The 1,153,433-nt window shown below is 37.8% G+C and overlaps 2 protein-coding genes, 1 non-coding gene and 1 pseudogene across 4 annotated transcripts; 3 read left to right on the top strand and 1 right to left on the bottom strand.

Annotated features, from left to right (window-relative positions):
• Nucleotides 1-114,317: 114,317 nt before the first annotated feature.
• On the bottom strand, nucleotides 114,318-366,579 carry SUCLG2 (succinate-CoA ligase GDP-forming subunit beta). Its single transcript, XM_072720499.1, has 11 exons — nucleotides 366,444-366,579; nucleotides 313,333-313,474; nucleotides 239,697-239,796; nucleotides 238,753-238,843; nucleotides 234,011-234,163; nucleotides 232,177-232,266; nucleotides 224,227-224,323; nucleotides 212,067-212,228; nucleotides 209,695-209,837; nucleotides 134,105-134,225; nucleotides 114,318-115,388 (listed from the first exon to the last, which is right to left on the bottom strand). The coding sequence occupies exons 1-11, from the start codon at nucleotides 366,525-366,527 to the stop codon at nucleotides 115,273-115,275; spliced, it is 1,299 nt and encodes a 432-aa protein (XP_072576600.1). The 5' UTR covers nucleotides 366,528-366,579; the 3' UTR covers nucleotides 114,318-115,272.
• Nucleotides 366,580-490,655: 124,076 nt separating this feature from the next.
• Nucleotides 490,656-491,612, top strand: LOC112913233 (heterogeneous nuclear ribonucleoprotein A1-like 2; annotated as a pseudogene).
• A 162,093-nt stretch (nucleotides 491,613-653,705) lies between these two features.
• On the top strand, nucleotides 653,706-1,138,331 carry TAFA1 (TAFA chemokine like family member 1). Of its 2 annotated transcripts, none has more exons than XM_072720498.1 (5): nucleotides 653,706-654,257; nucleotides 656,230-656,350; nucleotides 1,026,698-1,026,838; nucleotides 1,129,717-1,129,841; nucleotides 1,135,389-1,138,331. In XM_072720498.1, exons 2-5 carry the CDS (start codon nucleotides 656,233-656,235, stop codon nucleotides 1,135,404-1,135,406), a joined length of 402 nt encoding a protein of 133 aa, XP_072576599.1. In that variant the 5' UTR covers nucleotides 653,706-654,257; nucleotides 656,230-656,232; the 3' UTR covers nucleotides 1,135,407-1,138,331. The 2 variants fall into 2 exon arrangements, with proteins under 2 accessions (XP_072576599.1, XP_072576598.1); XM_072720497.1 differs by having other exon boundaries at nucleotides 653,761-654,257; nucleotides 1,026,701-1,026,838.
• Nucleotides 806,879-806,980, top strand: LOC112913337 (U6 spliceosomal RNA). Its single transcript, XR_003233666.2, has one exon. It is a non-coding gene; the product is annotated as a U6 spliceosomal RNA (small nuclear RNA).
• Nucleotides 1,138,332-1,153,433: the final 15,102 nt, after the last annotated feature.

Below are 1,153,433 nucleotides of genomic sequence, written 5' to 3'. Positions count from 1 at the left end.
CAGAAAGATGCAAGTCTGCAAACTGAGATCCGAGCTAAAACAACAAAACAATAGTACCACGACACCACAGGCATTAGGAGATGCCTGAAGATGTACTGGGAGCGACTGTGTCAGCCCTTCCTGGGGAATAGACTGTCAGCTCTAAGCTGTTCATTTTCTCTTCTTACCTTTTTTCTGTTGCTAACAGTCTCCTTGCCACCAAATCTTGGAGTTGTTGGACAGGTGGGTTTTCAAGGGTCCTCAGACAAAGAATGAGGCCAGACTTGCTTCCATTCCAAATGGCGGTGGAAATGGATTCTCTTTCTCCTGTGAAATATCCCAGGGATTTCCTTTCTGATGCCCTAGAGAAAATAGAAACATTTTTAAAGGACCTGGAAATGCAAAGATCTTACCATCAGGTAAAATGTCAAAAAACTTTAACTAGGTGTATAGCCCTTGCATAAGCCTGTGTTCCCCCAAAATCACTTCTTTGTCTTTTTGGCTGCTCTCATATGGGATGGATTTAAGAGGCTTTCTCTACTTTGCAAAATGTTTTATCTTAATATTGACAACCATTTCCTTTGAACCTTTAATAAAAGTCACAGGTATTGATTGAGTCTTTTTTTTTTTAATACAGTTATTTATTTTTAGAGAGAGAGAGAGAGCAGGGGGACGGACAGAGGCTGAGGGAGAGAGAATCTCAAGCAGACTTCATACTGACTGCAGAGCCTGACATCAGGGCCTGATCCTATGATCCTGAGATCACGACCTGAGCCAAAACCAAGAGTCGGATGCCCATCTGACTGGACCACCCAGGCGCACTGATTGGGTTCAGTCTTTCTACCTTCCCTTTTCTATCACTCTCTTCATACCTCATCTGAACATATTTTTCAGTTTTCTCATAGCACTTATTTTTAAGTATAATTATAACACTAATAGCATTGTTAAGTAAAATGCCTTGGTTGGGGGAACTCTGGTTAATGGAATGCTAATGAAGAAAAAATTTTTAATTTTCCAGAGCTCATTGTTGAAAATCTTTCTCTTAACTGTTTTCCTTCTTTCCCACCTTCATTTCACTCTTATTTTTAAAGACATGCAAAAAAGGATGTAAATATCATGAATACCAAAATTCATATAGAAAGAAATTAGTATTAGCAATCATGGCTACAAAGGATATGAGACTGCATACATCAAGTTTCAGATACATGAAATCATGAACTACTATTTAGCACTAAGTTTACCTCTGAGCTCCCTGGTAGGCGAAGCGAAATGAGAAATAGATCCCATTTTCTAATTAAAAGGAGAAAAGTAGTTTATAAGGCAAGATAAACTTTTGGGGGAAATATGAGGAACTTAAATCTAGTGATAGTGATCTAAAGGAAAGGTTTATGTGACTTTTCATTTGTCAAGTTGGACCGACATGGTCATATCACTGGACCATTGTGATTTGGGCAGAATGAAATGTTTTCCCCTCTTCCTATCTACTCCTCCATGCAGGTATTTTACTTGATTTTGTTAACTTTTCTGACCAGAAATTGAACTTCTGATGAGACCGTCTTTGTTTATAAAGGTGATCAATGGCAAATTAGTGGGATTATGGTCGTATCCCCACCCTCTGTTATTTCCACCTTTTGTTTTGTTTTGTTTTGTTTTGTTTTGTTTTGTTTTGTTTTGTTTTAAAGAAAACATAAGTTTGGGCAGCCCCGGTGGCGCATCGGTTTAGCGCCGCCTGCAGCCAGGGTGTGATCCTGGAGACCCAGGATCGAGTCCCACATCGGGCTTCCTGCATGGAGCCTGCTTCTCCCTCTGCCTGTGTCTCTGCCTCTCTCTTCGCTCTCCCTGAATGAATAAATAAATAAATCTTAAAAAGAAAAAACATAAGTTTGTCATAGAGCACAACATTAGTTGTGCAAGAAAAAGTTCTTCAAAGATCACCTAATTATTTCAACATTAGTCAGAGACCCAAAGATGTCAAGAATGATAGCACCATGATGGCCTAAGGAGCCACAGGGCTAATGTACCAACTGCATTTTGTAGTAAATGTTAAGTGGTGAAGCATGATTTTTCTCAATTTCAGATTATGCATGGTTGAAAGATATCATAAATTATTCTAAAATAAGGCCAATTTTCTTCAGCTCAAATCCAGATTTCAAATACTGAGTTTGATTTTTTTCATACCTCTTAAACTGTCATAGAAATTTAGTATTTTAACATCTAGAATTTCCTCTTGCATGTGACAAAAAAAAAAACATATAATGATCCTTGGTCAGATTATATGTACTGATTTTTAGTTTGTAACCTGGAGAATGTACTTATATCCCATGTACATGTTCTTTACTCTTCTACAATACTATTCTGGGCACTTTCACTCAAAAGGCCCTATCTTGCTTGCTTTGCTTAAATTTCATTTATTGTAATGCCTTCTAATTTCTATTTTTAATCTTTGGGGTTTAAGCTATATGTCTTTTGAAAGGCAAACCTTCTTAGCTACTAGAAGTAGACAGTTTTCATATTTTAATTGGAACTATAAGAAAACCAAATATATTAAGTGGAAAAGGCACAAGATCTGATGTCACAAGACCCATATTTGATTCTGGCTCTCCCCTTTACTGCCCAATCATGAAATCACTCACATTTCTTAGCCTTCCTTTCCTAATCAGTAAAATGGATATAACCACAATAATGCCAATCTATTAAGATTAATTTGAAGATAAAATATGCATGTATGGGAAAGTTTGTCAACCATAAGGTTATATTCACTTCATGTTTATTGTTATCACTAGATCAAAGTTTTTTTCTAAAGATAAAGAAAGAAAAGTCACAATAATAACAGGAAACATCAAGAAATGCTTACTATGGGTCATGGATTCTACTAGCACCTGAAATACATGAACTTATTTGAACCTCACAGCAACCTAATGCAGTATTATCACTATTCTCATTTTTTGGATGAGGAACATGTGGTACAAAGAGCATAATATCCTTGTCCAAGGTCACACAGTCAGTAAATGTCATTGCTGGGATTCAAATCCAACCATTAAGTGCACAGGCTCTTAATCATTTGACTGTATGTCCTCAGCACATTGCTATGGGATGTTAACAAACGTTACAAAAAGGATTCCATCATCAAAACACTTAAGGAAATATAAGTTTAAACAAAAAGTTGAATGGGTTTCTTGAATGTATGACTCCTCATATCCCTTACTATGCACGGTGAGTCTCGGAGATTGAGATATGGGGGGCAGTACTTACTAAGACCAATTAAACCAAATCTGTTTCTTCATGAGCATTTCAAAGGACCAGTGTTCCATGAAACACATTTTGACAAATGCTAATGTCTGAGTGTGATAAATAAGTAGCAACGACATACTACTTGAGGGCTTGTAAAACAATCCTCTGAGGTAGGGGACACAAGTATACATCAACCTCACTTATACACAATCTCCATTTTTACGTACTACCTCATACATTAAGTGTGTTGCCCAAATTAAAAAAACACAGTAAGCATTGCAATCCTCTTTTTAAAATGCACATGTAAAGGATGCTTTTGTTTTAAAGGATCTGCAGGAGATTTTTTTTTTTTCTCCTCCTCAGGATAATTCTCTGAGGCTGACATTTAGAGAAGAAAGATGCTGAAGGAGGACCTGAGCTTTCACATATCTTGTTGCCAGGAGACACTGTGGATCACACCAGGGCAGGGCTCAGGGAGCCCTAGGAAACAGTCTGCAAATGATTAATGACAGCAAGATGACCCATTCACCCCTCCCAGGCACTTCTCTACCTGGGCATCTGGAATTACCTTTAGGACATATGGAGAGAGATGGGAATGAGACTGCTTTCAAATCACTTGAAGTGTATGATCACCTTCTTAGAGACTTCTCCATTTCCCTGAGGTAAATGAATTTTTGCCTATGGAATTCTTCAATTTCTGTAACAAGTATCAACTTATCATCACCCCTTCCCCCCATCCCCAGTGAGTAAGGAAGCACAGCATAGCTGTTACTAGCTTAACAGAGAGACTAAAATAAAAGAGCTTAAAGATGTACGGATCTGGTCAATCTCACTGAGTTGTAAAGCAAAGCAAACAGTTGTCATGAACAAACATTTGACTCACTTTTTAGAACCCCATGCGGCCTTGTAAACCACATCAGATGTGGCACTCTAGGCCATTGGCACTCGGCTCTATACCCTCACTCGACTCCATCCTATTGTATGTTCTAGACTGTACATTCATGGTAAATGCACAGCTATGTTAGCACACTACTACTGGGGTGAATCTAAAATTTCAGTCAGAAGTTCGCATGAAATGGATGATGAGAACATCCTTATCTGAATTTTGGCCATATGATGCCACTCCTCTGGATGATTCAAGTAATTAAAAGACAGAGGTTACTGTTATTAACCTCATTTCTTCCTCCAGTCTTCTTAGCAATGCATGTATCTCTTGCTTGGAGTTCATTTCCCTTTACCCTTTGATCCCCTCCCTGCCCAAGCATGGTTTACTAAATTCCTTCTCATAATCAAAGTTTTTTTTTTTTTTTTTTTTAGAACAGGAAAGGTATAGATGAAGGACCAAACTCTCAAAGCAAACATTTCCCATTTAGAATTAAAACTGCCTAAAGCACCACACCACAGCTCCCTGCATGGTCTCTCCTCACATGGATGCAGACTGGCATCACCAGATGGAATCAATGTGTCAGTTCCTTGCAGTACCTTGTAGAGGATCAATGGCATCTACAAAACAACATTTGTGCCTCAATGTTATTGAGTTTGTTCAGGCAAAATACTTTAAGACCGAGAAAGAGTTGTAAGAGTACTATGAACTAATGGTTTCCTGAATCTATTGATGGATCTGTTGTGTACATTACTTCACTGGTTGAAATAAAAACTGATTCCACCATTGAAATAAAATCTATAATCTTTCTAGAAGGATTATAAAAGCAGCATGGAGAGAAAAATAAGAGAACTGGATTGGAATACACATTTCTAGTTGGGTCCTCTGGGAAGTTGATGCTAAGAATGAATTAGGAGTGCATGAAATTTATTGAAAAGTAGTATTTGTTAAAGGAAAAGAGAGGAAGCTGAGTCAGGCAGGGAGGGTCTATAAATCTGGCAACACAGCGAGACTCTACAGAGCACAGATTGCCCTTTGGAGGAGACTTTCATTGGAAAAGGTTAATCCCTATACCACTGTGCTGCTCAGTCATGAGCTGGGGCTTACCTGGAAATACGGTGACCTTGGCTCAAAAGCTAGAGTCCACCAAAGGAGGAAAAGCTCAAGGCTATCAGCTAACCACACATCTTGCAGTTGAGCAAGGAGTTCTTTCTTGAAGAGGGATCTGACTTACATATGTCTGCTGTGACTTCCAACATCATTTCATCTCTTCCCCATCGAGGAGCAGATATATGATTTAAGTTGATACAGAAGAACCCCTAATTATGTACTCTCAACATTAGGACTCTCATTGATGCAAGGTGCTATAAATATGAGCAAAGAAACACACTAGATCAAAAAGCCCATTAAATATGGCCACAAAAGGCATTAGTGGTCTCTTTGACTTACGAGTAGAATCCTTCAGAACTGAACCTATTTGTAAGTAAAGGGGCTTTCTAGATAATAGACTATGGATTCAAACAACATATTAATTTACTACCAATCAATAATGATTTAGAGTAAGCTAACTGAAAGGTAACTGTCACCTTGGACAACCGAGATCAGGAAATGGTATCATGATAGATAAGTTATAGTGATGAAGAAGAGAGGTTCTAGGCAGAAATTGACAAACACAATCATGATGAGAAATTTTATCACATCTCTTTCAGTCATTAGTGAATCAAACATACAGAAGCATTAAATATATAACATATTGAGCATTAAAAGTTAATGATCATTAATTAAAAGTCTAATCTCTGTTGATGTCCCTTATTAGAATTAGCCTTATAGAAACAGCTTCAAAAACAAAAACTAAGAGAAAAATGCAGAAATATATGCACTGCTCACCTTTCTGCTTTCTCTGTGGTTTCTTTTAACACATCTGTCTTGTCCTCACAGACTTCATGTAGCCATAGCACACATGTGCCTTGCACTCCACACACCAGACAGTATCTTCATCTCTATGCCCCATACATGTGCATTCATACCAGGGCTCTCTGTCCTTGGGCAGCTCAGACCGTGCCTGTATCTTAGCTGATGGGTGACTTGGCCAGGACACAGGCAACTGGATTTGTTGGACACAGGTCATTTGGTATTCATGGATTCAGCACTTGCAGGTCTCATTACACGAGTGCTCCAAAGTCTTTGGAATAGAGCTACGTGTGATTTTCCTAAAGCCTGAAGTCCCAGGTAAACAGAGCTTGTAGGTTAACTCAGCAGGCAGTCCAGCCCTCACTTGTCCACTGGCCTCATTTTCTACTCATGATAGCTTGTAATCAATCTCTGTCTCTTTACAGATGTGGGGAGTTGACTTACATTTTTCAATCATGTGTTACTGCATCTCATGGGAAAAAATTCATGTGTAAAGTTCTCTCTTGAGACTGTTGATGAGTTTGATTTTTAAAAGTTTAGTATAAAGAATCTATGTAGAACCTTGTCTTCCACATAAGGAATGTGACTTTTAAAAAAATTCATGGATCATTTATAAAAATGAACCACATTCTAGCTCACAAATCACTTACACAAAAATAAAGATAACCATGAAGAACTAAAATTTGTATTCCACAGATCACATACTGTTAACAACTAAAATCTCAATTTATTTTAAAACATTTTAATTTAACAATTAAAAACACCTCTCCCTCCAGCATTAGTAAGAATCTCAGTAATCACTCCAACAGAAAAGAGATGGTTCACTCAAATTAGGACAATCCAAGGAGGGTTTAATGAAAGGGATATTTGAAAGATGTAGACAGATGTAGAAACCACAAGCAATAGTGCAGTACCCCAGGGTTAATAAGAGTGAAATGGTCACTTTCCCTACGTATGAAGAGGCAAGATTCAGGAATGGTAATCAGAACTTAGAAGAAAAAAATTCCAGTGAGAGGGCAACCTTGAAATGAGAAGTGACCTTAGGTTGAGGGTATAGTCAACCCAAAGCCCTAACGAGTTAGCAACATTGATTCTATTCCTAGTGCATTTGCAGCCACTTCAACTAAGCCATAACACACCATTGACAATGCTAGCTCCTCAGTAGGCTGGAAGGCAGTATGCCTCTTTATCATTTCTTAGGAGGGCCAAACAGATAATATGGAAGTGACCTCAAGTATTTTATCTCTTTCTTTTCAGTAGAAAATGAGGCCTCTTCAGTGTCAGCCTTCTGGTGAGGCAGATAAGGACAGTCCAAGAGAACAGTGCCTATATCAAATGGCCACCATGTCTGTTGGCCAGCTGCCTTTGGGGCAGGCAGTTAGCCTCAGGTTTTAGGAAAAATAGGATAATTAGGATAAATTAGGATAATTAGGATACATTTAGGATAGTTTTTCATTGAGATTGGACATTCAAACTGTGATCAGAAAGCTTTCCACTTTTACCCTAGAAAAATCTCTTCCAGGACTTTCCTATGGTATCACTAAATTCAAACTATACCATCAAACTATCACCTCCAGTTACAAGTTTGTAACTTGTTACGGGTTTGACTGAATGCTGACTTTGAGGGCAGTAGTTCTTTAGAAAGGCCACTCTGATGCCCATATTCATCTTCTCCAGGAACACAGAACTTGCTTTAAAAATCACAATAAACCTTTGTAACAAGTCATTTCCAAACATTCTTATGATGGCACTGCTTCCTCTCCATGCAGTCATCAATTACATCTGGCAACTACAGAGGCAGCCCCCCATAATTCCTGGAATGTGGCAGCTTGGAACTTTGAGTACTAATTCATTCTGCATTAGTGCTTAGCAGCAAAAAATCTTGACTCCCTGCACTGAGCAGTAAATTATTCTTAGAATACTATTCTTAGATGCTTTGAGTTTAATTACCTTGTAATTTCCAGGTCATGTTATTACCATGAAGTTACATGATTTTGCAAATTTATTTACAGCCTATAAAATGAAAATGACTTTGGAAATGAATGTTGCTAAATTGGCTCCTTGTAAATAGCTTTTCTGTTGTTTAAAAAGAAACAAAAATCTTTCCTATGGGAAAATGTGACTGGCTCACATGCCTAATCTTTTAAAAATCAAGGATCAGAATCTTGAGTAAAAGATGTAAGGTCACTCAAACAGGAGTTAGGGAATCTCTGAATGGTCAGGCAGGTAGACAGGCAGCATGCAGAGGATAACCAGTAAGATAAAGGGGGTCATATATGGAAAAAATGGTCATATCAGGACTAGGAATTTGGTCAAAGTCTGAAAGATTGGTACTGTTTAGGATCTAAGGCCCAGAGGTTTACAAGCAATTGACAAGTTTTGTTCAATGGAAATTGACATAGATCAAGGATGACTTGAATATTGCACTTGGTAGACAGTATTCTATTCTGTCTATAGTATGTTTGTATGACCAAAAAAGTGAGGCATGATTGGTCTCTAGAGGGAAAGTGAAGACTGTTTGCTTCCTTTCTCATCCCTATCTAATCTGATTCCTACCTTTCTAGGATCAGTAGCACGACACTTGGTCTCCCAAGAAGGGAAAAGTTGCTGAAATGTAAGGATGTTAACTGGCCTACTTTCAGAGAAGTCATGTCATATGTGGGTCCAGCGGCTCTTCTCTTTCTTCCTTGCTCCCCAGAGGGATGGTACAAGTCTAGAGCTGTCCCTATAGGGCCTGGGATTTCTCAGTCCCTCATTAGATGATCTCTTTCCTTCCTGTTTGGTGGCTTTGGAAGGGAATGTAAGCCAGCTTGATCCAGCAACATTCCCTTTGTTGGTAGTCATCAGACATCACTTATCTCATGGTGATTGAACCAGAGTCTTTGTTCGAGCATTTTGGGATATGGTGCAGAGAGTCAGAGCCATCCTCACAACCCACTTTATCTGAGGCTGATTGGGCCTAACCAGCTCCGGGGAAAGGAGACTTCCATTTGGTCAAGCTGTGTTACTAAAACTCTGCCTTGGCATTAGGTTCAAATACAACAATACCTAGTTACCTGGTCACTGGTATGTTCTTAGGCATGTATCTCTTGGGAGGACCTCATGGGAAAAATGGATGGCTGGCCCAAGGCAGAATTTGTATGTTTCTTAGGCTCCTGGATGTAGGAACAATATGTAGCACATTGGACCATCTCAAAGTCCAATAGCCACTAGCTGAGGGTCAGTATATGGGTTGATGGTCAATTTCTGTTTTTCTCATTCTGTTTTCTTTCTCGAGGGACCTTTGTCCCCCTCCTGTGCCTTTCTCTTCTCCCTATTTATTCCCTCAGCAACTTCTGTACTACTGTCCTACCAAATACCTACTGGCTACTCCACATTATTTCTTCTTTGTTACCCCTTGATTTCCACCCTGTACACCATTGCTAACCATCCCACAAGTTTCTTTCTTCCTAAGCAATGTCAGGGTTTACTTAAACAGCATTTTACCGCCTATTTGAGAGCAAAGAAAAAGGACATGCTAATCTGTAAGTAAAATTAGTTCACCATCAGCCGACAATTCATTATCCTCTGACTGATATTGACCATTTTGGCTGAAATGCCTGAAAGGGGTTCCCCAGGTCATAAACTTTGGCATTTTCAAATTTTCAATTACTTTTTAAGAAGACAACTCTTACTTTTAATGGCATTACATGTTTTTTTTTTTTTTAAGTTCCTAAATGTTTAAAAGCTGACATTAGGGGATCCATATGTTGCCAAATAATAACTTAAAATGAATAAATATTTCACACATATTGTTCTATTTACTTTTGGCCTGCATTCCAGAAACACAGTAAGCACTCAGTATACATATTATCTGCTGAAACCAGAAAGCATGACATATTTAGCAGCTTGATGTTTTATTAATGTTAAGCCAGCTGGTAGCAGATTGGTAACTGGAAGTAATATCCCAACTCCCTAAAAAGACCGGTATGTTGCACTGCACTGGAGGCAAAAAAAAAAGAAAAGAAAAGAAAAGAAAAAAAAAGAAAAAAACCCCAAAAAACAAAAACAAAAAACCTAAACCAAACAAAACCATCATGTGGATTTAGGTTACAGACAATGTTAGCTAATTCTTTAAACCTCAGGCTAGAATTTTATTTGGGGGCTAAATTTTACACAACACTGCCTATAGATTTCACAATTTCTACACTTCTAAAAATGAATTTTTAATAAACATAAGATTATTTTCTACTAAGGAAAAGTGTAAATTCATTGACTCTCTATTTTGTAGTAGTTATTGTTACCAAGGACTTCAGATAAGGTTGCTAAAGACAAATCTAAATATGGAATGATAGAAATTATGATTGGACAGTGTCTCTCAAGGACTAAGGAGGTAGCATCTTCTCAGCAAAATAAAAGCCATCATGGTAGTGAATAAACTATGCTTTCTTCCATTAAGTCAAGCCCCTCCCTTTCTAAAAAGATTTATTTATTTGAGAAAGAAAGAGAGAGAGTGCCTGTGTGAGCAGCGGGGAGGGGCAGAGGGAAAGGGAGAGAAATCCTCAAGCAGACTCCCTGCTGAGCATGCAGCCTGACTCAGAGTTCCATCCCAAGACCCTGAGATCATGACCGGAGCCGAAACCAAGAGTAGGATGCTCAACCAACTGAGCCACTCAGGCACTCCAATCGAGCCACTTTTAATTTAATGAATACCTGTAGTCATTACATTATCTTGATTTGATATGTTTACACAAGTACTATAGGATTACAGAGGAGAAGCAAATCACTTTGCCTAGTGAGTTGAATGGCAGACATGACACGATGTTAATGAAAGACCTTACAGAGGAGGTGATACTTAGGCTGAGTCATGAGAAAGGGTTGAAGATTGCCAGGTGAAGAACAGGGAAAAGAAACCTGTACCACCTATACCAAACAGGGGCATAGGAAAGAGTCTGTACAAATGTTAGAGTACTCGATTAGAAACATCTACAAACATCGCTGTTCATGGTCTCTTCTAGAGAGCCTGTCCCCACCTTAGCTCCTGGAAAAAGGTGATTCTGTATGCCTACAACTTGCTCAGCTCATGCTGACTGGTTCGAAGATGGATGCCTCACCCAACACATGGTTGCTAACCAGTCAGAGTCTTCAGAGAACTTGAGCTAACAGATCAGAGATACGCTGAAAAGTTGTGACAGGGGCAGCCATATTGAGCCATCTGTAGTGACTATGTGAGGCCATGTGCACAGCAAGAAAGGAGAGGAAGCTGGTCCAGAGATAAGCAAGAACTGAACAGACTCATGGAAAAAGGCAGTGATGGAAGAACCACATGTATTTTGTTTTCTGTCTTTTCTATTCATCAAAACACACCAGGTTCCATTATGGAAGGGGATGGAAAACTACAGCCCTAGGGACAATCTCACCTAGGGTCTGTTTTTGGATAGCCTGAACTGTGAATTGTTTTTACAATTTTTAGGATCATAAAGAAGGAAAAGGAGGAGAATCAACTACTTATGTGTTCTGCAAAGCTTTTATAGAAAAAGGATGTCAACCCTGCCCTATGGGTGATAACTGTCACCAAAACTTAGAAGCTTATAACAAGGAGGGTTTATTTTTCCCTCATGTTTCCCATCACCTTGGAGCTTAGCTCCATGCCCCCTTACTCAGGGAAGGAGGCTGACAGAGCAGTCGCCATGCTGAGCACTGTCAAACCCTGTGGCAGGAAGAAAGAGCTCCATAAAGTCTTGCACAGGTGATGAAATGTTCCAGTCTGGAAGTGGCTCACATCACAACCATGCAGAGCACATTGGCCAGAATTAGTTGTACAGACCCATTCAGACACAGGGGGAAATATCGCCCACAAAAGTAGAGGACTGGAAATATTTGAGAAAGAGCGCTAAAGACTGAAACAGATGTTGAAAATTGTTGTATCCACACCTGAACTATTTCCAGTAAGTTTCTATTTCTTGGAATGACAATATCCTTGAATATAGAGAAATTGCAAGAGAGGAGCTCTAAAGTCAGATAGGAGTCAGTTCAGTAGAGGCCTTGCACGTCATGCTAAAAAGTCAATAGTTTTGTTTTTTTTCTGTGTTCAGTGGCAAGTCTTAATGGATTTTAGTTAATAGGAAAGAGACAACTGTTAGTTTTAACCTAACCAGGATTTTAGAAATATCAGTCTAGCTATCACATGGAAATAAAAATGGGAAGATTTATTAAATAAATTAATGAGTCAAAATAGGGGTCCAGTTAGGAAGCTATTGCAGGGAACAAGTCAGGAGTACATGTGGACCTGAAATAAAGTTGCATGCATGTGAATGAGCAAGACACCTAGAATGAAACAAAGGCATAAGAAGGATTTATAGGACTTTTTGCTGGGGCACCTGGGTGGCTCAGTCGGTTAAGTGTCTGCCTTCAGCTCAGGTCATGATCTTAGAGTCCTGCTCAGTGGGGAGTCTGCTTCTCCCTCTTCCTCTACCTCTTCCCCAGCTTGTGCGCACGCACACGCACGCGCATGCATACTCTCTTTCTCTTAAATAAATAAAATATTTTTTTAAAAAAAGACTTGTTGCCAAGAAAAGTAGGAAGCAGTATGGAGTGGGGAAACCTGAGGTTTACACCTTGGACAAATAAGTGAGTGTTAAGACTAATAATTTAGATAGGAAGGTGGAAGAGAAAATAGTTCATAGGCCTGTCCATCATGCATGGTCTCTGAAGATTCTAAGATTAACTTCTGATCTAATAACCTCACTACATTCCTCTCTCCTTGAATTTTCATTTGTAGGTCCGTAAGGAATAGGCTTCAAAACCTTTCTTACTGTTCAAATTGTGATCATCTAGGGGTGCTTCTCATGTTTCTTGATTTCTTAAGTGCTGGGGATAGCATTTCTAGACTTCTACGCTGTAATCCACCACTTTGAAACGAATTGTGGCACACAGCCACGTATTTGTTGGTTTATTTCTTCAGAGCATCCTGACCACTAGGGCTTCAGTTGCTTGTCCGGAAATTGGACATGTGAGAATGGAAAAAGTTTTTAGTTTGTGTCAGCTTAGCTCATACTTCTGTCTGGAATAAACTGGAGATGAACTTTAATGTTTAACGGTAGCTAATTAAACAAGTTAATGTATAGGAGGCAGATGGAAATATAGACAATTAAAGAAAAACAGATTGAACACATTTCTTTTGGGATATGCTAATGATGCAGGCTTACACAATGAAAACCAGAGGCACCATTCATAGGAAGCAACAGATCTCAGATGCCTGTGCAGGAATTGACAGAAATGCATTATTAACATACCATTATTGTGACAATTTCCATAGTTCACTGAACTATGTACTACTATTGAGAGTCAAAACATTAAACATGTTGTTTAATATCACTGAACACATGTATTATAATGTAATATGATTAAACCATGCATTGCATATATTCCTTTGTGTTTCCAGACATTGCGGCCCTCTGTTTGCAAGCTATATTGGTGATGTCACTCAGATGTCATTTCCCTTTGATGCCTGTGCTGATCATTTGCCTGGTTGCTCTGAGATCCATTCCTATACTTTCTCTGTTCTGCTTCTACCACAGGAAGTGGGTGACTGAAAACTACAATTCCCAGGCTCCTTTGCTAACTGGTTTTGGGTTCAACCAATGGAAGGCAATGTTGACAGATAGGAGAGCAGGAAGAAAGGGGCAGCCAGGATATTTCTATCCCTTTCTCTCTGCAGCATCTTATCAGTGATTGTATGTCTGGCATGTTCCAGATTCCCACTAGATAACGCATCCCCTCTGTGCCCCTCACTCCCTTTGGGAAAACTTTGCGTTAGCCCCAGCTCACAGTGAGTAGCTCCTTCTCCAGACTCCACCTTTCACCTGACAGTCCAGTCATGTGGTCCCCTAGGTCAGCTCCTCCTCCAGCTTCCAGCTCCACCTGGGCAAACCTAATCACGGACTATTGAGTTCTCACACCATCCCCTCTCTTTCTCTCTCTCAGTCTGGCCACAGCAGCACCTCCCTGCAATTGTTAAATTCTGGGCTGACCCACCTTTCCCAGTTCACTCTCAGTTCTTTCAACACCTTCACAACGAGATCCCAATATGTTTTTTTTTTTCAATTATATTGAGATATGACTAACAAATGAAATTGTCATATATTCAAATTGTAATACATGTAAATATATTAACTGTATGGTATGTAATATATTTAAAGTGCACAGTGTAGTGATGGGGAAAGACTTCCACATCAGGGTTCATTAACCCTGGGTCCTTATATTCAACCCCTTCTATTGAATACCTGGCAAGGGTTCTCTATGTGGTCCATGAACATGGACCACAGCATGCATGAGAGCTTCCAGGGGGCATCAAGAGTTATGAGACTAAGTCACTGATATAGGCATAAAGGGATGTGATTCTGAGTCAGGCTGTGCTAAAGGAAAGACTGAACTTCAGAGCATCTCTTGCTGAATGGATACTTCAGAAAAAAGATGAGAAAAAGCCCTAGATGTGCTTTTTCCACTTCCAGCCCCAGAACCTCCTCCAGCTTTTGATATTCTCAGGGTGCAAAATCTCAAGCAATAATGGAAAACCCATTAACAATCCTATACTCCACATCCTCAAACTAAAACATACCCTAAGAGAAAACTTGGCTGCTTCCTCTGAGAATAAAATTGAAAAAAAGGAGAGATATTAATAGATTAATAAATTATTGAGAGCTAAATCAGTGTGTAAACAGCATCCCTTAAAAGCAATCTTCTGATGACTTTTGTAGGACTAAAAAATGAGCTTATCTAACCTCAGTTAAGTTGCCTGACTCTGGATATGTTTGACTTCTTTTCCCCCCTCAGACAGGAGAGAGCAACATGTTTTGCTAGAATCAAAGGACTTATAACATCTGTGCAATGTGAAAGTGGAACATGAATTGAGAGGCAGTGGGGCCTAAAAAAAAGTTAAACTTACAGGCTCATGTGTTTGGATGAATCCTAGCTCTTCTACCTAGTAATGGCATGACTCTGGGCAAGTTAGTTAAATGTTTGTGATTCTGTGTTATTACCTGTGAAATGGGGATTATAGCACCTATATTGCTGAATAATTGTGCAAATTTTTTTTTATAAATTTTTATTTATGATAGTCACAGAGAGAGAGAGAGAGAGAGAGAGGCAGAGGGAGAAGCAGGCTCCATGCACCGGGAGCCCGACGTGGGACTTGATCCTGGGTCTCCAGGATCGCGCCCTGGGCCAAAGGCAGGCGCCAAACCGCTGTGCCACCCAGAGACCCTAATTGTGCAAATTAAATGAGATAAATGTCAACATTTGTATCTATGGGGTAAATACATCTTAGTGCAATTGCTGGGTCATAGAATAGCTCTATTATTAATTTCTTAAGGAACCTCCATACTGTTTTCCAGAGTCACTATACCAGCCTGCATTCTCACCAAATGTATGAGAGGGTTCCCCTTTCTCCACATCATTGCCAACATTTGTGGATTCCTAACTTGTTATTTTAGCCATTCTGACTGGTGTGAGGTGGTATCTCATTGTGGTTTTGATTTGTAATTCCCTGATGCCAAATGATTTGGAGCACTTTTTCATGTGTTTGTTGGCCGACTGTATGTCTTCTTGGAGAAATACCTGTTCATGTCTTCTGCCCATTTCTTGACTGGATTATTTGTTTTTTGGGGGTGTTGAGTTTGTTAAGTTCTTAATAGATCTTGGGTACTAGCCCTTTATCTGATATGACATTTTAAAATATATTCTCCCATTCTGTAGGTTGCCTTTTAGTTCTGTTAACTGTTTGCTGTGCAGAAAGAAGCTTTTTATATTGATGAAGTCCCAATAGTTCATTTTTGCTTTTGTTTCCCTTGCCTGTGGTGATGTGTCTAGTAAGAAGTTGCTGTGGCTGAGTTCAAAGAGGGTGTTGCTTGTGTTCTCCTCTAGGAATTTGATGGATTCCTATATCACATTTAGGTCTTCCATGCATTTTGAGTTTATCTTTGTGTATGGTGTAAGAAAATGGCCCAGTTTCATTCTTCTGCATGTGGCTATCCAATTTTCCCAACATCATTTGTTGAAGAGACTGTCTTTTTTCCATCGGATGTTCTTTCCAGTTTTGTCAAAGGTCAATTGACCATAGAGTTGAGAGTCCATTTCTGGATTCTCTATTCTGTTCCACTGATCTATGTGTCTGTTTTTGTTCCAGTGCCATAATATCCACAATAGCCAAATAATGGAAAGAGCTGAGATGGCCATCAACAGATGAATGGATAAAGAAGATGTGGTATAAGCATACAATGGAATATTACTCATCCATCAGAAAGGATGAAATCTTACCATTTATGGTGATATGGATGGAACTGAAATGTATTATGCTGAGCAAAATGAGTCAATCAGAGAAAGACAATTATCATATGGTTTCACTCATATGAGGAATATAAGAAACAGCACAGAGGATCATAGGAGAAGGGAGGGAAAGTGAGTACAAAGAAATCAGAGAGGGAGACAAACCATGGGAGATCTTAACTATGGGAAAGAAACTAGGGATTGCTATAGGGGAAGTGGGGGGGGGATAGGGTAACTGGGTGACTAAGGAAGCATGTGATGTGATGAGCACTAGGTGTTATATGCAACTGGTGAATCACTGAACTCTACATCTGAAACTAATGATGTACTATATGCTGGCTAATTGAATTTAAATTAAAAAAGAAACTAATAAGGACAAAACAGAGTCAACTACTTCATAATAAATATTTTCACTATGTTGTTTCTAAGGAAAAAGAGAGATAAATGCCCTAAAGTATTATCAAAATACTGTGTTTGATTATCAGCAAGTTCTAAAGAAGAAGAGCTGAAGAACACAAAGATGTAACGTCAGAGATTCTTAATCCTTGGAATGAGTAAGAATCATTGAGAGAGCTTGTTAAAAAGGTAGAGTGTTGGGCCCTAGGCCCCAAAATTCTGATCCAAAAGGTCTGAAGGTGAACCCTAAAAATGTGAAGTTTTAGTATTCATACTGAGGAGACTTAAATGCCTATGTACCAAAGATCTCACCATGATAAACATTCTCATTTTCCTTCATCTTCTATCTATATGCAACATTTCCTTTGGATACACCATTTTCTTTTATGTTAGTGATTTACCTGAATTCTAAAATAATTTTCTTAACACATCATGTTAGTCAGGAGAACAGAATGGAAGTCAGATAGCCTGGACACTAATAATGGGTAAGCTACTTAACAACCATGTAGCTTTGGTCAAGTCACTTCCTCACTTGAAACCTTAGTTTCCTTATCTAAGAAATCAGGAATAATACTCGTCCTATTTACTTCTCAGTGTTGCTGGAAGGAGCAACGGGAAAAGATTTGAGAGGATTTTTTAAACTAGATGGCGCTATACCAATGTGAGTTATTATATGGAGCCAGTTTGAAGACAGTCTCAATGTCCTGAGTTATAAACATGAAAGAGTTTCATTTTTTCTTTATTTGTTACTGTGTTTTGTCAAATCTCATCTTTCTCATGATAGAGAAGTTCTTTTAAGATCTCTCATTTGAATTCCATGACTCTTCAGTCATTTTTAATTTTTCAACCAATCTCAAGTAAGTGGAGATTTAATTTTTCTTCTCTTTATCTAATATTCTATTCAGCTGAAAGGGTTTTCCTCTCCCCCAGCACAGGCTGAGACTTGGGGACCAGAAATTTGGAGTGAAGCATGGATGTGCTCCCACACCTTGCATCCCATCCCAAACTCTGCCTTTGCTCATCCGCTCTGAGGCAGTGTAGGTGATCAACCCATGTTTGCATATGTCCTTCTATCACAGCACCATGATGAACTGGCTCTTCTCTTTGTGGGCAGTAATGACTGCTTCTGAATGAGTGTTCCTTTGCCACTTTGACTAGATTACTCTTTCCTTTCTCAGTCTCATGAAAGATGAGATGCATGATCTTAAGAGTCAATGTATGCTGTATAGGCTCCAAAAGGCCAGCCAGGTGAGACACCAAATCCTAATACCACTACCACCCCCCACACCCTGGTATTGATTATCTCTCATGGGATTTGCCCACATTTACTTGCTGGTGTCATGAAGATATGTCCCTTTGGCACAGCCTGTCAGCCCTATATGTAGGTAGTCTCCAATTCACCTGAACACCTCATTCTCATCTTTTCTCTAAATCTCAGTTCCGGTGGCCTGTGGGCATAGATCAGCTCCATCTGACAGATAGACTACCTCCACTAACTCTCCAGATTTATTCTATAGTAATGCTCTTTCTCCCACGTTGAGAGCACAAGCAGAGGCAGTGAGTCTGATTGCTTGGGATATAATCAAGTGCTGAATAGGATGCCTGTCTTCTTTCTTACAAAACTTAGAAACTTCCTAATGTGATGTGCTGAGTGGAAAGAAACTAGTCTGCAAAGGCTACATACTCTTTGATTCCAGTTACATGACATTGTGAAAAAGGCAAAACTACAGAGACAATGAAAATATGAAAATATTGCTGAGGGCTCAGGGACTGGGGGACAGGAATAAATAAATGGACTAAGGAGATGTTTAGACCAGTGAAACTATTCTTCATGGTACTGTAATGGCAGATACATGACATAATGTATTTATCAGAATGCATAGAACTGCAGAACACAACTCTAACATAAACTATGGTTTCTAATTAATAATAGTGTGTCAAATTTGGTTCATCAATTGGAACAAATGTAGCACAATGATGCAGGGTGTTGATAATATGAAAACTGGGCAGTAAAGGTATATGAGAATTCTCTATACATTCTGACCAATTTTCTGTAAATTTAAGACTTTCCTAAAGAATAAAATCTATTTTCTTTAAAACAATAAGGCAATGATGATCAACTAGTCATTATTTTATACAGGAGTTTTTGAAAAGTGTTACTTGGTGTGTTCTGGGAAGACAAAAGTCAATGAACAGTGCTAGTGGTGGAGCTGAAAAATAAATGAAGTATTTTGCATATTAGGAGAAAAATATTTTGGCATGAGGAAGTCCTAGCTCTGCCATCTTGCTGGCTGTGGGACCTTGCACAGGTTAATTAATCGTGCTGGGTTTATATTTCCTACCTCTAAGTTGGATCTAGTAATTGGAGACTCAGACAGTTGCCATGAAAATCAGAACAGAGAATATATGAAAAGTTCTAAGTATTGTGACTGGCTCACAAAGTGGCAGAGATGATGTTCATGAAGATGATGTTTAAAGAAGGATAGGAAGAACAGAAAGAAGAAATAATTGATTTGAGGGTTAAGGAGGGCTTTGGAATATTGCAGATTTTTCTTATTTAATTACGATCATTATGACCATCAGCAACATAAGATTATCAATTCAAGTATAACCTTATGGGTTAGGAAAATGATAGGCAAAATGTAGAAACCTTAAAAATAATTTCAAATTGTACGTGAGTCATATTGAAATTCTTCTCTTGTATAGCAGAGAGAGGGAAAAATCCACTTAACTAAGCCATAAGTAAAAAGAAAAATAAATCTGAGTATTCCCAAACAAAATAAGTTTTAGGGAAAAGCTGATATTTTGCCTCAGTTTCTACCTTTACATTCACTTTAAATATTCCTGAAGAAGGCTTAAAATCTAATGAAAACATATCATAGTTTACATGTTTTTTTGCTTGTTTTTTGTTTTTTAAGAATTCTACTTGATTCTTCCACAAGTTATTTTCCTCCCTGATCCGAATGATATGCCAAAGAGAAGCCGAGGAGCCAGGTGGAATGCCCCAGTTTCCACAGCAAGGGCTGAAAGCTTTAATTGTCTTAAATGAAGAGTCCTGTGCCCTGGATTTGCCGGAGAACCTCTATTTTAAGCGACTCCTCTTATTATTCTGTTTCAGGGACTCTATTTTTCAAAGCCCTGATTTTGCCTGGATGCCAAACTGTAGGAAGTCATATGATTCGGGGCTGCATCAGGTCTAGTATTAAAATGCCAGAAAAGACTTGGCATTTTAATAGAGAAGACTTAGAAACGCATAACATCATTTGACTGGGGATAAAATTGAGACTACATAGTTCACTCTAAGCCCCACAGTTAGTTATTTGATAAGCAAAGACCTATACCCAGGTCTGTGTGACTTCAGAGATCACACCTTTCACCACACAGTTTAATGTCTGGGTTCTTGCACCCCAACACCCAGTGGTTCAGTCTTTGTCATGAATCCCATTCCAAAAGCACAATTCACTGGGCAAAATTAATTTAAAGAGAATCCCATTCTTTGCTTAAATCTATCAAGAATGTTAAGACTAGCAAATGCACAGTCCAAACACAGTCCCAAATCCTCCTTCCTCTCCTACACTCACAGCTAACAATTGTCCAAACTATACTCCCAACTACTCCTTCATCCCAGACCAACGTGCTTCCTTTTCTTCTCCTCACTCACTTTGGTTAAGTAGATAAGCTCACTCCTGCAAGGCTAAACCTTTATCTATTCCTTCCTTTTTCCCATTTCCCTCTCCACTCCAACCCCGCACCCCCTCCAGTCCTGTTCTTCTTACTCTGCATCCTTAAAGTTCAAGGAGCCTATCTGTGAAGCCAGAGCTTCCCCAAGCAAAACCCACCTCAAAACCCTTTAACTTAAGCAAATGTGGGGAGGAAAAAAAGTGGAACATTCTCAAACTGTAAATGCTAATATTTTTTCTTTCTTCCCGCTTCACACTTTGTCTTTCTTCATACTTCACACACTTCACACTTTCTTCACGTGCACACTTGTGACCTCCTAAGTCCTAAGTCCCACTCATTTCTAAACCTCTCTGGCAGTTTCTGGTTGCTGTCCTAGGTTACAATGCAAGGGACAACCCTCCTTCTAACACTATGTATTCAGGCTCTTGTGGTAAGACTTTTGTTTCCGTCAACTACAACCCTGGGACATGCATTAATTTTTTAAAAATTATTATTTATTTTCATTTTTTAAAGATTTTATTTATTTATTCATGAGAGAACAGAGAGACAGAGAGAGGCAGAGACACAGGCAGAGGGAGAAGCAGGCTCTATGCAGGAAGCCCAATGTGGGACTCGATCCTGGGATTCCAGGATCACGCCCTGGGCTGAAGGCAGGCACTTTAACTGCTGAGTCACCCAGGTGTCCCTATTTATTTTTATTTTTAATCAGCCATTATGGCAGATTATATTCCCAAAACTAGCCACAATGATATATATCCCATCCCACATTTTTCTCTTACAATGGACTTTAACAGTCTTCCAACAGGACGTAGGGTTGATGCTCTCTCCCTTAGAACCTGCTCAGAATTTTTAAAATGCCTCAACCAGCAGACTATGATAAAAGTGGCAGTGATGTCTAAGCCTAGAACATAAAAGGCATTGCAATTTCCATCTTTCTCTTGGATCTCCCACACTGGGAAAGCTAGATGCCATGCATTGAGAATATTAAAGCAGCTCTGCAAAGAGAAACCAGAGCCCCCAGGCATATCCCAGGACCAAATTGCCATGAATGTGGATGAGGCCACTTGAAAGTGAGTCCTTGGGGATCCGTGGGTGGCTCAGCAGTTTAGTGCACGCCTTCGGCCCAGGGCATGATCCTGGAGCCCCACCTGGGATTGAGTCCCACATCAGGCTCCCTGCATGGAGCCTGCTTCTCCCTCTGCCTGTGTCCCTGCCTCTCTCTCTCTCTCTCTCTGTCTCATGAATGAATAGATAAAAATATTTTTTAAAAAAGTAAATTGATGGAAAAAGATATACCATGGAAGTAGTCAGCATAAGAAGTCTAGAGTAGCTATATAATATAAGACAAACTAAATTTTAAGATAAAAAGTTTCTCTTTTTATCTCTCTGTGTCTCTCATGAATAAATAAATAAAATCTTTAAAAAAAAAAAAAAAGTGAGTCCTTCAGCCCCAGTCAAGCCTTCAGATGACGGTAGCCCCAGACAATGTAAGATTGCAACTACATGAGAGACTCAATTGAGAACTATCTGATCCCTTTCCAAATATCTGACCAACAGAAATTGTGAGCGCTATTACATCAATATTGTTGATTAAGTTACTAGATTCTAGGTTGATGTTATGCAGCAATAAGTAAATAACACAACCGTTAATGCCTCATGTTAAATTTGTCCCAGCCTTGAATAAGTCAATCCAGGCTAATTTTAATGTAGCTCTCAGGGAAGGAATAATTTTTAAAAAAAATTAAGGCCAGAATGGTGGGGGGAGTGCTTCTTTTATTTCTCCAAGGAAATAGCATGTAGTGGGATCAGAGAAAAATGTCCCAAGAAGATGAATGCATTTAGAAAATAGACTGCTTCTCAGCTTGTCTAAGAGACTGCCTGAATTGAAATAATTGGTGTGGCCAAATCCTAATTCTCTGGATGAAGACAGGTGTTTGATGATGGGGGTAAGAATTGAAATTTTTCTCATTGGAGCATGAAATAAACTCCATATCACCCAGGGATCATAATATTCTCCCTCCGTGACTTCCTTCCTATGTTGAAAGAAAATCCATCTACCAGGTATGGACAAAAAAAAAAAAAAAGTGGCTTCTAAAAGTCTACTGTTAAAGAATTCTGGGAACCTAGAAATAACCTGGTGGTGACTTCAAAGTCATTGATATTTCTTTGGGGAAACATAGACTATGTTGATAACCATCGAGAAATGTATCACTGAAATAGGCATATAATGTTGTGTCCAGAAGACTCAGACAGGCTAGGGAAAATGCATGATTTTCCAAATCAACTATTTAGTTCTTTCCTTTGATCCAAAACAGCAAATAGCTGTTTGGGAAAGATTCATTTTGAAATATGTTTCTGAGTCAGCTTGGCTCTTTTTATCTGCAAGGAATAAAGGGTCAGTCAACTTTCCTTAAGACATGGGAATTATTATAAGAATAAATATGGAAATAAGCATGACAGCTTAATATATAAGACCTTGCTTCTTGACACAAAGATACATGAAACATCACATTCCTTATTTTTTCTAAATCAGAACAAACCTAGTACCACCTTCTCCATGCTCCACCAGCACATGAGTGGATAATCTTAATCCTTTTGAAGAAATGGATGAATAAGAACTCTGGAATCTATTGAAGTCCAATAAGCTTGGGAAAGAGCCTCTAATACTCATAGTCCTTTATGGATAGCAGCTAGGATTTCCATTGACAAAGTTCTTGTAATTCACTCAGAGTTGCTCCTGCATCCACTCCCTTTAATATTTTAGCTCCCAGGTTCACAGCATATAGTGTCCACTCTCCAGACATGCAAATGGCACCATATCACAGGTCTGCTTTTCCCGGGGGCTATGTGGGAGGGGATTCTCCCTCCCCTATCAACCCAAAGAAGAGGAGCGCAGTTCTTGTTCACTGACTTCAGCCCTTAACCTCTGGAAGCCTGTTCTTTTGACATGGCATACCAAGGGTAGCTCATGAATACACTCAGTCCCAGGACAGGTAATAAGATGCCTTGTCTATAAAAAATGTTAAAACAATAAAACACAAAAATTTACTTTTTTATTTTCTCCCAGCAGGCAATCTAACGAAAACATTCATCTCTGCCAAGAGGCAGACCACTCCCACTTCCCATCCTTGGAATGCCACTATCTTTTGAACAATCAAGTGTTATAGGAAAACAAGCCCTCTTAAAGGTCTCCTATCACAACAGACATTTCAAACATTTGAAAAGAAGGGCCTTATAAACTGGTGTAAGGGAAGTATGTGAATTACAATATATGTAGGCTCATGGGAATAAGAATCTGAGTAATCCAGTTAATCCTCATTATTCTTGTTGCCTGGAGCTTTCCTACTGGGTTGCCTTTGAGTCAGGTGCCCACATCCGGCCTAATCAGTGGTGGGGTAGGGTTATAAGATGCCCCAACATTGAATTATGTGGAAGAAACCTCATTCAATTGGGATGTAGGATGGTAGGTATTATGAGATTTATACAAAAAAATCTCAGTAAGTTGGGTGCCTTTCAAGGTAGGGAATTCAGGGAAAAGTAATAGGGGCATGTTACAATGATATACTACATAAGGTCTCTGAATTATCTTCATGTGTAGTCCAAGCAGTTGAATAAAATCACACGAGGTCAGCATCCAGGGCTAAATCCCTGCCTTAGGAGAAACCTTTTCCTTTCCCTTAATTTCCCTACCTAGAAAGGAAAATTAATACTATCAAGATAAGTCCCCAGAGGATGTCTGGACAGATAATAAAAAGGATTAAGTGACTTCAGGAGTATTTACCTATTTCATAGCTTAAGGTACATAGTTCATGTCATAGCTATTACTAGCTTAAGTACCATAGAACAAGGAGGAAAGTATGAATTTAAGGCAGTGCTACTCAAAGTGTGATCCATGAACCAGCATCATCAGCATCAACTGGGAACTTGTTAGAAACAACCTTCATTGTTTTAATGAAATGAGAATCTGGAGCTGTTTATTACTGAAGCATATTTAGGCTATTCTGACTTATAAAACTATAAATCAAGACTTGTGGCATGGATCAAAACCAGTACTTAAAGAAAATGTGTAGTTCTAGATGCTTACAAAGGAACAGAAAAAGGGCTGAAAATTAGTGGACTAAGCAACACATTAAAGGAATTAGAAAAAGAATGACCACATAGACTCAAGGAAAGTGGAAGAAAAAGAATGTTTTAAGTGAAATAATAACAATGCTAAATTAAATATAATTCATTAAGACAAAGTCACTTATTTGAAGACACTGGTAAAGTCAACAAATCTCTATTGAAGCTAATCAAGAGAAGGCCCAAATCTGGGGAAAAAAAGTCATTTGGAATGGAAAGGAGCTAAAACGCTAAAAAACAACTCAAATATCAGTGACCTAAAAACATTCTTGTCACAGCAGTGCAGTCCATTTGGCTCCCCTCCAAATGGTGACAAAGATTGCATAACTGACCCCACTGATAATCAGCAGGAGCAGGCAAATGCCACCAGGAGCAGTCAGGACTAGGATGGATGTGAACTGTACATCTGGATTTCCAGAATTCCAGCTAACTAGCTTTTTGGGCTTGCTCTCATTAATCTGGAAGTGATGTGATCTCACATTTCATGTGCTTGAATTTTTTGGACCACATGTACTGGTTATGAGGGAGTTGTGCTCTATTAGTGGAAAAAAGTAAGTCACAAAATTACTTGCAGTATGTTACCATTTTACAGGGCTTAAAAATAACCAAAATGAAATAGTAAATTGTTTAGAAATGTAAATAAATGTAGTAATACTATTTTATAAAAAGCGGAGGAATAAGCATCACAAAATTTAGGATAGTAGTTAGCTCTGGGGCTATATACATGTGGATTTCATGATATTAGTACTATTCTGATTCTTGAGTTGGACAGCGCATTCTTAATATCATTTTGTTATTGTATTTTATGTCTTACTGTATTGCATATACATTATTTTGTTTGCATTAAATATTCTCTCTAATTATCCTCAGTTTCCACTTGAATTTTTTAGATCTTAGCATCTCATTCCTCAGCTTTCCCATTTATGAAATGGGAATTAGAAAACTAGCTTCTACTTCCTTCACTGAAGAGAATAAGAATAAATGAATATTTTGAGAACTTAGCACAAAAGTTTCTCTCTATTCCAATTTCCTTGTCTTCTCCCCAAACAGTCAGGCTTAGGACAGTTGAAAAAGGTCAAAAAACCCTGAGAGATGGTGTGTTCCTGTTTTAATGTGCTTTCATGCTTAATGATCTTAGGATCCTCACACAGAATAGGATTTCCACTCTCTGGTGGAAATCTTCATTTTGTGAAGGTGGGCAAACCCTGGGCTTAGTCACATATGAATATTCATTAAATAATTTTCTAGTATTCACAGAGGAAGGGATCTGTGAGGCAAGAGAAAATGAAGGAATGAAATGGGGAGAAGATAGAAGGGCAGTCCAGGACCAGGAAGAGAAGAGCAAGACTAAATGGCTTTAATGACTCTGTTTTCCTCCTGTGGGCTTCAGGATGTCTGTGAGAAGCTGAAACACAAATTTGCCTTCCAATTCTACTTGCCCAAACAAGAACTGGTGACGCCTTCAAGTAACAGGTGGGTCCACTATAGTGATCACCTGGAGTCACTAACAGATCCAGAGATCTGTCTCTCCACTGTCAAGAATGAACTTCAGAGATCCCAAAGAATAAAATGGATTTTTAAAAAATATTAACACAAAAAAACAGGAAACAACACCAGTGCGTATTTTCCAGCTAATTCTAGCACAGAGAGTTAATGAGCAATAATAGTTTTATTAAGCTAGAGCAGTTGGGGCAATATTTATTCATCTGAAACAGCCTAAGAAATGTAAATGATGAAACAAAAGACATTGCAGATTGGGGACAATAAACAAGCAGCCAGTGAGGCTGAGTGGAGCTTTTCAAAGAAACCATAAAATGTACCCAAATGCATAGGAGGAAAATGAAAGATCAAAAGGAAATTATCATATTCAAGCAGTTCTGCTGTACAGACTCGACTCTCCTGGACTTTGAGAGGAGAGCAGTCAGTGGTAATAATTAAGAAAGCCTGCACTTGTTTTTTTAATAAATATTTCATGATATGTCATCTGCTTCCAAGAGGAGCCATAACACGCCACAGCCATTGCATACTTAGCAGTTGTGGAATGACAAAAACTGGGCTAATTATGCTAAGATCATACAAATTTAGAACCGAAGGCAGTGGAAGCTGACAGGCCATGTCAAGGGCTATGAATTTGGGTTATACACAGAACCCCAGGAGTTAGCAGTGTCAGCTTATTATGTGCCAGGCACCCCGGCAGGTCTTACTCACTGGGGCACCCTTGCAGAGAGTTCGAAAAAACACTTTTTGGCAAGAACAGCACTTCCGCAGTTTTCAGAAACACATGGACCAAAGCCAGAAGGGCCTGCATCCGGTTCGTCCCCATCTCAGAGAGATCTAAAGTCTTGGACTGCAAATACTACTGCCTGTTTCAACCTTTTAGACCACAAGCAATTTCTTAATTTCTATGAGGTTGGGTTTCCTTATTTGTTGATTCCAGAAATATGTATTGAGCACTTACTAAGTGTCAGGCACTGCTCTGGACACTAGGGACACAGTGAACAAAAAGGACATGTTTGCCCTGGTGGCATTCTCCTTATAGAGGGAAAGACAGACTATAAACAAAGGAAATATGTAATGTTTTAGGCTAAGGAGGGGGATAAACCAGGGAAGGGACTGGAAGTGCTAGAGTACCGTGTTCTAGAGTTGGTTCTCTAGAAAGAGGAGACAGGAGAGGCCTCACTGAGAATGTCTAGAGGAGCCTGAAGAAAGCAAGGGAAGGAGCCATGTGGATATGTGAGAGCAGAAAATCCCAGCCAGGGACAGCAACAAGCACAGGGGTTCTGAGCAGCAAATGTGCTAGGATGGTGGAGAATCGGCCAGGCTATTAAGAGGCTGGAGAAGAATCAAGGAAAGCAATGTCGGTAGGAGATGAGGTCAGAGGGGCCATAAGGAGGCATCAGATCATGTCAGACCTCACATGGTTTGTGAAAAGATGGGCGACCATCAACAAGGGTAGAGCAGAGGGGACACATCATCTACCCTAACCTTCCAATGGGCATTTCCCCGTTTGTTGTGTTGAGAAGAGGCTATCATAGGACAAGGTCATAAGTAGGGAGACAGGTCAGGAGGCTCTTGCAACAACCCAGGTGAGAGATGATGCCTTAGACTAGTTGGTAACAGTAGAAGCCTACAAGAGAGAGGCCATAGGAAGAGCTGAAATTATTTTTTTGTGGATTGAATGTGGGAGGTCAGACTAAGGAGTCATTTGAGGATGACTCCAAGGTTTTCTGCCCTTGGCGGTTGAAAGAATAGTATTAATAATTACCAAGGAGTAACTAGAAAAGGAGCACAGCGAGCAAGTGATCGGGAGGAGGAGCAGGGGGGCAGGGTCAAGCAGACTCTGCGCTGAGCACAGAGCCCAACACAGAGCTCAATCACATGACACTGAGATATGGCCTGAACCAAAAACAAGAGTTGGTGGCTTAACCGACAGCTACCCACACAGCTACACCCCTCAGCTTGATATACTAAGTTGGAAGTGGAAGTCTTTGGCATCTAGGAAGTATGTAAAGACATGAGGAGAGATGACATTGCCCACAGAATAAGTCAAAATAGAAAAGAGTAGAGAATTAACAACTGAATCTCCAAGGCATTTTAATGTTTCTGTTTAATGGCAAATAATTATCTCTGCAACACGGACACAACAATATTATATGTCCCTGAGTTGTGCAACTTTATGAATAAACACAAAGCACCAAGCATATATATCCTAGAACATGGTATTAATACTAAGTAGATTTAAACAAAACCAACCTGTTGGAGACTACAGCTCCCATTATACAAAGGCAAGGAATAAGGCTCCTTTGAGGAGTTTATGAGATTCCTGCCATATCTCATATAACTAATGAATTTTGGAGATGAGATTTGAACTTGGGTTTTCTAGCTCCAAATCAGAGATTTTATCCTCATTTTCCACATGCTTTCTTGCTAAAGAATAAATCATGTGCCTGTCTTCAAGGAGCTTACAGTTTAGCAGAGGGAGAGAGAAGGCAAGAGTGTATACATTAAAAAGATTTAAGTGACAACACAACATGAGGGGATTCCTAAAACCAGTGTCCTGGGAGCCTTGGTTTTGGGAACTCTTGGTTTCATCTTCATGAAGGCTGTGGGGTCTGGCGTAGTCAGTACTGTCTTCGTGGTAAGGACCTCACGGTTATCCAATGAAGAGAGTTATGAGGAAGATTCCCTCTCCCTAGCCCTGAGGCCAATTGGAAAACTGGATCTGCCATTATTCACAGAACCATTTTGGAATTCAAGAGCTGGGTGATATAACTACAACAACTACTTGAAAAAATATATATATATCAAGGTCTTAAAGCTTCCTCAATTGGAACTAGAACCACATAGCAACACCAGCTTGGAGTCTGTGCCAGCATCTCATATTGTAGTTAATATTATCTACATGAGGATGTTACATTTTCCTCATTTCATTCTTATGACAATATGGTAGAAGTTGTAAGGCTTGTATTTATTATCATCATCCTCATTTTATAGAAGAAGAGACAGAAGTTCAGAAAGCTTCTCTGGCTGGCTTGGGGTTACATAGCTAAGAAGTGATGAGCAAGGATCTGGATCCAAACTTTCTGACCCCACATCACCAGCATTTACCAAGAGTGACATACAGTTGCCTACAATTCTGTATTTTGCTGTCGTTGCATAGCAAGGTAGTAACAAAGCAGGGATTTGAACCCAAACCTCTGATTCCTCCTTCCCAGTGCATGTCCTAGTGACATCCAATCTCTCCCATTGTTGAAACAACTTTTAAGAAAGGCCTTAAAGTATTTCTCTAGCCTTCATGGGATGGCAGTTAAGATAGATTCATATGATCTGAAACTTCCTCTGCAGCAAGAAAACCTTCATAATTTTGAAGTCCCAGTCTTTGTGAAAGGTTGGTTTTCATTGGTCATATACACTCCTTAATAACCAGAAATACCAACATGATCCTTCAGTGCCTTTCTAAAAACAATTAATCAATGCATGGATTTTTTGTCCCACCAAATTGAATCAGATTTGATTTAAAGGAATTAAATGCCTACATGTTGAATTCCTACATTTGTAATCCACCCCAGATAAAAGTTCTCAAATGGCAGCAGTCACCCACATGCTATTCAAACCCCCAAAACCCCACTGGTCCCACATTTTCGTGACTGCCTCCATCACTCCTCATGTAAACACTCATTGTCTTCTAAATGTCTTCATTATGCCAGCCAAAAATAAGTCTCCACGCACAACAACCCACTCTGATAAAGTTTCCCTTCGACTTTACTTTCAAATGTCCAAAAGAGGAATGGATACCACAGAATCTGGTACCCAGCAACTGGCTTTTATAAAGCCTATCTGATTTCTTTTTCTGCTTCCAGATAATTGGTTAAGGAAGAGATATAAGCATTGCCCTAACCAAAAATGTGAGCAAGGTGCCTCAGTATATCTCAAGTACAGTTTGTTCTATAGAGAAGGAAACTGCTTGGGCACTATGAAACTAGATCTTAGACATGGTGGTGGGGTAGTTAGGAAATTGATGGAGGACTGCAACGTAGGATCAATTCTCAGATCATGCTGGGTACTGTGTGATTTTTATACACTGAGCACAAGAGGGCAAACCAGTATCCTTTCAATTGGTTTTTTTCCCAGAAACACTCCACCAATGCATAAATGGGCCAGAAAGTGACTTTGAGCTGAAAAGACTGGGGCTCTACAAAGACACAACAGAGCTATTCAACGTCTCTTAAATAACTTCTGAGGCTTGGAAGATCTATCTAATGAGATGAAGAAATAATATGACACTAAAGATGCTGCTCAACTTGCTGGTGAATGTCCTTCCTTCTCCTTTGCAGTGGAAAAGGAAAAATGTTGAAATTATCTTTCTACGCTCTTTTGTCTACAGAAAAGTGGATTTAGAGGAGCAAGGAGGACTAGTTTTCCTCTGCCTGCCAAATTCCCACCACACCAGCTGCCCAACCACTCCTGACACTCAATGCCAGAACCACTTGTCATCGCCTACAACTGCTCCTATTTTTCCCTATCTTTTATTTGCTTCTTTCCTTCCTTCCCTATGTTCTTGAGCAAACTTAGCAACTCAACATTATCAAGCTATTAAAATGTCCATTTTATGCTTTATGATGATTATTTATGGGATGGGAAACAGTGCATAATATAATAGACCATAAGTAAAAATCATTCTCAAAATAATAGGTAGTGTATGATCCCAATTTTATAGTGGAAAATAGAAAACTTCTAGAAGAATACCAAAACGCTAACAGTGATCTTTTGAGACATCATGAGTGCCTTTAATACACTTCTGTTTTTTTTTTTTTTTTGCTTTAACTAAATCCTTCTCAATTTTATAAAGAAAAATATGTTACTTAAAAATTACACAGCATTAGGCCACTGTAATAAATTTACAAATATAATTGCCTACCTATTGTGTGTGGGAGTTTCTAGTACATAACAAGACACCATAAAAGGAAAGAGTTAGTTCATCTGCAAAGAACTTATAGTCTAGTTAGTTGGCTCAAAGACAAAGAATATGGAGATAACCAAAATACTATGAAAATGACTTTTAAAAAATTTATTTTACTTATTTGAGAGAGGGAGAGGAACAAGCAGACTCCCCGCTGAACTTTATTAAGATGTCCTTATTTTTATTTATTTTTTAATTTTTATTTTTAAAAGATTTTATCTATTTATTGAGAGAGTGTGCAAGTGGGGGGAGGCACAGAAGGAGATGGAGAGAGAGAATCTCATGCAGATTCTGAGCTGAGCATGAAGCAAGCCTCCATCCCAAGACCCTGCTGAGATCATGACCTGAGCTGAAATTAAGAGTTGGTTGTTTGGGCAGCCCGGGTTGCTCAGTGGTTTAGGGCCGCCTTTGGCCCAGGGCATGATTCTGGAGACCCTGGATCGAGGCCCACGTCGGGCTCCCTGCATGGAGCCTGCTTCTCCCTCTGCCAATGTCTCTGCCTATCTCTGCGTGTGTCTCTCATGAATAAATAAATAAAATCTTTAAAGAAAAAAAAGAGTTGGATGTTTAAGCAATTTGAGCCTACCAGATGCCCTCAGGCCTCCTTATTTTTAAACTATCAACATTTTTCTGTTCCAGGATCCCACCAGGGAGACAACATTACATTTGACCGTCGTGTCTCCTTTGGCTCCTTGAATGGTGAAAGTTGCTCAGACTTTCCTTCTTTTTTATAACTATGGAGTCATAGTTATGTATGGAGTCAAGGAGCACTGTTGAGGTATTTTGTACAATTGCCCTCAGTTGGGATTTGTCTAACATTTTCCTCATGAATGGTCTGGAGCTGCAGTTTTTTTAAGGAGGAAGATCACAGAGGTAAAGTGCTATTTGCATTACATCATGTCAGGTGTATATGCCATCAACAAGATGTATTGTTAATGTTAACTTTGATCACCTGGCCAGTTAGGACACTGTCAGGTTTCTTTATAGCAGAGCTACTCTTCTCCCTCCTGTCCATGCTGCAAGCATTCTTTGGAAAGAAGTCCCTATGTACAGCCCTCAGTTAAGGAGTGGTGAGTTACGCTCCACCTCCTTGAGGGCCTAGTACATACATGAATTATTTATAACCCTTCTGCATGGGAGAGTTCTCTCATTTCTCTCCTTGCCCCATTATAATTTGTTTATTCAGTCATCTCTGCATGCCAGTAGGGACTCATGGATATTTATTTCACACTTTGTGTTATCATACTATACTGCTTTGTTTTTCTTCTTGCTCGCATATTCTTAGCTTTGGCCCCTGGGAACTCCATCAGCACCACTTTGCCATACCGCTGTTACTGGGGAGGGTTTTTGTGTGTTTCATTTTTCATGAACTTCCTTACTTTCTGGCTCTATGAGATGTTCCAGGCTCATTTTGTATATTTCCTGCCCCACCTCTTAAAATCCTTTCTGTAAGGATTTCTGGTTTCTTTTATTGGAGAATGGTTTTAGAAACCAAGATCTGGGTTCTGGTATGCTCCTTGCTCCTGGCATATCATTGGTTCTAGGTTCTCTCAGCTGACTGAGCAAGATGATATATGTGAATGTACCAATCATATTTATATACATACATATATATTACTCTAAATATTTCTATGTGTAATGGTTTGTAGCTAGCTATACTAAGTCAAACATGAGTTCATAGTGATGCTTCAGAGTCTGATCAATTATTACATGGATCATTCTAGTTTCCTCCTCTGGTTTATTTGTAACCTCTCACTCCAGTAGTGAAAAACTAATAAAATCAGAAACTCTAGGAAGTGATCCAAGACACTGGCACATTTTAAAGTTCCTACTTCTGCTGCCCCCAACCCCTCCAGTGATCTAACATGCTGCTAGGGTTGGGGACCACTGCTCTGGTCAGATTACGGTTGACTTCATCCCTAAACCCTCAGGTCCTGGAACCTAGTACACATTAGGTATTCAAAAAAAGTACTTGTTGCTTACATGAAGCCAAGATTGAAGTTTGAAGTGACACAGACATGATGTGGGTATGGAAAGAAGGAAGGAGTAAATCTGAGGGTTTAGAGCAGAAGACACTGCCTGGAAAATAAGAGACAATCAAAAGAGTTGGGAGCGAAGTGGAAGCAGCTATCCTCACACACGTGAACAAAATGCACACAGAGGTTTCCTTCTGCTCTCTGCTTTCCCATCTATGCAGAGGCAAGGGAAGAGAGAAAGCAGGCCAAAATTCCAGCAAGTATGCTTCACTATAAGGAATAGTTTTTTCACTGTAAAGATGTAAAAATAGAGAGCAGTCTGTGAAACACTAGCCCCTGTGAATCTATTAAAAACTCCTATAGACATCACTACTGAATTAGGTCAGCCGAGAAATGCAGTTTGGAAAAGGAGGAAAAACTGTTAAGAAAAAGTCTTCCAGCCTTGCTTCTGCTGGGAAGCAATTAATTCCTTACTGGACCGAGAACCCCCACCCTGTGCCAGCAGTGCAGTCCCTCACAATAGGTTACATGTTCAGGTAAGATGGGTGGGTCACACCAAATCCCCATCAAGCCTTAGCCCCTTCTCTTCCACACAATGGACACGTGTGTTTGTGCCCCACAGTCTTACACAATTCTCCCAGGAGAACTCAGGATGGTGTCCTGCATGGGGACAGGCCCACTCTAAATCTGAATGCTGCCTACCTGTGTGCGCCTTACACCACTCCAATTTTCTCTTGCTTCCATATCTTCAAATACCTCATGTTCTTGCACGCCAGGAGCTTCTGCACATCTGTGTCTTATCTCTCATTTACTAAGTTAACTTCTTTCAATCTCAGCACAAGTTTCTCTCCTTCAGGGAAGTCCTCCCCGGTTGCATAAACCAAAAATGAGGCTCCTTGTTCAATGGTCTCATAGAACCATGTTCTTGCTGTGCAGAGCAGCGAATACAGTATATATAGATATACTGTGGCCAGGGTTAGTCTTTGATCTGTGTCAATATCCTCTTCCAGAAAGTTATTACCGCATAACAAAATTTAGTAGCTTACAACAACTGCCATGGCTTTGTGCATGCATCTGCATATTGGACAGGAGTTGATGAGGGCAGCTCCTCTCCATTGCACATGGCATCAGCTCTACTGGCACTGGACGATGCATTTCTGAGATGGCTCACTCACATGGCTGGCAGGTGATGCTGGCTATCATTCCATCTGCACCGGGCTTCTTCATGGTGGCATGGTGACTGGGTTCCAAGAGTTAACCCCCCAAGAGACAGGGAGTGGAGGTTGCAAATTTCTTAAGAGAGTGGTACAGCACCATTTCTGCTACATTCTGTTAGTGAACAGTCACAGAACCCAGATTCAAGGAGAGGAGACGTAAAATTCCCCCTCTTCTCAATGGGAAGAGCAAATAATTTGGGGGGGCCATACATTAAAATTTCTATAGGCATGATTTTTGTCTAAGTTTCTTTTCCTTTGTCCCCTGAACATCTAGCACAAATCCTGGCACAAAAGAGTCATGGGGTTGAATGAGGAAATGTCATTCTTTCCATTCTTTGTGCGCCAAGGAGCCTATGCTTGGTCATAGTATTTCTGAGTTGATTCCTAGTTCTATGATTATCTGAACTTTGCCAGGCCAATGTATTGCACCAAACTAACATCTAGGTATCACACACAGGAGGAAGCCAATACATTCAGGCCCACTACTCGATTCCTAACTCACATTCTTGTAGTTGTAAGGGAAGATGGCAAACAAGTCATTCTCACCATTAGCAAAAATGGCAATCACAGACACTTGCCTGAATACACTGTGTACTCTAAATTAGTTACACATGACTAAGGCAAGTAATACCCACCTACAGCTGACATTCAATACCACCCACACCAGAGCTTGCAGCTGCTGATCTAAAACCACTGGGGAAATCAGTCCCCCACCAAGCCTGGTTGGGAAGAGTCTACCCAGTAATGAATTCTGAGTGTAGACTCATTCATTTATTCCATTCTGGCCTCCTCCTCCACTCACAGGCCTGATCATAAATGGAGTGCCCTTACTGAGCAATTACTATACGCTAGGCGCTATTCCAAAAGCTTTATATATGATAACCCATTTAATCTTGTCAACAACCTGTGAGGTCATTACTGTGATATAGCATATATGATACTATAGTATCATCCCCTTTGTGGAGGGCAGGCACTAAGATGGCCCCCGAAATTCATGCCTTATGATCCCTTCCCCTCTAGTGTGGGTGGGATCATCCTTGCTTCTAACCAATGTTACACAGTGAAGGGATTGGATGTATTGATCACACCACAGGGCCATCTTGCTGGAGTTTCTCTACTGTTGGCTGTGAAGAAGTGAGCTGCCCTGAGTCCCACAGCCACAGGAAATGAACTCTGCCAACAACCTGAGGGAGCTTGGGAGTGAACTCTCCCCAGTTGAGCCTCCAGATGAGAACCCAGAATGGCTGACTTCTTGATTGCAACCCAGCTAAGCTGTCCCCAGACTCCGGACCCCTGGAAACTGTGAGATCATAAATGTGTGTTGTTTGAAGCTGCTAAATTTGGGGTCTCTTTTATTCAACAATAGATTATGAGCATATCAATTTGACAGGTGAGGACAGTAGGAACGTTAAACACACTGCACAGGGGCTCCCTAAGTTTAAGCTGGCCCCTCCTTTCTATTCTGAAACAAACCACTTTTTAGAACTTACAGCATGCCAGGCATTATGCTAGGTAGTTCATGTGTATCATTCCCTTTAATTCTAAAAAAAAAAAAAAAAAAAAAAAAATTGAAAAAAATTGAAAAAAAAAAACAAAAAACATGTGCAATAGATACTACTATTACTCTATTACTTTGTAGTTAAGTGAACTGAGGTCACAAAGGTTAATTTGCCCAAACTTACAGCTACTTAGTGTTGGAACCAGGATATGAACCCAGACTGCTTGACTCCAGAGCTCATATTTAATCTTAAATGTGTATCATATCACTTCCTGGAGTGATGCATAGTAACTGCAGATGGGTCCTGATAAGAGGGAAAGGCTCAGGCCTCTGACCTGGGCTGGAGTTCCCAGAGCTGAAGCTCGGCCAAGAGACTAAACATGAGGGTGAAAACTGACTCTTAGCTTGCAGAGCATAGAGCTAAGACAGTACACAGTGAAGGAGCCACTGAGTCTGAGAAGACTATCATCCTGAGGGCTCCAGGAAGAACCTGGTGGTAGCATCCTCATCAGCAATGTGCACATTTGCAGTTGCCAGATCTGAGGAAAAAAGAGTTAGACTTTTTGTAAGCTCAGCCACTTCCTCCAACCTGGCAGGCTAAGCCTTAGGGGTGCAAGTTTAGAGAAATTCTGCAGATAACGAGACATGCCTGTGGAAGCCTGTCTCTCACCCAGGAGCACTCCGTCAGTCGTAGTATTATAAACAGACAGACTAACACTGGAGCACATTACAGCACACTTGGACTTGCTAGGCCTCAGACCAGCTCTCAGGGGGACCCTGCCAGCATTATATGGCCTGGACATTTCAGAAACATTGAGGAAACGAGAAGGGAGAGAGTCAGGTAGAAATCGGATCCAGAGACCACATATCTCAATTCACATTGACCTAGATCGTGTTTGTTCTGATAATATAACAGGCCATGTGCCCAAGGGTGAACAAAACACAGTAGCCTGCATTTAGAAACTCATATTCAAGCAAGAAGAACTCACAGAAATCAGCAAACAACCAGAACAGGTGAAAGTTGATGTCAGCTTGAAAAGAGGTCTACAACAAATGCAACAGGAACACGAAAGCCAGGAAAATAATTCTAGAAAAATAGTTAAGTCTAAAGTAAGTAGAAGTAGGGAGAGAGGTTGTTTCAGAAAGAGGAAGCATTATGTTCAAGGATATAGAGATGAGAGATACAAAGAGTATACACAGAGCAGCAAGAAATCAATTAAACTACAGTTTGAAGGGCAAGGCAAGCTAAGTAATAGGTCATAATGGGGGAAATTAAGCTGCAGCCAGATCAACTAGGAGTTTGAATGACAAAAAATAAAATAAAATAAAAATAAAGTAAAATATGCTTGAGCATTATTCAATAGAATGGAGAGTTCTAAAAATTTTTTTTGAAAAAGTATTTAAATCTGTCAGACATTTAAAGAAACATCCTTTCTCCTTATAAAACAGAGTCCTAGATAAACAAGGGCATTGTTTATCTTAGAGTATTCTAAGGAACACTGACCACATGCAGGTTTCCATAAAATAAAGAGTCCTGTGGTGAAACACATTTCAGAAATGCATATATTCCTCTCATGGAGATCTGAAGTGCCTGGGAGGGCATGAGAGGCACTGGGATGTCCTGTAGTAGGAAAACCTATTTAACTGTTTCATCCAGTGTTTTCCCAAGTATTTCACTACTGACTTTTTTCTTTGAACAAATACATATGAATATTTCTTGTAACTATCAAATGTATCATCGCAAGGGATGCGTGGTCTGTAGTCTCCCATTTTTATGCTATAGAAGAGCTTTCTTAAGGGAATATCCACATCTTTATAACCCCTTATGGAAGGGTTGAGAGGACCACTTCTCTCCTATGTTTCATGAGCCAGTTTGGCTTAAAGGGATGAAATCGAGGATGACTCTACTGTGTGGGCTGTCATCTAAGAAAATACTTTATTGGTCAGTCTTTTCTGCTTCAAGGAACAGAAAATTGGCAGTATTTGTTTTTGTCTCAGCTATTTGAAGGCCCCAAATGGACTTGTCTCCATACGAGCATTAGAGCATTCCACATTAATTATAAGGGTCCATTAGAAGGCCCAGGATTGGTTTTGTCTGTAAATAAATGGGGCCAGGACAGATCCGTAAAAGCACAGTGCCTAGTACAAATCAGACCCAAACTTCTGGGTGGTGGCGGTAGGTCGGGGGGTGAGGGGGGGTGTCTTCATTGGGATCAGGAGCATGATTCAGCCATAAAGTGATTCATGGCTGCTGCTTCTCTCTTCTTCCATATAAACATTCCAGGCCTCGTGGAAGGATTCTTTACCATCTATTCCGGGCAACAGACCCAAAGATACAGCACAGAAAGGGAGCATAATTTGGCTATAAAAATGTTGTAATAAGTGATTTTATATAACTGAAATGCCAGTTCCTTTACTACATCCTCCCACTCATTTTACAACCAGTTAATATTTTTCTGAACTTTTGTGTTATATTCCACTCAGCCGCCTCTGCAATCTTTTTTGCCTATTTTTCTGCCAAAGCCACAAGAATAAAGCTGTCAGATGGCCCGCGAAGCCATTTTTCTTGTCTGGCAAATTGTCTAGAGGCAACCATAACCTCCTACCTGCTCCACTATATAACAGAAGTAGCCTGTCTTAGCAAAACAGAATTTAAATATTCCTTCGATCTGTGTTATCTACAGACATCTAGGATAAAATTAGTGAAGATATATTTCTCTGACATTTTTTGACCTTGTTCTAATGGGAATGGGGCAGGTAGGTACTCCTATTAAGCATACCCTAGTACTGACAGGCTTAGAGAGATGGCATATAGCTCTCCAACAGGGATATCTCAAGGTATTTGAACTGTAATAATAAATGTGGCTGCTCCTAGGGGAAGAAGGATACAGCAAGAAAGTACCCAGAAGAAGACTAAGAACTGAAGTGAGCTAATGGTATACAGTGGTTAGGCTTTGAATGTGATGAGGATTTATGGTTTCAATTAGTGCTGGAGAGCAGTTTTAGAAAGTTATTAGCAGGCGACTGGCATTCTCAAAGATGGCTCATTTGTGTATTGCTCAAGATTAGCTGGGTCTTTTAGTTGTTTACAAACACACATGGTAGCTTGCACCAAAGGTACGGAAGTGACTGCAATATTCCAGATTCAGAGCTCTTTAGCAGAGATGAAGCCTGGTGCTTTGGTTTCTGAGTACTCCTGTGTGAGCAAAGCAAAACTCAATTTTGCCACATTTTCGTCCATTAAAAAAAAGTTGAGTTTCCCCACCTGTTCTAATCTCTGATACACTATTTCAAATGAATCGCCTCCCTCTTCTGCACACTCCTTCATATTTAAAATTTTTAAATGCCTCAAATACTCCATGTTGTGCTGCCTCGAATACAAATTAATTTTTAAATCTCCCCACTGAAATGTTTTGCACTGAAACCCATAAATCTTTATGTCGGAGTGTGCATATTTTCCTCTTTTAAAGCCTTTGGGGCATTATTCATATGGTGCGAAAATTCTCAAATAGATTAGAATCCTGGTTGAGGCATTTGCAAGCACAACAAAAAGTGCTCAATCCAAGGGCATAGAAAGCTGTGCCTGGCTCCCCCTCATATCAAACACTTAGGAAAAATACCATACTGCCTTGAGCCAGCAGACCTTGACCTGAGCATTTTGTAGAGCATTGAACAGTTTCCCTACCCTGTTCATAGGGAAAATATAAGGTAACACTTGCCACATATGGTTGCTATAGGATTCCTCATAAGATGACAAGCCCTTGGTCCAGGACCCATGTTCTCACTACGAGAGAACAGCTTTTGTTTCTTATATGCCTGTTCTATATGGCTATTGAAAGTATAGTCCTTTGATCACAAAATTCAAGTGGATAAGAAATATCCATTTCCTACTTTTCCTTATTTATTTATATCGCAACTAAGGATATCTCCTTATTTGAAAGAGATGCACTTTAAGTAAAAATATACATTTCCCTAAGTCAGGTTAATGTACCCCAAACTTCCTTCCTCCAGCTGAAAGAAACTAGTGTGTAATGTGGAATGTGAGAGCTTTATCTGATAGAAAATAGGGCCAGGGCTTGCTGACATCAACTGTCCTATTCCACTGTAGGCTTGTGTAGTTAAGCATCTTCTACTTCCCTGCCAAGATACACTCTGCTGTGCACACATTCCCTTCTGAGATCTATTTCCTTGTTCCTTGACCCTTCTGAGCATAAACAGATTCAATAAATTCAGGTATTTACGAAAGGTAATAGGAGCGGAGATCCCAAAAAGGTTTTGTTTTGAGTCATACAAAAATGCAAGGGTCTGGCTCTCTGGAATGGAGGAAAAGACAAGAGAACCCAAACATGCAAATATCTCTAAACACTTATCCTGCCTTCAGTGTGTTATAGATAGAAGGAATTGAGAATCCCATTCTTCACCTTTCCTTTCCTAGGTGTCTTCTTCTCAATTTTGATTATCTTGGGTTTTGGCTTGGGAATTCAGGAATGTTCTATGAGCTTGCATATCTAAATTCTGAGCCATGAGAGATGAGGACATGGTTTTGATGGTGAGAGTGAACAGACAGCCATGATATTGATTCTAGATTTAACAAATTATGGCATGAACACTGACCAATCAGATTGGACACCCATGAAATAAGAGCTAGCCATAGAAATGATATGGCTGTACTGGTAAATATGGCTGAATATTAGCTCTGAAACTGAAGAAATATTGAGTGATTTTACTGAACTACTTAGAACAGTGTTCTATGATTGAGCCAAGAAACGTACTTAAAAAAATACTACCTCTACGTAAGTCAAAGATATATAACAATATAAAACAATATAAAAATTATGAATAATATATAAATAATATGAATAGTACATCTGTATGAATATTTATGTATATATTAACACATGTACATATATGTATAGTCATAAAACATATAAATACATGTATTCATATGTGTAAACACATATATATCCATCCAAAGGTAAATAAAAAATAATAGCTTGACATTGAAAATTCAAGTCCACACTTCAGAGATTTGTCAACTAAGGGGAGAGGGAACTGGGGTTTTGATCCATGGACTCCCACCAGTCACTGGTAGAAACTGCTCTGAGAGCTTGAATTCTCTGGCACTTCCAGCCTGTCCTATGAAAATGCCAGCTGAATGAGCTGGCTGCTATGGCCAAGGAAAGCTCTTAGGCAAAGAGACATAGTAGTTTACAATTGGGAGCTGTTGGGTCTGCTAACCCAACAGCTGGGAATGGTGAGAGCTTAGGGCCTATGGGTAGGCCAACAATGTTTGCTTCAGGAACCGGCTGCTCCAGGCTGATATAAGCCTAGCTTTAAGTCTAATGGATGAAAGAAGACCCCCCCTTTTTAATACATCTAATAATTCCAACATAAGTTCTGAAACAAAACATTTGTAGCCTCCAATAGGTTCAAGGGCCATGCTATCGTTGGTCAAACTTGGGCTATGTGACACAAGACTAATAAAATGTAGAAATAAGAAAAGTAATAGGCCTTTATATTTTGCAATATAAAGGCCAAAGCAATTACAGACTTTCTCTCTCTAAGGAAACAAAAATAAGGAGAGAGACGTAGAACTCATGACTGTTATCACTGGAACATCTTAACCAACATATTTTACCCGTTTCATGTCTGATCAATTACAGAATGGGATCTTTCATTTAAAGTTCTTTGTAACAATTGTATAATTACAAATTAAGAAGAATGCAAATTGTGTGCTTGCATACTAAAGAAAAATTATATTCTCATCATACCAAGAAAGCACCTCCCTTCCCAACAGTACTGATCCTCAGAAGCTCTGTTTGGGATAAATGTCTATTTCTGAACCAACCAGAGTGGTCAGGGGCTAAGTGCCCCTTTTGCAGGTGGAGACCTTTAAGTTCCAGGCCACTTAGAGAAACTTCAATCAAGTCAGAAACAATATCAGTGTGACCTTGTACTGGCATTCCCAGGCTTGCTCTGAGATATGCCTGCCTGCCTGCCTGTTCCTCACCCCCTATTTTTTGTATAATGCTCATATTTGGGGGAAAGGTGGAGGTAAAAATGCTGCTTAACCTGAAAAAATGTGCCTTTGTCCTTATTCTATTTATCACTGTTTGATCAATGATGTCTCTTAATGGAGAGAGCATCTCTAATTTGTGAGATCTTGTGTTGCTCTGTGACACATGTAAGGAAATATATCTCACAAGTGAATGCTAAGGATTTTTCATATGACTACACTGCATTTGAGGGTACTTTAATATCATGTGGGATCTGCAAAGAAGCTAAACAAAGCTGAAATCTACTTTGTGTATTCTGAATTTTAATATGCCAGAACAGCAGGCTGTCTACCCATACAAATTGGCTTTAAAAACCAAGCAGTTAATCTCAAGGCAAATAATCTGTTATTTTAATAATTAATTCAACTTCTTAAAAACGATGGGTAAGAAACCAAGAGGTTTAAAAAATAGTTATTTTATTGGATTCAACTTTAAATGAAAGTTTAATGTTTAGATGCAGACAAGTGAGGATATAAATGTTTTAATAATAGGTTTAGATTATTTTAGTAATGAATTCAAAAGATCATTAATAATAAATTTGCAGCAACTGGTAAAATAATGAAGGTCAAGGGAAGATTCCGAATAGTAGATGCAGGGAGTGCTGAGAGAAAATGGGAAGAGAATAATGTGGGAAGGAAATGGTCAAGATACAACATTTATTTCCCTTGGTTTTGTGTCCAAGTTTTATTCTATATTTATTATGATTAGACTGTCATGAAGCATGTAAGAAGAATTTAACAAAACAAATTTCTTAGTGAATTTTAGAGAGAACTTTTAAAACACAAATGTTTAAAATAGACTAGTTAGAGAATGCCAGTACCAGACAGAAGGAATTACATAGAGATTCATGAGATCCAGGTTCCAGACTCAGTGATGACACTAACTACACAGCTCTGGACAAGTCTTCACCTTGTTCTATCCCAGTTTCTTCTGTGAATAAAGGCAACAAATTAGATAATTCCAAATATCCCTTTGAGCCCGCAATTGTGTGATTCTGTACATGATTTTTTTTAAAGTCAATGAGTCAGAATTCCAACAGAAATTCTAAATCAGAGATCAGCAGCAATTGTGGAGATTGAAATACATTCATATGAGAGCTACAGTTAAGTTGCAAACAATATTGAATATTTTCCCAAGCTAGTTTCAAATTCTCCAACAGCCTACATGGTATTATTTGAGTGATGCTATTGAATAGAAATTAAAAGGCAACAACAAACATTCTTACAAGACATATTATTTCCTTTGATAAATGCAATGTGTGTTTGGAGGCAAAAAAAATGGCATTTCAACTGCTTTCTTCCTTTTTTCTTCTTCTAAAGCCTATTGAGTTTCTGTTGCCTTTTTAGAGCTAAAATGAACAAAATCATGTTTAATCCACACACAGCATCCCCTTCTCACAGGACTCTCTGCCTATGTACTGGATCTGTCCTGGAAGGTTAGCAGTTCAGGGAAAAGTACTTATTTGTTAACTTCACATGCTTAACAGGTTCAATACAAAGTACTTTATTAAAGAATCTGTATTCCATAAAAATAATGTTTTTCTTCTACATTCCTGTCTTCATAGACATGAGGAAACCTGGGACTACATTCAGGATGCTTTAACTCTATACTAAGAAAAACAACATTATGAAAGATTGGAAAATTGACATTTAGGTTTCTGGGTTTGTTTGTTTTCAGATACATGGTGATGCCATTCATGAGTTGGAGAATATTAGGAAAGGACCAGATTTGGGAGGAAAGATGATGAGTTCAGCAGATTTGAGTGTATTTAAGATGCCCTGTAGAAGGACAAATGGAAATATTCTAAGAATACAGAAATATGAGTTGAAAGCTTACTAAAAAAGTCTGTAAAGAGACATCAAGGTAGAAGCCACTGACAGGTCCTTCTGGTTACTTAAAACAATGCATCCATGGAAATGAGTTTCTGTGGAGAAAGTACCATGATAAAGATCTCTCCCAGGTCCCATGTATTTATACCCTGCCCAAACCCCATGTGTGAATATTACTAACCCTATTTACAAATAAGGAAACTGAGGCTCAAAACCAAGCAGCCAAGAGCCTCTCTCTTGATGAAACATTCTTTATTTCCTTTATCCTCTACTTTTTCTTAGGTCAAAATGATCAAATGTGCCTGTTCCTTCCCCAGCCTACACTCTAATCAGAATAAGTCTGGATAAAATAGTAGTCACTGCTGAAAATCAAGGAGATTTTGCCTGTGATTCCTCAATGCAGACCTGGGGGATTTCTATTTTGGAGGATAGGTGCTATCAGATAATGATGCGAGATTAAAATTAAAGGAAGAAAAGCTACAAGTTACCCTACTTGAACAATTAGCTATACAGTGGGAAAAGTTTGATATTTGTATTCTTATTTCTTATTTTTATTTGAGTCTTGCTAGCCCAAGAGTTTAATTTTCTTGCAGTCCTTTTTCTATTACTATCTTTGCATTTTTATTAGGTGTCTGTCATGGGGCTTCTCTGTGGTGGGAATTTCAACGCCTCATGTAATTTTCAACGCCAGCTTGCAATTACTCCACTATCATGGTTGTTTTGTTTTGTTTTGTTTTGTTTTCTTCTTATTGACTTGTCTAGCTCTTTTTGTCCTGTCATGTCAACCTTGACACTGGAAGGCTGGAAGCCACACACATACACACAAGTATTTACTACTGGAAACATAGGAAGGGATGTTAGAGTCAGCTGAGGTTGAGGAAGAAGGAGCTATGTAAGTCCTAGCAAATACCATAACTGGAAGTTTGGTATTTCTGAGACCAAGATAGTCCCCATGGAAACAGGGCTTTGCTGTTGCAGTTATGTCAAAATTCTCTTCAGTAGATAACCAGTGATAACACATATTTTCTTTTCCTCACTGTCCTTGTAACAATGCTGAATCGACAACTGGAAAGAGAGAACAAAGGGAGAGAGATGCTATTGATTCCTGAATGATAGGGGAAATGCTTTCTAGAGGACCCCACCAAAAAGGAAGAGAGGAAGCAATGGGTGTTTAAGGCTGAAGGGTTTTTTAAAAAAAAAAAAAAAAAAAAAAAAAACAGACAATGATGGAAAAGTACATTTATCTCCAGACTGGCTGGTGACTTGCTGAAGAGGCTATGGTCCTGTGTAGCTTATTGCTGCTGGTAAATAGGAAGGCTTTTTACTAGGTCCTGACCAGGAGTGGGTCCAAGTTCTGTAGTGTCTGGAGCTTATAAAATGGGAATAGGAAGCAGAGTTGAGGGAGTTTTTAAGATGATAATGTAAAATCTTTCATATAGAATAAAGCATAGGGCATTGAAAGAAACTCAGGCAGAAAATAGGAACCCTGAAGTTTAAGCTTCACTATTTTTTTTGGCAAATCCACCTCTGACCCTAGAAGTAGAGTAATAAATAACAACAACAACAATATACAATAACAGAACAGCAGCAACTATTTTGTATACTGAGTACCTAGCACTGTGCTAAGCACTTCATGTGCACTGTCTTATTTAATACTCACCATAATACCATGAATTAGCTACTGATTTTGTAGATGAGCGAACTGAGGCTCTGTAATTTACCAAAGAACACACAGTAGTAGAACTGAATTTGAAATCAGAAATTCTGACTCTAAACTCCAAGCTTTTAATCAACAAAATATAAGGTTCTTAAGAAGTTGCAATAATATAAAGGCAACATTACGTGAGGTAGCTAAGATAGTCTTGGTAAGTTAGCAAAAGTTTTTTCTAAAGGAGACAATATCTAAAGCAGTATATCTCAAACTTGACACTATTTACATTTTGGACTGGATAATTCTTTGTTGTGGGGGACTGTTCTGTGAACTACAGGATGCTTAGCAACATCTGGGACTTCTACCCACTAGATGCAATAGCATCGTTTCTTCAATTAGGATTATTGTAAATGATTCCAGATATTTCCTAATGCCCCCTGCTGAGGATGAAGGGGATCACCTCAGGTGAGAAAATGAATTAGAAAGGACCTACATGAGAAACTGGGGGAGGGCACTCCTGAAAGGTCACAGCCAGAACAAAGGCAGAGTAGGGGAAAACATAGCAATGGGTACAAAGAAAGGCAAGCAATTTTATGCTACTTGAGGCTGAAAGTCAAGGTTTAGGACTAGTTAGTGATGGAGTAGGAAGAGGTCAAATTACAAAGGTCATTAAATGCCATGGTAAAGAGTTAGAGTTTTATCCATCTCTGAGAGAGAGAAATCTCAATACAACTCTACCAGATGGTAGATGGGCAATGCTATTTTCCAGTGAGATGTGTGGGAAAGCCTTTCAGGATAAACAATTGCATCAGTTTTATGAGGGAAACAGAACAGAGAACAGATGAAGGCAGCCATGGAAACCTTTATGAAATGTCCATTCTTTTTTATTTTGCTTAAAATAGAGAAGGAAAAGTAAAGAACCACAAAGATGTGCCCATGAGCTACAACCTGGTTTTGTTCCATACTGAACCATTTAAATGATAAGAGTTGTATTTTTATAGTGTGGCAGACATTGTTCATTGACTATCCAATATCCACTCTCTATTTTGTCTTTACTGACGATATCCTGATTCTGTGCAGGTAACAATGTTTTGTTCTAAGCTAAAATTACTTATATCCCCTGACTCCTGTGCAACTAGAGGTAGCCAAGTGACCCACACAAAGATATATGCAGGTGATGTTGGGTGTGGTTCCCCCCAAAACTCACTCAAATTCAGAATACTCTACTATTGTAATGGGGGTGGTAAATCATTTATAATTCTAGTATAAATGTTAAAAGGAAAAGGTATTAAAATAGCTACAACTACAGTAATTTGTTAATAAATATACAAAGTAAAAAAGATGTGAATTATGATATCAAAAACATAAAATGTGAGTATGGGGTATAAAATGTAGAAATTTTGTATGCATTTAAATTTAAGTTGTTATTAGCTAAAATAGACTGTTAGAACTATAAAATATTTTGTGTAAGCTTCATAGTAATCACAAAGCAAAAATCTATAGTAGATATACAAAAGATAGAGAGAAAAGAACCAAAGCATACCATTACAAAAAAATCATCAGATCACAAATGAAGAGGGCAATGGAGGACAAAAGGAACAAAGAAATACAAACTGTCAGAAAACAATTAGCAAAATGGCAGTAGTAAGTCCATATTTATCAATAATTACTTTAAATGTAAATGGATTAAAACCTCCAAATCAAAAAACAGAGTGGCCAAAAGGATTTAAAAAAAAAAAAAAAAAACAGAATATGCTGACTACAAGAAACTCATTTCAGCTTTAAAGATACACATAGACTCAATGAGAAGGAATGGATATAGATAGTCCATGTAAATGGAAACCAAGAGAGAGCAGGGGTACCTATACTTGTATCAGACAAAAGAGATTTTACTTGTATAAGACAAAAGCAATAATAAGACACAAAGTTCATTATATTACATAAAGGGAGAAATTCACCAGGAGGATATAGCAACTATAATTATTTATGCACCCAATATTGGAGTACCTAAATATACAAAACAAATATGAATAGATCTGAAGGGAGACCTAGACACCAATAAAATAATAGACCTCAGTATCCCACTTTCATTAATGCATAGATCATCCAGACAGAAAATCAATAAGGAAACAATGGACTTAAACTCCACATTAGGCCAGATGGACCCAAAAAACACAAATAGAACATTACACCCAACATTACACCCATTATGCACAAATAGAGCATACACATTCTCTAGGACAGATCATATATTAGACCATAACAAAAGTCTTAATAACTTTAAGAGTATTGAAATCATATTAAGCATCTTTTCTAACCACAATGCTATGAAACCAGAAATTAACTACAAGAAGAGTGGAAAACTCAAATTTTGTGGAGATTAAATAACATGTTCCTGAGCAACCAATAGGTCAAACAAAAAAGTCAAAAGGGAAATAAAAAAAATATCTTGAGACAAATGAAAATGGAAACACATCACACCAAAACTATGAGATGCAGCAAAAGCTGTTCTGAGAGAAAGTTTATGGTGATAACTGTCTACATTTCAAAAAGAAAGATTTCAAATAAGCAGTCTAACTTTACAATTCAAAGAGCTAGAAATAAGAAAAACTGATCCCAAAGTCAGTAGAAAGAAGGAAATAAGGATCATAGCAAAAATTAATGATATAGAGACTGAAAACATAATAAAAAAGATCAGTGAAAATAAGAGCTGATTTTTAAAAAAATGATAAAATTGACAAGCTTTTAGCCAGACTAAGAAGAAAAGTGAGAAGACCCTTTATAACCAATGAACAGAAATATGGATCATAGGAAACTACTACAAATAATTTTATACCAATGAATTAAATAACCTAGAAGAAATGGATAAATTCTTAGAAATCCAACCAAAGAAGTTGAATCATGAAGAAATAGAAAATCCAAATAGGTCAATTACTAATAAAGAGGTTGACTCAGTAACCAAAAATCTCACAACAAAGAAAATGCCAGGACCAGATGGCCTGCCTTATTGATGAGTTTTACTGAACATTCAGAGAATTAATACTTAACCCTTCTCAAGCTCTCACAAAAAATAGAAGAGGAAGGAATGCTTGCAAACTAATTTTACCAAAACCAGACAAGAACATTATGAGAAAAGAATATTATAGGCCAATATCCCTGATGAAAATATATGTAAAAATCTTCCACAAAATATAAGCAAGCTGAATTTAACAATACATCAAAAGGATCATATGCCATGATCAAGTGGGATTTATTCCAAGGATGTAAGGATGGTTCAGCCCCCATGAATCAATCAATGTGATACAGCATACTAACAAATGAAGGACAAAAATCATATGACCATTTTAATAGATCTAAAAAACATTTGACAAAATTCAACACCCATTTATGATAAAATTATCAACAAAGTGGATGTAGAAGGAATGTACCTCAACATAATAAAAGCCATATATGACAAGCTCACAGCTGACATCATACTCAAAGGTGAAAAGCTAAAAGATTTTCCTCTAAGGTCAGGAATAACACAAGGATGCCTGTGCTCATTACTTTTATTCAGTACAGAATTGGGAGTCCTAGCCAGAGTAATAGGCAAGAAAAATAAATAAAAGGCATTTCAGAATAGAAAGGAAAATGTAAAACTGCCTCTATTTGCAAATGACAGATAGTTGATATATAGAAAATCCTAAAGACTCCACCAAAAAACTGTTTGAACTAAAAACAAATTCAGTAACATTGCAGTATACAAACTCAATATACAATAATCACTTGCATTTTTATACACTAATAATAAACTAACAGAAAGAGAAATCAAAAAAACAATCCCATGTACAACTGCATCAAAAAGAACAAGATATCTAGTAATAAATTTAACCAAGAAGGTGGAAGGCCTGTACCTGAAAAACTATAAGGCATTGATGAAAGAAACTGAAGATACTAATAAATGGGAAAATATTCCATACTCACGGCCTGGAAGAATTAATATTGTTAAAATTACCATACAACTCAAAGCAATCTACAATCCCTTTGAAAATTCCAATTGCATTTTTCACAGAGATGAAACAATCCTAAAATTTGTATTGGAAACACAGAAGACCCTAAATAGCCAAAGCAGTTTTGAGAAAGAACAAAGCTGGAGGCGTCATATTTTCTGATATCAAACTATATTGCAAAGCTATAGTAATCAAAACATACAGTATTGGCACAAAAACAGATGCATACATGAATGGAGCACAATAAAGAACCCAGAAATAAACCTATGCACATATGCCCAATTAATTTACAACACAAAAGCCAAGAATATGCAATGGGGAAAGTGCAGTAAATGGTGTTGAAAAAGCTGGAGAGTCACATGAAGAAGAATGAAACTGGACTGCTATCAGCTCCAAATGGGTTAAAGACTTGAAAATAAGGCTGTTGCTCCTAAAAGAAAACACAGGGCATAAGATTCTAGACATTGGTCTTGGTGATGATTTTTTAAAAATTTGATACCAAAAGGAAAGACAATAAAAACAAAAGTAAACGAGCAGGACTATATCAAACCAAAAAGCTTATGCACTGCATGGGAAACCATCAACAAAATAAAAAGGCAACCTGTGTTATAGAATGGGAGAAAGTGTTTGCAAATGATGTATCTGGTGAGGGGTTAATATTCAAAATATAGAAAAAACTCATACGACTCAGTAGCAAAAGAACCAAATAGTCCAATTTAAAAATGAGCAGATCTGAATAGACAAACATGTTTCCAAAGAAGACATAAAGATGGCCAAAAGATACTTGAAAAAGTGCTCAATATTACTAATATCATTAGGGAAATGCAAGCCAAAAACCACAATGAGATATCACCCCACATCTGTTAGATTGGGTATTAGCAAAAAGGCAAGAAATAACATGAGTTGGTGAGAATGTGGAGAAGAGTTGGTGAGAACAATACTTGTGCATTGTTGGTGGGAATGTAAATTAGTGCAGCCATGATGGAAAATGGTATGAAAGGTCTTCTGAAGATTAAAAATGGAATTACCATATGATCTAGCAATTTCACTTCCAGGTATTTATCAGAGGGAAACAAAACCACTAACTTGAAAAGATATCTGCACCTTCGTGTTTATTGCAGCATTAGTTACAAGAGCCAAGACATGCAAGCAACTGAACTTTCTGTTAATGGATAAATGTATAAAGAAAATGTAGTGTATTATATGCACTTGAATATTATTCAGTCATAAAAAGAACGAAATCTTGCCATTGGTGACAACATAGGTAGATCTTAAGGGCACTGTGCTAAGTGAAATAAATAGAGAAAGACAATTATCCTATGATCTCACTTACATATGGAATTAAAAAAAAAAAAAAGAACTCCTGGATACAGAGAACAGATTGGTGGTTGCCAGAAGTGGGAGTAGGAGGAATGGGTAAAAGGGGGTCAAAATGTACAAACTTCTAGTTATACATAAAACCCAGGGACTGGTGACTATAGTTAATAATGCTGTATTGTAACTTGAAAGTTGGTAAGAGAGTAGATCTTAAAACTTCCCATGATATGAAAAAATATTGTGACTATGCATGGTGGAGTCATTGTGGAGATCATTTTGCACCATGTACATGTATTAATCAAATCAATATGTTGTACATCTGAAACTAATACAATGTTATATATCAATTCATCTCAATTTTCAAAATGTAATACCAACATACATTCCCTCCAACAGTTTGAAAGCAAATACTCTTCACATTTTTACCTGAATTAAACAATAACAAATCTTCAATTCCTATTAATCTAATAGGCAGAAGGGAAAAAGGTAATGTCGTATGTTAGGTTTTAATTATGAGTTGGGTTGGATCTTTTTTTATATTGTTTATTAATTCCTGCATTTTGCATTTCTTTCATTCATGTTAGGTGGGTGATTTATCATATGCTTTTTGGCCATTTGTGCTGGGATTAGCTGTGTTTTTAATTTCCTTGTAAGAGACAAGGAATTAATATTAAACATGTCTCATTGAAGGGTTATTTTCATGGTACTAAATAGTTGTGAAGCAGTTTGTAATTTATCAGTTTTATGTAACCCAAGGTTACTGAGAATGCCAGCATGTGTTTAGATTATTTGCCCTTTATATAAGACACTGCCACCAGCCTTGTTGAGGCCTTTATTCTCTGATAGAGTCTATATCAGTGGTGGTGGGATGATTTATATATTAGGGTTGACAGTCTTTGAATATGAAACACAATAAACTTCCTTTTACTTTTTTAAGCTTTTTTTTTTTTTTTTTTTAACTTGGAGGCAACAGGAGTAAAGTGCTGGGTTAGAGAGCAATCAGATTACAGCATAAATTGGATAAGATCAGCTAATGAAGGAGATCCCTCTATTTCTATCCTCCCCCCCCACACACACACTCTTTTTCTGCTCCACCCCAAATCCAAAGGGTCTGTTCATCCTACTCTCCTCACTCACTAAGCTGCAAGCTCACAAGCCTTCTAAGTATACCTGTAACAGCCACACTGTGTCCTGCCTCAGGAACTTTGTTCTTGCTGTTCCTTCTTCTAGGGCTCTCCGCAAGGCTGGCTTCTTATCTCCCTTCAAGTCTCTATTGGAAGGTCAGTTCCTCTGAGAGGCCTAATCTGATGCCTACCATAGGTGGCCAGTTATCTTTTATTGTGGGACTTTGTTGGTTTCCTTCTTGGTATTTAACACAATTATTTAATTATGTGATTAAAAACTGTAAATTGTAAAGAATTAATTATTTAGCTTATTTGTTTATTTTATATTTTCTCCTGCTTGAAAATAAGCTCCATGAGAAGTAGTTTGGTTATTTAGTTTGCATGGAATTTGCAAAATATTTCCTTCTCTCGTGCTTGAGCTATTACTCCCAGATCTCCTGGAGAATCAAGGGATGGAAATATGCTTCCTTGGCCTTGAGTGGGATAGATTACAAAGACAAGGCTTCTCTCCATGATGTTATTGAAGAGAAGAATATTTGCAATAATTCGTATGCCCCTCCCTGACCCCCTCCCTCCAGGCCCTCCCCCTTGCAATTATAAACACTATTGAGACTAGGTTTCAGGTTAGAAGTATACTCACTATCAATTTAGCATGTGTTTAAGCAGAGCTATACTTAGGCTCATGGTATGAAGAGTTACATCAGTTTACACAGACACTTGATTGCTCAGTTCATCATTACCAAATGTCTATAAAAAAGAACTAGAAGCTGGAGCTTATCTTTGACTCACTCTCCTGCTTAATTACATTTATGGAAAGAGGTAATTGGCCACATACATTATTCACGGTCTAGAAACTGCCATTTAACAATATTTGCTAAAAGAATAGCACCCACAAAAGGCAAGAAAAAAACAGCAATATGGTTTCATTAAGTAAGCATGTACATAAATATAAGTGTGTATTCATATACAAAAGATATTAACATTATTTATATTGACATATAGATGTATATATTTATCCAAAATAATATGTGTTTGTATAATTTATATTTATATAAAACATATCTATATACACACAAAAAACAATTTGCCCGATGAAGTGCAAAATGCCCAACATAGCAACTGTTCCTGTATAACGAGACATCATTTTTCATAAATTCCACAGTCACTACATTACAAATATTCCTCTTTGTTATCTAGAAGATAGTTGCCAAGCTTAAATTGAATGGACTTCTTATAACTCATAAGGAAAGAAAAGTCTTCATCCTTTACGGAACAATTCAAATTGGAATCTTAATCTATTCTCATATTCCCTTTATTGTGTGTTTGGGTTCTTAATGTCCTCAGACACTTTCACGCTTTATAAGACAAATCATCCCTCTCCTGTAAGGTTGAATGGGAGCTCGCTCTTTGGGAAAGGTCAAGAAATATTCTTTCCTGAAAAGTATTCTTACTATCAGATAATGATTCCATTGCAACTTATTTGCTTTATGCCTTAAATCTGATGACTACATATAACAGAGCATTTCAGTGTTCATAATGGCCCTACAGCAACTGCTGCCTAACATCACAGTCGGAGAGTAGAGAAGACAATGGTTTTTGATTAACTAGCACATTTCTTCCCAGAGCAAGTCTTTGGTATTCAAGCAAAGGCTTCCAACAAGTTGGGCTTTGAGCTCATTACACACAACAGTAATAGTGCAACAAAACTTAAGGACACTTTCCCAAAGTGTCTCTATCAGAATGGACTGGACTTACCCCCAATAGAGTAAAGAAAAGCTGATGAGACAGGATCCTTAAGAACCTCTTAGAAAACCTCTGGGTTTCACTGCTTGGCTAGACCCATAGAATTGTGTGCAGATTTAGCTTATCAAAATAGGAAACAAAAAAGATCTAAAAAATCACTCCTGAGACATGCAGTGTCAGCCAGAAGCTCAGTTAGATCACCTCCACTGATAAGAGCTAGTGGTCTTATTGCCTACTACCATCCATTCTTCAGGATTACCTGGGCAGCGAGAATAGGACAACCAATCCTTCCATTGTCTGATACTGTATCCTCAGTATTTGTCTCTAAGCCTTTTGGGTGAAGAGGTCTGTCTGAGATGCCAGGGAAAGCTTCCCAGCACCTCATGCTTTCCAAAGTGACTGCTGTGATGTTGATAAAAACATGGAAGCGACAATGTCCACACTTATCTAGGGGGAGACAAGAGGAGAGGGAAACCCCTATCAGACAACAGAGAAGCTGTCTGCTGCTCCTTTCAAAGTACAGAGGACACGCTCCCAAATATTCAAAAGCATTCTTCAAAACTCTCATTTCTATTTAAACCCACTCTCCTCATCATTTTTATTGAGATACAAGACATGTCCTCATTTGCACAGTTTGCAGGCACTTGTTGCAAAATCAGCTCAGTCACAACACCCATGACATGGTTCAGAGATTAAACTCGAAATTTCCCAGGACTACAAAGCATCAAAGTGTTCCCCCCTTTCTGAGGCCCCACTTTCCAGCTATTCCAAGGTGTAATGTTTCGGTGCATTCCAACAGGATGTGCTGAATCTCATTCATGGAAGTCATGGAAGTTTGGCCCTCAATATGAATATAAATATGGGTGAAAGATGTAAGTATATTGAATGAGAGGGGAAAACCACATTAACTCTCCAACATTCTTTCCAATTCTCATGGATCTTTTCCTGCACCTGGCACTGTAGACAAGAAAGTCCTTTTGTTTGTTTACTGAAACATAAATCTGCCAGGAAAGCCGAACTTTAAATTATTGTTGCATTTCTGATGGAAAGCTGCCACATAATTTAAATTTCAACAGCTCTACAGGTTTCCATATTTCTTATTTGTGGCCTGCCGCCTCACCAACGAAGTGCATTGTACTATCATTTTAATAAATAGTTTCTGAGTGAAGGTCGTTTTTCTTTGTGTTCGAATTCCATCTGTTTATTTATTTTTCTTTCTTTTTACTGACACATCCTGAGATCCAATAAAGGGCTTTGAAAAGTCATTTCATTTCAATGGTAGCCATCGTGTTTCAACAGCCAATAAAACAAATGACCAAACAGAATGATGCCTTCAAACTGCCTAAGAGGGAAGAGGCAATGAGTGAGTGACAATTCTGGTTTGTCACTTCGTCTAAAGGGAAAGGATAGCATTGCTTCCTCTTGCTCAGCCAAGAAGTTGTGAGTAAACATTATTTTTTAGAAAATCAGTTTTCTTGGATTTTCTCATCAACGAGGTATTTTCCCCATAACGGTAGATAATTACCTAGTATAGTAGGGAAAATGGAATCCGTCTTCATGATAGAGACGGTACTTAGATACGGATTGAGTCCAATTGGATTCACGGTCCAAGCTACGAAGAGATGGGTATCAAGCGACTTTTAATCTTGTATGAAACAAAAAGATTAAACTGTCAATATTACGATGAACTGCCGTGACGAGCCCTGTGATAGAACCACACACTCTTAGAGCTGCTTCTAATGATATGTATGCAAGGAGTAGATTTTTCCTGATAACGCATGTAATTAGAGTACAGAACAAAATGTTCTGTTCAAATTCATGACATGCCCAACTAATAAAGGAAGAGACGATAAGGCCCTTGTTATTTATTTGCATGAAAAAGCTTCAATATAGGATATATTTTAGAGAAATTAGTTTTTAATCTAGGTGACCAGATGAGATTTTGACCCTGAACTGTTTTTTGAGTTGACCTGTGAGAATTTATGCAGAAATGAGACTGTGATGCTTACAAGTCAGACAGGCATCGCTTTTTTCATTAATTCCTGAATGTCTCATATAGCCAAGAGAAGCAGAAAATTGGTCCTTTTAAAAGCCCACCATATGAGAATTTGCTTTTATGAAACATAATCAGCAAGAGTTGATAGGAATCTTAGCAGGAATGTATTCTTTTTAAATTTAGACATTCAAGAAGTTAGATACATTGATTCAGCAGTGATGGTTCTCCACTGACCTGTATAAAACAGAAATCTGTGGTTGTATATTGTTATGAATATATTTGAGAGGTCTCCTGCTATCATACCACCGGCCTTTTCAGGGTGAATTATGGATCACACAATAGGTACTTGAAAGAAAGCTTTACATCAACTCTTGTGCTTATTTTTCCATGATAAGGGTCAGTGTCACATCTACAGGATATATGCAAGAAATTGCTTTTAAGGGTATAAGTCTCTTCCTTGTTTTTAAAAATAGCTAATATCAACATTATCCATGCAATATATTATGTAACTGTAGAAATCTACACTTAGGATGCAATGAAAAATAGCTAAGCACAAGAGAAAAAGCAAATGTATCATGTTGTGTGGTTAACACCACTTGAAACACTAACAAGTAAGAATAATTGTTATACTCCTCAAGTGCATACGAAATATGAAAGTACTCTGGCCTCCCTCCATTAGTAAGAGACGCCAAGTTGCTCTACCATAACATAAATGTTCAATTCTACCTAATTTTCACAAGTTCCAGTCAAATGCTCAAGCCAAAAACAGAGGAGTCATCTTCGCTTCCTCCTCTTACTTCTACTTCCAAGCCATCAGCAAGTTCTGTCAATTCTCCATTCCAACCTGTATCACGAAGTGATCAATCCTTTCTGGCTCCATCTGGGCCCAGACCATCATCCCTGGTTACACCGTCTCCTAAAAAAAGTCTTTGTTCTGTTTTATTTTGTTTTATTTATTTATTTTTTGGCCAGAGTTATCTCTCTGTGGCCCCCTTTTATCCATCTTCCACAAAGGAGAGAGAAGAATCAGATTAAGCTGACCTAGCTTAAAATCTTTAATGTCTTTCCTTTGCATTTAGAATAAATCCAATGTACTAAAATCAGAACCACTGCTCCTCAGCCTACCCTTGTTTCCCATGGAGCCAATAATAATGTACCCTCTCGGCCATCCTCCAGTTCTTTCCTATTCCAAGGCCTGCTGTTCTATCTGCTGGGACTGCACTTCATTCTTCTCATTTCCTCATTCTTCAGCTAAAATAGCCTCTCCTTAGAAAGATCTTTCTTTATTGCTATATCTGGAGTACCCCGTTTCATGATTGTTTTTGTTGTGTTTTTACCCCGTTTCATGATTGTTTTTGTTGTATTTTTCAAAATTTGCGGTGATTTTGTTTGTTGACTTTTTTCTTTGTCTATCTCCCCATGAAAATGTCAGTTGTGAAGGCAGGGACAATGTCTCTCTCAGTCACTGTTGTATTTACATACTAAGCCCTCCCTCAGCATTTGCTGAATGAATGTATGAACTTATTACAAATCTGCTTTTGTACATAGAGGCTGCAAAAATGCAGAGATGCAGATAAATTCCAGGGGGAAAAACCTGTCCTTGATTTGGTTCATGTTCAGGAGGCACAGATTTTCCTCTTTCCCTACTGTAACATAAATGTTCAATTCTACCTAATTTTCACAAGGGGAAAGTAAAAGTAGTAGATATTCTCACATATCACAATCATAAAGCTCACTCAAAGTGCCTATATATTTTTTATTCGTGAGTGGGTGAGCCAGATTTTTCTCTGGAAGTGAGATAAACCCTTTTGGAAGTTTTCTGTCTCTTTTGGGCCACTTAAGTAACAGGAAGATACTAGAGTCGTTAATGGTCCCAAAGTGCCACATTTATTGCCAAAGAATATGTAAGCTGATTATACCCACTTGTGTCTATTCACCGTACAAAACAACTCTAACAGCCTTGTGAAAAAGTTCTTGCTTGACATTATTGAAATCTCTTACATACCCAGCTACAATAAGAGAGCTGAAGAAAGCATTTTAGAACAATGAATAAGGTAAAAGAATTTTGTGGGGGCACCTGAGTGGCTCAGTGATTGAGCATCAGCCTTCAGCTCAGGTCGTGATCCTCAGGTCCTGGGATCAAGTCCCATATCGGGCTCCCCACAAGGAGCCTGCTTCTCCCTCTGCCTGTGTCTCTGCCTCTCTCTCTCTCTCTCTCTCTCTGTGTGTCTCTAATGATTATTTAAATAAAGTCTTTAAAAAATAAAAGAAAAAGGATCTTATGGACAAATATTTAAAGGGAACAAAATATTTTACATGCTCTTCTAACTTAAGTCCTATTTTCTTATTATTCATTGCTTAAAGGAAAACTGGAAAACAAGTAAAAAAATAGTTAATGAATGAACTACCACTATACTTATTAACCTAGAAGAATTGCCAAAGGTATAAATTTTATTTCATGTAATTCAGAACTTCAAAACTTTGCAAGCATGGACATATTAAGGGACATAATTGAAACTTCATAGAAATTTTCAATACAAAATGGCTGATTTGGGGAAATATGTCTAACACCAATTGTGATAAGTATGTTCTTTTCTTCAATTAAGGATAATTTAATAGCAATTTTTGTAAGCATGGCTAAAATATAAGTGAGGGGAATGTGCTTTCATGTAACCCAGGGGCAGATACTGTCAAATATAATTTATCCAGTCTATTCATATAATAGTCTATCCAGTCAAGATTAAGGCACTAGGGAGAATCCACTCTCATCAGATAGATCTCCAAAACACTGGTCGCCCCACATGGAGGGATTCTGACCAGTCAGATGCAGTCTAGCACTGGTGGACACAGAAGCATCAAGAGGGCGTCTACGTTCACCCACTGGTGCTTCCCTGGCTCTGACGTGGTTCTGCAGGCGCACCATGAACCTGTGAATGTGTGGGTCCATACATCCATGTGCACACATTTTGCTTTAATCAAGGTGTCAGAGGGAGTACCGGGAGTAATATTGCGAAATTCTGGGCTTTGATGGCACATAGAGGTAGAGAGTCACCACATCTCTTTCTAGACTCAAGATCTTGGACTTAACCAGCTTGTCTTCCACCAAGGAAAGGGGTTTGAAAGTCATCCTGGGTCTGCAGCTCAGGAACAACAGATGAAAAGATCTATGGGGACAGACAGATCTAGAGGACAATGCAGTCAGAAAGAGAAGTCCTCTTGCAGAGTCACAGAGGCACCTTCCTTATCATGATGGGGAAAAATCCTCCTACTTAAAAGCTAATCTGCACCTGAAACTAGACCTCCTCCTTCTTCTCCTCCTCTTCCTTCTCCTCCTCCTTCTTCTTCCTCCTTTTTTTTTAAAGATTTGTTTATTTATTTGAGACAGAGAGAGAGAGAGAGAACATGCCTAAGTAGGGGGAGGAGTTAACACACTCCCTGCTGAGCACAGAGCCCAATGTGGGTCTCAGTCCCAAGACCCAGAGGCCATGACCTGAGCCAAAAACAAGAGTCAGACACGTAAGCAACAGCCGCCCAGGCGCCCCTGGAGCTCTTCTTGTGAAGCCAACAAGATTACTCTTAGGAGGAATTGGCTACCCCCGAACATCCCAGAGTGGGACAAGAATGAAAGACACTTAAAGAAGATTAGAGCTAGTGACCAAAGATCTTCAGCAGCTGCTCAGAGAGGAAAAATGAAATACTAGAGCCTCATTGTAAGCACATATGCACATGGACAAAACACACATGCACATGCACTTGCACAAACACATGTCCTCACCCCTGCACACACCCACAAATATGCATACACATACACAAACATGCATGCGCACATGGAGATACTTCACACATTCACCATGCACACACGTACACATCCGTGGATGTGTGAACTCAAGCACACATGCAGCATAGTTTGTTGCCTTTATAAAATTTTGCATTCAAGAACCTCTGCAGGAATTGTTTTGGATCAGTGCTAACAAAATAGATGGTCCATAAATTGAGTCCATTCCATAGACTGGTTTTATTTGGCTCACAAAGTATTTAAGACACACTGAGTTGGTTGCCAACATTTGTAAATCAAGAAATTTTATATAAAAATCAGATTCTCATATTCTTTTGAAGATGTAAGAGGTCTGGTAGGACTGGGCCCACAGTCCTGCAATGATAAGTGGCCACAGCCATCCCTTCAGCCTGAACCTGTGCTCTCAAGATGTGCAGTGTCCACCTCCTTCAGTCTGTTGCTTTTCAAATGTTAATGTATGTGTGCATCACCGGGAGAATCTTGTGGAAATGCAGATCCTGATTCAGAAGGTCCAACATGAGGCCTGATATTCTGCATTTCTAAGAAACTTTCAAACACTGCTGCTGCTGCTTCTCTAAGGACCACATGTTGAGGTTCTATTCATCCACACTCCCATCCCATATAGGGTTGCCAGGTGCAGCAAAGAAACACAGGACACCCAGTTAAATTTGAATTTCAGGAATATGAAGTAGTTTTTAAAGTATAAGTATGTCCTATGCAATAATTGGGATATACTTCTATCAAAAAAAAACAATTAGTCTGGAATTCTGATTTAATTGGGCATTCTGTATTTTCTCTGGCATTTCTACCTCCATTTCTATCTATTTTTCAATTCTAGTCCACTTTGCTGGCTACTATAGAAATTTAAATTCACCAGATCTTGAGACAAGGATTCAGGGGCACATGATTGATTGAGAAGGCTCACAGAAAGGGAGCCAGGGAGAGGGGAGACCAGGGCAGAGGAGAGAGCTAAGCAAGGCCATGTTCTCAGCAGGACCCTAGCTTTAGCCTCACCCCAAGAAAAGCTATGAAGCCCAAACTGGACCAAGTAGTCGGTCCCACTCTGAAGCAAGGAGGTGTGGCCTTTTGTAACCCGTGTTAGACATTTCCTGTCATAGTTCGCAGAGGTGGGAATAACCTTCCAGGTGAGACCAACCTGCTTCACTTAGAATTGTCTGGTGAGGAAGAGAAACGTCAGCCATCAGCAACAACAGCCATCAGAGCAGGTGGGAGATGAGGGAATTCCTGATAAGAGGATCTTGGCATCAACGTCAACTATAGATATCCTAGTTATAGGTAGCCTGTTGGACTACATATGGACCATCCTTCCATATTCAAAATTCACTCACGATTTTGAAGTTCTAAAATGGCAGCATCATTTGTTGAACTCTGCCTGTGTAGGACTTATTCTGTTTGGATGCACTACACATCACAAACACGGCAACAATAATACCTCATGTTATACATTTCTTTAAAATATATGCACAACCTTTTTCTGTGATCCAGTCGCATTAAATCCAGCAGCAGTTACTGAGCACATACTATGTGCAAATCGTGACAATGTAACACTCCGTCTTCCTCTCATGCACATCGTGGCATAAGCAGTCCAGGGCTCCTTAGCTTCATGCATAACACAAAGACTACCAAATACTCCATTACATATCATTGTGAGCCTTCAGAGAGGTTAATTTGCTTTCCCAAAGTCACAAAGTTGAAAGGTGGATAAGTTAGAAGTTGAAAACTGGTCTTCTGATACTTCCTAAGTTTTGGGGTAAGTATTCAAAGTGTTCCTAAGGGGGCATTTGCAAATAATAAACATGCATGGTCCTAGAAATGTAAAAAGAAATTCATCTAGTAAATTTTCTTTGAGACTATAAATTTGGAAATAACATTGGATTCACAGGAAGTTGTAAGGACAGTACAGAGAGACCCTCTCCATCTTGCTTCCCCAATGGTTATATTTTACATAATTACAATATCAAAATAAGGAAACTGGTAAAATGTGTATGTTCTATCTCATCTCATCACACGTATAGATTAATGTAACCACTGCCACAATTAGGAAACAACTCTTCTATCATCACAAAGTACTCCCTTATGCTACTCCCTTATAATTACACTTAGCTACCTTTCCACCAACCCGAACACCTGGCAAATACTAATCTTTTTTTCTATCACTAAAATTGTCATTTTAATCTTACATAAATGGAATCATACAATATGTATACTGAGATGGTCTTTTCTCACTTAGCATAATGTCCTTGAGTTCCATCTGAGGTGATACATTAACAGTAGTTTATTCCTTTTTATTCCTGAATGGTATTCCTTGACATGGGTACACAACATTTTGTTTAACCATTCACCTGCTAAAGGATATTTTAGTTGTTTCATTTTTATCTATTGTTTTGTTTTCAGTTTTATTAATTTCTGTGCTTATATTTGTCATCTCTTTGCTTGTGTTCCCTTTGGGTTTAACTCACTCTTATTTTTCTAATTTCCTACAGTGTAAGACTATTGGTTTGAGTCTTTTCATCTTTTCTAATACCACGGGTTATTTAGAAGTATGTTGTTTAGTTTCCAAATGTTTGGAGATTTCCCTGTTATCTTTCTGTTTTTTCATTTCTAGCATGAAAGACATAGTCTGAGTGGTTTTAATTCTTTTAAATTTTTGAAGTTTGTTTTATGGCCCAGATGATGGTCTATATCAGTGCTATCCTGTGAAAGCTTGAACAGAATGTGTATTCTGCTGTAGCTGGGAGGAGTGTTTTATGTGTATTAACTACATCCTGTTGGTTGATGGTGTTGATGATATATCTTTGTTGTTTTTTCATTCAGCTGTTTTATCAATTGTTGAGAAACAGATATTGAAGTCTCCAGCTATAATGGTGAGTCTGCCAATTTTTCCTTTCATTTCGTTCCATGAGTTTTGGCTTCACATATCTTACAACTGTAGCATTTGGTGCATACATGTTTAGGGTAACTGTATTCTTGGTGGGCTGATTTTTTTTTTACATATACCATCCTTCTTTGTCCCTGGTAATTTTATTTGATCCAAACTCTATTTTATCTACTATTAATATAACCAGGCTTGCTTTGTTTTCTTTTCTTTTTTCCTGAAGCTATCATAAAATTCACACTTTTTAAGTGTACAATTCAGTGCTTTGCATTATAATCACAGAATTGTACAACCATTACCACTATATAATTTTAGTACATTTTTACCATCAGAAAGAAGCCCCATAACCATTCCTTCCTCCTTCCACCCCCTGGCCACATTAACTTTCTGTCTCTATGGATTTGTCTATTTTGGACATTTCATATAAGTGGAATCATATAACATAAGCCTTTTGTAGCTGACTTTTTTCACTTAGTATGATGTGTTCAAAGTTCCTCTATGTTATAGCATGCATCATTACTTCATTCCTTTTTATGGCTGAATAATAATACTCTGCTATATGGGTATATCACATTTTATTTTCCATTTATCAGTTGTTGGACATTTGGATTATTTGCCCCTTTGGATATTATGAATAATACTACTATGACCATTAATGTATAAGTTTTGTGTAGACATATGTTTTCATTTCTCTTGGGACTATACCTAGCTTTATAAATGGTGGATTGTACAGTAACTATATATTTAACATTTTGAAAAACTGTCCAACTATTTTCCAAAGAGACCTTACCATTTTACAATCTCAAAAGTTATGTGTGAGGATTGCCATTTTTCACAGTATTACTAATGCTAGTTACTGTCTGTCTTTTTGATTCTGTTATCCTAGTGAGTGTGAAATGGTATCTCACTGTGAACATGACTTGCAGTTTTCTGATAACTAACAATTTATGTTTAGTATTTTTTCATGTATTTATTGGCCAATGGCATGTCTGTTTGTAGAAACATTTACTCAAATCCTTTGCCCATTTTTAAATTGGGTTATTTGTTGAATTGTAAAAGTCTTTTGTATCTTCTGGATAAAAGTTCCTTATATACATGATTTGCAAATATTTCTCCCATTCTGTGAACTGTCTTCTTATTTTGTTGATGGTATTCTTGAGAGAAAAGTTTTTAATTTTGATGAAACTCAATTTATCTATTTTTTTCTTTTGTTGCTTTTGTTTTTGGGTTATACTTAAGAAACCATTACCTAGGTCACAGAAATTTACTCCTATGTGTCTTCTAAGAGTTTTGTACTTTTGTCTCTTGCATTTAGAGCTAAGATCCATTTTGAGGCTATTTTTATATGGTATGACTGTTTGCATGGTAAATATTCATCCTTTTGCTTCCAATCTACCTATATTACACTAATTGAATTGAGTTTCTTGTAGAAAGAATATAGTTGGGTCATGGTCCTGCAATCCACTCTACCAATCTCTCTTTCAATTGGTGCACTTTAGACCATTTGTATTTAATATAATTATTGATATATTACAGATTAAGCCTGTCATTTCTTGTTTTGGTTCCTGGGTTTTTTCTTTCTTTTGTTTTTCTTTGTCCTTATATTTCAATGGGCTACTTGAACATTTTTTAAGAATTCCACTCTGATTTATCTACCTTGTTTTTTAGTGTACCTCTTTATCTGTATAGCTCTTTTAGTGGTTGTTCTAGGAATTATATATAAGTTATTGCATAACTTGTCACAGTCTACTGGTGCCAGTATTTTATCAATGTGATTGAAGAGTAGAAATCTTACCTCCCTTTACATTGTATCACTCTCTCCCATTTAGAATATAATTGTCTTAAATATATCTGAACTCTTCATACACTGAGTTCCACATGAGATTTTGTTATAATTTTTGCTTCAATTGTCAAGTGTAATTTTAAAAAGGGAAGGGAAGATGGGAAGGAAAGTCTATTATGTTTTGCCCTTTCCATTGTTCTCACTTCCTTTCTGGTATTTCAAGATTCCTTCTTTTATCCTTCCCTATATTTTTATAAAATTTCCTTTGGAAAAGTCTGCCAGCAACAAATTCCCTTGGTGTCTCTTTATTTTAGAATGCTTTTATTTTCTCTTCGTTGTTGAAGGATATTTTCATGGGATATAGGATCCTGGATTGATAAACATTTCAGCACCTTCAAAATGTGTACCACTTTCTTTTGGCTTCCATGATTTCTGATGAAAAATCTGCTGTTACTTGAATTCTTTTTCACAGTTAATACATCATTTTTTTCCTCACTACTTTCAAGATTTTTTCTTTGTTTTTATTTTTCTGAAGTTTGATGATGATGTCTTTTGGCTTGAATATCTTTGGGTTTATCATGTTTGAGATTTTTTTCAGCTTCTGGAATCTGTAGATATATACCTTTTGTCAAATTTTGGAAAATTTCAGGTATTTTTTTCTTTGAATACCTGTACTCCCCCTCGCCCCAATCCCCACCATCATTCTCTTTCCTTTTATCTGAATTCCATAGACATGATATTAGATCTTTCATTATAGTTCCTCGGGTCCCTGAGTTTCATATCTATATCTCTAGCTATATCTAAGTTTATATATCTGTGTTGTTCAAATTGGGTATTTCTATTATTTTCTTTTCAAGTTCACTGATTCCTTCCACTGTCCTCTCCATTCTTTTGTTGAGCCTATTCATTTTTTTATTTCTGTTCTAGAATCTATATTTTGTTCTATTTCTTTGCTAAGACTTTTTATTTTTTTCGTGTATTTCAAGTGAATTTATATGTGCTCAGTAAAGCATTTTTATGATGGCTGCTAGATCTTTGTCATAATTTTCAAATCTTTGTCATCTTTGTATCAACTTCTATTATCTTTTCTTTTTCAAGTTATAATCTTACCGCTTCTTGGTCTGATACGATCTTCTTTTAACTGAAACCTTGACATTTTAAAATATTATGTTGTAAGATCTGCATCTAACTTAAATGCTCTGTTTTGGTAGGCTTCCTGTGACATTGTTCTGGGAGGGGAATGAGATACCACCTCATTGTTACCAGATAAAGGTAGAAGTTCAGGCTCTTGAAAAACATTCTGGCACATTCCTCACCATCTCAGTGGGGAAAGGGAGAATCATTTCCTTATGATAAGATAATGGTAAGGATGAAGTTTTTTCATGGTGTGTGGCTAAAGTAGCTTTTTTGTCTTGTATGGCTTCCCTTTTCCTGATCCTTCAGGTAAAGAAACCAGGCTTTTGTTGGGGATTGTTTTGTTTTACTGCTGACATATCTGGGTTGCTGGCTTCTTCATCTTCAAAATAAAGCCAAAAAGAAAACTCTGGGAAATCATCCCCACATCATTCCTAAATTTCAATGTCCGATTTTCCTTCTTTTCTCCAACTTTCAGAGTCTTCTTATATTTGTTTAGCCTATTGTGTCCAGATATTTTAGCTTACTGGTTATATATATATATATATATATATATATATATATATATAATCTCTCTAAAAGCCAAAGTTCTCATGCAGAAAAGTTTTTAAAGCTCTGTTATTCAAATCTACACTGGCCATATTTGAGTGGGACTTTGGATTTTTCTATGATGTCATTATATTTCCTTGCTCTAAATTCCTCTTCTACCATGGTTATAGTCATTTCACTGTAGTGTCTCATAGTAAGAAACACTCATCTCTTTCGTGGAAATCCAACCAGCCTTTGCCTAATGATTTTTTTTTTTGCCAAAATTAGGAGCCAATCACAAACTTTTTTAAAGCCTCTCTCTCTCTCTCTCTCTCTCTCTCTCTCTCTCTGGTTCTCAAATTGCTTCAAGTTTTTGTTTATCTCTTAGTTAAGTTTAACCTTGAATATTTTATTCTTGGTCTGTTATTTAATGATTTTCAGAGTAGCAAAACTATGCTAGTCTTACATAAAATCTACATTTCTAAAATAACCTTATTTGATAATATTAAGTATAAGTCATATACAACAACCCATAATAAGTGTAAGTCTATGATAGGTGAGTTGGTGTATCCATAGGTTACCAGAGGAAGGAGAAAGCATACTCAAATTAAGATAATTAGAGTATAATTATAGAAACTATTTATGAAAAAAGCTATTTGCAGAAAACTACTTTAAAAAATGATATTGCAAGAAGAAAGTGTTAATGGAGGCACAACTGACACCATACACAGGCTGCGAGGACAGAGAGAGTAGTTACCACTACCTGGTAGTGGAGACTCATGTGGAGAAATCTGCTTTGAGAGCAGCTTAGGGAAAAATGCAGGCAAGGCGACCTCAGAAGGAAGAAGAATAATTATCCAGATCTCTCTTTTCCTTCCAAGATCCTCTCAGGGTTCCTAATGGTTGAACTCCAAAGGAAGCCAGAGGACAAGGAAGCTGATGTCAGTCTGTTCGGACAGAAAGCCAGGTTAAAAAAAGGTACATGAGGAATCTAGAAGGGTAAAGGAAGGTATTCAGCCTAGGTAGCTTGTTTATTGGTATCCAGGCAGGAATCAGAGCAGACTGGTTAGAATGCTGTCAGAATGTTGAAAGAATACCAGAGAATCAATTCTTGAATCCTATAAAATACTCAGGCCAGTATTACCAATTTAAATACTTAGAAAATCATAATTTGTATAAAATTCATGCATATGAAATACTGATGATAGCTTTTATCTTGTGTCCCTAAAATCCAAATATATGAGGTAACTGAGGCTCAGGTTTTCAGAATCCCCTTGGATACATTTACTTGAGAAGGTGATGATAATTGTCAGATAGAAACCACTGAATAGCTTTTAGTCTTCCAGTTTCTCATTCTCTGCTTCTGCCATGATTTCTGGCACCTAATACCTATCTCATACTCACTCATAATATAGAAGAGGCTGGAAAAAAAGAAAAGGTGAAGAAGGTAGTATGTGACTGCTTTTATAGTCACACTTTCTCAGCAATTTCCGGTGAGTAACTGAGTATATGCATTCTCCAGTATTAACATTATAATGTTTTTAATCCCCTAATATAGTGCACAATTGGGAAACCCTTTTTATTTTCAGCTTCCTTGAGCTTGCAGAACTTTGGGATCTCCTTTAAAAGCAGAATGACTAGGGACACCTGGGTGGCTCAGTCATTTAAAGCAGCTGACTCTTGATTTCAGCTCAGGTCATGATCTCAAGGTCATGAGATGGAGCCCTGTGCTGGGCTCTGTGCTGGGTGTGGAGCCTGCTTAAGATACTCTCTCTCCCTCTCCCTGTGCCCCACCCCCACTTATGTGCATGCCCCCCCCAAAAGGATAAATGTAAATAAATAAATAAAAGCAGCATGACTGCATTTTCAGTATTCAGTATGATTTTTCAGATTCCACACAATTACCATAAACTTTGAGATACAGGAAGCATCTCAAACCCCCAGATCCATGACTGATATTAATGCCAATATCTTCCCATGGAATAGAAGGACACTGAAAAAAATAGGAAATGGGAAAAGAAGATGGATTGGTGATTACAAAGAAAGGCAACAGACTATAGAATCTCTGTTTTCTTAGGGGATGCGCCAAAGTCAACATACTTGATGAGATAAAGTGTTCCAGAGGGGAAAGGCGGGAGGACGATAGGGAGAAACAACAGCCTGGAGCACGGACTTTACAAGAAAACAGAACTTACAGAGAATAAAGTGTCAGGAGGATGCCATTCAGTACCAGCTGTCAGCATGGTGACAACAGAGAGGAAGCAGAGAAACGGGGTGATTTTTCAGAAGAGTATTGAGCAACCAATTGAGAAAATGTAGTTAGCTACCAAAAAGTACTGATCATGAGACAATGTTTGTACTTCACTGAGGAGGCTAAAGAAACTATTGACATTTTTAGTAGATATGAGACCATACTGCATACTATTAGCATATCAAATCAACTTTGTCAGGTAATTAACTCTGGTGGAAGTATTTCATTTCTAATGTTAGACTCTTCTCATTCAAAATATTGTCTTAAGTAAGAAAAGATAGGTGTTACTTCACTCTAGGTTCAATTATTCTAATTTCCGGTCTTGTCTAATTTGTCTCTTTATTGGTGGATAAAGCACATTACTATATGTTTTTATAGTGAAAAATACATATTTTTAATGGGACATAGCAGAGGAAATTCTTGAAGGTTTTATAGTTTCCCATGAGTCTTTTAATATAGCAGGTTATGTTTGGTGGGCTAACAGAAAAGATGATTATTGGAAATAAACTAAAAATATTAAAACATTTTTGTCATTGCACTCTGCTATGTGAAATTGACGTATAAATACAATGTTAATAGAGGTAAGTGGTTCTATTTAGAATTTCCCAACTAGTGTGCCCTGGATGCATTAAAAGTATGCAGGGATATTAATCCTTACAAACTTCAGGGCTGCAGGTTAGGAGGCCTCCGACCATAAACAGCCTCTGGTATCTTGTACACACAGTCTACATATGTCTTGACATGAAAATATTTAGAGATCACTAGTCCCTGTTACTATAGATTATTACATCCATAAAGATACACAAATTGTGATGTATATGAAGCTTGGCCAGGACACCAAGAAATCAGGTCTGTTTATAAAAGTCTTCTTCACAATCACATATTCCATTTGAAGGGGAAAATACATTTTCCCCTCAAAATTTGCATCCAAGTTTGGAAAGACAGAGTCCACTTGCAGCTTCAGGGTGAAACTTCCCATCTGGTAGAATGCAGTGAGGGTTTGTAAATGATTCCTTAATGTGACCAGCAGAGTCAGAATGGCATTAATTTCATGATGATCTAATTCCTATGCAGCTTCGCGTCTGGAGCCTGGCAAAGATGTTTAGATCCTTGTGAAGATGACTGAAAAAGATGCCTTGTGATATATGATCTTGATACGTTGCATTCCTCTTCACCTGGAAAGCATCACTTGGGACAAGCTAAGCTACACAGGCTTTCCAAGGGAAGGAGCATGAAAGGCACCAGAAAATCTAACCCTGGATGAAAGACATTTGATGTTAATGATAGTTGGCATCAGTAGTATAGATATATACGTTTTCATTCTAAGCAATGGGAAGAATGGGATGTGGTGGTGGGGGGAAGAATATATAGCTTTTGAAAATATAAGGCCAAAAGAGGCCTAAAATCTACACCTCTCTCAAAACTGTGGTTTGGAATGGTCTGGATATTTTCCTTCCCATGAAAACACTCACTGGATTAAGCAAAGAAATAAAATCTATCCCTTTTCATGAGGGTATTCAAAAACCTATGCAATGTTTCTGAAAGTATGCTACCTACTGCTCAGAGAGCTTCAATGGTAGCCTTATTTGTTTCCTGACACAATCACCTCAGTTCCCTGTCATTCATTGTCTTCAGCACTTGTGCTATCTGGCTCTTTAGTAACTGCACACAGCACAGTCATAATAGGAAGAGCTGAAATGACTGATGAATTCCACAGAAACAGAAACACGTTTTCTCCTGGTGCAACTTGTCTTCAAGCAAAGTTCTATGTCCATGAAAAAAAATGTCATTAAGAAAACAACACTACTCATTTTAATTGATGCATTTTCTCTAAGTAATCATTAAAAAGGCCAGATGATTCAGTGTTTATAAATTCATATTTTTTAGTAAGGGTGTTTGACTACTCCATAGATCTTGTTTGCTGCCTAATTGGACCTTTACAATATTTTGATTTAGTATGATTAAGTGAAAGCTAGGGTGGAACCATTAATTGATTACAAATAAATCTAAACAAACCCAGATATTAATAACATTAGAAAAAAATGTCTTGGGTCTATATTCAAAACAGAGAACCTCTGATATGAAGTTTTACCTTTTTTAAGATTTATTTATTTATTTATTTGACAGAGAAAGAAGGAGACAGCATGCAGAGAGCACAAATGGAGAGAGCAGCAGGCAGAGGGAGAAGGAGAGGCAGACTCCTTGCTGAGCAGGGAGCCTGATGCAGGGACTCAATCCCAGGACCTAAGCCAAAGGCAGACTCTTAACCAATGGAGCCACCCAAGAGTCCCAAAGTTTTACCTCCTTGAAGCCAAGTACATCAGGAATTAAATTAAAAGAAGTAGCTCCGGGTTGAATTCAACATGTCTAAGTGTTTTCTTTGGATTGTATAGCATTTTTAAACAAATTGGAATTAGTGCCTAACATTTGTAAAGCAAGAGATTTTATATTAGATCAAGGTCATCACTGGTTTACAGTAAAACATGGAAGTTTCCTGCAACATTAGACTCACATCACCTCTGGCAACAGCGAGGTTGTCATCTGCAGGGACTCGTCATCACTGACCCTTTAAGCATATGTGAGCTATCTACTTTGTAAAGTTTCCTACCCAGCTGAATTCACTCATTCATTCAAATAATAATTCAGGGGCAGCCTGGGTGGCTCAGCGGTTTAGTGCCACCTTTGGCCCAGGGCGTGATCCAGGAGTCCCGGGATGGAGTCCCACATCGGGCTCCCTGCATGGAACCTGCTTCTCCCTCTGCCTGTGTCTCTGCCTCTCTCTCTCTCTCTCTCTCTCTCATAAGTAAATAAATAAAATCTTAAAAAAAACAAATAATAATTCATATGCATTCAATAAATATTTCTGGAGGATCTACCATGTGCTAGAAGACACTTTGCTAGATTCTGTGCTCCTAGAATATACAGTCTAAGGAGAAATGGATAGATAACAGTTTCATAACATTATGCATTTAAAAGAATGCTATGAATTAAAATGTAGAAGGGGCTATAACCATTTGCCAGAGGGTCCTGAAGGGTGCTGGGGGTAGAGGAAAAAGTTTCAGAGGTTTCCTGAAGAAGCAAATCTCTAAGCTGAGATGTGAAAGACCAGAGGGGTTAACTAGGACCGGTGTGTTCTAGGGAGAGGGAACAGGAGGAGGGGAGATGAAGAGAGGGCAGATTGTTCAAGTACTTTATGAGGGAATGGCTGGTATAGGACAGCTGAGGCAAGGGTACACAGGATCAGACCAAGAATCTTGTGGGTCATGTTAAAATCATTGGCCTTTGTCTTTAAGAGCAGTGGGTGAACACCGAAGGCTTTTTCACAAGTACATAGCAGGACTGTTTTAAAAATAACATTTAATGACTGGGAAAAGGGTTCGTAGGGAGCAAATATGGAAGCAAATGCGAATGATATGCACTAGAGTTGACCTTATAGAAAAAGCTTCACAAATTGACCTGGATGTTAAAAACCTGAATGACACTGGAAATGGCACAGGATCATAAGGAGAGACCTTTGATTTGCTGCTCCAGATCTACTTTACCCTGCTGTGTACTCAGGAGGCTGACCCACATGGACTTCATCCGCAGGCTCCCTCACCTGCTACACTCTGATTATATTCAGAATATGGGTACCAGCAGCAGCAGGAGATCAGAGAGTAGCATGAGAGAGGTCAGGGCACTTACTTACCCAGCTCCCTCTCTGCTGGATTGTTAGTGATTGTGTTCTTCTCCCAAAGGGCCTGGCTCTTGTTGGACTATATACTCTTTCTGCTTTCCTTAATATCTCCCTTTCTTTGCTCTTCAAGCTTAGGAGCAGTGATTGCTTTCCACTGTTGCCCAAACAAGGATTCCATCATTCATTGTTAGTTTCCCTTAACTTCTGCCCACACATTTCTAACCATTCCTTTCATTTAAAGATTTACTTTATTTATCTGAAAGAGAGAGAGAGAGATGGGGAGGGGCAGAGGGAGAGAAATCCCAAACAGACTCCCACTGATTTGGGGCTCCGTGTCACCACCCAGAGATCACGATCTGAATGGAAACCAAGAATCCGACACTTAATGGACCGAGCCACCCAGGCACCCCAACAGTCTTTTCATTTAAACTCTCCTTGTTTACCCCTATTTGAATATGCAATTTGTTCCCTGCCAGAATCTTTGGCCTTAACCCAAATTATGAGTGTTAGTTGGAAACCAGTCCAGCTAGGTGCTTATTAAAAACTCCCAATCCTAGGGACCCCTGGGTGGCTCAGCGGTTAAACGTCTGCCTTCTGCTCAGCGTGTGATCCTAGGATCCAGGGTCGAGTCCCGCATCCGGCTCCCTGTGAGGAACCTACTTCTCCTTCTGCCCATGTCTCTGCCTCTTTCTCTCTGTATCCCTCATGAATAAACAAATAAATCTTAAAAAAAAAAAAAACCCTCCCAATCCTAGTATCTTTAAAAGTAAGGAGACAAAAGAAATGATAATAAAATCACAATGACAAATCCCCCCCAAAAAAAGCATTTATGGGAAGGGGGATTGTAGCGGATGCTGTGGGGTGTTGCATAGATACCCTCTTCAGGCCTGCCTCCTTGGTTGCTGGCAGTGTTCAGGGCTGAAGGGTCTCTGCTGCATTGCACTCCAGACCACTCCTTTCCTTAAAGAAAGCCTGCATACAATGATTGATGGGCACCATTGATTGGCACCTTCCAAGGAAGTCAACTCCAAATGGGCGGCCCAGCTTCAGGCTAGCATTCCATTGCAGCTCCAAAACCCGCTCTCTGTGCAGTCCTGCTTTCCCAGCCCCTCGCAGATGTTGATCCCAGGGGCACTCTTCATACGTTTTCTACATGCTCATCTCTATTTCACAGACTGCTTTCAGGGTAACCTGACTTAAGACAGGTATTATGAACCATTTTCTTACATGGATGTAAAAACTTCAAATGTCAGAATTGTAAGTTGAGGTATCACAATAAAAAAATTGAGTTTTATAAACATTCGTACAATCTTGATACTTTTAATATGGATTTCTAAGCTAGTAAGTAGAGGTGGCCACTTGTCTTTTTATGGAGGTTAGTGACACACAAATCCTGTATTAGAAGAATAACATGCATATGGTTTCAGAAAGTAGTAGTATTTTAAGGCTGATTAAGATAAATGCCTTTTTGGGATCCCTGGGTGGCGCAGCGGTTTGGCGCCTGCCTTTGGCCCAGGGCGCGATCCTGGAGACCCGGGATCGAATCCCACGTCAGGCTCCCGGTGCATGGAGCCTGCTTCTCCCTCTGCCTGTGTCTCTGCCTCTCTCTCTCTCTCTCTCTCTCTGTATGACTATCATAAATAAATAATAAAAAAAAAAAGATAAATGCCTTTTTGAGAACTGTGCTCCATGGAGCTCTATCTATCTCAGTAAGTATGGAAAGGGGCAGACAAGGGTATCTGGCATGGTATGTAATTCCCCAGGATATCTGTAAGTTTAGCTACTGTTTTATCAGCTCTTACTCCATACCAGGCTTTGTGCTAAATGTCCCATGTGCATTGTCATATGTAATACTTAAAATAACCACTTCAAGTAGATGATTTTATTATCCCTACAAGTATAGTAGAGGAGCACCAAGCCAAAAGTATGTCATTGTGGGTTCAAGTCACTGACCCACCCTGGGCAGCAGCTTCCACAGCTGAAAATGGGCATGATAACTGCCTATAAATGTGTGGTGAGTTCTAAATGAGATACAACAGTTGTAGAGAAATGTATCCAAGGTAAGTTGTTATGCAAAGATTACAAGTGATGATCAGTGTACTTTATGTAGGTGTGAGCGAGTGTATATTCAAGAAAGGGAGAGAGAAAGAATTGGTATTCAAGAGATTAGCAAACTGGCACAGGGAGCAACAGGGACACAGGAATCACATTTTCTATTTCAAATAATTCATTTGGCGTGAACAAGATGATCATATGCCATTAGGAAGAAAAAAAGTGAGGCATCAAAAAGAAAAGTTGAAACACATTTTAGAGAACATTATGCTAAGCGAAACAGGTCAGTCAGAGAAAGACAAATACCATATGATTTCACTCCTTGGTGGAATTTAAGAAACCAAACAAATGAAAGAGAGAAAAGAGAGAGAGAAAGAGAGAGAGAGAGAGAGAGAGAGAGACCAAGCAACAGACTCTTAAATATAGAGAACACAGTTACTGAGGGGACATGAGTTGGGGAGTGGGGGAAATATGTGATGGGGATGAAGGAATAGACTTGTGGTGAGCTCTGGGTATTGCATGGAATTGCTGAATTGCTAAATTGTGTGCCTGAAATTAATATTGTTCTTTATGTTAACTGCAATTTAAATAAAAACATTTAAAAATAAAATAAAATACAGAACATGCTCTCTGCTGCCCCTTTTCCTTTTAAAAACCAATAGTGGTAATTATCATTATTATTCAAGGAAAAATGTCATCATTTCTACATTCTATTGAGTAAACCGGTCCCTATGCTCCCTGCCAGTCAAGAGTATGTTCACTTGACAATATTCCACCCATTCTCTTAAGAAAATTTACCTGATCAGAGGAATTTCAAGCCCTTCCAGTTCACTGTAGAGTGATAAAACACTAGTCACAAAGTCAAGTACATTTCTCAGCCGTGTGCCCTGGTGATTGGTGGGATTCATGTTAGTTTTGTAAGAAATATAATGCATTTCATTTCTGTCATTTGGAGTGCTGGTTCACTGGGAAACATTTATAACTAAAGCCAGTGTTCCTATGTAGACTATGGAAGAAGAAGGCAGCTCCAAAGGGGAAATATGCTGAAAACCTGCCCGCATAAATTTAAGTTAATGTTACTAACTTGGGTGGATAGATCATTGTTCACAGGCCTGGGTGAGAAAAATCAGTGTCTTAGAGCCTGAATTATAGGGAGAGGAACACTGGTTTCTAAGAAGACTTCAAATGCAAAAACAACACAGAAATTTCTACAGATTCTGTTCTGTGATAAAAGAGATGGTTTTTGAGAGCCTTAGAAAAGGCAATGTATGAAGCTATAGGTCTGCATTTCATATTATACCAAGAATGAGAAAATCTCAAAGATGATTTTTCAGGAGCCCCGGGGGAGTTTTTAAGATTTTTGAGAATATGTTAACTCCATAGTTTTGTCTATATCTAGACTGAACAACCCGCCCCCCCCCCCCCCCCCGCAAAAAACACACACACACACAAAAAAAAACAAAAAAGAGAAAAACTTTCTGATCTGGGGATGGCCCAAATCCTTAATCATTCACTGATTCGTTGAAATACAATCTCAAGGGCACCTGGGTGGCTCAGTTGATTAAGCATCTGCATTGGGCTCAGGTCATGATCCCAGGCTCCTGCTCAGAAGTGAGTCTGCTTCTCCACTTGTGCTCTTCCTCTCTCTTTCTCTCTCAAAAATAAATAAATAAAATCTTCAAAAAAAAAAAAAGAAATACAATCTCTAAGCATCTACTACATTCTGGGTTCTGTGCATAGGCTGAATACTTAATTAATCAGTTAATTAATAGAATAAGGCATAATTTTTTTATTCTCAAAGTGTTCACAGACTTGAAAATCATGATATTAAGAGAAGTGAGTCTTCTTTCTCTTTCCTGGACAATAGATATTTCTTGACACATGATTGTGCATTTCTCATGACAGTTACAGTGGGAGAACGGAAAGGAATTTAGGAAGGATGGAGGGAGGAGAGAAGAAGACAGAGAAGAAAAGCAAATCAATATCATTGTGGCTGCTTAAATGAAGCTAAATCTTGATCCAGAACTGGGCTATGTTTGTTCCAGAAGTGATGAGCTCAATAACATTGTTGGATCTATGTTTTATCTTCTCCCACCTATAATCCTCTCCCTTGGGATAATTTCCAAAAATAAATGGCTATATGCAAGCCCTTCTCAAACAGTGGTTTTTTTTTGGGAGGGAAAGCTAACTTAAGTATCATTTAAACAAACTTTAGCAGAGACTGGGTTCATATCTATTGATCCCTGGCTAAAATTAAACTCACAAATATGTAGCAGGTACCATAGCCTCAAAAACCTACATCTATGGGACCGGCTCCAGCCTTCTCAGAAAGTAGTTCTAATTTTTTAAAATGTATGATTCAGTGTGGTCCTGTGCACCACTCCTGAGTTGGCAAATAGGCAGATAAAAACACGTTCAACATTATAAGTCATTAGAAAAATTCAAATTTATTGAATTTCACTAGACATCTAGTAGAATGGCTAAAATAATAATATAAAAATTCTGAGAATATCAAGTGTTAGTGAAGATGCACAGCAATTGCAGTATTACTGCTGAGAATGCAAAATGGTTCAGGGGCTTTGAAAAGCAGCATGGCAGTTTCTTTCTTCTTTCTTTCTTTCTTTCTTTCTTTCTTTCTTTCTTTCTTCTTTTTCTTTCTTTTTTTTTTGAAAATTTTATTTATTTATTCATGAGAGACACAGAGAGAGGCAGGCAGAGAAATAGACAGAGGGAGAAGCAGGCTCCATGCAGGGAGCCTGATGTGTGACTCGATCTTGGGACCGTGGGATCACACCCCGAGCCAAAGGCAGACGCTCAACCACTGAGCTACCCAGGCGTCCCAGCCTGGCAGTTTCTTATAAAGTGTAACATACATTTTTACCCTGTAATCCAACAATCCACTTGGCCCAAATATTTTTCAGTTGATGATTAAATTAAAAATCATGGCATATCCATACAAACATCATTCAGCAGTAAAAAGAATGAAATGCTGATACATACAACATGATGACTATCAGATGAATTATACCAAGTGAAGTAAGTCAGACTCAAGACTATGTACTATATGATTCCATTTATATAACATTACAAAGGCAAACAACAGAGAGAGAAAACAGATTAATGATATTCTGTGGCTGAGGATGGGGGAGGTATCAATGACAAGGGGAAAGGCGAATTGGGAAATGCTATAACTGTTCTGTCTTGATTAGAAATGAAGGTAACAGAACTATATTTATTTGCAAAACCCACTGAAATTTACAATAAAAATGATTCTGTTTTATTCTATATAAATTACACTTTAACAAACCAGACGTAAGTAAAGGGTTAGACAGCAAGTACCAAAAACATTCTTGAGAGTTTCTTCTATTTCCACTTTTATCTGAGCTCCAAAGATATAGTTAGTTCTTTTCAGGTAAATATAGTTCAGAAGTTTATTTTCTTCTAGTATTATTAATATAGAGTTCACAGTTACACCAATGAATATACCCAATGGAGAGCAAAACATAATTTTCATTGAACAGGAAGAAAAAAGAAATGAATGTGAAGTATGAAGCCACGAAGTTGACCAAGTTAATAGCAAAATGCCTTGATTTTGTTACTGACTAGGTATGTTGAGAAGAAGTGAATGATACAAATGGGAATAAGATACAGATCTGAGGAAGAAAGGGAAAATAGCATAAGTTAGAATCAATAAAAGTCTAAAAGAAGGTCGAGCATGAAGAATCTAGATAAATTAGCACTAATTATAGGCATAAAAAATATATACAAGCTACATATACTCTTTTAATTCCAGTTCTTCTGATTATCTGGTTAGACAAAACCACTGTATGCCATGTATCCCTCCCTCTCTACTGTAGCTTCTAAAGACTAAGAACAACCGGCAAACTGTGTTCACCAGCAGTTGTACCAGTTTTCATTCTTACCAAAGTATCATTCACTTTTTTTCCACATCCTTACCAAAAGGTACCTCTTGAATTTTGGTGATAGTCATTCTAACAGGTGTGAGCTGACATATTACATACATAAGTGTACAGTACAACACACTGTACACCTTAAACATGCATAATGTTATATTAACTATATCTCCATAAACCTGGGGGGGACCTATGAAAAATCTAGAATAGTCTTAACATCAATGCGCTTATGGGTTAGCATCCTATGGATGTACCTGCTATGACTTCAGCTTCATAGTTCTCAGAGAGGTTGCTTTGGTCAAGGTCTCTAAGCCACAACGGCCAGGTTTCCAGTTTCCAGGAAACAAATATTTGCTTGAGATAGATATACAGGAATATAAACATAAATGTGTGTGTGTTTATTTTCATTCTGCTGAAGACACCATTCCGTTATCAGTTTGTTCTTTAGGGACAGCAGAACTAAAAGACTCTTTATAGAGTAGAAAAGGCATAATGATAAGCCCAGGATTTATTCCGGAGAGAAAAAAAATAAATGTGATTGATATAACAATCCTCAAGATAACACATACAAGTATTTAGTAGGACTCAAAATACAAATTGAAAGAGGCCTTCAACCATACAACTCTGTTCCAATTAAACTAAACACATTTCCTAAATTAGCTGAATAGAAAATTAAACTATATTACAAGTAAATGGAAACTAGAACTCACATTTCAGTAATAGGTAATCCACACAGTTATATGAACAATTACTCATATACAAGAGTGATTTAAAATAGCATTCCTAGAAGAAAATATGAATCTTTATATTTGTAGAGTATAAAAGGTATAGAGAAAAAGTAATGTCCTGTAACCTACTGATATTCAAATGCAGCTTTTAAGCCTTAATTTAGAAATAAAACAAGCATTTTTAAGAAGCGTATCTACATTTATTTTTCAGTATTATAAAAGCAGTAATTTTATTTTAAATTTCAAAACGAAAAAAATTACTTTGAATTTGTAGTTAAAAACCTTCCCACAAAGAAAACTACAGTCTTCACTACTGAATTCTACTACACATTTAAAGAAAATAATAATACTAAACCAGATAAGCTCAGGCAGGAAACAGAAAAGAAGGAAACACATTTGAATTCATTTCAAAAGGGCATCATACCTGATATTAAAAGCAAAGACATTATAAGAAAAGATAAATCCAGGTGAACATTCCTTATAAGCACAGATACAAAAATATTTAACAAAACATTAGTGAATTGAATCTACCTATTTATAAAAATAATACCCTGTGGCCTAGTGAAATTTATCTTAGGCAAGAAGATATTTATTATTTATTTATTTATTTATTTATTTATTTATTTATTTATTTTTTAAGATTTTACTTATTTATTTATGAGAGACATACAGAGAGAAAGAGGCAGACACAGGCAGAGGGAGAAGCAGGCTCCATGCAGGGAGCCTGACATGGGACTCGATCCTGGGACTCCAGGATCACACCCAGGGCCGAAGGCAGGTGCCCAACCACTGAGCCATCCAAGAATCCCAAGAATGGTTTAACTTTAAAAAATCAGTGTAATTTATAGTACTTATAGACTAAAAAAAGAAGAAAAGTCATGTGGTCATCTCGATAGATGCAGAGAAAGCACTCAACAAAATTCACCATCCAATCAGGATAAAAATATTCTATAAATCAGGAAGAATAAAGAAGGATCTTCCTCAACTTGATAAAGGGCATCTGCAAAATAGTCTTCAGCTAATATCCATATATATTTTGTTTCCCCTAAAACAGAACAATTCAGGAATTTCCTCTCAACATTTTTGTCTAACATTATATCATTTTATTGTAGCTAGCACTATAAGGTAAAAAAAAGAAAATAAAACATACAGATTAGAAAAGGAAAACTGAACTCTCTTTATTTGCAGATGACGTGACTGTCTCATAGAAAATCCTGAAGGGCCTACAAAAATGTTATAAGAACAAATAAATGAGAAACTTTTAGAAAAAAATATAAGAGAAAAATCTTTGTAAATTTGGGTTAGGTCAAGTTCCTAGGACACAAAAACCATAAACCATAAGTGAGAACTTTGATTAACGAGATAACATCAAAATTAAAATATTAAAAGACAGTTTATGAAGTTGAAAAGGAAATCACAGACTGGAAAAAAATACTTCCAAAAAGTGTATCTGGTAAAAAATAATTTTATCTAGTATACACAAAATAATAACAGTAATAACATTATGAAAAATATAATTTAAAAAATGGAAGATTTTTAACACTTAACCAAAGAAGAAACACTAAGGCAAATAAGTACATGAAACAATAATCAACATCATTATTCATTTGACAAATGCAAATTAAAACCACAATTAGATACCATTACATCTCCTAGAAAGTTAAATTAAAATGATTAACAACACCAAGTGTTGGCAAGGATGTTGAGCAGATGGAATCCCATTGATTTACTAGTGGGAATGCAAATGATACAGACACTTCGGAAAAAGTTTGACAGTATCTCACAAATTTAATTATACACTTATCCTATGATCTAGGAGTCCCTTTTTTGGGTATTTTCCCAAGAGAAATAAAAATGTATTTCCTCACAAAGTTTTGTATGCAAATGTTCATATCACATCTATTCCTAATATTCAATAACTAGATATAAACCAAATCTCCATCAACTAGATAACAAGTAAACAAATTGTGGCATGCCTATGCAATGGAGTATTATTTAGTGTTAAAAATGGATTTACTGATAAATGCAACACGTGAATGAATCCCAAAGCATTGTGCTAAAAAAGCCAGAAAGTAAAATTATTTACTTCCAATAAGGACCGTACACTAGGTCCTATAACAAACCTCAACAAACACAAAAGGATAGAAATAATATACAATATGTTCTCTGACCATAATAAAGCAAAATTAGAATAAAGGAAAATTTTCTAAATATGTGGAAATTAAACAACACACTCCTAAATAACCAGTGGATCAAAGAAGAAATCAAAAGTGAAACAGAAAATATTTTGAGATGAATGAAAATAAAGGCACAACTTACTGAAACTTACATAATGCTGCTAAAGCAATGCTTAGAGAAAAAAATTATTAGCTGCAAATTCCTATATTAAGAAAAAAGAATGATCTCACACCAATAACCTAAATCTACTACCTTAAAACACTTGAAAAAAAGACGAAACTATGTCTAAAGCAAGCAGAGGCAAGGAAACAATAAAGAGTAGAGCAGAAATTGATAAAATAGAGAATAGTAAAATAATAGAGAAAACTAATAAAACTGAAATCCAGTTCATTGAAAAGATGAACAAAATTTACAAACTTTTAGCTAGATTAACCAAGAGAAAAAGGAAAAGTCTCAAATTACTAGTCAGAAAATAAAGGGATATTACTCCTGACCTTACAGAGGTAAAAAGGACTATAAGAGAATGCTACAAATAATTACATGTCAAAAAATTAGACAGTTTAGGTAAAGTGGATACATTCCTAGAAAGATAGAACTGAAACTGACTCAAAGTGAAATAATCATATTTCACTCAAAGTGAAATAACCATGGACCTATATATAACAAGTGAGAAGACTGAATTAGTAACCAAAGACTACCACAAAGAAGTAGACCTGGATGATTTCACTGGTGAATTCTACCAAACATTTAATGAGGATCATTTTTTCACAAACTCTTCAAAAAACTGAAGAGAAGGGAATATACCTCAAGTAACTGTATGAGGCCACTGTTATCCTGATATCAAAATCAGATAAAGACATCAGAGGAAAACTATAGTCCAGTATCTTTTATGTATATGAATGTAAAAATCTTTAACAAAATATTAACAGATTGAATCCAGCAACATCTAAAAGAATACACCACAACCAAATCTAGTACCCATAAAGAACACTTGGTGTTCAATAATAAAAAGACAACACAATTTAAAGATGGGCCAAGGATCTAAATAGAGATTTCTCCAAGGTAGAGAAACAAATAACCAATAAGCACACAAACAATTGGTTAATATCATTAGTTATCAGAGAAATGCAAAAACAAAACCACAAGGAGATACTACTTCACATCCACTTGAACAGCTAAAATTAAAAAGTCAGATAGTAGCAGGTGTTGGAAAGAATGTGAAGAAATTAGAATCCTCATATACTGCAGGCTGGAATGTAAAATGGTATAGATGCACTGGAAACCAGTCTGTTTTCTTCTCCAATGGTTAAACATAGTTACTATATGACCCAGAAATTCCACTCCACCCAGAAGAAATGAAAACATGGGTTCAAACAAAAACTTGTAAATGAATGTTTCTAGGAGTATATTCATAATAGCCAAAAGGAGAGCATAACCTAAATGTCCATCAACTAACTGGTGAATGGATAAACAAAATGTGGCATATCAATACAATGGAACATTGTAGAATGCTGTGGAGTGGAAACATGATATCCATATATTCATGTAGCTGATACATGCTATGACATGTATGATCCCTGAAAACATGCTAAGTGAAAGAAGCCAGCCACAAAAGAGTGCATCTTACAGGATTCCATTCCCGTGACATGTCCAGAACAGGACAATCTGTGTAGGCAAAAAGTAGATTAGCAGCTGGTTGGCTCACAGGAAATAGAGAGATAGAAGAGTGATATCTAAAGGATACAAGCTTTCTTCTTGAGGTGATGAAAAGTTGCTAAAATTGACTATGGTGATTGTTGCCAGTACTGAACACACTAAAAAAACCCCACACAACAACATTGTATGCTTTATATGAGTGAATTCTATGGCATGTAAATTACAGCTCAATGAAGCTGTTAAAATATTTTAAAGTGTATATTTTCATTTGTATGAAATTCTGGAAAAGGCAAAATTATAATGACAATAAGATCAGTTACCATCAGCCACCTGAAGTGGGAAGAGAGGTAGTGAAGGGGCCCAAGGCAAATGTTTGAGGTGATGGAAATGTTCCATATCATGGTTGCCTGGTGGCTACGTTATTGCATACATTTGTTAAAACTCATCATTTGTTCTTTTAAAAATGGAAGACTTTTAACGTATGTAAATTATACTGCAAAGCTGACTTTCAAAAGATATGTTAAAAAAAGAAACACCAAGCAATGTAAGTTTTTTCTAGGCTCTAATTCTCCTACATAAAATATCAATGCAAAGTAATGGCGCAAACATTTTGGTAGCCTTGCTAAACACTAAATACTTTATCTGTTTCTTTTAAAAAGCAGATTAAAAAAAAAGATTTTATTTATTTCTTTATTTGAGAGAGTGAGAGAGATCACAGAGGAAGAAGGAGAAGCAAACTCACCACTGAGCAGAGAGCCCTTGGATACAAAGGAATTCATTCCCTAGAATAATTCTTCAGAAACAGGGAGTTTCTGGAATGGTAACCAGGCAAAATTGGTTCTTTAAAAAAAAAAGAAAAAGAAATTTCACACAGATTTAATTTTGTTTGTTTGTTTTTCCTGGAGAACTGACCTCATTGTAGCAAGCCTGAATGTCACTATAAACAAATTTCTCATAAAACAATCTAGAAAAGTGTGCAGCCCAGGTGGCTCAGTGGTTTAGGGCCGTCTTCAGCCAAGGGCCTGATCCTGGAGATGGAGATCCCTGCATGGAGCCTGCTTCTCCCTCTGCCTGTGTCTCTGCCTCTCTCTCTCTGTCTCTCATGAATAAATAAATGAAATCTTAAAAAACAAACAAACAATCTAGAAAGTGATTACATTGTGGAGATCAGGACTATAAACCCATGGGACAAATGACAACCCTCATTTACTTGTTTGCTCTAGCAAAATTAATATACTAAAGCTGAATGGGGTGGAATTTTAACATTTAACATTTGGGGTCCATGTGTAGTCACCATAGTTATCGCTACCAGGCAAATGTACAGTCATGCTCTCTGAGTCTAACTTCCTAGTTCTTGCTCTGCCTCAGGAGACACTCAACAGACCAACAGATATGCCAGAACTAAATAGGAAGCTGCATATCTGGCTTCAAGTCTCTGACTTGGGACCAAGACATCTGCTCATCAGAATGGCTGCCAATTTCACTGTTACATGTGCAGTCTTCACCATGGACACTTTGAAAAGTCAAAAACTGACCATTCGTTTCCCAGAGAATGAACAACAAAATTAATACAGCACAATTTTAAAGGTGGTAGTTTCACATCGTGAAAATGTTATTTTCTATGATAGAGGCCAACTAGCATAATGGTTGTGAAGCCAGACCACATGGGTTTGCATTCAGGATATACCATTCACCTCTCTGTGCCTCAGTTTCTTTTTCTCTAAAATAAAAATGTTAGTAGTATTTATCTAGAGGGTTGTTGTGTGGGTTAAATGAGTTAGTAAATGTAAAATGGTTAAAACAGCACCAGGCATGAAATAAGTGTCATTTACTTAAGGTAGGCCAGGCAGGTGTCATTATTCCCATTGCATAGTTGGGAAAATGTGGCTTAGAAAGACTAAATGGGTCACAGAGCCAGCCAGTGGCTGAACTAGAACTAAACTCTCCAACTCCTTATTCTAACTTTCTACCTTTTCTACAATATATCCTTAAATTTAGAATCAACAAAGATGGGCTTGACTCATTCAACACTAAGGAAAGCAATTACCAAACACGTGTTCACTTTCTATGACATTCTGCAAAATGCAAGAAATTGTTTAGGCTATTAGAATAGTGCTTTCAAAATGCTAGTAGTAACCCACCAGTGGGCCAAAACTCAATTTAGTGAGATTCAAACAGAATTTTAGAAAATAGAATAGAATAGGAATATCAGCATATATCAAACACAGGGCAGTCATTAATTTGTAAAATTCTGGTTCACTTATATTGGTACTCATATGTGTACACATGTAGTGGGCTTATTTCCCGCTCCCACCTCCATTCCCTTATTGAAGGACTATTCATCCTTGCCCCTTACCTGTTGATATGCAGGGCTCCTAATAGAGGGGAATGCTTCCACACTGCATTGATATTTGGGCAGGGCTATGGGACCTACTAGTTGATGGAATGTGATATATGCCAAACTAGACCAATAGCTTTCAGAACAATTATGCAATTTGGCTCAAAGGTTTTACTCTTTCTCTCTGCCATTAGCTATCACAATGAGGCTGTTCCTTTAGCCTGAACCTCGGAATAACAAATTACCTGGAGCAGAGTCACAGCCTCCCTATAGCCTGGAAGAGAGAGCCACAACCCAGAGCAGAGCCACTGAGAATGCACAGCCCTCATGTAACATAATGACAAAGGAAAAAAAAAAACAAAACCTTTGTTTTGAAGTCACAGAGATTGAGTGGTTTCTTACCATAGCATAATTTAACCAGCGATGACCAATAAAGATGCACATATCTATGGGATTGATGAGATAAATGTATTTCATATATATATATATATATTTAAAGATTTTATTTATTTATTTATTCATGAGAAACACACAGAGAGAGAGGCAGAGACACAGGCAGAGGGAGAAGCAGGTTCCCTGAGGGGACTCTGATGCAAGACTAAGTCCCGAGACACCAAGATCACACCCTGAGCCAAAGGCAGATGCTCAACTACTGAGCGACCCAGGTGCCCCCTAAAATATTTCTTACTGAGGTTGATGGTCAAAAATTTAAAAGTCACTTCACAGAATGACCATTTGGGAACCTGAGTCTTTAAAATATTAGTTCAGCTCCCCTGATCCATTAGGTGTTTCCCTGGATTTCCCATAGATTTATGCTTCACTTTTATTTTTGTCTGCTTCACTGGACAGACAGACTCAATCTATCCCTTAAGATTTAAACAAGTGTTCCCCAAATTATGGCATTCATAGATGAAGGGACTTTGAGACAAGAACATCACTTCATTTAGTAAATTAAAATATGTAAGAATGCAATAGAATTTACTATTTAATGAAAATAAAACATAAACATCAATGAGAGACACGGTTCAGTAATAATAATAATAAATAATAATAATAATAATAATAATTTAAGATATACATACTCACTTCTATAATAAGCAACGTTTACCTGTAGGAGAGGTGCCTCATGCAATCCATCTATTTTTAAATCTTTTATTTCTAAAAAATGATATGTGATCCTTTCTAGAAATGGTATATGGACCAACTGTAGACCCATTACAGAGAGATTTTTCATTGGAGACCGTAACATCTCAGCCTGATACTGGAGATAATAACCACATCACATATCCTACTAAATGCTCAATATTTAACTTCAAGGATCACAGCAAATGGAATCGTAATCCACTCTAGAAAGTATTTGTTCTTTCTTGTTGTAGTTTTTGGATGGCTTTTTAAGCATGCCCAGTAATATATATGTCCCTGACTTCTTTCACTGATAAGTGGGGAGGGAGGCACACCAATCATTTGAAAATAATTAAATTTGCAGACTGAGATGTTTGCTCAATAATTTGTTGTTCTGGGATCCCTGGGTGGCGCAGCGGTTTAGCGCCTGCCTTTGGCCCAGGGCGTGATCCTGGAGACCCGGGATCGAATCCCATGTCGGGCTCCCGGTGCATGGAGCCTGCTTCTTCCTCTGCGGGTGTCTCTGCCTCTCTCTCTCTCTCTCTCTCTCTCTCTACCATAAATAAATTAAAAAATTAAAAAATAAAATAGCAATAATTTGTTGTTCTTAAGAAATTCTGATGTCATATCTTCAACAATAAAAAATAATGATAATGTTTCCTTGAAGTGATGGATGCATGGATTCAAGATCCTGAATAAATCAGTAAGATCTGTCATTTGAGCAACCATCTGAAGTCATAGCCAGTTTTGACTGGCACCATGAGTATAATAAAAAATGCATTTTAAAAATCTCATCTCTCATTTTAAAGTTCATGTAAGCCTCTTCCTCCTCAACAGCAGTGCGGAAAAGTAACATTTTGAAATTGCCACATAATCTACAGTACTCAGTGAAAACTTAAAATCAATTGCTATGATTTAATAGTATTCCTTTTTTTAAACTGTTTTTTCAGTTATAAATCAAGATGCAGTGACATATGATTGACTACCAGCTATTTTCTGTATATAAAGTCATGCTGGGTTGATAATCAAGCACAATAATTTTCATTCAAAGACCTTCACTGCTTCCTATGTAGTTGGTGCTCTAATGGTTCTGATTAGAACATACATTTTCTATTCTACCTCATAGCTTCTGAATGACCATCAACCAAATAAAGTATCTCTTCTCTGGAATGAATGCTCATTGGTAAACAGAACAGAAAATCATCAAGCACTTCTCTCTTAGATATACTATGCATATACTGAGAAATCTTAGCCTGTTACTTAATTGTGATCAAAGCACCTGCCAGCTCACAGAAACAGGGCTTTACATTCCCCAATGTACAGCACCTGCATTATATAATGGAAGTCCCTTGGTGAAGGAATTGTGCCGGACGTTCACTCCACTCTCCAAGTACGCATGTCACTAACTCAGGTGTTTTTTGCCATGAGGATGCAATTCCGCATGATGCTTCTGCAGTTTCATTCCCCTCTCCACCCTTATCCACACAACTGATCAATTTCTGGAATGGTAACTTCATGTTCCATTTATTTTTCTGACAAAATAGTACTAGTTTACCAGCACAGTATTTGAAGAGATAAAAAGCCTAAAATACCTTATTGCATCATTATAAAAAATTGAAAACACAGTGAGCACTGGGTTCTCTATTGCTCCAATAAAGTCCAAGTTTCAACTGTTTGCTATTGTACTTCTTTTTTTTCCTTTTTCTTCATTTGCTTTTATTGAAGTTCGACTTGCCAACATACAGTATAACACTCAGCGCTCATCCCATCAAGTGTCCTCCTCAGTGCTCATCACCCAGTTACCCCAATCCCTCATGCACTTCCCCTTCTGCAACCCTTTGTTTGTTTCCCAGAGTTAGGAGTCTCTCATGGTTTGTCTCGCCTCTCTAATTTTTTCCACTCAGTTCCCCTCCTTTCCCTTAAAATCCCTTTCACTATTTTCTTATATTCTGCGTATGAGTGAAACCATAAGATGATTGTCCTTCTCCAATTGACTTATTTCACTCAGCATAATACCCTCCAGTTCCATCCACATCAAAGCAAATGATGGGTATTCATCCTTTCTGATTGCTGAGTAATATTCCATTGTATACATAGACCACATCTTCCTTATCCATTCATTGAAGGACATCGTGGCTCCTTCCACAGTTTGGCTCTTGTGGACATTGCTGCTATGAACATTGGGGTGCAGGTGTCACGGCATTTCACTACTCAGTATCTTTGGGGTAAATACCCAGTAGTGCAATTGCTGGGTCATAGGGTAGTTCTATTTTTAACTCTTTGAGGAACTTCCACACAGTTTTCCAAAGTGGCTGTACCAATTCACATTCCCAACAACAGTGCAAGAGGGTTCCCCTTTCTCCACATCCTCTCCAACATTTGTTGTTTCCTGTCTTGTTAATTTTAGCCATTCTGACTGGTGTGAGGTGGTATTCCATTGTGGTTTTGATTTGTATTTCCCTGATGGCAAGTGATGCAGAGCATTTTCTCATGTGCTTCTTGGCCATATCTATGTCTTCTTTGGTGAAATTTCTGTTCATGCCTTCTGCCCATTTCATGATTAGATTTTTTTGTTTTTTGGTGTTGAGTTTAATAAGTTCTTTATAGATCTTGGATACTAACCCTTTATCTGATATGTCATTTGCAAATATTTTCTCCCATTCTGTAGGCTGTCTTTTAGTTTTTTTGACTGTTTCTTTTGCTGTGCAGAAGCTTTTTATCCTGATTAAGTCCCAATAGTTCATTTTTACCTTTGCTTTTGTTTCCTTTGCCTTCATAGATATATCTCGTAAGAAGTTACTATGGCCAAGTTCAAAAAGCGTGTTGCCTGTGTTCTCCTCTAGGATTTTGATGGATTCTTGTCTCACATTTAGATCTTTCATCCATTTTGAGTTTATCTTTGGGTATGGTGTAAGAGAATGGTCTAGTTTCATTCTTCTGCACGTGGCTGTACAATTTTCCCAGCACCATTTATTGAAGTCACTGTCCTTTTTCCAGTGGATAGTCTTTACTGCTTTGTCAAATATTAGTTGACCATAGGGTTGAGGGCCCATTTCTGGGTTCTCTATTCTGTTCCATTGATCTATGTGTCTGTTTTTATGCCAGTACCACACTGTCTTGATGATCACAGCTTTGTAGTACAACCTAAAATCTGGCATTGTGATGCCCCTGGCTCTGGTTTTCTTTTTCAATATTCCCCTGGATATTTGGGGTCTTTTCTGATTCCACACAAGTCTTAAGATTATTTGTTTCAAAGCTGTGAAGAAAGTCCATGGTATTTTGATAGGGATTGCATTGAACATGTAAATTGCCCTGGAGAGCATAGACATTTTCACAATATTTATTCTTCCCAATCCATGAGCATGGAATGTTTTTCCATCTCTTTATGTCTTCCTCAATATCTTTCAGAAGTGTTCTGTAGTTTTTAGGGTATAGATCCTTTACCTCTTTGGTTAGGTTTATTCCTAGGTATCTTATGCTTTTGGGTGCAATTGTAAATGGGATTGACTCCTTAATTTTATTCAATCTCATTGTTAGTGTATAGAAATGCCACTGATTTCTGTGCATTGATTTCGTGTCCTGACCTATTACTGAATTGCTGTATGAGTTCTAGAAATCTTGGGGTGGAGACTTTTGGGTTTTCTATGTACAGTATCATGTCATCTGCGAAAAGGGAGATTTTGACTTCTTTGCCAAGTTGAATGCCTTTTATATCTTTTGTTATCTGATTGCTGAGGCTAGGACTTCTAGTACTATGTAGAATAACAGTGGTGAGAGTGCACATCCCTGTCCTGTTCCTGATCTTAGGGGAAAGGCTCTCAGTTTTTCCCCACTGAGAATTATAGTCGCTGTGTGCTTTTTATAAATCGCTTTTAAGATATTGAGGAATATTCCTTCTATCCCTACACTTTGAAGAATTTTAATCAGGAATGGATGCTGTATTTTGTCAGATGCTTTTTCTGCATCTATTGAGAGGATCATATGGTTCTTGTTTTTTCTCTTGTTGATGTGATCTACCATATTGATTGTTTTATAAGTGTTGAACCACGCTTGTAATCTGGGGATAAATCCCACTTGGTCATGGTGAATAATCTTCTTAGTGTACTGTTGGATCCTATTGGCTAGTATCTTGTTGAGAATTTTTGCATCCATGTTCACCAGGGATATAATTCTATAATTATATAGACCAATTCTATAATTGGTCTATAATTCTCCTTTTTGGTGGGATCTTTGGTTTTAGAATCAAGGTAATGCTGGCCTCATAAAACTAGTTTGGAAGTATTCTGTCCCTTTCTATCCTTCAAAACAGCTTTAGTAGAATTGGTATTATTTCTTCTTTAAACATTTGATAGAATTCCCCTGGAAGGCCATCCGGCCCTGGACTTTTGTGTCTTGGGAGATTTTTGATGACTGCTTCAATTTCCTCACTGGTTATTGGCCTGTTAAGGTTTTCTATTTCTTCCTGTTCCAGTTTTGGTGATTTGTGGTTTTCCAGAAATGCATCCATTTCTTCTAGATTGCCTAATTTTTTGCTCATAATACGTTTTTAAAATCATTAGTATTTCCTTGGTATTGGTTATGATCTCTCCTCTTTCATTTGTGATTTTATTAATTTGAGTCTTTTCTCTTTTCTTTTTAGTAAGGCTCACTAGGGGTTTAGTGAGCCTGGTTTTTGTTGATCTGTTTTATAGCTCTTCTAGTCTTTATTTCATTGAGTTTTGCTCAAATCTTTATTATCTCTCTTCTGCTTGGTGTAGGTTTTACTTGCTGTTCTTTCTGCAATCCTTTAGGTGTGAGGTTAGCTTGTGTATTTGAGTTTTTTCCAATTTTTTGAGGGAGGCTTGTATTGTGAAGTATTTCCCTCTTGGGACCCAAAGATTTTGAATGGTTGTATCTTCATTTTCATTAGTTTCCATGAATCTTTTTAATTCTTCTCTAATTTCCTGGTTGATCCATTCATCTTTTAGTAGGATGCTCTTTAACCCCCATGTGTTTGAGTTTCTTCCAAATTTCTTCTTGTGCTTGAGTTCTAGTTTCAAAGCATTGTGGTTTGGAAATATGCAGGGGATAATCCCAATCTTTTGGTATCAGTTGAGACCTGATCTGTGACCCAGTATGTGGTCTATTCTGGAGAAAGCTCCATGTGCACTTGAGAAGATTGTGTATTCAGGTGTGTTCAGATGGAAACTTCTGTATATATCTGTGAAACCTATTTGGTCTAGTGTTTCATTCAAGGCCCTTGTTTCTTTGGTGATGTTCTGCTTAGAAAATCTGTCATCTGCTGAAAGTGCCGTGTTGAAGTCTCATACTTTTAGTGTATTATTATCTAAGTATGCCTTTATTTGGTTATTAATTGATATACTTGGCAGCTCCCACATTAGGGGCATGAATATTCATGATTGTTAGGTGGTCTTCTTGTTGGACAGACCTTTTAAGTACGATATAGTGTCCCCCTTCATCTCTTATTACAGTCTTTGGGATGAACTTTATCTGATATGAGGATTGCTACCCCCCTCTTTTGAATGGTAAATGGTTTTCCACCCCTTCATTTTTAGGCTGAGGGGTTCTTAGGTCTAAAATGAGTCTTTTGTAGACAGCATATAGATGGTTCTTGCTTTTTTAACCCGTCTGATACCCTGCATTTTTGATGGGATCATTAATCCCTTCACGTTCAGAGTAACTATTGAAAGATATGAATTTAGTGCCATCATATTACCTACTCAGTCCTTGTTTTTGTGGATTCTTTCTTTGGGCTCCCTCTTTCTTTTACAGGGTCTCCCTTAATATTTCTTGCAGAGCTGGTTTGGTGGTCACATATTCTTTCAGTTTTTGCCTGTCCTGGAAGCTCTTTATTTCTCCTTCTATTCTGAATGACAGCCTTGCTGGATAAAATATTCTTGGCTGCAGGTTCTTCTCATTTTTTCTTCTAGATTCCTGAATATATCCTGCCAGCCCTTTCCAGCCTGCCAGGTCTCTGTGGAGAGGTCTGCTATTAATCTGATATTTCTCCCCATATATGTTAAGAATCTCTTGTCTTGCATTGCTTTAAGAATTTTTCTCTTTATCTTTGAAATTTGCAAGTTTCACTATTAAATGTCAAGGTGTTGAATGGTTTTTATTGATTTTCTGGGGGCTTCTCTCTATCTCTTGATCTGAATGCCTGTTCCCTTCCCCAGATTTGGGAAGTTACCAGCTATGATTTGTTCAAATATACTCTGTGGTCCTCTCTCTTTCTCAGCCTCTTCTGGAATTCCAATTATATGTACATTATTCCTCCTCAAGCTATCATTTATTTCCCTCAGCCTTTCCTCATGGGCTCTTAGTTGCTTTTCTCTTTTTCCCTCAGCTTCATTCCTAAGCACACCTTGTCTTCCATGTCACTCACTCTCTCTTCCACCTCATTAAACCTAGCAGTTAGAACATCCAGTTTGGATTGCATCTCATTTAATCTATTTTTAATTTTGATGTGATTAGATCTCAATTCTGCAGTAATGAAGTCTCTAGATTCCTTTATGCCTTTTTCCAGAGCCACCAGTAGCTTTATAATTGTACTTCTGAATTGAATTTCTGACATCACATTGAAATCCAAATTCTGTATCTCTGTGGTAGAGAGTTGTTTTATTTTGTTCTGTATTCTTCTTCAACAACAGAGTTGTTGTTTCCTTCCTACCTTATTAGAAGCAAAAAAAAAAAAAAAAAAAAAAAAAAAAAACAAAGAAGAAAATAGAAAAAGAAAAAAAGTAAAGAGGAAAAAAAGGGGGTGGTGGTGGTGAGGAAGTGGTAGTGGAGAGAGAATGTAGTCTATCTGAGGGGTCCTAGAGGGTGATCATCTTGGATCTTAGTGTATTTTATTCTGTATGTTAGAAAATGCTCAATCCCAAATCTATATAAACCAGCAATACTTATATAAAGCCCCAACACTGACCACCAAAGCATAAACAAGATAAAAGAGGGGGGCAGAATGGGAAGGAAGAGAGGATATAATCTCACAGAATGAACCAACACAGTATTCCAATTGGTTCTGGGTGTATGTTAGTCATGTTTTAGAGGGTACTAACTTCCACCATTGTAAAACAAAACGAAGCAGAGAAAACAAAAAGCAAAAAAGAAAAACCCATATCTCATATATCTACCAAAATTAAATTGAATCATTGAAGGGAATCCAGAAGTGAAAACTATATCTGAGACATGTAATTGTAGAAATATGAAAGTCAAAAAGGAAAAAACTTAAAAATGAAGAGCTGGTAAATTATTGCAGTTAAGGTGGGAAAAGAGAAAAAATATTGGAAATTTTTAGTCTGATATAAAAACGAGTCATAATAGAAAGAGAGAGAGAGAGAAAAAAGGACCCTCTAGTTCTATATACCATTTTCCCTCAGTCCTGGAGCTTTCCAGTACTGCTTGGTCAATAAACTTGCTCTTCCCTTGTTATTCCAGCTGGTCTTCTGGGGAAGGGGTCTGCTGTGCTGATTCTCAGGTGTGTGTACCTGGGTGGAGATGCCCCGCCCCTTGTCAGGTGCTGGGCTCCATGTGAGCTGTTTACCCTGTGAGGTTTCTGTTCCCTGGCGCCCTGCCCCTCCCAGACACAAGGTGACACAAGGAGGAAAAACAACAATGGCGGTGGCCAGGTCTCCAGCTCTGGAGTCACTCCCCGGGAGTAACTAACCGCAGTCTCCCAGTCCACATTGGCCTAGACGCTCCTGGGGGCAGGTGCAGGTGCGCTGATCTGCACAGCTTGGGGGTGCCCAGTGGCAGGAGAGTCCTTGCTGTCCTGTTCCCTCCCAGCCTCCACCTGTCCCGGGGGCAGGAGACGCAGGATTACTGGCTTTGTCTGCTTGGTGCCCTGAGATCTGGGGCCCTGTGCCACTAGGGTGCTCCTGGGGGCTACCTCTCCTGAAGGGAACGGGGTACGGCCACCTCTCTGCATGGAGCTGGCCCGCCTAACCAACTGGCTTCTTCCAAATGCCCTGGTGGGCTGTGGGCTCTAGCCCTTTATGGAAATCGGACCGTGGTTTGTGGTGCACTTTCCCCTGGGCGCACTTCTTCTTATAGTGACTCCGGGAATCTGGATGCTTCACTGCCCCTCCTGCGATTCTGCATGATTTCCCTGTTAAGCACTTTTCTGTCAGGGAAAACTCCTGCACGAATTTTTAAAGTTCCTGCTTCTCCAGGGCTGGGCTTTCCTGTCCCGGAGGGTTTTGCCAGGCTTTAGTCAGCTACTGTGGTTCCCTTCCCCCACTTTTTTTTTTTTTTTTCCTTCCTACCTTATTAGAAGCAAAAACTTTTCTCTTTTTAGCATTCCAGCTATTCTCTCTTTAAATCTCTGGTTGAATTTGTAGGTGTTCAGAATGTTTTGAAAGTTATCTAGGTAAGTTTGTGGGGCCAGGTGAGTTGAGGACCCCTACTCTCCCGCCGTGTTTCCCCCTCCCCCTCGCTGTTGTACTTCTTAGACATATTTTGCTGTTTTGGCTGTGTGAGCAATCTCGCACCTGCAAGTCTCCTTGTGCCAGCAAACACAGTCAGATTCTGTGTTCGGTCCTTAAGCTTAGAACTTCATCTGAAGCTGCGGTAAATAATAAACATGTACATAGTTTTACTTTTCCTATCACTATTTTTAAGCTTGAACTGTTTCTAGCCATTTACTCATTTTAGCCAATTGGTGGAATGATGTAACAAAATAACAGGAAAAATGCACACTTCGCAATCACAAACAATAGCACCCAAGCCATAAAATTACTTTAGCTGAAATGAAATGAACCCTATTATCCACTTGCAAAAGCATTTTTAAAAATGCTTTCACGAGGGCATTTTTTTTTAAGTTTCTTTTTTTTTTATTTATGATAGGCACACAGTGAGAGAGAGAGAGGCAGAGACATAGGCAGAGGGAGAAGCAGGCTCCATGCACCAGGAGCCTGACGTGGGATTCGATCCCGGGTCTCCAGGATCGCGCCCTGGGCCAAAGGCAGGCGCTAAACCGCTGCACCACCCAGGGATCCCTCACGAGGGCATTAAATGAAAAATCACTGCTGGCTGATCCCTGTTGACTAGTGTTCTCATCTACTTTCTCACTTTCCTAATTCATAGCCTTTCCTTAGAAAATCACATCAGGCTCTTTCATACAGCCTGATACTAATACTAACACTTTGTTTATCATTCTTCTTGTTTGAAAAACTGGCAGGTACCAAAATATCAATTAATTTTTCTCTATCATAAGGACCAGATTTTACTTTTGCTAATGGTTTATCTGTCCAATGTCTTACAATCAATATTCTTAAAAATTTATTGGTGGATATTCTGAATGCTGTCACTTTCCTTGTTTATAAAGAGGTAGTTTTGTAAAGTGAAAGACTCATAAAGGAGTACCTTTGTATATCTTATGCTATAGAAAACCAGATGTGCCTGTTTTTAGAGGGGAAAAAAAAAACAATGCTGACAAAAATCCCAACAAAGATCTCCAATGCCTGTGGCAGGTGGCCATCAAACCTTCTGCATTCTTTCTAATGGAGACCATTGTGATTTAATGCTTCTCAATGTTTAATAGAATGATGATTAGGCCAAGTGGCAATTTATATTAAAATAAAAATTTACCATCAGGTATTTTAACCTTAAAATACTGTTATGTGAGAGATTTTCCTCTATGACTTAAATTTGACACATGGATAGTTTTAGTATTTATATAGCTACCTAGTTCAATCAATAATGTGTCATTTAAAATATTTATCATTACTGGGGCATCTGGGTAGCTCAGATAAGCAATCAGCTCTTAATTTCCACTCAAGTCATGATCACAGGGTCTTGAGATTGAGCCCCGCATCAGGGTCTGCACTGGACACATACACACACACACACACACATACACACGCCAATCTACTCATGTGTGTGCCTTCTCTCTCAAAAAAAATTATCATTACTAAAAATACAATATGTAGTGGTAAAATTTAGGCTTTGATGTAGGATTGACATGGATTAAAATCCTGGGATTTTGCAAATCTTGATCAAGTAACTCAATTTTTAAAAATCTCAATTCAAACTGCATAATATGGGTAAGGATCTCATCTGCAGACATCATAATTTTATCTCCAGCATTTAATACATTCTCTGGTACATGGTTGGCATTTAATAAATATTCAACTACTGAAATAATAAATTTAATAATGGGGATAACCCTGTATTTTATCTCATAGGGAGGATGTTGAGAGTGACACAGGATTAAGCAGGTAAATATTGAACACAGATCTAGAATATAAACATTAATAATTATTATTAGGGTAAACAGAATTCATCATACTCCTCTGTACCCCTCTGGAGGCTTTTGAAAGTCATAGGGGTGTGAGCAATAATTACATAGGGACAAAACATGTAAACTAAAACTTTACAAGTCAAACCAAGGTAGGTAGTCACCCTACCTCTTGGTGCTTTTAGGTAGTATAGGAGATCCAGAGTAGGGGTGAAGAGGTAATGAGAGATCTTTGAAAATATTTGCCTTGAGTACATACATCCTTCCTTTAGGGCATCACCCAACCTTCCCATGGGCAATTCATCTCATAGGCTCTATGGTGTTCTTCCACAATTACTCACTTCCATCTTACTTACACTTTCAATAGTTCCATCTTGTTAAGATTCAGAAGTTCAGATCTCATGCTCCAGAATAAAAAATTCAGGTTCATTTTTTTGGCTTTGCAGTGTACTATTTGTGTCATCTTGAGTAAACTGCTTAACATCACAGAGTCTCAACTACTTCATAGGTAAAGTGGTCATAATAATACTTCCCATAAAGCATAGCAGTGAGGATTATATGAGATAATGCATAGAAAATGTTCAAGGGCCCTCTGGGCAAGACAGTGCCTTAGATTGAAGCACTGGTACACTCATTCTCCTTAATTGCTCTAAGCAATTAACAACGACAGGTGGAATACAAAGAGAGAAAAGCAATAAAATATGCTGTGGCTTGAAAATAAGATAAGCATGTCTTGAACCAAAGAGAGAACAAAAATACAAAGTACTAAATGGAGTTGAAACTGCAGGAATGTTGGACTCTGTATCTGAAGGTGGGTAGTGGCTGCCAAGAGCTAGGGGACTAAATGATATGAACAAAAGAGAGGCAGTTAGAGTCAGGTTCATTGCTAGAAGCTAGGGATAGGGCAGCAGGGCATGCTGTATCATTGGTTTTGATGAGTACATGAACCTTGTATTAGATGATGCTGAAGAGATTGATTCTAAAACAAAGTCAAGAAAACAACTGGGTCGGATCATGCTAAAAGGAGATAATATTACCCTGCTCCAAAGTGTCTCTAGAATGATCAGTGAAGTGAGAAATTCTTGAGAAGGCCACGTAGTTTGTTTTTTTAGATGTCCTTTGTTGGGAATATAGTTCTAAAACCCTTGTTTGTATTGTTTTGATTACCTTTATGTTATTACCAGAGGACAATAAATGCTGTGGGATTGTTTTTATTTAAAAAAAAAAAAACAAAAAACTGCATACCACTATGTGGGATTAAAGCTTTTAACAAGCTGGGAACCTCAAGAAGCAGCAGGACAAAGACAGGGCTGTGTGAATGGAGACCAAATCAATATTCCCAGTATCAATGGAGAAGAAGGAGCCTCAAAGTGACATCATGAAGACTGCAGGTCCAGTTGTCTAATGTCAGCCATTGAAGGAGGGAGGGAGAGGGGGAAACAGAGGGAGATAGAGAGGAAGAAATAAAAAAACAAAATGGAACCTAAATCCAAAGCATTATTGGAGATAAAAATAAATGATTACACAAGGAATGATTTCCCCAAAGATATAATAATAACCATTAATTTATATACATCTAACAACATAACCTAAAAATATATAAAAACAAATTTAAACTGAAAACTTTTAACACAGCTCTATTAAAAATGGATAGATCAAGCTAATGGATAGATCAAGAAAAACTTAAGGATAGAGAAGGCTTGCAAACAAAATTATGTTTTATTTAACAGCAATATATTGACTCTGTACCAATGTATTCTTTTTAAGTACAAATGTCCCATTTATAATAACTGGTCATAAAGAAATATCAACAAACCGCAGAGTTTCACTCTCACACAGACTATGTTCTCTGATGGTAATTAAACTAGAAATCAAGAAGTAAAAGGCAGCTAAGAAGACCACATATTTATAACATTGAAAAATCACTCTTATGTAAATCATGAGCCAAAATGAAAATTACAGTGAGAGAATTATAAAATATTTAGGGCAGAAAACCAGTGAAAAGGCAACATAAACTAATGGGATATAGATCTTAAAAATACTTAACTATAGAGAACAAACTGATGGTTATCAGAGAGGAGGTGGGTAGGAGGATGGTTGAAACAGGTGATGGAGATTAGGTGGGCACTTATGATGAGCACCAGGTGTTTAGCTTTAACTGTTAACAGTATACCTATATAGTATAACTTATATTACACTGTATGTTAGCTAACTGGAATTTAAATGAAAACTTACAAAAAACCTCAAAGTTTAAATGTATATGCTTAATATCAAAAAAGGCTAAATATAAATGAATTCAGTATTTACACTGAAAACCCAGAAATATATTTTAGAAAAAACTCCCCACAAAATCAGAAGCAAAAGAATAACAAATGTTATCAAGAAATGAGTAAAATAGAAAACAAAAATACAATAGGAAGGGTTAAAAAGCCAAATATTGGTTCTCTGAAAAACTGAAAAATCTCTAGGAAGGCTAATAAAAAAATAAAAGAATGCATAAATAAAGAATAACAAAAAGGAGACACCACAAGTATTAAAAATTTAATCTGAGTATTAAGATAATTCTATTACCTTGGCTAGTAACTGAGGTAGGCTTAGACATATGATGACTCTTGATGGAATGGAAAGGAAAAGGTGAAATTTTGCTCTAATTCTTTTAGGAGAGTTCTCCCCAACCTCTGTCCACTGCCCACCAGGACCTGTCCGCAAACAAGAAACTTCCCCTTCCTGCCTTTGGATGTTGTAGTCTGAAGAAGTGATGCTAGGTGCTGTGGCAGCCCCAGTGGCACGAGGACAAAATTAAGGGAATCAGAGGAGCTAACAAGAATATTGCTGAGCCCCCAGAGTGACCACCCCCAGAACTAACTTTGGATTCTCATCATGTGAGATAAATACATTCCTTACTGTTTAAATTAGCTCTTCTAAGAGTATTGTACGAGTTGGAGCCAAAAACATCCTGATGGACACAGCATTCTGAAAGTAGTTTCTTAATTTTATTTTTGAAATGGGAATTTGGTGCAAAATCCACAATTTTTCTTCCCGAACAGAATGAAATAATCTGAAGGGGCTTCTTTCTTCAATAGCAAATGTGCTCTGGGAGCCAGGAATGGAGAGAAGCTGCTCCAAGATGACAGCTGTAGAATCTTCTTAACCCTCTGCCTCCTTCTCATCAAAGTACTGAACAATGAGCAGGATTTACAAGTGATGTCACACAAGATGTCTAAAGAGAAAAGATCAATGGCCCATTTTCCATCTTATTAAGAAGCCAGGACTCTTGGAAAATCCAATCACAGTCCTTGATTACACATTCCCTTATTTTCCATGGTTCTTTGAATTCCTAAATCAAAGAAGTACATTTCTTCCACAAATTTCCTATTTAGACACATCCTAAAATATTCTTGGGAAACTGAAGAGGTGTAATTCATGCTCTTAAATTTTTCAGTTGCTTTACCAGGTAGCTGAACTTAAGCGTTAAAAAAAATTTCCGACAACAGTCATTACTTGATGAAAAGCACTTTTAGCAGAGGTTTCCAAGCAAAATTAACTTTTAACATAAAAAGGTGCCAATGGCATGCTTATTCAGATTTTGGTGAGTGACATGTTCTTGGAAAGTAGTTATATTCTCATTTGAGTTTTCTGTTTCTTGCTTTAAGTACATACAACTTCCTTGTTTTTCGTAACAGTACTTGAAATTGTAGTCATAGATTCTTAGGATTTTTATCCTGCAATGTGTTTAGACACACAGAATATGGGATCTATAATGCCCTGTTATTCCCACTCACTGGTGAAATATAATGTATTGCTGGTTCTTCTCTTAGTGGAGCATGGTGTGGAAGACTGTACTTTTTTTTCCCTCTTGTCTCTCCCTCATTTGCTAGGAAAACAACCCCATGGTCCCCTCAGATTGCTGACATTTGGTTAAGGCAGCGTGAAACAGATGAATTTTCCTATCTTCTGACAGAAATAGAAACTACATACAAGATTTTCTTTAAAAAACAGAACAGAGTGACTATAATAGAGCCTAGACTAGAAGTCAAGACTCTGGAGTCCAATTGTTCAGTCGTAGACTTCTGAGATACTGGAGGAAAAAGAATCACTCAAGAACCTCCTGGCACCTCTCTGGGCTGCACCTATAAATGGTAATTATGCTTTTCTATTATAGAACTCTCTAACATCTATTGTGATACATAACTATCTCAAAGGAGTAGTTGACAGCTTAGTTAATGCATGGAGTATAAATCACTTTGAGCTTCCGACAGGAATGTAAAATGTACATTAAATTACAAATCTAGTGGTACAGGAAGGGAAAAAGAAACCATGAATCATGAACAAGGCATGAACAGATGCCTTAAGATAGGGGTTTTATGGAATAAATGCAATTGCAACCTATAGTTGGAAAAGGAAAGTGATGCAACTGATGTAATGGGTTAATTCTAAGGCAGAACTGAGGAGACAGAGATGTCAGATTTCTGCCACAGATTTGCAGAAGGGCAGTGGTGTGGGCCCCAGAAACTCTGACACAGACCATAAGGTACGAAATGGTCTAGCCACTGCCCATTTATCTGTTACTAGATTCATTCCATTAATGATCCAATTCTTCATGCTTTCCTCTATCTATGTCCTTTGCCCATGGGGTTTTAAGCAACTCCCATCAAGAATTGGAAGTTTATTTATGGTATCTAGAGTCTGAGATGGGTCATGTGACTTGCTTTGGCTAATGGGGTATCAGCAGTTGTGATGCAAACAGATGCCTTAAAAATGCTTGCTTGCTTTTAGTTTTGTTCTTGCTTTTCTGTGACTGTGAGGACATGCCCCAGCAAGGATGCTGAAGGATGAGACATGTGCGAGGTGTCCCAGCCAAAGTTAAACTAGAATAACTAGCAAGAGTACAATGTAAATCACTGATTCGGCTCAGGAGCAAAATAAATGCCTCTTATTTTATACCACTGAGTTTTGAGATGATTTGTTATGCAGTATTCTTGTGGCAGCTGATTGGGTAAAATCAGCAACACTCTTCCTTTCTCTCTGTACTTCAGCAACATTAGACATATCCATTTAAGAGAATGTCCCAGCATGGGATCTTTGCATCACAGTTCCCTCTCTACCTGGATTGGCCTCCTGTGCTCTCTCTAGTCCTTTACCTTAGTCAGTTGCTTAGTTGAGTATATTTATTCATCATTTCTAAGCTCAAAAGCCTTTCCTTCTATCCTGGGGTAAGTAAAGTTTCTTTACAGTATATTCACGTTACTTTATACTGCATATGTCTCCTGCTAATCATTACATTCTAATTTTTGTGATATTGATAAGTCTGTCACCTACACAAGATTGCAAAGTCCATGAGTTTACCTGGTTCTCCAATGTACACTAACGCAGTGGACAATACCAAATATAGTGACTTGCACTAGTTTTTATTGAATAAAGACAGAAGTGTAGCAGATGAATCTATCCTCACCTTCTGTGGGTGGTGACAGTTAACAACTTACATCTATATCCTTCCCTAGAGGCATGGCCTTATGTGACAGTTGGTTCACTCAGACAAACCTTAGAGATTACCCAAACTAGACTTCTCCCCCAAGGGAAGCCAGTAACCAATGACTGGCTAATGCAGGTATTGAATAGTCCAGCCTGTTCCCTTCTGGGTAAGACAACCTCTGTGGTATAATTCATGCTCTAGAGCTCCCATGGAACCATGCTGAGCTAAACCTCTCCTGAAATCATCTTGTCTAGTCCATTCCTTTGTACTACGCCATTCTTCTCAGCCCCTTATGCTTCTCTGGAAAACCTGACCTCAATAAATCACTTGCAAAAGAATCTTTGTGTCGAGTTCTGTTGCCAGTGAAACTCAATCAAAGACATGAGTTCAAATTGAACATTTCTTGCTCAGCCAAGAAGGAAAACTAAGTTAGAACTCTGAAATATCATCCACTGGGATAAATCTTTGGATTGAACCAAGTAAGAGCTCATTTTTCTCAAAGGGTCTAGAAATTCACCGATATCTAATTAATGTTAGGGTACACTAGAGTCTCCATTGTCATTAATACTCATTCCTTCAAATACAAGATTTTATTGAGTAATTAAATGTGGGAGCATATATAAAGCTTTCTCCTTCCTGGAAATGTGTATTCCTATTACTGTGCCATTATATAATAATACATTTCTCAACAGACCAGGTAGAGAGCATGCTGCATATCTGACTAATAGTATTTTTGGTTTCACTTCTATTATGTGGGTTGCTAGTTTCAAAAGATAATTAAAAGAGAGATGCTGGTGGCTACAAAAATGCCCGTGGTACAATGTTAAAAGAAAAATGGGGGCACCTGGGTGGCTCAGTGGTTGAGTGTCTGCCTTTGGCTCAGGCTGTGATCCTGGGGCACTGGAATGGAGTCCCACATCAGACTCCTTGCAGGGAGCCTGCTTCTTCTTCTGCCTATGTTTCTGCCTTTCTCTCTCTGTGTCTCTCATGAATAAATAAAATCTTAAAAAAAAGTAAAAATGATACAAAACTATGCATAGTAAAATCCTAAACAGTACAACAAATCTGTCTCTCTCTGTAGGCATTGAAAAATGAAGGAAAGGAAGCATACCAAGATTTGAATATTAGCAGTAATGAAAGACTTCAATTTTTTAAAAAGATTTGTTTATTTATTTTGGGGGCAGGGAAGGGACAGAGAGAATCTTCAGGGACACTCACTGTTGAACATGGAGTCCCAACACAGGGCTCCATCTCACAAGCCCTGAGATCATGATCTGTGCTGAAACCAAGAGTCAGACGCTTAACTGACTAAGCCACCCAGGAGTCCCTAAAATATTTAAAATTTTATTTTTTTTTTACATTTTCTTAAATGTCTATTTTTAAAAAAGATTTTATTTATTTATTCATGAGAGACACACAGAGAGATAGAGGTAGAGACACAAGCAGAGGGAGAAGCAGAGGGAGCCCGACATGGGACTCTACCCCGGGATTCCAGGATCACGCCCTGGGCCGAAGGCAGGCACTAAAGCACTGAGCCATCCAGGGATCTCCTTAAATGTCTAATTTTTAACACAAAGCACGACTGAAATTTATTTTAGTGGTTAAAAATAATAAGTAACTTAGCAAAAAATTAGAGAACTAGGGCATTTTTTCTTCCCCTAAATGAACTCAGTTGAAATGGTTAAGAAATGGTTTCCCATCTTCCACTGATGGGAAAATGGAGTAGATAGATGCACTTTTCTCTTTTTCTCCCAGTAATTACAACTATAAATCTTGCACATTATGTATTAAACAAACATAAGATGACTCTTACAGGTGAAGAAGAAAAGAAACAAAGAAGAAAAAGCAATGAGTTTGCTGTTTGTTTGTTTTTTTTTGTTTATTTGTTTTTTTTGTTTTTTTTTTTTTACCCCACATATTCCAGACTTGGAGCTGGCAAAGCCAGCAATGTGGAAAAGCCTCAACAGAAGCCTGTTCTTTCTAGACAAAGGACAAGAACAAGAATAGCCTATTAAGTCAGAAAACACTCAGACTGCCACTTCTCTACTTTGGCCAAACACTGCAGAAATAACCTGTGGCCCACCCCTAGCCAAGCCAGCAAATGATGAGCAGGGAGTCTAAAATGAATTCCACCTTCACCAGGCTGTAAGGAAGCATCTCACCCTCCTGTGTCCAGGCCAAAGTGCCTAGCTGTTATTATAGCTGCAGCTAACCCAGGAAGACTCAGAGTTATGCAGAGAAACGTTTAAGACACTCAAATGTTCAATACATTTGTGTGAAATATGGCGTTTTGTGCACTATTATGTGTAAGAAATGTTAAGGTGAACAGGTTAGCATCATGTTTCCAATCTAACACGTGTGAGTCAACGCTTGATAAAGACAAGATTTTAAATTGAAATCTTACTAAGTACACAAACCATATCAGTATGTTTAAGATAATTTAAGAATGACTATTTTTAACTTTATTCAATTTATGGAAATTACTTAAGTGCTTGGGATGGCCTGTCATAAAATGGAGAATGCTCAAAACTAAAATAGAATTTATTAAATTTGTACAGTTTGAATGTTTAAAAGAATCTCACTAAGTTTAAAAACAGATTGAAGCATGAATCAAAGGCCCATTAAAAGTGATTTGTTAAACTGGATGGATTTATAAATAGAATAAGAAGATCTATAACTTTAGGAAGTAGGCTTTAAAATTTATAACTCAATCAATTATTAACTTTCATATCAATTTAAATCTTTAAAAAATCTTTTGAATCCATGAAATCTTCCCCTAAAGACATAAAATCCCTCACATTGACATAAACATTACAAGAACACGTGGTATGCTTATCATCTACGGGAAATTCTTGCCAGGTTTTTCTAGTGTTTCATTTTCCAGCACGTTCTAAAAATCCTGTCAAGTTCCAGGGAGTAGTTCTAAGGACATCTGGATTATCCACTCCTTCAGTAGAGGGTCCCTCTTTATTAATTCTGTCTTCTCCCAGCAGCTGCCATCTTGCCAGGGAAGAACAGATGTTAGATAAACATTTGTCTGAATTAAATTTAATTAGCTACATTTTTCAAGCTCTATTTTAAAATGGCGTATGCTGGGACAGTGATCCTGAAGAGGTTTTGTGTTCATGGCACACTTTCAAGTACTAGAATTTTAGATTCAGGATGAAAAGCCTCAGAAGAACCTGAAACCCACCAGCCATATTTACAACGTGAACACCAGGGATGACAACACTGAGCAGCATTTGGCCCCATCCAGCACTCTGTTGCAGTTTGGGAAGAATTGTGATGGCCTTGAACATGCTTTTTTATACACACAGGAGGCAAAGGTCTACCCTGTTTTTTAACGAGTCATATTTCTGAGGTCCTGGCTGGTCCTTATATTACTTTTGTTGACGGTCATAAATTACATCTTAACAGAGGCAAGTACGGTTGACCCCGAACAACACAGGCATTAGGGACAGTGCTTTATTAATAAAAAATCCAAGAGGGATGAAAAGGGAACCCAAGCAGTTCAAACCCATGTTGTTCAAGGGTCAATTATCCAGTTCTACGTATCAAAATATAATCACTCATTTCTCCACAAATGAACACAAATGCTGAATGACTTCTTACAATCAAGTCAATATGTTTTAAAAGATGCAATTTAGGCCTTAGTGGATTGATTAGGAGCTGGTCATTTTTAAAGACTGAAGAAATCTGCTTTACACCAGATAACCTCTCATTTAATGAAGGTGACTAGGTATTTTATAATAGAATAAGCTCTTTCTCCTGAGTTCTCATTTTAACTTGGGAAGAATGCTGAATTATTTTCCCCATACCATCTCTCTCAACATTTTTATCCTGAGAGCCCATGTTAAAAATCATCTTTGTGAAGGAATCTTCACACAAGGTGCTTGCAGGTCATGAAGACTCTAAGAAACAGATTAAAATCTCATTCAGGCTTGTCACATTTAGGTTCTGCTTCTTCCTAAACAGCAAGGTTTAGCCCAACTAAATGCCTTGACATAGGTCCATATACTGCTTGGCATTCATTGACAGAACACTATGTGGCATAATTTCAAATATTAGAATTTTAGACACCACATTTCAAAGATTTAAGGGGCTTCAAACAACATGCAATACATACCGTTAATACATCATGACTCATACTGTAGCAAAAAACAATTTGTGTATTGAACAAAGTTGGGGGGCATATCCATGAAACATGTACTCGTTGAGAATCACTAATTATTCCAATCCCTATTGGAATATTCTAATCCAAGCCTATAACTAAAATCAGCATTTATTCTGAAAAACTACAACATAAAGTTAATGAAGAGACTTTTAAATGTTATTTAAATAGACCATTTTCGAAACCAATTTTTACTTACAGTCTGTATTGACCATATTTTCTTTTCTTTCATAATGTAATATATATGCTCCCTGAAGAGAAAATTATTTAAAAGAACAGTATAACTTACATAAGTTTGCACTCTTATAGAAGATTTGCATTGCAAATTAATCCAAGATCCCTAACTAGAGACTGAATAAATTAATTTATATCCTTTCAGTTGAATACATTCATCTACTAAGCAAACTCTTCTCCATTTGCACTTTAGGTAGTAATTTTCTCTTGGCAACTTCATTTTTATTACACCAGTAACCCATATTTACTACAATAAATTCATAAATACAATTAAATCAGCATTTCTCAATCTTAGCATTATTGATTTTGGGCTGAATACGTTTTTTGTTGTGGAGGGCTGTCCTGTGAGGCTGTTTTGCTGCATTCTTCATGCTATTGGAAGTGACTGGCATTCTCCCAGTGTAACAGACAAAAATGTCTTCAGATATTGCCAGATGTCTTGAGGGGGAGGAGGAGCAAAACTGCCCCCGGCTGAGAACCATTAAGTTAAATTAAAAAAAAAAAACCCACAAAAAAACAAGACACCTATTTTTCTAGCAAACGTAGTTTATATCCTTATGATCAGCTTTATATATAAATATATATATTTATATTAACTTTATATATATGTATACACACACACACACACAGAGAGAGAGAGAGAGAGAGAGAGAGATACATGGATAATGGATAAATTGTTAAAAAATGATCATATATAATGTTTTGTTACTGTTCCTCTGCAGCATAAACTATGAACACTTTTCCACAAACAAGCCTGTCTACTTCATCATTCTTAATGGCTACATAGCATTCCATTGTTTAGATAGAATATAATTTATTTGTTCAATTCACTACTTTCAGATACTGAAGTTATACCCCAGTCTTTCTCTCAGACAATAATATGATGAAAGTGCTTATTTCGCTGGTTAAGATATTCTTGGGTAACACTTTCTTTCCCTAAGAATTTTAAAGGTTTTTGTGTTTCACTATCTTTTGATACTAAAAGAAGCTGGAGAGAAATATAAGTCCAATATGTTTTCCTTTTGTATTTTCTTCTTTGTGCGATCAGATGGGAAGGATTCTCCTTTTATCCTCAAATTGGGAATTTCTGTCTTTAAAATATCAAGTTTTGTTATTGATGCTTGCTGAAAAACAGTGGTCTTTTTCAGTATTTAGGCACAATTCCACACTCTTTCCAATAAGATTTTCTCCTATTGTATTTTTAACATGACTCATTTTCAGTTGTGGGTTTTCAGTTGTAGGGCTATCCAAGAGACCTGGATCATCCTTATGTTGGATTATCCCTAACAGTATCTCATAGTAGCTTTTATTTCTTCATTCCTCCCTGCATTCATTGTGAATCATACAATCTTTCATTTTACGTGTTTCAGTTTGTTTTTCAATTTGGTACCTTCTTTTTTATTGTTTTGATATTTTTATTTTTGTTACACCAATAATCCATTCTTACTATGGTATATTAACAAATGCAGTTAAATCAGGTTTTTCAGCCTTGACAGTATTGACATTTGGGGCTGGAAAATTCTTCCCTATAGGGGTAGGGGTCTCCTGTGCATTGCAAGATATTTAAAATTCATTGACCCTTGTGATTTATTAGTTCTTGAATATTGTGCTGGTCCTCAATTGGTTTTTCTCAGCTGTCTTTTCTTCCTCTAAGTCAGTCTGACCATATTTGTGTTTATTAACTGAATTAATATTCTTCTCACATTCTTCTACACCATGAAGTTCTTCCAGGGATTTTTTTTTCTATTTCTTGAATATACACTTTTCCAAAAAAAAAAAAAAAAAAAAGATTATTTGTATGTGTGGTGCTCTTGTCCCTCTATCCCTGTTCCTTTACCATGTGGCAAAGACATCCTGCTTTCTTTTAATCTTGCTCATGATTAACAAAAATCACTACATCTCTCTACTCTTTGTTCTGAAGTTGCAGGTGCAAATTCTCTTTGATTCTCAGCCCACCTTATCAGAGAGCAGTTGTCTACCATTCTGAGGGCTGGGAAGTGATGTTCCAACTCCTTTCCTAAGTCTATGTGCCAGTGGTAGGAACGCTGGGGATGGGTGGTGAATGTGTGTACCATAACCAGGCCTATCTGCAGTCTTGGTTAGAAGAATTATGGCATGCTCTCTCCTCTGTGATTTTGTTACGTATCCCAGGACACGGTTACCTTGAGCTACTTGGGAGTGTATGCTGTCATCACAATGGTGGTTAGGAGAGAGACCCTTTCGAGTAAGATCATTTCTGCTTTCAACACAGAGCTTCTAGCTTGTGCTTTAGTCAGACAGATCAGTGCAGGTGTTCTCTCTTCCTATTTCACCTGATGCCATCCAGCAGAAGTGCAACTATGAACATTTTTAAGTCTGTTAATCTGTACCAAAGCTTTGCCCTCCAGAAAAGTTTTACCAATTCCTTAGCGATTGCCAAACTAAAGAGAAATATCTATTCCCCTATGTTCTTGCCAATCTTGCTTATTAGAATGCTTATTGATTGGAGGGGAATGGGTGACGGGCACTGAGGTGGACACTTGACGGGATGAGCACTGGGTGTTTTTCTGTATGTTGGTAAATTGAACACCAATAAAAATTAATTAAAAAAAAAAAGAATGCTTATTGATAACACAACTGGGTTTTTTTGTAAAAATTAAAAAATAAAACTATGGAAAGATATAGTTTAATGCATTTCAATGCATTCAACTATCTTTAAAAATGTTTTTTTTGAAATCCACATGAAATATTCTGAAAGTTTATAAATATCAATGTGTTCACACAAACTGTGTAACACTGTAAACCACAGAAAGCTAGAGTTCTTTCTTAATGTGTATGCCTATGAAAGGCATCTTTCAAAGGCAATCTTTAAAGCAAATATATAAAGCTAGGGGTTATTTAAAAAAGAACAATTAAATTAAATATTCCAAGACTTAGTTTCTTAGTGGGAAATAATGACTTTTTTATAGACAGAGGTTCAGATAATTTTCAAAAGTAATAGATTTTTCATTGAAATCCCAGAAAGGAAGGTTACTACTAGTCTTTCCATGAGCACATATTAAAAAAAAAAAATGAGCACCAACTGGTAGAGTCATCTAACTATAATCATGAGATAATAGATACTAAGAGCTGGAAACAAAACCGAACCTATGCTTTTAACACATGAAATCCTAATACAAAGTCTTCCATCTATCCATCCATCATCTATCTAAAATGATTAGAGACATAGTTCATATACTGTAAAATTCACCCTTTAAAAGTATATAGTTCAGTGGTATTTAGGATGGATATTCAAAAAGTTTTGCAACCATCACCACCATCTAATTTCACCCCAAAAGAGAACCCTAAACCCCTCAGCAGTCACTCCTTACTCTCCTCTCCCCTCCAGTCCTGGAAACTACAATCTATACACTGTCTCTATAGATTGATTTATTACCAGCATTTCCTGCAATGAAATCATACGGTATGTAGCCTTTGTGACAGGATTCCTTCATTTAGGAATGCTTTCAAATTTCACTCACACTGTACCATTTCTGCACCTCATTCCTTTTAATGGGTGAATAGTATTCCCTTATATGGATATACCCCATTTTATTTATCCACTTATCAGTTGGTAGACATCTGGATTATTTCCACTTTCTGGAAGAGTTTTCTGCAATTTAAAAAAATTTCAATGAAGTACAATTTAGTCTTTGTTGTAATATGTGCTTTTTAATACAAGGTCTTTAAAAAACTCATCCCCCCCCCCCCCCCACTCTTTTTTCTTGCTCAGGGAAAATAATTATAAGGGTTTGGAGCACACAAATATCCAGCACTAAAAGAAAATGGAAAACAAACTCCAAGTAAGAATCTTCAAAACTTTCTATTCGTCCTGAGCTCAGAATAGATCTGATTGCTACATTAATGACTTGACTTCATTTCTTTCTCCCTGAGCTATAAGAAGAGTTAGATAAAGGAGCTCCCAGTTAAAACATCATGTCTCCATGTACTCCCTCTGCATATATAAGGGAGGAACAAGAAAAAAAAAAAGACTATTTTTTCCATAGTTGGCATATGAAATCTAATTAATTTTGGACTTATTAAGTTTGACATAAGGTGCCTAAGAATTGCAACTGGCCTATTTCAAATGTCAAAATATGAGACAAGATTTCTGGGCCTAATGTTCTCCAGAAGAAAGGTGATATCGCTAACTAAATTTCCTATTGCTGTGATAATACTGTCTCCAGCCTTCATCTCTCCTGCCTTTTGTCTTATTGGGCGATCATGGTTTTGTATATTGGGGGAGGCAATGAATTAATGAAAAGGGACTTGGAACTAGTTCCCTAGAAAATAGCTCTTGCCTTATGTACTGTGTGAAACCTGGAAGGTGCCATTCCCATTGTAGTCCATACAACTTGTCCAATTGCATAAGATATTTTTGAGTTTTTAAATTTTGTTTTTCAAAATATGGGGTACACTAAGAAGAAAACTGATTCAAGAACCTAGTTTGCTCAATGTCTTTGCCTCAAACATTCTTTCAAATTATCTGTGATTATAAGCAGCACAACTATTCTGAACTGGGGTCCTTATGGGTTTAAAACCAAGAGCAGTGGCTTTGGATTCAGATCAGAATTTCAATCCTGATCAGTCACATACCACTTGTATGGTCTCAGTCATGTTCTTACCTTCCCTGGGTGACAATGTTCTCATCTGTAAAACAAGAATGCTAGACTCACAGTGTTGCTAAGGGGATTAATGAAGGCAGCACAGGTAAAGTTCCTGGCAGACAGTCAGCACTGAATCAGCGTGAGGTTCTCTGATGTGAAAGTGATGTGTTCTATAACTCATTAGATTTAGATTGTAAAGCTGTGCTGTCCAATATAGTAGCTACCGACAACATGTGGCCATGAATTAACTGAAATTAAGACTTCAGCAAAATTCAGTGTTCAAAAGTATCATGTGGCTACAGCTACATATTGGCCAGCATCAATACTTATCAATGCCATCACTGAAGAAAGTTCTATTGGGCAGTAATGCCAGAGAAGTGATAGGATCACCAGAATTCCAGAAGCCTGAATTTTTGCCACTATGTAACTTTAGCAGAACAACTTTTATCTGATTATGTTACTATTTCCTCAATGGTGAAATGGAATTAATGCCTCTGCAGCAGCTGTGGGCATCAGGTGCACCAAAATCACTTCTCTCGCTTTCTTATCATCCCAGAACCTCAAGATTAAATTATGCACAATAGTCTCCAGCAAGGATCACTTTGAGGATGACTCAAGAGGTAAACTCTTTGGGAGTTCAATATTCATAGCCATGATTTGATATTATTCCAACACACCTGTAAGTAATTAAGAATAGCATATGTTCAATAGCACACCAAGCTACCTGCAGGCAATTTTGGTGGCGATGAAAAGGCACAAATTAACATAATGGAGTAAGTTTTCATTGGTAAATGGCCTTTTGTACACTGCTAAGTTCTTCCAAGGTTTAAAATGGAAAGATTGGAGATCCTATTTCCTAATTACTCACTGGTTTCACTTTAATGTCTAAATCTGTCTTTCCCTGGCTTGGAAGTAGTAATGTGTTGCTGTCATTTTTGGAGTAATACTGTATTTTAAAAATTTATCTAGATAGATAGAATTTATCTGTATTTTTCTATAAAAAAACAAGTAATAAGTATTTTAGGGTCATAAAGTCTCTATCACAACCAGTTAACCTCTGCTGTTGCAGCATGAAAGCAGCCATTGACAACAGGAGCATAAATAGGCATGGTTGTGCTCCCAATAAAACTTTATTTACTAAAATAGCCCCTCAGGTCTTAACTTGCCAACTCCAGATCTAGAAGAATATGTAAGAACATATTCTTCCTTGCTCTTCCCCACACTTTTTTTTTTTAAACAACTACTACATGTTTTTCATTTATTTTAATTTTTTGAACATAGATTGCATCCTACAAATGATTACAGGCTTTTACATGTTTAATTTAGAAATGCTAAAACATAATTTTTCTTCTCAGTTTTATTAAGACCTTGAATAAAAAACCAATATAATTCTTTAGGATAATATCCTCCCCTCAGACAGCAAATTGAGAGAGATGTATATAGTATATAAATCACAAAAGAACTAATTAAAAATGATTCATAGATCTAGTCAGATCCTTTAAAGTTTCCTGGTTATTTTACTAATGTATGGATTGAATTAAAACTTAAATACAAAACCAAAATTGAGCTAAGTGCCATAATGTTGTTATTTCTTAGATGGACATTACCGTTCAACTTAGATTAAATATTTAGATGACTCAAGTAACATCTATACAAAAAAACCTAGAAACTTGTATGCCTAGGTAAAAACGTACTTCAAAGAACCGGTAAGAACTTAATAAAATAGAACCATGAAATTCTAGAGTTGGAAGCATCTTTATGGAGCAATTTTTTCAGCCTCATTGCTTCATGGTTGATGAATGTGGTTGTCATGTCTTATTTTTCCTTCCCTGAAAACATTGTACTTATACATCTCCAGTTCTCCTTATGGAACTACTCCTCTTTCCCTCACACTCAGCTCTGGTAGTTTGGGTCAGGGTGGTCTCAAGTCCCAGGCCAAATCTCTGAACACAACCTCATCAGAGCTCTATGAACTCCTGGCCAGAAAGACTGATTCAGGGACTGTTTCCTGGCCAAAAATAGTTGGTCATCTTAATCCTGCTATGTTCCTTACAATTACCAGGAGAGAGTAGCTTCCCTCTTTCGTTCCTCTTCCCTCCCTTTTTTTTTTCTTTTCTTTCTCTTTCTTTTTTTTCTTTCTTTCTTCTTTCTTTCTTTCTTTCTTTCTTTCTTTCTTTCTTTCTTTCTTTCTTTTTTCTTTCTCCTTCCTTCCTTCCTCTTTCTTTTTTCTTTTCTTTTCTTTCTTTTCTTTTTTTTCCTTCCCCCTCCCTTCCTTCCTTTTCATTTTCTTTCTCATCCCCTCTCTTTTTCTTTCAGGGATGCTAAACTTGAAAAATATATACCAGGGCGTGAACAGCTGCCATTTTGTCAGCTTGTGGAAATGGGCTGAGAATGAAGCCAACATCAGACAAGCTGCTCTGAAATGCTAAGTCCAAGTTCTGAGGTTTTGAGTCTCTGGATCCAGCCTTAACTGTAACCAGAACCTCCGTCTTTTATAATCACAAGAGCAAAACAGTTCTCCCCCATTTTTCTTAAGCCTGAGTTAGGTTTTTGTCATTATAAGAGTCTAGACGAATATCATAGGTTAATCAATTCAAAAGAAGTGAATGTTGGTTAAGTGGGAGGGTCAGGACTTTCATCACTAAATCTGATGCTTGTTTCAGGAGAATGATGCATAGACTAGCAAATCATTAAAATCTCATGTGCAAAGCAGTCCAAGTCAAAAGTGTATACTACTCTGTAAGCTTCTTGCATACTAAGTACTATGTTTAGACTGTCACCTCCTTTCATGGATATTCTTGCTTAGAACAGGGCCAAGTTTAAAAAATACTGATCTGATTTAAAGGAAATTACTGTTCATACTTATATACAGTACAGGAAACAGACTTAAAGGGGATCTGGGAGGTCAGAAATATAGGGAATGCTGGTACAGGTACCGTACCTTCAGTTACCTTCTGGTACCTTCAGATCCACCAACTCCAACTGTCCCCAATTCTACCCCATGTCATCAGTCATAATTTTTGGGTCAACACACATATACCAGTGATTCATTCTACAAATACTTATGGAAACTATGCTGTTGCTCAGCACCAAGATACCATGTGAGCAACATAAACTCAGACACTTGGATCTTCCAAGAGATGAAAAAAAAAAAAAAAAACCACCTCAATTCTGACAAATAACCATGCATTTGGAAATAAAGGGTTGTTTGCTTGTTATTAACCCTTTATTTTATTTTCTTAAGATTTTACTTATTTATTCATGAGAGACACAGAGAGAGGCAGAGACATAGGCAAGGAGAGAAGCAGGTTCCCTTTGGGGAGCCCAATGTGGGACTCGATCTCAGGACTCCACTGTCTCGACTGGAGCCAAAAGCAGATGCTCAACCAATGAGCCACCCAGGTGCTTATATTAACCCTTTTAGAAAATAATCACATGGGTGACTTGATTCCTTTACCTACTCCTCCTAAGTGGATTCATTAGGCAACAGTATAAATAGCTATGTGAACATAGGCTTTTACAAAGGGCCTGATTTTTGTCTAATTGACAATGTATGTGTTATTTCTTTTACCATACTAATTGGTTATCAAGTGATCAAGAACCAAAAAACATCTAAAAAGGCACTGTTAATATTTTTCATTCATTGCATAACGATTAAAAAAGGACATAAGACTGATCTATTAAATGTTTTTTTTTTCTCCACAGCAAATACGAAGCTAGAAAAAATGACTTCTTAACTGTTGTCCATATGTGAAATTTATGAGAACAGTGTAAACTGATAACAAAAAAAAAAAAAAACCAACAAATAGAAAAGTCTGGTCTGCTAAACATTTGTACACTAGGAGAAAAACCTTTAATGCTGGCAGATGAGCCTCCCTAAATAGGATGAGTTTACGCATATGCATTTCCTTTAGCATTGCACAGACTGAAGTCACATTTTAACCTGTTAGACATCTGTGACACTTACCTGGATTTCTGGTTTACATAAAAATTTTATTCTTTCATTGCATAATATGCTAACAGAAATGGCTGTTGACAAAGTTAAGTGGAACTAAAATAATCCCAGAATAACTCAAAATCTCTAATTTTGGAGTCACGCCTAAGAGTAAAAGAGAAATTGTCTGAGGAATGAAATTGACCAAAATGAGAAATACACAAACCTTAGAGCTTACAAAACATAGGATTTTATTTAAATTTGTGTGCAGATAAAAATTTACCCAAATTTAAACACAGACATAATTCAAATTCTTTCCCACCACAAAAATGGATATTATGAGAAAAAGACACATTTTTCCCAGCTGGTAGATTCTGGAGGCAACAGGGAGGGGAAGAAAAGATACTGATACAACATAATTTGATCTTCAGCACTGTTTCATCTTGAAATGACTTAATTATGGAGATTTCCATAAGAATCAGCATTCTTTGGTTTTGACTTTGAAATAGAATCTTCTCTGACAAAATCACAAATAAGGCTTCTGGCTTTATTTTTAGTGTGAGGTAAACAGTATATTCAATATTAAGGCAAATGGTAGAATGCATGTGTGGGATATTAATGTGCGTTTTCCACTATAAAATAATATGTTTTGGAACATTCATGGATTTTCTAAGTGTGCTGGAATTAGAACTTGTAAAAGCTGTTGCAGTGTGCAACAGTTTTGAATGTCTTAGCTGTGCCTTTTTGATAATCTGCTAAACGTAATCTTTTTTGAGTTTTTTACAGTATATGATTCTTTTAAGATTAAAAATTGTTGTAAAATCGTTGTAAATGAACCAGGGTCTGATCTCAAATTCCATATATACACACTCTGTTTGGCCAAAGAGACTGCTCCCCTAAAGTTGGCAAAACAATGCCTAAGAGCAGGCTTACCATGATGGAAAAGTATGAGAACAGACATTAATAAAGACTCTAATATGTGAAATCAGATTATTTAGGCTGTCTAGCTGTCTTATTCAAGAAAATGCAGATTTAAGATCTTTCATACAGTGATTCATCCCCTGGCTCATCCCCTCTCCCTTTTTTCCCAATGGGATAACCATTTCCTTCACAGTGATGAGAGAAACATTCCTTTTTTATGGCAAAATGGACTTCTTCCTCTAAGGTGTCAGGACAAAGCTGTCATTTCTTAGCCACGCTGGCCACAGACTTCTTGGCTGCGTCCTCCAGGTCGACGGCCGAAGTAATGGGGAGTCTGCTGTTACTGAGAATGTTCCGGGCCTCGTGGACATTGGTTCCTAGAGGGTGGGGATGGGGTGAGGATGGACAGTCACTGAAAATGAAACTGGAGGTGGTGCCCTGGGTGGAAAGTTTCATATGATCTGCAATGTCCAGGTCTCATAAACACAATTTAATTACAACTCAGTTTCAGCTTCTTATCTGGATTTGGATAATTACATATATTTAGATGACAAATTCACTTTCTTTTTCTTTTTTCCACCTCGAATGTCTGGCATTATAAAGATGCTACCTATATTTTTTCTGGCACTTCAAAAATGCAAACAACAGTGTTCTTATAAGACTCTGAACAAAGAAAGATTAGCAACTACTTGGCCAACTGGTTTGAAAGAGGAAAATCCTCTGAAATGCTTAAATAATCTGAATACAGAATCTAAAGAAAAAACTATGTATAAAACATGTGCCAGAGAATGACAAATTGTTGTGATGTGATTGTATAGAATACTGACAGTAACACATGGAGATGCACAGACTAATCTCTAGCTTTTCACCAGGAAATGAATTAAATATAAGTTTTAATCAATGTCATTGACAGGGAAGATTATGTGGCAAGATTTCTATCAAGTGGTGGTCTGACTAGAAACCAAGATGAAAGATAGGAATTGGCTGAGACTAAAAGACATTTTATTTTTTAACTGATAAAAGCTGAAATTTCTCCTGACAATCCACAGTCAAGTAGATTTCATGTGGTTCTGGCCCATGCCAGAAGTCATTCATCTTAAAGACTTCTTGAAACTAAGGGTCTCAGTTGTGTCCTAAAGTTCTGTGAACCTGCCTGCCTATGGCCACAAACCCACTGCTTTGGAAACACTGATAGTATTCTACACGTCTGTTTTTGCTTCCTCCTCACTCTGTATGACAGAAAGGGCAGAGGACCTGAAAAGAGCACTGCAGCTTCTGAGGGTACGTCTTGGTGTCCTACTCCTGCTGGATTTACAGCGTTTGATGGCCAAGCTACCCCACCCAAAGGTGTGCTTCTGCAACTGACTGCTTAGCATGCAAACTGCTTTTCTGTTCTTTCAGAGCGAACAAGCCTGTAGGAGAAATGTGATAAAATTTAAGAGTCTAATGAAATATCTCATCTTACATCATTTCCTGTGCTTCTATCTAGTTAGCAAGACAGAGCCTATTTATAAACAAAGACCTTGAAATATAGGCCTTGGAGGACCTACGAGTACAAATATAAAGGAGGCACTCAATCAGCAGGTTTCATACAAAAAGGCAAAGGTGGAATTAAAGAGGAACAGCTGTGCTAACAAGGTGACGCAGCGTTGATTCTCCTGGGACCCTGGAGCCATCACACTGGTGGGGAAGGGGACATTTGGCACGGTGTCTTTAGTTCAGGGTTTACTCACTGCTGTTTTCCATAGCAATCTGCAGAATGGCCTCTGTAAAGCAACTTAAAAGGGAGGGAAGTTGTTACCTAAAATCCCCAGCTTCCTCATCCTGGCTCTCATGTATTAGTTGGATAGTTTGGGGTAAATCATTTAACATCTTTTAGCCTCAACTTCTTTATCTTCAGACATGACATGATGATTATCTGCCTCATACCTAATACTCTGTAAGCACTTACATATGCCAGATGTAATGCTAAGTGACTTACAAGCAGCATATGATATCTTTATGACGACAATGCCTAGATCTTACTGTCCCCATCTCACAGATGAGACAACAGAGGCATGGAGAGCTTAAATCACTTTTCCATAGTCACAGATTGTAAGCGGCAGACAGGAACTTGAACTATGTTCTAATTATACAACCCTAAGTGTTCCCAAGATACGCCAATCTGTTACCCTGTCTATAAAATGAGAATAAGGGGGTGCCTGGGTGGCTCAGCTGTCTAAGGGTTCAACTCTTGATTTCAGCTCAGGTCATGATATCAGGGTTGTGAAATCAAGTCCTGCGTCAGGCTTTGTGCTGGGCATGGAGCCTACTTAAGATCTTAAGATTCTCTCTTTCCCGTTCCCTCTGCCCCCTTGCCTTGCCTCTCCTCCTCTTTAATATGAGAATAATAATGCTGATAGCATAAGCTATGATGAAAAGTAAATGAAATAATGCATGTGAAAGGATTTCATAAATGTCTGCACATCTGTGGCAGACCTGGCTGGCTGTCCACCAAGGATTCATGCTTCTTTTCTATAGGGGACAGCTGTTGTCGGGAGGTAGCTGCCCAACCAGGAACTACATTTCCCAAGGCCCCTTGCATCTATGTGGTGTCATGTGACAGAATTCTGTCCAAAGGCATGTGCATGGACATGAAACACAGGCCCATAAAAATTGCCAATGTGAGTCTCCAGTCACTTAGATTTCCCTGTCTGCCTTCTGGAACATTGCCAGCCAAGACAACTCTGTAAGTTATCTTTGTGCAGATGGCAATGACTCCTTCAGCATGGATACTAGCATAATTCTGTAGAATAGAGCAGCCCACTCACTCACCCTTTATATGAATGAGGAAGGACCATCTATTACATTAAGGCTCACATTTTAGGATTTATCTGTTGTCACAGGAGCTAGCATTACTTTAACTAACATGTTACTTCCTAAGTGTGGTGGGCTGCTTCCAAAATGGCTCTTAGATGATCAATCCCCACTTCTGGGGTTCATGCCCCTGTGCAATCCCTTTGGCTGTGGGTAGAGCCATCTACCTGCTTCTAATGAATAATAGGGCAAACATGATGGAATGTCATTCTAAGACTAAGTTGCAAAAGCCAACGACTTCTTTCTTGCTTCTTCTGACTCTCTGTTCACTCATGAAGCAAACTGCCACACTGCCCTACAGAGAAGCCCACAAGGCAAGGAACTCGGGGCTGCCTCCAGTCAAAAGCCAAGGAGTAACTGAGGCCTTCAGTCTGACAACCCATGAGGAGGAACTGCATCCTGCCAACAACAATGTGAGTGTGTACGGAAATACCACTTCCTCAGTAGAATCTTGACATGACCTTAGCCCTGGCTGACACTCTGAGTGCAGCTTTGAGACCATAAGCCAAAGGACCCGGCTAAGCCACACCCAGATTCCCTACCAGAGAAACTGAGATCAACAATGTTCCTGGTGTTAAGTTGTTAAATTTTAGGGCAATTTGTTACACGTTGGCTACTTAACCAATGTAGATATAAAGATTTATTATTTCATTAATACAACCTCAGTGTTCATTTTGATTTATTTGGTAAAGTTTCAGACAAAGTCCCAGAGGTTGAAAAGTAGGACAGAGGATCAGACTGTGGCAGGTATTAAATACTGGGCTAAGGAATTCTGACACTAATCTGTACGTAGAACCTTCATAGAATCATGACACAATGTGAAGCAAAGTCCTGATGGACACAGAATGGAATTGGTCTTTGGACCAGAAGGTCAATGGAAGTTAAATATGTAAATTTCTATCTCCTTCAACAGAGACATGGACTAGAGTTCTTTGCCAGGGAAGAAATCTAAGTTAGGATAAAAAAGGTTCTTCTCTCTCTTTCCTTTCACTTCAGAGCACCTCCAATCTCAACAGACAGCCCCCAAGAACCCCATGTAGCAAGAAGAAGCAGATTCATCTGCCTGAACATTCCTCATCTCTGACTCTGCCTTTCTTTGGTGAGAGTCCTTCCTCCTATGGACACAGATCTTACCCAAGCCTGTCAAGCTCTGTGTAACTGGACTGATGCAAGAATTAGCAGTGTCAGTAGGAGTGATAACAGTAACAAAAGCAATAATAGCAGCTATCACTTAGCAGGTGTCATACATTGTTCCAGGGTCGTAAGCATATTAGTTCATTTGCTCCTCAATGGCAACCCTGAGATAACTACTATTACTATCTTCCTTTTACAGAAGGGATGACTGAAGCACAAGTTAAACATAAAAGTCTAGCTGACATGGCTAGTAATAGCTAGGAAATAGTGGAATAAACACTGAACTTGATCTTTCACTGCCTTGAATGATTGGCTGAACCATGGATGATCCCTTAACAGGTTTTATAAATACATGATATCATTATCATCATAATCATACTGACAATAATAAAAAAAAATCTCTGTTTTTCAGACATCCCACAATACTTTGAGCCTATGAACTTGTGAGTTTGGTGTTTCTAAAAGACCTTGTGAGTTGAGTTTTTGTAAATAAGTTCTTTTTATTCATTTATTTATTTTTTTGGCCAAGAGCACTGAGGCTTAATGATTGGCAGGATTTAGCCTCAAAATCCTTTGTTCTTCCCACTCGGTTGTGATTTCCCAGTGACTCTTGTATGACATTTAAAATCTGTAGCACTTTCCCACGCATGAGATCATTGAAACTTCAACGATGCTATAAATTATTTAAGAGTGAGGATCAGGTACAATTAGGGTGTCTGCTTTTTCCAACCTCCCTGTCTAGCTATACCTATTCTACCCAGTGTCTTCTGCTGGAGGAGGGACCACATTGTGATCTTTGCTCAGAGGCAGATATGGACTGTTTACAAGGCATGACTACACCTGGTCCAAGAGTGGTCCAAATACAGACGATGGTCATCAGCTCTTAGCTTCTCTCCTGAGAATCTGAATGGGTAGTATATATGATACAGAACAGAGTAGCATGAATAGGATTTAAATAGCCCTAGGTAAGCAGACAAAGGCAGCACACACATGCAGCGAGGAGTGCTGTCAAGTGCACTGGCTGCTGGAGTCATGTGCTGGAGGATGGCCTCCACGCTCCATCTTCCTCTTCCTGAGGGCCAGCTTCATTCTGGCTTCTGTTCATCTGAGCACTGCTTTTGTTTTTAAAAATTGTATTTATTTATTAATGAGAAACACACAGAGAGAGGGAGAGACATAGGCAAAAGGAGAAGTAGGTACCCTGTGGGGAGCCTGATGCAGGACTCTATCCCAGTACCCCAGGATCATGAGCTGAGCCAAAGGCAGATGCTCAACCACTGAGCCACCCAGGTGTCCCTGATTCTGAGAACTGTTAATGCAGTTTAACTGCATTCCTTTCCATGGGTATAGATGAAATAAGCTCTTAACCATTTTAGGTCCTAGAGACTACTTGTACGAGTCACTCTTCTTTGCAACTAAGAAGCTTAAGTAAATCAGTTCCTTCTTCAGGAACTGACACCTTCTTCAGGACTCAACTTAGCACCAAGTATTCTCCAATGGGGAAAAATGACTGATTTAGATATCTATGAACCTGCAGAAATGCTGGGCCTTTGGCACTGAGTCCTCCCCCAAGAACTCTTGCCTTTTCTCTGCTAGATTGACACGCAAACATTCCGAGATAACTGTTTAAATGGCATTTCTTCAGGGATGCCTTCCTTGTCACCACTCCCCCAACCCCCAAGCTGGAGCAGTGGCTTCTAAGTGAGCTTCTAGAGTACCCTGTACTTCCAGAATCATAGCACTACTGGGATTGCTCACTGACATTTCTCTTGTCCCCACCAAACATAAGCTTCCTGAGGGGTGAAATTGTCAGGCCGGCCCACCAGGATCTCTCCAGACTTAGTGTAGTATCTATTATGTAGTATGTACTTGTTTGTGGACTAAATGACGATGGATGCACTCATACATAGCAAGTGTGCTTGAGGAGGTGAGATGTGGGAGGGTGCTTTTCTGATCACTTTGCTGGCCCCACATCCCCAAATAACCCATTTTTTTTTTTATATAGCATTAAAAGAGAAGCCCCAAACAACCTGAACATAAGGAGTTCCTGAGTTTACTTGGAGTCTTCAGGGGCTTTTCTAGTGGCCTCTTTCTCTAAGAAGGGCCGAACAGCAGCTGGCTGTGTGCAGTGCCCCAAGGACTCCAAGCTGCTGCCACTCCTTTGGCCCAGCAGCTCTGCTTGCCACCCTGCCCCAATGCCTTGCTCAAGGTTAACAACTAGGGGGGCGGGGCTGGGAGGGAGAGGGTGGAACAGCCCTCAAGAAAACCGGCCCTTTTCTCCTTCCAGCTGTTCCTGCAGGGCCATATCAAAATGCCTAATTGCTTCACAATTCCAGGATCCATTAAAGTGAATTTTAATTATGCTTGCAGTTACAGTTTAATTACAGCCTTAATTATTAAGCACAGGCTAGGCATACTCAGAACCCCAGGATGAGGGAGGGAGGGAGAGGGAAAGGAAGAGAAGGAGAAAAAGGAGAGAGTGGAGGGGGAGGATGAAAGAGGGTAGAATAAAAAGGAGTTGGTGGGGGGGGGGGGAGAAGAGAGAGAGACAGACAGACATGAGGAATAACCCAGAGGGACAGGCACATGAAAAGAAAGAGGTATAGACAAGAGTCAAATACAGAGAGTGAGGGCAAAAAGTGAGCCTGTCAATTCCCACTCCATCAGCCTCTGCCCTGATCCTGCCAGCACTCTGCGCTGGCATCCAAGGCATCCAAACTGGTTTCTCCCTGGACTGTTCTTCTGTGGACAGACCCTACTTCCTCGTTCCTGTGGAGAGAGAAGCTCCAAGGGAAATGGGAACACTCAGGGAAGAGGGTCAGAAAGAAAACCAGTAGCCCTGAAAGGAGGTCACTGGAAAAGAAAAGAGAGACAGGGTAAGCCTTGGGCAAATGCTTGCTGGTGTGTGGGTTCCTTTCATTAACCCTACTCTTCGAATATTCAAGGTTGGTTTCTTCTTGATTCAGCAGGTGGCTGAGACCTGCTCCCATCCCCTTCCTTGCTTTTATTTCTAAATAGAAACCATCATAGCTGCTTTAAACTCTGACATGGAATTAAGAGTTCCAAAGACAGTGTTCATGCCTGCGTACCCAATTACAAAGGAAATTGATCTCTTCCCCACATTTAAATAGTGTTGCTGACATGTTATAATATTTATTAAATGCTGCATTGCTGTTTAATGAGGCTGCAGGACAACAGTTTTAATAACCACCTGTACAGATAACTGATTGACTCACGCTGGTTCAACTTCGAGCACTTCTTAATGTCGGCTTGCTGAAAAGCTGCTAAGCTAAATGCTTATCTACCCCGATGCATGCCACAAAAATGGCAATGCATAGAGAATCAAAGGGGAATGGTTTGATAATGAAATCTTGCTCTACTGGTAGAGAATATTATAGAAAGAGTAATTACCAAATTTTTAAAGGTCTCCTAAGGTGCATGTTTTACCAACTGACTTCCTGCCACCAGGTGGAGTGAGAGAGCTGTAAACAGAGATGCAAAGCTAATTTATCAAAATCTGTTTGCTTTCAATACCTGCTAAAGAAGGCAACCATAGTGGACAGAAATTACTGGGTTTTGTTCAGAAAGTGTGGCCCCTTCCCCCCACCCACTCAGGCCAGCCTTGTTATCACAGGGCTGTGAAGAAAATTACTCTCCAGTCTGTGGGAGTATATGGGAGCTGGGCTTTTTTTTTTTTTTTTTTAAAGGATTATTTTAATAGGAATTCAGGGTTTTTTTTTTTTTTTTAAATGAATGCAATAAATTGGCACTTACTGAATATATACTAGCTGCAATTAATGTCTGTTGGGTACATGAGTTAAGGGGTTCACAATTACAGTATCACTTCAACCTTCATAGCAACCCTAAAGAATACATAATTTTTATCCCCATTTTACAGATGAGATAATTGAGGAACTGGGGAAGCTTAGGAACTTGCCCAATGTCCCCCAACAAGTCAAAGGCTAAGCCAGGATTAAGAATCTAGGTTTGTTTGACCGCAAAGCCATATGACAACCACACAGCCTGGTCTTTTAGTACTAGAAGGAATCCTAGCAATCTTTTAGGATATGTCTGTTTTTACTAGAGGAAACTGAGGCTCAAAAGTGTTAGATGATTTGCTCAGATCAAATAACCAGTGAACCATAACAGGTCTGATTCTCAGTCTGGTGTTCTAAGTCAGAGCTGTTCCAAATCAGCTAAGAATAGTTCTTACATTTTTAAATAGTTGGAGAAAAAAAATCAAACGGATAATATTTTGTGATACATGAAAATTACATGAAATTCAAATTTCCGTGTCCATAAATAAAGTTTCACTGGAATACAGCCAACGTGATTCATTTACAGGTTGTCAAAGGCTGCTTTTGTGCCACAAAGGCAGAGCTATTGTGACAGAGTCAGTATGGCCCATAAATTCTCAAATACCTTGACCCCTGCTCTAAGAAATGGAATCTCTCCCCCCTCCCCCTGAGGAGAAAAGGAGGTCAGTGGAAACAAACTAAATTCTACAAAGCAGCAGATTCCTCCTAAAATGTTCACTGTCCTTTTGCCCTTGATCCTCTTTCATTATTCTCCTTTCAAGTGACAACCAGATAGAAGAGGTCCATTTTCTTGGTGACATGTAAATTTAGATAACTTATCACATCTCTTTTGTCTTGTTATCGTACTGTTAAAATGGAATAATTTATTGAGAATCGGAGGTAAAAGTCCTGCTGCATCAGCAGTCCTCACTTGTTTGAGGCGATATGCATCCAAAACCTCACACGTTGCTCGGCACATTGTTGCCAGCCCCCAGAGGCCCCACGTCAGTGGAGTTAGGAATGAGAGCTCAGGTAATAATGGTAGCTAACATTTACTGAGCCAGGGACCATCTAGGTTATTCTAAAACTCATCTGCTCTTACAACAAACCCATGAGACTGTCATATTTTTATTCCCATTTCACAGATGAGAAAACTGAGCCTTTTCAATAACTGAAGTTATTGTAGTTGGAGGAGTATCTTACAGAAATGCCTTGTACCTCACAGTTTAGAAAAATTAAAAATGACATAAAATATCCTACAGGGTTATATCCTGTGCACACCTATTTTCCTCCATAATTTCTTCTCCCATGGTAAGAAGAAACCACTGCTGAGGATGTGAGCATGACAGGTATTTATAAGATGCCAGCTGGAGCCACCACCTGAAGCTGATGGCTGGGATGTCGTGCATGGACTTAGGATCATGCCAGCAAGGCTGAGGACCAAGTCTAACACATATCCATTGAGGGATTATGTGAGTTGCTTACCCTTTTGCTTTTAACCCTCAAAAAAAGCATCATACATATTATGTTAAACTGGGATGGAATGAATCCTCTGGCAAGCAAGAATGTCCTACAATTCTGCACCCACTAGGAATAGGACTAGTCTTGTAAAGAAAGGATGCTTTATACGCCTAAACATCTGCATAGACTTCATTTTCATGCCTTCCTTCAGTCTATCTCACGGCTTTCAATGTGTGTGTTTTCTAACACATGGGTGATTTCAGGAATTTTTTCAAAGGTAATTTTGGTGATGTGAGACTTTTGTCTGGAATCCTGACTCTGGAACTCTACTGCTGCCTGAAAAGGGACATCACTGCATCGCTGCTCATGATTCTATACTTCTGTGGGGGATGACTGAGAGATCTCACTGCTAATCTGTTCCTTGAGAAGTTAGACTCTCAGAGCTTAATGTCACCCAAATCTTTTTTGACTTTTATAAAACCTTTTAGAGCTGAGGATTTAGACTCAAATTCCATGGGGAGTTTCCAGAATTCTAGGTCTCTTGCTGCTAGCCCCTTCTCTACTCACACTAGGCTGCAAATTATGCCCCACTGTCTCTCTTTGGAACGAAGATGTATCATGGCACGGCCATGCCCATTCCTTTCTCTATTGTCTATACTGCTTCTGTGCCACAGTGGCAGAGGTGAGTGATTACAACAGGATATACATAGCCCACAAAGCCTAAAATTTGGCCATTTATAGAAAAAGTCTGCAGACCTTTGCTCTATACAATTCACAATTTTGGCCCTGTGGCTATGGGAGGGTAAGAACTCAACTTCATCTAATGCTTTTTCGGCTTGCAGCCTCCACTTCCTGCTTCTTATACAGCAGGCAGCTGTATTTCCAGGATGACAGTGGCCAGTACTTGGCTCAAGTGCCCCCACTCTCCTTTCCCACATCTGTGGAACACAATGACCACAGAGCTCTTTTCCACTGAGCAGGGATATAGTCTCAACATCTTTCTTAGCACAGCACTGCAGGCAGCCACTGCCAATAAATAGAAGGTGGCAGGAGATGAAAGCTATTTGTCCTGCCCATTCTTGTGGGATCTTTCCTCCTAGTTAGCTCTGTCTTTGGACAGCCTCAAGATGGCACTCTTTGGGAAAGTCTTTTTTTTTTTTTTTTTTTTTTTAAGATTTTATTTATTTATTTATTCACTCATTCACTTCCCACAGGGAGCCTGATGTGGTAACTCCATCCCAGGACCCCGGGGATCACAACCTGAGCCAAAGGCAGATGCTCAACTGCTGAACCACCCAGGTGTCCCTGGGAGAGTCTTATTAACAGGACACAATGGCCACATATAAAGCAGGACAGAGAATCTACCAGTGTGTCCCTTTCCTGATAGCAATGTGTTCTCTTTCTCTTTGGTGGCTGACCAGATAGGACTTCCAAGTGTTATATAAGGAAACTGAGGCATGAATAAATGAACTAACTGACCATTCAGAAAACACTCACAAAGCAGACAGTAGTGATGTGATATACCGAACTTATGATGTACCAGCCCCAGACTGGCCATGCCCTAAAATGCCTTCCTTATTACAAGTGCCCCAAGGAAACAACTTCAGGCTCCCAGTTTTGAAGAAAGACCACTGCCTAGACTGAGGTGACCACCTGACCAAAAGGTGGCCCATGCCCAGGGCAGACTCATTACAGGGATATGCATCAAGGGGTATTTCCTTCGACACAGAGCAAAACACTCCCAGTCTCACCTTTGACTACCATTGGCTCTATGTTGACAGTGGAGACACTTCACTGACTGGGATGTTTGAAAGAGAAAGATGGCAGGTGTAGCACTGCCCCTTCGGCTGCCTTCCCTTTGGACTGTGCTCTCACAGGGAGCCCGTACTGGCCCTCTGGGTCTCTGGGGCCTGTGACTGGGTGTGTCTGGGGTTCAGAGTAAGAAAGATCACTGCCAGTATATGATCAGGTGTATCCTTCATCTTCTTCATCAGTAGTGCAAGTGATCTTTTGGTCTCTTAGACCTTTGTGCTATTTCTCACCAGATTCCCTGCATGGGGAAGGATCTGCTGGGTTCCCTGAAAGACCTCAGCAACATGGACTGGTTAAATGAGTACTTCCCTAAGGTGTGCTGAGTAGCTTTTTCTTTTTCTTCTCTGAGTAGCAGTGGATGTCCATAATGGGAAAAATTTCAGTTACTCACATGAACCAGCTAGGAGTAAAATGAAAATTCAAAGTGCCAAATATAGTGGATTATTTGTCTGGAAACTTAAATATTCAACCTAAAAAAGCTTTCATTACCCTAACACTTTAGGTTAGGTCCTGTGAGACATGGGGTAAAGCTTAAGTGCAGCAAAGTTTAAGCATTCAGAAGTGTGTCTATCAATTTAGGCAATGAGAAGATTTAAGGGTTGATGACAGAGCAGGATTGTCTCCAGCATGTCCTCTGGTTTAATGTGGGGAGGATGAATTAAACACTAAGGAGGGTCCTCAAGGAGAAGATGCCAGTGATGGAAAGGAGGAGAGGTGACAGACATCACAGGGTGGAGAAATCAGTCCCAGGAAAGGAGCATCCATGGGCGACAGTGAAGGAAGAAGGAGTAGAAGAGAGGCGGGGGGGCATTCATGAGGCAGAAAGCAAGGGGAGTAGAGGGGTGTGCAGACAGTGTGGGCCAGTAGAATGGGGACAGAAAGGATGATGAGGACCAGGTACCAAGAGGAAAAGAGACTTGCACCGGCACAGAATGTGTGACTCCTCCTCCTGGAGCCACATTTCCAGTAACTGCAAAACAAACTGAGAAGTGGAGAGCGGGGAGAGGAGTGCTCTGAGAGCCCAGGGGTGGAGGTGGCAAATAGGTCCACCTTGCCTTAAAAGGCAACAGGGACTGAGCAAGGAAGAGCTGATGAAAAACTCGGTACAGAGCAAACATTGGGAAATGTGCAAAGAGACCAGGGGATGTTAAAGGACACAGAGCCAATCCCCCCGGTGCCACTGCGCATCCACCTTCACTCCGCCCAGGATCACGCCTGCACTCAGCCAGGGGGTCCCTCATTCTCTGTTGACTCCGGGGGTTATCAGTAAACCTGGGGTTCAAATATCCTGAACAAAAGCTTTTTCCAGCCAATCAACCACAGTCTGCCAAGGCTGCCTTTTTGACGGGAGTCAGAGGAGTAACTGCTGCCTTCCTCTTAGTTTCACACCCTCACACAATGGAGGACTCATGGGGCCACCAAATGTGTGGAGACACAGCTGAAAACTCTGTGGCTGCCTCTGAACACTTTAATCCTCCAGGTTTCTTTTCCCCTTGAGCAGACCAAAGCATCACGTAGCAACTTACTGTGTCTGTGCTAAGAAGGATACTTGATGTGCACTTCTCTGGCTGTGGCTCCGATTCCTCAGTATTGCTGAGAGCAAGAATAAGAGAGAGAAGAGGCACTAGTGCCTTGGTCAAGACAGTGAGAGAGACAGGATACAATGTTTCTGACTTAGAGACATTTATGTTCTCATCAACTGAAATGAGACTTAAGGGCACATGTTGAGGGATTGACAAGGATAAGGAAGGGAATCACAGGGATTCTTGTTTTGAAAGATATTTGTCAAAAGAGAAGCAAAATGTTTATGTTCCTGAAACAAACCTTTGGTACAGAAAAATCAAACTGAAAAGATTTGGCTAAGAGAGAAAGGATCAAATCTACCAATCACATAGGCTCAGTGTTATTTATAGCTTAACTTGGAATCACAATGAACACCTGAGAGAAAAGCAAATTCTTTTTTAGACTTGAGATACAGAAGTTTGTGCAGATTTAAATGGGACAATAAAGAAAAATGAATTCATTTTTAAAAAGCTCTTTCAAGATATTGGCAGGCCCTGATCCAGAGCAGTAAAACTGACCATACAAAACTTGAAGCTTTAGATAAAACATCTTTGCACACTGAATACACAAAGGTGTTAATAATTATCTGTACATTTCTCAACCAATTCATGGGTCGAACTTAATTAACCACCTAGGGGACTTTTGTGCCAGGTATGTATACATGTCAAAGAGGAAAAAAAAATAAACATCTCAGATAATTTGTTCTTTATTCACACTAGAAACAACTATGTACAAAAACTAAACTCCCTCACCAAAATGCAATTTCCTTGATTTACCTAGGAGTCTTCTAAATAAAAACAATCCTGTGTCTCAGCTAGTGAGTTCTGTTGTGATAAGGCAAATTAAATACATTTAATACATTAAATACGTTAAAGTTAACCATTTTCAAAGAGGAGAGTAATCCTTTTCTTACCCACTGGTAAAACAGCTAGTACTTACTGTACAGCTGACAACAAAGATTTGTCCACAAATCCTACTAGATCAAGCCTGATTTGATTAAAACTTTCCTCATCAAAATATTTCTAATACACTGTCTATGGCAATGGAGGATTGAAAATGTGGGTCGCAAATTAGTGAGAATTATGGCATGGATCTTGGATCTTCCAAATGGCCACTTAACAAGCAAGAGAGACTAACTTCTTTATTTATAGGAAGTAGATACTACTAACAAAACCTGTTATTGGCTTTTGAAATGCCTGTTATCTTGGTCATTAAAATCTGACATTTGTTTAGACTATACAGCCCTGTGTCAGAGATCTGAAACTTAGCAAGTTAACAAATGTTAGCAATAATAATTATTTATTATTATAATTCAGACTCCAGTAAAATTTTTCTACCACACTTTGTTTTTACATGTCACTAAGCTTTATCACAGATGCTGGGATGATGGACACCTTTTCCCATCTTCCTTTCACTAGCTGGAAGATGGGGCACATTCTGGGAACATAAATCAGTTTTAATATGAATATGAATAAATATAATTTTAAAATTCATCAATTAAAACAGACAGTATATGTTGAATCAAGTTAAATAGTAACTACCACTCAAATTATCCAAAATGTTCCTGCCTCTTCATTCCAATTTGTCTTTCTTTGTCAGCACAGATGAAGAGTTGCTAGCTTAGAAAAAAAAAAAGGAGCATTTTTAGAAAAAAAGAAGCATTTTGTTCATGCTCTCTGGTTGGATAAAATATGACTGGATGCACAGAGATTTGTGGGAGGAGCAGATTTTGTGTTCTAAACCAGAGAAAGCTAATGAAAGTTAATATTGAGTACAAGAGAAATTCCATAAAAGGTCCTGGTAGTTAGCAACTGTTCCCCATCCGAAGCACTGAGAACCAGACTTTCTGTGACAGGAGATTTTTAGTTTTCGTTGGTTTCTCCTTTTAACTGAGCTGTACTGCAAGCAAACAATTTCAAAGGCAGCAAGACCTGAGTGTGGTTTACTAGGGGACTACAAAATGGGCTGACCTACCCATTTTTCTATCACATTACTCCTCGGATCATTTCCTATATTCCTTCATCTCTACCTCCACATGTGTTCTGATGTTAGAGGTTCGTCTCAACCAAGGATGACTGTTCTCCAATGTAATACTCTCCCATTCTCTCTAGCTAGTTCCCACTGCTGACTTTTTGAAGTCTGCCAACCATGCCATCATTCATTCTTCTGGTCTGGATTTAAAACCCAGTTTCCTTCTTTTTTCTCTCATTCCTTTCCTATTTCTGCTGTTGTCTACTCTACTTTTACCTCTATGTGGTAATCCTGCCTAGGTTTCTAAATTCTACCTAATGTTGTAGACTCTGCATACTGACATGATTTTCCCACTTAGTTTTTTAGCCATAATATGTTGTTGCAAAGCCATTACTCTTTCCATGACAGCCTTCTGATCTACCACAGTCCTAGATTTCAGGTTTTACCATTATTACGGTGCCAGTTCCAACTGCCAAGTATGGAACAGATCTGATGACTTGTTTCTGATCCTTTACCAAATTCCCTCCCCCTTCCTTTCCAATGATTCAAATCTTACATATTTCCATGCTCAACTTGGAAACTCTCCTTTTATAATATTCCTCTGCTAACTCACATCTCTAAATGTACTATAATTATAGTAGTCAATGTTGAGTAAGCTTAAAAAGCAGACTATGCCAAAGAAAGTGGGCTGAGCTACACGGAATTCTGCTTAAGGGACAAATACTTTATAGGAGTCTGCATTCCCTTAGCATAAAGAGCCCTGGCTTTGTTTTTATGTAGTTCCTTTTACAGGGCCTTTATGGGTAATACCATCACGGATTTTTTTTTTTCATTTTGTTATATAGGATTAGTGCCAAGAACAGAGTTAAAGCAAAATTCTTCACCCTTCTCTTGTTTATTATGTAGTACCAACACAACACGGGACAGCCCTGATTTGGTGTGGGGCTGCTGCTTCAGAAATCACATATGGCTATTAGTATCCTTGGTACAAAACATGTGAGGGTAAGACACATTTTTCACACAAGAGACTAATTTCCTACAAGAGGAAGAAAACACTAGCTAGGATCCCAGAAATGTCAAAAAGCTTTCCTGCTTTTTCCTCTCGATAAAAGGCCCTCGATGCTTATTATAGGATAGGAACTATTCCAGTGAAGGTTAGGAGTGGCAAAGAGGTCATCATGGATATTTTTGGTCTACATAAATTTGGGGGACATATCCTTTTTGAGTTCATCTTGAGTCATCACATTCAATTCTCTATGGTACAGTGGACATTGCGAGGTATCCATATTTGGAAAGACATAAGCCATGCTGATGCCTCAATGCCTACTGCTACTAAGACAGAAGCAGAGTCTATCAGGGCAAACACTTGTTAACATTTTGTATATATTATTTTGTATTGTTAATTTTCATTTTTCTTTTTGTTGTATTTCCCCATTTATCTAGTTACTGACATAGCTTTTTATTTTTCTATACATCCTACTTAATATCTAAAGCTCAAGGACCTGCACATAGTATTTATTATTTTAACTAGTGAATTAAAAAAACCCACAACATCTATTTTGGAAGTGCATTAACTTAAAAGATGCAAATCTGATGATCTAACAAACTGAGAAATTCCAAATCTTCTTCCTTGTAGCTCAGGTAGACCTCTGATGCAGCCAACAGAAATTATTATGGGAGAAGACATCAGACATGGTATTTCACATAGTTTAGCATGTGTATTATCCAGATACACATGATAAGGATAAATGAGAGGGATCATTTAACACTTCTGGAATACTAAGTGCAGTGTGAAAACAAGAGAAGTGCTACTTTAAAAAAAAGTGAAGTAAAGAAGTAAAGTGGGTAACTCTCTTTTCCTATGCACATACTCACAACTAATAATTATGGGCCTCTGCTGACCACTCGGGCACACTGGGAATCACTAGAAACAATGAGCCCTCCATGGAAGACACTCATTTCTAGTCATTTTTAAGGAACAGACATGAGTCTAATCTGCTTATAGAGACTCGCTCCTGTTTAAGAACACAAGCAGAGCTGACTTAAAACCTGAGGGCCACTGGTCATTTGGACTCTGAAAATACTGTGACATCCACATTTTAATCAGAATTATACGTATACTGATGAACCCACTAACTTCCTGATCAGTTTTCTTTTCATTGCAGACCTGCCAGTAATTTTCCTTTTATTGAAATTATTTTACAGGGATCAATTATGTCTCATTTGCATTTTTAAGAAGATTTATTCATTCATAGGTTTTAATGTCCACTTTAACTTTGCCAAGTGCTGCTCCAGCTATTTCCATTTTTCTTTGTGATTATATTTCTTTCAATACGATTTCTTTCAATTTCTGTCCATATGGTGCAGATCTACATTTGTGAGGCAGAGAGTCTCAGGAAGAAAAGACAGTGTCAGAGAGTGAAAGAAAAAAGAAATAGAAAGAAGCAAAGAGAAGAAAAACAAACAAACAAACAAAAAAAACCAGGCTGCAGCTATTCTGGAATCTTGACCTCAAAGGACAAGGATATCCTTGGACTTTATCTTGAGGAGAAGGTAATTATGGCACCAGCATAGAAGTTGGGGACCAGCATCGAGCTGTCCCAAGAATAGTATGCAGAAATCTAATCATGGGGCTGCTTGGTCACTGTAATCTGAATTTGTGGATCATATGGATGGGCCTTTTGCACAGGTTCTCACACTGAAGTGCCTGTTTTTGCTTCTCTACTAGAGTGGTTTTCAAAGTGTGGTTCACCAAACTCCGGGGGAAGTCCCTGATGTAAAAACTATTTTTATAATAATAACAACAACAACAAAAACAATAATACTCTGTTGGCATTTGCACTGATGAAGCAAAAATAAGAGTGGATAAAATGACTGGCTTGTTACCATGGAATCAAAGCCCTGGTCCCAAGCAGTACTAATGGCCACTGTATTTTCACCACCACACACTTATAATAAAAAGTTGTCACTTGTAGGTAAGAATGTCCTTGATGAACAGTAAAAGAATATTAATTTTATTAAATGTCAACCCTTGAGCATATGTTTTTTTAATCCTCTGTGTGACCAAGCAGCAAGTATACATAAAACAAGTATGCTGCATCCTGAACTGTGATGGTTGTTCTAAAAAAAGTGCTTGTGCAATTGTTTGAGGAGTGAGTTAAACCACCCACTTTTTCATGAAACATTGTATTTTCTTGGAAGAATGATGGACACACTATGGTTATCCTGACTTAGTAACGTGGTACACATTTTCTCTAAAATGAGTGAAGTGAGGATGTCCTGCCAGCCACTTCACGGAAAACATCTGATCATTGTGTGGCTGATGATAAAATTTATACTTTAAAGTGAAAATTAGATTTCTGGAAAAGTTGCATCTACTACCTTGACAGCATCCCAGTATTTAAACGTTTTTCTGATGAGAATGCTGTGATTTGAACAAATGTGAACTTTTTAGTATTGTGTGTTGAAATGTGCCAATCTTTTGAAGATCTGCATAATCCAGTATTTTCCATATGGATCAATGCATGGCACTGCGAACCATACATGTATAAAATCCATTTAATGTGCAAGACAGATCAATGGATTTTAATATAACAGTATGAAAAGCCCATTGAAATAGTTTCAGATTTCACATGATACTAATCTTTAAAAAGAAACTACTACTCATTAACTTTAGTGTAGTACAAAGAAAATTTGCAATTATATGAAATGGTTATTAAAAACCCCTCCCTTTTTCAAATAGAGATGTCTATGTGGCCATATTTTCTTCACACATTTCAACCAAAACAGCATATTGCAACACATATAATACAGAAGCAAATATTAAGCTCGATAGTAAAGGGATTTGCAAAAATGTAAAACAGTGCTGTTATTCTTATTAAAATTTTTAAAAGACAGTTCATTTTCATAAAATATACAGCATGTGTATTTATTTGTAAAATATACAATATAAAAATTATTGTTGAAAAAGTATGTTAAAAGTCCCAAGTAGTTATACCTCTTATCAAATTTCATTAATTAATTATGTTATCAATTAATATAGTGATAACTCAAAATAAACCCAAGCTCTTTAGGGTACTCAATTTTATTTATTTTTTTATTTTTTATGTTTTTGGTGGGTACTCAATTTTAACAAGTAAAGGAGTCCTAAGACCAAAAGGTTGGACAAGCATTGCTCCCCCCATGATGAATAAATCTTGGAGTAACATTTCTCAGTGTTTCAATAAACTCATCTCACAAAGTGATTCATAATCAAAAGGATCCACTCTGGAATGAGTGTGAAAAATATGGAGAATCATAACAAAGGCCATTCTTAGAGAGTGGTAGTACTTATCAGCCTGTTAGGGACTCAGAGAGGTATTGCTATAGAGCATCTGTTTCATCTTATTTAAAGCCAGTGTTTCTTTAGGTTGTCTTAGGAAGTTTGTACGTGCAAAACATGTCGGGCACGTGATCTTAGAGGAGGGGTACTGGCACCGTGGAAATCTATCATAACTCACCTTCCAGCCGGACCACCAGGGGCACCTTGAGTTCCAGCTCCTGACAGGCTTTGGTGATCCCATTGGCAATAATGGCACAGTTGACAATTCCAGCAAAAATATTGACAAGGATGGCTTCCACCTGAAATAAAAAATAGGAAGGTGCCCATCAAAACACTGTTAGCCAACATTCTCAAAAATAACTGCCTAAGTAATAGAAATGATTAGAATAAGACTCCTTGTTGTTACTGTTTTTAACACAGCATATGAATTACAAGACAAAAGGCCCACAAAATGTCAAAAAAGTTAAAATTTAGTGCTGAATTACTAAATAGCAATGCAAAACCTTACCATATTAACTCATATTCTCCCATCACTCACTTCTGGGAACTCAAAATGAAATCAATCACCACTCATTTATTACATATTCTATTCTGGCTTTCCATATATAATTGTCTAGAATTGTTCCTCTATGAGTAGTGTCATTTAAAATTTTATGCACTTATTTCTTTCCCTCCCTCATGCTTTACACTGAAATTTTTATCTGTCATAAGTGCCTTATGGAATGTTTCAAAAGTAGGAACTTAGTGAAGTGATTCTTTGTTGTTTTACATTAGTAGTAAAGATTCAAGCTTTTCCATCCTTCCTTAATACCTCTTTGATATGCTAGAGGTAGATTTTCAAAATCCAGAAATAGTTTAATTATCTTAGATAACAACCTTTTTTGATTAAAAAAAATGAGCCCCAAAAGAATGATATACATGATATACAAGCTCATACCACAAGTAAGGATCTGAGGAAAGTCAAGTCAGTGACTGGAATTTTTCAGAAATGTAAATTCAAACCCATCATCTGAACCTGTTTATATGCATTCCATATTCAAAGGCACGTGGACAAAAAAAAAAAAGATTCATCCTGACTTGATAAATGGGTATAAGAAAATCCTGTATAATTAACATGAAGAACAAGATAATGAAGAGAATTCATTACCTAGATTAATTGATAACACCCCCAGAAAATGGCTATTCATCAAGCTAGAGTTATCAAAATTCTAACGATGGCATCACAATTATATTAGGGTACACTAAAGCATGTATGTGTGTGCTGCATGCCATTTTAAAATCCTGTTATTTCATGATGCTAAATGAAATACACAAAACATATGAGGAGGGACACCTGGGTGGATCAGCCAGTTAAGTATCCAACTTTTTGGTTGTTTCAGCTCAGGTTGTGATCTCATGGGTCGTGAGATTGAGCCTTGCCTTGGCCTCCATACTCAGTGTGGAGTCTGCTTAGAGAGTCTCTCCCTCTGCTTCTTCCTCTACTCTCTCTCTCTCAATTAATCTTTTAAAAAATATGAGAAAAGAATGCCTTATGTTGTGCACTTCACTGTTTCAGAAAGTACCCATTGTATGAACCCTTATTTTAAATTTTGATTTTTGCCTGAACTCCATCGAGGAAGCACAGTAAAGATTAGCTTTCTGTAGCTGAAACACCTACACAGAGAATTCACATAATGTGCTCTGAGGTTACATAGCTAACATGTTTCAGTGAGGTTCAAAGTCAAAGTCTGTCTGCTGATTCTTCATTCATGCCAGATACTAGCATGGCAAATTATATACCCTGTTCCAAACATGGTTTCCTCATCTAAAAAACAGAGTAACAGGATCTAGTCCATAAAGGTTGCTGAAAGGCCTAAATGAGATATTACACGTGAAATGCTTGTAAAATACTTAACGGTAATTTTATATATGTGTTTATTTCAACAAGCAATGATGAAAGAGGAAAGGTTACCTAGACAGCATGTTAGAAATAAGAAAACCTCTTTACTACAGCTATATTGAATTAGAACAGAATAGAGGCACAAACTTAGTGAAGCTCAATAGAAAGGTAATGTCTTAAGAATAAAATAAATGAGCAATATTTTTCAAGCCAATTAAAGATTGGGGCCACTCCCCAAACAGAAACCTCCCATTACCATTCACAGCAGGCTGACTGGTAAGCAGAAGCTTGCTTTCTAATGACAGCTATTAAATGCTGTTAGCACTGAGGCTTCATACAGCAGCAGTTTCCAAATAGCTGTGGGATGGAGAGGAATTTGCCAAAACAATGGAATAAAAAACACTCAAGAGCAATAATGACTCCACTGTGTCCAAGAGAAAAACTCAGGAACTGCTGAGGCTCACTTGGGTTTGTGCAGAGAGACTAAGCTTTTCTAGTAAAGTACACACTGGCACCTGTACACCTTGCCACATTTCAAACTGCACATTCTTTAAGGAAGAATTCAGATGTCAACAATTTCTTGCCTCATCAAGTTAGGGTGAATTGCTTGGTTTCATCTATCGTAAGGTAGTTATATCACACACACAAACTTATGTGAATTCACCCAAAAAGGCAGGAGTAAGGGAGCAAGATGAAGGGAAGATCCCCACGACCCCATGACTCAATCCTGTTTACTGGGTGCCTGCCCTGCAGTGAGTGTCAAATGTGAGCTCTGGATCTGGCAGTACTCAGTTCCCATGAGGCTCTCATATGTCAGTATCTCATACTGTTGAATGAACATCTGGCATTAAAAATACTCTTCTTTTAACAACTTGTACCTAAAAGTAAGCCAACCACATGCACGGGTGCGGAACCCAAGGAAAAGCCTTTTTATCCAACAGTGGAGGAATGATTAGTTAGTTGCCCTTGTTAGACTCACTGAGAAATGGACTACTGTTCTTCTATGGAGTTTATTCACCTCTCATCCTGTATCCCCAGCTCTAGTATACAACTCCCCTGTGGGGATCGCTTCTGTGCTCCTCCACAATAGGGCCATGTAGTTTTTCCATATCCAGCTAGCACAATCCATGACATGGCATAATCATCTAATAAATAGTGGTTTCAAGAGTAAATGAATCAAATTAATTTCAATAGATGCTTAATGACCAGCAGGTATAGACTTAAGAGCTTAGGATATGGAGAAGATATCACCACTATCCTCAAGGAATTCAAAGACCAGTTTGAGAGCCAGACCAGTAAACTGGTGGTGACAATTCAAAGTGTACAGATGCCTCACAGAACTAACACCAGGGTAGGACCATCGATGTAGACTGCTATCATGCGAGAGGCTTTTTGGAAGAGGTGATGTTTTAGGTCAACAAAGAAAGGGAAAGAGCAGAAAGTCAGGTAGTAGAGAGCAGCCAGGATGCAGGTAGAGCAGTCACCCAACTTAGTTCATTTGGGACCTACAAGCTAAATGTGAAGTAACCCAAGATGGTACGGGTTACAGAGTTGCAGGTGCCAGAAGCCAGGGATGAGACCTTGGCTCTTTTTGCTTATTCCTCCCCTTTCCAGAGCTGGGTAAAGGCAAGTGTTGAAAGCAGCCTCCCTTGGCGTGGGCTAGAGGAGCAGTAATGGAAGATGCCAGGAGGGACAGAGAAGATGAAGAGGGAGCACTTGAGCAAATGTGAGCTGAGAAATACAGTCCATATGAGAGCACAGAGAGGGAGGGAGGGAGAGAGAAAGTGGGGGAGAATGCAAAAGGGAGAGAAAGAGAAGAAAGAGAGTTTAACCAATACTAACAATACAGTTAGGACTTTTATAAGAACAAGGCACACAGGTACTCACAGGCTGCTTAGCTCAGGGAAAGGGGACTGTTTAGAAGCCATGCTGTGCCACAGCGCACTGAGAGGAAAATTACCACCGGGCTGGAAGGCAGACCCCACTCCATCAGAGATGATGCCACACTCTTCCACTATAAAGTAATTTGCTGCAGTCATGCACTTTAGTGGAAATCTGATTTAAGGTTTCACTCTGGGCCAATTTCTATAATTAACAACTGTAATCTGCAATCTCAAACTGAGAATGAAATTAAGATGGTCTGAAAATGAAAGCCTCGTGACATCATTATTATTATTTGGCATTTATAAAGCATGTCCAATTTTCAATGTGTGCCTCACGTGTCCATTTGTTATTACAATCACTAATTGTTGTTTCATGACAATGCCAATAGCAACTTTAAGTAGCCTTCTTGTTTTGTTTTGTTTTCCTGGCAAAAAGAATGTTTTAAAAAAAAAAAAAAAGTTAGTGGTTAGGTCTATTTAAGTACCAAGAGACTTTCCCGGAAGATTCCTAAGTGCTTTTACGAACAGGCTTTTCCAAATTCTCAGGTGAGAATTGCAAGGGTTGCTATTTACAGTTTCAGAAAAGTTAAAGATCATCTAGTGAGGCAGATCCGGTGCCTGACTGCACAGGTCCCCAGGCCCCAGACGGCGACTCCCACGGCGAGGTCTGTGGCAGCTCTTGGCAGCCATACAGGTCGTCGGGCAGGCCAAATGCAGGTTTCTCAAGTGTCTGTGTGTATTTTGCTTTGCAAAATATACTCTGGCTGCAGATTTTAGCCCACAATTAAAAGTAAAGAGTGAAATTCAAAAGAAGAAAGGCTATATAGCCTTTGATATTTATCAAGCTCCTTTCGACCCCAAATAAACAAATCAACCAACAGAATCAGTACTAAAACCCTTTTTGGCAAAATAATCTTTTTGAGTGTCTGAAGAACATTAGGGAAGCCCAGACAGATAAACTCACACACACAATTATATTTTTGAATAATTTTAGGTAAGTCCTACAACCAAACTCTTCTTTGGGATTTGGTCCCAAAGGCAGCTAATGGTAAAGGATAACATATAGCCTATGTCTGTACAGTGAAGAGTAGGAGTTTCAGGGGAATTGTGAGTTCTTTGCAACTATTTACAATATACTGTTTGAAAGTGTATTGAATGTGTACTTTTCTGGGAAAAGTATCCATAAGAAATTGAGAGTAATAATTACAAACAATAGCTAATATTTACCAGGTATTCAGTAGATAGGAGATGGGATTCTAATTATTTTACATATTTCAACATGTTTAACAAATGACTAGTATATGAGGTGGGCATAATTATTTTTCCCAGATAAGGACACTGAAGGTACTAAAGATTTGGAGAATCACTGGAGCTATGACTTTATCTACTATCAAGTGTCTTTCAGAGCTAGCAAACCTATAGAGGGGCTACAATATACCATGTTTACTATTTCACTCATTCATTGCCACAGCTGACTTCACCACAAGCATGGGAAGTAAGGACTACCTACCCCGTTTACAGATAAGAAAAGGCAGGTTCAGAGAGATAAAACAACTTGTATCAATGATGCAGCCAGCATGTCATCAGGATCAAAAGCTCAGTGTTCTTCAACATTATCCTGACTTCTAACAAAATACAAATATTGCCAGACTGCTCAATGAAAAGTGAGGCATTTATTCAAAATATATTTTTGAGGGTCTACTCTTAGCTGGGCACTCATTCTAATCATTCAGTGGAGCCACTAACTAAGCTGGCAAAAGAGATTAAAAAAACATGAAAATGTTCTATATTTATATCTAAAATTGCAAACTGTAGTAACAGTTATCAAGGGGAGGGAAATAGGGGGTACTCTGAGATCACAGAACAGCATCCATGTTACACTGAGTAGTTAGGTAAGCCTTTCACAGGCAGTGACATTTAACTTCAAATCTGAAGAACAGTCAGGAGGAGACTATGGAAATTGAGAGGGACAAAGAATAAGTATCTCCAGACAAGAGGTTATCATAGGCAAAGATAGATGGGTGGAAAAGAACTTGATGGATTTGAAGAACTGAATAGAACCCACAGTATCATGTGCTTGTAGCTTGAGAAGTGGAGTGGTGGGAAATGAGACAGACTGCTCTGGCTGGGGCCAAATGATGCAGAGTGTTCACTTTGTGAGAAGAAGTTTGAAAAGCCTTTTGGTTTAAAAACACCTGCACAGCCTTCGGGGATACTGGAAGGGAATGATCATTCATTCATATTTATATTAAGTTTATAAGACAGGTTTAATGAACTTCATTTTATGAATTAATTGACGGAGGCTCACATATATTTAGGGTCTCCTAGCTGTTAAGAAGTCACAGTTCAAACCAAGGTCTGTAATAGTAGGTGGGCAATCTTAGGGGTGCCACTGTCATATACCACACATACAAGGGCTGGCAAACATTCTCTTAAGGAAACATCAGTAAGTATTTTAGGTTTTGTGGACCAGTCTGTGTCCCAAATACTCAACTGTGCCATTGTGGCATGAAAGTTGTAAATGAATAGGTGTGGCTGTGTTCCAATAAAACTTTTTTTTTTTTTTTTTTTACAAAAACAACAAATGGGCCAGATTTGGTCCTTAAGCCATAGTTTGCCACCTCCTGATATAGGCATGATTTGATTCATGGCTAGCATCTAGTTCACTGCCACCACCACCCCTCCTTCTTTGCATCATTTGACATCTCTTTCATATAACTTTTCATATTTTAAGTTCTCTTCCTTTGTTGTACCATGTTCTTGCCCATCACTGTAGTAGTGGCTGATTAAATGAATATGTCTATGACAACTTTAATATCATCTCTCTGAATCAAAGTCTGTACCTTTAACAAGTTCATAAGATGTCTTAAATGCATTTTCTTTATTTTCTTTCTCTCCTTAATGTTGGCTGGAAGCAAACAAATAAGACTTCAACAACAAGCAAGACATTTTGTAATGGTTATTGCAAATAGTTAAGGACTGTACTGAGTTTAAAACATAGTGTAGTATATATACATTAAGCACAGTCAGTACAACTACTGGTTTTTTGCCTCTGCTTATTCTAATTCAGCATGCTAACTTGTCCCATTCCAGTAGGCAATGCTCATAAAAATCAAGCAAGCATGTTTATATTAGGCAAGATAGGACATTTTTTTTAATCACAAGTTATTTTAATTCTGGATGTTGTTGTTCTTGGTTAAGCATCTGTTTTTGTTAAACTGCTTTTCTCTTTTTTGTTGTTTTTATTTTCCTGTTGAATTCTAATCATGTCTTCTAATCCATTGGCAGCCGACGAAGGAAAATAAATGGTGAAGGAAATTAGATGCAGCTTGGATAATTGATGTTTGTATGCCTGGTTTTAATAAAAATACTCTGCTAAATGAGAGGGGAGTCTAAATGGATTCAGTCAATAAGGAAGTGACTCAGGTGAGGAATTCAATCTTGGGTTTTGTTGTAAACTTACAAATAAGCCAACAGCTCAGTTCAACTGGGATGAGCTGTTCTGGCTTGCTTTTTCTACTTGTGGTTTGTTTTTGAAATTTGAAATTATTTTCTTTTGTGTGAATTCAAGCTCTAGGATTCGCTAGGTTAAAGCAAATGACACATCCTCCAAATTGCTAGGAATGACATGAGAACAAGAATATTTCTTGATAAACCTCACCCTCTCACTCTGCCCTCTTAATTCCTTAGTGAGTTCACAGAATTCAGTCTGAATAATCTCAGAATCAAAATAAGTATCTTAAGCATCACCCTTCATATCAAACAATATTTTGGCATTTTAAATTACTCAATCAAAATAAACCCAATCATTTTATTCCAGCTCTGCAATCAGTTATTACAAAACTGATAGCATGGAAATAGCATGTGTGGATGAACAATATTTGGATGGATGGAGAGCCAAGTTTCCATGAGGCATGACCTTTGAAAAGAGCCAAAATGAACTGAGGGAAATGTGTCTAATTTTTTCATTATCTACTTTCTTTTTTCTGAATTCCTTCTCTAGTTATATCCTGCAATCTTTTCCTCACTAAAATAAGTAAAATGGTATTGAGAATCAACATGTAGTGCACGCTAATTTTCCTAGGTGCTAGTAATTATGTACTACAACTTCTAGTAAGTAACCTGATGCTCAAACAACTTCAGATAACTTATTCTAGAAGAAATGTGTAGGAAATATCAGGAAGGGAGACAGAACATAAAGACTCCTAACTTTGAGAAACGAACTAGGGGTGGTGGAAGGGGAGGAGGGCCGGGGGTGGGGGGGAATGGGCGACGGGCACTGAGGGGGACACTTGACGGGATGAGCACTGGGAGTTATTCTGTATGTTGGTAAATTGAACACCAATAAAAATTAATTTATTAAAAAAAAAAAGATAACTTATTCTAGGGCACAGAGCTCAGAAGCCAATGGAGCCATGATTTGGACCAAGCTAGTCTGACTTCAAAGGCCATGGTTTTTCTCCTCCATTGACTTTCATGATTAGTCAAAAGCCCCAGCTCTACTTTGTTTCTATTCTAAGTTTCAAGGGCACATTTCTGAGTCCTATATTTTGGTGCCCACATATTTCTTGCTTTCAAATCTCAGTGCCTCATTAAATGGATCTGAGGTAACATACCTTTTATGGTTTTGTGGACCAATGGGTTTCGGGTCTGTAGAACCCCATGTTTCCTGTTTACTGATAAAAGAGTTGTCCAGAGCTTGTGGTATGCAATCCCTACTTAGATGGGGTTGTAGAATAGTGATGATGATGGTGTATGAGTGGATCATGACCCTCAAAACCTAGAGCCTGTCCTGAAATAGATGTCTCTGTAAGACTCCTCTCTGCAGACTGATAAGCCCTTTTGCTCATTTCTGACATGTTGAAACTTATCCCTTTGCCACTATTATTATAATAAATATTAATTATTTTTAATCATGATCAGTAAAATTCTAAAGGAGAATTATGTCATTTGAGACATCGTTGTTAATACAGATTTTAAGTATTAGGTGATGGAATGGTCATTGGCAGGAATAGTAACTCTGTGGGGCTATTTGGAGTATGGTGTTGAGAATAAGGTTAGGGCCATGAGGGAGGGATTCAGTGGGAGGGATCTGCCACCTATAAGCAACGCCTGCCTTGGTAGTGGAGGAGAGAGTTAAATCAAAGAGTTATAGGTTTGTCTAACTTTGGAGTCATATAATACAAATTTTGATAATTGGAATTGAAAGATTTAGTCTATCAACATTATCATTCCTTTACAGAGAAAATATTAGACAGTAATGAAATCTAATTCACACCCAGCATAATCCTAGAATTTCATTAATTATGTATGTTTAAATGTATGAAAACCAAAAAAAAAAAAAAAATGAGCATCAGCTCTCAGCACTAGATAGGACAAAGGTAACTTTCATTACAAAATCTGGTTAATTTAATTTAATTTAATTTAATTTAATTTAATATTTATTTGAGGCACAGAGAGAATCTTAAGCAGGCTCCATGCCCAGCACAGAGCCTGATGTGGGACTCCATCTCACAACCCTGAAATCATGACCTGAGCCGAAATTAAGAGTCAGACAATTAACTGACTGAGCCACCCAGGTGCCCTGGTTATTTTAACAGGCTAAAAAAATACTATAAATACTGCACCATGGAAATTATAAAAGCTATACTTTCTCCCCAGATGAGTGGCTATTAGAAGGTGAAAGCTTTCCAATGTATGTCCTGAGAAGCTCCAGGCTTACGTAATTTTATGAAAAAACTCATATGATCAGACAGTATGGGTTGTAGCCCATGAGAGCTTTAGCAAACAACCTGTGTTCTAACTTGTAACGTTCTATTTTAGTCGTTTTCTGAAAAAGAAAAAGGGATGGAAATTTGATCGCCAGTGAGTTCAGGAGCTGGTGTATTGAGTGTTTGGATGGCATGGGGACCTAGGGTCCTTATCCCCAAAGATACCAATCATGTCAGTATTTGGATCATTTTTATAAGTAAGTATCTGCAAAACTTGAAGGCTTTTGTAATCAAGAACACCAACCATGAATGCCAAGGCCAGTCCAAGGATGAGATACAAATGTTTCCCTACAAACACTGGCTGGAGTGAAGTGAGCTATTGACAGGGAGCAAGAAAAAGAAAAAAAATATCTAAAGATGGAAATACTGGTTGTCATTATAAGCAGGCACAGGAGACAAGAAGTTAAAAGAACTGAAGAACACAGATATTTGAGGGAACAGTCTAGACATGTTTTTTATTCTTTGCAGAGACATTTCCCACATCCTTTTGAACTGAGAAACAGAACCATTGTTAAGATTACAAAAACCACTTGGACACCTAGAATGGCAAATGTAAGGTTCTTTTTGAGTGTCATGTGTTCAAAATAGCTCTTGCAAAAACTTCTATGATGTGTAATTTGGCCACAGAATTATCTGAAACTAAGAGAAAAAAAATAAAAATTAATGAGGAGATTTTGGTTTTACCTGTTCACCAGGAAGCATCAAAAATCTTAAAAAGAAAAAAAAAGAAGAGGCATAAAATTCTCACTTAAAAGATCAGCTATTAGAATTGACTGTTAAGAAATATTTTGGTTACAAAACTGCTTTCCAAGCTTAACAGATAATTGCTTTCAAGGTAGGATACTTATTGCTCATAATGTAATATCTATATATTATTTGTAATGGAAGTTACATTGGTGCAGATTAAGAATATTTATTGGCACATTCTTTCTTAGTAGTATTTTGTCCAGTCATCTCAGACTAATGTAATGTTGATGAATGTGAATATGTATACTCCATCATCATTCATTAGAGAGTTAATATAGAGAATACCCAAAAAATTGGCAATTTGGTGAAAGACTCATTTATTAAACTATAAACAGGATGTCTATCTATCTATCTATTGTTGCCACAAAAAGTCTTCACAGGGTAGCTCTTCCTACAGGAAAGGGGGAAAATGTTTCCATGGGTGATTTCTTTGCCTGTATTCATGACTGACATCAATTAAAAAAAATTAGCTAAGCAGACAAAGCCCAAACTTAGGACCACAAAGATTCACACTTCACACCATAGAGAAATGAAGATAAATTTAGTTAATAGCAAAACCCACTGTTTCTGTAAATAACAAGTCTAGTGTAAGATGAAGGTGGCATATAATGATTCTGTGACACTTCATACATCTGTTCAGATAAACCTATTTGATTATTTAGTTTTCTGGAGAAACAAAGGATTGACAAAAATTTATATCAAAACCCCTAATGGATAAAAATGTAACTGGGAAGTCAAAATATAAGCTTCTAACTAAGATCTTAATAAGTTACAAGCTATTTACTATGTACTAAAATTTACATCAAAATTTTTTATAAAAATTGTTAACATTTTTAAGTAAAATAAAACACATTTTAAAAACACATACATATGTTTCTTCTTATAACAGATCTTTCCAATATATTTGTGAAAATAAGTTTACTGCCAAAAATTTTGTCTGCAAGTACATGCTTCCAGTTCATGCTAAATTCTTACCTTTTGTTCAGCCCAGTTAAATGACCTCAACCCCAAACTTCACACCCAGAATCTTAAACACAAAAAAGTCATTGAAGATAATATCTCTTTGCATCAAAAGTTTAAATTCAGGTAAATTAAGCAAAACAAAATGAAACAAAAAAACCTCCAAGAAAGTTACCCATTAAAACACCTGTAATTAAAAAATCAGCATCCCTTTTGAATTAGGGTTCCTCTAAATTGCCTGGGCAGACCTCGTGCCTTGTAATATTTAATATCAGGAGGAGGGGAATCTACAGAAATCATTTTCCATTTCCTAACAGCATCCGATATCATCGTCACCAAAAAACATCCTGAGCTATAGACAATATTCTAAGATTACTGATATCACTGTCTGACCTTGCTATAATCTGTTGTGTGGAAGTCTGATTCATTTATTTAGCAGTTCAGCAAATGTCAGAATACCATGTCTGGAGCAGATTATTGCCCACAGCCTGCTAGAAATTAAATTTAACAAAACTCTTTCAACTCAAAGTGGTCTAAATCATTGGTTGGCCACACCCTCTCCCACCTACAGTTAACCTTTTGTGGACTTCAAGGAGTTCTCCAGTTGTTAGACTTTCTTTTCTAAAGGAGTCCCAAATATTCTATTCCTTGAGGGGCATGTTTAACCAACTATCAAAAAGATGTTATTTGGGACCTGTGTTATAGATTCCTGTGTCTCTCCTGACCCACCCCACCCTTTTCCACCTTGCTCCACTAGGTCCTAGAAGCCTGATTCTAGGGACCACAGGAATGGGCTCCTTTTTCTGTCTGGCATCTGGGAAGCCTCTTCAGGTGCAGGAGGACCTACAGACAGCATATTTACATTCCTCCAGGTCACTCCCAGTGAGGTTGTCTTGAGTGGGTGTATCCTTCCAAAAAAGTCTGTGATCATCATGAGAAAGCCTTCATTACAGACTTTTTATTCTACTTAAGTAAGTAACCACTCCCTTCTCTCTTCTTTTTGTTGTAGGGATCTAAAAGGTCCCAGGCTGCTAGCCCCCAGTCTCTGTACTTTCTCTTATGGTTCCTGTACTCTCTTTCCATACCTTCACTATCTATCCCTTTGCAAATAAATTCTCCTTCATATACCATGAGTTGAGTGAATCATCATTTCCTAGTGAAATTGCTAACAACATCCTATTTTGACCAATCCAGCTTGAATTTGAGAAAGGTTCATCTGAACCTTCTAGAACTGGAAGGTTGTTTGTCTAGTTTTCCTTTCTCTATAACGTATCCATGGTCTTTAGTTAAATAATGAAATAAAAGTAAAAACCAAAATTGTGAACACTCTCAGCTCAAGCCATTTTAAGGAGTATTATCAAATACTTCTTTCTCTGGTTCTTTTTGGGAGATGGCTAACACCTAAGAATCTGAAATTATTGCTCATTAACTGTCTGGATCTACACCCAAGGTAAAGGGATAAAAAGGAAAACAAGCCAAATGCTTTATTATCTTGGGTCCTGTCCATTATAAATGACAAATGATAGCTTGTTAGGTGAAAACGACCTTCTCAGCACTGAAATGGCTTCATTTGGTTTATTAGCTACAAACGAAAACTAAGGAAGGACCATCTAGAAAATGACTTGCAAACCTTATTTTCAGCATAATGAAAGATAGGCTCAATAAGCCTGAATCCCCATGTGGCCTCCCAGTCTGTCTAAAAGAAGAACACAAGTAACATGAAGACAAACCTGAAAAGATGGTTAGTAAGTAAAAATGTAGGTCTGCAGCCTTGGAAAAAGATGATGTTTAACTTGCATGAAACTACACTGACCCAGTTGTAAGCAGTGGCCTCACATTTATCTCAAAAGTCACATTATTCTGCTTTATCATGTAAATAAAATGTGTCATTGAACTATTAATAGTCAACAATAAAATGTACCCCAAGGGAAGGGTTGCTTAACAACCAAGAAAAAATGTAGGCAAGGAAAGAGAAACTCTCAAACTATGTAAGATCTATATAGCTTTGCTGGGAAGTGAGCATCACCTAGTAGGGCCAGACATGCATATCTACTACTGGAATCCAAGTGCTTATTTTCTTGGCAGATTACAGCTTCCTTTTCTCTTCCCTATACATGTACCTGCCCTTTATACCCTGAAGCATCTGGACAAAAATAAAAATCCCTTTGTTTGCAGAAGCCCATCCTTCCCCCTATATCCCTCAGCATGGACTTATTTCATGAATGTATATTTTCTTATGTGTTAAATCTAAAAGGTAGTCTTGTATCTATTTAAAGTCTGTTCACGTCCTACTAAAGTAGAAACTCCTTGGATTCACAGATGCATTTTTGTAAATGCCTTTAAGTGACTTCTTTTTGCTTCTTTTTAAGAACATCCTGAACATCATGCCAAAGTTTTCACTCTAGAAACCTTGCAATAGTCTTCTAAGTTGCTCAAGACTAGCTCAGGTCAACTCCCATTTCCTGTTAGCCTTGACTAGGTGACAGCTCCCATAATGTCCACTCCTGCCACACATGTGACCTGTCAAGTTTCCTTTCACACCATGCCATCTAGCTACCCTCCAAAGTTCTCATCAGCTAGTTGGTAAGACAATCTTTGCCCAGTCAGGTCTATCAACAGGAATTCCTGCTTGGTTTCATGCTGTAGTTCTCAATGACCATCTTTATAGTTGGACTGGGTATCATGAAGGTGGAGGTCCCTCTTAAGAAGATTATACTGTGTGAATAAACTGGAGAATGCCAGACTTTACCTGGAGAGAGGGGTTGCAAATTCAATGCCCTCCAGGGCCATGGAGGTGAAGAAATGAGTCAGGAGGGCCTGGGTTAAGACAAGAGATTTTGACTTATTGGAGAAGACAAGCTTTTTCTAAAGGGGCTGTTGCGACATAATCCATTTGATGCTGCCATGGGAATGTAGACCTGGTATGCTCAGATCTTTGCAGTTTCAAATGACAGGGATTTGGATTTTTGAAAGACATTGAGCTTACTAGACAAAATGTATGTGAGATTTGCATCTGGCCCCAGCACTTCACCACTGGAGCTGCCTCAGTAGCCAGTCAGTCCAATGTTCTGGAAAGTCCTCCCCACACCATCATGCTTTCTTCCTGCTGTCACAGCCACCCTCTTTGAAGCTTTCTGAGTCTTCTTCTCTCCCAAATGATTTTCACATCTCTGCATGCTAGGAAATATTCTGGGGGACAACTGCTGCTTGTGTGAATGGAGGGATGTAAAATACAGCTATAAAGGGAGAAAAAAATTAAGCAAGTTTGAAGATGAGATCCCAGCAGGATTTCTTTTCTTTTTAAAAAATATTTTATTTATTTACTCATGAGACACACACACACACACACACACACACACACAGAGAGAGAGAGAGAGAGAGAGAGAGAGAGAGAGAGGCAGAGACATAGGCAGAGACAGAAGCAGGCTCCATGCAGGGAGCCCAATGTGAGACTTGATCCCAGGACTCCAGGAGCATGCCCTAAACTGAAGGTAAATCCTCAACTGCTGAGCCACCCAAGTGTCCCCCCACTGCAGGATTTCTTAGACTAACAAAGAGCAGAATAAAGAGTTACAGTGTGAATCCACATATAGTAACAATACTACTAATGCCAGAAGCAGTGGCCAATAATTATTGATCACTTTTTAAGATGCCACATGGTTTTCTAAGTGTTTTAATGGGCTAACTTCTATCTTCCTATGATCCTATGAGGGAAGTGATGGTTTTTCCTCTTTTACAGATGCTACCTCAGCACAGAGATGTTAGGATCCTCCCCAAAAATCATATATCTGAAGAGTGGCAGGCAGCAGCATGGCTCCAAAGCTACTATGCCATATTCCCTGCCTTACACTCTTTCCCCACAGCACCTCTGTCACCCCACTGCAAAGTCTTGGCTCAAGTCTTTGAGCCAAGTGTTTCAAAGCCTGAAACACCTTTTCTACATATACCAATCCAACCCAAAGGGCTAAATCCTCCCATGAAGATTATCTTCTGTGGTGGCTTTAAAATGTGTCCCTAAATTCCTTAATATCCTCCCTTCAACATGTAGAGCTTTACCTCCTCCTGACTGAGAGCTAGCCTAAGTGATTCACTTCAAATAAGAGAATATGGTGGAAAAAGCAGCTTCTGAGATCAGGTTATAAAAAGCACTGGGGTTTCTTTCTCTTTGCTCTCTCTCTTTCCCTCCCTCTTTTTTCTTTTCTTCCTTCCTCTCTCTTTCTTTCCCCCTCCAGTCCTCCCCCCCTCCCTTTTTCTTTCTTTGTTTCTTTCCTTCTTTTTTCTTTCATTCTCCTTGGTTGCTCACTCTGGGGAAAGCCAATGGCCATGTCATAAGGACACTCAAGCAGTCCAATGGAGGGTTCTATATAGCAAGACTCAGGACTCCCTCCTGTCAATGGCCACGGGAGAGTCACAGTGGATCCCTCTGCCTAAATTAATCAAGCCTTCAGATGACAGTAAACTCAGCTTACTTTTTTATTACAATCTCATGAGAGATCCTGAGGCAGAACCACTCTATAAATAAAATTATTTATCAAATAATCACAGGTTTGATTGTTAGCTCATAGGCAATCAAGGGTAGACTTCAGTAATGGTTTAAGCAGCTTTAAAAAAATATTATGAAACTGATTTGTTTCAACAGAAAATATTTAACATTTTAATTTACAGCAGATCCCCAAATAAATATGGATGTAATTTTACCACTTACTAACTGTATATTAGAGTGAAGACAGTCATCCTGTCATATTGAGATATACTTGCTGATATGCAAGTCTGAGGAAATGACATGGGTTTATATTCAGTAAGAGGATGATTTTCTTAAATTTTATTTGAGGAAAAACTCCACTGTGATGATATTGTTTTAGAATGTGCCAGCTATTTTTTTGTTTTATGAATATAAGATAATTTGATATGCCATTAATAACTTATTTATCTGAAAAGAGTATTTGGGTTGTTTTCTAAAAAGCTGTTACAGATGTCTTAAGTACAATGTGTGTTAAATGAGAAGTACTATGGAATTAATATCACAATTCCATCTTAACAAAATTCCAGTAAATCATCTGGATTTGTTAAGAACATTGACAAGTATAGGACTATCCACATAAAGTTTAATCAATTGCATGATGAAATCTACTTTAAAACACTGATAATTTTGATTGTGCTTAGTATAGATTCTCAAAAATGATTAAAATATGCAGTATAGTGTTACATAAGTGAAGTAAGGCAAGATCAATATGAAACATAATTATGACAGGTATCCACTAGAGGCCAGTATAATTCAGCACAGAGAAGGAATTTATAATCAATCCCTATGGAAAAACTAACATTATTTCTTCCACTTTAAAGTGGAGCTCTTGTGGATTGGAGGAAAAAAATGATGAAGAAAGCTTTTCTGATTCTCTGAAGAGGAAGTTTCAAAGGATAAGAAAGATGAGTAGAGAAAGGATGAGTCATGAAAAATTGGGGAAAAGAGAATTCTTGTCTTCAAAAAAAAAAAAAAAAAAAAAAACCAAACCAAACCAAAACAGTACTACCATAAAATTTTGATGTTTCACCAATGTAAGCATAAATTTTCAACATACCTGGTTTAACTGTAAGCCTTTCCATAAGTGTTTCATTTGGCAATGATTTTAGAAATAATTAAAGACCTAAAATATCTATAAAGTGCCACAGTCATCTTATTTTCAGAGCAACAATCCTTGCTAGCCCCAGACAACGTCAAGAGTTTTGAAGAGGGGTGGAAAAACTGTACATTTGCAATTCCTTTCCCTTAAACAATTTTATTCAGAACAAGTACCTCCTCAAACATGGAATAATTCACATAAATTCATCTAGCACTACATTCATACTATGTAATACTTAATAATGGTACTACATCATGCTTATAATACTTTTTAACAAGAAACTGAACCAGCTTCTCAAAACTAAGAATGGGAGTAGAAATGAAAATGTGCTTCTTTAGTAAAGCTTAGACAATAATAGTAGTAGGGTCTCACGTAGGAGATTTAACTTTAAGACTGAACCATTTAAAAAAAAAAAAAAAGACTGAACCATTTAACATATAACCCACAGACATGTTCTCTTCCCCCTCTCCTCCAGCAGAGGAAGGCGTCTTATATATTGTGGACATGCTGAGGAGATTAATGAACCATAAATGAGCCACTAGAGCTGGACTGGACCTGAGAGGTCAGCCAGCGACAGCCTGAACACTTTCAAAGACAAGGAGTTTCTTTCTTTGCATGGTAGTCCATTATACTGTCAAGGCTATAATTGATTCAAAAATTATTCTTTGATCCTCATATTGGGGGACCTCATTCAATTTACAAAATGATGTTTTGGTTCCTGAGGTTTAAAAGAGGGAGAAGACACAAAGATACATAACACATAATCCTGACTTTGAGGAGATATAAAATTATACTCATGAGAATGTGATTTGGACCTCTAAACCCTTAAGCACTGGTCCTACCAGTTATTAGCTGTGTGAATTAGTTAACTTCTGTGGGCCTCACTTTCTTCATCTGTAAATGGGGATTACAATAGTACCTATCTCATATGGTTGGTGGCAGGATTAAATGTGGTAACTCAAGTAAAACATTAAGCTTAGTACCTGGTAAGGTAAGTACTCAGTAATTGTTAAAAGCTATTATTGCTAGACACTATTAATAAATAAATAATTTGATCTTTACCAGACTCCTATGATGTATTTGTTACACTATTTTTAGAGACAGGAGAGTTGATTCGTGAAGTGCCCTGCAAGGATCAGCAGCTAGTCAATGGTCACACTAGGGTTTCAACACAGGTCTGTCCCACTAAAAAAGCTTTATTCTGCTACAAAAGCTTTTAAACTGAGTTGCTTCAATGAAAAGTGAGGTGAGCTCCTATTCCATATGACAGTCCATATTACCCCTTTCTGATCTAAATACAGTTAGTGCCAACAGCTAACCACAAGACCCCTACATTCCTATCCACAGTATAGCAAGGGGTCCTGGAATTGGAGATAGTGGCAGACTTTGAAATGTGAAGCCCCCAAGTGGAAACCCTCATCTATCAGTGGACTATCTCTTCTGCTCTCAGACCTCTCTTCCTGGAGTCCCAATTCCCAGTTAATTGCCACCTCTGTAGAGGCAGGGCATCCCTGTGCCTTCAACTGTACCATAGGGGAAGCCTCAAAGGTCTGCTACAGTGTTACAACATGACCTAGATACACGCAAAGGGTTCTTTTTATATTTCCCAAAACAACCCTCCTTTAGGCAGGATGATGTAGTAAAATCCAAACAACCACAGAAATAGCCACACATACACACACACAGGCCTGTTGTGTGTTCCAACTGGAGATTAATAAGAATCAAGGCTATTACTGCTTCCTGTTCCACTGCAGTAAGCCATTTTTTATCTTCAGACACCTATGGGTTTGTCAATAACCATAACTGAGATAAACATGTAAGTCAACTTTCTGTTAAAGGCATGATGCTGTGCCGGGTATTACACTGAGCACATCATAGGTATCAGGTCCTTTCATTCTCAGTACAGTTCAGCTGTTGACATTAGAGGGCCTAGAGGTCACTACCTTGCCCAAAGTCCTATGGCTGCTTGACATCTGAGAGTTTCAACCCAGGCCTATTTGACCATAAAGCCCCAACTCTTACTCAACATGGCACACGGCCTATATCCAGAGCCCCACTATTCTTCCACCTTGAGGGTACGTGAGACTTCACTACTATAGTACAATGTGACCCCAAACCCATGCTAAAAAAAAAGGCTTTTTATATTTCCCAAAATAATCCACCTGCAGTAAAAACAAAAAAAAAACAAGCAAAGAAATAAGCACATAAAACATTTCACTGGTAGTCAGGAGGCAGACTTGGGTCTTGACTCTGCCCCAAATTAGATATGGGACCTTGAAAATGTCTCTTCGTCTGTCATGGCCTCAACTGTGTCATCTGTTTTGGAAACCCCAGAGAAACGTTCCTGCATAGATGCATTAAATGTATACTTGGGTAATACATGCTAGTCATGGTGGACACCACCAGCTCCAGGCTTTTGTTCCACTGCGACCTGTTCCTGTAAACTTTGTAGTGTTGCAACAAGGAGAGATGATAGAGCTACATGGAAAAGAATGGGGATTAGAAAGCCAATATTTGGTCATCCACCTCTATGTCAAATTTGGCTTGCATGGATAAATGAAGACTGAGAAAAAGAGTTGCACACTGAAAGAATTTCACTAGGGTAGAGAGACACTGTCAGAACAGAATTGCAACTTTTGGCACAAATAGGACTGAAAAATAATTAAAATTGGCTTTTAAAAAAAGCCTCTTTGGGTTATGTTTAGGGGCTGAATATTTCAGTAAGAAACATTTCCAATTCCTAGAATTAAAGCAGTGAAGATATGCACATTAATCAGCTTAAATGTATGTACATTTCTCCAAGGTAAGAAGAAAAGTTTACTCAAATGAGGCAAGTATGTGCAAAACAGGAGGGTCTATCAGCTCCACTTGACTCTCAGACTAATCTTCAAAACTTTTTTTTTTTTTAATTTTAAATAGTCTTGAGAATAAAGTATGCCAGGGATATCTGAAGAAAGAACATGCGACAGAAATTCACAAAGATCCTACAATGTGTCTAGCACTGGGTTGAGATGTGGGGATAGAGCAGGTTGGTAGCCAGAAAGTCACACTCTGCTGTTACTCATTTTGTAACCAGTGGCGAACTTGATCTAGAGAATGAGAAAAAAACTTCAAAGGTATAGCTCAACTAAGAATATCTCCTTATAAATGCTAAAAATCCCCATTTAACAGCTACTTCCCCACCAATTTAGAATGATATCTACAGGATGACCATGTACTTTTTATTGTCTGTGCACCTTATTAAAAGGGAGGGTAGCTAACACATAAAGCATCTGCAGTGTTTACAATGAAGAAGCTTCTTCATCTATACTAAGAGGGATGGTCAAAAGTCAGAAGTTCATGAGGACACCCGGACATCAAGCAGAAGCCTCTAGAACTGAGAACAGGAGATAGGGCAATGTGGCCATTACCTTTGGAGACAGACTGATTAGGCTGAAGGTAGGTTTCCTTGCACTGGGCTGCCAAGGCTCACTGGGTCTTATTTAAGGATGGTTAACAGGTGTACCCTGAAGAAAGATTTCATATAGTCTCCTTTAAAGGTTAGGCTGAACTGGTAAGGATACCCAAGTCCACACACTAGAATTCTACTAACTTCATCTGGGCCCTTTCTATGCCTGTCCTTTGACTATCTCTCCTTCACCTCTTGAAGTCCAAATACCCACAAAATAAACTGCCTTTGTCAATATGTCCCTTTACAAGATTTTGTAAAGACTGAGGTGGAACTTCCTTCTTATTTCCTCCACTGTAAGATAGACTCCTTTAGATATTTTAACATCTCTGACATTGGAATCCATCTTGGAGAGGACATCCTCATGTAGTAAAGGTGTTTTGTTCCTGAAACACTGCTATTAAAACAGTACTAACATCTTGCAATAGTTGAGATTCTACAACAGATGAAATGCTGCATTTCTGTCATTTAGGTCTTGACCAATAGCAGGACTAATACTAATACTAACCATATACTAGCACTTCTTTCTCTTCTCCAAATTCTTAAAGACTCTCAAGGATCACTTGTGTTTGGCTCACAATTGATAGATATCATTATTTTTTTTCTCTGTATGCAATCTTCAAGGAATGCTTGAGTGGAATATAAAAGCAAATATTGTCTCATTAAAAAAAGACCATTGAATCTCTCTTAGGAACTCTTTTGCCACTGGTAAACACAGTCCCACCCATTTGGGATAATCATGTAACTTGCCAAAACATTTCTACACAATTCCCCAATCTTTATAATATATAATGGTGAGGGAACTCAGACCACTGGGACCAAAGAAGAAGCAAACAAAGTCGGGTGGAAGGCCAAATTTATCACTTTTTCTCAAAACTTGATTATCTTCTTGATTTCTCTTTTCTCTTCACAGGGAATTCAGGGATTCATCCCAATTACCCTTCTTTGGATGGACTTACTAAAATGTAGGATGCTGTCTCTGAGTTGCCACTATACAGATATTTATTGGTCAGTGGGATATAGGGAAATATTTAAAAGTATGGCCAATGTGTAAAATTGCCTGGGTTCAAATTCTGGCTTTATAACACACTAGCTCTGTGGTCTTGGGTAAATTATGAACCTCCTCTAAGCCTCCTTTCCTTGGTTGCGAAATGGATTATAAGAACAATGCCTACAGGTAAAATAGCCCACAAGAAATGCAAGGGGCTGGCATATAATAAAAGCTCAAATAACTGTTGGGCATTGTTAATATCACCATCCCACCACCTCAGCTCTATCATTGTTCTTGCTGCTTAGTAAAAAAATTCCAAATAAACCTCACTTCAGTGCAAGAGCAGGTATGAAGGTGATTGGAGTTTTCCTTAGCTTCTTCTTAACTAGATGATCTTAGTTATCACTCTCCTTTTTTCCAATCTGAACAATTTCTTTACCCTCTTTTTGCTGGATCATTCAGGCTAAAAGGCCTTTATTCTCTTTCTTCTACCTTGCCCACAATTTCCCTGCCTCCAAGAATATGCTCATTATGCCTATCCAGTCACCTCTCTTTCCTCCTCACTTTTCGTCAGATAATCATTTCACATCTGATTAAGTGCTCTGTTAGTTTTAAATTCAATGCCATATAAGATTACTATGATCTATGGCTTCCTAATTGACTCATGAATTTAACTTGTCTTTCTAATTACCCAGTAAAGAGTTTCCTAGTCTTATTTGGTATTGCCTTCTTGCACTGAGCAACATTGTGGGAATCCAGAATAAGTGACTGTCACTGGACTGACTCACACTTATTGCTTAACTGTATTAATTATCCCTAGAATTACTATCAGGAATCTTGAAATGAAGTAAGTCTCCACCATACAGCAGGGCACTACTTGACATTAGGGCTACCATGGGGTTTCATACAGCCTAAAAAAGAACTTTAGTCTCAAAATGAAACCTGTAAAATGGAAATATGTAAGCTCAAATGGAGTTGGATGTATCATCAGAGAGGAATTCTAGTTCAGGAAGACCCTGCCTTCCTGTAATCTAGAACACATCACCTTTACTAACTGACTTACTTAAAATAAGTGACATACAGCTGCTATGTGAAAAATTCTCAACTATAGGATAGTAGAGAATGTTAAGGAGGTAGACTCCAGAGGGATGGACAAGAATGTAAGACTGCCAGATTAGTATTTAAGCATACATTTTCCCAAGCTAATAAACAAATAACCAAAACAAGCAAGGAAACAAACATTAAAACCCCATCACCACTGATTTCACATGTAAAACCTAGTACCATGTTAGGTACTGATCATCACCTATGATCATTAAGGTTGGTATATATATATATATATATAAAAGGTTGAATGGGGCGCCAGGGTGGCTGAGTCTAAGTGTCCAACTTTTGGTTTCAGCTCAGGTCATGATCTCAGGATCCCAGATGGGCCTGACAACCAGCCTCCTCACTCAGGAGGGAGTCTTCTTCCCTTCCCTCTCCTTTTTCCTCGCCCTTGCCCCTCCCCCTGCTCTCTCTCTCTCTTTCCCTAAAATAAAATCTTTAAAAAAATGTTGACAGCAAATAGACACATAAGAAAGGACGTGTTGGCTGACAGACTGCTGTTGTTATTATTCACAATGCCTAATAAAATCTCTGCACACAAACAGCTAAAAGTCATGTCAAACACCATTTGTTCAAAATGTAGATGTGGACTTATCTGAAATTTACTTTTGCATAACTAAGAAAAAGAATTTGCTAAGTAAAGAAATATTGAAGTAAGATTACAAAGAACATAGTTCATATACTTAGGGAAACAAATTTTTCTCTAGCATCAAAATATCTCATTTATAAATACTTGACTCCTTAATAATAGGACATTCCTTAATGTTAATTTTATTGATTGATTGGTTGACTGCTGTTTGGGATGCTTTATTTCACTGCAAAAGATAAACAAAATAGGCTATTAAAGGGAGCATTAGAGATCATTTGTAATAAAAAGGGTTATTAAATCTGACATTATTGAGAAACACTGTTATAGACAATAAATGCTTTATAATTAGAACTTATTATAGTATAATCAACATATAACATTGCATTAGTTTCAGGTGTACATATAATTCAGTATTTTTATATATTACAAAATAATCACCAAAATAAGGTTAGTTAACATTGTCACCATACAGAGTCCCCCAATTTTTTTTCTTGTGATGAGAACTTTTAAGATCTATTCTCTTAGCAACTTTCCAATATACAATACAGTGTTATTATCTATAGTCACCATGCTGTACATTACATCCCCATGATTTATTTTAACCAGAAATTTGTACGTTGTGACCCAATTTAACCACCCCACCTAGCCAGTTCCAACCTCTGGCAATTACCAATCTGTTCTCTGTATCTACATGCTTAGAATTTTGGTTTTTGTATTTGTTTTCATTTTTAGATTCTACATATAAGCAAGGTTATGTGGTATTTGTCTTTCTATGTCTGATTTATTGCATTTAGCATAATACTCTCAAGATCCATCCATGTTGTCACAAATGGCAGGATTTCATTCATTTTTTGGCTGAGTTATATTCCATTGCATATATACACCACAGTTTCTTTACCCATTCATCCACTGATGGACACTTAGGTTGTTTCCATATTTTGGTGAATGTAAAAATGTTACAAAGAACACACAAATGCATTTATTTTTTTGAATTGGTGTTTTTGTCTTCAGATAAATACCCAGAAGTGGAATTATAAATCTTACGATAGTTTTATTTTTAATTTTGGAGGGACTCCTCATACTACTTTTCCCCAGTGACTGCACCAATTTACAGTGCCACCAACAGCACAAAGGTTCCCTTTTCTCCACATCCTTGCCAGTATTTGTTATTTCTTGTCTTCTTATAAGACCCATTGTAATAGGTGTGAGGTGATATCTCACAATGTTTTTCATCTGCATTTCCCTCATGACTAGTAATGTTGAGCATCTTTTCATGTACCTGTTGGGCATCTGTATATTTTCTTTGGAAAATATCTATTTTGATCCTCTGCCAATTTTCTAATTGGATTGTTTGGGAGTGTTTCTGCAAATGAGTTGTATGAGTACTTTAAATAATCTCAATATTAACCCCTTATCAAATATATGATTTGCAAACATTTTCTCCCATTAAGTAGGTTGCCTTTTCATTTTGTTTTTTAAGGTTTCCTTTGTTTTACAGAAGCTTTTTATTTTGGCATAGACCTACTTGTTTATTTTTGTTTTTGGTGTCGGATTACAAAAAAATCATCACCAAGTCCTGCATTAAGGAGCTTATGACCTATGGTTTCTTCTAGGAGTTTGTAGTTTCATGTCTTATGTTCAATCTTTAATCCATTTGAGTTCACTGGGTGGAGGGAGGGTGGACATATGTGTGAAGTGGTTCAAAGGTAAAAATATATATGTAAATAAATAAAATAAATTTTCCTCTCTATAGTAAGTCAAGACCCAGGATTCTCAGATTACTGCAATCACTCATTTGAACAACAGAAATTGAATATACACTAAATGCTGGTGCTGGTATATATACCAGGATCCCTGTTTACCAGTAGAGATCAGACATTGAGTAAATATAAATACAAGTATTGTGTTACTAAGAAAAAGGGTAGGGCACTAAAAGTGTTCATGGGATGGTAATTTATAATTTAGATTGGGCTGGTCAGAGAAGGCAGTGGCAGTGTTTGAGCTCAGTAACAAGTGGGGGAAATTAGATAAAAATGCATGAATAAATAAATAATAAAATAAAATAAATAAAATAAAATAAAATAAAATAAAATAAAATCAGTAGCAGAAGAGGTCTACTTGACCAAAGATCATCTGCCTACCCTAAATAATAAAAAATAATAGAATGACATGTGGTATGTAATTCACAATAGGATCTTTTCCTGCTTACTGACTTTATTTTATTATTTTGTATTATTTTATTTTTAATTTTTTTAAAGATTTTTATTTATTCATGAGAGACACAGAGAAAGAGGCAGAGACACAGGCAGAGGGAGAAGCAGGTTCCATGCAGGGAACCCGACGTGGGACTCGATCCGGGTCCCCAGGATCATGCCCTGGGCTGAAGGCGGCGCTAAACCATTAAGCCACTGGGGCTGCCCGCTTACTGATTTTATTATAGTAAGATTGAACAAAAAAGTTTTGTCTTTTATCAGAGAATACAGGATTATTTTTCTCTAAATAATACTTTGATGACTAGTAATAGTTGCAGTCACCTAATTCATAGATATGTATTTTATGTTTTTAGTACTCTTCTCTTTCTAGCAAAAATTATTTTCCCTTGGAAGGAGCCTACCAATTCACATGTGAAACTAAATCTATTGCTGTGAGATCAGATTTTAAAATAACTTCAAGGAGGAGAAGCCCTTAACAGGAGAGTTAACAATAGAAACGAGGTCACCAACTTAAGACCTAGACTTTTCTTTATTGTTCATGGACACAAATGCTTGGTTTCCGAAGTGCATTGTTATCAAGGAAGCAAGTGGACAGAACTATTTCTTTGGGAAAATTATATCCCTGACACTAATGCAGTCAGTTCAACTTTCAAACTGAAATTACTATAAACAAGTAATAATCACTTAGGGGTCAGCAACTGGCGGCTCGGTTGGGCAGTGGAGACCAAGTCTGCTCTCCCTGGGCGGTATGTTGAGGGCAAGTGACTTTAAGAATAGCAGAAAGGGATGATGGATGGTCAGCTCAGACTCCCTTTGTCCCAATAGCATTTTTCAGCTGTCAAAAAGCGATCTAGCAGGGCCCAGAGTTAACAATGGGAGACCACCTGGGGGGCTAACTACCTATTCAACTATATCCTTTGCAGATGACAGCAGCATCTTTATTTTTATATCTGGCATATTGCTAGTCATTGTTCTGTTAGTTTATTAAACTTTTTAAAATAAACAAGCAGCAAGTAATTGGCTACATGGTAGAGGAGGCTGAGAATTCCTTATGGACAACAAATGATCTTAATAAATGCTAAATCCCAGGTGCTTGGGTCAGTGCTATAGGTGATAACGCTCATTTTATGATCACCAAAACCTACCCTTAGAGAAAAACTTCTACACTGTGGTAAAACTATGGGCAAACAGTTGTGAAGGGAACTTTCTGTGGTCAGTTGTGAATGTTTAGCTACACAAATGATTTATCTATTCCAAATCCATCTAAGGGCAGAAATAGAACCGTGGTTATTTCTGTAACCCTTCCACCTTGAAGCCCCTTCCCATAATACCAAAGTCAGAGTTTGAAAAGGAATGGTATCTTGATATGCATTTATTGAACTGAATTAACTTACAAGGGATGTCAAATATCTCCTGAGTTTGCTTCATAAATTTTCAAATGGGTAAGAAATAAAATTGAAGTGGTACCTTGTCAAGTTGGGCAGTTGTGCTCTGAAGAAGAGGACAGTCGTGTGTACTGTCTGTCCATTTCACTGTATTTCTAGGGGGAAATTGCTGGTAGCCATTTCCTCAAATAAAGGTTCAAAATAGCATTTCCATAAAAGCCAACCACTTTATAAAATATTGCTCTATAATCATATTAAAAATCCTAAAGTTGACCTCCAAGAAAAGCCACTTCATACCGCTTCCCCAAACCCTTGCTTAATGAGTTCATAAAAATATTTAGCTGAAATGTTACTTGAAGTTTATTTTCTTATTCCACTGACCAGGATGAAAATAACAAATTTCATTCAGTTAAAAGGAATTTTGGATGGAAGGTATGATGCTCAACGATGAAAGGTTGAGGAAGTAGAGGACAGGTGCCAATGGTGAAAATATTTTCCAGGTATAGAAGAGAGGAGAGAATGACCTGAGATGAAGTTATCGAGTGACTTTCTATGTTTAGCCACCGTGTGGGGAAGAAAGGCTATTTCTTCCCGAAGAACTTGTAAGTGAGATAGAAACTGAGTAGTGAGGTGAACTGAACTTAACATGTAAGCTGATTAAGCAAACTGCATGAACACCCAGAAGAACAGACAGTTCTTCAGGGAATTAATAATAAATGCAGAGATTGGATAAATTAAATTTAAGGTCTAAAGACTAAAGTAGGGTCTTATTAGCCAGGGATTGTAAGGTACAGGATTTATCGAAAAGGGAACTAATTTGCAGTGAGATGCTGTTAAGTCCAGCTCTATAAAAAACATCTATAACACACACCTTTTTAACTATATACTTGCTGGTTTCATAATTAGTTTGACTTCTATTCATAAAAAAAAAAAAAATTGTCATTAAGAAAGCTTTCTAGAGGCACCTGACTGGCTCAGTCAGTAAAGCATCCGACTCTTGGTTTCAACTCAAGTCATGATTCAGGGTCATGGGACTGAGCCCCAAGGTGGGCTCCCCGCTCAGTGGGGAGCCTGCTTGAGACTCTCTTCTCTTTCTCTCTGTCCCTGTCCACATGCATGCATTCTCTCTGTCTCTAAAATACATAAGTAAACAAATCTTTAAAAAAAAAAAGAGAAAAAAGCTTTCTATACCTATGGGAAGTCTGTCTAATTGAGCAATAAGAACAAATCCACAAATGCCATTACAGACCCAGAGACTGACAATGTACATGGGAAGACACAGGTCTCAGGAGTGCTGATTTCACATCCTCAAATCATTAAAGAACAAATAACTGCTACATATGCAAATTGGTTACATGAAACAATCAGTTTAAAAATGTCTTTGAAAGGTGACAAAGTACACACACATATACACGTGTGAAAGACGATGATCATAACTGTTGAATTACAGAATCATGAAACTAAAATAAGTTCAATACTGAATACAGGGTACCAAATAAGGAGATATCCAAATTATTTTTGAACACTTGGGTAGGCAGGAGAAAACCAGCAGTGAAATTTTATAATGGTTGGGGAGATGGGTGATGGTGGTGAAATGTGAATACAAAGCAAATACTTCAATTTAAAAAATGCATTTCCTTCTTTACTTATTATTTTTTGCATATATGGGCATTTATGCCATGTGTCAAGATGAATGAAATGCAGAGGTTTCCTTTCTTTCCTCTTTCCATTCCAAATAAATGGGTAAGAGAACTATATTCAGGAAGGGCTGGGTCAAGTCCAAGGTCATACATTATATTGTTCTCAAACATGCATTCTTCATGTGTCCCATCCATTGTGGGTCCATCATAACTAACTGATAATAGTTAAATATATAAATGTGTGAATAATTCACTTGTGTTTCTAAATGAAGTACAAAAGATTCAAGGTCAACCCTATAATGGCTATCTTTTCTGTCACTTACCTATAAATTTGCTTGAATGGGGAACTACAATAACCTCTCTCCTCCACTGGGTGGTGTACCTACAGCTGATGCAGGTTGGAGGACCAGCTTCCCTGTGATTCTTAGCAAATCACAAGTGTACTTGAATTAGCACAGTTTGCTACCTTGTAATATTGACGTCGACCAAAACAACGTACTTTCAGGATCTTTTAACAATTATTTTCCTTTTGTACAAAACATTGAGAGAATAAGCTTAAAAGACTATATATACATATATCCTTCAATCCTTTGCTTCAAATGCAGGTTGCACTGGGATGAAGCAGAAAATATGTATTATTAACATCAGCAGTTGTTAATGGTAGTAATGATAATACGTTATCTCTATCACACAGCGATAATGGGTTTTTTATTATTAAAGTAAGTTTCAGCCTTTATTTATAGACATCAGTTAAGTGAGAGAAAATGAAAATGCAAAATTACTACACAGCTCAAATTGAAGCAGCTCTTAAGACTCAGTGGGGAAAATGTATATGCATCATCATACAGATTAAAAAGAATACACAGTATTTTAGCCCATTATAATGTCCACACATATGGGCTCTAAGGGTATAGGAATAGAAAGCCTAGTCAAAATAAAGGAAACAGTATTTTATGAGGTGACTTTTTAAAAAGGAAAATGGATTCTAAAAGCAATTGGTTTTTTTAAACTAAGTACAGACAAGAGAATACTATATGCTATTTTCAATTAAATAAAGTCACTTCGAAACAAATATGCACATGGCCAAATAGGATTTACACTGACCATTTAATATAGTTTAATATTCTCTTCCTCTTGAATCCTAGAAGCAAAGCTCTACTAATATTGTCTGAAACACGAGTGTATGAAAAATGGTACCCCCCAAAAGTGGCATCTGAAATTGTATTTGCTGTCAGAAAGATGCATATGCTCTACTGCAGATGTATTTTTGAAAACTTGGAGTTCTAGTAAATTTGGTACTCTGAAGACTATTCCACTTGGTTTGACCAATTTGGAAAATATGCAAAGAGTGAAGGTTAGTTTTAAGCATCACAGAAACACATGTAAGTAAACTCCTATCTTAGCAAAGCGTTTCAGCTAATTTTAAGAACAAAAGGCTCAAAGGTGGGGATTAATCCCTATTTTTCCAAACACAATGCCACTGCTAATAACAAATGAACATGAGAAAAACAAAACAAAATTAAACCCCAAATCTTGCTTTGTTGTAGTTCTTATAGGAGAAAATGTGTACAGTTCTAACTAGCCTGAAGCAATTTAATGTCTCTGCTCAACAGCCCTTGTCTAGACACCCACACTACAGTGACCAGGAGCAGAGGCCAAAAGAGAGCCTCATAGGAGATAGTATCGACCAGCATGGAAGGCATCAACATACTACAGAAACGACCAGAAGAGAGAAGGTAAACTGACAGTGAGAAGACAAGACAGCAAAGCAACACTGACTGCGTTTATAAAAATCTTATCACCAAATAAGACCAACAACTCAAGTCTTCACTAGTTGAAGTTTAGATCTGGGGGAAATGAACTAGCAGATATATCCTAGTAAAGTCTGTTGCCTAAGTTACAGGACCCATATTAAATTGTTACTAAATTGTCATCAATAATATTACTATGGATTAACATGGTACTTTGCCCCTGCAAGTACCAGGTAAAAATTTATCAGTTTTTATTTTGTTATAATGATATACAATCACTATACAAATTCTAAATATGACATAATTTTAAATCAAATTATTATTTTCCTTGGAAGTTTTTAATTACACACACACTCACAAGTTTTTCTCCTTAAATAAACACTTCTCAAATGCTACATGTATTTAAACACCTACATATACTTTGTCCTTTTCCTTTGTTTTTTATTTCTCTTGCTCTTTCTACTGGTTTCTCCATTATAAAAAAATACAGAATATCAGCAGGAAATAGAAAAACACATAAAAGTAGACCAAATCATACATACTCCTAACACTCAAAGACAGTGTCATTATTTTGAATATTTCAAAGAGAAGACTGATGTCAGGTGTAGTTAAAATCATACTTACTGTGTGTTTAAAAAAAAAAAAAAGAAAGAGAGGGAAAGAATGAGAGTCACCAAGACAGAAGCCATAGCCTTTTCATAACCGAATCTTTCATTTCTCTTTGGTAGAAATGAATCACTGGGTTCAAGGAGGGTATTGCACAAGAGCATGAATATCAGAAGATCATTCATTAGAAGCCATCTTGGAGGCTGTCAAAAGCAACACTACCTTGTGCTAAACATCTTTTTTAAAAAATTAACTTATTTGTTTTAGAGAGAGAGAGAGTGCATGAGTGAATGTGAGTAGGGGGAGGGGCAGAGGGAGAAAATCTTCAAACAGATTCCCTGCTGACCCAACGTGGGGCTTGATCTCAGGACCATGAGTTCACAACCTTAGCTGAAACCAAGCTGGACACTCAATTGACTGAGCGACCCAGGTACCCCAACATATTTTTGCATCAAAAATTGGGCACTATTTCTTAAGACCAAATTGTAGAGATGGGTTATGGGGCCAAAAGGCATAATAATTTTTAAGGTACTTAACGGAGTCACCATCCTTCTGTGTTAGAGGGATACACTCTACCTGGTAATACAACTTATTCTTTTAACCGTTGTTGAATACTATTCAATAATAAGTTATCATAGATGTTCTTATCCATAATAATAATGGTATCAGTCTACAACTTCTTTGTATTAAGTCTGGTTTTATATCAGGTGTAGATCCTTCATTCAAAAAAGGAGGGGGATTTTACAAAACGTGACAGTTTGTAAAATACAGATTTGAGCAAGGAAAATTTTACACATCTGATACTTTGGTTGGGTATAAAGTTCTTAAGGAAGGATGATGATGAAATTCAATTATGATTATCATAACTTAATCACTACCATTATTGAGCTCCCAATGAATCCTACTTTTCCATTTTATGGATGAAGAAATGATGCTAATATAGTATGATGATTTTAAGGATATGTCCCAAACTTCTCTGATATTCCCTTGGGGAGATGAAACTTACTTAAGATTGGGCTGGACTTTGTGACTCACTTCCAGTAAGCATAAATGTCCCTTCTGAGATTAGATTATTAAAAAAAAAAACAAACTGTGGCCTCTATCCTCTGTGTGCTCTCTTGCCATGTTACAAGCAGCCCTATGGAGAGGGCTGGGAAGGCAAGGAATTAAAGCATCCCACAAATATCCAGATGAGCTTGAAAGTATATGTTCCAAATACTTCAGGGCCTATAATCTCATAAGAGACCCTGAGTTAGAACCATTCGGCTAATTTACTCCCATTTTCCAGCCTGTAGAAAATATAAGTCATAATAAGTGTTATTTTAAGCTGCTAAATTTGTATTGTCACAAAGCAATAAAAAGTAACACATAATGGGATATGCCTAAGGTGACACAGCTGAAAGTGGTAGAGTTCAAGCTCTCTACCACTTTGATACACTTGCTGTTAGGGAAGCTGGACAGAGCATTAAAGGAGTTAAGAGAAGCTTTTAGAAGTCTTCCCCTTGCTCTGAATGAAAAGAAGAGAAATAGAGTGGCAGCCACTGGCATTTTATTACTTAATTGTATCTTGGTCTGAAATATCTGAAATATTTGTCAAACGGAAGTGTCTTTAAAGGTTTGGTTACCAAAAAACCAAAAACCATTAGAGAAGATCAATCAAGTTTTTTTTGTTTTGTTTTTTTTTCAGTTGTCTTCTTTCAAATCCCAACAGAATCTCCTGGTCCAGTGGTTCCCAAAGCATGGTCCTTGGACCAGTAGCCTGAGTATAGGCCTGGTTCTGCTTTGAAAGGCCCCAGAGCAGGCCACTGAACTGGAATTTCCTGAAGGTGGGCTCAAGAATCTGAGTTTTAAACAGGCTTTCCAGGATATTTTTATGCACCCAGCAGTTTGAGGAGCACCACTCTAGATTTAAGATTTGTGAAAATGGCAATGGCTCCCCTACAGCTTTATGCCTGTTATGGCTCAAAGCATTTTCAAGATGAGAGCAAAGGCTTTGGGTGGCCTTCAGCCTAATTAAAATGTTTAAAGAGATTTAATTACTAAATGCCAACCCATACAAATGTAAAGAACTTTCCTACGGAGACTGTATGATGAATTGAATACATTTTTTAATCAAGTGCTTGGCAAGCAGTATGGGTTTTCTTGTTTGTAAACAGCTATACTAATGCTAAACATATTTATTCACAACTTGACAAGAAATATTGCCCTGTAATTAATCATTTCCCAGTCCTAATTCAGACTAAATAAAAATACAAATCCAAAATGTGTATCCCCTTCTCAATAGAAGAATCACATACATAAATAATAATTAGATATATCTGGTATATACATATGTGCAGGTCTTTTTAGGCAAAACAATGTCAGATACTGAAAGCACATTGGTCATGAAAAGGACATTTTGCTTTTTTATAAAAATATATGTAGCTAAGAAAATTACTATTCATTTTAACTATTTTTAATTGTAAGTTCTTTTTTTAAAGATATTATTTAAGAGAGAGAGAGGGAGGGAGGGAGAGAAAGAGTGCTCACAAGCTGGGGGGAGGGATAGAGGAAGAAGGAGAAACAAACACCCTAAGCAGGGAGCCCTACAGGGTAGTGCGGGGATCTGAAGGCAGAATCTAACCAACTGAGCCATCTGGGTACCCCTTCAATTATAAGTTTTTAAAACCCAGATTATCTATTAATTACAGACTTCCATTAGTGGTTTTTTAGTAAGAGGTAAAATTTTAAAGAATCACCTATGTTTGATTAAAGCTAAAGATTAACATTAGTTCTTCAAACAAGTTTTAAAAATCATCATTAGCAATTAGCTACTGAAAATACATTGTACTTTGGTTCATTAGTTTTATTTAATGTATATTCTCTAGATGCACATGTTCACAGGAATCGCTCTCAACTGGATAGCATGCTAAAATTCAAGGTCTATAAAACTGAGTTAATTCTTAAAAAATTGTTTTACTTACTCCCTTGTAAGGATTTCTACCTCATTTCCCAAGTACAATAATACTAGAAGTACCATAATACACTGCAATTAAATATAAGATACACCAGAAAACTGAACACCAGCAATGAGGAGAAATGTTATCAAGAAAAACAACTGTTTGTTTGAATATAAAAAATAGTATGATTTGGGGGCATCTGGATAGCTCAGTCAGTTAAACGTCTGACTCTTGATTTTGACTCAGGTAATGATCTCAGGGTCCTGGGATCCAGGCCAACATCTGGCTCCTCATTCAGCAGGGAGTCTGCTTGAGATTCTCTCTCTCCCTCTCTCTCCCTGCTTACACAGGCTCTCTCTCTCTGTCAGGTAAATAAATAAGTCCTTAAAAAAAAATTGTATGATTTTGTAAGTATGTATGACTGGGGCTTTCCCCACAATCTTTTCAATAATCACTGAGCAGCAAGTATTAGTGGCAGGCACTAGGACAGATAGAGTTCACTACCAAAGTAAATAAACTTCTGTTTTGAATGTAGGGGTGGGAGGGTAGTGTGAAGGAATGTTTGTGGGCTGGGAAGGAATACAGACAAAGACAAGCAAAAATAAGCAAGATAGTTGAAGAGGAAATCTGAACTCCCACCACTGGAATATTAGGCCACTAATGAACTATATTACAAATTAACATATTTGCCAATACAGAAGAAAATTCATAAAAACTTGAGACTGTTTTAAAAAGTAGCTAAAGTTAAAATATTCATATATTCTTTTAGTAATTTTACTTCTAACAACTTGTCAAAAATATATAAATTCATAAAGATGTAAAGTTAGTGATGTTCGCTGGAAAAAGAAACTATGGAAAACTTAATATCCATCAAGATAGGGCTTTGTAATAAATTATCAGATATTCATTTTACGGAATGAAAAAATGCAGGCATAGAAAAGAATGAAGTTGTTTCACATATGTTAACATAAAAATATCTCTATTATTAGGTAAAAATGTAAGTCACAGAAGAATATATTTAGGATGGGCCACTTATTTAAAGAACAGTTAAGATAGACACACAATATATTGACACACAAGTAAACACAGCAGTATGTAGACTTGAGAAGATGTACAACTAAATTCTGCCTATAACTGGTTCAGGGAAACAACATACTTTTAAATTGTTTAAATGGCACATGAGAATACCACATTCCTGCATATGTGTAAAAAAAGTTTCCTCTTTTAGTGGGTAAGCTACAGTCATTCTTATTGCTTGTCTTCGTTCCTGTAGATTCTGGTGGTGAAAAAAACCTCAAATTCCATTGAGCTAGTAATGAACATAAAATCCTCCAATAGATGGAAGTAATATAAAAACACTGCCTAACTTGTTAAATATTTCTTGCTTTTTGTTTTCACAGAAACACATTATTGTATATTTACTTTATAGAAGTGATGTACTTTATAATATATTCCAAATTCTATTAAGAAAATAAAATTCAATGAAGAAAAAGTGACTGTGACAAAAATTAAAATCTAATCCACAGCTAGGCCTAGGTTGGTGTTATCACTCTATTATGTAGCCCCCTCTTATTTCAGGAAAATATATACATAAGTAGACATAAACATATACATACATATACTTTTCTCCCCCAAGAACTATGTCAGTGTTTTCTGAAAGCAAGTAAAGAGTGCCATATCTTAAGCACTAGATGACCAAAAAGCTCTACCTGAGAAGTTAGCTTTCATAGGCTTTTGAAGAAAATCTGAATGTGGGAGAGGCATATGTGGAAGTTCAATAGTGGCCACAGGAAGCCACAAACTATGTTCATTCTGTGGCCACAGAGCAGAAGATGAATAATATAATTTCTAGAAAATTAGTTCGGACGCTTAAAATTCTTCACTAACCAACCTTTTCCTAGAGCAGCTCCGTGTATAGTACCCCTACAATTTTTTTTTCTAACATCAGTGCACCATCTGTCTACTCTTTACTCTTTATTGAATATTTTATTTTTATTTTTTTAAAAAATTTGTATTTATTTATGATAGTCACAGAGAGAGAGCGCGAGGCAGAGACACAGGCAGAGGGAGAAGCAGGCTCCATGCACCGGGAGCCCAATGTGGGATTCGATCCAGGGTCTCCTGGATTGCGCCCTGGGCCAAAGGCAGGTGCCAAACCGCTGCGCCACCCAGGGATCTCTATTGAATATTTTAAAATCTAAATACATTACTCAAAAAGCGAATGGTATCACTATCAATAATAAAAAAGTTGTATGAATTACCATGAATTAAAATAATAAAAGAAATGGAAAAAATACAGTATTTTTGTTAAATTCTAGCCAGATATAACCTGCCACTGGCTCTGAGCCAAAGCAAAGTGTTAGAACCATAGTAGCACAGGAGACCTTCTTGAAATTTTCAGGAATTGAAAGGGAAATAAAGAGTGAATAAACTTTCTCATTTGTTCCAATACAGTACTATGAACATTTTCAAGCATTTAGAGATGTTGAAAAAGTTGAAAAGAGAACACGCATGTCCCTATCACACCAGAGACCACCAATTGGCATTTGCTCCATTTCCTTTATCATCTGTCTTCTACCCAGGACTTGTGATTATTTAACACTGTTATTTAACACTGTTATTTAACCACCCAGATTTTCTCAAGAATCACCACAGGTCACCACCTACAATTATGGAAATTCTGGACCATTCCTTAACTCCTTTGCCTACCCAGACAGGCTTGTATCATATATCCAGATGCTTCTTCAGCTTCTTCCCAGTCTCTAACTACTCCCGAACACACAAGTGCACAACTGAACTGAACAAAGGACTGCAGTTGCCAATGTTTATAGGCCTTTGCTAACCATCATGATAAAAGGTCAATGGTGTCCTGGCTCTAATGCACCCATTTGGCCTCACGGTAACTCCAGAAGCTGGATTTTTTTTTTTTTAAAGATTTTATTTATTTATTCATGATAGTCACAGAGAGAGAGAGAGAGAGAGAGAGAGAGAGAGAGAGGAAGAGACACAGGCAGAGGGAGAAGCAGGCTCCATGCAGGGAGCCTGACGTGGGATTCGATCCCGGGTCTCCAGGATCGCTCCCTGGGCCAAAGGCAGGCGCCAAACTGCTGTGCCACCCAGGGATCCCCTAGAAGCTGGATTTTTGAGTACTAATTATATGCTAGGTGTTGTCCCAAGGAACTTCCCTTGCCTATCTCCCTATTTCCCCAAAACAGCTCCAGGAGGAAGGACTTCATATTACTCTCAGTTTATGAGCAAGCAAATGGTAGCAGAGAGAAATTTCTCACGTTCTTTCACTGAACCATTCTACTCTCTGTCTCAGTAATGCCAGCAGCCTTGATGAAGCACATGTATGTTTCTTCCAACACCTTTCATGATTGCATGCTTTGCAATCTGTGGTTTCTGCTGCTTTAATACATTCCCTATACCTCTTTTATCCAATCCTTACTCATTTGTTGAAATACAACTCAATGTCACCTCCTCAGCGACAAGTGCTCAAATATTTTAATAAGTGAGTTAAATAAATGAGTCAATACTTACAAGGTCAAGATTTCTATTTGATAAACTAAGTAAAATGCTAAATCTTTTGGCAAGCATGTCTTTAAACTGCCAAGATGAAAATATTTCTAACATCCAATTTTAGAAAGGAATGATAAAACAAAAATTCAGCAGATTCTAAATAATCTATAAGGGAGTACCTTCAAAAACGTTAAGCTAGGTACTAGCACCTTCATATTATGTTTTCCTCATGGGCAACCCCTTGCTGGTATCCTTGAATTCTGTAGGTTCTTGACACAACAACACAAAGATACTCTATTAAAATGACTCCTCTAATAGATACAAAGTTTTATTCTTTTCCTTATAGTTTTTATTTCTGGGGACAATTATATCATGGAATTAATTTAAAATGGTGGTGAAACCTCTCAGAATGTCTATGAAATAAGACTACTTTTTAAGTAATGGATCATAGATTCATAGAGTGTCTGAAAAGACTTTAAAGATAGTATAGTTTGTGGTGTGCTAGTAAACTGGCTCTCTGGAGGGGTGGCAGTAGTAAGCCCTGATATGTAGTGCCTGCCAATTTCCATGGTATAAATAAGCCCACCAGGGGCAATTTCAGGTTACTAATAGTTTAACAATCTGTTCACAAAACTCCTAAATACTTAACACTACTCTTATACTCCAACTCTGTTACTGAAAGGGTGAGGAATCTAAGGAATAAAGAGGAGGATAACTAAATGAATTGTTCAAGGTCATGGGAAAAAAATGTCAGTTGTCTAGTTTAGAAGCCAGATTAACTGACTCTTGGTCTAGTCTAGTTATTCTCAACTCATTAGAATTATCTTGGAACTTTGGAAAGATACTTTGTTCTCTCTTACTCCAGAATAATAAAAAGAATCTCTAGAGGCCCCTTCTCCTCAATAAAACCCAAAACCTCTCCAGGTGCTTCTGATATAAACAAGTTCAAGAACCCCTATAGTTCATTCCCCTACTTTATGTTGCCTAGGAGGAGATCTCCATTCCTTCCTATGAACTTGGGGAATGATCAAAGTATACATCAATAAATAGCACAAATTATTGTAATACTTTTATTTTTTATATATTTTAATATAATATTTTTAAGCACTGTAAGTTTCAAACATACACCATATATGACCATGAATTATACCTGCTTGGACATTTTCGAAACTTTTAGGCCTGCTTTCACAAAGTTGAGACTGATATGTAACTAATGCATTGATTTTTTTAATTTTTTTTTATTTTAAAGATTTTATTTACTTATTTATTCATGAGAGACATAGAGAGAGAGAGAGAGAAAGAGAGAGGCAGAGACACAGGCAGAGGGAGAAGCAGGCTCCAGGCAGGGAGCCTGACATGGGACTTGATCCCGGGTCTCCAGGATCACACCCTGGGCTGAAGGCAGCGCTAAACCGCTGAGCTACTTGGGCTGCCCCTAATGCATTCTATGCCCCTAATGCCCCCAATGCTTCTATGTTGATTAACGGGTAGGCAAGAATTAATTCTCTTAACAGATAAAAAATACTTTTTCTTTTGTCAGTTCATGAAACCCTTTCTTACAGGTAGAAAAGAGGTAACCTTCAGTTAGTCATCTAAATTAATTATCACAAGTTCCTTATCAAGCTTCCTAAATAATTCCATATCCAACTGAGTTCCCCCTCCTTCCTTTTTTTCATCCCTTCCCACTATATTCAAATACTTATAGTCTACCAAGTAGAGACTACTACATCCCACCCAAGACATTCCTGTGTATCAGACATAACATCTAATGAATTCATCTAATTGTCATTCAGCAGCTGAAATTCTATTCCAGTCTGTGTTTTTAAATTATAGTTCAATTAGTAGCTTTGTTTACAAGTCATGAACACCATTTTAATTTTGCAGATCTCATGGATATGCTTAAGAGTCTCCTAGCCAAATCTGTGGCAGTTTACAACTGTGTGATCTCATGTTTTAAAGGAAGCATCTGGTATCATTTCCTTTTCAAATGCAAGCAGAGATCAAGGTGTATAGTAGCCCTCCTTTTCCCTTTCCTTTAAGTTCCTTAAACCTATGACAACCTAGAAATCCATCATTTTCTTTCTTCCGCATTGCCCTTCATCCTCACTATGTTTCTTTAGTTACTTCTCAGCTTATCAGCAAGGACTGCAACACTGGATTTCAAATGTTACAATGTTTGAGTTATGTGAGCATTTTCTTCTTCAAAGGAATAATGGGAAGAAAATGTTGAATGTGACAATGTTTTTTCTTTTTTTTTTTCCTTTCTGGTCAGCTGGCTACAAATTAGAAAGCAAGGGAAAAAGAAAAAAAAAAAAAACAATCTTTCAACACTGTTATCCTGAGGTAGTGGGAAACTCCTAATATTCTTTGATAGAGGATGTGTATCAACCACTTGCCTCCTCAAAAGGCTCTGCCTATCAAAAATTTGTGTTTGCTGGTCACATGTACATTGGTTACAAATGGTACTTCCCAGTTCAAACACAATTTGTGCTGTGAATGTGAGAAATATGTCTAGACACACCCAGAATGCTGTAATGTACTTAGGCAAACTCACAGGGTTGTCATGGTTACACTTTTATGTTCAAACATGGTAAGCATGTCCATAACTGCCTATTGTTCTTACACAAAACTTATTAAAAAAATAAGATCTTACAGGGCTGACAGCAGCCTTAGAATCAATACACATGGCTTAAGCAGATGTAAATTTTTATTTTCATTTGCAAGATTTTATAAGAATTGGCTGAGAACTGAATAAAAATAGCAAAAGAAACATACCATATTATGAGCTCGTGAAGTAAGGAGATAATATCTTACTCACTTACATATCTTTAGCGCTTGGAATGGTACCTGGCACATGTAGCAGATAACTTGAAGCTGAGTTTTGTGGATTAAGAGAAAAAAAGGACACTGCAGAAATCTCTGGCTCATCCTTTGAGTAGCCAGAGATCATTTGGTCCACCATTTCCCTGCCAGTCAGGCACTACTGTGCTTTTGATGTATACTTAGGATTTGGGGTATAAATCATTATAAGCATCTTGCATGTCTGCCTAATCAACCTAATTTAAACCCACTGACTAAAAAGGCAGCTTACTTTCCAGAATCAGATTGGAGGAAAAGAGAACATTTTTTATTTCTTCCTGCTCCTAAAAATGGAAAAATACTCTAAGGTGATGTATACCAATAATGTGAAATACTTTGGTGGGGAGAGTTCGAAGAAATTAACTTTCCAACGTGAACAATTTCAATGTTATGATTCTCAATGTCAGGATAAGCACTGTAATCAAAATACACTATAATGAGCTCCAGGTATAGGGTGAAGAAAACCACAGATAGGGGAGAGGTCTTGTTATGGAATGTGGCAGGAAAAGCATAGAAAATGAGGATTAAAGATTTCAAATACGGGTACCTGAAAGGGTGGCCCTTTCCATTTTTGTTCCAATCCGACTGGAACTTCACAACATTCTAGGACTTCACCATACATCCTTCCCTCTGCCCTGGGCATATATGGGCTACACAGCACAGTTTTGTCCAGTGCTCTTCAAATTTAAGGGGCCATTACCACTGTTAACAGTTTTAGCTATACTTCTATCATTGAAAGTGATAAGACCTCAATCAGGGATGATGATTCACTACCAAGACATCAGTTGGTACGTGGTAGAGCTACTGCAATACCAAGTAGTAATTCCTTGTTTCTTCTTTTGTAGCAGAATCTCAATAGGATCTCAATTTTATGATGTTTTCCACCCTACTTTTCAAGTTGGATTCATGTGACTGCTTTCTGGCCAGTGAGATGTGGGCAATTGTATACTAAGTATGGTGAGGGGCTTCTGGTATCCCTTTGCCCACAGTGTCACTCTTCCCCAATATCTGAGCATAAAACTCATGCTGTGTTACCAATCAAGCAACAATTCAATGGGTCCAAAAATGTATGGTCCATTATATGCAAATGCCATAATACGGGCAGATTTTAAAGAGGGAATAACAGAACCACAGGAAAACAGGTTCATCTATAGATGAAATCAATGCTCCTCAAATATTACTGAACAAGTATGTGCCTACTCAGTCCCAGCATAAACTCTCATTCAAATGTCTTTTCTAGAACACTGGATTGTATATGGATAGTAGGGCAAGATAGAGCTGGTAACAGGAACAGGGCTGCGGTGCTGTCCATGGTATGTGAGGGCACAGGAAAAACACACTCAACTCAAACAAGAGTATGGTAATTTCAGGCTTCATTAGAAGCACAGGGAGGTGAAATCAATGCAAGCCAGACAGGAAAGAATCAAAATCGGTATGGAAAGAAAATTTAATTTCAAGCTTCTAAGGAGAGACTATAAATAATGCAAAGTTTAAAACATATTAGCAAAAATAGATCATGGTATCTTTCTCTCTCAAGCAAAACAGCTAAACTTAAAAGTTGCTTGAAGACTTTAAGTTGTGAATATTTAAAAGCAAATGCACATATTTGCCAGGGAGGAAAAAGTGTCTGGAGAGAAAATATTAAAAGGAAAAGTCTGCGATGATAGACACCAATATATTAATGCTGACATGAATGGCTACAGGTGATTTTTTTCTTACTTCTTTATACCTCTATGTATTCCTTGAAAATTTAAAATCATGAATATCGAACTTTTAGAATTAGAAAGACAAAGACCCTTTACAAAAAGAAAAATATTCAACCAGTGATCAATAATACTATATAAACACTGGACATGGAAGGCTCATCAAATTCAAACATTTCCCAAATATCCTCCACAAAACCATCTAATAATTTGCTCTTAATGAAGGATGGTGCCTCCCAGTGAAAACTATTTTTGGATATTGCTATTGAGACCAGGGCCTCTGAGTTGTAGACTCCAGCCTGGCTTCTCAGAGTGTAGCTCTCTAGATCAGCAGCATGAAGATCACTTGAATACAGGTGAGGACTCACAAAGGAAGAAAAGAGATTTTTAATTTCTTGCTGGTCTTAAAAATTTAATGTTCTAAAGTGATATACAGGGGAACTGTAAAGTACTTTTAGTGGAGAGAATATGCAGAAATAACCTTTTAACTTGAACAATTTCAATTTCATAATTCTCAATGTCATAATGATTAGAAATACAGACTCTCTAGCTCCAACCCAGTCCTTCCTAAATGAGAGGATTGAGGAATTTCCTGGAGAAATACTGAATTAGGGGCATTTCTTCTATGCCCTACTGAAAAAAAAATGTTTCCAGCTGTTAGCAGATATCCCAGAAGTTGTATGTAGTGAGGTCTTTAAACTAAGATATCTAGAAATAAAATTATTTAAACGTTCATAACTTCTATATGAAATATTTTCCATCCATGCCTACTTAGTACAATAACAACAGAACAATAAAAATTCTTAGAACTACTACTATAACAAAAGAGAGCAGATAACGTTCATTGAGTTTTTATGGTGCACTAGGCACAATGGGAGATGTGTGTCTCACCCTGCTATACTGATGTCCCACATTGAACCACATCACCACTTCCTAATGGCCTACTATAGTCCCTCGAGTTCTGGTTGAGTTTGTAACCTGCACGAGAATGTGGTAGAAGAGATGCTACACCAAAGTCCTGGCACTCTCTGATTTTTCCTTCTTGGATGCCTTGAGGTGTCATGTAATAAGTCAGGGTTTCTCTGTTGGAAAGGCCATAAGAGGAGACCAGTGGAGAGACCACGTGAAGAGGTAGTGGCCCTTAGACAACATGATATAAGCAAGAGTACAGGGGCCCCAGCAATCACAGCTGAATCGAGCCACCAATCAACCTGCTAGCTAAACTACAGTCACAGAGTAAACATCGAGACTAGAAAAAAAATGTTCACCTGATCACAGCTCAAATTGCTGAATTATGAGGAAACAAAAATAGTTACAGTTTTAAGACATTAAGTATTAGGGTGGTTTGTTACACAGCCATAATAACTGAAACAGTGGTTTATAGATACTCATTTCATTTCGATCTCAAAACAACCCTACAAATGAGCTATTAACAATATCCTCCTGTTTATCCTCTAAACAGAAGGGTTTATCTAATGTGAACAAAGCAATTCATCAGTAATTGCAGAAACAGAGGTAGGGCTTCCATGTATAAGAACAATTCTATATATTATGCAACACCCAGCAGCACAGTTTCTGATCTGAGGACAGATTATGATCAGACTCTGACTAGCAGTGTGTCTTCTCACCTGGAAAGTAAGCAAACTCAGTGGATGTCTAAGGTCCTTTTCAGATCTGAAATTTCATGGCTCCACTTTAAGTAGTAGTTCTGTACTTGTAGTTCTGTATTTGCTTACATATAGCATGGACTTCATCATAGCCTATCTCACACATGCATGTGTGTCCTTAGTTGAACAAAGGTCAGAGTGCAGAAAGCATCCTGAGACCATCACATCCCAACTGCCCAGGCAACCAGAATTATAGAAGCAACCCCAGTGAAGGCTAGAAGGTAAGGGTCAATGCATATTAAAACATTCAAAGCACACAGTCTCTCTAGAATGTCTTTAAACCATCCAATCTGTCATACAGTTCAAGTCCTTTATTTTAAAAAGAGATTGCACATGTAAATATTACCTACTCCTTTTTAGTCTAATTTGTGTTTAAGAAAGTCTTCCAACATGAAAAACATATGGTTAATCACCTTTGAGACCCAACACAACAAAACAGCCTAGAAAGAGGAAAAGGCTTTTTTTTTTTATGATTTAAATTGTTATGTGGTCAATCAAATCTAATCTATTCTAATTTATTCATATGGAAGGTCAATTATCCCAAAACTCTTAATACAGCCTGCACCTGATCTTGGTGGTCAGTGAACCATTCAAAGGGCAGCTGGTGTGTGTGTGTGTGTGTGTGTGTGTGTGTGTGTGTGTGTGTGTGTCAGGGGAGGGAGTATTAATATGAACTAGTTAGCACATTTTTACCTTTTTCTCTATTTCTACTATTTAAGCTAACATGGTCTGCTTGACAAAGTACATTTAAGTAGAGGGGAAAGACACTAAGCATTATTTGAAAACATATTCACCATGGCATTTCTCTAGTTAATACATATGAAACCCCCACCAGATTCACTGTATAACCACCTGTTTGAAGGAAAACATCACATCACAATGGCTGTAAGGTAATACTGGTACCACCTTTAGAAAAACCCAATACTGAACAGTAGAGTTCACACCACATACTTCTACTGGCACTGAAGTAGCATCAACCACAAGATAAGCAACTGGACCAGAAGTGCATCTGCTGATAGAATGCAGGCAGCAGATCTACTTCACATGCCAATCATTCTTTCCTTTGAAACAATTTCATCTTCAAAATAAGCCTAAAATGCATGTTGAGGAACAAAATACATTTGTTTCTTTGCACTTATTATGAAGGCTTTTGTTTGTGGATTTGCTCAAGGATCCAGTTTAAATTTGAGACAACTTATTTATGTTATACTAGAAGAGGAATTTACCAGAAAAGAACACAAATATTGGAAGTATTCCATGGTAAGTGAGAAGAAGTATGCCAAAGCCCTCAGTGGTAAGACTGGATCAGTCAGGAACAAAGAAATAGAGGAACATGAACATACGAGTATTTATTCTCTCATATAAAAGACAGGTGGTGGGACCCCTGGGTGGCGCAGCGGTTTGGCGCCTGCCTTTGGCCCAGGGCGCGATCCTGGAGACCCGGGATCGAATCCCACGTCGGGCTCCCGGTGCATGGAGCCTGCTTCTCCCTCTGCCTGTGTCTCTGCCTCTCTCTCTCTCTCTCTCTCTGTGACTATCATAAATAAATAAAAAAAAGAAAAAAAAAAAAGACAGGTGGTATGTAGGCTAGAACTATATGTCACATTCAGACACTTGGACCTTTCTCCTCTACCATGCAAAGCTACCAGCTAAGGTTGTCTCTTCACGGAAGAGGTCTGGTGGAGCTCCTGCCATTACAAAGGCATTCCGAGCAGCAAGAAGGAACAGGGAAAAAGTAAAAGGCTCCCTCCTCAGCTGCTTTAAGCTTTAAAAACAGCCAGAACAGAAGTCCCTGTCTTACTTTGAGGTACTCCTTAATGGCCAGAAGGCAATCACAAGACCCCACCTAGAGGAAAGGGATGGTGAAAAATATCACAGAATTGACATTCTGTTGAGATTCTGCTACTAAAGGAGAAATACGGATTTTATAATGGACATCCCAGTATCAATTAATGTGTCAGTTAACATCTTGGGAGGAAGTCATCCCTAATCGAGGTCTAGTAATTTCCAGTGTTAGAAATACAGCTAAAAACAATGACAGTGGTAATAATATCTTAAATCTGAAGAACTTCCTTATATAAGTTATTATATCTGGTTCACACAATAATCACATGATAGTAACAATAAAAGTGACCATAATAATTAATACCGATATCAGAAATTAGTAGCAGTATTTGTCGTGCAATGAACACAAGATTTTTTATCACACGCTCTAATAGGTTATTTTAACCAATCTTTATATCGACTTTGTGAGGATTCAATGAACTCCATTTCACAGAAAAGTCACTGACTTCATAGACAGGAAGTGACTTTTCTAAGGTTCTACTTCACTGGAAAGAGGGAGAAGTGCGATAGCACAAAAGCCCTCTTGATCATACTGGTAATAATCATGATCCTGGTGGGGTCATTAATAATCCCATTTTACAGTTGAGAAAATAAAGGTTGAAATACTGGAGTCCTTCAGTTTACTATAATTGTACTATAATTTTGAACCAATGGTAGGATTCTGTTTGTAAAAATGATTTTTTTTTTTTTTAAACCCACAGGCTCTTACGAGGCCCAGAGAAGAAGAGAGAAAATCTAGCTTCTCATCCTAGCTCTGTAAGTTAACAGTGATTCTGGTTTGATTGCAAAAATAATACATGTCCACTGAAAAGGAAAAATTCAAGCCATATAAAAAAGAAAGAAAGGAAAATCACCCCTGATATAACACCAATCTGAGAAAATGCAACCAATGTGAACATTTTGGTGAGCATTCTCTAGGGTTTTTACTCATCCAGATTCATGGGTGCGGGTGGGAGGGAAGGACTGAGTCATTTGTCTAAAGTCTCTGAGCTAAGAACCTGGGGTCAGATTCATTCTGCCCAAGTCCCCAGGACGTCCTCCAACCTAGGACTGTCATGAGTCTTACCTATCCCGCTGAAAGGTGTTCCTTACACATGCATTCCTAAAAATTCGATGACAAACAGACGGTCCTGTTTCAATGGGCTTTTAAGAAAACTCTATTTTATGTTTCTCTTCTAAGGACCAAGTTGAAGACAAGTAAAATGTAATCATTAACAAACTGCCCATGGTGTACATGAGTCTGACACAAAACAAGAAAACAAGACTCAGGGTTTCTGAACACTAACAATGCATGGAAGCGACCTCATTTCTCATTTTCTTTTGCCAGCTCCATAAATCTGCTTGAAATCTGAAGTGGAGAGATTATATATGTAAGTGTCTCTGATATTTTGGCCAGTAAAAACATAAAATGCAATTAGGTTTCCACACAACTATGACAGAAGAAGCACAAAGAAAGATGGCAGTCTGGGAGGAAGGGGTTCATTTCAAAATGTTTTTCATCATATACTATGTATCTGGCACAGAGAAATCAGAGAATAAAAAAGCAAAGACCTTCCTGTAAAACATTTCTCAGTCTTAGCACTGTCATCATTTTGGGGCCGGATAACCCATTATGGGGCCTGTCCTGTGCACTGAAGGGTGTTCAGCAACATTCCTGGCCTCTACTCACTAAATGCCAGTAGCACACCAAACTGATAACCAACAATTTTTTGTCCAAATATTGCCAAATGTCCTTTGGGGGCCAACATGATCTTCAGTTGAAAACCACTGATTTAGCAGATACCCTCCAGTTCACCCATCTAGGAAGATTTCCAAGCAGGTTAGCAAAATTGGGAAGGGGGAGCACTTCTGGGACAAGCCCACTCCTTGGTACAGATGGTAACATCATTGTCAGCAGCAGTAAGTAAGGTTTTTTGGGGCCAGATGATATGCACTTTTAAGTCTCTGACTCAAGAGTTCAGAATGTAGTCTGCAGCAAATGGGGATCAGCTCCAGTTTATAAGCAAGAACTGAGCTAAGATGCACAAAAAGCAAGTCCTAAGAGGTGAGCTTGAAGGTGTGCTGCTGTGGCTTCTGCCCTTTTATTGCTTTAATTAAACAAAAGTGGGGGGTGATATAATCACAGTCCCTCTCAAACTGTCTATTTAACAAAGTGGCCAAGCAGCACTGAAAAACTTCTGATTTTTAAGACAAATATTTTAACTAAATGAAGTATTTTTGTACATTGCCTCACACATGCAGCACTCTGTCAATGTTAATTCCTCATTGCAATCGCCACTGTTGCTATGTTTATTAGAAGAAGGCAGGATCATGATAGCCAAAGTCAGCATTTTTCACACGTGTCCCAAGAGACGCTGGTATCCAGAAGTATTAAAAATATCTGTATAGGTATACAGATGTGCACACAGAATTATTTTCTTTCCAAAATTTATTTTTTTTAAGAAACCATGTAAGAAAAAGGATGTAAAATAGGAGAGATTCTTATCTCCACATATTTTGTTAGAAATGCTTACTTTCCCTAGCTTGTATTTTCCTATAAAATAAACACATAAATGAATTTTTAAAAAAGAGTTTTAATTTACTTATTTGAGAGATAGAGAGAGAGCACAAGCAGGGGGAGGAACAGAGAGAAGGAGAAGCCATCACCCCACTGAGCAGGGAACCCAACACAGGGCTCCATCCCAGGACCCTGAGATCATGACCTGAGTCAAAGGCAGATGCTTAACTCACTGAGCCACCCAGATGCCCCCATAAGTGAATTTTTTAATCTTTTCTTGAAGCAATTCATTTGTCTATGAGGCCATTTTTTTCCATCCTTTCTTCATGAGCTCATGTCAGCATTCCACTATACTTGAAGAATTATATAAGTCTGGATGGGGACTGTTTGGAAAAGACTTTGGCTGTGGGAGCCTGCAGTTAGGTGATGAGTGGGGACCATCTTGAAATGAGGAGAAAGAAAAGTATCATCCCTATGAAAAGGTCAAGGAGAAAGCTGCCTTGCCAGCTGTCTGCACACATCACTCCAAAGCAAACAATAGACACAGGGAAATAATCTCAAGCAGATATTAAAATAGCCATCAGTGTTGGCAGGTGGCCAGGAAAACACATCTGCAAATGCCCAAACAATTGGGTGTCATTGGTTAGGAGTTGGAGAGCCATCCGTTCCTGTGCATTTGAGGCAATTTTCTCCCATGACACACTATGTTTTGTCTTCCCGAACATTTAACCTCGAATTTGGACAGCAGAGACCTGGCCTAGGCCCATTCCTTTAGAGTGTGCTTGAATGGTTACTGAAAGTGACACTTTTCTAATTATTCTGTCAAGCATCCATCTCAGAAGTTCCCAGTTCCTCAGAGCTCTGACTGACAGGGCAATCAGTGCTTTACTTAAAGCATAAGCACTGACTTCCCCTGATCAGCAAGAGCTCCCTACCTGCCGAAAGAAAAGAAAAATCCACAACTGGAAGAAGGGGAGATGTTGTCATAGGAGTGAGATTTTACAAGTGTGGGAATAGCACTTTTCTACCTGGCATCTCTTTGAAGTGGGGACATTCCCAGTTCCAGGGGCATATTTCCACATCTCAACCATAAGGGCTAGGATCTATTTTGCATTCACTGTGGCTGCTGCAAATGCAATCAAAAGGCTCAGGAAAAGAACCCCAAAACCAAAAACCAAAAACAGTATTCTAAGGACATCTCCAGCTCCAGGCGGACCAGAATGCTCAGGGGTGGAACAGGAGTCTACACTACCATCCTTCCAACTTCCAGTCAAAACTTGTTTTTCTACCTTTCTTACACACTGGGCTTTCTGAGGTGGAGGGTGGTACAAGAACTGTCACTACAGGAGAAGTTATTCTTAATTAAATTTAGCCAAATACCACTCATTTATTCTTCTCTAAAAGTTGCCTCCATATATTAACTAGTGTTCTGCTTTGGTTTTGCCCTTGGGAATGTAACTTCTGACACAATATGTAGAATGAGAAGTGAGATTTGTGGATCAGTGTATTTCAGCTGGTTTAAACGTGATGGTTAAGGTCTGTGGGAGCTGCCTTAAAACATGAGGTTGCAGGCACAGCCTGGTGCTCAAAACCAAGGGGACACAAAGTAGGTAAACACCTTATGTGACAAGTGAGGGCCACCAGGACAAATCAGAAGATGGACTTTGCGAAAGGACTGCCTGAAATATATTGGTGGGGGCAGGGGCGGGGAATTACCTGTAGTTAATTCCCCTAAATATAAGAAGACTACCCAAGATATTCTCAGGATCCCAAAGGCTTGGAGAAAAAGGAGGTAATTCAAAAAGCAGACGTTGTGTGTTGCCTAGAGTAATACTAACTAGAGTCCTAACTCATCTGTTTTCTTTCTTCCTTTCTCCACAATGTGTACTCCCAGCTTTATCACCAATTCCATCATCCTGGTGCTTAAAGTCATGCAGAGGCTTCCCATTTCATTGGAATGAAATTCAAATCTCCTAATTTGTCCTACAAGTCCTTCCGTAGCCAGCCCCAGCCTACCTTTTACCTCTCACTCAGTTCTCCTCACTGCTCTACTCCTCAAACACTCACTTGTTTCCCACCCTTATCTTATGTGCTTGCTTTCCCTGCTCTTGCCATTTAGCTTCAGATTGCCATAGGTTAATTCCTTCAAATCATTCGGGTCTCAGTTTGAACATCACTTCCTCTGAAAGGCCTTCCGTGGTCATCTCATTTAAAGTAATTACTTCCTCGTTGGTGAGATCTACAAATACAGGGAGCCCGACTGGCTGCATCAGCCATACCACTCCTGGTCTGCTCCCAGCCTGTGACTAGGTGAACACTAAGGCAGGCCCATTCTCGGAGGACCTGAGACATCTATCACTGACTGCAGTTCAAGGACCTGACAGGCTTGCCAAACCTTCATTATTTGGCACATCAGCATGGGACATGTCTCCACCCAACCTTCCTTCCTTCTCTCCCTCATGCAGGGTCAGACCTTGATCCAGCTCAATGGCTCTCCAGCCTCTCCTGGTCCTTTGTCCATTCTTTCTCAAAGGCACCTCCCCTGAGAAAAGCCTTGCATGGTTATCCTCCCCTGGTGTTTCCTAAGGCCCTGACCAACATACTCACTATAAACTTATTCTGTTTTATTGTCTTCTTAGTACTGGCCATTAATGGAAATGGCCTAGAAGGACACCCAACAGTGTGAATCTACCAAGCCCTCCAGGTGGTCCTGGGTGTTCAAGTTGAGAAATGACCTGATATTATATGGCTAATGATAATCAGTGTATGAAGCACAACTCAGCCTTATGAATTACCAATTTCCCAGCAACCAGTAGCCTACATAACACAATCCTGAGATCATAGCTTTGCAGAAGTACTCTGCTTTACCAAATGAATTCAAATCCTTGTCGGCTTCTTACATCTCGTTCTTTAAAAATGTAGACTTAACAAATGGATATTAACTTACTATGTAAGCTGAAGAAATATCCAGGCCACTGTTCTGACCATGGCTGAATGCCTCCATGTATCCAACTAGCTTTGTAGCTTTTAGGCAGTAAAAATAAACTTCTCAATTTGTACTGCACTCCTGCGAGGAAAGCTTAATCTGATGTTCTGCCATTACTAACATGTGCAAACGGCGGCATTATTAAGATGGCATCTGGCAAGATGAAATGGTCCTGAAGTTTGTCGTTATTGATTTCTATGTGGTAAAACCCGTGTCTTGCTCATTTTTCTCCTTTTAGATCAAATGCTATGATCTCCAGGAAGAAATGCTAACGTTTTGGTGCACAGTGATGGCAATGGCCCAGGCACCATGCAAGCGAGTGTGATAATGAGGGAATGGATTGATTACAGTCAGGGAACTCATGGACGGCAAGGTATAAAATATTATCTGGCTGAACACCCAAGATAGAAGGATGTCGCGTGCTTTACTGCTGAGGAAGGGGAGGCAGCAAAAAGTTTCCTCTCTAGCATAAATCCGTAAGTATCTCTTTCCCAGGGGAAAAAGTATATTAAATCAAGTCCATTATAACTTTAGGTGCAAGTCAGAATTCTGAAAAAGACGAATACTTAATGTGTTTTTAAGAACTGATAAAAGGAACTTCCACAATAAAATGAATTCAGAGACAAGGACCTTCCTTCCTAATTAATGACCTCTGGCCTGCAAGGCCACATGTAGAATTTCAAAATGTTCTCCACCACTTTGTTTTTTCCTTACCCTCCTGAGGCAGATGGTGTAAATACACTTAACTGTATAATTACCTCTGAAATCTAAGTATTACTATGTTAGCCAGAATTTCTCAAACTCTGCCAATCAAAATAAGAGCTCTGATGTACTTTTCTAATCTAAAAAATGGAGAAATATGAAGTTCTTCAGTTTCTCACACTTTTCTTAACAGGTGCAAGGGGTTTGGTCAAAGCACTATCATACCTGGTTAAGCTCTAGAGAGAACAACTTTGACAGGTGAAGTGAAGAAAAAAACAGCTCCATTGCCTTCCTATGAACACAGGAAAAAAAAAAAAAGAGGAAATGGAAAAGCCCAGGATGATAGATTTTTCAAATGGAGTTTTAGTAAAAGGATTATGTCTTTGGGACTTACACTATTATTTTACTTTGACCAAATATAAGGTAGAATATCTTGGAGAGGGAGTATTTGAAAATTACAGAATGTTTATCCACTCAACAACTGTCTACTGAGTGTTGATTTTGTCAGCAGAGCATAAAGCCAAGAGTTGTCAGAAGTAAAGAATAACTAACAGTGTGTGGTAAAAGTTTGATGCCTTATCACACCATTCAATACTCTTAACAACCACGTGGAACTGTTTCTATTAATATACACATTTTACTGGCAGGAAAAAAAAAAAAAAGAATCTTCGATGAGTTAGGTCACTTGCCAAGGTCACATAGCCAAGAGGGAAAGAACTGGAATTCCATTTGAGGTTGACTAGTAAGGGCCCCCAGGGTTAAGTATCACACTCTATTGTTTAACATTGAGCTAAATATCCTGAAGAATAGGATACATGTTCCTGAGAAACGTTATTAGGGAAAACAGACAGGAGGAGAAATAAGTACACTACCCTTGTTCCGCCGAGTACTACACGAGGGGCAACTGTTTGAGATAAAACCATTTTGGTTGGTAACAAATTCCAGAAGATAGAGGGTAGAGAAGGTAGGAAATGAGAGTTTAGCCTAAGAAAAAGCAGGAGATCACACTCACTTATATTTGTTTCCTGGCCTGATCTTTGTCCAAGACTTTTCCCTGGAGTTATTAATTTATTTGCGTAAAAATATTTTGTCAGTACCTACCACACGCTGATACAGTAGAAAATACGGACCCTGACTTTGCGAGGGTCAAAGGCAAACAGGGAAGGTTAAGCATTTTCAGAGATGGTCACACAGTGTCTCCCATCCCACATACTCTTCTGCACTGTGATTCTGCTACTCCCACGTTAAGAGATGGGGTCTGTTTCTCCATCTCCTTCCCCCCCCGAATCTGGGTAGGGCCTGGATTGCTCTAATTGAATCAGTGCTGGTCCTGATCCAGAAGCTTCCATTCCCAGACTTCTGGAAGCCAGTCACTATACAGGGTCATTCTGAGACCACCATGCTGTGGAAAGGCCAAACCCTGTAGAAACAGGAGAAAAGATATGGGGAGAAAGAGGCAGAGACAGGCCCAGGAGGAATAAGGCACCACACATGTAAGGAAGTTCCCTTGGATGTCCAGCGACCGATGGCTACAGCTGCATGGCAAACTCCATGCAAGAACCATGAAGTAGAATCCAGGGAACCTGCAGAATATGAGAGAGAAGAATGAATTGCTATTTTAACCCACTATGTAGGTTTGAGGGTGGTCTGTTGGGAAGCCAATGAATAACAGGAACAGAACTGAATACAAAATTACCTATAGGACTACATGATTAAATGAGAAGAAGAGTATATTTTGAGAAGTCCAAACAATGAACATACTTCAGCTTCAGAGACCAGGTCTGAGGGGTTGTGGAAAGCTCTCTGCATAACTGTAATCAGAGTGAGTCCTAAAGAATTGAGGACAAGAAGGAAAGACATGAGAGGGAAAGAATCTGGGGCAGAAAGAAGAGGATGGGGGATGTGTTCATACATTCCAGGAAGGGAGAGAAGATCAGTGACCAACTGAGCCAAATGGATTAAAAAAAAAAAAAAAAGACATGAGGTGGACTGTAGAGTTGGCAGGTACTGGCTCATGTGGAGCCTAGTAAATCATGGTGGCTGGTGGCTACTCTGTGCCAAAAGCAATGGGAGCCAAGCAAGAAGAGTGACAAAGATCTGTGATCACTGTGGTTAGCACTGCAGGGTCTCAGGGGAAATCAACACGGGAAATGACTGGACATGAGGCCTTCAAGCTTCAAGAGAAGGGTGAAACTCAATCTTTAGCCTAGGCATCATGTTGCTGTTAGGTTCTTAGCTAAATAGAATAAAAAAATAAATTTTTAAAAATGAGTACAGTGTCCCGGAAATTTAGGGAATTCACTTTCTCAATTCAAACTTTACAATTCACAAAATGAGTTTAAGTGTATAGTCCATACATAAATCTGACCTAATTCAAGGAGCGAAATGCGGCTAAATTTAATAAACTAAAGAAAATAAAAGAAAAAGAATGGCATGGTTTGAAGAAGAAACTTAAATGAATTTTTCACATTTCATGTGGTTTCTTCAGGTCCAAGTTAGCCAAAAATGAGCACATAATGAGCTTCTTATACTTGAACTTCTCTAGCTTTCTGTTTCTTCCGTCTATAATTATATTTTCTTATTTCATTTACATGCTTTTCTCAAAACTGCCCATGTTTTCAATGACCACCATTAGAAAGACAGACATGCACTGCCATCATTGCTCTACACACCATCCTCATCTTACACACATAAGACAGGAGAGCTGCTTTCCATGCACAGCTGCTGCCCATCTGAAAAACTCCCTTCCTCTGCCATGAAGAAGCCTGCTGACAGGTGACAGGCTGTGTAAAAAGGAGACCAGCAAGCACTTTGCTACCTGAGGCCAGAAACCACAGGAACTTAAAATACTGTGACAAAAAAACAAAAACAAAACAAAACTTGGAAAACATTTATGTTGCTTACAGTGTTGAGATGTGACTGGTCTTCATCTGCTTTGTTTGCTTGCTTTTGTGTATTTTCTAAAATAAAAAACTGTTCAAGAAATAATGATTAAGAATCACAGTACCGGGGGGCCTGGTGGCTTAGTCAGGTAAATGTCTGCCTCTGGCTCAGGTCATAATCTTGGGGTCCTGGGATCCAGCTCCACATCAGGCTCCCTGCTCAGTGGGGAGTCTGCTTCTTCCTCACTCTCTTCTCCGCCCCCCCCCCCAAGTTCATGCTCTCTCTCTCAAATAAATAAAATAAAATCTTAAAAAAATCATAGTACTAGTGTGCTATTATAATGATATTAAAATGATACCTGGCCAGAGCAACCAGGGAAGTCTGAAGTTTCTCAGCTTGGATGCTGAGATGGTCACACAAAGCCAGTAAGGGAAATGATGTGCCATCCAAGCAAGGCAAACCAATGTGACCCCTATAATGAGGTGAGGTCAGAGACCTCAAATCTTATTCAGGCTGAATGACAGGGTTGAGGGCTTCTTTAGCCACATTAAATTCAAGACACTGGCACATCATAATTGCTCCTCCTTCTCCCAGGCTTCCACTCCAGTCCTCTCAATCCAAGTTGCTTAATGTAATACTCCACTGAAACCAGAAAACTTCATTCTTCTGAAGTCACAGGAAGAATAGTCAGACGGAAAGACAGAGAACATATAGTATTTATTCCACAAATGGCTCCAACTGGTCTGGTATATACTGGTCCCTCCTTTTCTGGAGTAGGATACAGATGACAGAATGGTGAAGAAATGAAGAGGAGGAGGCAGAGGAAAAGAAGGAAATTGATGTTACCAGCTTTAGGGGAGAGCCTTGTTATATGTCACACCGAGGGAGAGCCTCTTTAGAGGAACCACACCACGTCTGGGCTCCCTATCTTCTAATGAACAATATGACTCCACCCACCAGGCACTGGCCAACAAAATGTGCTTTAATGAAACAAACCAGATCTGTGAATTTCTTCCTCCTGATAGCACTGTGAAAAAAAAAGTAGATGCACAGAACTTGTTCTCCCAGAGGCCACAATGTGATTTAGAAAACATCACACACACATATATAGACACACGCAATCATCCCAATTACTTCCAAAAAATATTTCAAAAAACTTCTATGTGTTTAGAATGCCTGATGGTCTTGTTTTAAGACATATAAAATGAGTAAACATAACTTAATGTCATATTATATACTGATACTATCACTGAAAAAAATCAAGTCTAGTTTTATCTCAACTACCTTTATCCATGAAAATTCATAAAGTGACTCCTTTAATAACATAGCAAATAGGGATCCCTGGGTGGCGCAGCGGTTTGGCGCCTGCCTTTGGCCCAGGGCGCAATCCTGGAGATCCGGGATCGAATCCCACGTCAGGCTCCCGGTGCATGGAGCCTGCTTCTCCCTCTGCCTGTGTCTCTGCCTCTCTCTCTCACTGTGTTCCTATCATAAATAAATAAAAATTAAAAAAAAAAAGACTTAAAAAAAAATAACATAGCAAATAAGTTCTTTCTTGGCCTCTAATCTGAGGCAATTTTAATACAGTAATATTTATCTCTTCAATAACCGGAAAAAGTAAAATCTAGAAAATTCACATATTGATCCTTTACTATTGACATATAAAAGATCATATTTCCTTAATTGCTGCATACAAAGTTTATAGCAACCACAAAGTGTCATGTATTTAGTACCAGATCTAAAATGTGATAACCACGCATTTATTACAAAATATTCTAGTTTGTTATGTGACTTTTATACTTTATCACAGACTCTGTTTACTGGGTTGTTTTATAATGAAACATCCTTGATGATAATAATTTGTTTTTGCCCAACTGTCATTATTACAGTAAGATTTATTTAGTTTAATTATATACAGACCCTCTGAAGACATCTGTTAATGTCTGAGCATCTATTTGTTAATTGGTTTTATTTAACATTTGGGATCATTTAGCAAAATGCTTTGTTCAGGGAATGATGGGAGCCAACCAAGCTCAATTAACTAAATGGTCACCAGAGACCATTTTAGGGAAGGACAGCAAAAATATAAAGTGCTTCCATGCATAGGTATAGGGTGAAAAAATTAATATAATCTCACGTCTCCAAGGGGGAAGAAGCCACCAAAGTTCCAATTCCACTTATAAACATATACCACAAAAATATAAAAAACGATCACATTATGGTGGTAACAACAAAAAAGGAAGCCAGCTAAATGTCTTAACAATAAGAGAATAACTAAAAATACAAGGTTGTATTCACAACATGGCTATTAAAAATCTTGTTGTAGAAAAATATTTTTTTTAATTTTTTTTTTTAATTTTTATTTATTTATGATAGTCACAGAGAGAGAGAGAGAGAGGCAGAGACACAGGCAGAGGGAGAAGCAGGCTCCATGCACCGGGAGCCCGACGTGGGATTTGATCCCGGGTCTCCAGGATCGCACCCCGGGCCAAAGGCAGGCGCCAACCCGCTGCGCCACCCAGGGATTCCCTGTAGAAAAATATTTAATGATATGGTAAAATGATTTCAGGATATTGCTAAGTGGAAAAAATAGTATGAACCCAATTTTAATTTTAAACATATATGTTCTTATAGAGAAAGAAAAAGAAAACACTGAAAGCACACAGTCCAAATTTTAATAGTTATCTCTGAGTTAAAAAATTATAGGTGACTTCATTTTATTCTCTATGCTTTTTTTCTATATTCCAAATCTTCCATAACAAACATGTATTAAATTATGGAACTGAATTATTTAGGAAATGAAATAAATCTCATAAGCAATTAATTCTAAAATTAAAAAAAATAGTAATGTAGAAATTATAATTTCAAAAAGAATAAGCATTAAAGAATACATTTTAGACATTGTTAAAAAAAAAAAAGGCCTTTTGCACAAAGTTCCCAGGTAATCATTAAGATTCTTTTTTTTTTTATTATTAAGATTTCATTTATTTATTCATGAGAGACACAGAGAGAAGCAGAGACATAGGCAGAAGGAGGAGAAGCAGGCTCCATGCAGGAGCCTGATGAGGGACTCGATCCTGGGTCTCCAGGATCATGACCTGGGCCAAAGGTAGACATTCAACCGCTTGAGTCCCAATCATTAAGATTCTTCACTACAAAGTGCAAAGCATGTAAGGATAGACATTGCACATTTTATTTATTTATTGGGGTAAGTTTTGTTTTGATCCAATTTCATTTTACAAAGACATTCTGTTTGGGGGTGGAGCCTGGAGAGCTCAGTCAGTTAAGTGTCTGTCTGACTCTTGACCTCAGGATCATGTGTTCAAGTCCCACGTTGGGCTCTATGCTGGGCATGGAGGCTATTTTGTTTTTAATTAAAAATAAAATAAAATAAAGTAAAGTAAAATTAAATAACAATACATTTTATTTGCGAAGGACATGAGGTGGTTTTCTTCAGATAATTCTGAGTATAAGCACTACCAGCTCTGAACTCCTCAAGGCTTGCTAAGCACAGCAATAAAGATGTGAACATTGTTTAATTAAAACCATTTCCTTAAAGTAAACAAAAAAAACAAGAGTTCATACTGACAAGTGTCGCCAGACTTATGAAGCCTATTCTGCTCTTTAAGGGGGCTACTGGTCGTGTCCTTACTGATGGGAAAGGGTAGAGTGTCATCTTGCTGTGTCCGTTATGTTTTAAGAACCCACTTCCCAGTAGAAATTATGACAAACTTAAGGAAAGTACTAATATACTAAAATTTTCTAGAATTTGTATGCTGTACACATTGAAGAGAAGAATACTGCTGTGTTCAAATGCCTCAAAATAACACCCACGAATGAAGCTCATTTGCTGTGTTCTTGCTGGTCTCACTCTATGGATTTCCATGGATATATCAAGGAGCTGACAGAGAGGAGACAAGACTTGATTTACTTGGTGACTATAAAGGGTTTGGCCCCCTTTCAGAAGAACATGCCAAATCTTGCTACATTTGCTCAGACTTATCTCATCTTATGATATAGCTTTCTTTCATATTTAGAAGGTCTCACTCAATTCTAAGATACTGTTGCATATGAAGTTTTAAAACTGTTTTTTAAAGAAGCTTCACTTAAAATCAGATTTAAACACATATTTCACTGGCTTAATATAGCTTTCCTTTAATTTATTTTTACTGTTTTTGTTTTTCTGGTTTTGGGTTTTTTTTTTTTTAGTGCCTCACACAAGCATCCAGGTCACTCACATCCTTATAGGCTTATATCAGTTCCTTTTCCACCACAGACATCTCAATCTCAACCTCAGGAAAGCCCCACGCCAGGCCTAGGAAGGGGAAAAGATGCAAGGATGTGGAATGGGAGTTCATCACTTTCTAGCTACTGACAGAGTGGTCCCCACAACCCCACATGACCAGCCTCCACCTTCCCTATCCTCAGAAACTGCTCTCTAATGACAAAATCTAGTTGCAATGGCCAATTTCCTTTCCCAGTATAAAAAGATAAGAGGAGGAAAGGGAGGAAAGGAAATTCATCATACTTATGAATGAATGAATGATAACAACAATAATAATAAAGCCTTAAGACTTAATAGTCATGCCTCTTGCATCAATGCTAAGTAAATGTAATTGACAAAATGTCACCGAGCACATTACTTGAAGCTCCCACGTCACGGCTGGGAATCTCTGACATGGCATGAGCATTTAGCTCCCATGTCACAGCCGGCAATCCCTAACATGGCAAGGACATCTAGTTAAGACCACTTCACATTAGCAAAATAGGAAAGAAACATGATATAAACCCCAACTTAATCAAGACAGGGAGACTTCAACAATGAGCATGTTCTTTCACTTGTAAAAAAAAACAAAACAAAACACTTGATTTCTTCTGCATCATTGTAACAATGGCAAGAGAAACTTCCAGTTTCCCTTCCATGTAACAAAAGCTGTGTGGTTTGGAAACTGATTAAAGGTGGAGACATAATTCAGAAAGTACAGCCCCAAAAAAGGAGTGGAAGAGGAAAGCTTCCAGAGAGCAGTGGGAACGAAACAATTTGGAGGAGATCCTAGAACATGCAGGGTCCCTACAATCTGTCCTATGATATGTCCTCAGTAAAAAGACAGGCCTTGTAGTCCTTTTTCATTAAGTGACTTGTTTAGCATGAAGCATTCAAGTCCTCCCACCACTCAGGCACATGCATTTCCTCCACGTATCCCCTGAAAACTTTTTCTTTTGAAGGTCCATACAATTATAAGCATTAGATAATGGCCCAGAAGGATAACTTCATTGGGGCATGATACACAAAAATCTCTTAGAATCACAGAATTTGAACCGGCATTCTTTGTATCTTTCTCTCAACCACCAACCATACAATGGCCCTTCTGGTTGTAAAGTTGTGCAATATGCAAGACAAAAATTCAATTCCTAAGCCCCTGGTTTTCACTGCTTTCTTTATAATTTCACTAGAGTTTTATTTAGTCTCATACATCAAAGTCACATCATACACACATTTAATTTATACAAATCCAAATGTACAGGCATAGGAATAGAATAAGCAAGTAAGTGAGAAAGAGCCAAAATTAATGAGTAAAATATAATGGGTGATCCCAATGCTGATCCATTCAAAGAACACAAGTTCCTAACGGGGATGATAAGGAATGAGTTCCTTTTGCACTTAGGACACTGTATAATCTAGTTGCCAAGAAGAGGGACTAGAGCCAGGCTGCCTGGATATGAATCCTTGCTCTACCATCCAAGTGTGGCCTGTGGCAACTTGTGCCTCAGTTTCCTCATCTGTAAAATGGGCATGATTTAGTACCTATTTTAGGTTGTGGTGAGGAATCAATGAGTTTGCATTTGTAAAGCCCTTAAACCAGTTCCTGGTATATAGTTAATACCTATTTAAGTGTTATCCGCTGTTATTAATATTTACTTTATTCTTCAACTTTGGTACAGTTCATTTTTTTTAATTCAACAAAATTATTCATTGTGCACCATATTTCTGCCATTCTGGAGGAGTGGAGCTATAGCGGGCCCAACAGAAACCATCCTCCTTGTAAGAAGCTTTACAGTGTCATGGGCCAGACAGACTACAACAAAACGTTCCACCAATTGTCTAACCATAGACCGTGGTGGTGAGGAATTACCATGGAGGAGGCTTAGCATCTCACCACACTACTGGGACTTTGGCTTAAAGATACTACCAAAATGTGCTGGTGACTTGAAAGGATTGCCAAAGTTAATTTTGATTATAAATATTTTTTGCCTTCGGAACTTTTTCGAGCCTCACCCACATGTGTGATATGATTCCACTGTGCAGTGGCTGCAGCAAGTAAGAGAAGCATTTACAAAGGGGGGGGGGGGGTGAGATAGGCTTGCGTCCTGTACCTCCTCTGGCCCACTGTCCAAGGAAGATGTGAACACCCAAGAACATGATACAATCCCCAAAGTGGAAGAGACAGCAATGAGGTCTCAGTTTGATACTGAAAATATGAAAGAAAGGCATGCAAACCTCAATTTTTCAGTGGTGGCTGACATAAAGTTGATCCAATAGTTGGAGAAAGATATATGCTGATTCTCTGACCACAGAGCAGTCTGTAAAGAGAGCTTGTACAAAGGGCTATCAAGAGAAAGAAACATCAAATTTTATTTTTTTAAAAGAAGTGATTTTTCATTCCTCATGTATACCAAAGAAAAATTCAGTGAAGACCTTATGTCACATATCATTATGAATCAATTTTCTTGACCAAACATAAAAGTTGATTCAACATCTCCACCTTGAAACACTCTATTATCATGACATTTGTCAAATACTGAAAGATCTGACCACTTCCCTTTTCCCCAAATAGCACAAGGAACCCAGATAACAAATGAAGGTTGTATTTTGTAACAAGAATAGACAGGAGATTGAATCACAGCAAAACACTTACAAATCAAGAGAGGGGAAGAAAAGTACCAAGAGAGATTAAATGCACAGAGAACAATAATAGGAAGGAAATCTCTTGTGAAAAGAAGCAGCTGATGGTAACTTAATCGAGACAAAAATGAATTAGATCTACTTCAGTGACTGAGCTCAAGATGAGGTAATTTCATAAAGTTTATAGAAAGTCGTTTGAAAATTACACAACTTGTTTTTTGTTCTCTACTTTTAGAGAGAAGGGAAATAAAAGTTCTCCATGAGGGAACTGATCTTCAGAAAAAACGAATTTACAAACCCAGTTGATGAATGTTACCTATTAACTAGAAGATTACCCTTAATTCTCATTTGGGTAAAAAATGTCATTTTAGAACTGAAAAAGTCCCTTGCAGTTTCAGGGTGAGATTTTAACATGGAAATAAGGGAATACAAATCTTAAGACACATGGGGGATGGCAAGTGTGTGGAGAAAGAAATTAAAAGCAGAGTTAACAGAACTGAGCTCTGTGCTCCTACTACGTGGCACAACAAAGGCAAGCTGGGGCAGATTTTCCGTTTTGCGACAGTAATACACATGGCATATAACACAGGACCTGCTGGGTTGTCAGCGACAGAAAATAAATTCTAACTTAAAGGGTAAAAAAGAATGAAATAGCTCTTAGCTGGGATGGGAGCTGAAGAGGCTACAGAGAGACATTCTTGCAGACATTATCAAACATGAGAATCACCTGAAGGGCTTGGTAACCTGTAGATTGCTGGGCCCCACCCCAGAGTTTCTGAGTCAGCAGTCTCAGGTGGATGAAGAATTTGCATTTCTGAAAAGGTTCCAGGTGATGCCACTCCTCCTAGCTCAAGCACACCTGAGGAGGACTTTGCTAGGGAAAGCTAGACTCTAGGAAGCCCTATGACTAGGGGAGTCTCTATCACACAGCTTTGCTCCTGGATCTTACTCCACTGTCATCAGAGAGGAAGGAATACTTTTATAAGCCTCTTAGGCCACTTTAGTTTAGCTCATGATCCCACAGGCAGGTGGCCTTTTTTTATGTAAGGAGGAGAGCGGCAGCGAGGCCTCTGACTGGATTGAGGGGCTTCTGTGGAGAAAACATCCCTGAAAGCAGCCTTATGCTAGGGATACAGCAGAGCAAGGGGCCTGGACCAGGTATAAGGGTTCTCTGCGGGCAGAAGCAGGGCAGAGAGGATCCAAGTGGGGATACAAAGAGCAAAAGAAGGAATCACCAGGATCACAGGGGATCACATGGAGAAGTATCACCAAAGAAATCAGAGTCATGGGAAAGCTCAATGAGTAAAGAACAATATGACAAAATAGTTATCGCAGACCATAAAAAAATCCATTTCAGCATCAAGATGGACCACGTACAATCAAATTCTCTTATGATACTGCTTCTTACACACATACCACCCATCTAAACTCACAGAGCAGTGCTTCTCACATAATCTGTGGTGAAGCACAATTTTTTTTTAAATGCCCTGACACTCTCTGACTGATGTTTCTGTAAAATACAATCATATGAATTGCTAGAAAATTGATCTTCCACTTACATGTCAGGGCAATGGCAATTTGCAATAAAAGTTTCTACATGCTGATTCTGTTTCTGTACTTATTACAGACCTAAAAGAGCCCACGGACTGGTGTTTCTACACAAGCTGGCACTCCTCCAATACCATACTCTGAGCATTCCTACTCTAGACCACAGGGGACCAGGTCTCTGGGACAATTACCCGGCTAATTAAGGAAATGAATGAGCAAAGCTGTGTTCCTATAAAACTTTATTTATAAAAACAGGCATGAGGCAGAAAAACTGTAGAATGCCTACTCCTGCTATATAGACCAGTGCTTCTCAAACCCTAATGTACATAGAATCATCTGGGGATCCTGTGAAAACACAAATTCTGACCTCATGGATCCAAGGTAGGGCAGAGATCATGCATTTCAAATAGACTCCAAGTTGATATCAACATTTGATAGTCCATGGACCACATTTTGAGGAGTAAGGCTGCACAGACTCTTCTCTGTGAACCCAGAGACTAGGATGTGACATCAATATTAACAGGTTTTTTACACTAGGTCTTCTTTGAGCTTTAAAGGGATGATCATAATCAAAAGAACTTGATAAGGACAGCCTCATTGGAACCAATGACATCAAACACTGGATGCTTTCCCATTCTCTCAATTGGCTCAGGACCTGACACATAGTAGGTGATCAAGGAACAGTCAATGATTGCTCACTGAATGGAGGAATAAGAAGCTGTGTCCACTAAGGCAAAGAAACAAGGATGATGGTGAGGCTCTAATTTCTGTCCTCTTGTCTTGCCTAAGATGTTTTGCACTGTTTAATGCATTGGCGCAACTTACAGTAGGTGGTGATTTTAAGGTTGTATTTGTATAGGGGCACCTGGGTGGCTCAGTGACTGAGGGTCTGCCTTCAGCTCAAGGCATGATCCCAGGGTCCTGGGATTGAGTCCTGCATCAGGCTCCCCGCAGGGAGTCTGCTTCTTCCTCTGCTTATATCTCTGCCTCTCTCTCTCTCTCTCTCTGTGTGTGTGTCTCTCATTAATAAATAAAAGTAAAATCTTTAAACAAAAAAAAGGTTTTATTTGTATAGAAAAATAGAATCATTAGAATTTATTCTTTCAGTAAAGGTTCTCTTTGCATATTTCTCTTTTATTCACTTTTGTGGCTTTCACTCTTCTTGTTTGATGATCAAACACATCTGTTTGTGAATTTGGTCAGCAGAGTCCACATATGGATTAACTATTTGGTAGTTCAATTTAACGGACAAGAAGATCCATTCATAAAAAGTAACCACCAATCACAGGTCATAAAACACAGAAAGATATCAGAAATATCTAAATTTGGGCATTTCCCCTCATACCTGCTACCTAAATTCCACATTCTTGGATTACAATGACACACTAAAGGTTCTTCATCACTTATATCTCTAACTCAGAGTAATGTACTACTTGGGATTAACAAGCAAGTGAAATCTAGAAGGTCAAGGGTTAAAGCTCCAAATGGATTTTCTGTTCACTATTTATGATCTGAAGGCCTCTGAGAATTAAAGCAGACACCTAAATGTTTGCTCAAAAATATTCTACTGGAGTTCTAATTGAGAAAAAGGGATGTGTCCAGAATGCTTACAGATAACGATTAATGAAAGAACTCACAGATAAGCTGGAAGAAAAATAATTAACTTGGATTTGAGCCAGCTGCCCCTTGGGAATGCTAACTAATATGTATGTTCAAAGTGCTCCATTTCATAAGACCTCAAAGGTGAAAACAGAGCATCCCCAGGAGAGGGTCCTGGATACAGAGATAAAATATCCATTGATACTCACAAAGGACCTCTAATTGTAAGACAGTTGTCACCCAAATTAAAGTTAAGCCATAAACTATTCAAGTGGGCAAAATTTGTTTTTGTTTTTTTTAAGTCTATAATAAAACAAATGACATGGCTTAGAGCACTTTGGTAAAGAAGTAATGAGTAGTAAACACAAAGGAGAGAAGGGCAGCTCCAGTGGGTACAGATGTTGGACTAATCCCCTCCCTGGGAGCATTCATGTCATTGCCTACAAACCCAGACTCCACATCCAAAATTCCTGACATGACTTTCTCCAGGGTAAACATTTCAGAGAGGTCTTCTTGGACAAACCTATCAAAAATAACAAATTTCTGGCATTCTCAGGTCCCCTTTTCAATTTTATTTTTTAACCTCGTAAGTATCGCTACCCAGTATATTAGTTACTTGTTTGATATTATATATTTATTTACTCACTGATTTAACTGTCTATCTTCTCTTCCTCTGAAATGGAAGCTCCAACAGAACAAGACTTGATTTCACTCACTTGCTCTATGACTCAGCATCTAGATGAATGCCTGGCATGTAGAACATGATATATTATCATTTGGCAGATGTCACTGAATGGGTTTCTGGCCAGTTTAGTCATTCTGTGGTCTGGAGAACTAGTCCTGATCTTGTAAAGGGGTTTGAGGAGTTGACCTTAAGAAGCTGGGGGGAACCCCCTTCCTCCATAAAGTCAATTCTTACTGTGGGATGAGCTTTGTCAAACTTATGGCTGACACACTGACTTATAGTATGGCTGAGTTCCTGCTTTAATTTCCTGACTCCAGTCTCCCTAGAACCAAGCTTCTGCTATAGGATGTTTTGCATGAGTGCAGCCTGGCCTCTGCACTACAGCCTGGAGACTATGGTACTGGCTACCTATAAAATTCCCTAAAGGCTATTAAGAATTGCTTCCCTGTGTTTGTACTCTTGCTATCTTCTGTTAGCAAGCTACTTTTGGGTAAGAGCCCCTGCCCACTCACACTTCTCCCTGTAGAGATATTACCTGTTGCTGCCTGTGTCTGGCTGCTGGACAGGACCTCACTCCAGCATCTGCAGAGAGGACCTTTCATCCATTGCTTCTCTGACCCTAGGGGATAAGTCCAGTTCTAGACAATGGTCCCTACCAGGCTGCCCCATGCCATTGAAGTCTTGCCAGACACATGGCACTGGCATCTAGCTTGGGAAATTGTTTCACAAGGACAAATCATTAACTTGTTATGCTTTTCTTCGTGGCTGAGAATATTTAGCTATATGATTTACATGGAAATAAAGAGATGTCAATATGAATTTGCTCTAATAAGACATTTTTGGAGAACCCACTAAGTCCCTTGAACGATTAGAGTGGCTAGAAAGAATGAAGTGTATAATAATAACTGAACAAAACAAAACCAGGGACTGGAAAAAAAAACTCAAGGAAAAGCTATACTTTAAGCTATTTTTAAAGAATATGGAACAAATGAAAAGTTTAATGAAAAAGCAGTAATAAGTGAGGGGGGAAGAAATAACATTTCTAGGCAGTTTTATAGGATTTAAAAAGAGAAATGCACAATGATTAAGTGGCGAGGACTATCAATTGTAAATACCCTATAGAAAGGAAGAGGGAGATAGGGACAAATTATCACCGAGGTGGCATCTGATGGCTAGAGATTAACAAGACACCTATTTTACAATTTTGCCTGGAGTGTCTTGCTCTTTACAAAGATAGAAGATGCATAGAGAAATCAATGGATTCTTAGGAAGAATGTTAGCAAGAAAGAGCAAGGAAAAATAAAGGTGAGTTTATTCTCCTACTTCTGGCAAGTCTTGTTCTGGATTTGGTGTCCTCTAATTGAACCGCATATATTAGGAGCATATCAAGAAGACCTTGAACTGAGCTGTCAGGAAGGGACATCAGGCCACATTTGGAATTCTTAGGTATTTCAGAATCTGGGCAATTCAGAATGACTGTGTCAAATATTAAAGAATGACCCATTAATCCTGAGATAATTAAAACAAAGATCAGTAGCCCATTGAGGTAGTAAATGCATAAGACACAAAGGGGTGTCTAGCTTGGCCTTGGAATATGATGATTTTCTTTTTCTATTGCTGTGAAAGTCTGTTTTGTGCTACAAAGTTTTTCATACTTGTTACTATTACATTTATTTGTTGACTATATTGTACTCTGCTTCAGTAAACCAGACTTACAAAGTTCACACATTTTTCTGAAAGAGATGTTTAAATGCCGAGTTTCTTTAAATAACCCTCTAAATAACAAGATGCCTTTAAAACTCTGCCCATTATTAACATGCTGGTAGAACTGATGGTCAGGGAGATCAGCTAACAACACTGGAAGATATGTATCATGTAACACCAGATTTTTATAAAAAGGCCATGGAAAGGAAGGACATTCTAATTATAACTTCCTAAAGAAGATAAGTATAGATAATTTTTGGAAGGAAATTTAACAAAATTATAGTAGTGGTTGTGTTATGGTAACAAAGTTAGGGATAATTTTTTAAAATCTCATACTTTAGTAGGAAATGCAAATTTCTAGAAGTGGAAAAACTAATCATTTAAAAGTAAAGAAAACTTTCAAAAAGCACACAGTGAAGAACATAAATGTGAACATAAATGTGTAAGGAGATCAAGTTCTTATCTGAAAAGTGGAAAATTAAGTTAAAATTTTCTCAAGGTTTATTCATTTAATCCTTATATATAAAGGCAGTATGTCTAAAAAGCCATTACTGACACATTTTGAAGGTTCTCAGAGTCAAAATCCTTCCCCTTAGGAAGCATATAAAAGGAAATTATGAATAGAAAGATTTTTTTCACTTTACATTCAAGCTAACGGGCTGCTGACTGTCCTTTCTTAGAAAGATAAAATGGAGTAGGTCTTTCATATAATCTCTGAAGAGCTATCCATAATTATCCAAAACATTATTCAGGCAATTCTCGTCATCCACAGTAGTCATGGTCTATAACCTTACAGTGAACATGGAGTTATTAGCAAATACTGAACCACTGCTCCCAAGGAAATGCAGGGTTAGGTTCCTGCAAGCCTCTGGTCATAACATTTTCTCAAAAGATCAATACATAACCTTGTTTTCTGTGTGTTTCTGCTTAAGGATACCGAATTTAATATATACTGTTAATTCATTAGTATTGAATTTACGGCCAATAGCACTCAAACTCACACGTGAACAAAGATGATCTCATATATATTTTCTCTGTGAGGTGTATCACACCAGGCATGACCTAGGAAAATCAAACAGCACTGTAGCACTACATATGGGGCCATTTTAAACAGCAAAACAGGCACTCTTCTTATTGATGATAGTCTTCTACATTCCTTCTACCTAGTGTTGTGATAAATTGGCAAAAGAGTGAAAATCTTAAAATCTGCATACATATTCACCCTCATACATCTAGGAATTCATTGTATATAAATAATCTGAATAGTATGTAAAGTTAAGAACACAGTGAGGTGCATAGCAGCATTATTTTAAGTTAGAAGCACCCTGAATACCAAATAACAAAGGACTGGTTAAGTAAATTTATATATTCATACAAGTGAATACTATTCAGTTCCTGAAGATACTGTAGAGGAGTGTACAAGGACAGGAAAAAAGGTATATAAAAGCAGGGGAAAGTAGACTATCTAATTGTGTCAATCATATTGATACTAGTCAAAAATACTACACTATGTGTTTATTTAAAACAGTATATGTAAATGTAACTTGACTTATTTTGGTACTTTTCTATATTTTCTGTTTTCCCTAATTTAATAATTAGGAAGAAAGGGGATGCTATTTAATAAAACACCCTAAAAGAAGACAAAACACTATTTATTTTGCAAGCCACGATGAGTCAAGCCGATTTCTTCAGCAAGCCCATATGGACATGTTGTTCATTTACAAAAAACAAGACAATCATTCCTAACTCCCTAATTCTCTTGCAGTGGGTGGAGGGTAGTGTAGAAGAAGGAAGAAAGAGAATTCACGATGTCTTCATCTCCTGAATGCAGTGGGGCTGAGCTCATCAGCTCTACAGCTCACCCCTGTAGACTAGAAGAATCAGAACCCTTCTCTGTTCAAAGGTCTTCATCTTGTTCTCCTGATTATTTTCCTAAGCTTACTCCCCACATCTAGTGATTCCCCTACCAGGCATTCAAAACAATACCTCAAAAATAATACTAGTAAAACTTCTAGATGCTTTATCACTCTACCATTATAAGATAATTCCTAAGACTCAGAGATACATGACATTAATCCTGGCCATTATCTGGTCACCCTTTAGAAAATGCACTATTTTCTAATTGTTGAATTGAACCACATCTTTTCTCAGTGCAATAACACTGAGAGAGAGAGAGAAAAAAAATCCTAACTCTTCTAATCACTATTATTTCCAATTTATATGACATTATACTTTTATCAGTGGTTCATTTCTCTTTAACGTCTACAAAGGCTTCTCCATGCAGGATTCATAATCAATTACTGAGCATGTTAGGACTAATGATAAAATTTACTAAAATATCCCCAAGTCTGTTAAAATTCTTCAAATTACTTACTATGAAACAAAACAAAGTACATTCAAATCTAAATTTTGAGAAGCAGAGAAATGAGTAAAAACCTTTTTTTTTTTTTAATTTCTGAGAATGTGTCAGCAAGGAGTGTGAAAATAGATTAAGAGTGTTTCATTAAGGATGCATGAAAAATGCAGTCGCTATCAGAACCAACTGCCTTTTCGGGACCCAGCTCTTATTGGGAAGTGCTGGCAGGTAAAATGGAATGAGCGTGTGTTGGACAAGGACAGCCAGATATGTATGGAAATTTGGATCATCTGGACATCGGAGAAAAAGTGCAAGACAAGAGGAAAAGCAGTTTGAGGAGAGGAAGAGCAATGAGTGGGGGCAGCTGGCTTTCCCTTCTCCAGCTTACATACATTGTTACTCTACGTGAAACCAGGCCATAGGTTACCAATCCATAAGCACAAAATCATTTTTATTTTTCTCAAATAGACTGTTAGGTAGCCTGTCACCACAAAGAACGGCTGCCTGGACTTTTACTTCTTCCAACTCCATGCAAACATAAAATTTGTTTTCAAAGAGGCATGTAAGAACAGGGATGGGATAGTTATTTCAAAAATAATGTTCATGTTGTTTAAAGGATTGGGCATTATATTTGAAAATCAATCCCTACAAGTACTCCCCAAAATAAATATTCCCTCACAGATAAGGTATTTCAGCAAATATATGTGGTCTGTAATAAAATGAGTTTTGGTTCAAGCCTCTGATATAAACATGTAAATAAGTGAGAAAGAACATACTGTGTTTTTAAAAATATATTCTAAATGTATGATGATCAACAATATGTGTGTGAGGCATTGAGCACATATTAATCCCAAAGCATATTTATTAAAACTGAAGGCATTTGCATGCTGAAAGGCATTTGCTACTGAAAATGTGGCATCCAGTTTTACTATTGCAGACTCAAATTCGAAAGACTTTTCAAGCTCACACCACAGAACCAAAATAGTTGGACTCTTCTCAAACTTATACCAAAGGATATTCTGCAGTTCTTGCACACATGAATTTAATCCTTCCTCGATTAAGTTGTGTTTTCTTGGTTGTCTGAACAGAGAATTACTGTAAGCTACTGAATTGCTGGCTTACACACTTTATCCACTTGAAAAGAAGACATGCAGTAACACTGATGTCAATGAACCTCCCATCCTATAGATGACCATTTCCTCCCTCCTGTTTCAGTAATTATAAATTTAAGCCTTAGAATGATAATGAAATTGAACATTCAAAAAACAACAATACAAATTAAAGTTTTCACTGTACTTTAGAAACACCTGCCAAGTATTGACACATATATGATCTCTTTGATATTTAAAGCAATGCTTTGGGGTATCATTTTCATGTCTACTTTACAGACAGAAGTTTAAAGAGTATATCCTAACACCTAATAAATATATAAAAAGGTGTTCAACCTCATCAGCCATGAGAGAAAGGCGCTAAGCCACAATGAATACACCATGTATCTATCAGAATGATTAAAACTGGAAAGGCTTGACTGCACCGAGTGTTGGTAAGGATGTGGAGAGACTGGAATGCCCAACAACTCTGGTGTACACCAGACTGTAAACTGGCACACCTAGAGAGCTGCTTGGTAGTATCCATTCAAGCTGAATACGTGTGTACATTATGACCCAGAAATCCTAGGTCCAAGAATATAACCCACAAAAATGTGCTCCAAAGGTCATGTATGAGAACACGTTCATAGCAATGTAATAGCCAAAACTGAGTAACACAAATGTCTATCAACAGAAAAGGATAAAGTTCTGGCAGAGATAGAATACCATATAGCAACAAGAAAGTGGAAACCACTGCTACATAAAACATGGGTGAATCTTACAAATAAAGGTTAAGTGAAAGACAGCAAACACAAAAGAGTGCACACTGTATGATCCTATTTATATTATGGTGAATCAAATCTAAGACATTAGAAGTTGGGATAGCTGTGTTACCCTTGGGGAGTAAGCAGAGAAGGAGAAGCATGGGGCAGGGGTGAACTACTGGTCTCTAAGATGCTGGTTGCCTTAGTCTGTTCAGGCTGCTATAACAAATTACCATAGACTGAGTGGTACAACAGCAAACATTTACTTTTCACAATTCTAGAGGCGAGAAGTCCAAGATGAAGGCACTGGCAAATTCAGTGTCTCATGAGAGCCCACTTCCTGGTACAGAAATGGCCATCATCTAGATCTATCCTCACATGGAGGAAGGGGTGAGGGAGCTCTTTGGGTTTTAATCCCATTCTCGAGGCTCCACCCTTATGACGTAATTATTTCCCAAAGGCTCTACCTCCTATACCATCACATTGGAGGTTAGGATCTCAACGTATCAATTTTGGGGTAACACAAACATTTAATCCATGTTCTATTTTGTGACCTGGCTGCCACGTACAGGACTATGTTCACTTTGTGGTAACTCATCAAGCTATATACTTTTTATTTACATACTATTCTATATTTTCATACTTCAATAAAAATTTATTAAGAATTTTAAATGATACTATCATATAAAATTATTCCTCCTTTAAATGGGAAATGGGGCAGCCCGGGTGGCTTAGCAGTTTAGCGCCTGCCTTCAGCCCAGGGCATGATCCTGGAGACCCAGGATCAAGTCCCACGTCAGGCTCCCTGCATGGAGCCTGCTTCTCCCTCTGCCGGTCTCTCTGACTGTCTCTTTCTCTCTCTCTCTGTGTGTCTCTCATGAATAAATAAGATCTTTAAAAAAAAAGGGAAATGTATATTTGTATCTCAATTAATATAATAAGCAACTCTCTGATTAAATTGTCTTACCACAAAAAAAGAAATTATAATTACAGAACACAGTGGAAGCTAACGCTATACTTGTCATCATACTGCAACATATAGATATATCAAACACATTATATATCTTAAACTTATATGATGTTATATGTCAATGAAATCTCAATGAAAAAATTTAAAGAAAGTGAAACTCCAAATACTAAAAACAACAAATGAAGCAACCCTTTGCGTTAATAAGTACTATTATTATTTCATTTTATAAAAGAGGAACCTGAGATATATAGAAGTTAAATAACATACTCAAGCTCCCACAACCAGCAAGTGGTAAAAATGTGACTGGAATCTGGGCAGTCTGGTACCAAAGCCCCACTGAGAACCCCTTCCTTTTTTTAAACTAATACTTGGTTCTTATGTAGCACATTTCTTCCTGGATATTTAAAGAGCTTTGAAAAAGCTGTATGTTAATTAGACTGAGATCAAAGAATGATAATATTTAAAGGAATACAAATTTAAAAATGAAGCGCTTTCAAAATATGACTCTAAGTTGGATCCAAACCAGGAAGCACAGACACATCAGGTGCAGTGACTTCACAAATGATATTCCCACACAACTGATTTTCGAAATCAGGCCTCCAGAAGCAACAGATTTGTTTAACTTTGGCCAACAAAGTTGGTGTGACTGTTGCGATTGCTGTCAATGGTCTTGTCCTTTTATTCATTTATGTAGGATATTTTACATACTCCAGATGTCGTTTGTACTCATTTTCTACACCTTTAGAATTCTAAGTTTAGAATAAGAAATAAAAGCCAAAGCATGATTCAGGAAAACAAAAACTTAAGGATCATATTCTTTGGAGGGCTACTCCTTTAAGTGTGTCTAAATTCTTTAGAGATTACCACAAAAACCCTACATCTACTTCCTATTTTTGTGATTTTTTACTCCTTATGACTTAAAGAATACTAGTGCTTAGAATTCTGTATGTAAAAAATGATAAAGATCAGATCTATTACACCAGAACAAATTCCATTGCCTTTCTCTTGTCTCCAGCCCAACCAGAAAATAAGAGAAGTACAAAATATTTAATGTGAATTCAGTTTTCTAAGTGAGCTATCTTGAAAAGATTCTTGTTCTAGGCAGTTTGGTGGAGGAGCTCTGTTTCACATATATTATAAACAAATAAGGAACACATCAGTTATAAAGACATTTGTGTTAGGTACCAGTGAATACCAGCATTTGGGCTAATAGTCAAAGAAAATAAATTTAAGTTTCAGCTCCCTGGCTGACAGTATGTGTAGAAATATAGGTTAACCAATAATATTGTTCTTGAATGATGACATTTATAACATTTATTACTTCATCAATAGAATTAGCTCACACATATGACAAACAAATGGTTGTTACTATCAATTAATTCAAGTTAAACAACAACAGGAGTTTTGCAATTTTGAGTTTCAGTGTATTCAACTCACTAATCCTTACATCTAACAAGAAAATCAATACCTTTGTAATAATTAGCTTTGGGTTTTTGGGATTCTCTGCTTCTGGGCAGCTGAATGGGGTTCTACTTGAAATAATTACTGCCAGAACTACAATCAGTTTTCTTGCAAAATCAAATCAACTCATCTATACTATTTTTAAGGCTCTGTTCTCTGAAACCTGTTAAACAATGCCAGGATTGAAAATACCCATTACATTTCTATGCTTTTTATCCGTCTTTGAAATTTCAAGATTTGGAAAATTTACAGTGAGATGAGCTATGCATTCATTTTCCTGATATAGCATAAGAAAAATAAAATAACTCCCACATATCTTTCTCTACCCAAGATGACAGGCAATCTCAAAAAAAGTTTAAATACTCCAAGCATTTGAAAATATTCCATAGGGTAAAGTCAAAAATTTTTAAGAGGCTGTTAAAAAAAAAAAAAAAAAAACGGCTCTGCAAGTGATTTTTCCTTCCCTTCCTGCATTTTTACAAAATTAAAATTCCAGATCAGCCACTAAGAAAAGATATTCCAAAGAAAATGCAATGATTGTCCTGGTAGATTTACTCCCTCGATAGCTCTCTATTATTCTTAGCACTGAATTTCAGGAGACACTAAAAGTTAGTTTTTTATCACAGTCGCGCTGTTCTCTGAATACTTTGTGGTTCAAGCAGTTTAAAGAGCTGTGTGTTAGTTACGTCCATGGTACTTAGAGATTTTTAACTGATAGGAAACTCTCTGGGAGGAAAATGATGCTTCCTTCAGAAAATAAGAAGGGGCACCTGGGTGGCTCAAGCCTGTTAATAATAAGCAGCCCATGGACCAGGTCATGACCCAAAAGTCATGGGATCAAGCCCACATTGGGCTCCCTTGCTCATCATAGAGTCTGCATCTCCTTCTCCCTCTGCCCCTTCCCCCACTCTTGCATGCATTGTCTCAAAAATAGATAAAATTTTTTAAAAAAAGAAAATAAGGGATAACTAAGTTAATAGCTAGAAAGCCATTGATAATATTCCTACTTAAGTAGTGAAAATGAGGTACTTATATAAACAGAAAAACCAACTGCAAACACTTTCTTCATGGCTGGGTGACTTTCGATTTTGATGACTTCCTAGACAGCACTGGAGAACTAAAAATAAGCAGCTGACAATACCTCACCATTTATTTTGTGAGTCAGATGGACAAGAGTTAACAAAAGTTTGCAACCATCTGAGTCACAATGAAAATAGACAAACATACAACTATTACAAAACAAAATTTTATATATGTGAACCAAAAGACTATTGATGGTCCACTTATTAATGAGAAGCTTCCATATTAAGTTCAGATCACATTTCTTTAAAAAAAGAATCTGGTGTCATTTTCGTTTATGATTTTCTTAGTGATGGTTCACATTTCCTATGTCTTCAGATATATTAAGAACCAAGGAGAAAAAAAAGAGAGAATGTCTCATATACTCTAACAGTATAATGATTCTAACAGATTCTAACAGATAATGATTCTTAAAGGTTTTCTTTTTAAGATTTTATTTATTTATTCATTAGAGACACACAGAAAAAGAGAGGCAGAGACACAGGCAGAAGGAGAAGCAGGCTCCATGCAGGGAGCCTGATGTGGGACTCGATCCCGGGTCTCCAGGATCAGGCCCTGGGCTGAAGGTGGTGCTAAACTGCTGAGCCACCCAGGCTGCCCATGATTCTCAAAATTTAAAGTCAAAATGTTGTAGACAGACACCACCTTACAGAATTGTTATGAGACTTAAATGATATATGTCAGATGTCCAGAACATGTTAGTCTTTTCCATGTAATAAATGTTCACCTAAACCTGTTGTCACAGACAACTGGGTACCCTACAGCTGAAACAAAGCATATGGGTATTTAACTTGAAAAATGTTTACTGAATCTCTGCTACGCACTAGCATGGGTATGATAGCTATACCCTTCTTGTCTTCTTCTTAGACAAGAAGAAAAGAGGTTCGTGAAACAACATTCTATGCTGCCTACCACACGTTATGAACTATGGCACAGATGAAAATTAAAAACATACAGAAGAATATGGGGTCATTTCTTTCTAGTGATACATAGTTTTATAATCCTACAATTTTCTTCTGTCTCCAACTATATGATAATACTTGTAGCATGTATATGGAAGGAATCAGAGACTGAGTCCTCTAAGTCAAGTAAGCTAATCGCTTCAATGTAGGTTACTCAAATCATGTTTCAAGCCAACCAGTGTTTCACCGTCTGGTGCACTCCCTTCTTTTTATTTCCTCAGATCTCCCAGGACTTCGGAAGCACAGCATCTGAAATAAAATCCTGGGGGCACTTATCAGCCTTTCAGCTGAAATGAGTAAATCAATGTATACTCCAAGCAGATATAAAGCAGGATTTGCATCTGTGGCTGCAAAATAAATGTGTTGGCTTATTTCCCCTTAACAGAAGGAAAAAGGCAATTCTTAATGGTGAAAAATTAGAACATTATGCAATCTCCCTGCAAAGACAGAGGTTACCTTAGGATCAGCTGTGAGCAGTTTGAAAGCTTGATAGACTTGAGCTTCCTTTACACCACCACCAAGATCCAAGAAGTTGGCTGGCTTCCCACCTTTCAGGAGGATGATGTCACAAGTAGCCATGGCAAGTCCAGCACCATTCACTGGGAAATGTAAATGGCACACAAGACAGGATAAATTTAGCAACATGAAAGGGTGCCTGAACTATTTCCCTCCCCCATAATGGCAAAGAGAACCCTGTCACTACAAGGTCAATCTGTCCTGCCTGGAACTATGTTCAACCAGGTAAATTCATAGACTTTTAGGGTAAATCAGGAAATATGCATACAAAGAACACCCAACACAACAACAACAAACAACAACAACAACAACCCCCTGGGAATACGAAGACAGGTTTGTTGAGAAATTAAAATCAGTCTGGGAAACAGATAAAAGGGGAGAGTTTACATAATTCATTAATTTGGGCTAGTAGGAGATGAGGGAACTTTGGGTTCTGGAAAAATACAGAACTCAAAAGAACCCAGAAAGAGAGAAGAAGGCTACAAGAATTTGCTTGAGTCTGTGAATTACATTCTTTTTAATATCTTTTAAGAGACCTGGGTAAAAAATGGAATTCGTTTAATTTTTCGCTTGCTGAGAATATGCTCCTTTGAATGTAGCATCCCTCTGGGGTAGAACCACAGGGGTCCCTACTTCAATAGGGCTCCATACTTTTTTTACACTCGGTGCAACCAAGCATGTTTATAGGTTATGTGGATAAACTCAGAAAACAAATGAATAAATGAGAGCACCAAAATAATATTCTTATCCCTCTGTTCATTCTTCAATGTAATATAAGAAATGTTCACTAGCAACCTGATCATTAAAAAACTAGAACCAAAATGTGCTAACATCTTAGGAGCTTTTTTTCTTTTTGGAAGAAGACAGAGTTTTAACACTGCAATTCTTGTTTTTCAGAGCTGAGTTTTATTGACTAATTGTACTTCTTTTGCTTTTATGCTTAATTACATGAAATTACTTTCCTTAGGTTAGAAAGAAAAAAAAAAGCAGACCTCCTGAACACAGCAGAAATTCTCAAGGTAAAATATACTTCACTTTTTCTGACCTTTGATTTCCCCAGGCAAGCCTCTGAACTGTGACTAATTTAATTGAGTCTGGGGCAACTACAATAAAAATGGTTTATATACGATCTTAAAACAATTTGAAATGTGTTAATCGTCGCTTTTGAGGCTGCTAACTTGGTCAAATCATGCATACTCCCACAGAGGCTACAAAGAATCTGTATTTAATTTGTTCTAAACACACCATTATATCATTCTCCTTTCTAAATGCCTACAAATATTGAGAGAGCATTAGCTTATCAAGATCAGAACAATGTGAGTGATTTGGTACATTACAGTTATTACTCCAATACAAAGCAAGAGCTCTTGGTATCACTTGTAATTAGATGTCATTTTCTATTGTATTGCTCAGCAGACTACCAGATGAGGTCTGTTCAGTTCTGAATATAATAATCCTGTTGCTTTAATGAGCTACAAATCTTTTTTATTTTAATTCCATTAAGATTAAGACCTCAGTTTCCAGTGCAATGAATTGGTTCCACCAGAAACACAGATGGGTATAAATCTCAGCTCTATAAGCTGTGGACAATAACAGAAATTGTATTGCTTCTATAGACCCATTCTTATCTCAGCTGAATAAGCCATTTCCACAAATTTAGATGAGTATGATAAAATCAATTGTTTTATTAATAAACTGGATAATGGATTAAACATTTTATCATTTGGTTATCATAAAAGCTGAAACTGGAGTATAATGATTCAAGTGTATGTTCTCTTCTACTTCCTCTGAGAAATGTTATCTTAAAACCAACTTTCAGAATAGTTCCTAGCATATTAACAATGACTGGGGCAGCAAAGATTTTGATTTTTATTAAGCAAAATCTAGCTGAGATGCTTTAAAATAGTATTTCTCAGCTGAGGTTATTATACATACCAGACGATACTTGCTAGTGTTTGGCGACATATTTGATTGTCACAATGTGGCAGGGCAGGGGGGGAGGGAGGTGACCCCTAAAGACCAGGGACACTTCTAAATATCTGACAATGCATAGGGCAGCCTCTTCCCCAGCAAAGAATTATCCCACCCAAAATGTCAATAGTGCCAGACTTGAGAAACCCTGCTTTAAACCAATGATCACTGAGCAAATGAACTTTGGGAGGAAACTGAATTGTTTCCCAAGACTTTTGGGCTACAAAAACTCCTAGTTTTACTGGCTACAGGGAAATAACCATTTCAGAAAGGTTCAGAAATAAATTCCTAAATTCTGCAAAAATTCACAAATTATACTTTTGATAGAACTACTTTCTTACCAAAGCAGGCAATGTTCCCATCCAGTCCTATATATTTTAGATCATATTTGGCAGCTTCATTTTCAATGGGCTCATTCTCCGATTTGTCGTCCATAGCAAATATGTCCTTTTGTCGGAATTCTGCATTATCATCAAAGTTTATCTTTGCATCAAAACAGACAACTAAATAAAGGAAAAAAGGCACCAAATGAATATCTCTTAAGGATCTATAAATTAGTTCCCCAGGCTGGCAGGCACAGGAGAAAGAAAAATAAGATACTGTCATCTTTTTCATGATATGAGTGGGAGAAGCTATTACAGCTTCCTTGATCTTAAACTTTAGGGCTACACAAATAGAGCGGCATAGTCCCTGTCCTCAAAGGACTTACATTCTAATAAAGAGCACAGTAACTTATGCCTGTTGGTCTCTGTTTAATAAAACAATAATATAAACTGTGGTCATCCATTAAAAGTTATAGGCTGCCATATGTACATACAGCTTTGATTTGCCATTTTTATTACATTTTGTATTTTTAGTATATAACCACTAATCATCGCCTTTACCTTCTATGCAAAGAAAAACTAGATTATGACACTTAATCCCACTATCCTCCTTTGTCTTTCTTCTGATGCTGCAAAGTGAAATTTCTATTTAATCAGTATCCTCGCTAATAATTCTGAAAGAGTTAGTGGGAAGAACACCAGGTTACAATCAACAGTTTTTTACTTGATCCTTAACTAACTCTGTAACTTGATTAAAAAAAAAATTAGCCTACTTCCTTTTTGGGCCTGTTTTCTTATTTGGAAAATGGATATAACAATCCCCAATCTGCTGATAAATTTAATTTGGGGTCTGCTCAAACTGGACCATCATCCTGATGTGTGCAGGATATGATTCTTTTGATTCAGGTTATAAAACACTAAGAGACCAAGACTGATCAGATATAATGGAAGGTGGCCAGGCATTATCATTTCTACTGTCTCTATTCTCTGGTGCAGGTAGAAATCTCTAACTCTCTCAACAGCCAAGAGCCCTGGACACAGTTGAAACTCACTGGGTGATATGAATGGACCATAGGAAGAGAACTTTCCTTGATTTACAGGATATCTTCTATATGAACTGTCAGGGAGAGACTGCAGTGGGGAAGAGGGGCATGCAGGTTTCTGGAATCTTACCCCTTTTACTATATCACTAGGTAGAAGGGTTTTATAGAAGAAGGGCATGCAGGTTTCTTGAATCTTACCCCTTTTACTATATCACTAAGGGTAGAAGTCAGTTGTGTATGATGACATTCCATCCTAACCTCTTGCTTTACTTCAGAATTTGATAGGCAGGGATCTTTGACCTACACTTTGGAGAAATTACCCATTCTCCTCCAGCATTGCTACAAGGTACCTAGTTCTTCAAAGGGAAACAACCTGTAATAATTATCTCAAAAGCAATGACCATGATCTGTTAATCCCATTTGCTTACATACTGTTAACATTACAACGTCCTAGAGCTACAGATCCTACGTAGAGGCTTTATACCAGGGTCTCTCTGCCACAAAAAGCAAACACTTTGATACAAATCTATGCAGAACTGGCATATTAATATCTAAGAATGCTTGGCATACATGAAAGCCCAAACCACAAGTTATTTAAAGTAACACTGACTGACAAGAGAGAGCCTTATACAGAAGTTAATGTCTGCCAGAGTCCTTGGTCTTGCCACAAAATGTCCAACCACTTTACCCACACACCGTGAATACATGGGACAAATGAGTAATTACTGTCCAGAATGCTGTAATCTTAATGATGGAATCCTACAATTACCAAAGGAATTGGCCAACGTTCTCTTCTTGCTATAAGAGCATTTTGTCAGCAGCTAATGACTGGTATAATAATCAATAGGAAAGCAACTTCATTGTTGGCTTTCCATTAGGCTTACAAATAAATTTTAATTAATTTATTAGTAATTTCAGCTCTTCCATTACTCATTGGCAAGACTGTTTGTAACCGATACCTTCAAAATGAATGGGCGAAGGCTATCAAATTGACTTCCTAACTGAAGAGTTTCAAAAAAAAAGAATTCTTGGTCAAGATCAATAAACTAGTAAATCAAAATAGGTCCTGGCTGATCTTTGCCACTTACAAAGATTATAGTTCCAAGCTCCTTGAAAGAACATAATTAAGGCATATGTATGCAATGTTCAGAAGGCAGCCCACCCCCCCACCCTCTGCAAAGCCAGATTTTCAAAAGATGCTTTTTCCTGAGGTACACTGTATACGCCAAGAATAGAAATGAGTTCACTATTTGGAGACCACCCTGAGAGAACTTCAGAGTTAAACCAGAGCTTGAAGATGGTGACTGTGGAATAAAAGGGATACCAACAAGTAGAAATAAAGGTGTACCTACAGGTATTAGATTTGTGGGATAAATGGCCTCTCTGCAATGGCCCCTTGCCAGTTCCCTCTCTGGAGAGAAAACTAAATGACATAACTAGGCCAATGTACATTATATCTTAGTGCTTTGGGAAGTTACAGGACTATGTAAATAGGAAGTGAGGGGCTCAGGAATTAAGAAGCATGACCTGACCCAAAAATGAAGAATCACCCTCAAAGCCTTAATCTTTTCTGTGGGTGGAGAGGGCAGGAAGAATAAAGCACTTTAAGAAGGTACATGGACTTTTTTAGATACATATTTGTTATGCCTGCTTAATATTTTAAAAGGAGTCCCAAACATACAAAGTGTTCTCCTGCCTCATTATCTCGGTTTATAATGCTGTATTGTCTGTATGTTCTTCCTTGAACTTCACCACTTAGGGTACTCTGGCATCAAACACACCTGGGTATGAATTACAACTCAGACACTTTATAGAGTCAGGTAGCCATAATCACCTCTTTTAAGCCCAGTGGCCTTGTCTATAAAATGAAAACCAGAGTATCTTCTACTGCATGGTGTTAGTGCAAGTAGGGACTGTGTGCAAAGCACTCAGGAGCACAGACAGCTGGTACTCACTGGCCATTATACCACCACCATACTCCACCTGCACAGTTCTTTTTTACACTCAGCTTCCCAATGCCGCACCCCAGGCTATAGGACTCTCCTATACTAAAAATTTCCTGTACGTGGTCCTATTCCCTTATCCTAGACTTCTGTTTACCATGAATCTAAACTAATGCTTACTGGTTTATAGATGCACAAGTTACCTATGATATTCAGAATACATAAGAATTTCCCACAGGAAACATTTTAATAGTTGGCATTTCAGGCTGTGTACCTGATGGAGCAGGAGATTTTAACCTAATGGTTGAAGGTGGAAAAGATGACTTTGATGACTTTCAAATCACACCATAATTTTCCATAAGGCTGGGGTGGCTAACGATTGGTATAAAATAGCCCCAAATGAGAATCTCAGTCAGGGACTGGCAAAGTATAGTCCGTGGGACAGCTTGCTGCCTGTTTTCATAAATATGGTTGGACTGGAATACAACCACATTCATTCATTAACATATTTCTATGGCTACTGTCATAGACATATGCAGAGACGACTTGTTATAATAGAGACTATACAGTCCTTTAAAGAAAAAGGCTGCCAATTCCTACTAAGTCATACATCCCATGTTGCAATAGCCACAGGTATCATACTTATTACAATGAAAGAGAAACTTTGGAAAGTCCATCTAATGGCATGAAAACAAAAAAAGCATAAGAGACAAAATAAGCAAAAACTTGCAGCTTGCACAAAAGGAGTGGATTAATCCTTGAATACTGATTGACTCTTATACGCTTATTTCCCCCTGTAAGAACCGTCCAAGTACACTTTCAGAATGCGTGTGTTAAAAATGGATTGATGGTATGTCAACAGCAGGGCAATAAAATAAACTTGCTTGCTCAAACCTTAGCTTTTTCCTTTATTAAAACAACAAACTACTCTAAAATGTATTTTTTTGAGGTACTGAACTTGGTTCAGACGTAAGATATTCAATGTCACATTAATGAAACCTCAATTCTATAGAAAATTCATCTTGAACAAAGGCCATTCTGTGTACAAAGTGGGTGAAAAAACATACCTATTAATATTTATAAAACAATTTTCACCATCAAAAGCACATTGTTACATGCTTGATAGATTATACAAATGAATTTTCCTTCTGAACAAATATCAAAGAAAGCTGCAGTACTTATATTCATAGGGTGTTTTGTTTTTTTGTTTGGTGGTGTGAGATTCTGTGAGCTGCTAATTCACCAACCTAGATGAAGAACCTGACTGGCAGTTAACAGCCTCTGACCCTAGAGTTTTAATGGAAGAATGTGCTACAGAATTAAACAAAAGAAAAATACATTTTAGAGGGGAGACTCACACATAAAAGAAACATAAAAACAGCAGGAAATAAGATTGTCATAATTAGTTTGAAGAATAATCTGTCTTCAAGCAATGTACTGCATTTGATTTGTGATAAATAACCATAATATGCTATTGAAATGCGCCCTGCCAAGATGGCCTTAAAATGCTGATACTTTCAAATTAGTTCCACTTTCCATTAAATATTGATGTTCCACGAGTTGTATACTTTTTAGAACTTTTCTTGAGTTGCTATGAAAGAGAAAATAGATACAAGGCGGGAGGGGGATTTGGGTGAAGGTAGAGAACTGAAAATGTTCTTGAAAATAGAGTCTTGTGTATAAAGAGAGAAACAGAGAGAAACACCCACCAACAACATGGGCACTTGCTAACACTAAGCAACAGGGTGGCTATTTAGGGAAATTAATCTGAAGCAAGAAAGGGATCTGATGTGTGAGTTAACTTTGGATCAGTCAGCATTAGTTCTCATGGAATCTTGGCCAGGTAGTCACTGTTTTAAATTGGGTTTCATTCCGTTAGCCTGGTGAATGGATCTGGGCTCCAACTGTCAAAATGGCTTAGAGCAGGAATTTTTAATCTTGGGCCTACTGGTAGGTTAAGTAAGATCATTATCTATCAGGGGTGGGAGGTGGAGAGGCTGTAGGACAGTAACATCCCTGGCCTCCACCCACGAGAGGCAAGTATTATCGTACAATTCCAGTTGTGATAAACAGAAATGGATGTTAACTAGGCTCAATGTGGTGATTACATGGAATCATCATGTTTTATATCTGAAACTAATATAATGTTATATGTCAATTACATCTTAATAAAAAAAAAATGTCTCTAGACATTGCCAAACATCCCCTGAGGGGACAATATGCCTGCCCTCCTCACTGAAAAATCTTATTATAGAGATACCAAAGAAAGGAGTCTGTTTGCAGGTAGATCTGGCTGAAAGTGGAAAGAAATAAAATAGAACATAAAATCTCACAGTGGCTTGTGAAAGAGATGAATGAATAGATAGGGAGATAGGTAAATAATGATAAATAAAACCTTGCTTTTTTTTTTTTTAAGTTTTTAAAATTTTTTTAAGTAATCTCTGCACCTGATGTGGGACTCACACTCACGACCTTGAGATCAACAGTCACATGTTCTTCTGACTGAGTCAGTCAGCCACAGGCCCCAAGGAAACCTTGCTTCTAACTTGGGTCGCATGTTTAATAAATCAATTCTGGCAATGCAACTGGACAAGCAAGGAAAAGAGTTCATTTCCCTTTGACTAATTCATTAACAGTTTAATTTCTGTAAAATTTGGTCATTCTGGGGGACACGGGATTCTATCCCTTTTTCTATTGAGAAGATGCCTTTCTCCCATACATGTGATTCCAGCTCAGTGACTGGTCTAGATATGGATATGGTACCCAAGTAGGGCCAATCAGAATCACTTGAAAAGATTGCTGGGGCTGCTGGAGAAGAATGATGAAAAATGGGAACCATCTTGGCTGCCCCTCCACAGAGTCTGGCCGACAAAGAAGCCAATTCAGAGGTAACTGGGCTGGAAGATCAGAAAATCCCTTATTCCCTTCATGCCCTAAATTAGATCGCTCCTTAGACTTCCCTGTTATATGAGGAAAAGAACCTATCCTTCCCTGACCTAGAAGCTTCTTAACAAAAACTAGACTGATGAAGGTTTCTGTCACTAACAGACCATTATGATTCTGAGTCACTAAATTACATTACAGTCAATAGTGCCAAATTACATTCTTTAAATCAAATTATTAATCACATTGGAAAAAATAATTCTTGGACTGCAGTTCTTTCACCACAGTAAAAACTTCCCATAGGTGACCTAGCAGCATAGATGTTATCAAGATCATTGCTCTTCATTCAACCAGGTATCATCTGTTTTGCAAATATACAGCCAATTACCCAAACTTTTAAAACATGTCCATTAACCAGTGGAAGATGCAAGAAATTATCTTACAAAGAAGCTTTGCAATGGATAAATTTAAAGTAAAATGTTTGGTGTGATGCCAGGCTCCTTAAACTTCTAAATTAAGAGTCATTATTAAATCACAATTTTAATGTGAAACATTATATGCTCTGCTATTACTGATCTAAATGGAAAAAATTAAATATTCACATTATAAATATAAAGATTATTAATATTTCTAGGATATAAAGGGTTTTTTTTTTTTACATCTCCTAAATAGAGAATTGCTTTAGGGGATTGTGACAATGATGAAGATCAATTTATACATTTGGTCATTAATCACCGTTTCCTAATTGGGTTTAATTTGACTACTGCTCATTAGAGTTATAAACCAACACACTCATTTAATTGTGATTATAATTCAATAGCTGAACTTTTATGGTACAATGAACAAATTAATAGCTAAAGATAATTTTGCTCTTAAAAATATCACATAAGACTTATGCTTTAATGAACTATATACACGGAACGTGTTTTATGATGATTTCTTCAAGAAAGCTCAAGAATTTTCCTTTCTCTTGATAATTAAAAAGAAAACTTCTGATTTCATGAGGTGTTACAAATACACCCTAGGAAAAGTTTCTTGCACCCTTATTCCCTGCATCAGACTGCAATCTGTAACTGACAACTTACCAAAGGTTTAAATGAAAGTAGTATTATAGCCCGATTTTTATCCAGTTCCTTGGCCAAATACTCTTTAAAAAAAAAAAAATGAAACAATCAGGTTGCTTATGTATACTAGTTTGAAAAGCAAACCATGACCTTGAAGAACTTGTACTCAACCTCTCTGTCTTTTGTTTCTCAGATTTAATTAACAGCCATTCAATGCAGCATGAATTTTTACTAATATTCTACTAAACTGAAGACTACATCTGAATCACTCTGATAAAAGTAAATTAATAGTTTAAGAGAAAAAAGGTAAAAAAGAAGGCAGTCTGGCATATCAAAATCAACACACACACTAGACTGAGAGAGACATGCATTCAAATCCCAGATGCAGGAACAAGCTGCCTATGGAGGAGTCACATTAATTTTTAATCCTCTATAAAATGGGCATAATAACTCCTTACTTTTCAGATTCCTGTAAGTAATAAAAAAGAATGTATGTAAGAGCTTATCACAGTACGTGTCATATGAGTTCAAAAGGAGTTTTCTTCCACTTTGCTTCCTCTGTCTATAAAATACTAATGATATTATAGTCAAACACAATTTTTGAAATATTTATGAATAAAAGGTAGTTTGATTTTAAATAACCTATCACAGATTTTAATCTAGTGGTCACTCTGTAAACTATGAAATATGTTATTTTCTTTTTTTTTTAAGATTTTATTTATTTATTCATGATAGACTCAGAGAGAGAGAGAGAGAGAGAGAGAGAGAGAGGAAGAGAGAGAGAGAGGCAGAGACACAGGCAGAGGGAGAAGCAGGCTCCATGCAAGGGAGCCTGATGTGGGACTCGATCCTGGGTCAGGATCACACCCAGGTTGAAGATGAAGGCGGCGCTAAACCGGTGGGCCACCGGGGCTGCCCTAAATTTTTTTAAAATTTATTCATTTGAGAAAGAGAACATGCAAGCAAAAGCACAAGGGCAGAAGGAGAGGGAGAAGCAGATTCCCCGTTGAGCAGGGAGCCAGACTACTCAGAACTTGATCCCAGGACCGTGAGATCAGGACCTGAGCTGAAGGCAGACACTTAACTGACTGAGCCACCCAGGTACCCCTAACTTTTTTTTTTTTTAATGAAAATGGAGAATTTATTAGAAAACTACAAGGGCCTCCACCAGAAATGCCTAAAGACTCATAGAGGGAGATCAGGACTGCCTTTTATTAGTTCAAGTACAATTGGTACAATTAGAATTTTAAACAAGGCCTTAATTTTTGTATGACATTTTACTTTATTTTTTTATGTTTTACTTTAAATATCCATTACCTTATTTGATTTTCAGAAGAATATGAAATAATACAATAGTAACAGCTAATGCTTTTGTACCTCTTACCATATGCCAAGTGTTGTTTTAAGACATTAATTATCCTCACAACAATCTTGTAAGGTAGGTACTACTACTATTGTCCCCATTTTGTACTTTTGAAAAATTCCAATATGTGTTACTTTTAGGTGTACAATACAGTGACTCAAAAATTCTATATGTTACTCAGTGCTCATCATAATGAGTGTACTCTCGATCCCCTTCACCTATTTCACATTACTTCCCTCCTCTACACACACACTTATCTCCCCTCTGGCAACTACCAGTTTGTTCTCTGTATTTAAGAGTCTGTTTTGTTTGTGTCTTTTCTGTTGTTGTTCATTTGTTTTCTTAAGTTCCACATGAGTGAAATCATATGGTATTTGTCTTTTTCAATCTGACTTACTTCACTTAGCATTATTCCCTCTAGATCCATCCATACTATTGCTAATGGCAAGATTTCATTCATTTTCATGACTGAGTAAATAGTTCACTCTATGTGTGTGTGTCTCTGTGTATCACTTCTTTATCCATTCATCTATGGATGGGTACTTGAGTTGCTTCCATATATCTTAATTACTGTCAATAATATTGCAATAAACATAAGGGTGCATATATATTTTTGAATTAGTGTTTTTATTTCCTTTGGGTAAATAAATATCCAATAGTGGAATATCTGGGTCATAGAGTAATTCTATTTTTAATTTTTTAAATAACCTCTATACCATTTTCCATGGTGGCAACTGCACTTTGCATTCCCACCAACAGTATACAAGTGCTCCTTTTTTTCCATATCCTTACAAACACTTGTTTCTTACATTTTCTATTTTAGCCATTCTGATAAGTGTGAAGTGAAATTTCATTGTAGTTTTGATTTGTTTCCCCGATGATGAGTGGTGTTGAACGCTTTTTTCATATGTCTGTTGGCCACATGTATGCCTTCTCTGGAAAAATGTTGTTAATGTCTTCTGCCCATTTTTAATTGGTGTTGAGCTGTAGAAGTTTTTTTACATATTTTGGATATTAACTCTCCCATCAGATATATCATTTACAAATATCTTTCCCATTCAGTAGGTTGTCTTTTTGTTTTGTTGATGGTTTTCCTGTGTAAAAGCTTTTCATTCTGATGTAGTCTCAAGAGTTTATTTTGGCTTTTGTTTCCCTTGTCTCAGGAGACATATCTAGAAGAATGCTGCTATGGCCAATGTCAGAGAAATTACCACATGAGCTCTTTTCTAGGATTTTTTTATTTCAGGTGTCACATTCAGATTTTTAATCGATTTCAAGCTTATTTTGATGTATGATGTAAGAATGTGGTCCAGTTTCATTTTTTTGCATGTAGTTGTCTGGTTTTCCAACACCATTTGTTAAAGAAACTATCTCTTTCCATTGTATACTCTTGCTTTCTTTGCCATTAATCAACTGACTATATAATCATGGATTTAGTTCTGTAATATAGATCTGTGTGTCTATTTTGTGCCAGTACCATACTATTTTGTTTACTATTTTGTGGTATATCTTGAAATCTGGGACTGGGATACCTCCAGGTTTGTTCTTTTTCAAGATTGCTTTGGTTATTCAAGGTCTTTTGTGGTTCCATATAAATTTTAGGAATATTTTTTCTAGTTCTGTGAAAAATGCTGTTGATATTTTAATAGGGATTCCATTAAATCTGTAGATTGCTTTGGGTATATGGACATTTTAACAATATTTGTTGTCTCAATCCATGAGCATGGGATGAATATCTTTCCATTTGTGTCATCCTCAATTTTCCACAATGTTTCATAGTTTTCTGAGTACAAGACTTTCACCTTGTTTAAATTCATTCCTAGGTATATTACTATTTTTGCTGCACTTATAAATGAGATTGTTTCTTATTTTCTATTTCTGCCACTTCATTATTAGTGTATAGAAATGCAATGGATTTCTATATATTGATCTCATATCCTGCAACTTTACTGAATTCTTTTATCAGTTTTAGTAGTTTTTTGGTGGAGCCTTTTTTGGGTTTTCTATATATAGTATCATGTCATCATACAGTGAAAGTTTTACTTCTTCTTTTCCAATTGGGTTCCTTTTATTTATTTATGTCTGATTGCTGTGGCTAGGATTTCCAGTACTATGTTGAATAATACTGGTGAGAGTGGACCTCTTGTCTTGTTCCTATGTTAGAAGTAAAGCTTTCAATCTTTCACCACTGAGTATGCTATTAGCTATGAGTTTTTCAGAGATGACCTACCTGTATTTTGTTGAGATATTTCCTTCTAAACCTTGTTTGTTGAGGGCTTTTATTATGAACGGATGTTGTACTTTGTCAAATGCTTCTTCTGCATCTATTGTAATGATCATAGAGTTTTTTATCCTTTCTCTTGTTGATGTGATATATCATATTAATTGACTTGTAAATATTGAACCACTCTTGCATCCCAAGAATAAATCCTACTTAATCATGGTGAATGATTTTTTTAATATAGTGTTGAATTTGGTTTTCCAGTATTTATTGAGGATTTTTGCATTTGTGTTCATCAGAGAAATTGGCCTGTAATTTGATTTTTTTTTTTTTTTTTTGGTGGTGTCTTCATATGGTTTTTGTATCAAGGTATTGCTGGCCTCATAGAATAAATTTGGAAGCTTTCCTTCCTTTTCTACCTTTTGGAATAGTTTAAGAAAAATAGGTATTAACTCTTATTTAAATGTTGGGTAGAATTCACCTGTGAAGCCATCTGGCCCTAGACTTTTGCTTGCTGGGTGTTTTTCCTGGACTACCTGAGATGAGGACCTACATTTTAGGAATGTCAGGGACTAGTCTATTTTGTGTCTGACAGTGGATATTCACTGTCACGTTCACCAGTCATGTCACTCTACAAGACAGTTATCATTTTTATGATTCTTTTGGATTAAAAAACAAAACAAAAAACCACAAACCAAACTCCAAGGCTTAGCCCAGGTCTGTGGCCAGAACATGGCAGATCCAGAATTTGAACCCAGTCCCCTTTGTAAAACACTATACTATGTTCACCTTGGTCTACAACTTAGTATTTACACATAACAGATCATCTAATTTACTCAATGCAAATCCCTATTTAGACTGCCCACATCCTGCTAGACAGCATACAGGACAGTGGGAGGTGAAATGCACTAAAAAAAGGACAAGGTTCATAGGACTTACATTTCTGTATCTCTGTCCTGTCCACCTCATATCCCACTCTCTACCTCCAAATACACGCACACTCATAAGCTTTTGCTATCAAATTAGTAGGAACTTACAGAATCCCAGCTGTATGTAAGGCACAGTGCAAAATGGGTAGGTACTGAGATAGAAAATATTCCTTTACACTTCATAAGTACCTGGTGGATAGAAAACTCTTCTCTACAAAAATGCCTCCTTCTTCCACCTGAATCAGAAGCTGGTAACTAAGTAAGGTGAAAGAGTTGGACAGGATGGCGCTAGGGCTTCACTGTAAGGATATAAATTCATCAGGGGGGCACAAAGTGAATTTGTACAAATTTATGCAAACCAAAAATTTTCAAGCACTTCTAGCTCCATAAAAGCATGTGCATTCATTACATCCCAATGCAGAGGCTCCAGTTCCTACCCAAGTTTTTACCACAGCATAAGCAAGAATGGTCCTGGAAAAACAAGGGGGTACTGATGGATGGATGTTTCTAAATAAAACAAGAAGGAGCTTCCCTTGAGGCCTGGCATTTGGCTGCAAACAAACTCCAGTGCTGAAGTTCAACGTATCACGGGAGCATTTGAAACCATGGCAGAAATTAAATTACTGAATGAAATGAATGCAAAGCTGCTGCTACAGTCTTTTGTACAATTTAATTTATAGTTTGCATAAATAATTATATTCATTTGTTGTTGTTTTTTTAATTTTTTGTTACCTTGTCCTTCTGGAGTTTCACCAAAGGGATTCACTTCCACCTGAGTAGCATCAATTTTCAGGAAGAGATTGTACAGCTTCTTAATTTGATCTGCAGCCTAAATGGGATTAAGTACAATGAAATTATACCAAAGCAGTAAAAAACCATTTATTTTGCTGGATTAATGAAACCTTAAAGATAATAAGTTATGTCTTTACATTCAGTTAGGTTTTCTGAAGGGAAAAAGAGAAAAGCATAATTACTTAAATTTCCACTGCTACTCATTAGAAGGAATTGCTCAACCTTCCTCCAGACACCAGGAAAAGACTATTATCAGGGAAACAAAATATTTTCAGTATAGCCTAAAAATGTTGTTAATCTTTTTGTACATTATCATGTCCCTATTAGCCGAGTTACACTGCAGTATGAGCCACAATCATTAATATAAACAAGCTCCATTTAAGTAAAAGGTAAACATGATTTTGAGAGTTTATAATGATTACGTTTTCCTTACTATGCTAGAATAAAACAGTTATTACATTCATCAGTCCAAACCTATAATCTGGGAAATAATTACTGAGTATATAATGGAAACTATGGCCAAAACAGGGAAATGAAAGTCCTACATAGTAAGAGTTAGGGACCAGCACAGTTCAAAATAAACAGTTTGTCCCCAAGGCATAAACCACAAAGAGCAACAATGTCCAGAGTTTCCCTGATGTTATGCCCTGATTTCATTCTTCTCATGCTGCTTGAAATTCACTCACTCATTCACTCTTTTCAACCAACTTTTATGAGTGGCCTATGTCACAGCATGCTGGCATTTTGTGAAGTGGGCAAGGGAGAGACATCATGAATGGGGCCTTGACACAACCCTGGTAAGCTCACACCTATAGTGAGTACAGCCTGTGATGCCACACAGCACAACTGTGCAGTCATGGCTGAATGCTGGGTATCAGTCTCATTCTTGGCTCCACCCAAAGCCTAGCTATCATTTTCCCTTGGCAACATTCTCGCTCATTGTTCCAGCCATGCACTTTTGCCCCTCAGATCCAGTCCCAGCTTTTCCCCATCCCGACTCTGAGTATCAGGGGAGCTGACCCTTGTAGGCTGAGTTTCCAAGGCTTCTGCCCTGGATGGCTCTCAGCTCACTTCAGCCAAGGGGAAGCAGTGGTAGGAGACAGGAAGTAGTGGAAAGGAGGGGGACTTCTACCTCTGCTCTTTTTGCCTTGCAAAAGCATCTCCTCCTACGGCTTCAGCAACCACCAAAGAGCCACCAGGGTTCTACTTTCTGTCTCCCAAGGTGCAGTAATTCCACTGGCTCACTTAGGTCCTCCAGTGGCAGGGAGCAACAATTTCCTGTTATGCTTTAACTCTACCTTTCCTCTCTCTCTACCCTGAAATTCCTCAACTCTTGAAGCACCATGTAACCAATCCCCTAGAATAAAGTCCCACTCTGGTGAACACTGAGAGTGTTCTCTTTGTTCTAGTATTGTCTAAAGAACTCCTGGAAATGAAATTCACGTTGTCTTAATTTATTTTATGTATATTTATAAACTTTCTTAAATCCTAATTTGAAACCCAGTAGCTACGAATAAACATACATAATGAGTAAGACTGAATATTTCTTAATACTGATTTTTTTCTGGCTAGATAATATATGTATATGATACAAAATTCCTAAGGTACACAGAGTCTCCCTCTAAACTTTCACTCAACTCCCCAGCCACAGAGCTTCTCATGTCTCATCCTGCAGCAGCCACCTTACTTTCTGGCAGGTGCTTCAATGAGAGATAGTCTATGTATGTGAAAGCATGCATATTCTCCATTCATCTTTTTCAAAAAAATGATCTTGGTTCTATACCTTGTCTCTCTACTTAATAGATTCTATAAAGTCTATATCGGCAACACAAGTAGAGTGATCTTATTCTTATAAGTGGCCACATAATATCTTACATGAATGTATCATAACTCATTTAACCTATCTCTTAAACAATAGCCATTGAGTTTCCAAAAGTTTGACATTGTCTAAAATGCTGCCTTATCTATCTCTCTACGTATATCATGCATGTGACTAAACATCTATAGGATAGATTCCCCAGAATGGGTCAAAAAAAGGAGTATGGAGATTTTAAATAGTAAAATTTTATTTTAAATTATCCCTGGTAGAAACTGTGACTAGTTTCTCAGCCCACAAACCAGTATCATAGAATTTGTTTCTCTATGCACAATCCTCTCCGCCAATCTTTGCCAGTATACCAGGTAAAAATGGGTATTTCATATAGACATTTAATTGGAACTGCTCTTACCACTTTACTTATTTATTTTTATTATTATTTTTAAAAGATTTTATCTATTCATGAGAGACACAGAGAGAGAGAGAGAAAGAGAGGCAGAAACACAGGCAGAGGGAGAAGCAGGTTCCAGGCAGGGAGCCCGAGCAGGACTCGATCCTGGATCTCTAGGATCAGACCCTGGGTTAAAGATGGCGCTAAACCACTCAGCCACTCAGGCTGCCTGGAACTGCTCTTACTATTAATGAATTTGAGAATTATTCTATGAGCTTAAGAGACATCTGTATTTCCTTTTCTCTGAATTTTTCTGTTGAGATTTTAATCTTTTTTCTGAGTTATAAAAAGAGGTTTTTTTTTTTTTTTTTTTACATGTAGGAAATTAGCTCTTCATCTCATATAAATTGCAAATATTTTTCTCCTTTAACATTTGACTTTCACCCATGTGTTATTTCTGCTACATGGAATCTGGTAGTAGTAATAATAATGTCACTCTCTTCTTTCATGGCTTCTAGCTTCAGGTCAGATTTTAAGAAGGCTGGTCCCACTCTGAGAGTGTTAAAACAATTCTCCAATTATTTTTTTCAAATACTCTAAGATTTCTTTTATTTCATGTTTACTTTTTCTTTTTCTTTTTTTTTTATTTTTTTTTTAATTTTTATTTATTTATGATAGTCACAGAGAGAGAGAGAGAGAGGCAGAGACACAGGCAGAGGGAGAAGCAGGCTCCATGCACCGGGAGCCTGACGTGGGATTCGATCCCGGGTCTCCAGGATCGCGCCCTGGGCCAAAGGCAGGCGCCAAACCGCTGCGCCACCCAGGGATCCCCTCATGTTTACTTTTTCTTCTTTTAATCCAAATGGATTTTATTTGAGCTACAGTGCAAAGCTGATAAAAAAAAACTCACTGCCAAATAGATTTGTACTTTTAGGGGTTTTCTAGGCCATCAATATGAGCTTGAAATGTAAGCTGTATGAAACAGGCATGCTATCTAACCTGGACGCTATGGCATCCACTGTACTCGTACTACAGCCTCTGCACAGAGTCAACACTCAATAAGCACTGGTTCAGTTAATGATTAACTTAATAATGAGAGACTACATAATAGAAAATAATGCTGGGTACCTGCAGATGTAAGATTTTATCTCAGCTACTTTAAAACTGTCTTCTTTTTTAAAATATACATTCTATAAAATGCATGATTTCAATCATTTTTTAAGTGTACAGTTTGGCAGTGTCCAGATATTCACAGTGTCATGCAACCAAGCTCCAGAACGTTTTCATCCTGCAAAGTGGAACTCTGTACCCATTAAATCACAACTCTCCATCCCCCACTCCCCTCATCTGACAACCACCATTCTACTTTCCATCACTATGAATCTGATGACTCTAGGTACCTCATATAAACAGAATCATACCCATATTTATCTTTCTGAGACTGGCCAATTTCACTTAGCATAGTGCCCCCAAGGCTCATACATGCCTTGTCACAACCTCCCTGTTTTTCAAAGCTGAACAACTTTCCATTGCATGTATATACCACATTTTGTTTATTCACTCATTTGTCAGTAGATACCTGGGTTGCTTCAAAACTTCTTCAGTTTATATCAACCTAGCTTACCATGAAGCCTGAATTTTCTACACATTTATGCCACTTTCACTACACATTAACACAGCATTTGGTTTGTATTCACTGTTATAACTATTTATTACTGTACAAAGACAGACCATAAACACTTTTTTGAGTGGGACTAAAGCATGATTAGATTTGTGTTGTAAGATCTCTAAGGGATATGTGTTATAAAATATGTGCTGTAAGATCTAAAAGGGAGAACCAGCCCAGCTTGGAGATAGAACGTGCCTTATTCCACAGGCCATCCAGTAAATGACTAGAAAGGCTCGGCAGGGAAAATGTGTCAGTCTGAGCAGGTGTAATAATACGAAATGGCAGGCCCTGGGGCAAGTTGAGGTTAGCTCCCCAGCTTTCTAAAACATGTTCAAATTTAAAAAATAAATTAAACACAAGTCAAAGAAAACATTCTGCTGTTTACCTTACAGTCAGCCAGTTTCCTACTGCCACCTACTTCCTCAGCTCAAAACCACACTATACAGAAAATTTGTTTTCTCTTTCTTTTGCCACCAATTAATGCTATTTTAAGGTTGTTTGTTAAGCAATTTTTAAAAATTAAGATCCTAAAATCAAATATCCTTTGAGCCATATGCATAAGACCCTGACAAATTCACAAGTACCTTCAAAAATGTTTTAGCAGGTTGAAAATTTTATTATTTTTATTTATTTTTAATTTTTATTTGAAAATTTTAGAAATATTTTCATTTTATTCCAGGAACTAATATCATCAACATTCACATACGGTTCTTGAAGCCAGCCAGAGGGGCAAACCATTCTCAGAGGCATTAATGATCATTTATTAACTGCACCCATCAAATCTTTTCATTAGCTAAAATACTAAATAAAGATGCATGTTGACAATTCACGGTGCTTGTTTTCAGAAATGAACAGTATAGAGGGCAACTAAGACACACCTGAAAGATCTGTGAATTTTTTTAGTCATTTTCAGCTGTTCTGTGGCTTTAGTCTTTTCAACCAATTCTTAATTAAATGAATTTTGTCAGGAACACACACTTAGTAGTTTCTGTGCAAGGTGATAGCTTTTCATTAAGTCTAACATGAAAACCTCACCTTCAGAGACAACAGGCATGAGTTATAGGAAAGATAGTAATAACTTTACAAGGTAATCATTTTATAAGTTGTTCATTCATAAGAGCACTGGCTCCAGATACCTAAACCATGTCCTAGATGAGAAATAAGTGATTTTTAAGGTCATATTGAATCTGAGGGGCCTCAAAGATACTATTTCTTGACCAAAGAATCACTGATTGATACACGTTTAAATATTTTCTCTTAAAAAAAGAAAAAATGTTTTCTCTTCTAGGGGAGCCTCTCTGCTTATCGGACACTGGCTTTCTGGAATGTTTCACTGACCTCTGTGGCTTGACAAAGCATCCTAAAGCAGAGGTTCCCAAATTTACCACTCCAGCACACATATAGGCTCCTTCTTACTATGCAAATATAATCAGGTGTCCCTAGATGAACAAATTTGAACACATCTCCAACAGATCACCCTCGCTCTCCTTCAGATCACACTCCCTCTCCCTGTAATCACTGCTAGCAGCTGACCACTGTTATGTGAGCCCCTGGAGAACAATGGCTATTTCTCTTCATCTCCATTTCCCAGGGTCCAACAGAGTGAGCAGCACCCAGGCAGTGCTCACTTCAACTTTGCCTGCCAAGCAAATGAAGACTGAAAGCCTTTCATTTTTAGTGGATGACAAAGAAACAAGAAAAAAAAAAAAGAAATAAAAAACTTTTCCTTTCTTCAATACATTCTGTTAAAAATATTATAGCTACTGATAAAAAAAAATACTATAGCTACTGATGATCTCTGAGAACTCACATGTTCATCTGCCTTCCATAGGTAATTCATTTAAAACCTAGAGTGTTTGGGGTACTGAAAAAAAATGTGATTTAACCATTTAAGAGCTATGACTCTTAAAGTTCTCTTATAACATGGAAGAAGGAGGAGGAAATTATCTTCTGGTGTTCACAATGGTATTACTGCCTTCTCTAGAACTCTCTTTTATGTTTACCTCCTGAGCTATCAAGTCAAGGTATCAGCAGATTCACCCACTCTAGATTTATTCTCCTGCCTTTACAGCTGCCTATCACCAACTCTCTAGGAATCTTTTCCAAGTGGACATCCTGGCTGTGCTGTTGCACTTACTCACAAGTATGACAAATGTTTCTAGGGCACCTAATATATTAGCCAAGCACTTTGCTGGCAACAAAGCAGTAAGCAAGGCTGTGCCCTCTGTGGTGTAGATTAGGATCTGGAAAGGTGAATGAAATAAGTAAAACAAAAAGAGGTATGCAGAGGCATATAGATGAGGTGAATAGGGTTATGGTGCACATTCTGAAGCTGACTGCAGGGAAGTGTGGCTAGAACATAGTGACCACATGAAACAGTGGTCTCAGTGACCACCACCCCTACATAAGACACCCCACAATAAATGTCAAATGCATGGCTAAGCCAGTTAGTGACCTCATTCTCAGGGGGAGAATCCAACCACTGAAGCCTTCACTCAAGAATCCACCATAACTTCTTTTTAGCAGGTCATTAACTTGGCAACTCTTTGACAGTCTTGGAAATAACAATTCCTCTACCTGTCCACTGAGTCTTGGCTCTTTCTTCTGCTAATGTTTAGTCCCAGATGTTCCTGCCCCTTCAACCATCTTGAATATTCTGCTATCCGAGGGAGTCGTTCCTCCCATGTTCAAGTAAGTGCTGTCTTCTCTTAACTTAAACACATTTGTTCAAGTTTACTCAGCTTTACCCTTCTATGACTGGCCTTATTGCCATCCTTAAATTTCTAGAGACAGAATCAATCAAAAGAAAAAGTAAAGGCAGAAAGAGTGTGAATTCTGTTTTCTTAGAGGAATGTTGCCCAAATAAATGAAAGAAAATGCTCTGTAACAATTGGGAGCCCCAGGTGAACACATACATACTCCCACATACACACTCACACACATATATACATACACATAGGACATAGTGTTATTTTTTTTAATATATTTTTTTAATTTTTCATTTATTTATGATAGTCACACAGAGAGAGAGAGGCAGAGACACAGGCAGAGGGAGAAACAGGCTCCATGCACCAGGAGCCCGACGTGGGATTCGATCCCGGGTCTCCAGGATCGCGCCCTGGGCCAAAGGCAGGCGCCAAACCTCTGCGCCACCCAGGGATCCCCGGACATAGGGTTATTAAGTTGGTTTCTCTTAGTAGTGGAAGAGTTAAAATAGTTTTGATTTAACTGTGGGACAAAGAAGCTTGCCCATGTAAACGTGCAATCAGGGTCTGTGGGCTGGACCAAGGTCAAAGCAGGACTGTGATGCCCAAGACAGATTCTCTCCCTCAACAGCACAGAGGACAATTTCTCTGTCTTTGAAGCCAAAGCATATAATTACTAAATTGGCATAATTTAAGCTGTTTTCAGTGAAATATCACTTTCAGGTCATTAATATTCATCTCAAATCCCATTAGCTATGAAAGAATAGCAATTAGTTAAGTAATGTATATTATTAATAAAAATAACAGCTGACCTTTCTGGAATTCTGAATGAGCACTTCCTCACATCAGCATACTCGATCCTGACAACATGCCCTGTTTCACAGACGATGATCCTGACATTCAGACAGGTGGAATCACACATGCTGGTGGCACCACAGGATTCAAACTCAGGTCTGCCTGACTGGACAGCCTGTGCTTCTAACCACTATGCTGCCTAGGATAATTCATGGGCTGGCACTGCAGTGCTACAGAAGAACATTGAGGCTGACATACACAGCAAAATGCACGTGTCTGCATGCAACACTCACACCCCCACATACCTACACATATATGAACACATCTCATCAACATCCTGTTCTGGAATACAAGGGAAATATTTTTCTTTGTCATAAACAACAGGGGAGCAAAACTGTGACACAATAAATAATCCTGTATCCTGGTATCCTCACAAATATTAGAGGAAAGTAAGCAAGGTAGTAAACATTTTCTGAAACAAGTCATTCACAGTGGCCTCCAAATGCTCAAGTACCTGGTTTTTCAGAGGCCCAAGGAAGCCTAGATTTTCTGCCATCCGCTGAGCTTGGCTGTCCTTTATCCCCTCCATAATGTCGATTTGCTCCTAGTAAAAATGAATTAAATAAGGATAATTCAGACAGGCAAATGAAAAGATTCCCAACCTCGAAAGAAAATGCTTAGTATTTATTTGCAAATGAGTAATTAAAGTGTGGCGCCTTTCCAAAGATCTCTGAGCAGGGCTACTGCAGCTGCCTATAGGGTACATTTTAATTAGCAGACCATCTAAAAAACAGCCTTTCCAAAAACTATATAATTCTTCAGGGTGGCATGCTGACAAGACAATCGGATGCCAGTTTTCACTTTTAATTACTATACAGATGGCACTGACGAATATTTAGTCAGTTAATTTTTATGACATCTTTTGGAAAGCTTCCAAAGTAAGGTTTTCCTGTCTAATATTGCTGTTAAGTTTAGAGCCTGTCATACGTAGGTTAAATATTACCATATGATTTAAATAGTCTACTGATGATGATAATCATTAATAATACCTTAGCTCTACAAAGTGCCTTTCTCTCCAAGATACTAAGTGCTGTTCATATACCTTATTTCATATATTCTCTTTCCAAATGAAGTGACTTGTTCCAATCACATTAATTTTGAAAATGGCTAGATATTACTGGTAAGGCAGCATGTAGTCTTGACTGAACTTCCAAGGTAGTTAACCTAAATAGGTGATATTGGTGAAAACATTCTGAAACCAATCACCAAAGTACTAGTACCTGATTGGAACAAAGAGGTTCAAGAAATAAAATTCTCACTTTCTGAAGGGAAACAAAACCACCTTCTAAAAGAAATAATGAATCCTCCTGCTAAAATTTTTTTCCTTTTTTTTTTTTTCAAAGATTTTATTTATTTATTCATGAGAGTCACAAAGAGAGAGGCAGAGACACAGGCAGAAGGAGAAGCAGGCTCCATGTAGGGAGCCCGACGTGGGACTCGATCCCGGGACTCCAGGATCACGTCCTGAGCCGAAGGCAGGCACTAAACTGCTGAGCCACCCAGGGATCTCTCTGATAAAAATTTCTAACTTGATTTTTTTTTTTTTATACTAGGAACCCAGAATTAAAGAACTAGAATTACAGTCCCAAAGACTGCAGATTTTTCTTCTTACAGCTGAGGCAGGTTGAGAAGCACTTTATACACGTCACCTCATTCTTTCTCACAATTCTGTGGGGTGGAAATTACACCCACTTCTACTTTAGTGATTGAAAAAATGAGGCTTAGAAACACTGAGAGACCCTTGCTGGCTGGTTAGGATTTGACCTCAGCCAGATCTATGGCTAGAAACTAAGGATGAGGTTTAAAGGACTGAAACAAACGGATAGACTCTGGATGTTTGAAGGATTCTGTTTTATATTAGCAGTACTGAGAGACATGGAGGCAGTCTCCAGCTTATATCCAGTCTCCCAGGACAGAATTCCTGGATTCTACATACTGTGACATGGGGTACAGTTAGTTAATCCAGAGGAAATGGAAGACTCACAGTCCTCCCCCACTGGTTAATTCTTGGGCTAGGCTGGGTAGAAGAAATGAGAAAGGAAGGAAAAACAGGAAGGAGGAATAAAGGAAGGGAGAGAAAAAAGCAAAGAAAAAGACCTTGGATAGGGAATACCTTGGTTCTAGCCAAGTTTAACTGAGTGCTCAGAAAAGAGAAGGGACTCAACATCTTTGTGCCATAAATCCCAGAAACGAATGTACTGCTACCAGCCTCAGACTGCACATTAAATCTTTAACAGCTTGTGCAACAATAATCAATGAACACAGCATAGCCAGGAATATAAACATACCTTAAAAATAAGTTCTGGATTCGAAGCTGCCACTTCTTCAATGTCAACACCCCCCTGAGGGCTGCCCACCAGTACAGGGCCATTGCAGGATTGGTCCATCAGAATGGCCAGGTAGGTTTCTCTGGAAATGTCCAAGGCTTCAGCAACCATCACCTACCACATTAGCGAGAAAGTCAAATTAATCCAGCATTGAGCTGAGTCCCACTTGGAAATCTATATAAACTTGCCACACAAAGCAAACAGCTTCATTTTCAGGCTCTTTAAACCCAGTGAGCTAGCTACCAGAGATTTGAGAGTTCTGCTCTCATGATACAGAATGCCCATTTTCACCTCCTTAATTGATCCTGCTAACTTGCTCAAGTGACAGGTATTTGGTTTGCCTCAAGGAACCTTCCTACTTTAATCTTCTTTTTTTCTTCCTTGAGAAACCCTGACACTTAAGAAAAACTCCAGGGAAGCAGTTGTTATTTTAATTTGAAACATTAACAGTACATACATCTTACTACACAAGATTCTTCTCAGATTTTGCACTGGTGGAAAACCAGGTTTGTTGCCAAAGAAAGGATTCTTTTTACAGTATGTCTGATGCTTCCCAGGTTTGTATACCTCTATCTCCTGGATCACTGTATTTTTAATTCAATTTCTACTTTATTTTTAAATTATAAGTATACTACTTGCTTGTTCAAAAACAATGCAAAAGGTATCAAAAGTACATAAACGAGACAATGATAGCAGCCCCCTCCTCTGCATATTCCACCTCAGGAATCAGGGTGATCAGAAGCCCAGGTGGAACCTTTGTGATCATCAAAAAAAAGCAGCACTTTCCTCTGCGTATGCCAGGACAGTGCCTAGGTAAGAGGCAAGTGGGATGGAAGGATTTTATTCTGTGCTCACTGCCTCAGCCAGCTGTCCTTTTGCTCAGCACAACCTCAACAATTGTGTGTGACAGGCCTACCAGGAAAAACCACTACCAACTTCTTATCTCTTTCCTATGAATCTACAAGTATTATAGTAGTAGAGACATCCTGCATATGGAAGCATATTATATCTACTTGAATGCCTCTTTTTCTTCCTGTTCTTAATATTACAACTTGGAGATCTCTCTAAGGTCTTCTACTTTGTGACTAGATGACACTTATATGTCAATATTCATTTAATCATGTCCCTACTGACATTTTTTTTAAAGATTTTACTTATCATGAGAGATACACACAAAGAGAGAGAGAGACAGAGACAGAGAGAGGCAGAGACACAGGCAGAGGGAGAAGCAGGCTCCATGCAGGGAGCCTGATGTGGGACTTGATCCTGGGTCTCCAGGATCACACCTTGGGCCAAAGGCGGCGTTAAACTGCTGAGCCACTGGGGCTGCCCTACTGACAGACATTTATGTGGACTCCAATTTTTTTTTTAAATGCTACTTCAGTGTTTATTTTTGTACATATACCTTTGCTCATGTGTTTTAGTATCCCTGTAGATAAGGTACTTAAAAGTAAAATGGCTACGCTTTAGGCTCTTCATATTTAAAAATTCAGTGAGTACCACCCAATTGCCCTAGAGAGAGATAGGCTATACCAACTGACATTCCCAATAAAAATAGTTAAAAGGTGTCTTGGATGATTTTTTTTTAAAGAAAAGAATATTCATAACTAATTAGTACTAAAAGTGAAATAAAACACACTGCCTTTTCTAAAAGCAGTTCAGTAAAAGATTTGACAAAAAAAGTCAGATTAAACAGCATTACATGTTAACTACCCAGATGCCATAAAACCACTAATTTTAAGTCACATGAAATGGGATAAATATATGATGATCTAAAAAGCCATGAAGTAATGAATACAGAACTTCTTTTCAAACACATCACCAGTTAAAAATAAAATATAAGAGCCTTCATATTGATTCTCTTATCATAAATGGTAACTCATGACTATGTAAGAAATACTTCTTGGCACACAGTGTTAGGATTTTCATAGAAGCATGCTGTTTTCTAGTTCACTTTCTAATAAGAGCTAGTCTAGAAAAGGAGATTTAATGATTTTCAGTAGTTATTCTGAGAAGCAACACAACATGTCATTTGTGGTTTTTTCGGATGTCATTCAAGAGTCCTATTCTTAATCTTCTAAAATGTTGACAGATGTGCTCCGCATTCTATCAAATTTCTATTTGTAAAGACCAGCTGCTATCTCAAATGGCTTCTGTTTGGTAGAAATAACGTATCACTCTTTAAGAAAACATTCCCAGGAAAATGATGATTATCAATGGATAATTCAAGATATTTTATTTCAAGATCAGTTTTTTTGACATTACCATGCCCTCCATATAGCCCAGGATGTCAGAATATTTTAAGCATTGTTGTAGAGAGAGTCTAAATGGATTCCAAGAACATTCATCCCATGAGGACCTCAGCTGATATATTTCAAAACTGTGACTTCATCTGTGACTGACACAAACAATATCATCAATACTATCTTTTTGTGGAGTCTTTCAGGGTGGAAAGCTTTTGGGAACTACTGGACCACTGAACCTGGTTGGTTGGTTTGTTTTTGTCTTTAATATCATGCCACTGAAACTGTAATCTGTAGATGAGTACCAGTGTACAAACTATTTGTAACAGGACCATGATTAGATAAAATTAAAAGTATACTTGATTTCTGAATTTCTCTCGTTGTAGGGCAGTAACCTTGGCTGGTATTGATTCGTGAAGAACATGATGAGTAGCATAGTAGCATAGTCTCATCTACCCTATTATTATTCTAGGGAATACACCAGAAATGCATTGGCACAGACTTAGAAAAAAATATCCAATGTGTACAAATGTATGTATGAGTTTAAGCCACTTCTCAAAAGAACTTAGAAAACTAAAGTTTCTATTCTATAAAGGGAGGAGTTCTGACTGCTGTCCAAGATTTCGTAAGTTAAAAAAAGCATGTTCCTTAAAGTCACATAAAATGGTATTGTTATAGGAATGTGGTGACATAAATTTTACACAGAAAAAGGACTGAAACAATATATGGCATTCTTTCAGGGGGGTGAGAAGCCAAGGAACTTTTACTTTCTAATTTTTATATTTCTCTCAGATTGGAATTTTTTACAAGTGTGAATCACTTTTACAATCAGAAAAAAAAAAAAAAAAAAACAACAACACATTACTTAAATCATTCTAGTCGTTTCCTGGCAATGACTCAATGTACAAGCATGCACTTATCTCCAGCTTTTCAGAAACCTATCTACAAACTAATTTTATGCATTACCATACAGCGTGAATCTGCTGTAGGTATTTTTATATGCTTTAAAAAAGTATCACAAACTCTAATCTAAAAACTCATGGAGCCATATAAAACAACAAATTCCTACAAACAAAAGTACTAATCATGTCCTCTGCAGACAAATTTTGAAGAAGTTAACACAGGTAAAGGCTCATAACCAGATTTAAAAGGCAAATAAAAGCACTGTGTTGGGCCAAACAAAAGTCAAAACAAAATACTTTTGCGTTTTAAACAGTTCTTACATCACAGAAGCCCTGGGAAAGACAAACCAGCATAACCAGTTTTGTCAGTGTGCTATCTTGACATCTATAAAAGCTTTATAGATGTCCCTCAGAAGGAGGGAACTAATGACCACCAGTATTTCCAATCTCCTTCTTCCAGATCAAGATAGACCCAAGACAGCCCCTGTCATGGTATACTAAGAACCAACTGGCAATTCTTTTTTTTTTTTTTTTTTTTTTGGTCATGTCAAAAATTTTCCACACAACCCACTGTGAAAAATAAAAAACACAGAATACTACCTCAGGTCTCCCCCGCGCCAAGCACGGCACATGGGTGAGGACCATGATCTAGAATGCTGTGTCAACCAAGCAGACAGACGCTCCCCAAAATGCTGGGCCTCCATTCACCGTTATGACGGAGCCTTCTAACCATCTATGCCTGACAGGGCCAGAGTGTGTGACCTTGTAATCACATAGGGGCCAACACTCACAAAGGTCCCTGTCTTGGTCTCTTGGTGTAATGTTTCGCTATAGCTGACTCGAAATTTGAACAAGGGCTCCTGCGTTTGTTTTTGTACTGGGTCCTGCAAATCAGGTAGCCAGTTGTGGTGCTTCTGTGCATGAAAAGGGCACAGCAAAGATGGACAGACTGATGGGAGCAGTTAGGTCTGGCCTCGGCTCCACCACATAAAATTTTATGACTAAGGCAGGCCACTTTACTTGGGGGTTTGGGTTCTGTGTGTGTGTGTATGTGCATAATGTACACCCTTTGGACACGAGAACCCCAAAAAGATTGCTAAGACACAATACTTGCAGTGATAATAATGGTATTAATCTCAAAGTAGGGGAAAGGGACACTTAGAAAAACAATCATAGCAGGTAATTCTGATACACAGGATGAAGATGTGGTTGTGGAGGAGCAGAGACTGTCCCACCCTGAGTAATAAGAGCTATTGTACAAAGCCCTTTCCAGCTTTAAACAGCACATGCCAGTGTTCTGAAAGGGAAAGCTGTTGATTCCATCACTCACCTGTACCCATTTTTTCTAGACACTAATGATAATAAACACTAGTACTATTAAAGACCCCTTTTTACTTCTCCTTAAAGAATACCACAACCTAAACAGATTATATGAGGTTTAAAAAACAAAATAGCATATCACCAAAGTGTATTACTTCATCAGATTGTCAAAACTGCAATATGATTTTCTCTTCTTTCTAACACATACACAGAAAATGACCCAAAGCATTTGTATTACCTTGTTAACTTTCACACCTTCTTTTGGAGTTTGTTTTGTTGTTAGATTATATCCAATCATCTGTTTAGCCAGCTGTCCTACAACTTGAGGGCTGAGAGAGAAGAAAAAAAAATCAATGTCTATGCTGAAAATTATTTTAAAGCAGAGTGCATACTATGTCCTCATGTCCACACTGCACAGGGTCCAGCTCCACCCTCACAGAGCCCACAGGCCTTTCTGTTCACACATTAGGTGCCTAGCACTGTACCAGAGGCTCACCAAGGAAAGGAAGGAGGGGAGGGAGGGAGGGAGGGAGGGGAGAGGAGAGGAGAGGAGGGGGCAGAGGGAAAGGGAGGTGAGCCGAGGGAAGGGGAGGAAATTTTTGCTTCCCTCTGCTATCCTCTCACCAAAATAAGTTATAGTCACACTGCTGAAATTCATAACAGATTTAGATAAGAAATAAATAACAAAGACCTGACTTGGGCAGTGTGAGAAGTATTGGCCACTAAGAGCATAGGAGGGTAAGATTCAAAGTTAATAATGAAGGTTTGTAACAGGAAAGGAGAGGAAAGTGGGCAGTGCTGGGCCCCTATACAGGAAGGCTCAGATTATTAGACAGGAGGGACAACTGAAACCATTGGTGTTGGGGAGCCACTGCAGGGTCTAGAATAGGGAAGTGACAATATGGAGGCAACATTTGTGTTATCATTCTCAACATTTGCGATGAATCACTGATTGTGACAGAAGAAGTGTTGGGTTTTCACCAATTAAGGAAGAAAAATCCACTTATGAGAGAAAGAACACTAGGGCACTGTAGTGTCCTCTACTTGTAATTCACTTTCTTTATTTGCTACCTCCTGTTCCCACCACATTCCTACCATCTTTCTCGTGCTCCCTTCAATCATGAGCAAGATCTGCCATAACTGCTTAGCCCAAAGACACAGAATTAAAATCTCCAGACTTACTCTTTTGTTAAATGAACGCCTCCTTTCAAACCGCTACTGAAGACACCTTTTCCTCTTCCTCCAGCTAAGATCTGGGCTTTTAAAACAAATTCTTTTGCATCTGAAAAAGAAAACCCAGAGCTGGTAGTGGAGTTTAATTTTTTTTTTTTTAAGCAACAAGCAATGTGGAAATACACATGCTTTCCAAAAGTGGTAAAAGCTCTCTTAAACTAACTTTGAAAATAAAGGCATAAAGAACTTCAAAAAAACATCAGTGCACCTAAAAACGAAGTCTTTATCGAGGATATTAAAATATCTCTTGCCAGTTTAATCTAATACTCAACCATTCCAAGAGAAAGCAAGGCATGTGCTCTCTTGCTCTTTTGAGTGTCCAAAGATGCTAAATAAACCTGGGCTGGAGGTATTAATTTTACTGTGCAATAATACTCTCATGTGGCAGAGGCACCAATCCACTAGTCAGAGGAGCTTACTACCTATCAGCCACCAGAGATGTCAAAGGGAAGGCTGGAGTACATGGGGGAAAGGTTTAGGACAAGATGCAAAGGGAGTGGTTAATAACTGTATTCTTAGAAACCAACATATTTCTGAGTGGTTGCTCTAGATATTGATGGGACTGGATAAGGAGGAGGAAATGGATTAAAACTGAAAGCAAGCAATATTTCTGAAATGTTGGCAGGGTAACAAAATGTCCTAGGGGAAAGTGGTGGTGGAATTTTCATTTCTTGACACACTCAAGGAAATGGGAGAAGTGTCTGCTTTTGACCTTTGAGACCTGAGTCATAAACTCAAATATCTTATTGGGCCTGGCTCAAAAGTTGCATGTGTGAAGAAGCCCAGTGATGGAAATGAGGCCTTCAGCAAACAGGAGAGCTGCTGTCCCCCTCTGTCCCTCCGCCATGCAACCACCAAAAGAATAATAGGAGAAAAACAAAAAACAAAAATCCTCAAATAAAACAGATTTCATACACCAAATAGTACACTTCTTCAGGCCACAACTGGCATCCTCTGTTGGTCCTTCATCTTTGTCTAAATTCAGAAAACTAAGTCAATCTTCTATGAGGCTTTAACAGTTTTCTGATTTAACACACCAGGTTTAGAATCTGCAGAGTGGGTTTCAATCAGGCCTTCATCCCTTACCCCGCTGTTGACACCGGTCAAGTTACTTAATGTCTCTGATACTCAGTTTACTCAATTGAGAAAATATGATGAGGACTTTTTTGAGAATTAAGTCATACATGTGCATAATTTACCCCAAGAGCCTGAAAACTCCTATGATTGATGAAAAATGACTGTCACAATCAGTTAGTTCAGCTTTCTGAACTTGTAAAGCAGCTTTCTGTATTGTAAAGAATCCAAAGGATTATTTCCACTTGGGCAGATATGAGTAAACAATAATGTTAATAATAATAACTTTGCTGGTGTCTGCCAACATTCATGTAAGGTGAGGGCTCTGTAAGTGTTGGCTATTTCAGCTATTTCTATCACTGTTCTTGTGACTCAAGGCAAGCAGGCAAAAGTTTGAAGAGAAGGAGCCACAGATGGTTTTATCATGGGAGCTACAGAAAGATTTGACATTATGACAGCATTGGGTAAGACAGTCACTCTAGCTGATATAGTCAGATTATTAGGGCTCATTTTCTTATTGGTTGGTCCTTCTTTCTCCTATATTTGCGTACACTCAGGAAACCAGGTTTCACCTTCTCTCAGCAGCAAACAGCTCCTTTGCTGCCTTGGACGACCTCCGACACTTGTTGCTGCCAGAGATATGAACCATCATAACATCAGTCAAACGCATGTCTTTTGATAAACTGGCTCACATAGAACTGGGTAAAAAAACAAGATATGATGACAATTTATTATCAGAATCACACCAGTAAAGAAGTCATGCAGAACAAATTTATTTCATCATTAGGCTATTGTATGTGATGATAGCAGTAAGAGCAAGGACTCTGTAGTCAAACAGACCTAAAATCTCCAACTCTGCCTATCACTTTCTTTGTAGAGAGGAAAAGAAAGAGGCTCAGAAAGCTAAGAGTGATATGCCTGTCTGTAAAATGGTTATATTGAAGTAATCTACAGTGTTAGGATGATGTGAAGAATAAATGAGACATGGTAGGTAAAATGCCTATCCCTATGCCAGGCACATTACAAAGAAATCAAAGTATGATAGCTATCATCAGTAATTATTTTCAGCAGTTAACCCAAAAAATGGCATATAGGAAAAAATTTCCTATTTCTTTTCTGAAGACATAAGTGGAAAAATACTTCTTGCTGTCTACTCAGATTTTTAATTGTGATCACTTCAAATTCCTTAAAAAGGATAACCAGCATTCCATTGCTATTATCAATTTTAATATGCTTGTCATCCAGAAGAAAGAGATGCTTTTCTCTACGAGCTTTCCAGCAGCTAAACTTGAAAGCCAAACAGAATACCTAATTGGGCATTGTTAATTGGCACTGCATAGGCTAAATTAAATCAGCCTTAGGCATGAACCATCAAGATAGAGAAGCAGCTGTAGCCTCAATGAAGTGCTATCAATTACATGTGTCACCATTTGACCACTTGTCAAAAGACTCCATGCCACCAAACTGGTAGACCAAACAACCGCTTGGGTTCTATGCAGCCAAATTGAGACAAGTAGCAAAAGACAAAGGAAAAGACTGTCCAGCGTAGCCCAGGTGGCTCAGCGGTTTAGGGCTGCCTTCAGCACAGGGCCTGATCCTGGAGACCTGGGATTGAGTCTCATGTCAGGATCCCTGCATGAGCCTGCTTCTCCCTCTGCCTGCGTCTCTGCCTCTCTTTCTCTCTGTGTCTCTCATGAATAAAAAATAATAATAAAAAAAAGACTGTCCAATCTACGTACATCTCCTGCCACTTAACCTCAGGCCAAAAATAAGTTCACTAAAATCATCTCTTCTTGTTAAATCATAAGCGCTAAATCAGTGTAGTATGTCAATACACCAAAGAAAATCAAGTTTTTCTCATCGTCACTGAAACTCACATGAAGTAATTTAATTCAGTTATTTACTCAAAGAGCTAAAAATTAAGTGGGCAAGTCCTATTGAACAGTATCTAGTCTTTTCATTCAATATTAATCAAGTTGATTTCACACAATGTCACTGTTTCCATTTTATTTAAAAATCTGACTTCTCCAAATACAAAAGTTTCTGGGTTTTTCTGTTTGTTTTTCACATCACCTCCCTATCCCCAAACAAAATTATAAAAGAATATCCCAGACACGAAATCCAATTTTTATCTAATATAAGATGATTTAACCATACTTTAGGATAACAAGCTAAAAAAAGAGATAGAGGAAAAAAAAAACATGTATTGCATGGAAATATATTACCACTTACATATTTTTTAAAGATTTTATTCATTTATTCATGAGAGACAGAGAGAGAGAGAGAGAGAGAGAGAGAGAAGCAGGCACAGGCACAGGCAGAGGGAGAAGTAGGCTCCATGCAGGGAGTCTGACGTGGGACTTGATCCCGGGACTCCAGGATCATACTCTAGGCCGAAGGCAGATGCCAAACCACTGAGCCACCCAGGGATTCCCCATATTGCCACTTATATACTGATAACCATATTACTGGACTTCTAGTTGTTAAAAACCCAGGTAAGTATTAACTCCAACTTCTTTGCCCTTAACAACTATTCTCATATGCAGCAGCCTAAACATACAATACATTCACTTCAGTTTTTTTCCTTTCTGGTGAATTTCTGTTAATCCATAGTGATCATGGCTAGGATTCCACTTGGTTAGATGGGAATCAGTTTCTATAATGTGTAAATATTTTACGATAAGAAGGACTGTGACATATTTGATAAGCTTATAAATATGTAAGATTCTCTACCATATCACTTTTGAGAATAACATCTGTAGCCATATAGGAAGCCTAAAAAAAACCCATGCCATGGTCTTGTTCTCTATTAGCCACATTAAAATAATGCTTTCTCAAATGTTTTCCTCTCATTCCTTACCACAAGTGTCATTCTAATTACAATAACAGTTTTTTTTAATATTTTATTTATTTATTCATGATAGTCACAGAGAGAGAAAGAGAGAGGCAGAGACACAGGCAGAGGGAGAAGCAGGCTCCATGCAGGGACCCCGACGTGGGATTTGATCCCGCGTCTCCAGGATCGCGCCCTGGGCCAAAGGCAGGCGCCAAACCGCTACGCCACCCAGGGATCTCCAATAACAGTTTTATATAAATTTTTATAGTTCCCCAATAGTCCCAGGCTGGATAATAAACATTCTTGGAAGCGTTATCAAATCTAAAAGAAAAAAATTAAATTCACTAAGGAAAGCATAACCTAAAGAGAATAAATAAGAAACGTTTTTAATCAGGCAAGCTTTGTAAAACTGGTTCCCTGTGCTTTTCAGGGACAGCATTCTGAAAATCTATTTATGCAAAATAATGCTTACAAGAAACAGCTCAGAATTGTAATGCAAAAGGACCTAGTAAATGTCTGAAATGTTTTTCAGGAGTATCAATAAGAATGTTATTTTCAACTATCTTTTTAAAACAGTTTAGTGATTCAACATTGCTCTCTTTAAAAATATAACAGTTTTCTAAATACAAATGTATCATTGTATACATCAAGATTATGAAGGTGATCATCTATTTTGAGTCAATAACATTGGAGTTGTTGGGGGGAACTATGAATTCCATGGTTCACCAACCAGAGCAAAACTGGAATATCCAGTTTTCAGCACAATTGCATGGCATAATTTCCAGCATGGAGATCACCTTTCATGAGGTTTGAGAGGATTCTTAATTGAGAAAGTTACAATGTATTTCAGGTTGATCTATCACTAGAAGGTAAGAAGGAGGAGGAGCGTGAGGCAGGAGAAAAGTCTAAGATATTACAGAAAGAGGAACCTTTATAAAGGACATACAATTACAGGGTGACAAATTAGAGGCCTAAGTGCCAATTTCCCAAAGAAAATGAGTTCATTTCTGTGATTTCATGATGATCCCAGAACCCAAACTTAAAATTGGAGAATTACCTATCTTCAAATATCTCCTGTTGATGGAGTCCTATTTCCTCAAGTTGTAATGAGGTCACTGGGAATTAGATAATATTCCAATAACTCTTCCTATATGCTCTGGGGCATCCCTGAGGCTACAACAATTACTTCAACTTTATACATGTCTGACATGGGCTTGCCCAACACTAAAAAAGAGAATTTCAAATACGTAAGACATCAGAATAAACTATTTCATCACTGGTAACATCCCTTGATTGAATTAGGATTAGAGATAATTTAGCTCCCCATCAGATTGTTACTCATCAAAGATTTAAACTGCATATGCCTGAAACAGTCATTTTTAAAGTAAAAGATGGAACTAGGGCCATCCCAAGGACAAGAGTTTTGTGATACAGAACGTAAGTTGTTCAGGGAGAGATTATTTTAGTGTTTTTTTTTTTGTTTTTGTTTTTGTTTTTGAGAGAGAGAGAGAGAGAGAGAGAGCACGAGCATGCACAGGGCGGGGTGCTGAGGGAGAGACAGAATATTAAGCAGGCTCACACCCATCACACCCAGGCTCACCCAAATTGAGCCATGGGGGGCTCAATCTGATGACCCTGAGATTATGACCTGAGATGAAGTCAAGAGTCAGGTGCATAATCAACTGAGCCACCCAGGTGCCCCAGGAGACATTATTTTACATTAAGAACTCCGTTACTGATAAAGCTTTTATATAAGTTTTAAATCCTAAAGTTCCTATCAAATATACTAGTCAATTAATTCCACATTTTATAAGGTAATTACTTCATCTGAAGAATGTAGGGGCATGATAATACCACTTGGAGTAGTTTATGGATTATAAAGTACGTAATAACATCATCATAAGAAAACATGCTTTTGCTTTCAAGGGAACACTTTTAATTTTAGTTCCTATAAAAATTCCTAAATTAAAGTTTGGTAAATCATTGTTTTTCCATATTGCCATACATAAGAAATACTGTATATGTATTACTACATTATAGCTCCCATTAAAATCTATAATGAAAAACTAGCCTACTCTTCTGATCGTGTCACTAATGTTATTAATTGCTTTCATAACCATTAATACAGAATTCATTGGTGAAAAAATTTTTAAAGCTAGACAAAAATTACCTCAGAAAGGCTCAATTCAGTTGTAATATCTTACTCTTTCTATAGTTTAAGACTGATAAAACAATCTTACAATTTGCCTATTAAAAGATATATTTCTTTTTTTAAGGTTTTATTTATTTATTTTAGAGAGAGAAAGTGTGGGGAGGGGCAGAGGGAGAAGGAGAGAAAGAATCCTCAAGGAGACTGCACTGTGTGCAGAGCTGACACGGGGCTCCATCCCAGAACCCAGAAATCATGACCTGAACCAAAATCAAGAGTCAAATGTTCAACTGACTCAGCCACCCAGGCACCGCTAGAAAAAATATTTCTATAAAAAAGCTTAAGGACAGAACCTCCTAACACTGATGGCAAAAACACCCATATGATCTTACTTAAAGCAGCTGTATCTTATCAAAGGACTTCTAATACTGTAAGATTGCAACCATAGGACATGAAACAGATCTTCTACAAATGAAGCCACTTGAAAAAAATGAGAATTTTTTAGAAAAAAAGAAAGTTTCTTCAGAAAAAGAATTTCCAGAAGAAATCTCTACTGTGTTCTATACAGATTATAGGACAGATTTATGATATACATTGATTAAAAAGTATCTGTGTAACATCTGTGACTCCCAACAGATCCTGGAAATAGTCATGGAAGATGAAAAGCATTTATGAACACCATAGCATTTCCACAGTATTTTGTAGCATATTTAAAGGGAAAGGATAAAGGGAAACTAGCTATAAAAAATAATTTTCTTTCATATTTTCAAAGCAAAGATGTCTTCAATCAGAATTCAATTAGGGAAGCAAAACCACTATGAGTTATTGATAAGGGATTTATCATAGGAACTAAAGCTGACACAACTAGTGGAGATGCTTAGAAATGGAAGGTCAGAAAAAGGGGGTGAGAGGATCACAGAAGTCACCAATCAAGAGAAAGCAGGACATCCAGGATAGGTGAATATGGGACTCATGATAGGTCTGGGTCCATGTTAATCAGTAGGGTTAGCAGATGGGAGACCAGCTAGCTGGACACAGGGCAGAGAAGAACAAGCACAAGTGGGACCCCCTTGCCAGCATCTCTGTATTTGTCCATCTGTACATCACAGAGAAATGGCTGCATTCCAAATTCTGTGCAAACTCCTCATTTAGCCAACTCTAACTCAAATTTACACATGGAAGGGGATTCTGGGAAATGTAGTTCCAGCTTAACCAAGTCTACACCGTAGAAATTACCACACATGGTAGTAACAAGCCATCTTGAAGGCAGAGTCCACAAGTGTTGCAGGGGCAGAATTAACATCTCTAAACTTCTTGGGTGTGGCTTAAGAATCCATCCTGGGCTAAGAATCCCCTCCTGTGGCAGCAAGCAGACAACCAGAAGCTATCTTTGAATAGAGACAAAAACAGACCTCTTATGGATCTTAACCAGTGATGAACAAGAGAAGGGGAAAGATGGCAACATCCAGAACTGATACAAATATAAATTGATATAACAAAATGAAGGTTTTATTTTCTATAGCAACAGGAATGACTATGAAATTTAAAATGTTATATACACATTGCTTGGCTATACCCATATTTAAAGATGTTTCTTTCTCTTTCACAGAAATATTACTAGTATTGTGAGATCTCCCACTTTCTTGATTGGAAGGAAACCTTGTCTTTTCCCTATTTTGTCTTGGTACCTCAATTTCTCTATGTGGCCCTCCATTTGGTGAGAGGTGCCATATGCTACTGTCTGGACTCCACTCAGCTATTTGCTATCATTCTGCCAGCCATGGTCACACTACCACCAGGTTCCTCTAGGCTTCTCCCTTGTCACAACCAAGGAAGATCCTTCAGTTTCTCATGAGTGCTCAAGTAGAGTAGTTGAGTCCCTAGTGACACAGCTTTTCCCTTTACAGGACAATCTCTATTCCAAATGCACACACGCTCCAGGGGACGATGGCACAGTTAGTCACTGCCACACTCTAACCCTAGGACCTCTGTGCCCTCAAAGCTACCAGGTCACCTCCTTTTCTCATTCACAGAGATCGTCTCACAGAGCCCCTCACTCTCTATCCAACTCTGCTCTCTAGAGATCCTTTCTCCAGACAGGCCCATCTGTCTGATTTCCAAGCCACGGAATGCACTCAAAATCCTTCTCACAGACCTCTGAGCGAATTGCAAATCAAGAAATAGGACTGAATACCTACCTGACCCATGCTGCTGGGAAAGTCACAACAGTTAAGAAGCACCTAGAATGTCTTCAGACAATTAGGAGGTCCACCTACCCAGTCCTCACAGAAAACCTGTTGGTAGAGCAGTCCCACTTCTATGAACATCAACAACAAAATAAGGATTTTTCACTGAAATATAATTAAAATAGTGAAACATTTGATAACAACCAAAATATCCATCAGCACTGGACATATGGGGTTTGAGAAAAAAATTTTATACAACCATATAAGGAATTAATACAATACTGTATGTCCATTAATGATGACTAATATATCTTTATGTGTGAATATGGGGATATATCTACATACCTATATGCTCTGAATAAATCTTAATGATCAATATTTAAAAAAACAAATACATCTGTGACTAGTTATGCAGTCATAATGAAGTCTAAATGAACACTAACTAAACTATTATAAAGTTACCTTAAGGGGCTAAGGAGTGGTATTATGGGTGGTACATTATATCCTTTCAGTATTGATTTACATTTTTTGGTCCCAATTATCACATGTTGTCCTAAAATCAAATAAAAAATAAGAGTTTAAAATGTGACACAAACATAGGCAGTTATTCATAGTGGTTAGTCTTGAATATTCCAATGTTCCCTTCTGTATCAGCCTTTATAACTTTATCATGTGGGTCAGAGATTGCCTATATTTGCAGAGGCCTCCAAAAGACATCTTCAGGAAACAAGGCTCAACATCTAACAACAGGACCTCCGAAAGCGTCATGCAAGAAAACAGAGTGGCAGGAAAATGTGCTGCCCTTTTCAAATATGTACTAAGCACAAACTCTGTGGAAATACAAAGATTAAAAAAATCAGGGTCCCTGCTTTCAAAAACTTAAAACCTCTTGAAGAAAAGAGAGAGAAACAAATAATTCCTGAAAAATATTAGGATAGTAATAATTGTTAAGAACACAGCTCAGAGAAAAGGGGGACATGGTTAAGCTAGGCAGGGCCAAGCTAAGCTAGCCATAAAGGAGGGTTGAGTGACATTGCAAGGAAGAGATGGGTTTTCCAATTAGACAGGGCTGGGGAGTAAAGACATGAATGGGTCAGCAATTGAGAAGGGCTACTTTGCTTTTCCATATGTATTTGCTTGGCTCCTTAGTTATCTATTTAAATTAGAAATCATGAGAGCATCACCTGGAATAAACCAGTAAAGCATGTCAAGATTCAGCACTGCAAATCACTCACATTTGTTATTTCAGATCCTCAGAAAACCTCTCCACATTAAAGTTCATTTACCTATATTTAAGAATAGAAAATAAATAGGAAAACACACTTATGGCCTTTGTTAAATTTAGTTACTTTTGCTCTAAGCGCTTTTAAGATCTCCCATAATTTTATCAGGATGGTCTTAAAAAAATAAAAAATAAAAACATAGCAGGTAAGCTAATTCTCAAACAGAGCCCCTGTGAAAGCCCCCAAGGGGTCAGTGAGATTCAAACTGCCACGGTTTTAACAGCAGCAATAATAAAGGATATTTCCACCCCTCCCAACCTGCAAATAAACACAACTTTCAGATTTGAAATCTCCTACAATTCCAAATGCCAGAGACACAGAATTCCAAACAACGGCTTGGTGATGTTGCCATAAAAAGAAACCCAGGTTTTTATTTTCCATATTAAGTGGTGTATGACACACTAGAGTTCAACAGAGGCTAGGAATGACTTACCTTAAGAGAGATGAAAGATCTCAGAACCCCTTGTCCATGTAACCTACAGAGGTCCAGCATCATTTGTTATGTTACTTTCAAATTGTATTGAGTTTTAAATTGCAGTGTCCTGCTCTTTCATTGCCTGTCCTGATCCATTCATTGTGTCTGAAATCTCTATTGCTTGAATGTTAAACACAAAGAAGACTTTAGATTGCATCCTGGAGGGTGAAACTTTGCAGCTTCCATAAGCTGGGAAGAGTTTATATTTGGCTGACTTTCAAGGGTTATGAAGACCTGAGAAATACTTACTGTTTCCTTTTCTAAGACCACTCTCTTTGGTTCCCTTCCCTCCTCCTTTTGTCCCTCTAATCCTTGTAAATACATCCAAGTCACTCAAGTGCACATTCGACTATATCTGAGATCACTGACTTTATTTTCAACAGGTCCATTCAAGAGCCAAACAGATCAGCATGGACTTCAAATTCCACCTCCTATCACCTCCACCTTAGAGCTACTCTCAAGGGGTGCCTAGGTGGCTCAGATGGTTAAGGATCTGCCTTCAGCTCAGGTCATGATCTCTCAGGGTCCTGGGATCAAGTGCTGCATCAGGCTCTTGGTTCAGTGGAGAGCCTGCTTCTCCCTCTGCCCATACCCCCTGCTTTTGTGCTCTCTTTCTCGCTCTCAAATAAGTAAAATCTTAAAAAAAAAAAAAAAGGAAAAACTACTCTTAAATAAGGACTTATGCACTTATGCATAAGTGCACTTATGCACCTGGGAATTGCAGTGCTTGATATATCAACCTTTTCTCTAGACCTGACCTCCTCACAAACCACAAACCTAGATCTACTTTCTTGGGCTGTCTTCACAACAATTTTTCTGATTATCTCTGAAGCATTCAAGCTAGAATAGTCTTCTTTGCTAGGACTTCCTGCATCTTAAAAGAAAAAAAATGCCTGGTTTGAGCAAGAATTCATACTAGAGGGAACCAGGCCAAGTGTTACAAATAGGAAATTAAGGAATTCATGAGCTGCTATGCATTTGACTTCCTGGGAAAAATAATAGAATTTTTTTGAGTTGACTTTGGAATCGCAACACTCACAACAACACAGAAAAAAATGCCCAAGGTCTAGCATCCACATCTGGTAAAATTCAAAGAAAATTCTGGCAGCTTTAAAGTAGTTCTCCAATGGTATTGGTGTGGGCAGAGAAAAATTGAGTCCTGTTTCACACTTGACCAATCAAGCAGTCCAATATGAGGATACCCTCTGAAATCTCAATCATTATAAGACATTTACTCTGAAAATTCACATTTCATTGTTGCAGCTGGAAAACTAACATCTAAGTCTACTCCTCCTACCTACTGACAGCTCATTCTCCTTTCAAAATGTAGCCAATATTTGTTCTATATCCCACACTTACCCTCAACACCATAGTTTTTTACTCTGTTTTCCACCTCAGTTTCCAGAAACATGGTATCAGACATCCAGAAGTAAACAGCATACCCACAGAATTACCTGAAATATCCTCCTTCCGGCCCCCACTGCTGATGTCTTTAAACCAAGCTGCAGCTTTTTCCAGGTTCCTGACCCTTTCTCCTGGCCTCCCAGCATGAGGATGGTACAGGTATCATAATACATAAACATGGTTTGACTGCAGGGAGGGAGGGAGAGCCTGAGAGGAATCTCCCAGGACACAGGTCCATAAACCAAAAACAGGAAAAGCCCCAAATAGGAAAGAGCCTAGCCTTACACCAAGGGAGTAAGTTTTATGATGAACAAAATTAACATTGACTTAGGAATGCTACAAAGTCTAACAAAGCAGATGCCACTTCTTCTCTGAAGGGCCTTCTAGTTCAAAGGAGATGCTAGGCCAAGGACGATCAATGGTGCCAGGGAGTGGTTCTGTCAAACTTAATGAAGCCACTCTCAGTTTTGCTAATCATACTCCTCACACCTTCTCTTGTATGGAAGTCTCTGCTGAAGAGCACACACAGCACGATGCAGAATGAGATCACCTCATTCCCCTAAAAATGACCAAATGACAGTGCCAAGCACACAGTGGGTCCTCAGCATATATATGGTCATTCATTTATCCTCTTCATTCCCTTTGCTCTGTGAACTCACAACCATAGTGTTCGTTAGGACTTTTCTATGGAATGAGGTTTGTGCTAAGTGTATATTCATTATCTACATTTAACAAATAACCCAGCTGAGGTTGAGTTATATGGAGTCACACAGCTAGCAAGAAGCAGAGTCAGAATTTTTAAGCCAGAAAGATAATTCTAGAGACAGTGCCTTAACCCCCTCACCCAGAGCCTCATTACTGGGTTTGTCTCCCAACATTTTATTATAATGATTTCCAAACACATAAAGAAGTTTAACACCAACAAGTAAACATCCACATACTCAACACTTGGATTCGACAACTGTTCACATCTCACTACATTTGCTTTCTCACTTACCTCTCCATTAGATCTGTGACTTGCCAAAGGTGTGGAAAAAAGGAATCACCTCCCCCTACCACCATCTCCAAATCAGAACCTCGCCCAAAATGTTCCTAAGTCAGAGTCAGTGATATGCAAAGTAATGATTTCAAAGGGGATTTTTAAAAAATGATGGGCATATATAACTTTTTGAAAATAACTAATTATTACATGAATTTTTACAGCAGCAATGCTTTGTAAGCTCAGAGAAAACTATCCATAATAGCTGGCACTGAGCTATTTCCCTGCACTAGCCTGTACTGTTATCTTGATGTGGCTATTCCATTTTGAAAGGAGAAATGAATTCTCCTGGGGATACTTGCACCCTCCTGAAAAGCCAGGGTGATGCTTAGAGCCTTGGTTCGTACTGAAGTGACAGAGCAATGAAGACGATGATCTCTAACCCAAAGCTTTTCTGTACTGCCAATGTCACTGTCATTTGCCTAAAGTTTAATGTCGTGGGACTCTAGACTTTTGATAAGCCTGAAGGGTTTTTGAAAGAAAACCACCAGAAAGTATTTAGAGGATAAAATCCAAAACATATCTGTGTCACGAACTAGAGTACATTATCCTTTCCCAAACTTGAGAAAATGCAGATATAAATGCCTAAAGTCTAAATGATATAAGGCCCAAATAAACAGCAGTTATCTGGTTATCTATACGGCATACAGGTTCAAATGGTTTTTACTTCTTTCTTTATACCTGCCCTTCTTATAATGACTACTTATAACACTTATAATCAGAGAAAAACTACTAGCAGATTTAAATAAAATATATGTTTATTTGACCTGGTAAGAACAGTACCAATATTACTGCTAGGTTGGACCAGGGCTGAGGAGGAAGCTTGTTCTAACCCAAAATATGTAAGTTTAAATATATGTTCATGTGTACACACATAATCTATACAGAGGATAAATGAGGAATGAAATAAAGTATTAACTCTGTTAGATGGGGGTAGGATTAATGTTAATTTTTCCTTCTTTTGGATTATAAATCTGGTAGAGGGAACATGCATTATTTCTAGAAGTAAGAGAAAGTAACAGCTATTTTGAAAATGCACTTATTATGCACCAGATTGTATCGGTGCCAGAGTTACACACAGAACACTGCCATTCTGCTGTACTGGCCTTGCCACCATTTCATTTCATGGGAGGAGTGACTCACAATGGAGGGCAGGGCAAAATACTGCTGCTTCTCATTCTGCAGCTACTGCTCTGGTCAAAGCCAATGTCAGTATCCCTTGGGCCTTGGGGCCACATATAATCTCTGCCTGCCAGAATTAGCTGCATCTGGTCCACACAAGTGACAGGAAGATTCATTTCTCTGAGACCCAGGAAAACTCACTGGGCCTCAAGTCCCCTGGTTCCAGAGGGACATAAGGTGGTGCGGTGCCTTCTGGAGGTGCCCTCCAGCACCTACATTCTAAGACATACATGCAGAATTGTTAAATCATCTCCTTCCGCGTCCATAAATGTACTATCCCCCTTAAGTCCCACTTAAAGAAGGCAACACACTGGAGATTATTAGACTGCAGTGGATAAGTTCATGAGCCATGGATCAGAAAGTTTTGGATCAGAACTCAGACTTTGCCCCTTACTTGCCAGCTGAGTGACCTGGACCAGAGAAGAGAGCCTCAATTTTCTCATCTTTGAATTAAAGCTGGTAAAATTAGCACTTACCTCACAGAGTTGCTGTATGAGTATTAAACGAAGAAAAACAACTGCAAGTTATGTAAAGTATTTAATACAGTGCCTGGCTTAAACTTACTCATAGTATCCTTCCTTATCCTGGCTCATAATTACACTTACCTCTAAACATCAAGTTCATAGCGTGTGATGATCATAATGATGAATATGCTATCCACTGAGCAAAATAATTTTCATGATAATAAATCTACTCGACTTTTACAAGTGTTAAGAACACATTAAGATACCTATGTCTTGTATGTTTTCCAATCATTCAGACACAATTAATAAAACGTGCTCATGGTTGGTAAGAACTGAAGAGATCATATCAAATAAAAGGGATCAGAGGCCTTCAAGAGCAGCCCAAACTCAACAGACATTTAGCACTGCCCTGTTTACATCCCAGATGCACTATTGCTTTTGTAAGTAAAACGACTATCTTTGGATCCCAGAAAGCATTCACCTGCCACAAACAGGCACCATGTTTTTATTTATGTTTGTATAGTTTGTTTAGTTCCTAGGTCTCCATGGTTTCTTACTTTTTGCCTGTCTCCCCTTTGATATATCCATGGCTGCTGGCTGGCACAAATGGCCCTGGCTACCCACCATGTTTCCTGGCAGAGAAGGCAGCACTTGACTCCATCTGGAGCTGCTCAACTTCAGGTCTCACTGGCAGGCTGAGGCTTGTATCAGCACATGCCTCCTTCCCTCAACACAGATGCTAGGCCCGCTCCAGCCCTGTGGCAGCCTGCAGGGGAGGGAAACCGAGCTGGGAAGGAAGCTAGATGCCAAGCATGGATGTCGTTTTGTACATCAGCATTGGGCTATGTGGCTATCTAACTCTAGTGTCCTTCTGGCTATTAAGACTGTAACCATGGTGGTTGGGGTTGTTGTTACGTGTTTTAAAGACATTACAACATTCAACACTACAACAACTGATTTTGTCCCCAAAACTGTTGAAAGGACTTTATACACCACATTTCATAGTCTTTCCATTAGCCCTCTGCACAAGATACTATTCCAAGAGATCAGGACACTGAAACTCGAAATCAATCCCTTGTCTCAGGTGACACCATGTAAACTCCAGAGCCAGATCCAGCCAGGGCTGAAGCTCTACCCCTGCCAGCTGAGCATAACCGTCCATCACTTTCAGCCACTCAAGTTTGGGGGAGTCAAAGAGCTTAGGAGTCGAGAGAGATGACAGTGGTGAGACAGAAGGCAAACGACCCACTTCCACGTTGGACCTGAGGATGACCTCTACGGCAACCAGCTGCCAATTAAAATGGAAAAAAGGGATCCCTGGGTGGCACAGCGGTTTGGCGCCTGCCTTTGGCCCAGGGCGCGATCCTGGAGACCCAGGATCGAATCCCACGTCAGGCTCCCGGTGCATGGAGCCTGCTTCTTCCTCTGCCTATGTCTCTGCCCCCCCCCCCCTCTCTGTGTGTGACTATCATAAATAAATAAAAATAATAATAAAAATTTAAAAAAATAATCTGACTAAAAAAATAAATAAAATAAAATAAAATAAAATAAAATAAAATAAAATAAAATAAAATAAAATACAATGGAAAAAAGATAATGGCCCAATAGCAGCATTAACAAGAGAAATCTCCTGTTTTGAGCAATGCCCATCTGGTAGCTCACAAGAATTAACAGCTTTGAGGACAATTTCCTTTACTGTCTACACAACCAAATGTTTCTGTGACTTACTATACCTGATCATCTTGTAATAAAACATAGCCCCCTCCATTAGAGTATACCCTCAAGACTTTTATTATGCATGTTAAAAAAAGACAACAATCTGATGGACTGCAAACATCAGGGGGTAATTCTGTAAAGTCAAAGGCAAAACCGGCCCTGCCTTCTCTGTGGCATGGTTACAGCATATAGGAATGTTGACGACATAAGAACACAGAAGTGTCTGGACTCCACTGAAGAGCATCAGGGCTCCTGGATCTAAATTCAACTATTTTACATAGCTATGCAGAAGTTTAAAAACCAACCTCTCTAAACCTCTATTTTTTCACCTGTAAAATGAAGAGTGGGGGTGAAGGGCAGAGAGAGAGAATCTCAAGCCAACTCCCTGCTGAGCATGGAGCCCAAGGAGGGGCTTGAACTCAAGACGAAGGAGTTCAGGACCTAAGTCGAAACCAAGAGTTGGGCCCTTAACCAGCTGAACTACCCAAGCCCTCCGTGCATTTCTTTTAACAAACTACCAGTAGCCTGGCCATGAGAAAAAAATATGAAGGAGAGTCACAGAGGTGACAGATACGCTGACAATGGAAAATGAAGAGACTGACAGATAATAAAGAAATTGAAGGACAGAAGAAAAGAGAGGTAGAGGAGGGGGAGAGACAGAGGAGGAAGCAGTCAAGCTGTTTTACACAGATGACATTTTATCTTGGAATGCTGAACTTTTTGTGAATTAAGGATTCTTCGTATAAGTTCCCCATGATGCAAACAGCAATTAACTCAGTTACCCTCCAAACCCTACATAAATATTTCACAGGTTACTGGGAGAACCCAAGGATGTGATTGACATACAGACTTTGCCCAATGCCTGGCAACAAAGCAGATGACTAATGAATGTAAACTACTACGGGCTTTTTGTCTTACATCCTTTGATTTGGCTCCAAACACTTTTCCAACAACCCACGAGCCTTCACATCTTCCTCCAATAAATGCCACTGTTGTTTGAGCCCCTGTTAAGGGACAATGTACTGGGTACTTTCTGTCTATATCTCTAAGCCTCCCAATAAACCCACAATTTCGAAATTATTGCCCCCAGTTCATAGTTGAAAACACGAGTTCAAAAGGCAACAAGTGACTTGTTGAGGGGTATGATTTCCAGCCAATGCTTTTTCTATTACACCTTCCAACCTGACCATGAGGGGGATGTAAATGTTATATTGCTGCCCAGGGCAGTAGCTCATCTGCTAAAGGTGTCACCAGAAATCAGCTTTGGCCACCAGCCTGGCTTTCAGTCTGTGCCAGCACTGCAATCTTGTCCACTGTAGATCTTTGGTTATAGGCACTGCAACAGAAGAATGTTACCTGTGTTAATGTGTTTGGGAGAGTTTAGGGATTCTTTGCTGCAAAGAAGAGCCCACTTATGGTTTTAAATTAAATATTTAGTTTAATAAAGTGGCACATTTTAAAAAATACGATTTTTTCCATAAGCCTTGGAGTTCAACTTGAAATTCATACCATTCTACTTATAAATTCAGAATTTTAACATTCACTTTCAAGGGAGGGTGGTTATTGATTAAAGTCCAAACAACTCAAGTTAGATACACTAAAATCCCCCTCAGCAATTGGTGTCATTTATGAATTTAAGTTTTTCTGAACATTTGAAACTGAATTTATAAATCAAATGTATCCATCGTCTTTTCTTTAGCATGTCCATGGTTTGACCTAACAAGCAAAACCTTCCCTAGTACTAAATTGCACTAGTAATTCCCTGCAAGTTAAAATAAAAAGTAAAAGATACAGCATTACAACACTGTTAATAATCTTTGTCAAAAACCTTATCTTTCCAGGTGGGACATACAACAGTTATGTCCATCACACAATTAAATACCGGAATTAAACTGGAATCAATGTCGGTTACTTTGTCAAATTCCATTACACATTACAAACATGTCAACTAAGAAAATGTATGTAGATAATTATAAATTGATTAGGATTCACCATATGGGTTTTAGAAATTTTATCTTCTGTTCACTAATTCCAGAACCTTCACAGTCCCTCAACATACCACTTCCACTTCATGGTCAAACTGATTACCAGTGGCCATAACCAAATCACAAGTCTTTAACTTGTGAGGGAGACTGGGAAGGGAGTCTTTCCTCCATGCAGGCATGTACTTCGTGAAAAACTAAGGAGGCCATAGCACCTGAGAACATAGTGTGCTCATGGGATGAAGGGGAAGGTGCATGAAGGTCCTCACAACATGCCTGTCAGAGACCAATACATGGTTACCAAGGTTGGTAGGGAGGTGCCTCACATCAGTGTCTTCTCTGACAGCACCTCAAAACTGAAGATGTTGGGATGTGTGTGGTATGCAGACAGTATAATTGGGAAATCAGTCACACTATAGGTTATAGTACACTGATTCAGGAAATAAGTATATAAAATCTAAGTGTGAATATATAAGAGGACAATGAGAGTCAGGTTTCTCAATGGGGGAGAAGAGTACTTCTGAACATGGAAAGGTGGGTTGCTAGAAAGAACTCTGAGAGATTCAAGAGCAGCCCTGGTGGCTCAGCGGTTTGGCACCGCCTTCAGTCCAGGGCCTGATCCTGGAGACCTGGGATCGAGTCCCATGTCGGGCTCCCTGCATGGGGCCTGCTTCTCCCTCTGCCTGTGTCTCTGCCTCTCTCTCTCTCTCTCTGTGTGTCTCTCATGAATAAATAAATAAAATCTTTAAAAAAAGAAAGAACTCTGAGATTCAGGATTAAAAGTATTGATATAAACACAATGGTTTTTGTAGACATTCTGTTTATACGCATGCAGACAAAGAAATGTTAAGCAAATGTGTACATGTAAAGTAGAATGCATGGACATTTATGCATTTATATATCTGTAGGTGTGTGAACATGTATAAACATATCTATGTATATATACACAACCGTTTCTTCAGATGGCCTAAAAATATAATACCTTAACAATAATGAACACAACCACATGGATGTGTGGTTGGCAAATATCAGAGAGGCACCTGATTGAGGCAACATCCATGAAGGTCAAGGTTGATGATTTGATGTTAGATGAACATGATATATTGGAGGAACATGATATTGGTATAATCTCAGAATACTTCTCCACAAAATTCTAATTAATTACTAGAGGAAAATGTCAAACCTAAGGTGGAGAAACCTGGCAAACACCAGCCTGACCAGTGGAGGGACAGGTCACGCACCTCCTAATGTGACCAACTATGAATAGCTGGCTATCTTTGCTATAGCATTTTGACCAAGAATGTAGGACCTGAATTTAGTCATGAAGAGACACTGGACAGACCCAGGCTCAGAGTCAATCTATAGAAGGAAAGGACTGGATGCTTCAAGCAAGGACTTGAAAGGCAGGGAAAGACGAAGGAAATGTTCTGGAGTAGAGGAAATTGGATAGATATGACAACTACATGCAACATATATCCCTAACTTAGATTCTGGTTCAGGACAGAAAAACAGACACTTGTTCAGACAGCTGGTAAAATCTGAATGGGCTTTGTAGATTGGATGGTAAAAGTGCATCAATTCCTGAGTTGGAGGACTAACTGGTGACGATGTAAAAGAGTTTCCATGTTTTTTTGTTTTGTTTTGTTTTGTTTTGTTTTGTTTTTGTGAAATGCACACACCACAATGTTTAGGGTGATGAGGCACAAGGTCTATAGATTTGCTCTCAAATATTAACAGTTGGGGAACCTGGATAAAAGTGATCTAGGAGTTGTTTTCATGGTAATTGGAATTCTCTATAATATGAAATTATTTCAAAATAAAGTATCAAATAAAAAAAAATTCAGTGTTATATCATTAAGGAAGAAAAGGAGCTCTGATAATTGAGAGAGAGAGAGAAAGAGAGAAAGCTCTTGCTCTCTACTGCTCAGGCCACAAATCATACTACCATATCTGCATGTCATTCTTGGCTTTGTTCAACTGTACAGTCATAACCCTTCTTTCTCACTGTCTCTGCCCTAGCTGTTCGCCTTAACAACTTCATTTCCTTTCCTCTGGTCCATCCATGAGATTTCCAACCTGCCTTGTGTCCAAACCAGTCTGAGTTACCACAGGAAACACATTTGAGAATAGATAACAAAGTGTTTCTAACACCACAGTATTCACACAGCACTTAAGGGTTTCTCTACATAATCCTACACTGAGGCAGAAATTGAGAAGAAGGAGAATAATGGAAGTAATACACCCAAGAAACCTGGAGAACAAACATAATACCCAGGCAATGTAGGGAGCATGAGACAGCACAAATTGTAGAAGATGAAAGAGAAATGAGAGCAGGTTTCTGAAATATACCCTTACGGCACCTTTATAGGATGCACAAAGACCATCCACCATTACCTCAAAGACCTATCTGGACTGGTATTTATCCAAAAAGTTTGGTCAATGAGTCTCTCAACTACAATTCTAGACACGGCCCTTACAAGTATCAGTTAGGTTTGCAGACCTATCACATCTAGAAAAAAGAATAAAGACCTGGAAAAAATTTCCTTCCTAGTTTCATATCCATGGATTCTGTCCTGAATGACCTAGTAGCCATTCTAACTCTGCTTTAACATCAAGTCATGCCAAAGAGCGATTGTGCCTGATGCCTATAATGAAGAGAGTATGATTATTAATTTTAAAAATCAGCAGTTTTGTCTTTTTTACATCAAACTTAAAGTCCATGAACATTTATTGAAATCCTATCACTCTGTGCCTTGACAACCAAGATGTTCACTCAGGAACATCTCACTGAGTAAGGAGACAGACAGGTAAACTAACACATTTCATTCAAAAAGCACAGATGACATCAAATTGTTCACCATTTCTAGGTTTACCAAATGAAGTATCAGACCTAAAGTTAGATATTTGCTTTAACTTATTCTGTTTTATTTTTTTAAAGATTTATCTTAGAAAGAACATAAGCAAGAGAGGCAGAGGAGAGGGAGAGAATCCTAAACAGACTCCATGCTGAGCCCGGAGCTCAATGTGAGGCTTGATCTTATAACCCTGAGATCACAATCTGAGCCAAAACCAAGAGTTGGACACTTAAACTAACTGTCCCAGCCAGGCACCCCAACTTATTCTGTGTTAAAACTGGGAATGAGGGATGCCTGGGTGGCTCAGTGTTGAGCATCTACCTCTGGCTCAGGACATGTTCCCAGAGTTCTCGGATCGAGTCCCACATCAGGCTCTCTGCAGGGAGCCTGCTTTTCCCTCTGCCTGTGTCTTTGTCTCTCTCTCTGTGTCTCTCATGAATAAATAAATAAAACATTTAAAAAAATAAAATAGTGAACAAAATCAAGGAAACTGCACATAAGCTAGCTGCGGACTGCATCATTTAAATACACTGAGCTGTGTGTGATATGTTACTTAAGTTAGTGGTTCCATGGTTCATGGCTGAGCTTTGTCAGGATCACTTGTAGTGCTTCTTCATAATCTGGAAATCCACAACTGATGATTCAAAATCCCAGGAATTAGATTCAGAAGTAACTGTTTATAAGAGTTCCTCAGCGTATTTTGATGGTGTAGCCAAGGTTGCGAACTTTTTTTTTTTTTTTTTTTTAAGGTTGAGAACTTCTGATTTAAATTAACTGTCACTGGGATGCCTGGGTAGCTCAGTGGTTGATCATACCCGAGTGGTATGATCCTAGGGGTCCTGGGATCGAATCCCACATCGGGCTCCCCATGGGGAGCCTGCTCCTCCCTTTGCCTATGTCTCTGCCTCTCTCTCATGAATAAATTAAATATTTAAAATAAAATAAAATAAATTAACTGTCACTAATTCTACCATGAGTGACCTTCGCATACTACAACATTAGTTGGCAAAATAAAAATCAGTCTCATGGCTGTGAAATTCTAAGACTTCTGATTAATTCATCTGAATATGATTAAACTGCTTCCCTCTACCATGGGTTTGTGGACGGTGAGCAACTGAAATGTTTGCCACCGTATTCATTATTAATGCTATTCCTTTCACAAGCCTGTCTCTTTGACCTCTCTTTATCCCTCCTGGTCTCCTATACAAGTTTATGGTTACTTGTTATGTGCAATTACATCACGCTGTGTATGAGGACACCCCACAAGCTGCTAGCTATATTAACTTAATAATAGATTTCAGGGTGTGATTTCCAATTAATTTCATTTTCCATATGCACATACAGCTCCATGGGAAGCCAGAATTATAGAGTAGCCATATGGTGCCTCATAAGTAACAATTAAAACTAATTTTCTATTCTTTGACACTAAAAAAAAAAAAAAAATCACATGGTTTAAATGCCACAGAGAAAATTGAAACTTCAACAGCATCTGATGCTCTCTAGAAAGAAGATGTCCCACTTTTCTTCACATTTTGGTCCTGATACTCCAGCTTCTAGCTTGGCAGTGGTTGGGTGAGGGCTGAGATCCCACCTGGCTTTTAGCATACTCATTTTCCTCGTGGCTGTTAAACTGGTGAAATGTCTTTGAGCAGGTATGAGAAAATGCTGGGCTTTCTCCTTCATAGTGGTGAGCAGGGCTGAAAGAAGAGCTTCCTTTTGCAACAGATGATTTCTGGTAATAGAACTTTTCTACTGACCCATTTCCAAAAGGCAGTGTCTGAAACAACACTACAAGCTGCCCAAGTGAAGAGAGAAAATAAGCAGTCTCATTGAAAGCATGTCATGTTTTTCAAGGACTGAACATAATTGTTTGAGGCTGGGGAGGGCTGTGGGGAAAACCGCTCCCCCTGGATTGTCTGACTAGTGGGTTAACTGGACGGATGGTCCTTTTACACTCATCATAGGGTATGAATCTTTCAATTTCCAAGGGTCCAGTTTTGGTAGATTCATCACTTGAAATGTTAAAAAAAAAAAAAAAAAAGCAAAACATATCGATACTCAATTCAGGATAAACAATGTGATGGGAAAAAAAGCTCCATTTTATTAGATTTTCACAATTTTCAACTCTAAACTTGTCAAGTTTTTATGTGACAGCAAATATCATAGTGTAGATCTACTCTAAAAAACACCTTAACTGTTTTGCTGAAAACATGACTAAATCTCATTATATTTTATGAACCCCCTCTATGGCTAATATATGCAGGCAAGAGTCTCAGACACACATGGGGGGTTAAGCAAGAGGTCAGAAATCTCTTCAGATTCTTATATGAGTGAGTGAAAAATAAAAACCTGTATGTTTTTTTTTTTTTTTTTTGCCAGGAAAAAGAAAGTGTCAGAGGTAACACTTGGTGAAATCATTATCAAACATTTCACCAATAAAAACTGTAATGTTGTAATGTCTATTGACAGATGAATGGATAAAGATGTGAGATATATATATGTGTGTGTGTGTGTGTATGTATATATATACATACATACACACAGAGGAATATTACTTAGCCATCAAAAAACGAAATCTTGCCATTTGCAATGACATGGAAGGAACTAGAGGGTATTATGCTAAGCAAAATAAGTCAATCAGAGAAAGACAGTTATTGTACGATTTCACTCATATGTGGAATTTAAAAAACAAACCAGAGGAACATAGGGGAAGAGAGCAAAAAATAAAACCAGATGAAATCAGAGAGGGAGACAAACTGTAAAAGACTCTGACAGTCTCTGTTTAATTGTAGGAAACAAACTGAGGGTTACTGGAGGGAAGAGGGGTAGGGGATGGGGTAGCTGGTGACAAGCACTGAGGAAGGCACCTGATTAATGAGCACTGGGTGTTATATGCAACTGATGAATCACTGAACTCTATCTCTGAAACTAATAATATACTCTTTGTTAATTAATTGAATTTAAATAAAATAAAATTTTAAAAACTATAATGGCCATAAAAAAGAAAAATTATGAGTCTGTGGGTTGAATTGTGTCCCCTAAAAACTCATATATTGAAGTTCTGATCTCCCAGTAACTCAGAAAGTGATCATGGCAGATGTAAATCATTAAAATAAGCCCTAATGCAATATGAATGGGTATTCTTATAAAAAGGGAACGTCTAGAGACAGACACAAACACAGAGGAATGCCAGGTCAAGAGGAAGGCAGGGACTGGGGTGATGGTTGCACAAGCCAAGGAATGCCAGCAAACCACCAGAAGCTAGGAGAGAGGCAGTGTGCAAGGTCTCCTACACAGCCTCAGAGGGAATCAATCCTGCCCATACCAGACTTCTAACCTCTGGGACTGGGACACCACAGATTTCTGTTTTTAAGTCATTTGATCTGTAGTACTATTACAGCAGCCCTAGAAAACTAACACAGTCTACGCAGGGAAGGTAAATAAACAAGACAGCTAAGTGAGTTCAGGCCCTAACTCTCCGATCCCTCAGCTTTGTGACCTTGGGCAAGAGATTTCTCTAAGCTAGATTTCCTCTCCCAGACGACAATGTGATAACAATAACCTCCTCACAGCAATGTGGCAAGGACAATACAAAGTCTCAGCATACAGGTTAACTGCTCTGTACCCCCATACCACCAAACCTTGCCCCCAGAGGAAGCTCAGCCTCTAAAAGTATGCAGAGATCTCAGGTCATTTTTCTAGCACATCCTTCTTAGCAGCTTAATATTAACACAGCTGTATTATTTTGCTCATCTAGAATGTCAGGCTTCTAACCCTGCCAGATGCTTGGAGAATATTTAAAAAAAAAATTCTCTTTGATAGCTAACTTCATTTTCTATAGGGAGCAACACAACCCTCCCAGACATTTAGCATTATATTCACTCTTTTATTCCCAGAGCTACTTGCATCTTGTTTTAATGACTCCTACAAACTTACTGAGCAAAAGTACTGTAATAAGCATTTTGTCTGTTATTTTTCTGTAGTGAAGAGTTAATAACCACTAAACATATCAGTAATTTACACTTATGTTTGTGGACACTGATGAACACAAAGAAAATGAAGAAGGTTGTTTTGATATCTTTAGCTCTGTTGCACTAATTTTTAATTAAATATTGCCAACACTGAGTATTACGTGCAGTATTCCACGCTAAGCAAATATTAATGCTCTCAACAACTACCAAAAAAAATCCTTTCTTGGGATGCCTGGGTGGTTCAGTCAGCTAAGCATCTGCCTTCAGCTCGGGTCGTGATCTTGGGTTCCTGGGATTGAGTCCCACGTTGTGCTTCCTGCTTAGCAGGGCATCTGCTTCTCCCTCTCCCTCTGTGCCTACTCCCTGCTCCTGCTCTCTCTCTCAAATAAATAAAAAATCTTTAACAACAACAACAAAAATTTCCTCTTATCTGAGAAAAGAATAGCAAAAAACTTGGCAGCTGCAACATGCTATCTACACACTAAACAAAAATGAGCTAGAAGATTCTATGCATATTCAAGATTCCAGTGAAAATAAATATTTGGAAAAACAAACATTTGATCACATACTTCTCCCCTCAACATTCAATCATCATCCAATCATTCCCTCTCAGTTTCTCTTTCCCCCTCACACTATTCCCATGCCCTCCATGAAAGTGATGAAAAAACAAAAATTCTTAAGAGTTTCACTTTTCAATGGTGCATATTCAAAACTGAGATGAAATGAAACAGCTGTGAGTATGATGTGCATCCTAGATTTCTGTGCTCCTGTCACTATTAGTTTAAAATGCAGACAAATACACATATGATACACATTGTGTAAACAAATCTAATGGTAGTCTGCTACCACATTACATTAGGAGTTTCCAAAACCCAGCCTTTCACTTTTGAAGTTATCAGTCAACCATGAAGCTTACAGATCACAAAGTTAGACCCAAAGACTAGACCAGACCAACATTTGGTTTCCTCCAAACTTTTGGCTCCCTTCCCCCTGCTTCCATTCCTTAAAAAAAAAATTATCAGAGAAATGAGAGATGAAGAGCTATTGCTCATTTACAGCCACCAACCGCCCCTGCAAAATGCCTCCTGCAGGGCAGATGACTGGAACACATTTTCATTGTGAACTCTTCCTTATGTAATCTGCCCTCGAAGTGGTCTCCCTGCATGCTTGCCCTATAAAACACACTCTGAGAGCTCCAAGTTCCCCAATTTACATATTCTTTAGCAAAACAGTACCCTAATTTTATGTACACACAATAAAGAAGTAGTATAATGTTAATGATCAAGAACATGGCAAATTACATATATTTTCTCACTATCAATTTCCTAGTACATAAGACAGAGAAACATCTCTCATCTCATATGGTTGTAGAAGAATCAAAATGTGCCTATATAAACTGCCCTAACAAAACATCTGGCACAAAGTAAGTGCTCAGTAGGTAGTGGTTCTTACTATTCCTATTAACAGTATTCTTATTAAGGTTAAAAAGTTTGATTCATGCAAACATTAGTAGGCTGTATATGTATATACACCTATGAAAAATATATATTTAAATACTATGATTTCTAAAATGTATAAATATATAACTTATACTTTATTATTCTTAAAAAGATTTATTTTTTTTTACAGATTTTATTTATTTGAGAGAGACGGTGAGCAAGAGAGAGAGCACAAGCCTGGGGAGAAGCAGTGGGAGATGGAGGCGCAGATGCCTCGATGTGGGACTCAATCCTAGGACCCTGGGATCATGATGTGGGACTCAATCCTAGGACTCTGGGATTATGACCTGAGCTGAAGGCAGATGCTTAAATGACTAAGCCATCCAGTGCCTTATTTATTTGTTTGAGAAAAAGAGAGCCAGAGGGGGAATAAAGTTATTTTTTTAAGATTCATTTATCTGAGGGACAGAGAGAGAACATGAAATGGGTGGGGAACAGAGGGAGACAAAGAGAATATCAAACATACTCCCTGCTGAGCATGGAGCCCCACATGGGGCTCTCAACAACTACCAAAAAAAATCCTTTCTTGGGATGCCTGGGTGGTTCAGTCAGCTAAGCATCTGCCTTGCTCAGCATCCCTACCACATGGGGCTTGGTTCCACAATCGTGAGATCATGACCTGAGCAGAAATCAAGAGTGGAACACCTAACTGACTGAGTCACCCAGGCACCTCCTATACTTGATTAATTATTAACTGAATTCAAGCAACCTTCACATTCAATATAATTTATAATATATATAATTTATACTCCATTATCTTAAACTTATTTTTATTAGTTTATTATTTATAATCATCATTATACTTCATAATATGTAAAATAAATTTCATCACATGCATTCTCTGATAAATCACTCAATACCACAAAAACAGACTGGAAACGTGTTGGGTATCCCCAGAGCCTAGGTCAGAAATGACTGTATCAGGGAACAGTTTTTGGAATTCTGTTGTGAACAGTGAAGAAGACTGCGGTGTTGCAGGGAGAACCGAGCCTCTTCTACTTTGAGTGAATTGGGTCATCTGTAAAATGCTCTCTTGTTCCTGACTCCTTGAATTTCAAGTCCTCAGATACCTTAGGACAGTATTTTTGCACCATTAACAAGAATAGCTGAGGAGACGGGTTCTGCAGAGATGCTTAAGTTAGTATGGTATATCCACAAACTGGGATGAATGAAGTTCCCTATATAATGACCTCTAAGATACTGTTCAGTGGAAAACCACAAGGTATGGAACAGAATGTACAATACATTACTTGCTAAGCTGACCAAGCCTCACCAAAGTTCTTAAGGGACCTATATTTGAACTATTAGCGATTGCTAGAAAAGAAGAAAGGTACTAGATATCCCTGAAGTCCTCTTCTGCCAATTAATTAATGTATATGTGAAAGAATAAAGGGGGAAAAATAAAGTTTAAAAACTTCAAGATGTTTTTCACTCTAGAAAAATTAACCATATTTGCAATAGCAATGTAATCTGAGCAATCTAACATACTCTTTCTTTTTGTAAATAGAGCAGGCTCCCCACATGGGAAGTACGCAGTCTCCATTCTGTTGGATAGTTTTCTTTCCCTTGGAAGGTTACATCTGAAGAGTTAGATCCTAGCATATACACTTATTTGAGCTGATTTACGGAGCTCACTGAATGATGAGTGGTTTCTTTTTCTCTACAATGTTTATTTCATATGTGAATTTGATTTAGATTTCCAGGAACCTATAAAGCAGTCTACTGAAATAGGGGAGGAAGTAAGCCAGGGCAGCATACTACAATGGTTAAACTGGATGGAAACCGAATGCCACAATTATAATCTCTATGTTCACTATAATGGACAAGAGTTCCTAAAGGAAATACTTTTTCCTGGGTGCTTCACATGCCTGTGTTATTACGTGGTTTAGAATCTATACAAAACACTTGGAGCTTGAAATCCTACTACTCTATTCTGAGAAAAAAATCTCATAATTTTGTAAAAAAGTCAGTGACATAAACATACAATGTTATTTGTAATCTTAGAACTGCACTTCTCCTCCGCAGTGAAAATAAAATGTACCTTGTGTTGTGACAGCATTTTTTTTTTAATTTTTTTTTGTGTGTGTGACAGCATTTTTATTCTTCCACTGGATTTTTTAAAGTAATGAAGCAGATATGAGATTTTCAATCTGTGGCATACGAAAATCAAACTAGTAGGCAATTCTTGGTCACCTAACAAAATCAATGAATACTTATCTTAAGGATAATTTTGAGAGGAATGCATTATTAAATACATGTGCTATGTGTCAGGCACTGTACTAGGTGCTGGGGATACAGAAGTAAATTAACAGGGTCCTTGCCTTCACTGGGCTTATGTCTAGGAAGGGAAAAAGTCATCTACAGATTATTTCATAAACTACTTCATGCAGTCATACATATACTCTAAATAAAATCTTCCTGATTTATGAAGAATAGTAATAAAAACTCTACTGAATATAGCATAGTTTTCTTTTTAATAAATGTATAGTGGCATTACAGGGTGGCCTGGAGGTTTCTGTGTAAAATCCAGTTACTTTATGGATTTTAGTCTTATCCCAACTCTGCAATCCAGTATTAGCTATTAAAATACAAATGTGCCATGTGTTTAAAAATTTAATACCTTTCAACCAGTCACTGTTTTGAATCCAAACCACATAATATTGGCTACAAATAAATTGCTTCCATAATCCATCAGTGTGAGAAATGCCACTGTCCCTGAAAAGCCTTCCTAACTCCCCAGGTAAGGTTTGTAAGCTGCCTGTCCCCATAACTTACCTATATTTCTACTACTGTGTTTATCAGACTGTACTAGAGTTATTGGTCACCTTCAGTAATCTGTGAACTCTCTGTGTGCATGAACTATGTTTCATTCATGATGTATCATAAACACTCTCCCCAGTGCCTGGCACACTGCAACTGCTCCATACAGCTGAATGCATCTGTGAAATGGGGTGAGCTCAGCACTACAAGGCAGCTGTCTCCCAAAGTCACAGAGTATATTCACTGTTTAAATTGGAAATGCCCAAAAACTCTTGTCCATCTCAGAAGCCTGCCATATCTGAATATCATTCTTTCCTCTTTGATTTACTGTGGTGTACTCTATTCCAGTTACTGTGGTGGCAACCCAGCCTAATCAGAGAGAGCACAGGACAGTGGAAAGGATTGGACCCACATGTCCAATTAAGACAAGATTTAAAAAAAAAAAAAAAAAAAGACAAGATTTTTTACTCAAAGACAAGCATTTGCAGAAGGATGCTTAAGCATCAGGCAGCTGATAAGCCTTTTCTGTGAACTCTTGATTCTTTGAAGATGGTGAAAATTCCAGTGTATCTTTGGCCTTATAAAGTTATACCTTTAACTTCTCAGGTTGTAAATTTAGAATAAATATAGAAAAATGGTTAAGTCATTCTTATTCATCAAATAAATTTTTTTAATACAATTATTGCAATTTTATTTGGGGGAATATTTACATGAGAAAATTTTCATCTACTATATTAATGTAAAACAGCAGACTACAACTATATAAAGTATGATCTCAATTTATAAAGAATGATCTCAATTTTGTGAAATAAAGCTATGTGAAAATAGTTAATATATATATTTTCACATAGGAAAAATCAAATAGATGAGTTTTACTTTCTTCTTTATAATTCCCTCTCATTCCAACTTTTCTACTATGACCACACATTACTTATAGAAGTTCTGAAAACAATGCACTAATTTTCTAAAATTAAAAAGCATATTTTCTTCCCAGATTTAATAGTGGATTTTGCAAAGCAACAATTCCTCCACTATCTTCCACTAATAATACAGTTTCTATTTTTTAATTGAATTGTGTTCATTAAAAACACATATACCAGAAGTAAAGAGAAACCATTGTTTTTCTCCAAGCAAATAAAATTAACTTCTAAGAAATTTAAAAGATCTAATTATCTAAGATTTTAAAGATTAATGATTACCTTTATAATTATGGATGTGTTCCATTCTCCATTTTTAATGCTTCATAACTGCAGTATGTTTAACCTACTTTGGAAGGGAGAGGGGAAATCACTGGAAATTAACACAATATTTTTAGAGGTACGATATGCTGCATTTTAGTATGGTGGAACTTCTTATATGAAAAATTTCAAGACTAAAACAGGAATTTGAAAACATTTTGACAATCTTTTTATTCTGTTCACTCTTCTTTCCAATGTCACAGAGGAAAACTCAAGTCTCTGCCAATTTATTCCATTTGGAAAGAGGCTGCTTAAAGTCCACCAGAGAAACAGAGCCTAAATCAGAAGTCCCACCTTGCCCTCTGTTGAGACTGTCAGCTTTTCCTTTTGATCTTTCTTCACACCTGAAGAACATAAAATTGATTTTTTCCCCCCTAGAAGAACCAAAGTAGAGGAGGGGCAATGTTTTATTAAAAGGTTCTTCATTCATTCAGCATAAACCGTCTTCTTTATTTATATACAAAGAGAATCTGTCTCTTTGTTCTTCAGAAAATGTTTTCAGGCACTATCACTCTAGAAAGTTAGTTCAATTGTATGTAACCCCAAAAAGATATAGAGAGGAAAGAAAAGGTGGAGATGACAACCCTATTAACTGTCTCAGCAAAGAATAAAGATGGGAGTTGATTAGCTCTCTCAAGAAGCACTGGTAGAAATCAAACACTGCCAAAATGTAAAACACAGGCACTATGGAGGACAGTCTTACATGACTTTTGTTGCTCCTAAGTGGTAGGCCACGATGGCGAAAGAACTGTGGTATTACAGTCACTGAACATTTTTCAATTTAAGAAAAATTCACTGTTGAGCTTAAATGTGCCAAAGAAAAGGGGATTCACCTTTACACAAAAGGCAACAGAATAAGGAAAATCTGATATCCTGCAAATGAGGAAAGAGTGATGGGTGTGGTTTTCAACCAAATGGTGAGACCCAGCTGGCTCTAACTCTGAAGGAACAGCATTAAATCAATTTTAAAGTAGAAAGTAAGGAAAGGATGAAAAATAAGTAGAAGACTAAAAAGCAATATGATTCTTTGATCCCATATAAGCCTGAGATTCCACAGCAACATAGAACAAGACAAATGAGAGAAAATGTGAGAAAGCAAAGGCTTTCCATCCTGGTCTTAAAGAAAACTTAAGAGACTTCTTTAAAAAAAAAAAAAACATTTTATTTTTTGAGACCAGTTTTAGGTGCAGAGCAAAACTGAGCAGAAGGTACATTTCCCATATATCCCAACTCCCATGCACAGCCAGCCTCCCCTATTTTCAACATCCCCCACCAGAGGGTACCATTGGTATAACTGAGGAACCTACAATGACAAAATAATCCCCTAAAGTCCACACTTTACATTACAATTCACTCTTGGTGGTACAGCCTATGGGTTTGGTCATGTATCCATCATTATAGAATCACAGAATAGTTTCACTGCCCTAAAAATCCTCTGTCCTCTGCCTACTTATCCCTCCCCTCCCACAAACTCCCAGCAACCAATGATCTTCCTACTGTCTCCACAATTTTGCCTTTTCTGTAAGGAAAGTTACATAGTTGGAATCAAACAGATTGTAGCCTTTTCAGACTGGTTTCTTTCACTTGCTAATATGGATTTGTTTCTTCCATGTCTTTTCATGGCTTGATATCTCCTTTCTTTTTAGTGCTAAAAAATATCCCATTGTCTGGATGCTGCAGTTTATTTATCCATTCACCTACTGAAGGATGTCTTGGTTGCTTCCAAGTTTTGTCAAGTATGAGTAAACCTGCTATAAACATGTGTGTGCAAGTTTTTGTGTGGACAAGTGAATTGTTTTTTAAAGAAAACTCACAAATATTTTCTGAACACCAAAACTATCAATCCTTCAAATTATCTTGCCTCATTCTTCCAGGGGTAGGAAGCTTTTAAAAGTAAATATTAAAAGCTCTCAGAACAAATTTAGAGCTATTTGGAGAAAACATTCCGAAATCTAAGCCAAGATTATTTATGGAGGTTAAAACTACATTAGAAATATATTTTGGGACGATGACTACACTGACGAACTTTTCAATTATGACCCCCATTCTATCTGGAACCCTGAAATTCTCAAGCTTACAGAAGCAAATGCATGAATTCTTTCCTTTTAAAATTCATTAATTCAATAATTTCTTACAAGATATGAGGCAACAAAAATTACAAAAAAATCCCCCAGAATATTCCAGATCAAATTTCTAAAATCTTGGAACATAATCTCTCTAGCAATTACAGAATTTACTGTTTATTACAACTATTTGATGATTATACTAGTTTGATGTAACTATTTGCACAGATCTGTTTCCCCAACTTGACTGTAAACTGTAAGAATATGAGGATCAAGCAGGACTTACTATTTCTCTTTCTGGATATACAGATTCAAATCATATTTACTTTGGAAGAGGTGAGGCTCCAACCAGAGCTGAGGGGGCAACACTGTTGCCCTCTTTGGGCAAAGAAGGAAAGGCTGTCATCCCAGTGGTCTCAGAGGACAGAGTATCATCAAAACAAACAAAACCCATTATTCTTCAGCTTTAAAATCTAACAGAGGGATCCCTGGGTGGCGCAGCGGTTTGGCGCCTGCCTTTGGCCCAGGGCGCAATCCTGGAGACCTGGGATCGAATCCCACATCGGGCTCCCAGTGCATGGAGCCTGCTTCTCCCTCTGCCTGTGTCTCTGCCTCTCTCTCTATCTCTCTGTGACTATCATAAATAAATAAAAATTAAAAAAAAAAATCTAACAGAATTTGTTTTAAACTTGCTTGGAACATGTGACCTCTTTCCTCATTCCGATTTCTCCCTTTTGGAATAGAAATTTCTATCCTATGCCTGTCCCCACATTGTACTGTGGTAACAGGTCACTTGTCTGGTTTTACAGGTTCACAGGTGGAGAGGAATTCTTCTTCAAGATGAATCACACTCAGTCTTACCCATGGCTGATTTAGATATTTAGATAAGATTTTACAATTGGTGGTGGAATGGTTCAATACATTTGGGGCTGTTTGGATGGGATGAGAATACATGCAAGAAGGACATAAATTGAAGCAAGGGGAGACTAGAAGATGGAATATCATTGGCTAAATTGTGTTCCTCCCCTCAATACATATGTTGAAGTCCCAATGAGGTAAATGAAGTAACTGGGGTGGAGCCCTATCCATTGTAATTGGTGTCCTGATAAGAAGAGGGAGACACGAGGGATGGGTGGGCACAGAAAAAAGACAATGGGAGGACACAGAGAAAAGACCCTCATCTGTAAGCCAAGGAGAGAGGCCTCAGACTGAAATGAACCCTGATGACACCTTGATCTTGGAATTCCAGCCTCTAGAACTGTAAGAAATATATTTCTTTTAAGCCACCATGACTGTTTATATATTTAATTATATATAGCAAACTGAGATGCCTCCCATATACATTATCCCTGAATTGTTACTAGCTGAGGATACATGCCATGTTCCATCAACTACAAGTGAGCACCTGTTCTTTTCTCAGGAATTGTATAATAAAGAACGTGGCCATGCCCAAAGAGTAGTCTGGACTTTGCCCTCAACTTCTAAAGTAATTATGTCATTACTGATAGAGAGCATCTTTGTTTAGGGCAGAGAGAAAATACCTCTAATACTTCTTCTACCTACTTGAAACATTTAACCATGATTTTCTTCTCAGTGCACGGGGGCACACAGTCCTAATTTGCCTGGTAATTGCAATGGTTATAAGGTCAGGGCAATATTGTCCCTCACAGAATATTTGGCAACGTATGGACACATTTTTTGTGGTCTCAACTAAGCACTGCTCCCAGCATATGGTGAGTAGAGGCCAAGGATGCTGCTGAGCATTGCATGATGCAAAGGACAGCCCTATAACAAAAAAATGGCTGACCCAAAGTATAAATAGTGTAAAGTTTAAGAAACCCTGCATTACTTGACCATCGCTGGGTGAGCATCTGGATCTGACATGACGTCTCTAGAAATAGTGAGGAGATAGGACCCTGAATTCTCAGGGGGCAATGTTCAAATGCCACATCCACAAAAAAACACATTTATTTGACACTGAGCAAAAACGGCATCCAAACCTCTGCCCTCAATTTTCCCATTTGTAAAATGAAATGAATAATAGAATTTATTCCACAGGACTGTTTACAGGAAAAATAAAATCACACAATAAAATCAGCCAGCAAAACATCTGGACCAAAGTGAGCACTAGCTGAATATTCACTCCATGCCACTTAATTTTCCTTGCATAATGAAAACCATTTTTAAAAAAAGTTTTTTGCACTGACTGGAACACTGGTAAAAACAGGTTCACAAATCAGCTTTTCTTGATTTGTTGCAGAACAGATAGATGACTCCTTGATGTCATAAATCTGAGCTGCCAACGAATTAGATATTTCTTTCTATGAATAATTTGTCTTCTGTACAAATAGGCATTTTCTTTTTCCTTATCATCACCACACATGGTTGTTTTTGTGCATGTCCATTTTCTACAAAGAAACAAAGTTTATGTCACACATGAGAGTTATGATAAAGCAATGACAAAAGACAATAAACCAAGCAATCCAGAGCTGGCACTAATGGGCAGTCCACAGAACAACAAATTCCTCCAGTATGACCCATCTCCCAAAAGATTACAAAGCCCCAGTATTTGAAATTATTCAGGTCATAGAGCCATCTATGCATGTTATACCTGTGAACAGAAAAGCTTTAATATTTTTCTTTTATATCTGTGTCTTCTACCACTTTCTATCCATATGAATTCCTCATGCAAAGGACATAACTTTCCCTCTCACACCCCAAAATCTATCATATGGCATGCTGTATGTGTTAATTCACATCTCTTAGATGGATGGGAGAACAGATGGACAGATGGCCAAATGGATGAAAAAGTATAACAGCAACTGGAGGAACAAATAAAAGAATGAATAAATGAATAATTAAAATGGTTCTTTCTTTAGCTTATAAATAGCAGTACTACCAATTTTTGCTTGAACTTACACAAAATTAAAATATGAGTGTTCTTACAATATATACACAGGACATAACTGTTCGACAACAGAACTTGGTTTACAGCCATACTCTGAACAAGGAATAAATGTACTCTCCCACTTCCTGTGAATGATACAACCCAGAGCAGTAAAACAGACTTGACTCTTGCTTAAGAATAAGCTACTTTCCATTTTGCAGCACAGGAGTACATACTCTAGATCAAAACATCTAGGAATATAGCAATATTCATACTTAATGGAAATATCCTACTTAATCTCACTGGGCTAAAATCAAAGTGCTAGCACGGCTGTGTGCCTTTCTGAAGGCTGTATATGAGATTCAATGTCCTTTCCCACGTAGGTTATTAACAGAATTCAGTTCCTGGAGTTGTCGTAAATACCTATTTATTTACTGACTATCAGCTGAAAGTTGTTTCCAGGTTCTAGAGACCACATACCTTCCTTGCTGGTGACTGCCTTCCTTCATCTTCAAAGCCAGGAACCGTGGGTCAAAGTCCCTATCATACTCAAGTGCGTATTTCCTCCTTTCTTCATCTCATATCTCTGACCTACTTCACTTTCAAGTACTTCTATGATTAAACTGAGCCCACCCAAAAGCCCAGAATACTCCCCATCTCAGCATTCATATGTAACCATATCTGCAAAATTCCCTTTGCCATAGAAAGCAAGACAGTCATAGATTCTGGGGCTTAAAACATAGACATCTTTGGGAGTTAATTTTCTGTCTACGGCATGATATAAATATAGATATATAAATGAATGGAACAGAATTGAGAATCCAGAAGTAAATCCTTATAATCAATTGATTTCTAACAAAAGTGACAAGCCAATTCACTGGGGGAAGCATAGCTTGCTTAAAAATGATTCAAAAACAAACACAAAAAGATTTAACTTAGACCCTCAAATTATACCATATATTAAAACAGACTCAAAGAGGATCATAGACTTAAATGTAAATGCTAAAAGTAATAAAGTCTTTAGAAGAAAATATAAGAGAAAATCTTTGAGGCCTGATTAGGGTGAAAAACTTCTTAGATATGACATCCAAAACACACAGTTCAAAAAAAGAAAAAAAATTGTTAAGTTGAACCTCATTAAAATTCTAAACCTCTGCACTTCAAACAGCAACATTAGAAAAATGAAATGGCCATCAATAGTCTGGGAGAAAAAAAAATTGCAAAACACATATCCAGCAAAGGACTTGGCTCCATAATTTATAAATAACACTGACAACTCAATAATAAGACAAAATTCAATAAAAAAAACTGGGCCAAAGATATGACCACTTTACCAAAGAATTTAGATGAATGGCTAATAAGCGCCTAAAAAGATGTACAACATCATGTCAGTAGTAAAATACAAATGAAAACCACAATGAACTACCATTCCATACTTCCTAGAATAACTATACTATAAAAGACAGAAAATAACAAATACTGGTGTGGATATAAAGAAAATGGAAACCTCCTGCATTGCTGACAGAAATGTAAAATAGTACACACTACTCTGGGAAACAGTCTGGTAGTTTCTCAAAAAGTTAAACACAGTTACCCCTATGATTCAACAGTCCCAATACTAAGTATCTACCCAAGAGTAATGGAAAAATGTCAACACAAAGACCTTAATGTGAATATTCCTAGCAGCGTTATTAACAATGGCCACAAATTGGAAACAATCTATATGTCCACCAACTGGTGAATGGACAGACAAAATGCAGTTACTATGCACTCAATGGAACAAAATTCAGTGGTATAGAGGACACAACTACTGATAGATGCTGTCAGGGATGAACCTCAAAAACATGCTAACCAAAAGAAGCTAGACATGAAAGGCCACACATCATATGACTCTATGTATATGAAATGTCCAGAAGAGGCAAACTTAGAGGCAAAAAATAGATTAGGGGTCGCCTATGGCTGGGAGTGGGAATAAGAATTAACCATAAATGGCAGTGGGGATCTTATTGGGGTAGGAAGGATGAAAACTTACGACGATGGTTGCACAACTCAACAAAGTTACTAAAAATCATCAAACTGTACACCTGAAATGAGTAAACAATGTTTTGCAAAACATTTCTCCATAAAGTTGCTTTAATAACAATCTATAAAAACAAAATACAGCCATGAAATCCATGAGAAATATCCCAGTATGAAGCATCTGATCTTGGAAAATTATCAAAATTATACCACTAACAACAAATTTAAGGATTAAAAAAACAATTTCATCCAGACACATATGAAGAAAATGAATGACATAAAGTCAGCTGTCTAGTGGATTCTGGGTACCTGTTCTCTGTTCTACAATGAACTCAACTACAAAAATAGAGCTTTCCCATCATGGCACTCTACACATGAAATACAGGAATATCCATGAAGAGGGCTTAACTGGGTCTCCACTTCCATGGACATCTGAGCCCTTTTTACTTACCCTGGCTTTCTAGATAACCACACTGATTGGATATACTGGAAAGACATGTTTCCTTGCTATTCTGACACCAATTTGTATGAATATGTTATAACTATGTAAACATAATTATTCCCCAATCAACAGAGTGGTGAACAGAGGACAGAACTCAACATAGGCTCCCCAAGAAATCTTAACCAAGTCTTATCTGTGGGATAAGTGGCATTGAGTTTTCAGAGAAGTTGTTCATTCATAACCCAGAGACCCTCTTTAAAGGCAAAGACAAACTACACTATGATATGATTTGCATAAAGTAAAATACAGTAACATTTCACATGGGCCAGTAAACAATCTGTACAATTTTTACATAAAAAGGTAGACTTAGGAAAGTGTCCTGATTCAGAACCGAACAGTTTTAAAGTATTTCCCATTCACAAATGTGTTGAAACATTCTTCTCTTTAAATAGCAAATAGATAGATGAATTTAGATAAACATATTTAAATTCCCAGAGCAATCTTGAGGAGCTGCAACCATTTGGGAAAATGTCAAGAACACCCTCTGCTTGAGAAAACTGCTCTGCTATGCAAGATGGAGATTATTTCAAGGAAAATAGAAACCTTCTCAGAGAACCTTATTGAGTATCACATTTTCCCCAACTGTTGATTTTAGAGAATTTCACTTGAGAGTTATTTCCACTCTGCCAACTAAATATAAATATCTCAGGCCAAATGGATTAGGGAGAAAAAGGAAGTAAGTGGAGAAGACAGAAAATACTATAGGTTCACTTGACTCATAGCTTGAACACTTCAATTCTCACTGAGAATTGGTAACAAAATTGTTCAAATGAACTTTTACTATCGATACCAAAACAGTGATTTAAAAAAAAAAATCTCAAAATGGATTAGCGACCAGAGTGTAAACAACTCTACAGGTTGACCTGACCACACTGGACAGGATAAGTAGAGAATCAAGTTCAACTACAGCAGTTAAAAATAAAGTTCATTTTGCAATAAAAATAAGCCGTTGAGAAGAGAATCACAAATTCTATGAGAAAATTAAAGAAGAGTCATAAAAAAAACCCATGCTAAGCTTAAAATAAACAAGCAATTCTTCTCGGAGATATCTAAAATCATGTCAGAGTCATAAATAAAAGGATTTTTAAGAATACAATCCATTCTCTTTAAAAAGTTAAGATTGAGAGAACACAGCTGGGTTAAGTCTTAAGTAGAATTATGAGCTGTTAAAAAAAGGGGGGGATCAGAGAAAGTGAAAAAAGATACAGAAAAGCAATGACATATGAGAAGAAAATATGCTTTAAATATTACCGTTTCACAGCTACTAAATTCTAAATGAAAGACATCTGGTTACTATAATGCAGAGACTTAAAATGTGGTGGCATATTAACCAGTAGAGATCTATCTTACAGAATCATTTTTTATAATGCTCTGAACAAAAATCTGACAGCCTCAGAAGCAATCTCAACTGGATCTTCCTCTTCCAGTAATGGAGGACTCTTCAATGTCTAATTAAGTATTATACAACCAGGACAGCCAGGTACAGCTCTGTTCCAAAAGCCACCTTACAGTCTAGCCAGCCATTATACTAGATATTTTATATGTACTCATTCTTTCAATTTTATCTTACTAGATAATAGAATCAATCTCCATTTGTCCAAAGATCTAAAGGCTAAGAAGAGGGAAGGAGACTCACCTTAGTTTTTAATCTTAAGAACTTTAGGAGGAAGTGGAAGGAGTATCATACACTTTCAACCAATTGAAGAGAGCTTGGTGAAAGTGGCTGGGGTGGGGGAAGGGTAGGGGGTTGTTTTTTATCTTCCTTTTTCTGTATGATTCTCTCTCTGATTTGGTCACAAAATAACATCTTAAAGTCTACCGCTTAAAAAACATCACATGCCTACTTTTCATTGAAATGACTGATTATAGGGTACCTAAGTGGCCCAGTCAGCTAAGCATCTGCCTTCAGCTCAGGTCATGATCTCAGGGTCCTGAGACTGAGCCCTGTGTTGGGCTCCCTGCTCAGCAGGGAGTCTGCTTCTTCCTCTCTATCTCTCTGCTCATTTGTTCGCTCTCTCTCTCTCTCTCTCTCTCTAATAAAATCTTTAAACAAAAAAAGATGATTAATTATACATTGCATAATAAATAGTATAAGTTGATTAATATAGTCAACACAGTAATACAGATTTCATATATTTCATATGTATATAAATAATTTAAAAGTCTAACTTAAATATATGCAATTTATATATATCTATAAAATATAAAAGGCTATTTTGTACCTAAGAGGTAAAGAAATTGATAAAATTTATTTACGAGGAATCAAGGTTTATGTCTGCTGAATTTGTCTGGTTACCTAATAAATATTTAGAGAAAATAATGATAAAAATATATGTTTTCAAAATGCCTTAGATTGACTTATTTGAAAAATAGCAGCAGGTTTTTAAAGAAGTATATGCCAAGTATATTCTGTATTTTAGGGTAGAATCTCTAGTAAGCTAGGATGAGAGGGACAGGGCAGAGAGGCAGGCAGGAAGAAAAGGAATACAAAGTAGTATGTTGTTGCCAATGTGGCCAGGGCTTTCGCAGAGAGCACAGCTGGTTTGTTGGTCCTGGAAGATGGGATGTCACCAGAGAGGCCATAGGAACCACTGTGTCTAGGAACAACTGATGAGGTAGGAGACAGGATGAAGATGGGAAGGAAAGGCATACAAGGAATTTATAGCTTCAGGCCTTCTGTGTTTTGTCTTTTTTCACAGGTCAAAATTTCACAAAAATTGATGAAAGAAACCCGACCCTCAGAAAGTCTGATGTGGTTCAGCTTCGGCCTCAGAGGGGACAGAAGATACCCCCCATGCTTGCAAGGGAGGGGAGCCACAGAGGAGACCATGGCTCTACAAGAGGGTCCAGAAGCCCCTGGCTAAACTGTGGTTCATTCCAAAGGCTAAAATTTTACATCATGAAATCAAAAATTTTCTCAAAAAAGTAGTAATCATAAATTTCAGTATGTTATAGGTAATATCAGAATTTATATTAAAATAAAGATGACAATAAAATAGTTTCACTTCCTCATTAACAAATCTTTTTACAATTCCATTTTCAGGAGGATAAGGGGTCCAAGTTCACAATTTATAAATCACAGCAAAATGAAGCAATTACAAGATTAAGAGTAAAAGAATTTAGAATGTCAAGTGGCATTAATTTAAGTGGGAATAAGTTCTCTACACCTAATTTAATTAATGCCAAGTGTTCATAGAACTTTGTTTTTCTGCAGTGAAACTTGAAATTAGATGAGACTAATATAGTAATCATAGTCTAATACTCTGCCCTTCAGAACTACAGGTTTATTTCTCACCATTAAAAAAAAAAATCTTATCGCTTACATTGAGTGTAATATAAAATCAGATGGGGGGGAGGCTCCAAATAGATCTTAATAAGCATACTGCAGCTAAATCACAAACCAAGAAACCTCCAAAAGGTTTGGTTTGGAAACCTCCAAAAACCTCCAAAAAACCCTGGCCTGGCTTCATTCTCACCTGCTGGGAAAGACTATTCTGGGAGCACAATGCTATTTTGTGCTGCTACTATCTTGATAGAGCACTCCAAGGCTTTCAAACAAACCAGGATGTTGTTAGAAAAATAAAATTTGAACACAGTATGGCAAATGGAGTCTACACCGAGTGTCTACCAGATTTCAAAGCCACCCCCTAAAAACCATGTTAGCACTTTTAAAAAAAATTGTAGAACACATGACATTGAGTATCAAGTAAAATTGTGCCTAGTATTCTGAGAAAAGCAGATGTATTACAAATATTTACATCATAGGTATCAGCCAATATAACACAAGATTTTGAAAAACCAGGGCAGTAAAAGAGAAAGCATAATGAGGGAGGAAGGCAGGCAGGCAGACAGGCAGGCAGATGGACAATGAGACATTGAGAAAGATATGAAAAACAGAAGGAAGGAAAGAGAAGGAAAGGAGGAAGGGAGGAGGGAAAAAGGAAGGGAGGAAGAAGAGAGGGAGGAAGGAAAGAAGGAGGGAAAACCCATCAAACTAGACTATGCTCTGGCAAATCTCAATATATTGAATGTTCTATAATTATGTACAACCTTACTTTATTTAATCCTTATTTAATTCCACTAATGCCATATGCCAGTTGACCTGTGAACAACATGGAGATTAGGGATACCAAACCTCTACATAGTCAAAAATTTACACATAACTTTGACTCCCCACAAAACTTAATTACTGAAATCCTACTGTTGACTGGAAGCCTTTTGATCACATACACAATTAATTAATAAATATTTTGTATGGTGTACCTATTAGGTACTGTATCCTTACAATAAAGTAAGTTAGAGAAAGAAAATATACTTAAGAAAATCATAAGAGAGAGAAAATACATTTACAGGACTGTACCGTATTTATTGATAAAAACCATGTATAAGCGGACCCACTCAGTTCAAACTCAGGCAGTTCAGGGGTCAATTGTCTTCAAGAGTTTAAAAAACCAAACATCTAGAATAAAGCATATTGAGGTTGAGAAGCAGCCCAGAGAGAGCATCTTTCCCCCTGTCCATGGTAATTTATTCATATCACAGGCAGGCTCTGTAAACTTAAATATGAACCAAATACCAGACTTTTCTAGTAGGATCACTGTGCTCTTATTCTATAGAGCACACTGGCTAAGACCACAGGCTCTGCAGCCAAACAGAACTTTGTTTTTTTTTTATTTCTTTGTTTGTTTTTGTTTATTTGAGTATGGTTGGTTGACACATAATGTTACATTAGTTTCAGATGTACGAATTTCATTTTCAATTATTTGATGTTTGGTGTAGAGCCAAGGTATTTATTTCCTCATCTGTAAGATGGATGCTGTCGAAATCTGCAGAAAATCACACCTTACAGGGCTCTGTTAAGGGTTAAATGAAATAAGGAATGTAAAAGTATATAGTATCTGATAAGTAGAAAGTATTATGGCTCCTGACTAGGATGTGGTCTAAGATTTCCCCCCAGGGTAAATAAGAAAATACCATTATTTTTATAATCTAAAGAACAAAATTTTTGTTAAAGATTTTATTTATTTATTCATGAGAGACACAGAGAGAAATAGGCAGAGAGAGAAGCAGGCTCCTTGCAGGGAGCCGGATACAGAACTCAATCCCAGGACCCCAGGATCACACCCTGAGCCAAAGGCAGATGTTCAAACACTGAGCCACCCAGGTGTGCCCCTAAAGACCAAGATTTAAATGTCAAATCTGTACATAATCAGAAATTTTTCTTTTATTTACAGTCATTGTCTATAGTGGGTTGAGTGGTGGTAGCTCCCCAAAAGAAGAAATTGGTAAATGCCAGGTTATTTGGAAAAAGAGTCTTTGCATCACGTTGAAGATCTCCAAATGAGATCATCCTGGATTATGCAAGTGAGCCCCAAATCCAATGACAAATATCCTTATAAGAGAAAGGCAGAGAGAGATTGAGGCACAGAGAAACAGAGGTGAGAGCAGTGTGAAGAAAGAGAGACTGAAGTGATGTATTTACAAACCAAGGAATACCCTGATTGCTGGCAGACACCACAAGCTAGAAAAGTAGCACGGAAAAGACAAAATTTCCCTCAGAAAACCTCCAGAAGAAACCAACCCTGTCAACACCCTCACTTCAGGCTTCTAGCCTCCAAAATTGTGGAAGCACAAATTTCAGTTATTTTAAACTACCCATATTGGCCGTCATGGCCCTAGGAAATCAACAAAGCGTCCAGGTATACTTAAATCCAAAATGAGTTCTCATCTGACCATATGAACTCAAAGGTAGCAATGTTCCAGAAGGTATCTAATATGATGTCTGGCATGGGAAAGACCCTCAATCAAAGTGAGCTTTCCTTCTATTACCATCTCCTTTTACTAGCCATGTACTTCAACTTCAACTTAGGGTACCCAAACCATGTACTGCAGAGAAAACCAACCATTCCTCAAGAGGCAACTATGCAGACTATCCCTGGCCAGGGCAATACAGATCCAGCCCTTCACCTGACCAAAAGACCACTCTGCCTTGTTCCCCCACCCCCACCCCGCCCCCCCACACACTCACTTTTAGCCTCTTACTGCTTGCAGCACTTCTTCATTAACCACTGCCTGAAACTCAGCCCCCACTGACCCACCCACTGTATCTTCAGCCTTCTGGTTGGCTGCACTCCTGGAATTGGCCCCCTCGGAAGGCAATAAAGCCTTTAACTTTTTCTTTACTTCATAGTTCTTTTCAGGTTTTTATACTCATAAAACTTCATTTAATCTTCACCACACCCTGTGAAGTAGACAGATTATTTTACTAATATTGCATAATGATACAGCTTTGAGCAGTAATGTCACTTTCCCAAGTCACAAAGGCACCAGAATTAGCAGGAATGGAAGAAAAATTGTGATTATCACTCCTAAATCCATGTTTTATTTTGTTTTTAACTATGTTATACAGATGCATCATTTGCTGAAATAAGATTCAATAAATGTCCAATGCAAATAAATTACATCTGGACCCTTAGAGATGGAAAAAAATTTTAAAGAATCAATTCTCCAAAATAGCAAAAAATATACTGGAAAAAACAAGAGATTACTAGACTCCAACATATAAAAGGAATTTGGGTAAAAAGTCTAGAACAGCATGAGGAAGCAAGCAGAATCACACAGAGGAGTGCTAATTCCTAATTTTTGAATACACATTGGAAAAATGCCCTTAAATGAGGGTCAAGGGCATTCTCAAGGAGACCAAATTGTGAAATTTCTTTCACTAAAGAAGAAGCCACTGGAGACTGATCTGTGTACAACTTTGCACATATTATCTGTGTGCTGGCTACAATATAAAGTAGGCTATTCATATCTTCAAGGAGCCTCTAATCCAAACTCATATGTACAAAGACCTACAATATGCAGCATACAGCTGGGTCTTAAATAATATGATATAAATTCTGCAATATGATACTTCTTGCTAGGTCTCTATCAGTACTAATTAGTACTAATCTCCAAAAGACAGTAGACATGCTAGTGAAAACAATTTGAATGACAATACACATCCTCAGAGAAGATGTGGGTAAACAGGTACATGCACACATTCACTAAAAGTGATTCAATTATCACTTTGATTAAGAGTGGACACTGATCCAGGATGCCTGAGTGGCTTAGTCCGTTGAGCAACTGACTCTTGGTTTTGGCTCAGGTCATGATCTCAGGGTTATGAGATCAAGCCCTTTGTCAGGCTCCAAGCTGAGTAGAGAATCTGCTTGAGATTTTCTCCCTCTCCCTCTGCCCCTCCCCCTTGTTCTCCCTCTCTCCCTCTTTCTCTTAAATAAATAAATCGTAAGGAAAAAACAAAACAAAACAAAAGTGTAGATTGATCCAACCTCTCTTAGGCAGTAAGTCTCAAAAGACTCAAAAGTCATATCCTCAGCAACCAGCAATTCTACTCCTATAAGAATAATCACATCAGTGAAGAAGATACATGGACTAAGGATGTTCATTGCAGGGTGGTTCTATTCTATTCTATTATAATAGAACGAAAAATGCAGTCACCTTTAATGTTTAAGAAAACAGGACTGGTTAATAACTAAGAGTGTAGCAAATAACAATTTTGTATATATTTGTGGTATAGGGAAGGAAAAAATGATCAGTAAAATGGGTAGGTAAGCCACACTTTGTGCTTGTTTGTGTGCACTTACACATCTGGAAGACCATACACCAGACTGACAACAGTGGAAATCTCTGGGTGAGATCATTCTAATTGCTCTTTTGTTAAAAAAAAGGGGGGGGGGGAGTACTAAATAAGTTAATTAAAATATGAGAGATATGGGGTACCTGGTAGCTTAGTCAGTTAAGTATCTGCCTTTGGTTCAGGTCATGATCTCAGGGTGCTGGAATTGTGCTCTGTGTCTGGCTCCCTGCTCAGTGGGGAGCCTGCTTGTCCCTCTCCCTCTGCCCCTCCTCCCTGCTTGTGATCACTCTCTCTCTCTCACTCAAATAAATAAATCTTAAAACAAAGCACAATAAACATAAATGAGCCACTCTCAAAGTGGCTTTATCTATTCTTTCAGCCACTATATGCTGAGTGCATCCTCAGAGCACTGTAGGAGACATACACAAGCTGGCCAAAGCTCTGAGTCTGAATGAATCCTGAGGCCACCAGTGGAGACATTCCCTTGATTAATTAATATTATCTCAACTTCCAGGATGAGAATGTTATCCTTGGGTCACAGAATTTGGAACTGGGTCATCTTCTAAAACCTACCATTGGTCAGTTTTGAACACAATCCAGTTGAACATTATAGAGTGTCAATCAGAATTTCACAACTGAGTTGTCAGAAAGAAAAAAATATCCATTGCACTTGGAAATGTCAAGTGTAACCCAATAAATGTCAAATAAAATTGAATTGTTTGCAGGAACTTATGGGTGTGTGAATGGGAAGCCCCAGCAAGACCCTCTGAAAATAAGATCCCATGTATTTGATTGAGTTTGTGTTCCTGAAATCCAGGGATTTTTCTCCCTCGTGTTACCCTGCATAGTCAACTGTGCTACCTTCCTCTGAAGAGAACTTTATCCTTTAAATATTTGGCTGTCCAGCCACTCTTCTGATAAAACACATTTCTCACACACATATCTCAGTGCAGCAATTCAGGGAAGCAATCCATGCAAGCAATGCTGGTTAACACATTCTTAAGACTTTCCTATGGCAGTCTTTTCTCAAAAGCAGACTCCAAAGATGGAGCCCAATTAATAGGGCAGAGGGCCAAAAGTGCTTACTTAGTACATGGCTGTTTTCTTTAAGCTGAAAAGGATCTTGATGACCAGATGTGGCACACACATGTCTTAACATAATGTACTCTCTCTTCTGCCACATTTGTTTGTCAGAAGGACTGGGAAGTCTATCGATCACAAACTTACTTTCCCAGGACTCTTATTTTTTCTCTAAAAGATTAAATATTCAATATTTCTTTTAAAAGAGAAGAGTATGCAATATAGTGATTTTTTGCATTAATGCAGCCAATATTTACTGAGCACTTCCCTGTGTCAAGTTCTTTGCACCAGGGATGCAATGGCGAATACTGAGCCCTAAACTTTTGGAGCTCAAAATCAAGTGAAAGAGACAGATGAGAAAGAGACAAAAGACAAAACAGCATACAATAGCTAAAGTGTCTGGAGCGGCAGCATCTCAAAAGGGACACCTAATTTGAATGCGGAAAGCCCAAGAAGTTTCTGGTAGTATAGCCTAAGAAGTGAAGTGAGCACGGATATACCAAAGGAAGAGAAGAATAACATGTATGCAAAGACCCAAAGGTATTTAAGAGGCTTATGGGTTCAGTCAGGTAAAGATGACTTGTACCAATATGGTTAACCATCACACATGCATTTAAGATGTCAAAATGGTGAATGAATGAGTCATCAGTTCACTTAAAGAAAACTTAGAAAGTTAAACATTAACTTACAACACCCAGATTAGGAAACCAATTTAGGAAACCTGCTTATCTCTCAAGGTCAATAAAGCTAAGTATGTCCTTTGAAAGTTATGCAAGTAACACCTGATAGTAAGTACTAGAGATATTTTGCAACATGCATGACATATAAAGAGCACACATACGTTTTGTGGAATGGCATTCCACACCCTCAAAACCACCTTTTACATGACACATTATGATTCTCCTGTAAGACAGTTCTCTACATCCATTCATTTTGATGTTCATTCTCCTCTGTCAAACTTCCATCACCTTCACTAGCAACTAGACTATCTCAGAGTGATGAATGGGGGATGTTTATTTATATGCAATGATGAAAGGGAAAATATCTTACAACATCCTTCTTTTACCTCTGAGTCCACTGTATACCTCCCTCCTTCTCTGAGAACTCAGACTCCATCTGAGACTGACTAGTGGTCCTAGGATATTCAATCGCCAAGGGCTCGTGGATGCTACCATCACTTCCTGCCATGCCACTTCTCACCATGCCACCCCCAGAAGGTCAAACTGGCTCCAGATACCTGTCACCCATATCTCTGCCCTAATTCCAACTCAGGCACAGTGTCTCTGGTCAGAGCTGCCATCATAGCTTGTCTTGTCTCCTGACTACTCTCCCTACTTCTGCCCTTGGCTTCCCAACAGGCTTGTTTCAGAAAAAACAGGGGATCCTTTTGAAATATCAGCATATTCCTCTGCCCAAAACCACTGCAAAGTTTCTTCAAGTGGAAATTTACCATATAACTCAGTAACTCTACCTTAGGGATCCTATTAGTTTTCTTTTGCTGTAACAGATTATGACAAACTTGCTGGTTTAAACAATACTCATTTATAATCTCACAGTGTTACAGGCCTGAGGTCTGGTACAGTGACTGGATTCTCTGCTCAGAGGCTTGCTGCACTAAAATCAAGGTATTAGCCAGTTCTGTAACAACTATTTGGGGCTCAGGGTCATATTCTCAGCTCATTGGTTACTGGTAGAATTCAGTTCCTTACCTAAGGTTTCCATTTCCTCCACAAATGGCTCTCATCCTCAAGTCAAAAGGGTGCATCAAATCCCTTCTATGGTTTAAATCTCTCTGACTTCTGCTATACCTCTCTGAATTCCTCTTCTTTCTTCCCCTTCTGCTTATAAGGGCTCATGTAATCCCATGAGTCTACCACATTAATCCAGAATATTCTCCCTATCTTAGGGTCAACTGATTAGTAATGTTACTTACATTTGCAAAGTCCCTTGTGCCATGTAATGTCACAAAATCACAGGTGCAACACTAGGAATGAAAGTCATTGGGCCAAAATTCTGCCTACAATACTACCCAAGAGCATTAAAGATATATCCCATGCAAAGATTTGCACATACATGTTCCTAGCAGCTCTCATCACAACAGGTAAAAAATTATGAACAACCTGTATGTCCACTGGCTGGTGAGTGAACAAGACAAAATGTGATACATCTATAAAATTGAACACTATTTAGCAACACAAAAAACAAACCACTAATACATTCAATGACATGACTGAACTCAAAAACATTATACTAAGTGAAAGAAGCAAGAACCAAGAGACTGAATATGTTGTATGATTTAATTTACAGAAAAGGCAAATCTACAAGGATAAAAGGAAATTAATGGACACCTATGGCTGGGAATGGGAACAGGATTAAGAGTAAATAGATCTGAAGGATCTGATTGGAGGATGAAAACATTCTAAAACCAGACTGTGGTGAAAGCTGTATAACTTCATAAATTTATTACTCACTGAACTATATACACTTGAAATGGGTGAATTTTATGATATGTAAAATAGGACTCAATAAACTTATTAAAAATATATAAATAAATAAAACCACTGCAAAGCAGTGCATGCAAATTGAAAGTTAGCATCCCTCCAATTGCTTACAAGGTCCTACTTGATCTGTATTTCCAGTACCTCGTTGTGACTTCATCTTCTACTGTGCTCTCTTTCGAGTTAGTCACTTCCTCCTATACTGACCTTACTGATTACTCTACACACATTCCTGCCTCAAGGCCTTTCAATTTATCCTATCCACTCAACCTCTGAATTAGCCTGTCAAGGAGGCTTTGGATCCAGCTCTCTCTTGAATCGGTTCTAAATCAACACAGTCTTGACCATGGAAGGAACATGAGGACACTCACTGCTTCCCTCTGCTTCTCTTTGCTCTCCTACAGGGCAAAGAAATGTATAATGAAAAATGACCAAACTGTGAAAACCAGTGCAAGTTGAGCATTGTGATACTTAGCAAGCAAAGGACATTCTTCAGAAGAGGGCTACTCCATTATCTGTCTCCAGCTGCCACTGGATGCCAATAAGCTGCTGGAATATAATAGCTGACCACATCAAGAATGTACAAATTACTGCCATACTGAAACACTTTCTTCCTACTGCCACTCTTGCTCTCTTGTCCAATGAGTCCTGGTTTATTTCAATTACTTTCATGATACATTATCCTCAACATTTGCAAAATAATGCCAACATCAACCAACCTATATCCTAAACTAACAAAAGGTCATCCCCACTTTATCAGAACCACTTGTGCAATGAAATAAATTGCAATGTAATCCCAAAAGAAAACATTATTTCCACTTTTTAAGTCAGGCTTTCTTTTATTTCCTCTCTCTCTTTTTGTAACAAGGATAGAGAGTCCTACTTGTACCATTCAAGATTTCCTCAGAGGCTATGACTACTGACCATTAGGAGAAGCTCTTTCCTTCTTACTCTGGCCAAACTCTCAACAGATTCAAAAGACAGAAATAGTACCAGTTAACTTCAGAAAGCTGTTGTACAATTTTTCAACAAGTTACATGGAACAAAATTTCCTTTATGCAAGTGCTTAATTTGCTTTTTTTAAAGTGATCTATTAATAATGAAATTTACTGATTTCTGAGAAATCAGCAAGCTTTGTATCAGAGTCCAATATACCAACCTCAATCCCTAGGCAATTAATCTACCTTCCTCAACTGGTCTGATTTCCATGATCCCAGTGGGGTATTTAAAGAAGATAAGGATGGGGCCGCCTGGGCGGCTCAGTAAGTTAGGCACCCGTCTTTGGCTCAGGTCATGATTCCAGGATTCTGGGATCAAGTCCTGCATTAGGCTTCCTGCTCAGCAGGAAGTCTGCTTCTCCCTATGCCCCTGCTTGTGCTCCCTCTCCTTGCTGTGAAATGAGTAAATAAAATCTTAAAAAAAAAAAGATAAAAATGTCTCTGGACTCTCCTATTTTTTATTTGCTCTTTAGATGACCTTTTCAGATGCTCTAGAACATTTTCTGGGGCTTTTTTGTTTTTGTTATGATGGCAACACAGTATGATGATTAGGAACACACGCTGAGACAGGCATAGGTTCAGATCCCATATCTGACATAATGATGCTCAGAGATTTAAGTAACTTGCCCAAGGTCACACAACTAGTAAATGAGCAGGAGAGTGGTTTGAATTAACAAAATCTGGCTCCAGGATCTACGGGCTTAGTCACAACTCTAAGCTGTTCTCACTTACTACTATGACTACTGCCCTTCTACCAGCACCACCAACATCATCCTCACGGTCACTATAAGAGAGTCACATGATGGACAGTAATTAATACCATTTTTAAATTAATCAAGTCAAATTCCAAAAAGCCATACTCAGCAAATGCCATCTAATAAAGAGTCACTACATGCATTCATTTTTCTAATGCCATTCTGGTGAAGTAAAGAAGAAAATGTCATAAACCTCGTTTTGCCGACTGGGGAACTGAGCTAAAAATGATTAAGTCTTCTAGCATCAGCTGATGACTGAGAGGCAGAGGGAGACTAATGAAGCTCAACTCTATTCACCTAGTATTATCACTCATCTTAAAAATATTTAAGCTTCCCAAATGAAAATAGGGAGGCCTGTTTCCAGCTGTCTGATCTACCTGGAGAAAAACAAGGCCAGGCTGGCTTGCTAAGCACATTGGAATAAATAAAATATGAAGATATGAGTAAAGGCCTATCATAAAGAATTCCCACATTGTGTCTGCAGTCAGCATAATAACTGTGGCGTTTCTTATCGCTTTGCATTCAGCCTGGGTAATTCAGTGACACTTTAAAAGTGACAGATGAACATGAAAAAGAGCTGACATCTCTTGCAAGATTTGAGGAGATGCCAGAAGGACCCTAGCAAAGTACAGTGACAGATGCAAGGGAGGATGACAGAGCTTAAAAAGCAACTAACCATTTATTATTATTTTTTTAGGTTTAATTTTTGCACACACACAAAAAAAAAACAACAGAAGCAACATGAGATGGCACTGAAAGAAAAAAAATTAATACACTCTTTTTTTCTTTAGAGAAGGAGAAGAACAGGAAAAGGGAGAGAGAAAGACAGAATCTTAAGCAGGCTCCACACCCAGTGGGGAGCCCGATGTGGAGCTCGATCTCACCACCCTGAGATCATTACCTGAGCCGAAATCAAGAGTCCAATGCTTAACTGACTGAGCCACCAAGGTGCTCTAAAGCCCTTCTTAATCAAACAGTTAACATGTCTAAATCTAGCCTAACCAAAATGAATGACAGTCAAATGTGCCAGTGATGTCAGCAGTCTCCATTCTGTGTTCTTTGGCAAATACCTTTAACTATTCAAAACATGTAAAAGAAAAAGATTCTTTAAAGATTCCACTAGACTTTTATTTAGGAAGGCCCTAAAAAGTTCCAGAGCTTTATAGTACTTACCTAAAAGTCTGCTACAAGCTTATTTGCCAACATTTCACTAAAACAAACCTCTTAAAATTAATAAATTACCTGTCAACTCCCATAAAAACAGATGGTCACTTGGAGACAGGAGAAGATGTTATCATTCTGTTTTACACAGCTGTTCAGACTAGGAAAAGATCATTTCATTTTCTATAACACAGAAGAACCCTGCCTAAGATTTCCAATATTATGCATAAAAATGAAAATTTCATGCAGCTGCTTCTATGTTACACATCTGGTTATTGCTGAGGAAACATCTTTAAGAGTAAAATAATGTCATTATAATAAATAAAAACTAAAATTGGTCTGTCTGTTTTCTCTTAACAAACATCAAGTTATTTCTCAATGCTTTGCTATCAAAAGATTTTAAATTACTGGGTATTCCTAAACTGGGACATCCTAATATGCTTGATAACACAATTAAGAACCTATTAGCCATCTATTATCGGTGACAAAGTGTACTAAGACGAATATCTGATACCACAACTGGTTCTTCCTGTTACTCCTTTCAAGAAGGTGCTTTAGAAATTTTATCAGAAATCTAACACATGAAACAATAAGTCAACACAACATTAATGTCACACATCTGAAATGAGATTTTGATTTGTTAGTCTCCAACACATTACTTACATTACTATAAATCGCATGAAGATGAAGACATTTGGCACCTAAGAATAGTTATGAAATAACCAACACCACGAGCATGTCTGTATTTATGCTCCAAGCTCTCTTGGTTCTATATTTTTAGCAAAAGACATGAAATTTGATAGCTAAATATATAGCCACTTTTTCACAATGCTTGCCAGGAGCACCAATGCTTAAGTCTTTGAAATGTCCACAAAATATGTCTGTGACACTCACTTATTGTTAGAGAAGGGGGATCTGTATGGCATGGGGATTCATTAAGATTGGCAAAATAATTAAAATGGTGACAGTCCACTTTAAGTGAACTGTTAGGTAGTGAACTCCATCAGGGAATTTTATTATTATTCCCCGTTTAATATATTTCAAAGGATCCTACTGGAACAAATTCAAACCCCTTACAAGGCCAACAATACCCCAGTAGCCTCCTAGACCCTTCTTTTTCCCCAATCTCAACTAACTTTATCCAAGCCTCCATGGTCATCTTTCTGTGCTTTGAAGCCACCACACTCATGGACATACCTATATGTCCCACCTGCTTGAGACACCCCCCATAAGATCTTCTTTGTAGCTATACAGCCTTCATATCACAAGTGTCAACTTCTGGGACACCTGGGTGGCTCAGGGGTTGAGCATCTGCCTTTGGCTTAGGGCATGATTCTGAAGTCCTGGGATCAACCACACCAGGCTCCCCCCAAGGAACCTACTTCTTCGACTCTGCCTGTGTCTGCCTCTCATGAATAAATAAAATCTTTTTTAAAAATGTCAACTTCTACTGAGAAGCAAGCCTTCCTTGTCCATCAACCTTGATCTCATCCTTCAATCTCTAGCCTGCTACCTTCTTCTATTTTCTTCACAGCACTGATAACCTTCCAACATTATTTTGTAATTATTTACACATTTATTTTCTATTTCCTCCCACCAGCTCTTAAAGTTCTTCCCAAGAGAGGTCTTATTCACAGCTCTATCTCTGGCACCAAGTACCTACACATAACAAATACATGCTGAATGAAGGAACTAACTTTGTTTTTCACCAAACTGACTAATAATGTGATCAACATGGCTAAACAACCCACTTAAATCCAACTTGTGTCTTGGCCTCATAATTAGATTTAATCATAGGATGGGGTGAGGAATCACTAAACCAAAAGGACATGTCCAGAACCTACTCTATTGCAATTCTGCCCAAATGTTCCCCAGTGTGAGCCTTTTCTCAAGATCTGGTCTTCCAGGAGAACACACTACCCTCTATGGCGAAGGGATGGCTATTTGCAGGATGGATCTGTACATGAATGCGTATAAGGCACAATACTGAATGGCACTGCAGTGACAAGAAGTACAGGCTAGGGGCACTGGGCTGGCTAGTCAGTTAAGTGTCTGACTTCAGCTCAGGTCATGCTCTCAAGAGTCCTGGGATCACACCCCACATAAGGCTCCCCACTTATCCCTCTGCCCCTCCATCTGCTCATGTGCTTTCTCTCAAATAAACAGAATCATAAAAGAAGAAGAAGAAGAAGAAGAAGCAACAGCACAAGCCTGGGTTTAGTAACTCCTATACTGCAAATTTTTGCATGGAACTCCATAAAGTCCAGTCATGGGAAATTCAGATTAGGCCTTCCAGGTCATTATGAAGGTATTCTTGTGAAGGTTAAGACATTTTATTCTCTTGTGGACATATTTTAGTCCATTTCATAGACTGTTAGACTGATTCATAACTTTGTATTTGAAACATATGGAATGCAGGCCTCTATGTGTACTACTGTCCTATCTGTGCTATTGATTCATCCTACAAATGTTGGGGGTGGAGCTATAGGTCCTTGATCCTGTCTCTTGAGTTATCTGAGTCTGTTTCCTCACTAGAAAAAGAGAAGTAATTCCTATCCTGCCAACACCTCCTATTATGTAAAGAACATATGAGATCATACATAAAAACCTATAGAAAGCATAATTTAAAAATATTTGTATTGTGTTTTTTCCCACATGCCTCACTATATATTCCAGCAAATGAGGACAATGATAACTTCCACTGCCAATCTCAGAGCTACTGTGGCTTTTGAGAAACTTTGGAGCTAGCAAGAGCTTTACTTTTCATTTCTTTTTTTTTTTTTTTTTTCAGAGTATTAGGTATTCACAAAATTATTTCTCTAACCTGCAAAGTTTCACATCCTTCCAGAAGGAAAAAGATACCAGACTGCCTAAGAGTTTAGACATTAAAAGAGAGAAAGAACTTTCTATATAAAAAAACAACTTCTCAAATTATTCATAGCTATTTATAGCTATAGAGGCATGCCAGCTGAAAAATGTCTCTTCTACTATTCAACCCTCTGAATACAGACCTGTTTTCCAGGAAAAACACATAATATACATGAGTGGTGTGTACTTATTGATCTCTAATCAGTTGCTAAAATGAACTGAACATGAAGTATACCCCCCTGGAGCTATTTGATTTCTACCAGGCTGTCCAGAAGCCTCTCCTCCCATCCCAAAGAAAGGATGATCTCAGAGATTTAATAAATCAAGAGCACAAACAGAACATATAAAGAAGCTAGGATAAATAAAGAGAAACTCAAAAACTTAAAGCACAAAAATAAGCTGGCCAGAGTGCAGTAAAAGTTAAAACAAATTCTAGCCAACACAGGACAAGGAAAAATGGAAAAAGATTTCAGTGGACTAAGGTCCAAAAAGGCTGCATTTCAGATGATCAAAACCATTTTACCAAATGCATTAAACTCATCAAATGGAGTATACTAATCACTATCAGAAAAATCACAAATTGCCCAAAAGTAAATAAAGAAAATCTGTATCAAAGTGCCCTTTAGAAGTTTACCACAACATAAATTTTTCAATTCTTTAAATAACCAGGTATTTTTAGCTCATCAGTCAGGACTAAAAATCAAGTAAATTCAGCAGAAAATTTGCCTATAAATAATAACAGCAATATTAATTAAGAAAGTTCAAATTCACTGAGGTTACAATTTCCATGCACTGATCCAACTGTGTTAACACAATGAGTTATCACAATTAACATAATGAGGATACTCATAGCAAACCTATGATGCAAGTAATAGTATTTAGTACCTTTTTAGAAGAGGAAACTATGACACAGAGTGGTTAGATAACATGCCCAAGATCTCCTGCCAGCAAATTAGAAGAAAAACCCAGGAGGTCTGGCTTTATAAGACAATCAAGAGTCCAGAGAGGTAAGTGGTAGAATCAAGAACAATCATTAGAAAACTGACACTTTTTCTGCCACAACTTCCACAAATATGCATTTATCACCACCACATACAAGAGTGCAAGGCACGGTAGATGAAAAAAATGAAGCCAACAGAATCCAGGCCTGGAAACTCACTGTCCTGGTGGAGGAGGAAGAGAACCTCATTGACAGGATCTCCCAGAACACCATCATGTACATTCTCTCATGTGATGCTTATAACATCCCAGTTATTCCCCATTCATAGAGAAAGAAACTGAGCCCAAATATGCCAAGCAAGTTATTCAATCACAGAAGTATTTAGTGGCACTGTCCACATGTAATTCAATGTTAATTCACCCAGCACCTCCAAATGGTCTGGGGGAACAGGTCCTCCTTGTCATTCAAGATATTAAAATACACAGGTGGGGAAAGGGAGTTGGCGATATATAACGACAAGCATACATAGTGCTCGCTCCCTTACAGGGAGGGGAGGGTTGCATATCAAAGCCACTGCTGAAGTTCAGGCTTTCTGAATCTTCAGCTATTCTGCCCACCACACCATGTACAATCATCCGAGACACTATATAGGAAACTTACAACATAAATGGAAAATGTAAGCCATGATGGGTGCAGCCCTTGGCAAATCAAAATGAAGAGAATCAGACCCATTTTCCAATACTAATGATTTTCACTGTAGAAACCAAGTGCTATGGTGAGCTGAGGTAGCCAATGCTGACTGTTAGGAAGGTTGACTTTGTTAGTGGCAATCATTTTTCTGATAGAACCTGTTTACATTTTTATTTTTTTAAGATTTTATTTATTTATTTATAGAGATGCAGAGAGAGAGAGAGAGAGGCAGAGACACAGGCAGAGGGAGAAGCAGGCTCCACACAGAGAGCCCAATGTGGGACTCGATCCAGGGTCTCCAGATCACTCCCTGGGCTGCAGGCGGCGCTAAACCGCTGCGCCACCGGGGCTGCCCACATTTTTATAGGATTAGGTCTGTATAGAGTAAACTCCACATTTATCCCACTCACTTCTTTGGCAGGATTTCAAAGAGAAATACCATCTTGGGTGATTATAGTCAGGATGTATTTGCACCTACCGATGTATTAGAATATTCTTGCAATAATTATTAGAATTTATTATTCTACTTTATAGGATATTCAGATCATCATGCTCCAGCAAATAGCATATTCAACTGGCCTAACACATCCTCAACTCCTTTGTCTACCACATCCCAAACAAGAGCAAATCCCATGAGCTCTACCCACAAAATATATCTCAAAGACATCGTCTTCTCTCTACTTCCTCTGTCACCCTTATCATCCAAACTGCCATCTTTTCTCATGTGCATTATCACAAGAACAGCCTACCTTTCCCAGAAGCCCTGTTAATCCATTCACCCTGGAACAATCCAAAATAGGAAATAGCTCCATTTCCTTGGAAAATCCGGTTTGCCTTGGATTCTCTTGATTTTAGCAATGAAAGTCCCGTATCACAGGAACCCTCTCATTCCCAGGCAATCCAGTATAGCTGGTCACTCTGGTCTATGGTGAACTTTTTATAAAATAAGTAAGAGCAGGGAATTGTTGTGGTTGAATAAATCATGACCCCCATCTTCACCTTTCCCTGGAGCTGCACCCATAGCCATGTGCCCTTACAACTCCTTCCATTAGAGAGGCCCTTGATCATTTGACTTTGGGCTCAGGCAGTGGAATGTTAGCAGATGTGATGCAAGCGGAGGCTTAAAACCTGCTTGGTTAGGCTTGCTCTCATGCACACTGGCCAATTCCTGTGGATAGGCCCCACTTAGTCCCTTGGTCCAAGGAAGATAAGAGATACCTAGAGTGGACCTAGACCCCATCAGTAACTCGCAGCCATACCAAGTGAGGTCCTGGATGAGCCACTATGAAGACGTTTAAGCAAAAACAAATGACTCACTGAGTTTTGTGGTGGCTTGGCATCTAGCATTGCTTAGATGCTTAACTGACAAGGATTTTATAAAATTCTTTCAGCAGCTCTCCATTTCACTTAGAATGAAACCCAAACTACTTAATCTAGGCTTACAAAAACCTGCCCCGCAGATCTCACCCCACTGCCCTTCTCTAAACATCAATCACACAGGTCTGCTTTCTGTTTTTCAAACTGACAAAGCTGTCCAATTCTGGAACTCAGCCCCATCTGTCACCTCTGCTGTAAAACCTTACTCTCCATTCTTCTCATTACTGGTTGTTTCCGTTCTTACATATCAATTTTAAATCACCTCCTCAAAGATTTCCTTGACCATCCTTAGTCCTCCATGACTTTATCACTCATTGGTTTCTATCACAAAACTCCTCACAATCTACCAATTATTTGCTCATTTGTTTATTCTCTGTATTCCCACTCACTTCATGTATGCAAAATATGTTCTCAGTAAGTAACTGAATATCAATTGAGTGGTGCCCAATGGTCCAGAAAAATCTATTAATTTGATACTCTCCTGGTCTTAAGTATAAAAGATTTTTATTATTGAAAACAGAAAGTGAAAATCGATAAGACAGTAGAGCTGCAGATGATGTTTATCAATCATTGATACAGTTTTAAATTAAAAGTTGAAAAGGGATTTAACAGGGGGAAAAAGTTAGCTGAATATAAGTTTATAAAAACTGGAAAGAATTACACCAGGCTTTCAGTTGTACCACTCTTTCCAAATGAATAGCACTTAATATCAAACTCCTATAACATCGTCCTCCACTACCACACCACCAAAACTAATTTGCTTTAATCAAAGGAAGTTGAAAAAATAAAAAGTTGCTTGGTTTGGTATGAAACTACAAGCCTTTTAGCCACAGAAGTTAGAACAGAAACAACGAAAATATCATTCTCTATCACTAGAGATCCATACTATTAGCCAAGTGGAAATTTTTAGCAATCTACCTTCTTCAGGGACATCAGTGTTCACAAAAGACCCCTTTAAATTCTAACCACTGTGAAGTTCAAAGGCACTGAATCACGACAGTTAATGTTTCTATACTGAGAACATCTTTGTAATGTGAAACACAACAGACCTAGATCCTTGTTCAGCTAATGGGTGCTGCTTACAGTATTCATGGTAGGGTAGGGGAAGACACCAGGACTCTTGAAAGTTTGAACTAACAAAATCAAGATATCTAAGAGACAGGATATCAGATAGGTTTCAAGCATGTCTCACCACCCTTGACTGGTGGGAGCCTACCCAGTCTAGGGTGTTTTGGACTAAGCTTTAGGAAGCAAGAAGATGTGCAGACATGAATCAGAGTCCCTGGGAGAAGGCAAGCAGTTTCTTGAGTAGGGCTACAGATGCTAGAGGTCCTGATTCCTTGGCTTTGGGTTCAGACGTAAAGGCATCGACTTTGATTTTTTGTCACTCAGAAGGACTCTATTTTTTTTTTCTGGAATTTGTAAAGCACACTAATATAGCTACTAAAGGTCCAACTCAGAGTCCAGTTTGCCTGGCCCTCTTAGAGGACTCCTTTATAAACAGGCAATGACTTACTCTGAAATGTCTTAAACAGACAATGACTTACTCTGAAATGTCTATACGGGGAAAAAACAGTCAAAGCACTTAACAGCATTTATTAAACATGCATAAAATTCTCAAAACAACGTCAGCCAATATATTTCCCACCACCTAACACATGCATCCAATAAATATTTGCTGAGTGTGTGAGTAAATGAGAGCCTCAGCTTCTGCTTAAGTGTGCTTTTCTCCTTGAAATGGGGGGAAAAACCCTCTATGTATAGGTAAAACAAACCCGTCTTCTAAGACATCAATTAGGATGGTAGATGTGAACAATCCAGTTACAAGAAAAATATTTCATTTTGTAAGTGGGCCCAATGATATTCTGGTTTACACATCATTCTCATGAGTATGGTTGTTAAGTATCTAAATTCTGCAGCCTGATGAATTCTGATTGGGTACCCAAACGTTTCCCAACCTGCAAAGGCAAATAGTGGTTTGGGGTTTATTCCAAGTAGTATTGCTTTGAGGAGTTGTCCATAGAATCCCATCATGGAAGGTGGCCATGTACACTTCCCATAGGCAGCACGCTTCTCTTTCCCACCAGTAGGTATTTTGCTGATGCCTCTGTTCATGACTTCCCACCTTCCTGCCATGGCCATGGAGCTGCTACTCCCTTAAGTTTTGCCTTCTTCCTAAACCGAGCTTAAGGACATGGCCCAACAGCAGTAGAGAAAACCTAGTGGGTGTGTGCATCCGAAAAGTCTTTCTTGGCCATTATTAAAACTAGATGGAAGGTTCCTAGGGTCATCTATTCTCTTAATAATTTTTCCAATCTATAACTATTTATGGAATATATGTTTGACGTACTAGGAATGCAAAGATGAATGGGAAACAGCCTTGGGCCTGGAACAGAGATGCAAGCTTTGTTCCACCCAAGTGTTTTATACCCTACTCCCTGTAGTTTAATAGTGTCAGGAAGGCCTGTTCATCATCTGTTCATCCTTCATTTAACAGCTGCAAGAATTAATTATGGGATAATACTCAAAGCTATCATATTCTGTCCTCCTTAACAGGCTTCATATTAAAGACAATTGTTATCAAAAAGTCTTCCTTAGGGGTGCCTGGGTAGCTCAGTCAATTAAACATCTAACTCTTGATTTTCGCTCAGATGCATGATCTCAGGTCATGAGATCCAGCTCCGTATCGGGCTCTATGCTGAGCATGGAGCCTGCTTAAGATTCTACCTCTCCTTCTACATCCCTCCCCTGCCACTGCTTGTACGTGTTCCCTCTCTAAAAGAAAAAAAAAAAGAAAAAAAGTCATCTTTAAAGTTGTTCTTTGAGTAAGGTGACCACATACTTTACTGTTTAAAAGGAGATATTTTTGAGAGTGGGATTGCTATTAACAACAGTTCTGGAATAATAGATGTATCTATGTCTGTCCAAGGCAAACCAATAGGGATGGTCCTCTATACTTGGTGACATGTAAGAAAATTTTAAAAAGATGATTCTTGAAACCTCCTATCCTGATTTAAATACATATAATCTATTTCTAATATGAAAAGTATTTTGTGAGAGATCAGACCACAACTATCTCATAAGTAATTTGCTGCTTCTGGGCTATAGACCCCACAGGTCAAATTACAGCTGTTCCCCCTACCCTATGCACACTGATATGTGGAGCATACTACTTAACATATCAGAAAAAACAGGAATATGACAACATCTGCACTGGTGGAAGGGACATAAATTTGGTGCAGCCATGACAGAGAACAGTACTGAGGTTCCACAAAAAATTAAAAGTAGAATTATCATATGATCCAACAATTCTACTTCTGGATAATTATATGAAGGAAATGAAAAGGTATCTGTGCTGCCACATTTACTGCAGCATTACTTACAACAGCCAAGATATGAAAACAACCTAAGTGCCCACCAGTGGATGAATGGATAACGAAGATGTGTACACACACACACACACACACACACACACACACACACACAGAGGAACACTATTCAGTCGTTAACAAGAAGGAAATCCTGCCATTTGCAATAAAATGGATGGACTTTAAAGGCATTACGCTAAGTGAAAAAAGACAGAGAAAGACAAATACTGTACAATCTCACTTATGCGTAGAATCTAAAAAACAAAACAAAACAAAGAACTCATAGGACCAGAAAATAGATTAGTGGTTGCCGGAAACAAGAGGTGCTGGGTAAGAGATATAAGTGAAGAAGGTAAAAGGGTACAAATTTCCAGTTATAAAATAATTAAGTCATGCAGATATACTGCACAGCATGGTGACTACAGCTAATTTGAAAGTTGGCAAGAAAGTCAACTTAGAAAGGTCTTAGAGGAGTCTCCTCACAAGAAAATTTTTTAAATTTCTCATTATGTATTGGTAATAGATGTTAACCAGATTTAATGTGATCATTTCCCAATATATATACATATTAAATCATTATGTGAAACTAACATAATATCGTATGGTCAGTATATCTCAATTCTAATATATAAATGTATATGACAACAATGTCTACCCATGTTTATCATGAGCCAGACACTGTAATAAGATCTAGGTCATTCCATCTACCAAACCCTACTGACATCTCGTTTTACAAATGAAGAAATGGAGCTCTACAGAACTTAAAACCCATCTAGTAAGGAGTTAAAGCAAGCTTGAAACCAAGGCTGTCTCCTACAGAGCCCACCTACTTAAACACCACCACCACATGTCTCCTAGAAGATATCACTGAGAGGTAACACTTAAACTGAACCAAGATGGATAGGTGATAATTATAATGATCCCAGGTACCCATTATTGAGACTCTGCTAATCCTTATACATACATGACTTCATTTCACTTTCTTTCTTTTTTTATAGATTTTATTTATTATTTATTTGAGAGAGAGAGAGCATGCACACATGAGTGAGAGGAGGGGCAGAAGGAGAGAATCTCAAGCAGATTCCACACTAAATATAGAGCCTGACACAGGGTTCTATCTCACGACCCTGAGATCATTACCTGAGTCGAAATCAAGAGTTGGACACTCAACCAAATGAGCCACCTAGGCTTCCCTTCATTTCACTTTCCTAGCTACCCTAGGAAGCAAGAATTACTATACCCACTTCACAGAGAAACTGAGGATTCTAGAGTTTAGGCTACTTGCCTTAGCCCACACAGCAAGCATGGAGCAGGCTCATGACGTGAATTTAACACCGAATCCACAGTGATCTCCCCTGGGTTAGAAGGTATTCTGTGAAGGAAAGAACATGGACGAAGGCAGGAGAGAGAGTGGACATGTAACAGAAAACAAGCAGAAAGTGGGGTATGGTATGGGAAAGACAGGTAGGTCAAGCACAAGGGCCATGTGAGTTTCACCTGAATCCACTGAACAGGGAAGAGCAGTAAGGAATTCTGAGCAAGAGGAAAGTCATCAAGGGATCTAGATTTTCTCATGTTTATGATGCTAGTGTGTAGGTTATTTATAAAGAAAATATATATTTATGTGAAGTTGTTTTTCAGTGCTACATCTAGCACCTGAAGACTGGGAACAGTTTGAGTTTTGCATATCAAATACTTTCAGCACTGTTATTTTTCCCCTGTTATCCACATCCCATCTGCTTCTTTCTCCCCATACTGAAGTGACTGGTATATTCACTCAAAAGCCTGAAGACCAAAAAATATTCTAATACTTGGCCCACATTTAATTTGAGAGAACATACTCAACAAATCCCTTAGCTTGTTCCATGTCGAATGAAAGTCAAAAAATATATATAATTGAGGTAGCTTGTTTACTCATCTGGTTTTCATCCTAAGGTAGATCAAGCAATATATTTTTTTAAACTTTCTCAATTCATTTCCTGACTTTTTTTGTAAGTAACCTAGAAAACTCAAGTGGAGCCTTAGTACTATTTATGAACATCTGTTAAACACTGCCAACTCCTGTAACAACTACCTTGGGGAATAGCGTAGCATCTTAAAAGCATAATTCCTTAGGAAATATTTATTCTGTTGCAATATAAAAAAAGAACGGTTTTCATTTTCTTTCAAAATTATACAACTTTTGATTTCACATATACCACCAACTCCCTAGAAAATATCAATCAACAGCATAGAAGTAATATATTCATTATCACATCATCTGATGAGCTGTAAACTACATATAGTTTAACACTCAGATGTTATTGCAAAATCACTGAGCATTTTTATTTTTTATCTGCTATTGATGTTTTTAATAACTGTTATTATACTCCTTTTATTATATATCAGAACAGGTGCTTAGTTTGGACCCAAAAAGAAAGAAGGAAGGGAGGAAGGGAGGGGAGGGGAGGGGAGAGGAAGGGAAGGAGGGAGGGAGGGAGGGAGGGAGGGAGATTGTTGAGTGCTTCATTTGTATAAAGCATGTGCTGCATTTGCATGCTTTTTATCTGAGTCATTCCTTGAAGTATGTGTTCTTATCCTCAAGTTTATAGTCAAGTCAGTTATGGCTGAAGTAATCAAAACAGAGCTGGGGGAAGAGGTCTGTCTGTTCTGAGTGTACAGTCCATGCTCAGTCTAAGCCAGAAAGCAAAGGGACAATTTTCCTCCAAATTTTAAATGCTACAGAGAATGCTACATAATCACCAAATCCACTTTGTCCTCCTCCTAAGTGTGCCTTGAGACTCTACCTCCCAGTCTCTCTTGCCATTCACTGTGATCACCTAAGAAGCTTCAGCCAACAGAATATGAACTGATGCAGTGTGGTCCATCCAAAATCCCTACCTGTGATCCATCATGCTCTTTCTACCAGTATGATGCACAACTGTCAGCTCGTGTTTGGAAACCACGTGTTGAAGAGAGCAGAGTGAAATGACAGAAGTTAAGCACTTAGAGGCAGACCAAGAACACCACGTTGAACTTCTACATAATTAAGAAATACCTCTCTATTGTATTAAGCTACTGGGAATTTGGCAGTTTATTGGTTATAGGAGCTAGCATTATCTAACATGCCAAAACAGAAAAAAAAAAAACAATCAAAATAAGTCACAATAAGAAATAACACAGCCAATCTGGGAATTACCATACAACCATTAAAACATGTTTTTTGAAAAAAAAAAAAAAACACAAAACTTAAATTTGGGTAATGTTCATGTTATAAAATCTTTAAAGGAGAATTACAAAACTAAAAACTATATGCACTGTTATTTTCCCAAATTTAAAAACACTGTCTCTCAATTATGTTTATGTACATATGTACATAGGGATTAATGTTGCTGGCTGAATGAATGAATCCATAAGAAAAATGTTAACATTAAGGCAGGTTCCCTCAGATAATAGGTTTTGAGGTGGTTTTTACTTCTTTGTACTTTTTTTTATCAAAGTAATTGAGCACGTTATTTTCATAATCAGAAGAGATTTGTCTGTTTACATATAAGATCTCATTTAAAAAAGCGACTATATCCAGACATACAGATAATACAGAGCTAGTTCCTATGCCCATTTAGCCCATGCAAAATTGTTCTACATTTACAACTCTATAAGCCACCCTCTGGACATTCAGAACTACCAAGCTACATACTGGGTGAGTCAAAGACCCCAGTGAACAATAATTCACAGGAAAATCCTGGAAAAAGAGACCACGTAGCAACATAACTTCTTTGTTCATTCACAATGAAGTAGCTCTAAAAGACAGTTATTAAATGACTCCATTAATGACAGACTGGGAAAAGAGAAAGTGAAATTATGTCAGTTACCGTGGATACACAATCATGGGCATGTGGAGATCTGATGCTATTCAGAACTAGTCCCTAAAGGAAAACGTTTCCCTCTGGTTTAAATGAAGATTACATGAGATCATACTTACTGAATCCTTAACATGATGCCAGGCACATGGCAAGGGGCCAAAGGTTAAATGTTATCACTATTATTTTTATTGGTTAAAATGTGAGAATAATTAATCCTTGTTTTACTATACTGCTAAAACTCAAGTTGAGGCATTGACTTTCAAAGTACTGTTCTCATTTATTTCTAAGGAAAATGACATATGCACTTCCATAAAGCCTGCCTGTCCACAACCTGTCTTCTCTTGCCTTGCAATCTATTGGTCTCCTGCTGTTTCTACCCAGTGAACACCACAGGACAATTAGGGAAAAGATGTTCTAGCACAGAGAAATTCTTAGGAAATGACCAGAGAAGCCCATTTATATTTGCTCAGAAAAAAGGGAAAGGACCATTTTTTAAAATGGGGGATTTCTTTGGGAAAATATGTACAATAGGAAATAATACTAAAAGCTACAAACTGTTGAATGGTTTCCTTTTCATAAAGACAGGTAAGGAAAGCCTTTAATGTCAATTAAGGTGTTTCTTTAAGGATCATTTATAAGTAAACATGATCACGAGCAGGTGAAAATTTTCTGAGTAACAATAATATTTATTGAGCATTTACTAGGTCTCAGGACCTATGCTAAGCACTTTTTTGTCTGGATGAGTTAGAGTTTTTAGCAGAAATCAACAAAAAATAACTCTAGCTGAAATAAGCATGAAGTAAATTGCAGAAAAGATATTGGGGAGGTATAGCAAGGAGGTGGGAGAATCAGTCTCAGAAAATAGGAAGGCATCAAAGGAGTCTAGCAGGAGGCAGGAACACAGTCAAATCTCACCACAGGAAATCATCTATCTTGTGAGGACACCATCATTATTCCTAGGAAGCAGACACTGCTTCAACCTCTGAAGGACCACACTTGCCAAGATTCTTTCTTCTTTGCATTCCTGATTCCACACTTAAAATAATGAACAGCTGATATGAAGGTAAAATAAAGATTTACTATGCAGAAATCAATGTTATTTTCATCTGCCCTTAAAAGACAATCATGACCATCATCTCAACAAAAAGGACGTGAGATCTTTTTGCAAGATCCTAACCACATAATGTGATATGACAAAACCACAAATCAAGGTTTGCCATAACATTTAATTGCCTGTAGGATTAATAGTACATGTCAATCAGTAGTCAATGGATAGTCAGTTTCCTGTTTACGTAAAATACAATTCCTTAATGCTGTAAGTAATTCACCAGGCTTTAGGATGTGATTATATAAAACTCAGAGAATAAGTTATCATATTGACAAATGGAAACATGTTGTAGCTGAAAGCAATTCAAAGCTAGCCAAGTTCAATAAAAGCTCCTTATCTCCATTTTAGGATGCATGTCATTAGCTCAGAGAAGATTAATTTTTTCATTCATATTTCAATTTCTTTCCTGGCAAAAAAATAAAACTATGAGTTTTTGAATTACAATCTTCTTGCTTAATCAAATGTTGAGAGTCTCATATCAACATGATTGGAATAATTAATAAATTATACATATTCCCAAAACTAAAAAGTAATGGTGCTGGATAAGTTTCAACTATACTTACACACAATTACACCATTAAGACAGGCCTTTGAGTTACATGAGAGATATATTCTTTCATTCATCTTTAAAGAGAAGTGAAAGGCAATGTAGAAATTTGTTATGCATACAGTAGGTATTCTGTAATTATCTATTGATTGTATACATTAAATTGAATCCATTGAGGAGGAAAGCATAATTAATAAACCTTCTAAGAAAATTGTATGCAAGGGACACAATGCCCTCCTTAAAGCATATTACAAAAGGTAGTTCATACAAACTGCTGCAGAAAGAAATATAATAATCCACGTATTAAAAACTTAATTCATCAAACCAGATTTACTGTCTCAATCAGACATTAAGTCTATTTTCTATGCAAGAAAATGAGGTCCTCACTCAGTATCTTATCGTTATGAACTGTGTTTCACCAAAAGGTTTGCATTACCCTTTTCAAACAAATATTCAAATGAACAAGTTTTCCATAACTATATGGCAAAACGTTCTATTGCCCAAAGAGATACAACAAAATGAATCATTAAGAAAATATCTGCAGATTACACAGTTTCTATAAATTGTGCCTTAGAACCTGCCACATCTAGTTTTAATTCAATCTTCTAATTTTATTAATACGCATTTTCCATCTTCAACATGCTGACTCACACATAAAAATCTCCTAAGAATATCATCATTAAGTTAGCAAAGAGGAAAAATGCCTGGGGAGGAGAGTAAATCTAATCTGGCCAAGCAGAAATCCTATCTTTGTCGTTTATTAGCTATACAACTTTAGCAAGTTTTTAACTTTACCCCTACCTGCCTCCTTGCTTAGCAAAATAACAATACTACACTAACAATGGCAACATTTAGGGAAGGAAGGGAAGATGATGTCTTAGGAGGAGGTTCCCAGGCTTAGGCTGTCCCATGAATACAACTAGATAATTATCTTATCAACCTAACTATGCCAAGAATCTATCTGAAGACTGGCAAAACAAACTCCACAACTGAGGGTAAAAGGGAAGCCACGTTGAGGAGGGTGGGAAGTGCAGAGAGACACTACCTGGGAGAGAAACAGACTGTGACTGCTGTGGTGGAGGGGAAGCCACAGTTGTAGAGACGAGAAACAGACTAGCACACAGGAAAACACACGGGGAAGGCGAATCCCTAGGGCAATTACCTTGGAGGGTGAGAGAGCCCAAATTTCATGGATGTTTGCAGCCAGTGGGACTTAAAGCCTAGAATTTTAAAGGTCAACGTGCTTGGCTCTCAGAGAGCTCAGAGGACACTGAGACTGCTCTTGGAGAAAAGGCAGAGCAATAGCCGACAGATATATAGCATGGAAACAGCAATCTGAAGAGCACCTAGAATACACTGTAGAGGGATTAATTTCTCATCTTGGAGCATGGCCCAGAGGAGCAGTATTTGTGGAGGGACCCCTCCAGGGACAGGTGAGCTGGCGGGCACCATCTCCCTAACCTCACCCTCAGCAAATGCACAGGGCCATCTGTGGGAACGAGCACAGTGCAGATACTCACTACCAAACTTGCTTGCACCAAGCCCTGACTGCCCCCACTCCCTCCCCACCAGCCCTGCATCCTGGCAGAACTGCTCTTCCGAGTGCAGAGGGCCCCCGTGCAGAGGGCCCTGTTCCTAAGAAGACTGGCCCGTACCCCTGCCACAATACATCTCCCACCCCAGGAAGTTTGCAGAGCCTTGGTTCTGGTGGCAGCAGCAACAGGTATCATTTCACAAACAAACCACAGTACACCTACTTAAAAGTCACCACATTCAGACCAAGGACCAAACACAACCTTCAACAGGCAAAAAGAGCCTCTGCAGACAAGGGGACTGGAAGATAAAGCAGCCAGAGCAAAACAGAAGAGCACATACTGGAGACACTCTCAGAAGCTCCAGACCCTCAGGAACAGGGTATACCACTGTTCCTAAGCCAGAGATCTAAGCAAAACAGAGATAAGTAACAGACCTAACCAGAAAAGTGAAAGATCTATGCTCTGAAAACTATAAAACACTGATGAAAGAAACTGAAGACAACACAAAGAAACGGAAAGATATTCTATACTCATAGATTAGAAGAATATTGTTAAAGTATCTATACTCCCCAAAGCAAACTACACAGATAATGCAATCGCTATCAAAATACCAACAACATTCTTCACAGAACTAGAACAAACAATTCTAAGATCTGTATGGAACCACAAAAGACCCCAAATAGCCAAAGTAATCTTAAAAAAAAGAAAACAAAATTGGAGGCATCACAATTCCAGACTTCAAGTTATATTACAAAACTGTAGTGATCAAAATAGTATAGAACTAGCACAAAAACAGATACATAGGTCAATAGAACTGAAAACTCAGAAATTAACCCATGGTTAATCTTTGACAAAAAAGGAAAGAACATCCAATAGAAAAAATAGTCTCTTCAATGAATGGTGTTGGGAAAACTGGACAGAAAGATGCGAAAGAATGAAACTGGACTACTTTCTTACACCTTAGATGAAAATAAATCTAAAATGGGTTAAAAATGTAAATGTGAGACGATGTGAGATAAAAATCCTAGGAGAGAACATAGGCAGTAACTTCTTTGACACTGTCCATAGCAAGTTCTAGATAGGTCTTCTGAGGCAAGGGAAACAAAAGCAAAAATAAACCATTGGAACTACATCAAAATATAAAGCTTCTGCACAATGAAGAAAACAATCAAAAAACTAAAACACAACCTATGGAATGGGAGAAGATATTTGCGAATGACATATCTGATAAAGGGTTAGTATACAAAATATATAAAGAACCTAACTCAATACCAGAACACAAATAATCCAATTAAAAAATGGGCAAAGGGATCTCTGAGTGGCTCAGCAGTTTGGCGCCTGCCTTCCGCCCAGGGTGTGATCCTGGAGTCCTGGGATCGAGTCCCACGTCAGGCTTCCTGAATGAAGCCTGCTTCTCCCTCAGCCTATGTCTCTGCCTCTCTCTCTCTCTCTCTCTCTCTGTGTGTCTCTCATGAATAAATAAATAAAATCTTAAAAAAAAAATGGGCAGATACGGATACACATTTTTCCAAAGAAGACATGCAGATCACCAAAGGATAGTCAAGAGACACATGACAAGATGTTCATCATCGCTTAATATCAAGGAAATGCAAATCAAAACCACAATGAGATACCACCTCACACCTGTCAAAATGGCTAAAATCGGGCAGCCCAGGTGGCTCAGCGGTTTAGCACCAGCTTCGGCCCAAGGCGTGATCCTGGAGACCTGGGATCAAGTCCCACGTCGGGCTTCCTGCATGGAGCCTGCTTCTCCCTCTGCCTGTGTCTCTGCCTCTCTCTCTGTTTCTCTCATGGATAAATAAATAAGATCTTTAAAAAAAAATGGCTAAAATCAACACAAGAAACAACAGGTGTTGGTGAGGATATGGAGAAAAAGGATCCATTGTGCACAGAGGGTGGGAATGCAAACTGGAATAGCTACTCTGGAAAACAGTATGGAGGTTCCTCAAAAAGTTAAAAATAAAACTACCATCTGGTCCAGCAGTCACAACACTGGGTATTTACCCAAAGAATACAAAAACACTAATTCAAAGGGATATGTGGACTCCTACGTTTATTGCAGCAGTATTTACAATACCTAAGATATGGAAGCAGCCCAAGTATCCATCAACTGACGAATGGATAAGAAGATGCGGGGGGTGTGTGTTATTCAGCCATAAAAAAGAATGAAATCTTGCGATTTATAGTGACATGAATGGAGCCAGAGGGTATCACGCCAAGTGAAATAAGTTTAGAGAAAGACAAATACCATATAATCTCACTTATACATGGAATTTAAGAAATAAAACAAATGAGCAAAGGGTGAAAAAAAGAGAGACAAATCAAGAAACAGAGGGGGAAAAAAAAGATGATTGAGAGGAATCTCAGATGGTTAAGTAGGGGGAGATAAAAAGAGAAGGTGGTACAACTTTGGTACAACTGAGAGTTGACAAATTCCATTTGGACCAGGAGAAATGGAGACATTCATAAACAGATGGCCAACAGGCAACCAGAAAGGTGGGTTCAGACACAAAGAAAGACCTTTGTGAGAAAATCCATACAGATATTCCTGGAAATCATAGGTATCACTAATATCAACATTTTCAAAATATTTTATACATATCACTATATTTTAAACACATCCAAATATGAATAAAGTAGAAAGGTAAATACATTTCAATCATTTACAAACTTCTCAAATTAAAAAATGAACTCTCTTAACACATGATCCAGAAAATGCTGATTATCAAGTGTCCCTGATTTGTCTATGAATTTGAATCATGACAGCAGTGAGTCCCTTGGAATCACATGCTGATAATGATGATGATGATAGCAATAAACTCTTACATAACACCTTAAGCATATTATCCTTCTCTGTAACTTTTCTCCTTTAAAATGTAATTGTAGGGCAGATTTTCAGGGCAATCACAAAGATACATGTGTGATCCAGCTTTAACCTTAACCTCAAATCTATTTAGTAAAGCTTTTGCTATTGGTTCTTGTCTACCTTGTAGCAATAAGCAAATCAATGCTATGAAGTTTTGCCAAATTCTTCTTGTTTTGCTCTCTAGCCAATCTCACTGACTTTTTTATGTTTTCTATCTACTCGTTTCATTTTTAACCAGCTAGACTTGGTACCATCTCTTCTTCCAATACTTTAAATATTCCCTCTGATCAAAACTGTCTATTATACAACAAAAGCCAGAGGAGACCTTCCTTCCTCCAAAACTCCTCGCTGAGTAAGAGATGCATTACTCATTCATTCAGGAAATGAGATGCTTGGATTAGTTGTCTATAATCCCTAAACAGGATCAGAGAGGCACTCCCATGGCCACACTGCCTAAATGAGTATCACAGGTATGCACAGACCAAGGTACAGGCACAGCTGGGTCAATCTTATCCTTTTATCCACTTTGATTTTCTTAAAACCACTCAAGAACCAAAATGGCTTTCTGAAAAGTTTACTTTAATGTTTTAATTTTACTTTTATTTAAACTTGCTTTATAGTCTGTCTCCCTGCCTCTACTCTGGCCGCAGCATACAAACGCAACCTTGTTAATTTCTGCAGAGCAAAAATTATGTCTTACAAACATAGTATGTAATGTCCCAACTACAAAGCGGTGGCTAAATAAATGCTTATAAAACAAACCATCAACTAAGAAGCCAATTAGTTCAGTAAGTCCAAATTTCCACTGAAAATCAGAACAATAAGCCCTCTTTGCTGTGCTGTGCCTAAGTGGGGAGGGGCTAGTAATCAGCTGGCTTCCAGAATTCCCTTAAGGATCCTTGGACCTGGAATGTTAGTATGTCAGCACATACTGGAAATAATGGGGAAAATGAAGACCAAAGACCGACTTGAACTTTACATTTCTTTGTTCTCATTACCCATTCCCTAAACCACAGGAGTATAAAACAAAAATGATCTTTTCATGTATTGGAATACTAACCTTTACTGACTCTATTCCCACACTGCAAAGAAGAGCTCCCATTCAGGTCAAGGTTGAATTTTACCATTTTTTTTCCACCATAAAAACCAATCTTGATAGTTTTTGAAAATGAAACCAATTTCCATTTCTTAAACTATAAGTCACTCAATTTCTACACTTAGCATCTAAAAATTACAAATTAACTACCTTCTAGAATGTAAATTCTAAAAAGAAAGAGGGCTTGCTTATCTTCCACAGCTGTATCCACAGTGCCTAACACATGTGGCTGACAATCAATAAATATTTGTTGAAGGGAAGAATAAACATATTTTTCAACTGACATAGAAAGGATCTGGCATATAAGCATCTGGGGGAACTCTGTAAAGGAGATAAAAGAACAATAACTAGCTGAAGTACCTCATTGCTTACTCTTAAAAGAGCATAGAAAATTGGGAAATTGAAATATGGAGCCTGCCTCTATCTTGTACTCTCAAACTTTTGCTATAGTCGCTGGTAAGGGCAGTTAGCAGATGCTCCATTCTTTACTTCTAGTGGGAAGCAGCTGTCCTCCAAGGCTGCAAGCAAAGAATACATAGGTATATCCTTCTAGTGTCTGTATCTATGCTGCGCAATATGGAAGCCACTAGCTCCACATGTCTATCAAGCACCTGAAGTGTGGCTAGTGTGAAATGAGATGGGCTGGAAATTTAAAATACAAATCTGACTCCTGAAGAGTAGGACAAAATCTGGATGCACACTATGCCATTGATAATTGTTTTTACATTAATTACATATTGAAATAATAGTTTAGATATACTGGGGTAAACAAAATATATTACTAAAATGAATTTCACCCATTTCTTTTTAGTTCTCTTAAAGTGACCTAGAAAATTGTTAAATACTTACGTGGCTCACATTCTATTTCTATTGGACAGTGATAAACCAGACTGACAGTAAAGTAAGAGAGCCTGTAAACCACTAGAAGGAATATTGGTGGAAACAAAGTAAGATCTGATTCCTATTTTTTCTATATATAATTGGAAAATGAGTTAGATTTTTTACCACATACCAATGTATAGTCTCCCTTAAAGGCTCACAACAGCACTGGGAGATAACACACTAGCCTTGATTTCTAGATAAGGAAACTGAGGCACAAAAAGGAGAAGACACTTTTACAAAGTTTTATAGAGCTGGTAAATGGAAGGGCAAAACCCTGACCCAAAGTCAGCCTGGCTTCCAAATGCATGCCCTTCCCCTTCCTCTCCTCCAGTTACTCAGAAAGAACTTTCTACGTGTTCTAGAAGCTTCAACGAGGATGCCAACCATCTTTCCCACCTTACCTAGCTGTGAACTTCTGTTTGACACTCTATACCCTTTACCCTTATTTCCCCCAGCCACTAAACCCACAGATCAAGAGAACTATGTGAAATGATGGTGGAAAAATTTGGAAAAATTACCAGAGTGACATCCATCCCATACACTGCTATCTCATGAAAAAGAATCACATTTTCCTAATTGGGCTTTTTTGCCTTTGCAATTCAAAAGCTCTCCATTGTACCTGTCGCCATTAGTATAACCTGCTACAAAGAAATTTACCTATGAGTTCACTGCTACCTGTGAGGTCACTAATTTGGGCATGTGTTATTTCACCTGTTGTGAATTAGCTTACTTAGTTTCTTAGCAGCCTCCAGAGCTTCATTTGCAGTATCTGCTACAAAGAATCTTTGAACTTTGACTCCATTGTCAGACATCAGTTTCTTGCTCTGGTATTCCTGCAGGTTCAGCCATCTTCGGGGGGTTAACTGAACTGCCTAGAGAAATTGAGAGAGACAGGTAAGAATACTTAAAAATAACAAGAAAAATAACAGTCAATATATGTAGCCAGTCTTACACCCTCAAATAATGATTAGCAACACAGGTATTTTTAAAAGGAGTAAAAGACTATATAAGTTCTTCAAGCTTAATTCTACACACCCAACAAATGAATGCAGGTTTAAAGAAATGGTAAGAACTGAACAGGGTATATTATCTAGTTAACAGGAATGCACCAATGTCAACTTCTTAGTTTTGACACTGAACTGAAACTATATAAGGTGTCAACATGAGGGCAAGAGGAGGAAGGGCACATGAGACTGTTGCACTTCTTTTGCAGTTCTCTATGAATCTAAGTATTTAAGAATAAAAAGTTATTTTTAAAGATGTTAAGAACTTTATTATATAGGATATGTCTCCCCCTATTCCCACCCCAAATAAAGTTCATAGCACTATTTTAGTGTGTGCACATCACTAATCATCATTGGGTATCTCAGAACAATTTTTTTAACCTTTTGAAGTTCAATGGGCCACAGATTAGCTCACTTCTTTACCATAGTTTTTAAGGGAATCTAGGCACAGTCATTATGTACTTAATGATATTCTCTTTCAGTCACAAATTTGAGGATTGTAACCTGAAACAATCATCATTAATTAAACTATTTCCTAAAAACTATACGTTCTGTATTAAAGTAACTTTCCTTAAGCATTATGTAGAAGTGGTTTTCCAATATGTACTATCAGTTTTTAATCTGTGCTGAAAAAAGTAATCAAAGAGCAGAACATGAACAAATAAACTGTTCTCATTTTATCCAGTAAGACCAACAGCATTCCCAATCAAATCTCTACACCCCATTTTTAAAAGGAAAAAAAAAGAAAAAAAATGAATATACCAAGTTTAAGCTCATTTCCAATCATGAGTCATGATGCAAAAAAAACACTACTTACAGTAGGTAAGATAACAATGCCCTTAATGCACAAACCAAAAAGTCAATCATGCAACTGATCACAAGATTGGTAGAGGAAAATCACCTGACACACTTCCTAGTGGCTTCTGTCTATTGGCCTTGATGGATGGCCAAGACAATATCACACAGATCATTAACAAGGTCCACAGGACTTTACAACATAGAACCATTAGGTTTCAGGACAACTGTGTCCTTAAAATGACCTTTTCTTCTGGAATCTCCAAGCTACAATGCATTCATGGACTTTTTCTGGACGAGAGACATTCTAAGAAGATTCCAGAACCTTACAATTAAACTTGATTTTACTCAAGGGCAGAGCGTATCTTCAACTTCTTTGTATCTTTAAGAAGAATGTAATGGTGTTTGGCATATGGCAGATACTCAAGAAATACAAGTTAGATGGTCAAATGAATAAACCCTGCCTTTTGTCCTTTTGTTCCTAACTACAGGTTAATTTTCATTTCCAGAAAGTGACTTTCTTTAAAAACAGAAAAGTAAAAGTACTTCAGACCTTAAAAAAAAATTTACACACACTAGTAAAAAAATTCAAATGTCGACATAATCAAGCTTAAAGAAATCTCTTTGTTCCAGCCTTCCAAATACTGGTAATGATATTTTAAATGTTGAAGTTGTCTACACTTCTTCTTCAGAAATGAATAATATTGAGACAAAATAAATTACCAGACAAGGTACGTTCACATCATACACTGTATGATTTATTAATTGTATACGATTTGTTAACCTTATTTCTGATTTTTTCTTACTTCTGAATTTTTAAGTCTTGATGAAACATTTGTAAATGGAAAAAAACACAAAATTTCACACATGACCATACTCATTGACTTAACAGTCTTAACACATCACACAACGGACCAAGAAAATTCAAATTTAAGGCATTTAGTAAAAGCTCCCTAATGAAAGAAAAGATTAAACGTTAGATATATACTATATTCTGGGAACACTTTTAAAAGATAGATGGGGAAGGATCAATAAATTAAGTCTATGTTGACACATCAACTTAAAGCCATTAAAGGAAGAAGAAAAAAAGAAATACAGTTTGAAAAGAGCATGTGAGAGACTAAAAACAGTGTGGTCTGGTCAATTCCTTTTCATTAGAACACTCACCGTATTAATTTTGGATATGTTAATGCAATCTGCTGCAAACTAATTGCAATTGATCCACAGGCCAGTTTCATAGACATATAATACATATTGACTGTTTCTGCATTGACTCAGATGAAAGCCTGCTTAAAGTCTGTTGCTCTTAAACTGAAAACCAACACAGTGAACATAGTTCCAAGCCACTGCAAATACCCAAGCTATCACTTCACAAAGTGATCATCTTACAGAACGATTGCCTACCTTTGTCAAACCTAAACTCAGAAGAGCAGGGTCCTTGACGGGTATAAAGCTCCAACTCAACTGCATTTACTAAGAATCTGTGGAACATCCACAGAGGAAAAAAGTGAAGTCTACCTCTGCGTTTTCAGGGGGAAGGAAAAAAAAGAAGAAAAATGTACTAAGTAAGTGGATGGTGTAATGTATGCTGGAAATATTATCAACTGCTGAATAATAAAAACAATAATAAGAATAGTTTTTCCTCCTATCATGGCACATTGGCCATGTGCTAGGCATGATAATACGCATTTATACTAATTGTGAAAAGTGAAGTATTCTTTTTCTCCACAGCTGTCACTAATGCAAACCAACATATACTGCTGATCCTCCTCCTTCCAGGTACTTCCTTGCCTTAGATGAAGTTACGGGTGGCTGTGTAACTAGTTCTGATCAATAACTCATGAATATATATGATGTGTAACTCATCTGGACCAACATTTGATTGTCAACCATTTTCCCCCTAAGTTCTCTCTCTCTTGACATGGGGAATGGAATATTTACCTTGGTACTTATCTACCAGCCAGGAGTCAGTGAAGACAGACACATGAATGTGTAATGAATGTGTAATGAAAAACACTCACAATGAATGTGTAATGAAAAACAAACCTTTGTGGATTTCCTGCCACTGAAATTCTGGAGAATACTTGTTACTGTGGCAGAACCTAGCCTATCTGTAGAATCCTAAGAAAACCATCTTACAAATCAGGAAATTCAGGCTGACAGTTAAGTCAATGGCCAAAGATTACAGACAGCTGTCAAGCAGCAAAACTTCTCTAATCCACAATATGGAGCCACTGAGTAATACTGTTGGTTCCCTGTGTTTATATTCTGGTCCCACATTCCCAGGGGCCCCTTGATGATAAAAACTGAGACTGGGATAAGTGAGATTGTGTTCTTCTCTTCAAAAGGCCAAGTCTGCCAGGAATGGAATTCTCACAAAACACTGTCATAGTGCTTGTTAGGAAAAATGTAACTGCTTCAGGCTTTGGGAGGGAGGTTGGGAGAACTATGAGTAGAGGCACACACTAGAATGACAGAAGTATTTGAATTCGTATGCAGAGCTACCTGTTAAAATCTTAGACTAATATCTTCCTGTGGAATCCATGTACTCCAGAATATAAACAATGGAAAGGAGTTTAAGGACCACTTGACCCAGTACCTTTCAATTGTTTCTACCAATTATTTGCCTGTTTGCCTTCCAGTCAGTCCCCAAGCTCTTTGCCAACTAGCTTCTTCCTAAATCTGAGACCCCGCTCAGAGACTATAGAGTGAGAAGAAGACATCAGGCTTTGTCTTCATCTTTCTGAGTCGGTCATCAACTCCAGCAGTACTGCCACTCTTCTGACATTTCAGATCCCCCAAGAAAGCCCTTCCTAATTTCAGCTCCCACCATCTGTCCCACCATGACTCCTGCACCCATTGGCTGGCCCCAGACACTGATAACACCATCTCCTTCCACCCCTCAGGCTCATAGAGGATTCCACTATTGCCAATCTCTAGGTTGCCTTCCCAGCCCCTCTTTCCCTGCCAAGGGTTCTAGAAACTTTGTCAGTAATTGTCTCCCCCTGTTAAATCTACTAAACTACCCAGTGCTCCACATGGCCCCTTCAAGGTAGGGGAGTAAAAAGGCAATGGCAGTGGCCCACTCACGAAGGTGACTCTGGGACCCTACTCAGGCAATCATGTTTCATATACTGGGGTTCCAAAGTATGGAAGGGTTAGCGGAATCCAACCTCTTCATTTTACAGTCAGGAAACTTGAGACCTAAAGACAGGAAGCAACCTGCCTAGGGATCCTCTAGTGAGCCAAAGGCAGGAAGATGACTAGACTAACCCCAATTATCTGTCCTCCTTTCATACAGATTTTGGCAAAGGGACCATATTAGGAATAGCATCATGTTTTCAAAACAGCTGGGGTGGGTGGGCACCTGGGGTTAGTTCCATCTGGACTTTCCTGTTAACCTTCCCATGGCTCCCTTCTCTTCCATGTTTCATTGCCAGAGCAAGCTTGGAAGGGAAGTGGAAAACACAACTTAAAAGAAGAGCACAGCATAAAGATTTAAGGGCCTGTGGGAACAAGGGAGCAGAGGCAGAAGAAAAAGAATGAAAAATGAGGGGAAAGACAAAGAGAACCAAGAGATAAAAAGACAATGACTAATCAGGCAAAAATTCACAAGAAAACTCAAAGCACAAAATTAGACAGCTATATGGAAAAAAAATGACACGACCGAAAAATCTTCCTTCGCCCCATGGTTTTAAAATTAGAGGTGTAGAGACTACTGAAATAGCAACACAGGAGAAAAAAAATCAATAAAGGGAGTAGAGAAAATGTCTTTGAGCTGGGTACCCCCCAAAGGGAGACTCGGCGAGTCGCATCTGCCCACTGGCTCTTCGCACTCCCTCTGTCTTTCTGCATGCAGCCTGATGTTCCACAGCAACACTTCACTCAGGAAGGCAGCAGAGTTGAGCCTTAGGAAGAGCTGAAAACCCACTAGTAATCAGGAAAATAGAAATTAAAACAAAAATGAAGGTTTGACGATGTCACTGGTGAAAGCATGGTGAAATGTGCTTCCCCATATTCTACTCACACAAAGACAACACCAGTACAATAACCTTCAAAACCAATTTGATGGCATTTATGAAAAGTACAACAGCTACCTCCTCTGAACTGGAAAGTTTCCTTTGGGTGCCTACCCTAGTGAAACATATACTAGGGATATATATCAGGATCTTCTGTAAAATGTTGTATATAATAAAGGATAAAGTGGAAGGTAATCTAAATGCCTACTAAATAGGATATGGGCTGAATAAATCACAATATATCCAAACAACATGGAGCACTCAAAATATCTGTGGTAACACAATAGCACCCAGTACCCTTGTGATCCCCTACATCCTCAGTTTTTTTGCAGCTAGGGTACCAAAACTTTTAAGCGACCACAGACAATTCTCCAGGACTCTCTTCCTTGGGTGCAAGGTGCTGAAGCCATGTGTGGAGACAGTGCAGTCACAAGGTTGGAGCAGCGTGGATTACTGACTTACTGTACAGACTGCTGCCTTGGCCCTGGAACCATAAGACCCACATTTGCATGAATGAGAAATAAACCTTTGATGTGTTTACCAATGATCTTGGGAATAACTTGTAATCGCCTCATTGACTAGCCTAGACTGATAAGTATGAACATCCTAACATTGATTATTCTCCAAGGCACATAACAACCAGTTTCTTTCAATATTTAAAGTAGAATAACATTTGTATTTCTGACACATGTATCTATACACAAAGCAACATTCTCTTTCTGTTAAGAACAGATGTAGGTAGAAGTAATGTATAGGGAAAAGTCCAGATGAAGTTCACCAACTTAACGCCAGTAAACTGGAGGAGAGCAGACCAGAAAGATGGTAATCAAAGGGAGGTTTACCCTAATCTATAATTTTTTAAACACTTCTTATAGAAAAAATTCATTTATTATTTGTGTAATAAATGAAAATCAATCTACTTAGAGACAACACTGAGAGGAAGTAGTCAAACCTAGGCTTTAACCCAATTGCACAGCCTTGAGCATCTATTAACTTGTCTGGGAAATGAAGGGCTTGTACCCTTACTTCAGTGTAGCGGAATTCTCCAAATGCGGTGTGAAATCCGGGGGGTGGGGGGGGGACAAAGACTTGCATTCTCTGTTACACAGAACGACCACCCCTAACATAAACTCCTGCTGTGAGATAGGAAGAGGCTCTTAAACCTCATTTCAGGCTCTCAACAGCAATGACGACAGTGGAATACAAACAAGGAATTAGCTGTAAACTCAGAGGAAAATATATTCCCCTTTCGTTGCAAGCATGGCGAGGAAGGCAGATGCTCAGTGGGCTGTGGCAGGCCAAAAGTTGGTATGTGTTTGTTATATTTTAGATTTTGCCAATGTTGTTCTGTATGTAAATTAGCACCCATAAATCTACCTTAGTCACGTTACCTAGGAAATAGTAGGCTTCAAATAAACGTGTTGGTGCACATGAAAAGACAGATATAACTCAATGTGTCTCAATATGGGTGTCGCAAAATAAAAGACCTGCTTGCTTAAAACAGGCTCTAATGAAGAAGCCACTTCACTGTCACCCTATATAAGAGGTTCAGTGGAATCCTGTTTATAAGAGGAAAATTATAATAATGGCAGCAATAATACTAATAAAAATAATAGTACTGTTTAACCCTTGATGTGATTATATCCACTCCTCCTTCAGAAAGGCAACATGCTAAAAAAAAAAACAAGGAAAAGCAACATTGTAATAGAAGCCTAAGCCTATGGAAAAGAAGAAAATAATGTCACAAGTGGAAGAAAGCACAGGAAACCAGGTACCAACACTTTGTTACATTTTACTACATGTTCAGGCTAAAGTGTGGGGCCTTCATTTGGAAGGAGTCACCTTTGGAAATAGAGCATTCCCTTCTTTCCAGAACTGGAATGATTCTGACCCTTCTCCATTTAGGTTACCCCTACTTTACATAGTGTAAGGAAATGAATTAACTAATTATTTAGTGCCCTGTGGCTGAGTTCTTATGCTCTAGCAGGTGTACAGAGAGACTATGATCACTTACAAAATGGAGGAAATTAACAGGCTCATCCTCATAGGTTGTTCTGAGGATTAAATGAATTATTATGTGCAAATCAACTAGAATAGTGCCTAATATAAGTACTCAAAAGAATGCTCTGCTATTGTTATTTAATGCAGAAACACAAAGGAGGAGAGAAAGTATAACTTGGAGACACTGAACGCAGAAACACAAAGGAAGACAGAAAGCATAACTTGGAGACACTGAACAATCCCTAAAATAAAAATAGTAGGTGATCCCATAAATGATAAAGAAGTGCCCACAGCATCCTGCGGTTCCTTTTAAATGCATCTGGGGAAGTATTTTTAAGCTCTAATAATGGAATCTCTACACATAAATCACTCAACAGTCAAAGAAAGAGAAAGGACGGTAATTTACAAAAGGAAGTACCAGACAAAGCTCACATTTGTTAAGCAAATTAAAATGTGCATTTTTGCTAAATACATTTACTTTCCATCTCATTTGAGCCAGTGTACTCCCACCTCACAGATGAGCAAATGTGAGGGTCAGAGAGATTAAGTAACTTGTCTAAGGCTACTCAGCAGGGCAAGTAAGTCAGTATTTGAATCCAAGTCTAAAAAAACCCATGAGGTTTCTATCATTTCAAATGATTATTTATTTGTCAGTCTGTGAATACAAATCAATAAAAAGGACCTGGAATGACCACAGACAAAAACCATACTGCCATTCCTGACCTAAAAATAGTTTTCCATGTGAAAAGAGGAAAGACAAAGCAGCAGGCAAACTGAGAACACTAAGAGGTGGGGTGGTACCTGAACAAATGCTGTAGATAGGGATGTGCGGCTTCCCGAGAGCAGGGGGCTAGAGAAGCAAAGTCAAGTTTACTGATGAAGAGGAATAAAGGCTAGGGTCTTTGTAACAGATCAGACAAGGATCAGATGAGGAGCCTAAGGCCACTTTTGTTCTTCTGGCATGGTCTCTTGCAGCACTACCCCTCTCTGACTAAGGACCCCACAGTGAAGAGGGGGGATCATCTGTAAAGGAAAAGAAAAAACACCTAACAACCTATCCTACCAGGAAAGAAAAGGAAGTTCAACTTTCAGAATATCCAGAAATTGGACCATAGCATTTATTTTTAAGATTAATGCTTTGCAGGGTACGCTGACAAAATCTTTATTTTTAAACCAAACTGAATCCTAGCTAATACATAGCAGTGCCATGAAGTTATAGAAACTCTACTATACACTTAACAAGCACTACTTCATTTAATTCTCACAACAACCCTACAAGGAAGAAACTAACAGAAGTCCATTTTACAGATGGGCAAAAGTAAGGCTCAGAGAAGATAAGTGTTGCTAAGACTAACAGAGATGGTTAATTGAGGGCCATTCTTCAAATGCTGGTGTGCCTGACTCCACAGTCTACTCTTTAGTGAGACAATGATGGTGAATTCCTCCATTGCCCCCAGTCCACAAGTGGGTCCTGAGCAATGACTGGGGTAGGAGGAGAAAGAGAAGGTGGTGTACAGATTTTGCTGCAGGAAGGTACAGAGCTGTCCTGAATATGAGGCCGGAGGGATAAATGGGAAGCTCTGAATGAGAGAAAGGTTCCTGGATGGGTCTCACTAAGTCAAAAGAATTAAGATTCTCAAAGATACCGCCTTGTTCTTTTTATCCTAGGTTCAGCAGAAAAGCAGCATGTTTTTTTTTTAAGGAGCAAAGAATGTAAAACTCTTTGTAGTAAGGACAAATGCCCAAAGGAGACCTCATTCCATAACTCTGTACTGCTGCCCTGCCAGCAGCAAGAAAGAAGGGGAGGGAAAAAAAATACAACCTTGATAAACATTAGCATATTAACACAACAGCAGAAACAAATGTATAAAAGGCACTAAAGAAACTTAATAGCATCGTTTCAAAAAATGCCTGCCTGTCCCCTAGTGGAGAGTGTGCCAGCATGACTATGTTGCCGAGGAAAAGCACCTTCGTTTTATATGGTGAATAGAAGTGGGCAAGGTTTATTTATAGGAAGAAAGAAAACAAATTAAGGTAGAGTAAATATATACTTGCATTTAACTTCTACTAAGGAAACTGGGAGAATCTGTATTTTGTTCGTTCATTCGAACAGTTTTCCACTGGGCACTAATAATGTGGCAGCCACTGTGCTTGGCATCTAAGGTATACTGGTCAACAGCACAGACAAGGTCTTTGCTGTCAGAGAGCTCAGGTCCTGGGCAGGGGGCAGGGATGAAGGACTTGAACACAGAGGTGGAGAATGTACTGACAGAATGGGAAGTGCTCTGGAGGAAATAACATACACATGGCAAATTATGTAGGCAAAAGGCACACTGTATGACCTCAGAGGAAATGTCATCTGTGCAAAGACCTGAAGACAGAAAGGCAACAAGCATGTAAAGAGCCAAGGAGAAACCTAGCAGACATGGTCCGAGGCCCTGAGGCAGGAAAGGGTTAGTAGGGGCAGGAGCTAGGGGGAAATAGGTCAGAGATGAAGGGAGGTAAGGGAGCAGGGACCAGACCATGAAAGTGTTTGGAATCTGTAGTCCCGAGTTTAGATTTCATTCACTCAGAGTTTTAAGCAGGAGGAGTGAGATCAAGTTCACATTTTGGAAAAGTCACTCTGTTTTCTGTTTAGGCGAGAGAACCAGTTACGAGAGCTGTGTTACACCAGACCAGAGTTAGCCACCTTTTTCTATAAATAGCCAAATAGAAATAGTAAAGAGTAAATAGCCAAACAGTAAATCTGCCTTTGAGCCAGACAGTCTCTGCTGCAACCCCACCTTTGTCACATAAAGCAGGCACAGATAATATTTAAAAGAATGGGCATGGCTGTGTTCCAGCATAGCTTTATTTGCAAAAACAGCTTTAGCTGGGAGGCCACAGTATGCAGACCCTCAGCCAAATAACAGAGAAGGGCAGTGGAGGTAGAAACAGAGAGAAATGAAGGAATTCTGGATATAGTTTGCTAATGAAGCAAAGCTTACTCATGAATTAGACTTGAGCTTTAAGATAACAGAGGAATCTAGTATTAGATACAAACACATGTACACACACTTGACACAGTTCATATGAATCTAGTAAATGCTATGTACCTGCTAGCTATAAAAAAGCATTTCTTTAGAAACAATCTTAGCCTTGAATTTTTTACCCAAACTGGCCTTTACATCATGCTTAATTTTTGAGAGTCCCATACATCATTCCACCACACCAGAGCTTCTGGGTCTTTGATCTTATAACAATCTTCCATTATTTACTATTAATCCCAGTGGGCAAAATGCATCCCATTCTGCAGCTTCTTCCCAAGATAAAACACAGGGCCTCTCTTGATTAAAGAAACACCATGTAGGAGGAAAGGAAAGGAATATGGAAAAAGGAAAGGAAAAAGAAAAGGAAAGAAGAGGAAAGGAAAGGAAAGGAAAGGAAAGGAAAGGAAAGGAAAGGAAAGGAAAGGAAAGGAAAGGAAAGGAAAAAACGGAAGGGGAGGGAAAGGAAAGGAAAGGAAAGGAAAGGAAAGGAAAGGAAAGGAAAGGAAAGGAAAGGAAAGGAAAGGAAAAAACGGAAGGGGAGGGAAAGGAAAGGAAAGGAAAGGAAAGGAAAGGAAAGGAAAGGAAAGGAAAGGAAAGGAAAGGAAAGGAAAGGAAGAAAGAAAAGAAAAAAGAAAGAAAGAAAAGAAAAGAAAGAAAAGAAAAGAAAAGAAAAGAAAAGAAAAGAAAAGAAAAGAAAAGAAAAGAAAAGAAAAGAAAAGAAAAGAAAAAGGAAAGGGAAGGGAAGGGAAAGGAAAGGAAAGGAAGGGAAAGGAAAGGAAAGGAAAGGAAAGGAAAGGAAAGGAAAGGAAAGGAAAGGGAGGGAAGGGAAGTAAGTGGAGGGAGGGGAGGAGGGAAGGTATGGGAGGAGAGGGGAGAAAAGGAAGAAGGAAAGGAGGGAAAGAGGGAGGGAAGCATGGAAGGCGAGCAGGCAAAGAAAGAGGAAGTCATGATATATTCAAAGGAATACTGTAAAATGGCTCAAATCAGGGAGCCCTGGTGACTCAGTTGGTTAAGCATCCAACTCTTGATTTCAGCTCATGTCATGATCTCAGGGTTCTGAGTCTGCACTGGGCAGGGAAACTGCTTAAGTTTCTCTCTCTCCCCCTCTGCCCCCCCACCACACACACACACACACACACACACTGGCATGCATGCTCTCAAAAAAAAAAAAAAAAAGGTTCAAATCAATGAGCCAGTTCTTGAAATATCTCTATGGAGATGTACTTCCAAAGTAAAACACAGGGAAAAAACAAACAAGTGATAGATAAGAGGAATACATAAGAGTATGCTTACTTAAAACAGGAAAAAAAAAAATTAAGCAGTCTTATAGAGACAAGTGAAGGAGTTCAGGGTATGATACCCCAACATATGCCACTCTGGCAGCATAAGGTTATTTTGAGCTGAAGGTAACTGAAAAGCAGACACAAGAAAAATTCTCTGCTCCCCTTCTCTCTCCACCAGAAAGGGCAGGATGATTCTTAATCATGGGACATAAATCTACAGTCTTAGTCCAGAGACAGCACGATAGGAGTCAACATACCAACTTTACTAATCCTTATCTTCCATGAGTGTCCCTATAGACTTACCTTCCTACAAAGTTCAAAGTTCCTTTCCTCTGCAAATTTACTGTTATTTTGTTAAGATGCAACATAAACCCAAGTTTTTTTTTAATTAATTTTTATTGGTGTTCAATTTACCAACATACAGAAAAACACCCAGTGCTCATCCCGTCAAGTGTCCACCTCAGTGCCTGTCACCCATTCCCCTCCAACACCCGCCCTCCTCCCTCCTTCCACCACCCCTAGTTCATTTCCCCGAATTAGGAGTCTTTATGTTCTGTCTCCCTTCCTGATATTTCCCAACATTTCTTCTCCCTTCCTTTATATTCCCTTTCACTATTATTTATATTCCCCAAATGAATGAGAACATACACTGTTTATCCTTCTCCGATTGACTTATTTCACTCAGCATAATACCCTCCAGTTCCACCCACGTTGAAGCAAATGGTGGGTATTTGTCGTTTCTAATGGCTGAGGAATATTCCATTGTATACATAAACCACATCTTCTTTATCCATTCATCTTTCGATGGACACCGAGGCTCCTTCCACAGTTTGGCTATTGTGGCCATTGCTGATAGAAACATCGGGGTGCAGGTGTCCCGGCGTTTCATTGCATCTGAATCTTTGGGGTAAATCCCCAACAGTGCAATTGCTGGGTCGTAGGGCAGGTCTATTTTTAATTCTTTGAGGAACCTCCACACAGTTTTCCAGAGTGGCTGCACCAGTTCACATTCCCACCAACAGTGTAAGAGGGTTCCCTTTTCTCCGCATTCTCTCCAACATTTATAAACCCAAGTTCTGATCACTGTTTTGAGTCATGGATCAGTGAGTGTTCCTGGGGTATGTATACCTGTTAATAAATTTGTTTTCCTCTAATCTGTCCGTTAGTAGACTAATTTGCAGAACCCCAGCCAATGAATCTGATATGAATTAAAAAAAAAAAAGTGTTTTCTTCATCTACATAATAGAAGTTGTCATATCCAAAGTTTGGAAGGTGACATGTCAAGTTTAGGATAGCAATTCTGTTAGAGAGTCACAGAGCCATGGGTTTGAGGAAGGGGTACCAAGGAATTTCAACTTTATGAGTTAAACTTTGTGTCTTTTACTTAAAAATGACCTGAGCAAATATGAGAAAATAGCATTATTTAAAAATTCTTCATACTGGACACACAGATGACTGTGATGTTAATCTCAATGTTTTGCATTTTTTCTAAATAAAAATCATTACACACTTAGTGTAATAAATTTAGTAACTACACAACTCCATAATGATGGATTTATTAATAAATAAAATGAAAGAAAGTAAAGTATAAGACACAATTTTAATCAGAAAAAATAAAAAATAAGATCTGGAAAAAAACTGAGATCATTGTGGGCCAGCAGCTCATGAGGCCTCAAGGCATTACTATACCTGCTACCAAGTTGGCACTGCCTCAACAAACCAGCAAACCAGTGTGAAGTGCCTATCCATGTGTTTAGGTACTGCCCTTGCAGCACAACAATGCTACATCTTTGTAGAACAGGTGAGCTCAGGGAAGGAGAGTAGACACTAGTTTTCATCTATGGACTGCCTAAGGTTTCTGACAAGTGTCTTGGTCTTATGACAGTTTTATGTTCACACAAAAATCTGGCTTTTGCTCACTTATGGCAAAAGTGAGAACTCTGGAAGTTACATCTTGAAAATTAGGTCACTGTTTCATCCTATAAAAAGGTCGCACGCACACACACACACAAGTATGTGATGTCTTCAACTCTCTCAAATGAGTCTTGCTACCAAAGAGTCTCTCCAGTAGCAAAAGAGGGCTTAAGATTCTAAGAATAGTCTGAAGTAAAGTGCTAACTTGCAATCAAATTCAAAAGAATACAATAATAGAACAGCCATGGCCTTGATCAAACTGAGGCCATTAATTGCTCAACTAACCCCAGCCATCCATTTTACACATTTACACATGTATCACAGCAGACTATTATTCTTACTACTTATGAGAGTCAGAAGGAGGAATACTACATATTTTTCCCCAACTACATTAAACAAAAACATCATCACAGTATGAAAAAATCTACAGAGGTGTTTTTCCTGTTCTCCACCTGGAATGAGCTTGTGATACTCAGCAAGTAAACCATAGCTATCAGTAAAACAAAATGCCCAACCTTCTAGGGTTGCTGGGAGGAAACATACATATAAGGTATGTGACAGGGCTTTGTCATATGTGTGTTCAGCATAGCCATGACAAGGGGTCAAATATGACATCTCAGTGCATCAGATACAGCACCTTGAAAGAGCCCTGCCCCCTTCCTTCCTTCACCCCCTTCAGTTCCCAGTTTGTTAGCCCTTCTTAAATTACTCCCAAAAGTCCCATCCAATAAATTCAGGGAAAGCTTGTATGGGGCAGACTTTATTTCAATCAACCCACTCATGTTCTTTCTAACAATCTAATAGTGCTTAATAGTTCAGGATACATTTGAGTTTAATGGGATTTACCTGATAGAAATAGACTTCTCATTGCTTCTTTATAGTGGCAGTTTTGAGCGACCTAGCTAACTCAATCTCACAGGTTTGCCTGTCACCCTGGCATGCTGAAGAAATGACTCAGAGAGTAGTAAATGAGCGACCTTTGCTGAAGAAATTCCTGAGACTGTCTCTTTGACATTTTGAAGGTTTGCTGTACAGAATGATAATTGGTGTCTGCAAGGTTCCAAGTCCACTATTTGTGTTTAAAAACTGATTCCATTCTTGTTGATGAATAAAATACTGCCACTATGAAAAGCTAGATCTTAGAATTTTCTATTAAGAAAGATGACAACATTATAGAGAATACCCCTTTTCTCACATTTCCATTGTCAATCCCCATTTACAGAAGAAATCACAATCTCTTGTATTAAATCCCACTGCCCTCCCCAACACTCAACATACAATGTCCTAGTTATGAAAGAAAAGTGAATACCAAATATTTCAATTCACCTTAGTCATCTCTTCTCTGGCAATAATTTGAGTTTCTTTAGCCACAGTGTGGGGCGGGGAGGGCGGATCTTACTTATATCTGTGCTAATAAATCACAGAAGTTAAATTCAAGGAAAGCTTTCAGAAAACTTGATAACATGAAAATGAAACTTCAAAATAATCCCTGAAAAAGAATTTGTACTATAGTATAGGATATGTGGCATTAACTTTCCTCCAGAAAACTTTTGAAAGAATTACTGTCACTCATTTGAAAAGTCCACTGTAATGACAGAAAAATCTGAAAGGCACACACAGACAAGAGGACAATCTGGTCCTTGCAAAAGAGACAATCTGACACTTTATATCCAAGTAGAAAAAAAAAAATTCTAACCACAGCATATCCTCTTAAAATTGGGAGATTCAATAAAAGCAATGAAATTTCCAAAATGTTTAATCCTCATGATTTTTCTTTTAGGAACCTATAACGAAATGCAGTATGACATTACTACAATTTAACAACTGGTCCAAACCAGAAGTTAACAGAGAAAGTGAGACACAAAAGAGCAAATATGGCATTTGCTCAGTAATGTCCTGATGACAGGTTCAGGAGCCAATAGTGAGTAATGAACCTAAGAGGGAGAGGTAAAGACTTGGGTCATCTTTGCCCTAGCACTTCAGGCACGTGACCTTTTAACCTTGTTTACTTAACAGTAAATGAAAGTATCAACCACCAAAATGTTTTAAGGTTGCTGGAAAGTGAAATAAAAGATTTCAGTGAAACTCTTTTTCAATGGGGTCTGAGATTATGATGCAAACCCAAGGCAAGAAATGCTACCACAGTGGAAATATGGCTTTCCATTACTTTCCATGTACCCAGATTCAGCTAGCATCCAAATGGCTACCCAAGGATGAACAGCCTAAATATCTCTTAAGGAATTCCTTCTTTGTTTCTATGAAAGTAGACAGTCATCTAAAAATTGATCTCTAAAGATCCTGCTATCTTTCAGGCACTAGACCTCCCCAGGACAGAGAACACACCCCAAGGAAGGCTGGATGATGTAACTTGAGACCTTGTAACCAATGCCCAAAGCAATCCACTGGACAGAAAAAAATCACCTACTCTACAGGGCCAGGCATAACGCTAAGCAAAGAGGGGATACAGAAAGCAAGAACAAGAGATTGGAACAATATGTCTAAAGAAAATATTCATGGCAGCACTGGGGAAAATAATAAAGAAGATGGTGGGTTCCATGGCAAATCAGAAATTGAGAGGAATCCCTGAAGAATGGCAAGCAAATAAGAAATAAATTGAAGTAGAATCCCACAGCATAGAGTGCAGGACAGGACTGTACCAAAAGTGAAAACAGCTCTGGTTATAATTTAAACCTGAAAGATAGAGACACCAAGGAACCAAAGAGGCACCAAGGAAACCACTAGGATGACAGATGTAGCACAGGGTATGCTCCTAGACAAAAACAGTAACTGTGGGGTAGGGCCCAAGAGATGACACTGTGCCACAGGCGACCTCTGATACATGGGGTAAAGCTTAGCTACTGGCACCTACCATGTGGCCGCACCCCTGTACCTCTCCCATGGTTTCTGATGTTAGGCTGCTATAAGCATAGTATCATGAATAATCAAACAATGGAGGCCCACCAACATCATTGAAGAGAAGCAAACAGAAGAACTAAGACCTGAGGAAAAAAAGATCATGGAGGACACAGCACAAAACCACTTTATAAAGTATAATAAATCAGAGATAAGAGAAGTTAATATATCCACCAAAAAAATTAACCACAAACCTTAAAAATTTTAAATTAATCACTGAAAGAAAGGGAGAGGCAATATTGAAAGCTTGGGAAATATAATTAGAAAACAGATTAGTGAGCTAAAAATTGAAGAAGGAAGGTTCATGGTCACATATTTGGGAAATATATAATTTTGCTCTCCTTACTTAGAGATTCTCAATACACATCTTATTAAAGGTTCTGAGAAGTCTAACCATTAAAAAAAATCAATATAACTGTATTTTATACAGTTTTCCCACACTTGGGCCCTATTAGTGATGTGCCAGTTATTAAGCTATCAAGTTACTTTTTAATCAGCTTCAAAGCCTTTCTTCTAGGTGCTTACTCCTTGGTGGGCTGAAACTCTGCAAATTACTTTCACCTTTGCCAGCTGGCTTCCCCCTAGGTTCCACTAATACAGGGCACCACTGGGAGACTAACAGGCTAGAGGACAGAGAAAGCTGCTCCTTTTGGTTTGCCTGGTGTTCTATCATCACAGCCCCAGCCACAGCTCTACACCCTAGTGAGTAGCAATTGCTTCCAAGAGCAGTTAGGTGCAGTTTATAGGTTCTGCCAAGACTCTCAGACCAGCCTCAGAGTCATGGAAACCAGTGCCTCTTCCTTTCTTAATGCTCTAGGTCACCACTCTGCTCTAGGTCACCACTCTTTCTGTTTCCAAGCTCTACAAGAGCCCCATTCGCTTCCATTTTTTCCAGACATGGTAGCTGCTTCCTGCAGTTACAATCTCTGCTTGAGTCAGAGCTCTTTTTGCCCTTCCAATATTTCCTTAATCAAGTCTCTAGGTTAAATTATCCCTGTTAAAATATCTAGTATCGTTTCCATATTTCTGAATAAACCCAAAATGATAAAAGCAGGAACAGAAAGTATGAATACAGAGCAATTTAGTCAATGCTTCTCCTGGTCTCGCACATTCTAACCTGTAACTAATATTATATACTTACAGAGCTAGGACACCACCTCCATCAAGTAAACACCTGTCTTATTCAAGGATGAATGCTCAATACCTAAAGCACTGCAAGACACACAGTAAGCACCCAATTCAGTTTTTTATTGAATAAATGCATGCATGAATGTACAAGATGGACAAAAGTAGATCTACACCCAAATTCTCTCAGGATGACAGCTGGAATATTGTGGTAAGTTATTTAGGATGAATGGATGAGATGCCCAGAAGGGCACGTTTAAGCAGTCACAGAGGATCTCTAAACTTTAATCTAAGAGAAGGAAGTCTAGTTGACTACAGGGCTTTTTGATGAGTGGAAAAACAGAGTTTGGGACAGAGTTAACTGTTGCATGCAATACAGGAGAAGCTTCTCAGTGTGAGGGGAGAAGGCTGAAAAAGAAAAAGAGAAAAGAAGAAACATGAGACATACCTCACAAGAAGTGTGAGGTAGGCTGTCATGAGTTTGCCAAGCCTCAACATTTCCCTTCAGCATAATCTCAATCACTGACACTTTGGCTTAAGAATGTTCTTCCTGCCAAATATAAAGAGATACTGAGTTCTACAGCGATTTACACATTAGCACGAGCAGATATTATGGTGTTTCCTAACATCAAATACATGTTCTTTCACATCAATTCTCCAATTCTCTTACACCAACTAGATGTCTAGCAATTCAACTCTATCACTAACTCCCAGAGGTAGCGCAGACCAGACAGGTTAAGAGCTCAGCCCCACAAGATGATCCGATCCCCATTTCAGACACCAGATGCAAATGGGGTTCTTAGGCTACCCACACTTCTGCCCAGACAGCTACAAATGCAGGGGTTCCCATGAACCCCTCCTCAAGTTCAGTAACTCATTAGGATAACTCACAAAACTCAGGAAAGCATTTCACATATAATTAACAAAGAAACAATTCAGCAACAGCCAAATGTAAGAAATATTTAGGGAAAATTATGGCGTATGGCATAGAGCTTCTCTGCCCTCTCTGGATACACTACCCTCCCAGGCAGCACTGGGATGTGTTCACCAACCTGAAAACTTCCCTAATCTCTTTGTTTCAGAGTCTAAATCAAAGTTTCATTACATAGGAATGACAAATTAAATGACTGTCCACTGCTGAATGAACTCCACCATCTCCAGGCCCCTGCCCATACCCAGAGGCACAGTGAAAGAGGGGATGGAAAGTTCCAACCCTGTAAATCCCCTCAGCTAATCCCCAAAAACCATCTAAGGTGTTTAGAGAGCCCCGGTGTGGCTGAAGGGGCTAGTTACAAATAGCAAAAGACACTACTACCACTCAGGAAATGCCAAAGGTTTTAGGAGCTCTGTACCAAAGACCAAATATATATTTTTCTATTATGCCATGCAGCATGTGATAGAAAAGTCAACCTCAGGGGAATTACAGCATTCCCTTATCCTGTAATCCTGAAGACACAAAACATAAGTGCTATGATACAGCCATGAAATGTGTATTGTGCTTCTTAAAAAAGGATTAAGAATACTCTAAGTATATAAGGCACAATGTTCTATTTACTATAAAGAAGTGAAACCAATTTTATGAAGCACACATAAAAAAATCACTCCTAATCACCCATTGTACATATTTCAAAAGAAAGTTAATACAAATTCTAATTGCACTGTATTGCTTATTTTACTTGTAAGAAACATAAAGGCCTTAGTTACAAATGCATTAAGAACAGAACTAGAGGAGCGCCTGGGTGGCTCAGTTGGTTAAGTATCTGCCTTTGAGCCATCATCCTGGGGTCCTGGGCTCCCTGCTCAGGGGGGAGTCTTCTTGTCCCTTTCCTTCTACCCCATCCCCCCAGCTTGTACACTCTCTCTCTCCTGCCCTCTCTGTCTCTCAAATAAATAAAATCTTTAAAAAAAATAAAAGAATTAGAGAAAATCATGTTGTCAAAAAGAAAGCCAAAGGTCCAAAACGCCATTACTTGGGCTAGCCCAATTCACCAAATCTAGGGCTTAATAACCTAACTATAGTTTCAACCTACCCCACAATAAGTCTTAACCCGTCAATCAGGCATTTTCTGAAAAGCACCAAATATGTAATCTGGACCTTCTTCATCCTCCAAAGGACCATGAGGCATTTTGTATAAACATATCTCCCATCCTTCCCCACTAACGGAAGGTGATCTTGCCTGAAACAATCCTTTCTTTTCTTTTGCTTATAACTTTCTTGCCCCACCCTCCCATATAAAGCTTCAATTTCGGAGCACCCCTCTACTTGCTAGAGGAGAGGCTGCTCACTCATGGATCGTTTAATACAGGCAGTTGGATCTTCAAATTTACGGACTTTAGTTTTTTAACAATGTAAAAATGTAGATGTTGGTGATTCTGTTACTTAAAAAGATAAAATACTGATAGTCAAAAATAACAAACATAGAATACAATGAATTTCTTTTCTTTGGAAAACCATTAGAGTAAAAAAATATTTACATGAATGCTACAAGTATTTATTGACAATGACTGTGCAGGATAAACAGTTTAAACATGGTTTTGTAGGAAGATGTCAGGCTAAATTGTCCATTCATTTGATAAGCCTTTCTTGACTTTTACATATTTTACTGTAAGTATCTGATACGTAAAGATAAATGGCAGTCTTCATTCCCAAGGCATTCCTAGGGACAAGGATGAAAGATGCACAGCACTTGGATCAGTCTTCCTCGAATCTGAACTTATGACAGATATCACTAATCAATTGCCTTCACTGACCCAAAGAATAGTCTTGACCTCAAAATCCTCATCAAACAGTGCTCTACTGGATACCATCAATAAGAGCTGAAATGCCAGGTAAAACCTACTTGCTTAGTGCCTTCATCATCTCCTGCTGTTATAACATACCACCACAGATTGGGAGACTTAAATAAGAAATATTTTTTTCTCATAGTTCTGGAGGCTAGAAGTCTGAGGTCAGGCTGCCAGCATGATCAGGCTCTGGCAGGAACTCTCTTCCCAGCTTATAGACAACTGCCTTCTTGCTGAGAAAGGGATCCTCTCTCTACTTATAAGGGCACTAATCCCATTCATGATGGCTTTATCCTCATGACTTAATTTCCTCCCAGACGCCTCACCTCCAAATACCATCATATTGGGGATTAGGGCTTCAACATAAGAATTTGAGGGGAACATAAACAGTCCACAGCACCTAGAACACCAAATCTTAACTCCTTGGAAAATACAATATAAATGCTTTAATATTCTGTCTCCCCACTTAAGCATTGTCTGTAGCTGCTTTGTTACTAACAACTGCAGAGCAGAGTAGTCACAACAGAGACCACACGGCTGCAAAACCTAAAATATCTACTATCTGGTCTTATAAGAAAAAGTTTGCTGACCCCTGTCCTATATGTGAGAGATAGGGAAAAACTCCTTGGGAGTCCCGAGGGGGAACCTGCATCCTTATGCCTCCTACATCAGCACTGAGAGCTCCATACAGGAGACATTTCCACCTTAGTAGCTAAGTGAAAGCATCCAAGTGTAGATACATTAAGACATTGCTTTAAGTCAAAACAACCTATGGATTTTGATGAGCTTCTTTAACTGTCACCAGCCCACTAGCCCAAATGCCTTTGCTCATCAGTCCACATCATGGGAGAAGAGGATGAAGAACTTGTCTACTTCAAGAGGCACAGGACAAAAGGGAAGAGAGGGGAAGATTCTGGTTATGCTATTTTATTTCCCTACTGAGAAGATGCAAAATAGCCCATGGATTAAATCAGTCGGTGATTCCATGACAGGAAATAAAGATGGAAAATTTCATCCAGAGACTGTCCAACCCAAGTTTTCAGCACATGTTCAACAGACTGCCACACACACTTGGCTTATGTGAGAACAGTTCCTTCTCTAAATTACAAAAGTGAAAGCAGCATAAGAAGCTCCAGATTATAAATTTCATTTGTCTAAGCCATTCCATGGCAACTCCAGAAGTGCTCTTTCTCCTCACATTAATATTATTGTTATTATCAAAATATCTCAACAGTAGACACCAATTTTCACAAATCCTCATCTATTTTAAGTACCAAAAGACTGTCCCATCTATTGATGGAGAAAGAAAACCAACTATGAGTAGACTTCCCTAGTCTCATCCCATTAATGAACAGTAACAGACCCAGAAGCAGCAGCAGCAGCAGCAGCAGTTTTTTTCCCATACAACACTTGCCTAACTCAGCTTACCAGATAAAGGGCATTTAAAAAGTCTATTCACATTTATATGACTTATAAAATAAACTATGCACATACACACTCCACTCAAAACTGGTAGAAGTGTTTCCTTCGAGGAAGGGCATGAGGGTGTGAGAGATGTCATTTTTACTATAATACCCCATGTATCTTTTATAATTCCATACCAAGGACATAAATTACATTTTCTAATAAATAGTTTTCTCTGGAAAACCTGTCCAGATTCCCTAAATCAAGGGTCAGGAAACTATAGTCAATTGGACATATCTGCCCACCTGCCTATTTTTGTATAGAAAGTTTTTACTGGAACACAGCCATACCTATTCATTTACATTTTGTCCAGGGCTGCTTTCACACTGCAATGACAGAGTGGCTACAACAAAGAATGTAAGGCCTGGAAACCTAAAATATTTTCTGTATGGTCCTTTATACAGTTTGCTGACTCCCACCAAAACCCATACCAGCACTTTCCTCCTAAGCTAAACTTACAGTCCATCATATGCCCTCATAGCATCTCTCAAAGTGCAATTATATATTTATGCAATTCATTAATCTAGCACATCCCATGAGATTATAATGGTCTCCAAGGCAAAAACCGTGCCCGATATCTTCACAAAGCATCCCCATGCCTTTACAATCCTGGCACATAAGAGGTGTTTCATAAGTATTCGCTGAATGATAGTATACTAATTAGATGTAAGGACCACTGATAAAATGACCCTCAATCTAAAACTGGGGCCACTGACTTGCTTTTACAGTAGACGAAAAATAGTGGTTCTCATGACAGTAAAATATGTCAAGGCCAGACACTAACAGTTCACTAGTCATGTGAACTTATACGGATATCAGCCCATCTGCCCATCATTTATCTCTAAAACTCCAAAGCTGAGAAGTTTCTCTCTGCATTCTGCCACGTTATCTACAAATGGGCCAACAAACAAGTTCAAAAGCAGACTCTAGAGAAGAGTACCTCAAAGCATAAATATTAAGCATCTACTACGTCAGGCAGCATATTGTATGGTAGTTACAGTCATGGACTCTGGAGATACAGACCTGCTTTTAAGCCCTGGCCCCAATATGATAATGACCGTGGCCATTCTAAAGAAGGGACAGCTCCATCCCAGTGCATTCATTTGGAAATTGCAAGGTAGGAAAAGGATTATCCTCAATTATAAATGGCAAACTGAAGTAAAGTACAAGGAGACTCAGACATTTTTCCAAGAGCTCAAGGATTCAAACAAACCTTGTGGGCCCTCTGACCTTAATTACTATACTGTCAGGTTATCACCTGTCATCAGTGAGATCCATCCTTTGTGGCATATATCACAAAACTACTCACTAAAAGCTTTCATCATTATAACTATTATATCACCATAATCATCTAGACAGTCAAGCAAAGAACCCAACTGGTTCTTCCCAGATTTAAGGAATGGGTACAAAAAATATTTCATGATCCTTCATATTGAAATATAAATCTGTGCTTGTACAATTTTGCTTTTCTACCACCCTCCTCACTAGAACATACAAGTATAGAAGGATGAATGTACAGATACTTCATTTTTAAATTAATGTGCTTAAGCCCAAAACCAAAAGCAGGAACGAATTAATAATGAAAAGTAAGATGTTTTTAAGGTTATTCAAAGGGACACAATGATGTTTTTCTGGCTATTTCACAAGCTGATTCAGGTAAAACTTCTCTAATTCCTTGCTAGATGAAGTACTTACTAGCAGAATGTATCTATTAAATATTTATTATATCAATATTCAAAAACATTATAATACACTGCAATCAGTTTCAGTAGTAAAGTCATTTTCACAGAGGTCAAACCTTTAAAACATGGAAAAAGCAAATGAATTTTATACATTTTCAAAAACCAGTTTCTAAATCAAAACCCTAATGGTTATATACCCTGATTCTTTCATTCTGTTATTTGATTTCCTCATGTCCCATAATGTATCACATAATGTAAGTGCCCAAGTCTACTTGAAATTAAATAAATATCCCATAATGAAATGTCAAGAAAATATCCAGTTTTGATAAGTATCAATGAAAGAACAATACTTCCTATCAGTGTCGATAAGTGTTCCTGGCAATGCTAAGACTTAAACCTCATTAGGCAAATAAGGACAAATAACATTTCAATGGAGAGTTGTTTGATGCACTGTGTGAGTTGGGAAGGGCTCTCAGAGAAAAAGCTGTATAAATGTGGATCTCATTCAGTACAGTTCCTTTCCTTCAAGGACAGACTCCTCTACAATTTCTATATAATTTTTGGTTACTCTCTAATACCTTCAAATATGTCAATATTTTAGAGGTTTGTTATATTTTGCATAATTTGTCCAGAGGTTATAATTGTGCTTTGTGTTATCTGTTAGTCCAATTTAAGTTACTCCACCGCTGGAATAAAGTGTCCATTTTATAACGTGTTCAGGAGAGGACAAATTCCCACGTGTGGTCTGAAGAATATGGAACAGAGCAGAAAGACCACATCTCCATCCTTGGACACTCTCTATACATTACTGAAGCCTAACACTGTAAGAGCTTCCTTTTGTACCCACACAGATCCTGTAGCGTCTATCCAGTATACTACAGTGCTCAGTGTATCATTAAAAGTATGCCGGTGCAACAACAGGAAGCAATTTCTTTTTTCTTTGCAAGTTCTTGACTAGGACCACCACCCTCATCAAGGTTCTAGTCAAGAGCATGTAGGACTCTGAGTAGATTTAAGAATTCCAGTCCAAATAAAGTAAACTATTAGTTCTCTAATAAGCAAAGTTTATTTTTACCTTTCAATCTCATTGACTAAACTCAGTAATTTGCTCCTCAACATGAATAAAAATTTCAGGAGTATTTTAGCTACAAGAGTCAATAAACAATTGCCTAGACAGAAACATATTCAGCTGGAATAAGCTAACTACTCACTCATACTTTATCCCTTTAACTAAATTAGGATTCGATCTTTAGGCCTACACTAGTACTTCCTAACCTTTTCCCTATAAAGTGTATGCCAGTAAACTTGATAGGACACAGTAGCATAAAATGGTATGTTTCACATCTACCTTGCTCAGAAGTCTACTGGAACTCAGTGTGGACAACAGCTATTGAGAATGTGCACAGGAGTATATACCATACTAAACTACCCTCCTCTTCCTCTTGGCTCCTGGCTTTACCACTTTATAGCTAGCTGTGCATTCAACCTCTTTGAGCTTTTATTTCCTCAACTGTAAATCAGAAATAATAGAAAAGTTACCATGAGAATAAAATGAGTTAGTACATGCAAAATGCTTACAACAGTGCCTGTCACGTAATAGGAGCCCAGAAAATATTAGCTATAATGTTTATTATTACTGTGATTATTACAATATTCAATACTGCTTGCAGTACCACTCTGAAAAGCAAACAAAGCACATGAGGTAAGTGTGACGTTAGGATACATGAGGAGAATCTTCACAACACACCAGTGATTGTTCTGTTCAAACAGGATCTGTTTTCAGAACCATCCTCCTTAAAATCTCCTACTCTTAAAATCTCAAACTCTTTCTTAGATGAGGCTTTGCATTAGTTCTAAATATTTTAGATCTCTTGCTGGCTTTCTAGACCCAGTAACTGTGAACAAAGCATATGAAATACAAACAGGCAACTGAACAGTGGGAAGGCATGTATTTACATTGCACATATCAGACATAAGTGAAAAGAGTTCTCAATGAGGTATGATTCATGGGTAACACATATTCAGACTCAGTCTCATGGGAAGCACCTCCAGGCTTACTGCTGTTCTTTTTTACTTTGGCTAGGCTGCTTGCAAGTCAGCCTCTTACACATACCCTTCCAAGGATACCTTCTGATTTGGGCCGACTTGACACACCAAGTCCAAACACACTCTCTCTGCCTCCCTCCTTTCCCGAGTACCCCCTCACTTTCCAGCTGCCATGGTTACCCAAAGCTCTGTCCTCTGGTGCTTGAGAGCTAGGTGGTTCAGAAACACTAGGTTTTTTCTCTTGGAATTTTAGACATCACCATGGCCTGCTCTCAGAAAACAAAATAAAACTGGAAACCTGCCCTTTCTAATTCTGACTGCCCTCCAGGATCTTATGCTTTTCTTCACTCTCCAAAACCTTCAAATAGTTGGGTTTTGTGTTCCTGTCCTGAGCATATGATCACTATGGAAAGTTAAACCTGGTACAAGCTAACATGGTCATACTGAAAATACAGCCTGATGCTAATTCAGGAGGGATTCAAGCAGAGATGTCTTTTCTATTCCAAACAGCCAGGAAACACTCATTCTAGAGACAGTACTGTGAGCATTCATATTGTTAAATGAAAAAAAAAAAAGAGTTCTTACCTTAAGATAGAAAGTCACTTCCAAAAACAAATTCCAGAGGAATGAATAAAGACTGGTCAAAGAATAAGTCTAGTTGTTCACTGTGTACACACACTATATTCACAGCTTGAAGAGATCTGAGTACCCATTGGAAGTGAGGTACTATACAGAGGCCCCATAAAGGGAAAGATTTTCATTCAAATAGGAAGGAAAATGGGAATCTGAGGCAGAGATTTAGGAAAAACAACTAGCTGATAATGTAACTTACTCAAGAGGTCAAAAGGAGAAATATGCAAGTCTAGACTTATGACAGACAACATCGGGATCAGGGATGGCAAAGAGCCTATTAACTCTGACCACCTGGGAATGGTTGCTTGAAGGCTACATGAAGAAAGTCCCAGAGGCCTTGTTTGGGCTCACCAGAAGAGTGTCATGACTGATTATTGATTTCTGCCACAGAAAGAGAGAGGAGAGGGGCTGCATGATCCCACACAGAATCCAGAATCAAGAACAAGGTAATGGAATTTGAGAAGAATAAGATGGGACAGATTCCTTAACATCATCATTATTAATAACATTGAGTATCTTCAGTATGCCCAGATGATGTTTAGAGTAATTCAAATTTAAGTGAAATTAAAAAGGGATATCAGACAGACTAAAATAAAAAAGTGCCTTGAATCTTAATAAGCCCACAGTACATAAACTGCCTCTAATTAGATTCAGGAATATGACTCCTTTTGAAACCAAGCAAGAGAAAACACTTATTCAGAAGATTTCAATGAAAAATTAATAACCACTTGGTTCCACTTTATCATGCACAGACCTCAACAGTGGATTTTAAAAAACGAAAGTACAGTCTGTCTCAGAGAAATTATACTTGTGAGTCCTTCAAGAGCTAGGACATTTTAATCAATAAGGTGTAAGGGCAATTTACTGACTTACATAATGAACAAAACACTTGGTGTTCAAAATGAATGAAGCCTGTCACTGGAATCATTAAGTTTCTATAACCATACTACCAAATTAACAAAAAAGCAAGCAAAACCTGCCCTCCACTCTGATTTTCATTCTCCAGTTAACCACCTCCTTCTCTGGATAATGGTAGTTGAGGTTTTTAAAAGTTATTTAGTGTTATGTCAGTTTTTTTCAAAGAAATGTGACTTGCCCAAGATAAATACAATGACAGAAGGGGAGTATCTATGCCTCTGATTTCTGGTTCGTATAGGTTTCCCCCTGCACCATATCATGAGGATAATTAAACAGGGTATTTAAGAATATAAATTTCACAACTGAATGAGTACCACAAAAATTAACCTAACAGTAGAGAAATTAAAAATTAACAGTAGAGAAATTTTCTAGGGTACCGATAACTTTCTCTTTGGGTTCCGGGGAGTAATGTTCATTTTATGATTACATATTAAACTACACATATGTTGTAGGGATTTCTTTTTAGTATTTTAGGCTATTTCACAATTTTAAAAAGTTTGAAATGAAAATGTTTGCTTTGAAGTCTCATGGTCTCTCATTTACAAATTGGGTGAATTTAGGCAAACTACGTAGCCTCTCTAAGCTTCAGTTTCTTCTTTGGTAAAATGAGAATGATGCCAAATAATAATAATTTTATTATAGATCTCACAGGGTTAATGTGGGTATCAACAAGAAAACATGGAAAAAAAAAAAAACAGAAAACATGGCACTTAGTGGGCTCTGTTTGGGCAAGGCTGTCCCTGCAACAGTTCAAAAACTGGCCCCTGCATCGCATCGTTTACAAGTTGACATACATCAACACATTTTCAGGTTGCAGTTACACTTGACATTGCACCTCTTAGCTGACAGTGTGCCATTGTTCAAACTGCCACAGGGCAGCACACTGCTGAATGCAAATGTAGTCCTTTCATTGTGGCTAGGAGCTCAGGCTTGGTCCATAAAGAAAGCTAGCAAGTAGACACTTAAACATAATTTGGGGTCACTAGCCATCAAGAAACCAATGAGGAGAAGTACAAGTGGAAGCCTTTATAGCAAACAGAAAGATATTTAGGGAGGCATATGTATAGGAGAAATCATGAAGACTCTAGGGTCTACAGAGACAGGGTTCAAATCCTAGCTCTGCCTACTCACAAGCAATATTGTAGTAGACACTAAGTGATTGCTCAGTATCTTTTCTAAATCATTCAGCAGTCTCAGCCAAATATGAGAACTCTACCTCTTTGACAAGGACTGTTGCAGCATGAGCATATGATCTAATCTTCCCCAAGTACCAAGTGACAAGAATCCTGATAGGAGGTTTATGGAAAGAACTTTCTCCCTCTAGAAGAACCAAAAAAAAAAAAAAAAAAAATCTTCTTTCTCTAGATGTTTTCTCTCTCCCAGAAATGCTAGCCATCTTGCTTCCAGAGTGAAGGTAGAACCAATACCAAAGCCTTTATAGCAGAGAGAAGCAAAAAATCCTGGAATTTCAATCACATACATGAAGTACTGAATCACCTAACCTGGGGCATACCCTACTTCTGGAGTCCCTGATATATGCAATGATTAAGGCTTCATTACTTAGGCCAGTTTGAGTCAGAGTTTTTACTCATAGCCAAAAGCATCTTAACTGAAAATAACCAGATTCTATGGATTTCAGTTGCCTCACCTAGAAATTAGGTTATTAATGCTGAGCTTTTCCAGTTGTGGAAATTTTAAGAAAAAAAAAAAAAAACTATCTTAAGAAACAAAACAGGGCAGCCTGGGTGGCTCAGCGGTTTAGCACTGACTTCAGCCCCGGGTGTGATCCTGGAGACCCAGTCTCACGTCAGGCTCCCTGCATGAAGCCTGCTTCTCCCTCTGCCTGTGTCTCTGTCTCTCTCTCTCTCTGTTTCTGTCTCTCTCATGAATAAATAAATAAAATCTTAAAAAAGAAAAGAGAAACAAAACATATGAACATAGGGGAAGGGAAGGAAAAATAAAGTAAAATGAAAATGGAGAGGGAGGCAAACCATCAGAGAACCTAAACTCTAGGAAACAGAGTTGCTAGAGGGGAGGAGAGTGGGGCAATAGGTAACTGGGTGATGGGCATTAAGGAGGGCACTTGATGTAATGAACACTGGGTGTTAAATGCAACTGATGAATCACTAAATTTTATCTCTGAAACTAATGAAAAAATTATCAAAAGCAATTAGGATAATGCCTGGTACATATTAAGCATACAATAAACATTCCCTATTTTTTCAAAACATACTCTCAAATGAGTTCTCATGAGAAGGCATTGAAATATTTTTCCCTTAGTCAAAAATTCATAGACCTGAATGTTTCTTTTTCCTATGCCAGAACCAATCACTAGATCCATGATTCTTAAGAATTAACATGGAAAATTTTGTCAAGATGCAGACTCCTGGGTTTCACGCACAGATTATATACAAGGGGCCCCAGGAATCTGTATTTAACAAGTATTCCCATTACCCTGATGAATAAGTCTAAGAAGCATCTTGGATCTTTCCAAAGAAACTTCAAACAGTCTCCTAACTCTGGCCTCACTGCCTTCACTTCTGTGGCTATATTCTACTCAGTCCAGTAACCAAAGTCATCTTCTGGAAACTGAAATCTAATCACATGACCTCTTTGCTACAAACCTTCCACTGGTGAAGCTCAATTAAAAGGCTTACCTGAGCAACACAGCACAAAATAAGCTTCGGTCCTCCTCCCCAATCCCAATTATTTGTTAAGACACTAAGACCCTGAGATACACATCCATCAGGTTACAAAAAAATCAACTTAATGAGGAGTTTCATTTAATAAACCTACTTTGATGTACATGGTATTATCTGCATTTACAAGGCTTTTTGGATACCTCATGCCTTGTGTGCAGCTGACAACTAAGAAACAAAACACATCATGCAAGCAGCCTTATATGTGTACATTTGTTCTGTGTGTGCTCATGACTTGACAGTTCCTAATACTGATGATCTCATATATACTTTGCATTGATTTTTTTCTGTATCCTTTATGGTTTTCTTGAGCAGGATTTGTATTAAACTTTCCATTACATAAAATGAGTATCATTTTATGAGTATCAATGAATATGTGGTAAGTCCACTATTAAGTATACTCTATGTAAAGCTAAAAAAAAGCTAAAGGAACATGGTACTAAAAACATGTTACAGAGTAAATAATGAAAGGACATTGTCTTGTTATGTATGCCATGTTATGATGGTTGATTCTAACTCTTGAAGAAAATGTCCATTTTAACAGGATTTAGTGTTGTTTAGCATAAACTGGTGTTAATTTTGGAGTTCAGCCATGCACTCGAAAATTTCCTATTGAAATTAACAGTAATTAAATATTTTTTCTTTCTCCAAACTTTTATTTAAATTCCACTTAGTTAAGAGTGTAATATTAGTTTTAAGTATAGAATTTAGTGACACATCACTTACATACAACACTCAGTGCCCTATTTAAAGACTTCTATTTGTTTATTTATTTAGAAGGTGAGTGCATAAGTGGGGGGAGGGACAGAGGGAGAGAGACTGAGAGAGAGAGAGAGAGAGAGAGAGAATCTCAAGCCGACTCTGCACTGAGTGCAGAGCCCAAGGCAGGGCTCAGTCTCACAACCCTGATATCATGACCTGAGCCAAAATCAAGAGTTGGACAATCAAGTAACTGAGTCATCCATGCACCCCAACAAATGCCCTCATTAATACTTATCACCTATTTAACCCATCCCCCTGCCCACCTTCCCTAACAGTAACTATATTTTTGACTTATGAGGATTAGAATTTGTCTTAGGAGATTTTCAGGATCAAATTTCTTCCTAAGAGAAAGATAATGCTAGTATCAGAGCAATGCAATATGAAATAATGAGAAGTTATTTCCCATCTAATAAACAGGAAACTCTTTTAAAATCATATTTGATGCAGATCAGGGTACTACACAACATATATTTTCATATACTGCATGCCAATTTCTTTTATCTCTAAAAGAAGACTAGGTTTTTTGAGGAATAAGAGTAAATCCACACAAAGTGCTTAGACTAGGATGTAGCATATAATATATAATAAATTATCAATTAATAAGAGCCACTACTGTTGCTGTTATTGTTAATCACCACAGGGAGTATAAATTTGTACAGCCTTTCTGGAAGGCAATCCAAAAAAACAACTCAAAAATTTATTTGGTTAGTAAACAAAAACTTATGTTCAAGAATATTCAACACAACATTAAAACAGTGCAACATGAGAAATAACATAAATGCCCACTAGTTAGCAAATGACAAAATAAATTAGGACATCTATGTGAGTGCAGCCTCCTTTTTCTCCAAAGTATCTGGCATCAGAAATAAGACCTGCAAAACATTTTAATGCATAGGTTAGTATTCCTGATTTGATGTCAAGTGGGAGGGAAATAACAAACAAAATTATCTAATTAGTATGATTCTAATTTTGTTTAAAAGAAAACACATACATATACCTGATGCACACGTGTGCCAAAAAATGAAAAGGTCCACACTGTTATTTACAATGATGTTCTCTAGGGCGCAGGTGATTGCAGGTAATCTTTATGGCATTTTAATATGTTTCTGTAGTTTCAAAGTTTTTTATAATAAGTGCAAGATAAATTTTCTTATTCAGATATAAATTTAGAAATGGCATATTACCTGCTTAGACCAGACATCCAAAATATTAATACACATAGGCTTTATCCAAGACTATGCTTTTCTATCAGTCATTGTATGTTAGCAATTTCATGTCTTCAAAATATTACTTTAGTCGTAAAAATAGTTTTTAAAAAATGTTCTCAAACTTTCAACAGAACTGAAGTTTCGGTGTAAAGCCAATTGCTACCTGTCAAGCTAGAAGACATCCTATTTTGAGAGTTAATAAAAACTTAGCTTAGTGACAGGAAAAGCCAGATTTGGTAGGCAAAGAGACATAAAATATCCAGATGATAACAAAATACAAAGCATTTTTTTAAATCAAGAGAGTTTCTCCCTAAAATAGTTTTCACACCCAAACAAATGAAATATTTTTTTAAAAGACTAAGTTTTGGTTCTGCTACCCCCTCAAACAGTTTATCTCACTGAGTCATTCGTTCTTTCATTTTATACCACAAAATAAATGCAAACACAGGAGCCACCAAGTAAACTGAAAACTAAACGAAGTTAGAATTAGGACAATGACATGAACCAAAAGAGGATTCAAATAACTCTGTTCTCTATGAAGCCAATCTCACATTAGAACCAAAGCCTTTTCCAACTATGCTCATGTTTATCTGCAAGGTTGCCATTCAGCATACTAAATTCTAACTCAAAAGCATGCTATAGGCTATGAATAATATACAAAAGATGTGTCAACTAAAGGTATAGGACAAAGTTTCCCAGCCCTAAAAATTAAGAACAGATATTAAATATCAACACTTAAGTTCTCCCTTACAATCTATTCCAAATCACACTTACTAAAGGGCTTCTCGGGTAAAAGGATGAAGTAATTGGTTTTTCACATGATGGAGGCAGGGAGAGGCTGGAGGAAAATGTCTGGAAGCAATATGTGATTATTTTTTCTCAAATTTTTATCTGATATTCATGAGCATTTTTTAATTAAATGAGACAGAGAATTATTCTCTCAACTTTTCAAGTTCTGATGATACCATCAAGGTACCCTAACTTCCTCCTGAATATTTTTTTTAAAAGATTGATTGATTAATTGACTGAAGAAAGAGAGAGAGGATGAGTGAGAGCGGCAGAAGAAGAGGAAGAGAGAGTTTCAAGGAGACTCTCTGATGAGCACGGAGCCCAACACAGGGCTTGATCCCACGACCCTGAGATCACGACCTCAGCCAAAATGAAGAGTGGGATGCATAACCTACTGTGCCACCCAGGTGCTCCCCTGTTGGATAATTTAAAGATAATAATTATCCATCAAAAGCAGCAAAGTCCTTATCTTCAATTAACTATAAACCTCTGTTAACCAGCAACTGGACATATTCATTCTATAGAACTTCCATGTACTAGATGCTAGAGATACAAAGATGAAAGACACTCAGCTGCTGAAGGGGGTAGGGGAGCAATAATAGTAGTAAATACAGAAGCATTATAAGAAGCACCATCTGGGTTAAATCTCAAAGATAGTAAAGAGAGATGTCAGGAAATGCCCATTTCCAGCTGAAGAAACATAATGTGCAAAAGCATGCAAGCCCAAGGTTTGAGGGGACCTCATAGTCCAGTGCAATATAAATACAGGAGTTTGTGTTTGCATGCTGAGGCCACATACAGGAGGAAAAAAAAAGAGAATGAGGCCATAGTGGGGCGAAGAGGAAACATGAAGGTTGTTAATATACAATATAGTACCTAGTTCACTCTCTTAAGACACACTTTTGATGATCCAGAGACAATACAATCAGAATGATTCTTCCTTGCCAAATTTGTATGTATATGTTATTTATTGTAAGTTATTTAACTTGCTTTTTGAGGAAAGCAACTTCACAGCATGCCCATTTGTAAAATAAGAAAATGTCCAACTTATTAAACAAAAAGACAAAATGCATTATTATCATTCCTAACAAAACTAGTACTCCTAACACCATCAATATCACCACCATTTACTGAATGCTTACTATATGCCCAGCAGTCTTTACCTCTGTAAGTCTTCACACCACTCCAGCCCCCCACCTGTTGTGTGGTTCCTTTATCAATTCAGGTAGAAAATAAAATTTTAAGAGTTTAAGTTCACTGCCTTAGAACACACAACTAGTAGGGTCAGTGTCAGGATTAGAACCCAGGTGCCTGAGCTTGTATTTTTTATTTTATTTTGTTTTGCCTTTTTATTGCTTAATTCTTAATTTTTCCCTAGCTTTACCAAGATCTGACAAAAGTGTAAGATATTTAGAGTATACAGTGTAATAATCTGATATATATATATATATATATATATATATACATACACATGTGGAAGGATTCCCCCCATCAAGTGAATTATCACATCCATTTCCACCTCCTCTCATATAAACCATTTTTTTTTTTTTGGTGATAATATTTAAATTCTACCCTCCTAGCAAATTTCAATTATAAAATACATTGGTTATCAACTATAGTCACCATGTTATAATTAGACCCTCAGACCTTATTCACGTTTATTTTTTTTTCTTATTCATGTTTAAAACTTAAAAAGTTTATACTCTTATATCAACATCTCCCTAGGTCCCTCATCCCACAACCTATGGCCTGTGTTCTTCACTCACCAAATTATACATAGAGCTTTGCAGTCTTAGTTAGGGTATTTGTTACTAAAGGCAAATGCAAAGTATTTAAAACACTAATTTGATTCCATGTAACAGCCATAATCTAGCATAAAAGAAAACGCACAGATTTCTGTTCCAGTGACCATAAACAAGTTTTCACTGCCCATATAAAATGGCTCTGCCTTCTGCATTAGGACTGAATCCTTTTCAAAGTTCCTCCAAGATTCTAAAAACCACTTATGTGAGATCCTTTAAACAGTCACGAGAAACTTCACCTATTTTTTTTTTCCTAAGAGAACCACAGAAAAGAAGCTAAGAGAAACAAATCTGTTACCATCAACCACCTGAACCCATTTCAGCAACTTTTATTTGATCAACATGCTATAAATGTTACGGAGACTATGACCGATTGGTATGCCTCCAGGTTCCCGTGGTCCATTACACTTCAAAACTGTAAGAAGAAAGCCTCTGAACAAAAAACATATAAACTCATTTCACCAAAATACCAAGTTTTGAGAGAAATATCTTCTTAATGAAGATAGACAGAAAAGCTCAGCCAGGATTTATTAGGCCAAAGACCATGGGAATGTTAAACCAAATGTTCAATATCTCTTTGCAGAATCTCAAATGGCCCTTAATTCAGAAAAGCTTAAAAACCAAGCAAGGCCATGTAGAAACACAAACCACTGAGTTCACATCAAAAACAAAATATATCCAAAGACTCAAGTACCTTTACCTCGCCTGAAATACAAGCTCTAAGTGCCCTAGAATAGGAGGCAGAAGACAAGGGTTCAAGTTCCTGCTATGACCAATGCAGCACAAATGGTCTTCCATATTTAACTTCTCTGCAATGCAGTTGCCTTATTGTGTAAGAGATAATGTCAAAGATGCCTAACCATTTTAACATCAGAAAAATTAAATTTTCATACTGTTATTCTAAACCAGACGAGGAAACCAAGACATGAAGGATTAAACTAAATGTCTAATGCACAAAGCTAACAAGTGGCTTACATGTCACTTGGAACAGACTCAGTGCAGATTCTATCAGGGCTCCACCCACATGACCTCAGATCCCTCTGCACTGTCCCTGTGTGTTCCTATCCCCAGAAGCCAGCCCCTGTGGCCCTTTGTCATGGAGTGTTGATGCCAACTTCCCCTTGAGAATCAGAAGTACCGGAATTTACATCCTGATGGGAGGGATGATGATGTATAAATAGCTCAACTTCCTTGCCCCTACTGGGGACAACTCCAGTGTGTAATGTACATACACTATATCCCAATCTGCCCTTGTGGAAAAAAAGCAAAATTGCCTTCGTTGAGTCTCAGCTGAAAAATACATCCTCCTTATCATTCTTCTCCGACTGGTTCAACTTCTTGATCCCCTTCCAGATATTTCTGGAAATACTTACCCCACCCAAAAAAAATCACTTTTACATGAATCCTTTTCTCACTATCTGCTACCAGGGAACACAAACAGAGAAATTTACAGGTTACCCTGGTTCAAAGTTTTTCAAATGACAATTGCTTATAAACAATTCCTGCTATGTCCACAAAACACTAATATGATTACTAATCTCTTTATGTGGTTGGTTTTAACTTATTAAGGAACTTTATTTTAAACCTATATTGTTTGCCTAAGTAGATGGTAAAATATCAACACAATCTAAAAATAAAAGGGGTTCAGCTCAGGCTAGTCCAGGTAAAAAGTCCTGGCACAGAACCAAAAACTCTCCTTGACGAAATCTTAAGGTTTCAAAGATATTTCAAAGAGACTAACTTCCTCACTATGTGATTCGCAGGCATCTGATGCTACCTCTTTGTATCACCTAATCTTGCATAAGGACCAATGGTATGCTCTCTGCACTTTGGGATGCACTGCTTTAGTAGCCACATTTTATATGCACCTTGCACATGGCATAATTCCTGACACACAACCAACGCACAATAAATGTTAAACCATTTAATGAGGAAACTGAGTCTCAGAGAAGTTGAATATCTTACCTGAAGCCACACAGTTGATCAGTGGGCTACAATCAGATACAACCGAACCCTTTCTCTCCATGCCACCTTCCAGCATCAAGAACAAGATGTGATTCATTCCTAAAACTCACAATGACTTTTCCTAGATGTCTTCATCTATGGCAGTAAGTTTAAACAAGTATATACATTTTTATTCTTATAATCTTTGTTGCTCCGATTTTCCCCCAAACTCTTGGAGAATTCCATGGAACATTGCCACTGACTGATTTTCATCCACTATTTGCCTATTAGCATAACCTCTTTTTATTACTTTCCTTTTTCAACTACTGCTATTTCTCTTTTTTTTTCTTTCATTATAACCCTCAGAATTGATTTTACTTTTATGTTCATTATTGTTCACTTATAATCAGCTTTTGATTGCATGCTGATTATTCTTAAATTTCAACTTTATAGTACTGAAGAAAAACAGTGCTTGTGTTATGCTTTCGACTGTAAAATCAGCTGGATTAAGTTATGTAACTGTTTTTAAAAGGCCTGTACATGAGTTTTAAAATGTAGTTTTTTGTTTAACCTTGGATGAGCTGTCTGAATAAAGAGAATGGTTAAGAGCTGGGTGAGAACAAAAAAATAATGAGATTTGTTTTCCACTTAGGCTAAATGAAAAATACCAGAATTGACATATCTGAATAAGTAAAGCTCTGTATTTATTTCAATTTTTTGCTGCAGTTCAAAATATTTCTAGAGTTCCTATTTAGGAAGTGGTATCAGCAGTACCCACTTCTCTCGAATGCAACTTTTTGCTTTAAATTGATTTCACTTTCAGAAATCGTCAGAGCTTCTCAAACCAACAGTGGTGAATAACATAGTGGCAAACAATGTTTGGTGCAAAAACAAGTATATGAAGCATAAAGCAAGACAACTTGTATTCATGGTCAATGAGCTGGCTTTCTAAGCCGCTATAAAAGATGTGCATCTTTAGGAAAGCTCAGAGATGCCTAAAGAGTCCAGGTGGAAAAGCTCAAGGCGAATCAAGAAACTTGCATACCACAAAACACCAGAAGGCATTATTACATTCTTTTCCTAAGGCTGCCTGAACAAAGTACCAGTGGAGCTCCAAAAAAAATGTATTGTCTCAAAGTTCTGAGAGGAAGGTGTCATCAGGATTGGTTCCCTCTGAGGCTGTCAGGAAGAATCTGTTCCATGCTTCTCCCCTAGCTTCTGGTAGTTTGCTGGCCTTCTTTGGTACTCCACGGCTCATTAAAGCATCACCATTATCTCTTTCTCCATGTTCAGATGTTCTCCCTACCAGCATTTCTGAGTCTAAATTCTCCTTTTTATAAGGACACCAGTCTTACTGGTTTAGGGCCCACTGTAACCTCATTTAACTTGATAATCTCTGTAAAGATCCAATCTCAAAATAAGATCACATTTTGAGGTACTACGGGTTAGGCCATGAAGGCATATATTTGTTTTTGGAGGAGATACCACTCAATTCACGAAAGACACAAATGACTAGACCAATGTGAGTGCAACCCAAGAAGTTGCGTGGGACAAGAGCTGTGACAACAGCTCTGTGTAAAGTCTCTGAACCAGTTTGCTTCTTTTTAAAATGGGCTTGGTGATGGCAATAAGAATACCTACCTCCCAGGGTCACTATAAGAACTCAAGGAGACAATCTTCTTCAAGTGCACAGCACCAGGCTTGGCCCATGAAATGTCCTGAAAAAACGTCAGGAGCCTCTTCCTACTTGTGCTCAACTTCAGGTTATCCAAACAGACACTATGAACAGCCACAGTGTGGGTGAGTTCCAGAGAAACGCTACAGCTGCATTCCAAAGTCCTGGCAAAGCCCTTGGGAACACCAAACACTTCTCCCTATAATTGCCCATTTCTCAGCAGTCTCCACCAGACTAGACTGTATACATTCCTTAAAGGCAACAACTGCCACATAAGCCCAAGCTTCCTGCTAACCCATCATCTCCAGGGCCTAATAAGCATGCCTATTATGCATTTAACAAATACTCACTGGAAGAATAAAAGAATATGAATATTTAATAGAATATTAACAGTAAAGGTATTTCTTAAACATTTTAACCAGGCATGGGAAAACAGGAAATGTAGCTCAAACCACACACCAGACATTTCTACTTAGGAGAACGTTAACACAAAATATATATTCATTGTATGCTCATGCTCATAGCAGCATAATTCACAATAGCCAGAAGGTGACAGCAGCCTAAGTGTCCATTGATGAATGAATGGATCAATAAAACATTACACATTCATATAAACATTGCATTTTTATACATAAGATTGAATATAATCCAGCCTTAAAAAGGAAGGAAATTCTGGCACTTGCTATAGCATAGATGTGAGTTAAGGGCATTTTGCTAAGTAGAATAAGCCAGTCACAAAAGACAAATATTGTATGATTTCTCTTACAGGAGGTTCCTAGAGTGGTGAAATTCATAGACACAGAAAGTAGAATGGTAGTTTGCAGGGTCTGGTGGAGAAGGAAATTAGTAGTTAGTGTGTAATGGGTACAAAATTTCAGTTAGGGAAGATGAAAAAGTTCTGGAGATGGATGGTGGTGATGGCTATACAACACTGTACTTAATGTGAATGTACTTAATGCCATAAAAATGTACACTTAAAAATGGTTAAAATGACAATTTTGTTACATTTTACCACAATAAAAAATTAAATAATAAAAATTCTTAAATAAAAAGTAAAAACTGTATACATTCTTATTTTTAGGACCTTTAGAGACTTGGAAAGCAAAAACAAAGTTTCCAGAGACATAAAAGGCATTTGCAGGGTCGAATTTTGAATCAAAAATGCAGTTCCTTTGCTACTTCCCTAATATCCCAAATTCAATCACAAAAACACTGCTTTGCATTCATAATTAATTTTACTTAAATTATAACAATGTGGCTTATTTAAAACTTCAAAGTTCCCGTAAAGGGATTCTTTTCTGACCTATTAAAAAAAAGACTTTGAAGTATATTGGGGGGAAACAGATTCATCCTGTAGCAAAGAACAAAATATCTTCAAGAAAGAAATACTGTAACTCATGGATTACTGTAGACATAACATTATTGATTTACTGCCAATATTAAGATAAATGAAATGTCATACTCAACTTGCAGCCCTTTAATGAAAAAGGAACTTAATAATTCTCTCATCTGTATCTGAAGTTTAACTCTATAAGTTTTCCCCCACATTAAAATTATTTTTATATAAAATACAGTTATAAAATCAATTTTATACCACTCATAAAAGCCTCACCATAAACCTTTATTGGATAAAAAAGAAAGCATCCATTACATGCACAATATGCCCTGCTAGGAACTTTGGATCTGGTGCTCCAATCCTAAAAGTACCTTTGATATTGTGATTTGTAATAAGAAACACGTATTTGGTCTTTATCCATGGTCCTAGTATGGAGCTCCTAAAACTCCTGGAAATTCCTAAGTGATGAGAGTGATAAAGGGATCTTCTTGTTATGTGTACAAGGTGACTTTTGGACCCTATCTAGAGAGGAGGGCTGGTTGCCAGGGGAACCAAGCAAGTGATCAGAGGGTTGGAGCTTTCAGGCACATCCCTCTTAGGGTAGGTGTGAGGGGCTGGAGATTGAGTCCAATCACCAAGGGCCAAAGATTTAATCAATCATGCCTATGTCATGAGGCCTCATAAAAAATCCCTGACCTATGGGATTCTGAGATCTTTGGAGTTGGTGAACTCACTCAGAGAGCATGGAAGCTATACAACTTTACTCACATACCTTGCCCTAGGCATCTCTTCTGCCTGGCTATTCTTGAGTTATATCCTTTATTATAACAAACCAGCAGTAATCTAGTAAGTGAAATGTTTCTGTAAGTTCTATGAGCTGCTCTAGCAAACTGACTGAATCTGAGGAGGAGGAGATCAGGGGAACCTCCAATCTATGGTTGGTCAGAAGCACACCTGACAATCTGGACTTGAGATGGGCAGGGGGAGGCAGGAGCCACAGGTTTTTAGGATTTAGTCCTTAACATGTAGGATCTGATGCTATCTCTAGTAAATAGCATCAGAATGGAGTTGAATTATAGGACACCCAATTGGTGTTGGAGAATTGCTTGGTGGTGTTAGAAAGCCTACATCTGATTTGGTATCAGAATCTAAACCCTTAGACTCAGCCTCCCCAAAGGACCAATCATAAGATTTCTGCCTCCATTCCAAAGGAGCCTATTCAACACTTAGTCATTGAACCCTTCTTCATCATTTTTAAATTAGTGAGGATAATTGGTCTGTAGCTTCGCTATCACAAAATTTATCTAATTTTTCTAATTAGCCAAATAGCACATTTATTTTTTCATGCTAATTATAAAAAAGTTAACTGAAAAATTCATTCTTCTTTTCTTTGTATTGTTGGTTTCAAGTTTAATGATATATCACTTTTAAAAGAGTTCTGAACTGTATCAAAGAAACACTCGCCATTAATAGTTTATCCCCTTAATCAAAAATAATTAAGAACGTTCAGCTTTCTTTGTATTACTTATTTAAAGCCTATGTAAGCCCTAAGAGCGGAATGAGAGTACATATTAAACGTAGTTTTCCTCCCCTTTCAAAGGTAAGGTAGCCCAAATAAGTCCTTCAAAGTCCAGGTAGTTGTAACTATAGCATCTTGACAGCAATTAGAGGAGGATCAGAAGATGGTGGCAACAAGCAAAAGATACCAGTTTCCTTATACAAATGTGAAGATATTTCCATTGATCAGGTGAAAACTAGTATTTTCTGATAAGGCTAAAAATCTGGTCTCCATTCCTACTCAGTATTCAGGGCAGGAAAGTCCTTTTCCCAAGAGATTTCATTTCATTCCTCTACTCCTGAGCACACACAAGGAACCACAAGGAGACTCTCACTCTCCTTTCATGTTATTGCCTACCTTGATTCTTCTGACTCTCTACTCTGTTTCCATGGCTCAACTTCCTTGTAAAGTGAGGCACCAAAGATTTAGAGGGAAGGTAGAGAAAAGATCTAAGTGGGCTTTTTATGAAAATAAAGCCTCTCTGACTATACTTAGTGATAATAATACCAAAACCAATCACTGATATTTATTGATAATTTAAGGCACAGTGCTAAGATGGTGTGCATGAGCTCAGTGAATGCTCAGTGCAACTCTGACAGGTCAGTATTACTTTCCCATTTTGCAGATGATGAAACTCAGGCATAGGGTAATTTTATCAAATTTAACAACCAACAACTTTTTTTGTACCACTTTTATGTACCACTGGAAAAAAACTGCCAATCAATATACGACACAAGTGTAAAACATATCTGGAATTCAGAGATGTTGAAATGTGGGGGGAGAAAAGTGTCTTACAAGTAAAATACATAAATAATTTTCACAAGACCATGGGTTTGAATGAAATGAATCCTGCCCCCTGAATCCCAGCTGACTATACTAGGGACTGATGTGGGACCCAGCAGCCTCTGCAGGTGGCTTAAAAGATCTGCCCAATAAGGCAGCTCATTATTGAGTGGTGGCAAAAAGACGCAAACAAATTCTCTTTGGGAAGCATAAAATGGGAGATTAACCAGGAGAAATTGAGTTATTTCAACTCAGAATATTGTTTCAAACAAAGCTGAAGAAGTGTTCTGGGCCTGTATGAAGCCTATTGTTCTATGTGTCTTAAAAATACTCATTTGGCTATTTGGATAAATGAGCTGACTTCTCACATCCCATTTTCCCATTTAATTATTCCTTCCTGAGAAATACTTTTCACTTTAATCATAAGAAAACAGCCTAAAAACAAAGCCCACTGCCATCACCTGCAAGTCTGGTAAATCAGTCCAACACAGATCAAAAAGGTGAATAGTAAGAAAATCTTTAGAAAGTTGGAAATGTGAAAAAGAAAGCAACCATAAACATGTGATCTTAAAGAGAAGATAGGTTAGCAGCAGTTCATGAATGATGGAAAATATCATGATGCTCTAAATGGATCAGGCCACCCCACTAACACTGCGCCCTGAGCTCTGCTACTTGGGGAAGCCATGGTGCTGTTCCTAAGAGCTCCCCACATCGGCCATGTGCTGTAGGATGGAGGAAGATACCTTATGCAAAACAGCTGATCTTTCAGCTGGCCAGTGATCCAAACCTGAATACAAAAGGATGCATTAGACAAATGAGATTCTCTTAATAGAAGTATAACATTATGGGAGACAGAAACTGGATAATGTTTTGGGGACAGGAGGCTATAGTGGACAAGGAAATGGATAATCAAAATCATGTGCAAGTACATCAATGTTTATAGCAGCAATGTCCACAATAGCCAAATATGAAAAGAGCCAGATGTTCATTGGTAGATGAATGGGTAAAGATGTGGTATATATACATACACAATGGAATATTACCCACCAACAACAACAAAAATCAATCTTACCATTTTCAATGACCTGGATGGAACTAGAGGGTTTCATGCTAAGTGAACTAAGTCAACCGGAGATAGACAATTATATGATTTCATTCATATGTGGAATTTTTTTTAAAGATTTTATCTATTTATTCATGAGAGACAGAGCGAGGCAGAGACACAGGCAGGGGGAGAAGCAGGATCCTCACAGGGAGCCCAATGGGGGACTCAATCCCAGGACCTGGGGATCACGCCTTGAGCTGAAGGCAGATGCTCATTCACTGAGCCACCCAGGCACCCGCTCATATGTGGAATTTAAGAAACATAATAGAGGAGCATAGCAGAAGGGAGGGAAAAATAAGATGAAATCAGAGAGGGAGACAAACCTTAAGAAACTCTTAACTATAGGAAACTGAGGGTTGCTCAGTTGGAAGGATGGAGTAACTAGGTGATAGGCATTAAGGAGTGCACATGATGTGATGGGCACTGGGTGTTACATGCAACTGATGAAGCACTAAACTCTACCTCTGAAACTAAGAATATACTATATGTTAATTAATTGAATTTAAATAAAAATTTTTAAAAATCATGTGCAGGTAGAAGTTATAAAGAGATGTAACCATGATAAGTGACCAGTTACACTACAGAAAAATCACAAAAGAGCCAACACCAAGGAAGATTAGTATTGAGTTCTAGCACACATCCCCTTTCAATAAACTTTTATTTTCCTTGAGATATGTCCAAGCAGGTCTCTTTCAACCAAAGAAGACTTAAGAAGCAACAGCACCCACACAAGACTACTAGCACAGAAGGGAAATAACTAAGCCAGACTGCATCCTTTCAATAGGGGCTGGGATGTCCTTAATATCAGAAAAGGCCTGGGACTTGGAAAAGCCTGTCACTGTCACTGTGTTCAGGTTTAGAAACCTGTGCCCAGTAAAGTGGGCAGATTTATGAGGTTTTCTATTTCTGTTTTATTTGCATGTTCCTTTTCTGAGACCATAACAAGGTGTCCAGGGAACACTTGGGCATAAGGACAAAGTACATGGTTCTAGAAGCAGAGATAAGCGAGATATTTTTTAACTAGAGTGGGTCCTCACACCCTCTCCACTCTGGGATGGTAAACAGCCTCTTATCACCTTTTTTGCTTTCAGCACAGGATAAGAAGCCAGCAATGGGGACCCAGCTTGGAAACCGTGGCTCCTGCCCAGTCTATTGCCCTAATAATGCCAATCTTTCTGTCCTATCCCCATTACCGACATTTAGTCCAATTCACTTGAGGTTTTCCAGAAACAGTCTTCGTTTCCGTTACACCTGCTGCCCTAGTGAATTACTCACAAGGCTCACATTCACTCTCAAGTATCTCAATTTGGCAATAAACAATAAATTATGCAGTCAAGCTAATTTTGATTCAAGTGCTCATCTTCTCCTATTTTATGTACCACTGGAAGAAAAAAAAGAAATCTGTCAATCACAAGTGTGCAAAAAAGTTCAATTTTCAGAAATACTGAAACATGAAAAAGTTAATCTTATAATAAAATATGTAATTGTCGGGGCACCTGGGTGGTGGAGTCGGGCAAGCATCCATCTCTTGATTTCAGCTCAGGTCATGATCTCAGAGTTGTGAAATATTGGGTTCCACACTCAGAGCTGAATCTGCTTGAGATTCTTTCTCTCCCTCTTCCTCTTCCCCTCCCTCTCTCAAATGAATAAATAAAATCTTTAAAAAATGTGTAATTGTTACAGGTCACAAAAATAATCAATGTTGAAGGCAAGACTTAGACTCAGGCAGTCTGATCCCAGTCCTGATTTATGTATTGTCTCCTGACATAATTACTAATGGCACTGAATCAGTGCAACAGTCCCCCAATGATCTCCATGCTTGGATTTCTCAAACCCTCTTCATCTTATTTGCAGAAAGGGTACTCTAAAGCATAAAACTGACCCTGTCGCTTCACTATCTAACTCTTCAATGATTCCCCATTGCCCTCAAGAACAAACCTTAACTCTACTACCAGACTCACCAGAATCAGCAGAATGGTGCCTGAGGCTTAGGTTTCCAGCCTCATCTCTGACTTCTCTCCCACCTCAAAATCCACAAGACAGCTCAAAATCCCTCCTGAAACTCCTCAGTGCCCATGAGTCACAACCCTGGGCACAACCCACACTCCCAAATGGAAATGGATCAAGCACATGGAGAAGTAGAGAAAAGAAACGACAGATCCACATCCCACCCACACTCACAGGTCCCACACTTACACAGACCTACTCCTAATGCTTTACGATGTCTCCAGGATTGATTTATACATTACACCAAACCACTCCAATCTTTTAAAATAAAAATAAATTCTAAAGCTAAACATTAGAAACTTATGCCTTCATGACTGGTGCTTAAAGTGCTTTACTTTTGGAACTATCTCTAGAAAGAGGCAAAAGCTGGCCATGACATCAGCAGACTGACCAAAGTCTGAACCTAAAATACCAGGAAACTCCATCCTCCATTAGCATTCCCCAAAGCCCAGCCTGCAAAGGCAACGCAATTTCACAACTTCTCCAGCATTCCTGAAACCTTACAGCAGTGCTCTGCACTTGGGCAGACAGCGAAGGACATGTGCTAGTTGTTCTTTGGTATATGTTTTGCCTACGGTCTATTCTTTAAGTGTCCTCCCACATCAAATCTTTGACGCACATCAGGTCCGGAAGCCATCACTACTAAGTCAGCACCAAGATGTGCAAACATTTCAGGAATAAGCCACATCCAGGATGGTGCAACTGAGCTCCCCATGTGACCTTCCCCACCTTGGGCCTCTACAGACCTTCACTTCATGCCATCGTGCAATAATGAACAACCTGGGGCGCAGGAAGCTGGCTTTGGATTCTCTGAGCTTCAAGTTCCCCAGATAATCATCTCTATCTCACGTGATTGTTGCATGGATTAAGTGAAATAAAACATATGGAAACACCAAGCCAGTGCCTAACCCTGAGGTGGCAGCAAACAATACAAGTTTACCAGATCCGAAAATGGAAAATGTCTCTAGCTTAATAAAGGTTAAAAAAAAAAAAAATGAAGGTAAATTTAGCTTCAAATTCACTGTAAGAGAAATAATCATTGTGAGCCAACAACTATATCACTACAATGTCAAACATACTCTTTGTAACTATCTATGAGAATTATCCCTTTGCAGAGAACAACAGAGTTTCAGCCAAGTTCAATAATTTGCAAAGCGAGAACCTGGCAGACCCAGGATTTCTAGGTCTATCTATTCAGTTCTATCTGAACACAGAACTCATACCCTTTGCTCCTCTGTTACTGTTTCCCAGACTCTGAAGCCAGGGGAGGAGAGGTAAGAGCCTGGAGAAGACGACAGTGCAGCACTGTTTGGTACACCTGAGTCAGCACAAGCCCAAACGACCAAAGGTGCCTGCCACTCGGGGCAAAGAGATGGGGAAATAAATGTAAGCAATCAGCATAACTGGATGGTTCTGCCCAAACAGGATCCTTTAGCAATACAGTTTAATGTTTTAACAGCCTATGTGGTTTGTCAGCATGAGGCAGGTGACTCTCTGGCACTGTGGTTTAAGTGACTCTGTGACTCCTTTATGACTGTTCCCTTATATGTATCACGAAGACAGTACAATCTACTCTGCAGTAATTTTGCAAGGGTTAAAGAAATAATGTGTAGAGATCCCTCCGCACAGGTCTCTCACACATGCAGAATGAAGAGTCCTATTATGAAAACCCTTTCACAAATAGACTTTCCACAGCCCCTTCCTTCCTCTCTTGCCTCAATTATCACTGCTCAACCTGTTACTTTCCCTGCCTCTGGCTATTCTGTCCCCACCCTCTCACTGAGACCACAAAAGCTTACTAACTTACACCTAGTCAGGCCAGCTGGGGAAACAGTGGTGTGTAAGAAAATCTCGGGCCTCACAGAGCTTACAATCTTTTATTTGTAGCCGAGAGAGGAAGACAGACCATAAATAAATACACAAACAACACGGAGTAAATCATCAGGTAAAGTGTTATAAACTACTAAATAAAGCAAGGAAGGAGCAGAGAATAATCCCCGGGGAGAGGGAGAATCAGATAAAATAAAATAAAAAGCCCTGTCTGGAGATTTAACATTGAGTTGGAGAGGTGAATGAAGGAAGGGAACACAGTCTGAGATCAGAGAAAACAGTGTTTCAGGGGGAGGGCACAGCAGGTACCCCAAAGCATGAACAAGCAGTGTCTTAGAAGACCAACAACACAGCTCTACTGCAGCACTCACAATGTCCTGGTATAATCATTGGTTTAAATGCCAATTTTGCCACCAAATGATGAGGCCCCGAGGAGAACCCCCTGAATCGTCTTTTTGCATTCACTCAGCCATACAGCATTCATTAATGAAGTGCATCTCTATGCCCAGCACTCTCTTAAGTAGTGGATTTACACTGAAGAGCTGAATCAATATAGTTTCCACCTTCAGGGAGCTTACACCAAATAACACTGGGCACAGACTAATGCTCAGAAAATGAACTAAATGAACAATATTTGCTTTGTTTTTAGTTACAGAGTTCTATGTGTGCTGAGTTCCAGGCCTTGTACCACTCATCCTCCTTCCTCCTTTTCCTAAAAGATTACCCTCCCCTTCGTTTACTCACCTGCCTCTCTCTTCTCTACACCAAACCGGTGGCAATGAGTCCTCTAATCTTCCCGCATTCTCTCTGCCCTCTGCCTTTGCTTGCAGCCCACTACACCTGAAATGCCTCCCCACTTCCATCTTCTTCACCAGACTAACTTGAGTATTATTTCCCAAAATTTCATTAGTATATTGATTTTACCATTTGCTCAAATGTGTACAAATCTCTCCAGTTCTTCAGGCAAAACATTTCCATCGAGTAACAGAAAGCGATAAATCAAGTGACAATTCCACGTTGAGTAGTAAAGAGAAGTGAAGGACAAGTGATCTCAGGCTAGTTATATAATTTCTCTTTCTCCCCAAATTATGAGATACTATTTCAGTGACTTTCTGGGCATTGTGCCTGCAGAACTGGGCTAGGATACAGGGGCAGCAAAATTTTCACGACTCTGGGTCTGTGCACTCCATCACTTGCCGGTAAAAAGATAAGTTTCATTTACAGTAAACAAAACCAATTTGGAACACTTAAAGGGCTTTCCCTACACTGAAGGTCAATAGTTTAGCATCTAAATTATCTGAGATAGATTTCCTTTCCTAACGGTAGAAATTGCAACTGTACTTCATCTTGAAAAAAAAATTTTTTTAATTAATTTTTATTGGTGTTCAATTGAAAAAATTTTTTAAATGTAATTTTTTAAATCCTTATTCTTTTAGGCAAGAAGGCACATATATGTAAGTCACAACTTCCAATACAGACTCATTTAGCTGATAAGGACTTGCACAGAACCTGTAGTCCTCCACTTCTAAAAGCCATGCATCCATCTTTCTCCAACTACATCCTGAAAGAGGAGAAAATCAACTGGAGCCACCCATTTTGAAGTATACAACAACAGGGGCACAGGTTCAAGCAGATTCCTCCAACAGTAATGTGTTCCTCTCTCAGTTCCTAGACAGAAGCTCTGAGCTTCACAGAGAACCACACAACAATTCTATAGCTGGGGATCGGACAGGCAGTGTTTCTCACAGTGTCTCTGCTTCTCTTAAAACAGAGCAACTCCATGAACTTCGCCCTGCTGTTAGGAGAGGGAATATACACAAAAAGGCAACAATACCATGTTTAGAACTATCATTAACTATTTAAACTCTGTCCCCTCAACCAAGATTTCCCCTAAGACGTGACCAATGGAATGGGCTCAAATCTGTGCCTACTGTGGCCATGCCTTGCTACATTACACTGCCATGTTAACGCAGCACCCTCTTCCCCTGGCTATTTGGACATGGCAACATGGCCTTTATCTGTGAAAAGATCCCTAACAATGGTTAGATCTTCAGGAGTTACGAGGGCTCACTATGCAATAATAGGACAGACACCTTCTTTATCCTCCTGGAACTTGCTGTGTCCAGGGGAGGTGCAGACAGGGAACAAGGAAATGGATCAGAAGAGAGTGGGAGCTTGATAAATGCTATAAAAAAAAAAAAGAAAAAAGGCAAAATTAAGACAATGACCGAATCTCTGGGGGTGGGGCAGGCAAGGTGTAAAGATGTAAAGAAGAGATGTAAAGAAGGTCACACTTACTGGAGTGTGAATTCATGGAAGATTCCTTCTAAAAGTTTCAAGGCCAGCCTAGGTCTATAATAAGGAGTATACCATCTTAAATACCTTGTCTTTCTTTAGCAGCCAGGATTGAGGTTCAGATCCAACCATTTCTTACAAACTAGGTAACTTTGGGCAAGTCACTTAACCAGTCTAGGCTCTTAAAAGCTCCTATTAGAGGGGGAAAAAAAAAAGCTATTAGATACTGCAAATCCCCAGATGATCTGGCCCCTGCCTACCTCAGACTATTAGTACTATCACTTTCCCTCTTTAACTACTTGAACACACTGAGCTCACTCCCACCTCAAGGCCCTTGCACTTGCTCTTTTCTCTGCCTAACATACTCTTCCTCAGAGTTTCACCTGGCTGGGTACTTGTCAATACTCAGGTCACTTAGCTGTCAAAAAGTCAAAAAGTTACCTCCGGGATCTCATAATATTCAGAATGCAGGTACACATTGTATAATTCCACTTTTTACATAAAGTACAAAAAGGAACAAAACCATGGAATGGTAGTGTAAGTCTGGAGACTGTTTACCCTTTCCAGGGTGGAGGTAGCAATAGGTAGGAACACCAGGGGCCCCTCTGAGTATACTGCAAAATAGTTTTGATCTGAATCTGGTGAGCTGGGCATGCTCAGTTTGTGAGAATTCATCAAGCTGTTCATTTAGAATATGTACATTTTTAGTACATGTGTTATACTGCAATAAAAAAAATTAGGCCAAAACAAAACCAAAAAACAAAAAACAAAAAAAAACCAAAACCCACTTTGTCAAATTGGGTTTGCCTTGACCATCTAATCTACACTCCCCTTCTTGGCTAAGCTATTCATTCTCCATCCCATGATCCTGTTTTATTCTCTTTATAGCCTTTGTCCTTGGCTGAACCCATCTTATTATTTATGTATGTACAGTCTAGCCTTTTCCCACCCCCGTGAAAATAAAGTATGATGTGGTCATATACTCTGCCTGCTTTGTTCATGAACCCCAGAGCAGTGGGTTCTAGAGCACTTAGAGCAGCCCTGTCCTAGGTACAGGCTGAATAAAAAATATATGTAAAACAAGAAATGGCTAAAGGGGGCCCTCTAAAAATATAACATCAATCCTAAGTCAAAACACTAAAGCTAAGAGCAGAGTAAATAAAAAATTTCAATGACATTATACCTCAGGAATAGGTGTCAAATGTTAAATTTAACTACTTAACTATGGGGGGGGGGGTAAAGTATCATTTTAGGGGTACCTTTGTGAGTGATTAGAGTTACTTCTTTAAGCAGAAACTGGACCTTTCACCTCCATACACCAAACAGATTTGCACAAGGTCCAGGACAAAGTAGGTCTGAGTCAAGAATGACAGGAAATTCCTGAGACACTAAGGATTCTTAAGTTTTGTGGGGAAAAGGGAGGGTCATGTTCAATTGTAATGTTTGGCACTGCCAGGGGAATATGTAGGCACAATATCAAGAGACTCAGATGGAGCAAATACTAAGAAGTATCCAAGAATTGAAAAGTTCCTTACAAGTCATGAGCAATGCTCACCTACTATTGTCAATTCTAAGATGTTTATAAAGAAATAATAAAAGTGTGTCAGTATTTCGAGGACTTGGATGTGATATAGTTGCTACTTGGCATGCAGACTAACCTCTAAATAGTGACATAACACATTTTCATGAGGAAGTCTACACTCACCAAACAGCCTCGTGTAATAGAAGCAAACTACTCTGGAATCGGCTCTGCCACAAACTCTCTTTATAACCTTGAACAAGTATTGAACTTCTTAAGGCCTCGAGGTCTCCACCTGTGAAATGAGCTAGTTGGACTAGATGCTTGCTAGTGCCAAGCTTGCAAGAGTGTCCTGGACACTATCTACTTATCTCTAACAAAAAACTTCTCATCTTTGAAATCTTGTGTTTCCAGGATAACAGGTCAACCACAAGTAACGTAAATCAGGGCTCCTAGATGGAGTGACGTAACTGATCCTTTCACCTAGTTTTCTTGCCAAACCAAGGCTATCTGTCCCCAACCAGATTCTCTAGAGTGTGGCGTCCAGGCTCTCATCTCTTGGTTAGGCAGAAAGCCCAGCCACACCTCAGCTAAATGCTTGGGTTTCTCTGCACAACTACTTGCTTTGCTTGAGTTTTCACTGCCCCGGGCCCCGTGTTTCTCATCAATTCAAGTCTACACTCATAGTTAGCACCACAGTTCTTGTTTTTTGTAACACTTAAATAATGAATAGGACTTGATCACCTGGAGGTATTCTCCTTACTCGATTACAATAGTTATTAGTGATTTTAATTAGACAAAACTGCCATTCCTTTTCGCTATCCCACCATACTGTCAAGTGCCTATTAGGGATATTACAGTAATACGTATTAGCACCTTTTAAATTTACATTAACAAAAACAGAGAAATGAGAAGTCAGGAAATGAAAAGAGAAGGGGGGGGGTGGGAAACCTTACATATGTTATAATTAGCCAAAGCTTAGAGTAACTCAAAAAATCATTAGTAGCTATCTTTTCATTTTTTTCTAAAAACTACACTATACATATCCTGGTCAAATTTGCATGAGTGGGGAGCTTGGGTGGTTCAGCAGTTGAGTATCCGCCTTTGGCTCAGGGTGTGATCCTGGAGTCCCGGAATCGAGTCCCACGTGGGGCTCCCTACAGGGAGCCTGCTTCTCCCTCTGCCTGTGTCTCTGCCTCTCTCTCTCTGTGCCTCTCATGAATAAATAAATAAAATCTTTAACAAAATAAAATAAAATCTGTTACTAGCATCAATCTCCAGTTTATACAAAACTACAGAATAGCGCCTGCCTTCAGCCCAGGGCGTCATTCTGGTGTCCCGGGATCGAGTCCCACGTGAGGCTCCCTGCAGGGAGCCTGCTTCTCCCTCTGCCTGTGTCTCTGCCTCTCTCCCTCTATGTGTCTCTCATGAATAAATAAATAAAATCTTTAACAAAATAAAATAAAATCTGTTACTAGCATCAATCTTCAGTTTATACAAAACTACAGAATAGCACCTGCCTTCAGCCCAGGGCGTCATTCTGGTGTCCCGGGATCGAGTCCCATGTCGGGCTCCCTGCATGGAGCCTGCTTCTCCTTCTGTGTCTCTGCCTCTCTCTCTCTCTCTCTGGGTCTCTCATGAATAAATAAGTAACATCTTATAAGTAAAACAAATAAATAAATTGCATGAGTGATAATTTGCCTCTCATAAATCAAAAATGGGAAAACGAACAAGGACGCTGCTGTGTGTGGCTGAGCCCCACACTGCCCTTTCTTTAACAGGGGAAAGAGAGGGATCCCTGGGTGGCTCAGCGGTTTAGCACCTGCTTTTGGCCCAGGGCGTGATCCTGATCCTAGAGTCCTGGGATGGAGTCCCACATGGGACTCGCTGCATGAAGCCTGCTTCTCCCTCTGCCTGTGTCTCTACCTCTCTGTGTGTGTGTCTCTCATGAATAAATAAAATCTTTAAAAAAATAAATAAATAAAATAAAATCTGTTACTAGCATCAATCTCCAGTTCCTACAAAAAAATACAGAATAGCGCCTGCCTTCGCCCCAAGGCATGATCCTGGAGTCCCGGGATGGAGTCCCGCATCGGGCTCCCTGCATGGAGCCTGCTCCTCCCTCTGCCTGTGTCTCTGCCTCTCTCTAGGTCTATCATGAATAAATAAATAAAAATCTTAAAAATAAAAGGGGAAAGAGATTATTTACGGAGAACCAGAAACTGGGCAATTGAGTGACTTCTCCAAGAGTCAACGCCAACTCAAAACTCCCCAAAAGCCTTCTGAATACTCTTGCCATCCCGCAGAAGGTGAGATCCAGCGGAAGGCAAGTTCCAACAGGTACTGAGCATCCATCCAGCCGAGGCCTGCAATCGGGGAGGAAGTGGGGGGGAGGGGATGTGCAGGGCTCTGCTCAGCCGCCTCTGAGAGGGGAAGCCCAGCTCCCTGCTACAGGGCGGCGCGTTTCCCACTTTCCTCCCTCAGCCCGTCCGACCCACTGAAGCGCCCTCAAGTCTGAAAAAGCGGCCACCCTGGGGAGAGCTGCCGGGGGAGGCGAGCTACTGAGCCCAGCCGGGCTGGGGCGGGCCTGCTCGTCACGTGGTCTAACCCGCGCGCCCCGGGGGCGAGGCGTCTCCCGGGCAGAGCCGGCCACGCGGATGCTAGACCCTCGAGGCTCCAACGCGCCCGAGGCCCCAGGACTTCTCGACGCGCCGCGCCCCGCCAGCTGCCGTGCCAGCGCCCTGGGCAGAGCCGGGGCACCGGGGCACCGGCCTCGGCGGGGGGCCGGGCGGCGCTGGGGCAGTCGGCAGAGCGCCCGGGCGCAGCCAGGTGCTGCAGCGCCCGCGCCGCCGGGACGCAGGCGGAGGCAGAGGCGGCGGGGAGGACGGCTGCGGGGCGCCTGCCGCGGGGCGCGCTCACCTGCCACCGGGCCGCCAGCAGCGGGGGCCGCAGCACCAGCTCCCTCAGAAGTGTCCGTGCTCGCGCTGCTACGGGGGACGCCATCTTAGACAGGAAGCCCCGCGCCCCCGCGGCCCCGCCCCCGCGCCCCTACGCCACGCCCCCCAGCGCCCGCGACCACGCCCCCGCCCGCGGCCACGCCCCCTTTGTGATCCGAGGATAAAGACCCGCGCACGTGACTTCCCTGCCTCTACCTTCCTGCGCGGGGGAGGGGGGGGCGGATCTCTCCAGGATGTTGAGAATTTATTTTTTTTAAACTTTTTTTTTTTTTTTTTTTTTTTTATGATAGTCACACACAGAGAGAGAGAGAGGCAGAGACACAGGCAGAGGGAGAAGCAGGCTCCATGCACCGGGAGCCCGACGTGGGATTCGATCCTGGGTCTCCAGGATCGCGCCCTGGGCCAAAGGCAGGCGCTAAACCGCTGCGCCACCCAGGGATCCCCGATGTTGAGAATTTAGTAAAAAAGCACGTCGGGGGTGCGCCTTCCCTGTGGCAGGCGCTACTGATGACACAGTGAAGGAGGTTGACGGGTTGGTGGGATTGTTTTGCTTTTTGTTTTTTGGTTGTTTTTTTTTTTTTTTTTTTGCTCTCCGAGAGGTCAGAGTCTAGTAGGAGAGGTTAACTAGTAGCAATGAGGCAAATAAGGATTTTTTTTTCTTTTAAGATTTTATTTGTTTATTCCTGAGGGACATACAGGGAAGGGCAGAGACACAGGCAGAGGGAGAAGCAGCGCCCCCCTCCCCGCCCTGCAGGGAACCTGATGCAGGACTCGATCCCAGGACCCATGAGTGGAAGGCAAGGTGCTCAACCGCTGAGCCGACCCAGCTGCCCCGCAAATGAGGACCTAAGCTGCCTATCATGAATAGGCAAAGCAAAGAGGACTTTTAGGGCAGTGAAAGTGCACTTTATGATATGATGATGGTGGATGCATGTCAGCACGTGTTCATCCAAACCCATAGAATATAACGACACCTGGAGGGAATTCGTAATATGAACTAAAGGCTTTCAGTGATAAGGATGTGTCCGTGTACAACTACGACACACAATGTATTCATGTGTCCGTTGTAACAAATATACCACCGCTCTGGGGGAGGCTACTGACCAGCACGGAGGCTCGGTATTTGAGTTGCAGGGAAGGGAAAGTGAGAAGGGAAATCTCTGTACCTTCTGCTGAATTCTGCTGTGAACCTAAAGCTGTTCTTAAAAATATAAAGTCATAAAAATAGTTTTAAAAGTACCGTCATGGACAATTGCTTACTTGGGAGTATAGCAGTTAAAAGGGAGGAATGTGGGGCTCCTGGGTAGCTCTGACAGTTGAGGCTCAGCCTTCCACTCAGGCCCCATCCCACCCCCTGTTTGGCAGGGAGCCACTTCTCCCTCTGCCCTTCTGTTTACTTTACGCTAGCTCTCTCTGCCTCTCTCTCTATCAAGTAAATAAATAAAATCACTAAAAATAAAAAGGGGGAATGTGGGGTGCTGGGTGGTTCAGTGGGTTAAGCATTTGCCTTCAGCTTAGAACATGTGCTCAAGGTCCTGGGATCAAGCCCCAAATCCTGCTCCCTGCACAGCAGGGAGTCTGCTTTGCCCTCTCCCTCTGTGCAACCCCCCTGCTTTTGCTCCCTCTCACACACTCTTTCTGTCAAATAAATAAAAATTTTAAAAAGGAGGGGAGGATTCCTGGGTGGCTCAGCGGTTCAGCACCTGCCTTTGGCCCAGGGCACGATCCTGGAGTCCCAGGATCAGGTCCCGCATCGGGCTCCTGGCATGGAGCCTGCTTCTCCCTCTGCCTGTGTCTCTGTCTCTCTCTTTCTATGTCTATCATGAATAAAAATAAATAAATCTTTAAAAATAAAAATAAATAAATAAAAATAAAAAGGAGGGGAGAGGGGATGAAATATTTACCTTTAGTGTTTCCTGCATGAGTTCCATTTTCAAATAAGAAAAGAACCCAAGATGATAATGAGAAGTCCATCTTTATAAAGAACTCTTAATAAAGAGCAAAAGAGAGAGGAGTCCAGAAATCACCATTCTATTATCCTTAAATAATAATTAATGCAGGCCACATTCATGAGTGAGCAGAACTATTCAAAGGAGAGTTTGTGTGAGACTTGGCAATGAGGAGATCAGGCTGTTAAATCCCTACATCCCTAAGACTTAGCATTTTAGTATTCTTGAGGCTAGAAGTCTGAAACCCAGCAAAGCTGCACTCCATTCTAGGGACTCTAGGAGACAATCCATTCCATGCCTCTTTCAGCTTCTGGATGCTGGCCTCAGGTTCCCGGGCCACATCACTCCAATCTCTGCTCCAACTTCACTAGATTCTGTGAGGCTGTCCCCAAACCCCCTCTGCCTCTCTAAATATACATATTTGCAAGTATGCTTGCATTTAGAGTCCACCCAGGTAATCTAGGGTAAGTTCTTCCTCAGGTCCTTAAATTCACCACATCTTTTGCCACTTTGTACAAACTAATATTCACAAGTTCTGACATTTTGATATAGACATATCTGTTGGAGACCCACCATTGATTCTACTGCTTGAGTCTTCAGATGGAATGCACTTTGAAGCACATGGCATCGCCTACAATGTTTTCTTGCCATTAAAGTTATTTGAGTTTAATAAACACTGTGGAATTTATGATCATTTACAGGAATACTGGGGATAGAGATATAACATGATCTGACTCTCTAATGAGGGAAAACCAAAATGTGGAACTGTCTTAGGACACCAGCTATGGGATTTTTGGGTGTAAATCAATCATATTTGAAAAGGTGAAGGAGGATTGTTCTAGAGTAAAAGAGATTTAAGAACATAACCTTAACTAAGGACACAATTTGTGATGATTGTTTGGATTCTAATGAGATCAAAGCAACTCTAAAAAGAGCTCTTTGGGTCAATTGGGAGGATCAGATTTTCGACTGAGTAGTAGATGATCTCAAGGCATTCGAATGAATCTGATTAGCTGTGGCAATGGCATTATAGTTGTGTCAGGCATGTTTTCCTTAGGTCCTGGCTGTGCCCCCTGCCCCGCACCCCGCCCACCCCAGCTCCATGTTCACTCTAGCTGTTGCTGTGGTGCCCAGGGTCCTGCAGGTGAAACCTGATGGCACCTTCCCTAGGCTGCACCACAGATCTCTCACTTTCTGCTCTGGGCTGTTTGGGGCTTCTCTGTTGCCTCCTGCAGGACCCCGGTGGGATACTTTCCACCTATTCTGTCTGCTTCTGAAGCATTCCATTGCAAACCTGGCAGTGTAAAAGTGTTAACACCCCCCCCCCCCATGGGGCATCCCAGACCATGACATGGGAACCAGTGGACAAACACTCCCCATTTCAGTCACTTAATACACAATTTGAATGAAATCCTGTAGTTCCTCAGAGGTTCACAATCCAGCCCAAGTGCCCACAGGTGCATCCTTGCATTGACTTTGCCTCCTCCTTGCTTCCACTCTTCTCAGTTCCACATTGTTCCTTGGGCTCACTTCCCAAAATAACAATTTGCATGCAAGCCCTTGTTTTAGGCTCTTCTTCCGGGAGGGAACTTAGACTGGGAATGTGGTTATGACAGAGTGATCATTTAAAAGGCATGCATATTGAAGTATTTAGAAGTGACATTTCATGATGCCCAAGCTTTATTTCAACAACATAAAAGCAGGAAGAGAAAGAAAGGGGGAGATGAAGCAAATGTGGTGAAATATTAGATTGTTGAAAGTGTCAGGTCAATAGGAGAATATTCTTGTGACATTTCCTCCGTTAGAACATATCCGTCCTCTTTACTCAACAGACAAAGGAGGATTTCAGTGCTGTGTCTCTGAGTTAGGAGAGTGCATTCAATCTATAATTTCAATAAATAACAGGCCATATCATTTTTAAAAATTTACTTTGCTTTATACTACGTTATTTACAGTAGATTCTTCCATTGATATTGACATTTAATTCCCAAGGATTACTGATATATACCAATACCATGATATGATAGTACCAGGCACATTGAACTTGCTTTATGTTTCTCAATTACACTTCATCACAACCCTGTGACATTATCTGTCTTTCTTCATTTACACCTCTTACATTTACTTTTTTCTACAATCTTCCCTCCTCTCATACTACCTCCTGGTTGCCCCTTTGCTCCCCCTCCTTTCTCTTTGCATTTATCCTTTAATTTTAAAAATGAAACTGCTAGTTGGTTTACAAGCAAAATGGGTTTATTCAGAAATAGCAGAGAGTGGCGATACAAGGCAAGAAAACTACAGCAAAAATCATAAGTCAGTCCCCCAGACAAAAGAGAGGAACGTTCTTTTATAGAGGAAAGGAGAAGGGAGCTAGGAGACTGATTAAAATAAAACAAAACAAAACAAAACATTGGAGTAAACTGGGAGCTGGAATTAGTGTGGCTTCTCATTGGCTGACTTGTGACTATCTCTCATTGGCTGGGCTATTGCCAGGAGCAGAGGAAAACCTTTCTTCCCCCTGATGGGTAGGAAAGTAGTACCTAAAGTAGTATCCTGAGCAAGGTCCATCTCTTCTGATTTGATTTGCAATTGACCAGGAGTGGTGGGCATGACATGTCCCTTGACAGCCTCCCAACTATACTTTAGTGACCTTTCCTTTTATTAATCCTGTTTCTCTCTTTCTTCCCTTCACTTCCCCCCCTCTTCCTACCTTTCTTAATTGCAAAATTTTTTTTTTCTGCAGATTAGCTTGCAAATTTGATGGCTCAAAATCGAATCCCCATTCAACCACATCCTATCTGAGTGACGTCAGGTAAGTTACTTGAGCTCTAAGCCTAAATTTGCTCATTCATAAAATGAACAAAGCACTTTAATAACAGTGCATTGTAGCAGTGAGGTAAGTGCTTGTTTGTTTACTGGGTTCAGTCTCTGGCAGATGGAAAGTAATCAAAATTGTTTTCTATTATTATTATCACTGTTACTTATTACTCTATTTTTTTAAAGATTTTATTTATTTATTCATGACAGACACACAGAGAGGGAGAGAGGCAGAGACACAGGCAGAGGGAGAAGCAGGCTCCATGAAGGGAGCCTGACGTGGGACTGGACCCAGGGTCTCCAGGATCCAGCCCTGGGCTGAAGGCAGTGCTAAACGGCTGAGCCACCCGGCTGCCCTTATTACTCACTTTAAATGTAGCAGTGACTATGACCAATGTGATTGCCACATCCATGGTGTTTATAATGGAGCTATTGAGAAAAATGAAACATGAAGCTAGTAAATGGCAGAACCAGGGTTTAAATTGAGACCTGAGGGATCCTTGGGTGGCTCAGCGGTTTAGCACCTGCCTTTGGCCCAGGGCGTGATCCTGGAGTCCCGGGATCGAGTCCCACATTGGGCTCCCTGCATGGAGCCTGCTTTTCCCTCTGCCTGTGTCTCTGCCTCTCTCTCTCTGTGCCTCATGAATGAATAAATAAAATCTTTAAAAATAAATAAATAAATAGAGACCTGATTATTTCCAGTTTTTTAAGATTTATTTCTTTTTATTTGACAGGGAGTGAGGGAGAGAGTGGGGTTTGGGGTGGGGTCAGAGGGAGAGAGAGAAAGGGAATCTTGAGCAGACTCTCTGCTCAATGAGGAGCCCAACTTGGGGCTTGATCTAACAACCTCAAGATCACAAACCTGCACTGAAATCAAGAGTCAGACACTTAACTGAGTCACCAGATTCCCTTAGACCTGACTGTTTTTAAGTGTCAAATGACAAAACTAAAACTTAGCAATGAGTTTGATGTCTTTTATTCAAGGGGAAATAATCCATGGATTGGGGGAAAACAGTGCTTCACAAGCAGTGGCCCAAATTTCTCGAAGGGTTTAGGGCAAAAGGGAGTAAGATGTGCTGGGACAAATCCATAATTTCACATGGTTTCTACTCCCCATGGATAGGTGAATTCTTCATGCCTTTGACAGGAAAAGTGAATGATATCATTAAGAATTGCATAATGTCTTGATGATTTTTTGAATAATGGCAACTATTTAGCATGATTTTAGCCAAAATTTCTTTTAGCTCAATGACAGGTATTTCCACCTGTAGCATCTCTTCCTGATCTATGGGTTGTGGTAGGGTATGGTGAATGGGTCGGTGAAACAATAGAAAAAATATATCATTCTCTCCTTTGATTTCTGACACAGAGCTACAAGAACCCATAGGAGAATCTTTTATTCCCACGAGGCAACTCTCGGTAGGCTCTTGGATAGCCCCAGGATGAGGGCAGATCACCAGAGAGATTAAACCATGATTGGAAGCTTGGAGATTTCAGCCCATCTCCCATTTTTTGTGAAGGGGAGAGCAGCTGGATATTGAGTGAACAATTGATTGAGTCTACTGATAAATCCCTCCATAGAAATCCATATAGTACTAGGTGCAAAGAGTGTCCAGGTTGGTGAACATAACCACATGCTGTAGGGAGACACCCCCAACTCCATGGGGGCAGAAGCTCCTTTGCTCAGGACCCTTCTGGACCTCACCCTATGATTCTCTCCATCTGGCTGTTCGTCTGGATTCTTTATCACATCCTTTACTGCATTATATACCAATAAAAGTAGGTAAATATTTCCTTGAGTTCTATGAGCTGTTCTAGCAAATAATCAAACCCACGAAAGGGTTTATGGGAACCTCTGATTTATAGCTGGCTGGTCAGAAGTACAGGTGATAACCTGGGATTTATGATTGTCATCTGAGGTGGGGAGCAGGGTCAGTGTTGTGGGACTGAGCCCTTAACCTATGGGGTCTGCACTCTGTTTAGTGTCAGAATTGAATTAAATTGAATTCTAGGACACACCCAGCTGGTTTCAGAAAGAATTACTTGGCATGTGGAAAACCTCAGTCCATTCAAAGGGAGAGTTTGCCATTCTAAGGAAAATCAGATGAAATTACTAAAGACAACTGACATGGAAGTATGATTTATTATTAAAGTATTTGATTATAACTCAAAATACAAATTATATTTCTACACCAGGAAAAAAAAGGGAAATCTATTTGAGTTCCGTTTCTGAAAGGCAAAACTTTGTGAGTTCAACCTGGGATATTTCCTGTGGCCTAATTGGATAAAAGCAATTCACTTGTTTGATCCAATTCCTTGTAACTTGTCCATCTCACTAATTTCAAATGGCAAGGGCAGAAAGGCCTAGTTTGATTGTATACCAGGGTTTTTAGTCAGGAATCCTTTTGTTGTCAGAGGCAGAAACTGAAGCCAAACCCATGGTATTTACTGGCCGACAGAAAACACCCCAGAAGAAGGGGCATCTGGGTGGCTCAGTGGTTTAGTACCTGCCTTTGGCCTAGGGCATGTTCCTGGAGTCCCAGGATTAAGTTCCACATCGGGCTCCCTGCATGGAGCCTGCTTCTCCCTCTGCCCATGTCTCTGCCTCTCTCTCTCTCTCTCTCTCTCTCTCTCTCTCTCTCCCTTTCATGAATAAATAAATAAAATCTTTTTTAAAAATCCCAGAAGCAAAGAGTGCCCATTCTTAAAGATAACTGGTATCATGGATGCAAACATCATGAGAAGTCTGTCTCTCTCTTGGTCTCTGGTCTGAGTTTCTCTCAGCTTGGCTTCTTTCAACCCCTCCCCCCCTTTTTTCACATGGTGAGGAACTTAGGTACTTGGGGTTCTAGTATCACATCCGTAACTTTTCTTGATTAGATGAAAGAGAGCCCTCATGTCCCAGCTCAAATTCTAAAAATAGCCAAGATTCTGAGGCAGACCATTGGGGTCTCAGTTCCATTCCTGAATAAATCTCTGGGGCCAAAGAGACTTGCCATGCTGCTTTGGGTTAGATTCAAGTACAAGTGGTTTGATTAAGGAAGTTCTCCCAGTGGGAAATGTTAAGGGAATGGGAGAAAGAAGAAAACAGTCAATCAAAACTAATTTCAGATGAAGTGTTGGCCAACCCCTGATCTCACAGGGAGCTCTGGAGCATATTCACATATCAGAGTTTGTCCCCATCTTGAAAGAAGGGAGCTGGGGTTTTGCCACTGTACACTAGTCGTTGACCATAGGTTGCCCTGAGGAAATATAATCTAGATATTTTTAGCTCTGGCGCTCTAGAGGTGAGACAGCTCCAGTAACCCAAGGGCAAACCTCTGAAGAAGGTTGCAGGTATTAGCAATTTGTAGCATAGGTCAGGGAAGTTGGAGACTGGGCACACAACATGGACTAGTATTGTCCGTATATCCCCATCCCTGAGTGGCCAAAGTGTTGATCTTTGTGATTGGCAGCTCCAAGGAGAACCATGTTTTTGAGTGAAGAAACAACAGTTTACTGAAAGAGGGATGATCCTATTAACTAAATAAGAAAGAGGTGACAGGCAGGCAGAATAATGAATGTCAATTCTGTGTAGCCTCAACTCATTTGGACTCACCAAATTTAATCCCAAGCAAGTTGAGTCAAGGTCATATAAACACACATTTGGAGAAGGAATTATTACATTCACTGAGCATGTCACTAACACTATTTTTGTTAACAGCTTCATCAAGGTATAATCAGATACAATAAATGGCACATATTTAAAGTGTAAGTTTGATAAAATCTGACATATGTGTACACCCATGAAACCGTCACAACCATCAAGATAATGAGCATCCCCATTGCCCCAGAAGCTTCCCTTCTTGTCCATCAATGCCACCTCTCCTGATTTCCCCATCCTCAAGCAATCACACATGTGCTTTCTGTCATGATAGATTATTTTGTATTTTCTAGAGTTTTACAAAAATGGAACCCTACAGTATGTGCTGTTTGTTCTTGGTCCAACATAATTGAGATTAATCATGTTGTTTTGTACATCATTCCTTTTATTGCTGAGAAGCATTCTGTTGTAAAAATACAATTTGTTCATCTATTCAACTATTGATGGAATCTAACACTTTTGTATATCATATACATTACATTTATATGTATATATATATACACACATATATATATATCCATTATATTCTTTCATCAGTGCTGTAAGTTAGATTTAATGCCCATGTTACAAAAGAGGCATTTATGCTCAGAGAGATGAACTAAGTTACCTGATAAATCAGCTCCTAAGTAGTGGAGCTTAGATCTCAGGTTTTGGGGGGTTCTTTTTGTTCTTTTGCAAAGCCTATGCTTTTTTCCACTCTTTCCATTCATCTGAGAACATAGACACCACTTGACTGTTATTCACTTTAATTGGTAAAATGTATATTTCAGAAGTTTTCCAAGTTTATACTCTTGCATAAGAGCCTTACCTTTAGCTTTGATGTTTCTTTATGCCATAACTAGGAAATAACTCTCTTCTCTCTTTCCTCTTAAAATTAATAAAATAAAGTAATTCAGTAGGATGCTCCCTAGAGATTGGCAATGATTGGTCATTTTTACTCTACTATACCAAGTCATTTGTCCATTTCATTATTGAGCTAAACATCTGATGGTTTAAGAAGTCAGCACTAAGTGCATGCCCCATACAGGTGCCTTGAGATTTCAGAGTAAAATGGGAAATAATACTAGACAAAAGCAATGGGAATTTCAGCAGACTTCTCCATGACAAAATCTCACATCTCACTTCTTAGAAAACACCACTGCACCACAACTAGCACCTTAAATTTATAAATTTACATTTTGGACTTATGAATGTCAAATCCCCCAGTACAGTTGTAAACTCTTTGAAAGCATCCACCAAACCAACTCTATAAAATCTGGATATCCCAACTCCAAGTTTTAAATTCACTCAACCCAGAGGGTGTACACTCTAACTTGCCAGACCTAAAGTCTTTCGACAAGGAGATGCCTAAGAATACAGTTTGAGAGATTTTACCTATGTTATAATAACCTCATAAAGCAGTGGGAATTGAAGAGCTTGGCAGACAATGAGCCAGAGGGAAGATGAGTAGAGTCTGGGTTATTAAGAATGCAGCAGATTTTGTTAGAGTTCTTCCCACATCCCCTATGTCCTCACCCCTATATTCAGAAGGCTACTTACTGAAATCCCTTCAATTCTCCCTGGCTGAGGTCATTTGTCTGCCTTTAAGAACAGGCTTGGCCAGCATGCAGGATAAGCCAAAAGTGTAGAAAGGTTAATTCCCCTAGAAGCAATCCTCAACAAATAACAGATTATTGATGGATAAATACTCCAGTTCCCTTGTGCTTGGGTGGGATAATTCTAAAGGTATCCTACTTTGTCTCATAGAGTTTCCCACCTGCTTGATAAATCACCATTATTGTCTTCCTTCCCTTCTCTTTCTTACTTCCAACACCTTTATCTGTGCTTCCTGGAATCACTTCCCAAGTAAACTTCTTGCACCAAAATCCTTGTCTAAGAGGCTGCTATTGGGGAAAGCCAAACAAAGGCAGACATTAACTAGACTAGTAACAGCAACCACTGTAACAAGTCCACAGCATATTGGGTTCAAGGCTTCATATATATTAACCCATCCAATACCCATTGAAAATGTAAAAAAAGGTAGGTGTTTTTTATTACCCTTTGACTGATGAGGAAATCAAGTCTTTGAAAAGTCAAGAACCTTACTCAATTTCATGCATTAAATAGCTGAGTCAGGTCTTCCCCAGGTCTGAGTGACTCCCAACTCTGTTTTATACACTATCAAAACTCACAGGCCAGCCCCCTTGGAGTCGTGGAGTGCACCATAATACAAGCTTACCTTGTGGCTCTCGGAAATGCCAACATCTTTTTCTTATATGGTTGATAGCACCCAGGAAAGGACTAAGTATATTGTAGCTCCCAGCAGAAACTAGTAAAATCAGAAAGATTTTTTTCTTTATTTGTTGTGCCTCTTTTGAAGCCTTGACATGCATTTTAAAATGAGCATTAGCTCTCCTAGCTGTGTTTGCAGAAGTAATATCAAAATGATACCCTATTCACGTTTCTGTCTACCATTTATTTTGGCCTCACTGGTGTGCTGATGAAATTACTATAAGTGAACATTCTCATTCTGTGCTTCTCATTATTGAGGAAGGAAACTCAAGGAGTTCCCAATATATTTTATTTTTTTAATATGATAACACACACACTGTTTTCCTTGTTCTTGTATATATGCAATTTATCTATCAGAGCAGCTTCTATTTCTTATTCATTCTTATTCTTATTTTTCATGCATATGCCAGAGAGAAGGAATTTTAATCACTGAAGTAGCATTTGTATAATAAAAGTGATCTCCGCAATTCCTTCAGTGAAGAGCAGGAATAAATGATCTATAGATTCTTAATGCATTGCTCCAAATATGAGTTTCAATTTGCGCAGAAGTTTCAATAAATTGTTCTGTGTCCCTAAAGACCTGCAGATGCCTCACGGGATATATTGTAAAGGATTCCATTTAGAAAGAATTTTATGAGTAATATATTCTCTGCACTTGTCTCTCCTCTGTTAATGACTAACGACATTGAATAATATAAGCATGCTGTTTTTCTTTTCCTTTTAAAAAGAGGTCTAGCATAAATGTCACTCTATAGTTTTTTTTAATTTTTCAGAATTCAGCACAAATTTTTCCCTTTTTTTTGTATTTAAATTCAATTTGCCAACATACAGTATAACACTCAGTGCTCATCCCATCAAGTGCCCACCTCAGTGCCTGTCACCCAGTCACCCCATCCCCCCATCCTCCTTCCTTCTTCCCTTTTGTTCGTTTCCCAGAGTTAGGAGTCTCTCATGGTTTGTGTCCCTCTCTAATTTTTCTGACTCAGTTCCCTTCCTTTCCCTTATAATCCCTCTCATTATTTCTTATATTCCACGTATGAGTGAAACCATATGATGATTGTCCTTCTCCGATTGAGTTATTTCATTCAGCATAATTCTCTCCAGTTCCATCCACGTCGAAGCAAATGGTGGGTATATGTCCTTTCTAATGGCTGAGTAATATTCCAGTGTGTGTGTATACATGTATGTATATATATATGTACATATATACCTATATATGAATACACACACACACACACACATATACCACATCTTCCTTATCCTTTCATCTGTCGAAGGACATCGTGGCTCCTTCCACAGTTTGGCTCTTGTGGACATTGCTGCTATGAACATCAGGGTGCAGGTGTCCCGGCGTTTCACTACTCAGTATCTTCAGGATAAATCCCCAGCAGTGCAATTGCTGGGCCATAGGGCAGTTCTATTTTTAACTCTTTGAGGAACCTCCACACTGTTTTCCAGAGTGGCTGCACCAGTTCATGTTCCCACCAACAGTGCAAGAGGGTTCCCCTTTCTCCACATCCTCTCCAACATTTGTTGTGTCCTGTCTTGTTAATTTTAGCCATTCTGACTGGTGTGAGGTGGTACCTCATTGTGGTTTTGATTTGTATTTCCCTGATGGCAAGTGATACGGAGCGTTTTTTTCATGTAGCACAGGATTTCAATGCACAGCACAACAGGAGTTGAGACCAAATGAGAGCTTACACTTGTTCAACAATTAACTTTATATTTAAGAAGTAGCATCACTACACTTAGTTTTTATCTGTGGTACCTTTACAATATGCCTATGGCACAGTATTATTATTATACCCATTTCTTAGGCCATAACCGAGGCTTAGAAAGGGTAAGTAATTTATTGAAGGTCACACAGTTATTACAATGTTTTAATGTTACCCACAAGTTTTATCATTTTGTACCTTTATAACCCATTCTACTTAGACTTATCATATAGTCACTGCCCTACAGGTTAGTCTAAACATCAAATATTTTGTCTCTAAAACTTGGCACTTGTTCCAAAGGCATTAAGTAGTTTATTCTTTACTTTAGTGGCTGAAGACTTTTTATGTTACGTTGTTGGATATAAGAAGTGGTAACCCGTATTTTTGAGACATCTCAATCAATTTTAACTTATTAAATGATAACATCAAATTTTTCATGTTTTTTGTTGTTTGGGTAGTTAAAAAGATCACAGAATTTACCTACATATGCTCATGATTCATTTCTGGCTTTACTGTGGTCTGATAGTATTGATGGAGGACTGTTTAAAACATAAATTAATTATCATGCATAGAATAAAGAACTGTTTTTCCTCTTAAATTTTAATTTTAGATTTTTTAGCCTAAGGAGGTTATGAAGCTTCATGTCTGATATCCAAAACCTTCATGCAGCTCTAACATCAGTAGAGTATCCTTTTTGAAATTGTTTTTAAAATTTCATATGAAAAAAGAGAGAGAGAAATTTATCACCCATTTTTACCTTGTTCGGTTTCTAACCTGTGCCACACATGCCCTGGTATTACTTACTTTCATTGTATTGGTGTAACAGCCATGAGAAGCAGATTCTAATGAACCCTAGATTTTTCACCAAGGCTCTACAAGGTCAGGGAAGTTGCCTAAGCTGATGCCAGTGGGAAGAGGCAGGATGGTGACTGGAATCCTGAACTGCCAAGCTTGATGGCCCAGGGATTTTTCCATTCCAGTGTATCGCAAAGCATGGATGGCCCAGAAAACTAATTTTAAGAATGATGATAAGTATTACATGAAAATAAGGTTTTCATATAGGCCAAATTAATTTGGGAAACAACAAAGTTAGCCAGAGTTCTTCACTCCAGGAGTTTTTCAAAGCCCATTATATGCTAATTCATAAACTCAGTCTGGATGGTGACAAGCAAAATTCTAAGATAGCCCCCCAACATTACAACCCCTGGGTCCTACATAACCTCCTCCCCTTGAGAAAGTGTGGGATTTGTGAAACTGATGGGACATTACTCCTATAATTAGACTATGGTATATGGCAAATATGAAGAATCCCAAATCAGTTGACTCAGAATTAATTTAAAAAGCTATTTTCCTGGGTGGGCCTGACTTAATCAGGCGAAAGCCTTTTAAAGAGAAACTGGGATCATCCTGCTGACCATGAAAAACAAGTAGGCATGTGTAATTACCTACAGAGAGGGCTCTCTCTAGTTGCTGAGGACCTGAATCCAAACTCCAAAAGGAACTGAATTCTGGCAGTTAGCACATGAGCTTGGAAGAGGCCTGAGTTCCAGAAAAGAACACAGCTCAACCAATGCTGTGATATTGCTCGTGTGAAAATCTGTGCAGAAAATCCAGCTAAGCCAAGCCTGGACTTCTGAGCCATGGAAGTTGTGGGCCTTCTTTTATGCTGCTAAGTTTGTGGCAATGTATTATGCAGCGTTGAAAACTACTGTGGAGAAATAACACTTAATTGTCAAGAAATCTTTTCTTTCTAACATTTTTCCTCCCGTGTATCTCGTAAGACTGGTGTTTTTTAGGGCTTCTAGGTGATTCAGTCTGTTAAGCATCGGACTCTGGATTTCAGCTCAGGTCATGATCTCAAGGTCATGAGATCAAGCCCCAAGCTGGGCTCTGCACTGAGTGGGGAATCTGTTGAGATTCTCTCTCTCCCTCTGCCCTCCCCAAATAAAAATGATAAAAATTTAAAAGACTGGTGTTTTGTAAAATTAACTTTTAGGAAATGCTGCATTTTAAATGACTTTCATCTCTCCATTGGAGAAAGAGTAGTAGTCAGCATACAACATTTGCTTCCAGGAACAGACAGACTTTGTTTCAATTAAGAGAAGGGACACGTGCTCCTTTAGGGGACCAGACTCAGTGCAGGATGAGCACTGAAGCTGATAAAATAACAAGTACAAAGGAAAATGGCAGGGTTTAAGTTTTGCAATGGTTAGTTTTCTACATCAACTTGACTGGGGCACAGGGATTTGAATTTGGTTAGGCTTTATTTCTGGGTGTGTCTGCAGGGGTGTTTCTAGATGACATTAACTGAGTCAGTAGACTGAGTAGAGCAGATTGTCCTCCCCAGCATGGGTGGGCCTCGTTTAATCCACTGAAGGACTGAGTAGAACAAAAGCCTGAGTAAGAAAGAATTGTCTGTCTCTATTCGACTGTCTTCAAGCTGAGATATCAGTCTTCTGCCTTTGGCCTCAAACTTACACTGGAACTTACACCATTGGCTCTCCTGGTTCTCAGGCCCTTGAACTTGGACTATAATTTTGTCATCAGTTCTCCCACATGCCCAACTGGCCAACTGCAGATCTTTGCCTTCTCAGTCTCTGTAATCTTATGAACCAATACATATACACATACGTATATATTTATATTTGTAAATATAATGTATAAATATAACTATTCTGTTGGTTCTGTTTCTCTGGAAAACTATACGGATGTGGCTGGGTTCATAGTGATGGAGAGTGGTGGGAACCTAGAGCAATGAGTGGCCATTAGGACAGTTCTTCATATGGTGATGTTTATCCTGGGAAATCATTGCAGTTTGAGGCACTCCCCTTTTCAGCCTGACCAGTTCTGAAATCTAAACCATCATTGCCCTAGATTTGATGAGTGATACTTTCCAAAAACACTGTAGGAATCCAAAATGCCAATAATGTACAATAAAAAGCATAAAAGTCAAAAAGATCATTTTGAGTGGGCCTGATTAGGATATATCCCTCCTGTAAAAAAGCCTCATTTGTGATGGTTTGCATATGAAATTAAAGAGAGAGGAATGCCTCGGTGACTCAGTGGTTGAGCATCTGCCTTTGGCTCAGGGCATAATCATGGGGTCCTGGGATTGAGTCCCACATCAGGCTCTTCATAGGGAGCCTACTTCTCTCTCTCTCTCTCTCTCTCTGTGTCTCTCATGAATAAATAAATAAAATCTTTAAAAAAGAAAGAAATTAAAGAGAAAGGGCATATCCTAGATGATTCCTAGGTTTCTGCTGGCAAACTAGATGGCTGGTTCGTGGTAGTCAAGACTGAAAAGGGGACAAAGGTTTAGTAGAGAAGGGTCATTGGTTAAGTCATATTGACTTTTAAAAAATATATATTTATTTATTCATGAGAGACACAGAGAGAGAGGCGAAGACATAGGCAGAGCGAGAGGCAGGCTCCCTGCAGGGAGCCCAATGCGGGACTCAATCTCAGAACCCCAGGATCATGACCTGAGCCAAAGGCAGATGCTCAACCGCTGAGCCACCCAGGTGCCCCTAAGCCATACTGATGTCAAGATACCTTTGAGATATTAAAAAAAGAGATGTCAAAAAAGGCAATTAAATATGTGGTCACTTCTAGGCTAGAAGTATACATATTGTGGACCACCTGCATAAATATCATCACTGAAGCTATGACCATGGAGGAGATTGTCCAGGGATGGGGGAAAAAAGAAATTCTAAAATTCCAGAGGAATTCCTATAGTTAGTGGGCTGATGGAGGAGGATAAACCTGAAAGGGTGATAAGAATCTTCTGTAAAAGCATAAGATGATGAAGTTTGAGCTCCTACTCGAAGGATAATTAAGCTTCTGACTAGAAATAGTAGGACAGACATTCAGGGATGGAGGGAACATAATGAACTGAATCACTCAGGACAACGTGAGCAGGGCAGATATACGGAAGAGCAAGTTACACAGTTTGATTGTTGAGCCTGAGAGGGAGACAGAATGACAAAGGAAATGGTTGCCATATGATGAAGAATCTCCAAAGTCGCTGTTAAAGTTTGTATTCACTCAGCAGACATATAGTTTTTAAACTTTGGAGGCTGAGTGTCATGGCTCTGGACATCCTGTCTAAACCTTAACTGTAGCACCTTGGCTTTTTCTTTTCATATATGGCTAAGACAGTACTTTCAGATATAAATCTGTGGGTTTTTTTCCTCTGTATATCGTTCCATTCAAATAGAGATTTGCTTTGTGCTCATTGCCTGTTTTGTTTTTCCATTCATAGAGGCCAGGGGTTGGAAACATAAATTGCCTAGAATCACCAGCCGGGTAATGTAAACAGATGAAGTGGATTGGATGCAGGAAAATCAAGAAACGATGAGGTCTGCGGTCAACTGGAGACCACTTTTCTCCTTTAAAGGATACGGATTTGAGCTTAAACAGAAATACTGTGCAAGCCACACAAAGCTTGTCTGGGCTGTAGTTACCCCAAGTATTATGTGTTTATGACCTCAGAATTAAACTTTGGAAGAAACAGGTAAAGAAGGTAGCAAAAAATTAAAGGTACAAAATTTACAGGTTTACTAGAATATGCTAAAGAAGCAAACAAGAGATTGCAGCTGCAACACTCCACACCCTAAGATGGGCGAAATTCCTCCAGACTTTTGGGGGACACCAAAAGGAGAGTTTAGAGGGTTCCTGAATTCCTCCTGTCTGGGCTGCCAAGGACGTAACAAGACCTCAAGGCAGTGGCTGTATATGGGCAGACATGATGTCTGCAGACGAGCAAGCAGAAGAGAGCAGAGAGCCTTTACCCTGGAAGGGTCTAGGTGCACAGGGACAGTGAAGCACTCAACAGCAACTCCTTGGGACCCACACATGAATGCAGACCAGAGAACACCCTCTATCCTTAACTTGTTGGCTCTGTGCTCAACCCTGGAAATATAGAGATGGTCACAGTTTAGGCTGAAGTGGTTTTCTTGCTTCTAGAAAAGTTGAGGGACTATGGTGCCTGGGTGGCTCAGTCAGTTAAGCATCTGCCTTTGGCTCAGGTCATGATCTCAGGGTCCTGGGATTGAGCCCCATGTTAGGCTCCCTGCTCAACAAGGAGTCTACTTCTCTCTCTGCTCCCAGCTCCATGCACTCTCTCTCTCTCTTTCTCTAATCAATAAATAAAATCTTAAAAAGAAAAATGAAGAACAGTCAGAAATTAAGCTAAATTGTTTTTCTATTATAAGAATAGTTATGACAAATTTCACCCACCTGAGCCTGAGCCCAAGATCCATATCTGTTTTGTACATCCCAGAGTTTCAGAAGCATTGTGCCAGCGTGCTTAGATAGCCTTCCACCACAAAGAATTATCCAGCCTAAATGTCAATTGTGCAGAGGTTGAGAAAACCTGGGCTTTGTGGAACAGCCTGAGAAAAATACTCCCATTACCATATGAAACATATATCCTAAGTCTTTGTAATGATACAGACTCTTCTATAAAATATTTGTAAGATTGGACAGTGAATTTTTTCAAGTCAACTGTTTTATAGCTCTGAATTTCTAGAACTCAGCCCATCAAAGATGCTCAATAATTACCCAATGAACAAAAGATGAAACTATAGCTAGCATTTACTGAGCTCTTACCATGTGTCAGGCACTTCTTTAATATCTGACTTCATAACAACTTGAAATTAGATACTATTTTTATCACTTCATTTTACAGATGAAAATAAGAAGCTTGGAGAGGAAAGTCACAAAGGAGCCAGTACTGGAAACCTTATGTATCTGACTCTAATTTTTGTTTTATTTTCCATCACACGGCACCATATCTCTTTTAACATGGACCCAAATTGTGTTGGCCATAATCAAATTTCCAATTACCCAAATGCTGGAATAAATGCCTTTATAAGCTTCATAAACTACCCTACCCCCCTTTTTTGTTTTGTTTATTGCCACTCTCTAAACTTGCTATTGCTATATGCACATTGAATTTATAAAGTACCATATTAGTCAGGAACATTCTATTTTTTATAGCACAAACATTTCCAGATGCATTCCTGGGATTTATGCATTAATATCACCAGTTGGATGGTGTGTTTCATATTATTTCAGTAGATAAGAAATCCTTAAAGGGAGGCTTGATGATAACAGTGAACAAAGATTGCCACTCCTCTCCCCATTTAAAAAAATCCATTCTATTATTTGGGGGTGAAATGTAAACCAGCACATTTTCATTTCATTCCCTGCTTATATTGTTCTCTCAGTAACTTTTTTCAGGAGGGAAAAAAAAGTTAACTGAGATGGGGAAAATTCAATAGCAATGTACAGTAGACTCTGAAGAATGTATACTGTCACTTACCACCATTTGGCTGTCTGATGGTTGATTGCTTTCTGAAAGCTTTAAGAACAGGAGATCAATATGCTGCAAAAGTCCATTTTAGCATTGTGAGAACTTTTACCACACTCTAGTGCTATCAGCAGGTGGCTGGAATAGACTAATCCTGCAAATAATTTGTTAAAACAAAACAAAACAACCCTTCCACATTTGCTACCACCTGGCCCCAATTTACCTTTCCCAACTTATCTTTGTCCCCACCTACATGCTGACCTCATCATACCAAATACTATTGAATGAATGTGCCCTAAATATTCACCTTCTAGGATGTTCAGATCTATTGGTCTTGAGTATTCTACTCTCCTAGGTGAAGACCAATTAGTTCTTCAAAACCAAATTTGAATGCCATGTCATCCATGAGGCTTCTCCTCAGCTGATTCTCTCTGACCAGCCATCATTCATTCATTCAGTCATTCACTCACTCAACAAAGATTTCCTTAGCTCTGTATCAGGTACTGGTGAGAAAGTAGCAAATAACAGAGTTGGTTCCAGCCCTACATGGAGCTTGTATCTTAAGCAAATCCAGGAAAAATTAATTACTGCCTTCCTTGGATTCCCACACTGTTGCTTTTTGTTCTCTACTTGTATTCTATTATGTCATTGTTTTTCACTATGGGCACACCCCTAAACATCATGGCAATTCAATATCTTATTTGTATTTTTTGTTCCCACAGTCACATACAGTCCCTCCTACACATGTTATACTCAATCAACTTGCGTGTGGGAGAATCAGATTTTTCTATGTGATACCTCAGAAAAACCTAGTAGAGGAATAAAAGACTCCTATGGTTTTAAACAATTTCCTAATGCCAATCTCTCCCTTCTCTTCAACCATTGTTCCAGATTTGTAGTAGAAAAATAAGGAAACAGAATTGTCCATATAAGAGGACTTACAGTTTTAACCATGGTTCCTTCTGGTTTTAACCACCCCAGGATTTAACCTCATTTCATTCTAGACTGGTGCTATCCAATACATCTGGCTGTTGAGCATCCAAAGTATGGCTAGTCTGAGTTGAGATATGCTGCTGGTGAAATCTGTGGATATCTGATAAATACTTTTGTATTTAATACATATCAATATGTAATATTTTAATCATATTGGATTAAATCAACTATATTATTAAAATTAATTTTACTTGTTTCTTTTTACTTTTTAAAATGTAAAAGGTTTGCTATTGGAAAATTTTAACTGCCTTTGTGGCTGGCAGTATACTTCTATTGCTATATATTTCTACTGGACAAGATGTTCTAGATTCTTGCCCCCTACTGAGAGGCAATTCTGACCTAGAACAATTCCTTTTGGGAAGCTCCTATATCCTTCTGGTGTTTGGGGTTAAAGTCCTTCATGCTGGCATACCTTGTTTTGCCTGGTACCTTGGTGTCCTAAAGTAGTATCTACTACACAAAATACAAGGGCCTGATTCTTCCCTTTGTTTTCCCCAAGACTCCTCCTGTCAGCTCTGCAAGGGCTTCCTAGTTTTCCTCTTAGAAATATCTGGTTTTACATGATATCTGTGTCTTTCCCTGGGGTAGTCTGTCTGTTTTTTCACTTAACCTTAATGGTAGAAGAGCTGCAAATGGGGGAGACCAACTCCCTCCCAGAAAGTAAAATACAGTTTGGTATTTGAAATAGGTATTTCCTCCACATTTATTGATTGATTAAATGAAAAATTTTAAGACCCTGAGCCATATTGTAGTTCATATCATGGGAAATGAAACTTGATTTTATTATCCTTCTCATGGCCCAAAAGCATGGGAGGAAACCATGTTTTGTTACTGTACAGCTCCTACTCTTGCAATGCTACAGGATTTTTCAGAGATAGAATGTTGCGGTAAGCCTCACAAGGATACAGCTTTTTTGAAAAATAAGGAAACACAATTGTCCATACAAGTCCACTCAGTGGGTAAATATTAGTTTTGTGGACCCAGAATGACTTGCCCAGTACCCAGTTATTCATAATTTTCCTAGGATTTAAAATCTCAAGCCATGAAAATTCTCCTGCAAAAAGACAAAATGAAGGGCTCTCCTATAGGATTACTTGTTGCACATATTTCTTGCCTCTCAGGGGGTTTCAACTCAATACAGTGACACAGGAAGATCCTGATGATTTCCTCAGAAGAAAACCTAAACCTGGCTGAGTGATGAATATACACTGGGTCAATGAGAAGAAAACCACACTGAAGCAAGTAGGAGAAGCTGGGACACACTTTCTCTATTATAGATCTTCTGGGTATCACAACCCAAGACAAGGAGAAAACTCAAAACCTGGATTTCCTTTCCAAGGACCAAAGGGTTTGACTTCCACATGAAGAACCTCAGCTTTTAGGACCTGTGCTTGAGACATGACCCCTAAAACATCTAACTTTGGAAATGAATAAAATTTGTGTCTTAAGACCTATAGGATTGTAGTGATCTGAGAGAGGTCCCAAAGGGTCTAGGCTCTTGGACTTGCCCTCCCAAGGACTCATCTCAGTACCTCAGATTGCACCCAGACTTAAAGTGAAAAAAGCTCATCTACTTATATTGAAGTCTCAGCCAGAAGAGCAGGCATCTAATTTAGCACACACATCTAAGAGCCTTATGCAACACTCTGCAGGAGTGGAGACTGGCATTGTCCAACTTGGCACTCTCCCTCTGCTTTACGCCAGTGTCTCCCAAAAAAGAGAGTATATACTTGTCTGGTGTCCCAGTTTTTGCAACTGCTGCCCAAGGGACACTGCCAGATCACCTGACCAATGGAACTTATGCTAGTGGTCCTACAGGAGTACATATATTTGCATACTTTTAAAAGTTGCTACCTGAGGATCCTGCTTCCAAACAGCCTGAATCTAAGGGCTGAGATAGTTTCCCTGAGGGACACTAACAGATCTCGACACATCCACTTAATTAAAAGCTATTAACAATATAATAGGCCACTTGGACAAGCACAAAGATTTGAGAGATGATGAGTGGGGCAGGGTTAAATGATAAGGATCACCTCATATGCAAGGTCATTCCTTCAAGACTGGGAGAGGTGGTGATTTTATTTACTGTATAGAGACCTACAGAGAGTCAAGCAAAATTAAGAAATGGAGAACTATGTTCCAAATGAAAGAACAAGAAAAAATTTCAAGAAAAAACCTTAATGGAATGGAGACAAGTAATTTATCTGATAAGGAATTCAAAATAATAGTCATAAAGATGATCACTGAACTAGGGAGAAGAATGGGTGAATACAGTAAGAACTCCACAAAGAGATGGAAAATATAAGAAAGTACCAGGTAGAAGCCACAGAGCTAAAGAATACAATAACTCAACTTAAAAATATACTAGACGGGTTCAACATCAGACTAGATGAAGCAGAAGAAGGAATTAATTGACCTGAAGACAAGGCACTGGAACTCACTCAAAGTAGCAACAAGAAAAAATAATTTTGCAAAGGTAAAGATAGCTTAAGGGTCTTATGCAACAGCTCAAACAGATTAATCGTCACCTCATGAAAATCCCAGAAAGAGAGAGGGGGCAGGGATCAGAAATCTTATTTGAAGAAATAATGGATGAAAACTTGTCTGATCTGGGGAAGGAAGCAGACATCCAGATCCAGGAATCTCAGAGAGTTCCAAATAAGATGAAACTAAAAAGACTCACACAAAAAGACATTATAATTTTTTGAGAAGATAAACTGCTAATTAAAAAAAAAAAGATAAACTGCTAATTTTTATTTAATGTTGACTCTAAAATTTAAAGGATGATAAAGAGTTGGAGACTAAAAAGTAAGGAAAGGTTATATATAATTTTATATACTATATCTTTCTATGTATCTTTACATTACAATAAAACAAATAAAGAAGAATAGCCTTCCTATTCTACTCTGATAGTGAAATGGGTGGTCAAAAGGTACAAACTTTAATTTATAAAATAAATAAGTCCTGGGGCTATAATGTACAACACAGTTTCTATAATTAATAACACTATATTATATATTTGAAAATTGCTAAGACAGTAGATGTTAAAAATTCTTATCATAAGAAAAACTTGTAACTATGTGACATGTGATCATTTTACTATATATATATACTATATATATACACAGACATATATATGTGACATGTGATCATTTTACTATATATATACTATATATATATACAGACATATATATGACATATAATAATTAAAATGTCAAAAAGTTAAAGGCAAGGAGAGAAAACTAAAACAAGCAAAAGGCAAACCACTTCTTATGTACAAGGGAACCCCTCAGATTATCAGCAAATTTTTTGGCAGAAACTTTACAAGCCAGAAGAAAGTAGCATGATATAGTCAAGGTGTTTAAAGGAAAAGTCCAAACCAAAAATACCTAGAAAAGTTATCATTGAAAATTGAAGGAGAGATAGTTTCCCAGACAAGCAAGAGCTAAAGGAATTCATCACCACTAAATCAGCCTTACAAGAAATGTTAAAGGGTCTTCCTTAAGCAGAAAAGAAGAATCAAAACCAATTACTAATTGGTAATGAGAAAATATATGAAAGAATAAATGTTATTGGAAAGGTAAATATTAGTAAAGGTAGTAGATTAATCTCTTATAAAGCTAGAATGAAGGTTAAAAGGCAAAAGTGGCACAAAGAATTATAAATACAATAACTACTTAATGGATATACAAGCAAAATGTGACATCAAAAACACAAAGCATGGGAAGGGAAGTAAAAATGTTGAGCTTTACAATGGGATCAAATATAAGTTACAAATTAAAATAGACTATTAGAGATATAAATTGTTATGGATAAGTTTCATGGTAACCACGAAACAAAAACCTATAGCAATATACAAACAACAAATAAAAAGAAATATCAGCATACTACTAAAGAATGTCATCAAACCACAAAGAGATCAAGAGAAAAAGGAATATAAAAGAACTATGGTAACAGCTAGCAAACAATTAACAAAATGGCAATATGTACATACTTATCAATAGTTATGTTAAATATAAATGGATGAAACTATCCAATCAAAAGGCATAGAGTGGCTAAGTAGGGTTTTTTGGTTGGTTTTTGTTTTTTTGTTTTCTTAAGGCCCATCTATATGTTGCCTATAGGAGACTAACCTCAGAAGTAAGGATACAGACAGAGAGTGAAGGGATAAAAAAAATATTCCTTGCAAATGGAAATCAAAAGAAATCTGGAGTCACTTTACTTTGACAAAATAGGAATCTCAGAGAGTATTCCTATTACTCCTATTACTCCTATTTAATATTCCTATTTAAAACAAATACTGTCATAAGAAATAAAGATAGGCATTACATAACAATAAAAAGATAATCCAAGAAGATATAACATTTGTCAATATTGATGCACCCAATACAGAAGCACCAAAATATATAAAGCATTTAAAGGAAATATTAATAGACTTAAAGGGAGAAATAAACAGCAATAGAATAATTGTAGGATATTTTAATACCCAGCTTACATCAAAGGATAGATTATTCAGACAGGAAATCAATAAGGAAACACTAGCCTTAAATAACACATTTGGCCAGAAGGAATTAACAGATGTATATATAATGTTTCATCTAACAGCAATAGAATGCACATTCTTCTTAAGTGCACATGGAACATTTTTCAAGATAAATCGTGTGTTAGGCCACAGAAGTGTTAATAAACTTAAGAAGATTTCAGTCATATCAAGAATCTTTTCTGACCACAATGGTATGAAATAGTCAATCATAAGAAAAAAACCCTGAAAAAATCATAAATATATGGATATCAAGCAACGTGCTGTCAAACAACAAATGGGTCAATGAAGAAATTAAAGGAGAAACAAAATACCTCAACACAAACAAAATGGAAATACAACTTACTCAAATATATAAGATGCAGCAAAAGCAGTTCTAAGAGGGAAGTTCATAGCAACAGGACCACCTCAAAAAACAAGAACATTTTCAAATAAACAATCTAACTGTATATGTCAGGGAACTAGAGAAAGAAAAAACAAAGCCCAAAGTTAGTAGAAGGAAAGAAACAATGAAGATTAGAGCAGAAATAAATAAAACAGAAACTAAAAAGACAAGAGAAGATTGATGAGACTAAGAACACATTCTTTAAAAAGATAAATAAAATTGACAAGGTTTTATCTAGACTCGCCAAGAAAAGAGAGGACTCGATAAATAAAAATCAGAAATGAAAGAGGAGATGTTACAACTGATACTAAAGAAATACAAAGGATTATAACAGACTACTATGAACAATTATACAATTAAACAAATTGGGCAAGCCAGAAAAAGTAGATAAATTCCTAGAAACATACAATCTATCAAGACAGAATCATGATGAAATTAAACAAACTGATTAGTACTAAGAAGTAATCAAAAACCTACCAGCAAACCGACATTCAAGACCAGACAGCTTCATTGATGAATTATACCAAATATTCAAAGGAGAATTAACACCAATCTTTCTCAAACTCTTCCAAAAAATGAAAAAGGAGGAAACTTCTCCAAATTTATTTTATGAGGCCAGCCTAACCCTGATACTAAAAGCAGACAAGGATGCAACAAGAAAACTACAGACCAATATATCTGATAAACATAAATGTAAATCTCCCCAGCAAAGTATTAGCAAGCCAAATTCTACAACACAATAAAATGATCATACGCTATGATAAAGTGGTCTTTTTTTAAATTTATTTTTTATTGGTGTTCAATTTGCCAACATATAGAATAACACCCAATGCTCATCCCATCAAGTGCCCCCCTCAGTGCCCGTCACCCAGTCACACCCCCCCCGCCCCGCCCACCTCCCTTTCTACCACCCCTTGTTCCTTTCCCATAGTTAGGAGTCTGTCATGTTCTGTCTCCCTTTCTGATATTTCCCACTCGTTTTTTCTCCTTTCCCCTTTATTCCCTTTCACTATTTTTTATATTCTCCAAATAAATGGGACCATATGTTCGCCCTTCTCCGATTGACTTATTATGCTGAGTAAAATACGATAAAGTCTTTATTCAAGGGATAGAAGTGTGGTTCAACACCTGCAAATCAGTGTCAAACACCACATTAACAAAACAAAGGACAGCAATTATGATCATCTCAATCGATTCAGAAAAAGCATTTAACAAAATCCAACATTTATTTATGGTAAAAACTATCGACAAAGCGGATATCGAGGGAACATATCTCAGCATAACGAAGACCATATATAACAAGATAACATCACACTCAATGGCAAAAAGGTGAAAGCCTTTCATGTAAGATCAGGAAAAAAACAAGGATGCTCACTCTTGCCACTTCTATTCAACATAGCACTGGAAGTCCTAGCCAGGACAATAAGGCAAGAAAAAGAAATAAAAGTTTCCACATTGAAAAGGAAGAAGTAAAACTGTCTCTATTCACACATGATGTGACGTTATATACAGAAAACCCTAAAGACTCCATGAAAAAACTAAGAGTGATAAATGGAGTCAGCAAATTTTCAGGATACAAAATAATATATAAAAATCCATTGTGTTTTCATGCACTAATAGTGAAGTATCAGAAAGAGAAAGCAAGCAAGCAATCCCATTTGCAAGTGCATTAGAAATGAGAAGAAGATACTAAGGAATAAATTTAACCAAGGAAGTAAAAGACCTATATATTGAACACTACAAGAAATTAATGAAAGAATTTCAACACACAAATAAATAGAAAGATATTTTATGCTCATGGATTAGAAGAACCAATAACATTAAAATGACCACACTATACAAAGCAATCTACAAATTCAGTGAAACCCCTATCAAAATCCCAACTGCATTTTGCAAAGAAATGGAACAAAAGATCCTAAAATTTATATGGAACCACAGAAAAACCCCAAATAGCCAAAGAAATTTTGAGAAAAAAGGGGAAAGATGGAAGCATCATGCTCTCTGATTTCAAACTATACAAAACAATAGTAATTAAAACATTACCGTATTGACATAAAAAACAAAAATATAGAAAAATGGAACAGAATAAGAGGGCCTAAAAATATATTTCAATTAATTTACAACACAAAGGCCAAGAATATGCAATGTTCCCCATTCTCTTCAATAAATTGTACCGGGAAAACTGCACAGCCACATGCAAAAGAAAGACCTGGACCACTGTCTTACATTATATACAAATACTAACTAAAAATAGATTGAGAGCTTACATGTAAGACCTGAAATTCTAAAACTCCCAGAAGAAAACACAGGTGGTAATCTCCTTGATTTAGGTCTTGAAATATTTTTTGAATCTGACAAAAGCAGAAGCAACAAAAGCAAAAATAAATAAGTGAAACTCCACATTATTGAAAAGCTTCTGCACACTGAAGGAAACCATCAACAAAATGAAAAGGCAACTTACTTAATGGAAGATGATATTTGCTAATTATATATCTTGTAAGGGGTTAATATCCAAAAACTACAAAGAACTTATATAACACAATAGCAAAAAACAAAAAATCTGACCAAAAAATGGGCAAATTTGAACAGATATTTTCTCAAAGACATACAGATGGCTAACAGACACATGAAAAGATCCTCAACACCATTAATCATCAGGGAAATGCAAATCACAACCACAATGAGATATTACTAGTCAGAATGACTAGTATGAAAAAAAAAAAAAGAAAGAAGTGTTGGCCAGGATGTGGAAAAAAGGGAACCCTTGCACACTGTGGGTGGGAATGTAAGTTGATGCAGCCACTATGGAAAACAGTATGGAGGTTCCTCAAAAAGTTAAAAATAGAACTGCCATGTGATCCAGCTCTTCCAACTTCAGGATATTTATCTGAAAAAAATTAAAACAACTCAAAAAGATATATGCACCCCTCTGTACATTGTAGCTGTATTTCCAATAGCAAGATATGGAAATAACCTAAGTGTTCATAAATGGATGAATGGATAAAGAAAATATTGTATATATAAACAATGGAATATGGTTCTGCCATAAAAAAGAATGAAATCTTGCCATTTCCAACAACATAGAACTTGAAGACATTTTGCTAAATGAAATAAGCCAGACAAAGAGAAATATGTGATCTCTCTTGTATGTCGAATCTGAAAAAAGAGAACAAAACAAACAAAACAAAAACAGAAATTAAACTTATAGAGAGCAGAGAACAGATTGGTAGATGCCAGGGGAAGGGAATGAGGGATGGGAGGAATACATAAAGAGGGTACAAATATATTTTTAAACATTTTAAAAGGAAAAACAAAACACAATTCAATATGAAATATTTCCTTTATTCAATACTCCACTCATCATGAGGTTATACTGCACACAGGCTGTCATTATTAAAGCTTCCTGGATGAATCCTTTTGAAAATATTGCTAAGAAAAATCTTTATTGTATTCCATAAAATGTCAAATGATTGTCCGTAGATGATTGCCTTGCCCTTTTAATTCCTAATGCATAGTACTATCAACAAGCTGGATCCCCCCCACCTCCCCGCCCCTGCATTGTTGTTTATTCCATTTGCCTCCTTGGCAAACATGACTGCTGTTATTTTCCTCAAATGAGTTTAAATTGTGAATTACATCAGTTCATCACAGCCAAACCTCTTCTTGATTGCAGAACTCAAATGTCCCCCCTCTAAATTAAAATGAAATTCATAAAATGCTGCCAACTGTTTTTCCAACTCTTCCAGAATGGAATATATCCAAAATGCTATGGAGCATTCTGATAGATTACACCACATTAAGATACATAAACATTTAAAATCACTTACATCTTATTTGCTGTTTGGGGGAAACTTTTATATTGAGTCATGGAGGTGGTGGGTGAGGATGAATGTCTATCTGTTGATTGCTGTTTGTGTTCCTTGGAAGGTACGGATGACTTTTGTGAATTTTCAAAGTACACCACTGAGATTTCTGTTAATTGTGATTAGGTACCAGAAGCTGCGTTGCCTATGAGAGAGGACAGAGGTGTTAGGGATGGCCATTTAAAAATATTAACAGTTTATTTTTTTAGAGCAGTTTTATTCAGAGCAAAATTGAGAGAAAGACACTGAGATTTCCCATATACTCCTTATCCCCACTCTGGAAAACAGTATGGAGGTTCCTCAAAGAGGTAAAAATAGAGCTACCTTAAGACCCAACAATTGCACTACTAGGTATTTACTCAAAAGACATAAAAACACAGATTTAAAGGGGTACATGCATCCTGATGTTTATAGCAGCATTACCAGCAATAGCCAAACTATGGAAAGAGCCCAAATGTTCATCAACTGATGAATGGATAAAGAGGTGTGTATATGTATATCTATATATACATATATATAGATATATAGAGATATATAATGAGTAATATTAGAATATTACTCATCCATCCAAAAAAGTGAAATCTTGCCATTTGCAATGACATGTATTATCTAGATTGTATTATGCTAAGTGAAATAAATCAGTCAGAGAAAGATGAATACTATACGATTTCATTCAAATGTGGAATTTGAGAAACAAAATAGATGAACATAGAGGAAGAGAAAAGAGAGAAGGAAGCAAATCATAAACGACTCAAGTATAGAGAGCAAAGTGAGGGTTGATGAAGGAAAGTGGGGTGAGGGATGGGCAAAAGGCAGGATGGGTATTAAGGAGGGCACTTATGATGAGCACTGGGTGTTGTATGTAAGTGATGAATTACTAAATCCTACTCCTGAAATAAAAAAAAATAAGTAAATAAATAAAATAAATTTTTAAAAATGACAGTACATGTCTTGCTAGATTTGGAGGGCAGCCTAACAAATGTAAAGCATTTCAACCAGTCTCTCAACAATGAAACTTGTGAGGATCCACAAAACAACAGTATCCAAGCATCACATAAACAAGGTCCATGGTCTTGGATTTCATGAACTAAAAGAAATTTCAAATTTTGTTTTGATGGAGCTGAAAGCAAGCTGACAAACTTTTATCTTGTTAAGTGAAGATAGTGAGGAAGAATGCCAAGCCAATGATCACTAACTCTTATCATTTCATTTAGAAGAAATAAATTTTGTGACAATAAAAAAGGAAGAGCATAATCTAAGAAACAACACTACCCTTTAAATTAAATGAATCCAGCTTCGTGAAAAAAAGTCCTCACTTTTTTCATTTCACTTTGAATGGTAAACAAATTCATCTGAAGCAGGCCCTGCTTGAACTGATGAATCTTTAGGGAAGCCTGGAACCCCTTTCCTTGTTGATTATCGTAAGCCATGTTTCTCTCCTGTGGCTGGGCTCCTCTTGTTTTCTGAATGATCGACCTGTCAGTCTTATTAGGGAAATATGATGACAGTGAGGCTTTTTCTTCCTCTATAGAGGTTGAGTTTAAATTCCCCTCTTTCAAATGTGTGCCTGTCAGGCTTTGGTGCTTTTGGATCTATTTTCAGTGGCTTTCCATCTGACCTGAAAACACACATATGGTTGCTTGTTCACTGATGTTCCCATCTGTACAGCTCGGCTTATATTCTCAGATTCAACACACTTTATTTTCTCTCCTCATTTTCAGAATATTGCACATGAACTCCCTGAAAATGTTATCATTTTTGGCTTGTTTATGATTTTTTTTTTTTTTTAGAAATGATGGTGGCTGCAGGCATTAATTTCTGCTCCACATTTTGCAATGATTCTCTCCTTTAATTTTTTAGGTGATAAATCCTACAAAGTTGCACCATTGGTTTAGCATATGTATCAACAGAATAGTTCATTCTGTAACCATGGAAAAACACATGGGATTGTCACCTTAATAGTGGAATACTTGCAGGAAGACTATCATATTGTTATAGAATTAGAATTCTGTACTAAAAAATAGCCTTCTTGATAATATATAGACTAAGATCCTTAGTGTCAGGTAAGAAAATTAATATCCAAAGATGGGAAAAATTTACCATAGGTCACATAGAGAGTTAGACATTGGAAAAATGACTCAAAATCATGTTGCAAATGATATTGTTATTGACTGAGCCATTAGAAAATGTTTGTTATTCTAGAATTATTTAACTAGTATCATACTTACGGTTTTGGGTTATGGCCCATCTACAATATAAGTGTGATTGTCCTGAGACTTAAGGATATTGATTGACATGAATCTGGGTTGAGAGTCATAGAACAGAGTTAAGAAGAGAAATAGCCAATGAAACATATAAATGTTATATTTGTACCCTGAACCCAGGTCGTGGTTAAACATTAAACACATACTGGCTGTTCACTGCATAAGGGAGGCAGTATCTGGTAATGGCTAACGTTCTGAACTTTAGTGCTAGAAAAGAACAGAGTTTGAGCCTTAGCTCCAAAACTTATTTGTATGAATTTCAAAAATTTGTTTAATCTCTCTAAGTCTTAGTTTCTAATCTCTGAAATAATAATATTAACTTCAAGGTGTCACAGCAGTTAATACTATGATAGTAAACAAGTAGAATGTGAATTCTTATTGGAGTAAGGTTATATCTAGAAGGCTACTGCTCTGAGAAATTTTTGTACAAGCAGGATTCTAACAGAACTTTGTAAAGTGAAAATTAGGTGATCAGATATGACAAAATTGTAGGGAGAATTGTGTAAGAAGTGTGAACAGGACAAAATGTATCATGGAACCATACAGGTTGATTTATGACATCATACATTACAGTATATGGTATTTGAGGATACATGACACGGCATGGCAAACTATAACCCATGAGTCTGCTGCCTGTTTTGTGAATAAAGTTATTTTTTTTAAGATTCATTTGTTTATTTGAGAAAGAAAGAGAGGGAGAATATGAAGGCAGAGGCAGGGAGAAGAGGGAGAAGAAGAGAGAGAATCTCAAACAGACTCCTTGCTGAGCACAGAGCCCCAAATGAAGCTCTATCTCATGACACGGAGATCATGACCTAAGCCAAAATCAAGAGTCAGACACTTAACTGACTGAGCCATCTAGGCACCCCTTTGTAAATAAAGGGGTTATGTTATTGGAACATAACTATGTCCATTTATTTAATATCATCTATTGTTACACTGCTTTTGTGCTACCAAGGCAGAGTTGAATAGTCATGATAGAGACAATATGACCCACAAAACCTAAAACATTTACTATTTGGGCACTTACAGAAAATGTTTGCCAATTCCTGGTATAAAATGATGCTGATGCTACAGGTTCACTTTCCTTTTTACTGGGAAGGCAGCAAAGCAACCAGCATTTGGTCCTCAGTGTTCTGCATATACTAAGCAACCTATACATTCTGAGTGTGTTCATACTTTCAATTTCCTTTAACTTTAGTAAAAATAAATACAGAGAATAGTAAGGTACCCAAAGTACCATCTAACATGGGTTATGTAAAGAGCCAATTGCATTCCTAAAAACTGATTTGTGAAATTTCTTTTCCAGCACAAATCTTATCGACTTAGCTCAGTGGTTCTCATCCTTGAGATGGCTGGGCCCCAGCACCCCCAGACTTCCGATTCAATACATCTAGTGTGGGGCCTGAGAATTTGCATTTCTACCAAGTCCCCGGGTGATGTTGATGCTGCTTTTGCAAAGCACCATTTAAGGAATACACATGTGTGGACTGTGCACAGGTTGATTGGATTGCGATCTCTACAAGGCCCTGGATGTATGCATTTTATTTACTGAAGTGTGTTCATCCTCTGTCACAGTGCCTGGCTCATCTTTACCCAGCACTCAATACATGTTTGTCAAATGGATGAATACAAAGGTACTATCTGTTCTACAACCATTAGGAACTGATGAATCCTTAGAAAGGACATCTAGTAGGAACCTGCTCAGGAGGAAGAGCCTTGTTGAGGTATCAGCACAAGACAAAATTTCACCTGGATTACATGTGGACACTCATCTGGTGTGTATCTTCAAGTCCTTCACAGATATATGAACAAATCTATTGCAGAGAAAATGGGCACCCACTTGCAATTTTCCTCTCCATGAATGCTGCTTTGTGAGCTAGACCAGGGGTCAACAAACTTTTTCTTAAAGGACCAGATCATAAGTATTTCAGGCTTTGCAGGCGAAGAGGCAAAATTGAGGCCATTATATAGATACTTATACAAGCATTTAAAGTGCAATCCTTTAAAACTATTCTTAGTTTGAGGACCATTGAAAGATGGGCAGCTGGCTGGATTTGACCTCAGGGGCTGTACTTTGCCAGTCCTTGAGTTAGAAAAGAAGATGGGAGGGAGATTAGGATGGAGAAAAGGTCTGAGGGGTAGGAAAAAAAAAGTTAGAAAGGCAAAACCTAAATAGAAATTCATTTTATTCTTCTCCTTGGGCCTGCTGTAGACACTGGCATCTAGTGCTGCAATAAACATAACATTATGTAGCCAATTTCGAGTTTAACTCAGCTGAGCTCATTATCTCAGTTACTGGTCTAAGTAATCTGATACAGCCAACAGCTCTGCTTCAAAGCATGGATGAAGAAAATGCATGCTCTACTTCATTATCACAGATATATCCGGTCTTTTGCATCTGTTTGCAGGCTGCCACGGCTGAGAAAGCGGCCTGGTGCACCTCAGAATCCGTTGCTCATGGTGCATCATCCCACCTCAGAGCCTGTCCGTGCCTGGGTGTGTATGCTCACTACTGTTCACACATCCATATTCGCCCTTTCCCCACTCACATCTTTAGTGTCCTGGAAGCACCTGGTGGAGTCCAGCAAAAACACAGGTGGCTGCCACTCATGGTGAATCGTGTCCAATAGGTGAGAAACTTGGCTCCAAGGCTCTATCACTGGCTATGTCAGTTTCTGCAAAGATTATTGAAAAACAAATCCTGCTTGGAACCCCTTGTGGTATGCTCTGAAAGACAGACTCTATTACTTTCACTTTGTTTTTATTATTGACATCATTGCCAACCCAGGTTGGTTTCCTGGGTAAGTAGATTCTAAGACAGAGATTGGGACACAGGAAGTTTATTGGGTGCTACCCTTCGGATCAATACCTGTTAGGTAGTGAAAGAAGTAGGATTGGTAAGAGAATAACTTCTAGAGGGGCTTGAGGAGTGAACAGTCAGTAGCCAACCTTCTCAGCATCTTAAGGAACGAATATTTCAGTTTTATGTCTAGGAAGCACATCACAACCTCCACTAAATATTTTTCTAATTAATTTTTCCCCCAAAATTAAAGTAATATATTTCCACACATATTTCTAGATATATATATATATATATATAGATAGATAGATATATCTAAGATATATCTTAGATATATATATCTAAGCAATAAGGACATATTTTTAAAAATATACACATAATACCAAGATCATACTCAAGTTTAATTATTAATAATTCAGGTTTCAATTGTCTTGTATATATCATAACTATATAACTATACACCACTATATATGGCTATATATCATACAAGTATATATAATTGTATAACATATCAGATAACTACATATAGTTACACATAATTAGTTAATTTGCAATTTGTTTGATTTGGGACTTAAGTAAGGTCCATAAATTATAATCAATTGATATCTCCTAAATCTCTTTTATTTTTTTAAAAATATTTTATTATTTATTCGTGAGAGACACAGAGAGAGAGGCAGAGATGTAGGCAGAGGGAGAAGCAGGCTCTCTATGGGGAGCTCGATGTGGAACTCCATCCCAGGACTCTGGGATCATGCCCTAAGCCCAAGGCAGATGCTCAACCACTGAGCCACCCAGGCATCCTTCTTAAATCTCTTTTAATCTGTAGGTTTTCTTTCATTTTTTTCTTAAAATTTATTCATGGAATAAACTTGGCAAACCTCTGTCTTACAGAGTTTCCCACAATAAATCTTCATTTAAAATAAGACTTCATGATTATGAAAGTAACAAATGTACATTACAGTAATTTAGAAGATACAGAAAAGTATAAAGAAGAAAAAAAATAACCTTCTTGAAACCTTTCCGATGGATTAGCACTGAAAATATATGGGCACATTTCTTTACAACAGTGTTTCCTGAAGTCCGTTCTATTCCCATGATATGCCCCTCCAAAACAGGATCAGCTGCTGTACTGGTTTTCTATTGCTGCTATAACAAATTTCCACAAACGTAATAGTTTGAGATACCATCTATTTATCCCATAGCTCTTTCAAAACTGCTTCTGGTCAGAAGTTTCATGAGCTGAGCTGGGTCCTCTGCTTAGAGACTCACAAGGTTGAAATCAAGGTGCTAGCTGGTTGGGCTCATAGCTGAAGTCTCTGAGGGTATGGAGTGGTGGGTAGAGGGGGTAGGAAATCTCCTTTCTGACTCACTCAGATTGTTGGGAGAATTCAGTTCCATGTGGTTATAGGATGGAGGATCCTATTTCTTTGCTGGCTTTCAGCCAGGGATCATTCTTAGCTTTTGGGAGAAGGAGATAGAAGAGCTATCTTGAAACATCCATTGGAGTGTACCATGGAAGAAGGCTTATGCTCGTTTTGAAGAATCCTTAAACAGCAATCCTTAAACTCTAGCTTTCATTAGCACTACTTGGGAAGATTCTTAATGTAGATAGATCCCTAGGCTCCATCTGCAGGAGATTCCAATTCAGTAGGTGGGAAGTAGGGACATGAAGTTGAATTTTTTTTTTTGAAGATTTTATTTATTTATTCATGAGAGACACAGAGAGAGAGAGGGACAGAGACAGAGACAGAGATAGAGAGAGAGAGAGAGAGAGGCAGAGGGAAAAGCAGGCTCCATGCAGGGAGCCCAATGCAGGACTCGATCCTGGGACTCCAGGATCATGCCCTGAGCCAAAGGCAGGCACTTAATCGCTGAACCACCCTGGAGTCCCATGAAGTTGAATTTTAAACAAACTGCACAGCTGATTCTGATACATGAATTTCAAGGAACTTATTCATATGTTTGTTTATACATTTATTCATTAAAGATTCATTGAATATCCACAATACACCAGGCACTATAATAAGTTTGGAGATACAGCAGTGAATAAAATGGACCAGTTTCCTGACCTCAAGGGGCTTATATTCTAAAGAGGAAATGTAGACTCTGAATAAGTATGTTAGGAAAATGTGTAGTATGTCAGGTAGTGAAATAGAGAAAATAAAAAGCAGGAAGAGTGTTGCAGAGAGGGAGATGAAGCCAGTTTCCAAATGGGTGATGTTAAAAGAAACAGCTACATGAAGGGAGAAGGAGAGCACGCCATGTGGCTTCTGCGGGAAGCAAGCTCCACTCAGATCAGCAAGTGCAAAAAACTTAGGGAAGTGTATGCCTGGAAAGCTTAAGAAATAATAAGACACCAGGATGACCTTGGAGACTGAGCTGGCAGGAGAAGAGCTGATGCTTTTGGGTGAGTTGAGATACCCGGTTAATACAACAAGACCAGGAGGGAGGACAGAGTCCTTTGGAAAAGCAATGGGTATGCATATTCCAAGAAGAAAGCTTTTTGAGTCAATTTGGGGAGGTTATGTTCAAGTATGTTGATATGTCTGTTACAGGGAGAGTTAAAATACCTAACTGGGGATTGAACCAAGCCATTGGGTCTTGAACCTGGCTGTTGAACCTTGGGGAGGTAGAAGTGGACATCTGCTCTCCACCTGTATCCTTGCCCTATTCTCTATTCTTCGTACATGGATTCTTGTCTTTGATAAATTATCACTCTACTATTTGCATTTTTGATGGGATTGATAATTGAATGGTCTGTCCTTCCCTGACCAAGAAGTACGAACATGACTCGGGTTAGGTCAGTCACACTCTTTCCCAGTGGAGTTTAATCTCAAATAGAGTGGCACATGCATGAATGACAGTAAGGCCTAATTTGTTCTGTTTCTCAGTGGAGAAACCACCCTTGAGTTGTTGCTACCCAGGCCCTTGGAACTGTCCCCGTTCTTACGGGTTTAAAGGCCTATGTTTTCAGCTTTTCCTTTGATTCTGTAAGCCACATCATAATATTCCAAAATATTTATTTTTCCTTAAGTAAGGTAGAGTTGGTTTTTGTTGCTTGCACCAAAAGAGATTCACGAAAATTCTTATGCCCAGGCTTCACTCTCATCCCACTGAAGAGGAATATACAAGGAGCAAAATTCTAGGATTCAGTAATTTGAAAAGCCTCTTTAGGTAACACAGCTTCAGTATGCAAATGCTGGACTAAGTGGAATTCCAGAGAGGCCTCGCCCCTGAAACTCTGTGCCTTCCCCAGCTTGATCCTGAAGATGTGGATTTAGTTAGCCTAGGGATTTGTATGATGTATTTAGTTTTATTACCATTATTATTATTATTACTATACTTATAATAATAATTATTATTATTATAGTGATGGCTGTTTTGAATTGGACTGCAATTTTGAATTGAATTTTGAATTTGAATTTTGAATTGGGGAGACTAGGTGCCTCGGTTGTTGAGAATCCCACTCCTGAGTCTGCTCAGGTCATGATTTCAGGGACTTGAAATCCAGCCCTGAGTGGGGCTCTGTGCTGGGCGTGGAGCCTACTTAAGATCTTCTCTCTCCTTCTCCCATTGCCCCTCCCTCCACTTTCCCTCTCTTAAAAAAAAATAAATAAAAGCACTTGATGAGATGATTGCTAAAGTACCCTCCCTCCCTGTCTCCTACATCCTAGCTGACAGTTCTGGTTAAAAAAAAAAAAAAAAAAAAAATCATGCCACAATTCCAGCTGAGCAGCCCTGAGACCTGTTCCTGTCAATGTCTGGTGCTTTTCCCAAGTTCCTGCTGAAATTGCCTAAAATGATTTTGCTTTCTTTCCTTAGGATTGGCAACTCCCCCCTCCCAAAAGTCACCCCAAAACACAAAAAAACTCCACCAGAAACCCTGAAGTTATTTCACTGCTTTGTGATTGAAGAGAAAGATAGGCAGAAGTGTGTGGGGTGGTTCTACATTCCTCTTGGGACTGTGGGATTTCTTAGGGATAGTAAGAATTTATTACAACTGCTTGGGGGTGCTCCTTCCCTGTGGCAGGCACTAGGGATTAAGCAGAAGAAGGTTGACAGATTTTCTGTTCTCACAGAGCTTGCAGTCTAATGGGGGAGATAGATATTAATGATGCAAATAAGGATTTAAATTACTATCATGAATAGGCAAAACAGGATTTTTAGGGCAGTGAAACTACTCTTTATTATACTATAATGGTGGATACATGTCACTATATATTTGTCCAAACCTATGCAATATACAATACCTTGAGTGAATCTTAATACAAGTTATGGGATTTCAACTTTCATGTGTCAATGTACAAATATGATATACAATTTATAAATGTGTCAATTGTAACAAATAAACCACTCTGCTGAAGAATATTTTTTTTTTAAATTTTTTTTTTTTTTTTTTTTTATTTATGATAGTCACAGAGAGAGAGAGAGAGAGGCAGAGACACAGGCAGAGGGAGAAGCAGGCTCCATGCACCGGGAGCCCGACGTGGGATTCGATCCCGGGTCTCCAGGATCGCGCCCTGGGCCAAAGGCAGGCGCCGAACCGCTGCGCCACCCAGGGATCCCTCTGCTGAAGAATATTAATCGGTGGGCAGGCTAGGCATGTGTTGCATAGGGAGGGTAATAGGGAAATTTTTGTACCTTCTGCTCAATTCTGCCTTGAACCTAAAGCTGTTCTTAGAAAAAAATCTTAAGCTTAAAAATAAAAATACTACCATGGCCAATTCTTTACTTGGGAGTATAGCAATTAAAAGGGAGAAATGAAATATTTATCCTTAGTGTTTCCTGCATGAGTTGCATTTTAGAGTAAGCAAGAACCCAAGATAATAATGAAAAGTCTATGTTTATAAAGAACTCTTAATAAAGTGGGAAGGAGTAAGAGTCCAGAAATCACGATTCTGTTACCCTGAAATAGTAATTAATGCAGGCCGCACTCATCAATGAGTGGAACTATTTAAAGGAAAGTCTGTGAGGAACTTGACAATGAGGCGATCATACCTAAAATTTCCCATCTCAGAATTCTTAAGACCAGAAGTCTGAAACCCAGCAATGCTGCACTCCATTCCAGGGACTCTAGGAGATAATCTATTCCATGACTCTTCCAGCTTCTGGATGCTGGCCTGGGGTTCCTGAGTGAGTGGCCACATCACTCCAATCTGCTTCATCTTCACTAGATTCTGTGAGGCTGTCCCCAAACCCCCTCTGCCTCTCTAAATATACATATTTGCAAGTATGCTTGCATTTAGAGTCCACCCAGGTAATCTAGGGTAAGTTCTTCCTCAGATCCTTAAATTCACCACATCTTTTGCCACTTTGTACAAACTAATATTCACAGGTTCTGACATTTTGATGTGGACATATCTGTTGGAGACCCACCATTGATTCTACTGCTTGAGTCTTCAGATGGAATGCACTTTGAAGCACATGACATTGCTTACAATGTTTTCTTGCCATTAAAGTTATTTGAGTTTAATAAACACTGTGGAATTTATGATCATTTACAGGAATACTGGGGATAGAGATATAACATGATCTGACTCTCTAATGAGGGAAAACCAAAATATGGAACAGTCTTAGGACACCAGCTATGGGATTTTTGGGTGTAAATCAATCGTATTTGAAAAGGTGAGGGAGGGTTGTTCTATAGTAAAAGAGATTTAAGAACATAACCTTAACTAAGGACACAATTTGTGATGATTGTTTGGATTCTAATGAGATCAAAGCAACTCTAAAAAGAGCTCTTTGGGTCAATTGGGAGAATCAGATTTTCGACTGAGTAGTAGATGATCTCAAGGCATTCGAATGAATCTGATTAGCTGTGGCAATGGCATTATAGTTGTGTCAGGCATGTTTTCCTTAGGTCCTGGCTGTGCCCCCTGCCCCGCACCCCGCCCACCCCAGCTCCATGTTCACTCTAGCTGTTGCTGTGGTGCCCAGGGTCCTGCAGGTGAAACCTGATGGCACCTTCCCTAGGCTGCACCACAGATCTCTCACTTTCTGCTCTGGGCTGTTTGGGGCTTCTCTGTTGCCTCCTGCAGGACCCCGGTGGGAAACTTTCCACCTATTCTGTCTGCTTCTGAAGCATTCCATTGCAAACCTGGCAGTGTAAAAGTGTTAACACCTCCCCCCCCCATGGGGCATCCCAGACCATGACATGGGAACCAGTGGACAAACACTCCCATTTCAGTCACTTAATACACAATTTGAATGAAATCTTATAGTTCTTCAGAGGTTCCCAGGAATACATAGGAACTCATAGGTTCTCTATGTATTTTTAAATGTTAGAACAAAAAGTAAAAAATTAACATTTTTGCAAGAGTTCTGAGACAGAAGAATGGAATGTTCTGAGAGCCTATGCAGAGAACTTGGCCTAGGCAGAGGATCAAAAAGACTTTTCTAATGAAGTGGCTTTTAAGCTGTGACTTAAAGGACAAAATGGATTTTTCAGACTCTTTGTCTCAAGGCACTTAACGTACCTGAGTGTACCTTCCCACAGTTTCAGGATGGCTTCTGGAATCTTACTTAGCACTTTGGATACAAAGCCTGCCACCCATGTCCTTCTAGGGCTGCATTCCTTTTTAGCACTTACTGCTTCCAAATGGCCCATTTTCCCCAGTGTTGAATCTCTCCTGTAGGTGGTAAATCATTTTGTGTGAAATATACTTTCACCTGTGGCCACCTACTGCATCTGTAAGTGACTCTTTGAGACATGATTGTTTCTTTTCTTTCTTGTGAATGGTGGAGAGGAAATGGGAGGGCTATTTCAGGGTGGTCCAAGGTGGAATGAAGTGCCTGGTAAACCTGACTGAATAAACTGACTTCCTTGGCTATTTTTGTCATTGAAATGCTCAGATCTGTTTGATGCCCACAAATCAAGCCAGGTCCTCAGTGCTGTCATTTTGTACTTGTGAATGAAGCTGCGGGGAGAAACACTTCCCCTGTTAGAGCACATCCATCCCCTTTGCTCAACAGACAAAGGAGGATTTCAGTGCTGTGTGTCTGGGTTAGGAGAATGCATTTTGCCTATAATTTCAATAAATAACAGACTAAGTCATTCTTTTTAAAATTTGCTTTGTGTTATACTGCCTTATTTACAGTAGGTTCTTCCATTGATACCTACATTTAATTCCCAAGGATTACTGATATGTAGCAATCCTATGACATAATAGTATCAGGCACATTGAACTTGCTTTATGTGTCTCAATTATACCTTACCACAACCCTGTGATGTTTTCTCTATTCTTTTCCATTTTCATTCACTTTTTCCTTCAATTTTCCTTCCCTCGCATCCTTCCTCCTGGTTGCCCCTTTCCTCCCTCTCCCTTTTCTTTGTGTCCATCCTTTAATTTTAAAAATAAAACTGCTAGTTAGTTTACAAGAAAAAAAAAATGAGTTCTGGGAAAGCAGAGAGTGGCAATCCAGGACAAGGAAGCTAGAGCAAAAATCATAAGCCAGCCCACAAAACAAAGAGAGGAACATTTTTTTTTTAATAGGGTAAAGGAGAGGGGAACTGGGAGACTTGAACAACAACAAAAACAACATTGGAGTAAACTGGGAGCTGGAAGTAGAGTGGCTTCTCATTGGCTGACCTGTGACTATCTCTCATTGGCTGGGCTGTTGCCAAGAACAGAGGAAAATCTTTCCCTTGCTGGGTAGTAAAATAGTACCTAAAGTAGTATCCTGAGCAAGGTCCATCTCTTCTGGTTTGATTTGCAATTGACCAGGAGTGGTGGGCATGAGAGCTCCCTTGCCAGCCTCCCTACTATATTTTAGTGAGGTTTTCCTTAATCCTCTGTCTCTTCCCTTCACTTCCCCCTCCTTGCTACCTTTTTTAATTGCAACAATTTTTTTTTCAGATTAGCTTACAAATTTGATGACTTGAATTCAAATCCCCATTCAACCACATCCTATCTGAGTTACTTGAGCTCTAAACCTAAATTTGCTCATTTCATAAAATGAGCTTAGTAACAGTGCATTGTAGTAGTGAAGTAAGTGCTTGTTTGTTTACTGGGCTCAGTCGCTGGCAGATGTAAAGTAATCAAAATTGTTTTCTATTATTGTTATCACTGTTACTTATTACTCTCTTTAAATGTCGCAGTGACCATGGCCAATGTGATTGCCACATCCATGGTGTTTATAATGGAGCTATTGAGAAAAATGAAACATGAAGCTAGTAAATGGCAGAACCAGGGTTTTAACTGAGACTTGATTTTTTAAAAGATTTATTTATTTTTATTTGACAGAGAGTGAGTGGGGTGAGAGTGGGGTATGGGGTGGGAGTCAGAGGGAAAGGGAGAAAGAAAATCTCAGGCAGACTGTCTGCTCAGTGAGGAGCCCAACTTGAGACTTGATCTCACAACGCTAAGAAGATGACTTGAGTCACAATCAAGAGTTGGACACCAACCATTGAGCCACCCAGACGCCCCTAGACCTGATTGTTTTTAAGTGCCAAATGACAAAACTAAACTTAGCAATGAGTTTGATGTCTTTTATTCAAGGGAAAATAATCTGTGGATCAGGGAAATACACTGCTTCACAAGCAGTGGCACATTTTTCTGGAAGGGTTTAGGGCAAGAATGAGTTTGACACAGCAACATGGAAATAGGGCTTGGTTGGCTAGGAGATTGGAGATCTCCTGATAAAGCTAGCAGGTCTTACTTTTCCTTATAAAGCTAGTGGGTCCTGTTTTCTTGGGTAAGGTAAGCTAGCTAAAGCTAAGTTGGAGGTTTGTGTTTGGTGTGTTTTGAGCTTCCCTGACTGGAAGATATTTCTCCCAGGAGCTGGCTGCCTTTGGTTTGGATTTATGACATGGGCTGGACCACAGGGGTGGCCTCTGTTTTGTGGGTCCCAATATACAAATGAACTTGATCACAAGGTAAGAGCCTTTTTCATTACTTTGTTTAATGTTTTAGACCCAACTATCAAGATTTCTTTTGAAAGTAGTTTCAGAATTCCCAATAATTGTGTGTTGTCATAGCTATATTCCTAATTTATGACATAAGTAATGTTCCTGCCCTCCAAGAGTCTGATTCCAATCAGTTATACTTTGATCATTGAATACAATTCTCTTAGCTACATGTCTCTTTTCTGGAAAGTCTAACTCAAAATAATGTTTTTCCCAGACCTTGAATATTTAATACAAAAATGTGCTGAGACAAATCCATAATTTCACATGGTTTCTACTCACCTGAGTGGATAGGTGAATTCCTCATGCCTTTTACAGGAAAAGTGAATGAGACAATTAAGAATTGCAGAATGTCCCAATGATTTCATGAGTAATGGCAACTCATTACTCATGGATGAGTAAGGATGATTCTGACCCAAATCTCTTTTGGCTCAATAACAGGTAGCATCTCTCCCTGTAGCATCTCTTCCTGATCTATGGATTGTGGGGATGTATGACGTATGGGTCTGTGAAACAATATAATATATATATCAGTTTCTGCCTCGATTCCTGGCACAGTGCTCCTAAAACCCTTGGAATTTCTTGCTTCCATGTGGTAACTCTTGGTGGGCTCCTCGATAGTCTCAGAATAAGGGCAGGTATCAGAAAGAGTAAGCAAAGGTTGGAAGCCTAGAAATTTCAGCCCACCTCCCATCTTTTGGGAAGGGAAGAGTGACTGGAGATTGAGTGAACATTTGATCAGGTCTACATGATAAATCCATCCATAAAAATCCCTATAGTACTGTGTTCGAAGAGTGTCCAGGTTGATGAAAATAACCACAGGCTGGAGTTGAAAAATATGCAACTCCATGGGGACAGAAGTTCCTATGTTAAAGACCCTTCTGGACCTCACTTTATGATTCTCTTCATCTGACTATTCATCTATATCCTTTATCATATCCTTTATTGCATAATAAGTTGATGAAAGTAAGTAAATATTTCCTTCAGTTCTATGAGCTGTTTTAGCAAATAATCAAACCCAGGAAGGGGTTCATGGGAATCTCTGATTTATAGCTGGCTGGTCAGAAGTACAGGTGATAACCTGGGATTTATGATTGGCATCTGAGGTGGGGGGCAGGGCCAGTGTTGTAGGTCTAAGGCCTTAACCAGTGGGGTCTGTACTCTGCTTATTGTCAGAATTGAATTGAATTGAGTTGTAGGACATACCGAGCTGGTGTCACAAATAATTGCTTGGTGTTGGGAAAACCTCCACACATCTGATGTCAGACGTATAGTGAGTGTGAGTAGAAGAAAAGCACCCAGACTGTTTTCCTACACAGGCTCCCATGGCCACGTCTACACTGTGTTCACACTGCACAAATAAAGATTCACACACATGAGTCACTACTCGCTTATACTTTTTATGCATTCATCTAATATAACACAGCAGTTAAGAATGAGGAGCTTAGAGCTACCAAGACCCATTCTTTATCTTTTACTAGCTGCGTGACCTTTCAAAGCTCATGTTTATCATCTGTAAAATTAACAATGGTAATGCCTTCACGGTGTGATTGTAAAGAATTAATGAGAAAATTCCCATAAAGTATTTTGTGCAGAGTTCGGTATATAGGAAAAAGTTGTCATTATTCATTTATTTGTTTAATATTTTTTTGAAAACCTAGTATGTACTGGATATAGTCCCAGTAGAGATGCAAAGGCAAGCTCTGTTTAATTTACCCTCAAGGAGTTCACAGAAGATTATAAAAATATTTTTACATAGCAAAGCAGAATTATGGTAAAAATGATTATTGCTCAAAATCTCCCTATCTATTGAGTTGTACTGATACATGTCAATTGTGTAGTTTGACAAGGCATTTAATTTGGTCTTCTGTAGAACTGTAACTGGTTGCAAATCTGACAGTTTCCTTTTACATTCCATTCCTGATGTTTCCATTCATCCTGAAGGATTATCTTTCAAGCAACACTGTGCAAATTGTATGTTAGAACATTATCAAATAACCTAATGCAATTAGAGCCAATCGTTGCTGATGTGATCAATTTCAAAACCTCTAGCCTTTGAATATAACACAGAATAATTTATGGTTAAACTCCACTGGATTTTTCAAATTAGATTCTGTGTTACTTTAGCTGAGTAGGAACTTACAGAGCCCCAAGGCGCTAGGAAAATGTAAGCAACTGAAAAAGAGAAAGAATGTAGACTGACAGCTTCACTAAAAAGTGATCTAATATGAAATTTCACGGAAACTGGGCAATCACAAAGTGTTATGATACCACATAATTTCAAATCAATACTGACCATAAACTGGGTTTGTTAATTACTACAATCTCTTTCTGCTGTGCAGAGATCAAACAGGGAAGAGAAAGATGGTCATAAACTGAAGACTCAGAGGGGTGTATGCCAACTTTACTAAAAAATATTTGCTGGCTTCAGGGCAAAGCAGTCCATACCCCAGGATTAACAGCATCTTTACTCATCAGCAATGTTAATATGAGAAGCCACACGGCTTTCATGTCTTTATTTGCACAAGAAAGAATATTGGAAAATTATTCTGTACCTTGGATTTAAATATCAAAACCAAAATGGCTTGGCTAATCTGGGTTGGTGCCTCAGTTTCCTTTTAGTGAACACATAAATTTAAATGAAATACTTCATGAGACATTTGGAAATCCATTCATCTGGAAAGCCAAGTAATTCATAAATATGACCTGTGAAGGTGTGGTTTAAAGAGCAGAAACCAAATGATGCTGGAAATTTGCTATTTTCAGGGATAAACACTATGTGCATCTTTCCTGAGTGCTGGTTTGTTAAGCCTTCTTCCTTCCTTCCTTCCTTCCTTCCTTCCTTCCTTCCTTCCTTCCTTCCATTATCTGGGTTACTCAAATCTCCACACCCCACCCCACCATTTTAAAAGAATTGATCCATCTTTATCTAATCTGAGTAGTCTAGCACCAACATACACCAACCAACATTCCAGACTAATTTTGCAGCTATTCCTATTGAACTCATTCTTCTCTCTGGCTCTTTAGGACTGCTTGCTTTCCCCTGATTACATCTTACTGTGATCACGATTTGGCATTCTCTGTTTACTTTCTGTTTTTGTTTTGTTTTGATATGTGATAAAGTCCTACTCACCCTCTAAGACCCATTTCTAGTATTTCCTCCTCTCTAAGGCCCTGGCTATATTCCACAGTTACGTTTCCTGTTTATGTTATCCTACAGTTATTCGTTTGGTTCTGTTCTGCCCATAAGGACTGTGGACTTCACAAGGGACAGGACTGTATCTCATTCATTTTCATATCTCCAGAGCCCAGCACAGTCCTGGAACATAGTAGATACCTCATCAATGTTTGCTGTATGCAAGGCTTCTTTATATGGTGATTAGCACCCTACATGGAGATGTCTAGCTAAGAGGCAGTGCACTAAAATCCAGCTTGAAATGGTGTGTACCCTGACATAAGCTTGTAACAGCCCTAAGGAGGAACATCTATTTTGTAATTTATTTACCAAGGAGGTCCCATTTTTGCAAGTTCCATAGGGGCGTACTATGTGCTAATAGCAGACCTGGTTGGATAGATGGATAAACAAACAAGTAAATGAAATTTCCCATAATCTTGTAGAGCTATTTAAAAAGAAACAGCAGAAGCAGAAAAAGAAGCCACCAAAGAAGCTTTTTCACTGGACTAAAACTATCTAGTCTGCTTATGAAAACTGATTAGATTGAATAGGTGATTGCTTATTTCTTTATTCTAGTCAATCTCTAACTAATTCTGTGAAAGATTAATCCTGATGTCTGTGTCTTAGGCTGATTACTCCACTGCCAATGGCATGTGAATTGATGTTATTTTGAACACGAGTATTGTTTACAATGATTTTGCGTGCACTGTCCATCTCTCCCCTACAGATTGGTGGCAACTCTTGGACATTCTGCAAGAATGCTAAAACATGTCAACCAAGAGTCCATTAGGTGTCATCTAAGTATCTCCACTCTCAGTAAGAGAGGATGGCCCTTAGGTCTAGTTATGTAAGAGCTATTACAAAAAAAAAAAAAAATTCTAGGCAAATTATTGGCTGTTTAGTTGATTTAAAATAAGTACTTTAGAGTGGATTTGTTTCAGCATACTACTCATTTGTATATTGTAATACACCATTATATATTCTAAGTAGACCAGCAGGGAATGTTAGATATGAGTTCATTCTTTCATTCATTCATTCATTTACTAAAAAAATTTACATTTCTGCAATACTTTGTGTATAGTAGGTATTCAGTGAATATGACTTGAACTGAATTTATTCATGTATTCATTCTTGCATTGATATTCATGGGACAGTCACCTCAGGCCAGATGCTCTTAAGTCCTAGGGATATATTGGTGACCAATATATCTGGATAGAGACCAAATAGAGCAAAGACCAGATAGTCTTTGCTCTCATAGTGCTTAAAATAATTGATCTATTTATAAATTCCCTTCTGAATGATAGTTACCCCTGTTCTTAAATGTTCTAGTGAATGAGGCATTTTATGAATAGTTTTCAATCCTTGCTGCACTTTAGAACCACCTGAGATGCTTTTTTAAGATGCTAATGCCTGGTCCCTAACCCAGGCCAATTGAATCAAAATCAGTGAAGGTGGGGTCCAAGCATAGCTACTCTTCAAAGCATTCCAGGAGATTATGTCACACAGCCAAAATTGAGAATGCTTAAGTGTCTCTCTTACCTTTTGGCGTTATCACTGTTATGGATTAAACTGTGTCCCTTCTCCCTCAAAATTCATGTGTTTTAGTCCTAACCCCTAATTCCTTAGAATGTGATCTCACTGGGAAAGAGGATCTTTAAAGACGTAATCAGGTTAAAATGAGATAATTAGGATGGGCTCTAATTCAGTAAGTCCACTGTCCTTATAAAAAGGAGATATTTACAGACAGATACCCATATAGAGGAATACCAAGTGAAGGGAAGGCAGAGATTGGGGGTGATACTTTTTAAGCCACAGAATGCTAAGGATGTCCAGCATTTTAGAGGCTAGAGGAGAGATATAACTGATTCTCCCTCGAAGCCTCAGAGGGAACTAATCCTGATGATCCCTTGACTTGGGCTTTTAGCCTCCAGAACTGTGAAATAATACATTTCTGTTGTTTAAGCCCCCCAATCTATGGTATGTTGTGACAGTAGCCCTCACAAACAAATACAGTCATTTTGATAACTGCAATGTTTTCACAGAGCTAACTTAAAATTTTACAGTTGCCTTTTCCTTCCTATCCCTTCCTGAAAATGGGCCAGCTCCAGCCTCTGATCCCAGGCAAGATACATGTGTTGTATCTTCTCTTTCTATGGTAGGTAGGTAGGTTATCTTCCTTAAGAATCAAAGTGTTGAAATGTAAATGACTGACCTGCCTGGAGCCAGAACCCTGTAGCCTGACTCCATGATGAATAATCAATGTGCAATGATTCCACTTGCCAAGAAAAGCTCAGTGGATGGGAGCTGCTTCTGGCAGATCGATAAAGCACTTGAAGACACTTGTTTCAGCGGCTCTTTACATTCCGCATCATCATTTGATTTGCTCCGGCAACATTCAAGTCTTGCCTCTTTAAGTTATTGTTTTAGCAAATTCAATTTACAATTACTTTCAATATAAAAAGCTTAAGAGATCCAGTTTAATGCCTTATTAGCTGTAAAATCAACCACTACTTCAACTGCATGGTATGAGGAGCAGTGAAAAGTCCTCTGTTGCCTAGCTAAGTTTCCTTCTGAATTTGTAACCATGACGGCATCTTCAATTGCAGAGCTGTCCTGTTAATGCCTGCTTTCAAAGCTCCAAATCACTGGACCCATATTCGAATTACACTTCCCTCCAGTATCAGGGATTCCTGGGGTAAAAACAAGTTAATTTGAAGATATTACTCCCAGCAGAGAATTTTTGCTCCTCCAGTGTGGATCCATGCAACAGAAACCTTCCAGAGCTCATAATGATGCAGATTTTATTTTTAAATCAAGGGATGAAATGGCCATTGCAGCCTGCTGGCTTTACGGGAGCAGGGCAGAGAGAAGAGTTTATTGCCGCACCACTTGAATTATTTACAACAATGTGTTTTTGTGTTTAGGGATAACTAAATGTTAAAAGTGGAGTAAATCTTCTCTAATGGAAATATAACTGACCTTCTTACTATGATGCACAAGGTCCTTTTCAGGCACCTGCCCCTTGGCCCTCTTCTTCAGGAACCTATGCCTCGTTCATTGCCCTCCTGTCCCTGAGCTTGCATGGCAAGCTTACTTTGTCTGCCTGGCTTCTTTTCTTTTAACATTCAGCTTTCTGATGAAATGTCACCAAACCAAACAAATCTTCTCTACCCATCTTCTCCCAATTCTGCCCACTTAAGTCCCCCTTCATCCCTTTATCTTGCTCTGCTTTTATCACTGCCCTCACCTCTCTGCATGTGAAATTATTATTTTTGACACTGTTTTTAATCTTCGGTCCTTCCCTTCTCTATCTTCAAACAGTAGAATGTAAATTCCATGGAAAAGGGGACCATTTGATGCTTATCTCTGTTTTTCCAATGCCAGTGACACACAGTTGGCACTCAGTAGACCGTTCTTGATGAATAAATAGCTAATGCTGTACTTTACTTATTGCTACGTAACAAACTACCCCTAAACTAAGCAGCTGAAACCAAAACCTATGGATCCCCTGGGAGGTCAGGCAGTTCTGCTTTCTGGTTTGGGTGGATTTGGCAAGCACACCTGATGGGGCTTCTTGCCACATATTCTTTTATTTCATATTCTTTCATTTCTTCAGGCAGGGTGGTCTCAGGGTTTTAAAGATTTTTGCTTATTTATTTATTCATGAGAGACAGACAGAGAGGGGCAGAGACATAGGCAGAGGGAGAAGCAGGCTCCCTGCAGGGAGCCGGATGTGGGATTCAATCAATCCCAGGACCCTGGGATCATGCACTGAGCCTAGGGCAGACAGTCAACCACTGAGCCACCCAGGCGTCCCAGTGGTCTCAGCATTTTATTTTATTTTTTTAAAAGATTTATTTATTTATCTATTCATGAGAGAGAGAGAGAGAGAGAGAGAGAGAGAGAGAGAGAGAGAGGCAGAGACACAGGAGGAGGAAGAAGCAGGCTCCACGCCGGGAGCCCAATGCGGGACTCAATCTCAGGACTCCAAGACTGCGCCCCGGGCCAAAGGCAGGTGCCAAACCGCTGAGCCACCCAGGGATGCCCTGTCTCAGCATTTTAAAAGGATGAGAACAGAAGCTTCTAAGTCTGTTAAGCTTTGACTATGGAATATGTACAAAGGGTGCAGAACACAACACACTTTTGCCAGATTCTGTTGGTTAAAGAAAGTTACAAGGCCAGACAAAATTTAAGTGAGTGTAGAGATAGGCTTGATAAGAAGAGTGACAATGGAGTGTGGGCATAGGGAACATCATTCATTATGGGGTCATCATGACAATGAACTGCCCCACACACCAAAGGATATTTTTGTGCAAATCCTCCATCTGACCTCTATGTGAGTACAAGTTTTAGGGACATAGAATTCATGTCAAAGGCATTCTTACCTTAAACATTTTCATTTGACAGCCTCTCATAATACCCCACAAGCCACAGACACTGAATAAAAGCTTCGCTGTTTTCGCTGCCACAGCTGTACTTACGTTGCTGTATTTAGGATAAGTTTTACTTTTTACACTTGTGTCAGTCATTCTTCAAAGACCTCAGGTACATCATTTCAAGAAAATGAGAGTAAATTCTGGAATAAATTATATTGATTTTAATTTGGACATTTTTTAATTGCTTTGGCAATTGAAGAATTGATCTCAACAAGACAGAGCAAAAGTAGATTAGTTGTACTGAATTTATAGTGACCTTATTAAAAGACATAGCTGTTATGAGAAAAATAATTTTACTTCCTATTTCACTACAGTTTATTTTTTCTTTCAAAGGTTTTGTGGCTTAATATAGTAAGCAAAAGAGATAGTGAATTTTATTTAGCATTGTGCCGAATGGCTTGAGGGCATTTAAAAAACACATTTCTTAGAATATTTCTCATTCAGATGACTGTGAAGCTTATTCTGATCAAGCAAGTTTGTGACATTATGTGATGATTTTTATGTTGACTAAGCAACAATCCAGTGGCCAGACAACTAATATTGAAATTGACTTAGATCTTTATTTTCTGAAAGAAATGTTGAAATATAAGTCACTGCTCAAATTCTTAAAACAAAACATAACAAAACACTCAAGTGTGATTTAGAAAATTTCTTTAATACGTGGCAGGGGGGCGGGGTAGGTAAAAAAAAGAAAAAGAAAGTTTCTATAATGCAGAAGGAAATAGAGAAGAAAGTAAAAATCACCTGATCTCCTGAAATCTCATCTTGACTGTTTAAGATATAATATCCAATGTTTAATTAAATTTAGAATTTTCCATTTTTAATTCAAGAAAGAAATAGATTTTGATACATATTCTGAGAATTCCTTCACTATCCAACTACAGCCATCAAATAGACTTGGGTAATACAGAATCCCTTGTCATCTGAATTTGCTGTGTAAGCTCGCAGTAATCAAGAACAGATTTGAATAGTAAGCGTACTTATATATAGGTTATTTTTCTCTGAAGAAATTGGTATCCGTGTTGCTTCCAAGTTACTTTTTTTCACTGAAGAATATATTGGGAAAGGAGGATTCCAACTGGGAGCATGATTTACCAATCTAAATTCCCCCCCAAACACAGAACAATTATATAGCAAAACCAAAGCCCTTGGAGAATACTTAGCACAAAGCCATGCTACATGGTCTCTTTACAAACTTCACGTACAGTCCATAGAAGGAAATGTGCATATGCCAACAAGAACTATGTCATCAGAAGTATTCTGTTCTGAGCATTATTAGGTGAGGTTGGGATTCAGGGAGTTCCTATAAATACTTCACAGAGCAGCAAAGAATATATTTAAAAATATCATATCACCTATTTAGGGGCAGCCTTTAGCCATAGCGTTGTCATTCTATATTGCCCACATTCTTTTTAGGTTTAGTTTACTAAACTAAAAAACAAAGAACCCCCGCCCCCCGCAAGATTTAGTAATTGTTGAGTAATCTGTCTTTTAACAAGAAAAGATTTATTTATTTATTTTAGTGTGTGTGTGGGGGGGTGCAAAGAGAGAGGGAAAAAATGTCAAGCAGACTCCCCACTGAGTACAGAGTAGGACATGGGGCTCCATCCCACCACCCCAAGATCATGAGCTGAGCTGAAACCAAGTGTCTGACATTCAACTAACTGAGCCACTCAGATGCCCTCCCTTGTGTTATTTCTTTATAATACAAATGATACATGCTAATTTCAGAAAAATTTAAATACTTACTAGTAAAGGGATTAAGATTACCCATGCTTCCAGTTTTTGGCAAAAATTGTTATTTAATGTTTTGTTGTATATTCCAGATCTTTTCTATGCAATTAGATTGTTTTTCCAAGCCATATAATGATTTATATATTGTTGGTAATCTGACTTTGTCTTTTAACAATTTTTTAAAAAGTAATTCTCTACAGTTTTATTTTAAATGGTTTTGTAGTATTTTATTATGTGGATGTGCCATAGGAAATTAACAGAATTAGATATTCTGATTATCTTCATTTTTCTTTACTTTCACAAAAATACTGTAATGGACATCTGCACATTTTTTTTCACTAACTTGCCTAATTGCTTAAGTGAAAGTAATTCATAGACATGGGATTAATGGAGAAAAATATATGCATTTTAATGTTTCTCAATCAAATTACTAGTTGCCTTTCAAATTGTCCCATTTTATACTTTATTTGAAACATATAACAATGCCCTATTATCCACAAGTAATGGATTTTTGGTAAGTAATGGATTTTTCCCATTGTTATTTTAACATTCACTTATTATTAATAAATATTTTATATTTATTGTCTACTAATAGACCAAAGGAAGAGTTAATAGTAAATTAAGAGTAGAGCGCTTATTAAATTAGGATATGAAGCACTTATTGACTGGCCCTCAATTGATGATTTACTATATTAACAGAGGAATTTAAAAATAAACTTTAGCTTATCTACTTTGGAATAATGTGCAGCTTTGAAAAGAATACAATTGTCTCCTATGTATTAAACAGAAAAAAAATTGTAAGAGACATTGTTAAGTGATAAAAAGCATGTTGTAGAATAATCCATTCAGTAAAATTCCCTTGATGTAAAAAAAATAAGGCAGAACTTAGGTTTTTTATAATTAAAATTTGTTTATTTAATGATTTAAAATAGAATATATTGTACATTTTATTTACTTATTTAAACTAAAAATGTCCAAAAGATTATCTGTGCTGAAACTCCCTTCTTCCTCTGTCTCAGCCCCTTGATTCCTCTCCCTGGGGATTGTCAAGTTTGTTTTTCCTTTTTAATCTTCTTAGATATGTTTCCCTACATTTAAAAAAATAAAAATGAAAAAAAATGAATCCATGCAATACACAATGTTCTGTACTTACTTTATAACTTTGATAGTGTATTTGAGACCTGTGATGTTTATATATGAAGAGTCCCTGTCTTGGCCTCAGAGATTTCTATTATATGAATGAATCATTTAGTAGTCTCCTAGTAATAGATACTAAGTTTTTTCCTAATCTTTTGCTAGTACTAAAAATGCTGTACGTATATTGTATGTGTGTATATATATTTATATTTATATATATTATATACAATATATAAAATAAATAATAAAGTAGTATACACCATATCATATAATATCATATATATTTTATATATTTATTTATAGAATTAAAAATGGATTGAAATATCTGGAAGCTTTAAAAAAAACAAGGACTATTGCTGTGGAGAGAGTATAGGGAAGGGAGTATGCCAGGGAGGATTTTACTGCTCATTTCATGCACTTTTCTGATTGCCTCATTTTTTTTCTATTTTACTTCTTTGAATTTTAAGATAAATTTAAAAATCATTAGATTAAAGATGGTGATTTAGACTCAGGATCATGATTTGGATTTTTAAAAATTTTTATTTTGTTTTGTTGAGAGGGAGGGAGGAGGCAGAGAATCTTTTATTTATTTATTTTTTAAAGATTTTGTTTATTTGAGAGAGAGAGGGAATGAGCTGTTGTGGTGGGGGGAGGACAGAGGGAGAAGGAGATTCCCCTCTGAGTAGAGAGCCTGAGACAGGGCTCAGTCCCAGGACCCTGATATCATGACCTGAGCCAAAGGCAGATGGTCAATCCACTGAGTTGTGCAGGTGTCCCAAGCACAGCACAGAGCCAACACAGGGATAGATATCACCCTGAGATGATGACCTGAGCTGAAATTAAGAGTCAGTTGCTTAGTCAACTGAACCATCCAGGTGCCCCCTGGACAAACTTTTTTGGGAAGTTGGCACTGAAAGGAAAATTGTAATGGAAAGTCCTTCATTTCCTTTTTTTTTTCTTCTAAAGATTTTATTTATTTATTCATGAGACAGAGAGAGAGAGAGAGGCAGAGACATAGGCAGAGGGAGAAGCAGGCTCCATGCAGGGAGCCCGATGTGGGACATGATCCTGGGTCTCCAGGATCATACCCTGGGCTGAAGGCAGTGCTAAACCACTGAGCTACCCAGCCATCCTGAAAGTCCTTCATTTCTAAACCAGTTCCTCCTCCTTCTGGGACTATTGGTTAGGCAGATACATAATTATTAGCACATAGAGTTAAGAAAATAAGTTTTTGCCTTTAGATCCTCAGTTTTGGAAAGAAATCAGGTTTAAAACTTATTTCTTTTCTTTTGACTGTCAAATTCCTCAGCTGGAGGCCAGGATGAGTAAAGGCTAGTGGGCCAGAATTTCTGTAGTTGAGGGAATTACACACATGTAGGCATTTAATATCTATGTAACACAGGATCTAGAGACACATTTGTAAATCAACAAGTGAGTCCCCATGAACATAAAGATAAATACTTTTAAAATGATTAATCTTCTTACATGTTGACATCTAGACTTTTTACTGGATCTTAATATTTCATATTGTAATGCTTGATCAGATTGGATATTGAACATTAGAAAGAGTATGAGCATTTATGAAAAATGACATAATTTATTTTGTGAAGCCAATTGCAAATACATGAAAACATAGAGCTTGAATCAATTCATCAAGAATATCAATAAGCTGATAAAGCAGGAGCATTTTCATTTCAATCATAATTTTTAAGCCGTATTCACAGAAAAATTACTTATTAAAGCAGCCATATGTGTGATTAATGGGTTGGAGTGGTACTAATTACTCATTAGAATGCTAAGACTAAAATATCCTAGGACTTGAAAAAATATAGTGATTTTCATTAAAAGTGTTGGCTAGGTCCCAAAGTCTCAATGGCCTCCTATTTTGAGCTGTAAGGACTTGATCTAAAATGAAAGACAAATTATCTTAGGAAGATTTAAATTGACACTAACATAATGAAATCCTTCTATTGTGTATTTTTATATGAGAGATGTATCTCAATATAGTTTGAGATAAATAATAAGTTCGCACTGTTTACATACATTTTAAAAGTTAAATCTTTGGAACGTGTATTTTTTTTAACCCACTGAATGCTTGATCATCTATAGATAAATGTTTCTTCATTCTCTGTTTTACAATGGTGGCCTATTTGGCTATTTAAGCAATAACCAAACTTTAAAATTCATAAATTCAATTGAGCATCAAATTAATAGCATTAATCATCATTAGAAGACAAATAGTGCATGTAAGAATGACTTTCTTACATACTAAAAATATTTTTTCTGTCATTACAACTTAACACTGCAGCTCAAAGTGAGTATACAGGTACAGGGAAACCTGCTAAGTAAAGGTAAATGTTCTGAAACAAATTTTACAAATACGATGCAATCCAAAAGAAGCACCTTATTTTATGTTTTGGATGCCATGATCATGTTAAAATTCTAAGTATTAGCTATAATCTTCACACAAGTAACATCATTAATTTTCATGAGTGAACAAAACATCCACCGTACAAACTTTCATTTTAATTAAGCACCATAGTGTTTAATAGTGTGCTGTGAATCACAGTGGTGTTTGCTTTTGACAACGGATACAGAGAAGAAAACTTGGTTCTTGAATTTTCATAAAAAATTTTAAGAAAGATTCAAAATATATTAAAGAATAACTTAAAAAGATTGAAACGCCAAGTTAATGTTTTGAGATGTGAGAGAATTTGATCTTGTGAGTAATGGGTCTGGTGAAATTTTTGCCTGTGTAGGAAAAAAGAGAACTTAGCAATTCTAGCACTTCCCTATTCATAAGATATTAGGGAAAGACATCAAAAGCTCCCACCCACCAATAAAGAATAAGAAATAACAGAATGGGGTGCCCCTGGGTGGCTCAGTGGGTTAAGCAACTTGATTCTTGATTTTTGGCTCAGGCCATGATCTCCTGAGCCCCACATCAGGGAGTCTGCTTGAGGATCCTCCCTCTTCCTTTGTCCCTTTCTTTGCACATACGCTCTCTCTTTCTCTCTCTCTCTCTCTCTCTGGAATAAATAAGTAAATCTTAAAAAAAAAACAGAATGATGTGAAGAAAATGTGGACATTAATTTAGATCTTTTGCTATAGATAAATCTAATTCAATGTATACTTTAAAGTAAAATGATTTAGTATAAATAGTGAATAACATACACATTTAGTTGAATGTATAACAATGCCCAGTATCTTTTCTTGTGAAGCTTAATTATCATTTTATTTCCTTTATATTTTAGGGAGCATTTGACTAAAATAATTTGCCATTCTATAGTGACAGTAGGTCAAGATTTCATTGGTAATAGAAAATGGCAATAATTATACTTGAGATCATCAACATTTGACCTCTGAAAGACCCACAGAAGAATCTGTTCATCATGCAAGGCTATTATTAAAACTATTGCAGTAAGAGAGAATAGCACCTTTGCTGCCTGAATATGTGAAGTGGCAGGGAGGACATGTATGGTTTTTAGCATATGGGTCAGGTGATTTTAAGGTGAATTGTGGTTGTGATAGCGAAGAACCTATGATGTAATAGCTTTGGATGAGTGGGCATAGTGAACTGAGGCTTTACTATGCCCACTGAGCCTTAATGAGCAAGATGTTAGTCTCTCTAAATAATGTATCTTAGTTTTTACACTCTTATATTCCAGGGGTAGGTGTTTCCTGGAGCTAGCCTCTAAATAATATTTGTTCTTAGTATTTTTGGATGTAGGGAAAGTATGGCCATTCCACAATTGTTTAACATGGGGTCAGGAAAGAACATAGGGTCAGTACTGCCTGGGAAGAAGGAATATGTTGTGTGACAGGCAGCCTCTAAGATGACCCCAATGATTTCTGCCTGTTAACTGTCCATGCTCAAAAATAATCTTCCCCCTTTGAGTGTGGTCTGGACTTAGTGGCTTCCAATGAACAGAATAGAAGAAAAATGACAGGTTGTTACTTCTGAGATTAGGTTCTAAAACCCCATGATTTCCGTATCCCTACTCATTCTCTCATTCCCTCTTGCAGTGCTTGCTCTGGGGGAAACACACTGATGTGCTACAAATAACCCCAAGGACAGGCCCATGTAGCAAGGAAGGGATGTTTCCAGCCAACAGGTCTAAAGGACAGGAGTCCTGCCAGCAGTGTGCATGAGCTTGGCCATGGATCCTTCAATAAGGTGTGAGATTACCACAGCCTGTGAGAGAGGTGTCTGTGCCCAGATTCCTGACCTTCAGAAGCCATGAGATAATGAATATTTGCTAGTCTAGTTTACTATGTTCAGGGGAGATGTATTATGTAGCAATGGATAACTAATGCATGTTGGTTTCACTTTTCAGGATGCAGGAATATACTTTCACCTGAAATTTCCACTTATTTCAAAATAAGCATATTTATTAGCTCAAATGTTAGTTTTGTTCACTAATTATATTCTAAAGCAAGAGACTTAAGAGAGGTGCATCACATATTATGTTCATTACAAAGTTTTCTTCATTCTGCTCTGTAGTAACAGGCCATATTTGAAGTGGATAGTAACTATCCTATGGAGGGACAGTTGCAAGAATTAATGCTTTCTTGATGAGCGCTGGGTTAGTGCTTTGTAGAGTCTTGAAGTTTCTGCTTCATCTTTGTCTCTGGCACTTGGTGGGCCTCAAGTCTACTTAAAAAGGCATGTCTGTATGCCCAGGACCTGCTTCAGATGCAGCGTTTCCCAGCCTTCACTTGAAAGCAGCATTGTGGTGAGTCCTGACCCCTCCCACTGTCTGTGGTTGCCCTGCACACCACCACACAGACTAGCTGCTTGTAGGGAACAGTTTTCTCCTATGCCCAGGGAAATTCAGATCTTGGGAGGCAGACATTTTTTTCAGAACTTTATCATTGGTTAAATTTAAAAGAAAAACAGGTAAAGAGTGTTCTGAGAAATTTACAAAGGGACATATGATCACAAGCTGGGACAAGGAAAACTGGAGTCGAAACCCAGACAAGATAAGACTTCCGGGGCACTTTGAAAAGGGACAGTTGCCAATACTATGCTGAAAAGTTTCAAGACCTCAAGTTTCTCCTCACCACTTTTAATAAGCTAATGAATCCTACCATTTCTGGCGGGGAAGAGAGGCAGGCAAGAGTAGTCAGAAGACGTTTTGCATGTTTCTCGGTTGACTTTGTCTTAAATTTGGATTTAGACAGAGCAGTACCTAAATTCCATTTCTTCCAAATATTCAACTTATTTTGGGCCATACATACTTATTTTGATTCTTTGCTTTTGGGTTTGTGGGGTTTATAAGCTCTTTTCCATCTTTATTTTTCATGACTCTACCAACATTTGTGCCCATCAATTACCCATCTGTCTCCCTGATTTTGCGATGTCTGTAAACATGTTAAACAAGGAAAAAGAAACTAATAGCCCAAATGACATTGGGCGACTGTCCAAGGATAAATATGTATACAGCAGGTACTATGCAATTAGCTTTGCCATGCACTAGCCCAATTGTCCACATAAGAGCTAAAGGACAGGACAATACTGTCACCCCTACTAGCTAGGTAACCTTGCTTTTTCTACTTTCTGGGCCTTGTTTTCCTTATGTGCAGTGTCTTCTGCCAACATGGGGAGCTTAACTGATATATAATTGACACTGAGAGCCTTTGCAAGTCATTTCTAAGGTCTTTATTTATGAAAGCCAATAGTTCATATGGTGGGGACCCTTTTGATGTTTTCTAATTTGTTATATTCATTTTTCATGAATGGGCTGTTGCTAAGTCTGTTATAAAATTACCTTCAGAAAAGCTTCGAACCCCCAGATGTCTGTATTCCCATATTGCCCTGGGGCTGAGGCCTCAAAGCCTCAGTGTGAATCATTCTATCAAAAGGGAAATAAATGTGTTGAGTCTTCATTATCTTAAATTCTAGTGTTTTAAGAGTCTCCCGAGTAATTCAGAAATTTAACCAATTTTTTTTAGGGGCCAAATTCAGGATAAGGGCATTCCCTGGGGGCAGGATGTATTTAGAAACTCAGCCTTAGAATAGACAGAGTTTTGTGAATGAAGGTTGGTAACCGTAGGCACCTGGGCAGCCAGAGTTTTAATTAAAAGACCAGATCATAGTGCAGTGACTCCCAAATTAGCTGCACATTGGAATTACCTGAAGATCTTTTTAAAAAGACTGAAGCTGGCTTCTACCCCAGACATTCTGATTCCACTGTGTGGCGTGTAATCTGGCATCAAGATTTTTTTTTTTTTAAAGTCACCATCACTACTAGTATATAGCAAAATTTGAGAACCACCAGAGTAATGGCTTAAGGCTTAAGTTTTGAATTCAAACAGATCTTAGTTCAAATTCCCATTTTACTACTAGACTACATGACTTTGGGAAAGTTATGTGACTCTTTTGGTTTTCTTTCTTTTTCTTTTCTTCCCTTTCTCTTCTTTTGTAAATTAGAGATCATAAGAGCACTGGGCACAAACAGCTATTATTAACATTAAACATATACTTAGCACAGTGTCTAGCACATAGTAAGTACTCAGAAGGTATTAGCTAGTATAACTACTTACAGAGTTTCAGTGTTAGAAGTAGGCTTGCTAGTGGTCAGAGGGGAAGCACACTTAGGAACCAAGCAAGACAGAATGAGGTGGGGGGAAATGTCACTTCTCTACTAACCTGGCTTCTCCTTACCCCGGTTTCCAGGAATCAAGCAGTGGGAATATTTGAGAAAGCTGTCTGTCATTCTCCAGGGGTTCCGACTTGCAAGGGCTCAACAATCAACTCATTTGACTTATTACCAGGATGTATGATTTCGAGGTTTGTGTCAAAGGAACAGCCTTGTTATGGTTGTTCTAATTAAAAGAAAATTATATGATATATATTTATGCATATATTTTTATGGCAGGTCATTTAGAAAACAGGCTTAGCTTCTAATAACTAAACAAAGGAAGAGAAGGGTAGTCTAATGACTGATTAAATCATTTTAGGTGCATGTTTGACTGAAAACTTATGGCTCCAAATTTTTTTTTAAGATTTTTAACTTATTTATTAGACACACAAACACACAGAGAAACAGGCAGAAGGAGAAGCAGGCTCCATGCAGGGAGCCTGACGTGGGACTCGATCTCGGGTTTCCAGGATCATGCCCTGGGTGGAAGACGGTGCTAAACCTCTAAGCCACCAGGGCTGCCTGGCTCCAAATATTTTAAATCTGTGCTTAAAACAGCTGAAAATATACCCAGGACCATCAGTATTTAATTTGCAGATAGATATGTATATTTTAGATTTATTTCATTTTTAACTAGAACCAAGCATTTTGTAGATACTTTCACACTAATGAAGTGTCTTTTTAAATTAAACTTTTTATTTTGAGACAATTGTGATAATCTCAAAATGTAGGTAGATTCACAGGCAGTTGTAAGAAATATCATATACCCTTTACCCAGTTTCTCTCAATGGCAAAATATTGCAAAGGTATAGTACAATATCATAGTCAAGATATTGATATTGATACAATCAAAACCAAAACATTTGCATGACCACAAATTTATTCATGTCACCCTTGCATAGACATACCAACCTTCCTCCTGCTCCCACTCCCTCCTGAATGCCTGGCAAACATTAACTGCTCTCCATTTCTATAATTTTGTCATTTCTAGCATGTTATATGGATAACATTATATAGCATGTGATGTTTTGGAATTTACTTTTTCACTTAGCATAGCTTGGTATCCTGGTAATACTAGTTTCACAAAATGAGTTGAGAAATATTTTCTTCTCTTCTATTATCTGGAAGAGACTGTATATAGTTAGTGTTACTTCCTTAAACATTTGATAGAATTCTCCAGTGAAATAATCTGGGCCTGGAGATTTCTTTTCTGGGAGTTTTAAAATTATAAATTCTATTTCCTCAATAGCTATAGGGCTATTCAAATGGTCTACTTCATATTGGGTATGCTGTGGCAGCTTGAACTTTTTTTTTTTTTTTTAAGGATTGATCCATTTCATACAAATTGTGAAATTTATGTGTGCAGAGTTGTTCATAGCATTCCCTTATTTTGCTTTTGCTGTCTGCAGGATCTGTAGGCTATCCCCTGTTTTGTTCCTGCTATTCGGAATTTGTGCCTTCTGTCTTACTCTTTGTCAGCATTATCAGATATGTGATTTTCAGATATAGTCTTCCATTCTGTGGGTTGTCTTTTCATTTTCTTGTTAATGTCCTTTGAAGCACAAAAGTTTTCAATTTTGGTGAATTCCAACTCATCTATTTTTTTGTTTGACTGTATGTGCTTTAAGTGATGTACCTAAGAAACCTCTGCATAATCTTAAGTGGTGAAGATTTACACTTATGTTTTTTCTAATACTTTTATAGTGTCAGCTCTTGCATTTACATCTTAGTCCATTTGAGTAGTTTCTTATGAGTGGTGTGAGTTATAGGGTTCAATTTTATTTTTTGCATGTGAATACCTTTCTTTTGATAAATATTTCTAGGACATACATTTTTCCATAATTTTAATTTCATTTGTCTGCACTGTTATATATATATATATATATACATATATATATATATATTTATAAAGATTTTGTTTAACTTATTCATGAGACAGGGAGAGGGGGAGAAACACAGGCTGAGGGAGAAGCAGGCTTCACACAGGGACCTGATGTGGGACTCGATCCCGTGACCCCAGGATCACGTCCTGGGGCGAAGGCAGGCACTAAACCTCTGAGCCACCCAGGGATCCCAGTAATGTTATATTTAAAGTGAGCTTCTTGTTCAGCCATTATTTTCTCATGTGTTTTGTTAGTCCTGCATCTTTTTTCCTATCCTTCTGGGATTCCAATGACATGATCCAATGACTAGATCTTTTGTTGTAGCCCCATGGATTCCCGAGGCTTAATTGATTAATTAATTAATTTATTTATTTAATAGATTTTATTTGTTTATTCATAAGAGACACACAGAGAGAGAGGTAGAGGCACAGTCAGAGGGAGAAGCAGGCTCCCTGCAGGAAACCTGATGTGGGACTTGATCCCAGGACCCCAGGATCATGACCTGAGCTGAAGGCAGTGCTCAACCATTGAACCACCCCTCTATTTATTTTTTAGGTCTATTTTCTTCCTATTAAGGTTGGGTAATTTATGTTGCTTTATTTTCATGTTTAATATTCTTTCATCTATCTTCTCCAAGATCCATCTATTTCACCATCTATTTTCATCCCATCCGCAGAGGTTTTAAATTTTGATTATTATGTTTTAGGTTTAGATTCCATTTGTTGTTATTGTATTCAGGTTTAAATTTTCCATTCTGTTTTTCTTATATCTTCTATTTCTTCATTAAGATATTTTATTCCTTTGCTGAGACTTTATGTTTTTTTAAATTTTTAAAAAATATCTTCTTACTTGATCACCAAAACATTTTTATGGTGGCTGCTTTAAATGTTTTCTCATGTGATTCTAACATCTATGTCAGCATTGTGTTGGCATTTATTGATTTTTTAATTAAATTCAGGATATTCTTGGCTCTTAGTATGATGCATGGCATTTTTTATTAAAGCCTGGACATTTGGGGTTTTATAAATATTTGAATATTTCCAAATCTTATTTAAGCCTTCTGTTTTAGCTGACTTTTCCTGACATTATTAGACAAGGTGGGAGTTCCTGCTGTCCACTAGTGTTTTAGTGTGGATCAGGGATGCTTGTTACTAGTCTTGTGGGGATGAAATCTTGGCTACATACTCTACCTTTTGTTACTGCTTTAACAGAGTGTTTGGGGTGTTTTGTTCAACCTGGCAGAGGTGATATCTAGGTTCCCACATCCGCTTTTGCTGTTGCAGGCTGGGAAGGATCCATGGTGGGTTTTTTTTTCTGATGTGTGGCTGGAGTAGAGTAGTTATTTTCTGAAAGCTTTCTGTCTTGCAAGGCTGCCCTTTTGCTGGCCTTTGTCTGGAGAGAGCAGAATTTAGTTGGAATTTCTTTTGTCTGTGCCTCTTAGAATTTCTGGATTGCTGATTTCTTCAGTCTAGAATATATATAGCAAGACAACCTCCCCTCCAAACACACACACATACACACACACATACCAAACTTGAAAATACCCAAACAGAACAAATCCAGAAAACTTATCACTGTGTGTTCCTTGGGTCCGAGAGCCCCCACCCAGCTCATCTGTATTCTCTTTACCTTTCTGAATTTCCTTATGTTTCCTCCTTATGTAATGCACAGGATTTTTAGTTGTACTTAGCAAGAGGAAATAAGAAAATGTATTTCTACTCCATCTATCCTGTGATGGAAGTCCCTTGAGCTCTGTCATTTTAACAGCTAATCATTTTTTATTCATTATAATGTGCATTTGGTTTTTTAGAATAGACACGAGACAAACACAAATTTTCTTCTCATGTGTTCATTGCCTAGTCAGGAAAGCCCTCTAGAACATGTATCAAGCAACCTTTGGCAATAAAGTTAGCATCACATTCTTCCAAAAGGAATAGGTTGACAGATATGTAACACATACAATTCAAGGCTGGCCTTATACTGCTGCATTTAAATCTGTGCGTATTATGCAGTTTTTATATCTTAAATAGCTTGTTAACATACTACCAGCAATCCAATCCATTTGGAATTAAAACTTTTCTGTAGACATTAAGTAGCTATAGAAAAGCAGAAATCAGCACTTTAAAATTGGTTTATTTTATAACCAAATGTCAACTAATTACTCCAGTAAGTTGAAAATTCTTGCTTATATTAAGCAGGGTTATGTTCATTTTCAGAGAAAAAAAAATCCTGTGTCATAAAATCTCTCTCTTTCCCTCCCACCTCCTTGTTATAAAAAGTTAAGTGTTTCCTCATCTGGGTTTTACTATAGGAGTCACATAAATGACCAGATTTATTAAGCATAGACTTCTTGAGAGCATTCAGGAAAGTGAAGATTACAGCCTTCAATCAATGAACAACTCCTTATGGATCTGCAAAGCCTGATCTATTAGCCCCTGTCTGGGGCCACTGCCAGAAGCCTGCTTCAGGGAATTGTTTGGCTCTGTCTCTTCTCAACCAGTCTTTCCTTTGACTGGGGTTATATCCAAGGCATGCCTAGATTTCCTGTCTTCTGCTCTCGCCTCAATTTATTACATCACAGGAAATCCTTTTCTTACCTGCCCAAGCTTTTGTTTAGCACTGGTCCACCATTCTTTTCTCTTCCACCTCTAGTTACTTCAGAACTCCTAGAATCAGTTACTTCTTCACAAATATGGGAGCAAAGATTTTGAGAGACTAAAGTGGTTTTGTTAAGACATACATATTAATAGTGAAACAGAGGATAAGAACTCCCATTCTATAACAAAAATATTTCTATCTTTGTTACATTTCTATAATTTCCTCTCTCTCTCTCTAAGAGTTTATTTATGTATTCATGGGAGACACACAGAGAGAGAGGCAGGGACACAGGCAGAGGGAGAAGCAGGCTCCATGCAGGGAGCTTGATGTGGGACTTGATCCTGGAAATCTAGGATCATGCTCTGGGCCAAAGGCAGGTGCCAAATGGCTGAGCCACCCAGGGATCCCCCCTCTTTCTCTTTTTATTAAATTCTATAATCTCCCTAGGGGCAGGGAAGGGGGGAATAAAGTATCACTAACAATGGGTGATCAATGGTAAGAATTAACCCATATCAAGAAAAAGAAAGCTGTACATAGATAAACAAAATATGGCAAAATAGCTAGAGCCTTGTAATTCAAATTCCCTTGGAATTATCTCGAAGCCAATTCACCTGGTGTTGGAATCTGGAGAGAGATTGGATAGGTTCCCCTTGGTATTTCCAAAGAAGTAGTAAAGCATAAGCTACTAGTTGACATTTGTTGTAAAATAAAGCAACTCTTTTGCTTCAAAGTGACAGAAAGCCAACTGAAAAATGCTTGAAATAAAGGAAAATCACTGGCTCACGTATTCAAGAAATAGGTTTCAGACACAGGTTTTTAAAAGTTGTGGTCAGGAATATATCTTTGTATAGACCTTGGCTTTGCCTTGCTGTGTTGGCTAATTTCCAAGTAAGCTCGACTTTTAACATTTATATTATTTATTTATTTATTTATTTATATTTTTAATAAGCAGCACCAGGCTTGCGTCTTACAAGCTCAGACACTCTCGCGGAATGAAGGTCTTTTTTTCCCAATAGTCCTGGTAAAAATCATGCACATTTTCTGACTAGAACTGCTAAGATCAGATGCTCAACTCTGGACCAGTCAATCAGCAGAGGACTGGGATGCTCAGACTAGCTTAAATTCCTAGTGCATTTCTTAACCCCAGAGAGGGAGTCCGTTCTATTTAAACTACATAAATTCAGAGAAAGGTAGGAATATTTGCTCCAAAAGTATATTGAGATCCATCAACAACAAAGGAAGGAAGGGATACTGTGAAGGTAGATCAACATTTATCTATTGCCCCTAGAGGAGATCATAATATAGCTAGAGAATGAGGTCAGGGAAAATGAATCCCATGAACACCAAAACGTTCCTTGCCATCCCTTGTTTAAGTATCCCTTCTGAGTTGGGGATAGGATACTTAAGATTCAGATTTCTCCCAAAATCTGCTTTAGAATCTTCTTAAACTTTTCATCTATCACATCCGTTTTGTTTTAGGATTTTGTGTGTCACCTTTGCCCAGAGGCCATGCTAATTGTCTCAATTCAATTTTAGTATCTGCACTGTTTTGTTTTGTTTTTTAATTTTTTTTTTTAGTATATGCACTGTTGAAGCAAGCACACACACCCTTTTTGTTTTAAACCTATCCTTTTTCAAAGCATGAGCCTTCAAGACACATTTTTTTAAAAAAGAAATTATTATCCAATTTTATTTCTTCCACTTTGGTTAGTCATGTACATCAAAGCAATATAGACCCTTTGTGAATATACTTTATTTTAGCAAAGTTATTGTCTAGGTAAGTTTGAGAGGATAGGCTAGAAATGTAACCATCTCTCACAAGTATTTTTTTAATGGAAAAATGAATTTCATGTTCCACACAACTAATTTACAAATGAACCATTGGAATACAATCCATTTGCAAGCACATACTGCTAAGAAATCTAGCAGATGCATCAATGAACTTTAATTACATAGGATCACTTGATTAACTTAGTCTTCTTCCTCTATTCCAATAACCAGGTATCTTCCTGGAGCAAAGTTAAAGCAGATATGATATTATATATGAGTTGGGGATGGATGACCTAGATATAACCATGCCTTAAACAGAACTCACTTCCCTTCCTGGTGAGTATAGGGAGAGGTTAGAAAGGTAATCTCATGTTAGTGAATTTATCAGAAAATCTTGTTTCCAAACAGATTAAAAGGTTTTAATGACTCTTAACATAAGCATAATTTTTGAGCTGATGGTTTTGGAGGAGCTCTTTAAAGAATATAATTCTCAGAAGAGAACTTCTCAGGGGTTCAGAAAAGCAGTGTTTGTTATTAGTCACCCTCGTGTGCTACCTTTGGCTTCCAGACTTGCAAGACTGATGGCACTAATGTTAACTGCATTTCAACCTTTTGGAGAGACTCCATCCATCCATCTATCCACTGAGTATACACAGGTATAGGATTCTGAAAGATGGGGCCAGGCAGGCCATTGGGCCCCAACCCTTAAGCTTAAAGTAAACTTGAATTTTGACAGATGTGAAAAGCTATACATATTCATGGGAGTAGCATGAGGCCTCATCAAAAAAGTTGAGCCAAGCTAAAATCTGAGGGGTCCTAGAATAGCTAAGTAGAAGGTTGAAAGAACACCCTCAACCTGAATCTAAAAGTTGCTTGAGGGATCCCTGGGTGGCGCAGCGGTTTGGCGCCGGCCTTTGGCCCAGGGCGCGATCCTGGAGACCCCGGATCGAATCCCACATCAGGCTCCCGGTGCATGGAGCCTGCCTTCTCCCTCTGCCTGTGTCTCTGCCCCTCTCTCTCTCTCTCTGTGACTATCATAAATAAATAAAAATTAAAAAAAAAAAATAAAAGTTGCTTGATTTCAAGGGAAATTCTCAGGAAGTGGTATAGATGTTTTTGTGGGAGAAAATGGAAACAAGTAAGAATGAGTCTCAGGACTCTATAGTCTGATGGGGGAGATTGATGTGGAAAAGTTCATTATAATACCAGACAGAGAGAAACAGTTGCTATGCCAAAAGTACAAGCTTTGGGCCAAGGGAGGATTCATGAGAGCTATGCCCTGCATTCTTGACCTTGTCTGTAAGCTTGACGGCCTTTGGCTCCTACCACCTTGGTGAATATCTTATTCTGTATGATTCTAAACAAGGAGAACCCCCTTAGCCCAGAGATTCACAAACTGGTTAATGGTTAATGGTACCTCTAGGCCAAAAAAATGCTCAAGAGTTTTATTAAGTAGTTAGGTCCAAACAATTTAAAATGTATAACATACTTATGACCTAAGAATTTAGTAGCTGTTTAAAAAAATACACATACACTGAACAAAAAAAAATGCCTATTTCATTTTTTTTAATTTATTTATGATAGGCACATAGTGAGAGAGAGAGAGGCAGAGACATAGGCAGAGGGAGAAGCAGGCTCCATACACCGGGAGCCCGACGTGGGATTCGATCCCGGGTCTCCAGGATTGCGCCCTGGGCCAAAGGCAGGCGCTAAACCACTGTGCCACCCAGGGATCCCCCTATTTCATTTTTAAATAGTCACAACTATTTACTAATAGATGGGTGTGCCTGTTGGGTACTGTAGCACTTCTCAAACCTTGGTGCTAAATAGAACACTGCCACCCTTATTTCCTGTTGGTGATTTTTTTCCCCTGGCATTGGCTTTTTATCAGAGAAGCTGCTGAAAACTCAGCTTTGCAAAGGTAGGCAGTCATCAAAAAGAGATGGAACTAATGTTGAAGCTGTGAAATACCACAGCTATAAATTCATGCAATGGTGACAGATCTTGAGGATCTCTGTTTCTTTTACAAATATGAAACACCAGTGCTCTTGTGTTTGCTCTAGTGGCCTGTGCACAATCTGAGAACTCAGACCTTGCCTATCCTTTCTCTGTTTCTCCTAGTGATATCCTTGTCCTCCAATCCCCAAGTCTTATATTCGTGTTTGAGCAAGGAGCATTCTGCTGAGTCAAAAATATGGACTCAGAGAGTTGCCAGTAAACTAAATCAACATCAGTTATGTTAAATTGAACTATACCCATGGTGATGAAATATCAAATCTGAGGAGGATAACAGAATACACTTATTACTTAAATTTAGAGTCAGCGTAACTTGATGTGTTTGTAGTTTTCATGATTCAGAGGCACCTCCAATTCTTGAGATCCTCACCAAGATTATTCATTAACATGGTTTTAGTGAGTTCAGTGGGGCCCAGTTTATAGATTTATGTTATCAGAATGCCAGTTTTATATTAGCTGTACTATGTGCAATATATTATTTCTCTAATTCCAGTAACGTCAAATTGGTCTAGAGCTGCAGATGACTTTAGAATAACTGTGTTTCCTGGCAGCAGTGAAAGAGAGTGAGACATAGGTTTGTGGGAACAAAAAATTTTCATGAAAATGGAGACCCAGTAGATTTACCAAAGTTTGTTTGTTTGTTTGTTTTCAGGACAGGATGCATGAAAAGGGATTAATGTTTCTGAAACATAATGTAGTTTTTTTTTTTCTCATTTAAGTAAATCTTGCCCGATGATCCCCATGAAATCCCTAGCATCTGTTGGGTTAGTGGAAGGACAGGTACCAATCAGAGCAAAGACATCATTGCTGGGCTCTGTACCTCAGAGAGAATATTTTGGAGTTCAAACAGTAGTTGGAAACTTTAGTAAGCATAAGAAGCAATTGAAGGATTGCTAAGAGATACTGAGTCCTTTTACAGAAACCCATTCAGAGTTTCTGGTTCAGTGGATGTTGGGTGGGGCCGGAGAATTTGCATTTCTTTTTTTTTTTAATTTATTTTTTATTTTTTATTTTTATTTATGATAGTCACAGAGAGAGAGAGAGAGAGAGAGAGAGAGAGGCAGAGACACAGGCAGAGGGAGAAGCAGGCTCCATGCGCCGGGAGCCCGATGTGGGATTCGATCCCGGGTCAAAGGCAGGCGCCAAACCGCTGCGCCACCCAGGGATCCAGAGAATTTGCATTTCTAATAAGCTCCCAGGTGATATTATCGTTGATTTTCAGACCACAATTTTGAGAACCACTGGCCTCAAGTGACCATAGTTCTTGAAAGTCCAAAGTACTGAGAAAGGGGTTTTGTAAATTTCAGAGCCTTCATTTCCATATCAAAAGCAAAGCCTAGAGCTCCAAACCTGGAGTTTTATCACAAATAGATATTAGTAGAAACCCCCAGCCATGGTGGTGCTGATGCAGAAAAGTGATAAAGGATTGGGATAGGAGACAAAATGATAATAAAGAGATGGAATATTCTCACCCCCCCCCCTTTCCCAACACCACCTTAGAGTCTAATTTAAATGGCATGAAACAACAATCATTACCTAATATGAGGAAATTGAGTATTATCCAAAGATGGTGTCCACTTTCTTGCCTTGACAGGTGTCAGACTGCTCATAAAAACTCTGCTAGGGTGTTTCAGAGTTCCATTCTATTACTATTAGATTTTTTCCTCTGCATAAAAATATTCTAACTGCAGTATCCCAGGGATAGCCTCATGAACAGTTTTGCATACATGGCAGTGAATTTACTGGAGACTTTGAATAAGATATTCTACTGCTGAATGAATTAATGTTTTCCAAAGCATCAGGCATCTCCCCATTCCTTTTTTTTTTTTTTTTTTTTTGTGAGCACAAGGTTTGGCAGGGCTTTTAATTGTTGACAATCTTCCTTTTGTTTACTACTGAGGACAAAAGCTATATCCTTTTTGCAATGGGCACAGCCCTGTAATGGCATTCTCTCCTATTTGGATATGACAGATACCCTCGCAGGAGCTAAACTCATTTCTGCACAATGTACTTGAGACTTGGAGAAGTAAACCACAATTTATCTCCTCTAAATAGCACTCCCCATTTCAGAGCATAAGGCAGATAACCTCAACGTGAACTTTGCCTATGGATGTTTATCTGCAGCCTCCAAGTAATATGGATTTATTCTGGTAATATACAGACCATTTTGCAGATAATGTCGAGAGCAAACATTTTATTACTGATTTCTTGTAAATTACACATGGCTGTGTTTTAATGGATTTTCCTTCCAAGCCTCAGTCTCATAACATGAGTAGTTATACAGATTTTTATTATGATCTTGAATATTGACTTTTAATTATGCACTGGTTAACAAAACAAATAAGGCTGTCATTTCCATCAAGGGAGCACTAAGGATAGAGGGTATCTTTTGACATCCCTCCTGCCTTCTCATCCCAGTACTACTCATTTTAACATCACCCACACCAGGCATAAAAATGTAAAAATCTCACATTACTTTAAGAAGACCCTGGAGCAGTTTTTAATTACGTTTATCGTGGAGGATACATGGCTTACAGTAATGATAGTTGAAGGGCACCCTAACAACCATATTCAAGGGTAAAAAAGGCTGTTCCAAGGGGTATATGAGATGTTTCCATCTCAGTGGAAGATTGAGTGGAAAAGAACACATTTAAATTGAAGCCAAGAAAGGTAGACAATGGAATGAACTTCCTGACCACAAGAATATCTGGGGAAACAAGTCATTAAAAAATCCAAGAACTAAACTCCACTCTTTCTGATACATTTCAGTTTTTAAGATGGCCTTATAGAAGATGCAGCATCTGACAGCAATGGCCCAAGAGTCTTGCAAATCTGAAGTCAGCATCTAGAAATGGTGACCCCTCTAACACTGCTACCATTCTAAGACTCAGTGAGCTCATCCTTGGAGATAAGAAGAGGTGATGAGGAACTTCTATCAGATGTGGTATTTTTAGATTCTGTTTCTAAGTATGAAGAGGGTTAAAGGCTTTTGAATTTCTTTCCTGGCTATTCAGGCAAGAAAATAGGTCAAGAGCTCAGTAAGACCAAGGAGATCAGTGGTTTATTTCTGTATGGCAGTTAGCACTCTCCTTAACCCTTTCTCCCAAAAATATCCTGAAATATATCCTGTGAGGAAATATTAGTAGTGAAGATAAAGTCAGGGTATTGAGGTCTAAATGAGTGTTGGTTGTTTAGTAAATTGTGGTGAGAGATATGAATGAGAGAATGAAAATGAAATTTTGATAATGGTATAGTTGGGATCAAATCAGGGTAATGTATTTTATTGAGAACTATAGAAAATCAGAGTAAGGAAGGACCTCAGAAATGAAATTTAATCCATTTTTAAAAAGTAACGGGACAACTGAATAATGGGTTTTTTTTTTGTTTGTTTGTTTTTTGTTTTTGTTTTTGTTTTTTTTTGACCATCTGAATAATAGTATCAGAGCTGGGAAGTAAAGCCAGTACAAAAGTGTTTAAATTACATTATACTCTTTTGGGAAGCCAATTCTCTCTGCAATTTGTCTTATGGAAAAATCTAGAGGTTTTCTGTTTGTTTGCTTTTCATTTGTATACACAACAATAGCCCAAACCCTAAGCCAGATATTTGGCTTAATCTGGGAAAAATAGAAACTACTCCATTGTTTTACGTTGTATTAAAAATTCTTCCATTACTTCTGTCAACTTGGTAAGTGAAGTAATTAAGATTGTGTTAATTACTTTAAAATTTTTTCACTACAGAAAAAATAGTTTTATCACTGTTATAAGGTAACACTTTCTCAGACCATAGCTAACAAGAAAAGTTGTTGCTGAAATACATATCAACTACTCCGTGAGTCACTGGGGTTCTTCAATTTTATCAGTGACTGTTTCCTGACTTAGTTGAAATGGAATGAAATCTTCACCATATTGAGAAAGATTGGGAGTCCATGGTCACTCTGGATGGAAAGTACATATATTTTCAGAGCAAAGAGGAGAGTGGGCCATTTTTCTCAGCATTAAGGTTGTCTTAACACTTTTGGAGAAAGAAGCAACTGCCCCATAAAATTTCATCCACTCTGGCCAATTATCAGAAATTCTTTCTATCCTGATAATAGAATCAACTCTCCCTGAATAAAAGAACACAAACAGACTGCAACCTGAGGAAGCTCTGTTTATTTCAGAGTCTCGAGGATCCATGTGTTGTTAAACAAAATATAAAATGTGCAATAAACTTTAGGTATAAAGGACTTTGTTGGCTATAAAATTTTATTTTACTGCTGTCCTCCTATGGCTAAACACGTTCAAATCAGTAAAATATTAAAATATTCAAGATGACAGAACATGAAGCTGAATTCCAGAAATGCAGCAGTGAGAAAGGATGGCGAGGGGCAGATCCATATCTGTGGCTACACTGTCATCTGTATAAAGTCCATCACTTCAGCATGTACTTAGTTAAAAAGGACACAGAGCATAGAGGGAGCATCCTTAATTGATCATCTCCATTACTCTTCACACAGACACCAGTGGAAACTGAGAGTGACAACGTTAAGCCGGAATCTTGTTACAGTGAGTAGAATGCAAGCACTTCCATCTTAAACAGTCAGAATGTTGAAGAATTTTCCTGAGGCCCAAATTGTTGTTTGCATAAGTCTGTGGTAGCTCAGAAAAATGCATACTGTTTTGAATTTCCCTAAATGCTCAGGGAGGCAAGGGTTTTTATTTTTAAATAGAAAACCCCTTACATATTGTCTAAAGAAAGCCTTTGTTACTGAAATAAGTCTCTCTGTGGAAAATTATAGTTTTCACGGGGAGCTATCCCTACTAATCAGACTCACGGCTGGTTTGGACATTGCAAAATTGCATTATATTCCCTGAGGATAGGAATTACTAAGTAAGGGAAGCCAAAGCTTAAAAACAAGATGACGGTGTTTTCCACTGAACCACTTGCAAAATAGGAAAATTAGAAAATTCTTTTGGATCTTTTGTCAGACTTGCGAACATGATTAAGATGGCATTGCCAAAAGCCACCATTTTCATTTCTGTTGGAGTATCACTGTTATATTTGAATTTGGTTTTTCAAGTTCTAACTTTCTGGTAGGTACATTTGGTTTATTGAGGTTTCCACTGTTCCTTGCGTATATAAGTATAGTGTGTGTGTGTGTGTGTGTGTGTGTGTAGTTCTCATTATTATATCCTCAGCTTCTAGCACAATGCCTGCCCACAGTAGCCTTTTAATCAATGTATCTTAAGGGAAGACATTTAGACTTCTTACTTTTGTGTCCTATTTATAAAAGTTATAGTTATTCATTATAGAAAAAAAGTAAGCGATAATGGAAAAATAGAAAAAACTCACTCATAATCTTACCATCTAATTTGGATTAATTGGTGTTAATATTTTGGTGTGATTCCAATTACCTAATTAGTATTTGTATATATGCATACACACAAATAGACCCAGAAACACAGAATAACATACATATATCCATACATATATACCAGGCACTCAAATTGGTATCAAACCAAATATTTAGTTACATATTCTCTCTCCCATGTAAGTTTTTTTTTAAAAGATTTTATTTACTTATTTATTTGTTTGAGAAAGGGCACATGAGAGAGTGAAAGAGAGAGAGAGAGTACAAGCAGAGAGAGGGGCAGAGGGAGAAGCAGACTCCTTGCTAAACTGGGAGTCCGATGTGGGACTCCATCCCAGGACCCCGGGATCATGACCTGAGCTGAAGACAGATGCTTAACCAACTAAACCACCCAGGAGCCCTCAATTTAATGAGCTGGGAAAATATTTCATCTAATATAAAATTGTTTATAGAGTTCACAAGATCCACTCACTAAACTCTCAAACCATGAACTTCTCAAACTGGAGTTGAAGAGGCTTCCCTGTTTCTCCTACCGGCTAGTAATAACATTTACTGAGTACCAAGAGCCAGAAAGTCTGCTAAGCCCTTGATTCACAGTATCCTGTTTTAATCTTTACAACAACTTTCTTTTTTTTAAGATTCTATTCATTTATTCATGAGAGACACACAGAGAGAGGCAGAGACATAGGCAGAGGGAGAAGCAGGCTCAGGACCCTGGGATCATGCCCTGAGCAGAACGCAGATGCTCGACTACTGAGCCACCCAGGCATCCCTCACCACAACTTTTTGAAGTAAATCCTATTTGGATATACTATCTATTATCTATCTATCTATCTATCATCTATCTATTATTTGTCTATGATTTGTATTTTTTGAGATAAAATTAATATATAACATTATATAAGTTTCAGATATACAATAATTCTATATTCATTCCATCTTCATTCATTACACAGTGATCACCTTTAAAAGTTGAGTTACCATCTATCACCTATTGCACCATCCCCACTGCCTTCCCTTTTGGTATCTACCAATTTGTTCTCAATGTCTATAAATGTGCTTTTATTGTTTTGCTTGTTTGCTTGCTTTGTTTAGATTCCACATACGAGTGAAGTCATACTACTTGTATTTTTCTCCTGATTTATTCCACTTAACATAATAGCCTTGGGGCCATCCATGTTGTCACAAATGACAAAATTTCATTCTTTTTATGGTTGAGGAATATTCTATTGTATTTCTGTACTATTTCTGCTTTATCGATTTTTCCATAGATGGCATTTAGGTTGTTTCCATATCTTGGCTAATGTAAATAATACTATGTATATAGAGGTGCATATATTTTTCCAAATTAGTGTTTACATACTCTTGAGATAAATACCCAGATATAGAATAGCTGGACTGTATGATTGTTCTATTTTTAACTTTTTGATAAATCTTCATATTCTTTTCCATTGTGTCTGCACCAATTTATATTCTTACGAACAGCATACATTTTCTCCACATCCTTACCAATATTTGTTATTTCTTGTTTTTTTGATGGTAGCCAGTCTAGCCAGTGAGAGGTGCTACCTCATTGTGGTTTTGATTTGCATTTTCCTGATAATTTAGTGATGTTGAACATCTTTTCATGTGCCTGTTGGCTATTGGTATGAGTCTTCTTTGGGAAAATGTTTATTCATATTCTCTGTGCATTTTTAAATTGGGTTGTTGGGTTACTTTGTTGTAAGTTTTATGAATTATTTATATATTTTGAGTATTAACTCTCTGTCAGATATGTAATTTGCTTAGGATCTTCTTTTTAAAACTGTAGAGTATAAGTAATTTGCCCAAGTTCACCCAGGGGTACGTGGCACAGCTGGGTTTCAAACCCAAGACTGTGAAATCCAGACCCTGAGCTCTGAAATCCTGAGCCTAGTATTGATTTGACTATTACATGACTGTGTTACACATATGAACACATGTTTAAGCCTCTCTCCCTTTTGATTACTTGGTCTAGTTGATCATATTTCTGAAATATCCCATTTTCCATTTTCCCATCAATGTCTTAACTTAATTGTTCTCAATAAGGGACAGTTTGCCCTCCATGAGACATCTGGCATGTCTTTTTTTGTTGTTGGAGTTTGAAGGGGGATACTACTGGCATCTATTGAGTAGATGCCAGGGATATTGTTAAATATCCTAAAATATACCCACAGCAAAGAATTCTCCTGCCCAAGATGTTAATAGTAGCAAGGTTGAGGAGTCTGCCTTAGCTCATTTCCACACCTCTTTTGTCTAATGATAAACAGCTTCCTAATTAGTTTCTCTATCTTAAGTTTTGCTCTCACACTGTTGCCACCGTTATCTCTTTGAACACAGATAAGCCCATGCCACACCCTTACTCTCTTTGGCTCCCTAGCTCTTGAGGACTGCCTATGCTCAAATATAGATTCAAACAGTTCTAGATTTTATGGCTTCAGGAAACTGATTTAACCTCTCTAAATTTCAAATCCATTACCTAAAATAAAGGAAAAATAGCTACTCCTAACTTTGATAGGGTTCTTGTGAGGTTATCAATATTTCATGGCTGGCACTAGCTAAGTCCTCAATAACTCTTATCCATCATTAAGAAAAAACTGTTGAAGGTCCCCCCCCCCATTCATTCACCTATTCATTGGTTGTAATACATAGTAGTTAAGATAACGAGCTCTGGAATCAAATTTCCTTAGTTTAGAATCAGTAGCTACCATGTTGCTGGCTATGTATAGGCCCTATGTAGGTGTTACTCTCACCTGGCTTGTATTTTCAGAGCATCTACTCTGTGATCGGTCCTCCTCACATCGTGTCTGCCTTCTAATGAGTGGTGCATGTGCCTGAATCTCTCATTAAAGAGCTTGTTTTAGGGCAGCCTAAAGCCTTGTTTTAGGGCTCAGCAGTTTAGTGCCACCTTTGGCCCAGGGCATGATCCTGGAGTCCCAGGATTGGGTCCCATGTCGGACTCCCTACGTGGAACCTGCTTCTCCCTCTGCCTGTGTCTCTGCCTCTCTGTCTCTCATGAATAAATAAATAAAATCTTTTTTTTTAAGAGCTTGTTTTAAAAAGGTACTTTTTAAAAAAATCTCCACACCAACACTCCAAATATAGATGATAACAATACCATTTCTGTCAACATCTGCCTGTCTTTCATGAAGTTCTGCTGGCCAGTATTTCTTTCAGAAGATACCATGTATGCATCCGCTGATGTGGGGATGTATGGTCAGTCAAAAGGATTCTGATGTTCTCTTGCAGTGGAAGACTCTCCTCCATTTCAAACCCACCTTTCAAGCTGACTTTCTGGGAATAATACAATAAAAAGAAATCTCTTCAAGATTATGATAATGGCTCTCAACTTTCTCCATTACCCTAGAGCTGAAGAGATGATAGTGACATATTTCTGTTACAGGAGGAACTCAATGGCTGCTTAATTTTACATGTGAATTTTGAATGCTTTGTATTTGTTAAAATCCAGATTACATTCTTCTCACTAAGCAAGTGATCCAATGTGATTAGTATAATACATTCTCCTCTGTTGCCCAACATTGCCAGAGGCAAGGTATTACTTAGGGAACCAGCCCCTCCCCCCCAACATATACACCCTTAATGCAAAATAAATAGATCTGTAAAATCATTATGGAGCTAAAATAGCACTTAGAAATGTCTTTTTATTGTGAAAAATGGCCAAATAAGAGTTGTTGACTATTTGTAGCCCTGTAATGTAAGTCAGATAAATTGGTGCCCAGAACTCTGACATTTCAAAAGCCTGAGAATATGTTGCATTTTTTCTGATATGTCATTTTTGTAATTCCCCCCACTATTTTCCTGTAGCAAGAAGCAATTCTTCTGTGCCCAGGCAGTTCAATTAGAGCATTGTAAAAGTTGTCAGAATGACTTCAACATAAGTGCCCCTGAGCAATAGGTATAATTTTGGAGAGGAACAAGTTCTCTTACCACACTGATGTGGGCACTTGTGTTAACTAATTTGGAAAAAGAATGCACCATCTGAATTTTCTCAATTCAGTTAACCTGCCCAGAGACTTAGAAACATACTGTCTCACCTAGAGTGGGTTCTGTGCTTGGGTCAGCTTAGCATCTTTGTGGGCTTCTTTAGCCAATAGCACCTTCACTGTGTTCTCAATGTGTATATATTAGGTGGCTCCACCTCTGGGTGGTTGAGAAGATACCCACAAAGATATCCTGCCCAAGCATGGGCAGGCCTTAGAGATTGACCTCTAGTGGATAGAAATGACACAGTGTAACATTTGAGACCAGGTCAGAAGTCAGTGAACTTTTTCTGTAAAGGGCCAGATAGTAAATATTTTTTAATTTTTCAGGCCATATCCATATTGTCTCTGTCACTACTAGACAGCTCTGCCTCTGTAACATGGAATACAAATGTTTCCATACCCTGCTCATATTGCTTTGTATAGGGATGGATGTGCATCTCACTTTGATTCAATTAGACTCAATTTCTTGATCCTTACAATGAGAAAGGGTGGAGGAGCTGTCTTTTTGCTTTGTTTCTTAAATGGATGACATGTAAGCCTGGGGATATTATATTAGTGTACATTCTGATACCGTACAGGAAGAGTCTCTCCATGACAATAACCAATGAAAAAGACAGCAGGGGAGGGCAGGGAGAGAGTGAATCACAAGTGGCATAATTTGAGTACCTGTATGGAACTATTATTGAGGGTTAACCCTGGGAATTTCAGTTATAAGAACCGACTGTTGGTGGTTGTCAGAGAGGGGAATGGAGAGTAAGTGAAATGGGTGAAGGGAGTCAAAAGGCACAAACTTCCAGTTATAAAATATGTAAGTTGTGGGAATGTAATATACAGCATGGCAACTATAGCTAACGATATTATGTTGCATATTGAAAAGTTGTTAAAAGAGTAGATCCCAAAAGCTCTCATCACAAGAAAAAAATTCTGTAACTCCATAGGGTAATGGATATGATAATCATTTCTCAATACATATTATATATATAATATATTTATATATATTCACATACCGAATCATTATGTTATACACCTGAAAATAATATAATGGTACATATCAATTATACCTCAATAAAAAGAGCCAATTGTATTATATATATTCATATATCATAAATGTATAGATTGATGAATTTTTAAAGAAATAGATGCAACCATAGGAGCAAGATCAAGAAACGAAAGTTCACAGCTCTCCCAACCCTGACTCTTGCCTACCTTCAACTAGTCCCCAGTCCCCAGGGGTAATCGCTATCTTGAATTTTGACAGCATAGATAGTTTTTCCTTTTTTAGTGCTTTGTACAAATGTAATCAGATGCTATATACTCTTTTTCATCTGACTTTTTAAAAAAAGATTTATTTATTTATTTATTTATTTATTTATTTATTTATTTATGAGAGAGAGAGAGAGAGAGAGAGAGAGAGAGAGAGAGAGAGAGAGAGGCAGAGACACAGGAGGAGGGAGAAGCAGGTTCCATGCCGGGAGCCCAACGCGGGACTGGATCCCGGGACTCCAGGATCGCACCCTGGGCCAAAGGCAGGCGCTAAACTGCTAAGCCACCCAGGGATCCCCTCATCTGACTTCTTTTATTCAATATTCTGTCTATGAGATTTCTCCATGCTGTGGTGTATAGATTTAAATTGTTCATTTGCATTGCTGTGTAATTTTCAATTGTGTGAATATTAACACAGCTTATTTATTCAGGCTGTGTTTGGTGGGCATTTCCAGTATTTTGTCTATCACGAATAGTGATGCCATGAATATATTTGAACATGATTTTCAGTGAAAATTTGCACACATTTCTACTATGAATGTACCTCATAATGAAACTGCTTATAGGAAATGCGTATGTTAGGCTTTATTATAAATGCCAAATGGTTGTGCAAAATAGATATTCTTCCAGCAATGTCGGAGAGTTCTGATTATTCCACTTTCTTGTCAGCATTGAGCATTTTCCATCTTACTCATTTTTATTATTCTGAGGGGGTGGTGTAATATTACATTATGGTTTTTAACCTACATTTCCCAGATGTTAAGTTTATAGACCATTTTGATATCTTCTTGATGAAGAGTTCAAATCTTTTGCCCATATTTCTATTGTGATTTCTCTTTTTCTTATTGATTTATAAGAGCTTTTTATATATTCCAAATTGTGTATTCTTTTTGAGGAAATATAGATATGCCAGTACATTTTAAAATGTAAGTTTGAATTGAGACTTAAAACTGACTTGTCATGAATATGATGTGGCTGAAACATTGTTCGGATACAAGAACAATAGTCTCTTTTCTGTTCCATGAAAGGAAAAGACCAGACATGATTGCTTGGTTGAATGATAGTTAAGAATTATTCTGGCTTTCCTAGGTAGATTTTTATTATTAACTACAACTTCATCATGCATGAACATAGAGTGGGAGCCCATGTCTCTTTCTCTGCTAAAATGGGAGAGTCAGAGAGGAAGGGATATTTAATTTAAGATAGACTGCATGGATAAATTCCCTGCAGTTCCTATCTTCTCTATTTGTCTTTTAAAATAATTTGCACAAAAAAATAAAAAAAAATAATTTGCACTAGAATGCACTGCACTGTTGCTCTTTGCTCCTGTGTCCATCAGAATCTCTGATGACCTTCATGTTGGTTCTTAATGGTCCTTCAGAAGCCCACACGAAAAAAACTGCATTTCTGATGGAGCAGGCAATGGAGCTTCTAGGGTATAAGATTCTTCAGGGAGTTCCTAATCTTGTCAGAGACTCTCAAATTCTTCCTTTCTTTCATGATATTAGCAGCAAGATGTAAATCAAGCACAATACTTCTAATCAGTGGGAAAAAAAAAATCTTTTCTATTCTCTTCAAAAATCTACCTTCATCTCCAGATAGCACATGTATATGTTGGATTTTTGAGGCTTTCTCTCTCTACACAGCCTTATTATTAATTCACCCTTTAAGTTCATGCTGGTAGGGGAGGGAGTCCATTAACAACTAAAAAAAAAAAAAGTAGCTAGGATACTGGGAAGAAATGGAAATTGACAAATCAGTTAAAATGGCAAATCTAAAATAAACATTTCTTGATAAATAAGACCACATCCATCACAGGATTATTAATATATTAATAATATATTTGGCTTTTTAGAATTCAGATATACTGAAGGTCTAAGAGATTAGATGATGCACAGGAAATATTTTATTAACCACTTTACTGATTTGCAAGTAGATTTTATACCAATCATAAAAACATTAATCAGTGCCTCCAAAGAGTTAAATTTGAATTTTCTGTTTATAAAAGTAAATAATGAGATAACAATTACTTTCAATACATCAAGCATGGGAACCTAGTTTAATTTGCCTTCTCAACATGTTGTCATTAAGTCTTAAGATCTGTTAAAAGTGGGTTTTTGCGTGGGGTATGGTTAGTATCTTACAGGAAGTGAGGCACAAAGGATTTAGAGATAAATATCAACTCTTCCTTACTCATACTCCCCAGCAGACAGTCTAGTAAAAAATTACAGTCTTTTAGGGTTGATGCATCATTCTGAGGAGATCAACTTCATTCATGTAGTTATGCTGATACTGCCTATAGTTTATCAGGCGTGGTGAGGTGCCTTGCCTTTACCCTGGTAAAGAAAAACAAGATGATCAGATTGTGAAACCTGTCAACTTTGATATCTGATCATGTCTAGAGGGTTGATGGCCTTGCTTCTTAGGATCATAGTCTACTGCTTTGCATCAATAATTTAATATGGGAGCATTTTTGAGATGTTACACTTTCCTGTCATGCCTTGCTGTGCCAAATATCTATCTTTCCATATTCATTATGACCTAGTAACTCAGTGGGCTTAGTTACACTTGTTTTAATTAAAGTTTCTCAGGAAGGAACTAAGAGGGCTCATCAGCTTAAAATACTATCTGTGGGCAAATTAGAGAAATGTTAATTAAAATTTAAGCATCTAAAATAGTTACCTAATTTGGATTCATTGTAATAAAATTTGAAAGGAATTTCCACACCTGAATTTAGGTACTAGTTTTTAAAAATCTGGTATCATTCAAATTTATATTAAGGGAAAGATTCAAGATGGCATCATTAATACTTATTTGGAGGAATGGGAAAGAAGTAAAGAGACAAAGAGCAACAAAAGAAACAGAGGTTAGTAATACTGACCAAAAGGATAATAATCCTGCCACCTATACATTTGCATAAATGTTGATTTACCTACAGACTAATTCTTTGGCATTAGATTGAGCAAACAGTGTAATACCCATTATAGAAAAAGGGATATTAGATGATTTGGCTAAATTCTTTTTAATAATAGGGCTAGGCCTAGAATTGAAGTCTCTAAATTGTCTATTTGAATAGGTATTGAAAATACATCAAAACAAAAGCAAAACCTCTAGAAAATTAAAATAAACTTTGAGAAGCAAAATAATATTATTTGCTTTATTTTTAGTCAATTGATAGTAATATCATGTAAAACTAAAGTTTGTTTTGTTTTTATACCATGCACTGTGCTAATGACTCTCTATGAAGCAGGAATCATTCCCACTTTCCAGGTAATTTGTCAAAAGTTACATATGGTGACCACCAGAGGAAATATTATCAATATTCTATGAATATTCTATGAACAAATACATAAACTAATAACAATAAAAGCTCTTGTAAAACCTAGTGCCAAGATCTTGGTTTCTAATACTATTCTCCACACAAAAGAACAAGCAGTTTTTAGAAAATGGCTGATTCAGGCACGGGGGTAGGAAATAAACAAGATAAGCCTGGAGCATTTTGTGGAGTCAGGTTAAGTAAGTGCCCTGAAAAAAGAAAAAACCCACAATGATAGAGGTATGTCAAAGAGATATAGAAATTAATTAAAAGAGTTCCCAATGGCCCACAATGTACAGTTTGAACAACAAAATAAAGTAATATTGGGTTATAGTCTAAAGTAGAAGACAAATGTCTATGAGTCTATACTGATATAAATTAATGATTGAATAAATAAATAAATTGGAGGAAATAGATAAATGTCCTGTGCAGAAGATTCTAAATATTTTACACAGATACTTTGCTCTCAGTGAGGTAGGTCATAACTCACCAATCTTTAATTGTGGGCCATGCACAGTGATTTCCTTCCAAAGAGGACAGTGTGGAAAGAGGGAAAGTAACTCTACAGTGGAGAAACCTGACAGGCACTACCTTACGCTAAGTGATCAAGTTTGACATTATCAATAATAAGTCATGTTGCTGGCATGTACCCTTGGTATAATATGATGGGAATGGTTTTTTACCTCTGTGGTCTTTATTCTAAAAACTCATAGCCCCAGTTTAATCATGAGAAAAACATCAGACAAAACCCAATGGAGGGACAGTCTACAAAACAACTGACCAGAGCTCCTTGAAATACTCAAGGTCACTACAAATTTGGCTAAGAAATTGTCCCACTCACAAGGAGCCTAAAGAGATACAACAATTTCAGGGAATGTGACATCTGAGATGGAATCCCAGCATATAAAAAGGATACTAAGTAAAAACTTAGGAAATCTGAATTAAGTGTAGTATTTAGTTAATAATAATACATCAGTTTTGGTTCATTAATTATGAAAAAAATACCATCCTTATGTAAGATATTAACAATAGAGGAATGATATGAAATACATAGAAATGGCTGTACTATCTTTGTATTTTTTCTTTATATCTAAATCTATTCTATAAAAAGTTTTAAAAGTTTATTTCAAAAATCCTATAGCCTTGGAATAAAAAAAAAATGAGAAAAGCAAACCAGTCAGAAGAAAATTCACTTATTCACTAGTTAATTCATCCATTTACTGGTTTTCTCATTTACCAATATCTTTCATTATTCAACAAATATTCTTTTAGGTATACTTTTTGGCAGGATAGCCCTAGGTTGTAAAGACTCCTCAGTTCTACAGTGGTCATCTCCTTTTTCCACTTACTGGCACTACTCTAGGAATAAATTTTTTTTTAAATTTTATTTATTTATTTATGATAGTCACACACACACACACAGAGAGAGAGAGAGAGAGAGAGAGGCAGAGACATAGGCAGAGGGAGAAGCAGGCTCCATGCACCGGGAGCCCGACGTGGGATTCGATCCCGAGTCTCCAGGATCGCGCCCTGGGCCAAAGGCAGGCGCTAAACCGCTGCGCCACCCAGGGATCCCAACTCTAGGAATAAATTTATTCCATGGTAAGTAGTAGCTGTGTAGTACACTGATGCCATTTGGTAGAATTCATGAAAGAGATAAGAGAAGTATTGGAAGTAGGTGGCTACTTGAAGATTACTATGGTTGGAGAATTTCCTATGATTGAGTTCTGAATAAGATTAAATTGCATAGATCAATCCATTGAAAAATGGCTTTAATTATTACCATTATTTTTTGACTACATGTCTTCCATTGCGCTGTAATATTACTCAAAGCTTACAATGATTACCTGTTACTGGATAACTACGCTATTATCACATTCTGATAGTGGCAAATAATTAAACCACTTTAGAAAGCTCATGTTTTTGGCCTTCAAAATAACTCAACAGAAGTCGATCTCGTTTCTTAAGTCCCATACTTTAAAAGAAATGATTGAATTATTCTCATGGTCACTTTCCACCAAGAGTATATGCTGATCATCAAACTCATTTTACCACCAAAAAACATATTGAAAACAAAAATGAAGTTCTTGAAGCACTTAGACACCCATTCATTTTATAGTGACCACTGCAATGTTGATGAAGGAAAACTAGAAATACGTCCTCAACTTGGTGATCTAATGGCTATTCTCCAAGTGTGCAGAAAAACCATGTAGCACAAATCTGTGTTTTTTGAAAATATGACATTGTGTTCTTGAGGACTTAACATGGAAATGATCTCCAGTGTAAAATCTGTCTGAGATGTAGGGAACTCTCTACAAGGAATATTGGATTATTGCACCCTGTAGCTTTGAAAACCATCCTTCTTGGATGGCAGCAGAAAGCTTCAATATACTTGCATGAATTATAGATGATACCCAGTACTCTTGTTAAAGTAGCTACAGGATGCTTTTCTAAGAAAGACCCTTCAGCCTGTGGATATTGTTATGCATCTGTCACACTAAAGATTTTCCTTTGGAAATACCTTAGTATTCTAGACATTTTGTAATAAATTGAGAATAGTACTCAAAAACTGATTTTCTTTTCTAACTGTTTAGGCTTTTTCTTTTAATTCTCAGAGAGGTACAGACATGTATTTAACCTGAAAATGAAGTCATGGCTTTTAAACAATTAGCCCCAAAGAGGAATTGATTTCAAAGAAAGGCTGTCTATGAAGGAGTGGGAGACAAAACCAACATTGATTCTGGAGTACAGCTTTTTAACAGTTCAGACTTTTAGGTGCCTTAAAATGAACATCTTTATAGTCAGTAGAGAAATGGGGTAACACACAGATGAGAGGCTCAAAATCAACAGGCTCCTTTTTAAAGACATACTGCTAGCTTAATTCACACTCTTTTCCATAAGTTTTTTTTTTTTTTATTTTTTTTTAAAGATTTTACTTATTTATTCATGAGAGACAGAGAGAGGCAGAGATACAGGAGGAGGGAGAAGCCGGCTCTCTGCAGGGAGCCTGATGTGGGACTTGATCCCAGGATCCCTGAATCATGCCCTGAGCCAAAGGCAGACGCTCAACTACTGAGCCACCCAGGTTGTCCCTCAATAGTTTTTTTTGATGTTCTGTCTAAATACTACCCACACACATATCCAGCATGGACACTTATACCATGAACTTTTATCATGTTACCTATTTTATTTAGTGACAGACTAAACAAATAAACAGTCAATGGGATTTTAGGAAGTACCTATTATTTAAAATCCAATGAAATAAAATCAGACTCCCTGAGTATTTTTAAAGAGAAAATCATTTAATGGAAAAATGGGATTTTATACTGTTAATCATACTCATTTTTACTGTAGCAAAGTTTTACTTTTTAAGGCCTTAAAATGATTTTCCCATTAATTCAAAGTTGATAGCATCTCCAAGGAAGGGGATCAAGTAAATGTGTATGACATTAGATCATGTAGATTTACAATGATGGCTTTTTTTTTTTAAACAAAATAAAGTATAAATAAAAACTACACTAGATTTATAGTCTTATTAAATTATATTATTTTGAAAGGATATTATGGAGCAAAGTTACACATTGGAAGTATGCTGATACAATTAGTTCAGAGGACACTAGAGATTCTAGATTTTTCTTGGGTTAACAAGTTGTGTGACCAAAGGTAAATAACTTAGCTTCTTTAGCCTCAGCATTCTCATTTGTAGTAAGTTTTTCATAGACTTGTGAATGATAATGGAGTTAAAAGAAACCTGAGTTTAATTCCATGGCATTCTCATGAAGCCTTACTATAAATATCAAGAGCTATGTGAATTGGGACCAGAAATATACAAAAAAAGATTCCAAAAAGAATTAAAAAATGAATGCTTTAAGTAGGTAATGTATGGAGTTCTAGTTTCAGCTCTAAATATACCAGGTGCTTGACAGTCACTTGCCAATCCTCCCATCTCTATAAAAACAAAAAGATGAACAAAATGAAAATCAATAACTTTTCTTAGACTCATCAGAGTATTGAATTTTAGGCAAATCATCGTCTCAAAGTCTGTAGAGATAAAGGAATACAGAGAATCAGAACCAAGATCGACTTACCTGGAACAGAAGACACTGGAGCCATAAACTGGTAGGAATGAATTGCTGAAGGCTGAGTGGGGATTAAATTGAAACTTTAGGAGGCCCAATCTTTTCTTTTTTTATATATATAAATTTATTTTTTATTGGTGTTCAATTTGTCAACATATAGAATAACACCCAGTGCTCATCCCATCAAGTGCCCACCTCAGTGCCCGTCACCCAGTCACCCCCACCTCCCACCTCCCCTTCCACCACCCCTAGTTCGATTCCCAGAGTTAGGAGTCTTTCATGTTCTGTCTCCCTTTCTAATATTCCCCACTTATTTTTTCTCCTTTTCCTTTTATTCCCTTTCACTATTTTTATATTCCCCAAATGAATGAGACCATATAATGTTTGTTCTTCTCCAATTGACTTATTTCACTCAGCATAATACCCTCCAGTTCCATCCACCTGGAAGCAAATGGTGGGTATTTGTCGTTTCTAATGGCTGAATAATATTCCATTGTATACATAAACCACATCTTCTTTATCCATTCATCTTTAGGAGGCCCAATCTTAAGGGAGTTCTCAAACTCTCATGGATTTCACCTTGAGGAAGCTCACCAGATTTTCATGGTGAGGGTCCTAGGAAAAAAACCCTCAGGTTTTGCTCAGGTGGAAGGGGAAAAGTCTTCTTTTTGAAATACTCCCAGGGCATTCTCCATAACAAAGGTTTAATCTTCAAGAGAAAACAACTTTACCAGAACCTTATTTGACCTGGGAGAAGTGGGATTAGACCACAAAGGTATGAATTAGAAATCAGTAAAAGAAAGCTGGAAAATCCCAAAATACTTCGAACCTAAACCACCTACTTTTAAATAACACATAGGTCAAAGAAGTTTCAAGAAAAATTTATGAATATTTTGAACTAAATGAAATGGAATATATGATTTATCAAATTTGCAGGATACTGTGAAAGCAGTGCTTAGAGCAAAAATTATAGCATCAAAATTATAGCCTATGTTAGAAAGTTAGAAATTATCTACACTTATACCTTAGGAAAGTAGAGAAAGAAGAGCAATTAAGCATAAAATAAACAGATAAAAAGGCATAAGCAATCAATATAGTTAAAAACAGGAAATAAGTAGAGAAAATAAATGAGACAAAAATCTTATCTTTAGAAAGATCAATAACATTGATAAACCTATAGCTGGACTAACCAAGAAAAAAAAAAAGAGGGAAGACACAAGTTGCTAATATCATAAAGGAAAGATGGGTCATCACTATCGATACCATGGGCATTAAAAGGATAATAAAGGAATATTGCAAACAAATCTATACTGACAAATTTGGTAATTTAGATAAAACAAACTAATTTCTTGGAAGACACAAACCATCAACACTCATGGAAAGAATAAGATTATCTAAATCTGTATCTATTAAAGAAATGTATAAATAATTAGTATCTTTCAAAAAAGAAAGCACCAGGCTCAAGTGGCTTCCTAGTGAATTCTGCCAAACAATTAAGGAAGAAATGGTACCAGTTCTCTATAATCTCTTCCAAAAAACAGAACCACAGAGTATACTTCCTAACTTATTTCATGAGGCAAGCCTATCCTAAACATATCCTTGGTATCCTAATACCAAGAGCAGAGAAAGGTGTTACATGTAATGAAAACTATAACCAACTATACATTATGAACATAGATGCAAAAAGTTCTCAACAATATATTAGCAAATTATATCCAACAATGTATAAAAATAATTATACATCATGATAAATGGCATTTATTTCAGGTATGCAAGACTGGTCCATCATTCAAAATTCAAAATCAACTAATGTGATTCATCACCTTAACTACTGAAAAACCATAATTATATTGACTCATGCAGAAAGAGCATTTGACAAAATTCAGCATCCATTTATGATAAAATCTCTTAGGAAACTAGGAATAGAGAGGAGCATCTTCTATTTGATGTAGAACATATTAAAAAATATAGCTATCATCAAACTTAATTGTGAGAAACTGGATGCTTTCCTTCTATGATCAGCAGCAATGCAAAAATGTGCCCTCCTGCCACTCATATTCAACAGCCTACTGGAAATCCTATAGCACAAGAAAAGGAAAAGGAAATAAAAGGTATAATGATTGGGAAGAAAAAAAATAACTTTGTCTTTGCGAAATAACATATAAACATGTCTATTTACAAAAGTCCCAAGAGTCACCAACAACAAACCTCACCCTCCAAAACTAATAAGTGATATGGCAAAGGTGTAGGATATAAGGTTAATATACAGAAGTCAATTACTATTGTATACACCAGCAATTAACAGTTGAAAATTGAAAACATTATGAAATTTAAAAACTATTTATCAAAATTGAAAAATTATATATCATATAATTCATATTTACACCAAAATAAAGAAGAAATACTAGATAGAAACCTAACAAAATATGTATGAGGTCTATGCTATATATGGAAAACTATAAAATTCTTAATACAAGAAATTAAGAAAGACCTAAAAAAATGGAAAGATAGTTTATGTTCCTAGATAGGAAGACTCAATATTATTGAGAAGTCAATTCTTCCAAAGTTGTTTGTAGATGCAAGGTAATACCAATCAATGCCCAGCAAGCTATTTTGTGGGTATCGGCAAACTGATTCTATAGTTTATATGGAAATATAAAAGACAGAATAGCCAACACAATACTGAAACAGAAAAGAGCATAGTTTGGGGACTGACACTATCTAAGTTCAAGTGGTACTATAAAGCTACCATAGTAAAGACAGTGTGATATTGGTAAAAGAGTAGACAAGTAGATCAATGGGACAGAAGAGACCAGACATAGACCCAAACAAATATAATTAACTAGTCCTGTACCATATGCAAAATTCAATTGAGACATGATAATCTTTTTAATAAATATTCACTGAAAAATTGGACAACTATAAAAATTGGACAACTAAAGAAATAGTAAAAAGAATTTAGACCTTATACTTCTCACAAAAATTAGCTCAAAATGGATCATAAGCCTAAATATAAAACTAAAACTATAAAACTTTTAGAAAATAATATAGGAGAAGATCTGGTTGACCATGGGTTTCACAATGAAGTTTTAGATGTAACATCAAAATCATGATCTAGGAAAGAAAAGTTTGTTAGCTTGTATCTTACCAATTTAAAAACTACTTCTTTGTAAAATACTTTTTTTTTTAAGTTAATGAAAAGCCACAGATTGGGGTAAGATATTTTTAGAACATATATTTATTAAAACGTATATCCAAAATATAGAAAGAACTCTATGTAATAGGCAAAAGATCTGAACAGGCAGCTTACCAAATAAAATATACGAATGGCAAATAAGCATATGAAAAAATGCTAATGTCATTAGGGAATAGTAAACTAAGACGATAATGAGATACTCCTTCAATATATGTATTATAATGGTTAAATTCCAAAAGAATGGCAATACCAAATACTATTAAGAATTCAGACCAATAGGAGCTCTCATGCTTTACTGATAATAAGGTAAAAGGATACAGCCACTTTCTAAGATAAGTTTGTCAGTTTCTTATACAGCTAAACATAGTCTTACCATATAATCTGCAATTGTGCTCTTAATTAAGTTGAAATCTAGTTAAGTTGAAAATATATGTACACACAAAAACCAGCATACAAATGTTTATAGCATTCTCCCCAAAACTTGTAACCTCGGAATAATTGTGAAAAAATATCTGACAAAACCCAAAAGAGGAAAATTGTGCAAAATAACTTCACTAGTACACTTCAAAACTATCAAGATCATCAAAACAGAGTGTCTGAGAAACTCTCCCCGCCAAGAGGAGCCCACAGAGATAAGAGAACTAACTGTAATGTAGTAGTCTAGATGGGATCCTCAAACTGAAAAGGACATTTGGTAAAATTAAGGAAATCTGAAAAAAAAGTATGAGATTTAGTTAATAATGACACATCAGTATTAGTTTTTTAATTATGACAAATGTACCATATTAATGTAAGATATGAATAGTAGGGGTAACTGTGTATAGGACTTGTTGGGGAGAATATAGGAAATTATCTGTACCATCTGCTCAATGTTTCTGTAAATCTGAAGCTGGTTGAAAAATCTATTAGTAAAAAGCCCTTTATTATCATTGAGGAAATTTGATACGTAATAATATTAATTTATGGTACAGCTTAGAAGAGTAATTTACATTTTGGTTGTTATTTTATAAAATTCTTAATTTAAGTACTGCTTCAAAGATGAACTGGTGGACCCAGCTCAATCATAATGTTATTTGATTTACAAATATTTTACTTGCAAATATATAATTCTACGGTATTATAGCTGTTGGGCAGATTGAGGTATTCCTGAATGGAAATGATTGATGTAAACAGAATTTTTCAAGAGAATCCAGCTAAGTACTTTTTGTGTGTGATGCTTTAGAGGACACAATTTATTAAAAATTTAAGCATCGCCTCCCAAAATTCTGTACTTGTAGGTTATTGTAATCAGTGATGAGTACATATACATTGAATTCTACATGGTGGTATAATCAAGACATCTTAGATGACTTCTGTTATAAAATAAGTTATTTTTAAGTAGTGTTATAAGTTTAAATCCTGATAGGCTAATGTACTAAAAATGAATTATACAAATTGCTTAATTTCCATATATTTTCTTACCTATAAAGTGGGTTATTAAGAATACTAACCTCTTTTTTTCTGTATAAATTAGGACAATCAGTGTAAAGCTCTTAGCACCGAGCTTAGCATTTTTTAATATTAGCTGTTGATACTATTATTACCTTGTAGTGCCTAAAACATGTAAGGGATTAAAAACAGCATAGGAGATTTATAATACTTTACATTTGCAGAGACCCCTTGGGCTTTAAATGCTTGATGCATGGGAAAACACTTTAAAAACCTCTAATGTTCTTTGCAAACGTAAGAAATTAATATTTTCTTAGGCTTTCTGCAGCTCACATCAACTTCACAATGGTTCTGTAAGGTCTTGATCTTGTAGATGAAGCATTGACATTCACAGGATTTGCCAGTGTGGCCCCTCGCCTTGACTCTGCCATCTTGGACAAGTCACTTAGCCTCTCTGTGCATCAGCTTCTTCAATTATAAAATAGAGGCATTGCCATTTACATTTGGGATGGTTATTGAGTGAGCTAATGCATAGTAATTATATATAACAAATATTACCTATATATTATGTAATAATTATATAATGATTAATAATTATTTTTATTATAGTAATCTTAGAAAGCAAGGCATGAAACTAAGTGCTTAATGTGCATTAGCTCACTCAATATTAATATTTATTATATATAATTCATTTTTTTATATATAATTTATATTATACAATATGTATTATTTTTTTGTTGTCTATTTTTCTACAACCACGTTCAGATTCTCAAGGGCGGGCATGAGTGAATGGATAATAGAGACAGGATTACCATCTAATTTTCATCATTCCAGACTGATTTTGAGCAGAAGATTGTGGCTTCTAGATCTCAGATTTTATTTATTTGCTTTTGCATTTATTGAACACCTTCCATAGCAAGACTCTGGATGAGGTAACAGTGACCTACAGAAAGATGAATACAACCAAAACTTTGCCCTCAATGAGATAACACAACTCTAAGAAATAACTTAAAGGACACGTAGGGAGAAGATGTAAAAATGTTGTAGGAGCAGATGGGTTCACTTTATACCTGTAACAGGTAAGAAAGCAGGCTGGAATAGGTGGCCTTTGAATGAAGCTTGGAACAAAGAACAGAAAATAGTGTGGCATGAAATTGTGATTTCAACTGGGTGACAGACCGTATTTCATTCTTCCAATAATTATCAAAGAAATCGTTATTTTAATAATAAGGACAAATGAGCTATAGAGTCTATCCTGCTACTACATGTGTTTCCACAATGCTAATTAGTTCAAATGCAGTTGTAAACAGGGAATGAGGTCAGTTTAAACACGAAAGCAGCGCTGGAGTCATATGTGCTTTTTCTTTCGTAAGAGGAACTAGAACAATGGGAGGGACAGTCTTTTTCAGCAGCAGGAAAAATCTTCAGTTCTATGCTCTGCATGCAAGAGACCTCAATTTCATTTTATTTTGCCTCACTTATTTTTCTTTTTCTCTTTATTTTTTTTTCAATTCCATTTTAAAGAAAACAAAAAATAAATGCCTACATCCAATGTCCTCCCGTTCGATCTTGCTGAGCTCTTGTCTTGTAACAGGTTGCCGTCCTTCTGTGCCCACCTTAGCAGCAGCCCTACTCTCTGTGGGTACTGATTCTGCCCACGAGCCAGCATCGGTCTCATTGAGCTGCCTTATTAAGTTGTTCAAATTCTCTACAAGGTACCAATTGTTGTGGTTGTTGTTTTATTAATTTGGTTATGAAGTTGAATAGATTTGAAGCACCTTTAACTACTTTTTTCCCACAAGCACATTGCTTTTCATTTCTATTTTATAGAAGACAGAAGTTTTGTTCAGAACTCATATATCATGTTCCACCTAGTACCACCCTTAGGTCCTGGTAAGAGGAAACCTCTGGGCCCCAGGCTTTAAAGGCCTACCTCTGGCTCTCCACAAGGGGAGAGTTCTTGTGGCTAGGGGGATGTGTCTCCATGGAGTCATGCACCCTTCATCTAGAACAAGCTGTTGGTACCTCACCTAGAACTCCCAGATGGTCCTTATTCTATTTACAGAGCCTGCATGAGCTCCTAACTGAATCTCTCTTCCCCGGGATAGACCATACTGCCAGCAGAGCAGACCTAAACCTGCACAGTATTTGAGGGCAATTACTTGCAGGCAGTGCTGATGGGGCGGGGTGTGAAAGGGAACTTCGTGGGTGAGAGAAGGGTGAGTATACTGATTAGGGCTTGAGAGCTGGAGGATGGCCTTCCTCATGCTACCACTTTCTGCTTCAGAACACGAAAGGACTTTGAGAATTCTAAAGTCAAATCTGATCTTCTGGGTCTTTACAAGAATATATTTGTCGATGTAAGAAGCAAGAATGCATTTGTTTTACATTTAGTGTGCTAAGTGAGATTTAAATATTTAGCTATATGATCTATGGGCCTTGATTTGTAATCTTACTCTGGACCCTGTCAGTGCTAGGGATGGGCCTTGTTAAAAGCAAAATTACTCTTGCTAGGGAATTGGACACCAGAGACATGAACTTTCCATCTGTTTTGAATGAGCCTCCAACCTGGCTAGTAAAATATAATGGATTTAAAGGAAATAGTAGTGTAAATTAGAATAGTTATTTCCAGTGATTTTCACAGCACTGTTGATGGCGTTTTATTATCATTCCTGTTATTACGCTGCTGATCAATATCCCTCACCTCCCATTCTGGTGAAAACAGGGCTGCCATTCCCTTACCATAGGTTACCTGCAATACTCACTCTGGACCAATCACTATCCAGGACTTTCTTGACTGGATGTGGCAGGATCACTCTTCCTTTCCCATGGACATGGAGTTATAAAGCAGTGACTCCAGCTCTGTGGGGTTGTGTGCACTCCCAGGTGAATGGCCTGAGAAAATAAGGCCAGCCAGAGAGAAACAAGAAAAGGAGTAAGAGGGAGATCCTAGTTGTCATCTAGTGCCATCCAGCCTAGTACCTGCCTTTTGTGCTTTGTTCTTGTATTATCACATTGTTTAAATTAGTTTCAGATGAAGGTCTCACCAGCCAGAATCTTGACCAGCATGAATACCTATTGGCCATGGAATCTTAGATCATTGCATTGGAAGTAGAAACCTCTCAGTGATTCTCACTCATTGATCATATTCAATAGTGGTTTGACCAATCATTAGTAGGGAAGGTATTTTGCCTCCAGGAAAGGTTTGGCAACTCTGGGACATTTTTAGTTGTCACAACTAGGGAGGAGGACATGATTGGAAAGAGACTGAAGATGTTGCTACATGTCTTAAAATGCTCAGGAGAGGTCCATATGACAACGAATTATCTGACCCCAAATATTAGTAGTGTCAAGGCTGAGAAGCCCTATGTTAAAGAAAATAAACTGGGAGAGAGATAAGGGAGCTGTATTCTAATAACATTTCTGTCCTTAGCCACTGTGCAACCTTGAGCGACTTATTTCACTATTTTGGGCAGACTTCCTTGCCTACATTACTTGAGGAAGGTGAAATGAATGGTTTTTAGGGTTCCCGCATCCCCAGCACTTATTGTGACTTATTATCTTTTACAAAAATGTGCTTTGTTTCTCCTCCCTTGCCCCGTTTTCTATTAGTATAGTCTCCTGTATAAATTTTCATTCCCTACAGTGCTTACTGCATTCATCCTTTTCTTCAAACTCATTGCTGTACAAACCCAATCTGCAATCTGCAATATACAGAGTTATCTCGAAGGACTCTACATAAAACAATATTCAAGAGCTTTAAACTCAGAGTGACATTTAAGGATAGGAACAGTCAGATAAAAAGCTAAATTTCCGTTATGCTCTAAAATGAATTCTCTGAATCTGCATTTCTAAAGTCTAGTGGAAATGGTTGCTTCAGTCATTATGCATGCCAAGGTAAATCTCCACAGCCAGGAGGATTTCATCGAAACCTTTTCTTGTTTCTGTAAGCTACAAAATATTTTCCCCTTCTTTGATGATGAACTTCCCCTTGAAATCTCTTTTTATTTTGTGACAAATATTCTTGGCAACATGCTTTACCTTCCAAGTCAACTAATGACAAGGGCGAGGTGATAGAGTCTTCTGCTGGGGAATGTGAATGGGGTGTGTGTACAAGGTTATATGGTTAATCACATCAGTGGAAAATCTTGAGCCAGCAAGATGGCTATTGGCACTCAATTACATTTGAAAAAAGACATAATCATTCTAGGATTAAAATGCATTATAAAATAGATATTAAAGTGAGAACAGTACAGGAGGGATCATGAAATCCAGGGATGGAAATGAGTGGAGAAGTATTTATCTCTGGAATACCTTCAGCGTGCTTTGTTCTCTGCCAGTAATGGGGGAGGATTGAAAAACTAGAACACAGCTCTTACTCTTGAGCTTCTAATTTACTTGAGAACACAAACCATATATGGAGCAATTAGAACAAAAATAATGCAGTGGGTGTTGTGGAGGAGTTTATGAATTTGGTGAGGGAGTTGTACATTATGAAAAGGAACAGGCAGGATGGAGGGGGGGGATGTGGTTTAGACCTGAAAGAAGAGAATTTTATCAAAATTTTAACCAATATTTCCTGTTATGAAAATGCTGTATTCATTCACTGCAGATTTTTAGTTAGTTTATTCAATAAATACAGGCTGCCTTCTATATCATAGGCAATATTCCTATTATGTCGTGAACAAAATTCACACTTAATGAAGGAGACTGACAAATGAAATAACATAAATAATTTACAGATGACATAAGTTCTGTTGAAAACATAAGTAGGGAAAGGAACAAGGAATTTCTGGTAAGATGATATTTAAGCAAACCCCTAAGTAGTGTGGGAGTTAGTCATGTGGATATCTTAGGGAACAGCATCCCTAAGATAGAAGAAAAGCCAGTGCAGAGGCCCCATGGCATGGGTTTGACTGGCATATTTGAACAGTAGCAAAGAGACCAGCAAGGTTGGAGCTTATGGATGGAGGGAAGGGAAAGTAGCAGACACAAGATCAGAGACGTACAAGGGGAGTCAGATCATCCAGGACATGGAAAGTGTTGTCAAGAGTTTTGACTTCTTCCGTGGTTGAGCTCCTTTGTGTTTGGAAGCTGTTGAGAGGTTTTTAAGGAGAGAGATATCATAATCTGACTTATGTCTTAAAGGATCACTCTAGGTGCTGTGTTAAAATAGGCTGTAGAGGAACAGGGAGGCTGTAGAAGCCATTTATGAGGCTATAAGGCTCATACTCCATGTGAGAGATGATGGTAGCAGTAGAGTTGATGGAAGAGTGGTCATGTTATGGAGATATTTTTGAAGGCAAAGGCAACAGAATTTATTGATAGATTGAGCATGAGATGTAAAAGAAAAATTAATCAAGGAGAATGCCAAGATTTTTGGCATGTAAATTTTGGAAAGCCAAAGCATGAGAACAATGCTATATTTCTCCAAATGCACACTATAAATATCTGTACTTCTCCAATTATTCAGATACCAGAGGTCATATATTAATTGTTTTCTGGTATACAGTATGGGGCCAAGCATAAATCACATCTTATTATTAACATCTTATTGTGACCCACCCAGAGTTGGTTGGAATCTGGTTATTTTTGACTTGCTTCATTTCATTTTTATGAGAATTCAGCCTTTTATGAGCACTTAGAAGTTGAGGTAGGTCTGTCCACCCACCTTCTTGTTTTAGATGAACTTTTTATTTTTAGATAACCTTAAATTTACATATAGTTTTAAGAAACAATAGAGAGAGATCTTGTATATCCTTTGCTCTGTTTCTCCAAATAGTAAACTCTTGCAAAACTGTCCAGTATCACAACCGAGATATTAACTTCGATGCAGTCAAGCTACTGCATCCAGCACCATGAAGATCCCTAGTTTTGGTGCCCTTTTAAAACTACACCTATTTCCCTTCTTCTGCTTTCTATCCTCAACCTTGGCATTCATAGTCTCTCTACTGTATGCTGTTTATACCACACTTAGAATACTACAATCACCGTAAGAAAAATCCCATGACATTGGAATGTGCTTAGAGAAGACCTAAATAAAATGGGAAGATCCACAGAAGCATGATATATGAGAAAAAAAAATGACTGAGAATATTTATCATAAAGAAAATCAAATGCAAACCCTCTCTTTTATAAATTTTGAGGGGTTACCCCATGTTTTGGGGGGGGTTAGAATTTTTCTGTTGGACCAAAGGATACAGCTTCTTTAAAAGAGATTCCATTTTCAATTTTAGGAAGAATTTTTCAAATTGAGGAACACTACTACTGATTACCTCAAAAGGTGGCCAGTTCTCTCTTGGCTCAAGTAAAGAGAAGGAAAACAATCACTAGCTAATAATTCAAGATTTTTCTAGGGGTTTGAAATGTATAATTTCCTTTCAACACTGATATTATGTCAAGTTTTTATTTTTTTTCTTAGAGGCTACATTTAATTTCGTTTTTTTTCACTCTTTTTTTCTTTTTTTTAAATTTTTTTAAAATTTTTATTTATTTATGATAGTCACACAGAGAGAGAGAGGCAGAGACACAGGCAGAGGGAGAAGCAGGCTCCATGCACCGGGAGCCCAATGTGGGATTCAATCCCGGGTCTCCAGGATCGTGCCCTGGGCCAAAGGCAGGCGCTACACCGCTGCGCCACCCAGAGATCCCTCACTCTTTTTTTCTAATTAAAAATTAAAAAAAATATTTTACGTGTTATTATAGACTAAGACTCAATTGTAAGAAATAATACAGGAAGATTTCATACACATGCCATGCACCAATTGTAACAGTTTGCAAAATTATAGTATGGTATGATGACTAAGATTTTGGCACTGATACAATTCCGTAGCATTGTTCAGATTTCCCATTTTATTTATGTTCCTTTGTGTGTTCTATGCAATTTTGTCCTGGGTTTAGGTTCTTGTATTCACCATCACAGTCACCATACTGAAGGTCTCAACACCACAAGGTTCTCTTAGGTTACCCTCTTCTAGTCATTTCTGCTCCCTTTTGTTATCCTACCACTCCACTCTCCCCACCGCTACCTCCTACCCCTATTGCTGCTCCCAACCCTAGACACCACAAATCTGTCCTCCATTTTAAAAATCTGTCATTTTAAGAATGTTACAAAAATGGAGTAACCTGTATGTATCCTTGTTTTACTCAACATAATTCCCTGAGAGTCAGTTGGATTGTTGCTTATATCAGTGGTTTGTCTCTTTTATTGCTGAGTCGTATTCCATGGCATGGATGTGCCACAGTTTGTTTAACCATTCACCTGCTGAGGGCCATCTGGGCTGATTCCAGTACTTAGCTATTACAAATAAAACTACTGTGAATGTTCATGTACAGGTTTCTGTGGGTAAACACAAATTCTCATTTCCCTAGGAAAATTCCACAGGAGTATGGCTGCTGGATGTATGGTAGTTGCATGGATAGCTTTTTAAAGAAACTGCCGAGCTCTTTTCCAGAGTGGCTGTACCATTTTACATTCCTGGTTTCTCTCTCTTTTTCTCTTTTAAATTGTGGTTTACCTTTTGTTTATGGAATTCTAATTGGGCTAAATGAACCACAATGTGGGAAGGATTTTAGAAACCTTGCTGGGACATAAAAAATGTAAAGTATGTTCTGTGCTAATTTGGAGAAAAGAAAATCCTGTTTAACTAAACCCCTCATATAATAAGGTCATAAAAGAGGCTACATAATAACACAGAGTATAGTTCTTTTGGATTTTCAGAAGGCTTTGTTAAAATTCCACGTGACCCAGCTCTGCTTAAAACCAAAGCCATGGGGATTAAGGGGGAAATATAAAGAATCAGAGGTCTAATGACTATGAGTTGAACAACCCACTTTATGCCTGGATTCTTGTGTACTTATAGCTGCTTATAGCATACTCCACCTAGAGTTACTGAATGCTCTCCTTGAGGTTGTTAGCTTTCCCGGACCTGCCTTGATGTCCTAGGACAGCTAGTGTGAACAGAATGAGATGGGCTGCAAAGGGAGGTGAGGATATTGAGAAAGAAAGTATCACACTTCATTCATCACATCCTATCAGAGGGACTTTGGGGAATAAAAATAGATTTTAATCATTGTTTTCATCCTGGAAACAGTGAGCATTTATTATTAATTATAATACTTCCAATTACAGCCACTATTGTTGAGTGTCTACTATGTGCCAGAAGCTGTGCTAGATAAATTATATACATTATGTGCAAAGTTAAACCTGCAAAGGAGTTATTTTATTTCTAATTTATAAATGAGGGAGCTTAGGTCATCATCGGGAGTTAATCATATGCATTTATTAGACTACTCCATGAAACTGATCCAAGAAATAATAATTTCCACATTGCCATTACTCTAAGGACCCTCAACTGCCATTTTCACTTACTCTTAATGACCTTTCTATCCATGGTGACTCATTACTGACTGTAGGGGGCAGGAGAAGAGTTGGGGAATAGGTGGTAGAGGTACAGTGGCTAGGTACACAAAGATAATAATCGTAGTTATAATAATAATATTCTTATGCTATCATTTATTGAAGTTCTGCTATATGTCCTTTTTGTTATAGTATTAACATTTTGCAAGTGCAACCATGAAATCATTTAACATTTACTCTTAATTTACATAAAATAATGGCATTGGCTAGAGAGTGCCAATGGTGCTTAATAAACTTTTTTTTTTTTAACCTGGCTTTCTGTTATCCTTCCTTTATAATAGGAAACAATGTAATTTTGTGAGGTGTCTGTGGAAATAACCATAGCTTGCACTTATAGCTTAACAATGTCCTTCTATGGAACAGCAAAGGCACTCAATAATTATACCTCAAATGAAAAAATAAAACGCAGAGTCACATGGCAGGGGCAATAAGAATGAGACTTAAAATGGGGAAAAATGAAGATAAAATTCTTGAGTTGAATTTATCGGGCACACATGAAATATGGGATGGCAAATGGTGCTCCACTGTTTTATTACCACTTCTTGGGGAAGGCCTGTGTAATTCATTTGATGCTTCCCTTCCTGTGACTTATGCTGTCATTCTGGAACCATGGTAATGGAGGTTTACAGCACTTTGAATCGACATATATTCTTTCTCCACTATTTGTAATTCTTTCTACCTTTGCTGCTTTTCCAGGGGAGAGGGTTAATCCCCAAAAGGCACCACATAGGGAAATGTTATAAGCGACATCATTCCAGATAAACAATGTTAGAAATACAGTCAACCCAATGTGCATTGCACAGTGAATTTGAGCGTGCCATTTAGCAGCTGGCCTCCAGGAAAGTATGGTATGCCCGGGACTGGAACTGCATAGACCCAAGCTTTGCAAAATGAACTGTATTTGTTTTCATCAGAGTACCCTCCTTCTACTCTCTTCTAATCAGAAAAACATTTAGTGAGTACTCACTTTGTGGTCAGATACATGTAACCTCTTTGTCTTCATGATACATTTAATTCCTCCTAGATCCTATTAAGGAACAACTATTATTGTCTCCAGTTTTCATTTGGGGAAAACTGTGTCTTAAGAAACATAAAGAGTTTAAGATTGCATAGCTAGTAAGTGTCAAGGCCTCATTTACACCAAAGACTGTCTGATACCAGCAATTGTACCCTTGTAACCATATAACATGGTCTCCTACATGAAACTGTGCTCAAGACCTTCTTACTTACCTGGCAGATTTAATAGTCATTCCTAGTAGCAGCCAGGCACCTAGGGAGTAGTGTTGATCCTATAGAGAAAACGTGGATAATGTAGTTTATAACTTGAACAGGATCTCTACATGTCGGAGCGAGTGCCAGGGAAATAAGACACTGGTTTATTTCTCTGCTTTTCTTCCAGTCTTTTATTCTGGTCTTAAAACAGCTTGGTTGTAACTAATAAATGTTATTGGGTGAATAAATGTTCATCCAATATACCATTTTTGACATAAATAATGTAATGTTCCAACAATGCAGGAAGTGCCTTAAATAAAACATGTGAATGCTGGGTCTTTCTTGTAATAATTTGAAAAATATCAATAATGTTGTCAGTTTAAAAACAGAACATGCTATCTGGACTTTTTATCTCCTGGCTATGTTAGAAAAGGAAAAAAGTCCCCCTTCATCATATGAAAAAGTGTACTTCCCACCACCATTGTCTCAAGAGTTGCTTTAGGAGCACTATATTTGATTTAATTAATTTATTTTTGGCCTATATTTAATTTTAGAAATGAGCATATGAATATCTGCGTCATGTTTCTAAAATCTTAAGGAAGGTGATATGATTTAGCCAGTAAGAACACTGGCTGTAGAATCAGTAAGGTTACTTGAATTTTAATCTCGGCTGACAGACATGGGACCACACACTTATCTCCCTCCTATGAACCCCTGTTTTCTCATCTGTAAAGTGGAGATAATTCCACTTACCTCAGAAAGTTGCTATGAGGATTACATAATACATGGGTATTGATTTATTAAACAACTTATATTTCACGGAGGTACAAGCAGGAAAGAGCTTTATTCTTTTTTCCCCCCAACTACACTTTTTAATTCCTTGCTACTTAAAGGCTACTGAGTTGGAGCTCATGACCTTAAGTAACAGTTAGCGATAAGAATAATTTCACCTTGGTAATTATCTGAGTTCGAGTTTCCCTCATGAAATGACCTTGACACAAGAATTTCGGTGCTGTTAGTCTATCTGGGAAGTGGCTCCAGGTAGTATAAGTGAAAAAATTGGGAAAGAGAGAAGAAAGAAGAGAAAAGAAAAGAAAAAAGAAAAGGAAAAAAAAAAAGAAAAAAAAGGTATATTATGAGCAGGTGGCTCTAATGAGTAACTGGAGTTCAAAGTCTCTGAAATATCTCCTGGAACATACTGAGAACATTCTCTTTGGAGGAAGAGGAGAGTGTAGTGGATACTGCTGCCTCCCTACCTGGATCCCTTTACTGGGGCAGTGAACACACCCTCTAGTTACTTTGAGCACTGAATGGCCCAGAGCTGCTGCCAAAACCTCATCTCTGTTTCTCCTGAGAATGTCCTTGGTTAAGCCTGCCTTCTCATTCCATTTGCCAATAGTCATTGACTAATTGATGTAGGGATAAAAGAAGGGTAGCCCTCTGCCTCAGGAGAGAACAATTCTGCTGGGTAGTTTATGCTACAGAGCTCACCTCCATTGATGGTTTACGCCAAGGTTAGACTTACCTGTCTTGCCTAGCTTGACTCTTTTCCTGTCCCTATTCTCGATTGTTTCCTCCTTTATAGGTTTCTCTTGGGACCTCTTCATCCCTGTATTTGAATCTTTGTCTCAATATCTGCTTTTAGGGAACTGACTTTAAAACAGGGGCATTCAGGGCAATTAGTCAAAATGCTCAGTTCCCATTGGTGGAAGATTTGGTGATACTGATGAGCTACGGCCTCTGTGACCCACATACAGCCTTTTTTTTTGATGGCTTTCCCTGTTCCACTCATAGAGCGATCTTTGGTGTGGCCCCATCAGGATGGTTTGAGCCAGGTCACCAAGTTATTTGATGCGTGGAAACCTTGCCATGCTAAATGAGCAGGCTATTCCCACTGCTACTCTTCCCTCTCCCTATTGTGTGGTTGGGTCCAGCCAGCCTCCTCTCCCATCTTCAGAAAACTTCAAATAGGAATTGAATATCAGCTTCTTGTTTCACATATGCTACCAAATTTAGGGGTCATATGTGAAACCCCTTTAAAAATCTTGTCAGTGAGCCCTATACTGGGAGGTAGAGGCAGGAAAAGATAGGGTGGTAGGGGAGTGGGTGTCAGAGAACCAGTTCAGCTACCCTTTTTGTTTTAAATAAGGGGTTACCTAATGCCTCTTGGGACTTTGACACTTAGTTGATTTCAGGAAGCCACAGAAAGCATTCTGTGTAATATTCTTTTACATATTTAAATTAATACTTAAATGCTAAATGGTAGCTGTTATTTTAATTATAAAATTAGTTTTTTTAGCATCTTTGAAAAGCCATCACATCTTAGCATTTATTTTAATGATGTGACTTAAAATGTTTGATAAAAAGACCGCAAATCTAAGAATCAGGAGACATGGGTCATTCTGCTCTCAGCCTTGTGACCTTTCCCAAATCATTTCACTTTCCAAGATTTTTTTTAAGATTCTATTTTATTTATTTTTTTTTAGATTTTATTTATTTATTCATGACAGATACAGAGAGGGAGAGAGAGAGGGAGAGAGAGAGAGGCAGAGACACAGCCAGAGGGAGAAGCAGGCTCCATGCAGGGAGCCTGACATGGGACTTGATCGATCCCGGGTCTGGAGGATCAGGTCCCGGGCTGAAAGCGATGCTAAACCGCTGAGCTACCCGGGCTGCCCCAAGATTTTATTTTTTTATCATGAGACACACAGAGAGACAGAGACATAGGCAGAGGGAGAAATAGGCTCCCTCTGGGGAGCCTAATGTGGGACTCCATCCCAGGACCCTGGGATCACAACCTGAGAGCCACCCAGGTGCCCCACTTTCCAAGGTTTTGATTTCACAGTCACCACATTAACCGATTAGGATAATAAAAGATGATTTCCAGGGTTGTCATAAGTCTGAAATGAGGAAATGAGGAGAAACATGCAAAAACATATTTGAGACTGTGAAATAATGAAATATAAGGTAATAATTAATAAAACAACCCACTTTTAAGGGAACCCACCAAAAAGGCAGTTCTGTCTTCCTTTTATATACCCCACTCTGACAAGCTGCTGTGGCTGAGACCTGACTCATTTTTGGCAAACAGATGCCATGCTAAATGATGACAAAGTGATAAACATATGTAAATATTTCATATGGAATTGAAGTCAATATGGACAAATGCAAAAGATGTAGCTCCAAGACTGGCAAAGCTGGGCTATGCATAGTTACAGCAGAAAAAGACATGGTTGTCAGAGTGGACCATAACCCAAAATAAGCCTTAGTGTTATTTAAAAGCTTACCAGAATTATTAATAGTCATGGACCATAAATAATTTTGCCATTTGTCTCAGACTCCATGATATAGCTTACTTGAGCCAGTGTATAGTATAGAGGAAAAGAGGCTGGTTTCTAATTTCTTCTCCTGGTGACATTGGACTTACCATCCACCTCTTCAGGTTCTCTGTTAGTTAAATTGACATGTTTATATATCTAATATCTAATATCTAATATCTATCTATATATATATATATCAGATGGTTACAAATGATGTGAAATTCTGTATGTTTTGAGAAGCATAGTTATGCTGTAGCAGTGTAAGGTAATAGTTAACAAGTGATTAAAAAAGATGGAAAATCCTAGAAAAAAACTGAGAAAACAACATGGAAAAGAGAAAATCGTAAGATATCTTAATTTATGACATCACCATGCACTGTGAAGAAGAACAAATATCTTTAAATTTCAGAGAGAGACAGACAGGAAGGCAGGGAGGGAGGGAGGGAGAGAAAGTTTGAATGGGCTCTATGAGACAAAAACAAAAAGAAGAGTCCCAGTGTTGGATTAGATGAGCACAGGAGACTGTGCACAGTGCAGTTTTGAAAGCATGTTGGGTGTGGTATGGGCACTTATTTGTCTTGTATAAAGATGTCACTTTTATGACATCTCACAAGTATTACCCTTCTAAATAGCCCATGGGCAACACATGAAATCAGCCACTTAAACAAAAATCAGCAACAAGTCACACCATTCCTGAAAAATGAAAAATCTCTTTATTATGAAAAATTTCAAACACAGACAAAGTAAACAGAATGGAATATTGAACCTTTAATACAGCCATCACCCAGCTTAAATATTATCACCATTCTAAAAAGACAATTCCTTAAAGAAATATATTCCTTTTAATCTTAAGAATTTTACTTGGCAATGATTTAAAATAAGAACAGTACAGATAGACTAATATAGAACAGATAACATAAATAGAATATTTTCAAATAAGAATAATATAAAGAATACCCAGAGACCCTTATCCAGATTCACCTGTTCATATTTTATTTATTTTCCTTTATCATTTACACATGTGCTCTCTCTTGCTTCTTTCCTTTTTTAAAAAAAGTTATTTATTTATTTATTTATTTTTATTTATTTATTTATTTATTTGAGAGAGAGAGAGAACATGAGAGGGGCAGGGAAAGAGGAAGAGGGAGAGGGACTAGCAGACTGAGCATGGAGCCTGATGTGGAGGAATGAGGGCTTCCCCCCAACCCTGAGATCATGACCTCAGCAGAAATCAAGAGTCAGACACTTAACCAACTGAACCAGATTCCTCTCTTTCTTCCTTTTTCTTTAACATTTTCTTTTTCTTTTTCTCAATCATTTTAGCATAATTTATACTTGTCATGGACATTTACTTAAAAAACATTTCACCATGTATTTCCTAAAATAGAAATATCCTCTTACATAACTTTACATAACCTCTTATATAAGTTATCAATTTCATAAATTTATATTGATATAATTTTATTATATTCCAAGCATATTAGATTACCTTATATATCACATTTTTCCTTTTTCACACAGGACCCAATCTAGAGTCAAGTATTGCATTTCATTCTCATGTCTCTTTGCCTCCTTTATTTTTTTAAAAAATATTTCATTTATTTATTTGAGAGAAAAAGAGTGTGAGCATGAGTTGGGGGAAAGGGCAGAGGAAACAGCAGACTCCCCTCTGAGCAGGGATCCTGATGGGGGCCTGGATCCCAGCACCCTGAGATCATGACCTGAGCCGAAGTCAGCTATTCAACCAACTGAGCCACCCAGATGCCTTCTTTCCCTTCTTTAATATGGAACCTTTCCACAGCCTTTCTTTGTTCTTTTATAATGTTCATAGTATAAGAAAAATCTATAGTCCTTTGATTTTCAATATACAGGACTTTCACCTCCTGGGTTCAAGTTATTACTATATATTTTATTCTTTTTCATTGAAACTATAAATGGAATTTTAAAAATTTTTTGATAATTATTATAATGTATATAAACACAACAGATTTTTATGTGTTGATTTTCTATGCTGCATCTTTACTAAATTCACTTATTAGTCTTAACTTTTTTGGTGGAATCTTTAGGGTTTTCTATATATATACTGACAGTTTTACTTCTTCCTTCCCATATGGACGGTTTTTATTTATTTTACTTACCTAATTGTTCTGCCTAAGACTTCTGATACTATGTTGAATAGAAATGGTGAAAGTGGGCATCCTTGCCTTGTTCTTCATCTTAGAAGAAAGGCTTTCAAATTTTCACCACTGAGTGTGCTGTTAACCTGCAGGCTTGTCATGTATGGCCTTTATTATGCTGAGATGCATTCCCTCTATATCCACTTTGTTGAGTTTTTGTCATGAATAAATGACCAAATGTTTTTCCTACATCTATTGAGATTATCATACGATTTTTATTCTTCATCTTGTTAATGTGGCATATTATACTGACTGATTTACAAGTGTCGAACCATCCTTGCATCCCTGCAATGAATCCTACTTGATTAAGACTTTGATGAAAGAGATTGAAGACGATATAAATAAATGGAAAGATATTACATGTTCATGTGTTGGAAGATTCAGTATTATTAAAATGTCCATACTAGCCAAAGCAATTTACAGATTCACTGCAATTCCTATAAAAATTCCAATGACATTTTTCAGAGAAATAGAACAGGTAATCCTAAAATTTTCATGGAACCACATACACACACACACACACACACACACACACACACATACATGCAAAACTCAAATAGTTAAAGTAACATTGAGAAAGAAGAATGAAGAAAGAGGCACCAGGCTTCCTGACTCAAACCATACCACAAACCTATGGTAATTTAAACAGAATGGTATTGACACAAAAAGACACATGGATTAGGGAACAAAATAGCCAGAAATGAAACCATGTATATATGATCAATTAATTTACAACAAAGGAGTCAAGAATATACAATGGGGAAAGCACAGTCTCTCTTCAAGAAATGGTGCTGGTAAAACTGTACAGCCACATGCAAAAGAATGAAGCTCTTCTCATGCCATACATAAAAATTAACTCAATATGAGTTAAAGATTTGAATGTAAGACCTGAAAACTTAAAACTCCTAGAAGAAAACATAGGCACTAACCCTCTTGACATAGGTCATAGCAATGAGTTTTGGAATTTGACACCAAAAGGAAAAGCAACAAGAGTAAAAATAAACAAATGGGATAATCTATATTAAAAAGCTTCATCACAACAGAGGAAACCATCAACAATATAAAAAGACAAGCTACTGAATGAGATAAAGTATTTGCAAGAGGTATATCTGCTAAGACATTAATATGCAAAACATATAATAGAGAATTATACAACTCAATAGCAAAAACAAAAACAAAAACCCAAAAACAATTTGAGTAACATGCATAGAAGATCTGAATAGACATTTTCCCAAAGGAGGCATACAGATGGCCAACAGGTACATGAAAAGATGCTTAACATCATAATCATGAGGGAAATGCAAATCAAAACCACAATGAGATAACAGCTCACATCTGTTAGAATGGCTATTATTAAAAAAACCAAGACGTAACAAGTGTTGTAAGTATGTGGAGAAAAGGGAACCTTGTGAACTGTTGGTGAGAATGTAAATTGGTGCGGCGACTATGGAAAACAGTATGGAGGTTCCTCGAAAAATTAAAAACAGACCTATCAGAGGATCCAGCAATTTCACTTCTGATTATTTACCTAAAGAAAACTGAAAACATTAACTCAAAAAAGATATACACACCTCCATATTCACTACATCATTATTTATAGTAGCTAAGATATGGAAGATACTAAATATCCACTGGTGGATAAATGGATAAATTGTGGTATACACACACACACACACACACACACAGAGTATTATTTAGCCTCCCAAAAGAAAGAACTCTTGTCACTTGCTTCAACATGGATGGGACTTGAGGGTCGCATGATGGCAAGTGAAATAAGTCAGACAGAGAAATACAAATACTGTATGATCTCTCTTACATGTGGAATTTAGAAAGAAAAAGAAAAAACAAGCTCATAGATGCACAGAACAGATTGGTGGTTATCAGAGCTGGGGGGTGGTGGTGGATAGGTATGGGTGAAGGGGGCTCAAAAGGCAAAAAGAAACAAACAAGTAAACAACCTCCCCATCGCCTCGTAAACTACAGTCCTCTTCTCTAACGTGTGTGTTTTAAAGAGAGAGAGAGAGAGAGAGAGAGAGAGAGAGGCAGAGGGAGAAGCAGGCTCCATGCACGGAGCCTGATGTGGGACTCAATCCAGGGACTCCAGGATCACACCCTGGGCTGAAGGCGGCGCTAAACCACTGAGCCACCCAGGGATCCCATTAATAGAAGGCTCCTCATTTGGACTTTGTCTGAGGTTTCCTTATCATTAGATTTAAGCTCTACATTCTTGTCCAGAGCACTGCATAGGTGGTGTCTCAGGTATCACAGTGGGAGGCAGGACACTCATCTACCTGTGTTAGGGAGTGTTAATTTTTATCACTTTGTCAAGGTGCTGTCTGATTTCTCCACTATACAACCGATATTTTTACCCTTGCAGCATGCAAACAATCTGTGGGAGATACTTTAAGAGCATGTATATATTCTTCTCCTCACCACATTATCCCTTTAGATTTTAGTATACATTCATAAATCCAATTTGTAAATGAGTGCAAAAATGCTGGTTTTTCTAACCCAGTGCTGCTTCCAGATTTAATAGCAGCACATGGCATTATGCTATCAGCAAGAACCTTCTCTTTCCATTCATTCATTCATTCCTATCTGTTATCAGTATGGAATAGTAAATTACTTCTTTTTTCCAAAGTGGTTTTTAATTGATTACTATATTTAATTATTTTGGTGCTGAAATTGTCTCATATTTGGCTAGTGGGGGCATTAAGCTAGCTTCAATGTTCTTAGAAATGCTGCCATCAATTCTTTGAGTACTTACTTTCTCACATAATAAGATGTGCCAGGCTCATCCAAGCCCTGGTATCAGTCATTGCTTTAAGAATTCCTGGTTCCTTTCAGTGGGGAGTTCTTTAGCTACCCAGCTCCAAGCACTAGGCATGCTCATTGCTTCTGGAGTGTGGCATTTGGCCTTCTCAATGTACAGAGCTAGGAATTATATGCATGTAACCACACGTTTATATACCAGTGCTCATATATGTATATATGTATGTGTGTATATATATATATGTAAACATGTACACGTATACATGCATATACACATATACACATTCATATACATATCTTTGAAATCATGAATTTCCATCAATATTGCCAATTTCCAAACCACAGGGTTCTTTCTGTCTTTCCCCATTTCATGTATTTTTTTTAAAAAAGATTTTATTTATTTATTTTAGGGAGAGATAGAGAGTGCAAATGGTGGGGAGGGACAGAGGGAGAGGGAGAGAGAGAATCTCAAGCAGGCTCCACACTGACATGGGGTTTGATCCGATGACCCTGAGATCATGGAATGAGCTGAAACCAAGAGTCAGAATCTTAACTAACTGAGCCACTCAGGTGCCCCTCATTTCATGTCTTTATGTACCTTCCTCACTGGAACACCTGGCTCCCAAATTTATTTATTTGCTCAATCTTATGATATGTCTAAAAGAGTTTCATAATTGCTTGGCCCCTACCATTACAAAGAACAACATTTATTAAAAACTGCTCAGGATTTGTTTGCAATTCTGGCCCTCACCCCACTCCACCCTACCCTATTCTGACACACACTGAAAGTATATAGTTAGTTACTTGGATTAGCCCTTCCTTCCTTCCTTCCTTCCTTCCTTCCTTCCTTCCTTCCTTCCTTCCTTCCTTCCTTCCTTCCTTCCTTCTTTCCTTCTTCACTCCTTCTCTTCCTTTATCTCTTTCCATGTTATTTTTTTTTAAATTTTAATTCAGTTGCCAAAATGTCATATAACACCTAGTGCTCATCTCATCCTGTGCCCTCCTTAATAATTGTAACCCTCTATGTCACTTAAGAGTAGTTATGACATTCATTTCAAATAAAATTGAATTTATGTGGTTAGGTCTGCTTTAAGTTTTAGTCTTCTTCCATCTTCTTTTCTCCTCTTTTCTTTTGTTTCCTTTTCTTTTTCTTTCCTCCTTCCTTTCTTCCTGCTTTCCTTCCTTCCTTCCTTCTTTCCTCTCTTTTTTTTGTAGAAAATTAAAAGCTTCAGATAGTCTATATACAAAAAGGAATATTCAGAGGTATTACTTCTTTCCATATCTCTTCCACTCCTTTTCAAGCCCAACATAATAATGTATACGAACAAAAATATGCACACTTAACATGTTGATATGGTTTCATATACAGGAACCAGAAGAGACTGAATGGAGTTAAGTGTGAATCAATCAATTGACCAAGATGGGGCCTTGTACTATGACTTGGTGATGGTGATATACATGACCTGAGGGACCTGTCTGACTGCACAGTCAAGTGCTTAAAGTTAACATTTTTTTTCCAAAGCCCCAAAGACATAGAGCAGCAGCATTGTCCAATGTATGTTCTGCAGAACACTAGTCTCATGAGACATCCACTAGGGAAAAAAAAGCTCCTGATCAATTTAAAAATGGGTAACATTACACATTCTGTTCTCTTGGAATTCTTTCACTCAAGAAACTATATTTCTATGAGTTTGACTTTTTTTTGTTTGGCGCACAGGAACAAAGTAGAAAAGTGGTTGTTGGGATCTGAGGGATGGGGGAACAGGGAGAGCTTGATAAGAGTGAACATTTTCAGATGAATAAGGTCTGAAGAGCTAATGCAAAACATACTGACTATAGTTGGTTATGCTGTACTGTATAACTGAAATTTGCTAAGAAAATAGAAATGTAATATTCTCACACACACATAATAAATATGCCAGGTGATGGATGTGTTAATGAACACATAGGTCAATGACCTATTATTATAGGTCATTAATAATTAATTATAATTGTATAATTATATTAGGTACTTATAATTATATAATTAATTATAGGTCATTAATGTTTATTAAAATAAACATACATGGGGGATTCTTTTGTGATGTATGTATATATCAAATCATCATTCAGTAAACTCATTTATCTTTCAGAAGTAGTCTTCAGGGGAGCAAATTTTGGGAAATGTGGGTCTATTCTCATTTACCCTATAAGCATTTACTGAGCACTACCTTTGTTCTGGGTGCTGTTTTTGATGCTGTGGATAGACAGTCAACAAAACAAATGAAGTACCCATCCTTGTAGAATGTCTATTTCAGATGAGGCAGACAGAAATACCACATCTGGCAGTGACATCTAGTATCCACTAATGTATCCACTCAGTAAGGAGAAAAAAAGCCTGCCAATTTCCTTTCTTCCTTTGGGAAGTCTTCAAAATGACTTCAAAATCCTGACCCCAAAGGGAAAAAAAAGTGGAGGAATAAATGCCTCAACCAACCCAGATGATAAGCATCAGGTCAAGAGGGAACATATCAAGGGACTTTATCCTAAGACTTCATCTGCATACATCTGAGCACAAGCCAAAAATTAAGGGTATAAAATTAAAAAAAAATCGAGGGAAAAATTCTTGAGTTTTTAATCATATTCCCATGTTGATAAAATATTTATGAGCTCTCCTTCAATTAATTAGAATAAACTATGTAACACTGCAGGAAACAAATTGAAAATTTAATAAAGTAAGTTCACTTCCAATTTCTTTTGAAGAAAGAAGCTAATTATATTTAGTTCTGTAATTATAACTTTAATTAAAATATAATGCAAAATATTCCATAAAGTGAAAACAGTGCTGAGTAATAAAATGGGGCCTTTAAGACAATTTGCTCTTTAGATGAAAATTTATAATCTAAAATGAAGCCTTTAGTGTACTATTTTCCAAAAATTTCATCCTTTCAGTGTAAATGCAATTTAACAACCTTCCTATAAAGATTAATCAATGTTTATTTACTGTTTTAAATCTGTTGCCTTCTGTTTATTAGGTGCCAAAAATCTTCTTTTCCTTTGTTTTAGCCATTTTCCTTTGTAAGGAGACACTGCTATTTCCCCCCTTGCCTATCATAATTGGCAGCACATCCCTTTTGAGTTCAGACAAGGTTTGAAACTTTCAATGACTTGAAACTTAGAAGTGCAGATGCTCTTAGAAGTGCGCTCACATATCAGTCCCCTTCACCTGGCTGGCACGGAGATGATTTGATTGCTCCAGGCAAAAATCCAGGTAAAAGGAAATTTAGATCTTCTGAAATGAAATTAGGAAAGTGATGAAATAACTTTCTAGTGATGTTTTTAATAATTATTTGCTCTCAAACACCTCTCAGAGGAATACAGTTGACTAATAGTGTGCCCAGACATCAGACTTAAATTGCAAAGTCTCCTGGAATTCAGGGCCATTTGCCATGATGTTTCATATCCATTTCTAAAGGCCTGTTTGCTCCTTAATTTGAAAGCTACTCTGCTTTTACCCAAATCACAGAGGTTTATGGAAAGGAAATGCCAAGCTTGAGAAACTCATACCTTTTCAATTCAACATCTCTTTATACTTTACCATTCAAAGAAGGATTCACTTGGTTTCATCTGCATCAATTTAAAACGACTAAAAAATATTTATTAAGTGCATACTGTATAAAATTGTTACACTTTCTGTGCAAAAATATCTCCCTGAGGAGTTGTTAAAAGTCAGATTGCTGTGCTACACTGCCTCCCACCCTCATGATCCGTGTCACTCCCAGTGACTTTCATTCAGTTACTTTGAGAAACATTATTGGGTGTTTACTGGCTTCTAGAGTTGACTAATACATCCTTAACTCAGAGAACCTAGCACTGTAGTGGCTGGTGTTGAGTGAATAAGGGAGCACCAGCAATCAGTAGTTCTCTCTCTTTCTGTTGGGGCAGAGCTTGCTTTGCTCTGCGGGAGGAGAGTAGAGAGCTGAATAAGTAGAGACTGAATAGGGAGAGAGGATCGTAGGCAGTTTGCATGTGGAGAATAAAAGACCTGTTGCCTATTATTGGGGCCACAGGAACTTGCAGGTGGTTCCCTTCATTACCAGATATTCAAGCAAAGATGTTGAGTGGGGGCTGCAGTCATGCAGGGCAATGATGTCTTCAAGTTGTTCTCTCTTGCTGTTCTGTATTAGGGCTTTAAGTACCCATCCAACAGCACTCAAGAACATTCCAGAACACTCTCTTGATCTTTCCAGAAAGGACTGGGGGCTTTGGGCAGGGACTTTATGTCTTTCATCTTGATCTCTTTCACCGTGTCTCGCTTAGGTTCTGCACATACTGCTTGCTCTCATTTTTACTGCCTGTTTAATCGTAATCAATAAAACTATTTTGAAATACTATTTGGAAAAGTTTGACTCATTCTCATAAGTTACACCACAGCGGGAACACGTTTAAAATTGCTCATCAGCTCTCCTGCTCTTATTCCAACCTACATCCCTGATACAATGAATGTGAACAGGTTGTTGAGCATCTTTTCATATATTTTGCTGCAGGTAGGTTTTAATGTTTGTAAACCAAATGGTATACTAAAGACAACACTGTGTGTCTTCTTTTTCAGGTTTTGTGAAAGCATGCACTTGCCTGCAGAGCCTGTCTGCTGTTAGCACAGAAACCTAATGAGGGTGTTCTACTGGAGGTGAAACATATGCCCATTACAGCTCCAGAATATTATGGTTGGAAAAGGGGGATGGTTCCAGGGTGTATTTTACCTCTCAGGGGATAGTTGACAATGCCCGGAGGCATTTTTCGTTGTCATAACTGTGGGGGGGGGGGGGTGCTTCTGGTGTCTAGTAGGTAGAGGCCAGGGATTGCTGCGAAACATTCTCCAGTGCTCAGGACAGCCTCCTCCTCCCCACAGGCAAAGAATTATCCCACCCAAAATGTAAAAAGTGTCAGGATTGAAAAACTCTGGAATGGAGGAACTTTGAGGACCTTGGACCCAAAAGGAAAAAGGAGGGGTTTGTTCTCATGCTTGCGGGTAACCCGGCTGGGGAAGAATATAGAGCCGTGTATCTTTACTACACAGTGCTTTTTCCATTCATAACATGCTCTCTTATTTTTATGGATTATATGTCTGTGTCCCCTCCCATCCCCCAAGTTAATCTCTTGAAATCTTAACACTCAGTGCCATTGTATTAGGAGGTGAGGCTTTGGGAAGTGATTAGGTCAGGAGGGTGGAGCCCTCATGAATGGGATTCATACCCTCATCAAAGGAACTCCAGAGAGCTCTCGCTCCTGCTCTATGTCCCCCGTGTGAGGGCACAATGAGAAGTCAGTGGTCTGCATCCCAGAAGAGTAGCCTCATCAGAATCCGACCATGCTGGCAATTCTGATCTTGGACATCGGCCTCCAGAACCATGAGAAATACAATTATGTGGTTTAAGCCACCAAGCCTATGGCTCTTTATTATAGCAGCCTGAACTGACAAAACATTTACCTCATCTCCACTCTGGTGCTTATGAATCAAGTACAATTTATCTCTTTAAGCCTCAGTTTCTCGTGGGTTAAAAGGATTTAATAACAGCATCAACCTCACAGGGCCACTGGCCACTGCGGGAACTCAAGGAGATGGTGCACCTGAAAACATAGCTCTTTGCTGGACCAGGACCTGCTCAATAGGCATACGTTTTTTAGGATTCAGGGTTTTAATGGGTAAACAGAAATCATTCCATGTATTCTGGCATAAAAAGACTGAATTCAGAGGATTACAGGTTTGTGTAATTTTTGGCAAGTGTGAGGGAGGAAAGGTCAGGAAAGCCATTTTGTTTAAAATTAAGGTTTTAAAAGATTTTATTTATTTGAGAGACAGAGAGTGAGCACACCTGTGTGCATGAACGGGGTTGAGGCCAGAGGAGAGAGAGAAACAGACTCCCCACTGAGCAGATTCCACCACAGAATCCATCCAAAGGACCCTGGGATTATGACCTGAGCCGAAGGCAGACGCTTAACGGTCAGAGCCACCCAGGTGCCCCAGATAGCCCTGCTGAGCTGCTCAGCCTGCTGTACCAAGGGGGAACCCCGGAGTCCTGCAGCAGTGAAGTAAGTGATGCTGAGAGTTTACTCGGAGGCTGCCACCAACATCACATCTGTCATAAGGCCTCTTCACGGCAATTCACTGCTTTTCCCTTCTGTTCCCCACATTTTCTACAATTGATTCTTCCTGGCAGAAGCCAACTGGAAGGTGTTCTGAGAAACAGATTTGGGCAATTGTTCTGGCTTCTTCTGTGCAATGGAGAAGACATCCCAGAAGGGATGGCAATGACATCAAAGTGACAACAGACAATTTGATGGACTTTGTTAGTGCTCTTATCTCTGTGGATCTTCAAAGTAGGTGTTATCTTCACTTTTAGATGAGAAAATTGCCACTCAGGGAGGTGATATGATTCTTCTCAAAGTCTAATTTATGGCAGACCTGGAATCCAAATTCAATACTCCTCCTATACCATCCCCCAGATGTAGACCAAAATAATTAGCTACCATTTTGGAGTCATAACAAAATGAAAACCTTATTTTCCAAAATTTTTTCCTCTCATGGGTCTCAATATCTTTATTATTCACTTGGGTTAAAATGTGAAATCCTCTTTTAAAGTAACAATAAAGTAATAGGGAGGAGTAGCCATAAAGACATTATTGATTATTTATACCTTAGACAAAATATCTTATTCCTTAAATTAGGGTATTATGTCAAAAGACCCTACTGTCCCTGTGGCTGGTTTCACTATAAAAGAATGGCTTGGAAAGAGAATGGATTTTAGATCTTGACGTGGGTTTTGTGATTTCTTTCTAAGTGACTTTGAGCAAACTATTAGACCTCCCATGCTCTGGTATTCTCATAAATAGAATGGAGATGACATCATATATCAGAGATGTGATAGGAGGATTAACTAAATAGGGTAATGTTAAGAGGGCATAGAGAAAGCTCCTTATGTCTTTCCACATTTGTTTGAAAAATATTTGAGGTGCCTCAGTCTGTTAGGATCACAAGGATAGATGAGATCCTGGCTCCCATGGGGTGTGTAATCTAAGGTGTTTGGTAGGACGACATTATACACAAATAACATATTAGTGAGATAGCACAGATCTGTACAATCACATAGAGGAAAAAAAAAAAAACAGTAATAGGCCAGAGAGTAGGAGTGTAGAAGGGCATTTTACATGAATTAATCCATCCTGAGGAGGTGGGTATTTGATCTATGACCTGAAGTATTAAATTAATTCTTTCTTTAAGTATTTCCTGAAAGACTTGCTATGTGCTTGGCTGTTTGAGACACGAGAGATAAAGCAATGAACAAGACTGACAGTCTCTGACCTCAGTTCTAGTGAGGGGAGATAAACAATAGACAAATCACCTAAATAATCAATAATCATATATATAGTATCTCAGAGGGTGCTCCATTCTATCAAAGTAAAGAGATAAGTAAAATAGAGTACATGTCACTGCTAAGAAGACATTTGAGCAGACCCTGAAAGAATCAAAGGTGAACCACGAGAATATTTGGAGGAAGAGCACTCTAAGCAGTTGGAAAAGCAAATGCAAAGGCCATGAGGCAGGGCTATGCTTATTTTGTTCAAGGAAAGCTAGGATGCTAAGTGAATGGAGTAGAGGGAACAAGAGAGAGGATGGTAGAAGAGAAGCTCTGAGAGGTAAGCAGGAGTTCAGACCATGTGTGGCTTTGTAGTTTATTGTAAAAACACTTTTTCTTTGAGTGAAATGGATGATTCTTCCTATGGAAAATAGACTGTAGGGAGCAAGTGTGAGAGCAGAAACACCCATTCAGATGCTAGAGCAATTATCTAAGTGAGACATGATGGTGACTTGAGCCAGAATGGTAGTAGTGATGGTGGTCATAAGAACTGGGATGCTAGCTAAATTTTGAGGGGAAGGCCAACAAGAGGCATATATTGGAAGATTGGATATTGTATAAAAAATAAAGGAAGACTCAAGATTGTCTCCAAGATTTGAGGCCAGGGCAGTTCAGAAGGTGGGGTTGTCATTTATGGAGATGGAAAAGCAAGTTTCAGGGTGAGAATCAGAAGTTCTATTAAGGGGCAGCCCGGGTGGTTTAGCGCGGTTTAGCGCGGCCTTCGGCCCAGGGCCTGGTCCTGGAGACCCCGGGGTCAAGTCCCACGTTGGGCTCCCTGCATGGAGCCTGCTTCTTCCTCTGCCCGTGTCTCTGCATCTCTCTCTCTCTCTCTCTCTCTCTCTGTCTATCTCTCATGAATGGATAAATAAAATCTTAAAAAAAAAAGTTCTATTAAGGTCTTGCTACATTTAAGAAGTTTATTAGACATTTATAAGAAAGTGGAACTCTTATGGAAAAAGTCAAAGATAAAGATCTAATTTGGGGAATTGAAAATATGTAGATGCTATTTAAATCCATTAAAAACTAAATGAGATCACTTATGAAGAGGTCCTAGATCTAAGGTCTGAGGTACTGCAATTCATGAGTGGTGTAGATAAAGGGAAGCCAATAGGAAGAATCATTAGTAAGGTAGGGGCCTGCCAAGGGAAGGAACAGCTTCAAAAAGGAAGATTGGTCAATTGTGTCAAATGCTGTGAATAATTCAGGTAAGACAAAGACTGAAAGTCCTTGGATTTAGCCAAGTGAGGTCATTGTGATGTTGGCATGAGCAGTTTTGGTGCAGTGATATAAATATAAACTTGATTGAAGTAGAATTAAGAAAGGGTATGAGAAAAATAATTAAACTCTATTTGAAGAGCAAAGAAATGGGAAATAACTTGGAGATGGGGGGCAGTTGTGTGGTGAAGAGAGGGTACACTGTTACTTCAGAATCATCAGAAGTTCAAGGTGCAAAGGTGCTGCAGAATCTCCTGGAGGGTTTGTTAAAATGAGATCACTGGACCCACCCAAATTTCAAGAGTGCATCAGAATCTCTTGAGGGGCAGGATGGTGAAAACAAAACACTTGGACTCTAGAGTTTCTGATTCATTAGATCAAGGGTGGGGACCCAGAATTTGCCTTTCCATCATGATTTCAGATGATGCAGATGCTGCCCATTTAGGGAACACATTTTGAGTATCACTGCTCAGGGGCATTGATTCCTTTGCTGACTTTTCCATTTAAAATAGCACCCGATCCTTCTATGTCTTTTAACCACTCTATCACTATATGATCTGCTTTATTTATTGTTCACTAAATTCCCCTAGGTATAGTCATTGTAGGAGAGGAGATCTCTCTGCCTTGTTCACCATTGTTCTTCCTGTGTATAATGCAGTATCTGGCATACAGTTGAAACTAAAAAAAAAAAAAAAAATTGTTTTCTTGGAATATATTAATAAATGAAAAAATGAATAAATGAAAAGTTCAGCATTGATAAGCATTGTTTTATAAAAGTTTGGGGATGTTTAATGTTCCCTTGGAATTGTGTGTAAAGAAAAAAGTTTTATTTTTCCAAATGGCAAGTGAAAATATTAAGAGCTAGTTAAATTTCAACCTCTAAGACACCCTGGGGAACCTGAGCTAGTTATTTACATTTCAAAATTCATGGTAACGAGCCCAGAGATCCCTAATGTGGCTATTATGTGACTTTTCAAATATGATCACACAACTTTCAGAGAAAATGCTGCTTGGAAAGCAATGGATCATTTTGTCATTAGCTATTTACATGTAGGTAGCCAACTGTCACCATTTGAGGAACTTCGATAGTATAAGAGAAAAACAGTAGAACCCTGTTTGGTCTCCAATGCACTAATTAGCCTGTAAGCCAACCCATTTGAAGCAGACCTCCTCTAACAGCTAGGTTTTGCAGGAGAGACATTTAAGCCCTATTCACTTGGAAGAATTTATCTGTCAATCCAAGTCTCTTTAAAACAAAAACAAAGACAAGCAAAACAGGGCAGCCAGGTTCCTGTTAAAGTTTTTCTGAAGAGTGCTAAATGAAAACATCTCTGTTTGATATTCATCATTTTGCAATGACCATTTCATCACTCAGACAACATGAATAAAAGATATTACTTTTAGTCATTAGCAACTCGGTCAGGGAAAAGAGAAAAATTGGGCATTTAAGAACATTTTACTTTTCTGTCACTTCAGACTAAATGACATTCTTAAATGATGGCTAGTCAAACCTACAGAATCTATTAGTAACTTGAAAATAAGTGTGAAGGGATGCCAAAACCCAAAGGAATCTTAAACTTACATTTATCAGGCTTGTCACATCATTGCTACTGGTAATAAAAGCATTTTTGTTTTATGTTGCTATGTCTACTGAGAATAATATTTTTTTGCACCAGAGTAAAAAGTGATATTGCAACATTCATCACATTCTTCGATATAAAATGCCCTAAAAACGTTGAAAATTGACATTCATTATTTTAAGGCTAATTTAAAAGCCTGGTACATTTATAGAGGTTGTCTTGGTTGCTTTTTATAAAGTTCCAGTATTCAAGAGTCATTCAATTTTCAAAAGCATTTCCTCACACAAATTTTATGGATTTTGCTGGGTTCCAGCCATAAATGCTCAGATTTTAATGGTGGTGGTAGTATCTGATCAATTTAGTGGAGCATTTGTTTTCTTAAAATCACTTAGTGACTGGTCCCGTTGCATTATAAAAAACAACAACAACAACAAAAACCCCACAAAGAATTGTCATTTTTCAAGTTCTATAAGATTTAATCAAAGCCGAAACAACACTTTCTTCTATCTGACCCGCCCTCAACTCACGGTCTCTAAGGCACTGATCCAATGAGAGAAAACTCAATCTAAGAGATAAAAGAGAAACCAAACTCTAGGTACAGTTGAAATGGTTTGCCACATTTATATGTACATTGATTTTTACATGACTGCATTCAGAAACAAAATACCATCTTCTGTGATCAATTCATTCAGAGTTCCCTACTCAGATAAATTAAAAATAAAGTATATCCAAAACAGGAGCTCTCTCTTTTAGCTGGAGTTCTGAAGCATCTCTCAAGAAACAAATGTGGATTTATACCTTCTTCATCTGATGGGCGGTTGGGACAACAGTTGAGTTCTCTGAAACTATTGGAAATTTGAATAATAAAGTGGGTGCAAAAAAATAATAAAGCGGGTGCAATTTCTCATGGAAATTCAGGTTTAAGAAAAATTGCCACATTGAAGAAGGAAAGATTCTAATTCTGCCACTTAGTCATCTTCCAAATGTTAGCAGGAATAGTGAGGTATCAAATCAAATAACTAACATTTTTGAGGGTTCTCTGGGGGTATTCATGTACCTCTCTCCATGATTGTGACCATCACTTGAGCTAGTGTAGTATTTCCCAGAGCATAGCATTGCATATTGATTTAAATGTATATTGATTTGATATACAATACACAAATGTATATCAATTTAAAGAGGTACATGAGGGGCACCTGGGTGGCTCAGTTGGTTAAGTGTCTGCCTTCAGCTCAGATCATGATCTCAGGGTCCTCGGATCAAGCCCTTTCTGCTCAGTGGAGAGTTTCCTTCTTCCTCTCCGTCCCTACCCCAACTCATGCGAGTATGAGCTCTATTTCTATCAAATAAAGTCTTTTAAAAATAAATAAAGAAAGAAATGCCATGGAGGTCTATCTCTGCAAAGCCCCAATTGTTATTATTTTTAATTATTTTTACTCCTAATAATTTTCTATAAAGTTTATTTATTTTATTTAGTAACTTCTACACCCAGCTTGGCGCTCTAACTCATGACCCAGAGACCAAGAGTTGTATGCTCTTTGGACTGAGCCAGGCACCGCACTGCTAATAATTCTTTTTTTTTTTTAAGGGGGAAGAGGGACAAAGGGAGAGGGAGATAGACAATTGTTTTTCTTTTGAAGATTTTATTTATTTATTTATTTATTTATTTATTTATTTATTTAGAGTGTGAGCAGGGGAGGGGCAGAGGAAGAGGGAGAGAGAGAATCTTAAGATGGCTCCCTATCAGAGCTCAATGTGGGGCTTGATATCATGACCCTGAGATCATGATCTGAGCCAAAATCAAGAGTAATATACCTAACTGAGCCACTGAGCCATCCTGAATAATAATTCTTAATACTGTTTTAGCAAGAATTATTATAATAAGTAGGTGATATTCATAGTTGTGTGGAACTCTCTGTGTTCTTCCTCTCTCTCTCTCTCTCGCATAAATAAAATCTTTAAAATAATAAAGGGGTACATGAACCAATTTTATTTTACTGGTGTTGGGGAACATGATAAAAAAAACATAAATGACTGCCACTTTGCAATGTGAGTTCTGCTTGCCTTACCTGCCCAGAAGCTGCTTCAAGGACATAGCCTTGAATTAGTGGTGTGAGGCCAAAAACATCTGCACAGTATACATGACTGAGCCCAATAAGACACTCTAGAAATTCTCAAGATTTGGAGGGTGGGTGCAGAGATCCACTCATCTTACTGTTGAACAATACAAGCCTCCTATGTAAGTTCCTTTTGCTCTTATTGAGATTGCCACATACCAGCCTGGAGTGGCTTGCCTCTTTTTGCTCTCTGCATGTGGAGGCAGATTTTAGATTACCCCAGGAAATCTTCCAAGAAGGTTGTGAACCTACAGCAGGTTAAAGATTTATTTTTATGTGTATTAAAATATTGCTAGAAACTCTATTATTTTGATTTCATAGATAATATTCTTAAGGCAAAGTAAAGAAAAACCTGATTAAAGAGAAAATTTTAAGTAGAATAGTAGAATGGTGTATTCAAGATAAAGAAATGTAAAGGACCAAAGGATAAGAAATAATTGTAAGACATAATTATTTTTCTTTCTCTTAGGATATCCATTAGCTGTGTTTAACATTTATAAGGTATTTGGAGAAAAGGATGAGAGGAAAGAAAGGGAGGAAGGGGAAGAAAGGCTTGGCTATTGGAGAGGTGGAGCTAGTGGAATTTCATGGAGTGAAAAAGAGGACACATTAAAAATTGTGAAAAAAAACAGGCATTTGGGTGGCTCAATTGGTTAAGGGTCTGACTCTTGATTTCACATCAAGTCATAATCCCAGGGTCATAGGATTGAGATCCATGTTGAGGTCTGTACTCAGCAGGGAGTCTGCTTGGGATCCTCTCTCCCTCTCCCTCTGCCTCTCCCCTCCTCCATCATGTACATGCTTTCTCTCTCTCTCTCTCTCTCAAATAATAAATAAATAAATCTTTTTTAAAAACTGTGAAAAATTGAAAACATGTACAATAGCATAGATAATAATATACTGAGCACCAGTGTACGATACCATCACCCAACTCAATGATAATCAACTCACGGCCAATCTTGTTTCACCTGCATCCTCTCTCCTCTCAGATCATTTTGAAGCATCCCAGATATTATATCATTCCATCTATAAATAGTTTACAAGTATCTTTAAAATATAGGGACTCATTTTAAAAAGCAAAGTACACTTCCAGTTTCTAGTCTGGAACTTATAAGTTGCCACTCTGTCCTAAGAAGTAAAAAGTCAAATAAACTGAAAAACCAATTATTTTATCTGTGAGACAAGTGAGGGTACAGGCAAACAACTACCCCAATATTGGAGAGGCAGACAAGCAGATACAGAGAATCATAATTACTGGAGCAGAAACCTACAAGCAAAACTCTCCTCGGGAACCAGTGCCAGGAATTAAAACCTGAACTATTCTTGATGAATTGCTGGAAGCTCAGTGTGGATGACTCTGAGAAATAAAAAAAACTCCCGGATGACTATGGATGACAGTCAAATCCCCACATTTGTGTGATTTTGGAATTTGGAATTTTGTGAATTTTACCTCCTCCAATAGCTCTATCAAGTTCTCACAGTAAATATTTGAGAAAAATCCCCCCATACTTTCAGTAACAGAGAGGGAAAAGGAACCATTTTGAAATACACCAGAGCATTCTGTTCTTAACAAAGCCTGCCCTCGAGAGCCTTAACAAAGGCTGTACTTTACCAGAGCCTAACTAATCTAGGCAGAGGGAAATACCCAACCTCAACTGGCTCTAGTTTTCCATTTACAGAAAGGGAAATACCCAACTCCAGCACCCTGTAGCCCTCCTACATCACCTAAGTAAGGGGAAATCCCTGAGAATTACTTGTGAAGTTCACAGTCCAGAAGCACATGCCCAATAAAAGATTGAGACTACTAATAGGACCATAGAATATCTTCCTCTCCTTCCGTTATTTGTCCATCAGTAAAGGCCTACTTACTGCAGCCTCTTTTATCCAGTACATCCTGTACACTCTTCAATAAGAAATTACAAGGCATACTAAAAGGAGAAAAAAAGACAGTTTGAAGAGACAGAGCAAACATTAGAACCACAATCAGATCTAACAGGGATATTAGAATTGTCATTCCAGGAATTTTAAATCTATGATTAATATGCTAAGTGCCTTAGTGGAAAAAATAGACAACATGAAAGAATAGGTGGCTAATGTAAACAGAGAAATGGAGGTTCTAAGAAAGAATCCAAAAGAAATACTAAATACTGTAACAGAAATAAAACACACCTTTGATGGCTTCCTTAGTAGTCTGGACATGGTGAAGGAAAGAATCTCTTAACTGGAGGAAATGACAATAGTTACTTCCAAAATTGAAAAGCAAAGAGAAAAAAGATCACTGGAAAGAAAACAGAATATTCAAGAACCATAGAAGAATTATAAAAGGTATAACATACACATAATGGGAATACCAGCAGAAGGAAGAGAAAAAAAGAATAGAAGTGATATTTGAAGCAATGCTGAGTGAGATTTTTCCCAAGTAATGTCACACATCAGACCACAAATTAGGAAATTCAGAGAAAATCAGCCAAGATAAAAGCCAAAAAAACATATACCAAGGTGTGTCATATTCAACCTTCATAAAATGAATGAGAAAAAAAAATATCTTGGAAAAACCATAAAAAACAAAAACTTGCCTACAGAGAGCAAAGAGCAGTTTATATTCTGGCACAATCCTATGGTTTTGCCGTAGCTTGCTTGTCCAGGATTGCAATTTTGTTATTCTGAATAAACCCATTTTTTAGTAAAACAAGCAAACAAACAAAATAATTTCATCCTACTTCTCAAAAACCATGCAAGCAAAGAGAGAGTAAAATATTTATAGTGTTATCAGAAAAAAAACCCATCAGCCTAGAATTCTGTACCTTATAAAAGTATCCTTCAAAAGTGAAAGAGAAATAATGACTTTGTCAAACAAATAAAAATTGAGGGAATTTTTTTGCCAGTAGACCTGTCTGGCAAGAAATGCTAAAAGAAGTTCTCTAGACAGAAAGGAAGTGATATAGACAGAAACTTGGATCTGCATACTAAAGGGAAGAATATCAGAGAATGAATAAGTGAAGATAAAATTAAAACTTTTATTTTTATTCTTCTCAACTGATGTGACAGATAAGAGTTTATTCAAATAATAATAGCAAATATATTCAAATATAGATACATATATATTTGAACTATATAAATGAGCTATATACATAACAGTAAATGTATTTTGCAAATAGGTCTAGACAACCATTAAACTATGTTTAAAATAAAAAGTATAATTGATATGCTTAGACAGGAGAGAAAATGAAATCATACATAATGCTCCAAGAAAAGACAAATGGCAGGAAAAAAGTTGATAAAAAATAGATAACAAAGAACAAGGGCAACACATAGGAATCAGTAACAAATGTAGTAGATATTACCAACTATCTCAATGCTTGCTTTAAATGTCAGTACACCAGTTAGAGATTACTCCTTACTGCCCCTGGACACCACAGAGTAAGCATCATTAAAGTCTCCCCTCCCACCGCTGTCATGTCTAAGTCAGAGTCTCCCAAAGAGCCTGAGCAGCTGCAGAAGCTCTTCATTGGAGGTTTGAGCTTCGAAACAACTGATGAGAGTCTGAGGAGCCATGTTGAGCAATGGGGAACACTTACGGACTGTGTGGTAATGAGAGATCCAAATACCAAGTGCTCCAGAGGCTTTGGGTTTGTCACATATGTCACGGTGATAGAGGTGGATGCAGCCATGGATGCAAGGCCACACAAGGTGGATGGAAGAGTTGTGGAACCAAAGAGGGCTAGCTCAAGAGAAGATTCTCAAAGACCTGGTGCCCATTTAACTGTGAAAAAGATTTTTGTTGGTGGCATTAAAGAAGACACTGAAGAACATAATCTAAGAGATTATTTTGAACAGTATGGGAAAATTGAAGTGATTGAGATCATGACTGACCGTGGCAGTAGCAAAAAGATAGGTTCTGCTTTTGTGACATTTGATGACCATGACTCTGTAGACAAGATTGCCATTCAGAAATACCATACTATGAATGGCCACAACTGTGAAGTAAGGAAACTCCTATCAAAGCAAGAGATGGCTAGTGCTTCATTCAGCCAAAGAGGCTGAAGTGGTTCTGGAAATTTTGGTGGTGGTTGTGGAGGTGGTTTCGGTGGGAATGACAACTTTGGTTGTCGAGGGAACTTCTGTGGTCAAGGTGGCAGTCTAGGTGGTGGTGGATATGGTGGCAGTGTGGATGGCTATAATGGATTTGGTAAAGATGGAAGCAACTTTAGAGGTGGCGGAAGCTATAACGATTTTGGCAATTACAACAATCAATCCTCAAATTTTGGACCCATGCAAGGAGGAGATTTTGGAGGCAGAAACTCTGGCCCCTATGGTGGTGGAGGCCAATTCTTTGCCAAACCATGAAACTAAGGTGGCTATGGCGGTTCCAGCAGGAGCAGCAGCAGCTATGGCAGTAACAGAAGGTTTTAATTACTGCCAGGAGACAAAGCTTAGCAGGAGAGGAGAGCCAGAGAAGTGACAGGGAAGCTATAGGTTACAACATATTTGTGAACTCAGCCAAGCATAGTGGTGGCGGGCCTAGCTGCTTCAAAGAAGACATGTTTTAGACAATACTCATGTGTATGAGCAAAAAAGCTCAAGGACTGTATTTGTGACTAATTGTATAACAGGTTATTTTAGTTTCTGTTCTGTGGAAAGTGTAAAGCATTCCAACAAAGGGTTTTAATGTAGATGTTTTTTTGTACCCATGCTGTTGTTTGCTAAATGTAATAGTCTGATCATGACGCTGAATAAATGTGTCTTTTAAAAAATAATTAAAAAAATAAATGTCAATACATCAATTAAAAGACAGATATTACCAGAGTGGTTCAAAAATATTAGACCCAACTTAAATATAGAGACACATATAAATTTAAAGTAAAAGGATGGAGAAAGATATACCAAGCTAACACTAACTTAAAAAAGTGAGGGTAGCCATGTCAATTTCAGATAAAGTAGACTTCAGAGCAAGGAAAATCAGGAGGGATTAAGTAGGGCATCCTATAATGATAAAAAGGTCAATACTCCAAGAGAATATAAGAATTCTTAATGTGTATGTATCTAAAATTTGAGCATCAAAATACATGAAGCAGACACTCATAGAACTGCAAGAAGAAATGGATAAATCCACTAACATAGTTAGAGACTTTAGCATCCTTATATCATCAATGGATTATCTAGCAGGCACAAAAAGTTGAAATCAACAGCACAACACAACTGGTTATAGTGGACATTTATAGACAACTTCACATAACAACAGCAGATTACACATTCTTCTTAAGCTCATATGAAACATTCACCAAGGTAGACAACATTCCAGGCCAGAAAAGATGCCTTAACAAATTTTAAAAATAGGAACTAAACAATGTCTGCAGAATGGGATTAAACTAGAAATCTGTAGTAGAAAGATAGCCGTGAAGCCCCAGATACTTGGATATTAAATAGTACACTTCTAAATAACACATGGGTCAAAAAGGCAATCTCAAGAGCAATTTTAAAATATTTGAACTAAATGAAAATAAAAATACAATTTTATAAAAATTGGTGAGATGCTATGAAAGCAGGACTTAGAAGAAAATTTCTAGTATTGAATGCATATACCAGAAATGAAGATCTAAAAGCAATAAAGCAAGCTTCCCCCTTACAAAGTTAGAAGAAGAAAAATAATTAAAAAATAATAAATTCAAAGAAAAAATAATAGAGATAAAGGAGTAGAGCAGAAATCAATAAAATTAGAAATAGGAAATCAATAGGGAAAATCCAGAAAACCAAAAGCTGATCCTTTGAAAAGATTGATAAAATTGATAGGCCTCTAGCTATGTTAACTGAGAAAGCAATGCAGAAGACACAAATTACTAATATGAGAAATGAAAGCGGGCAGATATCAGTACAGATCTATGAACATTAAAAAGATAATAAAATAGTATTATGGATGACTCTATACCTATAGATTTGATCATCTGGATGAAGTGGACCAATTCTTTGAGAGACTACAATTTGCTAAAACACAAGAGAAACAGACAATCTGAATAGGCCAACATCTGTTAAAAGAAGTTGAATTAATAACTAGTAACATTCCAAAATAGAAAGAACTGGGTTCATTGCTGAATTCTACCAAACATTTAACAGAGAAATGATACAAATTCTCTACAATCTTTTCCAGAAGGTAGAAGCAGAGTGGAATACTTCCTAACATCCTGTGAGGGTAGCACTAACACCAAACTAAACAAAGATATAACAAGAAAACTATGGATGAATTTCTCTTGTGAACAGATAAGAAATCTTCAACAAAGTATTAGCCAATTGAGTCCAACAACATATAAAAAGATTATACACCATGACCAAGTGGGATTTATCCCAGGTATGCAAGACTGGTTCTGTATTCAAAAATCAATGAATGTAATCTATCACCTCAACAAGCTAAGGAGAAAAATCATATTATCATATTAACAGATGCAGAAAAACATTTTATCAAAATCCATCACTTATTCATGATAAAAAATCTCAGTAAGCTAGGACTAGAAGATTGTACTGAAAGTCTTAGCTAATGCAGTAACATGAGAAAAGGAAATAAAAGAAATACAGATTGGGAAGGCAGGAGTAAAACTGTCTTTGCTTGCAGATGACAATATTGTCTATGGAAAAAATCTGAGGGAATCAGTAAAAAGCTCCTGAAACTGGTAAGTAATTATAGCAAATGTTATACAGAGGTCAATCACTTTCCTATATACCAGCAATGAACAAATGGAATTTGAAATTAAACACACCAGCATTTATATTGACAACCCTCTAATAAAATACATATAATCTAGCAGAATATGTACAGAATCAAAATGAAGAAAACTATAAAACTTTGATAAAAGATACCAAAGATGATCCAACTGCATGGAGAGAGATTTCATACTCGTGAACAGGAAGATTAAATAGTGTCAAGATGCTAGTTCTTCCCAATTTAATCTATACATTCAATATAATCCCATTCAAAATCCCAGCAAATAATTTTGTGGATTTCAACAGACTCATTTTAAAATTTATAGGGAGAAGGAAAGGATCCAGAATTGCAAACTCAATATTGAAGGAGAAGAGCAAAGTTGGAGGACTGACACTACCTGATTTCATTACTTACTGTAGAGGTGTAGTAATCATGGAAATGTGGTATTGATGAAAAGATGGACAAATAGATCAATGGAACACAATACAGAGGCTAGGAATAGACCTACATATATATGGTCAACTGATCTTTGACAAAGGAGCAAAGGGAATGCAGGGAGCAAACATAGTATTTTCCACAAATGGTGCTTGAGCAGTTGGACATGCACATGCAAATGAATGAATTAATAAATATTTTAAAAATAATCTAAACACAAACCTTACACCCTTCACAGAATTAACTCAAAATGGACCACAGACCTAAGTGTAAGATGTGAAAGTATGAAACTGACAGAAGATAACAGAAAGTCTAGGTGACCTTGGGCATGGTGGTGTGATGACTTTTGAGATAAATCTCCACCAAAGGCACAATGCATGAAATAAATAATTAGTAAGTTTGATCTCATTAAAATTAAAAACTTCTTCCCTGTGAAATATAGTGCCAAGTGAACAGGAAGACAAGCCACAGACTTGGAGAAAATATTTGCAAAAGATGCACCTGATAAAGGGCTGTTGTCTAAAATAGACCAAGAACCCTTAAAGCTCAAGGATAAGAAAACAGTATGATTAAAAAATGGGTCACAGACCTCAAGAAGATATACAGATGGCAAATAAACATATGAAAAGATGCTCCATATCACATGGCATTGGGAGAATGCAAATGAAGACAACAATGAGATACTGCTACACACAGATTAGAATGGCCAAACTCCACAAACACCGACAACAAGTGCTGGTGAGGATGTGAGGTATCAGGAACCATCATCTATTGCTGGTGGGAATGCAAAATGGTACAGCCACTTTGGAAGACGGTTTGGCAGTATTTTACAAAGCTGAACATACTCCTACCATATGATCCACAGTGTATTCCTTGGAATTTACCCAAATAACTAAACATTTATGTCCACACAAAAACCTGCACGTGAATATTTATAGCAGCTTTATTCATAATTCTCAATACTTAGAAGCAACCAAGATGTCCTTCAGTAAGCAAATAGACAAACCGGCAAATGCTGACCATGGAATATTATTCAGTATTTTAAAAAATGACCTCTCCAGTCATGATGCGACATGAAGGAACCTTAAATTCATACTCCTAAGTCAAAAAAGCAAATCTGAAAAAGCTACATATTGTATGAATCCTACTGTGTGACATTTTGGGGAAGGCAAAATTATTTAGGACACTAAAAAACACTACCAGAGGACAGGTAAGGGGAAGAGATGAATAGGTGGAGCTCAAGGGACTTTTTAGGGTGGTGAAACAATCCTGTATAATCGTACAATGGTGGATACACAACATTCTACATTTACCAAAACTCAGAGAATGTGCAACAACAAGAGTGAACTCTAATGTAAATTAATGGACTTTGGTGATGATGTGTCAATGTCAGTTCATCAATTATAACAAATGTGCCACTCTGGTGAGGGATGTGGCTAGCAGAGGAAATTGTTCTTGTCTGGGGGTGGGAGGGTGGCTGTATTTGAGAATTCTCTACCTTTCTGCTCAATTTTATTGTAAGTCTGAAACTGCTCTAAAGTTCTGCTTCGACGTGGATGGAACTGGAGGGTATTATGCTGAGTGAAGTAGGTCAATCGGAGAAGGACAAGCATTATATGGTCTCATTCATTTGGGGAATATAAAAAATAGTGAAAGGGATTAAAGGGGAAAGGAGAGAAAATGAGTGGGAAATATCAGTGACGGAGACAGAACGTGAGAGATTCTTAACTCTGGGAAATGAACAAGGGGTAGTGGAAGGGGAAGTGGGCGGGGGGTTGGGGTGACTGGGTGACAGGCACGGAGGGGGGCACTTGACAGGATGAGCACTAGGTGTTATGCTATATGTTGGTAAATCAAACTCCAATAAAAATATACATATACAAATATTATTAAAATTTATAATAAAATTATAAAAAATATTGGTTAAGTTATCCAACTATCTTGAACTAAGACATTTGCATAAAAAGAAAAAATAAAACAGATCTAAAAATAAATTTATTAATAACAAAAAGTGCTACTGTAAACCTTATGGCAAATAAATGCAATACTTCTAAATGCCATGAAACATCCACTCAATGTCTCTGACTGCCTTTTGGATTTTTGATTGTTACAGTTTGCTTGAATCGAATTCTAAATGAGTTGCATAATTGCCATTATTCGATTTGTATTGGTTCTTTTTAACTTATGGATAATTCCCTCCCTCTATTACTTTTTCCTTAGTATTTATTTGTCTAATTAATGCAAAGTTTCCTTGGTCTGGATAATGTGGACTGTAACCTCATGGTATCATTTGACTGGTTTCTCTGTTCCCTTGTATTTCTGAGTGGGTGATGACATTACTAGAATTATAGATATGATTAGATTCAGTTTTGAGTCAAGGGGAAAGAATATTTGAGATGTATCCTGTGCACCCATCAGGAGCCCATAAGGCACAGGTCTGGCCTGGTTTTGTGGCATTAGGGACCATTGATGCTTATCGAAATAATTATTTCATCAAATGTTATAAAATGATGATACTCTAATTCTATCATTCCTTCTGTAATTATTAGCTAAAATACCTCTATAAAAGGAGCTTTCTTGAGGTGTCTGGGTTCATTTGGTTATGTGTCCAACTCTTGGTTTTGGCTCAGGTCATGATCTCAGGTTGTGGAATTGAGCCCTGAGTCAGGCTCTGTGCTCAGTGAGGAGTCTGCTTCAGATTCTCTCTACCTCTCCCTCTCATTGACTTCTCTCTCAAATAAGTAAAAACATAATTAAAATCTTTTTTTTTTTAAAAAAAGGATTTTCCCCTCATCAATTATTGGTTACCTGGAAAAACAGAAATACAAGAAAAACATACAAGAAAAACAGAATACATCTTTGACTGTTCTCCCCTGATTTATTAGTTTTCAAAATAATGTGACTGCTTCTCTGGCAGTGACTAACAGTGTGAGAGTTATCGCAGCCATTCTGTTTGTGGCAAAATGGTGTCACTGAATTGTTCCTTGAGTCAATTAGTTGTATTATAGCAATGTACTGTTATTATTTATTATTATTTTTATTTTAATGAAAATAAAAATTTTAAGCTATTGCAAAGCCTTTAATATTGGAACTTACAAATGTCTCTAGGAGCCTGGTGTGTAAGATATGAGTGAAGGGGTTCTGGTGAGGGTTGTGGCCCAATGGGAGTGCAGGTTCTCTCTGAGTGTAGCAGCTGTGCTCCAGCCAACAATATACTGTGTAGGAAGTTTTGTGGTGGGGGCATAGTATAAGTCTTCAAAAGAAGCTGATCATCTGAATCTTCAGGTGATGTCCCCTACCTTCTAAGGGTTGTCAAATAATATAGGATTTAAAAACACCACCACACAAGGTCGAAGAAAACACATCTGCAAATGTATCTAAGCATATGGCCTGCCAACACATTATTTATGCTCTAGGTAATTTTATGTACCGTTTTCATTTCTATTGTCTTCTATACTTTCCTTTTGGAAATTGAGGGAACACATGCCCTGCTCTTTTTTCCCCACTCTCCCTCCAAATTCTAGATTGTAGTCCTATCTTAAGAAGAGCTGATCTGGCCCAAATTAGTCACTTTCCTGAAAGGATACTGGGGCTCAGAGAGGAGAAATGTCCTATATAGAGTCATCTAATTTTGCAGATGATCTAAACCTTGAATCCAGATCTGACGTTGGTGTAGTGCACCTTCCATTGGGCACCACAGTCTTTTAACAAAGCAATAGTCCGTCACCATCACCACCTCTCCCCCTAGAAGCTCGTAGGCTTCTCACTGGTCCTGTTGCTTGGAAGCAGAGAAGGAAAAGGACACTAATAGCACTGACCTAGAACCTGCAACACTCTGGACCCTGTCATACCTGTGTTCTATTTGTTACTGTAATAATTAAGCATCACATGAAATCCCCAAGACACAAGTACTATTAACTTTTGGCACTGATGAAAAAAACAGAGACTCAGAGATTTAAGTAACTTTCTCTGGGCTGCAAAAATACTAAGTCACAGATCCACGTCTGTATGACCTTCAAACCTGTGTTTATTTCATAACCTCACACTGCCTCCCACCTCCAAGCTCCCAATGACACCCAATGTCATTTGCTTAATTTCTGCAACACCATAACCTAAGCCAGATGGCTTCAGTGGTAGTGCTGCTTTTCTAGAGGACAGCCAAGGACCACAAACAGCATGCTGTCCTGGAGCCTTCTCTCTCATCATTGCTACTAGGCTCTTTCCACCTCCTCAAATTGCCTTCTTGGAACCTGTTTACTCGCCAGAAAAAATTCATGGCCTGAGTTAGTGTCCTGGCAGGAGACAGACAATATTCAAATGGGAAATTATCCCCACTGTGTGGTGTATCATGAGGGGATCATTACATGAGTAAGGGCAGTGTTAGGAGAAACCAGAGGAGATGGAGAAGCACTCTGTGGCTAGCAACAGCAAGGAGCAGCTACTGCCACGCAGTAGCACCAGCGGTCTTGGAAGAATCCAGCCCCTGCTGCCTCCTCATAGCCTAGGGGGGAAGAGCTGCAAAATAAATGCAGTGAAGTTTCTCCCTTCCATCCATCTGACCATCCATCCATCTGACCATCCATCGATCCACCCATCCACCCACCCACCCATCAATACAATACAGGGAAAGGCAGACAGTGGAACTGGAGGGGCACACAAGGAATATCCAGATTACTCCTCCTGTTTTTCTACAAGCTGCTGCCACTGCAGTAGAGAGGAACCCGGTTCTGAAGGGCACCTCTGTTGCAAAAGATCAGAATGCCTCCATCTCATTCCCAGCTTCACTTCTGTCTCCCTGGCTGGAGTCCCAGCCAGCTTGCATCCAGACACACCTTCAGCTCTGTACTGGCAGACGTGAGAGTCTCTACCATCTGGGTCAGGCAAGCAGGGTTTTCAAGTTCATCCTCTAGTACCTGGGGTAGAAAAGCTCTATTCTTTCCCAGTACACATGCACTATTAACATCTGTCCATTGCTCTTCTTTCCAGAAACCTGACCTGTGTTTTCCCTCCACTCTCTTATTTTCTCTGGCTCTGCTCTTTCTTGAACCCCTAGGGATAATTCTTTCCCAAGCCCCTCTGCTTCCAGCCCCAGAGTGCCAGCAAATCAAGTTATTTTCATTTTATGAATATGCATATACAAAACCCAAGATATTTTCCAAAGAAATTGCAAATTTGATCTGCAGAAAATGTGTTGCTATTTCTGCCAGTGGCTAGAAGCATTTCTAAATTACACCAAGGGCAAGCTAGTTTTGTGCTCTCAGAAAGCATTTTGCCTTTTGGGGGCAGAACTACTTTTTCAGGATGCTGCTGTGGCTTGGAAAAATGGCTTTTCACTTTCTGAACCAGAAAAAGTTGGGTTTTAGCCCTCCTTCAAAATACACAGAAAAATGATGTGTGACTTTTTTCAGGTAAATGGGTCAGTTCAGTATTTTGCTTCAGAAATTCCCTCGGTTTCTTGCCTTGACCACATCAGAGCTAGCATTTCCTTCCTCATGTTAAGACCTCTCTTATGCAGTCAGCAAAAATGTTAAAATTGGAAACTCTAAGTTTCTGACAGCTTTTTCTTTCTCCTCTTATACTTGCCGCAGGTACAATCTTAGGCATGCAAAAGAGTATCTAGTTTGTTTCCCCCTCATCTACAGCAAGGTACAGAAAAGAACAAATGAAAAAGACAGACTAAGAGCAAAGGGTAGGAGTCTTAGCCATGGAATCACTTCCCAAATTGAAAGCTTATGCCAGTCAGACTTCTCTGGCAGTTAACTAAGCAAGGCCAGTATAAAGTTACGTACGTGGCTGCTCTCCATGCCTTCCATTCCTTTCCAAAGTAGAAGGACACCCGTAATTGCAATTTTTCTCTGCTCTTCCCATTTCTGCCACTGAAGCAGCATGCACAGTGGTTAAGAGCACATGTTCTATCTGAAACACAGATCTGGGTCTGTGCCTTGGCTCCGCCACTTGTTAACAGCATCCTTAACCGCACTGAGTCTTAGATTCGATTCTCCACCTATGAAATCAGGAAAATAATAGTCCCATTGGAGAAGAATTCTGTGATTATGAAATGAGGCAGTCCACGTAAAGCATTTAGCACCGTGCCTGAAATACAGTGAGTGTTCCATAAAGGGTTACCTATTACTATGAATTTCCATTTAGCTCCAGAAGCGTGCCACCTAGGGGATTTATCATCGCTCCCTCGGATGGACTTTGTTCAAATTTGATAGACATTTCCACTGAATTTCTGTCTTTAGCGTCCTCTGCACTAATGTTTTGGTTTCATATCCTTCGAAGAATTCTCCAGGCCCTTCCTTTAATGAGTGCCATATTCTAAAACTCTCTTCCTTTTCCTTAAAGCCACTCATACACTGAAGTGCTGGCACGTCTGATAGATGGCCACAGCCTCCTGGGTCCTCTCCATCTAAAATAGTTAAGTCTCCAATCTGCTTTTGAGTGTCGGCAGGTTTTACCTTTCCTCACAGATGTTCTAAGACCCAGCCCAACACCATTCTGTTACATGCCTTTAGAAAGTGCTCACTTCATTTTAACTAAATTCTGTGTTCTCCTTCCCTCTTTTGTCTCCCGTCCCACTGCTGCTCTGTCTTGAACTACATTCTGATCATTTTTCTGTGTTGTTTGTGCAGAGGCAGAATAGAAATCCTAGTCTTAATTGCTAAATGTGCTACTTACTTTTTACTGGAATTATTCAGCATGTATACTGAGGAGTGTGGACTTTTTAATTTCTAGTTTATTGGTGAACTGAAAAAAATCCTTTAAAAATAGATCAAAATAAAAAGTTTTTAACTTTGAAAACAACTTTAAGGGCATCTGGGTGGCTCAAGGGTTGAATGTCTGCCTTCGGCTCAGGCCATGATCCCAGGGTCTCAGGATCAAGCCCCACATTGGGCTCCCCACAGGGAGCCTGCTTCTCCCTCTGCCCATGTCTCTGCCTCTCTCTTTCTGTGTCTCCCATGAATAAATAAATAAACTCTTAAATAAAAGAAAAGAAAAGAAAACAACTTTAAAATTTAAATATTTTCAGTTAATTAACACGTAATGTATTATTAGTTTCAGAGGTAGAGGCCAGTGATTCATCAGTCTTATATAACACCCAGTGCTCATTACATCACGTGGCCTCCTTAATGCCCATCTCTCAGTTTCCCCATCCTCTGGCCCCCTCCCCTCCAGTAACCCTCAGTTTGTTTCCTATGATTAAATCTCTTATGGTTTGTCTGTCTCTCTGATTTTCATCTTGTTTTATTTTTTCCTCTCTTCCTCTATGACCCTTTCTCTGCTTTGTTTCTTTCTTTGTTTCTTTCTTTCTTTTGTTGTTTTTTGGTACCAGAGTTTAGGAGTTTTAATTTGTCCCAAAGTTGCTGAAGCAAAAATCATGATAAAACATTCTGCTTTCCTTTACACCCCCCAATGCAAAAAAAAAAACAAAAACTATTTGTAGGAAAAAATGATTTTGTACATGGGAAGAAACAATATAAATTCAAAACTTACAGATAAGGATTAGCTCTAACACTCATCTCTTTAAAAAGTTTATATGAATATCCAGTCAAAAGCTCTGCTTTGTTTCTTAAGTTCCACATATGCATGAGATCATATGATAATTGTCTTTCTCTGACTTATTTTACTTAGCATAATACCCCTTAGTTCCATCCATGTCATTGCAAATGGCAAGATTTCATTTTTGATGGCTGAGTAGTATTCCAGTGTGTGTGTGTGTGTGTGTGTGTGTGTGTGTCTGTGTGTGTGTGTACCACATCTTCTTCATACAGTCATCAGTCAATGGACATCTGGGCTCTTTCCATAGTTTGGCTATTGTGGACATTGCTGTTATAAACATTGGGGTGCAGGTGCCCCTTCAGATAACTACATCTGTATGTTTGGGGTAAATACCCAGTAGTGCAATTGCTGGGTAATAGGGTACCCCTATTTCAACTTTTTGAGGAAACTCCATTTTGTATTCCCTCTGGAGGGTATTTTTGATAGGGCTTACTTTGAATGTATAGAATGTATAGATTGCTAAATATTTTTTCTCAACTTCTAGTTTGTCTTTTTATCTTCTTAATAGGATCCTTAGGTCCCATTCATCTCTTCATTGCCCTTAGTTATATGGATTTCCACCTCACCCCCTAGAGTTTTAGTTTCATTTAGTGGGAGAAATAGGAGACTACTCTACTCTTTCTTCCCAGAAGCATAAATGACACAGTTCTTTTTTTTTTTTTTCTGATATCTAGGCTTGTGTCATTACATTAGCCTCAGGTACATGTATATATTTCCATTAAAATGAATTAAAATAAAAATTTCACCACTTTTGTCACAGTAGCTACATTTCAAGTGGTCAAAAGCCACATGTGGTAAGTGGCTACTATATTGGACAACCAAGTGATAGAATATTTCCATCAACATTAAAGCGTATCTACCAGGCAGCACTGACCTAGAGTACATACCTAAGAGCAGAGTTGCTGAGATGAATAGTATAAGATTCTTAGCATTTATTAGGTAAAGCTAAAGGTGTTTTCCCAAGTATTATATTGATTTATACTTCCATTAGCTGTGGATAAGAATTCCTATTGTTCCACATTTGTGGAATGATGAGGTATCATTTTCACATTTACTAGAGAGAATAGATATCTCTTTATGTGTTAATTGGTCAATATAAAAGAAGCTGTTCAGATATGATGCCCATTTTTTTGTTGGGTTGTTTATCCTTTTCTTCTTTATGAGAATTTAAAAAATATATTGGATGCTGATCTTTTGCCACAGAGAGGGACTGAAAGAGTGTTCTCTACTTTGTAGCTGTCATTTCCTCTGTGATGTTTATTAGTTAGTATAGGATAGGGTCTGCTGGGATAGCAAATAAACCTTGAGTCTCTGTGGAGGAACAAAGTCTAGTGTTAGCAGAGGTCCTCCATCTTGAAGCTGTCCCTTAGAAAATACTTGGCCTTCAGAGTTGCCGAGGTAAGGGAAGTATAGCTGGAGGACTGCACAGATTATTTTTGAGTGCTAAGCCTAGAAGTGGCTTATGTCATGATTGTTCAAATTACATCTATCATGAGGCCCCGATGTAATGCAAGGGAAGGTAGGAAGTTAGAGAAACATGATGATATTTGAGGGTACTCATAATTTCTGCTTCAGGATGTTTTAAATGAACAGATGATCATCACTTTAAGATAATGGAACTTAAGTCTCTTTCTTCATGGTTTCTACTTATGTAATGTTTAAGAAATCCTTCCAAGCATGCACGTGTTGGGGAAAGAGAGGGGCAGAGGAAGAAAGAGAGAGAGAATCCCAAGCAAGCTCCACAACCAGCACGGAGCCTGTCATGAGTGGGTCTCTGGGGGATCCATCTCATGATCCTGAGATCATGACCCTAGCTGCAATCAAGAGTTGGACACTTAACTGACTGAGCCACCCAGGCACCCCACCTTATTTTAAATATTAGGTTTTTATAATACTTGATAGCTGGTAAGGAGCTACCTACATTATGTGATGGGCTGTTTTAACTATTCTTAGTCTTTGCCCCACTATTTAAATTTCACAATCTTCTTGTCAAGTTTCAAAGTAAAACCTATTGGGAGTGAATATATAGATCAATTTGGGAAGAAGTGATACCTTTACAATATTGAGTCTTCCTGTCTATGAACCACAGTACATCTCTACGTCAATCTATTTAGCTCTTATTTAGTATGTTTCAATAAAGTTTCGCAGCTTTTTGATGTTGGTAATGACTTGTACATCTTTGGTTTGATTGATTTGTCGGTATTACTGCAAATGCTATCTTTTAAAAAATTACATATTTCAAGTGCTTTCATGTAAGGGAGTTTAATTTCCTTTCTATATATGTACTCTTTTCTATTTTTAGACATTTCCTCCTGGCTTCCATCCAGAAACAAGGTTTAAATAGATAATTTTATTTTCTGTTCCTAAGAGGTACAGTTTTATTTCTGGTTTATTTGCTGAGGATGTGATTTTTAAGCTTAGGTATATGTGTAGATCTCTTATTAGGCCTCCCACTCTGAAAGATGGTTCTCAAGTTTTCACTCCCTGTGAGGCATTCTAAAGTGAAGCCCAAAGTTATCTGGGCTTAGAAGATGCCCTTGGGGTAAAAATGAGCTATCCTCTGCTTACCATGTTGAACTTTTGTTTTCCCTTAACTGCAAGTCTCTGGAGAATCCTTCTCTTCTTGATGATTTGTTAATGCAATAAAATAGATGTTCATGCTTTTGTTTATTGTTATTTAGTTTCAGTCAGGAGGGTTAGTTTATTTAATCTGCCATGCTGCCAGGAACTGAAATTGAGAAAGATATACAAATACATATCCCCTATACTTTTTAAAAGGATTTTATTTATTTATTCATGAGAAACACAGAGAGAGAAGCAGAGACATAGGCAGAGGGAGAATCAGATTCCCTGCGGGGAACCTGATATCGGACTTGATCCCAGGACCCCAGGATTACGCTTTAAACCAAAGGCAGACACTCAACCACTGAGCCACCCAGGCATCCCCTCTTATAATTTTTTAAAGGATTAATTTAAATGACTTGGTTCAATTGAATCACAAATCTCGGTAGCCAAATTATTGCTATTCAAATTTATTTAACCTATTACTACCCCTCCACCCCCATTTTTCTTTCTTATTTGGCTGTTAAGTTAATATAGTGCTCTAAGGGTTATGGTCAACAAAGTTATCTTATCCTTTTTGTTAGATAGATTGACATTTTTAAAAATTTCACTCAGCCTCCAAACACTATGGTGTTTGTACTGTACATTTTGAGATAGAGTTGATGCTAACCTTGATAGATCTTGCAAAGTCAAGTTGTCTCTGGTATAAACTCTCCTGCTTTTTCTGCCACTTAATCAACACTTGGCTATTAAGTTTCTACCACAAATCTGTTATGTGGTAATGGAAAGCTTGCTCTGATAGCCACCGGGTATTAAACCAGATTTTCCCCGGAGTGAGAATCTGACTAAACAGATCTCCTATGATTATCCTATTTTTGCCCTCCTTTTCACAGATTCCCTATAAACATTTCTCAGGGAGGGAGACTAAAATGTATAGTTAATTGCTTGAGATTTCTCCTCTGTAGATGGTCTAGTCAACACACAAAACAGAGATAATAATTTAAGCTCTTACTAAAGTTCAGCAATTGAATTAAGGAAAATTTAAAATGATCAATATATGTGGTACTGTATCATTATAATTAATATTAAAACACTTAAAGCAATATCCCAGTTTATTTACTTCCTCTTTCTTGATAAGTGAACATTATGGCTCACAGGTATCATATGGGTATATAACCTCATCATTAGAGATCTGTTATAAATCTTGTTTTATGATTTCAAAAAAATCTAACAAGTATTTCTCATGAAGTTAGTATCTGCCCAGATCATTAAAACACTTCCCCTTTGAGTGGTTGAAAAAGTTAATTGATATTTTTTTGCATAAGAATATATTTTAACATAATTGATCCCTGTTTGCTGTTGAAAAAGAAAATAAAGACAAAGAGGGAAAAAATCTGTTATTTCATTACTCAGAGAGAACCACTATAGTACTTTCAAAAATGTTTTATTATAAAATAGTTTCAAATTTACAGAAAGGTTGTAAAAATCACACAGGAAATTCCCATATACTCTCCATCTGAATTATATATAAGTAATAATATGTAGACCATACAAAAAATTCATATTATATAGAGATCATAATATTAATATTTGTATTATATATTTCTATATTCTGCATGCATATATTTTATATAGATAATCCTCCTTTTATACATATATGTATTATTATTTTACTGAATCATTTGAGTGTAAGTTGCATCTATCCTATCCCTTTATCTCTGAGTTTTCCCTGATATATTTCCTAAGAAAAAAACCATTCCATTACATAGCCATAATTCAATGATTAAATTTAGAAAGTTTAGCATTAATAAGATACCCTTAATTAAAATACAGTCCATATTCAAATTTTATCAGATTTTTCAATAATGTTCCTTATAACAATCCCCCCACCCTGATCCAAGATTCCATTTAAAATAATGTATATAATTTACTGGTTATATCTCTTTGGTCTTTAAATTTGAAACATTTCCTTAGCTTTTCTTTATCTTTCATGACATTTATGTTTTTGTGGAGAAGAGGCCAGCTGATTTCTAAATGCATCTCAATTTGTCTGAATTTCTTAATTTTGAAAGGGCTTGGAAAGAGCTGTATAAACTCACTGTCATCCTTGTCTTCCCATTTTCTCCTGAGATCCTAATTTACTCTGACTTTTGTCCCTACTGTTCCTCCAGATTGCTTTTTTTCATGTCATCACTGACCTTCACGTCATGAAATTCAATGGTCAATTCTCAGTTCTCCCCCTATCCAACCTTTTAGCAGAATTTGCTAGAATTGATCTTCTCTTCCTCTTTGAGAGTATCATGCTTTCTGTACTAGGTTTGCTTACATAGCTATTTCCTTTATCTCTTTCCTCAATGATCCCTTTCTCTGAATAAGTTTTACTGGACTCTCCTAATCTTCCAGGACCCTAAATGATGGAATGCCACATGGCTCAGGCCTTAGACTCTTTGCCTTCTTCATTCAATTTCAGGTTAGTCTCAGCTACATAGAAAATGGATTGAAAAAATCACTTATATGTCATCCCAAATCTATGATACCAGCCTAGATTTCAGTCCCAAACACCAGATCATGTATCCAACTGTTTACCTCCCATTTGGAGCTCCAATAGGCATGTCACACTCAAGATGTCCTTTACCAAAACTCTTGAGTATTTTTCTAAAACCTGCTAAAACCTGCCAATATTTTTGCTCTACTGAGAATGAAAATCAAAATTCCTAAGCATTACATAACATGATTTCCCACTAATTTGCTTATTTCATATTCTATGACCTCTCCTTTTGCTTGCTGTATCCCACCTAACCAAGTATACTTGTACCTCAGGACCTTTACACCTGTAGTTTCCTTTGCCTGGAATCCACTTTTCCCACATAACTGCATGGTTTATTGCCTTGCTTTAGGTTTTTGAGGAAACAATCTCTTGTCAGACAGGGGTTTCCTAACCACCTTATATGATGAAATGTTACCCACACTGGCCCTATCACTCTTTATTCAGTTTTCCTGTTTCATTTTTCTTGGTTGCACTTATTATTATCTTGCATATAGTTTTTCTTTCTCCTCTTCCCTCATTGGCAAGTAAACTCCATGTTCATAGAGATTTTGCTTTGTTTTATCCTCTATACGCAGCTCTTAGAATAGTCTTTGGCTCACAGTAGACATTATGTAAATATTTGTGAGGTGAATGAGTTAATATCCTCTCAGATTTTTTTCTACATATAGAGCATCTACTTAAAGGTTATTTGGATAATGCTCTCTCTATGGTTCTAGTAATTGCTTTCTTACTTAGTAATATATCCTGAATATCTTTCATCATCACCAAACATAGATCTAAATAGTTTTTAATAGTTTTTAAGAGCATTCCATATTATGGAGGTGCCATGACTGATTTATTCAAACTCAACTGATGGACAGCTGGATTGTTTTCAATTTTTTGCTATTTCAAACAACTCTGTAATGAATAACCTTATACTGAAGTCTTTTTGTAATCCAATTCGTCAAACAACTATTGAGTATCTGCTCTGTGCAATTCACTGGTCTGAACAATGGGCTGGGAAAACAAAGACAAATACGACATGGTTCTTGAATTCTGGGAACTCATGACCTATTCAGAGAGACAGATGATGATAAATAAGGATCATAAAATTTAGAGAATTATGAGTACTGTAAGGCCAGTAAAGAAACATAATGCACTAGTAGATCTCAGGGATGGGAACTACCAGAGATAAAGTATTATGCGGAAAAGCTTTCTGGAAGGTCTATGTATTTTAAACTCTGCTTTGATAAAGGTTTCATTCGATTGCCAGAAGAGTTGGAGTAGAGAGAGAGCACCACATATCAGAAGTTGGTGGGAACTATTCTTAGATAACTGAGCTCTAGTTTGGCTAGAACAGAAGATAGGTGAGTGATAAGGCCAGCCAAGTAGGTGGAGGGAGGAGCACATAGCAGATTAAAAAACAATCATTTGACAAAGGACACAGGGATAGAAAATAATATAGGAATGGATCCATTTGACTTACCTACCAGAATTTTTCCTTTTTGAGAAAAAAGTTTCTCTTACCTTTTGGGAATGCAGGTTCACTTTTTCCAGATGTTCTAGTATTTGAAGAGAAGGTGAAAGGTCTTGCTAAAATATGAAACTTCCTGACTTTAACTGCTAGCCAAAAACTCATATTTTTTTTCTCAAAACTTATTTTTGTGAACCACAAAAATAAAAACAAAGATAATGTAACTTCTAGTCCATCTAATGGGCTGTATCTGTTCTGTCACTTGCCAGTTTGTAAACTCTGCCCAAAGAGACTATGTCCTCTAATTTGGTGAACTTCCTTTTTTTTGGACCTTGAACCATAGCAAAAAGTTCCATTTTGTATTGCACCCTAGTATGAACACACATACACATATACAGATGAAGCAAAACTTTTAGAAAACAATACTTAATCCCAATCCTAATCTATTTAACTGAAAGGAAAGCACTCTGATTCTATCTCAGTTTAGTCTATTCTGTTCTAAAAATATTTGTCTTGATTTACTAAATTAAGTCAAGACTTTCTTACAAACCTTATTAAAACACCATCCAGACTATGATGATTCTTTTGCCATCCAAACCTGTGTTATTTTGTAATATCTCTTAAGAGTTGCCTCCTTAGGTGTTTAGGATTCAGAGAGCCAAATAGAATATAAATAGCTGTGGTCAGGATCTACTGTTTTTTCTCAGATTCACAGTATCAGCAAACATAGCAATTATTCAACAATGGGATGCTAGGGCTGGGAACTCTGCAAGTCTCCATAAATCAGCTTTATATTCTTAATCTCAATGGTTTTGGATCTGAAACTCTTTACCTTGATTTAGCTGGAGGAGATGGTCAGTGGGTTTCCACAAAGAAACCATTTGTGACTAGCTTGTTTAGTTTTCACCAACAATGTGCCCATGAACCTCACCTCAAAATTAAGATCCTCCTGATCTTGAGGTCACATTAACTCAACAGACTAGTCTTGGCTCCTACCCCAACTTCAGTCCAGGCTCCAATTGGTGGATTTATTGTGAAGAACAAGTCATAAAAAGCCCTACTATTTTAAACCCTTCTTAGTAACCTGGTTACTAAGAAACACAAATGATTATAGTTACCTTGAAATTAAATGTAGCCTAGAACATTCAATATTTGTCAGATCATGTGCAAATGAGCTACTGTATTCATAATGGATGTGTCACTATCATAAATATGACAAAAGGACATTTTCAAAAAGATGATTATCCACACTGGCAGGAGAGAAATACAAGCTCAAGAAATTAACATTCTTACCACTGCCCTGTCTCTCTTTGCTTTGCATTATTTAGGGAATCTCTGGTGACTTGACTAAAGTCCTCCCTGCCCCCCAAAACCTGCAGTGTGCTGAGCTTTTGGAATATACACCACCCTGATATCAAAGGAAGGACCCCTGTTGGATGAGTTGACATTTCCCCTCTCATCTCTGGGTTAATGGAAAGACCTGTATTCAAAGGCACCTTTGTCTCAGCAGGAGCACCGTAAGACATCTTTGGTATTGATTTATATTGGTTGCAGGTACATGCTGGATCAAAGCAGAGGAGAATGGGAGAAAGAAGCCAGATGCAGAGTAGATCTAAGGGGAGAACTGAAATATAGAACTTTTTACTTTGTATAGCTGAACTATGTTATAATATAACTGGCCAGCATTCATTATTTATTATTAATTCTTTATATTTGTGTTATATTATTTATCATAACATTCATTATTTATTATTATGATTTATTATTGAGTACTTACCACACACAAAACCAGTGGTCTCCAATCCTCGTGCTCATGTGAATCTCCTGGGGAGCTTTATAAAACTACTATTGTGCTGGCCTTACCCCCAGGACTAATCTAATTGGTCATGAGTGTGGCCCAGGTGATGGCATGTTTTTCACAGCTCCCAAGTGATTTTAATGTGAAGCCAAGGTCGAGAACCACTGTGTTAAATATTGCTTAAAAGCTTTTTATTCAATCCTCATAATAGGTCTATAAGGTTGCTATTATCATTATCCTCAATTTTCAGATGAAAGCATAAAGGTAAAGAGAAGTTAAGCATTCTGCCCATAGTCATACAGACTAGTGAGGGGTGGAATCCAAATGTGAATCCAGGTAGTTGGATTCCAGAATTCAAAGCAAGTTTAATGCAAAGATCAAGGGAGCAAAGAATACTTCCTGCCAGCTATTTGGGGCAAAAGTAGCAGGATGACTATAAAGGAAGACAAGAAGGAGAGAAGTGAGATGTTTAAAGCAACAGCAGGACTGGCCTCACAGGTATGCAATGTGTGTTTGTGTTCAGAAGGATCTCATACTTGGCTTAATCCTCTCCTGCTGCTGTCTTGGAAACTCTTAGTACACTTTGAACAAGAAGTCCCATGTTTTCATTTTGCACTAGTCCCCACAAATTATGTAGGCTATCTTGAGTAGCAGACTCATGGAAATAGAATAGTGGACATTTTCCCTAGTTTGAATCATGTGTGTAATGAGGTGGGTGACTGCTTCCTGGAGTAATTTCTATAAAGCAGAGACCACCCTCTTTCCTTCTTTGAGAGTGCTGTTCCTAGAGCTGAAAGAGCCACATGTACAATCCTGACCAGGGAGCAGCACAACTCTGAGCTGCATACACCCAGATACAAGAGGTTAGTGGGCACAAATAAAAAACAGCAATGCTCTAAAAGGTAAGTTCTTCTATTTTTCTAAGTAATCATTGATAGCATTCACTGAGTGCTTTCTATGTTCTAAGCCGTGTTTTACATGATCTATATTCATTGTTTCCTTTAATTATTGCCACTCAATGAGATGAATACTACTATTTTGTCCCCTTTTTATGGGTGAAGGAAATGGGATACAGAAGTTAAATATCAGCCAAGGTCACAGAGCCACATAAGAGGAGGAACAAAAGTTGTAACCAGATCCGTGCTCTTCCCCTCTATTCTGTGTGGATATTTGGAATGTAATGTATCAGTTCATTGTGTGTTCACCTGAGTTTCTGACCACTGCACTCTCCAGAGATGCTCCTTAACAATCTTCTTTCATAATTCCTTTACATGGAAGGATGTAGATACTGTAGGAAAGATTTTTTTTAAAAATCAGGAGCTAGGAAGCCCATGTTCTTGTCCATTTCCATCCCTTCAGAGTCTTAGTGTCCCTCTTTGTAAACAGAAGACATATATGAGTTGGGTTGGAAATGAGGGTGAGGGGAGATAACAGCTACTTAAATTATTAATAGGATTGTCAGAGGATGCTATGCAAATATGCTGTTATTAAATTTATATTTTCCAGTTGGATTTTGACATTGACATCAGTGTTTTTATATCTACACCATGAAAGACACAATGTGTGGACTATTTATTCAGTTTCCAAGTGTGACTTGTGATGACTTGGTCAGCTATCTCCTCTCCTGTTTGAATCCACACTTCCTTTAATACTGAGAACCAAATCTCATCTATTTCACTAACTTCTTTTTCTGGAATTCTATACAACCGAATCAATGAAGATGGTGATTCTAAGAGTAGCTAACTTTATGGAGGGTTTCTGATATGCTGGACACAATGATAACACTTATTTGCATTAGCTCATTTAATTTAAACTTTACAACAACTCAGTGAGATACGTATATTTTACAGGTGAGAAAACTAAAAATAAGGGAGAAGTAATAACTTATTCAGTATCACCCAGATACCAACCCTAGAGCCAGGATTAAACCCTATATTGTATGGCTGTAATGCCCAGCCTCTTAAACACTGCCAAGGTAACCCATTTGGTTACTATTTCTATTATTCTGTAAATATATTATGTGTACATATTTATGTAATGTACAAATATCAGATTTGACTTATATTGTTATTACATGTTGATATAGCTCTACTTATGTAGTACTTGCCTTACATTGTTATTGTATGTTGATTTAGAATATATGTCATGTTTTAGCTTCCAAGCTCCTAGAGAAAGCTATATTTTAGACTTAATGTCTTCTATAGCACATAACATTGTGTCTTTCATGGTGTAGATGCAAAAACATTGATGTCAATGTCAAAATCCAACTGGAAAATATAAAATAATAGCTAATCTCATGTCAACTTGAACATCTACAAAATATTTTGTATGTGACCATGATTTTTCTTGGGTTGACATAAGTTCTTTGTTGCCCATGCTTTTAGAATTTTAGTTAGAAAAATAGATTAGTTATAGTCCCAATAAAAGAACAGTTTATGTTATTAAGCATTTTTTTCCACATCCCAGGTACGGGATGACTTTAAGCCATTTAATATTCATAAATGTAGTGAATATATCACCTCTCCCTGCCTAATTTCCCTTAGGTATATACATTTCCTCCTTGTAGCACCAATGTTTTAGTGAAAGAGGGGCTTGTCTCCAGCTCCCAGATGGAATCTGATTTGTCTCCCATCTCTTTGATAGTAACAGGTATAGGAACTCAGGCCTACGATGACCAACCATTCCTGGACAACATAATTGGTTCAGGAAGTGGCTAATGACTCAGTGCAAGTAAAGAGGATGGGAGGGGATGTTTGCTGGGGGCATTCATAAAAGACAAAGCCACTGAAAAGGATGGCCTCCCTTGGCTGTGTGCATTGTCCTGGCAGACCATGGCAGCCTTCTCACTACCAGCTTAAACGTGAAGCCAACAGGGAGAAAAAGAGAGGTAAGAGAATTCAAGGAGCAACCAAGCCTGGGTCCTGATTAGTCTACGCCATCCACAGAAGGTTTCAAATATGTGAGCTTCTAAATTCCCTGTATCACTTAAGATGGGTTTTCTGTTCCTTATCTCCGAAACCATCCTAACTCTCACATGAATATTGGCATGTTATGTATCAATATAAATATAAGAGGATACACCAAGAATCAAAATATGGTAATAATAAAAATACTTACTTGTGACATTTGCAGAATGCTTAGCATTTAAAAGAGTGCCTATTATGCATCTTAATCTCACTGAGTTTTTAGAAGCCTAATAAATTAAGATACACAGAGACGATCTTCTTATCTAGGTACATCTTACCTAGAAGAGAGGTTCTAAATATACAGGGAGAAAATTGTGCATAGTCAGAATTATTTTTGGGAAACCCATCCTTTGATAAGTACAACCCAGCCAGCCACCTATCCCTTTCTATTCCAGCATTCATTCCAACAGTCAGAATTATTTATTGAGTGCCTTCAGTGTGCTACATACAGGGCACTGAGTGATGAGAAGGTCTCTGATATCACGAAAGTTACTTTATGGTGGGTGAAACAATTTTTAAATGAGTTAAAATAATTATAGACTGAGGTAATTATTAGAAAATTGGGATTGTAGAGATTAACAAGGAATAAGAGGCTTTTATGAAGGTAGTCAGGAAAAAGTTTTCTGAGGAGCTGATTGAACCCTGAAGGGGCAAGAATGAGCTAATATTTTGAGAAGTAGTCAATGGAACATTCTAGGTAGAAGGAAGAGTAATAATGGCAAAGACCTCAGTTGGGAAGATGTTTGATGTGTTTGAGGAACAGAAGAATAGTTTACCTAGATGGTAGTGAGTGATGCAGAAAGGGTAGAAGATGAATTCACAGAAGCAGGCAATCATTAGAATATTATAAAAGTTTTTTTATAGTGCATAGGGTTAGAATTTGGATTTTATACTAATAGAAATAGAGGGAAAACTATTAAAAGGCTTTGAGCAAGGTAGTGCTCAAAGCTCAACCTTCTCTGATCTGAGGTTTAAAAAGAATCATTATGACAAGGTCTAAGAGAAGAAAACAAATGTGGGTGCTATTGAAGTTCAGAAAAAGTTATTGTGGTGTATGGTAAGGTGATGGTAGTGAAGGAGAGAAATGGTTTGAAATGAAATGTAGTTTGAAAGAAGAACCTACAGGACTTGGTGATGCTTGGATGTTGGGCATGGGTAAAGGAAAGGAAGACATCAATTAAGTGTTTGCCTAAATTTCCTGGGGTAGAGAGATGCCATGTACGTGGAGAGGACTATAGCATGAGCACTGGGATGAGAATTAAGAGCTAGTTAGAACCCATCAGGTTTGAGATGCATAGTTGACACATTGTACAGTGGAGAAAGAAGACACAAAGAACATGAATGCCCTGTCTGAAGTCATATGACAAATAAATAGAGAACCTAAACTTGATCCCAGGTATGTCTGAAGATACGGGTGCAACTATTAACCTACACTATTTTAACAGTGACTGACCAAATGAGTCGTTATTAGGTTGTAAAACACCTTACAAATAGTAATGAATACACGCTTACAAGCTTAACATTAGTAGCAAGAGCTTTTAATTGTTTGTGAGCATCTCTATTGACAAGCTTCACGGAGCCAAGATGGGAATGTCAATAGTGCTACAAGGCTAAGTTGGTTGATGGAATTGAGTAGCAGATATTTCCTTCCTTTGCTTCTTTTCCTGTTCTTTGGTTATCATCACTGCCAGTAGTTCAACTGTAGAAATCCTTTGGTCAGGTAACTGCTGAAACTGTACACAGTAGTTGTGTTATGTGACTGAGTTCCCTAGAGAGGATACGACTAGTGGGTGAAGTCAGATAATGACACAGACTACTTTCGCCTGGCATTTGCAAACTACCACCTTACCATGCAGCATACTATTTGATGTTTTAATCTTATTGAGTTCTGTATGAGCCTCCTGAGTTAAGTTATACAAGTATAGTTACAATTACTTTCACACTAGTACTTGTATACAATTACTATTACAGTCGAGTTGCATCTTACTTGGCAGTTGGGTTTTAAAGTACATTAGCAGAAAATTGTGTCTAGTCAAAATTACCCCTGAGAATTCTTTCAAAAAGTCCAGCACAGCTAGTTTCCCCCACATATTAGAATTTGTTGCTCTTTCTTCCATTTACACTTAGTAAAGTGGGGTGGCTTCACTTTGGGGCCGTGTCATACCAAATAAATAGAGACACACTCACTCAGAATAGCAAGATGCTCATTTCTTCTTTCCTTTTTTTCTTCTTCACCTTCTCCTTCCTTCCTTCCTTCCACAAATTTTATGGCCTCCCACATGTCAGGTATTAATGAATACAGTGGAAATACAGTGATGAAACAGAGACACAGATTTTTGACCTCATGAAGCATATAGTGTAGCATCCATTGCAAAAGGCCACAGGATGCAGGAACAATAGTCCAGGGCCTCAGCCTTACATTTTTTTTTTTAAAGGCTTCTAATGTCTCCATTGCTCAATCTTTTGCGATTGAGACCCCTTGATTCCTGGTCAGTATTGCATGGGCATATCTGTTCATAGGAAGGACCTGCCTTTATGTTATTCAGATCTTACATTTCCAACTTCCTTGGAGATTCTATTATATTCCTATAACTCAGGGAGGGGATTGTCATTGTTACTGAGGATAAACCTATTTAGGTGAATGTCCCCCTGCAGAATCGTTTATCTTCCCTTCCAATTTATAGTGCAGCCATGGCTCTAGTCCAAAACACAGTGATTTATTAGGGTTTCTATTTAGGACTGTGTTTAAAGACACTATGCCCTACATGGTGGGATTGTTAAAGTAAGAAATTCACATAAAATTAAATTTAGAGCAGAACAATTGGTGTGGGGGAGATAGTTGTCTAAAGTACGTATAGTGTTTACTGTGAGATGATGGGACCCTTTGTGTCATGTCAGGCTGCCCTCTTCTATTACTGGATAAAAGTAGAAAGTTTAAGCAATATGACTTCACTTATCTGAATATGCTGTATTTTAGAGCAGCTTTAAATGTTCTCAAGTGGTTGCCTCTGTAATTTTATAATGACTTGGTTTAATGTCATGGTCATTGAAGTTTTTACATCTAGCTGATATAAACTATGAAAGGAAACCAATGATTACTTGCAAACAAGGACCTTTCACAAATTTTTTTTTTCTTAAAAAAGAGACATGAAAAAATGTAGTCTGTATCTAAAGCAGTACCTTTAGGTAGAAAGAGTACAACATTTCTGTGCCCCTAATTCATATGGAATCTGGGACATGCTGTCATGTTTCTGGGCCTCAGTCTTTGTCAGGATAAGTCACACTAGCTGCAATAACAAACAACCTTGAAAGCCCAGTGATTCAATACAATAAAAGTTTATTTCTCCCTCACTTCAGTCTAAGGAGTGTGTTTTGTAGGAGTGGGTTCTGGCCTTTTCAGGCTTGTGGATCCACCATCTTTAGGAGATAGTTTTAAATTAATACTATTTAAAAGTTTGTTATTGGCTAACACCACTGCCCTTGTGAGGAACCTATCTTTGACACTAAACTTGTTCTTTGCTTTTAGGGTTTTTGCATCCTATCTTCCTTCTCCTTCTATGGCTGACTACAACTTTAACTTGAATAGTATGGAATGAATCTTAACTCTGTTACTAAATTACTAACTTCCCCCCAAAAAATGCTTAGGTGATAACTGACCACTAATTATGTAACTTTTTATGCTTCTTAATTTCTTAAGTATTTGAAATGACAAATGTGGTAACTTTTTAATTCAGTGATTCTAGAAGTATTCTTCACAAAACATCAGACACAAAAACAAAAGTGTCTGGTTGCTTCAGAAGAAAAAGTTATTTTTTCCTAAAAGTACCTACCCAATTATTTTATAGAATTCCTTTTTTTTTTTTTTTAATAGACAGAGACAGAGCAGGGGGTAAGGGCAGAAGGAGAGGGACAGAGAGAATCTTAAGCAAGCATCATGACCAGCACAGAGCCTGATGAGGGGCTTGATCTCATAACCCCAAGATTATGACCTGAGCCAAAATGAAGTGTTAGATGATTAACCAACTGAGTCACTCAGGTGCCCCTAGAATTACAATATTTAAAAACATATATACATTCTTCTTTCTCTTCAAAGGAAAAGAAACTAAAATACTAATTTTTTTTTTCTTTTGGAAAATCTGCCAACATCTCAAGGAACATATTTTGGATAATGCCATTGTAGGTAGTAGGGGGAATTAGAAGATTGTAAAATATGGTAAAGAAATGAAGAAAATTGTGTTTGGGGTGGATTAATTTGATAAGTGTATGGGATAGGTCAATAAAGGAAGGGACCAGAGAGACATGCAAATGCACTTGGAATCTTTAATTAAAAAAACAAACAAAAAAAATAACCAGTAAAATTAAAAAAAATAAATGAAAATCAAGGGACTGTTGCATATACTAAATACAAAGAAAAAAATCAAAGGAAAAGAGTGAGAGAGAATGTGGTGGTAGAAAGGGCTAACCAGTACACAGTTCACCCCTGAACACCATGGGGGTTAGGGGCACTGACCTCTTTTCTCCTGCAGTCAAATTCACATATAACTTTTGATTCCCCAAAACTTTAGCTATTAATAATCTTCTGTTGACCAGAATCCATACTGAAAACATAAACAGTAGACCAACACATTTAATATGTTATACGTATAGTGTATTCTTACAATAAAGTAGGGAAAAGAAAATGTTATTTAGAAAATCATGAGGAAGAGAAAATTATATAGTACTGTATTTATTGAAAAAATATTCAGGGATCCCTGGGTGGCTCAGTGGTTTGGCGCCTGCCTTCGCCCCAGGGCATGATCCTGGAGACCCGGGATCGAGTCCTGCGTTGGGCTCCCTGCATGGAGCCTGCTTCTCCCACTGCCTGTGTCTCTGCCTCTGTGTCTCTAATGAATAAATAAAATCTTAAAAAAAAATATTCATATAAGTGCACCCATGGAGTTCAAACCCATGTTATTCAAAGGTCAACTGTATAAACTAGAGAGCAGAGTGGTTAAAGGCAACGGTGTTGAGTTACACAGCTTGGGATTTTTTTCTTGTCTCTTCCCTACAGACAGAGACATAGAGAAGGCCACTTTACCTCTGTGACCCTGAACTCATTCACTTGAACACACAGGCGTAGTCGTAGTGTCTACTGATAGATTAAAGAGCAAGTAAGTACTTACAAAAGATCCTTTATTTTTCCTATTGAATTTGAATTACTTTCAGAAATTTAAGATGAAAATGAAATTTTTGTTATAAATAAGACATTTAGTAATTTAAAAACATTAAAAAATCACAGAACCCTATTCTTCAAGTTACTATGAGTGATTAACATATGAGTAAGAAATTGCTGCATTTGAAGGGAAAAACCCATCCACTTGCTCCTATTCCCTTTCCATCCTGAAATGTTACTCAAAGAAGCTGTGTAGAATGCCAAGAAATCTATAGTTTGTTTTTAGAAAAAAACACTGGATAAAACCAAACCACCAGTGACAAATTTTGAAATAAACTGAAGAAGCTATGGTACAAGCAGAAGATATGATTCCTCACATCTAAATAGAGAAAAATGAATATATCTTAACCAATGTAAAGCATCTGGAACTCCAAAAAAGCTGAATTCTATAGCTAGAGGGGTGGAAAAGTGAATGATCAATATGCCTGTCAATATTAGGATTTAATTATTTTCATTATTTCTAATGAAAATTCAGTTCCATAATATTTATTATCACTCTTCAAGGCAGGTGCTGGGTCTTATTCACTGTCATTCCCCAGTGCCTCACTCAACATGTGCCACTTAATCATGCTCAATAAATACCAGAGGGATATATGAATGATGGAGTCAGTGAATAAAGGAATGAATGTTTGCATGAAAGGGGGCAGTACTTGGTGGAAGTGAATAAATAGTGTGAAAAAGAAACACAGAGAAAAACAAATACAACTTGGCTACAAATATATGCCTTAAATGAAGGAACAAAACTTCTTGATTTGTAAGAAGCAAGACGGCTGAATTATGTGATTCTCTTTTGGTTTAAGAAGCTAGAATTCTAACGTTTTGTGAGTTCGAACATTCTATAAATCTTTAAGCTTGGTTCCAGACGGCATTAATGGTAGTGCATTTGATAGAAATTTGGAATTCAGGAAGGAAGGCCCACTTGGGAGAATATAAAAATACATGCTTTGGGGCCTATGGTTTTTTGAAGATTGGACACTGGAGCAGAACTATCTAATAGAGAGCGGGAGATATGGGATGAACTAGAATAGATAAGGATTAAATGTGTGGTTCTTAAATCCTTTTTCTCTAGGGAAATATAGTTTTATGGAAAGAAGTGATTGACTAGCTGAGCACTTTTGGTATGCCCTCATCATCAGTCATTATGTTATACACAAGGAGTAGAGAGCTCTGGTTAATTGAGTAAATTGATCACATGGAAGTCAGTGAATAGAAATTCTAAAATAATGACAATGATAATAGCTCACATTTACTGAGCATTTATAATGTGTCAGGTACATTAGTGTTTTCATGTATTTTTGTATTTAATTCTTCCAGCACTTCTGTGATTCAGATCAAGAATTGGCAAACTTTTTTCTGTAAGGGCCAGATCACAAATATTTTAGGCTTTGTGGACCATATAATCCCCATCATAACTACTCAACTCTGTGATTGTAGCAGGAAAACAATCATTGACAGTATGTAAATGAATGGGTGTGGCTTTATTCCAATAAATCTTTATTACACAAACAGGCGATAGGCCAGATTTGCTAACCATGGATGTAGATCATCACTCCCATTTAATATCTTCTAATCTGCAGAGCCAAGATTCCAACTCAAGTCTGTGCCAGAGCCTGCTCTCTTAATCACTGCATTATATTGCTTGAAATCAAGCTTCAGGAAAGCATTCTCAGCAGAGAAATGATGACTGGATTGGATAGGAAAAATTGGTAGGAGAAGACAGACAGACAAGATGGCAAAAAGTCCAAATATGTTCCACCAACCTCCAAAACCAGGGAGGTAAAGGTAGTGATGGATAGAAGAGAATGAGTAGAGGTCCACTTTTAGAATCCCTGTTATTTTGCAATGAATGGAATACAAATTGGTGTGCTAGAATTGGAATCTGTATATGAAGGTTGCAAAGGATTATGTGAAAGCAGCTCCTGACCTGTGGTTGTATATTGGGGCTAAGAAGAAGAGAAAACATTGCTGCATCAAGATGAGCCAGCTCTGCTTTTGTGAGTCAAAAAGCTGCTTCTCCCCAGGAATGAAGAAAATACATGTAGTATAACCATCAGTTCAAATTCTTGAACAAACTCTCTGTCTTGCCAGAGCTTCAACACTGTGTCAATTACAGGGCCATCTTCCCTACACGAGCTGGCCCTGACCTTGCAGTTAATCAGGGACTCACTTGGGTAACTGCTTGGCAGTTGCCCGCAGGAGCTCCCTGTAAATCTATGACAAACTGTGTCCCTCGCATAAACGCTCTCATAGCTATAGACTGTTTGAAGGGCCTAAACGTACTTTTTACACATTTTTAGATTAGTGCTGAGGCTTTTGCTAGTCATGTCACCTATCATTGAGAGATGCCAGAGTCTGCAAATGGCAAAATGCCCAAGCTTTTTGCTCTCACTGGAAACAAATCCTTTCTTTTTCAGTCTCTTGCCTTTGGTCCCTACATGGTAGCATTAGCCAGGGTCCACCTTGAATCAGAGCTATGTATATATATGATGGCCTCCTTACCTAGACTGCAGGTAAATTGGGAACCAAAGGTGGCAACTCATTTGTTCTTCTAGGCTTAGAGTTAACATAAAGGAAGTCTGCTGGTTGAACCAAACATCAGACTAAAAAGGCCTTAGAAATCTCATGAGGACACAAGAAGGAGCTGAAATATGATGAGAATTATAAACATTTTTAGAACCACTGCTGTAGAGATGAAGATGATGTTCACATTTTTACAAGATATTTACATGCCAGAGGAATTATGAAGCTAGGTATACTTTCTTCTGTTGATAAAAGAAATACTGAATTGGAGACATTTGTTAATTTTTTAGTATATGCATCTAAAAAGATTTCACCTGCTTGGAGAGTACAGAAACTAGGGCTGCTACAGAGGCAGAAGGAACATGATTAATCACAGTAGATGGTGAAAGTGAAAGGCAGGTTTCCAGTCTGCCTTATAGTGAAAGCACAGACTAATGACAGGCTTGGTGAATCAGCACACCCACCCCAAAGTTTGTATGGTTTTGTAGTTTGGGATTTCCCAAGAACACACCTTGAGACATGGTTTTTGGCTTATTTATTTGAGAAGTAAACCTAGAAGCTCCAGTGAAGTAATGGGGGAAGTGAGAGAGGGCATAGAGGAAAGGCCATTGAAAGGAGTGTTGATGAGCGGTTTACAGATATAAACAGCTGAGTCTCAATATTCCTGACCACTATCTGAGGAATCATCTAGAAAACAGGTTAGAAGTGCTTGGCTATTTATCTACTAACTTCTATACATCAGTAGTTGAGATGTTCCCCAGGGCACTAAGTAAGGTCCTGGGGCACCGAAGGAAGTCCCACGTGGCAAAGTAAAAAAGACATTCGAGGTGGAAGATGGCCAGCCCTCCAGGAACTGTCCACTGTAGTGGCAGGTAAACTCAGAACTGGGTTGGGGATGAGTTATGGGGCAGGGTGACCCATCAACAGCTGCTGCTCCATGTTGGAAGCTGGATACAAAAGGAACACAACAGTAGAAGAACTGTCTGTGGTGGTGAAGCCCTGGTTGAGGCACTCACGGTCTAGGGTCAGTTTGGTGTCTAGGGTAGAGTGAGAAAGTCATCAGTGCCACACTCCAAGGTCATTCCACTTCATCCTCACAACTATTCCATCATATCAGCTGGGGAGGAAACAGAGTCACAGGGAGAAAAGCATAACTTGTCTGAGATCATACAGCTACCATTGCAAGTAATGATGCTTTTGTGCAAAGAGAGCACAACAGATTGTCAACACGTGGTTGCTATTCTTCATATATAGGGAGATTAAGAATATTATAATAATAGTAATAATGACAGTTCCTTGACTTTGTAGAGCACATGTCAATGTGCTTTCTTAAACATCGTTTCTCTTGTTTCATTCATGGGAAGGCATCTCTATTTTCTTTTTACAGATGGGGAAGCTGAGGCTCCAATGAGCAATCATTTGCCCAGGAAGCCATGTAATTGAGTGCAGTCCAAGCGCAAGTTGAGTCTTTACCTAGCATGCTTTCCCCACCTCCCCGTGGGCGGCAGAAGATGAATGTGTCATGCAAACAGTGCAGCTCATTTTGCTTGTAGGTATATGCCTCCTCCTATTCAATTCCCAGGAAACATATCTTGAGGTTAAAGGATCTGTTTGCAGAAGTTTTGGAAAACCTCACTGTTGCAAAAGTAAACACGCAGCCTTAATGCATATTCCAGTCTCCCTAGTTGCAGGATGGAATTAGCAAACAGTTGAGGTAGCCACCTGCTATCCTCTAGGGGGGAAGAAAGATTTAGAGGGCACGTGAGAATCTGGAGAAATGGTTCCATAGAGAATTAAGAACCTTTGTAAAGAAGTCTCTGGTTGTTGCAGCTAGATGTGTATGGATTTTCCCTCAGGGTTTAAAAGAGAACAAAATGAGATTTTACAAAATATTTAGGTAGTGACAGTTTGCTGATCTATGCATTTGAATTTCGTGCACTTCCTCTCATTTTGAAAAGACTAATGGTAGAATTCTGAATGGCATTATAGATGAATATTAGAAATTTTGACTCTACATAGTTGTCCCTAAAACCTACAGAAATGTGTAGTTCTGTCAAGGCAGATAATATAAAGCCGGAGGATGGGATGGGTCACAGTCCGTGAATGCACTGAAGTGCATTTAGTTTTAAATGCACCGTCAGGTCAATCAGATCATCACCTTTGTGTATTTGACCATTCGGGCTTTTTTTCTGATATTATGAGAACAGTGAATGAGAAGTTGTTAAATGCCAAGCCTGGATTATTGGACTGTCAGAACGACTAAAAAAGCCAACCCTTCTTGGGGTTCTATCTGATATAAAAATCAACCCAAAAGGGATGAGAACCCAATGGTAAAAGAACCCTGTTATTAGAAACAGGTATCAAATAACGTTACATAATTGCTCACCTGGATTCGATGTATTTTACAAAGCACCAGAAAAAGATTGTGGGTGATTAAGGCTGCATCAAGGTGAATTTTTACACAGTATACATATGCTGAGCAGGGCTGCAGTATTCTTTGAGTTAGCTCTTTTGGTTATCTGTTGTTGCCTAATGACATATGCCAAACTTGGAGGCTTATACAAAAACTGTTTTATTTATGTGCCCCCAAATCACAGTTCAGCTGCTCCACTGGGGCTGGAGGCTCTACTTTTAAGACGGTGTCATTCCCATGGCTGGCAGGTTGGTGCAGGCTGTCAGCTGGGCGCTCTCCTGGGGCTCCTGGCTGGGGCCTTGGTTCTCTTCCACATGTGCCTCTCTACATCACTAGGTTGGACTTCTCACAGCACGGCAGTTTTAGGGTGATCAGATCTAACCAGATAGCAGGCTTCCCCCACTATACAAAAGCAGAAGCCATAGACTTTCTTAAAACTTAAGCACCAAACAGGCACATCACCATTTCTGCTACGTGTTGTTGGTCACAGAGCTGGTCCAGATTCAAGGGGAGGGGCAAGAAATGGGCATGAATACCTGTAGTGTCCTTCATTAGGGGCCAGTAAACTACATTAACTCTGTGTATGATAATTGAGGACCAGGTTTTACACTTTCCTTTGGGAATTCGATTTGTGTGCAAAAATGTGAAATTGATGCCCTGTCGGAGCTATCAGGGATAAGGTGTGTACCCTTCCTTGTAAGTTTGAGGAGGATACAATTTAGAGAAAAGTGTAGGATTAGACATTTAGGAGCTGATGAACTAGTAGTGCCTGACAAACTGTTTTTAGAAATCCATAGCATTACCTGTTTGCATCCATGTAGTGCCGTGAACAACATGAGCCCTATTAACTGCTTGAAATGAATGTTTAGCATGAATTATTTGAATAATCTCCCCCATGCCTTCGAAGGGACAAGCAATGGAGATTATAGGCGATTTGATTTAAATGTGTAATACTAAGTCCTCCATTTCTCTGGAAGGATAGCAGAAACTTGACTAAAAACTGTAGCACACCATTATCATTCAGCATGATGTGCACAGCATCTTTTCTTCTAGGTGGGGAACAACCATAGCCTAGGAACAGAGGGAGATCTCTGTCATTGAAATTCAGAGTTAAGTATTAGGGAAATATACTTCCATCAAACATAGTTATCCTCCCCAGCATCATTAACATTGATAATTTGTTACTTAAGTCTCTGGAAATGTATCAAAGTTAGGGTCTCTACCCTTGCTAATGGGACTTGTAAAGCAAGTCTTGGAAGTTCATATCCTAAAGCAATGTACCCGTTGATCAAAGTTTCAGGACCTATGAGTTTAATGGTCATTCTCATAATTAAGATTTCTGCCTGATGTTAATTTCCCTAGGGACTGCCCAACTTCTTAGAAGAGATATTTCCTAATTTATGATACCTTGTTAGTGAGGGCTCTGTAGCATCAAGGAAGATCGCTAAGCATATGTAGTCTGAGTAATGACAAAATGAGGGTAGCCAACAATTATTGAGCACTCCCTCTCTACCACCCACTTTTACAGTTATTATCATAATCTCCAGTTTTTCAAGAGAAAACATCAAAATATAAAAGAATTGTATAAATTTGCAGAGCCGGGACTCAAACCCACACAGCTTTACTTCCTGGTCTGAGTGCTTGACTCTAGTAGGACCACCTGTAGTGGCCACCATTCTAGGGGGGTGGTTCTCAAGTGTGGTCCAAGAGCCAGGACTTGTGATATTGCAGAATGTTGATCCCACTCCAGATCGATTAGATCAAAAACTCTGAGGGTGGGGCCCAGCAATGTGTGTTTTCTCCTTCCTCGTGATTCTCATGCATGCTCAAGTTTGAGAATCACTTATTTTAACTTTTCCTTCCAGAAAAAATGCTATAAGTCACAGGATTCACTGATGAATGCTATGACACCATCGGCTTCTCAAGGCATCTAGTACTGAACAAATATCAATGTACTACAGGGAAATGATCCATATCCAATGAACATTCCAGCTATAGTGTGACAACGATCATGTCTTTCACTGTTGGCTTGGAATCTGGATTGACTGTGTTTCCCAACTCTCCAGTTGATTCCATACTTCAGTTTCCTCCTCATATTAAAATATAGATAATGATGCTTGCTTTCGTCCCTCACAGAAATAGTCTAAGAATTAATGAGCTATATTAAACTCTTTCAGTTCCTGGAAGAAAGGCAGTATATAAACAGTATATTAATATTTTAAACAGGTTAACTTTTTCTATGTGAATAAAAGTCTCTTTTTCTTTTGATGATCAAACATGTTGCCTTTTCCCAAAAGAATTTTTTGATTTTTAAATTTCTTCTTTAAAGGCACCAGATTTCTTTCTCAATCCCAGAGGAAAGAGTAGCAAGATAAGAAAGCACTTTTTCTGAAAAGAGCTGAAGTTTCTAAATCCAGGTTTTACAAGTGATAAGAGGCAGTATGGTTCTATACAAGGAGCACTGAGTTAGAGATCCAATACGCCAAGTTTAAGCCCTCTTCGTTACATTTTAGGGTGCAGATTAGGGTGGCCTCTTCTTCTTTCTTGGCTTCAGCTTATGGAACTGTAAAAAGTGACAATATAGCACAGAATTAAAGAATATAACACAGGTGCTGAGTTCAGAAAACCAAGTGCGCATCCTGACATGGCCATTCCCCAACTGTATGACCTTAGGCTAGTTACTTATCCTGTCTGATTTTTCATCTTCTCATATACATAATGAGGACAGTGATAGGATTAAATAAGACAATAAATTTAAAATACTCAGTTCTGTGCCTGGCACTCAACAGTAAGTGCCAAGTGTTTTGATCATTAATAAAAATTCAAGTCTAGTTTAGATGATCCCAAAGAGGCTTGCCACTTTGGAATTTTAGGATACCTCCTGGAGGTTTCTTCGGGTCTCCAGTTGCTTTCTTTTCTAAGGATTCAACATTCAATGTGTATTTATTGAATGCCTACTATGTGCCGGGATCATTTGCAGCACTAGGGCTACATGGAATGTAGGTAAACGTCAGTTTACATGCTAGGGGGAGCTGGTCTTTCTTGATATATTCCAAGAACAGAGAAGTACTCAATACATTTTGGTTCCATCAAATTGAATTTGTTTTTTGGACTGCAAATTTTCAACACAGACAAGAAACTGTTTCTCTTAGCCATCACCTATTCAAAGAGATAAAGATTTCCCTTTGATGAGTGCTCTGCTTATTTATTTATTTGTTTTTTTTTATGAAGTGATGGCTTACCAGTCTGTACGTGTATAAAGAATTATGGGAAAGAGGTAGGCGTCTCTACTTTATCTTGCCTGACTTGGGGGGAGACTTGAAAAATTAGGGTAGGTTGGGCAGGAGGGCTCAGCAGCTTGTTTAGCAAGAGGCAAAAGGCATTTGGAAATCCATCTCTTCAGTTGCCAATTCCTGTTTATAGGTTAGGAAGAAAGGGGTTTTGAAATTCAGCTACCTGTCTATGTAAAAAGGTATTTATCTAGAGGTTTCAGGACATCTGAACTGATGCTGCTCCAACCTGCTGGGAGGAGGGTGTTGTTAAACCTTCCTGGACTCAGACAGCATCTTCTCCTGATACTTTGTCTTCATGGCCAAGGAACAAGAGTAGAGATCTCAGTGGATATAAAGATTTTAAGCAGGAAGGAGCACACTTCTTTTATTTCTTACAACATAAATTAAACATTACAGCAGACATCAGGCTTGGAAAAAGTTACAGGAAACTAAGGTACTTCCAGCACTTTATTAATGCAGTCTGGCCATGGGTTCCGAGGGGTGGTGAGATCACCAGCAGGTATGGAGCCCTGGGTGATTTGCAGCCAGCCCCACAGACAGGCTGGGGCTCAGGGGGGCAATTGTTCTGGCTCAGGATGCTGTATCATATCCAGTCTACTTAGGTCTGGAGATAGAAATCGGAAACATAGACAGAAAGACAGGACCAAAGAGCCTTATCAGCAACTTGCAGCAATACCAAGCTCTGGTCTAGACAAGCTGGGGAGTGTCAGGACTAGAAGCCAGGCTGGGCTGGAGAGGAAAGTGGCCAAAACTTTGGTTTTGTGTGCAGGCTAGAGTTGCAGGCTGTGCCAGCATGCTTGCCCACATGCAAAAGGGGGTGAGGTCAGCTGGCAAAAGAAGGTCAAGTCCAGATTATTAGGGCAAACTGGAGGCACTTTAGTGTCCAAGGAGATGTTAGTTTCCTGGGTCAGCCATAACAAATGACCTGAATCCTGATAGCTAACAAAAGATATTTAATCTCTCAAAGTCCAGAGCCTAGAAGTCTGAAATCAAGGTGTTTGCAGTGTTGATTTCTTCTGGAGGCTCTGAGGGACAACATGGTCCATGCCTCTTTTCCAGCTTCTAGTGACTACATGGAAATCCTTAGTGTTCCTTGGCTCACGGATATATCACTCCAATCTCTGCCACCCTCTTCACATCAATCATCTTCCCCTCTTCAGATAAGTACACCTGTCACTGGATTTAGGGTCCATCCTAAATTCAGCATGATCTCATCTTGGGATTCTTAGTTATATCTTCAAAGACATTTTTGCCAAGTAAAGTCACCTTTATAGACTCAGGGGTTAGGACTTTGTCATGTCATTTAAAAGGCCACTATTCAACTCACTAAAGTAGATATGGAGTTGGAAAACTCGGGTCTAATCCTAATTAATAATAAGACAATAACTACACTTTTTAAAAAATTTTTTTTAAAGATTTATTTATTTGTGAGAGAGAGAGAGAGAGAGGCAGAGACACAGGAGGAGGGAGAAGCAGGCTCCATGCCGGGAGCCCGACGTGGGACTTGATCCCGGGACTCCAGGATCGTGCCCTGGGCCAAAGGCAGGCGCTAAACCGCTGAGCCACCCAGGGATCCCCGACTACACTTTTTTTTTAAACCATTTGTCAGGCACTCATTCATGAGCAACAAACATTTATTGATCATCTACTGTATGCTGGGGACTCTTCTAGACTCTGGGACCTCAGTAGTAAACCACACTGGCAGAAATCTCTGTCCTCATTGAGGCTATACTCCAGCAGGAGTGGGTGGAGACAGACAAGCCAATAGTAAAGAAACTGAAGTGTATGATATGTCTGATGGTGGCAAGCACTAAAGAGACATTGAATGAGGGAAGGTGAATAGGAAGTTCTAGGGATGTGATAAAAGAAGATGGTCCAGGAAAGCTTTAATACAAGCTACCATGTGAGCAAAATCTTGAAGGAGGGAAGAGAGTTAGCTTGGTAGACACCTGGAGAAAGAGTTTTCCAGGTAGAGGGAACAGTCAAGGGCAAAAGGACTCGGGGGCTGCAGGCTGGAGTGTGAGTAAGTAGGCCAGCCAGGCAGAGGTGAGTAGGCAAGATGGAAGGGTTGAAGTAGATGAAGTGGAAGAGATGACAGCAGTCAGCTGGCTCTCCAGTGGAAGGACTTTGGCATTTGCTTGGAGTGGAATGAGGAGCCCCTGGGAATTCTGAGAATAGGTGTGACCTGATGTGGTTTGTTGACCAAAGGATCACTTCTGTATTTGTCTTGAAAACAGACTCCTGTGGAAGCAAGGGCAGAGCTGGGAGGCCTTTGGTGCTACTGTCCTAATCCAGAAGAAGGATAACTGGGGCTTGGGCCAGGGAGACTGGGAGAATGATGGAGTTCTGCATGTATTCTGGAGCTGGAATTGCTAGAATATGCTGGTGGTTGAATCTGAGAAATGAAGGAAAGGAGTCAATGATCCCTCCAAGGTTTGGGGCCCAAAAGCTGGAAGCATTTACTGAGATAGAGTGAGACTAATCACTGCACATGCATTAGACAACCCACTGCTCAGCCCCAGTAAGGCTGGTCATCCCATTCTACCCATTTGATAAATGAAGTAACCAAGTCTTTCAAAACTTTAGTAAACTGTTAAGACCATAAGTACCTGAAAATAGGACTTCGACCCAGATCACTGATAATTATCATCCCAGACTCCTAACTCCCAAAGCCCCAGTTTTAGCTTCTATAAAGAGGTTCTTACTGTCTTAACTACATCCACAAGGCTATAAGGGTTGTATGAAAGTAAATATAAATATGCTTCATAAACTACAATGTTCTATATAATTATGCATGCCATCACTATATAACAAAATATCCCAAACTTTGTGATATAAAATAACTATTATTATCTCTCATGGTTTGGGAGGTCGACAGAGATCAACTTGGTGGTTCTTGCTTGGATGTGTCATGTACTTGCAGTCAGTAGTGCTGGGCTCAGAGTCATCTCAAAGGCTTTTTGCACATACATGGCTGGTGGGTGATACTAACTGCTGGGTAGCCTCATTTGGGATTGTCGGCTTGAACACTACACATAGCCTTTTCATGTGGCCTGGGCTTCCTCACAGCATGGTGGCTGCATTCTAAGAGCAAACATCCTTAAGAAGAAAAATCAGGTAGAAGCCATGCTGTCTTTTTATGATGGAGTCTTGGAGGTCACATGGAATCATTTGTGTCTTACTGTATGGATTAAGGCAGTTACAGGGTTCCACTAGGTTCTAAGGAAGGGATATAGACACCACCTCTTGATTGGGGAGTAGCAGAGTCACATACAAGTCATATATTAAGAGAAGCATGTGGGATGAGAGATATGGTTGTGACCATCTTTAGGAAATATGACCTACAATGAAGTGGAAGATATTGTAAGGGAAGTTTATCAAGGCAAGAGGTTTGACAAAATTAGACACACTGGGTTTAAGGTAGGCACAAATAAATGGGAAGAGAAAATTAGAGCAGATTATTAGAAACAGCCTCCCAGAGTGGCAGCATAGTAAGCAGACAACATCACACAGTCAGATGATGATGGATATCTGGGCCCAGATCAGAAAAATTCTGCTCATTGTTGCATTTTTTCCTATTTTTTCCTATATTTTTATATGATTTATTCCTAGATTTATAAAAAAGGGCTCCAAATAATAATGTCATAGAAAAAAAAAGCTATAAAGAAACATATCTGGAACACAATTACCCACCTTCCCACCCTACAGTCAGTAGCAGTGTAAAAGTGCTAGCATTAGGTCCTGTTGTCTGCCTGGATGGGGGCCAGTACAGAAGATAAGGGCTTTGGGCCTGGAAATCCCACAGACTTAGGTTTCAAGTCTTTTAGTTGAATGATCTTGGTCAAGTTACTTAACTTCTTTGTGCATCAACTTCCTAATATGGAAAATGCTGATAATTATGAAATAATCATATAATGTGCCCCAGGGGCTAGAAAACAGTAAGTTCTCAATGTAGATTAGATTGTAAAATCACTATTAAATAAATGTATTATTGTTCTTACAAAAATGGTCTCACAAAACCAGCAAGCACGCTGTTTTGTATCTGCTTTTGTCATATGACAATTTTATTTTGAACATCTTTATGACTCTGGAAATAGAAATCCATATCATTCATTGTATTTATGAGATGCACACTGCTCTATTTTAGACATGAATTGCAATTTGTTTAGCAGTTTCTAATTGTTGGCTATTCAGCTTTCTAAAAACTGAGTTTTAATGTATCATATACAACACTGTAAAAATCGACTTTAATATTCGCCTAATTATTTTCTTACTTTTTTGGCACATTTGTTTAATAAACAAATGAATGTTGACAAATTTCTAGAAGTAGATTTGATGGAATCAAACTGTCCCATTCAGGATGTTGTAAATTTTATTTTTTATTATGTAAAATATCAAAACAAGAAAAAATTAGAATGGATTGTGTCATGAATATTAATATACAATTATCATCTATATTTAGCCTATTAACATTTTGTTACATGTATTTGATCTGTATTTTTCTTAAGCATTGAAAAATAAAACACATCCATCATGACATTTTGCCCTAGTACTATAGTATGTTTTCCATAAAATGAGGAAATTTTCGTATATAATCGTCATATTATCATACATAACAAAATTAAAATAATAACAAGATTAAGTATACTACTATCATCTAATTGCAGCTCCAAAGTGAAGTCTTCCTTGGTAGACAGATACCTCAATTAGAAACGTTGGCTTTGGCAGGCCCCACCCACCCTTCTAGTAGGGACCCCAAGGGTCTGCTGTTTAGTACAAAGCTTCATTAGGGTAAGGGGGACCACTGTAAATTAGTGCCACAAATGACACTCTGGTTTAATGGAAACAATGGCCTGATGTCCAACATTAGAGATGTTTTGAGAGATTTCATTCCACTCCATTTAGAGGCGGTGAGATTCTCCTGGGCACATTGCTATTCCTGCTGGTGGGGTGGATGAAACAGCTGCATTGTCACAGATGAGCATTGAAATTCTGGTTCTGCCTGTTAGTAGGATGACTTGTTACCTTGAAAAAAATCACTTAAAATCCCATTTTATTCAGCATTCTGATATATGCCAGGGACTGAGTCCTTTTTGGAGGGCTCACCTGTCTTTCACCTGTTGGGTATGAAGATAACTGCCACTGAGACGTGAGCCGGTCTCTTATTCTCCAAGACAGGGCTTCTCAAATACTTATGTACATTCGAATCACCTGAAGAGCAAGGAGAGCTTATAATAACCAGAAATTCTCTTGAGATTCTGAGTCAGTAGCTGAGACCCAGAAATCAAATCTTTTTTTTTTTTTTTTTTAACAGCCAGATTTTGAGTCAGACAGTCCAGGGACCATCATCGAAGAAATCTGATCTTGGAGCCTCAGATTACTTGTCAGGGAAAGGTAACACTTTATAGCAATTGCTATGTGCCAGACATACTTTAGACACACTGACTTTAAACACATTGACTATCAATCCTCATAGCTACCCTATGAACTAGATAGTCTTTGTGCCCTTTGTAAATACTTTTTTACAGATGAAGGAATCAAGGCTCAGAAAGGTTAAATAACTTGCCCAGTATTCACATTTCCATAAGGCAGCATAGCCTGGATATGATCATACGTGTAGAATATGATGGTATAAAACCTAAACTGATGTGTAAATTCAAAAATTCTTAGAGTAAGAGGTTACTACTCTCTGGTGGTGTGCAAGGAATATTTTCCATTATGGTTAAGAAGAATGTCTGAGGTGTTCTGTTATTCTATTGAAACTAAGGTCGACTCTCCAGAGAGCGGATGAATACTTAGCAAATAGAGAGCACTCAATACTGGCCTGTTGAATGAATAAATAAATATGTTCTGATATATTCCAATACCCTGCAAATGTTAGTCCTTGAGCCCTTACACAGATACTTCTATGTGTCCTCTCTTGATTTTTCTTCTTGGTCCAGTTTTGCTCTAGCTATACAATACTATCAGTTGGAGGTCCAGCTGATCAGTCATGGCAGCCATGCATTGCAAAGTGACCTGGCTGCCTTTGTTTCTCCTATTCATCTGCCATGTTGAGATGGAGGGAAAATCTCTGAATTGGAGCTCTTCCATTCAGAATCCTAATACTGATTGAGTCACTGGTCATTATGAGACCATACTCTGGTCCCTTAGCCACTTAAGGCTTCTACTTTGTTCACATAAGAATAGTCTTTAAAATCACAGGTTCGCATTTAAATTTCAGCTCTGACAAAAGAGAAATGGGTTAAATTCTTTGATTGTGAGTTGCCACCTGTATCAGGTGAGGTCAATGTTGTCAGTAATTAGCAGTGAAAGCTTTAGAGATATTGTGCTTGTGTTTGAGGCTCTGCTCAATTGCTTCTCTGCCAACCTTTCCAGATAAGGAATTACTTACCTTATCTGGAAAATGGGACAAATAATAAAATCTACTTTAGAAGATTAGCATGAGGATAGAAAAAGCAATAGAGTAAAGCATTTTAGCAGAGTTTCCACCATATAATAAGTTAGCACTAACACTAGCCATGTTATTGGTATGAAAATTAGGGCAACATAACTACCCTTTTGGGAATTTGAAAGAATATTTGTAAATAACTGATATTCTCTAACTGCTCCATAAGTAGGGATTGTGAAGACTACTATCGCTATGCCAGGAAGTTAAATTCAGGGATTTACAAGACTTTCCAGCACTAATATTCTGTGATTTTTAAGAAATGAAAAAACTGGGATCCCTGGGTGGCGCAGCGGTTTAGCGCCTGCCTTTGGCCCAGGGCATGATCCTGGAGACCCGGGATCGAATCCCACGTCGGGCTCCCGGTGCATGGAGCCTGCTTCTCCCTCTGCCTATGTCTCTGCCTTTCTCTCTCTCTCTCTCTGTGACTATCATAAATTAAAAAAAAGAAAAAATTAATGACCTGCCATTTTAACTTTGAGAGATAGGGCACCCACCATAAAAAATAGCCATGTGAAGTTTCTGAGGCTGTTTAGGAAATGAGGAGCTCTGGACTGAGAGCTGCCTTCCAGAAAACAAGCTGTTGGCCTTAGGGGTGAGGATGGGTATAGATGTTTCTAGTGAAAAATTTCATATCTGAAGATTAGACAAGATCATTGAGATTTGCTATTCTTTCAACTAATGGAAATATCTCTCCTTTTGAGCACTGTTATATTATTCAATCTGGGGATAAGAAATACAGAATTTTCACAGAGCTTTTAGAAACCAAAGGTGAGTCTTTGTACTATTGTGAACTCATTGTGGTGAGCTGATCCAGCTTCTCCCTTGCACCTTAGGATGGGCTACTGTGGTAGGGTTGCCAGATAAAATAGAAGTTGCCCAGGTAAATTTGAGTTTCAGGTAAACAATGACTTTGTAGTATAAATCTCTTTCTCTCTCTTCATATATATATGTATATATATATATAGACAAGTATGTCCCACATATTATAAATATTTATTGGCTAAATAGGGCAACCATAGAATGTCCTATAGGACAGTGCTTTTCAATCTTTATTATGCATATAAATCACCTGAGAATTTTATTAAAATGCAGATGCTGGCTCAGGAGTTGAGATGTTGACACTACAATTTTGAGAATCACAGCTGAGTGGCAACAATGAAGGGTAGAGTCTCTGAAATGCTGAGAGTAGAGGAATCACCACTGGCCACTGATTGAAAACAGACACTGCCATAACAACACACTACAGACTGGGTGATTTAAATAAGGGTTAAATAAGAGCTGGATATTCAAGATCAAGGTAACAGCAAGGTTTCGTTTCTTCTGAGGCCTTTCTCCTTGACTTGAAGATGGCCACCCTTTCTGCCTCCTCACATGATTTTTTTCTTCTACCTGTGTGGCCTTGATCTCTGAGTGTCCTAGTCTCTTACAAGGACACACAATCAGATTGGACTAGGACCTGCCCTAATAGCCTTGTTTTAACTTAATTATTTCTTTAAAGTACCCATCTCCAAATAAAGTCACCTTCTGAGGGAGTAGGGGTTAGGGCTTCAACACAGGAATTTGGGGAGGACACCGTTTAGTCCTTAACTGTATCTGGGACTCCTTGAGACAGAGTTTCTGTGGAAGGGGTTTTCAGAGACTCATCAATTTCACCAGCTAGAAACTCTGGTTGAAGAATAATATCCTAGGTAAGTTTTACCAGGCAACATTTGAGTATGAATCAGAATCACCTGAAGAACTTGTTAAACCCTCCAAGTTTCTGATTTAAGGGGCAAGGGTGGAGCTCCTGAGTCCACTTTTCTAACAAGCAGCCATTCTTAAGAACTACGACCTTAGACAAATCCCTAAAGCCCTTTGTGAACCAGGGACAGTGGTAATGTACTCCTCATGTGGCTGTAGTGTGGATTTCCTGAGATCAGGAGGCAAAAGCTCTTGAGGATCTAGAGCCCTGGATTAGGTAAAAATGAATTATAGTGATGAATTTTCTACAACCTGTGAAACACGAAACAAAGTCACGTATTTTCATAAACAGAAAAACATTGATTTTAAAACAACAACTTTCCTCTGATTCTATACTTGACAGTCAGTGAAGTGTATTTCATTCTTGGCTCCATAGTGGTCTTTACTAAATCACACATTATTAGATCCCACAAGGCCATTTTCCCAGATGTTTTGGAGCTCAGAGACCAAATCTATATATGTCTGGGATGGAAAAGAGTTGAATGGGCCTCAAATTATGTGATTAAACCTTCATTCTCCTAAGAAAGTGCTTTCTTGTTACAGCTAAAATTCCTGAGCCGTTGGTTGTGTTAATAAATATGTAAACAAAGTCTTGCACAAAGAGAAATCAATAGCTTTAATTTTTTTTTACAAATCCCTAAAGTATTTATGTGGCTCACCCTTTCTGGCATTTTAGAGATCTAGAATTTATCCAATTCAGATAAATAGAGAAGTCTTGAAAAAATGGACTTTTTTTTTTTATATGGCAGTTTCATAAGGGTGTCCCATTCAAAACCAATAGTTTGTAATTTTCTCTTTTTTTCTGAGATGAGATATAAGTGACTGGTTGGCAAGCAATTTTAAAGGTCTTGTTGATAATAATAGGACCATCGATGATTTTATTGTCATTGGTAGTAGGTTGGTGCATATCTTGGGAGTCCAAGAAATCATCTGAGAGATTATTTCTGCCGTTGTGTGATCTTAAACATGTTATTTTCAGAGTTTCATCTCTGTTTTAGTGCACTGGGTTGAAGAATGCTAGCTACTAGGACTTACATGAGAATTAAATATGTGCAAAGTCACTGCTGTGAATTCAGTGAAGCATAATAGCTTCATATGTGACAGGTGTTTTGTTACTTAGATGTTAACACACTGGAACATGTTGTCATTATTATTTTTTTGTTCATTTTAACATTTCCTCCTCCCTTTTTTTCTTCCTACTTGAACAATCAAAACATGAGGTCTGTTTTCAATTAGAGTACTTTGTCCAGAACCATTGTAAGCTTTTTATTTATTTTTAAATTTGAAATGACAAGGAAACTGAGACCCAGAGTTTAAATATCTAGACCAAGATTAACCAGCTGGCTGTGACAGATCAGAATTTAAATTCAGAATTTTGACTGCAAATGCCATTTTCTTGGGTTTATGCCCTTCCAGTTCTTGGATTGGAAATCCTTGGGTTTCAATGTTGAAAACTGATACAGGGAAAATATACAATTCACTGCTGCTAATTTAGGAGCAAAGCATCCAGCTGATTAGTAGGTCTCTATGTCTCATTGAAAATAGTCTTTAGGGGATCCCTGGGTGGCTCAGTGGTTTAGTGCCGCCTTCAGCCCAGGGTGTGATCCTGGAGTCCCGGGATTGAGTCCCACATCGAGCTCCCTGCATGGAGCCTGCTTCTCCCTCTACCTGTGTCTCTGCCTCTCTCTCTCTGTGTCTCCCATGAATACATAAATAAAATCTTAAAAAAAAAAAAGAAAAGAAAATAGTCTTTAGCTATTGAATATATTAATTCTGCCAGAGATTTATCAGTTTTATACATTAAAATTCCTGGTTAAGAGGTAAAGTGTGGTGAAAAAGTAGAAGTCTGTTGAAAACTGAGATATAGTATTCAAAAATCTAATCAGCCTGTATCCTGGGGTGTTAGCCTAAGTGTTTACCCTTTAGTTGTTGAATTGAAGTTCTGGACAGCTGGGGTAGAGGTTGGACACTTGAGAGTTTAGAACAGTGGCTATTTACCAGCCAGTAAGTATTTAAACTGTTTAATCACTGGCATAGCAATACCAGTATGAACAGTATGGATATCTACCCAGATTGAAGGCCTGGGTCCCTAAATAGCCCCCTTCCCTTGGATAGTTCGTGAAAATTGATGTTCCTGGTACAAAGACAAATTTGCAGCACCAAATTTTTTGTTTTTCTGGGCTACTAAGAGCTGTGAAATAAAGGTTAAAATTAGGGTTTTAAACTAAAAATACCAGCTATTCTTAATCATAAGTATGCATCATCATTGCCTATGCAGTTTTCCCAAAATTCTTGCCTTTGAATTTTGCTATGATTCTGATTCAGTAAGAGTGGGCTGTGTCCCTGGAATCTGCGGTTTTAAGAGTCTTCCCTAGATGCATCTGCTATATTGGATATCTCCTATTTTACCCTCTAGATGTGCACTCAACTTTTTTTAAGTCATGCTCTAGTCTCAGGAGACCAAGCTCTGTGGACTACCTTGGTGAACTCCCTTGCTTTCTGGCTTCCTGCTGGGAGAAGCCAATGGGAAGCCATGGTGGGATATAGGAGGAGGCAAGCAGAGAGAGACTGGTCTAGTTTATTCCCTTGGCTTCTTCCTTAAGGGATCACTTTGGACTGGTTTTCACTTTGACCAAAGATCACAGCTCCTTCGAAGATGGCTCTCTTTGGATATCTTACTATCCAAGTTCTTATAACTGTTCCCTCTTTTGACCCCTTCCATCAAAGGGGTGTGACAGCTCTGTTGGCACTAAGATCAGGGCACTATCACACTTCTTACAGTTTTCTTACACCCTTCATAAACATTTTCTTTATTAAAAATATCCCGTTTATTCTACTTGACTATGCCATTTATTTTCTGGTGACACCATTATTATTTCTTCTTCTTCTTCTTCTTCTTCTTCTTCTTCTTCTTCTTCTTCTTCTTCTTCTTCTTCTTCTTCCCCTTTAATATTATTTGTTTATTTTAGAGAGAGAGAAAGAAAAAAAGAAAGAAAGAACATGTGTGGGTAGAGGGAGACAGAAAGGGAAAGAGAATTTCCAGCAGACTCTCTGCTGAATGCAGAGCTCAAGGAGGGCTCCATCTCAAGATCCTGAGATCATGACCTGAGCCAAAACCGAGTCTGATGCTTAACTGATTGAGCCACCCAGATGCCCCTGTGGGACCTTTCTGATAGGCTTTGCCTTATCTAATTCCCCAACCTTTCATTGAAGTTAGATGATCTTTAAGAAACCTACCATTACCAATATTCTGACTCTATCCACATAGCTCAGAGAAGTCAGGAGGAATTCTTCACCAGTTGATCTCTCTAAGGTACAATGAGAGGTATGGAAAATCAGTTGGAGTTCTAACATTTATCTTCTAGCATCTTGTCCCCCTTTGTGTGAAATGCCTGAGGAAACTCTGGTCAATTCTAAGTGGCAAAGAACAAATAAATTGAGGATAATCCTAGAGACAAAGAACTTAAGTAGCCTTTGTAAGTTTTATTCAAATTGTACAGGCGTTTGCTCCCCAAAAGAAATACTTTAAAGAGGCCTCAACCAGGTCTCTGTTTGGCAGCAGAATTTTATGACTCTCAGTATTTGCATGGTCAATTAATCCCTTAAAGTGATGACTAGTAGGCAATTTATTTGGACGGTATAAGAGGCTAATTGGTAATATTGTTACACAAAATCTTGTGGGCAAAAATTATGTCTGTCTTTTAAAAAATGTGCCTTTGGTATTTGAAGGGAGAGCTCTAGTGCCTTGGGCCTCAGAGGAATTCAGCCTGCTGATGTCAGAATTAATGAAGAGTATGGAAACTTAAGTGTAGGATGGATGGAGTGAAAATGCATTAAAGATTAATGACATTAGACTAGTGGGAGAGCCACATTTTCTGGTGATCAAAGACTCTGAGGCTTTCATCTGAAGTGCCTGGAAGAATGTTGAACATCTTGGAATTTGTCATATAGCCTTTGGTTAAATCTTATCAGCCTGCTATTCAGTAAGATGCTCTGAGAAATATCCCCCTACCCTCAAGCTCTGATCTGTTCATTCATTCAACAAATGTTTTGAGAATCTACTCTGTGCCAGGCACCCTTAAAAAACCTGAACATGGTGATGAACCAAACACATATATTGCCATCCAATGTAGTGACATGGACACATTTTCTTAAATAATGGAATGAGAACACATTTACATTCTGAGGCTGAGTAATTACATTTCTTGTAATATTCTGTATTAGGATAACAAGAAAATCCTCCAGTTGTAAAATATTCCAAACATCGGATTAAATATAATAAAGAAATATTTGAATGTGGGAAAAAGTCAAGGAAATTCTCAGAAGCTAGGAGAAAAAACCCTGAAAACAAGAGAGGGGTGTATGTGCTGCAGTTCTGGTTGCTCATGCGCAGAGCAAGAGGGGAAGCCTCTCACAGGTAGCACATAAAAGGCAGCAGTTCACCAAGAGTGTGAATCTGCAGACACATAGAACAGTAGAAGTTAAGCTCCACAACTAAGGTAATGTTCTGAAGGAAAACAAGATGGTGCTCTGAGAACATCCAGCTCAATAATCTGGCTACAGTTGGCCAGGCATGTGTTAAGGAAGCTTCTCTGGAGACACCGTGCTTGGAGTGGGGTGTGAGGGCTGAGTTGGACTGGTACAATGTAGGCCACAGGTAAGCAGTCCTCACAGAAAGCTGACCCTTTGAAAAGTTGTGTGGGCCAGAGTGGTCATGGTTGTATGGGAAGAGTGGAAAGCCATACTGTGGCTGCAGGGAGCATAACAGGGAAATCGGTGCAGTTCCCTGCTGGAAAACTAAGCTCCTAAAGGTTCCATCTTTATAGGCAGGATTTTCATCCACATCTGAAAAGCAGTGGACAACTACTGAGGGTTTTAAACAGTGTCATAACATTAGGATAGTTATTTTAAAACCTCCTTTGGCCACTTTGTATAGTAGGGAGTACAGCAGGGGAAGAGGGGAAAATGATCCTGGCAGAGAATACATGGCTTAAACCCTGGTGGGGGACCAGAGCATCATGAACAGAACATCATGAATTGCAGGGGTGGGGGGGAGAGAGCCCCCAAAGAAGGTTGTAAGACTTTGTCCAGGGCTTTGATTTTATGTCTGGTGTTTAAAAAAAAGTAGACAGAACACTTCACTCTGGCATGAGCAGGAAGCCTGTGCAAGTGCATGGATTTTTCTAGTTGAAGCATTTAGACACAAAACATGAAATACAGAATAACAAAACAAACCACCATGACCATCAAAAATTTGTTTTTACAGGGACACCTGGGTGACTCAGTTGATCCTCTTGACTCTTTGGTTTCGGCTCTGGTTGTGATCTCAGGGTTGTCGGATTGAGCCCTGTGGGCTCTGTGCTGGGTGTGGTGGCTGCTTGGGATTTTCTCTCTCTCTTTTCCTCTGCCCCCGACCCCTAGCTCACAAGCTATCTCTAAAACAAAAACGGTTTTTCTTTTCTTGGAATGAAGGATAAAAGTTTATTTGCATTAAGTTTGAGAGCAGAAGTGTTTGTAGAATGTAGCTATAAATTGATAGCAGGATGAATGCATAGTAATTAAAAAAAAATAATTTGTCCACCCTGCCCTAATTTCTCACCATTGCAACCACCATGAACCATTTTTCCTCTGGCTGCATCTCTTTCCCTAATGACTAAAATCCTTCCCCTCCTTCTTTCCATGTTTTTATTTGGAAAACTTTTATTTCTTTCAGATTTTAACTTAACAACAAAAATTAACACCATTGTCAGCTTATGTCTCATGGCTGTGCTAAGCACTTCTAGGCAGACAATTTTTTTAGTTCTTACAGTGACTGTGAGGTAGGTGCCTACATTCCCATTTGCAGATGAGAAAGCAGACTCGAGTAAGCCAAATTACATGGTAAAAGGTCCAATAGTTCGTAATGGTAGAACAAGGATTTAAACCCAAGCATTCCACACACAGAACAGAGTTGATTCAGGCAACTTTAAATTGATTATGTGTCACCTGGGATCTTGTTAAAATGCAAATTCTGATTTTTTGGCTTCCAATTCTGTTGATCTGTGGGCCCCACTTTGAGTAGCACTAGTGTATGAGAGGAATTCTGTGAATATTTATTAAATGAAGCCATGAATGAAATAATTCAAGGAAAGATGTGTATGTTAATGATTTATTTGTTTGGAGATCCAATTTTTGCTTTGCATTTACAGTTGTTTGAGTAGTAATTTTTCAGTTAAATATTGATTGAGCACCTGCTATGGATGAGGCACCATGGAAGATACACACATGAATGAGATGTGACCTCTCTTCTGGGCTGAAAGCCCGGGATGGCACTGTTCGGCAGGCAAGGACTCTGGCTTAGCACTAGGTTCCTGGAGTACACTCACTCCCAGCCAGCTTTCTGTACTGCTAGTCATCACGAAACTAACTACCAGTGCCAATCTTGGTGCTAAGAAGTATTTTACATGTGCCATTTCACTTGTTTCCTTCAACATCCCTACACTCTAGATACTACTGCTTTTCCCCTTTTGCACATGGAAAAGCTGTGGCAGAGAGCAGTTAAGTAGTTTACCCAGATACACAGCAAGACTGCTGACTGGAATCAAAGTGGTTCTAATTCCAGAGCCCCATTTCTTTATCATTATGTTCTTGGCATCTGGAACCACGAGCAGCAAATATAGAGAGTTAAAATGTAAAATAAAGAATATTCTATAAAAAAAACACTGGGATTTTCACATAGATAGAGATTTCCTTTTGTTAGTCTTGCTTCATATTTTTTCAATGTAAAAGAAAGAAAACATTACAGGTAATGTTGACATTCTCTTTACCACTGCATATTCCCATTTCCTCTCCCGCCATCTTCTAAGTTAGGGAGGCATACTTTGAGTCATTGTTTCCTATTTCTGGACTTTTTTTTCTATTTTCTGTTTTATATTTCCTTACAATATATTTGGTATTCAAAATATTCAGAAATTACAATGTGCTGTACTACATTTTTTTCACCTGTCATATTTTTGATAGCTGGGTGTGTTGCATGATAGCCTTTTCATTATAAAATCTACTGCATTCCATCTTAATTATCTATTCCACTATTGGTGGATGTTTAGGTGTTTTTTACAATACAATTTCTTGAATGCTGGTGTAAACATTCTCAAACAGTCCTCTGGGATACAAGCGCAAGAATTTTGTAGGGAATATACCTAGGAATGGAGCTGTTGGGTTGTAGATTATGTCCTTCATAGAAGTTATTGGTATGTTGCCAAATTATACTCAAAAGTGGTTATAGCAGCTCAGTTCCTTCCAGAAGCATACACTGTTATCAACCTTTATGAGGTCAGACATTTTCCCCCTATTTGAGAGTATGATATGAAATGATATGCTATTATTATTTTAATTTGCAGGACTTTGGTTGCTAGTTGAGCTCTGTGTGTGTGTGTGTGTGTGTGTGTGTGTGTGTGTGTGTATGAGAAACTGCTGGGTTTCTACTTTACCTGCTTATATCATTGGCTTATTTTTTTCTAACTCATTTGTGGAAGATTTTACCTGTTCTGAATACTGTTTCCTATTTATGTATGCATTACAAATAACTCTGTGTATTCCTTTGCTTCTTTATATTAATCTTACACTATAAGTTGATTCTTTTCATTTTAGCAAATTTTGTTTTTTCTTTTGTGAATTGTACTTTTCCTTTATTCAAGTCTTCTTTGGTAGAGGCAGCATAGCAGAATGTGTTTAGGAGCTTTGTTTCTGGAACCAGCCTGCCTGAAATGGGTTATCACCTCCTATCCTATCCATCCTATCATTCACGAAGACCTTCAATACATTGTTGAACAGTAGAGGTGATTGGAAGAGGTGGGGTCAGTGGAGTTCTTTGTGAAGTAGCAGCACTGTCATGATTTGGAATTAGAGAATTCGTTTTTAGGTCTGTTCTCTCTAGCAATCACTGAAGTAAGGATAGCTTTTGTTGCTAGTACCATATCCTCATATGGATTTTGGTCAAGTGATAGTTTGCAGGGAGTAGTCATATTATATGTGAGGATAGCAGACTCAAGTCTGAAATGCCATAAACTATTTTAGGTCTACCACTAATCTGCTGTTTGATTTCATATGCTTTTTGTTTTTTGTTTTAGTTGTCATTTTATTTATCAATGTCCCTCACTAGATTCATGAGGATAATGCCCAAGTCAATATTATTGTTCTAAAACCTAAACTAGTATATCTGGCATTTTTAAGGTAGATATTTAGTAGATCCTAGAAAGATTAAATTAATGATTTCACTTTACCTCACTGTTTAATAATATCTGTAAAATGAGGTCAGTGGAACTTGCTCTACCTTCCACAATGAGTTGTGAAGATTAAAGCAAATCATGTGCTTTGAAAAGCTAGCCACAGTTCATGCCAGCCACAGTTCATGGTAGATAGTAGCAGGCAAGGAATCACAAGTAGGTGGTATGTTTACCTGTTTCCAGCACTATAATTTGAAATCTATGAGAATAGGAATCTTGTCTGACTTGTTTGTGGCTGTGACCCAGGCCCCTGGGATCCCGCCTGGAACAGATATTTGTTGGATAAATGGAGTATAGTAGACTTTAATCAAGATATCTTCAGTAGACTCAGAGAAAGTAAAGGAAACTCTAAAGTCGAATTTAATAGTCTGCTGTGAGAACGTATATATGAGTGACAGCGTATATGAGAAAAGTAGAAAAGAAGAAAGTAGAAGAAAAAAATGGATGTGAAAACTGTAAATGAGAATGAAGGAGACATTGTCTAGGACGTAAGAAAACCCTAGACTGAAAAGGTCAATTCGATGTTTGGGGTTGTCTTTCAAACTGAACAAGATCGATTAAATGACCAATCTGATTGCATAAAATTCGTCGTTAAGATGGTAAGGGAACCACAACTTAACTGTAAATGCTTGATTTAGTATTTGTAAGTCTATGAAGAGAGATGAGAGCCAGAAGTCTGCAGCTCTCTGACCTTTTGCATTCTGCAGAAGTGCTTTAAGAGTTGGATAGTTGCCTATGCTCTGAAAACAAAAATAATGTATCCTGAAGAACTTTGAATTTATACTTGGACTCTGTCTATCCTAACACTCTCTGTATTCTCATAAAAGGGGCTTTAGTGGGCATCTGTTGTTTTGTTTGCCTTGCATCTATTTCTTTTCTTCTCTTCTCTCTTCTTTCTTCTCCTTCTCCTCCTTCTCCTTCTCCTTCTCCTTCTCCTTCTCCTTCTTCTTCTTCTTCTTCTTCTTCTTCTTCTTCTTCTTCTTCTTCTTCTTCTTCTTTCTTCTTCTCTCTCTCTTCTTTTCTCTCCTAACAGTATCCCAATTTGTTCTGGGAAATAACTTCCTGGTCTCATTCATTTGATTTGTGTTAGGATGGACTACTTTTCTATTTCCAGGCACAGCATTCCTGGGTCCAGGGGTGACACAGGCCAGGGAAATCAACATAGACCATTTTTCTGGTCACAGTGCTTGACTCAGAGATGGAGCATAAGACCTGAGATAGGCAAAGAACCTCAATGTTGGGACTTTGGATCTAATTGTTGTGAAGGGGAAGTCATCCTTCAACTATGGCTGCTGCAGTGACTGTTATTCAAAAGAAAGAAAATGGGACCCCTGGGTGACTCAGTGGTTGAGCATCTGTCTTCAGCTCAGGGCATGGTCCTGGGGTACTGGGATCAAGTCCCACATGGAGTCCCACATCAGGTTCCCGCAGGGAGCCTGCTTCTACCTCTGCTTATGTCTCTGCCTCTGTGTGTCTCTCATAAATAAATAAATAAAATATTAAAAAAAAGAAACGAAGAGAGAGAGAGAGAGAGAAGCTGCCCCAAAGAAGAGGACCCAAAGAAAATGAAGAAAATAGAGAAAAACTGAATCCTGATGATGTTGAGCATCTGAATCCTTTCTTACTTGAAGCCCTTCTAGTCATTTCAGTCAGGTCAGCCAGGAAGTTCCTACTTCATTGAATTTCAGTGGGGGTTCATTTGCAATTCAGAAGAGTCTTGATTAATATATTTTGATTTTTTTAAAAAAACTTTTCAACGTAAATGACTCTAGAGAGCAAAGTCTTCAGACCTGGGCTAGTTGAAAGTCAGGAGGATAAATCATACACCTTTTTCTAGGTAATCAGTTACTGAAAATGCATATTTAGAAATGTAACTTCTCATTGGTGTTTGTGTATCTGTAGCTAGAGGTAAGTGCATATCTATAGCTAGAATTAGATGATCATGAGGTTATTTCCAGGTCAAAAATTTTAAATTCTGAGACAGCTTTTCTTGTAATGACCTCATGATTTCTCTTACATTTGCTGAAAGTTTCTGAGACCAAGGCCACCTCTTATAAAGTTCCAGAATTTACCCTGCCATTCATCCTCCCATCTCTTATCTCTGCTTAAGTTTCCTAATGCTGTGATAACAGAAGGAGGCACTGTCACTGTGATGATGATGATGATGATGATGATGATGATGATGGTGATGATGAAAGTAGCTACCATTTTGAATCCTCACAATACCAAGAACTTCACATAAGCCATTTCCCTTAATCTTTCCAAGAACTCAGTGAGGGAGGAATAAACATGCAATATGTAATCATTGATCCAGCATAAGAATCTTGGGTTTGTTCAGTTTAACTTTATCCCACCTGTCCTGAAAGCAGAGATAGCCTCTCCATCATTACCCTAATTAGTGTTCAAAGAGGTGCCTAAGAAATTGAGAGGTATATTCATGAAGTGTCACTGGACCAAATGAGTTGAAATCTCCCAAGTCTTTTACCACAGATACATATCACTCCTCCTGGGTGTTTATAGGTGATGCTGTGTTCTTTTGGCTTTCAAGGGAAGATCACCTGACAGGTTCTTCCTTCAGTGATGGCTGGGCAATTAGGAATGAAGGTGATAGATTATCTATATGATCCACTAGTCTATGTGACAATGACATTCCAAGTGATCCTTCCATCGATTTGCATATCTAGATCTTCCTGGGTAAATGATATTCAATCTTTTAAGGCAGCTGTCCCTAGGATCAAATGCTAATCTCCCAGAGCTTTTAAAAAAAATTTTAAAGTAATTCTTCCACTTTCCTTTGATCTCTCTGCTTCCTCCTCCTTCTCCATGTTCTTATTCTTTTCACAAATGTTTTCTCTTCTTATTCTTTCACATTGACAGGACAGAGTCAAACTCACAGCACAAATTATTAGCAACCAAAAACCAAGATGTCTTTTCTTCAAAATCAAGAACATAAACTTGAACCCATGTGAGAAGTTGAAAGGACATTCTTAGAATTAATCTTCCAATTTCATAAAAAATGAAAAGAAAAAAGAGTTGACTTTCCTTATTAAAATATTGCACATGTTCTTACTCTAAGACCATTTCAATCCTCATTTTACAGATTAGGACACTGAGGCTCAGAGAATTTAAGTAATGAGTCAAAGAGTTAAGAAGCTATGGAGTCAAATCTAGATGATACTGAGAATCAAATCCTTCTATTATCCACTGAGCTTTCAGGAAGTGGGATGATATATTTTGAGAGAATGATCTTAAAAAAATGTTACAAATAATGGCTTTTCAAAAAGATTCTCTTTTCCACAGGTTGTTAGGGAATGAGCCAACACAACATTTAGAAGTCCATGTAAATCTCTAAAATGTATATAGCCAATGCATAATAGTCCTTCATCGTGAACATTGTTCTCTGAAATTTGTAGTTTATAGACAAACCCCCAGGAATTTTTTTCTGTTCTCAGTTTTAAAAGGACTTTGATATGGTCTGTATGTAACTTTACTGATTAAACTTTGCAACTAATACCCATTTATAATGCCTTCATAGCTTTATTTCTCAATAGCTACTAGGCTATGTAATTAACTATTTTAAATAATTTTAGTCCTTATATAATAGACATGAACATACTACTTTATGATCCTGTAGAAAAATGGAAATAATTCTTTACATATAAACTGCTATTGGCTTTTCACATTTCCCATGCAAATTTTTGGTGAATAGAAAATTTCTCCTCATCAGTTCTTGGTATGTCTTTCTGCTTCATTTCATATGTCAGAATATAGGGGGAAAAGGGTGTGTATTTAATATCATAAGAGAATATGGCCACATCCAAAGTAAAATAGTTAATTATTTATGCAAGGTTAAACTTGCAAATGAATGACTTACAAACCTGATAGTGAACCTGCTTTTGATTAGCAATATTTAACTATAGAAACTGGATGTCACTTTGTAGTGAAAGTCTGACTTTCAAAATAAGGAAGTGCCTGATATCTTGTTACATAACTACATGTCTTTGCTAACTGGTATAAATTGTCACTTCTAAGTTACTAGTATTTTTTTCTGTCATACATTTTCTTTTATGACCTGAGAACTAAGGTATTGGATGGATGGAAGTGCAAATGTTTCATACTGCAGCTTGATGTAAATAGTCTATCAGTTGCTGTACACTGGATGTTAGAAATAGTATGGATATAATGTGTCAGGTTCAACCTGCTGGACTCCAGGTAATATTAGAAATGCTTCTCCATATTCTTTACATAAAGAGTGAGAAGGGTTTTGTTTTGTCTTGTTTTACTTCAAGTTTGTCATAAAAGATCCCTTATGATATAATGGTTGTACCAAAGTCGAGAGAGAACTAATGCGAAAAATGCCAAAAATGAAAATGAAAATCTAATGTGACAAGCCAGAAAGGTGGAGGATTCCCTTAAGATTAATTCTGGTAACAATAGAGGTCAAGAGGAATAAAAATAATCCAATGATGATATCAGGATGATTTGGATTAAAATCTACTCAGGATGGGAGAAAAAGAAATAGAAGTCTTAGGTGACAACAAGCACTGCTTATGTAATGTAATTGCTTAAGTAGATATTGCAATCATAGATACAGGCTTTAAGCCACTACATACAGTATTGTCAGGTTATATTTAGAACGTAAACTCCTTTCCCAAGGCAGTATTGGCAGCTCGGAATAGTCTAAAATTCTAGAGTGGCTTTATCCAAGGAGGACCTGGAAATGTGGTCCTCCACATTGCAATGATGCAAAGACCATGTTTTCTTCTCCTATAGCCTGCTGATATTTCAAACCCAATATGTTATAAATGGAATTGAATATCATTCTCCCTCAAACTTGCCTCTTCTTAGGCATCCTCTATGAAGTTGTAAAGGGAAACACAGTTGCTGGGATGAAAAGGGATAATGTACCCCTTAGCTTTGAGCCTGGCATATAGTAAGCTCTCTGTAAAGGTAGCTTTGTAGAGAGCTTAAAGGTATAATGATTACTATGTATCACTTCATTTACTCCTTTAATAACTTCTTAGGTAAATACTACTATCACTTCCATCTTCAGATGAGAAAACTGAGTGTCACAGAAGTCAGGTGAGTGAACCAAGACAGTGGTTTGTAGGCTTCAGACTAGGTGACAGGTTGAGGTCTCCCTGACCTCAGAGAAAGCATGTTGTGTTAACCAATAACCTTCACTTCTTCTCAAGAGTGTCTAATATGATTGGATAAAGACAATGAGTGGGTAGAGGTTATGATTCTCACATTTTTTCTAGCTGGTCCAACAGACTGCTTTGCTTTGGGTTTTTAAAGCTTCCAACAGCACTCTGTCACACCTTGAATGTTCTTCTCAACTGGAGAGAGAGAGAGAATTGCATTCTCTATTAAGTTGGAAACATGGCCATATTCTATTTTCTGAGTGAACTTTTTAGCACTTCAAAAATGTGAAGTACAGTTTAATGGTGTTCTGGCTGTCACTGGAATTAAAAGTCGAGTGCTATTGTGTGCTGGGTTTTGTCCCCCCTTTGGCTGATATTTAGAGAAGTAATTATTCTACTTGAGGGTTGCAAGGATGTGTGTACCCTGAAACAAACAATAAAGATAGACCTCTTGAGGGGTGCCATGGATTATTTATTTCCCTTTAATATTCTTTACTGAGAACAACTCACTGCCTACGGTTTTTGACCCCCTATAACTTTTTCCTTAATAGAAAGGTAAAAAGACCTTAGATCTAACTCTCCCAAATTTATATCATCACTAAATCACACAGTAAACAACAAAAAAATATCTTCTGGTCTTTCCTCCCCTTCTGGGGGAGGAAAATCAGAGTTAGCTATTGCCTGGCACTGATTAAACACCCTCAAAATGGTCATTCTCCAAAGAGGTTCATGGGGTACACCAAACAGATTCACAATTGCCCAATGAGGAATATACTCAAAGAATATATATTCTTTGTCCTCTCCTTTTGGCCATACCAAGGGGTAGACATCTTTCCCCTGTTTAGATTTTCTAAGCAATTATTGCTTGTATTTTGCCAGTTGAGGTTTGGTGATTGTTGTCATTGTTTCTCTCACTGCTTTCTTCCCTTTTATCACATGGGTTAAACAGTCATTATGTGCTAGGTTCCTGCAGGGGAACGGGGGTGGGTAAGAGGCACAGATCCTGGCCTTGAGGCGTGAATCAACTAGTATTCATTCTTCCGTATCATTAACACAACTCCTGGTTTGAGACATTCAGGAGATGTTTAGGAGACACTGGTTAAACTGATATGCTTAAGAATGAGACAAGAAGGTGATGAAGCATTTATTTCTGAATTATCTACACCTGTGGCATATGGAACAGGAGCAGCAGCAGTTTTAACTCCTTCTAAGTTGGGAATACTGTGTTCTGGGAGACATGAGTCATATAGGTAAGAATGGATAATGGGAATTGAGCTATAAGATGGCAAGGAGTTGTGGGACTTGTGGTAACTAAGGACGGCACACTACCTCTAAAAGTATCCAGATTCAAATCTCTGAAAACAAAACAAAACAGAACAAAACAGTGCCAACAGGCTTGTAGTCTGCTGGTTGATGGGCTCTGATTAAAGAGAAACTGGGGCAAGTTTAGAGGAAAGTATCATGGATATCAGGGATTTAATCCTATCTAATGGGCAATTCTTGAGCTAGATGCTTTGTCCTATGTAAGTGAGATCTCAAATTCTATACTACAGAATAGTATCTTCTATCTTAGATATCTCTCTATATTTGAGATAGAGGATATTATTTTCTTCAGACATCTGAAGGACAGACCAGAGTGGCATATGACTTAGTGTCTAAGGCTAGTATCTGGAACTCAGAGGGAGAGAGGGGTTTTGCTTGAATAAATTTGCTTGTGTTTTGCAATGGATTTTGATGAATAATGAATTCCTGTCACTGACAGTGTTAAGACTTAGCATGAAGAACTTACAGCTGGCATGTTGAAGAGGGGTTGAAATAGAGGATATTTATGATCTTTGTCAGTTTTTCTAATTAGTGATTCCATGAAGGTCAAGGTGCAGAGAGACATTCTATGTGCATGGATAAGTGTGAGCATCTTTTTTTGCAAACAATTCCTCACAGATAGAGTAGATGAGCACTTTGTCCACCATGTCAGTGGACATGGGTGTGTACTGGACATGTACTGAGTGAAGGTACAGATGCCTTCAATGTTAGGGACCTGTCAAATCTCAAGTTGGACATGTGTAGACCACTGGAAAAGTATTATGTACCTCATAGCTTAACTGTCATCAGTACTGATGAATACTTAGAAAACACATTCACTCTATTATTAAATAAAGAACACCTTTAAAGTCTAGAGAAAAAGAAATTAATAGGTCATCTGCCTAGTGAATTAGGTATATATCCTAGCATAGCAAATTACCCTAAACCATTGTGGCTTACAATAATAATGATCATTTATTATTTCATGACTTCTGTGTTTCTAAAACCCTCTGAGTATCCTGGCTGAGCACTTCTGATTCAAGGCATCTCATGAGGTCATAATCAACATCTCAGCATTGGTAGGCTTGACTGAGTCTGGAGGATTTGCTTCCAAAGTGACTTACTCACATGGCTGGCAAGTTGGTGCTAGTTATCAGTGAGAAACCTCGGTTCCTTCTACTTGGCCTTCTACACAGGTCTGTTTCAGTGTTTTCATAATGATTAACTTTCCCCAGACTGACAGATCTAAAAGAAAGCAAGGCAGAAGCCACAACATCTTTATTGACCTCAGAAGTCACACTCCTTTGTTTTGTAATAGCCTATTGGTTTTACAGGCCAATCCTATTCATTGTGGGAGGGACACAAGGTCATAGATAGAGAAGGCAGGAATCACTAAGGACTATCGTGGAGGCTGGCTGCTACCTCTCATCAGCCCCACTTTTGTGGATTTATGTCTCAAATATTCATCCACATTTGAAATATCTTAGTCAAGGAAAGTTTCATCACAACTCTCTTTTAGGGTTTTGGAGTTTTTTGTTTGTTTGAGTTTTTCATTCTCAAGTCACTCATAAGGGTGTTTCGAAAGACAGCCTGACAGCTTCCATTTTGGATCTCTTGGAGTGCAATTCCTCATACAGTCTTTTGTGATTAACAAGCAAGAGACAAATGAGTTGGGGAAAAACTACTAAAAGAAGATATTGAGCAATCTATTATTACTGGTATTTTGTTTGAAAATTTTAACTAAGGGTTGAAAGTTTTTCAGTTCTTGTAACTTCTGGTATTTATATATATTTTATATATAGAATAGAGAGATATATTAATGGGTTATCCAACTAGTGAATTATACTTATGTATATGAAACTCATATTGTCCTTCATTGGCTTCTGACATTTAATGTACTGTTCAAATCCTGACCAACTTTACTATTTTCTCAGTAAGAGAGTCATAAAGGGAAGGTTTTATTGAGTCCATTCTATCAGCTTTTTGATGGGTTTACTAAACTTATCAAAGAATTGCTGTGTCAGAATATATCACTTTTTAAAAATAGGTGCTTGGATGAGATATTTTTGTTTTCCTGGTTACAATTTTGCAGTACTGTTGGTTGCTAATTTTTTTTTTCTCTTCTACCACAGATTGTTATAGTATTTAACGTTTATGTGTTCTCTCTTAGTACCAACTGGGGCCATGGCCAAAATTCTGATTGAGAGTGGGTGGTGGGGTTGGAAACTATATATATGATGGCTGAACAGCTGTGATAATCTATGTTTTTGAGGCAATAATCATGAATAATGCAAACTTAGCTATTAAAATAGAATGGGGGATGACATCTTGTTGGGTGGGAATTTTAAGGAAAAGTTATAGTTTTAGAGTTATAATGATAATACCTATGGCTAGGTGTCAACATTATTACTCACTGTGCACTCAGCTTGAGGATAAAAATGTAACATCTTTAATTTAACTCCTGAAGAACAAGTGACAGAAAATCCATATGATGTCTTCTTTGAAAGGTCTTCCCTAAATTGGGTCAATGCTCTTGCTGAATGTTCCCACATAGCTCCCTGTATTTATCCACTGTTAGCGGTTATGATGACTCATTGACTCCTTGGTATCTCTCACAAGAACAATTGACTCAATGAGACAGGGTCACTATTAAATTCCCAGCAACTTTTTCCTTTTGGGTAGCCACATAGCCAACCAGAAAGCCACAGGCTTACTGAGTAGAGAGTTTCTTTTCCTCAATATTTCCACCACAAGTACCAGGCACCTGAGCACTTCACTTTGACGAGACCACCTGTAGTCACATGTTCTCCAAGCAATTCACTCATTAGGGGTGAATTGACATGAGCTGTCTAAATGAAATATAGTAATTGACATGAGCTGTCTAAAAAGACCTGCTAAGGATGTGGAACTTGAAGCCTTTGGCTACTGACTTGGCTTAGATAAGAAGAGAGAAGGGGGGAAAGCATCTCAACCAGGCAAACTGTAGAAGCAAAGAAAAAGAAAGGATATGGAGAAACTAAAGAGGCAAGTAACTGGTGGGAGTAGCATTTGAACCCCATTTTTTAAAACATAAATAACTCAACTTACCATCATGCCACATTGCTCTCTTATAAATGCTATTTTATGCCATTCTTTACACCTTTATATACTAAGGCAATTTCAAACACTGGGTAGGGTAAGACATCTCCAACCATCTGGAGAAGGCAGAAGGAGTTGATGTTTTTAGCACTACATATATTGGTTGAGCAGATTTTACCCACCTGGGTGATAAACTTAGGTATAACAATAAAGCTGCTAAAGCAACAAAAGAAAGATAACAAGTGACTTAATGTGATTTCTGAAAATAGAAAGCAGATATATTAATCTATAAAGACAACAATTTTCCTGAAATGAATCTTAACACAGAAATTAACCTAAGGTTCTTACACAAAAGATATTGAGACAAAGTAGTATGCCATTGCTTAATCCATTGCTGTTCAAAGATTCAAATGTTATTGATTCATTGGCTATACAGTGTCCACAACAGATACAAGTAACAGGTATCTCACATTTCATTTTCACTAAGTGATCATATGCCTTTCAACCCCTCACTTCCATAATTGCTGGTATTCTTTCTGTCTTTCTCAAACACAAACACATGTGGTGTTCATACATGTGCAAAAGCAGAACACCCAACCTCTCCAGACAAGTGAAATATTACATGATGCCTGATGTATTTAAAAGAACATTCTATGAAAAAAAAAAAAAAAGGAACATTCTATGTTGGTGTTTTTGCACTTAGGTCATTTTCCCTGTTGAAATTTTAAATGCATGCAAAATATCATTAAGTCGTTCAAAATATGATTTATAATTAATTGCCACTAAGATTTACTGTAAGCCTTACTATGTGTCAGCCGTGGTGCCAAGCACTTTACAAGTGTAATCTAATTTAACTGACTAGTATTTGTATGAATTAATATTGGTCTGGATAGAGTAGAGGCAATTTATTCACCTTCTTTCTTGGAATCCACATTAGAAGCAAGGTCATTACTTCCTTATCTCCCTGTTGAATTAAACTAAGAGACTAGGACATTGGTTTGTGTTTCCTCCCCAGATCCATATCATTCAGGATCTGTCTGCAACTATGAGCAAGGTGGCTGTGAGTTTCTGTCCCTGCCAGATGTTTCAGGCCATACTTTGAGGCAGAGAAATGTGTCCAGAGGAGCAGTCACCACTTGTACTTATGCCCTTGTCTTCGGCAGATCAAAGTAGCTTTACTGAGCAGTTGGGAAATGTTGGGGATGTGCTCTTGTTGGGATAGTGGGTAGGGGCCCTCTCTTAACACAATGGTTAAAAAAAAACAACAAATAAATTTTGTTTACACTTTAGTCCCAAGATTTAAAAGACCCAAATACTCAAACTTTCTAAATTGTAAATATTTAGGTAATAAGTGGTAAATAAATTCCCTAGAGTAAACTGGCCAAATTTGAAACACTGGGTTTCTACTTAGTAAATAATTCTTATGCTGAAACACAAATTCCCATTTCCCAACTGCCAGTGAGACCTCAGAACCATAACCATCCTGAATTTGTTTATGTTTTTGTGGGTTAACTGCAATAAGATACTGTGGTATGGATTTTGTTTTAATATTGACACAGTAGCCTCAATTGAAATAATTTTCATCATTCTATTTGGTCAGATATATTTCCAGTTATATTACATAAATGTTAGATCTCTGAGTATAGTGATGGTATGCTAAATGTTCATCAAATAAAAGAAGTTAAAAAAAAAAAAAAAAACAAAGAACTACCAGTCTGGGATTTTCACCTAGAAACATAATAATCAAGTTCTATGACTTGGCTTGCTCCACAGGAAGGTGGAATCACTTCTGGCCAGCTGTTGCTTCTGCAACATCTTGGCTGTCACGGGCAGGAGAAAATGCTTTTCCTCCCCTCAGGCAGAAAAGAATTTGGAATTTGGGGAAGCATTGAGGAAAAGGTCAAGCCTGATGGGAAAGGGCATATGAAGCAGCTGGTGAATGCTACTTTTGCTCCTATGAATCCCTGGCTACTTCGTATTTTAGAAAACATCTTTAAAAATCTCTGAAGTTTCCATACAAGTATTGGGCTTTGTTATTCAAAATTCACATTGTAAGCCATGCGCTGATGGCCTCAAAAGTTCGTAACAGATAACAACCTTCAACTTTCTTAGATAAGGTGGAAGAATGAGTCACTTAGCTAGTGAATGAACCTAGCTAACTGTCCAGCTTCAAGATCACAATGGGGCTGTGATATTTGACTGTTTCTTATATTTAGTAACACTTACCAACTGGTAAAACCATAACAGCAATGTTGTTTCTTTGGGAAAATGGCTCCCAGGTGAAGGTGAATTGGTGTAAAGATTGAAAAGTGGGTAATTGGTGAAGTGAGGATATTCAGAGGAACCATGTTTCTTGATGTGATTAAAAAGGAAGCAGTCACCCTGTATTCATTAGCTTGAGCATCTGTGATGATCTCATTATGTATTTTGTTCTCATCATCAGGACATGGATGTCATTTAATGTGTGTGCTTTAGTAGACAGTTTTATTTTAGTGTAAATAACAATATGCTTAGTGGAGTCATCACCATTTGGAATGTGACAAAATAAATTAAAAAATGACTTAGCCTTCAATGATCCTCATCTTTTAAACACTTACCAAAGTTGTCACTGGTGTCTTTACCCAACTATGACACTTTATATTTTCCATATAAAGTGGAATTAAAATTAGAGGGAGAGTTAAAAGGGGAAAAAAGAAGAAAGAATCAACGCAGTGCTGGTTAGAAGCCAACCTTGCACCTACAGACAGAGATGACATCATTGAAAATGAATAAGGACTTTCAAAAAGTCTCTTCTTCATAAAAGCAATGAGAAAACTGGAAAATATTATCCAAATCAACTTTTTCAGAACTGTGGAAATAAACAAAGGCTTGCAGCAATCTAGGGAATGTTCTGAATAGAAGGGTAAATCTTCACAAGAAGAGTGAGTTTTGTTACATTTTAACTTGCTCTATTCCCATCGCCCTCTCTATAGCTCCACAATAACATGAAAACCAACAGACCACAATCTTGGTGAAAGAATAAGGGGACAGGGGATCCCTGGGTGGCTCAGTGGTTTAGTGCCTGCCTTCGGCCCAGGGCGTAATCTTGGAGTCCCGGGATCGAGTCCCACATTGGGCTCCCTGCATGGAGCCTGCTTCTGCCTGTGTCTCTGCTTCTCTCTCTCTCTCTATCATGAATAAATAAATAAAATCTTTAAAAAAAAAAAAAAAAGAATAAGGGGACAGAATGTGGCTGAAGCTGCTTCAAAGCCACATTCCTGAAGAACTGTCATTGTTTCACCTCTCTGATGGTTCCTAGGATGACCCCAGTTATAAAGCTGTCTTTATTTGAACTGACTTACAGCCTTTGCACTGAAGAAAGCCTTAGTGAGGAAAGACTCTTTCCAGGGACATCTGTCAAAAAATGAGTAGGGGCGATTGTTTAACCTTGTGGTTTCCTGAGGCAATGGACAACAGTTGGGGCAAATAATAAGCTAATCAAAAAAGCTTAACAGAAAGAGCTGGGAAATGAGAATTTTCTAAAAACTTTGGAAAACTCTCACATATTTCTGGGAATTTGGAAAGCCATACACATATGTAGGGTTGTGCACATTCCCAGGACTGCATAAATGCTCAGGAAAGACCTGAATTACATACCCTAAGCTCTCACCTCTGGCTGACCTTGACATTCTGTGCAAGCATGAAGTAAAGACTATGGTAAAGTTACCATGTGGCTGACTGAGTGTTAAGATATACTTCAACATGCAGGGGGGTCTGGAGGGCATACTTGATTAAGTGTCTGACTCTTGATTTGGTTCAGGTTGTGATCTCAGGGTCGTGGGATAGAGCCCACTCTCAGGCTCTCTGCTCAGTGTGGATTTTGCCTGAGATTCTTTCTCCTTTTACCTCTGCCCCTCCTACTTGTGCACTCTCTCTCTCTAAAATGAATAAATAAATCTTTAAACAAAGAAAAGATGTACCCCAACATGCACATGGTGCTCCTCAGCAAAGACTAGGATGCCTATTAGTTTCAAGAGTTTAAAATCTCTGTTTAATAATTAGCAATCACCAAGCTAACTGAGCAGAAATTTCATTGATCAGATAAAGCAAAGAATATAGATTTTACAGAATTAGTTCAGAAACATCACTAGACAAACAATAATAAGCAGCAATAACAAGCCAGGGATGGAGACTATGATTTTCAGAGTTTCCACATTATTTATTTAAATGACCAGTTTTCAACAAAAATTGAAAAATTTACACATGCAGAGAAGCCAGAATGTACAGTTCATTGACTCATATATAGCTCAGCTCCATCCCCTGATGAACAGATAAAGAAGATATATATATATATATATATATATATATATATATATATATATATACAGAAGATATATATACAAAAATAAAGAATATATATATATATATATATATATATACAAATAAAGAAGATATACACACAATAGAATATTACATGGCCATAAAAAAGACAAAATCTTGCCATTTGCAACACATAATGGAGCTGAGCTAGAGAATATTATGCTAAGTGAAATAAGTCAGCCAAAGAAAGACAAATACCATGTTATTTCACTTATATGTGCAATTTAAGAAACAACACAAACAATGGAAGAAAAAGAGAGAGGCAAACCAAAAAATAGACTCTTAACTATAGGGAACAAACTGATGACTACCAGAGGGGAGATGGGTGGGGGAATGGGTTAAATTGGTGAAGGTGATTAAGGAGTACATTTGGAAAGAAAGAAAAAGAAGAAGGAAGAAGGCACAAAGGCAGGAAGGAAGGCAGGGAGGCAGGAAGGCAAGAAGGAAGGAAGGAAGGAAGGAAGGAAGGAAGGAAGGAAGGAAGGGCTCAAACACAGGAAAGAAGCAATTGGTTAAACTCCCTGAGAAATCCCAGATATTGGACCAAGTAGATAAACATTTTAAAGTGGCTATTTTAAATAAGATCAGAAAACTGAAAGAAACCATGTTTGTGAAGGTAAAGAAAATATGAGAACAACTTCTCACCACATAGACACTACCAATAATGACATAGAGGTTATAAATAAAGAACCATATAGAAATCCTGAAGTTGAAAAGTGTAACTGAAATTTAAAAATTCACTGAAAGGACTCAATGGAAGAACTGAGTAAGTAGAAGAAAAAATCACTGAATTTAAAGGTAGGACAACTGAGATTTTCCAGTCTGAGAACAGAAAGGAAAGGGAAGAAAGAAAAGTCAACAGAGCTTCAGAGACACAATGGACATTCACATATATTGACATACACACAATGGGAGTCCCAGAAGGAAAGAAGTGAGTAAAAGAAAGAGTATCTAAAGAAATAGTGCCTAAAGCTTCCCAAATTTAGTGAAAAGCATTTATTTGCACATCCAAGAAGCTCAATAAGAACCATGTAGGATACCCTCATAGATTCATACCTAGATAGAACATATTCAAACAGTTGAAGGCAGACACCAACGGGAAATCTTAAAAGCAGCAGGAGAGAAGTGACTGCTTATTTAAAGGGATTATCAATAAGATTAATCACTGATTTCATGCCATTTCATCAGAAGGCATGTGTGCTAGGAACAGTGTGGTGGTATATTCAATGTGTCCAGAGAAAAAGACTGTCAACCTATAAATCCATCAAAACTATCCTTGAAATATTAAGGAGAAATTAAGGCCCTCTGAGATAAACAAAAATTGCATTGCTATATTTAAAAATTCACTAAAAATGGACTAAAAACCTAAGTGTAAGAACTAAAACTTAGAGGAAAACCCAGGCCTAAATCTTTATGACCTTGTACTAGGCAATGTTTTCTTAGTAATGACACCTAAAGCACAAGCAACCAAAGAGATAAACAGATCAAAGGATACCATCAAAAAAACCAAAAACCAAAAACCAAAAAACAACCCCCAGAATAGAATAAAATCTTGTGTACACACACCCGGACACCCAGACACACACACATACACACGCCAGATAATATACTGTTTTCTTCTATGTGTTAACTTTTGTATGTGATATGAAGTGGTGTTAAGCTTCCTTCTTTTGCATATGGATATTCAGTTGCCCCAGCACCATTTGTTGGAAAGACTATTCTTTACCAATGGAATTATATTGACACCCTTGTTGAAAATCAACTGGCCATAAAGGTATGAGTTCATTTCTGGATTTCTAATTCTATCCCCTTAATTTATATGTATATCCTTATGTCATTAGCACACAGTCTTGATTATTATAATCATTAAGCTTTGATATTGAGCTTCAGAGGTATTTAAGATACGGACTTGGGAGAAGTGATCATCAGTTTAACAGGAAGCTGACACAAAGACACACATTGTATCTTTACGTTTGATGCCCCCAACTGGGAAATTTCCCACAATGCATTTTACAAATCAGATCCATATTGAGATGGAAAGCCAGCAATGCAAATTTGTTTGATAGAATAAACAGAGAAACATCATGTGAGAGTGTGTAAAACTTGAATCACCCAAGTACCACTGCAGCATTTTTTTACTGTAGACACTTAGAACTTTTTGATCATTTTTTAAATGATTTGATTCACTTAAATGCCTAATTATTTTATTTATTTACTTATTTTGATAGCCTTGAGGTTTTTAATCTTTTTTTATACTTATCATACCATGAATTCATAGGGAATGGGTTCCAGCAGCTCAGGCTCCTTTCCTTTGGTTCTCACAAAGTGTGCTTCTCTGAGTGGAGCAGGCTGGAGCTTCAGCTGAACCCAAGTACCTTTCCCTTCGACTTCCTTCTTTTCCTGATCATTTTCCTTTACACACTTCAGGAAGCTGTCTTGGCTCTTCAAGTGCTTATTATGCTTTGTGTTGGTCATTTGGCAAATTACAGAAGATGGAGGTTGTGGCCTAAAGGCAAATGCCTAATTGTTCTAAATGACTGATCTATATTAAACACATAATGTTATCTGTGAAATCCTGGGTTTTAAGTGTTAGCAATATTTCTCCTAATACATGTTAAATACATAATTATTAAAAAATAAAGATTGTACTCTTAACACCTAAAACTTTTCAGGAGCCATAAAGCATATGAATAACCAAGTTTGGGAGACACTGATATTTACAGAGAGTCTTCTTTGAATTTATTTGGCCAGATTTCTAATTCCATTATATTAGTTTTAGGATTCTTGATGAACAATGCAAAATTCAGTGACCTTATTTGAAAAATGTGAGCAAAATATGTCACCCACATTAGCTACTGAGGCCTTCATTTACCAAGGGACTTCTGGAAGACTAATCTTAGAATGGCCTACCAGAAGTTACATGGCCAGGTTGTTGGTTGTCTGTTGTTGTAGATTGAATTGTGTCCCCCAAAAAGATATGTTGAAATCCTATCCCATGGTACCTATTAATGAGGTCTTATAATAGAGTGTTTCTAAATGTAATAAAGTTAAGATAAGATCATACTAAATTAGAATGGGCCCTAAATCTAATGACTGCTGTCCTTTTAAGATGAGGCAAATTTGGATTCATACACATCATGAGAATGCCATGTGACAATGGAGGCAGAGATTGGAGTGATGGTTCTATAAGTCAAGCAACACAGGTATTGCCAGAAGCTAGAAGTATCAAGGAAGGATTCTTCTTGAGATTCTTTGGTGAAAGCATGGCCCTATGACACCTTCATTTCAGTCTTCCATTCTCCAGGCTGAAAAAATAAATTTTGGTTATTTTAAGCCACCTTGTTTATAGAAATTTGTTACATATCTCTAGAGAATTAATATAGCTATCTTTTATTTTATATACAAGGTAGATGAAGGTAGGGATCTCTCATTTTTGTTCACTGCTAATTTTCAGGTCCTGGACCAGTTTCTCACATTTGGCAAATACAGTTGACCCTAGAACAACCTGAGTTTAAACTGTGCAGGTTCACTTACCCATGGATTTTTTTTTTCAAATAGATTCAGGGTAGTAAATGTATTTTCTCTTCTTTTATGATTTCCTTAATAACTCTCTTTCTAGCTTCCTTTATGGTAAGAATACAGTATAAATACATAAAACATTAAAAATATGTGTCGATTGACAGTTATCAGTAAGGCTTCCAGTCAGTAGTAGGCTATTAGTACTTAAGTTTTGGAGAAATCAAAAGTTATACAAGAATTTTTAACTTTATGGGGTGTTAGCACCCCTACTGCCTGCATTGTTAGGGTCAGCTGTACTCAGTTCATATTTTTTTTAGTGAATGAATCAATAGACTTCTTATTGTATCCTATCCTATTATTGTATAAACCAAGCCCAAAAGAGTTTAAGAAACATGTCAAAGATTACACGGCTAGTAAATAGTGGACTTGGATTCAAATTTAGGTAATCTAATCCCAAAATATCTGTCCTTTAAACCATACTCTGCCTACTGCAAAATATAGAATGGGAATCAAATGATGTCATAGAGTCCCTTGAAGCTGAGAGCTATGGTTCTCTGATAACATTTAAGCTTTTTAGAGATCATTGCTAAATATCAAGTCATTACTTGGAAAAATATTTATTGAGGTTAAGACCCTTAAAGAAAAAAGTAATAACAACTAGTTTTCATTTTTTTGTTCAGTAAATATTTATTAAGCCCTTACTTTGTACCAGAACCCATACATGTTTTACTTGATAGATCATTTCATATATTTTTATATTATCATAACAAGTTGAAATAACTATCATTTCTATTTTACATATGAAGAAACTGAAACCAAGTACAGTCGTACAACTTGTGCTGAATGTCACAACTAGGAAGTAGCCAAAAGTAGATTCAATCCAGACTTTGAGTAAAAATCTCTCTTACCTGAAATGCTTGCACCCTCCCCTGACATATTGCACCCTTTCCACAAGTCATAATTCAGCATCTTGCAGCCTAGAAAGCCTTTCTCTAAAGTCATAAATTTTATGGGGTGTTCCTTATATGTACCACTCATCTGGCATTTCTCTCTCCTCAGCAGAGTCCTAGTCCACCTCTAGAGCTACCTCATTAGCCTTCTATGCTTACACATATCAGGTACTAATCCACATGGCTTGAACTAGTTAATGGTGCCAAGGAAGGTGCTGTGTAGGTACCTGAGCATATTTTCCAAATTTTCCATGATGACCACATTCTGAACTGTTTCAAACTACCGTGTCGCTTCCAAACTTCTCAAAAGGTTTTAAATCATTGTACTAGTATTTCTTGGGGGTGCTTGTTAAAAACACATTTTCCTGGATTTCATTGAATCAGAGTATCTCTGAGAGGGTTCTTCCCAAGTTCAGCATATGTTCTTCCCGTTGTCTGCAGTGTCTCTTCCCAATTTAATGACTTCATTGGAAAAATTCTTTGTGTCTCATGTGTTAGCTTGGATGTCCCATCTCTAAGAATGTTTATTTTCACCCAAGGCCAAAGGTAAGATGCTCCTCCTTTTCTTTTTAAAAATTTTATTTATTTATTCATGAGAGACACAGAGCAGGAGAGACATATGCAGAGGGAGAAGCAGGTTCCCTGTGGGGAGCCCGACGCAGTACTCGATCCCAGGACCCCGGGATCATGACTTGAGCCCTGAGCCGAAGGCAGACACTCAACCACTGAGCCACCCAGGCATCCTGATGCTCCTCCTTTGTGTTACTTTTGAGCTCTTTGGTATTTAATACTCTATATGCTCTAATAGTCTTGTGTCTTTACTTATAAGTCTATTTTTCATACCCTGTGAGCCCCTTGGGACCAAGAACTTTCACCATCATATTCCAAGTACTTACACAGTCCCTGGCTGTGTAAGTTGGTCAATAATAGACAAATATACAAATAAAAAGAGATAATGAAATTGACGAGCAGTTAGGAACACGTAATTTCTACTCAAATTTCTGCCAAGAACACAGGGACAGAATATTTCTTCTTTAGTGTTAGCATAGAGATCACATTTTGTCCCCCACACTCAGCTATTTTCTCAGTTGCAGGATTTGAGTTAGAATTAATAGTCATAGAAAAGCAGAAGGAAACCACAAGGGTTGATGGGGTTGTTTGTCTTACTCATCTAGTTTGAAAAGGATACAAGTGCAGTAAATTTAGATGTTAATGGGACAACAAGCATAGCCTCCTAAATAGTTCTGGGCAACGTTGACATGGCTTCTGTTGAAATGCATGAAGAAACCCAGTAATGACAAACACATAATTTTGCAAATCACAATATTTCAAACAAAACACACCCTTTTGGCAATACAGGCTAACTACAAATTGAGGGAGCCAACATTTCTTTCTTTTAAAATCTAGGATGTTTTCCTTTTCTGATACCACATAGCAGGTGTTCTATTCATTCATAGGCTCTTAAATGCTTATAGATGGGATTTAAGTAACTAGTAGCCTTCACACTCATGTATGTGAAAAAGAAAAAAAAATGCCTTTGGGATTCTTTTCCTTTATTGTTCACATGTTTACACAAATCTGCCTTTGGAGAGGATGGAAAAATCTGCTTTGTTCATTCACTCCAACAGTGGGTTAGGTGCTTTGGTGAGTTGATGGTTTGGAGAAAGATTCTTGATTCATCATAGAAAATATTCTTAGGTTGGTCTTGAGTTTGTCTCTAGTCAGTTGGCCTTTGATAAGACACCTGATTTCTATTACTTTTTATGTCCTTATTTGTCAGAGGAACAAAATTCTATCTCCTTTGTTAGCTTATACTTTTTTTCCTGAGGATTTAATAAGATAATGTACTAATGAGGGCTTATCTTCTATGTAATAAGAAGACACTTAATAAATACCAAGAACTAAATAGATAAGTAAATGAACCAATGTGTATAAAGGAGCTTTGGAGGTGTAGAATTACCCAAGAATGTGAAGCCTGCCAAAGGGTCAGAAATCTCCAAAATTATTTCTGCAGGATTCAGGCTTTTTCCTACTTAGCAGAATCTGTAAATATCATCATCTGAGCACTATATGCTCTGTCAGACTAGTCCTGAGAGAAAAGGGCCATGCATTAGATAAATTTTGATGAAAGGAGAAACAGGAAGGACTTGCCATGGGAAGGAATGATTGGAACCCAGGTGGCATGTTCCAGGATGGGCCCATAGATTGCCATACCTTATGATCTGAGGCAAAATAAAAAAAAAAAAAATTTAAAAAAATTTTTAAGGTACTACGGAAGGGGAGGGAGAACAGAGAGGAACTTAAAATGAAAAGGCAGCTTCTTGCACCAATTGAGAAAATTTCTAACTGGTATAGAGGGTTCTGTGGATTGGGCTTTGGGGTCATAACCAGTGGTGTGCTGGTTAATATTTAACAATTCTTCAGGGGGAAAAAAAAAAGCCAAGATTATAGTACTAGCTGATTTCCATGATGTAAACACACCCACTGTGGCTGATTTCCAGCCACTGATGGTTTAACAACGGGCTCATAAAATTTCTGAAAATTTCTGGCTCAGCTCTCATGAGCCAGTATAAGCCAACTCAGGCAAAATAGTGAATAAGGTAACTACGAGGTTATAAAAACTTTTTATAAAAGATTTTAAAGAGAAGAGAGAATTTGCTAACAGACTAGCATGTTCTCATTACCTAGCTTCAGTAATTATCAAACCATACAATTCTTGTTTCATCTGTATCCCACCTGCTCCTTCCATCCCCAAATGGGTTATTTTGAAACTTGTACTTCAAATGTGTCTCTAAAAGATACAGAGTCTTTAAAAGTGCAACCATGGTACAAAAAATACTAACAATAATTCTTTAAAACCACCAACTATACACTTGGCATTCAAATTTGCCTGATTTCATGTATTTTTGGGGGGACAATTTTTTTGACAATCTCTTAAGTCTCTTTTAACCTATAAGTTCCCTCTTTCTTTCTCAACTCTTTCTTTATAATTGATTTATTGGGGAAACCAGGTCAATTGTCTTATAGTTTTCCACAGGCTGAATTTTGCTGATTTTACTTCCATAGTGCTGCTAACGTGTTCTCCTATCCCCTGTCTTTTTTTTCTATAAAGCATAATTGGATCTAGAGGCTTGATCTGATTTAGGTTTCTCTGTCTTGCTCTCTTGTTTTATATGTGGAGGCAGGAGAGACTACATGTAGCCACAAGGATCTTTCATGCAGCTGGGTGGAACTTTCCCATTTTCTCCTATCAGGAGACACATTGTGTCTGATTGTCTTTTAGTGATATTAAGATTGATCAGTGGGTTCAGCCTGAAATGGATGACATTCAATGTTGCCAAAAAAACAAAACAAAACAAAACAAAACACACCAAAAAAAAAAAAAACCACCCCAAATCTGAATTACATATTTTCTTTCTCAGTCTTGAAGATGCCTTTTCACCACAAAAACATAAATCAGTATACAAGTATAAACACTTACTAAATCAACCCATCTATTTTATTCATGATCACTTCACATTTGAAAGCTCTTGCTGTGTTTATTTTCTTTGAACTGAATCTGGGGCTTTGACTGGGAAGCTATAAATCCAGTTTTTGATGAAATACGACTTTGCCACTAATGCCAGATTGGAAAGCATTCCTTGCTAATTTTTCTTCTTAACATTGGTTTGCTAAGTAGTGAGCATTCAGTTTCATTCCTTTCCGGGTAACGCAACCAGAAGTCTAGTTTCAACCTTCTAAAAACTTTTTCAGTTTAATGTTTAATTTTTGACGGACATCATATTACTGGGATGTTCAAATCTTCCAGGTTGTCCGGGCAGGATTCGAGCGTGCCTGAGGTGTGGGCAGATGAACAAGCTCTATCACCTGGAGTTTGGCTGCTTCTTCTAACTTTCTCCAGCTATTGGTTAGGCCTTAATACACTTAGAAGGTTGCTCTTCTAATTTGAACTGTGTGAGACTTTGGCTGGAGGGTAGTTCTGTGTCCCAGTGATAAAAGAACACATAAAACAACCCAGTGCCTGATAATTCTCCCTGGCTGTCAGTGAATCATGTCTAATAGCATCTCCATGCAGTTTGCGCCAATTTGCTTGCAATGGCATCCTTTTCCGTGGGCTTGCTGCTCAGCAGGCCCTGAAGCAATCTATGAATAACTTCCCAACAGATGCTGTTTATGAATTGAAGCAAATGGCTTCCCTGTTTCTCTTTTTTCTCACTTCAATAATTTTCAGTTACATTACGATGAATATTTATAGTCCTGTAGCAGTGCATAAAAATGGAGAACAAGCAGACCTGGGCATTGTTTCCTACGTGAGTGCTGTTCTAATGGGTTTTGGCTGACTGGTTTTAATAATGTTCTGCTGATGGGCTGAAAAGAGGATGCAAATTGTAGATCAGTCATTTTCATTCAGTGTTTTAGCAGGATGGGCATTGATGGAGCACTGGCTGCATCCTCGCACACATACGACACCCTAACTTGCCACAACATCCTGTCGTGCAGTGTGTGTCTCCTCTTTATACTTCGTTTGAGTAATTTCAAATACTTGACTTCAACAGGGACTCTGACACTAATGTAAGGGCTCATTAGGTTTATTTCACCACTCTCTGCAGGTATTACCATTTGTGACTCGAGTGACTAAGTGCATTAGAAGCTGCAGCCCAACTAATGTAATATTCCTAGGAATTAACACGTGAAATCACAGGGAATATATTGGTTTTGATTTGCTGGCTTCTTCTATAGAAAGGGACTGGGACACATTTTTACTCTAAAAAGGCTTTTCCAAAATGTCTCATAATTCCATGTTTTCTTAGATATCACAAAAAGGAGAGGACTCCTATCTAAATATACCTCCTACATTTGATTCTAAGGGAGCTACTCTGTCTTTAGAGGCTTATGTTTCAAGTAGCTGATACACCTTACTTGCTTTTTCTATTTACAATAATGAGTTAGTTAACTAGCCTATATTTTCCAAACCATTGGCTGTGTCATATTGGCCCACATACAAATAATTGCCTATTTGGTTATTTGCTTATAAATAAGAATGTTGAAAATGATATGTAAATACGTATATGCATACACAGTGAATATATATTGAAGCCTCCCAAAATATTCAAATTGTCCCATTTTCTACTCTTGCATTATGAAATACTCACCAACTCCTGAAATGAAACCATATTTATTATGCATGCAAACCCACAATATCTTTACCACCTATCATTTGTATGCTATACACAGAAGGTTGTGCTGTAACACAACAATAAAAAATAAAAAAGGCAATTTGAAGAGGAGTGTGTTTCTTGCTCTAACTGCAAAAGATGCCAAGAGTGATTTTCCTCTGAAAAGAAGTATAACCCACAATCCTGAAATATTCTGAAAATTAATGAAAAGCTGAAGAATTTAATATTTGATAGAGCAATGTTATTTTTTAAAGAAAGTAATACATAGCACAATGTCCCAAAATGATATCCTGACAGAAAAATACAAAAATAAGACGCTCTGGAAAGGTTTCCAGGCCTGAAGCAAAGGGACTAAGAATAGATTGAGGTTCCTACTTGTATAGAACGACTCACCATAGTACTTTTCTATTTGTTTTAAATAATAGTAAAACATTGTATAAGTAATAAATGCCAGCAGTACAAGAGGCTAATGTGAAAATTGTTCTCCTTTCTAGGATAACCACAGTTAATGGAGACTTGTTTATAATCTTAGAGGGTATATTGAATATGTAGCAGTCATACAGGGACAGCTTTTTTTCAAGGACAATATGTTTTCCTTCACTGTTGGAAATTTCTAGATTTATTTATTTATTTTTTGTCAGTTGCTTTATGGTCAACAACTGTCCTGATTTCTAGGTGGGCAAGCCTCTTATTCAGTTTGTTTCTTCCATAGTATTCTCCACCCAAGAGTAACTTAGAGTCTCCTAAGTATGCCTTTTAAAAGTCAGAGGAGGTTTGGAGGACGTTTTCACTTGCTGACAGTCTTCTTGGTAGTGACTACAACATCAGGAAATTAGTCCGTTTCCTAGTACAGTGGCACTGCAAAAACATAATTTGGGTATGGAAAGTTGTGTGTAAGAAACTGAGAACTGCAATGTTTCAAGGTTACACTAGCTCTGCGGAGCTTTGAATCTAGGTCTATGTGACACCAAAAACCATCCTCTGGACCAGTGTGCTCTACCAGCTTGTCACAGCATCTCCCTAGCAGCTGGAGGTTGGAAGAGCCCATTGAGAGAGAAGGCCATCCATGACATAGGTGGCATGCTCCAGATTAATGAGACATTCTAGTTCAACCTGTTCCTGTCAACTGATTCCCCCCTTCCGGACTGGAAGGGCTGTCATTATTTCCACATCAGATGGAAATTAGGGTAGCAGGGATTGTAAAAGTTATTTGTATGATGCTTATATCTGTACCTGCCCAAAAAGTCTAGAAATGTAAAGAAATATATCACTACTATAATGTAATCAAAGAAATCTTCAAATTATAACAAATAAAATATTATCTATGTTTCTAGACTTTGTAGACATCTATAGAGATAACTTGAAAAGATATTTATTTTATATCTTTGAAAGTGTACTTTGATACATTGTGGTATTAAGTATATTCTCTGATTCCCACATCCATGGTGACTAAATAGCTTTGTTACGTTTTTTCATATCTATACTTTCTTATCCTGTCTCATCTGTCCTGTCATATCCCACACCCTACATAATTCATTTACCCATCCATCCATCTCTTCATCGATTTGACAAATTATATTTGTTGAGCAATTACTGGCAGGCACTGTAGTAAGCACTAGGGATCCCTTAGCAAATAAGATAGAGCTTGAACTTACCCCAAGGGAATACTACCTCAAATGGGGTTTTAGACAAGCATAAAACTTACTGTGACACAGTGAGATAAAGTTAGAATAAGTAAGGGGATAATATGTAAATGTGCCTAAGTAGATGGTTTTGGGGTGAGGGAGGATGGTATATAAAAAGAGACCAGGGGGCTTCTGGGTGACTCAGTCTGTTAAACAACTGACTCTTGATTTCAGCTCAAGTCATGATTTCAGGATTGTGAGATTGATCCCTGAGTCAGACTCCCCACTCAGTGGAGAATCTGCTGGAGATTCCCTCCTCTCCCTCTGCCTCTGCCCCTCCTCTCACTTGTACTCTCTTTCTAAAAAATAAATAAATAGAATCTTAGAGAGAGAGAGAGAAAGAGAGAGAGAGAGCAGAAGAATAGGTAAGAATTGCCAGTGAAATGTGTAAAAATGATATAAAAATCTTCCAAGCAGGGACCAGGCTGTGTAAGGGCTAAGTGGAAGAAATGATGATGGCCTTGTGAAGAAATGAAAGGTCTGTGTGTCCAGTGTCAGAGTTTAATGGGTGATTGGGAGGACTGAGTGAAGACAGAGACTGATAAAATGTCTTTAAAGATGAAGATGAGAGAGGTAACAAAGTCTGGTGGGGCATGATTTTAAGAGGCTGAGAAAGCCATGGTAAATATCTTCAGGCCCTTTATTCTGAAGAGTAGTGGGAAGCCAAGATGGGTTTCAAGTGGAGTAATGATATGAAGTTTTCATTTTGGAGAGATCACTGTGAATATAGCATGGCAGGTACATTGAGGAAATGAGACCGTAGGTGGAAGGGTACTTAGGATGCTGTTGTGGTCCATTTGAGAGGTGACAGTGGTCTGAACCATGGGGTCCAGAGAATTAGACAGACTAGCATGTTTAGTGGGAAACCACTGTATTGCTTACTAGGACTTTCCTGAACTCATTGTTCAAGATGCTTCCCTTTAGAGACCTTGCTTCCTTAGTTAAACATTGAGATCCAACAGGGTCAATAGGATTCTTCATTGTCTCCTGAAAAAACTTCCTCTTTTGTTCTTCCTGCCATTTTATATTGTTCTTTTTTCCTTTGTTTGTCTTATCCATATTATCTGTGAATCCTTTATATAAATTTGTATGAATTTCATATGAATTTGGTATATCTTGAAGCACTGCAGGAAATGGTATATATAGGTTTTAATGTTAGACCCACATGGCTTTACATCCTAGCCTTGCTACTAAATATCTAAGTGACTTAGGAAAAGTCTCTTAACTTCCTGGGCTTCAATTTCTTTCTTTCTTTCTTTCTTTCTTTCTTTCTTTCTTTCTTTCTTTCTTTCTTTCAGATTTTATTTATTTATTTGAGAGAGTGAAAGAGAAGGAACACGAGCAGGGTAAGGGGCAAAGGGAGCAGCAGACTGCCCTGCTGAACAGATATCCTGATGTGAGGCTGGATCCTGGGACTCCGGGATCATGGCCTCAGCCAAAGGCAGATGCTTAACCAACTGAGCCACACTGGAGCCCCAAGTCTCAATTTCTTTACAGTTAAAATTGGCATCATCATATTTACCTTTCAGCTTTAGAGCCAAACACTCACCTACCACAATAACCTTAATGACCTCTGATGGTTTATTAGGCCTGGAAGCAAGTCCATGATTTATAACAAGCACCTTCAGGGAATTCTAAATCATATGTGAGAAATGGGGCGTTAATCTGTGTTCCTTTTTAATTCAGTGTAACTATAAATTCAAACACTTTAAGGTAATCTAAACTAAAAATTCCATTGTTGGGAAAATCAGACTTTGTAAAACATTAACACCACTTGGTAAGTAAATTAACACCAATTGGCAATTACATTCAAACCTTATATTATTTTACTAACATAACTCAATAACAAGAGGTTAGATGTAGTTAAAAATGATTATTGTCCCAGTCATCATAAAAGCATGCATTTTTAAAGAGCACATTTTAAACACCACAGAAAGTAACTCACGGCAATTTCTCATGAAATTACTTTTTTGTTTCTGGACAAAGTGTTCAGGGCCAATCAAAAGCCAATCAATATAAACACTAATGTAAATCATAATTAAGTATCACAAACAGATTCTTGTCCAATGTTAGATGTATTTATAGAAACTAAAATCCAAAGTAACACAAACCAAACCATTGATGTATAGAGGGTATATGCTGGTGACATCCCTACAAACTTCTGTAGACTTTTTTATGGTTACCAGCAACTGACTATAAGTGCCTTAATTGGGGTTGCAAAGGCAGGAAGTGTTAGTTCTGTGATATTTTAAAAAGAGTTTAGGTTTTAATGTATACATGATTCATTTCAGCCAATTCTTGATTTTCCTTTGTTATATTGATAGGCTCGTGTGATTCTGAGATTTTTCTGTAGGACAGGGAGGGAGACCTCTGAGTTTTATGGGGCTGTTAGAACTTGAAGGGCTGGTGGACATCTCTCATGTGTCCTCTGAAGTCAGCACCTGTAAGAACTTAGGCAAAACGAGAACATAGATGCTGTCCATTTCAAAGCTAGGGTTTATAGGAAAAATAGGCAACAAAAGCTTGGAATAATTTTAGATAACATGTCTAATAGGAAGCCATCATCTGGGAGGTAAACAGGGATGCCATACTAGATGAGGGATGCCAGTTCTGTTGTGCTCCAATGAACATCATTCACAGTGAGAAGTAATTATTCCCATAGTACATAATATAGAAAATAATGGGTAAAACACCAGTGCATTCAGACCTTATAGGGATGTCATGATGATTAATTTGTTGATAAAGGGGCTAAGCATTTGGAAGGAAGATATAAATTTATTGGATCTTTGTACAGATAGTTATATTTAAATAGGAGCCATGCATTAGAAGTATAGCAACCCTTCTAAGCTTTCAGGATTTCTAACGAGTTATTTAATTTTTTATACTTCTAATGTGCTGATTGATCAATAAAGTACAGATAAAAGGTAGTGTACAAAGTTGCAGCTTATATTATTAAAGAACACAAATTTAAGTTGATGACTCTAGATTGTTCTACTTAAAAGCAAATTTGTTTCAAGTCACCAGCTGTTTATTTTGTATTTTGTTCTTTGAAGGTAATTTTCAAAGGGATCTACATATCTAATGGAGGCACACAGAGATCACTGTCTTTAAAATTGAGTCCATAATGTATCGTCATGTCTCAGTCTGATTTTGACTATGTAAATGATTTGTGAGCTGTGGGCTCTTTGCTTTCAGTAGGCATCTGGGAAGGCTGAGGACATGTGTGAATCCGACCTTCTAAACACAAAGCACGGCTGTACCGAAATCAACTGGCAAGGTTTGCCTGTCAGGAACAACAGTAAAGTGCTTGTTCCTCTCTACTGCTTAGCAAGTCAAGTGGCAGGATAAACCGATTCATCTGGTTAGTCTTTTGCACTTAGCCAATCCTCAGGCTAATTTTACTTTGTTCCTAGCATTACTTGTGTTGGAAAAGGTCCCCTTAAGTAAATTGTGATTTAAAATTTTGATTTCTTAGGTATACTGGTAATCCTTAGGGATGTATACTTCTCTTGGGCTTGGAAGATACACCTGGAAAAAAATGACAAAGTGTTTCAAGATCTAGATTTCTCTTTGACTTTCTCTTTTTTACTATACATGCAGAAATAACTTGCTATAGTGAACTAGCTATGTGAGTTCTCTTTCACTCCTTTTTTTTTTTTTTTTTGGTCCCAGCTCTCCTCAAGCTGTTAAGAACTATTTACTGTATCTACTATGAGTAAAGTGCTATGCCCTAGCAATTTAAATATATTATCTGATTTACTCTATGCAAGAATTCTAGGAGAAAAGACTCTGCAATGTTTTCCTCCTTTTATAGATGAATAAACTGAAGCTCAGAATGATTAAATAATTTGCTCAAAACTATAAATTCAGTGTTTGAATTGAGGTATGATGGATCTATAGAAAGTTTTTCTATAACCTATGAACCCTACCTACTAACTCTGTAGAACTGGCAGGTGATGTTATTTCTGTGGGTGCATTTTTGCCATCTATACAGTAAAAAGTTCACAGTAAGTTACTTCCAGGGCTTCCTTCAACAATATAAAATCTTGATTCCATTATTTCAATACTCTTTACAGAATGTAATTTGGTATAATAACTGTAATTTTTTGGTCTCATCACTATTCAAGGGGCTTAGGTAATAAATTACTAAGAACTTTATTAGGACCTGTTACAGAGGGGGGTGTTGCCTACTAGTGAGGTTTTCTTGTGGCAAGAGCCTGGGAAACAGCGTTTTTTGAATGTTTCTGATATACTACTCCTGTCCACAAAGGTCAAACAAAAAACTCCTTCCAAACTAAGAAGTTAGAGGCAGATTAATTAATTATAAAACTTTTAATACTCACATTTTATTACAGGAATGGCAAATTTTTTTAAGTTGATTGCAAGGACTGATTTGCAGTGAATGTAACAATAAGCTAAAAATTTATTTTTAAATGATACTTGTTGCATTTCTAGGACCTACCCTGGGAAGATAAAAAACAGAGCCCTTTCTTAACTCAATTAAGAACACCACAAGTGATATCTCCATTTCTCTGTGTTTTCTCCCAGCATGAGATGACTCAGCCAGAAATAGCGTGATAATATCGCAGATGTTCCTTTGCTCGGATAGCTGGTTATTGCTTATCTCAATGATATTTTAATACAAACACACAACTGTTCACCCTGTTTTATGGCTGTCAGAATTTTGCTTCATATTTAACAAATGGAAGTTTATGAGCAGATGTATCATTGACTCAGATTTACTTTTTCCCTCATTATGTTGCATGGAAAAGCTAACTGCTGGAGAGGGTATTAGCTGCATCTGCACGGAGAGACTATTGGATTCAGGTTGTTCATCTGGTCTGTCAGTTCTCACCAGCTTCCTAGCCCTGTGAGCTTCATTCTCCCTTGTTAAGTGCAAAAGATCAAACTTTGATTCTAAGATCACACAAACATATTCTCCATTCCCAACAATGAACTATGTTTCATAGCACCACATTCTCCCTTTGCTCTGGGTACAACTTGACAGAAATACCCAGACCTTTTCCTCCACCATCATTGTGCACAGTTGATGGCATGTGTATGGCTCGATGCACTCAGCAGGGTTTTGGAACCAGACACACGAGGCTTTGAGTTCTGACTCCCTACTGATTGAGTGATGTGACCTTGGTCAGTTCACTGACACCTTGATCTGGTCACTTTTGGTCCTCCAGCCTCATCTTGAGCTTCTATCTAATCTCACTTCCACCACATTGGTCTTTTAATGATTTTCCTGAAACAAGATGTAAGGATTGTCCCCTAGTGGGCCTGAAGCCTCACTGGAAGGAGGTTGATTCACCTTGGAAATTCATCTTGAGGGGCATTGAGCAAGGTGATGGGCCGTTGGCAGTCACTTCCACCTGCCAGAAAGTCAGTCTCCAAATCTATGGAGGTGAGATAGAAGGTTATTGAAACAAACAAACAAACAAAGCTGACAAGTGAGACTGGCAGTCTGAGAGCCTTCCAGAGGACCTGCTGCAATTCCTATTCCAATCATAGTATGATCAGCAGCTGGGAAACTTCATAGACACAATTTAGGCCAAAAAATTTTATAGCTCTAACTATGAATGTTGAGGAGTCTGGTTCCAGGCCAAAATCCTATTTATGATCTTTGGGACCCACCCAGAGGCAATTTGGGCTTTGCCCAGCAGGCCTGATCATGGGGAGCTGCCCTCCCCACACCAGAGCTGGTGCACACAGGCAGGGCATTGTACTTTTCAAGGACTCGTGAACCTGGATCAGCCACGCTCCAATGCACGTCTGTATTCCTGTCCTAGACACCCCTGCTGAGATCTCCTGATCAGGGCTCATGGCCAAGGCATTTGTCTCTAGCCTGACTTGTTACCTTTCCCCTCGGACCCATTTCTCCTCTCTCTCTTCCTGCCCCAGCCCATGGGCCCATGAGAATTCAGAGCTCCTCAGCCATGAGACGAATCCTCTATCTGCATTGTCCTCCTCCACCCCTTGCCCAGTACACTCCCATGGGGGAAAAATGAAACAATAGGGACCCTCTCTTGTGTCTTACTCTGTCACAGTAAGTGTGTAAAGGCTTGATTGTTACTGTCCTATTGCTCATTGTATCCTAATCATCCACCTCGCCACTTGATTGCTGAACACATATGTCACTGTGTTTCCTGTTCTGCACGCTTGAAAAATAATACTAAGAAAAGCTAACTTTTTCTAAACAATAATTCAGTACCAGACATTGTAATTTAAGAGCTTTACAAAAATTAATTTAACAAAATTTGAAAGTAGTGACCATTTCTATTCCCATTTTGTAATTAATCTGAGATAACAAGGGGTTAAATTGCCTTCACTTACACAGATAACTGAGAAAACCAGGATTGAATCCAGGTGATGTGGGTTCAGAGCCTATACTTCTAACTTCTAGGCTAAATGACTTGTCCTTTACAAGGATCTGAATCCTCTGTCCATGATTCAGATATAGTCCCATTGATCATGTGACTGTGCTGCTATGATATCAGGGCTGTTATTTCCCTCCTTGGAGCTTTAGGGCATAAAGTCCACCCATACATTCATCTGTTACCTTCTATTCATCTGTCATATTTCAATTTAAGGATCATTTTCTCCAAGAAGCTCTCCTTGACTCCACTCTGCATGTATTCTCATAGCATCCTGTACTTCTTCCCTGAGCACTTATCACAATTGCATTCAAATAATTATGTGTTAACTAGTCTTCTCTGCTAATCTCAGGTTCCCTGCCGTTAAAGGTCATGACTTTCCTGGTCATTATTGTACCTCCGCAGTGAGGTGCAATGCAAAGCTCATCACAGAGCTGAATGCAAAAATCGTGGCTGAATATATCAAAATTGTCTGTGTATAAGTTTGTTCCTTTATAGAGAAAGAGGAAAAGAACTATGTTATAGTGCTTTTGTGAAGATACATCTAGGTATTATTGCATTATAGATATGACATATCTAAAATGTGTCTCATAGTATGTAGAGCAATGCTTGGCATATAGCAGTTGTTCAATAAATACTAGTTATGTTCCATATGGCAGCAATAGTATTCTTCAAAATGTTTTCTTCCCTTTCTGTGAGATGATTATTTATCCGTGATCATTTAAAGTCAGGCTAGCCCTAGTGACTTGCTTTGGCAAGTGGAAGTGGTATATGTCACTTTTGAGTAAAAACTTTGAGAATCATTGGTGGTTCTTCAATGCTCTCTTTTTCCCTTTGTCACGAGCCCAGACAAGTCCCAGACATGGGCTGTTCCTTCAAAGAAGAAGCATGCATGAGATGACATGCAACCTAGCCTCAGCTGACATAGACGTGAAGCTCAATCAAGAAATAAAACTTTGCGAGCCAATGGAATTTTAGGCTTGTTTTGCACAATAGTAAAAGTTAGCAGGAGCTAACTTATATATTTAGTCCAATGTCAGTGCCAATACAGCCATGTGTATATATAGTAATTCTTTTTGAAAGTTATTTTTGAGGGCCCTTATTCAGTATCAAATGTTCCTGCAACAATTTGATACACACACCTGAAAGGATATGCAAAATAAAGGTAAGAGCTAGTATTTGTCATTGATAATAATTTAGGAACTTTTGTAAGTGCTTTTTAAGTATTAACCCATGTAATCCTCAGAAACTTTGTGAAAACAAGTAGAAACTATGATACCTTTTTCACAGGTGAGGAAACTAGGGAAACTGCTCTATTGCAGTCAGATTACACATTACACATTCCTATACCACAGAATTAATGAAAGAGCCAGGATTTGAGCCCAAGTGTTCTCATTTCAAAGCCTATACTTTATCACCATACTACCTGTACCGCATATAAATTTACAAATGTGCATACACAAGTAGAAAGACAGTCTAAAATGCTAAGAAGACTATATATCATTGATTGAATCTGATTTAGTTTCTTGATATAGAAAATGGAAGAATGGACTGTATTGTGATTCTTGCCAGATGTCAAGTTCTGCCATTTTTTATTTGCTTTTCTTCCATAAGATGAATAGTATGATTCAGCCAAGAAAAGGATCAATCCCCTTTATTGGAATTTTCCACTTGTCCTATAGGAGAGTGTAGTGGACCAAGAATTCAAATTTATAGATGCTTGGAAACACACCTTCATAAGAGTTGTTCTCGAAGGGGTTATTCAAACTCCTACTTCATTTACTGACTTAATTAAGTTTCCAGGTGTCCACAGTAAATACCCAAACAACTACGCTGACATCGGTTACATGGCCCAGAGTTTCAAGAAAGTCAAAACTCAAGTGAGTTTTTTATGATAATTCATGGAAATATTTGGGCTTTCATTTTGTGGAAAGTGTAAAGAAATGAATATAAACACATTTTGAATCATTTAGGAGGTGAATGAAAAGTTGAGGGAAAGCCAAATGTTGGAGTATTTGGAAGCAATGAATTTTGAGTCATCCAGGTCTAGTTTCAAATCCCAGCTCTGCTTCTGGATGATGCTGAAGCATGCCACTTCCAGTCCACAAGTTCCGGTTTCCTTATCTATAAATTGAGCATGATGAATTCCTAAATTATATGGTTACTAAGAAAACTAAATTTAATTTTGTCTTTATCTAGCATATAATAAATGCCCAATAAATTAATAAAGAAGCTATTATTTATAATTAACTATTAAGTAAGGAACAGATTTCTTAAAAGAATAATTCTACATTATGATATACTGGCTAGGTATTTATTAACCCAGATATCTCCCAGTGGACTTTTCCATGGATGGGTAACATCATGAATGCACTTAGAAATACTAGCTCTTTTTAAAAGGTTCTAATGATATTTGGCAAACAGGTAAAGCCCAGTATGCCCCAACTATGATTCAACATAGTTTCTAAGCAGGGCCCAGATAAGTGGATATCTCAAGGAAGAAATTATATTAGCATGACAACAGAATCAGGTAAAGCAGAGACAATAAAATAGAGCAAAACAAATAGATTTTATAAATGTAAAGTGAAAACCAAACCACTCTGGCAATTACAGCTTTCATATGATTTATGCCTTTAATTTGTCTAAATCAGTGACCCATGGAGTATTGGCATAAAAATTTCAAATTCAGCAAAAAACTAAATCACTATAAGGAAACAGTGAATTTTTATTAGTTATCTTTCTTTCATTGACTTCTCCCAAACAAAATGAATTCTTCCTGGAGTGAGGCAAAATGAAGTATTATAGTTTATGAAGATATTATTGATTGGTGATTCTTAGCATCCAATATGTCACGAAAACAGAGAAACACAACTTGTCTGTGAAATCGACAGTGCAGAATTACTATTCAAGAACTTTTCTCCTTTTTTTCTGTTTAACATTAACACTAGATATCACTTTTATCCAGTAGAAAGCAACAGAAGTGGATTCTGGCTAACTTGGGTTAAAAAAAAAACACCTTCTTGGGGTACCAGGGTGGCTCAGTCAGTTAAGCATCCAACTCTTGATTTCAGCTCAGGTCATGATCTCTAGGTTGTAAGATTGAGCCCTGTGTTGTGGTCTGTGCTGGGTGTGGAGTCTGCTCAAGATTCTCTCTCTCCATCTCCCTTTGCCCCTACCTACCTCCACCCCTTGTTCACCCATGCACCTGCACATTCTCTTTCTTTCTTAAAAAACAAAACAAAACAAAACAAAACACCAAAATTCTTTGAAAGATAAGGTGTAATTCAGAGAGTCAAGATAATAATAGATAAATATCCAGTCCTCAGAAAGGGCAAAAATCAATGCCATGGATCGAGGAGGCATGGACATATGATCAGCTATTTCAGGTCCCCTCAGATGTGGTGAAGTAGCTTCAGTGGATTCCAGTCTTGAATTACCCCACTTAAAATTCAATACTTGAGGAAAACTGTCTCATTGTTCATTACTGGCCAGAGGAGGGTGAGTTACCTTAACAGTGTTCTCAATGAGGAGGTGTTCCCCACGTTAGAGATATCTCCACCAGCTTCCAGAAATGATGACAGTCCTGCCAACTGAAATCTTGATTTTAGCCCATTGAGACCGTTGTTGGATTCCTAACCTACAGAGCTGTAAGATAATACATTTGTTGTGGGTTAAGATACTATATTTGTGGTGATTTGTTGTGGCATCAATAGAAAATTAACACAATAATACTTTTATTCATATAAATATGACCCAATTATTACATGTGACATGCTTGTATTAAAAAAAGACAAGACATGCTTGTCTTATCTGTATCCTCATATCAGAAAGTGGGAAGTGAGAAAGCAGAATATACTAAGAGATGGTTGTTCTATGTTTGTTTTTAGATTCCATATTTGTTTACTTGAAATTCATTCATCATAGGGCCAATTAAGTTAACTATTTTCTGTATTATTGAGGCTCTAGCATCTAGGGACCCTATAGAATGTGGAAGAGATGTCCCTTCCAAGGCTGGCTAATTCTTAAAGATAGCAGAAGGCTCAAGCAGGAACACATCCCTCATATGCAAGCCAATCATTCCCAAGTCTATAGCTACAGCCACCTCCCTTTTTTAGCCCTAACACACCAAGCCAATATTTCCCTGCCCTAAATCATCCCAAGGCTAGGTACCAGATGGCCAGGACAGTCCCTGTACCTCAACTGTGTGCCCGAATTATTCAACCTAGCCAATTCTAAACCATTTATTCTGTCCTGCCTTGCCTTTCTTGTAGAAACCAATAAAACCAGGAGCTTAGACTTTCCCCTCACTCTGTCTTCTTCCTCCTGGCCATCCTGATGCTTTTCCTATGGCTGTGTGGCATTATGTGTCCCTCTTCTCTTAGGAAATGCAAATAATAAATTCTTCTTTCCATAACTTTGACCTTTCCATGTCATCATTTGGCCAGCCCACTATACATTAAATCCTGTGTATAATTTTAGAAGAATGGCAAACATGATGCTGACAAGTTTTGTGAATACCCACCTCTGGCTTATATAAGCAGTTAAGGTTGGAGGGAAATACAAGGAAAAGTGTTGGTGTTGTGCACCCCTTTGTTTTCACACTATTCCCTCATGGGGGAGGGAAGGACTGTGTGTCTTTCTACCTAAACACAAGTGGGATGTGATGCAAGAGGACTACTAAGGGGGATGGACAGCTGTCCCTTCTTGCTTAGGCCTGTGGTGGTGGTTGGGGGGAGAATAAAAAATGGTATATGCTTTCACAGAAGCATTGTGAAAGAGATTCCACCCAAGAGAACTCCCAGGATGAGCCATATAACCTGAGAGAGGAATAGATAGCAGTAAGTGCAGGAATAGGATGAAAGTTGCAAGCAGCTAAATTGAAAAGATGCATTGCTGGTATCATGGGACCTACAGTTAGAAGCTTCTCATGGGAGAGTGTCTCCAGCTCAGCCACTAAACCCCAATATATTTCTGGGTTAAATTCTTCATGCTTCAGAGGCCTATCTGGGGAGAATGCTGTGGATGATGGGCAGGGGAACAAGAGAAGCCAACCACAGTCCTTTAATCACTAGAGACTTGTCTGTTAGAAGTAGATTGAACTGGAGGAGAGTTACTTTCCCTTTTACCTTCATTTTTTAGTGCACTTTGTGAAAGTAAAGCCTTCCTTTCCCAGCATCCCTGGATATAGACTGTGCCAACTGGATGCTCCAGAGGAAGGTTTCAGAAAGCAGAAATAAGGTATATAGGTGCACTTGGCTTCTGGCTCCATCTGCATGCACCCCCTGTCTGGAAGCCTTGAGTTTTCCATTGATGTGCTCCAGTGAGTAATCCTGAGATTATGGTTTCAGGCTTGGGTGAAGGGCATGCCATCTGTCTTCTTGGCACAATGTGGATCTAGGAAGCAGGATGTTGGCTGTGAAAACCAATAGTTGTAATGGCAGTGTTTTTTCTAGTATCTGTGTTGGTTCTGGCCTGGAGTTGGTCCTCTAGGTAGTTTCCCAATGCCCCACCTTCCTGATAGTGGTGGAGGCCAAAGTCTTATTTTGAACCCATTCTTTTCTCTTCTAAAGTAGTGTTTCTCAACCTTCAAGAATAATGTAAAATTAAAGTTAGAATGTCCTTTAGAAATGAACTTTTTAGTTACTGTAATGAGCCTGTTCTTGTAACTAGAAGGGATAAGAGAAGCTATGATGCTTCTCCAACTCTTTGAAGAACAAGAAAGGGTGAGCACACAGTACAGGTTCACAGATATAGTGGGAGGAAATATTTCACCATTATATCCTGTTTAGTCCAGCTTTTCCCTGGTATCAGTTACGCAAACAACAGAGTAATTTGTAGACCCAACGAAACAAATCTAGTACTAAAACAATGTCATTACAGAGCAGATACCTAATTAGAAACACTAAGTAAGAGAATCAACACTGAAAATTGAATTATTGACATAGAGGGATGACTACATATAATCATTGTGAATCCTGATGAGATTAAAACAAGAAAAATGCTAGCAGATAAAAAAGAAGACTACAACAACCAGCTACAAATAACTGATCTCTCTGAGGGGGATATGCCCCTCAAAACAAAAACAAAACAAAGCACACACGCAAAAAATGCATTCAAAGATATAACACAAAAGAATTTCCCTGACATGAAGAAAGAACTGTATCTGCAGATCAATAAGCACATGTTGATCCAGGAACACATTCTGTGTTTCAGGTTTCTATGGAGAAAAAGAAAATCACACATTAGAAGAAATTTGGCTGGCCTCAGACTTTCCCATAGTAATATCCAATGCTAGAAGACAAAAAGAATGTCTGCAGATTTTGACAGAGAGAGAGAGTGCCACCCAAGGAATTATTACCCACCAGAGTGCTCTTATTTCCAATGGTTACAGACAGACATTATGAAACATAAAAGAAATTGGAGAAAGTAGAATCTATAAGCCCTTGTTGGGGAAAAAAAAAATGTCTTGAAAACCAAAGCCAGCCAGTTGAGAGGCCAATCAGACTAGGAATTCAGGAATGATAATGCTGGAAATGATCAAATGTCCAGAGGGTGGTCTTGATTGGATTTAAATATAAATTTAATCTTGTCATAGATATGGAAGAGGAACTCTGTCAACATCCCTGCTATCCTTGTTTTATGGTATAGTTTGTAAAAATGATGCCTTCCTTTCCTAGCATCCCTTGATTTAGACTGTGGCAACTGGATGATCCAGAGGAAGGTTTCAGAAAGCAGAAATAAGGTATAGATGCACTAATGGCTCTAGCTTCATCTACATGCATCCCCTGACAGGAAACTTTGAGTTTTCTGCTGACATGCTCCAATGAGTAATCCCAGATTATGGTTTCAGGCTAGGGCCAAGGACATGTCTTTTGTCTTCTTGGCACAATGTGGATCTAGGAAGCAGGGTGTTGACTGTGAAACCAATAGTTGTAATGGCAGTGTTTTTCTGGTATCTGTGTTGGTTCTGGCCTGGAGTTGACCCTTCCAGGTAATTACCTAATTCCCCATCTTCCTGACAGTGATGGAGGCCATAAGTCTCATTTTGAACCCATTCTTTTCTCTTCTAAAGTAGTGTCTAAAGTCGTGTTTCTTGTTTCAATAGTGTTGAGTAACCTTCAGTAATGTTGACATTTTGGGTCAAATAATTTTGTTCTGCAGGCTGTACCTTACATTGTGAGGAGATGAACCTCTATCTATGAGGTGCCCATAGTACTTGCCGTCCTCCTCCCCAGTTATAATAACCCAGAATGTCTCCAGACATTGCCAAATGTTCACTGATCACCAAAATCACCTCCTGTTGGAACCACTCACCTAAAATCATGCATCCTGTTTTTCTACAGCCCTTTTGATTCTCTTGTTCCATTCTATATTGTATAAGATTTGAAAAAAAGAAAAAAAAAAAGGAGGTTTCAAATAGTTTCAGAGAACAAGAATTTGGAGCCAGGAACATGGTATGGTTTCCTGTCCCTGGAAGAGTAGGGGTCTGTTTAGGGAGACTGAATTACTTTCTACCTGGGTATTTGGCATAAGCAGTGGCTGGACACACTATTACCTCAAATCCTTATTCTGTGATTCTTTGAGGATTCTTCAATCCCTATAAATCTTGAGGTACTGGTCTTGGGATGTTAGAAAGTCATGTAGGATATTCTATGTAGGGAATTTACTTGCCTCCCCCTGATGTTCAGCACATTATTTTGTAAAGTTTATTTGTATGATTAGTAACACTCTAATAAATACAGTTGTTATCTTATATTTTGATAAATTATAAGATGATTATCATTTATTCTAATTTACTCTCTTTCCTCTATTGAATTTTCAGTAAGATTTTTATAGCATCATTTTTCAAATTATAAATTATAATACAAGTTCATTTCAGAAAATCTTAAAAGATAGAAGCAATACAGCAAATATTACCTATAATCCAAATGGACACAGGGGCCAATTATTTGTGGTTTGTTGGATTTTATTTAAATATTTTCATTTACATTATTTTTGTATATGTACATGCATATGTTTGTGATCATATGCTTTTTAAACAAAATTGCCATGTTACCATGGGTGATACAGTTTTTATCCTGCATATTTACATAACATCATCATGAAAAGTCATAAATTTTCTTCCCACCAAGTTTGTGCTTTTCAGAGCCAATCTTCTTCATCTTGTCTGTGCCTTTCATTTCTTCAATAGGTATTTATCAAGCAGTTCCAATGTGGCAGATTCTAGGCAGGAAATAGTTCCTGCCCTCAAGGAGCTTTTCAACATAAGACACACGAAGAAACAATGTCGGTGTCATTTTCATTGCTGCCATTGCCACTGAAGCAGCTTTTTTGCAATTATATAAAAATAGATATTGAGCTCCTAATCACACAAAGGACTGATTTAGGCAGGAAGCTAGAATTCTTAGGCAGACATGCCAATACAGATACACATCTCTAAGTAGTGAGCATTCACATTAATCAGAGATTAAGGACAGTACAATTTAGCAAAAGAAGGTAGGGATTGGTAACTAATTGGGAGGAGGAGAGCTGGGAAAGTGATCAGAGGCCCTGCTCAATCAGTTATTTGCTTAGCCAAACCCCAGGGAAATTTTGAAGCAAAAAATTTGTAAGAGATAAGGACCAACTAGTGGTACCAGCTGGTGGAACATATTTTATGCAGAATGTTACCTGTTGCTTTAAATTTCAGTGTCTATAATATTTCTTAAAAATAGAATAGTAACCCAAATGGGAGTTAGGTGCGGATGGGTGACATAGGTGATGGGAATGAAGGCATGCACTTGTGATGAGCGCTGAGCGACATATGGAAGTGTTGAATCACTGTATTGTACACCTGAAACTAATCTAACACTGTATGTTAACTATACTAGAATTTAAACTTTAAAAAAATATATTAAAAAAAAAACCAGAACAAAAAAAGAGAATAGTAACTGATGTCATTTGCATCCATGCCCTGCTTTCAAGCAGCCACACCCTTCCACAATCACAGACATGTTTCGCTTGGACTCCGCAGAAGGGTGGAAAAGTGCTGAGAGTTAAAATACTGAAAGTTAAGAAGACTTGAAATCTCACTGCAATTCTCTATATCCAAGATTTAAATGAGCTAAACAATAGTGCAGTTGGCTTTTGCTGACATATAATCATGAAATTGTGCTGCTCAAAGATACATAAGAAAGGATCCTTGACCAGAGTCCTCTCTGTGAGAAAGAACCGTGCATACTTCGTGTGGATCCATGGGGGTGATCTGAGATCCAGGTTAGGTCTCCTTGTTCCTGCTCAACGTACATGTGCTTTCACTGTGGGCGTCAGTTGCTTGCTTAGCTTCCTGTTAGAATGGCCCCAGTGGAGGCTCCTGTTCTTATGATCCTGAAGTTTTATGAACTTCCCTCCTCTGGGAATAGAAACCAGGTTACTGTGTGAAAAGCATTGTGCTCTCTATGGTAGAAGCCATAGCAGTTCCAGCCCTAGCTCTGTACCCACAGACCTCTGGCTTTCCCAGCAGCCACCCAGAAGGTTCAGGGAAGATAATAACCCATAAACCGAAGTTACAGGAAAGACAGTAGGCCATGGGGGAAAACTTTGGCCAATAAGTGATGGTAGAGGGAGACATGCCAGCAGATAAAATGCTGCTACTCATCCCCTTGAGGGAGGGGGGCATAGCACTGTGGCATGGCTTCTGAGTGACTTGAGTGGCTGTGCTGTATTGATGGGAGGCTGAGGCTGTCTTTGAACACTCCACCCACCTTCCCTTACTTTTTCCTAGAATTAAACAACCCTCCATAAAGTGTGGACACATTTTCAAAAAATATGTCCTACTGGGCAGCCCGGGTAGCTCAGCTTTTTAGCGCTGCCTTCAGCCCAGGGCACGACCCTGGAGACCCACGATCGAGTCCCATGTCCAGCTCCCTGCATGGAGCCTGCTTCTCCCTCTGCCTGTGTCTCTGCCTCTCTCTCTCTCTGTGTCTGTCATGAATAAATAAATAAATAAAAATCTTTTAAAAAAATGTCCTACTGATAATGATTGGATAGTTACAGATAATTCTTACTTTTGAACTTTATTTAATTTTGAAAACATAACTAAGAAATGTGTAGACCATCTCCTTGAACATTATTGCAAAAACAACAGATTTCACCTCAAACTAGCAGTGATCCCATAGCAGACTTTAGTGGCAGCAATTTTCATACAAGTTCACTATGCCAGTGGGGTAGAAAGGGGGGAATTCAAGACCATCCATCTGTGGTTGAAGCCTCTTAGAGTACTGTGTTATAGATGCTAGTGTTAGGTCAGTAGGCATCACTGTTGGGGGAAAAACATAAATGTTTTTATGAGAGAGCTCAAGACACCAAAACATAAATTCTCTGATGGAAGTGGGCTTTGGACATTCCCATTCCTTAGCATCTGACCCTGCAAAATACATTATGAGGAAAAAAAGAAAAGAACAATGCATCATACTGTGGCATACCACCTTCCAAGAAGTCAACTGGATATTTCTATCAAGGTATAACATTTACCTGTTCCACCACATTTTCCAAGATGGGAATGGCACCAAGAGGGAAAACTCCTCAGGTATAAATTCATCATACATGCTTGATACTCAATGGGATGTTTTCACATTAAAATAAGATCCCTAAAGCAAACACTAACATTGTACTTCATTAAGTGAATTGAGGATATTGGCTGCTGAGAAATCTTTGAAAGACTATCTTGAGGTATGTAATATCAGTATAACTATGTTGCCAATTTCATTCCTGTCGAAGTTTAAAATGCCTTTCAGAAGCAGTAAGTTAAATCCCTAAATCTTATCCCCTGTGGATTTAGGAAGCAAACCAGAGCTCCCACGTCCAGGCCACTGCTTTATCGGTTGGGGCAGAAATTTCAGCACCAATAAAAAATTTTCTTATTCCCTGCTATAGTCCCAGCCCTCAGATTACTTCACTGTAACTTTTCTTTGGCAGCTTATTTCCTTTGAGTGGTTGTTTATTATAAAAACCAAAGGGAAATAAAAAAATATATAAATTTTTTAAACTACCCCTTTTCAACTCCCTCATTATGGTCCACTGAGTTTTTAGAAGCATGTGCATTAGTGGAGTGTTTGCAGTATTCATGACTTGAACTTCTAATTTATGAGCTCTTAAATGTACACTAATCATCAGCACACTAACTATTAATATTGTACTCTGAGGATTTTCCCTCTACTATTCCAGGCAAAAGGAATATTCTTAAAAACAATATTCATTGACTTCCATAAATAGGCAGGTCAAGTTGGAACATGGGCCACTGGCATTGATGTGTGGATGGTAGTATTATTGGAAGTTATTTACTACATGAAATGCCAACCTTGCCAATTTTTAAATGTTAATGGCCTTATGGTGAAAAAGAAAGGTTTATGTGCTCCACTGAGGGATTTCAGAATTTTGTAATCTTGGTGTAGAAATGGCTTGATTGTCCAATAAGTCATTTTTACTTCTCTCTTAATTATACGTGTTTATAAACTTTTCTAAATTTGAAAGCAAAACTTTCTGGGATGTTGAATATAATAATTAAGTCTAAAAGACTGAATGTAATATGCTGGGTTTACTGATTTTGGGGAAGACAGATTTCTCTGTTGATCCTGGGGGAAAAATGAACCAAAATAAATTTTAAATGGATTATGCGGATTTGTCTAAGCAAATCCAGAATGTTCAGCTGCATTTATAGGAAATTCTAATTGACTCACTGTAACTTGAATGTATCATCTTTAGCAAATTAGAAAGAGTTGCCCAGGGCCCAGCTTATCCTAAGAGACTTTGCCAAAATGTCCATAAAAGTTCTAGTTCATTACTTAATTTTTTAATTCATTGTATGTGAAACTACTTTTAAAAATGTTTGACTCCAAATGCATCCCATCTTTGGATAATATGCATTAGATGTATGTTACATTAATTGTTGGCATACTAATTTCAATATTTCAGGAAGCTAGCCTTAAAGTCTTTATTTTAAAATATGGTTAAAACTTGCTTAAATTATTCATCAGATGCTACTATAGTTAATAATACGTTATATGCATTTTATTTGTATGGATGATCATCAATTTGAAATCATTACCTAATCACTTGCTTGATAATAGAAAAGCTATATGCTTTCCTTATCACAAACTACTTATGGTTTTAGGAGATTTAGGGAAGTGTATTACCATCACAAAGTGTAGACATTCCTGTGACTATGCATAATATTCCATTTGTAATTTTCATTCACCTCTTGGAGAAACACATTTTCAGTGATGATTAAGTTGTAAGCTAATAAAAATGCTGAAATAACTTAGTAATTATAGAAGATGACTAACCACCCACTAGTACAAAGAAATGGAAAATAGACAAAAATTACTCATGTTAGTATTATCAAAGATAATCATTGTAACTTTGGTATATCTATTTTTAGTCTTTTATCTACAAAGGCCCTGTTTTTGTATTTAATAGCGCTATGTTCAAATATATAAAAATTCCATTCTACATTGTACTAATTTATAGGTGTTTTTCTATGTAATTTAAATTCCATAATGATAGCATGAAGATGTCAGGTAATTCCTCCTACAGAAAACAGTTTAAAAAATTCATATATAGAATTTGCCATTTGTATATCTTCTTCAGTGAAATGTCTTTTTATGTTTTTTGCCCATTTTCTGATCAATTATTTAAGGTTACCTATATATTCTAGATTTGAGTTCATTGGGAAAATGCAAGCAAAACCACGATGAAATAGCCCTGCACACCAATTAGCATGGCTAAAATAAAGGATAGTACCAACACCAAATGTTGGTGAGAATGGAAAAACTGATGCTGATGGGAATTAGAAGTGGTATAGTCACTCTAGAAAACACTTTGGTAACTAATATGCAAAATAAATAAAAAAATAAAACTAATATGCACTCTAAAAAACTAATATGCGATTACCCTATGACCTAACAATTATACTCTTTAGTATTTATCCCAGATAAATGAAAACTTATATTCACACACACACACATGCATACACACATATACACAAACCCAACAAGTCATACACAAATATTCATAGCAGCTTGATTCATAATAGCTGGAAACATCCCAGATGTCCTGCCACAAGTGACTACTAAACAAACTGGGTATGAATTTATTCTAATGAATACAACTCAACAATAGGAAGGAAATAACTATTGGTAAATGCCACAATCTGGATGAATCTCTGGGAAATTTTTCTAAGTGAAAAAAGTCAATCCCAGAAGACTACATATTGTATGATTCCATTCATGTAACATTTTGAAATGACAGTGTTCTGGAAATGGAGTACAGGTTAGTGGTTGTCAGGTATTAAGAAGGGATGAGGCGGGAGGGAAGTCGATGTGGTCATAAAAGGGCAACACAAGAGAGCCTTCTGATAGAACCATTGATATCTTGCTTATGGTGATGAATACACAAACCTATACATATGATAACATTTTCTAGAATAAAATATATATGCACACAAACAAAACTGAGGAGATATGAGTAATGAGTAATACCAGTGTATTGTATCAGTGTCAATATCCTGTTTATGATATTGTATTGTAGTCTTCCAAAATATTACCATAGAGGGAAATTGGGTAAAGGATGCTTGCGATATCTCTTTATTATTCTTTATAGCTTCATATTAATTATAACCATCTTAATAAAAATTACCCCAACCTTCCTTACCAGTTGGAAGGAGCAGATGGTAGAGTTCAGAACATGGGTAAGTTTGACCTTTAAAGAAAAAATTCTGAAAGTGGAAGAGGTGCAGAGGTACTGAAATCCAAAATCTGAGTATAAACTCTCCCTAAATCCCTAGCTTACCACAAAACTACATATGCTTGAAATAAAGGAGACCAAAAAGAACTGAAATAGAAACTAGAGGCTCAGTTACCATTGCAATTCAAAACTGCTGCTGGTGAGGTTTTGAGTTTGCTGCAATTTTGACCAAAGGTATTTTCTAAATCACATACAACTTAAGTGGCACAAAGTAGAATCCTTCCTGATCTTAGATATCAGAGGTATGAAGTTTAGTTTGGAAAAACAACTGTAAACTTAGAAGAAAGCCCCCAGCAAAAGGGAACCACAGAGAGAATGAACCCTAAAATCTGAGTGAAAAAGATATCCCAAATCTTTGGCTGACAGCTAAACTATGTATGCACAGGGGACTCCCAGGGGTCAAGCCAAACAAGCAGCATCTGGAAGCCAAAGAAAATTGATCAAATGCCAGCTGCTGGACATAGCAGGGAGGACCATTTCACAGTTTGATCTAGGAAAGTAAATGACCCACTAGAACAAAAAAATAAAACAAACAAATCAGTAATCTTCAGTGTATCCCAGAGACACTACAAGACGTGATCCACATCACATAGTTTCAAACCAAAAATTAAACTGTAGTTTTAAGCAACATGTAGTTTTGAACCAAAATATTTTGTTGCTTGACTATGAATGACAGTTAGGAGATACCGACTCTGAGTAAGCCCTGATGATATACTGAGCAAAGATTTCAAAGAGGCAATATTAAATACATTCAAATAATTAAAGGAAAAATAATATTAATGAGTAAACAAATAGGAGATCCCTCAACAGAGAAGTGTAAGCAATAAGAAAAAAACATAAATTCTAAAACTATAAAGTATGATATTAGATATGAACATATCATTATATGAGCAAAATAGAAAATTAGAAATACCAGTAGAAAATCAGTGAAATTAAAGTTAGATTATTGAAAATTACCCAATATTAACAGATAAAAGAAAATTTCTTAGTAAAAATGAACAAAATTCCAAAGAACTATGGTGCTGTATCAGTCTAATGTATGTGCTAGTGGGGTCCCACAAGGCAAAGAGAGTGAGAAAGTGATAGAAAAAAAATTTGAAAAAATAATGGTCAACTTTTCTGAAATTTGTGAAAAAAACTCTTTAATTTAGAGATCCAAGAAGCTCAGATAAGATAAACACACACACACACACAGAGCTATCCAGTCTCAGTATACCACAGTGAAACACCTGAAAACCAAGGATATAGACAAAATCTTGAAAGCAGCAAGAGAAAAAAGACACATTACATGCAGCGAACCAGTCATATGATCAACAACTGACATTACCAGAACTGATGCAGGCCAGAAGACATTAGAGTTATATGTTTTATTCCTGAATAGTTTTTTTTTTTTTTTTAGGACTCATTTATTTATTCATGAGAGACACACAGAGAGAGGCAGAGAGATAGGCAGAGGAAGAAGCAGACTCCTTGCAGGGAGCCCGATGTGGGCCTTCATCCTGGATCCTGGGATCACGCCCTGAGCCAAAAGCAGATGCTAACTCCTGAGCCACCCGGGCATCCCTTATTTCTGAATAGTTAAAGTAAAACCGAAAACTGGAGGCCAAGAAAATCTATAGCTAATGCAAATATTCTGCAAATATAAACATGAAATAGAGTTTCTTGACAAAAACCTAGAAAATGTATTGCTAGGAAACTGGCACTACAAGAAATACTAAAGGAGCCTCTTTAGACTAAGGGAAATGACACCAGATGATAACATGGATATTCAGAAAGAAGTAAGAAGCACTGGAAAAGATACATATGTAGTAGAATATAAAATATTATACCAGTAACTTTTTTCTCTTCTTAATTTTTAAAAAAAGGCAATGTGGAGTTGATGTAACATATATGAAAACAATAGCATGAAAGAGAGTAAATGGAATTACACTGTTTCAAGATTCTGATATTCTAATAAAAAAGTAATAATTCAATATTAAATACAATAGTCTTGAGTTAACAAAGCATGTTGTGACTGCCAAGCATCTGAGAAAAATAAATGCCAAGAAATATAGCTAAAAGGTAACAGAGATTATAATGACATACTAAAATATTTCCAAAAAGCCAAAGAAGATTGCAGAGGAAGAAGAGAGGAACAAAAGCAGATGAGACAAATAGGAACTAAGTAGCACAATGGCAGACTAAAGGCCTGTTAGTCACATTAAATATAAGTAGATTAGCTATTCTAATTAAAAGACAAAGCTTGTTCGATTGGATTAAAAAAGATCAACTATATGCTATCTATAAGAGATGTGCTTTAAATACAGAGACAAAAATTAGAAGTAAAAGAATGGGAAATAATGCAATATTCAAATAATAAGCACAGGAAGAGGATGAATATATTCATATATATTAGACTTTAAGAAAAGGAATAGTAGTAGAGACAGTGATATTTAATTTAAAAAAGATCATGGGCAGCCCAGGTGGCTCAGCGGTTTAGTGCCACCTTCAGCCCAGGGTGTGATCCTGGAGACCCAGAATCGAGTCCCACGTCAGGCTCCCTGCATGGAGCCTGCTTCTCCCTCTGCCTGTATCTCTGCTTCTCTCTCTCTCTCTCTCTCTCTCTCTCTCTCTGTGTGTCTCATGAATAAATAAATCTTTAAAAAAATTTTTAAAAATATCAACAATAGGAAGATAAAACAGGTATAGAAGTCTATGTACCTAATAAGATAATTTCACAATACACAAAGCAAAAATGACAGAACTAAAAAAATAATTTAATAATTATTAGTAAATATAGTTAGAAGCTCCAATACTCCTCTCTCAGTAATTGACAAGACAAATAGAACATCAGTAAGGATATAAAAGACTTGAATAATATGAACCAATTTGACCAAACTGATATTTTTTAAAAAGATTATACTGTGACAGCAGAATATACAGTATTCTCTTGAACACCTGGAACATTGACCAAGACACACCAAATGCAAGGCCATAAAAGAAGTCTCAGTAAGTACAAAAATATTGAAATCATACATAGGATGTTCTCTAACTATAACAGAATAAACAGAAAAGAACAAATATTATGATTCCACTTATATGTGGTATCTAGAGTAGTGAAATTCATAGGGACAGAGAGTAGTAGAATGGTGGTGTCCAGGGTCTGAGGGAAAAGGGAGAATGGAGAGGTTTTATACAACGGTACAGAATATCAGTTTGGGGAGATAAAAAAGCCTTAGAGATGAATAAGAGTAATAGTTATACAACATGTGAACATATTTAATGCCACTGAACTGTACATATAAAATGGCAAAATTTGTTATGTGTTATTTACCACAGTTAAAAAATAAATTATAAGAAGAAGTGAAAATTATTTTGCAGGTAAAAAAGTGAAAATAAATCACATTCAACTTTGTGGAATGTAGCTGAAACAATGCTCAGCAGCACTTTTATAGATTTAAAAGTGCTTATATTTAAAAGAAGAAACATGTCAACTCAAACTCTAAACTTGCACCATAGGAAACTAGCAAAAAAGAGCAAATTAAATTCAGTAAGAAGTAATTAAAAAATAGAAATAAGAGCAAAAATCAATGTAAGGAAATATTGTGAACACTTTTATGCCAATAAAAGTTTCATACTTTCTATGAAATGGAGAAATACCTTGAAAAATACAATTTACTAAAAACAGTCTCAAGAAGAAATAGAACATCTGAATAACCCTATATCCATTAAAGACATTGAATTCATAATTTTAAAATGTTCAAGAAAGAAAAGTGTAGAACCATGTGGCTTCAATAGTGAAGTCTACATTTAATGAAGGAAGCATACCAGTCTTTCAGAAACTTTTTAAAAAACTAGGAGAGTCCACCTGCCACATATCTTGAGAGGCCAGTATTACACTGATACGAAAACCAGATTAAGATATCCAAGGAAAAGAAACTACGTACATAAAATGCAAAAATTCTTAACATAATCTTAGCAAATCAAATTCGGCATTATATAAAAGAAAAGATAATCACAAAGAAGAGAGTATAATACCAGGAATTCACGATTTGTTTAACATTCAAGTATTAATGAATATAATGTATCACATTAACCAAATAAAGGGAAAAAAAGACTATTTGATCATCTCCATAGTAGTAGAAAAAAGTTAACATACATTCGTGTTACCAAAAATTCATAAAACCAGGATTAGGAAAGTGCTTTTTCACCTTGGTAAAGAACATCTACAAATATTCACAGCAAGCGTTATACTTAAAGACTGAGCATGATTTGCCTAAAATCTGGAATGACTCACGAATGTTTGCTTTTACCTCTTCTATACAATGCTGTTACTGGTGGTCCAATCAGTGCAACAAGACAGGAAAAAAAAAAAAAAAAAAAAACAAGAGGCATCTATATTGAAAAGGAAGAAAGAAAATGATCTTTATTTGCTGATGACACTATCATGTATGTAAGGATCCTAAGAAATATATTTTTAGAGCTGTTAGACTAATAAATTAAGTAACTTTATGCAGCATGGCAGCAATATACAAATATGAACTCTATTTCTAATACAAATAATGAACAGTTGGAAAATGAAATTAAAAGTACAGTTGCATTGACAATGACACTTAAAATAAGTAGAGTTATTGGGAATTATTTTAGCAAAGATTGATGTGTAAGATCTGTATACCAAATATCACGAAGCGTTGCTCAGATAAGTTAAAGATGGACTAAATAAATGGAGAGAGATACCATATTCACAGATTGAAGACTCAAAGTTATTAAGATGTCAATTCTCCAGTGTAGATCCAATTTCATTTTTACCAAAATTCTATCAGAATTTTCATAGAAAGTGACGAACTGTTTCCAAATTTAAGTGGAAATAAAAAGGGGCTGGAATTGCTTACATAATTTGGAAAAGGATAAAGTTGAAGGACTTGTACTACTTGATTATAAGCCCTAGTATAATTCTTAGTATAAATCTACAATGAACAAAACATGCTATGGTCATGGTCAAAAAATAAATAAATCGGAAGAACAGAATAGCTTCTAAAAATGAATCCATACCTACATGGTCAACTGATTTTTTTTACAAAGGTGCCAAGTTAATTCAATGAGGGAAAGAAGAATGTTTTCAATGAATGTTCCTGCTACAGTTGGGTGGTAGGCAAAATAATATTCCCCACCCCAAGGTTGTCCACATCCCAATCCTCAGAACCTGTGAATATGCTTGAGTACAGAGTAGAGAGGAATGGAGATTACAGAAGGAATTAAATTTGTTAATCAGCTGACATTAACATAGGAAGAGTATTATCCAGGTGGGCCCAATAATATTATAAGCATCCTTAAAAGAGGAAGAGGGAAGAAGGGAGAGCCAGAGAGATGTCAGGGTGAGAGAGACTGGGTGGGATGTTGCTGGCTAATTTAAAGATGGAGGAAGAGAGCCATGAGTCAAAGAATGTGGGCAATCCCTGTAAAGGACAAGGAAATGGATTTTTCCCTTAAAGCCCCCAGAAAGGGACACAGATCTGCTGACGACTTGATTTTGACTCAGTGAGATTTATGTTGGACTGTGAGGTAATAAATTTGTATTGTTTTTAAACCAGTGCATTTGTGTCAGTGTGCTGCAATCATAGAAAGATAATATAACTGGATATCTGTATGGGGGAGGAGGAGAATCTCAATCCTTACTTTATACTTAAATTAAATTAAATCTCAACCCTTACTTTATTCATAAATTAAATGGTAATGAATCATAAACCTAAATGCAGGACCTGAAATGATAAGACCTATGGACAAAAACAAGGGAAATATTATTTTTGCATTCTTAGTGTTTTTTTTTTTAAAGATTTTATTTATTTATTAATGAGCATGAGACAGAGACAGAGACACAGGAGGAGGGAGAAGCAGGCACCATGTAGGGAGCCTGCTGCAGGACTCGATTCCGGGTCTTCAGGATCAGGCCCTGGGCTGAAGGTTGTGCTAAACTGCTGAGCCACCTGGGCTGCCCTGCATTCTTAGTTTAACCAAAGATTTCTCAAGTATGATGCAAAAAGCATAAACCATATAAGAGGAAAAATTGATAAATTGGACTTCATTAAAATTTAAAAACAATTTCTTTTTGAAAGACTTTAAAAAAAGAAAGGTAATTGACAGATTGGTAGAAATATTTGCAAAGTCATATATCTGACTAGGAACTTGTATCCTATATAATGAACTTAGAAAACATACAATCCAATGATACATGGGCAAAACTTTGGATAGACCCTTTAGTGATGAAGAGACATGATGACCAACAAGCACATTGGAGATGCTGCATGTCACCGGGCATTTGAAAATTGAATTAACAATAATAACAACAACAACAACAAAACCACTGGACACCCATTAGAATGGTCAAAATTAAAGACTGATATTAAGTCTTTGTAAGGAAGTAGAGCTAATGAAACTCTAATTCACTGCTGATAGAAATGCAAAAATATTATAGCCACTTTGGAAAACTTTTAGAGGGAACTAAAAGTTCCCCCTCTAAAGTGAGGTGTATACTTATTTTTATGACCTACTGGCTTTTCCTCTGGTTATTTAACCCCCTACCAAATGAAAAAATAGGTCTATCCTAGGATTTGTAGTGCTCCTATGAATATTTATAGCAGCATTATTTGTAACATCTAAAAATGAGAGTAAAGTAAAATTTCCATCACCTGGTGAATGGATAAACAAAATATGGTATCTCCAAACAAGAGAATAATATTTATTTATTTTTATTTTTTTTTAAATTTTTATTTATTTATGATAGTCACACAGAAAGAGAGAGAGAGAGAGAGAGGCAGAGACACAGGAAGAGGGAGAAGCAGGCTCCATGCACCGGGAGCCCGACGTGGGATTCGATCCCGGGTCTCCAGGATCGCGCCCTGGGCCAAAGGCAGGCGCCAAACCGCTGCGCCACCCAGGGATCCCGAGAATAATATTTAGCAAGAAGAAGGAGCAAACTGATAGATACAATGATGTAGATGACTCTCCAAGTTATGTGCTAAATGAAAGAACTCAGATGCCATTCATATGAAATTCTAAAAAAGGAAAAACTATAGTGACAAAACAGAGTTTGAATTGGTGGTTGCCCGGGTGAGGGGAGTAGATTGATTGGCAAGGGGCAAAAAGAAAGTTACTGAAATGGGGAAAATGTTCTCTGTGTTAGGTAGGTGGTAGTTACAAGGTGGTATTTTGGGGTGAACTTGTCAGACTATACCCTGAAAATGTGCATTTTATTATATGTAAATTATACCTCAGTGAAGCTCTTAAGCAATTAAAGTATAATGAATTTATAGTATTTATCATGTTTAAGCTCTAATATAATTAATACTAATCAATAATAATGAATAACTCTTACTGACTTTACTCAGGGTTCACACTTCCTGATTTTACTCTTCTTAATTATCAGACTCTGTTTCCTTATGGCAGTATTGGAAATAACCGAGATTGGTCATTTAAAACACATCACCTGATGTGCATGGGAACCAATCAACTGAAAGGGGCATAGGCCAGTGATGGAGAGTCCTGGTGTGAACAGCAGACATAGGTGAATTGGCGAGTAAATTATATACTGTTCCTGGAAATAATAACAGTAATGTTTACTTCAAGATTGTTGCAAGAATTAAATGAAGTGAGGCATTTGAAATGTTGAGTAGAGTGCTTGACCCACAACTCATCCTCAATACAAAGTAGTTGCTAGCTTCGTACAACCTGTGCTTTTCCCATGGAGAAATAGGCATCAAGATGGTAGCAGTCAATGTTGTTTCTGCCTGTCCAGCGTATCTTCCCTCTCTTCAGGTATTTTCTTTTGGGTAACTGCCCTTTTCCCTGTGAAAGAGGCCTTGGTTAGGCAGTTAATTCTAGGCAGGCACTCAGGCAGAGCTAGTCATGATATTTGATCTCTGTGCTTCAGTGATTAGATTGGAAGGAGCCCTTGATCCAAGCCAGGTTAATTAGAAACTTATCTAAGACCTAATAACTCAGGGATAAAAGTCAGTGTTAGGGTTGCTCATTGCTGTTTTTTGTGCCTTTTCTGTGGAAAAGTTAGCTAGAAACAGCAGCCTTCCCCATGGCAGAAGAGTAGAAAGTAAGTACAGCAGAGCCCTAAAGACATTATGCTTCTGGAGTCAGCTGAATATTTAACTTTCCAGTTCTGTGAGTGAATAAAATATTTCCTACACATCCCTTTTGCCTACACTGGTTTGATGTGAGTTTACAACCATTTACAACCAAAAGAGTCTAGTCTTTCAAAGTTTAACCAAACCAAAAGAATATTTTTTCATGCATACAATCGTTTTCATCTTTTTGGGTTTATTTTTTGTCTTATTTATTTGAAATGTTAATTTTTATAATCTGTTAGTGAGGAATGATGAATTTTGTATGTTGCATGATAAACCAGATTTTAAAAAAATATTCTTAGTTCATTGTGTACGAGGCTATGTGATATTTCAGGCATTCAGGCCCATTGAGACAGTTTGCATTTGAACTGGATATTAGCAATGCATACATACATCCTTGGCCAGTCTTTTGGAACAAACGATGACAAATTTTGGAGAATTCTATTTTATTTTATTTTATTTTATTTTATTTTATTTTATTTTATTTTATTTATTTTATTTTATTTTATTTTATTTTTTATTTTTTATTTTTTTTTGGAGAATAAATGCCTACTTAAACTTTGATGTGTTGATAGCTCTGAATCTGATAATTGGCCTTTATCACATTTAATATACTTCACTTATGTTCTATAAAAAATCCTTATTGGTGGGTGTGCTGATAATTTCCTTTTCCTAGGAAATGATGGCATTTGAATCCTGCTTCTGCTGCTTACTGGCTGTGAGACCCTGAGCATGTTTCCTAACCTCTCTGTGTCTATTTCCTCATCTCTAAATGCTGGGTGATAACTGTCCCTATTTTGTAGGAAGTTTGTAAGGATTAAATGAAGTAGTCTCTGTAAAGGGCTTAGAAGAATGCCTGAAACTTAGCAAGGGTGGCCCAATTGTTTGCTATCACCATTGTCACAATTATTTTCCTTATTGAAGTTGTTTTGATAGGGTGAGGAGGGGCATTTAAAACATAGGCTCTAAAAGTTGCTCAGAGCTATTGTTGTGAGTGACTGGAATAATGAATTAATTAGATGAGAAATTTAACGAATATATACCATAAAGTTATTCATTCCCAGTGCATCTTCCTTAGCATGAATCTTGCCTTGGATGTGGGTCAAATGAAATTGATTCTCAGTTGCACATACCAAAGCACACATAGTAACCTTATTTACCTTATGATATTGGGAAGTCTGGGTCCTCATAGGGGTCTTGCTTAGGTAATTATAGTTATCTCTTCTATGAGTAAAATGTTGACAACAACAACAAAATCTTAGCCATAAAATGAAAGCGTTTCTACAATGAATTATAGCTTTCTCTGCCATCTTAAATAGTATTTTGAACACAATTTTGTGTTTTGTGTAAGATATCTTAGTGTTATCTTCTTTTGCTATTACTGAACGGTGGTATCTTGAGATGCCCTTACTAATCCTAGCAAGCTGTGCTTTTTGAATACTTATATCAGGTGCTATATTATTTTCTGACTTGCTGAAAGTGTGTTTTAGCTTTCCTTTTCTTTCTTGTTTTTTTTTTATAATAACTTATGTACCAAGAAATGAAATAACTAAAATTATCCCAAGTATGTCTAAAATAGGAGTAAAATATAGGGCACGTGGGTGGCTCAGTTGGTTAAGCATCCAACTCTTGATTTTGGCTCAGGTCGTGATCTCAGGATTGTGGGATGGAGCTCTGTGTCAGGTTCTTTGCTCAGCTGGAAGTCGGCTTGATATTCTCTCCCTCTGTTCCTCCCCCTGCTTGCTCACTCTCTCTCAAATAAATTTATCTTTCAAAAAATAAAATATGAGTAAATAAGTAAATCATACTGAGTATACTTTTCTAAGGTAAAACACATTAGTTGGTTTATATTATACATTTTAGTGTCTCAGGGATCTGTTTGGGGTCTCATTTATCCAAATCTCCTCACCTTTCCCGTTGAATTCCACATACGGGTTTGTTTAAAAAAATGTTCTCGATCTGAATGAACTAATTGTCATGAGGCATCTGATTATTCCATGAGCCCAACTAGGGGTACCATATTTATTATTAGTTTCTAAAATAGGTGATATGGATCATTTTTCTTTTATTTGAATATATAGTACATTAACAGGAAAGCATTAGGATTTAAGGTTAACAAATTACTTAATACTGTCTATAATATGCCACTTGAATATACCATGGGTTTTTCAATATCATAAAAAATTAGTTTTTGATATGTATTGACTTGGTGTTATCGTCTTTGCTAAACATTCAATATGCCCAAATTTGCATTTAATTCTTATTAAATGTGCAATAGAGTCTCCTTTTATAGTGACTTAAACAAGGCAGAATTGGGGGTAAAGGCTTCATCAGGACCTTTTGTAATCAGAAATTAATGATAATGAGAAAAAAAATGGATCTATCACTTGTGGTCAACTATATACTAGCAGAGTGAATTTCCTTTGCTTTGAAATGCAAGCCATTATTTAAAATAAAGGATGAGAGAAGTGACACCAACAATATAAAGACTTAATGTAGAGCTTTGAATTTTTTTTCCTCACCATTTAGGTTATAGGAAACATCAATGGAGGTAATTGCTAGTATGCTTCAGAGGAGTCTTTCAAAATATGGAGAAGTCATAACTTTCACCATTAGTTTATACAAAGGGGTCCTATCTTGCCACTTGTAAGTCACATATTTCTCATTTTATATTAATAGAAGTTATACCTAATTATCAAGGGTAGAGTAGATTTCTAAATTATGGTCTCTTCTAAAAGAGTTATGAGTGTAACCTCTATTGACACTGGGGAATGTTAAGAAGGCAACTCCGAATATTGATATTAAAATACGTCCCTCTAGTGGAGGGTTATATTTTATCCATAACTGAGTAATTTTGACTCACATGACCTATATTAAGAAATAGATTTAATAGTAGAAAGATTGTAGATTGATGGCTCCCTGCCAGGCAAGAACAGAAAGTTCAGAGCATTAACAGTAATGGGAGGAATAGAGGACATGATGTTATTCCCAAAATTATCAGGAAGAGAAAATATAATAGAGGGGGGAAATAGTGTGAACTGTTTCCCTCCCTTAGCTCTCTGTATGTACAAGTTAATGTTTTCTTGAATGGAGTTTTCATATCAGATTTCTTTTTTGAAACATCCAGTGTTTTCATCTAATGAGAAATAAACCAAAGTTCTTATTTATTTTTGTTAGCAGTCACTGTGTCTTCAGCATATAATTTTCTAAAGCCTATTTGTTGGTGTTCTAAGAGAATGGGCCACTTCATCCATGATAAAGCCAGAGTACACAGTAATCTTCCTATTTAAAGTCCAAATAAGAATGTCTTCCAGTCCTTAGAAGTCAGCTAAGGGTCTTTCTCTATAAAATTACTCCTTCATGTAGTTGCTGCTTTAGGGAGTAAGGGATCTTTGTTCTCTTCCTTCTTCCTTTTTCTCTTTTCCCTCCTATCTGTGTGCTGTCCCACACTTCCTCATTCTGTTTCCTTTCCCATCCTTCCCTCTCCCCTTCTTCCTCCATCTTTGCTTTACTTCTACCTTCTCTCCCCTTCTTCCACCCACATTAGTTCCTGTAACATTGCTAAAAAAGTTTCCCAAGTTTTAAGCACTTTGAAATTTTTATGATAGAAAATGCATCTGAAATTTAATCTGATTCTTTAAAAAAGAATTGCAGATTCAACTTCTCGTAATAAGTTGCTATTATTTTATCGACTTTATATTTTTAGGACTTAGCGTCATTTGAATTAGGTGGTAATACGAAAATCAACGGACTGACCGACAAAAGAAAACACCAAACAACCTATATGTCTTCAATATGTCATGCAATACAGACAGAAAGGTTTAAAAGCTTTTAGGAACTGTATCACTGATGATCACATATTTAGATGTGTTTGTGGTGCATTACAGTATTTTTAAGAGGAATTTTAAAAATGGCAATCAAGCCACAGACATTCTTTTGAAAAATGCAGAGTTCTCAATTGTATAAGCTTGGCTTCTGAGTAAATATGGCCTTTATCTCTGAGCTCAGGACTTGTATCTGTGCCATCACCTCCTGTATGATCTAATCATTTCTGAGCTTTGGGTGTATAAATCACACATTCTGACATTTGGTAGCATAGATGCTTTCCTTAGCATCTGATTTTCTTTTAAGGATATAGACTGATTTCCAATGAAGGCATTCTTAGAAAATATAAGACTCACAACATCATTAAGTCAATAAAATGGTTTTTAAAAAAGGAATTATACATGTAAAAGAACTTGATTCAAGTTGAAGCTGAATCCTCTCTGCCCTTTCAAATTCTGGGGATGATTTTATTTAAATCAGTGACTACTGGCAGAGCTAAACTTGTGCCATGAGTTCATCAAATGTTGGTTTAAAGAGAAGAGTAAACAGTCTCCAATGGTCTCTAATTTCCTGGCACTCATAGCCAGTCTCTCTCTTCAATGAAAGGAATAAAAAAGTTGAGGCAGTGCCTGGGTGGCTCAGCTGATTGAGCACCTGACTTCTTGATTTTGGCTCAGGTCATGATCTTAGGGTCATGAGATCCAGTTTTGCTTCAGGCTTCACGCTCAGTATGGAGTCTGCTTGATATTCTCCCTCTGCCCCCCATGTCAAGTAACTAAATAGCTCTTTTAAAGAATTGGAATTTGAATATAAACTTGGAAGCTATAGCAGTCTTCTAGACACCAGTAGACTTGCCTTCCCAATTACTCCATAGCAATAACCTCTGTGTACCTTGAGTGGGCTTGTCTTGTTTCTGGTTTGTCTTAAAATCGGTATTTAGTAATATGAAGTGATTTCCAAAATAAACTGTAAAATGCAAAGGAGCAAGGAGGGAGCAAGTATACATACATACACACAAATGCACTCATGTATAATTTTGTGTATACATATACATTATGTATACAAACAGATTCAGTGTCTCTGAAAAGATGCATAAGAAATTGGCAATGAGATTGCCTTTAGAATGAGACAGGGGGAGAAGATGAATTTAATTTTCACTGTATGTACTTATTTAAATTTAAAAAGAAGTTTAAAAGTGCCTTCCTTCATACAACTATACTAAGCTGGTCTTAAAGCCGATCTTCTCAATTAGATGTCTCCTAATTATACAGCAAGTCTGAGATAAATTGATTACACTTTGATGATAATCTCATATATACATAACAGATTAAATAATTTATTTATAATGTGACATAGAGAAAATGACCAAAGTATATTGGTAATTAGGGTCTAAGTATTGGCTTTGTCACTGTAGGTCTACTGGGGCTGCACTGAAAAAGAAATCTAGAGGATTCTGAAGTCAATAAGACCTTTTTATAAAACCAACTATAAGTTTGTGTATATGTGTGGCTCATAGAAATCTTAAGGAATGTCTGAGCATATAAAATAATATACAAGAATACTCTACTCTTATTTGAACCTCCAATGGCAACTCATGCTCTCAGTTTAAAGGAAAATTTTGAAGAACTGATGAGAAAACATATGGTCTTTAGCAGTTAGATATGGTTAAGTAAAAACCACCCATAACAATGATTTAAAATAACAAGCATTTATTTGGCTCCTAATTCAGCTAGACAGTGCTAATGTGCTGGTGTGTTTGTGGTCCTTTGGGAGTGGCCACAAGAAAACTGCAAGCTGACTCCGCTCATGAGTTTGGGGTCTTGCACATATCTGGGACCTCAAGTAATTAGAATTAGCTGGACCGACCCCTTACCTATATGGTCTGTCTTCCTCCCGAAGTTGTTTTCATGGCCAAGATGTAGTCCCCAAAGACAAAGTGATAGCTTGCATGACCTCGTGAGGCCCAAACCTAGAGATAGCATTCTGCCTCTGTTGCTGCATCCTGTTGGCCAAGCATGCCACAAGTCAGCTCAGGTGAATGAGACTGGGGTACAGACTCCACTCCTCGGTGGAGGGCCTTCAAAGCCACTTTGCCAGGGGTACGGGTCCTAAAAAGGAAGCCACCATAGCCACATAGTTTTGAGCTTTGGGCCAAGGACCCTGAGTTGGGTGAAATGTATATATTTTTAAAGTAAAAAAAAAAAAGTTTCTCCTGTTTGCAAAAGAGTAACATTAATCTTTGCTTTGGGAATGTATCATAGTAATTCCATATCATTTATTTACTTTCACCTTCTTGTACCACAGCGTAATAGCTGTCATTTACTGAACACTCATTATGTGCCAAATACTCCACTACTCATAAGGTACTTTACATACATTTACCTTTCCTTTTTAACACTACAATATAATAAGATAGATATCATTCCCATTTTCCAGACAAGTACACTCAAATTCATCAGTCGACAGTAAGTGGCAAATCCAGCCACAGATTCCAGATTTGTGTGACTATGACATTCAGATCTTTCCATAGTACAGTGCAGTCCCGTATCTGGGATTAGTTTTTGTGAATTCCAGTATTGGCATACTGCATTGGGGTCAGGGATGGGAGATAAGAGAGAATGAAAGAGAAAATAATTTAAATAATATGAGTAATCCAACCGGCCATTTTATCCAATAAGAATGCATTCTACAGGAACCCTGAAGTGGGCATCATAAATCTGTTATCACCTCAGGTCATTAAGAGCTCCCAGATGCATGTGAGGCTGATGTGTTTCTGATACTTTAGTCTCCTCTTAGTAATATGGCTGTAAATGCAAGCTAGTTTCTTTAACTCAAGTTAAATCAGAGGAAAAACGACTGAATTAGTGATAGAGGAAAAACCGTTTATCCTGCACAGACTGTGGGTTGTAATTCCATCTTTGGTGTGATACACTACTCAGGACCTTTCAAAGATAATTCTGAGTTTACATACTTTTCATTCTAAGAACAAAGTTCTGACATTAAACCTCAAATGGTTGCAAATTCAGTTTACTTTGTTTTATTATCCGGAGGAGTGGATTTTCATGTTTCTGTAATAAGATGGATTTCTAAAGTGGAATATAGAATATTTATTCTGCAATTTTAGTTGTGTTAATCCAGTTAAGTCTATCCCCAAAATAAATGACAGAACTATCATATTGCTATGGGTATGAAAATGCTATGAAAATCTTACTAACTCATTTTGTAGAAGAACTAGATTTTGCTTTGTGTTTTAAGACTGAGTCACTAGTTAATTTACAAAAAAAAAAGTATTCTGCAGGGAAGGTGATAGTTCTGTTATTAATTATGCTTAGCTAAAGTTAATATGAAAAACATTATATAAATTGAAGTAAGCAAACACACCTCTATGTTCATTTCAGCTTTATCATGGAAAATATAATATAAAGTTAACATGAAAAACATATAAATTGAAGTGAGGAAATACAATTATCACAGCATTTTATTTTTTATTACTAAATTTTTATTGAAATTCAGTTTACATAGAGAAATACACATGCATATGAAATGTACAGCTCAATATATTTTCACGAATTGAACAAACCTGTGTGAAGGGCATTCATAACAAGCACATTACATGATCCTTGGGCTTCTTTTCCAGCCATGACTCCTCCCACCTCTCAGAGTAGCCACAATTCTGACTTTTGAACAGTATAGATACATTTTTTCTACATTGTACTTTTTTTTAACTTGCACTTTATATAATGGAACCATATGGTATGTAATTTTTGTAGTCTGACTTCTTAATTATTTTTTTGATGTATAGTTGACATGTAATAATGTATTAATTTCAGGTATTTTGCATCTGATTTGACATTTATATACATTAGACAATGATCATCATGATATATATAGTGACCATCTGTTGCTATACAAAGCTATTACAGTACTATTGACTATATTCCTTAAATTTGACTTCCCCATGACTTATTTTGTAACATGGAGATTGTACCTCGTAATCCCCCTGAACTATTTTGCCCATCTCCCCATCCTAGCAACCACTAGTTTGTTTCTATACTTATATTTGTTTTATTTGTTTATTTATTTGTTTTGATTTTTATATTCCACATTTAAGTGAGGCCATATGGTATCTTTCTCTGACATATTTTACTTTGCAAAATATCCTCAAAATCCATCTATATTGTCACAAATGGCAAGATCTCACTCTTTTTATGGCTAATATTCCATTATATATATATATATATATACTGTATCTTCATCCATTTACCTAGTAACAAATAAATATTGCTTTTATATCTTAGCTATTGTGAATAATGCTGAAATGAATGTAAAGGTATATATGTCTTTTCAAATGAGTTTTTTTTTCCTTTGGATAAATGCCTAGAAATTGAATTGCTGGATTGTATGATTTTTATTTTATTATTAGTTTTTTGAACAATCTCTATACTGTTTTCCATAGTGGCTGCATTAATATACAGTCCCACCAACAGTGTACCACGATTCTCTTTTCTCCATATCCTCACAAAAACTTGTTTTTTCTTGTTCTTTTGATTTTAGTCATTCTGACAGGTGTGAGATAGTGTCTCATTGTGGCTTTGATAATCCCCTATGATAATTCCCTTTGATATTGAACATCTCTTCATGTGTCTGTTGACCCATCTGTATGTCTTCTTCAGAGAATTATCTATTTAGATCCTCTGCCCATTTTTACATCATATTGTTTGTTTTGTTGTTGTTGTTGAATTTTGAGTTCTTTACATATTTTAGAAATGAACTCCATATTGAATAGATCATTTGCAAATATCTTCTCTATTTACTAGGTTGCCTTTTAATTTTGTTGATTTTTTTTCTGTGCAGAATTTTTTTAGTTTGATATAGTCTCAATAGTTTAGTTTTGGGATCCCTGGGTGGCGCAGCGGTTTAGCGCCTGCCTTTGGCCCAGGGCGCGATCCTGGAGACCTGGGATCGAATCCCACGTTGGGCTCCCGGTGCATAGAGCCTGCTTCTCCTTCTGCCTGTGTCTCTGCCTCTCTCTTTCTCTCTCTGTGTGACTATCATAAATAAATAAAAAATTATTTAAAAAATAGTTTAGTTTTGCTTTTGTTTCTCTTATGAGAGGAGGCAGATTCAGAAAAAGATTGCTAATGCCTATGTCCAAGAATACTCTTTGTGTTCTTTTAGGAATTTTATGGCTTTAGGTCTTATATTTAAGTCTTTTTTTAGAAGTTTTTATTTAAATTCCTGTTAATTAACATGCAGTATAATATTAGTTTCAGACGTACAATATAGAGATTCAATACTTCTTAATCCCCATTGCCTATTTAACACATTTCCTCCCCTCTAATAACCACCAATTTGTTCTCTAGAGTAGGAAACAAAATGAATGAGCATAGGGGAAAAGAGAGTGTGAGAGGCAAACCAAGAAATAGACTCTAAACTATAGTTAGATCTTTAATGCATGTTGAGTTTACTTTTGTGCGTAGTGTAAGAGTCCAATTTCTTCCTTTACATGCAGTTGTCCAGTTTCTCCAATATCATATACTGAAGAGACTCTTTTGTCCATTGGATATTCCTGGTTCCTTTGTCAGAGATTAATTGACCATATTCTGGGCTCTCTGTTTTATTTCATTAATCCATGTACCTATTTTTGTGCCAGTATCATATACTGTTTTGATTATTGTAGGTTTGTTAGTATAGTTTAAAATCTAGTATTGTGCTCCTTCCAGCTTTATTCCTCCTCAAGATTGCTTTGGCTATTCTCTGGTTTCATACAAATTTTAGGATTATTTGTCCTATATGACTTCTACTCAGCACTGACTTTGTAAGTTGATCCATGAAAATTCATGTCATTGCAGATGGCCCATTCTCATTGCTGATGAATAAATACTTCATTATTTATCAATTCCACTAGGATGAACTTCTGCATAGTGTCCATCTTGGCGCTATGAGAAATAATGGTGCTATTAATACTTAAATACATGTTGTTTTATAAACATGTGCCTATTTCTGTTGTGAATACACCTAGGAATGGAACTTTTGGGACATAGATTTACCATGTTTTCAACTTTGGCAGAAAATGTCAGTTTTCAAAAGTGGTTGCTTCTTCATACACATCAGAAATATATGACAGTTCCTAACACTTGGTATTTTCCACCTCTTTCTTTTTAGTCACTGTGATTACCTCTTACCTACAATATTGTACTAATTGAAGTTTCTTATGATCAATATCTGTAAGCAATTGCAAAGTTTTAAGTTAATAATTCCAAGACCATAATTATCAACAACAACAACAACCCTCTGATTATTACAGGGAAGATGTTGTTCTTAACAGAGTTACACTGCAATTCACCTTTATGGAAACAGAACACAAAAACATTAGAGGCGCCTGGGTGGCTCAGTGGCTGAATGCCTATCTTCAGCTCAGGGCATGATCCTGGGGTTTGGGGATGGAGTCCTGCATCGGGCTTCCTGCAGGGAGCCTGCTTCTCCCTCTGCCTGTGTCTCTGCCTCTTTCTCTGTGTCTCTCTAAAACAAATAAATAAAATCTTTAAAACACACACACACACACACACACACACACAGTCATAGATTTAACTTAAAAGTGAAGGCAGCTGATTTGTGTTCATTTTTTTGGCCTTCTTCCTCATCTTATCCAAGGGTTAGTAATGACTACCCCATGCTTTATATTCATTGAAAAAAAACCTCTTTAGTGCAATAATCTTTCCTTTTTATCAATGTATCCAGTGACTTTTAGTTTTCTTTCCTAAATATGATCACGGTCTGATGAAAGTTAGAAAACAATCTTTTCAAAGAGTCTGTACACGACAATACTAACACCAGTTCTATGTAGAAGAAACACCTGTTGTTTCCTTTCCTTAGCATATGCTCAAGTTTCCCTATGTATTCAAGTTCCCCTTTTGCAACTCAAGAAATAAAGCATTTCTCAAATAACAAGCCTCTAGAGAGTGTAAGATTTTTGGAGAAGTAAAATTTTCATCAATATTTGATTAGGGAGTTATGATTTATAAAGTCAATAGTCGCATTTTTGTGAATTGCTCAATAAATTATAAATAGATAGGAAAAAAGTTAAAATAACACAAGTTATAGGAAGACAGTATTTATTATTCTACATAAACAATGGTGGTAAGGCTTTAAAAGTTGGTGTTTCTCAGTTGTTAGTATTGTGTTGCAAAGAGCTTTATAAATCAAGAATATAGCCATTTTCAGATTATATTCATAATTTTGTTTTGATTGTATGAGTTGGTTCATTTCTATAACCTTAATGGGAAGGTGACAAGAAATATTGTACCTTGTACAGTTTAACCATTCATTATTTTAATTATTCCTTTAAATAGCCATGTAAGAGGAGACTATTCATATTCATATACAGGTCATGACTTTTCTGAACAGTGTATTTTAATCTTATGGGTGAAGAGCAATGAGTATGAGTAGAATGTTTTTTAAACGTGTTGTGGGGCAGCCTGGGTGGCTCAGTGGTTTAGCGCTGCCTTCAGTCCAGGTTGTGATCCTGGAGACCCGGGATCAAGTCCCACGTCAGGCTCCCTGCCTGGAGCCTGTTTCTCCCTCTGCCTGTGTCTCTGCCTCTCTCTCTCTCTCTCTCTCTCTCTCTCTGTGTGTGTGTGTGTGTGTGTCTCATGAATAAATAAATAAAATCTTTAAGAATAAATAAACATGTAAGCCATCTTTGGGGGAAGACCAAAAAAAATCACCTAAAATAAATACCAAACAATATGGAAAACATTAAAATTTCTAAAGAGAAGGAAACAGTAAATGTAACTTTTCTTAGGTATTACCATATTAACATGTTTAGCATCCCATGCGGCATTTAGGTTCCCAATAAATGATAACCAAAAGAGAAAAAAACAGTTAAGTGTTGTTATTAGTTCTGTTTTACAAAAGAAGATATTGAAATGCAAAGGAGTTAGAAAAAATAATTTACCAAATCACACAGGTAATGGTTTTCAGATGGAGGATTCAAATTATTAAACAATAGAAATGCCACCTTTTAACTGACCTAGATATGCAGAGTAACTTAGTGAAGACAAAGTGATCAACATAAAAGAAGAAAGGGATTGTGACAAAAGCAGGAAGAGGTCCTAGAAGACATGACCTCAACAAACAAACTTTGCATTAAAAGGACTCAGAGATATCTCATGACATTGAAAGCTTAAGGTTCAAATGTTGGAAGGTGATTCATACTTAGAAAGGAGTATGAGAATTTGCTAGGACAGAAGAGATGTTGGCTCAGGATTCTAAGTTCTGTGATGAGATAAGGATGATAAGCACTACTTAAATTACTCTTGATATAGTTTTTTTATAAATAAATAAAACATCTTGTCTTACTCAGCTTGGGCTACCAAAACAAAATACAATAAAATGGGTGATTTAAACAACAGAAATTTATTCTTCACAGTTCTGGATGCTGGAAGGTAATACCAAAGTGCTGGCAAGGCAGGCTTACTTCTGATGCCTCTTTTCTTGTTTTGTAAGTGACCATCATATCCTGTGTGATCACATGGATTCTCATTTGTGAGACTGCACACAAGGAGAGAGATAGCTCTCTTCCTCTTCTTAAGAGGCAATCTTAATCAATACTAACAGATTAAGGCCTCACCTAAGTTATTCATTTTAAAGGTAGAGACACATTTGTCCATCCATTCCCAGCCTCTCATTGTCAGAAGTAGTCCTATAGACATTAACTGCTTCACCCTTCCAGAAATTAAGTAGCTGCTTATAGGAATTTTATGCCATGATGTCTCATCATAAGTTTTCAAGAAGGAAGCAAGAGGGATATGAAGTGTGGCAAAAAAAAAAAAATCATATTGAAAGAATTCCTGAAGCTATTTAATGACATTGAAAGAGGAAAGGATAAAATGTTAGAAAGGGATCAACCCTTAGAAAGGAGTGAGTCACTGAGTTTGCATCATCAGAACTTGGAAGAAACCGGCATCATATCAGTCACTGGAGTGAAAGATGGGACAAGGGGAATTTATTTATTTATTTTTAAATGTTTTATTTATTTATTCATGAGAGACACAGAGAGAGAGAGAGAGAGAAAGAGAGAGAGTGAGAGAAGCTGAGACATAGGCAGAGGGAGAAGCAGGCTCCATTCCGGAAGCCCGATGTGGGACTCCATCCCAGGACTCCAGGATCACGCCCTGAGCCAAAGGCAGAAGCTCAACCAATGAGCCATCCAGGAGTCCCAACAAGGAAGATTTAAAGTGCTGTAAAATAGGTATCATATATATATATATATGTAATTTATCTCTAGATTTCTTAAGAATATGACTATCAACAGTGATTAGATGAGCAGAACCTGAAATTCCTAGATTAAATTTGTGGCCCCTGAAAGGTCTAAAGTCATCCCAGACTTGTCACAGCCCCTGGCTCTCAGCAAAAGCAAAAGCAGATTCTCCATGATGCAGTTTCCTCGGGGTAGCCACCCACATTCCCATTTGATTAAGGTCAATCCATAGGAACTGATAAACCACCATAAGCAAGTCAGCAAAAGGAAGTAAGTAATCAGATTTAAATATCTAATTATTTGATATAGGAATATCAGATATAGAGTATAAATTACTGCATGAGCACTTTAAAGAAATGAAAGATCTAATAAAATGAGCAAGCAACTTTTGAAGTTATTAAAAATAGCCAGATATTTGATAAGTTAAAGTCTACTTTTGCATCCAGTATGGCCAGCTTTTTAACATTGATACCATTGTATAAAACAAAGAAATATGGCTTCTATATATAAATACATACAGAAAAAAATTAATTGGAAAACTATTAGGGAAATGATATCACTAAGATGGCAATGTTGTTCCTGAGTTTGCTTCTCCTTACCAGAAGGGCAACTAACAACTATTAAAAAAATCCAAAAAAATCCTGGAACATAGGGGGTGAGGCTAAAGCAACTTGCATCACAGAGAATAAGACAGACTGCATTAGAAAGTTAAGAGAAGCAGCTACATGTTGACCCTATTGTCCCTTTCACAGGCCAGCACAACACCATGTAGAGAGATCTTCTCTGAGCCGTCAGTGTCTCAAATGCAACTCAAAAAGAGAACCTGGAGATACAACCAATAACCATCATCATGGGTTGCTTTGCAGTAGTCCCTAATCTGATCTTGCACCACAGGAATTGCAAGGGTATCTGCAGGAAATCTGATTGTGACAGAGAAGATGGGCAGGGCTTGCAAGAAACTGTACATGGATCTTGGCAGACCAAGTTCATACTTGCAGTGCCCAAGTTATATCCTGGCCAACAACTTTGTTCACCTGTAGAACCAAATTGGGAGCTTAATCTAACCAGGGAAGACAGCAGAGTACAGATGTGTATGATTTGGACCCACAACCAAGGAGGTTTGCCAGCCCTAGAGGGGCTGAGGTAAGACAGCAAAAAAAGAGCTTTACCAGCTTTAGAGAAAACATGCCTCAATATAATGAAGGCCCCTCTAAGATCAGGAGCAAAACAAGTGTGCCTCCTCTCACCACTCTTATTTAACATAGTACTAGAAGTCCTAACTACAGCAATAAGGCAAGAAAAAGAAATAAACTTGTCAGAATTGGAAAGGAAAGAGTAAAATTTTCTCTATTTGCAGATGCCATGATTTTATAAACAGAAAAATCATAATCAACCAGAAAACTGTTAGATCTAGTCAATGAATTCTGTCAAGTTGTAAATACAAAAATCAGTAGTGTTTCCATGCATTAGCAACAAATTTTCTGAAAAAGAAATTAAGAAATCAATCTTACCTGTAATAGCATCAAAAACAATAACATGTTTAGGAATAAAATTAATTTAGGAGCTGAAAGATTTCTACTCTGAAAACAGTAAGACATTGATGAAAAAACTGAAGAAGATACAAATAAATGGAAAGGGATCTTGTGTTCATGGATTAGAAGAATTAATATTGTTAAAATGTTAATAATACCCAAAGCCATCTAGAGATTCAATGCAAGCCCTATTAGGATTCCAATGACATTTTTTACAGAAATAGAAAAAAATATATTAAAATTTATATAGAACCACAAATGACTCTGAATAGCCAAAGGAATCCTGAGAAAGAAGAACCAAACAAGAGGCATCATAATTTCTGATTTCAGGCTATACTATAAAGCTATAGTCATCAAAAGAGTATGGTATTATCATAAAAACAAATAGATCAATGGAACAGAATTGAGAACCCAGAAATAAACTCAAGCATATACAGTCAACTACTATTTGACAAGGGAGCCAAGAATACTGAATGAAGAAAAGACAGTCTTTTCAATAGATGGTGCTGGAATAATTGGATATTCATAAGTAAAAGAATTAAATAGTACCCACATCTTATACCATTCACAAAAATTAACTGAACATTGATTAAAGACTTAACTATAAGACTTGAAACCATGAAATTTCTAGAAGGAAACTCAGGAAAAAAACTCCTTGACGTGGGTCTTGGTAATGATTTTTTAAGATAGGTCACCTACAGCACAAGTAACAGAATGAAAAAGAAACTACATCAAACTAAAAAGCTTCTGCATAACAAAAGAAAACATCAATAAAGTGAAAAGACAAATTATGGGATGGGAAAAATATATACAAACCATATATCTAATAAGAAGTTAATATTCAAAATACATAAAGAACTCAAACAAGTAAGAGTAAACCCCCCCCCCAAATAACCCAATTAAAACATGTGCAAAGAAACTGAATAGACATTTCTTCAAAGGAGACATACCAATGGCCAAAAAATACATGAAAAGGTGTTCAACCTCACTAATCATCAGGGAAATGCAAATCAAAGCCATAATAGATATCACCTCACACTTGTTAGGATGGCTATTATTTAAAAAAAAAAAAAAGGCAAGTATTGGCAAGGATGAGGAGAAAGGAAACCTTTCTATAGTGTTGGTGAGGAGGTAAATTGATGCAACTGCTATGTAAAACAATATAGAAGTTACTAAAAATATTAAATATAATTGCCATATGATACAGCAATTCCACTTCTGGATATACATCTGAAGGAGTTAAAATTGGGATTTTCAAAAAATATTCACACTCCCACATTCATGCAGCACTATTTGCCATAGCCAAGAAATGAGAGCAACCTAAATGTCTTAACAAATAAATGGGTAAAGAAAATGTGATATGTTCATACAGTGGAGTACTATTCAGCCTTAGAAAGAAATCCTGCCATTTGTGACAGCCTGGATGAACCTGGAGGGCATCATGCTAAGTGAAATAAGTCAGGCATAGAAGGCCAAACACTACATAATACCACTTACAAAAGGAATTTAAAATAGTCAAATGCATTAAAGCATAGAGTGACATGGTGGTTGTCAGGACATGGAGGAAGGAGGAAACAGGGAGGTATTAGTCAAAAGATATGAAATTTCAGTTATAGCAAACTATTAATAGAAATAAATTTCTTTAATCTCTTAAAGAGTACCAAAAAACCCCTACAAAACCTTAGAGCAAACATAATTCTTATTGTAAAACAGTAAAAGCCTTAACTTTAAAACTAGGAAACAGCCAAAGATGCTACTTTTACTGAAACTATACAACCCTATCCTGGAGGTCCCAGACTAAGCAGCAAGGAGAGAGAGAGAGATGCAAAGAGTATAAGGACTGCAAAGGAAAAAAAAAATAATACATTCATCGTTTTTGGCATGTAAATATAATAATAGAATTTAGTAAGGTGGGTAAAATACCAACAATAAAACTTTGCGTTTATATACACGACCAAAAACTCATAAAGCATAACTTTGAAAGGAAAACATTATATTAGCAACAAAGAATATATGGTATCTAGGAATAAATTCAATAATAAATGTTCAAGACTTATGTGGAGAAAATTGCAACACTTTATTAATTTAATTTAAAATATAAACTAAAATATATAATTATTTTTATAGAAAGTTAATGCTGTAAAAATGTTAATTCTTCCAAGTTGTTCGATAGACTAGTAGTTGATTGATACATGAGATGCTATTATTGTTTTTTGTTTTTTAAAGTCTTTTTTAAGATTATTTATTTATTCATGAGAGACACAGAGACACAGACAGAGGGAGAAACAGGCTCCTTGCAGGGAGCCCAATGTGGGATCATGCCCTGGGCCAAAAGTAGGTGCTCAACCGCTGAGCCACCAGCTATTATTGTTATAGTAAAAATTATTAAAGTAGTTCCCGGATACCTGAGATACTACTACTATAATAATAATTATTATTGGTATTGAACATTTTTAAATGTTCCTGTTTCTACAGGGTTTACCACACTCAAGTTTTACCTAGACAGGTTAGATTTAGTACCTTAAAACACTGGGAATTTTTAGTTTCTCTCTTGAGCATTGACCTCATCCCTCCCATAGCTCCAGAACACATAGACTTGGATCGGCTTTGCTTCGGCATGCTATCGTTGTCAAAAAGACCTGACAGGAGAGGAGATACACCATCCCTAGTTCAGTAAACGGTCAGCCTTGTAACTAGCTATTTGACATCTCTCTTACGAATGTCTGTTTATTGTTAGAGCGTCACATAGTTCATAAAACACCCATACACAATTTGTCTTATTGATCTGCATTGCAACCTGTCTGGTAGCCAGGGTCAGGATTATATTGCCTCCTGTGTAATAAAGGGTCCTAATCTCAGAGCAGTTATAGTGACTTGCCCAAGGTCACAGAGCTTTTAAATGGTACAACTGAATTCTAATCTACAACTTCTGATGCCAAATACTGGCTTTCTTTTGCCGCATCATAGATGCCTTCTAATGCCTGCAATTTTCTTGCTTGAGAATATATACTTTTCAATAGATTGGGTCACCAGCAGATGGGTCATTTTCTTATGTCACACTGGTGCCATGAAAAGTGTGCTAAGGCAGAGGTAGCAGCAGCCTGGCATTCCTACATCAGCCATGGGAAGTCAGACAAACAAACAAATTCCAAAAAAAGTACCTTCTGGGACTGTAGGTCTTTGTTGATTTCTCAAAATGTGTTTGGTTAGAAGATCTGAAGGTAGGGGGTGCAAGATAGGTTTAGGGACAACTCCTCACCTATAATCACTTAGAAATACCTGAACTCATTCACTATCCTAGGCATGAAAGACTGCAGAATCAATGCACCAAGTCCTCTTTTCATAAACTTATTTGCAAATTAAGGTATCACATGAAATGAGCTGATAATTGAATTTAACATATTTTCTTTAAAATTTCTATACAAAGAGGAGAAAAAAAAGTAATGGAGGCTTTCCATGAGATTGCCTCAGAGCATTATCAGATGTTCTTGTATGTGAAATTCTTTTAAGTATTGATGCATGACTGTACACACCTTATTTTTACTAAGTAAGATTGTAAGAGTTTCTGAAGTAGTTTCTTGTGGGAAGAGAACTGGCTTCTATGATTCAGTGTTAGGGGTAAAGACTCACCTAAGTTGCTGTCTTTTTTCCCCTATTTGCTGGTTGGGTGATTTTGGCTAAGTGACAAGATCACTAGACATAGATTTATCATCTATAAAATGAGGCAACTAATAAGACCTTCCTTGTAGTGTCTATGAAGATTAAACAAGATGATTCATACACAGTGCTTAGAAAAGTACCTGGAACTAGTAGGTGCTCAAATGCTAGCAATTTATTGTCAATTGCTTCTCAAACAGACATTAATTGGGTGTGACCTTTGGCAAGTGACTTCATTTGTGTCAATTGCTTCATTTGATCAGAATATGATACAGATTGTTTTAACTGAGTGAGATGTGGTGGGTAAGGGATTGGATTTGAGTCAGATTGCTTAGGTTTCAGATTCCATGGGAAAGTACCAGAACATCTCTAGGCTCATGATACCCTTTGTTGTTAAATGCTAAAAACAAGAGAATCTACCTTAGAGGGTTGTTCAGGAGATTGAATAATAAAATGAATGGAAAACACTTAGAACAGTGCCTTACATGTGCCAATACTTAAAAAATGGAGTGATACTATAACAGTGAGGGAGTTGGAATAAAGAGCTAATGTTTATTATGCTTTTCTCCCTTGGTTTGAAAAAATTGACTCTCTAAACCTCTAATGAGAATATTTTAGAAGCAAGCCATTGACATCTTTGTGCTATTAGCTGCCTGTCTCTGGGTTGTCAGTCTCTGGCTCCTGCTGAGTAGCTTGGCCTGCCCTTGGCTTTGGGTCCTTGCTCCCTAAAGGGGCATGTTTGGGACTGAGCCAGAGTCCACACATACACAGTGGGTCCCACAGCTCACAGCTGCTGCCAATATGTTGCTTAGAACACATTCTCCTTCAGAGTTCCTCTTAGCTGTCATTCCAGAGATGTTTGGATGGAAGATGCCTCTCAAAAGTTTGTTCCTCCTGCATTAGATTCTACATTTCTGACAATTATGGAATCCCATTTCCATGCATCCCTTGCCTGAGCTCAGAAACATATTATCATCCCTGATTCCTTATCTGTACCTGGAATACTTTTGTCTTTCATCCCAGCCTGTAAAAATCCAGGCCTATCTTTAAAGGTCTAACTAGAAACATTTCTTTCTCCACAATCAACCATAAATTCTCTCCTGCATCTAAACTTCTCATAACCCTTCAAAAAAAAAAATCCAAACTCTATCATAGCCTGTATGATTCTATATGATCTTGTGATCTGATCTTGTCTGCATCTCTGAATTACCATCTCCTGCTTCCGTGCTTTAGTCACACAAGTCTTCTATCTGTTCCTTTAGGATTCCAAGTTCATTTACTGCCTTGGTACTTATTGTTCAAATCTGCCTGGAAAACTTTCCTCCAAAATCATTTTCTGCTCTTTCTCTGCACCACCACCCCCCCCTTAATTTTAAGCCCTCAAAGAGGACATTCCTGGCCATCCAATAAAAAACAAAACAAAACAAAAAGCTCACTTTCATCCTGGTCACTCTTGCACAGTGGTTCAGCTGGAGGTGATTTTGCACCCCCAGGAGATTGGCAATGCCTGCAGGTATTGCTGGTTGTCATACCTGAGAAGATGCTATTGGTACTTAGAAGCCAGGGATGCTGCTAAATACACCACAACAAATAATTATCTGGCACAATATACCAGTAATGCTAAAGTTGCAAAACTCCATCTAGCATGTAGCCTTGTTTTATTTTCTTTAAGGAATTTGACCTTTGAAACTGTCTCAGAAAACTGTCTTTTCTGGTTTTACCTATCTCCCGATTTAGGATGCAAGCTCCAGGAGAGCAGAAATCTTGTCTGTCTTGGTCATTGTTGCATCTCCAGTGTCTGCTATGATGCTATGATGCCTGACACTTGATAGAAGCTTTAAAAGTTTTAGTTGAATTATTAAAACAATCTGAATAAATTTTGACAGAAATTTACCATGTGTATTCCTTAACCACACTGGGTCATGTGTGTTGTGTGTGTCTGTGTGTTGGTTGTTTGTGCTTGTTCTTGGATTAGTTTGTGGCAGGGATATAACTCCACAGTGACAAGCATGATGAATAAACATAGGTTGGCTGAAATGAACTCATTAAAAGAAAATGCCCATAGTAAGTGTATTTCCCTTTTCCTGTGTATCTAAGTTTCCATGTAGCAATCTTTTGTATCATGGGCTTCTGGTTTTCTTTTTCTGCTCTGCTGAGCTTGCTACAGTGTTCTTAGTACATTTAATGCTGATTTTATTTACAACGTGTTTTTAGCTACCTAAAAAATGAATAAAACCCAACACACGTTCTCATAATTTCTGGGAATACATTAAAATTCCCAACACCAGACTTTTGTACCCCAAGTTAGCCAACTCCTTTTTTTCAGGCTTTGGAATGTCACCCCCATCCTCTGATCTACACATCCTACTTCTGTGTGTATGCAGTGTTCAGAATCCTGAGAACATGTTAATGATTTGAGATTAAGTCTAAAGTGTCATTGTATTAAAATTTGAAAGTGCAGTTTTCTGCTCTTTTAAAAACCAGACAGGTAAGAGCAAGCTCAATGAAATGCCACTGATGTCTCTGTGGTATAGTTCTCCTAAGAATAGAATAGGCCACAGTTCAGTGACAACAATGTGTGTAATATGCATTGGCACTGTCCTGTTTGGGATAGTTTCAACAATTATTTTAAGCTATAAGAGAATGCAGAATTGGGCCTTACTTGTTGTCATGGAATTGGGCACTATGCACCCCTTTGTTTGAAAGAGAGCCAGCCAACTGTATCCATGTGAGGCTTGTTAAACTACTGTGCCTTCATCATTCCACACTTCTCCTGCAGTATCTGTTAGCAGAAGACTAGATGCGTTCCTGATTCATGATAACAGGGAGCTGTGCTGTGGATTTCCCCCCCTTCCTCTGGAAAGGAGGGTAAGGAATTCCAGATCATGTAAGATACTGGGTCTATGAAATCAAGCTTGCTGTGTTAACTTTTCTATATTCCTACTAAGTCTTTTTCTGCTTGTAAAAAAATGTACATTATCCATCTTCTCTGATGGTGAACTTGCCTATTTTTCATCTTGCAGTTGTCATTTTCTACTTTATGTATTTTGAAGTTACATTGTTAGGTTTTACGAGTTTAGTTTACCATATACCTTCTTAGCGAATCAAATTGTTTTTATGCTTAGTATTGAATGATTACTATTTGTATGAAATTATTATTTTTGTCCTAAAGTCTATTGTGTATATTATGATTATTTCTATACCCACTTTCAGTTAATGTCTACCTCATATAACCTTTATCTTTTAACTCCTCTGAGTCTTTAAGTTTAGATTTGTCACCTATAAATGGCAGATAACTGCCGCAGTTTTTAAAAACAGGCAATTTTGAATAACTAGACCAGAGAATTTCCTAGAACATTAAGCCTATTTACATTCATATGATTTCTAATATATTTGTACTTATTGATGTCATGTTATTTATGTACTGTAAGTCTTGCTTTTCTTTCTTTTTTCCCCCCTTCTTTCTTAGTTTAGATTGATGAAATTTTGTTTCCTTTACTCCATTTTATCCCTTGATTTTTTTTGGAACTTCTATGTCATATATCGATTGTTGTAGTAATGACCCAAGCTATTGTAACTTGCCTGCCTATCTTAATGACATCTGAAGTTAATCAGTATCTTTATCACACTACTGAATAATAAGAACTTAGATCAGTTTACTCAGTTCATCTTCCTCTAGACTTACATACTACCATTTTCTATGTTTTAGTTTTAATTCCTCTTAAATTAGACATTATTATTACATTCTTCACTGTTAGTGATTTTTTATTTACCCACATATGTACCAGTATCTTTTCTCATATTTCTTTTTTGCAACTCAGTCCTTCCAATGTGATATAATTTTCCTTCTGCTTGATACACTCTGTTCGAGTTTCTTTTAGAGTCAGAATCTTCAATAAATTACTAAGCTTTTTTTAGTGATACAACTCTTACTCTCAGACTAGTGTATGTGAACAAAGTCTTGATATTATTTGTGATTATACCTTGAAGCAAACTTGACTGTTTTTCTATTTGAAGTTTCTGGATTCTGTAAATTAAAGGGAAAGGAAACAACACAAGTGGAGACATTTAAGAAACAGAAGCACAATTATCACCACTAGGTTGAGATGGTGTCATTTTTGCTGATTGAAATTGGTCAATATCAAGAAGTTTTATGGTTTATTCTAATATTATAGTTATTCATATATGAACATACAAATGCAGAGAAAATGAAACCCCAAGAATGGAAATAATCTTACTTATGTTGCTATATTTTAATTGATCCAAACTGCCTTTTTATTGGCGAAACTTTATAAGAAAATATAAATTTGAACATAAAATTAACTTAAGCTAATAAAATATCACCTTTAGTTTATTTTGCATATTGAGGTTCTACAAAATTTTTCCTTTGAATATTGAATTTGAATATTGGTTTAACTAAACCAAACTGAAGAATGAAAGATTTTATCATAACACATGTGTTTCTTTATCTATTTATTGTTCTTTGCTGTAGAACTTTATACTGTTGTTGTTTTGTAAATAAAGAGTAGATATTCTCTGCTTTATCTTAACTAAGGAACACAAAGTTCTTGAAAAACCATCTACAGAAATGTGAGTTAATGCAGACTTTTCTCTCATGGATCTATGTCTGACGTTTCTCTCACCAAAAGTGAGGACTATGTACAATTTACGTTTTTAACTGCATTTGAAATTCTGTAACTCCTTTTACATGATACAGTCATGTTACTCTTACTTACAAGAGGAATTGATGTTTGCAATAAACCATTCTAGAATAGATGAATTGTTATCAATCTGGCTAACAATAATTAATGGTTAAATTAATTGTTAAGCTGTTACTTCTTAAAATTTCCTATTTCCTAGTAAAATACAATCTCTTTCTAGTTTACCTCTTTTATTGACACAAAGTGTTGGCATAATGATGTATTATGATAATATAATCAAAATGGCTTTTTTTCTTGCCTATAATATACTTCCATTTCATATAGCTCCTGGAAATATAAATCAATCCCCATTATGTTTTTATGCTACTTCCTTGATCTTTTCATGTATTTTTTAGAACTAAAGATTTAATTTTGATGAATAAATAAAGTAAGGGCAACTGTTAAGCAAATTCAATCATTATGTAACTGGTCCATAATTCTATTTTTAATAATTTTATAGTTTAATGATTCAACTAAAGCTCATTTTGTTAGAATTATTATTCTATGGAAGGATTATTTAATATAGATTTTAGTTTAAAAAGAATAATAATGCCGTTATCATTATCATTATCACCAATGTTATTTCAACAACAATCATAGTCATTATTCTTTATATCATATTCTTCTCTACCAATTCACTTTAATTATTTCATTTAATCCTCAAAATGTGATGCAGAGAAGTATATAGAACATGTAATATTCACCATCTTAGAGATGAGAACAATGCATTATATGCATTTTAAGTGACTTAATCAAGCTAATACTGGGTTCTTGGCTTTCTGTCTCTGCCTAGTGTTCTCCCTCCCCATGCAATCCCAATACTTTTGAAACCCAAACCAATCACCTGGAACAAGCAGTGAATTCTATGTAACTTACAAATAACTTATTGACACAAATCTTGAATCTCAAAATAGAAATAAATACATGATTTTCATGGATTCATCTCTTGTCACATCTTGCAATTAGCTACACTTTGGATAGACTTAAACCTAGATAATCTGACTTGATAGTCACTACTTACACATCACTGTTGAGCACTTGAAATGTAGAGAGTCTCAATGGTTGTTAAGTATCAAAAACACTAGATTTCAAAGAACTGGTGCGACAAAAAGAAAGCAAAATATCTCAGTAATTTTTAGTATTGATTATATGTCAAAATGAAAATATTTTGTATTTACTATGATTAACATATTAAAAGTAATCTCACTTATTTAAAAAAATTCTTACAATGTGGTTATTGGAAAATATACAATAATATATATGGTTCTTATGCATATTTCACATTATATTTTTATTAGACAATTCTGTTGTAGAGTTTTCATTTTTCTTGGGTATATTCCCTTGATTTTATTCTTTATTTAGTATGTTTTCCCTTTTAAAATGATTGGGACTTTTATGTGTATTTAAGCCTCATATTAACATAATCATCCATTTATTTCCTATATTTGGCACGCTACACGCTAATCTCGACCCTGTTATGCTATTTAAAAATGTATTAAATCTTTCTAAATATTTGAAAGGACTTTCGAATTAGAATTTCAGTTGTGTTTTAAAAGTCTAATGTGTTCTAAAAAAAATATGAAGGGAGAGGGAGAGGGTTAGATTACAAATCAATTTTATCCCATAAACATAGGATAAAACTGATTAATAAACTAAAATTAATGATAAAGTAAACTTAATGATAAAGTAAAATTTTACAGAGTGATTACAATAGCAAGTTCTGCCTGAATTTCTTCTCTACTGTAAATGTAATATATATATTTTCCCTATGTGTATATATATTATGTATAATACATAGAAAGTTGTTATATTAATTATAATTATGATATATGTAACATGTACAATTTATATTAAATATATATAGTATATATTAGAATCTTATATTAGGGGGAATATATGCATATATATAAAACAAAGATATATATGTGTATATATATATAACTTTGTCAATGTGTGTGCTTGTGTATATATATGCACATATACACGGTTTTCAAGGAACAAATGAATTAGTGAACATACAACACTTAAAACGGTGCATGCCATAAATAATAAATATTAGCTTTTATTTTCTTACAAATTTTATTTTAAAAAACCCACAGATCAATACATTCCCAAATTATCCATGGCATTAAAGAAATTCCTAGGAAGTATGGTAGAAATTATTAATAAAAGAGAGTTGGAGAAACATATTGAAATACCTTATTGTCCTTCCACACCATTTAACCTAAATATCTTTTTAGAACTGTACTCTTTTTTATCCTTTTGGAACTGTACTCTTTATATTTCTATTGTTCTTAAAATTTCACTACTGAAGGGGTGCCTGGGTGGCTGAGTTAAATGTCCACTTTTGGCACAGGTCATGACCTCAGGGTTCTGGGATTGAGCTCGACATTGGGGCTCCCTGCTCAGGAGGGAGTCTTCTTCTCTCTCTCTCTTTGCCCCTCTCCCTGCTCATGCTCTCTCTTGAGCACACACATTCTCTGTCTCAAATAAATAAATAAAATCTTAAAAAAAAGAATTTCACCACTGAAGAGGAAATGATTATTATTTAGTCAAACTCCCTTACCTGACAAATGAAGAAGATGCCACCAAAAGAAGTTAAGACAGTTGTTTTGCACTCAAATAGTCATTTAAGAGATGCAAGAGGCATTTGCCAGAGGCCAGGGCTATGTAAAAGTTTTGAAGACAGTGTCTTATTTAATCCTCGTAAATGGCAAGCAAAATAAATATTGTAACTTGTTCCATTGCATGAGTTTGAAAATGAGAGCTGGAAAGAAATTGAGTCAGTTGTCTAAGGTCACACATCAGATAGATTGACGGTGAACAAACCCCAGTTTGATTCCAAAACTTATGAACTTGACCTTGTGTTGTGTTGTGTTCATTTGTTCGTTTTTAAAGCAAGGTGGCAAAATGGGGGATTACAAACTAAATATCCCTGGTCAGTCTTGGGTGAAGGTGAATTTAGGGCATGTGTCGCCTCTGGACTCTCACTGGCAACAAATGACAACAGGGAAAGCAGGAAGCCCAAATTTCACAGTTATGGAACCCCAAGCAGACACCTCCATGGAACCCCTTGATCTGTTCACTTCAGTGGGAATGAACACAGTAGGCAAGGAGATAACAGTTATGATGGACAAAATATATAGACACACTTCCTTGAGGGACATGTAAGTTGATTTAAGGAGAAAACAGAGACAGAATGTGAAATGGGTTGTGAAAAATGACTTTTTGTGTCTTCCCTGTCTAGAGACAAAAGAGCTTAACTTTAATTTTTCAGCAGAATGAGGAAGTTATAAAACAAATCTCTGAATCTTTAGTGTGACAGATTCAGCGTTAATGGATTAAAAATAATTTTAAAATTGGGTAAGATCAATCAAATGAATTCACTACTTATTAAGTGAAAACATCAACTCTTCCCTTTATTATTACACTGTTGTAAAATTTTTCTTGAGTAATTTATCTGAAGTAGTATGAGGTCTACTGGGCTTAATGATTTCAACAAATTTGATTTTGGAGAGGACATGAATTATTTGGGTCCTTCCAGCTACCACAAATTCTCCACAAATAAATCATTCAATCCTAAACTGAGGGAGTGGAAGGAAGAATGGAAGATGAAATTTATTCAACCAAAAGTATTCTTCTGCTTTACTAGAAACAATGAGTACAAAATAAGATAGCTCTAAAAAATAGTCACATGAGAAGTGGTGACTCCTGGTAAGAGTAAGTCTATTAGTTTCCTATTGCTCTTATACCAAATTACCACAAACTTAGTGATTCTAAAAGGTAAAGATTCTTTTATCTTACATACGGTTCTGTATACCAGAATTCTTACTGGACTAAAAGTCAAGGTGTCTGCTGGACTGGGGTGTTTCTGAGTGCTTTAGAGCAGAATCCGTTTCCTTGTCTACTCAGCTTCTAGAGACGATCTGCATTTCTTGGCTTGTCGATCTGTTCCTTTATCTTGAAGGACAGTGGTGTAGCATCTTCAAATCTGTCATTATCTGTCTGTCTCTCTCTCCTGCCTCTTTTTGCCATTCATCAGGACCCTAATGCTCCAGTCTTCACCACAGAGACACAATTGCCTTGTGCTGTCCATTTCTCTCCTGTGACCAACCATTCGCATCCCTCTCTTCCTATATCCCTTACAATCAAATATTGGTAGCCACAAATTCTGCTTTAAATTAGTGTTATTCTCTTCCGAGAACTTACCATTTTATTGCACTCCATTATTACCCAAGAAACTTTACCTACCAGGAAACATTTTTCTGAGATACAATTTATTTGGTCATCTGTCCTCTTGGATCTTTTGGCTAACCTACATTCTTGCAACAATCCCTTTGGATTCTTTCTTTTTATGATGGTTGTGTGTCACTATTGGTGGTGTTCATTCCACCCATACCATGTATTTTTTATTATTCATAGAGCTACCTGGGTGAATCCTACTTCCTCTTTTCCATTTTGCCATATGTACAGTTGCTCACAATGTCTGTGTGTATACCAACACATACATTAAATATCTGGATGTATACATATGCTAACAATATCTGGGTATGTGGACAGACATCACAGTTTCTGAATGTGTATACAAATACACATATATAATTATATGTAGTGTATGGAGATAAGTATTTGACAAGGATACACACACTTAAGGGAAGAATTGTACTATCTGTTTAGACAGTCTGGAAGATGAATTTTATGGAACCAGTTGTGGTGAAATTACATGGGTAACATAACTGTTTCAAAAGACATTAGCTGACAGAGACCAGTCTCTAAATACTAAACCTTGGTCTCTGAGAACCAGACAAGCCTCACTAACAGAACTAAATCTTATCACAAGATCTGAGGAATATTTAATCACCAGTGAGTTAGTTCATAGAAGCAATGTAGCTTTATATTAAAATGAATCACTACTGGTGAATTAATGGTACTTATACCATGTACTTAATCACTTAATATAAATCACATTGCAAAATAAATAAGCCTATAAGCATTATAGTCAGATTCAATAATTGGTAATATTCTTATGTTGAAATTTGGTAAATAATTTGATAAATCTCCTACCAGAATCCCATGGAATTCCAAATAAATCAGTAGATTTTTCAGTTTAGCTGTTTAGTACTCGTAATGAATTCTTAATGTCTAACAGCATCTACTGTTTACATTTGCCTGGGGTCTCTAAAACTTTATGAGATGAAATGATTTTTCTGGTCCGTGGTGTATGGTTGTCATAGATTTAAAGTGTTTCATGAATTTCATATTGAGTAAATGACTTCCATTCTCCAGTCTCTTGTGGGAAAGGAGAAATAGGTGGAGCTGCATTTAATAGTATGCTGTCTTGTCTAGATTGAATTTGTTATGAATTACGTGGGTCACAATTGTACTCTCATGTGTCCTTAAAACAAGCCACAAATTCTATGGGACACATATTTTGTTCTTTGCTGAACACTGAGTATATAAATGATGATTTAAGGGCCCAAACTGAAGTCGGTATAAGGCTACAAACATTATGTTAATTTTGCTTTGAAACATAAAAGAAAGCTTGTTTTGAATATCCTTAAAAGTTTAATAAGAGTGCCTTTCAAGGCATTATAGAAAAGCAGCTCACAGGAAAACAAATATGGATCCATTAGCTTTTGCTAAAATGTACCCAGATATCCAATTATGAAATTCTTGTAAAGTCAATGATTTTCTCCTTTTAGGATCACTTAAAACAAGTGATAAGAATTATATTGTTATTTAAATAGGGAACATTCATGTATTTCAAATGGATTTCTGTCTAAACTTGGGAGATTGCAAAACTTAAGTATGATTCTATTTGAACACTTTGGAGAATTCATCAGGAGAAATCAAACAGCAGAGGAGTGAGTTGGCTGCCTGGCCTCTAGAGAACAATCAGTCACTAACCTTTTCTATGAATTCAGATAACTAAGTTCCTTCAGCAAATCTCTACCAATGTCTTATCTGGACTATACTTTGTTCTGGGTACTGGGGATACAGTGCTGGACATGGTAGGCAATGTCTCTGCCTGTTGGCATTTGTCTTCTTTGGGGTGACAAACAAAAAACCCACTTACAAATTGATATGTAATATGTTGTCATGGAGTTATCTATAAGTGCTATGAGGAAAAGCCAGCCAAGGTCACGGCCCCAAATGATAGAAATAGAAATGTCACCTAATTGCCCCAGGTTTAACTTTTCTCACAAGGAATGTTACAAGTTCTATTTGCACAGGAATTTAAAACAGCTTATAAATATACACAAGGCACAGAATAATTACATAAATATTTGAGGAAGTGGGGCATAAGGTTAAGAAAACTATTACGTCCTGGGGTTAAATTAGATTGGGGAAATGTAGATCTTATAGTTGGTACAATGGCTGCACAGGAGCCACGAACTTGGCGCTAAATCTTTTGTTTAAAGCAAAGAGAAATATTCAAACATTTTATTAGATTGCGTATCACCAAAACATGAATACTATCCAGGGATTTGTGAAAACATTTTTCTGACTTAGAAAGATTTCTGGAACGGAATGGATGCTGTACCATAGAGTGGATGACTCTTGGATATGGCTCAGAGAAGGCCAGTAGTGATGACTTGAGACCAGTTTAACAAAAGTAATTAAAGATCAAATTATCTCAGCCTGAGTGTTCTTTTTTTTTTTTTTTTTGGACTTGGGGTATGTGTGTGTGTGTGTGTGTGTGTGTGTGTGTGTGTGTGTGAGTGATGTGGGGAAATGTCTTAGACCTCTTTGAGAATTTAATGACAGCTGTAGACTCCATTGCCTGAGTATGCACACCCATAATTTGGCACACAGTATCAGGGTGTCAAGGAGTTTCTGAAGACCAAGCAAAAATCCCAAGATACCCATTTTCCCTTTATTATGATATTAGAAAAAAAGGAGAAAAATAGTGTTTTAGGCTCTGGTTTAAGAAAAAAATTTCATGTGCAAATATTTTTTGGCCAGTTATTAATAGAATCATGTGTTTTGAAAATTAAGATCTTCTAAGAAAAGTTAAGGAAGCAAGACACTGGCATCTCTGCCAGTCTGTTAACAGGTTGGACAAGTCAACTCACACATTGCACCTAAGTCCATTGCCATTTATGTCTACACTGTGTAGATGTCTATTTTTTCTTTCTATTTTATTCACTTTTATATTTTTAAGCAACATGGAAAGGATTTCTGTGACAGTGTGATATCTGCTTGTCAGTATGATTTCATGTCCCAGGAAATTGAATTAACTAGCTAACTAATAGAATAGAATGGAATATACTTTAACAAAATCCCTCTAGTTTAGCCAAAATTGAAACTCAAATCACAGAAAGATCTGTCATAACAGTGAAGAAAAGAGGACCAATCCAGATGGATAAATCTCTTAATTGCAAAGCATTGGTTTTTAACACTTTAGTTGGGCATCATTAAGAGGATTTCAAATAATTTTAAATGAATCTGAAAAAAAATGCTCATTGTGACATGATGGAAATTTACCCATTATTTTTCAGCAGATCATTTTCTATTGCTTTTGTTTTTCCATTTTCTTCCCCTTGGTATTCAAAACCTGTATTGGAAGCCAAAAAAGCAGAGCGTGGAGGAGTCATTAGTTACCATGGAAGAGAAGTAAGGTCTCTGCATGGGGCACACAAATCTTTGGTACTCAAGTGGTGGTACGAGTTAACAAATTGTAAATGCCTACTTCTGTTTTAGAGCCCACCACGGTAATACTCAGTAGGAGAGAAAAATACTTTTTTTTAAAAGAACATAATTTCCTTTAGTGTAAATTCCTCTTCAGGTACATTACATAAGCCTTTGTTTTATGTAAGTGGATCTTTTGATATACAGTGGGAGTGTTTCTCGAAAGTTCAGTACCCATGAGACATTTCTAACTTGAGCTCTGTTTTCACAGAGAATTTGATTACATGTTCAAAAAACTTTTAATTTGTGACTTGCTAGTATGCTGATCATTGCTTAAGATAACCCATAAAGTATATCAAATAAATATATCATTAAAAGCTCCTAGCTTGGGAATATTCTCTGAGGTTGCCCACATGTGAAGCAGCTTGCAGCAACAGTGCCTGAGATTCAAGGTGCCTTCCCTTATGACTGTTCATTTAAGCATGCAGTCAAGCCACAGTTAATGCTCTGTTCCCTGATATATTGACATGTTGTGACTTCGTCTTCCCAATCTTTCATTTCCATAGTATAACATGTGGTAAAAATAGTGTGTGTGGCAGAGTTGTGATAAGGATTAAATCAGTTGATGTATGTAAAACACATGGAACAGCTCTGTATATAGACTGCTCTCAACAGAGCTAGCAATAATGAGGCTCATACACTTTTTCTCTTGATTGGCAAATTCATATTTCTCTCTGTACCTCAGTTCAGTTCTAGTTGCTCTGAAGGATAGCAGCCTATCTTTCTGATGAGTCCCAATTTTGCACATAGGCTTCCATGAGGTTTTTGTTTTTGTTCTTTGGTAGTCATGTAATTGCAAATGTGATGGGTAGTTCCTATGATGCTATGGCATCCTACCTAAAATGCCTCCAGGATCTCTCTACTCTTCTGCCTCAAGGCTTTTTCCAGAACTATGACCAGTTTTTAGTACTCAGGGAAGGTAACACCCATGGCAAATCGCAACGACTGCAGGATGAGAGTCTATATATAAATGTCCCAATCTCTTTGGTCTTGAAGACACCCATTCTGAGACACATTCCACATGGTTCTCAGGTGGTCCCGGGTAGGAATGAGCCTAATTTCTTATAGTCATATCCACTTCAATAATTCTGCTTAATTGGCTTTTTCTGCTCCCATTCTTCCTGCTTCCTGGGATCATCTCTCAAATAAATTAACCAAGACTTTGTCTCAGGCTCTCCTATAGCAGAATCCAACTTGACATGCAAAATGTAGCTTATATTTTCACTCAGGCTATCTCAATTGTAGTCTCCAAAATTGGTGAAAATTCATCCTGTTATTTTTTGTGTGCTGCAGTGACAAGGAGACAAACTGAGAAATCTAATTTTATTTATATAGAAAATCCATAAACCTAAGTACCTTTTCTTGAATATTTTTATGAATCTCCACATACTAAGTAAATAAATACTTAGGTATCCAAAAGAGGCTGACTTTTTAATCTTACTAATCACTCAATCAAAGAAAAAACTACTTATAATTACATCCTCACTTGTCTATTTTCTAGACTTGGGTATTGAGGCAGTTGTGATTTATGACCAATGAGTAATTTCATGTAGAAGCTGTGAATGAATGGAATCTATGGGAGAAATATAAATTGAAGGAAAGGAAAAGAAGATAAATATTTGTCTTATGGCCTGGTTGATTGCTCGGCAAGTCCAACCATTACTTCTGCAGTTCACCATTTGGCCAATTGAACTGGCCAGTAATAGAGCATGCCTTGATTTAGGGCTACATAGTTCAAATCTCAGTTAGCTACGCCTCCTCTGCAAAATCAGTTTGTGTTGCTCTGTAGGTATTTCTACATAGCCTGTGTCTGTCTTTCCATCTCTCCTTGGCATTATGAATGCTTTATTTAGTTTTTTCCTTGGCGGGGGCATGCATGAGATTAGTAGTTATTTTTCAATGAGAAAATAATTAAGATAAGACTCTTGCAACCTGATCCTCCCTTTATGGAAACTTTGTTGGAACAATAATCCCCAAAGGGATGAATATAAACCAATATGGCTTTCTTTGTACAAACTGATAGCTTTCGACTGGATTTAGCTGGAAGATATGGTGGTTTGGCCTACACAGTGATGATGATGATTTTAATTTTAATTACATGTCATTTAAAGATCAAAGCAGGGGTTCTTATGCTTATTTTACTTGATTTTTTAAATTTTAATTTCAGTGTGGTTAACATACAGTGTTGTATAGTTTCAAGTGTACAACACAGTGATTCAACATTTCCATGTCCAACATTTCCACTCAGTGCTCATCCAGATAACTGTACTCTTACTCCCCTTCACTTATTTCACCCATCTCCCCCATGAACCTCCTGTCTGAACCTCCATCAATTTAAAAATCAAGGTGCTTTAAACACAATAAATATTCTGAGCTTCTGAAACATGGAAACTAACAAACCCATGTCTCTATTTCTAGGATACAACATAGGCTGGAGCTTAGTATCACATGCCCTTTAGTTTGAAATCTCCACGGTCCCTGCATATCCAGACACTTCTTGTTCCTTGACTTCTGTTTCCCTTGTTCATCTGCTTCATTCATTGATGAAGCCTACCCCCTGAAAGATTTGAATTTGGGTCAAAGTTTTAACATCAGGGAGAACACAAATTAAAAAACACCTTTTTCAAAGCCAAAATAAGTCTAGGATACAATGGTGCTCTTTAAATCAGCTAATTCTAGAGTTTACCGGGACCATCATGATTTGGTCCAAACTCCCTTAACTTATTAATATGGGAATTGAGAAACAGAGAGGTTAATTTCTACCTTAGGGTTATATAGCTCATGATACAGTATGTCCGCACTCAAGTGGTCTAGATAAGACTCAGAAGATGCTTCCTTTTTTCTCTTGCAATAGAAAGACCATAGACTATGTCTTTCTCCAGGATTTTGGTTATTTTAAAAAAAACTGTAATTTTTAAAATCAAGGTATTTTTTAAAAACCCAATTACAAAACTGAGAATGTCTTTCAAACAGCCAAGAAATGAAACCATTATGTTTTGAAGCAGTCTGGGTAGATGTTATGAGTGTCTTGTCAAGATGATAGATCAATAGGAAGGTGAGAGCACACATTGAGTGAAAAAAGAATGTGTTAATAGAAATCAAATGCTTTAAAAAGGCTGGCTGTATTATTCTCTTCTAAATATTACTTTTTTTGGTCATTATTAACCCTAGTATTTTTTTTATCCTTCACATTTGAAATTTCCTCCACTAGAAGATGTAGGCTTTATATAAAAAGATAATATATATTCTAATCTATTTTAGGACCTTCTTAAAGGTCACTCTGGGAATGATCTGAGAGCTTTAACAGGACATATGTACTACAGTCCTCATTAGCTACTCAAGCAAAAACTCTTAAAATTCAAAGAATTCTGAGTTGGTATTAGGATGGAGGAAAGGGACCCTTTTCTCTTTCAAAAGCAATCCAAGAATTCAAAACTCCAGTGGATGGCCTGTAGAGCCCATTAAAAATTTCAAGATGTGACATGGCCTTGATTGCTGAATTGGCTGTGCATGGAGGTGAGAGGAGGGGAAGCTAGTGCTGCTCAGAGGTAATATAATCCATATTAAATAAAAGCTGTTCTCTAAGAATGCCAAGCTTTCAAGGAACCAGGTAACCTAGGTCTCTTTTTTATGTGTTTGTTTTTTTGTGAACTAACCCATATGCTTCTCTTACCTTAAAAAAAATAAATCCCCTGGGTCATATGTAACATATACTAATTTATACCTACTTTCAAATACAAATACTTTCAAATAGGTGTTTCACATTCTTCCAGTACTCTCATAACTGGTCTCTCTGCTTCCACCTGTCACTCTTTATAATCTATTCTCAACTCATGAGCACAGTGTCCTGCTAAAACAGAGGTCATATTGTGTCACCCTATGGCTCTAACCTTGTATTAGCTTGTATCTTACTCAGAACAAAGATCTAAGTCACTGTGATGCCCTACAAACCTGATTCACAAAGGGTGGACCCTGGACCAACATTATCAGCTTCAAAAACTTGTTAGACATGCATATTATTAAGCCTGACTCCAGATCTACTGAATCAGAAAGTCTGGGGGGCTGGGGATGGTCCCAGCAATCTGTGTTTTAACAAGTCCTTCAGGTAATTATGATAACCAACTAAAGTCTGAGCACTATTGTGCTACAAGATTCCATGGTACATAGATCTCATTACCCCTGGACTACATTGATTATACTCCCTCTCCTCACCCTACCTCAGCAACTCTGGCTTCCTTGTAGCCACATGAATATAGTAAAACCACTCCTACTTCAGTGCCTTCGTACTTGTTGCTCCCTCTGGCCTGGATAGACAGAGGTGGCTCTATCATCAACCTCAGTTCTTTTCTTAGATGCCATCCTCATAATTGAGGCACCCTTTTAGCCCCCTACTATGTTAGTTTCCTGCCATTACAAAATGTCACAAACTGGGTGTCTTAGGACAGACATTTATTCTCCCGTGGCTCTGGAGGCTAGAGGTTCCAAGTCAAGGTGTCAGCAGGGTAATGTCACCTCGGAGACTTTGGGTAGAATCCTTTCTCGCTCCTTGCTAGCTTCTGGTGGTGGTCATAAATTTTTGCTGCTCTATTGGCTTGTGACTGCATCACTCCAACCTCTACCTCTGTCATCACATTACAGTGTCCCTGTGTGTCTTCACATTATCTTCGTAGAAGGACACCAGTCCTATTGGATTATGAGCCCCACCCTACTCCTGCATAACCTCACCTTAACTCATGACATTTGCAAAGACTATTTTTTTTAAGATTTTATTTATTTATTCATGAGAGACACAGAGAGATGAAGAAGGAGAAGCAGGCTCCCTGTGGGGTGCTTGATACAGAACTGTATTCTAGGACCCTGGGATCACGACCTGAGTTAAAGGCAGATAGATGCTCAGCCACTAAGCCATCCAGATGGCCTTGCAAAGACTATTTCTAAATAAGGTCACATTCTGGGCCTTATTATTAATGTCATTGCCAGAGAATCCCCTTGAGTAATAGAATTAAGTGAAGGAACCGATTAATGAAGTAAGTTAAAATGTGAGGCTTTCACCTTAACACCTAGGTTTGCATTTCTGCTCTGCTACTTTTGAGTCATGTAACTTCAGAAAAGGTATCTAACCTGTCTGAGTCTCTGTTTTCTCATCTAGGAGCTAGCATTAATCTTCCAGAGTTGTGAGATTAATATAGATAAAGAATATAAACATTTGACACAGTGGCTGATCCACAACAGGCGCTCAATATTAAAGGAAAACACAAATGCAGATGTGGAATATTTAAGTTTGGTGGATCTCTGCTTTTTCTTTGGCATCTGGGAATAAAAGAGATGGATCCATAAAAACACATTGATCCAGAGATCTGAAAATGGGAAGCAACTACACAAATCAAGATATGGTCAAAGGTGTCAGGAATGACAGAAAATTACAAACTTCGCTTTCATTTCACTTTTAGGGGAGTGTCTCAATTTGATCAGTTATATGAGATTGGGATGACAAATTTAAGACAAGTTTCATGACACACCACAGGGAAGTGAACCATAATATTAAAGCACAATGTTTCATCCTGGTATTGTTAAAATTAAGCAGAATGGCTTTGGAGCCTTTCTCCTTAGCAGCTTGCTTAACCATGTTGCTTACAAAAGACAGCAGTGAATTGAAACTGAACAGTAAACTGTGCTCTCACCATCTGTCTTGAAAGAAGTATGACATAGGAATAGCTGTCATTCTGACTGTTTATGAAGCAAAACCACTTAAACATTTTTCCAGCCTTGGGTTGAGCCCTCCATGAGGACTGGGAACCAAACAATTAAAATGGCTCCGGAGGTTATTTCCAGGGATTGCATTTCCACAGTGATGTTTAAGCTGTTCAATGATAATTCACGTTACTTTACTAGATTGGGCTAATTGAAACACTGAAGATAAGTTACCCTCTTCCATTCTCTCCTGTCCTGTTTTTCCTTCAAGTTTCCTTCAATTGATCATTGAAATTTGGATAGGCTGTAGAGGTGACCCTATCAGCCAGTAAGTAACTACTCTGGTGTTTGCTTTGCTAACCTGGTGACTTTTAAAAAAAACACATTGGAAGCCACAGTCCAGTTTGAAGCTGAGAATAATAGTATTGTTTTTAAAATTCTGGACCTAGACAAGCAAAGTGTCCTTTTTTTCAGAGCAATTATGTCTTTGATATTTTAGAGATGGAGACAGGGAATGAATGAAAAGCCCAAGGACCCTCCATCCTCCTTTGCTAAATTCTCTAGCCTGCTGTCAGGATAGTTTGCTGGCCCATTTCTGACTAAACATAGGGATTTTTCTTACAGGTAAAGCATTTGATATACATTTTTCCTTTCTGGAAACATGAGCAGTGGCCTTTTTAGGTCAGATATATAGGTCTACATTATGGATGGCACACAGTGCCTGCTTTTATAAACTGATTGCTGTTCTGTCCTTGCTTACCCTAGAGCACAGAAGATGTTCAATCCAAACAGGCATATTTCTGCTAAATGACCTTTGCTCAGCCTTACATTTGTTATAAGTTTATAACATGTCTACAGCATTGGATTAAACTAGGTTTGGCATCTATTTGGTAATTCTTTGAGCAGATTTTTTTTTTTTTAATTTAAAGCAATACAGAAGAGGGATCCCTGGGTGGCAAAGCGGTTTGGCGCCTGTCTTTGGCCCAGGGCGCGATCCTGGAGACCCGGGATCGAATCCCACGTCGGGCTCCCGGTGCATGGAGCCTGCTTCTCCCTCTGCCTGTGTCTCTGCCTCTCTCTCTCTCTCACTGTGTGCCTATCATAAATAAATAAAAAATTAAAAAAAAAAAAATAAAAAAAAAAAAATAAAGCAATACAGAAGAATTCTGCTTTACTGCCAGTACCAGGGGGACTGTTTTATGAGGAGACATAATTTGACTTAGAATATTCCCCCTTCTTCTAACAGTGTGCTGTATTTTAATAGCGTTCCCATATATTATGCAAACGAAATGTTTTACAGACTTGTCACAGATGGCAGTTGGAAGTGACTATTGGACGATCACTCCATACCACCCTCTTCTTAAAAACAACAAGCTTGATTTGCCTCCCCGTGGTCCCTAAGTTGAAGAGCATAAGCCACAGAATTAAGAAAAAACTTCTGAAGAGTTAAGCAGGGGTGGAAAACAGAGTGTTCTTTAAAGAATGACTAGGAAAAATTGCCTTCCGGTGTGGTTCCTGAAGAAAAGAATTTCATGCCTCCACTAATAAGAATGATGATTTTTCACAATAGATTATGCATTGTGCTCCCAGGAAGATAGGAGGATGGGAAGCCAAGTGTTTGCAAGCTTTGGGAGCTATTTATTTCCTACAAAGTTGAGTGCTTCTCATTAGCAAAATTGTGGGTCACACATTCCTGTTCTAGTCTTCTCTTTTAGGCCTCCCCAGAGCAATTTTAGAGCACCTCCAAAAGGCATGTTTCCCAGCATCCATTTCTGGCTGCAGTTGCTTTTTACAACACCCCATGCAGGTAGCTCATGGCCCTCTGACCTCAATTTCCTGAAAGCAGAGCCTTTCCTCCATTTGAAAATATTACTCCTATTTCTAAACCTGGCCACCATGATCATTTCCATGGAGTTCAGCTTATCTATTGAATGAGTCATGCTTTGTTTTAGTGAATGCAGTGTGGCTGAACAAAATTCAGTTAAGCTAGTTCAAGTAGAAATGGGAACTGTTGATAGGACATGGAAATTTCATAGACCTAGGGGACAGGAAATAGTATAATGTCAGGGCCTCATGGGAGATAAAACTGGACAGTGAGTCTGGATCTAAACAGCTTTGGGAGACTCAGCAGTCACATCGTTGACAGACTTCATTCAAGTTTTTTTTGTCATTACTATGCTTTGGCAGCCTTTCCTGTGTTCTTGATTTTGGGCCCTGCCACCAACCCATATCATGTTTCACAGCTCCAAATCCAAGTTCCTTGGAAGCAAATCTGTTGGCCTGCTCACCTTTTCTCTTTATTTCCCACATTAGTGGCCAGCCTATGGTTGATCCTTCTTTGAATGAGGTTATGTATTTATTTCTGGTCCAGTCAGATGCAGCTGGATTGAGGTACACTGAGAATATGGAAGAAGAGTCACATACTCTTGGAATATCAGAGGCTATGGGCAGTGACAGGTAGTTTGGGAGAAGGGTGTGTGTATATTTTTTAAGGTAAGGTAGTCATATTTATTCCCAGAGACCTTTATGGAATAGACTAATGTGGTATATCAGCAAAAGTAGAGTTTTTTGAAGAGACTAACGGCGAACAGGGTGTTTTCATTTATACTGAAAGCATACAGAGTAACCACTTTTTATTTTGCTGGGAGTCTATGCCTTACAGCAATTAGAAAATAAGAGACTTAATACACATGTCCAGTGTGTATGTGTGTGTGCACATGCGTGCACACATGCACGCATGATATAAGCATGTGTGCACACATATGCTTATATCACACACATACAGTAGGAACAGAAGAGGAAGTAGTAAAAACTTTTAGTGCCCAGAGAGACCTTACAGATTCTCTGACCCAACCCACACATTTCTTAGATGAAGAAATCCAGACTCATAAAGTCTATATCACTAGCTTAAGGGCACACAGCTATTAAATGACAGAAAAGAAACTCAGATCTCTTGAGTCCTCATTCAATGAGCTTTATAATCCAGTTCTATTATATTTTTGTATCCACAAAGAAAGTCTTTATTAATTTAAACAGGCCTAACTATATATCATACCATGTCATTGCATGGTTTGCTTATTACCTTTCTGGTTCTAGCTCAAAGGTCCCACCACAATAGTCTACTTGACCACTGCTTAAAGTCAGTCCCACTCTGTCACCCAGGGTTTCTAGTGTTATTATTTTCATAGCTTTATTTTACTTGCCCTAGTCTTTTTTTTTAATGTTTATTTATTTATTTGAGAGAAAGAGAGAGAGAGAGAAAGCACAAGCAGGGGAAGGGGCAGAGGCAGAGGGTGAAGCAGATTCCCCACTGAGCAGAGAGTCCAACTCAGAGCTCAATCCTGGGACTCTGGGATGGTGACCTGAGCCCAAGGCAGGTGCCTAATCAACTGACCCACCCAGGCACACCTGCCCCAGTCTTTAATCATCTCATTGATTTGTTTCCTCATTTTTCTTCTTTACTAAAATAGAGGTTTCCATGAAGAGAAAGATCATTTCTCTTCTTCACCCCAGGTCCTGCAATCCTGCCCAGCATAGTGAACACACATAAATAATGAGCCACACCTATATATATTAAGTAAACAGAAATAATTAAAAAGACAAATATTTGAGTAAAACACATAGACCCTTTTCTGGTCACATGTTCCTAATTATTGAGGTCAGGAAAAGTTTAATAACCTTACGATATTAAGTTTTTCTAAAGGTCTGCATATTCTTGTATGCCCCATCACAATTTCAAAGTGAAACAAAACCTGGAATTCATAGCAAAGGGAGCCAGCAACATCTGAGTCAGATGTGACTTTACCTGTGTGGGTGTATTCCACATAAACTGTGAGTGTGTTCATGACAGAGTAACTTGGCTTCGAAATGCTGCACCCCAAATACTCTCTTTGTTTGTGAATGTTCCTGTGACTCTCTGACAGCAAGAACTGTTCATTCTTATTTCTGGCTCTTGGCAGCCTACAGATGCTTCCTGTTAGTGCTCCTGGCAGGTTACTGGTGGGGCCTGTTGTTTATTGCCCTATCTATCAAGTCCTATTTATTTTTAAAATAAACTTTAAGTATACTGTAAACTCCCTTCACAAACAGATTTTTCCTCCTCTTTTACACTTGACAAGCCTCTAAAAGGAATAGTAACTCTGTCTCATAAATATTTGAACCTGAGCCTTTTAGGAAAGAATTATACTTCAGATACTCAAGAACAGGAATGGTCTCTGTCTAAAATCTCCCTTATGACTACTCATTCTCTCTCTCTCTCTCTTTTTCCCTTGGTCCCTTGTTTGTTTTTAATTGTATTATCTCATTCCTGCTTCTCTGTCACCCTTCCCTCCCCTCAACCATCCCATCCTGAGTCCAATTCTCTAGTCAAAACCACCATCCACATCTTGCTTAAACACTGGTTATTGTAAATGTCCTTATCAAAAAAGCTCAAGTGATTTCTGTTTCCAAGCTCATCAAGGCCTAGATATCTTTCTTGGTCTTCCATCGTGCAACCTACTATTCCTTTCATTGCCAAACTAATATTTTCCACCTCAAAGCTGATGAGTAAAGGTATGGACAAAGTACAACATAAAAGAACGTGGAATTTGAAGTCATACTGACTCAGGTTCAATTCAAATACTATTATTTGTTAGCTGTGGCTTGAGGAAGTCTCCCAAGTTCTCTCATTGCAAAGGTGAGGACTCATAACAGCTATCTGGGTAAACATTCCCGGCATTCTCTAAATATTTCCAGATCTTCTCCCTCTGAACACATTTCACCAGTTTTTTTTTTTTTTCAATTTACACATAGTTATGGCTTGTGTTGGCTAATAAAATCTGAGTGGAAGTGATGTGTTTCATTTGTGAATATTTTTTAGTCAGTGTGTCATTTGCTATGGTCTCCTTCTTAAGTGAATCAAATATGGAAATGTGTTGAGAAGGAACCTTTATCACCTGGGGTCTTGGCTGTCAATAATAAGCAGGGTCTTTCCCTGATCCACCATGGATATGTGGCATGAGATGTTGGGCTTGTTTATTACTGCAGCAAAACTTACCCTATCCTGACTGATATATTCACTTTGCAAGGTTGTCTGGAAGATGAGTGAATATACATTAAGTAACAAGGTAATAGTCAGTCAATAAATGGTAGTTGTCCTCATCATTAATATTATCCTCACTGTTGCCATTGGTATTGTGGTTAGATTGTATGTGTTCTTTCTAATTCTGTATTTTTATTTTTCCCATTATCTTACTTTGCTATAAATATATACTCGCATTTCTGGCCATTCAGTAAATTATAAAATCTTTGAAAAGATCAAGATCTTTCATGTGTCCTTGTTTGGGCATTCTCAGATATGGTATCTGCTTCAACCATACTATAATATAGTAGCCTAAAAGCAGCTATAGATAATACATTTTAAAAAATGGGTGTATTGGTCTTGAGATAAAACTTAATTTACAAAAACAGGAGACAGACTTTAGTTCGCTGATCCCTGATTTAGTCTATTCCTATTCTCCTCCTTCCTTCTGCTTTTCCATCTTTTGTTCCTCATTTGTCTCTTTCTCATCTGAGTGGGCCTGTACTCCCTGCTACCACAGGCAGACTTTTTCCTTATTTCAGACAGAAATGGCCACCAGTAGCCACAAGTTTGTGTCATATGGGAAGTAAAGCTCTTTCTCCCTAGTGTTTTTCTTGGGTAATATGCCCACATTTAGACCAATTTCTGTTGACAGATTCTGGGAATTCCTGATTGGGCAGGCCTGAGTCATGTGATTACCCCTGTGATCAGAGAATACTTGGGACACTGTGGCTGATGAAGCTTTCAGTACCACCAGGGTTAGGGATGGGAGAAAAAGGGGTGCTGGGCAGACATAACAGGATGCTCCTTACAAGCCTCTTTTCTCCTACATTTGCAGAAAAGCAGGAAAGAACCAAGTTCAGAGGGCCATCCCTAACTGTTCCTCATTGTGTAGTATACTTGATACTTTATGGCCAGTCGCCATGTTATTCCTGAAAGACCTTGTGTGTGGTCTGGAAACAAAAGCACTGGTTGGGGTTTCTGAAGGACTGTAAGTGAGAAGCAGAAAAGAGAGCAACCAAGGAAGATTCTTAAGTCTCTGTTGTAAGCACTTGGGTGAATAGAAGTACCCTGTATTTAGATGGTTAAAAATCATTTCTCAAACTTTGGGGGAAGGGGGGCAGGATATGGGGAAGCCGTGATACGGATAAACCCCAATTGACTTATAAGTATTTTTGTAATCTGAGAAAACTCACAAAACTTTATAAAAGGTAATAAACAAAGCAATAGGATGGTATATGAGTCAGGATTCTCTGGAAGCTCTCCAAATTCCTCTCTGCAACATGGGGAACATCTGCAAATTCCTAATATGAGATGTCATAATAAGGGGAAAAAAACCTTATTATTCCTGGCCATATAAATTCTGCTTAAAGGCATCACTGGCTACCACAGATATATGTTGGGCTCTCAAAAACTGAGTCAGTTTGATATACCAATACTTCCTCTATTTTTACTTGGCTCAGAAAATTTAATGAAATTATACAAATCCCTGAAATCTAATATTTTTATGTGATAAGATTGTGTAAGAGGAGGGGGTGGAAGCGAAGTTTGGAAAATGTGGTGACAGATGGCAAGTGGGCTCAGGCACATAGTGTTCCTATATATAGGGGAGGGGACAATCTGGTTAATCAAGGGGAGGGGGGAGCATTTTTAAATTTAGATTCAAGTATTTTATATATTCAGCAACATAATTTACTGAGGCAGCCTAGCTGGATAGAACTTTTAAATATTTTTTTGGTTGGGGGTGGGTTGTGTGATACATATTTTCAACAGTTTTACATATTTTTTATGACGTCTACATTTAAAACTCAGATGATATCTACATGCATTGAGTATGTCTTTTAAGAGAGTGCTGAGAATATCTATTTCTAGAGAGAGTTCCTTCTGAGGAAATCTGATGACATTTTAAAAATTAGGGTCATCATAACTAATTTAGCAACACTAGAAAATTAAAGTGAATGTTCACAATGAAGATAACTTTCTAGTTCAGTAGAATGAACAACAGATTGGCAATGAGGACACTGGTGATTGAGACCCAATTCTAAGTAACATAAGGCAAGGTAGATTCTGTCATCTTGCAGAAGTCATTTCGGTGCTTTGGGTCTTAATCTTCTTATTTTTAAAATATGAGTTTAGGAGCACCTGGGGGGCTCAATAAGTTAAGTGTCTGCTTTCAGCTTGGGTCATGATCTCAAGCTCCAGGGATCAAGCCCTATGTCAGGCTCCCTGATCAGCAGGGAGACTGGTTTTCCTTCTCCCTCTGCCCTTCCCCCCCACTGCTTGTACCCTCTCTGTCTCTCAGATAAATAAATAAAATCTTTAAAATATGAGATTGGATTAAATAATATTTGGGATATTTTTAGTTTTATATCTCCAATATTGTAGGAATGCTCTGTTAATTGGGATCCTTTTGGTTGTAAGTAACGAAAGCCCTACTCAAAGTGCCTGAAACTAATCACATGGTAAGTCTAATATTGTATGGACTTTAAGGGTGGTTTGATTAAGTAAAGGACATTTCTTACCATGTGCACACTTGGCTCTCTATGGTATCAGCCTCGTGCTAGGCTGGCAACCCTTTAGGATCTCCAAGTGCCTGTTAATGACTTTGAGTCAATGACCTGCTTCATCGTTCAGGTCTGAACAAAAAGACAAAATCATTTCCTGAATCTATCTTAGAGGAATGGAGAAGTGTCTTTACAAATCTCTCCTCACATATCATTGGCACAAATTAACATTTGTGTTCATCTCTGATCATGGCCAGGGAATGGGGCTGCCCTGTGCCATATGGGAGATTCCTCAAACCACCAGTTAGCTCAAGGGATTATGTCTCAATGATTGAAAATCAGGAATGGGTGATATATATATAAGGGAGGCAACCATGAAGTTACTAACCATTTCTTGCTTAGAAAACCTAAGTTTCACATAATCTATACAGTTAAATAAGAACTAGGAATAAAATCCAAATGAATAAAATAGAGGTTTACATGGTAACTATGATCATATCAAGCACTTAGTAAGCATTCAATAAAGATGCATGTATTGGGCTAACTTTAAATTGGTTAAACACAGAGAACATGCCTTGTAGTTGGCAACTAATTAACAGAAATCATATTTCTGGAGTTGCTATAGTGACCAGAGGCCCACTGCAGTAAGTTTTTGTTTTAGTACAGTCATTTTCAAAGTTGGATGCAAATTGGAACACACAAGAAGCTTTGAAAAATACTGTTGCCTGGGTCCCAGCTCCAGCAATCCTGGTGTGATTGATTTGGAGTGGAGGTCTTGACATTTAGAGATTTTAAAACTCCCCAGTTTATTGTAGTTCACAGTCAAGACTGGAATCTCTGGTTTGGTGCATCCAAGTGGGGGCATGCTCAAATACATTCTACCCCTTAGAGTCACATCCAAGTTTCCCTTCAACTCCTTTTTCTTATTCCCTTCTCTTCTACTCTAAACTAGTAACTGCTAGATTCTCCTAAGCCGGGACTCCCAGAGATATCACATGGTCCCCATTACAGTATGAAAAAACCTGAATGTGAGGGTGGAAACCAAGAGTGAGGAAGGCCTACTGTCAATATGGTGTGTTAGGAGAAAAGGACAAAAGGGTAGATGAGAGAAAACAAGAAGCAGTGCAAAAAGCCTTTCTCTCTGGCACTGGGATGTGGTTGGTGATGCACATTTAGGCATTCTCAGACTCAGATTCCCACACAAACACCCATACACACACAGACACATCATCTGAAATTCTTCCCTGCCTCCTCCCTGCTCAGCCCACTGCCAACCGCTTGCTCAGAATATTGCTGCAAATTCATAAAACACCTAAAACATGAATAAATGAGAAATGGCTATGTTTATTCATTCACTCACATTTTCATTTACTCATCTATTCTATAAATATTGATTGAGCACCTACTATGTGCTAGGTACACTGCCAGATGGTGAGTGAGTAGTGATAAATAAAACAGGAGGCTATAGCATGTACAAAGGCCCTGCATCTGGAAGGTATTTGAAGGATACAAGATGGCGTAATGATTATCTTGTTCAGTTCTTGAGCTCTGTTCTTTGAACCTTGTTCATTGAATGAATACTTGTTGGATGAATGAATATCTGAATGTGTTACTGAAAGAAGATCAGAACAACTGGAGTATGGAGAGTGTAGGAGTGGGTAGGGAAGACTAGAATGATACCTAGGTTGGAAATGTGTGGTATAAATTGGTTATGTTGGGCATATAGTCTATGGTTCCAAAACAAAATCAGACATTATATCCTATGCATTGGAAAACTATTGTGTATTTTCAAACAGAAAATGATAAGGACAGGGGAAATTAAAGGAATTAAAAAGAGCCATTTGGACAGAGAATAGGATTGTAAGAATGTTCCAGAAAGAGGGAATGGGATGTACAAAAGCTGGGAGCCAAAAAAGGCATAATATGTTTGATAAACAGGAAGGCAAAATGCTTTATTTGAAGATAGAGAGACGAAAGATAGTCTAGTGGCGAGACAAATGAATAGACAACTATGAAACAAATATATGAATAGACATATGCTGGAGCAAATGCACTTGACATTGAATCTTATAGGACTGCAGAGGAAGAGTGTCCAGTCTAGACTTGGGAAGCCAATCGCTTCTTGGCCTTTTGGCTAAGATCAAGTATAGACTTGGGAAGCCAAGAAATACTCCGTGGAGAATGAAATATCAAAACCAAATCTAAAAAAGTGAGTTGATTTAGGAAATGGAAGGGGAAGAAGAAAGGCAGGGAGAATTGGAAGGAGGAACAGAATATTTCACACAGAAAACACTGAATCTCCAAAAGCATAGAGAAACATCTAGAAATATAGATCTAGGGGCATCTGGGTGGCTCAGTTGGTTAAGCATCCAGCTCTTGATTTCAGCTCAGGTCATGATCTCAGGGTCATGAGATTGAGCCTCACACTGGGCTCTTCCCTCAGCACTGGGTGTGGAGTCTACTTGAGATTCTATTTCCCTCTCCCTTTGCCCTTTCCCCACTTCCGTTCATGTTCTCTCCCTCTCTCTCAAAATAAAATCTTTTAAAAATTTAGAGCTAAATCTTAGTGATACAGATTACTCGAAGTTAATTTTAAGAGTTTATAGACTTAGAATGTCAGGCACTCTAGTACACACCCTAACAATAATCTTTTGCATTAGGTATCAATGAGGCAATTTAAGGGAAGTTATTTGCATAGGATCTAACAATTAGTAAGTGATGTGGCTGAAATCCAGAGTCCATTCTCTTAGCATTTCTATTATATTGTTTTACTGACAAAGTCAAAAAATAAAGAAGTCGAAGGAAGGAGGCTCAAGGAGATACGGATTATTTTTATATGTAGATATAGAAATACACATATACACTTCTATTTTTCTGTATTTTTTTTCCTATTTCTGGAAGATATCTTTTCCCCATAATTAAAATTCAAACCAGAAAAAAGAGATAATCAGCCACCATATTGATACTAAGACAAAGACGGGAAAAGAAATTTAGTTGAAGATAAATTAGATACAAACTTAGGGTGTCAAGAAAACTTAATGGAATTTAAGCCCACACCAGGCAAAGGGGTTTATGTTTGTCTGTTGTAGTTAACCATTGGTATCAGGTGGGATCCTTTAGAAAAAGAAAAACATTCCTACAGTTAATTCTTTGTCTTGCATAGCAGAAAATTTACTGGCACAAAAGTAAATTCAACCACAGTTTACAAGCTACAAAGAGATGTGGAATATTTAGAGAAAGGAAAGTACTTTATATTGGTTATGTAGATTAAGGTCATCTTTAAAAGGATAATTACTGACATCAGAAAATGTGATATTTTCAAAGAAAAAAGCAAATCATAAAATGTATAATATATTAAAGTACAATTTTTAGAAAAACAACAAAATGAAAAGAGGATGTTTGGAAAAGGATTTATGTCCACTTAAATGTGAATACTGCTAACTTTTGTGATAGATTATAGATGACTTTAAAATTTTTCTATTTAGATCTTGAGTTTTCTGCCTTTTAAAAATATGAACGTAGGGATGTGTGTGTGGCTCAGTGGTTGAGCATCTGCCTTTGGCTCAGGTGATGAGCCCTGGGTCCCAGGATTGAGTCCCCCACTGGGCTCCCTGCAGAGAGCATGCTTCTCCCTCTGCCTATGTCTCTGCCTGTCTTTCTCTCTGTCTCTCATAAATAAATGAATAAAAAAAATCTTAAAAAAATGAACGTATTGTGTTCATTTAAAAAACAAAACAAAAACAAAACAAAACAAAACAAAAAAAACATAGACCCAGGATGGAGTCATTTTGCTAGACCAAATCATCAAACCAGGGCTTAATACCTAATCTAATTGCAGTTTCAACCTTTCCCAGAAATGCAGTCTTAACGGAGTCAGGAATCAATGGTCAGCATTAACAGTCAGCATCAATGAGGTAATCTGTCATAGAGGCCTTCTCTCCATCCCACCCCGTAGGAAGATGAGTTAACCTACCTAAAAAGACCCCCTGCCCTTCCCCTAAGGGAAAGTGCTTGATATAATCCTTCCTTTTCTTTTGCTGGTAAATTCTTTGCCCCACCCTCCTTTTTTATAAAACCTTCCATTTTGGACATCTCCTTGGAGTTCCCCTCCACTTGTTAGATGAGATGCTGCCAGATTCATGAATCATTTAATGAAGCAAATTTACTTGGTTGAATTTTGCTCTTTAAAACTTTATAAGTAGGAAAAAAAATCAAAGTACTTCAGTCCAAAAAAACACATATGAAAACATTATTAGCTTTAGTCAACACTATAGTTATAATCTTCAATATTCACTCCCTTTTTCTCATTATTATCTAATTTTTCTTTAAGGACCACACCTGCCTTTCTGCATGCATCTCTTCTGGGGGAAGCTGATCTCTTTCTCTATTTGGGCATATGCTATGTGGTATGGCTCTAAGCCTAACGATGTGGTCTTTTCTCTCTGCCAAGGTAATTGGCTCAGTTGATAACAAGGAACAGCAAGTGACCCAAGTTAAACTAAAGAGATAGGAGAAGTAGTTTGCTTGGGGAAGCTCAGAAAGACTTTTCCTTGCTCATCTGACAGAACTCAAAACACTCCTTTCTGTTGCCCTTATGTTGGTGAAGAAGCTCATAGCCCAGACAGCTGTTGGCAGCTATGTTTGATCCATGGAGAGGAGCCTGCCTTAGAATGGACAGCTTAAAAGGCAGAGAGAGAGAGAGTTGAAAATGAGCTAGGTCCTTGAAGGCTTAGTGGAGTTCCTGAATCAAACCCATGGAGTTTGGGAGGTGAACCCTACCTGTAAGAAATCATACATCTTCTTTATTATTGTCTTTGTGTTATTTTCTGTTAACTGAAACCAAGCTTATTCTGGGTCCTTGTTTCTATGTTATCCTTGTCCTGGAAGGTTACTGTCAGGTAATTTAAGATCTTTCTTCCGGCTTACAGAAAATTATTTGATGTCACTGGTTTTATTTTCCTGGACCTAGCCGGCATATTTTCTGACTGTGCTATCCAATACAGTATCTACAAACCATATGTGTCTACTTAAATTGAAATTAATTAAGATTAAATTAAATTAAAATTTCATTGCCTCGGTTGTACTGGCCACATTTCAAATGCTTAATACTTACATGTGGATAGTGGCTACCATCTTGGCTGACATAGACATAGAACATTTCCAGAATTACAGAAAGTGCTACTGGATAGTGCTGACTAAGAGAGAGAGAGAGAGGCAGAGAGACAGCCATTAAATGAGGAGACTTGTGTTCTAATGTCCCCCAGGCCACTAAACTCAACATATTCCCTTGGGTAAGCTTCTTCCCTTTCTTAAGTCTCTTTTATTTCCTCTAGAGGAGAGAGGTTGAACTAGCAGGTTTTGGTGGAGGGTCTCTTCTAGGTTCAATGTAATGAAATTCTAAGTGCTTTCTTTTGATTTTTAACATTTGTAGACATTATTCTTCGGGGATCAGTTGTGAGTTCTATCATCAGATCACATTCAGATATCAAATACTGAGAACCAGGGCTGAAAATTTAAGACAGTTTCATTTCTTTTCTTTTAGAGAAAAAAAAAAAAAAAAGTCCGACAGAAATTTAGATGTAGGTATGAATTAGTTTAAACAACGTATGGGCCAATTTCCTTGACTTAGTTTCATACTAATTGACTACACAGAACGAGGTAGTCATCCTGAATATGTCACCACTTTATAAAAACATGCTATTGGTTACCAAAAGAACTAGCTTAAAAGGTACTGGGGAAGGCACACCATCTACTTATTTCTAGAGAAAACCATCTATTGTATATGCCATCTTGATAGTGAACTCATATTTTACTTTTGATTGATCTATTATTATTCACTTATTTGTGCGAACATTTGAGTGTGTGCTGTATGCCAGGTACTGTATATACCCAATTCTGAAGATACAGTAGTAAATAAGATACTAGTTTTCCTTGTTCTCATGATAACTCTAGTAAGGAGATGAAGCAGGTATCAAGCAAGCAATTCCAGAAATAGTTATTTAGAGTGCTGGTTAAGACTGTATGGATGATATCCCGAGGGCTGCAAGAGCATGTACCAGGGGGACTTGATCTCTTTTGAGGCAGAAGACTACCTGGAAAAATTTCCCTGTCCCATTCAATGACCCAAGAGAAGACTGCAGTGGGAGTCAAGAGTAAAAGTTTTGTAAAAGATGAGGCCAGAGGAGTAGACAGGGGCCAGCTGATGCAGAACCCTCTCAACCATGGTCATAAATTTGGGCGTTATTTTAAGCACAATGGAGAACCACAAAGAGGTTTTTAAATACAGGCGTGGCATGATCAACATGCATGTCAAACACACATTCCCTGTTGCTACAGAGGGGGGACAGATGGGTGGGTGGTGCACATTTGAAGGCATAGGGAAGTATTATCATAGTTTAGATGGAAGATGATGGCAGCCTAAACAAGGTATTTGAATAAAGAGGGAGAGAATGGTCAGATTTCAGGCATAGACAGGAAGTCAAATTAACAGAAAGTGATAGGATGTGAGATTTTTTGGAAAGGGAGAGGGGAAAGACAGTCTTCATTTCTGGCTTGAACCATTGGGATTAGGCAACAGTGATGATGAAAACAACTATGGATGTATGAGTTTTATGAACCCTAGAACTCATATTATTGTTTTTATAATTATCATCAAAGCAGTCATTCTCATGACCTTTATGTGCTTATAATATATGTTCATTTTCTTGTAATAAAGAGACAACTTGGTCTCTAACATAACAGTTTGTTTATTACTTTTATTACAGAGAAGAAAAAGAAGCTGTTGTTTCAAATTTCTCTTTGTTCTAAAGGAAGAATAAAGAGATGAGAAGTAGAAGAACAAAAGAAATGACCTTATTCTTTCTTTTTCTTCTGCCTGGAAGACAGACAAGATAAGCAATGAGGAATTATAATTGATAAAGTAATTGTGGAGATAGGCTGCTAGAGGTGAAAAATGGGGTAGCCTTCTGCATGAAGGTTATCTTTCCTTCCAGCCTGAGAAAAATTTTGTCTTCCATTTCCCTTTTCTTGCAGTTCCTGAAAATTCTGCCTTATGTATCCAGATCCAAATATAGAACTAAGCATCACTAGTTTTACAGAAAATGATTTAGCCTCTGTTCATTCTCTGTTACTATTAGTGATTCTTATTCTCTATTGAGCAGTAGCTTGGCTTTTTTATTTGTTTCTTTGCTGTTGTTTTGTTTTTTACCTTATGGATGCTATGGATTTTTAAGAAATAACTTTTCTCTTCTTAACTTTGCTAGATAGTACAAGGAAGCTTAGAGTCAAAATAGTGCCTCCTCTGTATGACTTGATGGTTTACAATTCATGTTCAAACATGACATCAGGCTCAACTTTGTTTACTTGCTCTTTTTTCTTTATTATGTAAATTATATTGTTTCTTGCTAATATTGCTTACCTATATTTGATTAGAGCTTAGGTTCTAGGAATCAAAAAGATAAGTATGAATCATAGTCCTTCAACCTTATTAGAAGTGTGAGATTAGTTCAAATATTTCTCTGAAATTTGAATTTCTATCCATAAAGTAGAGATCACTGAAATATAGATCTATTAGCACTTTTGTAAGTATTAAATGAGGCACTGAATGTAAAGGCTCAGCCAGGGATTGGTATATAGAAAGAGTCCCCCCCCAAAATGGGTATTAAAGTAATAGCATCATCATTATTATATATTATATATATTATATATTACATCATTTATATATTATATTATCATATATTATATATTATTATATATTATATTATTTGTATATGATATTATTATGATATTATTATATATTATATGGTATATTAATATATATTATATATAACCTCGATCGTTGATATTTATCTATTATTATAACTCCTGTTTTCTTATTTTTCCTCATCTGCTTTCTCTTTGTCATGCTTTTCTTCTTCTTAGCTTAAATATATTTTGAAGCAATGCAGATATAGAACAGAGAAATAAGGCAAGTATATACACATCATTTAGGCCCCCAAAATAAGACTGACAAGCTAGGCATATTGCTGTCTATCTGGTATAGGGCACATAGGACTGCTTGGTAGATTGGAAAATTTCAGGTGAGTCCTAGAAAAAAATTGTAAAATAACACAAATGATTTACATACACAAATGGGAGAAAGATAGGGTAACATTATTTCTTAGCCAAGGGAAAAGGTATATTGCCTTCTCATGATCATGATTTAAAATAGATGTTTTCAGCCAACTGATAGGTAGCCCCAATGACTACAGAAAAAAAGAAATTGGGCTTCAGTGCTACAGAAGGCATATAGAGAGAAGGTGCTCTGACAATGATCCTTTCATCCATGCCTCCATTTTCATTAGCCAATTGAAATGAAACAAGAAAAAACATCAGGGTTGGGAAATCACAACCAAAATGTGTTATTTCAAGAAATGTGATTTAAATGGTGTACATGTAAACCACTTTAATTTGGATCAGATTGAAACTTGGCATGTTTCTTAGTCCAGATGTAATATATTTAAATTCCTTTAGTTGTTTTTCAATTTAGAAATATGCATAGACAAAGTGTTGCATGCCTCAAATTTTTGTCCTGTATATTTGTGAATTAAAATTAGCCAAATCATTATTAAGTGGACTGTTCTTAAGCTGAAGTAAGATGTCTTTTCTTTAAAAAAAAAGATTTTATTCATTTATTTGAGAGAGAGTGAGAGAGAGCATGAGTAGGGGGAAAGGCAGAGGGAAAAGTAGACTCCCTGCTGAGCCCCTAGTGGTGCTTCATCTCAGGACCATGGTCAGGACCATGACCTAAGCCAAAGTCAGATGTTTAACCAACTGGGCCATCCAGGCACCCCGGAGAGCTTTTATTTCTAATGCTAAGAAATGAGAAATGTGGTAATCAGGAAAATGAGGGATTTTCTCCTGGTACTTTATGCCTGGATAGGAGAGTTGACTCCTTCAGTGGGTTTCCTAGGTAACTTAATAACACAAAGTATAGGGCAGCCTGGGTGGCTCAGCAGTTTGGCACCACCTTTGGCCCAGGGCATGATCCTAGGGACCCGGGATCAAGTCCCACGTTGGGCTCCCTGCATGGAGCCTGCTTCTCCCTCTGCCTGTATCTCTGCCTCTCTCTCTCTCTGTCTCTCATGAATAAATAAAGAATAAAAATATTAAAAAGAAACCCACAAAATATATGTCAGGTTTTTTTTTTAATTTTTAAGAAGACTTTTACGATCATTTAGAGAGACAATAAGGAGTCTCACTCCATAGGATATAGTTTTCTACCAAGAAATCCCCTTTGGACATTTGTTCTCAGTCCTCTTCCTTAACCTCTAATATATAGGTGTCTCTGCCTCTCTGTCCCCCACCACTTTCTTTCTACCTCCTGGTTTTCTCCTTGTTATATCCTCTATCTCTCTATCTCACTTTCTATTATAGAGGGTGATTTGCTGAAAATTCTTGGCTATTTAAGCATTCTGAGGGTTTTGGCTTTTACCTCCAGTAATTTTCATTGGGCTTTTCTTTGGAATAAATGTGGGTTCCTCCACGGGGCAGAGTTCTAATGAATAGACTTTTCTCTGTTTCACATAAACAAATGTGCATATACATAGACACTGTATTTGAAATGTGTATCTTTAGGAGTATTGCCTGAATCATGGTTTGAATACCCAGTTGCTTAGTTATCTTGAATTAATGCAACTGGATGAGCCAAAAAAAATAGTGCTATAGTCCTTTGTCTTTTGCAACATTGTGCCTGCATGATAAAATAGTTGAGCAGGATACAGCCACATGAGTGATCAATTTGTAACTCTTGGTTTATAAAAATCCTAAGGGATTCCAGCAGCAATAATCTAATGCTTCGGGTTTATTACTGTTCTATTAAAAAAAAACTCCAATGTATTTCTATTACAAGGGGCTCTAAGAAAGCAGCAACTTGGTTTGATGTGCAGACTGCTGTCTCCTCAGAGCTTAGGGCAGCTAATAGAACATAAAAATTGAATTCATACATTCAATGTAAGTTTGAATCCTCATCAGAATACACTAGGTTATGCTACAATAACAAATAGGTCCTAAATCACAATTGCTTAAAGAACAAAATACTTCTTATTCACTGTGTATATCCAATATGGGCTGGTAAGGAAAAGGAGGGCTTGTGCCCTTTGTGGACACTCAAGGATCCAAGCTGACATCCAAGTGGCTAGTCCCTGTTCTGGAGGCAAAGGGGGCTGTTCAGCAATACAATGCTCCAGCCTCAAAAAGACACCATCAATTCTGCTGATACTTCATTGGCCAGAACTTTATGACTTGCTCAACTGTAAAGGAATCAGGAGACACAATCGTACTATGGCCAGATGGTGGAAAGGCCCAACTTCTTTGAAAGGTGTGATGGTAGTTTTGCTTTCACAAAATAGTTTGGGGGCACCTGGGTGGCTCAGTGGTTGAGCATCTACCTTTGGCTCAGGTCATGATCTCTAGGTCCTAGGATCGAGTCCCACATCAGGCTCTCTGCAAGGACCCTGCTTCTCCCTCTGCCCATGTCTCTCTCTCTCTCTCTCTCTCTCTGTGTCTCTCATAAATAAAGAAAAAAACAAACAAAAAATAGTTTGGAGGATAAACTTAATTGCCTTGGATAACAATATTTGTTGATGCTTATATTATTTAGGACAAAGGGTCATTGGCTGCAATACAATGGACTACAAGTTATTTGGAAGAAAAAAATGGAACTATGTTAATATTCTTGTTCCATCACATGTATATATATATATATATATATATATATATATATATATATATATGGAGAAAGTCACTTAAGCCTGAAAGAGCCAAACTTTCTTCTAGTCTTTTTTTAAAAAAATATTTATTTATCTATTCATGAGAGACTCAGAGAGAGAAAGAGAAGCAGAGACATAAGTAGAGGGAGAAGCAGGCTCCCTGCAGGGAGCCCAATGTGGGACTTGATCCTGGATCCTGGAATTATGCCCTGAGCCACCCAGGTGTCCTTTCTTCTAGTCTTTAAAAAAAAAAAATTAACAATGCTTATCTGAGTGCCTTGAACATAATCCTTTAGTACATCTTTCAAATTTATTAGATTGAATTAATTTGTAGATAAGTAAATATGTTTAGCCTTAATTTAATTCATAGAAAGGAAGAATATAATGGTTAGTTTTTTTAAATGGTAGCCTTTATTAGTAAATGTGAACTTCCTTTTAATTTGACTGCATTAGCATAGCAAAAACAACCCCCCTCCCCCCAAAAAATGTCATGGGGTGAAGACTATCTTCTGCACTTCTATATTTCAAAAGCCTGAATGTACTCAATATATACCTGAATGAATAATACTTTTTTTGAGATTATCTTAATGGTAAAAAATGAGAAAATGTAATGGTTAATTTTGAGGAATTATTTTAACCATGAAGTATTTCTTTTTAAGATTTTATTTATTTATTTATTTATTTATTTATTTATTTATTTAGGAAAGAGAGCATAAGCAGGGGGAAGTACAGAAGGAAAAGGAGAAGAACACTCCTCACTGAGCAGGGAGCCCCTCATGGGGCTCAATCCTAGGACCCTGGGATCATGACCTAAGCCAGAAACAGATGATTAACCAACTGAGCCACCCAAGGGCCCCAACCATGAAGTATTTTATATGAGTGTCTAAGACATGGGGTCTTGCATCAGATCATTGGGGTTTGAAACCTGCTCTATCACTTACTAGCTATATTACCCTGAACAAGTTTGTTAATCTTCCTGTTCTTCTTAGGGTTCTTCATCCATGAAATGGAGATAAGAATAATAATACTTATGGGGTTAGGAAAAAGGATTAAATTATACCTTGTAAAAACATACTATAGAGTAGCACCACTCACAGTAAAGGTCTAATAAACATTAGCTGCCACACTGCTGCTATTTGTGTCTTGATACTGCACAGCTGGTGTATAATTTCTGTATATATCACCAACACAACAATAATGAACCACAGAAATGAAACATGCACGACTAACTAGATCTTTGGTGTTGTTAATGTGTGTGTTGTACAGTATGAAAGACTAGTAGGGAAGACTGATACATCTGTAGGATCTCTCACTCTTTCACTCTATGTAACATGAGAAAGGTGATGGTTTCCAAAGTCACATTGTAGCATCAACTATTCTTTACTTTTTTTTTTAAGATTTATTTTTTTGAGAGAGAGAGGAAGAGAGTGGGGGAGGTGCAGAGGGAGAGAATCTTCAAGCAGACTCCTCACTGAGTGCGTACGTAGCCTGACGTGGGCCTGGATCCCATGACCTATGAGATCATGACCTGAGTCAAAACCACGAGCCAGAGGTTCAACCGACTGAGCCACCCGGTTGCCCATTCAACCTTTCTTTATAACACTTGTGCAAGGCAGGGATAGGTAATCTGAGGTATTTCAAAAGGTTTGTGAGAAAGGAAAGTTATGAGAACTACTATAAAGTACCAAAAAGTATGAAAGACTAGACAGTATGATCTATGACAGTGGAGATCACATCGATCTTGTTCTCTGCCTTGTCCTCATGCATCTAACACATAGTAGGTACTTTATAAGCCATTCATAAAGTAACTGAATGAGTACCTCAAGAATTAGTGCTCATGGACTCTATAAGTGAAAACTAGGTCACCTTATGTGCATCGTTAATGTTTAGATACAATCACACTTTTGTTTCTGAGGAAGAGAGTGTCCTAACCATAGTACTAGGAACAAAATGCTCAATTTCTGAGTGTTTCCTCTCCACACCCCAGCATGTTATTGGAGGGAGAGGGAAATTTTTAAAAAATGCTTTGAACATATTTCTTTGTCAAAACCCAGTCTTCAATGCTGAAAATGACATGTTTCTATTTATCAAACATGTTCAAAAACCTCAGAAGGTTTTTATTGGGCTTATGCATATAAGCATCTATATTGTATTCCAAGTATGCCATATTCCCACATATAGCTGCCAAAACAATCGACAGACTTAAATTTGTATAAGCCTAACAATATTTTTGGTTAAAGTACTGGTTCAAAGAACACGAAGAGGTAAGAAATGGCCTGTAGTTCACTTTTGCATTTACTATTGGAAGCCTAACACCCATGAACACTATCACAATCTTGCAGTATGCCTTTTCTTTTGTTTCTCCTTCCCTCTTTACTCTTTTGGCAAATGAACGGTATCGGGAAAAGCTCTAATACAACATACCAGGCAGTATAGTGTTAAAGTGCTGCTTGAGTTGCTGAAGAGTTAGTGGGCAGGCATTACAATTCACTGTAGCTGTAATAGAGGGTAATGTCACTTTAAGACATGTGATACTTTACAGAGGAGGGATGTATTGAAACAGACTACTGCTACTTACAGCACCGTATAGCAGCCCTGCTCCTACATTTTGCTGCCTTACTCTGCCCCGAATGCATGGGACTGGGGATGTTCCGTCATTAACTATAAACTGATTCTCATCAGGATCACTTCAAAGGTCTCATCAAGCAGAGGTGACGCCAGGAGATGATTTAAAGGTGAAAATGACAAGGTTTCCACCCCTCAAACCTTGGCTCCTTTTCTGACAATACAGGCTGAATGAACCTGATGTCTTCTTTACTGTGGAAATAGCATTGGAAGAGAAAAACATATTTTTTTTAAATCCTGATAAAGAAGATTATTGGGAAGCTCTTAAAAAAAATCTCCAGTTGTGCACAGATGGATTTTAGAAAGTGTTAGAGCTTTCCAATGAACACTAATAGAGTACTCTGCTCTTGGCTGGATCTTTCAGGTAAGAAGCCTCTTTAAGGATTTAAGATTCAGAAAGCAGATTTGTAACCTATTCAGTCATATCTAGAGAACTATGTAAAGCTGGATGCATTATTTAGTGGAAAACACCTATTAACATAGAGACAACCTCTTGGTGAGAGAGTGAGCAAGGAGAGTGATATGCAGGAACCTTGCTTGGAAGTGATACTGAGAATTGGAGAAAGTTAAATTAAAAAAGGGAAAAGAAGGAAAAAAAAGGGAAAAGAAGGAAAATACTGCAAATGTGAAGTCACAGCAATCTTTTTAGGTGCTAAAAGCTATGGAGGTGAAGAAATGAGCAAGAGAAAGCAGAGTCATTGAAAAACTGTTAAGTTTTGATTGTGGTAGGCTTTTTTTTTTTTTTTTTTTAAAGTTTAGATGAATTCCTAGTGCATTTTAACTGAAATTCGCAAGTAGTCAATGCATGCCACAGTCACCTCTATTTTGTCTTTCTATCATTTGGAGGGTATTTTGAAAAGGCCCCTAAACGCATTCCTAAGATTCACAGAAGGGGTGTTGCTATTTATCTCTTTTGAAGAGAATGCATCTATGTTATACTGATTGTTCTGAAGACAATGAGGCTAAATCTGTTGTGTACAAAAGTAAACAGCGGGCAGCGAAACTAATTATAAAGTGAATGGTCCATCTGAAACACAGAGTGAGGCATGAAAGGCACCATGCTGTTGCAAATAATGTTTTCCTACTTTGCACTTAATTATGGTTGTCACCATTTGTCTATTATAGTCCTTAACCCCCTTTTAAAGACTGCATCTCCCTCCTAAAGCCCAGAAATTATCTTCTATTATGTCTGTATACACACACATACATACAATGTATATTTCTGCTTTCTGAACATCACAGTTTTTGAAAGAGTGCCAATTTCCATGGATAAAGAAACCACGCTGGGAGGTCACTAGCAGATTTTGAATGTATAGTTGAGATACTTATAGTGTATAATTTAACAGTGGAAAAATTCTTAAAAGGAACAATCCGGTTCGCAAAGCTCTCTAAGAGAAAAAGAATATACTTAACTGGATTCTCGTGTAGAAAATGCTTCCATATCACTGGCTGAGTAAGGACGATGCTTCAAGTTTGATTAATTTGGCAATATGAAATGCAGCATAAGGTGTTGTTTGAGAAATTGGACAATATGCAGCGCAGTTGAGCCTCTGTAGCTCTAAGATCTTTATAGGTGCAGATAAGACTGTCAAAGTTTCAGCGCCTGAGAAAAGGTATATGTTCATCCATAAATACATACACCACCTGTGTATGCATATTCATCAACACTATACAACACATGCCACAATGGGATCTTGGGAGGCAAAGTAATATTGTAAATTATGGCTCGCTCTAGGATGGAAGCATAGATCTTGCATTTGAAACTCATTCTGGCTGAAGACAATTCCTTCTGATTTTAAGTCCAGCCAAAAAGACCGGCTCTATCAGGAGATTACAACATGCCTCTGAGAAATGATTACTTAGTTTAGAAGACAGCAGAATGATTAAAAATTCATGACTGTAGAATTAAAAAAAAAAAAGAATCCACTCTTTCCTTTCAGGCTTATGTCAGACTTACAATGAAGTTAGAACCAACAGGAGTATGCAGCTTTTCAATGCCTGGAATAACTATAGTTTAAAGATCATCGTGTAAAACAGGATGTATAGTCAGGATACTGTGTTTCAAACCGCCTAACCGGTAGTCAAAAACTTTATTTATGTGTTTTGGCAGTCCTTGGAGTTTGGTTTTGCAGAATTTCTAAAAGAATTCGTGATCTATTGGAGAGGGCTTTCCTTGAAGCCCACTTCATGGCATGACCTCTGCTGGGTTATTAATTCCAGCCGGCAAAGTAGCAAAGGGGACATGACGTCCGAGACCCTCCTTCCTCATCAGTGGGACTGACTGAGCTGGGGGCTTGAAGCTGGGGGTAATCGTTGCTGTCTCATGTTCTCTTTAGAGAATGGCAATGGTCTCTGCGATGTCCTGGGTCCTGTATTTGTGGATAAGTGCTTGTGCAGTGCTCCTCTGCCATGGATCTCTTCAGCACACTTTCCAGCAGCACCACCTGCACAGACCAGGTAAGTGCCTGGCTAGCTCCACTGCAGCCTCCAGTCTCAGCGCTGTCACCTTAACAGATGGTTGAATGTAAGTGACAGAAAGTGCTAGAGTGCGGGCAGCTTGCCTCTGAATTCCAAGACATATTGTTGGCTGGATACTTTGGGGAAAGGTGAGGGGGATAATAAAATGCCTTAGAAGTATTTCTTACGAATTTCTCAGAAATAAAAAAAAAAAAAAAGATTTCCTCTAAGAGCCTCCCTACACTCTAACTCACACCTTAAAAAAGTCTAAGTCATTGGTTTTTGGATACTTTGGCCAATAGCAAAATACTCTGCTGACGGTGGGATAACTTGCAAGGCGGCTTTTTAGAGAGGCTATATATGATGTTTGCAACCAGTACAATAATGTGTCTATACTCCCGGGATATCCTATCCAGTGTCCATACTATAATAATGTTGGTGTGTACATGGCTAAGAATTTTTTGGGAACGTTATTGCCAAAACTAACCTTGGAAGTAGTTTGTTGATGAAAAAAGAAATGTAAAAATAACTTACTATTTCTTGTGTGGTTTAATTTGTCTCCTTTCCTTTCTCCCTTCCTTCACTTTCAATTCTTCCAGTTTGTTCGGTGGCTTTTTTTTTTTTTTTCTCTCTCTCTCTTTCTTGGCACTTTCAGGAACAAGTTCCCTTTAGCCTGACCCCCCCCCCCCCCCCCCCCAGCCCAATATTGAATTTTGATTTCCGGACGCATTTGTCTTTCTTCGTCTTTCTGTTTAAAGTGTGTTTCTTACCCTTCCATGGCCTCACTCTTCAGTCTGGATTTTATTCTCTTTCTTTTTGCCTTTCTCAGCCCTCCAGCTCGAAGGTCCTTACCCTCACTGGTTCTCTGAAAAGATTTCCTTCCATATTCTGTTTGGCGTCAGCCTTGGGATTCGTTCACACCCCCCCCCCCACCTGCGCCCCCCTGCACCTGCGCCCCCCCGCCCCCGCCCCAAATCGCCGAGTCCGGGCCCTGGGGACTGGTTGCACCGCCGAGCTCCTGATCTTCAGGTCTGAACTACTGCCAGCCCTGCATCCCCTCTCCGATGCCCTCCTGGCCTCCTCCCAGTCCTAGGGCCGGCTCCCGCGGCGCGGTGCGGCGTCCACGCCTTTGCCTTCCCGGGTGCGCAACCTGCCGGGGCAGCGGTGCTGGGCTGGTCGGCGTCGTGGTCCAGCCACACCTCCCGGGGATCCGCGGGTGGTCCCGGGGGCCTCCCCGGGGCTCCGCTTCCAGGCTCCGGGCAGGACGGAGAGAGCGAGGGTGCAGCCCGGGGTCCTCCCGCGCGCCCGCACCGGGCTGCAGGGAGCGCGCCGGCTGGTTAGCTGCGGGAGCTCGCGCACCCTCCCCCCAGGAGGGGTGGGGGGAGGGGGAGGAGGAGGAGGGAGGATGAAGGAGCAGGAGGGGGAGGGTCTGCACGGCCGGAGCCCCGGGCAGCATCAGGCCCGCGGCCACCCTCCCTCCCCGCGTCCCGGGTCCCCGAGGGATGGCGAGGGAAGGCGAGGGGGCGCTGCCGGCCCCGCAGGTGGGCGTGGACCCCGCTCGGCCGCCCCCGCCCGCGGGTGCAGTTCTGCCTCTGGGCTCTTCAGCCCCGAGTCCCAGGCTTCCGTGCCCAGGTGGGGGCAGGGCGAACGTGGGTTCGGGAATCTCCGGCTCAACCTCCAATCGGTTAGTCCCCCAGCCTGGGCTGGCGACAATGTCTGATCCGTCTCAGTCCTGCAAGGAACGCGGGAAATCTGCCTTCATTGTAATACTTAACAGTAAAGAATTCCTAACAAAAAACAACGATTGGGAGTGTTTTAGGCACCTCTCACGCGGTGCCTCTTCGTGCGCACAGAAGGAGGTGGAATGCCCCCCTGCACCCCCAGCAGGCGCCGCCCCCACCCCCACCCCACCCCCACCCCGTGCACCGCCCCCAATCTTTCTGTTGCCCGGGAGACTGAAGTTCTGAGGGATCGGGTGACTTGTGTGAGCCCGCACAGCCAATAACTGCCATTGGAAGTCAGGTCGGCCTGATGGCACCTCCCTGGCCTGTTTTGCAAGGAGGGCATCCTGTCTTCCAGGGTGCCAAACAATCATTCCAAGTAGCCTCTTTGGGGGCGGTGCGAACCGTTTCCCGTAATTTGTGAAGACTCCCCGGTCATGTCAATCCATGGACTCGTTTGAACTGCAAACCCCTTCTGAAAGGTGGGCACGGCAGACCTGGTGAGAGGTGGCACGTGGTGACAGGTGACAGCAGAGCTCGGGACTGGCCCTCATCCTTGTTGCTTACCATACAGTGGCATGACCTTGGGGAAGTCAACTTTTCTCTTCTGGGCCTGATTTCCCATTTAGGGATATTGTGGGGGTGTAAATAAAATAATCTTGTGACAGTGCTTTGTAGACTGGGAGGTTCTTCATAAATAGCGGTAGCTCCTGACATCTCCACTTAATAGACTACAAAGGTACGTGTCAGAGATGCTGAATGAGTCAAGGTTTGCTGTTCATAGAGCTAATAGTCCATATAGGACAAAAATTTTGTTTTCGTCTCATGATTTTTTAAAAAAAATCTGTGCTACGGGGCTAGACTATATCACCAAATGCTGCATGTCTTTTAAGCTTGAGGTGTGTAGTTGTGAAACAGAGTACACTTTGCACTGGGCTTTCACTTAGATGATCTCTGTTCATCAGTTAATACAGGAGATTTTTTTTTTTTTGATCTGAGGTTATGGCTCAGCTACTTGTAATAAGTAAACTCAAACTTTATGGGGCTGGTTACCAAAATATTATAACTTTCAACTGAGAAACGAATTATTAAGCTCTGACAAAAATTGAATTCAATATTTGTTTTTTCCACTGTCTACTGGTAGAAGTTGCTTTTTATCACCTGTTTTTTCAGGCCTGTTTGATTTGTATGTCAGATACCCCAAGAAATTGTAGCACAGAACCCAGTTTCAGCCCCAAGTGCTTATACATTTGAGGTCTATTTCAGATTCATTGATTAAGAAACTACACACACACACACACACACACACACGTATATACTCTTTTCTAGATACAGAAAGATTAAAATGATATCAAACTGAAAGTCCAACGGTTCTATGTAATAGGCTTATTCAACTTTCTTGGGTTTTCAACAATAGCTGCAAAGATTAAAGCGATAGATCTTGGACGCAGCAATATCCTAGATTATTTCAGTCAGAAATGCAATCTCCTTTAATACAATCTGTTTTGATTTTAAGAGCAAACGTATGCTTTTTTTGATGAGAGTTGTGATGTTTCCCTTTGTGGGTCTTCAATCTTCAGGGACACTAATGAAATGTGTATGAAAACAAGAGAGAAATCAGGGCCAGTTATCTGTGACAATCCACCCCTAAATGAGCAAATAAATAAATAAATAGCTGGATAAATGAGCAAAAAGGAAAAACATAATCTCATTTTCTCAAATCAGTTAAAACAAGTGACATGATGAGAAAAAATGAGACACGGGGCAGACCCTGAGCTTTGCCACATTTGCCTAAGCTTGAAAAATCGCCTCTTTCATAAAGCAGGAGCCGCCGGACACTGTATGCATACCAAGTATCCGGGAAATGTGAAAAATGACAAATCTTTCCCTGAGAGCCCTGAATGGGGCGAGAGTGAAGGCTTTACAGCTGCCTCCTCACCTGCTTAGGAACGGCCGGCCCCCCTCTTGCCAGCCTCTTACGGGCAGCCTCGCCATCCCCTACACAGTAAGATTGATGGTGTTCCCGGCCCAAGCAGCCAATTTCAGTCTCTCAAGAAATAATCCACTACACTGACAGATGAGTGGAATTTGATGCGATGTTCCCCTCACCAGACTATGCTGCACCTGGATGGCACCAGCCAGTCGGGGTCCTGTAGGGGAAATGGTGAGGGATTTGGGCCAATTTCTGCTGTCAAAACATGAAATCGGGACCATGTTTCTGTGAGGCCGTGAATTTGAGATCCGTCTTCTCAATGCAGTGGGTTAGTACACAAACAGAATGAGAATATGTTAACTAGAAAACGAGCTGATTTTAATAGATTCCCCTCTAGTCCCTAAGTACTTTCTATTTTTCATATTTATGGTATTAGGAATGCACCATTTATTTTCACTTACTCACTAGTTAAGAAGGATTAAAACAGTCGATGAGTAAAATGTGCCGTAGATTAACAGATTTGTAATTTCAATAATTTCATATTCGGCTAAATCAAGTTTTTATTTTGGGGATGATACAAGAAATTAACAACTTGAAGAATACCCGGGACTTATATATTATTATTAGTAATATATATATTAAAGCTAGAAGGGGACACGTAATTTTAAAAAGACAGACAAAACAACGAAAACCCAAAAGTGGTGTGTTCCCTTGTTTCAGGTTATTTAAACAGACAGCTTCAACTCTTTATAAGCATCAGTTGTTGCATAACAGGTGAAAAAGGGTGAATGGTTTGCTGGTTGTAACTTTCTGATTTAGAATTAGTTTTTCCCCCTTATGGATATATGAATTATGACAGTAATTTTAATGGTTACTTAATTTCGAATGTGTGGGTATGTGTGTGCGTGGGGGGTTGTTCTTGAAACTTAATAAAATATGGATCATTTCAAAATACTTTAGTAAGAAAAGATCCTTGGGATTCCTTAGTAATTTAAAATTATAAAGATAAATTACATGAGACAAGAAGTTATAAGTGCCTAATGAATCATTTATTCTCGAGTCACTGCTATTGTATTGACAGGTGTGTATGGAAATGATATATGGAAGGATGACTCTGAATAGAATTGTCTATGTAAGTTATACTTGGCTTGATTTAAAACTGCATTAAGCAAACTATGTATTTAGAAGTATTCATTTATGACTTAATTATTACATAGTGAATATCATCATCCATTTAAAGGTGTGATTTTTTTTGTTAAAATATTAAAAAGCATGCTTGTATATCTTATACTGATTTCTACATCACTATTCAATATTTATTGAAAGCCGCTTAAGGAATATGTGTTGAAATACAAAGGCACATTACAATAAAGGATTGTTTTACGATTGTAGTATAAAAGAAATCATCAGAACAACGGTGGTTGCATATTGGCTTTTTAAGAATTCTTACCAGTACTGGATTGCTAAGTGTAGTGAATTGACCTAAGGATTAGAGCAGACAAGTTGTTATTTGGTGTAAGCTGGTGCTAGTGATAATCCATTGATCATCTGATTGATGTTATTGACCTTGTCTCAGAGTCAGAGTGCAGCTATGGACATTTGCTAAGACCTCAAAGTATCAAAACCAAGTAGAGATATAAATGAATATTTCCTGTCAATCCCCTGAATTTATAAGAAAATTATTATAGTGCTACGTAAATCTTGTTACTTATGTGAGCTCAAGCCTATGGTCTCAATTCATAGTTAAGGAAAACTGATCTTATACCACCCTGAAAACAAATATTTGGAAGTGGCACATGTGAACATTAGTCTTCACTTGTTAATTTCTTAAAGTTCATTTAAGATGACAACTTGAACTTTTTGAAAAACTCTTCCAGTTTTAAACTGTGTGAAAATCTCAAAGCTTGAGTATGCAAATCGGTGCACCATTTTTTGAAAACAATTTGGCAGTGTCTCCCAAAATGTAAAATGTGCAAATCCTCCACAATTCCATTTCGAGATGCTTATCCTAAGAAAATGATTGGACAGGTGTGAAAAGAATGTATGTAAAGATTTAGTTAATTTAATGGCAAATAATTAGGGGAGGGGTATATCTCCATCAAAAAGAGATTGGTATAATAAATCATTGTGCACTGGGCAATGAAATTCAGTGTAGCCACTGCAAAGAACTAGATGTGTTTATAAGTACTCTTAACGAAAGATAACCCATGATATACTACTGAGTGAAACAAACAAAAACAAACACCCAAAACAAAACCATACCCAATTTCAAAATAATTTCAGAAAAAAATATTAGCACAGGCATAAAAAGATGTCGGAAAGGCTATAAAACATTCAATGTACTTATTCCTTAAGCCTGGTGGTAGGATTAGGATGATTTTTTATTGCTTATAAATTATGTGGTTTTTGTTTATATTTTTTATTTTCCTAAGATTTATTTATTTGAGGGGCACCTGGATGTCTCAGCCGGTTAAGTGTCTGCCTTTGGCTCAGGTTGTGATCCTAGGGTCCTAGGATCAAGCACCCTATCAGGCTTTCTGCTCAGCAGGGGGCTTGCTTCTCCCTCTCCTTCTGCCTGCTGCTCCCCCTGCTTGTGCACTCTCTCTTTTTCAAACTAAATAAATAAAATTTTAAAATATTAGCTATAGAGAGTTTTATGATAAAATTAGAAATGTATCAATGTTCTCAGTTTAAGGAGAAAGAAGAAGGAATGGGTAGGAAAGTGTCATGAAGTCCTTTTCCTTTTAAGAGCCTTAATCCAATAAAATGTCTAGGCCAGCATTTTCCAGTTCACAAAATACTGTACCCTCAAGATGTTCCTTGGAAAAAAGCTATTAAGTGTCAGTATCTGATATGTTCGACTCTTGGAGATCTGCAGTGCATATAAGTGTATACAAGTTCTGGTAAGATTTGCCGACAGAAAACCTGATTGTGTTTAACTAAAATTTTCCAAACATTTTTTTTCTTTATTTGGGTAATATCTAAAGTTCCTATTCTTATCACATGCATTGAGAAGTGTGAGCCACTGTACTATCCATCTTCTTATCTCTCACTTTTAATAAGGAACTTGACAGGGAATAGGTATTCAAAAAATATTTGTTACATTAAGGAAAGAAAGAATGAATGTTCTGGTAAAATCTTAAACTCTCCCTCGTTTATTACTGCTTGTGTGTGGGTGCGTGGGATAGATGCATATGTACCTATGTGTGTGTTTATGATTAAGGGATACCTCAAGTGTAGAGAGTTATAAATATTCAAATGTTAGTATAACATGCATATGATGTGTGCGTTTGTGCAATATCTTTGTGCAGTTATTAACTCTATATACTATTTGACAGCAGTTCTGTTAACCAAAGTAACCCAAAGAATATGCTTACAAATGTAGTAAAAAATTAAATCCCTGAAGTTTTCAATCACAGCATGAGTTTTTTTTTCTATAGATTTAAAAAATATTATAAGTGTGGTCTTAAAGGACTGAAGGGAAACTTCTCTTAGGAAATAGGAAAGGCCTTCTGCTTTCAAATTCTTTGACATCAAGAGAAAAATTCACTTCATCTTTGTAGCAGGGAGAAATAACAGCAATTTTTCCTTCCTTTGGGGTAAAAAGAAAATGAATTATGTTGTTAACTATTCGTGTAAACTAATTAGATTCTCTAAAGTTAGTGTCCTCAAAGCACTTAGAGAGAACCCTGTTATCCTACTATTTCTTTCTCCTTCTGCTTCTTTATATAATAAGGGTCCAGAGAAAGAAAAGAGAGTTGATGTAATCACAGCGATTTTCTCTCAGAAGATGGATAAATACCCTGCGTGATGTGACCATTCATTAAGCAGATTCTTCCTCCACGAAGGGAAGGAGTTAATCCAAACCTCACCCTGAGTCTGGAGGGGAGGAAGACCTAGATCTTCAGCCAAGGTCATTATTCTACTTAGGTGATATTACCTGCATTTCCCTTTGCTGTGCCCTTAATAGGCCTTCTCTTTAAGGCATGCTGCCATTTCACCCAAGAATAAATGCAAGCTAACTGAGCTTGCCTACACCCAAAGGATTTTTTGTTTTCCCCTCATGTGGGTGAAGAATGGATGGATTGAGTCATAGGCTTTGAAGTGAATACAGAATGCCAGCTCCCAGGTTTAGTTGAGCTGCCACACAGTGAGAGGAAAAAGGACTTCAATGCTCTTGAAATTGATGATGTATCTTAGATCTGGGTCAGCAGGCCAGTAGGTCATAGTTCCCACTGAATAAATGTTGTGTAAGTATTCAATAAATATTTTCTCAACAATAGGGCAAGAACTTCACATCCTTTGAAAATGCAAATACTGGCAGGAAAGTGGGGCATTAAGCCTTGTTTTATATTGAATGATAATGAGGAAGGATCACCACAGCAGGGGTAGGACACTTGGAGCATTCAGGATCTCACAATGGTCAACTGCAAGACTCCAGTAAAAGGGTAGAAGGAAGCAGTGGTTTTCTTTCTTTCTTTCTTTTTCTTTTTTCTTTTCTTTTATTTACTTATTTATGAGAGATGCAGAGAGAGGTAGAGACATAAGCAGATCCCAGGACCCTGGGATCAAAACCTGAGTCCCTGAACCGAAGGCAGATGCTCAACTGCTGAGCCACACAGGTGTCCCAGCAATGGTTTTCATACTGTGCAGAGAAGGTCCAAAGAGGCCATCTATGAATCCCGCAAACACGAAGTATATTCTTGTCCATCACTGATGGACAAGGCAAATACCTTCGTACACCAGCCAGTTAACAAAAGGATTGGACCTGCCCGGGAACGACTGTAGCAGCTGAAGAGCATGTGCGCTTTGGGGGCACATCCCATGCTTAGCTATGCCCGAGATGGGCTCAGTGTGACCAGATCATCCCATGGTTTGGAACAAGCTGGAGACTTAGAATTTTAGGTGTAATTTCCTTATCTTTTAAATAAATGTCAGGTGGGCCAAACAAAACTCGACTCATGGCTATATCCCACCTGTGGGCTTTTAGTGTGTGACCTTAGACAAGATTATCTCCAGCTCCAAAATTTTTTGATTTCCAATGAATTTATCAAATCCTTTTATGCAAGCAGGGTAGAGAGAGGTGAAGGCAGTGGGCTAAAAGGAGAATTATATGCACGTCTGTCTTGACTTGCTTTAAAATTGTGCCTGTGTTTTTGTCCTACCCTGACTTATACCCGATATGCTAAAGTGCTGAGTCCCTAGGCATTTTGTATACAGCTACTAACTATAAACAGAGCTACTAAGGGAGTCTGATAAACAAAGAGCATTTATATAATGAAGCCAATGGCCTGAACAGAGGTCTCATTTGAACCTTAGCTAAAAACAAATTAATTTTCCTTTAAAGTTTGGCAGAAAGAGTAAACTATAAATGTAATGAAACAGAGGGAAGCACCAGGCAGCGTAATGTTGCTTGTATAAAACCCTTAATTTAATACTTTATTAAAGTTCTCAAAATCTAGTCTGCAGTCCATTAGTGGGTTATAAATTTACCTTGAAACTCGACATTGGTTTTTTTTTTATGTTTTTGTTCTTTTAAGATTTCATGTGCATTTATTTTGTATATGAATACAATCTACTTATTAGTATACCAACTGAATTACCATTCTATTAGAATGACATGTAACTAAGGTTTACTGAGCTTCTTTAATTCAGTATTCTATTAATAAAATTGGCTGCCAGCTCTTGGAAACATTGCAAAGAGCCTGCATGCAAATAATTAGAATTCATGCAATTTTGGGAGGGATAATTTGTTACCAGTGTATCTTGAGTGTTGTTCGAGTTGTTAGTGATTTTGAATTGCTGTGGTCTTTGCCTTTTAATTATAAATTAGTGTTGGTTTGGTTTCATCATTATCAATTAAATTTGCTGTGGGCTGTTTCATTAACCCTATAGTCTGTAATGATGCATATTTGCATATTTTGGATTTTAGATTTACCAAAGAATAGACTTTAAGACATTCCTGAATTATGGTTCAGAAAATATTTAGCTCTATCCATATTGGAAAACCTGTATATGTAATCATTCTCGAACTTATTTCTATGGTGACACTTACATAGTGACATTGTTTATATACTGCCTGTAAATGTATGTAACATAATTCTCAAGGTAAATGACATTTTTGGTTTATTTTTATATCCATAGGGCATCATTTTATAATATGTGAACGTGTTAATAGACTCATCTTATTTTATAAAAAAAATTAATAGTTCATAAGTGTATCTTTCCAAGTATTTATTTAACCTAGTATTTTTCCACTGGGAAGTAGAAACAGATAGGAATTGGGTATTTCATCTCCTTGATATGCTATAGACAGGAAAGTTTGAATACCACTATTTTATGAAATTGTAACAAGAGAGTACATATAACTCTGGATTAAAGAATATGTGGCATGGCAAAAAAATAAAAATAAAACATTTTTTCTGAAATAAAATGATAAGATGTAAGACAGGAGAAGGTGCTTTTTGGAAGCTTCTCTGATGAGGTCTTATTAGGTGAATTGTTTTTGTAGCTTCTTATATCTCTTTATCTGATGAAAATGCAAGACGCCATGTACTGGACATGTGCTTGAGAAACTAGGTCACTGGGTGAACATTTGTAGGGCAACATTTTTGACAGCTACTCCCAGGATTGTTTGGAAGTAAGAGCAGATTTATGGCATACAAGCTGCCAATCTCCAGCCCTCCATCTATCACAGGCTGAGGTAATCAATCACAGTGACTTTTCCCATAGAGCTAGGATGTGATTTCAGAATCTTTCTCAATCCTTCTTCAGTCACCGCCTATCAGTTGATTGACATTGGCATGCAAGTTGGGAGTCTTTGACCATCTCTGTCATGGATTCATTGACTGCCCATCTCCAGAGTTTGTTTCCTCTCAAAAAAAAAAAAAAGTACATGCCATAAAGTATTTCGTTAAAAAATAAGAAAAATAACCAATTGCAATTAAATCAAAATTTAAATAGCCGCATGTGTCTTGTAAATACTGTTTAAGATAGTGAAGCTTTAGACAATTCTGTCTATTTGAGAGAGTTCTAAAACTCTTTATTTCCTCTAGAAATGTTTTATTCCTTTCTCCATTCTTCTGTATTTCTGTCTAAGATGCAGAGTCTTAGTCTTCTAATATGAATTCTAACCAAACGGTGCTCTGTGATCATAAAGCATGAAGCCACTTGTTCTGAGCAGAGTGGATTTGGGAAGCCCTCATGAAGGGAGTGATTTTGTGTTGGCCTTGGAATGTTGGATAGGAAGTCAGCTAGCAGGAGAAGATGGAGGGTGGCTGGTTCAACCAAAGGGAAAAAACAAGTAAACCTAGAGGCAGGTAGTGGAGATATGGCAGTCTTGTGACTTGGATGGCTCTTGACCCTAAACCAAGTGGAGAAACTTTGTGTTATTACAATTAAAGGGAAGGAAAGATTTATTTTTTCTTTGTTACAGTTTTGTAATGTAAGGATCACCTTATCAATGTACACTGATGGTCACAGGTGGAGAGCTAGGTAAGATGGAAGAAAAGAGTCCCAGTATCTACCATTAAAGTCTCTATGGAAAGCAAGTCAGTTAATGAACAAAAATCCAGCAACTGTTGTCTGGCTAAATTCTCTGAGTCCCATAAGGCCTTTCATACCTTTGAATTGTTATAACCTTTGTGTAAAAAAGACAAAATATGTTACTACCATTGATTTTAAAAATCTGGTTATTGGACAGCCCCGGTGGCACAGTGGTTTAGCGCCGCCTGCAGCCCAGGGTGTGATCCTGGAGATCCGGGATTGAGTCCCACATCAGGCTTGTTGCATGGAGCCTGCTTGTGTCTCTGCCTCTCTCTCTCTCTCTCTGTGTGTCTCTATGAATAAATAAATACAATCTTTAAAAAAATAAAATAAAAATCTGGTTATTATGTTAGAGAAAACTAAATATCTCAAAATCAAAACCTGAGGATAATCATTTTTATTTATCATATACAACAAATTTAAAATTCGTTATTTGACAAATGTATATTGACTTACTAGGTGCAGAGAACTACACTTCCACACTAATGAATAGTGATGCCATTTTATTATAATCATTGTTTTAACCCTGCTCTTACCACTAGATTGTCAGCTCAGAGAGGGTAGGGAGCCCAGCAGTCTGGGCAATGTGTGACACAGTCTGCCACATGGTGAGGGCCAAATAAATACCTGCTGAGTGAATGAATGAATGAAGGATCCTAAGCATTTGATGTTTCATTGAATCCTCACGATAAACCTGTGAGATAGAACATCTTTCCCTTTTGCCAATAAAAAATATCTTAAAAAAAAAACAAGTTAATTAATTTGTTCAAAGTCATCTACCTTAGGAGGGCAAACTGAGAATTTTTCCAGTCTCTGAATAACAGCTTGTTTACCGAGTATCAGCTGTGGGTATGCCTTAATGGGAGCTGATTCTTATAATATGGCATATGATTGATAACACAACCCTACATGGGTGGTACTATTATCTCCATTTACAAAACACTGCAAGATTGTGGATAATAGTAATAGAGCTGAAAGGAAAACTTAGGTTTGGCCTTGACTCTTACTCATGTGCTCTTGCCATCACAACCAAGTACTACTTTAGCACTTAGGAATATCAGCAAGCTGCTCCTGGTTAATTTAAATTACAAAACAAATTTCTCTGTTGAGGGGCAATGTTCTGAGTTAGCAGGCAACCATGTCTTGGGCATTCAGCTTGGCTATATTATGCAATAATTTTGAGTCTTGTGGATAGCTGAGTACTGCTTTGGTCTTAATTTTAAGGTGCAATAGGACTGGCTGAAAATATACTTTCTTTCCTTACTGGAGTAATAGCACCTCATATTCAAATATTTTTTACAGTCTCCTGGTATTTTTTCTTTTTTTTTTTTTTCAGATTTTGGAGACTCTTTTTGTGCTCCATGTGACAAAGGAACAACATAGGATAAATCTACATTTATTAGATTCAGTTTTAGTGTAGATTTTCTGTTTTACTTCAAACGAAGTTATAAATCATTCACACTGGAAAAGAATTCTCCCTAACTGCAATTTAACTTTTTGATAAGATTTTTTTGACATTTATCATGTTGAGACTTTATAAATTATCTAGAATATTGTAAAGTGGGCTGACCTTTCTAGTAAGTGGTTTGATCATTTACAGTAGTGTCTTTTTGCTAAAATACAGAATTTGCTGTCTTTCACATTAAACTTGTCAGATCCATGGCTCAGTAATATGCTAGGTAGAAATTGCTTATATAGTCAGATCTGAAGTCTCCCTTTGAGTTCCTCTCATCATCAAAATAAATCTCTTTCTGTTTCCCCAAAATATCCCTGTGTCTAGTGATGGCAAATTCCTGACACATAGTCCATTCTTTCTATGGTTATACCACTGCAGACATTGCTAATTAACCCAGATTCAACCTCTGAATCTTTCTGGATATAATACAATCATTGAGTTGTTAAAAGAGATAGAGATGATTTCAAAAACAACCACAACCACCCCTCAAACAAACATCATTTAGCATCTGTTATGTTGCATACTGTGCAAAGTGACTTACATGGACTTATCTGTTTAATTTTGTGATGAAACATATTGTCCATTAAGTGTCTAGGCTGCTTTTTTATGTAATTTAATTCACCTCTCAAGGTAGGCCATGTTCTTCATTTAAAAATAATGATTTAAATAATTAAGCAAGTTAATACATATAGAGTACATGAAACAGTTCCTGCAACAGGGTAAGTACCCTTTAACTCAGAGTAAGTGTGGTATATCTCTTTTTTATCTTTGAGAATTGAGTAGAGTTGACATGCCTGCAGATGTTTTACCTGATGTCACCCTCTTTGCCATCCGTTACTTTTGGCACAAGGAACCTATAGAGATAGGAGCATCTTTGTGTATAAGGTAAACCAGGGGCTTACCTCCTACCTCTATCATTATTACACTATTAGCTCTAAATGTGGATGAATAGTGTAGTTCTCTCTGCCTCACCCATAAAATGAGGATTCATGTTTATAAAATCCCCACTTTGCAGGCTTGCATAAAAAGTAGAGCTGATGTCTGTTCTATACCTGCCATACAATAGGTATCCAGCCTAGGGTATCTCATTATATCATGTATGTATAGGAATGTCAAAATAAAGATGGTAGAGAAGCGCTTGATACTAACACATACATCCAGAATATTTTATTCTATAAAAAAGGATGCACCTAGAATTTTTACAAATTGAATTTATTTACTAATTTTATGATCACAGCTGAGTCTTTCGTTTAATAAATTCCAGGTACTTAGCACAGATTAAAGATACAGATTTTTAAAATTAAACTGGGGCAGCCTGGATGGCTCAGTGGTTTAGCACCATCTTCAGTCCAGGGCAGGATCCTGGAAACACGGGATCGAGTCCCACGTCAGGCTCTCTGCATGGAGCCTGCTTCTCCCACTGCCTGTGTCTCTGCCTCTCTTGCTCTCTCTGTGTCTCTCATGAATAAATAAATAAATAGATTTTTAAAAATTACTAAAATTAAACTGAATTTTGTTTAAATTCAATGAATTAGCATATAATGTATTATTAGTTTCAGAGGTAAAGCTCAGTGATTCCTCAGTTGTATATAACACTCAGTGCTCATTACATCACATGCTCTCCTTAATGCCCATCACCAGGTTACCTCATAACCCACCAATCTCCCCTCCAGCAACCTTCAGTTTGTTTCCTAGAGTTAAAAGAATCTCTTATTTCATCTTATTTTATTTTCCCTCCCTTCCCCTATGATCCTCTGTTTTGTTTCCTAAATTCCACCTGTGAGTGAAATCATACAATGATTTTCTTTCTCTGACTGACTTATTTCATTTAGCATAATACCCTCTAGTTCCATCCACATCATTGCAAATGGCAAGATTTCATTTTTTGATGGCTAAGTAATATTCCATTGTGTGTGTATGTGTGTCTTTATCCATTCATCTGTCGATGGACACCTGGGCTCTTTCAATAGTTTGGCTATTGTGGACATTGCTGCTACAAATATTGGGGTGCAGGTGCCCCTTCGGATCACTACATTTGTATCCTTTGTGTAAATACTTAGTGCAGTTGCTGGGTTGTAGGGTAGCTCTATTTTAAACTGTTTGAGGAACTTCCATACAGTTTCCCAGACTGGCTGCACTAACTTGCATCCCTACCAACAGTGTATGAGAGTTCTCTTTTCTCTGAATCCTCACCAACATCTGTCATTTCCTGACTTGTTCATTTTAGCCATTCTGACTGGTGTGAGGTGGTATCTCATTGTGGTTTTATTTGTATTTCCTGATGCTAAATGATATTGAGCATTTTTTCATGTGTCTGTTGGCCATTTGTATATCTTCTTTGGAGAAATGTCTGTTTGTGTCTTCCACCCATTTCTTGACTGGATTATTTGTTCTTTGTGGAGTTTGATAAGTACCTTATAGATTTTAGATTTTAGTATGTGATGCTTGGCCATGTGTTCTAAGTTGGTACAAATAGATCAATACATACAGCATCCTTCCTTCTAACGGCATTTTCATATGTAATTACTGATGAGGGTGCTATAATCAATAAGTTTGGTAGAGTCTGTGTGATACAAAAAATGGTGAGGTTTGGTTAATTAATTTAAACATCTGGCCAATAACTCATTAATGGGAAATATTCCAAAAGTCAGCATTGATATTCTGTGTTTCTCAGAATGGATTATATCCTTATAACTATATTAAAAGAGCCACCAGTCTACTGAAATCTGATAGTATTTATCTGTATTTCCTCAGGTGTTTTTTTCTTTCCATTAACGCTGTTCTTATGATAACCTATGCACTCTTTATCATAGGGCCCATCAACTACAGAAAGAAACCCAGGTATATACTGATAAACACATTAATACGTAAATGTTCATGGGCTTTATCCGGTACCATTTATGTGTACTCATATGTGTACCCCATATTTTCTACTATGAATACAAATCTATATCTATGTATATTAAGGATTGCCTAAGTATCACACGGTCTAATATTTTGAGACTTACCAAAACAAACCAAAAAAACAAAAACAAAACCAAAAACAAGTACCATGGTTAATTTCTTATGTTTTAAGACACTAGGGAATTCAAGTTAGCATGAGAGAAGAGCCTATACGGTTAGAAACATGGATTAAAGATATTGTAAGATGGTGATAAATTTGCAATTAGTGTTTCATAGTCTCTTAAGAACTATACCCAATAGGCAAGAGCTCTCTTCTGAAGAGGTCAAAGCCTCACAGAAGCCTTGCTCAGTTATTTGATAAAACTTTATTATCTCTTTTTTACTGTCCTCATTAACATACTTCAAAACCGCCGTTAAGTATTTCTGGCAAGCAGAGCATTGGAGTAATTTTACAGTAGTGTAAAGGATTTATTAATTTTAATCTTTTCATGAGTCTATTTATATTCAATTGTGACATTAATAGGTTGCCAAAACAAACTAGAGTTAATTGTATTTAATTAAATTGTTGAAAACAAGTAAGGGTAGTTTATTATTATTGTAAGCAGAAAGCTCTATTGATGTACTTGTTTGTGTGAATAAGATCTGGTGTAAAGTTCTTTCTTCTGGGTATGGTATTATTCATCAACAGAAAGCAGTTTAAAAATGCTAATTAAAGAGAGTTGTCATTATAATAGAACATTTGGAAGGGAAGATTCACATAATGTTTATAATCTTAAACCTGGTGTTGGGTAAGTGTACTGGGGTTCTGACCAAGGGAAACATCTCTGTCTTTTTACTGTGTTGCCTGAGGGGCTCCAAGACCCTCTTTCCACCTCCCCTTCCTTCCTTGGGGGAGTTGTTTCTTGGTGGGAAGAATCTAAGATATGGGTCAAGGCTTTGGTTAAAAAAAAATAAGCCTTAGATGATACCAGAAGAAATAGGAATACCAAGAATTAGGGGTGGAGTTTGGACAGCAAAGAGTCCAAGATAACAGCGTTATGAAGGCAGATGCATAATCTTAGGAAGATCACAATATCAGGGAAATGGCAGTCCTTTGTCATGGATTAATGCACGAAAATATTCTGAAGACGGCAGAAGATCCAGTTGAAACCGACTTTGGGAGAAAAAAATATAATTTATCCTTAAAAAATTAACTTAACTCCTTAATTGTGTCTGATGTATTTACACATTAAATATAGATTTTTATTTAGTAGCTACTAGGTGCCTGGTATTGCTAAGATTTCCATATTCTTTCATTAATCCTTGCACTTCCCACTGGGAGGTGGCTACTCTTATTCTCTTTTTTCCACTGATGAGGGAAATAACATTCAGAGAATTTAAATAACTTGCCCGAAGTGTGCAGGTAATCAGTGTGAGGCCAGGATTTGCACTGGGGTAATCTGATTCCAGATCCCAAGCTCTAAGCGACTATACTACTAAAATTCTTTACTTTTGCCAGTATTGTTTTCATAGTGATGAACAATATTAAGATGGAAATAAATGCCCCTCACAATAGGTCAGGTGATACATTGCAACCAATCAGCTCCAAATCTCCATTGCTCAAGGCAATCTTGTATTTTAGCAAAGTTTATGTCTGACTCATGCTCTGTTCCCTGAGGTTTGTTAGAAGCTATGTTTCATGTTATCTTCAATCCAGAATTAAGAGAAGTATCTATTTGAAATAGTATACTGTTATCATGGCAGAAAAAAACAGAGTTTGGGAGGTAGGACCAGCAAATACATCCTTTAGCCCAAAAGTGATGCATGTCACTTCTGCTCACAACTCATTGGCCAGCCCTTGGCCAGATGGCTCAACTCAATGGTAAGGCCCCATAAAATGTGTTCTTATCACGAGCCCAGGAAGGCCAAGAGTGGGCAATGTTGGCTGTGCAGCATTCATGGCAATCGAAAAATGCTTAAATGGTTAGGAAATGGTATTTTCTTTGTCATAGTACTTTTCCACTCTCAGATATCCAAGTTTATTTATTTCTTTTACAGATTTTATTTATTTATTTATTCGTGAGAGACACAGAGAGGGGGAGGCAGAGACATAGAGACATAGGCAAAGGGAGAAGCAGACTCCATTCAGGGAGCCTGATGTGGGATTTGATCCTGGGACTCCAGGATCATGCCCTGAGCTGAAGGCTGAAGTCAGGTGCTCAACCGCTGAGCCACCCAGGCAGCCACAGATATCCAAGTTTAGATAGCTTAGCTTATTTCAGTATTTGGGGAAGGGTCCAGAGATTTGAGTCTCTTGTTCTAAAAGCAAGAGGATAATTTAGCTAATGAGTCAAAAAAGAAAAAAAATCAAAACACAATGTGACACCAAGCACCCAGTTTTGTTTGTTTCTTCGCACGTAGCTGACTTTTGAATAACTGGATGTTACCAGGCCCAGCTCCACAGCTGAGTGAATGTGAAGCAAACCTTTGAGACATTGGGAGTTTCTGACCTTTTCTTCCTCTGAATCTCCTTCCCCCAGCAAACACCTAAAGCTCATGCTTTGCTCCATCTCTCTCTTTCCCTCCCTCCACCCTCTCGTTTGTATGAATCTAATCTGTGAACTGATTTTCACTGTTAAGAAGGGTCGCCTGTGAATAAAAGGTCAAAGCATTCACTACTACACTATCTGGGATGCTGCTGTTTTCTTCAGATAAAACTTTTATAGGGCATATTGAGTAAGTAGGTGATGTTTTTACATTATCCTCGGTATTTTTTATTCTTATTTTCATTTTAATACTGTATCTGTTTCTAGTTGTCGGGCAGAGAAATCAGTTATGGATCAAATGCACCCATTTGTCAAGGATTAATGCATATAAATGCTTTTATGACAGCAAAAGACAAAGGCTTGTAAAGGTGGATGCTGACTTTGGAAGAAAAAAAATTAATGAAGCTAGGAAAAAGTGATAGCAGGGAACATTGCAGTTCTAGGTGCTAAATGACTTCTTTTCAAACCCTAGGAATACAGTAATATTATTCCTCTTCCCCTTCCTTTAATAAAGCATTCTCATAATCCATAGTGACCTCAGCTGAAGAAACATTATTTTAGGGTGAGCTAGGTTTCCTGAGAGCTGTTTTTGAAGGTACAGGGTTTCTCCTTATTAGCTAAAAGAAAGGGGGAAAAAGACTGTTTTAATGGGAAGAAAAAGCTGTAATTCACTATTGTGAATCTAGAGGAGGAAAAGAAAGAAAAAGGAAGAACAGCTTAATCCATCACCACTTTATCTGTCACAAATGCCATTAACAAGTGTTGCTTTCCCATGGATGGTTCAGGAAGACAACAGTCACATAGCGGGGTTAGTTTTGTGAAATGTGGTTTCAGTGTCTGACCTTCCACCTCTCGGAAGTGGGATAAGGCTAAAGCAATTATTTTGTCAAGATTTTAAAGGACTTTCTAGATTATCTCTTTGCCATACATATGTGCGCGCGCACACACAAGCACGCACGCACACACACTCCTTCATATGTTGTTATTTTAATATCATACTTAAGTATCTTAAGAGTTGGAAATTACCCTAGCAATCATCCAAACCAAATTGTCATTGGACACTTTATTTGCCTCAGGATACTCCCTGCCGAGTGGTGATTGATCCACTGGTTGAATCTTACCACCATACTGATTTGGGGCATGCTGAACTTGGGCAGGGCCTAGTCTGGTCTCTGGCCTAGGTGAAATTCTTTTAATTATAAACCTCATCTACCCCTGGCCCCAAAACTCTTCCTTTCATACTTTTCTTGATCTCAGTGCATAGCCATTCCTTTCTTCTGTTCTTCACATCAAAAATCTTGGAATCTGTCTCAACTCCCTTGCTTCAGATTTCACACTTAATCTATCACCAGAACTATGCCTCCTAACTTCAGAATATATCTAGACACCAACTTCTCACCATCTCCACTGCTGTTCCTGGGCCAAGGCAGTGTTTTCCTGATGTGGATTATTACAGAAACCTACCCTGGTGTCAGCTAATCCGAGTTCATTCAGCTACCTGTCACCCGAAAGATCATCAATCAAGAGATGAGTTTTGACTGGAAAGAAGTTTGGGCTTTATTCAGGGGGGCTGGTAACCTGGGGAGAAGGAGGACTCCTGTCCAAAAGCCAACTGTTAGGTTTCTGCCTGGCCCAGTTTTTAAAGAGGTTTAGGACAGTTAATCAACAAAAGAATGTGGTGGCCTGCAACATTTCTGGATTGTGTGCAGACCCCATGATACCAGCTACAAACATTATCTCAGTGCCTCCAGGTTGTGCGAGGGTTTCTGGTTCTTGTTTTGCGTTGTGCAGGAGGACTGTGTTCTGCCCGCAAAGGAGGGCAAGGTCTACAGACACACAAAGGGGAGGTCTGTAAAATCATTTGTATCATCTAAAAGAAAGGAAAAAAAAAATGCTGGGCTAATCAGAAGGCCTAGACTGCTTCAAACAGACTTATTGGCCTGGGAAAGTTCTGGTCCTTCACTCTTCAAGGACAGTGGTCTACAAATCTCAAAGAAAGCAAATTCATTCTATTATACATCAACAGCCTTAGGTCAGCAAGAAAGGAGGGTGTTAGCTTGGAGCAAGTTAACCCTTAAAATGGGCTGGAGTGCTGTCCTGCTCTCCTGCTTTCACCTTTGCCCCCTCTAGTATATTCTCCACAGGAAAGCAGAATAGTAAGGTTGACAAGGCTATCAGATTTTGTCACTCATCTGTCCAAAACTCTCAGTGGTTTCATATTTCTCTCAGGGCAAGCCGATGGCCCTACACAATGTGTCCTCACACTTCCCCCAATATCTTGGTGACATCTACTATTTTCTTTGCCTCCTCTCCTGCATCCACACTGGCCTCTTTGCTATCCCTTTAAAGACACAGATTTCTAAGTTCTTTGGCTCTTGTCTACCTGTTGTGTGCTTCCTCGGATATCTGCAAGGTCCACATCCTTGCTCCCTTCACGTGTCTACTCAAATATCACCTCTCTCATCTGACCACTTAATATATTTTAATTTCACCCCCTCTCAGATCTTGAGAGCCCCCTAACCACATTTTACTTTCTGCAAAAGCATTTGTTGACTTTTAACAAACTGTATCATTTGCTTCCCTATTAAGTGTCATGTTTGTCTTTCCCCATTAGGATGTGGATTCCATAATGGCAGAGATTTTCATCAGGTCTGTTACCTGATGCATCACATGGCACAAGAAGGCTCGTAAGAAATATTCATTGACTGACTGACTGAATGGATGAATAAAAGAGAAATTTTAGGACCTCATGAAATGGAGACCATTTTCTCTACTCCTCATCAAATGCTATATAATAAATATTCATTTATTGCTCTCACAGCCTTCAGGTCTCCACCAAAAATTAAATTATTTTTTAGTTTCAGTGGCCTGGCCTGTTGAATTGGCATGACTCTCTTGGCCATGGCAGTGAGCCTGGGGATTGGCCTGAAGCTCACAGCCATGGCTATACCTTGTGACAATAACCTGAGAAAGTAGGAACTTCCATTATCTTCATTTTTCAGATCAGGGAAAAGAAGTTCAGAGAGATTATGGAAATTGCCCAATGTCACACATCTAGTAAATGACAGGGCCGGGATTCAAACCCAGGCAGTCTGAATCTACAGTCTATGCTCCTAACCACTGTTCTATACACACTGTTCTTGCACATGTGTGTACCTTGTTTCTGGAAAAAGGTACACAGTTAACTTGTGATGTCACTCATTAGGAAAATTAATAACATTCTCAGACCCCGTGAAAGGCAATTTCCTGAATTTCCCCTAAGATGTGGGAAGTTTCTTGCCTTTTGTGGTAGCATATTTCAATACTGGATAAGCTAAAATTATTAGCTAAAGTTCTGTCCCCTGATACTCAGTAGAATATTGAGGAAATTGGGGTTAGGGTAGTATACCTGGATTGTTTTAAGTTTTATTATGGGAGGGATCCCTAAGTGGCTTAGTCGTTGAGCATCTGCTTAGGGCGTGACCCCCGGGTCCTGGGGTCAAGTTCCACATCAGGCTCCCTTAAGGGGGCCTGCTTCTCCCTCTGCTTGTGTCTCTGCCTCTCTCTCTATGTCTCTCATGAATAAATAAATAAAATCTTTTAAAAAATTTTATGATGGAAACAGCAAGCTCACTGTGTCTTCTATAGAAGAGCTTTTCAGATGTAAAGATATCTTTTCATCTCTTATGTTATCTTACATTTATTATTATATTTCTCTTTGGTCATTCTCTTTCCAGGCTAATTGATTGTCATATGAAATGATGTAGCTGTGGGTTGGGACAGGACGATCAGTTCTGGAACCCCGTTTTATTTAAACAGCCCAAGGTCACAATAGCTCTTTCAGCAGTTCTACTACCCTGCCAACTCAGATTGAATTTATCATCAGTAAGAACCCCTAGGTGTCTTTCACACATGCCAGAGTGAAGACACATCTTGTTCAAGTCTCTGTCTTCACAGCTGGCTACTTGGACTCAAGTGTGGCCTTTAAATTTGTCCCTGTTACTTTCCATCTTGTTAGATTTCAACCTTCATTTCACGTAATTGGAAACTTAAAAAATTCCAGTTCTCTCATCGGATATATTAATTGGATTTACCAGCTTAATGTTTTTGAATGAATAGAGAAAGCTACAAGTTAGATATGAAAAAATTAATTTCTAAACATGAATTGAGCACTGTCACATTCCAGGAATGGAGATAGTGTGATAACATGTCATCATTTTGTGAATTTAAGAAGGTTTTTAAGCTGCTTCTTCCACACGTGAGCTGGAAGATGGAAATTTGAGGGAAAATATGATTTAGAGAGATAGTCAAGCTCTGATTGTTTTATTTTTATTTTTTTTTAAATTTTTATTTATTTATGATAGTCACACAGAGAGAGAGAAAGATAGAGAGGCAGAGACATAGGCAGAGAGAGAAGCAGCCTCCATGCACTGGGAGCCCGACGTGGGACTCGATCCCAGGTCTCCAGGATCGCGCCCTGGGCCAAAGGCAGGCGCCAAACCGCTGCGCCACCCAGGGATCCCGCTCTGATTGTTTTAGAGCAGTGGAGTGTCATAGAAATATAATGAGAGCCATGTATATAATTTAAAATGTTCTAGTAGCCACATTTTAAAATGTTTATAAAAAACAGGTAAAACTGACTCTAATAATATGTTTTAACACAACATATCCAGAATATTATTTCGTTGGTTTTCTGTGGTTGCCGTAACAAGTTACTGCAAATTGGGTGGCTTAAAACAATTGAAATTCATTCATACATGGTTCTGGAAACCAGATGTTCAAAACCCAGGCATGGCTATGCTCTGGGGGCTCTTGGGGAGAATTCCTTCTTTGCCTCTTCCAGCTTCTCCTGGCTGTTGGTGTCTCTTGGCTAGTGGCCACATCACTACAATCTTTGTTTCCTTACTCACGTTGTCCCCTTTTCCATCTGTTAAGTCTCTCTTGTCCTCACTCTTAAAAGGGTGCATGTCATTGGAATAAGGCCTACCAGGATAATCCAAGATACGTTACTCCTCTTGAGATCCTTTTTTCCCCTTATTTTTTTCCTCTCAAGATTCTCAATCATGTTTGTTTTGCCAATAAGGTAATAGTTACAGATTCTGTGGACGAGGACAAGGGTATATCATTTGTAGGGCCACCACCCAACCCACTCCAATGATCATGCCCATGTATAATCAATATAAGGACTTGTTAATGAAATGTTTTTCTTTCTTTTTTTCTGTACTAAGTTTCTGAAATTGGGTATATGTTTTATACTTGTAGCGCATCCCAATTAAGACACAAAATTTTCATTGGACACAATTGATCTCTATTTAGATTTTATAAAATTTAACAGTGAAAAAAATCGATTGGCATGCTTGAGTTCTTCCAGGCATATTTAAGTTTTCCAGTAAGGGGCACCTAGGTGACTCAATCAATTAAGCGTTAGGCTCTTGGTTTCAGCTCAGGTCATGATCTCATGGATCGTGAGATAGAGCCCCTAGGTAGGGATTTGTACTCAGCAGGGAGTCTGCTTGTAGATTTTCTCCCTCTGCTTATCCCCCCCACTCTCTCTCTGCCTCTCAAATAAAAAAATAATCTTTTTTTTTTAAAGATTGTTCTTATTTATTTGACAGAAACAGAGGCAGAGCACAAGCAAAGGGATCAGCAGAGGGAGAGGGAGAAACAGGCTCCCTGCCCAGGAGATAGCCAGACATGAGGCTCTATCCCAAGACCCCAGGATTATGACCTGAGCTGAAGGCATGTGCTTAACTGACTGAGCCACCCAGGAGCCCCTAAATAAGTCTTTTTAAAAAAAATTTTCCAGTAAGAAATCAAATATTAGTTTTAAAATTTAAATAAAATAAATTAAGTTAAAAATTTATTTCCATGGTCTCACTAGTTACATTTCAAGCTCAGTAGCCAAATGTAGCTAGTGGCTACTGTGTTATACAATGTAGGGCTAGAGCTTACTTCAATCATTAAGATTTGATGATAATATATAATAGCTGCTGTACTCTGTTGGGTAATGCTGACTTAGCCTTAAGTGGCATTAAATGTTGTCATTTATGGTGCAAGTATTTTTTTTTAAGATTTTATTTATTTATTCATGAGAGACACACACACACACAGAGGCAGAGACACAGGTAGAGGGAGAAGCAGGCTCCATGCAGGGAGTCCGATGTGGTACTCAATCCCAGGTTCCCAGGATCATGCCCTGGGCCGAAGGTGGCGCTAAACTGCTGAGCCACCTGGGCTGCCCCTGGTGCAAGTATTTTTGAGCACCTGAACTATGTCAGGACTTGGGAATATGGTAATAAACAAGATAGACAGGACCCTCTGTTCACCCCCTGCAAGTTTCTGTAGGAACTCACATTGGTTTTCTTGCCCTGCCTATGCTCCACAGGTCAGATGTTTGTATGGGATGATAGATATGGAAACCGATGGGAAAATACATCTGAAGACAGTTGGCTAAGAAGCCAGTTTACTTGAAAGTTTAGTGTTCAGAACCTCAGCAGAACTTTGATTTCGGCTTTTATCAGGCTTGATCTGAATGCCCTTCTAAGTTCCTCTAATTAACTTCTTTTCAGGACGTTAGTTGGTGTTTTGTAAGATGAAGAAATAAGAGAATATATTTAAAATGTCAAGACAGTGAGTATAACTGGAAATAAAATGGATACCATTATTAATAATGGCAAACAGTAATGTCACATCAGTAAAACAAGTTATAAAGATAAAACAAGTTCATGCTCTCTCTCTTTTTTTTTTTGACCAGAATGCAACTTAATGGAGTTTTAAACCATATATCTTTTATATAGTGCATTTTGCCTGAGAGGTTTCCCAAATAAGATGCTGATTGTTTGCTCTTAATGGCAATCCTACACTGAAATGCACCCTTCTTAGGAAGGGAAAGGATGTCCCCTTTTTAGTGGTTTTAAAAAGACCGCAAGTCAGCTCATATATTACATTATAACAGTTTAGATTCAATACCAGAAAGAACTGTACCAACATAAAATACTGTGGCTGTTGAGATGGTCAGGCTACTAAAACATGTTGCTGATATTTGGCCAGCAAGTGTCAATTCAAATCTTTGAAACTATTTTCTCACCCACTTCAGAAGTTCCCATCCAGAATCAAGTCCCAGGAAATTTTTAAGAAAAAAAAAATCCTGATGCAAGAATATAAACTAGAAGGTCTCCATTAGGAATATTTTAATACAATCATTTTTTGGGAAAAAGATAAATATTCAGTACAGATTATAGCCTGGGATTATCCATATTGAGAAATTGATGTCAAAATCATTTTCCAATGGGATGTCTGGTAACCCTGTGTCTTGTCCTACTTGAATTCTGCTTTCATTCCTCCAACACTTGCATGGTGCTGAGCTAGATAGAGTTTTAGGAACAAAAAGGAAGATGAACACAAGTAAACCTACTCACCAAAGGTCTTATGATGTAATGTCTAAAGACCTATGTTAAAAGGCCTATTTCTAAAGAATAAATGATAACATCAGGCAAGGAGAAGTAGGTGCTGAATAAAGGAATGAGGAAGAGAAAAGAGTAATCACACTACCTTGTTTTAGGGGGAGAGCCCAATTGTGGAGTAGATGTCAAGGGAGTGAGCCCAGAAGAAAGATAATAATAATAATTCCATGTGTCAAGTTGTTCCTGTTTGGATGAGCTTGCTATAAATCCCGAAGCCTTGCAATGGGTGGCCAATAATTTAAAAGAGTAGTGAATACATGAGATGTGTGATTTCAAGTCTTATTTAACGAAACACTTTAGGGGGCACCTGGGTAGCAGTTGATTAAACATCCAACTCTTGGTTTCAGCTCAGGTCCTGATCTCAGGGTCATGAGATTGAACCTTGCATCAAGCCCTGAGTGGAGTCTGCTTGAGATTCTCTCTCCCTCTCCTTCTGCCCCTCCCACTCCTGCTCTCTCTCTCAGATAAAGAAATCTTTTTAAAAAAAGATTCATTTTAGGATTCATTGTGTAAACATCCATTCCATATAATGCCAGGCTCTGCTACTTTTGTCAGAGGGCTAGTTTAGATGACTTGTGTTTTCTGTTAGATTTCCCATGACCTCTATTTTCAGTCCTGATCTAAATACTGCTTGAGTTATATATCCCATTGTGATAAACTGCACCAGAATCCAGGAGCCATGGTTTTCATACCTAATCTCTAAATTATACCTATTTGTATTTTCTTATAGATTTTCCTTCCCTAAGCTGTAGAGTTTATTTACTCATTGTACACACTAAAAATTGAGTCTTGGTATTCTTTTCCTTTCTCTGAGATTTCACCGTGTTTCTAATCTTAAGCCTCGTGCAGGTACCCTTATATCTTGTCAGATTGTTTTTGGGTTTGGGTAGGCTCGCCTTCGAAAACAACCCAAGAGCTTGTTTGGTCTGTACCTGAAGTTCATTAGTTGAAGCTCTCAAAATACTTTTGCATTTTTACAGTGCTTTAGAGGGTAGACAAGTGCTCTCTCCACGTGAGCAAGTTCACTAAAATACTGACAGGAGATATGCAGGAAGATGTTCTAAAATTATCAAATGATGGCAGATTTAGTCTACTGTTGTTTTGACCTCTTATTCTTTTTTTTTTTTTTAATTTTTATTTATTTATGATAGTCACACACACAGAGAGAGAGAGAGGCAGAGACATAGGCAGAGGGAGAAGCAGGCTCCATGCAACGGGAGCCTGACGTGGGATTTGATCCCGGGTCTCCAGGATCGCACCCTGGGCCAAAGGCAGGCGCTAAACCGCTGCGCCACCCAGGGATCCCCTGACCTCTTATTCTTCATCTTTTCCTCGCCCTGTGTGAGTTGTCCATATCTAGCTCCCACCCAAAAGCCGGTCTCATCCCATGAGCACATCCAAAAGAAACACCAGCTGGATGACAAAGTGTTAGAAGGTAACATAGGCCTTTGCTGACATAGCTTCGTAGAGATAATACAAAGGTAATTACACTTGTAACATAGAGGGAGACTTTGCTAAAATCCTAATTTTTTTTCCACTTGTGTATTTTTTAAGGCGTTCACAATGCAAGTATTTAGCTTCTGACATAAGTATTGACTTTGCATAATATGTTAGATATTTTTTTAAACAATCTCCAAAGCCACCTGTGTCCTTATCCATGTTTTTCTAAACCCCAGACCACTCCTCTCCTAGTCACTTGGCCTGCTCCCCTCCCCACACCTCCTGGCCCTCTCTTGGCCTCAGCTTCTTCCATCCCAGACTCCTCTGCTGTTTTCTTCAGGGGAACCCTAAGCCATTTCTCAGGCATAGAAGTCTGTTCCTCTGGAGCTTAACCCTCATACCCTCCTGCCCATGTAGCAAAAGGATCATCCTCAGGACCCACATATTCAAGAACTTGAAGAATGTTAACATTTGTTAGTTAATCATTGGTTCTGTTGCCCTTCCTTCCTTACTTCTTCACATTATTCCATCTGTCTTCCCCTCCCAATTCTTTATTCTACCCCTTCCCCTTCCTGTGTGTGATACCTTTTCATTTTTCCCAAAACTTAGAGGAAAATACATTTATATGTATGCTTTATATGGTCAGTAAAAATATAGATTTAATATAAAAATATATACTTAATATATACTAATATGTATAATTATATATGTGTAATTATATAAAATACTAAATATATATGTATATAATACTAAGTATATATACTTAACAGTCATTTAGGAAGGTAATGCCTAGTTGTGAAATACTTTTATGATAATGAGAAAGTGACTAAATTGCCTTCAATTTTCAGCAAAAATAGATAACATCTCTTGCAATTTTCCACATTTTTCCATTGACCTAGTTGCTGTTTGATTGTATGAAATTGGGGACTCATACATTTTTCTATGTCTGAGCTTTCATACTCACTTCCTTTTCTGCCAACTTGCTCAGCTGTTCCAATCTTCACCTTCTCCCTGTCCTCACAGTTGGGGACTGTACTTTTACTTTCAACACCTGACATATCTGGAACAATCTATCCCGAAGTCATTCATCTTTATATCTCTCTTTTAGGAGCATTGGATTACTAGTGGCTTATTTTTAAATTTTTTTTCCGCTTGTGTATTTTTTTAAGGCATTCACAATGCAAGTATTTAGCTTCTGACATGAGTATTGACTTTGCATAATATGTTAGATATTTTTCTTTTAAACAAGGATAGTCTCTATTCAATTTTAATACTCCTGATGGCATGGTACTTTTTTATGCATATAAGCCAATATAAAGAATTTTTTGAATATAGGCCACATTTATTCTTTTCTAGAGAAAGTAACTAGAATATGTTTCCTTGTCAAAAAATCTTTATTAGAGGACATCTTTATTAGTGTATAAGTGCTGGAAATACAATTGATAATCTCCATGGTGTTAGAATAGACATTATATTTGGGTTTCCAATAGCTCCTTTAGGTTTGGAGTTTTGTGTGTTTTCCATATCAGTCCTTTGATAGCAGGCTATCAAAGGTAGCCGTATGACTGTGAAACAACTAAGAACATGACCAGATGAAAGAGGAGCAAAGCAATGTAGTCAGGAACAAACATAGTCCTTGGGATCTCCCACCTTTGACCTATAAACTAGAGACAGCAATGATTTTTGTAGGTAACACACTGCCTACTTGCTAACCCATACCTACCTCTATTGCTCATGACTTAATTTATAAATTGAGCCAAGTAAATAATATCTTGAACTTACAGCAAAAATGAGGCCATGTGATTTTAACATAAAAAAAGACTTAAATGCCCTAAAATACTTCCGTCACTTGATATATAACGATGGTAATTGTAATGATAATGATAATCAACTTAAGAGTAGTAATAGCTAGCAAACAACACTGATCATGTTCCAGTGTTTCAGGCCCTAGTCTAATCTCCTTACTTGTGTACATTCATTTAATCCTCACTGTGCACATACAAGATCTGACGGTTATTAATCCCATTTGACATAAGAGGATCCCGCAACACAATTCTTCAGATCTCAACCAGCAATATCACATGCCTAGTATGTAGCAACAGTGGCATCAGAGACCAAGCAGTCTGATCCCAGAGCCCAGGCTTTTAAAGATGACCTTGAATTGAGTCTATTCCAGCCTGGCCTAAAAGAGTTGCTTGACAGAAGTTGCTCCTTTTAGCCTTTGGTTCTTGTGTTCCTGGGACCAGAGAATGAGAAAGTCACTATTATCTTTTCATGTCTCTGGTGAGTAAGGACAGTTTTTGTGTTAGGATGTAAGTAAGGTCCAAAGCCCTTCTGTCCCTGTGCACATGACGGTTTAGAAGAGAGAAAGACTATGGACACTTATAGGTTGAAGAGGAAGAGAATGCTGGGATGAATGCTTAATTGAACACATGGGCAGGCAAATATCTGATACTATCTCAGAAAGAAGAAATAAAAAAAAAAAATCTACACTCCAAAGCAAGCATGGTAGCTCTGTTCGTTATTGAGTACATATCCATCTGTATGGTGGCCCCAAGGTTGGAGGCATCTTAGGGCTTATTCATAAAGTCTCTTTATTTCTACCTGAAGATTATGCTTCTGGGTCACCCATCCAATAGTCACAGGTAAGCCTTCTGATACAGTGGACTTTGGTATCCCCTCTATTCCACAATGACACTAACTTGACTTGTTCTTTTTTTTTTTTAAGTCTTTTAAGTATAATTCCCTTCCTAGCTCTTGTCACATCTCACACAAGATTTTCAGAAAACAAGCATCCCTTGGATTTGTCATCTGAAATCAGACCTTTCTTTCCAGAGATGTGTAATCCAGTCTAGCCTGTGGTCTTATCAGCCCAATGACTGCAGTTTCTTACATGCAATATGAGGGCATTTCTCACTTAACATAAAGCTTCTATTTCCTTTATAATCACATAGTCTTGTTTTTAAACCCCAGCCTCTCTCTATATATATAATTTCCTCACATTTTTCTTTAAGTTGACTAAGTATTTAACATATTTGCTAAAAAGAACGCAATCCATTGCAACTATATCATTACTACTACTAAATTATTTTATCATACTAGACATAGTTTTGTTTATCCATTTAAAAGTCCCACCTTCACTTTCTAAGCATCCCATACCAAGATTCTCTAACTAGAATGACCAAATCCAAAAAAACAAAACAAAACAAAACAAAACAAAAACAAAACCTGGCAATACTCAGTACTGGTAAGGATGTGGAGCAACTACTAGGAAATGAAAAAGTGGCACAATTTCTTCAGAAAACAGTTTAGCAGTTTCTTATAAAATTAAACATTTGCTTTCTATATGACTCAGGATTCCGACTTCTAGGTATTTGCCCAAGAGAAATGAAACTTATGTTCACACAAAAGCCATACATGAATATTTATAGAAATTCTCTTCACAACCATTAACAAGGGAGAAATACTCTAAATGCCTAGTAATGAATGAGAGCACATTAACAACACTGTGGTACATCTATACAATGGTAACAGCATGATGCATCATGCCAAGTGAAAGAAGTCAGACACAATAGGCACCATCTTGTGTGATTCCATTTATAGGACATCCTGGAAAAGACAAAATTACAGAGACCAAAAACTAGTCAGTAATGTCTAGGGCTAGGGTTGGGAATAGGGCTGGACTGCAAAGGAAATTTGGGGGACTGATGGAAATGCTCTATTGATAGCGGTAGTAGTTATTTGACTGTATAGATTTGTCAAAACTCATAGAAGAGTTCACTCAAAAGGATGACTTTTACTGCAAGTAAATTTAAAAAGAATGAATAAAATATAAAACCAGAAGATGTCCTGGCATATTTATAAATTGATTGGATGTTCTGTATAAAGTCATGGAGACTGCCACCTCTTCACTTGGACCTTCTCTCTTTTGAATTAGGTAAAAGTCTGTGAGTCTACCAATTTGAGGGTGTGACACTCTTTGAATGTAGTTGACATTCAGATGGGGAGGGCCTGGTAAATTTCTGCAAGGTTAGGCTAGTTGTACCAGTATTGGTGAAGACAGATCGCTTACCTTTATTCTCCTCATCTATCTGTTCTTCCCCTCAAATCTTAGCCCTTTCCTCCCAACTAAATGTTAGAGCATGAAGTCTGCTTTGTGGAGTCCTCCAAAAGGCATTAACTTCTAGGGCAATGCCTCCCATTCTTTTGCTGGTATGGTTTCCAGAAATCCAGAAAATTATATAACAAAACCATTTCCTTAAATGAGAAGAAGCTAGTCTTTTGTCATTCCAACATCAGGAGGATTTTGAATACTCATCTGTCACATTGAATTTCCTTTTCATTTTTTTATTTATAAAATTATTCATTTATTGAACACTTCTCTAGCACTAGCACCACTAGATGCCAAGTACTGGGCCAGGAACTTAGGAAGTGGAACTAAGTAAGCCCTGCCCTCTGGAGTCCCTAGTCAGATGGAGCATATAGATGTGTAACTATTTGATGCAGCAGAGTGATTACAGCAATTGCAGAGAGCTGCAAGGGGCAACGATTAATTTCTTGCTGGGGGAGGTCAGGGGAAGAATTAATAGAAATCATGGTAGCTGCACTAAGTTTTAAAAGATAAGTATATATTTTTTTTCTGAGCAGAGAAAGGTGGGAGAAGGACACTCCAGGCAGAGGGGAGAACAAGTAGAAAGCAGTGAGGCATGAACAAGCAGAGTGTGTTCCGGGAAATGCAAGTAGCACAGAATTGCTAGAAGGTGACATCTAAAGGCATTTGTGTCTGGAGATGATGCCGAAGACTTGAGGACCAGGTTTGCAGTCTTTTATTTACATCATGCTGAAAAATTCAGACTTTCATCTTACAAGTCTGTGATGGGTAACCCACAAGCCATGGGTCCCATCCGACTCTACTTGAGGCCCACAGTCTAGTTTCAGTTTGAAAGATCAGGGAGCTGCCCTCTTGCTTCTGCTTTTCAAAAATGTCTGGGTATTAACTTTTTATGTGTAAACAGCTTTACTCTTTCCCAATGACATTCTTCTATTCAATAATGGAGGTAACCCATTTTTGGAAGAATATATAGTACATGCATGGGATTTGGTAAAAACTATTTTCAGTGTTAGTGGGAAAAAAATTCAGCCTGTAAATATTCTAATCTTTTCCTCCAGTAGGTGGAAGGGATCCTTTTAAATGATTTTCAGAGAAGAGACACAGTGAGATTTGCATTTTAGAAAGATCACCCTAGAGGCAATGTGGAGAGGGAAGGTCTCTAGCAAAATATATTTTACAGCTCCAGAGTCTCAATTTAAGCAAATCCTTTTTTAAACATCTTATGGCCAGACAGGACAGAGGAAGAAAACATATCGTCACTGTATGCCATTCTATGCAAGTGGGAATGCAATCCCCACAAAATTGTGTGGTCTCTCTCCTCTATGACACAGACGAATAAGGACAAGAAACACAAAGAAAACCACAAAGAATCTTTCCATATAATTGCATAAAATCCTGATGTCATTTGAATTATTATATTATACATGACTGTCAACTGATTGTGCCATTAACAGACCACAGAAGCAGCATTAGGAAATTCCAGAGCAACGCTAAATTTTGCCTACAGTATATTTAGCTTAATGTACTCTTGTTTTGCCTTGTGGAATACTTTACCATATTTTATCATAATTTTAAGGACCGTCATTGTCACATTTAAGAACAATAGATCATGGAGTCTGAAAAGTCTTCCTTATGACTTTTTAATGAGTCACTTTGGGAAGGTGATGGGAAAGAATGGATTTAGAAAATTGAGGCAAATAATTAAAAGCTTTTGAAAACCAAAGTTTTGTGTCACATGGATCTTCAGTCAATGTTGGGAAGATCTAGTTTCAGTAAAATCAATGTAAAGTCCTCTGTTGAGCTCAGTGTGACAATTTCTGTAATGCTTTGCTTTATCAGCCCTCTGTTCTGGACTAGAAGCTGCAGGAGGCTAGGCTCCACTTAGCTGAATCCACAGCATTTGGCATAGAGTATGGACTGTAGCAGAAAGCCAGTAAGTGGCCATTGGAGGAATGAATGATGCCAGGATGGCTGCAGTATTGACCTCACCACTGAGTGGTTCAGAACACTGATGGGATGAAGGAAGGGCCTGCTAGAAACTGCCCTGGGTCAGGTGGAAATTGTGCAAACCTTCTGAATTACAAGTTGTTTAAACTAGAGGCCGTCTCTTTAAAAAAATTTAAAACTACACAAGAGTCGATGCTTGCAGGAAAACATTTACGTTAAAATGGAAAAATAAATAACTGTAATTCCTTGTAGATGTTTAGCCAAGATGGTTTGGAATGAATCTCACTACCCAGAGATTATTATTGCCATTTTGTTATGTAACTTCCCATCTTCTTTACAGTGAGTCGGTATGTTTGTTTCTGCATTTATTCTAATAAAAATGAGATGCTATGGTATCTCCTGGTACTTGGTCTATTTTTTAATTCTGATTTATGACAAATGTCTGTCTTATAACTCACATATAACTTGAAGTGCACAAGAGTTTGCATTAGTGTCTTCCTTCTTCACCAGACGCTAAACTCTAGGTGGGCAGGAACTATGCCTCGTGGTCCTCAGTTCTGTAACCACAGCCTGCATCAGCAATGGTTGATTGATGACTACTGTTTTGTTTGTATTATTTGCATGGTTTCTTATCTTCTGAGTATACCATCATTCATTTGTTTAATCTTCTACTGTTAGTCTTAAACTTTTAAAAAATTCTTATGTTAATTCCAGTATAGTTAACATACAGCGTAATATTAGCTTCTGGTGTACAATACACTGATTCAAAGCTTCCATATGTCACCTGGTGCTCATCATAAATGCCTTAATTCATCCCTATCACCTATTTCACCCATCCCCCACCTCCACCCCCTGCTTTTCAGAAATGTCTAGGTATTAACTTTTTATGTGTTAACAGCTTTACTCTTTCCCAATGACATTCTTCTATTTAATAAAGGAGGTAATCCATTTTTGGAAGAATATATAGTACATGCATGGGATTTAGTAAAAACTATTTTCAGTGTTAGTGGGGAAAAAAATTCAGCCTGTAAATATTCTAATCTTTTCCTCTGGTAGGTAGAAGAGATCCTTTTAAATGGTTTTCAGAGGAGAAGAGACACAGTGAGATTTGCATTTTAGAAAGATCACCCTAGAGGCAGTTTGTTCTCCATAGTTAAGAGTCTGTTTCTTGGGACACCTGGGTGGCTCAGCGGTAGAGCATCTGCCTTTGGCCCAGGGTGTGATCCCAGGATGTTGGAATTGAGTCCCACATCGGGCTCCTTGTGGGGAGCCTGCTTCTCCATCTGCCTATGTCTTTGCCTCTCTCTCTCTGTGTCTCTCATGAATAAATAAATAAAATCTTTTTTAAAAAAAGAGTCTTTCTTGATTGATGTCTCTCTCTGTATTTTTTCCCCTTTTCTTGTTCGTTTTGTTTCTTAAATGCCATAAATGAGTGAAATCATATGGTATTTGTCTTTCTTTTTAGAGTTTTAAACTTTTTTTGAGCCTTTTAACTTGCAGTGTTTTTCACAAGAACATATGTGAGTGATTTCACTCATATTAGTATTAGGAATTGTGCATACAGAATAATACATAAATATATTCACCATGTAAAACTGAAAACATTACAAATAAGGCCCAAGTACTCTTTGCCAACCACATTTCCTTGCAGGGAGAGTCACAGTGATCAGTGGATTTGAATCTTTCTAGTTCACTTTCTCAGCCTTTCCATAACATATATGAATTCATAAAAGTATATACTATCATTTTATTAATGTATTTTATATATAACTGATGTAATCTTACTATTTTACACATTTTTGCCTACCCATTGATTATATTGGATTTCATCTTTTTTAAAAAAATTTTTTTTAGTTTTTTTGAGAGAGAAAGAGCACAAGTTGGGGGAAGGAGCAAAAGGAGAGGGACAAGCCGACTCCTCACTGAACAGGGAGCCCTATGTGAGTTTTGATTCTAGGACCCTGAAATCATGATCTGAACCAAAGGCAGACACTTAACCCACTGAGCCACTCAGGCACCCTTGGATTTCATCTTACAGAATGATGGACGATTCATTTTTCTTCCTTTGTCTTACTTAAAAAAAAAAATCTCTATACTCAATGTGGGGTTTGAACTCATGACCCCAAGATTGAGAGTCACATGCTCCTGAGTGAGCCAGCCAGTGACCCCCCCTTTCTTATTATTTTAAACAAGTTTTCAATGGACAGCTGGATTTCTCCAGACGCACACCTTGAAATAAGGATTGGGAGGCAAATAGTTTACTTGGAGGTGATTGGTGATCTCATCTCAGAAAAGACAAGTAGAGGAGTGGAGTAATAAGACAGGAAAGAGAGGGAAGCTAACAGTGTTGCTTCCATAGCAGATCACTGCTCTGGACAAGTGGGACTCAATCCCACTGTGGCCTTCTGGGGGCTTATGTAGAACATGCCTCAGAGAAGTCATATTTGAGGTATAACTCTACCAACTCCAAGTTATCATGGGCTGTGGGTTATTTCCCGGGGTACTGACTACATAGCACTTCCAACAAGTCCTGTGATTGGGCTGAGCATGCCCCTGCATTCATGTCCTTAGGAAGCTCACAGGAGGAAGCTGCGGGTGTGCAGGAACGTTGACTGCTGAGAGGGTGTAGACAGTGCATGGAAAACATCTGCTACAACATCAATGTACCACCTACTTGTGCATTTGTGTCCATGTTTTAATAAAGATTTTGGGGAAAAAGTTTCAAGTTATTCTTTAGCACTTTTACTTGGACCTTGCGTCGCGGTTCCTCCCTTTTTTAATGAAAAATCTTCAAGGCAATCTTACTCACCTGCTCTGTTGTTTGGTTCCATGCATAATTATTTTTATTCCTTTTTAGCTTCCTCTCCTGCTGAGTCAGCCATTCACTTTAATTGTCTTGAAACACTCTCTGGCTTTCCTGATAAACAACCCAACTCTGTAACATTCTCCCAGGGGAGCTTCATTGCTCCTATAGGTGGCTTTCAAGTGAATTAGTCAAGAAACCCAGTCACTGCTTTTAAGACTCTGAAGCTGAATGCAACCTGTGTGCCCAAGAAAACGTCTCTTTTTAGCACTAAGCAGGGTGTATTTTTGCTGGTGCTCCAATGGTGGATTAACGATTTATCCATAGCTACTACAACTTCACCTTGAAAGAGTGTGATGGTCTCCTCTAGTCCAGTAGCTCAAAAAGCATGGACATCAAACCTACAGCCTCAGTATCACCTGGGAATTTGTTCAAGGTGAACATTCTCAGACTCTCCCTCCTCCTCATCTACCAAGTTGGAATCTCTGGAGTGGGACTTAGCGATCTGTGCAACAAGCCCTCCTGGAGATTTTGATGAGCACTAACTGGGTCTGCAGTTGTAGTTATTTACAATTTACATTTGTCCAAGTGTTTGTGGCCAATTAATTTATATCAAATAAAATTTCTTTTTTGAAGAAGAAGATAGCAAATTCCTACCTTTTTAAACAACTCTTTCCTTCTTTAATAACACATCATTAATGAAGATGCCAGTGCCCTCAATCTCTGCACATTTATGGCTTATGCAACTCAGGAAATACAGAATATTATTTTGAAAGTCATATTAAGTCAATGCTTCTGCTTCTGCCAATACATCAAGGATTGCTGCAACCATACATATTGATTATTTCATGATTATATATTTTAAATTATTTTCACAAAATGGCATGATAATATTTGCAAGTATTTTGGCTAGTAATTATAAAAGCATGTGCTTCACTATGAAGAAATCTGTAATTCAAAACCACAAAATTTATCCCAATACCTCTTCTTCCCCTCCAACCTGTGTCGTTGTTCATATTCCCAATAGTACCTTATTGAAGTTCTTTGACATAAAACATATCTTTCTTGCTTGTGAAATAATCTGGTTAAAAATAATGAACTAGTTTATTTGGTTTACCAAAATCCAGTTTATTTCATTCATTATTTTTTAGCCAAATTATTATAATTCATACAGGTTATTTCATGCATCTTTGTTCTATCCCTGTGAAGGACACATTTTTTTGGTGTCCCATTTTCCCAACAGAAATAATCTAAATGTGGAGAAGTTTAGAAAATGAACCTGGATTGAAAAGCTTTGGACGGGATGAGCACTGGGTGTTATTCTGTATGTTAGTAAATTGAACACCAATAAAAAATAAATTTATAAAAATAAATAAATAAATAAATAAAATAAAAAATAAAAAAAATTTAAAAAAAGGAAAAGCTTTGGAAGCTAACATTTTGTTTGTTTTATCATTTGGTCTTTGAAAAACATATGTCAAGTGTCTACTGTGTTCGGCATTATGATAGGTGCTGAGGCTGTGTGTGCACATAGGACAGACACAGGGTAAGCTTCCAGTCCATGGGCAAAAACTCCTTGGTACTCTCTTCTGTACAGAGCAACATATTTCCGTGTTTTATAAAAATTGAACCTGTTTTTTATAAAATGTTTTTTATCTAGAAGTTCAATATCTAGAAGATAAAATTTGAGTTACTTTAGTGAAAGGGAGTTTAACAAACCCAAGAATGTATGGTCCATTGAATATAGACATGATTCTGAATCTTCCAACCCAGCTTTGGGTCTTTCACATGGTTTAACTAGTGGTTGCAATCATATATCACAGAGAGCTTTTGCTAGGTGTTGTCATCATATTCACAGATTTTGAATTATTTGCCAGTATTCTAAAAATTCAGAAAAACCTAGAATTCCAGCCTTTCCAGAAAAATTAGCAGATCTGGTTACAGGGAGCCTTCATTTTCCCATAATTGGTTGAAATTTACCATAGACCCCACATCTGCCAGTTTTATGAGAGCTCTTCTCTTATTCCAATTTATGCCACCTGCCTTGAGTTTGTAGGATGTTCTGTTCATAGTCTTAACTTCCTGTCTGAGAACCTAAACAACACATGCTATTCACACTTGTTTGAGATCATAATAATCCTTTACATTTGTCTGGTGATTATATTCCTCTGGGTTATGCCTAGCAAATACTGTTTTCAACTTTGATTTATGGAAACATTTATTTTACATATTTATATTTAAATGGCCAAACTTGTGCATAACCCAGATATTTGTGTATACTCATTTAATCCTCACAACACATCTCTAAGAAGAAAACTATTTTTCTCCTGTTTTACAGATGAGAGATACAGAGGCTGGTGACTCTGGTTCAACTCCCCAAAACTTTAGGTGTACATTAATTTCCATTTCAACCACCACTTTTTGTGCATTCTGAGTTTATGTGTTAATAGGAGAGTGCAGTGTTTCTGTAAAAACACCTAGCAGGTTCTGACTCTGGCCACCATTCACTCTGTGACTCTGGTACTACTTGCTGAAAGGGAAGGCCATAATGGTGGAGGGAAAGAAGGGATTGCAAAAATTTTCTTCTCAAAAATCTCTCATTTATGTTCACTTTAAATATTCCAAATTTACCTCCCCTGAGTCTCTGAATTCTTCTATTTGAGGTGGGCAAAGGAGAGTTTTTTTTTTTAATTTTTTAAAAGATTTATTTATTTATTTATTTATTCATTAGAGAGAGAGAGAGAGAGAGAGGCAGAGACACAGGAGGAGGGAGAAGCAGGCTCCATGCCAGGAGCCCGACGCGGGACTCCATCCCGGGACTCTATCCCGGCACTCCAGGATCGCGTCCTGGGCCAAAGGCAGACGCTAAACCACTGAGCCACCCAGGGATCCCCTCAAAGGAGAGTTTTTAAGAATTAATTGGAAGATTAACTTTCTGAAAGAATTTCCTTCAAAAGTTAAGAACTATCCAGATAGAATAGTCAATAATATTGATTTTCTAAGAAATTACTCATAAATTTTTATTTTTGGTGAAATATGCATATACTTATTTTAATGTGTGTTTTTATGAAAGATAATGAAATGATGAACCAAGCCAAAATACACAAGCATTAGTCTATCTTAGGAACCTACTCATTTTCTTTAATAAATATCAGAATTCTTCAAAGTAAGTTGATTTTGCTTTTGCTACTGAAGTAAAAGCTGAATCCACAACATGAAAAATAAAAATGCAAGTTCATTATTCATAGAATTTTCCATGAGTTCTTTTTCACTGGACTCTAAAAGTAAGGCTAGAGTTTTACTCCCCCCACCCCCCTCCACCCAGAATCCTAAAAAGAGGCTAGGGCTGCTTGTAGGATTTAAACTTTTATTTTTCTCTCCTAGATTTCTTTCTTCTTGGGTCATTCTAATATATAGGCTCTTTGATGCTACTTGCTAGAGTCAAAAGCTGCCCACATTGTTGCTGATGGCATTTATTTTGGAGTATGTTATTTCTAAGGGATGCACATGGGGATTCTTCAAGGAAAACTTGTTTCTCTTTTCTAATCTAGAACCCCTTCCCCATCTTTCCAGCCACCCTTTTCACTCTTAAATAAAGGTGAGAAAACTCAGCCCTGCATTTTAGGATTCAACCCTTTGAACATCATGTATTACAAGCATGTCATGCCTTTAGATTTGGATGGGAATCCTTTCTATCAGTTTTCTCATCCATTCATTTAATCATTCATTCTATTTATTTCTACTTCAGGTGCTCAAAGAATTATGTACTCCTCCCTTGTAGCACTAATGCCTATTTTATTTTTTTACCTTTGTTTTTGTTCTTCAATTACTATTTCATTCTTGAACCCTGCACTGTAAAGTCAACAATAGTAAGGACTTTTGTCCTTTCATTGTTCACAATTGAAACCCTAGCATTTAGTGAACTACTTCTTAAATATTTACTGAGTGAATACATGGATGAGCACATTCTGTGCTCCCCACTTCATGGCCATCCATTTTGCTCAGAATAAAATCTGAACTTTCTAGAGTGAACTGGGAGGCCCTGGATATCACACCCTTTAGTTTTTTCCTTGACAAGTCCTATTATTTTCCCTCTGCAAACTTTCCTCCAGATTTTGAGCCATGTTCTTTGAAGGTTAAAGAAACATATATATTCTCTTCAGAGAAATTTCATTATTTTACATTGATATATTGATATTGCTAGCTACATAGGAGACAAAAAGAGAAAGTAAGTATGGTGTTTAAGAAAGAACGTGGAGTTTTGGAATTCAGAAGTTCAAACCATAGACCAGTCACTTACTAGGTGTTAGACCTTGGTAAGTCTTTAAAACTTTCTGGATCTCATTTCTGAGTCTCTAAAATAGGAATAAATACTGTTGTTGCAGAAATGTTGTGAGAATTCAACACAAAATGGCAAAGTACTTGGCATATAGAAGTCTTTGAGATAGTAGTCATCATTATCATATGCATAATCTTATCAGTCAGCTATTGCTGTGTAACAAATACCACATAATCACAGGGTATAAAATATTGGCTTTTTTCCCCCTCATGTTTCTGTGGATTGACTGAGGGCACCTTAACAGCTGATCTTAGCTGGCTCACTTATGCAACTAAGAGTCAGCTGATCTTGGCTAGGAGACTTTGCTCTGAGTTGTGGGACCAGGCAGCTCAGACTTATTATGTGTAATATGAGCACAAGAGCGGGGAATGATGGCACATATGATTTGTATTTATTATGTATCATATATTATTTATTATTCAGCTCCTTGATGATCTCTTAAGTCTTTTTCAAGTCTATAGTTTTTCATTTTATTATTTCTCCAGTATTTATTCCATTTCAAAAATGAAGTGCATAATTAACAAAGGGGGACATTCTTGTAGTGAGAACACCTTGTATCCTAGAGAAGATTTCATTCATAGATGATTATAAGCTGTAAATAGTCTGAGGTAGTGTTCCAGTGGTATTGTCATAAATTAATTACTAAAGTTTTGGGAATTAGTTCAGTGACAGGTTTTAATTAACTTGCCCTACTGGCAGCAAATTTTCCCTAATAAGTTTATAGTTCCTCTTAGATTTACTGTAATTCTTTCATTTTTCTCTTCTCTCTATTATTTATGTAAGCTATATTCCCATGGAAGATACTCACTTTTGCAACCACAGTGTTGGATGGCATACAGTTATTTTGGCAGTGGTTTTCAGGATTTGAAACAAATCCATATCCTCAGTTAGTTTCTGTTCTACATGAAAAATGGAAACACAGGTCTAGATAATTTTTTGGAATTCTCGCCTATGATAAATAAGTTTATATTTAAGTGACTGATTGCAAAGTGTAAAATAATTCATCCTCAAAACAAAGACATGTTAAATAGACTCTTGAAAGTATTGTAGCTTCCTTAATCCCAGAACTTAATTCTTCAGATAACTCTAGGGTGTGACATAGGTACTATCACTTTTTTCAGTATAGGAAGGAAGCTTGTGTACAGATTCAAGATGACCCTCATCAGATGGTGACATAAGTTCACATATCTGAACCTAGGTATGAAATAATTCTGAAACAATCTGCCAGTTGAAATAAAGCACACAGAAAATATGAGGAAAAAAATAAATTCAAGAAGGGACTCATCACAAAGAAACAACACAGTAGTCTACTGAATTTTCATGGAAGGCCACAAGGGAGAGTTTCTTTTATATGCGTAGCAGGTACTTTTTAATGAGGCCTGAAAACCCTCATCTCTGGAATGCATTAGAATTAACAGATTCTGTTCTTTCTTTTGGAATGCCATGTAATTTCACTGGATTCAAACTATAGTGGGAGAAACATCCCTTTCTAGTAGCAGCCAACTGAGTTGTTTAAATAATTTGGTTACAAGGAACAGAAACTCACTCAAGTTATATTATTATATTAAGTAATGGGGATAGGGATGTATTAGAAAAATTTACATATAAGGAACCAAGGAATAAAACAACCAGGCTTCAGGAAGATACCAGTTATTGGTTGATTCTAGATTTGTAATGGCACTGCAAACTTCAGAAACCTAAACTCCAATACCTTATTTCAAGAGAGGGGGACTCAGTTACTGTCAGGGCCACTCAGATTATGTGAATGCATAAATTGGCCAGGTGTTTATGAAGGATGATTTTTATAGCTGCAGCAGCCATCTTTTGACCATGAGGCAGAAGCCAAGGTAATGGCAGAGAAACTAACCCAGAGCCTAGATATCATAAAATCACTAAGGTAACAAACCTGTGAATGCTTAGTTTCTTTTCTTTCCACTTTATGAAGTATACCTGCTGTTTTTTGAATACTCTGTTACTGCCAAATAAATGCATTCTGGTAGTCTCTCTGAAAATCATTAATACTGAATAATATTATGTTATGATTATAAGAATATATTGGGCAAGACAGATACATATGGGATTTATGAACCTTAGAGATGGGCTTAAGGCAGAGCTGCCACTTATAGTTGCACAGCTTTTTCCCTGTGCAGTTCTAGAAAGCACCAATCACATGGTCCACGATGTATAACTCTACGTACTGGTTCTGGCTTAGGTCCTCATTTTCTCTTTCTAACCACTTGTATTCCCAGAAATGTACTTTTTATAATACATAGATTATTAAAAGGAAATAAATTCCAAACCTGTGCCTAAAGTGCCTAAGGTAGGGGCAAGTGGGCGTCTCTACTGAAGTCTCTACTTCTGGAGTCTCTACTGCTCTCCATGGGAGCAGCCTTTACTGCCACTAGACAGGATGTATGCATGACATGCAGTGTGATTCCAATGCCTCTCATTATTTGAGGACTGTAGGCTGTGGATGAGGAATTTTGGTAGTGGTACATCAATCAAATGTGTGGGGTTTTTTAATCCCTAAGAGAAAAGAGAATGGTAGTCTGTTTTTAAACTGAAAAGGAATAGAAATATGATTTGTGTTGGTGGGCACATAAGGATTCTGCATCTCAGTAAATGGAATCTGGACAGGGCTTTCATATCCATTAAAAGGCCTGGGGAAATGATAATTCTGATTGTTTACTTGGAGCTTGAAGGAATACTTTGGGTAAGGGCTAGTAATGGAGCACAAGCAAAGGGAGTATATAGATGTTACTTTCTAAGACTAGAGGGAGGAAAGTTTGCCTCTGTCCCTCTCTCTTGGGTATTGGCACAGAAATTGACTGTCCCTCGTAGATAAAGAGGGGTAGAAGCTGAGAGAAGTCATTCCTCCTGAAATGACTTTTATTTCTCCCCAAATGAACTCTGAGACAGTGTTCATGATTCTTTATTTCTCCTGCTAGAGAAAATAGAACAGAAATATTAAGATGCTCCAAAAATGGCTATTTCTTGGGAGTGTTTTGTTTAAGAGTGTGGGCTCTGGAGTCAGATGGCCTGGTTCAAATCCTGACACCGCCAATCACCAGCTGCGTGAATTTAGGGTACTCACATAACCTCTCTGGGCCTTAGCTTTCTGCTAAGAATAAAATGACATATCTTAATTTTAATTCCCCCAAACACAGATTCTGACATAGGAATTCAAATGCAAATAGTTTATTTGGGAAATGTTTCCAGGAAACATGGGTTGGAAAATGGGGAGGTAAGAGAAGGAAAGGAGAAAGTCAATAAAGGATGCTTTATGAAACCACTATGGGGAGCTGGGAATTTGGAGTGAGTGTAGAAAAGACCTCAGATTTATCCCAGTCTAGGGAAAGGACTCTGAGAAATTTATGACTAAGCTTTGATGGTTGCTTATGTGTCATTTATTTCCTGGCACTTCCCACTCTCCCTGTGCTTGGTCCAAATGTGATCCCAAAGCAAGGAAAGAAAAGTCCTCAGTGTGTGGGTGTAAAAGCCCAGAGGATATGGATATGGCCTGGACACTAACAACATCTGTGGTGGCACATCCTCATACCTCATAGGGATCCTCTGAGTATTAGATGAGTTTACATGTGTGTGCTGAGAGGTGTGCCTGGCACATGGGAAGCTCTTGCTCTGTACTGGTGCCATTCCTATTGTTGTGCTCCAAAGAGCCCTATGGGAAAGAGCCAGGGCATGGAATTGGGCTGGATTCAAGTTCTGGCTTTATCACTCACCACTCGGGAACCCATATTCTCAGACTCTAAAGCAGGGATGGGCATCAACAAATTTGTTGTGTGAAGTCTAGGTGATAAATTTTTTCACTTGGCGAGCCCTATGGTGTCTGCCTTGACTACTCAGCTTGCCTTTCTAAAGTGAAAGCAGCCTTAAAGAAGACATAAATGGATGAGTATGGCTGTGTTCCAATGAAACTATACTTACTAACCCAATGAAACTGTACTTACTAAAACAGGTGATGGGTTGGATTTGACCCATAGACCATTGTTTCTGCCATGAACCAAAGTATCTTTTTCCACAGCTGTCTCATGTGAGATAAAGAACAGACCTCACTTTACCAGAGATAGAGCATGGACATTAAAAGTAAAGTCTGTGTCAGTCTGCCTGGTTTTGGACCTCAGCTGGCGTACTTTCTGCTTTGGTGGCTTTATGCAAAGCACTTATTCTTTCCAATCCTTAGTTTTCTTGTCTGCATAATGGATATGATAATATCTACCTCATAGGGTTTTTGTGGGGAAGAGATGAATTAATCCATATACTATTTTTAGCATAATGTGTGACATATAACCAGAACTTAATAAATGTTTCCATTACATTCATTTGGATTTCTACTACTACTCTGCTTTTTCATTGGAAGAATCCACTGGAATTCTATTGGGGAAAGATATCAGCGTATTTCCTAAGATTCTTGCTAAGATTTGGATCTGGCACAAACATTTACTTGTTACATTTGAATAAACCATTAGAACTGCATGAGCTTAAATCAGTAGTTTTTAATTAGGGGTGATTTGTCTCTCAGGGGTAATTTGGCAATATGTAGAGATTTTTTATTTGTCCTAACTAGGGAAGAGGGGCCTCCTGGCATCTTATAGGTAGAGGCAGGGATACTGCTAAACATTCCACAGGATAGTTCTTCACAACAAAGATTTATCTGGCCCCAAATGTCACTAGTGCTGAGATTGAAAAAAATCTGGTTTAAACTGGATATGTCACTTCTGAACTTTTACCCTCTAACATTTGGTACTGTGTATGTCACAATATTTCAGATGATTTTTAAATTGTCATCATGATTTGTCAGGTTCATAGGCTTCAAAAAGATGCATGGAAATATTTTGTCAAGATAAATAGATTTAGGTACGGAGTGTTATTTTTTTGAATGACACTATCATTTAAAAAAAGTACACCAGGTGCCTGGTTGACAAAACCACATACTTCATTTTCTTCTAAAACAATTTTAACTGTTGAAGAATCTTTTTAACAATACAAATGATGTTCTTTATATTCTATATCTTTCTATCAATCTAGGACAGCATTTGAGATGATAAAGGACAGCCTCCCAAATCCGTCATCTTTGTTGTGATTTAAGGAAGACTTTTCTCCATAAATTACCGAGGTATCTGGCAATGAGAAGTATACAAGGCTATTATTTATACCTGTTTAATTCTCAATATTATGACAGCATGATTTTTGAAATGGACTAACCCAATTCAAAATGCTTTCTGTTCTGAATTTCACCACATTGGAGTGATTGTTAATAGCTCTTCACTGTCTAGAAATCACCATGAACTCTTCTTTTTAAGTGTTGAGATCTTCTCTCAACTTGACAGATGAATTTGCTACAGAATTTTTATTTTAAAAAATCCACAGCTCTAAATAGGCCATCTCCATCAATACATCCCTTCTCAATGACAGCCTCTTGTTTGGGGCTCAGCTTGTACTTGAATATCCCCATATTTCCATGACCCCTTGTGTCTTCCAAAGTCCTTACACTTTTCTTGCATTCTTCCCTAGTCTGTGCATGTGGAACCTTTGGGTTACAAAGAAAGGCATCTTTTACTTTGAGGAAATAATCTCCATAAAGCGGGACACAGAGCCTTAACTGGGAGCTCTTAAACTGTGCACAACTTATACGCTTTTACAGGGCATTCCTAAGTTATATTCAAATCAGGTTTGTCCCCTGGCTTTCTATGTTGTGAGATTATCTCCATTTATTTTATATGTTCATTTATTTGATCATTTATTCAACAAAATATTTATTGATTTCCTTCTACGTGCCTGGTACATCATTGAACAAGACAAAGTCTCCAATCAGGTTCTGAGTTGTGTGTAGCATTACACAATTTTCAAAAAGGTAAAACCATGACTTCCACACACACAAGATGAGTACACACAAAAGATTTTACTTAACTTATTAATTAACGAGGGAACTAGTAATATTTAACAACTGGTTCAAATGAGAATAGGATTTACAAAGATGTATCACCTCTATTGCCTCAGATTCATTTGCACTGCCACAAGCAGGACTCCTTTGCCTTGCTCTGCAAAGAAAACATTGAGTTCACTATCACCATCCATAATTTAACTTTTTCTTCTCAGAGTTGCAAAAGGGACTGGTGCGAGACAATGAAAGATATATAATCCACACAATCAGATTATCCCTGGAGGATCCATTAAACATCATCTAGCCTTCCACAGCAGTTAGTTTTGGCTCATTTCAAAGTCTTCACAATTTCTCCTAACCCTAGCCCAGACAACTTTCAAATATACAAACATTACAGATAATGAGGACAGAAATGAATGACAGAAATAAAGTGTGCAGTGAAAGAGGATGTTTGGGTGGGAGTTGGGACCTTTTTTAGACCACAGAGCCAAGGAAAATTTCAGTGAGAATTGTTTCAAGTAGTACTCCCAGTAGATTGCCTATTTAAACTTAAACGATTCCATAAAGATCTTATTCTACAGGTGATAATGTCCACATTTAAGGCCTGAGTGTAAGCTGCTAGTAGAGCCTCCTGGTACTTTTTCCAATAGCAATAAAAACAAAATTCTATCTACCTACTAGACTCGTCCATCTCTTTGCATTCCTCCTTCCAAAACTTGGTGTCCATATTTTAATGTATGTATTTATCTCATTTTTATCCAAAGGAATCTGTCTCTTTTCTTCATTTTTCACAATTTCATTTTACAATAATTTATGTGGCATAGAATTACCCAGAGGGCAAATTAAGCTTTCAGCAACACAGGGCCACCAAAAATGAGAAATTTTAAAAATATATTTATTTAAAAAGTAGCCATTAGATAAATCAGAACTTTTTCTGGCCTTTACCTATTTGACATTTTGGTGTGCCTTTAACTCTGATTTACACCAGGGTTTACAAACTCTGGCTTGTATGGTTTACAAACATGGGCCAAATACAGCCTGCTGCCTTTTTTGTAAATAAAATGTGTTTAGGTCACAGCTACTCTCATTTGTTTACATATAACCTGTGACTACTTTCACATTACAACAGAGGTGACCAATTGTGATGGAGACTGTGTGACCTGCAAAGCCTAAAATACTCATTATCCAGCCCTTTATGGGCAGAGTTTTGCCAGCTCCTGAGTTACGTACTTGGTGGGAGTTCATCTTTTCATCCATTCATTTGTTTATTTATTTATTTAACAAATATATGAAGTAGTTACTATATGCCAGACAGCATTCTAAGATCTGTAATCACAGCATGATGGGAAACACAGTTTTATAATTCAGAAGCTTTTAATCTGTTACTAGATGCATTTTTTTCTTTTAATTTTTAGGATAATCATTTAAAGAATGAGTTGCAAAATTTTAGTAATGAGGTATTTGCCTCCATGTTTTGGTTTGAATTCTCCCAAAAGCAGACTCTCAGATAAGGATTTGGGTGTGAACCTTTTATTTGAGTGGTTGAGGACACACCCCCAGAAAAGGAAGAGAAAGCAATCCATAGAAGGTGTATTACTAAACCACCTGCCACATTGGGTGACTGGAGCTTAATCCCGAGGGGAAACTCTGGGAAATGTGCAAAACACACACCTCAGAAATGGCCCACCCAAGAGACAAGAGAGTGGGAGTATTTGTACACCAATTCTCAAGAGTCATCAATAGAAGTCTACTTGTGTGTGTGTGTGTGTGTGTGTGTGTGTTTGCAGATGTGTGAAGTGTGTGTGAGGTAGGATGAGGGAATTTTAATTTCTTAGCATTTGTGGTTTTTCTCTTGTGGAATGTGTTTTTATATCTATAAACTCTCTCTCATCCAAGGTTTTATTTTGCTCCCCTCCCTTATCTCACAGTGTAGCACTCTCAAGAGCCATTACCAAGCATGTTTACCCAGTTTCTACAAATCTCTATCAGCCAGATTCTAAAACTCTGTTGCTGAGTAATTTTTCTCTTCCTGAAGCAAAGTTAGTACTCTTCAGTGAAGCTTAGCGCTCAATATTGACATATGTGAGAATGTAGGGGCAGGTCTCAAAGAAAAAAGTATCATCTTGCAAGGCCTTTTCCTATGAGAGGCCTCTGCTTGGTCTCCAGGCAAGGAGAGAATATTATCTTCTAAGCATGGGATGTGGATGACTTCTACATCCCAGAGGTCCAGAAGAATCTGAGAGTTCAAGTGTCTAGGGCACATTTACCCAGATCAGCCTATCCTATATCTCATGGTCCCCCCCTTTGCTCCATCAGTGCCTGCTTGTAACAGAGCAAACTTGTCAGGGCTGTGACATTCCCTATAATGGTTCTTTCACATCAGATCCTGGCCCTGATTTTCAGTGTGATCTTCCCTTAGCCTGCAGAAGAAGAGTTTCTTTAAATGGTTTTGGAGAGATATGCTGTCTTTCTCCCTGTGCCCCGGCTTGGTGTTCAGCTCTCTTGAGCTCTACCACTTTCTTTTTTTAGCTCACTCATGGTACCTGATACAACCACCCAATCCCATGGCCCTTCATTAGTCATTACCATCATATCTCTCAAGTGTTTAAGAGATTGCACAAACCAGTGCCACCTCTTCCATCTGTCCCATCCCAATTCAACCTCAAGGGAGAGTTTTAATAATTATGATATCATAGCACACCACTCCACTTACTACCAGCAATGGTGATTGTGTTGCCATTTTGCCAGTGTAGCAGTAGAACCCGATTCAAAAGACTTGTTTCCTAGAATGACTTTGTATTCCAATGAGGGTGACAAGTCCATCCCGGTTTGCCTAGCACTGTCCCTGGTTGTAGCACCAAGAGTTCCATGTCCCAAAAAAGTCCTCTGTTTCAGGCAAATGTAGGATGTTTTTTTTTTTTTTTTTTTTTTAGCACTGCCTTAGTTTTAAAATTTGAAATCCCGTCTAGGAAACTCCTAAATCCTGAGCAAACCAGGATGGTTGGTCACCCTATTTCCAACTGTCTTATTACTCCAGAGGCAGATCCTGAGGTCGATTCAGGTTTGATTCAGAGGTATAGGAAATAATATGATATGTTGAAGGGAAGACAGCCAATCACAACAACCTTGTTAATCCAGGTACCACAGTGAGAAGTCAGATCTTACTTTCATAGGAAACAGAAATAGGGCAAAACACACACATCAGAAATTTCCCAGGAGAGAAATAAGGACACTGGGAGGATTACATACCAATTCCTCAGAGTTTTTGGGAAGGGCTGCTCCTGGAACATGTTAAATTCTGAGCACTTCTTGTCTGCTGACCAGGGTCATAGTATTCTTACCATAGTTTCAGAAACAAACAAACAAAAAAACGTTCAGGCCCAGGAATGCAGCGGTGGGTAGCTTGTATTTGACTGGAGACCCTGAACGACCTGGAAGATATGTGAGGCAATTCCATATTTGGTCTTCCTACTCCTGGCAGTACTTGGATCCATTTATGACTCATGTTATGTTGACTTTGTTATAGTGAGGGGGTGGCTGGACAAGACTCACAACAGGAGGTTTAATGAAAAAAAGCTACAGTCCTGGCTGTTAGACCTGAGCCACAATTGCAATTGCAGTCTGTCATCTCTTCTGTCATCTATTTTAGATCTCCTCACCCTTGGCCAGCAATCCTGTCAGTCTTTATTGTTACCCCCAAGAAAGGTAGGGCATCATTTCCTGGATCAGAGTCAGTGTATAGTCTACAACCGTAATTTGGGAACCAGGGATGGAAGTCCATAGTTTGCAGATTTGCCACTGTGATTACTCAAATAGTGTCTAATGTTTTATAGCTAGAGATGTTACAGTTAGTTATATCATGCGGCCAGATACCATCCCTTGAAAGAGCTCCTATATCCACCCAAAGCCAGCCCTCTGTCATTAGCGTTGGAGGAGGTGATACCATGTATATTCCTCACTCATTCTGTTGCTGACCACACATCATTTTACTAGCTTGATGAAAACAGCATCAATTTTACCACCTCACTTAAACATGGATCTTTGTCACAGAAAAGATGGTAGGTATGGAATCAATTTGCTTCCTTGCCATTTTTATGTATTAGAAACAGTTCTTTAGTTGTGATGCTATAACTTAGCCATTGTGAGGTGTGGAAGGCAAAATAATTGCTTTCCCAAAGATGTTCACATCCTAATCCCCGTAACATATGAATACGTTTCCTTACATGGCAAAGGGAATGTTGCAGATATGATTAAATTAAGAGACTTGACATGGAGAGATTATCCTGGATTTTTGGTCAGGCTCAGTGTAATCACAAGTGTCCTTATAAGTGAAAGAGAGAGGCTCCAGTTAGAGTTAAGGAAGGAGATGAAAGGAGGGACAGAAGCAGTGGTCAGAATTATGTGATTGTGGTTTCAAAGATGGAGAAAGGAGCCATGAGCCCAACAGTGGGGACCATTGCCTTCAGCAGGAGAAGGCAAAGAATGAATTTTTCCCAAGAATGTCCAGAGGGAACACGACCTCACTAACACCTTGATGTTAATCTTCCAAGACCTGCTTCAGACATCTGACCTCCAGAACTATAAGGTAATACATGTATGTTGTTTAAAACCACTAAGTTTGTAGGAGTTTATTACTGCCACAATAGGAAACTAATAAACAGGGTATAAGAGGTTGAAGTTATGGAGCTAAATAAAGTAGAGGCACTTATATTTGGAGCTCAAATGGAGGAACTGGTGTGTCTTTTTCAAGTGGAAGTCTAGTGTAAATGTTAAAAATCCAGTAACTGAATTCACATTCCATGGCCCTATCACTTAATTGCAATATGACCTTCAGAAAGTTATGTGACAACTTTGTGCTTGGTTTCCTCATCTGTAAAATGGGTGTTGTAATGATATGTCACTTATGTTGAACAAGATAATTTATATAATGAATTTAAAAGAGTTCCTGGAATGTGGTTAAGAGCTCAAAAACATTGACTAACAGTGCTGGTGATGATCTCACAGTTTACAGAGCGTTCCATATGTATTATAAGACTTCAGTCAATCCTGTGAGATTATTTACTGCTTCTCTCCCTCACCCATTTCCACATAGACCGGAGTATCTGGGGAGGGAAAATGGATGTGCACAAGGTCTCTGAGGCATTAATAGGTGCAGTTAACAAGGTCTCCTAGCCCAGTGCTCTTTTTCACTTTGGAGTTGATGTTGGAAGTATAATGAAATTGGTGCTGAACTCCAGAGGTACAGGATGAACAGGTGTGCCTGAAAAGTGGCGTGTGTGCAACTCCACACGTTTAGTGTCTCAGAATACAATTAGCTTCTGTTTGTTCAAAAATACCTAGCTTTTAGACTTTTAGGAACTTTAGAGTTTGATTGCTTTCAAATGAATAGGCCATGGGGGCGGGGAGAGGGGAGAAAAAGCTCATATAATATTCTCTGCTGCTCTCTCTCTGAGTTTAGTCACTGCCTAGAGAGCTAAGGTCTGGTGGTAGAAAAACATCCCCAATTGAGAAGTTTCAGGATCAGAGGCCACCCAGTGGTTGCCAAAGATGGAACCAAATTGTGGAACTGTTCACTGTTATATACAAAATCCACACATGTTAAATGAGTAATACATAATTGTTTCTGTCACTTTCGGGGCGTGAATCGTATCGAAGCACCTCTTCTGGCAACTTCATATTTACTGCAGGAGCTGAGAAAAAGTATTGGAGAAAATCTATGCTAATGGCTTGAAGCATAGACCATGTGATAAGGAATATTGTACTCGATGCCCTTTATAATAATAGCAGTAATAGCTAATGCTCACTGAGTGTTTGGAAAGTGCCAGGCACTGATATAATCCTGCTATATATAAAAATACATTTACTCCTCACAGCAACCCTGCAAAGAGGAGACTAGTAGTTGTCTGATTTTGTACATGAAGAGATGGAGGCAGAGAGGCTAAATAACTTGCTTAAGGTCACAGAGTTAGTAAGTGGCGGAAGTGAGATTTGAACCCAAGTGACCTAGCACCAGAGCCTACATTCCTACTACCTTGGAATGTAGAGAACAAACCTCAGAGACCTCAGAGAGCAGCACAGAGAAGAGATGGGGGTTTTGTTTGTTTTGTTTTAGAGAGAGAGAAAGCATGAGCAGGAGTGGGGCAGGGGCCGAGGGCGAGGGCAAGAAAGAGAATCTCAAGCAGGCTCCACACCCAGCACAGAGCCCCCCCACATGGGGCTTGATCTCAGAACCCTGAGATCATGACCTGAGCTAAAACCAGGAGTCAGACACTTAACTGACTGAGCCACCCAAGTGCCCTGAGGATAGATGAGTTTTGAAAGCAAGAAGAGAAGATGCAGCATAGAGATTACAGACCTAGTTAAGGTACCATCAGAGTGTCCCTAATGACTGTGGAAATAAGGGGCACTCAATATATGTTTGTGCAATGACAGAAGGGGGCTGGGACATAGGGAAGCAAATTGAAAGAAAATACCCCCTGGATAATCTTTATCTATGCCACAATTTAGCCAAGGGCCAGCCCTAACTAAATAAATTAAGATTCTGGGGAAATAAGGTCTTTGAAAAAAAAAGAAAAGTGCTTGTTTGATTTACTGACTCAGTTGGGAATTATTAACTCAAGTGCCATGGTGGAGTGAGTGTAATTGTTTTTACTCATAAGAGCACCTGAGCCTAAATTACTGGGTGCAGATAAATCTATTTCTGTGCGGCAGTGGGGGGCTCTGTAGGCTTTGTTCCTGGCTTCCTCATCTGGGCACCAGATGAACCAGCTATTCACATCCTATTCAGGAGACTAAAGTGAGAGAATTTGTTCAGAATACTTAAGAGGGTGTGCTCCTCTGATTATCAGGGTTTGCCCAAGAAAAACTGGGAAGGAAAATTTTGTCTTTGATGCCTTCGTATTGTCCTGTAACCAATGTGTGTGTGTGTGTGTGGGGGGGTGTACAACAGATCAAATTACCTCAGCCTGCCTTCAGCAGGCCTCTTACACCAGCTGGTTGGACTGAGTATGTGCTGGCATTGGGGGTACACAAGACCATGGAGCTTCATCTTGTTGTTACCCCCAGAATGGGTATTTTTATTTCAAAAGATATTATTTGAGGCCATGACACCTTACCTTGAAGGGCTAAAGCTGGAATAGTAGGTAGAATTTCATACAGAGAAGCAGGAGGGTGGGGGAATATTCTGGACCAGCAGGTGAACTTATGGGCCTTTCATAGAAATTGGAAATCGAGGGATTGTATTTTTGTAGTAAACTCCCATCTGACATATGAATAGCGTTCCCCTGGCCCCTGTAAATGTGGAGAAAGGTTTTCACCAGGACTGCTCCTGCGCCAGCTCTCTCTGGAGAGGCGGGTCTTTGTCATGGATGTCAGGCACATATGCCTTAGAGGAAAGATGAAAGACTTGTGGGGGGGGCAGGCTGGAGAGAGACTGTATAATTTTATTGAGCAATATTTCTTCTTTAAATGGGCTCATGGATAATTCAATTAGCTGGCTTTTGATTGCTCTTCTTAGCAGGAAAGCTCCATATAATGAAAATGTGGATTCTTCAGGTCCCACTGTCACAGACCATCTTGTCAGGATGGATGATTCAACTTGATCCCTTAGTGCGTTTTGACACAGGTTCAAATTTGTACTGACTACATGTTTCTCTTCTGTGTGTGTGTGTGTGTGTGTGCTCATGCGTGTGTGCCCTCTCTCTTCCTCTCTATGGATGTTTTCTTCAGCTTTGTTTGGACAGGGAGCTAACGGTTGTAGAAAGTAAATATCTGTTTCAACTCAGTGGACAGTAGCCAGTGAAGAGACAGGGAAACTTCCCAGCAAGAAGCTCTGTGACATAGTACGTGTGACTCCATCATCCTTATCGCTGTTCTGTGCAGATGGCATATATCCAGGAGCAGAATTTGAGGACATTTATTTAGTCTCAGGTTGAAAGAGGTTTTGCAACCTGATCATCAAAATGGCCTAAATAAACTTAAAAAAAAGATGGTGCTTGATAAATTTCTCTGTTCATACGGACTTTCCCTAGCAAGAATTCTACACTTAATTTAATTTGTGTGCCTCAAGGAGGGTAGAAAAAGCAAGATAAATCCTGAGAAAGGAGACTGAATAAGTTCAATGTGATGGGGCTGTTTCTTTAGGAGCAGAATCTAAAAAGGCATAGTGGGAATCAGCGTAGGGATACTCATTCTGAGTAGAAATGGTATAGCCATGCACAAAATTAGAAGGGGGCCAGGCATGATAAATGTGCACTTGTTTATCACATCCTTGAAAACTGAGGGTTTTGCTCAAAGCTTGAAAGTGGTGATTTAAGACTAAATAACGGATGCATTTTGCACAGGTCATAAGCACTATTGATCATGTGCAGCTTGAAAGAGAAGTAGATTCCAAAGAAGAGCAGATAAATAAGTGAAGAGTAAAACTGTAGTTGATGATTAAAGGTACATTAAGAACATTCAGGAAACATCTCTATTTTTGAGGATGAGGTCATCTTTCTCCACAAAACACCCTTTAGGGAAGAAGCGGGAAGTTGAAGCACTGGTATAAGATTTTTTTCTTTTTATGTTCCCTGGACCTACTACATTTATCTCTCATCTTGGCATTTTCCTCTTTATGGAGAAAGGTAAAAATGATATCGTAGGCAATATAGTTTCTCTTCTCAAACTCATGGTAGGGGTTCCAGTGCTTCCAGCAAACACATAGTAGGCACAAGAAAGTGGTATTTTACTTTGGAAGCTGTCAATTTATCTTTTGTTACTACCTGTTAAGTCAAAACCCCTTGGTTGATGGTCATTTTCTTTCTTTCTTTCTTTTTTTTTAATACTTTTGTCCTTGGTAGATTGAGCAATCTCAAACCAAGATGCTTCAGAAGGGGCCAGGTAGACAAGTCATACGGAATATTGAGAAGAATCAAGGGTACTAACTAGGGGGATGGTGGGGACTGTGGCAACCTGGAGGTCATATTCCTTTGTGAACAGAGGCTGCTGCTATTCACTTTCAGCCAATAGTTGCCATGTGGGGCTTTAGACCATAAGTTGTGATTTTACACAAATATTTTCAAGATGCCAGAAATATGGTCAAAGAAAAAAAAATTTTACCGTTTGAAATAATGTTCAGTCCCTGAAATACAACCCTGTGCTGTGATTTCTAGAGAATAGTATGTTGGGGGTGGGGGTGGTTTATGCCAAATAAATAAACAGCAACGGCAAAGCATCAACAAAACAAAAAGCAGATTCTTAACCAAACCAATTCAAATAAAATCAATGAGTAATTAATATCTTTCTGTACATGTAGTACCATAGGGTTTGTCTACTGAAAAATCTAAACCAGAAAGCAAAACATGTACTCTCTGCTAGGTATGCATTGAGAATATTTCAGTTTAAAGTAGAAAAGGATGATTCATAGTGGAGGTAATATTTGACTTATGATTTGAATATGAGTTAAGTGTGTGTGTATATATATATATATATAAAGGAGTCCTAATGAGTTGTATGAAGGGAGGGGAAACTCCATCATATGAAAATTTTCCAACTGTCTTTCTCGGACAATGGCAGCATCACTTTGATTTGAGTAAAAAGCTCATGAAAATAGTTAGTCGAAGGCACTAGTTGTTGAGAGTCTTAAATGGGAGGCAAAGGAGTAAGAGCTTTATCTTCTAGTAGGTGGTTGCTAACTCAAATGTCCACAGAAGCCAGGCAGGTAATTGAAAAAGAAAAAATTATTTTGGAGGTGGGGAGGGCACTATATCTAGATAAGAAACAGACTCAGGTTCAGTGGATTGCTGCCATGTAGAAATGTAGTGCCAGACTTGCCCATGAGAAGTCTGAAATCTAGGTTTTTATTTGAAAGTTATGGTTCTTAAATGTTGGCAGCGAATTCCCATTAAAAAAAGTGTGAATCAAAGCTTATTTGGAAGCTCATATATAAAATAAACCTAAAGCTACTAGGTGTGGGAGTGAGGGGGGTAAAGGTTACTTTTGTCCCCGTCTGAGTTGACATTTTTCCCTTCTTGAGCCAAGGGTGGGTCTCTCACCTAGAGCATTTTTTTTTTTTTTAATATAAGTGCTGTCTGTAATGGGAGACCACTGAAGATATAATAAACTTGGCATGCCCTATAATTACAAATATGTAAAAAAATGCACATGGACAAGAAGTACAAAATGAAAATAGTTTTTGCGAGTAGAAGAGATGATTTCATTTCAAATGCTTCCTAATTATAGCGTAAAATTTAAATTAGGAAAACATTAATTAAAAAATCTTTTTAGAAGTTTAGAAATTTTTTTCCTCCAAATCAGTAGTTTAAACCTAAGAGCATTCAGAGTATATGTGAACTTGAAAACAAAGGCATAATTACATCTTTACTTCTATTATCCTCTAGTTGAAGTGCAGCATTTCCTTCCATTAGGAAATGTTTAACAACCTACAGAAGCATAAGCTGTACCTCTATGACTTTGTCACCAATCCAGATCCCAGATATTTTCATAGTGTTGAAATGCAAGTGGCTTGAAATGAAGCTTATTGCTACAGATACATAGAAATCACAGTTGCTAGCAGACCCTCGGTTGGATCATGTTCTTCAATGCAGTCATAAAGAAGCATATATACAAACTACAAAGTCACATGTTTAAAATTTAATATTTCACTATAATTAATTCCATCTTTAAAAATATTTTTATTTTGTTTATTCATGAGAGACATAGAGAGAGAGAGGCAGAGACACAGGCAGAGGGAGAAGCAGGCTCCTTGTAAGGAGCTCTACGTGGGACTCAATCCTGGGTCTCCAGGATCCCGCCCTGGGCTGAAGGCAGCGCTTTATAAACCGCGGAGCCACTGGGGCTGCCCTAATTAATTCCATTTTTAATCCCATATTTTATTTTAAAGTTTAAAAGCTTTACTCCGAGCAGTAGTTCATTGGCTTCACCAAGGTGTCCACAGAGGCTCTTGACATGAGAAAAGTTGAGAAGCTGAACTCTGAACAGTGGTAGCAGGAGATAAAGAGGTGACTCACCCTAGGATGAGTCACTCTAGGATGGCTTTTCTTGCTACAAGCTTTCTTACTTGGGATAAGGACAACCCTGCCAATCAGAGTTTCCTAATGCTTATAGGAATTCAGGAGTAGTTGGGATCATTCATCGCTATGACACAGAACAAAAATTGAATTAAAAAAATATATTTTGAAAACATTATGATACTGAATCAGGCCCTTGGGTTAATGGAAATTGACAAGAGGACGTAATGGGAGTCCCAGGCAAGGCTTTGCTGGGACTTGTGCTTGAGCACAGGGGAGGCAGCACAAAGGGAAAAGCCCTCAGGCTGCCTCTCCATAGCAGGTCTGGAGAGGTCCTCAGAGGTCGGAGAGTCTAAGGCAGGAAAAAGGTGCTGTCTAAACAGGTAGCGATGGGGATTTCTTTTGTGCTGGTGCACTGAAAAGGCCAAGTTTCTTCATGCATCATACGTCTAATTAACATGTTGAATCCCTACCCTTGTGTGTGATTTTTAGTGTTCTACTGAGTGAGAAAGTAGGCTAAAGGTCAGCCCTGGGGTCCATCTTGGCGCAGATTGGTTTGGTCCAGCTCTCTCAGGTTACCTTTTATGTGAATATCCTATTTCCACATTCCATGAGATCTATTAAGAGGCGGGTGGCTCAGCAAATTCTTCTGTAGACCTAGCCAAGGAACACTGGATTCTGTGGTTGAGGGGACCTTAGTCCAGTCTCTACTCTGTTTCAATTACATTGCAGTATGTAAAAACAGAGCCAGGGACAAGTAACAGAATGTTGCTGTGTGGTTGCCTGTAGTCAATGAAAGTGAAGAGAGAGAAGCATGATGACATTAGACCTAAAGATAGTCAAGCTCGATCATGTAAAAACTGTTTAAGAGCACATTTTCTCCAAAAAGGAAGTAAAGCATCAGAATTCAGGATAGTTGCTGGGGGGCAGGGAGGACTCTCAGCTCTTTTAGAAAAACTGTCTTTGGAAGCGTGTTTTTTCCACCTGTGTGGTGATTAAAGGACAGAGTTTCCATCTCCCATGGAAATGTACTGACTGTGACCAAATTAGCTTTGAATTTGCTATTATTTAAATGCAGTTTCTTGTATTTATTAAAATGAAGTGACTGTCATATTAAAATTGAAAAGGAGCAGTTGCACATGCAAATTATTTCTAAAGTTCAACTGCTGCTAAATGAGACGCGGTGCTCCTAAACTTAGAAATGCTTAACATAAATTATGACCTAATTAACATTTGCATGGTAATCCGGACTTCCTACAGCTTATTCTGCTAATTAACACATGACAAATGAGCACACATTAATATTTTATTGTAACATAACTTGTCCAAGAAAGCTTCTTAACTCCTTGGAAAACATTTTGTGTGGATTTTTTTTTCCATTTTTTTGCCTGAGAAGTATCCTATTGTGGCTTATGCCATTATATAATTTTGATGATAAAATTGTTTCATGCTGTAAATTTAATAAGAGACACAAAGATGCAAGCTCTGAGTGTCTTTTTTTTCTTTGTTTAAATTCTTTTTTTCTTTACTTTCTGGAAATATCTGCATTTTTGAGGGAAAAAAATTGCCTTGTTATGTACCTCTTAGCTAGTTACCTCCTGCCATAGTAAGTGTTCATTATATACTCATGATGTCTCCTAGAGCTGTGGGGTCATGAGTAAAACCAGATCCATCACTAGTGCAAACGGATTATAAGGTCATGGATTTAGCACTTTACAAGTGGCTTCCTGTTGGTCATATATTCAATTAGTTTATGTCGTCATTTATGTCAATTGCAACAGCCCTGAAATTAGTTAGGGGAAGTGCTTTCACCTCCAAGTATCCGTGTCTGTTGCAACTTTGATTGTTGTTGGGTTGCTGTTTTTGTTTTGATGTGTTTTCCTGGCATATTATAGAGGTTTTTGTTTGTTGTAGTTTGTTTTACTTATGATTTTCTAAGAATGATTGCAAAATGTCTTCTTATCTGATCATATACATTTGAATATGTGCTCTTTGGGCTCTGAGAGGCTTTCTCAAATAGAATGAGAGCAATGGCTATGATGGGCAACGTCCTGAGTATTTGGGAAGCACATTAGAAGGGTGCATAGTGTTTGTTTAAAGATATCATTGTGGTAATTGAGTAATCTTTCATGCTTAATGTGTGAATCATAGTCATGGTCTCCCAAATCTATTGTTTTTGAAAGGAAATTTTTAAGATTTATTTATTTATTTTAGAGAGAGAGCAAGAGTGGGGGTGGAAGAGAGGGAGGGGGAGAGGATGAATCCTCAAGGAGAGACTCCACTGAGTGCAGGGCCTGACGTAGGGCTCAATTCCAGGACCCTGAGATCATGACCTGAGCCAAAACCAAGAGTCAGACTCCCAACTGACTAAGCCACCCAGGTGCCTCTACTTTTGAAAATGTTTTACCCACCCTTTTGTGTTGGATATTTTCCCTCACACCAACTAATTCTTCAAATTTTGGGGTGTCCTACAGTTCAATCCACTTCCAGCGATAATTACTTGGAGTTAACACTGACCTACAAGTTAAGGACTCAGTCTCATAGGACTACCCCACTTCACATACTAGTCACAAGTTCCAGGCCTCCTGTACTTCTGATGAATAGATTACAAATCAAAGTTTCCTACAACCCCCTTCCCAGGCTCCACAGTCTGTTAGAATGGCTCATAGAACTCAGCCAAATACTTTATTTCCTATTGCCAGTTTATTATAAAGTATACAAATGAACAACCAGCAAAAGAGATACATAGGGTGAGGTACACAAACTTCACAAACACAGGAGCTTCTATCCCCATGAGAGTTGGGGTGGCCCATGCTTGTGGCACAAGAAGGGATTTTTATAGAGGTTTCATTTACCTAGGCATGATTAATAAAATTGTTGGTCATTGGTGATTGAATTCAATCTCCAGCACCTCTCCCCAACTTGTAATAAAGATTTGAGGCTAAAAGTTCCAGCCCTCTAAACATGTCTTGGTCTTTCTGGTATCCAGCTTCTATCCTAAAGATAACTAGGGGCCCTGAGCCACCAGTTATCTTATTAGTACACAAAAAGACACTCATCACTCTCGATATTTCAAGGGTCCAAGGAGCTCTTGTGCCAGGAACCAGGGATGAAGACCAAATGTGTATCTGTTGTTATACCACAATATCATGACTGTTGACTTCCTTTTACTTAGAACTCATAAAAGAGCCAATTAAAGTGCTGGAGAATGCAAATTGTGAGTGGAGACATGTATGTGTTCCATCTAATCTATTAATAATATGTACGTGTGGGTGTATTTCTTTTTGTGTGTAAGGGGATAGCTATAGAGATATATACATATATAAATATGTAAATATATAGATGTGCATGTATCTGTGCATCTATCTCTCTAAACTGGAAACAACCCAAATGTCCTTCAACAGGGAGATGGAGAAGTCAACAGTTTAATATACATACAATGGGGTACTACTTGGCAATGAAAAGGGATGAACTATTGATACATGCACCAAACAACATGGCTGAATCTTAAATTAATTGTGCTAGACAAAAATGAGCACATATTTTATGATTTCATTTATATAAACTTCTAGAAAATATAAACAAATCTAAAGTGATAGAAAGTGGTTACTTGGGAGGGAGTTATAAGGAGAGATTTTAAAGGGGTAAGAGGAAACTATCTTGATTGTGGTAATGGTTTCACAGGCATATATGTGTATTTGTGTGTGTGTGTGTGTTTGTGTGTGTGTTAAAATCTATTAAATTGTACACTGTTTACAATTCGTTTTATGTCAGTGAAGCCATATATATGTCTATGCATTTGCATGTGTGTATACATGTGTTCCCATTTCTGCAGATAAAAAATATTAGCTCCATGAAGACAAAGGATTTTCTCTTTTACCAAATGGTATATTCCCATCACGTAGAATTGTCTCTGGCACTTAGTAAGTGCTCAGTAAATATTTGTTTAAAAAAATACAAAAAATGGGTATATACCTCTCAGCAGATATAAATATTCTGTTCCTTCTTTTGAATGTGTATTGTCTAAATATTATCATCATCTTTTTCTTTCTCTCAATAGAGTAGGAACATTTCCAGATGACTCTGGAAAAAGTAAAACAAACAAACAAGCAAAAAACCCCAGATGACAAAGAACTGAGCAGCACCCCAATGACACAGAATAAACAGGTAGAAGGAAAATCCAGCTGTAGGTTAAAAGACAAGATTAGGTAAATATTTCAAGAGAGGAGCTCACCACAGAGAGTTAACTTCTATGTTTCAGAAGAGGAAACCTCTGATGATTCTCAGAACTACAGTAAGATTATAGAAAGGCATAACGAGATAATACTAAAGGCAGGATATCCTGGGACCAAAATTTGATGGCTTTAGAGCAGAGAAGAAAAGAAGCAAAATACTAGGGAAAGAACTGAAGCTAGAAGAGGAGAACTCTGGGGGTGTTTACAAGCTATATGACTTTCACGATTCTGGATTTCTGTCAGTGAACGAGTAACAGGTTTCTTGGAGGCACATGGTCTTAACTGAAATTTATATAAAAATAGTCCTGGTACAGAGTCTTTGATATGGTACCAAGCAAAGATGGTCAATACCACATAGAATAACTAGGAAATAAACTTTCTGGTTAGATTTGACTTGGAATGAATGGCATATACCTTTATTATAGAATCAAATTGCTTTCATTGTACTGTCCAGGATTCAAGTTTGAGCATCAAGAGTGAGAATATTTTTCCTCAAATTTACCCCAAATCTACTTTCTTGTGATATCTACATTTAGGTCCTTGTTTTATAGTCTGTAACCACTCTAAATATGTCTAGGATTTACATGTTCAATTGGTGTAGACCATTTTAATGATCCTCCGAATTTTCTCTAGGTTCAACACCCCCTTATCCATTCTTCGTAACATAATTCATATTCTCTCACCAACATTGCTGTTTTTTACCCCATCATCATCACACACTGCTCCCTTTGTCATGAAAAATTGACTTTCATTGAAGAGTTACATGTCTTTCCCTCTCCCAAACTGCCGGCTCTATGAGCATAAGGAGTATGGTCATCCTCTTCTTCGTTGACAACATTGATCAAAATGTCTTTCATCGCTGAGTGCTCAGAAAATATGCACCAAAAGAATGAATTAACAAGTTGTCACTGTCTTCTGGACACAAAATTGGATCCAGTTCTTTAGATATGGCCTGCCTTTTGAAAAATACGAACATTTTTCATTTGGGATTTTATAGTTCTGTCAATACAGCCCAAGTATTTGCTATTTTTTAATATCATGTTTTCAAATTTATGGCCAACTTACCATTCACTAGTTATTGCCAATTTATACTTGAATTTGTGGTGAAACTATGTTCTTAAGTATCTTTTAAATGGGCTGCTCTGAGCCATGTTTCTTGTGCGGCTAAATTTGGATACTAAAGTGCATGACTTGGAGCACCTGGGTGGCTCAGGGGCTGAGAGTTTGCTTTTGGCTCAGGTAGTGATCCTGGGGTCCTGGGATGGAGTTCTGCATCAGGCTGACTGCAGGGAGCCTGCTTCTCCGTCTGCCTATGTCTCTGCTTCTCTTTGTGTCTCTCATGAATAAATAAAAATCTTTAAAATAAAAAAAAATAAAGTGCATGGCTTGACAGGTAATACAGTTACTTAGGTTTAGAAACTAGCACATTGCCCAGCACATGTTAGGAATTTACATTATTTGCAGACACAATGGTTTTATAAAATTGTTTTTATTGTGTTATTAGAGCAAATTTGGAATTTGCATCAATATTAATTATAAATTGCTAAGCATTGTGTTTATCCATTAATGAACTTTCCTTCCTTCCTTTCTTCTTGTCTTCCTCCCACTTATTCAACAAGCATTTATTGATTGACAGTTCTGTGCTACATATAGTGACACAAAGTTGAATGAGACTCTGGCTCTGCTGTTGAAGAACTGGCAGAAAGATGCATAAACAATTTTAATATAATTAGGAACATAATCCTTCTAATAAAGGAATTGGGAAATGGTTAAACAAAGATATGAAGATAGATGTGATTACGTTTGTGACCAGCATCACACTTCCTGTTGCTTCTTCTTTAGTGGCCATCCTCTCGATTTTTCAGATGGCAGCAATGCCTTTGATAGCTGGGAGATACAACTCATTGCGGGTCTCCTGGCTCTGGTCACTGGCTACTAGAGATTGAGAACTAACCCATACTAGGCAAACACTTCTGAATAAAAGATAGTTTTAGGGGCACTTGCATGGCTCAGTCAGTTGAGTGTCTGACTCTTGGTTTCAGCTCAGATCATGATCTCAGGGTCATGGGATTGAGCCCTGTGTTGTGCTCCTCGCTGAGCATGGAGCCTGCTTGGGATTCTCTCTTTCTCTTTCCCTCTATCTTTGCCCCTCCCCTCCTTGTGCTTGCTATCTCTCTCTTGTTCTCTCTCTCTCTCTCTAAAAAAAAGGAGGGGGGTGTTTAAATTGACTACTGGATGTCAGGTAAGTTAAATAACTGGTTTCCCTATGTGATGCAATATAAAGTAACACGATCTGGAATGAGAATCAAGGTTATGCAATCTCATGCTCAAGATGTCATTTTGTCCATCATGAACTTTAATGCACTCCTCACGGGGTTAACTTTATTGTAGATCTTCTTTTCTAGAATCAGACACCTACTTCTAGCACAGACAGATTCCTCTTGTTTATAGTAGCTGGCTAGTTCTGCTGTTCTGAGTCTAGAGACATCACAGTATGACAATGCTGATGGCTCTAAGCTTTTAAATCTTTAATCACTCCAATTCCTGTACTTGGGGTCATGTTACTTAGAAGGCGCCACTATTCTCAGGAATAGAGCTGCTAAAATAAAAATTATCCGTGTCTTTTCTTCCCCTGTGGTTTACCTAAAACAAACCCCAAAGAAACCACTGGAACTGGAAACCACAAACTTCTTATTTCCTCCAAAATTATTCTTTTGTCTGCTCATGAAAGACCCCATGTGTTATAGTTTTAGTAACATGCTTGATGTCTCCCTTGTTCCATCTTATTTCATAGTAAATAGAAAAGTTATTCTTGTGTATTCTCTTTGGATCAAACAATAACAAATGATAATGATAATAGTAGCTAACACTTTGAGCATTTACCATGTGAGAATCCACAAGCTAAGTATCTTACACATATTATCTGATTTAATCCCCCACATTATTTCACCTAAGAATAAACTATGGAGGTTGTCTGTAATGCAGATTCCTGGCTCTGCCCTTAGAGATTTTAGATCAGTAGGTCTGGGGTTAGGGGCAAGACTGCATTTTTTGGATGATTTTAAGAAAAGGAGTAACTTGGGGATGCCTGCGTGGCTTAGCGGTTTCGTGCCTGCCTTTGGCCCAGGGCATGATCCTGGAGTCCCAGGATCGAGTCCCACATCGGGCTCCCTGCATGGGCCCTGCTTCTGCCCCCCTGCCTGTGTCTCTGCCTCTCTCTCTCTCGCTCTCTCTCTCTGTATCTCTCATGAATAAATAAATAAAATCTTAAAAAAAAAAAAAAAAGAAAAGAAAAGGAGTAACTTGAACCTTGCAGTTTTTAACACACATGCTGGATCATCTGATGAAGATGTTAGTAGGTCTGCCCTTTGGTGTATATGTAATATAATAGATAAATTACTAGGATGGAAAATAAGAGCCTGGGTCTGCCAGTAACCATATCTTATTAGTGGGATAGGTAGGGTAATAACTGGTAAATCAGGGAAAGCTTTCTGGAAGAGGTAAAAGTGAATTGATAAGGCGTGGAACTCTGGAGTCAGGCAGCGTGAGTTCCCATCCCAGCTCTGCCATTTGCTAGTTATGATACCTTAAATAAATTACTTTGTTTTCTGTGTCTCAGTTCCCCAGCAAAATGGGGATAAAAATCATACTTGACTCATGTGGTCTTTGGAAGAATTGAAAGTGTTAAGACCTGGCACAATGTGCCTGGCACATTGTAAGTGATATTTAATTATTTCCTCTCATTATAGTTTTGTTATACAAGGGTATAATCCTTGAGCTGAGGCTTAAAGGATGAGGAAAAGTCTACCACGTGAATTACCAGATGTGCATTAGCAGGTAGCATTCCCAGCAGAGCAGGCATTATGCACAAAAGCATAGAGATGAGAAACAACCTCATGTCGCTAGAGGAGAAAATCTGGAATTTGAGGCTAACGAAGTAGGCAGGGAGTCAGATCCTAGAGGCCCTCGGTTTATATTGTGGATTTTGAAGTGATAGAGAAGTTTCACAGGAGCATCACAAAACGGTATTTTTAATACCACTCTGATGGATCTGCAGAGCTTGGGTTTGAGGAAAATAAGATGACAGGCAGGGTGACTAGTTAGGAAGACCTACAGGGATCCAGGTGACAGATGGGAAGAGATGAACACACACACTAAGGAAAAGATGAAGGGAGAACATTTTTAAAATATTTGGGAGATAATATTGTTCTTGATTTTATAGCGACAGATTAACAAGAAGAGAGGGACAAAAGCCCAGTTTCTGTCTTGGGAATTGGGTGAACGGCAATGCCACTAACTGAGATAAAGCATAAGCGAGTATCTGCAGATGTAGAGTTCCATTTTGGACTGTGGAGTTTGTGGTACCGGAGTGATATTCACATAAAGACATGCATTATCATATAGCACATAGCATAGAGCAGGTGGACATTAAGAGTCTAAAGTTTGAGTCACTGGTTTGGTCTGAAGCTTGGAAAACATGGCCTAATATATGCAGAAACTCTGGTAAAGTGAAAAAAAAAAAACCCACTACAAATATAAGGCATTCAGAGCAGTGCTATCCTATTGTTGCCATTTTCAGCAATAATTAGTTTATGTTAGAATACAAAGAAGTCCAATGAAATTTTTCTGAAAAGAAACAATATGCTCTTTCCCCAGTTCATTAGAAGGATTTCTGAAGAAAAAACACTGTGTTCAGTGACATGCATCTAAATTCAAGACCTCCAAAGGAAATTTTCAGACAGGCCATCCTGGTTCTTGGTTAATTAGAAAATAAGTAGATAAACCAACAGAAGCAGACTTTGGGTAGACTTTTCCATCTGTTGTGGGCTTCTGGGAGGATCATTTATACCTATGGCTTTATTATCAGAAGATGGCATGTTTATGGATTTACAGAATATTAGAGTTAGAAGCAGCCTGATACTATATTATATGTGAAGAAAAAGAGGTCCCTGCTTTGCTCCAGATTTCGTAGCAAATACATGTAGGACCAGGCACTAGAAGTAAAGTCCCCTGGACTGGAGCAGTGTTCCCTTACAGACTCTTATTTTTCCATATTGAAATGCATATATCTTTGTACCCCTTAATTCTGTTCTTCTCTTTTTCCTATTTACCTTATAGCTGAGGAGAACATAAATTATGAAAAAATATAGCACTATTGGAGTCGATATGTTGGCTTGGGAAGTTCTTCTCAGTAAAACACAGTATACTACTTTTTAAGCTGTCCCATAAGGTGTGGATAGGAAATTCTGTTGGGGGCAGTGCCTGTGTGGCTAAGTCGGTTAAGCATCTGACTCTTCATTTCAGCTCAGGTCATGATCTCAGGGTTATGAGATGGAGTTCCGTGTTGGGTTTTGTGCTTGGCATGGAGTCTGCTTGCAATTCTTTCTCTCTCCCTCTTCCTCTGCCTCTCCCATTGCTCACTCTCACTGTCTTTAATAGATAAATAAACAACCAAATAAATAAATAAAATATTAGAAAGTTCTGTTGGATTAAAATGTTTCCATATGTAAAAGACAAATGTCACATCCTCATGCTCATTCTTTTCCCTAGCGTGTATTAATTATAGTAATAGTAGTAGCAGGAGTGGTTTTAGTAATGACAGTTGAATGGTCATAGGGAAATTAATAATGATGGTGAGGATGATGATATTACATTTATTAAGTGCTTTCTGTAGGCCAGGTACTATATGCATAAGAGGCTATACAGAAGTGTAATTGGAAACTTAAACATTCAAGTTCAAATTCCTAGGATTGTATCCTAGTGCAACCATTTCCTAGCTATATGACTTTGAGCAAATACTTCAACTCTTGACATCTCAATTTCCACATCAGAAAGATAAGGAAAATAAAAGTGCCTGCATGAAAGGGATATAGTAAGACTAAAATGAAAAAAAAAAAAGTATATAAAGCATCTGGCAAAGCTACAATCTTAACTCTATCAGGGAGGCTTTATTATTATTCCCATTATATGTATAAGCTAACTGAGGCTCAGGGAAGTGAAATAATACACAAGTCTGACTTATGGAAGAGCTAGAATTCAAGTCCAGGTTTACCTGACTCCCAAATTTACATTTTTAAAAAAGGATTTTGATTTATTTGAGAGAGAGAGAGCAAGTATGCAAGCATGAGATGGAGGAGGGGCAGAGGGAGAAGGAAAAGCAGATCCCCGCTGAACAGGGAGCCTGATGTGGAGCTCAATCCCAGGATGCCGGGATCACAACCTGAGCCGAAGGCAGATGCTCAACCACTGAAGCCACCCAGGTGCCCCTGAGCTCTTGAAGTCTTGTTTCCACATCTTTAAGCTAGGGCCAGTGATCGTGCCTAAACTCTTTTGGTTGCTTGAGGACGGAGGGATGGAATTCAAATGAAGAAAATGAAACAGTCTTAAAGCATACTCCACATTGTTGATGATGGCGACAATGACGATGACGACGATCATGATGTGTAGTGTGATGTGCTAATTTGTTGCTGTCTGCCTTTCCCACTACCCAGCGAACACCTTGAAGGTAGGACTGAATTATATCCACGTGTGTCATCAGGGACAGTTTTGGCTATCTTGAAGGCATTTAATAAATACAGGACCAAGTTGAATGAATTAGAGTTTAAGAGCAACCAAGGTCCAGCTTGCCATTACTGATTATGTATGCTGCTGTTTGACACTGAGGCCATCACTGCCCCTCTTGGCTTATCCATTTTTTCCATATATAAAAAAGGGGTGTCCTACCTGCCCTTCAGAGATACTGTAATAATACATTTAGCACTTAATGCCAAATTGTACCTTAATTTGTGAGGGATTAATATTTAACGTAATGGTATTCATCATCTACCATTTCACTTTTTTTTTTTTGTAGTTGCAGCATAAAAGAACCCAAGTGAAAGAGGTGTGACAGTGATACCTTATGTTACGCTCATACCAAATGAGAGAGTGCCTCTCGAATCAGAGGAGGGCTCTATCTAGCAAGAAAAAAAGCATTGCAAGCAGTAAGAAAATTAATTGAGGCACTTTAAAAAATATATATTTATTTATTCATTCATGATAGACATAGAGAGGCAGAGACACAGACAAAGGGAGAAGCAGGCTCCATGCCGGGAGCCTGACGTGGGACTCGATCTCGGGACTCCAGGATCACGCCCTAGGCCAAAGGCAGGCGCTAAACCACTGAGCCACCCAGGCATCCCCTAATTGAGGCACTTCACTGCACCAAGCTCCCAAACTTCACCTATTAATTTCAAAGCAGTTACATATTTTAGGTGATACCTTTGTCTTTTTTTGACTTATCTGGACTTTGTCTGTTTTCTATAGTTTTTATGTGAAAATCATTTAAAATAAAATTATATGTCAAAAGGACTGGTGGTGAATACCCTAAAATGATCATGCTGTGTGAGGAGTGAGATTCTAAGTGTTTTCTCTGTCTCTAATTCCAAACTTGCTTTAATTTAGTCTCTTTCAGTGGCACGGAACAGACTTACTCAGACCGGTACAATTGTGTCAGTGCTCGTGAGCAGTGACAGTGGGACCCCCTAGAGCACCTGTGATCAGACATCATTACACCACAGAGGCTCGTGGGAAATGGAAATGAAGGAATAGTGTCCCTCAAACCTCATTAAATAGCTCCCTCTTCCTTCTGGCAACTACAGGCCTCAACGACTTTGTTGGTTTGGGCTTGGTGTATTTTCTTGCACCTGGTCCTTCCTCATTTAGCCTTCATTCAATCTTTGCTCAATATTTTTCCCTCTCAGCTTTTGCTCTCTCATGGTCTCTGCTTTTTCAAAGTCAGCTCACTCACCAAAACAGAGTTCCTCAGTAAGTTGTCGTATAAGCCTCCGGAAGGTTATCACCACGGCTGATCCTTGTAAGAGACTAAGGGTCAAAATACTACTTTCTGCAGAGCTTCCAAGTGAAATTGACTTGTTTTTAGCTTTTATTATCTATTATCAAGAGTATATCCATCGATTCTAATATATGTGTATTTCCGTCACATATTTAGAATTCACTGGAACTCCCTAGTCACTCAGGGATGAAGAAAAGGGTTTAATAGAACTTTAGATATTCTGTAGTTTTAGTAGGTTGTTTTTTTTTTTTTTTAGAATTTATTTATTTATTCATTCATGAGAGACAGAGAGAGAGAGAGAGAGAGAGAGAGAGGGAGAGAGAGAGAGAGAGAGAAACAGAGGGAGAAGCGGCTCCACACAGGGAGCCGGATGTGGGACTCCATCCCAGGTCTCCAGGATCACGCCCTGGGCTGAAGGCAGGTGTCAAGCTTGCTGAGCCACCCAGGGATCTCCAGTTTTCGTAGGTTTTGAATGAACTCCCCCAATATGAAGACTTTGATATTCTTATGGGATACAAGCATTCTCCTGGGTGCTGTGCTTCCCCCCAAATCTCTTTCCACACTTCCTGGGGATGAAGCTGCAGCACACCATACATCCCTGCCTGAACAGATGTGCCCAACGTGGAAAGCTCTAGCCGCAGGTCTTGATCTTTATTGCAGAAGCTGAGCAATAATTCTGGTATTTGAGAAAACCAACATCTGATACTTGATGAAATTCACAATTCTCCCTACTGCCCTGAAGCCATTTTCTCTCTTCACAAGAGGCACAGCCCATTTATTTGCAAAAACGAAAATGGCCCGTCATTAACCAAGACATCTGGAAGCAGAGGATTACCTGATGTTCTGATTTGGTTAGTAGTCCAGGATGAAAACCTCTGAAGGTCACAAGGTCGTTTCCTCTCCTACCCCAAAATGTTTTTCGCTCACAGATGCTTCCAGAATATGACCCAGGTTGTTGAGGGCACTGGTCAGTGACTTCATCTAAAGGAGGGGATTGACTCCCTCTTCAGGATGCCCATTACTGCTTAGAGTTCCAGGTCTGCTTGGAAGTTCTTGGAGATGTGAATTATTTTTGCCAGGGGGATGGGAGGGGTGGCAGTGTTCATCACAATCGGCAGAGCTTCCTGTCTTTCTCTTTGCCTTTTCATTTCAGCAATGTGAGCTGTGTATTTTATGTCTCCATGGCCTGATTGTTGTAGGTGTCTGATCGTTGCCTGTTAAAACAGCATTCTTGCTTCTCATTTTCACTTATTCTTTAGGAGCTGCATAAAAAAAGCATTCTGGCTATAATTTCCCCTTCTGATTTCAAAATTTATATCTGACCTGGTGGCTTTTAAAAAAATTCTATTATGAGAATGTGGAGAAGGGAAGATAACATATCATTATTTACTTCTCATTTAGTCTTACTAAAGAGCAGTGGCAGCTTGATGCCAATAATAATGATTTTGAAGTTGTCAGATTTGTGGTCACAGAGCCTATTGTGATGTAAACCCATTTTCCCAGACAGTAGCCCAGTGGAGAGAATTCTTTAATGTTATCAGATAACAAAAGGCTTTAGGTAGTATTCCCGTAAATGATTTACAAAAAAAAGAAACTTTCCCCTTGATCAGGACCATTGAGGTTAACATGAGATGTTAGAGCATTATTTTGCTTACAAGATCATCGTTTTATCAAAATAAAAAGGGTTTTCAACAAGATACCCCACAAATCCCAAGACAATAATTACATCCTTCGAACTGGAAATCTTGCATGTTTGCAGACATTTTAGAGTTTGGCATTTGTGGCTTTTCGCACACTATGAAATATTTATGCATTGTTCAAATAACCCTGCTTAGTTACCATTGGATACCTACTGTTGTACAGAAATTGCATTTAGAAAGGAATTCAATCTGATTTGCAAAATCCATAAAGCTTTCATACCCAGATACTTCAGTAGAAATCCTTTTGAGACAATAGTTGAAAATGCTGGGAAATAGATGTTCATTTGGTTTGGAGGGCTTTTTGTTATTGTGGTCATAAAGGAAAATAATTACCCTCACTATTTTGCATTTCATTTAGAGGATATGACGTTGCCAATAAAATTTAACTCGCTGTGCTAGACATTTTTTAAAACAAGGATTGATGTTCATTTAAGCAATGCATTTTATTAACACAAAGACATAAAAAATAAATTATTTATGACTTTCACCTAGAGAAAACATTTTAGAAAATACCCTTTCGGATCTTTTTGTCTTGTTTTTCTTTCTTTTCTTATCACCTTTTCATCCTTGCTTCCTTCCTTTTCTTCCTCTTTCATTCCTCCCCCTCTTCCTCCTGTTCTCCCTCTCTTTCTCCTCTTCAACCAACCATTTTTGTATTTAAAACATAATAGTATATTAAACATAAACTTTTTGTAATTTGCTTTTGTAATGAAGCCGCATCTTTTGAATGTCTCCCAAGCTAGTAAATACATTTCTACTTCATGGGTGTTTTATTTCACTGTATAAACGTTCCATAAATTATATGTCAAATCTCTTACTACTGGGCATTGATACTTCTTTCTAAGTTTTGTCTATTATAAACATTTCTGTGATAAATGGCATTCATTCAATCATTTATTCAATAAATGCCATTCATTCAATCATTTATTCAATGAGTATTTATTGTGCTAATACTATGTGCCAGATTCTAGAACTACAATGATATTAGACACAGCTCATGGTTCTGTCTCCCTATCTATGCTTCTGTGATAAATAAAATTGTTTAATTTAGTTTGGAGTAACGATATTTATTTTGACAAGAACAGTTTTTATTATCAGGTAGAAGGTCAATACTTTTGGTTGTTATTTTCCAAGGTCATTAAAAGATTTTATATAGGGCACCTGGGTAGCTCAGTGGTTGGGCAACTGCCTTTGGCTCAGGTTATGATCCCAGGGTCCTGAGATCAAGTCCTATAGAGGGTGGGGGTTGGTCCTTGCTCAGCAGAGAGATTGTTTCTTCCTCTGCCCTTCCCCCATGCTTGTGATCTCTCTCTCTCTGTCTCAAATAAATAAAATCTTAAAAAAACGATTTTATGTAAATAACATTGTAATACAGGTTTTGAAATACCATATACCCAGAGCATCATAGCCTACACTAATTTAAATAAAAACAATATAGCAAATGTATTATCTGTCTCCACAGCCTGAGTCAAATGGTAATATCAGGCAAATACACAGAATTTATTTTTCCATTGATTTTGGTTTTATTGATCACTTGTGGTTTTGACACATACAGAGGTTTCCACTCCTAGCCACCAGGTAGGTGGAGACAGTGTGACATCATGTATATAAAGCACTGGCCAGGATCCGAGAATTTCCAGTTGATATTGAGCTCAACTGCTTATTAGCTACTTAACCTTTGGAGGTCATCAGATATTCTTGAGCTTCAGTTTCCTGCTCTGTAAAATAAGAATATATCACTAAATAATTTCTCAGTTTCTATCAATCTAGCAATCTTTAGCCTGTGGGTTTTTCAGTATTTCTGCTGGAAGTTACCACTGAAATGGTCTGAGATCCTAATACAAGTACTGGTTCCATCAATCTGAGCTATGCTGAGAGATAGGGGTGACAAAATAATAAATACAATGAGAGCTTTGAGCCAACAAGTGATTTAATATTTAAAGTTTTGGAAGATTATTATCACTATAGGTGTTTGAATAGACAATAGAAAGTCACACATGGAAGTGGAAAGACCAATTGGAAAAAGCAATTCTGGTTGACAAGGTGAGAGATAACAGTGATATCACTGGAGATGGTGAGAAATAGTCACATTCTTGCTCTGCTTTGGAGGTAGATCTATTTGGATATGAGGATGGTTGGCATGTAGGGTGAGAGGAAGGAGATGTTCTGAATGACTTAAAGTTTTTGGCATGAGCAACTAGAGGGATGCTAGTTGTCAGTCACTGAAACGTAGGATATTGAGGAAGAAAAGGTTTTCATGGAGGTGGAGGGGAGGGTTTTGTACATACTGTGTTTGAGGTGCTTACTAGACATATAGCTGGAGATGCTCAAGTGAGGACCTGGTTATGTGTGTCTAAAACTCAAGAGTGAGGCCAGAGCTGGCAATTTAAATTTGGAGATTATGAGCATTGGCTAAATGATCTTAATCAAGGCAATGAATCTTGCCATGCCTCAATTTAATCATTTGTAAGATGGATATCATGTTTTTTAATAAAGATTAAATGAGGTAATATGAATTTTATAAAATTTTCAGCACACTACCTGTTGTATACTAAGTAGATGATAATATTAACTCTTCCTCTTCACTCTGATGTTACATGGATGGATAAATTGGTGATGTATTTATTAACCAATATTAACACCTTTAAAACCCAAGTCAGAGGCTTGGCCCATCTTGGAGAAGATGGAGAAAATGTATATTCATGTATCTTCAGTGTAGAGTATGGAGGATAGAGGAGAAAAAGCAGATCCTAAAATTTATTAAGATTAGAGGTTGAATAAATATGTGCTATTAATTACACTTTTCAGGGAAATGAAGCCATGAATCCCAGGGTCCTTATTATCATGGTTGACTGTGCCAACTCTAATCTCTGTGGTTGAAGTGTGGTCTTGACCCTCCTTTGCCTAGATGGAAATGTTAACTAGAAAAGCCTTGTATAGTCCTTGACATGCTCAGAGAGAATCATTTTAATAATTTAGCCAACTGTATTTACATGGTCCCTCGACGTCTGGGCTAGGCCTTGTTAGGAATAAAGGATAAAATATTAAAGAGAGAAATATAAACAATCCTGGCTTGAATTACAATTTCTAGTTAAAAAACATGTTCATGATTCACAGAAGCTATTATATGTGTGATGTCTGAAAATGAAATTGGCTGGCTGACCTCTCAAGAACCCCTCATAAACACTAAGTGAATATTTCACCACAATGACCAAGACTTTGCAGTTGAGATTAGCAGTCTGGGCCCATCTACTCACTAAGAATTCCCTCGATCATTGAATCACCAAAGCTATGAAGAGCAATTAATGTGAACCAGACATCCTACTAGCTGAGAATTTTAGTATTTTTGGAGTTGTGATGGTAGAGTTATCTGTCATTGGTTGACAACTCAATAGTCCTCTTTAACACATGAAACAAACAAATCCCTGCATGACAGATGTTTCATTTTTTTAAAATTAAACATTTATTTTGAGGTAGTTGTAGATTCACATACAGAGAGATCCTGTGCACCCTTTACCCAGTGTCCTCCAGTGGTACTATCTTGCAAAACTGTAGTTAATATCACAGCCAGGATACTGAAAATTCATTTTTACATGAAGATTTGAAATCTTAAGATTACATTGAGATTTGAGTCATTGGAATTATAAACATAAGATTTGAAACTACGACTCTGAGACATGCAAAGACATCTTAGCTAATGCTGTTTTCCTATTTTTTTTTTTTTACCCTATGCTATTTCCCCCAGTTGTGACCCTATGGGTCTGGATAGGGCTCCTGTATGTGCTCTGGTAGTAATGTGTACCTCTTCTTTTGTAACACTCAACTCACTAGTAATCCTTGTTCAGTATCAGCTTTCTTTTGTGACTACAGCCTCCCAGGGCAAAATTACATCTTCTATTCACTACTGTTTCTATGGCACCTGGCAAAGTGTCTGACACCAAGGGAGGCTGGGTGAATTTTATTTGGATGAGATAACCAATTAATCTAATCAGCAACAGGTCATAGGAAACTAGGACATTAGTGGTGATGCTACTAAAAATCAGTGTGAGGAAGACTTTTGTTTCTCTGAGCCCAAATCTGTTTTTATAAGTTTTCCATCCACCAAATAACCAAAATACATATGTGTTCTAACACATGGGACAAATTATTATTCTGTGGAAGAATCCAGTCTGAGTTAAATATCAATGAGCCAAATTCCTGAAATGTCTTAAAATCAAGTCTGAAACAACAATCTGTTCCAGATTAGCTTTCCTGATGAACACTTTTTTGGTTCCCTAATGTTGTTCTGATCAGCTGGACACTTGTAGCTGAATGACTTTCCTTCTTAAATGACAATATAAGTTAATGCTTCTTTAAACCTTCTCTGTGATCACCCAGGACACCCACAGACTTCTCTCTAGGGATGATGGAACATTGATAATCGGGCATTTTATTTTATTAATTAATTAATTAATTAATTATTTTGATAATCGGGCATTTTAAATAGCTTGGCAGATTATCTGAAACAAAGAGTCTGATATTTTAGAAAAAGTATACCCTAATGGCTAGATCTATGGACACGAGGTATATCTTAAAAGCTTCTTGATGAAAAGTTTTGCTTTTTGGAGTCTGGACTCATTGGCTGACTTTTTATACATTCTCGTGTCTTCAGTGTTGTGAGCTATTAAGATGTAATGTAATTATCAGCATCTGATTTAAGTAAAACCTTCCAAGATTTCTCAGTCTGCTGGGTGCTTTGTTTCTTGGCACTGAATAGTCACTTGGGATAAAATGATGAACCAGCTAGACATGGTATCTTTCTTTACAGAGCTTATTTCTAATATAAGGAACAGATGAAATATCAAGCAAGCAGACCAATTAATTAAATAATTATCAATTTGATAAACTACTACAAAGGAGAGAATGAATGACCAAACTGAGAAAGGGAAAAGCAGCCCTGAGAACTAGATTTTCTGTATTGGACATAAAGAATTTCACAGATCATCACCATCAGGAAGGCCTTTCTGTGACTGTAATTGATCAAGACAATGACTGTAATTATTTTTGAACACAGACAAAAAACATGAACAAACCACCAAAATGACTAAGTTAATATGAGTGACTGTTACTGCTTTACCAATTAGTTTTAGGCTTGCACTGTGTTCTCATTGTCTAGCTAAGAATTATTCACATACCCATATCATAAAATTGTCCCAGCTTCCTGCCGTCCAATGCAGAGCAAAGTCCCATTTCTTTGAACTGTATCTAAATCACCTAATCCTCAATTCTTTTTTTGTTTTGTTTTGTTTTTTGTTGTTTTTTTAATCCGCAATTCTTTAACAAGCCTTCCTAACACCCTCCTTCCCCAACCCACTTACCCATGGTGTGCACCATGGAGCTCTCCCTCTTTAAAATAAGTCAATAAACTCAACATTGTTCAATTAAAAGTGTGTTCCTCTTGTTTTTTGGCTTGAAGGCATTGGCAAATGAATGAAAGACAGAACATTTTTCTGAGGCCTAAAGATTTCATCACTAATTGCATGGCTGAGTCAAGATTTGGAATAAGGCCTACTAAAATGTAAATAATCATGAAAAGAGAAATAGCTTAGTATAAGTAACTTGTGACAGAGGAAAAAAAAAAGTTCCAGAGGCCCAAATGATAATCAGAAAGGAAGGCACTGGACAGAGGGAGATAAGCATATGATTTGGGAAGAGGACTGTGTGTGTCTAGGTAGACACTATGAAGACTAGGATCCTGCATGGGGAGAGATTTCAACTTATTCAAAGGAGAGTTTTAGACAGATGAGTGATCTCTTGTAATGGGCATAAGAGGAAGAAAGAAATTGAGCCATGTTCTGCCAGTAAATTCTTCCATCTCAGGTATATCTTTCTTAGGGGCTTATTATGCAGTTTTCCTCAAAGAGCTTGTAGGTATATTAACAGGGAGAAAAACACTTCATGCTCCTCCCCACCCAAAACAAACAAAAGACCAAAACAAACAACACAACAGCTGTCAGAAACCATAAATGGAAACTCTTAGTATCTGGACACCTACCAGAACAGCAATTGCACTCCCCAAATTTGCCGATATGAAATCAACTGGCTCCATGTGCATACAGGATAAAGCAGGATAAATCATAATTGCTGAGCCAGTAGCCCTTTTACCCAGGCATCAAGATTTATGCACTACAACTCAGCATTATTGTCTCTAGCTGAAAAAGTTGCCTGGGAATAGCTTAAGTTTAGGTATTTCATTCACTGCTAGTTTGAAATAGTCTTTTTCAAATTAGCTCTGTCTCTTTTGGATAGATATTCACAAATTAATGGTTGAAAGTCACTTTCATATATGTTTGTTTTCTCTCAAAAGTTTTCCCTGTCTTTCTTCAAAACCCAAGATGGCACTAGGTATAGAAAAAAGCTTTTCTGTACTCATGGTGATGAAGAAAGGAAATCTGGTGTAAGTATGAGTGTCAGAACTGTCACCTGGGTTCTTATGTAGCTCCCTCAAGATCATTTTTGTCCAGCCTAGTGCCTAAACATCTTTCTTTTTGTGTCTTTTCAAGTTCACAGCTGGTGATTAGTGTTCTTTTCCCCTGGTGGGTCATAGCGGCTGTCCTTTCTGCCTCGCATTTCCCATGCTATAAATTGGTCTCATCTGGCTCCTGATGGCTCAGGAGATCCTTTGCATTAATCCCCCTCATTTCAACAATGAGAAAGACCTTACAAAGTATCCTGGTGTTTCTGTGGAAGGTTCTTGATTCTCAAAATCAGCAACCATTTGTTGTACCCAAGAGATACTTTCAGATTTTTTTTTAATCATAAGGGATCCATGAAGCACCATGGTGGATTCTGGGGCGATGGATCAGTGTGAGGGAGTCACTTTCTAACTATGTCATGTGGCCATTTATATTGTATGGCAGCTGCCCCATATCAGAAGGGTACACGCTGGTAGCAGCACTTTGCTGAGTTACACGTGAAAGGCTACTTACAACATCCTGTGTTGATATATTTTATGTTTTTATAACTTCCTCTGAGGATTGATCTCCAAAGGTGGAAAGGGCTTGATGAGAAATAAGAACCCTAGTTTCTGACCTCCTTGGGAAGCATTGTCTATTCCCTACTTAGATGTGAACTTACACTATGTTCTATTCTGAGTTTTGTCTTCCTTGGCAAATAGGAAAGCCCTGTGCATATGGTCATCAAACTTGTCTCTTGATGTGGAAAGGGAGTATTGAGATTTTTTTTCTCTCTTTTGACAAGGCCTGACTGTCAAGACTATTATCTTGTTATGGACTCAAAATAAATCTAATTTGACAGTCAACATGAAGCATGGATTTTGTTATTCTAGATGATGCCTGCCCTTTCTCAGAGGTACTGAAACCCATTAGGGAAGAGGAGAGAGACCAAAGTATGGTGATTTAAGATGAATGAAAAAATATATCAGTTTAATATTTTCAAAAGTATTATACTTATCAAAACTCTAATTCCATTCAGTCATGATTTCCAAATTTGTTGGTTTAGGGGTGTTCAGATTATTCATCTCTTCTGGAGCAACGAATCTTTCTTGAACATCCTAAAATTTGTTTATTTATTCAGTTTATTACTTATTATCTCACTTCCTCCTTTAGAATATAAAATCCACAAGGGCAGGAAGTCGATGTTTCTTCAGTGCCGGGCACTTAGTAGGGTCTCATAACTGTTTGTGGAATAGATAAATAATGAATGAATAAAAGAAACAGACTCCCTTTTGGCAAATTAGCAACAAATATTAAAAAGAGTCAGGTCCTGTGCATAAGTGAGAAAGTATGTTGCCTTAATAGTACTCATTGAAGAATGCTTTGAAAATGTCAGATACTGAGGTTACAATGTGGAACAAACAGACGTGTGTCAGTTGTCATGGAAGGAGAAAGAGGAAGATTGATTTTAATCCTGTGTCTGGCAGTTACTAGCTATGCCCCTTGTTTAACTGCCATGCACCTCAGTGACTCTTAGGTTCCTTCTGTTTCACTTTCTCAGGTATCAACCTATAGGATGATATGAAAAATCAGAGAAAAGAAGGGAGGAAAAAAGAAATTGAGCCCTGGTCTTCAACAGTAATTGGAAGTTGCTTTAGTTCTTGCTGGCCATTTTTCTCTGGTTAATGAGGAGTCGTCTGATAGAATAACTGTCGATCGTCCCAGAGAATTACTCCTACAGCAGAGTGTGCAAGGCCACCTATCACAAGAAATGGGCTGTGACCCTCTCAAGAGGCCCTTTGCCCTTCCGTAGCTTGGCCTCAGGCAAGTGGCATTCTGGTCCCTCGTCATCAAGCCAGGGAGATCGGATGTTTTTCTGTTTTTCAACGTGTGTTTACAGCTCCCTGGATACTCCTGCCCGCATTTGATAGAGCTTTTAGGTTCTAAACTCTGCTGCTTACACATTCTCTCATTTCTCACTTCCCATGAGAAAAAATTCCTGGATCTTGATACCAGTTCCAATGGAGACCTGCCTGAGTTTAAGTGACCTTACCATTAATAACAGTTTTTACTATTCACGAACATTTTTGCAATGAGATAACTTTGCCTGGTGCCATCCAAGCTTTTGAACACTCACACCTGAAGAGCTTTTTTATATTAGTCTTGGAATTCACTGGCTTTTCCTATCAGTGGGTTTAATGTCTTATTATGTAATATCAAACCCCTCCTTCCCTAGTGGTTTGTCTTTACTCTGTAGAATCGCCCCCCCCCCCCAATTGCCATGATAGCTATCCACAAATATTAAGAATTTTTAGCTCCCCAACATCTGGGCTGAGGAAACATTTGTAAACCATGGTCCCTGACCTACAACAGATTTTCGGGTGATGACAATGATGACAATGACAATGATGATGATGATGATGAGATAGTTACAACAACAGTACTAAACAGATAGCATTTATCGAGCACTTACTAAGTCTTAGACATGAAGTTAAATACTTTCTGTAAATTACTTAATTTAATCCTGACAAAATTGCCTATGAATTAAGTACTATTAGTATCCCCATTCTATGGATGAAGAAACTGGGCTCAAAGAGGCTAAATGACTTCCAAAGGACTAGAGCAGATTTCAGAGAATTCCCTGCCTCTCACTGTGATTACCATGTTTTGGATACATTATCTTTTTCAGTTCTTCCAGCAACTCTGTGAGGTAGGCACACTAGCTGTATTTTCCAGCTTTGGAAACTAAAGCTCAGAGAGGTTAGGTTACTTCCCTAAGGCCACCCAGTTTGTAAATGGCAGAGCAGGGATTTGGAACAACAAAGCCTGTACTCTTCTTAAATGCCAGACTAAACTATTTAGGAGTCTGAGATTTAACAAGGAAGACACTCTCATTAACATGCCTGAATAATCCACAAGCATATGTATATACCTTACACCTTCAGAGAATTATAATCACAAAACACTTTTCTATAGCTTAGAAGTGAGAGTTTGGAAAAGTTACCCTGAGAGATAATGGTGAAGAGCAATCAGATGGATTGGTGGGTTTTGAAGACACCTCATTACCATCTAGCAGGTGTCTGCCCCCAGGCGTACTCAGCAGGTAAAATGGTGTCTGGGGAACCAAGTAAATGCTTCTTTCACTAAATGTGCCTTTCTGTCTACACTGTGCTTGTGTGAACTGAGGGATTCAAAAACAGATGCTCTGAGATTATTCTTATTAAAGCAGAAGCATTGTCTTTTGTCGCCATAGATGCATTTCCCGTTCTTGTGTTCATCATGAGCACATCCTAAGACAAATGATCATCTGATACACAAGCACAGTAGAGATCATAATGGGGGTATAACCCAGGGTTGGGTTTCTCATGATTATAATTACAGAATCTCAGCTCCATTAACATAGGTTTTTACATATGATGCTTCATTCCCATAATAAACCTCATTTGAAATGAACACCTTTAAGCCTCAGGGCCACAACAATTATGTGCAGGTTGAAGAGCAATTAGTTCCTACTTATGTTTGAGTAAACAAAATAAATTATTGCCTCTGTTTGTTTTCCCTCACAATCCACGTTTGATCCTGTGTTCACTGCACGGCATACCAAAACTAAGTATTTCTCATTTGTCCTAAAATAAGCATTGAGTGAAATCTCTCTTTGTGTATAGTTAGAGCTTGTATTCTGTTGTCTCACAATTATTCAGTGCCTTGAACTCAAGTAGTTTTAATTATCTCATTGATTCAGTAAGGGCAGGAGAGGGAGGAAGGCAAATGTGTTTCCTGCCTTTATGTGGCTTCCATTCCAACCAAAAGCTAGGGTTGGCTATTTTTTGTCTTTTTTGGTGCGATGCCCAGTGTCTAGGACTTAGTAAGTGCTCAGTAAATATTTGTTCTGTGGATACATTCACAGGGAAGTGTAGTAAGGGCTATGATAGAGGGGTTACCAGAGAGTGGTGGAAATGGATGGCACTAGACCAGTTTCTCCTGAGGAGGGGAATAGAAAGCTGAAGTGCAACCTCTCTCCGCCATTCTTGACAGCTTCCCTGAGAATAAACCCTCACAGCATGATGGTCTAGAACATGCCTCTGCTGTCAGGTAAGTATGGGTGTATATCCTGTTTCCTTACTTTTTATGCATGGAAATTTTGGCAGGTGTCTCTCTCAAACCTCAATTTTTTTTTTTTTTTTTTGTAAAATGGCAAATGAGTCACATGATGCTCTTAGTGACCAGTGCATGTTAAGCAGTCAAGAGCTGTAATTGCCATTGACCATGAAAGACCAGTTGGGTTCTCACTGCACAGAAATATGTTATTCCTATCAAAGGAAACTTTGCAGTATCTTAACAGAATCATGAGGAATTTCAGTAACTGAATGTATCAAGTAGAAAAAGGAAGAAGAAAATATGACAACCTGCCAACTTTAAACATTTTAAAGTGTTGACTGTGTTTTAAATGTTTCTCTTACTTTCATCCAAATGGCTAGTGTTACCTTACAAAGAGTAGAATTTCCTCACTCGTGACTTGGAAGTAGCTACTGGAACTCCATGAGTTTCAGTTCCCAGGGCTATAAAATGAAAAGTATAAAAATAAATTTATAAAGACATTAACTTCTATATTTCAGCGCATTTTTAGGAGACCTATGTCTGCCTAGGGCATGGTTAGACTGCATTAAGTTCAATTCATTGCTAAGCATTCCCTTGTAGGGCTTCGTTCATGATTCCAGCTATCTGTTTACCAACATCAATCTATTACTCTGTAAAGGGATATTTCTTGATATCCCTTTCAATGAATCAAGAAGGGGATATTTCCTGAACGTGTACTGTGTTTCCGGTACTGAAATCAGTAATGAGGGAGATTTCATCCCTCTTTTTAAGATACTTCCAGTTTAGGAAATGATGTAGGAAAATGCATATCACTGTAGCCTAAGTCAGAATATGGTAAAATCACAAACATGAAATAAGGCTGGGAAACAATGTCTGCCTGAATCTTCACACCTTACCAGTACCGTGTGTTTAGTTACCTGCCTAATCAGACACTGGATGTTTAGGTACTGTTTTGGCTAAGGGAGAGGAGGCAGGTGAGTTACTGAAGGGTGGTAAGATCTCCAAGGCCTTGGATGCCAGATTAGAGAAGTGATCCAGTAGGAAGAGGTCTCCCTGTACATTTTTGGAGCAGGGAGATAAGGGGAACATAAACAGAACTACACAGCAGCACTGCCCAGGTCTTGAGAGAGGGTGGAGACTGAGAAACACCACTGAGAAGTGATGTTACTGCTAAGTTTTCCTGGGGGTGGTTTCTCTTAGGGGATTCCAGACGTTTCAGAGAAGAGCCATTTGAGACACTGGCAACTTCTCCTAACATCCAAGCTTCGAACAGCTCATGTGGCTCTGCCTATGTTGCCAGTTACTCCTAAAGTATCCCTCCAGAAACCCCAGTAACACAGATCTCAAAGTGGATGACTCTGAAGTGGAGAAATTTGCATGAAGAGTGCTAAGTGGGCCTACAGTTTTTTCTTTGTCGTGGGAGGGGTAGGGTCCGACTAACTTTAAAATCAAGTGCATTGTCAAAGACAAAGATGCATCACAGACTCTGTTCCACTTTCTAGAGGTAAAAGTGTTACATAGTAGCCAGTAACTTTTTCTCTTCTTTTGACTATATTCTCTATTCTGTACCTTTTATTCCCCTGACTTATTCATTGCCATACCTGGAAGCCTGTATCTCCCCTCACCTTCATCCACTTGCTCGTTACTCCATCTCTCCACTCTGGCAACCATCAATTTGTTTTTTCTATTTACAGATCTAATTCTGCTTTCTGTTTATTCCTTACTTTTAAATTTATTTTTAGATCCTATATATATAGGTGAAATCATATGGTTTTTGTCTTTCTCACTCTTATTTCACTTAGCATAATACCTTCTAGGTCCATCCATGTTGTTGCAAATGGCGAGATCTCATCCTTTTTATGGCTAAGTAATGTGTGTACACATATAAACATACCACATCCTATTCATTCATCTATCAATAAACACTTGGGTTGCTTCCATATTTTGGCTATTGTGAATTGTCCTGCAATAAACATAGAGGTGTATATATTTTTTCAGATTAATATCTTAATTTTCTTTGAGTAAATGTCCAATAATAAAATTACTGGTTCATGTCGTATTTCTACCTTTAATATTTTGAGGAACTTCCATCCTGTTTTTCACAGTGGCTGCACCAATTTGTATTCCCACAAAAAAGTATACAAGGGTTCCTTTTTCTTCACATTGTCACCAACACTTGTTATTTATTGTCTTTTTTATTCGAGCCATTCTGATAGGTGTGATATCTCATTCTGATAGGTAATGTGATATCTCATTATGGTTTTGATTTGCATTTCTCTCATGATGAGTGATGTTGACCATCTTTTCACATGTCTGTTGGCCATCTGTATGTCTTCTTTGGAAAAATGTCTATTCAGGTCCTCTGCCCAATTTTTAATTGTATTATTTGGTAGTATTTTCTTTTTTTTTTTGGTGTTGAGTTGTATAAGTTAAATATTTTGAATATTAACCCTTTATCAGGTATATCATTTGCAAATATCTTCTCCCATTCAGTATACTGCTGGATTTTTGTTTTGTTGATAGTTTCCTTTGCTGTCCAAAATTTTTTATTTTGATTGACTCCCAATAGTTTATTTTTGCTTTTGTTTCTCTTGCATTAGAGCTAGTAACTTTGTGACATTTTGAGTCTGGAAGTTGTCATAGCTTTAGATGGAAATGCTTCCTTTTTTTCCCACTGTCTAATTCATTCTGAGTACAGACATCAAAATTGTCTTGAACTGTGAGGCTGATGGGATCTCTTAAAGTTTAGAAAGCTATAAACTCTCCCATAATGAACCTTCTAAAACCACTTTCCAATTCTTTAAGTACCCTTTGCTTAGGATTTAAAAGCCTGCTGTTTTACTCACTTAATTATCTGCTTCTCAGGTAACTGTGATATTACAATTTTGCAACATCCTGTAGCTCTGTCCAATCATTCAATTATGCGTAAAGCAGGATTTTTACACAACCCTAATTACTAGGAAAAGTAGGTAGAGGCATTAATGTTAGTTAACTAATAATACATATAGAAAGTTCTTAAAATATTTTTCCCATATGAAATTGCTATATATACATGTAAAACTTTAGGTGGGGCTGACTCTTGGGTCAGTACTCATTAAAAAACAAGACAGTCAACTCGCTGTTATGTATTACGATCATTACAAGTTTACTGATCAGTTTCTGGAAACATAGGAGAAAGATGCCTGGACTTAAAGATACTCTCAATTAGTAATCTACTTCAACCACTTGCCTGGAATGAAGTCACATTATCCCTCTGATTCTTAGATCAGGTTCATCATTTATAGTCAATACAAATCTGAGACCCAGGCCAACTGGTCTCACTCTAGGCCTTGGGCTTTTTGGTCCAGCTGTAGCTTCTTCTGAATGTGTCCTTCCCTATGAGAATCTTTGAGCTCATAAGGATGTGTCAATCAGAACCCATGGTCCCTCCACCCCAACACACATATACATACCATGCTCTGGTATGTGAGACCTTCAGATTCTCAGCACAAGTGACCCTGAATCTGTTTTCAGTTTCCTTCTCCCATGACTTCATCATCCCAAGGTCTGAAAAGGATGCTAGGGGTGTGCATATATGGAGGCACCAAGGAGTGGATATTTCTAAGGTGGAGAAGGAGGGCTTTGGTGTCCAGAATCATGTGCTTGACTCTTTCTAGTGCAGACTGGGGTCTGGCAAGGAGAGGCAGGTGAGCTGGGAAGGAGGTCTCCATTTGTTCTCTTGACTCAAGCCCTGCAGGTTGGGGCAGGTTTTGTTAGACCTGTCAATGCCCACTCTTTAAAAAGAAGGTCAAGGAAATTAGCTGCAGGAGGACAGCATAATATTTTTGAGAAAAAAATCCTGGGAGGAAGGGGTAAGTATATTTAAAAGTTTTCTTTTTTCTCAGATCTGTTTATTAACTACCTATCACAGTGATTGCACACCTAACAATTCATTCCTTGAGTTTAGACATTGAATATTAGTCACAATATGAATAATTATTGGGAGGGTCCCAATAATCTGTATTTTTCACTAGTGGCAATTGATATCTTTGTATGCATTCATATGATTAGCCAGTCACCTAGCAAGGCTCAGAGAACTCAGTAGCCACCATTATACCATACTGGTCATTAAGAGGCTTAGGAGATTGCCAGGATTCATATTCATATGGGTCTACTTTTCATTTAGATAACTATAAATATGATAAGCTTGCATCAAATAATTCCAAGGATAATTCCTAAGAATTATTACCTCAGTCAATTTGGTCTTTATTTTTTTTAATGTATGGCAAAATACAGAATTTTTTAATGAGAAAAATAGATATAAAAATTGTGAAACATATTACCAGGAAAAATTCATCACTTTTATACTGTGGTTAAAAATGTCACATTCCTAGAAATCACTTTAAAGAAAATGAATTACCTTTAAGTTTCAGTTATTTTTACACAAATTGCAGTGAATTCTTAAAGAGTTGGAGTAAAGAAACTTAACACTAAATCTGGGGTACACAAGCCATGGCCTGCAGGCCAAATCTGGCCCACAGCTTGTTTTTGTAAATAAAGTTTTATTGAAAGACAGTGAAGTTCATTTGTTTGCAAATTTCTATGGTTGCTTTTGTGCTACAACAGCACAGTTGAGTACTGGTGATAGAGATCCTCTGGCATGCAAAAAGTAAAATATTTACTATCTGGTCCTTTATAGAAAAACGTTTGAGGACTCCTGTTCTAAACAATTTGTACAGACTGGAATGTTGGCTAATATACAGTTCAATAATACATTAGAGTTCCCTAATATTGGAGACTTTCCAAAATGGATGAAAGCACAGCTATGTCAAAACAATATTTGGACTCCAAAATGTTCAGCCAATTAAAGAAACATATTTTATCTTATTTCCACCTGAATTGTTTTGAAAATGTTTATAAAAATCAAGGTAAGGTTATTTCAATCCTATGGTTGCTCTTTAAGCAAAAATGTTTATCAAATGAACTTTCTAATTGGAAATGAAAGGCTGAGAAAACCATGAGAGGTTTTGTGATAAAACCCAGAATCAAGTGTTTACTTTTTTTCTCTACAATAGAACTAAAATGGGAAAAAATAAATACCAAAGTGCATGTGAGAAATATACTTTTTCTAAGTAAACTTATTTTAAGTAAATGAATAAACAAACAAACCTACTCACACTTGTTCTCCACTAACAAAGGTCCATTTGCAGAAGCCCATCTCTTGTTCATAAGGGGACAAAGTGATGTTTTTCTACCTTGATTAGATTGTTGGGTAGTGTCTTTGCAAGAAGTAGAATTTCCCTTGTATTTGAGCTGCCTCCCTATGTAACCCAGGCCTAATCTACCTGGCGTTCACAGATTAATTCCCTAAAGCCTACTGGACAGGATGTCAGTTCAGGAGGCAAAGGGCAGTAGGGAATGCAATTGTCACCTGATAAATTTGGTGGGGCTAACTCAATCACAAGTTTGGTATGTAATATTTTATCACGAGGCATGCCTTTTTTGAAAGGAATTTATTCATTTATTTTTAAAAAGATATTCATTCATTCATTCATTCATGAGAGACACAGAGAGAGAGGCAGAGACATAGGCAGAGGGAGAAGCAGGCTCCCTGCAGGGAGCCCCATGTGGGACTTGACTTGGGACCCTGGATCAGGCGTCCCTTGAAAGGAATTTTAAAATGGCAAAAAGGGATGCCTTTGTGATTAACTTTCACATGCAGAAATTACAAGGTAATAAAAATGAAAGCATATTTTTAAAATGTTGCTAGAACAATTTGAAATTCTCGTGCCAAAAGAAACCAAAAACTCTACTCATGCCTCACATCATATACAAAAATTTACTTGAAATATATCAGAAACTAAAAGTAAAGCCTGTAACTATAAAACTTCTAAGAAAGTGATGTCCAAAAGGAACAGTGTGCACTGGTGAGAATGCCCAGTAGCTGCCCTAGTGGATAGGATAGTCACTAGCCAATGGAGTTATTGAGCATTTGAAATGTTCATGTGAATGAGGAACAGAAGTTTTAACTTTATTTAATTTGAATTCACTCGAACTTAAATTTAAATAGTCATATCTGGCTGGTGGCTATTGGACATCTGAGTTTTAGAAGAGATTACAGGAACAAATTTTTGTAACTGGGGTTAGGCAAAGGTATCTTAGATAGGATGCAAAAGCACAAACACTAAAAGAATAACATGACAAATTGGACTTTATAATTTTTTTTTAATTCTTGCTTTTTAAAAGACAGGGGGCAGAAAAAAAATAAAAGACAGGGGGCAGAGAATGAAAAGACAATACGCTGGGAGAAAATATTTACAGCCAAATACCCAATAAAGGACTTGTATCCAGAATATGGAAAAAAATCCTCAAAATGCAATAGTAAGAAAACAAAATGGGCAAATCATTTGGACAAATACTTCAACAAAGAGATACAAAAGGTAAATAAGCACAAGAGATGTTCAACATTATTAACCATTAGAAACTCAAAACCACAATGATATATAATATCGCACACCTAATATAATGGCTAAAGTGGTTTTTTTTATAAATTTATTTTTTATTGGTGTTCAATTTGCCAACATATAGAATAACACCCAGTGCTCATCCCATCAAGTGCCCCCCTCAGTGCCCATCACCCAGTCTCCTCCACCCCCCTGTCCACCTCCCCTTCCACCACCCCTAGTTCATTTCCCAGAGTTAGGAGTCTCTCATGTTCTGTCTCCCTTTCTGATATTTCCCACTAATTTTTTCTCCTTTCCCCTTTATTCCCTTTCACTATTTTTTATATTCCCCAAATGAATAAAGTTATATATATATATATATATAAACTGAACAATACCAAATTCTGGACATGTCACATGTATGTCCACCCCCATGTTACCAATACCATGTTGGAAACTTGAAATAAGGCAGAGTGAAAGTATTAGGTTAAATGAGAGCAGCTTGACATAAAAGATGACACTGTAGGTGATTCTACTCATGTTACATTCTGGAATGGGCAAAATTATAAGAACACCAATCAAATTAAAAGTTTTAGTGGCTGGGAGTGGGAGAAGATTAACTACAGAGGGATGAAGGACAGTTTGGGGGTGATGAAACCATACTATGTATAACTCTATCGAAATATATAGAACTATACACTTAAAATAGAGGAATTTTATTGTACTTAATTACACCTCACTGAGCCTCACTTTGAAAAAGCTATTTCCTGTGGGAAAGTATCTGTGCTGTACTTTTGATTTCTTGCAGAGAGATTGTTCTGAAAACTTAAATGAGAGGACAGCTGTAACAGATAAGAGAAGTTGAGTGGTTGATCAAGGGTTCTCTTTCTTGTCTCTGTCTCATTTAAAAATGAAACTACAGGGATCCCTGGGTGGCGCAGCGGTTTGGCGCCTGCCTTTGGCCCAGGGCGCGATCCTGGAGACCTGGGATCGAATCCCACGTCGGGCTCCCGGTGCATGGAGCCTGCTTCTCCCTCTGCCTGTGTCTCTGCCTCTCTCTCTCTCTCTCTCTCTCTGTGACTATCATAGATAAATAAAAATTAAAAAAAAAAATGAAACTACAGGGAGGCCAGGGTGGCTCAGCAGTTGAGTGTCTGCCTTCAGCTCGGGCAGTTCCGTATCAGGCTCCCTGCAAGGAGCCTGCTTCTCCCTCTGCCTATGTCTTGGCCTCTCTCTGTGTGTCTTTCATGAATAAATAAAATAAAATCTTAAAAAAAAAAACTACAAACATGAATTAAACTAAATATTTCCCTTGGGACCCAAATTCACAGTGTTTTATTCCAATAGGCTTCACATTGCCTCAATTCTTTGAGCATGAGACTTCCTTCTGAATTACCAGGCATGCTATAATTGCTATTAACCCATCAAATGGGTTTTCAGGGACATGTCATATCTTATATCATACTAAACTTGGGATTTTCCTCCTGATCAAGTTCCCAGGAGTGGCTTGTTTTCATATAATTTCTAATACACAGACAATAGCATCAAATAAAACAGTCTAGTTTTAAATCCAAGTTCAAAGGCCTAAAGTCTTTTAGCACATAATTTAATGTCTATTCCAATTTACTTCTTGTGTTTTTATTGATTTTATAGCAGCCCTTGGATGATTCCGTCCTAGCCATTAGGGTACTAATTCTGTTAAACACTTATTAAGAACTAAATTACCTATTCGTGCCTCACTTTGGAGATGCAATGCTAAAATGTATGGGTGAAGAAATACAGAGATTAACAAGCTGGTAGGATTTATTCTAATCATATTATGTTCCAATATTTCTGGGCAAGTTTTTCAAGGTTTTTGTGTCACTGAAAGTAAAATCAGCTTTAGTAGATGTTTATTGTATAACTGTAGAGGATGCATGTGTCAAATAGTGTATGATAGCTTATTATTTCTGTCCTCTGAAGTGTTTGTTTTATATTATAAAAAGTAAACTTGCTTGAACAAGGGCTGTGAGAGCTGTTTTTGAGTGTGGTATACCAGTTGAGCTGACTTGTAATGATAATGTTTTTTAAATGCATCAATAGGTCCTAAACCAAAAAAACAAAACAAAACAAAAAACAAAAAACACCAGACCAGAATATCTTCAAATTAGGTAACTTTGCTCTCTGGAATGTTCAGTGTAATAAAGCCAAGGAAAGGTAATAGGAAAAATGTCTGATTTGAAGATTTTTTTATGCAGTAGAGCTAAGCGTTACAATATGCTCTAGCTGCTGGCTGCCATGCCTATCTATTGGCCTTCGGATATCACAGCATTGCTTGGTAAGTGGTACTTTCCTGACAGAGCTTGCCAGACTAGACTTGAAGTGAGAAGAACAAATTAATCTAGACAGCATAAAGCTTTACAAGTACCTTAGTAATTTTTGACACCTTGAGAATAATGTCATTGCTGATTAGATGAAGATGTAAAAATACAGCTAAATGAAATGATCAAAATTAAATAGGATATGATTTTTTTAAACCTGAGTAGCTTTGTTGGGCCTTTCCTATTATTTAAACAATATAATACTTAAGTATTAGAACATAGCAGGGATTAGAAATAGGAAATAATAGTCTTTTCCTAATGCCAATTTCACTCTGTAGACACAACTTCTGTATATATGTGTATATTTTAAAGAGGTATTTTAAAAATGAAAAGTTTATTGTATTTATTTATTTAAAAATGTATTTGTATTTATTTATTTATATAAAATGTATTTGTATTATGTATTTATTTAAAAATGGAAACTTTATTCTATTTCTACATTTTTATTTTTTTTTTAATTTTTTTTTTTTTTTTTAATTTATTCATGATAGTCACAGAGAGAGAGAGAGGCAGAGACACAGGCAGAGGGAGAAGCAGGCTCCATGCACCGGGAGCCCGACGCGGGACCCGATCCCGGGTCTCCAGGATCGCGCCCTGAGCCAAAGGCAGGCGCCAAGCCGCTGCACCACCCAGGGATCCCCTATTTCTACATTTTTAATAGATGATTTGTCATGAACTTTTTCCATAAAATACCTCCAGCTCTTCCTCAGGGCAGCATATAATTAAGCTTTAAGATACATTATAATGTACTTAGCCAAATCTCTCTTAAAGAATATTTAGGTTTTCTATTTTTTTTTACCTATGATAGTGCACATGTTTGTACCCAACTATTTGCTCACTTAAGTGACTATTTCTTTGGATACGTTGCTAGAAACAGAATTTTTTTAGTTGAAAAAAATGCTGTTTTCTTGAGAAGGAACCTGGATGATATCATGAGAGGTTTGTAATGAAACATAAAAGGATACAAAATCAGATTGCTCTCTGAAGGGTGAATTCATAAGACCATGACTAGATTAATGATTTATGTGTGACATCCAGGGCTTTGTGTTTTCAGTTTCAGCAAACGTATTTAAAATACCTTCTAAGTGCCAGTATTGTGCCACATGCTTTTATGTGTAATTTCTTTTTGTTGACTTAGCGTTTTTTTTTTTTTATAGATTGTGACATTCAAGCAGTCTCCTCTATTAAATAAAAAAAAGAAGCCTTTTCACATTACCTTTGACTGACTGAAATTTGTTGCATGAAATAAAAAGAGTACTTTCCAAGAGTGGTAAATGCTATGAACAAAATTAATGTAGTAATGCAGAAGGGAGTCACTGAGGGAGGGGAACTTTAGTTGGAATAATAAAGACTTCATGGAAGGGAGAACATTCAGGGAGAAACTGAATGACCGAGAGGAGCCAGCCATGAGATATACCAAGGAAATTGTTTTTGTTTGTTAGTTTCTTTGTTTCTGATAAAGGAAACTACCACTACAAAGAAACTAAGGAAGGAACAAATTTGGATTATTCATAGACTAAAAATTAATCTAGTATGCCTAGAGAGAAAGGCGGGGGCCAGACCATGGAATACCTTGGAGTTTGAATGTTAGAGAAACAAGATAGTTCAAGTTCAGTGGGAAAGCTACTGGAGAATTAAACTGGGGGCATCATAATCTGATTTATGTAATTATGTGGCTTATTTTTAAGTAAACTCTACCCCAAATATGGGGCTTGAACTCACAACCCCAAGATTAAGTGTCACATACTCTACCTACTGAGCCAGCCAGGTACCCGTATGTGGCTGATTTCAAATGTTTGGTGAAATGGCAAAGAAGGCACAGCTGGAAACAAGGAAACAAGATGGGATTATAATTGAGGTCATGCCAGTAAGAGGTGATGATGCCTGAGAGCAATCATGAATTAAGTATATATTTTGAAGGTGAAATACAGGACTCACCGATAAACTGAATGTGGAGTGTGACACAAAGAGATAGATTGTGACCACCTTTCAGTCTAGAAGAGAAGGTTCTCAGACAGAGAAGGACTTTCAACACCTCCTGGGGAGACAGAAAAAGTTGGAGTCCAGAACCTACCAGGGGTGGAGTCCATTACAGACCTTTTTGCTTGGTCTAGAATCTTGATAAGTGGCATCCTGAGAAGATATAGGACAGGACAAATGTAAAGATTGTAACACATTTAAAAAATGTAGATTATTTTAACAGAAATATATCAATAATTGGAATAGGTACCCCAGTTAAAAGCCAATTATTTTTCAGGTGGTTATTTTTCTAAAAAAAAAAAAAAAGGCAAATAAACTCCATGAAACACTAATCAAACGTATCTGATATGTTAATATCAGATAAAACTGCTATCAGGCAACATTACCAGAGACAGAAAGTTAAATGGCATCAGAAGAAAACATTTAATTCACCAAGAGGATATAACAATTCTAAATTTGTGTGCACCTAGGAACATGGCTCAAAATATAGAAAGGAAAATGGGGACACCTGGGTGGCTCAGTAGGTTAAACGTCTGCCTTCAGCTTAGGTCATAATCTCAGGGTCCTGGGGTGGAGCCCCACGTCGAGCTCCCTGATCAGCAGGGAGTCTACTTCTCCCTCTTCCCCTCCCCCTGCTAGTGCTCTCTCTCTCTCAAATAAATATAAATCTTTACAAAAAAAGAAAAAATGGTTAGAAGTCATGAGCAGAAATAATTATACAATTGTAGTGAGTGATTAGGAAATTGTGGCAAATGTATTTTATTTTTTTCATAATACATGTCCTTTTCACTTATTTTTCATACCATTGTTCTGGTAAATAAATGACATCATTATGTGGCATGCCTATATTCTGTACTTGACTCATTGCTTCATCATAATTTTGTTTACATTGTTTTTCTATCCCTCTTTACCCAGTAAGTTAGTAGGTAGTTCTGGAGACTTGGTTTAACTCAGATTCAATTTATTTTAGACTCTATTTCTTCCTGGATGGAGCTACTTTTTATTGCAACTTTTCCTGAGGCATATGATTGATCAGTGGCTTCTGGTGAATAGAAAATTTCAACACTTCTTGCTCAGTAATTAATATAACAATCCAACCGAAGATGGAAAATCCAGTGGATATATTTACTGCTATATCCAATACCTGCAGGAAACATTTAAGCACAAGAAATATTTTTAAGCACATATATTGTATTTATAAAAATTTACATTATTTTAGAATAAGTCTCAAGAAGTTTCAAAAAGTTAAACTTACAGAGCATGTATCCTCTGACAAGAGTTTAATTAGAGTTTAGTTAATGTAGAAATTGAGAACACAAAGGTAACAAGAAATGCCCAAATGTTTGAAAATTAGGCAGTACACTCTTGAATAGTCCATAGATATAGAAAAAAATCATAATAGAAATTAGAAAATATTTTCACTTGAATGATAATGAAACTAGCATCAGAAGTTGTGAGATGCAGCTATAGTGATGCTTATAGGAAAGAAATAGTCTTCAATGAATGTGTTTGAAGAGAAAGTCTCTTCAAATATATTTTTTATTGCAACTTTTCCTGAGGCATATGATCGATTGGTGGCTTCTGGTGAATAGAAAATTTCAAAATTTCAGAAGTTTAAAAAAAAAGAGAGAGAAAACAGAATAAATTCAAAGAAAGTAGAAGGAAAGAAACAGTAAAGGTAAGAACTGACATTAATAAAATACAAAACAAAATAATGAACATTTGTGTAATCAACAGTTAGTTTTTTGAAAAGATTAGTAAAATTAATAAACCTCCAGTGGGCTTAATTTTTAAAGGGAGAAGTAATATCAGGAATAAAAATGGGGGACCTCTAATACATCCTATAGATATAAATTTAAGGAATGTATTATGAGCTTTATGCCAATAAATAAATGCAAATAAAAAGGAAAAATTTCTATAGAAATACATTTACTAAAAACTGACACAAAATATTCATACTAAGTATGAATGGCCCTACAGCAAAGAATGACATTCAATCTGTAAAAAAATAAATCTTCCCAAAAGGAAAACTGATGATTGGATTGTTTTGTTAATTCAATTTAAGGAAGAAGTAACAATAATCTTAAACAAATAATCTTAAAACATACAAAGTTGCAACAATCCCAGCTCATTTTAGGAAGTATGCATAATCAGCCGAAGCCCAAAAAGGGAATTAAAGAAAAGGAAAATTATAGGGCAGTCTCATGTATAAGTATAGATGCAGAAATCTGAAACAGATGTTAGAGACTGATTCCAGCCAGATGTCATGCCATGTAGAGTGTATTCAGAAATTCAAAGTTGCTTAATAGTGATTGATTTTAAGTATAAAATACCACATTAACAGAATAACTGTATTCCAGTTAATGCAAAGGAGTGACAAAATTATTTCATAGTTCAAAAAACTCTTAGGAAACAACATAAAGAGAGTGTCTGTAATGCATTACACTCACCAAAAACACTGGTAAATATTATACTTAATGATTAAATGTTGAAAATTTCCTCTTTGTGTTTAAGTTACTAAGTTATGGAATAATTTGTCAGCAACAATTGACTTATACAAGTAGGCAATAGATAAACAGGTACTGCGGAAGAGCACATATAAATGGCCAATAAGCATGTGAGAAGGAGCTCAATCTTGTTATTCATTAGAGAAATATATGACTATAATAAGACTCTTACCAGAATGGCTAAAATTAAAATTAACAATGCCAAGTGTTGATAAAGATATGGAGCAACTGTAATATTCCTATGATTCTGGTAGAAATGTAAAATGATACATACACTTTGATAAACAGATTGACATCAGCTAATACAACTAAAAGTATAAGTACTTTATGGATTAGGAATTTCAGTTTTAGACATATATTTAAAAAAACATATGCATCTATATACTATGAGACATATATAAGACTTTTCATATCAGCATGATTTATAATAGTCAAAGTGAAAACAACCAATATCCATCAATTTATAAATGAGTAAAGAGTGATATATTCAGACAATGGAATACTATACAATTATTAAAAAGAAAATTACAGTTAAAACAAGCAACATGATGAATCACATATATTGATTACACAAAAAGACATAAATAATATATATTATTATATAGTAATATTATAAAGCTCAGAAATAGGCAAAGATAAACTATAGTATAACTTATAGTTCACCAGAAATAAAAATATTAAAAAAAAGCAAGGAATCCAAAACTATAAAAGTCAGGATCATGGTCACATTTATCAGAGATGGAGGAGATTGTAAATGCCAGAGGGCAGCCAGGAGCTTTCTGGAATGCTTGGCCAAATCTTATTTCTTGGCTTGAGTGAAGGTTATATGAAGGTTTGCTATATTTATTATTACAAATATGTTTTATGCACTTTCTATAAGCATATTATATTTCACAATGAATATGTTAAGGAGACAGGCATTATGAAGAAAAAGGCTGGTTGACCAGATGGCTATAAGTACCACCTTTTGGCATTTTAAAATTTTAAGTGTTAAAGTAGAATATTGGTGCAGCAATGTTGACAATCCAAATAATGAGCCCCAGAATTAGTGAGAAATGACATTTGATGGACCAGGTTGAAGTTTTGATGTGCTCTGAGTAGCAACTCACATTAGCCAAAGCACCCCTTTGAGTGCTTTGCTCCTTGTTCCTGGGTGGCTTCAGCTATGCTGAAGGTATATACCTGTCCCTCAGGTTTACAGACTTGTCAACAGAAAACACAGCAGGATGCAAATCAGGAGGTCCTATACTTTATCAGTTTATTCTTATGTGCTGTTCCCATATCTCATATTTTATGACAAGAAGATTGTTTATTAATGTAATTCAAAGCCTGTTGAGTATACCTGAGGATGATTTAGAATTGCTTGTAATACTGTGTAACATGTGTCCTATTGGTACCACAAAATATTTCTGGTGAAAACAATATTTGGGGACAAATTACCCTCTGGTATTGATAATATAAAACTATCCTCTGATGAAAATATATCAGTTTGAGAAATTCTTAAAGAATAACAAGGGATTTATATCATACATATAATGCAAACATATTTAGCTCTCTTCTATAAAAGGCGTGTAAGCATCCCAATTAGCTGTGCTACTTATGAACATGTGTTGGCCTTTGTGTGTTGAAGAGCCTAGTTCATTACGAGAACATTGATTCAGCTTAGTTATTTCTCTCTTTTTCTCTCAATGTATTAACAATAATCTAATTATTATCAATCATACTTACAGAAACAAAGGTTGTTTGGCAGGGGTCTCATCGGAAGAACTTTTTAAAAAGTAATGCCCCTCAATCTCTATCCTAGAGGTCTATGTAACTAAAATTTTCCCAAATGAAGCCTGGTAGTTTGAATTTTTGACAAGTTTTTCTGATAGTCTATTGAATTGCCAGATCTGAAAACCTTTAGTTTGGAAGATGTTGGAACATTCTGTCATTAAAAGAACATAACTTCCTGTCACTCTAATATGATCTGAAACGTATATATGTATGTGTGTGTGTGTGCATATGTATAGGTATGTATACTTTCCCCTTGCTTCTCTACTGGAATATAAGATTCATGAAAACAAGTCCTCTGAGCTTACTTCAACATTATCTTTCAACATATGGAACAGAATTTAGCAACTATGTGTATGGGTTAAACCCAACCCACCTGTGTATTTTACAAATAAAGTTTCACTGGAACACAGCATTGCCCATTAATTTACATATTATCCATAGCTGCTTCATGCTATAGTAGCAGGGTTGAAGGGCTGGAGACAGAGATAGGCTTTTAAAACCTGAAATATTTACTATCTGGTCCTTTACAGAAACAGTGGCTCTTCCCTGATCTAAAATGGTGGCTACAATATACTGTGTTCTCCATAATTGTTGATTACTGAATGAATGAAACAATCACTTATTAGTGTCTCTAAGCATCTCTCTTTTGCCCAGATAAGCTTCTTTTTACATGTTATTTGTAATTGTTTTATTATACTGTGGTCTGTCTTTGGAAACTTCCCTCATTGCATTATTAAGTGACTTTCATTGTCTCTTGGAGCCAGTCTGGGGTTTGGGTTATGCTAAAGTACAATGAGATATGAGAATATATGAATCAACTTAAACATATCTTCTCAGGAGCACATTAATTACATATACGAGATTTGTTCCAACTCTCTCCTTCTTAGAAAAGTGGCAATAATATATCAGATTATGAGTTAAACGAGAAGCCAAGTTAATAAGGATAGAATGTGGTGTGTTAGAGTGGATAGTATTATTTGTTTAACCCCCAGTTGGATTTAATGATAGGTTATCAGCATTCAAGTATGGAAGTACACTACCTTTGAACAGATAGTTAACAGAAGGTACAGTGGACTGGTTTCTAAGTTTGTAATTCCATTAGCTACTTATAAACTTGGGCAGTGGGCTTCTTCTCCAAGTTAATATTCCTCAGTTTCTTCTTTAGTAACTCAAAAAAGCTAGGTTACTTGATGTTCATTGTTCCTTATTGTTCTATTGCTTTATAAATAATAAAACTTGAGAACAGGAATTATAGCAGCATCACTGTTTAGCGTAAGGGTTTGGTTTTAATGGTTTTCATTACTTTATAATGAAAATTTAATACAGTCAGAACTAACTTTGATTTTTTCCTTAAGTTACTAGTCAGTTTTTTTTTTACTAGTGCTAAAATGCATATCACATAAAATGTACTGTCTTAACCATTTTTAAGTGTGCAATTCAGCCAAGTTAAGTATATTCACACTGTCATGCAACCAACCTCCAGAACTTTTTCATCTTTCCAAACCGAAATCCATACTGTCAAAAACAATTCAGTATTTCCCTTGCTCCCCTGCCCCTTGCAACCATCATCTACTTTCTGTTTCTATGAACTATTTGTTCTAAGTACTTCATATCAGTAAAATCATGAGGTGTCTTTTTGCCAATGGCTTATTTCACATGGCGCAATGTCTTCAACGTTCATTTGTGTTGTGGCATGTATCAGAAATTCCTTTCTTTTTAAGCTGAATAATATTCCATTGTGGGTATATGCCACAATTATTTATGCATTCATCTGTCAATGGATCCTTGGGTTGCATCCACCTTCTGCTATTATGAAAAATGCTGGTATGAACATGTGTGCACAAATATCTCTTTGAGATCCTGCTTTCAATTCTTCTCGGTATATTATACTCAAAAAGTGGAATTGCTGGATAATATGGTATTCTATTTTTAATTTTACAAAGAACAGCCATGTCATTTTCCATAATTATTATACCACTTTGCCTTCCCAGCAACAGTACACGAAGGTTCTAATTTCTCTTGCCAATACTTGCTATATTCTGTCTTTAAAAAAGATAGTAACCATTCTAATGGGTATGAAATCATATCTCATTGTGGTTTTGATTTGCATTTTCCTAATGAATAGTAACTGATGTTGAGCATTTTTTCATGTGCCATTGGTGCACCTTCTCCTGAATAGATGATATGTATTCAAGTCTTTTGCCCATTTTTTAAATCAAGTTGTTTTCCTGTTGTTGAGTAGTAGGAATTCTTTATATATTTTGGATATTAATCCCTTATTTGATATAGAATTTGTAAATATTTTCTCCCATTCTGTTGGTTGTCTTTTCATTCTATTGACTGTGTCCTTTAATGCACAATTTATATTTTTATGGAGTCTAATTTATCTATTTTTAATTTTATTTCCTGTGCTTTTGGTGCCATATCCAAGAAATCATTGCCAAATACAATGTCAAGAAGACTTTCCTTTATGTTTTTTTCTAAGAATTTGTATTTTTAGCTTGTATATTTAGGTTTGATACACTTTGAGTTAATTTTTATATATGCTTTATGGTTAGTATAAAACTTCATTATTTTGCATGTGGATATTTAGTTTTCCCAACATTGTTTGCTGAAAAGACTGTCCTTTGTGCCTTGCAAAATCTTGGCAACATTGTCCAAAATCAATTGACTATGTATGCAAGAGTATTTCTAGGCTCTGTATTTTATTCCGTTGGTCTATGTGTCTGACTTCATGCCAGTACCAAACTCGTTTGATTGCTGTAGCTTTGTAATATGTTTTGAAATCAGTAAGTTTTAGACATCAGCTTTGTCCTTCTTTTTCAACATTGTTTTGCCTATTCAGGGTCACCCATATAGTTTAATATGCACAGTTTCTTGCAATTTTATAAAATACATTTATGAATACTATAGTTAGAGGTTAAAAGAAAGAAAAAAAGGAGATCTAGATGTAAATGTCTGATAGAGGTTTTCAATCTATTCTTCTTTTAAGAAAACTATGATATCCTTAACCCTGGGGGGTGAGTGAAGAACACTCAAATGGCCCCTTTTGCTTGCAAATTTTGCCAGTTTTCATAATGCCTCCACAGCCGTAATATTTGTGTCTAGATCTGTTTACCCTACTGAGAGTTACAGAGATGATATTGGTCTCGTTGTACCTGAGGCTAGTTTTATAACTTTTGGTTAATAGGACATTTGAAGATACCACTGTCCATTTTCATGTTTCTGTGTGGCAGGTATTTATTGTGGGCTTGCTCTTTTGTGAAAATTCATGGAAGAAACTTGTTTTTCCATGACTCTTTGGAGGTGATTATTCTAAAGTGTATGATAAGAGATATTCTCAGGGAACTCATTTCCCTTAAGAGGATAAAAAGGATTATATGGAGTGCTAAAAAGGCTAATACACTTATCTCAAGTACCTATCAACTTTAGGAATGCGAGGATTTGGCTCTATTTTTTTATTGACAAATACCTGAAAAGTTATTTTGTTTTTTCTTTCTTAGAAATAAAGAGTGAATGTTAGCTGTGGGGGAGGGGGGAAAAATGCATGCTCAGTGGGGAGCCCAAGACGGAATTTGGTCCCATGACATTGAGATCATGAACCAAGCCAAAAGCAAAAGTGGATGCTCAACCTACTGAGCCACCCAGAAACTTTGAAACCCAATTAACTCTGAAAAGTTAATTAAAAGCCCTTTAAAAACTTTATATGTGGCTTGGATTGACAGCTAAATTGCTAATTCAAACCCTGCATGGAGTCAATAGTGTCTTCTTTCTTCCACTAGTTTTTTGTTTTTGTTTTTTTTTTTGTCTTAGCTATTTCCCATTACTGAGTCAGCAGTATTGGGATGACAAGCCAGAGTGTAAATTTCTCCAAGTCTTAATAAAAAAAAAGTATATTTTAGTTCCTTTGCTAATAATGTTTCAATATGGGCTGAAAAATGCTTTTTATAATGCATTTCATCCTAATTATTCATAGGACACAATTTGATTTAGAGTTTTCAAATGTACTGAATATATGTACAGAATGTGAATAATGATTATATATATATATCCCTCACTTAGGACATTCTAGCTAAATAATTATTAAATGATAGAGAGGAAATAAGAATATTTTCTTCTGTCTTCTGTTTTTAAAAACCCTACCAGAACTCATTATTCTGTGTCAGTGGATCTTTCACATATTCAAGCTTATTTTTGGTGTTCCAAGAAATCTGAAGTTCACTAACAAGGTTTTTGAAGAACACTATTGAACTGAATGTACAGGCTGTAATTGAATAGGAACAGTATGTGTCTGGAGTGTGAATGAACCAGCTGGGATACTAAGTTCTCCATGGTGTTCCTAATTCAATAATCATTTGTTTTCCAATTCTCCAGAATGAAGCAGCGCTCATGGTTGAATATAAAAATCCTAATATAAATGGACATAATGTATTACTTTGTTCAATATCATACCTTTGTTGTCTAGATCAGTTAAAATACATACACAGTGATTTCTAACAACAAACAACAATGATTTTAAAATGGAGTGTCCTTCCTTCCCTTCAGAAGCTTCAGTATGATCCTTGATATGAATTTTGTAGGCAGTCATCATTTGGAAGCATAGAGGAAAATTAATTGCGTGATGCTTACCACTATATTTGAGTCCTTTGTATCTACAATACCAGCTAATGTTATAGAGTACTCAACATGTGCAAGCACTCTGCTAAGCCCTTAGGTATACAGTCCCTTTGTATTCGCCTCTGTCTCACGAAGTAGATGTGCTTTGTATCTCCGTTTTATAGAGAAGAAAGCAGAAGTGTACTAATAAGTCATGTCTCTGGGCTTCAAAGTTCATTTTGTCCTATTCCAGAGTCAAATTTTTATGATGCTTTTACTCTATTTGGGGCTCCCATACAACTATTCTTTATATTATTTAGTTCTAAGGCTTTCTGTATAATTTAACTTCCCTAATGGTTTTGAAAATTTCTCATTCAATTATGCAGCCAGTCTTTCATCTCCTCCAAAGCAATGACACCAATAACTGAAGGTAGGGAGGAGGTTGTCCTTATAATGTATAGATTTCATCATATTTATAAACACACTGGCCCAGAGGGAGTTCTGTCTTCTATGCAATATAAGTTATAAAAGATTAAATAATCACATATGTCCCAGGAGAAGTGCTGGTTGGAATAGAATCATAAACGAGATGACAATAATAGAATGAAAAGATTATATGGAGCTAAACATAATGTGCAGCTTAAGCAAGCCACATGACAGGAACACTTAGTCCTGTATGAGGAGAGAAAATGAGTTAAATATGAATTTAGGACCATGTTCTGATGGAAACCAATGTCAAGATAAACCTAGTAGTTTGCCATTGACATATTTTATGTGTCCATTGTAAAATGCAAAGCCTGGAAAAAAGCAAGTTGCTTAAAATTCCATAAGCAGAACTTGAAATAAATGAGAAAGTTATTTATTTTTATATTAAGACTTCGTTGCTTTTATTCACCTTAACTTACTTCGTGGCATTCATATATATATATATATATATATATATATATATATATATATATATATATATGTGTGTGTGTGTGTGTGTGTGTGTGTGTGTGTGTGTATTTTCATGACTCATTGAAATTTCATGATTCACTGGGTAGTGGGGGCTGACCCACTGAAAATAGCAGGAAAGAAAATAAAAAGGTTTAGAAGATTCTTTTTCTAAAATACTTCTGTATATTCCTTCCTTCCTCTGTTCCTCCCCTCCTTCCTTCTCTCCCCACCCCAGACAGCTCTCGCACAAGAATTTCCTCTTGCCATAGGAAAATATGTTATTTCTTTCCCTTGGCAACTCTCCATCATGCTCATTTTCAGGTTCACCTCCTCAGATGCTAAGATGCATTTTAAGTACAGAAAAGTTAAGAAGGTAAGAGGTACTCACCAGGGAATAAGGTTGACAGGAAGCAAAGAAAGAGTGGGCTGCTGCCTTTAGTATATCATTTAAAGGTTTGCCAAAGGCTCTACTTCGTTTAAATATTTCCCCGGGCACCTGAGGGGAATGATGTCTAATAGGAAGAGATGGATGAAGGACTCTAAAGGTGAAAAGGGAAAACAATTTGCTTAGGACCCCTTAGAGGGGTCCTGACTAAGATAATACAGAACTCTTCCTATTGTATCCCCAATGACAGCATGGTGGATGATCAAGTCTGCAGTGGGACCTCCAGGTCTGGTAAGACTACTGCACTTGTCTGAAATATCAGAGGTCTGTTCTTGATAACAGTTTTAATTAAATAGTTGAACTTATTTCATTCAGTATGAATTCATCCCTTCACAATTAGCACAGTGGCTTGGTCTGAAGTTGGTTTAATAACCAACTGGTATAATTGTGTTTCCACTAGAATTATCTCTAAATCCACATAGTTGTTCACCTGAAATTTGGTTGTAGATTTAATAATAAAGAGTGGTTATCTGTATTGATACTATGGGTTACCCTTGCTTTCTTAACCAGCTGTGCTATGAGAATATTTATACAACTTTTACACTATGATAAAGAACAATACTTTAAGTGTGTTTGATTCACTAGAAACTTTAGGGATCGCTATCCTTGAGTTCTCTTGGGCTTTGACACAATTTCTTTACATCAGACCATTGGACAAGTCAAGTGTGAGAGTCAGGATTCTTGAATGCTTGCAATATTTGCTGATTTGCTGACCTATGCTAATCACCATGCATAGAGGTTTTTTTTTTTTTTTTTTTTTTTTTTTCTTACAACAAGTTAATGTTGCCTTTGGCTTAATTAATTAAAATTTTAATTGTACTGGCTATAAGCTTCACCACTCAATGGTAATAGGGGTTTTATAATTAGCATGGGCTGAAAAGGGAGTCATGTTTCTTCATTTTTTTTTCTTTCTGTTCCTATGCTCTTAGCAGTTGATATAGCCTCTGACCATCTTTGCTTTCTGAAACATTTCCTTGGGTAAGATTTCCTGTGGACTGGCTAACATGGAAGATGCCTTCACAGGGTCTGCTTAGAGATATCCCTATGTGGCCCATGGGGATACTTAGTAGGTTGTGACGTCTCTGAGACTGTCTATAAAATTATATGTGTATGTGCATTTGTGAGGGAAATCTGTTCATAGGCTCATGAACTTTTAAATGGAGCCACAACTCTCTAAGTTAAGAACATGGGCTCCTTTCATAAAGGGTATATGGCAGCGGAGGAAATACTGGTAATAGCCAATGCTCTCCATGTTTAAGAGACTGTGCTACAGAATTTACAAATATTATCTAGTACATTAGGCACCATTATAAATGCCCATATTGTAGGTAAGAAAAACCAATGCTTTGGAGAACTTACGAGAGTCAAGATTCAAAGTCAGCAGGTCTGAATTCAGAGCCTGAGCTCCTTGCAACTTCACTAAACAGGGGTTCTGGAATCTGCTCTATAATCAATCTGCTATATCATCTATAGTATATCAATACCCAAAGGAATGAGACTTTTGCTCCCTTGGAGCATTGGTAAATATGAGTAAGATGATAAGGACAAGGGGTAGGTGGGTTGAGGTTGGGGTCTTAGTGGATGAACTCTGTATTTCTTTTCAGTTCTAGAATAGAAACAAAGGGGGATCCCTGGGTGGCGCAGCGGTTTGGCGCCTGCCTTTGGCCCAGGGCGCGATCGTGGAGACCCGGGATCGAATCCCACGTCGGGCTCCCGGTGCATGGAGCCTGCTTCTCCCTCTGGCTCTGGCTCTGTCTCTGCCTGTGTCTCTGGCTCTCTCTCTCCTTCTATCTCTCAAGAATAAAAAAAAAAAAAAAATCTTAAAAAAAAAAAGAAACAAAGCCTGCCTCCAACAGGCATTGACTGAGGCTCTTATGATCTCTGAATGCACTTGACTGTATAGAAGAAATAGATATGAAAAGGATGTAGATGATTGATTGGAATGAGGGGGAAATGCTCAGGTTTTCCATTAGGCTTAGAGGGATAGAATGATGTAGTGAGAACAAACTGATATCTGACTGTGGATTTTAATCTTTACATTGTGTCTCACTGGCTGTATCACCCTGGGCATACCTTATAAATTCTTCTAACTTGAATCACCTCATGTATATAATGTGGATAATAATTATAATAATCCCATGTCATGGAGTTAGTGTGAAGATTGAAAGAGATGATATATGTAAAGCATTTAGAGCCTGGCACCTAGAGAGAGTCTTCTGTGCTGCTATTAGTTTTTTGGTTTTTATGTTTTTGGTTTTTTTTCCACTATTATTACTACTACCATTTTTTGTTACTGTTTTGGAAATGACCATTTAAAATGCTTTAAAAAGGAACAGTGAATCCCATCACCAAAACAGTTTATTTGGTCTTGGCTGTGGTCTTAAAGATGTTCTAAATGTGCTAGAGAGACATGGTCCCTGCCTGAAGATGTGCATAATTTGAGATATGGAAGCCATGTGGCTTTTTAAGCTCACAGACAGGATCCCAACAAAGAGCCAGTCAGTGAAGCAGGCCCTCATTGAAAGCCTGTTAAATAAATGGCAGTCATTTGGTTTGGGTGTCCCATGTTGCTCTTTCCCAGATTTCCTGTCATTTTAGCCACAGCTCTAGTGGGCGGTGCCTTTGGGGCTCAGATTCCCAGTAGCCCATGCCTCTGGTGCATTCGATTGTCTTCCTGCTTTCTGATTTATGGTTTTCTACCAACACTGAGGGAGCCCACTCAGCCTGTGGTAAGGGTAGCAAATGAGGATAGGGACTGGTAGGTAAACACTGCAGCCTTCCATTCTCCTGGTGGACAATTCTACAAAGTGCTCTGTGTGCTTCTCAAAGGCCCCAGTGGATTTTCAGCAGCCCTTATGGCCTACAACAGAGACCTACAGAACACACTCTTATAAGTGACCTGCTCTTTTATTCTACTACTCTCTCTGTTCCCTTGTTCTTGTCTTGCAGAATTACTTTCACAATAAACTACCTACAAATAAGTTCTTGTCTCAGGCTCTGATTTCTAGGACCCAAACTAAGACACATATGCTGTTCTAAAACCCTAATTCCAAAGCCAGTGTCACTGTGCAAATGTCCCATAAATTCCATTTATTCTATTCACTGTCAAGCTCTCAGTGCCTAGTACACCATAGGCACTCAGCCAATCCTATTGAATGATTCAATCAATGACCAAATAAATAAATATGCTTCTTAGACCTTGATAATGAGCAGACCAGTTGTTCAATGCTCAATTTTCTTTACTAAATGCTGTACAGCAGCATGGCAACAGGTTGTCAGAACCTTCCTTGGAGGGCTCTCATGTCTCGCCTGGTTACTTCCATGTTTATTAGTCTTGGAAAATATTCAGTTCTCCTCTGTAATCCTGAAGGAAAACAAGTGATAAAGTTGATGGTGATCTCTGTTTTCAAAAAAATATATATATTCAAAGATAAATATGTTTTACATATCAGGAAATATTAATTGATTTTTCTGTTACAGGCCTTGCCCCTGGCTGGGATAGTAGAGAAAGATGAATTCCAAGAGGGAGCTCACAGACCAAATGCATAGTCAACAATAACAATACATCATGAGTTGATATTTAGACACTAGGAGTTTATAATCTGAGGCACACCATGTTAGGTGGGGGGTTCATTTGACTCACACACCTCACTCACTAACAATAGTGACCCAGCAGTCCTACCAGACTGACTTGAGAATGTGGAATGCTCTTCACTGTGTGGCGTGTTCCTGTTTCATCACAGAAAAGCATTTTTTTTTTTGGTGAACTCTTCAGTCTGATAGGCTCATAATTTCTGGCTTTCTAAAAGGGGAATATTTGAATGTTAGGGATTTAATCTGCCGAATCTGATGAACTGAGTGTTTTTGGATATTGGTTTAGAATAAGGATATTGCTACCTAGCCTGAAAATATAAAATGTATACAACAGGGCTTCACTGCAAGAACAATTAATATAAACTGAAAATTCATGAGTCAGCTTTATTAACTGATTTTTATGGGATTAGACCACAAGCAAAATTCAGCAATCAGATTTCTGGAGGTCCTGAGTGGACCTGTAAGCCTGGTCACTAAAGAGAAGGATGCCTTTACAGATAACCTTTTAAAAGTCAATGAGTCTTATTTAGTGATTAATTAGAAAATATTAAGGCTATTGACAGCATATGAGGGACAGAAAATGGATAAAGGGCAGAACATTGGAATTAAACTATGTAAAAGAGGCAAAACTGAGAGGTGTTAAAGACCTCACCTAGCTGTCACAATGGCTTTTGCTTAACTTCTTGTTAGGTTTAAAACTGCTTTACTTGTAGTATAGAAAACATAAACAAAGGGAAAATGGACTTGGAAGAAATGAAAGATGTCTGGATTAAGAAGAAGATAAAGAGATATTAAGTGGATCTTGAAGAATTGGGCTAATGTCTTTGGGTGGACTATGACATTGTTGCTGCTGCTGCTACTGATACTGGTGATGGTGATGATGGTGGTGGTGCTGATGTAATGATGATGGTGCTGCTGATAGTGATAGTAGTGGGGGTGATGATGATGGTCATGATGATGGTGGTGATTGATGATGGTGTTAATGTTGAGGGTGGTGGTGATGATCATGTTGGTGCCGCTAGTAGTGCTGATGGTGATGATGATGATGGTGCTGCTGATAGTGGTGGTGTTAATAGTGATGATGGTGGTGATTGAAGGTGGTGGTGATTGTGATGATGATGGTGGTGATAATGATGATAGCTAGTGTTTGTGGTCCAGGTACTCTATTTTTCCTTAATGCTCATAATCACTTACTAATGTGTATAGATATGATGATGATGGTGATACAGGTATTAAAGCTGAAGAAACAGGCTAGAGAATTCACAAAACGTAGTAGAATCAAGAATACACAAACTCAGACAGGCTGACTCCAGAGGCCAAACACTTTATTCCACATAGTCATTATGCTAATCTAACATCCTGTGGCCCAATTTAAATTCCTCAGGATCTGAGACCATCCAAATTCAATTCTAAGCAAGACCCTATATCTTACTGCTAAGATGTAATGAATAGAAAACTGTGCCCAGACTCTAATGTTAATGGCTAAGAGGCAAGACTTTAGCCACAACTTTATCAGCCAGACAATAATTTTATTAAGTAGACAAGCAACTCACAGAGGGACTGTGAACAAGATGATATGGTATTTTAAAGGTCAAAAACTGGTTTCTTATAGATTTAACTAAAGCAAGAATAGGCATGATTTTAGATCAGCAGCTTTATCCATAATTAGAACAGACCCCCTCCACACACATGCACCAATATCATTCCTGATCATCTACCATGGTTTCATGATCTGTTTTCCCCATGCTTGTTCCGCACCTGTTACTATGTGGGCATGCTCCATGGAAAGGAAATCTGTGATACTTAGAGCAATATCTTGGGAATCATTTAGACATCCAGAGTTAAGTCTTTATGTCTCACTAGGATTCCAATTTTCCTCATATTGCTCAGGCTCAGTGAGTTAAGTCCAATTTGAGTACTCCCAGAAAAAAAAAATAAAGTCTTTTACTGTAACCTGACTTATAAAAAAAAAAAAAAAGATAGTCTCCCTAGGTTAAGTGAAAACGTGCAGTTCTTGTGCTTTGTTACTTAAACCTTGACTTTGACATCAGAATAAATCATGCTTATCAAAACTCTGAAAAGGGTGAAGATTTTCCTTATCTTTTGGTACCCAGCATCTCCTCAGGAGGTCTTTGCTCCCTTAAAGATCCCAAATGATACGTACCACACTGTACAAAATAATAAGGACAAACATTTAATAAGGACTCCCAAAGTGCCAGGAGCTGAACTAAGTGCTTGTATTGTCCCATTTCATCCTCATAACAAACCTAAGAGTGGGGGGGGGGGGTTATTATCTGTCTAATGCAGGTGAGTTAGCCAGGGCTCAGAGAGGTTAAGTGACTTGCCTAACATAACACTGTTGGTAATTGGGAAAGCCAGAATTGAAACCCCTTGACTCTCCTGCCCTGCTCTCTGCTGCTCCTTGTGGTTAGAATTATAACAACCAACTAGCCAGTTGTGGAATGAATAAACCACAGGGAATAAGAGGCACAGCATGGGAAGTATAGTCAATGATGTTGTAATAAAGGTATATGATGACAGATGGCAGCTCTACTTGTGGTGAGCACAGCATAAACTGTAGAGAAGTTGAATCACTATGTTGTACACCTGAAACTACTGTAACATGTCAACTATATGTGATTTTTTTGTTTTTTAATGAGCAGTTGGTATAATGGTTAGAAGTGCACAGGTAGGTTACACATTGGTCGGATGCAGGTCACATCAGTTGGATGCAGGTCACTCAATTTCTTCAGGACCAGTTAAATAGGGATCAAAATGGCTACTTCACAGGTCTCTTCTATGGATTAGGGGAAACTGCATTTCTAAAATGTCTTACCTAAGCATCTTTTTTCTTTTTATTGTGTGATCGGTACCTTTTATTTTTGGTACCTAGGTAAGATGCTGGCTTCCTAAACTGGTAATTCTTCTCCAAAGCACTGATAATTATAAGTGTGCAATATATTCTCCTTGCTATACGATTCTGAGTTTTAAAAGGTCTCCTAATGTTTTAGTAATAGTCTTTCAGATCTTGGTAATAGTGTTTGCCAGACTGGGCTCCATGGCAGTTGCAACCAGGTGGTCCGAAAGGAAAAAAAAAATCCTTCTTGAAATAATTTTGAGAAATAAAGTATAATATTGGCAGCTAACATACCCCTTAATCACTAACGGCTCTGATAAGTCCTGCTATATAGACGCCTATACCTGTATTTGACTATGCAATGCTTATTTTCATATTTCTTAGAACAAATATGTTTTGGCTTGGGAAACATTGGCATGGGGACTTAAGGACTTTTGCTTTATTTATTATTCATCAGTCAGTTAATTTCTCACAACAACTTTGCAAGGTAGCCAGGGTAGACATTACCCTGGGATGCATCTCTGGTTAAAGATTTGGCCTATAGCAAAGCAGCTGCATATTTAGGAAGCTGGAGCTAGAAGCAAAACTACCTAAAAGCTCTATCTTGAATTAGTTTTGAATATAACCAATTATCTTTTTAAATTATTTAATTCCAGAAATTTCAGGCACTTGAACAGCTTGCTGCTGACATTTGGGGCATTGAAGCCTTTGAGCAAAAAGTACAAGTGTTTCTCCAAGATAGCTCAAATCCTCCCATCTATTTCCATTTCTGGTTTTGCCACATTCATTTGAACCATGTAGGCCTCCACAGCAGCCTCTTAACTATTCTCCCTGTTTCTCTTGTTCCATCAAATACAAGCCACAGCAGAGCATGGTGCTCTCCCTTACAATGCTCTAAAACCTTCCCTTTGCTTAGAGCAAGACCCCGAGTTTGTATTCTGGTCTCCAAAGCTCTTCTTATTTGGCTCCTGTCCACTTCAACCTCTCCTATCTCAGTTTCTCTGTCTAGTCATAGTTTTCTTCCTCAAGCACATCAAGTTCTTTTCTGCCTCAGAGCCTTTTCATCTGTTTCTTTTGCCTAAAATGCTCTCTACACTAGATCTTTACAGAAATGTTTCTTCTCATTCTGAATATCTCAGCCCAAATATTACCTCCCTATGAAAACTTCCCTGTCAACTGGTCTCCAGACCAGTTCTAGCCCATTTCACTGTCTTTTTCCTTCGTAACACAGTAATTTTCTAGTTCATCCACTGGTTGACTTATTTGATGTCAACCTCTCCCAATAAAAAGCAAGCTCCATGAAGGATAGAGACCTTTTCGAATTGCTCATCATTTTCTCCTTAGTATCTGCATTATGCATGGCACATAATGGGCTCTTAATAAATATTTTAGGAAAAGGCGCCTGGGTGGTGCAATTGGTTAAGCCTCCAACTCTTAGTTTCAGCTCAAATCCTGATCTCAGACTCATGAGATCAAGCCCCACATCAGTCTCCACACTCAGCAGGGAGTCTGCTTGGGATTCTCCCTCTCTCTCTCTCTGACCCCCTTCCATGTGCTCTCTCTCTCTCTAAGTAAATAAATCTTTTCAAAAAATCAATATTTTAGGAAATCCCTGCATGTGGAATGAATGAATTGGTGAATTATGATCGCTCAAGATGATTATTTGCAACATATGTGACTGGTCACACATGTGATCTTTGAAATTATCATGAGGTAGTGTTCTTTCTTTCTTTCTTTCTTTCTTTTTTTTTTACTCATCAGTGACTGTTCTAGTTCCTCTTGGGAGATCCCACATTCTCCCACATTCTGGATGATGTGTAATGTCACCTCTCTATAATCATCCCTGGACACACACTCATCCCAAAAAGGAGAGTCTGCCTCGAAGGTGACTGTCAGAACTGTTTGAGCTGGCCAATTAGTTGCCTCTGTTCTCCCTGGAGGAAGAGCGTAGGTTAATTGCCTTCACGTCTCACCCTTCTTGCATTTTTATTTTTATTTTTAGACTTCTCACCACCACCATGCGGCTGCCCTTCTTCAATCTGCTGCTGTACTTATTAGTGCTGCTCTGAGGTAGATTAAGCAAACTTTTTAGCTGTTCCTGTGGGCTGTTAAATCCATAAAGAGTGAATATAGTTTTCAGCTATTGAGAAGGCTGAGTTGAGTGCTTTGGGAGTCTTTCTGCATGGGCCTGGGCTGCAGAAAACCTTCAGCATTCAACCTCATGCTTTGGTATCACTGCAGCGTTGTGATTCCGGTTCGAGATGGAATGACAAGGGAGACATTTCTGGTGTCACTGTGGTAGGACTGGACCTTTGGAGAGATTAGTATTGGGACTGAACCTCAGAATAGGAATGGAAATGTATTGAAATGACCAGAGCAATGATGATGACTAGAAAGGAAACACTGATTGATTGATTGATTGATTGATTGATTGGAGTAAAGGGAGAGCTAAAATGACTGTTCCTGTGGAACTGACTTCTGATTGAGTCATACAACCAAAGCCACCATTATTTACTGATTGAGTACATCTTATGAAGCTGATAATATGCTAAGCTTTTAATCTATAACCTCATAGAATCTACCCAACAACCAGATGAAATTTATTTTTTTTACTCACTTACCAATAGAGGTACTGTGGCTTTAGAGAAGATTATACTGCTGTAAAGGAATGACTTCTAGAATGGCATGTACAAGAGGAAAAAGTAAGTATGCAAACTAGGCACTGGGGTGGAGGAGAATTTGGAGATTTCAAAAGCAAATAGAGCCAATGGTCTAAAAGTGAGTGCTTTAGAGGAAGGAGGGAGTTAAATCAGAAGATCAACACTCAAGTTGCATTCAGACTCTAAATGGAATGAGTTTCTGCAAGGACCTCTGACATGTGTATGTTTGTGTGTGTGTGTGCATGCGTGTATGTGTAAAAAGTAATTTCTTTGCCAACTGTAATTTAAATGTCTACATAACTCCTTTGTTAGCCACTATCATTTAGAGTGATACATTTAATTCTGGGTGTTGTTTTTTCAGGTTGAGGAACAGTTGGTACTTGTTGTCAGTCAGTGTCAGTGGCCTGCTGGAATCTATCCAAAGGGTATTTTCCTATAGTTAAAGTATTGAAATTGGGTTTAGCTTAAAAAAAAAAAATGGCATCCAAAAAGTTAGACCTTCCTTGGCTCTTCTAAAATATCTATGGTTTAAGTAAGCAAAAGACTTCACTGTTTACCTGGAAAAGTTCTGGGTGTCCAGGGAGTTAGAAAAGGAGATGTAAGAGGCAAGGTCTCTAACCTCCAGGAGACTATTATCTTATTGGGAAGACAAGAGCACGAATTCTGACTCCTTTTTCTTTCTTATTCTAACACCATGGAGGTTTTAATTGGGGCCAGTTTTGACTCTGTATAACAGAAGCCCTAAATGCAAGTGGCTGGAATAAGATATAAGGTAATTTTCTTTTACATAACAGGAAACTAGGACTTAAAGAATCGTTGTTTCCAGGTATGTGAAGTTTCTTAGCTCGTGGTTTCTATCTTCTAAGCTGCTTTGTGCTTATGACTTGTCACTCGCCTTTCAGCCATCTGATGAGTGTCTAGTCATTAAGGCAAAGCTGGCGAAAAGCAAAAAGACACATGCCAGCCAAATAAGACCCTTTTAAAAAGCCTTGTGGAAAGCCCTATCCAAAGCTTTTGATTACATCTCACTGGCCACACATATCTATACAGGAGCCTGGCAAGTGCTGTTGTTTAGCTGGGCATGTTGCCACTTGTTAGTAAAGAGGCAGGGAGAATGGATTTGTCTAGTCATTGAGCGATGGCTGCCATAATACATCTCCGGGGTACCTAGCCCTGGCCAAACAAATCCTATCATTTCTTCTCTGATATTGTCTCACTATTCCATGATGGGGCACATGGTTTGCATGGCTGAGGTCCTGCATTTGAATTTTGGCATTTCCTGAATTTTGGGCAGCATGGAGGAAGAAACAGTCTACAAGAGTCTGTAAGACCCAGGTTCAAACCGTGAGCTTGGCTATGGTATAGAAGAATAGGGTTTGGCAAGTGGCTTAACCACTCTAAAGCACTATTTTCTTGTTTGTAAACCACCATGAAATTACTCCGAGGATCAAACATAGTTATGAATATAAAGGATCTAGCCTTATGCTTGGAACATAATAGATACTTAAGAAATGTCAGTGGTATTTGTTGCATGCTCAAAGCTGGGAGCTGATTCTTGAAGGATAGACCATGTGGGCTTGCTGAATAACAGCATTTATTTATTTAAACAAGTCTTATTGAATCACAACCACTGCTTCTTTGTTCCTTTCAAAATATCAAGATTTTCTTTCCACTTTACATTTACATAACTGTAGGTATGATGACAGATGCATGTTTCATGCATATTTAGGGTATGTGTGTATATCTCATGTGCACATAAATATATTTCCTTTCATTGAAACCTGGGCTGTTATGTTGAAGTCTAAGGAACCTAAATTTACTTACATATTCCTTAAGTAATTTTTAATCAGCAGAGAAAAAGCCTGGACTTCAGAAAGAAGAACTGCTATATATTCCTCTGATTTGGGCCAATGCTTTTTTTCAAGAATGAGAGAAGATATAAAACTAAGGCAGCTCATGATGGACGTTTATTTTCTTCACAGCGGGAGAGGTCAGGCATTAGAATTCTATGGGTCTACCCAGCTATAAGTAAATCCAATACATTGAAACCTCACTTATGAGAGCAAAAGGCTTTAAACAAAAGATTTTCATTAGGGTTCTCTTAAATGTGACAGTGTCTACATGCTTTTGAAGTGTGCTTTCATTTGAATCCAAATAGCCAGGACTCAACAATTCTGTAAATCAAGGCATACCCACAAAAGAAAGAGCCTTTCCTGGAGACCAGCAGAATCCTGCTGTATTTAAATTAGTGGGGGCAGAAATTATGATTGCTCTGGGGCTGCTGTAGCATTTCTGCTGACAAGCTGCATGCCACTTTTCTGTAGTGACTATTCTTTACCTGGAACAGCTTCTCCATGGCAACCCCATTCATAGAGTGCATTTGTTACTTCTTTCTTTTTAAAATGAGCATGTTGGGAAGGAAATGAAATATATATGTTTTGAGTTCCTAAATGGAGAAAGGGTTTGGGGCAAAAGCAGAAGATTTTTTTTTTCTTTTTCTCAATTTGTCTCCTTGGATGGATACAAATCAAAAAGGAGTAATTAAAAATCACCTGGTATGTTGGATTCTTTCTTCCATCAGTGAGCATCCTGATGAGCTATGGTTTGGATCAATTAATTTGTACCTCAGTTGATACTAAGTTCTGGCCCAGTGGTTTGCTGAAATTTCACAGGGTACTTTCATTCTGCTTTTCACCTGTTCATTAAGGACTGCCATCAGCCACTCAGGCCCTGAGGATTTGGCTGAGGGGAAAAATCTCATAATACTGTTTTCAAGGATAGAAGTTTTCAAAAGAGAAGAGTGAAAGCACCAGAATGATTTTTCCACTATGTCAGGAATTTATTGTTTTCTAAACTTGTTTCTCAAGGTCTAGAAATAAGAGTCCTTTGTAGGACTCTTTCTTTTCACATGGAATATGTTAAGAGACTCCTATAAGCAGAAAGAAACAACAAAATAAACAGAAATCCTTAAACAGCCACTTCAAAGGATTTCATATAAATATCTTGCTTATTTTCTTCCAAATCTTGTTTTTCATTGTTCCTTCAACTTTATGATTAAATGAAGTAGCGAATGTCCCATCAGATTACATTCAGCCAGAGAAGAGTTTGATTTTAAATCAAGAAAGCATATCCTACATTGCAGCATGTGTATAAGCAATAATAGCAATAGGACATAGGACTGTGCAATCCTGCCCAGTAGAAAGTCCACACTACAAACTCCATGGTGTACAATCAGTAGTATTAGTAATTGATCTACTGTTATTACCAATAGTTGGTTTCCATAATAATGAAGTTGCATTTAGTCAGGAACTGAGTCATTGCAAATTTTTTCAGGTGCAATTAGGATAGATTTGACATTACTGGAAGTTGCTAGGACTGGTAGGATTGAAGCTCTAAATGCTATCATCCAAGGGAGAAATTCTGAATGAACCAGGATGTGAAAACTCCTCTGCTCTGTGAATTACTGCCCTAGAGTGTGGCCACATAGAATCGGGTTATATTTGTCCTATATTTTAGATTTGCACTGGTGTACCTTTAGAATTCTGGAAACCACCAACGTATTTTAATTGTTAATGAGTTCCATTGGGAAATGAATTTCTACCATGTTGTTACATCTATCATTATACATACTTATTTATGTTAACACAGGCAAACATTGACATGCCAAATACCAGGTCAATTAACCTTAGAAATTAATTGTGCATTTAAATAGCAGTAAGAGGAGAAATACACACCATTGGAAATTAGAGTTGGGGATTGGTTCTGTAAAGTGAACACTGTTTCAATAATATGTGGGGGATGAATAATTCCCCCTGAAACACCAAAGCAATAATGTACTGTAAGCATTGCTTTTCTCTGTAGAATTTGCCAGGAATTCAGTGGGAGACAAGTAACATTATGGGGAAATATTGATTCACTGTAAGCACAATGAGTCTTGTTATGATAAACACAGAGCTTGTGGTCTTTTCTCAGCTTTTTTTAAACTAAATCTATGGAATTGCTAATTGTAATTGGAACATTTAGATTGCTTTTTTTAAAAAATAGGATGAACTAGAAAGTTTCTTGGGCCTCAACAATTTTTTCATGACTAGGATACCCTAAAAAAAAAAAAAAGTTGCGCTCCTACAGTTATGTCAGACCTAACTTCTACATTTTGATAGTGCCTAGAATCTGGTATAGGAATCCCTCCCAATCAATAACAAGCCTCATCTTATCTCCACTCACCTCCTCTTCTATCTCAACTCATGTCCACACCGGAAACTCAACATGTAGTAGTTAAGAGTGGCTGGCTCATCAGTGGCTGGCTCTTCTGCTTACTTGCTGCATGCGATCTTGGACATACAGCTCATGTTTTCTTATCTGCAAATGGGGAAAATAATGGTACTCAACCTGTGGGGTGATTGTCAGGCCTAAATGACATAATGCATGTAAAATTCTAAAGAAGTCCTCCCTAAATACTAGGTGTCAACCCACACTATTTTCCTGTGGTACCTTGGACTCAGTTTCACTCTTGCATCTTAAATTGCAGTGACAAACACATAGCAGATATGAGTGAAAGCAGTCTCAGTTTCCAGCATATCACATCATGTCTATTCACATCTTACATGAACGGGTAATTTGGAGATAATAGCACTTGACATTAATCATCAGAATTGATTCAAAAGATAGCAGCTGATCTGGTGCCCAGTGCTCTTCTTTGATCATTATATAGAAAGGTGATGTGATCCTAAAGTTTTGAAGGAAGAGGACAGGGTCTTTTCCAGAGGTGGTTGAGTATGATGTTCTTTTGCCAGAATATCAAAATAAATTTCCTTTTCCAGAAACTCCTTTCAGATTAAACTACTGCCTTTTCTAGTCAAGAATCATACCCTTTCCTCTTCAGCCATTGTGAATGCTCTCCACTACTTTTGGATTGCCCATTTCTTACTTGGGGAAGGACATATATCACCAACTCCTTCCCCACCCACCCCAACTCATGAACATGTTTTGATTGCCTGTTACTTGTGAGGCCCTGTGCTGAATTATCTTTCTGCCACTTACTAGAATTATCACCTTGGTTGTTTCTGAACCTTTCGTGCCACCATCTGAAAAACGAAGATTATAATGATATTTACCTCATGGAGTTCCATACAAGGAATATACATGCATTAAGGTACATATTTAAAATAGTGAGGGGCATATTGAAAGTGCACAGGGGGCAGTAGCCAGTATTGCTATGATCTCTATTTTATAGAAGAGGAAATAGTGTCTGGACAGTAAGACAATTTGCATAGGGTTTTAGAGCCCATTCTGCCTACCTTTAAAATCTTAGCCTTTATTCTCTTATTGCTCTGCTTTCTAGCATCCACCCTATACAACTGTGAGTCCAAGTCCTATCATCCTTAAAATCTTTTTATTGTCAAAACCTCTTTCAGTCTAGCTGTACATAATTAACTCTCACTTAACCCTTGCTTAACTCAGTTTCATGACCCCCAATAACATAATAGGAGGGAAGGAGAGAAGTAAACCCTTTATGAAGAAAGATAACCTAGGTGATCAGCAAGTGCAGTGGATGCTTCTGTTTTTGCCTGACTAGCATCTATTTTGCCTTTTCCTGATTATTCTTCAGCCCTGTCAGTCTACCTGGTTCAGTTGTGGTGCCAACCATAGGGGAAGGCAACCAACCAGCCTGACAAAAACAAATTTAATCCTAAGCCTTTTACCAGAATGATGGGAAAGATACATTTTGGTCTCTTGGCCTTGATAGTGAGAGGATATATGTTTGGAGCTCCTGGGAGTCACCCCTGCAGAAGGCCTTGCTGACAGCAAAGCCAACATGAAAGGAAACAAAGCCAAGAGATGGAAAGACAGATTTCCTATGGCCTCTTTTGATCAGCTGGAGATCACCTGGCCTGAAGCTTTCCACAAGGATTTTCATCTGTAATGACAATAATAGATGTCTTCCTGTTTCTTCTTTTAGGCAGTTTTAGTTGACTTTCAATCACCTGCCATTGAAAGAAACTAGTTTGGTGATGTTTATCTTCATTATGAATTATTTGCCTTCCTAGGTCACTGCTACTTTCTTGTGAGCACTTGGCATTATATGAGATTCCATCAGTTGTTCCTGAAGAATCTGAGGTCACTGACCTTACTAACTTTTGGGTTCTGTCTTTCTACCTCTAGATTAATTGAATCCCCTACATCTTGCATATCATATTGGGAAAAGGTGAAAAGTTTTCTAAGACAAGGAGAATAGAAATTATTTCCAAGACAGTCCTGTTTTATACATGAGGAAATACTAATAATTAATAGAAAATGTCTTTATATCTCATTCAAGCTTCTCAAAATCTAAAAAGGGAGGTATTATATCAATCTCCACTGCTTATGGGGACAAGTAAAGCTTGGAGAAGTTAAATAAGTTTCCCAAGGTCACACGGTTAATGGCTAGTATATATGGAATTCAAAACTAGATGATCTTATTTGCATGTGACAGAAATATGAGCTGGAACCTTGTAACCTTCTTCATCAGACCCTTATGCTTTGATGTGCAGCCCAGAGCTCTTTCCTCAATTCTGTTTCCATGGTGCATCCTGCATCTATACTTCTTGAATGTTCTTGCATTTACTGGGGGTGGGAAGTCTTTCTCCAGACCTCAGCTTCAAATGCTGCCCACCCAACCATCTGTGGCAACAGATTTGTGTGTTATCAATTAAAGTCTAAAGGAAGTTGGTGAAACCTCCTACTCTAACAGGATGGGCTAAAGCAGTTCCTGTTAAAACAGAAATGGGTTGTGTCTGTGATATTGGTAGTTGGTAGCTATCCAAGAGCACTTTAAATACACCCTGTGCCATGAATTGCTCAGCTCTCATACTCTTTAAGACTTTCCTTTCAGTGGTGGCTCATTTCCAAGAAGTGGACTGCTACATAACTAAATAGGGTTGCCCTTGTGGAAAGCAATGCAACATCTACAATTTGGAGAATCTGCCCCTATGATTTTCACTTTGGGATTCACTTTGGAAATCACAGTTACTTTTTATTCTACAAAATCTTCACACATATGGATGCCATGCCCCAATTACAGTCACAAAGATTCCTTGGTTTCAACTATTCTGGAAGACTATCTGTATTTTTGATAGGCCTCACCCAGGGAATGCCAAAATATCAAGTATAGAAAATAACCTACAACTTCAAGATAGACTATCTCTAGCACATGCCCTTAATCTTATGAAAATCCATCTAGCAGTTTTTATAAAACTAAATAATTTAAATTTTGTGAAAATCCATCTAGCAGTTTTTATAAAACTAAATAATTTAAATTTTTATATAGAGATTTTCAAAACATATATTAAGCATCTACTACATGTCATTTTCTGTGGTAGATGCTGGGAGAATAGAGATTAACCATAAATGGTTTCTGCCCTCATGGAATTTTCTGTCTAATAGCTAAGCCTAGCTAGTCAGTAAAGGGTTAGGTCACTCTGACTTAAAAAAAAAAAAAAAGAAAAAGAAAAAAGAGCTCTACATATCCTTTATATGCCTTATGAAGAAATGTGTTTCTGAAGCATAGACCTTTAGTCCCACAATGCGTTGGTACTGTAATGAGAAATATCATGTTATCTACCTTCCCATCAACACTCTGACAGCAGTATGCAGAAAATGATTCCTTCGCCTTCTCTATTCTATAAGTTTCTCAACTTCAGCATATTCAATTTGAGGGCAGATAATTTTTTGTTCTGGGACTGTCATGCGCATTGTAGGGTGCTCAGCAGCATCCTGGGGCTCGCCATTCTAGATGCCCCTAGTAAACTCTCTGGTTTCTTTTCTTTTTTTTTTTTTAGATTTTATCTATTTATTCATGAGAGACAGAGAGAGAGAGAGAGAGGCAGAGACATAGGCAGAGGGAGAAGCAGGCTCCATGCAGGGAGCCCGACATGGGACTCGATCCCAGGACTCCAGGATCACGCCCTGGGCTGAAGGCAGGCACTAAACCGCTAAGCCACCCCCGGGGATCCCCTCCAGTTTCAACAAACAAAAAAGGCTGCAGAAATTGTTACCATGTCCCCTGGGTGAATCGGTGGTTAGGGAGGAGGAAGAGTAAAACGCTTTCAGCTGAGAACCAAAACCAACAGAAGGTATGTAAAAGTGGGGAGATGTTTTCAAGTGTTGATCCACAGAAATACCTGTTTTCCAATATTCCCTAAAACGGAATGAACTTATTCAATCTTGGCCCATATTAATGGAGAAAGGGGAGTCATTCCTGGAGACAGAGGAGTGAACTAACTGACCTCTCAAAATCCCTGCTGACCCTAGAATTCTAGGACAGTGTTCATCTATGACCTGGCCTGATGCCTCTCTTTCCCTGTCCCTTTGCCTGTACTAATGATAGTGCTTGTTAAGCAGCCCCACTATCCACCATGCCCTTTATGTCAGCAGGGAGCCTGGAGGAGACTTTCTTTTCTTTCTTTCTATTTTTTTTTCCTGAGAAAACTTGGCAGAAACATTTTTTTTTTAAAAGAGAGAGGGAAAAAAAATCAAATTTAAGGATTGTGGAAAAATAACTTTCTGTACTCTTAGGTACCAGAATCAACCATTTGTTAGAATCAAACGTCTGCTAAAGTGTGAAAAATTGTTGGAAGGCATTTTCTAAATTTTGTTATTGTTGTTTTATCAATTCATTTTTGTGAGCCCTCTCATTTGCTGTCTATTGGCTGTCCAGGCCAGGCTGGCCAACTGAGAAGTGTACCTACCAACTTTTATTCGTAAGGTCCTGACATTTACCTGATGATTGGAAGGTGGCTATGCTACAGTAAAAGGAGCTCAAGCTATGAAATTGTTAAGACCTTGTTTTGAATCTTACCACTATCACTTCTAGGCATCAAGATCTCAGGAAAAGTTCTTGAATTTCTGGGACTTACCTTGTCCCTAAACATGTAGGTGGTAAAACTCTCCACTGGACTACCACGAGGATAAAACAAGAGAGTAGCTATTTGCAGACTGTATAATGCCTCTGGAAATTATGTGTTACTATGATCAGACATTGTAATCATGTAGCAAATCATTGTCTACATGGGCAGTGTTCCTAATTTCAAATTGGGCAAAACTAGCCCATGTCCCCTAAGAACACATTTTAGCCATACTTTTTATATTAATCTCTTCTTTCATGTATGATCCCTGAACTCTCCTGTAATTTCCCAACTCAGTAGTCTACCCTAGAGATTTTTTTTAAACCCAGTTTTTCTGTAGTAAGAGCATGGTCTTGGAATTAGATCTAGAGTCCAATCCTAATGCTATTATTTTCAACTCCTTGACCTTGAGCATGATATTTTTTATAAACCCATAACAACCTCTATTTCATCAAAAAATGAGGATAATAATAGATTATATCTTAGAGTGTTGTCATATTGGTAATATAAAATAATGACTGTAAAGTGACATCAAGTTGCTAGACCCCATTAAGTTCTCAAAAAGTATTAACTGGTATTGATGAGCTTGAATCAATTAGAGCTCTTTGACAGAGTTGATGTATGAAGTCTCTATATTGCACATGGTATAGTGTCAGTTTTGAAAATATTTCTTTGGTTGACACAACCCAAAGGGACAGCATCTCCTCTATGTTCTTCATGACTGATGCCTCCTGGGGGTATACAGCCACAGTCTGAGCTTTCCCTGTCTGCCAGTGGAGTGCTGCAAGAAGACCCACTGTTGACAGACTGGTGAAGTTTTCCGCCACGCCAGAATGATGCAACCCGGAAAGGGATTGGGAAAAATAGTGGAATAGACCAAGACTTCTTAAGTTTTAATGTGCATATGACTTCCCTGCGAGTATTGTAAAAAAAAAAAAAAAAATGCAGATTCTCTTTCCTTAGGTCTGGGATGGACCCTGTGGGTCTTTCTTTCTTTCTTTATTCTTTCTTTCTTTCTTTCTTTCTTTCTTTCTTTCTTTCTTTCTTTCTTTCTTTCTTTCTAAGATTTTATTTATCTGAGAGAGAGTGAGAGCAAGAGGGATCACAGAGAGGAAGAGGGAGAAGAAGACTCATCTGCTGAGCAGGGAGCCCGATGCAGGGCACCTTCCCAGGACCCTGAGACTATGACCTGAGCTGAAGGCAGACACTTCACCAACTGAGCCACCCAGGACCCTGAGATTCTGCATTTCTAACAAGCTCCCCAGGATGCAGCCAAGGCTGGTGCAGGGACCACACTGGGCAGCGAGGCTCTCAACTAGGAAGTTTGTCTTAATCAAATCTTTCTTTAAATGCAGTCCTTTTCCTTCGTAGGTGCCTATGGCTCCTGCTAGATTCACTTCTCTCTCAGAATTCATTAGATCAGTGTGAAATAAGCATCCTAGGAAATGTTCAACACCGAAAGCATTCTGGAGTAAGATAAATTAGCTAAACACGATCAACTATAGCTCCCCATCTTGGAGAACCACATGATGTGTGAATGCATTAAAAATCCTGAGAAACCCTACTGTAAGAACAAACAAACAACTTTTACATGGTTAAATGTAGAATTTCCCTTACCTATTTTCCAAGTGTCTTTAGATCAGATCAGTTACATCAGAAACTTGGGAGTACAACCTGAGCATCAATAGTTTTTAAACTCTCTCCAGGAGATTTTGATGTAGAGTGGACACTTGGACAGCAGTGTAGGAGGAAGGAAATTCTGCTAACAGGGCACACTTGGCCACAAAGCAGTGGAAATAATCCATCACTTTGTGATCAGATACTACACATGGTCATTCCTGAAGTTTTAGGCCTACATTCATATAATAGATTTCCTGTTGAAACAGACCTTATGTGGCTTAAATCAGGCTAGGAACATGGGGACACTGGAGCTGACACACTGGGTGGGGATAGAGCACAAGGTCTTTTAAACACTCCCCAAATGCCTCCCTGCTATTGAATGCATGTCTGTAGATACATTCTGTGTCTGTGTCTACTTCGGCTCAGACCTAAGAATTTCCTTGCAGCCCTTGAAATATTTGAGAGAGAAATGTTTTTCACAGCCACATTGGACATAAGTTCCACTGATGGCTCTTTTTTCCACTTAAAGATAGACTATTAGCAAAGACAGTGAGCTCCTCTGGGTGTCGTGTTCCTTGGGTATCAAATCGGGCTCGCACCTGCACAACACCTGTTGTGCAAATTAAATGTGAACTTGTGGAGAGAAAACGCTTGGTAAACTATTATACCAACTGCAGATAAAAGATTACAAAATATTCTTACTGTGAAAGAAAAATGTCATCTCCCTTTCTGAGAATTAGGTAAACTGTTTGGTATCTTTGATTATGTGCTGCAGAAATCCATTTGGGGAAAAGCAGGACTTGGCACTTTTGCCGGTCTTCTTGTATTTGACTTCTGCTGAGTGCCTGGGTGCAAATTGGCTCTCTGTGGAAGAGTCAGGAGAAACTTTATTATCTGGAATGTCTAAATAATCGCTACAAAGCAATTTGCTAATCTTCCTTCTCTTATAGATTACTTATTATTTCTGATGAACGGATCATCCCCAAAGATGGCCCCATATGGTGCTACAAATTTACTAAGAGCAACTGATAAAAATATGACCTTTTTATGACCATTTGAAGTAACACAGCAGTCTGTACCTTGCTGGAAGCCTAACGTGCTTAATCTCCCTCCTCCATGTTGTTCCAGCATTTTCTACCTGCTGGGTTCCTCGTTAATGGGCAATAAACTTCGACACAAGTTCAGATGAGTTTGTCTAAGAAATTTTATGTGGTCATTACTGTGTATTTGCATTGTCCTATCTTCCTAAATTTCAGAGATAGGAACCCACACCAAGGCAGACCCACGACTTCTCATGTGTGAAATGATGGGTACCTGAGAAAGTTGGTTCTGGGGAATGTTACAGAGATTTCAGATAAGCATTTGGTCTGTATCCCTGTAGCCTGACAGCTAGGTCTCCGTCACATCTCCTGCTGTGTCCCTCCCAACTCCGGTAGCCTTTAAAGCAGCCTCCTTATTCATCCTCAGCAAGTGGCAGAGAATTCCGTGTGCCTTCTGGGTAGCCCTCTTCGGGGAGGAAGAGCGAGAGCAATGCACAGGACATCTCTTTATAGGAAGGGTTTTTATCAAGATTACATTTATTTGAGTCCAAGATGCCTTATAAAAATCTCATCCTCAATAGCATCTGAACCCGAATATCCAAATGAGAAAAACAATTCTCCTAAGCAAGTGAAAAGCCCAAGATGGGATTTTTACTCAAAATATATTTTAAAATTAGCAATATTAATTAATTTTGTCCATTTGAGGTCAAGTTGCTGTTATGACTATGTCTACTACTGGCTTGAATGTTGTGCATTCATGTGTATCTGGAAGTAAACTAGGCATTGTCACATGCATTATCTCATTGTCCTACCAACCTTGTGTGATAAGTGATGTTTTCAACTCCATTTTATGGTTCTGGAAACTGGGGCTTGGAGAAGTTAATAATTAAGCATTCACTAAGCTCTTCATGCCAGCCATTACTCTATGCACTATACATATATTAACTCAATCTTTTCTTTTTACTTCTATTTGCATTTATTTCATGCAGAATTTACCCTGGGGCCATATGTTTATGTTCTTCAATTTCTTCTGGGATATCTCTTTCTTCTGTGCAACCTCCTCTTCTGGTTTAGGAACAATCTGCTCTTTTTCAGTAAGGATCATCTCAGTGTGGCTGGAAGAGCTCATGTCTGGGTGAGTCTGACCATGAGCCCTGTAATTTCCACACTGCATCTTGGAGGCCTTGTGCACCTGGATGTGCTCAATGACCAGAGAATCTCACATCCAAACTTTTCAGTTCAGGGGTGCCTCAGTGGCTCATTGGCTTAAGAATCCGACTTGATTTTGGCTCAGGTCCTGAGATCGAGCCCTGCCCTCCACAGCTCAGCAAGGAGTCTGCTTGGGATTCTCTCTCTCCCTTTTGCTCTGCCTTCCCCCTCCCCCCAGTTTTCTCTTTCTCTCAATAGATAGATAGATAAACTCTTTAAACCCCTAAGTTCAGCATTACTGTCTGCATTTTTAAGCATGTGCAATAAAAAATTTAGCACTCTTTTGGGGCTACCCACCCTGCATCCAGTCCCACTGTTTTGCTTCGGCACACTTACCAACTCCACCATTGAGCAACAGAATGGTATCCATTGTTTCTGCAAAGTGACATCCTTCAGATACTTGGTGGCTTTTCAAATATGCATATCCCCGATGGCCTGGGCAGTTTCATGTGTGTTCTTAAAATGAACACGAAGATTTGAACCCCTTGATTTGCATGATTTTGTAGGGTTTTCTGGGTTAAGTGAATAGCAAACTATTTTCAGGGATCACCTCAGGTCACCTATGGGAAGTGCTATGTTTACTCAATCTTAATGAACTCAATTAAACAGAATGACTTTGTGAGGTTGGCACTTTTGTTATCCCATTAGTGGATGAAGAAACTGAGGCAGTGTTTCTAAAAACTTAGCTCCTGTTTCGAGATTTAGGTAGCAGTGTCAAAATTGGACTCAAAGCTTGTGTGTAGGCACACTTCCTTATTAACAGGGAGCCAGGAGTTGGAGACATGACAGGTAGAACTGGCGGCTAGGTTGTCCGCAATACCTTGGTTCTTTACCCTGATGTCCAGCTCCACCGAAAAACTGTAATTTATTTCACTTGCGATGCTATATTAAAAATGAAGCAAAATCTCTAGTGCTGAGAGGCAAATGCTGTAATCATCTGCATGACTTGATTCTCTATTCCAGTAATATGAAAATTGTCAATTATGGATGAATTATGGATGCTACAGATACCTGTAATTTGCGGCTGCAGTTTTGTAAACACGTGCAGCTGCCTTTAATTTTATTTTACCAGTCGTGTAATTCATTAACACACACCTGTAGTTACCTAAGATACAGAAACTAATGAAGCTGGATTCCAGTTTCCACTGTTTATGTTTTGTATACCTCTCTGTTTAATTACCACACTCAGAGTTGAGAAATTGGTTAAAAACAGATGCATCACAAGAAGGAGCCTAGTGATTATCCTTTAAGGACGTACTCGAATTCCCACCTCAGCCATTGACTTAAATCATTGCTTTATCAGCTGAAACCCAGGCATTTTAGAAAAGGAAAAAAATTGTAGAATTGATTTTTTCTGCAACTGTTATGGCAGCAAAGTCTGATCATTAAAACATGGATTTTGGAGATAGCCAGTGGAGATGCTTCAAATCAGAGCCTTGGTTGGTACTGGTGGATACTTGTTGCTCCACCATGTTCTTGGGCAAAGGCCAACCAAGTCCTCACCTGTGAAATGAGGGCATGCAATATTGGCTGATGAGAAGTACTTGTTTTTAAACCTTCCACTTGTTTTGTTTTTTTTTTCCCCCAGTGTATTAAAATTGATAGGTTGGGTTGTATATGATTTTTACTTCTCCTCACTGTCACATTTGTGGAAATTTCAAATGTTTTTGTTATGTTTTTTTCCGGCAAAAACATCCTCATCTTGCCAGGTTTTTTTTTTTTTTTTTTTTTTAATCAGGATCTCCAGTAAGACAACAGTAGTAATAATAATAGTACAATAAATAAAAATAATAATGGTTACATTTTAGAACATAGATCATTCGTCAAGAATTCTACTAGACATTTTATGGCAGTTATTTCAGTGGGCCCTCAACATAATAAAAAAAGATTGGTTTCATTTTTTCTCAACTTATACACTAGGAACAAAAGTTCAGTGACTCATGACATGGTGGCTCATCTAATAAATAGGGTCCCTGTAATTTAAACCCAGGATAGTTTGCCCTTCTTCAAAGCCTGTCCTCCACATCAGGATGCCATACAGACTTATACCTTATATGGATATCCTCTGTATTTCTTCTGCCATGTTCACTACTAACATCTCTCCTTCTATAGCTGTACCTGTTATACGAGGTACAAAATGTTTTGAGATGCTCTACTAGTTCCATTGCCTTACTCAGGTCTGTGTTTGGGTAGTTGTTATTTAAGGTACAAAATATGTTTCAGTGTGGAGACTAAAGCTATATTGGCAAACTTAATGTCCTTAGTGGTTTTTGGCAAGATAATAGGTAGGATAGACATTTTTTTCCCCATTTTCTTGGTAGTTTCCTGCTCTTTTGTACACCAGAACATTTATCAAGATGAAAATTAGAACCTGCTTCCACTTTTCCACACCAAAATCTATATGCCCTATGTCTCATTACTACAAGGTCTTATATGCTGTTGGATTCTAAGTAGTAATAAATGGTTTATCTGAGAAGCTAATCCATGTAAATGAATTACCAACAAACACCATTTATAGGAGCCTTACTGATATGATAGACTCTGAGCTAAATTCTTTACAAACATTATCTTTCAAAACCCTCTATGTTGGCTTTATTATCTTCATTTGTAAATTAGGAAGCTGAAGCAAAGGAAGCATTAGCCATTATCCAAGTATAGTTGGTAGGCAGCAAAAACAGGATTTGAAATTCATTTGTATATTTTTTTAATCCCTCAGTTCTGATCCAGTTGTCATAGTAATATTTCTTAAAATGTATCAGAACCTGTATCAGAATCATCTAGGCTGCTAGTTGAAAATGCTGAATTGTGGAATGTTTGAAAGACTTCCTAAAACAGAATCTAACCATACATGGCTTAGGAATCTGTAATTTTTACAAAATCTCCCTGGAATTCATATAAATTTTACACAAGTAAAAAGATCATACATTTTGGAAGTTCCCTTAAGAAGTAACTGCTACTACAGTTACACAGGTACAAGTTAGTGAGACAATTTTGGACGACCAAAAGTAGATCACTGAATACTACATCTGTGAAAATCTGACCCTGATGCTATTGGTTTAATTCAGTCAGCTTTAATTCAGAGTTTAGTCAATTCAGCTTTAATTCAGAATTTAGACTTGATTTTAGAGAAACCTAGTTCAAATAGGATGAAGCATAAAAGGAGATTCATTTGATTATGTGCAATACAGTTAGATCCAGGTACTCAAATACGATCACCATGAATCCCCTTCTCTCCATGTTTTGAGGCTCCTCTCCTCGGTTTGGCTTTATTCTTAAGTAGCCACTTCCAAGTGGTGATGAGGTGGCCCCCACCACCTGCAGGCTTATATATTCCATCAGGTTAGAACTTCTAGTGGGAGTAATACATTGTTGAATATAATCCCTCCAAAAACCCTACGAATTGGGTACAGACACTACCATAACCTCCCTAAACCAAACAGAAGCTAGAAGGATGGCAGGCTCCCCAGATTTGGTCAAAATGGGTCCTTTCCACAGTCCTGAACCTGAGAAGAAGAGGCAGGGAGAGGGGGGATCAGCCACTCATGAACCCCATGAACTGAGAGTGAAGGAGGATTGGTTCTTAAAGTAACATTGGGTCTTGATACTACAGCAAAGAGGAATAAGGGGTGAGACTGAAAAATCTATGGATATCCTTCTCACTTTAAATGGATAAAATGAGCTATACTCTAGTCACAGCTCAGCTGTCATTTCCTCCCAGGTGATTAGATGTAGCATAATTTTCTTAGCAAATATTTTTAAATGTCACCAAATCTAACGTGATCCAGTGCTCAAGTATGTCTCTATACAGATCAATAGTGAACTATTCACATCAAAATCAATTAGCGTTCTAATGAATTTATCTCCCAGATGCTTCAAATCACTGAAATGGATAAAGTGGTTTATTACAGGTCACAGGACACTTTCAAGGACCAATTAGAAACCACTGCAGGTTGGGGAGAACAGGAGGGTCGTGGCGAGAAACTGAAAAAGTGGGAAGATAGAGGCTGGAGAGAATGAAAACTTTGTTGGGAAAGCTGAAAGATACAGATAGAAATGAGGATTTTTTAAGATATAATTTGAAAATCTTGTTTACAGCTTTGATGGTTTTTGAAACTGAGCTCTCAAAGACAAGTTTGTTTTGCTTGTTCATATTCTATTTAAGCCTCCAGGTATTAGCATCATTCATATTTGCAGTGAGGACCTCATGGAGATGGTTAAGAGTCAGATGGTGGTTTGACAAATCTGTGGGTGAGATCAATTCTCATGGTGAGATGGCTAAGGGACAGTCACTCCAACTGTGTCATGCTTCTTGAGGAACCCTGTCATATGACTTTTTGAGTTACTTAGCAGAACAACCCATGGTGTAAAGTACTTGCCTTTTAGTAACTCCTTTTGCCCACCTACTACCTAGATTGCTACATGGGAATTCTGGCTTTTTGTAGCAGTAAAGCCATGCACGAATTCAGGTATGAGTTGCATTATATTCTTTGTCTCAAATCATGAAATCTCTTTTTCTATCCTCCGCCTTTTAGAGCTGATGAAAAACTCTATGTCAAGCATTTTATTAATGAGAGTAATTAATATTAGCCATTCTAATAAACAACATTCAATTCTTAGTGGGTTAATATCATATAAATTTATTTCTCAGTCTTTTCATACTCTGATTACATATTTGGCAAATGACTTCTCATGTGGTGGTTCAGGGATCCTGTATCCTTCCATCCATTCTCAGATTCCCCTACTGTGTCCTATGCATGGGGTCAGCAAAGAGAAAGACCATGACACATCACCTGAAGGATTTTAGAGGCCTAGGAGCTGTGTACATCATGTCTGCTCATTTTCCATTGGCTAGACTGAGCTGCAAAGGATCCACTTTAACTGTAAGGAAGGCTAGTGAAGGTAATTTCCCTGTGTGTCCAAGAAAAAGAAATAGATTTTATGGTACTCAGCCACTTCCTACTATATAATATTTACTGGGGCCTCCTTTTGCTTCTAGATTATAGTAAAATCTAGGTAACTGATTGCAAAATGGGGCTCCATTAGCTTATTATGATTGCAGCTACCAACCTTCCCATCCTCTTACCCAAACTCTTGCCATTTCTTTGAGGTTCATGTTTTTCCTCTCTCATGCCTATATGGGGAAATATGGAAATCATGATGTCCTGGGTTCATCTCTCTCAGGGGAGCATATAGCTATCTACCCAATGTTCTCACTAGCATTCTAGGCTTTGCCAGAGAACACATACAGATTTCCATACAAAAGTCTGGAGACTTGCAGACATCCTTTCTTTTTCCTGGTCTGGGGGTGGTTCTCCTCTCTCTCACCTTGGACTTATGCCATTCTCATATAACTTCTCTTCACCAGCCTTCATCTTCCTCCTCTCCCCATATTAGCTCTCCAATGCACTTGGGACATTTAGTTTGACTTACATTTTCAGCCCTATTAAGATTCTGAAGCAAGAAGCATGGAAGTGCTTGGCTACCACTGTGGAATGAAGATAGGGGAAAATACCAAGTGAAAAAATATAAATTAGGGGCATCTGGGTGGCTCAGTGGTTGACCACCTGCCTTGGCTCAGGTGGTGATCCCAGGTCCTGGGATCAAGTACCACATCAGTCTCCCCTCGGGGAGCCTGCTTCTCCCTCTGCCTCCTTCTGTGTGTCTCTCATGAATAAATAAATAAAATCTTTAAAAAAGAAAAAAAATATATAAATTATAATTCCACTAAATGATCTTTGCCATAAATACATGTTAAAATGTCTTGCTAATATTGTTCATCAGAGCCATGCCTTATTGCATTTAATCAATCAAAGCAACCCTATGAAATAGATGACATTTCTCTTTATTTGAAGATGTGGAAACTGAGATTTGAAGAAGCTACATTATTATGTTACTGGTTCCCGGACACGCATTTCATTAGGTATAGCACATGACAAGAGCACAGACTCCAAATGCTGAGTCTTTAACAGCTATAGCACACTGTAGTTACTGGGCCACAGGGGAGCTCTGTGATAGAGCCTCAGTCGAAGCTTAGCCAGTCTCCTGAACTTTGTCAAGGTTAGCAGACAGTGGTAGCACATTAGCATTTATCAAGGATCAGTCAATTCATATATTCTATTTTGCTTCCTTTCTCCAGTGTTAATATAACCCCCGTTTTACAGATGAGGACATGGAGGTAGAGATTGTCACTTGTCCTATTAATTAAGGTTGGAGCCAGAACTTAAACCCTCATCCCCACAGTCCCATTGTCCACTATCTACCACACTGCCCTGTACCTCACTGAAGACCCATCACACCATGACCCCAGGAGGAGGTCCCCTCCCTTGTGAGCCAGGAGAGGGATAGCCACACTTTTCAGTCTTAGGCCGCAAGTTAGAAATTAACAAATCCTTTCATTAATAATGGGTAAATAGAACAAGTTGGCCGTGCACACGATACATGAGGATTAAGTATGATCCAAACCTGAAGAAAATACTTACAGGAACCTTATTCATAGCTACCTTTCTTTATTTGCTGCAATCCACCACATCCCAGTTTCATGAAATAATTTTGGGGGGGTATTAAGCTTGAACAGCTTAAAGTTATATAATTAACTGCAGTCAGCTTCAGATACAATTACTAATTGATCCAAGCCTGCCAGCCTAGCACCTGGCAGCAGTCAGGAACACAAAAGCGATGGCAGGCAGGTGGTTGCAATAGTTTTTTTTTTCCCCTGCCAAGCACTTGTTTGGTCTAAACCCTAGGGTCAAGCAGGCTGTGTTTGGGCCAAGACTATCATTTCAAATGCTGAGTTCTTTTGAAGGAACTAAGCTGTGGTGGAATAAGGTAGTAGCTGAGGATGGGGTGCATAAAGCTCAAGCACCGGACTGGTGTTACTGACACAGAATCAAAGAAGAACATCCGGGATCCTCAGATGAAGTCTCGAGAAAGGGAAAGACTGTCAGACCAGCAGCCATGTATCTTTGAGGTTTTTGACTGTCTGGCTCGCTCTTTCTAACCAGAGTTTCTGGCAAGCAAGGAGCAAGATCCAAAGGTAGGCATGCATTCTGCATTTATAAACAGTGTCCAGTGGTCATAATCCCTGGATTTGAAATCAGATGGAGTGTCTTGTTTGCTTGCTTGCTTGTTTATTTTCCTCTGGATTTCTTATTGTGAGGCTTCAGGGAAATTACATGATTTTCTAGGCCTCAGTTTCCTTATCTGCAAAATGGATAATATGACTGTCATGTCCACCAAATGAGAAAATGCTTAAACATTATTACAGTGTCTGCTGTACACTGAGTTGATTCATTAATGTTAACTTGTTTTATCTGTATTGCATCCAAAAGAGAAAACAGTTCAGTACATTTTGAATCAGAATGACTGACAATGAATAAGCTTTGAATTGATAACATTATCCTCATTTTCATTTCTATAATAATAGTAGCTATAATCTTTGGAATGTGAATAATGTGCCAGGGAAAACATTACATCTAGTGCTAGCTTTATGTCCTCCTTCACCTTGAGATAGATACTAACCCATTTTATGGATGAAAAACTGAGACACAAAGAGATTATGTGACTTTCCGGAGATTTATGCCTATTTTAGCTAGTAAGTGAGGAAGATGAGTTAGAACTCAAATATACAATTCTATCACCATTAACAACTATTTTTTTCTGGCTTTATAAACCCTGAGGGAAATGTTTTCAGGTTCTTTTTTACAATGTTAACAAACTTTTATGTTGCAGTGTTAGGTTAGCCTCGCCCTTGCATTTTAACTCAACTTTATCTCAGAAGCAATCAGTATGGTATGGAAAACATGCACTCAAAGCATATTCAGAAAGGGCCTGGGAAAGCTATTATTTGTTCATTACATTTATCTTTTATTTGCTGGCTTTTTTCTATTTTTGTTTGTGGTCTTTGTGCTTTAAAACCTCTTCTTGAGCATCCTGTCAAAACCAAGCAGAGGTCAGTGGCAGGTAGGAAACTTTCCTAGGTCCATGATCTTAAGTGAGAAAGTAGAACATTGTCAAGAGGTATTAAAAATAACTGCAATAATAATGTTCACTTTCGCAAAAACATCTGATAAAGCTTTTTTTTTTAAACTAATTTCTGCCAACTGCGATAGAGTGGAGGGGAAAAGTCTGGCTTAGAAGGCGCCCTAATGGGAGAAAAATATAGTTTGTTTATTTTAAAACAGTTTCGAGTCCTTTGGGACCTTTTTTCCAATCAATGGAAATGACAAAGAAATCCTATGGTCTCATCTCCCAGGTTTTATGTTTCCCATTTATTTAACCAAGATAATAAAAACTCTTATGTGCTCTCTTTAGTCATTTCCAAATAGAGCTGGTATTTTTAGTTTATCTCCTCTTTAGAATACCTCTGGCTGCAAATTTCATTTTAGAGCTGTCTTTAGCATCAGCCACTGCTAGGTGGATAGCTGGGCATTACCTTTGGTTTCCTTATTAACAAAAATAAGGCTCTTTGGTTTGAAAGTCGTGGCTTATAATCATGAAGAATTGTGTTTTTGGCTCACAGAGAGCCACTGAGAGCCAGGCAGCTTTCACACTGGGTCTCTCCACCGTAAGATCCATTCTCTCCACCTTAGACTTAACAAGTTCCAGAGATCAATCAATACCTTTCAGTGAGAATCAGCTGAAATTGAAATCTGTGATGAACCTTCCCTGAACCCCTCTTAAAAATCTGCCCCGAAGAACCACCTGAATATCGAAATCTCAGACAAACAGCTTTGCTGAATCTTTAGTCTCCTGACAGCCTGAGATTGACAGGAAATAGGCTTCAGGTTTCAGTGAATCTTTACATTGGCATGTGTCCTCCTGAAGCCACTCTGCAGCAGTTGCCAGCTCAGAAGTGCCTGCCCACTTTACTGTGTGATCCAAGAGGCTGGCTTCCCAGCATTCCATGGGAGTCCCTACTTTTTATTGCTAACTCTGCGGTCATTGAACGCGTAATGTGTGCAGTATAGTGGTATGGCATCTTATGCTAGGGTTGATCTCAAATTCCACCTGTAACACTGTGTAAATCATATAAATAGCTCATCAAGATGATGCAAATTTATCTTCAGTGAATCTTGACAATATGGATACTAGATACTTTGTGGCCATAATTATGCCAGTTGGAAATGGCTATGAGGGCTCATCAATCAGAAAGTCCTACCCAGCCGAGTTTTCAGGATTGAAGTTTGTTTACTCTTTTCTTCCATTCAGTATAAGATGAGGTCATTGGCTTGCATAAATGGTCACGTTGTGTGAAAACTATAGTGCTTAACCCTGGACTCGCACGCTGTGATGAGATAGCTTACATTTGAGATAACCTCCAGGATTAACAATCACATTAAATTATTCTTTTCCTTTTTCTCTTCCATTTGCACACTTTTTTTTTCTTTTTCTTTTTCTTTTTTTTCCAAAATAAGCACTGTTGATTTTATATAATTTAAATAAATATGCTAAAACTGCACATATGGATTTTGTATCAGGACAGGGCATTTTGCATATAGAGAGGTAAGGAGAGAATCCTGCAGTTACTGGAATGGGGAATACCTACACCTGCAGAAATCAGCCAAGCCAAATGGTGACTGAAGGAACCAAATACCGGGAAAGGGCTTTACTTTTTGGTTCAATCACCTACTCATTCAACGATCAATTACTGAGTGCATCCCATACAAAAAGCATTATTCAGTTTATTAGGAACAGAGATGAGACAGATACAGACTGGTACGAAAGAGCTCCCAGTCTTGTCTGCAGGAGGAAAGGGGTGGTAGACAGCATGGAAGCCACATGACTAGAAGGAATCTGGAACAAGACTAAATAGAGGATGAACGTAGGCAGCCTGGGGGGGGTTGGAAGAGCCCCTTGAGACCAGTGTGGTTTTAATCCTCTAGGGTAGAAGTCAGCCAACAACAGCCCTGGAGACCATATCTGGCCCACCACTTGTTCTTGTAAATAAAGATTTATTGGCACACAGCCACACTCATTTGCATAACTTGCCTTTGAGCAGCTGCTTTTACACTATAACAGAAGAGCTGAAGAGTTGCTGCAGAGGTCACATAGCCCATAGGACAGAAATTCTTTACAATTTGGACTTTTATAAAAAATGTTTCTTAATCACTGATCTGGAGGTAACAGATATCTCACATTACTTTTGATTGATAAAGTAGCTGAAGAAAGAGCCATTACTTTGGTTTCATAAATTTAGTACCAAGGATTCCCCAACTCTTGTCTGCCTGTGTTTCTTAGTGAACTAGATCAGTCTATTCACATTAGGACTGTCATTTTTCCCACCTGAATCAGTAAAAGCTAAGTTTATTTTCTCCTTCCCCTATGGCTCAAAAGTGTGGATGCTATCAGTATTCTGGTTATTAAATTACTTCATTTAAGTATTTTTCTGGTCATTCTCTGAAAGTTCCATTAACTGTGTACATACCAATCTGACATAGTGAAATTCTGAAAACACTCCAAGTGGAATATTTTGAGACTAGGCAAGAATCAAAAAAGGAAATATAATATACTCTTGCCTGAATGATTATGTTATCTGGAAAACCTAAAGTGCTTTATAGTGAGCTCTGTGTCCAGACTCAGAATGAGGAATGACAAAATTTTTAGATAAATTGGTTTGTAAAATATTTATGTGCACTTTAGTGGCACAGACAGGAGGTAATCTGTTTTGTATTGAATCAGCTTGGGACAGAAAAAAAAAAAAAACACAATGTTAATGAGATTTTTTAAAGCCACTTTTAAATTCATGTTGGCAAAAGACAAATAGTCAAGACTTTTAATTTCTATAAACTTAACAGCTAGAGAACAAATAAAGCTTTATTAACTTAAATAAAAGTAGCTTTTCTTTCAAGGGCATAGCAACTTATTTTTCTTTCTGTGTAATCTTCCGAAGGACTGCTCTTGTCTATGTATTGATCAGCCTTTTCCAGTGTGTTCAGTTGGATTTTAACTAAGTACTGTTGATTTTGGAGGGGTAAAAAGCATAGGATGCCTGTAGGTTGATAGAGTGGGTAAACATTTGATGTGGGAGTTAACCAGTAAGCATCCTCATACCAGTTATGTTATGGTCTTGCTGTACAACGTTGGGTAGACAACATAACCATGTGGACTCACTTTCTTAATCACTAAAGTAAAAGTAATTAAGTCACCAGTGATGTAAAACAATTCTACTGCCACTTCTGTTGCTTTCATTATGGCAGACATCACTAGTCGATCCCTGTACATTCTTTCTCAAAAGAGCTAGTCTCAATGTTTCTCAATGCAGTATTCTGGACAGTGTCAAGAAATAGGAGCTGCTATATAAATTTAAATGATTTGCCAGTAACAAGTGGATGATCTCTGTGTTCTACGATGGTGTGTAGAATTATGTTTTTTCTTACATATTTTCTGTAGTTTCAAGCTTCTGGTAATAAACCTACATTTATATATAGAATCCAGAAGAGTGAATAGTCATTGGTGGTTCTTTGGCAGGGGGGGGGGGGGGGCCAATAAAATTACAAAGAAAGTTTTAACTTTGCCATATCCTGAAAAAAAAAATTGGGAGGTATGGGTGATAGAGCCATTATAATTGTTCAAATACATTTAACATTGATCACTGTCAAAGTGTGAGTCCTATAAGCAGCTCTACTTAAACACTATATACTCTTCTTGAAACCCAGTGCATTATAGACGACCTTGTATAATGTTCAAAAGATTGTGGAGATCAAGAAATAAATCCCCAGGTATATTAGTGTCTTGGTATAATTGTTTTTATTTTATAAACCATATTTTGAGATAAATATTTTTGTTTTTATTAGAAAAGAAACCATTTTTTTTTAACCTGGGATCTTTATAGATCTTGCTTTTCTCTGGTCCCAGTTTTTTTTTATAATAGGGAGTAGGTAGGTGTGTGTGTGTGTGTGTGTGTGTGTGTGGAAATCCCTTGATATCAAACAATGGAAACCACAGCAGATGTTGACATATCAGCAGGTGTCCCTGGAACTTCCTGAACTCACCATTATGACCCAGAGGTGAAAGGCCCAGTCTCCATTTTTAATGAATCAATAAAATTTGTCACTTCAGTGCAAAAGCTTGTACTGGGCTATGATGTCAGCCCTATTACAGGAGTATTGCATTGCTTTTCCTCGCTGTTACATGTTTTTTTTTTTTTTTTTTTTTTTTTTTTTTTTTATACTGGTGACCTAAATTAAAGAGCATATTTGTGAACCAAGGAGGGAAAAGTCTCTTCACCTGAAATGGTTCTTTGCCATGGCTCTTGAGGCACATACTTGCTACTTTTCTTGATTGCCTCATTATTCAGTGCCTATCTTGGAAGATTGTCAGGAAAATTCTGTGAGTCATGAAGGTAGGATCCTAGCAGAGTACCTGGCAGTAGTAAGTACCCAGCAAATGATACCTGTTACTTTTGCTTGTGATTTTATCATTTCCAGTTTCTTGTGTGTTTTAAATATATCTTCTGCAATGAATATTAGATGAGTATTTCAATTCAGCTCAATTAAAATCTAATGGCTTCCTTTGGCCCCTAGATCTATGATTTTCTCTTGCCCACATTGACACCACTTACTAGTCAAGCTCCATGATCTTGAGAAAGTTACTTAGTTTCCTTAGATGTGAAATGAGAGTGATAGTAGTTTCTACCCTTAAAGTCGTGGGAAAAATTAAATAACATGGTACAGGTAAAATGTCTCAGCATAAACTAAGTACTCAGTATTATTACATATTCTCCCCTCTTTTTTTAGATGAGAAAATGAAGGTTGTTAGTAGTATTCCAGTGGTCTACCAGTTTTCATTCTAACCACTCTCACTCTTGTTCTTATAGTTTGTTTCCACACTTTCTTCCTTTTGATGGTTTCCTGGAAACTCCATCACAGTGATCCTTTACTCACAACCTCTTTAGTGTAAATTACTCTTTCACCTACTTTAAAAATAGCTTTTGTTCCTAATTGCTATGTATGTCTTAATGAGGCTACAAAATATCACAATTTGTTTAAAATAGGAAACAGACTTTATACTTAGATTCTGTTCAATGGCTGGGGCCTTGCAAAGAGATACCCTCCAAGAAAATATATTTTATTTAATTAATACCTCAGGGCCTTCCTGCAAACACATAGCCATAAAATCAAAGCCACTCAGAGGAAGAGAGCAGTGGTTCTCAACATCTGCATTCATAAGAATCATATGTTATTTTTCATATCAGTGCAAATTCTTATTCATCCTGATTAACTGGGCCTGCAGTGAGACCTAGGTAACTTTATGTTTAACAGTTACCCTAGAATTGCACTGTCTAATCCAGTAGCCACTAGTCACACACATGATTTGTGTTAGTCTATTCAGGCTGCTATGCCAAAATATCACAAACTGAATGGCTGAGAAATGTTATTTTTTAGAGTTCTGGAGGCTGGAAGTCTGACAATCATGGTCAGGCGAGGGCCGTCTCCTGGGTCATAGACATCTTGTGGCTTCACATAACAGAAGGGAGCTAACCAATCTCCCTGGACCTCTTTTCTAAGGTAGTAATTCCATTTCCTAAGGCTCCACCCTCATGCCTTCAGAACCTCCCAAAGGCCCCACCTCCTAGTAACATCATCTTTAGGGATTAGGATTTCACCATATGAATTTGGGAGGAACATAAACTTGCAGACCACAAGTTATTTAAATATTTAAATTAATTAAAATGAAATAAAAACTAAACTTCAATTCTTCACACTAGACAGATCTCAAGTGTTGAACAGCCGCATGTGGCTAGTGACTATATAAATATTTTCATCACAGTAGAAAGTTTATTAGAAAGCTCTTCCTAGTACTATCTTGATGAACAAGAATTCTTCAATAATACATTAAGAAATGTAGGAATAAATGCAGAGCCACTAAAATTTTGTGCTTGGTGAATTCAACTTGAAAAATTATAATTATTTATGTCTTAATAATATTGGTAATCAGAGCAGCTACAACAGCAGAAGAAATACTGCAGCTCCCATTGTCTTGGGAACATTTTGGTGCTCTCTATCAGATGCATTACATACATTATTGCCTTCAAATCTCAGAGTTCATATGAACTGGTATTATTATTATTCTTGTTTCATAGGAACTGAAGACAAAATAACTTACAGAAAGCCACTCAACTAGTAAATAGCCAGGTTGAAGTCTGGCTCTGCTTCTAAAACCATATCTCCCTGTACTTCCTCAGCTGGTTCTGCCTATATATAGGCATTACGCTGGTTTTAATGTCTGAAATTGATGCTGTACTTTGAATGTGTTAACCATTCTAAAAAAGTATGCTAAAGGCTGAGTCAACCTGATGATCCTTAAACTGAGGCTTAAATCTTTCAATTCATTGACCTCCCCCAACCTAGGTGGAGTATCGCATTCCTGCATTCCCATAGTCCTCTCTGCTTACTTCTCTCTATCTTGCATAATTCACCCTGGGCTGAAGTCACTTGCTGTGTTGACTGTATTTCCCTTGTAAACATTGACATTCTTGAGTATAGAAGCTGGATCTTGATCCTCAGGGTATTTCAGCTGGTATAGGGTGGATGCTAAATAAATTTCTGATGGATGAGCTAATTAAAGAGACTTAACTCTTGCCAATAAACTGGAAGATCTACTAGAAGGATGGGAATGACCATGTAACCAGTGTCTAAATCTGCCAGGTACTGTACTAAAGAAAATCCTTCTGGAACAAGTTAGGCGTAAAGAGTCTAAATCCAATCTAAAGTTCCATAGCTCAAATTCTTAGGTCTATAAACTGTATAATCCCTTTTAAATCTTCTGACCTTATCTCCCAATCTTCCATGTATGCAAAAATCTCCTTTCTGCTGACCGCTGGTGAAATGTTTTAGCCGGATTGCTGAATGTTCTTCTTTTTTATTTTTTAACAGATATGCTAATCTCAGAAATGATGCATTTCAGCTCTAGCATCATTAAATTAGTATCCCATTGCCTTTCTGCAATTTACTGCTGAGTCAGCACTGCCAGTACAATCTCTCTTTTCCAGGGCTTCTAATTTGGTCATAAAAATTCACTCAGAGTAGAAACTTGTCATAGGAAGTCCTGCTTCTGAATGCCACTTTTTTTTCAAACAGAATCTTAAAATACATTGTTTGATGTATGTGAACTATTGTGGAGTTTACAGATACTCAAATGGAATTCTGCAAAGGGCCTTTGAGGCATTGTAACTTAAGTTGTTACTCGGAATGTTGACACTTCATCATGGAGGTGTCATCAGGCAAGTTTTGAATAGATCCCTTTGTCCTGCCTTGAGTAATTGCCCTGGGTATATCCTGTAGAATATTTCCAATTTTTGTAAACTCCTCAAATTCTTCTTCTTGTAGCATTTCTTTATTGTTACAATCTCTTTCCCCTTTCCATTTCTTTTTGCTCTTAGTTTTTCACACCACGATCTCCTCTACCACATTCATTGTTCTGCAGTGTGTGTGTGTGTGTGTGTGTGTGTGTGTGTGTGTGTTGCAAGGGTCTACATGGGGAAATTAATATCTAGTGTTTATGGTTAGCTCTCAAATGTTCACATAGACTTATCCACTTTGAAGATTGTCTATATTTCTCTTGCAATTCTACTTTTCCCATTCAATTGAACTATAACAGATTGGTTCCTCTCCCTGACTCCAATGTACAGTTAATGATTGTAAAGGCCTTTGTAGATTCTCTGAGGTATATCATTTTGGGAATGTATTTTATTCTCCAAACTCCATAAAATATCTTTAAAGTCAATTATTTAAATACTGCTCTACACATGCCCCTATTTTGAAATATATGGGTCCTTTTCCTTTCATTCTGTGAATAAACAAAGACTAGTTGTTCATACGTGAACTCTTCATACACTCGTTCACAATGGATAGTGAAAAGGATTAAGTTCAGGCCACAGTGCTGCAGCCTGAAAGAGAATTTGAACATGGTCAAGATCCCAGAAGTCTCTGCTATTTTGTACATGGAGAACTATCAACTGCTGGAATTTTAGAAGTTCACCTTCTACTTGATGATGACTCTCCGAATCAACCAACACTGCTAACAGTGGGAAATATCGGTAAATTTGCAACAAACTCCCTGGCATAAGGTGGGAGCCCCCAACACCTTTTCTGCTATTAGAAAAACTACCTAATCAGTAGCAATGAGACTCCCACACACAGATTCTGTCCCTTCCAAGTCTGTCTAAAAGTCCTAGATTTAGAAAAAGACCTTTTAAGGCAACACTTTGATCTTAAGCTATCTCAGGATAAATAATTATACAAGTTGGCCAACTAGCTTTTGAATATAAAATGGATGTAGCTAAAACAATAAGCTTAGATAGTTTTATTTATTCAACAGTATCTGTTCTATGCCAGTTACATCGCTCTGTCCATAGATGCAAAAGGTGAAGAGGCTGTGTCTTCTACTCTCCAATTACCTACAGTCTGTTATGCAAAACATATTTCTTACTGGCATCCACATTTTAGTATTAAAATAAGGTCTATTTACTCAGTGAATTGAGTGTTTTCTTCGTGCCAGGCACTATTCTAGGCAAAGGGAATAGACTGATGAACTAAAAAGACAAGACCCCCCCTCCTATCTCCCAGGAAAGAGAGAGTGCACCAGTAGTCACACTTTGAGGGCAAGTGGCTTTGTATTGCTCATTGCCATATCCCCTGTATGGTATCCCCTGTACTGTATCTAGTACAGTGCCTGGTGTATAGTTTGTACTCAGGAAATATTTGGGAACTTGAATAAAAATAATCATGAGTAAAATGAGGCTATGAGTGCCACTTTGCATGGCAAAGTGATCACAAAGGACTAAGAAGGGAGTAGTTCATTCTGTCCGCAGCAGCGAGAGAAGTCTAGACTGACTTGGAGTTGTTTGTACAAGGTGGAAGAGTAGAGAGAAGGGAAGCAGCAATACCGGAGGGAGGAGGGAAAACCCCAAGCAGAGGCAGGTGTAAGAGACCATTATGCATTCCAGACCCTGAAATTTAATGTGACCCAAGCTGAGAGACTAGACAAGTGGATTGGAACTTGACTGAGAAGATCTTACTTGCAAGGAACAAGGTTTGGCTATCTTATGGATTAGTGACATCTACAGGTTTTTAAGCAGAGTAGATCTTGAACCCATGTGCATTTCAGAGTTCTTCCTTTCCTGAGCCACCTCTACCACCATCACCGATAGTATTTTTTTTTCCTTTCTGTTAGTGTATTTTGCCCCTTACCTGTCAGCCAATCAGATGAATTATCATTCCTTTGAGGTTTTGTCAGCCCAGTCCTTTATAATGAACAGAGTTAGATCCTGCGTCTCCTTATTTAGATAGAAATTAAACAACTTGGCATCTTGAGACCACAAGTAAGGAAGCGCCACCTTTCTGGAGCCCTAAAGAGATGCATTGCACAGGGGTGAGAGACTCACAACATGATCCGACACAAAGAAAGCCAACAGAATCTGACTTCCCACATTAAAAATTAACAATGTGCAATATACAGCAAAGCCTGCCACAGTCTTCCCTTGTGAAGCTCATAATGGGAGAAAGCACCCTCCCCAGAGGATTAGAAGGGAACATTTTTATACAGAGGTGCCAGTTTAATCATCAGAGGAAAGTTCTGTGTATCAACGCGAGGGCAGAACTCTCAGGAAGAGGCTGGAGGTTTAATTGCCCATTTGTGAGTCCTGAAATCCCGTTATAGGCTTGTATAAAGGCCAGGGGAAGTACATCCGCCACGAAGCCTTATGCAGAGTAGACATGCAGTAAATATCTTCTGAATGATAAATAAGATCAAGGATGTAAACTAGCCACCTCTGGCAGATGCCTCAGCAGTAAGAATATTCTCGATATCCTTTGCAGAAGTTTGACAGTTTATAAGGGCTTTCACCAATGCTGCCAGTTTTGTCTTTAGCACTGTCCAGCACAAGACAACAATTTTCACCCCGATTCATGGGGATCCTAGCAATGTAAAGGAAACCATTCAAGGTCACATGGCTAGGTAGTGTTGTGATTGGGATTTGAACTCAAGTCTACTGAATCAAAATGTAGGATGTTCCTTCTATGCTCTGAGCACATAAAACCCATACAATAACACTCTCCTTCTCAAGGTGTAGTCTTAGATGACTGCTTCAAAGTCACCTACTGGGAGTTAAAATGCAAATTTGAGGGCCTTCCCCAATCAACCTCTCTTGAAGTAGGATCCCAGGAATCTGTGTTTTTCACAATAATGCTTCAGATTTTGAGAACTACTGCCCCAAAGAACACCTAACCTAGGCTGCGGAAACTTGATGAAAGTTCCAGAAGTCTAAATGATTCCTCAGATAAAGCTTAAAAACAAAGGAGAATCCTCATAAATATTTCTAAAGAAACTGCAAAATCAAAGTTGGAGATAGGTCTAAAGGTCACTTTCAGTGTCGTTGTTCAGGAGACAGAGTCCTCTATCTCTCAGTTTTTAACTGCAAATTTTTTCATCTTAGGGAAAATTGATGACTCTTATAAATTCAGAAATTTTTGTGTATTTATTGATCATAATCTTCATTTTTTCCCCAGTTTTATTTCTTTTCAAGTACAAAAGAAAATAGGTTTGATTTGTTTTGTTTAGTTCAGTGGAAATCACTACACATTGTTTTAGGTTCTGTTCCTCTTAGCCTGGGGGCATTTACTGTAACTATAACTTCCTTAATCTCAAAATTTGGTGAATAAGTGTGTGCCTATGAATCAATTTAGCATTGTTAGAGCAAATCATTGACTGAAGTTTCATAATGTTCAAGCAAATAATGTAGTAAACCACATAATCATTCCCAGTTGTATTTTTTTAAAAGACTTATTTGAGGAAGAGAGAAAGAGAGTGTGCATGAGTGGGGGGAGGGGCAGAGAGAAAGGGGAGAGAATCCTCAAGCAGACTCCATGCTGTATGCACAACCCAACAAGGGGATCAATCCTAGGACCCCAAGATCATGATCTAAGCAGAAATCAAGAGTCAGAAGCTCAACCGAGTTACCTGGAGCCCCTCTGTTGTATACTTATGTATTTGCCAACTTTCAAAACTAATAGTTAAAAACTGTATAACTTTACATTTCCAGAAAGACTTATAATTTATTAAGCAATGTTTCTTTCAAATATTTTTAAGTTTTAATTCCAGTATAGTTAACAGTGTTGTATTAGTTTCAGGCATACAATACAGTGATTCAACACTTCCATACAACACCTGGTGTTTATCACAAGAGCAGTCCTTAATCCCCTTTATTTAACCTATGCCATACCCACCTCCCCTCTGGTAACCATCAGTTTGTTCTCTGTAGTTAAGAATTTATTTCTCAGTTTGTCGCTTTATTTCTTTGTTCATTTGTTTTGTTTTATAAATTCTACATATGAATGAAATCATATGCTATTTGTCTTTCTCTGACTGACTTACATTGTCAAGCATTATACTCTCCAGTTCCCTCCATGTCTTGCAAATGGCAAAATTTCATTCTTTCTTTATGGCTGAATAATATTCATATATATATTATATAGAATATATATAATATTCAATATATATTTATATATATTGGATGAATATATATATCCCCCCATATCTTCTATATTCATTCATCTATCAATGGACGCTTGGGCTGCTTCCTTATCTTGGCTATTGTAAATAATGCACTATAAACATTAGGGTAAATGAACACTAATTGAATTAGTGTTTTTGTATTTTTTAAGTAAATAGCCAGTAGTACAATTGGTGGCTTTTAGGATAGTTCTATTTTTAACTTTTTGAGAAACCTCCAAACCTCCACAGTGGTTGTACCAGTTTGCATTCCTTCCAACAATGCGTGGGGATTCCTTTTTTCTCCACACCCTTGCCAATTCCTGTTGTTTCTTGTGTTTTTTATTTTAGCCTTTTTGACAGGGGGGCAATGCTATCTCATTGAAGTTTTAATTTGCATTTCCCTGACGATGAGTGACGTTTAGTATCTTTTCATGTGTCTATTTGCAATTTGGATGCCTTCCTTAGAGAAATGTCTGTTCATGTCTTCTCATTTTTTAATTGGATTATGTTTTTTGGCCATTAAGATGTTAAGTTCTTTATATATTTTGGATATTAACCCTTTATTGGACATGTCCTTTGTGAATATCTCCTCCCATTCAGTAGGTTGCCGTTAGTTTGTTGTTTCCTTTGCTGTGTAGAAACTTTTTATTTTGATGTCCTAAATATTTAGTTTTGCTTTTATTTCCCTTGGCTCAGGAGATCTAGCTAGAAAAAAGTTGCTATGGCCAATGTCAGAGAAATTACTGTCTGTGTGCTCTTCTAGAATTTTTTTATAGTTTCATGTCTCACTTTCAGGTTTTTAATCCATCTTGACTTTATTTTTGTGTATCATAGAAGTGGTCCAGTTTCATTCTTCATGTAGCTGTCCAGTTTTCTCAACACCATTTGTTAAAGAGATTGTCTTTGTCCAATTGCATATTATTTCTCCCTTTGTTGAAGGTTAATTGACTGTATAATTGTGGGTTTATCACTGGGTTTTCTTTTCTGTTCCATTTATCTATGTGTCTGTCTATTTGTTGTACCAGTACCATACTGTTTTGATTACTATAGCTTTGTAGTGTACCTTAAAGTCTGGAATTGTGATGCTTCTAGCCTTTTCTTTTTCAAGATTACTCTGGCTATTTGGAGTTTTTTGAGGTTCCATACAAATTTTACTAATATTTGTTCTAGTTCTGTAAAAAATGCTGTTGGTATTTTGATATGGATTGTATTGAATCTGTCAATTGCTTTGGTAGTATAGACATTTTAACAATATTTGGTCCTCTAATCTATGAGCATGAAATGTCTTTCTATTTATTTGTGTCATCTTCAACTTATTTCATTAGTGTTTTATAATCTTTCACCTCTTTTGTGAGGTTTATCCCCAGGGATCTTATGATTTTTGGTGCAATTGTAAATTGTTTTCTTAATTTCTCTTTGTGCTGCTTCATCATTAGTGGATAGAAATACAACAGACTTCTGCACATTGATTTTTATCCTGTAACTTTACTGAACTTCTTTATTAGTTTTAGTAGTTTTTAATCAGGTTTTATACAGTATCACGTCATTTGCAAATGGTGTAAGTTTTACTTTTTCCTTAGCAATTTGGATGCCTTTATTTGTTTTTGTTGTCTGATTGCTGTGGCTAGGACTTCATACTATGTTGAGTAAAAATGCTGAGATCCAATATCCTTGTCATGTTCCCAAGCTGAAGGGCAAAGCAAAGCTGTCATTTTTCCCCAATGAGTGTGATATTTTCTTGGGGTTTTCATCTATGGCCTATTATGTTGAGGTTTGTTCCTTCTAAACCTACTTTGTTGAAAGTTTTTATCATGAATAGATGTTACTTTGTCAAATGCTTTTTCTGCATGTATTGAAATGATCATAGGGTTTTTTATCCTTTCTCTTATTGACGTGATATATCACATTGCTTTTTCACATCGAATAAATCACCTTTGATTGTGGTGAATGATTTTTTTTAACATATTGCTGGAGTTGGGTTGCTAGCATTTTGTTGAGTATTTTTGCATCTATGCTCATCAGAGGTATTGTCTGTAGTTCTCCTTTTTTTGTAATGTCTTTATCTGGTTTTGGTATCAGGATGATGCTGGCCTCATTAAAATTTGGAAATTTTCCTTCTTTTTCTGTATTCTGGAATACCTTGAGAAGACTATGTATTAACTCTTTTAAAAATACTTGGTAGAATTTGCCTGTAAAGCCATCTGGTCTTGGACTTTAGTAGGTTGGGAGTGTTTTGATTACTGATTCACTTTCCTTGCTAGTTGTCAGTCTATTTAAATTATTTTGATTGGTTATAAGTGCTATCTGGTTAATCTCTATTCTAGTATAAGAATTAAATTCAAAAGACACACTAGTTTTTCTTCAAATCCTGGTAACAGATTATAATTATGGCCAATAAATTCTGGTATCAAGGATTTAACAACATTTATGGGATTTAAAATTTTGTCTACCATGAAGTTGAAAGTCTTTTTTAAAAAACTTAATTCAAGGAATATAAATATGCTTCTGACCTAAGCAACTGAAATAAGCATATTTCCCTTAATATGAGAGAAGGAATTTATTGGGACTAATAAGTGGACAATTGTGTTCTAATTTCTCAGACATAGGCAAGAGTCCCTGTCAGTTCAGATTCCCTGTTGGAGAAGTTGGATATAATCTCTACCTTTTCTTAATTCCCAGAATACATAATCTTTCTTTCATTTATGACATATCACTTGCAGTAGTATTGTTACTGGAATGCCTACCTTTTCCTCTATAATACATTTGTACTTCTTTAAGGGAAGGGTCATATTTTTTAACACTTTATATCTTGTACAGGGTCTTAAGTAAAATATGTATTATTACAGCAGTGTTCTCAAACGATTCATGTCTCTGAGTATTTGTGTTCTTCCTATGTTGAATCAGAGTTGGCATTGAGTGGCCAACAGAAATTTTGGTGATGTGTGACTTGCAAAGCTGGGTCATAAAAGGCACTGGAGTTTCTTATTTTCTTGGATCATTCACTCTGGAGGACACCAGCTGTCATGTCATGATGACACTCAAACAACTCTTTGCCCATTTGGAGTGCAACTGAAGCCCCTGAATAAAACCCAACACAAAGCTACTAGCTTTGTGATTGAATCACCTTGCAGAGGACTCTTTAGACCTAGTCAATATGTGACTACAACATAATGGAATCCGAGCTAGAATCACCCACCCAAGCAGTTCCAATTTTCTTTACCAGAGAAATCACATGGCAATTGTTGCTTGATCACATAGCCCTGAACAGCTGTTTAATAGGTAGGATTTTTATGACTAATACATAATAATCATTGCCTTAAGCCAATAACTTTTGAGTAATTTGTCACTCAACAATAGAAAATAAATACAAAATTTTATGACCAAAGGCAAGAGCATGACACGAAAGATTCAAATTATTGGATGTATGCCAGATGTCATAATGATCATAATCTTTATCTCATTCTGTTGGTTATATGAACATTTTAAGGGAGAAATTAGTTTTTAACTAGATTTTAGAAGAATAGGGTATAGTGATAAGGTGGGGAAAACAACTCACAGTTGTGGTAAATTCTCAAAAGACTAAAGGCTGGCTACCTTCAGTTGTTGGTCAGAAGTTTTGATACCTGGTAATGAGAAAATATGTTAGTTGCAGAAAAGGCAAATTTTGAAGGTTAAGAAAGACCTGTCAGGGAGCCCTTCCAAAATGGTGGAATAAGTAACCTCTAAAAATCTACTTCTTCATAAAAGCAATAACAATTGTTTAATTCTCTAAATCAACCTCTATAAAAACTTGAAATAAATTAAAGGCTTCTAACAATTTCAGTAGCACCTTTTCAAAGAAAGCAGCTGAATACCAGGAAGAAAGTCAAGCTTTGCAACATCTTAAATTGCCTTATTCCCACTTCCCTGTCCCAGATATGCAGTAGCTGTGGAAACCAATAACCTCACAACCATGGTATTTATGAAAACCAATAGTCTGTCAGGCATTGGATGGGGCAAAACAGTTTGGGTTCTCTCAATAACCATATCCCCAGAGTATTTTCATTATTTTTCTTATCCAGGAGCTCTTAAAAAAAAAAAAAAAAAAAAAAAAAAAAGAAGGCCTCAGGGCCTTCTTTTACATAGTCTAATGCAGATTTGTCTGTGAAAACAGCCTTATCCCCAGAGTATTTGTCAAAACAATCAGCTGTGATTGTTTAATCCTGAGGCAGGGATATGAGTGACTGAACAAAAACTTGAAAGGAAGAAATGAGATTTCCATTGGGGCATTTTAAATGTCCCCAAATATTTAAATGTTCCAACAAAGCCCCAGATGATCACAAACAGGTTCAGGGCTGTACTAATGTCGAAATAAACTGAGAAGGCCCTAAACTCTGTTTAATCTCTGGCTCATGTTGAGACTCAGCACAGAGCAAGAGAGGGAAACTAGTTTGGAGTTATAAAATGCCAAAACACTGCAGGTATGTCCCAAAACATACACAGATACTCAGCAAAGTATCTGCTGGAAGACTTACTGGTTCAAGTTATTTAAGGAAATCTCCATCTTGTTGCTAGCTGACAACTAAATTAATCAGGCAGAGATGTGAATGGCTACATACACAGAATTGACTTTACATAATTATCCAGGAAATTTATTAATCCATCATTAATAACAATAGCAAATGCTATGAATGTGTGATAGAATAATGTTCCCTCCGCAAAGATGTAGATGTTCTCATCATCAGAAGTTGTGAGATCTGGCAAGGAGGTGTTAAATTAGCCAACAGCTGGTTTTGAAGAGATTATCTTGAATTATCTAGGTGGTCTCAATTTAAAGGTTCTTTGAATGTGGAAGAGGGAGGAAGAAGAATTAGTGTCAGAGGGATAAAATGTGGAAAAGATTCAAAGAGCTACTAATAATCTTGAAGAGGTGATAAGGCTATGAGTAAAAGAATGTAGGCAGTTCTAGAAGCTAGAAAAAAATGAAAGGAAAGGAAACCTTCTATCACAAAGCCTCCAGAAAGGAATGTCGTCCTTCTAACACCTTGGTTTTAGCCTGGTGAGACCCATTTTGGACTTATGACCTGCACGCTGTAAAATAATAAATCTGCATAGTTTTGAACCACTAAACTTGTGGTAATTTGTTTCAGTAGCAAAAGGAAAGTAATATGGGGTCAGGGAGGACATGCTTTTCAGAGTTGCCAAATTATATATTTAAAATGACAAGTTACAAAAAATAGGAAATTGTAACCCATACCCTGGAAGAGAGCCAGTCAATAGAAACTACCTCAGAGAAAGCACAAATGTTGGGCTTAGTAGGCAAATATTGTAAATAAGCCATTAGAAACACTTAATGAACTAAATTAGAAGTGTTTAATGAAATCATGTCTAAAGAATTAGTGAAAAGTATGAGAAAAATGTTTCACTGAATTGTTAAAGAGACCTTATAAAAGAAAGATACAATTAGAAATTGTTCATTTGAAAAGTAGAACAAGTGAAATTAAAAATTCACTGGGAGGGGGGAACATTCCTGGGTGGCTCAGATGGTTGAGTGACTCTTAATTTTGGCTCAGGTCACGATCTCAGGATTGTGAGATAGATCCCCTGTTGGGCTTCACTCTGGACATGGAGTTTGCTTAAGATGCTCTCTATCTCTCTCTCTCTCTCCTTCTGTCCCTCCCTCCCTCCCTCTCTCCTTCTGTCCCTCCCCTCTCCAAAAAAAAAAAAAAAAAAATTCATTAGAGAGAATCAACAACATAACTGATATGGCAGAAGAAAGAACAAACAAAACTTGAATATAAGTCAATTTAAATAGTACAGTCTGAACAGCTTAAAAAAGAATGAAGAAAAGGGAACAGAGCCTCAGTCTGTGGGTACCCCATCATATGTATGAATATACAGATAAATGAGTCAAGAAAAAGGAAAGGAGAAAAAAAGTATTTGAAAAAAATGATGCCCTAAAGATTTTTAAATTTGGTTAAAAAACATCAATTAGTACGTTCAAGTTCTTCAATGAATTCCAAGGATGATAAATTAAAAAAGACACATACCTACACATGTGGTCAAATTATCCAAAGACATAATAAATCTTGAAAGCAGCAAAGAAAACAACTCATCATGTACAAGCCTTCTTATAACGTTTAACATCACTTTGCAGAAACCATGAAACCTAGGGGTTCCTGGGTAGCTCAGTTGGTTGAGAATCTGACTATTGATTTTGGCTCAAATCATGATCTCAAGGATGTGAGATCAAGGCCCTCATCAGGGTTCGCACTCAGCAGGGAGTCTGCTTGAGATTCTCTCATTCCCTCTGCCCCTCACCCCCCACCCCAGGCAAAATAAATTAATGACAAAAGAAATCATAAAGCCTAGGAAGTGGTAGGATGATGTACTCAAAGGAAGAAATGGATAATTCAATAATAATAGAGACTTCAATCTTCAATACCACTTTATTAATAATGGATAGAACAATAAGGAAATAGAAAACTTAAAAAATGCTGTAAACCAAGTAGATTTAATGAGCATTTATACAACATTCCAACCAACAAATAAAATGTACATTCTTCTCCCAAGTACATGTGATACATTCTCCAGGATAAACTATACATAAGTCCATAAAACAAACCTTGATAAACTTGAAAGGATCAGATTCCTAAGCTTATTCTCCAACCATAAGATGATAAAGTTAGAAATCAGTAACAGAAAGAAATTTGGCAAATCCACAAATATGTGAAAATTAAGCAACATATTCATCAGTAGTTAGAGGTCAAGGGAAAAAAAAACACGATACTAAATCACATATACTAGATTAGAATACAGCACATATATTAGAATGATACAGAGATTGGCTTGACCCCTGCACTAGAATGACCTGCAAATCTGTGAAGCATCCCATATTTAAAAAACAACAACAACAACAACAATAGGAGTGAAAGTTAAACCTCAAGTAAGTAGAAGAAAGAAAGATTACAGTAGAAATAAATGAAGTGGAAAATAGACATGGGAGAAAATCAACAAAACTTTGTTCTTTGAAAACTCAACAAAGTGACAAAATTTTACCTAGATTGCCCAAGAGAAAAGAGAAGACTCAAATCTCAAATTGCTACAATCATGAAACAGGGAGGGAGGAGATATCACTAATGATATTATAGAAATGAAAAGAATAATGAGAAAATAATATGAATAATTGTAAGCAAATTAGATAATTTACATAATATGAACAAATTTCTAGAAAGAGACTACTGACACTGACTGAAGAATTATAAAATATGAATATCCCTGTAACAAGTAAATGTTTTAAATTAGTACTCAGATAATTTTCCCCAAAGAAAAGCCCAGGCCTACATGGTTTCACTGGTGATCTACCAAATCTTAAAAATAAATATATTTTAAAAAGTGACTCGTGAAGGCTTCTAAAAAGTAGATAATGTTTCTCAGCTTATTGTAAGAATCCAGTAGCATTCTGATACCCAAACCACACAAATCTCAATATCCCTTACGAATATAGACATATCCTCATATAAAATACTAGTAAGCAGAATCCAGAAATATATGGGAAGAATTATAGTCCATCACAAAGTAGAATGTTTCCCTAGGATGCAAAGTTGATTTAACATATGAAATATACCATAGTAATAGATTAAAGGATGATGTATGATCATCTCAGTAGATGCAGAAAAAATAAATGACAAAAGTCAATACCCTTTCTAAAACCAATCAACAAACTAGGAACATAAAGCAACCTTCTAAACCTAATAAAGTATGTCTGCAAAAATCCCACAGCCAATAGCACACATAATGGTCAAAGACTGAATGCTTTCTCCTCTAAGATCAGGAGTAAGAGAAGGATGTCTATTCTTACTACTTCTATTCAACAATTGTTTTGGAGGTTCTAGACACGTTAATTATGCAAGGAAAGGAAATACATGTATCCAGATTGGGCATGAAGAGGTAAAACTATCTCTCTTTGCTGATGCCCTGATCTTGATATAGAAAATCCTATGGAGTACAATAAAAATCTATTAGAACTAATAAAATATTGTTAGAACTAATAAGTGTATTTGACAAAATTCCAGCACACAAGTCAATATTTTAAAGTCTATTGTATTTTTATATACTAGCAATGAACTCTCAAAATTAAGAAAGCAATTAAATTTACATTAGCAACAAAAATAATTATTTTACTTAGGAATAAACTTGAAGTGCAAGACTAGTACACTGAAAATTATAAAACTGTTGAAAAAAGTTAAATGTCAAAGTTAATTTAAAAAATCATATGGTCATGATTGAGCTAATGTGAAGATGAAAATACTTTCCAAATTGATCTACAGAGTCATTGTAGTTGGTCAAAATTCCAGCTACACTTTTTACATTTTGAAAAGCTGATTCTAAAATTCATATGGAAGTGCAAAGGACCCAGAATAGCCAAAACAGGATCATGTGTTTCTGGCATAAGGATGGAAATTATATATATATATATATATTAATAATATATATATACACATATAGATCAGATATAATTTTAATTCTTAAGCTATATGTATATATATCTATCTTGTGTGTGTGTGTCTGTATACAATAGTAATGAGAATCCAGAAATCACTCTTAGATTACAGTTAATTGATTTTGGTTGACACAGGGGTGCCAACTCAATTCATTGATGAAACAATGGTTTTTCACCATCTGGATAGCTTCACACAAAAAATGAAGTCAGACCCCTACCTCACACCATATGAAAAAATAATTTATAATGGATTACAGAACTAAATATAATACCTAAAACTATAAAATATTTTGAAGAATATGGAAGTAAATATTTGTGATCTTGTGTCAGGCAATAGTTTAATAGATATGACACAAAATGCAGAAATAATGAAAGAAAAGTTGAATTTGATTTTATCAAGTGTCACTGTTATCAATAAGCTTGTGTTTCAAGGGACACCATCAAGAAGTGAAAATATAAATCTGGAGTGGGTGAAAGTATTTTCAAATTGCATACTTGATAAATGTCTAGTGTCTAGATTATATAAAAACAACTCTCATAACTCAACAATACATTTTTTAAATGGGCAAAGAATTTGAATAAACATTTCTCCAAAGAAGATTTACAAATGGAAAATAAGCACATAGAAAGACATTCAAAATAATTAGTAATTTGGGGATCCCTGGGTGGCTCAGCGGTTTAGCCCTTGCCTTTGGCCCAGGGTATGATCCTGGAGTCCCAGGATTGAGTCCCACATCAGGCTCCCTGCATGGAGCCTCCTTCTCCCTCTGCCTGTGTCTCTGCCTCTCTTTCTTTCTCTATGTCTCTCATGAATAAATAAATAAAATCTTTTTTTAAAATTTTCAGTTGCCAAAATAATTAGTAATCCAAGAAATAGAAATGATTGTAAATAATGAAATGCCATTTCACAACCATTAGGTTGATTAAAATAAAAAGAATGACAATAGCAATGGGGAGCCTGGATGGCTTAGTTGGTTAAGTATTTGACTCTTGGTTTCTGCTCAGGTCATGATCTCAGGGTCATAGGATCAAGCCCTGCATCAGGGCCCATCCTCAGCATGGAGTCTGCTTGTCTTTCTTCCTCTGCTTCTCCCCTTGCGTGCTCTCTCTCTCTCTCTCACTCTCTCTCTCTCTCTCAAATAAATGAGCTCTTTACAAAAATGAGAAAAGAATTGGAAAGGATATGGGCAGCCCTAGTGGCGCAGCGGTTTGGTGCCGCCTGCAGCCTGGGGTGTGATCCTGGAGACCCGGGATCGAGTCCCACATTGGGCTCCCTGCGTGGAGCCTGCTTCTCCCTCTGTCTGTGTCTCTGCCCCTCTCTCTCTGTGTCTATGAATAAATAAATAAAATCTTAAAAAAAAAGAATTGGAAAGGATATGGAGAAACAGGAACCCTTATACACCTATACATTGCTGGTTGAATTGTAAAATGGTACAGACACTTAGGACAATAATTGGGCAATTCCTTGGAAAAAGTTATCATTATTGAAGTATTTTTGACATACAATATTCTTTCCAGTGTACATCAAAATAATTTGATATTTTTATACATTATAAAATGATCACCAAAATGACTCTAATTACTACCTGTCACCATACAAAGCTATGACAATATTACTGACTATATTCCCTGTGTTGTACATTAACATCCCCATGACTTATTTATTTTATAACTCTGAGAATGTACCTCTTAATTCTCTTCACCTATTTTGCCCACCTCCCCAACCCTTCCCCACTCTGGTCACTAAGTTTGTATCTTGCACCTATGAGTCTATTTCTGTTTTATTTTTGTTAGATTCCCTATATAAGTGGAATCATATAGTATTTTTGTCTGACTTATTTCACTCTAGGTTCATCCATTTTGTTGCATATAGCAAGATCGCATTTTTTAAAAGATTCTATTTATTTCAGAAAGAGAGAGAGAATGAACATGAGCATGAGTAAAGGGAGGGGCAGAGGGAGAAGACGACTCCCAGATGAGCAGGGAGCCCAATGCAGGGCTCCATCCCAGGATCCTAGGATCATGACTTGAGCTGACACAGATGCTTAACTGACTGAGTCACCCAGGTGCCCTGCAAGGTTGCATTTTTTTATGGCTGAGTAATATTTCCTTGCATTTTTGTATACTGCACCTTCTTTATCCATCCATCTTTTGATGGACATTCAGGTTGTTACCATATTTTGGCTATTATAAATAATGCTGTAAATAATGCTGTAAACATAGGGGTGCATATATCTCTCTAATTTTTTGGTTTCTTTGGGTAAAAAAAACCACAATTGGAACTGCTGAATCATACTGTAGTTCTATTTTTAATTTTTTAAAGACAATCCTTATTTTTTTCCATAGTGCCTGCACCAATTTGCATTCTCACCAATAGTGGATGGGATTTCCCTTTTCTCTACATCATCACCAACATATTATTTGTCTTTTTGATAATAGTTCATCTGATGGGTATGAGCTAATATCACATCATAGCTTTGATTTGCATTTCTTTGATAATTAATGATGTTGAGCATGTCCTGACATACGTGTTGGCCATCTGCATGTCTTTGGAAAAATGTGTATTCAAGTCCTCTGTCCATATTGTAATTCAGGTTGTGATTCTGATAAGTTGTGTAATTTCTTTATGTATTTTAGACATTAACCTCTTATTATATATATGATTTGCAACTATCTTTCCTGTTTAGTATGTTTTTGTTGGTTTTCTTTTGTGTGCAGTAGCCTTTTAGTGAGATATAATCCCACTTGTTTACATTAGCTTTTGTTGCCACTGCCTGAGGAAAGGTCCAAAAAAATACTGCTAAGGCTAATGTCAAAGAGCTTACTACATATGTTTTCTTTAAGGAGTTTATGGTTTCAGGTTGTATATTCAAGTTTTTATCCCCTTTTGAATTTATTTTTGTATACAGTGTATGATAGTAGTCCAGTTTCATTCTTTTTGCATGTAGCTATCTAGTGTGTTTATTTCTGGGCTCTCTATTCCTTTGATCTTTGTGTTTGTTTTCATATCAGTATGGTACTATTTTGATTGCTTTAGCTTTTAGTATAGTTTGAAATCAAGGGGCCTGATGTCCCTTTGTTCTTCTTTCTCAAGATTGATTTGGCTTGCTCAGGGACTTTTGTGATTCCATACAAATTTTATGATTATTTGTTCTAGGTTTATTAAATATGTCACTGGTATTTTGATAAGAGTTGCATTGAATATATAGATTGTTTGGGGTAGTATCTACACTTTAAAAATATTCTTCCAGAGGCACCTGGGTGGTTTAGGCCAGTTAAATGTCTCCCCTCAGCTCAGGTCATGATATCAGAGCCCTGGATTGAGCCCCACTTTGGGTTCTCTGCTCAGTGAGGAGTCTGCTTCTCCCTCAGACTTTCCCTCTGTGCTCTCCCTCTCTCAAATAAATAAATAAAATCTTAAAAAAATATTCTTCCAGTTCATGAGCATGGTTTATTTTTCCATTTGTGTTGTTTTTAATTTCTTTCATCAAAGTCTTATAGTTTTCAGAATGCTGAATCCTACAGATTTTGGAAAGTTGTGTTTTCATTTTTATTTGTCTTAAAGTATTTTGTGATTTACTCTGTGATTTATTCATTCACCCTTGGTTGTTTAGTAGTGTGTTATTTCATCTCCATGCATATGCAGTTTTTTTTTTTTCTAATTTTCTTCTTGTGATTGATGTCTATTTTCAAACCATTGTGGTTGGACAAGATGCTTGATGAGATTTCAGTCTTCTTGAATTTATTGAGATTTTTTAAAGATTTTATTTACTTATTCATGAGAGACAGAGAGAGAGGGGCAGAGGCACAGGCAGGCATGGAGCAGGCTCCATGCAGGGAGCCCAACGTGGGACTCAATCCCGGGTCTTCAGGATCACACCCTGGGCTAAAGGGGGTACTAAACCGCTGAGCCACCTGGGCTGCCCTTGAAATCTGTTTTGTAGCCTAACATGTGATCTATCCTGGAGAAAGTTCCATGTGTACCTGAAAGAAATGAGTATTCTGCAGTTTTGGAATAAAATGTTCTGTATATATTAAGTCCATCTGGTCTAATGTGTAAAGGTTAGTGGTTTTTTTTTTTTCTTACTGGATAATCTATCCACTGATATTAAGTGGGGTATTAAAATCCAATAGTATCCTTGTCTTACTGTAATTTTTTTCCCTTAATGTCTGTTAATATTTTCTTCTATGTTTAGGTGCTTATATATTGGATATAAAAATATTTACAAATGTGTTCTCTTTTTCTTGAACTTGTCCCTATTATTATTTGTAATGTTCTCTTTTGTCTTTTGTCCCCCGTCTTTGTTTCAAAGTCTATTTCATCTGATACAAGTATTACAACTGTAGCTTTCCTTTTATTTTTGTTTGCATGGAATATACTTATCCATCTCTAGTCTCAGGCGGTATATTCTTTAGATCTGGAATGAGTCTCTTTTGAACAGCAGACAGTATATAGTTGGATCTTGTTTGTTTGTTGATCCATTCAGCCAAACTTTTTTTTCCATCTGTCTTTATTGAAGTTTGATTTGCCAACATATAGTATAACACTCAGTGCTCATCCCATCACGTGCCCTCCTCAGTGCTGTCATCCAGTTACCCCAACCCCCCACTCACCTTCTACAACCTTTGTTTCCCAGAGTTAGCAGTCTCTCATAGTTTGTCTCCCTAATTTTTCCCACTTGGTCCCCCTCCTTTCCCTTATAATCCCTTTCACTATTTCTTATATTCTCCATATGAGTAAAACCATATGATGATTGTCCTTCTCCGATTAGCCAAACTTTCAACTGGGGCATTTTTTCCTTTTCCATTGAAAGTAACTATTAATAGGTATGTACTTATTGCTGTTTTGTTACTTGTTTTCTGGTTGTTTTTGGAGTTTTCCGTTCTTTCTTCTGTTGATCTCTTCTGTGGTTTGATGGTTTTCTTTAATGTTATGTTTAAGTTCCTTTCTCTTTACTTTTTGTGTATCTGTTGTAGATTTTTGGTTTGTGGTTACCATGAGGTTCATATATATTGACCTATATATATAGCAATCTATTTTAAGCTTATAGCCACTTAAGTTCAAATACATTATAAAAATACTACACTTTACTGTTTACACACACATGCAAACATACACATCTTTATGCTATTGATCTTATATTTTGCATCTTTGTATTTGGTATATCCACATATTAATGTAAATAGAGTTGTTTTTACTATTTTTGTCTTTTAACCTTCATATCAGCTTTTACAGTGGCTAATTCACTGCATTTACTATATATAGACCCTTAGTATTGAGATTTTTTTTCTTTAATATATTTTCTTATTTCTAATTTTGGCCTTTTCTTTTTCACTTCAGGAAGACCCTTTAACATTTCTGGCCATGCCTGTTTAGTGGTGATGAGCTCCTTTAGTTTTTGCCTGGGAAACTCTTTATCTGTCCTTCAGTTGTGAATGATTATATTGCTGTGTAAAATATTCTTGGATATAAGTTTTTCTCTTTTAGCACTTTAAATATATCCTGCCACTCTCTTTTAATCTACAAAGTTTTGCTAAAAAGTCAGCTGATAATCTTACAGGGTGTCCCTTGTATGTAACTCTGTTTTTCTCTTGCTGCTTTTCAGATTCTCCTTTAACTTTTGCCATTTTTATTTATTTATTTTTAAAAGATTTTATTTATTTATTTTTGAGAGACACACAGAGAGAGAGAGGCAGAGACACAGGCAGAGGGAGAAGGCTCCATGTAGGGAGCCTGATGCAGGACTTGATCCTGGGACTCCAGGATTACACCCTGGGTGGAAGGCAGGCACTAAACCGCTGAGCCACCCAGGGATCCCAAGCCATTTTTATTATACCTTGGTATGAATCTCTTTGGGTTCATCTTATTTGAGATATTCTGAGCTTTCTGGACCTGGATGACTGTTTCCTTCCCAAGGTTAGGGACATTTCAGTAATTTTTAAAATAAATTTTCTGCCCCTTTCACTTTCTCTTCTCTTTCTAGAACCTTTACAATGTGAATGTTCGTATGCTAGATGTTGTCTTGGAGGTTTTTAAAAAATTTCCTCAGTTTTAATACTTTTTTGCTCCTTTTGTGGTCCTGACTGAGAAAATTCCACTGTTTTGTCTTCCAGATTGCCAATACATTTTTATGTGTCATCTAATCTGTTGATTCCCTCTGGTGTATTTTTCATTGCAATTACTGTTTTCTGGTTGGTTCATTTTTATATTTTCTAACTCTTTGTTGGAATTCTCACTCACTGTGTTCCTCTAATTCTTTTTCCAAGTTCAGTGAGCATCTTTATGACCATTACTTTGAACTCTTAACTGCATTTCATTAGTTTTCCCACACTCCTGGGCTTTTATCTTGTTTCTGGAGAACATATTCCTCTCCTCTCCCAGTCTACCTCCCCCAGTCTAGAAGGAGAGATCTTGTTTAGGAGTATCCTCGCATAAACCATGTTCATTGGGGTTTTAAGGGCAGGCTAGAGCTAGAGCGTGTGTAGGCTGGGGAAATCCCAGGATGCATTGCATTGAGGACAACCTAGTGGGTCAGCTGGAGCTTATTCTGGCAGGATAGCAAGAGCTGAAATGGGCCAAGGCTGGGTTCCTGGGTCTCCTTTTGCTGGATCCACCCTCATGAGATAGGTGGAACTAGAATGGACAGGGGCTGGGTGAACCTGAAACATACTTCACGGGGGTCAAGTTGTCTTACAAGACAAGCTAGAGCTAAAGTGGGTACAAGTTGATGTGGTATCTTGGCATGCTGCACTGGGGCTGCCCTGGTGGGTGACTGGATCACACTGTGCCAGGGCTTTCTTAATTGGTGGCTGAAGCTCTAGTGGTCATTGACCTCAGGAGGCCTTGGGATGTCCATACCAGGGCTGCCTTTGCAGGATGGCTGGGCCTAGAGGTGGACATGAGAGAGGAGTTTCCTGAGGTGTGTCTTCTGTGACTGCCCTAGTGAGACAGCTGGAACTGGTTCAGGCATGAATGAGAGGGTCCCAGGGTGTGGCATACCAGGCTACTTTGGAGGGATAGCTGAGAGGGCTGTAAAATGGTGCTCTTCAGTGCCTCTGACTCCAAAGAGAGTTCCAACAGTTAGCTAGTCTCTGTCACATTCTCTAGGGTGAGTAAATAGATTTCCTTTTCTTACAGTCTAGTTGCCCTTTAACCTGCCTTTTTTTCCACCTGTCCCCCAGGGTGGGTAAGTCTGTATTCAGGCCTCTCAGGGATATCCCTCACTATTGAGGTTGTGGCACTGGGGATGGAGTTCCAATTATCATGTCTCACTCTGTCCTACCCTTCACTATGTGGACTCTCTATCACTCATTGTGCAGAAGCTGTTGAAATAGCTCTCAGTTGTGCTTCAGGGGGAATCACTCTATATGTAGGTTCAAATTAGTTGTTTGTGGGAGCAAGTGAGTTCAGGTCTTCCTATGCAACCCTCTTGGACTGCCCTCTGAAATGCTACACATAATGTTACCATGTAACCCAACTCCTAGTTAATGCCCAAGAAGATTGAAACCACATCCACTCCAAATCCAGTACACAACTATTTATAGCACCATTACTCATAGTAGCCAAGAGCAACACAAATGTCCATCAACTGGACAATTAAATATAATGTGGTTGATACATTAAGAAGAAATATTATTTGACCATAAAAAGGAATGGAGGGCTGCCACATGCTTGAACATTGAAAACATTATGTTAAATGAACATAGCTTGTCAAAAACACCATATAATGTATGTTTCAATTTTATTAAATGTCTAGAATAGGCAAACCCATAGAGAAAGAAAATAGATTAGTAATTTCCAGGACTTGGAGGTAGGGAAAAATAAGGGATGACTGCTACACTAATTTTTATGGGGCTTTTTATCAAGGTGGCGATATGTTCTAGGATTAGGTAGCAGTGATGTTTGTACAACTCTGTGAATATACAAAATGCTACTGAATTTTAAAATTAAAAGTGTGAATTTATGGTATTATATTTTAATAAAGCTATAATATACTTAAAAATATTTTGAATTATTAAGTAATAGGTCATTAAAACTATAGTAATTTGGGTTAAAGGAAGCAGTCTTAAATCATGAACCAGCACAAAACTAGGAAATCATTGCCCAGATGTGTGCATTGAGAAACATATTCACCTTAAACTCTCAGTAGGGAGGGGTACCTGGGGGCTCAGTGGTTGAGCTTCTGCCTTTGACTTGGATCATGGTCCCAGGGTCCTGGGATGGAGTCCTGCATCGGGTTCCCCATGGGGAACCTGTTTCTTCCTCTGTCTACATCTCTGCCTCTCTCTCTCTCTCTCTCTCTCTCTCTCTCTCTCTGTGTGTGTGTGTGTGTCATAAATAAATAAAATCTTTTTAAAAATTCTCAGTAGAGATATCTAACAGCCCTATCAATTGGGGCAATACAATATCATGGTAGCACACTGCTGTGGACCAAGAATAAGGAGAACCTAGCCAAATCCTAGTTCAGGTTCTGACTGCAAGTGTATGTGTGCTATTTGACAATTTTATAGTTCTGGAGTAATATATAGGGTTCGAATTAGAGCATAGGTGGAACAGGCTACCTCAGGGCAATGTCTTCATGAATGTAAAATATAGCTCATGCTGGAAGAAATATGAGAGTCCAAGAGAGTAGAGGGACCCCAACAAGATCAAATATATTGTATAATGTTTTGCTTGGCTAAAAAGTTTAAAACTCCGCAGACTAAATGTTTCAGAAATGTTTTTAGCTGTATCACTCTAAAGGCTCTATATAGGAATTTCCATTTAAATACAGTTCTCTGTGTCTTTTAAATATTTTCCTTGAAACCCCTGCATTCCTCCTTTCCCCAGTAAAATTACACTGAATCTGAGGGTAGACAATATTCTATCCGAGGTGCCACAAATATTGAGTCCATATATTTCCAGTTAGGCTATATGTTGCTGTATTATTTGTTTTATTCAAGTATAGTTAAGATGCAGGGTTATATTAGTTTCATTATAATGATTCAACAATTCTGTACATTTCTCACTCATCAATGTAAATTTTAAGTTTTTCATATATTTTGGATATTAATCCTTTATAGAATATATCATTTATAAATACCTTCTCGCATTCAATAGATTGCCTTTTGAGTTTTTTGGTGGTTTTCTTCACCGTGCAAAATCTTTTTATTTTAATATAGTCCCAATAGTTCAGTTTTTCTTTTGTTTCCCTTGTCAAAGGAGACATACCTAAAAAAAAGTTTCTATGGCTGATGTATGTCAAAGAGATCACTCCTTATGTGTTCTTCTAAGAATTATGTGGTTTCAGGTCTCATTTTTAATCCATTTTGAGCTTATTTCTATGTCCAGTGTCCTTTTTTTGCCTACAACAATCAGTTCCCAGCACCATTTGTTGAAGAGATTGTCTTTTTCCTATTCTCTATCTTTCTTCCTTAATTGACCATAGCATGTAGGCTCATTTCTGGACTCTCTATTCTGTTCCACTGATGTAGTGCCCATTTTTGTAACAGTACCATACCATTTTGATCATTAGAGTTTTGTAGTATGTCTTGAAATCTGGGATTGTAATACCTCCAGCTTTGTTCTTAAGATTATTTTGATTATCTGTGATCTTCTGTGGTTCCATACCAGTTTTGGGATTATTTGTTCTGGTTCTGTGGAAAATGTTGGCATTTGGGTAGAGATACTACATTAAATCTGCACATTGCTTTTGGTAGCATGGATGTTTTAACAAAACCAGTTCTTCCAATCCCTGAACATGGAATATCTTTCCATTTGTTTGCATCATCTTCAGTTTCTTTCACCAACATTTTGTAGATTTGAGAGTATAGACCTTTCCTTGGTTAAATTTATTCCTGGTACATTATTATTTTTGGTTCAATTATAAATCTAGGACTTCCAGTGCTATGTTGAATAAAAGCAGTGAGAGTGGACATCCTTATCTTGTACCTGATCTTATAGGAAGACTCTCAGTTATTCACCATTGAGTGTTATGTTAGCTGTGGGTTTTTCATATATGGCCTATATTATATTGATGTATGTTCTCTCTAACCCCACATTATTGAGAGTTTTTTTTATCATGAATGAATGTACTTTATCAAATTCATTTTTTTAAAAAATCTACTGAAATGATCATAAATCTTTTATCCTTTCTCTAGTTAATGTGATGCATAACATTGATAGATTTGTGGATATTGAACCACTCTTCCATTCCTGGAATAAATCCTGTTTGACTGTAGTAAGTGATTTTTTAACATATTGTTGGATTTGTCTTGCTGATATTTTGTTGAGGATTTTTATATCTATGTTCATCAGAGATACTGGCCTGTAGTTCTCTTTTTCACAGTATCTTTTTCTGGTTTTGGTATCAGGGTAATGCTCACCTTATAGAATGAATTTGAGAGTTTCCTTCCTCTTTTTCTTTTAGAATAGTTGAAGAATGAGTATTAACTCTTCTTTAAATGTTTGATAGAATTCACCTGGGAAGTCATCTAGTCTTGTAGTCTTGTTTGTTGGGAGTTATTTTATTACTAATTCAATGTCATTGCTAGCAATCAGTTTGTTCAAATTTTCAATTTCTTCCTCATTTAGTTTTATAAGGTTATATGTTATAGGAATTTATTCATTTCTTCTAGGTTGTCTATATTATAATTTTTTATAATCTCATAATTCTAAATAATTTCTGTGGTGTTGGTTGTTGCTTGTCCTCCTTCACTTCTGATTTTGAGTTCTTTATCTTCTTTTATGATGAGTTTGGCTAACGGCTTATCAGTTTTGTTGATATTTCAAGGAACCAGGTCCTGGTTTCATTGATCTGTTTCTTTTCTTTTTTCTTTTCTTTTTTCTTTTCCTTTCCTTTTTCTTTTTCTTTTTCTTTTTCTTTTTCTTTTTCTTTTTCTTTTTCTTTTCTTTTCTTTTCTTTTCTTTTCTTTTCTTTTCTTTTCTTTTCTTTTCTTTTCTTTTCTTTTCTTTTCTTTTCTTTCTTTCTTTCTTTCTTTCTTTCTTTCTTTCTTTCTTTCTTCTTTTGTCTCTATTTCATTTATTTCTACCATAGACTTTACTTCTACTGGTTTGAGCTTTGTTGGTTCTTTTTCCAGCTTCTTTGTATATAAGATTGGGTTTTATTTGAGATTTTTCTTCTTGAGGTAAGCCTATCTTGCTATAATCTCACCTTTCAGAACCACTTTTGCTGTATTCCAAAGATTTTGGACTGTTGTATTTTCATTTACATTTGTTTCTATGATTTCTAAATTGATCAGTTCATCATGTTATTTGACCCCCATGTGTGTGTGTGCTTTCCAGATTTTTTTTTCTGGTGATTGAATTTCTAGTTTTATAATGTTGGAGCCAAAAACAATATGTGCTATGATTTCATTCTTAATATATCAAGACTTGTTTTGTATTCTTTTTTTTTTTCTTATGATAGTCACATAGAGAGAGAGAGAGAGAGAGAGAGAGAGGCAGAGACACAGGCAGAGGGAGAAGCAGGCTCCATGCACCGGGAGCCCGATGTGGGATTCGATCCCCGGTCTCCAGGATCGCGCCCTGGGCCAAAGGCAGGCGCCAAACTGCTGCGCCACCCAGGGATCCCTTGTTTTGTACTCTAACATGTGATCTATTCTAGAGAATGTTCAATGTACACTTGAATATGTATTTTGCTGTTTTAGGATGGAATGTTCTGAATATATCTGTTAGGTCCATCTGCTCCTATGTGTCATTCAAAACCACTGTTTTCTTGTTCACTTTCTGTCTGGATGATCTATCCATGGATGTAAGTAGAGTGTGTAAAGGTCCCTACTATTATTATATTATGTCAATCTCTTCCTTTATGTCTCTTAATAGTTGGCTTATGTATTCGGTGCTCCCATTTTGGGTGCATGAATATCTGCAGTTGTTATATTCTCTTGTTTGTTGTCTTTTTCATTAGGTAGTGTCCTTCTTTGTTTTTGCTACAGTCTTTGCTTTAAAATCTATTTTGTCTAATAAAAGTATTGCTACATCAGCTTCCTTTTTTCTTCCATTTGCATGATAAATGTTTTTCCATTATTTCACTTTCAATCTGCATGTATCTTTAGCTCTTATGTGAGTCCCTTGTAGGCAGCATATAGATAGGTCTTGCATTTTTATCCATTCAGCCACCCTATGTGTTTTGATTGGAGCATTTAGTCCAGTAACTTTAAAAATAATGACTAGTAGATATGTAATTATTGCCATTGTGTTATTTGCTTATGGTGGTTTTTATAGTTATTCTCTGCTCCTTTCTTCTCTTGCTCTCTTCTTTTGTAGTTTGTTTGCTTTCTTTAGTGATATCCTTGGATTCCTTCCTCTTTGTTTTTTGCATATCTCTTACAGATTTTTGATTTGTGGATATCATCAGATACCATGTATAATATTTTATGCATATAGCAGTCTATATTAAGTTGATAATCACTTAAGTTTGAGCCCTATATGAAAGTAATACTCTTTATTCCCCTCCCACATTTTATGTATATTATACCATATTTTACATACTTTTGTGACTCCCTTAATTGATTTTTATAGATATAATTGATTTTACTGCTTTTGTGCTTTAACCTCTGTACTGGTTTTATAAATGATTAATCTAACACTTTAATTATGTTTGTATGTAGCTGTAATTTTTTCCCTTTCCTTTTTAGGAAAGATTTATTATTTTGAAAGAGAGAGAGCATGGAGGAGGAGCAGAGAGAGAGGGAGAGAGAAACCCAAGCAGACTCTATGCTCAGGGCAGAGCCCATTGTGGGGCTCCATCTCAGGACCCTGAGATCACTACCTGAGCTGAAATCAAGAGTCAGTTGCTTCACTGACTGCACCACCTGGGTGCCTCTTTTTTCCCCTTTCCTAATGTTCTTACTCTGTCTTATGGCCTTTTCTCTTAACTGAAAGAATTTTTTTGAACATTTCTTATAAGATTGGTTTGATGGTGATAAACTCCTTTAACTTCTGTTTTCCTGAAAAACTTTTTATCTTTACACCTATCCTGAATGATAGCATTGCTGAGTAGAGTATTCTTGGGTGCAGTTTTTTTTTTTCTTTTAGCACTTTGAATATATTATGCCACTCTCTTCTGGCCTGCAACGTTGTTGCTGAAAAATCAGCTGAGAGCCTTATGGGGTTTCCTTTGTGTTCTTTTGCTTTTTAAAAAATATTCTATCATCACTTTTTGCCATTTTAATTATTGTGTGTCTTGGTGTGGACTGATTTTGTTGGGAAATCTCTGGGCCTCCTGGATCTGGATATCTATTTACTTCCCAGATTAGAGAAGTTTTCAGTTATTATTCCTTCAAATTAATTTTTGTCCCTTTGTTCCCCTCTTCTTCTTCAATCCCTATAATGATAATGTCATGCTTGATGATGTTACTGAGTTTCCTTATCTATTCTCATTTTTGTCCTTTATTTCCCTTTTTTGCTTTTTGGTTTGGTTGCTTTCCATTAATCTATCATCCATCTTGCTGATCTGTTTTTGTGCCTCTTCTAATTTACTATTGATTCCCCTTGTGCATTTTTAATTTTTCTTATTGAGTTCCTCATTTCTGATTGGTTGTTTTATATTTTCTATCACTTTGTTGCAGGTCTGAGATATCTAGTCCACTCTTTTCTCAAGTCCAGTAGGTATCTATGATCATTACTTTGAATCTTTTATGAGTTATATCACTTACCTCCATTTCATTAGGTCTTTTGCTGTAGTTTTGTCCTATTCTTTAATTTGGGACATATTCCTCTGTCTCCTCATCTTATCTAAATAACTCTCCATGTTTGTTTTTATGTATTAGGATAGTAATTGATGTCTCCTGATATGAAAACTAGTGGCCTTATGAAGAAGAGATCCTGTGGTGCGGCACAATGTCTGCTGTTTAGCAGGGACAGGTGCAGGGATGTCTCCTTTGTGGGTTGAATGTGCCCTGCTCTTTAGGCAGAGCCACATTTGCCTTTGGTCTAGTTGAATGCAATGCACCTTTGCCTTTTCTAGGTTAGGTTTGGTCTCTCTGTTGTTAAAGGGCCACTCTGGGGTCATCATAAACTGATAGTGGGGTGGTGTCAATAGTCAGACCAGATGCCTACTCTCAGCCTGTTTCCTGATGTTCCAGTTGCACTGAACTGCAGGGTGCCCTCCCTGTATTATCCCCTGAGAGGCTTCTGTTGGTGGGGACCACAGAGAAACTAGATGTCTGCCCCCCGTCTGTCCACTGGGGCTACAGTTACACTGACCAACAGGGTGCTTTTCCTGCCTTGTCCCGAGAGGCTTCTGTTGGTGGGGAGAGATAGCAATCAGGCCAGATGCCTGCCGGAGCTGCAACTGTGCTGATTGGAGGGCACACTCTCTGTAGTGCCAGTTATAATTTTTAGCTGCTGGGACTATAAGTATAGTGGGATGTGTGGTTACATTATCTTCTCCTCAGGGCAGGACTCACTTTGGAGTGGTGGCAGTCCCTGCCAGGGCTACTTGCACGATGAGACTAGGTAGGAGCCAGTTGGGATGGATTCCCACCAAACAGAATGGATTGGTTGGAATGGTCCACTGGAGAACACAGGGGCTGGGCATGTGGTATTAGCAAGCGAGGTGTTTGAGGATCTAGGCTGGGAAGCTGGGCAGAGAAATGGTTCCTCCAGCTCTTTGGTTCTTGGACAAGTCTCATAAAGATCCCTGCTCCTCCAGAATATATTCTAAGATGAGTAAATAAATATTTCTGTAAACCCCAAATACTTTCCAAACTATTTCTATGCTATTTCTTGGTGGGATTGTTATGTATGTTTAAGGTGGTGGCTCCATTTTCTGTTGCCCTTCAGCTCTCCCAGAGCCAAGCTCACCAATTTTTAAACTACTTAGAGTTAAGCCCCACTGGCTATAAAAACTCATGAAGTTAAACTCTACTGGTTTTCCAAACCAAATATTAGAAGAACTTGTCTTTTCAGTATAGGACCCCTGTGTCTGGGATGCTTGGTGTGGAGTCTACTCCGCTCCCTTCTCTGTGAATGTGATGTCCCTTCCATCAGTCCTTAGTTACCCTGGAAGTTTTATGCCCAACTGCATCTCTGCCCTTCCTACTCTTTTTGATATGTCCTCCTTCCTATGATTAGCAGAGGAAAAGTCTCTTCCGTCATTCCAGGGGTTATTTTCTGAGTTAGTTGCACTGAGGTGGCATCAGTATGTCCAAGGGATGAGGTAAGTTTAGGATTCCCTACTCTGCCATCTTCCCCATCCCTCTGTGTTGCTGTATTATGAATATTTCATTTGATATCATGTCAAAGTTATAAATAACACAAGTCATTCAAGAGCCACTTTGCAAATACTTGAGTGGCAGTCCACACATAGAAATATATGCATTTTCTCTCAAGTTACAGATGTAATTCATCTAATAAATATGACAATGTATATTCATTTCTACAGGGCACTTAAGTGGCCTCTTCACTTTCCTGTGCCAAATGACGTTTAAGTTTCCCAGTAAAATGGAATAAAGATACATATTTTGAGTAAATCCTGTAAGTTTAATAGTGGTCTTATGTGTCTATTGGTTTTCTTTTGTTTTCAGAGTAGAAATTGGAATCTGTAGTCACAGGATGTGGCCTAATATCTCCTATGTGATACTTCTTAAAATGGACTTTTAGAATTATTGCTTTTGAGCCAACTGTACTCCTAAGGTTTTCCTGAAAGGGGATGCAATATCCTCATGTTACAAAAGAGTATAGTTAGTCATCTTAAGACATCAAGTTTACAAAGAGAACCAGAGAAATAGCATATTGTGAGGTTCCTTGTTTTATTTTTACCTAGATTTTAAACATAATAGGGTTTGTGTATTTACACAGAGAGTATACTTTGAAATCCTCAAACATTTAAGAAACTTTAGGATTCAAGTCTCCTTTTCCTATGAGAGAACATTTAAAGAATGTTATATGTAAATCTACCAATGTTGGTTTTCATGCTGCTTTTTGTCTTCTCAGCATTAACTTTACTTCTGAGTATTCTTTGCCTAAGTTAACAATATGGTATGTCCTATTGGTTGTTTGCCTTTCTTCATGGTATTTTTAAGCTACCCATTCAGTGCCAAAGTCATTGATTTTTTTTCAGAGGCATTTTGTTTTGTTTTGTTTCATTTTGTTTTGTTTTGTTTTTAAACAGCACTAGAATGAATAGTTAAAGGATGTTTAGATAACAAGTTACAAGATTTTTAATTTTTTAAAAATCCTATCTCCAACTTGTAAGAAAACACATATTTCTGGGTGTGAATCTGTTACCCAACATATTTTCAAAGTGATTTTGAATGTTATAAAAACAGTACAGTGGTAACCCAAATCTCTTTTAGAAATTCCATTCCGAATACATAGTGATATGGACCACCAGCTTGTGAGAAATGCATAATCCAAGGCCCTACTCCAGATATACCAAATCAAAATCTAAATTTTAACTGGATTGTACTTCATAAGCACATTACATTTTGAGAAGCACTGGTTTTCACAGAACTGAAAAGTGGTGGCTAGTATTTCAGTTTGAAAGTCAAATTATTGCTGTGGATGACAATAGAGGAAATAATGTAAACATAAATACAGTTTATAAGTGGTTTTTTTCTCCTTTTTAATCTTGATAGGTTTTTAAATTGGGAAGATTTATATTATTTCAAGTGTCCTTTGTAATGGCAAATGTTATTGCTGTTGTGATTTTGTATACATTAAAATTTACATAATTCATATTTGCACTAAAAGCTACACACACACACACACACACACACACACACATAAACACACATCTACTAATAATCCATTCCAAAAATATCCCACTAAGCCCTGACCACTGTGTTTGTACATTTAGACAATGCTCCTTCTGGGATTCCCAGGCCACATAAAATAGCAAAGAGTTCATTAGAACGATGTCACCGGCGTAGCAATAATTAAGGCTGTATCAGCAATTTAGAGGTTTATAACTCTGCTGTAAAGTTGTGCTCTGGGATGAAAGTCAGCACAAAAGCTCAACCTGGGAGTAGATTGTTTGCCGGGTCTGGGAGGAATGTGGGGGAAAATTGATTTCATTGTTTGTGATTCACTATACTGCTCATCTGATTCTTGGTGGCATTTGAATTAAGATGTTTTATGGACTAGTGATCATGGAGAACTGGTGTTTTCACTGATGTCTTCATAGACCTTACTCCAACTGTAATGATTACAGTAACTAAGATGGTACTACTGTTTATATTACATAAATGGGGACAAATATGCATAGGAAAGCTATTAAAAGGGAAAAGGAGTAATTCTAATTAGGCAGAAATGGTGACATATTTCATCGAAGGAGGATATAGTGAATTCCTAGGTTGCTTGTATATTTCTGCCAGGGAGACACCAAGGCACGCTCCTGTGAGCTGCTCTGGATTACTTAATTGGTAAATCAACGTTAATGCTCAGAAAAGTTTGGATCTAGCTCTTTTAGAAAACTGATACTGACATTTGATTTCTCTTGGATGTAGCTGCAGAGCTAGTGGCTAAAGGGAAGCCTCACTAAGTAAAACAACCCTGGAGCTCTCTGCTCTTTCAGTTCCTTTACTGTCACTTTGCTCTTTGGAAGACAGAAGCTTGCCATCCTGAGACTTCTAGCTGTAGTAATCAAGAATATAATAGGAGTGAGCTCCTATTATAGTCAATTTGTGACTAGATACATTGTCATCTTGGGTACAAGTTTAAATGTGGTTTTAGGCAGTTATCTAAAATGTAGTCCTCATATAAATAATTAGGAACTCCTGATTTTCAACAAGGGATTTAATATTAATGGTGTGTGTAATAGTTACAAGCTGGAACTCCTGAGTAAGATAGAACTGGGTTCAGATACTGTTACTGCTCCCTTTACTATATGTCTGGGCTTTGGGCAAATAACTTCATACTCTGAAGCTTCTGTTTCTCTTTCTAAAATGTGGTAGTGATTATAGTAGTGACTTCAGAGGATTGTTACAAAATTCAAAAAGATAATCCTGCAAAACACAGGGTCTGGTACATGGTAGCTATTACTGTGTTAAGTAACGCAGAGGCCTAACCAAAAAAGCTTTTCAGTTTGTCATTTATTTATTGATCCACTTGCTCATATTCCACATATTTATTAATTGTTTTTGTGTGCCAGATAATCTAATTAGATACTGGATACAGTGGTGAACAGGGTAGGTAGAGTCCCTTTCTCATTTAGCTAATAATCTAATGGAAAGGACGCAATCGGGTAAATGATCGTTAATTATGACAGATGTTAGGAAAGAAGCAAGTGAAAGTTTGAGATGGAGATTAGCAATGGGAGGAGGGGCATGATCATTAATTTAGAGTATTCAGAGAAGGTTTCCAGCAAACAGGGTCTATAAAGCTGATAACTAGGGGGCAAAGAGTGTGTGGAAGATGAGCTCAGGGAAAAGCATTCCTATTGAAGAGTCAGTCGCTGTGTATGCCTTGAGGTAGAAAAAGTTTGGTAGGCATAAAGAAGGCCAATGGCTAGACCATAAGGAAGATGTGTATAATGATGAAATTAGTTTGGAGAAGAAAACAAGGGCTAGTAGCACTGGGCTTTGTCACCAGGTGAGAACTGTAGATTCAGTTTAGTATGTAGAGAGGAGCCCTAGAAGAGATCCTGTTGTAAGGCTTACATTTAAGAAGGAGCTTCAAGCTGCCCTCTGGAGAATGGCTTGAAGAAATCAAGTGTCTCCCTGAGCTTCCTCCTTACTGATCAAAGGGAAAATCTCCAAACTTCCATATCTGGAGCTATTTTGTAGCTGATGAACTCTGGGACGTTAGATGTTTTCGTTGTCCGTGCATCAGGGACTGGGGAAGATGATGCTCAGAAGGCACTTACTTGGTAAGTAAAAGCAGCTTTTTTAGTAGAATCACTCAAGATTGCATTTACTGCTGTTTTAAAAATCACCTCATCATTCATAATTTCATTAGGTCATAACTTACTCACTTCCAGGAAAACCATATTTTATATCTCACAACCCTCTTTGCACAAAAACACCACTTTGGGTATTTTTTTAAATTTAAAATTCAAGGACATGTACCAGATCAGCAGATTTCTCTTGATTTTTCTCCTCTCTAGGTGGAAAATATTTTTAGGCATGTTACAACAGAGTAATACTAAATGACCTTCAGAACTTAATTTGAGTGCATAAGTATCACAGAGTGAATGTGGGAGTCTCATTAGGATTTTTGTTTTATACCATGCTTTTTCTGCTTATTTGGTCCATCTTTTTGCTCATTTTACTTTGGCATGTATTTCTAGAGAAATTGAAGTTGTAAAAATTGAATTGAGGGTTTTCTTTTTTTGCATTCCATGTGTTGCTGAATTATTAAATAATAATGTAATAACAAGCACTTATCTAGTGCTCTATTCAAGGACTTATTTGCAACTCTGCCCCTGGAGAACACTGGAAATGTTTCCTCTGTAAAGTTTCCAAAGTAACATCATCTAATCTGTCTCTTCTTGATGTGCCCAAACAATGCTGGAGTTTTCATTTATTAGTTGTCAACTAAATGAGTTGGATGATAAACATCTGTGAAGTAGAAAATTGTTTCTCTTGCACTGAGTTTGAAGTCTAATAAGGCAACTTTGCTTAAATGCATGCTCTTCAAATGTGGAAGGACAGCTTTCTGCATGTTCTTTGTCTACCTCACCCATTCATTTGTGTGTTTATATGAATGCAAATAAATTATCAACCATGGGTAAACACTATAGACAAGTCAACCAGTACACATCGAATTTTGGCACCTGATTAAGATGCCAAAGAACTGAGAACATAAATATTTTAATTATCACTGTGAGACTCCTATTGAGTTAGGCAAATTGTAAGCAGAAATGGCAGAGGAATTTGTAGTAAATAAAAGATGAAGGATACCAAACAAGAACCTATAAGGGAGTTTTGTTTGGCCAATCTGTGTTGTCCCAATATTTGAAATTCAGTTGATTTTAGAGAGAAACTGGGATTCACAGTATCCCTCGAAAAATTGGTCATTTGGCAGAAGTAGTCCCTCATTCCTGCTTGGCCTAAATCAGCAGGAACTAAGTGGTACTTGCCCTTTCAAAGAGGAGGCATATTCCCCTCATTATTTCTCTTAGCATCTCACATGCTTTAGGTTTTTGCAGTCCTTGCTATACCTCTGCAGCCTTTTAAGTGTATGATCATTAGAACACTAACATCACTTATGTGGTAGGCAGCTTCTAAATGACCCCCCAACCATTGGCTGCTCCTAGTTGGCATGCCCTTGTGTGATCCCCTCCCTTTTTATGTGGGCTGGAACTTGTGACTGTCTTCAAAAAAAAAAAAAAAAAAGTCGACAAAGGGATAGGATCTTCTGAAATTAAGTTATAAGAGGATGTGACTTCCATCTTGCTGGCATTCTCTGTTTTGTCTTTTTAGCCTGCTTGCTTTCATGAAGCAAGCTGCCACAGTGACAAGGCAAACTAAGTAAGGAAGCAAGGGTGACCTGGGGACAAGAGCCAGTCAAGAACTAAGGCCCTCACTCCAACATCCCACAAGGAATTGAATCCTGACAACAACCAGGAGTGAGCGTAGAAGCAGATCCTTTGCTGGTTGAGCCTTCAGATAAAACCACCATCCTGGCTGATCCCTTGGTTGTAGCCTGAGAGACCCTGAAGCAGAGAACCAGATAAGCTGTATCCGGATTCCTGACCTAAAGAAACTGTATTGTGTTAAGCTGCTAACCTCAGAATAATGTGTTAAGCAGCAATAGATAAATAATATATCTTACTACTTCAGAGAAAGATGGTGCTTTGAGGAGCCCATATAAAAAAAAAAAAACTTTCCTTGGGATTATAGAAATCAAAGCACTGAATTATTCTATTCCCATGACTGTAGTTTTAGCATAATGACTGACGTTGGAGGTGTACTCAGTTGCTATGAAATAAAAGGTTGCCAATGGCGATTAAGTGTCACAAGAGACTTATAATGAAATGTTGTTCATATAATATTACTTTCTCATGTAGATCTTCTTTTAAGCCCCTTTAGATGTGCTTCCAAATATTCTGATTATCAAAAGTATGTTTCAGATTCAAAAAGTCTCGACAGTATTGACCATACGAAGTTCTCAGAATAACAGACCCCTAGAGGAGACTATTAGCAACTGCCGATTTGTGGGACAGGTTCCCCTTAGTAAGCATCAGGTGAAGAGCAGAGGTTGCAATTCCTTCATCTGTGAAGTAGGGTGAAATCTAAGTTATGAAAGAAGCAGGGCAGGGCTAAAACACACTCTTCACTCATCGGGCTGTGATTCTTTGCTGAAAAGCTATAGAACCCTTAGTGCGTTATTCAGTATCACTTTCTTAGTTGGAAAACAGGGTACTGTGCATTTCTTTATTCAGGAAGCTTTATAAAAGCCCCCATATGGCACCTGTTATTGTGTTCAGTTTAGAGATAAAAATTAATAAGACATAGAGTGCTATGCATGGTATCTTTAGCTTCTGAGATTGTGATTTTTAGGTTTTAAGTGCTGTAAACAGTGCAGTAGTATTTTATTCGAAACTACTTTGACAGGTTAATGTATTCAAATACTGAAGTGGAAATTAGGAATGATGAGTGCTAGGTTGTTGCTTCAACTTATACCTCAGTTATGTCTTAATTTTTCTGCTTCTATATAATACTGAATTTTTCAGACTAACCCGAACAGCTTTTTAAATTGATTAATAATATTCACATACACATAATTCAGTGTGTGTTTTATGTAATATCTTTCAGTCCTCAAACCATTTCTTTTTATAAACTTTGAATTCCTGTATACCTTATGTGAAACATAGTGCTTTATGCTTTAAATACACTTATTAGTAATGTTGGTGAACTTAATTTCTCGTTGGATAATAATATCATGTTTTATAAATGTTTCCTCTTCATGCATATGATGGTGATAAATATCAATTGGATTTAGTTGAAAATAAAAAGAAATATAATTTGCATCCAAGTTCATGCAGTTGATAGATAAAATGTTAAAAACATAAATGATCAAAATCATGTTTCTCTATCATCTCTTGTTTCAATAAACTCTCCCAAATAATTATCCCATTTCAAAATCCTTGCAGTATTCAATACATTTGACCTAAGGGATAAGTATATCGTTTTATTATCAATCAGTAGCATCACCTGGCCCTTGCTTCTGGTGAAAATGGTGGTTTGAGACAGCTTTCACTCTTCAAAAAATCCATTGACTAATCTTGCCCAAGTTCACCTTTTAAAGTTTTCCCAGAACCACTCATTGTCCGTTAAGCATGCAAAGTAGATCAAAGGTTAATGATTCTTAATTGGGCTTCATTAAGTGATAATATAAGATCTCGAGCTGCTCATTATGCTCCAGAATTGGACAGCAATGTCATAACATCAGGAAATAATGAACTAGAAGACATGCATTATCATGCATTAGAACACTCCAGCAACTGATTATGTTTCAGATACATTGTCTCAAGTGAGGTATAAAGTGAGGTGCATATTAATAGCTTGGTCAAGTTCCCATTTTGAGAGTGAACTATAGTTTCAATATAATGAAGACTTAAAGATGTGAACTATTATGATTTGGGAAGACTCTATCGGATCCTGTTTACGTTTTGTTCCTATATGTTAGCTGCCCTCAACCATGAGAGACAAGGTTATTTGATCATTCCACCACTTGTGCAGCCCACTTGAAGCATAGCTTTTTAATCATGCATCACTTTTAAATTTAAGTACTGTCCATTCCTTCATTCCGGTGTGGCAATTTCAAACCCACTTTGGTAATACAAGGGATTAAGATAGCATATTTGTTCCTAAGCACCTTTTATTTAGATCAGAGTCAGTTCTGTAGTTTTCATTTTGCTCAGAGAATGGGAATCCATGCATACTGAACGGTCATACTGTAGTTAACATGTCAGGGAAAATGAATGCACAAATGTGTAGTGTAATTCCATGTGCTTCAGAGATAACCACAATGAGGGATAATGAGCTAACCTTGGTCTTTGGTAATGCAAAGCTAATATACTCAAAAAGATATTGCCCTTCATCACAGTTTAATGTAATTGCTCCTAATCCGTAACCTGAACAATAAACTCAAACATCTTATCCAAACACTAACATTAAGCTCCTTGTCATCCTGGAAGGATGACATCCTGGAAGGATGTCAATATGACATTTTACATTCATATGCCTCAGAGAGGAGCTGGACAGACAGCAAAAGTGCCTCATATACAGTGTTCTCCCTGAACTTTGCTATGAATTTCTGTGAATAAGGAATCAAATGACTGAGTTGATGCTAACCTTTATAACTCAGATGATTGACAGAAGATGGATATGGTGATGAAATAAATCACTTCTACCAGGCACATGACAGTAATCTAATCCTAAATCCTATACAAAAGCAAGTAACAGATTTGATGGGCATTGCAGGGCTGGAGGCTTAGAAAAATGTTAGAGTTCATATTTTGAAAACATTGCATTTAGAAGCTGTATCAACATATTTTTCACATTTAAGACAATAAGTTCTGTGTCTGCACACATGGGTGTGTGTGTGAGTGTGTGTAAAAGAAAAACAGAATGAGAGTGATTTTATTTTTGTAGGTATAAAAATTATCTTTTACCTTAATAAAATAACCTGAATGTTGCAAGTATATTTTGGGGGATGTCATTCCTTCTATCTCCAAATGAGTACTATTGATTAGCTCCTATGTGTACTGGGAAAATGGAAGCTCCCATTTGTTAACAAAGCAGGTGCTGAATAAATATTGGATTTGAGTAAATGAGCAAAGATTAACTACTCACTCATGTGGAATTGTTCTAGCAAAAGAAAGATAATAGGTCCAAAGGATATTGACTGGCATGTGTATACACTTAATCTTTCTCAAAGTAACATGTGGACCACTCTTTCACTTAAAAAAAAAAAATGTTGGCTCCTGAATCCAGTGTGATAGAACAGATTTTCAAGGGTGAAAGCCTGGGGAAGTGTGTTTTATACAGGCACCCAGGAAATCATCGTTCCGCATTCTTCATTTGAATAACCAGTGGTATAAATTCAATTTCCTGTTTTCCCCCCCATTAATCAACTTCTTAAATATTTAACTCGGGTATGTGACAGAAACTTTGCCCAAACACTTTCGTATGAAGCTGCCAGACTGGTAGGGTGACAGATAACAGAACACACAGCACACAGGCACATAAACTAATCCATGTTGGGGCAGGAGGAAGGGAAGCCCTGAAGATGTGGAATTTGAAGGGACTTGACGGATGTATAGGAGCCAGTTGAGAGAAGGCAAAGAAGAGAAGAGACAGAGAAAGGACATTTGCAAATAAAGAAAATTCTGTTTGTGGGCCCAGAGTCAATGAAACAGGGTGGATTTGAAACACAGATTTAAGGGCCAGAAAAGGGACTGAAGGCTTGTGGCACGGAAGGGCAGGATGGAGGTGGGAACTACCTGTGTTCATCAGTCTTCTGTACTTTCATACCACATTCATGGTTTAGCCCTACCTGAGTACACTTATACTGTTATTTCCTTAATATGTTGCTCTGAATCTAATCATTTCTTGAATGCATCTATTTTAAAGAAAGACTTCATATCACTCTATGAGTGCAGCACCAGGATCATCTAACATAATTAGAAGAAGGTCACTTTTTAAATGAATTAAACTGAAACAAAGTTAGGTTATTAAATGCTAAGTCAGTGTTGTTGCCATCTGAAGATAGTAAGCATGGAGCCTGTTCTTTGTCAAGAAGAGGGAGGAGCCGGTATTAGGAAGAAGATAAAGCTAGCCTAGCACAAATATGAGACTCTCTCCTTGTAAGAAAATTTAAAAACAAAGTTTCTCATCATGCAGTCCATGGTTATTTAGTGCCTAAGCCATGGACCACCCCTTTCAAGTAGGATCTACTATCTTGAAGGTCTTCTATAATATATTTCCTACTCTCTGGGAATAATTATTTTAAATCACAAAGATTTCAAATTTTGTCCTAAGGGCAATTAGAAACTGTTGGAGGACTTTTAAACAGCTCATGGTATGCTTCCCTAACTTGTCCACTGAATACCCAGAACAGCCTGAAGCCAAAGCAGCAAGTTGAAAATACCTTTGAGTTTTCATGCTCTGTTTTCAACATTCCAAGTGTGATTTTGTGCTCTATAGCCTAATACAGCTGTCTCTCATAATAATAATGGACCATTGGGTAAAGTCTGTTGCAGTAAGAGTAAGAGCAGATACTAGGCTTTTCTTTACTTTCTTTACTTACTTTCCATCCTACCCTCACCACTCCCATAGTAGTGCACAATAAACGTACGTTAGTAAGCAGCCAAATTCACTGTGTTTATAGTATGGCTTTTAGTGGTCTCTAACACATGCACTTTTAGGGTTGAAAATCATAGATTTCATGCATTTAATTCTTTCTCATACTGAAGGAAAATATTCTTTGGAATTACCAAAAGATATTTCTTTTTTTTTTAAGATTTTATTTATTCATGAGAGAGAGGCAGAGACATAGGCAGAGGGAGAAGCAGGCTCCCCATGGGAGCCTGATGTGGGACTTGATCCCAGGACCCCAGGATCCTGCCCTGAGCCTAAGGCAGACCCTCAACCATTGAGCCATCCAGGCCTTCCTAGTTTGATATTTCTACATTTCAAATATGGTTCTAAGAAGTCTTTGGTGGCATCAATTACTAAGGGAGCAGGGCTCTGCATTCCCATTACTCCATTTAACCAATGCAATTCAGGTTTTGTATTTTACATGTTGGACTCTGCGTCAGATTTCCATTGCTGAGAAGAATCCTTGTCTCGTCCCCACTTGGAGCTACAAAGAGTGTTGCTTCTTCCATAGATGTCTCCAACCTCCTATTAACCCTTCTTTATGCAGACACTTAATCTGCCTGGGCTATTTCCTTCCATCTTTACTTTTTTTAATCCTTCCCTGTCTCCCTCTCTTTCCCTTCCCTTTTCTCCTGCTTCCCTCCCTTTCTCCCTGTTTCCTATTCATTCATTCATCAAATGTAGTATATGTAAGACTTTTTTTTTTAATTTTTTTTTTTTGTTGTTTATTTATGATAGTCACACACAGAGAGAGAGGCAGAGACATAGGCAGAGGGAGAAGCAGGCTCCATGCACTGGGAGCCCGATGTGGGACTCGATCCTGGGTCTCCAGGATCACGCCCTGGGCCAAAGGCAGGCGCTAAACCGCTGCGCCACCCAGGGATCCCCATATGTAAGACTTTTTACTAAATGCTCAGGATGTATTGAATTTCTTTAGGCTGCCGAGAAGCTCAAAATTTTGAAGACGGCGCATCAATTTCCCATCTTGCTAAAAACACACCACTAGGTCTAGTCCATAAAATGCGCTCCTAAAAATCATCTGTCCTTCTCTCCTCTGGGTAATTAGCAGATTTCTGAAAACATGGGAAACTTGTTCAGACAATGAATCATGCCAGTTTCCTAGATAACCACCACATCTTCAGGTCTGCACTCTGTTTCAGGCCAAACTTTTATGGAAATTAGGAATATCTGTGCAATAATGAAGTGTTGAATCCCATGCTAAATTCATCTTGCTTATCATTTGGTGTGGATAAAGAATAAAACATGAGCATTGCTTCTTTGTCTACTCCCCACATAATTTTAAATCATTTTATGTATATAAGCAGCCTTTCAAAGTATCTTTAAAATTTTTATTTATGCAAGTATTACACACAAAGAAGCATGCAAATTATACATGTAGAGCTTAATGTGTCATCACAAAGTGAACATACCAGATCCTTAAGGAAGATATGATCAGTGACTCAGAAGCCTTTCTCCTGCACCTCCTATTTGCCTCCACTCCCAGCCAAAGGTATGATCACAACCTAACGCCCTACAGATTGGTTTTGTCTATTCATGAACTTTTGGTGATAGGCTAATGCACTGTGGTCCCATTTGTTCTGTGGTCTGTTTATGAAATGAATTATGTTAACTGGTATGGTTCATTACTGCATGGGATAATTGTATGACCATTTCTAGAAATCCTCTGTAATACTGAATTTCATTTTGGGGCTATTATAAATAATGATGCCGTGAACTTTATTGTATGTGTTCTGGAAACATGTATTACTCTTGGAAACATACTTAGTTGTGGGATTTGGGAGCACGATATGCAGAGCTTTAGTTTAGTTTTAATAGAAACGGCCAGGCAGTTTTTCAACATGTTTTACACATTCATATTTATGCTCAGAGCAGTATATGATACTTCTCTGAGCTTGACATTCTTGGTAGCACTTGATTGTGCCAGTATTTTTATTTTTTATTTTATTTTTTTACCATTGGTGAGTATCACAGTGGCATTTCGCCTTTAATTTGCATTTTATTAATCACTAATGAAGTTGAACACTTGTTCATGAGTTCTTGGCCTTTGGAATATTCTGTTTTGTGAGGTTTCTGTTTTAATTTATTGCCCAATTTCTACTGTGTTGTGTACCTTTGTCTCTCTAAGTTATAAAATAACTTATATATAAGTTAACTTCTATATAAAATATATAAAATATACATTTACATATAAAATATATTTTATATTTAAATTTATATATTTATATACATTTAAATTTATATATAATATATAAAATTTATATAACTTGTAAAATAACTTATATATGTTATTTTATATTCTAGATATAAGACCTTTGCTATCTGTGTTGTCTATTCCATTCTGTACATTGCAACTTAATTGTCTTATGGGTGTTTGCTTCCTTGTTTTAAACCTAACAAATTTTTAACTTGAGCACACTCAAGTTTCCAAGTACTTTTTTGCATCCTGTTTAAGAAATTCTCAATTAGCACACCAAATTTCATGCTGACTAACTTTTTTGAACATTGGTAAGAGCAAGTTTTTAGTGTGATTTCCCATATCAGAGCTTGGTCAATTATTTTAGTCATTTGGCTTTCATATGGAGTTTTTAAATGAGTTGAAATCTCTCTAGATATTTTTTGTAAAGTCTTTTGAAACTAGTGTCTGTTAAATCTGTATTAATATTTACAGAAGCAATGCTGGCTCTTGCAGTGCAGTCTTTGTGTTACCATTAAGCATTAAGTGGTTTAAAAAGAAAGGACAGTAGATTTTCTTAGTTCTGAATTCTATGCTTCTTTGCACTGAGAATAGAGCCATAGTAAGAAAAGTTGATATTTTGACACTGACCACTATTTTATATGATGGTTCTTTTAATTTTTATTAATACATATATTTTTTTGTGGACTGTCATTTCTATTTCCTTAATAGATAAGGGGCCAGGTGGCATAAGGAGGGCTTATGAGCATGCTCAGGATTTTTTATATCTAGATAGTAGTCATCAATTTTCGATAGACTCTCAAGTTGGAGCACCACTCACTAGTGATTATATTCTCAGGGGCTTATTAATACCAATTGAAATCCATGAAGAGTGATCTAAAATCTTGGAATGTAAACTTGTAGAATGGAAGTTGTATATGAAGGTGGGATCTATGTCTTATTCATCATCATATTCACAATGGTTAGGCACATAGTAGGTGCTCAACAAAAGTTGCTTCAATAAAAGGAAAGAGAGAAAGAGAAAGAAAAAAGAGAAAGGAGGAAAGGAAGAAAGGAAGTGAGAAAGGAAGAAAGAGAGGAATAAGGAAAAAGAAACTGAGAAAGCAAGAAAAAGGAAGATAGATGTAGTAGACACAGTAATTAGCACTGTCTGTCCCATCCTTGGCTCTTTCAATTTAGCATACTCACTCACATGCCACTGTTTTCTGGCACAAAAAATCTTGCCCCAGAGAGCAAATTTGTTTTTAAGTGTTGCTTCATATTGAACTTCAACCTTCCACTTGTTCTAACTGCTCTATTTATGAAATAAACAGCTCTATACGCCTGGTTTAAATATCAACTCTGGGTTGGCAACCCATTTCAGTTGACCCTTTTGCATATTTAAATATGGCTGCCCACTCACAGCCCTGTCCAAAACTCTGATTTCCTGGTCTCATTGAGAGCTTCTCATTTCTACCCTGGCCCTTTAGAAATCCACCAACTGAGCCAACAACAGGTACTCTATTAAGAGAAAGAAAATAAAATTATAGAAGCTATATTTTATATTCAGATAAACATAGCCTGAATGAGGACTGATCCACTTTATTATGTGACTATCCCCTTCATTCAAATTATTTAATCTCTCTGAGCCTCAGTTTTCTCATCTCTAAAATGAGGGTAATAATTTATACCTCCCTCATAGGGAGGTCTTGAATATGAAATGAGACAGTGCAGGACAAGGGTCTGGAACAAAGGGAGCTGCCATTGCTATTGCTCTTGTCACTTCTGTAATTTTTATTGACATCATTGATGTTCTTGGTCATCTACACTGGGAATTTCTCCTGGCATGTGAGTGAATTTTGGAGACCCATTTACAGAGCAGAAGGTTGCTTGGTGAGAACGAATTCGAACAAAGGAAGCTGGTGAGCTTCATAGATGTTTATATCAGGTTCCAGGGGCTGGATGGATTCTTTCTTCACTTGAAGGAGATTCTATCAAAAGAACTGCTATTGTGTGGAAATGGCCTGCTCTTTCCTTTGAATAATGTCAGAAGGAGAGATACTAACAAATTCTAACATTTTGTCATTCTTTTTTTCTCCCTTAGTATTCATTGTCAGCCACCAAAAGCTTCTTTTATGGCTACATTATACTGTAGTGAAAGAAATGATTAATTAGATCACAGCTTATCTGGGATTCACTACATTACAGCTTGGCAGTCTTTCTGATATGAGGAGGCTGGCCACACTTTTGGATAAGCTTTAAGTGCTACCAGCATGTCATTAGGAGAGCATTTGCAAATATTTCCTGAAGATGCTGCCACTCATCCATCTAAACCTGATTTTTATGAGTTTTGTTTTCTGAAGACAAAGTATTGAGCTGGGAATAGTGCCCTTGTAAAGTCTGTCACCCTAAATGAGTTGGAAGGGGTTGGTGAGAGCAGAATAGGAAATTCACCACAGGAGCTGTTAATATATATATTTTTAATATATCTTTTGGAGCCAGGAAAATATAAATTTTTCATTGATTCCTAATTTAGTATGTATCTGGGGCTTCCTCAAACAAAGTAATATGAACTTTGAGTGAGACCAGAGTTCAAATACAATAAATAAAGTATCTATCCCAAGACACGGTTTTAACAAATACCTCTCACTTCACATTGACATCCTAGTTCTTTCAGGTCTTGCCCGTATTGCAGTACTTGTGTTTTAGAGACTTTAAAAACATACCAGCATAGTGGGTTGAATTCAAAAACTTGGCTTCAGCCAGTGTGAGGTGTGGACTTCAAACATGCCCTAGGGAAAGTCCCATATGAGTGGTCCTCACACTGCATTTAGAGCAGAGACTAGTAAATGTTGTTTTATGATTAGTGTATAGTGTGTCTATCCTGTTTTTTAGTTTGTTTTGTTCTGTCGTTTGTTTAATTCAGTGGCAAACACATTATGATACTTTTTTCTTTTTCCACATGGTGTACTTTCTCTTCTAATAACCCTCCTATGGAATCCCCAACAACCAGGCAAAGAGCAGAGTATATACTCAGGGTAGCATGTGTCATTACCTTAGACCTTAAAAGTGTTTCCCCCAAGACACATAGGACTATTATATTGGAAACATTTTTTCGTCTGTTCAAGCAGTACAAAACCCTGATAATCATCAAAATAAAGTGAATCACCTGCACAGGTAAGTTGAAATTTAAACTTGTGGCTTCACTAAAGACGTTAAGCCAAAATTGTACTCACTTATTTTCGTCTTTGTATCTCTATTCATTTGGCTTTAGTGTTGTTACCTCTAGAACTGATAAGAGTGAAGTCTCTGAGGAAATTCTATAGATAGGTCAAGTTCCCTATTAGTAAATTGACCCATCAGCTCAGCCTAATTCTGTAGTTGCCACAGGTTTTATTATTATTATTATTATTATTATTACAGCAAAGACAGTAGAATCAAAGACAGAGAAGACTTTTTTTGTTTTGTTTTGTTTTGTTTTGTTTTGTTTTTAGCAATGGGGATACTACTTGGCTTAAGGTCCCAACATGACAGGGAAACTTTATATCATGCAAGTTAGAGGCAAATACTCATAGGACCCCAAGCCAAATGACAATGGGCACTTTGTTTTCACTATGGCCAATTCAGGGACCCTGATTGCTGTAGCATTATCCAGGACCTGATTTGATGGTATTGGAATAATCTCCTCAGTCATAATAGTCAATGAATTAATTACTTGCTTCCTTTTCATTCAACCATTAGGTGAATTCTCATTGTAAGGCTTCTTTCAATGTTCTTGGTTTCTTTTCTTTGCTTTGATCTCCACTTTGTTCCAAAGCCCTGCCTAAATTTATCATTAGCTTTAATTCCTAAATAATTGTTTTCTGAGCTATGAGAATTGTGTCACTCTAGCTCAACAACTATTTACTGAGCGACTACTACATGCCAGATACAGGGGCTTTAAGGGATTAAGCAACAGCTTAACATTCTCAACACCTTCTATTCTCATTAAGATCACTACAATTAAAAGTAAACAAATGTTTTTTAGGTATAAAATGAGTAAAATCTGAGGGTGCAATATATAACACAATGACTATCACTAATAATATACTTGAAATTTGCCAGAAGAGTCTATCTTAAGCATTCTTACAAAAAGAAAAATAACTTTGTGAGGTGATGGATGCATTAAATAACTTGATTGTGGGAATCATTTTACAATACACACACATCAAATCATCATACTGTACACTTTAAATATATTAGTTTTATTTATCAATTACACTTTGATAAAGCTGAAAAAGTAAACAAATGTGATTAAAATTATAATGAATATTTTAGTAAGGAATCAAAGGAGGCTCTAAAAGCATATAGCCAGGGGCTTCGTCTAGTCTAAGGAAATAAAAGATTTGGTCTGGGAGGGCATGATGGATCATTTGAGACCTCATGCTTGAGAAGGAATTAATTCAGGGACAGAAGGGCCCGTGATATAGTTGAACAGAGTGTAGAAATATGCCCAGAGAGGCCCAGGATGGCTGAAAAACAAATAGTACAAAATATAGTAGAAAATATCTTTCAGATCAGATGATAGGTGGCAACAGACCATTCAGGGCTTCTTGAGCCTCCTTAAAGATACTGAACTTTATCCTATAGGAAATGAGAAGCCATTGAAGTGTTTTAAGTATGAGAAATCAGCCATAGGACCTACCTCTTGCTCCTAAATAAAAAATAAACATTACTATGTGTCAGGATAACCGAGGATTCAGAAAATTCTTTTTTTTAAAAAAAAAGGTTGTATTTATTTATTCATGAGAGACACAGACAGAGGTAGAGACACAGGCAGAGGGAGAAGCAGGCTCCATGCAGGGAGTCCGATGTGGGACTCGATCCCAGGACTCCAGGATCATGCCCCAAGCTGAGGCAGAGGCACTTAACTGCTGACTCACTCAGGTGTCCCAGAACATCCTTAACTCTACATATCATGCTATTAACTATGATGCTTAGGGGGTGGGATCTGCTAGGAGAGATATACCTCATTTTTATTTAAGGTACTTCACTGTCATTTAAATATAAATTACTTTCATATTAAAAAGGGTTTTTTCTAAGATGTCAAGTTAAAGAGATGATAAAGCATTGTGTCTTAGCTTCTACATTTTCAACAAAAATGTCAAAAAAAGGAGCAGCAAGTTAAATAGAATTAAGTAAAGAAAACATGCCCAAAACAGTTACCTTTGAAATATAACCAAACAGCAAGAAAACCACAAAACAGACTATGTCTTCTTGCAATGAGACTTCTTTCCTCAGCATGAATTGATACTCAATAGTTACTTGCATTGTCAAGGACAAGGACTTAGGCAGAGTTAGGTTTGTTGAGTCTGCTGCATTCTTGAGAATGTGGCTTTCATTATGATTTTGAAGACATTTTTTCCCCAGGCAAAAACATCTCTGAAATGATTATGTGAGTCAATAGGAAAATATGATTTTATTTACAGAAAGTATATTTTTCCCAAGTTTCTCAGGTTACCCTTAGGCTTTAGAGCTGGGTTGCAAAAAGGGGAATAGATCTTCTCTGTATCTATTGTATAGGGTAGCTGTATTAGCCAGGTTTTTGTTCTAATGCTGTGTAACAAGCAACCCTCTGAATCCCAGTTTCTTATGACTGTAAATATTTATTTATAGGTTCATTGGTTTGCCTTTTTCATGAAAAAAAATTCACCCATGCCGAATTTGGTTGTGATAAATTGTATTTCAGTCTTTGTGTCAGGTTAACTTTGGCTTTGTGTGTATTCATTCTGAGACTCAGGAAATATTGTTGTCTCTGGGGTGTGTTCTTCCTGTGGCAAAGGCTAAAGCTCAAGAGAATTGTTGGTTCTTGCAGTACCTCTTAAAAGCATGGCGTAGAATTGAAATACTATCACTTCTGCCCACTGTAAGGCAAGTTAAGTGGTCAAGCTCAAAGTCAGTAGGATAGAGATGCCTCTAATAAAGGGACTCACTACAAAGTTACGTGACAAAGGGTATGTACAATTCTATGACAGGGAGAAAGTGAGGCATTGGGAATAATAATCTAGTTTACCTTAGTGGCTAAAGTATCATTAAATTGGAATCACCTTTGCTTTCTCCAGTTAGACTATGCCATTATACAAATTTCAATCACTATGGGAAAAAAAAAAAGACTAACTAGAGAATTATCTCTACTGATACACTAATGGCAGACATGATGTCAGTTGATTAAACAGTAAATCCTTTGCTATCATTATCAAAGATACATTGCACTCAAAAAAATTAAATCATATGATCAAGCAGTATGATTTTTTTCCACATAATATCCACTTAAGGTGTTCTTTAGGGATAAAGAATATTTGTATGCAGTAAATCAGTTAGCAATTATAAAATTAGAAATGACTAATTTCCAGAGATGGTACAACATCAAGAGCCTGTTTCCAGAAACAAGCTTGTCATTTTTAGTAACACAGCTAATTTTTTTAACCAGGATTGAGGTTGAGTTAGAAATAATAAAGTAATAAAAACAAAGAAATAGAATAATAAACAAGTTAGGAGTATTATTTTTAAATGGGAAAACATGGGGGTAGACTCTAATAGTACTCAATACATTTACTCTTCAAGTTCCCTTTGATAAAAGGATACTGCTTTAAGAAATGGTAATGAGGTGGTCAGGACTAACAGTCATCTTATGGTTAATTAAGCTAAAAAAAAAAAACACCCAAAATGGATGTTTTGTTGGGTGTCAGCTATGTATCCCATGTACGTAGATGCTCTTTTATTACATTTTGCAGATTACTTACTTGCATTGACCTCCAGTTATGTTCCAGAGGTTTTGATATTAATAATTTACAATTCATTGTGCAAATAGGGAAGTCAGGATGACAGAGTGGGTAAGAGCCAGACTTGGGAGACTTTATTTAAGTTTTGTAATTCTCTATACCTCAGATACTTTTTATGTAAAGATGGGGGTAATAATAGCACTTAGTCTCAGGGCTGTTAGGAGAATTAAAGAATGAATACTTAGATACCTAGAAGATTGTCTAGCACATAGTTAGTGTTTTTTAATAAATAAATGCTTGTTAAATAATTGAGCTTAAAGGTAGAGGATGCAGGTGGATCCTGAGTGGGAGACCTGCTTACGTCTTTTACTTGCTGTCCTCTCAAAAGCTACATTGAAGTCCTAACCCCCAGTATCTGTGAGTGAGATTTTATTAGGAAACCAAGTCTTTGCAGATGCTATTGGATTAAGATGAGGTCACATTGGATTAGACGTGGCTCCTAAATCCATTGACTAAAAGAAAAGTTGGAGTTATAACACACACACACACACATACACACACACACACACACACACACACAACACAGGAGGAGGAAGGCCTTGTAAAGATAGAGGCAGCCATTGGAGTGATGCAGCTGCAAGCCAAGGAATGACAAGGATTGTCAGTAACCACCAGAAGCTAGAAAGAGGTGATACAGGTGGGAGCCTCTGGAGGGAGCATGATCCTACCAACTACCTGATTCAGACTTCTAGCTTCCAGAAATATGAGAGAATAAATGTGTTGTGTTAAGTCACCCAGTTTGTGGTCATTTGTTATGGCAACCCCAGGAAACAAATATGCTAGCTGTGCAACCAGAGACAAAGCATTTCAATGTATGAAAACTTCATGTCCTCTGCTTTAAAACGACAGTGACAGCAGTAGCTGTCCCATAGGGCATGAGGCCTTAAATATAAGGTGCATATTACAGAGACTTCCATATATCGAGTATTCATTACAGGTGTGGCTTTGTCATCGACATCATCACCACCACCACCACGATCATCATCGTCAAGAGTGGTAATTGTCTTCTCCCAGATTTCTCTGTCATACTCACTCTTTGAGTCCAGCCACTTCATTTCCTATAATTCTGTTTAAAGTGGATGTGTTCCCTGTGTGCTAATCTGTGTCTGGGTCCTTGTGTGGTTTTCCAATGTGTCTTTTTTTTTAAGATTTTATTTATTTATTCATGAGAGACACAGAGAGGCAGAGACATAGGTGGAGGGAGAAGCAGGCTCCTCACAGGCAGCCGGATGCAGGACTGGATCCCCAGACTGGGATCACACCTTGAGCTGAAGGCAGATGCTTAATCACTGAGCCACCCAGGCATCCCTCCAATGTTCTCTTGATGGCAGAGGAGGACAAGGGTGTGTTTGAAGGGGTTGGGATTATAGCCTGAAATAGCCCAAAGCATTTGGAAATGCTCTTTCGAGCTTTTACTAAATTTGGGTTTACCCTGTAATTTATGTGCATTTGATTACATATAAATACGGGTGTTCTGAATTACTACCTAAATTGCTTAATTTCCTTCTAAATCCTCAAGGGGAAAGTTTATGCCCTAGGAGGATATAACATAAGGCTTCTTGTTCCTATTTACTCCTCTAGTCTCAGTATACTGCTACAAACATCTGGGCTTGTTAACATTTTAGTTAAATAATTAGAGTTTGAGATGCTTATTACTGTGTCTTAGCTGGAATTCCAGATATGATATTTTCATTTTTAAACATTAGTACCTAGAGACCAGCAGTTCTCAACCAGAGGTGATTTGTTCCCCACCCCCTAGGGGAGATTTGACAACAACTGGAGACATTGTTGATTGTCATAACCGAAGATGCTACTGGCCCTTGTGGGTAGCCAGAGATGCTGTACAACATCCTCCGATATACAAGACAGCCCCACACAGCAATAAATTATCTGGTCCCAGATGTCAGTAGTGCCAAGTTTGAGAAACTTTGCTCCAAGCCATGCCTATGATGGTCGTGTTGTGTTTGTATCAAGCCACAGAGATTTCTACTTTGCATTGAGGTCATTATCACATAATACTTGATTTTTTTTTCCAACTCTGTCTCTCCACACCGGTCTATATTGTATGTATTTTGCAGTTCCCTTTAACTCTTAGCACTGATCTTGGGAAGTAGTAGATGCTCAATAAATGTTTATGGATGGAATCTATTGCTATGAAAATGTTTTGTACCCAAGTCACTCCACCACTCAAAGATATGTATGTATGTGTGTGTGTGTGTGTGTGTATATATATATATATATATATATATATATATATATATAATCTCAACCCCACAAATAGGTAGGATTTCAGAAACATTGTAGTTCTTAGAAGGTGGGTTATGCATCAGAGAGCTGAGGTTTGGGGGAAAAAATGATCCGGGGAAAAAATGATCCTCCAACCAAGGACAAGGTGGAAGCTGGTCAAGAATAGGGACCTGGTTCTGACCTTCTCACCTGTGTGTGAACAGCTCTCACCAGGCCCAGATATTCCTCTGTTCTGCATAACCTAGTACTTTTCCCCCAGGCCCTCAAAAGGGGTAGAATGGTAATGAATTTCCCATATCAGTGGGTAACTTGAGTTTAGTTCATTGGTCTGCACTCCTTTCCTTCTGGAACCACTCTGTAATTGCGTCCATCTCCAAGAATACTCTCATCAGACCCTCAGTTCTCACACTGCAATTAAAGCCGTCATCACACAATATTAGAATAGCTTTTTGGTATGTCTGCCTTCCTCTCTCAAGAGTGAACTCCTGGAGGGCTTGCTTATCTTATCTTAATTTTCCCAAGTGCCTGGAACATAGTATGTTCTTGGCATGTGTTTGAATGGGTGAATGAATCTTACAGACAGTCAATGTATAAATCAGTCATTCAGTTTGGATGATACTTCTGTGGGTCTGTAATTGTACTGACCAATCTGTTTCCCAATGTATAGTCACTGTTATTTTAGCTCAAGAAATGCAGGTCATGTTAATTTAAGGAAAAAACAGGGAGAAATTTATTACCTCAAATATTTTCAAAGACCCTAAGTGTAGTTGCATGTGGGGAGCAAAAATCATGCGGTGAAATTTCTGTCTTTCATTCCTCCTCCTCCTCCTGTTTTCCTATGTTACATTTCCTGTATGATTGGAACCAGGTGTTCCACCTGCTGTTTTCAGCACTTCGTGTCTCTGTCCGTCTCACAGATGGGCTTTCTCAATCTGGTGGGCAAGACAGCCACCATCAATCCCCGCTGAGTAATCATGCCCTGTACTTTCTTTAGAACCTTTCTAGGAAGAACTTTAACTGCTTCACTTTGGGTCGTTTATCAGTAACTGAACCGATCACTCTGGCCACATGGGTTGGATCATTTGATCAGAGTCAACCATAGGACCAAATCGCTAGCTGAGAGAGTTAGGGAGAACTTCAGCTAACTGTATAGAATGGATTTCAGAGAAGAAAGGGTATTTCATCACTAAGAGTAAGTGCAGAAAGAACTGCTAGACAAGAAAGCATAGTGGATGCCCAATATATCAGATATCCTATCACTGATTCACCATGTGTTGCTTCTTTCTTCTACAAGGCCTAGAGTCAAGCTTTATACCCCAGCAGTAATTGGTGAATATATATAGTCACCAACTGAATAAAATGTGTGATAATTTACTATGTTAGGTATTGCCAACACTCTAGTTTATTTAGAATGATTTGCCAGCACACTACATGAAAAATTCCATAACCCATAAATAGGATATTTATGCACTGCTAGAATGTTTCTCGTAGCATACTGTATTGCTTTTCTTAACAATAAAATGATAAAATTTAGGAGAACTAAGTGGGCATGGTGTGGATTATATGCTTTCATCAGATCAGGTATATCTTTTGAAATTACCTGACTTTTACCTAAGTACAATTTATGACAGTTAAATCAGAAGGACAAGCTCCTTTGAGGTTGGGGGGAATGCATCGAGCATTCAAACAATCGAAATTCAGGGCCATGGTGTCTTTATTCTCCATATAAGTGGCAACATCTAATTATAAAGAAGGAATTGTCAGTACCTTTTAAAAAATAATTGCTGGCAGGATAGTTGTATTAAATCTAACTTTAGTTGACAGGGACTACTTAAAATTATTTTACAGAAATGTGCAATCAGACAAGGCTTAAATATATCTTTGTCAAAACAGCAAGCAAGAGCTCTTGTTTAAAAACTTAACAAATATTGTACCTTCAGGCTTTGGTGGTAAACTTGGTTCCAAATTCATTGGTTAAAGAAAAGTATTTGGAAAACTAAGATCTATAAGTTACATATTGTTATTTTGCATTCTGGCTTTAATTGTTCCTGAATATAGTGGATTGAATGCTTCCAAAACTTGAATTGCGTGTAATTAAATATAATGTAACTTCAGTTTTTCTGTACTGTTAGCTCAGTGGGTGCAGGGATTTTTGTCTCCTTTGTTCAGTACTACATCCTCAGGGTTTAGCATGTAGAAATGGTCCAATAAATATTCAGTGAATGAATAGTCTTTTAAAATCCTCATGTTTCTTAACAATGTAGACTTAAATATTGGACATATATTTCCTAGAACCATTGATACACAAATTCAATTACCAACACATATTTAATAAGCACCTACTGAATTTTAGTATAGTACTCTGTTCTAGAGATTAAATAACATAATTTCTGGAGATTGAATCTAAATTCAATCAATAGCTATTGAAAGTATCTTCAATGAGAAAGGGAGCTTACTGGATTATGTTTTTGGAAGTCCAGGAAAGTAAATATGTCCTCAGGTATAGCTGGATCTAGAGATCCTAATGATATAAGCTGGATTTTGTCTCTCTCTTTACATTTTTCATCTCTACTTTTCTCTGGGTTGGCTTAATTCTTATATGGAGTCTCTTCACCTGGTTTCAAAGAAGGTCATGGGAAAGCCCAGTTTCACCTGGCATTATAGGTAGCAATTCCAGAAAAATCAGTCAATTTCTCCATCCCCCACATCCACATGAATTCCAAGAGTGACTCTGGTTATCTCTCTTTCATGACATAACTCATTTCTGAACAAATACTTGTGTCTAGAAGGAGAGACTCTCTGATAGATGAGCTTGAATCATTTGCCATCACTGGGGCTGGGAATGTGTAATTGGGACAGGCAGCCTGTGGGACTAACATGAGGTGACAAAGAGGTAGATCCCAGAAAGAAGGACAAAATAAAAGCAGCAACCACAGGACAGGACAAGACAGATGTCCAGATGTCCACTGCATTCCCTCTAACAAGCTCTCTGTATAGAGGTTGATTTCAGCAGTAAACTTTTCCAACTCCCTTATGAGCAAACTGAAATGCTCAGGATGAAGTGATTTGCTCAAGGTCATCCAGTGAGTTAATGACTAATCTATGAGATAACTAAGATCTACAGTTTCCTGGTTGAGAGCCTGTTTCCACTGTATCATTTGGGCTCCCAGATGCCCTATAAACCCACTTCCTTTTTTTCCCTTCACTTCAAGCATAACTATTCCCATTTAGTAAATCATATCCTATTACAGAATTATAAAATAGATTGGCCAATTGCACTTCCACATACAGGATAAAACTGACCTTGTATGTTATGTGTGGGGATTCCATAACGTGGGTAAGCCCAAGAAAATGAACCATGACTTAATAACATTGCAGTGCAAGGATTGTGTGACGGAGGACTTCTTTTAACTTATTCTGTAAGATACGGGTGATTTTTAGACATCACCCTCTTCCTGAGATGATTAAAATCAGTTCAGTAACAGGGGTTTGTGCTTTATGAGCTGAAACTCTTAGTCGATAAACCCAATGGAAATTGTTCCAAGGATCGGGGCTCTTGCTGTGTTCATTTCACAGCCCCTCTTCACACAGCTAGTATCTGCTGTGATATTCTAGACTTGTCCTCAAAGCTTGTGAAGAGGTAAATGACTGTGAAGGAGGATAGGAAATGGAAAAGAATATCCGACTGGGAGTCCATCAGGGCTCTGTGACTCTGGGCAAGGCACATCATCTCTGAGTCCCACCTGCTACATCTGTAAGAAGTAGATACTTAAAGCACACATGCTGGGCAGTTCCATCAGTAACTGGTAGTTTATATTGTTATCATCAGGCAAACGTGAACTTAGCCCTGCATTAGATTCACAGAAACTGGAAAGTATCCCGAGATAATCTTTTCTTCAAACCACTGTATTTGTTGGTAATTGATGTGAATTTCCAAAGGAACAGATTATAAGCGAAATACAAATTATTACAAGCTGTGCCCCAGAAAAAAAATAAAATTACTGTTTACCTAAGCATGAGTAAAGAAAAAAAGAGCAATTATTCCTAGAATTGGTCCCGCTCACACGAATAAGAAAATATTAGGTTGCAAAATACTAACCCGGAGAAAGGGAGAAAATTAAACGCTGCTCAGATTTTGTCTTCAGTTAAGTAGAACTTTCTGGAAACATGCAGTAACATTCTGTGGTTACAGTGCTCTGGAATCCTTTGCAGTGGAAGTGAGAATGTGGTCACCTTGACACAGCAACCATATGATTAAGGGCATGGTCTAAAATTTCCCTTTCATTCCACATGGCACATGGAGGTTGGAATGATTTTACATGTTTTCATTTTTTGTTCTATGTTTTATTTTAAAACTACATAAGCAGCCATCTTTGGTAAGTAGTAAAGAAATTTGGGGTAGGTTTTAAACTATGTCTTACATAATGAGATAAGAAAGAGATGCACTGTGTTCGTTAAAGGAGTAGGATAATGGCTGATTTGAATTTACTTCTCTGTCAACATAAAGAATATGATACTTTCCTGGAAAAAATGTAATATGACAGCCAATGACAGATAATAGCTAGTTGACAGCCTTACCATAAAATAAATGTTAAGGTTTCTTCTCTTTACTGTGCCTCTGATCATGAAAGGCTATAAAATATGTGTTGATGATAAGTTACTCATGTTTTATAAAAATATAACAATTTCCAAATGATATTATTCAGGGCTCTTATAGTCTCAGATCGAAAAATCAGCTTAAATTGGTTTAAGCAAAAAAAACAAAGAGGATTTATTGATTTATATATGAAAAAAATGTCTTCAGGCATAGTTGGATCCAACTGTTCAACATCACCATTAATCATGCTCCAATTTCTAAGCTCTGCCTTCCTCTGAGTTGGTCTGTTGTCTGGCAAGGTCTTCCTGTGTGAAGACAAAAGAGCTACCCCACTCTCTACTCCCAGTTCCTGATTTACATTTTATCACCTTAATTGCTTTGAGCGCAGAAGAACTTTTTTTTTTCTTTTCCAAGTGGTTCCAAACACAGTGCTGGCTTTGTATCTTATTGGGCCAACTTGGCTACATCAATACTAATTTAACATCAATAAAATCCATAAATTTTGTGTACAAAGTATACAATAAATTAAAGGTTTAAGGTCAAAGTTAATATGAAAGTACATGATAAGGACCACCCTGAGTCTTACCAACCTGCATGATTAATGTTTTTTTTTTTTTTAAAAAGGTACTTTTCAGCCCCATATTAGCAAAAAATTGAGGATACTGACCACTCATGATTAATACGAGGTGACTCCTTGGTAATCAAGAGCCATAAATTTACTGTTGTCTAAAACTTTCCTATTCTTCAAAGAAGGGTCCAAGATCCTACACATTACACTTTCTTTGTGTTTTCCAAATTAAATGACATTAAAATGTCACAGTTAATTAAAACCAGTTCTGTTTCTATAAACCATCAAATAAGCTCATAAAAGTGAAAAACAGGATCACATTTTACAGGGTAGCCTGTGCAGTAGAACGCCATTGCCACTTGCACTGCCTTTTTTTCTTATTGCCCTACTGAAGTGACAAACTGCACAGAGTAGACGGTGATCGTGAGTGTGTCATGCTAATTCTCGGGGCCCTACCCCAGACTTGCTGAGTCCAAAACCGTGGAAGTAGGCTCCTAGCAGTCTACATATAGTCAAGCCATCTAGGTGATTCTGATACACACTAAGCTTTAAGAACTGTGGCACCAGTTATGGGGTGCCTAGTTGGCTCATTCAGTTAAGCACCTGTCTTTAGCTCTGGTCATGATCTTAGGGTCCTGGGATAGAGCCCTGTGAGTGGGGAACCTAACTCCACCTTCTCCCTGTTCCCCCCCCCCCCCACCCTCCACCTCTGCTTGTGTTGGCTCACTGGCTCAAATAAAAAATTAAATCTTAAAAAAAAAAAAAAAGAACTACCAATTGGGAACCAATAAGCAATTTGTTGTCATAGTTTTATAACAATAACAATTCCATAAAAAAATTTATTCTGGGGCAGCCCAGGTGGCTCAGTGGTTTAGCGCCGCCTTCAGCCCAGGGTGTGATCCTGGAGACCCAGAATGAGTCCCAGGTTGGGCTCCCTGCATGGAGCCTGCTTCTCCCTCTCCATTTCCCTCTCCCTCTCCCTCTCTCTCTCCCTCTGCCTCTCTCTCTCTCTCTCTCTCATGAATAAATAAATAAGATCTTTTAAAAAATTTTATTCTGCTAGTATTAGCACTAGCAGTAGTAGTAGTAATTATTAATCTCTTACCGTATGCCAGGCATAATGCAAAATTCATTTGGTGATCACAACTCTCAAGTTAGGTACTCTTATTAATACCATTTTATAGAAAAAGAGATTAAGAGAAAAAAGGTGCTTATTCAAAGTCATACAGCAAATAAATAGCAACACTTCATTTTATCACCCATTCCGTTCTCTAATTTTGGCACTTGGAGAGGTACTCTCTTCAGGTAGCAATGGAATAACAACTGACTTCGTATTCACTTTAACATAAACCCTGCCCATTTTTATTTTGAGTTGTATGGGAAAAGAAAATACGTGATTATTATTATTTTTATCATCTTAAAACATTTTCCATAGTAAGATACAACTTGCCAGTCACCACTGGGTAGGAAACATAAAGGTTGGGAGATATCCCTTCTATCTGTTTGGGACCTGTGCACCTCTACAAAGCTGGTCATTTTATTTCAGTAACTTGAACATCAGCAGAGCCCATCATGTATTTAAAACATTAGAGCCCACCATATTGCTTGGCTAAGTGGTGTAGCCGGCAAGGTGGTAACAGCAAGCCGAATCAGTGCAGTATATCTAAGCATGCTTTTTCTCTTGGCCCTGAGTCCTTTCTGGATACACGGTTTGAGAAAACATTTTCAGTGCAGGTGGGGGCCTGCCAGATTTGAGGAAAGATCTGAATTCTTCTTGCACCCTGCCCTTCATTGTCCTGCCTAAGTCACTGATCACATGAACCTACTCAAATAATTTGAATCCTTTCATTTAGGGAATGGCTTGTTCTTGAGCTGAGCTCTGCCCCAGCAAGGCCACATTCTTGTTTTGAGAATATATAAAGCAGTGTCAGTACTTCCCAAACAATATCATAACTCCTATCTTTCAGTGTCCCAGGAAGCTCACCTCCCTGTGGAAAAAAAGAACCAAGGCAGCTCTCCTGGTTGCAGGCACATGCCTGTACCTGTGCTGCCCTTCTCTGCAAAACTCCCCCCAACCTATGTGCCTGTGTTGTAACTGCAGTTGAAAGATGGCTTCCAAGGTCCCCACTCCCTGGTGTGCATGTCCTGAAGAATCCCCGGCACTTGAATATGCCTGGGACTTACCTCATCGGGTAAGCCCCTTAAAAGAGGGTCTAATGGTCAGAGACAGAAAAATCAGAGAAATTCTAATGGTCAGAGACAGAAAAATCAGAGAAATTCAAAGCTGCAGAGAATCTCCTACTTTTTATGCTGTTTATTAGATAGGGCCTGAGAGAGATCACTGAGTGCTGAGGTCCTCAACCAGCGTGTAGGAAAAAAAAATCCTACAGCTTAAGGAAATGAATTCTGTCAACAACTTGAAGGTGCTTGGCAGCGGGTCTTTGCTAGCAAGGCTTCCCAATAAGGACCCAGATAGCCAGTACCTTGATTTCAGCTGTGGGAGACCTGAGTGGAGGGCCCAGCCAAAACACGTCAGCTTCACAGAAATAGCAAGACGATAAAGCTGTGTTTTAAACCACCATGTTTGTAGTGATTTGTTATGCAGCAAGAGAAAACGAATACAGCCTGGAACATGCTTAACCCTCCATCCAGAATATTCCATCATGTAGCGGCAATTTCCAAGACAATTACACAAAAACTAGATAATGTGGCTTCATAGCAAAGGGAAAGCAACACAGAAATGCTGAGATTCTCATAGACAAGGGGTAATGCATCATATTGTAACTGTCCCTTCTTCCCTTCTTGCTTCTTAACTAGTTTATTTGCCATCTCCCCAGTGCAGTAGGATGTCATACATCTGCTCTCTACAGTCTCAGTGCTGAGTTCCCGGTTTCCAGTGTATTTACACATTGATTCAGAATTGCGGTAGTATGTTTTGTTTCTGGAATTGTAGAAATATTTTCATTGTATCAATAAGTACCACAACATCCAGAAGATGAAGGCTTTTTTTAAAATCTGTATCATTCATCCCAAAGATGAAGATTCTTTTTTTTTTTTTTTTTTTTTTTTTGTCTGTATCGTTCACATTTGCTTTGTGGTGTTGGAGAACCAAATATTTTTGTTTTGTAATACAGAAACAACTATAGCAAAAAGTTTAAAAGCCAATACGATTTACATCTAATTTATTGTCTCAGATTGAAATTCAGGAATACATAGTCCAAAGTAATGGACATGTAACCTCTAGTAAGTGAAATTCTGGGCCTGTCCTTTAAACTCACATATATCAGTTTTAATTGTTTCCCTATGTATTGACTTAAAGATGATTTGAAAGCACAAAAGTTCATCATCACAAAGATCTTTTTTTTTTTTTTTCATTTTGCTGCCCTGGTTCTGTAAAGAGCTTGCATTTGAGAGAAAAAGAAAGGAAGAAAATAATTGGAATTATCTCTCCTATTACCACCACATCCTATTTTTAAAGAATTGCCTATTATTTAACATTTTTCATTTGTTTTACCTTAGAAGTTTGATTCTGTTATCAAAAACCTGAAGAAACTGAAACTAACTTAGAAGGCTTTGTCACAAGTATCTTGACTTAAGTCAGGAAAACCAGGCTTGTCACAGACCTTCAATTTTAGGGTCTTTCCTCTAAAATGAAAGGTGATCCAAATAGATGTCAAGTCAAGGGGCCATCCTGAGGGTTCAGGTATAATCAGCAAGATTATCATCATTAATACACACTAATGACATACTTTAGTGATCAGCAGCTTTGCTAGCTGTTCATCCATTGGTGAAACCTAGTGGGTCTAGTCTTTGACTTGCTCCCAAGGTGATTGTGCGTTTTGAGATTACCTAATAAAATGAACCACCTTAAAAAAATAAATAAATAAAATAAAATAAACCATCTTGAAGTTCTACTATGTCAACTATCTACACTTTGACCTGGCATAAGGAAAAAAAGACATTTTTAATGTCCAGTATATAATGTTACAGCTTCCCAGGGCTCAGCAGGAAATAAATACCCAAAACTTCCTCTCTGTGCACAGGTACCTATTCTTCTCTAATCCCATTCAGGTACCCACCCTGCTATTGCTGCTGCTAGTTATCATTTCTATATTTATTAGGTTCCAGACTCTATGAGATAGTATATCGGTTAGCTATTACAGCATAATAAATCACCCTGAAACTTAGATGCTAAAGCAACAACAAGCATTAGTTATTTCTCCATTTCCATGGGTTAGTTGGAATAAATTATATATTTCTAGATCAGGGTGTCTCATGAGGTTGTAGACAAAGTAACGCTTGGGGCTATAGTCATCTGAAGGCTTGACTGGGGCTGGAGGCTCTCATTGTGAGATAACTCACACACCTGACCAGCAAGTTGATGTTGGCTATTTGAAGACAGTCTTAGTTTGTTACCACTTGGCCCTCTCCATGGGACTGCCGGGGTCTTTTCACAACCCTGCAGCTAGCTTCCCTTAAAGCACAGGGTCCAAGGGAGTGCAAGACACTAATAGCGTTACACTTTATAAAATAGCCTTGGAAATCATGCATACCATTTCTGCAATATTATACGGATTGTACAGGTTAGATTTACTCGGTGTAGGAGAGGATTTACAAGAGCATGAATACCAGGTCATAAGAATCAATGTGGCCATCTTGGAACATGACTATGAGATGCAGGTATACCACACAATTTTTGCTTCCAAACTATACTTTCTGTATGTTATTCTCAACTATTAAGTAATTTTCCTGACTTCTAAGATGTGACAGAGAGCAGATTCTGAACATATTGACTAATGCCTTCACTTTTATTATGCTTATATCTGAATCTGCCTGAATCTCAGTATTTAAAAATATTTACTTCTATATTACTATTTACTAGTCATCATCCTGAGCACCAAGGATGCTGTGGAATTTGAGGTAGACAGAATACTAGCCATCATGGAGCTTATATTCTAGGCGGGACAGACTCTCAACTAGTAAATAGATATTACAGTGAGCATTATAATGAAAATGAATAAGCCTGAGATAGGAAATAACTGGAGAGTGGTGGCTATATGGAATGTGGTAGCCGTAGATGAAGAGAGAATATTTAATCCAAGACCAAAAGCATGATCAAGGAAACTGTGATGTCAAGAGAGGGAACTGTGAGGGGTGGGGGAACAAGACCAAGGAAAGGGCAAAGGCAGGAGCTGTTAGGGAAAGAGCTTGGCTGGTTAAGGAACTGGAAAAAAGATCAGAGCAGGTAAAGCACAGTAAGCGGGGAGGAGAGGGACAAGAGATGAGATTGGAGAGAGAGAGAAAAAAAAAAGTCGCATGAGCCTTGTGGGTCACTTCTAAATGCAATGGCAGCCACTCAGACATTGACAAGTTTTTAGTAGAGAAGCAGCAGGATGTTCTTTATGTCTTGGTTTGATCAGTCTTGGCAGTAGGTAGTAAATGGATGGTCCATCTCATCTGTTGTCACTTTCATTCTTCCTTTTGTTTTCTTTCCTTGGTTCTGCATGTGTGTGCTCAGCCTTGTGGCTGAAGGTAAACATGGAGCTGCAGGACGGGCTGGCTGCATGCCATTCCAGCCACAGGGGGAGCTGTCATCTTCAGGATCTCACGGGATATCCCACATTCTCTTTCAATTACCTTCCTTATTGTTTAACAAACATAACTTTCTAACGGTGGTACTTATAAAAAAGACATTTTAGAGGAAAAATTTAACATAAACCTAGTGAGGTTACCAGTTTCTTTGCATTTCAATAAACATTGGTACCTGATTCTTTGGGGTGATATGATCAGTTTTAGTATTTTGTTGTCAGCTAATATTAAAAAGGCAGGGCAGCCCAGGTGGCTCAGCAGTTTAGTGCTGGCTTCAGCCCAGGGTGTGATCCTGGAGACCTGGATCAAGTTCCACGTTGGGCTCCCCGCAAGGAGCCTGCTTCTCCCTCTGCCTGTATCTCTGCCTCTCTCTCTGTCTCTCTCTGTATCTCCAATGAATGAATGAATGAATGAATGAATGAATGAATGAAATCTTAAAAAGGCAAATCGAGCTATTATAAGTAAAACATGAATTTGCTAGATGACTACCAGGAGACTTGGAAAATTGAAGGGGATGTTGGAAAAACTGCTTTTAGAAAGAAACCACACAGATATCAGTACCTGGCTATGATTTAAGATCTAGGATCTAGTTCACAATTTCTTCAAGTTGTCACTTCTTGAATGTATTGACTCTGCCACTTATTGCTGTTTTCCTTTTTGCATCATTCTCCTTAACAGTAGAAATCTTGAGATCTCATTAAAGTAGCTTGAAGCTATGTAGTTCAGAGGAGAAGTAATATTCCAGAAGGAAATCAGGGTGTCCTTACCAAAAGTGATACCTTGCCTTTACTTTCCTTTCTCCTACCTCCAAATTCCCTACAGGGTGAGGCACAGGAGAACATTGACCGTATGGGAGATATTAAATCATAGGGGGAATTAATGCTGTGATTCTATCAATCTCACACCCAGCCAAGAAGATGCCCAACTTATATGTTCAGGGTTATTTGATCAGTAAATTGTGAAAAGTCATACACCACATCTTTCTGTGTAATATCTCCAGTTTAAGAATTATACCCATGGTAAATGTTTGAGACCAGAGGGTATGTCTGATAACTTAAATATTCTTACTATTGGAGCCATCAGAAAGTTTTGCTTAAATCTAGAAGAGCCTTTAGCACATTCTTCCAATATTGAATCAATTCAACCTTGACTTTAATAAAAAAAACTTTTTGACTTTTGTCCACTCTTACCTCAGATGAGTATTATTATACAGAAAACATATGGCATATAAAATGAGTTAACTTCAAAGTAGGTCATATTGTTGCCATCAGCTGTATATGTATGTGTCTACTGCACTATACCATTGGGATATATTGAAGCTGTTTCTCAGTGGATTCTGACTCTCTCATACAAACATATTAGTATAGATTTATTGGATTAGTTGTTAGAAAGAACAGATCTGCTAGGCTACTGGTTCTTTCCTTAGCATACACTGGCAACTCAGCATTCAACTTGGTCCAGATGCTTTTGTCTTTCCTTCTCATTCCTTCTAGTTATTTGTAGAATACAGTCAAACATTCTGGGAGCAATATAGCTTAGTGAATCAAACTCTATGAATAGAAGCTGTGATGTTTTGTCACTCTCCTGGCCATGTGGCATAAGTACAACTTTTTGGGTAGTCTTCCAAAATCTTCCCATGCAATGCCTTTGGTGCTATGAGGTCTTTGCAAGAAATATAGCATGATGAAGTTCTTGCCTTCTAACTACATGATTTCCATTGAGTAGAAGGGCTGTGGGCTTCAGAGCAAAGCCTCTGGATTCAGAGAGTCCAGAACTCAAATCCTTAGGTCATTCTTCCCCACTGTGTGACTCCAGACAATTTAGTTAATATTTCTGGGCCTCTGGTTTCTGGTTTTCAAATATAATAAGAATAACTGAGGTTAAGTGATATAACATGTGTTAAATTCTTGTTACCATGTCTAACACACAGCAAGAGATCAAAAAATGTTTTAAATTATTAGCAACAGCTTCACTTTTTCCTTACAACATGCCTTACAGGATGTTCATAGTCTCCTCATACACAAGCCATCTTTAGGTGATTTACTGCACTCATAAGAGAATCCATTGCACCTGCCTTTTAAATAATAAATGCCAAATGTTTTCTTTTGAAGATGGTAAGGAAAAAGAGACACAAAGAGTGAGTGGGGACTTCTCTATGATCTTAACTCGTGTCCTAATAAAGAAGAAAATTATAGTTTTGCTTAGAAGTTACATTTATCATTGCTGATCTGTGAAATGAAGGGCACTCAGATTTCTGCATTATTTAATCACATCAATATAAAGCTCCATAAAACTACTTTACATTCAGCCCCACATCTTTAGTCTAGTATGCCAGGGAGGTTTCACTATGAATTAGTGTGCTTATAACTGAAATCAAAGCCTGAGGTAGTAAGCATCCCTAAGAAGAATATTAAAAACAGCAAAACCAAAATAATAACAATAATAAAAGATAGACTGTACTTAACATGCCCAGAATACTTTCCATGCATTATCTCATTTAATCTTGACATTAAATGACATAGTACTCAAAAATTGGGGAAAAAATATGCTTAGAACACAGGGCCTGGGGGTCAGACAAACAGCTGAAATTCAGGCTTTGTGAACTTGGCCTAGTTATTTTTCACCTCCCACTTTTGCCACTTAGAAAAAAATGAGTATATTATTTTTGAAAAATGGATGGTTAGATAAAATCCAGGTTGAGTTGGGTTTGATGCTAAGTTTTTAGATACAACACCAAAAACATGATCCTCCAAAGAAAATAATAATAAGCCAGACTTTATTAAAAGTAGAACTTTTGCTCTGTGACAGACTTTAAGAGGATAGAAAGACAAACCAAAGACTGGGTGAAAATAGATACAAAACAAACACCCAGCAAAGGACAGCAAGCCATTAGAATGGCTTAAATCCTAAGATCTGATAACAATCGCTAGCGAGGATGTGGAGCAAGTGGAGGTCTCATCTGTTGCTGGTGGGAATAAAAACTGGTACAACCGCTTTGGAAGACAGTTTGACAATATCTTACAAAGCTAAACATAATCTTATCATATGATCCAGCAATCATGCTCCTAGATATTTACCCAACAGATTTGAAATTTTATATCCACACAGAAGCCCGCAGGTAAATGTTTATAACAGCTTCAATATGTGAATGCATAAACAAACTGTGGTATATCCATACAGTGGAATATTACTTGGCATAAAAAGAAGTGAGCTTTCTAGTCATGAAAAGACAGGGAGGAAATTTAAATGCATATAACTAAGTGAATGAAACCATTATGGAAAGGCTACAGTGATGCATGGTTCCAACTGTAACGCATTCTGGAAAAAGTAAAAACTTAGAGTGAAGGGATCTTTGGTGGCCAGAGATTCAGGATAAGGCACAGTTGAATAAATCAAGCATAGGGGATTTTTTTAATGCAGTAAAACTATTGTCTCTGATACTATGCATTTGTCAAAACCCGTTGAAATTGATAGAAAAAGAATAAACTTGAGTATATGCAAATATAAAAAAAATAGTTCAGAGTTCAAAGGAATCCCAGATAAATGTAGACTGTGACAACAACAAAACTAATCATATTAAAATATATGAAACAACCTAATTGAGACAGGTAGAGAAAAATAACACTGACAAATAGTCTTGGAAATACGTAGAGTTTGTAAAAAAAAAAAAGATGGTAAAAGAAATTGTACATAAACATGTACTACAGCTGATAAAGGTGTATCCCAAAGGACCATGGGCTAAATGTGTATGTATGTGGGTTGATAAACACATAAAAATGTCCTTGCAGTAGCAATGAGCACACTTAGCATCCAGATCTTGAATTCTAATAGTATTATCTAATAAAAGGACCCAGGGCTCCTTGCAAAAGGGGCTAATTCAAGGACTGGGGCAGAAAATAGACAAGATGAGCCTCGGGCATCTTATAGTGCCAGAATGCAAGGAAGTGCACACACCAAAGGTAAACCCCGCACTGATGAGGTCAGAGGGACACAGGTATTCACTGAAAGAGCTCCCAGTGAGCAAAACTGGGAAAACAAAATAAAATGGCAGTGGATTATAACCCAAAGATTTAAAAAGTTCATACTGATATAAACAAATGAGTTTACTGAGATAAATAATTAAACACAGAGATAAATGGAAATAGACAAATCTATGTAGAGTTCCAAGTAATTTATTTAGATGCTCTACCTTCAAGGAGCTAAGGCATGACTCCCCACTCTTTAAGGGTAGGTAGTGCACAGTGACTTCCTTCTAAAGTGAACAGTGTGAAAATGGGACAGGAGGAAAAAGTAACTTTATGGTGGTAAATCTGGGAAAACAGTACCTCAGCCAGGTGATTAAGGTTAATATCATCAGTGATACCACATTGATAGTATGTGCCTTGGATATAATAAGAAAATGATACTTGGGCTTTGTGGTCTTCCTTTTTGAAACCCATAATTGCAGTCTAATCAGGAGAAAGACATCAGAGAAATCTAAACTGAGTGATGGTCTACGAAATATGTGACCAGTACTCCTCAAAACTGTCAAGGTCATCAAAGACAAGGAAAGTCTGACAAATTGTCACAGCCAAGAGGATAAGGAGTTAAGATGATTAAATGTAATGTATCCTGGATCGTATTGCAGAACAGAAAAAAAGGACATTAGGAAAAAAAAAAAAACCCGAAAGAAATGTAAATGAAGTGTGGGCTTTAGTTGATAATAATGTATCAATATGGAATCATTAATTAGAACAAGTGTACCATACTCGCGTAAGATATTCATAGTAGGGGAGACTGGGTGTGGAGTCTTAAGAGGTCTGTACTATTGTCATAGTTTTTCTGTAAGTCTAATACTGCTCAAAAAAAGGAATTTGTTTTAAAACTGGAGAAGTCGTGTGATAGTTAAGATAATGTATAGTTCAAACATTTTATTTCATTCTTATAACTCTTGAGATAAGTGCACTTATCTCTTGTCATCTTCACAATAACCCTTTGCAATGCCTATTATGTGTTAACCTCTTTTTTTTTTTAAGATTTTATTTATTTATTCATGAGAGACACAGAGAGAGACAGAGACACAGGCAGAGGGAGAAGCAGGCTCCATGCAAGGAGCCCGATGTGGGACTCGATCCTGGATCTCCAGGATCACACCCCAGGCTGCAGGTGGCGCCAAACCGCTGCGCCACCGGGGCTGCCCTGTGTTAACCTTTATTATCATTATCGTTTTTATTTTGAAGGATATTTGGACTCAAAGATATCATCCCCCCCTTCAAGGAGATGTAGGGTAGGTGGTGCAAAAGGTGAGGGTGAACCTCAGAAATGATATGCTGAATGCTACATAGTTGCATTGCATGGCTTTCTGGAAAGAGTGTCCAAAGGGCTCAGCATGTCTTCAGGTCTGCTTAGGGGCAGAAGTATCTTTATACAATATGTTCCCTGGAGATGTAATCTGCAACCCTCATGATTTGTTGTTTCAATTTTCTGGCATTAATTCAATGTAAAACATTCTAGCCTTTCAGGCTCCAACTGTAGAAACTCAATGAAGGGTCTTAAGATTTCCATTTCTATTTAATTACATACATGTAGACTTCAGATGATCTTCTCCACATTGAATGGCAAATAGCTTTAAAATATTAACTGAGTTCTAAAGTCTCAGCTTAAAAGAGGATCAAATGCGATGTCTTAATATACAGGTCAATTCATGCCTTTTTTTAGGGTGGAAGATTTCATTCTCCATGACCCAGATCTCTGGTTAGTTGTGATTAATTTCCAAATTACCACAAGTGGGTGGGGAATGAGTAGCAGCTGCTCCTGTCAGTGGGGGCATTGATCTTAAAGTTTGCTGCAGTGCTTATGACCCCATTGTCCTGAAGTTTTACATCTTCTATCTTTATGTCTTTGTCTAAATTTCAAGCCTGACCCTATAGGTATCCAATTTGTGAAAATTAGTAATAGTAGCAGCTACTGTCAAATATTGCAAGCACATCCAGATAGACGACAGAGAACTCATTCTCTGGAGTGCCAGAGAGTAAAACTTCTATAAGATTAACATTTACACTGAGCTAAATTTCTCCTTAATTAACCTGAGGAATATTTTGACTTGTGAGGTGCTTAGATCTCTGCCTGCAATCCTTTGCTGGAGTATCTGAATTTGGGGTGGATGGAATGAATGGCCCCTGGATTTCTGTCACACTTTGAGAGTGTACAGTTGTGTTCCTCTGGTACCTTGAGTTTCTAATTGCCCATGACCATCACAAAAACAACTTCATTTCATCTTCTCAGCTCTGAATGTGAAATCCTTTTGAGTGTCCTTGATATCACTCAAGGATTTCTAAATAGTACTATTCAATTCCTAAGCATCCTTTTTTTTTTTTTTTGAAATTATTTTAAACCAAGATGTTCTCTAAAAGGATTTATAACTTACCGTTAGAAATCCTCTTCATTGTATCTTAGCCCTTTAGGATTTTGTAGGGATTACTAAGGGGATTTCTTTTTATCACTAGGGAAATATGGCTGCAGCTATTATGTCTTAAAAAAATAAATCTTAGGCATAGCCTGATAGTGAGAAATGAATTTATATTCCTCTCTAGAACAGGTTTCCTTATAACCCAAAGACATCTTAAAAAGTATTTTAATTTGACAAGAACTATAGTAAAAATAAAACCCAGAGGAGTTAAATCCACCTGGGAATGCAGTTTACAAATGTCGACATTATTGAACATCAAAACATAGTTTGGAATGCACCGTACTTAGGAAGTAGTGACTTTGTAGCATTGTTACTCTCCTTTTTCAGCTCTACCAATAGGAACTGTGCACAAATACAGGTGTCTTCCTAACGTCTCACTCTAATCCCTCACTCTAGCCCTGCCTCTACCATGGGTCTGTTTCATTAGCTTTCTTGCTGGCTGTCCACCAAGGGGTCCCTCTCAGGAGCCCCTCTCTTCTCACACATAGCTGTTGGCTTTCTCCAGGCCTTCTAGACAGCACATCTCTTATGCTTCACCTTTTAAATGGCTCACCTGATTTGGGCAGGTTCATCCAGGATATGCTCCCTTTGGATTAACTCAAAGTCTAGTGATAGGTAACCTAATCACAGGAATGCTCGCGGATCCTGCTCACACTGAAAGGAGGAGATCCACAGGGTGCCTGTATCAGAGCATGGGCAACTGGGAGGCCGTCTCCAATACTGCCTGTCGTAGATGGGTACCGGTTTTGGCTTCAATCAGTTATGAGTCTGGGGATTATAGCTCATTACCAGACAGATAGGAGACCTTGTACGTGTGAAGCAAACAGATACGAGAGCTATCAAGGTCATCAAAGCCTGTTTTTGTCCTCCTCCATCATTTGTGGGTTTTATATCATCACTTACAAGTTTTACAGAGCCCCACTTAATTATGCAAGTCACAATAGGAACTATAGTAGAGCACAAACCAGACCCTAGCAGCAAAACATTCTTAATTAGAAAAAATACTATTTAGTTTCTAAATTCAGTTAATCTGTTTACTCTGTAAGACAAAATATTACATGATCACAGAAATAGGTGCCCTCAAAGAGCTCATATGCTTGTGACACAGTTATACAAATATTGTCTGCAATACCAGGCTGAATCAAGTCCATGCTCAACGTGAGATCTGATGGAGGTCGATGAAGAAGTGATTAATTCAAACCAGGTTAATTCTCACAGGAATGGGGGCATTTGCATTGAGACTGGGAACAGAGTAGGGTAAGACGTTTAACACTCGGTACAACTTGAAGGTGCAGAGGATGTCATTTCTTTAAATAATGTATAAACATAGGTCCTTTACCTTGTCAGTAGTGAAGGAAAAAAAAAAAACAATTGTGGGTGAATCTCTGGTTGAGATGACCGGTCTGTCTCATCTTTTAGTTCATACAGTCTCTTTGGGACAAGTTCAGTCTCTTGTACAAGAATGATCTGGGGGCACCCAGGTGGCTCAGTGGTTGAGCATCTGCCTTGGGCTCAGGTCATGATCCCGAGGTCCTGGGATCAAGTCCCACGTCAGGCTTCCTACAGGGATCCTGCTTCTCCCCCTGCTATGTCTCCACCTCTCTTTGTGTGTCTCTCATGAATAAATCAATAAAATCTTTTTAAAAAAATCTAGAAAAAAAAAAGCATTCAGTTCTCATTTCCACGACCACATCTGAAATATTCTCCAAGATGGCACCTGGGTATATGAGTGAAGAGGTATGGCTTTCTCAGTCTCTTAGTAGAGAAGAGGTTGAGGTCCTTGAGTCATGGAGTCCTCTGGCTCCTATCTACTGAATAAGGTCCCTTCATCTCTCTTTAGCTTGTGCACTTTGGGGTTAACTGCCAGTATTGTTGACTCGCTCTCTTTTGGTATGACTGGAGCTGGTGGTGCTCCCAGTTGACTCAGCCTTATGCCATCTCCACTGGTACCATGGATGCCTCTGCAGACTGCCTGTGACCTCCATCTAGACCCAAGTTCAGCCCTAGCGACAGAGCTGCCTTCCTCTTGCTGTAGCACCCCTGTTGGAAGCTCCTGAGCAGCTTCTAGTCTGATCTCACCAGAGTCCAGGAGTGGATCAAGAAGGATAAGCCTCAGGACTTCCATCTATGTGTACTTGTGACACACTGTGTCCATAAATTGACATGGGAAATGGCTCAGAAGACCATCTTGTTCCAGCAACAAATGTCCTTTTTCATTTGCCTATCTAGCTAACTCCTCATTGGGCTTTGGCCTAGATTTAAGAAAATCAGGACCCAACTTTGTTCTCCTTCTCTTGTCTTTCCTCCTTCTCATTATTTCCTTGGGCCTTAAGAAAAAGGAAAAAAAAGGTGGATTTATCTCTCTCTTTTTTTTTCTTGTATGGATCTTCCTTATATAGGGGATCCCTGGGTGGCTTAGCAGTTTAGCGCCTGCCTTTGGCCTGGGGCGCGATCCTGGAGTCCCAGGATCGAGTCCCACGTCAGGCTCCCTGCATGGAGCCTGCTTCTCCCTCTGCCTGTGTCTCTGCCTCTCTCTCTCTCTTTCTCTCTCTCTAAGTCTATCATAAATAAATAAATAAATCTTTAAAAAAAAACATAACAAAAACAAACATACAAAAAAAAAAAAAAACCATAACACAGAGAGACTAGATTGCCTTTTGATTGTTAAATGAGAAACAAAATAATTTTGATTATATTTTTCTCAAGAAAATAGCCTGGCTTGTGAGGCCGTTGTTTTGCAACAACGTTGATTTTTTTTTTTTTTTTTTAATGTCAGAAGCAAAAAGTTACCTTTCTCCTTGTCTTGCTTCTGTTCCTACATTCCTAATACCCATCCTCTTCTACTTCCCAAACAGGTGGATGCTCTGGAACAATGGGGTAGAAGTAAATAAAAGTCAGTGAAAAGAGGAAAAGCATCTTAACGTTTTTGAAAATCATATTTCAAAGAAGGTTAAGTGGTAGTTCAACCAGCAGAGTAGGTAGGTAGAAGGGAATGAGCAAATCTACAGTGGGGAGATTCTCAATGAATATAATACACAAAAACAGGACATGATTTGTGCTGTTTTGATTCTTTTAATCTCTTCAGATACACCATTAAAAATCATAGCATTTGCAACATAATTGAAATGCAAAAAGTTACCTATTTATGTAGTTGGAGGAAAATTCACGGTGTATTTATTGAACTTTGAAATATAATAGAGAACAACACCTGGGAGGTGCTTTGGGGCCAACTCTGGAGAGTCTGTTCCCTCAAGATGAATAACTGCTGGTCTTGAGTAAATCCAAAATCCTCTAACTTTTTCATTTCAACTTTTAGGATTTTATTGAGAGTGAGAGGAATGTGGAAGAAAGTCTGACTCATTGAAAGTGTGTGGTTCTGATTTGCAGGTTGAAAGTGAACACATGCAGTGCCCTGTGTTTTTAGAACTACCACACGGCTCAGGAATAAAGGCTGAGGTGGGTTATCTCGCCCTTTAAAGCAAACTTTATCTGATGTCATTGAGAAAGAAGTCTGCCTTGAGATAATTGTTCTTTTCACAAGATAAATTTCACACCAGATAGGAAAGCACTATATTGTCCTTTGCATCTCCTTTTCTGACGTATCTTTATTTGTGGGGTTTAAGGCAATTAGAGTTGGTCTCTTACCTAATTGTCTCTCTCTCTCTCTCTCTCTCTCTCTGACAGCTTCTGAGTTCTATGAAAAGTAGGGCCATTTTCCTCTTTTTGTTTCTATACTTTTCACCTTCCCAGTGCCTTGCCTAGCTTTTGTTTTTTGGTTTTTTTTTCCACCTGGAGGGTATTCAATATCTTTGATCTATTAATTTAGTTGAATTAACTTCCCAGAGTTGATTTGTGTAGAATCTTTGTTACCTCTCAGGGTGGCAGATTAAACACTCATTGTAATGGAGGAATCATTGTTCTAAGTCACGCCTTAAGAATTCTTTTTTACTTTTTTCTTTTTTTTGGAGGGGTATGGAGTATCATTTTTTAAAATACGAATCACGTTCTATTGAACACCCTTGATTATGCTATTTTTTTCATCCTTCAGATCTTCATTTCCCTTTTGAAAGGAAGCAAGTCTTTCAAACCCAAGTTTGGTGACCGAAGTAGGGGATCAGGATGGATGGTTCTCTTTCTGGCCAAGATAATCAGTGTAATTTCCTTGAGGGCCTATTAAATGATTTTTTTTAAGGCAATTTCCAAGTACTTAAGGGAGAGATCACTTACCAAGCCTCTCAATATTTCCACATGCACTTGCAGGGAAATCTCTGCCAATAAGCAATCTGGAGTACCCACCCAAAGTTTGTCGTTTATTTATTTTTTCAATAAATGACCACGTATTATGTCCTAGAAACCGTGCTATTTTATATATATTGTGTTATTCAGTAGTATCATCTGGTATTTACGACCGAGGTATAACTTAGCCCTAGAAATAAAGCACTCAAGACCATTGCTAATTTTCCTTGGTGAGTGGGCTCATGTACGCACTTCCATGCACATGAATCTCTTATACATTTTTCTTATTGTTGCCATGGCTCTGTAATAAAAATCTAAGTCTTTGCAGAATTTTACCTACACAGGGGTAGATGCATGCAACTCTTGACCCTCCAGGTTCCCTAGGTGATGCCCCAAATATTTAGCCATTCAAGAGTTTTCCCCTTGACTGTTGATGGGATGAAGAAGTTTAGACAAATGGCCATATTTTATCAGTAATGGTTATTTACCCAGAGCCCTGACAAATGTTGGGCAGGGCAAATGTAATTCATGACATACCTGAAGTTGTTAGTGGTTTTAGACTGAAATCGGTGATTGATCAAAGCTGACTGGGCTTCACCCTGCTTTATTTTAACTTAGGCATTTAAAATGGAATGCAAGGCCATACGACCATGTTTATGTGAATGCCCCAACATCAAATATATTAATTTGACTAAACCTTAATCCATTGTTTTCTTTGTCCAGAATGCAGTTAATGAGAATAAAATTTATTGAGCACAAATTTTATCGCCATCAACCATGCAAGCCTTGGCAAACTGCTAGTATTTTAAGGTATTTTATGTCTCCCTCCCTGGCCAATGTTTTCTGGTTTGCTGCTCACATTCAGCATAAAATCTAAAGTATTTTAGAAAGGCTTAAATGGATGTCTGAAGCACCTTCAGTAAACGAAGGTAGATGTAGACAAATTGAAGACTAGCTTTTACCTAAGGGTGAAGACTAACACTGGCTCTGACCTCCTTCGGGTAGGTGTCCATCCTCATGGCAGTCAGAACCCCCAGCTAATTTACCTCTCCTTCAAACCTCAGAAGTTATATGATCACCCACTCTTTAGGGTCCAGGCTCTGAAAGAGGGGATCCCAAAAAGCCAAATAAATTTTAACCCTCTTGTTTTAAAAATGTTTGTAATCTAAGCTGAAGGACTACTAATTTAACTTTAGTTTCTGTGGCAAATCCTTTGGGATTCTACAAATCCAGGAACTAGACAGGTGTTAAACTTAAGATGAGAGCTTTTTTTCTTGAAAACTCTGTAGCTTTTATTTAAAATATTTTATTTATGTATTCATGAAAGACAGGGAGAGAGAGAGAGGCAGAAACACAGGCAGAGGGAGAAGCATGCTCCATGCAGGGAGCCCGACGTGGGACTCAATGCCGGGTCTCCAGGATCAGGCCCCAGACTGAAGGTGGCGCTAAACCACTGAGCCACCCGGGCTGCCCCTCTGTAGCTTTTAATAGGTGGGACAGTGACAGCGTAGTAAAACAAACAATATTGGACAGAATGGTCATCAGAGTCACCCTTCTGAATGAGATTTACAGGCTTTTGTTTCTGGCAATTCCCTTCATTGTTCTGGTCCTCAGTTTGTCCTTCTTTGAAATGAGGCATTTCACCCAGCGATTTCTGCAAGATTTTCAGCTTCTATGAGTAGTTAATAATAGAAAGAGGGAATTCCAGATTGGTAGTGGGTAGGGGAGTGAAAGACATTGCTGGGGTGGGGGTGGGGCTGTGATGATTTCCTTGGTATTTTGCATTTCAGAAACCCTTGGCTTCTGGCACTATATTCATTGTTTGGGTGGAATTTATTTCTCTGGGTTTAACCTACTGTAGTCTCACATGTAAGAGGAGGCACAAGTGGGAAGTTTCTCAACAAACTTTAATGTCTAAGTGGGATCCTGTGTCCGTATATACATAACAACTAATACAGGGTCATTTAAAATAAATTTACCCACACCAAAGGAACCATTGAGAGCAACAGTTAAAATTTAGATGGCCTTACAGTTCTTGCCGGTGGTAGCAATATGGTGTCACAGAAGGAGGGCCAGCTAGTGGCAACCTTGAGGAGGTCACATCTTCTTTAAATGTGTCTGCCCTCTGTGCCTTGGGGCATGGACACCAAGAGTGACAGGACGCACATAACTCCTAAGCACTTACTGTGTGCCCAGCTCTGCACCAAGCATCCAGCATGCAGAGTACACGGCAGCAAGGTAAGAGAAGTAGGGTGTGGACTCAGTCTCTCGAGGTTCAAGTCCTGCCTCTATTCTTCCTAATGGGAGAACTTGAGCAATCTAGTTAACAGTTCTAAGCCTGATTTTCCACATCTTGAAGTCTTCCTTGTCTTTTTTCTCACTGACAACTTGTAGAATCTTGAGCAAGTTTTTAGAATGTCTCTGAGCCTCAGATAACCCATGTGTGAAAGGGAGGCACCATTTCTCTGTCTCAGAATTGCCGTGAGCATTGCATAAACACAATCCATATGAAAACCATACAACAATATGGCAGGATAAGATATTGTTTGTTATGTAAAAATTTATGGCATAAAGTTGAGACACGACTGAAAAAGTCATTTTACAGAAAGTATATCACAGTGCTCATTGGGCATGCAGTCATTAGGAGAATTGAGATTCAGGTCCCACTTTCAGAGTTCAATTTACTTAGGTTCAAAGAAAGACCGAGTGTTAGAAAAATGTGATTTTTTTTTCCCTTTTGGTCTCAAGAGATGTACATTTTCCCACTACTTTTTATTACTTTGTGATCAGACAATTAAAAACAAAGGGTCAGGTTATAGCTCAAAACGAAATGATTTTGCATCGTGTACAAATGCTTTTCGCTCAGAGGCAGGCTGAGGTGTTCAGAAGTGTTTGACACGCTTTCATGCCCATTAACAAAGGGAGAGGAAAAACCCTATTATCACAACCACAGGGTTTCTGACCCTCTGCTTCATGTTCAGATAAATAATGTTCATGCTTCTGAGGGACATTATTTTATATGGGCATATGAATTATCATTTCAAAATGTTTATCTGGCCTCTGTGTGTGTACCCCCACCATGTATTGCCATCTCTCTCATACCCTTCTGTGAGGATCTAACATAGGGGACACCAGTTTTACTTAACAAAAATAAAACCTATGATATATAATCCTTGACCTCAAGGAGCTTGTAATTTAAACGAGAGAGGAGTTTTAACCATCTCTTCCCCTCCGCCTTGCCTTCTTCTTCTTCCGATGAAGTTCCATTGTATAGTACGTTTTATAGGAGGTGTTTAGGAGTATTGTTATTTATGACTCTCAACTGCCCTGAGATGTAAACATAGCATGAAGCATTATATTTCTTTTGGAAATCTGAAAAACTGAAGCTTAAAAATGCTTTACACCAAGTCACGGAATCAGTAATTCTCACACTGGTCCCTTCCAGCTCAGCCACTCCTGATAGCAGAGCTTCTTCATTCCAGCACACCTGCCCTGCACACACTTAGGAAAACAGTCCCTGGGAAAGGCAGTGACTGCTAACAAGTGTCCCCAGGAAGCAGGCTAGACATTTGGAGGAGTGAACAGTACCCAACTTTGTCCATAGGTACTGCGGGACACATACAAGAAGCTGATCTGGTCTCTGTTGCTTAGAGAACATTTATTGTGATGGGGGAACCAACATACACACATAGGGAACAAGAGGCCGTATGCCTGGAGTCAAGCAGCTCTCACTACTTGTGAAGCTCAGCCTTTAAATATTTAACCAGAATTTTTTTTTTTAACAGGAGGCAAATATTTCCAGTAGGTCTAGCTTATACACAAACATTGCATGTTTCATATGGCTTCATGTAATATATCTGACATATGCAAATTTTGTATATTTCATATAGAAAATAGATACCTTTAAAGATGTATATTAGCTTGTATCCTGGCAATCTCTGTTTAGGTATCATCTAACTGGAGTAGAACTAAAAATAAATCACATGTTATTAGATAATCTCACAATACATCCATTAATTTCCCTTCCTGCTAGAAAGCAATGAAATTGTGGTTTGAGCTGTGTTAAGAACATTACATGAAAAATGAGGAGAGGGAATAAAGACAGATTAGAACATAATTACAGGGGCTGGAATTCAGCCAACAAGCCTTGCCAAGTTGGAGACCACCTATCTCCAGGTGAACTTGAAACATGAGTACTTCAAACTCAGAATGCCACCTCCCAGATAGCAGGACTCCACACCAAGGTATTGGGGGAGATATTGCATCAAAGAAGACTACTATGTACAAGGTAGGGGGGAAATTAAGTGAAAGGCTGAATGGAAATGGAAAATACAGTGGTCACTTCTGTATTATAGAAGAGAGTGTTGTGGTTTTGTTCCAACTTCAGTCAGAGATATTAACTTTCTCTCTGCAGGTCTGGCTTAAATCCTTAGTGAATTCCCAAACAGGGTGTGAATTTATCACTCAATATTGGGAGCATCTGGGGCTCTTCATTTTATTAAAATGATTCTTTTTTTCCCACCACAGATGCTCCACGGAGCAAGGTCTGTACATTATAAGTGAAAAGTGATTCCCCAAAAGGAAATCTTTTATCACTAGCTGTAACTTGGGGTTGAACACATACTTTATTTTGGATGCTGCCTTGTGGAGAAAGCAGCAAAGGGTTGAGCGTGGGGACAGGTTGACAAGTGAGCAAGCATCCAGCTTGCAGGTGGACCTCCTGGATGGCGAGATAGAACACAGCCTAATCTAGCAGGTATATTTGAGGTTGGCTTGTCTGTAGAAAGGGAGAAAAAAAAGAATCATGATGTAAAGTATAATCATATCACCTAATTATAGTTAATACTTAGGGAGGGCTTACAACCTAACTAGTACTATATCGAGGTTGCCTGATAACTCGACTCAAAATGTTTTATAGAAAATACATTTTTATATATTTTCTGACCTATACAGCAGGACCATATGGCTCTATACTTCATTTTTCTCTGGCTCCAGTAGTAGTAACTGTATCAGTTTACACAAGTTTACTTAGTTTGAAAGCAACAATTCTTTGCTTCTTAGTAAAACTCGCTGGAAATAAGCCAAAACTTGAATAAAACCATCTGATCTGATGTCAGACTTGAAAGGAAACAGACCTGGATGGCACCTCTCCTCCTCCCACACTGAGTCTTACTCACAGATCTAAGGTTAAGTGAAGGTTGAAAAAAGGAGGAGAACTGGAGAAAAGAGGAAGGAAAAGGGACACTGTGAGGATAAAGGTAAACGGATTCCCCCAAAGAATAAATTTTGAACAAGACACTCTCCCTCCTCTACTCCCATGCCCACCCACTCCTGCGCCCTTCAAATATAGCATCTGATACAACTTTTCAAAAACAGGTGACTCGATATTCATCACATTCTAGAGATCTTGGCTACTGGTTTTAGATTTTTGAACCAAATAAAGCACAATCATCTTGGCAACACTTTGTGTTAGAGTAGATTTGAAAGTCATACTGAATATTTCCTCACTAGTTTTCTTCATTGGCAGTGAAGCACATATTTAAGATTTCCCATTGCTCTTTCTGATTTTTTTTCAGTGTTCTAAAGCAACAGTTTGACCTATGCAAAATAAACATATCTAAGAAATTCTTATATGTTAGCTGAAGAAATGTAAGTTCTTGCTGGAATATCTCACTCTAGAACAGGAAAAGTGCCTGCTGCTCTATAGTCTGAAATAGCTCTTAGCCATTCTCACTGGTTTATGGTTGAGTTGGGGCAAATACCCCACAGTCACCAAAGCAGTAGCACAAAATAATACCCTTTTTTCCCCCCAAATGATACCAAATATATTCCTATTGTAGGAAATGTAGAAACATAGGCTAGAACTACTGCATGGCCAAACTAATTGTCACGTAGGCAGTTAAGGTTTTTTTTTTCCCCCATAGGAGGAAGTAGACTAATAAAATTATGATCACTGTCATGTGACTTGCTCCCAAGGTAGATTCATTAGACCAGAATAAATGTTCATTCTTGTAAGTTGGATCTGTGTCTTGTTTGAACTCCTCTACTTACATGTGCATTTTAAAACATGTTAGGGCTCAGCTTCTTCATCTGTATAATAGAGCTACTTATAGTACATGCCTCAAACAGCTATTTATGAAAACTAAGTGTGATAATAAATGTAAAGGGTTTAGCACAGGAGAGAAGGCAGCGACTTCACAAGTAATCGTTTAAATATAATTCATTCATTATTTACAGAGTGCCATATCTTACCACAAGAATCTTACCATATTTAGTGTATTTTACTCAAAGACCATAAGGGGTTGTTTGTTTATATTTTTAACTGAAATATGTGCGCGCGCGTTTGTATATTTACACAGAAAGACAATAAGTGGAAGCTTTGGTGCTTTCCACCAAACCCAAAGATAACAACTTTTTTACACGTATATTTTCTCTGACATTTTATTATGAGCATTTCAATATCCAGAAAAGCAGGAAAATTTAATGATAAACACCTGTTACCAACACCCAGCTTGCACAATTAACATTTTATTATATTTGCTTTATTATATATCAACAAATCCATTTGTCCTTCAAACCATTTTATTTCGCTCAGTTTTATTGAGATATAATTCATATACTATAAAGTACACTTGTTTTAAACACACAATTGATTTTTAGTATATTGACAGAGTGCACAACCATCATCATACTCCAATTTCAGATCATTTCCACTTCTTCAGGAAGATTTCCCCATACCCACTGACCTTCACCCCCTCTCCTAACCCTCGGCCCCACACAACTACCAGTCTGCTTTCTGTCTCAATGAATTTGAAAGGCCACAAGTTTTAGCCAACAGAGCTTGGATTCATGGGGTGCTCCTATACTATGGTTCCCAGGATTACAAAAATATTTGAAGAAACTGTCCAACACCAGAGTGCCCTTATTTTATTTTTCATGAAGCAGAGGCTATATGATACACAAAAATATTTCCCTGTAATTTTTTGTTATCTTTCTTCTCACTCTGATTCCTCATACCTAGAGGAAGAAATCGTTCCCATTTTATGGATGCAAAAAAAAAAAAAATGAAGCAAGAAAGAGGAAGGGAAAAGACAGAAAATGGCCCAAAGATAGGAGACTCGTGCTGTTCATCCCTTTGCTGACTGATCTGAGGCTGGCTTTCTCGAATATCTCTGTACCTGCATGGAACATCGCCGGTGGGGGAATAGACACAGATTAGCCAGCAGCTGATATTTCTGGGGGTTATCAGCTGAGGTGGTAATTGCTTGAACAGATTCCCCACTATGGCATTTGAGAGCACAGTCAAAGAACAGCAGTGGCAGGTGTTTGGAAACTGCATTTGGAATTGGCCTCCTACAAAAAGGAGCTAGATGCTGACTTCGTGGGTGATGAGGGAAGTCGAAGGCGTTCGCAGAGGGAAGTTGCTTCTGTGGCAGGTTTCCAAGCAAACAGATTTAGGTTTCTTTGACATTAAAAATCCCCTAAAGATATATAAGGATGGGGAGCAGGCAATTGGAATGCCACCCTCACATGTTGAGAATCTTCTCTTTTGGAGATAAAATTGTCAATGCTCACCCAACAGAGAGTATTTGGGAGCTGTCAACTCTGAGTGCAATTAAGGTATAAAAAAGCACCAGTGCTTCCAACGGGCTGTACCGTCACAGTTGCCATTTTTCTATTTCCAAAAAGATTGGCTCCTGACTCATTCACAAGTGACACTGTTCTGGGTTCCTTTTTCATGGTTTTCACCTGGCCCACCAAAGTTCTGCTTGGCCTTCCAAAATCGAGTCTTCTTGGCTTAGCTTCTTCACCAATAGGTTAATTTCTCCCACATTTTCTATTTTCTGGAAGCTAAACACACACACACACACACACACACACACACACACACACACACAAACAGTGTAATTAGTATTTGAAATGCACTTAGAAATCCTCTGATGATTCAGTACCTGTAAAGCAAATGGTCAAGGGCAAAGTGTCAGAACAGGTCACTTTTATTTCAAGCAGTATAGTTTGAGCGTCTGATAACTTCTCTTTGGTAACTTGCTTTGAATTTCAGATGCAATGTCCATGCTCAGTAGACACCCTTGAATGAATGAATGAAGAGCACAGGTGAATACTCTATTGTCTTAATAAATAACTAAGTCATTTCTCTCTGCCCCACTGTGCATATTTGCCTTCCTCAGAATTTTGAATGTTTTGCTCTCAAAGGGCAATATGCATTTCATTTCAGTTCAAGGTGAAGGGGCTGTTTGCTATTGCTATGAGGATCATAAGTATTCTGCTTCTAATATTGCTATTTTGGAGAGAGACTTTGAGTTCCACTATTTAGGTAGAAATCTTACTCAAATCCAAATAAGTGAATTCTTTTGAGGTAAACACTTCCCCCTCCTACATCTTGCCACATTAGTCATGGAAAGCATCTTAGAGATCATGCCCTTAGAGACTGGGGTTTTTTAGGAGTAGTTACTTTATCTCCATTATATTGATAGCAACTCTAACATCTACCACCTATGAAATCCTGGGCATGTTAATTAATTTCTTTGAGCACCAACTCTCTCATCTATAAATCACATATAATGACTTAAAGAAATAGGTGTATCATGTGATTAAATATTGGCTTAAAGGTTAGTACTTATGCAAAATAAGTAGATCCTGCTGGGAATGGAGAACTTTTGTTTCTCTCTATCCCATACCTATTCCCATTTTTCCCCAGAGAGTCTAGGGAGTCCTTATGATTTATTTGGTGCTGATCACACCTGTGTTTTGTGGATCAAGCATTCCTGACCAATAAATGCTTCCTGTGATCCATAGTACTCCAGTGAGACTCAGACCTGGGATGTTCATACCTATATTGGTAAAGAGAAATTGCCTTTCAGCTGCAATTAAAGCTGGAAGTATAAATCTGGAGCTCCCAAGAACCACCACATGCACTGAAACTTCTTGAGAAGTTCAGAGCAGAGAAAAGCAGAGCTGAGACGTGGCAAAGAGAAAGGTGGAGTTCTTACCACATGGGTTGACTATCTTCTAGCTACATCTGAAACTAGAACCATTCTAGAACTTTTCTATGAAAGGAACTATAAATTTCCCTCATTTGTTTAAATTGGCATGAGTTGGGTTCTTTACACCCGCAATTAGAAGTCTTGATTAATGTACTGCTGTGTTTATGAATAATAAAACTACCATAATATCACTCTCCTCTGCCAATCTGGTATATAAGGTTGATGCTCAATAAAGGCTGAATATCTGAAAGCTCATGGTTAAGTACAGTAGAACCAAGGGAAAGGATCACTTCATAAAAGAAATGGGAATTTTGAACCGTCTAATTATTCACATCTCATTCCTTAAGGCATGCTGAGTAATATTCTAAGCTTTTTGTCACATACATACTGGTAAGATTGTCTTGATTATAGGCTGATTTCAATAATTCATAATTCAAAAAATATATTTCTATGATCTGGATCATTCAGAATGCAATTATGAATTACTATCCTTCCTGGAATTAAGAAATGGCATTCTTATATAGGCCAAAGTGTGAGGCTAAGACCAGTTTAATACATTCCCTTTCATTATTTGATAATGCACTCTGTAACCATGACCATAAACACAAGATGTGCTGACAGGAGAGATTCATGGACCCAACTTTGGAGGTTCTGATTTACTGGGTATACAATAGGGGAAAAAATAAGAGTAGCATTGTTTAAAGCATCTTTTACATCATATACTTCAGTTGCAGCCTCTCATATTCAGAGTGAGTTAATATTATTCATGGGAAATTGTTCATCTTACAGTGAATTTTAATTATTTCTGAAACTAAGTGTCAATTAGACCATTCCTATCTGGTCACATAAATACAGCTTCATGAGACGACATCACCATTGTAACCACTTCCTTGGACTCCCCAGCTGAGTTGTGTTGAGAGAGGTAGCACCTTCTCATGAGCTCATGATCATGGAATTGTTTGTGGAGGAAAATTGGCAGCACATCAATAGGAGCTCCTAAAACGTGTGCTGGAATTAATGTGGCCTCAACAGGAATCTCAGAGATGAATTAGCTACTCTAATAAAAATTAGCTTGTGCTCACTAAACAGTAAACCATCGAATAATATCACAAGCATATGTTACCATTGTGAGACAGTATATGTAACATAGACTATTGATCCTCAAGTAGCTAAGAGACTGCCAGTTGGTTTATTTCAAATACTACCCACACAAGTGTAAATAGATAACTGGGCATGTATATAGGAATTCCGGTATTCATGAATGTAAGTCATGACTTTCTGGGAATGCTACATCCTTGAGGCAGATTATATCATAATAATAAACATATCATTGAAATCTTTTTCTTTTTTTAATTTAATATTTCTCTCTGTTGGTTTTTATTCAATTACAAATGTATTCCTAACTCATCGAAAAAAGTAAAAGCATACCCAAAGATGCTGAATTAGTAGGGGTCCAATCAGAAAAGAGAAACTACACAGTAACTGGAATAGGAGGTTTAATATAAAGATTTACAACCCATAATATGAGATTGGAGTATCAAGGGATTGGCTACCAAGATTTAAAGAGAACCCTAGCTAATAATGGAATAGAAGGTGTAATGAGCATTCATTACCTTTAGTGCTCTCACCCTAGGAGAACCTTCCTCCAGCAGGCTGAGATCCAGACCTTGTTGGGTTTCATGGACCTTCTTAATTTTACCAGCTAATTTTCCCTGTTGGTTACATGCACTGGATAGAGGAGAAATTCAGGATTCCCTAAGAAGAGGGATTGGCAACTTGATGCCAAATGTCAGGTCATGTGTTTCCTTCAGGTGAATTGTCCGGGAATAAAGCCTTAATTTCCATATGCATAATACATTTCTGTGATCCATTAATGCAGCTAATTTTTGAAAATTTCATTTTTCTGACAATGACAACTTGGTAGGGGGTTAAATGAGACTTTAATCAAATGCTGGCAGAAAGTCACTAAATACCAAAGGGAAGAGTGGAATTGTTTTGTTAATTCTTTCCTTTGCCAAATTGATGGCTGATGATTAAATATTTTGTAATATCTTAACAGAAACACGGACACTGAAGGCAGCAATGATATTGAATCCATTTTTTTTTTTTTGGTCTCTCTTCTCTCCATGGCCCCAATCAATGCTTACCTAATTTTATGAGAGAAATCTCACTCTGAAAGAAAATATTACTTTATTAATGAGTATTTAAATTCATAGATAAAGGCTATTTTGCCTCAATAGATACTTTAGTTTGAAACATGTGAAAAATATATGGAGTTCTTTTGGGGTCAAACTTTAAATCATATCCCACTTTAAAAAATGTGTTGTTTATTTAGGCTCATTTCCAAGGTTTTCCCAAATGGAAATACTGTAGCTAAATATTACCTTTTGCATATTAAATTTTACTGGAGACTGATTCCATGAAGCACAGACTAGAATCATGGTAAGAGTGTGTATTTATACTTCTTTGGGCCAAAATAAACTTTTATGGCTACCTCAGTTACATGGGAAGTAAGGAAATGCTCTTCAGGTTCCATTCTCCCCTTTACCCCACTTTTGTCAAGAATATGGTATTAATAAGTGTAATGAAGAAAAACAAAAATAGGGACCAAAAAATTAGTACAGTGTCAGCAAATTTTAGAAAGCTTATGAGTAACTTATTGGAACTCAGGAGTCCTGAATCTAAACTCCAGTAGTTGCTTAGAATTAAGGTGCTTGGGTTTCTATTCTTCAGTTAGCTGTGCTGAATTTCCAATTTATGGTAAAACAGTTAACCATTTGTTCTTCTCTAATGTTTGGTAAGAGGATATTTTTTTCCTATTTGTTGCTCTTTACCCAGGAGAGGCACCTGAAATTCTGTATGAATTATACCTCCCACCTCACCCTAGCTCCAAATAAAAACATTCACCTTGATGATGATATTCCTGTTATTTGGAGTTGGGTCCAAGCCTTTCAGAGTTCCCAAGGCACACACAGAAGGGTTCAAGTAGTGTTGAGTGTAACTTCTAATCTCTCAGAGGCTTAGTTGCCAAAACAATTAGCAGGTTTAGTCAGGGGGAAGGAAGCAGTCCATCTGCTTCTTTTGTGCCATTTAGAGCAAACAGCCAACTGATCACCAAATCCCTCAGACAATTAGTCAGAACCATTTGCGGCCCCCATGTCCCCATGACAACCTCATTGACACATTCATAGATGAGAAGACAGATGGTTTTGTTGGAAATGAACTTGCCTTTTAAATATATAATAGCACCTTATAAATAAATAGTGCTTTACCACTAAAAGGCTTTCTCATGCATTCTGAAATCTGACGCTCACAGCAGCTCTTTTGTAAAATGAGTGATTTTACAAATGAGACAACAGAGAATTAAAGAGGTGAAATGATTGCCCAAGTTCGTATATGGGCCAGGATCAGAACTTTCCTATCTTTTGACTGCCAACCCAGTGCTCACTCTGCTACACTTTTAGAAATAATAGAAGGAATGGGTTGCTCTGGGATATTTTATGCCAAATGATCTAAGAATACTCCCGATTTTCTCCTCAACTAGTCCAACCTACTTTCTGGTGTCCCTGTAAGAGACAGAAGAATAGGGAAGTAGCTGAAGAACACAAAAGCACTTCATGTGCAGCTAAGCATGTGCAAAATAGTAAGTCAGAAGTCTTATCATTTCAGGGACACCTCAGGGGTTTTTCCCTCTCTCTTGAACACAAAAGCAATTCTCAGGCAATTGTCATTGGTCAACTACATGGGACACGGGAAAGAGAAACAAAGAGAGTGACAGAAGATAAATGATTAAGAACATCACAAAGTTCTTTCTTTGTTATCACTCCAGCTCCACAGAGAGACGTAATATACTCAGATTGTGTCACATCGGTGTGACCTTTTACTACACAGCAACCCTGTCCACTGATAAACAGGGATCATTCTGGGACATAGACATAATATATCCTGAAATTAGACCCCATCAAGTGTGTATCATTCTTCTCTAGTAGGGAGCGAGGTAGTCTGGGAATAAGGAGAGGCAAAACCTTGGTTGTATCACTCCTTTACAGGTGAACATGCCTTCTGAACCTGATTTGCATTTTATAAAGAACTCTTTCCAACGAATTCATAGACCATCTCTGATAGGTTTGAACTGCCATGGGAAAAAAAGCAGATATGAAAAAAAAAAAAAAAAGCAGATATGTTTCTATTTCTCAGTCTAGGCTTTGTTGCATGAACAACATAGCCATAAATAGAAAATTGTAAAAAGTATTAAGGACTTCTGAGTTTTGGCCATACTTACCCACCAAAGAAAGCTTTGAGGCTCTGCTGTGGATATTCTCATATCTTTCTTTGAGAGGCAGAAAAAGATCTCCACAGATATAAACCATCACAGAATATTTTTGGCTTGCCTTCTGGAAATTGTTGTATAAAATTCTATGTCTTCACAATGGTTAGGTCAGTTATGACAGGTGTAAGCAAAATGTTGGGGTTGAAAGCAATAATTGTATTTTTCATAAAATAGACTATCAGTTCATATAAAAAGTTTGCTGCTTGAACCTATTAGAACACAAAATTGGTCAATTCTCTTTCCTATAGATTTAAGCAGAAGGAAGAGAATACAGTGATTACTAGGTGATCTTCCATGTTATTTTTTTGTGTACCCTGAGATGACACAATTATCTTCCATGATTATTTTTGGGCAAATATTGTGATTTCCATGGAATTCTTTTATGGCTCTCTAGATTCAATGCAAGAAACTATAAGTCCATTTCTCAATGACTTCTAAAGAATATTTTTAAGTTTACAAATGAAGTAGAGAGAAATAAAGAGTAAAGAGAAATAGAACTTTAGAAAAAGACCCAGAACACAACCCTAACTCCAAATAGATGTGCTTTCCAAGGATGTAATAATTCTTTTCCCATCATGGGTTCGGTGGGAACTTCCTCTGTGTCTTCATTTCCTCTGAGCTGATTATTAAATGTCCCTATTGACTCTATTCAGGAGCCCCACCCAACGTTATGCCTCTTTGGGGGGCAAGTGAATAAATGAGCAAAGGAAAGGGTATGGCAGGCACATGCACATTACATGCAATTTAATGCTTGATACAAACATTTTATTTTTTTCCTCCCCAGCAGAACCCAGATTCCAAAAGGTGAATTAATTTTGGAGCCAAAGCCAAAAGCAAGACCAACAGGAAGCCTAGGGTGTGAGAAAAGCATTTTTAAAAACTGGTGATTGGAAAATCGTGTAGCTTCGCAAATTATCTGAGTAGTGAAAATCTGGATAACACTTTTAAATTTTAGAAATAAAAATTTGGATCCAGGGGTTTTGTTTTGCCACTCTATCATTTAATTGTGTTTTAAATTTAAAAAATTACTACACAGCAGTAATTTTGTCAGTAGATTGGCAAGCTGGATGCCTTTTAGGGTAGCAACTGGAGGATGGCAGGAGATCCCTTTGGCATGAATGATTTTGTGGAATCTCTTGTTAAGGTCTAGTCCCTGTCTGTACTCTATGTTAAGTGTCCCTATAAAGCAATGAGTGGATAAGAAGCATTTCTATTTGTATGTTTTTAGAGAGAGAGAGAGAGAGAGAGGAGGGGGGCAAAAAGGTGGTAAAGGAGGGAGAAAATCTTAAGCAAACCCCATACCCAGTGCAGAGCTCTATGTGGGGCTCAATCTCAAGACCCTGAGATCATGACTTGAGCTAAAATCAAGAGTCAGAGGCTTACCTGACTGTTAAGCCTTAGCAGGCACCCTGATAAGAAGGGTTTCTAATAAACCCCTTCATTCTTGCATATACACAAGAATTTCTAAAGTCCTCACTGGTACTTTAAAAAGTTTGCTCTGTTCAAATATTCTTCTTAGACACTTCTTTGCACAATTTGTTTATATAGCAAATCCCTTTTTCTTAAATATTAAAATAAAGATATGTAAAGCAACACTCTACATTATTACAGGTTCTAAATTATTGGAACCTAAATTGATGAGGTTTTACTGTACATTAAGTATAGTTACATCTCTAGCACTTGTGCCTAATGAATTTTTGCTCCTAGTAATTAGGTGTTATTTAATTATGGTTAGAATCTTTAATATCACCTAGTTTAATCACCATATTAAAAACTATTTAGAGAGTTGAAGTGCTTTGCTAACATCACAAATTTAGTTATAGAACCGAAAATGTGATTTCTTTCTCCTATTTCAGTGTTACTGGTGAGAATTAAGTGCAGGCATATATTGTTATATAAACTGTAATTCTGATGTGGACTACATGACATATATCGCTGTATGTGTTGTATGTAACACTTAGCATATGGTAACTCTTGAGGAACTATGGGAGAAGTGTGTGCATGAGCAGTGGAACAAGTGTGATGAAATAAACTCCATTCTACATGTCCTATCTCTTATTTTAAATTACTCTCCCAAACAGCATGGGTACCCATGAGCTTCAGGTGTCACACTGTAACTTTACATAAGACCCCTCTGAATTTAGTGCTGTTTCTAAACTGATAATATAGAATGTTACTTGGAAAAAGTCTGGAATATGTGGTGCACACAGGCAGTGCTTCATGAGTTTCTGTTTTTAAAATCCACCATGTTCCTCAAAGTTTGTGTTTTTGTTAATAAAACATTTTATAAAGTAAAAAAAAAATGGCAGCATGAAAATGCTTACCTAAAATGCTAAAACCAACATAGCTTTTGTAACTTTTGATTTTCAAATAATTACAGATTCACAGGGAATTGTAACAGATTTTATGGGGAACCTTCACCCAGCGGCTTCCCCAGTGTTAACCTTGTGCATGATTATAGTACAGTAGCAATACCAGGGAACTGATACTGATGCAATTCATGGAGCTCAATCAGCTTTCACCAATTACACATGCACTCATTTGTGTGTGTGCATATGTACATGCATGTGTGAGCATGCACCCATATGTGAGCATGCGTGTATAGCTCTATCCAGTCTTATCAGATGTGTAGCTTCATTTTACTGTCATCACAAGGCTGCCTTGTGTTACTCCTTTATTGCCACCCCACTTCTTCCTCCAATTCCTAGTTGCTCACAACTGCTAATCTGTTCTCTATTCTGTAGTTATGTTATTCCACAAATGCTATATAAGTGGAATTATGCAGTATGCAACTTTTCAAGAGAAATTATTTCCATTCAGTAAAATTTCCTTGAGGTTTATTCAGAGTATTAGGTGTGTCCATAGTTCATTCCTTTTTATTTCCAGGTAATCTTCCATGATAGAGATATGCCACAGGGTAACCATTTACCTGTTGAAGAACATTCTGGGTAGTTTTAAGTTATTGGTTACTGGGAGTAAAGATGCTATGCATGTCCTGAGGAGAATAACTTTTCATTTCTCTGGAAAAAACAACCAATAGTGCAATTTTTGGATCATATGGTAATTCCTTTTTTAGCTTTTAAAGGAGCTGCGAAGCCATTTCCCAGTGTGGCTATACCATTTTACATTCCCAATAGTTATGTATGAGTGATCCAGTTGGTCTGGATTCTGACCAGCATTTGATCTGATTACTATTTTTTATTTTAGCCATTCTGATTAGTGTTCAGTCATACCTCGTTGTGGTTTTAATTTGCATTTCCCTAATGGCTAATGATGGTAAGTATCTTTTCATGTGCTTATTTGCCTGAGGTATATCCTCTCCAGTGAAATATCTGTCATTCATTCATCTCTAGTTAGACTGTTTGTTTTCTAATGTTGAGTTTGGGGAGAACATCATCTATTGTAGATAAGTCTATTATATGTGATTTGCAAATATTTTCTTTCAGCCTTATCTCCTTGATATTCTTTTGCAGAGCAAAACCCTCTCTTTGCTGAACAAAAGTTTTTAATTTTGACAAGGCCTAATTTCACAGTTTTTCTTTTCAGTTATTGTTCCTTTGACATCAAGTTTAACCACTTTTTGCCTACTCTTAGACTTTCCTTATTTACTGAGTCTCTAATTCCTTTTTTAAATCTTGATAGGCTATTTTCCTGGACATTAACTTATAGTAATGATTTCCTTGTGGTTTACATGTTACACCCTCAATTTACATATATTTCTAAGGTCCTATTTTCATTTAATGGAGGCTTGCTTAAATGTTGCCTATTAGAGCAAAGTGAATGAGAAGGTCACCTAGTGCCATATGTTGCTCGGGAGGAAATTGGTAAGAGTTTGTTTTTTGTTTTTGTTTTGTTTTATCGTAGTTCTACTTTTTTTTTTCCATAAACACTTGGTACTTGGTCACCTTTTGTAAATAGGAAATTTTGTGTGTAGAGCAAAAATCAGAAGATGAATTGTTTTGCTTTGCTTCCTCTACCGATTACTTACCAAATGACCTTGAGCAGCCTCTAATTCTAAACCTGCCCATCTTGGTGGGTGCAGATAACAAAGGAAATAAATGCTTGTCCTTGAGAATTAGCTTTCATTGTTTTACTGTTTTGTACGATGTATCCGCTGGTTTTTTGGAAACAAAAATAAGTATGTCAGTCTTTTACAAGAGCCAAAGTAGGCCCAGCTAGGGCAGTAGGCAAGACACAGACATGGGTAAAAGTTAACGTGGCACAGTTTCCAGAAATGGAAGCTCTTTGAGGACAAAGGATCTGTGTGTCTCATTCCCTGCCGTATCTCCAGGGTCAGCAACAGTCTGGTATTCTCCTCTGTCTGCTATTTGAGTTCCTGCTTCCGTACCTCTGTGTGGAGGTGGTAGGGTAGTGAAATTATTTGAGGTGACTTGGAACCTCACACATTCATACTAAGGCAACCACCCAAACCCCAGCCATCTGTTGCCTTCATTGTGCCCAAACAAACCTCCCAAATAGTCTCAACCTTCCTGGGAAAACGAAATTGGAACAAGAAAAAAAGAGTTTGGGATAATCTTGGTCAATCTGTTTTCCCTCTCTTGTTCTCAATGTTCTCTGTAGAATGAGGTAATAACTCCAGATCTCACTGTTGTAAATATGTAATGAGATTATACAGTGAAAGGACTTTCCAAATGATAGAGCACTGTTCCTGACCTAAGGATTGTTGTTGCATAACAGGGAGTGGTACATGGTTCTCCTTCTGTACAAATTGACTGGTTCAAATCTTAATGATAATGCCAGGATTAAAATACTTGGAAAATGGGCAAGTCTTTATTTTTTCTAATGAGGGAAAAGAACAAGAGAAATAATGGGTAAATCTGGGGATTCTGAAGGATAATAAAGATTAAAACATGGAATTAGAAAACAGGAAACCATGGAATTAGGCCACTTGAGTTCAAATACCCATTGAGTTCAAATGCCCATTGCATTTCTGGTTGCCTCGGTTTCTCTGTCGGCTAACTGCCATAGGACAATGATTCTTACCTCATGGGGCTGATGTAAGAATGAAATGGAATTACATAAAATTGTTAGCGAAATGCCTGGCACATAATGAACTTCATTGCATATGAGCTATTATTAAAATTTCCAGGGATCCCTGGGTGGCGCAGCGGTTTGGCGCCTGCCTTTGGCCCAGGGCGCGATCCTGGAGACCCGGGATCGAATCCCACGTCGGGCTCCCGGTGCATGGAGCCTGCTTCTCCCTCTGCCTGTGTCTCTGCCTCTCTCTCTCTCTCTCTCTCTCTCTCTGTGACTATCATTAAAAAAAAAAAAAAAAAAAAAAAAATTTCCAACTACCCTATGTACCTCTTACCTGGTTCTCCTTCCTTCCTCTTCTGAATTGTGAAAGACAAGTATAATTAAAAACAGAAAATTTTGTTGTGTATCATCTTGAAGAAAGTCCACCTGGAATATTCCCTTAGATACTAATGAAATCTCTTTGTTTCACATGCATCCTCTGGGGGAGATTGTCTAATTCCTTCTCCTCCTGCTTTAAGGACAAAAAAAAAAAAAAAAAAAAAAAAAAAAAAAGCCCCCAAAACAAAAAACCTGAAAAATAAAAGCTAAAACATGGGAGGATTATTTTTTTCTTGTCTCACATGTCAGCAGAGGTAACACCTGTCCTAATTCCAGCCCTGGTGAACTCCAGCAGGCCTCCTCATGCCTCTGCATTTGGAACCTTGTCAATTTCAGGGTGATTTTTGCCTGAAGCCACTTCAAGTTGATCCGGCTACAGGTTTTGCTGAGGGGCCTGGAGGTGACAGGCTGGGCAGGATCCTTGCACACTGGGACTCAGGGTTCTGTAGGGCTGCCAGCATGGTGTGGGTAGTAGTTAACTCTCTCCCCAAGCCCCGCCTCCACCATGTTAATTTGCATTTTCTGAATATTACCTCCCCCTCCCCCCTGCAAGTTCCTTTTAGCCAGTGACCCAAATGCAGCCCTGCATGGGAAAAAGGAATATCACCAAGTCTGATTTAAAAAAAAAAAAAAAAAAAAAAGCAAAAAGCCCCTGCCGCTTGGCTTCGGACTCTGCCTCAGGATGTAAAGGGGAAATTCTTGCCACTAGATGACCGAATCAAGGTCCGGTGGACAGCTTGGACTCAGTTCGCTGCAGTGTTTCTGCACTGAGCCCGAATCAATTAGCGTGATCACTCTTTCTCTTCATTTGTGTGGAAAGGTGTGGAAATTCTGTCGTGGTGAATTATGTAGTGTAACTTTGGAAAGGTGCCTTAAATTCTCAGGCTGTGGTTTGTAGTCTTTAAAAACTGAAGATAATTTGAATATCAAACTAGTCTTGGCTGAAGGGCAGAGTTAAGGGTGACCCCATCTGGAGTACGCAGTTGGAAAACTGTTGGGGACAAAAACATGTGATTTTAAGATCCTTTTAAGACCTGGACATTCAAAATCGGATGAACATGAGCCTTGAAAACATAACTGACTTTCAAAGCATGCTTGTCAAAAGAATATCTAAACTCCTTGTGGGGCACTGGGTGGCTCAGTGGTTGAGCATCTGCCTCCAGCCCAGGTCGTGATCTCTGGATCCTGGGATCAAATTTCTCATACTGCTCCCCGCAGGGAGCCTGCTTCTCCCTCTGCCTTTCTCTGTGTCTCTCATGAATAAATAACTAAAATCTTAAAAAATAAAATAAAATAAAATCTTTGTGAACCACTAAAAATATTCATTGTCATAATTTCTAATACCTTTATACAGTGCTAATATCACACAAAGCTTTATTTGTAAAGTCTGAGGGTGGGGCTACTTGTTTTAGGAATCCAAGAAATTCTCAGTTTGGTTAATACAAAACCCTAACAAGAACCACTAAGAAGTGCAAACACTTGATAAAGCTATGTAATTGCAGATCATTAGTGGGGAGAAGATTTCAATTTGCCTTCAGGCTTGACGTTTCTAGGAATAAAATTAAATTATTGAGAAAAGATTAAGAATGAGATAAATCACTTGGAGAGAAAAAAGTTTGTAAAATGACGGAAACCAGACATCAAAGTAAACACCTTATTAAAGTTGGCATGCCTAGTTAGAAGATAGCCCACACACAAGCCAGCTGCCTTCCGAAACCCAATTCAAATTGGTTTAAGCACCAAAATAAAATAAAATAAAAATATAGTAGCTCAAGTGAGTACAGTAATCCAGAAATAAAACCAGATCCAGGAACTCAATGATGTCATTGGAACTTGGTCTCCCCCAGTCCCTGATTCTGCCTTTCTTACTCAAGTTTCACTTACGGGACAGAGCCTTCCTGTCAAATCAAGATATTTCAGAAGCTCCAGGCTTCACATCCACCAGGTCAGCACTTCCACTTGGGGGACAATGTCTTTCCCAGGTGTCTCAGCAATAGCTCTGAGACTGAGTCTGCATTAACCTGGTTTGGGTCACATGACCATCCCTGAGCGATTCAACAATTGCCAGGGCTTGCTTCCAACGTTGCTTGTCCCTTGTATCAAACAGCAGAAGAATAAAATAAAGGTGTTTCTCCAGGGGAAGTTGAGCTTCTGTTAGGGGAAAAGGTAGAATGGGCGCTCAGGAAAGAAAAACAACATGGTGTCCTCTACCATCCAAGGCAGGATCTGAAAGGCATGGGATGGGAGAAGGTAAAACTGAACAACTCGAGCCCAGAAAGGAAAGCAAAGCTGAAAAAAAAAAAATTAGAAAGCCCCCCAGCCCCTGAGATCCACTTCACTACTAGACATAAAGAGTAGAATTAAATTAAGGCTGCCCAAGGTAGGGAAGGCACACCATTGCCCTGACATGAAGCCTTATCTAGGAGATATGCTGGTGTTCTGGGAGTACTCTCTATGGCCAGACGCAGAACGTCCACTCCACTGTGGGCCACTTGAAAATGATGCATGTGTTTCAGTCACATGTCCTCCAAAGGCACATAGCTGAATTAACACCAAACAATGAAAAATGGCCCTCTAAATATTTTTTCAGGTTTTTCATCTCCCAAACATATAGTGAGACCATTAATACAAAAGTATATAATAAATTCATTCTGGAGAAAAAGTATTTCAGTGAACAACCATGCCCGGCCTTTACATATAGTCCTATCCCTGCTTCATTGTTCTGTATAACGATTCTAATTCAAACTTCTCTGCCTGCTGTGTAACCCTGAGTGAAAGTGGCTCTAAGTTTGCTTATCTGTCTCGTGGGGATAATAATAATACCCTTTACAGAGGTTTATCATCTCAATACATAACAGACAGTAAACACACCTTGTGATTATTATTCAGGCATTTTGGCCTCATTTGGAAATGGCCTCACAATTTTTTTTTTTGCCTCGAAATTAATCGGACATCTTTGCTTATAATATTCCAAGGAGGTATAACACACCAGTGCTCAGTATTAGGGATCTGGAAACCAGATCAAGAGTTACACTACTCCTAGCTCAACCTGGTCTCTGACACAGATTTTATCCAGAGGGTGCCCCCTACTTTGTCTATCTAGGCTCCCTAGGAATAACCCCTAATACTTCCTATTGTCAAGAGACTAGCTCTGTTTCCAAGTTATCTTGCTTACTTTAAAATTCCCACCTATTATTTCTTTTTTAGGTGCCCAGCCCCAAAGGCAAAATGAAAATTACTTGAGTGGCGAGTGAGACAGGGATTCAGAGAAGAAAAGGAATTTTCTAGCCAAATTGGGCAAGCTTAAGTGATCCTTTAGTAATTTTTCTAGCAATTTTCTTCTTCCCTGAAGCCTGACCATGCAGGACAAGGATCTATTTTCAAGTCAATTACTATTCATAAAGGGCATAATTACACAAAAATCAGAAAAAGAACCCTATTTCTCTTATTATGGTAATGGAATGGTGATTTATGAAAGAGCCACAATACATAAGATAGAAATGGCATTTGCTTTCTTTTGACTCCTCATTGCTTTTTGTTTAATACCATACCATCTGCAAATCTCCAATTTATCAGCAAATCGATTAGTGGCAGTCTATAGATTATCTTTAAGCAAGAAAACAAAATATTATTTTATAACACACCACTATGGCCAATCAGCTTCTCACTGAATTCAGGTGATAAACCCTCAAGAGTTTGGGTAGTGATGGTGGATACAGATTGAGCTGCACAGAGGCCTGTTCACAATCTCAGACTCAATACAGGGCTCACCCTGTTTCTTGCCCATCTTGATATGTACTATCTTTTTCAGCTACCTTTTTTTTTTTAATAGTGCTTTACACATATCGTCTCATTTTATCTACATACTACTTCTCTGTTCACAGTTCTGCTATTCTCTTCTTTTGTTTTTCACTCCATTCATTCACTGAATGCCCACTCTAGACCAGGCCATATCCTAAGTACTGTGGATGTAGTGATGAAGAAAAGAAGGGCTTTTATGCTGTGGGGGAGAAAGATATGAAGTGAAACGAGAAGAGCTGGTAGTGGAAGAGAAGGAGTCAAGAAGATGAAATCTGAGCAGAGACCTAAGTGAAGCAATGTATGAGTGAGCTCAGGGGAAAGTGTTCCATGTGCAGAAACCATCATGAGCAAAGGTCCTGAGGAAGAAACAGTGTGAAGAATGGCACATGGCCTCTATGAATGGAATGTGCTGAGGGAGGTAGGAATGCCAGGGCCTCATAGGCCAGACAAAGACCCTGGATTTCTTTCTGAGATTAATGAGAAGCCATATGTGGGTGAAGCAGAGGAGTGACATGCTTTACCTGTGAGTAAACTGAAACTAAAGGGATGATCTATAACTAACTAATGGGACACATAACTCACTGATGGAACACATCTGGGAAGCCCATAGCCAGGGCAGGGGTTATATGCAATTCCAAAGTCTTAATCATTTATAACCACAGCATAGATTTTTAGTTGTTCAAAAGATAAGTTCATACATACGTACATATATATATATATATATTGACTTTCTTGATAAGCCTAACTTTTGAATCTAACTTGCTTCTATAGACATGCCCTCACTCAAAATTTCAGCTGGCTTGTTTCTTATCTTGTTCCTTCACCTAACTTACCTCTGATCCTCCCCTCCAGTCACAGATCCAGGGAATTATCCCCTATAAAATTAATGGACTATAGTCCTACTTTTCTATTGGTCCTGCCATTCTACAAGCTTCCAGCTCTATATACACTCTTCCCAGGACTCCTGGCCCCTCAGTAATCTAGTATGAACCTATCATTTCAATCTCATCCCTCCTTATTCCTCAACATCTCAGCTTTTTCATCTATGGGTGATATGTTGACCATAGCTCTTTTTAAAAATGTTTTTACTTACAAATTAAATTACTAGATTCTCTTCTAGAAAAATCAAAACTCAAAACACTAGATCCATGTTCCCACATGTTGAAGCAGAACAGTGGCTGTCCATTTGGTGGCAGGGAATGACCTCTCCAGTTCTCCATAGTCTGCACTGCTCTCTATAGTCACACAACCACAGACATCACACATAACCTGTCTGGTCCTTACAGACATTGAGATAAATTTTGGCAATAGATAAGAATAGTAGCTCTAAATACTTTCTGGAGACAAAATACTGGGTTGAAATTCCAGCTCTACTTACTAAACTTGAAATGTCCACTGGTTATTTAACATTTCTTTGGCTGTTCTACAAAATGTAGGTAATTGTGATACCTAGCTTACATCCCTGGTGTGATGATTAAAAGAATTAACACATTTAGAAACATTTAGCACAATGACTGGACACAGAAAGCACTCAATAAAGGTTGACTTTTGATATTGCTATTTATAGCAATCTATGTCAGTTAAGTTGGTATCGTTGTCACTTTGGACATGCCTTGTAGAGTCTCATCTCCCTGCTCTTGTGTACCTTATTACTCATTTCCAAATGGCCTATCCAGTCTACTGGGATCACTGATGCCTATCCATCTCTTAAGGTCTGCTTCAAATCTTACCCCTTTGTGAAGCCTTCACTGGCCACCCTTGCTGGGTTTCTTTTCTTACTGCCTCCTATTTCTCTAGCTCTGATTTTGTGTGCTACCCATTGTACCCTCATGTATTCCTTTGCATTGCTTTTTAACTGTCTTGTGTTGATATTTTCTCTAACCAGATTGGAGAATCCTAATGGAGATGTATGGCAGGTGATGATTGGGTCATGTTTCAATCTGATGACGGATAGTTGGCACCAATGCTTATACTATAACATTTATCTTCTGAAATCTCATGAGGGAAATTTTATCAAGATACTTTTCTTGACCAACAATACTAAGTTAGAAGGTCATGTTTCTCTTTAATCAGTGGAACGTTGAAATAGGTAGCCAGGTACAAATAACGCAAATGTGGCATTGAAATAGTTTTTTTCATCCCTTCTAATAGAGGTTGATATGGATTGAAGGTCATTACTGTGTGACAGTAGGTCCAAATTGAAGCTACAAACCAAATGGTCAAGTTTGTAAAAAATGACCAGGGAGTCTGTTTCTTTGGACTTCTGAAAGGAAACTGTATATATATATATATATATATATATATATATATATATATATATATCATAGAGAAGTGAGAGTGGTTTGTATCAGGCCTTGGTCTTCAACACGGATAAAAGATACAATATGAGAATTCAAGTAATAACAGGTTATGTGATAGAGATAATGAAAATAATTACTAAGAAAGTGTGAAAATCAATTATACCACGTTTGAATTATTGAAAATAGGTGGAAGATGCAAAGTGTACTTTTTCATAAATGTCAGTGAATTCCTGCCTAAAATACAGTAAAATCTCAGAAGAATTTTTTTAAACCTGGAAGGAGGATACTTGTGCTATCATTTGCATAAGTCTCTGAAATAAAACACTATTCCATATGCCATCATGGTGGGGAGTAGGGCTATAATTACCAAAGCCACTTTCTAAATACTACTGCTGAAATCCATCCATATGGGAACCAAAGAGGTCTTTTGATGGATAGTTATTACTGCTGTGAAGGAAAACTAAAGATAAGTAGGAATATTACAAATCATCCCAGATTTTAGTTGTGGGTCTACCACAATTAAGTCCTAGTTTTCTGAATGTAATGACCTTCTAGAACATTCATGTCTGATTCTCCCAAGGACCATGGTGCCTGTCAAACAGGCAGAAGGGAGTAGTGAGATCATTTGATTGATCACAGAATACCAAATTAATTCTGCTGGCAGCAAGCCAAATCCACAATGCCAGCCTACACAGTGAGATGAACAGAAAATATAATTTGATCCCCTGACCAAAACTCGCCCTGGAAGTGGCAACTACTTGGCCCCACTGAGAAGGTGAGAAGGAAATGAATTTTGTAATGAATTACTCGTCACTCAAAGATATTTGATTTTACAATAGGAAATAATAACTTCTCCAAAAAGCGGACATTTTGCCGAAACAAGGAAGCAATAGATCAAATAAGCTCTAGTAAAAAAAAAAAATAGTTGAAGAATATTCATGGATCTTTAGGTCATCTACATTTCCAAACTATTAGATCAAAGTAAAGCGATTCAATCTGAGAAATGTGATGAGTGAAGAAGGAATAAGGAAACCATGTGGTTTTCAAGAAACCTATTAAATATTATTTTTGTTCTATGAGCTTTGTCTTACAAATCTAATTGTAATTCTGGCTTGTGTCCAATTTAGAAGAATGTAATCCATTTACATTTATTGGTTTGGTTCTGATTGCAAGTAATCATTAAGTCTGGGTCACGCAAGACATTGACCAACTCTTCGTTGTACCAAAGAACTATTGAGAATTGAGGACCTTTTAAAAAAGCTTAATGTACAATTAGCCGTAACCAATATTTTTCCTTAAGTGTGACATTTATTGTGAAGGAACCTTTATACTCCACTTTATTTCTGGTAGTGTGAGGTAATTATTGTCTGTAAGTCCATTCAGAGGATGCCATGATCAATGGCTGCAACATAAGGAATGGTTAAAGGAAAACTGAAGCCCATTCTAGAGATCTGTATAATTTTTTACTTGTTTATTTACCTGTTTTGTCAGAAATGATAATTTACTTGCTTAAGGGACCCAGAGCTGCTTGGGATTTTCTGTTGTCTTATTTGTCTACAGCAGGGATGATTGGAGGCAGGCTGATAGAAAGTGAAAGGCTACTCCAGCTTCTCTGGCTAACAGACAGTTAAATCTGTCACAACTAAGATGTCTGCCTTAACAAACATATTTTTATTAAGAAAAATGGGGTTAATGAATCCATTTACTGATGATTCATTCTGCTAGTGAATCTATTTACTAATAATTCTTTCCTTTGGAACAGTAACTTTAATTGCTACAATATGAACTATCTATCAAAGCTAGAAAATTGAATTAAAACATTTACAGAATATTAGATTCTAGTATCAGGCCAGATGGCTACTTCAGCTACCTTTAAGTTGGGACATAACTACTCTTTCAGTTATGGAGTAGAATACAAGAATTTTTATTCTCACTTGGTCACAGATGATTTCTGGCAGTAGTTGTTAGTGCTTGGTTGCTAAAGGGTTTCCACATTTTTAAATATACTTCTTTACTTCTTCCTTTAGCCCTGAGGGAAATGCCAAGTGTTTTCTCAAACCAAAACTCCCTTGGTCCTGAGGTATGTCATACTGGTTCAGAGCATGTAGATTAGCTGTGAGACCAAGATATGATTAAGTACTTAAAATATTTGTACCTCAGTTATCATATCTATAAAGTGGGGAACATAATTGTACCTATCTCCTTACATTGTAGTAAAAAGTTATTTTATTTTATTTTTTAAATATTTATTCATGACAGACACAGAGAAAGAGGCAGAGACATATAGGCAGAGGGAAAAGCAGGCTCCCCAAAGGGAGCCTGATGCGGGACTCGATCCTGGAACTCGATCCTAGGACTCCAGGATCATACCCTGAGCTGAAGGCAGATGCTCAACCACTGAGCCACTCAGGCATCCCTAAAATCACATTTTTTTTTAAATTTTTATTTATTTATTTATTTATGATAGTCACACACAGAGAGAGAGAGGCAGAGACACAGGCAGAGGGAGAAGCAGGCTCCATGCACCGGGAGCCCGACGTGGGATTCGATCCCGGGTCTCCAGGATCGCGCCCTGGGCCAAAGGCAGGCGCCAAACCGCTGCGCCACCCAGGGATCCCTAAAATCACATTTTAAATAATGCTTGACATGTGATGTTATTTATGTGCTGTTACTGTCTCTTTAAGAAAATATTGTCTCTGTCTGTTAATTAGCAACACTTGCTGATAAAAGTCTGCAGTGTCTGAGAGCACCTGGGTGGCTTAGTCAGTTGAGCAGAAACTCTTGATTTCAGCTCAGGTCATGACCTCGGGTTGTGAGATCAAGCCCACGCATCAGGCTCTGCACTCAGCATGGAATCTGCTTGAGATTCTCTCTCTTTCCCTCTCCCCCCAACCCCACTCATATTCATATGCATGCTAGCTCTCTCTCTCTCTCAAATAAATAAATAAATATTTTAAAAACAAAGTCTCTGCGTCTATCATAAGAGATAAAGATGACATTGAAAGCATTTGTATAGTGTTTTGAATGTTTTAATGTAGATGTCTTACATATAATTTAATGTACCAGGCCTTAGTGTTGTGAAGAATGTTTTTTTGCAGACTTTGGGACAGAAGGACAGTAAATTCAGCTGGAGGGTTAGTTATAATATAAATCAAGCTGGGTAATATGGGAAAAGAAGACTGGAGGAGTTTTGATGTTCGTTTATACGTTTATAGAGTGGGTACAATGACTCCTCTCTCTCCTGGCTGCCACCATCTCTCTTCTCAATTTTTGCACAAGCCACACTGGTCACATCTCCTGAATGATTGCATTTTTCCTCCACCAGCCTGTTTTCCACACCTCAGCCTGCAGGATGACTTAGGATTATCCACCACCTCATGTCACTCCAATGCTTAGCATACTCGCTGGTTGGTCTTTAGGTAAATAGGAAGTATCAAGCTCCTGTCTGCTTCTCTAGCTTCATCAACTATCCCCTCCTCACTCCATGTCTCTGACCATGCCATCTTTCTCCTGGTCCTTGAACACATGAAGTATTTCTAGCCATGGCATGTGTGCACGTGCTCTTCTACTATGTGGGATACCTTCCATTTTCCATTCACACTTCCTACCTCTCATTCCTGTTCATCTTTCAAATCTTAGCTAAATGGAACTTTCCTAGAGAGCATTTCTTTGAAGCCCAGCCACCCTAACTCAGAATTTAAATTAGTCTCCCCTATCATTAATCTGTTTTTCTGACAAAGCATACTGACCTTTTCCTTGGAATAATTTACTTCAATTTGTAGTGTCACGTTTTTCTATGTATTTGTTTAAAACATCTGTCTTCCCCAGTAGACAATTAACTCCATAAGGGCAGGGACTGTGTCTGTTTTTCTTTTCTTCCTTTTTTTTTTTTCTTCTAAACACTGTATCTGGATACCCAGGATAATGCCTCAGGCATGGTTGGTGCTTAATGAATAGTTGTTGAATCAGTGAATGCATGGGCAAATGGACACCCATTGTGTGTCAAGCAGTGAGTTAAGTGCACAATACTCATGATTTTATTTCCTCCTCACAATAACTTCTTGAGTTGATTACCATTAGAATTGCCATTTTGCAAATAAGGAAATGATATATCTTCATAGAATGGGCAAAGAAGGGAATGTTTGGTCCTTCTGAAAATCAGCTACCCTTCCCTAGTATATGGGACTTGTTTCCAAGGAAGAGTATAAATGGAAGAAAAACAGGTAAAAAATGATAACTGTATTTCCAGTACATAGATCTGGAAGGCACCATCTTAACCAAGTGATCAAGGTTCATATAACAAATAGAAGGCGTTGATATCATGTACCCCTGACACGATGAGATAAGAAAGACACCTCACCTGGTTGATATCCTTCCCCAAAACTCATAATCCCAACTCAATCATGAGAAAACATCACACAAACTCAATTTTAGGAACATTCTACAAAATACCTCTTCCCAACTCTGAAGATCATGAAAAACAAGGAAAGATGGAGAAATAGGTATCAGAGGAGACAAAGGAGACATAAATACTAAATATGATGTGTGATGCTGGAGAAGGAAAGGGAAAAAAGTGAAAAAAAAACTGGTGACATTCAAACAAAGTTCTAGTTTAGTTAATAGTAATGTGCCAATGTTAATCTTGCAGTTCTAACAAATGAATTGTGGTTATATAAGATGTTAATAATAGGCCAAACTTAGTAAAGCTCATGTGAAAGCTCTCTCCAGTAGTTTTGAAACTTTCTGTTAACTAATATAATTCTAAAATTAAAAGGTTAAGTAGTCAAACTGAGTTAGAAATCAGGACTGATGTTTTGCTAGTATACCCTGGTTGTTTATGGCTGCCAAGATTGAAGTTGATGTGGTGTGTTGGTCCTGATTGGTCAGAGCGCCAGTATCGCATGTTGTTGACTATTTTGAATATTAAGGGTATGTTATACTGTCTCTATTCAAAACAAAACAAACCTATAATCAGCTTCTGTTTTAGAGTACTTTCTTTAAAATATTTTGTTTCAGAACAATAAGAAACTGTTTTGTGACTAGTCATTTTGTTTAATGGAATGCTTGTCATGGTGAATCTAGTGTTCAGTGAGTATTTCCACATCAAAATTTCTGATGATGCTAATTCCACAGAACAAGAAAGACCACCTACTGATGGTGTGACTATGGAGTCTTATAATAACTTGATGCATTGATGCCTAATATTGAAAGCCTTCTAGTCCAACATCATTTAGGGCATATTTTGCTTCAGATATCATCAAAGATACCCCAGCACGATTCCAGGCAAAATGCAATCGATACCAGCAGCACCTGGGTGAGAACTTTTTAGAAATTAAGGATCCCAGATCCCTGGGATCCCTGGGTGGCACAGCAGTTTGGTGCCTGCCTTTGGCCCAGGGCATGATCCTGGAGACCCAGGATCGAATCCCACATCAGGCTCCCGGTGCATGGAGCCTGCTTCTCCCTCTGCCTATGTCTCTTTCTCTCTCTGTGACTATCATAAATAAATAAAAATTTAAAAAAAAAAGGATCCCAGATCCTACCCCATACTCAGAGTCAGAAACTGCAGGTTATCAATAAGATTTGAGGATCTAACCTATAGCACATTGATGACAGTTGATAACACTGCCATGTATAATTGCACCAAGAACAAAATAAAGGTAGATATATGAGGGGATGGTTATGTTAACCTGGTGTGGGGAGTCCTTTCAAAGTGTATATATACACCAAATCATTATGTTGGGCATTTTAAATATCTTACAATTTTGTCAGTTATGCCTCAATAAAGCTAAAAAAAGGACGTGAAGATTTTTTCAATAATTATTAAGATATGCTATAATAACATATGTCTCTTGTATAAAATTAGCATGTGTTGTGAAAATGGACATAAAAATTGGGGTCATTTTTATATAATATGGAAGTTAGAGACTCACAGGCTGTTTAGCTGGCAATGCAAGAAACAGGTTCAATTTAGTATAATTTCCCTCACTCCAATTTTTATTTTCACCTCATCATGGTTCCGTTTAATTTGAAAGCTTTTTTAAAAAGGATCTCATCAAAAACCCTTTCTGAGGCTCTGTTCACTTAGATCTCAATATCCTATTTAATTTTTCTTGGCCATTATTAACATGTGTTGATTTCATTCTCTTTGTCTTAATCATTTCTTGCTAGGAAATCTAACCACAGCATTCTCACTGTGTATTCCAAAGGGGCCCTGGTCCTGCTGCTTCCAGCATCAACCTAATTTAAGAGGCCTTTTCATGTGAAAATGACTACCCATCATCAAGGGCAACTGGTTCGTTAATTAAAGATGATTTAGCGCACTCACCCAGCATCCCACCAAGACCAGCCTATTGACTCCTGGCAAGGTTTGGCCACGTCACACTTGATGTTCCCAGTGGGAATTTCTATGAATTCTAAAATCTCGGAAAGATGTTTTGATCCATCCCTCTAGGGAGAGGAACTTTTCTGGGGCACAGATGCAATGTGAAGCCTGAACTAACTGAGTTCATCTCCAGGCCTTGGAAAGATCACATGAACATGCAAACCACAGCTTTGCGGCCAGTTTGAAGTCCGTGTGAGGCTTGCTACAGAACTGGCCCAAGACAGCCAAGTCCCTTCACTCCTGTGGTCTGTGAGTGCCACTGAGGGACAAAGAAACTAAACAGGCCCCCTTGAAAGTTCTGGACTGTAGGGTTGTGATGTGGCTAATGAAAGAAAGCCCTGGGTCTGAGTAGCAGTGGGCCATTTGTCCAGGTCACTTCACACCTCTCACTCCTCTAGTATATCATCTTAAAGGGTTTAAACCTGCAAGTCAAAGTTATGAATATTCAGAAGAAAAAAGATTAGACAGTCAGTGGAATGAATGCTAATGTCCTGAGTTTCTAAATTGACCAGCACTGTTCCATGAGTCTCCCCAGACACAGTCAGCAAGTTCCTATTCCTCTTGCACATGCCAGGCTGCTGCACTTAAGAACATAAAACATTTCCTTTGTGAGGAAGAGAAAGCATCCGTGATAAGGATAATGTTAAGGGAAAGTGGTCACTGTTGGGGCTGAATTGAGACAGAAGTAGAACGTCATCTTTTTCATGTGGCGCAATTTCATTTACAGCCAGGAGGGCCATTTACACCTTTACAGCACGTAGTAAAGGTGTCCCTGCAGGTGGAAGAGAGTGAAGTTTGATTTGGGGCTTAACCGAATGAGATGGAGATCGAAAAAGCCTTTAATTGGAGAGATCTGTATCACATGTGTTACGAAACTGAAGGTTTTCTAAAAAATGTAATTCATGTCCTCACCTCAACGAGGAGGCACGGATAGGCTGACCCTAAGTAAATCTCTGCCTCCCGCCAATATCACTGTTCATGATCCCGACATTTGGCTCGTTTTTTAGGGTTTACAAAGAGGTTTTGTGAACAGCAACATATTTAATCTTCATACCTCTGTGGTGTATACATGATTGTCATTCTCCTTTACCAAATTTGTTCTAGGTGTGAAATTCTACATTTCAAGAACACAGGGTTGCCAACTATTGGGTATGGATGGGGAGCACAGGGCATCACAGGGGACAGAGTAAGCGACCGTGCCCAGAGCTGGGAATGCAATTTCTAGATGCTTCTGGACGTGCAGAGAGTGAGAAAGGAATGCCAAAGAATCTGACGACCTCTGGCCAGCACCTTTCTGTCTTCTGCAACCATCCTCCCCAAGGGGTGCTGCCCAGCTCCAAGAGACAGGCATGTGGTTTTAATTGGCATATTGCCATTATCTGAAGGTCCTCATCCCGCTTGACTGGTTTTTAGTGGGGCACATCCACTCTCGGGCTTGGTCAAGCAAAGGAGGCATCTGTGGATTAATAGCCATAGGCTTCTCCTGTCAATATTGCCAAAGATGCAGGGAGCATTGCGTGCTGGTAAAGGCAGATTTCCCAGTGATAGTCATCCCCTGTGCAAATGATCCTCCTTCCCAGGGGATGCAGAAACACAAGGGAAAGCTGAGTCTCCCCTCAGAGCTGGGAAACCTCTGTTCCCACCCATTTGTGTACACTGGGCATTGGAACACACAGAGTAAGACCTACCACACCCATATTTACATGTGTTACTTCATTCAAACAAAGCAGTCCTGTGTCAGGGTGCCGGTGGGTATACAGTTGTCATTTCAGACAAGGAATCTGAGTTCTAAAAACTGAAGTGACTCCAACCAGTTTTACGAAAAAAAAAAATCGAATCTGAAGGCAGAACTTCAAGTACAGCCGTGGCATCCCAAAGCCCATGTGCCTGGCTGTCTCAAGACCTGTCCTACCCTAGAGATGGAAAGCTTTCTCTCGCCACCTTGATCTAAGTGAATTTGTGTAGCAAAATCGTGGGAACTTTTCTTCATGAAGGGCTCATTGATTATGGCAAGATTTCTCTGATAACTCCTGGAAATTTCGTTCTCTGCTGATCAAGTTTTTGAAGAATTTCCTTTTTTTTTTTTTTTTTTTTTAAGGACTGAAGGGGTGGGGTTGGGGAGATCCAAGCCTTACGTTACTCTTTCTGTACCTACCTTTTCCATTGTGCCTTTTCTTTTCCTCTGAGTGCTATTGCCATGTCTCCTCTTATTTCTTCAAATAAGTAGTCTTGCAATAGGAAGGCTACTAGCATGTGATAAATCTCTCCTAGACAATTGTCAGCTGTTATTAAGGCTGCTAGATGCTACCGTGAATATGAACTGGCAGAGATAACTCAGTTCTGGAATTTTTCATAGTCATGAACTCATTAGAAGAGCTATAGTCCCTTGCCACTGGCAGTCCAGACAATGCATTTTACTTGTTCTTTGTGCTGAAATTTTCTGACGCTGTTTAAGAGGTAGGAGGTGAGACATATTTTCAGAATCATTTTGTTGCTCTCTTTTATGATACCAGCTCCAAAAATAAAGTTCTAAAGTATTTGACGGCCATTACATGGCTGCCTTCTTCTGAGAAGATGCCCCAAGTTTGGGCTCCAAAAGGTAATGTTCTAAAAAAAGGACAGCCAGGTCAGGATATAAGAAACTGAGAGGGGAGAGAGCAACGTTTCCATTTCAACAAGGAGAGATATATTTTAAGGTGTTGTCTCAACGTTGACATTTTGAGGTTTAGCAGATCCAAACCAGAGACCAAAACCGCCTGGCCCCAGTGACTCATGCACCGTGGGCGCCAAGAAGTGGAGGGCAGTAGGGGGGCAGCTCAATTGTCAGCTCAATATTAGAGTCCCTGAGATATTTTCTTCTTGTGCTACTTGACCTGGCTTTGATGGACATTATCATCATTCCTCGCCTCCACCCCCCCCCGCCCCCCCGCACTGGGAGAAAATACGGTGAAGAAAATAAAAGGTGAAACTGATAGAAAGGAAAAGAATGAATGAATAGTAGGTAGAGGCTAGACACCCTGACAGTGAGAGAATAGGGTCAAAGGAAGCCCTTTGGTTTTCTTCCAGAAACTAAAAATACGCACCTCTTGCCTAGTTGACATTTCTCCTCTGTTTTCCTCATGCATATGCTGTAGGGGATGCTAATGTTGCTTAACTGGCTTGCACCCTGCACTTTCCTGCTGTTAGAAAGAAACCAGTCAGTTGGGTAATCATGATAATTAAAAAAGATGTAAACTTTCAGAGTGGCTGACACTAACTCATTACCCTAAGCTGTCTTGCCTGACTGAACTAACATTAATTCTAATACCCCATTACATCAGGCACATAAAAGTTTCCAGCTAATGTGAATATTTCTTCCTCTCTTGCTTTTCTCACCTTAGACTTTCTTCCCTCTCTCCTACTCTCCCCCATTCCTTTCTTCTTTTCCTTCCACTTCGATCAGGCTAGCTCCCACTGATGCTCATGTTACCAGTCTAAGGACCACACTTGGATAACCTGTTCCAGACCAGTCTATTGCAAATCTGGGTGTACATATGCACCACTTGGTTTGGGAGGGGGGGGTGGTTGCTTACTGAAATGCAGATTCTGATTCAGTAAATCTAGAGTGAGGCCTGGGATTCCACTTTTCTATCAGTGTTCCTGGAGATGATTATGATGCAGACTCCAGGATTACGCCCCGGGGAAGTTTTAAGACAAGGGTCCACTGCTTGCTAATGCTATTAGAGATAACCGATTTTTTTCCAAGCCAACAGTTCTATCAGAACCTGTTGCTCAGATCTTTCTTGGGTGAAATAGTCGTGTGTCAACCCTGGGAAGCCGAGGCCTTTCCCTGGTGCTAGAAGGCAGTCTATGGGGAGCCACATCTCAATCTCTTCTTCCCCTCGGATATGATGCAGAATTGAAGTGACTCCAACCCCTTGTGGTTCCAGCAGAAGTAGATTTGAATCTAATGTCTATGGTTTTCTAAGGTAACCTCTCTAAGCCCCCGGCTTAAAGTAAGGATGAAACTAATCATAGCATAAATGGTTTTGTGGGTGGCCTCAGTGAAGGGTTAGCAAGCATCAGAACACGGGAATTTAGACATGTGACCTGTTAATATTTTGAGGTGATTCTTGTCACATTTGGTGTGTTTGTGTTCAGCAAGTAAGATGAGAGAACGTTCCAAATTGCTTAGCATTGTCAGTACTCAGAGTTAGGAAATAGTGCGATCTTACGTGGAAAGTTGGAGAATTCTCAGGGTTTATACATGTGTCTTGTATTTATGAAGCACTGATTGCTCTGTCAGTACAATCATTTAGAACTTGATTCCTGTAGGCACGAAGGATTTTTCAAGTGGTCCAGATTATCTGTGGGCCAAGTATGAAAATATAATCTGGAACTACTAAAAGATCCAGCCAAATGTACATTCTCACTTGGCTTGGAGTTTCTAACATTAGTGTTGATCCCTAGAGGAGAGGTAAAAGGTAACTATTTCCTGGGAGGTGTGATAGCCCCACCCACCAGCAGATACAGGACATATTATGGATTAAACAGCAGAGGAAAGTCAACCTTCAGTTCAAAATTAATTAGGGAAACACATGACAGCCATTTGGCCAATATGAGCTATTTAGAAAATGAGTTCAGAATGATGAGAAAAGACAGTATTTATTGTCTTTATTGAAGATTTATTTAAAACATTGATTTTTGATCTATATTAATCAAGAGCCTGTTGAAAACAACAGAAACCTAAGCAAAACAACTTCACACCCCCCTGCCCCCCCAAAAAAGAGGTAGAATCTTTTGGATTGAATTGCTGCAGTTCACAAGGACACAGCTGGTTTGAGCAATGGCAGGATGCCGGAGATCAAACAGTTCCCTCTTCATCTCTTGGTGTTGCTTTTTTTCTGGACTGGTTTAAATCTTAGGAAAGAACCCTCCACGGGTAGCAAGGATGGCCACTAGCCATTCCAGGTATACTTTCCACCAGGGCATAAAATTCCAATGAAACAGAAGTCCTGCTTCCCAAGCAGACCCATGGAAGTCCTGAGATTGAGTTTTGTAGGTATAGCTTTGTCGCACATTCGTCCAGGAACCAATTATGTAGCCCCGAGAATGGAACTGTGTCCTTCTAATTGATCAGGCCTGGGCCATGCACCCCACATCTCTAAGAATGTGATAAAGATAAAAAGTAAAATCAGGGTGTTATTTTATGAAGAAGAATCAATGAATTGTGGGCTGGAAAAGGAATTGATTTCTAAGATCTGAGAAAGAATAAAGGTGATATATTCCTTTAAAGAACTTGGAAAATAGAGTCCAAGCCTTTGCAAAAAAGAGGATGAGCATTCCCTGGTGTCTATCAGAAACAAGGTGTTCTTGGCAAATACTCGACAGCTTCCAAAGGGTTAAGAGTTCAGAACTTAGGGATGGAGGAATTCTACCTACCTGTATTTACTCCCGTGTTTATGTGTCTTTTTGTGTTTTGTGTGTGTATAAATGTATACAATGACCTAAATCACCTCAGAAATGCAGATATGATGCCAGAGAGTTTTACTCAAATGATTGAGATGTGGCTAAGTGATTTTCAAGTATATAGCTATTTGCACTCTGTAACTATAAGTAGATGCTCAGGGGAAAATTCTCTTTCCCCAATCCTATTGACTTATGGAGATGTATGAGGAGATCCAAGCTCTGAGCACAGTGAAATATGGCTTTGTATTGCATTTGCTTTCTGCCAAAGATAAAAATCACTTTACATAAAAAGAGCCTTATTCTCACCAGGTGATAAGCTCCTTTTTTTTTTTTTTGTAATAAAGCACATCACTCTGGAAACCACATTCAGCTCCTGTGGCCCCCTGGAGTGCCCTTCAAGGAGAGAGGGAATAGGGGGCTTCACACCATCTACTTGGCACCAATATGCCCTCAGGTCATTCTCCTGCTCGGGCACATGCTTTGTGTAGGAAGCCTTGGCTTCCTCGTGTCTTTAGTGACTACAATAAAGTAAACTAAAGCAGGAGAGTTGTGAGGGCAAAATAATATTAAACCTGTTATGAGGCACCTGGGTGGCTCAGTTGGCAAAAAATCTACCTTCAGCTCCCAGGGTCCTGGGATCAAACCCCTCATCGGGCTCCTTCTTCCTCTACCCCTCCACCACTCATGTACTTTCTCTCTCTCTCTCCCTCAAATCTTTAAAAGAATAAAATAAACCTGTTAAACATATAACACAGTCTTGGCATATTATAAGGGCACAAACAATTGGTGATAGGTGAGTATGCGACCCTTTGGTGTACAGGAATATAGTAAATGGAATATAATTTCATGCAAGTCAGGCAAATGGCACCTTATTTCTGTTTTGTAGAAACTAAATTAAAAAACAAAATATATGCTGGGTTAAGAAAATAAGTAGGTTTTTTTGGTGACACTTATGGTAACTCATCTGTTTTGGCTGTAGATGCCTCATCTATGAAATACAAGATTCAAAGTAGACTCTTTAGGATCCTCTCAGACTTAAAACTCAGAGATTCTCAGTAAAAAAAAAAAAAAAGTTCGTAGCTTTAGTTTTTGTGTACTTTCAAAACACAGTGAATGTTTTGAAACAGAGCTAAACTTTACATCAGGCTAAGCAATGATTTGGTAGTGACTGAAACTGCTAACATATTAAAATTGCATTTATTTTAACACCTTCATCCTACTATGTTGGATATGCATTGGGTGGAGGTCAGAGCTTTGGATTCAAGTCACATTCATGCTTTTGTCATACAAGGATGAACTGAATGCCTGCTCTGTCCCTTGCTCTGTGATCAGCATGGGGTTATATTTTAATTGGGGGAAGGGGGTAAAGATAACAAATTATTATGACAGGAAATAATAACAAATTATGCTACATATTATGAAGGAAAGAAAGAGAGCAAGAGGAACAGAAATAGTACTAATGGTGGCAGCCTCATTTTCATATAGCAAGGCTTCTAATAAAAGGAAATAAGACCTAAGCTAAGTTACAGAGTAAAAAGAATACAACCATACAAAGGAGGGAAAGAACATTCTGAGCTGGGGGAAAATCAAGTGGCCCTGGGTTAAGTAAGGTCTGGATATATTTGAAGAACTGAAAAAGTATGGCTGAAGCAAGGTGAGTCAGGGAGAGAAAGTAATATATGATTGCAGAAAGGAAGGGACCAGGTCATATGTGGTTTGTAGTGCTGACAAGAGCTTGTATGTTTTGTGCATTGTTTTGTTGTTACAAGCGACTAGAACAATCTAAGTCATTGTTTGAAACCACTCTTACTACTGTAGGGAAAGAGATTGGAGGATGCAAGGGTAGGTTTAGGCAGTAAGAAGGCTGTTAGAGAAATCCAGGGAAGACACAATGGGAGACTAACTGGAATGTCGGGGGAGTAAGGGTTATGACATATCATGCACAGGAAGAAACACTTCAGCCTTATGAGGGTCTAGGTAATTTGTTTGCGTTGCTTTCCATCTCTGGAACTCAGTTTCACTATAACAAGGGCATGCAGAATGCAATCTCTAAGGATTCTCATAGATCAACATTTTATTCTAGTTTATAAATATCTCTAAGCCAGATGAACTCTTCCATCAAATCTGTTGGCTTAGGTCAGATGCGGTGATTTGCTCTGACCAGCTTTCCAGACATTCCCCAAGGCAAAGATGTGGGAATATTGATGTACCAAAGAATAAGAAATTGGTGAAGATCTTATTGAGAATTGTGGGGGTGGGCTGGCCTTGACACAGTGCTATTTTCTTCCTTTTACAGTGGGAATGGCTTCAAAATCGTCCACTCAGGTGCACAGATGAATTTCCAATTCCAAATTCAAACTATAAATTTCATAAATCCAGCTTATACATTAATTAAGTTTCACTCCACAGTGTTTAGGATGATGGTTTTCTTGGAGAAGTGCAAAAGACTTAAAAAAAAAAAAAAGCCGTGATGAAAGTGTTATTAAATGAGGAATTAGAAAGAGAAAATTCTCCAAACCTCCTCCGACATTTTTTCTTTCTGGTATTCAGATAAAAATGGTAAATTAATAGAAGAACAAAACAGTGTGGGATGCCAATACATTCAAGAAAAGCCAAAGTTCATTTCTGCTTGCAGATTCAAATGCTGCCGGCAGATCAATGTGAGCTTCATGGTGTGATTTGCAAAAATCGTTCTGCAACTAATATCGCCAAGGACAAGACACAGCCTGCTTTGGCTACTCCAGGAGTTTGTCTGGATTGCTGCAGGAGGCAATATTTTGTACTGGGAGGACTTTGGGGGACTACATAGTTATGCTATCCATAAATCATATCATCATGGACCTCACAAAAGTAGAGTTTTAGCATTTGCATTTTTTCCACATATAACTGTGTTGTGTGTGTGTCAACAACCTTAGTCAGAAGTTTGATTATGTGCTTCTGCTTCAATTTAATGGGATTATGATCATATGTACATGCTCACTTTCTCTTTTCTTTCTTTCCTTTTTTTTCCCTCTTTCATTCCTCTTGAGTTCCATCCTCTAGAAGTGATTCTGTTATCAAGGGACCTGTTTTACATTTTTGTTGTTGTTGTTGTAGAATTAATATTTAGTTCACTTGCAATTTGTAGAAATGCAGTAGAGGTGGGATCCTAAAGTTAGTATTTCTTGAGAAAAGCAGACCAGGTAAGTGTTATTACATATTTTATTAGATTTAATTTTTCAAAACCAATTTTAGGATGCAGGATGGAGTAAGTTAATCAATATATATTCACTGAACACATGACATAAGAAAGGAATTATGACAAGCCCTGGAGTGACAGCAGTGAATCGGAAGCCAAGGGTCCTTCCTTCATAGGGCTCACCATCAAAAGAGAAAGCAAGCAAAGGATGCCAGTAATTCAAATGTAGTTAAGTGGGGAGAAACAGGGAGGGCCAGCTTGCTGGATAGTGGAAGAAGTCATGCTTAAAGACAACTGCTCAAGAATGAATAGCTGTTAGCCAAGAAGAGATGGGAAGAATTTTAGAGAAAAGAGAATCCAAAAGTTGGAAGACAAGCCTGTTCTTTTTTTTCAATTTATTTGTTTGAGTACAGTTGACACACAATGTTAGATCAGTTTCAGGTGTACAACATAGTGATTGAGTATCTCTGTATTCCACGCTATGCCCCCCACAAGTGTAATTATCGTCTGTCACAGTAAGATACTACTACAGTATCATTTGACTGTACTCTCTATGCCTTTTATTCCTATGGGAGGCAGCATGTTCTGATGAAGGAGCAGAGCTATAACAGTGGGCTTAGAAAGGAGAAAGAAGGAAAACAGGAGGGTTTCAAGACATCTGAGGCCTTGAAGAATTGTGGGACGCTTTTCCAAAAGTCATAAAAAGTCACTGTAGGGAGAGGTGAACGCTACACAAGTAAGCAAGACCCTTCCAGAGGAAGAATATGAAACAGGGTGATGAGACACAGAAAGCTTAGAGGACATAGTAGCTCAGATAGTCAGGAATGTCTCTAGGAAGAGGCGACATTGGAACAAAGACCTCAGTGGCACAAAAGATCCAGAGATTTGAACAAAGGATATTTGTCCTGCAGAGGAGTTAACAGTGCAAAGACCAGGAAGTAGGACTGCACTGTTAGTTTACTGAATAGGTAGAAGGGAATGGTTAACTGGAATTTGGAACCGAGTCCATATTAATTTCACTGTTCCCCAGTGCCATCATCTGTCTGGACTCCCTGCTTCCTGAGGTGGAGCCGCATTTTCTCCTTCACTACATTTTAAATACCTGGGCATGGGTTCATATCTGCTCATTCATTTCTGTACACTCAGTGCCTGGGAAAATTTCTAGGACTAGTTAGGCACTCATAAAAATTTAAGAATCTCTAAGATAAAATGGCCATATATCTAGTATTAAAATTCTAGGACTAGAAAGTAACAGTTCACATGTTGAAAATCAGCCAGTTAGTAATCTAATAACCCAATTTTTAGGAATCTAGAAGTCAGAACAATCAAATTACTTGTAGGGGTAGATACAACCCAAGGAAGAAGGCAGGGGAAAAAATAATATAAATCAGGGTTTCTCAACCTCAGTGCTATTAACATTTTGGACTGAACAATTCTGTTCTGTGCATTGCTTAGCAACATTGCTAACCCCTGCCCACTAGATACTGGTAGCACCCCTTCATTGGTGACAACCCAAACTGTCTCTATATAATGCTGCATGGCCTGGTTAAGACCACTGGTGTAAAAGTATTAATGCCATGACACTTTCTAAAATGTTGTAGAAGTTTTACCACTCAGAGAAGTGTCAGTTGATTTGTGTGCAAAGTTTTCTCAAGAGGTGTAAATGCGTCCCCTGAATTGAAATACGGTACATCAAACATGCATTCTTAGCAGCAGCTAAACAAAAATGTTTAATTTTTTATTATTTTTTTATGGTTAGTGTTCAGACATCCATCAATGTAAAAGAAACCACTTTCAAAATTTTTCTTTATAAATATGTAATATAATTGTAGAGTAAACCTCCTTTATCATTCTGATGGGGGATCAGACTAATACTCATCTTGTATATAGAGTTTTATCAGGATTTTATTCTATTTTTTTAAGTAGTTTGTAGAGGGAGAGAGATAGGAGAAAAAGTTGATTTGCAATGTATTGTAATCTGTGAAATAACAAAGTTCCACTTTATCATTAAGCTGTAGCATACAGTTTTCCTATATAGTTTTAAGAATTTTTAAAAAGTGCTTTTTTTTCTGATCTTAAATATTCAGAGAATATAGGCAAGTGTACAAAAGAAAATTAAAATCATCTATAATCCAACAATCTAGAGGCAATTATATATATTACTCTTTAATAGATTCATTTATTCCCTCATTAAATTATGTGCCAGACACTGTGCTAAGGCTAGAGATTCATGGTGGACCAGATGTACAAGGTACCTCTTTAGGGGAAGCCTATTTGCATATATATTAGTATGTATATTCTCCCTCTCCTCGTACCAGATGTACCTGGACACCTGGCCAGGAGCTGTTTAAGTGACAGAAACCTGAAAAATATGAACTTAACCAAATTAATAACTTTATCTTATTTGTCTAAGAAATTTGAAAGAGAACCACTCTGGGCTCATTCAGTGAGTCCACACTTCTGCTGGGAACCCAGACTCCTTTGGTTTTCCATTGTGCTATTGCTAAGCATGGATCCATTGGTGCAGCACTTACAAAACAGCTGCTCCTCATTCTAGCTATTCATCTGGGTTTTGAACTGGAAGAGGGTGAAAGGCAAAAAGCCAAAGGAAGGGCCATGTGAATCAGATCCCATAAACAAGCTATCTTGGAACTTAAGAATTTTCCCACGGATGCCTCTCTATCTCCTGGCCAGAACTGTGTCACATGGATCAAGATGCAAAAGGTGAAAAGAACTGCACAAAATTGTACAAAGTTAAAAGTGATACCCATCTTTCCAAAAGTAGACATTCTCCTTCCCTGAGGTAAGGGTTAAGTGTTTAGAATTAGACTTCCACATACTAGCATATGCATACAAGGAGAGTCACACACTTAAAGGCTGATTTTTCTTCCCATTGGCAACCTTCCAGATCAATATGTTTAGACTTTAGCCAATGAGAAATAATAATTGTACCATAGTCCATAGAGTGAACATTACAACTATTAAACTGTCCTTAGTAGATAGACTTACTCCAAATTGTTAATAAATAAAGCCACAGTGTGTATCTTTGTACTGTATCTATACACAAATGGATGACTTCTTTTGTAAATAAGCTTTCTAGAGATAGAATTACTGGGTCAATATGTATGAAACATTTTTAAACATTGTAGTATTTACTATCCTATCAAATTGCCTTCCAAAAGGTCATAATTGTTTATACTCCCACCAACAACATAGGAAAGTTTCCTTTTCCACATTTGCATCAACAGTGGATGTTATCAATATTATTAGTGTTTTCTAACTACATAGGTAACAATGAATCACAGGATGAATTTACTTTGAAACTTTTTATTGTAAAGAATTTCACATACACTCAAAAGTGGAATGGATGGTAAAATAAATTCTCATTACCCATCATTCAGATTGAACAGTTACCAGTATATGGCCACACTTGTTTTTATTTTTTATTTTTTTATTTTTTATTTATGATAGGCACACAGTGAGAGAGAGAGAGAGGCAGAGACACAGGCAGAGGGAGAAGCAGGCTCCATGCACCGGGAGCCCGACGTGGGAATCGATCCCGGGTCTCCAGGATCGCGCCCTGGGCCAAAGGCAGGCGCCAAACCACTGCGCCACCCAGGGATCCCCACACTTGTTTTATCTGCATAGAGTTTAATCCCTTTCTGGTTGTTCCTCCCATTTCACTCCTCCCACTTTTTTTCCCTTCTCTCTCTCTGTTTTCTTGCTTCTTCACCTTTTCGTTCTTACCCTAGTATCAGCTTTGACTTCTTCAGTCTTATGTATTTGTTCTTACAGCATCATATCCATGAGTCAAGTTTTCTATCTATAGAAATAATAAAGAGATAGATAATAGAGATAATAAATATGTGGCATGAATCTCCTTACTTTTCCCCCTCTGTACCTTGGTAGATATTATTAATTGAGCAATACATCTTTTTGCGGTAAGCCCAAGTGTATCCTTACAACTCTTCAGCACAGTACTTTAGATTAGTGGTTCTCAAATGTTAGTATGCACAACATTACCTGGAGAGCTTGTTAAAAACACATTGCTAGATTGCTCCTCCATAGATTTTCATTCAGTAGGTTTGAGGCAGCACCTAAGATTCTGCATTTCTAATAACCTGCTAGGCGATGCTGATGATGCCTGTCTATATATTACACTTGAACATTTTTCTAGACCAAGCACTTCCATTGCTGTGCATATGAATCACTGGAGATCACATTCAAATGCAGATGTTTATTCAGTAGGTCTGCTGCATAGCCTGAGATTCAACTTTTCTAACAAGCTTCCGGATGTATTGCTGGACCATGGACCAAATTTCAGTATGTGGATCTTCAATGGCCACACTGCCAGAGATGGTTTGTAAAGTGAATTGATTGTCTATGCCTGACCTAGAAATAAGGGCTTTCTTAACCTCAGAGAGTCCTAAATATCACTGTGTAGAGTAACCCAAGACTGGCTACAAAATAATCAACTGGGAAAGTTTTCTTAAAACTTAGATTCCCCCAGTGAGAAATTGATCCATTGAATTTGGAGTGGGGTTAGGGAATTAATTTTTCAGACAACTCTTTTGTTAATTTGGGGGCACAGGTAAGTTTTGGAGATACTACTTTGTATGCCATAGATGATGCACAGGTGTTCTTTCTTGGATTCATCTGTTTTTTTTTCCCCAACCATCCATCTTATCAAGACACATGTATTTGCATTGACCTTTTACATGATGATGCGGCATGCTGTGGGCCATGCAGAGATGAATCAGGTGTTGAACGAGAGATGATCCTATCTCTCTAGATCTGAAAACCTGGTCAAAGATACAGATATAATAACACACAATCAGCCCCTATAGGAAGTCAGAGGGGAAAAAAAAGGTTGCTTTCCTTTCTCTGTTACTCCTTTTTAGAAGTTAAATTTAAACATTTACTCAATAGAAAACTCCCCTTTAAAAGAGAAATCTCACAAAAGCATAAAAATGCCAAGGTGATGGTTTTCCATGTAACACTAAGTCATAATACGGGTTTTACACAGGGGTTGTAGTGCAGATTATTAGCTAGGTCGGTAAGTATCACACAACATGTTGTTCATTGCACAGTATATACGACAGTAGGAAATGAACACCACCTAGAGAACCATAACTTTGTTCATTCTTTGACTTGGGGGAATTTCAATTTGTAGCCTTAATGATATACAACTGTAGTTTCTGCATTTTAAGTAATGTGCCAATTGCAGTCTTGTTTTCCTAAATTCTCATTCTATATGGCTTTCTATACAGGGTGTAAAAATTACAAAATGCTAATAATGTAAGTGATATGTTTACCATCTGCTGGATGGTGCTATTCACTGTCATTAAGATTCTGAAAGAACCGCTTGAGAAAACAGAATAATGAAGAGGAAAAAGAACTGTAATCAAGCATAAAAGGACTTTTCAAAGAGGGAACAGAGACATCTTTCAGCAGTGACCTTTCTAACACTGATGTCGGACTGGGACTGTAATTGTCCATCATTCTTTTCAATGGTCAATACTGTGCTCACCACAACTCATTCTTTCAATACCATCGATCCCTTTAACAACCTTGGCTGGCAATCACTCTTTGTAAGTTACAAAGTTAGTGGCATTCTTTCTGCCCTGTTTTGTGGTTCACTGTTAGACAGTCTTAACATTCTGTGTGTTGATGAATGCAGCCGGATAAGTGAGTTAGGATATTCCACAGGTGGTAAAGAATGGTTTTGAGGCAGGATATCATACTGGTTAAAAGGATGCGTGGATATAAACTGGCAGCCTCCTATCACTGTTAGAGACTCCGACCTCTGCTTATAAAGGAGTTTTGCCCATGCAGGTACTCTGGATTTGGTCATCTATCCCCTGCTGCACGTTAGGATGGTTAGAACTATTCCAATGCTGCTGTGGAACTTACTTCTTCTTCATTTGGAGTATTCTTAAGGAATAAGAAACCCATACAGTTTCTTTTCTTTCTTTCTTTCTTTTTTTTTTTAATTTTTTTATTTATGATAGTCACACAGAGAGAGAGAGAGAGAGAGGCAGAGACATAGGCAGAGGGAGAAGCAGGCTCCATGCACCAGGAGCCTGATGTGGGATTCGATCCCGGGTCTCCAGGATCGTGCCCTGGGCCAAAGGCAGGCGCTAAACCGCTGCACCACCCAGGGATCCCCCCATACAGGTTCTAATAAAATATTTTATAAGATGTTAGAATTTTCAAGTTTATATACATTGTCCCCTCCAATTCTTACAACAGATCTATATGATAGGCACGATAAATGTTTTATTTGAGGTTTTACAGATGAGTAAATTGAGTCTTGGGAAGGTTAAAGACAAGAATGGTCACAACCTGGCTGCCTTATGCATAACAAAGCAACTTAAAGTGCCACAAAAGGAAATGATGTTAGGACACTAAGACCTTCATTTTCTGACTCAGTTCTTTTCCTATTATGCCATTTTGTCCTTGACATTATATTTATATGACATTAAGACTTGATTTTTCATGTTTTTTTTAAATCAAAAGTCCTGAAAACATGCTGTGACATCAAGCCCTAGAACCATGTTATCCACAATGTTTTGATTTGTGAGGGGGCACCAGTTACCACATTAACCATTCTAATGGAGCATTTAGCTGCTGCTCCAAAAGAAAGACCAGGAGAATGCAATTAAACTTAATTCTATTTATTTACAGCACAATAGTGAATATAGGTGAATTGCAACCAATTTAGAGTTCATATTCAGATTTTTCAATCATTTGGGCCGTTGTTTACACAGAATCTGTCATGAGCTCAAAAATTCAATTAAAGTTGTGGAGGCCTTATGTTTGATGAAATGGTTCTGTTGGAGCAAATGAATTTCAATTTTTTTTTTATTCCATGAGAAGTTTTTACTCGGGATACTTAAAAGAGTGGATGCATGTGTGGCATCATTATTTTGCCTATTTGATTTCCATTAAAATAAATTATCAATACTTCTGGTCGATCCAAGTGAGTGACTCCACTTTGCTCTCTATTCCTGATGGTGATGATCATGGACAGGTACTGAGAATTTCCTGTGCATCAGACAGTATTCTGAGTACTGTGTGTATACCTATGCATAACCTTCCCGACTACCTTTTGGGTAGTTCCAGTTATTATTCCCGTTTTACAGATGAAGAAATTGAGAATCAGGATAATTCAGTGACTTTCCCATGTTTGCACAGCAGGTAAATGGTAGAACTGGAATTCGTACACTGGTTCTCCAGTTCCAGCGCCCACTCTCCTGGAGACCAAATTATGCTGCCTTTCCTGGTGTTATGAAGCAAAGCTGTGGGCAGCTCCATGCACTGACCAAAGAAATCTCTTCTGACCTTGGTATACTGTGTTAATTTAAAATAATACGCCTGACATTACTTGGATTCCTTCTCATCAGAATCATTCAAACCAGCCCTTTGTGCATCAGGATAATGACAACTATTTCAAGGCCATTTCCAATGTATAAGCTACCTCTTTAAGGCTGAAGATAGCTGTTTCTTAATAAGATGGCAGATTGTGTCCATCTTTCCTACTCCCTTTCCTAAATGTTTTATCTGCATCATATCGAATACTTCTGTGTGCTAAACACTCTAAGCATCTTATGTATATTACCTGATTCAACCTTCAGCACAGACTTATGAAGTAGACACGACTGTGTCCTCATTTTACAACTGACAAAACTGACTTAAACATGGTTGTCCAAGCTCTAACAGGTGGTTCAAAATAAAGCTGGGGTTTAACTTAAGAAATCTGACTCTATTTTTTCTTCTTTAGCTTATCCTCAAAGGAATCATTCATGTTTACCCATTTAAAGTCCATAATGGAGTACCACTGTCACAGAAATTGGTGCCACATTTTTTAAGGATTTCATTTATCCATGAGAGAGACAGAGAGAGGCAGAGACATAGGCAGAGGGAGAAGCAGTCTCCATGTGGGAGCCCGATGTGGGACTTTATTCCAAGATCATGCTGAGCCAAAGGCAAATGCTCAATCACTGAGCCACCCAGGCACCCTCAGCACCACATTTTATAAAGCTAGAGGTTCTCAGTGTCCTATTAGGTTATGAATGCCATAAGACAAAAAAATAAAAAGTTCTAATAGTATTTAAAAGACAGCCATTAGTGGATGAGTCACTTAGTACAAAATCGAGAACTTTCTACATTCATTCCCTAAGTCATGACATTTTAACTACCTTGCATTCTGATATGTTATTTTGAGTGTGAGAAAAAGGAATGTAGTTAGAGCAAACTCATGGAATCCACAACTGAGTATATATATAGGGAGCTCAATCTGCTCCCTGGAGAAACCATCCATTAGGAGTATCACAGCAGCATCATGACTGGAAGGAGCTGTCCCAAAGCATTTCACCTTTGAAGAGGAGGACTGTTGGCCTTCATTCCCTAGTAAGTGAAGTATTTGCTCTATATACACAATTTCCCCACCTTTTCTTTCACTGATTCAATCTGAAGTACATCAAGTTCCAGGTTAGCTGATTCTAGGTCTACTGTGCCTAAACCATTGGTCAGCTGGAAGAGCCTTCAACTTTGAGCTTGCAAGTAGACGAATGGGTTCAGTTTGTTGTCTGACATATACTAGACCTTTGGGCATATGTATGTCAAATTTCTCTGAACCTCAGTTTTACTCATAATCCAATAGGAATTTTATTTATTTATGATAGTCACACAGATTGAGAGAGAGGCAGAGACACAGGCAGAGGGAGAAGCAGGCTCCATGCACCGGGAGCCCGACGTGGGATTCTATCCCGGGTCTCCAGGATCGCGCCCTGGGCCAAAGGCAAGTGCTAAACCGCTGCGCCACCCAGGGATCCCAATAAGAATTTTAAAAAGTCATATTGTATATACATTTTAGCTTTTGGTCAATTTTGGAAGATCATCCCCTTCCTTATAGCTGTGATTCCACTGTATCGCAAAATCCTCAGGACAATAGACAGATATAATCTATTTTATGATGACAGAGGAGTAATACTCAAATGGACAAACCCTGCACATAAGCAGTAATGCTTGAGACTGTTGTGCCATACCCATTTATCTCTAGAGATTTTACAACTAAAGCAAAAGGTCAGAGAGCCCTGAATCTGTATATGATATCTTTTGTTCTTTCTTTTAGTCTAACATACTGATTCTTAAACTTTAGTATACACAAGTATTATCATTTAGGGTTATAGACACCAAGCCACTTTGCTCTACTATGTGGGAAATGCAAAGGATTTTTTATTGTAATTTATGCATATAACTTTAATCTCTATCCTCCTTGTAAGATAAAACTCCATGACATTACTGTATTCCTAGGTGCATTCTGGCTCAGGCATTTACAGTGAAAGCTTCTTTTTTTTTTTTTTAATTTTTTTATTTATTTATGATAGTCACAGAGAGAGAGTGAGAGAGAGGCAGAGACACAGGCAGAGGGAATAGCAGGCTCCATGCACCAGGAGCCCGACGTGGGACTCCATCCGGGGCCTCCAGGATCACGCCCTGGGCCAAAGGCAGGCGCCAAACCGCTGCGCCACCCAGGGATCCCTACAGTGAAAGCTTCTAAATGCTCCTGAGCCTCAGTTTTATTTTCAGTAAGATGGAGTAACAAAACCCAGCTTGATCTATTTTAATGACTGAATTCGATTCAAGACTCTATCTACATTAAAGGTCTTGCATGATACCTGACACATTCTAAGTACTTGACCAATGTTACTTTCCTTTCCAGAAAACCCCTCCCTACCACCATTTTATACCATAAAACAGAAATGAGTGTTCTTGCCTGGGTTCAAAGGCATACGACTGTTTTCATTTGCCACTAACTTACTTTTACACATTGTATAGCTACCCAATTTGCAAAAAACTCATTCATTAGTTGAATCCTCTTGGTTGAATGGTTGTACATTTTCACACATCTTGTTAGTAAATACTGTAAGTTAAAGGTTGGATATATCAACTGTAACCAAAAGCCAAGATGGAGATTTCCCTGGGAGAACACCTGTTGCCCCATGTGATGTTATCTGTAGCTGGCCATGTTGACATTAGTCTTTTGATATTGAGTTTTTATAGATGAACATATCAGCCAAAGAATTTTGAAAGAGGGAAGAATTTGATGAGATTTTTGAGTCTTTCCCTTTCTATGTTTCTCAGCCCACCAACCTTATTTACTGATTTCAGAAGACATCACTTGAAAGACTGTGTTCCTACTAAAGTCTAAACACTTATGAAAGTTATTGGATTGTTCATTTTTTTCAGCACTTGAGAATTAAAAATAAGTGCTAGCACTGTACATTCATCAAGCACTGCCTCCAAATTTTCAGAATGGCCAAAATTTTAAAAATTGATGTGTTGATGAAGATGTGGAATAACTGGAAATTTCTTATTTTGCTGGTGAGAACATCCAATGGTAAACCACTTTAGAAAACTGGCACTCAGGCACCTGGGTGGCTCAGTGGTTGAGTGTCTGCCTTTGGATCATGATTCTGGGCTCCTGGGATCAAGTCCCACATTGGACTCCCCTTGGGGAGCCTGCCTCTCTCTGTCTATGTTTCTGCCTCTCTCTCTCGGTGTCTCTCATGAATAAACGAACAAAATCTTAAAAAAGAAAAAAACAACAACCTGACAATCACACTGGGTGTTATACTATATATTGGCAAATTGAATTTAAATAAAATGTTAAGGGATGCCTGGTGGGGTGCTCAGCAGTTCAGGGCCTGCCTTCAGCCCAGGGCGTGATCCTAAAGTCCCAGAGTCCCACATCAGGCTCCCCACATGGATCCTGCTTCTCTCTCTGCATGTGTCTCTCCCTCTCTCTCTACATATATGTCTCTCATGAATAAATAAATAAAATCATAAATAGATAAATAAAATGGTAAAAAAAAAAAAAACTGACAGTCATTAACAGAACCTATGCCTGCTCTATGACTCAGCATAAGTTCATATGATATGGATGCTTATGTCCTCAAAAAGATCATGCATGTTTATCGTATTTTATTTAAAATAGCTGATTCTGAAAACCATCCAAATGTCTATCAACAGGAGAATGGATAATCATGATATGTTCATACGATAGAAGACTACACAGTAATAAAAAAGAATGAACTACAAATACATTTGAAAGCATAGATGAAACTCAAAATCATTAGGATTTATGACAGAAGTGAGGTACAAAATAGTCTATAATGTATAAATTCATTAACATGAAGCACAAGGATGGGCAAAACCAATCTATGCTGATGGCAAAATAGTGTTAGCTTCTTGGGGGAGAAGGTAGCTGATGACTGGAAGGGGCACAAGGAAATGTTCAGGGGGATAAACATGTTCTAAATATGGATTCGGATGGCACCAATATTTGACATATGTGTGTTTGCACAAACTTATTAATATGTGCTTTAAAGATTTGTAGATCTTGTTATGTTCACAGTATGCATAAAAAGCTCCAAATAACCTATATATTATCTTAGAAGAGATTTATTAACATATGTCACAGGAAATTAGTGATTTTTATGAAAAACTTTCTGAATACCCAGTTTCTTCAACAGACATGTGACATGACAAAAGCAGATAAAGAGGCAACTATTGCAGATTTAAAATTATTTAATAGACCCATCAGACAAATGCAATTTATGTGGATGTTAAGTCCTGGTTTTAAAAAAAACAACTGAAGGCATATTTTGAGACATTGGGGGGGAAATTGAATAGGAGCTGTTTGTTAAATGATATTAAGGGTTTATATAATTTAGTTGGGTGGGATAATGGTATCATGACTCAAGATAAAATGATAGGGTGTCTGGGATTGGAATTAAATATTTCACACAATAAAGTAAGAGCAAACAATTATGAAACAAGAATAACGCCTAAATATTGAATTCTGGGATTGGGATTAAATATTTCACCGAATAGGGTAAGAGCAAACAGTTATGCAACAAGAATAACGCCTAAATGTTGAATTTCAGGAAACGAAGTCTACTTTCATGACTTAGTTGACTGAAACAAGTAGTATAAAAATAATAAAGTATCAGGATGGGATGAGGGCTGAGTCTGTTTTCTGAACCACAACTTGATGTACCAGTGAGCCTTTCAAAGAGGAGATCGCCAACTATGTGGGCCAAGAGTCATCACTGAGGTCTGGACTGGAGAGAAAGATGTAAGGATCTACACTCCTTCCATTTGCAGCTCTGGATTTGAAAGAAATCAGATAAAGGGAATATTTTGAGTGAACCAAATTGAAGGCAGAAGCCGAAGACCCTTAATATACCAAGAATAGAGAAATGGAATGGAGAACCTAGACCAGGCTAACAAGGATGATGGAGGGTGAATTGAGAGGGGGGAGAAAGCAGAAAGCCCAGGAAAATGGAGGAATTGAAAAAAGCATCTTTTGAATTTCATTCAGCAAATATTTTCAGAGCACCTCCTATCTAACCACTGGAGTTGAACCTTTGAGAGGTCATTGTTGACATCTTCTTGGGTCTGTCCCCTGGACAGGGGACTAGGAGACAAACACAAGGTTGCAGTAATGTGAGCAATCAAGATGCTGAGTATTAACTTTTACCAGAAGGGTAGGTAGGAGAGAAAGAATGGTAAGCCCATGAGGGAAATTGGAAGCACACTCTGGCCCTTGTGCCGATGGACCAAGAGGACACCATCTTACTGGGAGAGCCAGGGCATCACACTTTTTAACAGCTCTGCCCTCCATGCTCTGCTGCATTTCAAGCAGGGAAACTCAGCAGTGACAGGGTCCTGCAGTCAACCGCACTACAAAGAAAAATGCCAGGAAACAGCCATTTCTCTGGCCTAGAATTAAAAGTGACCTGCTTTCATATTTCCTTGGGCTCTGCATGCCCAAGTGGAGACCCTAATTTGCCACGTCTCAGCCCAGAGTTAATTTACTCTCCTTTTATTTTTCCTTATTCCTTGAATTATCGTCCTCCTGAAAAACCATGTGCATAATGGAAAAGCTGACACCAGCCAAAGTGGAGTGTAGCGGCCCAAATGAGGCTCCTATTATTGCCCTATTACACGGGGAACAGGCTTCCCTTTGCCCTTCATTCATCACCTGCAAACTATGAAAAGCTAATCGAGCCGCTTTGTTTTAATGGCAGCTGTTCTGCCCTGACCCGCACTGGTCTCCCACTCTGCTCCATGAGCAAACAGATGAGTTCCATTTGGAGTTGAGGTTATTGTGCATGAAAATCACAGTTAGGGGCAACAAGATTTTTTTTTTTTTGCCTTCATGGGACAGGGAGCATTGAGCGCTGCTCTCTTTCCCTTGAAGTCCAGAACAGGAACACCTGGCTAATGGTGAGACCTGCAGGACCACCTCACCACACTTTGCAGACTGAAGGGCCTCAGCTGCGCATTGTCCCCGCTGCTAAAGCTTTAAAGGTCCCTCTTAATGTTCCTATGTGCATTTTAAGTGTGTTGATATATACCCAAGGAAATGATTGCAATAGTGGATGCCTCCTAACCCACATCACACACTATATACACTTCCAATTAGAACTATTTATTATCCCCCCTCCACTGTGCCCTGAAGTAAGGCCCATTTGTGAAATCTAATTATGCCTGCGTGTTTCCTTAGATAAAGGACACTTTTAGATCTTTTAACAGGCACATTTCTCATGTCTGTAGGATTTTTGTTTGGTGGTGGGTTTGGTTGGGTTTTGTTTGGGCAGGGGGGTATTTTCCTGAGAGCCTCCAGATGATGAGAGTCCTTTGATTCATTTATTTTTTTAAATACCAACTTTCAGAGGACACCGTGGGAGACAGTGTAGACTCCCGTTAGTGAAGCCCTGTCCTTGGGTTCTGAAAGCTTTGCTCTCATTTCCCATTACTTTTCTCTCTGGTCATGGATGATCTACCCTCTCCTTGCAGGGCTGAGAGTTCATGGCTGTTTCTAATTCAGAATTAGCAAATAGAGAAAAATATGCTCCTTGAGGTAATAATTCTCCCACATTTGCTGCTGCTCACCTGTCACAGAGTAAAACAGAACGTGGCTCTAGGTCCGTGTGTGATGCCTGACATTGCCACGGGCACAAAAAGAACATTTTTTTTTTTTTAAGCAGCTTTGCTAAGATGGAGCTATCCTTGGGCTCATATTTGTGTTGAATCTAAAGGAGTTGGTGAAAGCAGAAATGAGGCAAATAAAATGCAGATCGGCTCTGCGAAGCTTCCATTTCGTTGGCTCAGCTTAGTGGAGAATTGGCCCATGGAAGATTATGTCACCATTTGCAGAGTTAGTGTGGCTGTTTGTCAAGTGAGACTGGAATTCTTTGCATTTTGTATTCTTACCTAACTCCCATTTTTAATGATGTCTCTTCTCATTTCTCATCCAGGCGTTTTTCCCTCTCTGCTCTCAATGCTAATGCCTCCCTGTCCTGTTTTTCAAATTAAATATCGTATTTAAAATATTAATACTGCTTGCTCTTTGATTCTTTGTTTATTCGTCTTATGCAAAACACAACAGTGAGATCTCCATCTGTATTAAATGCTACTGTATGGGTAGATACAATGAGTTATTAATGCCTGTTCCATGATATGGAGAGCGGGGACTTTATATAATCATGCAATTCTTATTCAAAAATGCTCTGCTGGTACTACCCTGTAGGGAAAAAAAATGAAATATGTCTATCTTTTCAAAGAAAAAATGACTTGCTTTGTGAAGACCATTGTAGAGAGAACAAGGCATTTAAACTAGGCCAAGTTATTTGAGTCCCCAAGGAAGTTAGCTCATGTCTTAAAAGTATTTGGGTATGTAAATTTTTGTAACATTTGTTGAAATGGAAACCACATACCATAAACATATAGCTCAGTAAATTATCACTAAGTATATAACCACTACTGTGGTCACAAAATAGTATATTTTTAAGGTGTGATGTTCATGTCTCTAGTCCATATTCTTTGGATGATTTCCAGTTTTTGTGTGATTTATAGCTGTTGTTTATATACATTCTTTGTAAGGACTAGGTATGAATTCTCTGTGTACTGTATGTGCTAATAAAAGCCCACCATGTAGGCTGAATTTTCAACTGTTTGATTAGTCTTTTGATGAATAGAAGTTCTTAATTGTATTGTGGTCCAATTTATCAAGATTTTTTGCTATGGCTAGTGCTTTTTTGTATACTATTTAAAAAATCTCTCCCTATCTATAAAATCATGGTCTACACATGAAGGTAGTCTCTACTTCTACTTCCTAGAAGATTTACTGCTTGTCCTTCATAGTCAGATCTATATTCACCCCAAAATTTATTCTGGGTGTTAGCATGAGAACTATGGGAAACCACTAGAATAATCTTAGGAGAGGCTTGGCATGTCTAGTTTATATTTGATTAAGGCCTTTCTGGCTGCCCTAGGGAAGATGGACAAGAGTGGAAGCAGGGAGAACATTTTGAATATTCTGCTTCAATAGTTCAGTCAAACAATGATTATGTCTTGGATTTGGGTGGTAGCCGTGAACATGGAGAGTAGTGGTTGGATTTGAATTATATTTCAGGTGAGCCTTCAAATTTCACAGGTGGCAATGAGGGAAAAAAAAGGAAGTTAAGGATGCCTGCTTGGTTCTTCACTTGAGCTACTGGGTAAGTGATGGTATTACTGATTATGACTGTGTAGACAAAAAAGAAGAAGAAAAGATCTGTAGGACAAACTAAGAAAAATATGTTTTATTCAGGTTAAGTTTGAGATGATTCATCTTAGTGGAAATGAGTGAATGAATGAGTGAATCAGTATACTTGTACATGGTAAGTTCGTGATAGAACTAGAACACCCAAGTGTTTCGACCCTACATCTAGGACTCTTCTCCATTATAGGAACATAAAACACAAAACACTCTGTTGAACTTATTACAAAATATTATAGGAAAACAAAGTAATATCTGGTCAAGTAATTATACTAATTCCTTTGATAACTTATTATACACATTACTAAAATCTCAAGATTTAATCGTCAAGGAAAGTCTGCAAGAAAACAATACTAATTTAACCTTATTTAATCTGGTATTTTTCAAATTTATTTTTCTACAAAAGTATTTTTTTGAGGAAGACCTGTTAGTCTTCCTCAAAACTAGTATTAGTATTCTGTGAAATAATCTTCAGGAAAAGTTATTCATCAGTCTGCTATCATGTTAACACACATCTACACACACTGAAGACTTACTGCAATACTCAAAAAATAAGCAACCGGTAAACATTATGCTTGATCAAATTTGTCTATTTCTGCAATCTTATACAAGTGGTAAAATGTCTTTTAACTGCCCTTTGTGAAGGGCAGCTCCCTTGTGTCATAATAATTGAAAATTAAGAAGTTACAGAGTCATAATTAAATTGTCCCCTTTCAACCTTTGTTGACTGAAGCTGCATATTAACCACATCCCATACAGACAGCAGTAGCAAGAAATATTCTGAACACCAACTGCTACAAGATAACATAACAAGCTTTGACAGCTTCCTAATTACCTGACTACCCAGTAGTTACAAACACTTAAATACTGTAGCAATTCTTCTCTTTGCACATAAGTCAAAAGGTATATCTAATTTGTTTTTAATTGATATCTATATTGCTGCTTTTAAAAGAATGTATACTCCCCAGTATGTTTAACTATTAATTTGTACCCTTTGATCTGCATGTAAGAAATAATTATAAAAAGAAATTACTCGTTATCAAGCACATGGATGTCAAGCACAGATAAATCTAAAATTGCAAATCAAAATGAATTGAAACTTTTTAAAAACAAACTCTCTTTTCTTCTTGCAGATCTCACTTTCAATTTAATTTCAATTTCAATTACATGTTGTATTTCATCCTAAGCTTTGTTTTTCTCACCTGTAGAATGGGGAAAATAGTGAGTTGAGGGTCATCAAATACAAATGATGCATGTAAAGGGGTTAGCACAGAATCTGGCCCATATAAAATGTTAGAGGAACAGTAGCTCTGTCCATCTCACTTCTAAAGACTTTTGGGTTTGACAGCAATATGAGCTCAACATATATTTGTTCAATTGAAATAACATTAAACTCAAATTGAAGTTTCCTGTTTTAAAATTTTATTTATTTACATTTTTTTTTTCATTTAAATTCTATTTGCCAACATATAACACCCAGTATTCATCCCATCAAGTGCCCTCCTCGGTGCCCATCATCCAGTTACCCCATCTTCCCACCCAACTCTTCCTCCACAACCCTTTGTCTGTTTCCCAGAGTTAGGAGTTTCTCCGGTTTGTCTCCCTCTCTAATTTTTCCCTTTATTACATTAGTATACTAAGAGAAATTTAGAACCAGAGTCATAGACCATAAGATACCATCTCATCTTAGACACAATTGGCAATGTAATTATGAAGTCAATGGACCTACAGACTTCTTGAGACCAATGTGATAGCTTCCATGTATATACAGTACTCCTAACCTGCCTACTGCTGTGTTTAGCCCTTTATAGGCATGATCTCAGCTAATCTCCATAACAGCCCTATAAAGTAGGCAGTATTTTTGATCCTATTTTAGAAGAAAAACAAAATTAGGCCCAGGGACTCCAAGACAAAGAGCTAGTAAGTGATGGAGGTAGATTTTTGACCTAATTTTTTTTGGCTGCAGAACCCACACTCTTAACCACTCTAAGTATTACTGTTGAAAGAATCTTACAGAATAGATCATTGTACAAAGGAAGGAGCGGAAGCAGAGGAGGATCTACATGTAGGCAGTGAGTATCAACAGAATATATCCATTCCCTACAGAAAGAAGCTGGATCATGTTTTAAAGAATTTTCAAAGTATTATAACCCAAAATGATGTTTTGTGTTCCTAAAACCACAAATGCCACTAGATCGAATACTTCCTTCCAAATAAACATACTTATTTAGAGAATCCTGGGTCAGCTGCTAGATAAGGAATAACAGAATTAAAATGCATTCCCTGCCTTTAAAAAGCTTATAGTCTAGTGAGGAGATAATATGGTGGCAGGTGTATAATATTTTTTCCATAAATATATGGGAGGTGGCTGCATGAACCAGGGCATTTCAAACTAGAAAAGAATATAACCACTGGTAGACCATGAGGTAGCAAAACCATTCTTAAGGGAAATGAACAAGGAGAATATGGACATTTGTGGAAGTGTTTTAGAAGAGATGGCTCTTCATCTGGATAGGATTAAAATAGATTAATTGGACAGTTTAGCTACTTTTGTACACAAGAAGATGAAAATGGCATGCACTCATCATTTGTTCTGAGGAAACTCAAGGCAGTCAGCCTTTCTGGAAGTAGACTGACTAAGATGTGAGTGAAAAAGCAAGTTCCCAGGACAGGAGTTTGCATTTGATGGAAAGGAAGCTTTCCAAGATTCGTTAATAAGCTGCAGAATTCCTTTGGCTTGTAGCTTTGTAAAGATCCTAACAATGGTTTCAGTGAAATTTCAGAGAAATTTAACTTTTAAGGTCTTCAGAACAGTATTTGTGGAATTCTGCAAATAGGGTTTCAATTTAAATTGACAGCAGGCCCTCTTTCCTCGTCATTTTCTTTCCCAGCCACAGTCAACCTGGACATCTGTTTTAGTTTCTTTCCATACTAATTACATCCAATGTGGTATATTCTTACAGTTGAGTTAAGCATATTTAGATCACAGTTAGCTTATCTAGAGATTTGAAGAAGGACCAGATGTCTGTCCACACTTCCCATACCATCTTCTCTGGTTTTTCTTATTGGTCTTCTTTTGCTTGTTTACCAAACATCTTCCCAGAAATGTTTCAAAACTGTTAAGGTTTGCATATGTGTGTAGTTTAGGTTTCATGTGTTCACAGTCTTTTTCTCCTCTCTTTTTTCCCCATCTTGTGAAAAACAATGATCACATCCCCTTTCTCATCCACAGTTTATAGTAAGAGGCATTTCATTGATTAATTCCCTTCTCTTCCTTCATGAGTTCCAAAAGCTACGTGTTCAATCTCATACCTTCTTTAAACTATTAGTATAAAAGAGTAGCTTTCTTTAAAAAAAAAACAAAAACCTTAGGTTTACATTAACAGCTGTAAACTGATAGCTAAAAAACTGGAAGATTCAATTCTTAATAGTCCAAAGGTGCTTTCCTTGGTATTGACTAGAATACAGGTTCACAGTATTTACTTAGTATTGATGGATAAGGGCTCAAACCTCAACCTTGTATTTTTCTAATATACAATCACAGGCAAACTGTCCACTCCTAGTCTATGGTTAATGTAAGCATCTACCTCTTTGGGTTTCCATAAAGGATAAGGGAGATATTACATAGAACAGGACACAGCTTGTTGCCTGGAACATGGGCTCAATCAATGTTAGCAATTATTTTCTTCATAAAACTTTTGTATCACTTAGTGTCTAAAGCTTTTCAGTGGAAATGGAAGATAGGGCAAAGAACCTGGTCTTTGGAGACCATTGGGGAAACTAAAGAGCAATTTCCAGGTTGAGAACTGGGGTGAGAAAGTAACCTTTCATTTCATTTTTGAGGCCTGCCAAGGGATGCTCCCTCTAGCCCTCTTATGAAGGAGGTCAGGGAGAAAAGCGAACCTTGTCAAAAACACAAAGAAACAGAACTTGATCAAAGCAGAGAAACTCTCTGCAACACTATCGATTGAGATTTAAGATTTTTTTGTTCGTTTGCAGTGAAATTTTTTCAGAGAAACATTACCAAAATGTACTCTCAGCAGTTAAGAAAATTGTATCTAATTTGATTCTTGCTCGGGTCTTCCCTTCTTTTAGAGACTACCTTACAAATCTGTAATTGTCAAAGTATGCAATAAACAACAACAACAACAACAACAAAACCCTCAAATTTTGATCTTCTACACACAGTTCTCCCAGTGATTAAGGGATTGATAGGACAATGTAATCCAGAGCAACATTACCTACGATCAGTAAAATGTGAGTCACATATATAATTCTAAATTTTCATGTAGCCACATCTTAAAAAATTAAAGTGAAATTTGTTATATTTTATTTCATCCAGTACATCCCTAATATCATTTCAACATAGAGTCAATATAAAAATTTGTTAATGAGGTATCTTGCATTTTTATTTTTACACCATGTCTTGAAATCCAGTGAGTCTATTATAATACCTCCATATTCTGATATTAAATTTTCAGTGATAAAAGTAAAATCCAGTTCTGCCAAAACATATTGGTTGTGTGTATTTTTATTTTTTTAAATTAGGTTGTGTTTAGAGGAAAAACATTTTGTATTATTTTTATTTTTTTAAGTTATATAGAATTACAGCTCCTTTTCCTGAGTGACACAAGCACATTTCAAGTGCATACTGGCCACATGTGGCTAGGGGTTGCCATATTAGAAAGCACAGGCTTATAGGGAAGAATGTGAATTGAGAGTCAGAAGTTCTAGATTCAAATTCTGTCTCCCATTTTTATTCACTTTGTGTCTTTGTGCAACTTGCTTACCTTCTCCAAACCTCAGCTTTTTGGCTTTACACAGCCCCTTAAGTTGTTTAATTTGTTCTGAGAGTTGAACAAGGTCATGTAAGAGAAAGAGATATAAAACGAAATGTAAATATAAGGTATTTTAAATTTGATGATATGGAGGGAGTTAATTATTTAGGAATTTCAAGTCAGAGTCTACATTTGTGAGGGTGAAACAAATCATCTTCTTTATTACTAAGGTTGATTATAAATCCTAAAGTTAGGATTCTGTGGGTTGGTGCCTTTTGAAAGCAATTCTTTTTCCTGCTTTTTGCTAGAAAAAATCAATGCTTTCATCTTGATTTTAAGTTCTCAAGATATAGTTTTTAAATATAAAAGAAGACTTGAGGTTTTTGAAGAAGAGTTTAAGTGGTGACGTGGTCACAGTGCTATCTGTGTGTGTGTGTGTGTCTGTGTGTGTGTGTGTCTGTTTCTGTGTTTGGAAAAGATACACATCACATTATTAAAGCTACCCCAGAGAGAGAAAATAAAAAGAGAGAGAGAGAGAGAGGCTTTACTGTTTTATTTCAGAGGCTTCTCTAGTATTTCAGTGTTAAACAAAGAACATATATTATTTCTGTAATAAGAATCAGGACAGATGAAAAAACTCATCTGATAAAAAGCAGAGGGCTCTGATTCTACATTCATAAGAGATCAAATTAATTATCTTTGGAGAATGAACCCTATTAACACTTATGGGAATTGATATGGAGAAATCAATAAATTGTAGCTGCTTTACATAGTGAAACCCAGTGCCATAGAGTCTGTATGAGCCGCCTCCCCACTATACAATCAGCGCTGGCAATTGGGATCACTTGCCCTCATAACTTTTTCCTTGATTACATATTTGGCATCCACGTTTGTTGTTCCTATCTTAAGCATTATAAAACATGTGTATGTCTCTCTGGGTATATCCTCTTGAATTTCAGTCTTAGCATCTCTGGGGGATTATTGCCTACTTGGTTGAATTGTTCCCAAAAGCCCCCTAAATAAATTTCTGTCACCATGTACCTTGAAATCTCTATGTAGACAACAGAATCCCAAACATTACCTTGGATTTGATGGAAATCCATCTAGATGTTTCCATGCTAAGAAGCCACAGAAAGATAGAATCAGCTTTATGTATTCAGGTTACTCCTGAAGAGAATACAAGGTAACAAGTGATTTTTAAGGGTTCAGAAAGATATCTACTCAAAAATAGCTCCTTGGTTAGCTTTTAGTCAACTTGCTCTTAGGTCTCCGTGGAACAAGACTTGTCCAGATGGAAGCACATTCTGCTTTAACATACGAGTTTTCCAACTGTCGTCTTTATATTAATATACTTCTATTAATTAAATTAATAATTATTGAATGCTTACTTTATTTGTTCAGGTGGCTATAACAGCATGCCACAGGCTAGATGCCTTAAACAATAAAATTTTATTTCTCACAGTTCTGGAGGCTGGAAATCTGAGGACAGGGTACAAGCACAGTAGGGTCCCCGGTGAAGGCCTTCTCTCTGTTTGTAGATAGCTGTGTTCTCATTGTATCCTCTTATGGCAGAGTGCAGAGAGGGAAGTCCTCTCTCTCACATCTGTTCCTACAAGGGCACAAATCCTGTTAGTGAGGGCTCTATCCTCATGACTTAATTACCTCTTAAAGGCCCTACCTCTGATTGTACCACAGTGGGGATTTAGGCTTCAACATGTAAATACAAACATACTGTCTACAGCACTTACCATGTGTAGACACTGTGTTAGAAGGTCAGGATAATGGTGAACAGACATGGCTGTTGCCCTTAGGAGGCTTGTTATCACTGGGGAGACCTGTTCATCAAATAACCAAATGGAAAAATTTAATTTAATTTAATTATTGCAAATAGCATACAAAGGTGGAAGAAATGGTGAAATTAGAGGATTTAGGGAGGAAGTAACCTAAGTGGAGAAGTCATGAAAGTTTCTATGATTGAACTAAGCCCCAAAGCATGGTAAAGTGCTAACTTGACCATGGGAGAGCAGAAGAAGGTAGATCTCCCAAGTCAGTGGAACAGCATGTGCTAAAGCCCTGAGGTAGAAGGTAGCAGGGCACATTCAAAGAAGCCAAAGAAAGCCCATATTGCTGGAGCTTAGAGAACAAGCATGATATAACACAGAAGGGATAAGGTGGGGGGCCAGACCCTGCCAGACTTTGTAGGCTCTATCACAAGTGTTGATGTTTATGCTAAGCCTTTAAATCTAATCTGATCTTTTTTCTAATACCAATTGTAATAGGGTATTCCTTTTCATTCAAGAGACTGTTGGGACTACTTAGACTGTCACTAGCCTATCTTCAATTTTTTTTAGCAAGCCAAGAATTAGGATGGAACCTTCCTCTTAGGTCTTGAGAACAGCAACACTCAATTCTTCATCTTTCCCTGGAGCCACTGGTGAGATTTACAGCAAATTAGATCGTAAGATCCCTTTCCCCCATTCCTGGACATTCTGATCCCACAGATCTAGGATGGGCATAGCCATCTTTATCTTTTAAACTTTCTATTAGCCATTCTGATGGACAATAATGTCTGGGAAAAATTCAGTTTTGTGTATCACCCTTTTATTTATGGAGAATATCAACCTCAGTGGAACAGATGAGATTACCAGTCACTTTTGGAAATTAGCTAACAGAGGAGAAAGTTTCCAGCAAGATTTTCCTCTACTGATACCAATGAGCTTTGTGATATTTTAGTTTTTTAGTTTTCTAAGGCCTTCTATATTAAAAATATTTCTATTCATTCATTTCTCTTCTTTCACTTGCGTTGGAAAATGTTGATTCTTTTTAAGTTTGCATTTACTTTGTAACCAAAATAAATCCATTCTTACAACAAACTCAGTAAGTCTACCTTTTCAGGTTGTGCTATTTTTATTTTTTTCTCATTCAGTAAGAATTTACTATCATTCAAATACTTTTAAAAAATATTTTATTTATTTATTCATGAGACACACACACACACACACAGAGAGAGAGAGAGAGAGAGAGAGAGAGAGAGAGGCAGAGACACAGGCAGAGGGAGCAGCAGGCTCCATGCCGGAAGCCCGATGTGGGACTTGATCGCAGGACTCCAAGATCACACCCTGAGCCAAAGGCAGATGCTCAACCGCTGAGCCACCCAGGCGTCCCTCATTCAAATACTTTCTTGCAGTCAGTATCATTTATACTTTCTGAAGACTTCAGAAGTAAGATAAAGATGTTTCCTCTCATACCAAATTAGTTCATTGAATCTGGAATTTTGTTTGTTTGTTTGTTTGCTTTGGTTTTTGCCTGTCCTTAGCCGTTGATGCTTTTCCATCTGTGATGTAGACCGAGGTATCTGCTCTTGCTACAGCCTTCCCTGGACAACCCGTGCCCACAGTCACTGATAAACAAATATTGAGCCAATAATACAGCTACTGTGGCAGTGGCAGGAGATGGACAGCAGTCCTGGCAGAGCCACCTAAATGCTTCTTGTAGAAATTTGAAACTGGGGTCCAATGTATCTAATTAGTTTGGACTACTTGGAATAAGAGGCCATGTAAGAATGGGACTGGATGTGGTTATAAATAGCAATGAACAAATAGTGGCATGCCATCTGCTGAGAAGCTGTTGGACAAGGGAAGTCAGGGGAATGGGATGAAATGGAAAGAACAGGAAGGCACAGAAGACAGGAAATTGAGATTGCAGCAGCGGTGGACAGTCTAGGAGCTAATGTGAAATGGATAGAAAGAAGGAAAAAACACAGAATGGATGGAAAATAGAAAAAAAGAGACTAAAGGAAAGAAGAATGTAGAAGGGATATTGAAGCAGAGAGACACAAGGAGGGAGAAGTGACGATACAGAGACAAGTGGGCCAGGGAGAAGACGGGCAGGAAGACAGGGATACGGAGCAGTTGCTTTTACTCTGAAGAGTTTTATCCTGCCCTGAGTCCATCCACCTCTCTTTCCTACCCCTGAATTCATTATCTGGTTGATAGTTAGACCCACACCACCCTTTTTCTTCCAAATGTTGTTTATTATTTATCTTTTCTCCTCTAGTTCATTAGAAGTTTATTTAGAAGTTTTATTTTATATCTCTTTTTCAAAATGCTGACTCTTTGAAATGCTCCACTGACTCTGCAATTTGTTTTTTTTTTTCTTAACTTTGTTTTGAATGAATTTTAGACTCACATAGTTGCAGAAACAGGACAGAGAGTTCCTATGACCCCTTGCCCAACTTCTCCCAGTGATAACCTCTCCTGGAATCATAGCACAATTAATGAAACCAGGAAATTGATATTGGTGCAATACTAGTAACTATAGATTTTATTTAGATTTCACCAGTTTTTGCATGTACTGGTTGGTTTGATTTGGTTTGGTTTGGTTTGAGATGTATAGGTCAATGGAACTTTATCACATGTATAGATTTGTGTAACAACTACTGAAATTTGTCACATCTTTTTCAAAGGTGATAAATTCATGTGATTAAAAAATCAAAATAATGTTAAAACATATTCAGTGAAACATTTAAATCCCAACTCCACCCCCGTTTCATGTTATTCCTTGCCTTATAAATGGTTGCCTTCACTATTTCGTGTTTGCCTTCCATTCACCCTTCTTCAAAATACAAGCAAAATATACATAGTATGTGTATCTTCCTTATGTAAAAGTTAGGTCACTCATGTAAAGACTTCGGCCCTTTGCTCTTTTTACTTAATGTATGTTAGAGATCAGTTTATATCCTCCCAGGAAGACTTCCTCATTCTTTTATAAGTGCACAGTATTGCACCGTATAAAGATTGCACCTTTCATTCACTTAAGCATTGTTTGAGTGGCTTTCTTTGCCAAAAAAACAAGCCACAATATATATCACAAAACAAGAGTCTCAGAAAAGCTCAAGGGAAGCCTTCCAAATGTGTACAGCAGATTGGGACACCTCTCTCAAGAGTTGAGGGGCAAAGTAGCCACCTGACTGGGGACAGGAGAAGTACAGCAGAATTAAGGGCAGGAGTACACCTCTGTAAGACTGAAAAGATGGATTTTTTTTTTTTAAATCAAAGAGAACATCACCTGCGCTATTTGAGATAACAGGGTCATAACTGAATTAAAAGCTGGCTTTGGAGACTCAACAGCTCTGTACAAACTGTCAAAAGTCTGTCAGATGACTGGCAGTTGGTGCTTATGTGGGAAAGCAAGAAAGAACATCACTTACCTGTCTAGGCCAAGTTGAAAGAACGATGGCTTCAGAATGATAGGATTAATTAAATATACATATTTCTGAAATCCAACTTCTTTTGGTATGTTTATTCAACATTGTATCCTTAGGTCAGTGTAGTCTGCTTCGGTTTTAATTATTTTTGTATCTTTTGTGATAATCACAAAGTATTCAGAATTTGTTCTAGAATTTCTCTTAAGCATATGTCCGTGTGTGTATAAACACAAAGATACATCCATTTAAGATACATTCAGGGATCACCACCAGACATCATCTGTTTTTTTTTTTTGTTTTTTTTGTTTGTTTGTTTTTGTTTTTGTTTTTTTACCATAATTGAAAAGAAAGGAGAAGTACCCTTGGTAGGAGTTTGAGTAGTCAAGGTACTGATTACATTAGACTTCCACTTGTCAGTAAAAATACTAAAATTGAGAAGTATTTATTTCTCTGCCTGCCCGGTGATCTTTTACTGCTTTAGAGATTCCGAGAGTTCCCTAGAAAGACCATTAAATTCACTGAAGAATTTTTGAGCATCTCTTTTGTGTCAGACACTATACACATGTCCAAGAGAGACCTCCTCCTTAAAGAATCCCCTGGTCTCTCATATCAAAATATACCATGACTTAGGGGCCAGACTGGTTCAGTTGGTAGAGCACTGTGACTCTTGATCTCAGGGTCATGAGTTCAGACCCCACAATGGGCAAAGAGCTTAGTTGAAAAAAATATATATATATATATCATATAAACATAGACACCTTTATCTTGATATCCTCATGCAGAACCTTTCCAAATAACAGCTAACCACTCTGGAAAATGAGTGGCATTTATGTGCTGGGGGGAATGCTCATTGTCACTTATATCTCCCTTTCTCATTTTCTTCTTAGTTTTTTTTTTTTTTTTTTTTTTTTTTAATTCATTGGTTTACTTACCATTTACTCCCACATAGGAAAAGGAAGTTCTAAGAGCACAGAGTCCTTGTCTGTCTTGTTCACTCTTGTATCCCCGCATCTAGGACAAAGTCAGGCACAGAGGAATTACTCTCTAAACCCTCTTTTTTTCTTTACTTTTTTTTTTTAAGATTTTATTTATTTATTCATGAGAGACACAGAGAGAGAGGCCAGAGACACAGGCAGAGGGAGAAGCAGGCTCCTTACAAGGAGCCTGATGTGGGACTCAATCCCAGGACCCCGGAATCACGACCTGAGCGGAAGGCAGATGCTCAACCACTGAGCCACCCGGCACCCCTAAACCCTTTTCAATGACTAGGAACAGAGAGAGCAGAAAAGACCAGCTGACCAAACATCAGGAGAACTGGATTCTCATCCCTGCCTTGATATCGCCTCCCTACAGAAGACAGCAGGGAAAATTGTCTTCTCTAAGTTTTGGTTTCTCCATTTATAAACTGGGAATAACAATTCAGGCCCAAAATTCAGATTATGGAGTCAGAGTGCTGAAGTTCTATCCCAGCTCTACTCCTTAGGAGCCATGTATGCTTTGGACAAGCTACTTAAGCCTTTGTACTGCAGGTTTCTTATTTTTATTTTTATTTTTTAATTTATTTTTTATTGGCGTTCAGTTTGCCAACATATAGCATAATACCCAGTGCTCATCCTGCGAAGTGCCCCCCTCAGTGCCCATCACCCAGTCATCTCAACCCCCCGCCCACCTCCCTTTCCACGACCCCTTGTTCATTTCCCAGAGTTAGGTGTCTCTCATGTTTTTCACCCTCACTGATATTTTCACTCATTTTCTCTTATTTTTAAAATAGAGAAAATATGAGTGATCTATTTCATCAGATTTTTGGGAGGACTACACATTCCCTTCACAGTGTATAGCAAGGTACCTGGTATGTGATAAATGCTTGGTAGATATTAGCCTCCGCTGTTATCAGCATTATTGTGATAATCAAGTAAGATAGTGAAGGAAAGGCATTTCTCCCCACAGGGAGCCTGCTTCTCCCTCTGCCTGTGTCTCTGCCTCTCTCTCTCTGTCTCTCATGAATAAATAAATAAAATCTTCAAAAAAAAAAAAACAACCCTGCAGGTGTAGATTTCCAAATTACCAAGTTACCTCCTTCAGAGACACACAGCTCCAAGAGCCACAGTGTTTTTAACCAAGTTTGTAGATATAATGAAAATCCTTCCAAGTGCTGGCACAGACACATGACACCTTTGGGGAAATGGAGCTTTTGATTGACCCTAACGTGATGCTTGAAAGTTTGCTGTTACTCTGTCTAACGAGATGGCAAAGAAAATGCCTTTTGGTCTGACTCTTCTGGTTATGAATATTCTTTGGAAGAATTTAAAAATAAATAAATAAATAAATAAAATTAATTTTAAAAAAACAGGCAAAATTTTTAGAGGAAGCTACCAGTTTGCTGACATATATTTGAAAAACAGTTTAAAAACCACCATCCTTCCCTTTATTAAAACTTTATTTAAGAAAAAAATTAGGGGCACCTGAGTGGCTCATTTCATTAAAAATCTGCCTTTGGCTCAGGTCTTGCTCTGACCTGAGTCCAAGGTCCCTGGGTCCTGGGATCAAGCCCTGAATCAGGCTCCCTGCTCAGTGGGGAGTCTCCCTCTCCCTCTGCCTCCCACCCCCGTTCATGTTCTCTTTCCTTTCTCTCAAATAAATAAATTTTTTAAATCCTTCAAAAGAAAACAATTTAAAACTTTGTAATATCCCTGTTGCCTTGGGTATATACTCACTAAAATTTCAAATATTCAGTCTGTATCTGCAATATAGTGCTTGTTTAACAAAGGTAGACATTGTATTAGTGGAAAATTGAAGTGCACAGTAATAGTTTTACCCAGAAAAAGTAAGCAGAGCCATTTTAAAATGATAGAAATCTGAACTTGAATACTTAAATATGGTAAAAAGCATGTGAAAGCATGCTGCCATATTTTTATCCTGTCACATATTAAAGTAGAAAATATCCAATATCTGTGTGATTTAAGTGATATATGCCTGATGTATTTGTAGAAGAGAAGGTTGCATTTAGAATAAACGATCCAAAACTCAAATACTGCTGTTTTATTTCTAAACTCCCAAGTCAATATAAGCAAGTATCTAACCACAGTGAGAAACCTTTTGAAGTTTCTTTATAGGTGGAGTGAGCTAAAAGGTCTTCCTGGTTATCATCCTATTTTTCTGTTATTGCTGGTTTTTTCCATATGTAATTTTTTTTCTAAATAATAAGAATGAGAGGTGGGACTTGGATCTGCAACATGTCCTATGCCCCCTCCATATGCTGGGATGCCCATAAAGTCTGAGGAATAATGCCTTATTCCCAGGATCTGTACTAATAAGGGAGTGATAACCATTCCTGTAGTACCCAGGAAGGAAGATAAAACTTGTGAAGCACTGTTTCAATTTATTCTTTTCAAACAGCCATTGAAATGTAGTAAGAAAAAAAATTTTTGTTACGTACAGAAGTTGAAGAGAAACCTGCCAAGCCCACAGTGTTAAAATAGAGATCCAAGAAGATACAATTCCTCTCCATGTTAATGAGTCATTTGCTTAGTCCTAAGAGGAAGTAAAAGTGAAGTTACTGGGGGAAAAGTTGGCTAAGGAAAGTTTAGTTGGTTGGTTGGTTGGGTATTTTCATTTGCTTTGTGTATTTCGGCTGGCCAAGAAAAGAGTCAGTGGAGTGGATCACATAACTAGTAGTAGCTCATCTCTATCAGGGTGTGTCCATTTTGCACCCCTACCCACCCCCCACTGCTAGGAGGGCTAAAATAAAATAGGAAAGACTCCATGAGTTCCCTAGGACTGCCAAGACAAAGTATCATAATCTAGGTGGTTTAGCACAACAGAAATTCATTCTCCCACAGTTCTGAAAGCTAGAAATATAAACTCATTGTATTGGCAGGGCCAGGGCCATGCTCCCTCTGAGACTGTGGGTAGAATTCTTGTCTCTCTCTGGCTTCTAGTTGTAGCCATCAATTTCTGGCATTGCTTGGCATGCAGCAGCATGTCATTTCTCTGCTTCTGTCATCACATGGTGTTTTTCTTGTCTGGCCATTTCCTTTTTTTGTAAGGACACCAGTCACATTGGATTAGAGCTCACTCTAATGACCGCATCTTAATTTGATTATATCTGCCAAAGTACTATTTCCAATTTCCAAATAAAGTCACCTTCACAAACTCACCACCTGCATCAAGGTAGGCCTTTAGCATATCTTTTTTTGGGGGGAAGGGGGGATGCATAACAGTCAACACATAACAAAGACTTAGGGAAAAGGGAAATTCCTTGAGAGCATATTTTTCTAAAAGAGAAGTAGTAGGCACTTTAGATCCCTGGGAAATGTAGGAATATACTAATAAATTCTCTAGCTAGAGCATGTAATTACAATGATTCTAGAGAGGGGGTGTGGTAAGAGGGTGGAAAGAAGATGTCTCATACTTCTACAGAGTTTAGAAATATCACCAGGAGAAGAACATATGTAATATTATGGGCATTGACAGGTGGGAGTGGAGTGATTAAGAACACAAGTAAAGAGGCAGAAAGGCTGGTTCACATCTTGCACCACCACGTACAAGCTGTGCGAACTGGGGCATGTTATAGAATGTCTCTGTGCCTCAGTTTCCTCATGCAAAATGAGAATAATAATAGCACAAGGCAGTTGTATTAAAATAGTAAATAGAACACCTAGGGTCATACCTTGTGTGAGGCATGGTTTTAATACATTTGGCAACAGTGAATTAGGGTAGCTACTAAATAAAGCTCTTTGATGGTTGAGGAAGGAAAGGGAGGAAAGCAGAAACAGGGTGATTTCATATAAGGACTAGAGGCCTGAAGTTGCTCTTGCAGAGAAAATATAAACTAGTGAACTTCAGATTCCAAAAAAAGATCCAACTGTTGGATCATGGCTTATACCTGGCGGTTGCATTTCTTTGAAGCTATATTGCATTGTATGTCATTCTTCCTGGGTGTTTTTCCCCCAAGAGGCTTAGTGGCCAAAGAGAAATAACTAACTATTGGGTTTGACTTTGCAAAAAAAAAAAAAAAGGTAATTGAATAACAATATCAGGTGCTATAACTTTGAAACATGCAAGACTTAAATACCATCCAAGTTTGCCTGAGTTTAGTTTTCATACTTGTAGAAACATTCTTTAACTCAAACATCTAGTTGGTGTGTGTGTGTGTATGTATGTATGTGCAAATGTGTAAAATGTATTTTGACTGAACAGTTTAAATTTGGTGTCATGTAAACTAATTGAGTCTCCCACTGAATAGACCTAGACCTCAGAGGAGCTACAGCTAGTGTCTGGGACTATTCTTATGGGAAAATCGGTCCCAACTGCAGTTGTTTGTATTCAGCGTCTCAATAGAGGAGCAGGCTCCCCTGGACCAGGTGCCCAAGATAGCAGGGTTGCTATCACTAGTGCTGAATCTTCAGGGCCTAAGAGAAGGGATCTCCACTGGAGTGACCACATTCCAGCACCGGCCTCACCTCCATATTTCCCCAAGAGACAAATTATGGCTTAATTTGTGTATGTTCCACCAATTTCTGCCAAATATTTGCATGCCTTTTTCTGTAAATGTTTGGTGACATTTCAAGGCAGTGTTATGTAACTATTAAGAACATGATCTTTAGACCAGCAAGGACTGGTCAAATGCCAGTACTATCGTATGACATGGGAAAGCTATTTGACTGATATGGGCTTCTATTTCTTCATATGTAAAGTGCTAATAACAATAGTATAATTAAGATAGTTCATGTTAAACATTTAATACAGTCCCCAGCATATAGCAATGTGCCTAATGAACATTGCCAACTGGAGCTATTATTTCTCATCCCACATATGCCAAAGCCAGAGTACATTTTATAATATACTGATGCAAGCAAATTATTTAGAATATTTATTTATACCTCATTATCCAAAAGTTGGGAATTATTTGGGTTAGTATGAGTAAGAAATAACTGTCTCATCTTGGAACTCACAATGAAAAAGGAAATGCCCAGTTTGAATAATTTTTCTAGTACTCCATTGCCAATTTACGGTGGTTTTGTAGGTAAGACAATGACCAGGTATATATAAATACAGAAGAGCTGCAAATCCCACAGTTCTAGAAATATGATATTTAGAAAAGTAATACCTACCACATTCAGCAGTAACATTCAACTACACATATAAATAATATACCATTCTAATTGTCTCAGATTTACTGGATGTATGATTTTTGCCCTGTTCTCATTTGTGGCTTGTATTGGGAATTTACCTCTACTTTTCCTTGGAACAATTTTCATATTTTATCCTTATTATCTGATGGTTACTTTGTTTTGCTGAGCAGGGCAAAACATTTGAAAGGGCTGGAGATTTGAAGCCTATCCCAGACTCCTTTCTTGATTTGGCCTGTTCATTTTATCGGGGAATTGAAGAATTCATGAGAGAATGGCTTCCCTGAGACTGGAAAGACATTGTGAGTGGTGAATTCCATGCAAGAAGGTGAGCATGAGGTCAGGGTTAGAAATATGTAAAGATGCATTAGAAATGGATAATCATTGCACCAGAGACTCATAATTGCTCATCACTTCATTGGTTTCTAATATGACTATGTTAGCCTTCTTAACTGTTCCAAAATAATTATCTCCCTTCAAAAGAAAGTGCTCGCTTTTAATATTGCCCCCTTTTGATTAAACACGTGAAATCACTCCCTGAAATAGCAAGTATAGTAGGAAGTTAGGCGATCTGAATGGAAATTTCACTTCCTAAATGGGAAATAAGCCTCAAAATGTTGGAACATTCAGCTACTGAAAACCTAGGGGGTGCCTGGGTGGTTCAGCCAGTTGAATATCTGACTCTTGATTTCAGCTCAGATCATGATCTCAGGGTTATAAGATCAAGCACTGCATGGGCTCTGTGCTCAGTGGGGAGACTGCTTGAGATCTCTCTCTACCTCTCTGCCCCTCTTTCCTCCTCTGTCTCTCTCAAAACAAGCATACAAACAAAACACAACCCTAAGATATACACACCAGTCATATTGTGTGAATTCAGAGGCCCCAGGAAGGCTTCATACCTCAGGTGATTCTCACATATGCTTCTTGATATTCAAAATTGTGCCTACTTTGTTCCATTCTGTCGTCATGAAAATGCTCCCACTCCATAAGTGGTCAGACTCCAAAGTTACTGGTCTTTTTTGTTTGTTGATTTATTTTGTATAGAAGTACTTGTATTCATTTTGTAATAAAAATAAATACATTTTTACTTTTATTTTTTCTCTGTACCCCCTCCTACCTTCCCAGTGAATTTGCTATCTCCTACACAGGCTGCATAAAATGGATGGAGTAGTAAGTAGATTCTTTCATGACAACGCAGAAAAGATAAGCTTCTCCTAAGCTTCTCCTTTGCCAGCTTGTTCATAAAAACCCCGTCAACACACTAAAATTAAAAAATGGTGGGGTTGTTTCCATCACTCCCCACATTAGCATGGGAAACAAATGATTCCATCAAGAGGATAATGCTCATTTATTTTGAGCATATGCTCATCAATGACACACAAATTCACACACAAAAAATGCTATCAGAAAATACTAAGTAGCCCAAACCATCACACACACACACACACACACACACTTCTGGATGTAGCAGGTGGTTGAAAAGCATTGGTTTTACTAAAATAAAATCTAAATTAGTAACAATACCCTAGCCTACATGGCTCTAATGATCTTCTTCCTGCCTACAACTCTAATTTTTGTCACCTTGATTCCTCAGTATGTTAACTGTCATACCAGTTTTTCCCTATCCCTGAAATGCTCAGCCTGCTTCAGAGCCTTTGACCTTGACCTGGAATTCTCTTGTCATGGATCTTCACGTGGCTAATTCTTCGTCACTTATACCTAAGCTCAAAGTCTTAACCAATTTAAGTTAACCCTTACTCCAGCCACTCTAAATCCCATAATTTTATTTTACTATCTTCATATGGCTTATCATACCTTGGAGCTTTATTTGTTAATTTGCTTTTTTTTATTCGGGACGCCTGGGTGGCTCAGTGGTTGAGCGTCTGCCTTTGGCTCAGGGTGTGATCCCTGGTCCGGGGATCGAGTCCCACATCTGACCCCCTGTAAGGAGCCTGCCTATGTCTCTGCCCCTCTCTCTGTGTCTCTCATGAATAAATAAATATATTTTTTTAAGAATTTGCTTTTTTTTATTCATTTTTTCCACTCTACCATAGCTCTATGAAAGGGGAAAAATATACCATGTCTATCATATCCTCAGTCCATATGATACCAAGAATATAGGTGGTACACAAAAAATTGTCAAATATAATAATGTGTAATTCAGTAGTAAAGTAAATAATTATAGTGCATGCAAAGATACCTAGTATCCTGAAGAGGAAAGGAAGAAAGGTTAACACTTACTAAGCACCTACTAAAGCTAAGGTATCATCCTTAAATTATCCCACTTAACTCTATCATATAATGAGGATTTCACAGCACTAAGAGCCAAGATGGATCTGAACCCATGTCTATCTTATAACAAAGAAGTGTCATTTACCATTATGCACAAATGTTGAAAGAGACCCAGCATATGTAAAATGAGGGACTCAAAGACAAATTTACCTAACACTTTTCTCTCTGGCCACCAGAAATGATTATCCGTGGCTGATTACTCCATGAGATTTATATTCTTTAGACTTTTGTTAGCAGTGGGAGAAATCTCCACTTAAATCTGCTTGAGAAAAATATACAAAATAAGATAAATAAATGTATCAGCCCACAAAATTGAACAGATTGGAGGGATGGCTTTAAAAGAGGCTTGACCTAGTGCTCATATTATGTCAGTAGCAGCCAGTTTTTCCTTCTCGATTTCCACACTCTACTTCCTTGGTGTTAACATGGCAGGTGGGTAGTTCTGGCAGCACCAGACATTATGTATTCTCTTTCATGTCAGTGGGAAGAAGGAAGTTTGTTCCCCAGAAGGCGAGGCTGCTGCTAGCCCATATGGCACATTTGTACAAATTAGAAAAAGGGTACCCCTTTCTTGAGGAAATTTCCCAAGTTGGTATATGGTTTATCAATCATTATCAGAACATACATGAGACACTCTAAAAAACAATGTAAATTATATTATTGAAAATAATAGAAAGGTACTTTTTTATCACAAAAATTGAGAATCTAAAGGCACTGTGATACATTAATTGGTAGAAAACAATTACATGTCTTCCTTTCAAAAGAACAGATAGTTTCAAAGATGATCTGTGCCAACAACAAAAAAACAACATGACTTCACCGTCTTTGTGGTGAGGTGGAGACTGCAAGTAGTTTTCATTTTAATTTTGAGACACCCAGTTCTTTACTAAATACCAGTACTAAGTCAAATGATCCTATAAGTTTTAAAATGAAAGCCTATGGAAATATTTCTGGTGAATTACTACCATGCGTATCTTGGTACTACAACAGGAGTCATTCTGAATGTTAGAAACCTATGTGTAAGTTTAGCTCCTCATCCTCCGATGTCCCCTCAGTATCATATGCCTTACTATGTTCCTCAGCCGATTTCAAGTTTATATTTTACACTCTTGGAATAGTTCTTGTTCACATTGCAATTTTTCAAATTACATCTCAACTAGCAGTCTCATAAATGATTATAAACTTGTATTTTAAGGCTGATTATGTTAATGTAAAATACAGTGTAAAAAGAACTGTATTTTAAAATTTAGTTCTGGATCACAGAAAGTGAGCAAGAATGGTTTTCATATTTGAAATTAGTCTAATATCTTCTATGCTGGACAACTCTGTTAATGCTAAAATATTTTGCATTTATGTATCTTTAATTGTATATATTTTTAAAACATCACTTCATTTTTCCTCAAATATTGTATTTCTTTTAGGACTTTCAAGTGCTTTATGCTGAATTTTGGTTGCTTATCATGTTGCTTATAATATTAATTTTGTTTATAACATCATACCAAATTAATACTAGTCAAATACATTTGAAAGTAAATAGTTTGGGGATTATTGTATTGTTTTGCATTCCAGAATATGTCTACTTTTTAAGCTCCTTGCTTAGAATCGCAAATTATTTTTGATTATGCTGGATTGGCTGAGTCTCTCAATTCTCCGATTTGCTTATCTTTTACCAGTCAAAGCATAAGGATCTATGTATACCCTCTCAAAATAACAGTCTTTACTTTGACTTGCTGGAAAATTGTCCTAATAGGCTGCTTTTCTTAGAACAAAACATCTTAGCACCATCTTCCCCCAATATTGTTAAAATAAATATATAAATCATCTATGCTGAAGTTAACAAAGTTATAAAAGAAGAAACGAAATGTCACAATAAAGAAAGTGTATCGATATGAATGGTGGCCCTTCAGATCTAATGTCCTTCCCCAGGGTACAACCTGGATGACTGTATCTAACCATACTGGAAAGAGTTGGGATATAGGGGAGCAGTACTCACTCTGTTTGACCCTAATAGCAAGGCTTGGGTTATCACTCCACACGTGTGCCTGGTGCACAGACTGTTCTGGTGGCTGGTACGTGGATTATTCTGAAGTGCTTTGCTTTTATTCTTAGGGACTAGGTTTAAAATCATTCTTAGTGGAAGCCCATAGGCTAGGGGGGTGGAGGGATGGTTTTGCTTTAAGAAATGGCATGAGCATCAGCCTGCAGAAATAACAAATGTGCTTTGCATGTTTGATTGCAAAAATAAGTAGAAATGTAAAAGGAATCTATTTTCAACATTAAGCAAAACCACAATTTCCACTCCATTATAAGTGAGTATCCCTGCATAGGATCAAAATGACTGTAGTCCTTCTTGTCTATTTTCGTAGGCTTTAGAGTCCTGTTCAGTTTGGTATTTGATGGTTGCTTTTCTTGTGATAGCCCATGAACTATCTTTTTGGAAAAACTACCCTGCATATTGAACACCTGGTCCAATTAAATAGTGATAGTTGACATGTGGGTAAGTAGGCAAGTGTACACTTCTTTATAAAATTCAAATAGGAACACCTGTTCCTGTTCATAGTGGAGCTGATCATATGTTCAGAGCTAAGCTTTATTTGGATACTTCTCCACAAAGGAAATTAATATCTGCCTTTTGCAGCCGAGGTACAGCAAAGTCACACTGCTGACACATAATCCTTCCTATCAGTTCTCTAGTTCCCTATGCTCTGATTCTCCTGCTATTAATGTTCCACAAATTGGTGTCTACAAATAATTCTTCCTCCATCAAAACCACATATCATGGGACAAAATTAAAACGATTGACAAATTCTTCTTTTGATGAGATTGATTCTTGAAGGACAGAGCATTACTCTTCAGTCTGCATGAGTGTGGGCCTATATGTGCACACACACACAGTCACACACATGCATACACACACAGTCACACCCATGCACATGCACACACGCACACACACAAATGGCCACAAAATGTGCTAGAGGCATTTTTCTGCTGGTATCAGTACTTAATTTGTGAATTCATTTAGCAAGCAATTTTATATTCAAAATCTTAAAAGTTCTTTTTAAATGCATGACCTATAATGAGAGAAGCGCAGCCTGACCCCTTCAGGTTAATGAACGGAGGAAGCCCCAGCACAGAAACGATCCCAGTAATACGTGAAGGAGTACTTGGGTCCACAATTTGGAAGAGTTGGCTAAAACTCGACTTACTCTGGTTATTTTTGGTTCTCAGGAAAGTTATATAGATAGTGATTGTATTACTGCCAAATATATATATAATATATATTATATATAACATATAATATAATATATTAGTTATATATTATATATAATATTATATAATATATATATATATTAGTGCCATATATATGTGTGTATATATATATATCTTCTTTATTTATAGGATTTCAGTAAATAAGACACCATGGAATGTTCTTCCCTGGATATCATGAAAACTAGATTTTGCAACTATTTTTCTCAAATGGGTTAGTTCCACTCTTCCTGGAGGAAGAAATGGCCAACCGACATGTCCTTAATCAGTTCCACTGAGCGATTAGATTTTATGATTTCTGATTAGAAAGTGATAGGAGAGTTGTAGAATTACAGAATTAAGTCAATTCCACACAAAAGCGTCAGAAACAAGTTAAATGCTTACCAGACTGGTGGACACATCTTAATTCTGTCATGTTCAGTTGTTGCCATGGAAGACCATGGAGCTGTGAATGGTATAACTGGGCCATCCTATTCCACTGAGCTGTGCATGGAAGGGACATGAGCTTTGCGAGGACAGGGAACTTGATTATCCCCCGGAGCCCTTTGGAATTGAGTTAATGATGACTTCTTGTGTCTTAAAACCCTAGTGATTTCTCTCTGAAGATGCATTACTCAATTCACTTTATTCTTCTTATGCCATATGGGCACAGCTCTAAAAATCAAAAATTTCCTGAAACTTCCTTAAATAGTTTTACATACAAACTTTCAACTATCCTAGAATCTGACAAATCAAATCATTTTAATGAACCACAGCAAACAGCTCATGTTGAAACAGCTGTAAGCACAATATGCAAATCGTGTTTACTGGTAGCTTATGCTCCAGAGAAATAATCTTTATATGACTGCTTTATTATTTACAGTAGTTTCGAAATTTAATTTTTGTCAACATTGACAGATGCCATCCATGTTAATACTTGGACTGCTATATATGGAAAAGGCTAAACATATGCGGAGATCTCATGTTTGTGAGCTGATAATGTCGTTGACAAATGGGTTTAACAATATCCAGTCATTTCTGAGCAGTCCACGAAATTCACCTGAGGTCTGCAGGAACAGTGAGGAAGAAGGTCAGAGGAATATGAATGAAGAAGGAAGAAAGCAGTGGCTCTGGAGAGCAGAGCATATAATGAAAGCATGACAGAGGATGAGTAATTATATTTCAGAGCCAGATAATTCCCAGAGAATATGTGTGTATGATAAAAAAAAAGTTTCTAACCTTTCCAGTTGTAATTAAATGAGGGATTCACTCATCTAAGCTGAGTAAAGACTATTTTGTGCCATCACCAGGCTAATGCACATATTGAAATGATGTGTTTTAAATATGCATTTTACTGCTTGGTTTGTAGAGTTGACAAAACCGAACAATACCTTGGGGGTCAGGAGGAGGCTCAAACCTCACTAAATAGCTAAATAAATTACAGAGGCCTGGAAAATTCCCCTGCCCTGGACTAACTCAGGATTTACCCTCTAGTGAAAAGGGAACAGAACTAATTCTTTACCAGTACTGTTTCATGTTGCTTTAGATTTAAATCTCTGGCTGATTAATGTGTTTATAATGTTTGCGTTTTTCATAATGTTCTCCTTTGAGGTTGCTAACTTGCAGTGGCCTGGTCTTTTCTCTCTACTCCTGCTGGCATTTTCTTTCAGACAAGGCAAAATATCAGGTACAGAAAACATTGAAAAGCCTTATAGTTTTGGTGAGGTGATTAGAGTACAACTAAATTAATTCAATTCCCATTTTTTTTTCAACGAATTATTTACTGCATATTGTACATGCCTGATGCTCCCCTAGGCACTGGGTGGAGTCCATGCCTACAAGTGTCTGGCACATAGTAGGTCTCAGTAAATACATGTAGAATGAACCCAGGAAGTAAAACTATAGGCCAGTATTTGAATTTGTTGGCTTCAGTCGGTTCTTGTTTTGCTTTTCTAAAATATGGAGAAAAAGGAGAGAGGACACAGTTAATGAATGAAAGTTTCTCAACTGCTGTGATAAATGGAAAAATAGCCTAACGCCTCCACTACATCCTTCTATGTGTTTTTATTGCATTGTGATGGTAGCATATGAACACCTGAGAGCATTTTAAATAGGTGGTACTAGATAAGGCAACAAATTAATCAAAGTTAAACAGAGTAATAGAAGAGTCAGTAATTTGGTGATGAGTTGTGGAAGGGGACAGCTAAAAATTGGATAGATGGCGAGTTGATTATTAGGAAAAAGGATTCCGGTGCTCTGTTTCAAAATTGTTATTTTCTGGAGATAGTAGAGACAAAGGTATTTAAAGGTCTCATCTCTCATGCTAAATCTCTGGGAATTTTATAGAGGTTCTTCTCAAGTGAAATGGCATAAATTGATGGATTCATGAGAATGGGGTGGATTAAGCCATGTTAACAAACAACTCCCCTGTCCATTAACTGCCACAACCAAAGTTTATTTCTTAATTAGGCTACATGTCAGCTGCAACTTTATGTTGCTTCTCTCCCAGGACCCAGAGTAAAGAACCATCTTTTTAGAATGTTGCCAGTCACCGAACGAGAAGAAAAGACCTGGTGAGCTATGTGCTGGCTCTTTAAAGCCCCTGTCTGCAAGGGACCAAACACTTTGACCCACCATTCATTGGTTGCCACAAGTTGCATGGCCACTCCTGAGTTCACCAGGGAGAGGAGGTATGTTCCTGCCCCGAGAAGGATACCTAGGAAAGGGAATTAGAATATTTGATAAGCTATAATCCAATCTATCATATTGATTTTGCTAATTTCTCACCAGCATACAGAATGTCTTTATAAGGAGTCATCACAAAGAGTGTCAGGGGTGGAAAGGTAGAGTAATAATGATGAAGTCACTGAAAACTCCCCAAGAGCTAGAATGTGCTTTGTTTTGCTCATCCGGTCCCTTGTACCTAGCATAGTGTCTGGAACATGCCAGATTCTCAGTGTTTTGTTGATTATAGGGGCAGCTATATTATTTCTATGGACCAGTGTAAAATGAAAATGCAGGGTCCTTTATCAAAAAATAAGAGAAATATATCAGTAGAATTATGAAAATACATTTTTCCTTCTTCCTTTATCTCTTTTGGTATCTAATTTCAAGCTTGCCCAGGCATAGACACTTGCTGGGGTGTGAGACATACACATGCTTCAAAGCTACCCCGTGGCCCATTGGCTGCCTGGTTCCTCTCCCTACAATCCTTTTACCTGACCCTCTTACCTTCTTGCTGAGGAGCTGAAACCCACAGAAACAGGACACATCTGTGGTCGTCTATAGTGTATTGGTACAGGCTTGACAGGAAATCAACTGTCATAACCATCTATCTAATGTCATATTGTTTTAATTTCTGGTTATGTTTTTCTTCCTCCTTGAGCATTTCAATTGCTTTTTGTTTCCAGGTTCTGTTTGGAATTATGGGAGAGGTTAAATATTTTTCTTAAACTGTTTGATAAATTTGTTTTATGTGAAACCTAGTGCTTTTGGCATCTAAAGAATATTTGTTTCCTTATGATTACTTAAGGGATTCTAAGGTAGGGCACCTGGGTGGTCGGTCAGTTGGTTAAGCATCTGCTTTCAGCTCAGATCATGATCCCAGGGTCCTGGGATTGAGTCTCACATCAGGCTCCTTGCTCAGCAGGAAGCCTGCTTCTCTCTCTCTCTCTCTCTCTGCCGCTCCCCCTGCTTGTGTGCTCACGTTCCCTCTCTCGCTCTCTCTCTCTCTGTGTGTCAAGTAAATAAATAAAATCTTTAAAAAAAGATTCTTAGGTAATCTGGTCTAAGCAGGCTTATTTACCTAAGAATTCATTGAATTTAAGCCTTTGAATGATGCCCTCTTCCGTAAAGATGCACCATGTAATGTACCCACTAATAGAAGGCATGGATCACAGTATTTAAATTCATAGGTAGAAAATAGAATTCACAACATGAATAAATGTCCACTTGTTAAAGGAATTACTCTAATGCAAATTTCTCAGCAGAGAGCATTTTATTTGAAGACCTCTCCTCCACCTCCCCCTCTTCCCTCCCTACCTATGCACATTCAGAAAATATTTATTTTGAGATGTCTTGGGTCCCATTAGGCCAGCTGAAACTGAAGTTTAGGTTCACTTTAAGGACATTTGAGAGATAAGTTATAAAAAGATTTAATCCCACAAAGAGATTTGATCCTTGGGTATTGCTTCTACGCTAGTAGAATCCATTTCAATGTGTGTGGTTTTTAAAGCTAAAGTTGAGCTAACTTAACAAAAGTGGTGACAGTCACAACCAGCAACAGCATAAGTGAGATAACTGTAAATCTCGAGAGCAGAAATTTTCAGCCAGTGTTTGTTTTGCCCTCTCCCCCAGGGGACATTTGAAAATGTCTGGAGACATGATTGTCACGACCAAAGGGAGATACTGTTGCATCTAGTGGGTAGAGGCGAGAGATGCTTTGAAGCTTCCAGTATTACAAAGGACAGCCATCTCTTCAACACATCACCTGGCCCCAAATGTGAATTCTCTGAAGTTGAGAAGTCCTGACCTGGCTGCTCCATCCAAAGCATCAAGGAGGGTGGATGGCTTATAAAAAAGTGGTCATTTTGTCTAATATTATCACATAGATACGCACTAGTAATGTCTGTCACTGTTACAAGTAAGGATTTTGATGAAGTTAAACTCATTCTGGGCTTTGTCCCTCAGGTAAAATCATTTTTTTTTCACATTCCCATCTCAAAATTAATTCATCATCCTTGAAATAGAGAAGTATCTTTTTTTCTTTATAGTTCAGAAGAGATGTTTCCATATGAGAAGGATTAAATCCTTCATTCTAGTTTAGTATTCCTAAGATGGAAGGAACCAGCTAAGCCATGGTTTGGATCTAATTTATCCTACTGAGCTATTTAAAGTCTTCATTATCATAAAAATAATTGGTATTTTCATAGTAACATTAGAATGGTTGTTAGCTTTGATAAAGCAAGTAATGAGAATACTACTAGAGCAGAGTTTCTTCAAAAATAATGATTTCACCTGAATTTCACCTGAATACCTCATGTCCACTTTGACAAAATATATATATCTTATATATGTTATCAAAAGAAAATATAATATATATTTTACATATATATACATATGTAAAAAAAAAAAACCCAAATCCTTCGGTGATTACAATTCAACCATCAGTTTTGCTGTTTGGGTTGGGGATGGAGGGAAATAATTAATCAAGCTCTTTCTCTTCTTCTTCATATTCCACATCAGTTGAGAGATAATATAAGAGATTTAAGTGAAGAATATAATAACACTTTAGCTTTATTAATAAAGCCAGGTTGGGAACAAGGCTTAGATAAGTGGCCACCATCTGGCTTCTATTTTTCCCTGTGTGTTGAATGCACCCGCTGTGTGGGCCTGGAGCTTTCTACCCTCACATCCACCCTTCACCCTTGCCTGGCTCTGCTATGTGCAGTGAAGCTGGCTGTTGCTAGCTGCATGTCCTTGGCCCCTATGCCAGCTGGATTCAGATGGTGGGAGTGTTGATGGGAAGTTGGAAGGGATTAGGAAAGGAGAAACAAGTATTTCTCCCCCTTTGCCTCTGCAATGTCCTCAGTCTCCTCCGTGGTTCCATATCCTGCCAAAGAGACTGCCATGGATCCACATCTCACTGAGAGACTCTGGGAATTAAATCCTAATAAATGCACCTCCTTCTGAGCTGGGACCACAGGTGGCTCTCCGATACTGCCAAGCCCTATCTCCTCTTTGGCTCCTCACCTTTTCTCTCACTTCTTGTATGCAGTTTTCTGACAAAAGCCATTTCCAAAGACTCTCACAGTTGGGCTCACTTAGAACTCCATGCTTATCTCCCACCCAGAACTCAAGGTTGGACCCCAAGGCAGGAAACTGAGGAAAGTACATACCCTGAGAGTAGGTTCTTGCCTGGTGGGAACTACAAGTGTTCCTGCTCAGTTTCTTCCTCCAGGCTCTCTGGTCAGATAAGAACCTCTTTCCCACAGAGACAGAGAAGGTACTCAGAAGGAGCTGAAGAAGGTCTACCCCATTTATCTCCCCCTGGAGAATGGAACAGAGGTTTCCAAGTTTGTTCTACACTGGGGACAATACAGATCAGAGTCACAAGAATGGGCTTCAAAACCTGTCTGGGTTCAAGCTTCTGACCTGCCTCTTGCTGCCTGTTTGATGCAGGGAAGCTAATTAATCTCTTTACTTGGTGTCTGCATATAAAAGGAGATAAGGTCTACTTCATAGGATTATCCTGAACCCTATTTTGTCTAATACACAGAAGTTATTAGAACATTGGTTGGCACATGGAAAACCCCTTACACAATTGGCTACTAGTACCATCCCTCTTGGTCTGTCCATGAAATGGAGATACAAAGAGCCCCTACTTTATAGGTTAGTTGTAAGATTTAATGGGATTAATGCCTGTGCCTGGCCCATAATGAGTGTTTAGTAACTTTACTATTGTTATCTCATTTGGGGGTGTCTTTAATCAATATTCCCCTTGGTGGTGGAGTGAAAAAAGAGGGAAGTAAAAGTATGTTAGTAAATTAAACACTTGAATATATAAGAACCAAATCCTGAAGATGTTTCTTTTTACTTGTTTTACTTGAAAGGTAAGAATATACCTCAAATTTGTATAAGAATTAGGTAAGACTGGCATGTAAAAAAAAAAGATTGCAATTTTAAAAATGCTAGGGATTTTCCGGAAGCTGCATGCTCTCTAAATATTTGAGTAATAGGAAGCCATTGTTGCTTTTAATTATCTATCATGTCCTGCCTGCCTACCAGAGCCATTCCTTCCCAGAGCCTCCCCTCCTCTGACCTCTCCTCTCCCCCACCCCACCTGTATTTATTCATCCCCATTACCTCCTCCCACCTGGCTTTCTATGTTTATAACCTCTGTCAGCCCACTCCACAATCCATCTGGACTTAGAAGCCATAAAAACCACAGGGAGACATTGTCTACCATTTTAAAGGGAATACCCAAATGCAACTCCAGGGTTTTCTGCAGGACCCTAAATATGAATAATCACTTTCTTCTCTCTGTGGCTAATGTCATACATAACAGACATATTTCCATCCTAAAATAAATTCCCATGCATTTCAACTATATCCATTCCTGAAGGCAGAGAGATCTTTTTCCACAGCCATGTGTACAATTGTTCCAGAACCTCACAGAGTACTTTAGAAATACAAAGGACCTTTACTAATTATTCCTATGGACAGAGGAGGCTACTTTTCTAATTTCATGCACCTATGCCAAAATCACTTACGTAAGGGAAATTTTTCTGTGATTTTGTATTATAGCTAAGTTTATGGAATGCGTTCATGTTTTGCTTCACACACTATAATTGTTATAACGTAAAAATAGTAGTTTAGCATACTAATTGAATTACTTAAAGGTTAATCTTTAAGTAAAATTAATACTTCAGTAATATGTGCTGAGTTTGTGTCCTTCCTCTTCCTCTCAGTGCTGTCATATATTCTTAGACTCACACATTATTCAAGAAACCCAGAGAATCCTTATTAATTTCCACAATCCTAAGACATCAGTGTAATTGTCTCTAGTTTATTCAGATTCACAGGCTTGGAGCAGTGTTACAGCTTCCCCAGTCAGGTTTATATAGAGACTAAGTTCAGACAAGAGTTAAGTGAGTTAGGTTAAGTCTAAGTTTCTGCCATTACATCACACAGCTTCACTGCTTCTAGGACAAGCTGGGCCAGTTGGACTCTAGGATCATAAACATCATCTCTGCAAAGTGGTGCCATTGCTTATCTTAAAAGATGTTTTGAAAAATAAATAGCACATCAAATCCTCACTTAATTTTGCCAAGCATTGTCTCATCTTCAACACTGGCCTCCGTGTGACCAGGGCTGTCTGTTCTGTCCGGGATCCAGGTGAACTAACTGTATGTTGGGGAGAGGCACTGCTTCCTTCAGATGAAGGGAATTAGGATTTATGCAGCCACCTGTATAATGTCATAGCTGCCACCTGCAGACCTACCCAGCTGTGCAAAATTCACTGAAATGAATAGATTAAGTGGCCAGAACTTGGAAAACGGCTGAAGATTCAGGAAATAGGAGCCAACACAACTGCAAAGAGAAACTGGAGAGAGCTAGAAGTCAAACCAAACAAAATATAAAGAAAGGAAGTGAGAAAGTCTGAGTTAACCACAGGTCAGTAGTTGACAATTTTCTGGGCCAAAATTTATTGAACTGCCCATCTTTGTATGTGTAAATCGGTAATTGGGGCCATCAAAATGATCATTTTGAGGGCACCTGGGTAGCTCAGTGGTTTAGTGTCTGCTTTTGGCTCAGGTAGTGATACCGGGGTCCTGGGATCGAGTTCCGCATGGGGCTTTCTGCAGAGAGCCTGCTTCTCCCTCTGCCTATATTTCTGCCTCTCTCTGTGTGTCTCTCATGAATAAATAAATAAAATCTTTTAAAAAATTATCATTTTTCAAGGCTGCAATGCCCATAGTTATCTTAACTTGAAAGGGGAAGAAATGTCAACCGTCAGAAAATGAAGGTGAGCCAAGTGATACAGTGTGCTTATTCCTTTAGCCTGGGAGAAGATTTGGAATTCATTTCTTGAGAAATGATTCTCAGAAGCGGCATGACATAAGGCATTGTTTACCAAATGCCAGCCCTTGGTGGATTTACTATGAAGCAAATGAAACTTTAGCTTTGGAACCTTCCACAGGTGCTGAACCCTATATTGTGTTTGGAGTGGGATGGGGAAGGCAGATTGCAATCACAAGTAATTTCTGTCGAAGCATCTCTGATAAAGCCCCTAAAGGGATATCAGAAGAAGGGCACCTACATCTCTTAGGTCTCCAGGGATTCTTGTATTTCTTTTCTCGTTCTCAGTAGACAACAGCTTGTCTGCCTAATTTTTTGTTTTTCTTACCTCCAAATTGTATAAGCTTTCAGCTCCCCAAAACTTAGATCTCTTCCTGGCAGTGCTGGTCCATGACAAAGGTGTTGCGAGACAAGGGATCCCTGGGTGTCTCAGCAGTTTTAGTGCCTGCCTTTGGCCCAGGGCGTGATCCTGGAGTCCCGGGATCGAGTCCCACATTGGGCGCCCTGCATGGAGCCTACTTCTCCCTCTGCCTGTGTCTTTGCCTCTCTCTATCTCTCTCTGTGTCTCTCATGAATAAATAAAACCTTTAAAAAAGAAAGAAAGAGAAAGGTGTTGCTAGCCAAAACAGGAAAAATTATAATGTAGAGATTTTTCATAAAGCCAAACTAATTCTATTAATCATTCTTTTGTGAGGTGTTTTGTTTTTGTTTTTTTGTTTGTTTGTTTGTTTTTCATGCAGGGAGAGGGAGAAAGTATTTTCTTATGATGTTTTGCTGATAAAGGCACCTTGTTTTGGGAATTTTGGCCATAGAGAGTAAATGGTCATTTTTTTTAAAACTACCTTCAGGTAATACAAATATATATATATATTTGAAAATTCTATGTCTGTACAGCCCAAGGGCGTTAAAGAATATCAGGAACACAACAAGAATACCAGGAACAGCCACAAGGTAATAAAAGCAGGGCTGTTTACTGGGAATGGCCCATGATCAAGAAGTGTAGGGAGCTGTAGCAAAACTGTGAGGAAGGGCTTGGCATTAGATTTGGCTTGTTAGGTATTCACGGGAAGCTTCATTGGTTTTGCTGTGGAGGGGGTGCTTTCAGAAAACGGGAACATTTCTGTGATTGGGTATCATGACAACTCTTGTAGGTAGGTGGGAGGAACAAAGTGGAGCTAAAGCAGTAATTAGTAAAGAAAGGGAAGTCACTATGAGGCAAAGGGGAGGTTTGGTTATTTGTTGTGGCTTGGCTCATGTTCTTGATTTTTTTCTGTTCTCAGATATGATGAGAAAATGATCTTTTTTTCTTACTCTTCATCACAGTAACAGAGTAGCCTTATCTGATGTTGGTTGGTGTTCTGAGAAATTGTTTGTATTTAACAGGAAAATACCATGGCCTCGCTGTTATAGCCAGGTCTGCTCCATGCTGACACTAGTATACCAGTCAGGGTGTCCATCTGTGACTACCTTTCCCAATCTCTCTGTCTCATTTCTCAATATCACAACTGTTCATGAAATCTGAGTTTGCGAACCATTGCAACAGATAGAAGACTGGTCTTGAAAAACATGGGCTTGAGTTTCTAGATGTGTGACCCTAGAAAAATAATGGCACTAAGCACATCAGTGTCATGAGTTATAAAAGGAAGGTGGACTTAAATATACGTTATTCAATATCAGGTCCCTGGTTAACAGTGTGGGAGGGGAGCCACATGGTTTAGTTTGAATCTTGACCCCCACATATTATGTGACCTTTTGGGATACTCAACTGCTTCTTCATCTCTAAACTGATGAAGATATTAGTATCTATTTCTAAGGATTGTTTTGATAATTTCAGCAACATATGTGAAGATTTAGAGCAGTGCCTGGCACTGAATAAGTGCTCAGTATTTATATCTACCAATATGATGGTGATGAGAAAGACCGCTCTCATTGTGAACCTGTAATGTTCCAGATGCTGAGTTGGGCATGCTAGTGAATTCCTCACTGGGAGCTACAATGGCAATGAGCTTTGAGATGAACCAGTTGAGGTTTTAAGATCTCTTGTTATATTAATCACATGTAGTATTTGACTTTTATTGCCTTCTCCATCACTTTGTCTGCTTCTCATAATTCTGTGAAGATCCTAAAGTTGGGTAAGTCATCTGAGCCTTAAGAGGCTAAATAATGTGCCCAGTGACACATACCTTGATGGTGATGAAGCTGTCTTGAACACAGATCCCAAACTCTCAACCACTCCTCTGTCATGGTGGTACCGTAACACAGACACAAACAATTGATTATGGAGCAGTAGATATAATGATTTTTTTTGGTCTTAGCTGTTGAAGGGGGTCATTTCAGATAGACTTAGGACAAGTTAAAGTGTTGAGAATCCAAGAATATGGCTATTCCTAAATATGTATATTTATATACCATATATATATATATGAAGGGCCTAGCAGAGTTTACTTTACTTTCAAATCCCAAATGCTGTTTTCCTGAAGCTCCTTTTTTGTTTTTTTTTCTTCAAATTTTTACAAGACCAAAAAGGAGCTGAAGTTTCCAGGCTGGTAAAGAATATTGAGTTTCCTATTTGCTGATGAAAAGTGCTGAATAAAACCAACTTATGCAGTACCCCTTGTATCACATGTTTGTATAAGCATCTGCCATTGTTTTCAGTGAGTTTTGACTGTTGCAACCTTTGGCTTATGTCACTGACACTGATCTTGGGAAATTAAACCTGGGAAAGGGAAGGGATTGTAACAGAATAGAATAAGAACCATTGGGAAATTGTTGGGTTCACTAATCATATGTGTAACATGTATTTCCCATTCAAATTATCCATTTATTCACATCAGTCTTGGATATGATTACCTGATTATTTACATTCACCACATCCTTGCTGCTGCCCTGAATAACCATCCTCTATCTGTGCCGCCTTTAGCTAACTGCCCCCTCTACATGGCCAGGGAACATGAGAATCTGATATTTGAAAAGATATATGAACTCTCACCATGAAGAATAAAAGAGTAATCATGGCAGAATGAAAGCAAATTAGAATTTAAACAGCTGTTATTACTGGATATAACAATTCAGAGGTATTTACATAGAGGGTCTCATTTAATCCAGCTTTGGGAAGGAGGAATTAACATTTTGAAAAGATAAAGAAATGGGACTGAGAGGTGTTATGTGACAAATCCTAAAGTGTAAAACAAAGTTGGGACATCTTACTTCAAATACAGGTGTCCATCTTCTGGACACTATGTTGCCAAAACTGCTACCTTTCCCAAGGGTATTTGGATACAAACAGGGAAACTATTTTAGGAATTTTAGGCCTTAAACTTAGAGTTTCAATAAGAAATAAATTTTACAAAAGCTTGAAATTAAAATGGATGTACAACCAAGGAGAGGCAATTTGAGTTAAGTATTGGCTATGATACTAAACCAACTTGAGTTCAAGTACTGGCTTCACCACTAATTAGCTGCATGAAATTCTGGCCAAAGTATTTAACATCACTAAACTTTAATTCTCTTATTAGTAAAATTGGTATACCTACACTACTTGATAAGTTTATTGAGAATATGAAATGGGTTAATTCTTTTTTTATATATTTTTTTTCTTTATTTATTTATGATAGTCACAGAGAGAGAGAGAGAGGCAGAGACAGAGACAGAGGCAGAGGCAGAGGGAGAAGCTGGTTCCATGCACCGGGAGCCCGATGTGGGATTCAATCCCGGGTCTCCAGGATCGCGCCCTGGTCCAAAGGCAGGCGCCAAACCACTGTGCCACCCAGGGATCCCGAAATGGGTTAATTCTTATAAATCCTTGGCACAGTGCTAGGCCCAAAATAAGTAGTCATAAAAGGGTACTTTTGTGTTAGGGTGTTGCTTTGTCTAAAGGCCAGTGTCATTTCTTTGTATTTAACTAAAATTGTGAAAATCTTCAGACTCTCATTAATGATAGGACTTTTCATTGAAGAAATATTTTTCAATGGATGATATCATTCAAAGCAAGATGTAGGGTTGCGTTACTTCATCATCAGTCTCCATCAGGAGAAATACATGGACCAAGGCAATCTACAATCTAGACATCCTCCAAATTCTTGAGAAGTAGTACTATAATTTTTTATAATATGAGGAAAGTTTTGAATGGAGGCATCTGGATATTGAAACAACAAATTGATGACTGGGTATTAACTCTTAAAATATGGTGTCTTCAAGGGTAGTTACTTAATATAGGTTATCAGCCTGTGAATCTGTTGTTATAAAAAGATACTCCCCTTTGCTGCTGCCTAGGATTACATTTTCCTCATCTGGCTCAACTGGAGAGGTGTCCTCAACTTCTCTATTTTATACATGTCTAGTTTTCATGAATCAGCTTGTTGGTGATCAACAGAGATTTTGTGCTGCTCTCACAAATGCATTCCCCAGTGTCTGTCCAGGGCTGTGTAGAGTGTTGAAATTACCAATTTCATAAAATTGCTTTTGATGTTGGGTAAGATGCTATTTTTATTGAACACGGCAATTGCCGCCCCAGTTTCAGAAGGATAGTCTCTTCTTCTTGATGATCCTATTTAGTTTCAGATTTGTGTTTGGGGAAAGTAGTTATTACCCAGCTTTGAAGCCCCTTGAGCTGAAATTGCTGGGGATAGTGTCTGCTGGGCCAGGAAGCTAGTCTAAGCATTTCAGCTATTTCCTGCGAGGTATTAACAAGACCATGTGGTCGTCCCACAAACATTTCAACTTCTGTGGATTATCACAAATTGTTCAGGGCATTTTCCAGGGACTTCTATAAACCAGAAGGCTAATATGGGGCATGGATACATTACCCAGTTTTTATTGTGTACTTAACTTTGGAATTCACTCTGTCTGAACATCAACACACAGATTACACTGATTCTTGTACACTCTTTATTTCTTCATTTCAGAAAATAAGCTCTTTATATATAATGAATGTGTACTTAGCATTATAGCTCCAAAGAGGAGAGAAATTGAACTAGAAATCAGAGCTTAATGGTAGGGAACAGTGGCATGGAAGTGAAGAAGAGAGAGTTACTGGTAAACAAAGAGGGAGACTGAATGTAATGAAATAGAAACCATGTAAGAAGGCAAGCATGGAATGGTAGGTTGGTCCCAAGCTATGTGAAAAATAGGGAAAAAATAATGTCATGATGTGCTTAAGTACTCTGATGCTATGTCTTTTCATCATGTCTCCCAAACCTCCTTGGAGAAGTAGAACATCATCTTGTGGCCATTCTTTTTTTAAGGACTTCTAAATTTTATTTGAGAGAGAGAGTGGAAGCGAGAGGGAGAGAGAATCTGAAGCAGACTCCATGCTGAGCTTGGAGCGGGACACGGGGCTCAATCCTGTGACCATAAGATCATGACCTGAGCTGAAACAAAGAGGCAGACACTTAACCGACTGTGACACCCAGGTGCCCCTTGTGGCCACTCTTAATGATTAATCTACTATGTTTGGTGTCTCAGCTTCCAAAGTCTGTCCATCTTGGATTATCTGTGCCAGCACAGCCACTCAAAGTAAGTTCTGTCACAGGATAAATCTGTACTAGGTGCCAATGGTTAATGACACTTTCCAGACTGGCTTTAAAGCTCAGAGGCCATAGTTGTTGACTACCAGACTCTTTCTGCTTTGCTTGAACAAAACTCCCATGTGGTTACTGATTTGCTTTGGTTTAAATGCCCTCATCTCACATGATGGCCATTGGTTTTCTATAAGCCCCAGGCACACATCTTCAGTACTAACTAGCTGCTGGGAAACTCTTCTATACTTTGGAAGCATTTTATATGTATAAAATGAAAACAGGACAACCAGAGACAGCTTGTGCCAGTATAAGTAACCTCCAACCTACTGTGTTTACGATAATGCTCCATGCAGAGAGATGGAGATATTTCCATGCCCCATAAATTTAGAATACGTAAACAAGTTAATTTACCTAGTCTGTGTTAAATTTCCATTAGTCTTGGCTTCTTAAGTTAAAAGTGACAGGACCCCAATTCAAGCTTGCTTAAGCAAAATAAATAAGTAAATACATACATATATAAATTCCTGTAAATAAAGTATCCATTAGTACCTAATTGCCAATAGAGCTTGATCCAGAGGCTCAAAATGTGTCAATGGATTTTCTCACTCCGTCAGTACCACTTATATGTGTCAGACTAATTCTTTCTTCTTACCACTGGCTTTGTCCTTGTAGTGTGATCAAATGGCTGAAAGAATTTACAGGTTATACCCTTGTTATGAGTCTAGATGCTAGATGTGTTTCATTTTGTTTTGTTTCTGCCAGAGTCCTCATTAAAAAAACAACAACAACAACAACAAAAAAAAAAACTGGAGCCTTAGACTCCAGTTCAGTTTTGGTCACCTGCCATTCCTTGAAGTGATAGAGTCCTTGGACTGGCCAAGCTGGGTCAGGTGCTCATTTCTGTGATTGGAGAGTCAGGTCACTGCACCACAAAAAAATGCATTACGCACTATGTAGAGAATTTTGGTAACCAAGTAAAGAAGGGACTCTGGAAAGAGAAATATGCCAGGCCCCCTCTATGTTTTTTCATTTTGCCTTGAATAAGCCCCATTTTTATTTCAAACGCATGTAACAGTAATGATCACTTATTGAGTTCTTATACTGCTTTACATGTGTTATCACATTTAATCCCCAAAGCAACCCTATGAAATAAGATATGTTATCAATTTACAAAAGAGGAAACTAAAGCTTGGAGAAGTTAAGTAAATTGTCCAGGGTCATACAAACAGCAAGTAGTAGAAATGGGATTGAAATCAAGTGTAACTAAGGTAACTAAGTGTAACCTTCTAATCTTGTTTATTTGTTTTATTTAACTTCGGAGATTTTTTAGCCCTGAGATATTTAACTGAAAGCCAATCTTAATGATCTTAGTCTAAGAGGTTCTGACATTTTCTACTTTCAATAGTTAAATGTCTTTTTCCCTTACTAGATTTAAATCCCTTGGCTATAGAGAATTTCCTTCGTGGATGGTTTTTTTTTTTTTTTTTTTTTGTTTTGTTTTTTGTTTTTTTGGTTGTTTGTTTTTTGTTTTTGCTTTCAGTTTAAAAATGGTTCCATACCCAAAAGAATTGAGAAAAGGTATTCAGGGGACACCTGGGTGGCTCACTCAGTTAGGCATCCACTCTTGGTTTTGGCACAATTGTGGGATCGAACCCCAAGTCGGGCTCTGCTCTTGGTGTGGAGCTGGTTTCAGATTCTCTCTTCTTCTCTCTCTACAACCTCTCTGCTTACATGTTCTCTCTCTCTCTCAAATAAATACAATCTAAAAAAAAAAAAAAACGGGTATTCAAACACTTGTACAGAATGTTCATAGCAGCACTGTTCACAATAGCCAAAAGGTAGAAAAAATCTGAAGGCCCATCAACTGAAGAGTGTATAAACACAATATGGTGTATCTATGCAATGAAACCATAAAATGGTTCAACCATTTTATGGTTCAACCATAAAATGAATGAAGTCCACATGACAAAGGACATACCTTAAAAACATTGTGCTAAGTGAAAGAAGCTAAACACAAAGGCCACAGGTTGTATGATTACATATCTAAAAAACAATCACAACAGGCAAATTCATATAGAAAGTAGCTTAGTGGTTGCCAGGGGCTATAGAGACAAAGGAAAAGAGAATGACTACTTGGGATATGGGGTTTTCTTTTGGGTTGATGAATATGTTCTTGAACTAGATTGTGTTGATGGTTGCACAGCACTGTAAATGTGTGAAATGCCATTAAATTGTGCTGGTTGAACTGGTGACTTTTTGCTACATGAATTTTACCACAAAAAAAGTCCAAGCATGCACATAGTAGGTCCTCCAAAAATACTTGTTGAATAAACAAATGAATGGATACTAATGTGATATTAGACCTTTAACAAAATTATGGAGTAACTTGGTCATGAAGACTCTGCTCACGTCTTGCAGAGAAATATGCTCTTTTTGAAACACTGAAGCCATCTTCTAGGATGCCATTAAGAAATTTATATGGGTAAAACCATTCATATGTGTTTCACCTCTTGATTCTTTAAGTTAGACGACATATTAAGTATATTTTGATGCAATGTTGACGTGCTATATTTCAGTGACTTCTTTGTTGCATTTGTAGGATTTGTGAGACAGCTTTAGAACATTCTGAGGAAGATCCTTAATCAGAAGGTCATGAATGCAGAATGCTAGCTCTTTCAAATGCATCTATATTGGACAAAATTCCATAAGCATTGTATGTTGTATAAATCAGGATAGACTGACAGTGCTTGTGCATACAGATCACCTGGTGATTTTATAAAAATGCAGCCTCTGATTCAGTAGTTTTGGGTGGAGCCAGAGATTCCGTATTTTTAATCTCCCAACCACTTCTGCTAGATCATATACCACACTTTGATTTTTGCTATGGGAATAAATTAATTCTGAAATCCCAGGGTTTTGACGCTTACGCTATGAAACTTCTAAGTCTTACTCATGTTATATATCTGATGAAGTTTTAGTGAGAAACTTAGCTCTATGGAGTCACTCAGGCTCTTCTATCAAAGGAAAATCTGCCATCTTGTAGTTGAACCATCATGGATGGGAAAGGAGAGGGTTGGAAAATTGAACTCCAGCAATTAAGCACTTGGACCTCAAGGTGTCCTGTGTCACTTTTTTTTTTTTAAGATTTTATTTATTTATTCATGATAGTCACAGAGAGAGAGAGACAGACAGACAGACAGACAGACGCAGAGACACAGGCAGAGGGAGAAGCAGGCTCCATGCAGGGAGCTCCATGCAATCCCGACGTGGGATTTGATCCCGGGTCTCCAGGATCACGTCCTGGGCCAAATTCAGGTGCCAAACCGCTGCGCCACCCAGGGATCCCCTGTGTCACTTTTGATCATAGTTGGTTAGCTAGAACTCATCCCATGCACATGCTGAAGTTCAAGGGAGCAGAGAAATATAACCAACCTTCTGTGTACTCAGAGGTAAAGCAGAACCATGTATTAGTGAATCTTAGTAACTTGTCATGTTGAGGGACTGTGCATGGGATTTCATCATGTGAACATACTAGTTATTCACAAGTTTCAGAGGAAATACATTTGCCTTGAGGCTTTAGTTACATGCTTTCTATTTTGGAGTGATTTTTCTTTCTCCTCATAGGATAGGCTGATATAATAATTTTTCTAGACTTGATAGAGTTTTGGAGCCAAAAAGAATTATAGAAGTTATTTCTAATCCTTTTATTTGTAGAAGCATAAAAAAGAAGGGTAATCACTTTTCTTTCCAGAAAAGGAATAGTAAGCCTAGAATTCAGTTGTTCTGGCATATGCTTTGTGAATTTTTTATGGCACCACTGCTCATTTCTTACTCTGATAAATGGCAAGTGATGGATGGGTTATCCAGAGAACAACTTTTCCAAATCCAGGGGTAGTACACACGATCTTATAAAGCATTTGATACTTTTTTACATTTTAAAATAGTTGAATTAAAATGGAACTTAGATGCTAAGTAACTAAAATTTCCAGGCAATCCCAGTGGTTTTTAGGCACAATGAGACCAATATTTTTTTAAATTGGAGAATATCCTACAAAATTTAAGGACATATAGTTTTACATACACAAATACAGATAGTGGCACCAAAAGACACATAATCACATTCCAAATTTGGTAGGTCATTGAGTCCACTTACTGTAAGAATTTCCATTAATTCTAAAAATTACAGGATAAATAATAGATGATGTCAGTAGTCAGAACAAACACCAGGTTGTCTTTGAATTATTTGCTCAACAAAAATGCCCTTAGAAAGGAAGAAAGTCACATGATATGTTGCTGGCAACATGGAAGGTTTAGTTCTGGAAAACATTTCATAGTTGCTTTGTCAAGTTTTTATTTGTAACCCTCCTTGGCCATTCCTGAATCCTAGTCCACTGCTTTCAGCATTTGTTGCATGTTTCCCTTTCTCCTTAATATACTAAGTTGGAAAAGCAGTAGGTCGTTCAGGAAGGAGAGCTTGCAGCCAGGCAGACCTGGGCTTGAATCCCAGCACCACTCTTTGCCAGCTGTGTGGCCTTAGGTAAAACAGTTTATCTCTCTGATCATTGGTTTTCTAATCTTACAATAGAGAACATAATATCTACTTTGCAGGGTAATTATGAGGATTAGAAACAATATATGTAAAGCATCTAGCAGAAGAAGGTCCAGCTCATTGTATGTATGATTAAAATGTTGGGTATGATTGTTAGAATGCCATGTGAACTGGGCTCTCAGCCTGAGAGCCTCAGCTCTGACATCCTGCCTTCCAGAACAACACATGTGAGCTCTTGTCCTCATACTTTCAGGATCCTTCTGACAGACCTCCCTGTTACTACTCCTATCCCATGTATTTTTGTCATGCAGAAACCTGGTTTTGCCACAGAAACCTAGGAATTGCTATGTCCCCTTATTTTTTTATGAAAATCCAGAAATCTGTTTATGTGAAATTTCCTCCTTTTTGGCAACTACCAAGTAAAACAAATCTATGAGCCAAAGAAAACACATGTTTGGCTCATGGACTACTAGTTTGTGACCTCCTATTAAGTTAATTCAGTATTCTTCGAGGTACAGTCCTCACCATATCTGCTTGCCTATTACCTGGTACAAATGCAGAAAGAAGGAAAGTCCCAGATGTCGATCCAGACCACTGAATTCTATAGACCACTGAGTCAGGATTTGAGTGCTGTGCACAATAGACTTTATAAAGAAGTTTTCCACACAGTTCTGTGCCCTGTAATGTTTGACACCATAGATTAGTTTAACTGCTGCCCTTTGTAAGTAATTATGAGACAGTATCTGGGAGGCACAAGGACTGGAGATATTGTGGCTTCTGTGAGGAATCACTACCATATGAAGTGATATTTGCACCCACCTAAGCTTTACATTCTTTATTATTTATCTGCTTTCTCTCTTCCACCTGAAAAAGAACAGAGTATGTTTGAGACACTAAGTCCCCAAACAATTTCATTAATTCACTGAAGACCATATGGTTGAATTTTCTAACCACTTAGTGGTTTTCTGTCAAATTAGATTAGCCTGTGTTCCAGTACAAAGCTTAAGGTCCTTTGGCTTGGAGTTAATTTAATGATGTGAGTATTTGTTTTTGCTGTATAAGCTTATGTTGAAAACTCTCCTCCCTGGTGAGCTCTGGGCTACCTGGTATGGATCTTTAGTGCTTGTTGTTAACAACACTGGGATAAGGCCATTCCTTAATTTTTACTCACATAATGGAACTCATCCATCAAATTTTACAGAGACTTTTTGATGTGGTCAGTGCTTAGCAGTGCTCAAAAAATAAATTCCTGTTCCAACCTGTGTTTAATTCTCAAGCAATTACCTTTGGCTGTGTTCTACAGTCAATATTAAATATGTTGTCTTGCAGGTGATTTTGTTTTATTAGTGATTTCTGACTCTAAACCAAAAATGCTTTTCATTTCTCTTCCAGACTTCAGTTATTATTTTTGTCAACAGTAAATGTTCAATAAATGCTATTAAATAAAAATGATACTTAGACCTATCAATTTTTTAGCTTTTATTATATAACAGATTCTATGTCTAGCCCTTTATAATGGATCATGTTACAGTGAGGATTCCCAGTTCATCTTCACCAAAACAGAGGCTAGAGGGGTTGTAAATAATTGAACCATGATTCAAAACTTTGCTTCTTCATCCCCAAACCTGTACATGGCTGATTTATACAAACCGTCATAACCAAAGTTTCACATAATTTCTTCCTCTGCCTGATGTCTGGTAAGTATATTAGTCAGCTATTGCTACCACACTACTGCATACTGCGTTATTTCAGAACTCATCAGCTTATGGGGTGCTTGGGTGGCTCAGTCAGTAAGCATTTGACTCTTGATTTCACCTCAGGTCATGATCTTAGAGTCATGAGATTGAGCCCTGAATTGGGCTATGCACTAAAGGTGGAACCTGCTTAAGACTCTCTCCTCTCACTCCACCTCTCCCTCTGCTTATGTTTTCTCTCTCTCTTTCTCAAAAACAAAAACAAAATAAAAAAATCTCATCAGCTTAAAGTAAGCATTATTGTTCACACGTGGGTCAATGACTTGCCTGGAGTTTGGTTGATCTCAGCTAGTCTTGTCTGAGCGTGGATCAGTCCGTACGTTGGGTATAATTCTGTGCTATGTTTCTCATTCTGGGGGACAGGCTAAGGGGATAGCAGCTTCCTAGGGTTTCTAATGGTCAGTGGCAGGAACAAAAGAGAAATCAACAATGATTCTTGAGGACTTGGGATAAGAAGAGACACACTGTGGGTTCTACCCACATTCTGTATGTACAATACCATTAGCACTGCCATGGGAAGTATAGGAAAATGAGTGTGAATACTGGAAAAGGAGCAGATGCATAAAGAATTACAGTAATGATTGGATATATCAGAACAACTCTTTTCTTCTCACTGTTAAAGATATGGGATTGGATTCTAATGAACACAGCATTAAAATAATTGTACTCATCTACAAAGCGTAACATGATTTTATTTTTGACTCTTAATAAAGCTATTCTATCATTTTACAGTGTTTTTATCACAGAAAACTTAGTCATAAATATGTGGAGAATTGTATTCTTAGAAACCGGGGCTTAGCGTATATCATGATTATTGCATAAAGATGATTATGGCAATATGGAGGATAATAGCTAACTATATTTGACAAAGAAAGTAATTTAAGGTCTAATCATTATTGAATCTATTATATATACATGAGAAATAGGAAATTTGTGTATTAGAAAGACATCTTATTAAAAGCTCTTTTGATTTTGGTGAAGCTAGTATTTATAATCCTCTTGTTCTAAATAGAATCATACTTTTGCTGAGCACAGCTCTACTTAGACATTGCCAGTATTTTTGAATATGTAGTTACTGATATTGCTCTTAATGTGGATTTTCAAGGAAACAAAACATCAACAAGAATACCTCAATCAGGGCAGCCCTGGTGGCTCAGTGGTTTAGCACCGCCTGCAGCCCAGGGCCTGATCCTGGAGACGGGGGATCGAGTCCCACATCGGGCTCCCTGCATGGACCCATGGACCCTGCTTCTCCCTCTGCCTGTGTCTCTGCCTCTCTCTCTCTCTCTCTCTCTCTGGGTCTCTGTGATTAAGTAAATAAATTCTTAAAAAAAAAAAATATCTCAATCTACTTTTTTATTCTTCTTTGCAAACTACGACTACCCTAGTGTCTACTCACTGGTATGTTGAAAAAACCAGTTCTAAAAAAAAAAAAAGTTTTGATTTCTCATATTTGCTAATTTCTGTGATGTAAATATCCCTACCATGGCTCCTTTCAATATGCCAGTGGCTTAAGAACCAGCTCACAAAATGTTGCTCTTAGCCAATTTCCATGAGCCTCTTTCAAAGTAAATTATACTACTTATTCCATTAAGGAATTTCTTATCTCTCTTATTTTTCTCTGATTATTCTTTCCAATTGCCTGAGTTTATTTTCTGACACCATCAATGCAATGCATCATGTGTAAGTGATAATCAGTATGAAAATATTGTGCTCAAAGCCTTGAAAATAGGCCTCTGTGTTTTTAATGCACATGCCAATTACATATTCTACATAGAGAATTACATGATTTTGTAGCATGTCATCTGCTACATGTTCCTTATGGCTGAAGAAAGAAAATAATGTTTTCTTTGAACTTAAATTGTCAAAGTTTCAGTGGACCAAAGAAGACCCCTCCTTTATCATCTGCCATTTCGATCTGCAATGGGCTACATGAAATCCAAATCAGTAACTCTGCAGATTACGACCACACCATGGCAGGAGAATGTGGTCAATATGTGAGATACCTGTGCCTTCTTGCCTCTTTCATGTGAACGGACATGGACTTGAATGGGGAAAAGTAGTCCCTCCCTTGCCAGGTACTAAGCAAAATAATTAAACTAAGTGAAGACCTTTAAAGTGTCTCCCTGTGATATCCTCTTTTTATAGCTCCTGACCCTGGATTCTCACAGAATATGAAACTACACCTCATATTCTGTGTACTCTCCTTGTCTTCTCTTCACATGAATAGGAACGTGCAGTCACTTATACCTTAGATACAGTAGAGTCTTTGAAGAAATTCTAGGGGAAACTACATATCCATTATTTTCTCTAATTCACTAATTCATTTATTACTCATCAGTAGCAGGCTACATGCCCTCCTTAGATGCCAGGAAACATGCAAAGGTGAATTAAATCTTTTAACAAGTTGTAATGAGTAAAACATGGAGAGGAGAGTGCTGGGCACATGGAGATCAGTGCTATAGGTCCAGATCCAGTAAAACAGAAATTTTGTCAGCAGGGGTGCTGGGAGACAGAGAAGCCTTTCTAGAAAAGGTAGCATCAGTAATGGGTAAGATGTTACCATATGTGTTAACTAATTAATTTTATTATTTTTTATTTTTTTAGATTTTTTTTATTGATTTATTTAAGAGAGAGAGAGAGAGAGAGAGAGCATGTACATGAGCAGGGGGAGGGGCAGAGAGAGAAGGAGAAGCAGACTCCACACTGAGCTGGTAGTCCAACCCAGGGCTTGATTCCAGGACCCTGAGATCATGATCTGAGCTGAAGACAGATGCTTAACCAACTAAGCCACCCAAGCACCCAACTAACTAGATTTTAAATAAAAATTTGAAATTAAAAAAAATTGATAAGATGCTAACATATAGAAGTTGAGAAAGAGTTAGATAATGTTCCATAATAGGAAGGGTTGCAGAGATAGAGGAAAAGAGATTATACACCAAGAAATCCTGGTTATTCAGTTTGCCTGGAACCTAAAAGTAAGAAAAGAAAGAAAGAAAGAAAAGAAAAAAGAAAAGAAAAGAAAAGAAAAGAAAAAAAAGAAAAAAGAAAAGACATGCAATAGAAAGTAGCCTTGATAAAAAGGCCTCCGGTACCAAGGTGGTTTGGGAATTAATTTCATTGAGAGTGGATAATTGAGTGAGGGCCTATTATGGGAACGGGAACTTGCTAAAGAAATCATCCAGTGGTTACCACCTTCTCCTAAGGCCAATTCCAAGTGTTGATGGATGGATGGAATGTTTCCACCCTTCTAACCAGGGCTTCCTGAAGCTGGGTGGCCTCCATAAGACATGACAACTGACCCTGACAAAAACAAGATAAAGGGAATAAACCCACAACGTAAATGCTGCCCCTGCCCACCAACACCTTGATAATCTATCAGAGCAATTTGAGATCCAAGCCAGCTTGGAAGTTGACCTAAGAAGGTGCTGGAAAACCAAGGTTTGCCACCTCGATGCAGAACCACAAAACAGTCTCTCTGTTCCCTTTTGTTTCTTTTCTCTGATCCTGCTTAAAACTGATGAGAGCTTCAGCAGAGGGTCTTTACTCAGCTCCCAAAGGCTGCCAACTTGTTTATTCCCATACACCATGGCAGGAAGATGGAGCAAATAAAATGCAACTAAAACATTAGGTACCATTCAAATATATTTTTTCTCTTTTCTTAACTATACAAATCCCGTAGAAAATAAGATTTTCATGTCTTAATTGTGATACCGAAAGTGTCTTTTATTCTCAGCATGCTTGAGATAGCAAAGTAATTTTCGAGCTGATTGTGATTGTCTCAGACGGTCATGATTCAAATATTTAATCTAAAGAGAATATTCCCAGAGTGCTTCTCTCATCATTTCTCAGTTCTGTTGAGAATAAAAGCCTCAACTTTATGTGATCTGATATTATTTCCATTATTGGTATTATGCTGTAGGCAAATATCCTTCAAGAGACAAAGTCTACTTCCCTTGTGCTTAGCGCATTACACATCACAAAGGCCCAATCTGGCCTTTACAATATGAGCTGCTGCTACCTTGTAATCTGTGGAGAATTTAATAACAATAATTTCACTTTATGCAGTGCAGCCTTTAAGACTCAATCGCAGTTTCTTCCCATAGTCCAAATATCTTTTATCCTTTCTGGGCCTTTTTTTTAAATGCATGGATCAAATTTCCTATAGGTTAGTTGTTTTAACAAAGTGCTATCAGGTGGCTAATGTAGGGGGGTTGGAGGGAGAATCTATAGATTGATTACCCAGGGAATTGGATGAAAGAAACTTACTTGGCAAGCTGCTGGCGTCATTTCGAGCTTGCTCATTACCCATAATGAAGAAAATGTCATGGGTTAACTCTGTGCTCTAAATGGCTGGCATTTTCATGCATCCCAAATAAATAAATGTTACCTCTTGAGCAGTTTTTTTTTCCCCGCAAGTAGAGATTTTAGACACCTGTATCTAAGTCTCTTGGAGAGAAAAAGAATGCAGATTCCTGAGGAATGCCTAATGATTCAGCATTTCTGGGGATAAGGAACCAATAATTCATATTCAGAACAAAAGAACTCATGCAATTCTTATGCACACTAAAGCCTGGGACCCACTGGTTTCTGTGCTTGGTGGTTGCACTACTGAATTTTATCCCCACAAACCTTACCGTATATATTAGCCTCCCCAGATTTATAGGTAAGGATAATGAGGATGGGAGGAGCTTAAGTGCATGCCCTCAAACTGTGAGCACTGCATTGACCTCCCAGAGCCCTGCAGGATATTTTAAGGTTTTGTGAAAGATACCTTGAGGTTTAACATCTCTCGAATACTGAGCCAGCTACTAACTCAAGGCAGTTCACTTTCGAACTTCATTACGTTTGTACTTTGGGCTACTTATTCTTGATGGTGTTTTAATCTTTGTATAGCTAACTTTTCAGCAATTGCTGTGAGCAAAAGCATGTACCATGAGAAAATCAATGTGGAACAAGAAAGAAGAGTGGTAAAAAAGATAAAAAATAAAAATAAATTAAAAAAAAAAGAAAGAAGAGTGGTGGGATCTGATCTGATTCTGATGTCTATAAAGTTGTGCTGCAATATTATCTTATAATATTCTGTAATATATACAAATTTATGTGAATTTTCTGAATGTAAAAATCTGTATTTCATATATAATATTTATATATTCTATTCCATATCTATTTTATATATAAATACAGTAAACATATTTAAAAAAATTTTGTATTTTAAATGTGTTCCATATTTATAAATAAATATCTATATATTTTGTGTATATTAAATATGTAAGTGTGTAAAATATTTATATACCATTTTATTATATATGGAATATATCTTTTATAATGTTTAATCTTTCAAGTTATGTATATCATATTTCCCAATGGCTCCTAAGTTTGTAGAACAAAAATATCTATGAAAAGTTCATACTATCCACTTAATAGCTAGAAAGGTGGAGTACTGGTTGGGCCTAGCATATACCATGAAGAAACCACAGAGACACTGTTGATACCACGTGGCCTGACAAGGTTCCGGAACCCCGGGTTAAAGACCTGAATTTGTGGAAATAAGTTAGGAACCCAAATCTGCCTATCTCTATGTGCCGTGTCTCTTCACCATGTTTTTTGCATCATAATTTCATCTGGGAGCTCCAGAGCCACAGGTGTCCATGTGAGCCAGCTCTCATGCCATCTGCTTCTCAGGTCTGAGTTGTTAGTGTAAGCATCCCCCTCCTAGACCAATGGTCAGAGTGAGCTGGACAGCACATTACCTTGGTTCAACCCTGACTTTGCCCCTAACTATTTCTGTGACTTGGGCTCCATCACTCAACTTTTCTGAATTTCTAGGTTTTAGTTTGTTCTACCACAGCTAATAATGAAGATAAGACGGAAAGAAGGAATAAATACCTACAGGGCCTTCATCCTGCAGGTGCTCCCTGCATTGTGTCATTATTTCTATTCAATCTTTAAATGTCCCTGAGTCAGATTGTTATCCCTGTTGAACAGATGTCCACACTGAGATACAGGGAGGTGAGATGACACAGGCTTTTCACCACCCAAACTTGTACTCTTAATCACTGACTATAAGAGAGATAAATAAATTGATTTTAAGTTCCATTATAGTCTTTAAAATATGAAATTATAAATTGAATGCCTCATTCATATGTATATTTTAGGAGACTGATAATACAGGGAGTCTCATAAAATAGTAGCCTTCACTAACAGTCTACACCGAGTCTGGAAGAGAGCTTCATTTCAGACCCCACCCAACTGGTGACCTCTCTGGACACTCTGTGTGCTGTTAAATCTCCACAGGCCCTTCATCAAGGCAAGGGACCACAAGGAATTGAAACAAAGTGTACAACCAGGGCCAGAAGTGATCTCCATGGAAGTCCAGGCAAATAGGCCTAGAATAAACCTGAACCTGGGACCAGGCAGCAGCTGCTTTTTACTTCCCATCTGCCCTTAGTCTGCTCACTGCAGCCTTTCTTTATACACCAGGACAAATACAGAAAGCTGCTCTTTATTCATGAGAGAGAGAGACAGAGACAGAGAGAGAGACAGGCAGAGGAAGAAGCAGGCTCCATGCAGGGAGCCTGAGGTGGGACTCGATCCCAGGTCTTCAAGATTAGGGGTGAAGGTGGCACCAAACCGCTAAACCACCTGAGCTGCGCTCTTTTACATAGGAAAATCCTCTGATTCAAGGAAAATAGAAAAGGGATTAGCAGTACTCAGAGTGTAAGAAGTCAGAGAAGAAGGTGAGAAAAGAGGCAATGTATTGACATAAATCATAGAGTGATGTTTCAGCTTGACGAGGAGACCCAGGAGATCATGTTTAAGTATTTCGTTAAGGGAGTGAATACTATCTTGTTCAAGTTTTGGCTCTTGCCTAGAAAATACTATTCTGAGAGCTAGAAATTCAAAAAGAAAAACAAAACTAAAAAAGCAGGCCTCAGCAAAAAGTGTTGTGTTTATCAGATGATAGCTTTTGAATTTTTTTCAATGAAACTTCTGGAAAGCCAACGGTATCCCACTGGAAATTCATACAGTATTTTGGGGGAGGGGAGGTAGAGGTGAAAAGGATGAGTCAGCAGATACACTGAAGAGAGTTGACAAAGTAATGGCTGGCTTTTTAGTTGCTTTTGTTGATTCAGTTTCCTTGGGACCTTACTACCTGAATATATAGATTGAATTTGTCTCATTGAAAAGCAAAAATATTTAAAAGTGCTTAAAGATGGGGAATCTACCAAAATGCAATGAGGCTTTGTATGTAGATATTCAGCAGGAGCTTCTGTTTACCCAGCATTTTCCTTCTCTGAGTCTGGAATCACCACCATCCTACTCACAAAGGGACCTCCCATCATAAATAGCTCCAAACAGCAGTACTTGAATGGACTCCTTAACTTATTTTTATCAAGTCAGCAGAAGAGTTGATTGCAAATGATCAAACATTTTTCAAACCTCTATTGTCTGACCGTTGTTATACACAGTGCTTGATAGATGTTTTTTCATTTAAATGGCAAAGCCATGGTTAGAGGTTTCAGTCCAAAAAATAACGGCCCCAAATTTAAATCAATTTTATTATAAACATAATATAGTTATATATTTATTATGTTTATGTTTTTATTATATGTGATTCAATATTTATGTTTATTATATAAAATTATTGTATATACTATTTATGTATAAACAATGTATATAAAATATATAGATGAAATATTATATAAATATTAAAATGTATAAATATGTATAAATATATAAACACAAAACACATACAGGTGCATCACACACAAATTACAGGCAAATATTCCTGATGAATATGGATGCAGAAATCCTGAACAAAGTTTTAGCAAACCAAATTCATCAATATGTTAAAAGGATCATACACCATGAGCAAGTAGAGGCAAGGATGGTCAACATCTACAAATCAACCATGAGATACACCACATTAATGAAATGAAACATAAAAATCATCATCCCAATAGATGCACAGGACGCATTTGACAAAGTTCATCATCCATTTATGATAAAAAAAAGTGGTATTATTAAATACCATATTAAAAAGGCCTTATTATCCACATAATAAAGGCTATATATGACAAGCTGACATCTAATATCATACTTAACAGTTAAAAGCTGAAAGCTTTTTGTATGAGATCAGGAACAAGACATGGATGCCACTTTTATTCAACACAGTATCAGAAGTCTTAGCCAGAGCAATTAGGCAGGGAAAAGAAAAGTCATTCAAACTAGAAAGGAAGAAATAAAACTATTACTATTTGCAGATGATGTAGTTTTATATTAAAAAAATTCTAAGGACTCCACAAAAAAACTTTTAGAAATAATAAGCAAATTTAGTAAATTTGCAAGGTGCACAATCAATCTAAAAAAAAAAAACAATGCACTTTTATTCATTAACATTGAAGTATCAGGGTAATTAAGAAAAAAATCTCATTTATAATTCTATCAGAAAGAATAAAATATCTAGAAATAAATTTAACCAAAATGTAAAAGACTTGCACATAAAAAACTATGACATTGATGAAAGAAATTGAACTAATTGAAAATCAGATATTCTCTCTTCATTGATTCAAAGAATTAATGTTGTTAAAGTGTCCATATTACTCAAAGCAATCTATAGATTCACTGCAGTCCCTATCAAAACTCCAGTGGCATTTTTCACAGAAATGGAAAAAACAATCAGAGAATTTGTACGGAACAACAAAAGATCTCAAAACTATCTCTGTTTCTGTTACTGAGAAAGAACAAAGCTGGACGCTGTTCACACTCCCTGATTTCAAACTACTACAAACTTACAGTAATCAAAACAGTATGATATTGGCATAAAAACAGACACATAAATCAATAGAAAAGAATAGAAAGTCCACAAGTAAAGCCATGTACATTTGGCCATATGTATATTAATTGATTCCAAAGGAGACAAGAATATACAATGCAGACAAGAGCATTTCTTCAATCGGTGATTGGGAAAACTGGACCACTATTGTATACCATACACACAAAGTAACTCAAAATTGATTTAAGAATGTAAGACCAGAAACCATAAAATTCCTAGAAGAAAACACAGGTGGTAAGCTCCTTGATACTGATCATAGTCATATGTTTTCAGATGTGATTAGAGAAGCAATGGCCAAAAAAAAAAAAAAAAAAAAAAAAAAGCAAAAAGAAACAAATGGAACTATACCAAAATGAAAAGCTTCTGCACAGTGAAAGCAACCATCAACAAAAAGCTAACCTGCTTAATGAAAGAAGATATTTGCAAATTATATATTCAATAAGAAGTTAATACCTAAAATATATAAAGAACTCATATAATTCAATAACAAGCAAAAATGGAGAAAAGTAAATACTCTTGCACTGTTGCTGGTGGTATATGCTGGTGCAGCCACTCTGGAAAGCAGTATGGAGGCTCCTGAAAAAATAACCTAAGGACCATAAGATCAAGCAATTCCACTCCAAGTATTTATCCTATAAAAGCAAAAAAAAACTACCAATTCAAAAAGATAGATGCACTCCCACCCTCTTTGTGGCATTATGTACAACCATTGAGATATGGAAGTAATCCAAGTGCCCACCAATAGATGAATGGATAAAGAAAATGTGATATATATGAAATAATACTAATTAGACATTAAAAAGAATGAAATCTTGCCATTTGCAACAATGTGGACAGATCTTGAGAGAATTATGCCAAATGAAATGACTCAGACAGAAAAAGACAAATACTGTATGATTTCACTTTTAGAATCCCAAAACCAAACAAATGAACAAACTTGGGGATAGATTTGGCCAATAGGACCAGAGTTGGCTGATTTCTACTTTAAGATCACTAGCTTTGGTGTTATTGTATGTGTGTGTGTAAGAGCCTTAGCTTTTATTCACAGTATAAATTCTAGCAACAGTCACCTGTGATCTGCCTTTTGAAAGGGTCCATTTTGAAGTAGCTACTTTTATCCTCTGCACCTTGTTCACTGGTAACATCTCTGAATAGCTCCACTCCTGTTGAGATTCTTTCTCTGTATTTCTCTCTACTAGGAATGGTGGGCTAGAAGATTTTCAGGTGCGGAATGGTGTGGACTATGGAAAGGGCACCAAAGTCAGGAGATCCGGGTTCTATCCTGATGCGACCATTTACCAACTCCATGGTGTTCATTTCTCAGAACATTTATATATACTCTCTCTATAAAACAAACACACCCCACAGTGTTACTGGAAAACTGAAAGTAGAAAAAAACAAAGTTTTTTTATTCTAGCCTGTATCAAGCTTTGTATCATCTAGAATGAGTTACTTTACCTCTCTAGATCTCAGGGTCTTTGCATAGAAGGTAGGATGATACCCTATAAGAATTAAAGAGATAATGTATGTTAAGTGCTCATTATAGAGCGTTGTGCACAGTAAGTCTATGCTGACCAGTGTTTTTATTTGTCCATATTATTACGATGGAATGTCTCATGAGTTCTAAGCCCGAACACAGATTTAGACACCATTACGTCTGTGTTTCTTGCTGGTATATTTGAAGTTGCTTGTCTTCTACCATCAAATGTATTTGACTACTTGAATAACAGAGTTTTATTTCATTACACCCATGCTTTTTTGAGCTAGAAATTGGGGGGATGGAGCACCATTTGCAAGCTATTTAAGACCTGTCTTTGGGGATCCCTGGGTGGCTCAGCGGTTTAGCGCTGGCCTTTGGCCAGGGGTGTGTTCCTGGAGTCCAGCGATCGAGTCCCACATCGGGCTTCTGCGTGGAGCTTGCTTCTCCCTCTGCCTGTGTCTCTGCCTCTCTCTCTCTCTCTCTCTCTCTCTCATAATAAATAAATAAAAATCTTAAAAAAAAAAAAAAGACCTGTCTTCCACATTTTATTCCTTGGCTGCATCTGAGAGGGTGGAGGAAGGGAATTTAGGCTGTAAGACCCAACTCAGGTCTTTTGTCTGAGCTGTTATTTAAGTTTGGCTCCTAAAACACCAGTGAATTGTAGAGGATTTCCATCTTGCTACACTTCTGAAATATTTCAACCCAAGCTTCTTTATGACCCTTGTTTTCTTCCTTCTCTCTTCTACCCCCAATACCTCTGAAAGCAATTTTTAAAACTCAACATGAAATGTAAGAATGAATTACTGCAATCCTCCAACAGCCACAGGGATCACGTTCCTGCATGAAAAGTATAATGGTTGGAAAAAGTGCAGTGGAAAAGATCAAGGACTCATATAAAATAGAGAGTTAGGGGAAAGCAATAGGAACAGCTTTTGATAATTTTAAAACACTGTTCATAAAAGTTCTAGAAGGCTCTGCTTCTGAAACAAACTGGATTTCTGATGTTAAGACCTTCTTAGAAGGCTGATACCAACCTGCTTCTTGTTCATTACAAGGAACTGATGAATTTTTCTTTTTGGAAACTTCTCCTGAATCACATTCTCCATGTACTCAGGAAATTTTGCTGAAATTTTGTTGTGATGGGCATCACAAAATTTGAGGCAGAATTTCCCCCACTGTACCTTTTCTCTGAGGCCTCTTTATTTCTTAAATCTGGCTCTATTATCTTCAAAATCCTCTGGGCTTGTTTATTATTTTGTTGCCACAAGCAAAATGTTTTCTAATTGCCAAAATTCTCCATCAAATATCAGAGTTCGTACGTGCTCATTTCTTTGGACATGATACTGTTTTATGAAAAGGCCTTACAGAAATGACTGCCCTATCTCTCTGCCCTATCAAGTCATATTCTCACCCATACAGGCAAGAAGAAGAGCAGGGTGAACAATAATGACTGTTCAGCTCGTCCACATATCTGTTCTATTTGGACATGCAGTGTTTTTAGAGTTTGAACTGGCATTTTAAAATTTCACGCATAACAAATCTAGATCAGGGATCAGGAAATTTAAACTGTAAAGGGCCAGAGAGTCAATATTTTAAGGCTTTGAAGGCCATAGATCTCAGTCACAAATATTTGTCAGGGTAGAGAGAAGGCAGCCACAGGCGATACTTAAATAAGAGTGTGGCTATGTCCCATTGCAAAGGCAGATGGGTGCGGGGGTCGGGTTTGGCTCTCAGATCTTAGTTTATAGAATCTTGATCTCGATTCTCATCTTCTCTTGGGGGCCAGAATGGGGGAGCAAGACCAAAATAACAACTATTCTTTCTAGACACAAAATGAGCTATAAATTAGCCACAGTCCCACTACCTCCTATGAAACTCCCAACCCAGTTGGTTTGATTCATCAGTGATACTTCTCTGATCTCTGTAGGATCCAGTCTATGAGTGGTTTAAGGGATATAAACTGAATTATTCACATGCAAGTATATTGGTATATATGCCAATTGGTATATATTTAGCATGCATTATTTTCAAACTCTGGTGAGCCAAACTATGGATGGTAAGACTGCAGTTAGGCAGAAATTTGTATGTATTCAGTCAGTGATTAAATTGGCTTTGTTTGATAGAGCATTACTTTAGAAGCTGTGAATATAATCTCTGATCTAGAAGAGCTGAGAGCTTAATGTTCTGCACAAATTTGGAAAAACAAAATGTCAAGTATAGTGTTATATATGATGAAAGCTAGATGCTGTTCTCATTTAAATATTTTATTCCACTGTTTAGAATCTAATGACAGGACAGGGCTGCACCAAGTCTGGCCCCTGGACTTTCAGCATCAGAATCACAGGGAGTAGGAAGGATGTACATTAATAATTAGGTAGGAACTGCAGATTCTTAGGCCAGCCACAGATCACCTCAATCAGCCTCTCAGGATCTGCATATTTAAAAGGTCCCAGTGTGTTTCCTTTGTGTGGTGGAATTTGTAGGACTGCTGCAAGAGGAGGTAAGTACTGATCTAGTACTTCCTGTTTGTTTTTTGGATGTAATTTAAACCCCCTTTTAACAGAAAAGCAGCAGGGTGCCTCTTCAGAACAGAGTCAATTATATGGAAGAACATTTATTCCAGGCACAATTAAACATTGATGAAAGATTGCTTATGTGTGGCAAAAAGAGCTCTGTGCAGGGTCTTCTAATAACTAGCTGTGTGGCCTTGAACCAGCCACTTAACCTCTCTGGCCACAGTGTCCTAACCTAAGGGCAGAATTGAGGGCATTGCTAAATGACCACTGACCCCTTCTCGCTGGAACACTGACTTTAAAATTCTATAAAAGAATTCTTTGGCTGGAGCATATATGGTCCTATCATATTTTGCTAGTGAGTTAGAAGAAAATTATTCCTTCTTATTAGGTGACTCACCTTTATTCCCCCAGAGCAGGCCTTCTCACCCTTGGCAGCACGTGGCATGTGGGCATCCCATAGAAGCTTTGAAATCCTGATGTCCAGGCTGTGCTCAGATCAAGGAAATACAAATCTCTGGACGTGGGACCCTGGCATCAGTATTTCTTATTAAAGCTCCCCAGGTGGTTCTAATGTCCAACCTAAGTTACTAACTGTGTAGCCAAAAATTACTCGATTTCAAGAGTGACCTGAAAGTGTGGGTTCTTGGGCCACTGCTGTCCCAAATATTCTGATTAATTAAGCTTGAGATAGGTCCTAGGAATCTGTGGGTGTTTTTTTTTTTTTTTAAGATTTTATTTATTTATTCATGAGAGACAGAGAGGGGGGGGGAGATACACAGGCAGGGGGAGAAGCAGGCTCCATGGAGCGAGCCTGACATGGGACTCGACTCGATCCTGGGTCCCCAGGATCAGGCCCTGGGCTGAAGGCGGTGCTAAACTGCTGAGCCATCCAGGCTGCCCGGAATCTGTGCTTTTAATAAGCAACCAAGGTAATTGTTGTGATCTGGTAAACTTGGGAAAATACCACCCAGAGAACTGCTTTAGTACATGAAGCAGAGGTCAGTGTAAGGGCAGGATTTCTAAGAGTATTAAGGAGTAAGGGTTGTAAAATAGGAATAAGGATACATGCTTGTGGGAGAAGCTGGAGAAGTGAGGGTCTGAAGGCACTAGAAGATGTGAGGAAGGTTCCTAACCCGCCCTCACAAAGCTCTGGTGAAGGTGGACCAGTAGTAGCTTGCATGGGAATATGGAGAAACAGGTTCCCTAACCACTGGTGGAGAGGCCCATGGAAGGCTCTAGTCCCAGAATCTCTTTAGTTCTGAGGTCACTGATGATCTGCAGGGTCAGCAGCCTAGGAGAGAGGAGGGCAACCAGGAGTCCGCAGCTTTCCTTGACACCTCTAACTGTGACAGACTTCAGAATCTCAGACTTCTGTTGTGTTCAAGATTGACTCAGAGTCACAAAGCAAAGAATCTGGAAAGCTTAGCTCCATGTTAGCCAAACTGATGCAGTAGTAAACCACAACACTTAGAAAATGGCTTCTTTGCAGTTGCCTGGGTGACTCAGTTGGTTAAGCACCTAACTCTTGATTTTGACTCCAGTCATGATCTCAGGGTTGTGGGATGGAGCCCCACATCAGGCTCCACGCTGGACATGGAAACTGCTTAAGATTCTCTCTCTCTCTCTCTCTCTCTCTCTCTCACTCTCCCCTTCCATCTCTTAAAAAGTTGGGGGGGGGGCTTTTTTTCCTCTTAAAATTGTAACTTTTCTCACAGAGGTTACTCCCTTATTCATCAGTCCTTGAATTATACCCAGTGCAGAAAAGAGTACACTCTATAAGTTTGTTATCCTCTTTTGCTGGAATGATCCTTTATCCCAGGCTCTGATTTTTCACTCATCTCCCACTTGCTTTTATGAAACTCACCTAAACCTTTTGGTCCACTTTTGGACAAACAAGTCTGTAGTCTACTTTCTTAAATCCTCTCTATTCCCTACAAGTCACATGGTCAAGCTAGACTATGCAAGCATCTCTTTGTTTCTTTACTGAAGACATGTTTATCCTGTTGGCCACTTACAGGTGATCCCAGCCTTATCGTTTTCTGCTTGGCTGCACAAGTATAGAAGGTGACTGGTGTGGCACCAGCTCTCTAGTCATAATTCTTACTTGGTGGTGTGAAATTTTCTTGATGCTTTAATGGAAGGGTGTTTCTAAACTCGGTTTATGGGTAAGCACATTGTTTTGTATTCATAGCCACTGTTTGCGGCATAATCTGGCTTTTCATGCAACAGTGGCTACAGGGAGGTAGGGAACAATAGGAGGAAAGCTCTAAATATTCAGGAAAAGGCAGTGAAGAGAAAAATCAAGCCTGAGGCACAGAGCCGGGGAAGAAGGCCAGTGGGGAAGGAAGAAGAGGAAGCATCTCCATCACTAGCAAGGTGGCACATTTCTGTCACATGTCTTGCCACATGTGATGAACTTCACAAGTAAAATCAGTAAGGCTTGCTTTATTCCAAGTGTGGACTAAAAAATGGAAAGTTCTATTACAATTCAAGAATTAATCAACCCTGGCCTGAGCAATATGAAATAGGGTTTCTAGCCAAAACACTGTAACTGATTCATATGACTTTGAGCAATGTTTTTGAGCTTTGGGCCTCTGCTTCCGTATCATTAAATGTCGAAATCAGAGGGATTAGAGATGACATGTTAGCAGCCCGTGGGCTACATACATATTAACTGACCCTCTAGCTTTGGCCATGGGCTTTTTTTTTTTTAAACTAAACTGCGATTTTTTAAAAAACTAAACTCCAGACTTTATTCAGATTTCATTTGTTTTTCTTTTAATGTCCTTTCTCTATCTCAAGATCCAGTTTAGGGTACCACTGTGCCTTTAGTACAGAATTTTTTTTATTTGAATTATCAATACTTAAAAATTATAAAATATTTTACATAAAAAATTTCACACCTCCCTTGAAAGCTCAGGGGGATCTGATGACAAAAGTACTATGTGCAGAGCTTTATACACTTGACCATGGCAGTGATAAGCAGCAGAGTCACCACTGCCCCCTGTAGAGAGGACATTTGCCCCTCAGTTTGCATCAGTGTCCCCTCCTCTCTCCACTTCTTCCCAGACAATAGGACTGGGTGACAAGCTATGCTCACCTGGCACCTTCAGCGGTAGTAGGGTTGATCAAGAGGCTATGAATTATTCAACTGTACTCAAATCTCTGTGAAGAGTGAGAAACTAAGAGACAACCTGAGAGCACAGGATCTAAAAACAAAACAAAAAGGCAAGAACAAATTTGAGGAAATCAAGACACATTAAAATAACCAATCCACCTCACTCATTTACATGAGCTTCCGGGCCTCTGTACCTGGGGTTGAAACCCTGGGCAAGAGCAGCTTTTCGGGTCCCTTTCATTGTAGCCACTTGAGGAAGTAGTGTTTGCAGCCTGGCAAGAATTTTAGGGGAAGTAAAAGGTTCTTGCAAACTGGGTCCATAATGTTTTCCTTTTAAAGCCTGTCTTCCTGAATGCAGGACTCCTGAGCCCTGATGAGCCCTCAGTCATGTGGTGTGATTTTCATGCTCTCTCAGTTCCTTGAATTTGGGTCTTGTGAAGTCAGATTGCAGTGTGGTTAAGAACATGGGCTTTGAATTCAGGCTACCCTGTTTCAAAATCTGGCTCCACCACTTCCAAGGGGTATGGCTTGCACTTAACTTCCCTTTGTCTCAGTTTCCTTTTCCTTAAATTGCACTAATAAATAGGACCTAACCTCTAAAGTGGTTGTAACAGATAAATGAGATAACTTACATAAAGGGATCAAAACAATACCTGCCATGTAGTATGTGCTTAGTACACGGTAATGATTATTATTACCATCGTTCTATTATCATCATCCCAGTATGCTGACTCCACACAGTAGCCTCATAAAAAACCCCTGACCCCAGAATGCTTTGCAATTATGAAGATTTGTGCATGGTGAAGAGTATTAGAGAATACTATTTTGTGGAATTGATTAAGCATACTTTATATAACTCCAGGGAAAAATTAGGACCAAGTAAGTAAAAGTTAGAGGGCAACAGATGTTAGTCCAAAAGAATGAAGGCCTATCTCTTATGTCCAGAGACAGAAAGCAATTGACTAGATGACACTTAGGTCGTTCAAGCAAAGACAAGATGATTATCTGCCAGGGATACTGTAGACCTGTTGTCCAAATTCATAGCCATGAGGTATGTGTGAGTATTTAAATTTTTTATTTAAAATAAAATGAAATTTGGGGCACCTGGGTAGCTCAGTGGTTGAGCATCTCCTTTTGGCCCAGGTCATGATCCTGGGGTCCTGGGATCAAGTCCCACATTGGGCTCCCTTCATGGAGCCTGCTTCTCCCTCTGCCTATGTCTCTGCCTCTGTGTGTGTGTGTGTCTCTCATGAATAAATAAAAAATCTTTTTTAAAAAAATTAAATGAAATTTAAGAAACAGCTCCAGTATCACACTATCCGCATTTCAAGGGCTAATAACTAAGGCCACAAGGGGCCAACGGCTCTCTTATTGGATAGCACAGCCTTAGAACATTTCCATCATTACAGAGAGTTCTGGTGAGCAGTATATTGTAGAGAGAGATCTTGCACTGGAGTTCTGAATCTGATTCCTTGGAAAGGGTTAATTCAGGAAGCATGGAACACATATAAGAAAAGAACTGAGATACTGAATAGTATAAAGCTTACTTACCCAAGGGCTCCTGGATTTCAGACTCATGCATAGCCCCAGGCAAACCACCATTCCTGAGCCTCAGTTTCCCTAGCTCTATAATTAAAACTTGCCTCAGAGGGTGATTATTAGTAGAAATAGATAAAATTCAGGCTTAGCACCTGGCAGAAAGCAGAATGACATACGTATGCTTGGGTTCTTTTTATTATTATTATTGGAGTTCAATTTGCATATAGCATAACACCCAGTGCTCATCCCCTCAAGTGACCCCCTCAGTGCCCATCACCCATTCACCCCCTCCCTTTCCACCACCCCTTGTTCGTTTCCCAGAGTTAGGAGTCTCTCATGTTCTGTCTCCCTTTTTGATATTTTCCCCACTCAATTTTTCTCCTTTCCCTTTTATTCCCTTTAACTATTTTTTATATTCCCCAAATGAATGAGACCACATAATCATATGCTTGGGTTCTTAAGCTGAAGGGAAGGACTCATGTAAAGCCAGCAATCTCAATTATAGCAAAGCATCTACTTTGTGTCAGCCTCCCCCCCAAAAAACCAATAGCACAGAATCATGTACCAGGCTTCAAGTCAGACACCTTGCATATAATACCTCATTTAATTCCCACCATCATCCTGGGAGGTAAGTACTCATACTATCGTCATATTGAGGAATCTGAAGTTTAGAGAGATTATGTGATCTGCCCATGGTAGTAAAGAGGGTGGATACAGAATTCAAATGCAGAGTCTTTTGACTCAGAATAATTCTAATTTATAGTGATTAATATATATCATATATATTATTATATTTGACAGTACTGTGCCAAGAACATGAATGCATCATCTCATTTAATTCCAATAGCTATTTTATAGGTGAAAAGTTTTTGAAGAATTAAATGCCTTGTTTTTAACAATTCACCCAAAGGAATGAACACAGCCTATTTGGACTCAAGTCTCTCTAATTTTAGATGTTTGTTGTGCTCCCAGCCTAGCCTCCTCCTTTATAAGACAGATGAGCAGAATCTTTAAAGGCGGTGTCACTGTGGCCTTGGTCATGCAAAGAAAGATACCAAATATTTCTGTCCCATTCCCAATGATACTGTAATCCCTCAATAGACAAGAATTTTATCTGTAACATTTGTTTCTTCTATGTCTCTCAGAACTGAACAGAACACACAAGGATTAAATAAGTATTTGCCCAATTACATGGAGCTAAATCTTCTAAAAGGACAAGATTGACCAAGAAATGTTTTTTACTTAGCAACTTACTTCAATGGAAACTTGTCCATCTTCATGAAACAAAACATATGCTCATTATGTATATATTTGTTATTGCTCGAATGATGGATAGATGGCTGTTGTCATGGTGAAAAGACCTTGTTTTCTCAGAAAGGTAACTAGGACCATACGGGAGGCAAAAAGCATTTGGCTGATCTAGGACTCATCAGTAATTTGTTTTGTTTTGTTTTATTATTGTTTAATTCTTAAAATGCTATGATGGCATTTATTTTTTAAGACAGTTTTCACCTCTTCTATTTTAAGAGATCTCCCCACTCTTGTCAGTTTCTCTGCAAGTTTCTCTGCTAGGCCAGCCATGGAGAAAAGGCCAGTGAAATAACTAAACAAGTGTTCCTGAGACTGAGGCAGAGGGAGAAAGCAGCTGTTGGCAATTGCATAGTTTCCTAGCTTTCTGAATCTCCATTGTGCAAAAGGAAGCTTGAGGGTAGAATGACCAGGCAGTTTTATGTCCCTGTGGGAGATGTCAATGATCCTTGAGTTTGTGGATTTCCAATTACATTTGGTCTGGTTCCCAAGAAATTATGAGGCAGATGTTCCACTTTAGATTTTTGAATCTTGGACATTGGAGACAGGGTTATTCTTTGAGAGATGATGGAATGATTTCAAATTATGAAAGTCTTCAAAGTTTATGTGCAAGTGCTTAGATTTACTTTACATGTTGCTTTTTGTGCTTCGTTGCTGTTTTTACAAAAGTATTACGGATTTATTAAGGAGACGGTCTTATCAGCAGGTTATTTTGGCGATATTTTCAGGGAGCCAGCATTCAACAAAGTTGTTTTTTCTTATCATGGTAATAAAGCTGGAAGTTAAAGATATCTGTATCCAGTCCTATTCCCAGTATTATTATTAACAGGTGTATTTTCAGACATTTTTCTCTTTTTTAAAGATTTTATTTATTTATTCATGAGAGACACAGAGAGAGGCAGAGACATAGGCACAGGGAGAAGCAGGCTCCCCACGGGGAACACGATGTGGGACTCGATTCCAGGACCGCAGTACCCCAGGATCATGCTCTGAGCCGAAGGCAGATGCCCAACCACTGAGCCACCCAGATATTCTGATGTTTTTCTATACTTATATGAGCTCTCTATATACATAATTTTGAGTTGCTTTTACCAAAAAAAAGGGGGGGGGGGGAATCTTTCTACTTCTATATCTTAATTGTCCTTACTTTTATGTCCCAGATACTGTTCCATGTTTTCTTAGTGAGTTAATAATAATATTCATAATTAAATTGCCAAGAACAGCCAATAATTATAAGGCACGTGTTATATATCAGATTCTGTACTAATATATTTACATTTACCATCTCGTTAACATTTCAATTAACCTGAGGCATTATCCCAGTTTTAGCATTATTTCCATTTTATGAGAAGGGAACCTGGAACTTAGAGAGGTCCAGTAACTAGCTCAAGGATACAGAGCTGGTGGCTGATGGACCCTCTCAAACACAATGAAAATATGTCTCACTTCCTAAATGGTTGAATATTATTCCATCATATGGTTGTCTCATTACTCCATCACAACTTCAACTTACCCAATTCCTGTTGAGACTGCCCTCATTCCCACCCCACACCCTTAGATAATCCTCTGTCCCTATCACTGCACTCCCCACAGCCCTCAGCTACAGTGAGTGCTGATGAATGCATGCACACTGTCCCTCTTTGTATAGCCTTCAAATATAAAGCCCCTCTGGCATATATTAGTAATACTGTTAGGGTTTCTCCATATAGTTGTAGAAAACTCACCATAGCATTATGGAGAAGACAATAATCCTTGCACAACTTATTATTTTAAGTTCTTGACCCCCATTGAGTGATCTGAATTGATTTTCTATTTCAAACCTAAACCTATCTTTAGTCCTGCCTACAGCAGAAGCTACTTTAATAGGGGCACCTGGATGGTACAGTCAGTTGGGTATCTGACTTTTGATTTCAGATTGGGTCATGATCTCGGGGTTGTGAGATGGAGCCCTGTATCAGGCTCTGTGCTGGGCACAGAATCTGCTTGAGGTTCTCTCTTACCCTCTGCCCCTCCCCCTGATTTCTCTCTAAATAAATAAATACATAAATAAAATCTTTATTTAAAGATTTTATTTATTTATTCATGAGAGAAATGGAGAGAGAGTCAGAGACCTAGGCAGAAGGAGAAGCAGACTCCATGCAGGGAGCCTGATGTGGGACTTGATCCTGGGACTCCAGGATCATGTCCTGAGCCAAAGGCAGATGCTTAACCACTGAGCCACCCAGGCATCCCAATAAAATCTTTTTTAAAAAGTTATTTTATTGAGTATTCTCTTCTCTTTAGGTTATGGCTAATCCACCACTAAAATATTCCTGGGTCTTGCCACTTTAACAGAAAGTCTTTTTCTTGCATAAGTCTGGTTGGCAAATTGATCAGTCAGGTTGGCAGCTAAACTTTGTGCCCGATGCACAATTTCCCTACTCTTGAACCAGATACACATCAATTATAAGACCCTTCTCCTGGAGATACCTCCTTTTTTATTGTTCATACATGATGCATGCATAAAATTCTTCTATGGCAGAAGGCAAATCTTTTTGGAATCATGTTTTTCAGAAATTGCCAAACAGATTCCAGGAATTCTTGGATTAGCCACCATAGTAAACAGAATAGTGGTTCCCCCCCAAATTTCTACCTCCTAATCCCTGGAACCTGTGAATACGTTGCCTTAAATGAGAAAGGGAGACTAAGGTTGCAGATAGAATTAAGGTTGTTAATCTGCTGACTTTATGGAGATTGTCCTGGATTACCTGGGGGACCCAATGTAATCACAGAAGTCCTTAAAAATGGAAAAGGCAGGTAGAAAAGAAGACTGAAGTGGTAGGATGTGACATGGACTCAATCTGATATTGTTGTTTTTGACATCAGAAGAAGGGAGCTATGTGGCTTGAGAAGCTGCAAAAGACAGGACATGGATTCTCCCTTAGAGGTTCCAGGAAGTAACACAGCCCAGCCAGCTCCTTGATTTTAGCCCAGAGAGACCCATGTTGGACTTCTGAATGATAGAATGTAAGATAAGAAATTTGTGTAGTTTTAACCCTACACATTTGTGGTAATTTGCTACCACAGTAATAGGAAAGACATATAGCCCCTAAATACCCTTTCATAGATTACCAAATCATGGCTGGAGCTGCATTTTATTTCATTGTCAGGAGCTGCATTTTATTTCATTGTCAAAGTAGAGGGGTTTTTTTCCATCAAAGGAACCACCTATTTTAGTAATGAGCCATTTTGTAGATTCTGTTAATGGGGACCTTGATATAATACACATTAACAAAACATGGATAAACATGGAGAAAATTCAAGTCTTCACTCCCTTATAAAGTTTTACATCAAGAGGGCTCATGGGTTTACCATTACTGTTGGTAATTGTATATGTTTTTTGGACCCCAATTTATATTTATCAGAATTCAGTCCATGCCTCCATAGTATTTACAGCCATGCAATATTGGTAAAGATTCCGCCCCTCCTTGAACAATATGATTAAATAACCAACTTCGGTGGCTCTTCCATTCCATGCCCCCTAATGCTAAATGACATGGTGATTTGGCAGAGACTATTTATTCATCACATCCTCTTGGAGGCGTACAACATCCAGAGAATTCTGACTGCACCACTAATAGCAGCTGTTTTGAGCAACTGCTTTAACAAATGCAAAGCATTTATGGTTAACAATTTAAATGCTTAGGAGAGCATAGGTGCTTATTCTCTGTGCAAGGTTGTTTGCCTAGTTATGGCCGTAATATGTGACATGATATACATCATGGGGTCCCAGCACTGTTGTTGGCATAACTAATTCAAGTTTTCCTCCCAGAGCAGGATGCCAACTCCACTTGTCACCCAACACACATTTACAAACAAAAAGGCCGTGGGTGGATGGAAAAGGGCAAAATTCACATTATTAGTTACTCAGCAGCTATGTCACTTAGTGTAGATTTTTCAGATCACAAATGTTCACTCAGCAGGCTGAAAATTTCAAATCAGTATCACTAATATTGTCATAGTTAGTCATTTAAAATACTGCCTGTATATATAAGTATGACATATGCTACTATTTAAATTCACAGCTTGGTCTCATATGAAGACACAACAATGCTAAAATCACTGACTCATATGGAAATGCTTACATTTTATGCTAAAACAGAAGTCACTGTACTATACATTAGCACGTTGACAACATATTGCAGCCATGAAAAAGACTTTATAGTACTCTAATGAAAACTAAAATTTATTAATATCAGTTATTATTCATTGAACATTAGAGCTGGTGAAAGTCTTTTAAATCAATAAGCTTAATGTTCACAAGAAATAATGTTTCCAGTCTTTTCTGTTATGATGATGAATAAAAGTTTGGTACAGTTTTATGCTAAAGAAGTAATTTTTAAAAAGAGAAGTAATTAGATAAGATACAATTGTGTTGAAAACTCAAACTTAATTACCAATATCTGAAGAATGACCTCATGTTAGTCTTCTTCAAGAATTTGAATAATTGTAGGTGGCTAGTCCATCTCCACTGGCTGCCTCCAATAAGTGTTGAGCAAAACAATAAATAGGTTAAATTGTAGCACATCTGTCTTGGGCAAGACCTAAGAAAGAAAGATTCAACATGTCTGAAACAGGCACTATCTGTAACCTTTAATGTTGGGTGATTTTGTATTTTACTTCATTTATTTGTGATGAAAAAAAAATCTGTGAGGTATGTATTATTATCTGTTTTACACATGAAACTTGGTTTCCGAGAAGGTTACAGACTTACCTGAGTTACAAAGTTGACGAGGAGAGATGGATAAATCCCAAATCAATTTGGATTAAATATTATGAAGTAGCTAGTATTACCCTACTCGGTACTGAGAAAACCAATCCTCAGAGAAGCTGAGTGACTTTTCAAAGGTCTTATAGCTAGTACATGGAAGTGTGGCATACTCTTGACTTCTAAGCTATATTTATATTGTCCTACCCACAGTAAGGTGAAGAAATCTTATGTCTTCTAAACATTTCCTGAGAAATAATAATTTGAAGGAAACATAAACAAGAAAAAATGTTGTAATTTTAGAAATGCCTGATTTTCTTTAGAAGATCTATCCTGGTTCTTTTTTTTTTTTTTTAAAGATTTTATTTATTTATTTTAGAGAATGTGCGTGCACATGTGAGAGGTGAAGGGAGTGGGGAGGGAGACAAGGGGAAGGCATCTCAAACAGATTCAAGTTTTGTGCTGAGTGAGAGCTCATTGTAGGATTCTATCTCATGACCCTGAGATTATGACTTGAAAGAAACCAAGAGTTGGACACTTAACTGACTGACCCACCCAGGCGCCCTTACCTTGGTTCTTTTTAGCATTCACTCATTTTATTGCCTGGAACAGCCAATGAAATTCTCCAGTGCATCCCAAAAGAAAGCCAATAGTTATAACTTTTTTCATATGGGTACCCAAATGAAGGCATTACTGTATTTTTTAAAGTACAAAAATGCCAACATAAGGTTTTTACCTATTTCCTCCACTCCACAGTCTTGGGGATGGAATGGCCTCTGTCTTGTTCAACACGCCATGAAAACTGTCTCCAGCTGATGGATTTAGGTGCTCAAAAGCATGACTTACCAGAAGTTAGGAGTCCTGTAAATGAATATTAGACAGCATGCTTGAAAAAATTGCTCATAGGAACAAGCTGAGAATTGTACCTAAAGGGGATGGGAGGGGTAACAACAGAAAGTGAAATGAGAAATGTAACTGGAGGTCTTGTTACTATTTCTTATCTCAGCTTTAGGTAAGTTAGCTGTTAAGACAGAAGGACCTGGCAATAAGCATATCCTATAGTGTTTGTTTAAAATATAGATTCCTGGACTCCAACCCAGAGTTGCTGAGTTTAGATATCCCAGGGAGTGGCCAGGTAATCTTGCTACTTCACAAGCACTTTGAGTGGATCCTAGCAAATTTAGGAAACAATGATTCATGGCAATTGATACCCATCTCATAGCCTAGATAATGTGTGTGAGTCATGAGTCAGAAGGCCCATCTCTAAACGTGAAGAAAATACAAAATGGTAAGAGCACCTAAATGAGATTTGGGCAAAGAGGTCAAGGATAATTAAGAGAAGGATGAATGTTAAGAGACGCCTATTTCTAGAAAAATATATTTATCTTATAAACTTACAGGCATATAACATTATAACATCTAAGCAGGTTTCCCTAGAAACCTAGACATATACCTAAGAATATCATAAGACCACACATTCTTCAATTCTGTTTTGCCATTGTGAATTTGGGGTGAACTCAACTGAAATAATAACAAAAATAGCTAACCCTGACATATTGCTTACTATGTGCAAGGTGCTATTCTAAAGACCTCCTCCTACATGATAATTTTCATGTTAACTTTTGAATCTTTGCAACAACCCTCTTCTCATTTATTAGATGAAGAAACTGAATCACAGATAATTTAAGGAACTTATTAAACTTCATACAGAAAGAGCCAGGCAGGGATTTGAACCCAGATTTCTAGCTGTGGAGAGTCTGCTACAGAAAACTTTTTGGGGGGTGGGGTGGGGTGGGGTACATGACAACCATCTTGTCTATAAAGAAACTTGTGCCCTTGATCTTGATCATAAAGCTGAAAGACATTTTTGTTGAGCCATAGGGTAGAAGAGTAATGATTATCATACTTGTTTTTGGTGTAGCAACTAACATATACTAAGCAGGTGCTGTGCTTAGCTGTTCATATGCACCATCTTATGAATGGCCCAATGGAGTAAGTATGCTTTGATCGTTTTTGCAGATAGAGAAACTGAATTTCTTTCCTGAGATCCTCAGTAACTGGTAAAATTACACAGACAGTGAATGATAAAGTTTTTAACGTAGGTCTCTCTGACTAGAAAGCCCATTTTCTGGGCACTGTATTGCTGCTTCTTGTGGAATCAATATTGGTACTCACATGAGTTCAGACCCAAGAGTTATACATGATTTCTAACACAAGGATCATGTCTACTAAAGTCACTTGAAAGTATTTGTGGAACTTCCAAATTATAGAGGAAGGCAAGGCAATTTGGATGCTCCAAAGATGGAATGAATGTAGGAAACATTTTGGCCAAGGGAGAGGTGCAGAGGGGCAAGAGGGAACACGGATGCAGAATGTCAAGGATGTGAATTATCATGTAGGACATTTCCAGTAAAGATGGGTAAGTATCCTTTCCCATCTCCCTCTTGAGGTAGTAGCTGAACCAGGGAACTACTGCAGGATGAATGAGTATAATGGTTTGAATCCTGACTTCCAGAAAGGGCAAGAGGCGCTGACATTGCTATGAACACAGAAGCTCAGAGACTTCTTTTAACCTCCTTATGGGGAGCCCCTGTTTTCAAATCATTACACAATGTAATGTTGATTGTTCTTAAGTGGAAAGATTTAAAATGGAGAAATGTAAGGACAAATGTAAATTGGGCAGAAATGTAAGGACACAGGAAGTAGTGTAATATAATGAATACAAATGCGCTTAATACCTTCCTTATAGCAAGGCAGTAGGGACAGAGTTTCAAAATTTTTAGGCAGATAGTGCAAACTCAACTTTGGGTTTCAGACAAGTTCCTTAACATCTCTAAGCCTAGATTTTCTCTTTTATAAATTGAGAAGAAGATGAGTACTTATCTAGGATTGTGGGGATTAGATGAAATAATTAATATGAACTGCTTAACATAGTGCCTAATGAATAGTATATGCTCAATAAATAGGACCTGTTATTATTAGAAACAAGATACAGAATGAAAAACCAGGAGACCTACCTTTGCCTCTAAAGCCAGATCATATTCAAAGATGTTTATAATCTGACCTCTCTTGTCAAACTATACTCTGGACATTGACCATTACTCATTCAAAGCATTCAGAATTTACAGTTTCCATTTCTTCTAAGTTAACCTTAGTTTCCTTACCTCTTAAACAAGGATAATGATACGGGTAATTTACCTCCCCAGGTTACTTTAAGTGCTGAATGAAGTTCGATGTTAAAGTGCTTCAGGCAATGCCAACGTATAAATCGTCAGGTTGTCTATTTTTTAAGTCACATCTGAAGCTTTAAGAGAGACGTTTCTGGCACAGAAGTCTCCCAGAGTCTAATGTCCTCTCCTTCCCCCTTCAGAAGTTATAATTCTTGTAAACATCCTGTGCCACTCTTGAGCAGCAGCCCCTTGGATTTGATACTGTTGTCTTAGAAAGTATGCAAGATCTCTTTGGGTTTTAATAATGTTGTAATGGTGGGATAAAACAGAGCATAAGGATACAAAAATTAGATCAAATGACCCCTTACCCTCTGGTCTAGTAGCAACTAGGTCACATGCCATGATTTTTCCCCATCAGATGGTAAAGGATAAACAAGTTAAGAACACTGCAAGTCACCTGTAAGGGAGGAGCCAAGGATGGAATAGCTGGGTTCTCCAGGTGATGCCCCTAAAAATCTGAAGAAACTCAGGCTAGGATTCCTTGGTCTGCTGTCTCAGACACACATTAGCATCACCTGAGAAGCTTCTTTAAAAATCACTGTAGCCCAGCCATACCCCAGACAAAATATAAGGCTCACTGCTGTGGGAAGCATGTATTTGTTTCTTTGTTTGTTGTAAAGCTCTCTAAGCAGTTCCAATGTTAAGGCTAGGTTATGAAATGAGGTATAAAGTTCTAATAAGGCAGATCCTAGAATAGCGACAGAAAAAGGGCAACTGCCTAGATGAAGGGAGTGGCTCTATTGTCTGCAAAACTAATGTTCAACATTAATGGCTCACTTAGCTGCTGCCTGTTCCTGGTGGCGAAGCAAATTAATTCAAATCCAGTTTATTTATATGAACACAGTCCCATACATTTATTTGAATCCCAAGTGATACTCCAAAAGCTAATTTCAATGAAAAATACACCATCCTATGTATAAATATACATGCAATTTTGCCAGTTAGCTGCCTGGATTTTCATTTTGTTCACATTTCCGAGTGAAAAAGCTAGGAATTCCACTCACCCCTCTCCTCTCTCCATTCCCTTCCCCCACCCCCCTGTCCTCCCCTCCCCCCACTCAAGTACCAGACAACCTGGTGGCCTTTGAAAAATGTGCCTAACCTCACTATTTTCTCTTATAATCTCTTAAACTAAATTTATTATATGAAACAAACCTAATAGATTAACATTAGTTTAATATAGGTTTTCTCGGCAATCCAACCTTCTGTCTTGAATTTTGTAAACAAGAATAGCACTGAGCATCATAGAATTTGGTTCAAGAAGAATAGCTGTTTCCCAGGTCCCACTGAGAGATAATGTGGGAAGCCACAAATACCAGTGACTTCATTACGATACCATAAAATTATTTCTGATGGACCATAGGGCCCTGACATCTCTCTGTCCCAGTAAGGTAACACAATCAAAAGAAAGAAAACCCCCATTATACAGAACATTGACAGAAGTGTCTCATAAAGACAGCTGGCTCGTCAATCTGACAAGTAACTTGTGAGATTTTTAGTGTTCTCTGTGATGAAAAATTGAGATTCTAAATTATTTCCTCTATTCCTTCCTTCAGTTCCTCAGCAACATTTTTAGGTTTCCTTCTTTGACCAGGTCAAAGAGGGAAAGGTAACACAAACCCTTCTCATCTGTGCCACCATTGTCTCCCCTACAATCCCTTCGCCTGGACCCAAGGGAAATTGGGGACTACAGATCCTTGAAATCGGCTACAATTTAGGAGCAGTACCTCACCACACATGAATGCATTCTGAATTCCTGGTTTATGCCTATTCTCTCTTGCTCTTCTCCTTTATTTCCTCTGTGAGTAACTTCATATTAGGACCAGGACAAATGTGTGGTGGAGAGTTAAGAAATCATTTAAAGAAAACATTGAATGAAAATAAAGCTTACTGTGTAGGAGTTACTGTATATATATATATATATATATATATATATATATATAGTGTAACTATAGCTATTTTACTACTTGGTATACACTTCTGATATTATCAGAATATATAGCATGTGTTTGGTTATGGCAGAGGCTTCTCCAAAACAGTTTTTGTAGCTCCAATACTGTCTAATCAAGAGGAAAACATTCTGGGCTTTCAGTCTAGTGTGTGTATGTGCATACAACCTACACACGCAACATACCCCCCAAACAAAACTAGAACTGAAGAATCTAATATGTAAATTGTTTAGTAATGGAAGGCTGTTAAAGCAGCAACCACTGTACCAGTTGAGATGAGCTTTGGACAAATTCTTGAATCAGAAAATCTTTTATCGTGAATGTGAAAAAAGAGGTGATGCATTGGCTTGCGTTACATGTCAATACATTAATGGTGAAGTTCAATGAAATTGGAAGAGAAATAAAGTGCATTTTTAAATTTTGTATTCTTTGCAAAGAAATCATGCCTGTGGTGAAGGTATATGTATTTAAACAAGTAATTTAAATCAGCAGAACCTTTATGAGAGCCAAACACAAAACTAGTTCTGTCGACCACTTTACCCAATTGGTTATGAGGCATCAGCAGTCCCAGTTCAAAGACAATATTGTCCGATCTGGCTTCTGAGTGATTTTTCTTCCTTTGCCAATTCTATTTTTATAGCGCTTGTTCCATTTAAATCCTCAATTTCTTAGGGATTTGCCATCACTCACTCTCACATTGTTTTCAATCTCAATATAAATTGGCTCTGCCTCTTGCGTTGTTCCTACAAATATTCTTCTTGTTAAACAAGAGCTTCTCTTTCTAGGATTCTTATTAAGAACAAACCCATGTCCTTCTCAAAATATTTGCAAGTGCTATACCTTCAAAAGACAGGAGAAATCCTCCCTTAAGACCATACAAAAGAAAATAAGACCACCCATAGGCTTTTAAAACACACAAGAGATTTAATGGTTGAATAAATATTTGTTTTAAGTTGCAGAACATTCATGGAAAAGAAGAAAAAAGTTTTGTAGCCTGAATTTAACCAAAGTGAAAGAAAGAGGTGAGCTTTAATTGCAAAAAATCTAAATGACTTGTTGACTACTCAAGGAAATAGGTGTTACAAATGTGATAGTAATTTTTCTTTAAGTGTGTCCGGGAAGGAAAGTGATGTCAGAAACCTTATAGGGAGGACGCCTGGGTGGCTCAGTAGTTGAGCATCTGCCTTCAGCCCAGGGTGTGATCCCAGGGTCCCTGGATGGAGTCCCACATTGGGCTCTCCACAGGGAGCCTGCTTCTCCCTCTGCATATGTCTCTGCCTCTCTTTCTCTCTGTGTCTCTCATAAATGAATAAATAAAACCTTAAAAAAAAGAGAACCTGATAGGGATTAGAAGTTGTCTTCATTAAACCTTGTGGAAGAGCCACAGAAAAACTCTTAGGAAATTGGAGAGTAGCTGATATCCTTGCTACACCTCCTTCTTTTTTGTTTGTTTGTTTTTGTTTTTTAATTGTCTGGACTCCATAACCACTGGGTAATTTGTGGAGTGTGAGGGAGAAGGCTGAGAGCAGTCAGAAGTGATGCTCACACATTTCCCCTTACTTAGCATGTTAAGACACCTGCCAGTCAGTTCCAATTTCTAGCCAATGAGTGAACAAACGGGGTAGCCTGGTCCAGTGGAGGGAGACCAAAAAAAATCTATCAACTTAATTGACTGTCACCATGTGATTGAATCTTCTGGTTTCAAGAAAGTATTTGGGGGTATAGACTTTCTAGAACACTGATTTTTTTCCTCCCCTCTCCCACTCCTTAGTTATTTTTTTCATTTTTTTAATTTTTTTTTTTAATTTATTTATGATAGTCACACACACACAGAGAGAGAGAGAGAGAGAGAGAGAGAGGCAGAGACACAGGCAGAGGGAGAAGCAGGCTCCATGCACTGGGAGCCCGACGTGAGATTCAACCCCGGGTCTCCAGGATCGCGCCCTAAGCCAAAGGCAGGTGCTAAACCGCTGCACCACCCAGGGATTCCTATTTTTTTTCTTTAACTATAACAGTAAACTAGTATAATCATCTAGAAATCAGTGAAGAAAAGGCATAAACAGGTCAAGCAAGCCAGAAATATTTTATTTGACTTTTTGACTCTTCTGTTAAGGGAAGAGCATAATTTTTTTCATCTCCTCATCAGATACCTCTCTGGGCCTTTGTTTCTTCATCACTAAACTACAGATAATAATTATTTCTCAAGGGTTTTATGAAGCTAAAATGCTTATAGTCACCTAATGCAGGTGTTGCAACTTCAACTGCATACAGGATGTAGAATATTTCAAAGTAATCCAAATGTCCAATTTGGAGACAGAGGGAGTGGTGGGGAGTATGGCAAATAGATGAGCACATGACACTTTTAATTGAAATGGGGGTTACTGGTCAGCCTGAGCACCAGATAATTATTCCCATGGCAGCACAGAAGCCCAATGTTGTCAAACATTCTGCTACTTTGCAGAGACTGGAAACCTGGATTCTTACATGAAATCTGATGGTGACTCATTCAAGCGTTTGAAGAACTTGAGGTAGGCCAACACTTAATGGGGAATGCTTTGTAGGCTGTTGGAGACCTACAGTCTAACACATAGGAGGTATTTAATAAAAAGAACCTCCTTATGTTTCATACTTTTATCTAAATTATAGGATAAATATTTCAGTTATTTAAGATGTCCCCATAGGTTGAAAAGAAGTGATCAAAGAAACACAGAAATTAGGTATCATTTGTTTGTTTTTGCAATACAACAATAACAGTGCTGATAGTTTTGTGGTCTGGCCAATCCCAGAAGAGCAGAACTTTGCACTATTTGGAGCTCCTCTAGAGCCTCTTAGAACACAAAAGTTTGTTATCATCTAAGATGTACTTGCAGGTAAAGAGTAAGACTGCTAGGAGGCTAATCCAGACCCTAATGGAGAAGGCTCAGTTCCAGACACTAACAGCATGGAAGCCCAAACTCTGAGTTCATGACCACTTTGGTGAAGACAGCAGGTGGCTTTGGATGTGGAATTCCCCCCACCCCCCAATCTTTGGTGATGCTGTGGGTGTGTCCTTGAATGACATTTTTTCTAATTGCTAAGCATGTGACAAATACAAATACACATTATGGACCTGGCAGGTGATATGAAAATGCGGGGTAAAGGAATTTCAGGGTGTAATACAGCACAGCCTATTGTCATACAGAGGAAAATGAAAGCTAAACTGGAAAAATACAATTTGGAGAAGGAACCACCAACATCTGATTCAGCAAAGGTTGAATTAATACAATGAAATAGCACAGCCAATCAGATGGGGGGGAAAAATCCAGCACTGGAGAAATCAGTGAATAGAAAAAAACAGAACTAAAAGATACAAAGGAATAGCCTCAGCAAGAAAGTAAACCCAGGGCTTTATCGGAAAATACGGAAGTTATTTGCAAAACTGTCGAGGTTTATAAATGAAGCCAATGTGCAAGACTCCTGATCTGTCTGCAGGCAAATCTCACACTGGAGATAGAAATGGATTTATGAAAAAAAAAAAAAAAGAAATAGATTTATGTGGCTTCACTCTCAGTTGGGGGGGGGGGCGGGATCGGTCCCTCCATATGTAAAGTGCGGAGTTACTATAACCTTGTAGTTTTAAATTGCAAGTTTCCACTACCATTTATGAAGTACTAGGACGCTGGTTATGAAGAAGGTACAGATCATGGCCTTGCAAATTGCCACCACCAGAAAATTGCCCAAATGGCCAACCCCTCTTACAGGTGGTTGAAGAATGAGCATGAGGGGGGAAAAGCATGTCTATGGACATTGCATTTAAAATGATGGCAAATAGAGACCACTGCAGGACTGGTTAGGGTAGCTCACCCTCAATGGGGTCTCCACGTACCAAGAAGTTTGTTTAATGTCTCTAATGCTGTCTCAATTTAAGCCCTATAAAGACATGGCCGTCACTTTCTTCACTGACTGGGGCAGTTGTCCCCCTTAACACGGTGTCTGGAACAGAATAGCGTCAGAAAAAAAATACTTGTAGAATGAATGAATAAGTATAATAGAGTAAAAAAATGAATTCAGTAGTTCGAGCTGGTAACTACTATGTGATGAATCACTACCGTGTACCTGACTTTTACAGTGTTAGTGGTTAGGATTCTATAAGGGCAGGAGATAGTCTGGTTTTCATTTTACAGATGAGGAAACTGAGATTGACAAGGAGAGAGTAACTGAATTAAAGTCATGTGACTGCTAAGTGGCAGAAGCAAGATTTGAACCTGTAGCCAGTTCATTCCCAAAGCAAACTCCTTTCTCTGTAAGCCTTCTGTTAGTTTGATACAGATAGGCTTAGGGGAAGTGGTTCAAGCTACACAAGGAAATAGAAGACTTAAATCCAGGTTATCTCCTCTAACCCGGCTGCTCTTTCTATTATACCACGGTACCTGTACCTGCTTTGTTTTCCTCAGCGAAGCCAACAATACGTCTTGAGTGTGTTTTGCTCAGCAGCCACCAGCACACTCTGGTTGTGTAATAAATGTTGATGTCAGAGCTACCATAAGAGACAGAAGTCTTTTCATTTCACATCAAGACGCGAGTCACCATCTGGAAGACCAGATATGCCAATCTTAATTTCAGGCCAGATTTTTAAATCTAACTCCAGTGTGAGGGAAATGCTTATCAGCATTCAAACTGAAAACTTGGGTCATTCTGCCTAGCAAACATTCATTTTGTTAGGACCCTTTTTCATAAGTAAAAGCAAATGGATTCTGCAAACAGCTAGAGCCCATTTCTGTATTAGTTCAGACTCTTGTCTGACAGGAATAGAAACCCACTTGAGCAAGAATAAAACACGGGGAAGGAAATTTATTATAAGGATATACAGTGTCTCCTCAAACCTGAAGGCAGGAATGCATCTAAGATGCAGAAATAGACCAAAGTCAAGGCTTTTCTGTGTCTCTCTATTCTGTAAACTAGCTTTTTCTGCTTCTCCCACCAATCAACTGAAACTAGGAAAACACAAGCTCTATTTTATGAATATAGTTGCATGCACTGTAAGTATATGGATAGAACAGAGAAGTAAGGGGCTGGTCTCTGTAAAAAAGAAGGGCTTTGTTCTTAGCAAATCAGTAACTTTTAATTGTCCTCCATACTAGTATCTCTATATACATATAAAAAGAAAAATGTCCCTACTGCGTACAATCTCCTACAGAGTAGAATTTGGACTGAGAGTGTACTGATGGTAAAGGTTTTAATAGATTAGTATTACTTTTGATAAATTGGCTCTTTGAGTACTCTAGAATTCAGTATGCCTTGATGTGTAAAATGACTACTGAAAGCTCCACAACCATTCTGTATTATATAACCATACCCTGACTATTTCTAAAGATCACCACGACATGCCAGCATCATGTTAAACATTCACCTTATGATTTGTACTGATGAAAGTCATTTACTTCCAGGTCTCCTAGTTGTTAAGTCACATATTATGCTTCCTTGTGAGATAAATGTCTCCATCCCTGCTAGGAACTCCAGCTTAGCCTTTTCATATTATCTCAATGATCTCAGGAGCTCTGTCTCTATACATTCTTTATGGATTACATTACTTTCAACGCCTCTTATCTCCCTGCCTGCAAAATCGTCCTCCAGTGGAAAAGTAAAAGAAAAGCATTATCTCCAACCACCTTTCTGTCTTGGCGATGGCATCATAGACTCTCCATAGGCTAATCACATTTCAAAATGATTGTATTTGGGGATGAGTTTATCTGGTGCTGATCTTATCAAACCCAAATCTTTGTAGAAGAAGGTCCTCTTTTGACATGACTGTACCAGACTTTTTTTCAGGGCTCCTACCTGAATGCTGATCCTCTTACACATAAATAGCCCTCTGGTCTCCTGTTTTTCAATCTGCTTGCTGATCAGCCATTGTCATCAAAGGCGAGAGTGTCCCTTTTTTTCCAAATAGGCTTGGTTTCTATTGTGCATCCTACTCCAGACAGTGATGTTATCATTTGAAAATGTCTATCAGGACTTTCTATTTACCCAGCAAATAACTTCTAAATCTGTATCGATTAAAATATAGTTCATTAAAATCAAAGGATGTGGCTTATCTACATAAGGTATAATTGAAATTAACTCAGTGAGTATGTATTGCATATGATACGTACATCTCACTTGAGCAAAAGGAATGGAGATGAATCAAATGTCATCCCTGACCTTAAGTTAGTTATGGTCTATACATTCTGTATATAAATAAGCCCAATCAACTCTCACATCTGGGAAAAGTCGATACCAGATTAATTCATAGATGATTTCCAAGGACCACTATGAATCATTTTTCCCTGTGTAACTCAATTCAATAAAACAGACATAAGATCTGCTCCTTCATTTTTAACATTCTTAGCTAACAGTAGTGAATTTTTTTGAGTGTTCTCTCTCTCTCTCTCTCTCTCTCTCTCTCTCTCTCTATATATATATATATATATATATATATATATATATATATATACTGGAATAACATATATCAGGTTATTCCAGTATATACTTGAGGATAAGCCTTTGTGTTTAGCTCCACCCCAGTCCAAAATTAATGAGAATCTCCAAACAAGCAGCCCAGGCAACTCTATATTTTTAAAGAACACTAGATACGTTCACCAGTGAGAGTTCGAGTACCAGTATCTTTTTTTTAAAGATTTATTTATTTTAGAGAGAGAGAGCTCATACACGTATGTGGGGGGTAGAAAGAGAGAGAGAAATCATGCACATGCAGGGGGAAGGGAGAGAGAATCTTAAACAGACTCCACACTGAGCATGGAGCCCCAAACCGGGCTTAATCTCACAACTCTGAGATCAGGACCTGATCTGAGTTGTATGCTTAATCAACTGCACCACTCAGGCACCTCGAGTACCAGTATCTTAATTAGTTGATATTTCCCATTGACCTTTCACTGCATTTCAAATTTTATCTTTTGTTTGTCTTCTGGTCTTAAGCAGGATATAGACCTTTGAGCCCCAAGTCATCAGTCTCCATCAATTGTGTGACAGTACTGAGCTGAAAAAGGACATTTCAGTGTAGAGTTTAATTGCTTCAGTATTTTACCTTGGAATCTAATATCTTGGGGTTATATCATGGCACTAGAATTTACTAACTAGGTGAGCTTGGGCAAGATAACCTCTATGAACCTCAACTTTCTCATCGATGGTAATAAGAGAGCCTACCTTACTGGACTAAATGAGATAATGCATACTTCTGATGTGTTACAAAGAACCAGGAAAGAACTGCCTTTCCCATTGTCTCCTGTAGAAGGGAAAATCCTTGGCTTGTTATTTTTAAAACATTTCCAATGACTGTTCCTTAGGATAAATCCTGGTCAAAGAGTAAAGTTCTTGATAAGTCAAGTTATTATGTGTTTTTATTTATTTTTGGGATTTTTAAAAGATTTTATTTATCTATTTGAGAGAGAGATTGAGAGAGAAAGAGAGCACGAGAGAGCGCACTTGAGTGGGAGGAGAAGCAGAGGGAAAGGGACAAGCAGATTCCACACTGAGCCCAACTCAGGACTGCACCAGGACCCAGAGCTTATGTATGATCTGAGCTGAGATCAAGAGTCTGGTGCTCAACCAAATCAGCCATCTAGACCCCAAGTTATTATATGTTTTTAAATGAATTCTTGACTATGATATGTAGATTTGTAAGTGGGTACACTCCATAATAAATCATTCTTAATAAAAAAAAATCATTCTTAAGGTTCTCTTTGACCTAAATAATTTAGATCAGCCCTATCTATCTTCATCAGTTATCACCATTAGTTCATTTTCCTTCCAATAATTTAATAGCATTGATTTACCTGCAACTCATAGGAAGAACATGTCTCCACTACATAGTGATGGTAAAAATCAAAGATAAAGCCAATTGAAATTCCTCTAAATTCATGACCTGCCCGATCTAGATCATAATTATGGTTGATGTATTTCCTCAAAATTCAAATATATTAGTTTTGTTTGAACTTTAGTTATAGAATGGCTTACACCTGGTATATATAGTTGAATTCTAACAGGAGTGAGTAGGTAATAGTACCGTAATGAGTGACTAAGAGGACAGACTCAAAGGCCTAAGGACCTGGATTTGAATCCTAACTTTTCAGCTTATTAGCTAAGTAACTTTGATTGGGTTATTTAACATCTCTGGGCCTATATAATTTTGTCAAATGGACATAATATCTTTTACGTTATGACAACTTGAGCAAGTTAATACATGTGATGCACTTAGCACAATGTGTAGCATATTTTAAACAATTTCAAATACTTGATATCATTAGGTTTATTTATAATATTGAGATTAAGCATATCCATAAACCATTGCAAATTACAGCCTACAAATCAACTTGAGCTCCCCTGTTTTTATAGATAAAGTTCTCTTAGAACACAGTCATACTCATTCATTTACATATTGCCAGGCTGCTTTTGTGCTACCATGACAGTCTGAGTGGTGGTGAGAGAGACTGTTTGGCCCCCAAGTCCTAAAATATATACTGTGTGACCCTTGACAGAAGAAGGTTGCTGATCTCTGCGATAAACAAGGCACTGTACTAAATTTAATCCCCATAGCATGAAAAATATTTTCTGCCAGTAACACTAGGTAGGTACTATTATTATTCTACTTTGCCTAAGGAGAAGCAAAAATTCAGAGTTATTATGTAAACTGCCTACAGTCACACAACTAGTAAATGGTAAAGATGATATAACTTGAACCACTTTTTTCTGTGACTTGCAATTCGCATTTCTGACCATATTTCTCAGATCAAGGTAGGCCATTCTTTGATGATAAACAGTGCTTTGGCGGCTACTATTCTTTTACTCTGTCTCTAATGTTATACATGGATGGATATTTGAAAAGTCCATGTTCAAGCCAGTCAGTTGCATTTCACCTGCATGGAGAACTCATACAGGATCATATGCACTTGATCTAGGTAGATAAACCTGAACAAAGCCAGCCTGGTGACAGGTATGTCTCCCTACCCTCACCTTTGTTGAAGACAATCCTCCCCTTTTGGGATAGGACGCTTTGCCTTCACCAACAGTGTTGCCTCCACAGGCCAGCTGTGTAGCTGATGAATTAATGTTACAGACAGTGGCTTTCTTTCTCCTATTAGCCTCTTGTATATCTGCTCTGTAACCAATAGGTGTGGAGCCAGTGGAAATGCTGGGTGTCTGAAGCTTTGCCTGCTAGAAGCTTATTTTGTTTAAGAAGGTACCATTTTTCTTTCATTCATTTTTGAAATATATTATATGCATAAGAATTAGGTCCTTGGAAAAATTTCCCAGGAGATCAATTTGCAGGAAACTTTAGTTTAGAAAGAAAGATCATTCTCTAGTGTGTATGTTGGTTTGATATGGAAATACATACATTTGCCCTACATCTAGATTACTAGCATGCTTAGAATTTTCTTTGTAAATTCAGAAGTTAAATCTATACACCCTGTGTCTTAATGTTCCTTTTTTGGTGCCTGCATATAGATACTTTCCTAAAGGCGAAGCCCTTAAGCCAAAGAAGACTGTGATGGAATGAATCTTAAATCTAAACCTTCAAAAAGCTGTCTTTCTTGTTGGCTGAAGGCAGGATTAAGAATTCTGGTGGCTGTAAATCCAGACATTGTACTTCCAGTGATAATTAGTTTCTTACAGATTTAATATCCTCTGTGCAAGACTCCACATGGAAGTCTGTAGTTCACTTTGTGATGGGCATCTATTCCAAAATATTAAGGAAGACTTTCTTAGATTGTCAAGTGATTTTTTTTGGAATTTTCCAGTTACATAGAAACATCTTCTTAGGATCATTTATTAAATAAAAATTAGGTTGGAAGAGCCTAATTTGTACTTAGTTCTGATTTTTTACATTAAATAGTCACATCCAGATAACTTTTATGTTTGGTAATTTGTGCTAGTATACCATGGAAATTTTATGTTTCAGTGAAGAGTCCTGGTATGATTTTACCTTGTGTTCAATCTTCAATAAACAGTTACTTAGAAATAACTCTGCGCCTGATGCTATACTGATGCTGGACAAACAAAAGAATAAGGGTGTATTGGGTCAATCTATTTTCTCAGATTTTCTATTTCTTTTGTGAGTCTTCTTTCTTCTCTCACCCAGGACATCATTTCTCTGCCATATAGTTAAGGATCCCCATACAAGGTCATCAGTAGTACATGCTGCTTCCAACAGTGACATGAAAATTTTCTCTCTTTCATTCTCTCTCTTTCTCTCTCGCTCTTAAGCAGAGTAACTCATGGTTGCTTTCTGTAACCACAGCCTTGGGAGGTTATTTCTAATATGCACTTCAGTCAGCTCTATGTTTTCATACAAAACAATAATTGTATTCCTTTTGGTATCTAAATCCTTTCTGACCATATCATTAAAAATAATTCTTGAGATTCAAGGTAACATTTCCCTATCCCACTATAGGAATTTGTGTTATTTTGTAAAAGAATATTAATCATTTGTCACATAATAAGCATACTTGATATAGTTTGAAGAGGTATATTCAGTATTTCAGTATGTTATTATTTTTAACTTTACATTACCTATAGTTATGGCAAAAGGAATATTGACTGGAAGAGATATGGTATGGGGAAGGCAGGAGATTCTTAGAAGGGGCTTAGAGGAGGATATGCCACCATTAATACATATTACAATCACATTTAAATCTTAGCTTTGTAAAGAGGTAGTATGGATTTAAAGAAAAAAATGGTTGGAATCATTAAACTAGGTACTGAACTTTTATTAATAAAATCCAAAAACACATTAGTAATTTTAGTAGCCATATCACACAGAGGCCTCATTATAAATTCACCATCTTTCTTTTTGAAACCACTGCTGTTGCTAAGCCTCTTTTCCGTCTATATTTATGGACTTCTTTCTTATATGTCATACCTAGAGTTTATTACTTCCTTCTTCTGTATTCAGCTCATTATCCCACCTATGAATTTCTTTTTGGATCTTCCCACCAGTATCTTAATTTGCTCCCCTTAATAAGTCCCCATCACCTTCAGATTTAGATAGCATGCCACCTAGATCTTCATTGTACCATGTTGCTCTGGACCCCTTGGGTCTCGTATTCCAACACTATGAAACTGGCAAACAACTCCACTAGACCAAGTCTATCTTAATAAAGACATGCTCCTTTTCAAAAAGTTTATGGCCATTTGATTTTTTGAAAAAATATAAACTTAAGCAGCAAAAAGAAGCCTTTGAATGGGCTTTCTAAAGCTTAATAATTAGCCAACAATTCTATCACAATGGGATATAGATCTCCATGTGATTAGCCACTGATGCTCTAGCTTTGCTTCAAAAATCTGTTTTGTAGAAAATTAGGTTGTAATTGTTTGCATTGTTAAGTGATATTTATCTGGGAAACCAGCCCAAGAGAATCATTGTACATTGGTGGTTTGGTAAAGGGCTTTTTATTATGTGAGTTAATAAGCCATAATACAAGTCACTTTATTCGTACTTTTTGCATGACCTTTTTCTACAAGGAAAATAAGAAAACTATTCCTGACCATGGACCAAAAGGTTCAAGTAACTTTTTAATTAAAAATAAAATTGTTGGGGTACTTGATTGGCTCAGTGGTTGAGCATCTGCCTTTGGCTCGGGTCCTAATCCTGGGGTCTGGGATCGAGTCCCACACCGGGCCCCCTGTGGGCAGCCTGCTTCTCCCTCTAAAGGCCTATGTCTCTGCCTCTCTCTCTCTGTGTCTCTCATGAATAAATAAATAAATAAATAAAATCTTTAATAAATAAATAAAATTGTCTATTCTCCCAACTAACACCTCATCTGTGTGGATAAGGACTATTCTGTATTTTCAAAGTTCGTGATCATAATTAATGCAAGGGAGGAGACAGTTACCTTTCTTCCCTTTCTGGGTATTTTTGTCTAATCTATTAATTAGCTTACATAATTAACAGAGAAAAACAAGTTGAATTCTGTTTCTATAGGAGCCCCACAAAGGTGGGAGAGACAGGCAATGGAGGCTTGCATGCATCCTGAGCTAAGGAGAAGGGGATAGGAGTCTGGGGCTGTAAGGAGAGGAAGATACTTCACAGGAAGATGAGAAGAGCAGATGTTTGGTTAAAAAAAAAAAAAGCTTGTCTAAAATATCAGCTTAAAATAATCCACATGCCAAAGTGGCACATTTTGGCAAGGCTCATTATGAACCCCTTCAGTAGCCATCCTTGAAAATATACCTGAACAATCTCTCCTTGATGATCAAGGAGATCTTATGCATAATTGTAAGGCTGTGATATGCTTTGCCTTGATTTTTCAATTATTCTTTCTAAACCTAACTATAGTAGATATTTGACTGGGCTTTCTAAGCTCTTGTTTGGGGTTTTTTGGTGGTATTTGTTTGTTTGTTTTAACCAGCAAAAACATATAGAAAGCTTTCATCAGCCTGGCCTCTTTGTAGCTAAAAATATTTTATTCATTTTTATATCATCTTCAATAACTACCATATTTTTTCTATCATGAATAAGACTGCACTGAGTATCTTTGTGCATGGAACTTTGTAAACTTTTGCAAAGATACTGGTAGAAAAGACTTCTAGAATTGGTATCACTAGGTCAAAAGGTATGTTCATTTAAATAGTGATAAATACCACCAAATTCTATTCTTTAAAAACAAAGTATCTGTTGATATTCCCTTTTTTTTTCTGTTGATATTTCCTAATTGCTTTTCAGGAGTGTCTGTTTCTACATGCCCTCATCACTTTGGATATCTGTCATCATCATTTTTACCAGACTTTTTAGGAAAAACTATTTCTAGATTAACTAGTTTTCTTGTTTTAAGAGAAAGCCTTTGTTTTGTTAATTTATTTCTTTGTTTACTTTAGAGTGAAAAATCTTACTGAGATGAGGATTTTATAAAGTGGGAAAGTCAAAGTTCCAGAGTTTGCTTCTCTCTTTTTTAAAGATTGATTTTATTTATTTATTTATTTATTTATTTATGTATTTATTTATTTATTATTTATGAGAGAGCACATATGTGCATGAATAGAGGGGAGGGGCAGACAGAGAGGGAGAAACAGACTCCAAGCTCAGCATAGATCCTGACATGGAAATCCAGGACCCTGAGATCATGACCTGACCTGAAGTCAGATGCTTAACCAACAGAATCACCCAGGTGCCCTCAGTGTTTGATTCTTTTTAAATAATTTTTAAAATGGAAATGTACATTGAGAAAAGCACACAAATCATGAGTGAATAGCTCAATGAGTTTTCCTTACCTGAACTCATCCATGATACTACAGTATACATCAAGGAAGAGAACATTACGAGCCATGAAGAAGTATCCCTAGAGACCGCTTCTACTCACTGCTCCCTCTCCCAAGGTAACCACTCCTCTGACTTCTAACACCACAGGTTAGTCTGGCCTAAAACATGTAAATAAAAAAACTTTCATTTAAATTCATGCATATACCATATCCTCTTTGATGTCTGGCTACTTTCATTGACTGTTGCATGCAGTATAGGTGGCTCCTTCTCATTGCCATGTGGTATTCCACAGCAGAATCACACCACAGTCTGGTTCTGCTGTTGATGAACATCTGAGTTCTTGCCAGTTTGGGGCTATTAAGAATAAAGCTGCTTTGAGCACTCTTGGATGTTTCTTGAATGAATGCACTCATCATGCTTGGGTATATAGCTAGAAGAAGGGTGACAATGTTCTATACAAGTTTAAACATCCTTTTAAAACACAGCTTTGACCATGTCATTGTGCTCCATGTCCCTAAGACCAAATGAGAACTTTTAAAATGGGTTTTTAAAAATTTTATACCAGGTTATCTTCTGACCATTTCCCTTATCCTCCTCTCTAAAGCACCTTCCCCCAAGGTGACCTCAGGAATCTTCAGCCATGCCAACTGCATGCCATTTTGCTTACCTTTTTGAATGATACACCTGGAAATTTTTCAGCTCTCCTTTGCACTGTTGGCTAAGAATATCTTGCATATCTTTCAGGTCTTAAGACATTTAGAAACCTTACCCTTCCCACCAAATTTGGTGGGTTTTCCCACCAAAACCTTCCTCTTTCAGGTGTTTATCACAATCATAGCATTTATATCTCTGTGTTGATTTTTTTTATTTGTCTGTCTTTCCCACTGAACTGTAAATACCGTGAGGATATTTACGTTGCTGTATACTCCTGCCTAGCATGATGGTGGCAAACAGTAGGTAGTCATCAAAATATTTGTTGAATGAACTAATGATTGTGTAAAGGAACAGGTGAAAGTCACTCAGATGCCTCAGCACCTGAAACTGCTGGCTAAAATCAGGACCCTGAAATCTTAATCCTTCTACTTGAATTTCTAGAAACTCTTCCATACATGTCTTTTCTGTACTTACTCTCCACTCCATCATGGCTTACTTCCCAAACATACACTGCACAAAATAAGTGCTAACAATTTTAGACCATAGAACAATAACTTTGCATCACTTCCCTACCACAAATATCTGTACATGGAAAACTGGGTGAGAGGCTCCGTTCCTAACCTTACTAACTGCCCTGGAATAAGTCTTCCTGAGTTTCAGTTTTCCTATTTACAAAATGGGTAATCATAGAGACTAATTCTTAAGTGTATTGTAGGATCAAAAACAAAACAAAACAAAATGAAAAAAACCCTAAAGTCTGGAAGGTAAGCCACTGTGATCTACCAGTGTTCATGGTCACTATTACTCTTACAACTTCAGGCACACTCTCGGAGATGAAGAGTGGGACAGATCAGCCTGTCTTCACTTAGCAGCAAAAATGTTAATTTCTCTCTGTCCCTCACTCCACTTATCAGATGCCTAAGAAAAGAGTTGGTGTTTAAAGTCAGCTGCAACAGGGATTGGCAAACCTTTTCTCTAAAAGGCAAGAGAGAAATAGTTTATACTTTTTGGGCCAGAGGGCAAAATTGAGGGTTTTATGCAGATACTTAAATGGTTGAGAGAAAATAAAGTTCCAAAAAAAATTTTATTGCCAAAATTAAGATAAAATGATAACAGAGTGAAATGGATTTTTCTCTCTCATCTTCCAAGACCTAGAGCCCGAGCACCCTTCCGCATGCTTTGAACTTCCTAGATACAGCTTCCTGTGCTTGAGAAGGGGAGAGTGAACTAGTAACAGTTCACATGGTTCTAATGCTCACTCTTCTTCTTAGGTTTGCCCGGAGTGAGAGGACAGAGCTGGGAGTCCTGCATTTCCTTTTCTCTACTTCCTCTTAAATATTCTTGCCTCCTACACTGTAGGCATCTCTCCAGTCTGATGAAGGAGTTAATGACTTTTTCTAAGGTCAATTTGACCCAATGTGGTTTCTGACTATTACTCTTTATGGTTTTTAAAAACCTTTAACAACCATATCCTTTAACAGATATGGAAACTGAAGGTGGGAGTGATTGAACAAGAATTCCACAGTCAAATACCAGAGCTGGGAATAAAACTGCACCCTGAGTGATCTGAATCTGTTCTCTTGGCTGCTGGGTTGTTTTGTTTTGCTCTGTTTGTTTGTTTGTTTATCGATTGATTGCATGCAAGCAGTGGGAGGAGCAGGGGAAGAGAGGGAGAGAATCCCAAGTAGACTCCACACTGAGTGCAGAGCCTGACATGAGGCCCCATCTCACAACCCTGAGATCATGACCTGAACTGAAATCAAGAGTCAGAGACTCAACCACCTGAGCCACCCAGGCAGCCCTTGGCTACCCCCTTGCTTCTCTAAGCTTTCAAAAATGATGTGCTGAAAGAAAAGAAAAAAAAATGGTGGGTTCAAGGTGAGAGATTAGAAGGTGAAGGACAGGATGGAAACCATTCTAAGTGGACACAAATGTCTAAACAAAACTATAGAGAAAAAGAGGAGATGGGCATTCTCTCTCTAAGGCTCTTCCCACAGACTTTTTATGTTCACAAGTATCATCCGGAAATCGCTTTCTTCCAAATGTCTCCCTACATTATTGACTCTAGCAGAAACTTGGTATGAGCCAACTAGGCCTTCCCAGTGGCTTCAATCCCCATGTCGACCCCATTAAACTGAATATAATTTGCTGTGAAGAAGAAAACTTTAGCCTTAGGTTGAAATTTATGTACTTTTTGGCCAGCTTTTCCTTAATATTATTTCATTATAATCATTAACTCACATGACTATGTTTTAGAAGGAACTTGAAACTTTAGTAACCATATTCTGCTTTTTCAAATTATCACTCATAAAATCTTTGCTGGAAAAACTGACACCTAACCAAAGAAGAATGGTCAATTTCTACAGGCTTCTCACTGTATTCTTTATGTATGACTTACCTAAAAGAATGGTTTATTATTTTATAGACTGCATTCTTTTACATTAGGTGGGAAAATGTCTCTCTCATGTATATATAACTTAAAAGTATAAATTAATCTATTTCTACATATTGCTTCTACATTGCTCAAGTGACAGTCAATAGTTTGGCCATAAAAGTGGCCAAAAGTGTTATTGGCCAAAAGTGTTAGGTTCACTTTTCATTTCTTTAGATTAATTTTTTATTCATATCAGCCAACATAATTAAAACAGTGGAAGTGCTGATGACTATGGTGTTGTACAGTTGGAGTCAGGCTGTACTGAGCACTTCATATTTATTACTCCATTTATTACTCACAGTTACCTTATAAAGAAGGGGTTCTTATAACCCCATTTTACAAAGCCCAGAGTGATTAAGAAATGGATCTGTTTTATATGATGTATAAGCAGCAGAGTTGGGATTTGAACCCATGCTTGGCAGTTACTGAGCCCAGGACACTTCACTGTAGTATTTTGCCAATCATTGCATGGCTCTGCTATTTGGGATTTCCTAAGGACAGAGCCTTAACCATCCAGTAGACTATGAGTCAGTTCAATTGATTGTTGAACTATCAGTTGAGTTATTTGGACTTCACCTACAGTAGAAGTTACAGAAAATCAGTATCAAATTGATTCTTGGGGCAGCTGGGTGGCTCAGTTGGGTAAGCATCTGTCTTTGGCTCAAGTCATGATCTCAGGATCCTGGAATGGAGCCTACACTGGGCTCCCAGCTCCAGAGGGCTGGTTCCCAAAAGGACTGAATGCCTGATTAGAGGGTTGGGACTTTCAGCCTTATGCCTCTTCTTCTGGGGGAAGAGGGACTGGAGGTAGAGTTAATCACCAATGGCTAATGACTTAGTCAGTCACGTGTATATAATGAAAATTACACATAAACTCCTAAATGGCAGGGTTTGGAGAACTGGGCTGCTGAACACATCAAGATTCTGGGCAGATGGGTGAAAGATCCACTCAAGACACTCCACTCCACTCCCATACCTTGTCCTATGCTATGCATCTCTTCCATTGGGCTATTCTTGAGTTGTACCCTTTATAATAAGTCAATAAATGGTAAATAAACTGCTTTCTTGAGTTCTGTGAGCCATTCTTGCAAATTATTGAACATGACACAGGGTCTTAGGAATCTCTGAATTTGCCACCAAGTCAGACAGAAGTGCAGGTGATTTGGGCACCGCATTTGTGACTGGTGCCTGAGGTGTGTTCATTCTTGTGGGACTGAGCCCTTCAATCTGTGGGTCTGTGCAAACTCCAAGTAGTTACTGTCAGAGCTTCACTGAATTGTTGGATATCAGTTTCTGTTGGAGAGTTAGAGACATGGCAAGAGAAAGAAACCATAGAATCCCCAATGGCCTTAGCACATACAATAAAAGGAAGAGGATTTATTGGCACATGTAAAAAGTTCAGATTCAACACTGGCCACTCAAACGTGTCATGAGGGCTGGGTCCCTTGCTATCACTTCTCTCCACTTTTCTCCCTGTTGACTTGGTCTCACCCTGAATCCCCCCAAAGGTCAGCTCACATCTTCAGGCCCAGCATAAAGAATTCTGCTTTGCACCCAGTACTTCCACACAGTCCTCAGGTTTAGTTTGACTGAACCAACTTGGATCACAGGCTCACCCTCAAACCAATCTTTGTGGCTGGGATGGACAATGCCATTTGGCCTATGCTAGGTCACAGTCCTACCTTTCGAGGCTTTGTTCACCTGTACTGCATGAACTGAAACTAAGGTGGGGTGGTCACTCCCCAAAGGATTTAATGCTGTTAATCGGCAGAAGGGGAAGTGAGTCATAGGCAAGCAAGAACAGAGGGTTTCAGCTACAGAAAGAGATAGTCACCATTATTCCCATTTTGCAGATAAGTAAATTAAGGTTTAGTAAGTTCAGAGTGACATATCAATATTTACCTGTTAATAAAACATAAAGTTAGTGTTCCAGCCAAGAATTCTCAGGGTAGTCACAAAACCACAGTGCATTTCTAGAAACTAAGTCTCTATAAGTAACAATTTTCAAGAGGAGTTTGTTGCTTCTGCTTATTATTCCAACTCTGATAAGAAACCAGGAAAAAGTATCCTGGTCATTTGACATCCTTTTATCCAATCCTCACAACTTAAAATAGAACAAAGAGATATAGTTAGATAGTAAAGTAAAATTACTAAAATTCTTTAAAGCTAGCGATAGTCTCCCTAATGTAATATTAACAATATTCTATATAGAGATAACCATGGTGTGACATCATGTCATCCTTGCCACATAACGTAGCCTAATTACAGGAGTAACATCCTATCAGATTTGCTGTATTCTGTTTAAAAGTCTGTATTTTAAAAGTTCCACCCTCATTGGGGTGTCTGGGTGGCTCAGTCCATTAAATGTCGGCTCTTGATTTCTGCTCAGGTCATGATCTCGAGGTCCTGGGATCAAGTCCCATGTGAGGCTCTGTGTGCAGTGGGGAGTCTGCTTGAGTATTCTCTCTCTCTTCATCTGTCCCTTGCTCTGCTCAATATCTTTCTCTCTCTCTCTCTCTTTCTCAAATAAATAAATAAGTCTTTTTAAAAATTTAGAAGTTCCACCCTTGCTGAACAGGAAGAGAATCTATAGGGCATGAACACAGCCACTCTGGAATCTGTCACTGACTCCATCATTAGGCCCTCATTCAACTTGTCCTACCAAAAATATGTTTCCCAATCACTGCAAAAACAAGTCATCCTTGTAGCACCAACAACCTGTATCAAATAGTTCTACTCCACCAAGACTTACCTAGCTCATTAGGACGAAGGTAGTATTTCCTGGTTCCTTAGAAACATCCAGTAATGATCCATACACTCTCATGACATTTATTACTTTCCATTTTGAAATACTGATTATTTTCTATGTCTAAACTCTTCAACTAGATCTCTGAAGCCAAGGACTATTACTTCCTTTCATTATTTACACACCTTACAAATAGTTATTCAAATCCTAATATATACCAGTGTATTAGAACTATATTGTGTGTCAGGTAACAGAAAACCCCAACTGATGGGTGGATTAAACAGATTAGCAGGTGGTTTATTTTTTCTTATGCAACAAATCATTTGAAAGTAGAGTTTAGAAAAAAAGTAGAGTTTTGGTGACATTGGTTTGGTTTTATGTTGTTGTTTTAGCCTTCCTTTCTCACTGGCACATGGTGGCTACTGTAATATCAGCCCACAAGCCTGCATTTCAGGGAGGAAGAAGTAGAAGATGGTAAATAGGAAGGGGTAGTTGATATGTTAGGAAAGCCAGGTTTCCTAGATAGCCTCACTAGAGTTTAATTTGTAACCCATTGATAACAACTATGTCATGTTTCCACCCATAAATAAAAGGAGAACAGAAAAATATTTTTGAATGTGTGGTCATTTGGCCACTCTGATCAAAATACTTGTTCTAGTTCTATGAAAAAGAAGTACTGAGTTGGCGATGTGGTTTTCCAGTTAGGCATTATGCTGGGCATTCAGGACACCATGATCAATGAAAACATTTTTGGCCCCTTTTCATACAGTTTTTTTACTAATTAGAGGACACAGTCATGAAAAGTATTTGTTGAACACATGTAAAATTCAGTTGTAAATGTGCTGAAGTGAAAAAGGTCACAGTGCTGTGAATGTTGGGAATGGAAGGGAAGAGATATGAGTCACCTAATTAGGGAAGTTAGGAAGGCTTCCCTGAGGAAGTGACACTTCAGGTGGTTCAGTTTTAGCACCTAACAGAGAGTCCTCCATATATAAGTTCATAGAAAAGAAGAAAAGATGATTGCTGACAATCTTTTGATGCCTATATTGTAACAGTATTTCATGAATCTGTTTATTGCAAGTAGCAGAAAATCTAAGTTAAACTCAATTTTTTTTATTAAAAAAAGGCATATACTGACTAAAGTTCGGCTTCACCTTCAGGCACAGTTGCATCAAATATCACCACCAATGGTGTAGGAACACTGCAGTTTTCCACTTGGCTTCCCTCTGTGTTAGCTCCATTCATTTGAGGCCTTTCTATCATGATACTAGTGGCAAGCTCCTGATTTATATTGTTTTATCAGAAACTGCTGTAGAAAAAAATTACTTTCCAAGAATAAATGTTTTGTATTTGGCTCTCATTGTATATGGCTTAGGCCAGGTACCAGCCCTTATAGCAATCCTTCAGTCTCTAGAGAACACATGATACACATTGCCTAAATCTCATGCCTTCTCCTGAAGTGGAGATAGAACCAGCATCCCCAAAACTCCATGATCTGGCAATGGGGAAGAAGACCATTGACTTCTCATGGAAAACCAGGAAACATTCACCAGTAGAGGTGGGAATGTTTGCTGGGCAGGCAGAAAGAACAGGGCCCTACCACAGAGGAGAAATGACTTATAGCTTTAATGACTGCCTCAGCTGTCAAAAATAATAGTAGTAACACTAAGAAAAACACTTATTTTCTAAGTGTTAATTATACCTATTCATACAAATTCGTTCGACACTGCTGACATGTGGAAACCTGCTTTACCCAACCCAGAAGCCAAAGCTCGCTCACTCTGTGGTTTGAAATCTCTTAAGAATGAGATTCCCAGAGAGTGGGTTTTTAGTAGGAGTAACACCCTTCCCTCAGCCCTCAGGTCTACACTGCATGCCCCACTGTCATGCGTTCATACCTCCCTTAGTGCACTGACCTGCTTAGAGAAGGTATGCTAAGTGAAGCTTGTTTCAAATGCAGATGGTCCCAAGTAGGTTAACGTGTGCCCAGTGGCCAGACTAAGTGGTTTTCGGATGGCCTTAGACTTCTGATCACATCCACACAGCCAGGGACAAAATGAAACCTTGTTTATCATCTTGATAAACAGTCCCTTTCAGTGCCTCTGGACGCTGTATGTAACTTGGTAGAGTCAAATACTATTAAATTGTCATCACTGTCAAAAAGAGAAGTAGTAAGTTTTTCTACCTGAATCATAGTTAATGACTTCTACAATGTGTAACACAAATCAGAGTTTCTGTTTGTCTTCTTTGCCCCTAAATGTGTGTTTTCTGCTCTCTCTGGCTGTGAATGTGAGACACAATCTCATGATATAAATAAATATATCCTTGTATTATTACCTCTCAGCTAACCCAATAAAATATAAAGATGACAGGGCTCAGATTCTTGGCTCAGATGAGGTTTATGCATGGAGGAGGCTTAAGCAGCTATATCTCGTCCTAGTTCTCTAAGGAAGGCACAGATTTGAAAGACTGTATTTCACAGATGAAAGCCTTAGAGATACTGCCATCCTCGTTACCATTAAACATATTTATGGAAGTTATTTAAACACTTTTATGGGGGCAAAATACTTCTTTTACTTTAATCATCTGGAAGAATAATTTATTAGGTAGATTAGGCTAGCAAACAGATTGACCAACAAATCACCCTCAAATCTTGTTGGCTTAAGACAATTTTATTTCTTGAATGGGCACCTGCCTATTGTGGCTTAACAGTGGAGCTGTGTTTCCAGAAGTCCCTCACAATTAGAATTGCTGGAGCAGCCACCATCTAAAACAAGGGAATATGGGTGGACAAACTGTGGTCCAGAGGTCCTATCTGGCCCACCATCTATTTGTACCCAATGAGCTAAGAATGGCCTTTACCTTTTTAAATGCCTTTTAAAAACCCTAAAAGAATATTTCGGGACACATAAAAATGACCTGAAACTCAAGTTTCAGTTTCTATAAGTGAAATTTTATTAGCAGACAGCCACACTCACTTGTCTAAGTATTGTTCATGGCTACTTTTGGAATAAAATTGCAGAGTTTGGTAGTTAACCACAGGGACCAGATGGCCCATAAAGCCAAAAATATTTACTATCTGAACCTTTTTAGGAAAAGTTTGCCAGCCCCTCTCTAAAATATTTCTGGGTTGTCACACCAGCAGGAAGAGAGCCTGGGAGAACCTAGCATAGAGAATTAAAAACTCCACATGGAAGTGATAAGTCACTTCAGGAACACAGAAATAGTCACACGGCCCCACCTCCCACAACGGAACCAAGAATACCAGTAAGCCCTGGAAGAAGAGAGCCAGAGACAGTCAATTAGCAGTTCTGATGGGTGCCATGGCTAAAACTAATAATAGCAAGAATATTAATAGCAGGAAATTGCATTATTCTTATACTTCAGGCACTGTTCTAAGTGCTTTGCCAGTGTTCTCTCATAGAGCCTCACAAGCTCATCCTGACTGTACTATTACCTTCCCCATTTTACAGGTGATAAAACTAAGAATGAAAAGCTTAAATGATTTTCCTGAGGTAAATACAGCTAATAAAGAGAGGAAGGCGGTATTACAGCTCAGTCAACAGAGCTCCAAAATCCAACCTGAACTTTGTACTCTTAACCATGGTACCACACGTGAACCCTCTGGGACTCACAGAAATCCCACCTCTTGCTACTCTAGAGACCACTTCCTGACAAAACCCTTAATTATAAAATTTGGTAGATGCAAAATGCTAATTTTAATGTTTGTAGAACAGATTTCCATAATGCTTAACAGTTCAATTAGGAATTTGGGAGTAATTAGCTCGCGGATGGATATGGATGTTCATGTGGTTTGCCTGCACATACCGAAGGAAGAGCCTGCAATTTAAGATCAGTTCCTGACTCAGCAGGACGACCTACTGGTGGGCATCAGACCCTAAAGTGAGAATGCTTCTTTCAAAGGAGAGTATTTTATGGCCACTTTTTTCCTTGATTATCTCAAAGTGTATCTTAGTCTTTTTGTCTTTGCTTCTCAGCCAAGTCAGAAATGTTGTTCCAAGGGCATTTTCGTTGTTGTTGTTTAGCTTGAGGAAAAAATGTCAAAGAACAGTTATGGTTTAGAGGTGATGGATTTGGAGTCATCACATTGCCTGCTTTATTCGGTTGGCTGTACTTTTATGTTTTCCTAACGGAGGAATTATTTTGTTTTCCTAATAGTGTTATGTTTCTATTAACATCCATTATACTCACCTGCAAAGGATAATAGGAGAATATCATTTTAAGAGAATAAAACAAGTTTATAATTGTTATTGGACTTCCATCTCAGAGTATTTCTGCTTGTAAGCCATTAAATAAATGCTGTGAAGAAATAGAGAAAAATGAATAAAGACATAGGAGCAGATAGGCAGGGATTCAATAAAGAGAGCACATTAGACCCACCATTGCATGAATGGTCCAGACCTTTGGCAGGAGGTCCTGGAGACTGAAAGGTAAATTCTTCCATCTTTCAGCCTTTCACAATTCTATCTTTCTATCCAAATCCGTGCGAGTGGGGCAGCCCTGGTGACTCAGTGGTTTAAGCGCCTGCCTTTGGCTCAGGGCCTGATCCTGGAGACCCAAGATCGAGTCCTAGGTCAGGCTCCCTGCATGAAGCCTGCTTCTCCCTCTGCCTGTGTCTCTGTCTCTCTCTCTCTCTCTCTCACACTCTCTCTCTCTCTCTCTGTCTCTCAAGAATAAATAATAAAATATTTTTTAAAAAAGAAAAAAAAATTCATGCGAGAAGTAACTGCCTCTAGTGTTGTCTTTATTTTTTTAAAAAAACTTTTAAAAAAAGATTTTATTTATTTGTCCATGAGAGGCACAGAGAGGCAGAGACATAAGCAGAGCAAGAAGCAGGTTCCCCATGGTGGGCATGGTGCAGGACTTAATCCCAAGACTCTGGGATCATGCCCTGAGCCAAAGGCAGATCAACCACTAAGCCACCCAGGCATCCCTAGTATCATCTTTAAAATCGGATTTAATTTTTCATGTTAATCATAAGAAAATTAGCTTTTATTTATAGTATGCCTACTGTGTGCTATTTGGTGTATTAACACACAATTTTCTAATTCTCCTAAAATCTTGTAGAGTTGGGCATTTTCCTTATGAGGGACCAGAGTTTATAAATTACAACTTGTTATTAACTTGTTACCCAACCAGTAACCCAAATTAGGTTATGTGAAATATAATTTCAAAATTATCATATTCAACCTTTAAGGTCAGTGTTTCATGTAATTTTAGGGAAATTACCATAGCCAGAGAAATTGCTGATGTAAAATAGGATTGCCTGCCTCTTTGATAAAAATTGTTTTTGTATCATTCCCAGCCTGGAAGGCTAGCAATGGAGAAGGAAATCCTGATAACTTATCACCCAGATGGACCAGTGATTTTGGTTTAGGGAAAAAGTTGGGGGAGATCCAAGTGGGATTTAGGTGAAGAACTTTGTACATTAGAGGGGAAAAATGAACATAGCTATTCCTCTAAAAGCTTCATTTCATTCTAACCCTTGCCTTCATCAAAATAGTAGAATACAACTTATTTATTCCAGATCATTTGATATCCAAACCATCACTTGGGTTATCCTCTCTAATGCTATCTAAGTCATCCTTGTTGGAAAAGAGTCAAAGTTCTTTAGTATTTAAAGGATACTAAAGAATCAAAGGTGTTCTTCTTATGAGCTTATTGGTGTATCTTTGGGGAAAATTTATTTTCATGTTGTTAGAGCAGTTTTTAAAAATTATTTCTACAGTAGAGTTTCAGCATATCCAATGTGTAAGCCATTTTCTTCCTTAAAAAAAAAAGAAGTCTGGGGGACAGGTGATATGTTTATTGTGGTAATATGTTACTTTTAGCAATCTTGTTCTAGGGGAATGGGGGCTTAAATGTTTCCAGTCATTGGCCTAGACTGAGAGTAGGGATATAGGTGTGAGGAATGGTCCATGTTAGTGAAATGAGGGGAAAATGGAAAGGATCATTTTTTTCTCCATAATAATTCTAATTCCAAAAGTATTATTAACAGCAGAATGCTTTTCAGAGCTTACACTGAACGAGATATTATTAAAACTGCCTATATTTACTTAATTCTTATACTCTCTTCATCCTCTGAACAACTGAAATTAATGCTATTTTATTATCCACATTTTATAGATGAGAACCTTGAGGCACAGCATGAAAAATGATCAGAAGCAACAGATCCAGAGCTTGAATCCTGGCAGCCTAACTCTAGAATCTGTGATCTTATTCATTATGCTATATTGCCTCAAACAGGGATGCCCAGCCCAGAATTTGTTCTTTTTTCCTACATTCATCTGTCTTCTACATACCCCAGAGCCCTAGGAAGGAAGAGATGGTAATTTGTTTAATCTGAAGCATAAACAATTCAAGCAGCCATTTTGTCCTCCTTGACCAAAACATGCTTAAGGATCCATTAGTGTCTCTCTTGTCAGTGATTTACAGACCGAGACACTTGGAGCTTCCTTCCAGTCTACTGGGTCAATAAAGCATTTTTAACAGTCTTAAATATGCATTTCTGACATCTACTACAATACATTCCAAAAGAACTATTTATAAGGCCTTGATCAAGACATCCTATGGGAGTGAATTAAAAACAAAACAAAACAAAACTGTACTTTGTCTTAGACATAACAGCTTTTAAAGAAAGGGACCATTTGCCCTGAAGTGAATATGGAAGGATCCAAATAATGATGTCAGTCTTAAGATTCCTTGATTACGTTTTATTCATTTCCTCTAAAAGTTGCCCTCAACTATAAGCAGATATATCCTGGCTTAACTATTAATGAGGACTGAAGTTTCCTTTTCCTTATGATTACTCTTAATTGCTATTTCATGTTCTAGTCATTTCACACAAAATAAAAAACTTGCCTTTGTACATTTTGGCTCTACCCCAAACCAAAGTTCCAAGACAATTTTTCTAGAAGGTGTATTAGAAGGTCACTTTTTGGCAAAAGCTACATCTATCTTTCAAGTTCGTTTTCTTAAAAGAGCACATATGAATATTTGAATAGGAAAAGTTCCCCCAAAGAGGATTATTTTATATTCCATCTTTCTTCTTTTCTCTTCTTTTATTTCCTCTTTGTTAACTGTCTTTCTCCCCCTCACTTCTTTCTTTACTTCTTTCTTCCTCTGATTCCTTCCTTCCTTCTTTCCTTCCTTTGATCATTCAGTCATTTAGCAAATGTGTCAATTCCTACCCTTACGTCAGGCACTAGGGATAAAGAAATAAACAAGATGTGGTCCCTGCTATCAGAAAGTGTCCAGCCCAACAGCATAGACAAACATTGCTACTGGGAGATGCACTGCAAAAGAGAGGTTTGGCTTGCAAAGAGATCATACCATGGGAATCCAAAGCTAGTCTTTGGGAAAGGTTCATTCAACAAATATTTACAGACCAAACATAAATCAGATTCAAAGCTGAGCACTAGGAATAGAGTGATAATAAAAAGAAAAATTACTGCCTTTACCCTTTACAGGAAAAGCAAGACATTATTTGAAAATGTCAAAATAATACATTGTGAATATTATTGTGGGAGAATGTGAGATTGTGGAATCACATAGCAGGGGAATCTAACTGCCAGTATAGTTCAAGGACACCTAAGGAAGACCTGAATGATGAGTACAGGGATCAAAAATAAATAAATAAAATAAAAGTAAAGTATAGGGTTTAGACTTCTATCCTCTCCCTTTTTATTTTTAAGATTATTCTCTTCTATTCCAACTTTATACTCTCCCCTAGCATTTCCTTTCCCAGAAAACCTGGTGTTGCGATAATTTTGAATTGCTTGGCTATGCTTCAGCATTGACATGAAGCCATCAACACGAAACTATATGACTGAATGTCAAATTCCTTGGCAGACAAAAAGGATTGGATATTAGCAGTTTCCCATAAGTGCCCATTCTTAAATGGCTGACCCAGTTTGTAGCCCAGAGCAATCCAGTGGCTTGGTATGAGCTCTATCAGATGACCATTTAGGGAGCAAGCAGGGTTTTTATGATGCCAACCTTCAAGTTTTTAGCCATCTGCTTGCCAGTCATTTCTAACCTCATCATCTCTTTCTATCTTGACATATAATTGTCATCAATGGGGACTCTTTTTAAGAGAAACATTACCCTTAGCAATTCATCTCTGTGTTTCCTCACTTGTGCAGGGCAAGACAGTGATGCATTGAACTGGGAAGGAGGGATCATTGCTTGGAGCATATTGGGCTTGGCATTTTTTTTTTTTTTTTTTTTTACTTCTCCAGCTCAGAGAGAGTTGCTGCTACCAGAAATAATCTTGAAATGCTGTCTCCCCCCTCCCCCCTTTGGATATTAGAAACTTTCTCTCCCTTTTAAAAATAGGTTTTGATAACATGCTCAGAGTTCTGACAAACACAAGAGAAAAAGCAGGAAAGAAAGTAGAGAGCTGTTCCATGGAGGTTCCCTGCAGGGGACTTTGCTGTTGCCACTAGGCTGAACATGGACAAAAGGGAGTGAGAAGCAAGGCCACCATTTAGAAAATTTATGGTAGAGGGGGACTGAGAAATTGATGTTCATCTAACATATATAACATTTTTAGACTGACCTATGTTAGTTAGGTAAGTACTGCATTTACCTTCTACTCCAAAAGAATAATGAGACCTCTTATAAAATGAGATTTAGGATATGAGTCTCATTTCTTATATTTTACCTCAGATGTTTCCCATAGACAAAGTCAAATAATGACATGAGCAATAATCTGGAAAATCTGAGTAGTACAGACAACATTTATACTGGCCTGTTCTTTATGCCACACTCTTCACCTTTAGCTAATAGGTCACCTCACCGTCTTACTTGCCTTACTTACTACAGATGCTGGGTGAAGTCCAGAAAAGAAGCTATTTTCTAGATAATCCATAAGCAAAAAAGGGAAGCTCAATTTTCTCAGCACTTAAATGACTGCTTTGAGAGGCCATAGCTCATCTTGAAATCATTTTGACTTGGATTGAGATAAAATTTAGGACTGGATTGGTACTGGCGCCAAAGCAAAGTCTGAAAGACATTTACATGACAAATATTATCATTATGCTTTTGCAATAACCTTGGCAGTTAGGTTTGAAAGGACAGTTCACTAGGTAATCTTTAAAATGCAGATAAAAAAATTTGAAGGAACAATTTTCAAGTTTCTAGGAATGGTTATGACAAAACTTACCCTTCCCTTTCATCAGCAGGACAAAGCTGGGGAATGTTTTAGTTTTCAGTCCCCTTTTTCAAGCAACCAGCTAACAAAGACAATAGATAATTAAGACTATAGTTCCAGAACATCTTGAAAAATGCTCTCCCTGTTGTTATAAGAGAACTGATCTATTTCCTGTCAATGACCTAATATTTTTATTTCATCAGTACAAGTCAGGGACCAGATTAACTTGCTCTGGTTGTCTATGGCTAGGTCAGTCACAAATATAAACTTTCGGATTCAGATTTGGCTATGACAGGTCCAATCAGGCTTTCTAAATTTTAGAGTCCTCTGGGTTCCAGGACCTACTTGCATATTCCACATTGACATACCTAAGCAGTTGGTATAAAATGAAGCTGTAGTTGAACCTGTCAAGAACAAATGAGGTTGTTATTTAGAGCAACGTTTCTCTGGCTTCCTGTGTGCAAATCCGTGAGCCCATGGAAGACCTGGTCTGGGGTCACTGACTTTACACACAGTATGAATGAAAATGGAGTACTTGTCAATTTCCAGTCACTGAGTTATCCTCCCTTTTTCAGAGAAATTTCAACATATATGCCAGGATGGGATTGGGGAAAGAGCACTGTGTATGGGATCAGAAGATCTGGCCTCTGGTCCACATGCTGCCAGAGAATAGGTACCTGGGTTCTTAACACATGGGCTAGCTTTTTACTACTCTCGATCTCAGTTCCCTCCCCTGTAAAATGGGAGTAATCATAACTTCATTGGGCTTTAGTAACCATAAAATGAATTAAAAGTTTATAATGTATCTATCATGGTGCCAGGAACATAGTAAGTAGTCAAGAAATGGCTAACTCCTGTATTACCAGAGTTACTACCACTAGTAATATAGCTGTGTCACTTGCTGAACACTTATCAAATACTAATAATATTATGCCAGACAGTGTTTAATAAATAAACAATAGGAGTCTCTGTCCTTGAGGAGGTTATATTTGGGGGAGAGGGTACATAAAAACAATAAGATAATAAATAAATTACATGTAGTAATTGAAAATTACAAATATTCTGCAGGTGACACAGGCAAGGACATGGAGCAAAATAAGGGAGATCATTAAAGCTTTCTAAGAGAATTATGATTTAAATAGGGTAGTCAGGTGAGGCTGAAAAAAATGATATCTGGGCAAAGATGTAGAGGAAGCGAGGGAGGAAGCCAGAGATTTGCCATGTCCCATGTAGGGCATACTTTAACTTGTCAAGAAGGCCAGAGAAGCCTCATATTTAGAGCAACCTTCTGGTTTTACAGTAACCCTCAAGAGGGACCACACATGCATGTTCAGGAAATAGCTTACAAGGAGACCAGCATCCCTAGAGCAGAGCAATGGAAGGAAAGGTGGTAGCAAATGGGGTCAGAATGTAATTGGGGGAAGAAGTGTGAGTTGTATATTTAACTCTGATAATCTTTGTAGTAAAGTGTTGACTTCCTCTTGGAAGTTCTTCATCAGTAAAGAATGACTACTTGTGGCAAGATGCACAAAAGCAAAGCTCTGTAGTCCAGCAGACTGATTCACACTTGTGTAATTTGGGGCATGTTATTCAATCTCTCTGAATCTCAGCTTTTCATCTGTAAAGTGGGGACAAAAGCCTTCACAGTTGCTGAGAGGTTTATAAATAATGTAGGTAAAGTGCCATGTACTGTGCCCAGCATCCAATTGAAGTTCAGTAAATGTCAGTGAGCACTGAGCTGACACAGAGCAGTTGCTTTGGCTTATCTACAAGGATGCTAGGAGAGACTGGCTTCGGGCCTCCAGTGGCCACCTCATTGTCCACATTATTTAACTCAGAGCAGTAATTTGGATGACTGGCACATCTGTCATTGACGTAACTGTAAATCAAATGAGATTCAAGATGTATCCTAGAAGATTTTCTATAGCTTGTGCCATTTTCACTCATAAATGTTGCTCTAGTCTTGTATTAAAGCCAAGTGGTAACTTTAGAATTGGTGGTATTTTCATGAAGTATAAAACCAGCAATTACTGAATTGACTAAGGGTAGTTAGAGATGACAATTATAAGTTAAAGCAACCTGATTGCCAGTATCTGGGTTGAGGAGAATAATGTGATTAGCCCTATTATTTCACTAACTCTAATCCCAATAAAGGCAACAATGTAATACTCTTCCCATGATCCAAGGTCAGGCCCCTGACTTCTTGCTCATAATTTTGCATTGGCTTTTTGTTTCTTCTGATTTGCCACCTTGCACTTCTCCAACCCCTCCCTAACAGAGCGGCCAGGGTGGTCACTTCTGAAGCATATCTAGTTCCTGTCAGTTCTTGGCTTCAAAATCCCTATTAGTGCCTTACTGAAACAGAATCACACTGAGTACTCTTTCTGGAGAAGGAAGCTTTCTCCAGTTGAATCCCATTTCAGGTCTTTAGTTCCATCTACTAGAGCATATTTTTCTAAATGCCCTGACCAGCTTCTTAGAGAAATCTGGTTCTAGGACTGGGGTAGGAAATATTCAGGATGAGCCTGGGGCATCTTGTAGAGTAAGAAAGAAAGGAAGTACTCAAAAAAGGTGAGGAGGGGGCAGTGCAGGGGGACAGGACACAGAAACCAACTGAAAGAGCTCACAGTGGCCAGGACTAGACCATTCTAAGCAACAAAATAAATAATGTAGTATTGGATTATAACCCAATGTATGAAATAAACATCTGTGCGTCCATACTGATATAAATGATAGAAGGTGGATGGGAGGGAGGAGACACATCTGTCATGCAGACGAATTCCCAGTAATTTTAGTAGATGTTATAACCTCAGAGAGGTGAAGCATAACTGTCTACTCCCTAAATGTAGGCTGCACATAGTGACTTTGTCACACAGTAACAAAGAGGACCATAGAGAAAAACATGGAGGAGAGTGATGTTACAGTGGGGTAATCTGACGAGCAGTACCATAGCCAAGTGATCAAGGTCAACCTCAATAGTGGCAAGTCACTATTAGTGTGTACTGATATGATATGATGTGATGAAAATGGCACTTTACCTCTGTAGTCTTCCTCTAGAAATACATAACCTCAGTCTAATCATAAGAAAAGCATCAGATAAATCCCTCTTGAGGAACATTTTACAAAATAACCTGAGCAATGCTTCTCAAAGGTCATCAAAAAGGAAAAAATGTCTGAGAAACTATCATAACCAAGAGAAGCATAAAGAGATAAAACAACTAAGTGTAATATGGGATCCTGGATGGTACCCTGGAACACAAAAAGACATTAGGTACAAACTAAGAAAATCTGAATATAGCATAGACTTTAATTAATAATAATGCATAGATGTTGGCTCATTAATTGTAACAAACCTAGCATACTCATATAAGATGTTAATATTAGCTGAATAAAAATAGGAAATAATAGGGTGTGGCATATGGGAACTCATAGTACTATCCTCACAAATTTTCTATAAACCTAAGACTATTCTATAATTAATTACAAAGTTGTGTTTTAAAAAATACCCCAATCTTTCACGTTAGTGAAATGCTTTTCCTGCATCATGACCTGTTGAAGTTCTACCTTTCAACTCACAACTTAAGAAGCCTTTTGAGTTCCTCAGAAACAAATGGGTGTCCCCTTCGACCTATGTCTACAGAACTTGGTACTTGCCTTATGGTGTTCATTTTAAGTTAATTTATGTATTTCTTCATTCATTTAACTAACAATTATAGTGTGCCTACAGCAGTTATTGACAATAAGGCTAACGTTGACCCTGACCAAGCTTTCAACTCGCTTGTGGTCATAGACTTGTAGAAATAGTTGTGTAAGGAAATGTGTGGAGTGCCAAGAAAACCAGCAGTGGTAAAAGCGAGGAGATGTTCTCAAAGGAACTGACCTTTGCATTGAGTTCAAAGAAGAGTTAATGGAGTGAACGCATTTGAGTTGTGGGTCGGGGGGTGGAAGGATGGGAAGTAGGAAGGAATATTCTAGGACAAACAATATATGCACAGTTACTGAGGCAGAAAGGAGGGTGACATTCCCAAGGAAATATATCAACATGCTTAGATATGATCATAGGTAGCACATGCGGACTCTCCAGTATGTGTCAGGCTCAGTGCTAACCCCCATACATGTGTTGTCTTGGTTTTAACTTCTGTGAAGCAGGTGTTAATGCTATTCCCATTTTACAGATGAGGAAACTAAAGTCCTTAGTAAGTGGCAGAGCTGAGATTCAGGGTAAAACATGCTGGCCAGAAAGCCCAAGCTCTCCTCTCCCACTGAGGGGAGGCCGAATTAGTCCACCTTGAAGCAGAGACTCTTGTGTTTCTTTCCCACTAAACTGGAATGTCTCAACGTGGACACAGATGACATTCTGGACAAGACAATCCTTTGCTGCACTGTGGGATGTTTAGCAGCATCCATGGCCTTCACTTGCTAGATGCCAGTGGCCCCTACCCTCCACCAGTAATGACAACTGAAAATGTCTCCAGACTTTTCCAACTATCACAGATGGGGAGGGTGACTAGCAAAATCGGCCCATCCCCACCCCTGCCTTGAGAATCACTGCATTCTATTGTGGGTTCTCAAGATAGGATGGAGCTGGGTCTTAGGTCTTTCCTATCTCCTCTCTTCCTTTTCCTCCTCACCTTTTTCCCAGTGTTTCCTAAGGGCCTACCATGTGTGGACTGAACATAGTAACTTATATATAATGGTTGCTTGACAAATGCTTGCTGAATTTATGCCAACTCAGTCTTAAATGTTCTGGATCCATTCTTGTCAAATAAAGTACATTCTTCCTGAACATAAAACTTGATATTGGGAAAGTTAATTCCTGGTTTCTAGTCACTTGGAGTATCTTTTTGTCCCTGCAGAACTGTCCTACAACCTGGCAAGAGCCACCTGAATGCTCACCAACATTCGACAGATCCAGCAGTGCACCTGTTAAGAACTAGTGGAGAGTGACATACATTAGGTTGCCAATAAATGTTGAATGCATGGCTGACCTGTAACAATTAAGTGAAGCCATATGCCTAGCTCTGTAATTTGAGATGCCATTTAAAGCACATACCTATTTTCTCCAGCAATTCCTTCTATCATTTTTGGATGAGATCTGGATTTGGGAAATGACTCCCGATTTAGATTTTTTTATTCAGCCTCCTTGAGAGTGGGCAGGCAGTGGGAGGGAGAGCTAATTTCTGGGCAGTTTTCCTGCCACTGTAGGTCCTGTATCGCTGGAGTGTCAGTTGCTTGCTATTAGCAGGAGGGAGCTCAGAGAATTCTAAATGGAAAGATAACACAGGAGTGAGCTCCCAAAATATAACGCATTTAAATCAGGTAGGCTCTTTATTTCGCGTTAGCTCCAGGCATGGCATCGCTTCACTGCTTCTCAGCATATACAACCTAGAATCATCGCCTCTTGAGGGCTATTCATTGGTGTTCTTTGTTGCATTTGAAACATAGCGCTGTAACACCTGTCTTCTCCAGGACTGTGCAACCCTAGCATAGAGTCTTGTATACATGTGTAAATAGATGTTACACAGAGTGGGGGGGAGAGAATCCCACAGTAATTATACTTCTCAGAAACTATTTCTATAATTTCTCTCCCTTTCCCCAACCCCTCCACACATACCCCCACAGGGCTTAATGGCCACTGAATTATTTCTAATCAGTGTCCCTGTTCTTTCCCTCTTGCCAGAAGGAGGGACATGTGAAGTGATAGCCGCGCACAGATGTTGTAATAAGAATCGCATTGAGGAGCGGTCACAAACAGTAAAGTGTTCCTGTCTACCTGGAAAAGTGGCTGGAACGACAAGAAACAGACCTTCCTGTGTCGATGGTAAGTAGCTGGTTTTACATCCCTCTCTAGGTGTTTATCTAGGTGTTTGCTGTCTGTAATAGATTTCATTGTTTGTTTGTGTCACCTATATATGGTTTAGGATAACGAACAAGGTACATCCAGAGCGCTAGAAGGTTGTACAAATGCCAGTCCTCAGCATAGTTAGAAATCTTGTTTCTCTGGTTTGGTAACATACACATAGCTTATCTTAATGTTTTTCTAGAGAAGAGTAAGGTAAAAGAGCTTTCCAAGTCGAGAAATTTGAGGGTCCAGCTCATTTGGGAAGTGATTTTGGATTGAGGTTTTATATAATGATGATGGAAATAGTGGTACTAAGGATAACAATACCTAACATTTATTCAGTTCATATTTAATGAGCATTTACTCTATGGCAGGCCCTGCTCGGGTTGCTTCATATACATTCGTAAGTTAGCAGAGGCACTCTCACTGTCCAGTGCCAAACACTGTCCTGAACACTTTGTATGCATTATTTTTTTTTACTCCTCCCAACGATCTGATAACAGTTACCTATTACTTTGTAGTGAATTACCCCCAACAACCATGCAGCTTGAAACAGCAAACATTACCTCATAGCTTCTGTGGGTCAGGAATTCCACTTAGCTGAGTGTGTCTGGCTCCAGGTCTCTCATGCAGTGGCAGTCAAGATCTAAGGGCTTGACTGGTGCTGGAGGATGGTTTCAAGATGGCTCACTCACCTGCCAATAGCCACGTGGACTCAATTCCTTGCTGTGGGGACATCTCCATAGTTGCTCAGTGTCCTCACAGTGTGACATCTGGCTTCCCTCAGAGTGAATAATCCAAGAGAACAACATAAGAGCCACAGTGACCTTCTTTTTTATAATCTAGCCTCAGAAGTTACACTTCACTGTTTCCACAATATCCTGTTGGTTATTTAAGTCATCCCCATTCAGTATGGGAGTGAGCTAGAAGGTCTTTCAGGCCAGAGGACAGGGATCATTGAGGCAGATACACTTTTCCGCCCATTTTAAACATGAAGAAACCGCAGCTTAGATGGGTTATGGGATTGGTCTCATGACTGACAAGTTGTAGCTTGGCTGGCTCTTAAGCCCACAGTAACTGACTAGAATACCAAGTCTTGACCACCATCTTTAAAACAACTTTATGGGCAGCCCATGTGGCTCAGCAGTTTAGGGCCGCCTTCAGCCCAGGGCCTGATCCTGGAGACCCAGGATCGAGTCCCACATCAGGCTCCCTGCATGGAGCCTGCTTCTCCCTCTGCTTGTGTCTCTGCCTCTCTCTGTGTGTCTCTCATGAATAAATAAATAAAATCTTAATAAATAAATAAATAAATAAATAAATAAATAAATAAATAAATAAATAAAAAAAACAACTTTATATGTTCAAATAGTGAATCCAAGTTTCACTTGGATGAATAAAAGGACCAATATCCCTCCCCATCTTTATCTTTCATAATTTTAGAGCCAGGTATGAGATGATGTTCAAATTCTTCAGTAAGAAGATCAAGACTCTGTTTTTAAGTAAGGAAATCAGTACTCAAGTGAATCACTTGCTCAGAGTCACACAGTAGCAAGTAGAACCTGAATCTCTTGGCTTAGAGTCCATCATTCTACCTCTAGAAACAGATGGAGCAGGACATCTTCTAGATTGGCTTGTGTTACATATTTTCATTAAGAAGTATGGTGGTTAGAAAGAGAAACACACTCAAGCTAGACCAAGTAAAAATTTTTTTAAGAAAATAGAAGAATCCTGGGGAGTCCAGTTATCAGAAACGTCAGGAGATTCATTGATTCTTCCAGCAGCATCCATCATATTTTCTTTGTTCGTGGGACACACTATATCTGATCTCTGTTGCCCTCATTCTCCTCCATGTGGACTGGCTCCCTCTTCCAAGATTTTAGTTTTTGAATCCCCATAACTTAGTGGCAGGTGAGAAGCTTTTATTTCTGTGATGTCAACTCTGATCTGATTTGGCATCACAATATAGCCCAAATATATTTGACTCACTTTCTGTATTTTAAATGTATTCTCCAAAAAGACCAAATATAACTGGCCCAGCTTGAGTCACAGTTAACCTTTGCCCAAACAACCATAGCCAGAGAACTGTACATGTGGCTTGTACAGCAGCCCCTGTGTACCATGTCAGGTCAAGTTTTCCTTTTTTTTTTTTTCCTTAAAGAATGTGAAAAGGCCAAGTTTAGGAATATACTATGACCAGTAAATTCTCAACTAACACATTTTCAGGGGTCATTTGGCACTATCTCAAGATATTTTTAGTCTAGATGTCTCTTGCAATTAGGGGGATGTTATTCACACCTGGTGGGTAGAAGCCAGGGATGCTGCTAAATATCCTATAATGCACAAGACAACATCCACAATAAAGTATTATCCAACACCAAATATCAATAAAGCTGAGGTTGCAAACTTGCAATATGATTATTTCTTTTGTTCTAGATCACAGTCAACATGGTAAGACACCTCCAATACAGGAAAGGCAAGCAGTTAGCCTAGAAATGCCACTTCGTTCACTTGCAAGAAGAAACTCCTGGCCTTTGAAGCCAATAAACATTATGAAACCATGATAGTTTCTCAAGTTGTCTGCCAAAGAAAGCATTGAGACTGTTAATTATGAATCTCCATTTTGTTTCCAGTTGATTTTTATCTCTAATGATCTAGAAATAGAACTGCCTTCAGGATTTGTATGTAAGACACGAAGTTTATGCTGGCAGAGGGGGGAAATGGCATTTGGCCCTAAGTTTCTATGAGAAGTCAAGCCACATAATGGTAATATTCTATCTCTCAGAACAAGCCTGTTTGACTTTGGAAACTGTGAATCCTTTAGTGCAGTAGATTCAATCAACAGGGCTCTGGGTCCCTATCTTCCAAGCAAAAGTGAATAAATTATAGAGTATTCTACAGTGTCATGTTGATGGTTTATAGATTCTGTAGCATTCCACTCTTCAGAAATCCTTGAATCCATTGGTATGCATGAGAAAAGTCTGTGTGTTGCTATGATCAAAATTGTTTTTATGCCCCAAATCTCTACATGCAAATGAAAAATGAAGCATAGATATAAATTAATAATTCCAGTGTAGTTATCAAGATCACAAATTGTGCAATTAGACAGACATGAACGGAACTCAGCTATACCAGTTACTAATAGAATTACCTTGGGCAAGTCACATATGCTTTTTAATTTGTTCCTTGGCTGTGAAATGGAGATGATAATTATTTCTACTTGTGGTGGGGATTAAGGAAGTCATGTGTACAGTGTGTTTTGTGTAATATCTCTTTAGGTAAGTGAATACCATTAAGTATTCACTAAATGTTGATGTGTATTTCCTATCCTACTAGTAAGTGTGGGGGTAATGCTTAGAAAGACACATTGTGGGCAGCCCGGGTTGCTCCGCGGTTTAGCGCCACCTTCAGCCCAGGGCATGATCCTGGAGACCTGGGATCTAGTCCCATATGGGCTCCCTGTATGGAGCCTGCTTCTCCCTCTGCCTGTGTCTCTGCTTCTCTCTCTCTCTCTCTCTCTAATGAATAAATAAATTTTTAAAATCTTTAAAAAACAGAAATACACATTGTTTTACAAAGGTTTTTTGCATTTTAATTTAACACAGTGACATTTTACCCACCATCTTTTCCTGGAACTGCTTCTAACTAATTATCCTGGATGTCACTAATGCTGGTAAATCATCCTCAGGAATGCATATTTCTTAGAAGAATTTTGAAAACTACAGAAATAATTTATACATTAAAATTGCACATGATATAATTGTTTAGAGATTATCATTACTTTGTAAGAAAACATGTACACGTCTATTTAGGCTTAACCCATCATTAAAAAGAAATTCACATGGTAGGTATTTTATTGAACTAAAATGTTATAACACTGTTTTATCAACAACTTGTTTCACTTAACATATGGTAAACATTCCCCAAATTAAAACATATTCTTCAAAAACATTTTTGTTGATAGCTATATAGGTTTTCAGGTGTGGATACATTTCCATTTATCTAACCATTTCCTCCACTTGAGCACATATACAATGTTTTGCACATTTCCCTTTCTAAGTCTAAAAATGGATAGAAACCGGTTTCTCTCCATGATAGCAGTTGACAGTCCATGCACCATATTTGTCCTGAATATATTCTGTTGTGTGTAGTGCATTTCCCATGTAAAGTGCTCCAACTGCTGTTACTGACCTGCCTCTGAAATTACAGTTCACTTGCCTTCCATGGTGTTTTAAAACCCGGAGAACAGCCATGATTTTAAAATAAGCATATATTCTATCATTTTAAGATTCAAAATCAGAGACCAGATGATTTAAAATGGGACATCCATTTTGCAGTATAATCTTAGCAACTTATTCAAAAGTAGAATACAGGATATTGGAAGACATTTTTAAAGAATGGGCTTTGAGTTTTAAAATGATATTCTGGGCAGCCCCTGTGGCTCAGCGGTTTAGCACCTCCTGCAGCCCAGGGCGTGATCCTGGAGACCCTGGATTGAGTCCCACGTCGGGCTCTCTGCATGGATGGAGCCTGCTTCTCCCTCTGCCTGTGTCTCTGCCTCTCTCTCTCTCTCTCTCTGTCTCTCTGTCTCTATGAATAAATAAATAAAATCTTAAAAAATAAATAAATAAAAATGATATTCTATTGCCTAATAAGTGAAAATACCAGTCAATAGCTTAAATTTTGCACTAGTTATTTATACATATTTTGAAAAGTATTATACCCTTGCACTTGTGCCTAGTACTGTTCTGACCAGATATTAAGTCATTACACTGACGTTTTGTTAAATATTCTCTAACCCAAAAGGAGGGCATCTTCCTTACTATCTTTGTTAACGATAATCAAAATGATGGCCAAAATCTTCTTGAAGGCTTACCCTGTAACCACTATTTGAAGTCTGTACATTCATTTAATTTGAACCCCAACTCTCAAAGGTGTCTATTATTCCATTTTGCCAGCCAGAAAATTGAGGCACAGAAATTTTGTGACTTGCACAAAAACATGAAGCCGGTAGCGGTCATAGCCACTGAGTAATCAGAAGCATTTCTATAAATAATGGTTTCTGTTATACTGAATAACTGAAGCATCATTGTTTAAGGCTTGAGGCAATAAAACAACTGTTTTATGGAGAAATTTTCATGCAGTTTTCTCTATTTAGGATTCTATTCTCATTTAATTTATGTCTATTTGTAACTTAGGCAAATATGTGAAAAACATCATTCATTATAAGTACTGGTTTGTAGAGAAGATCTTTTAATTCTCTGTGGATTTTAGCACCAATCTAATTAAGAAAAGTCTACATGATAAGTTCATAGGCCTTTCCTTTTCATTCAGTGTAAGTTCTGATCATTTCTCTGACTGATTGCTACAAACATTACCTGGTGTTCTCGTCTTTTTATACTGGATACCAGCCAAAAGTGAATAGCTTACATCACAGAATTTAACTTTCACAGCTATGGAAATCCCACATTTTTTGTTCATCATTAGGATTAGCATATAGTTATGTTAATACAATGAAAACATCATCATACTCCTGCCTATTTCTGTGAAGACAAAAACCCATGGCATAAGAAAATGTTTTGCTCTTGATTCATCATACATAGCCTATGATGTAAGAGAGAGCAAGCAAGATACACAAGGACTCAGACCCAGAAAAAGAGACAGACTTACAGGGAAGGAGACAGACAGTGAGGTAGGACATACAAAGAGGGACAAAGAGGGGATCCCTGGGTGGCTCAGCAGTTTAATGCCTACCTTTGGCCCAGGGCACGATCCTGGAGCCCTGTGATCAAGTCCCGTGTCAGGCTTCCAGCATGGAGCCTGCTTCTCCCTCTGCCAGTGTCTCTGCCTCTGTCTCTCTCTCTATCATGAATAAATAAATAAAATCTTTAAAAAAAAAAGAGGGACAAAGAAAAGAGAGGTCAGAGAAAAGAGTGATCAAAGGGAGATGAGACAATGAATGCTTAAAAGGTATATTAAAACATCTCTCTATAAAATGGCTTCATTCATTTTTTTCCCCAATCATTTGTATTCACCCCCATAGTTTATAACTAATTTAAACAAAATAAGATTTCTTTAGTAGATGGAGACTTTGAATTTTTTTCAAGTTGCATTATATGAGATTCCAGAACCAGAATATCTATAAGAATTGATTCTGGAGATTGCTCCTTTGGAAAATCCATGATAAAATTTTCTTGACCACATACCATCATATTCCCTAGAGACAGCCACGGTGGAGAAAAATGTCTGAACTGAAGGAAATTTGAAATTCAGCAATAGTTTTCTATAGAGTAGTATGAGATATATATGAGAAATCCTGTATATAATAGCCCCTTCTTAGCCATCCAAAATATCAAAATATGATAGCATATTAAAGGCTCTAAGAAGTTCTGCAGATGAAAAACTTCTTGCACTTTGACCCATCACGTCCCAGACTACTTGGACTAGAGAACCTTTTTCTCTGTAACACTTATTTGTGCCCTGTAGGACCCAATGTTCCATGAAATGGACTCTGGGCCATGCTGGAATAGACTATCTAGACTGTGTTTTCATTTTTGTTTCCAGGAATGCATTTGAGGTCTTTTGAGACTGGCTGATAATTCCTATGCCAATAGCTCAGTGTTTTTCCTAAGACGGGCTAACCAAACATTGCACAACGGGTCTTGGTAGTAATGTGATTTATAATATCTCTGTGACATGTCAGGCTCAACTACAGTTTGGAAATCATCTAGGGACCTTCCAGAGCAAACATTGTATGAAAAAGCTTAAGCCCTTATTTTTATTCACAAATATTAAACGTTTTAGAGGACAAGGAAGATGACCTATTTTGGTTTCACCATTTGTTACCTGTCGTCCATACACAAGGAAATATCAAGATAATGAATTGCTGTGGTGGATCAGGGATACACGACCCAGCAGCAGTCCGTGGTCCCTTCATTACCATCTCTGTTTGAAGCCTGCCTTGTTCTTTCAAGGCAGACTCCAGCTTGTTTAATAGACGAGATGGTGAGCCCAGTTGACTTGATCAGGAGGCATTTCTGGAGGGAGATTCTGTTCTTGAAGAGGGTCTACTTGAGCATCACTAGTAAAATTCTGGTATATTCAGGCATAATTTCTGAAGTATATGAATGTTCTTTTGCTCTCTTACTGGGCACCTGATCCTTGCCCAGGTATGTGAGAGATCCAAGTCTCCATTAGCAAGGAGGAAGGAGAGGAAGGATGTAAAAGCACTGACAAAGCTTTTTGTACCATCTAATAAAAGGTCTGTCTCTGTGTTTCTTCCTTTGCATAATAAAGAGAACAGGAATTCAGTCTTCAGATAGTCCCATACTTTTGAAACTAGGAGTGGATGTCATTTTTTTTTTTTTAAAGCAGCAGTTGCAGCAGTTGCCAACTCATAGCCCACCGGCAGAAAGTACCTTCAGACCTATTCCATAGGTTGGTAGAGTCATGAAAAAAATTGACTGTGTGCCTTTGGGTGGGATATTCCAGTTTGTACAGGCCTCGCCCCTTTCTATTACACACCGGGCTCTGGCCCGTTCATGTGACCTGTCTGATCCTTAACGTTCAAGAAACCCCTGCTCCTGCTCAGTCATTTTCCTATTATGCTCAAGTTAAAAAAAAAAAAAAACTTTCTGGAAAAAAACCTTACTCTTTGGTATAATATACATAACCTGACATAAATAGAAATATGTGTACCCAAAAACAGCAAGAAAGGAAAATAAGAGTGATTCTTCTCCCCGCTTTTCCACTGATTCTTTCACATCTTCATCACCAGAAGCAACCACTGTCATCAGATTTATGTGAATCCTTATAGAAAATATCCATGGGATGCCTGGGTGGCTCAGTGGTTGAGTGTCTGCCTTCAGCTCAGGTCATGATCCCGGGGTCCTGAGATTGAGTCCTGAATCAGGCTTCCCACAGGGAGACTGTTTCTCCCTCTACCTAGGTCTCTGCCTCTCTCTCTGTGTCTCTCATGAATAAATAAAATCTTTGGGGAAAAAAGTTCATGCACATGCAAGATACACACATATACAACCTGATAAAATGGTGTTATATAATTTAATGTTGTTTTTTAGCATAAGAAAATGGCTGGTAAACATGGAAAAATGTTCAACACCACTCAATTGAAGAAATGTAAATTAAACACTGAAATGTAATGTTTCATCAATCAAACAGGCAGAGATAAAAAGTTTGGTAATAACCAATATTAAGGAAGAAAGAGAGAAAAATTGCATATAAATCATACTCGGTGATAAATGACTTACAAACTCAATTAGTTAGCCACTTTTCTTTATTTGTTCACCAAAAGAGAAGAAGATAAATAGGAAATTTTGGAATAAGACTGAATGTTTGGGGAACATAATACAAATTACATGCATTATAACTGCACACAGTGACTTTATTTAGCAACAATTCTTGTATACATAATGCCCTCCTTCAATAGGATCGGGTTCGTGCATCAGGATATCATGTGAGAAATCTTCTGAGGATCTTGATCTCATTTCTGTGGGAAAACTATACGTGAAAGTATATTTAGTGCATATACTTGGGCATAAATACCATAATTCCCATTTTAAAGTCCATTAATGTAGTGACTTGGGAGGTACAAAATTCTCTGCACAAATATTTGTAGTGGTGTGCATGACATATGTGTGTGTGATCATGGTACAACACACCTCGAATTCCTGTCCGTTACCTAGTTGGACTGTACTTAGTTGCAGAGAATTCCAAATTCATCAAGAAAATTTCCCAAAAGTAGTTCCAAAGCCATTGTTTTCCATTATTTCCAAAAAGGCTTCGGTGTTTTCAAATACCTGTTCTTGTCTGATATGAGAGCACTTTTAATCAATTCTTATTTTTTTCAGAAAGGGGAAAAAATGTTGTTCTAAATCTAAGGAGTCAGCTCCTCATCCCCCTAGCTGGGCTTCAGCCTAGATAAGGCAAGATTTCAGGGTCCTGTGTTATTAATGTGCTGTCCGTATGAATAACGAGCAAGCGTTGTGAATTATTTCACACTTCTAGGAAAATCTATAGCCCTGTCCTTCTGCAACAGCACTGGAAGCTGCTGAGGATATTGGTACATTTCTTTGTGGAAGGTTCTGATAACTTCATCTAAGGATGTGGTAAAACTTATATCTCCTTCTGAAGCCTGTGTAAAAATTTATACAGATGAATAATATTTTGAAAAATTAATGATGTATTCCTCAGTCCACCCAAGCTACTGGAATTTTTGAGGACCTACCCCAACCCAAACAACAAAGCATAAAACACACACAAACCAGAGAATAGATGCCCAGATATTTGGTGTTTAAGTTCAAAAGCCATTCCAAAGACTCAAATATATAATAGAAAAGTTCATTTATTCCTGCCCCCAAAGTAAAATGATGAGTCACCTTAGGGAGGGAGAAAGGAAGGAACACTTGGGTAAGAAAAATGTAGTCCACTGGAGGACCAAAAGATATCTGTCACTCACTACCACCAGGACATATGTCACCACCTACAGATCTACCTATCCAACCACCAGCCAAGAGAGTGCTGTACATGATAGCTCAACACATCCACAAACAGCAGCTAACATATTGCACTCTGAATGTCCAGTAGAGCCATAACCACCAATGTCCTAAGTCCTCCTTATGCCTTCATGCTACAGAGGTGACCTCCAGGATGCTTATGAATTCCAGGAAGTGAGAGGAGAGACTGGGCTCCTTAATGGGTGGACTAGACAAAAGAAGGAAATTTTATGCACCAACTACATAAGACTAGATTTCTAACTGAGCTAGGACATTGGTGGAACACTCTCACCTTCCTCAACCTACCTCTTTCACTTTTAATCCTTGATATTATTTGGTACTTTCATTATTTCACCCTTTATTTATTTATTTTAATGTTTTTTTAAGTAATCTCTATACCCAACATGGGCATCAAACTCACAATCCAGAGATTGAGAGTTGCATGCTCTATCAACCGAGCCAGCCAGGTGCCCCTCATTATTACATCACTTAAAGAATTCAGTGGACTCACATTCAATACCAGCTAATATTACTTAGGGTTGTAAAATGATTGCATGGTTTACCAGGCATGCATTGAAAGGAAGGTCCCATTTCTTCAAATTTAGAATGGCCTGTATGTGCCTGCTCAGAAGTTATCATTCATCATCTCCTTTGGTGCTTACACATCAATTTTGCTTCATGCTGGACATCTGTTCTCATCCATAGGGGCTCCAGGGAAAAGTGAAGTTATTGTGAGAGTAGACAGGAATCCAGGAGCAGAGATTGCCAGGCCATGCGTGTTTATCATAGCTGTGTCTCACAGATAATGTCACCTTTCCTCTTGGGCCCTCTCTGGATATCGGCCTCATTCTCTTTCCTCTGGTCATTAGGGAGGTTCAGTCTGTCAGTGTAAGCTAGGAATGGTCTTGTCAGCTATATGGAACATTAGTTAGAGTACTAGTTTAAAACTGCTAATTGCACCAGCTTAAAGGTATTGAGTTCTTTCTCTATGCCAGACCCTGTGTACTGACAGGCATGTCTCACTTTATTGCACTCCACAGTAACTGTGTTTCTTACAAATTGAAGGTTTGTGGCAACCCTGCCTTGAGCAAGTCTATCAGTAACATTTCTCCCATAGCATTTGGTCACTTTATGTCTCTGTGTCATGTTTTAGTAATTTTTGCAGAATTTCAATCTTTTTCATTATTGTTCATATTTGATATGGTGCTCTGGGACCAGTGATCTTAGATGTTACTATTGTAAGTTTTGGGGGGCAGCATGAACCATGCTCCTCTAAGATGGTGAACTTAATCTATAAATGTGTGTGTTTTGACTGTTCTACAGACCAATTCCATTCCCCTAATCCTCTCCCTCTTCTTGGACCTCCCTATACCCTGAAACACAACAATATTGAAATTAGACCAATTAATGACCCCTAAATAAGTGAAAGGAAAACGTCATATACCTCTCACTTTAAATCGAAAGATAGAAATGATTAAGCTTAGTGAGGAAGACATGTCAAAAGCCAGGATAGGCAGAAAGCTAGGCCTCTTTCATGAAATTGTTAGCCAAATTGTGAATGCAAAGGAAAAGGTCTTGAAGGAAATTAAAGGTGCTATTCCAGTGAACATATGAATGATAATAAAGGGAAACAGCCTTATTGCTGACCTGGAGAAAGTTTCAGTGGTCTGGGTAAGAGATCAAACCAGCTCTAACATTCCCTTAAGCCAAAGTCTAATCTAGAGCCAGGCCTTAACTCTTCAATTCTATGAAGGCTGAGAGAGATATGGGGAAGCCACAGAAGAATAATTTGAAGCTAGTGGAGGCTGGTTCATGACAGTTAATGAAAGAAGCCACCTCCACAATATAAAAATTCAAGGTGGAGCAAGAAGTGCTAATGTAAAAGCTGCAACAAGTTATCCAGAAGTTCTAGCTAGGATAATTAATGAAGGTGGCTACACTAAACAACAGATTTTCAATGAAGATGAAACAGCCTTCTAGTAAAAGAAGATGCTATCTAGGGCTGTCATAGCTAGAGAGTGAAGTCAATACCTGCTTTCAGTACTTCAAAAGACAGGCTGATGGTCTTGTTAGGAGCTAATGTGGCTGGTGACTTCAATTTGAAGCCAATGCTCATTTACCATTTTGAAAATCCTAGGGCCTTTAACAATTATGATAAATCTCCCTACAATCCAGTAATTCTAAACTGGGTATTTACCCAAAGAATACAAAAACACTGATTCAAAAAGTTAAACGCACCCCAATATTTATTGCAGCATTTACAATCAGCCAAACTATGGAAGCAGCTCAAATGTCCATTAATAGGTGAATGAATAAAGAAGGTGTGTGTGTGTGTGAATGTGTGAGATATGGAATATTATTCAGTCATAAAAAAGAATAAAATCTTGCTATTTGCAATGACATGAATAGAGCTAGAGAGATTAATATTAAGTGAAATAAGTAAGTCAGAGAAAGACAAAATACCATTTGATTTCACTCATATGTAAAACAAGAAACAAAACAAAGGGGAAGAAAAAGAGATAAAACAAGAAACAAACTCTTTAACTGTAGAGAACAAACTGATGGTTGTCAGAAGGGAGGTGGGTCAGGGGATGGGTGACATAGTGAAGGAGATGAAGAGTGCGCTTACCATGACGAGCACTGAGTAATGTATAGAATTGCTAAGTCACTATATTGTATGCCTGCAACTAACATAACACTGTATGTTAACTGTACTGGAATTAAAATAAAAAAACTTTTAAAAAATTATGCTAAATCTATTCTCTGCTCTAGAAATAGAACAACAGAGCTTGGATGTTAGCACATCTGTTTACCACCTAGTTTGTTGAATTTCTTAAACCCACTGTTGAGAACTGCTCTTCATAATAAAAGATTTTTTTCAATATACAGCTCACTGTCATTGCTTCTGATCATCCGAGCTCTGATGGAAGTGTAGAATGAGATTAATGTTGGTTTTGTACCTGCTAACACAATATCCATTCTGCAGCCCATGGGTCAAGGAGTAATTTTGACTTCGCAATCTTATTTAAGAAATATATGGCTGTGGCTGCCATAGGTGGTGATTCCTCAGATAGATCTGGGCAAAGTAAACTGAAAATCTTCTGGAAATGATTTAGCACTTAAAATGCCAATAAGAGCAGTTGTGGGGCACTTAGGTGGCTTAGTGTCTGCCAGTTGGCTCAGGGCATGATCCTGGGGTCCTGGGACTGAGTCCTGCATTGGGCTCCCTGCAGGGAGCCTGCTTCTCCCTCTGCCTATGTCTCGGCCTCAATCTCTCTGTGTCTCTCATGAATAAATAATAAAATCTTTAAAAAAAGAACATTTGTGATTCATGGGAAGAGGTCATAATACCAACATTAACAGGAGTTTGGAAGAGTTTGATTCCAATCGTCATGGAAGACTTTGAGGGGTTCAAGGCTTCATAAGAAAGTAATTATAGATGTGGTAGAAATAGTAAGAAAGCTAGAATTAGAAGGAGAGCCCTAAGGTGGGACTGAATTCCTAGAATCCCATGAGAACACTTGAATAGATGAGGAGTTGCTTCTTATGGATGAGCAAAAAAAAAAAAAGAAAAAAGAAAATAGGCCTCTTGAGGTGGAATCTACTCCTGGTGAAGATGCTGTGAAGATTGTTGACATGATGCAAAGGATTATTACCTAAACTTAGAGACATATTTTGAGAGAATTGAGTCTAATTTTGAAAAAAGTTCTACTGTCATCAAGCAGCATCACATGCTATGGAGAAATCTTTTGTGAAAGGAAGAGTCAATCAGTGCAGCAAATTTCTTGTCATTTTATTTGGAGAAATTGATACAATCACCCCAGCCTTCAGTCCTCAGCCATCAACATGGAGCCAAGACCCTCCACTCACAACAAAATTACAACTCATGGAAACTCTGGTGATGGTTAGCTTTTCTTTAGCAATAAAGTATTTTTTTTAATTAAGGCATGCACATTGTTTTTAGACAAAATGCTATTGCACATTTAATAGACTACAGTATAATATAAACTTAACTTTTATATTCACTGGGAAACCAAAAAAATTATTTGACCTGCCTTATTGCAATATTTGTTTTATTGTGGTGGTCTGGAACTGCGCCTGCAATATTTCTGAAATATGCCTGTATTAATTCATGTAACTCTTACAACAGCTGCCTTATGAGCTAGTTGCTATTATAATCTTCAATTTATTGAGAAGACACCTGATGCCTTAAAGAAGTTAAATCATTTCTTCCAAGACATGTTAACAGGAGATCTGGGACCCCAAATGAGGAAGTGCTAGAAATGACAGATAGAAGATCTACTACTGAGAAGCATGGGGAGCAAAGGTTCAGAGTAGCTGCTTACTTCTGTATTCCCTTCCTCAGAGAATGACCCCCCATTCGGGTATGCTAGGTGCTGACTTAAGCAACCCCTCCAGCACATATGTCAATATTTTTCATGTATCTCAGATCCTTCCATCTCTCACCATTCCCTAATTTCATAACTGCCATAATTGAGACTCTTACATTGACCATAACTAATGTCCCCTGAACACCCATACCCTGTGTTGTCCAACGCTGACTTTGTTATCCAGTTTGAACTACCAACTCCATAGGTCCTCCCTTAAACCACCACACCCAAAATTAATATACAGCTTCCTCTGCATCCCTGAAGCATCCTGTAAACAACATTTACTGTAGCTTACCATATTGTACTATATACTTTTGTTGACTTGTGACCTTCTCTGGTAGAGAGACTCAGGCATTCACTCAACAATTAGTTTTAGAACATTGAATGCCAACTTGGTCATATAATGATGAACAAAGCCCTTGTTCTTATGGAGCCTACAGTCCAGCAGGAGAACATACCTCAATCTAATCGTATGTAAAGATGTTCAAGTAGAAACTGCATGTTCAGAAGGAAATGAATTCAGTCTTTGGAGAGGATATTATAACAAAGAATGTAAAGGAGACCAGGAAGCTGAGACTTCTGTGAAGAAATGACAGGAATTTGGAGATGTGAGGTATGACTCAAGTTAGCTGGGTGAAGAGCTTTCCAGGCAGAGAGCCAGCATGGGCAAAAGGCTTGGGTTTTGATCAAGAACTTCAGAGAAAGCCATTGTGGCTGAAACCCAAAGAACAATAAGATCATATGCGAGAGGAGGCAGAAAAGATAGATGAGGCTAAGCAGTAGTGTTAAAATTGAGCTGTGCAGCTCCAGTTCCTAATATAGTTCTTTTTTGTTTAATTTGAGTGCAGTTGACACACACTGTTACATTAGTTTCAGGTATACAATGTAGTGATTCAACAAGTTTATGCATTATCCTAATAGAGTTCTTAAAACTGATATGTACTAATCAAATTCTCAGAGAAGGCAGCGATGCAGTGACTATTGTGGGAAATTGGATGGTAAGTCAACCTGGAATTTTGTGCATGAGGAGATGGCACCGAGAGGCCTCTACTGAGATAGAAAAAAAAAAACCCTCCTGCAGTGTCTGACATCAGATTGCAAAACCTCGATACTCACACTTCAAACAATAGCAAAGCAAAGCAAATCAAATAGCCTTTTTGATATTGCCGCCTTCCTCACATGCTGACAGTGTCGCTATCACCTGAATGTCTGACACTCTCTCTGTTCCCAACCACTCACACTGCTGAAAGAATCCTCATAATCACCACCAAATCGAGTCACTGCTTTTCAATTCTATTGTCTGACATGAGATAACATTTTAACTAGTCGGTTCTTTATACCAGGAGGGGCATTAGGGCAAAAGGTTTATTATTTGGAATATATTTAAACATGGTGGCTAACTATAGACTGATGTCAGTTTATTTTCTTCCTGACTATCTTGTATCTTCTTTGACTCCATTTCTGAATTGATAATGCTATATTCTATGTAGGAAAAAAAAAAGGCTCTAAAATACCTGCACCAAAGGAGGCCTGACCACTCTGGTCCTGAATTTTGGGGTAGTGTGATAAATGTAAATGAGCTTGCAGGCATTAATGAATCTATTTTGTGAAGAACATTATGGAGAAATGGCTGTTTCTCATGTGACCAAGTTCTGCTCCCTTCAAAGAGCCAAGCCTATGCTTTTGAGAAACAATGTAATAAAGCCACATGTACACTATAAAAATTCTTTACTGTACTTAACAGCCCTTGTAGAAAAATTGTAATAATAACTATGCAACTTGAAAGTTGTTGGGGCACCTGGGTGGCTCAATGTTTGAGCATCTGCCTTTGGCTCAGTTGGTGATCCTGGGGTCCTGGAATGAAGTCCTGCAACCTCTCCCACAGGGAGCCTGCTTCTCCCTCTGCCTATGTCTCTGCCTCTCTCTCTGTGTGTGTCTCTCATGAATAAATAAATAAAATATTTTTTTAAAAAAGCGTGCAATGTCAAAGAGTTGTTGAGAATATCAAATGAGATAATTCACAGAAATCACAAATTTGTAATACATTGTCCAGGCATTTCATGAGTCCTCAGTGATATTAACCTTAATAAATTTATAATTTAAAAAAAGGTTTATTTAATCGTTATTTATTTTAGAGAGAGAGAGAGAGAGAGAGAGAGCACACAGAGGGAGAAAGAGATGCAGACTCCCCACTGAGCCAGGAGCCCGATGTGGTGCTTGATCCCACGATTCAGGAATCATGACCCAAGCCAAAGGCTGATGCTAAACCAACTGAGCCACCCAGGTGCCCCATTCATGATTATTTTAAGAACACAATATTAAATTTAGATTTTCATGTATGAGTGTGTATCTAGATTTTGAGATAAGAAGCTGAGATAAAAGCTGAGTCAGAACTACAGTTTTGATTGAAATACCAATAGTTATTGTTTGATTACCTCCTTGTTTGATTACCTCCAACTATAAAACAAGGCTTTTGAGCTTCTAAAAAATGTGAAAAGCAGGTCAGATAATGATATAGAAGTCTGTCTCCAGAGGAACATATAGAGAAGGTTCAATGTGATGCTTGTTTTCCATTCAGAAAGGAAGATACTGAGAAATCCTCTTCTAATCCCAGTCCAAGTAAGAGAAAAAACATCATTTTCCAAGTTCCTGTTGGTACACATAAGCATCTCTGACATAAAAGGTCTCAATATGCATGATCAATTTTGGAAAGGAGCAAGAAGTATGCATTCCCTCAAAGACAAGGCTCCTTAGAAGTAGATGGACTTAACCATGGCCTTTGGTCTTTTCTCAGTATTCACAGGAGAGCTGCCTTTTCTCTTCTCACTATAGACACCCTCTCTAGGTGACTTCATTCACTCTCATGTCTTCAAAGAATTAGATAGTTGCTATCTAACCTAATCCATTCTTCCAAACTCCAGGCCCTTTGTTAAGGCAATTATTAGACAACACCATTTGAATTTCTCAAAGACACCCAAATTCAATATGCTCAAGATGGAACACACATTTCTACCAGCCTAGTAACACAAGCATAATCCCTACATCAGTGAACAGCGCCTGCATTGAAATGGACTGAATGTTTACATCTCCCCCAAATTCATATGTTGAAATTTTAAGCCCCAACCTATGGAATGAGAGAACATATTTGCAAATGACATATCAGATAAAGGGCTAGTATCCAAGATCTATAAAGAACTTATCAAACTCAACATCCAAAAAACAAATAATCCAGTCAAGAAATGGGCAGAAGACATGAACAGACATTTCTCCAGAGAAGGCATACAAATTGCCAACAGACACATGAAAAAAATGCTCCACATCACTTGGCATCAGAGAAATACAAATCAAAAATACAATGGGATACCACCTTATACTGGTCAGAATGGCTAAAATTAATAAGGCAGGAAACAACAAATGTTGGTGAGGTTGTGGAGAAAGGGGAACTCTCTTATACTTTTGGTGGGAATGCAAGCTGGTGTAGCCACTCTGGAAAACAGATTCCTCAAGAAATTAAAAATGGGGCTACCCTATGACCCAGCAATTGCACTAATGGGGTATTTACCCCAAAGATACACATATAGTGATCCAAAGGGGCACCTGAACCACAATGCTTATAACAGCAATGTCCACGATAGCCAAACTATGAAAAGAGCCAAGATGTCAATCAACAGATGAATGGATAAAGAAGATGTCATATATACATATAATGGAATATTACTTAGCCATCAGAAAGGATGAAATCTCACCATTTACATCAGCATGGGTGGAACTGGAGGGTATTAAGCTGAGTGAAATAAGTCAATTGGAGAAAGACAATTCTCATATGGTTTCCCTCATATGAAGAATATATGAAACAGCACAGGGAAAGGGAAGGGAAATGGAATGGGAAGAAATCAGAGAGGGAGGCAAACAATGAGAGACTCTTAACTATGGGAAAGAAACTCAGAGTTGCTGGACAGGAGGTAGGTGGGGGGGCGGGGTGACTGGGTGATAGACATTAAGGAGGGCATGTGATGTGACGAGCACTGGGTATTATATGCAATTGATGAATTACTGAACTCTGTAACATTAATGATGTACCATACATATTGACTAATTGAATTTAAATGTAAAAAAAAAAAAAGAATTTCTAAGCCACAAGGTGATGGTACTAGGAGGTAGGGCTTTGGGGATGTAATTAGGTCATAAGGGTAGAGGCTTCACTGTGGGATTAATGTCCTTATAAAAGAGTCCCCAGAGAGATCCTCAACTCCTTCTACCATGTAAGGATACAAGTTGACCATCTGCAACCTGGAAGAGGACCTTCACCAGAACGTGACCATGCTGGCACCCTGATCTTAGACTTCTGGCCTCCAGAACTGTGAGAAATCAATTTCTGGTTATAAGTTATCCAGTATATGGTATTTTAGTATAGCAGCCTATAAGAAGTAGGATATGCATCTGCTGCTTATTCAAGCCAGCCTCTTGGGAAACATGTTTGCCTTTTCTTACTTCCTCACGGCCCATTTCCATTCCACCCGACTTCCTTAACTCTACTGCCTAAACATCTCTCCATTATTTTCTCTTTTTTCCATCTGGACTTCTTTTTTTAAAAGGTTGTATTTATTTATTCATGAGAGACAGAGAGAGAGAGAGAGAGAGAGAGAGGCAGAGACATAGGCAGAAAGAGAAGCAGGCTCCATGCAGGAAGCCCAGTGTTGGACTTGGTCCCGGGACTCCAGGATCAAGCCCTGGGCGGAAGGCAGGCACTCAACCCCTGAGCCACCCAGGCGTCCCTCCATCCACACTTCTAACAAACAAGCTCAAGCCATTGTCCTCCCTTGCCCTGGTTACTGAAAGGTATTCTTTCTTATTGCCTGAAGGCTCTATTATATATGGCCTTCAGTAACTAATATAATTCCTCCTGATGCATGCTACCAATGTGTTCTATTCTTCACCTTTTGTAACAGAATTCCCACTTTAAATTACATTTCAAGGGACGCCTGGGTGGCTCAGAGATTGAGTGTCTGCCTTTGACTCGGGCATGATTCTGGGGTCTGGGATTGAGTCCAACATCGGGCTCCTGAGAAGAGCCTGCTTCTCCCTCTACCTGTGTCTCTGCCTCTCTCTCTCTCTCTCTCTCTCTCTGTCTCTCATGAATAAATAAATACAATCTTTTAAAAACTTATATTTCAATATATCTTCACTGCTATCCAATAGACACTACAGGAAGGTCTTGTTCAAGTTCTACTGCAGTGCCTAGCACAATGCCTGGAGTGGATACTCAAATAATTTGTGCCATTTGCACCCAGGTATAGTGGGGTCAGACATATTTGTGTTCCAATCCCAGCTCTGCTATGATTCTAAACCTCAGTTTCCACATTCCTGAAAACAGAAATTATAGGAAGACAACTTCATGGTGTGATCATGAGGATGAGTATAGGAAATGCATGTACAGCACTTAACAGAGAAGTATTCTCAATAGTTATTGGTTCTAAGAGTCAAGAAGATTGGTATAGATTAAAGATCCCCCCCCCCCACCTCTGCTGGACCATCTGTGGGGTTTTCTACTGTTGATATGGAGAGATAAAGCCAACACAGTGGCCTTCAGACTTATTCTTGAATATGTATAGTTTATACATAACAGAACATTCTTCTGGCCTCCATATTCTACAAATTCAACTGAAGTATTATACTCCTTTAATTTTTCTCCATGGTAAAAGCAGAGCAAAGATGAAACCTTGTACTTTGTTGGGGGTGGGGGGCAATCAAAAGTCAGGTCGTTTTTAACTTCATGGAAGAGATAATCACTATCAACAAAACTAAATTGACAACTAGTTCTTTTAAATGTTTACTCAACCCGAAATAAACTTGAGTTTGTGTGCTGTTACTATTACATTGCCTGTGTTGTGTGCTGTGTTGACTTGGGATGCTTTGCACTGTTTGCTTTTGCAGCAATTAAAGGACTATGTTCTGTGGAAAGTTAGAACCCCATCCCTTGCTTCTGTACTTCTGTCTAAATGCTGCCTCTTTTAGCTATGCACTTGTTATAAGCAACACTCCTCAGAAGACGGTGTAAATATTCTCTGCTACTTATAAGGGCTTGTGTATAAACAGATTCATCCATACAGACTCATCAGATTCTGCACTTACAATGATTGTTTTAAAGTCAATTAAAGAGCTTGACATTACTTACCCCTTTCCTTGTGTTTATATGATGAGAACTTTTCAATCCATTTTAATGCAAACAAAAAAGACCTCAAGCAGAAATATATTCCATCTTTGACTCCCCCTATGTTCCAGTGGAGACAAAACATATATAAGGATTAAGTTTACACAGAACTTTTGATCAAAGGTAGAATTATTCTGTATTCAATGGTTATTCAGACAGGTAAACTCTACAAATGACCTTGCAGCCTCCTGGCTGACTGACTGACACACAGAATTTTGGTATATCTTTTAGATTTAACACAATTTGTCTAAAACCTGTCATTTTTGATGATTTCATCTTGCAGGATCAGTAGAATTCAAGAGAAAAGTGTTTAATACTACCTCCTGTGTAAACCAAAAATGATACATAAAATGGCCCAAGAAAATGCCCAAATTGGAAAACTCATTCCACAAAAACCAACTCATCCTCTCTGATTTTAAGCATAAGAGATAGAAAAACTGAGAGGACATGGACCCTGCTTTAATGACTGTGAGATCCAGGGGAGACAAGAGTAAAGAGGTGATTTCAAAATTGTGTGATTTGTGCTGTGATGGGGATTAGCCCAGCATACCCTGAGAGCAGAGGTAAGCGTGTTAACCCATGGTGGGAGGGCTCTGGATAGTTTCCCAGCAAAACTGACATTCACCCTGAGACCCTGATTATCTAGGTACGATGATGTAAAAGAATATTTAAGGTAGAAAGAACTGCACATGCACAAGTCTGGAGTCAAGAAAGGGATCTGATGAATCCAAGGACCTGAAAGCAGTTTGGTGTGCTTGGGGAGAGAAAAACATAGGACAGGTATGAAAAGATGTGAGACCAGACTGGTCACCAGGGTGAGCTCATGCAGCACCCTGGTAGCCATACTGAAGTGTTGGAACTCCATCCCAAACAGAGAAAGTCAGGCACTGAAGGATTTTGTGCCCATAAATAACATGGCTAGATTTATCCTAGAGTGTATCATTAGGTAGCAAAGGAACTAAAGAAGTTGTTTCTACTATAATTTCTCTTCATAGGACTTGGGCTCATATTTCTATAATAAACCCAAGAAAGGAATGCCAGAAAGGATGCAGGTCAATTCTGATATTTGGGTCAAAGTTCAATCAGCAAAGGTGCATCACAATTTTGCTGGCAAAAGCTCAGAGTGGAGATTATGCAAGTGGAAGTGACTTGCAGAGGAAATCCTAGCATTCAATTAGACATATGGCTGGAAAGCCCTGCATTGTGCATATTAAGAAGGTCCAAGGTTGGATTCCAACATTCTTCAGGAAAACTTTTGGTGTGCATCAGAATCTCTATGGCAAGGTGAGAGTTGATTCCACTGTGGGAGAAAAAGTGAAAAGGACTGAGATTATGCTATCTTAACTATGTAAGGGATACCCCATACTAGGAAGGTTGAAGAATACGATGCATTGCAACTTCGCTACACATTAGAATCACCTACACAGGTTCTTAAAAATACCAATGCCTTGACCACACCCTTAGGCATTTGTATTTAATTGGGCTGGGGGTGGGGTTGGGGGTGAGGGTGGGGGGCACTGGGCATTTGTATTTTCTTAAAGCTCCACAAGGGATACTAAATCGTAACCAGGTTCAAGAACCAAAGGTGTAGTGGCCAAGAGCATGGGCTGGAGAATAAGGTAGTGTGAGTTAGAATTCCAGCTCTTTTTGGAAATGGAATTATTTTTGCCCTTTCAATTTTTCAGTTTTTAGCTTTCTATAATGCACTAAAGGTGGCTTATGTAGATATAACTAGCAGGGAAAGAAAAAAAAAAAAGAACATCAACATGAAAGAAATTTAGCTCTTCCTCCTCTGCTGTTTCCTTATCTGTAAAATGGAAAAATAATAGTGTCTACCTGATAGGATCAGTGCAAGGATTAAATGAATTAACAGGTAAGGTGATCTACAAATACCTGGCAGTTAAGTGCTCGATGAATGTGACCTACTGGTCTTCACCCAGATGCAGTTAATAGGAGAAACAGGGACAGAGAGACAAAAATCACAAGGCATGTTCCAAGGGCACCAATTAGTTTGGCTGGTGCCTTGGGGAGTAATAGGAAAAAACATTTAGAAAGGCAAGTTGGGGCCAAATTGCTTTCTTGAGTTCCAGGCTAATGTTCACATTTGAGCAAGTGTTCATTAATTGATCATCTAATAACGTGGTCCCCAAATGTGAGGCAAGCAGGTGTATATTGTACAAAATAGAATTAATTAAAGGTTGCTCAGAGTCCATTCCAAAACTTGGGCTCTGATGTGAGTTTAACACAAATGTGGAACCAACAGATGTCTCTGTGAAACGCTGAGATTAAATCAGCATAGAGCTTCAAAAATGAGCAACAAATTACTGGGTATTAATAATCCCTGGTGCTCAGGGAGACAGATGCTCATTTTTGTGACACCTTGGCTCTCATTCACAGATAGAGCCAACTCCACTTCTGTTGTCCAGATTCAGCCCACTTTATTAGGAACCTCTAAATGGTGCTGAAAATGGTTTCTGTTCTTTTCACTCTTCATTTATAAATATTCTGAAAAGATTAAAGGTAACTTACGGGGATGCAGCCAACACAGTATGGGAAGATAAAATGTAATGTACACATGAAAGAAGTTAGGATCCAGGGAAAGCAAGTGTAGGAGACTTGAAAGGAGGCCAAGAGGATAGTGAACACATGGAGAGAAGGTCATAGGGACCTATAAATATGCCAGAAGTGGGCTACTAATTGGCCTTAAGCCTTCTAAGCCTTGTAGGCAATGCAAAGAGGGAAATGAGATTGGTTACAAGATTGCAGAGGCTCCCAGCTTGCTTCAGGCAATTACCTAGGGGAGGAAGAGCTATCCCTGACACAACAGAGAGAAGCATCTCTAGGTTTAAATAAAGAGGGTACCATATAAAATAATAGTATATACTGCATACCCCAACACCCCAATAGAGTATGTGCCACATAAAATAATAGTATATACTGCATACCCCAACACCCCAATAGAGTCTGTGCCACATAGTGGCTGCTAATACATATTTAGTGAGTGAATGGAAGGAAGAAGAAAGGATGAGGGAGGCGTGTACTATATATCCCAAAATTCATGGAATGCTTTGCCAACATTCCTGAGTGTGGGCTGATGGCCTCCCACAATTCAATCAAAGTAGTTCTAGCGGTTGTGTAATGCACAGTGACCCGGATCAGGCCTCAGTACTCAGCTAGCCTGATTTTAGTGCCCAGCACAGAGAACAGATAACTATCCCACAGGCAAACTCTTCTAATGACTACTCTCCACCAGGCATCTCATAACAATCGAGGGGCAGAAATGTCATGTTATACTCCTGTGCGACTCCAGCTGCTTGATTCAGTGGCTTAACATGACAGAAATTTACTTCTCACTCACATGAAAACTGTTTCATGGATACCTGAATGGCAGGTAGCTCTCCTCCATGTGGTGAAACAGGAAACCTTGAGTCTTCCTTGTAGCTCTATCATGTATGGCTACTGGAAGCATCAAGTGACAGACAGTAGAGAAGGCCCACCTACTTCTTATCCCCTTGGCCCAGAGATGGGGCCCATCATCTCAATCATCTCTATTCATATTGTGAGTGGTCCCACTTTGTTGTAAGGAACCTGAAAAATAGAGTTTCTAGCCAGGCAAAGCAACCTCTTCTTGGTCATGTCTTTCCTCCATGAAAGAAGAACATGGAGCTCTGGAACGCAGCTAAGTGTCTCCTCCACAATACCTATCTCCAGCCACCAAATATCTCCCCATACACAGAATACACCCTTCCCCTCATCGGAAGAGTCAGCCCAAAGTCCAGAGTCTCCAGGTTATGAGTGGTTTCTTCAGGTCTGGAGGAGACTAGTCATTGTCTGGCCTCCTAGAAACCATAACATGCCACCCCACCCCACATACCAAATATATAGGTGTTGAAGCAGGGATAGAAACAATGAAAAACTCCCTTTCAGAGGAGGAAAGAGCAGGCACCATTTCCTAACAGTCTAAAATCCTGCCCTACAGGTATTGTAAGGACACCTGTTCTGGCAGTGTGTGAAGTACACCCTGGTCCAAGTCCTTCCATGGCCCTGCTCTGCCCGAGGTTTTCCTTGTCCATTATCCTCCATGGCCTCATCTGAATGGAGTGCCAGGCAGTGCTTCCTCTTTGGGGCTCGACAGCATTCACAGAATACGTCTTATTCATAGTCATTTGGGAACCCAAGGGTTGTTTCAAGATCAGATGGCTAAATACTTTAAGTCTTAGCTTCTTTTTAGGGTAACATAGTTCTTTCAAATATTCAAAAGGCTACTGACCTATTTTCCCCCATAACCTCTAGCTACCAGTAATCATTTCCAGTGTTCTTTCTTAGAAACAATTCTCAAACCTTCCTTCCTTCCTTCCTTTTTTTTTTTTTTTTTTTTTTTTAGAGAGACAGAGAGAGAGAGAATATACAAGTTGTAGGGATGGGGAAGGGAGCAGAAGGAGAGAGAGAATCTCAAGCAGACTCCATGCTGAGTGGGGAGCTCTGCACATAGCTCAATCTCATGACCCTGTCAGCATTACCTGAGCTAAAAGAAAGAGTCAAATATGGAGTCACCCTGAGCCACTCAGGTGCCCCTCAAGTCTGTTTTATGTCTTTGCGCTCTCACCCTTGTGTGATGCATTATTTCCACCAGAAATGGCCACAAGACCCTTTCTAAATGAAGGGAATCTGGGAAATACAGTCCTTGTTTGGGCTTTCCAGTCATGCTGTGACACCATGGCAAGATACAATTCCTCAGTGAAGAGCTGACCATTGAACTGTATCTCCCTGAGAATATTTGCAGGAATATGAGCACTCTGTATGTGAAATGTAAATTGATGCTGCTGCTAGTTCTTCTTTAAGATGAATTTGTTCATGTCCCACCTTTACCATTTATAATCCTTATAATCTCAAACATTACTCTACTACTTTTGAGTCTCATGTTTCATTATCTATAAAGAACAAGGTTGTTATTGAAAAATAAATTTATCTAATCTTACCAATAACTTCCCAATAATTTAAAATGTGTAATAAAAAGGGACTCCTGGGGGCTCAGTGGTTGAGCGTCTGCCTACCACTCAGGACATGATCCCAGCATCCTGGGATCTAGTCCCACATCAGGCTCCCCACAGAGAGCCTGCTTCTCCCCCTGCCTATGTCTCTGCCTCTCTCTGTGTGTCTCTCATGAATAAATAAATAAAATCTTTAAAAAATAAAATAAAAGTGTGTAAAAGTTATCTTGATAATTATAGTTATTATCTTTGTGTTAGTTTTTGTCATAATACAATGGTAACTAGACAAGATTTGGACATACTGATATTTACATCCTTAAAGCATTTCATACTATATATATATATATTTTTTTTACTTGGAGCATTCAATTTCCTTTACTGTAAAACTTGATAATTTACAATACTCCTGCTTACCAAATTATGTATAGTACATTGTCTATTTCTGCCATCTTTAATTTTGCATTTTGGGTAAATGATATCAACCACTTCAGTCCGGTTGGACGAAAGTCTTCTGATTGCACCAAACAGTGCATAATTTGATCCCAGTTTGCATGGTGGTTGGATGTGCACCTTTGTAGAATTTAGCACTGAAGGATTATCTGCTTCACAAGATTATTGTTTTAATCAGTCAGCAAATGAACAAATGATCTATGCAGTGAAGTATGGGCAAACTAATTTTCTCAGAGGAATTCTCCACGGATAATTTATATTGAACAAATATATAAATACTGATGCAGTTCCAAACATTAAAATTAGCATTCAGCATAAAAATTTCTTGAAATGAGTTCTAGCTGTTAACTGGGTAGGAGGGAATTCTATCTGGATCAGACATATGGTCCCTTAGGCTAAAGTAGTGGTTCTCATGCATCAGAATTACCTAGAGGGCTTTTTAAAAGACAGATTTTTGGACCTCATCTTCAATATTTCTGAATCTGTACATCTAGACTCAGAAATGTGCATTTCTAAAAAATCTTCAAGTGATGTTGCTGCTCTGACTCTTGAGATCTCACTCTGGGACCCACTAGCCCAAAGCAGAGCTCAGCAAACTACATCTTGCACCTTCAATCTGACCTACCATCTGTTTTTGTAAATAAAGTTTTATTGGAACACAGCCATGATCACTTGTTTCCTCATTGTCTGTGGCTGCTTTCACACTACAAGGGAAGAGATGAATAGTGGTAAAGAGACCATATGGCATGCAGAGTAAAAAACAATATTTAATATCTGATCCTTTATGTAAGAATTCGCTAACTCCTGGCTGAAGAATAGGTAAGTGAGTGTATAAGAGAATGGCCCCTTCCCTTCCATCTGTACCTCATGTAAGTTCCCTTTATTGCCTTGGAGTTCAGGATTAGTCTGTGCTCACCAAAAGCACAGTCAATTATAAAGACAAATCATTTATATATGCTTGTCATTAAAGAGCGAAAATTAAAAGAAATTGAATTACACACTTCAGTACCCAATTTCTGCCAGATGGATAGAAGACTTACATCTAAAAGGTATCACAAAGTCAACTTTCATCTTAAACCCTTCACTCTTAGAAAAGACACAGTGGAAGCTTAATCTTTTGAGATGACAAAGGGGCTCAATGAGTGTGATGAATGGTTCACTGCCGTGTCCATTTAATTTGACAGACCTGCTCGTCTGGGCCCAAGGCATAAGTAGTGAAACAAGGTGTCTGTTGGACAGAAGTTCATCATCTCAATGTTATTGCCACTAGATGAGGTCTTCAGTGGAGTAGTCAGAAGGGAAGGTTTGTGTCATTTTGCCGACCCCTTGGATCTGATCACTGTGCTTTACTTAGGGCCATCATTTATCTGTCTGTTGCATTTTTTAGTTTATTCAACAGTAAAGGGTAAGCTGTCAGATTCTCTTGGGTGGTACTTGGTCATTTCTAGCCATTGGATAAGAAACTTTAAGAGGATATATATGATATTGGCATGACATCTATACATAAACAGAGAGGTCAAAAAAAAAAAAAAAAGAAAAAGAAAAAAGAAAATTGCATTTGTGGAGTCTCCCTAACTATGTCATGTAGTATTCTTATATTGATGCTTATAAGCTCCAAGACACATCATGGCAGCCTCATGATATTCATGGTAACATTATTCTATCCTATAGATGAAAAACAGCCTTCAGGGATGAAAAGGACTTTCTCAAGTTTACTCTACTAGTGAACGCCATAGTCTGGGTTCAATTGTGGACTAACAACCAAATTGTTGCTATTTCACTCTGCCCACCATAAATTCCCTCCCTTAACTTTTCTGAATGTGATAATCACATTCATCCATAAGCATCATTTACTTTGGTTTCACCTGTTCCACTAGCAAGTCTCTGGTCTACTCTATAGAAAACACTCTTGCATCAAATTCCTGTGGCCATAGCTCCCAAACTCTCTAGCTTCTGGTCTGATTGTGGGCAAGTAAAAAGAGTTCATTCCAAAGACACAGCCAATATGTAGATAATGTAGCTGATAGTTGAAATTTTTTTAAGTATATGTTTTTCATAGAGTAATATAACTCAAAAACCTGGGGAAATATGCCCAGGCCCATAAACTGAATAATTCCATGGCTGGCAATTTCCACTTCTTGAGTCACTTCCAATTAATTGTTAGTGGCTACTGCAGTGCTATATTGAGAAGAATTTTGAGACTGTGTTCTGCTATAGAAGGAAAGACTATTATAAATAGTAATCATAAGAATTAGCACATATTGCATGACTTGCCAGATACAGAACTGAACACTTTAGAAATATTAACTTGGTTACTCCCACAACAATCCTATAAAATTGGTACACATGAAGGAACAAAAGCACCAAGGTTAATGATTTATGTAATTCACATTCAGTGTTATTAAGTAGCAGAGTCCGGATATGAGCCCAAGAAGGCTATCAGAGTCTGTGAGTGGTGTGATCATTTCTGCTAGAGAGAGCAGGAGTGTATACGACAGACCTCGCATCCTAAGGTACTCTCCTAGTGAGGGACAACATAAGAAGATAGTCTCAGAGCTTTTTAATCTGTTTTGTGCCATGGAGATTTTAAGAGTCTTGTAAGATCCACAGACCCCTTCTCAGAATAATGCTTTAAATGCATAATAAAAAAAAAAACGCATGACATAACTAAGAAAGTCAAATATACTGAAATCTACTTGTTAAAATATTTTTAGAAGTGAATTTGTGAAAGAATAATACATATGCTCCTTTATTAATGCAGTAAATAACAAGATCCACCCGTGAGTCTAATAGCCGCTGTAGTTTGAAATAATGAAGAACATAAACAATATTTCAAATAATCTGCAACAACTGTACTGTGATATGAAAATCTTGGTGGTTTCCATTTGTGACAAAGTCGCAGGTCCTTCTGATTCTAGTGTGGTTTGTTACCTTCTTCCATAATTGAAGAAGATGCTAAGTTTCAGCTAAAGGTTAATGAAAGTAAGGATGTCATTTTTATTCTGCTGAAGGTCACAGACCCTCTTATTTCCATACACTGAAACTTGGAACTACATTAAGACTAGTTCTGATGTTGTAAAGGGAAAACTGGATATGAGAGGCCGAAGAAGTAGAATTTAATAACTTCTTTGTAATTATATAACCTGAATAAGTCTCCCAGCCTCTCTGAATTTCATTTTCTGACTGAAAAATGGGAATAAACCTCTGTCATACAAATGATGTAAAGAAAAAACAGTAACTTGGTTGGAAATGACTCTGTAAGGTGGGAAGGCCTCTACTAGTAAATTCTGAGAGATCCTGATTATTCTTTGGGCAGCCACTGCCAGGGTAGTATAAGAATTTGAAATGCCTCTTACTCAGCTTTTACTCATACTGGGAAAAACAAACAAACAAACAAATAAACAACCTTTATTGACTGTCTCCTGTGTGTCCACACGAGGATAGGACTCATGCTGCTAGGGTATGAACATGAATGAGACAGGCACCTTCCTTCAAGAAGATTGGAATATATGGGAAAGACAGTCACATCTCCCCAAAACAGTGAGGGAAGTGCAGTGAGAGTGTGGTGCAGGGAGAAGAGCCAGGGAAGACCCTACCACTGCAGGCAATGATGACCAAGTCTTAAGGGTTGATTAGAAGTTGAATAGAAAGAGGTATTGGTGTCACAGCTCAAGGGGGCAGCATAACAGGTAGTACAGAATAAAATAAGAGCTTGTGAATGTAGGAAATGAGACTCATTTTACCAACTCCAGAGCATGAAGAACTAGAGAGGAGGGAGCTTTTGGATAGATAAGAGGCAAGAAGGAGGGACCAGAACATGGACGCTCTTACCTGCTGTGCTAAGGCTCTTGGAGAGTATTCTGTAGGAGATGGGAGACTCTAATGTCTTCTGAGTAAGTGATTTACATGATCTAATTAATGTTTTAGAATGAGATTGCAAATCCATGACCCTCTGGAGAAATCTAGCCAACATACTTGTTTGGCCAGTATATTGAATTTTAAAAATTCTTCCTATATTTAAAAATCAGGAGACTACCCTGCCTCCAAAAAATTAAAAGATACAGTATCTCTGAGTTCATAGTGTGCATGGTATCTATTGGCCACAGCTGACTAGCAACTGTCCCATTTAGATTGGACAGGCCTTCTTCAGGTGGCCTTGATTCCACCACTCTTTGTTTTTTTAAGGAGCTAACACTGACCCCAAATAAGTGAGGTCATTTATCATCAGGAGCATAGCATTTTTTCCTATAGTAAAGAAGTATTTCTCTGTACCAATGTCTCTGTTGAAAGGGAAAAAGTAAAAGACCAAGAGGACCACATGTTTCAAGAAAAATGAGAAAGACTATATTTTCTTTCTTATTCTAGCATGCTTTCCGCTTTCACAATACCTGCCCAAGCTTGACATTTGAATTTGCAGCCTCTCTTACTAGAGACGGCATGGATTGATGGATTCCTGGGAGATGGATTTCATGGAGCAAACTGGAGGTAGGGAGAACAGTTGGGAGGTTTCCATGATCCAGGGATGGCAGGATGAGTGAGAGTTAAAACTATGGTGCTGAGGTTGGAAAAGAGGGGTGGAATCACGCAATCCATTGATGATATAATCACAGGGTTCACAATTATTGTCTTGGAGGCTAAGAGAGGAGAAGAGTGATTTCTCTTATTTCTGCCTTGTATATGGAGGCTGGTTGTGGTTCAGTCAACTAAGGGAATAAGAAAGAAAAAGACTGATGTAGGGGGAGGATAAGATCAGCTTGGAACATCTTGAGTTGGAGGTAAAGTTGGGACACACAGCAGCAATGTTGAGCAGAAAGTTGGATATGTGAGCATGAAATCAGCAGAGAGATCTGGGTGAAAAGTTTGATTTAACTAGTCAGCAGCAGATGGTTGGTAGGTGAAGCCATGAGAGTAAATTCCATCACTCAGGGAAAGCCTGAGGTTCAAGAATGGCTCACGGGCAGATGCCCAGGGAACAGAATATTTAAGGAATATATCCCACAAAATCAACCTAAGGGGAAACAAATAAGACAAAACACAACCAGACAAGAATAAAAAGAATCGAGACATAAGGGTATTATGGAGGCCAAAGGGATATATTTTTGTTTGTTTGTTGTTTGGTTTTTGTTTTTTTTTAGAGAGAAGGAGTCCAGAGGGAGAGAATCTTAAGCAGGCTCCACATCCAGAGCAGAGGCAAACATGGGCCTCCATCTGACAATCCTGAGATTTTGACCTAAGCCAAAATCAGTAGTCAGACACTGAACCAATTGAGCCACCCAGGCACCCAAAAGGAATAGATTTTTAAGAAGCGAAATGCAATACAAAGTGAAGAGAGGATGGCCCATTCATTGTGGAAATTTGGAGTTCATTGTCCATCTTAGTGAAAGCAACGTCAGTGAAATTGTAAGGACAATACCAGATAACAATAATAATTACATAGTACTTAATACATTGTAGGCAGAGTCCTAAGTGCTTTAATTTTAACTTATTCAAAACAATAACCTTATAGGGTACTGTGGTTTTCCCAATATTCCAGTGAGGAAAATGAGGGACCGAGAGGTCACAAAATTTTCACAAAATAACACAGCAAGTAACAGATAGAGGCCAAGTTTCAAACTCTGGTAGTATAGCTCCAGAGTCTAGGCTCTTGATTTTATTACTATTAGGCTCTTTTTTTCACACTGCAATGGGTAATGAATAGAGTGACCCAGTTTATGCCTATTGTTGCAACATCCTGTCCAAAAAGAAGTGCTCTCTAGATAGAGATGATATCTGATCACCCCATTCATGCAGTGAATGAGCTGCCAGAAATACTGTAAGCCTAGACATCTCTTTGAACCACAGTGTGTGTTACAGTTCATATAAGCTCTTAAGAAATATTTGTTAAATGAAGGCATGAGAAATGTTGAATGTGAGTGGTAAAGGGAAATTATTACCAAGAATGGTAAAAACTCAAACATGTTAATAAGATTTAAAGGGATTTGTCAATAGAGGACAAAGTTGTAGGAATACAGTATGACTGATCCTCCAGTCATGTCTCAAAAGCAGCAGAAAGAGATGGTGTTAAGGTACTTCTATGGACATCCCTGGTGGCTCAGCGGTTTAGTGCCACCTTCAGTCCAGGGCGTGATCCTGGAGACCCGGGATCAAGTCTCACATTGGGCTCCCTGCATGGAGCCTGCTTCTCCCTCTGCCTGTGTCTCTGCCTCTCTCTCTCTCCCTGTGTCTCTCTCATGAATTAATAAATAAAATCTTTAAAATAAAAAAAAATAAAGGTACTCCTACATCACAAAGAAAATAAAGGCTATTACCATCATTTCTCTCTCTCCATCTGTATATTCATCTGTAAATTCGGCACTTGTTTATTGACTCCTAATAATATTCTAAGCACAGAGAGGTTGACCTTGTTTTATTGCTTATTTTGTTTTTTGAGTATAGTTGACAAACAATGTTACATTAGTTTCAGGTAAACAACATAGCAATTTCACAAGTTATACATTATGCTTCTTTCACCACAAGTTAGCTGCCATCTACTACCATACAATGCTATTATATAATACCATTGACTATATTCTTTATGCTGTGCCTTTTATTCTTGTGACTCATTCGTTGAATTATTGGAAGCCTTAACCCATTTTGCCCAATCCCCCATGCCCCTTCTTTCTGGCAACCATCAGTTTGTTCTCTGTATTTATGTCTGATTCTGCTTTTTCTTTATTCATTGGATTTTTTTTTTCAGATTCCACATCTGAGTGAAAGCATAGAGTATTTGTCTTTTTCACTCTGCCTTACTTAGCATTATACCCTTTAGGTCCATCCATGTTGTCACAAATGGTACAATCTCATCTTTTTTATCATTACATAATATTCCACTGTGTGTGTATCTATATAGAATATATGTATATATGTATCTACATATGTAGATAGTTGTATATTTTTATGAAATGTATATGTATCTATAAGAAATGTGTGTGTATATATGTGTGTATATACACACACATACACATCCATCACATCTTCCTTATCCATTCATCTATTCATGGCATGTAGGTAGCTTTCATATCTTGACTACTATAAATAATGTTGCAATCAATATAGGGGTTCATATGTTTTTTTGAATTAGTGTTTTTATTTTCTTTGGGTAAATACCCAGTAGTAGAATTTTTGGATGATATGGTATTTCTATTTTTAATATTTTGAGAGGCCACATACTGTTTTCCACCATGACTATACATAGCAACATTTTTCTAAATATGTCTTGTAAGGCAAGGAAAACAAGAACAAAAATAAACTATTTGGACTATATCAAAATAAAAAAGCATTTGCATGGAAAAGGAAACCATCAATAAAGCAAAAAGGCAATATATTGGATGGGAGAAGATACTTGCACATGATATACCTGATAAGGGGTTAATATCCAAAATATATAAAGAACTTACACAGCACCAAAAAACCAATCTGATTTAAAAACAGGCAGGGGCTTGAATAGACTTTTTTTTTTTACAAAGTAAACAGAATGATTGGCCACACACACACACACACACACACACACACAAAGAGTAAAATTCAGCTTCTAAGATGGGGGAAATAGAGGTGCAGATGTAAACAGATGTAAAATGAATAAAGACACAGGATGGAAAGTTGAGAAAGACCAGAGCAAATTAGACTTGCTCTCTGAGGCAAGGTCAGAGCCATTTGCTAAGAGAGAGTTGTGCAAGCTGGAGGAGAGGGGTGGAGGTTTAAAACAGTCAATAACCATAAGGCAGATGGTCAGCTGGTAACAAATAAAAGGATTAAAGGGCAGTTCTGATGGCCTGACTGAGGTTGGAGACCAACCATTGTATGGGGAGAAGACACATTTAGTGCTGTGTCTGCATCAAAGTTTTTCTGGACCCGTGTGATGGAGGCATGCAACTGTGAAGGAATCCAGATGGCTTATAAGAAAGTGGTGCAGATAATCACCCAGAAAGGAGCATCAGAGGGAGGGGATGATGGGCTGGGAGAAAATAAAAGGACCAAGTGTGTGAGTGCCTTGATGTTGGTGAAGAGTATGGATGGTGGGAGGAAGAGCCTGAGAAAGCATAAAGGACAACAGGGTGTGGTCAGAGAATCAGAGTTTAACTTTGAGGAGCCAAGTACTCTCTTTTGTACCTTACTTTTCATCGGAATGTAGCTGCTGCTATCAGCCACTTACTTAGTCACTAAACACAGAACTTGTATTCCGCTCCAAAGCAGAGATTTTACTCTCAAGACAATGCCCCACCTTATGTGTTAATCAGCCTTGTGAGTTTATTACGTCCTGTACCAAAATGAAGACTTGGGATTGGTGTGCCCCAGTCAGAGAGGATGTTGTTGTCTTCCATCAGGGAGACATTCGTGGGCATGTGTGAAATTGATTGTAAATCACTTGTGCTGTTTTCTACATATTGAACATGCCCATTTAACATATTTAATGTGTTTCTGACATTTACAAAGTGTCTAGCGAGCTTTGGACCATCATTATTTAAAGCATTTTACTGAAAGTACCCCTGAGTAGTTCCTAAACACTACATTCTTTTTCAATCGATTCTGAATATCCCTGAAGAGGGAATTGTAAATGTTGAATACTGTAGTTGTCAATCACGGGCTCATCTACTCTGCTCTTTGAATGATAATGTAAATTCATTTGAAACACTATGTGCAGCTAGATACTCATTTTTCCCCCTCACTGCTATTGGCATTGCTTTATTTCACTAAGATTGAAAAACCGGATTAATCTCTAGAGACATAAGCGCTCGCTAACCTTGAGTTACCCGCTCAAGATTTTCGAATTCTTTTTAAGAAGGATGGGGTTTGAGTGGGTCAGAGGTGGTGCCCAAAACCCTCTGTCTTGACAAGAAAGCCATTGCAGACTCCTCTCACCCTCATGTAACTTGTGCTGGGGAGTGACAGGTCTTATATTAGGATGTGAAAATGTCTCCAATCAGAAAATACAGCATGTTTCAAAAATGACAGAAATAGTGCATGTTATAAATGCAACTCTTCTTCAAGCCACTTTTCACTCCCATTCTGATAAAAATGCAAGCTGTAGTCTTGTCCTCAGTGGCTGGCGCATGCTAGGTGCCCCAAATGAGAGGATGAGGAGTAGGCTAAACCAGCAGGTGAGTGCATGTATGGAGTGGCAACAGGCACTGTCCCTGCAGAACACAAGTACAAATCTCTTTGTCTTCAATTATATTTTGATACATTCTCTGCACAGAATATCAATGCTATCTAATGAGAAAATGTGCAGCTAGGCCATTTGGCAATGGGCAACAGATTTTGTGTAAGCATCTGGCATAGGAATAATTTGACAAACAGCAATATGCCAAAATTGTGTTAGATAATTTTTAAGGAACTATTTGTCAAGCCGAATACTCATTATTCCTGGGATGTTATTCATCAACCCCATGATTTAAATGACAATTAGATACAAGTCTTTCATTGTAGGCGAGGCATTCACATTCCCTATAATCTCCTACATACTTACTCTTTATCGATAAAGATGCAGCAACTTCTGTGGCTTCTCACCTTGGCACTCTGCTGGAAATCTGAACTTAAGTTTTGGGCACATCTGAGTAAATAAAGCTTAAGGAGAAAGACTGAAATGAAAAATTAATTCTTTGCACACTCTCTGGAAGTAGAAGCAGGTTAACAGATGTTTGTTATCAATGGGGCACCTAGGGCAATTTGTAAATTTATAGCAGTTCCTGCAATTGTGTTGTGACATGAGCCTGAGCATTCTGCAGCTTCACATATGAGCTCTACCATATTCGACCCAATTGCAAAACTATGTGGCAGCTTTTCCAGGCTTCCAGCATTTTCTTTATAAGAAATAGGGTCACCATATGTATTTCATCTCTTAAATGTTCTCTGCTTTAAACCTTTGTGTGCTTCATCCACTCTGTTGCTTCTACTGAGCTTGATTCTATGTGCCCCTAGTGGAACCCCTTGGTCCCTCCTTATTTCCCCAGTCTGTCATCCCCTAGTTGGTCCTGGTGTTCTTTCTCCCCAGTGTTAGATCTCAGAGTCAGGTATTTCAAGCAGCCTTGCACCAGAACTGTGAACTTGGCAGCCTATAGCTGCATTCCCTCACTGATCCTATTTGATACAGCCCTTGGCTCTGGTTTGGTGGAGGAGTCCATTACCTTCAAGCCCATTCCTAAACTTCTGAGAGGTATTAGAAGCCTTGGGCTGTTTGAACATTACATAAAACCATTTCATCCATCCACACCTGAGCTCTCAGTGGCAATTCTTTGTGACTGTTGTGGCTAATCCCTAACAGCTGTTGGTTCAGGCTTTTTTTTTTTTTCTTCTTCCCTGATCCCCCACACCCACCCCTGTCCTACAACTCTTCAGGTTGCATAACAGTTAGCGAGAATGTCTACTTAAAATGCTATCTCCCTAACACCACCCCCAGAGATTGTGATTCAGTAGATGGGGGTGGGGATCCAAAAATCTGCATTTTTAGCAAGCCTCCTTGGTCATTCTGATGAAGTTTTCCTGTGAATCATGCTGACCCTATCATCTTGGGTAAAGCAATGAATCCATGAAACATTTTAATCTCTGGTTTTATTGTAAGAATTAGTATGTAGATATTTGATAATCCATGGTTACAGCTTTGGTTTTCACCAGGATCACTTGTTCACTGTTATATCACTTCCAGGAGGACCTCAAGAAAGGTTAAATGGTCTACCCAAAGACATTGACTCAATTCAATACTGGGACATAGGGTTTTAATTCTAAGTTTATCATTCACCCCAGTCTTCCAAAAAGGCTCTATAGGTTCTCAAAAGGGAGTAAATCACATAATGGTAACTACCATTGACATCCCCCAGATATCTTATGTGAAAATACTCCACATGTAGGTCACTAAGAGTTGCTTTGATGAGAATCTTACATGGTTGGAATAGATATTTTTGGAGAGGTTCTATTTTTTAAAAAGTGTATCACTACTCCTATAGGAAAGGGCAAATCATGTTATATTTAGTAATATCTTAGATATGTTCCCTGGAACATAGATTCTAAGACAGATTTGCTTGCAAAAGGTATACTGAGTAAGGGCCTCAGCATCTGCACCCGTGGGAAGGGTAACAGGATGACAGAGGCAGGAGCTGGGCTGTGATCCAGTCACAGGTCTCCAGCCATCCCATCGGGGTAACTCTTCAGAATTTTGTCCCTTAGGCAGGGAAGTAGACCTTTCTCTCCCAACATCATTGAATGCAGGGTAACCCCTGGGAGATCATATGACTTTGGGCAAGGAGGCTCTCTTCAGCTGAGGGCAGTTCTCAGTGAGCCATCAGCTACCTCAGGAGTTGGGACAATGAGCATCTTGGTCCAAAATGGGGATCCTCTGCAAGTAATAAATTCCTAATCTTTAAGATAATAAGCTTCAGTAGCATTTAAAAAGAAAAATAATAGACAAGTTTTAGAATACTAAGGACACCTAATGCTGTTTAAAAATCCATATACTTTGATCTTGAATTCAGAATCTGTATCTTAGAAATAAATTCTTTAAAGCAGGGACTAATTTCAGACATGGTTTTTTGTCCTCTTTCTTTTAATGCACTAGGAGAAGTAAGCAATGATTCAGAGTTGAATGTTCATTTTTGCAAAATACAAGTTCTGAGAATTGAATAAATATAACTAAATCCTGGTTCTGAGGACAAAATAAATGGAACTAATACTAGTTTTATGGGAGCTAAATGAAAGTGTTTGCAGTTGATAGAAGGTATTATCTCATCTTTGAAATGAGTGATAAGATCAATACAAAGAAATCTCATTGCTGCTTTTTCCCTAATTCCCTATTTGCCCATATAAGACTTTCATTTTAAGATGCCCCAGTCAAATGTCCATGAAGTAATATCATCCCCAGTGAAATAAAAGAAAACGATAAATAAAGGTAAACTTCTCATGTGTAATCCAAGATTCCCGAAGCTTTGGGAAACAGAGTGAGGCTATGTTGTGATTATTATCTCTAACATGGAGCTACATTATCAATATTAATTTGTTCACATTCACACAATACTTAATCACTGTTTTGTGGTAAACAAATGCACTGAAGGCCCTTTACTGGGGCTAGAGAGAAGACTAATTACTCCCTCATCTCTGAAACAATGACTTTAGGGTCTCTCCCCCAGTCTCCAAGTGGGTTTAAAAAATAACTTTTTTAGGTATCAGAAGGAAAGGGGGAATTAAGTTGTTTTTTGTTGTTGTTATTGTTTGTTTTGTTTTTTAGTGCTTCTTTATACAGCAAAAATATATTTATTTATTTTCATTGGAGTTCGATTTGCCAATGTATAGCATATCACCCAGTACTCATCCTGTCAAGTACCCCCCTGAGTGCCAGTCACCCAGTCACCCCAACCCCCTGCCACCTCCCTTTCCACCACCCCTTATTCATTTCCCAGAGTTAGGAGTCTCTCATGTCCTATCACCCTCAATGATATTTCCCACTCATTTTCTCTCCTTTCCCATTTAATCCCTTTCACTATTTTTTAATATTCTCCATATGAGTGAAACCATAAAATGTTTGTCCTTCTCCGATTGACTTATTTCACTCAGCATAATACCCTTCAGTTCCATCCACGTCGAAGCAAATGGTGGGTATTTGTCATTTCTTTCTTTTTTTTTTTTAAGATTTTATTTATTTATTCATGAGAGACAGAGACAGAGGCAGAGACACAGGAAGAGGGAGAAGCAGGCTCCATGCAGGGGGCCCGATATGGGACTTGATCCTGGGACTCCAGGATCATGCCCTGGGCCGAAGGCAGATGCTCAACCACTGAGCCACCCAGGGATCCCATATTTGTCGTTTCTAATTGCTGAGTAATATTCCATTGTATACATAAACCACATCTTCTTTATCCATTCATCTTTCGATGGACACCGAGGCTCCTTCCACAGTTTGGCTATTGTGGACATTGCTGCTAGAAACATTGGGGCGCAGGTGTCCCAGCGTTTCACTGCATCTGTATCTTTGGGGTAAATCCCCAGTAGTGCAATTCTACAGCAAAAATTTAGCTGGAAAGTGGTTAGGGTGGTATTAGTTAAAATGAAAAAGGGAAGAAACAAAGTGTATGTTTTCAAATGTCAGAATTCCAAATTTGGAAGGAGATTTTAGCTCATTCTGCCCATCCCAGCCCATCTGATACATCAAGTTTTTCTCTTCTTACATCGTGGAAGGAATCCATGGAAGGATGATTTTATTTTCCCACTCACCACTCACTTGTTGCAGTCTGGTTCCTCCACGAATAAAGGATTTTTATTTTTCAATACCATGACTTAGATCCAGGGGAGAGACAGACTTTTAGCATAACAAGGTACAGGGTAGATGCCAGCAGGAACATAACCATCCAGTAAAAGAAGGTGAGCTATATTTTTAGATACTGCATTCAGAAGCAAGGTCTCTGTGAGAGTATCTTTCTCTTCTCTACATTCTAGGATCAAAGCATCCCTTGCCCCTTCCCAGAAGTGGGGCCTAAAAACACAGAGAATGAATACACACCCACGTAGATGCCGGGGAAAGAAGAGGCAGGACTTTGTGTAGCTTGCTAACACATAGGTTGCTGAGTCCCCTGCCAGAGTTTCTGATTCTGTCGAGCTAGCTGGCCAGGGCCTGAGAAATTCTATTTCTAACAAGTTTCCAGGCAATGCTGATGCTGCTGGTCTGAGGACCACACACTGAACAGCACTATACTAAAAACTTAAAGATATATACTTTAAAATATTTTTTTAAAAAGGAAGATACCTTAAATTGAAATCTTTCTCCTAAACCCAAGAAGTAAAACATAAAAGGATCTGCCCTCACAGCCCAAGACAGAGCACAAATAAACTGAAGGGGTCCACACCAATTACACCACACATGTATATGCATGTACAGATTTTTAGCTAGTTGGAACTGGCTACATGACCCAGTTATTTTTTCCTAGCAGCATCTAATGTGCTCTCGGCTTCCCTGGCTATTCTCACTGAGTCCTGGATCCTGGTAGGAGTACCAGCCTGAAGAGGGATGGAAGCCTTGATCCATACACCTCCCCTACTTTATTTCCATACTCCTTCCATAACAATGGTCTCTGTGGTTTTTGTGGATAGTCCAATGTTAGTGCACAAGCTTGCCACAACATATCATCATCATGTCATTGAGAATGAAAACCTATCTCATGTATTATGTTCATCTATTCTCAAGCAGAATACAGTTACTCTTGAGGTCTCATTTGCCTTTCTTCCACTGGAATCATGGGTAATTTTAGCAGTGCTGTCCTGGGACTCAGGGCAGGACAGTAGATGCATCCTTCCCTACTGGTTTACTCGTTACTCCTCCCATGACAGAGTTCTAGGGGCACTTTTGGTTATAATACACAATGGGTTAATAACTTTGGAGAAAAGAACTAACGGCTCCTAGAGCCGTTTTCTGGGTTGCCACAAGGATCCATGATAGCAAAAGAAATCATACTATGTAGAAGTAAGAAAGTCAGTGGTTGTGAGGCATTGATAGGATATATTTTAGCCGTCAAAGATACACATTTGAAGTCTTTAGGAAAATTCTCATTACAATGGTAGATAAAGAGGAACTTAGCAAAATAGAAGATATTTTTCTTTATATTTTTGTGTATTTTGAAGTATTCATGAATGCATACATGTATATATATATATATATACAAAAACAATTTTTTAATAAAATATAATTTAAAAAGAAATAATAGTTGGGTTAACCTGATAGATAAAAGATCACTGATATGTCTTGTGGAAAGTAAGATATTCTAGTTATCTGTATCTTATTTTCACTAGTTTATCTTAAATTGTATCATGAGGCAAGTCCATTGTTATAGAGTGACTGTTTAAGCTTTGGGCTCATCCAATATGCTAATATCTTATGATAAATGGAATAATCTCCTTTGAAAGTAACCATGCATTTTTTTCAGACTTAATCATGACATATGCCCAGAACTTCTTTCTATTTTCCGACAAGCAAATTAAAATTCCATCACACACACACACATACACACACACACACAAAGAGGCTCTTATTGGTAGGGAAAAATTTACCTTTTGTTGTGGGCGTGCCTTATACTCCATTTTCAGAGTTCCAAAATTGACAAGCACTAAGGTAAACAAAACAACTCAAAAGGTTTGTTATTTTCAATTTCAGCAGCCTCTATAAAAATATGGATTAAACTGTTGTAAGCAACTGTTGTCACTCTCTCACTTCTTTGTATGGTACCTGCTTCCAACTTCTTTGGTTTCTTGTGATTACTATAATTTTGGCTGAAAAGGCATCAAAGAGTTTTCTAGCACATTGGGAGGAGGGCATAGATTTCCATCCAGAGTGACACATTGATTGAGTCAGCCAGTAAATTAACAGCGTCAGAACACCATTAGATTTTAAACTTAATTGGCTTCTTCTCTTAATTTCTATGCGTATAATCAATAGATGCCAGAAAAAGTTAAAGGAGTTATTCAGCAAGCATCTATTTCCTGGAGCATAATGGAAACACCAGTTTCATTTCAAGTTAATACAAACAACTTGTATTTCAAATGCAGTCAAAGATTTTTATCAAAAGGTTTCATTTTAGTTTGTTTTTTTTTTTATTAGCCCTCTTTCTTGACAAGCAAATGGGAGTTTTAGTTGTGTAATCAGTTTAGCTTTTTCCCTGGATCTCCCCCCAAGTACCCCTGTCTGCTTAATTGTCTCACTTGTTGTCTTTATATTTGTCACTTGTAAACTCTCTTTCTATTCCAACATTGAATGTGTATCCTGTGTTCCAGATTTACACAGAAAAGAACACCCCAATACACAATGCTAAGCATGTCTTCATATCCAAGAACAAGCACTGCCGTTTGATATTGGAAGTCATATTGGGCTGGGTTAAAATCTGATGACATGTTTTTTGGTGAGATTGGCATTTAGTTTATTTTCCTTGAGCTATTTCTGCTGAATTATGAAGCATAGCTTAACGGCAATTTCATAGCCTCTGGAATAGCCCTGATGAATAAAATACATATGTTACTGTGTACACACACACACATACACACACACACACACACACTGGGTTTAAGACAAGTTCAATGAGCTACATGGATTAAAAGCAATGCTATTTATTAAGTGAGTGGATAGTCTTATGCTTTCCATTCATTCCATAAATAACAACTGTGCTTTGCCTTGCCCTTCATAGATTTGAGTCAGTACTCCCTTGATAAGGTAGGATGTTATTTCACTTTTATAGGCAAAGGAAACTTGATTTCATGATGTTTCTATTAGCCAGGTGGGGATGATCTCAAATACAACTACCATCACCCAACTTTTTGTTCATTTGTTGAACACCCACCATGTACCAGGTTGTGGTCTATGTAGGTAAACAAAATGGATAACAATCTGGCTCACATTCACCTTGCAGTCTAGTGGGAGTAAAACAGTAAATGAAAATGGAAAATATATAAATGTATTAATGAGATAATTTCTGATTGGGAAAATACGAAGATGAAATCAAAAGCAAATAAAGGTACAGAAAGTTGAAGGGGAGGGAGTTCCTTTCCACTGAATGGCCAGAGAAAGTCTCTCAGGGGAGTACATTTGAAGTGAGACCTGAATGAACAAGAAGGAGCCAGTCAAGTAAAGTCTCATGGGGAACCATGACAGTGGCTCCATAACCTCCAGGATAAGAATGAGTTTATAACATTTGGAGAGTACTCCAAAGTCTCTCCTGACTGAACACTGGGAGGAGAGAGTGGCATGAGATGTTGGACTGTGAAAAGCAGGATCACACTGCATAGGACCTTGTAGGACACAGAGGTGTGGATGTTTTCATCCCCGAAGTGGGAAGTTTTAGTAAGCTTTAAGCAAGGGCAGTAACATATTCTTTGTTTTAAAAAACAAACAAACAAACAATATTGCCAGCATCTACTGTTCTGCTGTTTAAGAATAAGTTGAGTTGGGGATCCCTGGGTGGCTCAGTGGTTTGGCACCTGCCTTTGGCCCAGGGCGTGATCCTGGAGTCCTGGGATCAAGTCCTGCATCAGACTCCCAGCATGGAACCTGCTTCTCCCTCTGCCTCTCTCTCTCTCTCTCTCTCTCTCTCTCTCTTTCTCTCTCTCTCACTCTCATGAATAAATAAATAAAATCTTAAAAAAAAATAAGTTGAGTTGAAAGTAGAGGGATGGATGAAGGGTAGAGCAGTGATGACATATCCTTTCTCTCTACCTCCTCAGGTTGTAGTTCTGTATATTTAGAATAAATATGGAGCTACGTGACTTGCTAAGTATAAAAGTAAAGGACAAACTAGACAGATCCTTTAACTGCTGAGGCAGGCACTGTTTTTACCATTCTTCCTTAATCCTTAGAATCCTGGTTTGGGGCAGCAATCTGCTCAGGGAAGGGCAGTTCATCCCCCAGTCCCAGGAGATGAGTTATGATGTCCTAAGCCATATGTAGTAATCCCAGAACTCTTTTGCTAATGATTGGTTTAAAGAAGGGCATGTGGGCTTATTCTAGAAAATGGATGAGAAGATTTTTTGTGGGGTGGGGTGGAACAGGAGAGAACTAGAGATCTTCTCAAACTTCTGTAAGTATTATTGCTTCCTGATACAAATAGAGATAATGGTAAGTATTATTGCTTCCTGATACAAATAGAGATAATGGGAAGCCCCTGCCTCTTTATGTCTTAAGTACTGTTAGGGATAACTGACATTATACTATGTAGAGACCAAATCTAACATGCAGGGGATCACAAATCAGAAAGAGCCTCAGAACTGTATGGAGCATCAGAACTGTAGGACCATCCATGTCTAGATACTTCTTGTTGTCTTTTATGCTTAAACTACTTTTGATCTGGGTGTTCTATTTATAGCCAAATGCATTCTAGTTGACACGCTTGTATATAAATTCGCCAAGTCCTGCTCAGTTCTTCATAATTGACATAATTAAAATCAGGAATGAAGCCCAAAATAGCAATGATTTAAACAATATAGCAGTCCATTCTCGGTTAAAGTCTTGATGTAGGTATTCCAGGACTAGAATGGGTCTTTAATCTTGTTTTGTTACCATTGGTGAACTCATTACAAAGTTACCTTGTAGGACAAGTACATGCTCCAACTCCAGCTCTTAAGTCCATTTTCTACCAGAAGAAAAGAGAAAAGAGAGAAGGGTAAGGCTTTTCCTTTTAAGGATAATCATTTTTACCTCCATCACATTGCCTTTTGTCCCATGAATACTCCTAGCTGTAAACGAGGCTGGAAAATCTCTTTTGGCTTAAGAAGGTCTGAATCTAGTCAAGACTTGAAGAACCAGTTGCCAAAGGAAGAAGATAACATATGGAGGAAGGCAGAGACTGCATGCAGTCTCTCTGCTACAGACAGCTGTATCTAAAGACGAGAAATTATAACTGTATTGAGAACTGATCATATCGTGTATTCCTATCATCATAGCTGCCATTTATTGAGTATGTCAAGCTCTGCATTTGAACTAGTTGCCAAATATTCCACTTTTTGCTCTATGTCTGGTCATATGGTAGAGTCACACACTACCTGGTACTCTAGAGATTGGGAAAGGCATGAGTGTAGTCACATACTTCACTTCTCAACAAAGCATTCACTACTGATGCAAAACTACACAGAATTTGTCCTCTGCCACAGTAGTTGGCCATGTCTCAGAGAGTGGCTGCTCTGTTGGTCTAATTCCCACACTATGAAAAACAATAAGATAGAGCAGACACATTAGCCACCCTGCAGGGGGGACACATAGATGGGAAAATAAGCTTTTGTTTTAAGCCCTGAGACTTGGATATTGTTTTCATGGTGTAACCCAGGAATCTTGACTGACATATGTATGTTCTCTTCAATTATAAGATCCCGGAAATGTAAGCATTACCCTTTCTATTTTTCATATGCTCAGAGTAGGTCGATAACATACCAATCTCGAAACACTGGATCTTGCCTAGGTATAACTTGAGTCTTTCTCGTTCTTCATGCTCCATTACAAGTGTTAAAATGTTCATCCTAATGATAAATACTGTTGAACAAACTATGTTTATATTTTTCAAGGCCTTCTGGACCCTCACAATCCTTGATTTCACTAGTTTCACTAGCTCACTGACCACTGAACAGTCACACTAAGAACGTGTTTATGAGTAGGCAAATAGGCCAAAAATTAAAGAGGTTCATAAACCTTATATATAATATAGTAAAGATTTAATAAATAGTCTCTGTCTTTTGAAAAGTAAAGATAACTATATACCTTACTGCAATGTCAAGAAAGGATTAAATAGTGCGTCTTAAATGCTTCTAAATTTTCTTCCAGTGCCACAGGACATTTCCACTTTTTGATACCCTAACATATAAATAAGTTAAGGAGTATTAAAACAGGGTTTCAAAAATTATAAAACATTTGAAGATTTGTATTTAAGAAGTTTTAGCTTTTAATGCAAGATGAAAGAAAAATAATATAATTGTGTTATTCACATCTTAATAATAGGAAATATAAAAATTATTAATTCATGGTACCTAAACCAGGGAGATAATGATTTAGAAATGGCATAAAAGTTTAACTATATATGACAGATACATTTTTCTTCAGTCCTACATTGTGCCTCTGTGACTATGTATAAAAAAACCTCTCTGGAGATATTTTCATAAGTCTAAATTGGGGTTCTTTGTATTTATAAGACATGAGCCAAAATCCACCCCCAGTCCCTCAATGACAAGCTTTGCTTCCTGTATTTTGCATTTCCAAGGCTGAGCACCTCTGCTGCTAGATTGTGCCAAGACAGGAAGAAGGAGATGAAACTCAAATCAGTCACACTGACCACTTGTTATCCATTCCTGTCAAGGATTTGGCCCAAGAGGGCACTGAAACTATTGGATAAAATGAAGTTTTTAGATTATCAGTGGATTTCAATTACAGTATTTGTACTCTCCGAGACCCCTATTACCATCAATAGTTGAGAGCTGGCAATATTGTTGAGATTTATGATGCTTCTTCACTGGTTAGCTACATCCAGTGTGGAGCTCACATTAGTGCTTTTCCATTATCTTCAAATCTGGTTTCTAAGAAAGACATATGCTTGCTGCCTGCATGACTTTAAAAACTGCCAACTCATCAATAGCTATATCATTTTTAGTAAGAAATGAATTCCACAGTGTCAAATTATTTCTTGTCAAAGTGGTTGATCCACTGGAAAGTCATAGGAGAAAAAAAAAAAAAAGAGGGAAAGATAAGATGAACAATGTGCCACAATGGCTCAAATCGAAGTTCTTTTCCAATCAGGTGTTTAGAGCAGAGCTGGAAAAGGCTTAAAAAGTTGGAGAGAAGAATGCATATAGAATATTTTGTTTTGTTTTAGCTTTATTGGATGTTTAAAGAAAGAATTTGACAAAAACAGGAGACTTAATTACTCTTTAAATGGAAAAGATGCATGTTAACAATGGAAAAACAGAATTCATTCATCATTTCTTGCTAGCTTTCAAGACTGGTTCTCTTATTTTCTCTTTTGAAAAGTCAGAGAGAAGCTCAGTCAGACATTGGGAACTTCACTGGTTGTCTTCCAGAGGCATTTTCACTTTCCTTCTGGGCCAGATGTTAAATAACTTGGACTCGAATTCTGGTTCTGATACTTATTAGTTGCATACTTTGGACCATTGACTTACAATTGTGTAAGCTTCAGTTTTCTTACCTGGGAAATAAAACTAATAACATCGCCTGTAAATAACAATAGCATTTATGGGATTGAACTTTAAAAATATGTATAAAGTTCTTGTGGTAATGGAACTTACTGTTCAGTACCTTGACTGTGGTGGTGGACACATGAGCCTGTAACATGTGCTGAAGTTGTTTAGAACTACACACACATACACACACACACACACACACACACACACAAGTGAAACTGGGAAATTCTGAATATGATCAGTAGATTGTATCAATAGCCATATCCTGGTTGTGATACTGTACCACAGTTTGGTGAAATGTTACTCTCAGAGGAAACCAGTAATGGGATCTCTGTATATTATTTTTTATAACTGCATGTGACTCTACAATTGCCTCAATTTAGAAATAATAAAATGCGTACAAAGCAATTAGCTCAATGCCTGGGACATCCTAAGTCCCAATGAATAATAGCTACTTTTAAGCTAAGTGCCCATTTATCTAATAAATTACTTTGACTAATAACATTGGTTTCTTGTATGGAACACAATGTAAAAAATGAGGAATGGTGTATCAGTCAAGCTTTCAACAGAAAAATAAAAGCCACTCTAGAGATTTTGAAGCCACTCTAGATGTTTAAATGCAGGAGCTACAGGCTTAAACAACGAATAAGAGGGATAAGGTAGGAGTAGTAAAGAAATGGCGGGGAGACCACTTTGAAGAAATATCAAGTAATCACAAACAAGACAGAACCAATGAGTCCAGCTGCTTTTGAGACCAATATTTTTTATTTTCAGGAGATCCCACAGACAATAAAGTAAGCCACTGTCCATTATGTCAGCTACCTGAGAATCCTCAGTAGCCTTGAAAAACTGTTGATCTGAACTGGCTAAAACTTCCATCAGAGAACAATGTTTTTTATTTCTTGTCTACCTTCCAAAACTCACTCAAAAGCCTCTCATTGACTGTATCTAGCCAGAAAACATACGGGGAATGGAATTCTAATTCTCAGCTTCTTCCCTGTGACAAAAAGGGAATAGAGAAAGGGATGATGAAGGTTAATGATGATGATCATGATGCTCATGGTGATGATGATCGTAATGATCGTGAGTCTATGACAGACAATCCAGGACAGATAGAAAATGAATTTTCCGTCTTCTCTGAATGTATAAATTGCAAAATGGATTTTTTCCTTAACTTTCTCATCTGTTTTCATGTTTAACATATATCACCAGACACAAAAGATCTAGTGGTCTTATTTCTGGGTGACATTATTTTGACCATGAAACTTGCCAGGTAGCAATAGGCTCACCTATTTGGTTTGCCTCCTTCTCAACTATAATTGACCAAAGGTAGAATAATTACTTGAGATAAAGACCCTCATGCCTGCAGTCTGTCTGCTGTGATAGGCTACATGACAAAGTAGCCCCAGGCAAAGAAAACATTAGTCTAAGACTTGGCCCCTGACTTCCAGTTTCCTACAAGCACAGAAAAGACTCTACAGAGACCTTCCAGACTTTAAGGTAGCATAGTCCTTCCCTGACCCCAGTCACTCTATCAGATAGGTCGTAATGTTGTTGTTTATCTTCCTTGAATTTATCATAATCTGTGATCATTACATTACTCATGTGCTTGTTTATTTTTTATCTCCTCTCCATTAGTATGTAAACTCCACAAGGGCTATAACCTTTTCTAATTTGTTCTGCTTTAAATCACCAGTGAATAAGAGCACTAAAAATGGAACGTGGGAGATATTTCTTGAATGAAGAAAGGCTTCATGGAGAAGGTCATCAAGGGCAAAGTAGATTAGTTTACAAGTTAGTATGATATGGTGCATTTGCATCTAAATAAGTAAAATGCTAAGCTCTCATTGTAAGTCTTGACTACAATTTAGATGCCAAATCATTTCCTAGGCACATATCATAGATGTTTTCTAATATAATGCTGTTATTGTTCCCATATATAGATAGCAAAACAAAGGGTAGAGAGATTAAGTAACTAAACTAAGGTTGCTAAAATTATTCAAAACATAAGTCTGCATGTTTCTAGAACTTGTATTTTCACCACTGTTCCAGGCTAAATAAAATCTTAAAAAAAACAAAAAGAAAAGAAAAGAAAGAAATGTCTACTCATCCATATGAGAATCTGAGGCTTTACCTTAAGGTTGATTTGCCATTACTCAGAACCGTGATGAGTTGGCTGGAGCAAGCCAGAGCTACCTAGCTATCAGAATTTATCTATATCCAGAAGCTTTAGAACTTGTTTGATAAAAGGCACCAGAATCAAACTCAGTAAGGTATGGACTCACCAGGCAGCCCTTGGTCTCTAGTGATCAAATAGTTAAATGCAGCTTTCAGAGCATGGTTGTCAAGAGAACCAAGTTTACATAGATGTATCATGGGCTTGGCATCTTCGCTTCAGAAATCCTTGAAAATTATTTCCCTAACTATATCCCCAATCATTTCTGTCACTCTTCCACAGAAAGAAAATTCAGACAGGGGTCATAAATAGAAAGGCATAAAAGAGATTAAGACAAAGGGACCCAAATAAATCATCACTAGGATATGGTCTCTAGCAGAGGGGGAAAAATAGTATAAGAAGGAGAAGTGATGAAAGTGGCAAAGATAACTGACTCCTGGGACAAAGTTCTTGCCTATCACATTAGAGTAGCTTTGTTTCTTCACTATGACTATATTTTTCCTCTTGAATATTAGAAATGTGGAGAATCTCTCATAGCTGAGATGAGATCTGTTGAACCGATTAGCTAAGGTCCTACTTCCTTATCAAAGAAGCTCTGTTCCTTTGAGTTTGCCATCGATGTTAAAATCGAAAACCCATCTTGCTCAAGGTCAGATGTGAAAAGGTACTGTCCCCAACTTGTAGAGAAACTTTTTAAATGTTGGCTTCTCATTTTGAAGAGCTTGACCTTCAGCTGTTAAGTCTGAGATAGCCACAGTCTTCAGAAACTGGCAGCCATTTGACACACTGAGAAAGTGGTTGGAACCTGTCTTATCTTGCACAAAGGCTACGAAAGAGAAGCATGGAACTCCCAACTGATCTTTAAAAATACAGGTACCAGGCACTGAAGAATTTGAGATGACATACAATCTGGAGAATTCAGGTTTAATCATTTAAATTTACAGCATTCTCCATTCACTGCAGATTTGAAAATATAGAGTTAGAATGAATATTTCACATGATTAAGGAAACTCAATATAGCATTTTTCCAAATTGGCTTAGGCTGGCTTTATAGCTAGACACCTGTTGATTATTCAATAGTTGAGGCTACAATACATGGTGTCATCTAGGATCTCACCTAAATTAACCTCAAGTGGATTATTTTCTAATATCTGTCTTTTCAAGTTCATAGGCATTTTTCCCCAGGACCAAATATTTTAAAAAGAAGATATCAAACACAATAACCTGAAAAAAGTGACACCAATGTTATAGTTATTAGAATTTTTAATATTGGTGATATAGTGAAATAAGTGAATTCTATCACAATAGCATTGTTTTTGTTGTTGTTGCCTTTTTGTTATATAACAAAGATACTGAAAAGCTGCTGGAATATATACTAAGTTGAACATACCCATGAATCTAACATGAGATGAAGGAACAGAACATTCAGCATTCCAGAAGCCACCTTCTGTTTCCTTTTACCTCCTACTTTCCCTCACAGATATTATTCACAGATATTAACTATTCTGATTTCTAACACCATATATTGGTTTTAACTTTTTTTTGAATGAATGGAAAAGTTTGAACTTTTTTTTAAAGAAAATTATATACTATTTCCTCTTTTATGTCTGCTTTTTAAACTGAATTTTGGGTGAAATTAATCCATATCCTTATGTACAGTAATTGCTTCTTTTTTCTCATTGCTATATAGTATTTCACAGAATGAACATACCATATTTTATTGATTTATTCTACTTTTGATGTGTATTTAAGTAGCTTCCAGTTTGGGACTATTTCCAATAGTACATTTATAGACATTCATATACACCTTTTTTTTGGTAAACACATGTGACTATCTCTGTTGGATATAAACCTAAGAGTAGAATTTCTGAGTAAAAGAATATACATGTTTTCAGCTTTAGAAGATGCTATCAGATGATTTTCCAAAAATGTTGTACCAACTTAGACTCTTACCAACAGTATATGAGAGTTCAAATTGTTCCACGTGTTTGCTAACAATTGGTATTATCAAGTTTTGGGGGGAAGGGGGCTTAAATCATATTGTTTATGTATCTCACTTCATTTTAATTCGAGTTTTAGAATTTAGCTTAGAATGAGGAGTATGGACCATCAGTAACATGGAAACAGTTCTACTAATGGCTTGGGGATCATTCATCTATTCACAGGAGACTTGGATCTTGTGTTTTATTCATCAGAAAAGGGGGGCAATTTTTAAATCACAGAACTTCAGAGGTAGGAGGAATCTTAGGGATCAAGACTGAGGTTGGTCCTTGGAGGTATGAACAGACATATTCCCTGTGACTCTGAATTCTCACAGGTTACAACAGCAGCATTTGTTGTCCTATTAGGTACTTCTAACTTTGCTGCTTTTTTTGTTTAACAAATCAGAACATGGTATGACAAGCTGTCAGAAGAACTGAGGAGAATTCTCAGCGATGCTTATCCTGTGCTTGGGACACTTGTGTATATAAGTGGTCTGCTCATGCTCCTCAGCAAGAAAGTCAATGGGTTCTTCCTAAATGAGAGATCAGCAAGGCTTTCAGGGATCCATTTGAAAAAACAACATCTAGTGACTTCTATGACAGAGAAGTAAGAATTATTTTCAGTAAGACTTAAAGTCTAAGAGACATGAAACTATTTTTCAATGAATATTTATCTACCTCTCATAAGAAGCTAAGAGCTGAAAGAATCATTCTTCCCTCAAATTCTGGAATCATATCTTTGCCATGGTAGTTTATAAGCTATGAGAAATGATGAATAAATATGTTTATGTAGATTGAACCTATCAATTCTAAGATATTATTTCAAATGGTCCTCAACTTCTATTCCACTTTGAAGCAACCAGCACTTTTTTTTCATTTACATAAGGACAGCCTGAGCTCTAACATGTAACTGCACAGTGATTAAAAAGTTTTATTTAAATTAGTGAATATTTTCCTGAAAAAATGCATAAAAGTGTCATGTATGCAAATACCCAGCTCTGTAGTTCTATATTATAAGAGAAAAAGAAAATTCTAAAAACAAAATTAATTTTATGAAACACTTAAAAACATTTTCTCAGAGCAGTCACCTATGCATTAATATGTGGTATATGAATGTATATATGTATATAAACATATTTAAGAATATATATTGCTATATGCTAAAAATGAGAGTTCCCTACACACATATACTCTTGTGTACCGATACATATGGAAATGAATACATGTTTATATTCCTTATAAAAGTGGTAACTCTAAGCACTATGTTATATCTTTTTCTCACTTCTTAGATTTTACAGTTTTTCAATGTCTTCAATGAGAGTTCTACAAGGCTTTTAGAAACCAGTGTCAGTACATTTCTCTTATTTGGAAAATGGCTACATAAGATACCAATACAGGCATATACCATAATTCAGCTGAACACTCTCTTCTTAATGGACCTTTTGGTTCTTTGCTGCTTTTTTCCCTTTAATACAATGCTGGAATGAACATCCATATTTAATATCTTTATTTAACATGAGATTATATTTGTAGAATAGATTCTGAAAAATCTACATGAGAGGTTACATAAATTCTGAAAATAATTCCAGGCAATTTTCACATGCTTGTCTCTGCAGGTAAGCATGATAAAAATTCCACCCAAATAATAGAAACCAAGAGCAGAGGAAGCATTGTCATGACCAGAAGGAGTAAAGGATGCTTCATAGGCCAACAGCCACAACAACAAACAGCATATGCATCTGCACATGCTTATATTGACATTCACACACAGGCACATACACAAACTCATAGACACATATCTCCACTTTAGAGAGGAGATAACAAATTATCATTTGCCCCATTTTCCGCAGTGACATAGCTAACATGGTGTGAAACAAGCCTTTCACTTCTCTGGTCTTAGATTATCTCAAAATTATATCAGAATAAGATACATGGCTTTCAAAGTGTGTTTGGATGCATCAGCATCATCTGGAAAGTTGTTAGAAATGTAAATTCTCAGGGTCTGCTCAGGACCAACTGAGTCAACTCTGGAGGTGGGCCCACTAACCTGTTTTAACAAAATCCTCCAGGTCATTCTGAAGTACACTGAGGATTCAGAACCAGTGACTTCATATGTTCTATCAAACTTTCAGATTCTCATGACTCTATGTATCTCATTCCTTCCTGTTAGATTGTGAGCTTTTTGAGAGCAAGTAGTCCAGTAATCCAACTATTGGTCAGTAATTGTTGATTCTCTTAACAAATACTGAGGGCATGTTTTTATAAGAATATCTTGTACACTTGGCCACCTTATCAATAATCATCTTTTGAACCTAAATGGCTGAATTCTAATATCTCTTTGATTACTAGATTTGATTTTTACTCTCAGGTCCTGTAACAACAGAGCCATGAGCTCTTTATTCAACTCAGGAGCATTATCTGAATTCTGACTTTATGGGGTGCTGTCAGAGAAATCTGAAACATTACTGTAATGATAGACCTTTGAGAGTCTATAGACAGTGGATGTTTTAACATATTAGTTTTCTGAAGAATTTTACAATAAATGAGTGATGGCTTGCTCAAATTATTAAAACTAAAATAAACCCTCTATCCCAAAGTCACTTGTTTGGGGACATAAAAGAGTTTTAGAAGAACTGGGTCACTTCACATACCACTTACTCTACCAGTAATGCAACCTTTAAAGGTAGGTATTATTCAGATCTAGATTCTGTTTTAACATACTGCTTAACTTGGTCAGCTTACTTAACATTGCTGAAATTCTTTCTTTAGCCCTAAAAATAGAATAGAATAGAATAGAATAGAATAGAATAGAATAGAATAGAATATCTCAAATTGCAGTTGAGAGACTGCAATTTGTTAATTTCTATAAAGTAGATAGCACAGTGTTTTTAAACACATAAGCAAGTATCAATAAACAGTAGCATTTTAAATGCTAAAGGCCTAAGTTTTGGATCAATAATTTAGAAATTTGTTTTTAGATGAGTGTGAATCATCTAAAGAAGGGGGGAATAATTTCTAGACATCAAGTTCCTTTATCTCTTTCCCTACTGCCATGGTCCCACCCCTCCTGTCATCCCTCTTCATTTCACTCCAGAACACAGTAAGGGCTTTCTGTTTCCATGCAATGTTTCCAAATTTACTCTACAAGTCACTACCAGAGTAATCCCCCTAAAATACAACCTTTGTATACCTATGCCTTACTCAAGAAAACAATGAATAGAGCACATATTCATGAACATTTGTTCAGCACGTGTTGGGCTCCTCCTGTATGCCAAACACTGTGTTTGGATACTGTGCATACAAAGAGCAGGGTCCTGTTTCAATAAGCTGGAAGCCTCTGCAGAAGAGAGGCCAGTTAACCACTTATTACTATATGGTGTGAACACTGCTGATACAGAAGAAAGCCCCAGATCATGGAAGACCAGAATAGGTATAGGACTCAGCAGGAACAGTGGTGAAAGGATCAGTGAGGACTCCCAAAAGAAGATGTTGGCATTTTCACCAAGACATAAAGGACTGGACAGCAGACATCCATGATTTCTATCACAGTTCTCATTTTTTTATTCTCCTGGTTATAGGTCTTGATTTTCTTCAGAAGATCACCTTCCCTGTTTTCTATCTTCTGGTAGAACTGTCTGCAGACCTCAGTCAGTAGGCTGACAATTAGCCTCATTCTGAGCCAATTACAACAACACATTCTTTAGCCAATGTGAACATTTTAGGCATGAACATATGGCCCAAGTAGAACCAATTTGGTAACAGTCTCCCTTGGACCTCTGGAACCTTACAGTTTGGGGAGCTCTTGGAAGCCTTCTTGTAATCTACATGGAAAACCCACCTGTAACTACAGCCAAAACAGAGAAGGAAGAACAGAACAATGAAGAAAAAGGAACCAGATCCTTGAACATCATTTAAACCCCTGGATCTGGTGGTGACTAAAGTTAATTCTATTCCAGATTATTTAGTTAATGGAATCACTGAAATCAACTTCTTTCTTAAACTAGGTGTCTCCTGAAACCAAGATAGGGTTTTGCCAGATGTAGGGAAGAAAGATATTTCCAGTCAAGGGAACAAGTATAAAAATATACCCCCGAGAGAAGGTGGTGGGAGCAGTCCTCAGCATGTAGTCTTGCTTGGCTGCAGCATAGAATAGGACAGAGGAAGTGACTTGAGAAGATACTGGTGAGACAGATAAGGTCCAACTCATAAAAGATCTTGCATAACTTTTGAAAAATTATGTAAGAGGTTGACAAACTTTTTTATAAAGACCAGGTAGTAAATATTTTCTTTGTGGACCAAGAGGCCACCTATGGTCTCTTTCAAAAATATTCAACTCCACACTTGTAGCATGGAAGCAGCCAATAAACAATATGTAAACAAATTACCATGCCTGTGTTTGTGGGCTATACAAAATGGGAGGCATAGAGAGGCATGGCAGGAAGGTTGATCTGTTGGCCTTGGTTTACCGACGCCTGATTATATAATGCTTCATGGGTACAAAACACATTCAAGAATTGTCCGTTGATCTATTCAATGAATATTTATTGAGCACCTGCTATACAACAGGCTCTGTTGAACCTCTATTTGTAAAGCTACATTTAGTACACACCCTACCCTGTTTTTGTCCCAGTTGAGGTGAGTCAGGATATGGCAGGGAAAGAAAACAGAAAACAAATGACCAACAAGATAATTTGAGAGATAATGGTTTGGAAACTATCTCTCTGAAAAAACAAAAAAACAAAAAACGATTTTTTGGGGCTGAGACAAGTGAATGCCCAGGAGAGAAGCCTTCCAAGAAGAAACAACAGCAAGAGTGAAGACTTTAAGGGATGAATGTCCTTCACATATTTTAAAAACACCCAAAAGATCAGTGTGCCTGGAACCTAAAGTTTATAGAGGAGCACAAGAAGAGGTCAGAGGGCTGGTCCCCTAGGGCTTTATAGATCCTGGTATAAAGCTTGGATTTTATGTCACGGGAAATCATTAAAGGATTTTAAAGGACCACAATCTGATATTTTATAATAGTGCTGTTCAGTAGAAATATGTAAATCACACATGTCATTTTAAATTGTCTAGTAGCTACAGCAAAAAAATGTAGAACGAAACAGGTGAAATTAACTTCAGTAATATTTTCTCTTTAATCCAAATGCATCCAGGATATTATAACTTTAAATGTAATCAATATTAAGAATATTAATGAGAAAAAAAAAAGAATATTAATGAGACATTTTAATTATTTTTTCTTTGTATTAAATCTTTGAAGTGTAGAATATATTTCACATTTAGAGTACATCTCAATCAGAAGTAGCCACATTTCTAGGGTTTGATAGCCACTTATGTTTTATGGCTGCCATATTGGACATTGTTGTTCTAGAGCTCACTCTGCTGTGTAGGGAATGGATTCTCCAGAGTAAGAATGGAAGCTAGGGGACAAGCTAAGAGGCCACAGCAGTGTTCTAGGTAAGAGGGGCTGGTCCAGGCTGAGTAGCAGAAAGAGATTAATTTAGAATGTGTTATGGAGATAAGACCCAATGAATTGGATTTGAGAAGAGATGTGAAGAGATGAATCAAAGAGGATTTCTATGGGTGGGCATAAACAACTAGGTTGTTGGTTCCATTTTCTGAGTAAACAAAGCCTAGGAGAGAACTAACCTAGGCAGAAGCAGAATGAGAAATTGGGTTTAGATATATTAAGTTCAAGATGCCTATTAGGCATCCAGGAAAGCAGTTAAACAGCATGTTTCTGTCCCAAGGATCCATCATTAATCTTATAGGCAGAGGTATTTTCTCATATTTCAAATTCTTTGGAAAAGCAAGTTTTAATCTACATATGCTTGGCCCACATTCTCCCCTTTTTCCTTTTCCTCCTCCTATTTCTGAAGAGATTGATTTCACTTTGCATGAGATGCTACAGTATTTTCCATTTAAATAGAAACCTCAAATAAATTGGATTTAAAATTTTCTCAGGGAAAAAAGAAACAATTTGCTTGCTGGGGTTTAATTTCAAGGCAAAAATCCTAACCAGGGATATTTTAACCTATATCTTGATTACCTTCTATGGCAGCTCATGCTCTTCCAAAGGTAGAGGGATTATTGGAATTTCAAAGAGGTGGATGTGGCTGTATCTACACAAGTGAAGAAGCCATGAAAGGGCTCATTGCTTGCAGTCCCCAGCCCTCAACCCTTTAGGGCTTCTAATCCACCCAGAACAAATGACTGTCTTTTCTCTTCTTAACAATTTCCGCAGCTACAGGCTACCAAATCCCTCCAGTAGTCAGTGCCAATACTTTATCATCCACAAGCCAGCTGGGAGGAAAAGGGGAATGCTGTCAACTCGCCAGCCAGCTGGCTTTACCAGATGTTTAACTGATTCCAGCCAGTTGTTTTTGAAGTAACCACTTGTTTGAATTAAGTTGCTCTACCCCAAACCACACTACACACAGAAGAGTGGCCTAAATAAATCTGAATGTTTTTCTACTTTGCCACTGGCTTCCTTAGAGAATTGGGAAAAGTCAATCCTTTTTCCCCGCTACTGACAAAGTCAAGATTTAGGTAAGACTGGTGACCTGATAGAAATTTGCTGAACCACTCTTGGTACAATATTGAAACCCAATGTATCCTAAAAAAATTTATGGGGACCCTCTAAGATATTTTCACTCTTCTCCTTTTCTTGACATTCCAATAAATACGTAAATTATAGTCATCGTGACAGGCTTTGTGTCTACCTAATAAAGAATTTTATTCAATGTTCATTTATTTATTCAGATGATGCAGTCCCCTCCCTGGCCACTTGCCCAAGGGCAGTTCACCACTGGTTAGCACGTTGAACTAAGATTTTTAGGAAATTTTCATGCTGAAATGAGCATTTTGCTACAGTAAAGAGTTACTGTAAGCTTGCAATCACTGACTTCACTCCAGGCACTGCTTGAAAAAGTTTAACCTATAATCTCATCAAATTTGGTAATGTGAAAGCCCTTCCTTCATCACTATGTTATTAAAACGGATTTCAGCTGCCTAACAACTAGTTGCTAAATAAGAAAATAGAAACTAGTATTTGGGAGATTGTTGCTTTGTTTTGTCTACATCAGAACTAAGGTATTGGGAAGACTGACCAGGTGATTGTTTTGTTTTGCCTCCAAACTCGTTTTTCAAATTTTAGATTTACAAGCTATCAGGCAGGGCATACAATTTCCAGTTCATTATGGGTCTGGCCACTCCCTGTGATCTGAAACATGACACTGTTCACAAATTCAGGCCATTTGCCCACCCCTCGGAGCATTTCCTTTTGCAGTTCCAAATCTACACCGTGCTTTTGCTATAAGCAGATCCAGGGCTTTGAAATCAGACATGGATTCAAATCTCACTCTTGCTATTTACTAGATCAGCAATTTGCAAAAAGTGTCTTAATCTTTCCAGGTCTCAGTTTTCATCTATACAATGAACATAACAGCTCATCCTTTTAGTAGGGTAGTAGTGCGGCAGTTAGTATAAGAGATGATGCGTTATACTCACCCACAACATAGCAAAGCATTCAGCAATGGTGACCTCTCAAATCTGTGACAGGAACCTTTGTTTGATGTTGTCAGCGTAGCAATCATCCTTATAAAAAGGCAATGGTTATGTTAATTACCCAGATGTCTTGATAGCTAGGCATTTGGACAACTGAGTTACCTATTTCTCATCTGTCTGCTTGGCATCTCATCATCAGAACCTGTGCTTACACTGCTTTTCAGAGACACTCTGGCATCACCCTATGGGTTGTTGATGTGCTTATTTTTGAAACCATTTAACGCTAAATGTGAGTTTATTGTGATCCTTTATTTCCAGTAAATTTTGACAATAAGCCAAGGACAAAACGAAATAAAATACAATAAATTATAGCCCTTTGGGATCAATTAACCCAAGCAAGGTCATTCTTAAAGTTAGGAAAAGATGAAAATGTTATGAGGGGTCAGAAAATGTTTGAAAACTTCAGAATTTAATTGCAAATAAGATAGAATGTCAATTGCCCAGAAATGTGACCTAAATCCAAAATATTATAATATCAGGAAAGGTTTGAGGAAATTGGGTGGTACTTTACAGCAAAGTTCAGGTGGTTCTAATTACAGTCAGAAACCAGCAACATTTTGTTAAGCATCATATGAATTTCTTTCATTGTTTGAAATCTCTTGGTTTGACAAAAGAAAAAATAACCATGTTTGCGGTTTTAATTTTTCACAGCCAGTTAATTATGCTTTGTTAGATGAGCCACAAATTGTGGCATATTTGTGAAGGTAGAAGTGTACATTTATCACTATAAGTGTTGAAACTTCGGTCAGGGTAAAACTGTTCTCTCTACCAAAAAGGGTAATGTAGTATATTATGAATTAATCTCATTGAAACATTTAGATGTTGTGGATGTTTCTGCTTTTTCTCTTCATTGGCGTGTATTTGAGAATTTCCATAGAAAGGAAAATGTGCTTTAACATTCACAAGTGTGAGGAAGCAGTACAGATGTCCTCTTTGCAGAACCTGCCCTCCCCCCAGTGATAATCAGTGACCAGTAGTGATGGATATGAGCATATTTCAGCACATACCAGTATTATAGATGGAAGCCATTATTTGTGGCTTTTAAACATAAAAACTTTAGAGCCCATCCAGCCCCAAATCCAAGTACTATAGTTACTCTTGAGCAAATTCCTTGAATTCCCTGCGCCTCATTTTTTCCATCTGTATAATGGCAATAAAATACCCCCATCAAAGGGTTTTGTAAAGATTAAATGAGATGTTCTTTATTCATTCATTCATTCATTCATTCATAAACACTTTGGTTATTTCCGTATCTTGGTTATTGCTGCAATGAACGTAAAAGGGCAGATACCTTCTTAATATCCTGTTTTCATTTCCTTTGGATATATTCCCAGAAGTAGAATTGCTGGTTTATATGGTAACTTTATTTTTATTTTCTTGAGGAAACTTCATAGTGTTTTTCATAGTCACTGTACCAACTTGGGCTCTATACTACCAACCGTGCACAGAGGTTCCCTTTTCTCCACATCTTCACCCACTGTTGTTATGTTTTTGTCTTTTCGATAATAGCCATTCTAACGTGTGTAAGGTGATGTTTCATTGTGGTTTAGATTTTCATTTTTCTGATGATGAGTGACAGTGAGCATCTTTTCATGTGTCTGTTGGCCATCTGGATGTCTTTTTTGGAAAAATGTCTATTCAGTTCCTCTGCCCATTTCTTAAATCAGAATATTATTCAGCCATGAGAAAGGAGGAAATTCTGTCATTTGCCTTCAAGGGCATTATGCTAAATGAGATAAGTTAGAGTAAGACAAATATTGTATGATTTCATTTATATGTGGATCTTAAAAAGCTGAATTCACAGAAACAGAAAATAGAAAGGTAGTTACCAGGGACTAGAAGGTGGAGGAAATGGGAAGATGTTGGTCAGTGGGTACAAACTTGCAGTTAGAAGATAAATAAGTTCTGAGGATCTAATGTACCACATCATGATTATGGTTAATAATACCGGATTGTATATTTGAAAGCTACTAAGAGATTTCTCATCACAAAAAATAAATGAATGAAAATAATGAAATAAAAAAAAAAAGAAAAGAAAAGAAAATAATGAAATAAGTGATGTGATGGAGGTACTAACTAACCCTATGGTGGAGACCATATTACAATCCATAAAGATATTAATTCAGCACATTGTACACTTTAAACTTACATAATATTCATGTCAATTATGGTTCAATAAAAAAGATTAAATGAGAAGGTACATATAAGATAATTAGCATGATACCTACAATATGGTAATGCTCAGTATGTGCCATTTGTTGTCTCACTGTTATTAGTGGTGGCATCAGAGCTGTTGCTATTTATTGATTGTCTTTCTTTGCCTTATTTTCTTCATCTCTAAAATGGGATCACATACCTTGTGGCATCATTGTGAAGATTAAGTGAAATCATGGCTCTGTTCCAATTAACACCACCAACAGAACTAACATATATTGTGCGCTTAGGGATTTGACAGATGCAGAACATGATCCTTTACTTTTATAATGTCATGTAAGTCTCATACCTTTCATATTATTACCCCCATTTGGAAGATAAGGAAACTGAAATTAAAAAAGATTGAGCTAACTTCACAAGTCACATCACTAGCAGGAAGGTTGAGATTTTGACTCCCACATATCCAGCTTCAAAATATTTTCTTTTCAACATTTTATCATAATACCAGAATTTACAAACTCAAATTGCTTTGAACCTAGGAAGGTAAATGGAATGAATGAAGTAAGCTGAGTGGAGACTATGCTACTAGGGAAGAGCCTGGCTCATGTAAATGGGTAACCAACACTCATTATTATGAATGATTGAGAATCCATTGCCTATCAGGTCTGTGATCCATCAGGAAAAGTCTGAAACCTGGATCTTGATATGAAATCTCCTAATTATTAAATGGTTAGAGATAATTCAATTTATTTTTAAACATATATATATATATATATATATACACATATACACACACACACACACACATCTGTAAGCCAAGTTCAATTTGCAATGCTGACTCTTTATTATTCCCTAGAACAGTGGTTTTCAAAGTATAATCCATAGACCTCTGATGGTACCTAAGACACCTTTCAGGAGGCTGCATGTTCAAAAGTATTTTCACAATAATAACCAAACATTTTTCTTTCCATTATGTTGACATTTGCATTGATGATGCAAAGGCAATGGTACGTAAAACTATTATTGCCTTACTATGAATTAAGGCAGTTTCACCAAAATGTACCAGTTTTATTCACTGCCACACACTAACAGTAACATTAACAATGTTGCTTTTACCTAAGAATGTCACTAATACAGCAGGAAAATTTATTCATTTATTTCATCCAAACCTTTGAACATACATCATTTTCATAGTCCATGTAACAAAATGGCAAACTCACGTGAAAGACTCTCCTGTAAGAGAAGGGCTTATGTAATTGATCAAATGGTAGGCTGAACTAGCCACCATTTTTATGGAGCATCATTTTTATTTAAACAAAAAGTTGATCAACTATGTTCATTCAGAATTGGTATTTGGCACACATTTTCTTAAAACAAATTGAGCCTGTCACTTCCAAAGTATAACAATTGATAATATTTGTTTCTAGTGATAAAACTTAAGCTTTCAAGTGAAAAATTAAATTTTGGAAAACTTTAACTTGATGGATTCCCCAATACTTAAAGACTTTCTGATGTGATTGGGAGTTATCTTAACAAATACAATTTTTTTATATGGTGTAATGACATATGTCAACATTTGGAAAGTTTATTTAACTCAATGAACCAATATTTTCCAGTGAACAATTCATGATATTACAAAATCTTGCTTGGAGATAAGATCATTCAAAGTGAAGGATAGATCAATGAGTTCTCCTGTAATTGAAAATGAAAAGTTCATTGATATGGTTTCAGAGCTACAGTGATGTTAAACTTAAGAAATGACTACTTTTTCGTTTTGAGTATCAAAATATCTACAATTACCGAAAGAGGGTCTGATGATTCTATAATATCATCATATAATATAATCCCCTTTCCTACCACATACCAATGAAAGGCTGGATTTTTTCATATACTTCAAGAGAAAACATATAGCAAGAGATTGAAAACAGAAACAAATAGGAAGTTCCAACTTCCTTCTATTAATCCAGACATTAAAGAGATTTACAAACTGTATAATAAGTGACACTTCTTAATTATTTTGTGTTGCAAAATGTAGTTATTTTCTGTTAAACTGTGCTACTTACGTTAGAGTGAAGTCTTTTATTGTTAGGTTTAAATGAGTTAATTTTTTTCAATTTCTCAGTTTAATTTCTAATTCTGTAAGTATCAATAGATATCAACAGATAAAATTATTTGATATTCTCAACCATTTTTAAGGGTATAAAAGGATCCTGGGACTAATAAGTATGTTAACCACTGCTCTGGAATAGTACTACACAAAGTGTTGTTTATGAATGCGTTATGTTAGCATCACCTAGGAAATTGTTTAAAAATGCATTTTATTGGGCCGCATCCTAGACCTACCAAATCAGGATCTCTGAATGTGGATACTAGGAATCTGCATTTCAACAAGACTTCCAGATGATTATAAAGTTCACTAAAGATAAAGCATTGTTTTATATCAAACTGTGTTCATCATCCACACACACACACACACACACACACACACACACACACACATATGCAAATGCTATTAGAGGATGAGATGTTTTCTATTCTATATTTTGCACCCATAGAGACTGGTCCACATGAGTCCCCAGTTATAATTGTGTTGGTCTAGAAAAAGGCTAAAGGCTTTGTAAAAACTCACTTTGCTCCTGTGATTGAGCCTTGATAAATTAAGAACCATTGTCTCTTTCTGGCCCTATTCTATTTCAAACAATGGCCATTTCTTCATCAAGCCTTTTCCAGAACACTCAATGCAGGTTTCTATGTCACTGAGACTTTCTTTTGTGAAAGTTAAGGCAGCAAAGCCTGGGAAAACCAGACTATATAGAAAATTTCTAAGTGAGTTGCTTCTCTGAGTCTGTATGGCCTCTTTTCTCCTTTAGTTCATCTGATCTCTCCATGAATGAAAGAAGAAACCAATGAATGAATCAGAAAAGAGTATTTGTTCAAGTTCTCTGTTGTTTCACTGTGGACTTTCATTCTTGACTTTTTTTGTGGATGACTTTTTAATCGTGATGCTTCAAGACAAGTGACTTTGGAATTTGAACCATAGTTTCATCAGGATTGTTTCCTTATTTATTTTGTAGAAAACACAGAAGATCAGAGAGGAAAGGCAACATTTTGGGGTTTTGGTTGTTGTTAGAGGGAAAGCCTTAAAATAACATTATTGTGAGAATGTATTTCCACCTTCAAGCTCTGTGTGAACTCAGCCTTAAAAAAGGAAAAGCTCTTGATTCAACATGTAAAAGGTGTCATTTTAATATTAGCCTATTCATAGGGATGAGCTGGGGTAGTTTTTGAACATAGATTTCTTGGTTTTATCCCAGACCCACTCAAAATAATTTCTAAAGAAGACTGAGAATTTGTTCTTTGGGTTTTGTTTTGTTTTTGTTTTTGACAAATATATCAGGTAATCGGGCAAGTTTGGATACTGAGTGATTGAAAAGCTTAAAGACAGATTTAAGGATAATGAACCATATTGCTAATTGCATATTGTAAAGCATGATACTTTCCTAAACTGAGTGACATTCTCTGGGGGTATCATGCACAGGGGGATGAGACAATATCTGAAATTTATGTTGAGATTTTTCCCAAAAGCACCCAGTCAAGTTAAGTATGGTGTCATGGTTTAGAGCTCCCACTTGGGAATCTGATGAACCAAGATTCCATTTCAATCTCTTATTTCACTTGCCATGTAAGTATTTGTGGGTTTAGCCTCTCTAAGATTGAGTTTCCTGAAAATTAGGAATATTATAAACCTTTTAGGATTGGTGGTAAGAATTCACTCTAACACCACATCTAGTATAAATTTCAGACCTATAACTTACTGCCTTGGTGATCAAGACATTGATCTTGATAATTTTCAGTTCCCTCCTCTGTGAAACAGAGACAGTACGAAGAATTACCTGAGTCCTGGTCTGCTAGTTGATGACCAGTATCCATTCTCTTCTTCATTCATGGAAGTCACATGTTATGCTAAGTATCAAATTTCACAACTAGAAAATATATATCCCAACCTCCCTCATAGACAAATGTGGCCTTTGCAATATAAGTTCTATGTCTTAGAAAAGTCTTCCAGAGAACCTTTCTCCCTTCCACCATTTGCTGCCAGAAAACAGATGTGAAGGCACCAGTGGTCATCTTGGATCATGCAATGATCATGAAAATAGGAGTTATTCCCAATGAATGAATTCCTACCTTTCTAGTCATTTTTCCTATAAGAAGCCTAAACTTTTTAAGTCCTATTGCAACCACATTAGCACTTTAAGGCCATCCCTAATTGATCCTTTGCCTCATAGGGTCACTGTAAGGATTAAAATTAGATAGAGCACATGAAACACTTTAACCAGTGCCTGGCACATAGAATATGCTTTTTTTAATGATAATTTTTATTTAAACTGGGCTTGGAATCCTTAGGACTTTTCAAAAGGATCATGCTGATTTTCCTCTGGACTGTGGACAATGTGGGTTTCAATGAGGTTAAGTGATAGCCAGTGTGAAAAACAAAGGAACACAGCAGAAACTCCCTTAACTGACCTCTAACCAGCACACTGGTGAACTCATACTCTCCATTCTCTCTATAAAAATCCCAGTGGAGGCCAACAACAGATTTTTGGATAGATGGTAGGCCACTTTTTCATTTGAATACTATGGTCTCACCACTTAGCAAGATTCAGTGTTTCCAAAACTTGTTCATGCATATTGTATTTTCTATTGAAATGTGTAACTTAATTAAATATTATATAAAACTAATGAAATATGAGATGGAAAAGAAGAGTTAAATGCCTTAAAAAGTTTAAATGAAAAAGTAAAATTACACTTCACAGGTGGGAAAAATCACCTAAAAAGTATTCTTGGGAAATATTCTGTGCTCTGCCTTAAGTTCTCACTTTAAATAAAACAAAACCTGGTATTAAAGATGATGCAGGGCAGCCTTGATGGCCCAGTGGTTTAGCATCGCCTTCAGCCTAGGGCATGATCCTGGAGACCCAGGATCGAGTCCCACATTGGGCTCCCTGCATGGAGCCTGTTTCTCCCTCTCCCTGTGTCTCTGCTTCTGTGTGTGTGTGTGTGTGTGTGTGTGTGTGTGTGTGTGTCATGAATAAATAAATGAAATCTTTAAAAAAAATAAAGATGATGCATAATAAATATAGTTTATGCAAGGGTAACTACTTAGAACTTCAAAATCCGGATTCTAAGAAAAGTCCTTGGCCTTAAATTTTTAAATTGGCAAATAAGTATACATTTAACCATTTTTAATTACACTGAAATGTATATAAAGTATATGTATCAACTTGTCATTTATTGTTGGAGGTTTCTTGTTCATTTATTTTTTTAACTGAAATTTTCCACTAATTTACAAACTACCATTCTCCATCATTTTGGATTAGGGGCACATTTTCCCATCTACAGTCTACACTGCTGCAGGCATAGCCCGAGGACAAATATCTAAAGCAACTCAGGGTTGATTGTGACGGAACATAAAGATACATGCTCCCCTAGCTCCCATGTGGATCAAGAAAGAAAAGAAACCGAGGAAGGAATTTACATCAAAGTAAGTTAGGCAACTCCAAACTTCCCTCACAGGCTTAAAGGGAAAAGTGATCTCTATGGACAGTGATTTAAGAGGCATTCTTTGAAGTGCTCCTGTTTGTTCTGTAGGATTTTCCCACTTGCCTCTTGAAATAGAATGATAGTGAACCTTCTTTCCTCAAGCAAAAAAAAAAAAAAAATTAAAAACTAAAAAATATAAAGACAAACAGCAGATCTTCTCAAATCAGATATCACTGTGTCTGTGTTTTGTCTAAAAGGCACTTGAAGTTGTTCTCCTGTGAGAATTGGGATGAATATATATAGCAAGGCCTAGCTTCTTAGTCCACATGCTCAAGGTTAAGAGTACCAGGTATGAATAAATTAAGGGAAAAGATAGCATGTTAAGATAGATAGTTTCCAAGATGGCCTCCATCAGTTTCTTCTCTGTGTGTGCATATTTGCTTCTCTCCATGTTGAGTGAGTCTAATCTCTTTTCCTTTCAACCCTGGGTATTCTTAGTTTGCTTGACCAATAGAATGTGAGAAGTCAGGTTCTGAAATTCCAGGTCCTTGAAGTTTTGCAACTTCCCCTGGTATCATGAAATGCCCCTCCTGAGATGATCCTATCAAAATTCAGCTTTAGGGCTGTGAAATACCCAAGGCTCATGGAGTGCTCCTCCAGTTAACAGTCTCAAAAAGCTCCTAGCCATCAGCAGCCTCAGTTGTTGGTCCCACAAGTATGCCATCTTGGATATTCAAACCAATCAAAATTGTAGATGACTAAAGACCCCAGTTGATAACTGATTGCAGCTTCATGAAAGATCCCAAACAAGAACCTCACATCTGAGCCCATTCAACCCACAAAGTTGAGATCGCATATTGCTGTTTTCAGCTACTAAATTTTAAGCAATAGATAAATGTAAGAGATCTTGTCAAGTACAGTGGTCGAGAGGATGCATTCTGAGTGCTAGGACTGGGTTGATCTGTATCCTGACCTTGCCCTTATTACCCATGTAAGTTTAGAGAATTATTTATTACTTCTGTGATTCAATTTCTTCATCTCTGTGGTATGGGTAGTAATATTACCTTTCTCATGCGGTGGTCCTGAAGTCCACATATGATTATGCTGCATATTAAGAACATGGCATAGAGTAACGCACAGACATCATCATCATTATCACCATAATTATCTTTACTGTTACCAACATCAACACTATCACAACTCTTAATATTATTGTTGTTTCTCGCCAGCTTCTGGGAGGAAAGGGAGAGAGATTTCCAACTTGGTATTCATGAAAAACCCAATGGAAGGCCAAAACCAAAATGGCCACTTTGTACAGTGCCTTTTACATAATAAATACTTGGCATATATTAGCTATTATTATAATACCTCTTTTTTTTCTGATTGTCAGTGTTCTTAAGTAAACTATTATCTATCAGCTACTCAAACTTTTCAAGATATGTCTCAGACCCTTTGTCTCCAAGGTTCCAAGAAGTAACAATATTTTAATGATTTAACATATGTCTATTAATTCATTCAACAACTATTTATGGAGTGTCACAATATCACAGACCTTATGATGGGTACAGGCAGTTTGGCAAGGAAGACAGACAGATATTAAACAAGTAATTATAAGGGTATAATGAAAGTTTAAAAAGAAAGGCAAGATAAGGCGATGCTTGCATAAATTAGAGGGATCAAATGTGATCTGGGATTAGGAGGTATCAAAAAAGTCCTTTCTGAACAAGATGACACCAGAAAGGATGAGTGGAGATGCATGAGCAAGTCTAAGTGACACTGTTGGGTGGGTGGAAGTGTGAGGTGGTAGTATGTCCAGCAGAAGGACCAGCCTGAGCAAGTGTCCTGAGCTAGGAAAGAGCACAGTTCCCCCCAGAAATAGAAGACAGAGTGTGGCTGGATATAGTGAAAGCTTGAGAAGAGCCTGGAAAAAAAGGCAGGCCACTCACTAATTCACACTCAGATGAGGATTTTGACTTTTTTTTCCTAGAAGTAAGTGGAATTGCAGTGAAGGTTTTAAAAAGGGAAATGATAGAATCAGTTTGGTGTGTTTATTTGTTTGTTTGTTTAGATAGCTGCAACTGCTGCCTATGGAAAGGATGGGAGGGGTATGTGTGTTAGAGAAAATAACTAGCCCAGGAGGTTTGGACTATGGAGGAGTGGCTCGGATGTAAAGAAATACTCTATAGTCATCTGCCTTAGATAATTATCCGCAGCTGGTGGTGAACAAATTGCATTTTTCCAAAGGATCCACTTAGGTCTGATGATACTTTAGGAAACATCACCTATTAGTGACTATGATTACTAATTTCTTGCTTGGCACTTAAATATGTTCTTCACCAACCATGGCTTAAAATGTAGCCCTAGGTATTGTGAAATACTTCAGAGATTCTGAATCAGAGTTTAAATCTTGGCTCAACACTTCCTGGTTGTTGTATAACCTTGGGAAAAAAAATCACTTCTCTGTGCCTCTTTTTCTCATTTGTAAAATGGGGATGAGAGTACTGTCTACTTCATGGGATTATAGTGAGGATTGGAACTAGGGAAAGCATTCATGATAGCACCTGGAATGAAAGAGTCCTTATGAAGAATAATAATTATTATTTTATAGTCATCCATTCCACACTTACATACTGGACTAGGCACTGGGATTCAAAGACAAATTAGCTAATGTCTCCAAACTCATAAATCTTATAATCTGCAAGTGTTGGTTTATAAATCACATGGGTAGATGGGTGCTGTGAGCCAAAAACAGTGCTGCATCTGTGCGAAATGAGAATACCAAATTAGAAAAGCACATGTGGCTAGGTGGGACCAAGTAGCTGCATCTCCCTGTAGCAGAGTTTATTATTTTAAGAAAATGGGCCAAGGTGACCCCTGATTGAAAATGTGGTACTTAAAAGCCCAAGATGTCACTGGAAATGCAAGACAGCTTGAAGATGCAAAGATCGTTTTCTTTTGAAAGCTGATTCAACTGGAGGATTTTAAAAAGCCTATTTTGGATCATAAAAATGTCTCCAGAAGTTTTTTGGTGGCATTTTTTTTTCCTGAGAGAGAACTATTTTAGTGGCCACCATGTAGAAGGAGACATTTGAAGTAGAGCCTATGTCTGGAGGATCGGCTGCCAGGGTGATTGACTTTGAAACGGTCTTCAGGGACTTTCATGGATACAGGAGATATTTTTTAACACTTACTTGGAAATAGAGCCTTGAAAGCCTGTCTTCAGCAAACGGGATTTTTGACATGTATTGGCTAGGGCCTAGAAGTAAATTTTCCCTCTCCTACTTTCGCAACAGACTTTTCCCCTTATCCTGATAGAAGTCAAAATAGTCAACTTCTTGTCATTAAAATGGAACTGTAGAAATTATTGAAGAGATACATTATCTCTCAACTCTCATAAAGCAGTCTGGGTATTAAAATACCTTTTGCGATCCATGCAGAATTTTTATTTATACTAAGCAACTCATTTTATTTGTCAGGGCCAAACTGATAGGAATAACAATTATCTGAGGCAGTATTTTCCATGAAAACTCTTTATATGTTAATTCAAAAAAAAACCCTACTGTTTATTGAAGCATTCAGATGATTTTAAATATGTTTTGGCAATAACATGACTTAACTGAAACTTGAATTCTTAGGAGGGAGGCTATTTTTGCTTTTTGTTTTTGTTTATTGTTTGAAAGTTCTTTTTTTTTTCTTAGAATACACTACAAACTAAATTCTTGGATTCATATTTTAAATTTAGAACATAAATACTTTTAATTTACCATAAAAAAATGTCAGTGTGGTAATAATACACTTTAAAGTTTTCATAGAACTAAAGTAGTATTTGGTAAAACCCCATTATTTTCATAGTTGGAGAAATGAATATATGAATAAGGGACGTGATTATGTCACAGTTAGTTAATGGAAGTGAAAGATTAGAAAATTTATATTTGTCGGGATTCTTTTGGTGACAAGTGACAGAAAGCCTCATTTTAACTGACTTTGTTTCTTTGAAGGAGCAGAAGGGATTTTCTGGCTCACATACAAGTAAAGTCATGTGGTAAAAATCACTAGCTGGGAGGGACAGACAAAACACAAGGACACAGTAACAAGTAAACTTCAGGTTTCAACAAGGTATAGTCTCAAAGATGTCATCATGCTCGATTTCTATCCACCTCTTGGTTGTGTCTTCCAGTGTGTTGCCTTCTTTCCTAGGCTCTTTGGGGTGACCCCAGATATTTCCACCCTCACATTTTTCCAGGTTTAAGTGTCAAGGGAGAAATGAGTCCCTTCATAAAAATCTTGAGATCAGCATGGTTTGAGCTGAAGAATTTGGCTTAAGTCATATTGTGTTCTAAGGCAGTGCTTCTCAAACTTTCCATCATGAAGGACTTTTTAATTGTTCTTATTTTTTTTAAATCCAATCTGTCATGGTTCAATAATTTTGTGAAATACAATTAAAAATGAATTAACATAAAAACGAAAGCAAAAAATAGGTATATAGACCACAAGCCCAAATTATTATTAGATTTCACAGACATAAGATCATTCTGTTAAATTGGTATAAAATTTTCTAAACACTTACTCTTATTCCTGTACTTACCTTGTTGCAGACCCATGACAAGTGCTCTAAGCCAGGGGTCAGGAAACTATAATCCACATACCAAGTCTGTTCCTCTTCCAGTTGTTAATAAAGTTTTATTAGAACGTAGCCATGCCCATTTGTTTATATATTGTCTAGGTTGCTTTCATCATTTAATAACAGAGTTCAGTAGTTGGACAGAGACTATTGCCTACAAGGACAACGTATTTACTATCTTGCCCTTTACAGAATAAAGTTTGCCAGTTCCTACAGCAAACACTCACTGTGACCAAAAGACCATGGTTTATGATTGGACAAGAAAAAGTAACATGCTCAACTCATGAAGCACATGCATGGACAATAGGAATGGGATGGTTCTCCAAAGAAAATTGAAATTGAAATCCAGCTACCAAAAGAAAGAGAAAATTATCTGTGGAAGCTAAGGACCTTCAAGTACAGAATTTAGCTCTTTCAACTTTTCATTTCCTCTTTCCTTGATCCTACTTAAAATGGAATTACTATATAAAATGAATGTGAAATCAAAATATGCCTTAGGTGAAGTCAGGCCATAACCAGGACTGGATAGAATTTGTCATCTCAAATCCTTTGAGGAATGAACAGGAATAAAATATGCAAAGGAATAAATAAATAATTTTAAAATGGTACTATAATAAGAGAATTGATCATACCAACCATGATAGTTTATAAAATGATCATACTTATAAAATACCTATTTAACTCTAATTTCCAGAAATGGAAATGATAACAATTTAGAGATTATATTTATTTGGAAAATATTTAATAAGTATATACCACAAATATCTAAACACTGTGCTAGCGATTGATCTTTTCAAGTGACTTGCAGGGAGGAACAAATGTAGTCAGTGGGTAATTAAATAAAATAACTTAAGGTTTTACCTAAGCTATCATTTGACCTTATCAAAAGGAACGGAGATAGAGATCAAAAATGGTGAATCTCCTTTGGCAAGGAAGACATCTGTGAGAAAGTAGCACTGACGCAAATTTCCACAAATGAGGAACAACCAGCTGAAAGAAATAAATGTACAAACATTCCCAGCTAAGGGAAGCAGGTGCCAACTGCAGCAGGGAAGTCTTGATCTCTTCTAGGGAAGAAAGTGTGGTTGACATGGAACAAGCAAGAATAAAAATAGTCCAAAAACTTTTGGAAAGTTAGAGACTAAGTCATTCAGGCAGGGCCTTAGTACATAGAAATTCTCTACTGAGTAATAAAGTGAAAGATATTGAAGGGTAGTAAGCAGGTGGATGGCATGGTTTGATTTATTTTTTTTAATATCACTTTTGCTGATATATATTGAATGAGTAATAATAATGATGATGATAGTTGACTCACATTAAGGGCAATGTTCTAAGCAATTAAATATGTTAAGTTACTTAATCCTTACAGCAAGCCTGTTATTAATTTCATTTTACAGAGAATGATGATAATTACTTTTTTTACTGTCTGGTAGGAAAAATAAATTTGAGTCTCCTTGTGCTTTAAAATATACAGAAACAAAGATTGTCATCAAGTACTAAATACCTGGGCTACAGTGCCTAAACATACAGATTTGTGATAATTAGTCCTAATCATTTCAGACAATTGATGGATTACCAACCATTGAGTACCTGGATAGAAACTGAACATATTCCTGGAAACACAGATGAATATAGACTGTCAGACTAATAATCATAGACAAGTAGATATAATCTCTACCACTACCAATACATGGAAGATAATGGAAAATTATATTTACTTCAGAGAGGACCCAGTTTCCTTTGCCTGCATGCTTCTCCTTCCCTGACTTTGACACTTGTACTTGCATTTGCCTTATTCACCTTCATCCTTACAAATCAAACAGCTCCTTCTCGGTGCTGTCAGAAACAGAACATGAAGAAAGCTATAGTGTTGTTAGAACCAGTCTTGACGAGAGCAAAAGACTAAAAATCAAGCCTTAAAATCATTCTAAGACCCACAAGAATTGAAGATTTATATTCAAACCCTATCACTTATAAATGTTTATAGTAGCAAATTTATATTAGTCAAGAGGTCAAAATAATCAGATGTCCAACGATGGATCAGTAAGTAAAAGAAATGTGATATACCTATATAGTGGAATATTATTCAGCCATTAAAAAGGAATGAAGTGCTAATCCATCCTACAACATAGATGAACTTTGAAAAAATTATACTACATGAAAGAGCCAGATATTAAAGGCCACATATTGTATTGTCCATTTGTATGAAATGTCTGGAATAGGCAAATCCTTAGAAACAGAAAACATTCTTGTGGTTGCCAGGGGCTGTGGAGAGAAGGGAATGAGGAGTGATGCTTAGTGGGCATAAGGTTTCCTTTTAGGATCATAAAATGTTTTGGAACTGGATAGTGGTTATGGTTATACATTGTGAATTCACTAAAATCTGCTGAATTCTACTCTTTACAATGGTTAAAATGATGTGGTTTATTTATCTGAATTTTGGCTCAATCACTTTTTAAAAACTATTCCAAAAATCATTCCTGATAGGAAAGCCTTTCTGGCAAAAATCAAGTATGTGTGCATTTCCCCAGAACGAGGCCTCGTTTTCTGATAACACATATTTTGGAAAGGAAGCCAGGGAAACAGCCCTGATGACTTTATTTCTGTGTTTGAATTAAGTGCTCACTGCTGACAGAACAATAAATAGATCATGGTGATGATGATCCATGGCCATGGCAATCATCATCATTATACCATCATCATCATATAATCTGGATAAATTTGGTAATAACAGGAGAATCCCGTGTATAGAAAACTCATTTTTTGTGCATACTTGACTTTTTTTTTAAATAAAAGGTTAGATATTTAAAGTATAAACTCAAGATGAATGGACAAGGGAAAGATAAACACGTTAGTCTCACTTGTATACAACAAAATAAAAAGAAAAAAAGTAGATCTTTCTAGCTGTGGAGTTTGTACATTCCCTTAGTCTACCTTAGGCATTTTTCTGTAAGGATCTATCCTATACAACCAAGCTTCTCTTGCCCAGCTCACCAGGCGGAGCTAGAGGGAAACTGCTTTGCAGGCCTTTGTTTTGATAACCAGCAGACTCCTTTGCTGCCATCCTAACCTGACTTGCTCTAAGCACAAACTTCTCAGAGCAGAGAGTATAGATTTTCCTGCCACCACCCTGTGAGGGACCTCCTGTGACTCAGGTTGTGTTCCTAGAACATCTTAACTATGACTTAACTAGGATCCAAGAATGCCAGCCATGTGGTTCCTGTGGTTTCTGCCACTGGGTCTTTGAGCTGACTTGATTAGTTTCACTTGAGCCATAGAAGAGCACAATCCCCAAAGTCCTGTAGCAATCCCGGCCATGTCAACATATTCCAACTGTCCTCACATCTGACTCCATCTCTTTAAAAAAAAAAAAAAGAAATCCTCTATTAAATCTATGTTGTGGTTATCAATCCTTTTCTTTTCCCTCTACTATAAATTTACCACCCAACCTCTTAACATTTGAGGTAATGAGCTATAAAATGTTCCCCATCTGCATTAATAAAAATATCAATGACCATAAAATCTCTCCAATGATAGAAAAGCCAAAGGACAGTAGTTTCACCCTTGTGCTGTGGTACACAGCTCTACCACAGTCCTTTCAAGGAATTTATATATGGTCAAGAAATAGGTATTATTCCTGCTGAAATGGAGGTAATCTGCTCAAAAGCAAAGGTTATGAGAAAAGACTCAGATTATAAAATTTGTGGATTCTGTGGAATAAGAACAGAGTAATACATCTTTCTGAAAGTAAAAGTAAGAAGTTCCAAATTCTGTTAAGCCAGACACCAAAGGCCAAGCATGTTTACTGAAACATGGGAGGACACCTGCCCAGCAGAGTCATAGAAGCAAATGCTTCTACTCAAAAGTGAAGGCTTTGGAGGGTGCCCTGGTACATAACAAGATAATTGCAGAGGCAAAACCAGTTTAATCCCTTTCTGGGTTTAACCACTGTGTTTAAGAGTGTTTAGCACACACAACAAGCTAAGAACCACAATACAGGGTATAGTCATACAGATGCAAGCTGTATTCTTCCAATGTCTGCTTTTGTCTTTTAACAGGTTTTCTCACACTCATGACATTGGGAAAACCTTATAATCATATTAATAATCTTATAATCACACTATCCAAGTTTAAGGTCCTCATTATAAATTCTTGGCCACTTTATATTATTTTTCTATTTCTGCATAACAAATTACAAATCTAGCAACTAAACACACATATATTAACTCAGAGTTTTTGTATGTTGGAAGTTTAGGCATGGTTTAGCTGGGTCATCTGTCCAGTGTGTGCCAGATTACAATTAAAATCTGCTGGGCTGTGTTCTCATCCAGAGGCTCTGGTTTGTTTTTGTTTTTGTTTTTGTTTTTGTTTTTGTTTCATTTTATTTATTTATTCATGAGAGACACGAAGAGAGAGTCAGAGACACAGGCAGAGTGTCCCTGAGGGAAGCCCAATGTGGGATTGCAGGATCATGACCTGAGCCAAAGGCAGACGCTCAAACACTGAGCCACCCAGGTGCACTCATCTGGAGGCTCAATTGGAGAAGCATCCAGTTTCAAGCTTATTAAGTTATTTCCTTGCAACTGTCTGATTGAGAGACCTAGCTTATTATTGGATGACAGATGGAAGTCATTTTCAGGTCCTAGAAGCTGCTTATCATGCCCTATCACATGGTCCTCTCCATTTGCATTCACACATGATGGCTTCTTCAAGGCCAGTAAAAGAATCTCTCTCTGGTCTACCAAGTTAGTGTTTTATGTAATGAAACATAATCATGGGAATGGCAACCCCATCCCTTTTTGTCATATTCTAGATTTTAAAACCAAGTTACACGTCTTTCTCACATACAAGCAGAAAAGATTGCACAAGGGCATGAATAATTAGCAGTCACCTTATGGTATGTCCCCTATACACCATATATATGAAAAATCTGCCTTATCAATTTATACTCCAGGGTAGTTTCTAGTATCTGAGAGCTGGTATAAACTTTATACAGGCATAATAAGGGCAATATTGAGCTCCATTGCTCTGTGTTTGGTCATGGTCTGATTGGTTCACTGATGCCCATTAATTCAGTGTGAAATAACTGTCCTTGCATTGACACAATGTTTTAAAATTTAAAATATTTGTCATGGAAGTTAATTTTTCAGGTTTCTCTAATTTAATACCTAATGGTGACCATTTCAGTGAGTTTGACAGATGAAATACTCCTGAAAAATGTCTTTCATTCTGGAATGATTGAAATTTACTCTTTCATTTCATTTGAATCATTCCCAAAAGCAGCCATCTTGCAAAAAAATCAGAAGCATGTGTTCCTATGACATTAAAGTATCCTACACTGGTTTTTTTTCTGGGCTAGAAGGGTATTTATAATGGCCACATGCAAGGCCTGTGTTCCAGGAGGGGTTTTGGATATTTGAAGTTCTAGCCCACACATAGCAAATCCACAGCTTTCATGCTTCCATTTTGCCACCCATGGGAGATACTGATAATCGATCAGAGAACTCTTTCTCCTCAAGTCTAGACCCTGCTTTAGAACCTTAAACATTGTACCCTAGGCAGCCACTATCAATAACTGGATTGGAACGAGTTAAAATCTATTGGCCATCCTTGGTCTGGATAGCCACCTGACTTACCTTACCATAGAGCCACATTTGGGCCCCCAAAATGAGTTAAAGATGAGATAATCTGTTTAAAAGCAAGTACCAACCATAGACTTATGAAAAACAACGATGTTATGGGGTGGGGGAAGAGATACCTGTTCTTGGCACTAAATAGAAAGGAGGTATTGTTGAAATATTATTTATATGGAAAAAATGAGATATGTCAGTATGCTTTGCAAATTATAATCTATAACTACTAGGTAGTCAGATCATAGCAAACAAGTTCAGTTCAAACTAGTAGCTAGAATTCTTTAGCTCTTCTGCCCTTCAATATACCCTCTATACTTAAAATTCAGTTGAGCTGTACTGAGAAATCCAACATCCATAAGAACACATAGCTGCCCTACTAAATGACTATGGGGCTTACAAGGTTTTTAAATTCAGCATAAATGTATGAAAGGTAACAGCATACGTTTTCCATAAGAAAACGCTGTCCAGAAGCATTGTGATATGATAAAGATACCTGTAGATCAAATACCACACTCTTAGTGTATCTTACTATGTGAACTTCATAGGAACCTCTTAACTCCCTGAACCCATTTATCCCTATGAAAAATGGCAAAAATACTCAGACTAGGCAGCTTAAAAGCAACAACAAAAATTTCTCACTGTTCTGCAGACTGGAAGCCCAAGAAGAAGATTTATATCTCTGATAACATCTCTCTTCTTGACTGTGGATGGTTGCCTTCTCATTATGTCTTCACATGGTCTTTTTTTTTGCTATGTGAACATGGAAGTAGAGGGTGGGGCAGAGAGTGAGCTCTCTGGTGTCACTTTTTTTTATAGACATTTATTTATGGGGGGAGGGGAAAAGAGAGAAGGAGAAAGAGAATTCTAAGCAGACTCCTTGCTCATCGTGGAGCCTGATGTGGAGCTTGATGCAGGACTTGATCCCAGGACCCTGAGATCATAACCTGAGCCAAAATCAAGAGTCAGATGCTCAGCCAACTGAGACACCCAGGCACCCTTAGTGTCACTTCTTATAAAGACATTAATCCTATCATATCAAGGCACCATCCTTATGACCTCATTTAGCCTTACTTCAAATACAGCCACATTAGGGCTCCCACTAATAAATTTGGGATTACACCAACACTCAGCATAAAACAACATGAAAAAATCTGAATTGTCCAGAAAGACATCTTGGATTTGCTTTTATATTTTTAAATAGCATTTCATGAGCTTTCACTAGGTGTCTACCTCTTCACTATCTCAGTTAATCTTCATAGCAACCCTATGTGGTAGGTACAGCCATTATCTTCACCTTTGAAATGCTTCAAAAAGTCAAGAATCTGGTCCAGTGATACATAACTAATGAGAGTACCATTCATTCAAGAATATTTTTGTTCTTTTGTGCCAGGAACAATCCTAAACATCTGAGATGCACATATGAATGAAACAGAAAAAGATCTCTGCCTTTGTAAAGTTTGCATTACAGTGGTGGGGATTAGACAAAAAAGAGGGAAAAAAAAGGAAAAAGGAAACAAAAGGAAAGAAGGAAAGAAAGAAAAAGAAAGAAGGAAAGAAAGAAAGAAAGAAAGAGAGAAAAGCAGTAATTATTAAATTAAGAAATTATATGTTCATGAAAAAACAGGCTAGCTGATATGGGATCCAGAGTGCTGGGGGAAAGGGAGGTATTTAATGACATTAAATATAATGGTACAGATAGAGCTCACAGAGCAAGTTAGAGTTGAGCAAGCACTAGAAGGAGCTGTCAGAGTTGGCCAAGCAAAGCCATGGGATGGGGATGAGAGGCAGCAGAAAGAGCAAGAGCAGAGGTGGGAAGGCAGGAGCATGGTAGGTGTGTCTGAGTATCAGCATTGAGGTCAAGAATCAAACAGCACTCTGTCTACCCTACGAATCACTGTCATAGAGGCCTCTAGGTATTGATGTGTCCCTATAAATCTCTACGTACAAAAAAGAACTACTATTTATTGAATATATTTATATATATATTCTTCTGTATAACCGTCACAAACAAATTACCAAAGGAATCTGGGGACAATCTGTATTGTATGGTCTGCCGGGAAAAGAAAGAACACAAGTTAATATAAGTGGCCTTGCTAGAGTTCATTTCATGTTCATTGTACCCTTCACAAAGTAGAGAGAAAGACACTTGTACATTTAACTGAAGGACACTGGGCAGATTTCCTTCAAGATCCTATGCAGGTTTATCTGGCAACCCTGTCTCTTGAATTCCACATACCATTCTTCCTCTAAGTAAAGCAATTATCAAGACAAAATGAATATATTCTCAGTTTTATATGAACAAAAAAGGATTCAGAGAATTAACTGAATTTCAATTTAAATCATGTAAAATTTAGATTTGCTTGTGGGCAAGGAGTAATAGAGATCATGAAAACTGGGAGACTTTAAAAAAACAATTTTAATACTAATTATTTTTAAAACCCAAAGCCCCTTGAAAGGATAACACCGCATCTAGTCATTTTCAGCCATTAACCACATCCAAGTAATTTATTGGTTCAATCCTTTTCAGAGAATGACAGACAAGTAACAAGAAAAAGCAAAGGAAGTTTCCCAGGATATGAACACTGCCAAGGAGGCAGACGATAGAAGATAAACTGGAGGGAAATAAGATCTTAAAGGGAGAATAAAATAAGGCTGAAGGGAATTGGACCATTTTACCAGGGCACCTAGCTTCACAGGGCTGTTACAACTCATTTATGCCCTTTCTGGACTTAAGGGGGAAAGACCCATATTATATGTAACTTCAAGTCCCCATTATCTAGGATCAAGTCCAAATGCCATTATCAGGCCTTAGAAGATTTGTAATCCTCTCCCCATCTTTTAATTTCATGCTTCCTATCATGTTCAGGCATTTGCAAGATTTGATCCCTCTGCGCCCAGTGCTCTTTCCTTCCCTACTTTGCATCACTGTCTCCTAACAAAAATCTTCTTTAATTAACCCCTCAGGTTGAGTCTGACCTGACCTGAGTCTCTCACCTGTACTGCCTTAGTATCCACTGCTTGCTCTACAATAGGGCTCATTACACTAAACCATAATCTCCTGTTAACTTGATTGTCACCTCTACTACATTCTGAGCAACAAGGGAAGAGAACAGTGCTTTGGCCACCTCTGTCTCCCCAGTGCTTAACACTTTGTCCAGTACTAGTAGACTACCACCTGCTCAAAGGATCGCCTACCCTGCCTTGCCCCCAACACGCTCATACACAAGATACACACATACATCACTCTCTTTGATATTTTCCCTTCCACTCAAGGATTCCCAAGTGAAAGCCGACATCCAGTCTTACCACCTTGAGCTACAGGCAGTACAGTTTAACCCTCCTGTCTTCTGAAGAATAACTTGCTTACTTGTTAACCCAGAGAGCCATCCCTGGTTGACTGGTCCAACATCACATTTCCTTGTTATATACATCTCAGGGCAAAAGCCCTCAGCTATCTATGCCCCAACTGTCCATAAGATATCCGATTTTATATTATGTCTAAAATTTAGATTTTTGTACTTCTTAGAGTAAGGAAATAGAGACCCAACAAAAGTTGAGTAAGTCAAACAAGGTGATGCAGCTCATTAATGATAGAGTAAAGGTGTACACTAGGGAATTCTGACTCCCAAGGCAATGTTCCTTCCACTGTATCGTTTTGCATAAATAGAGAAAAAAATGAATAAAACAAAAATAAAAATGCAGGAAAGTGACAGATTTATTGGGTTCTACAAAAGAGTAAAAGGCAGTAATAGGTAAGTTATCACTCTTCTTTGCCTGTTGGGTAAATATTAGTTACGAATTTGCTCCCTAATGTAAATCAGCTCATTAGGATACTTAAGATTTTATACCTTTTGATTTTAAATATGGACTTGCTTATTCAGAAGAACAAGAAGAAGGTCAAGTATCTATTGTATTGATTTTCCAGAGCACATATTAAGAAGATCCAGATGCAAATGCATCTCTCCACTGTGTTAGCTATTTCCTGAAAGGGGAGGGGGAACCTCATTAGATCTTTCGTAATCATATTTCACTTGCTTTGCACATTCAAGATTACAGCCATTACTGTTTTTTAAATAAACATATAGTATAAATATCTGGCTAGCAATAAATATGGAAATCAGGCTCTGCCTCTTGCTACGATGAATTTAAACATGAAGGAATAGGTATGAAAACAAATGTGAAAATAATACTATTAGCAAATGCAGTTGCCATAAATGTTATTAACATAATTATCTTTGTAGCTTCAGTAGGTTGCTAATCACATATTTCTACTGGCAGACAGGTTGAAATAACTTATTCCTTCTAGAACTCAGGAATATACTTAAAGGTAACCATTGTTCTTATATCAAAACAATAAAACCTGAGTTAACTGAATAGAGGAAATGGGTGTGAACTGGATAAATTTCATGAGTTTTTCATGCTACAAAATGATTCTGAAGAATCCTTTACTGACTCTAAGAAAGTAAATCTTAGTATCAAAGGCTATTTAGTAAAAAGAAATACATACTTTCAAATTTTAAAAGAATACTAATAGTTAAATTCAGATTAATATTCACCAAACTTGTAACTGCTTAACCTTTTCCTGGTAGTCTTAGTTTCCATAGATAATTTGTTGAAATTACTTGTCTTTACTATGATTCTCAATATAGTTTACTTATTCAAATTAAAACCAAATATAGAATTATAGTAGACAACAATAAATATATAAATGATTTCCAATATTTGACTGAGCACTTGTTATATACCAGGAATATTTCCAAGGGATATAAGTGATGATGGTGTCTATCACCATCATCATTAATAACACATATTGCCCTTATAGATGGCATGCCCTCTTCTAAGTTCTTTCTATGTTAACTGTTTAATACATAATCATCCCAACAATGCTACCAGAAGGGAACACTCTCTGGGAGTGACCTCTGGTAATGTATATAATAAAAAATAATAATGTGTAATAAAATGATTATTGTCTTAAACTGCTTAGTTTTGGGGTTATTACACAGCCATGAAAAAGGAGAACAATCTCTTTGGCCATGATGATTGGTTCAGAGATGAGCTTGTGTCCTGAGTCAACCAATGGCATTCAGTGGCTTAAGACAATAATCATTTTATTACACATTATTATTTTATTGGTCAGTAATTTGTATAAATGTCCACAGGGTGATTCTTCTGTCCCATGTGACATTATCAGAGATCACTCCATGGTGTTCACTTGGTAACTGGGCTGGGCTGGTCTGGAAGGTAAAAAATGGTTCATTTACCCAGGCTTCAAGTGGTTGGCTGGAAGGACTTAGCTGACATTAGCAATGTGCTATCTATATCCTTTTCTGCATGGTAGTCTCAAAGTAGTTGATCTTCTAGCAAGATGGGTCAGCATTCCCAGAGAGAGGATTTTAAGAAGCCTGGGTGGAAGCTACAAGGCTTTTCGTGACCTCTTTATGAAATCCTAGAACACTACTTCTGCTATTTTCTGTTGCTCAAGCAAGTTACTAGGGCCAAGCCAGTATCAGCATAAGGGAAATGATAGTTTACTTTCCAGTGAGAAGAGCAACTGAATTTTTTGCAGCAGTCATTCATCTACATAGATCTGGAGTGATCTGCTTAGACAAGCCTGGTCATATGGTTTCTCTTTCTAAAGGTTAGAGTCAGCTCCATCCAAAGCATCTGACTGACAGTTTGAGAAGAGTAGTTCCCCAAAGGAAAAATAGGGTATTATGGCCAGGAGACAAGAAAGCAGATGCTAGGTATATAGAAAGAACACACTATGTTACAAACTGATGTTGGCATCACCAAATCTGTGATTTAAATAGCATTGTGGAATAAAAAAATATGCCAAAATTTAAAAAAATACATCAGTCTCATAAAAGTTTGAGTTGTATCCTAACTCAGCCATTAATTAGCTTGGGCTAATTATTTAAAATCTGAACCTTCCTGATCTATAAAATGTGGAGAATAATAACCCATCCCAGGGTTGCCATGAGCATTAGGGAAGTACTCTATATAATGTATTTGAGGTTTGTTCAGAAATATTTTCCCTTCTTTTTCTTCCCTGATGAAACTTCTTACACTGTAGCCATGAGCTCCTCTTGAAATTAATACCCACTTTGAGAGTGGCATAGAATGTAGTAGCCTATGGAGTTCGGAATGTGCAGAAACCAAGCATTGTTTACAAGCTGCTCTGGCCATCAGTTCGCCAAATCCAATTCACATTGTTCACTTTGATCAATACAAGCAGATACAGTTTGGTCTCTGTTCATGTGAGTGAGTGCCTCTATTCATCTTTTTCCTGTTTTATCTTCAAAATTCATTTCTCTCACAATCCTAAGCATTCAAGGCCATTGGTCTTGTAAGGAATGTTGGAGGTTGCTCAACCAATCTTAATAATGAAATTTAGGACTGAATTTACCTTTTCTCTTTTATTGGTCATCACTGATAAAACTTGATTGCTTAATATTTTTTCCAGACATTCAGGTCCTGGAAACTGTCTTCCAAATCCAGTGATTAAATGTGTCTTAAAATACCAGACCAATGACTTTTCAGTCTGGTGCTTTTCATCATGAAGACACAGCTGAAACTGAACTGTCCTTCAAGAAATGTTAGCCTTGATTTATACATTATTTTTTAATGCAAACATCAGCTGAAAATCTTAAGCTACTTATGTTGCAGATTTTTTTCATATATTATGGTTTCATTTACATATCTCTTCAATTAATGTGTCTAATTCTTGTATTTTATCTCAATTAAAAGTAGTCTTAGATTCAAAGCAAACAGGATATCGTGTGACATCTAAGGTTAGAACTAGTTCTTATTACCTCCTGCTATTATATGAGGCAAAAAAAAAAAAAAAAAGATCAAGAGAGAGAGAGAGAGAGATTGTTTTATTGTGTTTGTCTGACATCTTTAAAGTGAAGGTCTCAGTTTGGTACTATCCTGTCTTTAACACCACTCTAAAATTTACTTATCACCAAATTTTTAAAACAAACTGAGAATTTCACCTTAAGACAGCAGTATCCAACTAGATTGGTAAACTTACTTTGTTTTATTTAGACCTCACAGCAAATACCAGTTTTCCATTTATAACAAGGAAATAATGTTCCCTTTTTATATAAATTTGTTTAAGTAAAAGAAAATATTCCTAGAAGTGACACCCTGTGACTTAAAACTCAGGCGAAGCTCTTTACTTGGCTCATGGCCTCATATAGTTACTTTTGCCCTGGCTCCTGTTTATAAACCAAGGATACCAGCTTGTCTTGCAGCCTGGGTGCAGGGAAAGCTGTGCAAGCCTGTAGTCAAGTGGTCTGCAGGAGAGAGACAAATGCTGAACAAGCATCCTGCAGGCTACCTCTGATGGAGATCTGAACAGAAGGGAATATTCAGTGAGGCCAGACTGCTTGCTTCTATCAAATGAATCCATTCATCCCCAGAACAATCTACTAAATTGTACTTTCCAAATGCAGAAAAAGGGCCCAGGAGGGGAAATCCGTCTGATGGAGATATAGTATCACCTGAAATGAGAGAGCTGGTGCTAGATCCAAAGTGATTGTTTCCATTATCCTCGTGTCATCTTTGATTTGTCACATCAATTGCATTTGTGTAAAGCTTAGTTAATTAAGAAGACTGTGATCAAATTTCACAATACCTAAAATACCAGCGTCACCTGTCCTCATTCACAAACATGCACTTGTGCTCTAGAAATGCTGAATCGCCAATAGTTTTGGGAATATAGCATTCTAGCTCATACCTCTGGGTTGTGCACAGTGTGACCTCCACTGAGATTACTCATCTCCACTTTGCTTACTTTGCAAATTACTGTTCATCCTTCAGCACTTATCTCTGGTATCACTTTCCTGACCTCTAACCAGCTCTGAAGAAAGTTGCTTTGGCTAATTCATGCTTCTGCCTCTTACTGTGTGAGCATGGACAAGTTATGTAACCTTCCTTTGCTTTGACTTCTTCCTCCCTATAATGGGCTAATAATGGTGCTCACTTCTCAGAATTGTTATTAGGATTAAATTATAGAATCAATACAATTCAATGAGCTCACTGCCTGGCCTACAGTAAGTGTTCAATAGGTGTTTTGATTCCAAAGTATTATTTATTTTATCACTGCATTGACCACATTGATTGATTACATTTTATTAAACTGAGAGCTCCTTAGGCTTAGGTTATGGACTGAAATTTATTCAGTTTGTCCTTAGCCCCAATATAGAACAGAAATGCAGTACATTTACGTTTAATTGAACTGCATCTGGAGGAGGTCAGCTGATGCTGTTTTGCAAAATAATAATTAAAAACTAAAGTTTGTATCAGGCATTAAGCTGAGGCTTTATGTGTATTAATCTCTTTAATTCTACAATCTTTTAAGCTAGGTCCTATTATTATCTCTAGTTTAGAGATTAAAAAACTGAGGCAGAAAGAAGTTCATGCTTTTCCTAAGATCATACAGTAGAGTTAGGATTTAAAGCAAGGGAGTCAGACTCCAAAGATTTCTCTTTTAACAACTCCACTTTAATGATTTGCTACTCAGAAAATTTACATAATAGGTATTAGTCTACATGGGTATGTGTAATAGATTGTTGTTAATTTATTTCAAATGATAAACTTTTCGGTATAAGTCATAATATCACCACCAGTTGCATTAGCCCATGTACTAATTATATGAATCTGGTTCGTGCCATTTGTCAGTTACAAAAGCACCAAACTGACTTGAGCAAAACAAGGAATTCAGTGGTTTGCTACTGAAAAGTCCAAATACCAAATTAGGCATATCTGGACTCATACCATCAAGTAGTACTCAAGACTGTCTCTTGGTCACCATCTTTGGCTATTATTTCCTATGTGTGGTTGTCTTTTTTCTTAAACAGAACCACTTTATGTGGGAGTCCTGAACACTTCAGATTTATGATTTACCAGTTTAGCGAGCTCATGATAAAAAATACCTTTAAGAGCCAAAGTCTCAGAACTGAGTTATTGGGTAGTTTCATTCACATCTGAACCAATCATAGGCCACAGGGGGAGGAATATGCCAAGTCATGTGACTAGGTCCCATGATCACATGAATTGAGAGAATGTGAGAAGCTTGTTTCCCGAAAGGTAAACTCAATTGGTAAATTTAGGGGGGAAATGAAATTATTTATGGAGAGGCCAAAATAACATACAAGAACATATTAGTTTCAGATTCATTTTTATTTTCCATGAGACCTGCTTCTTGAGTCTTTATAGGACAACAGTTTTAGCAGTGAGTATAAATCAAACTAAATTTAATTTTTTAATTCTAATTTCTGAATATCAGTAATTTTTCTTCAACTACCAAATAGTATGAGTTGACATGTGTCTACATTTTTCAAGCTGCTTAGGTTCTTGGTCTAAATTACAATCTAGAAAGGGGCTAATGAGAAGATTACTGATGATGGCCTTTCAGTTTTCTATCAACTACATTCTATAGCATGATGCATCTCAGAATTAATTGATATTAGGATGTGTGTGTATTATGGATTTACATACTTTGTGTACTTTAACTTTCTGAATCTAAGAGGAACACTATTCAAGAAAGCTTGCATAGTGAGACTCATAATTGAAAAGAAGTAGTTTGGGTATATTCCTTCCCATAGAAGGAGGCTCTTGCAACCTAACAAAATTCTATGATACAAAGCAGTATGCCTTTACTGAGAATTTCATGTGAAGCCATGTTGCACTGGTGATTGTTTTTTCCTTGAGAAAAGTTGTCATCTCAGAAAGTGAAATGAAAATGGTTTTTGAGCTTGGCACTTGGGCTAGATCCAACTTAAAAAACTCAGAACATAAAATAAAAAAAAAATTCTTTAGACCTGTCTTCTCCTCAAATCATATCAATTCAAAAATATTTTCAAGCTCTGTCCCCATGGCTCAGACTCAGGTAGAGATAGATTTCAGTTTGCTGCAGATAAGACAGAAAGTGATTTTAAACCAACAAATAAATAAATATTAGAAGTTTTTTAGGTGCTATTTTCCTCCTTTTTCTGATGGCTGATTTTTAGCCCTCTCCCGGTTCCTTTCTTGTGCTACAGCAAGCTTCAGAAAAAAACTCCACGATGAAAGCAATTTCTAAATGCTCTCTTCTTCTTGCCCAAATAGTGGCAGAGACATCTAAATGAATCTCAATAGTTTAGTAAAATTGAATATAGCTTCTCTAGACCATCATAGTTAGTATTACTCCATTGTGAGTGTATCTGGATTGTAATTAAGAAAACTCAACATTGCCACGGACACTGAAGTGCTCTGGGAAAATGCCTAATTTACATAAAGCTATGCCAGCTCTCTATCTTCTGCATCTGGTGCATTGTGAAGGATGATGTGATTGTACAGACAAAATAGGGAAATACATAATGAGGACAGAGAACCACTCTCAGGATTGTCTATAGGTCAATTGAATATCTGAATTTTAATGCCAAAAAAATCATTCAGCTGTTGTAAATATTTAATACTATATGGATAGAAATGTCAGTGATCTGGCATTGGTGCAAAGAAACTACCAGATTTATCCATCCATCCATCCATCCATCCATCCATCCATTCATTTACCCATCCATCCATTCGATTCATTCATTCAGTTAGTCCACAAATATTTATTGAGTACCTTCAGTGTTACTTAGGTTTATGTTAGCAAGCAAGTAACAGATACCCAATTGGAATAGCTTGAATAATGCACATGAATTTTTCTTGTATAACAAGAAATCCAGAGGCATTGGTTGGTGATATTGGTTCTTTGGTGGCATAAGTGCCAGCATTGCAGCAATTTTCCTGATATGATAGCCACTGAAGTTGCAACTGCCAGGAAGTAAGAGGATTGAGGACAGCCAGCAGTGATTTTGTGGAGCTGGAGTCAAGAATGACCTGATGGTCAGCAGAGTAATTAATCCTGGAATAGTTGCTCTCTACTCCATGTGACCTTTCATCATTTTCAGCAGCCCCAAGCACAAGTACTTTCAAGCCTCTTCATTTGTCATATTGGCTAATCTTTAACTGGCCAGACAAATTAAATGACCAAACTCAGATAGAAGGGCTGGGGACTAACCATAAGAGACTCTTAACTCTAGGAAACAAACGGAGGTCACCAGAAGAGAGGCGGGTGGGGGATAAGGTAACTCAATGATGGGCGTTACGGAGGGCACTTGATGTGGTAAGCCCTGGGTGTTATATGCGATTGATGAATCACTGAACTCTATCTCTGAAACCAATAATACACTACATGTTAATTAAATGAATTTAAATTTAAGAAAAAAAGAAGGGTTGGGGAAATAGATACCACTTCTTAAAAAAAAAAAAAAAACTTTTATTCAAATTCCAGTTACTTAACATATAGTGTTATATCAGTTTCATGTGTACAATATAGTGATTTAACACTTCCATACCCAGTGCTCATCGTGATGAGTGCACTCCTTAATCTCCATCATCTAGTTCACCCATCCCTCCACCCTTGATGGGAGGAGAGGAAATGTCACATTGCAAAGGACTGCACAACGAGAGAGAGTAAGATTCTTTGGCCATTTCTACAGTCAGAAAAGGGGATATTAGTATTACTTGACATAAAGAGGTGATCAATACAAAAATTAAAAATGAACCAGCATCACTACATCAAGATCGCTATTACATTAAGATTTTCAAACCACAACAACCAATACAACCATCCCTACCCCCTTCCCAGATTCTCAGCCCTCAGACCAAACTTTGGGTTTACCTTACATCCTACTTCCAATTTAACTAAACTTAAAGCTTTTCGAGTCAGAAGAGGAGGGGACATGTGGCTCAAGGCAGTAGAACTATAAGGCTGAAATTTTTGCACATGGCTGCATCTGAAACATTGCTGTATTTATATTACTGGTTTCCTTTGATTTTATAGCTTTCTGGATGCTATCATTGACATGAATAAAATAAATTGTGAAGTGACAGTATTGTGAGTTTCTTTCCCCATGTATGTTGGCAGTTTCTAAAAGCTTATTCTAAAAGTTTAAATAAAGTATCTGATTTTTAAAATCGAAATATAATTGACATACAACACCTTATTAGACTCAGGTGTACATCATAGTGATTCAATATTGTTATACATTATAAAATGATCCCCATAATTAAGTTTAGTTACCATCTGTCACCATACAAAATTGTGACAGTTTTACTGACTACATTTCATATGCTGTACATTACATCTCCATGACTTATTTATTCTATAACTAGAAGTTTATACCGCTTAATTCCCTCATTTTGCACTGCCCCCCGCTCTTCTCCTCTCTGGTAATGAGCAGTGTGTTTCCTGTTTCTAGGAGTCTGTTTCTATTTTGTGTTGTTGGTTGATTCATTCTTTTTTTTTTTAGATTTTAGATGTAAGTGAAATCATATAGTGTTTGCCTTTCTCTATCTGACTTATTTCCCTTAGCATAGTACCCTCTGTCCATTCATGTAATTGTCAATGGCAAGATTTCATTCTTCTTTATGACTAATATTCCGTAGTATATATACCACATCTTCTTTGTTCATTTAACTATCAATGCACATGTAGGTTGCTTTTATATCTTGGCTATTGTAAACTGCTGCAATGAACGTGGGGGAGCATATCTCTGTTCAGACTGGTGTATTCTTCTTTTTCTTTTTGAATAAACAGCCAGAAGTAGGACTGGAATCATATGGTAGTTCTAACTTTTAATTTTTTGAGGAATCTCTGTACTGTTTTTCATAATGGCTACACCAATTTACATTCTCACCAACAGTATACTAGGGTACTTTTTCTCCACATCCTTGCCAATACTTGTTATTTCTTATCTTTTGAGACTGGTCATTCTTACTTATGTAAGGTGATATCTCACCTTACTTATGTAAGGTGGTTTCGATTTGCCTTTCCTTGATGGTTAATGATGTTGAGCTTCTTTCCATATGCCTGTGGGCTTTTGAAGTCTTCTTTGGAAAAATGTCTATTCAGGTCCTCTGCCTATTTTTTGTTTTGTATGTGTGTGTGCGTCGGGGCAGGGGCGGGTTATAGTAGGTTGTGCACATTCTTTATGTGCTTTGGATATTAACTCCTATTGGGTGTATAATTTGCAAATATCTTTTCCCATTCAGTAGATTGCCTTTTGGTTTTGCTGATGGTTTTCCTTGCCATGCAAAAACAGTTTAGTGTAATCCCATTTGTTTATTTTAATTTGTGTTGCCTTTGCCTGAGGAGACTGGTCCAAAAAAAATATTGCTCAGAATCTTGTCAAAGGATTTACTGCCTGTTATCTTCCAGGATGTTTGTAGTTTTAGGTCTTAATTCAAGGCTTTAAATCCTTTTAAATTTTTAAAAACGTTTTTATTTATTCATTCCTGAGAGACACACACACAGAGAGAGAAGCAGAGACATAGGCAGAGGGAGAAGCAGGCTCCATACAGGAAGCCCAACATGAGACTCTAACCTGGGACCCCGGGATTATGCCCTGAGCCAAAGGCAGACGCTCAACCACTGAGCCACCTAGGAGTCCCCCGTTTAAATAATTTTTATGTGTGGTATAAGATAGTGGTCCAGTTTCATTCCTTTTCATGTAGCTGTCCAGGTTTTTTCAACATCAGTTGTTGAAGAGACTGCCTTTTCCCCATTATATATTCTTTCCTCCTTGGCCATAGATGAATTGACCATGTATCTGTGAGTTTATGTATGGGTTCTCTATTCTATTGACCCATGTATCTACTTGCATGCTAGTACCATACTGTTTTGATTACTATTACTTCATAGTATAGTTTGAAATCAGGGTGCATGATGCCTCCAGCTGTATTCTTCTTTTTAAAGATGACTTTGGCTATTCTGGGCTTTTTGTGGTTCCATAGAAATTTTAGGATTCTTTGTTCTAGTTCTATGAAAAATAATGCCATTGGTATTTTTTATGGGAATAGCATTAAGTCTGTAGAATGCTTTGGTTAGTGTGGACCTTTTAACAATATTAATTCTTCCCATCTGTGACCATGGTAGTACTCTTTGCCAGGTAGTATCTCAATTCTAAGCTTTTCCCTTTCAGCTCTTTAAATATACCATGCCAGTCTCTTCTGCTCTGCAAATTTCTGCTGAAAACTCAGCTAATGGTCTTGTAGAGTTTCCCTTTTATGTGACTATTCATTTTTCTCTTGTTGTATTTAAGATTCTTTCTTTATCTTTAGCTATGTCATTTTTATTATAATGTGTCATGGTATGGATCTACTTGGGTTTTCTTGTTTGGAACTCTGTACTTCTTGAAGCTGTATGTCTGTTTCCTTCCCCAGGTTAGAGAAATTTCAATGAACATTTCTTCAAATAAGTTTTCTACCCCCTTTCTCTTTTTCTTTTCATCCGGGATCCCTATAAGGTGGATATTAATTTTATAAACTCTTTTTATCTTTTTGCTGTTCTGATTGGACAGTTGTCATTGCCCTGTTTTCCAGATTGCTGACCCATTCTTCTCTGTCATCTAATCTGCTGTTGATTCTCTGTGGTATATTTTTTTATTTCAGTTATTGTATTCTTCAACTCTGACAGATTCCATCATATTTTTTAACTCTTTCTTGAAGTTCTCACTGCATCACCCCCATTCTTTGGTGAGTTCAGTGAGCATCTCTATGACCATTACTTTGAACTCTCTATCAGGTAAATTTTTACCTCTGCTTAATTATGGTTTTCTTCTGTAGTTCTATCTTGTCCTTTCATTTAAAACATACTTCTCTGTCTCATCATTTTGTTTGACTTGTATCTGTTCCTATGAATTAGGTGGAACAACTACCTCTCCCTATCTTGAAGGAGTCGCCTTGTGTAGGAACCTCCCCAGTGTTGACTTCATGTGCTGGCAGCTTTGACAGACCTGCTGGAGCAAGAGCAGGTATAGGCCAGGGAAGGTCCAAGGTGTACCACACCAGGGCCATCCTGGTAGGACAGCTGAAGTTGATGTGGTCATGGGCCAGGGCGTGTTATAACAGAGCCACTTTGGTGGGACATTTGGAGCCAGAACAGGTGTGGGTCAGGAGATTCCTGAAACTGGCCATATCAGTACCACCTTGCTGGAATGGCTGGAGCTGGAGTGAGCTGATGGCTTAGGGCTCTTTGGGTTGCCCTAGAAGCCTGGCTAGGGTGCCAGGACTCCTGTTATCAAGGTTGGGGGCGGGCATGGGGAATGGAGCTTGCTAGTGCCTCCCCCTCCTGAGAAAGTTTTAGCAGTTCCTCACCTTTTAGTAATCTAAGCTTAGTAAATGTATTTCCTTCACTTATAGTCTAGTCGCCCTTTTTAAGATACTGTTTTTTTTTTTTTCCACTGTATCCCAGGACAGGCAAGCCAGTGAACTGGCCCCTCAGTGATGTACTTTCCTATTACAGATCATCACACTGGAGATGGGATTCCCATCATTTACATCTTTCTGTCTACCCTACTCTTCTTGTTTTATATATAAAAATTTTATTTATTTATTTATTCATGAGAGACAGAGAGAGACAGAGAGAGAGAGAGAGAGAGAGAGAGGCAGAGACACAGGCAGAGGGAGAAGCAGGCTCCATGCAGGGAGCCCAGTGTGGGACTCGATCCCGGTCTCTAGGATCACACCCCGGGCTGATGGCGGCGCCAAACCGCTAAGCCACGGGGGCTGCCCTACCCTACTCTTCTTTATGTTGTCCCCCTATCATTTGTTGTGTAGAAACTGCTCCTAATTGTTCTATGTGTATGTATAGAGTTGGTGTACCCATGGGAAGAGGTGAGTTCAGGGTCTTCCTACACTGCTACCTTGAACATAATTTCTAAATGTTCCATACTATTGAAAGTAAATATTTAGAAATGAGGATTTTATAACATTTCTTCAACTTTAAAATTCATGTGAAAGCTCTGGCATGTTTTTATGTAACTCAGACTGCCTATATTAAGTGATGCTAAGCATAGAGCAAATAATCTATAAATATTTTCTGATAAGGGAAACTAAACCCTTCCAAACCATTCAGGCATTTCCACAAAAATAGCCATGCTAGTTGTGTGGTATTCTGTAGGGGAAAATAAAACAGTTGATTATTATTTTCCACTTCTCAGGGGGCTGGTGAAAGAATGCATATGCTAAAGAGGTTTTGGGCAGTTCTTCCAAATTACAGAAATAGCCAGTTATCAAATTATTTTGCCATTTCAAACACATACACAAGAATCAGATTAGATCCAAGAGTGTTCTATGATCAAGGTTTACACATTTCATCCTTACATGAAAATCAGGTTATTTTTTCTGAAGTTAAATTAATTATAATAAACCTGAAGGTATCAAAGTCTCCCACAGAGACTGTCTGAGCATAATCGCATTAGAGCATAATGTTCTCTTATTTTATCATACATCTATGAGACAGGCATATAAAGCATTGAGAGCCACAGGCTTTTTGTCAAGGACTTACCCCTCCCAAGATTTCCATGCTCTCAGTTGTAATTTACTCAACTACCATGACATCCTAATAAAATAAGAGAAACAGTGTGTCTTGTTCAATTCCCCAGGATTTGGCTTCTGAGGCAATAGGTGAGTTCAGGGATAGAGACACCTCTCTTTTGCTTGCTATCAATTTTATAGATCTGAAGACGCCTAAGAGGTTTTATGTGCCCTGTTCTTTCTCTCTTGTCTAAAGTCTCCATCAGTGCCAAGAGCATCTCACTGGGAGTTTGAACTTTCCTTTAATCTAATCCATTTAGAAAATGACTCACAATTTATTGAATAAAGTAGAGAAAATTGATACCTTTTCATTAGGCTGACAAAGTCTTTTTCACTGTTGGCATCTGAAATGTGTTTTCTATTTAAATTTTATTTATATCAATCTTCTCTAGTGGGAGCAAGATTAAAATGAAAGATCATACAATCGTGTACAACTTTCCCATTACTGCCAAGATTGTAAGCCCTCGTTTTGCAAAGGAACTTGATGCCAAGAATTTTCTGGGAATAATTTAATATTTGGGATTAGTTGTAAAGTGGAATCAACCAAAAGTGATATTTTAATGTATCAATAACAGTAAAAGTGATTAGTTAACATATGAAAGGAAGAAAATTTACACAACTGACATTATTTGGTAATGGTAAATCTGTATCAATTTTAGCAAAATTTTAGCAAAAACTGTATTATAGAATGTAATAATAACCTCACAAAGTACTTTTTCAAATTGGGAAAATACTTGTATACAAATATATTCCTCCAGTGAACCATTTCTAAACTGTAAGAACACACAGAGCTAGCACTCAAAAGATATATATGTGCACGTGGCTTAAAAGTTTCTTATAAAGGGTGCCTGAGTTGTGCAGTAGGTTTAACGTCCAACTCTTGATTTCAGCTCAGGTCATGATGTCAGGGTCATGAGATTGAGCCCCACATCAGGCTCTATGCTTAGCATGGAGTCTCCATGAGATACTCTCTCCCTCTCCCTTTGTCGCCCCCACCCCCACTTCTCTCTCTCTCTTTCTCTTTCTCTCAAATAAAGGAACAAATCCTTATTTTTCAAAGTGCCTATAAATATCTTTTTAAATCTGATTTTCCCTTTGATTTAAAATATAGAGACATTTTGGAGATTTTCTCTACACCCACATCCAAGTAACAGTCCCTCCATTCTGTTTCCATGAATGTAAATGGACCAAATAGAAGGGACAACCACCAGGAAGCCAAATTTCAAAGGGACAAACATAAAAGCACATTTAATTCTGAAATAGAAAGATTCTCCATGCTAAGTATGCTAAACCTACAATGTATGTGTGTAGTAAGTACATCCCATTCAGCAAGGACTTCCAAGAAGTATCAATTTACACTAAGGAATGTAATATTCTTTTTGTCCTCATTTTTGTTTTGGCTTAGAGCCTTTGTTCTGTCTGACCTCATGATTCTCTCCTCAGGTGTTACAACCCTCTGGATTAGATTTCCTTGAGGAGGAATTATTCACAAGGAAATTGAGGTTTTGCTGCTCCTGCTACTGCTGCTGCTGCTGTTGTTATTCTTGTTGTTGTTGTTGTTGTTGTTGTTGTTTTACTATGTCAGGTCTACTCCACAGATAGTCGCCATGGACTATGAAGACTGACGGTTCACTAGGTTTACTAGGTGGCTAAGAACATGTTTCTGCACCCCCAAAAGACAAACAAAATCCATGCTCTACTAAAATCATTAAGAATTCTAACCAGGGTTTTTGAAGCTGTGCAGAGAAATGAGTACTTCTGGTGAGAAATAGCATTATTACAGTTTCTTGACAGTTTATATATCACAAATGCTAAACATTTTTTTAACCTTTTGACTCAAAAATACCACTTATTGGAATTTACCCTGAGGAAATAATTAAATACTTTTGCAAAGGCATATGTGCAAAGGTGTTAATATAAGCATCCTTACTCATAGCAAACGACTAGCAACAAAAAAAGACAAATTTCCAATCATTAGGGGGCTGGTTAAATAAGATGTACCCTAAAAAGGCATATTGTATATGCCTTAAAGTAATAATGCATTTCTTATGTTTATAGACATGGAAAAATATTTATGATTCCACGGTTAGATTTTAAAGAAGAGTAACAGATGATATGTGTGGAATGATCTTACTTTTAGAAAAAAAATTGTATATGTTGGTATATACATTTTTTCAACTGTTTAAAAAAATGTATATTGATGACCTGCTATATGACAGCACCATTCCTGCCACTTGGGAATATAAATCCAATCTTTATGGAACTTATAGTCTAATGGGAGGAAAGGACAAACATCCAGAAAACTACAAATGTGCGAATTCAGGGAATAACACATACTATAAGGAAAATAAAGCAGGCTATAAAAAGAAAAGTGTTAGGGTCAGGTGGGTGTGGATTGTTTTAGATAAATTATCAAGAGAGGCCACTCTAAGACAAAACAGAACAAAACAGGTGAATTGAGGCTCAGTTGATGTCAATTCTGGGCAAACATGCCCTGGACAGAGAGTGAGCCAAATCGGAAAAAAGACTTGTAAGTTTGCAGAAGAGTTAGAAAGGTAGAGAGATTGATCCAAAATGGAAGGTGGAGGTGGGGCTGATAGAAAAACATGGATGGAGAAATGGGAAGAGCCAAGTGATAAGAACCATTGAAGGCTATAGTAAGGAGTACAGAATTTATTTTCACTTAGCTGAATACCCTCTAGGTCCATCCATGTTGTTGCAAATGTCAAGATCTTACTCTTTTGTGGCTGTATTATATCCTGTGTTTGTGTGTGTGTGTGTGGGGGGGGGGTGTATGTACATACCACATCTTTTTCTTTTAAAGATTTTATTCATTTATTCATGAGAGACATGGAGAGAGAGGCAGAGACATAGGCAGAGGGAGAAGCAGGCTTACTGCTGGGACCCAATACGGTACTCAATCCCAGGATCCCTGGATCACAAACTGAACCAAAGGCAGATGCTCAAACACTGAGCCACCCAGGTGCCCCCATACCACATTCTTTATTCATTCATCTATTGATGGACACTTGAGTTGCCCCTATATCTTGGCCATTGTAAATAATGATGCCACCAACAAAATGAAAAGGCAACCTATTAAATGAGAGAAGATATTTGCAAATGATATAAAGGTTAATATCCAAGATGTATTAAAAATGTATACAACTCAACATCAAAAAAGTCTAATTAAAAAATGTGCAGAGCAGTGAGAGTGACAGAACATGAGAAACACCTAACTCTGGGAAACGAACAAGGGGTAGTGGAAAGGGAGGTGGGCAGGGGGTTGGGGTGACTAGGTGACAAGCACTGAGGGGGGCACTTGATGGGATGAGCACTGGGTGATATGCTATATGTTGGCAAATTGAACTCCAATTTAAAAAAAAGCTCAAAAAATAAAAAAAATAAATTTAAAAAATGTGCAGAGGATCTAAAAAGACATTTTTCCAAAAAAGATATAACGATGGCCAACAGACACATGAAAAGATCCTCAACATCACTCATCATCAAGGAAATGCAAATCAAAACCAAAATGAGATATCACCTCATACCTGTCAGAACGGTTTAAACACACACACACACACACACACACACACACACACTCAAGAAATAACAAGTGTTGATGGGAATGTGGAGAAAAACAAGCCATCATGTGTTATTGGTGGGAATATAAATTGGTACAGCCGCTGTGGCAAATATAGAGGTTCCTCAAAAAATTAAAAATAGAAATACCATATGTTCCAATAATTCTACTATTGGGTATCTTCCCCCCCAAAAATGAAAACACTAATTTGAAAAGGTATAAGTGGGGATCCCTGGGTGGCTCAGTGGTTTAGCACCTGCCTTTGGCGTGATCCTACAGTCCCAGGATTGAGTCCCACATCGGGCTCCCTGCATGGAACCTGCTTCTCCCTTTGCCTATGTCTCTGCCTCTCTCTCTCTCTCTCTCTCTCTCTCTCTCTCTCTCTCTCTCCCCACCCCGTGTGTGTCTCTCATGAATAAATAAAAATAAAATCTTTAAAAAAAAAAGGTATAAGCACTCCTATGTTTAATGAGGGCTCTTCTTGCTGCCATCACCCTGACAATCCAAATCAGATCCACTCATTGGTTTCCCTAGTATCTTGTTCATAATTTATCTGTATGTATTATCACATCATTACACTTAGTGTATACCTCCCACAATAGACTATAAGCCACCTTATGGTAGAAACCATGTCTGTTTTATATTTATTTAGGTCATTAACAGCAGTTAATGAATACCTTTGAATAAATAAAAGATAACTTTTGTCTTCAAATACCTTCAAGGGAGATAAATTCCCCCAGTTTGAAAAGCACTGGAATAGAATTTGTAGAAGGAAAGCAATACTAAGCAATCACACCATTAGTTTCACTTTTGTCTCCGAGATATATTGTAGGTTCTACAAATAAATACAGTCTAGTTAGCAAAAACTGAATATATGCATCCCACAATTAGTATAAACTTCCATTAACGATAGGCATTAACTCTCTATGAAAGTAATTGGTTGGATGCATACATAGCTGGCTAGAGGACACATGGACAAAGAAGAGAATAATTGCCTCGCGTTGAGTATAAAATTTATTATGTATTACACTAAGATGTTGAGCTCATCTGAAATTTACTATAACCAGTTGTGATTTTTATTGACTGCCTTTATAACTCAAGAATCTGAAACTTGACATAAACAACTTCTGAAGCCATTCTACCAGTGAGTGGTGGACTTGAAGATTCAAACCCAGGTCCCTCTATCCCATATCAAAGAGCTTAGAGTCATAACCATTACTTAATGCCTCTATACCCTGGACCCTATCCTTAAATGAGAGCTCACAGGAAAGATGGAATTTGGAATGACTGCAGGCCACAGTACTCTATGCCTTTAACTTTCTGTTTACTTTGATAAAGACAATAACACAGAGGGAGTCATGGCAGGTCTTTTGAAGGAAAGCATTGTAACAACTGTTCCAACAACCTGTGCATAAAGGAAGGCAGGAGCTGTCCCAGCTATGTCCCCAACTCTCCTGGAGTTCCAGCCATTGCCTAAACTGCATGACAGTTTGCACAAAAATGAGCCTGGAAATTTGTCTTGATTGATGTACTCATAACCTACTTCTGGGAACATGAATGAAATCATATGTCCCACCATTTAATTTATGCTTAAACTCTCATAAGTCATAGAAACAAGCTGAGACTTTGGCATAATATTGAAGAACAATGGTTCACTCTCTCACTTTGTGAAGAATTGCCTTTTCTGTTTTGGAGTGATTTTATTCTTTGGAGTAATAAAAGTGATGATGCCAATGATAATAATAGCTAATATTCATTGAACATTTATTGAATGCCAGACACTCTGCTAAGTGCTCTGAATGAACTTTCTCATGAAATCCTCCCAATCCTTTGATATAAGCACTATTCTTTTTTTTCTTTTTCTCTGTTTTTTTTCCTATTCATTCATTCATAAACTATAAACCTGTCTTGAATTAGTCTGTGCCATTTGAGGATAAATGCAGCAGGATCCCTGCCCTCCAGGAGCACACTGCCTGGTGAATAGGCAGTCATATGAGCTAATAATTTGAATCCAGTGTGGTTAGGGTTACAGTTGATGTAGTTGAGTTTTGACCATATGGTTTCCTCAGTTGTTCCTAACATCACTTTCAGCTCTGCCTTTCTTCACAATTCTGGAGTAGGCATCCAAAATCAAGACCTATCCCTTCTGTGTGAATGTAGCCGTGCTTATGTGGCATTTCAGCTGTTTGCTTCTTCTTTCTTCCGTCTTGTACATCCCTGCCAAATCCATCTTCCCCAACCACCTTGTTAATCACATCTTCCCTTTGCACACAGAATCTAGAATATTCAGTGCCTTATCATTCCTTTAAGGGGAGAAGAAAAAAAGCCTGAGCTTCATGCTTTCAAGAACTTCCACAATCTTATCAAGATTTCCTCTTCCCACTCCCCAGTGGGAGCCTCCTCTTCCAGCACAATAATGTACTACCAAGGAAGCACTTCGCTTATTTATACCCCCTTACCATAATGTATGCCAAAATGGCAAAATAGTGCTGATATTAAGAAAGTCTGAGCTAAATTCTTACTTTGTTCCCATCGAAGGAACTCTTTAAGAATAAGGCAAAAGTTAATTAAACTATTCTTAAAATGTCAAAAAAAAAAAAGTCTGAGCTACATTAGGGCAGGGACTATGTCATGTTCATTATTTTATCCATCTTACTAAATCAGGTAGTCCTTTGACTACAGAAAGTGCTCAAAGAACGTTTACTGAGTTGAAACCCAAATATTATCCATTGAAATGATAAACAAAGACTGCACTTCTTCAACAAGATAATGTGTATTTGCTGTATTTATTCAGCCCCTTGCTTAGCAGTACCTAAGTTCTGTTTACATGGAAAAATGCCTCAATAATAACAACAACTAATAGGACTTCTGGTCTATTTAAGGTTTGTCATTGAAAGATGGATTGATTCTCCTTTGACAGTCTCCCTTTTGCTCTGTAGCAACATGACCTGGTATAAGGGTGAAATCAAAACTCATGATTAAAATAGCTTTAGTGATTTTAAGAACCTCTCAAAGAATGGTGAACATTCTTGAAAAAGTTGAAGATCATATATTTTCCTGAATATGGCACATTCATAGAGTGAATTCTCTGCCTATGTCTCTGTCTCTGTCTCTCTCTCTCTCTCTGTCTCTCATGAACAAATAAAAATAAAATCTTTTAAAAAAGGTATAAGCACTCCTATGTTTAATGAGGGCTCTTCCTGCTGCCATCACCCTGACAATCCAAATCAGATCCACTGATCTGAACCCCAGGGTTAAAAGGGAGACTCTTTCATAATCACCACATATAAGAAAGAGTTAGGTTTTGCAGCTGATATTTAATGAACTCAGTTATTCTAGGGGATAAAAAGTTGTCATAGAATTTAGGCATCTACCTCACAAGTTTCTTGTGGCTTCAAAAATTGTTCACTACTGGGGTTTTCTACTAAAACGTTAGAAGTAATAAAATCAAGCAATATCTATATAGCCCTTCGGTCTAGGAAGAAACAAGCGTCATGTTAACTGGCTCTTACCCACAATATTTTTTTAAGTTAACTTAATTTTATAAGAAACTGGGTGCTTTGTGTTTTCAAGTGTTTTGTGTTTACATGAAATTTATTTTCAACAATAATACACGAGAGAGAATTGATTCATTCACTCAGCAGTCAGTAAATGCTTTTTGAGAGTTCTGTGAATCCTGAACACAAAACTAGAATGAGTTAGGATTATTATGATGCAAACCAAGGATTCTATCATGAAGCAGGTCTGTATTTTAGTGTTAATATCCCTATGCTTCCTACCTAGGTAAGCTTGGCAAAGTGATTTAACCCCTCTGGCCTTCAGTATTTTCATCCATACAATCAAAGTAATACCCACCTTTAGGATTGCTATGAAGATTAAGATAATACTTTTAAAGTTTCCGTCTAACACAGACACAGAGGAGGCCATCAAAAACTTCCGTTATCATTTTTATTACTGCACTGACCATTATAATTCAAGATATTTAGAATTATTTGTGTTTAAATTTTTCTTATTATAAGTATCTCTGTAAGAAAAATTATAAAAGCAGTTAAGTAGCATTCATATTAGCTCACTGTATTAAATCTAATCAATCATTCCTCCTGCAATAATCTGAAGGTTTTAGGTAGCTTCCTCTATGGGAGAAGAGGGAGCAATTTATAAATCCTCTTTGTGATTTTCTTAAAGTTATTGCAGGAAATATGAGTATATGAAAAAATTAGGAAACAAGATTGTAGCTTGACCTAGGACATGAAGTGATATATATTAAAATAACCCACGTAATGCATAAATCAGAAGCAAAATCAGTCTAATAGCATCTTTAGAAAAGCAACACCGGAAGAATGCACTAGATTCTAATAAGTCAGAGGGTAATATCGAAGCATCAAACTCTGTTTAGAAGAAGCAAGTGAAATATAAATTTTTAGAGATTACAGGCCTGTCTGGGGGACTTTTCTATTCTTAGAAAGCCTTTTGTTTTTCCTTGTGAGCCAGTGGACTTTTACTACCTGGAATTAAAGGTGATCTGTGGGTTTTGAGATGCCTTCTTTTTCGTATTGTCTACATTCTCATTTAGAAGATATGAATGCCTAAGAGAAAGAGAAACTGCTTTGTTACCTCGCAACAAAGTAGGTCAGCTCTGAGAGGGCAGAGAGCAGCCTAAAGAAGAAGGAACAGGGTCCTTCCGAAGGAAGTAAAGATGCTAAAGCTGACCTTACTGGCAGTTGTTCATTATTTGTGTGCCTCTGGGAAAAAAAAAAAAAAAGTCACAAACGCTAAACGGAAGACTTTTGGGAAAGGCAGTTTCCCCTCAGAGCTAAGATCAGAGGGTTTCCATTTGTGGTGTCGATTCAGGGCAGCAATAGTGAGATATTAGGAGGGATTTTAGGGGACAAGTGTGGGAAATGCCACCAGCCTTTTGCTAACTGAGTACTAGCCAAAAGGAAGCTTCAGATTGTAGGCTCTCAATAAACGCTGCCAAGTCCTGACTTTTATCTCATGTTACCGGAAACCTTGCAATTTATTTTTGTTCCCTTTCGACACTACATGTGTCTTTCTTGCTGCCAAAATACATGCGTCTCTTATTTACTGTTGTCACTTGTTAATTCACATAAATGAGGTCTCTTTTACCTGTGAATGGAATCTTGCCCTATTCCACATCCTTGTACAGAGCCCTGCCACTGAAAGGGAAAACATTCTTGTGGCACCCGGGTGGCTCAGTCAGTTAAGTGTCAGACTTTTGGTTTAGGCTCAGATCATGGTCTCATAGGTTATGAGATCAAGCTCCGCATCAGGTTCCACGCTCAGCAGGGTCTGCTTGAGATTCTCTCCCACTGTCCCTCCCCCCATTTGCACTTGCTCTAACTCTCTCTCTCTCTCTCAAATAAATAAATAAATCTTAAAAAGAAAAGAAAAACACTCTTAGCTTTCATAGTCATTTTGTACCCTACAGAGGATTTGTGTCTTCTGTTACTACTCCCTGTTTTGCCAAAATATCACATTGTCTTGCATACGGATAGGCTATTTACAAGATTTTACTTCCTATACTTGTGTGCTATATTCCAATGAAGATACATTTTATGTCATTCAGTCTGGTCCACACATAAGGTATGAATCAAATAGAGGCAAAATTACCCTTGAAAAATTCCTTAAATTGGCTGAATAATAGAGTAGACATGATTTTGCATATAAAATCAAATCTTTGCAATTCATACACTGGATTCCAAAGGAGGGAAAGTCCAAAGTAAGGGTAGTATAGAAAGAGGAAATCTTGAATGCAGGCAGATGGCTGGATGTTTAAACCATTCTGCTTTTAAGTTAGCAAGCTAATCCTTTTATGAAATGCCTAATTCCTGATGAGTGGAGAATTTCAATGTGCTCCTGCTTCATTGGTGGGGGGCAGTGTTAATCCATTTCATTTTAATATGAATCTTCTCTGATGTCAACAGATATCATCTGACCTCTTTGTCATTGTGAAGAGGAAGCATTATGATGGGAATTCTTCTTTGGGAGGTGAAGAGCTGGTAATTATCAATAGAACTAAGGTTCCAGTCCAGTATGAAAATAGCCAATTGAAAAGTGCCGTAAAGAAACACTGGTAGACATTTTGAGAATTTTGGATGGCAGAAATAATTCTTCACTCGTTAAGGAATTAAAGAATATGTGGAGCTTCTTGATTTGTGCAGAAAGTGCGTCCAGTCATTTTTTTTTTTATAAAATCTTGATATCAGAACAAAACCCAAAACAAATGTGTGCTATAAGCACATCCACTAAATTCACTGCCAGCTTCCTATTGTGCTCATCTTTGATATTACCCTAAAAAGTAGGGCTTTTTTATCAGAGGCTTAACTTTCAAAAGTTTCACCCACATCATATAAACATCATATAAACATCAAAAAGAAACCCAACCCATATCACATACCTTTGATTGTAAACAGATACTTTTATTTACTATTACTCATGGTTTTTATTTTACAGGTTTTGTTTATACTTTCAGTCACTTTGGTTTTCTTCTCAAAGCACTATGGTGGGGGATAAACCCTAATGCTGGGTACATAAGCTGGCTTGTCTGAAGGAATAGCTCTGTCATTCTGAAAAGCAGTTAACACTTTTGTCTCCTTCACTGAAAAGAAATAGTACAGGTCATGGGTTTGTGAAAACTAACACAAAAGTTCCCCCCAAAAAGTATGTCTCCCCACTCCATATGTTTTCATCCTTTATCATATGAGGAGATTTTTGACAAAATGTTGCTTGATCAAAACAGTCTGCATAAAATTTTATTTGCAATGTAAAACTGATACATGAAAATATTACTCTTCTTCATAGAGAATTCTTAGCCAGTCATAGAAAGTTAAAGAGAAGCTAGCGGGCTTCGGAGAAAATTGACACTTCGGGAGGGTCACAGCCCCCATGCCCAAGTTGCTTGGATGAATGCAAACAAATTTGTTTCCTGTTTTCGTGCAGCTTCCATAGTGATTGGTAAATGGTGGTGTGAGATGGAGCCTTGTCTAGAAGGAGAAGAATGTAAGACACTACCCGATAATTCCGGATGGATGTGCGCTACGGGCAATAAAATTAAGACCACAAGAGTAAGTTTATTACTTTCAAATGTCTCATGCACGTGACCAACTGTATGTGCCTTTGTGTTCTACAAACAGCCCCCAGAGAAACTTTGAACAGGAGACAAGAAAGCCTTTTTCCTGACAGAAAACATTCTTAACCACTCATATCCATGTCCATCCATCAATAAGAAGTTAGAGATTAAACTTGACTTTTCCATACTGGCCAGTTCATCGTTTCTGTGACTGGCTCATAAATAAAGCTAGGTTGCCATGGCCAAAGGGAAGAGGAACAGTAATTATTCAAATAATTCCAGCCAACAACAATGGCTTTCAAAATAGATTATAAAATAAGGGTCTTGCCTAATTCATCCACATGGTTTTCTGAAAAGGACTGTATTTAATACAAAAAATTTAAAGAATTATTTGATGATCTTTTAAAGAAGTGAAAGGTTTTGGTGATGTGGATTGTCGTTCCTTGGTTTCTGTGGTAAAATAATGAGTTATCTTCAAAATATATAACAACCTGCATAGTGAGGCCATCCAACCCATCAGAATTGATGTTGCAATGCTGCAACAGGTTGGAGAGGACTGGCTAGGCCACCATTGACCTAGTAGGTACTAAACAATAGGAAAGTGTAGAAGTTCTAAAGGGGACATGGTGGAAGGGTTGCTCAGAGCACTCAAGACAGTATTTATTCAAACATACTACAAAACTATGTCAATATTTGAACAACCAGTATGGTTACACATATGTATATCATGCAACTGTGAGCCCTATTATGCGTGTTTGTATTTTAGTGCATTGACTGTTGTTGAAAGCTAGCTCGACCAGTTATAAATTCCAACATGTTGAACTTGTAGCCTTCCAAAAGGGTGACTCAAATTTGAAAGAGCATCTCTGATTCCCACCCCTGTATAATGAGTCTTAAGTTGATCTTTCTTCTCAGCATTATCTTCTTTAGTAATAAAATTGGTACTTGCAACCTTGTGATGCAGAGAACATGATACCTTATAAAACATATTTCATATATAAATAAGTGGAGACTCTGTATATCAAATTTAGTTGCCCACATTGACCACAATAAATGGTAAATGGCTCTACCTCCTTGGCTCAAGGCCAGGAGAGGTTCCTCAACATCTTAGCTTGTTAACATGCATTTTCATGCACCTGAGATGCTCAGCATGGATTGTCATGTTTCAATTCAAAGAAACACCCTCAGAAGATATTATTCAATAATGAACCCAGTTCATGCCATTTACCTCCAGAAACCATCGTCATTAACTGATGGTGAGTGGATTTCATGTTTCCCTTTGGTTATATTTTTCCTGAAATTAATTTTAACAAACGATACTGAAGATGCCCTCACTAGTCAGTTTTAAGCCACTCTGAATCATGGCTAGTATGATTGGAGTTCAATCACCCTTATTTCAAGCAGGTTGCTGATATACTTTCTGCCAAATCTCCATTTCCTCTTCCAAATGATAACTGATCTCCCTTATTGAATGTAAGTCCTGCTCTTATGGTTCCTCCAGACCTGAAACTCAGTAAAGAACAATAACACAAGTCAAATTATTTCAGGATTTGAATATGTGAAATTCCAAGGGTACCAACTGGGAAACTCTTTGGAAGACAGAATGTAAATAAACAAAACACAGAAAATGTTAATGCTATTTTTTATGACTGTGTAACTTCCTTTGATTTGGTCTCTATAGAGTATATTTTAAAAGATGTTGTAAATACTTCCTAGACATTTTCTGTCCTTGCAGAAGTACAGCACAGATCTGATCACAGTAATAGAGGTTGGAACACACTGAGTTTGCTACTGTCCTGGGTGGGCTGAATTAAACAAGACAGTTGAGTATACAAGCGAAATAAATTGCCCATGCAGTTGGTTTGAAAGCAGAGGATGTACCTGTTCTGATGTGTGTATCCATTTCAAGGGTGGAAATAAGAGATTTCTCTACAGCCATGTGAGCAACACATCACTCAACTAATAAATCTCAACTCTGTCTTTAGAGAAGAAAAAAGGAAACACTAAAAAAGCTGCACATTTTACACCTTGAGAAGACTCAGACACTACTACTGACTTACATTTTCTCCTCACTTTCTTACAAAGAAATTCACAGTGAAACACACACTTAAGTGAGAGCTAAGTCCCACTGATACATACAGGATTCTGTATAAATGGCATGCTAATATCAATCCTTATGTAATATCCTCCAAAATAGGTTTTATATTAATTTTTCTAGTATGCTCTATGTGTTTTTCCCTATCAGAGTATAAATATGCCTACATACTTCAAATATTGCCTCTAGCAGTTTAACTTTTAAGACAGTTTAATAGACAGATGTACTTTAATTTTGAGTTATAGGTTTTCATTGTTCTGTTCTTATCTAGGAGGTAATCCTTAAGGTAAAAAGTTTGAGTTCTTAAGGAAAAGGAAAAATAAAGAAAATCATCTCTTTGGTTCTCATGTATAAGACTGATTTATGAAGAGTGCTCTCAGAAAAAAACAAAACCAACATAAAAGCAAAAAAAAAAAAAAAAAAACCAACCTAGATTGTTAGTGACAACTGAGAGTTTCCTTCATCCTGCTAATTTTTTAAAGTGACTCTAATATGAAGAGATTTGCTAAATAGTCTTAAGGTATCATTTTTCCTTATATAGGTTTTTTCCCCCAAAACCTTGCTATTATGCATTACTTCCTAAATAATCATCCTGAGTCAAAATTCTCAGCAGTCTGTGAAATGTAGATAAACAAAAGATATTTCAAAGTGTGATCTAATTCAAAGTTTCATGATGCTCATTTTTTAAGAAGGGTAGAGAGTAGAAATTCATTGCTTCATTTAAAGGACCAGACACCACAGAATGGGAATGAGTCAGGGTAACAGGCCAGTCTGAAAGAAAACCTTGGGAAAATTAGATCTAGGTGACAATATGACCTACAGAAGGAAGGAGAAAAGATAAGTAGAATCGGTCAGGCTTCCCTTTCAGGAGATTAGAGAAAATAAATCTTAGGAAAAGAAAAAGCTTCCTGTATGTCATTTTACAGAGAAAAAAAATAGTCACCCTTGAGAAATTTTCCAAACCCAGCATGGGGAACAAGAAAGCTGATGATAGAAATCCTCCTGGGAGAAGCCTGGCACATTTGGGTGAAGTCTCATGGCTAAACTTTAACCCTATTCCTGCTTGACCATTGCTTCAGTTATTCCATTAAACTACTGTCTTGGCAGTCTGTGGCAAGACTCACCAATCCAGATTTCGACAGGAAAACTTTTCCTATGGTTTTAGAAACTTATTGGTTTATTTCTTTTCTTTAAACCTATTTATCCAAAATATAAGTTTGAAAGTTGAGGATGGTATTGGGAAATTGGCTCTGTAGACTCTGGATTTGCCAATCTCCATAATCAGGTAAGCTAACTCCCTATAGTAAATATTATACTTAATATATATGAAATACTAATGTATAATATGGCATAATATGTATTTGAAAAAAAGAAAGTTGGGGACACTATATCCAATGCATTTGGGAATACTCAGTGTATTCAGGAATGATGCCTTAATTTAGAAAGACAGACCTCTCCCTGGAGAAAATAAGTGTTTGACAGTACTGTAATAATTCACATGTAAAAAGTGAACGTTCATTGTTTGGGAACATAATGAGGAAGGGAATAAAGGGAGGAGAAGACCAAAGTCAATTGGAAGGAAAAATCAGCAGGTTAAAATAGTAGAACGTTATCTGGTATTATACCTGGGAACATATCAAGCAACTTTGGATTTCCTTCAACTCAATATGTTAGTGTCTTTTGGACTAATGAGAAAATGAACAGTTAGATTTATGCAACATAGAGTCAAGTTCCCTTCCCTAAAAGGGCAAATTAGCAAGCTTTAGACTGCACACCTAAATAAAATGGCTATCTTGTCAAATAGATATTTCATGCAAATCCACTATGGTCATTTGTCCACACCCTCTGGGGCCCATCCTCCTAATGGTGACTCTGAACTTGCATATCTCCATCCATCTCATGGATGATGACTGATTCTCATCAGTCAATGTTTTTTATATTGTGAAGGGTAAAGTACCAGCTTTGACATATCCCAACTTTATCACTCTGAATTCCACCAGGTCTGAAGTGTTATGAAAGCCTTTATAATCCTGATTTCCAGACTACTTTGCATGAACTACCTTTTAGAGAGAAGGGTAGGAAGATGGAGCCAGGTTGGTGGGTGCAGGGGAGATGGATTTGGAAGTTGCAGGAGGAAAATAAATCAATTTATGCTGTCACAATTGCCCCTGGGTTAGAGTGAACTCATTCATTTCTTTAACCCATAAATATATTTAAGCCTCTTCCATTTAAAGTTAGGGTATTAAAGTTTGGCGGATGTGATAGTAAATAGGACTGAACTCCTGTTCTTCCATGAAGGACAGGGCCTAAGGTTGGGGATGTGAAGGGGTGAGAATGGCAAGTCAGTAGAGACGAAAGAAAGGCAGTTACAATTCAGTTTTGTGAATGTCACTTTCCCCTCCTTTTGGTGAGAAGACAATGGAAACAGGAGGTGACAAACACTACTGGAATGTAGAAAACCAAAGTTTGGAAGAATCTGTTATTTATATGGAGATGATAAAAAAATAAATGTGTGAAGATTTCTCACACATGCTGCCCCTGACACAACCAGCTTTTGAAATCAAACTTTTACTACTGTTCCTACCCAACCTTGAAAGCTTTTCATGGACTCCAACCCTGGACTCAGGACACTCAATTCCTGAGACTATATATGATGAAGAAAAATACCTAAGTCCTAGAACTCTAAAGTAGAACCTTCAACTCTATTACAATCATCATTTCTGCCCCAAACCAGTGACTCTCCTTTTTAACATTAGAGTCTTTGGGGCCATATTCAAATATATTAAATGGCATCAATAATGGTGGGAGCATGCTCTTGGTTGCCCTTGAGTACTGTGTCATTGAGAGGAAGAGTTCCTCACCCAGAAAAGGTCTCCTATGTTCCTAAGAAAATGCGTTCTAACCTTGGCAGTGACTTTACCTTATGCCACCCCTCTACATGTTACAGCAGGCCAACTTGACAAGGTCACAGAATGACCCACCCAGTTCAAATTCAAATCAGACAGACACAGGACTAACTACATAATCTAAAGAGCCCAGTGCAAAAATGAAAACAGAGGCCTCTTGTTCAAAAATCACTAATAATTTCAAGACTGCAATAGCGGGTTATTAAGTGAAGTGTAGGGCCCTTCTCAGCACAGGGCTCTGTGTAACTGCATAGGTCACATACCCTTGAAGCCAGCCATGGTTATTCGTTGCTCCAAGAGTCTATCTCCTCAGCTGTGGCAAAATAAATATAAGGAACTGATAAAAATATGATGGCCTGTCAGTGTGCTTTTTGATCATCATTTGAAACTATGGCTCTAGACTAACATTTTTGGCTAAAGATCACTTGAAAGAAGCAACATACTAAAAATTCAAGATGTCTTCTTTTTCTGCCTATTCACCTTTCTTTATGCCTTCATTTTGTTCTTTCTCCCTGAAATTTCTTTCTTTCTTTGGTTTCAGATTCACCCAAGAACCTAATGGAGCATTTGTTATAGTAGCAAAGGAAAACCACCTCTTCGGAAAATACATTTTAAGAATTTAAAACATCTTACACATTACAAGCCAAATGGATTTCTTATTTGCACTTTGACTGGTTACCAGATAATCACAGTGCTTTTACTGTGTGTCACGAAGTACCCGATAGTGAGAAGACCTGTGCTTTTGGCAACACCATGGAAAGTGGGTTTAAAAAATAGGGTTTTCTCAACGAAAATTTTTGGGATTATGAAGAATGATCAACTATCTTCTAATTTGGATCTATAGTTACTTTGTACCATTTTAAATATATGTATATATATAATATTTTGAAATATTATATATTCTCTTCAAGAAATGAACAATACCACAGTTTGAGGCGGCTGGTGTACCTCTTTGAGTTTGGATGTTTTGTTTGTTTTGTCGCGATTTCCTTTTTTTATTGGCAAGGAAGAAGACATGTGCCCTTTTGAAATTTCAACATGGCACTCACACTGGAAGGTCAGCTACAGGCGGACTCCTGGAATCTGAGGCATCATAACAATACTGAATCAAGAGCTTCCTTCTGTTACTACTAGATGGCCCAAGGAAGAACATCGTCCTGTTTTATTGCTTTCTACCCTGTGCAATATTAGCATGCAAGCCTGGCTTACATAACCATACTTTATATTCAATTGATATATAATAACCATTCTAACCTCTTCCAGGAAAGTATTTTTAGAACTACTAGCTTTTCCACAGATAAGACAATGAGGATTCTTGAGGGAGCTACTCCACCATGCTATTAAGACTCTGGCAAAATTATGGTATAATACGGATCCCTGTATTAATAAGTTCTGTAAATACAATGTCTTAAGGCTTTGTATAGCTGTCCTAGACTGCAGAAATGTCCTCTGATTAAATCCAAAGTCTGGCATCATTAAGTACATAGTGCTGTAGCAACAAGTCTTATCATGGCACCTCTTTCTATGTTTGATTTGCTTTTTCCAAGAGTATTCAGATCTCTTCTGGTGAGACAGGAAGACCATTAAAGCAGTTAGGTTTCAGAATGATCTATGTGACCAAATGCTAGACAGCCCTATTAAAGTGGTAAACAACTTCTTTCTAAACCTACTTGTCCTATTTATTTGCCATTTATTTTTTTAGTTAGTTTTATCCAAATCCAGAGAACACCCTGCTTAGAGACTTGTAGTCAGCCAGAATTTTTTCCATGAGGTCTTTGCTGCCATCACAGCCAATATTTCTAATCACAGTATTTTGAATATCAGAGATTCATTTCTATAACTCCTGTGTTCTTAGCCTTCAAAATGAAATGTCGAATCCCATTCTTGGGCTTCTGTACTGGTCATTTGGATGATACACATGGGGCTCACTTCCCCCCCCCAAAAAAGAAATTTTTGTCCATCTTCTCTTTTTAAAATTTACTCCGATGATGATTATAGAAAGGAAGTATCTCTTTATTATCTACCTGGGGTAGTATAATAGTACTATAAATTCCTGTTACCTAACCTGTCATATTGCAAGTATATCTATTTTTTCTCCAAAGCTTTCTCTCTAGAATATATGTTGTTAGGGCCTATTATTAGATCACCAGCACAATTGGTCCCCTAGTGTGGATTTTTAAAGTTAAACCTCAGGTAAAATCCAGAGGTTCCTTCATGTCTACCAACATAGCTCGAAGTCTGATTGAATATGTAAATAGTCTAATCAGATAGATTGATTCTGTACCTTGAATGCCTATAAAAGCATCCAGAAACGGACATGGAATCCTAATTGCAAAATCTAAGCTTTCCAAATACTTTCACAAATATTTGCCAGTAGATAACCATAAAATTCATACAAATAAATCAGAATCTCTTGAATTTATGGTCCATATTCATGTACTAAGTAATATATTAGCAATTGACTTTCACCTGTAAACTTCAGAGTAAAACCTGAAGTCATAAATGCAAAGAATTATCTGGAGCACTACTTCCCAAAACGGGGAGGAAAAAAAAAAAAACCTCCGTAATCAAATATATCAAGGAAAAGATTTTAAATAAAACAAAAAAGAAGTATTTACTGAGAAAATTTTCAGAGCCTTTAATACACCAAAAGTGATGTATGTCTTCAAGAAAGCCTAAAGCATGGGTTGCCAAGTAAAGAGCTTCCAGAATTCAGACATATACGATGGTTACTTGACTCATGGATAGTACATCCTTGGCTAATGAAAAGCTATAAGGAATTATTTCTGTGAGATATATTCACTGCCCTGTCACATCTTTTATTTTTTTCAACAGAACCAGAAATCTGAATTTTTATATAAAATCTCCTAACACTTTTAAATAATATTAACTAATATGAGATGTTTGCCATTAAAAACTCTACAAGCATTATTATTGCCCCCAAATTCCCTGATCATGTGGCCTTTGCTAGGAAGTGAATGTCTTCCGGAATACCCCTTTAAAAGCATTGATCCTGAATGAAAATCTAATGTGAAGAAAAAAAGAATATTCATTCTTTGTCCTTATGTATACAGACCCCTCTCATGATTTATAATATGTGGAGCCCACAGTTTCTCCGATTCTGTAACCAGAGCCTGTAAGTCAATGAAAGAGTTAATCTAGAGGTCAGCCAGTTCATTTCCTAGTGGTCACTTGATGCAATAATCTCCCTTGGAAAGACGTAGAACAGAGAAAGGAGGGAAAAGACCACATCAGAATCAGGCAACTATCCAATAAAACTGCAAATATTTGTAAATGTCATCAAATTCAATTTGGATTTATCATGCTCTTTCTACAAATATGTGAACCATCAAGTTGTATTTAAACTGGACCCACCCCAGTTAGGGGGACTCGGTAGCTACCCCATGCCTACATCTATCTGTTGTTTAAAAATTTTTATCATGTATTGCTGGTAATAAAGAGCTCAGTGTGGTATAACTAATAATGATTTTGAGCTTGTACATCAAGTATGGTAAATAATGTTGTAGCATAACTAGAGCAAATGGAAAGGGTTTCATCCAGAACCTGTCTCTTGGTAAGAAGGAAAACATGACTCATTTTGTAAGACAGATTTTTGAGTCAGGTAAAGCTTATTTGTTGGCTTTTTTTTTTTTCTTTTTTGCGTGATTAGATTTATCTGTTAATGGATTTGGCAAGCACAGTGAGAAGTTTTACTACTAGGCTTTTTTCCATTATGAAATGATGAAGAATGTTTTCACCAACACACAATTCAACATCTTTTTCTGCTTAAATCCAGTGTAACTTTCATAAAGCAATACAGTGATTTTATAGTGCAGTATATTATGCCACCTTGCCATTGTCACTGATATAAGTTATGAAGGATATAAAAATTGTTTATATGAGGAGATCCACACATTCCTCACCTACATAGGATTTGCACTCCGTCCTGGAAGGTTAAATGACATGTCATAATATGAGTTTTTCTTTTAATTAAGTTTGACACTTCCATTTCAAAATCTATTAAGGTTTGCCTGACAAAGAAGTGTACCATTTCACTTTTCGTGAACTGTCTGTTTTCCAAATAAAAGATTTAGTGGCTAGTAAATTTTAGGTCTCAAGCCACCTCCATCCAGTGTATAAATATAAGAAAGCAAGATATAAGATGTACTAAGGAAAATGAGGACTCTGGTCTAGTGACAGCAGTGAGAGAATCAGATGTCCTAGTGCCCATGAGCATCATACAAAGTGATAAAATAGAATCATGTTCACACTTCAAAGTAAATTAAAAAGAAAGGCATTAACTACACACACACACACACACACACATACACACACACATACATACACACATGCACACCTCCTGTTAATGATTTAAAACTTTTAGGTTGAATAGGTGGGGTTTTTTCCTTGTAGAGATCTTAGGGGCATATCAGTGGATGTTGTGGCATGCTCTTATGTCACTGGTCTGCAAATGGCTCTTATTTATTTATTTATTTATTTATTTATTTCACTTTTAACAAAGTGTTAAGCTCTCATCTATTTGTTCTGGCAGCTAGTTGTGTTATTTTAAATAATAATAATAACCAATCATCAAACATGAAAACCAGGACCCCAGCTATAAGTGACTGCATGTATAGGCCAGATAGTATATATCCAGCCCTAACTCCCACCTGTTCAGAAAAGTGTAATGCAAGATTAGACTCACATCTGGCATGTGCTGAGGAAAATCTGAGGCCAGACTTGCCTAAAGACAGTGGTTGTCAACCATTTAGCCATGGTACATGGACATGTGCTCATACATCATGGAGTGAGCAGAAGTGGCTTCTTACTATTAATAAAGTCTACAAATACATCTTAAAAGGAATTATAATTGGCTCAAGGGTAGTTCTCAAACAAGGCCTAAGAGGCCTATGTGCCAATAGGAACTTGGCAGGTAGCACAAGTTAGTTAACCAGGATCACTTGTTAAAGCCTAAGCATATAGTGGTGAGGCTGGAAACCTACAAGACAAGGTTCCAGGAGCCAGCATTTGGTCACAGACTACTGTTGTCCTGCAGCATTAGGGAGCCAGGGTGGCCCAGTTCTTCTGTTTTGTTTGTTGTTGTTCTTGTTATTGTTGTTTTGAGAAAATCCAGAAACTCAGAGGCTTATATGAATTCTCCAAATTTTAGATATTTATAACCCATTGAATTTGCATTAAAATGAAAGGGCTAAAGACTCTGTTCTGTCCTATGAAATACCAATTTACATGTCTGGAGTAAATTACATTATTCTCATGCATGTGCATATCCTCCAGTGGTAGAAAAAGCAATGGAGATAGAGCTTGTTTGAAATTCATTGCACTTAACCTGCAGACTGTCTTACTTTCCACTGAGAATACCGTGGGTACAGCAATAGACCTCAAGTGTCCTCAACTGGGGGCATGTCACAGTTGCAGAAAGGGGTCAACCACTACTAGAATGGAGTTAATTGATTGAACTTCTGTAAATTCCAACTTCTTGGTCACAAGCTGGTATGGAAGCAAAATTTAGGGACTGAAAGGAGACAGCATAGGGTCAGCAGATCCCACCATTTGGTGCTAAGAGATATGAGAAGTGTATACTTTTAGTATGAAGAATGTTATGAACTGGCTGCCCGATCGCAATGGCCTCTTCTCTCTGCTTCCATGTTCCACACACACCTTCCCACACATGCGGATTCTTGATTTCTTTGTCTCCTGATCTGGGTTCTCCTCCAGATTTAGAACTTCTCAAGGTTTCTCACCCCTTCCCCCACTTTACTTGCCCCTTGACACATTTCTTCTTCTCTCTTTCACATTTCAGGACGATAAAGCACTGTATCCATTGAAAAAAGCCCTAAAATTGTAAGCCAGAAAAGCCCCCCCCCCCCATTTTCTCCACTTATAACCTAGAAAAGCCTGTACCCTCTCTATCTGAATTTTTATGTCTATAAAATAGAGATTATACACAAAGTTTAAAGGTTATGGGAGGACTAGGGAAATAGAGAAAGTGGAAATGTTTTAAAAATAGAAAGCAGCAGGTAAGCTATGGTTATTATACTCTTCTCAGATTCCTATGATTGTGTGTCACCTAGATGCTAGCCCCACTCAAGGCAAACAAAAAGACAAAGGTAACTAACAACCAAAATATGATTTCATGCTCTCTTTCTAGAAAACTCAAGGACTAGACTGATCTTGTTCAACTTTGTAGGATTTACCATTACCACTGTTAATGTTTTTAAGCCACTGGAAAATGTCAATATAACTTACATTCAAGCATTGTCATTGGCACAAGCAAGCAATTGTATGTCAGGGAAGGCACCTTGCTGGTGTCCAGAATGTTCATCCAGAACTTGAATTGCTAATGACCTGAGCCATCTGTTGTGTAAGACAATTTTCAGCAACTACACACAGTGTCATTACCTGGCTATTTTTTCCCCACATCTGGCCTCTTGTCATTCAGGCTATAGTCTTAGCAGATTCACATATGACCCTTGTTACTGCAGAAGGATGACCTTTCCTTGTCTACTCTTATAGCTACCACACTAGTAAAAACTGCTTTCATTCATTCATTCATTCACTCGTTCATTCAATTACCAAGTATCTGTTGAGTAGTTACTATGTGTCAGGCATAGTACTAGGTACTGGAGATAACTTCAGATTTTACATTATTCTAAGGGAAACAGACAAAAATAGTGAACAAATAATCATAAATCATGATAAAAGAAATGCAAAAGAAGCCAAGAAAGTAAATAATGGGAGGGAAACATGAGCTTGCCAAAAGATAAGCAGTGTCTCTTGGTGGGTGGAATTTAGTCTAAGAACTAAAGGGTAGCAGGAAACAGCTACACAGAGAGCCAAATGGGAAGTGAGCATGAGTAGAGTGGATGATGCGGGTAGACAGATTAGTGTATGCCAAGACCTTAGCCAACAGAGACTTCTATTTGTTTGCAAGACTGAGGGAAAATCTCTTTTAGTTTGCTGTCAAAGCTGAGTAGTTCAAGCAGTGGCATGAATTTGAGGAAATAAACTTAGAATCAGATCATGGGGGTACACAAAGAGTTTGAGTTTTACCTAAATTGTGGCAGGAAGAGATGAAAAAGGTTTTTAACCAAGGAATGACACAATCTAATTTATACTTACACCAGACACTATTGCTGTCCATCCATATCCTCTCCTTGGTCCTATACATGAGCAGGGCAGACCAGATATCTCAGGGAATTAGAAGAGCAACCATCAACCACTGGCATATGGAACCTGATGTAAAAATTTCCCAGCTTTCTCATTCCTAAGTGCGACAACTCTGAGGCATGCTCTATATCATGGTTTTCCAGTAGAACTTTAAACAGTGCACAAATGTTCTTCATTTGCAGGCAGAGGAAAGCAGTTTTGATGGTTTGAAGGACATGCCATTTAGATTTGTGAGAGAATAAGCAGATCAAGAATGAAAAGCTGTATTTAAATATTGGAAGTTCTGTCATTTAGGGAAGGGATTAAATTAGTTTCTAAAGAGTGTTCCTAAAGAGAATTTATGTTTTTAAAAATTTTATGTATTTATTTGAGAGTGAGAGTGCACACAAATGGGGGAGGGTAGGGACAAGCAGACTCCTTGCCCAGAGGCACACAATTCTGGGACCCTGTGATCATGACCTGAGCTGAACTCAGATACTTAACCAACTGAGCCACCTAGGTGCCCAGAGTGTGTGGAATTTATAACTACATATATTTCAGTTAAAATAGAAACAATTTACTCAATAGATCTTTCACAGTAGGTAGTGATTTTCTTGCTGTGAAGGGTGTTCAAACAGATGAGAACACTTAGGAGTTCTACAGGAGGATTTATGCTAAAACAATCTTGTACTTCTCAGAATTTGTGATGATCTGAGTCTGATTTCTTATCAGGAGAGTAGAAATAGAATTAGAGAGAATTTTTAATATTAGATTCTTATGATGCAAGAAATTCATAAATTCTCAAGAGCAAATCTGCCTGTGTACAGATTACTTGGTTTGGATGTCCAGGTGTCCTTTAACTGCCCCTGAAGTATTGCTCACCAGCAAAAACAGGTCCTCCTTTCCAGTTTCAGGGACATCTGTTTCTTCAAAGCAAGTTGGTCGACAAGCAAGTCCACTCCATCGCTAACCTGCCAGTTACAGCAATAATGAGGTGACGATGGAAGTGACTTGGAGTCATAGGAATTTTCTAAGAAACCAGCATTCCTTTGTTAAGGAGCTGTGCCAAAAGTTCATTCAGGTATAACCTCAACCGAGAGGATGAACCAGTCAGAAGTTTGATAGCAGGGAAGCAGACCAAAAACAAATCAGTCAAAACCAAAATAGTCCAAGGCAGGAATTGGTTCAAATATGTAAAACTAAGCAAGTCATTCAATATTTTAGCCAGAGATGTCTCCACCACCTTTACAATGGTTTATCAGATTATAGTTTATCATCTCATTAGATATGAGATTTTTAGAGGCAATTAACATGTATGAGTAGTGGGATATTCAATAAATGAAAATTCATCTGGACAAAAATCTCTCAACTCTATTTTACTTTCCCATTTCAACATGATGCTTATGATCTCAGTGCTCTTTCTGAGATTGTCTAAATAAAAGACCCATCAGATATTCCTTTGCTCTGGGAGAAAGTTGTGTTTTGGGAGAAAATTGTTAAATGGGAACAGTCAGTGCTAACTCACATCCATGTTAATTAATTTTTCCTTCTAGTACATTTACCCAGAGTCCAAGAACAAAATGTTCCAAATACTCCAAGTGCTGAACAATGCTCCATGCATGCAAATGTCATCAAATAAATGTGGGGCCTATGTCAGAGGGACATCACCCTACAAAATACTCTCTTTATAATCCTGTCCTAATACAGTGATTGTCAACCCCAAAAGGTCCAATGCCCCCTTCAGACATCATCTAAGCCTCCTGAAATGAAATTCATGGATAATATAACTTCCCTATACATGTAACTCCAAAAAGTTAATGTAATTCACAGGTATAATATAAAAGAGAAATGCAAGAAAATTGACTTATAATAAAATATTTATTTTAATCTGTAAGTACTCTGGCACAAACTGTCAGAAGACATAATGAAATAAGGATTGGAGCACAGGTATGAAGACTAAGTTTAGATTTAAAATATTAGATACTAATATTTTAAAGGAAGTATTCAGATACTGTCGACGTATTATATTTTAAATTATAGACAAAGTGAAAGTGTATGTGTACAAATATTTTAAAATACAGATGAAGTAACAGAAAAGGTGTGTTTACATAAAGCCAAGAATGCAACATCTATAAATAAAAACTGAAACAAATAGGTTTATTGCTGACTCAAATCCACAATCCGTGTTCCTATTGCTAATGTGATTTTTCTAAAAGAATGATTAATTATTGGTCAAATCAGGACAATCTTTCCCCATGTACATGTTAGTTACATTCCTGAGTAATTTTAGTATATATCAAAATCATGCCCGCACAAACGTCCATCAATTGATGAATGGATTAGACAAAATGTGATTCAACCGTACAATGGAATATCATTGAACCATAAAAAGGAATGCCATACTGATCCATGCTCCGACATGGATGAACTTCAAAAACACTGTGCTGAGTGAACGAAACCAGACACCAAAAATCACATAATATATGATTCTGCTTATATGAAATGTCCAGAATAGACAAGTGACTCGAGACAGAAAGGAGACTGGCTGTTTTTCAGGGGTGATAGGGAGTTTCATTGGTTGTTTGGAACTGATAAAAATTGTCTGGAATTAGTGGCAATTTAAAATCTTTTTCTTTTATTTTCTTTTTTTTTTTTTTTTGCCCATTTCTGTTTTTCTTTTTAAGGTATAGTGGACACAGAGTGTTACATTAGTTGTAGTTGTACAGTATAGTGATTCAACATCTCCATACATTATGCTTCATTCATTCACCCTAAGGGTAGCTGCCATTTAGATATACAACCTTTTGACTATACTCAAAGCCATTTGATCATACACTGCTTTAAAAGGATGAATTTTAGGGCTTTGGTGACTCAACTGGTTAACCATCTGCCTTTGGCTCAGGTCATGATCCTGGGGTCCTTGGGAATGAGCCCTGCATTGGGCTCCCTGCTCTTCCAGAAACCTGCTTCTCCCTCTGCCACACCCCCTGCTTGTGTTTTCTCACTCTTTCCTCTCTCTCTCTGTCAAATGTGTTAATTAATTAATTTAAAAAATCTTTAAAGAGGTGAATTTTATAGAATGTTAATTATGCCTCAGTTTTCCAAAAGTATGCAAAAATTTCTCTTTTTGAGTCTGAGTTCACTTCAGGCCCAGATCATCACAGAGTTTTCACTTACATGAATGTTCACTGCAACATTAATAATTCTTTGGAACAATAATTCTGCCTTGAGCAGAAATATCTCATGCATTTCAACATTTAGCATCTCTCCCTGCTCACCACATAGTAGAAGCAGCCCACAACCCCTGTAACAACCAAGAAATCACTGCACCCATCTCCACATGGCCAACAAGGTATTGCTCTTGTTGAGAACAACAGTTGAAATAGCATGTAAAAATAATTAAGATGCATAAATACTTGGCATCACACTTTGCTGGATTTCCATCTGACAGCCAGCACTTACCACCACTTAGAGACCACTTCAAGGCCTGTTCTAGCCGTATCTGTTGGTCCTTTCACTTGCCTCTCCCTCCTACTCCACCCAACTTTTGAGACAGCAGTGCAGAATATACTCCTATCCAGTGACCCCTGAAATATCTATGGGTTTCGGGTTGGATTTTTTCTTAAATACAAGTTACTCAGATGTGTGTTATTTCTCAGAATTATGCAGTGTCTCTTAAGATTCAGTAACGATGCGTTTCTCAGAAGGAGTTTAACAACTTTATAGTTCAGTGGTGCTTTGAGGTAGAGGGTGAAAAGCAAAAAAAAAAAAAAAAACCAAAAAAACAAAACAAAAAAATAACCAGCTTCCAAGGTATTTAGGAGTTTTTTCATGTTTCTCAAAGTTTTCTTTATTCTTGCTTGCGTTTCTCCATTTAACAGCAGTTAAGAGGGCCTCGAGGCCTGGGAAAGGCTTCAAATGTGCAACTGAGTAGCTGACTGCTTGCAGGGATGAAGCGGTACCGTGGGCCGCTGGCATCACAACAAGCAGCCAAGAATCTTTTCAGTTGTTCTTTTCATAAACTGTTTTTCTTTTCATGGTCCCTTCCAAGTGCTGAAGGCTTAAAACCAGGATCTAAGTCAGTAATTCCTAAACCAAGTTTTGGAACACGCAAGAATATCTCTGATGGTTTTGAGGAGAATCAAAAATTCTCAAAAGACTATTTTTTATTTACCATCTTTTTCAAAATAAGATATGCCCCCCGAGTAACATAGAAAAGGTGGGCAAATGCAACCCATACTGTCTCAAAAATAGTATCCCAGTCGGCTGGTCCCTGGCCAGTATCACCGTGAGCGTGCTTTCTGCAGACTCCCGTGAACCATTGCGTCATGTGGGTTGGAATTTTGATGAAATAATTATTCAGCTCGAACATTGACTATAGTCCCAAAGTGAGGGGAAATGAAGGCATTTTATTCAAAAATGTCATTCTCTTCCTAAATGCCATAGTGGATTTTTCAATCCCAGAGTAGGATGTAGAGACATATCTTGTATTTTTTTAGGATCATTCCTTTTGGCCTCCTAACATAAACTCTGCAAATTCTACAACTGGAAACAAAAACTCTTTTTGTCAAATATTTTATCTGAAGGTAAAATTAATTATCTCTTTGAGTAAAGTGAAATTTATCTTTATCCTCAGCATTTCATATTTATTCAAGACTATCTCTAAAAATCATAATAGATTTGGGTCAGATTAGCCATATTATTAGAAAAACTCAAGACAGGCTAGAAGTCTTAGAGATCACCTTCCAATTAGCAAGGAAATAGTGGTCATTATGTTGGTTTTATAACATCTGAGATATTTCACAGATTTCAGTAACATTTGAGACTTGTGTGAATGTAAGACTTGGATTGTACAGAGGGGGCTTTGAAGTTCTATGGATTTCGGAGTTGGCAACTCAGAAATCTAATTTAAGCATTAGATAAGATAGATAAGTGAGTCTTTGAGGCCCTTTCCCTACCCTCTCTGCTTTGAGAATTGCCAGTTCTAAAGCCAACATCCCTGAACATGTATGAAGATGTGAAGATCCATTACTTGTTCGATCCTGGAACTATTGTTTTTTTCTTTTTTAACTGTGTATTATAGAAAATTTCAAGTATAAACAAAAGTATATAGAATAGTATATTGAAAACTTGTTTACCAATAACCTAGCTTTAACAAATACTACTACGTAGTGCATCTTTTTTTTAATCACATGCCCACCAACACCCCCACCTCAGATTATTTTGAAGCAACTCATATCATCTCAACTGTAAATACATCAGACTATAAAAGATAAGGCATCTTTTAAAAAGCATAATCACAATATGATTATCAAAACTAATAACAATTAACAATGAAACATTAATAGCACCAAATACCAAATCAGTGCTCTCTGTGCTCTTCTGTCTTATGATTTTTCAGTAAATTTCTTGAGTCAAGATTCAAATATGGCTGCAAATTCATAACTAACAGATTAATATATTTCCTAAGTCTTGCAGGTTTCCCTTTGTCTTGCTTTTTTTACTGAAAAAAAAAATTGAAACAGTGGATTGCCTCTGTCCTATAGAATTTTCCCAAAGTCTTTAATTTATGGATTACATCTTCATAGGCTGTTTATTTTTTTTGTATATTTTTATTGGAGTTTGATTTGCCAACATATAGCATAACACCCAGTGCTCATCCCATCAAGTGCTCCCCTCAGTGTCCGTCACCCAGTTACCCCATCCCCTGCCCACCTCCCCTTCCACTATTCCTGGTTTGTTTCCCAGAGTTAGGAGTCTCTCATGTTCTGTCTCTCTCTCTGATATTTCCCACTCATTTTCTCTCCTTTACCCTTTATTCCCTTTCACTATTTTTTATATTCCCCAAATGAATGAGACCATATAATGTTTGTCCTCCGATTGGCTTACTTCACTCAGCATAATACCTCCAGTTCCATCCACGTCGAAGCAAATGGTGGGTATTTGTCATTTCTTATGGCTGAGTAATATTCCATTATATATATATATAATTTATAATTTATATATATTTATATATATATAATTATATATATATAATTTATATATATAAATACACCACAGCTTCTTTACCCATTCATCTGTTGATGGACACTGAGGCTCCTTCCACAGTTTGGCTATTGTGGACATTGCTGCTAGAAACATTGGGGTGCAGGTGTCCTGCTGTTTCACTGCATCTGCATCTTTGGGGTAAATCTCTAGTAGTACAATTGCTGGGTCGTAGGGCAGTTCTATTTTTAACTCTTTGAGGAACATCCACACAGTTTTCCAGAATGGCTATACCAGTTCACATTGCCACCAACAGTGCAAAAGGGTTCCCCTTTCTCCACATCCTCTCCAACATTTGTTGTTTCCCGTCGTGTTAATATTCCCCATTCTCACTGGTGTGAGGTGGTATCTCATTGTGGTTTTGATCTGTATCTTCCTGATGGCAAGTAAATGACCATGTCCCTTGAATTTCCTTTAAGTTAGTAATTAGTTCAAGAGGCTGGATCAGATTCACATTGTATTTTTATATTCTTTCTTTGCTCAGGTAAGACATCTTCAGTAAGAGGCACATAATGTCTGGTTGCCTCTTTTTGTGATGTCATTGATCATCAGTGATTGATTTCCAGTTGTTGATGATCACCATTCATTAATTTCTTAACAGTTAAAAATAGTGATTTTTTAACTGTATCATTCCTTCTTTATTAGCTGGAATACTTGTCCTAAAAGGAATTTTTTTCTCAGCATAATCTAGAGGTACAGACTTTATAAGAAGGCATGATAAATGGTTGATTCTCTTTGTTTGTCAGCTTTCAAAATATTGAGATGTTTTACCACCATCCTCTAAGGTGACCAGTGCATTTTTTTGGTATCATTATGACTTTCTGGAAGTCAATATATTTGCTATGTTTTAATTCTTTGCATGCATTATCCTTAGTGAAGCTCAAAGTGCCCCCTTTTCTGCCATCTGAAACTTACTGATGTCTTTTCAGGGACTTAAAAAGGCAAACCAGAAAGGAATTTTAGTAGGAATTCCAAGGGCTTCCTAAGCAGCAGATTAAGAGCTCCTTCTCTTTGTAGAGTGCTTTACAAAGTATAGAGTGCTTTACACTCTTTCTCTCATTTGGACTCATCCACAGTCATAGTAATGTTGGGGGTGGTATCTCAGATAATACCTGGGGTAACTATGTTGAATAGTAGAGGTCACACAGCCCAGATAATTGAAGCAGCTCTGCCAGGTCACCAGGGCTTCTTGATCGTAGAGCTATGATGAGATATCAGATGTTCTGATTTCAGGGCTCCTAACATATATTAATAAAGCTAACTGCATTATCCTTGTTAGGATTAATCCCATCACAGTCTTAAGAACAAGCTTAGACAACTTCTAAGATACTTAAAGATGCAAACGTGTGATTAAACCAACAGTTACCCTTTCCCACAGAACATTTTCATGCTATGGGCCAACATGGTGGATGATAGCATATTTTCTTGATGAGAATCACAATCCATGAGATCCATCAGAAAGTTCATATCCCAGGATGAAGGAAGATTGAGAAAGTGTTGCCAAGTAAGCATTTTGTAGAGAATGGATCTTATTTTAACAAGTCCTTCTTAGTCAAGCATGGGTAGGGAGAATCTGGAGTTAAAAAGAGGAAACAAAAAAAAAAAAAAAAGAATTTCAGGTTGGACTAGCTTTTTCTAGGAAAGGATAAAACCCTGTGATAGGTATCTTACTACTGTGCATTGTGCTCTAACCCAGTAAACTGGATCGTTTTCCTGCATTTCCTGCCAATTGGAGACCTAACTAACATAAGCATAGTATCTTAAACATGTTTCAAGTAGATTAGCTGCAATCATGGTGTTTGAAATGGTCTAATGATCCCCAACCATTAGTGTTTTTCTCCATCACAGGTTGGAAGTAAATGGGAATTTGCTGAAAAGTCAGGCAATGATTTTGTTCTCCTAGACAATAAGATGAAATACAATTTTCTTAATGACTCTTTAAACAGTTGACTGGGAAAGAAAAAAGTGACCATGACTCAAATTAATTTGAAGGCAAGTCTTTCAGTGAAAGAACAACTATAGAGGCCAGTAACATCTCTCCATGTTTGTTCTCTGTTACTCAAACTGCTGTGTTCTAAATAGATAGGCAGGGCCCTCCAGGTTGTTTAGTGGGCTACGTGGAAGTAAGTATATGCCACAATAATATGATACCTCTGAATGAAAAGTGAAAAGTAAAATCAGTCTGGTTTTAAAAGATGTCTATGTATGTAAGTTTCTGATGCCAAATAGCTAAATCATGGGTTGGCATGCTTCTTTTTCTGTAGAGGGTTAGAAAGTAATTGTTTTAGACTTTGCAGGCAACTACTGAACTCTCTCTTCACCACTTGAAAGAAAGTATTGACAACACATAAACAAATGAACAGGGCTGTATTCTGATATATTTTATTTACAAAATTATTCACAAGAGTAAGCAGCAGGCTAGATTTGGTGTATGAGCCATAGTTTTCATACCTCTGATATAGATGGGGAAAGAATATTTTGTTTTCTTTTTATTTATTTATTTTTTTATTATTAATTTATGAGAGACACACACACACACACAGAGAGTCAGACACAGGCAGAGGGAGAAGCAGGCTCCATGCAGGGAGCCTGACATGGGACTCGATCCCGGGTCTCCAGGATCACACCCTGGGCTGAAGACGGCGCTAAACCGCTGAGCCACCCGGGCTGCCCAATATTTTGTTTTCATGTGAGATTTTAACATTTAGTAGCTGATGTGAGAACAAAGGTATAGATTATGGAATATTTTTCTAGAACACTAGCTCCAGTAGGAGATCACAGCTCAAATGTCTGCAGAGTGAAAACTTTCAGTTACATGAGAGGTATACATGTGTACAAGATGTTTAGAAGTGGTGAGATTATACAGTTTGGCAGGAAGAGCCTGTTACCTTCTACCCCCACCCCCTGGTACTCAGCCATACCTGACCGTCTCCATGTGGAAATGCCCAGTGTCTCTATCTCCTCTAATGATTTGGTGAAATCTCCCTGTTTTAAAGTGTTGGAAAATAATAGAAAAATCTTAAGACAAAAAAAAAAAATCTTAAGACAATGCATGGGAAAACAAAAACAAATCTCAGGGTGTCCAGAAAAGTACCCATCAGATATGTAGTAGGTTCTCAATAAATATATGTTAGAAGGGAAGAGGTAAGGTAGTGAGGGAAAGAAAGAAGAATAGAGGCAGAGAAGTAGAGAGAAAACAAGAAAAGGTAAAAGTCTGAAAAATATAAAAAGAACCATGTGACCAAAACAATTCCTTAAACCACCAATTTTCAAATTCCAAGCAAAAGGCTATGTCCATTCAATCATATTTGCACCAGCACTGCTCTGATGACAAGGTATGTACTAGAAGACAGGAGATGTTCTATATTTATGTAGCCAAAATGATATGTGCTGTTTTCAACCTAGCAGAAATGAAACAAAATGAAAACCAAGACCCTGGAGAAAGAAATCCTGATTTTCATTCAAGCCCCCACTGTGGAAGGCAGGCAACACTCCTCTCCAGCTTCAGTGCCATAGCAGTGTTCCCTCCCTCGCTGCATATGAAATAATCTGGGAGTTTTATAAGAATGCTGGTGCACACTCTCAGAACCCAGAGTTTCTGACTTAATGGGTCCAGTGTGAAGCCCAAGGTCTTGATGGGTTTTATTTTTTAATCCTCTCCAAGCTATTCTAGAGCACAGCCAGGCTCATACACTTAATGTCTTGACATTAAGGATATTCTGTAGTATTAGGATGACATTTAAGTCTACAAAGAGTGGACAATGAAGAATTGCTTCAGATGACCATTGAGTGATGTCTCCAATAAGGGATACATGTTGCATTGAGTCATCCAGCAAGTTGAACGGTTAACATGATTACCCTCCCCCATCCTTCCAAAAGTACCACTTGACCTGTGTCTTAGATCAGTGGTGGCAAACTTAGTTCACTATCTGCTTTTGTATATAGCCTGTGAACTAAGAATGATTTTTACATAGTTAAATAGTTGAAGAGAATTTTAAAGAAGAATATTAATGATATATCAAAATGATAAGAAATTCAAATTTGAGTACCTATAAATAAAGTTTTATTGGAACCTACCCATGACTGTTCATTCATATATAGCTTATGGTTGCTTTTACCCTACTATGGCAGAGTTAAATACTTGCAAAGGGACTGTGTGGCCTACAAAGCCCAAAATATTTACTGTCTCACCCTTTACAGAAAACCTTTGCTAACCCATGTCTTAGAGGTATAGACCCTTTTATTTGCAAAGAGTAACAAATATAACAAGCAATCTCAAAGTCTCAATGGATTAACCCAACAAATGTTTATTTCTTCCTTGTGTCACAGGCTCCTTCCCTGGGGTACTGAGATTCTTAACCTTTTTGTTCCCCGGACCCTTTGGGCAGTCTGGTGAAGTCTGTTAATCCTTTCTCAGGATCATAGTTTTCAAATGAATAAAATAAAATATGTAGGATTGAAAGAAAATCATATTGAAATTCAGTAATCAAAATACTCTTCAATGTGATATAGTAATATATATGCCTCTTTATTAAAGCATTCAATAAATAAATCTAGTAACAGGTTTAATAACTATCATAATTTTAAAGCAGTGTTAAGTGTAAAATATTTTGAAATTTGTGCAGTTGTAGTAGTGTGACCTGAAATATCTGGGATTTCCTTAGGTGAATAAAGTCATAGGAAGGTCTTCAACCACTGTGATTATTTGCCTACATACATAATAGAAGAAAATGCTACATTTAAGTGAAATAGAGTTGCAATGCTTTTCTAATCAAGCAGTTTCATGAAACTAGAGATAGTTTTTGTCTTTTTCTTTTTTTTAAGATTTTATTTATTCATTCATGAGAGACACACACACACAGAGAGAGAGAGAGAGAGAGAGAGAGAGAGAAACACAGGCAGAGGGAGAAGCAGGCTCCATGCAGAGAGCCCGATGCAGTACTCAATCCTGGAACTCCAGGACCACATCCCGGGCAGAAGGCAGGCGCTAAACCGCTGAGCCACCCAGGGATCTCCGAGATACAGTGTTTTTCTAACCAAGCTCATGGACTCTGAATTTATCCATAGGTCACAGTTCATGGACTCAAGGCTAAATATGCCTGAAAGTCTCTGTCACTTCTGGGCCCATTGAAAATTCCATTTGAGTCTCCACTTCCTATCAGCAGACAGGGAAGGGAGCAAGCACAGAGGACCACGCTGGAGTTGTTATGGGACAGGTTTGGATGTAGTATAAAATACAATAGCCCAGGATCCATTAAGTAGAAACCCAGTTTATGGCCCCACCTACCTGCAAGGGAAGCTGGGAAATGTAATCCAGCTATGTGCCCAGGAAGGAGAGGAGACCCACCTGTGAACCCCTAGCTGTTCTTCACCA

Source organism: Vulpes vulpes, chromosome 9 (assembly GCF_048418805.1).
Source record: "Vulpes vulpes isolate BD-2025 chromosome 9, VulVul3, whole genome shotgun sequence".
Lineage (NCBI taxonomy): Eukaryota > Metazoa > Chordata > Mammalia > Carnivora > Canidae > Vulpes > Vulpes vulpes.
Note: the sequence above shows the minus strand (reverse complement) of the source record. Positions and strands in the feature narration are given on the sequence as shown.

What these genes read in the sequence shown, in the direction of transcription:
- SUCLG2 (XM_072720499.1), bottom strand. Translation starts at nt 366,527, where the DNA reads ATGGCGTCCCCCGTAGCAGCGCGAGCACGGACACTTCTGAGGGAGCTG. An exon ending in GGCGTTCATTTAACAAAAGA is followed by an intron (nt 238,844 to 239,696) that starts GTAAGTCTGGAG and finishes CTTCTCTCTCAG; the next exon opens with CCCTCAAGTTGTAGGACAGC. An exon ending in TGAAACTCCAGAAGGACAAG is followed by an intron (nt 212,229 to 224,226) that starts GTAACAAAAAAT and finishes TCCTTTATTTAG; the next exon opens with TTGTCTGTTTTGATGCAAAG.
- TAFA1 (XM_072720498.1), top strand. Translation starts at nt 656,233, where the DNA reads ATGGCAATGGTCTCTGCGATGTCCTGGGTCCTGTATTTGTGGATAAGT. An exon ending in GCACCACCTGCACAGACCAG is followed by an intron (nt 656,351 to 1,026,697) that starts GTAAGTGCCTGG and finishes CCCTCTTGCCAG; the next exon opens with AAGGAGGGACATGTGAAGTG. An exon ending in CAGACCTTCCTGTGTCGATG is followed by an intron (nt 1,026,839 to 1,129,716) that starts GTAAGTAGCTGG and finishes GTTTTCGTGCAG; the next exon opens with CTTCCATAGTGATTGGTAAA.